Source organism: Nomascus leucogenys, chromosome 16 (assembly GCF_006542625.1).
Source record: "Nomascus leucogenys isolate Asia chromosome 16, Asia_NLE_v1, whole genome shotgun sequence".
Taxonomy (NCBI): Eukaryota; Metazoa; Chordata; class Mammalia; order Primates; family Hylobatidae; genus Nomascus; species Nomascus leucogenys.
This window is the reverse complement of record NC_044396.1, coordinates 12,118,719-13,037,027: the sequence shown is the minus strand read 5'-3', so window position 1 is coordinate 13,037,027 and position 918,309 is coordinate 12,118,719. Positions and strand designations below refer to the sequence as shown.

Below are 918,309 nucleotides of genomic sequence, written 5' to 3'. Positions count from 1 at the left end.
GACGGAGTTTCACTGTGGTCTCGATCTCCTGACCTCGTGATCCGCCCGCCTCGGCCTCCCAAAGTGCTGGGATTACAAGCGTGAGCCACCGCGCCCGGCAAAAGGGCTCAATTTTTACATGAGGTCTCAGTGGTCTTTTTACTTAATGTGACATCATTAGAAAAATCAACCTTTGACCAGAAAGAGGCAGTTCCCTCCTTCCTCACACAATTCACAATTTTCTGGAATTATTAATAAAAATTGCGTATCTCTAGGCAGAAGCTCTCCAATGCTAGATTTTTCACTAATATTCACATACAATTTACCTCAAGTTTCTCCTCTGCTCCTGACCTCTCAGGACAGCTGTGGTACTCACAGGGTAAATTCCAAACACCTCACCCAGGCACTCAGGGCTTCAAGAATTGGGCCTGACCTTAGCCATCAACATCATTTCCCACTCCAGAATGAACACTTTGCCCTGGTCATGCCAGTCTCTGTATTTCCTTTACACGAGTCCTACTCACTTCTTTTCCACACCTTGGTGTAAGCTGCCCTGAACTGTCCCTCCTGCCTGTGTTCTTTCTCTTCGTCTTTCTTTTTCTTCCTTTTAAAAAATTGAGTGCTCACTGTGTGCCAGATATGGCCCTGAGTGCTGAGTATGAAATGACTCATAGGCCGGGCGCGGTGGCTCATGCCTGTAATCCCAGCACTTTGGGAGGCTGAGGCAGGCAGATCGCCTGAGGTCAGGAGTTCGAGACCAGACTGACCAACATGGAGAAACCCCGTCTCTACTAAAAATACAAAATTAGCCATGTGTGATGGCCCATGCCTCTAATCCCAGCTACTTGGGAAGCTGAGGCAGGAGAATTACTTGAACCCGGGAGGCAGAGGTTGTGGTGAGCTGAGATTGTGCCATTGCACTCCAGCCTGGGCAACAAGAGCAAAACTCCGTCCCAAAAAAAAAAAAAAAAAATTCAAAGCACCTGGTTTTTGCCTTTGTTGAGGTCCTACCCCTCAGTACCTCACAGTGTGACCGTATTTGGAGACAGGGCCTTTAAAGAAGTGATTAAGGTGAAATCATATGAGTGGGCCCTAATCCACTATGACTGATGTCATAAGAAGAGGAGATGAAGCCACAGACGTGCACACATGTGAAGACACCCGGCGAAGATGGCCGTCTACAAGCCAAGGAGGGAGGCCTTCAAAAAAATCAACCCTGGGGACACCTTGATCTTGGACTTCTACCTTCCACAACTGTGAGGAATAAATTTCTGTTTAGACCACCCAGCCTGTGGCATTTTTTTATGGTAGCCTTAGTAAATGAATACAAGGGGCTTACAGTCTGGGGAGGGAGACAAATAAGAAAAGAAGCAAGAACAACACAGCCTTGTAAGCACAGTCATTCCCCCTTCTCCATGGGGAATATGTTCCAAGACTTCCAATGGATGCCCGAAACCTTGGATAGTTCCAAACCCTGTATATAGTATGTTTTTTCTATCCGGTAACTGAGATGACTAAGTCACTAACTAAGTGACTAAGGGATAGGAACGTCTACAACGTGGAGATGCTGGATGAAAGGATGATTCATGTCCCAGGTAGGACAGAGTGAATGGCAGGAGATTTCAGAACTCAGAACAGCATGCAATTTAAAACTTACAAAGTCTTTATGTCTGTGATTTTCCATTTAGTACTTTCAGATGCAGTTGACCATGGGTAACTGACACTGCAGAAAGCAAAACCTTGGACAAGAGGGCACTACTCTACCATGATAGGAGAAGCACAGAACTCTCAATTGTGGGAGACGAGGAGTAGTGTTAGGACATTTCCCAGGGGGATGTTATTCTGGGTTGAAAAGGTCATGAGAAGTGCCTGTCCCTCCAAGGGTGCAAGGTGATCAGAAGCAAGCTCTTAGGCATGGGTGGGCTTGCTGTGGATCTCATCATCCTGCTTCTACATGAGCCAAAGGCAAGCCAGTCTCAGGTGCATGGCTGGCCCCCCGAGATGGAGCTCATGGAGAGGGACCAGCCAAGTCAATCACATCTGCGTTGGTAGATGGAGCTAGCAGCAGGAAAAGAAGCTGAGAGCCGCGGAAGGAAGGCAGTGAGCAGCAGCCACGGGACCACAGATATGAGGCCACTCATAAAGCAGACCCAGGAGGCAGAGAAGAGGCTAAACAGTGAGCCTGGGACAAAGGAGCCCATGGAGAGAATCAAAGGTGGAGATGGAGGCCACAGGCATCATGGGGCCACTGGAGTGGAGAGAGCTTCAGAGGGTTCTGGCTGGGGTTGGTCCCCTGAGGCATGGCTCTGCAGCTAATATGCTTGCATGCATTGAGTGTGGAGAACTTGGTGTGGGTTCTTGGTGCGGAGAACTTCTATGGTTTTGGCAAATGCATAATGTCATGTACCCACCACCACAGAATCATGCAGAATAGTTTCACTGCCTTTAAAAAATCCCAGGCTGGGCGCAGTGGCTCATGCTTGTGATCCCAGCACTTTGTGAGGCCAGGGCAGGAGGATCGCTTGAGCCCAGAAGTTCAAGATCAGCCTGGGCAACACAACGAGACCCTGTCTCTATAAAAAGAAAAAGAAAATTAGCCTGGCATGATCACACACACCTGTAGTCCCAGCTACTCTGGAGGCTCAGTGGGGAGGATTGCTTGAGCCCAGGAGTTTGAGGCTGCAGGGAGCTATGATTGTGCCACTGCATTCCAGCCTGGGTGACACAGTGATACCCTGTCTCTGTTAAAAAAAAAAAAAAAAAAAAAAAATATATATATATATATATATATATATATATATATATCCCCTGTACTCCACCTATTCAAGCCTTCCCCTCTTCCCCAGAACCTCTGGCAATCACTGATCTGCTTACTGTTTCTTTAGTTTTGCATCATTTCGAATGTCATATAAATGGAATCATACAGTTTGCAGGCTTCTCAACCTGGCTTCTTTCACTTTGCAGTGTGCAGTTCAGATTTGTCCATGTTTTTATGTGGCTTGATAGCCCATTCTTTTTTACTGATGAATAATGCATGCAGGCATCCATTGTATGGATGCACCACAGTTTGTCTAGTCACCTATTGAAGGACACCTTTTTTTTTTTTTGAGAGGGAGTCTCACTGTATCCACCAGGCTGGACTGCAGTGGCGTGATCTTGGCTCACTGCAACCTCCATCTCCTCGGTTCAAGAAATTCTGTCTCAGCCTCCCAAGCATCTGGAATTACAGGCACGTGCCACCACGGCTGGCTAATTTTTGTATTTTTAGTAGAGACGGGGTTTCTCCATGTTGGTCAGGCTGGTCTCAAACTCCCAACCTCAAGTGATCCGCCCACCTCAGCCTCCCAAAGTGCTGGGAGCCACCGTGAGCCACTGTACCTGGCCCTATTGAAGGACATCTTGATTGCTTCCAGTTTGGGGCAATAAATTCTTTTTAAAATAAAATAGTTTGTAAAATTTGCAATACATAAAAAAAAATTAAGGATATCTTATTGGACTAAATCTACTTTGTAAATCCCCAAGAATAGCAGGTCTTTATTTTTAAGTAAATCACTGAGATAAGCGAGGTTGCTTTGATCAGAGAGCTCCATGATTTTGGTTTTCTTTTAGTTTCAGTACCCATGACATTCCATTCAAAGGTTTCTGGAATCACTAAGTCTCTAAAGATGAAAGTTTGAAAACCATTGAACTAAAGAAGATTCAGTGAGAAAACTGGATGAGAGAAGGAGGAAATTTACCGACAACAATTAAACTATAGGACCAAACTCTTAATAGAGGGAAATAAAAACTGATTCTTGAAGGAAGAAGAAATAACTTCATTTTAATTTTTTTAGACTTTTTTTTTTTTTTTGAGACAAGGTCTTGCTTTGTTGCCCAGGCTGGAGTACAGTGCTGCGATCTTGGCCCATTGCAACCTCCGTCTCCCAGGCTCACTTGATCCTCCCACCTCAGCTTTCTGAGTAGGTGCCCACCACCACGCCTGGCTAAATTTTGTATTTTTTTGTAGTGTATTTTTATAGTGTATTTTTTGTAGTGGTGGGGTTTCATCATGTTGCCCGCTGGTCTCAAACTCCTGGGCTCAAGCAATCCTCCCACTTTGGTCTCCCAAAGTGCTGAGATTACAGGCATGAGCCACTGTGCCTGGCCAAATGACTTATTTTCTTTTCTTGGAGCAAGCTGCTTGAGCACAGCAACCAGAGCCTTAGCTTTGGGCCAAGCTGTGCTATCCCAGGATTTGATGCTGGACCCTTGGGCCAATATGTCTCAGTTCACCCACTGTGCTCTCACCCCATGTTAGCCCACCTAGCCTCGTACTCAAGGACAGAGTGCTGATCTTCCAGCTTCTTCATGCATCCTTTCCACAAATACTGAACCTGCATGTTGATGGCTGCACTGTCTTAGGCTCTGGGAACAAAAGAGTGAACAAAGGTGGGCACAGGTTCTGTCCTTTGGGAGTTTACATGGAGTCCTGAGTCCTGCATCTTTTTTTTTTTTTTTTTTGAGGTGGAGTCTTTCTCTGTCGCCCAGGCTGGAGTGCAGTGGTGCGATCTCAGCTCACTATAACCTCTGCCTCCCAAGTTCAAGCAATTCTCCTGCCTCAGCCTCTCAGCCTCTGGAGCCGTTGGGACTACAGTGCACTACCATGCCCAGCTAATTTTTGTAGTCTTAGTAGAGATGGAGTTTCACCATGTTGGCCAGGCTGGTCCATAACTCCTGACCTCAGGTGATCTGCCCACCTCTGCCTCCCAAAGTATTGGGATTACAGGCCTGAGCCACCGCACCCAGCTAGTCTTGCATTCCTCATTCTAAAGATCTAGGTCCCAGCCCACCTTCTTTGTCAGCTTACTTGGCTATCCTCATACGCTGATTGGTGGCCTTGATGATGAAGGATGATGGTAGAGGAAAACATTTAATGACCCACGGACTCCGATAATACTCAAGAGCACAAATACAAAGAAATTAATCAAGGGAAGAGAGAAATGAAAATACTACATTTCAGTTAGAGTCTAGTAAAAAGAAAAGCATAATGTTTTCCCATCCAAGATCACAGAACCCCTGAATTTTATCCTTGCATCTTAGTTTAAGAACTCCTGTTGGGCTGGGTGTGGTGGCTCACGCTTGTAATCCCAGCACTTTGGGAGGCCGAGGCGGGTGGATCATGAGGTCAGGAGATCAAGACCATCCTGGCTAACATGGTGAAACCCCATCTCTACTAAAAAATCCAAAAATATAATTAGCCGGGCATGGTGGCAGGCACCTGTAATCCCAGCTATGGGAGGCTGAGGCGGGAGAATGGCGTGAACTCGGGAGGCGGAGCTTGCAGTGAGCCGAGATCACGCCACTGCACTCCAGCCTGGGTGACAGCGAGACTCTGCCTCAAAAAAAAAAAAAAAAAAAACAGAAAAAAAAACCCCCCAAAAAAACCTCCTGTTGTTAAAATCTGAAAAAGAGAGAAACAGAGCTGAAGCTAGTGGAAATAACTGAAGTAAGAGGAATAAGAGGTGTATGGTGGAAACCAGAAAAGAATTAGGCTGGGTGCGGTGGCTCATGCCTGTAATCCCAGCACTTTGGGAGGCCGAGGCAGAAGGATCACTTGAGCCCAGGAGTCTGAGTCCAGCCTGGGCAACATGACGAGACCCCATCTCATAAAAAAAAAAAAAAAGAAAAACTAATAGTGTAGCGGTGGTAGGAAATGGGGTGGGTGCTGTGCTGCTACTGTTGGGATGGGAGGGTATGAGGAGTAAATAGAGAGGCCCTCGTGCCCAGCTGTATTCTCATACTGTCAGAATCATTTCCTTCTGTTCAGAATCACTCGAAGGTACTTAATACACTGTATGATTTCCAAACAGATACCTAGAATTTATGAAAATAGTTTGGATTTCCTGTTTTATGAAATAATCTCTCTCCTGTGGTGGGGGTGTGGGGGGGATCTTTCATATGTTCATGTGTTCCTTAGCATTCTTTTTGTTTGTTTGTTTTTTTGTGGAGACAGAGTCTGGCTGTATTGCCCAGGCTGGTTGCAAGCTCCTGGCCTCTAGCAGTCCTCCTGTCTCGGCCTCCCAAAGTGCTGGGATTACAGGTGTGAGCCACTGCAGTTGACCCATATTCCTTAGAATTCTTTCAGGGTTTTATCTGTCTTTGTTTTTACATTTAACTTTTCAATCTAAATGGAATTAATTTTGGTAAATTGTGTAAGGTGATGCTAAAATTTTTTTGATCCCTAACAGCCAGCCTATTTTCCCAGCTTCATGTAGTAGATAATTCTTCCTTTCTCCACTATCATCCATTACATTCTTATTTGTACCTGATCAGCTATGAATGCTATTCTGTAGCATTTATCAGTCTAGCTATCATTATAAGTTATCCAGCTAGTTATTTTTGTATCAGGACCACATCTGTTTAATTCTTGAGCTCTTTAAATGTGTTTAATACTTCCTAAGACTTTTTCACATTATTCTTGAATGTTAATTTTAGCACTTTTCACATGCCTACTCATCTAGAACAGCAGTTCTTAAGCTTTACTGTGCTGTGGTTCCCTTTATTAAAACCTTTGAACCCTTTCTCAGATAATGACTTTAAATGGATAAAATAAACCGGATTAAAAAGAAAGCAAATTTAATTTAAAAATAGCCATCAAAATATTTAAAACCTTATGATGCAGTAAATATGTACTTCTTTATTAATGCATTAATTACAAGTTCTAGCAGCAGGTCTCATCCCTACTACCACAGTCTCAAAGTAGCAATGATCATAGGTGATATTTCTAAATAACTGTAACGACCATAATGTAATATGCAAATATCTGTGATTTCTAATGGGGACAAAGTCCCAGGGACTGCTAATATGACCATGTTTTTTTACTTACATTCATAAGTAAAGAAAATGCTACATTTTGGTTAGAGTCTAGTAAAAAGACAAGTATAATGTTTTCCCATCCAAGATCACAGAACCCTTGACTTTTATCCATGCATCTTAGTTTAAGAACTCCTGTTGTAGATAAAATCTGAAAAAAAAATGTGTCACATTTTAGAAAAACTCACTGGGATATTTAATGGGAATTGTGTAAGTTTGATAAATCAATCTGGTATGAAAAATTCATTCTTCCTCTATTTATTATTTCATTATTTATCTAAGAACATTAGTAAACCCAAGTTTTGTTGCTTTTCACATAGAAGTTTCTCATTTCTTTTGGTGGTATTCCTAGGATTTTTTTTCTATTGTGAATGCAAAAATTTTCCATTTAATGAATTTTTAAAGTCCCCTAGTTATTTTGAATCAAAATTTGGACACCCTATTATTTCTTTATATATATTTCAGTACATATCTCTAAAAGATAAAGACTTTAAAAAACTGCTACCACATCTTTTAAAAAATAAATAATTTTTTAATATTAGAAAACGTCATCTGTGTTTAAATCTTCCCAATTGCCTCATCATATTTTTTAAAAATTAGTGCTTTGCTTAAGTTAGGATTCAAAGAAAGTCCATACCTTACTCTTCATATTGTTTTTACATCCTTAGTCTCTCCTTGGTTTGAGTCCAACACCTGGCTAGAGTTAACTTGTGATTTGGCTAAAACACATTGGCGTCACTTTCCAATAGGTGCTATTCAGCATCCTTGGGTACCAATTCCATGGCTTGGTGTCAATTCAGTTGGCTTCCTAGGTAATTGGACTCGAACGTGGAGAGACTTCTTTAGATGGCAAATGCTAAATAAGATGGCTAGAAATCTAAAACTTCTTATGTGTCCTACCTAGACAGGGAGGTTCCTGTTTGTACAATAACAAAACTCGGGTACCTGTTGTAGGATTTAGCTTTTGTAACCAAACTTTCCCAGAAATAGAATTTGAGAAAGAACCGGGGAATGGTTAGAGGCTGCCTTACTTTTATAGCCCTTATTTTAAAAAGGCATAGCATATAGACAGAGTAAGATCCAAGTAATTTTGGTTTAGATCTACCTGATGATCTCTATACTAAAAACATCATTGGCCTGAATCACACTCAATAAAGGTATAAGACATTGTAATACCACTTGCCAACTCCTTAGTATTTTGGCCAAAGACTGATGGCCCTTATTAATGGCTATTGGCTTTGGAGCGTGAAAGCCCATTGGCTATTACCTGCATATTGGACAGGAATTTGTTATCTTGGTAATCAATGCCTGCTTCAAGGATAGGCCCTGACAGGATCCAGGGTCTGTTTGTCCCATAACGTTCCCTTCTTGGAAAAAGAAGTCTTTAGATAATGTGATTCCAGATGAGAAAGGTTAGACCTTGATCTAAGTTCAAAAACTTTAACTACTGAAGAGGAATTGTGGGCTGTCTTCTCCTCCTCCCAAGCCTCTTCATTCTACACTTTACAAAAGGCTTAAAGAATGAGAAAATCCTATGTACTATGGTTCAATAATAGCAGGAGAGCTTGTCAATGTCACCATGGTCATAGAAAACCTCAGCCAGGAGATGCATAAAATTGGACAGGCGGTGGTTAGGAACAGAACCCTTCTAGATACCTGAAAAGGCCTCTTAAGGTGAAACATATGCCACTTTGCCAGGCATGTTGGCACTTGCCTGTAGTTCTAGCTACTCGGGAGGCTTGAGACTGTAGTGTGCTGTGCGTGTGCCTGTGAATAGCCACTGCACTCCAGCCTGGGCAATATGGTGAGACCTCGTTTCTAAAAAAAAAAAAAAAAAAAAAAAAAAAAAATTAAGAGATACTTAAAAAACTATGCCACCTTAAAAGAATGCTTTGCTTGCATTTCCACAGACCTCGCTAGACTCTTCAACATTTCTAAAAAGGTTCAAGACATAAACATGAAAATCAGATGAGATAATTTACATAGTACCCACATATCAGGTTCTGCAGGTTCTGCGGGTTAGGGATGGGGCTTCATTAATTTCAGTAAACTTGAGTCTTGGTTTAGAAATGAACTACAAACTCTGATCATGATCTATTCTCCTAGTATTTGTGTTGCAGTGTTTAAATATGTGACCTCCAGAGTCCCAAACGCTAAGGCAAAGCCATTGTCCTGTCACATGATCCACAGCTTACCCAGCAACAGGAGGAGCGACAAGCTTCCTTGCATCTATAGGCTATGTTCTCATAACTGCCTCTAGACCAGCCTGGGTTATGGTGAAAATCCAGAATAACGTCCTGTCTACCCATGGCCAAAACAGGGGACTGAAAGAGAAAAACCTGACCAGGACTGAAAGAATAAAAATCAGCTCAAAACTGAGAAAGAAAAAAAGCAGCCCTACCTTTAATCGGGCTGTAAGGATAGCGACAGGTAATGCCAACTACAAAATAAACAGAAAACAGTGTTCCCCTCAACACTGTAACACGCCACAGTCCTATCTTTGAGTGATTACTGATTTGTACCAATGGCACCCCAGATGCGCTTTGCTATTTTCGTTTGTTACTGTGGATATATTGCTTAGCCCCATGGCAGCACCCAGTCCCTAGTTAATCCCTGCTTCTCCTGATCCTGTTCTCAGAAATAGCAAACTGTCCGAAATGGCCTCCTTCCCTTAAACCCTCCTCAGAATCCCTCAGTGGGAAGGCAAACCTGACAAAAGGCACTTCCCTCCTTCCTCTTGTCTTTCTCTTTTTTCTTTCTTTCTTTTTTTTTTTTGAGACGGAATCTCGCTCTGTCGCCCAGGCTGGAGTGCAGTGGCGCGATCTCGGCTCACTGCAAGCTCCGCCTCCCGGGTTCACGCCATTCTCCTGCCTCAGTCTCCTGAGTAGCTGGGACCACAGGCGCCCGCCACCACGCCCGGCTAATTTTTTGTGTATTTTTAGTAGAGACCGGGTTTCACCGTGTTAGCCAGGATGATCTCGATCTCCTGACTTCGTGATCCGCCCGCCTCCGCCCCCCAAAGTGCTGGGATTACAGGCGTGAACCACCGCGCCCGCCTCTTGTCTCTTGAGTGCCTTCTCCCTGTGTGATCAGGTCAACACATCCTAGAGTCCCTGCAGGGGTGATGGGCACTGTCATCTGAGGGAGGGGCAAGCTGTCCACTGGGTGCACCATTAGCAGTTTGTGGGAGTTACCTGGGACCAAATACAACTTTTCTTTTTCTTTTTTTTTTTTTAAATTCTGCATGGTGCATATTTATTGTAAAAATTTCAAAAATATAGAAAGCTTAAAGTGATGGATACACACACCCAGGCGCTCTTGTTCTTAAAGAGTAGCCAACATAGGAAAGGTCCAGAAAGTTCTGCAAATACAACTTTTCATACTTGCATCTTCCGTTTTGTCTTTCCTGCAATGGTTTTCCCTCCCCACCCACTGACTGCTTCTTATACATTAACAGGCATCCCCAAGGATTTTTTTTTATACCCATATCTGTGATTCTTTGTACTTTTTCCTTTCTTGGAGTAAGAGGCTCTGTTTTGCCATGACTGAAGTTCCCCCTATTATTTACCCCAAAGTTTCCTCGGACTTTTTTTCCATCTCATCATTTGGCTGCAGCAATTGTTCTTTTGCATTTTTCTGGCTGCTGGTTCATTTCTCTACCTGTTTCCTGCATCCATGCCTTTCATGCCTTTCATTTAAACTTCCATGCAGCCAACTCTATTTGCACTATAAAACCTTTCTTTGGCTTCCTCCTTTCCAAAAGCACTTTTACTTTAAAACATTTAACGATATTTCTCACCATTCGGTGCCTGCATGAAAAGAGATCCTAATTTCCTTCCCTTGTCCTTCTACTTTATTTTTCATTTCCTTCTGTTCAAACACGGGGTTGCTAACATGCTGGGTCCAGCTGAGCCATCACCCAGCTTTTGAGACCTTCATTTCCACTGTCACCACAGAACCGCAGTGTCTTCCCTGGTACATTTCACAACTTTCAGTCTTTCTTGCTCATGCCCTTCAGGGCCAGGGAGTGGCACACGTACAATTACAGCAAAATTACCACTGTTTCTCAAGATCTCCTCTTCCTCCAGCTAATTGTGGAAACTTCAGTCCCTACCCGCCCCATCAGGCTGTTTCCTGGTAGCAGAGGAGAGGCAGCTCATAAACTCTCCTTGGCAGCGCTGAAGACTAGCTGACCCTGCAGATGCCACGCTGGCCCTGGCACCTTGGGCCAGCTGCTTGCCACCCCCAGGAGGTCGTCCACAGTCAGGTGCCTGCACTGCAGCTGATGTGATGCTTGAGGCACTGCCTGCAAACCTCATGGCTATAAGGACCATAGTGTCCCAGGTGGCCACCTGGGCTCAAAGCCTCCTACAGGCTGCCTCTCACCTCTGCCACAGCTATGCCCATCCTGGGCCCCTAGAGTCCTGGTGCGCTGGAAAGTGACAGATGTGCCCACTGGATGGGGTCCTAATGTGAGGCTGCCCTTGTCCGCTCTGGATTCTTTCCATATTCCCTCTAGAAAAGGTAACTGGAAGGATCAAAGTCCTTACCTTCCCCACGTTGAGCTAGAGTTGAATATTCTTCCATTGGGGGTTGCCTGGCTGGATTCTGCTCTCTTCTACCCTGCCTTTTCTTCTCCACCCAAAACACACCTACCCCAACAGTGGTTTCCCACACTTTGTAAAACAACAGGATGGGTCTACAGGAGGGTCTCCTCTCTAGATGCTGCAGCCCATTCCCCTTTTTGACATGTACACTGGAGATTAGATCCTGTATTCTCACATAGTGATCTCAGGCTTTGGCTTCAGAAGTCAATTTTAGGTTGATTTCAGCCAACTCACTTTTTTGGGGTTTTTTTTGGGGTGTGTGTGTGTTTCTTTTTGCTTTCTTCTTTTTTATTTTATTATTTTTTTTGAGACAGCGTCTCACTTTGTCACCCAGACTGGAGTGCAGTGGCACCATCTCGGCTCACTGCAACCTCTGCCTCCCGGGCTCAAGTGATTCTCCTACCTCAGCCTCCTGAGTAGCTGGGATTACAGGTGCACCACTACTGCCTGACTAATTTTTGTATTTTTTTAGTAGAGACAGGGTTTCACCATGTTGGCCAGGCTGGTCTTGAACTCCTGACCTCAAATGATTCACCGGTCTCAGCTTCCCAAAGTGGTGGAATTACAGGCGCGAACTACCACGCCCAGCCTTGTTTTTCTTTTTTTTTTGAGACAAGGTCTGGCTCTGTCGCCCAGGCTGTAGTGCAGTGGTGTGATCTCCGCCCACTGCAACCTCTGCCTCCCAGGCTCAAGCCATCCTCCTATCTCAGCCTCTTGAGTAGCTGGGACTACAGGCACACACCACCTCGTCCAGCTAATGTTTGTACTTTTGTGGAGATGGGGTTTCGCCATGTTGCTCAGGCTCATCTTGAACTCATGAACTCATGCCTGCATGAACTCATGAACTTCTGCCTCCGCCTCCCATAGTGCTGGGATTACAGGCGTGAGCCACTGCACCCAGCCTCCAAATCACATTTCTGAAGATTTCTTTGAAATTCCCATCCAGTATCACTGTATATAGAAGAAATATATATACATAGTGTAAACTGTATATATATATTTGTATATTTATGTATATAAATATATGCATGTATATATATAAAAGGGAGAGGACAAGATTGTCAATATTCTTACTTTTCACGTGTCATAAATAGAATTTCCTTTCCACAACCTCAGAGCTTTACAGAGTGGATGGAAGCAGTAATTCTCCAGGAAGTTTCTGGCATGGTGGTATCAGCCACTCACTGCCTCAAACGCAGTGAAACCCTCTGTAACACAGACTAGGATATGCCACAATTGACAATGGGTACCCCTCTACCAAATGGACCCAAATTCCCATCTCGGGCATGAGGTGAGGTCACTAGTTCACTGCCCAGTGGTCATTTGCACTTGCTCAGTTCATTGTGGAGTCAGTGGGCACAGACTAACTTTATCTTACGTGCCTTTTGGGAAATCCCAGATAGGTTGAAAAATATTATTTTTAGTTAACGTCACAACAGTGGGGCCCATGTGTTGTGTTTTCATATTAGACTCCGCTTACCTCACTATTATGGATTTTACTGTACTTTCCTACTGTTTGGGTAAATATCTGCTGCCCTGCAGGTCCTCTACCCCAGGTCCTTCCAAGCCCCACCTCCAAATGACTTCCCACATTTCTGGCATCCCGGCAAGAGATGGGAGGGACAGTTTACAGGACCCTGCACCTCAGCAGGTGTCTTTTCTTAAAAGACACCTTAAAGTGGGTGCTCCTTATTAACTATTTCAGATTATGTCTGGTTCTATTCGGTTTGGCCCCTTTCCCAAATCACGGGTTGTGGGGAGAACCCCACAGCTGCCTCTGTGCACAGGAAGTGTGGGTTCTCTGTATCAAATCAGGGTTTTCCTCCCTCTAACTCTAGAATTTCACATTCCTAGCACGCCTGCACCTGTGACTTAAGTATGATAATGTGAGTTGTTGTATGATTGTATTTACTTCATTCTTTAGTTCATGGCCTGAGCCAAGCCACCATGCTTGACTAATTTTTGTATTTTTAGTAGAGACGGGGTTTTGCAATGTTGGCCAGGCTGGTCTCGAACTCCTGGCCTCAAGTGATCCGCCTGTCTCGGCCTCCCAAAATACTGAGATTACAGGCGTGAGCCACCGTGCCCGGCTGATTTAGCTGTTTTTGAAGTTTAAAATGAGTATTCCATTTATTATTGTAACAACTTCTAAAGCCTAGCTCCTTCAGTTTTTAAGTTTATACATCATTTGTTTTAAGTGTAGCAGGTTTTAGCAATCATTGTTAAGGGGTCTTTGATACCTGGCCCAATTTACAAATAGTTTAATTGCTGACAAGGAGTCAAATCAGGATGCAAGGGTTCCCTTTATTTAGAAGGGTGTGAAAGTTTAGGGGCAGTGGGTATGGAAAGTTGGAGTGAGAGAGCACTGGCTGAGCAGAGACTTAGCGACAGCCAGGAGGGTGGAGACTGCTGGGCAAGAGGCACTGCAGACAGGACTTCAACAAAATTATTGGCCTTTTGGGGAGGTCAGGCAGAGAAGTTCTGTTTCTCTGCCTCCCTGCAACATCACCTCAATGGCTGGGGCAAGTCACTGGCCAGAACGCCACAGGTCCAGATCTGAAAGCACCTTCGGGTTTTATAAACAATCTAAGTGACAAAAATGAATGGGGGGATGAAAAGAAGTCCTTAGTTAATACAGCAAGAAACAATAGCTGATGAAAGAGAGAATTAATATTATTGAGCACTCCCTGTGACCTCATGAGGTTAGTATCATTCTTCTCATTTTATGGATGTAAAAATTGCACCGCAAAGCTGCACAAGTAGTAAGTAGAGGAGACTGAATTCATTCTGACAATATTTGCAGTATGTATGTCTTATTAAAAACTATGAACATCTTGCCAAAAGTATTGGATCTGATTCAAAGCAGATCGTATCACCATGTTTTCACCTGTATCATATTCTCTCAGCTCTTAGTCCACACTGACTTTTTTCAAAACTGCCATACCAGGTTCATTACCTGAGTTTCTATGGGGCAAGAACATGCAAGTCTGATTTTTGCGAATTTCTCACAAGAAACACAGCAGGAAGGGGTTGGTTCTGTGTTTGCCATTTTCCTTGTAATTGCCAAAGTGGAGGCAGAGATGTTGTACAATTTCAGAGAGAGGAGACCTCCAGGGGCTAGGCAGGGACCTCTAGCAGCTCATCAGCAGCAATGCTGGTGGGATCCTACCTAATGAGGCCTAACAGGGAGTTAAGGAGAGAAGCACACTCTCTGGGCCCCTGGGCCAATGAGCAGACTCATTTGTACATTTTTATCTCTGGTTGGAAATGTACACTATGAACTTAGAGAGAACGTCCCATCTTTTCAAGTGTCCATGGGAAATTACCAAAATATATGATGCCCCTGGCCTCAAATTTCCAAATGGAGAATGGTATCGGCTTCATTCCTTGACAACAAATGAAATGAGACTAAGAATGAATAACAAAAGAATAAATTAAGACATCTCAGTTTCACGTAGCAAAAGTACATCCCTTATTGGTAACAGCCTAATTGGTAAAAGCAGATAATTGGAAACAACCTAAATGTTCGACAATAGATGTAGAATAGTATACATTAAAATACTGTTGGCCGGGCACAGTGGCTCATGCCTATAATCCCAGGACTTTGGGAGGCCGAGGCAGGTGATCATCTGAGGTCAAGAGTTCGAGACCAGCCTGGCCAGCATGGTGAAACCCTGTCTCTACTAAAAATACAGAAAATTAGTCGGGTGTGGTGGCATGTGCCTGTAATCTCAGCTACTCAGGAGGCTGAGTCAGGAGAATCGCTTGAACTGGGGAGGTGGAGGTTGCAGTGAGCTGAGATCACGCCATTGCACTCTAGCCTGGGCAACAAGAGCGAAACTCCATCTCAAAATAAATAAAATAAAATAAAATATAGTTACAGAATCCATCTTCTGCCTATATTGTTGGCTCTTCAGTTGAAAATTAAGCATTTAGAAGTTGGTATGCTCCCAAACGACCTAACTTCTAAAATGCAAAGGCACTGGCAAGCTTAGGATCTGATGACTGTCAGATACCTTGCAAATTCCTCATCTGTGGCTAGTGAGGGACCTCTAGGCCTACTGGAGCAGAAGGTATCATGCAGCAGTTTGAGGGAGATTTGTGGTTGGTTCTGGACCCCTTTGTCTGGGGTTGCTACGCAACAGTAAGAAAAGTGAGAGGAGTTTCCTTATTTTCTACAGCTCCTCATTTGTAACAGGTTTCTGTTGAGAGCAGCTCATGTCTTGGTGGTGATGTTTTCATCTGGAGTCCCTTCTGCTTTCCAAAAGTGAATTTTCTTAACAGAGTAAGCAAAATGAATCTCTACTGCTACATCTGGAGTGTTCCTAACTGGGGGAAAGATGTTTAAAGCAATGGATACCCCAATCTGGAGTGATCCATTTTCTTTAAAAACTAGCTTCTGGCCAGGCTGGTGGCTCACGCCTGTAATCCCAGCACTGTGGGAGGCCTAGGTGGGTGGATAACCTGAGGTCAGGGGTTCATGACCAGACTGGCCAACATAGTGAAACCTCGTCCCTACTAAAAATGTATGTCTTGGCCGGGCGCAGTGGCTTATGCCTCTAATCCCAGCACTTTAGGAGGCCAAGGCGGGCAGATCACAAGGTCAGGAGTTCAAGACCAGCCTGACCAACATGGTGAAATCCCGTCTCTACTAAAAATACAAAAATTAGCCAGGCGTGGTGACACACACCTGTAATCCCTCCCAGCTAGTCAGGAGGCTGAGGCAGGAGAATCGCTTTAACCTGGGAGGCGGAGGTTGCAGTGAGCTGAGATCGCACCACTGCACTCCAGCCTGGGCGACAAGAGTGAAACTTCGTCTCAAACAAAGAAACAAACAAAAAAACTAAGTCTTATTAAAAACTCTATGAACATTTTGCAAAAGTACTGGATCTAATTCAAAGTAGATCATATTGCCATGTTAAAATACAAAATTAGCTGGGCATGGTGGCACGCAACTATAATCCCAGCTACCCAGCAGGCTGAGGCAGAAGAATTGCTTGAACCCGGGAGGTGGAGATTGCTGTGCGCCAAGATCGCCCCACTGCATTCCAGCCTGGGCGACAGAGTGAGACTGTCTCAAGAAAAAATAAAAAACAAAAAACTGGCTTCTAGGCTGGGTGTGGTGGCTCACGCCTGTAATCCCAGCACTTTGGGAGGCCGAGGCAGGCAGATCACCTGAGGTCAGGAGTTTGAGACCAGACTGGCCAACATGGTGAAATCCCATCTCTACTACAAATAAAAAATTAGCTGGGCGTGGTGGCAGGTGCTTGTAGTCCCAGCTAATCTGGAGGCTAAGGTGGGAAAATTGCTTGATCCCAGGATGTTGAGGCTGCAGTGAGCTGTGATTGCCCCACTGCACTCCAGCCTGGGTGACAGAGCAAGACCCCGTCTCAAAAAACAAAACAAAACAAAAAAAAGCTGGCTTCTCTTTCAGAGTATATTCTTTCTTCTGGGCAACCACCAGAGACCACCAATTCTCTCAGGCTTCCAGCTGGAAAAGAAAAGAAAAGAAAAGAAATGGCCACTCTCATCTGTGCCTTCCTCCATATTCTCTGCCTGCACCCACTTCTGTCATGTGGCCAAAACTGCTGATAGTTCATGTAAGAGGTTGAGTGTAAAGAGTTCTTATACCAGGCATGGTATAATCCCAGCTACTAAAGAGGCTGAGGCAGGAGGGTCCTTTGAGCCCAGGAGTGTAAGATCAACCTGGGCAACACAGCAAGGGCCTATCTCAAAAATTAAAAAAAAAAAAGAAAGAAAAAGAATAAACAAAGGATTCCTAGTGTTTCCCCTGCCCCTAGCAGAGAGGAGAGCTCCCCTAGCAGTAGCTTCTGGAGACCAGATTCTTCTTGGATGTTCTACTTTTTCTTTCTCCTCACTCCCAGTTATGGAGCTTCAGCCTTCATCTTACTGGGGCTTGGTGGGGGCATGAAGCCATCTTGAAGTTCAGCTCTCCTCATTCCTAACTACCCCACTACTGTTGTCTCATCACTAAATCGTTTCCTATAATACGGCATCTGCAAGTGCCTATAAAATAATCCTTCATTAGTGGAAGTTTAGCTTCTAAATGTTTTCTCTGATGCCTTTTCATTGCCCCAGGCTTTGGGAGAACATGCGCAGATGTGTCGAGGCTCTTTAGTGTTGGTCTGGGCTACAGATAATGATGCTTAAATCATACGTGAGGCTTGGAGTGAGTTGAACATGGATTAGCCTATCTCATCTAGAAATTGATTTAAACCAAGTGGGGACTCAGTCCAGGGCTCTCCCTACCTTTCTCCCCTCTTAATCAATTCCTGCCTTAGTATATGCTGTGTAAGGAATAAATGAGCAATCACAAACGTTCCTGAAATGAGGATGCCCAGGAGAATTAGGTTTTAAAAATTATTTCCTCCTCAGGACGCGGTCTGCATGCAAAATAAATAAATAAATAAATAGAACAGCAGTACATAGAAGACAAAGTGAATAATTTAACTTGAAAGCAGGTTCTGCTCCACAAAAACTGTGGTGGAGGTATGGCTGGATTTTTTTCTTCTTAAAGAAGAGGAAAAAATTATTGATAATGAAAAGGAAATGATCTGAAGTGTTTGGTCTAGAGGGCCACTCCATGTCAGAGGCAAAGTTGCCTCTGCTTCCTGAATATATTATGCCTTTGAATATACTGCGTTACTGATTTACTGTAGGTCTTAGTTTCACTTTCTATGTTTGTTTATGTTAAACGAATTTATCCTGTATGCCAGAGCTAGCTTAGTTTTGGATTGGACATCTTTAGAAGTTATATTAGTTCAGAAGGGGTTGGGAAGTATTGGCTAAATGACGCAGCTTCCAGTATGATTTATACCCAGAAACCTTTGCATGAAGATTCTGACTCAAAATATCCATTGTGTCCATAAACTAATACATTGTTTTCTATTTTTGTAGACATTTCCTGTTTAACTTTCACATACTCTGTAAAGTAGGTGTGCCTATTACTTTGTTTGTTCTTTCAGTTGGACAAACCAAAGCTCAGCAAAACCAAGTTATTTTGCTCTCTTCCCTCCCGACCCACCTCGCCCCAAGGTCACCGTAAAAAGCGGGAATAGAATCAGTGTTGGCTGCCTCCCAGCTTAATGTTCCATTTCTTGGGTTAAGCCAATCTCAGAGCACTTTTAATTTACCTATTTGTTTAAGCAATCTGAGTTAGGTAAATATGCTTGAGTCAGATTAAAACCAAGTGTTTAATGTGCTTATTTTCAGAATGATTTTATTTATAGTAATTGCCTGCAATACATTGTGTTCTTAACAGGGTAAAGAAGGCTTTATTTAAACACCCCTATCTGGTGACTTGGTCCATTTTCTTTGCATCTGATGATAACATCTGGCAGCACCCTCAGTTCCCAAGTGAGTCACATAATGCACAATGTTGCCCTTGTCTGGTTTTCTCTTAGCTGGGACCATCTAATGGGATTTAGGCTAAGGAATTTCTGCAAGCATAATAGTAGAATCTTAGATTTGGAAGGAACTTTATCGGTTACTTGGTTGCAATTCCCACCCAATGCAATCACCTCTTCCACAACATACCTGACAGTGGCGGGCACTCCTTGTCTCCCAACTTCCAGAGACAGGGCGCTCACAGCTGGGCAGGGCAGTTCATTCCATTATTGAACACGGAATTGCTGGAAGGCTCTTCCTCATGCTGTCATGATGAACTGTCTCTGTAACTTCCACCCCTTGGCCCTAATTTGGTCATCATATGACAAATTATATTACAGTCATATAATTCAAGTGCACCCTAACATTGAAATTCTGCTTTCATGTGATGGACACATGCCTAGTTTTCATATCGTCCCCTCAGAAGATGACTCTTCCTGGGTAAACATTTCTTGTTATCTTAATTGTTCATTCCCCTTTTATGGCTTCTGTAATCAGGATTCTTCAATTTAACAGAGGCAGAAAACCTAACTCAAAATGACTCAAGTAAAGAAAAAAAAAATTGGCTTCTGTAACTGAAAAGTCCAGAGGAAGAGGCAGCTTCTGACCCAGCTGGATCTAGGCTCAGCCAGTGCCATCAGGGCCTGGTGTCACCTGCCATCTATGTCATTCACAGTTCCATCAAGAGAGAGCAGCCACGTGATCATTTGAACATTAGGAAAAGTGTAATCTAAAAAAGTATTTTACTTTTTTCTTTCTGAAATGGAGTCTCACTCTTACTGCCCAGGCTGGACTGCAATGGCACGATCTCGGCTCACTGCAACCTCCACCTCCCGGGTTCAAGTGATTCTCCTGCTTCAGCTTCCCGAGTAGTTGGGATTACAGTGCCCACCACCAAACCAGCTAATTTTGTATTTCTACTAGAGTTGGGGTTTCACCATGTTGGCCAGGCTGGTCTCGAACTCCTGACCTCAGGTGAGCCACCTGCCTTGGCCCCCCAAAGTGCTGAAATTACAGGCAGGAGCCACCACACCCAGCCAATCTAAAGGATTATTAACTATTAACAGGGGGCTGGGATAACAATGGATTGGCTAGCAAGAAATAAAGAGAATTTGAAAGAATGCAGGAATAGCAGATTTAAGGAGTACCATTCTCCTAGGGCTGAGATAGAGCACCTAAGGAAGAATCTGCTACTCCTGGCCCCCCACTCCTGACCCCCTGGGTTGAGACCCAGAACTTGTCAAAGAGCACATGGCTGTGTCTCATTGATTGACAGAGAAGTTGCTGTCATGTAGTGTCAGTGGAACTTGCTAGAAATCTATTCCCTGGAACTTGCTGGAAATTCATCTTCTAGGTTGCTCAGGAAAGCAATTCATGGGAAAGTATTTCACTGAAGGTAGCTGACGGAGGTGTCCTGGTAAGCTGCTGGTACTGAAGGAGCCAGGTGCCAGAGGAGCTGTCAGTGTTGCAAGAGCTGGACACTGGAGAAGCAGCCCATGCTCCCAGTGAACACACTGGAACCAGGGAGCAAGCCATATGTCTTCTGCAGTGTCTCTTCAGCACCCTCTACTGAATAAGTTTAATAACATGACAAATAGTAAAAGAGAAATACTTCAGGGCCCAGCTAGATTTTTGCTCAACAAACAATGGAGGGTAAATATGGAGCTGAGAGGCAATAAACTGACCGCCACACACCACATTTGCATTCCTTTTTTCCTCTACAGGTTCTACAGTCATGTACCTTATGATGACAAGATGGTGGGTGGCAACTCCAGGCTTTTAGCCCTTCATTTCGGTGACCCCAATGCAAAGAGAGCACTTTTGTCCCCCAGCATTAGGCCAGATTAAGTTTGACTCTGTTTTGCCAAGCTTGTGTCACATGTTTGTTGCTGAGCCAATCACAGTGTTCAGGTGGTTTTGTGGCTCTGATTGGTCAGCCCTTAGGTGGGAGTGAGTCAACCTTACCCCTCTCAAATGTACAGAGGAAATTCCAAGGAAAATCAAACTGTTGATACCAGAAAAGGGAGAAATGGCTGATAGGCAGGCAAAAATCTACTGTACCGGTGGTTGTTAGGAACAGAGTATGGGGCCAGATACAGCTTCATCAACCAGTGACAGTTTTCTCACCTGTAAAGTGGGAATAATAATAATGCCTGTTTGAGTTGGAATGGATAAATAAATGCCACACCTTTTTCTTAACCAAATTTAGAAACAATTGAGAAATTGACTCAAAAATCAGTAGGATGGCGAATAAAATGTCAGCTTTATTACTGAGAAAAGTTCATATTGAATAACATTCAGGGGCTGACCCTGTGTCATGGTCTCTGGTAGTGTTAAACAGCCCACAGGACCCTGTTCCCCGACCTCCTGCCCCTCTTGCCATGTAGATTGGCTGCCGTAAAACATATGGCATAGATATCCAGCGACTTTCTTTGGAGATAGGCAAATCTCAAAGAGAAGGATAGGAGTGAGCCAGTCCGGGCATGCATGGTTCTTTTGTCTGAACTCCCAATAAAATAAGCTATTCTTTCTTTCTTGGAGGAGAAGTTGGAGTAGGGCAAGAGGACAGGATTGTGATTCTAGCAGAGTTCTCTCCACAATCCCTAGCTTTTTGTTCTCTTAATTGATTGGGCTTACCATTAAGACTGTGATCAACCAGGGCTTTAACTACCCACTTGGGGGAGATCAGGTGTTTATCAGAGCCTGCTTCTTCCTTTATAAGGCTGCTCCATCAGTTCCAACCACTGCTTCTTTGGGTTTTCTCTTGGCCACTTACATTATTTTATTTTTATTTTTATTTTTATTTTTTAATGTGATAGAGACAAGGTCTCACTATGTTGCCCAGGCTGGTCTCAAACTCCTGACCTCAAGCAATCCTCCTGCCTCCTCCTCCCAAAGTACTGGGATTAAGCTGTGAGCCACTGCACCTGTATTTTAAATTCTAATTCATTACCAATATTTAAAGGGTGGGTGATATAGCACATAAAAATTCACATTTCCTAGATCTTTTGGGAAAAAAGAGGTCAAACAACTTGGGATCTTCATTCTTCCGTGGAAATAATCAGTTGGAACTGAGTATTGGCTGCCAGTTTCAAATAGAGCGTGGCCTCTCCTGTCTTCTGCAATCCCCACTACTCTCAGTTCTTATATTTAGTCACCTCGCTCATACACCTACTTGCCTGGCCCCTGTACGCATTTACATTTGTAACTCCCTATGCTAGGTCCCTATGGTTGGTGCCTTCCCTACCATTCTGGATGGCTTGGTTCAACCAGGTGGACATCCTCCCGTACTCTTTTAGGTAGGTCTGGTCGATGCTTACCAAGTAGAGCCTACAAGGGCCCAGGCAAAGGCTGGCCTATTTCTATGACTTAAAAGAAAAAAATGAAAGTAGGCATCTTACAATTGCACTTAAACACAAAGGTACTGACTTTCCTTTTGTCCTGGACTGTCTTTCTCAGCCTCATCTAAGGATATTTATGTAGTGAACAGCCTTGGAAGATATAATGTCCCCTCTGGAGCAAAGGCCATTATAACTGCCCATTCTAAAAGAGTCATGCTTCCTAATAATCTTCGGCTTCCTTATCCCATTGTAACACACTCCATTGTGTGTGCAGTTGCCATTGGGCTCTCTTCACCCTTTCCTCTGTGTTTCTTTTGTTATGTGACTGCAGCCCCCTCACAGCAAGGTAGATTGTTCCACGCTGGGCACCTGACCCTCGAGCAGCACTACATTGGCTAGTCAGCACTGATCATGTGGCCTGGCTGGGAAAGATGAGCTGCGGCAGCCAGAGCTTCTCTCTGAGAGAATAAAGTTGTTAGTGACAGGATCAGGAAACAAAAGGATGACCAGAAAGAGAGAAGATTAGAATTGGGGCCATGGAGGGTAAGAGCAAGTCAAATTTTTGAGCGTAACAGAAGCACGCAGAGAAGCAATGATGCTATGAGAAACACACACACACACACAGAGAGAGGGAGAGAGAGAGAGAGAGAGATCACGTAGCCCAAGAGAAAGGAAAAGTAGCCTCAGTTCCAGATGGCTTCCTAGCTTCTGTTCACAAAGATCTTTATCATAAATGGCCTTTTTCTAAGGAATAAATGAGTCTTTGTTTCCATCAACAAAGGGAGCCTGACCAAGACAGCTGGCCATGCCTGTAAGCAGATGTCTAGCTGAGGTATAGCACACTGTTGCTCTATCACAAAATACTCTTCTTCTAAAAAGTGACCCTGAATTTAGGGGCATTTTTTTTTTTGAGACAGGGTCTCACTCTGTTGCCCAGGCTGGAGTGCAGTGGTACAATCACGGCTCACTGCAGCCTCAACCTTCTGGACTCCAGCGATCCTCCCATCTCAGCATCCCAAGTAGCTGGGATTACAGGTGTGTGCCACCACACCCAGCTAATTTTTGTTTTGTTTTGTTTTGTTTTTGAGATGGAGTCTGGCTGTATTGCCCAGGCTGGAGTGCAGTGGCATGATCTTGGCTCACTGCAACCTCCGCCTCCTGGGTTCAAGCAATTCTCCTGCCTCGGCCTTCTGCGTACCTGGGATTACAGACATGCACCACCACGTTCAGCTAATTTTTTGTATTTTTACTAGAAATGGGGTTTCACCATGTTGGCCAGGCTGGTCTCGAACTCCTGATCGCATGATCCGCCTGCCTTGGCCCCCCAAATTGCTGGGATTACAGGCGTGAGCCACCACACCTGGCCAATTTTTGTACTTTTTTGTAGAGATGGAGTTTTGCCATGTTGCCCAGGCTGGTCTTGAACTGCTGCACTCAAGTGATCCTCCTGCCTTGATCTCCTGAAGTGCGGGGATTACAGGCATGAGCCACCTTGCCTGGCCTAGGGGCAACCATCTTAATCATAGGAACCAGAAAGTTGTCTTTAAAAATATGTGTGTGGACCGGGCGTGGTGGCTCACGCCTGTAATCCCAGCACTTTGGGAGGCCGAGGTGGGCGGATCATGAGGTCAGGAGATCAAGACCATCCTGGCTAACACAGTGAAACCCCATCTCTACTAAAAATACAAAAAATTAGCCAGGCATGGTGGCAGGCACCTGTAGTCCCAGCTACCCAGGAGGCTGAGGCAGGAGAATGGTGTGAACATGGGATGCGGAGCTTGCAGTGAGCCGAGATCATGCCACTGCACTCCAGCCTGGGTGACAGAGCGAGACTCCATCTCAAAAAAAAAAAAAAAAAAAAGCGTATGGAACAGATAGGGGCCTCAGAAATAATACCGCACATCTACAACCATCTGATCTTTGATAAACCTGACAAAAACAAGAAATGGGGAAAGGATTCCTATTTAATAAATGGTGTTGGGAAAACTGGCTAGCCATATGCAGAAAACTGAAACTGGGCCCCTTCCTTACACCTTATAGAAAAATTAACTCAAGATGGATTAAAGACTGAAACGTAAGAACTAAAACCATAAAAACCCTGGAAGAAAAACCTTGGCAATACCATTCGGGACATAGGCATGGGCAAAGACTTCATGACTAAAACACCAAAAGCAATGGCAACAAAAGCCCAAATTGACAAATGGGATCTAATTAAACTAAAGAGCTTCTGCACAGCAAAAGAAACTATCATCAGAGTGAACAGGCAACCTACAGAATGGGAGAAAATTTTTGCAATCTATCCATCTGACAAAGGGCTAATATCCAGAATCTACAAGGAGCTTAAACAAATTTACAAGAAAAAAAACAAACAACCCCATCAAAAAGTAGACAAAGGATATGAACAGACACTTCTCAAAAAAAGACATTTATGTGGCCAACAAACATATGAAAAAAAGTTCATCAACACTGGTCATTAGAGAAATGCAAATCAAAACCACAATGAGATACTATCTTACGCCAGTTAAAATGGCAATCATTAAAAAGTCAGGAAACAACAGATGCTGGAGAGGAAGTGGAGAAGTAGGAACACTTTTACACTGTTGGTGGGAGTATAAATTAGTTCAACCATTGTGGAAGACAGTGTGGTGATTCCTCAAGGATCTAGAACTAGAAATACCATTTGACCCAGCAACCCATTACTGGGTATATACCCAAAGGATAATAAATCATTCTACTATAAAGACACATGCATGCATATGTTTTTTGCAGCACCGTTCACAATAGCAAAGACTTGGAACCAACCCAAATGCCCACCAATGATAGACTGGATAAAGCAAATGTGGCTGCACCATGGAATACTATACAGCCATAAAAAGGATGAGTTGATGTCCTTTGCAGGGACATGGATGAAGCTGGAAACCATAATTCTCAGCAAACTAACACAAGAACAGAACAATGAGAACACATGGACACAGGGAGGGGAACATCACACACTGGGGCCTGTCAGGGGGTAGGAGGACAGGGAAGGGATAGCATTAGGAGAAATACCTAATGTAGATGATGGGTTGATGGGGCAGCAAACCACTATGGCATGTGTATACCTATGTAACAAACCTGCATGTTCTGCACTTGTATCCTAGAACTTAAAGTATAATAAAAAAAAGTGCTACTCTGAAAAGGTGAATTTTATCTTATGATAATTGTATCTCAATAAAGCTATTATTAAAAAGTGTTTTTTAAAAATGTTAATGTAAGTACAGATTATTGAGTTTTTAAAGGTACCAAAGAAGTCATCAAGGACATATGTAAGGCACAGAATGAGTCTGCCTATCAGGAGCTAGAAGAGCGTGGGAGGGTATAACTGAATGACCTGGAGTCATTTGGATTTGGGACCTAGGAGCTTCGATAGTACCAGAAGTAGATGGAGAAAGATGCCCTCCTAGTATTCAGCCATCTGGGCCACGTGAGTTTGGTTAGGCTGTGTTGGCAAGTCCTCTCACCCAAATGATCTTGGAAACATCGGCTGGCACTTCACACCCATTAGGATGGCTACCATAGAAAAACAACACAACAAAAAACCAGAACATAACCAGTGTTGGTGTGGATATGGGGCAGTTGGAATCCTTATACTTTGCTGGTGGGATGTAAAATGGTACAGCTGCTATGGAAAGCAGTATGGCAATTACTCAAAAAATTAAACATAGAATTACAATTTTATCTAGTAATTCCATTTCTGGGTATGTACAAAAAATAATTAAAAGCAGGGACTCAAATATTTTACACCTATATTCATAGCAGCACTATTTGGAATGTTTTGGAAACAACCCAAATATCTATTGATTAATAATTAGCTAAATAAAATGTGGTACATATGTACTATGAGATATTTCCTAGCCTTAAAAAGGAATGGAATTCTGATACATGCCATATTATGCATGAGCCTCGAAGACATTGTACTAAGTCAAATAAGCCAGATACAAAAGGACAAATATGGTATGATTCCACCTATATGAGGTATGAAGAATAGTCAAATACCTAGAGACAAAAAATAGAACAGTGCTTACTAGGGCCTGGGGGAAGGGACAAATTGGGGGTTATTGTTTAATGGGTAGAAAGTTTCTGCTTGGGATGATGAAAAAGTTCTGGAGATGAATAGTGGTGATGATTGCACACAATGTGAATGTATTTAAGACCACTGAACTGTACATTTAACAACCAGTGTTGGCATGGATATGGGGAAATTGGAACCTATGTGCTTTGCTGGTGGGATGAAAAGTGGTACAGCTGCTATGGAAAACAGTATGGCAGTTCCTCAAAAAATTAAATGTAGAATTACAATTTTATCTAGTAATTCCACTTCTGAGTATGTACACAAAAGAATTGAAAGCAGGGATTCCAATATTAATTAGTTAAATGGTTAAAATGGTAAATTTTATGTTAAGTATATTTTACCACAATAAAAATAGATAAATAGAGTGGATGTAGCAACATTTTAATCATTGAACTGAAGTGGAATACAGGTATTCATTGTACTATTCTTTTCATTTTTCTCAATATGTGAAAAATTTTGTGATGTTTGGGTGGAATTAGGTATAGAAACAATTTACAGTTTATCCCATTTGCAGGTTTTTTCCCAGCTCCAAGCTCTTTCAGGATAACAAACGCCTCAGACTAAATCCCCGCAAAGCTTCTCAGCTCACTTGTTAAAAATGTCCTTCCAAAAACTTTAATATTAATTAGTTGGGCAATAGAAATCAAAGTCTATTTGTCCAACATAATGTACAGGCATGTCCTTTTATAACCTTTTTAGAATTCACAAAGCAAAATAAACGATTAACAAATTTAAAACATTTGATGGATTTGTGCTGCCAACAGAAAAATATCCAGAGACGTCTCTAAGGTCTGTATGGTCTTCACGGCCTGAGTCAAACTTCTTTCTTAGCTTCATCTAACTTCTTCCCATGCAGGCTGTTTATCCATTGGAAGTGCATCTGGAAACCTTTGTACTCTTCAGAGAATGCCTTACAATTCCATGATAAGATGTATAAATGGTTGGATTTGCAGAAAATGTAATCATAGATAGAGATGTAGTGCTAGATAGATAGACAGATAGATAGATACCTTCATGATGAACCCATATATCTATCCATTTGTCTTCTCATGACCCCATATCACTTTGACCTCTTCTTATATCATCACATCTTCCTTCTCTGACTCTGGACTTCCTACTTCTCTCTTATAAGGATCTTTGTGATTACTTTGGGTCACCTAGACCAGCCCCTGCCCGCTTTGCTGATAAGGAAACTGAAATTCAGATTGGTAAAGTGAAAATGACTTATCCAAGATCATGCAGTTGAGTCTGTTTCTGCCTCTTTGTATGGAATACTTTGCTACACTTCCAAAAAAATTGTGAAGTTGTGTACCAGTATGTTCTTATAAGTATTCTTCTCCTCTTTATCATCTTTGAATTACCTTAATTCGATCCCCTGGATTGTGGTAAAAAGCATTCTTATTAATTTAGGAGGAATATTCTAATGACCCATTATGTGTTATCTGTGGACCTGTGGCAGTTTCTCCAATAATGGTGCTCTTAGTCCTATAATAGCCAATGATGGTGACTGGCTGTCCTTAGGAGCAGTGGCATATGCCTGAGAGATGGTTGGAGGAGCAAAAACTTTAGTTTGGAGTCATAGAACAGAATGAATGTATTTAATTCTACAGCTGTGATCTCATTAGCATCTCGCCTAACCAACAAACTGCACCAGGTAGAACATGCTTCAGCTTTTTACCCAGCAACTGTCAAGATGCCTTTGTGGAGCTCTTTTATCTACAGGCACAATTTCATTGCTCTGTAAGGTATGGTTCATGGGTGCCACTTACTTAAGAAGCCAGACGGGCTAGCAAAGCCATTTCAAATATCAGTGATGTACAGTATTGGACACATTCCAGTAAAAATAAGTTAGCTAACATACATTGAGTGCTTCTCTGTTCCAGGCACTATTCTAAGTGCTTTCTATAATCTTCAAAACAACCCAATAAGGCAGATACTATTCTTATCCTGATTGTGGAGGTGTAGCAACAAAGATAAAGAGAAGTTAAGCTACTGATTCAAAAACAACAGCCAGTAAGTAGCAAAGCTGGGATTTGAATCCAGAAAATCTGGGCCCACAGTTTGTGCTTTTAAATTTTTATGTTCTTCTGCCTCCTCTGTAACTGTTAAATTGATATAATGGATAATTCTACATTAGAACCATGTTGTTATCCAATCTCCTGAAGGAAAATTTGCCTCCCCTCTTTATTTTGCTCCATCAAGGTGTTATTGGATAATGTCCTTTCTGGATCCCACAATTCAGAGTCAGCTCTAAGACTTCTGTTGCTATGGAAAATTTCTGGCTGAATGCAGTCTTTCCTGTGCTGATTGGTAAATCACTTGTAACTTCTCCAAGCAATGCATTGCTAGAAAGGGATTATCATCCCAACTCTCTGATCCCCCTCTTTGGAGGTGAAACCTTGTGGGCTGGCCTGGCTTGATTGACCCTAAAGGCCTGGGCAGGAAGCCAGAGGTTCTTATCTACACTTATGACAGGGTAGCCGAGACACCCAGAGCAGCCAGGGGGTAGCCAGCAAACTCAAGACTTTTATTCTAACAAGTAGCATTGAGACAGGTTGGGAGAGATGAAGCAGGGAGGAATGAGATTAGAAGGCCAGTGAAGACAGGAGCAAGAAGAGGCAAGCCAAAAGGAGTCACTGGAAGACATTCCAGGCAATTCTGAGCAACTCTATGCAAGATCAGAGACAGGAAGCTGTTGCCAGACGCACAGACAGGCTGGAATACACTTCACAAACATCACAGAAAATATAAAACTCTATTCAAATCCTTACTGACATATGTATCCTTTAAATACACATGTAATCTCAGTATGATCAATTCTGTGCACTCTTTTTACTTGGTGTTTATAAAGTGGTTCCAAGAAGCCACATACTGCACATTCCTGGATTATAGTTTGATGACATTCTTTCCTCTTGCTGTTTAGCCATTTGCCTGTTCTTGAGATGGTTCCAGCATCTTGCTTGTGTAGGTAGTGCCTTGGTAAGGTGTTGTGGAAATGTGCCTGCCAAAGCAGCATTCCTCCAGGCACACGCACACCTGCCTGCTCATTGTGGGCACCAGTATCTTGACCAAAATAGTCATCTGGGATCCACCATGGCCAGCCGTCCACTCTAACAATAACCAAAGGGGTCCTGGAACTCAGGACCTTATAAAAACCTCAGAGGATTAATTGAGAAAGACCAAGCTCAGACTATAAAAGAATAAAAACATATTATTTACCATTATCCTACAAGTGCCTATATATTACGTGAGTTTTAAAATACTGTTTAGCGGGCTCCTATGTTCACTTTATATCTTCCAGCTATGGATAAGCCTTTTGTCCCTGCTTCCAGTATGATTCTTCTGCTCTTGCATCCTGATTCTGCTGGTTTCACTCCTCTGCTTAAAACCTCCCATTGATTCCTACTGCTCTTGGAAAGAAACTCATGCTTCCAACTACGGCGGACAGAGTAATGGCCCCTCAAAGATGTCCACCTCCTAATCCTTGGAACCTAATTATGCTATTTTACATGGCCAAAGGGGCTTTGCAGATGTGCTTAAGTTAAAGATTAAGTGTGCAAAGGCCTCTGCTTTTGTATATAGTTGTAATGGATTGAATAGTGGCCCCCAGAAAGATATGTTCAAGTCTGAACCCCCAGAACCTGTGGATTTGCCCTTATTTCAAAAACCATTATTTGCAGATACAATGACATGAAAGGTCTCAAGATGAGATTATCATGGGTTTAGGGTGGGCCCTAATCTCGTGACAGGTGTCCTTATAAGAGAAAGGCAGAGGAGATTTAAGACGCAGAGACACACAGGGGAGACTGGAGCTCCACTGACACAAGCCAGTGACCTCCTACAGTCACCAGAAGCTGGAAAGGCAAGGAAGGATTCTCTCCTGGAGCCTTCAGAGAGAGCTTGAACCTTCTGGCCTCTAAAACTATGACAGAGTAGATTTCTGTTGTCTTTAAGCCGTTCAGTGTGTGACAATCTGTTCTGGCAGCCACAGGAAACTAACACAACAAACTTCCCTACACTCCTCTGTTACACCATAAGCCATTAAGATCCTGTTTGCCTACCATGTTGCAGACAAAAGACACCTTGCCATCGTGCCCCCTCCTGTCCCTCCATGCTTCTGCCGATTCCTCTCTCTCCTCCCCAGTGCTTTGATGACCCATTAGTATATATTTCTCTGTGTGACTTTGCTTTTAGCACACACAGTACAAACATTAAGATTAAAAACAAACAGCACTAAGATTAAAAATGTTTAGCAACCAGGATGCCCCATGGGCTGACCAATCTGAATGGATGCCAGCTGCCACGATGGAGCAAAGTCCAGATGGCCCACTGCCAGCCCAGGCATTGCCCCCTTAGGTGCTGGATCCTGGCCAGCAGATATTGGCAAGACTCCTGGTGTTAATTCTTACTGTATACCAGGGTCTGTGCTGAGTAGACGGTCTCTCTGAGACCACCACAGTCCTACGGGTGAGGAAACTGAGACTGACTGAAGTTCAGTGATGTGCCGAAGGTCACACAGGTTGCAAGCAAGTGGCAGAGGAAGGGCTGGAAACCTGATGGCCTGACTTTAGTCTGATTTTTTGTGGGGAGTGTGAGGAAAATCCTGGAGAGAATCATTTCTCTATGGAGTAGGGAATACTTAAAAAAGATGTGTCATCCAGTATAGGGGCCTTCGGAAATTAAATTATTTACTTCAGACAAATGGTGCCAGAGGGGATAGTAGCTGACTCATCATTCAGTCCCCATTGGAGCTGCAGTTTTAAGCGCTGGGAGGGAGGCCTCATGGAGGAATGATCAACTCTGCCCCATCCCCATCCCAGGGAGAGGAGAGCTCAGAGTTTATGATACAGTGAGGTGCAGAGTACGCAGAGTCTGAGGGACATTCCAGGGGTCAGGAATTGTATCCAGGTCCCGGGAGGTGAGAACTTGGTGGGATTTCTTAAGCCCTGAGGCTTTCCTGCATTGACTCTTCTTGCCTTCAAGCCCTGCTTGCCTTCCTGAGGTCATCTGCAGTGAAGGCTTAGCCAGGAAAGGAAATAAGTGCTTTGTTCGGAAAGAGCAAAGACTGCATTGGACAAGCAATCTGCATCTCCATCCTTGGACTAGAGAAGAGAAGTCAGAGATAAAATGAGTGGCATTGGCAAGAATCACATGAACCCGGGAGGCAGAGAGGTTGCGGTGAGCTGAGGTGGCGCGACTGCACTCCGGCCTAGGGGACAGAGAGGGACTCCATCTCAAAAACAAACAAAAAATGAATGGTGTTGTCTTTAAAGGGAGAAGGGCCCTAAGTGGCCTGAGGCTTGCACAAGAGAAGAAAGGAGAAGGGTGGAGAGCGGGTACCTCACCCTTAGCCAGAGGCATGGTCCCGGAAGTTTAACCACTGAACCCCAGTGGTTCCCTGACGGGCAGGTGGAGGTGAATGTGAGGGAGGCCCACAGGACCGCAAAAGCAGCTGGTGCTGTGAGTTCACCAGTAAGTGACTTTCTTGTTTTTTCCCCGCTTATACCAAAAGCCGTGTTTGCTGAAAGTCAATGGCGTTTTCTGGAACTGCCTATGGAGGTGTACTTCACAGGAACTTTTAAATAACTTTAGTCCCAAGTGATTCATTATTCTATTACATTAGTTAGTTGTTGGCAGATCTGTCACACCGTATACAAAAGCTGAGCTATTTCAGTGACTGTACTTATGAGTCATCTTGCTGACTTTCTGTATATATTTTCTGCCACTGTTCTATAATCTCTGTCATTCACCCGGTATATACAGGTGATAATTATGTTCTTTCCTTTTCCTATATTTTTCTTTCTGTGAGATTAAAATAGCAACATTAACAAAAAAGGCAGGTATGGTTTTCTTTAACATATCGTTGAGATTTATAAAATGGACTTGATACCAGTGCTTCAAATTAGATCTGAAATGAAAAACAAGCTAATATAAATGTTCTCCTGAGATTTGCAGAAAATAATACGTGAAAGCGTCTTGAAATTTGCCAGGCGTGGTGGCAGGTGCTTGTAATCCCAGCTACTCGGGAGGCTGAGGCAGGTGAATCGCTTGAACCTGGGAGGTGGAGGTTGCAGTGAGCTGAGATCACGCCACTGCACTCCAGCCTGGGGGATAGAGCGAGACTGTTTCCAAAAAAAAAAAAAAAAAAAAAGTGTCTATTGAGATAGCCTTGCATTTGAAGGGCCAAGCAAATCATGTACTCAACTTGCCAAATTGCCGTCTCTTCAAAAATTCTTTTTATGTTTAATCAATCTAATTTATTCATCATTTCTACTGGAGTCTAAAAAGTTTGTCTTGAACACCTCAATATTTGTCAGCACCAAGAAGGCTGAAGGGTCTTATTTAGGAAGGAGAGAGGGAAAAATTATAGTGACCCAAGAAAAGATGGATCCGTATGACTGAGATGACTGCAAGCCACATGTTCCACTTACTGTGCTATTTCTGGAAGGCATCCCTTGGCAACTTTTAAATGTTATATTATCATTTCTTGGAGACTTCTCTAGCTGTTTAAATGTGGTGAGAAGATGAGAGAGTTATAACAGGAGAAGGAAGAGTCTTGCTTCTCTGATTGAAAACTGTTTCTCCATTTCCCTTCTTTTTTTTTTTTTTCAGTCCTTGAAACTTTCTCCAGTTGACTCAGCCACACTGGTTGGAGCTCTGTTGCACATACTCAGAGGAACACACACTTCTCCATTCAAGCGACCGCATCAGGAAGTTAGAAGCATAACTTTGACTCAGTCGAGGCTTTTCTAGCCACATATTTCACATACACGAGCTGTCAGACCTCGGATGAGGGTCTTTACGCAGCTTCAAGGTTTCTTTTCAGTTGCTCCAAACATGACTGCTTGGCAGATAGTTTTGAGAGAAGGTGTGACCTCAGAGCGTGAGAGCTGCCCACTTGTTCAGGCAGATGCCCTAAAATGACACATGTCCGCGGGGCATGGTGGCTCACGCCTGTAATCCCAGCACTTTGGGAGGCTGAGGCGGGCGGATCCCCTGAGGTCAGGAGTTGGAGACCAGCCTGACCAACATGGTGAAAACCGTCTCTACTAAAAACACACAAATTAGCCGGGGGTGGTGGCACGTGTCTGTAATCCCAGCTATTCGCGAGACTGAGGCAGAAGAATCGCTTGAACCAGGGAGGCGGAGGTTGCAGTGAGCCGAGATCGCACCACTGCATGCCAGCCTGGGCGAAAGAACGAAACTCTATCTCAAAAAAAAAAAAAAAAAAAAACAAAAAACAAACAAACAAAAGTGACAGATGTCTACAAGTCAACGCTTAAGGAATGCTCAACAGCTGGAATATTCTCAGTTTTTAAAGTTTTTTTTTTTTTCTAGATGCCGCAGATGGTGATTTGTTCTTCAACCATGATCATCAGGGCCTGGATCATGCTTTTTACAAGTGACTGTACTCGCTGCTTTTTTGTTTTGTTTTGTTTGAGACAGGATCTTGCTCTGTCATCCAGGCTGGAGTGCGTGGTGCGATCATGGCTCACTGCAGCCTCAACCCCCTGGGCTCAAGCGATCCTCCCACCTCAGCCCCCCAAGTAGCTGGGACTACAGGTGAATGCTAACACAACCAGCTAATTTTTTTTTTTTTAGAGACGGGGTCTTGATATGTTGCTCAGGCTAGTCTTGAATTTCTGCACTCAAGTGATCCTCCTGCCTCGGCCTTCCAAAGTGCTGGAATTACAGGTGTGAGCCACTGTGCCCAGCTTACCCACATTGAAGGCTGAGTTTAACCATATTTTGAAGTAAAAAGTACATGTATTTAAGAGAACTGAAAGTGACTCTGTGTGACTGGATTATTGTGTTGACACTATTAGTTAGAAGCCTTGATTTCAACAGAAAACCCAACTTACACTGACTTAAACAATAAAAAGAATTCATGTTCTTACCTAAAAAGTCCGGAGGTAGTTCAGGCTCTAGATAAGGCTCGATTAAGGATCTTGTTTCTTTTCCTCTCTCTGTTCTGGCTTCCACTGTATGAACTGCATCCTAGGGCAGTCTTCCTTCATAGTCCCAAAGCAGATGCCAACAGTCCTGGGATCATATGATTCCTTGTTCATATCAGCAAGAGAGAGAACCTCTCTGCCCTCAGATGTCAGATAAATTCCTGGGCTTCATACTAATGGGACTGGTGGCTGTATCCAGGAGCATGGGATACCCTGCTGAGTATAGATCAGCTCATCACTGGAGCTGCGGGGGAATTAATCCCATCCAGATTATGCTTGTCTTGCTGAGAGTGGGTTTGAATGGTTATGCAAAGGAAAAGTAGGATGTTGTTTTAGAAAGAGTAAATGGATGCAAGGAGGCAAAAAATCCCAACAGTCTCTGTTGAGTGTACTGGTAGAAAAACTGTGAGGTCCCTGGAAAGGTGGGCTGAGGAGTGAGAGTGGATTTTAAAGAGTTTGAACTTGAAATCTTTGAAAGACTTTAGTCAGCAATTATCACCCAACATCCACAGAAAGCTCTCCAGGGATATTTAATATCCAATAATCTTTTTACAAATAAAGCTTTTTGTGTATGTGGTTGTACAAGTTAGATGTCTGGATAGTGAGTAGATGAATGCCTGTTATTTTAGGCATTGCACTTTTGTTATGTTTGGAATATTTCACAATTAAAAAGTGAAAGTAATGCACAGTCTTGACAGATATTACCAGTGTTCACCAGTGTATCATTTTTTCTCCTTCCTGGGTGCAGGAAGACTGAACTTCTTAGCTTGCCTTTTAGTTAGACAGGCCGTATGACTAGGCTGTGGACAAAAATGACATATGTCTCTTCCGGGCCAAGGCAGCAAAAATTCCTATGCAAACTTTCAGTTCTCTCTTCTCCTTCAGAGTGATAGTGGAGGCCAGATATTAAGATGGTGGAGTTGTAAGAACAAAGCAGCCTGGATCACTGAGTCACTGCATGGATGTCAGCTGCTTTGGAGAGCCAGTAGATGTTCTGGTTATTGATTTCCGTGTGTTCAACCCCCCAAAAACTTAGTAGTTTCAAGCAACAATTTACTATTATCTCTTATGATTCTGTGTCGGCTGACTGGGCTAAGCTGGGCAGTTCTTGCTTGGGTCTTTCATCTGATTGCAGTCAGGTGTTGACTGGAGCTGCAGTCACTCTAACAACTCATCTGAGCTGGATCTCCAAAGTGGCTCACTCATCTGGCTGGAATTAATGCTGGCTACTGATGAGTGTAAGGAAGCTGTCAACTGGAGCACCTATGTGGCTTTAGAGTCTCACTGCATGGGTTCTGGGTTCCCAACAGATGCATCCCAAGAGTGAGTATTCCAAGAGACCAAGATGGGATTCAAAAAGCTTCTTACAAGCTACCCCTGCATGTCCTGGAACATCATTGCTGCCATATTCTGTTGGTCAAGGCAAGTCACTAAGTCCAGTTCAGGTTCAAAGGGAGGGGAATTAGACTCCTACCGTTGGTGCAATGAGTAGCATATGCCACAGAGTGGGAAAGTATTAATAATGGTTATCTTTTATTATCTACTACACCTGACTTACAGCTGACTTTGGGTGAGATATACATTTTATGTGTTAAGCCATTGAGATGTCCAGCGTTTTTTGTTGCCTCACCATCAGCCTAGCCTAAGCTGATTAATAAAATGGGAATTGTAGACAATATAGAAAAGACTTAAAAAAAAAAAAAGAGTGACTATGGTTACCCTTTTATGTAATTTCTCCTGTTCTTTTTTTTTTTTTTTTTTTTTTTTTTTTTTGAGATGGAGCCTCTCTCTGTCACCAGGCCGGAGTGCAGTGGCACAATCTTGGCTCACTGCAACCTCTGCCTCCCAGGTTAAGTGATTCTTCTGCCTCAGCCTCTCGAGTAGCTGTCCTGTTCTTTTTTAATAGATATTTTTAATATATTGTTATCATGCTATGTAGATAGGTTTGTAGTTTTTATCACTTAGTATTATAATATAAATGTATCCCTTTTCTATCAAGAAGTCTTAGTAAAGACTTCGAATTATTGAATAATATTTCATTGTGACAAAGTATTCAACTGCTCTCTAATAGATGTTTAGTGTTTCCCACTTATTAATGGTATTAGAATACTGCAGAAAACATCTTTGAGCATAAAGCATCATTTCTTTTTTCTTTTTTTTTTAAATTATACTTTAAGTTTTAGGGTACATGTGCACAATGTGCAGATTTGTTACATATGTATCCATGTGCCATGTTGGTGTGCTGCACCCATTAACTCGTCATTTAACATTAGGTATATCTCCTAATGCTCTCCCTCCCCCATCCCCCCACCCCACAACAGGCCCCAGTGTGTGATGTTCCCCTTTCTGTGTCCATGTGTTCTCATTGTTCAATTCCCACCTATGAGTGAGAACATGCGGTGTTTGGTTTTTCATCCTTGCAATAGTTTGCTGAGAATGATGGTTTCCAGCTTCATCCATGTCCCTACAAAGGACATGAACTCGTCATTTTTTATGGCTACATAGTATTCCATGGTGTGTATGTGCCACATTTTCTTAATCCAGTCTATCATTGTTGGACATTTGGGTTGTTTCCAAGTCTTTGCTATTGTGAATAGTGCTGCAATAAACATACATGTGCATGTGTCTTTATAGCAGCATGATTTATAATCCTTTGGGTATATACCCAGTAATGGGATGGCTGGGTCAAATGGTATTTCTAGTTCTAGATCCCTGAGGAATCGCCACACTGACTTCCACAATGGTTGAACTAGTTTACAGTCCCACCAACAGTGTAAAAGTGTTCCTATTTCTCCACATCCTCTCCAGCATCTGTTGTTTCCTGACTTTTTAATTATCACCATTCTAACTGCTGTGAGATGGTATCTCCATAAAGCATCATTTCTTATAATAGTTTCTTAGTTTGGGCTGCTATAACAAAATACCATAAACTGGGTGGCTTATCAACAACAGAAACATATTTTTTATACTTCTGGAAATTGGAAGTCTCAAATCAGGGTGCCAGCATAGTTGGGTTCTGGTAAGAGTTGTATACGGCCTGCTTCTTGTATCCTCCCATTATGGAAAGAGGCTGGGAGAGCTCTCTGGGGTCCTTTATATAAGGGCACTAGCCACATTTATGAGGACTCCATTCTCATGACCTCATTAACTCTCAAAGTCTCAAACTCCTAATTCTATCACATTGGGGGTTAAGATTCTAACATGAATTTGGGGGTGACACAAACATTCAGTTCATAACAGACAGATTATATTCATTCATCTTTGTATCTTTGATTTTGGAAGATTTTATTCTTAAAATTTTCTTGCAAGCACCCTTAACTCTACTCTCCTTCCCCATCTCTTTGTAGACAGTGCTCAAATTTGTATTTTCAGTCTTGATCTCTCCCCTTACTCTAGACTTGATATTGCTATGTGAGATCACTAATAGATGTTTCAAACTAAGTATGTCAAATGATTCTTGATACCTAGGTGACATCATGCTGCCTATCATCTTTATTTCTTTTATTGTACTCACCATTGTCTGTATTTTCTCTCCTTGCTAGAATGTGAGCTCCATGAGGACAGGGACTCTGTCTGTTTCTCCCACCTGCCCTACCCTAGGCCATCCCCAACTCTAGGAACAATACTTAGTTCATAACAGGCAATAGATATTAGTAAATAAATGAATGAATTGATACATAAATAAATAAGATGAATTTATATTTTCTTTCCACTCCAACCTTATCCCCAAGTGGAAGATTTCCATGATAATTTTGGTCTTAAAATTCATGATGAACATATTTTTATTTCTCTTTACAACCACAGTGCTCCATTTCTGGGAAAGTTGAATGTGTATCAGGACTCTTCTTGTAGGAAAGCAGAGACAAGGTGAAAATAAGGTGAAGATATGCTGGAGATGATATGGGAGAGAAACAACAGGAGAAAAGTTCAGTAAACGGAGAAAGTGGGAAGAAGGTGTTGCATAGTGGGAAGAGGCCATTCATAACTCTGCATCGCCATCAGAAAGCTATTTAATTTAGTGTTTTCCAGATCAAAATTTCCTTTCTAACACTTAGGAATTTTGGCCCTCGTTTTAGAAACAGACCTTTGCACCAAGTCCTGTGGTCTCTGGCTATGAGCCTTTCTGCCCCTTGCCTCTGTTCCCTGTTTCTTGGCTGCCTTGCCCTTAGTTTCATTTCCAAATTTTGGTTTCCTTTCCTAAAAGATAACTTGCCTTACGTGTGAGTCATAATGCAATGGCAATTGTATGTGCTGAGGCCCAATTGAGGTAGAACGGGGAAACTGCTCTGCAAGGAGCACAGACCCTTCTCTGAGGCACTCTTGGTCCAGCCATCTTCCCCTCCATCTAGCCATGCCTGCCTGTCCTGGTGCCCACCAGGCCTGGTGGCTGAATTTGAGCTAAGAAGTGGAGAAACATGTGGGTGAATTTGGGTAGAAGTCAGGGATGGAGATGAGTGTAGGGGATAGCTTCATACAGAGTCAAAGGAAGACCACGTGAGGAGTGGGATTGGGTGGCTACAACTGAATGATGGTGTGTTCACATGGCATTTGTCCTGTTTGTGAACAGCCCTTGTGTGTTCTCAACTTCAAGAATATAAAGTCATTGAAGAGGCACAAAGATGGTGGAAAGACCTTTGCAAGAATTGGCCAGGGAACTGTGAATCAGACACATCAAGGATTAATATACCACTTCCTACCTTTTCACATGAGTGGTAAAAGTTTATATTTTCTTAGTAATTTCAACAGCAGCAACATTTGCTACTACAACTATTGCCAACATATCCTCTGTTTATTGAGCATCTACTATTTGCTAGGTGCTGTGCTGTGTGCTTTGCTTAATATTATCACTAATCTTTATAATCCTAGGGGATAGGGATTGTTTTCCTCATTTTATAAATTTTACAAATAAAGAAATTGAGGTGCAGGCCAGGCGTGGTGGCTCACGCCTGTAATCCCAGCACTTTGGGAGGCTGAAAAAAAAAAAAAAGAAAGAAATTGAGTTGCAGAGCAATTAAGCCACTTACACAGAGTTAGCCAACTAAAAACTTATGGAATCAGATTTTGAATCTAGGTCTATCTGGCTTTAAACTATAAAAGTTTTTATTTAAAAATAAATTTTAAAAATAAAATCATGCTTAAATTTCATGTATTTGCATGGGAATATAAATGACATATTTATGCCAGTGCTCTAGAAAAATATATTGCTATTTATTTATTTATTTTGAGATAGAGTCTCGCTCTGTTGCCCAGGCAGGAGTGCACTGGTGTGATCTCAGCTCACTGCAACCTCCGCCTCCCAGGTTCAAGCAGTTCTCCTGTCTCAGCCCCCTGAGTAGCTGGGCCTACCGGCATGTGCCACCATGCCCAGCTAATTTTTGTATTTTAGTAGAGACAGAGTTTTATCTTGTTGGCCAGGCTGGTCTTTAACTCCTGACTTCAGGCAATCTGCCCTCCTTGGCCTCCCAAAGTGCTGGGATTACAGGCGTAAGCCACCACAACCAGCTTGCTTTTTATTATTTTATTTTATTATTATTATTTTTTTTGAGATGGAGTCTAGCTCTGTCACCAGGCTGGAGTGCAGTGGCGTGATCTCGGCTTACTGCAACCTCTGCCTCCTGGGTTCAAGTGATTCTCTTGCCTCAGCCTCCGGAGTAGCTGAGATGACAGGCACATGCCGCCATGCCCAGCTAATTTTTGTATTTTTAGTAGAGACGGGGTTTCACCATGTTGGCCAGGATGATCTTGATCTCCTGACCTCATGATTTGCCCACCTCGGCCTCCCAAAGTGCTGGGATTACAGGCGTGAGCCACCACGCCCAGCCCAGCTTGCTTTTTAAATACATTCACTTGGCAACGTTTGGATTTAAGGTTTCTGTTGAATTTTATTTAATCTGGCACCAATTTTTAAAAACCTAATACAGTGTTCTAACTTTGCAGATTTTATACTTATTTTGAGCTAGTTCCATAGGACATAAGCTTGTTAAATAACTGCTTGTTGAGGTTAATGTTTTGCCATTTATAGGATTTAATGTTGAGGAATACAGCATTTGCTGTGTATTTTTCCTGTAATGGCAGGGGAGGTAATGTTCCAATAATTTAGAAATTTTCTATGGAAGAAAGCAGCTGGTATGGTGTGGCTGTGTTCCCACCCAAATCTCAACTTGAATTGTATCTCCAGGATTCCCACGTGTTGTGGGAGGGACCCAGGGGGAGGTAATTGAATCACGGGGGCGGTCTTTCCCATGCTATTCTCTTGATAGTGAATAAGTCTCACAAGATCTGATGGGTTTATCAGGAGTTTTTGCTTTTGCTTCCTTCTCATTTTCTCTTGCCGCTGCCATGTAAGAAGTGCCTTTTGCCTCCCACCGTGATTCTGAGGCCTCCCCAGCCATGTGGAACTGTAAGTCCAATTAAACCTCTTTTTCTTCCCAGTCTCGGGTACGTCTTTATCAGCAGCGTGAAAACGGACTAATACACTAAATTGGTACCAGTAGAGTGGAGCACTGCTGAAAAGATACCCGAAAATGTGGAAGCGACTTTGGAAGTGGGTAACAGGCAGAGGGTTGGAACAGTTTGGAGGGCTCAGAAGAAGACAGGAAAATGTGGGAAAGTTTGGAACTTCCTAGAACCTTGTTGAATGGCTTTGCCCAAAATGCTGATAATGATATGAACAGTAAGGTCCAGGCTGAGGTGGTCTTAGATGGAGATGAGGAACTTGCTGGGAACTGGAGCAAAGGTGACTCTTGTTATGTTTTAGCAAAGAGACTGGTGACATTTTGCCCCTGCCCTAGAGATTTGTGTAACTTTGAACTTGACAGTAATGATTTAGGGTATCTGGTGGAAGAAATTTCTAAGCAGCAAAGCACACAAAAGGTGACTTGGATACTATAAAAGACATTCAGTTTTATAAGGGAAACAGCATAAAAGTTCAGAAAATTTGCAGCCTGATGATGCAGTAGAAAAGAAAAACCCATTTTTTGAGGAAAAATTCAAGCCAGCTGCAGAAGTTTGCGTCAGTAGCAAGAAGCCTAATGTTAATCCCCAAGACCATAGGGAAAATATCTGCAGGTCCTGTCAGAGACCTTCACAGCAGCCCCTCCCATCACAGGCCCTGAGGCCCAGGAGGAAAAAGTGGTTTCATGGGCCAGGCCCAGGGTCCCTATGCTGTATGCAGCCTAGAGACTTGGTGCCCTGTGTTCCAGCCACTCCAGCCATGGCTGAAAGGGGCCAATGTAGAGCTCGGGCTGTGGCTTCAGAGGGTGGAAGCCCCAAGCTTTGGCAGCTTCCATGTGGTGTTGAGCCTGTGGGTGCACAGAAGTCAAGAATTGAGGTTTGGGAACCTCCACCTAGATTTCAGAGGAGTATGGAAATGCTTGGATGCCCAGGCAGAAGTTTGCTGCAGGGCAGGGGCCCTCAAGGAGAACCTCTGCTAGGGCAGTGCAGAAGGGAAATGTGGGATTGGAGCCCTGACACAGAGCCCCCACTGGGGCACTGCCTAGTGGAGCTCTGAGAAGATGGCCACCATTCTCCAGATCCCAGGATGGTAGATCCACTGGCAGCTTGCATTATGCACCTGGAAAAGCTGCAGACACTCAATGCCAGCCCATGAAAGCAGCCAGGAGGGAGGCTTTCTCTGCAAAGCCACAGGGGTGGAGCTACCCAAGACTATGGGAACCCACCTTTTGTGTCAGCATGACTTGAATGTGAGACCTGGAGTGAAAGGAGATCATTTTGAAGCTTTAAAATTTGACTGTCCTGCTGGGTTTCAGACTTGCATGGGCCTTGTAACCCCTTTGTTTTGGTCAATTTGTCCCATTTGGAACAGATTTACCCAATACCTGTACCTCCATTGTATCTAGGAAGTAACTAGCTTGCTTTTGATTTTACAGACTCATAGGTGGAAGGGACTTGCCTTGTCTCAGATGAGACTTTGGACTGAGGACTTTTGAGTTAATGCTGAAATGAGTTAAGACTTTGAGGGACTGTTGGGAAGGCATGATTGGTTTTGAAATGTGAGGACATGAGATTTGGAGGGTCCAGGGGCAGAATGATATGGTTTGGCTTTGTCCCCACCCAAATCTCATCTTGAATCGTACTCCCAGAATTCCCATGTATTGTGGGAGAAACCCGGTGGGAGATAATTTGAATAATGGGGGCAGTTCCCCCATACTGTTTTTGTGGTAGTGAATAAGTCTCATGAGATCTGATGGTTTTATCAGGGGTTTCTGATTTGCATCTTCCTCGTTTTCTCTGCTGCCACCATGTAAGAAGTGCCTTTTGCCTCCCGCCATGATTCTGAGGCTTCCCCAGCCATGTGGAACTATAAGTTCAATTAAACATCTTTTTCTTCCCAGTCTCGGGTATGTCTTTATCAGCAACATGAGAATGGACTAATAAAGCAGCTATTGTGTATTTTTGTGTATGAGTATTTGAACTGGATCCATGATTGTGCCTTGCATTTTTCTAAAAAATAAAACAATACATATTTATTATAGAAGATTGGCTAGACACAAAGAAGAAAAAAGGAAAAGAAGCATGCTAGTCAAAGAAAAAACATTAATAGAGTGGTGTATTTATATGGATTTTTTATACTCAAGTTTACATATTTTACACATAATTTACTAATCTACTTAGAATGTATTTTATTGCAGGGTGTTAAGTCTTATGTTTCTGATAGGACAGAGGTGATTATAAATTTAGTTCCCTAGTTTCTGATATGACAAGTAAATGATGTCCCTGTTAGAAATATATAAACTTAGTTTGCAGTAAGGCAAATACTCAATTTATATTGATTGATGGGAAAATTCACAGGATGCAACGTATACTAGATTTATACGTTAAAACTCCCAAGATCAAGATCAAATTTCTGCCAAGAAAATATAATTTTTAAAAATATTGGTAAGTATCTCAGTTCAAATTTAAACATCACTTTTTGATTCTAAGGTGAAATAGCTTGACAGATGGTTAAAAGAGCAGTTGCCTAAGGAAAATGATTACAATAAATCTTTCAAGAGATGAATTTAATTGCCTGCCAGAAAATCTCTCAAATAACTCTCCAAGCTTAAATTTCAACCTCTCCAAGAGACATGTGCGTCATTTTTTTTGAATGGATTTTATTTTTGGAGCAGTTTTATGTTCACAGAAATATTGAGTAGAAAGTTCAGAGTTCCCATTATATCCCCTGACCCCCAACACACACAACTTCCTCTACTATCAACATCCTGCACCAGAGTAATACAGTTGTTATTCATACAATCTATGAATCTACACTGACAAGACAATATTACCTAAAGTCCATAGTTTATGTTAGGGTTCACTCTTAGTGGTGTACATTCTATGGGTTTGGACAAATGTCTGATGGTATGTGTTTACCATTACAGTATCATATGGAGTTGTTTTATTAAAAATCCTCTGGGCGGCTGGGCACGGTGGCTCACGCCTGTAATCCCAACACTTTGGGAGGCTGAGGTGGGCTGATCTTGTGAGATCAAGAGTTTGAGACCAGCCTGACCAACATGGAGAAACCCCATCTCTACTAAAAACACAAAATTAGCTGGGTGTGGTGGCACATGCCTGTAATCCCAGCTACCCGGGAGGCTGAGGCCGGAGAATCGCTTGAACCCGGGAGGTGGAGGTTGCAGTGAGCCAAGATCACGCCATTGCACTCCAGCCTGGGCAACAAGAGCAAAACTCCGTCTCAAAAAAAAAAAAAAATCCTCTGTGCTCTGCCTATTCACCTCTCCCTTCCCCCAACACCTGGCAACCACTGATCTTTTCACTGTCTTGCTGTATATATATCTATATATAGATATATATACACACTATATATATATGCTATATATGCTATATATATGCTATATATATATGCTATATATGCTATATATATGCTATATATGCAGGGGTATATATAGGAGTATATATATGCTATATATATAGGAGTATATATATGCTATATATATATGGGGGTATATATATGCTATATATAGGGGTATATATATGCTATATATATATAGCAGTGTATATATATATATATATGCTACATATATATATATAGAAAGACAGTGAAAAGATCAGTGGTTGCCAGGTGTTGGGGGAAGGGAGAGGTGAATAGGCAGAGCACAGAGGATTTTTTTTTGCTATTATACATATATATATTAGACATACATATATTAGAGACAGGGTCTTGCAATATGTATATATTTTAGAGACAGAGTCTCGCTATGTTGCTTAGGCTGCACTTGAACTCCTCGGCTCAAGAGATCCTTCACCCCAGCCTTCTGAGTAGCTGGGATCACAGGTACAAGCCACCATGCCTGGTTTTGCAATATATTTAAAGGAACCTTCTATGTCATTTAACTGGGAAACTTTTCTAAACGGTTTTCTAAGAGCTGACTGTAAGGGTCTTTGATAAGATGGCACAGAACTGGCCGGGCATGGTGACTTATGCCTATAATCCCAGCACTTTAGGAGGCCGAGGTGGGCAGATCACTTGAGGTCAGGAATTTGAGACCAGCCTGGCCAACATGGTGAAACCCTCTCTTTACTAAAAATACAAAAAATAAATTAGCTGGGCATTGTGGAGGGCACCTATAATCCCAGCTACTTGGGACGCTTGAACCTGGAAGGTGGAAGTTGCAGTGAGCCAATATCTGCCACTGCACTCCAGCCTAGGCAATGGAGCGAGACTCTGTCTCAGAAAAAAAAAAAAAAAAAAAAAAAAAAAGGCACAGAACTGTATTTCCATGCCCAGGGCCTTCCTGCTTCAAAGCAAAAGGTATGTGATGCTGCAATTTGGGGATGAGGTTATATGTTGGATTATTCTCTTTACATAATGAATTTTATAAGGAATATAGTATCTGATCCCACTTCATGCAGTCGAGGATTTGCAGCAAATGTGGTTGTGCCAAACTGGTTTGCAGGTCACAGTGGGCAGCAAAGCCACAAATGTCGCATATTGAAATGCTTAGAAAGGTGCCGTGTGTACGATGGGTTATTTTCCCTTAGCCAGGGAACATCTTGTCTTCGGTAAGAACAGTAAATTCACTTTCTGTTCTCTGGGGAATTAGAAAAAAATGTGTAAAATGTATTGCTGTTTAGTCATATAGCAGTCAGTTTAGGTCCATTTTGAGACTGAATATTTACAACAACTATCCTAGTTTGTCTTGCATTATTCAGAGTAGTTTATTTAGTGCTTTATATATTTTAACTGTTTTTTGGGAAATAGTTTCAAACTTACAGACAGGTTGCAAAAGTAGAAATAATATGAGGAACATTCATATACCCTTTACCCAGATTTACCCACTAACATTTTACTCCATTTGCTTTATCCTTTATGTATGTGAGTTTTCTCCTTTATATGTAATATTTAAATTATGTTATATATAACATTTATACACACATCATTTACCCCCAAATACACTAGTGCATACATCCTAAGAATAGGTACATTCTCTTATATAACCAGAACAGTAAATTTAACTTTGACATAACACTTTTATCTAATTTTCCATTCTTGTTTAATTTTGTCAGTTGACCTGATATCGTCCTTTATAGCACCCTCCCCTTATAGTACAGGGTCCAGTCTAGGGTCAGGTATTGCTTTTTTTTGTTTGTTTGTTTTTTTCCGAGAATACAGACCCCTCCCCTTGGGCCGGGCGTGGTGGCTCACGCCTGTAATCCCAGCACTTTGGGAGGCCGAGGCGGGCGGATCACGAGGTCAGGAGATCGAGACTATCCTGACTAACACGGTGAAACCCTGTCTCTACTAAAAATTCAAAAGAATTAGCTGGGCGTGGAGGTGGGCGCCTGTAGTCCCAGCTACTCGGGAGGGTGAGGCAGGAGAATGGCATAAACCCGGGAGGCCGAGCTTGCAGTGAGCCAAGATGGCGCCACTGCACTCCAGCCTGGGCATGAGAGCCAGACTCTGTCTCAAGAAAAAAAAATAATAATAATAATACATATCCCTCCTCTTTAAAAAGTAGTATATTCAGTTTTTTGCTTTTTTTTTTTTTTTTTTTTTTTGAGACAGGGTCTCACACTGTCACCCAGGCTGGAGTGCAGTGGCATGATGATGGCTCACTGCAGCCTTGACCTCTTGGGCTCAAGCAATTCTCCCACCTCAGCCTCCGGAGTAGCTGGAACCACAGGTGTGTACCACCACACCCAGCTAATTTTTGTATTTGTTGTAGACACCGGGTTTTGCCATGTTGCCTAGGCTGGTCTTGAACTCCTGAGCTCAAACAGTCTCCCTGCCTTGGCCTCCCAAAGTGGTAGGATTATAGGTGTGAGCCAGCATGCCCGCCTTTTTGTGTTTTTTGTATCTAATATTTTCCCAGAAGTTCAGGAAAATAGCCCCTTACGATTTGAGCTGCATGTTCAAATTTATACTGGTATCTTAGTCCATTTGGGCTGCTATAACAAAATGTCTTAGACTGGGTAATTTATAAACAATAGAAATGTATTGCTCACAGTTCTGGAGGCTGGGAAATCCAAGATCAATGAACCAGAGCAATTGGTGTCTGCTGAGGGCCTGTTCCTTACAGATGGCACATTTCTCATTGTGTTCTCACGTGGTGGAAGGGCACACAGGCTCTCTCAGGTCTTTAAGGGCACTAATCCCATTCACAAGAGCTCTATCTTTATGAACTAATCACATCCCAAAGGCCCACCTCTTAAAACCAACCCATTGGGGATTATATTTCAGCACATGAATTTTAGAGGGACACAAACATTCAGAACATAGCAACTGGAGAATGACGGGTTCTGCTTTTCTTTTGCCTTTCAATTCTTATATATGTGTCTCTACTGGCAGAATTTAACCTGGAAACATTTAGGGTAAGTTCTCTGGAAAATAGAGTGCTAGGCTGTCGCCCTATAGGTGCAGAGGAGAATGTAGAAGGAGGTGGCAATCATGCCGAGTTGACCACTGACAAGCTGACACATGCTCCTGTTGGGACCTATGGGTAGAAAGGAGAGGACGATGAGGTCCCTGGCCTCATGCAGGTTTCAGACTCCAGGGAGACCTGTAAGTTCTGTGAGGGAAACAAGCAAAGGGCTGTGACTGAGAGTAACCGAGGACATAGTGTCCAGGAAAGGCCTCTCAGAGGCCTGAAACATGACAAGGAGCCACAGCTATGTGAAGGGCAGAGACTGTGGTGTTGTGACTATCCAGGTAGAGAGGTGTCCTGGGCAGTGAGCCCCACAGCAGAAAAGAGCTTGATTTATTTTAGGAAATGACGGAAGTTCAATGTGAATGGCAGTTGGTGGAGTGTAGCATCATTTTAAGTTGGAGGGGATGGCAGGGGCTGGATTGTGCTCAGTCTTGAAGAACCTGGTGATGAGCTGGTATTTTGTACTAAGTGAAAGAGAAATGCTCTTATTCTATGTGGCATGTTTGGGCAAATTAGATTTCCATTTTGTTGGAAAATTGTTGTAAGATAATTTTGTTAGAATGAGTCACTTCACTAAAATCTGCCAGAAAATATTCATAATAAATATTAAATTTCCAGTGCCTCCAATGTGAACGCACTCTCCCATAGGGTTGTTCTACCACAACTGTACAATTCTATATGGCAGCCTCTGTGGGGAGCCATGGAAATGTTTCTTCAGGGAGTGACACAATCCTGTGTGGAGGGCCCAGGAGGAGAGGAGAACAGATAAGACGAAGTGTTTTGAAGGTAGATACTACAATATTTTGGAGATAAAGAGATTGGATGGAGGAGATGGGAAAAAGGATGACAGGATGATGACTCATCAGGTTTGTGGATGGCAGTGCCATTTTACTGAGATGGGCAAAACTGGGAGAAGACCAGCCTTTAAAAGTGGAGGGGACAAAGAAATCAAGGAGTAATTAAAATCCAGGTATTTGCCATCCTATCTCTTCTTGAATGTTCTGTTTTCAATTAAAACTTAACCAAACTAGGCCGGGCACGGTGGCTCATGCTTGTAATCCCAGCACTTTGGGAGGCTGAGGCGGGCGGATCACGAGGTCAGGAGATCGAGACCACAGTGAAACCCCGTCTCTACTAAAAATACAAAAAATTAGCTGGGCGTGGTGGCGGGCGCCTGTAGTCCCAGCTACTCGGAGAGGCTGAGGCAGGAGAATGGCGTGAACCCGGGAGGCGGAGCTTGCAGTGAGCCGAGATCGCGCCACTGCACTCCAGCCTGGGCGACAGAGCAAGACTCTGTCTCAAAAAAAAAAACAAACTTAACCAAACTATTCACTTTTACAAAATACACATTAGATTCAAGAACAATAACGTGATCTTTTTTGCCTTTCAGGATTAAAGAATCGGGTTAGTCAGTCTTGGTGGTGCATGCCTGTAATCCCAGCTACTGAAGAGGCTGAGAGGGAGGATCCCTTGAGCCCAGGAGTTTGAATCCAGCGTGGGTAGCAAAGCAAGACCCAATCTCTTATTTTCAAATGTAAAAAATTAAAAAAAGAAATTGGGGAAATATAAACTCAAGTTTTACTAATCTTTTCAAGTTCCTCTATGTTTTAGCAGTGTGTCATACACTTTACACATTATCTTATTTCCTCCATTCAGCAGTTTATGAGGAAGTTCTTTTCTTTTTCTTTCTTTTTTCTTTTTTTTTTTTTTTTTTTTTTTTTTTAAGAGAAAGGGTCTCCTTCCTTCCGTCATTCAGGCTGGAGTGCAGTGGCTGGATCATTGTTCACTGCACTGCACTGCAGCCTTGACCTCCTGGGCTCAAGGAATCCTTCTATGTCAGCCTCCTGAGGAGATGTGACTCCAAGTGCCCAGCTAATTTAAAAATTGTTTTGTAGAGACACAGTCTCACTATGTTGCCCAGGCTGGTCTTGAACTCCTGGCTTCAAGCAATCCTCCCGCCTCGACCTCCCAAAGTGCTGGGATTACAGGCTGGGTGTGGTGGCTCACACCTATAATCCCAACACCTTGGGAGGCCGAGGCAGGTGGATCACTTGAGGTCAGGAGTTTGAGACCAGCCTGGCCAACATGGTGAAAACTCGTCTCTACTAAAAAGAAAATACAAAACATATCCAGGCATGGTGGCACATGCCTGTAATCCCAGCTACTTGGGAGGCTGAGGCAGGAGAATCACTTGAACCTGGGAGGTGGAGGTTGCAGTGAGCCAAGATCACACCACTGTATTCCAGTCTGGGCCACAGAGTGAGACTCTGTCTCAAAAAAAAAAAAAAAAAAATGGGCAGGTGGGAGGGTGGGGCTGGGCGTGAGCCACGTGCCTGGCCAGTAATTCCTATTTTTATCTTCATTTTACGGTTGAGATGTGAGGCTCAAAGAGCTGTCTTATCACTTGACTTGAACAGGGTACTACAGTTACAGGTTCCAGTAGGAGTGAATCTTACTCCCTTCAGTGACTTTGAGTTTCCTGCTTTGTTCCAGCTTGGTCAGTGCTATCCAATAGAACTTCTGCAATGATGGAAATGTTTGATATGTGCACTGTTCAATAGTCATGTGGCTATTAAGCACTTGAAATGCGGTCAGTATGACTGAGAAACTAATTTTTTAATTTAAATAAATTTACATTTAATTAAGACATGTGGCTAGTGGCTACTGTATTTGTTAGCACAGATCTAAATCAACGGTCTCCAAATTGGGGTGCATGCAGCCCAGGGAGGGCATAGACTATGAAGAGTACAGAAAGAAAACATACATATATATACATATATATTTAAAATCATTATTTCTGATTTTTTGGGGGTGTATGTTGTTTTTTAATGTACCTAACATACTAGGTATATTATAATAGGTGTATGTGTGTATATAAATACACACTATATATATTATACATATAATTCTGTGTGTATGTGTGACTGGGTCTTGCTATGCTGCCCAGGCTGGATTCAAACTCCTGGCCTCAAGTGATCCTCCAGCCTCAGCCTCCTGAGTAGCTGGGTATATTACATATGTAACAGTTTTTATTTCACACTTATGTAGCACTATATAAGTGTGTATATTATGTATGTAATAATTTTATTTCACACTTGTAAAGCACTGTGTGCCAGGTATATGCTTTACATATATTAATTCATTTAATCTGCATAATGACTCTGTGATATACTTTTATTATCTCCATTTTACAAGTGAAAAAACCAAAGTCATCTTTGGATGTGCCAAGGTTGTTAGAGACAAAGCCAATGTTTGATTACAGTCATTCCGGCCTCTATCTGTGCACTTTACTTAAGCTAAATAAGTACATGGGAAGTGAGGAGGGCAAACATTTTTACTAATGTGAGTGACCAAAAACATTTGATAACTAATGCTCTAGGCTTGACCTTAGACAACCAGTCAGACATAGCAATTCCTACTTTCAAAATTTAAAAGGATTTTAAGCATTATTTAGTCCTGCCTTTTCCCCACTGATAGATATTGCTGTGCACGTAGAGATGAATGAGGTAGAGTGATGGTACAGACAAGTGTCCTGGTGACATCTGTACTCATCTAGAGACAAATCTAACACACGAAAGATTGTGTGTGTGTGATCATACAACTTTCCCCATTTAAAAAAAGTTCATCTTTGCCAATTTTCTTCTAATTATTAATTTTAAAAAAGACTTGTTTGTTTCGGAGACAAACTCTATTGAAATAGAGGAGGATAGGAGGCAACAAGCCTGGAGGAGGAGGATCCCAGGTGGAAGAGCAGGGCGGAACCTAAGTCTGCTCTCATCCCTAGGTGCTCATCCACGTGCAGCTTGGCTGGTAGTGACTCTAATTCAACAGCAATCAAACACAGGTTAAAACAACTTACTGAAATAATAGATGAATAAGAAATATAAAATTTACCAAAACCCAATTTCCTCCTACATACCACACACACTTTGTTTAAAATAAGTATGCTGTTCTCCCTACCTCGCCCCCATCCCTAGACTACCCTAAGCAACTTCGTTACCTCTCTACGCACCCACCAGAGCGCTTAGCTATCAGATTAATTAGGGCACATTTAACCTTATATACTATGCAGTAATTACAGTTTCTAGGTATGTGAAGTAGGCTGATGGGGTTTTGCGTCGTCAAAGTTTTGAAAAGACCAGAATTCTAAAGTATGCATTTAAAAGAAAGGGCTGGGTGGAGCACGTGGGGTATGTATGGGCAGTTCCCTTGCTTTCAAGAGGAGGGATTTTAGGTAAAGCAAAGGGAAAGTGTGACGGAAAGGACTGCTGTGCTAAATGGGAGCAGCAAATGCCAGTACCGACGCCTTTGGGCATTTAGATCCAAAGCCTGCCTTTCTCGTTCTTCAGTTCCCTGGGGAGGCCTGTTGTGGGTGGGGAGGTGTCTTCCTTCTATTATTCCAGTCTCCCTAAGAACTTCGTAGGCAGTTGAGCAATACTTTCTAAGGGCTGGTCGGAGTCAGGAAAGTCAGGTAAGGCGCCTCACGTGCACCTCAACGCGTCGCGGGAGCGCCTCCAGACCTCACACATGAACAAGCTCCGCCCGCGTCCGGCCTGGATGGGTGTGGCCTCCGCCAAAGGCCCCGCCCCTAGAGCGCGTCGCGAGGGGCGCGAGGGGCGGGGCGAGGGAACTGGCAAGAAAGGGCGGGGAGCGAGCGGTGTCGGTGTGCTCGTGCCCGCGCGCTCGCGCCCGGAGTGGGGACGGGGGCGCGCCGGTGCGCGCGCAGGGGAGAGGCCAGCCCAGGCAGCCGTTGTCGGGTTCGACTGGAGGGGCGGGGGAGTCACCTGCGAGCGGCTGCGCTGGCGGCCCGCCCGCCCACCGCGTCTGGATCGCGCCGGCTGCGCGGAGCTGCGGACCGCACACACCCTGGAAGGCCCCGGCGGCGAACGGGCAGAGTCCGCGCCCTGCGTCCGCGACCAGGAGTATCGGACCTTCGCCTTCGCTGCCGCTGCCGCTGCCGCCGCCGCCGCCCGCGGCCGTCGGGGTAGGTGAAGCCCGGGTGGGTGGTCCGCCGGCTCCTGACGGGCCGGGAGGGGAGACGCGAAACTTTCCGGGCGCTTCCTCCCGCGGTCCCGGAGCCGTCGCAGCGCCGGGAGGTGTCGTCGTCGCGGGCGGTGGCGGCCGACGCCATGTTGGGGTCTGTGAGAAACGGGGCGCTCCCGGCCGCTCCCCTCGCGCCGGGGCCGGCCCGCGGGCCAGTTGCCGCCGCCGTCCCGCCAGCCCGGGAGCGAGCCGCGCCCGCCGGTAGGACGCCGCCGCCGCCGCCGCCGCGGGGGAATGGGGGCCGCCAGGAGGGTCGGGTCCACGGGTCTGCGGGGCGGGGGCCAGCGGACGCGGGAAGGAGCTCCGAGGCCGGGCGAGAAGTTGTGGGGCCTGAGGACGGGGGTCCCGGACACGGCCGGGGGCGTCTCAGGGTCGCAACAAATTTCTGGCCGAAAAGTTTGCAGGGTCTGCGTGTCGGGGACCTTGTGACCTGAACTACATATTTGTATGTCACTTGGGAGAAAAAAATGGCCCTGCAGAACTTGCTCTGATAGAAGCGATGGTTTATTTATTTGGAGCCTTTTAAAGTTTTATGATCCTTTGCCGATTTTTCCTTTTAAAAACGTGATTGAAGGCCGAGAGCGCGCTGCCGGTGTTGCTTGAATAGCCTTGTGTGCTCTCCGTACATTCCAGCAATAGCGAGTGTGCGGTGGAAGTGGGTATGAAGGTTACGGACACCTAAGCCCTCCTCGGTAATTCATAGACTCACAAAACACGTTGTTGATAAATGCCTTCTTTGTCGTGTTGTGTAGTACGTTGCTGAAGAGACTCATTAAAGAAAGATTTAGACACAAACTTTGAGAGTCTTAAAGGCATGTGTTCTCTTAAGAAGTGATCTTGACAGTTTGAAGTTTTTTTCCCCTCCCTTTAGTTTCTTAAGGGTGAATGCCTACCGCGTTTTGAGCATTTACTTTTTTTTAATACTCTGGTAGCTCGTGGGGTCTTCACGTTAATTCAGTATTAACGAAGGCTTCATTATAATCTCTTTGGGTCCCGACCACACGGGGGATGAATGGTATTAAGCTATTTATTTGGAAAGCACACGTAATCGGCCTCTAAATAAAACTAGTGTAGTGACTAAGCATCAAAAGAAAAGATTCAGCCTCAGTAAATGAATCTAAATGATTTTTAAATAAAGACATCTTGCTTTAAAATTCTGTTAAATGAACTGAAAAGGCTCTTAAATACAGTAAGTCCTAAAACCCCAAATTCTTGGAGAATTTTACTTTTTAGATCTAAATATACAGCTTCTGCTCATATTTGGTTGTCCATTTCTTTTTCCTTTTTTCTCTTTTTCCTTTCTTCCTTTTCCTTTTCCTAGACAGAGTCTCTCTCTGTCGCCCAGGCTGGAGTGCAGTGGTGTCATCTCGGCTCACTGCAGCCTCAACCTCCCGGGGCTCAGGTGATCCACCTCGGCCTCCTGAGTAGTTAGGACTACAGGCGCGCATCACCACACCTGGATAATTTTTGTTTGAATTTTGTGGAGACAAGGTTTTGCCATGTTGCTCAGGCTCTATTGCCAATTTCTGTTGTTCTTAAAAATTCTTTTAGTTTTGCTTCATTGTCAAGTAAATGCCATTATAATATCAATTTTTTATTTAGAAATGAAATTAACTAATTTCACAAAAGTAGCAGCCAAGCTGGTATTTAACTGAGATCTTATGACTCTGAAGCCTTTTCATTTTTCCTATAGCATAACTTTATAGGATACATAACTCAGTCTTCTGGAGCAGTCTGTCCATCTCGTTTGCCCTTATCACTGCTCTGACTTGAATTTAGTTCTTCAGTATAAATACTTATTTCCCAGCGAGCTGATTTACAGGTGATCCTTGTGATGAAATTTTTTCCTTAAAAATACTTAAGCCTATACTCTTTGACGCCTTTTCTGCTCTGTTCTCTCATTCCACTCCCTTTCCCTCCCCAGAAATCAATTAATTTCTCCCATGGTATTACTGTAAATATCGCATAGATCTGTCATGACATCTCCTTGACAGCAGGCAACACATCGGGTCTGATTTGCCTCTTCATTCCCTGCATGCCAAGAACATAGCAGATGCTCAGGAAAGGTTTGAATGGATGAGTACACATATGTTTGTTCCTTGTAAATATGCTTCATGAATTTCCTATGAAGTTGTAAATTCCATGAGCATCATAGTTAAATCATCTTTGTAGTCTTTTTCCCAGTACATGCCATCAACTCCATTAAATCCACAAATTGGTTTATTTTATGTGTGTGTATACACACACACACATACACACATATATATGTTTTGTTGTTGTTTTCTTGAGAATTTAACTTAGTAACTGAGTGAATTTTCGCCTGGGGGTACAGAACTTGAATATTTATGAAATTTCTAAGTAGATAATGGATTAAAGTATAATTACTGATGTATGAGAGAGAAGCTATGGATCATCAAAAGGATTAGAATCATAATTTTAAGTGTGATTGAATGTATTTGAACTTGATGGAAATACTGTTAATGCTTGAAAAATTTAAAGGTCATATTTATACATTTAAGCTCTTGGAACAGATCTCATTATAGCTATCAATTATTGTTTTGCTGGAATTGTCTTAGAATTTTTAGAATGCCCCGCTTAATAGGAAGTATATGAAAAATTTTTTTGTTATCTTTGATGAACCAGCTTTGTACATGAGCTGCCTGCTTAATATTTAAAAGCAATGTATGTGTTGACTTAACTGAATAAAAAATACTTCACGGATACACTTTCACAGTGCTGTTTTAAGTTGGAAAACCTCTCTTGGTTAAGGTGTTTTGTAATTCTGTAATGCCTATAGAATTCAGGGTTTATTTCCTGCCCCCACCCAAGATAACTTTCTCCCCTGTCAAACTGTAAACCACAAATTAATGTGCTCAATTTAGGGAGGTCCTGGGAAGAGAATAAAAGGCATTCAGATAGTTGCTGTGAGTGCACTGGAAAGAAAGCAAGTTGCATGTAGGATGGACTGGAACAAATAAACCTTGTCCTGACTCAGCTCCTTGCTGGCTTGTGACTCTTGAACAAGCCGCTTCACTTCTGTAAGCTTCACTGGACTCATTTGTGAAATGGGCACAGAAATATTTGCCTCAATGTTAGCGTGAGGGTCACCCAAGATTCGATGTTTGTGGAAGGGCCTGGAATACGATAGTAGGTATTATTTTAACAAATGAACAGAGTGGCAGTGAATTATATAGAATCATAGAATTTAAAAATTTTTAAAGGGAAGCAGCCTGTAGGAATACCTAGTTCAGTTTTCAGCCTTGGCTGCACATTAAAATCTCCTGAGGAGCTACTTAAAAATAATATTGCCTGGATCCCACCCCAGGACAAATAAATCAGAATTACTGGGTTTGGGGACAGAACAAAGGTAATTTTGCCGCTTTTTTAAAGCATCCCCGATTTTAGTGTTCAGTCAGGTGGAGAACCTTTGATTTAACTCAATTTCCCATCTCCTTTCTTATGCTTTTCATTTTGTAGTTGAATAAAATGCAGAGGGGTTAGCTGCCAGCCAGATTCCTATCAGTCAGGCTAGAAAGGATGTATTAAATATTTGCAGCTGAGGAAAGCGAAGTGCATAGAGGTTAAGTAAGGGTTACATTCATTTCTGGCCAGAATGGCCACATTTGGAACTACACTTCACTAACTCCAGTGACCCTCACTGCTACTCTACAGCAGCAGCCTACATGTTATGACCATGTTACTTGTCATCATTCAGAACCACTCTACCTCAGGTCTTAAACTCTGTGGCCAGATGGCGATGCAAGGGTCTGTTTTCTGTTTTTCTTTTCTGTCATAACTGGTGAAACAGCTTTTTGTCCTTATTGTCACCTCTAGTCCCTCCTAGGCCATTAGTTGTCTTCCTTCTTTTCAACTTTGAACTCTGTAGTTCATGTTCTAACCATGAACTCACTAGACCACATAGTCCCTCCTCTTCTTGACCTTTGCTGGGTATAACTGGTCAGTTTTCTACTTTTGTCCCTGCCCCACACTCGCCCCCAAAGTCACGCTTTGGTGATTGTTACATACTTGTTTTCTACCTGCTTTATACTAGTCACTTTCTAATCCTTTTCTTATCCCCAAGTTGACTTATTTTCTCTGTTGGTTTTTCACTCTAGTCAGGTTGCTAACCCAAGTCTCGAAACACTTTGAGCAGATGACCTTGCTTCCTTCTAAAATGATTAACATTTTATGATGTGAATTTTCTATTTTCTTCTTTGCACCAACTTCTTCATCTCCCCCCGCCCCCCATTTTCAGAAGTGGAACTATTTTTAAGTCTTTGTACTTGTTTCATTTAAACAACAATTGGGGAAAAATAAAGATTTTTGTGTTCTTTGCTCATATTTTTATTACTTGTACATATAACTATATTTTACTTTTTATACTTATATTTTTCTACACATTCTTCTTTGTATTTTCTTCCCAAACTAAAAGGCTTTATTTGTCTATGAGAGAATGTGTTCATTATAAGATAATTAGGCATATCAAAATATTATTAGTCTAGTACTTAGAGATAACCACTACTAACTTTTTGGTGCGTATCAACCACTTTTAAATAACAAATAGGCTTATACTAGATGTGCTACTTAGCAACTTTTATTTAATAAAATGCTTTAACAATTTTTCACATTAAATATTGTTTTCTAAAAAACTGCCTAAAAATTAATGAATGTGCCGTAATTTATTTAGTCTCCTATTGTTAAATATTTAAGTTGTTTCCAGCTTTTCTATATTATAGACAAAGCTACAGTGAACTTCATGTGAACAACTTTGTACACTTTTAATTTTTGTATATATTATTGGAAATAGAATTGTTGTATAAACTTTCTAAAGCATTTATATTGCCAAAATGGCATTTAGAAAAGTTGTTCCAGTGTGTATACAGTATTGTCAAGAATATGAGGGTCCATTTTTACCACATCTTAGGTGAGTAATATATGAGTATCATTTTAATTTTTATTTCTTTGATTGGGACTGAGAGTCATTTTTTAAATTTACTGGTCATTTTCATTTTTTTATAAATTGATATTTGTTTCTTATTTTTCTGTTGGGATATTTTCCTTTTTTCTTGTGAATTTACAGGAGCCCTTTGTATATTACAAATGTTGGCCGGGTGCGGTGGCTCACACCTGTAATCCCAGCCCTTTGGGAGGCCAAGATGGGCAGATCAGATTGCTTGAGTCCAGGAGTTTGAGACCAGCCTGGGCAACATGGCAAAACCCCGTCTCTACAAAATATACAAAAATTAGTTGGGCAGGGTGGCACGCCTATAGTCCCAACTACTCAGGAGGCTGAGGTGGGAGGATCCCTTGAGACTGGGAGGTAGAGGTTCCAGTGAGTTGAGATTGTGCCACTGCACTCCAGCCTGGGTGACAAAGCAAGACCCTGTCCTGTCAATCAATCAATAAATGTTGATCCTTTGCCATATTACTTTAATATTCTTCCCCCAATTATGAAGTTTTAAAAGTTTAGGTAGTAAATTTTTTCTTTTATGATGGTTTTTTATGATATATTTAACTATTCCTCAGCTAGAAATTTAGGTTTTGTTTTTCACTATTAGAGTTAATGCCAGAGGGAAAACTTTTTATATGCCACACCCCCTCACCCCCTTTCTCCAGTTTATTTCTCCAGGATAAATGTTTGTGGGTAAAAATTTCAGATATTTTATTGTTATACATTGCCATTAGTCCTTGATTTTTGTTTTTTTTCCATGTGTCCCACTGCTGATTGTGACCTTTTGGCAGGTTATTTAGTCTCTGAGAGTTGTGAAACATATGAGAGCAGGTTGAAAAGGTGCTTTGTGCTCCTCTGTGTCCCATTCTTTTTTCTCTTAAATTTTCCTCCTGCTTTCTAAACTAGGGGTTCCCCAAAGTTTAGTCCTCTGCCCTCGTTTTTCTTCCAGCATCAGCTAGCATCTCTAGGTGGGTGACTACCAAATCTCTCTGTCCCGGAGCTCCCTCCCCATCCTGGCATCTCTGTCTCGCAGATGTGTTTGTCTTGTGGATGCCCTGGAGGACTTCAAGATAAATATGTCCCAAACTGATTTCTTCTTTCTCCTGAAACAAAGCTAGCATTTGCCCAGTGGCTTACCCTTAAGCCTTTGAAGTCATCTTACAGTCCCTTTTCATCCATGTGTTCAGTTATTTCCTAAATCCTATCTGCTATGCCTCAGTTATCTGCCAATTATTGTGGTTCAGGCTTTTCTTACCTTTCATTTAGAGATTGTTGTAATCCTCATATGACTGTTTTCTTTGTCTTCAGTCTTGCTTCTTCATATTCTCTTCAGTCCGTCCCGTGTACTGCTTCTGTGTCTGATTAATATTTTCCTATTTAAAAACCTTTGTCTTCCCATGGCCTGTGTAATAAAGTGTAAACTCTTCTATCTGATGCTTGCTTTCTTTTGCAGTTTGTCTCATCCCTATCTTACCAGACTTTTTATCACTATGCCTTTCTCCTGACCCTGCCTCCTCTGGCCTAGGCTCCATTATTTCCTCTCTGGGGGAATAGACTTGTGTACCATCATCCATCCCCAAACCCCAGATAGTTTGAGCTACTACTTTTGCTTTAAGGCCCAGCTTGAATTTCTAGTCCTTACAAGACGTGTTCCTAGATATTCTACCTGGTCAAAATTACATCCCACCTCAACTCCTTGGCACTGGGACCTTCATCACTGTTTTTTTTTTTTTTTTTTTTTTAAAGTTAAAAAGTTTTTGGCTTGTTTTTCCTCTGCTGTTTTAGACTTTGCACAGATTTAAGTTAATTGTATACCTCAGTTTGTAGCACATTATAGGGATACCAAACCCCTTCCTTGTTTCGTTTTTTTCCTTCTTTGTCGGTTACTCCCATGATAATCTTTCCTATAGAAACACAACTGAATTATATATACTTGTCTATATAAATATGAGAATATAGCTGTCTTTGTGTTCCTCAGAGGTTTTCAGTTTTGAGTATCTTCTGTCCTTTAATACTGCTTTGCACAGAGCAAGTGATAATAAATGTTTGACTACTTGGAATTCATTAAAAAATAATGGTTTTATTTGCTTTTGAATTAATCACTTAGACTAAAACCCTGGAGATTAATTTTAACTTTACTCTTCTATATCCAGTCTGCAATTCTGAATCTGACCCATCCTTTATTTTCCTATTGTAAGCTTCAGACTCTTCATCAACTTTCCCCTCTATTTTTGCAGTTACTTTTCAACTGGATCCTGTTTTCAGTCTCTTCCTTCTCAATTTATCTTTCATTGTTTCTACAGTTATCTTAGAAAAATCCAGATCAGATCAGGCCACTCCTTCCAAAAGTTTCAGAAGGAAGTCTTGGATATTAACAAGATTTTTTCTTATTTTTCCCCTCTTTTCCCACTAAATAACTCCCCTACAGCCTCTGCTGCAGCTGTACAGTGTGACTTTTTTTTTTTTTTTTTTTTTTTTTGAGAGGGAGTCCTGCTCTGTGGCTCAGGCTGTAGTGCAGTGACGTGATCTTGGCTCACTGCAACCTCTGCCTTCTGGTTTCAAGCAATTCTCTTGCCTCAGCCTCCCAAGTAGCTGGGACTACAGGTGCATGCCACCACACTTGACTAATTTTTGTATTTTTTTTTTTCTTGGTAGAGACGGGGTTTCACTGTTGGCCAGGCTGGTCTCGAACTCCTGACCTCAAGTGATCCAGTTGCCTTGGCCTCCTAAAATGTTGGGGTTACAGGTGTGAGCCACTGCACCTTGCCCAGTGTGACTTTTTATGTGCATTTTTTACTTGCAAAGCTTTGTGCCTTTATTTAGCCATTTTTTTGCCTTCTTAAATTCCGCTCATTCTTCACAACCTGTTTTCAGTGTTCAAATGCTGTATTCTCTGTGCCATGCACTCACTCTTTGCTTTTTTTGCTTCCTTACTACTTTGCTAATATTTTTATTATAGTACTTATCTACTTGTGTTCTGTATTAAACCTTGTGGCATATATCTTATTTCCTAGTGTCTGCTTTGTTTTTTTTTCCACCAAACATATAAACCTTGAATGTAGTGAGCAGGTTGTAACTGTTTTGAATGATACTAAAGAAAATTAGTCAGGGATGTGACAGGATAACTAATTCCTCAGTAGTGTTTTAGTTGAGCTTTAGCAGGTTTATTTTTCAGATATTATTTAATTAATTAATTTTTTTCTTGAGACAGGTTCTCGCTCTGTGGTCTAGGCTGCAGTGCAGTGGTGCAGTCATGATCCACTGCAGCATTGGCCCCCCAGGCTCAAGCTATCCTCCCGCCTCAGCCTCCCGAGTAGCTGGGACCACAAGTGCACTCCGCCACACCTGGCTAATTTACGTAGTTTTGGTAGAAATGGGGTTTCACCATGTTGGCCAGGCTGGTCTTGAACTCCTGGTCTCAAGGGATCTGCCTGCCACGGCCTCCCAAAGTGCTGGATTACAGGCTTGTGCCATTGTGCCCAAGCTATTTTTTAGATACTATCCAATGCTTTCTTTACAGCTGTCAGCACTGCACAGCTGCCCCTGTACAAATACTTTTATAAATGATGTGAATTTTTGAATCTGAGTTTTGTGATGATGAAAATATGCACGTAATCATCATTTTTTATTTACTAACTAAACAGCTGTGCTTTTTGGAGAAAGAAGAAATCGTTTATATATATTATCATGAGATTGAAATTTTTTAAAAAACAGTATCTGCCTTGCTCAATACTTACAATTTTTAATTACATACTGTACTTAAATGGGCCACAACATTTGCTTGTAAATTTAAAATCTGTGGGTCTAGTGAAGCAGTTGATGGGTAGGGTGTGGTTCCTGTTTTCTGTGAAAATTAATATAGATGTTAAAAATGAAGTCTTTGATTTTCGTCAAACTCAAGATTGAGAGCTGCTGCCACTGCCACTTCTAACTGCTGATCATATTCAGTTCAGTGCACATTGGCACATTGATGCCATTTATGCAAGCATTTTGTTAGGTGCTGTTGCAAATACAAAGTTGGAGGAAATAATCATTTTTTTTTTTTTTTTTTTTTTTGAGACGGAGTCTCGCTCTGTCGCCCAGGCTGGAGTGCAGTGGCACTATCTCGGCTCACTGCAATCTCCGCCTCCCTGGTTCACACCATGCTGCCTCAGCCTCCCAAGTAGCTGGGACTACAGGCGCCTGCTACTGCGCCCGGCTAATTTTTTGTATTTTTAGTAGAGACGGGCTTTCATCATGTTAGCCAGGATGGTTTCGATCTCCTGACCTCATGATCCGCCCGCCTTGGCCTCCCAAAGTGCTGGGATTACAGGCGTGAGCCACCACGCCCGACCTGGAAATAATTTTTTTAAGGAACCTCCACATATGTTGGGAATGAGCAAGTCCACACATTTTTATGAAACAAATAGACTATAAGTGCTATAAAGTGGTACAAATAAAATGGTGTGAGGATTTACCTGGCCATAGGATATACCCAGCCACAATATTTGGCTGTGAGGCTATTGAACTGAGTGTGTCTTGAAGAACTGGTGAGATTTCAGTAAATACAGAAGAACAAAGGAGGGAAGACATGTGGAGCTTAGAGGTAGGGAAGGAAGCCCAGAGCATATTCTGGCAATAGCTAGTAGTCTGGTTTGACTATAACAGAGAATGTAGAGAAAGAGGTAAAACTGGAAAGATAGATTGCAACAGGTTAGGACTTGACTGTGAAGGGCTTTGAATACCAGGTTAAGGATTTTAGATTTGATTCTGTTGGCCAAGGAATCTGGTTTCTGGATAGACTTACCGGATTATAGCTATAGTTAACGAATATTAATCTTGCCTTGTGTAGGATGATTTAAATCAAACTTGTCCAGTCTGCAGCCCACGGGGGACAGCTTGGAATGTGACCCAATACAAATTTGTTAACTTTTTAAAAAACATTATGAGATTTTTTTTGTGTGTGGTTTTTTTTTCTTTTTCTCTTTTTTTCTTTTTTTCTTTAGCTCATTAGCTATCATTAGTGTTAGTGTATTTTATGTGTGGCCTGAGACAATTCTTCCAGTGTGGCCCAGGGAAGCCAAAAGATGGGACACCCCTGATTTAAATAATAAAAATTTGGAGGGCTTGTTTAGAACTTGAAGTCTGTATTCGTTCCCTCTCTCCTACCTCTCTAAAGATGTTTTTAAACCTCCAGTGTGACTGTTCTGATTTTCCAAACTCATTTTCTAAAATATTCAACTATGACTTAGTTGTTCTTATGTACTGTTTCTCTATCAAATGTATATTTGAAACTGCCTTTACTAGTACCCTAAATTAGTCATAGCTTTGCCTTTTACTTCCTTTTAGTATTTGAAGAATCATTTTGAGTATATCTTATGGTTATTACCATAGATGTGTAATTTTTTTTCCTCTTATTTTGTCATTGGCCATTCCAAATACATAATATAGGTCCATATGCAAAAAATACTAATGTAATATTTATTTCTGAAGGTGAAGGTATAATGGAAAGAATATGCATTTAAAAAAAAAGGGGGGTGGGCACGGTGGCTCACGCCTGTAATCCCAGCACTTTGGGAAGCCGAGGCAGGTGGATCACCTGAGGTCAGGAGTTCGAGACCAGCCTGGCCAACATGGTGAAACCTTGTCTCTACTAAAAATACAAAAATTAGCAGGATATGGTGGTGGCCACCTGTAATCCCAGCTACTTGAGAGGCTGAGGCAGAATTGCTTGAGCTCGGGAGGCAGAGGTTGCAGTGAGCCGAGATTTTGCCATCGCACTCCAGCCTGGGTGACGAGAGCAAAACTCTGTCTCAAGAAAAAGAAAAAAAAAAAAAACCAACCCAGAAAAAAAACAAAACTGTGAGGCCGTTTGATAATTGCTTAGCTAGTTAGTTCATGACTCAGTTTTTTTGTAAAATTAATGATCACTTAACAAAAGATTATTAAATGAAAGAGTATAATGTGGATGTGCGGGTGCTGAGCGAATGTTACTTCCTTTTTTTCTTTCTTAGCTGAGACTGTAGAATAAGTCTACTTTTAAGTAATAGGCATATTTGGTGCCTATGAGAGATTTAAAGAAAAAAAAAAACTGACCTCTCTAAATGTGAATCAGAATTTTGAAGTTTCCATTTTTCTCAATCCAGTTTTAATACATTTAAAATTAACATATGAAAGTTTTGTCTTACCAAAGAAATGAACCTCTTCCTTTTATCACTAATAATTTCTACAACACATACTGTGTAGTCGGTTGGCCACAGTGGCAGAAATGCTGGTGGGAAGGGGCAGAAAAAATCTTGACCTCTCTTTTTGATGGAATAAGTAGAGTTTACTAAAATTCCAAATGCAATTTGCTAAATTTTCAAGTATTTCTTTCTTTTTTTTTTTTTTTTTTGAGATGGAGTCTCACTCTGTCACCCAGGCTAGAGTGCAGTGGCATGATCTCGGCTCACTGCCAGCTCCACTTCTCGGGTTCAAGCCATTCTCCTGCCTCAGCCTCCTGAGTAGCTGGGACTACAGGCACCCGCCACCACGCCCGGCTAATTTTTTGTATTTTTAGTAGAGACGGGGGTTTCACCGTGTTAGCCAGGATGGTCTCGATCTCCTGACCTTGTGATCTGCCCGCCTTGGCCTCCCAAAGTGCTGGGATTACAGGCATGAGCCACCGTGCCCGGCCAAGTATTTCTTTTTTGCTTTATCATCCTAATGATTTATTGAGACTCTTACCAAGAATTTTCTGATTATTATTCTGGTTACTAAACTGTAGAACTTTTGAAAGTAAGAACTGTCTTGTCCCTTGCAGATGGTAGGTACTCAGAATATTTGTTCATTTGACTTAGATGTGTTAAGAGAGGAATAGTTTACTTTACTATTATACATTTGCTCAGGAGGATGTACCTTTGGTAGTTTATTGCTGTTTGTTTTTACCTGCATTCTCCAGTTGCTTGTTAGTTTCTCCCTTTCCTTTTACATTTTCTGTAAAGTTTCAATCCAGCAGTAACACGGATTTTAAAATCTTGATTGAGATTAAAAGAGTCATAAATTTGATTAAAAATTAACTTGTAGACAAGTCTACAGTGAACCAGAAAATATGGCCCATTTACTGTCAAAGACTCACTATTTTAAGGACTGAAAGGGCTTTAAAAATTATTTATGTTTTCTTCTTTAAAAAAAAAAAAGGTAAAAAAAAAAAGGTAAGCAATTTGTATGAAATCACTTATTTAGTGTCTGAACCAAGATTAGAATCCAGGTCCTTTAGTTCATAGTTCATTGGTTTTCCACTGTAATGCACAGTTGAATACTGAAGCTCACTGATAACAGATCTCATGGGTATATGTAAGAAATAAAATTAGATTTGTTTTCATTTTAAACTCACCTGTAAGGATGAGATAAGAAGTATTGATTTCCAGTAGGGAGAACTAGGACATAGTAGTCTATGACATTTGGTCTCTCTTCTCAATTGTAAGTAGGATTCTGTGTCTTTTTTTTTTTTTAAAGAGTTTTTTATCTTCTAGTATTACATTTTTAACAGGTGGTAGACACCCCACTGAAGAACATGTTACTTTAAAAGCAAGATATTACCAAAAGACTAGGATGGAGCTTAGACAATGTAAATGCAGTTCTTGTCTGCAGTGTGAAGAAGATAACTTGAAACCTTTCATTATTTTTAAAAATTGTTATATAAAAGCTGGCTTTATAAAAGATATGCTTCTGCTCTAATTTTTACGTTTTAACTGTGAATTAACACTGCCAGGCACTGCTGGAAAAGAAGACAAAGAACGTAAAAAAAAAAAAAAGTCAAATGGAAAACTGTTGAAATTAATGGAATTCTATGAAATACCTGAATGTGAAAAGAAACAAGTATCAATAGTTTTCCTATTAACAGTTTTAACTAATTAGAAAAAATACTGTAAAAAAGAGCTTAGATTCAAAGTGGCAACAAAAAGTATACAAAATCTGGGAGCCTATTTAAGAAGTATAACTATCTTACGGAAGAAACATACAAAATTACTATGCCATAAAAGATTTGAAGCCTTGGGAAGAGATAACTATCACCCTTAAATGCTCAAAACTGTAAAGATGTTAATTCTAAAGTAATTTATGGATACAGTGTAAGTTTCATCAACATTTCAGTGGGATTTTATTCTTTTATTTATTTATTGTAATTAAAAAATGGTTCTAAACCTTAGCTAGATGTTACAATTATATGAGGAGCTTTAAAAATACTCTGGTGCACGGGTCTTACCCTGCATACCCCAGACCAATAAAATTAGACTATCTGGGGGAAGAATCTAGGTATTGGTGTTTCTTAACCCTTGATATTTATCAGCAGAGTTCATTGTTCTTAATTTTGGGTTTTTGGTTTCTTAGTGGTTCTAATTATTATATTGATTTCATATTTTATAACTCATTTCAGAGTCTTCCAAAGAACAAAAACAAAATTTACTTATTTTAAAAAGCAAAATAAAACTCATTTCTAGTGTGCAGTTACCATATGGTTTCATTGGGCATTTGTAAATCTAAGATATATTATGGGATCTTAGTGATTTTGCTTTTCCTATATCTTGAAGCATTTTGCTATTTCATTTTCCTGCGAATTATTTAATCATTATTCATTAATTTCCCCCAATTATGCCAAAAGGAAGAAAATGGAAGAGTGATAGAATTGCCAAGAAGGATGATGCAATGGTGAAATATAGCATCACTACTGTATCATTTCTCAAAAATATGAAAACAGTTTTGAGATCACCTTTTTTAGCGTTTTTCTTCTAAGCTTTCATCTAACGTATTTGGGACTTCATATTTTTTCATTTTTTATTTTCTGTCTTTAATAGTGAAGAAAAAAAGGCAAAGGAGACATTTCAGAACTATTAGACAAGTCAGAAGATAAATGCAAAGAAACAACACTTAATAATGATAGTGAATTTAATTGTGTAAGTGAAACCTTAGACTGTGAGTCTTCAAATGATGATTTCCTAGATGAGTTTTTTTAAACTCAAGAATTAATGAACAATATTTCTAAGTACAAAAAATGGAAATAATACACGTTATGCATTCAAAGTTTCATTCAAAGGATGTTTCCTATTTTGGATATATATACCTTTAATATCAGAGAAAGATGGAATTAAAAGATTTGTTATGTTTAAGTTTTTATAAAGCTTTCTCTTAAAGTTTTTTTAAAAACTACCCCTTTATTCTTATTTTTGTAAGTTCGTCATAAAATTACTTAAAATATTAAAAACAAAAAGTATTTTGGACCCAGATAGTCAATTGAGGGTGAACATTTTTTTCTGATATGCCAGAGATTAAATCTGCCTTGTGATTCCAATGGGAAGCTAAGGTTGAGAAGCACTGTTCTAAGTAGATTTTATCTGGACAAATAAACAAGATTAGTTAAAATGTTTTTAAGAAAGTTGAGTAATGGTCTAGAATAGAGCTACCAGATATATAGTACTGACATAAGAATTATGAAACAGATTAGTGGATTAAAGCAGATAGCCCAGAAGCAGATCTTAGAATAGGTAAAAATTTAATATGAGAGTGACATCAATCAGTAGATTAGATTACTAACAGCATTAATGCAAGCTACCACTCATTGGACTGCTTGCTGAACGTTTTATATGGGTTATCTCATTCATCTTTTCCCTGATGTATCTGCTATTATTTCCATCTACAAGTAAGGATATCTGAGGTCACACAGTTCTTGGTGTTTCTGGAACAATTAGCTCTTTTAGAATGCAAATATTTGAAAAGCAAAAAAGTGTTTTTATGTGTGCCAGAATACATTTTAGGTGGATAAAATAATTAAATGTAGAGTTTGTGTCATAAAGCATAGATAATAAATTCGTGCATCTGATATCTGGATAGGGAAGCTTAGGAGTGATGGAAGAAAAATAGCGCAAAGAAAAGATCTGTAAGTTTAACTGCTTAAGAAATACAACTGACATCATGTCAAACACCATAAAACTATAGATTAATATACTAGGAAAACAAAAAAGAGATTAATAGTCTTTATGTGCAACACATGCATAGATTAATAACTTCTAAATATATAGTCTTTAAAATGCAAGTGATTAATAAACACATTAGAAAATCATTGACCTCATTAGGTAGCTACGGAAGAAAACATTCAATTAAATTAAAAGTATTTTCCTTCCTATCTTAGGACCTTTGCTTATGGTATTTCCTTTGCATGGCTGACTCCTCATCCCTTAAGACTCAGTTTATAATACAACCTCAGTGAGGCCTTTTTGTACTACTCAATCTAAATGAGTTTTCCCCTGTATCTCGACAACCGGCTTATTTCCTTCATTGTACTTCATCTTTTGGAATTACCTATTTATTTATTTATGGGCTTTCTCTTCCACTGGCCTCTAAGCTCTGAGAAGAAAAGCGTAATACCCAGCATCTAGAGAGTGCTCAGTGAATAATTGTTGAATGAATAAACACTAAATAAAAGTGAGTAAAATGAATAAAGCAAGATGCTTTTAAAAATCTGTCATGCTTGCTGAAATTTTTAAAGAAAAATACCATATGTAGGACAAGATGGAATGGATACTGTCATTGTGCTGCTTGGTAAATTGGTGTTACTTCCAGAATGGAAATTTTGTAAAAGGTAGCAAGATTCTTTATTCATGCCTTTTGAGCCAGTAATTTTATTTACTTCTTGGAATTTGTTCTATGAAGCCACTTCTGCAAGGGGATGGGAAAGCTTTCTCTTAGTTCTTCCTATATACACTGGTATTCTTTCCCAAGAAAAGTAGACATTAATCAAATTGGGCCATGTTTATAGCTCTCTTCTGCTTCCCCCCCTCAATGAGTAGGATATGGGAAGGACTCAGTCCTTGGCTAGGCCCTGTAATCTTGTATTCTAATCCTCTCACAAAAGTGTAGCATTTTTACTGCTTGGGGCACCTCAGTGTGCTGGAGGTAAATTTAGATTTGGGCTTTAGGGGAAGGGAGAGGCCTTGCTTAGGCCCTGAACCAAATGGTAGTGCTCTAATCCAGTTTACCAAAGAACATTATTTGGGGTATCTAGCTGTAACCCAGATAAAAGTGGTACTTTGATTTCCCTTTTGATAACCTCTCCCCACTCCTTTCTTTCCTTGCAGCCTCCTATTTCGCTACCACCATTCTCTCTTTCTCTCTCTTACATGTGTTTGTGTGTGTGTGTGCAGGGCAGCATTTATGTATTCCTGGGTTTTTTTAGTTCATTGCTTACCATCTTTTTTATGTCTAACACATACAGAAAATATTCAGGACCAAAAAGGATAATGGAAGAGGCTGCTTAAGGCCAAAGGCTTTAGGTTTTGTGCATGCCCATAGTTTTTCAGATATAGGTCACAACCCACCAATCAATCAAGTGGGCTGCCAGAATCATTAAAACAAATGAAGATAAAAGAATGCATCATTCATTGTTGAAATAATTATACGAGTGTTTGTAACCTTGCAATATAAAATGTGTTTATGTTGGTCATTGTCAAACTTTGAAAGCTATTTGCTTTGCTGCAGCCAAATACTAATTATTAATGCCCCAAACCTCGCTTAAGTTGCATCATTATTAAACAGGGAGAAAGATTTATGAACAAAGATTTAGACTTAATATGTTGAAACATTTGGACAATGAAAGATTATCAAGACAACAGCTGGGTAAATCATGACATATCCATCCTTTCAGGTGATTTGTTCAAGATAGTATTCCCTTATCTTCAGTATTTTTAGGGTTTGCAGTGAAGGTCCAGAGGTTAGTTAATAGCTTCCTTAGAGTTCTTGTAGATTCAGTGGAGTTCTAAGGAACAATTAGTATACCATAACATACTGTAACATCACAGAGAAATCAGATTTGAGGCCTGTTCTGCTGTGACAGCCTTGGGCAAGTTATTTAACCCCTCTTTGGCTGTTTACTCATCCATAAAATGGAGCTAATAGTGCATGTATCATAAGGTTGCTGTGAGAAGGAAATACAGTAATAAGTGCAAAGTGCTCAGCACATTGGTTGGACTCCCTATGAGTAGAGTTCATTCCAAGTTAAGTTTTGCTTTTACATTATTAAATATCTTTGTGCCTTAATTTCTTCATCAGCTCACAGTTCAGCTAATATTATTAGATGCTTCTTTGGGGGACAATAGAAACTCCTCTAGTAACTTCATAGGCATTTCAAACAGTTCAAATCAGAAAATAATATGAAAAACACAGTACAAATTTATGATAGTATTAATTCTCATAGTAGCAATAATAGGAAATCTGTTTGTGTTGTATATGAGTTAATTAATAACTATATATTCAAATGGGTGGACTCAGTAGTTGATTCAGGTGGAGATAAATAGATCCTTTCAGTTTTTTTTTAAAGTGCCAATGTCTTTTCCTGCTTTAGGGCCTTTGCAGTTACTCCTTTTGTCTGGAATATTCTCCCCTATCCTTACCTCTTCTTATGTCTGTCCATCTACTACAGCTGAAATGACACCATTATAGAAAGGCCTTTCCTGACCATCTAGTCTGAATAGCTCTCAGTTTCTTTTAAAAATCACTTTAAAAAAAAATCATAGCATTGATTAGTACTAGATTCTCAATTTTGTTTTCTCTTTCCCCCTCCCCAGCTAGAATGTAAACCCTGAAGAGCAGGGACTTTGCCTGTATTGTTTAATTTATTATTTTTTAAAATTTTTATCTGTTGTCACATACTCAAGTATGATCGCCTATGGTGTTTATTTTTACTTTTCCTGCAGCTAGATCCTAAGTGCCTGACAAATACTTGTGGAATGTCTGAATATAATGTAAAGTATGAAAAAATGATCCATAATTATACTTTCCAGAGATAAATTACCATTGTTGATAGTGTAGTATATATTTTGTAACTTTATGTTCTGTGTGTGCTTACATATACAGATGTCTATGATTATGCTTTTGAAATATGTATTCCATTGAGTCTAAAGATGAACATTTTTTTACTGTATTTTATGTATTTGAAATTAGTCTTATAATCAACGGTATGCTGTGGTTTAATTGGCAACATTTTTCTCTTTATGAGTTGCACATAAATATGTCTTAAAATCTATAGCATCTTAGATGTGATGAAATGTGGTATTTATTTGAAATAAAAATGAGATCAGGAAGTTCATCTCTTTTCCCCACCTAAAGATCTTGAGGATTTCCCTTGTCACTGGTTTTAGATCTATCTTATTCTCAAGATATATGATTAAGGGTGTGTCATAACTTTTTCAACCAGTTCCTCTTGATGGCTATTTGGAGCTTTTCCAATTGTTTTCCTGTTATAAACAATGCTGTGCTGATTATCCTTGTACATATCTTTATGCATGTGAGTGGAATTTATTTAATTAGATTGGTGAATACACATATTCTCTGTAGTGTACGAGGGTACCTATTTCCCTATACCTTTATGAGTACTGCATCTTAGTAAATTTAAAAATTTTTATTAATCTAAGTGAAAAATATACTGTTTAATATCATTTCTTTAATTATGATAGAGATTGAGCCTCTTTTCCTGTTTATTAGCCGTTTTTATTTCCTTTTCTGTGATGTACTTGTGCATAGGATAGTAGGCTTTTAATTGGCTGGCATATTAGTCCTAATTAGAAATCTTTCCAGTTTGGAACCACGCATTATCCTTTTAATTCTTGGGAACAACTTTTAGGCCTGCTACATCCTACCTTTGTGGAGGACAAGAGAGCTTTATAAGGACCCAAGATTTGCGGGAAGACAGAATTCAGGAATAACCAGAATTCTAGTGTCCTTTATAATGAAGACCAAGAAGGGCTATAGTGTCAGTTTTTGAGCTGAATACTGGAACTTATACTATGCTGTTAGTCTTTAAACTTTAAATGTTCTTCTTCTCAAGGCTTATTGTTCTTTAGTATGACTTGGTTATAGTATAGTAGTATTAGTTTAGTAGGTTTGAAATAGGATACAACTCTGGGACTTGAGTAAAGTCAATATTGGACTTAGAGATTAAATGTTTAGATTAATAGGGTGTTTTGCACATTGTTAAAATGTTATTAACATTTTTTAGTACCTTTTCTGTGTCAGACCATATCAGTTTCAAACAAAGCTATCAGATGATCTCTGCTTTTTAGGTTCCGCGTGGTCTCTGGAGGAACAGATTTCAGTCCTTTGGTAAAAGTGAAGCTAGAATATACATGGAATATGGATAGCTCACAGGAAAGGTTTTAGTCTAGCATGGGAGTTTAAAGAAGGCTTCCTGGAGGAGACAACGATAACCTAAACTAAGTCTTGAAGGATGAATATGAGTTAGCTGCAGTAGTAAGTAGTAAAAGGAACAACAGTGAAATGGACTACAAGTAGTAGAGTGTTCTTAGAATATGACATTTGAGGTGAAGAGTGACTTAGGGTGAGGTTAGAGTGACAAGTAAGAACCAAGTAATGAAAGGCCGTGAACACCCTGTATTTAATAGGTTAAGGGATCATTTTGAGCAATGATGGGGTCAAATTAGCGTTTTAGAGATCACTGCCCAAAGATTGATTTGGGGGCAAGACTGAAGGCCAGGACACATGTTGGGAAACAGTTCTAGTAATCCAGGTGAGAGAATTAAGGCTGTAGTTCAGTGATAATAGCTTACTGTGAAAATTGTAGTCATTTTTCTTAGTTTGTGTAACATTTTGTTCTCTATTGTTCAGAATCCCATTGAGATTACATTTCATTGAATGGGGTTTATTATTTTGCAGAGATAAGTTATGTTAATTATCCAATCATCTTTCATTCAATTATGTCTGTAGGAAGTCTATACTTTTACAAATACCTGCTTAACTAGTATGGTGCTACGTGGAGATGATAAATAAGTGTTTTTGATCATTTTAAAAATTGAGAAATGTTAGCCCTTTTGGTGTGCTCAGTAATTATCTTAGAGGGAAAGAATTTTAGAACATTTTGCCTTTGTGTAAAAGCAATGATTTGTTAGCTTAATTTATATTAATTAACCTATAGGAATTTATAATTTATATGTGCTAATTTTTTTTCTCTTTTTTAAAAGGCTATTAGTGAAAGATGGTGGATCGCTTGGCAAACAGTGAAGCAAATACTAGACGTATAAGTATAGTGGAAAACTGTTTTGGAGCAGCTGGTCAACCTTTAACTATACCTGGACGAGTTCTTATTGGAGAAGGAGTATTGACTAAGTTGTGCAGAAAAAAGCCCAAAGCAAGGCAGTTTTTCTTATTTAATGATATTCTTGTATATGGCAATATTGTCATCCAGAAGAAAAAATATAACAAACAACATATTATTCCCCTGGAAAATGTCACTATTGATTCCATCAAAGATGAGGGAGACTTAAGGAATGGATGGCTAATCAAGACACCAACTAAATCTTTTGCAGTTTATGCTGCCACTGCTACGGAGAAATCAGAATGGATGAATCACATAAATAAATGTGTTACTGATTTACTCTCCAAAAGTGGGAAGACACCCAGTAATGAACATGCTGCTGTCTGGGTTCCTGACTCTGAGGCTACTGTATGTATGCGTTGTCAGAAAGCAAAATTCACACCTGTTAATCGTCGCCACCATTGCCGCAAATGTGGTTTTGTTGTCTGTGGGCCCTGCTCTGAAAAGAGATTTCTTCTTCCCAGCCAGTCCTCTAAGCCTGTGCGGATTTGTGACTTCTGCTATGACCTGCTTTCTACTGGGGACATGGCCACATGCCAGCCTGCTAGATCAGACTCTTACAGTCAGTCATTGAAGTCTCCTTTAAATGATATGTCTGATGATGATGACGATGATGATAGCAGTGACTAAGGACACATTTGGGAGTGTTTAATCAGGTGTGGCTATCTGAGAAATCAACTGTGGGGGAAGTTGATTCTGAGCTCTCTCTCTGTTTTGTTCTAGCCATGAATTTGCCTGAGAAACTTGTAACCTATGTGCCTCAATATATTCCATAGAAAGTAGGTCCCCCTGCCTTCTCCCACTCCTTGCACTCTTCTACAGGGATAGACTTTTGCAAATATATCAGATAAATTTTTTGTTTCTTATTCCTGTTTATTTTTAGGTTATTTTCTTGGAAGGTTGGGAAAAGATGTTTGTTTAACAGATCATGTACTACATTGTTGTTTTCATTTCTGTTATAAGTAAAACTAAAAGCACAGAATGGTGGGAAAGGGGCTATAATGTGGTCCATTAATAATGTTAGTAGCTTTTTTCTAACCATCCTGTCTAATGGTTAAGACACCAGTAACAAAAACACATGATTTGGAAATACTTTGTTTGGCTTTTTCATATACCTAGTGGTGCCTTATCATAATAGCACTGTTACATGAAATAAGCCCCCTACCTTCTTACTTTCTGGTTTGTTGAAAAAATACACTGGTGCTCTTTGAAGTGATAAAATGAGTGTTTATGAATGGGTGTAATTAGGAAATACTTCTCATCTGACAGCTACAAATAACTAAGTTTGGAGGTATTTTCACTCTATATGAATAAATATTTTTCCATAAAATAGTTGTGATTATATTTTTGTTTTATATAGGTCCCAAATTATAATTGTCAAATATATATTTTAAATTAATAATAGGTTGTCATTCTTAGGAATTTGGTTTGAAATTTATCAGTTATATAGAATTGTCATACTGCATTAGCTTCTACCTTTAGTAAGACATTTTTAGATATAAATTCATCTGCTTTAACATTATTTCTGGATTGAAAATCTTATAAAACCCTTTTTTCTGGATTGAAAATCTTATAAAACCCTTGAAAATAAACAGTCTCTTTTTTACAAAGCCTGTGTTAGAGCACAGATTTACCTAGGCTTGAAGATTTGGAAGAGATAATATGTAAGAATGGCCTCAAGGCAGACCACTTTAAGTTTGGCTACACTTCATATTGTGGAAGTATTGTCTATTTCAGTGTGAAACTATCTTGAATTTGCAAATATAGTGTTATATTTTATAAAGTTTTGTAAAATCCCAAACAATATTTCTATTTTTGTAAAACAATTGTATGTGTAACCTGTATCTGAAATCATTTTGCAATCTGTGGAAATAGAGTAGCAATTGCTATTTCTAAATTGTGAACTTTAAGTCAATCTAGATTTATTTTGAGAAGTAATTGTTCACTCTTTACTTTTGAGGCAGCCATTAGGTTGAAAGTATATATTTATCATATAAAACTTGATGTGTTTTGCACTACTCTCTCCATTTATATGCTGCAAACAACTACAGTCTTTGAAATATGGAAAATCAGCAGTCTAAAGTTTGTTTTAAATTCTATATTTAAAAAATCTTCAAATCTGAACATACCGCAAATGTCATGAGAAGTTTGATTCAGTAACTTGTGATGGAGGATTCTTTGGTATCTTACTGTTTGGTTAAGGCACTAATTTTACTTACCTATTAGATTTTGAAAGCATCTGAGATATACAAATCTCCCTGTAGGAAATGTGAAAGAAAAGCACAACAAAACTAGGGTTTTTTGTTTGTTTGCTTGCTTTTATGATTTTTTTTTGGTTTGTTTTAATATCAGGTGGATTTTTGTTTCTAAGCAATATATACATATAATCAACCAACATATCTGAAAAGGATCATGAAACCTGAAAAATGCTAATGGAGATTTGCTGGTACATAGGAATCTAGCAAATTCAGGAACCAAGGGGAAATGTTCTGAGATAACATTTACATTGTCAACCTTTATTGACTTTGTTTTTACAATAAAAAATATTTTACAACTTACTTTCTGTTCTCTGTATATTGTGACTTGAGGATTTACCCCCTCTGCTAAGATAATAAAGATATTATGCATGTTTTGCCTAATAATTCAACAACCGTGAGTGCCTGCTATGTGCCAGGCATTGCTCTAGGCAGTAGGTTAGAGCAGTGAACAAAACTCCCTTTTGGATTTACCGCATGAAGGCTCAGAAAACATTCTTCCAAATGCTGAAGATACGGCTTAATGTTACTGGGAAGTGCCTTAATTTAATTTGGCTTTGCTCTCCAGTTACTGTTAGAAGGAATGACTTGACCTGAATTGACATGTCTCAGAAGGAAACATACACATGGCTGACAGGTATATGAAGAAATGTCCAAGATCACTAATCATGAGGGAAATGCAAATTAAAACCACAGTGAGATAATGATAATACCTGACACCTGTTGAATGACTGTTATCAAAAAGATGAAGGAAGTGTTGGCAAGGATATGCAGAAAAGGAGACCCTTACACACTGTTGGGAATGTAAAGTGGCACAGCCATTACGGAAAACAGTAGAGGTTCCTCAAAAAGTGAAAATAGAACTACCTATAGCATCTAGCAATCCCACTACTAAGTATACATTAATATCTGAAGAAAATGAAATGAGTATGTGGAAGAGATAATCTGTACTCCCATGTTCATTGCAGCAGCATTCACAGTAGCCAAGATATGGAATCAACCTAAGTCTATCAACAAATGAATGGATAAAGAAAAGGTGGTCTGTATACACAGTGGGATATTAGCCATAAAAAATTAAATCCTGTTACTTGTGACAACATGGATGGAACTGATGGACATTATGTTAAGTGAAATATGCCAGGCACAGAAAGACAAATACTTCACGATCTTGCTTATATGTGGAATCCAAAAAAGTTGAGCTTATAGAACCAGGAGTAGAATGATGGTTACCAGGGGCTGGTTGAGGGGGTGGGGGTGGGAGATGCTGGCCAAAGGATACAAAATTTCAGGAGAAATAAATTCAACAAATCTATTATACAATATGATGACTATAGCTAATAACAATGTATCCTTGGAAATCAGCATAGATTTTGTGTTCTCACCACAGAAATAGATGAGTATGTGATGTTAATTCGCTCAATTTGGCCATTCTGCAATGTATCCATCTTTCAAAACAAATACACAGTACCATATATATATATATAATATATGTAATGATATATAATGTGTAATTATATATTACACAGTACCATATTAGATATATATAAATTTTTGTCAGTTTTTTAAAAAATAGGCCAGATGCAGTGGCCCACACCTGTAATCCCAGCACTTGGGAGGCCAAGGTGGAAGGATCACTTGAGTTCAGGAGTTCAAGACCAGCCTAACATGGCAAGACCCCCGATGCTACAAAAAATAAAAAATTAGCTGGTCATGGTGGCATGCACCTGTGGTCCCAGCTACATAGCTACATGGAGACTGAGGTGGGATGATAGCTTGAGTCCAGGAGGTTGAGGCTGCTGTGAGCTGTGTTCGTGTCACTGCACTCCAGCCTGGGCAACAGCAAGATCGTGTCTCACAAAATAAGTCATTTCAAAAGAATGACTCAAGATAAACTATTTTGACTTAAACCATTACAAAAGTAATAGGGTAAAATAATAAGTTTAGATTTTTGATCTACATCCTGCCTTCTTACAGAAATATTCTAATGACTTGAAACCAAAATTCCAGAGCTACTTAAACCATTTCACTCAATAAATATGTATTGAGTACTTTTTTTTTTTTTTTTTTTTTCTGAGATGAAGTCTTGTTCTGACACCCAGGCTGGAGTGCAATGGCTGTTCGTAGGTGTGATCATAGCATACTGCAGCTTCAAAATCCTGGCATCAAGCAATCCTCCTGCCTCAGTCTCCTGAGTAGCTTGGACTACAGGCACGAACCACACAGTACCTGACCTTACTGAACACTTCTAATATGTCTACTATCATTAGAATGAGTTAGAATAGCAATTCATTCTTTCCCTTATTGTCATGACCTTGCTATTTTTTAAAGATCATGCACCAGCGATTTTGTAGAATAACCCTTGGTTGGGGTTTGATGTCTTCTCATTATTAAATTCAGGTTATGCATCTGTGTAGCCGAAATATCACAGAAGTTGTATTATTGCATCAGATGGTGCCCAATTGCAGTTTGTTTCGTGGCTTATGTTCACTTTGATCACTTGATTAAGGTGGTGTATCCCAGAATTAATTGTAGAGTTACTCTCTTTATAGTATTTTTGAGGTGGTACTTTTGAGATTATGTAAATATTATGCTCCTCATCAAACTTTCAGTTGATTTACTTTTCAATATGAACTCATAGTTTCCTGATTCAGTGGTTCTCAAACTTGAGTGTGTGTCAGAATCTTTTGGAGGGCTTGTTAAAACAAAGACTGCCAGGTCCCATCTCTAGAGTTCCTGATTCTGTAGGTATGGAGTGAGACCTGAGAATGTGCATTTCTAACAAGTTTCCAGGTGGTACTGTTAGTGCTGCTGGCCCAGGAACCACATTTTATTGTTATTGTCATTATTTTGATGCTCATACTGTCTCTAATTTGTTCAGCGGCCAACTGGCTTCTGTGGCCTATTGACAAATCTTCATTGTTGAACCCTTCTTTACTTTTTTGCCACAGCAAGATGTTCCAGGCTCATCTTGTACTTTCCCTGCCCCAACCCTGGAATTGGCCATTTCTTCAAGGATCCCTGGTTTCTTTTAGTGCCAAGTGGTACTTAGAAGCCAAGATCTGAGCACCAGGTGTGCTCATTGCCTTGGGGAAAGTGCCACTCCTAGGCCTTTTCAGGGGACACATTTAGAGAACATTAGTATATACATACCTACATGTTCCTATTTAAACTTCTGTATCTATTGAAATCCATGACATCATACAGGTGCCTCCAATTCTAACAATACTGTAGGGCTCCATCCTTCTCTTGACATTGAGGAACTGAGTCTCACTAGCTTTAAGATATTTAAATTATTTGATCAATCTCCCTGTATGTAACCAATCTCTCATCACCACTGCTGCCCCTCTCCCACATGGACATCCTCTTTGCACTCCTAAGGCTCTGACATCTCACACCTGGCTGCTCCTATCATAGATGCCCTCTTTACCCTGTTTGAGCTCCAACACCCTCTGCTGGCTTGCCCGCACTGCCATGGACATCCTTCTCTCTAGTACTGCATTCTAGGCCGCCCTCACAGATGGATGCTCTCCACACCTCACTTGGGCTCCAGCACTCAACACTGGACCTCCTCTGTGGCGTAAGAATGCTCTCCTCACCCTACCTAGCTCTGACCCACCACTCTGGGCTACCCACATGTGAGTACATTTTACTTGCTTGATCTCTGATTCCCCTCACTGGGTCACCCGCACATCTGAGTGCCCTCCTCACCCTGCATGAGCCTTGACACCAGGCCCTGAGCCTTTCCTCTGTGTGGATGTCCTCACAGTCCTCTGTGTGGGATCCAGAACTAGGCACCAAGCTGCCCACGTAGGAGGGTGCCCTCCCCATTCCCTCTGCTGAGGCTCGAACTGGCATGTCAGGCTGCTCCCCCATGCGGACACCTGACTCTCTTTGGGCTCTGACTCTACACTGGCTGCACCATCCCAGTGCCCCCACCACCCTCTACCTGTCACCATTGCTGCTCTCCTCAGCCATCTGTGGCTCTGACCCCTCACACCAGGCTGCTTCTCCGCATAGGTGCCTGCCTTTCTCTGGCCCACCTAATGGCTTTAGGGCTGAGTTCAGAAGGAGAAGAGAAGGGTTATGGCCATATTATATACATAATAGAAGGAAAGAGAAAAAAGGAAGGAGAAAAAATGTCTTTTTAAAACAAACTCACCTGGAAGGAAGAAAGAATATATGTGCGTGTGTGTGTGTGTGTGTATTTTTTTTTGTTTTTTTTGAGACGGAGTTTCACTCTTGTTGCCCAGGCTGGAGTGCAATGGCGCAATCTCAGCTCACCACAGCCTCCACCTCCCAGGTGCAAGTGATTCTCCTGCCTCAGCCTCCGGAGTAGCTGGGATTACAGGCATGCACCACCATGCCAGGCTAATTTTGTATTTTTAGTAGAGATGGGGTTTCTCCGTGTTGGTCAGGCTGGTCTCAAACACTTGACCTCAGGTGATCCACCCACCTTGGCCTCTCAAAGTGCTAGGATTATGGGCGTGAGCCACTGCGCCCGGCCAAGAGAATATGTTTTTAAAACAAACTCACCTGGGGGTGGGGGAGGGAAAGACAATCTTTTTAAAACAAACTCACCTGGCAGCATAAACAAGACAGATAAAACCAGAGCTCTCAAGCTGTTCTGCCTGAAGACAGGATTGGAGAACCTGTATAATATATGTATAATAATTATATATACATATTTTTTTTGAGATGGAGTCTTGCTCTGTTTCCCAGGCTAGAGTGCAGTGGTGCGATCTCGGCTCACTGCAACCTCTGCCTCCTGGGTTCAAGCGATTCTCTTGCCTCAGCCTCCAAGTAGCTGGGATTACAGGTGACCACCACCCCGCCTGGCTAATTTTTGTATTTTTAGTAGAGATGGGGTTTCACTATCTTGGCCAGGCTGGTCTTGAACTCAAGTGATCTGCCCGCCTCGGCCTCCCAAAGTGCTGGGATTACAGGCGTGAGCCACCCGGCCAGGAGAATGTATTTTTAAAACAAATTCACCTGGGAGGAGGGAGGGAAGGAAGAAGGGAGGAAGGGAAGAGAAGGAAAGGAAGGGAGAGTTTTTTTTTTTTTTTTTTCGAAGACAGAGTCTCACTGTCTCCCAGGCTGGAGTGCAGTGGTGCGATCTCAGCTCACTGCAACCTCTGCCTCCCAGGTTCAAGCGATTCTCATGTCTCAGCCTCCGCCGAATAGCTGGTATGACAGGCGCCTGCCACCACACCCGGCTAATTTTTGTATTTTTTTAGACATAAAGCAGGCTGGAAGAAGGAGACTTAGGATCTCGATTTAGATGAGGAATTCATGAATGGAATTTATTGGATTTTTAAGAGAGTTTTAGTGAAATGAATGAAAAGTCAAGTACACAATTCTCCAGAAATTAATTGAAAATTAATTTTTGTGATGTGAAAAATAGCCACTATTGTATACAATTCTATATTTGTGTTTTGGGCCAGTATGGCAAATCATAGCGTATTTCAAAAAAATAAGATCTGTAAATAAAAACTTTGTTATCCACATGTTAAAGTACAAAGGGAATATTGATAATTAAAATAATTATACAGGCTGGATGTGGTGGCTCATGCCTGTAATCCTAGCACTTTGGGAGGATGAGGCAGACAGACTGCTTGAGCCCAGGAGGTTGAGACCAGCTCAGGCAACATGGCGAAACCCCGTCTCTACAAAAAATACAAAAATTAGCCAGATGTGGTGGCGTGCCTGTAGTCCCAGCTGCTTGGGAGGCTGAGGTAGGAGGATCACTTTAGCCCAGGAGGTTGAGGATGCAGTGAGCCAAGATTGTGCCACTGCATTCCAGCCTGGGCAGCAGATTGAGACCCTGTCTCAAAAACATAGCGATAATAAAATTATACGGAATACTGTGTCATTGAAGAATAGAAAAAAACAGCAAACTTAGGGAGAATTAGTTTAAAAGAGATTACATTTGAAAAATTTGTTTTTTTTGAAAACCAGTTTACTTTTAACTTGATATAATAAAGCATATAGTTGGTTTTGAGGTGTAATGACTCCCAATGTCAAAGGCTTCTATCTTTTAAAAGCATTTCTGGAGGATAACTTAAGTTTTAAAAATATTTTATTACAAGAAAACATCTGCAAGAATCTGGTGGATATCTTAACATCTAAATCTCTTGAGCACAGACGCTGAGGCCTGTGCTAATAAAGGTCAAGGTTTTTCCTGTTCTTCTGCATGAATAGAAGTGTGAAAAGCATGCCTCATGTGTGAACATAAACAAATGACTTAGAAAGTTTTACTGATTTTCTGAAATGTATATTTCATAATAGGGAAGTGTCAATGGTAACATCATAAAGTTTACAGTGATAATTTAATATTTTACATCCAGTGATTTAGAAATAGCTTCTGTGATTTGGAATATTTTAGTATTAGGTTTGTGCAAAAGTAATTTCCATTGCTTTTAATGGCAAAAATTGCATTTACTTTTGCATCAACCTAATGGTAGCTTTTAAGGTCTTCAAAGCAGAAAGAATCAATGGCAAAACATTAAAAGCAGCTTTCACTTGACTAAGATGCCAAATTATCTTAACTTTAACCAAAGCAAGTTGTAGAGTCTAGGCTAAATGGTAGATTAATATAATTCCTTATTTTCACCAGGAGCTTCCCTTCTATGTAATGTGTACAACTATTATCTATGCTCATGATATATATGTGTGTGTTATAACGGAATTAAATTCACTTCTATTTGTGAAGTTTTAATTTTGTGCACAGTAAGTGAAGTTTCATTGAGTTACCTCAGTTTAGAGAGCATGAGGTGCTAGGAATGTGATATTTGGGTTGCTTGTAAAGTAGAAAAAGGAAGTTAAAAGCATTCTTTAATGTGGATTTTTCCTATGGTGGATAAGGGAAAATTTATATTTTATCAACAAAAAGCTCCATAAAATTAGTTGTGATTATTGTCATGAATATATTGTCTTTGTTTTCTGGCTATAGACACTTATTTTGGTTATAGTAATCATTGTAAAGATGTTATTTTAAAATTTAATTAACTGTTTATACCTAAGATAGAAAACTTTCTTGAAATGTTTAGAGGTTCTTTTGGCTTAGGATTGACTTGGCGATGCGGGCTCTTTTTTGGTTCCATATGAACTTTAAAGTAGTTTTTTCCAATTCTGTGAAGAAAGTCATTGGTAGCTTGATGGGGATGGCATTGAATCTATAAATTACCTTGGGCAGTATGGCCATTTTCACGATATTGATTCTTCCAACCCATGAGCATGGAATGTTCTTCCATTTGTTTGTATCCTCTTTTATTTCATTGAGCAGTGGTTTGTAGTTCTCCTTGAACAGGTCCTTCACATCCGTTGTAAGTTGGATTCCTAGGTATTTTATTCTCTTTGAAGCAATTGTGAATGGGAGTTCATTCATGATTTGGCTCTCTGTTTGTTTGTGGATTTCGATTGATCTAACAAGATGAATGTCTTCATTTTGTATCTTTTTTTCATTGATGTTTGTATTTCTTGAGTCTTTTTTTTTTTTTTTTTTTTTTTTGATTTATTTTTCTTTTTTTTTGATTGGTGTACAAGAATGCTTCTGATTTTTGTACATTGATTTTGTATCCTGAGACTTTGCTGAAGTTGCTAATCAGCTTAAGGAGATTTTGGGCTGAGACAATGGGGTTTTCTAGATATACAATCATGTCATCTGCAAACAGGGACAATTTGACTTCCTCTTTTCCTAATTGAATACCCTTTATTTCCTTCTCCTGCCTGATTGCTCTGGCCAGAACTTCCAGCACTATGTTGAATAGGAGCGGTGAGAGAGGGCATCCCTGTCTTGTGCCAGTTTTCAGAGGGAATGCTTCCAGTTTTTGCCCATTCAGTATGATATTGGCTGTGGGTTTGTCGTAGATAGCTCTTATGATTTTGAGATACGTCCCATCAATACCTAATTTATTGAGAGTTTTTAGTATGAAGAACAAAGCTGGAGGCATCATGCTACCTGACTTCAAACTATACTACAAGGCTACAGTAACCAAAACAGCATGGTACTGGTACCACAACAGAGACATAGATCAATGGAACAGAACAGAGCCCTCAGAAATGATGCCGCATATCTACAACTATCTGATCTTTGACAAACCTGACAAAAACAAGAAATGGGGAAAGGATTCCCTATTTAATAAATGGTGCTGGGAAAACTGGCTAGCCATATGTAGAAAGCTGAAACTGGATCCCTTCCTTACACCTTATACAAAAATTAATTCAAGATGGATTAAAGACTTACATGTTAGACCTAAAACCATTAAAATCCTACAAGAAAACCTAGGCAATACCATTCAGGACATAGGCGTGGGCAAGGACTTCATGTCTAAAACACCAAAAGCAATGGCAACAAAAGCCAAAATTGACAAATGGGATCTCATTAAACTAAAGAGCTTCTGCACAGCAAAAGAAACTACCATCAGAGTGAACAGGCAACCTACAGAATGGGAGAAAATTTTTGCAACTTACTCATCTGACAAAGGGCTAATATCCAGAATCTACAATGAACTCCAACAAATTTACAAGAAAAAAACAAACAACCCCATCAAAAAGTGGGCAAAGGACATGAACAGACACTTCTCAAAAGAAGACATTTATGCAGCCAAAAAACACATGAAGAAATGCTCATCATCACTGGCCATCAGAGAAATGCAAATCAAAACCACAGTGAGATACCATCTCACACCAGTTAGAATGGCCATCATTAAAAAATCAGGAAACAACAGGTGCTGGAGAGGATGTGGAGAAATAGGAACACTTTTACACTGTTGGTGGGACTGTAAACTAATTCAACCATTGTGGAAGTCAGTGTGGCGATTCCTCAGGGATCTAGAACTAGAAATACCATTTGACCCAGCCATCCCATTACTGGGTATATACCCAAAGGACTATAAATCATGCTGCTATAAAGACACATGCACACGTATATTTATTGCGGCACTATTCACAATAGCAAAGAGTTGGAACCAACCCAAATGTCCAACAACAATAGACTGGATTAAGAAAATGTGGCACATATACACCATGGAATACTATGCAGCCATAAAAAATGATGAGTTCATGTCCTTTGTAGGGACATGGATGAAACTGGAAAACATCATTTTCAGTAAACTATCGCAAGGACAAAAAACCAAACACCGCGTGTTCTCACTCGTAGGTGGGAATTGAACAATGAGAACTCATGGACACAGGAAGGGGAACATCACACTCTGGGGACTGTTGTGGGGTGGGGGGAGGGGGGAGGGACAGCATTTGGAGATATACCTAATGCTAAATGATGAGTTAATGGGTGCAGGAAATCAACATGGCACATGGATACATATGTAACAAACCTGCACATTGTGCACATGTACCCTAAAACCTAAAGTATAATTAAAAAAAAAAAAAAACTATGAAAAAAAAGAAAAAAAAAAGAAATGTTTAGAGGTAATATGTGTTTGCAAAAGTGAATGAGGAAAAATGTCTGAAGTTGCATTTTTTTTTTTCTTTTTTGAAACAGGGTCTCACTCTGTTGCCCAGGCTGGATGCAGTGGCATGATCTTGGCTCACTGTAGCCTCTACCTCCCGGACTCAAGCAATCCTCCACCTCTGCCTCCCCAGTAGCTGGGACCACAGGCACACACCACCACACCCACTAATTTTTTATTTCGTATTTGTAGAGACAGGGTTTCGCCATGTTGCCGAGGCTAAATTGCATGTTTAAACTCATACTTTGGCTTTTGTGACGTTATACCTGAATCAGATTTTGCACAGTATTTTCCTTCACTGTACACCTAGGTTTCAGGCGAATTGGAACCATTGCTGCTCCCTGAATATGCTCTGAAGTGTTCTCACTTCTGTTTCCTGCTCACACTGTTCTTCTCATGGCAGTGCCACTGCTTATGCAACCCTTGTGTATTTACCCCATTTTCTCCTTCCTCAGGCACTACCTCCTTGAAGCTGTCCTCCCTCCTTCAGAGCTGAAATAATCCCTCTGACAATGTGTTCTGCCTTACCTTGTAATTATGCTTAGTTGTAGCTATTTCTTTTTATATTTTTATTTTTTGTATTTTTTGTAGAGACAGGGTTTCACCATGTTGGTCAGGCTGGTCTCGAACTCCGGAGCTCAGGTAATCTGCCCTCCTTGGCCTCCCAAAGTCCTGGGACTACAGGCGTGAGCCACTGCACCTGGCCAGTTGTAGCTATTTCTTCTTGCTGCCAGCCCTTTAACAAAAGTATGGTGCATTAAAATACCTTATAAGCCAGCAGCTTGCACATAAAAATGGCTGGTTAACATTTGGATAAATGAATAAACATTTGTTTTCTTAGGACCAAAAAAAATATGTATTTTTTTCTCTCTAAAGTATTCATGTGCTTTGATATATAACAAACATTTAGGGTATTCTTAATTAAATGAATATGGCAGTAAGAATCTTGAAAGAAAAACAGGAGACCATTCCAGTTTATGGGTTGGTGGTAGGCCATGTCAGATCTGCTAAAACACTTTATAAACAAATAATGGGTCAGGTGCGGTGGCTTGTACCTGTAATCCAGCACTTTGGGAGGCTGAAGCGGGCAGATCACTTGAGGTCAGGAGTTCGAGACCAGCCTGGGCTGGTGAAATGGTGAAACCCCCCCGTCCCTACTGAAAATACAAAAATTAGCCAGGTGTGGTCACACATACTTGTAATCCCAGCTACTTGGGAGGCTGAAGCAGGAGAGTTGCTTGAATCTGGGAGGCGGAGGTTGCAGTGAGCCGAGTTCATGCCACTGTGCTCCAGCCTAAATGACAGAGCAAGACTCCATCTCAAAAACAAAAACATTTATTATTGTTGTTACTTATTGAGCCTTATGGAGTTTCTTGCACAGGGCCAAGAGTCCATTCATTGCTCCTTCATTGCTTCTGTGTAGCCATGCTGTGGATTTAAGAATCATTCAATTTGATTTACCTTTACATTAAAAGCTAGTGTTTTAAGGGCAAGATTTACTTGCACTATTAGAATTGGCCTTCTCTCTGGTATAGGCCTTTATTTGGAGTCCCAGTTGCCCTCACTGCCTATGGTGGAAAGTAGAACTGCCTTTAGATCATAGTTAGTAGTTTTTTATCTTTTATTTTTTTTTGTCTTTGCTTTTTTTAAGACAGGGTCTCGCTCTGTTGCCCAGGCTGCAGTGCAGTAGCACAATCTCAGCTCACTGCAACCTCTGCCTCCTGGATTTAAGTGGTTCTCCCACCTCAGTCTCCTGAGTAGATGGGACCACAGACGTGTGCCACCATGCCTGGCAATTTTTATATTTTTTTGTAGAGATAGGGTTTCGCATTGTTGCCCAGGCTGGTCTTGATTTCCTGAGCTCAAGTGATCCACCCACCTCGGCCTCCCAAAGTACTGGGATTACAGGCATGAGCCACTGTGCCTGGGCTAACACTTAATTTCACTCTGTATGTCAGGCCCTGTTCTAAGTACATTTATTAAGTCAATTGGATTCTTATGTGAACCCTGTGTGGTAGGTATAATATTATTATCCTTCACTTACAGGCGTAGAGAGGTAGGTCTCATATTTAATAAGGGGCAGGCCCAGGATGTGAACCCAGGAAGTCCGGCTCCAGAGTTCATGCACCAGTGTCTAAGTTAAAGAGGCTATTCAAAGTCAAGAAAGTCCCTGTGTGTGTTTGAAGGAACTACCAAAGATTTTTGAGCAAATGAGTAACACTGGCAGATTCCTACATCTATGGTAAGCCCCAGCTCAAAGGGCTTCATCTGTCTTCCCCATTTGGTTGGTGATTTCCTGGGGCTTGCCTAGCACTTAATTTATGTATGTTTTGCATCTACCGTGTTGATCCTAATGTGTCCATTTACATGTCTGTCTACCCTAGTAAATGGGACTTGACTAGTAAATGTGAGACCATGGGAGGGCAGGAATTGAGAATCCATTTTTCTCAACAAATCAACCTAAATCATGATCTAATTAGAAACAATGTGCTGGCCTTGCAAACCAGCTTTTAGGCAAATGTCTTCCTTCCCATTTCTAGAATGGGACCTCTCAACTCCTTTTATATGGAATGAGTAGATGCTACTAGATTCTGCACCCTTATGTCAGCTACATCCCAGCACACTCACTCACCTGCGTGAAGGAGCAAGTGCTTTCCTCGAACAAGTACTTCCTTCCTTGACAGGCACTGTTTTAGGTGGTGGGATTATAGCAGGGATCAAAACAGTTTGAAATTTCTGCCCTCGGGAAGCTTATGTTCTAATTTATAATACAATGTCAGGTAGTCTAAGTGCTATGATAGAAAATGAAGAAGGGTGCTGGGGATTGAAAGTGGTAGAGAGAGCTCAGTTTTGACTGGCTACTGTGTACATACTGGGTGCCTCAAAAATGCTGAGCCCAGGAGTTCGAGACCAGCCTGGGCAACATGGCAAAACCCTGTCTCCACAAAAAATACAAAAATTAACTGGGCATGGTGGTGTGCGCCTATAGTCCCAGCTACTTTGGGGGCTGAGGCAGGAGGATGGCTTGAGCCAGGGAGGTGGAGGTTGCAATGAGCCAAGATCACGCCACTGTACTCCAGCCTGGGTGACTGAGTGAGACCCTGTCTCAAAAAATAAATAAATAAATAAATAAAATAAAAAATTTAAAAAAGCTGGAATGAATTAAAGTTACAGCTCAAGATAGACATCAAGTTTACTGTCCCAAACTAGAATGAACTATAATGTTATAATTCCATTCTGAAGGATGAATATTTTTTAAAGTAACCCATGCTTAAAAATAAAGTCAGGCTCCAGTCCTAGATGAAGCTCAGCCCTGCTTGGAAATATTTGACTTGAATTCAAGAACTTGCTCACTTACTGAATTAAAACAGAATGATGGTTTTCAGGGTCAAGTTTACAGGCATCTTTTAATTAATGAATTTGTTAATATTTTCTGTCGGGGACCTGAAGAAGGATTTAGCTGGCTCTAGGATGACAGAGAAAAGGAATTTTCTGAGTGAATAAATTAGACATGCCAGCAATGGTGATAATTGGGAAGCTAGCCAAAATGTAGCTCAGCCAGGGCTCATTCTCATTTAAAGTCATTCTGTGTCCTAGTCTGTCATCAGAAGAGCTGCTTTGAAGCCCGCTTCTCGGCTGCTTTGTTTGGCATTGGAGGACAACCACTAATTAGGACGTTATGTATCTAAAGATGTAGCTGTTTCCAAGCCTTTGCCAGTTCTTCTTAGAACAATGGACTTAGAAAGATTGGGGTTTGCATCCTGGCACTGGAAGTTTGGAGGACACCCAGCTCTGATGTGACCACTTCTGAGAGCCTTCCCGGGCGCTCGCCTCTTCACCCCTTGCCTCCTCCACACCCCCTGCCCGCAGAGCCGCATTCATACCCTGGGCGAGCTCTGCTCCTGTTATATTAGTGCTGCTTTATCTGTGCCCCCTCCTTAGGCTACTTTGGGACCCATTCAGGACTGGGAGCTGCCTCGTCCATCTTGTTATCCCCAGCAGCTCACGGTGCCTGACATATGGTAGGTTCTTAATAATTTCTGGTGGAATTGAGTTTGATCAAAGGGTCCCCTTGAGCATACTCTCTTAGGAGAAAGAGAAGTGCCTTCGAGTCTGTGGCCTACATTATCTTCTTAAAGCAGGCATTGGAAGCAGAAATGAAGCCCTGCTGCTTGTTGATACTCAATTCTCCGAGTGCAAGTGCCAAGGCACGCCTGGCCACCTGCTCCTGCTTAACGGGTGCACCCTGCGGGTGTGACAGGAGGGGTGGCCCGACCAGCCTCTTGCTCCAAGTGCCAGAAGGACAAGCCCACAGTGGTAGGGATTTCCCTTTGAAAAGACATCTGTGCCACTTCACTATTCTGTGCTCTGCCTTTGCTGAACTGCTCAAGCCACTCGCTTGCAAGAGCCATTTCTTGATTTTCACATATCCTCAAAAAGAAGAGCTAGCAGGTTTTTCCTTGTTAAAGTGAGCTTTGGAAGTGACAGATGGACTGTGTTAGCAAAGGTGAAGAATGTTTCTTCCACTCCTTATCACCTCTTTTCTGCTCTCTTACTTTGGTTACTCGCAATTTTTTCCTAGGCAAGTCTAAGAATACTAAACATTAGGCCAACTTCAAATTGATTTCCACTGCCTCTCAGGAGGGAAGATGTTTCTACTAACTTTTCTTTAGGAGCAATTTGAATCTGTTTACTTAGATCTACTATGTTTCCTATGAAGTGAGAAGCCAAAAGCTTATGGCTGGCTTTTGGGTCAGCGGGGGCCAAGACTATGATCAATTGGTAATTTCAAAAAATACAGCACAGAAGTGGAATAATCTCTTTAAGAAATGCCATCCTCAAAGTCAGAGGGCAAATCTCTGGAAGTGAGCGCCTCTGCCAGTGGAGAGAGAGGGGTGGAGGTGGGGGGTAACTGATGGATCTTTGAGCCCAAGGAGGCAGGAAAGGTGGGAATACTAGAGGAGAAACAGCACTTCCATTGTGCCTGGAAGGAGGAAACCCACCAGGATATAGATGTAGACAGGGACAGCTGCCTTCCCACGACTTCTCATTTCTTGTGAAGTTGGGAGTGTGATATTCTTTGGAAGGAACAGAGTATGGTTCCCTCCATACTCCGGAAAGAAGTGGTGGGACAAGAGATTTGAGGAATGGGAAGAATTTGAATTGGCTGCCGTGGAGACTGGCAGGGAGAACTGATCGGGATACCCAGAGGGATTGCTGGACTGCCCTGGGGGCCCTTGTACTGGGAGACCTTGAACTTGTAATTGCCCAACCATGAGATCGAGGGGCATTTATGCAGGTTCCCTTTGAAGCCAAAGTTTAGAAGTGGGAGTTGGGGGTGGAGGAGCTAGAGTTATCCAGGTTTGGGGTTTTGCCAGGTGAGCGCAATGTAAAGATAACATACATGGCAGGGGAGTTAAAGAGATTTATAAGACAGATGCACCGTGAAGTCTGGGTTTGATAGGGAAGGAAGTAAAAACAGGAAGGGGTTGATAGAGAAGGAGAAAGTAGAGGAGTCAAGATATTGAATCTGCTGCTGAAATAAAATACAGGTGTGGTAGCAGTCATTGGAATGAAAGGTGGTAGCTTGTGATCTGAGTAGACTGCTGAATTAAAGGCTTCAGAGATAGAGCAATTGTGGGTGGTGAAAAGGTCCAGGGAGTGGTGAAAGAAAGGGTGGTTTAGGTGTCATTGAGAGGACACTCCTTTGAGATCAAAGAACTGAAATCTTGAAGCTATAAAGGACCTGGTGTGAAAAGGAAGACTGGGCAAGGTGCCAAAGGCTTCTGGAATGAGGAGGAGGAATGACTGGAGGTTGGCATCTGACATTGGCAATGGGGACTGTAAAGGCTGGTTTAGCCTCAGCCTGAATGATTAGAGGAACTGTCACCTGGAACTGACATTGTGGTTCTCCTCTGAACTCCTAGGTACAGTCTGTGGGGTGAGGGAGAATAAGTGGCATCCCCTTGGGAGGAGAACAGGGGAGATGCAGTGTTCTTGCAAGGATGAGCAAGGTGGAGTGAAGGACCCATTGGTGACATGGCTGCAGATGAGAGATTTTTACCATGGAATGAGGTTCTAGAGGGCTCAGATAAAGGTTATGCAGAGAGGGAGCAATGAGAGGTTGGTCAATGGCAAGGAAGATCAGAGCTCTTTGGAGGTTAGAGTGTAGCCAAAGAGATGACCTGAGAAGCTCGCATTTTGGCCCTTGACTAAAGAAAATGGGAATTTGGTGTTTGGAGACACTAGCTGGCTACAAGTTTTCTAAAAGAATGAGTTCCAGAAGTCTTCTAGTGCATGGGAGGAGGTAGAGGAGGACTCCAGGCCTTCTGGAAGGAGGCAGCCTTCCTTGGACTGAGGAGGAACGATTTTCCCACAGAACAAAGAGCATGGTCAGAGGCACAGAGGGAGTTTCACGCTACCAGGGTCCAGAAACTAAGTAGGTCAGTGCCGCCGGGATGCCGTGTTTGTGGAAGAGTGTCTGCCTGTCAGGTGGGGCCAGATTATGAGAGGCCTTGCAGCACTTAAGACTTTAGACTTTATGCAGAGATGTGACACAATGAGAGTTCCCTGATGCCAGTGAGAGGGGTGGGCTGAGTGCAGACCAGGCAGGAGACCAGGAGCATGGACATTCCTGGCATGGAGGAGAACATAAAGTGATGAGAGCTACAGAGGAGTCAGAAGTGATACCCAATGAGAGAGAGAGAAAGAGAGACAAAGCGGCAGGGGAAGAGAGGAGAGATAACTAGGAGAGAGGCCAGGTGCGGAGGCTCATGCCTATAGTCCCAGCATTTTGGGAGGCCAAGGTGGGCGGATCACTTGAGGTCAGGAATTCGAGACCAGCCTGGCCAACATGATGAAACCCCGGTCTCTACTAAAAATATAAAAATTAGCCTGGTGTGGTGATGCACGCCTGTAGTCCCAGCTACTTGGGAGGCTGAGGCAGAAAATCACTTGAACCCAGGAGGTGGAGGCTGCAGTGAGCTGAGATCGCACCACAGACCTCTAGCCTGGGCAACAGAGTGAGACTCTATCTCAAAAAAAAAGAAAGAAAGAAAGATAGGAGAGAATGAGAGATAGAGACAGAGAGAGAGAAATAAGGGGATGGGAGTAGAGAGATAGGTGAGAGAGAGGAGAAAGAGAGAAGAGAGAGAGAGAGACATGAGAGAGAGAGAGAGAGAAGGTGCTGAGAAGAGGGAGAAAACTTCAGAACACAAAGGTCTGCCCAGGCTTATACCACAGGAACATCTGAACAGTAACACAGGTACTAAGGAACAGATCTTTTTGTACATTTTGCTTTTTTGCATCTGATGTGAACAGATAAGTATAGTAGCTGTTTGTTATGCTTCCTTTTAATAAACGATGATTATCAACTGTCATAAACCTCCTGCAATTTAGATTCAGATCCTGCATCACTTAGAAACCAAATATATGCGCATCATTGATGCTGCAGTGACCACATCACCTGAAAATCCTTAAATGAGACATCATTATTCTTGATTTGTAAATTTATTCATGCTATGTCTTCTTTAATTAAAGATTCCAGGGAAAAGTAATTCAGAAACAGGAGGACAGACTAGAGAAGTAAAAGGTAACTAAAATAAAAGTCTAAGTAGGGACCTAAGGTAAGATTTAGTGCTCTGAAGAGCTACGGAGATTAATGAATTCACATGGTGAATATTAGATGTGAAATTCTCAGTTGTTGACCCTGGGGTTGTTTAAACATTCTGAATTTATCTGGATTTCTCCATGATGGAAATTGACAAAACTATTTAATATTAACTCATCTCTATTTTATTCCTTTTGTTCTCCTGTGATAATAACAGGAGTCTGGCCGAACATGGTGGCTCATGCCTGTAATCCCAACACTTTGGGAGGCCGAGGCGGGTGGATCACTTGAGGTCGGGAGTTCGAGACCAGCCTGACCAACACAGAGAAACCCTGTCTCTACTAAAAATACAAAATTAGCCGGGCATGGTGGCGCATGCCTGTAATCCCAACTACTCAGGAGGCTGAGGCAGGAGAATCACTTGCACCCAGGAGATGGAGGTTGCAGTGAGCCGAGATCATGCCATTGCACTCCAGCCTGGGCAACAAGAGTGAAACTCCATCTCAAAAAAAATAAAATAAAATAAAAACAGGAGTCTATATAGACTGGGAAGTTCAGTCCCATGATAGGTAATAGGTAGATTATTTTTGCTGACCTCCTGGTCATTAGTTTGTCTTACAATGTTTTCATGACCATCGTCTCCAAGTTGGAGCCAAACGTCTTTATTTTACAAGATTTTTCACCAGTGGTCACTCTCCAGTTGAATGAACATTTGCTTGTTCATTGCTCTCATTTTAAAAGTCTTGTTATTCCATCTCACTAGAAGCCTCTTGTTTATATTATGGAGCCCAATACAGTAATAGAGACTGTTTCCCTTATTGTATATCTCTGTGGTCTGAGTTCCTTAACCTGCATGATGACAAATGGGGTACAGGCCATCTATATATGTGTGTGTCTGTGTGCTTGCATGCAAGTGTGTGTGTTCTTGTACATGAGAGTGAACTGGTCCTGGGTCGGACATTCAAAGTTAGAATTTGAAACTTAAGAGTGCTCTGTAATTCCAGCTTCCACCTGCTGTGAGGTGTTGTGCAGACATGATAATAAAGTTTGTAGCTGGAGGGGCCTTAGGTTATCTGATCCGTCCTATTCTCCTGGCCCGAAGTCATGCAGAGGCAGTGAGACAGAGCAGGACCAGAACCCGCATTTCTTGACCTCCCAGTTACTCGGTTTGCATCTGTGAATCAGGATAATAGAGACACTGTTGTAATTTTGATAGAGAATGCAGAAATGAAGATTTGTCTTTTAAAAAAATATTTTAAGGAAGAGAATAGAGAGCAGGAGAACTCGGCATTGGGTGGAGCTTCTCCCTAAGGGCTCATCTCACAGGCGTGGATGTTTCTGGTGTTTGGGTGCCGTCGGGTCTGGAGGAGAAAGGCACCCTCCCTCATCACGACATCCATACATGAGGGCTACATTCTAGAATAGCACACAGGGCAGAAATGTAGCAAAGTGAAGGCCTCCTGTTGAAAATGTTTTAGGAAGAGACTGGCATAGTGTCTCAGGAAGACAAACAACTAGCATTTCCTCCCGCATTGGACAGGTGACTGTTTCTTCATGGAAGCACTGGGGGAAGTCACTGGTTTGCATTTAGGGGCCATGGTGTGCCCCAAACACACATCTCTTTTGCCATTGAGCAATGAGACGCTCCCCTTCCAGAGGCCCATGGTCCACGGCTAACTGAGGCGACAGTAGGGTGAGTCTTCATCCCTACTTACTCCGGACTAAGCTTAGAGGGAGCAGGGCAGACAGTGGCATCTATGCTACATGAGAATGAAAAACTCTCTAGAAGTTTTAAATTGTAATCGGATAACTGTATTTAAATAATTTAAAAGCATATTTGCATGGTCAATGCCACCATAGGTTATTATTTTGTTGAAACCAATTAATTCCAATACAAAAGTCATCTAAATGAGATCGTCCCAGTCCGTCAACAGACTTCTCTCTTATGTACTTTCTTCCCACCACTTACTTACTTTTGCCAAACTTATCTTCTATTTTTTTAGTAGAATTATTTTAAACACCTGTTAACTCCTACTAATTGTATATTGTTTAGAAAATGATACTCACTTTCTACGTCCTTCTATTTACTTTTTTGTCTATTCCCTTCTCTAAGCTTGTCAGCTATAGCTTGTTTACTCTTCAGAGGTAAGGGTAAGGGCTTTTTTTTTTTTTTAATTAAAAAAATGTTTATATGTTTGTCATCTTGGATGTGTGTTTAGGTAAAATCATATTTAATGACTTCCCCCTCCTTCAATTTTTCCTCTATTCAATTATTCTAATTTCCCAGCTCAGTCATTTATTGGCAATGTGATTTGACATTTTGTTTAATTTTTTTTAATTTTTTGTTTTGACACTTTTTTTTTTTTTTTTGAGACAAGGTCTCTTTTGCCCAGGCTGGAGTGCAGTGGCACAATCATGGCTCACTGCATCCTCGACCTCCTAGGCTCAGGTGATCCTCCCACTGAAGCCTCCCAAGTAGCTGGTTGATTTTTGTATCTTTTGGAGAGATGGGGTCTCACTGTGTTGCCCAGGCTTGTCTTGAATTCCTGGGCTCAAGCTATGCCTCCTGCCTTGGCCTCCCAAAGTATTGGGATTACAGGGGTGAGCCACCACTCCTGGCTGATGCAATTTTCTTAACTTATTGAAGCCTGCTTCTCTTCTGTAAAGCAGGGGTGATAACAGCACTTTCCTCATAGTTGTTTTTATGAAAATAAAGCGATCAGAGCAGACTGATCCAGTACAGCAAATGTTTAATTAATGGGAACTACTAAGATGTTCAGTTTTTAACATAATACTTGCATTCTAAATTACATGCAAATTGCTGCTGCCTGAGGATAAAGAATATTTTTATTGTTAGTTATCATCTAATTTTATTTCATCCCCACAGAACATTTGGGGTTGGGCTATGAAACTGTTTTGAGTAGGGAGATTTCCTATATCTTTTTATTTCTTGTAGTCTTTAATGGACTTTGTTTTTTAGAGCAGTGTTAAGTTCCTAGCAAAACTGAGCAGAAAATACAAAGATTTCTTATACACTCCCTGTCCCTGCCACCCGCCATCCTTCCCCACTATCGACATCCTCCACCAGAGTAGTCCATTTTTACAATCGATGAACCTACAAATGGCTTTTTATTTTTTCAATCATAATACTCTCAAGATAAGGTAGCAGGTCAAAGGGGCACAGCTGCATCTTAACCTTTCATTATCTCTTCAAGATGCAGGAGCTCCTTGGAATTGGATGGACTGGTTAGAATAGTACAACCAGTGTGTCCTGTCTGACTGTCCCTTTTCTTGTCTCTTCTCCTTTATGAAGTTCTTTAAGGACCTCAAAATGCAGAACTGCAGCAGGAACCCAACAATGGGGTGGGAGACAAAGCCAGCTTCAGAGATGCCAGTGTTTACACTGAAGGGACGTGGGCAGAATCTGCCAACAAATAATTACACCAGAGTCCATTGAGCCCGAGCGAGGTCCCAGTGGGAGTGGTGAATGAGTAACTAGTGTCCCCAGCAGCCCTCTTCATTCTGCATGATAGCACAGAATAAACCATGCTGGAGCGGCGAGGATCCCAACCTCCAGTTATTGTTTCCTCAACCCAGCTGCCCCAGTGCCCACTCCTCTGGCCAGCATGCAGGCACAAGCTTGGAGAATCAGGCAGGAAGACACGGCTAAGCATTAACTTTCAAATTCAGCTCGGCCCAAATTAAAGAGAGGGACGGGGTATATAGAGTTCTCAGACCTGTGTCTGGATGGTCAGCATATTCCATGTTGATTTCTTTTTTGCAAGGTCACCATGGTATTAGTTACAGAAGTGATAATATTATTTCTTCTCTCCAAACAACCAGATGTTTTAAAAGTTAATAGAAGTGGAATTTGAACCTGAGATGTAAAAATGAGCCAAGAACAAGGTCTCAGAAAGCCTCCTGGTAACTTTTGTCTATTGATTTACTAAAAGAGGGAGAAAAACATCATAAAAACAAAAGATGAAGAGGAAATCTTCATTTTTTTAAGACTTTTCCATCTTCATGTCTGTTGTCAAGTATTTTGTCAAGAAATGCATTATAACCTCATTTAAAAAAATAAACAGAACTTATGAAGCAATTCTCTTGGAGAATAACTGGAATAGTTTCTAGCGATGTTTCAAAAGACAGACTCATCTGACTGGTGTTTTTGTAGGTCTGGTGATGGTCTGTGTTCAGCTGGGCAGAATAAAACAGCCCCGAGAGACAGAAGACACCTCACCCTCTGTCTTTCACTTTGGCAAAGTGGACATCTGATTTACAGGACTGGGAAATAAAACACACACACAAAACCTATACCTCTTTTGGCTTACCGTCTGTTGTTTCATCATCAACTGGCTCACTTAACCATGAATGTGAAAGGTTGAAAAGCTTATTTAAATGTGGGCTACTGAACTTTCCTGGGGCTACAAGAACTGATAATTTGTTCAGCCATTACATTTAAAGAGAGTGAAACTCTCTTTTTTAATAAACCTTGTTTCACATTATACAAACTGGACCAGACTGGCTGGAAAGGGCAGGAGGCTCCCTGTGCAGGCCCACAGTGAAAAGGGGCCAGCGTGATTGCAGACAGGGTACTCCTCTGCTGGAAAGCTTCCAATTCTCTAACTACCAGCATCTTCCATTTTCCCTATCAGCTTTCTCCTGTGATAATTTTTGTAAACCAAAAATAAGAAGCAGAGCTCGCTGACCATCTGAATGGACCCCTCCTCTTGGCAAGGGTATTCCAAAGCTAACCTGAAAAACTAGCTCAGGCCATGATGGGAAAGAGGAGCTGGACATGCCTCATTATGCCCTATTCCCTTTTCGAATTACTGATAGAACAGACTCTAAGTCTCATAAGAAACTGGGCAGGCACGGTGGCTCACGCCTGTAATCCCAGCACTTTGGGAGGCTGAGGTGGGCGGATCACCTGAGGTCAGGAGTTCAAGAGCAGCCTCGCCAACATGGTGAGAACCCATCTCTACTAAAAATACAAAAGTTAGCTAGGCATGGTGGCACACCTGTAATCCCAGCTACTCAGGAAGCTGAGACAGGAGAATCGCTTGAACCCAGGAGGCAGATATTGCAGTGAGCCGAGATCATGCCACTGCACTCCAGCCTGAGTTACAGGCTCCATTTCAAAAAAAAAAGAAAGAAAAAGAAAAGAAACATTTGCGATCTATTCTCTCTGAAGTCTGCTACCTGGAGGCTTCATCTGCATGACAAAACACTGGTCTCTGCAACCCCTTATTGTAACTCAGACTTTCCTTTCTATTCATAACTCTTTCAACCAGTTGCCAATCAGAAAATCTTTGAATTTGCCAATGACTTCGAAGCCCCCCCCTCCCCCCGCAACCCCTTCCGGTTGTCCCACCTTTCTGGACCAAACCAATGTGTATCTTACATGTATTGATGCCTATATCTTCCTAAAATGTATAAAACCAAGTTATGGCCCTACGACCTTGGGCACATGTTCTCAGGACCTCCTGAGAGTGGTGTCACAGGCCATTGGTCCCTCATATTTGCTGCAGAATAAATTTCTTAAAATATGTTACAGATTTTGACCCTTTTCATTGACCATCTGTTTTGGTAAATGGCTGTAAAAACATTAAGACATTAACATCTAAAGCTGTACCCCCAATTCAATCCTTTCTACCGCTTCTCTGGTTTATTTTTTTCTTCCTTACCACTTATCACCATCTAACATACTATTTATTTTATTTAAACATTTTCTTTATTATAGTTTCTCTCTCCTCCTAGAGAGTAAGCTTCATTAGGCTGAGGGCTTTTTGTTTGTGTTTATTATTATTTTTGAGATGGTGTTTCATTCTGTCACCCAGGCTGGAGTGCAGTGACGCAATCTTGGCTCACTGCAACCTCTGCCTCCCGGGTTCAAGCAATTCTCCTGCCTCAGCCTCCCAAGTAGCTGGGACTACAGGCGTGTGCCATCATGTCTGACTAATTTTTGTATGTTTAGTAGAGACGGGGTTTCACCATGTTGGCTAGGCTGCTCTTGAACTCCTGACCTCAAGTGATCTGCCTGCCCTGGCCTCCCAAAGTACTGGCATTACAGGTGTGAGCTACTGCACCCAGCCTGTGTTGTTTATTGTTTTATCTCAACACCTAAATCACTGCCTGGCACCTCATAGATGCTTAATAAATACTTGTGGAATGAATGAATAATGGCAGGCCCTATAGCTCAAGCCCAATTCATACGTCTTAGTCCAGTGTTACTCAGAGGTCTGGTTGCTAAATATGGGTCTAGTTGATTTTGTGGCAGGGTTAAGGGTTAGGAGATATAGTTGTCATCATGGGGGTATGCTGTGCAGTTGCAGAGGGACTCGAAAGGGTCCTGTACTTGGCTTAATGCTCTGCTGTCACTGCCAAAAATTCTTAATATTTTTTTCTTTGAACTTCTGCTTTGTAAGTGAAATCTAATGGGATAACCAAACACACAGGTGAGAGAGAGACACATGTAATGTGAGTGTCCAATTCTATTCTTTGCCACTCCTTTTGCATATAACATTCATGACACCCCAGGAACACAAAAATCTGGTGGACCCACAATCTGTGGGAGTTTAGTGAGACTCAAAGCAGGTACAAAGTGTTAAATTAAATTTGACCTAAAGCTGCATCTGTACATAGCAAACTGCAATGTAACTTAATAAGTAAACAAATTGTAACCTAACTTAAGGAGTATATTCTTACAACAAATAACTAAGTCTTAGCCAATCACAGCAGCTGAGCTTCAGCCAATCACAGGCTGCCAGCTGATCAGACCATGTCCATAAAATGCAACGCAGAGCTGTAACCAATCAATCTACTGTTTCTGTACATCACTTTCTCTGTCTGTAGATGCTGCCTGCCTGCATTGCTGGGTGGAGCTCTCTGAACCCCTCCTGGTTCAGACTGCTGCTCGATTCATGAATTGTTCTTTGCTTAAATAAACACTGCCAAATTTAATTTGTCTACTTTTTTTAACAAAAGTAAGGGTGTTATGTCTATGCCTGAGTCAGCAGGGGCTGTCACAGCCTAAGAGCCCATGCTTTTTGTCTGAATCAGAATTTGCTCTGAACATAGAAATAAAGCAAGAAACACAAATGATCAAGGAACCCTATCATCTGCTCTTACTCCTGTTCCTTTTCTGTATTAGCCAACCACTAACACTGAAAATGACATAGAAGGAGAGGGAAAGATACAGCAACCAACAGTACCTCTTCCTTTAGCCCTTCCTTACTTGTCAGTAAACTGAAAGTAGAATGTTAGTTCTCTGATTTGTATTAGGAAGTGAGCTGAAATTAATTGAGTTAGTTTGGTGCAGCATTTCCACTGTTCTACTAAGAATGAACTGGCCAGGCACAGTGGCTCACGCCTGTAATCCCAGCACTTTGGGAGGCCGAGGCGGGCGGATCACAAGGTCAGGAGATAGAGACTATCCTGGCTAACATGGTGAAACCCCGTCTCTACTAAAAATACAAAAAAACTAGCTGGGCGTGGTGGCAGGCACCTGTAGTCCCAGCTACTCAGGAGGCTGAGGCAGGAGAATGGCGTGAACCTGGGAGGCGGAGCTTGCAGTGAGCCATGATTGCGCCACTGCACTCCAGCCTAGGTGACAGAGCAAGACTTCATCTAAAAAATAAAAAAAAAAAAACTACAGGCTGGGTTCAGTGGTTCACACCTACAATCTCAACACTTTGGGAGGCTGAAGTGGGAGGATTGCTTGAAGCCAGGAGTTCGAGACCAGCCTGGGGAACAAAGTAAGACCCCGATTCTACAAAAAAAAAAAAAAAAAAAATTGGCTCAGTGCAGTGGTGGGTGCCTGTAGTTCCAGCTGCTTGGTAGGCTGAGGCAGGAGGATAATTTGAGCCCAGGAGTCTGAGACTGCAGTGAGATAAAATTGTGCCACTGCACTCCAGTCTGAGCAACAGAGTGAGACCTTGTCTCTTAAAAAAGAGAATTAACTACATATGCATGTACCAACTCTGAAATAGGAAGTGTGTAAGATGCCCTTATCTTTGCATTTAAACCTGGCATTTCACAATATAAAAATGAACAGAACAGTTCATTCTAATCATTTAAAAATTTACCTTTTCTTTACTGAGAACAACAATAAATAGCAATTTTTTTGCCATATTATTTTTTTAAAAAAATTTGAGACAGGATCCTGCTATGTTGCCCAGGCTGGTCTTGAACTCCTGGGCTGAAGCGATCCTCCTGCCTTGGCCTCCCAAAGTGTTGGGATTACAGACATTAGCCACCATGCCCAGCCTAAATAGCAGATAAAAAACACTATGATAAATCAAGAGAGAGACTGTTGGAGAAAGAAAAAAGCTTTATATTTTAGTACCTTTAACTGCATTTTTCCCCTGCTTTTTGAACAAGATGCCCCACCATTGGGCCCCACAAATTATGTAGCTGGTTCTGGATCTCATAGCTACAGCTGAATAATTCAATCCAGCCTGTCAAATTCTGGGGCCATGTTTCAAAAATAATTTCTTAAGTATAAGAAGCCTCAACTTACTAACAGATTGTGTTCCAATTTGTTTTATAAGTCAGCAGCTTGGATCTTGGCACGTGTTTTCTCATAGGAACACTGTTTTGAATAGTGGTCAGGTTTCCAAGCTAGCCCATAAAAGCCTACTGAAGCTGTAATACAGCTGATTGTCTACAGTCTATTTGCTGTTATAATAATGTAGCTGAAGACCATTTGTGTGGTTTGCCAAATACTGCAGTGTGGGGTTGCCCTTAACAGTTGGGTGGGGTCAGGGGAATTCTGGTTGGTTCTGGCCAAAGAGCTGTGAGTAGTGGCATGTGCCACTCTGGGCCAGGGCCAGAGCATTTAGTGGGTGTTGCGAGACCCTCCAGGGTGCTCTGTTCCCCCGCCACAGTCACTGGTAATCTTCTGGGGATGACAAAGAGCAGAATCCTGGTGGACTGTGATAGGCATGTTGCATGAGCAGGAAATCCGCTGTTGTGTTTTAAGCCACTGAAATTTAGAGTTGTTACCAGTGCAAAAGATACACAGTCCAATTTTAGAAATAGTCCAATGTGAAAAGCTATAATGTCTTTGGATGCAACTGATAAGGGAATGGGAAGTATCTACCCTCTCCTCAGATGTTTAGACAGAAGGGATGCAGAGAGATGGGACAGTAGCTAGAGAGGGACAAAGGTCAAAGAGGAGTTTATTTGCTGATGCCTTTCTTATATTTTTAAGATAGGAGATGTGTAAGTGTGTTTATATGAGAGTCAAGAGAGACAGAGCTAGAGAAAGAAAGGTTAGGTACAATCAGTTTACATCTGCGGGAACCGAAGACTTAAGGGGGTTAAGTAACTTGGTGCAAATTCTTATGTCCTCACTTTACAGATGAAGGAACCAAGGCCTTAACAAGGTCAAGTAACTCGCGCAAGTTTACATGGTTTATAACTGGTTGAACCATGTCTTAAACCCATATTGGTCTGACCCCGAAGCCCACATTCCTGACTGCTAGACTGCCTCACCTCCTAGTTTTCGGATGAGTTAACACAGGAGCAGACAGCCCGCGGCCCCACAGTTAGCCTGCGAGTCAGGGGCCTTGCTATTCCTGGTGAAAGCTCTGTCTACACAAGGCGCTGCTTCCTCATTAAAATTTATACTGCCAATTCTAAGAATTTTATATAGAGTTTTCAGCCTTTTTCCTGTGAAAATTTTCCCTTAGGAAATCAGATGATATCGAACATCCTTCCACCACTGAAACTGGGTGATTCTAAGGAAATGTAGAATCTCAGGAAAGATTCTAAGGAAATAGAAACTCAGAATTTTAACACTAATGATATCCCTGCCATGTAATAAAAGAAAAACAAAGACAGCGAGACTCGGTGACTTGCTTGGGGTTCAAGAGTGTATTTAAGAACATTTCCAAGAGGTCAAACAAGCAAAAGGGAAATGCCAGCGACGCTGGGAGGTACCCAAGTGTAGCCGCTGGGATAACATGGGTTATTGTTGTGGCCAGGGGGCCTCTGGAGTGTGACACCAAAATAAGGCTGCAGCCAGGAAGTCATATTCTGGTTTCTCTCCCAAAGGATGGTGGTTTACATCCCATCCCCACCAACTGGCTGATGGCAGGTGATAGCCAAGTCACATGGAGGGGGCCCTGCTGTCCGGGGGTTACCACTTCCTCCTCGCCCACAACAGAGGTCCTCTGCCAAGTGGATGTGTCTGTAAATACCTCCACCTTCAGCTTTCAGGGAACCGTGGACTATGCCTTCTGAAATGACTCTTCAAAGCTGGAGGGAGCATTTTTTCCTCAGCACTCTGGCAGACAATGGGGAGGACAGGACGGCAGCACCCACATGAAAGCACGAAGTTGGGATGAAAAAGATGAAGCAATTCAACAGTGGCAGGTCTCATGATAGTGGCAGCTTGGAAATAAAACAAACCCCCAGTCACATGGTGTCTCGCACCGCCAGCTCCATGGTGTGACTGCTTTGCAAAGGGAAGTTGGCTCAGGCCACTGACAACGAACATCTAACCCCAGCAAGGCATTGCAACTGGGAGCCAGAGATGCAGCTCGATAGCTTGTTTGTGGCTTGGGGTTCTACACTGGCAGTATTTTGATGTGTCCTTTTTTCTGTCCAGGCAGGGAACAGGGAATAAGTGTGTTTTAATAAAGCTTGGCCTCTGTACACCCGTGACCTTGGCCTGGCTCGGGTTATCTGCTTATCCCATGTGCACCTCATTGAGTTATTTGTTTAGATAGCATCTTGCATGACTGATTTTTTTTTTTTTTTTGACAGGGTCTTACTTTGTCATCCAGGCTGGAGTGCAGTGGCATGATCTCACCTCACTGCAGCCGTGACCTACCAGACTCAAGTGATCCTCCTGCCTCTGCCTCCCAAGTAGCTGGGACTAAAGGCACACACCACCATGCCTGGTGAATTTTTGTCTTTTTTTAGAGATGCGGTTTCGCCATGTTGCCCAGGCTGGTCTCAAACTCCTCAACTCAAGCAATCCACCCACCTCAGCCTCCCAAATTGCTGAGATTACAGGTGTGAGCCACCTTGCCTGGCCTGAATGACTACATTTTAACTTAAATTTAGAATCTTAATTATTACCTAATATCTTCAAAAAGGTCACACAATGACGTAGCACTGAAATTTCAGAAGATGGCTTGCACACACAAGGCAGTGGAACTGATGGCAGTAGAGATGGCCAAATCTCTCAGAATAGATCCCAGAATTTCCAAAATTCAGAAAGTTAGAGTAATGGACAGTTTGTCAAAAACTTCCAGTTGACTTTCAGGAGAAGTCATGTAATTTCCGTAATGTGAAATCCCACTAAGGAAAGAAGAAACTTCAAGGGGAACTAGAAAATGCAGGCTAACTTAGGATTCTTGAGCAAGACTTGAACTCATATTTTGGAAGTATTTTAGAGGTCAAGGGCACAAGTCCTGGTTATGGAAAGCAGTATGCCACTGAGGATGTTTTACAAAGCTACTGATGATCCAGTATTATTCCCAAGGATCTCCAGATGCAGAATACGAAGTAGGCTTAGACTTAAATGTTGATTATGATACTGAAGAACAAAGTGATGTGTTAGTGTTTTGATAAACATATGCTATTGACAGTTGAGTACAGAGGATTTTTAGAGCCATAAAACTACTCTGTATGATACAATAATGGTGGATGATACATGTTATTATAAATTTGCCCAAACCTGTAGAAGGTACACCAACAAGAGTGAACCCTAATGTAAACTAGGTAATTATGATGTGTCAATGTAGGTTCATCAATTGTAACAACTGTAACACTCTGGGGCAGGGTGGGGAGTGTTGATAATGGGAAGGCTATGTGCGTTTGGGGGCAGGGAATAGATGGGAAATCTCTGTATCTTCCTCTTAATTTTGCTGTGAACCTAAAATGCTTTAAAACATAAAGTCTTTAAAAATTAAACAAGGACAGGCCTCAGGAGAGGTGAATGAGATACCTGGGGTGCAAAAGGAAGGAGATGCTCATTCTTGGGGTTGTGCCAGTACGAGGCTAAAGGGTTGAGAAGTCCACGATATGGTTTATAATCCACAGCATCTTAGAATTGAGGAAATACAGTGGGCGCAGTTCCCCCAAGGGCTGGGGTTCAGAGCTCTGTATTGGGCCTTCCTGGCTTCACCATCTCTATGTGTTTTTTCAGCCTGAGCACCAGCTCCTCTGGGGAGGGGCTCCTGGAGAAGCTGGGTAGGGGCCCATTCTCTACGCTCTCATCATGCCCTGTACAAGTCTGTCTGTGAGTCCTTGTCTCAGTGGAATTGTTTTTAAAGATCTCTCTCTTGCCCAGACTGTGAAGTCCTTGGGAAGAAAAATTGTTGTGTTATACCTTTTGTAGCTGGCCCAACAGCAATGAATGGACAAGCTCTGATGTCCTGTAGGGATGGGAAAAAACATAGACTCCTTTGCGGACAGATTGATTAATTTTTCTCCTTTAATCATCAGTGCAGCCCTCTGGTGGGCTGATGAAATGTCTTCAGGAGCCAGAGGGCACTCCGAGTCCAAGCCTTACCCTTGTCTTTGGTTGAGGAATAACTTTGTTATTTGGTTAAAATGGAATATGCCCAAGAAAGAAAAAGTTTTGCTTTTTATGACTCATGTCAACATTTTTAAAAATATCTCAAGGCAGTTAGTCAAAGTGCTTAGGGAACTTTGGAAAAAAGATGCCAGTATCTATATACTAGTGCATTGCATGAAGTCCCAGGTGCATTGTGTAAGGTCTCAGGTGCATTGTGTGAGGACACAGCTACATCATGCGAGGCTGCAGGTGTGTGGCATGAAGCTGCAGGTGCATCAGTGTGGCTGTAGGCTGTTTAAAATCCTTCTTGTTCCACACAACCTAAAATGCTCACTTTCTATAGAAGCAATACCTCCTAGTTTTGCTTAGATCCCTAGACAAATAGTCTGCTTTCATAGGAGCAAAGCCATGGCTTATACCTGACTCCAGTTTCCAAAATGCAATGTTTAGAGCTAACAGCCTTCTCTATCTTGCTAGTACTCCGTAGCCACAGAATTTCCTGTTCATTGTATCTGGGAATCATTTGGATCTGTTTGTACTGGCTTATTATGATTTAAGAAGACTTGAGTTTGTAGCAGTTAAAAAAGGAATTGTATTTGATGTAATATATACTTTTATTTTGGGTTCCGCAGGGCGGGGAGAGGGGCAGGAAGGGGAAGTGCTGATAGCTGAAGAGATTTACGAGAGGGTGAAGAAGGTCGATATCGTGCCTCCTTTCCCCTTCTTCGTGATAACTGCTGTTATATTTCTATGGAGCCTCTTTTAATGGTATGTATTTCAAACATTTTGTCATAAACATAACACTCGGTTATTATAGAATTGAAGGAAAAACACTTTTAATGCCACCACTCAGATAACCAGTGTTGCTATTATGATGCCCCCTTTTTTTTACTATGCATATAAAGTCAAATACTAAATCTACATTACAGTGTAAGCATTTTCCTGAACAAAAAAAAAATGGCACACACTTTATTGCACAAGACAGAAACAGTAGCACACAGAGCACACACATATGTCCTATATCTCAATCTCGCTTATAGACCTTGATGAAAAATATCAAACAAAATATTGACAATAGAATCCAGCAATATGGTTTAAGAAATGTATCATGACCAGGTGAAATTCATTTCAGGAATGTAGAGGTTAGAACATGTCTAGAAATCTATTAATATAACCAACCTTACATAAAAACCCTGTATGGTCATCTTGATACTGAAAAGTCATATGAAAATTCATGTGATTTAAAAAAATCTCAAACTGATAGTCAGCATTATGTTTAATTAAACATAGTCACACTAGAGTCTAAAAAGATGAGTGTCATCATTATTTTCTTTTTCTAAAAATCCTAGTCAACACAACAAGCAAGATAATTAAACAAGATGTCTAAACACTGACAAGAAAGAGGCCAAATTATCTTCACTTGAAGATAATATGATTGCTTACAAAGGAATCCTGAAAAATTTTAGAAATAATATAGTTCAATAAATTGTACAAAATAAATATATAAAATAAGTATATGAAAATATGTAGAACAAATATTTAAAAATCATATGTTTAATATATATTTAAAAAATACATAAAAATTTGGAGTTTCTTATATATCAACAAAACCACCTAAAAGTAAAATGAAAAATATATTCCATTCACATCAGCAGCAATAAAATAAAACACCTAGGAATACATGTAACCAAAGTCAAAAGCAAAACAAAGTCAAATCAAATCTTTATGAACCTGTACTGAGAGAAATAAGACTAGAATGAACTGAGAGACAAATCTTGTTACTGGATGGGAAGACCCAGTGTCAGAAAGAGGCACATTCTCCAACAGATCTCTAAATCCTATGTAATCTTAAAAGGAATCCCTAAGGGATTCCAAGTGAATTCTAAAACTCAGCATGAGAATAGCCAGGACCATTAGGGAAAAGGCAAGTAAAATGGAGGTACTCCTCCCACTAAATATTATTATTATTATTATTATTATTATTTTTTCTTCTAAGCCTGCCATTGTAGTGAATGACTACCACATATTAAAACAAAGCTATACTAAGTGTGTATGATACTAATACAGGAAAAGACAGGTCAATGGAACAAGTTAGTTGAGAAAGATCCGAGTGAGTGAGTGTGTGAGCATGCGTGTATATGTGTGGGTACGTTTGCATATAAATATATATATCAGAATTTAGTATCTGATAGAGGGCATTTCAAATATTTGGAGTAACTGTCTTTTTTTTTGTTTGTTTTTGAAACAGGGTCTCTCTCTGTGCTGGAGTGCAGTGGTGTAAGCTTGGCTCACTGTAGCCTCGACCTCCTGGGCTCAAGTGATCCTCCCACCTCTGCCTCCCAAGTAGCTGGGACTACAGGCGCACACCACCACGCCTGGCTAATTTTTGTCTTTATTGTAGTTGCGGGGTTTTGCCATGTTGCCCAGGCTGGTCTCAAACTCCTGAGCTCAAGCCACCCGCCTGCCTCGGCCTCCCAAAGTGCTGGGATTACAGGCATGAGCCACCGCGCCCAGCCAGAGCAACTGTTTATTAATAGGAAAACCATAAAGCTGGATCCTTATCTCATATTTTATACCAAAATAAATGGAAGATAATAAAAAATCAAAGATGAAAAATGAGACTGTAAAATGCTAAAATATAGGTGGCTATTTTTAGCCTTAAAGTGCGTAAGTCATGATACCAAAGAGCCACTATAAAATAATATTTTATAGATTCACATAAGTAACATTTTCTAAAAGTCCTTTTGCATATTAAGAGTAATGAACAGGCTGGGCGCGGTGGCTCACGCCTGTAATCCCAGCACTTTGGGAGGCCAAGGCAGGTGGATCACGAGGTCAGGAGATCAAGGCCATCCTGGCTAACATGGTGAAACCCTGTCTCTACTAAAAATACAAAAAATTAACCGGGCGTGGTGGCGGGCACCTGCAGTCCCAGCTACTCAGGAGGCAGGAGAATGGCCTGAACCCGGGACGGGGAGCTTGCAGTGAGCCGAGATAGCGCTACTGCACTCCAGCCTGGGCGACAGAGCAAGACTCTGTCTCAAAAAGAAAAAAAAAAAAAAGTTAACCATACATGTGACACTGGGTTATTATCTCTATAATACAAAAGAAATTTACAAATAAATTTGACAAAGACAAGTTATTTAATTAAAAACTGATCAGAAGATATAAAGAGGCAGTTCATAAAAGAAAAAACAAATGAGAAATAAGTATATGAAAATATATTCATTCTCACTCATAATTAAAGGAATACAGATTAAAACAATGTAGTCCACGATTTGCTGCCAGGTTGGTGGTGATGGTAGATTCAGTTATCAGGTATGATCAGTGTGAGAGCAGTGGGCTCAAAGAAACTGTTGCTGGAGGTATAATTGGTTCAGACTTTCTGGAGGGCAGCTTGCCAGCGTGTGTTACCATGGAATTAGGTGTATTCATTGACCTAGAGAGTCCTGTCGTCTGACTGCATCCTAAGGAGATAATTGGCCAAGCATGAAAATTCTGAGTTACTGTTAAGATTTTGCCATATACGAATTTTAAGTTGCTGGTGGTTAAATTAATTGATCATTTTCTTTGTGGTTTCTTTTATGCTTATGTAGTTCTTCCCTTTTTTTATTTTTATTTTTTTACATTTTGACAATTACCTGGAAGGGTTTTGATTGTAAAGTGACGCGGTATTTTAAATTAGTATTTTTCCAAGTTTTCATTTTCTTGCAACCTTTTGTTAAATAATTCATCACTTCAGTGTTGATCTGAAGTGTACCCTTTATCATATGTCAAGTTCTACGTATAAGATACATTTCTAGATTCTTAATTCTGCTCTGTTAATGTGTCTGCCTATGACTTGCTTATACTTGCAGTTTTAATTTAATAAATATTAAAAGGAAGAAGCACCAGTCACTAATCAATACTATTTTCCCCCTACATTTCTTGTTTATTCTTCCAAATTTGTGAGATTTCACTAAAAATATCCCATCCGAATTTTAAATGAAATTAATGAAGCCATAAATTAATTTAGGAAGATTGACACATTGGTTTCTAATTTGCAGGAAACCTATGGCATCTTGGTCATATAATTTTGCTCATTAATCCAACCAGGCCATAGGGCATGGAGCTGGAAATCGACCTCAATGGGAAGGTGGCCACGAGACCCATGACAGGTCCTACTACATAAGCCTGGCTTATGTAAGGAAGGGGCCAGCACTCATGGGAAAGGCAGGGGCACTCCCTGTGAGAATTTACAAACTGGTGGCATTATGGGCCACAGACTTATTTTGAAGTTTTACTCCAGGATGGATTTGCCCAAGGGGAAGCGAGGTGTGTTTTGACACAGATCCCTTGGTCTGGGTGAAGGGGTATGGAAGAGCAGGCTGGAACTGTCATTGCCCTATTCCATCTCGCTGCCCTCAATGGGGACAAACTGCCTTGGTAAGAGCTGCAGGGGCCTCTTGGAGATCCCACCAGGGTTTGGTGGAGAAGCAGAAGGCGATAGGCCTCTGAATAAGGCAGACCTAGGTTTGATTTGTGATGGCTGTGTGATCTTGGGCACATTTCTTAACTTCTCTGATATTCATCTGAGACATGGATAATGGTACTTCCCTGATAAGATTGTTGTTTGTGTTAAATGAGATAATAACGCAAAATATCGGTGTAGGTCTGGCACATGGTCATACTTAACAAATGGTAGCTATTAGCAATACTAATAAGATTAATGTTTTTTGGTGGTGGGGGGGATTGAACAGGTAATGGATACAAAGAGTTATCATATGCCTGGCACATGTGACCAATTGTTATTGTTGTCACTATATTATTATTATTATTGAGGTTGTTATTATTGGTGTAGCATCCAGGCATTCCACACAGGACCCTAAACCACTTGGGTACAAAGACACTCATTGTGAACTGTGGTGGCAGGGACCTCGGGCCTGTGCCCCACCTGCTTGTGTGGTGTTGCCTGCAGGAATGCTGGCGGACTTGGCTCATGTGCCTGTGCTCCTGGCCATAATGATGTGGGATTCCCCACAGCTCAGCACCAGCCACAGCCTCTTCTTGGTTTACAAACCCCCTTCCCACCAAAAAGAAGGATTGGGGAAGCAGCCCTCCACAGGGAGATCAGAGGCTCAAGGTTCCAGTGCCCACCCAGCCTTTCTGAACTGTGGTACCTTAAGCAAATCAGGTTACCTCTCAGTGTATCCTTTTGCTCATCCATACAGTCAGGTCAACATAACTAATATTCGCTGCCTCCCAGGGCTGTATGAGGACAGAAGGAGAGATGTGCAGACAGCATCTGATGCACAGTAGACCCCCAATTGGGGTCACCAGATAAATGCAGGATGCCCAGTTACATCTGAATTTCAGATAAACAACAGGCATTTTTAGTATAAATATACCCCAAATATTCACCGAACATTCTTATACTAAAAAAATTATTTGTTTCAGTAGAAGAGCACAGTAAATCTAACATAAAAAAGACAAAAAAATTATTTGCTGTTTTTCTGAAATTCAAATTTACTGGAAATCTTGTAGTTTTCTTTGCTAAATCTGGTACTCTTGCCTCCAACAAATGTCGGTTCTTTCCCGCTTATCATGTATACGCATGAATTTGTAACCCTGACCATCTTCTGGTTCATTGTGAGGGTCTCATTAATTTCCATGAACTCATTCAACCAACACATGCTTGTTGGGCTGGTACAGAAGATGCACAAAGGCAGAGGACATAGATTCACCATGGTTTCTGGCTTGAGCTTGTGTTATGAAACACCCTGGCAAGGGTCAAGGGCTGTTCAAATTGTGAGCTGTTGGTGTTATGGTGACCATTCAGGTTCAGGGCCTCCTTTTAGCCTGGAAACTCTAGGACAGCATTTGATCTCTTTCAGGAGCTTAATATAGAGCTTAATCCGTCACCTTCCCCTGGGTCTCTGGGAGGGCCAAGTGGTGCACAGGGGATTAGCACCTCCATGCTTGCAAAGCTGCATCCCCAACCCGCACCCCTCTTGAGCTCTCCTCACACTTGACTATGAGTCAGCACTTTATTCTGGCTCCCCTGAGGGCATGAGCCCTTCCTGTCTGCCTCTTGTGGAGATGCCTTTCTGGGGCCTTCAGAACTATAAAGGGAGAGGGCAGATGGCAGCCCTGGCCCACACCTTCAGATATCCCCTGGGTGCTGTGTCTGCTGTGTCTCCTGAGCAGGGAGAGGGACTGCAGAAACCTGCACTGTCCACCCGCTACCTCCCAGATCCTGCCGGTCTCACTCTGTGGCTGTGGTCCCCGCCGGCTGGGTAAAGTGATGACCCACCTGCCCGAGTGGAGGACTGGGATGTCAGCAGATGAGTGCAAGTGAACTCTCCTTCTGCCTTTCTGAAGTGCTTGAGGTGGAGGGAAAGACACCTTACAAAGCTCTCAGTCACCTTTAGGAGGGGAGAAGTTCCCAATGTACTTCAAGCTTTTTACAAACTTGTATCAGGGTGACATGTAGGTGGATGGTTGAGTGGCTCTCCCAAGGGGAGAACAGAGGCCCTGGGGTATAGACCTGGATCCAGCTCCAGTGCAGGCACTGTGACCTCAGATTAGCACTTCTTTATGTCCCAGTTTTCTGTCTGCAAATCTGTATAATAAAATGCCAAATTCATGGGGTTGCTGGAAGATATAATGAAACAGAAGCGTCTAGAACCAAATGTTAATAAGAGAAGGCAAAGGCTGATCTGAAGTCAGGTTGAAATGGCTTCTCTTGAGTAAGCCAAAAAGATTTCCATGAAGCCATGCTTTGTGCAGATGTCCTGGGGGATGAGGGGTGGGCTCCAGTTCCTGCTCCCCTCCCCCTGGCCTCCAGGAAATGTGTATGAGTGAGTGAGTGTGTGTGTGTGTGTGTGTGTGTGTGTGTGTGTGTGTGTGTGTAGTATGGAGAGGGTGATATTATCTCACCGCAAAACCACCACCTGACTTTTAGAAGCTGAAAACCTGTCTCTGTAGAATTCCAACTAGCAGGCACACCCAAAAAACAATGCCAGAGGAATTTTGTCACACCTGGGAGGGGCTAGTGATTAATTTAATGATGCCTCTGTCCTCAGTGACAGATGGGTTTGCATCTGTGTGATGTAGAGTGTAAGTGGTAAGTACCCCTCCTTGTTTCTATGCCCACCAATATATAGCCACCAAGAAAAGGTACCCCAAAATGCTGACATGTGGGCATCTTAGATGTGGAAAGAAGGGAAATGACATTTCTTGGGTGCAACTAGGCCCCAGGTGCTCTGTAAACATCACTTTGTTCAAACTTCCTTAGAACCCTATATCATAGATAGGTTTTGTCAGTTTATAGAAATGGGTGCCCAGAGGTTAAGCAACTCCGCCAGTGTCATGCAATTGTAAGTGAGGGAGCCAGGATTCACTCCCAAGGCTGACTCTGTGGCCACAAAGGGCCTCAAGCCACTGCTGTGTCCCCCATGCCATGGCAGATGCTGTGCACTGACTGTGGCACTCTTTCTTGCTGCGTCAGGAGGCAGCCTTAGTACTCTTCCAAATACAGCCAACCACCACCGACATGCAGGGTGGGTGCTATGATCTGAACACTTGTTTCCCCCCAAAATTCATATGCTGAAATCCTAACTCCCAGGGTGATATTAGGAGGTGGGGGCTTTGGGAGGTGATTAGATCATGGGAGTGGAGCCCTCCTGAATGGGATTAGTGCCCTTATCATAGGAGCCCCAGAGAGACCCCTAGTCCCTTCTACCATGTTGGGACACAGCAAGAAGCACCATCTATGAACCAGAAAGTGGGCCCTCACCAGACACCAAATCTACCAGTGCTTTGATCTTGGATCTCCCAGCCTCCAGAACTGTGAGAAATATTTTTCTGCTGTCTTTAAGTCGCTGTGTTATGGTATTTGGTTGCAGCAGCCTGCATAGACTAAGAGTGGGCATGCAAACCAAGCCCGTGGGCCATCCCAGCACCATTTATGGTGCCTCCATCTGGCATTGTTGGGCTCTTTGTGTCAGCTCAGGTAGGTTTTAGGGGCCAGCTCCTCTGCAGAATGCTGATGCCTGGTTCAGGTAGGCAGGGCTAGGTATAGGCATGCAGGAAAGAGTCAGGGTTTCCTGTGAAGATTTATTGTTGATGTGGGAGTTTTTTCATTAGCGATCCATATATTTGAGTCAATCATTGCCCTCTCCTTTTTTAAGACATAAGTACCTCTGGGATAGGTAACACCTGTACTTTACTGAAAATTTATCTTCTGGACTCTTTTTTTTTTTTGTCCAGAAGGATACGCTAGATTTTTCCAGTTGTCTGGGGGTACTGGCTGAAATCCGAAGCTTAGAACAACAGGCAATCTCCCTTGCCATGCCCCTCTCTTCCCGCAACACACACATTTTAAAGACAGGTGCTAGACCATCCAGGCAGAACTTGCTAAGAAGTATCCCGACTGGTCCTGCAAGTCCTGGTCTTGGCACTTCATCTGCCTCCAGCCTAGATCTAATCAAAGGCTAAAGATTGCTCAAAGCGGATTTCTTTAATGAGAAAGAGTGTGCCGACTCCCCGCTGTGGCTCCCCACTGTGGCTCCCGAATCTGAGCATTAAACGCTTGGGAGTGGCATGCACTTCCACAATTTGTTGGGGCCAGGGCTGGAATGTTTCTTTGGGGTCCGACGTGACATGATCCCTTGGGTGGTATCCAGGCCCCAGGGACTTGAAAGCACTCCACTCAAGATTTCTGTCTGCCAAGGAGAGGAGACCCCTCTCCCCCCAGCAGAAAGAGCCCCGGTGGGGGTACCTACAAGCAGGAGCTGAGGAATTGTAGGAAGTCAGCTGGAGAGGGTATCGCCCATGCTGCTTAGATCAGAGAATGGGGCACGCTGGGGATCCCCAGCAAGCAGGTCTCCAAAAATCCATGAAAATCCCCTCCTTGAGGGATAGGAAAAGAGCCTGCCTGGACAGTTACTGAACAACAGCCCCCCAAAGATATTCAAATTTTAATCCCAGAACCTCCAAATATACTGTTTTACCTGGCCAGAGGGACTTTGCTGATGTGTTTAAGTTAAAGATCTGGAGGCGAGAAAATTATCCTGAATGATCTGGGTGGTCCCAGTGCAGTCACAGGGTTGCTGTAAGAAAGAAGGGTTGTGATAAGAGAGTCACAGGTTGCTATAAGATATGAGGAGAGAAGATGAGGAGATAAGAGAGGAGAGAAGATGCTAAGCTGCTGGCTTTGAAGATAGAGAAGGGATTACAAGCCAAGGATTGCAGGTGACTTCTAGAAGCTGAAAAAAGCAAGGCAAGGGATTCTCCCCTGGAGCCTGTGGAAGGAATGTAGCCCTGCTTACCTATTTCAGACTTCTGACCTCCAGAACTACAAGAAAACAAATGTGTGTTATTTTATGCATCTGAATTTGAAACAATTCATTCCAGCAGCCATGGGAAATGAATCCACCTGCCCTGCTCTGGAGGCAGCCAGCAGCCGAGGAGCGCTGCTAGAGAAAACACAGGATGCCCAAGTAGTGCATGGGACATTCTTATACTAAAAGAGTATTTGTTGTTTATCTGACATTCCAATTTAACTTGACATCCTTTAATTTTTTTTTTTTTTTGGCAAAATCTGGTAACTCGAAGCCAGAAGAGAGAAGAAAACCAGCCAACTTATTTAAAGAACACTTTTATCCTTTGTTTTCCATCTCTCCTCCCTGCCCTGAACCTGGAGAGCCTGAAGCGGGTGGTAAACATGTGAGGAGGAGTAGAAATGTGGGGAGAGACAAAGAAGAGACCGTGACTCTCCTCACAGCAGGTTTTTGCACTCTGGCTCAGGCGTGGAGATAGAAAATAGGGGAAGATGAAGGAGAGGGAATAAAACTTGCATGGGCCAAGCGATTCAAGTTTTCATTTAGATTGGCCTGGAAATTTTAATATCTAAAAATAAACATCATTGGTTGATATCTGAAAGTGACCAAAATGTTTTGGGATCTTATCAAGATATCAACCCAGCTGGGGAAGAGAAAACCGAGAGGGAAGGTCTGAAAGGCAGGGTGAGAGGAAAGGTAAAGGCAATACCCAGTTATACAACCAGGAGCCCAGAATGGTCAATAAGCTAGTTACCAGTTCTTACGCATCCCTGCTGTGTCCTCTGTTGAAGTGGATGCATCATTTCTGGGAATAGTGACACCCACATCTTACCATGTCATCATTTTACTGTATTGCTTTTTTTTCTGTGCCAGGGAGGATGGCTGGGCACCACAGTGAGGGTGGAGGGCACCTCAAGAATAAGGACCACGTATAAACTTGGTGAACTCTGGGGGCCTGGGCATCTCTTGAGACTGGACCTGAGCAGCTTGGTGAACCAATCCCAAATTCTACCATCAAAAAGAAAAATATGGGGTGCTTTCAAAGTTATGTGCCTGGAGCCCTCTGGACAGCTTCTGGGAAAACTTCCCAAAGCAAGGCTTTCACCAGAATTGCACATGACCACGATCACACTGGCCATAGGGAACTGCTGAGAATGTCTCTCCCTACCTGGTTTTCTTGATCTCAGCAGATGTGAATGGCTTTTGTCTGTCTGACTCACCCTAAGCCTGACCTATTTGTGAAATGCTTTCTCTACAAAAAAGCTGGAGATAATGCAGAGAATTATACATTTATAATCCCAGTAGGGTTAGGGTTGCCTAACCCTCTCATTTCAGCTGCTTCCTTCCTTGCCAGTGCTAGATGCAAGCTGACCAAATGTTGGTGAGTGTCTAATGGCCTAACTTATTTGCTCCAGTGGTAATTACCAGGAAGGGAGGGGATGGAGGGAGTAAGGGAAGAGGGAGGCAAAGGGCCAGGCAGCCAATTAGGGGAGGGTGAGGGGATCCCAGAGATCCATGTCTAATTCTGCGTCTGCTTCTTGGTACACCCAGGAACTTCTACAGGATGAATGAACCACCTGTGAGGTATCAGCACAGCGGGGAGTTGGCTTGGTGTAGTGGGAAGAGCCAGGCCTTCTCACTCAGTCACATCTGGGTTAGGAGTATTTTTTCTGCCATGTTTCTTGCTGTGTGCTGGTGGCTTTTCCACTCTATCTTCCTCATAGAGATCTGCCCTCATGCTCTCAGACTTCATATAAGAATAAATAAAATACTACATACAAAAGGAATAATATTATATACTGCCAAACACTACAAAATGTATTGAAAGTGCTTGGAGAGCTTTAAATAGGGTTTCTGAAAATTTGCCTTTTGCATGGGTGGTAGGAAGAGAGGAAGTCGAGTTAATTCCAAATGGTGGCTGATGCTGACTTGGTTTTGATGGACTGAGCCAGCCAGATCCTCCAACCCACCCAGACTCTGCTTCTATTTCACTCCCTGTCAGGATTTGGGTGTGGGAACCCAGTGGGCCCCATGCCAATCTGGGTCATAACTAGAACTGCCGGTACTAATCATGCAGAGCTGCTGGTCTAGTTCTTATTTTTTTTTTAGAGACGGAGTCTCGCTCTGTCACCCAGGCTGGAGTGCAGTGGCACGATCTCGGCTCACTGCAAGCTCCGCCTCCCGGGTTTGCGCCATTCTCCTGCCTCAGCCTCCCTAGTAGCTGGGACTGTAGGCGCCCGCCACCACGCCCAGCTAATTTTTGTATTTTTTTTAGTAGAGACAGGGTTTCACCGCGTTAGCCAGGATGGTCTTGATCTCCTGACCTTGTGATCCGCCCGCCTCGGCCTCCCAAAGTGCTGGGATTACAGGCGTGAGCCACCGCGCCCAGCCTCTAGTTCTTATTTCTACCCCTGCACCCATAGAAGAGGCAGTGATCTTGGTCTGGGTGGAAAAAGAGGCAAAGTGGCACCTTACCTGCTCTGCCACGGCCACCTGCTGGCTGCCTTGGCCAGCAGTCACTGAGCTTGGAGCCTTGACGGGGGATTGGAGGTGACCTTGGGGCCATCTCAAAGGACACACCTGTTTCTGCTGCAAAGAGCAGCTACCTACAAGGGCAGGTATGGGTTTTTACTGTTGCTGAGACAGGTTGTACCCCTTTCCTAAAGCTCCCCTCGATTCCGTCTATAAAAGATGTAATATGGTGGCCGAGTTAAGTGCTTGGATTCTGACACTGAACTTGTTTTCTTGGAGATTTGACTCGTTGCCATCAGCACCATGGGCAGGGGTGGAGCTGGCTTTCTCTGCATCTGTTCTCTACACCTGATGTTAAAAGAATGCCTGGATTCTGGGGACTTCCAGGTCTAGCTGGGCCAGTTTAGACTGTGCCAGGGATCTGTAATTAGGCAAGTAGTTGGGTCAGGAAAATACACAGGCACTGGAGGACCTGACAAGGTGAGGAGGGAGAGTGGGGAGGCCCTGCCTCAGCCAGGAGTCTTCAATGTAGATGCTGCGTGCTGGGCTCTGGTATGGCCAGCACTGGGCCTACAGATGAGCTGCACTGGGGAAGTACAACGTGAAGAGACTGGCCGCATTGAGAAGCAGGACCAGAGCAAAGTGCATTGACTGACAAAGGCATCTCTCTGAAAACTTTAGAGAACAGTCTTTTAGAATGTTATGTCACTTTTGCTTATATCAACACACAAAACTATAAAGCCATTTCATCTTTGTCTTTTGCTATGATCAATAGCTAAAAATACCCCCAGCACTGGACAGGATGAGTACAGCATAGTGGCTAATTAAATATGCAAGTTTTAGACTCAGACCACCTGGATTCGAAACCTAACTTTACTCCCTTCTCACTGGGTGACATGGAACAAGTCATATGGAACAACCGATTCGTGCCTCAGGTTTCTCTTGTGGAAAATGGGGGTAACTATAGTATTCACATCATAAGATTGTTGTAGTGAGAAGAAAATGTGAGTAATACATGTAAAGTGCTTATAACAGGAATTGGCATGAATAAATGCTCAATAAGTGTTAGCTACTCTTGTTTTATGTCATTGTTTCAAGAGCATAACTTTTCTCCTTTCCTTTTGGTATCATGGATCTGATGAAAAATAGGTTGCAACCTGTATGTCAAGTTCAACCAATTGGTTGTAGCTACCTGGAGAGCTGTGTTGAGAAGGATTCTGAGGCTGCATCAACCCCATTTAAGGGGAAATTATACAGTGTCCTATGAGTAGTACTATGAGTAGCATCTCTGCTACTGGATGTGGTAGTGGGGAGTGGTGGCATTGGTGCCACATCATTTCCGTTCCTGTATTATAACTTGTCTTGTTGTAAGGTTTGTTTTTCCCTGTGTCTGTCTCAGCCCTCCCATCCCCATCTGCCTTTGCCTCTGTAGGGCATCCTGGTCCTTGGATGGGCTTGGATGCCAATAGCTGCTCTGTAGAATGTGGAGTCCATTCTATGTAAGAACCTTCTGAGATGATGATGATGATGATGATGATTCTGGAGAAAGCAAAGACCACATGGCCTGATACTGAGGATGCTGCTAGGCCGTGAAGCACCCACAGGATCCTTTGTGTGCCAATCAAGGGCACCCTTAGAGAAACCAGGAAACTCTTCACTGAGCAGGTTGATCTTCGTGACCCCCATGGTTCTGGAATCAGAACACTAATGATTAGCACAGAAACTTCCCCACAGCCTCAGTAATCATTGACTTATTAATCCATGCAGTTCAGGACCTTGTGCTGAGTTATCTCTATTTCCATTCAGTGGTCAGTCTTTTCTGTCTGGACACAGGACCACTGTGGTCAGGTCATCCAGTGGCACCGCCATGGCCATCCTGGTTTGCCGAGTGCCATTCTGCTAACTTTTGTGAGCTGTGCTCTGTCTTGAGTCAGACACCTGATCTGAATTTCTTGCTCCACCAATTACTAGCCTTATCATTTGGGTAAGTTGTTTAAACTCTCAAAGCCTCACTTTCCTTGTCTATAAGATGGGAGGAATAACAGTTCCACCTTATCAGGTTGCTCTGAGGCCTAATGAAAGAATGCATTGTAATGCATTGTAATGCACCAAGGTATGTGCCTTGCCCATATTAATCATGCCAAAAGCGATAGCTCTTGTTTTCCTAACTCAATCAGAAAGCTCGTTAAGTGATATGACATAAAAATAATGGTTCATATGTGTATGGCACTTTCACATTCATTGTGCTGGGCATAGAGCAAATGCTCAATGAGAATTAGCTACGATTATTATCATTAAAAACAACATTGACAGTGACAGCTCTACTTAAGCTGCTAGGAAGGGTGAGATAATCACCCAAGTCCTGGACTAGGCTTCTTAATCTGGTGCCCATGGACCTGTTGGTAGTTTGGGGATAGAATTTATGGGGTTTGTGACCTTGGATGAGAAAAAAATTAGACCTTTATTTCCACTAACCTCTAACTGAAATTTAGAATTAATTTCGGTTATGAATGTAGGAAACAAAATACATCACCTGTGACATTGACACTAATATACATCTACATCTTTTTTTTTTTTTTTTTTGAGACAGAGTCTCACTGTCACCCAGGCTGGAGTGGTGCAGTGGCACCATCTTGGCTCACTGTAACTTCTGCCTCCTGGGTTCAAGCGATTCTCCTGCCTCAGCCTCCTGAGTAGTAGGAATTACAGGTGCCCATGACCATGCCCGACTAATTTTTGTGTTTTTAGTAGATACGGGGTTCTGCCATGTTGGCCAGGCTGGTCTCGAACTCCTGACCTCAAGTGATTTCCTTGCCTTGGCCTCCCAAAGTGCTGGTATTACAGGTGTGAGCCACCGTGCCTGGTTTAAATCTGCATCTCTTTATAGTTGTTGCAGATATCTTGAAATATTGGCTGTTTGTTGCTACTTCAAAATTATGGTAGATAGTAAATCTCTACTATAACTCGTTATTTAATATCTTAATAAAGAAGCACATATTTTGATACTTACATTTCAACATAACTGGTTTTTTTGAATACTATATATTTTATTTTGTGCATTTAATAATCATCTTCAGAAAAGTCCACAGCTTCACCAGACTGCCAAAGGCATCCGTGGCACAAAAAGAGTTAAGAAGTTACAGAGTGCAAGGCTGTCCCCAGGATCACCTCACTTCTGACGCCAATTGTCTGTTGAGGGGTGGTGGGAGTGGGAGGGGATCAGGTCTGACCACCCTCAGATCTGATAAATCAGCAGGAGGACTTACCAACTGAAAGCTGTTACACTTATAGTTTCAGTGGAAGGAATGGGCCAAAGGAAGAAGCGCATGGAGCAGAAAGTCCCGAAAGGGAAGCTGCCAGTTGTCCTCTCCCAGTAGACTCATGGGCAGCAACAACTTTTCCTGGCCAGGATATGTGACAGTACATGTGGAGTACTGCCACCCAAGGAGCCTCACCCGAGCCTCTGTGTGCAGAGTTTTTACTGGGTCTCAGACAGGTAGACATGGTGGACTACTTGTGTGACTGACCTTTAATCTCCAGCCCTTCTGGAGGTCGAGCTGATACTACGTGGCTCAAAGCCCCCAACATAAATCACGCTGTTAGGCTATTCAATGTGGTTCAAGACTCCCCAGGCAAACAAAGACACTCTTATCAGGCAGGACATCCCCAGGGCTTAGAGGTACCTCCCAGGAACCTCCACCAATGGCCAGACATCTCTGGATAAGGTCAATTCTTTACTACACAGTACCCTACTCTTGAAACTGCCATAGAGCTGCACACTTGGAGCAGCTGGAGGTAGGTGAGAGGGTGGAAGAATTAGCTAACACATAGTTTAGCCACTGAAACACAATTTAGTGGAAGATTTCTTTTTGTACCTGCAAAGACAGCATAGAGTTCATTGCTTTCAGAGGCAACTGAGTAGTTCCAGGTTAAAAATATCACTTGGCCTGGGTTTAGCACCTAACATTTTTCAGTGTATTTCCATCTGTTGTCTCATTTAATCCTCAAAAGAGGTGGAAAGAAGGGGTGTTGTTAAGCCTGGCCTGGAGGTTGGGGCTCACCAGGGTCATGGGATGCGGGAGCAGGAGCAGCATGTGGAGGATTCTGGCCACTTCCCTCACCCTGCCCCACCCTGACTCCTCCTCCCAGGTCGTTCAGACAGAGCGAGTCCTGTGGCCAAGAAGATCAGCAGATATTTTGCAGAATCAGGTATCTGGTAATGCCAGGGTTGTGCAGGGAGCTTAACCAGCTTTGGAGATGACTTGTTGTGGAGTACACCACACTGGGCGATTACATGAGGTCACTGCCCACCTGATGTGACCAACTTACTTGTGGGAAAGCAAGCTGTTTGCTGGAGTCTCTGAGGTCCCACATGTTTTGACTCATCTGAAGCAAGCCTTCACCCAGGGTCATGACCTCACCCTGAAGTTTGGTGTAAATTCCATGCAATCTCTGTGTAAACATTGGAAAGCCACTCTTTCAGGGCGCTTTCCTTTAGGGGCCTTCCCTGGGGGGTTAGGCCATTGCTGTGGGGCCGCAGCTGCAATGGCCATGGCTGTACCTGGCTCCTCTGCAGGAGGCTGAACCCCCTGAAGGGGAAGAAAGGCAGTGTGTCTGGGACTCTGCCCACTCCCTCTGACCTGTACTGTTCCCTCAGGCTTTCTGGGGTGCAGCTAGGATCTAGACAGTCTTGTGTTTTCTCTGAAGGTGACATCTGTCTTCACAAGTGCATTTGTATATAATTTGTACAGGAATTGGCACTATTTTCTGGAGGTCTGTGTGGCTTTTTTAGCTGCCATTTTTGCTTCCTGCTTCCCTGTGATGCTCGTCCGTAATTATTGGAAGCATCGCTCTTTCAGGCAATTATCTGACTGGGCTGCAGCTCCATGGGGCAGGGCCTGCCCTGTCCTGTTCACAGCTGCATCTTGCCACCTATGACAGTGCCTGGCATGTATGGCACTTGCTAAATGTTTGTCGAATGAATAAATAGAAAAGAATCCTATGAGGCCACTCACTGATTTAGTTTCCTGTGGCTCCTGTAACATATTACTGCAAACCTGGTGGCTTATAACAACAGGCATTTCTTCTCTTACAGTTCCGAAGGCTGGAAGTCCACAATCAGTGTCACTGGCTGAAATCAAGGTGCTGGCAGGCCGCGCTCCCTCTGGAGGCTCTAGGGGAGAATCTAAGTCTTCCACCCTCTGACGGCTGCAACGTTTCTTGGCTGTGGTCACCGTCTCTGCCCCCACGGTCACATCGCCTTCTCCTCTCCTGTGTGTGCCTCTGCCTTATTAGGGCCACCTGGATAATCCAGGCTCATCTCCTCATTTCAGAATCCTGGATCCAGCAGCAAAGTGCCCCTCCCTCTTTTCTGTATCGGTGGCAGCCACAGGTACTGGGGATCAGGAGGTGGCTATCTGCCACACTCACGAAGGGGATGGAAACCTGAAGGGAGCTGGTCACTCCCTCACTGAGGAGCCTGGCTGGGGAGAAGACACATGGTCCTAAACACTTCTAATTCAGGGAGAGGTGTCGACGAGGACTCCAGTTCATAGAGAAAGCTGTCATGCCCATGGGTGGGAGCCTCCATTACTATGGAAAGTCTAAGAACCACTTCGTTTTGCCCTTAGAGCCCGTTCCTCAGCAGACCTCCACTCGCATCACCAAAGCAGATCCCAGACCTCACTCTCATGTTGTAGTGGCACACGGAGGAGCAGGGAGCCCATCCTCACTAGGGCCTGGGTTCGAGGGCCCCCTGGGCATTCTGATGGGTGCCCCATCTCCTCCTGAACAGTGCTGATTAGTCACTCTCCCATGGGGAGGGGAGGGGTTAGTGGAAGAAGCAGAAAAACTTGCTGGGAGATAAGGGAAGATCATTTTAAAAGGTCAGATGCCAGATAAGGAAAGGTCAGGTAAGAAGGAGCCTCAGGCTGACAGCCTACAAAATGTGGGAATTTTTGCTTTTTAAACTCCCTGGGACCTGAAGCTGCTGCACCTGTCTTCTGTCTCCAAGCAGATCGTGAAAAAGAAAGATCAAAGAAAATGGAAAGGGGCTGGGTGTCTGCATATAGTAGGCTTATTTATACACGCCCACTCCACATAACCCTCTTAATGGAAATCCCCTGCCCTCAGTGTTTCCAAATACCTTTTTGGCTTATTGTTCTAGGGACCTGTATACTGTAGGCCCCTCTTTTCCATGCAGGATATGTTCCAAGACCCCTAGCGGATGCCTGAAACTTCCAAGAGTACTGAACCCTATATATACTGTACCACGTTTTTTCTTTTCTTTTCTTTTCTTTTTTTTTTTATAGAGATAGGGTCTCACTGTGTTGCCCAGGCTGGTCTCGAGGTCCTCCCACCTCGGCCTCCCAAAGTGCTGGGATTACGGGCATGAGCCATTGCGCCTGGCCTACTATGTTTTTTTTTGATTTGACAGTGATGCTGGCTACTAAGTGGCTACTAAGTGCCTCACAGGCAGGTAGAGTCTACAGTGTGGAGATGCTGGGCAAAGGGACCATTCACATCCTGGGCAAGACGCAGTAGGACAGCATGAGATTTCGTCACAGTACTCAGAATGGTGCAAAATTTAAAACTTGTAAGTTATTTCTTTCTGGAATATTCCATTTAGTATTTTCAAACTACAGCTGACCACAGGTAACTGGAACCTCAAAAAGTGGATAAGAGGGGATATCCTTCAGATATTCTCATAAGTTGCCCTGATGTCATCATTGCTTTGATTGGGTATCCTGGACCACCCAGGTAAAGAGTCCCCAGGTACAGGCGGGAGTACAGCAGCGTATAATTCCAGGACCTCTCGGCTCAGGTTCTGCTAATACCCAGCTGGTGTGGGGGTTGGGTAGGTACAGGGTCCACATTTTCCTTCCTGCAGGGCTTAACTGTCCCCAGCCTGGATGGGCTGCCCTCCCTGGGAGTCTCACCTAGGGGCCTCCTAGGGGCCCTGGGCAAAATCTTTGTCTATTTTGCCTCCCTTTTATCTGATTCATCACCTGTGGGCACCAAGAGCTATTGTGGGATACTGGGCAGAGTCCTGCGTGGCGATTCAGGTGGCCTTGGGTGAACTTCTGCTCTGGATCGCTGAGTTTTTACAGATCAGAAAGCATCTCTGGGCCTCCTCCGTCTGCTGGTCTGAAGTGGGGGAAAACGGGATGATCAACAAGTCTCTTTCCAGTGGTGGCACTCCGGGCCTCTGTGGTGCGGGGATTGGCTCAACCAAAAACCCAGCCTGGATCCTGAAGCCCAGGCTTTATTCTGCCTGTATCTGTGGCCCTCCTTTAAAGTGCCGGAATGAGCTGGTTTGGTGGCACATGGCTCTGTGTCAAATATGTGAAAGAGCAGCCTGGACCTGGCATTTTCAGAGAGGAGAGGACAGGCTGTCTTTGGCACACTCGAGTGGGCAGGGCCAGGTGGTGGGGCTGAGGAAGGGGTGCAGGGGTGGAGTGGGGTAGGGGGTTCCAGAAAGATCCAGCATCCTCCCATCTGCAGCTCTCTCATGGGGTGGATCTGCATGTCCTTTCGCTGGGCAGAGGAGCATGAAGGGATGTATTAGCAGGTGGCTATCTGTCTAATTCAGGCTATAACACCATACCATAGACTGGGTGGCTTAAACAATAGACATTCACTTCTCACAATTCTGGAGAATGGGATTCCAAGATCAGGGTGCCAGCAGGGTTGAGTTCTGGGGAAGGCTGTCTTCTCAGCTTGCAGACAGCCAACTGCTCACTGTCTGTTCACATGGGGACAGAGAGGTCACCTCTCTTATGTCTTTTCTTATAAGGGCACTAATCCCATTTGTGAAGGTTCCACCCTCAAGACCTAATCACCTCCCAAAGGCCACACCTCCTAATATCTTCGCATTGGGGATTAGGGTTTCAACATACGAATTTGGAGTGGTGGGGAGGGCCACCAACATAGCACTGTCCTCGAGGGGTCAGTGGTGGCAGTGTCACTCCTGCTGCCCATGAGGCCAGATGCCTTCTGGGGAGTCTGGGCATGAACATGAGGTGGGGAAAGGGAGTTCCATCCTAACCCCTTCCCTGAGGATAAGCTTGCCTGGACAGAGAGCCTCCCAGTTTACAAGTGTAAGGTATATGGATGTGCTTTGGTCAAGAACAGGCCGAGGTGGATATCCAGGCCTGCATGACTCAGTGAGTTTAGGGTGCAGGCATATAACTCCACTTGTTATCACAGCCATGTAGCCATAACATGCGAAGGCCATCCCTTGGTCTTCTGCCACTATTGTCTGTAAAAGCTATAATTGCCCTGCTGACTCTGTACAGGTGCACTTGCACCCAGAGAGAGAGAGAGCCAGAGCTGTCCGTCTTTGCAGATGGACAGGGGGAGCCAGGACACAGCTCAGCCTACTCATGCCCGAGAGAGAAAGAGTTCAGCTGCTGACCCTGAAGGCAATGGAGAGCTGGCCACGCAGGTGTGTGCGGGAGCTGGCTGCTGAGAGGAGCCGCCGAGCGCAGCAGGCAGCCAAAATAAAGGTGAACAGTGTAAAAGAGCTAGTGTAAGCTGCTGCTGAGAGAGCTGCTGAATAAAATTACATTTCACCTGCCTTCAGCCCCCCGAGTGTTCTTTCAGCTATCTGCTCATCCACCCACTCCTTTCGGACCTCAGCTGGGACTGGACCTCAACCCTGAGCATAACAACAAGTGATACTTTTGTTAGGTCCATTTTCACTTCATCAGAAATGTCCTGAGCTCTCCCTGGGCACTGTCCTGTGGCTGGAAGAGGCAGAGGTGAGTCAGATGTGAAGCCCATCCTCTAGGGGTTCCTCCTGGTAGGGCAGATGGGCAGGTGAACCTGGTACGAGGAGCCCAACAAGTTAGGTGTGTACAAGGTTCAGACTTGTCATCTTGATATTTCCCAGATGTACCATGTTCCTTCCCACTTCAAGGCCTTGCCACAAGCTGTTCCCTCTGCCTGAACCCCTTTCTCTCCTTCCTCTGATAAGCTCCTAGTTATACTTCAGGTGCCCCTGAAAGTCTTCCCCGAGGCCCTTCCCTTCATTATGCCAATTGCTCTTGTTCGACAATCTTAGAAACCTGTGTTTCCTTTTCCTCTCCCTTCTGCAGGGCAGGAACTGTGTCAGTCTTGTTCCTTGTTGTAACCCAGTGCCTGGCACATGGTAAGTACTCAGGAAATGTTTATTGAATGAATGAAGAAAACTGTTGCACAGAGGAGTCACTGGTTCACTTTAAAAGGGGGGAATCTGGGAGGGTTTTCTGGAGGCGGTGATGACTAAGCCAGGTTTTAAAGGAAGAATAGAAGTTTGCAGGGCATACCAGGCGGTGGAAACAGCATGCACAAAGGCTCAGAGAGGTGGCGTCTTATGGAAGCTCACTGTTGTTGGAATGCAGAGTGAGGGGGACAAGGGGTGAGGCGAAGGTGTGGCCAAGGCATGACCTGCTCATGGAAGGTCCAGTGGGTATCTTCAGAAGCTGGGGGATGTGGGTAAGGAGGGGCATAATGTGACCTGTGGTGTGGAAATATTGTTCGGGTGGCTGTGTAAAGTGGCTGGTGAGAGGCTGTTGTGATGCACCAGGAGAGACATGATGAGGCTCCAACCCACGCACAATATAAGGATAGGGAGGATGGATGAGTTCGAGATTTCAGGCTTGAGTCCCAGGGCTTGATGACTAATTTGATGTGGTAGAAGGAGTAGTCAAGAGTGGAAGGTGATTCCACTAACACAAATCACAGACACAAGACAGAGGAAGAACAACTTTGAGAAAGCTGGGAAGGGAAAGGCGATTCTGTTTTAGACACACTGAGTTTGAGGATCTCTTGGGGCTTCATGTCAGAAGCAGATAGTTTTATATTGGCACCAAAGCTCAAGAGAGAGGTAAGAGCAGGAGATATAGATTTGGACTTCTGGACATACAGTCATGCACCACATAACAACATTTTACTCAATGACAGACTGTATATGATCCCATAGGATGATGCTACCATATTTTTACTGTACCATTTCTATGTTTATCTCCATTTAGATACATAAAAACTTACCACTGTGTTAAAGTTGCCTACAGTATTCAGCGCAGTAACACGTTGTACAGGTTTGTAGCCTAGGAACAATAGGCTACATCACACAGCCTAGTGTGTAGTAGGCTATAACATCTAGGTCTGTGTAAATTCACTCTATGATGTTCATACAGCAATGAAATCACCTAACAACTCATCTCTCAGAATGTATCCCCATTGCTGCCATTCAGGATTATACATGGAAATTAAAGTGATAGGGGTGAATGAGACTGCCAGGGAGAGGGTATGGAGTAAGACCAGAAAAAGTCTGGGCATAAAACACTCAAGGAAATAAAAATTCAGGGTACCTTCAGAGAAAGAGGATACCAAGAAAAAATGATCAGAGTAGCAGAGGCACCAGGAAGAGAAGTTGTCACGGAGATTGCTGCAGGGTCCCTGGGTTGCCTGCCCAACACATGTCCCTCTTTCCTCCTTCCCAACAGGTATCCATTCTCCTTGACATAAGTGTATGGATGTTCCCACCCCAGAGAGCGAATCTTCATAATGGAAGCCAAAGGTGGTCATTCCATTCTTCTTGCCAGGGACTGGCTTAGGAATTGACATGTGACCCATTAGGACCAAGGAAGCACGAAAGGGGGCATTCTTCTAGAGGGCTTCTGTGAAAGGTTTCCTTATTCTTAAGGCAGAGGCAAGGATGAAATGATTCTATTTTATCTCTGGCCTTCATTGAGACTGCATGTAATGTTTGACACAGTGGCAGCTATCTTGTGGCCATAAGGAAAATTAGTTTAAGGGTCAAATCAACACACCAAAGATGGCAGAGAGGAGACAGGGGAAGAACTGGGGTCTTTTGTGACATTGCTGATCCAGGGGCCCTAAATTGCAATCACAGAGCAGAGAGAAATTTGATGCACACAGAAGAAATGAAGTCAATGTGACCACGGAGGCAGAAATTGGAGTAATGTGGCCACAAGCCAAGGTGTGCCAGCAGCCACCAGCAATTGGAAGAGGCGAGGAATAGATTCTCCCCTGCAGCCTCCAGAGGGAGGGCAGCCCACTGACACCTTGACTTCTGCCCAGCATTTTCTCTGCCTTTCTGATCCAGGAGGTCAAGCAGGGTCCTCAGTGCTCCTGTGCCTGTGGCAGAAATGGTAGGAAGAGGCTGAGCTGCACGGGAGTTGGACAAAAGAGGACTTTAAAAAATGGCCTGTAGAATTCCAGGAGTCAGAAGTTGAGTCATCCATCCAGGAATCTTTATTATGCACCTGCTGTGTGTCACACCTGCTGGGAATACGGTTATAATAAGACTCGGAATCAGCTTTGGGCCTCAAAGAACGAGTGGAAAGGGCCTTCCCCAGAGGGAGCTGGCAGCTCTGAAAGACGCTTATTGACGATGGGGGTGGATTCATGTTGTCCAGGTTCTGAGCTGGGGACGAAGCTGTTGGGGTGCAGGAATTCCCCAGCCCATCCTGCTGGCCCTGCTAAGAGACAGGCCTGGGCAGGAGGAGACTGGAATCTCCAAAGCAGATGTGAGGAGGGAGCTAGCCCAAGGTCAGCTGTTGGCTCAAGTTTCTCCTGTAGTCAACACAAGGGCAGTGGAAGAACCCGGCCTGGAGTCCAGCCTGACCCGGAAGGAAGTTCATGGGGTGAAGTGTGAAGCTGCCAGGCTTCACAGGGGCCTCAGAGACCTGCAGCTGAGGGTGTGTGTGTAGGGGTGGGGACTGGAAATAGCAGGCCAGAGAGCTGCCAGCCCTTTCCAGGGACAGCACTCTTTCACGCTAGAGAGGAGCCATGATTGCAATCACTGCTGTGTCTGCTGGGCCCTGGAAGATGGTGGAGTCCCTGAGGGACAGAGGAGCTTCCAGGCCTCTCCACCCCTGGTGGGCATGCGGTGTGGCCTGGACCTTGGACCTTGGTTTTTATGTGACTCTCACCTGGGAATGGGAATGGTATGTGACCTCTTCCCAAGGCCCTCCATGGCACACTGGAGCTGAGGACTCCTGCTTGACACACTGAGTAAGCAGGCAGGGGACCACGACGGCATTTTTCTTCAACCTCATGGAAGAAACAGAGCTCAGGGAAGAGGGAGGGGTCTTGTCAGGAAGAGAAAGGAATGGGGGGAGTGGAGTCCTTAGCCAGGACCCAAGGTTGAGGATACCAGTCAGCACCCAGCGATCAGAACATTCCAGCACATTCCTCAGGAAGAGAAGCCGCTGTGCTCTTTTTGTTTGTTGGTGGGGGCAAAGGGGTTGGCACTTTGAAAGTCAGACATGGTGAAGGCAGCCACAGCTTTGGGGGTGCTAGGTGGCTCTCTATCTCTCTTCTCTCCTCTGTTTCTTTCTTCTTGTCCCCTCTCTTCCCCTTCCCTTCTTTCTCTCTTCTCCCTCCATCCTTCCTTTTCTCACTGTATGTCTCCGTGACATCGGGTCTCTCTTTCTGTCTACCACTCACATCTATGTCTGTGCTTTTCTCTCTCTCTCTCGCTGTCTGTCACACAGAGCCTGGCTTTATTCCTATTACCTCAGCTGAAGGGCCAGGACACCTCAGGAAGCACCTGTGCTCCGGCCCTGCCCAAGCACACTTTTTCCATGTTCTCCTTTACACTTCCTCATGCATCCCTTCTTTTAACACGTGCTCACGTCATCCGTGCCTTTCAGGTCCCTTCACATATTTTCATCCGTTTTTATCAGCAAATATACAGGCATCTTCCTGGTGCCCCCTGTCCCATCCTCTTGGCCCAGACCCAGGCTGACAGAAGTTTCAGCTCCTTGGGGCCTGCTGGGGATGGGCGATATGTAGGTGGTGCCCGCAGAGATCGGGCTCCTCACCCTCGACTCCTGAGAAACCACTGAAACAGGAGGGGGGCATTACAGCACCCTCAGCTCTCAGCCTCCTGGGGCTGCTCCCTCCTGAGGCCAGGACCCAGGATGAGAGCACCCAGGTAAAGGCTGCAGAGCTCCCCAATAGCACACAGTTTAGAGGGAAAGCCTGGGGCCTGATCTCTGACCGGGACCTCTGGCGAATCATGTAATCTTTTTGAGCCTCAGGTTCTTTTCTTTAAACCTGGAAAATTGATATTTTGTTCGCTGTATTGCACAAACGGTTACCCAAAATGGGTATTTTGTACTTCCTGAGGAATGGATATTTTGTACTCAAAATACCCATTTTGGGAACAAAGAGTGCCTTAACGTATAAACTCAATCCTGCAACAACCTCACGACTAGGCAATCTTATCATCTCTGTGAGGAAATGGAGGTTTAGAGAGGTGAAGTCACTCATCCAAGGTTGCTCAGCTGATAAGCAGCAGAGCTGGGTTTCGAACTCGACAATCTGGCCCCAGGCTCTACCCCCTTATGGTTGAGTGTTTTCCTGATGGTCTGTGAAATGCTCTCTTCTTCCACTTTTCTGGGATGGCCTGGGAGAACACAGTTGGTGCCCCTCTCCGGATACTTCTGAGAAACTATTATTTCCAGGTCTGGCTCTATGGACGAATGCCCACAGTGTGGTTGTCCAGTCTGCAGAAGTGATAGTCCAGGTGCTGAGAGCACGTGGCCACCTCCACCTGGGTCTTCTGAGGGACACAGGGTCGCTGAGTGGAGGGAAGGCTGTGATCCAGGGCTGCAGTAACCATCTGTGTTTTCCCCTAAGTCTCCTCAGGCTTTGTTGCCACAATACATTTATTTTTGGAGAATTACCATCCCCAGTTCAGCACACCGGGCCTCTTATTTGCCAGATGCCTTCTCTCTGGTTTCTGTTTAACTATGGTGTGTATTGACTTTGCTGCTGCTATCTTTGTTTCACCTCTAAAAAGAGTATTTGAGTGGCAAGTACTGTTTATTCTCTCATTTCTTCAACAAATGTGACTTCCATGCACAGAACACTGTGCTAATTACTCTGGGGGATATGAAAAATGAAACTGGTGTGGCCTCTTTGCCCTCAGGAATCTTATAGTCCACTAGGGACACACTAACATGCACAGAGGTCACTGTGATGCCATGTGGAGTGTGGTGAGAGCATTAGCACCAAACACGCACATCGGGACTTCAGACAGAGCTCTTAGGGAAGCTTCCCAGAGGAAATGATGTATAAATAACTAAGTTAAAGTGCAGAGACCCCCAAAACACAGTGATTTATATAAGATCAATCTTAAAATATAATTGTATTTCTCTCTCCTGTGACGGTGCGGATATAGGTGGCAGTTGAGGCTGCTGGGATAGCTTAGCTCCACAAGGTCACTCGGGGACTCAGTTCTGCTCTACCTTGTTACTTTGCTCCAGCCTACGGCTAAAACTTGGTCATTGCCACATTAGTGTTCCAGCTTATGGGCTGGGTGGAGAGGATGGAGGAATATACAACAGGTGCTTTAGGGCCCGGACCCAGAAGTGGCTCACATATCCTGTTGGCCAGAACTTGGTCATTTAGCCACATCTAGTTACAAAGGAGATGGGGAAATGTAGTCGATAGCCAGGTGGCCAAGTGCCCAGCCAAAAATTTAATGTGGAAGAAACAGATAACAGGGATTATTATCTCCATGACTCTATCACAATGAGTTGGACCTTGGCGTATAAATAGAGCCTTGCTAAGTAAAAATTAGAATGAGAGGGCATTCAGGTGCCTTCCAGAAAATGTCAGAGGTAAGGAAAGGTGCAAGTGTATTTAGAGAAAGTGAATATCCAGCATAACTGAAGTGTAGGGTTTCTGCAAAGGAGGTTGTGACCTACCTACAGGTGGAGATAGGGCAGGCCTCATCTCTTTAACAGGCTGCTCAGCCTTCCAAATGGAATGTATCCATGCCACCTGTACACCTTCTATCCCAAACACTTGATTCTTCTCTAAAAAACCACACAGGATGTATGTTCTCTGAGCCCTACTCAGGAAATTTAACCTTGAGCTGATAGTGATCTAGATCCTATCAAAATCTTGGCTTCCTAAGGGTATGCTATTTGACTACTTTTTTTAAGCAATGATTCTTGTATGTATTGATGCTGATCCCAGAAAGTTCTATGAAGGACTACATTAGCCCAGTCTCCTAGCAGAAGCCCTTCACCATGTCGAGTTTCACGTTAAGCTCTTGGAAGAGATGGCCACGCGAAGAACACTTTGGTATGTTCCATTAAAACATTGTTGAGGATGTTGCTCACATTTTGTTCATGGTATAACATGGTATTTTTAAATAAAAATCAACCACAGCCTCTATATCTCGCAACATCCTGTTGCTCTGTCCTTGGCATTCAAGACTAAACAAACATTTATCAAGGCACTGGCTATTGACAGATACCGGGCCAGGTGCTTGGTGGGAATATAGAGAGATGAGACACAGTCCCTAACTTCCAGGAGCTCACAGTCTGGGGCAGAGGATAGGGATGTGTGGCTTGTGAGGCAGACAGATAAGTAATAGGCATTTATGACATAATTTGGTAAATGTTGTGTGAAGCACAGAAAAAGATGCTATAAGAGCCTGGAGAGAGAAGGTGAGGAAGGCCTTCTGAAGGAGCTAAGTCTTGGAGATTGAATAAGGGTCAATAACATTAATCATGAGGAATGGATAAAACAATGTTCTAGGCAAAGGCAACAGCTTAGCAAAGTCATGCAGAAATGAGAAGGGGTGGGGCTCAGTGTGGCTGTGGTTTAGGAAGAGGAGGGGGGATTCAGCTGGAGGGATAGGCTGGGCTAGTCACAGGGGCCTTGCAGCCCTGCTGAGGAATTTGGGCTTTTGCCCACAGGCTCTATACAATCCTGGCAGATGATCAGATCCATATCTTAGAAATGTCAGTCTTGTCAACATAAGTTAGGGAATAGACTAAGAGGGGAAGCTGTTGCAATATGTCAGGTGAGAAATGATGTGGCCTTAAACATGTGAAGACAAGGTGGACGTAAGGATGTGGAAAGAGGTTGGAGGAATATTAAGGAAGAAGAATCAATAGCACTTGGTGACTGATTTGGGGGTAAAGGAGAGGGAGAAGGTGATGGGACGGTGAGGTGTTTGGACTGGCAGTGTTACTCCTTTAGAACCAGCTGACAGGAAGGAGCAGGTGAGGGGTGGGGAATGGGCATTTGACTATGGAGGTGGGCCAGGCAGTCAGATATGCAGGAGGAAGGTAAAGATTTTGGAGTTTCCAGTGTGCAGGTGCAGGTTAAAGATAAGGAGTGTGTCTAAAGCCAGTGAATACCGAATGACACACCTGCGGTGTTGTCAGATGCTTTTTATTCCATATGAGAAGTTGATGCAATGCCTACTGTGGGCCTGAAGCTTTCACACTCACTCATTTAGCCGGCTCCTTAAAGCTGTGAGGAAGAATGCATTTACTTATCGACGCTTGGCTGGAGAAAGGATTTAAGCCTATAGGTATTATCACTGGGGTGATTTTACAGTGAGGTTCAGAAAAGTGAAATGAGTGGTAGCAGGCCAGATTGCACAGAAGGCGGTGGAGGGGGATTGAAGGGCAGGCCTTTGCAGCCTGGTCTATACCACAACTGCCTTTTGTGATGTGGGTGCCCTTTGAGCAGGAGAGGCGTAGCTGCTGGTAGCACATGCTGCTCACAGGGGACTACATGACTCAGTGGGGCAAGGGCACCTGACCATGGCCTTGGCTCCCGTGCACGCACTGGGTTCTGACTCTGGCACAACCCTGGGCATACTCAACACAGTGAGCTGGTTTGGTGCTCATTTTATCATCCTTTTGGAGCAGGAGGATTTCTGCCCCTCTTAGCCCTCCACATCCCCTGCTGTCCTCATGGCTGGAGAGGAGGCCTGCAATGAGGCAAAACTGACACCAAGGCAGGCCCATCCACGGTAAAAGCAGAGGTGTACTGGCATTAGGTGTTGAAAGATTTGCATGCAGAAGGGGTTGGGGGGAGGAAGTACTTAACCACTGATGTTTATTTAGTGCAAGGCTGGCACAGTGGGTTGAATTGTGTCCCCCCCCCTGCCCCCACAAAATATGTCCCAGTACCTGTGAATATGAGCTACCTCTGCAGATGTAGTTAAGAATCTCCAGATGAAATCATCTTGGATTTAGGGTGGTTCTAAATCTAGGGTCTCTCTGTTGCCCAGGCTGGAGTGCAGTGGCACCATCTCAGCTCACCAGAGCCTCCACCTCCTGAGCTCAAAAGATCCTCCCGCCTTAGCCTCCCGAGCAGCTGGGACTACAGGTGTGCACCACCAGGCCTGGCTAATTTTTGTATTTTGTGTAGAGTTGGGGTTTCACCATGTTGCCCAGGCTGGTCTCAAACTCCTGGGCCCAAGGAATCTGCCCACCTCAGCCTCCCAAAGTGCTGGGATTACAGACATGAGCCACCGCACCCAGCCTGATTCTACTGTTTTTATAAGAGAAAGAAGAGGGAACTGTGACACATGGGGAAGATGGTCATGGGAAAATGGGGACAGAGATTGGGGTGATACAGCCACGAATCCAGGAATGCCTAGGGTTCCCAGGAGCTGGAAAAGGAAAGGAAGCTTTTCCCCTAGAGGCTCTGGAGGGAGTGTGGCCCTGCTAACACCTTGATTTTGGCTCAGTGATGCTAATTTTGGACTTCTGGCTTCCAGAACCATGACAGAATAAATTTCTGTGGTTGGAAACCACCAAGTTTGTGGTAATTTGTTGCCGCAGCCCCAGGGAATGAACACAGCTGGCAAACATGTGGCAGGCAAGTGCCTCCTACACCCAAGAAGGATGCCAATAATCACCCTCAGTATCCCTTCTGGGGAACCCGGTGCCACCCTCGATCCTGCCCACAGAGCCCTCTGGCAGCTGCTGCCACATGACTGGAGCTGTCACACTCCATGCTGTGATTTAGTGCTCACCACGTCCCTAACACTGGACTAGGCTCAGGCAGTACAGAAAAGGGTCTGGCAGGGCCACTGTTCTCAAGGGGCCTGGAGCCTTGGCCTGTGTGGGTGTGGGGCGTGGGCATATCACCTCTGGAGCATGAACAGTGCCTGCCAGTCTCTGGACATCTGCTCAGGCCACCCAGCCTCAGCTCAGCAGCTGGGCTTTCTCCAGCTTTTGGGCTGTCCAGCTGCAGCTCAGCAGACAGCAGCCTAGGACCTGTAACTTATTCACCTTGGGGTGAATAAGTTACCCACAGAGATTTAGGCAGAGAAAACTACCATTTGAGCCAACAGGTTGAAGAAAACGCCTGGATTTTGCCTTTAAATCCAGGGACAGCCTGGATTTAAAGGTCTATGAAATTCCTGAGGTGAATTCTTCCTGGAGCCACGGAGAAGGATGACACAGAGCAAGTGTGACATGGGAGGTGGGTCTTAAAGGAGAAGCAAAACTAGCCGGATATGGGGAAAATGACAAAATATCCTACAGGATGCAGCCTCCCCTGCCCTCAAAGAGGGGTGCTTATTCTGATGGCGGGGGGATTTCCTTAGGGCTTTCTCTTTCTTTTCTTCGGCTCAGTCCCCTCCAATTGCTTGCCTCAGAAGGGGGAACACTGGCTATACTTATACAAAAGCGGATTCCCGAACTGCCTCCCAGACAGACTGAGTTTGAATCTCTGTGGCTAGGACCTAGATATCTGCATTTTTAATAAGATCCCAGATGATGCTGATGTATCGTCAGCTAAGAATTACTGGCCTAAAGGTACTTCCAACATGGCCCGCCATGCCAGTACAAAGCAGGTGTGCACACTTTTGGAAGGATCCCCATTTTCTCCTGGGGAACTGGCCTTGGGATATGACCAATAGCGCCCCATAGCTCTCAGAACAACCCTGTCCCCATGGGCCCTCGCGGGCAGGCTGAGCACAGCAGTGTGGCACTCAGCGGCTGGCCTGGGATTTGGTGGAAATAAGTTTGCTGGTTTTCAGCCAAGCGGCCTGAAGCAAACGATTTAACCTGTCTTGATTTCCTCATCTGGAAAATGGGGACACCAATAGAACCAACAAAAAGTGTTGAGAGGACTGAATGCCGGCATGTGCATGAAATGCCTTATCGGTGCATAGCACAGCATTTGATAACTCAGAGCTTTTTCAAAAAGGTATGATGATGAAAACCTTATTCAGAAGAAAGAAAACTTCACAGAAATCATTATTACAAAGCCCAGCTGAAGCTCTCCTGCACATCAGACCCCTCCTGGGGAGTGTTTGGAAAACATCAGTCTAGTGGCCCCTCCCCAGTCTTATGCCTTCCCCATCCTTCCCTCCCCTCTGTGAAAACAGAGGAATCTCTAGTGGGCGGTATGTGAGTTTTTTGAAAAACAGAAAGCTTTCCTATGGTAAGAAGCACCTGGGGGCACTTGAAGACATGGCCTGGCCTCTCTGGAAAATTCTGCTTTTGGTATTGGAGATGGGTTCTTGGAATTTACATTTTAATCAGGTGCTTCTTAACTTTTCAGCAGTTAAGGAAGCACTGGTTTAAAGTGGGTTTAACCTTCTGTGGTTGAGAGAGGTTTTGGCGCCACCTTGACCAGCCGAGGCTGTCTCCCCTGTTACCCACAATTCCTTGTGGCGACACCACCTCTATCTTTTTTTTTTTTATTTATTTATTATACTTTAGGGTTTTAGGGTACATGTGCACAATGTGCAGGTTTGTTACATATGTATCCATGTGCCATGTTGATTTCCTGCACCCATTAACTCGTCATTTAGCATTAGGTGTATCTCCTAATGCTGTCCCTCCCCGCTCCCCCCACCCCACAACAGTCCCCGGAGTGTGATGTTCCCCTTCCTGTGTCCATGAGTTCTCATTGTTCAATTGCCACCTATGAGAGAGAACATGCGGTGTTTGGTTTTTTGTCCTTGCGATAGTTTACTGAGAATGATGTTTTCCAGTTTCATCCATGTCCCTACAAAAGACACGAACTCATCATTTTTTATGGCTGCATAGTATTCCATGGTGTATATGTGCCACATTTTCTTAATGCAGTCTATCGTTGTTGGACATTTGGGTTGGTTCCAACTCTTTGCTATTGTGAATAGTGCCGCAATAAACATACGTGTGCATGTGTCTTTATAGCAGCATGATTTATAGTCCTTTGGGTATATACCCAGTAATGGGATGGCTGGGTCAAATGGTATTTCTAGTTCGAGATCCCTGAGGAATCGCCACACTGACTTCCACAATGGTTGAACTAGTTTACAGTCCCACCAACAGTGTAAAAGTGTTCCTATTTCTCCACATCCTCTCCAGCACCTGTTGTTTCCTGATTTTTTAATGATGGCCATTCTAACTGGTGTGAGATGGTATCTCACTGTGGTTTTGATTTGCATTTCTCTGATGGCCAGTGATGATGAGCATTTCTTCATGTGTTTTCTGGCTGCATAAATGTCTTCTTTTGAGAAGTGTCTGTTCATGTCCTCTGCCCACTTTTTGATGGGGTTGTTTGTTTTTTTCTTGTAAATTTGTTTGAGTTCATTATAGATTCTGGATATTAGCCCTTTGTCAGATGAGTAGGTTGCAAAAATTTTCTCCCATTCTGTAGGTTGCCTGTTCATTCTGATGATAGTTTCTTTTGCTGTGCAGAAGCTCTTTAGTTTAATGAGATCCCATTTGTCGATTTTGGCTTTTGTTGCCATTGCTTTTGGTGTTTTAGACATGAAGTCCTTGCCCACGCCTATGTCCTGAATGGTATTGCCTAGGTTTTCTTGTAGGATTTTAATGGTTTTAGGTCTAACATATAAGTCTTTAATCCATCTTGAATTAATTTTTGTATAAGGTGTAAGGAAGGGATCCAGTTTCAGCTTTCTACATATGGCTAGCCAGTTTTCCCAGCACCATTTATTAAATAGGGAATCCTTTCCCCATTTCTTGTTTTTGTCAGGTTTGTCAAAGATCAGATAGTTGTAGCTATGCGGCATCATTTCTGAGGGCTCTGTTCTGTTCCATTGATCTATGTCTCTGTTGTGGTACCAGTACCATGCTGTTTTGGTTACTGTAGCCTTGTAGTATAGTTTAAAGTCAGGTAGCGTGATGCCTCCAGCTTTGTTCTTTTGGCTTAGGATTGACTTGGCGATGCGGGCTCTTTTTTGGTTCCATATGAACTTTAAAGTAGTTTTTTCCAATTCTGTGAAGAAAGTCATTGGTAGCTTGATGGGGATGGCATTGAATCTATAAATTACCTTGGGCAGTATGGCCATTTTCACGATATTGATTCTTCCAACCCATGAGCATGGAATGTTCTTCCATTTGTTTGTATCCTCTTTTATTTCATGGAGCAGTGGTTTGTAGTTCTCCTTGAAGAGGTCCTTCACATCCCTTGTAAGTTGGATTCCTAGGTATTTTATTCTCTTTGAAGCAATTGTGAATGGGAGTTCACTCATGATTTGGCTCTCTGTTTGTCTGTTATTGGTGTACAAGAATGCTTGTGATTTGTGTACATTAATTTTGTATCCTGAGACTTTGCTGAAGTTGCTAATCAGCTTAAGGAGATTTTGGGCTGAGACAATGGGGTTTTCTAGATATACAATCATGTCATCTGCAAACAGGGACAATTTGACTTCCTCTTTTCCTAATTGAATACCTTTTATTTCCTTCTCCTGCCTGATTGCTCTGGCCAGAACTTCCAGCACTATGTTGAATAGGAGCGGTGAGAGAGGGCATCCCTGTCTTGTGCCAGTTTTCAGAGGGAATGCTTCCAGTTTTTGCCCATTCAGTATGATATTGGCTGTGGGTTTGTCGTAGATAGCTCTTATTATTTTGAGATACGTCCCATCAATACCTAATTTATTGAGAGTTTTTAGCATGAAGGGTTGTTGAATTTTGTCAAAGGCCTTTTCTGCATCTATTGAGATAATCATGTGGTTTTTGTCTTTGGTTCTGTTTATATGTTGGATTACATTTATTGATTTGCGTATGTTGAACCAGCCTTGCATCCCAGGGATGAAGCCCACTTGATCATGGTGGATAAGCTTTTTGATGTGCTGCTGGATTCGGTTTGCCAGTATTTTATTGAGGATTTTTGCATCAATGTTCATCAAGGATATTGGTCTGAAATTCTCTTTTTTGGTTATGTCTCTGCCAGGTTTTGGTATCAGGACGATGCTGGCTTCATAAAATGTGTTAGGGAGGATTCCCTCTTTTTCTATCGATTGGAATAGTTTCAGAAGGAATGGTACCAGTTCCTCCTTGTACCTCTGGTAGAATTCGGCTGTGAATCCATCAGGTCCTGGACTCTTTTTGGTTGGTAAGCTATTGATTATTGCCACAATTTCAGAACCTGTTATTGGTCTATTCAGAGATTCAACTTCTTCCTGGTTTAGTCTTGGGAGGGTGTATTTGTCGAGGAATTTATCCATTTCTTCTAGATTTTCTAGTTTATTTGCATAGAGGTGTTTGTAGTATTCTCTGATGGTAGATTGTATTTCTGTGGGATCGGTGGTGATATCCCCTTTTTCGTTTTTTATTGCATCTATTTGATTCTTCTCTCTTTTCTTCTTTATTAGTCTTGCTAGCGGTCCATCAATTTTGTTGATCTTTTCAAAAAAAAAACCAGCTCCTGGATTCATTAATTTTTTGAAGGGTTTTTTGTGTCTCTATTTCCTTCAGTTCTGCTCTGATTTTAGTTATTTCTAGCCTTCTGCTAGCTTTTGAATGTGTTTGCTCTTGCTTTTCTAGTTCTTTTAATTGTGATGTTAGGGAGTCAATTTTGGATCTTTCCTGCTTTCTCTTGTGGGCATTTAGTGCTATAAATTTCCCTCTACACACTGCTTTGAATGTGTCCCAGAGATTCTGGTATGTTGTGTCTTTGTTCTCGTTGGTTTCAAAGAACATCTTTATTTCTGCCTTCATTTCATTATGTACCCAATAGTCATTCAGGAGCAGGTTGTTCAGTTTCCATGTAGTAGAGCGTTTTGAGTGAATTTCTTAATCCTGAGTTCTAGTTTGATTGCACTGTGGTCTGAGAGACAGTTTGTTATAATTTCTGTTCTTTTACATTTGCTGAGGAGAGCTTTACTTCCAACTATGTGGTCAATATTGGAATAGGTGTGGTGTGGTGCTGAAAAAAATGTATATTCTGTTGACTTGGGGTGGAGAGTTCTGTAGATGTCTATTAGGTCCACTTTATGCAGAGCTGAGTTCAATTCCTGGATATCCTTGTTAACTTTCTGTCTCGTTGATCTGTCTAATGCTGACAGTGGGGTGTTAAAATCTCCCATTATTATTGTGTGGGAGTTTAAGTCCCTTAGTAGGTCACTCAGGACTTGCTTTATGAATCTGGGTGCTCCTGTGTTGGGTGCATATATATTTAGGATAGTTAGCTCTTCTTGATGAATTGATCCCTTTACCATTATGTAATGGCCTTCTTTGTCTCTTTTGATCTTTGTTGGTTTAAAGTCTATTTTATCAGAGACTAGGATTGCAACCCCTGCCTTTTTTTGTTTTCCAGTTGCTTGATAGATCTTCCTCCATCCCTTTATTTTGAGTCTATGTGTGTCTCTGCACGTGAGATGGGTTTCCTGAATACAGCACACTGATGGGTCCTGACTCCTTATCCAGTTTGCCAGTCTGTGCTTTTGATTGGAGCATTTAGCCCATTTACATTTAACGTTAATATTGTTATGTGTGAATCTGATCCTGTCATTATGATGTTAGTTGGTTATTTTGCTCGTTAGTTGCTATAGTTTCTTCCTAGCTCGATGGTCTTTACAATTTGGCATGTTTTTGCAGTGGCTGGTACCGGTTGTTCCTTTCCATGTTTAGTGCTTCCTTCAGGAGCTCTTTTAGGGCAGGCCTGGTGGTGACAAAATCACTCAGCGTTTGCTTGTCTGTAAAGTGTTTTATTTCTCCTTCACTTATGAAGCTTAGTTTGGCGGGATAGGAGATTCTGGGTTGAAAATTCTTTTCTTTAAGAATGTGAATATCGCCCCCACTCTCTTCTGGCTTGTAGAGTTTCTGCTGAGAGATCAGCTGTTAGTCTGATGGGCTTCCCTTTGTGGGTAACCCGACCTTTCTCTCTGGCTGCCCTTAACATTTTTTCTTTCATTTCAACTTTGGTGAATCTGACAATAATGTGTCTTGGAGTTGCCCTTCTCGAGGAGTATCTTTGTGGCGTTCTCTGTATTTCCTGAATCTGAATGCTGGCCTGCCTTGCTAGATTGGGGAAGTTCTCCTGGATAATATCTTGCAGAGTGTTTTCCAACTTGGTTCCATTCTCCCCATCATTTTCAGGTACACCAATCAGACGTAGGTTTGGTCTTTTCACATAGTCCCAAATTTCTTGGAGGCTTTGTTCATTTCTTTTTATCCTTTTTTCTCTAAACTTCCCTTCTCTCTTCATTTCATTCATTTCATCTTCCATCAGCGATACCCTTTCTTCCAGTTGATCGCATCTGCTACTGAGGCTTCTGCAATCTTCGCGTAGTTCTCGAAACTTGGCTTTCAGCTCCATCGGCTCCTTGAAGCCCTTCTCTCCATTGGTTATTCTAGTTATCCATTCTTCTAATTTTTTTTCAAAGTTTTTAACTTCTTTGCTGTTGTTTTGAATTTCCTCTCGTAGCTCAGAGTAGTTTGATCGTCTGAAGCCTTCTTCTCTCAACTCATCAAAGTCATCCTCCATCCAGCTTTGTTCCGTTGCTGGTGAGGAACTGCGTTCCTTTGGAGGAGGAGAGGTGCTCTGTTTTTTAGAGTTTCCAGTTTTTTTGGTCTGTTTTTTCCCCATCTTTGTGGTTTTATCTACTTTTTGTCTTTGATGATGGTGATGTACAGATGGGTTTTTGGTGTGGATGTCCTTTCTGTTTGTTAGTTTTCCTTCTACCAGACAGGACCCTCAGCTGCAGGTCTGTTGGAGTTTACTAGAGGTCCACTCCAGACCCTGTTTGGCTGGGTGTCAGCAGCGGTGGCTGCAGAACAGCGGATTTTCGTGAGACCACAAATTCAGCTGTCTGATAGTTCCTCTGAAAGTTTTGTCTCAGAGAAGTACCGGGTTGAATGAGGTGTCAGTCTGTCCCTACTGGGGGGGTGCCTCCCAGTTAGGCTGCTCAGGGGTGAGGGACCCACTTTAGGAGGCAGTCTGACCGTTCTCAGATCTCCAGCTGCGTGCTGGGAGAACCACTACTCTCTTCAAAGCTGTCAGTCAGACAGGGACATTTAAGTCTGTGGAAGTTCTTGCAGAGCTTTTGTTTGTCTGTGCCCTGCCCCCAGAGGTGGAGCCTACAGAGGCAGGCAGGCCTCCTTGAGCTGTGGTGGGCTCCACCCAGTTCGAGCTTCCTGGCTGCTTTGTTTACCTAAGCAAGCCTGGGCAATGGCGGGCGCCCCTCCCCCAGCCTTGCTGCCGCCTCGCAGCTTGATCTCAGACTGCTGTGCTAGCAATTAGCGAGACTCCGACACCACCTCTATCTAGGAGGGAAGTGTCACTTATGGTGCAGAGCCTGCTAGTTGTGTTTGGAGACTGCAAAGCACAGTCTTCGTCGGTCTGTGTATGTGTTCATGTAAGTGTGCACACACCTGCACACTTCTGAAAACTACCTCGATGATGGCAGGAAAAAAGAACTGGCTAAAATTGTAGAAGTTGAGGGCCAACACAGTGCTCAGAGGAACTTTAATGCTAAATAAAAACAAAGGATGAGGAGGGGTCCCATGGACAGACGGCGGGAACGGGAGACTCAGTTCAGAGTGGAGGCCCCTGACTGAAAGGCAGCAGTCCCCACGTGGAGCTCTCACCTTCTGGATGGCTCAGCCTGGCAGGCTGCTTCTGTTTGAGAATCCTGGGAGGCTCGCCCTTCCCCATGTACTTCAAGCCTAGAGAAGTGTTGGGAGCTGTCCTGCCACTCGTGGGGCAAGGGGAGGACTGCTTAGCCAACCCTGGTGAGACGTGAGCTAGGGAGAGGCTGCCGTTCTTGCCCCTGCCCTCCCATGTCTTTCTAAGGATGATTCTAGAACCTTCTCTCTGTCTCCTCCATGGAGCTGGCTGCCAAGGGGAAGCTTTGCTTACCCAGTCCGGTGCTGCTGGTGGTGCCTTAGTCTTCTGACATGATCTCTGTAACAGGGACTTGAAAATAACACTCAGAGCAGTGCCCTGTTCAAATGGTCACAGTTGACATCCTGAGGAACCATCTATTTTGGGCATGTTGAAGTTTGGAGCAGATCAGTGCTGGATAAACAGCATTTTTCTAGGACTAGACCAGGAACACCAAATATAGTAGAAATGTAACAAGCCCTCAGAAGATGATTTATGAAAAGAAAACAAAATGTGTAATTCTGTGAATATACTAAAAACCATTGAATTATGCTCTTTAAATGAGTGAATTGTATGGTATGTGAATTATATCTCAATAAAACTTTTACAAAAAAATAATTAAATGCTGAAAAGTAGATGATTTCCTGGAAAGGTAGTTTCTCATTTTAAGATGTAATTATCAGCCTGTGTGGGACCTACTTTTCTCTCTGACCCTGTTCTGTTTAGAAATACCAGCATGCATTTCCCATCAGCACCACAGAACCTGACTCCTCCCCACCCCACAAATCACTCAACTTCGCAAAAGGGTGAGATTTGACAAATCCCAAAAGAGCCAAACAGGTGAGCCATCACTATTCAGGTTTGCATTTGCAAACTGAATCCTTACTACCACAAATAACAGCAGCTTGCACTTGCCGAAGAGCTCTTCTGAGCCAGGGCCTGCCTAAGCACATTCAATGCTCACGTGAGCCTGTCGCCCAGGCTGGAGTGCAATGGCACGATCTCGGCTCACCGCAACCTCCGCCTCCCGGGTTCAAGTGATTCTCCTGCCTCAGGCTCCTGAGTAGCTGGGATTACAGGCGCACACCACCACACCAGGCTAATATTTGTATTTTTAGTAGAGATGGGGTGTCACAATGTTGGTCAGGCTGGTTTCGAACTCCTGACCTTGTGATCCACTCACCTGGGATTACAGACATGAGCCAAAATTAGCTCATAATAACAAAAATTAGCCTGGTGTGGTGGTGCATGCCTGTAATCCCAGCTACTCAGGAGGCTGAGGCAGGAGAATCACTTGAACCCGGGAGGCGGAGGTTGCCATGAGCCAAGATCGTGCCATTGCACTCCAGCCTGGGCGACAGGCTCATGAGCCACTGTGCCCGGCCCACCTGGAGAGCTTTAAAAGCCACTGCTGCCTTGTTCCCATCCCTGGAGAGTCTGATTTTATTGCTTTGGGGTGCAGCCAGAGCACAAGCTTTGGGTTTTGTTTTTTTTCATAGCACACCAGGGATTCTAATAAGAACCCTGGCCCTAGAGTCCATGTTTACATTAAAGAGGCTATTTACCTCTTGCCTGGTACCATGCCTGTGACTTGGGTAGCTGTCCCTGGCAGCATGGTTAAATCCCTCCATCTGGGGTTAACAGAGAGAAGGGGAATGAGTTTCAGGACAATGGCTGTGGCTGCAGGCTCCTTCACAATCTATCTGGCCCTGTCTGATCCTTGGCCTCTGCCGGCCTTTCCTTCCCCACAGCTGGAAACCTAATCTCAGCCCCAGTCCAGTTCCACCCCACCTCGCCCATTCTGCCCCAAGCCCACAGCCCAATTCTCACCCTGGGTGGGGGGAATCAAGGCAGCCGTAGCTCAAGAGTGTGTGCCAACAGCAAGAATTCCTGATTATTAATCCACCCACGCTGATACTGGGTTCCTATAAGCAGGTTGTGGTCTGCACTGTGAAGCTGGTTAACGTAACTGCAGGCCTGCCCAGCTCCTCCAGGCTTAGGACCTCTTCAGAAACCTGGCTCCCTTTTCACATGTGGCCCCTGCATTTCACTTAGTGAAAGGAAGAATCTTGTCTTCTTGTTAGCCTTTGCTCTCTGGAGCTGCCCCTTTCTATTTTAGTCTTAAATTCCTTTCCCACCACCATGCCTGAGTAGGCAGGTCTTCCTCAGACCAGTTTTGCACTGCAGTCCTCCTGGTAGGTTGCCTCCTATAAAATGTCCCTCTTTGGTGGGGTGTGGTGGTTCATGCCTGTAATCCCAGGACTTTGGGAAGCTGAGGTGGGTGGATCACCTGAGGTCAGGAGTTCGAGACCAGCCTGGCCAACATGTTGAAACCCCAACTCTACTAAAAGTACAAAATTACCTGGACATGGTGGCATGTGCCTGTAATCCCAGCTACTCTAGAGGCTGAGGTGGGAGAGTCGCTTGAACCAGGAAGGTGGAGGTTGCAGTGAGCTGAGATTGTGCCACTGCACTCCAGTCTGGGTGACAGAGCGAGACTCTGTCTCAAACAAAAACAAAAACAAAAACAAAAAAAGTGTCCCTCTTCAAGGCCCACACACTTGTCCAGAATCTACATTTCCAATGCTTAAATAGGATCTGCTCTTCAAAATAGAAACATACAGTAGGGTCCTCTGAAGTTACTATGGAAATTAGGTTAGAAAAACAAGACTAATATACTTGAGGAAAGAAAATGGGAAATCTGAGACTAAGATCATGACCCCTGGAAAGGATATGGCCGCCCCAGCCTCAAGAGCTCTCAGCTCTGGGCTGCTCCCCTGCCTGCTCCCTGGCATGCTGGCCCCCACTGCAGGAGGGGACGTCCTCTCTCCCTGCCCTTCTAGTCCTGGCCAGCTCCCCCTCCTGCCCTCAGGAGTCAGGTGCAGGAAGGAACCGGAGTCGGCTTCAGCCTGACAGTCACAGCAGGAAATGGCTAGACTCTCTTGGGAAATTTTGGGTCTGGTGAGACCCTGGGCCTCATTTTTGACCTTTGTCTCCGATATGGGCTCTTCTTATACTCAGCCACACAGTACTCTGACTCCACAGCTCCCAACTCTTCCTACTACAGCACTGCCTGGCTCTTAAGGCTTTCGGCTTTGCCTTCTAGAAAGCTTGTTCGATTGACAGGAGCTCCCCAGGGCTGGGGCCCTCTCCTCCTTCTCACTGGAGCTGAGGACACAATGGGTGACAGCCCTTGTGAGTGTAGGCTGCTCATTCTCCTGCCCCCCATTTACCTAAGGCCTGGAATCCACTGTTGGCATTCTTGAAGCTTCTTACTGCTGTTTACAGGCAAATATGTGTTCATCCTCCTCTAGAAAATGCTTCTCCACTGAGATCTGTGCCATCCTCCCCGACCATCTGTCATGTTTAGAATTAGTTCATTTGCTGACAGAAAACCCAAAATAACAGTATCTCAAACACTCGAGATTTTATTTTTTAAGTTAAAGAAGTCTCCGAGGCAGACTGTCCCAAGCAGGTAATTTAGCTTCATGAAGTCTTTGGGGACCCACGCTTCTTCCCACTCATGGTTCTCCCATTCTTAAGGTGGGAGCCTCGTCTTATGGCCCAAGATGCGGCCCACACCTCAGCCACCATGTCAGAGCTCCAGGTCGGCCACGGAGGGAAGGGAACAGGAAGGGCTTCCAGAGCACCCTAGAGCAGGGACACAGCCACTCCCAGCAACCGGCTAGGATGAGCAATGTGATCTTAAAAAGTCTGGGTGGAATGGCTCTGGCTAAAAAACCTCTTCTTGCTAAGGAAGAAGGGGCTGATGGATATGGGAGGGAGGTCTCAGTCTCTCCCACATCACCCTCATTACTGGCCTCCACACATCTTAGGTATCCCCTCACAAGCTCCGAGGACTTCACTGCTCGTTTCCCTCAAACTGTGCCATCATCTTGGAAGTCCTCAGCACTGCATCAATCATCTCTTGATGCCTCCATCCAAGCTCTCCCTCCATCCAGCCTCCATCCTCAAGGCCACAGCAGGGAGCTTGTCATCCCAACTTGGAAGTATCCAGCTCACTGAACTCTTATCCTTCCTGCTTGCCCTTCTCTCCCACGAAACCTCTTCTAGGATCTCATGGGGATCTTGACTTCCTGGCCTTCTCCGCACTTACCAAGTGAAAGAGCCCATCCTCAATGCACTTATGTTTCTGCCCCACTGCCTGCCGGCCTCGCGCCCTCATGGTCTCCCGTTCTTGTGTACATACTCCCTGCTCCTCCTGCTCCTGGCTGAGCCAGCCCTTGCCTCCACTGGCTGAGTCCCGCTCCTCTGCTGCGCAGATCACGCAGCCTCAGACAGCAGCTGCATCCCAAAGAGAAGTTACATCTTTTGTTGCAGTTACTTCATTTTGGGAGATGCTGCTCCCAAAGCCTCTCACATGGACTTTGTCAGCTCCTTCTCCCATTTCCCTTCGCAGCCCTTTCAGACCCTAGCGCTTTCCGCAAGCCTCCCTGCCTCCCAGCCACGACTGCTTCCTGTTTTTTGGAAGAGATGTCCTCAGGTGTGGCCGCTTCCACTTCCTGCCCTGTCACCAGCGAGCTTCTCTGCTTGTGTTCTCCTCTCTGCCCCCTTCTCTGAGGAAGGGTGGTCCCCTTGCTGAGCTAAGACTGAACTGACCACAGGCAGTGAGCCTCTCATCCTCCTGCCTTCTCTGGATTATTACTCCTTTGAGTATCCTTCCATTGCCTGTGCCTTCAACCTCTTCTTCATCAGCTTCTTCCTCCCTGGAAAGGAATATGAAGATCTCTTCCAAATTACAAAAGTTCTCCACGTATTGCGATCTCTTGGCCTATATAGATTGTTTTGCAGCAAAGTTTGTTGAGAAAGTTGTCTACACTCCCTTTATCCACTTCTCCACCCCATTTGGGCTCCCACCCTTTCCTCTCTGGCTTCTGCTATCACGATTTCCTGGAAACTGGGCGAAGGCTGCTACTTAGGTGGGCTTTCCGGGGCTCTACTTACAGACTCCCCTGGGGCAGGAGACACCATCAGCCACACCCCACCCCTTGGAAATCCTCTGCTCCCCCTAGTTTTCCTGGCAGGACTGTTTCTCTACTCTGCTGTCTCCCAGGCCAGCCCCTTTCATCTGGGTGTCTTGGGAATGCTGTGTTCTCCCAGCGTTCCCACAGCCTGTGGCTCTTCTCTTGGTAGGGTCCATCTTCCTCCCCACAGTGATCTTTCACACTCAGGATATCAGCTGCTGCCTACCCCCAACAGAGCTTTCTGGTTTGAGCGGAGCTGAGCTTCCAGGCCTCAGGCAGGTCTGGGCATGTCTAGGGACCTGGTGAATGGACTTGCCCAGGTCTATTTGTATGGGAACTAGCAGTGTCCTGGGAAAAAACCAGCCTGTTGTTTTGCCTCCTCAATGACAGCCAATCAACATATTTAACTCAATACACATTAATAAGCGCTCTTCTAGAAAGTGGGGGTACAGCAGGGACCAAAACAGACACAATTCTGGTCTTCATAGAGGCAGACAGACACAAGATAAGTAAGACCACATTGCAAGAAATGCCGAGGAGAAAAAGCAAGGTGAAGGGATAGGAAGAGTGTGTGTGTATGTGTGTGTGTGTGTGTGTGTGTGTGTGTTGACATTTGCAATAGGGCAGTCACTGAGATGGTGACATTTGAGCAGAGACTGAAGGGTTGGTGTGTGACCATGCTCATGGAGAGTATTCCAGGTTGAGAGACAGCAGGTTTAATGAAGCTTACGGGAGGCCATTGCTTTGGACTGAGCTCTTGCGCTAGGTCCAACAGACCAGACCAAGCCAGAATGGAGCCACTTGTGCTTGCCGTATAATTAAACTTAACTTTAAAATGGGCCCATTTTCCAAAAAGCAGGAAAATAATCAGAAGGGCACCAGCTTACCTGAGCTGGCATGATAAGGAAAACCCCTGTGTTTTAATGCTATCAGGAAAGTCACTTTGAAACGAGCATCCCGCTTTGTCCTCCATTTCTGCTTTTCAGCCCTCTTCTGCCTGTAAGCCCTGCCCCCCCACCTCAGTGCATCAGAGTACCTGTTCTAAATCTGTAGATGGGATGCTGCCCGATTCATGAATTGCTAATAAAAGCCAAGTAGATCTTTCAACTAAATTTGTTTAAAAAGAGTTTTTATAACAGTCCTGAGAGAACAGCAAAAATTCTTTGCTTGAGAACTGAAGGAAGCAGAGTGAATCAGGAGGGCCCCAAGATAAGGTCAGGCCAATAGTGGTGGAGGGGTGTGTGTGTGTGTGTGTGTGTGTGTGTGTGTGTGTGTGTGTGTGTAGGGTGGGGGTATTAGGGCTGATAAATTAGGGCTTTGTAAAAACTTGGGTTTTACTCTGAGGCAGGAAGACTAGGGAGGGTTCTGGGCAGGGAAGTGATGTGTTCTGAGTGATGTTTTAAAAGGCTCACTGTGTTAAGAATATGCCAGAGGGCAGAAACAAGACCTATGACAATAATCCAGGCAAGAGAAAATGATGGCTGGGTCTGGGCTGGGAGCAATGGAAGTAGTAAGAAGAGACTAGAATCTGCTACCTTTTCAAGAGTAGCACCAACAGAATTTGCTCATGGTGGACCCACAGATGATGCTATTTAAGACAGAGTAATCCAGGTGCTGGGTGTTATTGTCTACTTGGGCTATGCCTTCAGATTGCACAGTGTGGGATTAGGGTCTTTTTTCCTTGTAGCAAATGGATGTTCCCACTGTCAATCATTGTGGAAAGATGTTAATTCTGAGGTAGGAGGAGAGGCGTACTTGGATAGGGGCCAGGGTGTCAGTGGGGATTGGGGCAGAGATTCTGGGAATCTTCCTGGTGATGGTGGTGTTGGTGTTGTTGGTGATGGTGGGGGTGGAGGCTGAGTGAATTAGCCCTGATCTAGAGGCAGACCAGGACGTAGAAAAGGCTTGGCTGGTGAGGGACTAGGGTTGGGCTGGATCCTGTTGGTTTTCAGTGAAGCTACTTCTAATTGTGGTCATACTTCACATGCTTTTTGTGCATTTGTTCCTTTTCAATGCAGACAGCAATGCCCTTGACAGTGGGTACATTGGTCCCAGTGAGACAGGGCAATGTGGTGGCTCCTGGAATGAGTGTCAGGACCTAGGCATGCCTCTGAGTCTTGGGTGGTCCAGGACACCACCACAGTGAGCAGGAGCAGGGAAGGGGGAACCATGGATACCAGGTGGCACAGAAGTCTAGTTCAAGAAGTAAGTTTATGTAACCTCCTGTTCCCCTCCCGCCCCCACATATACCAGGGTTTGCCAGGATTCCCTGGAATATGTTGAGAGGGGCTGGAGTTCCCTAAGAGTGGGAGGAGGCAGAGGCAGAGAAAGGCTGTCCTGGGTGACTCACTGTCATGCTATTTTTGAATCCAGGCTCCTGTTGCCTGGGAAATGTGCCTTCTTATAGTCGGCTGACTCCCAATCTCTCTCTCCAGACTGGCTTTCTTTCCTGATATCCGTACCTCTTGGGCGTCTTGCCTTAGATATCCCAGAACTCAAACCCAAAGTGAGCTCCTCTCTTCTGCAAACTTCTCTCTCTCTTGTTCTCAGCCTTCAGAATGACACCACCAGCCAGCCAGCTGCCCAGGCTGGAACTCTGGGTCAAGCTTGAATCCTCCTTTCCTTTTGTCTGTCATGTGTAGTTAATCATAAGGCCCTATGTGTCACCTCCTAAACATCTTTTGAGTCCCTCTCTTTTTTTCCATCCTTGCTGCCCTGGCCAGAGTTTTGGGGTGATTCCTTACAAGGAAACTCCTTACAGGCACTTTTGCCTCATTGTGCCCTCCTCTCTGCTCCTAACCCCCCGTGGCTCAGAGTGACCTTCTCAGTGTCACCTCCTGCTCAACGTTCTTCAGTAGCTCCCATCACCTTTGGGAGATGACATACAGCAGATAAGGCCATGTTGGTATGGCCCAGGCTACCCGCCAGCCTCTGGCCACTCCGTGCAGCACTTCATGGGCAGTGATTCTGGACAGCGAATAGTTCCTGAACCCTGCTGGGGTTGGGTTGGGGTGGGGGACACTGATTCCCAGCATCTGTCTTTCTATAGACTGGAGGGAATTTCAGATTACCAGAGGGAACTGTAAAGAAGAGATAGAGCTTCTCACAGACCCCCTCTCCGTTCTCCTGGGGCTGGGGTGGGCTCTTTGTGACCTGGGAAAAGAAACAGAGCACACTCAGCTGGGCATCGACCCTTTCTTGTCTCGAAGCAAAATGCATTCAGGTCTGTTCATGGATTGGGGTGGGCTCTGCTTTGGGTAGGAATGGCCCTAGTTTTGGGTGGAAGGAGTTCAATATATGGGGCACTCATTATGAAACCCACTCCCTCCACAGTGCTATTTATTATTCCCCTAAAGTCCTAGGAAAACCAGGCTCTCTCACACCTCTGTGTTGTAGCCTCTGCTCTTCCCTGGAAATGTCCTGTCCTGCTTGCCCACATGGCAGATTTCTCTCTTGTGTTGTCTTGCTCAGGCTCTGCATCTGCTGTGGTGGCCGCTTCTGCCACCGGCCCTTTCCCGCATGCAGACTCCAGTGCTCCTTCCTGAGGCTTCCAGCACACTCTGTGCATCTTCCATTGTTAGAAGAACCTCAATAAATAACAACGTCCTTATGTCTTAATGCAGGGGTGTTTTTTGCTGGCGGGGTGGGGGGTGTGGTGGTGGGGGGTAACCTTTTCATCTTTATGGTCCTTGTGCCTTGCAAATGGTCCAGCACACACTCTTTTGGTAACTGTTTGCTGAATAATTCAGTTCAACCTAGTCTATTCAGCATAGATTCTATTGTAGGTACTGTACTTTGCATTGGGAGACACAAATGAATAAGATATGATGGGGGCCCCGGAAGGTGGTGCAGCTTAGTGGTAAAGACACACTTGCGTAATACAACTCCTATACTAAATCTATGAAAAATGTTGCAGTTGTGTGGTTAAGAAGTATTGGATTTGGAATTAGGACTCCAGGTTTAAATTCTAGCTTCAAAACCCACTAGCCTAAATTTTCATAGCTGTGAAATAGGAATAGTAGTACCTATCTCATAGCTCAAGGATCAAATGAGATAAAAGTATGTAATCACAACCTGTATGGTTACTGGGCAATAATATATGCCTAAGTAATGTGTGCAGAAATGAATGTGCCTCAGTTGATGGGAGCACAGAGCCTAGAGCCTTTGGATTTGCCTGGGGCAGTTGAGCAGACTTCACGGAGGAGACATTAGCACTGGATTCAGAGAAAGCAGCTGGAAATGGCATTTCTGGAGAGAGGTCTTGGAGATAAACTTCCTGGGGCTTGGCCTGGGGGCTGTAGCTAGGTGAAGCTGCAGGCCAGGCAGCTTCCAGAGGAGAGGCCACAGCAATGGGATCTGTGGCAAGGTCCCCTGCCCTAGAAGCCGCTGAGTCACACCGAGGCCCAGAGCACTCTGTTTTGTTCCGAGTGAGCTTTCGGCTGAAGGACAAGCCTGGACAGGGCCTCTGTTGCTGGAACTTTGTGCCCAGCTCTGTTTCATGGGAGCAGCTTGGAGCCCTGCCTGGCCCCTTCTTTCCCTCCCATCCCTGCAGGGAGGCCCCAAGGAGCCTCAGCCCAGATTCCTAAAGTGAGTTCCAGCTCTGGTTTAGAGAGGGTATGTTTTGCTTAGAGCTTTATTTTAAGCCTTGCGGCACCCAAAGCAAAAAAGTCGTAATTCTTGCATCATAGTGGTAGGTGTAGAGGTCAAGCAGCCCCCCAGGATAAAATCCCAGCTCCTTCGGTTTTTGACCTGGCGTAAGTTGTTTAACCTCTTCAAGCCTCTTTCCTTCATCTGTCAAATGGGAGTAATAAGGCCCACTTCCCAGGTGTGTTACCAGAATAAAATAAGAAAACATGCATTTTCTTACTGACACAGTGATGAGCTTTGTGCCTGGCATTTATTATTCATAGTTGCTGTGTGGGAAGGTTCAAAGAAAGGACCTAGAGACTCTCTCCCCTGATCTAATGAATCATGGAGTCCTGCAGACTCAGTGTTGCTCAAACTTTATATCCAAATCACCCAGGGATCTGGAGGATGCACAACCTCAACCAGGAGGCCTGGGTGGGACCTGAGGGTCTGCGTGATTGATGAGCTTCCAGGTGATGCCCTGGCTGCTCTGCAGGACCACACAGTGAGCACAGGGCTCCAGACACTTTCCTCCTCCAGCCCCACCCCACCCCAGGGCTCCTTTCCTCTCCATCAGGGCCTAAGTAATGCTCTTCTCATGGGTTTGGCTTTGTCCAGCCTTCCTCACCTCCATGCCTGCAGCTCACTGTTGCATCATGATTCTTCTTGAAGTGTAGGAGAAACTGCTGATACACAGTCACATATGATCGGAGGAGCTGCTGCTTCTGCTAGGGGTGAGGGCAGGGGATGACATGATTCTCTCAGGAGGAGATGGCTTTCTATCTAGCAAAACACCTCGGAGACTGCTTGGTGTGAGGGAGATGAGGCACCCAGGGCTTGCTTTTAAGGAGACCTTAAGTGGTCCAAGGCTTAGCAGGATAGCTATTTCAGACATGATCTCCATGTGTGGATGGTGGCTTTAGGCTATTTGCTGTGACTCAGTTTCTCTGTTGAAAAAGGGCTTAGCGGGGGCCAGGCCTGTTGAAATAGGGCTTAGTGGGGACCGGGCACGGTGGCTCATGCCTGTAATCCTAGCACTTTGGGAGGCCGAGGTGGGCGGATCTCTTGAAGTCAAGAGTTTGAAAAAGGGCTTAGCAGGTACCTGGGATTGTCAGTGAGGGGAACTTGCTCTGGGCTGGCGGCTGGATGCAGGGCCCAGACCCACCTTCTCCCACTGTATCACTCCATCCCTGCTTGGCTCCAGTGGAAGGTGGGAGGTGAGGAAGAAAGGGTTCAGTTCAGCCTTTAAGAAACAATGGTCACGCAGATGTTTAGACAGATTAAGTCTTGCTTTACAGAGCTTGTAACCATCTCCATTATGTGCTCAGAGATACTCTGCAGAAAAGAGGAAAACATGCAGATGGATGCTGAGGAGTAAGGCTGATGATGTCCCAGCCAAGTGGCTGCCTGCACTGCTGGGGTCTAGATCCCACACAGGCCTTGCCTTCAACTGGGATGCCTTCCCACAGTTTTCTGTTAGCCATTGGCTTTTGCAGGTAAGAAGCACTGTGCTGGCTTCACATAATTCTAATGTCAAGAAATACAAAATTGAGATTTACTGAATTGTGCAGAAACGAAGGAGGAGCTGTGTAGCAAGAAAGAGTCTTGAGCTGCAGTCAGAGATTCGGCTACCAGGGGTTGGAGTGGTTGATCTCTAAGGTCAGATTCTAAGAGAAGTTCTGGAGGAACATAATTTTCTAGCTGACGAATGAAAGAATACAGATGGTAATTACTGCACATAAACCACATTCAAGAGGACATTGGGACCCCTGTGAAGCTTTATCTACTTTTTTGGTCTTCTTGTATAAAAGAGATGATTGGCATGAGCCTGGCTGTTTTGTTAGCTAAACACAGATGTGCACTTGCAGCTGTAGTTACACTTGTTGGGCTGTCAGGAGGAAATTGTATACTGTGCATTCATGAGAAACTGATTAAACAGAGGAAGCTGAAGGTCCACTGGTGATGGTTGTGATCCCCTTTGATGGACTAGATATAAAGGAAATGCTTTAAAACATTTGAGGACCGGAACACATTATTTTACACCTGTGGTGCCTCTGTGGAATTAAAAAACACCACTTTCATCATCTTATTTATTTATTTATCTGCTTCAAGAAAGTAATGGAAGCAACTTTAATTAAAAACACATATGTAGGCCAAGTGTGCTGGCTCACACCTATAATCCCAGCACTTTGGGAGGCCGAGGCGGGAGGATCACTTGAGGTCAGGGGTTCATGACCAGCCTGGCCAACATGGTGAAATCCCATCTCTACTAAAAAAAACACAAAAACTAGCTGGGCGTGGTGGTGGGTGCCTGTAATCTCAGCTACTTGGGAGGCTGAGGCAGGAGAATTGCTTGAGCCTGGGAGGCAGAGGTTGCAGTAAGCCAAGATCGTGCCACTGCACTCCAGCCTGGGCGACAGAGCGAGACCCCATCTCAAAAAATGAAATAAGACAAAAAAACCACATATGTAAACTGGGTAGTTTAAAAATAAGTCAGAAAGAGATTAGAAACCATAGAGAGGAAGTGGGAGAAAGTTCTGCCCAGAACCTAAGGTGAGATACTAGGTAGTAAATGTAATTCTGAGCCTCTCGTCTTGCTTTTTTCACCTCCTTATATATGTGACTCTGCTGGAGTTGCATTTCTCATGGATCCTTCCAAATAAGTCAAGAAAAATTTCCTCAGGAGTCCCAAGCTTGAGTCTGGATCAGCATTTGGCAGATTTCTGAGCCTAGAGACAGAGCACAGGCTTCTCTGGCCCGTGATCTCTGCCCTGTGAAAGCCCTTGCCCTGATCTCAGCTTCCATGATGGGCATCCAGTGGCAAGGGGGCCTCTGTGAGTACATTGAGATGAGCCAGGAGGCCCGATGCTGTGCCTGAGACCGAGTCCTAAGAACAGGCCCACAGCTGGTGTCCACACCTGGCCCACGTCCCCTGGCCAGCCTTCTCTCACCTGCTCTGTTAAGAAGAAACATGCACCCTGTGGCTAGAGTCCAGCTCTCCTCAGCCCTCCTTCTTCCCCTGAGGATGTCCTTAGTAATTGTGGCTTTAGTGATGAGCAGCACTAGGAGGCCTTGGGGCGTGGGGCCTGCCGAGCAGGGAGAAGATAAGGCAGGGAGACAGGAGGCTGGAGTGTGGGCAGGGCCTTGATGGCCATGCTGAGAACCTGGAACTTCGTTCATATTTTAAGCAGAGACACGGCCTGGTCAGATTTGATCTTCACTTGGCTCCCAGCTACAGTGCCTGAAGACAGGCCTGAACACACAGCCCACCAGGGAACCTGTTATGTGTGGAGCTTGGCAATGGAACCTGGCTGGGGTTAAAGGTGGTGGGGATGAAAGGCACAGGGCATCCGGGCTTCCCACCTCACCTGCGTCACTTCCTCTGCTCTCTATTACTCCATCACTCCCCAGTCCCTGCTCTCCGAGCTCCAGTCACAGTGAAGCTCTAAGTTCCTTGGAAGGACTCTGTTTCCTCCTGCCTCTGGGCCTTCCCATGACAGCTGGAGTCACCTTGCCCAAGAATAAACCAACAACCTTCACTTGGTGATGCCCGCTCCTTCCTCAGGGAACACTCCCAATGCCTCATCCCAGGTCAGGCCTCCCAGGGCACCTTGCAGTTCCCCTTCTGAAACATTCACTTCACTTGTAATTACATGGGTGTGGGGGACAGCACCTATTTTTGTGGCCTGGCAGCCTCTCTCTTTATTTGGTGTGTGGCTATAGTACCCTGGTTTTATTTTGAGGTACCACACCTCCTCCACTGTCAACCTGTGTGCTTTGGGTAAAGTTGACCTGACTCCTAGGAGCCAAGAGTGGGCCATGTGACCAAGGCTAGACCAATCAGGACAATCCATGCCCCTTGGCTTCAGTGATTGGTTCAGAAATAGGCAGGTGATCTAAATAAGCCAATCAGGGCTAAGGACACTTAGTCCCTGAATTTCGGTTTGAATTCTTGAGATCCTGACTTACTTCCATGGTCTACTGTGGTGACCTGAGCCTGAAGCTGCCTGGGCCACCATGAGTAGCCTGAGAATTGAACCAGCCCAGAGGGTGCAGAGCCAAGAGATGGCTCCTAGGGACATCATTTAAGCTCTAAATCAAGCTGTCCCTAAAGTCAAATCTATCCTTGCACATTTCAGCTACAGAAGTCAATCAATTTTCTTTTTAAATGCAGACCTGCCTGGGTTGGGTCTGGTGAGTCACAACTGAACAGTCTCCTCGGCCTGTGTTGTCTTCCTTCTGCCATGAGCACAGGGGCTGCGTTTGTGTCTCCAGGACCTGGCTCAATGCCTGGTGCCTAGGAGTGTTCAACAAAGGAATGAATAATAAAGAGAGGGGTCTCAGGACTTCTCCAACACCACCCCTTCACCCTTTCATACCTGGAAATGAGACGCAGATTGTGGTTCTCTCTGGGTGATGATCTTGTTACAAAGTCCTGTTGGAACCAATTTTTTTCAGAGCAAGGAACTCCAACTACAAGAAAGTAGCCACTTATACGGTGTGACAAAAGGGGCCCTGGGAAAGACTTGTTGCTCAATAAAATTTACAAAGTGCCTGAAGTTCTACTGTTAGCAAGATTCCTTTGGCTTATGGTTCTGAGGACACTTAAGAATTCTCTGTAAATATGTCTGTATTTGCTTATATGAGTATAAAGAGACTGAAACGATACACAAGAAACTAATAAAAAACAGTTACTGAGAGTTGGGATGGGAACTGCCCCGATGGAATGAGGCAGGCACAGGAATGAGAATTTTTATATTGTTTGAATTTTGAGCCATATGCATGTATTGGCTTTTCAAAAATTAAATTAAAAAAAGAACATCCTTGAGAGTACAGAACCACTAGAAGCCATTAGCAGCTCTTCCCAGCTGTGGGGGAGGACATTTATTTATCGGCTTGTTTTTCAACTGGGGTACCTGGTTTCAGTGGGGAGGCCCTGACAGACTGGACAGGAGTGGTTTGTCTTGGTTGAGGAAAAAGGAGGTGAAAGAGGGATGCAGAAGCCAAGGGACCACCTGGAGAGGCCTGCACTGGGCAGGTTGCTGAGAGAGAAGAATTAGGTAGGCTAAACAGAGGGGTAGGACATCAAAGATACTGTCTCAGGGGCCTAGCAACCCCTGGCTGGACTTGATAACTTCCAAGAGTCTTTTATTCCTTTAAAAAGTTCCTTATACCAATGCTGTGTGTCTGCAGGCATGTCCATTGAGGGCTCTGAGCCTGTGGACTCATCTGCAAAATGAAGGGGCTGAATGAATTACTTAGTCTACTGTCTCTTCGACCTGTGCCGCTCTCATTAGATGTCGCTGTCTTCTCCCTGACTCTCGGTGTCCTAAAGCCCCACTCCTGTTCAGAAAATATACGAGTTATTACCAGGGAACACAACCTGCACCTTCATAACACAATAAGCTTAAACACTGAAGACAGCTTCGGTGTCAAAGCATTGACTTGGGGCATTCACAGTTCCTTCCTGTGTTTAAATATGGCTCATGGAGGTTAAGCAGAGGAGCAGGTGATGAATTAGCTGAGCATGCAGCTGCCCGATGTACTTCCTGACCTGCTCACCCGCACCCTCTGGGGCTCCCCTACAGGCCCTCTGACCCCCTTGTGACACAGCGTGCTCCCTCACTGGCCAAGGGACTTCAGCAGAGCTGGAAAATCTGTGCTGGTGGCCATGACCCTAGAAAGGCTGCTGCACTCACTCCCCTCAGATTCTCACAGGGAAGGAAGGGCCCTCCCTTACCTTAGGAACAAAGTAGTGACAGCTTCTGTGGTTGTCAGGCAGTGGTCAGCGGGCAGCAAAGGGGGCACGGCAGCATTTGAGGATGGCTGGAAGGACACAGACCTGGTGCAGGTGATGGTGGAGCAGCCCGGCTGGTCTGTGGGGCTGGAGGGTGGGCATGGGCCATAGGCACAGAGGCTGCTGAGTGGTGGAAAGGCAGGAGTTCACCAAGGCTTCAGGTTTAGATTTTTTTTTTTTTTTTTTTTTGAGATGGAGTCTCATTCTGTCACCCAGGCTGGAGTGCAGTGGCGCAATCTTGGCTCGCTGCAACCTCCACCTCCTGGGTTCAAGAGATTCTTGTGCCTCAGCCTCCCGAGTAGCTGGGATTACAGACGTGTGCCACCACGTCCAGCTAATTTTTGTATTTTTGGTAGAGATGGGGTTTCCCCACGTTGGCCAGGCTGGTCTCAAACTCCTGACCTCAAGTGATCTGCCCGCCTGGGCCCCTCAAAGTGCTGGGATTACAGGTGTGAGCCCCCGCGCCCAGCCTAGGTTGTGATATTATAGCAAATGGGACAATAAATACAGGCACAGAAATACGGTGACAGCACTGAAATATGCTCATATCACTTAAAGCTGTCAGCTCCTGGCATTCGGCCCTTATGGTAGGGCAAGAACAGCAGCAGCTGCTCACAGATGAGAGAACAGAGTGGGGAGAAAGATGCCTTTCAAGCCCTGCAGAACCCACTGCCTATAATGCCCTGTAAAAAACAAAATTAAACTCTGTACAGCTCTATATAGTTTATCTGTTATCTATTATATATATGGTATATGTAATTCTGTAGTTATTATGTCTTGTATTTTTATGTTAATATATTTACTCAATGTAGCAATTTAAACAGTATCAGAATTTTTATGGCCTTGTTTTGAGACCTTTGTAACTGACTTGGAGCCAGAATAAGTGAAGGTAACCCAGGCTTTTCTTCTTCCCTGGGAGGCTGTGTTGGGATATGGCTGGCCCCAGAGCCCTCCTTTGAGTGTGGCTCATGGCTGTCCAGGTAGCCAATGGGGAACTGGCATGGCGCTGGAGGGGACTCGGCTGTGTTTTGGAACCTTGAGCACAGGGCTTTGGCATGCATCTTTCTACCTCTACCACCTTCCCCTGCCCTTCAGCTGCCCTGGGTGAAGAAAGTGCCTTTGGCCGTCAGGTGCCTTCCCATACCAGGGGCCTGTGTGCTGGGAGCTCTGTGTACCTATCACCCGGTGGCTGGCATTAGATGGCCTGAACTCTGTTTGCCCAGAGTGTCATAATTCACACACCTATTTCTTTTAGAAATATGACCTCGATTGACTCCTCTTACTTTGTATTTCTTAAATATTTTTCATTTCCCTAATTTTCCCTGACCTTCTCCCATTCTCAATCCCTGCCAACAGGAATCTCATTGACAAATCCGCTTTCTCCCTCCCTGCCCATGTCCCGCCCCCTTCTTCCAAGAAGCCCTTGGCAGAAGGCTTCACTGATTGCAAGGTGATGGTTCACAAACTTGTCTACAGCCCTTGGGGGTGGCAAGGTAAAGGGAGTGGGCTGAGATACTTCAGCTACAGGAGGGAGAGATGAAGAGACAGCCAGAGGATAGGCCAGATGTTGTTCTTTTTCTTTTTAGTTCTGTGATCTTCAGAAGTTATTTAGGCAACATGACCCAAAGTCTTAGACATCTGCTAAATACTGTATATATATATCTACAATATGAGTCATATTATGTAAGAAGGGAAGTTGGCAAACAAAATGAGTTTGGGCTTTGCAGTCAAACACATTTTGACTGAAATCTCAGTTTAACTATTTAGCTGAAGTGTGACGTGGGCAATTCTCTGAACAAGAATACTTTGTCGTTGTTGTTGTTGAGACAGGGTCTTGCTCTGCCACCCGGGTTAGACACAGTAGCCTGATCATAGCTGACTGTAATCTTGAACTCCTGGGCTCAAGCAATCCACCTGCCTTGGCCTCCTGCATAGCTAGGACTATGCCAGACTAATTTTAAAACATTTTTTGTAGAAATGGGTCTCAGTATGTTACCTAGGGTCTTCAACTCCTGGCCTCAAGCCATCCTCCTGTCTCGGCCTCTCAAAGCGCTGGGATTATGGGCATAAGCCACTGTGTCCAGCCAGAATTACCATTAAATTTGACTCAAGAAGCAACAAAAATGTTTGAACCATTATTTTATCCTATTCCCTGTGGTTTCCCATATGTTTGAAATATTTCATGATAAAATATATTTTAAACAGTCAATAATGCTCAACAAACACAGACTCTTTCCATGCCTTTAGGAAAACTATTAGTCGCTCTTATCCATAGTTGTACCAATAGAAATCGACACAATCTTGTGAAAAGGTAATTTGGCAATATCATCTGAATTAAAAACATGCCAATTCTATGACCAAGCAATCCCTGTGTTTTTGGGGTGGGGCTTTAACAGAACTACCATTTTATTATGTATCTCACAATTCTATGAACCATGAAACCAGACAGGCCTGGCGCGGCAATGCTTCTGCTCCACATCAGCTGAAGTCACTTGCTGGTGTTTACATGGCAGACTGGCAGGTCTGGAGGGCCCAAGATGGCTTCACTGAAGTTGGCAAGAGTGGGCTCCACTGGCACTATCCAACAGAACGCCCACATGTGGCCTCTACAGCATGCTGATCTGATTAGTTGAATTTGTTACAGGGCAGACTACATCCATGGCCTTGCTGCTCAAAATATGGTCCACAGAACAGCAAACAGGCATCACCTTGAAGCTTGTTAGAAATGCATAATCTCTGCCTAGCAGTATTACTTTTAATAAGCTGTTTCTAAGGAAATACTAGCAAGCATGTGTACCAATATATGTACAAAGATATTCCCTGAAGCATTTTTTATAACAGGAGAATACTGAAACCAAGATCTCCATAAACAGAAGAATGGTTAGAGAACTCATAGAACACCCACATCATGAATACCACGAAGCCATTCTAAGAAATATGTGTATATTGGCCAGGAAAGACGGCCATGATATGCTGTTTAGTAAAACAAAAGCAAATGGCAGGATAATATACAGGACAGCACCCATTTTCATTAAGAAAAATATTTCAGTAAATATCTCTATCATCTATCCATCCATTCATCCCAAAATCTGGAAGGACAGACACTAAATGAGCAGTGTTTTTCTCTTGGGATAATGGAGGGATTTCTGCTTTTTATGTACTATATTTCAATGCACAAAAAAGTGAGAACATGAAATAATTTTTCATTTTGTTTTTCAGCCCATCAAAAAAAAGCAACAACTATTAAAACCAAATCACTGTACTCTGGAAATATTTGTGTTGAACAATCATGCTCAAAGGTCATGAAGATATGGTTTCCTGGTTTCAAAAAGCCCATCAGCATTAACCCACTTGCCCTTGCGATTGCTTCCCTCAGCTCACCAAGGTCGTTACCTCGATTTTCAACCTTTCATTGTGGGTGAGGAATCATTTCATTGTTTCTCTGTAACTTTAGATCCACTTAGATTCCTTTAAGTGCTATGGAATTGATTATTTAAGTGAATCAGTTAGAAGGTTCCAATTTTTCTTTCCCGGAAAGAAAGCTCAAGCTCACAAGCTCAAGATGACAAGTGCTTCTGTGTAGAAAGGGCTGGTAAACTTCCCTGGAAAGATCCTAATATTTGGTGCCTATCCTTTTCTCCTAAAAGCAAAGACAGGGGGTTTACGCTAGGGAGGATTTCTATTTTCAGCCAAAGAAAAACATTTACCTCCACCACTATGGGATATTGTTAACAGCAGGCAGATTTGGATGAAGTGTTCTGGGTGCTTTTCCCGAGAGACCAAAGCCCAACAAAGAAATGAGATCTGGTCCTCAGTGTAGGTCTGCCCGCTATGGGTTAGATTCTCAACTTGTTTCACTGTTTGGAGGGCTCAGGATGGTGGGTCTTTTACAACCGTGAGTCCCTGGAGACAAATTTGTCTCTATCTTCTTCGCTGTAAGTCACTAACTCTACCCCTGGAAAGGCTGCTTCAGGACCTCCCTCCTTTGCTGGGTCCCTCAGGCCTCAGAAACAGCCAGAGTTGGGTTCAGAATGTGACTTGATGACACAACAGCAGACCTGAAGTTGCAGTAAGAATTATAAACCATAAAAGGGACGTTTAACTGAATTGCTTTTTTCCCCCTGTTTGGAAGCAGTATGTTTCCAGCACAAGCACTGACACATAGGTTAGCAGTTTCCATTTTGGTCACATTATAATCAATGATGAGCAACGGGGGGATGGCCAGCGTTGAATTTCACTCAGTTGTGAAACAGCCTAAACACACGGACTGTGCCTGTAGTACTTGATGTCTGGTACTGAGCAGAGTCAAAGACACCTTCTGTAAAAGACCAATGATTACAATGCCTTAGGAAATGACCCATGTTTTGCCAACCCTCGCTCCTGTCTGTTGTCTGGCACCTCTGGGTCTACTGCCATGCCTGGCACAGTGCAGGTGGGCATTTAAGTGAAATGGTCCTCTGCTTTGAAGGCTCTCTTTAAATCTGTCACTTTGAGCCTTCTGTTGTAAGATGAAAGTTGGTGGGACTTAAACGTTTTAAGGCAAAAAAAGAGGAATGTTGAAGGAAAAAACCTATCTAGAATCATGGCAGAAAGCCGTCTTTAAGGTATGCATTTTTACATTGTACAGAGATCTCAGCAAATAATTCACACGTATTAAGTAATTACTATGTGCCAGGAGCCTCGCTAAATGCTTTACATAGATTATCCCATCCACTTCCTCCCAGCATCACTCTCTGTGAGGTGAGCATTCTTATCCCTGTTGCACAGGTTGGGGAGAAGAGGCTAGGGAGGATACGTGGCCTGTAGAACATCACATGCCCCATAAGGTATAGGGCCAGTATTCAAATCCAGGCAGTCTAACCCCAGGCCTGTGCTCATAACCTCACACAATGCAGCAGCCTGTTAATGTGAGACTCTGCTTATTAACAGGGGCAAAGGCAAGAAGCGGCCTGGAGCTCCTTTGCTGAGGACGTGGTGCTGAGCATCATGAGTACACACATTATCTGTGCCTTCAAGGTGGGGGGCGGGGTCATGGGCCATGCAAATCCTTTCCTTCTCACTCCCTTGATTTATCACTGGACCTAGGATATTTCAGAATAAATTTGTGCTAGTAACCAAATATCTAAAACTGTTCCTTAAAAGCTGAGTGGAAAGAGTAGAAAGAAGTCCTTTAGTGCATAGTCAGCTGTGGAGGAAAACCAAGGCCAGATGGAAGGGACTCGAAAAGCGTTTGTGGGGTCCTTCCACCACCAGAGGCTGAGGCTATAGCTATTTATGATAGAATATACCTTACTCCACGGGGAAAACTCTTGTCTAATCCCCCATCCCTCAAAAAATTATGTAAGGATAAAACATTATATTCTTTGAGAGATGTTTTACAATTTTTCCTACATGCCTGTGAATGACAATTTTACTTGACTCTAAGAACTTAAAATGGTTTCTGTTGTTTCTTTATTGTTTTCCATCCACTTTCTAGAGTCCTGCTTTCTACCTAACATTGCTAATAAGTGCTGCTCTTTGCAATGGAAGATGGTGCCAGTGACTCACTTTCTAGAGGGCCACACACTCTAACATACTTCTCCTAGTGGGAAGAATTGGTATTGTCAACCTTTGGAGGCTGTTACTCTTTTCTGTGTAGAGTGAATTGGTGATTAGGGAACTCAAACCTTGAAGGTGGCATTGACTGTTTCTAGGGGACTAAGAGAAACATTGATCATAATACACACTCAACTCTAAATGAAATAATCTTTTCTGAATGATTACATTATGAAAAGAGATTCATGGAACTTTTATTCTGGGAGGGACATTAAAAATCACTTAGTATAACCTCATATTTTTATACTGGCAGTAAGGACTCTTAGAGAATTCTTTTTTAATAGGTGAGCGTACTAAAGCCCAAAGAGGAAAGTGATATGTCCAAGGTCTTATTGCTGTTAGTGGATTGTAACCCTGGTTGTACTATGCTAGAATAAGTGGGAGAGTTGTTGAAAAGTACCGATGCTTGGGTCTCACTGCAGACTAATGAATCAGATTTTCTGGGCCTAAAGCCTGGGTTACCGGCACTTTTAAAGCTCTCCATCTGACTCTATCTGAGGCCAGAGTAGAGAAGCACTGAGCTAGACAAGAACCCAGCCCCCAATCCCGAGACTGCCAGTGTTAGCAAACCCATGGCAGTCTCTCATTCCGCACCCCTGAGCCCATGGCAGACTTGACTCATGGGTCACTGAACTGTTTCCTGCTGTGCCTAACCTGGCCTTCTCATACTGTTCATCTGCCGCCTGTCCATGAGCATTGGGAAGACAACCTGAGACACAGCTACAGTCAGGCACTGTATCTTGGTTCCTCTAAATAAAATCACACAAAATATCTGAAAGTATTATTCTGGTAACACTGTGATTGTATATTCTCACAGTCCAGTGTATTCATCTGTTGGTCTGTCAAGGCTCAATGGGGGAATACCAGGGTGAAAGCCCTGTGTGACTCAACTGAGCTAGGTCTGAACACTACTCTGCCATTTACAACCTGTGTGATTTTGGTCAAGTTTTTGTGCCTCAGTTTCCTCCATGTCTCTTCTCTGGTATTAATCTCCAGCAAAACTGAAGCCTGAACCCTCAGTCTTTCCTGCTTTTAAAATCTATCTGAACCACAATCCCCTTAATCCCGGATACTAACTTGTTCTTATGAACAAAGACTTGATAAGATTAGTGCTTAGGCCTCATTCCCAAATACTCAGAGCGCCTGGAAACGGCCTTCCAAAGACACAATACTTCAACACATTTTTTTCTTGGGTATTGTGTACTTCTCTAGCTAGAGATGAACTTTGCAGTCTCCTAACAAATTGGATTCTGTTTAAATTGATTCTACTCAAAAGTGAGAGCAAAGGATGTAGGCTGCTGGACTGGATGCAAACAACGTGACAATCCCTCTCCCCCACCTCCCTCCCCGCCCTGCAGCCTGGGTTACCACCCAGGGCCAGAGCCCAAGCTTACATCACACAAGGAAACCGCCTTGTTCTAGCAGAGACCAGTTGCTGTTAGATCAAGGCTGCTGAATAATCCCAGGGCTCTGATCCCTATTGTTTTTTGGTTGAAATATGAGTTCCTTCCAGGCTCTCACCCTAATACTGCTCGTACTTCCCCATCTCTTGCCATCCCCTGCCTCCCCTACCACCCCCCACTGTTGCCTCCTGGCCAACTTTATTTGCCATAAATGCCTTCTGGAATGCCCACTTCATGGTAAGTGAGCTCCTCGTGCCCTCACCCTGCCTTAACTGAACAGGCTTTCTTGGGACTGTCTTCCTGAGGTCCTTTCATTCTCAAAAAGTGGGATGTCATTCTTCTCCTCCTGAGTTCAACAGGTGAGGGTATACAATCCTTCTGGGAGAGGAGAGAGAATAACTGTGAACAACAGTACCACACTTGGAAAAAGTGCTTGTCATTCTTCTCTCTCAACTGCTTCTTACAATTAGTTCAATTTGTATCTCATGGTACTGTATGGGACAGACTGAATTCTTAACTCAATCCTACCTATGTCTCTAGTGCAGCCTCAGAGAAGACAGATGCCTTTTGGAACCCATGTCTCTCTGACCCCAGAATCTGGGATCTTCCCCAACCACACACATCACATCTCCCAATGTGTGGATAGGACAACACTAGGTGCACCAAGGTACTTTTGGAGGAACAGTACTCATACCATCTGCAAGTTAGAAGAAAACTTAATAGGCCGGGTATGGTGGCTCATGCCTGTAATCCCAGCACTTTGGGGGGCCGAGGCAGGCAGATCATCTGAGGTCAGGAGTTCAAGACCAGCCTGGCTAACATGGTGAAACCCCGTCTCTACTAAAAATACAAAAATAAGCTGGGCATGGTGGTGGACACCTGTAATCCCAGCTACTCGGGAGGCTGAGGCAGGAGAATTGCTTGAACCTGGCAGGTGGAGGTTGCAGTGAGCCAAGATCATGCGATTGCACTCCGGCTTGGGCAACAAGAGTGAAACCACGTCTCAAAACAAACAAACAAACAAACAAACAAACAAACAAACCTTAATAATCCAACCCTCATTTCACAGATGAGCCCAAAGACACTCTGGCTTACTTACAGTGATCCCAGAAAGTTAGTGACAAAACTCTCTCAGTTTCCCCCGTACCACTCAGAGACTTTAAAGAGCTTGAAATCTAATCTCCAAGATGAATACAATAAGCACACAAATAATTACAATTCAAGGTATTATATGAGAAACAAAGTCTGAAAGCAGATGGGAGAGGAGAAATTACGTTTTTAGGCTGGGGTAGGGTGGCCTAGGAAGGGTAATCAGGATTGTGTACAACGGTTCTCAACCTTTTTCATCTCATAACTTTTTTACATTTAAAATTTTTTAAAAAAATATTTGTGGGTACACAGTAGGTGTATATATTTATGGGAGTACATGAGATGTTTTGATACAGGTATGCAATGTGAAATAAGCACATCATAGAGAATGGGGTATCCATTCCCTCGAGCATTTATTCTTTGGGTTACAAACAACTCAATTATACTCTGTAAGTTATTTAAAAATGTACAATTAATTATTAATTATGTATTTACTGTAGTCACTCCGTGGTGCTATCAAATAGTAGGTCTTATTCATTCTTCCTATTTTTTTTTTTTGTACCCATTAACCATCTTACCTACCCTGCCAGGTCCCCACTACCCTTCCCACCCTCTGGTAACCATCCTTCTACTCTCTATGTCCATGAGTTCCTTGTTTTGATTTTTAGATCCTACAAATAAGTGAGAACATGTGATGTTTGTGTCTGGCTTATTTCATTTAACATAATCATCTCCAGTTTCATCCATGTTGCTGCAAATGACTGGGTCTCATTCATTTTTATGGCTGAGTAGTACTCTGGTGTGTATATGTACCAAATTTTCTTTATCCATTCATCTGTTGACAAACATTTAGGTTGCTCCTATTGTAAACAGAGCTGCAACAAACATAGGAGTGCAGATACCTCTTCAATATATTGATTTCCTTTCTTTTGTGTACATACCCAGCAGTGGGATTGCTGGATCATATGGTAGCTCAATTTTTAGTTTTTTGAGGAACTTCTAGGCTGTTCTCCATAGTGGTTGTACTAATTTACATTCCTACCAACAGTGTACAAGGGTTCCCTTTTCTCCACATCCTCACCAGCATTTGTTAATGCCCGTCTTTTGGATACAAGCTATTTTAACTGGTACGAGATGGTATTTTGCTGTAGTTTTGATTTGCATTTCTCTGACGATCAATGATGTTGAGCACTTTTTCATATGCCTACTGGTCATTTGTATGTCTTCTTTTAAGAAATGTCTATTCAAATCTTTTGCCCATTTTTGATTGGATTATTAATTTTTTCCTGTGGAACTGTTTGGGCTCCTTATATATTCTGGTTATTAATCCTTTGTAAGACAGAAAAGTTTGCAAATATTTTCTCCCATCCTGTGGGTTGTCTCTTTGCTTTGTTGGTTGTCTCCTTTGCTGTGCAGAAACTTTTTAATTTGATATGATTCCATTTGTCTATGTTTGCTTTGATTGCCTATGGTTGTGGGGTATTGCTCAAGAAATATTTGCCCAGACCAATGTCCTGGAGTGTTTCCCAATGTTTTCTTTTAGTAGTTTCATAGTTTGAGGTCTTACATTTAAATCTTTAATCCATTTTGGTTTGATTTTTATATAGGGTAAGAGATAGGGATCTAGTTTCATTCTTCTGCAGAGGGATATCCAGTTTTTCCAGCATCATTTATTGTCTTTTCCTTAGTGTATGTTTTTGGCCCTTTTACATTCTTAACCCCAAGAGCTTGGTTTGTTGTGGTTATATCTATTGATTTTTATTGTATTAGAAATTAAAACTAAGAACATTAAAAATATACATTAAGACTATATATACTTAAAAATAATAAACTCATTATATATTATCATATTTTTATGAAAATAACTACATTTTCCGAAACAAATGCAGTGACAAGTGTGATTTGTTTTCTATTTCTGCTGCTCTGTTTAATCTCTGGCTTAACAGAAGACAGCTGGATTCTCATATTTACTGCTCATTCACTCTCTTGACATAGGTTGTTTTGGCTGAGGCCTTAGAAGAAAACTCAGCCTCATGCAGACATATAGTTGGAAAAGAGGATAATATTTTAATAGTCTTTTCAGATAACTGTGCCTATTTATCAATACTACATCAAAACTTCACAAGGAGTAGTTTCTTAAAAGTTAGCTGCAATGTAGAAACTGAAATCATATCAAATGAACTTTCAGCACGCAATTATGTTAAAATCTATTGGTCTATCTTGCATTTTAAATGTATACTTTTGTTATATCATGCATTGGTTCCTTTGGCAATACTGGTTTGCTGAATTATACAGATCTTCCAAATATTGTCACATTTCATTATATAGTATAAAAAATTGCTTGTTAATATCATCACTAGTCTTATCTGGAAAGAATTTAAATAATGGGGACACGCTCACAGCGGATACAAATATTTTGAAATTCTAATTTTCACTTAACATTCTGTCAGTTATTTTCTTGAAGGAGACTCACATTATTACTTTTCTGAATACTCATAGTTTTTGTCTGTCAGCTGTTATTTTAGGCAAAAATGGGTTCAACAAAAAAAGCAGTTCATTCAGCTCACAACTCAAGACAACTGCTCAAGTGCTTTAGTTGTACTTCCCATTTAGTTACTCAGAATATTTAAAAGACAAGTTGTTGAAGGCTAAGATAATAATTTTTACTGCCTTTATCAAGGGCATTCTTAACTGAAACTGGCTTTTTTTATGGGAGGTACACAGCATCATTGCTTTGAATGGTGCTAAGTAAGGTGCCAGCAGTGCTAGCTACCATTTCCGCCATCTGCACAAACGTCAACACAGTAAAGAAGGAAACTGATATCTTCTGACTCAAAATAGATTTGATCTTGTGGACCACCTGAAAGACCCCTGAGAGTGGAACTCACTTTGCGAACTGCTGTTGTACAAGATACTGGCTTTGAAAAATGAGTTGGATTTTGAAAGGATAAGATGAGGGAGTATATCTGAGGAACAGCAGGTAGGCAGTTTGGTTGGAGGAGAAGGAAAGCAGAGGCAGATGAAACTGAAAAGATACCGTGAAAGGCCTGAATGCCTTCATGATGACCCACTTAGGTTTAAGCCACACAGAAAGAGGCCAGCTAGGGGGAGCATCTTTTTTTTTAATAGGAAAGTTGTGGCTTCAACTTATATAAAATAAAGGTCGCCATGTGTACAGTCACTAGTTATAAAAATAATGATCGCATTGCTGCTTTCCTCATAGGGAATAAATAAAACAAACATCTTTATAAATTACTTGTTGTAAGAGTCATGCTGCACTATTACTTCAATTTAGACAGTATTCATTTTAAAAGGAAAAAGAATGAGAACAAACCATTGTGGAAGACAGTGTGGCGATTCCTCAAGGATCTAGAACCAGAAATACCATTTGACCCAGCAATCCCATTACTGGGTATATACCCAAAGGATTATAAATCATTCCACTAAAAGACACATGCACATGTATGTTTACGGCAGTACTATTCACAATAGCAAAGACTTGGAACCAACCCAAATGCCCATCGATGATAGACTGGATAAAGAAACCGTGGCATATATCCACCATGGAATACTATGCAGCCATAAAAAAGGATGAGTTCATGTCCTTTGCAGGGACATGGATGAAGCTGGAAACCATCTCAGCAAATTAACACAGGAACAGAAAACCAAACACTGCATGTTCTCACTCATAAGTGGGAGTTGAACAATGAGAACACATGGACAAAGGGAGGGGAACATTACACATTAGAGGCTGGTTGGGGGCTGGGGGGCTAGGGGAGGGATAGCATTAGGAGAAATATCTAATGTAGATGACAGGTTGATGGGTGCAGCAAACTACCATGGCACGTGTATAATTATGTAACAAACCTGCACGTAACCTGCACGTTCTGCACATGTATCCCAGAACTTAAAGTATAATAATAACAAAAGAATGAGAACATTTGTTAAGCACCTATTCTGAACCAAACACTATGCTAGTCACTTTTCATGTGTTATATGATTTAATCCTTACAACGAACTTACAAAAGTGGTATTACAATTCATATAGATAAGGTGAACGAAGCCCAAAATGTCATGTAACTTTCTAAGGGACATGACTCTGAACTGATTTTGTTATACTTCATTTGGTCATCCCTTATCTCAAGGCATTTGGGGAAAGTCAAATTTAATTATCATGTATTCGTATATATACATATCTAATGCAATCTTTTTTCTTTTTTGGTTTTTCTAGTGCATTCTTAAAATAGGACACAAAATGAGTGACAAACCCAATGAAATACAATAAGATGTGAAATCTCTACAGAGATTGCGTATTTTAAATTTTTTCTTTGCTTCAGGAACCATTTTATACAAGAGATATTGCTGATTACTGGGAGCATTAGGTTGGCTGATAGAGATTTTGTTAAAACAACAGCTGAGAAATATCAGCATTTGAAATTCATAGCTAAGATTCATCGCAATGCTTTTGGATACCTTTTTCTTTCATATTCTTAAATATCAGTAAGAAAAAGAGAGAAAGCAATTCAGATTCATAGTCTGATGACATCATATTCTCTGGCCTAAGAAAAAAAGGTACTAAGTTTACTGACATCAACAAACAGGTTCTAGGTATACACCGCCAAGTCAACATGGCCTGTTCTTCCTAAACTTGGACCTGTTCCTTTGAATACCCATGGTACTTTACACATGCATGTACACACACACTCTTTTTACACATGCATGTATACACACACACACACATCAGAGTTATGGCATACTTCTCCTCCCCAGTGCAGACAAATTATCTGTTTAACTGGATGCTTGGAAACTTTTCTGTTGACATTAAAAAATTCTTTTTTTGACTGGGCATGGTGGTTCACACCTGTAATCCCAGCACTTTGGGAGGCTGAGGTGGGAGGATCGCTTTAGCTCAGGAGTTCAAGGAAGCAGTGAGCTATGATCGCACCACTGCACTCTAGTCTGGGCAACAGACAGAGACTCTGTCTCAAAAAAATAAATCATCAAAATGATTTCAAATTAATGTCCATTCAAATGAATATTTTACTATAAAATAAAAGAAGTAAATAATACAGAGTAATTATTTATTACTTATTCATTTCTAGGCAGGATGAGGGTCTGAGAGTATAATACACTTCAAATAAACAAGTTACCTGGCTTAAAAATAGCTACTTGCTAAAGATGATAGAAAATTATTATAAATATTAAAAACAAATAGGCAAAACATCTTGAAAGTTTTATAGGCTTCGCATTTTAAAATTATAGATGATTAGAAACTATACTTTTCTTCTATACTGATACTAAAATAGTTTCATTTTCAGCTTAAATTACAACAGTTAATAATTTATCTGATTGTATATAAACATAATATTCTTTCTATATTTTAGTTTAAAATAGTACAATATTAAAAAGCTTATAAATTGCCAATAAAAATGGGAACTCACACATACATTTCTGACATTGGGGGATTATTATAATTATTATGTTATGGAATGCCAAACATAGGCAATGTATGTAAGTTTTAGGAGAGTTATAATGAAATAATAAAAGGGAAAAAAGACCAGGACAACTTTGTCCCTTCAAAGTAGAGGCAATGGAGGTTACTTTGGGAGGTGGGCGGATCACGAGGTCAGGAGATCGAGACCATCCTGGCCAACATGGTGAAACCCTGTCTCCACTAAAAATACAAAAATTCGTGGTGGCGTGCGCCTGTAATCACAGCTACTGGGGAGGCTGAGGCAGGAGAATCACTTGAACCTGCGAGGTGGAGGTTGCAGTGAGTGGAGATCGTGCCACTGCACTCCAGCCTGGCAACAGAGTGACACTCCATCTCAAAAAAAAAAAATTTTTTTTTTTTTTCAAATTAGTGATTTAGTAAATTTGCTTACTGGAATAAAAAAGAATTACACCATTATGAATAATGTGCCAAATTCTATGAGGTTCTAAATGTGTGGATCTTGTTGCTCTGCTATTTTTTTCCAGCAGTCGACTTCAATCAACATCCCCCTAGGTTTCTGACTCAATTACATGTAGATATAACTTTAGGGATATAATACATTTTTATTAAAAGATAAAATCTGTCATAATGTCTTTTTTTTTTTTTTTTTTTTTTTTTTGAGACACAGTCTCACTGTGTTGTCCAGGCTAGAGCGCAGTGGCGCGACCTTGGCTCACTACAACCTCCGCCTCCCAGGTTCAATAAATTTTCCTGCCTCAGCCTCCCGAGTAGTTGGGATTACAGGCATGCACCACCACGCCCAGCTAATTTTTGTATTTTTAGTAGAGATGGTGTTTTATCATGTTGGCCAGGCTGGTCTTGAACTCCTGACCTCAGCTGATCTGCCTGCCTCAGCCTCCCAAAGTGCTGGGATTACAGGCGTGAGCCACCATGTTTAGTCTGTCATAGTATCCTTAATACCAAAGTGTGAGGATTGGAATGATCTATTCTGTTGCAATGCTAGACTTACTACAGTAAATTTTACAAGCATGTAAATGTGTCATGGCTAAGAAAAGGATTCTAATGATCAGATCTTCCTCCCTTCAGTAGGGTGGCTGGAATAAATTTAGCATAAGACTAAGAAGATTATAACTTTGTTTCAATTATTCCCTTTCAGTGTGCTCTGTATCGCACATTTGAACTATACAGTACATATGTAGCAGGGAGTTTGTGGCAGATTGGAAAGCTCCCAAAATCTCTCAATGGAGTTGGGAGCTAGAAATTTTGAGGGACCTGATTTCCTGAATGTGCTGCTATTGTAGGGCTCCTCAGATCTCAGTGATGTCAGGAAGGAGCCCAATAGGTTACCTGTTGGTTCAGTTATGCTTTACTTGTCTTTTCACTTACTCAAGTAATAAATGATATGTCAACCTGATCCTACCAGAGAAGTCCCCAGGCTGCCTGAAAAATTCTATTACTTGCTGTTTACTTCACTTGATGGAGTTTTAGGCATTAAAGGATAGAAAGTACTTGGAAAATCCAACAATAACCTGTATGCATTAGGATTTTTGTGATTTTGGGTGCATCAAACTCTTTTTATATATTATTGGGTAATCAAAATAGAAAATAACTTTTGATAGTTAAATGAACAAAAGAGGGAAAAATAAGCTAAAACTAGTAACATATATTTAAAATTGTGCATAACATTGCTTTGAGTTGATGAGGTAAGATCAGCTATGAGGCAGTGTTTTTGCAAAATACCTGTAACTACTTCTGAACACCCTTCAGTCAGCCACTGATCACCTGGTTTCTGCTATGTCTAAATTATGATCTTTGGCAACAACAGATCTGACTGGAGGAAGTGTTGTAGACACCCCTAAATGACCTCTTTGCCCTGGCCGACTTTATCCACTTTAACTGCTACAAGTTGGGGAATGTTTTGCTAAACGTATTAGCAATCAATATTGCAGCTGCTAATGAAAAACTAGATATTTGTATGGAACTCCATAATCAAACCTCTATTAAACAGAAGACAGATTAGTAAAGAATGTAGATGCCTGTTACTAAGTGAAACATCCATATATCAGGAATAATTCCAAAGTGTTATAATACATTATCTTCCTTAGTCCATTTGGTCTTCAAAAATGTATGTAGTTGTATCAGTAAAATTGTATTGCTAGGGACTATTGTCTAAACATGATGATGATTCATGGAGACCACTCTCATGGATGCATCTGTCCGAATGTGCAGTCTGCATTCTTAATGTTTACCACACACCCAGCGAAGCTGATGATCTGTCTGAAGGTCAGTCACTTCTTCAATAGTTCTCCAGCTACACTGGCAGGCATATGCCCGTGTTCCTTTCTTCTTTATCAACTTTGCTTTTAATTTGTGGAATTCTGGCATGTTGTTCCTATTAGTAAAACAGGAAAGTTTTATCACAGTGGCTTTGTTCAGTGCTTAATGATTCAAAAAAAAAAAAAAAGGTCATTGCTTTCTTTTCTTCTCTTTTTTTGTATTTAGGAGTCTCATTGTTACTCCGGCTGGAGTGCGGCAGCACAATCATGGCTCACTGCAGCCTTGACCTCCCAGGCTTCCCCTCAGCCTTCCAAGTAGCTGAGACCACAGGCATGTGCCACTATGCCCGGCTTAAAAAATTTTTTTTTGTAGAGATGAGGTCTCAGTATGTTGTCCAGGTTGATCTCAAACTCCTGGGCTCAAGTGATACACCCACCTCAGCCTCCCAAAGTGCTGAGACTGCAGGCATGAACCATGGTGCCCAGCCTATTTTCTTATCTTCCCAGTATCTGAACACTAAACAACCTAGATCCCCTCACACTAACATTAGAAGATATGCTTCAGTGTTCTCTTTCTGATGGTATTTCTTTGATAATCTGTACTTTTTATGGCAATCCTCTAGGCCAGATTATTGACTGTTGTAGAACACAATAACCTAAAGGGCTGAAGAATTACAAACGTCCTATCAGAGATGAAATAATATGAAAATAGGGTGGAAAGGATGGTGGTTCATCTCCTAACTCGGATACTCACCTATGCCGTATTTTAAAAGCCTGCAATATGGCAAGTTGAGAGAACATTAGAGGCATAAATGTCATAGGTTTCTGATGAATTAATTATAGAAAATTTTCATTAGCTTCAATGATCTGTTTACTCATACTATCAGCAACAAAAATGTCTATCCTGAAATAAATATTAATAATGTTGAAATAATTAAATCAACAAGTAGGGCCATCGTAAAAATGATAACCACTGGATTTCATACTGTTATAAAAAAGACTACAGAAGTTAAGTTTAATTAAAAAATCAATTATGATTTCATGATAATCCATGTAATGAGTTCACATAAACATTGCATGGCAAAGAAAAGTGGAAAAAATTTTTAAAAAAGATGAAAAAATACAAAGTGAAAGGACGAAATACAGTATGAATACCAGAAAAAGAGATATGGTACCTAATCATTGCTTGTGGATATCACTGCAACAGAAGGCAGGCTACAAAGTGCCCTCTGGTGGTCAATGGGCACTACATTCAGTATTAAACTATACAAAATTCAGGCACAATTTAGAAGGCTAGAACCTCACAAAACCTGAGAGATTTTCCAAGCCAACTGTCTGACTTCAGGAAACAGACTGACCAGCTTCGTTTAGCTAAACGACTTAGCTAAGGGAAGAAAAATCTAAATTTTAACAGAAAGAAAAAAAACCCACCAAAACTAAGTTGCTGAGGAAAAATGTCCTTTATTTGATCTGCAAAATATTTTGAAAACTTAACATTTGATACTTGACTGAATCCTTAGAGATTTTAGGATTAGGAATCATGAATAGACAGGGATCTAATTATGACATTTCAAATGCTTTTTAAAATGCACATATCTTAAAAGCTTAGAGAAAAATCATTCCATTCCTTAAAGAAAACACGATTTAATAGAAAAATAAAAGCATTTTCTTCAGCTATTGTGGCAAGGTGGTCAGTAAGTATAGCTGACACTTCTTTTAGAATGTTCTAAAACTTGCTTGGGTGTGGTGGGTCATGCCTGTAATCCCTGCACTTTGGGGAGCCAAGGTGGGTGGACCACTTGAGCTCAGGAGTTCGAGACCAGCATGGGCAACATGGTGAGACCCCACCTCTACAAAATTAGCTGTGTGTGGTAGTGTGCACCTGTATTCCTAGCTACTCGAGAGGCTGAGGCTGGAGGATCCTTTGAATCTGGGAAGTGGAGGTTGCAGTGAGCTGAAATTGCAGTACTATACTCTAGCCTGGGCAATAGGGATTGCAAGATTGGCTCAAAAAAAAAAAAAAGTTCTAAAACTTCTCAAAGCTAGGATACATTTACTTCTCTCATCTGTAAAATAGGACAATAAAACAACTGCGCAGCATTCCACTGTGCAACATTTAACTTGTCTTTGGTCACTGTCCACGTCTGGTTTCCTCAGGGATTATTCCACAGCCTCCTCCACTCCCTTATTTTCAGCAGATCACATCTTCATTCTCAAAACCAGGTCGCCAGGTATGAAAGCCTTCAATTTCCTGGCAAGCTCACCCTGAACACATCAGTACCTTGCTGGCTTCCTCTCAGTCATAGAGGTCTTCCTTTTCCTATCCAAGCCTCACCTCCCATCAGTGCTCTTGACCCTATTGTCTCTATGACCTTGCTGCTCACATGCTTGTCCCCACCCATGTCTCCCTTCCCCTGGGTTCCTCTCATCTTATGAGCCCAGTATCTAAGAGTGTCATAGACTAGGTGCTGAATAATGTCTACTGGTAAACACCAATATATTGTACAAAATAAATCTATCAATGATTTATATCCTGATGGTGGAGACAGCCTTATTCTTTAGCTGTTCCATTCTCTTATCTCCCAAACATATTCCTAAGTGTCTTGAGAACTGAGACAGTATTTTCTACTGATTTAAATAATGACTACTTGTTTATTTTTAATAGTATAATAAATCCTCTAGCTGTAACTGTTTTATCTAAAAGTACATATATTTTTTAAACCAACTGGTGTTCTTGATGACTCTGAGATGCTGCAAGTTCCTCAAGTACCGACTAGGTTATCCATAGTTTACTTTATGCCTGTGTTCACCACTGTCTTGATGTTACAGGCATTTTATTATCCTATGATAGTTTTATAAAAATTCATGCTTCATCTTGGTGACATATGGGGATTATTAACCACTTATTAGATTAACTAGTAGATAGTAAATAGCAGAGGGTTTAGAAAAGTCAGAAAAGGAAAAGTCAACCTGTAATTAAAAGCCAACTTTTCCACTTATGGGGTAAAAAGTGGGTTAAGCCTAAAAGTATGGGTTCCTAACCTCAGATTTTGGGAGTACATTAGGCTTTATTTGGGCTGGAAACTGTAAACTTTTTCAAGTTATAATTTTTCCATGTATTTTTATATTTGAATTGTGTGTATGTGTATGAGCGGCATTCAAAGCTTTCATAAGATTTTCAAAGTGGTTCTTGATGTGAAACAGTTTAAAAACTATTAAATTAGGGTATACTCATATATTTACCCAAGAATGGCTGCCAAAAGAGGCATAGGGGAAAGTCTCTTACCCTTTTCTTTATGCTATTGAAAAGTGCTGCAATATTACACTGTATTAATTTTTAGCTTTAAATTTTTATTTGAAAATGTCAATGTAAAGTTCAAATATATTTTTATAACTTGTAACACCTTAAAGATATTAGGTATTCTGTAAGTGTATAAGAATGTACAAATTATATAAATATGAGCAAGACATTATCTCAGCCACAAGGAGAAAGGTAGTCATACACTAACCTAAGAGCTTCAGTTTTATATTACAGTATATAATAGGTCCAAAGCGCCGTGAATACACAGGAAGGGAAGAGTTTTCTTCCAGTTGAGAGAGTGGTGAAAGAATCATGGAAGACATGTGATGAATTATACTCTGAAGGACAGGTAGGGTTTAGGTAGATAAAATGGTGGGAAGGCATCCTAGGAGGTAAAGAGGTTGTACAAAGTCAGAGGGAATGGGAGCCTTGAGTACTCTGATGTGGCTAAAATCTTGCAAAGCTGAAATATACATTGTGGGAAGACAAAGCTGGATGATAGATGGATGGGAGCTGGATTATGGAGGGTCGTGAATGCCATGCTAAGGAATTTGGACATTTTTCTGTAAGTGGAAGGGTGTTGAGCAGGAGGACCGTATACTCTGAGCTATGCTTTAATTCTGAACAAGGGAAGGATAGTCTGAAAGAAGAGACTGTAGGCAGAAAAACCAGTGAGGAGGTTACTTCTGTATTCTTGCTCAGAAGTAACATGTCCTTATCTAGGCTGACAGCAGGCAGATGGAGAGGAGGAGATGGATGACAGAAACGCAGTCATGCATTGCTTATGCTTTGTTAGGCAATTCCATCATTGCGGGAATATTACAGAGTGAATTTACACAAACCTAGATGGTATAGCCTACCACACACCTAGGCTATATGGTATAGGCTACTGTTCCAAGGCTACAAACCTCTACAGCATGTTACTGTTTATACCAGCATCACCACAAACATGTGCAATGCATTGCTGTATAATATTACAAAGGTTATGATGTCACTAGGTGATAGGAATTTTTCAACTCCATTATAATCTTATGGAACCACCATGTATACATATATGCAGTCCATTGTTGACTGAAGCATCATAATGCAGCACATGACTATATTGAAGAGGTGAAGCCCACAAGATCTGGCCGAATCCACCCAGAGAGAATATATCAAAATAAGAAATATAAAGTACTTGGTACTTTTTTCAGAGTGAAGTTCTTTAGCAACATACCTGAAAAACAGATAATCACATGATTCGTCCCACATACAGTCATCGTAGCTGACTACCAAGAAATCACAGGCTATACAACGCAGATGGTCACATGCTCTGTTCAGAGAAAAAAAATTGTATATTAAAGATTATTGGTATCTTTAAATGTGAAAACATGGTGATTTATTTATAGGATACACCACATATTACAGATTACTGAATAAACAACAGAAAAGTACAGATTAATCTGATTATCAATCTTTATAGTAAAGCATTATTTACAGTCTAAACCTTAAGGTTAAATTTTTGCACAAACCTACCTATTTTACTACGATCTTGTACACTGAACTTACACATATATTACATAGATATGAAAGAAAATAGATTTGTAGATCTTTTAATTCCATGGTTTTCAAATTACGTCTGAGGGAGATCTTCATATAAGCTAACTCCTTTAAATGCTCCCCTTCCTACTGAAATTTTCAGGAATATCTCTACCAAAGAATATGTCACATGACATTGAAATGAATCTGTTTTTCAGATAAGCTGCTTAAGCGCTGGGAAAAGACTGTATTTGTTTGCTTCCTCACAACTTGGCATAATGCATTCATTCACTCACTTAAAAATATTTATCTGTCTTCATAGAGCTTCCATTGTAGTGAGAGAAGAAATAAACAATGCTCATGATAACTAAACTATATACTAACCTGGAGGGGTATCTGAAGCAAAGTGCACACTAACATATATAGCATGATCCTATTTTTGTAAAAACGACCCCCACAAAAAATTCCTATATAGGTGGCTAGAAGTTTATAAGAACATGGAGCAAAATGGCCGGGCACGGTGGCTCATGCCTGTAATCCAGCACTTTGGGAGGCCGAGGCGGGCGGATCACGAGGTCAGGAGATCGAGACCATCCTGGCTAACACGGTGAAACCCCGTCTCTACTAAAAAAACAAAAAAATTAGCTGGGCGTGGTGGTGGGCGCCTGTAGTTCCAGCTACTCAGGAGGCTGAGGCAGGAGAATGGTGTGAACCTGGGAGGCGGTGGTTGCAGTGAGCCGAGATCGCACCACTGCACTCCAGCCTGGGCGACAGAGCGAGACTCCGTCTCAAAAAAAAAAGAACATGGAGCAAAATGTAGAAAGTTATATACTACACAGTAACCCTGGTTGCATCAGGCGTGGTTGAATAAAGGGAAGGAAGGGAGATTATTATCTTTTTCTTTATACATGTTTCAATTTTGTTTTTATTCTTTCATTAAGCACATAATACTTCTGTAATGAAAAAATAAAACAAACTCATCAGATTTTTTTTCATTTATTTCCCTTCAAAGTTCAGATACACTAATTTCAAAACTGCAAATACTTTTGGCCTGAAAGTTTCTTTGAGAATAAACGCTTTGTATTTCTAAAAATACTATTAACCATAACAATAATGAAACATTTACAACCTATACAAGTTTCATAGGCAAGTCCATATTTTCTTTCAAACTGTTAGCAATTTATGAAGTTGCATTTCTATATTTGGAAATTCAACAACTACATTTGTACACATTTGAACTCAGACTTCGAATGTACAAGTCAGGAAATGCAAAATGATGGTTCCCAAAGCTACTATGATCTGCTTTCTTATGCATATATAGTTTATTACATGATTGCACAGAGTGTTAACTTTAATGCCTTAATACATATGTGCAATTTGGCTGAATTATTGTTGTTATGGGAACTATAATTCAGAATTTCCTGACATTTTGTATGTGTAAAATCTCAACCATAATGTTAAATACAGCTTTTTAATTTAATTTACAATTTAGTAGTTTATTCAAATCTATTCACACCACCACATTTTCCTACAAACACTGTCCTTTGAGAAACATAAGACTAACTTGCAGCTAAGAAATCATTCCACTGCTACGATTTACTCTATTAGATCATAATTAGTACCAGTCTATGGAATAATCCAGTCTTGCAAGTTGTTTAAAAAATAATTGAGAGTAAAATTCGATTGGCTTGAAAATGCCTTCATTTTATCTGTAGTACTTATTACTGCCACCATGCTTCCTACTACTATTCTCTCCCCTTTTCCACCAACAAGTGAAAGACAAATCTTTTTCTAAAATCTAAAGTCATTCAGCATTACCTCAAGCCAGAGTTATATCTAGAAATCAAACAGTGCAAATAGGCAGGATAGATTCAACTTCCTTTATGCCCTGGCCATGTAAATCAGTACTCTTTTCAGGGCTGAAATATATTTCTCTTTCATAACTATGTACATAAAAGCATATCTAATATAAAGTCATGACTCCAGTGAAAGACAAACTGTCAGGTCTTTCCCTCTAAAATGTAGAGGGAATCACACATAAGATGTCACCAAGAGCTTTGTTCTTTTGCCCAGCTAAAAGTAGAATTCACTATTTTAAAGATGTTTATGACAGGAATGCCCCAAATCCAACCCAATATAATCTTCTGCCCAGACACTGTGGTTCTCTGTTAAATCCTATCAGATCTACACAATGGGACTACAGAAACTTGATGTTTGGACAGTTTGAAGATAACAGCAGTTCCAACAGGAACATCAGCTAAGATTCTTCCCATATTACATGGCTTTCTGCTAAGTGGTATAATAGAAAGCATAATGGATTAGGAATCAAGTAACCAATTTGAATCCTTGCTTCGTAATAATTGATATGACCTTGAGCAAGGCACCTTATTTGGGAGTCATTCTTAACAACTTTCTTTCTTACCTTCCTTAGTCAATCACTGAATTCTGTCAATTCTATATTCTAAATATTTCAAATTTGACCTTTTCCCTATAGCCATTGCTACCACGCAGGTCACAGCTCCCATCTTCTCTTTCCTGGACCACTCTAACTACTGCCCGTTGACTAGTCTTCCTGTGTCCTTTCCTGTCTTGCCCCTCCAACTCCCAAGCCATTTTCTGCATAGCAGCCAACATGACTTTTTTAAGAAACACAAATCTGGCCCATTGCACACAGGACATACTTTTTCCAAAATCCTCCAAAGGATTACAGGACCCTAAGCCAAATGTCCCTCCACTCTCTCTCCAGCCCAATCAGTGGCCATTCTTTCCCTACTCATGATGCTCCAGCATGGCCAGATACTCTCTGTTCCTTCCACCAGAGGAACACCCCCAGCTCCTCCCCTTCTCAGGGAGCTTCTAAACATGTGTGTGCTCTGGCTCCCATGGTCACCTCTCTTAGTCTAACTCCTACTCATTTTTCATATTGTGATTTGATTATCTGCTCAGAGAAGTATTCCCTGACCCTTCATATTAGTTAGAGTGTCTATTATCTATGCTTATAGTATCCCATACTTTCCCTTTATGTCACATATCAAGTGGAAAATAAATACTTATTTGTGGAATAATCTATTTAAAGCCTATCTCCTCATCTAGACTGAAAGCTCATTGAAGACAGGAGGTGTCCATTTATTTGTTCACCAAAATTTGTTCATTTAATCCTTAGGACTTAATATGTGTTTGATGAATTTAACACAAGTACCTCAATCTCTTCATTTATAAAATGGAGGTAAAAATTCTTGATCAGCATCTTGGGTTTTTCTCTTGTGGAGCAGGTAAGTCAATATGCATATATAAAAAGTGCTCTGGACAGTATAAAGTACTTCACACATAAAATTTGCATATGCAGATGAACACATGTGTTTATCTTTCTATGGGTACAAATTCTGTGTCATGAAAGGGGCAACTAATAAAAAATCTGTGAATACATTTACCTGCGCATATATATGCAACTGGTATCTCTTCTTACAGCTGTGCAGGAGGTAGAAATCAGGTATAATTGATTTCGGCATCCCACTTGGACTAATAGTCTGTGATAGGAGCCTCGAGCTATGAAAACAGGCTGTTCTTTGGTTTACTGAAATTCCATCTAGCATAGATTTTGTCTGTGCTAGAACTAAATCAAAGTACACACAAAGTATTTCATATATAAGAAAATCTTAATGAAATGTTTTTTAGAAGTAAACCAGAATGTCTTTTTTTAAAAGATCATTTGTAAAAACAGAAGGCACCTATAAGTATATGTATTTCCTGAGATAAAATGGAAAACTAGTAGTAGAATAAAGATTCTTATCCCTGAGATATAACATAACAAGAAAGCAGGACTAATGGATGAGAAAGACACCTTAATTAGAAGCCAGTGTGCCTGCAGTACCTAGCTGTCTTTTGCACCATAGTCATAGTTTTCATGTATTATTTCATTTAATCCTCAGAGTATCTCCATGAAATATGTTTAGTTTTTAAGAGTGAGGAAACAGGTTTTAGAAGATAACATCCCTTCTTAAGGCTTCAGAGCCTGTAAGTGGCAGAGTGAGGCTTTGAACTCAGGCATTCTGTCATCAGAGCCCTTCCATTTCATGCCACAGGAGTAATCATTTGCTTCTTTGTTCCTCCCTGGCCAGTGTTTTGCCTTTTATTGATAAGCTAGCACAGGGTTTAGGACATGAGCATTCAATGGATTTAAAAAATGGAAAAAATTCAAATAGAAAAATCAATCTGCAGTATGTGAATTAAACAGATAAGGCAGCAGGAGACATGCATTAGAAGGGAGTGTTGTTCCAGATAGGGAATAAATGTAAATATACTCAGACACAGAAAAACGTAAGTGGAAAGTACAGAATGACAAGCGTCCAAGTGGAAGTGGAATATCTGACCCAGGCTTTAATTGGAGCTGAAGGAACTAAAGGGAGAAGAGGAACAACAAGGATAACAATTTGGTAAAGCAAATAGTGAGTTTAGAGTTAATGTGAGACAAATGGCAACTCTCACTTCCCTTCTGAATAGAGGAGAGGCACTCAAAATAATATTTTAGGGATATTATCTTGAATGCTATATGTGGGTGATACTAGAAAAGATGGAAGTGGATGATAACTGGGAAACTGCTGCTGTGGTTCATGGGTGACTTGACAGATGCCTGGAATAGAGGAGGCATGGCTCTGACAATGACAGAGATGAGTCCCAACTGAGTTGAGACAGGTAATTTAGGATTGATAGCAACAACACTAAATTCACCTCTACAGGCAGTTTGTATCTCTAATTTTTTTGTACAGAGAGTCCTTGACACATAATGGTTCAATTACTATTAATTCTTCTTTATAGCTCTAACAGTAGGTAACATTCCAGTGGATTTATATTAGCCTGTTGGCTGCCTGGTGTTCCCATATAAGGCTTCTCCAGACTCCTAATTTCACTTTCGTCCTATAGCCCTACCTTCTGGGCATCGTTCTTGGATGTAGGCTGGCACCACCACAACCCTCCAACGTTTTTTTTTAACTCCCACTTCTATTATTCAATACAATTAATTTGCCACAGTGATGTTTTGGTCAATGATGGGCCACATATACAACAGTGGTCCTATAGAATTATAACGGAGCTGAAAAATTCCTACTCCTAGTTACATCATAGCTGTCCTATATAGCACAATGCTTACTCATGTGTTTGTGGTGATGCTGATGTAAACAAACCTACTGAGCTGCCAGTTGTATAAAAGTAGTGCATACAATTATGTATAGTACATAATACTTGATAATGATAATAAACTATGTTACTAGTTCATGCTTTTACTATGCTATACTTTGAATCATTATTTGAGAATGTACTCCTTCTACTTATTAAAAAAAGTTAACTGTAAAACAGCCTCAGGCAGGTCCTTCAGGAGGTATTTCAGAAGAAGGTACTGTTATTATGAGATGGCAGCCCCATGCGTGTTGTACCCCCACAACAAAGACCTTCTAGTGGGGCAAGATGTGGAGGTGCAGGACAGTGATATGGATGATCCAGACCCTGTATAGGCCCAGGCTAATGTGAGTGTTGTGTCTTCACTTCTAACAAAAAAGTTTAAAAAGTAAAAAACAGGGACAGGCGCAGTGGCTCACGCCTGTAATCCCAGCACTCTGGGAGGCCGAGGTGGACGGATCATGAGGTCAGGAGATGGAGACCATCCTGGCTAACATGGTGAAACCCCGTCTCTACTAAAAATACAAAAAATTAGCCAGGTGTGGTGGCGGGCGCCTGTAGTCCCAGCTACTCGGGAGGCTGAGGCAGGAGAATGGCGTGAATCTGGGAGGCAGAGCTTGCAGTGCGCCGAGATTGCGCCACTGCACTCCAGCCTGGGCGACAGCGAGACTCCGTCTCAAAAAAAAAAAAAAGTAAAAAACAATGAAACAATAGAAAAAAACTTATAGAATAAGGATACAAAGAAAGAAAATATTTTAATATAGCTGTACAATGTTTGTGTTTTAAATTGTTATTAAAAAAGAATCAAAAGATAAAAAAATTAAAGTTTATAAATGAAAAGTTTCAGTAAGCTAAGGTTAATATTATTAAAGACTTTTAAAAGTAAACTTAGTGTAGCCTAAGCTACAGTGTTCATAAAGTCTATACTAGTGTAATGTCCTAGGCTTTCACAGTCACTCACCACTCACTCACTCACTCACTCAGAGCAACTTCCAGTCCTGCAAGCTCCGTCCATGCTAAGTGCCCTATACAGCTGTACCATTTGAAAAATCTTTTACAAGGTATTTTTGCTGTACCTTTTTAATATTTAGATACACAAATATTTACCATTGTGTTACCACTGCCTACAGTATTCAGTGCAGTTACATGCTACACAGGTTTTGTAGCCTAGTAGTATGTAGTAGGCTAGTATACCACCTAGCCTGGGTCTGTAGTAGGCTATATCATCTAGGTTTGTGTAAGTACACTCTATGATGTTTGTACATGAGGAAGTCACCTAATGACATATTTCTCAGAATGTATTCTTGTTGGTGACATTTGACTATGTAACAGTTATCCCTCCAGAAATGTGGTCAACATGCAATCATATAACTTAGGCCATTCTTTCTTAAAAAATTAACAGAAAATAAGTGTTTTAGAAATAACTAGATAAAAGTATTTTAATAAAGTAAGCTAGGTAAGTAGGCCTCTGCCAAAAATAGAACCAAAAGCAGCAGGAGAGTAGGGTTTGTTTAAAGCCAAACTGTTTGCCCGTATTATGAAAATGCCAATGGAATGTGCTAGGACTATGGGGCTAATATGGGTTTGGGGTAGGTGGCATCATGACTATAAGACTGCCCAGAAAGAGGTACTGAGTGAGAAAGCGGAGGTAGGAAGGGCAGGGAAGAGACAAAAAACATAAAGTTTTTGTTTTTGAAATATGTGAACATGTAAAATCAAGCAACTACGCCTGAGAATGTTTTGGGTAATGCAGACCTGTAGCTTTGCATGCTAACTGGCTAAGGCAGTGTGGGTAAGGCATCACGTATCTGCATGGCCACTTTGCTTCCACTGCCTGGAAGGAAGTTCATTCTCCTGTGTCCTGTGGAAACAAAGCTGGGACTGGAGTGATCCAGGCATTTCAAGTGGGGCTTAGAAAAGGGCATAAAATGAATAATACGTACCTAACATCACAGCTTTCAATAGCTATCTCCCAAGAATAAAAAACAAAGAATTCTTAGATTAGCTAATAAAAATACCTCTCCTTATAAAACAGATTGATGCGAAGATGATAAGAACTACATTTTAACAACAGGGCAACCATTTGGAAAAAACCTAGTAAGAAAGCATAATACATTTCTGACAACCTACCTCCATGAAATATTTGTTCCAATCCCACATGGAATAGAGCTTCCACCAAGGTACACCGGACTGCAACTAGATGTGTTCAACAGATGCAAAAATATGAAGTTATAACAAAACATAGGAGAAGTTAATTTGGCCATGTTAAAAAAATTTTTGGTTTTATTGACTTTACGTTCTTGTAATCAAATTGCCTATTTTCCCTAGCAAGCCAACCATTTCAAAGAAGAGATATTTATTGTAGAATCACTGCTTTATTGGATATAACCTGTACATTCAGGAACACTCAAGGAGTTAAAACGAGTAAAAGAAAAATGTGTTTGCCAAATAATGTAAGGGACAAAGTAAATACCGAAGAATATAACAGAACATTAATTTTGAGAAACTGTTCACACTTTTTTTAAATGGCAGAAAATTATTTACAATAGCAATAGTCCCCCATTTAATTTCCTTTACACAAAGGGGGTCACAGACCATAAGAACACTGAAGATATTGCTATTGGTCTTTCTCCTGAAGGCCAACCAATGCTTTGTTGTTCAATGTCACTGCTGTTTAAATGGTAACAAAATCTCCTAGACTATGCTCATAGTGTTTGCTCAATAGTGTGTATAATTCACCAAAGCAATCTCAACTTACCTTTTACCAAGGCCTTGAATGGAAGCTCTGACAGATGTGTTACCTGAAGATTTAGATTTTAATTTCTGTTAAAAAACCAAAACAATAAAAGGCCATGAGTAACTTAGAAAACTGTAACATGAAAACTAACATTCCTCATAAGAAGAATATTTTCTAAATAACTTAAATACAAATTTTGATGGCATCATTTTTAAGTTTCTGAAATAAAAACAATGATCAAAACCTTTTAAAGGCAAAAGGGAAGTAGAATTCCCTAAGGAATGTGCAAATTACTCTACTAACTTTTAGGCTAGGAAACTGATATATTGCCATTATTAGCATGCTAAGATTTAGAGTCACTTTATAACTCTTCAGTTAATATTACAGTTCAATGATTTAATATGAAGGAACTGCTATTTAAAACTTCATTCTAGAAAAATTCAGTTGAGGAGGAAAAAAACCTCAGACTCATTTTTAAAGGCTGTGAATGTGCGTCATATGAACTAAAATTAAACTAACCAAGCTCCTGTGTAACTTCAGGAATATTAATTTTGATCAAATGGAATGGTATCAACCAATAAATGTTCAAGGAAAATGTAGAACTACCTAGTCACAACCATACAGTAGTTCCTACATGGTTACATAATATCATCATCATTAGCAAGCATTTATTAAGTGTTAACTGGTATATGGTACCAAACAACATAAACCAACCACACACTAGGACCACCGCCAAGGAGAGGAAGTGAGATGGAGAAAAGGCAATTTAAACTATGCAGAGACGTGCCTTCATTTTACATAGTGGGTGAGGAAATTTAATAGAGGCAAAATACTGTTTTACTATGTCTCTCAACTCTTATTTGATGTTAAGCAGAAATGGAAAAAAGTTTGGTACATGTCTGAAAAATAATAATATGCATGAATCTTTCTGTTTGGGGAGCATGTCTCATGTGCCATCCAGACTCATGCTTATGACTCTAAGCTGGCACACTCTGAGGTTTGTTGTTGGTTCCTGGGCTTTCTTGTGTGGGTCTGGGAACAGTTCAGAAATGCAACAGAATGGGAGAGCAGGAGGTGCGGTGAGGCAGTAGTATTTTCAGGGCATAATATAGCCTCTAATGACAACGTCGGCATAGACCATCTGTTTATCGATGTTTCTTTTGTTAATACATGTTTTATTTCCCAATAAATGTTTTACTTAGACCTGCTGTCTCCTTTGAAGGTTGGAAAACTGGACATAATACATAACTAAAAAAGGAAAAGATCATGCTTAAAAATTTATTTCTTCATAATTGTAAGAGCTACTTTTATTTCAAATTAGTGTATCTTAAAGCCAAACCAGAGAAGTACTTATCTTCTTCTGAAACACCTTAACTGAAAAGATAGCGCCTCATATACAGATATGCACCCTATTAGTACTTAATAAATAATGAATTGCTCAGATGATTAATGAAGAGCAACAAAATGATGTAATTTTTTTCTACCATTAATTAGTACTACTAATTGGCATTACTATTCAGTGCTTACGCACTTACTTGGTACTTAGGAAGTATTCTGTTTGCAGGGTACAGGTGACCCTTGAACAACATGGGTTTCAACTGCACAAGTCCACTTATATGTGGAATTTTTCCAATCAAACAAGGATCAAAAATACAGTATTTGTGGCATGTGAAACCCCACATACAGAGGGCCAACTTTTCATATAGGTGGGTTCTGTAAGGCTGACTGTGGAACTTGACTATGTATGGATTTTGGTATATGTGGGGGTCCTGGAACCAATCCCCTGAGTATACCAAGGAATGACTGTATTTAATATTGCTATTGTGTTTACATATTATTCAACTTGGCATCTGCTTATTAATTTACTTCAGGTGAATTGAAAAAGTTTAATTTTCTAAAATCTATACTAGTCATTTGATTTTTAGTCTGGGTGACAAAAATATAAGTGGTCCCTATCCATATTCTTACCACAACCATTACCTAGGTATTTTCAGTCCACTGTTTTGCTTTTATCTTCCCTATCCTTTAAAAAACAAAACTCTGGTACTATAGTTATTTCTTAAATTTTTTTGTGATCTTTGTAAATTAGACTTCTATTTTTGTACCTTTCTTTTAAATCTAACAGATAATGCTTGAAACACACCGTACTGATAAAAATTAAAATACATAAATTCTCATATACTGCCCAGTATGAAAAATGTTAAGTGGTAAAGTCACTTTGGAAAACAATTTGGCAATGGGTAGAAAAGTTGAAGATGAGCACACTTTATGACCTAGGAATTCCTCTTCTAGCTTTATACACCCTACAGAAACTTCTGTATATGGGTAAAAGAAGCCATGTAAAGATATCTAATGAAGGCGTAATCACTGGTTTTCCCTGTGTACATGTTAAAATTTGTATGCCTTTTCTCTGATTAAAAAAAAGGTATCTGATGAAGCATTATTTGTAATAGCAAACAACTGAGCACCCTCTAAATGTCCATCATCAGGGAAGTGGATAAACTGTGGCAGAGTTATACAATGGACTACTGTACACAGTTATAATTGTTTATGGTTATGTACATATGTAATAAAAGTATAAATGTATGGATGGAAAGGATAAATGGTTATCTTTGGGAAGGAAGGCAATAGAGTAGGATTTAGAGAGGTCTTAAACTATATCTTTAATTTGTACTTCTTTTTTTTTAAAAAAAGGTCCAGTAAAGCATATATGGCAAAACATTAATATATGTTTAATATGGGTGGCTGTCATGGTATGTTCAGTATATAGGTTGCTGTTATATTATTTTGTGAACTTTTTATGCAACTAAAATAGACACATAAACATTTAAAAAACTGAAATATCAACAATTTAGTCATTGCTTCATGGGATAAGAGCAACGGCATTGCATGTGAGGTGCTAAGCACGTTCGTATAATGAAAGCTGTTCGTTTTTGGCCTTTTAGAAAAGTGTCCTCGGAGACTACAAATAAATACAAGTGACCAGCTTGATGTGTGAGTTGACTTCTATGCTAATAGCTTTTCTAATTTGTTATTCTTACTGAGAAATGCACAGGGAAACACATACTGAGAGTTTCTAATATTTTACTGCCTCTACAGCTCTTTAAGTGTAATAATTTCTTGAAGTAATTGTATTTCTCAGAATTCAAAAGATAATGAGTAGCTACTTGCGTTGTCTTTAAGACTATTCTAAGCATGTCTTGAAATAATGACAGAATTACTACATATTTATAACACTTGACTTACAGAGGGTTTTTTGTCCAAGTTGGGCTCTTCAAATATTTCATTAATAAGACTGTCAAGATCATCTTCTTTTTTAAATGTTTCCATTGATCTGAAAAGAAAACATACACAAAGAAAACTTACCTGAGGTTTATGAGCAGATAAAGCTAGTATCAGAAGAGTTTTGCTTAAAGTCCATTATTAAAGCTGATAATATAAAGATAAAAGTGATTTTAATTTTTTTCACTGTGGATATAGTCTAAGTTTGTTGAGACAAAGATATACTTTATCAGGTACAAATTCACATATGTTCTCTACTATTACATACTTGATATTACATACTTCAGACATTTACAGCTATACACATTATATTCAAGAGAAAGCTGGGTATGTACTTATCTAAATTACATAAAGCATGTATTTAATACGAAATATGTACAATAAGCAGAACCTGATACTATAAACAAAGATAATTTTAACGAGTCTTCCTGACTTTTCCCCTAAAGGTTGCATTGTAAGTCAACCATATCTCTTTACTAGAGGGGCCAAAGGTCATGTAATCAAATGACCACCCCCACCCCCAAAAAAGGTGCTATTTGTTAGACAGAATATCTCAACTACTCAACTACCTCTACCTTCTGCAGGCAAAGCCATCAGTGGATTATTAATACAAACCACTACTGCACAGAACTTCTATTTAATAGCTGATGCTAAATAGCTAATAGCTAAATAGTATTTGCTGAATACTTACTATAACCCAGGCATTGTCCTTAGTCTTTACATGAGTATATCTTTATTTAACCCCAGTTTTATAGATGAAGAAAAGGCACTGAGAGATTCAAAAATCTGTTCAAGGTCATATAAATAGTGGGAGAAAAGGCTTGGAATTGAATCTAGGGCAGTCCGTGCACTTAATACTATACAAGATTAACTTTGTTTAGCGTTTATATGAAGTAGATGCTGTACATCAACTTTATAACTTCATTATTTGTTTTAGAAGACAAGTTTTTTAGTCAAACTCTCTAATTTCAGAAATGTATTTACTCTGACAATTTTTAACATAGGCCTTCTTCATTACATCTTGGAGTAAAATAATGTAACCTGATATAAGAAAAGCAAGAGACGGCTGCCTACTACCTAATGGTTGATTCTGTCTCCAGGCTTAGCCTCTTCAGTTGTACTGTAACTTTTACCCTTAATGTCTTTCACTGTATACTGGTTTCTTCCTTTGACTTAGAAGTATGCTCAAGGCTTGCTTCTTCAAAGAGACACTTCAAAAAACCCCTCTCTTGAAGCTGCCACCCTTTCTTACTCACTACTGAAGAATAGTCTATATCCACAATTTCTACTTCCTTACAAGTAGACTAGATTTAGAATCAGTTGGGTGCTAATCCTAGATGGGGGTTTCTCAGCCTTGGAATTATGGACATTTTGGGTCAGATAATTCTCTGGGGTATGTATGTGGGGGCAGGAGACTGTTGTATATTGCAGGATGTTTTACAGCATCTACCCACTAGATGCTATTAAATAATAGCACACCCTTCTCCAGGTGCGACAATAAAAAATGTCTCCAGACATTGCCAAATGCCCCTTGGGTGGCAAAATCATCACCAGTCTAGAGGTACTGACCTAATTTAAATTATTTAATCTCTCTGAAACTCAAATATTTTATCTATAAAAATGATATCTAGATGACTATTTAAAATTTCTTTCAGGTATAATATTCTACTTCTGGCTTCTAATCCCTCAAATATAGTGAAACTCTTCTCTCGAAGGTTTCCACTGCCCAAATCACTACAATATAATGGTGGTTCTCAGTTCCAATCCTCTTTAATCTTTCAGAAGCATCTGACACTGTTGGGTACCAATTCCTTATATTTCTTTTTCGATAAGAGGTTGCTAAGATATCCTCTTAAAATTCTCTCCTTTGGCTTTCAGGACATACTTTCCGGGTTCTCCTCCCTTATGCAATTTCACAATTTCAAGAATCAGATGCATCCAAACTCTACCAACCTAATCAGTATCGTTACAGATCCAAATTACCAGCTTACCTAAGATTCTGGTCTGTTCTTAGATCACACAATTTCACAATGCCTACACTTGCCTATGCTTTGCTATAGTAATAACAATAAAGTCAACATTTCATTGAGAACTCATAATTTTAAAAGACTGTATAAGACTTTTTTTGGTCTTTTGATGTGATAATAATCTCAATCAAATGTTAATAAGCTTTTACTGGTTCCCTTTCTGACTCTATTTCTGACATTCTAATCTTTTAAAGATATAGTTTCTGCTGAAAATAAAACATATATTCAAAATAAAATATAAACACTTAAACCTATAATTAAATGTGAGAGGTATTATATAGAAAGCTTAAATCTAGATCTACTATGTCCTTGGGATTTAGCAATATGACTTTAGGCAAGTAACTAAGCATTGATTTGGTCAGTGAAATGGGGATAATAGTATTCACCGCATGGGGTTGTGAAGATTAAATGAAATAACATATATAAAGCACTTAGCATACAGAAAGAGCTCAATAAATGTTGGCTGTTATTATAGCTATCATCTAGAAAGCTATATTATCTTTAAATATTCCCATCTGTATCATCCTGAACAACTTTATTCCTATTGCAGTTCTTCTCAACCCACATCTTTTTTTATTTTTTAACGAATCACATTATTTCTTTTTATCATTTTGAACACTCCAACAAATTGCATGTTTTGACCTCTTACATTAGCAGTTGTTCCTGGTATCCAGATGTAGCATGGTCATTTATAGTATTATTTGCAAAGCTATCATTTTAAGAGGTAATATCAGTATTTTAACTCTTATAAAGATACAGGTTACACTGCTATACAATTAGTAGGTAATCTCCTGTTAATAAATTCAAACATAAATTGCTTCCTAGCTTTTAAGTATCAATTTTGGCTCAAGGAAAAATTTTAATGTAACATTATAAAACAGGTTGGGACTATATTTGGTATAAGGTTTAGGCCCTTTGTTGCTGTTTTTTGTACAATTTACAACTACATTGCCAGATGAAAAGTTTTAATATAAATGACAACAGTACTGTTTCACTACGGCTTTTATGTTACTTAGTACTAAAAAAATCTAATGTATTAAGGTGAGCTGAGGTACTAGAAACATTATGGATGAATTTTAGTAGAGCAAGAACAGGCATGACACAACGCATGGTTGGAGAAGATCCACATAAATAGTCCTTTCCATTTTGAGCAGCTTGCTTCAATACATCCTGCCCCTCCGCATGCTAGTTCTCCTAAGATGAACAGCTCTGAAAAGCTCCTTGATAGACTGACTCTATCCCCTAGAAGGACAAACGAAAAGTACTAAAGAAATTGCAAAGCAACACTGTTGTGGAATAGGGATGGTCGATGTGCTAATAGATACACAAGGAATTCCAGTATACAAGATAATAAAAGTTAATGAGAGTGATATTTACAACATCCAGCCAAATGAGTGTTAGCCCATTCATAGTAATTACAGTTGTCTCTAATTTTTGTTTTAAAATGCTGCTCAGAACTCAACTGATTTTTAGAAATTTTGTTTATGTACTCCTTTAGAATTTTTTCGATGCTTTTATCTTCGCCGAGTGAATTTTTATAAATAAATGTCACTGACCGGGCACGGTGGCTCACGCCTGTAATCCCAGCACTTTGGGAGGCCGAGGCGGGTGGATCACGAGGTCAGGAGATCGAGACCATCCTGGCTAACACGGTGAAACCCCGTCTCTACCAGAAATACAAAAAATTAGCCAGGCGTGGTGGCGGGCGCTTGTAGTCTCAGCTACTCGGGAGGCTGAGGCAGGAGAACGGCGTGAACCTGGGAGGCGGAGCTTGCAGTGAGCTGAGATGGGCCACTGCACTCCAGCCTGGGCGACAGAGCGAGACTCCGTCTCAAAACAAATAAAAATAAAAATAAATAAATGTCACTGGAGGTAAGCCAGGTGAACTGGATAGTAACAGAGTTGGATAATACTTTGGGAAATCACACATACACACACCAAAAAACCAAAACCAAACCAAAGATGCAGCAAAAAAATTAACGGAGATGACGTTCTTAGACTGATCCAAAGTTGCCTCCGTGTAATTTCACAAGGGTTTCCAAAATATTCTAGGCAAGAGGCAATTTCCAAAAGATTCTAGCAAGAGTTACTGAAGGACAATATTTCTATGCAAACATTTTGTTTTGTTTTTTTTTTGAGGGGTTGTGCGGGAAATGAGGAAGTGAAGGAAATCCTATTATTTAATAATTACATGGAGGAAAAACGACTGGTAAATTTGAAAGGTAGTTTTTAGATCAAAACCCAAAATACTTAAGAAATGTCCTTAAATTTCCATATGTATGTCTGGCACCCTTAACTAGGGGGCCATGGAGAGAAGGAAGGTAGACGGTTTAATGTTCACAATAATTAACCCTTTTGTCATGAATCTAATCTCATCTTAACTCCCTGAGTTAAAAAAATAAAACAAACTGAGTCAGGTGCGATGGCTCACAACTGTAATCCTAGCACTTAGGGGAGGCAGAGGCGGGAGGACAGCTTGAACTCAGGAGGACAGCTTGAACTCAGGAGGACAGCTTGAACTCAGGAGTTCAAGACCAGCCTGGCCAACACAGAGAGACTCTGTCTCTACAGAAAATACAAATTAACCGGGCGTGGTGGCTCGTGCCTGTAATCCCAGCTAGGGTAGGCCAAGGTGGGAGGATCTTTGAACCGGGGAGTTGGAGGCTGCTGTGAGCTACGATCGCGCCACTGCACTCCAGCCTGGGCGACAGAGCGAGACTCCATCTCAAAAAATAAACAACAAAACTGAGCTAAAGACAGAAATAGGATTGGCCTGGGGAGTGGGGTCTGAGGCAATGGGATGAGGTTGTCTAACAGGACACCTCACAGGGAGATGAGAATCGCTTGGCCACACAGAGGCAAAATCTGGCCGAGGTCACCACAGCCCTCTCGGGGTTAAGAACGGGCGCCTAGAAAGAGCAAGACTCCGTCTCAAAAAAAAAAAAAAAAAAAAGAACGGGGCGCCTGAGGGGTATCCCGGTCCCCGACTAGAACCTCCTAGGCGCTGGCAGCCAGAAACAGGGTGAAGGAGATTGGCGCGGGCTGCAGGCTCTGCTGGCGGGGCGGGGCCAGCCCTGGGGCGGAGTCTGCGCTGAGTGAAGAGATGCCAGAATCCGCGTAGAGGGTCGAGCAATGCGCTGCCGTGGAGGGTAGGGCGCTGAGGGTCTGAACCCTGATGCAAGGAGGGGCTGGAGGTCGCGGGCACGTTTCTTTTGGGTTGGGCGGCGGAGGGGCAGCTCTAGGACCTGGAGCAGGGCTTTACCAGAACAGTCCACCCCTCCCGCCCCGTTAACCTGAGATTCTCTTTCGCCTCGGCTTGGTTCCGGTCGCTACTGTGGGTGCCGCCGCCGCAACCTTTGGGCTGCTCGACCATGCCCCGTCTTAGAAGGTCAGGTGTGCAAAACTTGGACTCGACTTCATCCAAGAGCGCGTCCAGCTCCTCCGCCATCTTGAATCGCCTGGCCTTTTCCCCTCCAATCGCCGAGGCTCCGGTGGTTTCCAGGGGTAACGCGGGGAGCCGGCGGGTTCCCACCCCGTTAGGCGTCCCCGCGCATGCGCACCGCTTCCCGTGGCAACCGGGCGCCCACGAGGGCTCGCGGCAGAGAACGCTGTGGGTTCGTGAGGGGTGGGCGCATGCAGGGACAGAGTTCGGAGCTGTCTCTGCCCTGTGTCTGTGTGACTTGGGATGCTTTGCATTTCTTCCTTTCGGCTTGTCTGGCGTGGTTCCTCCCGTCTCCCCCTCCCGGGCCCACGTTGTAACCACAAACACGCTTTCTCGCCCCTTCATTCTCTCCTCTCCCGTTTGGGTCCCTGTTGTGTTTCAGCCGTTTGTAAATTCCTGAAATCTGTGGAAGGTTTGAGCAGAACCCTCTAAAACACAAAAAGTAAGTGTTGACGGCAGAAAGCTGACGTTGCCGTAGTCGGCAGGATTCGAACCTGCGCGGGGAGACCCCAATGGATTTCTAGTCCATCGCCTTAACCACTCGGCCACGACTACTGGCTGTGTAAATTTTCGCGGTGAGAATGCATGTAGACTCTGCACAAGCGCCTGCTGCAGCAACAGGCACGTTTTGATCTGGAGGAAACCATTACTGAGCTGTTCTGTTAAGAGCATATTTGAATGTTACGTCGCTCATCATTTTACAGTTTGTAAAACTCTTAGAACGTATCCCGTCCAACTCTTTGTTGGAGAAAACGAAAATTCTAATTAAATCCGAGAGAGAGAGAGAGAGACAGAGAGAGAGATGCGTGCTCAAAACTATTGCATACCCACCTGCTTGCACAATGTTGGAGCCATTTCCAGGAGAGAACCAGGAACCGGGTAGGGGCCAACCAGCTTCCCGGCTTCCTTGTGGGGCTGCCAGTTCCACTCCTTCGCCTTTCTCTTTGACAAACGGCTCCCAGGACTATCTTTTCACCCATTATACATTAAAAAGCTATTACCCAGCGATTTAAATTCACTCTGCAGGGTCAGACAGTCCCACCGTGCCATAAAAGCACTACTTTGAAAAGCGTAAAGCGTGATACAAGTGTAAGGTATTGTAAATGGCATTCTTAATAAATACTGTCCACAGTTTAACCTGTGTTTTGGGTATTTCTAAAGTGGGGTAGCAAAGAGGTTGGTACCCTTGGGAACTCTGGAGATAGTTTGATCCAGATGATTTGTTTGTTCAAAGTATCTTTTAAGGTCCCTGAAGAGCAACATGTAGTGGTGTGCTGGAGCCAGTGGGACATGCTCACTCCTACCCACTGATAAATTTTCAAGGATTTTGGGAGCTAGTTGTTAAATGCAACTATTATTAAATATTAAATTATGCAAACTTGCAATTACATTATATTAAAAGCAAATATGATACTCAAAATTCACATTCTAGTGATTCCACTACCTTTTACTATTATTTATAAATATAATTGAGATTGTTTACATCTGAAAGACTTTCTCCCTTTAACTTTCCATTCAGTGATGTCACTTGGGAAGTTTGAAATGAGCCATAGTGGGTGTTATTTACATGAAGGAAATTGCAAATGTGACAAAGCAGGGCTTTTTATCCCTAGGAGATGAAAGATACTTTGAACAAACAAATCATCTAGATCAAACTGTCATTTAGTAGCACACCCCATGTTACCATCAGACCAACTGTGAATATTCCCAGCAAGGCAATACTCCCCTTCTCTGCAGGGCTGCTCTAGTTATTGTCTCTGAATCTTTGTTGTAGCTATTAGAATCCTGGCATAAACACACACACACACACACATAAATATGCATATAAACATATATATATATTTATTTACACACACAGGGGAAACTAACATTTTTATGCAAAATACTTAACATTGAGCACTGACCACTCAGATCAGACACTGTCAGGATGCTTAAGTAGTATCCTAGAGGCCCCCTGACATGTGTTACCCTTGTAGTCAGAGTAGAGAACTCTAGAGGGTGGGGAGACAATGTTGGGGCAAGGAGGGGACTCGGACACTAGTTATTTGTCTAGAATCCTGGCATATTCTATGATTTCCAACTAATTAATTTTTTAAAGTTTTTTTCCAAGTTGTCTTGCTGGGTGATTTTACCTAGCACTGGCCTCTAGCAGAAAGACAAGAAAAAGCTGCTTGAAAAAGTGGTCCTTGCAACATGGTTCCAGGGGAAGTCATAGTTAGTTGCCATCCAGTTTAACAGGCTTACATTAATGATTTGATTTTGCTCTTGAGAAGCTGAAATCTGAGGGGATCTGTACCAATGTTGAAAGTATCTATTAGCGGCCGGGCATGGTGGCTCACTCCTGTAATCCCAGCACTTTGGGAGGCCGAGGCGGGGGAATCATGAGGTCAGGAGATGGAGACCATCCTGGCTAACACGGTGAAACCCCGTCTCTACTAAAAATACAAAAAATTAGCTGGGCGTGGTGGCGGGCCCCTGTAGTCGCAGCTACTCGGGAGGCTGAGGCAGGAGAATGGCGTGAACCTGGGAGGCGGAGCTTGCAGTGAGCCGAGATCACGCCACTGCACTCCAGCCTGGGCGACAGAGCGAGACTCCGTCTCAAAAAAAAAAAAAAAAAGAAAAAACAAGAATCTATTAGCGTGTAGAAGATTTGCAATGAGAGATGGTGAAAAAAATAATAGAAGATAAAATGTTTCTGGTTTTCTGTGTTTTGTTTTTTGTGACTATTAGAAAAAAATTAGTGTGTTCCCTCCCTCCCTCACTTCTACTCCCATTTTTCTGGTCTTTTGATTGGATAATTTATTCCGTTTACATTTTAAAATTTCATTTTCTTGATTTTATTTACTTTCAGTGGCTTTTGGGGTACAAGCGGTTTTTAGTTACATGGATGAATTGTATAGTGGTGAAGTCTGAAATTTTAGTACACCTGTCACCTGAGTAGTGTACGTTATACCCAAAAGGTAGTGTTCTTTTTTTTTTTTTTTTTTTTTTCCGAAACGGAGTTTCGCTCTTGCTGCCCAGGCTGGAGTGTGCAATGGTGTGATCTCTGCTCACCACAACCTCTGCTTCCTGGGTTCAAGTGATTCTCCTGCCTCAGCCTCCCAAGTAGCTGGGATTACAGGCATGCGCCATGATGCCTGGCTAATTTTGTATTTTTAGTAGAGACGGGGTTTCTCCATGTTGTTCAGGCTGGTCTCGAACTCCTGACCTCAGGTGATCCACCCGCCTTGGCCTCCCAAAGTGCTGGGATTACAGGCATGAGCCTTCACGCCCAGCCTCCAATAGGTAGTGTTACTATCATTTACCCCCCACCCGCCCTCCTCTCTTCTGAATCTCCAGTGTCCATTATGCCACTCTATATGCCTTTGTGTACCTATAAATTAACTCCTACTTACAAGTGAGAACATATGATATTTGGTTTTCCATTCCTGCCCACTTCCATTTTAATAAAATGGATGTATGGATCATCCAGAGTTTGGTATTTTGAGAATTTCATTTATGGATCATCCAGAGTTTGGCATTTTGAGAATTTCATTTATGGCTCATTCAACTCTCCAGTGGGTCTCCTGACTTGAGTCATGTTCTCTTTCTGGTTTTCCACTGAGAGTGAAATGTTGAGTTCAGAGTCTACAAGGAGAAATGCCATATGTCACATAAGAATAACATATGTGTATGGCTGTGTGATAAACTGTAAAATTACAATGCACTATTAAAATCTCCAGATGTCAGAAAGAAAGTTATACAGTTATAAAATTCAGTGGGCTCTAAACAATGGATGTGGATGTATAAGATGAAGGTAGTGTGGCTTTAGAAGATTCTACATTCAGGCAAATCCTATTAGATCTTTTTTTTTAAAACTGGGCTATAAACTCCTTTGGTATAACTTTCTGTTTTCCTAACAATCTTATTTCTTTCTCCATAATTGTTAACGTGTGTAGACAATGTTGTGAATCCTTGTCCCCTGTCTTTCCCAGTTGTGGAAAGCATGCTGAGTGTCAGGTATTTCATAAAGAATAGGCAAGTGCCTCCAGGTGATACAATTATTAACATGGTAAGGGGGACAGGGTGCCGTGGCTCATGCCTGTAATCCCAGCACTTTGGGAGGCCAAGGCGAGCGGATCACTTGAGCCTAGGAGTTTGAGACTAGTCCAGGTGACATGGCAAAACCCTGTCTCTAACAAAAAAATTACAAAAATTAGCCAGGCGTGGCGGCGCTGCACCTGTGGTCCCAGGTACGTGGTAGACTGAGGTGGGAGGATGGCTTGAGCTCAAGAGGTGGAGGCTGCAGTGAGCCGAGATGGTGCCACTGAACTTTAGCCTGGGTAAGCAAATGCAACTGTGTCTTAAAAACAAAACAAAAAACATGATAAAGGGGCATGTCATGTATTATTACATTCACTTAGTATTCAAGGAAGTATTTTAGGTAAAAGGTGTCCAAATTAGGAAACCAAAGCACTGTTGGCTTTCCCAAGTATCTGAAGAACTCTCTGAGCCTGGTTTCTTGCTAGCACCATTGTAAATGAGTTAGAGGTGGTGAGGCAGCTGGTTCTGCTGTCCCACACAGCCCCAGGCCAACTGCTTCAGGTACAAGGTGTTCTGTAATCTCCCTGGCTACTCACATAATAAATTGCAAGGCTTCTTTGAATTCCCATGTACTTAGGTTTAATTTTCCCTTCCCCGCATCTTTCCCCTGCATACTGCAGGCCTTTTAAACAAATACCCACTGGTGGGCAGTGACATTGGCATGAGGGGAGGCATCCTCCTGGACCAGTTGTAAGCCTCCTAGCAGCTGATGCCATGGAAGAATGGAGTAGCACCGAAGCAGCTCCTTTCTTTTAAATGGTCCCTGAATTAGGCCTCGATGTCATGTAGGTAAATTCAGCCCAGAACATGCAGAATCTTTATTGGAATTTGTACATTCATCTCTCACAGCTGTGGAGAGTTTAGACTAATCACAACTCTCACTGGGATACGATTATCTTGGTAATTTGAAAAAGGATCAGGAGCCTGCAGGCTTGGAACGTCTTGAGAAAACTCTGGCTCTGAAATACATCATCACATGTGGGGGACACCACTTGCAGCATCATCGCAGAGAGCTGAAGAATGCTGAAATCAAGTATTTCTCTGGCGTGATTTCAAATGGCTTGAGAAATCTGAGAACTTTTTTTTTTTTTAACTGCAAAACAGATTCTTTCCTCTTCCATCAACCCCGTTGCTGTCAATATGTCCAGTGTTAGGTGCCAGAAATGAGCATAGCCTCTTAATGATAACAATGCCAAAGTTAACACAGCCGCCAGGGGCTCTCTCAAGAATCTGTTAGGGTGTATTTTGATCCACAGACACGTTCTGAAGGCATGCACCTCCTTAGCTTTTCTAGTCTCAGTACATTCCTCTTCAGCAGCCTGGATAAAACCTGTCACTTTTTGCCAGAACTTCTCATGCTTTGGGGCCCCTCAGACACCATTTTTCATTGACCCCATGAGTCCATATGGTAGGGCTAGGTTCAAAGTTGGTATTTGGGAAACAGCTTCTGACAGCACGGAGGCCTGGTGTACTGCGGTCATTTGTTCAAAAGGCCAGGATTTGCAGATGTGCTATAAGAGTGTAATATAATTTTTGACCCCACCCAAATGGGTATTTTATCACCATCCACATAGCAACCAACAAACAGATGAGTCTGAGGAGGCAAGTGCTAATGTATGTGGCTCAAATCAGTCAACCCTCTGAGGAGTCAGTAGTTCAGCCTCTTTTTGAGGCTTTAACATCACAACGGTCCTTTCAATTCTACAGTTACGTGAGTACAGCTCCTTCCCTCCCCCCTTTTTCATATTGTTTTTTGTTTTATAATTTTTAAGCTTTAGAAAGTTAAGCCTGATTCAAAAAAAAATTGGGGAAATAGGGGAGGGGAACAGCAATTTCAGTCAGGCATTAAAATGAAGGCAAAGTGAAACCAAATTGATGGAGGTGATGGGACATGTTCTACAGGCCTGGGCTTAGGTTTGGTGTCCATCAGTCTTCCATTTCCCTTGATTGGTCATATTGCCTCTTGGGAAGGAACCCAAGGTTTTATGCAGGCCAATTTGCTGTATTTCCTCAGTTACCGATTCACATGTCAACCAATCTTTATGGCCTTACAAAAGGTACCTGTTGGTATCGACCTTGCCATGAACTGTCTAAGGAATATTTGGGGGCTGGAAAGGACTTTAGTGATAGTGTATAAAACTCTTTCAGCTGAGGTTGCAGTGAGCTGAGATCACGCCACTGTACTCCACTCCAGCCTGGGCAACATAGTGTGTCTCAAAAAACAAAAAAAACCACCTCTTTAATTTTATAGATAAAGCAATCAAGATCAAGGCCAGAGTGGTGAAATAATTTAGAAATTCTTTGATTATTCAGAGATTTTCATTATAACCATTCATTGCATTCTTTTATTTCAACATCATGATGGTCATTCTGGATAAGACTCCTTCCTCTCTCCCTCCCTCCCTGCCTCCCTTCCTCCCTGCCTCCCTTCCTCCCTGCCTCCCTTCCTCCCTGCCTCCCTACCTCCCTCCCCGCCGCCTTCCTTTCTTCCTTCCTTCTTCCTTTTTCTTTCCTCCCTTTCTTTCTCTTTCTTTTTTTGAGACAGGGTCTCACTCTGTTGTCCAGGCTAGGGTACAGTGGCGTGATCATGGCTTACTGCAACTTCCACCTCCTGGGCTCAAGCCATCCTCCCACTTCAGCCTCCTAGTAGTGTGGACTACAGGCACACACCACCATGCTTGGCTAAGTTTTATATTTTTTGTAGAGGTGGGGTTTCACCATGTTGCCCAGGTTATGTCTAGTGGCCATAAAATTGATGCTGTGAATTTAATGTCAGATTGCCATCTATTGGAATCCTTTCATTCCTGCCATTGGCATATTAATACAAATATCTCTCATGCTCTGTTCTCAACTTCTTCAACTCTGATGGCTTGTGCCACTCTACTGTAATCACATCTCTCTAGATTAGTGACTGTGTTTAGACCTCGTATTATATATGAGGACACAAACTTCTGAAGGACAGGGACTATGACTGATGCACATTTATTTCTCCTATAGGGAGGGAGAAGTATAGCTTTTGAGAACATCTAAATTGAGAGCCCATTACGATACCATTTTTTTTTGTTGTGGGGGAGGTAAGAGATCCTTGTTGTATTCTAACAATGAGGCTGAGTCTCAGACATGAGTCTGAACCCTGTAGGGATAGTAAATTCTTCCTTTTCCCAGTTCTCCTTTCTTACTAATATGGGTGCAGAATGGTTCGTTCAAGTCACAGAAACTCTTGGCTGAAGAAGGAGCCTCCCTGAGCACACAGGGAGGTCTTAGTTCCAGAGAGGATATGGGGACTACAGAGAGGGCCAGAGCAGATGGCACGCTCCGTACCCCAGAGCTAAGGCTAGCGTGTGCCTGGTCTGTGAAGGAAAGGAACAAGTGTTTCCAGGTTCTTGGACAGATTCCTTCCGCAGCAAGAGCAGCATATTTTCTGACCCTTTGTGTTTTTTTCTTTTGAAACTGACATTATCTCTAATTACATGTGGTCAGGTTGTAGAAGACATTTATCATCTATTGCCAAAACATCACCCACTGCTTTGCCAGTTCCTGTTTGCCCAGCCTGGCTGTGGCTGCTGAAATATCCCATCTGCAAGGTGAACCCAGTTCCTAGCCAACCCAAGACTTGCTCCTCCCCATCATGGTTAGATCTGGAATTGGTCTGGATGGCCTAGGTCTGGTACACATTGAGCAAAATGCCACACTGCTGTCTTCTCCGTGAACCCTTGTGGATGGGCTTCTACTCAACTTCTAGATTGCATTCCATTTCTATTCTTGGGCTGAAATTTTGTCCAAACCGCAAAGCCTTGTCCAGGGCTGTAGCAGTCTTCTAGGGCTGCTGTAACAAATCACCACTTAAAACAGTAGAGGTTTATTCTCTGAGTTCTGGAGGCCAGAAGTCTGAGATCAAGGTATGGGCAGTACTATACTCCCTCCGAAGGCTCTAAGGGAGAATCTGCTCCATGCTGCTTCCAGCTTCTGGTGGCTATTGGGATTCCTTGGCATTCCGTGGCTTGTAGCCACATCAGTATTATCTCTGCCTTTGTCTTCACATTGCCTTCTCCTCTGTATTGATTCTAAAAGGATACAGGTGATTGCATTTAGGGCCTACCCAGATTATTCAGGATAAGCGCCTCTTTTTCAGATCCTTAACTCAATCAAATCTGCAAAGATCTTTTTCCAAATAAGGTCACATTTTTTGGTTCCAGGGATTCGATGTGATTTGATATCATTTTGGGGGCCATTTTTCAGCCTAGCACAAGGGCCCTGACAAACTCCTGGCTTGTGCTGACCCCTGTTTTGGGGGGATCAGCCCCTTATCTCTTTTGGTCCTGGCCAAGGGTATTTTTAACATGAATGAGTCTGTCTGGAATCAAATTGTTAACCACTTGACTATGACTATCTCCACAGTCACATCTTTCTAGGCCTCCATTTCTAGGCCCTTGGGTATAAGTGCCAGCCTGGATCAGATTAAGCTTGCCTTTAAATACTGTGATTTAGTCTGATGGACAAATAAGCCCAAGCTCAGGTCAGTTCTTTTAGCTTGAGCCATACTGGAATGGCTTCCATCTCCTTGTCATCCTGGTATCGAGGTCTCTGCATGCCTCTTGGCAATGATGTGTTGGCTATAGTATCATCATGTGTATAACATATTTTTTTGCATACCTATCTTATTCTGAGCTCTTTATAGAACTTATTTTACTTAATCACTGTAGATCAAGAAATAGGGACAGAGAAAGGCATAGTGGCTCATGCCTGTAATCCCAGCACTTTGGGAGGCTGAGGCTGCCAAATCACTTTAGCTCAGGAGTTGGAGACCAGTCCGAGCAACATGATGAAACTCTGTCTCTACTAAAAAAATACAAAAATTGCTGGGTGTGGTGGCGTGTACCTGTGGTCCCAGCTACTAGGAAGGCCGAGGTGGGAGGATCATTTGAATCCAGGAGGTTGAGGCTGCAGTGAGCCAAGATTGCACCATTACACTCCAGCCTGAGTGACAGAGCAAGACCCTATCTCAAAAAAAAAAAAAAAAAAAAAAAAAGGAAATAGGGACAGAGAGGTAAAGTTATTAGTCCAAGGTCATATAACCTGGGTCTAACTGTAAAATTCATGTTCCTTTTACCATGCTGTACTATATTTTACATGCTTTATTATCTATCTTCTTGTTATCTCTCCTTCTCCTCATTAAAACAAAACAAAACTGAGACTAGGATAGGAATAAGCTTTATTTGATTTTCTAATTACTTGTGAGGACTTGGCAGACAAATTTTCGCAACCGGACAACTTAATTCTTAAATTTTTGCGGGGGGCATCTTTCCAGTTCAAGGTCTGTTATTGCATATAACTTTGTAATCCTCTTGCCAGTTTCATTATTCTACATTTATTGCCATTGTTTTGTGTAACATCTGTCTGTATACTCTTAGCATTTCCCAGTAACCATCCTACATACACAGAGAAGAGACATGAGTGTAAAGGAAAAGGCCGGCAAGTTCAGTCAGCCAGGAAAAGTTTAAAAGTCTGTATTTCAAGGAAGGAGTCATGTGCTGAATTTGCACACTGGCCTGTGACTGAAATCCAGATCTATATCTATGCTTTAAGTACAGTATGACAAAACTCTTAGAACCCAAAGCTATTTAAGTCCCTTGGTCTTTCTAGCATAAGTTAGGAAATGTTTACTCCTCTTCAATATTTTGGAAAAGTTTGAGCAGAATTGGTGTTAGTTTGCCTTTAAATGTTTGGTAGAATTCACAAGTGAAGCCTTCAAGTGCAGGGCTTTTCTTTGTCAGGAGATTTTTGATTACTGATTCAATCTCCTTACTAGTTATAGGTCTATTCGAATTTTCTGTTTCTTCATGAGCTTGTCTTGGTAGGTTTTGTGTTTCTAGGAATTTTTCTATTTCATCTAGGCTATTCAATTTGTTGGCATATAATTGTTCATAGTGCTCTCTTATAATCCTTTTTATGTCTGTAGAATCAGTAGTAATGTCCCCACTTTTATTTCTGATTTTAGTAATTTGAATCTTCTGTCTTTTCTTTCTTGTTCTGTCTGGCTAAAGCTTTGTCAATTTTGTCTGTGTTTTCAAAAAGCTAACTTCACATTTTATTGATTTTCTCTTGATTTTCTATTCTCTATTTCACTTATCTTTGCTCCAACCTTTATTATTTCCTTCCTTTTGCTAGTTTTGGGTTTAGTTTTCTCTTCTTTTTCTAGTTCATTAAGTTGTAAACTTAGGTTGTAGATTTGAGATCTTTCTTGTTTTTTACTGCAGGTGTTTACAGCCACATATGTCTCCCCTAGCACTTCTTTCACTGTGTTATGTGTTTTGGTATGTTGTTTTCATTTCCATTAGTCTCTAAGTATTTTCTAATTTCCCTTGTGCTTTCTTTTTTGATCCATTGGTTGGTTGTTTAAGAGTGTGTTGTTTGATTTCCAAAAATTTGTGAAATTTTCAGTTACTTCTGTATTGATTTCTAACTTTATTCCATTATGGTTGAAGGAGATACTTTGAATAATATCTATCTTTTAAAATCTATTGAGACTTAATTTATAGCCTAACATATGGCCAATCCTAGAAAATGTCCTACATGTACTTGAGAAGAATGTGGATGCTGTCAATGGGTAGAGTGTTCTGTATCTGTCTATGAAATCTATTATTAGTTGGTTTATTGTGTTTTTTAAGTCTTATATTTCCTTACTTATATTTTGTCTAGTTGTTTGATCCATAATTGAAAGTGGGGTATTGAAGTGCCCAACTATTCTTGTAGAGCTATCTATTTCTCTCTTCAGTTCTGTTGGTTTTTGCTTCATATATTTTGATGGTCTTTTATTAGGTGTGTAAATGTTTATATTGTTATCTGTTCTTACAGTTTTTAACTTTTTGTTAACATATAATATCATTCTTTGTAAAGTTTTTTGATTTAAGGTCTGTTTCACATATTAGTATATCCATCCCTGCTCTCTTTTGGTTACTATTTGTGTAGAATATCTTTTTACATCCTTTTACTTCCAACTTATTTGTGTCCTTGGATCTAAAATGAGTTTCTGTGGACAGCATATAATGAGATCATGTGTTTTTACCTGTTTTGCTAATTTTTTCTTTCGGGTGGCTAGTTTAATTCATTTACATGTAAAGCAATTACTGATAAAGAAGGACTTACTTTTGTTACTTTATCATTTGTTTTCTATATGCTTTATTTCTTTTTTGTCCCTCATTTCCTGCATTACTGTCTTGTGTTTAGTAGATTTTTTTATAGTGAAATGTTTAAATTCCTTTCTCATTTGTGTGTGTGTGTATATTCTATAGCGATTTTCTTTGTACTTAGTGTGGGGATTACATTTGCCATCCTAAAGTTATAACACTCTAATTTGAACTTATAGGAATTTAATTTCTTTTCTTTTCTTTTTTGTTAAGACAGGGTCTGGCTTACCCAGCCTGGAGTGCCATGGCGCAATCTCGGCTCACTGCAACCTCTGCATCCTGGGCTCAAATGATCCTCCTGCCTCAGCCTTCTGAGTAGCTGGAACTACAGGCATATGCCACTGTGCCTGGCTAATTTTTGTATTTTTAGTAGAGATGGGGTTTTGCCATGTTGCCCAGGCTGGTCTCAAACTTCTGAGCTCCAGCAATCCACCTGCCTCAGCCTCCCAAAGTGGTAGGATTGCAGGTGTGAGCCACTGTGCCCAGCCAGTTTAATTTCAATAACACACAAAATCTCTGATCCTTTTCAGCTCCATGTCCATGCCTTTTGGCTGTTGATGTCACTGGATTATATCTTTATGCATTGTGTGCCCCCAAACAAACTAATAACTGTATTAAGTGCATTGGTTTCTTAAATTATGTAGAAAACAAAATATGGAGTTAAAACCAAAGTTAACAATAATCTTAACTTTTATAATTTACCATGTATTTACCTTTATTGAAATCTTTGTCAGCAGATATCTTTAAGTTATTGTCTAGTGTCCTTTTATTTACCTTGCAGGACTCCCTTGAGCATTTCACAGGACAGGTCTAGTGGTAACAAATTCTCTCAGGTTTTGTTGATCTGGGAATGTCTTAACTTTCCCCTCACCTACAAAGGACCATTTTGCTAGATAAAGGATTTTTGGCTGACAGTTTTTTCTTTTAGTACTTTGAATATATTGGCCCATGGCCTTCTGACTTCCCAGTTTTGTGATGAGAAATCTGCTGATAATATTTTTTGAGGATTTCTTGTATATGATATGTCACTTCTGTCTTGCTGCTTTCTAGATTCTTTGTCTTTTCAAAGTTTGATTATATATGTCTCAATGTGGGACTTTTTTGAGTTCATCTTACTTGGAGTTTATTGAGCTTCTTGGATGTTTCTTTCATGTCTCTTATCAAATTTGGGAAATTTTCAAACATTATCTCCAATATTCTCTCTCCCCCCACCTTCTCCTTCTGAAACATTCACAATGCATATGTTGGTACATTTGATGGTATCCCGCATGTCCCTTTGGCTCTGTTCATTTTTCTTCAATCTTTTTTCTTTCTGTCTCTCAGACTAATAATTCCCATTGTTTTATTTTCAGGTTCACTGATTCTTTCTTCTGCCTGCTCAAATCTGCCTTTGAATCCCTCTAGTGATATTTGTTATTTCAGTATTTGTACTTTTAAGCTCTAGAATTTTTTGTTTTTGTTTATTTTCAGGTTTTGTGTCTCTTTATTAATATTTCCATTTTGTTCACACATCATTTTCTTGACTTTCCCCATAGCTTCATTTAGTTCTTCAATCATCTTTAAGAGTTATTTTAAAATATTTGTTTAGTAGTTCTTCTAAAAGGTTTAGAAGGAAGAGTTTCTGTTATTGTTTTCTATTGAATGTGCCATTCTTTCCTATTTCTTTGTATGCCTTGTGATTTTTTTTTGGTTGAAAACTAGGCATTCGAATTTAATAATGTGGTAACTCTGGAACTCAGATTTTCTTCCTTCCCTAGAGTTTGCTGTTTTTTGAAAATTGTTTTTGTTTGCTATTTTTTGTTTTTGTTTTGTTGATTGTTGTAGGCTGCCTTTGTGCCAAGGTAGTCTTCTCAGGTCTTTTCAGAGCCTTCCCTTTCCCCTGTGCATGCACAGTCACTTTCTAATTTTCTCTGTATATATATATTTTTGAATGTCCTAGTCTTCAGTGCCTGGCCCCCAAAATGGGAAAAAGAAAAACGAACAGAGGAAAAACAAAGGGGGTGTCTGCTCTTTAAATCCCCTGATAATCACCTATGCCAGAGGAGATGGGGCTTGCAATAATTGTGGGGAGATGCAACAACAATGGTCACCTACCTCTTTGCACCTTTGTGACCAGAGGCAGTAATCACCATTCAGAGCACAGATCCCCAGTATTTGGTGGACAGGGTCCTTTTTGCTCATCCTGGCCTCAGCAAGCTATGTGTAGGTTGCTGCAGGAACACTTGCAGAGCTGCGTGCTGTAGAGCTAGGGGTAGAGGATGGGTAGCTGCTGCTGTGTGAAGAGGTGAAATTGACCAAAATCAACCCCACTTTACTGTTCAGGCCCTCCCCTGGAAGTTTCCAGCTTTCAACAGATGCTAGAGTTCCAAAATAGTTACATCAGACAGATTCTGCCAGGGCAATTGTTGTCTAGGTGGGGAGAAAGATTCCTGGTGCTTCTACTCTGCCATCTTCCCGGAATCCTCTTCTCATATATTTCAAATTTTACCAGAAGTAAAATAAGTAAAAATACCACTCCTCCCCGGTGGATCTAAACCTTTCACATATATGCAGACTGCTCATGTAAGTGACCAGCTTGTGGCTGGTTTTCTGTCAACGATATCAATGGTGTTAACAATTGTCATTCCTTAGAACTCTCGTTTGTGTGTGTGCATGTGTATGTGTGCATGTACTCTAACTCTTCTATGTAAATGGCAAGGGAAATGAATTAGCAAATAATAGAATGGTATAGTTATAGAGTCAATCCTGGTTTAAGAATACAGGATAGCCGGGTGCGGTGGCTCAGGCCTGTAATCCCAGCACTTTGGAAGGCCAAGGTGGGTGGATCACGAGGTCAGGAGATGGAGACCATCCTGGCTAACACGGTAAAACCCTGTCTCTATTAAAAATACAAAAAATTAGCCGGGTGTGGTGGCAGGCGCCTGTAGTCCTAGCTACTCGGGAGGCTGGGGCAGGAGAATGGCATGAACCCGGGAGGCGGGGCTTGCAGTGAGCGGAGACCGCGTGCCACTGCACTCCAGGCTGGGCGACAGAGCGATACTCCGTCTCAAAAAAAAAAAAAGAATACAGGATGGTGGTTATGGGTCAGGCTTTGGACCTAGACTTCCTGAGTTTAAAAGTCAACTTATTTACTGACTGGTTGTACTATTTAATATATTTGCTCCCTGTGTGCCTTTATTTCCTCATATGTAAAAATGAGGGCTGATAATAATACCTACATTATTAGGACTATTATGAGGATTAAATGAGTTGATACACATAAAGCACTTAAATGGTTGGTATCTACCATTGGAACACTATACATGCTATAAGACCAACTTTACCACACCTAGGTATACACCCAATAGATATGAATACATATGTTTCCCAAAAGACAAGTGTTAGAATGTTCATTGTAGCAGTATTTGTGATATCCCCAAAATGGAGGCTACCCAAATGCCCACCAACAATAGAATGGATAAATTATAGTATATTTATGTAATAGAATACTATACTGCTATGAAAGTGACCAAACTGCATGTACATGTAACAACAGGTATGAAACTCACACATATAATGTAAAATAAAAGAAGCCAGACATGAAAGAGTAAATACTGTATGATTTTATTTATCTAAAGCTTAAAACCAGGCAAAACTAGACAATAGGATAATGACTACCCTAGTTGGGAGAATGAATAGAAAATACCATAAGATGGCTTTCTAGGAGTTGTTGGAAATGTGTGTTTCTTGTTGTGTGTACTGATTACATGGACTAATTCCTTACTCAGGACTAGTTCTGTACACCAAAGGCTATGGTAATGGGTCCACCTTTGTCAGAACACAAACAAAAATCCCCTAATAACATTCCCCCAGGGGTAAGAATTATCTGCTGGCCTTACATTTTTACAACTATGGGATGCAGTCCTGTGATTTTTTTCCTATTATAATGAAAATCTACTCCAAGCCTGCTGCTCAATATTAAGGAGCTCAGTTTGTGAAAATTCAGCAAGTTGTGTACTTGGGATCTGTGTATTTTTCTGCACCTAAATGGTTTTAAAAAGTTTTAAAAAAGGAGCTGGTGAATAAAAAATGTATAATAAATGATATATATATTTAATTGTTTTTAGGGTTAGAAAGACTAGGTTTTGAATCCTGGCTTTGTGGTCATGGAGACTAGGAAGTCTCTTAAACTCTTCATTTCTATAGTGGTAAACAGAGGTAGTGATACTTGGCTTAAAGAGACCTTAGATGTTATTGAGAACTAGTGAGATGAAATGAAAAAATGGTAACTGCCTCTTCAACATTGAGCAGCAGACTTGGAGCAGATTTTCATTATAATAGGAAAAAAATCACATGAGTGCACCCCATAGTTGTAAAAATGTCAGGCCAGTAGGTACCTCTTACTCCTGGGGGAATGTTATTAGGGGATTTTTGTTTGTGGTCTGACAAAGGTGGCCCCCTTACCATAGCCCTTGGTGTATAAAACTAGTCCTGAGTAAGGAATTGGACAATTTTGCCAAGAGGGCAAGGGGTCCCTGGAAGGAGAGCGATAAAGTCCTTGGCCCTTCTCTTGTGAGGGTTAATGTCATTAGATACTGATGTATTGAGATGAACTGGACTGAAGTTTGTTGGAAAGAACAGTAAGGGGGCTAGATTGGAGTTCACCATGGGCATGTCTGGTTTGGTGATCTGGATTCAACATTGGTACTTTGTCAGCATCTCATGGGGAAGGATAGTTCCTTCTAGTAGTTGGCTGAGGGATGAACCTCCACACCAAGCCAGCTGGGCACAGTTTCACTGAGGAATGACAACTGAGCAAGTGCAGTGACCTAAAAATACAAGTGAAGGCATGACTGTGACCTGTGAGCAGCAAGGACATTTCCAAAACAAGGATAACCGGCCACTGGGCTAGCGAGACCAGTGTTTAGTATGCCTATGAGGTAACTACCAAAGCAATGGTGCTGGTGGGTTCGTAGAACTTTCTAGTTATTTCTCCCACCTGGCATTCGGAAGTGTAATTGACCCTTTAGAAGTAAGAAGGGCCCCAGAATGTTGGATCATCTGGAGATGGAGTATTGGGAAAGGCCTCAAGAAAGGAATACCAGATTTTCTGTTGGTAAGGTCCTTGGGCCTCAGCAAGTCACTAGAAAAATAAACACTATTTGTACTCTAAGCTGGGGAAGCATACATCCTGGTTAATAATAATAGCCATCATTTATTGGGCACTGTGTGTCTGGCACGGAGACTGTTCTTTGTCTACCAAAATTGTTCTCTCTTTCTTTCTAGGCCTGTAATGAGACTTCATTTCACAGCCTACTTTGCATTAGATGTGTTCCTGTGACAACATTCAGAGCAGGTATACTGTGTGGCATTTCTGGGTGTGGGCCTCAGGGCAATGAAAGGATCTCCTCCATGCTCTCCTCCACTGCTACTGGTTGGAACCCCATAGTAATCCAGCTTTGACCAGGCAGATCTGAGCAATGTCCTGGAGGATGATGAGCAGCATAAAGGAAGGAACCTTGGTCCTGGAGGATGATGGGCAGCACAAAGGAAGGAACCTCGGTACCTTAAAGACCATGTGGAGCAGGGCTTCCCTCTTACCCTGAACTGCTACCCTGGAACTGTTATGTGAGAAAAAATAAGATTCTTGCATTTCTCCAACTTTAATGGGCACAAGAATCACCTGGGGATTTGTGACAATGCAAATCCTGATTAAATAGGTCTTGAGTGGGGCTTGAGATTCTGTATTTCTTACAAGTTCCTAGGTGGTGTTCATGATGTTGGTCCAGTATCTACAGTTTAAGTTCCTCTCCAAGAAATTCTGATTTAACTGGTTGGAGTGGGGTTCAGGGACATGATGCTAAAAGAAAGCCCCAAATACCAAAAACCTTTCCAGGTGATTCCAATCTACACCAGGGTTGAGACCCCACTGGAGAAGAGAAACATTTTCTGAGGATGGAAGAATCCAGTTCCTTTCCTGGTGCCCTTTGGAGGAGGCGATTCCTTTGAGTTCTTCCAAACAGCCTTCCCATCCTACCGTCTCATTAACCACTTAAAGATAATGTTTTTGGTTGCTTGTCTGCCTCTGCTGAGAGTACTTGTCATCTTCTTGAAAATTCATTCCAGCCAGAAACTTCTTTTTTGACATATTGATTTGGAATTTTGAGCTTTGTTTTTGAGTAAAATAATTCAACATGGTGATGTATAGAGAAGCCGATTATTGGCTGTTCCCAAGATCTGCCTTTGGGGACCATATTTGAGCATTTAGTCTTAAACACTTCAGCAGCAGCCTAACTTGAGGTTTCAGCCTTAAGACAGACAGACAGACACTCATCATTACTGACAGGGATGATGTAATAATTAAACTATTATTTTGTGCAATCAGTTTCACCTGAAGGTTGCAAAGCCTTAAGAACATCTGGTGGCAATTTGTTAGTTATCACATTATTCTGCATTTATTAAGTGCGGGGTCAATTACACTTCCAAATGCCAGTGTGTAATGCACTAGGTGTTGTACAGAATGCAATCCCTGCTCAGGAGCCAAGAGAGAGGGCAAGTATATCCCAACAAAGAGAAGGTGAGGCTTACAACAGTTAAGGATTTTTCCTAAAAAATCCCTTGCACCTAGGTTAGTTGAAACGTTATGATTTTGGAAAAAAGCTCTCATTTGTATAAGTTGTCTCTAGTTTACAAAATACTTTTAGATAATCTAATTTATTTATTTATTTATTTTGAGAAAAAATAAATAAATAACTGTCTTGCCCAGGCTGGAGTTCAGTGGCACAATATAGCTCACTGTGGCCTCAATCTCCTGGGCCCAAGGGATCCTCCTACCTCAGCCTCCTGAGTAGCTGGGATTACAGGTGCACACCGCCATGTCTGGCTTATGTTTTATTTTATTTTATTTTAATTTGTTATACTTTAAGTTCTGGGATACATGTGCAGAATGTGCAGGTTTGTTACATAGGTGTACACGTGTCATGGTGGTTTGCTGCACCCATCAACCCATCATCTACATTAGATATTTCTCCTAATGCTATCCCTCCCCAGCCCCCGACCCCCAACTGGCCCCGGTGTGTGATGTTCCCCTCCCTGTGTCCATGTTTTCTCATTGTTCAACTCCCACTTATGAGTGAGAACATACGGTGTTTGGTTTTCTGTTTCTGTGTTAGTTTGCTGAGAATGATGGTTTCTGGCTTCATCCATGTCCCTACAAAGGACATGAACTCATCCTTTTTTATGGCTGCATAGTATTCCATGGTGTATATGTGCCACATTTTCTTTATCCAATCTATCATTGATGGGCATTATGGGTTGGTTCCAGTCTTTGCTATTGTGAATAGTACTGCAATAAACATACGTGTGCCTGTGTCTTTATAGTAGAATGATTTATAATCCTTTGTTATATACCAGTAATGGGATTGCTGGGTCAAATGGTATTGCTGGTTCTAGATCCTTGAGGAATTGCCACATTATCTTCCATAAATGGTTGAACTAATTTACACTCCCATCAACAGTGTAAAAGTGTTCCTATTTCTCCACATCCTCTCCAGCATCTGTTGTTTCCTAACTTTTTAATGATCACCATTCTAACTGGTGTGAGATGGTATCTCATTGTGGTTTTGATTTGCATTTCTCTAATGACCAGTGATGATGAGATTTTTTTTCATATGTTTGTTGGCCACATAAATATCTTCTTTTGAGAAGTGTCTGTTCATATCCTTTGTCCACTTTTTGATGGGGTTGTTTGTTTTTTTCTTGTAAATTTGTTTAAGTTCTTTGTAGATTCTGGATATTAGCCCTTTGTCAGATGAGTAGATTGCAGAAAGTTTCTCCCATTCTGTAGGTTGCCTGATGATATTTTCTTTTGCTGTGTGGAAGCTCTTTAGTTTAATTGGATCCCATTTGTCAATTTTGGCTTTTGTTGCCATTGCTTTTGGTGTTTTAGTCATGAAGTCTTTGCCCATGCTTCTGTCCTAAATAGTATTGCCTAGGTTTTCTTCTAGGGTTTTTATGGTTTTAGGTCTTACGTTTAAGTCTTTAATCCATCTTGAGTTAGTTTTTGTATAAGGTGTAAGGAAGGGGTACAGTTTCAGTTTTCTGCATATGGCTTGTCTGGCTAATTTTAAAATTTTTTGTGGAGACAGGATTTCACCATCTTGCCCAGTCTGGTCTCGAATTCCTGGCTTCAAGTGATCCTCCTGCCTCAGCTTCCCAAGATGCTAGGATTACAGGCGTGAGCTACCATGTCCAACTCCAGATTATCTAATTGAATCTTCACTTCAGCCTTGCTGCCTTGTGATTTAGTCAGCAGCAAGCAATAGAAAACCTGACTCAATAAGGAAAGTAATACAATAAGGAAAGTTATAGACACTTCTAAATCCATAGGTGTAGTGATCTCAGGGTTTTTCCTATTTTATAACACTTTCTTTCCTCCTCCCCTATTTTTATTTGAGCCTCTCTTATCAGTGGTTTCAAACTTTTTTGAGTCATTATATAATGACCCAGTACACACAAACACTACACACACCCACATACACCCCCTCTGAATTAAAAGTTTCACTAAACAATACTTATCCTTAGTAGAGTGTAACTCACTTTTCTAGTATAATCTATTGTATATCTTATCCTATCCTCTCCTATCTTATTCTATTTTTAAAATTCTGGAGAAATATTGGCTACCTTGATTTCATGACCCTTCCATGGATCTCAACCCTTAGCAAAGCTTCCAGGCTCAACCCTCAGCTGGCTCTTTTGGCCTTGGACTTGGCTAGTCTGCATTCCCTCAACCTCCCCATCCACTACCTGCAATGCAGTAAAATTTCCAAGTCTTACACTTCATCCCCTGGTGATTCTGGCTCCTGCTTTCCCCTGTGACAGTTAGTCAGACACGCTGACATTTAGCTCACCACTATGCTAACAATCTTTGTTCTGCCCAATCCTCTCTGGCCTAAGCCACTGTGAAATAGACTGGTTAGATCTTGTTGGATCCTTACAGGGCCCTTTGTCACATTTGAGTCTCTCTTGAGTTCTGACACCAATAAGTCATAAATGAAACAGAGAGAAACAATTATTTTCTAGAACAAAGATAAAAAACTAGAGCATTACAAAAAGTTAGCCACTTTACTTAGATTTCTGTACATTCAGATGCTCTTTCCTTTTTTATTTCCTTTTCTCTTTGTTACTCAGAATGTGGTACTCAAGTGTTTGTCTCATTTAAATAGAGAACCTCATCACCATGCATGTTCAATGTTGGCTCTGCCTGTGGAAGTGTAGATTTGTCCAGAATTGCTGCAGAAATACTGGATACATGCAGGTTCACCAGCAACCGTCACCCCCTGAAATCAAGTCCAGTCTATCTCTTCATAGGTACATAAATCATTTTAGGGAAGGTGAAAGTTCATCTGGCCCAATATTTCTCTTCTGTTTTGGTTTATCTTAATCCTGTTTTGCTATTTTTTCACCACTCCCTCAATCTTCGCTATCTCTAAAAGAAGCATAACTACCTCTTCTTAACTTTTATAAACTCTGTTAGAAGCACTTTCTTCAATAACTTGTTCCATATGTTGCATACATGAGCTCCATCAAGATCCCCCTTCCCCCCACTGCTTCCTCAATTTTGTATGGCATCCATCAGTATTTGAATCATTACAAGTAAAGGGGGAAAATACCCTCCAATCCCGTCCCAATGGGACCTTTCTCTTTGGCATGTTCAGCATGTCCCATCATTTAGAAGGCTCTGTGTGGTTTTCTGGAAGTTTTTCTAACCCAGTGAGAAACAGCTGGTCTACCTTCACTGTCCTCTCCTTCTTTCCTTTGAAAGCTCCATATGGCTTGGGTGATGCCACCTTGCCCTACTCAGGACAGCTTCCTGAGATAAAGGATAGCAAACACCTCTATCTTCCTTAGAAGGGTCCAACAAGAACTCTGAGTAGACCGAGGACACCTCTCTGGGTTTCCAGTTAATTTCCTCTGTAAACATGCTCTCAGATTTTGGCCATTCTTAACTGTAGCTGATGATTTAAATATATATATTTTCTCATTTTCTAAATAACTCCACTTATCTCCATTCTAGTTCTTTTTGTGATCTTTGCCCATATTTGACTGTTTCATGAGACACATACTTAATAGCCAAGTCTCTGCTCCCAGGCTAATTATTTCATTTCTCACTAATAATAATAATTACTTTTACTTTTCAGGTGGCTATATCTTTCCCTTGTGATGGGTTTTCCTTTCTGTGCACTAGCAGGCTTTATCATCCTTCACCTCCTTCTACATCTCTCTGAAACAGGAAAGGTAGCCATTCCCTTCTCCCCTCACTTGCTTTGGGGCCTGAGTGCCACAGGTGCTAGGAGCTCTCAGATGGTTTATAGGGCCTGGCAGGGCTGCAGTAACGGGGAATCACACTTCATTATTGCTGTTTTGTGAGTCCACCCTTTTTAAAATGGCTACCAGGACACTGTTTTAGAGTGTTTTCCATGCCTCCCAGGCACAGAACCCCTGTGGATGTGGCCAGCCTATAGAAGCTGTGCCAAGCCTCATAAGAAAAAAACTGATACCTGGTGAATATTTTGTTACAGCACTAATTTCTTCCTTTTTTCCCTCTTCCCAATCTTATAAAGATGTCACTGGAGAAATGTCTATTCAAGTTCTTAGCCAAGTTTTTAATCAGGTTACTCTAAAAAAATATATTCAGTTGTAGAGTTTTCTTATGTATTCTGGAGATTAATCCTGTATCAGATGTATGGTTTGCAAGCATTCTCTCTCACTCCATAGTTTGCCTTTTCACTCTGTTACTTGTCTCCTTTGCTGTTCAGAAGCTTTTTAGTGTGATGTAATTGATTTATTTTTGTTTTCATTGCCTGTTCTTTTGGTGCCATATTCATGAAATCATTGTCAAGACCAATGTCGTGAAACTTCTTCCCTATGTTTTCTTCTAGGAATTTTTATAATTTCAGGTCATAAATTTAAGTCTCTGATCCATTTTGAGTTGATTTTTGTGTATGATATAAGATAACGGTCTAATCTCTAAAGGAGACACACAAATGGCCAAGTATATTAAAAATGCTCAATGTCACTAATCATCAGGGAAATGCAAACCAAAAAATAATGAAATATCTCATACCGGTCAGGGTAGCTATTATCAAAAAACAAAACAAAAGACAACATCTGTTGGTGAGGATTTGGACAAATTGGAAATCTTGTACACTATAGGTGGGAATGCAAAATGGTATAGCCGCTAAGAGAAAGTGTGGAGGTTCCTCAAGAACTAAAAATTAGAACTACCATATGATCCAGCAATCCCACTTCTGGGTATTTATCCAAAATCGTTGAAATGAGAATCTTGAAGAGATAGTAGCACTCCAGTGTTTATTGCTGCAAAAAAGGTGAAAACAAACTGTCCATTGAGAGATGAATGAAGAAAATGTATATACATACAGTGGGATACTACTCAGCCTTAATAAAGAAGGAAATTCTGCACTACATGACAACATAGATGAACCTTGAGGACATAATGCTAAGTGCAATAATGAGCCAGTCACAGAAGATTCCACTTGTATGAGGTTCTAAAATAGTCAAATTCAAAGAATCAAAGAGTAGTACGGTAATTACTAGGGGCTGGGGGAAGAGGGAAATTAGGAGTTACTAATCATTGGGCATAAAAGTTTAGTTAACAAGACAAATGAGTTCTAAGATCTGCTGTACAACATTGTACCTATAGTCAACAATAATGTATTGTACACTTAATTCATTTTAAGACAATAAAATAAATTTTAAAAAGAGATGTCACTGGGTTTGCTCCACAGGTCCCAGTGCCTGCCTCTTTGCAAACACTGGCCCCATGCTCTTAGATGTACCTCCACTGTTGCTGGAGGTACATCTAAGCTGATGGGGACGCAGTGGATTCATTTGGCTCCATGGTGCATTGTTTAAGGGAGGGTCTTCTGTTTGGCCTCATAGTGTGGTATTGAACTAAATAAACCCTGATGCCATACTGCCTGGATAAAATATCCCAACTCTGCCACTTATTCACTGTGGATCTTGGGGAGGTTTCTTAATCTTTTTGCATCTCAGTTCTCCTCATCTGTGAAATGGAACTGATAACACCACTCTCCTGAGAATTAGATAAATTAATGCACAGGAGCACTTAGAAGCATGCCTGCCTCATTGTAAGCACCCAACAAATATTGGCTGTTATTTAGTACTTTCGTGTTCCAGCTCCATTCTCCAACCCCCCTCCCCACATTCTAAGAACTTTCCATGAATGGACAGTTAGGAGAATTCTATTAGGTCTTGGTCTTCTGTTAATAGTTCTATTGACTCTTGAGATTGTGTCATTTTTAAAAAAATCTCTAGTTTTATTTTGCCAACTTCTGATATCTGTGCAAAGTATGGATGTAGGATTTTTGCATTTGGAACTCCTCCAGGGGCCCAGGGACCTATGGTAGGGAAAATAAAAGAGGTCTTCAGAGATGTCTGTGTCTCTCCAGAGAAACAGCAGTATTACTTCACCAGTTGACTTAATGGAGTCAGTCGGAATCAGCCCCAAGCAGTTTTCCCTGCCTAATTACCCCATCGCATGTTCAAATACAGCCATTACTTTGGTATTTATTAATTGTGTTGTGATCAGCTTTTAAGGTATGTCTTTTTCTTTTTTTTTTCAACTTAGCCAGAATCACATTTTAGGGCAACCAGATTTTAATGATATTGACAGGTGCTATAGCTTGACTTTCTAAGCTCTTTCCATACAAACTTAATTTTTGGTTTTGGTAATTTTGTGAAATGGATAGCCAGTTTCTAACTGTTGTTTGTTTCCCTGGGTGAACTGTCATTTTTATTTTTTGTCAAGTGAGCTACAGGTAAAGCTTGTGATCATAGAAAAACATGTTTAATGCTTTTGATGGAATTGAACACAAAGTTAACTGAATCTTTCACTAAACTGGTGAGTTAATTGAATGAAATGATTGTTAGTTTCTTCGGTCAACTTTGCTTGAATAGGTGGTTGATCTGTTATCACAGAGCCTAGAACAGTTTCACTTCTCCTAGTCCCATGTGAAGTATTCATTGACTGTGGTTCTTTCCCAAGCAGTACTTGTTTCAAAACACTGCTACTTGAGATATTTTCAGAGACCTTTACATGGACTGCTTTTGTAACTCTTATTCCGTGGGTGAGTCAGTGCAGCAACAGGTTTGTATGGCCTCCCAGCAGGTTGTTTCTCTGCCTGGAATCACTTGCCAGATGATTTTAATGTTGAAGGGCAAAACTTAGCGTTGGTTTGTGGCCCTTTTTAAAAAATCACCAAGCAGAACAAATACCAATTCTATAGGGACTTGGCGCAAGAGAAGTCTCAGAAGCTGGCTTATTTCTCAGTTTGGGTCTGCTAGTGAGGCAGGGCTTAAGGTTAACTCAGTCCTTATAGGTACAGGACTGTCTCTTAGTTTTACAGTCTTCAACATTTTATTAATTTACAGGCGGTAATAATAACTACTACATAACCTTTACTGCAGGTAGGCACTACTTGAAGTACTTTAGATGTATTACTCAGTTTAATGTTCTCAACAGCCCTATGAGGTAGGCTCTGTTAATTATCCCACTTTACAGATGAGGAAACAAAGTGCCTGAGGTCCTATAGCAAGTAAGTGGCAGTATCTAAGGTTTCAGAGCAAGTGTGGACAGAGCCAGGATTTAAACCTAGGCAGCCTGGCTCTGGAGTCATAACTGCTATACTGTACTGAGGGACTGCCTTAAGTCGTGCTGAAACCAGAGTGGAAATGCATTTCTTTACAATGACAGGTATAATAACTATGATAATAAATATTGGTTATTTTCTCTGATCACTCTCTCCCAATGAATGAATCTAATGAGTCCAAATCATTGATTAATTGTTACTAGGTGAGAATACAACCTGAACAAAGACAGTAACAAGTATTCATTGGATTGGAGGGGTAAGAAAACAGGGGACATCATTACTTTTTTTGGGCTCCAGGTCACACGGCCTCAGCCTGATTTTTCAGAGGCATATCAGAACTTGGAGCTGAGGAGTGAGGACCAAGTCTTGCCCCATGAAGTCTCAGGTCAGTGCCAAGAGTCTGGGGCACCATTACCAGCCCCACCCTGGGCAACAAGCCATGAGGGAGCCAAGGCAAGAAGCCAAGAGAATCGACAAGCGTGTGTGATGAGGAGGCTTCAAGCTGGCCCTGGGGAGGCATTCTGGAGGAATTTCCTGAGCTGGAGTCCAGAATTTGCCACAGGTTTTTATGTGTGCCTCTCGTGTGGGATCCTTGGGATAATTAAAGGGGCTGCGTAGGAGGAGACTTGTTTCTAGGACACTGAGGAAGCTGGATGGATTACCCTGTCTCCTTCCAGGGCTGTGTCTAGAACTCTGACCGCGGTCCCAGAATCAGACACCTTCTGTCCTGGGTGGATCATAGTCACAATTATAACATTCCTTACTCTCAAATTCCTTAAAAAAATCTTTTTATTTTGAAATAGCCATAGATTCACAGGGGGCTGCCAGAATGGTTCAGAAAGGTGTTGTACAACCTTAATTCATTTCCCTCAGTGGTCACATCTTGCCTAACTAGAGTACAATATCAAGCCAGGAAATCGACATTGGTGCAATCCAGAGATCTTTTGCAGATTTCACCAGTTTTACATGCACTTATTTGGGTGTGCGTGAATAGTTCTATGCAATTTTATCATGTGTGGATTTGTGTATTCACCATCACAATCAGGATACAGAACTCTTCCATCATCACAAAAATCCTTGAATTCATTTTAAAAAGGAAACATCCACTTCTGAGAGCGCTATTACCTCATGCTGCTAAGATGTAATTGAGGTTACAGTCTCCTTTATATCTTTTGCATTTCATTAATATTTTTATGTGACTATATCCTGCTTATCTCACAGACATAACAACATTTGGGTCCTTTTGACTGGATTATGAGGTTATATTGCTTTCATTTTCAGCTCACCCTTAGGCAAGCCAAGTACGGAAGTGGAGGATAGGTCTCTCTTGTTTACCACTCTATACCCTGCATCTAGAACAGGGATTAGCACACAGCAGATGCCCAATAAACATTTCTGAAAGGATTTAACCCATTATATCTTGATTCTTAGTACTTAACATTCTCAGTGAGTGTGTGTCCCCCAACCCTGTACAGTTCTGTCCCAGCTACTGATCTTGATTTTGAGTCAGATTCAATCCTAGAGCTTTCACTGCATTGTCTTTTTTAAATGGATTATTGACCATAATGGACTACTTTGTGCTTTTAACAAAACTGAAGCTAAAAATTGTTTAGCCTAGAAGAAATGTCTTTGACAAATATCCATGGGTACAGCTCATGCCTGCCCCCTCCCCATCTGCCTGCTAGCCTGTTTCTTCTTACGTCTCTTCATTTTATTGGGCTAAAATATCTACCAATTCAATGACATTCAGGCACCAACCCCACTCTCCCAAAACTTAAGTTCTCATGAAAATCTCATTAGCAGGGAGAGGTGGAGCAAATTGAGCCTCATCTGTTTGAGTTTCGTTGTACCTGCTGCACATCGAGCAGCTGGCCACGTGGGTCAGAGCTTATTCTCATGACTGCACCAGGGTTACTTCGTGGTTATTGAGAGGCCCAGTGACAGTGACTGCTAGTTGCAAAGGGAAACCTGCAGGGAAAAGGTGGAAGGAGTAAGGGAGTAGTGATTTGTGTATGTGCCAACAAGGCGCAGGCATCAGATGTTCAAATGGGCACTGGTTAAACTGTCATTCAAACTAAATTTTCATTCTAGTATTTCCAGTTTGGACAGAGCCATTCCCTTTTTTTTTGTATTCTGAGGTTTGACATTGGATTTGTTACCTTGAAATTCTATAATGTGTTAATTCTCGTGGATTCTTCCTTTGACACAGCCTTAATCTAATGCCTGGATTCTTGAGACAGCCTTCTTTCAGAAACTACCCTCCCTGCCCACATCCTCATCCATACTGCATATTATTTCCAATTTAACCATTAAAATACATGGCTTTAATCAAAAGCCTAAGGCTGCCCCTTGGATCAAATCAAGTCCAAACTCCTGCCATCTCCAGCTCTCCTCTTGAAGCTGACTGCTCACCATTAGCCCAGCACTCCTTTCTTCAGGCTAGTCCAGGCTTCTTATGAAGGACCCTGAGTGTAGTCACTTATATTTCTGTCTTCATGCCTTTTAGCATGTGTCGTTGGGGCCTGTATGTGCCTTTGGCTGCCTCCTTCACACAACATCTGACTCCTACTAATATGTCCATCAAGGAGGCACACAACAGGCAGTGGTTAAACACGCAGTAGTAGCTTCCTGTGGTTTCTGTCATGAATGACCATAAACTTGGTGGCTTGTAACAACAGGAATTTATTCTCTCACAGTTCTGGAGGTCAGAAGTCTGAAATCAAGGTGTATTAGTCCGTTTTCACATTGCTGATAAAGATATCCCTGAGACTGGGTAATTTATAAAGAAAAAGGTTTAATGGACTCATAGTTCCACGTGGCCGAGGAGGCCTCACAATCATGGCAGAAGGAGGAAAGTGAAAGGCATGTCTTACGTGGTGGCAGACAAGAGGGAATGAGAGCCAAGTGAAAGGGGTTTTCCCTTATAAAACCATCAGATCTCTTGAACTTATTCACTACCATGAGAACAGTATGGGGGAAACCACCCTCATGATTCAATTATCTCCAACCGGATTCCTCCCACAACACATAGGAATTATGGGAGCTACAATTCAAGAAGAGATTTGGGTGGGGACACAGCAAAACCATATCACAAGGTGTCGGCAGGACTGAGCTCCCTTGGAAGGCTCTAGGGCAGAATCTTGCCTTGCCTCTTTCAGCTCTGGTGGCTCCAGCCATTTTTTGGCTTGTGGCTGTGTAGTTCCAATCTCTGCCTTTCTGTATTCCCTCTAGGTGTCTCTTGGGATGCTTGTCATTGGATTTAGGACCCATACAGGTAATCCAGAATGATCTTATCTTGAGATCCTTCAATTAATTATGTCTGCAAAGGCACTATTCCAAATAGGGTCACATTCACAGGTCCCAGGGGTGAGGACATGGACCTGACATTTTGGGGGCCACCATTCAAACCACTACATTAATTAAACAGTCAAACCCAAAGAGGATCAATTCTGAGGTACCAACCAATGCTATTAAAATATAAGCAGCCGAGCACAGTGGCTCACACCTGTAATCCCAGTACTTTGGGAGGCTGAGGCAGGCGGATTGCTTGAGCTCAGGAGTTTGTGACCAGCCTGGGGAACACGGTGAAACCCTGTCTCTACTAAAATACAAAAAATTAGCCGGGCATAGTGGTGTGCGCCTGTAGTCCCAGCTACTTAGGAGGCTGAGGCAGGAGAATCGCTTGAGCCCAGGAGGCGGAGGTTGCAGTGAGCCGAGATCACGCCAATGCACTCCAGCCTGGGTGACAGAGTGAGACATCATCTCAAAAAAAATATATATATGTATATGTGTATATATATATATATGTGTGTGTGTGCAACAATTTGGACAAAAAAATAAAACGTGCCTATTGAATTTGTGGTTAAGATGAAGCTGGGTTAGATAGATAATGCACTTAAAAACAGAAGGAAAAAGAATTAAAAGTTATAAGAATGATCCCAAATTAGCAAAATGGACTTTTACTTTGTGCTTATGTCTATGACATGACTTCTCACATGGTTTTGCTCTGTCACTTGACTGGGAGTTTCTTGTCTGTGTGTTGTGTGCTTAGCATATTTGTTGTGTAAATGAATAAAGGAAGAACTGTGAGGCCCCAACTTTGGTTTAAATAATAAACAGGTAACAAATAATTAACAGACTGGCAGAAATTCAGTCTTTTAGGAATTCACAGGGAGAATTATTCAGTAGCTTTCAAGCTCAAAACACCGCAAGAATGTGACATGGCTGCTAGAAAATGTCATACAATATTAGGGTGCATTATTTAGAGTCCAGCTCAAAGTGGGAATAAGCTTTTGTAATTTGCACAGGCTTGAAGACTGTATAGGCTCTATAGTCTTGTATAGTCTTCAGATCCACAAAAGATGAGGACACTCTATTGCTTATATGGCCAGTGTTTCTTATGTTTTAAATCAGCTGATGGATCTTTTAGAAAAAGAGGAGGTTCTTGTTGCTTACTTATTATGGTCATCTATGAGCACCTAGGGAAAGGGAAGTCAGTGGTGAAAGCTGAAGGAAGTGGAAGTAATCACTTGCCACTAGCTGACTCAATATATTAATCAATGCTTAGGTAAAGACATATTGATCTATTTTTTTTTTTTTTGAGACAGGGTCTCACTCTGTCACCCAGGCTGGAGTGCAGTGGCACGATCTTGACTCATTGCAGCCTCCGCCTCCTGGGTTCAAGCGATTCTCCTGACTCAGCCTCCCGAGTAGCTGGGACTACAGGCGGGCACCACCATGCCCAGCTAAGTTTTGTATTTTTAGTAGAGATGGAGTTTCACCATGTTGCCTGGAGTGGTCTCAAACTCCTGACCTCAAGTGATCCACCCACCTTGGCTTCTCAAAGTGCTGGGATTACACGCCTGAGCCACCACCCCCTGCCTGATCTATTTACTTTGGTTGTTCATAAAAGAGAAGGTACCCAACCATGGGCTCTATTACTAAATCAAGCAACCTCAGTGGTTGTGATGGTCAGTTTTGTGTGTCAGCTAGGCTAAGCTACAGTTCTGAGTTATTCATTCAAACTATGAAGGTGTTTTGTAAATGTGACTAAAGTCCATAGCAGTTGACTTTAAGTAAGGGATATTATCTTGAATAATCCGAGTTGATTCAATCAGTTGAAGGGGCTTAAAAGCAGGCTGAGGTATCCCTGAGAGTGGAAGGAATTCTGCCTGGGGACAGCACCTTCAGCCTTTGCCTGAGAGCTGCAACCTGAACTGGCTGATGGCCTGCCGTTTGGATTTAAGACTTGCTTAGCCAGTCCCACAATCTTGTAAGCTAATTCCTTGGAATACATCTCTTACTAAGGTTTCCTACTGGTTCTGTTTCTCTGGTAGAACCCCACCTGATACAGCAATTGCCTGGGATCTCTGTTAAAGGGCTGAACAGCTGGGGAGGAACTGTGAGGCAGTAGAGTGTTTATCAGTGTTCCTTAAACTTTAATGAGATATCAATCACCTGGGGGTGAGCCAGGAGAACAGGGAATTAGGGTAACTAAGGGTTAAGGTATACGGAAAGAACAGCAGGTGCAGTGAGTTCTAGGCAAGATTAGGCAGCAAACAGGCCACATCCTTGCTCCTCTGATAACAAGACAGAAGTTTCCACTTCAGCCTCTGATTGGTCACAGGCCAATCCTTCATAGGGTGTAACCAACTGGAGACCTCTAAAGTGCATCTAGGGGGAGTTACTAAACTTTTGTAACTTAATAAAAAGCCTAATTGTTGTTGGGGGGTGGATGCTTTTGTGCTGCTTCACTTGCTGGAGTCTGCTCCCACTTTGAATTGTAGCTTCACTTTAATAAATCTGTGCTTTTGTTACTTTTTGTTGTTTGTCTTTCATTGCTTCATTCTTTTGTTGCTTTGTTTGTGCATTTTATTCCGTTCTTTGTTCAACATGCTAAGAACCTGGACAACTCAGTCAAGACCTTATATCTGGTAATAGGGTCTGAGTGGACTCAGGTGATGTTGATGCTGCCCGTATGCTTTGATTGGCAAGACTATATCTAGTAGTTCTCAAATCAGGCTGCACATTTGAATTATCTGGAGAGTTTTTAAAAAACACTGGTGCCTAGGCCACACCTCTAATGATTATGACTTCATTGGCCTGCTTAAAGTGTAGTCAAAAGTACAGAAGCAAGAGCGTAGGTGAGTGGTTCTCAAAGTGTGGTCCCTAGACCAATAACATTGGCATCACCTGGGAACTTGTTAGAAATGCAAATAATCAGGTCTTATATCATGCCTACTGACTCAAACTCTGGGATTGAATCCCAGCCATCTGATTCCCTCCAGGTGATTCTGATGTCCACTGAAATTTGGGAAGCACTGGTGTAGGGAGATTTTGAGTCTGTAGTCAGACTCCTTAGTTAAGCAGCTTAAGCTCTCTTTGGCAGACTTTAGTGTCTGTAAAATGGGGATAACAATAGAAGCATGTTATGGGGTGTTTGAGCTTGATCAGGGAGTTGAAACCAACTATGGGGAAAAGCTGAGGTTCCAATGCTAGGAGAGCATGGCTAAGTCTTTAATCTGGAGGGCCTGAAGACAGAAACAGAAGCAAGATTTATAGTAAGCAAGACAAGAGTGAGAGGGAATGGTTTGGGATCAACTGGGGAGATGGGGTGCCCTGAGAACTTGCCTTAGTGGACTGTGGGGGCTTGACTCAGCACCTTTATCAGTGCAGCCTAGGTGAGGACAGGCGGGGCTACCAGGATGAAGTTCTAAAGGACCAAAGTCTGGAGGGTGATGTCTTCCTCTGAGGCAGTGGAAGAACCTGCTGATGGAGGGACCACAGGAGGATCTATGGGAGAACAACGGGAACTGCAGGAGAGGTAAGAAGACCTTCAAATATCAGTGGGCAGGAGTTGGGGCTCATAGCTAGAGGATGGGGCCAGGGTTCAGAACTCTGAGGCTGAGGGAAAGAATCAGGATCTGATGGGGGAGAAGAGGTGAGGGGTGGGATGGGGAGGTGTGCTGGAGGCCTAGGTGTTCTGCTGAACCCCTATTAACCTCAGCAGAGAAGGCACCAAGTTCAAGAGGCCAAAGAAGAGACCTAGAGCTAGCAAATGTGACTTGGGGGTTTTACTGGGACTTACTTACAGAGGAGAGAGTCCAGTGATGGTGAGCTGGATAGGAGAACCACCTTACCTATAGAAACAATCCAGTGGTGGTGGGCTGGACAATATAACCATGGTACATGTGGTCCAATGGCAGCAGGCTGGGCAGGAAAACCACAATTGCTTGCAAACAGCATGCAGTTTATACAGCATTTTCATTTAACACCCTCTCCTTAATGATCTCCACCTGGTAGCTTTCATGTACCGCACTCCCCACCCCCAAACTCAGGATGGCCTCCATCCCCCATAGGGCCAATGTTCCACGGGACGGCCTGAGGGCTCAGATGTTCCTTATAGACAAGGAATGAATCTCCGGGTTGGTGACTCACGGATTCCCTATCTCGGAACACATTCGGGTGCGTCTGCCATACGAGGTCGTTCTCAGAGTATGCTTGTGATTGCTCTCAGGTGTGCTTACCATGCACTAGGAAGTCAGCTCGTTTGGGGTTTGCTCTTGGGGGCCGACAGGAGGAAAATGCCTGGGCCCAGGTTTAAGGATTCCTATGAAGCAGACAAACACACCATTCCAAACTCTAGCCCTTCTCAGGCTTATCTCGGGCCAGAGCTATTCCAAGGTCCCAGGCAAAGCCAGGACTGGAACCCTTGTCTGCTTATCTAGGGCTAGGGGTGGGAGGGTGGGGATGGAGGCAACTGCAGTGAATCCTGCACCCCCACTTCCTAGGCCTCCCACCCTCCCCAGCATTTTTGAAGTTCCAAACATGTTTCTGGGTTCTCTATCTTGGTCCCCAAGCGACCTTGGCCTTAAACGCATTGTGAGTCTTTAGTGCTCTGCTCAGAATTCAAAAGGTTGGTGTCACTAAGATAGAAATGCTGTGTCTACAGCCATTGCCGTGAAATGGGAATGGAAAGGACTGCCAGGAAGTGAAGTCTAGTCTCTCTCAATGTGTGAGGTGCAAAGAGAAAAGCTGCTGTTCTGTCTCTGCGACCTTGGCTCTCTAGGAGGAGGGATGAGAGTTAAGCTTCCTTTACATTTTTTCACTTTTCTATATTACTGCCTTGGACTGTTTCTGCTTTTCTTCTGCTTCTATCTTCCCTTCTTTCCTTTTGATGAAGGAGAAGGGGAACTGGGCAATAATCTGATTTAATGAAAGCTGCCATGCTATTTGAGAAAAACTGAAACCTTTATTTTAGACTAAATGAAATGAAAAATTGTATATAATGTAAAATTAGTAAAACAGACATGTTAGGGGAGCACGTGCTGGGATTTGTTAGAATGGAAAGTACCCTGTCTCAGCTTTGAGGAACCACCACAGCCTACTGTGGGTTATGGGTTATGGACAAAGGCGGCACACAGGATGTCACATATGCCTGTGCAGTGAAATTATCGAGAGACTGGATGGGCAGGATTAGAGGTCAAGAGCTTGACTAGGTAAAAGGGATCTCCTAGTTCTCTTGAGATAGTTGAAGCTGACCGCTTCTCAAGGAAAAATGTGTTTTAGGGTATTCAAGAAAGTGCAAGAAAGTCAATATTTTTAGGCTAGTTTTAAGTGGGTATTTATTGGCTGGTGGGTTAGGCATCTAATAGTTAACTAGAAGGTTACATTTATGGATTAGTAGCTAGGAAATAAAACATGAGATTCTTTGTGTCTTAGTTTATTCAGGCTGCTGTAACAAACTACTATAGACTGGATGGCTTAGAAACAACAGAAATTTCTTATTTCTCAGGAAACTGAGAAGTCCAAGATCAATGCAATGGCAGATTTGGTGTCTGGTGGAGGCCCATTTCCTGGTTCATGGATGGATGGTCTTGCTGTAACTCCACATGGCAGGAGGAACAAGGGATCTCACTTGGGACTCTTTTATAAAGGCAATAATCCCATTATAAGGGACCTAATCGCCTTTCAAAGATCACATCTCCTAATACCATCACCTTGGGGTTGAGGATTTCAATACATGAATTTTGGTGGGGTGGGGGGGAGGGCGGGCATAAACACTTTCTATCCATTGAAATTTTCAGAAATTTCCCAGAAAAACTACAGACTGAGTTGTACAAATGGTTTTCAGAGTCAGTAGCCTGAAGTCAGATAGTTTAGGTTCAAATTCCCTCACTAGTGTGCTTGATCCTGGGGCAAGTTAGTTCTCCGAACCTTGATTTCTCTCATCTTTGAAATGGGGATTATTATGGGAATTAAATGTACTACTAATGTATCTGAATGTGGTTTGTAGAGTGCCATTTAAATATTAGTCGTTATGCTTCCAAAGTCCTATTTCCTAGAAGATTAAACTGGATGTCTCATGGGGTCTCAGGAGTTTGTCTTTTGTTTTTTGATCCACCTATAGGCATACACAAAATGTATTCCAGCATCATTACCAAACTGCAGTGGTATTCTGGGATCTGGGCCTAGGTTTCTCTTTCTCTTTTAATGATAAATGAATAATCACAGTGGTTGCAAAGTTCAGGTGAAGCCAAGCTTTCCGTTTTCCTCAGCGCAGGCTCTCTGGGCTGAAGCCTATGTGGAACTGGGGAAAGGCACGGCTGGGGCCTCTTTCCCTAACTTGTTCTACTTCTGCACCACTCACTCTGCTGCCCTGGATGAAGTTGGAGGTGAAAGGGAAGGTGAAGGAGCTGGGAAAGTCCTGTTTGGCAGGACAGTAGTAACCTGGCATTGAGGCGGCTTGGATGATGCGGTGTTAGTGCTTACTCTTGGTGGGCAGAGGGAGTTTGCAGTGAGTTTTCAGGGACTCTGGTCTTAGCATTTTTCTACATGCAATTCCCTTAATGTGGGCAGTTACTCTTGCAGTTGGACATCTGTGGCTCTCCCCTCAGCCCCTGGCTCCTGGCAGTCTGTCTCTCTGTTGGGGTCACCTTATCCCCCCAGGGGATCCATTTAAGATAACCAGAGTCTGGTTCTCTTCCATGGGGTTTCCAGTCGCCCAGTGAGAACTCTGGATGTCTGTTTCCCACCCAATGCTGGAAAGCCTGGCTTTGCTACCAGGTAGCCATTCCAGCCAGCTTCTCATCTTAACACTAGAGGGACGAGTCGGGTTTTAGTCCACAATCTCCAGGGAACAAACAGAAAACTCTCCAAGTTGCCCTCTTGAAGAACCCTCTTGGCATTAGGAGGGGGAAGCACCACGTTCTCCTTGTCCTTGGGGACTCTTGGACACCCATAACTCTCTTCAGAGAAAATCCCAACTACCTCCTAACTTCTGTCTTCCTGACGAATTCTAATATTTCTTTAATATTGTCAGGAGGTGCATGATGGGCCCCATTGGAAGAACAATGTTTTCTGTCACTCCCTTCCAAATCCTGAAGAGGAGGCCTTGACATCTGTTGTCTCAGCTTTGGGGCATGGCCAAAATGTTAAGATGGGAAGAGTCCCATTTGAACATCCTGCCTCACCAAGATAAGGTTAAGTGTTCTCATGGCCAGGACTGCAGGCACTTCCTTCAGGATCCTTCTGCTTCCCCTGGATACCTGGAAGCCTTTGGGCTTCCCTTGTCCATGTCCCAAACTCCTGAATAAAAGTCTTAACTCTTTTAGTCCCATCTAACTCCAAACCAAGTTGTTTTTCACTAGTTGTCACACAAAACTAATCTGCTTCAAGGAAATCTCATTAAAACAAGTGCAAAACCAAGGCAGTTAACTCTCCCAGAATTATCCGCGTGTTGAAAGAGATGGAAAATTCATAAGAGGGAAAAAAATCCAACAGAAGTTCAGCATAGTTTCTGGTAGATGAAACTCACACTATGTCCAGTTGTGGCCACCCTGTCTAGGGCCAGGAGTGAGGCAGGGCAGTGCCTGTGGAGATTCAAGGCGCTCTGCGTCCCTCCCTGGAGGGTCCTCTTCTACTTTCCCTGGAGGTGGAAGTGCCTCTCCCTTCTGTTGACACTGGGTCGTCACCAATGTGAGTCACAGACATTCTCTGTAAGCTTGTAACCAGGATGGCATGTGGACCAAAATGATACCCAATTTGAAAGGTATATGGAAATTAAACAAAACCCTCCCACGTAGATTATTCCCACAGCACCGTCTGGAAAGCCAGCGCCCTTCTCCATTCCCTTTTAGCCGCTTCTTAAAATGACCAGTAGGGGGCACTGCAGGGTGAGATTCCCAGCCCTCCTGCACCTCCCATTCATGAAAAGTTATTGGAACATGAAGTATGGAATAAATACACCTATTTTAGCTACAGTAATACTTGCTGAGAAATTGATTACTCATAAATGTAAGATCTCAATTGTTCTTGAGATGTGATTAGCTAAAGAAGGAAGTTTTAGCTTGAAGGATAGGGGATCAGTTCTAACTAGGTGTTTGTGAAGTACTGGACCCTAATGTCCCTGGAAAAATGTCTCAGACATGACCGTTGTGTGACTATGATGTATTTGGACAGGGCACCGAAAGAAGGATCTGGCAGCCTTAGATTGGGGATGCGGGGGAGCCAGAGGCATGAAAGCTGAGTGTTTTTAAATGTCAGGAAGAAGCTATCTTTTATGTTGACTTTATTGGATACTTGGATGCTTTATTGCATGTCGGGCAATTGAACTTAAAGCCAGCAGCAAGTTTATTATAAAATCAAATGAAGAAGGGACAAACAGTTCTTTTTGTCAAGGAAGGGAAATTGAGGTACCCATGGAAAATAGAAAACAAATCTTAGATTTTAAGAGTCATAGATACAGAAACAAAAACCCAAGGCAGGTTTTGAAATTGGGGCATTTTAATTTAAAACAGTTATTTTTCTGTCAGGGAATACACTCATGTGATTCAAATCAGAAGATGCAAAGAAGTTTATAAGTCTTCCACCCCTTTCTACCAGGCACCAATTTCCCCTCCCCACAGCTTTCTAGAAATATTTTATGCATTCTACAAATTACACATCATCTCAGCCTTATGGTTGTAATATGATTATATCTTGGAGATAATTCTATTTTAGTACTACAGTGTTTTCTTATTCTTTTTTATTGCTGTCAAATATTCCATTGTCCATGGATATACATCTGGGCTATTTTTAGCTGTTCCCTACTACAGAGGAGGATTTGCTGGACAACCCTATATAGGAAGCTAGAGCTCTGGGGAGTACACTAAGATTTCCCAAAGCAGTCAGCTCAGTATTAGGCTGCTTCATGGGGGCTGCCATGGAGAAGGTGTATTCAGAGGGACCCCAGAGGTCTTTATATACCCACCAACCCAAGATTGTAAACGTCTATGAATCTTTGACATCAGCTCCAATCCAAAGCCAGTTATAATCTTTATAAACATTTGTTTGTACCAAGGTATTGCTATGTAGATACTCAAGAACTTCCTGACTTTTCATGCTGTTCCTTTGTCTTCTCTGGGCCTCAGTTTCTTCATGTGTAAAATTGGAAAGCTGGAGTGTAAGTTGTTTTCAGACCTTTTCTTAAACCAATGTTGTTATTTTTTTAAACCAGATGAAATTTAGGAGGAACTCTAATAAAAGCCCAGATAAAAATGAGGTATTATATAGAATGGTGTCTTAGTTTCTTCTTTATTTCTTTGCAGATAGTATTCTGTAGAATCTCTGAATTAACTCTGAGAAGCTGTAAGGATCTGTGGAAGATTATGTGAAAAGAAACAGATACTAGCTGGAAGGTTTTCTGTTTATGTGACAAGATTATAATAATGACTGGTTACCATGATTCACAGGGATCTAGGGTTCTTTTGTGATCTACCGTCTAACAGTTTCTACATAAATTATGAAAATTAGAATGACTCTGCCAAGAAGGGAAAAGACCAGAGGATTAGAGCATGAGGGGATGGGAGGAAGGGAAGGCCCCCCTCCCCTGAAAAAATGGTAAGAACTTGGGAAATAAAGGAGGGAAGACATCACCTGACTTTCAGATTCATGGATTGATCAGCAAGTATCATTTGTGAGCGGATTCTTTTTTTTTTTTTTTTTCTGAGAGAGGAAGAAGTCCATTTTATAGAAAATACAACTTTTTCAAAAAATGTTTTTTGTAACATGTTTTCCTGTTGTATAATCTCTTTGACTTTTAAGTTCAGGGGTACAAGTGCAGAATGTGCAGGTTTGTTACATAGGTAAACATGTCATGGAGTTTGTTGTATAGATTATTTCATCACCCAGGTTTTAAGCCTAATTTTCCTGATCCTCTCCCTCCTCCCACGCTCTGCCATCCAGTAGACCCCAGTGTGTGGTGTTCCCTTCTATGCATCCATGTGTTCTCATCATTTAGCTCCCACTTATATAAGTGAGAGAATGTGGTATTTGGTTTTCTGTTGCTATGTGAGCTGATTCTTGAATGTGAAAGGGTGTCCAAGGCAGGCAGAAAGACACCATTCATAGGAAGAAGAGAGACTAAAAGGTACTTAAAATTTAGTTGATTTTAAAAATATGAAAGTATTTAGATATTGATTTTTTTCAGTAATAACTTCTCTGGACTTTAGACAGGTTGAAAAGATTCTAAACATGGTGTGGTTAAATAGCCCGCTGGAAGCATATTTCAATCTCACTCCATCTTCCAGAGGAGGAACGTGTGTGTGCGTCTTTGTTATGTTGTAGGTAGACTGAACCATCAACATTAGCCTGTGCTTTTGGTACCATTCACCTCTTAGGAATATTTTCTGTGGGTCTGCCGTGTCTGGAGGAGATTTGGCTGTGGCAAGAAGAAGAGTTCCGTAGAGATTTTGACTTACAAACTCTCCATAGTGAAGGGTGGGCATGGTGGCTCATGCCTATAATTCCAGCACTTTGGGAGGCCGAGGTGGGTGGATCACGAGGTCAAGAGATCGAGACCACCCTGGCCAACATTGTGAAACCCCATCTCTACTAAACATACAAAAATTAGCAGGGTGTAACAGCGTGTGCCTCTAGTCCCAGCTACTCGGGAGGCTGAGGCAGGAGAATTGCTTGAACTCAGGAGGTGGAGGTTGCAGTGAGCCGAGATCACGCCACTGCACTCCAGCCTAGTGGCAGAGGGTGACTCCATCTCAAAGAAAACAAAAAAGCCACAACAAAAAACTCTCCATAGTGAATGCTTGTAGCCCTGGCCCATCAAAAGATAACAGAAGAATCAGAAAAGCTATTCTGATTTATAAGTCACATCTAAAAGCCCCTGAGTGGCCTCATTTCCCACCCCACATCATAGCAAATTATTCCCTATATCAAAGTTAAGAAAGATTTCCAGCATTGATAAGCTAACCTTTTTTCAAACTTGTGAAATGTCTACAAATGTACTATATAATAATAAAATTGGTATACGGGCTCATGATTCCTAATATTATACTAGCATTACCTCCCCTTCCCCATTCTTAGGAGGTTTACTGTCTCAGAATTTCTATCTGAATTTTAATGTAAATCAGAAGAGAAAATGGGAAGTACAATGTGTATGTGTAGCAGACAAAAGGAGTTATGCCTTAAACTTCAAGGTTTCGAAGACTTTATAAAGATAGCAGTAGCAAAGCCTCATGGCCCAAATATTCTGTCTTACTCAACCTTTAATGCTGTGTGGGATTATAAGAAATGCTGAGATTCTCTTTTTTCTGCAAATACCTGGAAAGTTTTGTGTATCTTCAAAAAAGAATTCAAAGTCTGCTTTCTGTGCTGCCATCTGTTAGAAGCCATCCTGCCCAAGAAATGCTTCCCCATAGTATGGGGAATCTCTGAAGACGTGATTGAAATGAGTTTGCACAGGAAAATAACATGTAGCAGAATACAGAAGATGATCCTGCCCTAAAAGGTCCTAGATTGGCCAATCAGCCTCTGAATTGAAGAGTTGAGAACTGACAAGGTCAAGGGCAAGGGTCTGATTTCCTCAGAGGCTGTCGGCAGGCTTGCCAACCCCAGAAAGAGCTTGCTGCTGCTGATCAGAGGGGTAGGCTCCCCATGAATCTCTTCACCCCCACTGTTACCACTGTGTAGTCAATAATATCTCTGTTTGGCAAGAAGAAAATACTCTTGTTGAAGAGACATAGTCAGATGACTTATAAAATTAACTATATCTCATTTGAGAAGTTTCTTACAATCTGGACCATTTTGAATAAGTAAATCATTTTTTTTTTGACCAGATCCCTCTCTCATTAGGCATCCTGACCATTGGCAAGTGTAGGATTGGTATCCAGCAGTGGCTGATTAGGATAAAATGTGTATCCCATCAAATCCCTATGAACAGAGAGGAGAGTCACTGCCTTTTCTTAGGTAGTGAAAAATTTCAAGTTAATTTTTAAAGGTGTTCTTTGAGGAGATTTTAAACACCTTAAGGGTAGGGACCAGACCCTTTTCCTTTTATCTCGTCCTTGCCTCTCATTTTCTCGGGTGTAGTCTTTTAGGCAGAATGAACACTATTAATGTATTTGACAAAACGATGATCTTTATTTCACTATTTGAAACAAGTTCCCCTAAAGATCTGAAAGGAGCCTGTGGTGATGGAAGGCAATGTTAAGAAGGGCATGTGGACTTTGGAAGCAAATAGAGAATTTTGAGAGTGCCTGTAGGAGATGCAGAAGCATCCTGGAAATGCTAAAAAAGATCCTAGACCAATTTTTTCATCCCTCAGCTATATGATTGTAGGCAACTTGCTCAAACTCTCAGTATCTTAGTTTCCTCATCTATAAAACTAGAATAATAAATCTACAACACAGGTTGTTTCTGGGATTAAATGAGCTAACATTTAATCACGCCTGTAATCCCAGCACTTTAGGAGGCTGAGGCGGGCGGATCACGAGGTCAGGAGATGGATACCATCCTGGCTACGGTGAAACCCCGTCTCTACCAAAAACAACAACAACAAAAAAATGCAAAAAATTAGCCAGGCGTGGTGGCGGGCGCCTGTAGTCCCAGCTGCTCGGGAGACTGAGGCAGGAGAATGGCGTGAACCCAGGAGGTGGAGCTTGCAGTGAGCCGAGATCGCACCACTGCACTCCAGCCTGGGTGACAGAGCGTGACTCCATCTCAGAAAAAGAACTTGGAACAATAACTGGCAATAGTAATTGCTCAACAAATATTAACTATTCTTATCACTATTATTAAAGGTCTTGGGAGAAAGGATAGATTAGCTTCCCCCCAACCCAAAAGGTAAAATATTTAATGAATATACTTTATAATGTTAACTTGAGAGATGTTTATGAACCTTGCAGTATAGTAATTCATAAATATGGAGTCTATCATGCTTTCCCTCGACTTCAGCTTCTTTGGTCTCTCTGACTCCTTGAATTGTGGGTCTTGGGTGAACTTTAGAAGATCTGCGAGGCAGTGTAGCTCAGTGTGGAAGGAGCCCTGAAGCTGGAGCAGACACCTGCTTCCAGTTCTGTCTCTGCTGTTTATGGCCTCGTGAGCTGTGGGAGTCACTCAGATTCTTATATGTCAAAGGACATCTGGTGAAGTGGATAGTGAGAAACATTCTACAGAGGTTTAAGTATAGAATTTTAATGAAATGAGACTGGTAATGTAACAAGTGTGACATTTTATGCATGCAAAATAACGCTGTCTCATTAAAAAGTATCTTGAGAGGCAAATGCCATGCATAACACTCAATTTGGTACTGCTTTTAGAATTGTCTTCGATTCATGGATGAAATCCAGTCTCATAACTTTATGTCACACATTTTCACTTTTTAATTTTTAAAAACTTTTTTATAAGTCTAAAATTTTTCAACATGGCTGCAAAAATAGTTTGAAGTTCCACATACCCTTCATCCAAATTCCCAAAATATTAATTTATTGTATAACCACAATATAATAATAAAAAGCAGGAAATTAACATTACTATAGTACTACTTAATCTGCATACTTTATCCAGATTTCACACACTGTCTTACTAATTACCTTTCTCTGGTCAGCATCTAATTTAGGACTACACATTTGCATTTAGCTGTATTTTCTTAGTTTTCTTTAATATGGAACAGTTCCGTGGTCTCTTTTACCCTTTTTGAAATTATTTGGTAGATTTTCTCCTAATTTGGGTTTATCTGATGTTTCTTCATACTTAAAGTTGTGCATCTTTGGCAAGCAGGCCATGGACAAGATGCTATGGCTTTCTCAGCATGTTATGTCAGGAGGTGCGTAATCTCAATTTGTCTTATTACTCAAATGAAACTTTGCTCAGTCAGTTAAGGTGGGGTCTGCCAGACTTCTCCACTATAAAGTTACTACTTTCTCTTTAAATGAATATCCTGTGGTGGACACTTTGAGACTATATAAGTCTCCCTTTTCCCACTCATTCTCTCATTTTAGCATCTATAGTTCTTGCCTGGAACAATGATTACTTAGGTGTTTGCCAGATGGTAATGTTTATGTAAAAGTTCAAGCTAGTATGCTGGACTCAAGGCGACTGTGTGGTGTTGAAACTGTGGGTTGTTCCCACATTCAAATCCAGTGTCTGCAAGTGCTGTTCTTCTTTCCCTCTCTCCCTCCTCTGACACGTTTTGCACTGCCTACATGGAGGCTTATCAGGCAGAAGAAAGCACATGTTCTTTGGAAGTAGCTTTGGATTAGAATTCTAGACCCACCACATACGACTTGGGTGACCCCATTTGAGTAAATCTCTCTGTGTTTCAAGTGCCCAATAAATAGAGAATCCTGCTTCATGGGTTCTTTTAAAGAGTAAATAAGATACCGTGTATAAAATCTTCTGCATCAAGGATGATGTGAATCTCTTTAATGTTAGCTCTATTTTCTTTTTCCAATGAAATCACTCAAATGGCCACAGTAAATACAAAGGCTGAATTTTGATTCCATTGGTCTGGATGGAAGCCAGCTTAAAATCTCTGCAGCTGATTCTAATGTGCACCCAAGATTCAGAACCACTGAATTTGATGCTCACTTATTGATTTAAAACTCTAAGATAAAATAAAACTGAATATATCTTTACTGGTATCATTTTATCAAAAATAAAATATTGTATAAAGGGAGAAATTTTGTGAGGAAATTTTAGGTATTTTAGGTATTTGCTAATTCATTTATTAGTAGTTTCTTGAGCTCCTATATTCAGGCATCATGCTAAGCAGTGGGCATATGACAATGAGATAGACACAGTCAAGCAGCTACAGCACAGTTCAAGGCAATACAAACTCTGGTGGGGGCAGGTACAGAGATCTAATTTGCCATGTAAAGGAGTTTGAATTTTATCCCATCAGCATTTGACATATGAAGGATATTGAGCTGGTGGGGAGGGGGTCATGATTAAGTGCTAAAAAGACTACTCTTGTGTGTTTGGAATGGGGAGGCAGGGTGATCAGGAGAGAGGGATGCTGAGGCTTTATCCTGAGATGTTACAGTGGGGATGAAAAGGAGGGGTAGGACTTGTGAGACATGTTGAAGGCAGAATGATAGGACCTAATGACCAGTGATGTAAGGGAGGTCTGATGACTTCCAGATGCCTGGGTAGATTGCGGCATCATTCATGGAACCAAGGCAAGGGCAAGGTTGTGGATGGGGATATTCTGATTTCAGTTTTGAACCTGGGCAGTCAAGGCCTTTGAGAACATGTTATCTAGCAGGTGGTTGATAAAGGTTGATAAATGAATCCAGAATTTGGGGAAGGTATCTCCATTAAAGAGAAAGATAAGGCTCTGTGCAATTAGTATTTGAAGCTGCAGGTATGGATGAAATTGTCAGAATATGTGGAAGAATAAGAGAAAAGCCAAAGACAGACCTCAGGATCATTGGCATTAAGGGTACATTGAGGAAAAGGAGCCAGAAGAGGGGAGTCCAGGGAGCAAGAAGAGAACCAGGAGAAGAGAGCTGCAGGGACATGAAGGAGGAGGAAATGTGAAGCAAGGTAGACCAGTCAGCAGTGCAGAGGCAACAGAAGCGTCAAGTAGGGTAAGGCCTGAGCTGAACTGCAATCACTGGACTTGGCCTCTAGGCGGGCAGAGAAGAGGTTGAAAATGTCTCCCCTTTCAAGAAACCTTTCCTGACTAATTCCACACCACTCTGTTTACTCATTAGGAGGCATTGAATGACATCCTCTCTAAGCTGCAAGTCCCCATATAGGTGATTTAATACAAGCCTTACTGAACAGTTGAGGAAATTGAGTTCCAGAAAAGTCATTACTTGTCTGAGGTTAAGTGGCAGATTCAAGACCTTAAACCAGGTATTTTCCACTTTTATTGGTACTGGTACAATTAGTTTACACCAATTTCCTACTTGTTCATAGGTCGCTTATTTACCCTCTGGTTATTTTGTGTGTATGTAATTTGTAGTTTTTGCTGTTTTCCAAGGTCATAGAGGATAGGAACTAGACTACTACTATTTTGTTACCTTCTCTGTTCCTCAGTGTTGACCTTTTTGACTTCATGGGCTATTTTAAAGAATAAATAAGCTGGTATGGATAAAACTCCTTGCAAAAAGCATGATATACAACAGCTGTTCAACAAACATAATTGGACAATCAGAAGGTATTTAGATGTGATGGAACTGATGAATGAATGACAGTATAGAGTAGTCAGTGACATTTCTTTTTATCAACACTTTGATGAAGGACTGCCAAATACTATGTAGGTAGTCCTGACATCAGGAAGTTAGCTACATGGACAGATGCTGTGTAGGTCTGGATCTCAGAGGGAAAGTCCAACCCTGTCGTTCTGCCTGTGGGCAGGTGCCCCTCTGGGACTCACTGTTCCTGAATCTATAGCCACAGAAATCTACCCTAGGTACACACAGTATGCATACCAGGAGAATGATGGAATTTGTAATGATCATTAGTGTAATGGACATTTGAAATGTTTATACTACCTAGCATTCATTCGTCATTCCTAGAAACATCTTGATTTCCTTTTGAGGCAAGGCTTTGCTCACTGTGATATCTTGGGACAACCCCTATGTCAGTTAGCTGTTATGGAAGTGAAAAGGACAAGATTTTTTCTCTCCCTATCCTGGCATAGCCTGGGGTAGGGGGTGGGTGTGGCATATCACCAAAGCTTAGAAATCAGACACATCTTCCTGGGACTTTGAATTTTTAGTGAGTGACGGAGAAATGAGAGAAACAGTTGGAATTTCTGTAGTTCAGTGGTGGTGCCCTGATCAGTGCTTAGTTCTTGATTCCTGGTTCTCTGGAGTTGGCTTGGATTCTGCCTGCTTCCAGGCTGGCTCTGCAGCTTCTGGTCAGTTCCTCAAGCCCCTCATTTCACTTGGCTGGAGTTAGCCATCTGGATTAGTCTGCTCAGGCTGCCACAGACTGCAAGGCTGAAACAACAGAAATTAATTTCCCCACAGTTCTGGAGGCTGAAAGTCCAAGATCAGTGTTCCAGCAGAGGCTGTAGACTGTAAGTTTGTTATGGTTTCTTGTGAGGGCTCTCTTCCCTGCTTGCAGATGGCCACTTTGGCCTCTCATGGCCAAAAGAAACCTCTGTGCATGTATGTGGGAAGAGAGGAGAAAGGACAGAGCATGCATGAGGGAGCAAGCTCCCCGATGTCTCTTCTTACAAGGACACCAATCCTGTTGGATCAGGGTCCCACCCTTACGAACTCATTTAACCTTAATTACTTCCTTACTCAAAATACAGTCCACACTGTGGGGTTAGGGCTTCAACATATGAACTTATTCTGGGGGAGGACACAAACTTACAGTCCATAACACTAGCCAAGGTCAGTTTTCCTTGCTTGCAAATCAGGAAACTAAATCTAAATTTGCTAGTCTTATTTTTTTCTTCTGAACTCCAAAATAAAAATGCTTTGTTCTTTCATCTTGTTCTGCAAAACTACCTCTACATCGTTGGTCAAAATAGTAGTCTGTTTAACAAAAAGCAAGGGAACTTTGACCGACATCAGTCCTCCTTTCACCTCCTCTCACCTCCTCTCCTCCTTCCATCTTTGCTGGCTCTCATGGCATTTCTTGAGCAAGCCTGTCAGGCAAGCAGATGACTGGAGATTCTCTGATGTCATTCTCCACACTGATGTCAGATGCCAACCTTGGGGCTGGCTGGGTGGAAAAATGACCAGCTTGGCTCTGAGAGTTCTGGCTCCATGTTGCAAGAAGTTGGCAATTTTCTTCTTCCTTTTTTCTTTTTATTGCTTGTTCCACAGTCTGAGGTGCATACACAGCTGGTTGGCAGTTCTGCTTCTAAAGCTGTGGCACTCCCCATCTTAAAGGTTTTGAATCTGCCTGCTGTTCCAGACATGGGGACAATGACAAATTATATTAAGCCAGGCCCTTCTTCCAAGGATCCCCAGGTTAGAAGTCTGTGTGGAGCCTGGCAGAGGGAAATGTACATTAAACTCTCCCCAGGATAAGGCTGTTCTGGAACAATCCACCCCATGCCACATTTATACTTGAAGAGTCACCAACCAGGTGGGAGAAAGGTGCATATGAATGTGGCTCTGAAAAACTTTTGCTTCATGCTCATTTCGTTTTTTATTCTGCCCCAGTATTCCCCTCTGCACCTGGGAATCACTCAGTATGAAGTAAACCATAGCAGTTTCCAGAACTGTTTTTGTGTTTTTTCAACTGCAGATGTCCGGGAAACAGTAAACTCTTGTTTTGAAGCTTTTTAAAAATTGAGTTTTGATTCCAAGCAACTGAAAATGGTTCCTGTTTATGTTTCTTATTGGTGATAGTTTAACTAGCTGGATTTTGTTTTTTCTGGATTATGGGGTTTTTTTTTTTTTATGGTTTTCCTTTAGGAGTTTACCAGTCCCTGGAGCTCACTGGTAGCAGAGGAAAAAAGTGTCCGGAGAAATTGAATTTCTTTTATGTCCACAGAAAAAGTGGCCAGCTGCCATTATAGGATAAACCTAGGGCTTTCTTCCCAGGGGCTCATGGATTAGTAAAATCTGAGCAATGGTAATACTTTTTTTTTGGTAAGGCTAGAATATATACTTTGGAAAGTGTCTATAAAATTAAGTCAATATAACCACTTATTTCTGGCATTTGTTGTGGGATAATTATCCTAATAGTTCTTTAGTCTTGTAATTTAGTAAAATGGATATTTTCCTTACTCTTGAGTTGCTTGGGCAAGCATGACTAATAGTTACCAAAGTGTAGATCGTTTATTAACATGTCTAAATCCTTCTTTTTAAGTCAGCCTAACAGGTAGTTGTTACCATCATGCAGCATTTTCACCAGTTCTCCCCATACCTAACAATTAAAATTGCCCACATGTGCTTGAGAATTCATTGTGTGTACATTTCTGGGTTCCAGGATGGGGCCTGAATGAGGGATGTGATAAAGGAAGTATTTACAAATAAAGCGTGCATATTTGTAGTTAGTTTAGTCTATAGATAATGCAGATTATGTGGAAATCAAAGTGGAGACAGAGTTGGTTTTGTCAGGGCATGTTTCTTAGAGGGGAGTTTATGGAACTGTTGGTGGGAAGTGCTAATTCCAGGCTGGAAGATAGCTGAGAAGAAATGCGAATGGAAAAGCCAGGTAGGTAAGAAAACTAATTATTGTTCAGCAGTCATATGTGCCTGACACTGTGCTAGTGCTTTACCAGTATCTTCAAAAATTAAATCTTCTTTATTAATTTACAATGTGGTAGGAATTTTTTGCTTTATTTGGGAGGAGGAACCTAAGACTAGGGTTATGCAAATAATATTAGAGGTGATAGTAGAATTTAGGGTTACTTGACTCCAAATAATGAAAGTGAATAAGACTAATAGAGGAGATGGTTCCCTGGCTGCAAAGGAGGGGTCTCCATGGGGTGAAGCAAGAGAAGAATTTGATTCCTTGGGACTGGGACAGTGAAGGCACATTTATATCTCATAGGAAAGACAACCTGAGGCTCCTGTAGCTCCTTGAGCAGGCTACTGACATGATAGGGAAGCATGTTATATCTGTGATATTTATCCATGATGTTGAGGGTATCAGTAGTTTTTTCTTTATTGCCATGTCATAGTCTATGGATGATGAACATTTTGGTTGTGTCCAGTATTGGCTTTCTACAATAAAGCTGCTAGTGACAGTCCTATACAAGTCTTTTAGTGTTTGAAACCACTCATTTTTGTTTGAGATATTCCCAAGAGAAGAAAGACTGTGTCACAGGCAAACACCTGTTTGGCTTTAGTAGGCACTGCCAGGCAAACATTTTCCTAAGCTGGTTGTACCTATTTACATTCCTATCAGCAGGGTAGAAGAGTTCCAGTCTGTTTAACTTTCATATCTTGTCTTCCTGGCATGACTTTGGATAGAAATTATGCAAAAAGGGACATACCATTTCTTATCAGCCATATGGCCTACACAGAGACTGTGGGTCACAGTGGTGTAAAAAACACCAAACAACTTAATAATCAGAAACTCACCAAGAATCAGATTCTCCACACTACAAAAAGGCTAAAGGAAACTGCAGGAAAGTCAAGATCATCCAGATTCTGACAAAGGGAGCAATATGACTCAAACCTTCCATGCACTGTTTGAAAATGTTAGCCTGTTCCTTACCTTTTGACATCAGGATATTACTGAAAGGTAAACCAAATGACTGTAGACCACTGAGCCAAAAACTCTGTTTAAATGATAGTCTCGGGCAAACAGAAATCTCTTTATTTGAGAACAATAAAATGGTTTTGTCTTCTTAGATGATCTAAAAAATTTCCTAAGCAACAGCTGTAGCTCTTTTTTCTCAACTTTCTTGTAGGTTCAGGCAAAGGCCTGATAACTTTTTCTAGTTAGTTGTTGAACATGGATGTGATGGTTCTCCTTTCATGAAAGACAGCAACTGTGATGGTTAATTTAAGGTGTCAACTTGACTGGATAAAATGATGCCCAGATAGCTGATAAAACATTATTTCTGGGTATGCCTGTGAGGGTGTTTCTAGAAGAGATTAGCATTTGAATCTATGGACTGAGTAAAGAAGATCCATTCTCCCCAATGTGGTCAGGTATCATCCAATTCATTGAGTGCTTGAATAGAACAGAAAGGTGGAGAGTGGGCAAATTTACTCTTCTCTAGAGCCAGGACATCTATCGTCTCCTGCCCTCAGACATCGGAGCACCTTGTTCTCAGGCCTTTGGACTCCAGTGCTTACCCTAGTAGCCAACACCAGCTCCCCACTCCCTCTGCTGCTGGTTCTCAGGCCTTTGGACTTGACCTGTGACCTATATCATTAGCTTCTGTGGTTCTTAGGCTTTGGACTCAGGTGAATTACACCAGTGATTTCCTGGTTCTCCAGGTTGCTGATGGCGTATCATGGGACTTCTCCACCTCCATAATTGAGTGAACCAATTCCGATAATAAATCTCCACTTTTATATATCTATCTCCTATTGATTCTGTTTCTCTGGAAGAATGCTGGCTAACACAAAGATGTAGTAAAAAGCACATGAGCACTTTGGGAGGCTGAGGTGGGTGGATCATGAGGTCAGGAGTTCAAGACCAGCCTGGCAAAGATGGTGAAACCCTGTCTCTGCTAAAAATACAAAAATTAGCCAGGCGTGGTGGTGGATGCCTGTAATCCCAGCTATGGGAGGCTGAGGCAGAGAATTGCTTGAACCCGGGAGATGGAGGTTGCAGTGAGCCAAGATCATGCCACTGCACTCCAGCCTGGATGACAGAGTGAGACTCCATCTCAAAAAAAAAAAAAAAAAAAAAAAAAAGCACATGATATGCTTTTCAAATCTCATCTTGGACACATCTGTGCTATGTGATTCTAATTAAATGCCTCTCTGGGCTTGTTTGCTTATCTGTAATGTGGCAATGACAGTATCTCCCTCTCTCTGGGTTATAAGGATGATGTGTGTGAAATACAAGTCCAGAGATGACATGTGGATTGGACATAAAAAATATATCAGCCTCTCTTTGCTTTGATTTCTTGGTGGCAATGGTTGATGTTAACATTGGCTTTGGAGTCTGACCTGAGTGGGAACCTGGAACTTGGCTCTGCCATGAACTGGCTGTTTGACCAGGACAAGTTACTTAATGTTACTGAGTCTCAGGTTCTTCACGGTAAGATGTCAGTGATAATATCGCCCACATTATACAGTTATAATAAGGATTAAATGAGATAATATATGTAAAGCAAACTAGTTAGAGGCCGCTACGTAATAGTGACTCAATACATTTGTTTCCTTTTTCATTCTAAGATTTCTCCCACATGAGAATTGTGGTTCTAATATTTGGAACTTCCCAAAATCTAACATAAAGGGTTTGAATTGCAAGGTGTCTAATGATAGAGAAGACTTGCAGTTACCTAATGATTTGAAGCAGAATATGTAAACCTGAATTTTTTTGGCAAAGTTTATCTTTTATGATTTAGTAAAAGAATGGGACTATTTACCTGAGCATTTCAGCTTTATAAATGACCATTTGATAATTAATGTGTGATAACCAGCTTTTCAGTTTGTATTTGTTGTATAGACTTAGTTGTATTGGCCCCTCCGTCCATCCCCCCACCAAAAAAAAAAAAAAAAAGAATTCTAAACTCTTGCTAGTGAACCCAGTATTTATGATAATCCAAGTGGATATACACCAAAAGTCAAGAGGGTAGCTTATTTCTGGGCAAATATTTTCAGGTCAGTGGATCTCACTGGGGGCATTTTGGAAATCTGTGGGAGCATTATTATTGCAAAGCACTGCTAACATGTAGTCAGAATGCAAGGGTGCACAATATTCTCTAATGTGTAGAATTGCCCCACACTGCAATAATCACCTTGTTTCCCAGTTACTTCTCAAATGTCTTGATCTTCGAGGTAGGGCCTTCCATTTTTCTTACTATCTGCAGACTTGAAGTTGCCATAGGTTGACATATATCATAAGAAATTTTAGTATCCATCAGCACCCCACTTCTTTCATTTTTCTGTATGCACACAGAATGTCTTCTGATCTTTACTCAAATACAAGCATTAGTGTGCGTGAATACATGTGTTAGACTATTTCATTGTTTTCTACTGCAGTCCTGCATAAGCATTTACATATTAACATACAAATCATTTTATTATAAATTACTTTTATTTATGCTTTATATTATAGTTAGTAGATCAGTTTTCTGAAATTGTATATATATGTTATATAATTTATCAATTTAATTTTAGAATTGTAGAGACAGCTGTAAAAAGGGGGTGATGAGACTGATAGGAAGTCCCTTCTCCACAAGTTTTTTGGGAATATTTTTACTTAGTGAGGTTTTCAGTTCCCTTCCATCTCCACAACATTCTTACATTACAGATAAGTTATGTGACTGTTAAAAAAGACAAATGTCAGGAAGAAATAATTGAGCAGAGACTCCACACTGTACCTTGGTTTATTTTCCTGCTGTATGCTTATGATTCTTGTAGGACCAAAACATTTTTGCTTTTAAGAGGCTTTTAAGGACTGAATTGTGTCTTCATAAAATTCATATGTTGAAGCCCTAACCCCCAATATGACTATATTTGGAGATAGGGCCTTTAAGGAGGTAATTAAGGTTAAATGAGGCCATCAGGGGCGAGGTCCTAATTCAGTAGGGCTGGTGTCCTCAGAAGAAGAGGAGACACTAGGTATGCAGAGCACAGAGAAAAGGCCACGTGAGGACACAGTGAAAAGTTGACCATCTGCAAGCCAAGAGAGGCCTCAGGAGAAACCAGGAACACCTTGATGTTGGACTTCTAGCCTGCAGAATTGTGAGAAAATTAATTTCTGTTGTTTAAGCCACTGTCTGTGGTATTTTGTTACGGTAGCCCTAGAAGACAAGTACAAGGAAGGGGCACCTAATTTTCCGAGAGCCTGACCACCAGCCCCTTCTCTTCTGTCCTTCCTTCTAACACCTGCTTCCCCTGATTGCCTTAAATCACATACCTACCTCCTTGGAGATGTACCTGATTTCTTCCTAATCTTTACTCTCTTCTACCTGGGATTTTTGTTCTACTTTCTGCTGGATTTAATGCACCCCCTCCTTTTCTCCATTTCTGCTCCTTTTCCTCACTGTTCCTTCCCCTGGCCTCTACTCTTACCTACCCATCTGGTAGACACATGGAAGCATATGAGATTTATGAGTAGATACCAGCTGATAGAAGAGAGTCTCCAACTGCAGGAAGACATGTGACAGGCAATGACTTAGAGAGGCACAGCTATCATGGCAAATCCTACCAAACAGGATGCTCCTCTTTGGTACCAGTTTGCTGTGTTAGCAGAATTAAGAGATGGGTAGTAAAGATCTGGGGCATCAAAGGAAGACAAAGCTTTGGGATTCTTTCAACAGTCTGACTTATTTATTCCCTATTAAGCTGGGTAGAAACCAAAAAATTCTATCATGTTTCACATCTTCGTTAGGGGAAAGTGCAATATACGAGCTAATTATCATGTAGAGATGACAATGCAGTGGTTAAGAATGCAGGTGTTGGGTTCAAATCCTGGACTGGCTACTCCTTATCTGTGTCATCTTGGGCAAGTTACAAACCTCTGTATGCCTCAGTTTCCTCATCTATGTGATGGAAATGATAATAATGTCTACCTAGGTTGGTATGTAAAGGCTTAGACTTTTGTCTGGCACATAGTAAGAATTTTTATGTTAACTATTATAATAAATACATTATATAATCGTATTTATTTTGAGACTGAATTTCACTCTTGTTGCCCAGGCTGGAGTGTGATGGCACGATCTTGGCTCACTGCAACCTCTGCCTCTTGGGTTCAAGCGATTCTCCTGCCTCAGCCTTCCAAGTAGCTGGGATTACAGGCATGTGCCACCATGGCTAATTTTGTATTTTTAGTAGAGACGGGGTTTTTCCATGTCGTTCAGGCTGGTCTTGAACTCCCGACCTCATGTGATCTGCCCGCCTCGGCCTATCGAAGTGCTGGGATTACAGGCATGAGGCACCACGCCCAGCCATAACTGCAATTTATGAAGTGTTTTCACATCCTCTGACTCTCTAGAGAGTCCCCATTTTATATAATTGATTTTAAAACCTAGGTTCAAGAATAATGGTTTTATTTATGTATTTTATTATATTTATCAATTGTATGTTTTGGAAGACAAGGTTAAATTGGTGGAATATTTAAATTCATAATGATTTTTGTAATGGAAATCTACAACATTGGCTTTCTTTTTTTTTTTATTATTATACTTTAGGTTTTAGGGTACATGTGCACAATGTGCAGGTGTGTTACATATGTATCCATGTGCCATGTTGATTTCCTGCACCCATTAACTCATCATTTAGCATTAGGTATATCTCCTAATGCTGTCCCTCCCCCCTCCCCCCAACCCACAGCAGCCCCCGGAGTGTGATGTTCCCCTTCCTGTGTCCATGAGTTCTCATTGTTCAATTCCCACCTATGAGTGAGAACATGCAGTGTTTGGTTTTTTGTCCTTGCGATAGTTTACTGAGAATGATGTTTTCCAGTTTCATCCATGTCCCTACAAAGGACACGAACTCATCATTTTTTATGGCTGCATAGTATTCCACGGTATATATGTGCCACATTTTCTTAATCCAGTCTATCGTTGTTGGACATTTGGGTTGGTTCCAACTCTTTGCTATTGTGAATAGTGCCGCAATAAACATACGTGTGCATGTGTCTTTATAGCAGCATGATTTATAGTCCTTTGGGTATATACCCAGTAATGGGATGGCTGGGTCAAATGGTATTTCTAGCTCTAGATCCCTGAAGAATGGCCACACTGACTTCCACAATGGTTGAACTAGTTTACAGTCCCACCAACAGTGTAAAAGTGTTCCTCTTTCTCCACATCCTCTCCATCACCTGTTGTTTCCTGATTTTTTAATGATGGCCATTCTAACTGGTGTGAGATGGTATCTCACTGTGGTTTTGATTTGCATTTCTCTGATGGCCAGTGATGATGAGCATTTCTTCATGTGTTTTTTGGCTGCATAAATGTCTTCTTTTGAGAAGTGTCTGTTCATGTCCTTTGCCCACTTTTTGATGGGGTTGTTTGTTTTTTTCTTGTAAATTTGTTGGAGTTCATTGTAGATTCTGGATATTAGCCCTTTGTCAGATGAGTAGGTTGCAAAAATTTTCTCCCATTCTGTAGGTTGCCTGTTCACTCTGATGGTAGTTTCTTTTGCTGTGCAGAAGCTCTTTAGTTTAATTAGATCCCATTTGTCAATTTTGGCTTTTGTTGCCTTTGCTTTTGGTGTTTTAGACATGAGTCCTTGCCCACGCCTATGTCCTGAATGGTATTGCCTAGGTTTTCTTGTAGGATTTTAATGGTTTTAGGTCTAACATTTAAGTCTTTAATCCATCTTGAATTAATTTTTGTATAAGGTGTAAGGAAGGGATCCAGTTGCAGCTTTCTACATATGGCTAGCCAGTTTTCCCAGCACCATTTATTAAATAGGGAATCCTTTCCCCATTTCTTGTTTTTGTCAGGTTTGTCAAAGATCAGATAGTTGTAGCTATGCGGCATCATTTCTGAGGGCTCTGTTCTGTTCCATTGATCTATGTCTCTGTTGTGGTACCAGTACCATGCTGTTTTGGTTACTGTAGCCTTGTAGTATAGTTTGAAGTCAGGTAGCTGATGCCTCCAGCTTTGTTCTTTTGGCTTAGGATTGACTTGGCATGGGGCTTTTTTTGGTTCCATATGAACTTTAAAGTAGTTTTTTCCAATTCTGTGAAGAAAGTCATTGGTAGCTTGATGGGATGGCATTGAATCTATAAATTACCTTGGGCAGTATGGCCATTTTCACGATATTGATTCTTCCACCCATGAGCATGGAATGTTCTTCCATTTGTTTGTATCCTCTTTTATTTCATTGAGCAGTGGTTTGTAGTTCTCCTTGAAGAGGTCCTTCACATCCCTTGTAAGTTGGATTCCTAGGTATTTTATTCTCTTTGAAGCAATTGTGAATGGGAGTTCCCTCATGATTTGGCTCTCTGTTTGTCTGTGATTGGTGTACAAGAATGCTTGTGATTTTTGTACATTGATTTTGTATCCTGAGACTTTGCTTAAGGAGATTTTGGGCTGAGACAATGGGGTTTTCTAGATATACAATCATGTCATCTGCAAACAGGGACAATTTGGCTTCCTCTTTTCCTAATTGAATACCCTTTATTTCCTTCTCCTGCCTAATTGCCCTGGCCAGAACTTCCAACACTATGTTGAATAGGAGCGGTGAGAGAGGGCATCCCTGTCTTGTGCCAGTTTGCAGAGGGAATGCTTCCAGTTTTTGCCCATTCAGTATGATATTGGCTGTGGGTTTGTCGTAGATAGCTCTTATTTTGAGATACGTCCCATCAATACCTAATTTATTGAGAGTTTTTAGCATGAAGGTTGTTGAATTTTGTCAAAGGCCTTTTCTGCATCTATTGAGATAATCATGTGGTTTTTGTCTTTGGTTCTGTTTATATGATGGATTACATTTATTGATTTGCGTATGTTGAACCAGCCTTGCATCCCAGGGATGAAGCCCACTTGATTATGGTGGATAAGCTTTTTGATGTGCTGCTGGATTCGGTTTGCCAGTATTTTATTGAGGATTTTTGCATCAATGTTCATCAAGGGTATTGGTCTGAAATTCTCTTTTTTGGTTATGTCTCTGCCAGGCTTTGGTATCAGGACGATGCTGGCTTCATAAAATGTGTTAGGGAGGATTCCCTCTTTTTCTATTGATTGGAATAGTTTCAGAAGGAATGGTACCAGTTCCTCCTTGTACCTCTGGTAGAATTCGGCTGTGAATCCATCAGGTCCTGGACTCTTTTTGGTTGGTAAGCTATTGATTATTGAGCATTGGCTTTCTTTAAGTTTTTGTTGCATGGAGCAGTATTTCTGCAAGATGTTCTCCAGGAAAGGGTTCTATGTTAAAATATTATTGGTTGTAGCACAAAATATGCCATCTTGGAGACTCACAATGAATATCAGCATGTTAAAGGCTCATAAAAGTCTTTTAAAGAAAATGGGTTAACTTAAAAAGTGTTATCTTTACATGGTTTCCTAGAAAATGGAATCTGGACTGAAGTTACAGTCTAAAGATTTATTGGTAGGTACAATCCTAGGGCAGCAAGAGTGAGGCCAGAAGGGATGTGAAACAGAGAAAGAGGAAAAGCAAGTGCTAGAAGATGCAGTACCCATCTGGCTGCAGTTTCATAAGGAGGAGCACCTCATGACCAAGCAAGGGCTATGTCTTCTGGACAGGCTGTGTGGAACCACCATGCATTGGAATTATCTTGTTCAGAGTTTAACCATGGAGTGTTAATGTCACTGCACTTAGGGGTTGTGTTACCGGGTGTCTTTGGGCAGCTGCTGGGTTAGAGAGATTCCATGCTCTGCAACATGGCCTTGGGCTCTTGGGTTAGATCTGGACATTGAATCTTCTGTTGTGCCTCTGCAGAGGATGTGATGGTGACTTTGTTAAGGCCTTGTCCTTACTCTGGGGAAGGCTGAGACAGCCTGTGGCATTGTGGAGAGGAGGCGCTGATGGCTGATGGTATGGGAAAAGAGAGGGCCAAGCAAAGGTAGAGAGGCATGTAAACTGAGTCCTGTATCCCATCCTTCCACAAACTTTGCCTGTATAAATCTCACTTCTTTTCCCTTTGCCCCTTTAAAATTACATCCATTATTATCCTGTAAAATTAGTGCCCTGAGGTGTAAATTATGATGTGTCTCTGTTTGTAATATGATAGATAATTGATAAGACTGGTTTCCATGACTTTCAAAAGTGATTCTGAATATACTGGCATAATTTTAGGGTCCTATTGATGCAGGAGTTTTTGCTCCTTAGTTCAGCGAAATCTGGTTTCTTGTCTCATGACCAGGAAAAATTAGGCATGCAGAAACATTGAAAGGTGAGGAGGATGTAATTTATTAAGCGAAAGGAAAGCTCTCAGCAAAGAGCTGGGGTCCTGCACACAGGTTTCCACCTCACAAATTGAATACCAGGCCACCACACACGAGCTGAAGAGGCCAGTCTCCTCCCCTGCATAAGGCCCGAATTTCTGGTGGGTCCACCCCATTTTTCCAGTGTGCATGCAGGCCCTTAGTCTGAGCCACTCTACATTGACTTATTTCCCTTACTGTGCATGTGTTAAGGGATGGAATTTTTCACCATGGGCATGTTTAGGTAAACCCCCTGTGCACAATGACCTGGGTGGGCCAGAGGTTCTTTGGGGACCCTCCCTTATCTGCCTAGGCATTTGTCTGCCTCTATCTTTGTGGTTTCACTGAAGACATTCCACTTTAAGTTTGGGGCGACAGCTACAGCCATACTGAGTTGGAGTCATAGTTAATCCTATGCAGTATTCCTTTGCAAAGGGTTGATCCCAAGTAATGTCATCAGCAGCATTTGTGTTTCTTCCTAATGTCAGTCTCCCCTTGTTCGCAAACATTCAGTTTGTCATTTACCTTTTGACTTTATTTTTGATTTTTGAAAAATCTGTTGATATTTATAAAAGAACTTAAGAAGGGTTTAATGAAATATTTTATATTTTGAGACTATTTTGAACTTACAGGAAAGTCGCAAGAATGGTACAAAGAACTCCCATATATTCTTCATCCAGAGACCTCATTCAAGTTTTGCCAATGTCCCAATAATGTTCTTTATAGCAAAAGGATCCAGGTCAAAGTTATATGTTGCTTTTAGTTATCACGTCTCTGTGGTCTCCTTCAGTTTGGAACAGTTCCTCAGTCCTTCCATGGCTTTTATGATTTTGACATTTTTAAAGATTACAGGCCATTTTGTAATGTATTACTCAACTTGGCTTTGTCCAATGTATCCTTTTGACTAGGCCTCGAGTTTATTTTTGGCTGGAATATCACAGAAGTGAACGTGTTGATATCATCTTATACTGTGGCACATGGTGTTGATCTGCTCCATCACTGGTAGTGCTAGCATTGATAACTTCCTGGAGATGGTGTCTGCCAGGTTCTATCACTATGAAGTTCCTCCCTCTTTCCCCTTTACAATTCGTAAGAATTTTGTAGACAGATGCTTTGAGATTCTGTAAAACTCATTCCTCACATCACTTTTATCCACTAGTTTTCAAATACATTGATGTTTCCTGCCTCAATTAGTGACCATTATCATGTTGCCAAATGGTGATTTTGTAGTTCTGTCATTCTTTCTGTATTTGGTGGTTGGCATTCTACTGTAAGGAAGATCTTTCTTTTGTCTCTCTTTATTTTTTCATGTATATAAGCGTGGACTCCTGGATTTTACTCAATGGTTCTTAGTCCGTTACTATCATTATTTATTTTGATGCTCAAATTGTCCCAGACTTTGCCAGTAGGAAACCTTACAGGGTGGCTTCTGTGTCGTTTTTACATGTCCCTATCATTCTTTGATCACTTTCCTATTTGCTCCACAGAACAAGATGTTCAAAGCTCATCTTATGTTTTCCCTGTGTTAAGTCTTGGAATCAACCATTTCTCCAAGGAGCCTTGGTTTCTTATGGTGAAGAGTGGCATTTAGAAATGGGCCGGGCGCGGTGGCTCACGCTTGTAATCCCAGCACTTTGGGAGGCCGAGGCGGGCGGATCACGAGGTCAGGAGATCGAGACCTCGGTGAAACCCTGTCTCTACTAAAAAGACAAAATAATTAGCCGGGCGTGGTGGCGGGCACCTGTAGTCCCAGCTACTCGGAGAGGCTGAGGCAGGAGAATGGCGTGAACCCGGGAGGCGGAGCTTGCAGTGACCCGAGATTGTGCCACTGCACTCCAGCCCGGGCAACAGAGCGAGACTCTGTCTCAAAAAAAAAAAAAAAAAAAAAAGAAATCAGTATCTGAACACTAGGTGTGCTCATTACTACTGAGATGTAACTGATTCTAGGCTATCTCAGAAGGCAGCATTAGGAAATATATATGTGTATAAATATATATGCACATATTTGCATTTGTACTTATTTTTGTATCTACCTCTATATATTAAAGACAATTCATTCTGCTATCTTCAATTCCAATCACACATGACAGAGTTCATTTATCTTTCATGCTTTCCATATTTGTACCTCCTTTCTCCAATAGTGATAAATCTGATTTCCATTTTCTTTAATATGTTTATTTACTTGTTTAATCTCTCTGAATGTAGCTGATCTTCTGGCCACTGTTGGGCCATCAGCCCACTTGGACATTCCTCACTGCAGGACCCAGCCTCCACTCTCCTCACAATCCCTCCTCAACAAAGGAATGCTAGATGGAAATCTTAAAACTTAGTTGTAACTTAGATTTTCTTAGTAGCTATTTCTGGCTTGGTCATTTATAATTTTTTCCAAATCTTTTGGGGCTTAATTTACACTTCTCCTTTTTACCACTTTTTTGTAATGAGTTCCATAAATCTATACTTTGGGAACAGTACTTCCTATTTTTTCCTAAATTTAAGTTCCTTAAGTTTTAAAAGGTGGTCTTTAATTCTTACATTTCAGTACTTGGTGAACACATTTCCAGTAGTTTAATTCCAGCCCTCAACTTAACCACCATAGGACTCAGCAGGATTTGCTCACCTCTTATCCAAATTGTTCATGGTTTTATATATTTTGATCATGGCTTCTTTGAGTTTCTTGTGTTCCTTCATGAGTAGTCAAATCTGCATGTATTGTCCCTGCCTTTTACCACCTTCTCTTGCCTCTTTCCAAAAAATGTCCTCATTTCATGATACGCTTTTTAACATCTGATTATCAATTTTTATACAATGTTCCAGCAGTTTTATGTTAGGGCACAACTAATTTTTCTGTTTTGTTTGAATATTCTTGATTCTCCTTGGGCCACTGATGACTGTTTCTCTTTGAGGGAAGCCTGAAATGAAGGGAGGCTGGAATGTTCTTGATTAAGCTGGAACTCAATTAGGAAGGGCAATTTTTCAAAGTGGCTGGTATGAGGTAACCCAGAGGAAAAACAGAATTATTGTCTTAGAAACAAGAAGACTGACTGGGCGTGGTGGCTCATGCCTGTAATCCCAGCCCTTTGGGAGGCCAAGGTGGGCAGATCACCTGAGGTCAAGAGTTCGAGACCATCTTGACCAACATGGCGAAACCCCGTCTATACTAAAAATACAAAAAATTAGCTGGGTGTGGTGGCGGGCACATGTAGTCCCAGCTACTCGGGAGGTTAAGACAGGAGAGTTTCTGGAACCTGGGAGGCAGAGGTTGCAGTGAGCCAAGATCATGTCACTGTATACTCCAGCCTGGGTGACAGAGCAAGACTCTGTCTCAAAAAAAAAAAAAAAAAAAAAAGAAAAAGAAACAAGACCAATTAAGAAGCAGGGTGAGAAAAGCCTCTGTCCAATTGCCACAAATAGGGTTGGGGAAGGGGTGACATTGTTGAGGCCTCTTGGTTTAAAGACAAGGGCTAAGGCAGATGGTAGCAGAACATAGAACCTACTGGTTCTCTGAGAATAAACCTACTATTCTCTGAGAATAAACTACAGTAAATGTGAGAACCTTTTCCTGGATCAAAGTTCATTCTCTAGAACCTTTCATTCTATATGCATATTTTCCATGACTTTCCAGTTGTTTACTTAAAATAGATTTAGCATTCTTTCGGTTACATACAGAGACTTATAACACCAGCTTTTGACTTATGTTTTCTATCTCACTGGGCTGCTTCTTTACCTAAAGGCTGTGGCAATAGCAGGTCCAGAGTCAGTTCTGATCTATGAAAGGGTTTATCAGCAGCTATGATGCCAACCTTTGGTAGGGTTTAGAATTAAATTATTCTTCGGGACTTTGGAACTGGTGGCTTAGTTAACACTGTGAGACAGTGTAGTATAGTAGGAGGTACCTAGGCTTTGGATTTAGATTCAGCCTCTGGTTTCTGCTCTGTTACTTACTAGCTGTCTGTCTTTGTTAAGTTTCTTACATTAGTTAGAACTCAGTTGCTTACCTGTGAAGTGGAGATACTATCTACTTTGCAGGATTAATTTTCAGAAACTATATAAAGTGGCCCATAGATGCTCAGAAAATGGTAGCTATCTTTCTAATTATGACTACTACTGAACTCCCTTATTACTTCTTGAGTTGCTCAATTATTAAACATCCCTAGGATACTCCAAGAGTGACCACTAGGTACTTGTTAACTCTGAGAAAAGCAATTTATTTTTCCATTCCATGGGACTTGATCTTGGCTTAGAGGTTTTACACTCAGCATCTATCTTTGCTCCCACATGGCTTTCTGAACGGTGGAGGCTGGGAAGCCCACTGGGATTCTGGATGAGAATCCATTTCCACCAATCAGATACACTTGTGTGATATTTGGAACACTGGTTATTTTCTATTGCCAAGCGAGGTAGAGGAGATGTTGGCTTTTTCTGCAGCATTGCTCTGGTATCCGTGAGGGTCATGGGAAGGTTGTAGGGACAGTTGCAGTGGTTTGGTACGGATTGCCCTGACTGCAGCAGCATCCAATGCCCACTCCATAGCTTTGTGGGGTCAAGAAGTTGTGGTGATAGTGTAGTTGGTAGATGCTTCTTGATTCTACACCTCCTCCTTTATGGCAGAGGGAGCAGCTCCTTTGGTGGGCCAGTTTGGCAGTGTTCCTGGAGTTACTTTTGGATTCTCATCCTAGAGCCCAAACTTCCAGCTTTCCAACGATATTCCAGGCAGGATTTCCCTATGTTGGATTCTTTTTTATTTCCTGAAAATTGCTAGAGTGGTTTTGTTTCCTTCAGTTGAACACTGCCAGATATGATTCCTGTGCTCCAAGTTTGTCGAGGTTCTCTTGGTCATGTGGTCAGGCTGAGTGACTGCAGACCCTGGTACCTGCCTTCCTCTTTTGAGGCTCGCTTTCTGGGATGACGGTCTTGACTCAAGCCTGTCCTATGGCCATAAGTGGGTATTCTAATTAGCATTTGCTTGCCTGGCTGACCCCCAGGTTTTCTGTTTGAGTACACCTGCGGGGCTCTACCTGTCTGGATGGACTGCCCAGTGCAAGCTGTCGCTTGAGGCATCCTGAACTTGCTGTAGTCTTTGAATCCTATTCCTCTTTTTCTACTGTAAAGCTTTCCCACTCCCCCACCTGCTTTTGAGTCCTTGCAAACTGTGGGAACTGACTCTTATTAAAGCAAGCTCTAAATAAATAGCTTTCACCTATTCTCATTTGGTTGTCCTTCATTTATTTCCACTTACCTGTAATGTCTTCAGAGAATCTTTTAAAGATGTTCATATTTTTCTAGTTGCCTATAATGCACTGGTATTTTCAAAGTCCTGAGTAAGAAATTAAAAATTTCTCAATCTCTCAACTTTCCTGTTATTAAAAATCTGTGTCTTCTGATTTGAGCTATTAATTAGGGCTGAATTTGAAAATTTGGTTTATAAATTAAAATTTACCATTTTCTATCATAATAAAATAGTTTTCTCCAATTTCAAGTTGCATTATAATTAAAATTTTAACAATCTTTGACATAAAATTGATTGAACTCATTTCTTCTACTCAATTCTATCTTTATGGAAGTATTTGAAAATTTAACCTATTCACATTATAGGTTAAGTTAAAAAATTTAACATTTACATTACATTATTTACCTATTTAAATTATACATATTTAAGGTGTACAACATGATGTTTTGATATACATAAACAGTCAAACGATTACTACAGTCAAACAAATGAACATATCCATCATCTCACATGGTTATCTTATTTGTGAGTGTGTGTTTTTTTGGGGGTAAAATTACACCAAGACTCTCTCAGCAAACTTCCAGTACACAATACAATAGTATTATAGTTAGTACTCATGCTGTTCTAGACTTATTGATACTACATAACTGCAACTTTGCACCCTTTGACTTCCAGCTCTCCAACTCCCCAGCTGCCGATAACCACCGTTCTTCTTTGTTTCTATGCATTCAAGTTTCTAAAAATTCCCCATATAAGTGAGATTATGTAGTATTTTTCTTTTTCTTTCTGTGAGTGGCTTATTTCACTTAGCAAAATGTTCTTCAGGCTCATTCAAGCTGTGGCAAATGGCAGGATCTTTCTTAAGGCTGAATAATATTCCATTTGTGTGTGTGTGTGTGTGTCTGTGTGTCTGTGTGTGTCTATATCTGTGTGTCTCTATCTGTGTATATATCTATATATATCACAATTTTCTTATTTATCTGTGGACAGATACTTAGGCTGTTTCCATATCTTGGCTGTTATGAATAATGCTGCAATGAACATGGGAGTGCAGATATTTTGATGAAGTGGTGATTTTATTTCATTTGAGTATACACCAGAAGAGGGATTGCTGGGTCAGGTGGTATTTTTAGGAACCTCCATATTGTTTTTCATAATGGCTACACCAATCTACATTCCCACCAACAGTGTACAAGGGACTGAATCAATTTGAATGTTAACTAGAAACATTTATGAATTTATTTTTGTATGTGTGCTTATGTTTCCTTTTGAGAAATGCAAATAATTAAAGTGTCCAGAAACTGTAGTGCATCATTTTCCCTTAAGTATTTCATAACCTTCCTTTGATATGCCAACATGTCCTCATTATCATCATCATCTCATTATAACTTTATTATGTTTTATTCTCTTTCCTCCCACATTACCAAAGTTTCTCAAAGTACAGTCCTCAGCTAGTTTGTATTACCCAAGAAACTTTTAAAAATACAGATTCAGATTTACTGAAGTAGACTTTTGGAGTGGGGTCCAGGAATTTTCACTTACAACATGCTCCTCAGATGATTTCTAAATCAATCATCTATCTAATCCTATTCATCCTGTCTATTTTTCTGTCTATAGACTGAAATTTAGGAACCACTGGTTCCTGGAACTACTATATTCCAGGAACCTGACAGGCATTATAATTTTAATCCTCGAAATGGTCATAGCTATAACATTGAAATTATAATTTAAGGGGATGGTGGCTCAAAGACAGTAAGTGGCTTGTCCAAGGTCATACAACTAGTAAATTCTATACCCGAGAGTAGAAGCCAGATTGTCAATAGACAAATAATCTTATTTGGTAAAGAAAAAAATCTTGAGCTTTTCTATAGCGATTGATCTTAATGCTTTATGGAATCAGTTATTCAACTCAGCTGCAAGAGTCTGGTGTGGATGTAGGCTAAATTGTGAGATACGTATTTGGTAATGTAACTTAACCATCATCCCATTTATGAGATAAGCAATATCTCACTAGGAGCCTTGAGAAAAGGAATAAGGGATGAGTTAATTACACCTGGAACTGTAGATGATCAGTTTAGAGCAGCAAGAAGTATAGTTTCAGCAGAATCCCATCATTGTTGAGATTGGTACTATAACTATGGGAGAACTAAATTCATTTTCTCTTGGTAAAACATCTCTAAGTGAAAGTCTTTAAAAGGCTTATAAAAACTTAAAAGGCCCTTGGACATCAAATGACTCTTAAATTAATCAGAAACATATGGATTAAATTTCTCATAAAATAATTTTAGGTTTAAAGTTATGTGAAAAAGCTCAGGGCAAAATGTCTTTTAGGTTTGTTCAAACCAAACATTAAGTTCTTGGGGAAAGTTGGAAATACTTTAACAATATCAGGATGATACCGAACACTTATGTAGCATCTTCAGGTAACACAGAAACACTGAGTCCCATTCTCCTGCAGTGGGGTGGGGCCTGGACTCGTGGAAATGCAAAAAGCAGCTCTGACAGATTCCCATGATGTTGGGTGGTGGGATGCGGTGGCAGGAGGAGTTTGGAGGATGAGGATATGGTTTTCCACTCTTCCCAGAGATAGCTGGTTAGTGGCATTTTTTCTTCGTAGGCACTGTCCCATTCCCACCCTTAGAAAGTCTTCCAGGAGCAACCTAGATGTGACTGAGAGAGATCTGGCTGGGTGGTCAGAAGACCTGCATTTTAATCCTGCCTCTGTCACTTCCCAGCTGGCTGATGTTGGTCAAGTCACCTCTACCCCAAGACAGAGGAATTGTCTTCCATGATCCACAAAGCTTCCTAAACCTCAGTTTCCCACCCGTTAGATGAGAATGGCATAAACCTTGGAGTAGTGTTGGGAAGATTTAGGTGAGATGATGATGTAATCCACTTAGCATAGTGCCAGGTACCTTTTAAGTGCTCAGTAAGTGATTAATATTGTTATTCTTTGGCATGATCATAAGGTTCTGAGATTTCTAAGTAAAAAGGGCTAGTTGCCACCCAGAATGTGTCAGGAGGGAGGAATAGAGGAGAGGTTGGGGGAAGGAAGGGTTTTCCTTGCATCCAAATAGGAGGTAGATTTCAGAATTGAATTTGAAACTAAGGATGTCAAATTTTCTTTGGATACAAACAGCTTTTTGGTTCTTTATTTAAAAAAATAAGTACCAGCCATTGATGAATAGATGATGATTCTTCTAAATTTTCGTTTGGAAATAGTCTGGCATATATATATATGTATGTATGTATGTATATATGTATGTTATATATTTGTGCAAACTATTGTCCCAAAGAGTTTTAAAGCTACAAGCACAAAAAAAAATTTGAAATGGATAATTGAGTCTTGTGAAAAACGTCGATCTGCTTTCATCGGTTTCTTTCGTTCTTTCTGATATAGGCTTCCACACTTGCCATCTACTTGCCTAGAGAGCATGGCCATCTGTAAGGGTAACTCAAAGCTCTGTAAATCTGGCTAGATCTTCAGAAGTGGCCCACTTTCCCATTTCTCTCAACTCCTCTCTCCTCCAACCCAACCTCACAGTGTACTCACAACTTAGGGAGACTGCACACAGGACTAAATTTGTCCATTTGTGGAGGGGTCCACCCCCAAAGATGTTTTCTTGACCTAAAACTGTTCTAGTTACTGTTGTTTACATAGTGCAAAAGAAGAACTTTAAGATGTATGGATCCAACCATCGTATAGTTGAGTATATTCTTTGAGAATTCTATAAGTTGTAATTAGATATTTGAAAAATGTGTAAGCACCTAAGTATGTGTTCTGTTAATTTGTGTCCTTAGCTCCTTTAGATTCATTTTTGTGTTCAAGTTTATATGACCTTGAGCACTATGTGTCAAAACACATCTGTCATGCCTGAGAAATGAAGTGTGAATCTCTTCTGTTATTGGTTGCATAACCATTTGTTCATTTGTCTGTATACATATTTAATTATAGATTTTAAATGAAAGAGGGCTAAAATGCAATAATTTAATGTTACCATGAAAATTCAATTTATTTTTATTATTTCCAAATTTATAGTTAACTGTAGTTTTGCTTGTATTTTACAGTGTTACACATTTTGGGGGTATATCTACAATGGAAAAAGCCATCTACTGCTGAGAACTTCTTGTTAAAACTAGCTTGCATAAGCTCAGGGCAATGTATTCATAATAAGACAATTTACAGTCATCATGATAACAGAGGCTGTTTGCTGGAAAGAAAAGATAGCAATATCTGTAAAACTGCACCTGCAAGGAGGCTATAATTTCTGTGTGGTTGTCATAAACAATGTGAATCATGGATTATTACCATTTTTAAGGGCTCCATGCATTTCCCATTATTTATTATAGCTCCTATAGGACTTACCCCTGTATACTCACATGGATTGAGATATATATTCAGATACACAGATGTGTATGTAGTTATATACTTATACACATATATTATACACACACACATTATGCTTGTAATTTATGGCAAACAAAATAAATAAGCTCAATGGCTAAAACCTTGCAAAACACCCAAACTTAGACAAAAGGAGCCTTTACATCTGCCTGTTAACTCAGGACTAAATCCCTAGAAGGACTCTCAAAGCTGCTGCCCAGGTTTTCAAGAAGAAACCTCAATCTCGTCAATGAGCTGAAGCCAAAGGTCAGAGTTCCCTCCAGTGTATACGCAGTCAGTGGGCCCCATTTGTCATTTTGCTCTGGGTTCTACTGAGCTGCATGTAGTCCCAAGTACCCGTAGATGTGACTCATTCCAGCAAAACCAAGTGGGGCTCCTTCTTTGCACTCTTTGCACTCTTTCCTGTTGTCATCACAAGCTGTTTATAAGCCCCATTCTCTTGGTGCCAAATGATTCCCTGCTGCAAATGAATCACTTCTGTGAAATACCTACAGTTCACTCGATTAGATATTGTTTGATTTCTGTCTCCTATCTCTTTCTTGATAACAACCTTGACCATTCTCAGACATTCCTAGTCTCAACACTCTCTATTGGTTATCTATTGCCACAATAATGCTGCATAACAAACAACTATGCAACCTTAGTGCCATAACAAGCATTCATTGCTCATTCTCAAGTTGGCCAGGGTTTGGCTAGAGGGCTCTGCTGATTTTGACTGGGCTTTCTGACCTGTTTGGGGGCAGCTGGCTGTCCAGTGACCTAAGATGACCTTAGCTGGGGCAACTTGGCTTGTGCTAGGTGTCTTGTATCTTTGAGCAGGTGAGCCCAGACATGTTCTCATTGTGTTGTTAGAGGTGGAAGCAGGAGGGCGAGGTGCGAGCAGGAGGGCAAGCTTCATTGTGAAGCACTTTTCAAATCTTTTTGCATCACATTTGCTAACATCTCATTGGCCAAAGCAAATAATATGGATAAGCCCAGAGTGAGAGTGGAGGGCATTGCCAAATTACATGGCAAAGGGCATGGATATGGAAAGGGGTAAATAATTGGGGCCATGGTTTTGGTGTATAGGAATAGAAAGGTATAATATACTTTTCTTCCTATAGAACTGTCCTTCAGGAAAGGATCTAAGCAACATTTCCACTGAGCTGCAATGATGGTTTTGTGCAAAACCTAATGTGTTGCCACTACCATGCCCATCTACTTTTATACATATGATAATAAGAAAAGAAATGGAGCTCCATGGTGGGACTGAAGATGATCACATATTCTTTGTCATTCCCTCCACCATGAGGTGGCATCTAGTTCTCCATCCCATTGCATCTGGGTTGGGTCAGAGGCTCTTTGATCAGTGGGACACAGTGGAAATAACACTTTGCCTGCTCCAGGCTCTACCTTTCATAGAACTGGCAGCTTCTGTGTTCTCATTTTTGGAATTTGTGCTCTTGAGATGCATCCTGTCAGAACACAGTTGCCATGGAGAAGCACAAGCCATGTGGAGAGGCCACATATGGGCTCTCTGGTCGAAAGCAACCTCAACTACCAACCATGTGACATTAATGCTTCAGTTCAATTGGGCCTTCAGATGAGTGCAGCCCTAGCTAGCATCATATGGAAGAGAAGACCTGCCCAGTTCAGCCCAGAATTATAAGAGATGGTAAAATAGTTGTTGATTTAAGCCACTAATATGTAGGACAGTTTGCTGTGCAGCCATAGATAATCAAAACAAGCTCCAAGAGGAATGTTCTAGACACCAGGCCAGGGTGAAGGTGGTATTTTTGGTCTTTGGGTTTTTCTAGAGCCTTTGAAAAAGGCAGTGACCTATTTTACTCAAACTTAGGTCAAAATGCTTAAATAGTTCCCTGAAAAGGTAAATGCAATTTATAAAGGGTGCTGATGTGCAGGTAGAGAATCACAGAAACCATGTAAAGGTCTTAACTGTTGCAGGTTTTACCTCATTCAGCACCTCAGGCTTTATTCTCTATTCCTGACTCCAGACGGCACTGCAGGAAGCTTTTCAGAGAGCAGAAAGGGGGCAGCTTCCCTCATCACTTCCTAAGGCTTACATGTGCCCTTTGTGTACATGCATGCGTGTTGTTATTTTTTAAAATGTTCTTTTTCTGCTGATTTCATTCTTTGGTGACACCTAGCATGGTTCAGGGTCCTGTGTGCCACACCTCCATTGTTGAATACTAATCTCTGTCCCTAATATTAGATTTAATTTTGAAAGAGATTTGCTGTTGTGGCTGACAAATCACATTGTGTCTGGCATAGGAATTGTCAGCTACTATGAGTTCTCCAGACTTGCTCTTCTCCTTGCTTCAGAGGGTCGGCTGGTTGGATGCAGATGGTACAGCAGACTGTATCATCATTTAGCTGAGATGATTCTCCCAGCTAGCTGCAAAATTCCTACCTTGTCACTCTTAAACAGGGCCTTAAGGGCCACAGACTAAAGGCAAATAGCAAGCCTGGTGCAGTGAAGATAGTTCTGGGCCCAGGCTTAGGAGACCTGCTGCCAACTAACTGTGTGATGTCTGTGAGTCTCTTTAGCTTCTCTGAGTCTCAGTTTCCTTATCTGTAGAGCAAGGGCAGAATAGAGATGACAGTCCTATAAGGCCCCTTCCAGCTGTACAATTCTTGGGTTTTGTAGAGCACCTGGAGGCATGAACAGTGGCTTTTGGAAACTCTTTTGAGGGTTCTTTCCATGATGTAGGCAGTGTGGGTGTCATAAGGAACATGTCCCATAGGAAAATGAGCATGCTTCAGATCCTTACCTCCTGCTCTCCCTGCTTACTTTCCATGTTTAGTTTGAAAATGAGATCCATGGTCTTACAGTACTGCTTTGATTCACTGCCAATATTTGCTGAAGTGAACCAAAGGGATGGTTTAGGTTGGAGTACAGTAAAGAAGGCCAAATGACAAAAATAGTCACTTCAGCCAATGCATTGAAAATCCAGTTCTTTTCTTCATGTTGGGGAGGTGTCTTCCAAGATAGCTTCTGAGTGTGGACAGCCGAGACACCCCCTCCCCTTTTCCTACACTTCTCTGTTTTCTGAGCTGTTGGAAGCAGCCCAAACACCTAGGGTAGCTCTGGCATTGTTAGCACATCCTGGTCTGGACCCTTTCCCTCAGAAGGGGGTAGGGAGCCTAGACTCTGGGGTGCAAGCTGAGGGGAGCATACCAGATGGCCAGATGAAGGTCACATTGGCACTTGTTCCTGTGGCAGAGCTCTGCGGTGATGAATGGTGCACTCAAATGAAGAGCATTACATTAAAAATTTGGAAAGGTATATTCACATACCGATGGCAAAGCTGGTGACCGTGTGCATGTATCCAACCACTTTTTAAGTGCTATGGGGTCAGCAAAGCGTAAAACTTCTTTTGCCCAGAATTTTTTTCCTTCTAATTTTTAAACCCATGTGCATTTTAATGGAAATTTAATCGTATGTTTCAGATTTATTTACACTTAACTCATCAAAATGTTGTTTTGCAAGAGGGATTCAAGGTCCAAGAAGCCTTTTGAGTTTTTTATAAGCTTTTGAAGGACTTTCCTTTTGCTTATAAAAAGAAACCATGTATCACAGAGAGCAAACAAACTTGAACCCTAGGAGGTTCAAGTTTGATCTGAAACTCAGAAGTCATGAACACCAGGACTACTCTGTGGTGAAATGGATTTCTCCATGGTTTTTCCCTTGGAAATTTATAGGGAAACAGCTGAGGGTTTCAGCAGAATACTATCTATTTTTATAAAATTAGTGAATATCCTGAAATGACTATACAAATTAGAAATGTTACCGCTCTTTTGTTTTTTTTAAATTACTTGCTTTTGACACATTTTTTCAGTGTTTTTCCTGTGTAAAAGTTGGGTGAAGTGCAAAACCACATCAGAAGCAGAGATTTTTATTTCATGTCAAGTTTCTTAGTAATATTAAAGCTATACCAAATAAATAAATAAATAAATAAAAAAGGTTATGTGAAAAAAGGTGCTATTTACAAGAAAAACTGTCTGGTCTAACTTTTCCCAGTTATTTTGTCTGTACTAGCTGTGTCTGTAGTGTTGAAGTGGAGAGGTGATTGGTTCATTTGTAGATGCCTGTAGCGGTCCCTCCTCAACCCACAGGAATTGTGAAGCAATTCTCCCAAAACACCTAATCTAAAAGAAATCACTGTTTTTATAGTCTGAATCAGTATTTTTATACTTTATATACTTACACCTTTAGGCTTATATGCTTTACTTATATATTCTATTTACTTTATACTTACTGACTTATGTAAATACATGTACTTATATACTTTTATGCTTGAAATATTTTACTTATATATTCTTTGTTTACTTTATACTTACATACTTTATATATTCCTATAGAGTCTGGATTAGTATTTAAGTTAGAATTCATTTTTACTTTGTGTAGGCTGTGCCTGTATGTACTTTGCCACTCTGTTGACACGTATTTGAGGAGTTGAAGTAAGCAAAATGGACTGATCATTCAACTGAGAACTCATCACTCAGTGCTTGGTCTTTGCAGTGGCTGGAGAAGCAGGAATTGATTTAAAGGCAGTCAATTCATGGTTGCCAGAGAGACATCTTTACAGGTTGAGGCCCTGCCGGTAGGGCCAAATGCAGGATGAGGAGCTTCTCCATGTATAATTCACTGGAATATGTTATATCGACTGCTCTTCTGTGAGCCTGTCATTTTCCATCCTGAAGTTTTTTTTGTGTTTTGGTAGAACAATGTGCGTTCTGTTCACCATCGCCTGACTAAGCTTTATACAACTTCTATGAATCTACTATTGTAACTTTAAATATGGTTCAAGGTAAGATTGAATTTATAAAACTAGTCTTAATATGAAAGCAGTTAATCATTTGAATTTTACCAGTACTCACTACCCACATGTGAGTTAGAAGAGTCTGAAAAGTGTTTTCAACAGTATCTCACACCCTAAAGAATTCTTATTTTATCACTAATATTTAACAACAGATTAAAAATATATCCATATCTGGCAGAAATGTCTTTTGAAGAAACAAATAGATTTTTAAAACACTATAAAATTTGTCAATGCCATAATCATAGCCAATGAAATAACTGACTAGATACTTCCCCAGGTTCACATCCTTTCCGGCTGTTCAGAGGAACTCTATCACATCTGCCTGGGAGAGCAATAAAGAGACTTGATGGTAAAACACAACACAAATAATTGCTCATCCTGTGTGAAATGCCTTCCATCTGCTCTGGGAAAACCTCCTTGTGGCAGGAAGAAGCCAGGTAGCATGGAATAAAAGGGTAAGTAACTTGTGCCAAGCAGGTATCCAAGAGCCAGCTGGCTACCCGGGACTCATGGGCAGAAACCCAGATTTAAATGGCAAAAGCCAAAGGAAAAATAAGGATTGCACCAGCTTCAGAAATGAGCTCTTAATGGCCTCAAAGAGAAGGCTGTGGGGGAATTCAGCACATAAATAAAAGATAAACAAACTTAAAAACAGGCTTTATAGGCCTGGTGTAGTGTACTAGTAGTTATGGAGTCTTTGCTGTTGCCCAAGGATGCGTCATTATGGGTGGTTATGGCTTTTGGAAGAGCGCAGGGCTGAACTGGGCAGTGTAGGTAAGTTGCTGGATTTAGGTAGGAGGTTGAGATCTTTTTATGATCTGTTTGCAAACTGGGTCAGACTGTGTCCTCTGTATGCAGGTCACAGTCATCTTCATTCTGAATTTGACGGAATCAATCTGCATTGTCAATATTGCTGTTTAATAATTATTTAAGCTCTCTTACGTGGAATAAATCAAAGAACACATATCACATAATTACAAACTCTACGTTAATGCTGGCATCCTTAAAAAGGGTGAGCTATTTATCATGCATATGCATGAGGGTCACTTTTGAATGTTCATGTTATGTCATTTTTCTTTTCTTCTTTAGATTTAAAATAAAAATATTTTGATAACATGAATTTCATGTGGAAAGAGTGCTTCTAGACAGATTTGCAGGGAGTGAGAGTCTTTCTGGCAAATTGTCCCATTTGGAGTTTTGCTCAGATCATCTTTACTTAAATTTAGTTTGGGTACGATTATAGTAAAATAAAAAATCAGAATTATTTATTTTAAATCTGAGAAACAAAAATCCAACAACTTCTCCTTCCCTCTCCCCATAATCCAAACAAAATTCACATACCCATCACAATTTTATCTTTAAAGGGCTTTTACTCAAAGGAGCCAAAGAACTTGGACTTCTCTACTCCTTTCCCTGGAATACATTTGGCTTTGTTCTTTGCAGCATAGGCAATTGCTGTTAAAGAGACTTTCAGTTTAACATGTAATTAATAGTTTGGCATTTCCCCAGGGCTTTCCTTGGGACCCTTTTTCTGTATCTGTTTTGTATTACAGAGTTCGCTTGCTAAATATTTCCAGATCATATAGATTTAGATAAGACAAGTTCCAGAACTTAGAGTATTTTTTATTTTGACATTTACAGTATTTATTAGTGAAATGAAAATAATACTTTGACAAGTCCCCAAATAATAAATGGCAATATTCTCAAACTCTGAGTAGTTTAGAGTAACTTTCAGTGGCTAGTGACCACCTGATAGCCAACTGTTCTCTTTTCAGATATGTTAGCAAATTTGAAATACCTTGGGATAAGTTCTTTTAGAGTGCTTTCCCATGATGATAATTGTATTTCCCCCCAGTCCCTCTGGGTGGTCGGCGGGCCTGACATATCTTGTTCCTTTATCTGTGAGAATTAAAGAGTTAGGAGGGGATGAACTACAGCTCTGGGGCAAGTCACATTCTTTGTGACTGGGCTTAGCACAGGGCATGCTGGGAGTCATGCTGTATTCAGAGGAAGCAGCCATTGCCCACACACCATGTGTGTTAACCAGAGGGTGGTGTGGGTCACTTTGAGTACCAGGAGACATGACTTAACTGGAACAAATACTTTCAACTCAATCTGGGAACTAATTATGGTTCACTTGGATATTTTCCAGAGCGGTCTTCAGTGAGGTGAGTTGGGTAGCCTTTATTCATTCTCCCTCTCTACCTTCTCTACAGATCTTTGCTTTTCTTATGGAACTTACCTCATTTTTGCCTCATAACTTAGTAACTTGAATATATGTCTCTATGCTCTGCTGCTTTCAAGCCTGGGAGGGGACTATGTTTTTCTTGTTGTGTAGTATCCACAGCACTTATCGTACTGCTTTGCATGAATATGTTTCAAGTTGTAGTGAGACTCTAAATCTCACAGCAAATGTCAGTGGCTTCACTCAGGAAAGTTTATTTCCCATTCATGGAATTATCCAGCAAGAGTGTGTCTGGTCAGAGGTAGCTTCTTCCATGGGGTCATTCTTATTTTCAGGCTCCTTTTATTTTGTGGTTCTGCTTCCTATAGGCCCCTGGCATCCAGCCAGAGATGGGAAGAGAGCATGGAAAAGGGACGTCTGTCTTAATTGCCTTGCCTGGAAGTGATGGGCATCACTTCCACTCATATTATTATTATTATTATTATTTTTTTTTCTGAGACAGAGTCTCGCTCTGTTACCTAGGATGGAGTGCAGTGGTGTGATCTCAGCTCACTGCAACCTCCATCTCCGGGGTTGAAGCAATTCTCCTGCTTCAGCCTCCCAAGTAGCTGGGATTACAAGCACCCGTCACCATGCCTGGCTAATTTTTGTATTTTTAGTAGAGATGGGGCTTCACCATGTTGCCCAGGCTGGTCTTGAACTCCTGACCTTGCGATTTGCCTGCCTTGACCTCCCAAAGTGCTGGGATTACAGGCATGAGCCACCACACCTGGCCCACTTCCACTCGTATTCTATTGGTGAGAACTCATCACATGGCTGCACCCAGGCTCAAGGATGTTGGGAGTAGCCCCTGGCGAGGCTGCTGCTTCCCAGTGGAGGAGGGGAAGCTCCAGAAGGAACAGCCCACATGTTTGGAGGCCTGTTATCTCCACCATATTTTCCGGAAGGTAAACAACTTGAAAAATGAAAGAACCATACAACATTAGATCTGAAGGGACTTTAGAGCCATTATATTCCCATTTCCATTTTACAACTGAAGAGACCTGGGCTTAAAGGGATAATGAGAATTTCCAGCTTGTTTAGCTAGTTAATGGCAGAGTTGGGTCTAGAATCTGGGTCTGTTGACTGCCAGTTATTTCTCTGGCACTATGTCCAATCAAAGTCTTTGTGATTTTTGCACCGCTCAGGTGTAGTTACCCATCAGGTGCTTGAGAACAGTGAATGAGGAGGGTATTTGTGGAAAGTTCAGGGGAGTTGTGGAATCAGGTTTCCTTTTAGGATATTTTAGTTCATTCATGCTGCTATAGCAAAATACCGCAGACTGGATAATTTATAGATAATGGAAATTTATCTTCACATAGTTCTGGAGGCTAGGAAGTCTAAGATCAAGGTGCTGGCAGGTTTGGTGTCTGGTAAGGGCTGCTCTCTGTTTCCAAGGAAGAGCTGCTCTCTGTTTCTAAGGTGGTGCTTTATTGCTGCATCCTCTGGAGGGAACAAATGCTGAGTCTTCACATGACAGGAGAGTGGGAGAGTGAACTCACCCCCTCAGGCCCTTTCCTGAGGACCATAATCCTATTTATGAGGGCTCTGCCCTTATGACTGAATCAGCTCTTAGAGGCCCCACCTCTTAATACTATCAGATTGGCAATGAAGTTTCAACGTATGAATTTTGGGAGGCATTCAGACCATAGCAGTATGTTTAATTCAGCTCCTACTTTCCTCTGTACCTTACCAAGTTCCTCTTTCTGTGTGATAACCCACAAGAGTAGTAAGTTGGCTGGGTTTGGAGGCGAGTGAGAAGTGAGAGCATGATTGGGGTCAGAGGTGTGGCCAGAGTGACTGATGCTGCTGGTGGAGTCATCCTGGTATTTACTGTCCAGGTAAGGCATCGTGTGAGTTGAAAGAACACATGTCTAAAACTTCCTGGTGATCAGCATGAATATCCTCTTAGAGTTATTTTTTAAAAAGAGCATTTAGAAGGCTGTTGTTAAAATGTAATTATACAAATTAATTAGGTAATATATAAGCATCCAAAAATATGTTTATTGATCTATTTGCCAGCATGTTGATCAGCAAGTGGGGTCTTAAGTGAACAAGACAGTGGACAGATAAGTTTTACGAGGGAGTAAGAGACAGAAGAGGTTTGGAGGATAGGATACTTCAGGGAGGGAAGACCAGAGTGTGCTACATGAGTGGTGGAGGGAGAATATTTGTCAACAGAAGGTTAGGATGAGGGCACTGGGTAACTGAGAGACAATACTGAAAGAGGGTGCTACCTGGGAGGGTGGGGAATACCACAGAGACAAGTTTCTTCTTTCCGCTTCTTTTTGATCCCTTGGGGGGGCCGACCATCATCATCACTTGGCAAAACATCCTGGATCCCAGATCTGGCTCTGTCATTCAGCCCTTGAGTAACACTGGGGCAGTGACTTTGCTTTTCTGGGCTTCAGTTTCTCTAACTGCAAAACACAAGGGGTGTATGAGACCACTAGTTTTCTGTGTTATTTGGGTACTTGGGAGTCTTGTGGATGTAATTCAAGGGTATCACTGCAGGCATGGGAGTGAGTAGCAAGCAGGCATTTTCTGCCCTGCTCCCCGCCTCACCCCGCAAAAAACAAATTAGCTCTGTGACGTGTCTGAATTTCTACAGAAAATTATTGTTTGAAGGTCAACGTCTATGTCTAAAGAAAATTTTAAAAAGCACTCAGCCTATACCATTTCTCAGGTTTTCTCTGGTTCTGACATTTTGGGAATTTGTAGTCAGTACCCAAAGCCTTCCAACCTCTAAAGAAACAGGGCTAGGATTTAAAGTCAGCTGTGATTCTACGATTCATACTCTTCTTCGGTCTAGGTGTCTGACCTGGGAATCCCCTCATGTGGCTCTTGGTTGTTTTGCAGGTGTGCTCTGCCTTGTCAGGGTGACTTAGGTGCTCATCTGGGCTATAAAACCCTCACTAAGAGCAGTGCTTGGCACAAGGCAGTCTGATGCCTGGTGAATGATCCATCACTTACAAGTTCATCAAAGTTGCACCACTTCCAAGGGGCAGGAAGCCCCAGTAAGGTACCTGGGACAGTTCACAGAACACCACCCTGATTATTTTATGGTAAAGCGTGGTAGGATTCTGGTTTTCAGCAATGAGAAGCTACTCACACACACACACCCTTAAGTCTAAAAAAACAGCCCTATATTGAAAGGTATCTGGATTTTTTTTGAAGACTTTCAACCTCCCCCAGCTTTTTTCTTCTAGATCAATGTTTTTAATGGCTTTGGCAGCCTTAGTCCTATTAGTAAATGCCATTCAACCTGCAAATTAATTGTTCAGGAGCAAAGTCAAGTTGAAGATGGGCTTTTAATCTGCCCTGCCTCAGCCCACTTCCATGTTTGTATAAGTTTGAAAGCTTAGCCTATCTCCCTTATTCTGGCTCTTTGAATAGCATAACCTTGGTGATGAATTCCAGATGCTGCACTACAGAGTGCTTCAGGGGCTTATACATTACAGTTCTCAGCAAATAAATGTATTTTTTTCCTTGTGATTGAAAGGCTAAACAGCAGGTCATGCGTACCTATGCATGCAAAAGGGTATTTATATTTTGGATCAGGTGAAATGCACCTGGGCGCTGTAAATACCACAGGTCACTGTGATGTGATTGAATCTAAAAGTCGGCATGGCCTCTCTTCCTTTTCTTTTTTTAAATACCCTTTGAAAGCGAAAGTTCAGCAGGTCATTCTTTCCCATAATCAGTGATGAACTTAGACCATCAGGGTTGATGTGAGGTTTTCCTTTACATCTCAGAGGGGAACCTGAACTATCATTGATTATTGAGAGGTCCTGTCGAATATATTACGGTAGGGATCACAATCTCAAAATTGCTCTAAGTCTGGAACCCACACCTTGGAGGGCCTGGACTTCCCTTAATATTGCTTTTCTAATTAGTGTGTTTGGGAGGTGGTTGGGATTGGGGGACTTTTCCCAAGGCTTCACATTTCAGAGCAAAGGGAGCTCCACTGGAGAGATACTCCTGGCCTCCTTTCCTACTCCCTCAAGGTGGGAGAGCTTTGGAGAAGGAATGGGGCTGAGAGCCCAGCCAGGTCAGCCCTCTTTCTGGGAGCCCAAGGCAGTAGCATCTTTCTCTACCTTTAGACTGGCAGGAAGCCTGGCAAGGCATGAACTCTTCCCAGACTGGAGCCTGGGGTTTTGGCATAAGCTCAATCCTGTGGAAAGTTATCATGTTTCTTGGCCAGTCTTGGCCATGACATACGTACATACACATGTGCACAATGTTTTATTAATAATAAGGATGATACTGGGATCTCCATCTTGCTGAGTCCTTGACATTCTCTAATTTGGTTCAGAGCGTGGATGAAGTAGGGGATCTTCTCTGACCCTAATAGTCATTAAAGTAATCATTCTCATGAAAAATTTGAAAATAGAGAAAAAATGCAAAGAAGAGAAGTCATCCATAATTCTATTGGGATAACCCTTCTAACATTCTCTGTGTTAATCCTTTAAAACTTTCAGTCTCCTTTCTCTGTTTCCCCTTCCCTCTCTCTTCCTCTTGTACAAATATAGGCAGGAAAACATACATAACATACATATATATTATGGTGATGTGTGAGTGCAAACATATATATATGTTCATTTACCACATACATTTCTTTTATCACAAATTAAGGTCATGCAATATTAATAATTGCTATCGTTTAAATTCTTAGCATGTGCCTTATTGTATAATAACTAATATAACCTCACAATAACTCCATAAAGTGGGTACTGTTTTAATCTAATTTTATAGATGAAGAAACTGATCACAGAAAGTTTAACTCCTTGCCCAAGCTTACACGGATAGTAAGTGGCAAAGGAACCTTTAAACTCAGTTTGAGTTTTAATCATCACGTGGTGTAGCATGTATACTACACTGTATAGTATGTTTTGTTTTGGAATCTGTTCTTTTTACTCAATACTTCATGAACAGTTTGTTCGTGTCATTAAATATTCTTCTAAAATAGGATTTTAATAGTTGCACCGAATTTAAGTACGAGGATATGCATTGTATTTAATCTCTTACCTTACAGATTTGGTTTGGTGGTACATTTTCTCTACCATAAGCAACACAGCAATGAACATCCTTGAGCTGCATTTTTGCTCATAACTCTGTTTATTTCTTTAGGCTAGGTGCTTAGACATTGAACTGCTGAGGCGAACAGTGTCTGCCTATTTTTCAAGCCTTTGATGCTCCCGTCAAAGTCCTGATCACCAGCTTCCCCTTGCAGCTGCATGGATGCAGGGACAAAGAACTGGGAGACGCCCCTCAGTTCTCCGCATCTTGCCCATAGGGTGTATTGGTTGATCTGGAATGGTCTTTCTTTCTTGCTAGCTTGCTTTCTTGCCTTTTCTTTTTTTTTCTCTTCTTTTTTCTTCCTTTTTTCTTTTCTTTTTTTCTTTCCTTTCCTTTTTTTTCCTTTCCCTTCTCCTCTCTTCTCTCCCCTTCCTCCTTTCCTTTCCCCTTTCCTTGTCCCGTCCCGTCTCCTCCCCTCCCCTCCCCTCCCCTTTCCTCTCCTTTCCTCTCCTTTCTCCTTTCTTCTTTCCTTTCCTTTCTTGACGGGGTTGCACCATGTTGCTCCAGCTGGTCTCAAACTTCTGAACTCAAGCTATCCTCCTGCCTTGGTCTCCCAAAGTGCTGGGATTACAGGTGTGAGCTACCACACTGGCCTGGTTTTTCTTTTTAACTGCTATTTTAAAGCTTAGATTTACAATAATCTTCTGCCCTTGATGGAAGATCTTTGGTTAGTGTCCCTCAGAATATTTTTGGTTAGCAAGAATAAGAAGGCTCATATCCTAATTTCTTGGCTATTTAATGTGATGAATGCCCATCCTACCTCACTGTTGCAAGAGACTGAGGATCTCCTCAGTGACATGTCCCTGGTACCCTTCTCCCACCTGTGCCTCTGCTCTTCTGGTGGCCTCATGCACAAGGCCATTCACTCTCATCTTTGCAAGTTTGCATTCTATTTATTCTCAAGGACCAGCAAAATCCTACCTAATGGCACAGTCATCTTTGCCTATCTTTGTTCAGAATTATCAATCTCATTTTCCTGTTCTTCCTAGAAGCTAGATTTCCTGGAAGATAGTTTTTTTTGATAATTCCATTGCATTCATCTTTTTCAGTTCATTCATTCATTCAAAAACCAGTACTGTGCTGAATGAATACATTTGGAAACAACAAAAATAATACATGGGCAGGCTCTTTCCTCATGTCTAGTAGGGAAGAAATATTACATAAGCCAAGAATTTCTGTACAGTGTGTTAAGTATTATAATATGTAGGAGAGTGGTATGTATAATGACAGAAAAAAGGAGGAGTCACAGCATGTGAATGGGAGGATGGTGGAACATGAGCATGACTTAGCCAGATGAAGGGGGGAAGCAGGAGGAAACTCCAAGCATCTGGAACAGCATGGGAGAAGGCATTAAGGAAAGGAACAACATCCATAGTCGGCAAAGTGAGGGGAGCCACAATTAGTGACTCGTGCTGGAGTAGTGGGAGGCATTAATGGGGAACTGAGCACTTTGACATTCTATACTTAACCCCATTGTGGCTTTACCACAACTGACATGACTTATTTATTTGCCTTGCTCCCCCGCCAGACAGCAAGTCCTTTGAGGGCACTTACATCTCTTTTGGCACTGTACAAACTCTACATCCAGCACGGTGCTTGCCACATAGTGAGTAGGGAGACTCAGTAACTATTGAATGAATCAGGGGAGGTGGAGGATGAGAACAGCAGGTAGCAAAGGAAGTTACCAGTAGTTTTCACAAAATGCTAGTATCTTAGTCTGTTTTCTGCTGCTATAATAGACTACTACAGACTCGGTAATTTATAAAGGAAATAAACTTATTTAGCTCTCTGTTCTGGAAGTTGGGAAGTCATACATCGAGAGGCTACATTTGGGGTTTTCTTGCTGCATCATAACATAGCAGAATGTATCATGTGGTGAGAGAGAGGAGGGGGGAAGGCAAAGGATGGGGCTGGAACTTCATCCATTTATCAGGAACCCATTCCCATGATAAGTACATTGATCAGCTCATTAGGATGTGCCCTCATGACCTAATTGCCTCTTAAGGGCGCCACCTCTTATCACAATGGCAATTAAATTTCAATATGGGCTGGGTGCAGTGGCTCACGCCTGTAATCCCAGCACTTTGGGAGGCCGAGACGGGCGGATCACGAGGTCAGGAGATCGAGACCATCCTGACCAACATGGTGAAACCCCGTCTCTACTAAAAATACAAAAAGATTAGCCGGGCGTGGTGACGGGCGCCTGTAGTCCCAGCTACTCGGGAGGCTGAGGCAGGAGAATGGCGTGAACCCGGGAGGCGGAGCTTGCAGTGAGCCGAGATCGCGCCACTGCACTCCAGCCTGGGAGACTGAGCAACTGAGTGAGACTCCATCTCAAAAAAAAAAAAAAAAATTCAATATGAATTTTGGAGTAGACATTTAAACCATGCCAGCCAGTCATACATTCACAACTCTCATTCACCTTCTACATTGGTTTGAAAGTAAGCCACCCTTTTCCCTTCTTCAGTTGAATCAATGCCTGCCAGATTCACTCCAGCCCTCAAGAAGGGATCTTTATTTGGTCAAGACTTCCCTTTCCCTACAATTCTCCCTGTTGTGTTCACCTAAGTTATGACAATGCTGATTTTTTTTTTTTTGGCTTGAAACAATAAACATTATTGCTCACATGGTATTATTCTCATTTTCCTTCATGGTGTTTATCGAACATTTGTTCCTTATATAATTATGTCATCAGGAGTTTTGTGTCTGCTAGAATATGAGCTTCATGAGGGCAGGGATACCTGACTTTTCCCCATTATTAGTGCCTAGCACAGTGTCTGACATGCTCAGTAATAACAACACAGGACAAACGAATGTAACAAACTCCTAGAGAGCTTGCTGTCTATTGCACATATTGTGGTGGTTGCTTATACATTGCACTCTTTTTGTCATTTCTATGGACAGATTTTGAGCTTTTTGAGACTATTGCACCTGTACCAGGAATGCAGGATAATACTAGATTCTCTCAGACTCAATGTTGAGGGACAATCAGTTTTATTTTTATTGCCTGTGGGGTATCCCTGAGTCTCTCTCCAAGCAATCTTCATATTCCCCAAGAATAATATTGGAGAATCTCCTGGTTGAGTGCCCTCTAGTATATAATTAATGATGAATCTTAGCAGTTCACATTTTCAGAAGTCTTTCTAGGCATGACCTCACCACCACGCTGTGATGCCTCACTACCAAGGGACTCCACGTGGCCCTGGGTGAGGTCTCTCAGTCCAGCCAGTCTGCAGTTTTGGTGTTCATAAGATTATGAGCCTGGGGAATGTGCCCAAATCCAACCACTCATTCTTACCCTGCCCAGATATTTTGACCCATAAAATGTGTGCACTCTGATTTCAGATGGAGACCAAAGTATCCATTGGCCAATCAAGCTTCCAATAACCTAAAACCGTCTTAATGCTGAATCTTAATTCAGATGGCCCATTTGCCCAGCACTGAAAGGTTTCCTGGGAAGTGGGACCTAAACTGCTAAAACGAGGACAGTTCTGGGAAAACTGAAATGTTGGTCATCTTAATCTCATTAGAGATTCTGATTGGAGAATGCAGTGGGTGCTTCAATCAAAGAAAGCTGCACAAAGTGAGCAGATCTAGCCTGGTTTAACCTCTGGGTCGAAAATGAGGGTGGGTTTGATAGCCCCTTGAGTCTGCAATTGGTGGCAGAAGTGAGGGCAGTTTTGTATATCAGCAGCGCCCTCTCTAAAACGGTACAGTTGACTAACTTGCAGTTGTCCTGAATTTTTTGAACCTTAGGAAGCATTAGAATCAGGAACTGAAAATAGAGTCTTCATCTCTTAGTTTTTTTTCCCTCAGAAGTGGATCCTGAGTTAAGGATAGAAGGGCAAGTTGCTTATTTGAGAGAGGAAGGCAAACACTGGTAGGGGAAGAGGAGAGTGAGAGAAGAAGGAGAAGGCAGCCAGTAAAGGTTATTTTATTGAGCTGATTGCCAGCTGTGGGTGACTGGAGCTTAGTCCTTAATCTTTTCCTCTAGAGTTTATCGACCTTGGCACTCTTGCCATTTGGGGCTGAATAATTCTCTATTGTGTGTGGGCCCTCCTGAGCATTGTAGGATATTTAGCGACATCCCTGGTCTCTATCCAGAGGTGTCAGTCACATTCCTTTTCCCCAGTGTGTGACAGCCCAAAATATCTTCAGACAGTACCAAATTGCCCCTCGTTTATAACCAGTGTTCTAGAACACACAGAGTTTTCCCACCTGGGTGGTGAGGGAGCTGGGATGTTTATATGCTGATGGAGACTTCAAAGAAATCTCTTGGGCAAATGCTGGCAGCTGGAATTTGGTAAGTGTGCACTAAAGCAGAGAAGTCTAAGGTTGCTGGGTGGGGCACAGACCACACCTGCATTTCTCTATCTTCTTTAGATACTTCTTATCTCTGCAGATGGGTTTTCTCTTTCTCTCTGTCAACATGATGGAATATGACTTTCTACCACTCCCGGCCACAAATACACATCCCATCAGCTTTAAAATTCTAATTCCACGTCCCTAGGATAGACGATCTGATTGGCCTAGTTTGGGCTGGGTATTCATTTGGACCCTATCAGCTGTGACCATATAGTACAAACATGGCTTTCAAGGGGTCCACTCCTGTTTCAGTGTAGGGTACATGGGCAGCATAAGGAGATTGGCTGTCATTGCCGACAGCAGGGATGGGCAATTATTTCAGCCAACCTTCATCAGGCATCTCCCATGTGCAAGGCTATGTAAAGGGCACATGGACAAATGACTCATCAGAGTGCAGAGAGAACGTGAGGAGAATACAGAACTTAAAGACAGAACTGAGACCTTTGGGGTTGATGGTTTCGGAAACATTCCCCTCTCCCCAGTGCCTGGGTGAGTGATTGTGCCTAGAGAGTAGGAAGATAAGTTGAGATAATTGTCTTTCCGTGTGCGTACTCTTTATGGTGAAACAACAGAGTGGACATTTTGGTGGGCTGGGGCAGTTTTCTTGCCAGACTTCAAGATAAATTTAGACCTTGCCACCAAATGCTCTTGGCCTTCTCTTGTCTTAGAGGAAGGCTGTAAAATCTGGTGTTGGATTGACTGCTCTGGTAAAGGAGGGAGGTTCATGATGTGATGGGGGCCGTGGGGGGAGAAATGTTGCTGTCTGACAGCTTTCTTCTGGGAAGAAAAGGCAGGATTTTGTATTGCCAGCCTTTCCCATTGCAGTCTCATTCTTTGTTTTTTGTTTTTGTTTTTGTTTTTTTCCAAATCAATAGACACAAAACAAACAAAAATAGGGCATAGGATGACTCTGTATCAGACCTTGGCATGAGGGGCTCTTTGCTCTTGGTGAGCCTGCCTGCCTGGGAAGTGCAGAATGTGGGCTGTCATATACCTTGTGGGCTCTTAAGTTGCTTCTGCATGGAGCTAGCAGCATCCTGTTGGCAGAACAAGGACACTGCTTTTAACTTAGAATGTGTTTATTATAGGCAGCTACAGGGTCCAATAGAGGTAAAAGGGGTTTAGCCAAAGCCCCTTCAAGTGGACGTTGCCTTACACAGGTCAAGGAGGTACCAGCCATGTAGGGTACAGTGTGACTGCTGCCCCTGGAGTTGTGCAGCAGAGTCCCTGCCAAGGCACTCCTGCTAATTCCTTCTGCAAAGAGGTATCCTTTGCCAAGATGTGTAGCTCTTAGCTGCTTCTGTCACTTCCTAGGCCTGGCTGTGGCAGGGGAAGGTGAACCATAGTTGGATTTAGCCAGGATCCTTCTGACTTCCAGGAGGACAGTTGATTTGTTTGTAATGGTTGTTTTTCCAAAACTTGGGGCTTCATCAGGCTGAGAAGAGAGCAAGAAGCATGGCATAGCAACATAAAGAGATTAATAATCCCTCTCCTAAGTAGAGTGATGTGGTGGCCATGGAAATGTTCCTCTCTTGAAGACCGCCACCTACAGGGCTGGGGAATGGCAGGGGGCGGGTAGGGGAGTGGGGTAACTGACCAAAGGCCCTAGCCGCCAGGCTCTCCTGGCACATCCATTGCCACTTTCATGTTGAGGTCATGATTCTCACAGCCTGCTCCCAGCCAATGACTGAGCAGGACAGGGATCCTGAGGCAGGCCCATTCCTGGGAGTGATGTGTATCCTCTGATGGCCAAGCTTGGCTCCAGAGCTCCCTGACTGCTTTGCAGAAACTTCATCCACCCACCCTTCTCTCTCTCTTTTCTTTACTGGGAGTCAGTCTTGCCTTGTGACCTGGCAGCTCTCTCAGCTTTACCTAGCTTCCTCCCCCTTTCTTCTCGTAAAGGTTTTTCTTCTAATAAGGTCTAGCCTGTGAAATCTCATCTTGGTGACTGCTTTTCAGTGGGCCTAGATCAACACAGATGACCATATAATTTATACTTCAGGTTGAGGCACGTTTGGAATGAAATAATGAAAATGATGATAAAAATAATAGTAGTAAACCAGGGCAGGCCTACGGAAACCTAAGGAAAAATTTTTGAAGAAATTTGGCTTACTTTGAGGTTCCTAAAGACGTAAGAAAAGCTGATAACTGGGACTTTGCTTGGTGAATATAAAAAAAGAGAACTCAACCCGTTTAATTCCAGGAAATGATCAATTTGGCTTCACTGTTTGTAGAGCAACTCTTGTGTGCCAAGTAAGAGGCTGGAATAGAAAGATGAATAAGCCACAGTCTCTTCCCTCAAGTGGCTTGTTGTCTAGAGGAGGAGACTCACATAATTCGATAATTTTACCAAAATACGATTCTTGTAAGATAAAGAGCTGACAATGGGATTAATTTGGCTATATAAAGACAGGCGCCAGCTCCACCCAGTAGTTCCTAGTTCCTTCCTAGAGGGCAGTGCTGGTGCAGGGGAAGGGTCCTGGGTGGGCTTTGGAGGCCTTGTTTGTGCTAGTAGAGGAACAAGAGGGGTAGGGATACAAGCAAGGTGAGGATGGCTTCTGGTCAGGCTCTAGGATGCAGCGTAATGTGCACCTAGCACTTTTTCCCCCTTTTAATTGCAAGAAAGCAGTTCCCCTGCATTTTCCCTAACCCCCAATATGTGGCAGAAAAACAGCTCTGTGATATACACAATGATTAGACTCAAGACATGTTTTCTAACGAATCCCTGCCCTACGGACATTATACAAAATCAAATCAGCTGAGTGATTGTGCGCCCTCCAAGGCAGCTTGCATTTAGCAAATCCTGACTGAATGAAACCTCCTTAGACAAGCAAACAGGTAATTGGCCTCCAGTGGGCTCTGAGTGAATCACCTCTCTGAAGCAGCTGGTGCTACCAGGTTTTCTGGCAAAGTTGCTCTTTTTTTTTATTTTATTATACTTTAAGTTTTAGGGTACATGTACACAATGTGCAGGTTTGTTACATACGTATCCATGTGCCATGTTGGTGTGCTGCACCCATTAACTCGTCATTTAGCATTAGGTGTATCTCCTAATGCTACCCCTCCTCCCCTCCCCCCACCCCACAACAGTCCCCGGAGTGTGATGTTCCCCTTCCTGTGTCCATGTGTTCTCATTGTTCAATTCCCACCTATGAGTGAGAACATGGGGTGTTTGTTTTTTTGTCCTTGTGATAGTTTACTGAGAATGATGATTTCCAGTTTCATCCATGCCCCTACAAAGGACATGAGCTCATCACTTTTTATGGCTGCATAGTATTCCATGGTGTACATGTGCCACATTTTCTTAATCCAGTCTATCGTTGTTGGACATTTGGGTTGGTTCCAAGTCTTTGCTATTGTTTATAGTGCCGCAATAAACATACGTGTGCATGTGTCTTTATAGCAGCATGATCTATAGTCCTTTGGGTATATACCCAGTAATGGGATGGCTGGGTCAAATGGTATTTCTAGTTCTAGATCCCTGAGGAATGGCCACACTGACTTCCACAATGGTTGAACTAGTTTACAGTCCCACCAACAGTGTAAAAGTGTTCCTATTTCTCCACATCCTCTCCAGCACCTGTTGTTTCCTGACTTTTTAATGATGGCCATTCTAACTGATGTGAGATGGTATCTCATTGTGGTTTTGATTTGCATTTCTCTGATGGCCAGTGATGATGAGCATTTTTTCATGTGTTTTTTGGCTGCATAAATGTCTTCTTTTGAGAAGTGTCTGTTCATGTCCTTCGCCCACTTTTTGATGGGGTTGTTTGTTTTTTTCTTGTAAATTTGTTTGAGTTCATTGTAGATTCTGGATATTAACCCTTTGTCAGATGAGTAGGTTGCAAAAATTTTTTCCCATTCTGTAGGTTGCCTGTTCACTCTGATGGTAGTTTCTTTTGCTGTGCAGAAGCTCTTTAGTTTAATGAGATCCCATTTGTCCATTTTGGCTTTTGTTGCCATTGCTTTTGGTGTTTTAGACATGAAGTCCTTGCCCATGCCTATGTCCTGAATGGTAATGCCTAGGCTTTCTTCTAGGGTTTTTATGGTTTTAGGTCTAACATGTAAGTCTTTAATCCATCTTGAATTAATTTTTGTATAAGGTGTAAGGAAGGGATCCAGTTTCAGCTTTCTACATATGGCTAGCCAGTTTTCCCAGCACCATTTATTAAATAGGGAATCCTTTCCCCATTGCTTGTTTTTGTCAGGTTTGTCAGAGATCAGATAGTTGTAGATATGCGGCATTATTTCTGAGGGCTCTGTTCTGTTCCATTGATCTATATCTCTGTTTTGGTACTAGTACCATGCTGTTTTGGTTACTGTAGCCTTGTAGTATAGTTTGAAGTCAGGTAGCATGATGCCTCCAGCTTTGTTCTTTTGGGTTAGGATTGACTTGGCAATGCGGGCTCTTTTTTGGTTCCATATGAACTTTAAAGTAGTTTTTTCCAATTCTGTGAAGAAAGTCATTAGTAGCTTGATGGAAATGGCATTGAATCTATAAATTACCTAGGGCAGTATGACCATTTTCACGATGTTGATTCTTCCAACCCATGAGCATGGAATGTTCTTCCATTTGTTTGTATCCTCTTTTATTTCATTGAGCAGTGGTTTGTAGTTCTCCTTGAAGAGGTCCTTCACATCCCTTGTAAGTTGGATTCCTAGGTATTTTATTCTCTTTGAAGCAATTGTGAATGGGAGTTCACTCATGATTTGGCTCTCTGTTTGTCTGTGATTGGTGTACAAGAATGCTTGTGATTTTTGTACATTGATTTTGTATCCTGAGACTTTGTTGAAGTTGCTTATCAGCTTAAGGAGATTTTGGGCTGAGACAATGGGGTTTTCTAGATATACAATCATGTCATCTGCAAACAGGGACAATTTGACTTCCTCTTTTCCTAATTGAATACCCTTTATTTCTTTCTCCTGCCTAATTGCCCTGGCCAGAACTTCCAACACTATGTTGAACAGGAGTGGTGAGAGAGGGCATCCCTGTCTTGTGCCTGTTTTCAAAGGGAATGCTTCCAGTTTTTGCCCATTCAGTATGATACTGGCTGTGGGCTTGTCATAGATAGCTCTTATTATTTTGAGATACGGCCCATCAATACCTAATTTATTGAGAGTTTTTAGCATGAAGCGTTGTTGAATTTTGTCAAAGGCCTTTTCTGCATCTATTGAGATAGTCATGTGGTTTTTGTCTTTGGTTCTGTTTATACGCTGGATTACATTTATTGCAAAGTTGCTCTTTCTACAAGCAGGGCTGGGAAAGAGCAAAGTGCAATGACAAACACACACACTTGAACAAAAAAGCACTTGAATAAACAGATGCCTGGTTTACTCCTCTAGCCTTTTCCTTGGCCTCATGATGCCTGACAAAAATTGAGTTGAAAGTGATGGCTGGGCTAAGATGAGGACAGCAATATGTCACTCTATCAAGCCTAGCCCTCAGGGGATGGCAAAGGCATTTAGCTCCAAGCTCAGCCATGGTCCTGCCATAAGACAAGAGCCCCATAGCTCCAGCAGCTCCTCCCTCCTCCTTTCCACATGATTCAATTTCATGCCATTTGCAGTTGTAATACAAAAGAATGTTCCAGTTCGAAATTCCAGGCCCCCATCCTAAGCTCCCTTTGCAAGCCCAGGAAAGGAGGCCCAGGAGCCTCATGGATTCCTCTGGTTAATAGGCAGCCCATGCTGATGTTCAAGGGCTAGAACCACACTCTTGGCCTTCAACTCTTAACCCTGATGGGTAGGGATTCTTTTGAACTTGAAAAAAGTCCATGCTTTAAGAAAGAATGTTAAAAAAAACCCATGGCAAAAACTTCTTGAGGCCTGTGGTTTATTTCTCTGCACTGCAGGGGAGATCATAGCATTGGCATATGTCGTTACAGTCAGGTGAAAAGGTGCTGTAGGCCATCTCAGCGTAGAATACCTGCCTTACCTGTGGGGCAGCAAGTATCTTAGAAAACCTTGATGCCCGTGCATTCATTTGCTCAGCACAGTTGCTTGCCACCTGTTGTATCATAGATTGCGCTTTCCACTTTCTTAGGCACTGGCTTCTACCCAAGTGGGTCCTGGGTGGATGTGGCTCCCCGGTCTCTGGGGCCCAAGCCAGTATTGTCACAATTAGGTAGAGATTCTTGTCAAAAAGCAATGACTGTAGAGTGTGTGTATGTCTTGGTAGTGATAGGGGATTAAAAAGTAATTTTTTTTTTTGTCTTTTAATTTGAGCTGCAGTCCAAAGATACTTTCAGATGGGGGTCCTAGCTTGTAATAGGAAATTACATTAAAGTAAAGCGGCCCCTTACTGTCATGACAGCAATTTAAGTCCACTTGAATGGGTTGTCTTGGTACCGCGGGGATTTAGGCTCCACCTAAGCAGTTCCAGAGTGATGCTGAGAGGTCAGAGCCATAGATTGGGTGCAGATGTGAATGAGAGGCAAGAAAAGAGAAGCAGGGAGTGTCAGTTGCTCTTTCAAAATTTTTTCCAGCTAATGGAAGAAGATCTCAAAGGCAAAATATAGAGGGGAAAAATAGAAGCAAGTATTTTTTTTTGGCAGGGGGTGATGAACGGGTGATACGGTTTGGCTGTGTCTCCACCAAAATCTCATCTTGAATTGTAGCTCCCATAATTCCTATGTGTTGTGGGAGGGACCCAGTGGAAGATAATTGGATCATGGGAGTGGTTTCCCTCATACTGTTCTCCTGGTAGTGAATAAGTCTTATGAGATCTGGTGATTTTATAAGAGGTTTCCCTGTTTGCTTGCTCTCATTCTCTCTTGTCTGCTTCCATGTAGATTGTGAGGCCTCCCCAGCCACGTGGAACTGTGAGTCCATTAAACCACTTTTTCCTCTATAAATTACCCAGCCTTGAGTATATCTTTATCAGCAACATGAAGACAGACTAATACAAGGGAGTAATGAGAGTAAAGTGAGCAATGAAGAGAAGCCTTCACTTCATTTCTCTTTCCTTCCCTTCTTTTTCCTTTTTCTCTTCCCTTCCCTCTGGTCACTTCTCCCCTCTTCTCTTCCACTTCCCTCATTTTCCTTTCTCCCTCCCAGTTAGCCAATTAAACTCTGGCAGTGGAAGAAAGTATACTGTGGTAAGAAACAAATTATTTGTGAGAAGAAGGATTATTTGCTATTTACTATCCATAGACTTTGTCTTCTAAAGAGGACTGATCCTACTAAATAATGCCTTTTATTTGCCAAATAGAGTGATAAGTATAATGATTCATTATTGGAGAATCCAGGAGAGGGCTAAATTGTCAGAGATTAAAAAAATGGGGCTGGGAATTGGGAATTTCCAATTCTCCAGCAAAGACAGAATCACAAGGCTGGGAAGTCCGCATGGGAAAAAAGTCAAGAGGAAATAAGGTCACTGGGACCAAACTGGGACTTTGGAGGGAAACAAATGATTTTTTTTCTGGATTTTTGTTAAATTGTACTGGGTGTTACGTGACTTAATCATCTTCTTCATAGGCCCACAAGATTTTCAGCAAAAATTAATTGCTAATACTTGGCAGAACGGGATTTGCTTTTAGGGGAAGCAAGAACAGAGGATGCCCATTGTATTCTGTGCTGCAGGGGAGATCATAGCATTGGCGCATATAAGTACAGTTGGGTGAATAGGTACTGTAAGCCATCACATTTTTGGATGCTAGTAACAGGAAAACCAACAAATGATGACCTTAAGCAAAGACGATTTATTATTAATAAGAAGTCTGGAGTCAGGTGGTTCCAGGACTGGTTGAACACATCTAGCATGCCCTGATGCTCTGTGTCTCTGGTATTCTCTTTGTCTGCCCCTCGTGGTTGCACAATGGCTATAGTCTAGTCACCAAGCCTGAAACTTGAGGGCAAATGAGCCTCTCTCATTCCATTAGGGTGGAGAAATCCGTCCCAGATGTCCTTATGCATCTCCCTGCCCAGCAGTTGGTCTCATGATCACCTTAACTGAAAGGGAGGCTTGGAAATTGAGTATCTGGCTTTTCTCATCCTCTGTGGTGGGAATGTGCTAAAGACAAAGGTGGCTGGGAATGGCCTCCGAGGAATCACTGTTGTTTGCCATCCAGGTATTTGCAGGTATTATAAGTCCTTTGAGAAGAAGCTGACAGAAGGGCAACTATTCAAGAATATTTCCTCTGTGTTTTTCATAAGAATGGATTTTTGTTTTCTCGCTTTCCAATGTTTGCTTTCTTTTCAGGGTCACCTCTAAAGTGTTAGAAGGCTTTTATTTGTATCCTGGTTTTTGCCAAGTGATTGAACTTTAGAAAAAATCCTCAGTCTATTTCACATTCTTTTTCAGATGGAATATATGTAACAAAACTGTAAGGAGACACAGCACCCATTTCAGGGTACAGATCAGATTGGATGCTGGAGGGTACAGTGTGCAAAGGAGCCTGTGGCCAGCATGGTCCAGATGTTAGCAACTTTGTGATTGAGTGTTGTTAAAGCAGCATCCTGGTTTCTAAGTGATAATTTTCTATATGTGGCTTTGTTTTTTTTTTTTTTTTTTGTTAAAATAAACAACTTTAATATGACTTTTTTAAGTGGAAAAAATGTAGTTTCCCTGAACCTATCTTGGCAGGGAAAGCGGCAAACTACAGGGTGGCTAGCTGCATGGATCTTTTAAAGGAGAGTTGCTGATAATAAAAAGGCTTTTAGTAGGATGCTCTGAAGAATGCCAACCAGACCCAAGAAGATTGAGTGCTGTGGTTAATGGTCACCTTCAGAAACCACTGGTTTATGTTCTTAATGATATATCAGTTAACCCTGAACTTCAGTGGGCCACGTAACTCTGGCTACCTTTCTGCTCCTGCTGGGGGAGTGTAAATCTTGCTGGTAACGACCCTTCTACCCACTGGCCTGTTCCCAATGTCTGTGTGGGCCTGGTGGAAGCAAACATCCACTCTTGTCTTCTGAGTGTTTCCTTGAGCATGGGAAGTACATCTCTCCAGTACAAAGACTCAGACATTAACCTTGGATTACACCGTTCAGTATTCTTTGTAGGGCACTTCTGGTTGTTAGAAACTTTGGGCAGTATTTAGAGGGATCTGGAGGAGGGAGGTGGCAAGTGTCACCTTCTCCAGGTAGTACTCCTCCTGGCCCGGGCTCATCTTGCTCTGTGCACAATGGAGAGCAGGGAAGGCACTGCTCATGTTTTGTGTCTCCTTCGGCTCCTATCTGGTGGTACAAAGGGAGAGCAGTCTGCCTGCCTTTGAGCTAAGCACTGTTCTTCAGAGGAATCATCCAGATGCCCATAGTGGGGCCATGTTTGCTAGGGCTGGCTTCAGGAAAAGCAGTGATGTGGGCAATTCAGTGTGGGGGAAAGCGCATGGCACCAGGTGTTTAGAAGTTGGTTGTGTCCTCTGCTATCTTGGGCCTTAGCAGGTAGTGTCTTCTAATGATGGATGCTGTGCCTTGCTAATTTCCTTTGTGCCTCTTTCTAGAGCACATTAAATTTTTGTTGACTGAGTTAATCTTATGAAAGATCCTTCACCTCTGAACCAGTCAGTTTTCTCCTTTGAAAATGGAAAATGGAAAAGAGGAAAAGGACTAAATGAAATAAGTCAAATCATACCATGGTGCCTGGCATACAGCAGATGTTGAAAAGATACCATATCTTATTTCTCTTTTTCTTTGGTGCCTCCTATTCACTGCCTTTCCTCTCCTCAGTGGCCGTTGCTTCCTGGTTCTTTAAGGCACTCAGGTCCCCTCTCCTTTTCCCCTTGTTTCATTGGTCTTGCACTTGGGCAAGCATCTGAGATTCATTCACACTGAGGTGTAGGTTTCTGAAAATGATCGAACCTGCATTATGGGAAGTGTGAGGTTAGCCTAGGGTATGTGGCAGAAAGAGGGAGGGGGTAGGGATGCAGTGGGGGAAAGGAGAGAGTAAAGTCTGCTTTGCAGAGATGTTCGGGAGAAGAGAAAGGGGGTGCTGGAAATCTTTCTCAAACTCCTTATGTTAGGGCTCCAGGCAGATCCAGCAATCTCTTCTCTCATATGGAGAAGGACATTTTAAACAATCTGGGGCCACAGGGGCGTCCCTATGAAGAACAAGACTCTTTAGTCTGCAAGGGGCATATGATTAACATTTTATAAAATCCAGTAAGACTGGGGGTTTTGCTGGAAGCTCCAGCATAATACTACTGCTAGTGGACATAAGGAATGTACCATATCTACAAGGTGGTCTAGGAGCAAGTTATAAATAGGTCTGAGAGGCATACAGTTAAGTCATGGAGGGTAAATTCTTAGGGGAAACCATTAGGTACATGCTAAAGTTATGAGGTTGACATTACAGAGGAAAGTCATTTCCTCTCACCTATTAAACTTGCTGCTTTCTAAGAGACAATATGAGGATGTATGGGACGCAGGTCAGATTTGAGATGTAAAGGGAGAAGGCTCAAATTTTATCCACCGACCTTTAAATGAATTACATTTATTTACAGTCTAGAAATAAGTAAGTGCAGTTCATCTAAGTGAACTGCATTGCTCATAGAATCTTCTAAACCTGGAAAGACTTTTTGTTCTATTGAGAAAAAGCCTTTTTAAATACTTATTTTATTAATAAACACACATCGAGTACCTACCAGGGGCCAGGCTCCACGAGCAATGATTTTCCCGCTGTCAACATTGGGCACCCAACGTGCTTTCTGGTCTCCAGGCCTCTCATAGTCCCAGCTGGTGCATCCAGCCAGTATCTGCGGTGAATACGTGGTGCGCGAAAGGGCAGAGGTAGGTGACCTTCCATGTGTGTTAACTATGTCAATACTTTCCTAATTAGAAAACCAGCATTGGGGAAACTATTGCTTTATCTCATTTAATCCTGATAACAACCTTCTGAGAATACATACCTGTATTATCTCTGTTGTATAGATGGACAAAGTAAAATAAAGCTCAGGCAGGTTTTGTAACCTGCCTGAAGGGACATAGTAGTTGTGGCAGACAGAGATGCAAACTCCATCTGCATCATGTCCAGTTTTCTCTATACTTATGCCTTAGATTCTAATCCACTAAACTGTACTTTTAATATAGTGGGAGTTCAGGAATTCAGGACCTCCCTTTTGTCTGCATAAAAGGGAGATCTATTACTCATATCTGCATAACTCCCAACCCATACCCTTTTGTAGTGATACATGGATTGAAAACTGCATTTACTTTTGAGGATGCTCTGGATACCATCTCTTAAATTATTTCCCTGAAACTTTTTCATTATGCGTAAAACTTATATGTCTAGTTTTACATGAGTAGCTCAGGTAAAGGAAAATAACTCTGGCAAGACCCTGGAACCTGTCTATTCCTTCCCCATCATAACCTTGCCCTTGTCCTTGAGGGAACTGATATCTTGAGTTTATGTTATTACTTTTCTCTTTGATATAATGTATTTTTTAATTTTTTTAATGTTGAAAACGCTTTATTACTTACAAAATACTTATTTCCATTTTCTTGTACATTAAGCTTTTAGAATAATTGCTTGCTTCTGAGTTGAAATTGCCATATTTAAGTTTAAGGAAAAAATGAAGGATTTACTGAGAAAAAAATCAAGAATGTCTAATTAGAGAGAAGATAATGAACACACCCATATGTATATACATATATAAATTAGATAAATGTTGTTATGTATCAACATACATGTGCATATATTTATTTATAAAATTATATAAGTATCTATTAACATTTAATTATATTGCCCTTTCTATTAGCCTGGGAATCAAATCTGGCCAAAAGTTTAAGCTCTAAGATTGATATAATTTATTTAAAATTGTTTTATTCTCTTGATTGTAAAGTTTATTTTTGTTTAATTTTTAGATTCGTTTCTTTGTGGTGAGTGAATAAAGCCTAATTGTTGCTACCTATTGAGATTTTTTTTTGAGACTTACTACTCAGAAAAATATTCTTGATTTTTCCATAATTTTCAAACCTGAAGCCTTTAAAGTATGCCTATTTCGGCTTTACTCCCAAAGATTGAGATTTAATTGGTCTGGGGCAAGACTAGAATTTAGGTTTTCTGGATCTCAGGTGAGGGTCTCTATATTTAGGTATTTAATGATAAATGTATTTTCTCTTTGTATTATTTAGGTTATGGTCTAAGCAGCTGTAACAGAAGGAGCCTCAAAATACAGCGGCTTACATAAAGCTAAAAGTTCATTTTTCTCTTACATCAGAGTTGTGGGGAAGAGGACCAGGGTGATGGGAAGACTCTATTACCCTCAACACATTACTCTACTTCTCATCATCTCCTAGTTGCTGGCAGGAAGAGGGGAAAGGGTCAGGGATGGCCACATCTAATCTTTTTGAGGACAAGACCCAGAAGTTGCACACATCACTTTTGCTCACATTCAGTTGATCAGAACACAGTCCAATCTCCACACTGGCTTCTAGGGAGACTAAGAAGTATGTTTTCATCTAGGCATCCATGTGCCCAGGTATAATTCTACAACAATGAAGAATAGGCAAATAGTTTTTGGGGACAACTGTCAGTGGACCACAACCTGCTTTGCCGGCCTATTTCCGCATCATGGCAACGAAGCCTCCAGGCTGGGTGCCCCAGAGAAGGGAGGAGCAAGAGCGGCAGGAAGCAGCTGTGACTGTTAAGCCTTTGGGATCATAAGGAGCTAACAGCCCAGAAACCTAGGCTTTCTTGAAAGATGAAAAGGAGTCCCGATTTCCTAAATTCTCATTAAATTAAAAGTAAAGCTTAGTGATTATCAGATCTTATTTTCTATTTATGCCATATAGGATATGATGCAGAAGTTCCTCCCACCTGATAGGGGGAGGGCAGAGAATGGTGGGACAGGGAGAAAAGAAAAACACCAGATAGGTTGAAGGGGAAGCGAAAAACAGAGGTGATATTGAGTCTCCAAATTCAACCTGGAATTCCAGGGGATGCTGCCCCATGATACAGGGTGGCTAAGGTGGGAATGGTAGCCTGATGGAATACATCAGCAGGAAAAGGGCCTGGGAGACTCCCCGGGCCTCCTCCACTTCCGTCATGGATGGAAAGGATCCATAAGGGTCACTTGCTCATTGAAAAGTCATTTATTGCCAGGCATAGTGGCTCATGCCTGTAATCCCAGCACTTTGGGAGGCCGAGTAGGGCAGATCACCTGAGGCCACAAGTTTGAGACCAGCCTGGCAAGCATGGCTAAACCTCGTCTCTACTAAAAATACAAAAATTAGCCAGGTATGGTGGTGTGTGCCTGTAATCCCAGCTACTGGGCAGGCTGAGGCAGGAGAATCGCTTGAACCCGAGAGGTGGAGTTTGCAGTGAGCCGAGATCATGCCATTGCAGTCCAGCCTGGGCGACAGAGCGAGACTCTGCCTCAAAAAAATAAAAAAAAGTCATTTATTGAAATCTTACTTTGTATAAGACCTTGTTCTAGGCACTTGGGAACTTGGGATATACTAGTGAACAAAACAAAGATCCTTGCTCTGGAGGAATGAGGCAGGTGAGGGAGTGGGGAAGATAATACAGACAGATGTAATAAATACGTAGTTCACGGAGTATGTTAGGTAATATGTGCTATAGAAAGATAGAAACAGAGAATAGGATAAGGGCCCCATGAGTTTCAGGGAGCAGGCTGCAGTATTAAAAGGAAGAAGAGGCCTCATGCAGAGGGTCAGGGGTGAACAAAGGCATGAAGGAGACAGGCATTTGGCCACATGCACGTATGGGGGAAGGTGATGGGGGCTGACGTGCCAGCTTCTCGTGTCCTCTCCTTTGTCTGCTGGAGCCCACTGTGAGGCCCCATACACATATGCTTCTCTTCCCTCTGGTTTCTAACCCTTTCTTCCGTACCCTTCCCCCTTTCTGATTCTAACTTCTATTGTTTTCCTTCCTCCTTTCCCCTTCCAGCCCTAGGTGGGACACAGCAATGAGGCCTTTGTGATGAGTGGAGTAAGCAGGTGACTGGAAGGAGGGCATGAGGCTAGGGAGGATGTGGGTATCCACTCTGTGCAACCTTGTAGGCTATTTTAAGGCCTTTGGCTGTTACTCTGAGTCAAATGGTAGCGATTGAAGGGTTTTGAGTAAAACAGTGATATGACTAAGTTTTATTTTAAAAGGATCACTGCTGTGTTGAGAACAGGCTGTAGGAGATAAAGGCATGAACAAGGTAGGGGGTTGAATAGCCACTGCAAAATCAAACAATAGACCATGTGGTTTGGTCTAGTCTGAAAGTTAGGGGGTAAGGTGTTTGGGTTCTGTGCCTTTAGTGGGGACTAAGAAAACATTTGAGGGTGGAGAAAGAGTGCATCTGCCCTGTGGGGTTGCTGTGCTGAGGGGGCAAAGTGAGCATGCCCAGGAACCTTGAAGTGGACAGTCCATAGATCAGAGGAAGCATGTGGCTGACACTCCGAGGACCTATAGCACAGCAATAGCCAAAGTGTGGGGGTCCTTGGGCCCTCTTTTGGCCAAGGAAACAGACCACATGCATCACCAGCTGTGGACACTTTAGAGTTTGCAGTAGACAGAGGCCAATTCCCAGGAACTAGGAGTCATCACAGTGATCAACAGAGAAGGGTGGTATGGGACACCCCTCCTCTCAGTGCCTCAAGGATGCAAAAGTGTCACCTCATGCCCACTCTCCATGTTTTCCTTTTGGAGGAAAGAAACAATCCCAACTGAAAATGAGTTTGAACTTTGAGAGAATATTTACCCCCAAATGAAACTGCTTTAAATAGGAAGAGACCGAGTAAACCTAACTTGCAAGTTTATTATTATTTTTCTACCATGCCGGGGAATGGGCTTTTGAACAGTCTCCATTCAGATGTAGAAAAATAAAAGAAGCAACCTTTTTTTTTTTTTTTGTTGTTGTTGTTTTTGAGACGGAGTCTTGCTCTGTCACCCAGGCTAGAGTGCAGTGGCGCAATTTTGGCTCACTGCAGCCTCCGCCACAAGGGTTCAAGCGATTCTCCTGCCTCAGCCTCCTGAGTAGCTTGGATTACAGGCACGCACCACCACACCTGGCTAATTTTTGTATTTTCCATAGAGACGGGGTCTCACCATGTTGGCCAGGCTGGTCTTGAACTCCACTCCTGACCTCAGGTGATCCACCTGCCTCGACTTCCCAAAGTGCTGGAATTACAGGTGTGAGCCACTGTGCCTGGCCAAGAAGCAACTGTTTTGCACATTAGATTGGCAGTGTGTTAATTTAAGACCCTTGATACAGATATTACCAGTTAGAAAAAATAATTGCGATCCTTTTCAATAACAGTGATGAATTCTGGCTAAGTTTGTTCTGATTGGCTTTCTTGACTAAAGGACAACTTTATGGTGGGCATTCCTGCAGCAAGATCAGTAGGCCAGGCTGGTGGAGGAGAGATTTGGTGAGGTGGGCCTTTCAGGACCCCAACTGTCCAACCAAGTGAGTCCTAACTGCCCTGGGTGTGGATAGAGCTGACTTTCCCATATCAGAGGATGCTTTAGTGACTGTGGAGGAAACACACATGCCCTTAGAAATAACTAGTCAGAAGATAACAGCAATACTATTATTTTAAGAAAATAACCAGAGGGAAGGTTGATATAATAACAAGCACTGAACCACGAAGTGTCCCCTTTTCTTTTCTTTTCTTTTCTTTTCTTTTCTTTTCTTTTCTTTTCTTTTCTTTTCTTTTTTCTTTTGAGATGGAGTCTCGTACTGTCGCCTGGGCTGGAGTGCAGTGGTGTGGTCTTGGCTCACTGCAAGCTCCAACTTCCAGGTTCAAGCGATTCTCATGCTTCAGCCTCCCAAGTAGCTGGGATTACAGACACCCACCACCACGCCTGGCTATTTTTTTTGTATTTTTAGTAGAGACAGGGTTTCACTATGTTAGCCAGGCTGGTCTCGAACTCCTGACCTTGTGATCCGCCTGTCTCGGCCTCCCAAAGTGCTGGGATTATAGGTGTAAGCCACCACACCTGGCTCCCTTTTCTAAAAAAAAAAAGAATATGTCCATCCCCTGCTCCCTTTCAGGTAGCCACAGCACTTGGGATGGAGTTGATCTTCCCAGGAGGAGCCATCTTACCCCATTTGATTCCTGAATGAATCAGTGAGGTGCCTGAATATGCTGCTCTCAACTTTGCAAACCCGCTCTGAGGGTACACAGCCCTTCCTCGGGCCGCTCCGGGGGTCCAGCAAGGATAAAAGACAGTTTTCTGGCACATGGCCCACTTATTACTTCACACTCTGATCATGCTGTGATGTCAGACTTTACCCCGAAGCCTTGCAAAAGGATGAAGCCAACCCCAGGAAGCCTGGGAGTCTAGAGGAGATGTGGTCAGTTCTAGGAGCTTTGGGAGAGAGGTTGGGCTTGAAGGCAGGGGCTCCATTTCTGACTCCCAGTGGAAAAGAATCAATCTAGCACCTTCTGCTCACATCCTGGAAGAGGCAGGGAAGATGGATGGTGGTGCACTGGACAACATCTGCTGCTGCACTGGTAGCCCCTCCACCCTTCAGTGTAACCTGAGAAGTGTGGTGCTGGCGGCCTGCTCCAGCCCTGCTTGAGCAGGGAGGAGGAGGCAGGGTGGGGGCCGCAGCTCTGCCAGCGGAGTGGGGCTGGACCTGTTCCTTGGCGTGTGCCTGGATGTGATTTGCTTCCCTCAGTACCAGACCGCAGGCTTCGTGTGAATTGACAGAAAATAAGAAACCACCAGCAGAAAGCATCTTGTCTGGCTCTTTTCCAGACATCGTCCTTGCGAGCCCAGCGGGGCTCTGACATCCTGCTGTTTTGTGGATTTGAAGAAGAAAAGTCAGGGCGTACCCTGCCTTGTTCCAGAAAGAATTTAGGGGCTCTTTGGAACGATGCACACAGCCCAATGAGATGGCACATGAGTCTCCATACATATTTGGTGAAGGTGGTCACAGGGAGACACATGGGATACAGTCGAATACTGATAGGAGTCAGAGTGAAGAGAGCCATAAAGCCCTTGGCTTCTTTCATAGGTGCTATTAAAGTGGGGAGAATGGTAGCACCTACTTCGGAGGGTTGTTGTGAGGATGAAGTGAGTTTAAATGGCAAGTGCCTGGCCAGGCGCGGTGCCTGGCCAGGCGCGGTGTAATCTCAGTACTTTGGGAGGCCGAGGCAGGCAGATCACCTGAGCTCAGGAGTTTGAGACCAGCCTGGGCAACATGACAAAACCTTGTCTCTATAAAAATACAAAAATTAGCCAGGCACAGTGGTGTGTGCTTGTAATCCCACCTACTCAGGAGGCTGAGGCAGATGAATTGCTTGAACCTGGGAGGCGGAGGTTGCAGTGAGCCGATATCATGCCACTGCACTCCAGCCTGGGTGACAGAGCAAGATTTTGTCTCAAAAAAAAAAAAAAAAAAACAAAAAACAAAAAACAAACAAAAAAAAAACCAAGTGCTAAGCATGATACCTTATATGTTAGCTATAATTATTGCCTTGATGATGACGGTTATTTCTATTGTGAGGCACTTCTAGGTGGCAGTCTTTCCCAGTGGTTCTGTTGAATGAAGACTTGAACCTGACTCTGGATTTACTGTCTCTATGATGATGGACAGATTAAGTGACCTCTCTAAGCCTCAATTTTTATTTCTATTATGCAGAGATGATAGTACCTACCTCACAGCATTGTCTTGAGAGAAACAGGAATGTCATGTTGTTTTAGCTTGGGCTGCCATAACAAAATACCATGGACTGGGTGGCTTAAACAGCAGAAATTTCTCACAATTCTGAAGGCTGGGACATCCAGGATTTAGGTGCTGTCTAGGTAGGTTTTGTTCTTAGACCTCTTTTCTTGATTTGTAGGTGGCTACCATTGCTCTGTGGGCTCACATGATCTCTTTGTGTGCAGAGGAGGGAGAGAAAGAGAGAGAGGTGGGGAGAGAGATCAGGCTCTCTGGTGTCTCTTCTTAGAAGGGCACTAATTTCATCATGAGAGTCTGACCCCCACGACCTCATCTAATCCTAATTACCACCCAAAGGCCCTATCTCCAAATATGATCACACAGGGGTTAAAGCTTCAGCATATGAATGGTGTGTGGGGGAGTGGACACAAATATTCAGTCCATAACAGCACCCCAGAGGATCTATGGAGCTGTTCTCTACACCACTAGAAGAATCAGAACCCCACCTCTGTTAGTAAGATAATGGCCTTGAATCTCTACACAGCCTGCAATCTCATTGACTTCCACTTGGCTTTAGTTGACTCGAGAGAGTGGTGGGCCCTGAACATCTGCCCTCACCTTTATTCCTTCATTTATTTTATTTTACAGTCTTAGAGATTAGGAATTTATCACATATTGCACACAACATATGCATAATATCACATATAATTCTGTTTCTACATAAGCACCTAGGAACTAATTTAATAAAAGACTAAGGATGCTAAAAAGCCCAATGGTCTCTCCCATCTCCTGCTTCTGCCCAGGGGCCCCTTGGTCTGAATCTCTCTCCAGAGTGTGCTCTCACCTATGGGCATGATATTCAAAACACTTGCCATCCAACCACTCCCATAGACCTACAATGGCTGGCCTGGGTCCTGGAGGCCCCTGCTGTTCCCAGACCCTTTACTGACTGACCAGGACTGGTCTTTCCATATTTAACAGCCATTATAGTGCACAGTTGTGTACCCACTGAGGCTTGGCCTTGTTCCTGCACAACCTCGACACTGAAAAGCAGTTCTTTCTGGGACCCAGATTTAGAACCCAGAGATTCCCACTCAGCACCTAACCTTCATCTGCAGCCCACCCCATCTACTCCCTTGTCTGATTTGTATGTTGTCTGCCTATTGCACTAAACGGTAAGCTCCTTTGAGAACTCCAGCAGTGTTTCATCCACTGCCTGCAGGGCTCAATGCTGTGCTTTGCACACAGTAAATCTTTGGAACCACTCTGATGATCTGAACATCATTTTCTGACAGATGTATGTATGGACTGAAGGTTTATCTATGGTGTTTTGTTACGGCAGCCTGAGCTGGCTAAAACAGGCCTCACCAGTTTTTTTTTTTTTTTTTTTTTTATGTGTTGATAGGTCAGGGAAAGGTCTTCTTACTTTTTCCTCTACCTTCTTGTCCACTTTCCATGTGCTTTTATCATCATCTGTCTACCTATCGATATCTGCTCTCAAGAAAGGCCTGATGTAATCAGCAGCATGAATGATGGGACCTGATAAAGAAGAAACCCTTTCAAGGGGAATTGTAGTGGAGCAGGCACTAGTATTTTGGCCAAAGGATTTTCTAACTGTGGTATATCAAACGTCAAACGTCAGGTCCTTCCAGTCATATATGGGAAATCCAAAGCATACTAGCCTTATGGCCCTGCTGGGCATGCAGTAAGCACTCAGTAGATGTTTGAAAGTTAGTGAGCTGAACATGTCAGCATCTACTCATCAGTAGACACTAATTAGGGCATCCTGTAGAGGAGAAAGAATATTTCTTTGGGGACATTGTCAACTTGAAGCAGCCTCTTAGTAGAAGAAAGAACTACCAGGGATTCTAGCCTGGTGCTTTTCCCTTGACTCTTCTCAGCCAGTTGGGGGTTATTGTGGAGTCTCCACATCTAACCATGGCCTATGGAATTGGACAAATCTGGAGGGGCTGAGGTTTCCCAAGCCTGCCTGACCTTCTGTTCTCAGCTGTCTTGCATGTTTAAGCCATCTCTGCTGTTTTCTCAGGGCTATTCTCTGAAGCTTTTGAAAGAAACAAAGCAACTTTTAGTATGTCTAAATGCAGAATTTGGCCATAGAAGAAAATGAACACAACACAATGTAATTAACTCTTAAAATGCTCTCCTGCCTAAAGATTCTTCTCTGAGCCAATGTCTCTCTAATGCTCTAATCTTTTTCTGATTAAAAAAAAAACAGAGCTAGGCTCTAAGGAGGACAATGCTTTCAAGTGGCTAGGGTGCCAAGGTACCATCTAAGTGATCTCCTAGAGACCTGAAAGAGCTAAGTGGGCTTCCTAAAAATATTACTTCTCTTGGGCATAGGACTTTAAACTTCTCAGAGCAATTTCAGATCTGTTATCTCTCTTATCTTAATGACAACCTCATGTGGAAAGGCAGAGACATTTAGGGCCAGAGGTCCAGGGATGCTGAGTGCTTTTTAGAAGATCCTATAGGTGGTTGGCAACCAAAATAAGGTCTAGAGAGACACTGCAGGGAGTGTGAGGGCCTGTGAGCCTCTATTCTGGATAAAACAAATAACAAGTGTTTCCTTTTGTCCCTGGTTAGTCAGGGAGAAACTGGGGGAAATTGCTGGTGGAAGGGACAATGTTTACCTACAATGGAAGAAATGATGACATAAAGTCTGAGTGGAGTTGGGTGTGTCAGATGCCTGAGAATTACCGAAGCATAGTTTTTTGTCATTAACAGCAGCAACAAACATTTATTAAGTGCTAACTCTGCGTAAGGCCCAAGGCTGGATGTAACAATAAATAAGACATGAGGTTTGTAGTTCGTCTGGGGAGATAAGACACAATTACTTGAAAAAACACAAATGTTAAGAAAAGATGGTACTTGGTGGGTGCTGAATGAGTGGTAGGAGAACAATGGCTCAAAGAGTTTGAAAGTGGGGAAGAGAAAGTTCTCCTGAGATGGTCAGAGGGAGGGAGTTTCTAGTGATAGGATCTCAGAAGGTGCAGAAAGGTAGAGAGAGCATTTATGGTTCAAATAGTATAGCAAAATGCACAAAGGCTTCTGGGGGCGGGGGCATGAGTAGATCAGTTTGGAAGGAGTAGAGAGCTGATTTAGGAAATGGAATGGGGAACCCCAGTAGAAAGGAAAATAGAATGAGGCTAGAATGTCAGGCTAGGAATGACTTGCAACCTCACACTAGGAGCTTCCCATGGAAAACCTAGGAACCTTTTTGAATGACATGTAAAAGCAGAGCACAGGGGCCAGCCCATCCTCTGTGAAGGCTGTCATCACATTGGGGCTTTCATAAGTTGCATTGCTGGGCACTGTGCTTGTGCCTGGAGACCCCAAGGTGAATAGGAACAGTTCTTGTCTTCAAGGAGCTTTTGGCTCAATGCCAGGGACTGGACCAGAGCAAAGTCTTCTTGGTAAAGAAAAGTTACTGGCCGCTGTTGCCAACTTCCATCTTTTCTTATGTCTACTTTGTATCAACCTCTTTATGTTATTCCTTTAGTTCTTTAAATATTAGGTTCCATTAGGTTCCAGTGAAAACTGTTGGAGACTGAGCCAATGTCTCTTCAAGGTGACTCTGAATGCTTCTGGTCTAATTCCAGCACTATATGTTGATTTTATTGGATAATGCTTAGGGGGCAACTTGTTTTATCTCTAAATTATTGTTATTATTATTTTTTGGGACAGAATCTTGCTCTGTTGCCTGGGCTGGAGAGCAATGGTGGGGTCTTGGTACACTGCAATCTTCACCTCCCGGATTCAAGTGATTCTCCTGCCTCAGCTTCCCAAGTAGCTGGGATTACAGACGCCCACCACCATGCCCAGCTAATTTTTGTATTTTTAATAGAGACGGGATTTCACCATGTTGGCCAGGCTGATCTTGAACTCGTGACCTCATAATCTGCCTGCCTCAGCCTCCCAAAGTGCTGGGATTACAGGCGTGAGCTACCGTGCCCAGCCATCTCTAAATTATTAATAAATGCTCTATTGTGGTACCTGACTGCTGCATAAATACAAGTTCAACTATAAGCTTGAAAGTCTGCAATTTCTGGATTATACATGGTATTTTATTTTTGAAAATAGGATAAGAAGTTGTTCATTTCCAGTCTTCATCTCTGTCTCCATTTTTCACATTCCACATTGGGAGTTGACAGTGGCAGGTTCTCTTCGTATTGGGTATAGACTTGATCCAAACCTGGAGACTGGAAACTTATTTAAAGCTGTCAAATGTTTTCCTAGCACCTCCGCTGCTAGGATCTCGCCATCATCACCACAATGACCTTCAGTTTTGAATATCTATTTGCTAGGAAGTGTACTGAAAAAAATGTACTAGGTGTCTACAGTTCAATGTAAAAATGGCCTACACTCATTCTAGTAACATCAGAGGGTAGATATGAATATCTCCATTAGACAGATAAGGACACTGGGGTCCAATTAAGTGATTTGCCCAAGACTACATCACCCTGAAGTGGGGATTTGAATGCAGACCTATCCAGTTCCAAAGCCAAAGCTTGAGTCAGCACATGACACCCACTGTTTGCCCTACTTCTTTTTCTTTCTTTTTTTTTTAAGACATGGTCTCACTTTGTTGCCTAGGCTGGAGTGCAGTGGTGCCATCATAGCTCACTGCAGCCTTGGATTCCTGGTCTCAGGTGATCCTCTTGCCTCAGCCTCCAGAGTAGCTGGGACAATAGGCATGTGCCACCATGCCTGCTAATTTTTTTTTTTTTTTTTGGTGGAGAAGGGGGATCTCACTGTGTTGCCCAGGCTGGTCTCAAACTCCTGGGCTCAAGTGATCCTCCCGCCTCGGCCTTCCAAAATGCTGAGATTACAGATGTGAGCCACCATGCCTGGCCTGCCCTACTTCTTTATAGCCATATGTATTACTTGTGGTTCCCCCAGTACCTTCCCCTGTAGATTTCATTTTTGGAGAGGAGGGATGGGAAGGCAGACTACCTAGATGGTAAGAGTCAAGCCTGGGAATCAGACACAAGTTTGACTCCTGAATCCACCACTTACTTGCTACCTTCGTATCATTATTTCATCTCTTTGAACCTTCATTTCTTATTTTTTTTGGGGGGGGGTTTGGGGGGCAGGGTCTCACTCTGTCATCCAGGCTGGAGTACAGTGATGTGATCATAGCTCACTGCAGCCTCATCCTCCTGGGCTGAAGCGATCATCTTGGCTCAGCCATTGGAGTGGCTGGGACTACAGGTGCGTGACACCACGCCCGACTAATTCTTTTTTAATTTTTTTGTAGAGATGAGGTCTCACTATGTTTCTCAGTCTGGTCTTGAACTCCTGTCTTCAAGTGATCCTCCCACTCTGGTCTCTCAAAGCACTGGGATTACAGGCATGAGGCACTGTGCCTGGCCAGCTTTCCTTTCTGTATCTGTAAAGGAGAGATAATAACTATCTCAGAGGATGTTGCGAGGGTTGATAGAGATGTGTGGCCCCTAGGACAGGGCCTGGAATAGTAGTATGAGCTCAGTAAATGGGGCTGTTACAAGATCTGTGTTCACAGTCTGGGGAATCCCAATTCCTCGGCACACGGCTTCTGCGGTGCCGTTTCTTCTCATCCACTTTCCCCGGTCAAGTTCTTCCAACCACCCCCTTGAGTTGGTTCTGATTCTTCTCTATCACAGAAACTTTTTATTTCCTTTTTTGGCTTTCATCTCAGCCTATTTCCTACATTCTGCCCCATTTACTGAGATGGCTTCTTAATTCTTTTATGTTCTCTTTTGGCTTGAGAGTCACCAGACATAATTGGTGACTGCCACATGGAATTTTTTAAAAAAGCAAAAATAGGACACCTACTACAGGCTGTTGGCACTAGTTCCTTGCTGTCCAGACATCTTGGGGCACATGTGTACTGTGCTTTCCCTAACCAGGGGTTCCTGAACCAGCAACGTCAGCATCACCTGGCAATTTGGTACGAATACAGACTCTGTCTCTGTTTCCAAAACCCTGGGCGTGGCCAGTTACTTGTATTTTTACAAGCCCTCCAGGGGATTCTGATGCAATTTATGTTTGAGAAGCACTACTAGAACCCCCTGGAAAGTTCTATGAATTGGGACCTTGGTTGTACCTCTCTAGGCTGCCCAGCTACTCCCTTTTTGGGCTAGCCTTAGCCTGTGGCCAGGTGTTTTTGGCACTAGTTTGTATGTTCTGAATCCTATACTTGTGTTGAGTTGTTGGCTCTGCTAACTGATGGGCTAGACACCTTTTGATGTGCTAGACACCAAATAGCTTCACAGAACTTAATTATTGAGGGCAGTTCATTTTCCCTGATTGGAATTAAATTTAGGTTAAATTTCACTTCTTTGAAAAAATCATGTAGACTTATTGTTTAGCATAAGCTACACAGCTTTTTTTATTATATAGCCCAAGTGTCCATTTGTCTCTTAAGAGTCACCCTTCTTTAATATATTTGGGGTGCTGTTAGGGCTATTATCTAAGGCATATCTTGTATGAAATCTTGCTTGAAGACTATTCTTGGGTTAGTAGGAACACGGATTACATTGTGAAGAGGTAAATATAAAATATATGGGATGGCATGGACTATATTGAAATAGGTTCAAGAAGAGTTAGCATCATGAGACTGTGAAACTCTTAAGGTGAGGGGTGTGGCTTATTTGCCTTTGTGTCTCATTATCTAGCACCGCGCCTGTCAAATGTCTGTTGAGCACCTACTATGCACTAGGATCTGAGGCTTACAACGATGAGCAAAACAGATGTGGTTCTTGCCCTCATAAAGTTATCATGATTTGGCAGAACATAGTACATTCTGTATTACTAAGGGAAACTAAGAGTTTATGGGATTTGTTGGACTCAGGAGTTAATATTAGGGAGGATCACCTAATGAACTGGATGATGAAACTGGGTTAAAATGACACTTTAACATTTTCTGATAACAGGTGCGAAAGTAACCCTAGTTTGAGTTTCTTAGAGAAGTCATCACTGTTGGCAAAGAGATGAAAATAAGCTGTATTACTTGGCATCTAGGGGTAACAGAAATGATGATGATAAGAGTGGCAGTCATAGTTAGTATATGCGAAGTGCTCATGATGTGCCAGGCAGGGTGCTAAGAGCTATGCAACCCTTATTCTATTAGTCTCATGAGCAGTGGACAAAGACTCTCATGCTGTTCTCCCCGCTCTGCCACTAACCTGCAGTGTGACTCTGGTAAATCACTTCGCTTCTCTGGATCTCCGTGTTCTTGTCTATAAAGTGAGGGGTTTAGATTAAATGCTGTCTATGACCTTCACGTCTATGATACCACTCTATTTCCATGCCTTATTAACAGTCAACAGAGAAATGTTCAGTTAGGCTTAAGTTTAGACTTCATTCACTTCTCTCATGTTTAATGCTCTAACACCCTGTTTGAGGCATGGATAATGCATGGAGATGCATCAAGCTTTGCTCATATACTAGGGCACTGTATAGCATCTGCAGATGACATTTCTTAAACAGGGCCCCGAATTAGGAAGGTATATACATGACTATCTCTAGAACTATCCTGTTTTTTTTTAACTACTGAATTTACCAAATAGTTTTTCTTCTTATAAATTATTATTAGATATTACATTAAAAGAGTATGTTCATGATATCACATTATTTTGCTTATAAACAGACTATAGAACTTATGCTAAATTTATGAGACCTGCAACAGAATGTTACGGCGTTCTTGAGCCACCACTGTTTTACAAATTTGGCATCTACAGGCCTCAAAAGGCTGAAATGTTTTAAATTTATTTACACCCTGCAGTTTCCTTAGGGAACTGTTTTCCATAAGCTAATGAGGCGCTGGTGCAAGGCCTCTCTGTTATTCCTGGCAGGCACACTGAGACACATCGCCTGCTGCTCTGCTCTTTTCCTCAGTAGTCTACTGCAAATAATAAATATGGGGAAATACATCATCCCTTTGAATGTGGGAGCCAAGCTGCAGGGCTGCCAAGGTTAAAACAAAGCAATTGCAAGCTTGGAGCTCGTTCATGTCTTGTACCACATGTGCCCGTACTTTAGGGGCACCCCGAATGTGGCCTTTATCATGTCAATTTGCTTGTTCTGAGCACAAAGTTAGTCTTTTGAAATCTACTCTATGAAACAGGTCTTTCCAAAGAAGTTGCGTTTTGTGGATTAAATTCTATCCTGAGGTCAGGGAACTTGTCTTCTGGATTATCAAATAGTGAGGATTTACGAGCACCTCCAAGGTGCCTAGCCCTGTGTTGATGGGAGCCATGAAAAGAGGGAAGCAGAGTATATGTCTTGCTTTCACGTGTGGTCATGGTCAGTCTGGAGGGGGTGTTTCAGATTACAAGGGCTGCTCTGACCAGGGGTGGCAACCTCATGTGTCCACCCAACTTCCTGGCAGAGGCCTGGGTGCACCCTTGGTACACAGCAAGCTTCCAATGACGGAATGAACCAGTAGGGGTTGCTGCTTTGTTTCTGGTCTCCGCTGAGAGCAATCTAGTGATGGAAGTTACACTGATATTAACATCAGCACAGCCTGAGGACTAAACAGAAGTGGGTTAAATAGCCACAGGGTTTTCTCAGCCCCCAAACTCAGCCCCTAAAGCATGCAGATATTCTCACCTCCAGCTGTCCTTTGATATCACCCTTGTCCAGCTTAGCTCCATATGGGCAATTAAGTCTGACTGATTTAATTGGACACATTTCCCCCTTCTCTTTACTGCTTTGTTTTCTCTGCTTGCCACTCAGAACTGGTTGAGGTCAACCCCCAAGTGTTTCTTGAGTTGGGGGAGGCAGTAAAGGGATTTCAAAAAATCTATTTGGTGGCTCATGAGAAATGGTCTCTTCAATAATTAAGCAGATGTTTCTGCCTTTGCTATAGTTCTTAGGTGGTCTTAGGTCCCAGAATAGACGGTAGGCCTGATTGATTTAGAAAGTCCTTTTCCAGTTCTGGAACTTTACCAGAACCATGCTATCCTTCATGTCTAGAGGACCCTGGCATACCAGTCAGGCCTGATCCTCAACAAGGATATGAAGTGGGTGAAGCTCATCTTGTGCCTGCCCACGAAGGTACCCTCTTCTCCCACATAGCTTCCTGATTGCTGCCCGCCCCCCGATCTATCTTTAGATTTTGCCCTTAGTTGGATGTCCCTCAGGGTATTATTAGAAAACCAGATTGTTAGCTAATAAGGGCTCAAAGAATTTAGAAAAGGTAAGAACCAGCAAAAGGGTAGGGAAGGGAGTTAAGCCCAGGTTCCGTTGCAAATTAGTCAATGTGCCTGTGGCCTTTGGATCTATTTGGGGCACACAGGGGCCTATTCTAGACACAAAGTCAAATTAGACATAGCCTGGCATTCATTTCTCCCCTGCTTCTCTGAGACTGCAGACCTGAATGCTGGAAATCGCTTCATTCTGCTGCCGTTGGGAACAGTCATTTCTACTTAGGTTTTCCATATAGAGAGGTGTGACTGGAGAGAAAATCAGAAACTAGGGGGTGCTGTGAGATTGTTTCTCCCTGGCCTAGATATTTCACATATACTACCTCTATAATTATATATTTAAGACAACTTTATGAGGTGTATACCTTTTTCGCCATTTACAGATAATGAAACTGAAAATCTGAGAATATAAGTAGCTGACCCAAAGCTCACAGCTAATACTGGCAGAGCCAAGACACATACCCAGGCTGGTATTTTTGCCCCTTACTAAACTATGGTGCCTTGTTCAATCTATCAGCTCTGTGAGTTTTCTGGGCAATTGATTTAATTCTTTGCTGACCTTTGCCCGGTAGACCATCTGGTTGTGTTCCTAGGGCCCCTTTTCTGACCGAACTCCCAAAGCTCCAGGCCTCTGCAATATTCTTCCCTCTGCTTGAAATCCCTTTCCTGTCTTGGTCATGGGGAGAATGTTAGTGTTCCTCAAATCTACCCCCACAGGACCCTGTGTGTGACTCTAATAAGGCTGGCATCTGTCGTGCTGTGCTGTCCTTTTTTGTATACATGTGTGTCTCTTTAGCATATGAAGTTGCGAGTTTCATGGAGGCCTTTTTAGACCATGCCTGATGTGGCAGATGTTCAGTAATGGTTGGATAAATGAATGATGTAGAAAGACAAAATTTTCATCACTCCTCTCTGTGTTTCAGGACAACATGCAACTAATTCTTGCCTGAGGATGGGAGAAAATTGAGCCCAGTAGATGTTACTGTTTTATGGCAAAGGCCAGCAGTGGACTGGAGGCATCTGGGTAGGTTGTTGGTCAAAGTTCTTGTGCAGTTTTGGCACCAAGGAGGAGCAATGATAGACTGTCCTCTGCTCAATTAGCAGTTCCTTTAGGGTGATAAAATTGTCCTTAAAATGGAAATGCCTCCTGGAGGGGTTAAGTCTGCTGATGCTTCAGTGATATTAATTTTACTAATATTAGCTATTGTTATCTTAATAATTATTTCAATGTTCAAACTACTTTCAGAGAGTCTGAGGTGATCTCTTCGAGGGAAACAGATTGAGGAGTGGCATGGAGGATTAGTTTTTAGGACAGAGAAATCCTGTGGGGAAGACATCATTTCAGGGAGACCTCTTCTCCCCATAATGAGGTTGTGAGTAGCTAGAAGCAATATGAGGTCATGGGGGGCTGTGATGGTGTGAGAGCCCCAGAGAATAGAACAGGGAGGATGGAGAGAGAGGGAAGATCAGAGAACAGTGCTATCTTTCTGATGGTGAAGACAACTTTGCAAGGGAAGATTCCCTCCCACAGTTGATGCCTGGGTCAGAGCAAGCTTGCCAGAGAAATGACAATATTCATCTGTGATAGTGAAAAATTGCCTTTGAAGAGGAGGTCCTATGCTGGGTGTATATGGCACCTTGCACTTAGGAGGTCTTAATGAACATAAAACTAACCTGTGCCCAAAAGATGCCTCAATTAACTGAAACATAACTCAGCAGAAGCCCCAATTAACTGATATACTTGGGACACCTGCAATTAGCAGAAAGCAGCAAGAGAAAGCAAGCAGCATCTAGGATTTATAGGGGATGCTATAGGGGCCAAATTCTAGGTTTAGCAAATTGTCTACACTGCCTACAGCTTACTAACGAGAACTAATTTCCAGAATAAGTCTGGAGTCTTGCAAGATTCTCATTCATCGAAGTTAGATCTTCTGGTCAAGGTGAAGCTGGCAGGTGATGAGATTGTTCATTGAACAAATTCATCATAACTTGCACACAAACTGAGTGGTTTACCCACTCAAAGAAGCTAATGTAGAAACCTGTACTATGGTTTTATCCAGGTAATTCCTAGGGTCCTGTCATTGTCCCTCAGGGCCTGTGATACTTTCTTCTAAATACCTCCAATGGATTCAAATCCTTTTCTGTTGACAGTGGGTGGGATTTGTGAAAACATTCCACTGCCTCTGAGTTTCAAGTTTAAGGAAGAAGATAGCTGATCACGCTGTATATCACTTTTGATACAGAAGGATGCATGGCTTTGACAAGTCATGGAGATGCTCACACCTGGATTAATCACTACGCTTAACTCAGCCCACCACAGAACCCAAGGCTCCCCTGTGGTCTAGGAAGGGCATATTCTGAAAAAACCCTCCTCAAATTGTGTGTCTGCCCTGCCCCAGCAGCACTGTTGGGGTGCCTTTGATGGCAGCCCACACAGCAGCTGATATCAAGACCTTTTCTGCACATCTTTTTTCTTTCTCTTTCTTTCTTTTTTTTTTTTTTTAGATGGAGTCTTGCTCTGTTGCCCAGGCTGGAGTGCAGTAGCATGATCGCAGCTCACTGCAATCTCTGCCTCCCAGGTTCAAGTGATTCTCCTGCCTCAGCCTCCTGAGTAGCTGGGATTACAGTTGCCCGTCACCATGACCAGCTAATTTTTTGTAGAGCTGGGGTTTCACCATGTTAGCCAGGATGGTCTCGATCTCCTGACCTCATGGAAGCACAGTCCAGGGGAGATCTTGGACTGACACTAAGGAGTATTCATGGACTCCTATTGAATCAGTGGGGCGAAGGTGTTTTGCTTGCAGAGTAGTGAAAAGAGCAGTGAGACATGGGCTTTGGGTTTGCAGAGCTAGATTTGAATTCTGACACTAACTGGCCCTTGAGAATCATGAGATCCCTTGGAGTCTCAGTTTCCCCACATTAGATGGATATAACAACCATAGAGAGTGATTAAGAGACTGCAAGAGAGGCCGGGTGCCGTGGCTCACGCTTGTAATCCCAGCACTTTGGGAGGCCGAGGCGGGCGGATCACGAGGTCAGGAGATCGAGACCACGGTGAAACCCCGTCTCTACTAAAAATACAAAAAATTAGCCGGGTGTGGTGGCGGGTGCCTGTAGTCCCAGCTACTCGGAGAGGCTGAGGCAGGAGAATGGCGTGAACCTGGGAGGTGGAGCTTGCAGTGAGCCGAGATCGCGCCACTGCACTCCAGCCTGGGTGACAGAGCGAGACTCCGTCTCAAAAAAAAAAGAGACTGCAAGAGAATACATGGAAAATGCCTAGTGCATAATAGAATCTTCCTGTGACTAACTCCCACTTGCCCTTAATAGTTTTGCTTAGACATGCGTTCCTTCAGGAAATCTCCTCCTCCTGAGTCTGTTAGGCACATCTTTCATAGATACTCTCCTTTCTCACCACTGCTCTTAAGACACTTCAAAGCATGTGTTTTCTAACCTCTCCATGCTAGGTAAACTCTCTCTTGTTCCCTGATACCTAGCACAGTGCCTGACACATTGTCAGTTCTGTGTACTCATTTGTTGAATGAGTGGAGTAAATAAATAAATGGTAGATAGTATGTGTTCCAGTCATTTGAGCATTGAGAGAAGAGCCTTTCTTTTTTTAGTGGAACCAATCTGGAGCTAAGATTTTTATGGGTCTAATTCAGTGCTGCCAAACCATGGAGCTCCAGGAATGGTTACCTCGCTGAGGCAGCCTGACCCCAGACCCACTAATTCCTTTTGCCCTGGACACAGCTAGTAGTAAAGGTGGTCACCTATGACAGGTGAGTCAAGAGGGGGAAATGACACTTCTTTTGCTATTACAAGTATTAAAACACTTGGTGACTGTGGTCAGTAGTCAACAGAGTTGATTGAAGAAAACCTAAATGTTTTGAGTCTGCCTTAGAGGTTAGTGAGCAGAGCTGTTTATTTCAGGCTTGATTCTACTCATTAGGTTGAGAGAGGGGTGAGGGATACTGCTGTCAGACTCATATAGCTATGAAGGGTCTTGCTTTAGCCCTGGGCATGTGTCAGGAATGTCAGAGACGTTGATCTGTGCCTGCCACCTAGCAGTATGTGTGGGGAATGGATGTGGAGTCAGAAGACCTGAGTTTATGTGACATCTCACGCCCTGCTGGCTGATTCCCTAAACTTTCTGACCACCCAATGTTTCAGAGTCAGTTTCTTTGTCTGTAAAGTGGACACAGAGTACTGATTTCAGGCTTGTGCGGGTGAAATTAATGCTATATCAAGGTAAGAAGTCACGTATGATAATAATCTCTGGCAGTGGCACAAGTTGAACACACTGAGCATTGATGGGAGCACTTTCTATCATGGCAGGTATGGAGAAACTTAGCACTCCTCTATTGCTCTTTCCTGTGATGAAATCAGCAAGCTAGCCCCAGTTGGCATATATGTAAATAGAAAAATAATATGGCCAAAGTAAACACAAGTGGGAAATTGCATTTGTATAATTTAAAAAGTTTATTTTTAAAAAATTCAAGTCATTTGCTTTCATTCAAGACATTTCCTCTTGATTTGAGTGGATTTTTTGTTGTTGTTAATTGTACTTTGCTTTGAGCTTTTCCTATTTATTTCAAGACCAGATAACCATTCTTTTGTTGACATAACCACTGACCTTATTAAAAGTTTGTCCAGATAAATCATGATTTTTAAGATAAGAGAGATACAAACACAAACACAAACACAGAAAACTGATCACCACATGGAGGCTGGATAAATAAATGCTCTACAATCTGTTAACAAGGGCACATCTTGGCCTACAGTTTTGATTTGTCTTTTCAATCCATTTGCAGCCTCACTGGGAAATGGGGAAGGGTTGAGCGTTTACTTGAAGATTTGCACAGAGTGTTACATTTTTAAGAAATTTCCAGTGCATTTTGATTCAGACAAGCTTTTGTTGGCTGAGAAATTACATGATGCACCCAAAATGCTTTTGCAGAATGTGGTATTGAGTGCCATTTTATTCCCATGAACTAGAAGTTCAGTACAAAAGGCCAGGATTGAGAAATGCAGTCTGACATTTTATATACTTACTTATACCTCGCTTACAACTGAGCCTCTCCTGAAAGTTAAAAGTTTAAATTTTCCAAGTGTATTTGGGGAGGGGAGTGGAGAAACTCTCAAGGCCTAAGAGGTACAGAGGCATCTCATTTGTGGGGCAGTTCAGACTTTCCATTTCTTTATTACGTGTGCATGATGGAAAGCTCTCTAATGTTAGAAGTAAATAATGTCTTTTAAGCTACAGCACTCAGATTAGTTTAAATATTGTGCATTTGTAACCACAGCCAGATTATTTGATAACACCTGTCTCCGTCTATTATCAGAGAGCACTTGGAATGGATTTCTCCCATTTTATTAAGTTTTGTTTCATGAAAGGGGGTGGATGTTTTAAAATATGATAACGAGTTTATAAAACTTCAGTTTCAGATGTAAAAATTCGTTGTTTGTTGATGAGAACAGAGCATGCCCAAAGCAGAAAGGCTTTTAATACTACCATTCAGGTTTACCTGCTTTTAAGCAGCAACAGATGAGTCTTTTTGGTATAAATAGGCACGAGTGAATGTCCTGTGTTGATATAGAATTGTTTTAGTTATCTGCCCCTGTCTTAATTTGTCTGCATATTTAGTGTAATTATCTTCTTGATCTACGTTGTCTTAGGATGCAAGGGGGAATTTGAGCACCCTTCCTGCAATCTTTTCCTCCTATCAGAGTCTCAGAATCCACTCTTCTATTTCCATTTGACTAAATCATAGGCATCTAATAGGGAGCCACCTCCGCCCCCTACTAACTAGCAGAATAAGACTGACCAGTTTCCAACTAATCAATTACTTGAGTTACCATGTCCTGCAGATTTCTACTTTGCTGTATCTCTCAACTCTGTTGCCTTGTTCATTTCCAACACCACTCTGCCAGTCCAGGCTTTGATCCGCGCATAGCTGGACTAACTGCTCATCTACCTAATGTGGCTTATTCTCCATAGCACTATCAGATTAATTTTCCTAATGTGGCGCTTGACCCCTACTACTTTCTGCTTAAAGCACTGCCTTCTAAATAGCTAAGTGCCAACCTCTCCATCTAGCATTTAAGCTGCTCACATGATGGCTCCAAACTATCACACATTCATTGAAGAAAACACTTAGAGCACACTGATGGTTCTGGGGATATAGTGGCAAACAGGACAGCAAGTTGCCCCTGTCATCCATCATGGATCTTATATTCTAATGAGGGAGATAGATTTTAAATAGCTTATGATGAAATTAATTATTTGAAAATCATGTGAAGAACTGCAGAGGAGAAGCACCATGTGCTTGGAAACTGCTATGGGAACATGAAGTCAGGGAAGGCAAGCTGAACTCAAGAAGCTGTTCTGAAGTGTGAGCTGAAGCAAATTAGATGGAGTATGCCTGGGGGAGGGAGACTGGGGGAGCAAAAGGGAGGACCCAGGGAACAGCCTGTGGGAAGGAGTAAAGTACACATGTGAGGAAGTCACAGAAGCCTTAGACTAGGGAGGCAAGGGGCAGGGCCAATCCTAGAGAGGACAGTTGGCTCCATAGGCCTGGAAAAGATTTTGGACTTTCTTCTCTGGGTAGTGAGAAACTGAGTAGGATGTGACATGGCCAGATAGGAGTTTTTAAAAGTCACTCTGCAATGGGAGAAAGGTCTAGAGGCAGGCCTGGGTGCACACAGGAAGACCAGTTAGGAAGCTGTTACAGAAACCCAGACAAGAGACTACTGTTGCTTCATGAGGGTGGTAACAGTAGAGGGGTGGAGGAGAGTCAAATTTGAGAAATATTTTGGAGGATTTGGTGACTGTTTAGACATGCAAGTAAGGGAGCACCAGAATGACTGTCAGAGTGGTGGTAACATTCTCCAAACTACGGAATACTGGAGGAAGGCTGGATTTGGGGAGAAATGTCATGTTTAGTTGTTACTTTCTATAAGACATCCAAATAATGACTTGTAGTAAGCAAATAAATCAAAAGGCGGTATTGTGTATGGTTAAAAGCATGGTCTTAGCAGCCCATGTGACCAGCATCTGTGCAACCTTGGGAAAGTTACCTAACCTTTCTGTGCCTTACAGTTTCTTCATCTGTAAAATGGGGAGATCCAAATGAGTTTAGCATACATAAAAACTGAGATTGGTGTCTGGTACAGAGCAAGTACTGTTTAAATGTTAGTCATTATTACTATTTTTTATATACAAGTCCAAAGCTCAAAGAAGTCTGGGCTGCTCATATAAACTTGGGGCTTGTTCATAAATAGTAAGTGAAGACACATGTGGGGACAAAGCTGTCTTTGGAGTGTGTATAGAGTGAGGGAGGAAAAGGGTCTAGTTCAGGTCTCCAGGAATCTGGGAGTGGACTGAGGAGGGTAAGCAAGCCAAGGCGCTGGGGACTGAGTGGAACAGAGAAAGGGAGAGAGGAGAAATTCAGAAGCAGACAGAAGAGTGTGTTTTGAGGAGTAGAGAGTTATTAGCAGTGTCAAATGCTGCTAGGAGTGCCTTAATGCTAAGACTGGAAATTGTGTGATTTAGCAAGCTGTTGAAAACTTTCCTGAGTCGTAGGTGGCAAAGTAGAGGTTGAGGACAACTTGAAGAGTGAGGAAAGAGGGACACATTAAGTGAAAAATTATTTGAGAAGTTGGTTTTTCAGAGATGCAAACTTCAGCCAGGAACATAGGGCTACCTCCTGGTCAAGTGTAAGCCAATCTATAAAGGACTAGCCATGAAGAGAGTCTACATCCACTTTGACTTGTGACAAAGACAGCCATAACCTCCTCCCTCAGTCATGGCCTTCAACGGGATGGAGGAGTTGGCCTCAGAGGTCTCCTGCATTGCAGGGTTCTGGCAGTGGTGAAAGTGGCCTGTGTTAGCAAGACTGCTGTAGGCGTCAGTGGTCTTGACTTCGGCAGTGGCCAACAAAAAGGTCCCACCACATGAAGAAGTTGATGAAACATGAAGGATTGGGGAACATGCAGCCAGGCTCTTTGTGGAGAGTGTGCTGGACCTCTGACTCAGAAGGAACCTGGCCTCCAGACTATGAAGAGTAGACTTTGAGTCTGGGCTCAAATGCTTGTGTTTGGGAAGACCATTCTTCTAACGTGGGTTTAGAGGAAACTCCAGATCAAAGTAACACTTTATAAAGGTGTGTACCATCACCCTGGGAGAGGAAACCTGGGAGAGCAACGAGGTTTGGGTTGAAAATCCATGTTTTGTGGGAAAATTCTGCTTTTGGGAAAACTTCTAATGTTTTTGACTGCAAAGGGTGCAAGCTGCACATGCTGTGACTTGCTAATGATTGCTAGGATGTGGAGGTGAACCATTTTGGGTCATCTGATCATGATGCCAGGTCACTAATGGGTTCCCGGCAGGCTGGATTCATAATCGTGAGGTTGGATCTCATAAGGGAGAGAGTCACTGAGATTGATGATATTCACTTTCTATAGCTTCCTTCCTCAACCCTGCCCCAAACGTGACACCTTGTGTGAGAGAAAGAAGCAAATAATAGGAAGCAAAACATATAGTCAGTTATCATTATTCATAGTAGTTAGATAGTATAAAGTTATGTGAACACTGATTTAGTGAATACTAAACCATTGAGCCTAGGGGAAATACAGGGTTAGGTTCCTGTGAGCCTTTGATCATAACACTTTCATCAACTGATCAATGCATAGTCTTGTTTTATGTGTGTTTCTGTTTAGAGACACTTATGCAATATTAATATATATTGATTAACATTGAACCCATGGCCAGCAGCATACCACTCACGTGGAACAAAGCTTATTTAACGAGATATTTTCTCTGTAAGGCATATCAGAGTCGTTTTGTGCTTAGGAAAGTTATACAACACTACATTGGGGGGGGGGGCATTTTAAGCAACCAAGAAAAAGCACAAAAAATGCAAACCATATGGCACCAACTATGCCATGAAAGGACACTAGTTTCCAGCAGGAGAGCTGAGACAAGAAGGCAGAGCACCACCTTGTTTGACCTCAGCTGGGAACCTGCACATCAGGCCACTCAGGTTTTTCACTTGCTCTGTGCTTGCACCTGCTTGTAAATGACTGCAAAAGCGGGGCAAATCATTATTTTGGGATTACAAATAAATTTTAGTGACTATATGAATTTCAGAAATAATGAGGATCTGCTGTATATTAGCCTTTTGATGTTCATGGCTGTCTATAATTTGGCTAAAAGGTGATTATTCTAGATGCCATTTAACTCACCTTCTTACACTGAGATTCCATGATTGTCTCAAGAGTCAAAAACCAATCAGTTCAAATGTCTGTACCTTTTATACCTAAAATGCAGCACAGTGGGGAGCTGTGCAGAAAGATGATGGACATTCTCAGGTTTGCTCTTCTCATGGCTGCAGGATGTTTGTGGCAGTGCTGGACATCCCATCTGGACACAACAAAAGAGGAACTGTTTCTTCTTGTTCTGTTAGTGAAAAATCCTTCCCTAAGACATTCCAAGAGATTTTCTCCCACATCTCATTGGCTAGGAATATGTCACATGTCTATCCATTCACTGGCAAGGGTAACAAGACCCCCATCATTGGCACAAACCAATCCTATTTCACCCTCTGGGGCTAGAGCTGCACCAACTTCTGAAGCACATGGCTTTGTAGAGAAAGTGATTTTGAACAAAATTGGGGCTCTGATGAGAGGAAAAGGGAAATGGATTGGGGATAATCAGACTGTAGTGTCTACCATACTTAGTAAAGGAATTTTGCATTACTGTATGAAAAATCTTTTAATCTCAAATTGAATGTGTGCTTTATTTTTTGCTAGAGTTTCCACACCCAGCAGACTGTCAGGCCAATTTCTAGACACTTCTTTTTGGAGGGAATCTTCAGAGGGTTGTTTTTTCTTCAGACACATACGAAAGAACTTGTGATTAGAATCACAGGGGAAAAACTGTGGGTGAGAACTTAAGGGACTTAATCTTGCTATGGTGGAATAAAGTGGGGTGCTGCTTCATTGCTACTACTCCCTGTCTGATTGCCTACCTTTTGAGTTGGGCTGATCTTTGTTGATTGCCTGACCAATAGATTGTAGTGAAAGTAAAGTTCTGGGACTTCTGAGGCTAGGTCATAAGAAATGTGTCAACTTTGTTCAAGACCTCTTGGAATACTTGTTCTTGGAATCTATCCACTATGTTGTGATGAAGTCCAAGTACCCCATGGAGAAGAACCAAAGCTCCTAGATCCCAACCTGGTTAAGCTCCCAGTTAGTAGCCAGCATCAGCTTGCTAGATATGTGTGTGTGCCATCTTGGAAATATACCCTCCAGCCCCAGTGAGCCTCCCCAGCTGTTATTTCATGGAACAGAGATGATCTATCTCTGCCGAGTTCTAGCCTAAATGCAGATTCATGAACCACATAAGTGATTATTTTTGTTTTAAACCTCTACATTTTGGGGTGGCTTGTTACTCAGCCATAGATAACCAGAACACGTACTGCAAGAGAAAGCAAGACAGACTCAAAACTGCAATAATTCCAGCTAGATGCTTCAGAAACCAAGGGGCCTTTAGTTAGACTTCTATTGATCACCCTATCCCCAGTGTGGTGCTCTACAACCCTTATCAAGTGAATGAATGGCCATTTTGCCCTTTATACCTTCAGAATATGCAGGGAATAAGAAGAAACTTTCAGGCTGTTCTTTTCTAGGAATATGATTTCAAGCTGTATTATTTTTTCTGTTTTTTAGAACATTCAGAAAAATCCTAGAATCAAACAGTTAAAAGGGAGCAGGTGCAGCTTGTCACCCTGCCCTAGGGTTACTTGGCACTTCATTCATAAGCTTTCCAGCAAGGATGCTTTAAGCCTCTTCTTGTATTGCGTTTGCTAATGTCCTGTTAGCCTAAGTGAGAGATATGGCCAAGCTCAGCTTCCAGGGTAGAGAAATAGACTCCTCTTCTTGATGGGATTGATGGGAGGAACTGCAAATGATTGGGACTTGTTTTGACCAGTCTATAATACCTATATAGGAATCTATAATTCCCAAAGTGCCATGATGCTAAGTAACCTCCAAGGACGTGGAAGGAGCATTGACAGGTGTCAGAAGAGAGTCTAGTGCCTGTGCTGCCAATTTTTTTTTTTCCTGTGGAGCCTTAGAAAAGTCAACTCACCTCCTCTACCTCACCCCAGATGCAGGAACTGAAGCACATGCACACTGTTAAGCTCAGTAATCGCTAAGGTCCCTTCCAGTACTCCAATTTTATCTTTTTTACCCCAGCAGAGGAGTCAGGTTCAAAGTACACATTATGGTAACTAAAAACATACTCGAGTGTGTTGTTTTATGGCAGTGCAGGGGCACCTCCCGACCAGCCAAACCCTGAGGCAAGACTCGGAACGAACCAGGCAGTTGCCAGTGCCAAGGGCCAGCGCAGCTGCGGCCACTTCCCTCTCCTTTCAAGTTTGACTTGGGTGAGTGGGAGGTGGAAATCATTTTTATTTCTGGTCTGCTTCCTGCTGATTGTGAGTCTTCCATTCATGCCCTGTGCACACTGAGTCTCACCTCCACAGTCCTATGTAGAGCCGGTTTCTCCTTTTACAGGTGTTTTCTTTGCAGAGGTGGTGGATTGATGCGGCCACATTTTCCAAATACAAATGAGCCAGCATGGAAGGAGCCCTTGAAAGTAGAGTGCTTGGAGCCAAGCCCCTGGAACTGTGGGGTGCCCTAGCCTCTTGGGGCCACTCTCACTTTGCTTCTCCTTGCTTTGCCAGTGAGGTGGCAATGGTGATGATTGTCCACTTTAGGAAAGCAGCGGTCAAAAACTTGAGGGGAGAAGACATCAGGAATAGTGTCCTCTGGGGGTGGGGGCAGAATTGTGAATTTTGTCTTTCCCCTACAGAAACAGCTAGAATGATGAGAGGTTATGTGGCTTTTCACATCCTCACAGCTCCTATCGCACACCTCTCCTCAGAGATGCATCCCAGGAGCCTGAATACAACCCTCTTAGTGGCCTCTTTCCCTCCAGCCTCCCCATATTTCCTTACAAACAGAACCACTGGCAGAGAAAGCACTGGAAGGAAAAAGGAGCCCCAGAAGAGCAGCCTCCATGCCTAAGGTGTGGAGAGGAGCTGACAGACAGAGTGGGGTTAAGTGCCTCAAGGCTCTGTGAATCCCCCTGGCAGCAACTCCCCTGATACCCTCTCCGTTCCAATCCCAATCCCACAGACTGCCCCAGAGACCCTGCAGGGCTGGTGCCAGCAGGAGAGCTCAAAGACCCAGGGCTTACAGCTCCTGAGCTGGGCTTAATTCTCTGCATCAAAATAATAAAGACCATGGTGGTGGTAGTGGCTGTGGTGAGTGGGAGAGGAAGTGAAGGGTAGGAAAGAATCAAACGGAGCTTCCCAGCCTGTCCTACAACTGCGAGCTTTTGGGTAAGTGTGGAGACTCCTTTTATTCTAATATTGCTGCTTCCAGCAATCAAGAGAGAGAACCAGAACGAAAACACGAGCCAGTAACTGGCTGCCCTTTCTATGCTATGAGCTATTCAGCAGAAGGCCTGCCCAATATGGGTCAGTTTCTCTGGCAGTAAAAATTAAACAGGGTTAGAAGATTTCCAGGTAAACCTAGTGACTCAATATCTCACCTAGTATCTAATGACTGTTGGGACAATATAAAATAGTATTGAAAGGGAGACCATGATTGTGAGCTACAGTGACCATTTTTGATAGCAAATGGGGACAGGTGAGTGTGTGTTAAGAGCACAATCAGGAAAGGGTTTGGGATATAAGATAAGAAGAAGTTGTTGGAGAGTTGAGTAAATGTGAATTACTGAAAAAAGGTAAGGGAGATCTTAGAAGAACAACAGACAACACAAGTGAGTTGGCCAAGGATATTTGGCAAGTCCCTCAGCAGCAGAGGGATAGAGTCACAGTTGTCTGCTTTTTGGCAGACAGCTGATACCATGGAGAGGCAGGGAGAGAAGAGATGACCGAGAGGCTGACTTTGAGAAGGCCCGGAACCTTGTAGAAGAGTTTTGGATTTTGAATAAAAGGGCCATGAAATGGAAATTCTTAGAAGCATTCCATCCAACTACTGCTTAAGATGTTTCCTGATCTACTCTGTCCAGGGCTGGCCATGATGAAAGATTAGAAGTAACTTGTGTAACCAATAAATCTTCAGCCTTATTAGTCTGTGTCCCGCAAATAAGAGTGCATTTTCTTTTAATATCCCAATTAATTTGCTGGAGTACCCATTGGCCTAATTGCAGGAAATTAGTTTCTCTGAAATGTTCCCCAGCTAATTCTAAGATAACGTCCTTACTACATAATTAAAAGGGCTCAACCAAGTTACTGCTCTGAGAACAAAGGGATAGGCTGCTTCAAAGGCAAATTCTGGGTTGCATCCAGAAGGCAGTGACTTTTTGTTACTTTCAGAAGAGACATTCTTTTTCAGCTTTCAAGAAAGCTAAATTGGTCTCTGTAGATAACTTGTTTCAATGCAACCATTAAGTGCCTACTGTGTAGCCAACTTGTTGCTCTGCTATCCCTAGGGTGTTGTCCTTGCTCATGTTCCAAGGTAGCCCATCACCACATCACAGGTGAGCCAGAGCAAAGAAGAAATGGGAAAAGAGGGAAGGCCTGGAAATTGCACACACATTTTTTTTTTCATATCCCAGAACTTACGTGCATTTTCATATGTAGCTGCAAGGGAGGTTGAACACATAGCTTTTACTCTGAATGGCCATGTGTCCAGCTATAAATACTTTCAGTAGAAGAAAGAGAAATCATAAAATGAGTGAAAAGCATAGCTTTTGCTATAGGCATCTAACATATGCCTTTTTTTCATTGAATACTTATAATAACACTGCAACATTATTGTAGTGTCCCTAGGAAATGTAGGCTTAGAGAGACACCTTCCATTGGCTGAATCTACCAGGAAGCCAGAGGGCAAGGAAGCCTCATGTAGATAGCAGAAGAGGGAAAGGTTGGGAATGGATGTGAGAGCAAACGGGTCAGTGACAGGCATGCCATTTGGAAGTCACTATGGACTTGGCACGTGGGAGAATCCCTACATCCTCAATAAAATAAAAATATTTATTTGATGGATATGTGCCAGAAGAATACATGCCTAATCAAAGCACTTAGGAAAAAAGAGAATTCAGATAGCACCGAGTTTGAGATTTGTAGTACAAGGTCAAAAGGGAAATCGTTTATTAGTTGTTTTGTGAAAACCCTTGTATGTCCGGAATTGGTTCCTTCTGGTGGGTTCTTGGTCTCGCTGACTTCAAGAATGAAGCTGCGGACCTTCGCGGTGAGTGTTACAGTTCTTAAGGATGGTGTGTCCGGAGTTTGTTCCTTCTAGTGGGTTTTTGGTCTTGCTGACTTCAGGAGTGAAGCCACAGACCTTGGCAGTGAGTGTTACAGCTCTTAAAGGTGGCACATCTGGAGTTGTTTGTTCCTCCTGGTGGGTTCGTGGTCTCTCTGACTTCAGGAATGAAGCTGCAGACCCTGGTGGTGAGTGTTACAGCTCATAAAGGCAGTGTGGACCCAAAGAGTCAGCAGCAGCAAGATTTATTGTGAAGAGAAAAAGAACAAAGCTTTCACAGCACGGAAGGGGACCTAAGCGGGTTGGCGCCGCTGGCCTGCTGGCTTGAGTGGCCAGCTTTTATTCCCTTACTTGGCCCTGCCCGTGTCCTGCTGATTGGTCCATTTTACAGAGTGCTGATTGGTCCGTTTACAACCTTTTAGCTAGACACAGAGCGCTGATTGGTGCGTTTTTACAGAGTGCTGATTGGTGCATTTATAAACCTTTAGCTAGACACAGAGCACTGATGAGTGCGTTTTTTTTTTTTTTTTTTTGAGACGGAGTCTTGCCCTGTCGCCCAGGCTGGAGTGCAGTGGCGCAATGTCGGCTCACTGCAAGCTCCGCCTCCCGGGTTCACGCCATTCTCCTGCCTCAGCCTCTCCAAGTAGCTGGGACTACAGGCACGTGCCACCACGCCCGGCTAATTTTTTTTTGTATTTTTAGTAGAGACAGGGTTTCACCGTGGTCTCGATCTCCTGACCTCGTGATCCGCCCGCCTCGGCCTCCCAAAGTGCTGGGATTACAAGCGTGAGCCACTGCGCCCGGCCTGATTAGTGCGTTTTTACAGAGTGCTGGTTGATGCGTTTACAAACCTTTAGCTAGACACAGAGTGTTGATTGGTGCATTTTTACAGAGTGCTGATTGGTGCATTTACAAACCTTTAGCTAGATACAGAGCGCTGATTGGTGCGTTTACAATCCTTTAGCTAGACCGAAAAGTTCTGTAAGTCCCCACCTGACCCAGAAGCATAGCCGGCTTCACTTCTCACTTGTCCATCCCACCCAAGCTGTACATGGGGAAGATATATCTGTGAACATTTGATAGAACTTGGATGTGGAGGGTAAAATGCAAAATTAATACCAAATCAGATGTGTTCCTGTTGTCCTCACACAAACTTGAAATGATGCCAGCATCTATACAGTATGGAAATAGAGCTGTTATAAATACCATCCGATATACCCTAAAACCTTCCATTTCCCCACTGTTCCCTGGTCTGTCCTGCCTCCTGGCCTCTGTACATGCTGTTCCACTTGAAACTCCACACCCTACATCTCTCTTCCCACTCCTGCCTTCTAAACCCTTTTTCTGTTTTCCTTTGTTTGGCAAATTCGTTTTCATCATTATGCCTCAGTTGCATGCTACTTGCTCTAAAAGGCTCTTCCCAAGTCTGAATTAGACTTGTCTTCTGTGTTCCTAATACATCACTACTTCTAGTAATAATAATATTAATAGTTAGCAGTTACTGAGCACTTGCCATGTTCCAAGTGCTGTGCTAAGTGCTTTCTATGCATTATCTCATTTGAGAACTCCAGTAAGGTATGTGCCTTACTGGGTATGTATAACCATGTTTTAGAGATGAAGAAACCGAAGATCACAGAGGCTAAGTTTATTAATTTCTTGGGGCTACCATAACAAATTACCACAAACCTGGTGGCTTAAAACTTGGCTAGACTTGAAGCCCCAGGAGCCAGACTGTGTCTTGTTGATGCCTACTATTTTCACACCATAGTACCCGGTTGGTGATGCATTTTTAATAACTGTATGTTGAATGTATAAATCGGTGCCAGGTACTGTTAAGAATGCAGAACTGTTGAGGGCATATTGTTCAATTGGAGTCATTACTCTCGCTACAGAATCTGGCACTTCATTGTCTCGTGGTTCCCCACCACCCCCTTTTCTGAAGGTGCTACTCACTTCCTGGGCTGTGTGGCTGTTGCTGGCACCCTGAGTGGGCTGGAGTCTGAGCTGACAGCCCAGGTTTTCTGGTCCACCCTCATGCCTAGCATCCCAGGCCTATCTGAGTGCCTCTCCACTTCTGGAGCAGGATGAAGTACCACTCCATAGGGACGCACCCCAGTTTCCTGAGCAGTGGAAGGGGGACTAGATGATACAACTGAGAAATGTGGGGGATCAGGTCCCCATTGGGTAAGAGCTCCATCAGTAGGAAGCAGAGAAATTTACATTTACAGATCATCTCAGAAAAGACACTGTAATAATGTGTGCTTCTGTAGATGCCTTTTGACAGAATGTAAAAATTGTGTATCACTTTCAAATGTTTCTGTGACATTTTCTACTTGGTCCCCAAAATTCTTGGATTGTAATTAAAAAAACCCACACATATTTATGTAAACATAAAATACAAAATCATATTTAGGTGGCAAAAAACTGTATCTTTCCTCCTGACTTACCTGCTAAAAACCCATATAGTGATGTTAGCATTTACCTTTCTTATCCTGTATTCACTAAATGGTGCTATTCATATAGGTGCTTATATAGTTACAGAAATGAGAAATACAGATATAATGGAATGATTAAAAAGGGGCAGGGTCTGTGTGATGAGAAGCCTGGGCCCTGATTCTGAAGAGGAGGCCACGATCTCTGGCTGGTCTCAGAAGCGGCAGCCAGTGGAGTGCAGTGGGGCAGGAGGACAAGTGACTTGAGGAAGGTAGGGAGGAGGGGAGAGGGCATTTCAGAGGGAGGAGGGACTGGTATGGGCAAAGGACAGAGGCTGGGCTCCTATTTCATGACACCTCTTCTTTCAATTGTTTCTTGCTTGGACCCCACGATAGTCCTTTTTAAAAAAATTGAGATAAATTTACATAACATAAAGTGAGCCATTTTGAAGTGGACAATTCGGTGGCATATAGTATTTCTCAGTGTTGTACAACCATCACCTCTATCCCTTTCCAAAACATTTTCATCACTCCAAATGAAAGCCCTGGACCCATTAAGTAGTATTATAGACTGAATGCTTGTGTCACCCCAAAATTCGTATGTTGAAGTCCTGATCCCCAGTGTGATGATATTGGAGGTGGAACCTTTGGGAGGTGATTAGGTTTCTATGAGGTCATGAGGGTGGGGGCCCTATCATGGAATTAGTGTTCTTTTAAGTAGAGGAAGGGACGTGAGATGTCTCTCTGCATGTACGCATCAAGGAAAGACCCTGTGAGGACATAACCAGGAAAAAGGCCCTCACCAAGAGCCCCACTATGCTGGCACCCTCATCTTGGACTTGCCAGTTTCAGGAACCATTACAAACGAATATCTGTAGAACCATTACAAACCCAGTCTATGGTATTTGTTACAGCAGCCCGAGCAGACTAAGACAAGCAGTCACCACCCATTCCCACTTTCTCCCAGACTCTGGCAATCACTAATCTGCTTTCTTTCTCTATGGATTTACCTATTCCAGATATTTTATGTAAATGGAGTCATACAATATGTGGCCTTTTGCATCTGGCCTCCCATTCTGGTCTTTTTAACGTGTCTTCTATTTTTCTCATTGCCCCTTCCAATCTGTTCTCCACAAGCAGTTACACTGCTCTTTTTTCTTTTTCCTTTCCTTTCCTTGCTCTGTTGCCAGGCTGGAGGGCAGTGGCACAATCTCAGCTCACTGCAACCTTCCCTTCCCAGGTTCAAGCGATTCTCCTGCCTCAGCTTCCCAAGTAGCTGGGACTACAGGCACATGCCACCATGCCCAGCTAATTTTTGTATTTTTTAGTATAGACAGGGTTTCACCATGTTGGCCAGGATGGTCTCGATCTGACCTCATGATCCACCCACCTCGGCCTCCCAAAGTGCTGGGATTACAGGTGTGAGCCACCACACCTGGCCTGCACTGCTCTTTCTAAACCATGAAGCTAAGCACGCCACTCCTTTTCTGAAAACTGTTGTGAGGCTTCCCCTTGCCCTGGGATATATTCTGTGTGCTGTGCCTGCCTACTTCCCCAGTGTCAGCTCTTAGGCTCTGAGAGCCTCACACACCACTCCCCCTGCCCATTGTTTCCAAACCTCCTTTTTGTTTTTTGCACACAGCTAGGCCTTGCTATTAGGTTCGTGCAAAAGTAACTGTGGCTTTTGCCATTACTTATAATGGCAAAACACGTAGTTACTTTTTCACTAACCTAATGTATGCTGTGGCCCCAGCATGTAACACTCTCTTCTCACTCACCACCCTTGACCTTGTGTTAGAAAGGACTTCCTCTAGAAAACCTCTAGATGGGTTCAGTACCTTTGTGTGATCTCTTATCTCTTCTTCCAGCCTGATGGTAGTTGCCCTCTCTTTTGCACCTGCTGGTTGAATACCAGTCTTCCCACTGCTTCCTGAGGGCAGGAACCGTGTGGGTCTTGCTTACTGTTTACCTCTAGCACATGTTGAGCTGGCAGTAGTGTTTGTTTAATGCAGGAAGGTAGGAAGGGTGATATTTTCAAGGGCTATCAGGTAGAAAAGTTTTTGAAAGGAGGGCTCAGATATTCAGCAGTAGTGTTATACATAGACCGGGGAAAGCCTTGAATGCCAACAGTTCAAAATTCATTCTGTGGGTCAAGGGTTAACAAATCTAACCACTGCAGGGGGCAGGCAGGAACCATAGTGGGAAAAGGCCAAGAAAGATGTAGAAGTGGTGATGGGGTCATGGTGGGCCATGGAGAGCAGGTGCCAGGGACAGAGCAGCCACCACGCCGTGGCAGCAGATCATTGTCAAGTAGAAACATGGGCTTAGCGTTGCCAGACTTTCTAACTTTTTAAGAGAAGCCAGAAATCAATCAGTCTCAGTCTCTCTCTCTCTCTCTCTCTCTGTGTCATACAAAATCTCAATTTTAAAATGTTGTATCTAAATTATGTTTTTGAAAAACACAGTATAAGCCAAATAAAAGCCATCTGTGGGCTGCATTGAGCTCAGAGACTTCTAGTTTTCAGCCTCTGCTAGAGGCATTTAAGTTTTGCTTGAGCTGGGAAGTAACAGATTGCAAGTGGTATTGTAGGAAGATACCTGCATAGGTGATACACAGGATGTCTTGACAGAAGAATCATCTGGCTGCAAGTCCAGCTAGAAGGCTGGCACACCAATTTACTTGTTCAGCACCCACTGAGCACCAGGTCTGTGCCATACTATGGGGCTGTTCCAGAGGAGAAGACCAAGGTGGCATCTGCAGGAACAAAAGCAGCACGTCCTTCCTCTCGCTATAGCCCCACTCAGTGCAATGGAAGGGCTCCAGCTTGCGCTATGCAGATGGGTGGTCTGCTAGTCATGTGACTGTGATTTGGGGTCTGACCTCCTATGAGAGCTTGCATCCCTGGGGTCTCTGTCTTGTTTTTCAGTCTTGCTTCCCATTTCATGGCTGGTGTCTTGCTTTTCTATGACAGAGACCCTTGTCTTGATACCTGATCCAGTGTCTCAGCCCATCTGAAGCCAGTCCCATGACTTCCTGGATTTGAATGGTGATTTTTTTGCCACTTTTTGACAGACTTTGGGGTCGGCTTGCCTGTTTCACCCATTTTCACCTGTTCCTGGATTCCCAGTCTGTGTGGACACCTCTGTTGCTTTCTTTAGACCTTCCTAGTCCACGGTCTGATGGTCACTGCTGCTGGAGGTGACCCCTGCCATTCCTTTGTCCTTTGGGTGGGTGTTGTGTTCTGCCTGCAGGCCTCAACTTCCCTGAGAGCCTGCAGAAGGCTCTGTCCCTCCAGGGTCTCCCCCCTCTAGCAGGTGGTCTAGTTCTGGATCCTGACCCTTTATTGCCCCACAGCTACATGCCAGGCCCTGATAAGGAGCATCCACCCTTTCCTTAGTGACAACAGAAGTAAAAGTGTAGAACATTTACACACATTCCAGGGGTCTAGATGGGATAGGGGTCAAGTCAAGCACTGAAAAAGTTATGGTCCCCCTTCCCATCTACCTGTGTCTTAAAAACCATAAAACTCCAAACTCATCTATATGTTGGAATTAAAATAGCCTCCTTTCCAAATTTCAGCTAGCAAAATTCTGGTTGAATTGATTAAAGCTTTCTCATGTTTTTCCCCTGCTTTCCCAGTGCCTTAAACATATTGATCTATATTGGGCCTGGGGTGAGGAGGATAGAAAGGTTGTGAGGCCACCCAAGGGGGAGATCCGAGCAAAGCAACCATGAGAACAGGCTTAGGGTGGTAGTAAAGCAATGGATTTCCCAATAACTCTAGATCCTAGATGTCTCGTAGTTCTTACCTATTGAATTAATGACATTTGTTGTTTGAAATAGAGCCTAAAATTAAGTGGTCATTGTCTAGATTTGAGCTACAAATCAGACTTGTTCTGAATTCAAGCAAAGGCGAATGAAGCTTTTATTTTTTATTTTATTTTTATTTTTTTAAAGAGAAAAAGGTTTCATCAGTTTCAAAAGCTTCTCAGTTTATATCAAGATACAAGAGTGGTTAAGTTAGATGTTAAAGATATTACCAAAAGCTATGGAGCAGGAAAAGGGGCAGACAATTGGCAGGAGGGAAATTTCTGGTAGACAGAAAGGGGAAAGCCCTGCTCATGCTGCGTGAGGCATCTGGAGGGCCAGGGAAGGACCTTGTCAGCTGTCAGTCAGCAAAGTGACAGCTCAGAGCTGACAGAGGCAGGCGGACCAGCTGAGTACAGCTCTGTTGCCTCCAGCACAGGACTCCAGCGAGCAGGGCAATGAGGAACGTCTCAGCAGAGGATAGCCTGGACCTAGGTCTGCAGGGCCCCCTTCACTGCTGGGGGAAATGCTGGCACTTCATGGGAATGAGGAGAGGGAGAAAGACCTCTCAAGAGGGAAGAAGCTGTCCTCACATGGAGTTTAAACTTTGAGTGGTTTTAATTGGCTGCTTTGAATATTTTTGTTTTTCTGCCATCAACAGATGTGGGGACTCAAAAAAAGTAGAGTTGTTGTAACAAAATAAAAGATTTTTTTTTGCAATATCTGAATCACAGTGTATACTTTTCAAGTCTCCCCATGCATGCACATATGTGCATGCATTCACATACAATATAGAATCATACGTAGTACTTCTGCAGATCTAAGAGAATGCTGGCTATTAAAAGATGCAAGCATTTTGAACTGGGAGGAGATAAGAAGAGACAGGGCCAAGTGATCCAGTTCTAAGTGTCATCTTTTATTACGAAGACAATAAAATCTTGAGTTTATGTTCACTTCAAAAAAACAAAAAAAAGAATCATATGTAGTACTTTGTGTCTGGGTGTTGGAGACAAGGAAGAAGAAGGAATTCAAGATGACATTGAAGTGCCAAGTCTGAATGATTAGACCAGGGACAATGTCAAATATCTATAACATGAATAGGTAAGTAGGGTGTGGTGGATAAAGCTTGTTCGCCACAGATTGAAGGTAGCCAATTCTTCCACTCTGGAGGTAATCATTGGAGATATTCCTCTCTGACCCACCTTGCTCTGGGCTGCCTTTTCTCTGCCTAGAGTGGGTCTGTCTTCTTGTTGGCACTTATTTAGCTGGTTCGGGTCCGGACGAGAGCACAGTGTAATCAGACTGTGCCTCCGTGGCCTAACCACCTCCTTCAATGAGCAAAAGTATAGTCAAATTAGTTTTTGTTACCAGTAGCAACTACAAAATAAACTGTAAATTTTTGATGTTAGTGTTAATTTAGCCTTGAACTTCATTGTAGAATTAAATTTAAAGTTTAGCATCTCAGAATCTTAGGATTAGAAGAAACCTTAGAGGCAATTAAATCCAACTTCAGCCCTACATAAAAATTGAAAGAAACACCTTGGTGTTTTATCAATAAGACAAGCTCCTTAGGGGGAGGGACTGTGCTTTACTTATTTTTGAATTCCCCGTGCATTGTGCAATGCTTGGCACATAGTAGGTGCTCCTTAAATGTTTCAGTGCTTGTCCAATATGCTTGTTAGTTGGTAATAAGCAAACCAGCATATCTTAGAATAAGTAATCTAAGTTTCCAAATCTAGAGTTTTGTTCATTGTAGACTAGAGACAAGTTTAGCAGATGCTAAACCACAGGTTCTAGCTTACATGCTAGAAACATCTAAGTCAATGATGGTGAGGGAGATGTCAGGACTCCGCAAACATTAAACATCTGGTTTTCTATGCTGACATATCAGAATTAGGAATTAAAGCACTTAGTTTAAAAATATTTAAAAAACCCTTCAAGACTTGGAAAAGACACCCTTCTTTATAGCCAGGCAGACCAAAGACAATTGTGACGTATAAGACATGTTTTTAACATTAATACTTCTTTTTTTTTTTTTTTTTGGAGACAGAGTCTCACTCTATTGCCCAGGCTAGAGTGCAGTGGCATGATCTTGGCTCACTCCAACCTCCAGGTTCAAGCAATTCTCATGCCTCAGCTTCCCAACTAGCTGGGATTATGGGAGCCTGCCACCATGCCTGGCTAATTTTTTTTTTTTTTTTGTATTTATAGTAGAGATGGAGTTTCACCATGTTGGCCAGGCTGGTCTTGAACTCTTGGTTTCAAGTGATCCGCCTGCCTCGGCCTCCCAGAGTGCTGGCGTGGGCCACCGCACCCGGCCAATATTAATACTTTTCATGTTGAAAATATAGATTTCACATCTGGGAACGAAGAAAAAAAACAGAAGAATTTCTCCCCCAGGGATCAGCAATATCCCATGTGAAAGGACAAATCTGGTATGCTGGTTGGGTAAGCATAATTACAGTAGTGGTGGGACCTGGAGACTTTCTGATAGGAAGAGTCACAGCAGGGAATGAGGCCAAATAATAAAATAAAAAAACTTTCCAAAATGATGAGGGCCCAGGTTGTTACATCTCCATGACAACAGAAAATGCAATATTTACACCCTTATTTACCCTTCTATTCAACCAAAAAAATGCATGGCATTTGCCATGGTAACGCCTACATCATATATGCATGTATCACTTGAGATACGTGGCCTGCTGTTCTAAAAACAACAAGCACATACCAAGACATGAGCGTCATGTGAAACCTCTACTCATTTTACAATGTTTTGATGGAAAAATATGTCCTGCTGGACGTTGACATCTTTTTTTCTCAAGGACTGTGTTCCAATTTCAGTGGCAGAAAACCCAGGTGTCCCTCTGCTTCTTTCTCTGCCTCCAGAGTCACAGCTAGAGCCGTGTCGATGTGTCATTGTGAGTGGATGGGGGAGGAAGTTTGGGCTAAGAGTGTCAGCCATATGACAGGTTAGAGGGGGTTATGGTTTTGACAGGACAGGGAAGGTGGCTCTGTAATCACAATGCCTGATTCTGTGGTTCAGGGGAGCACAGGAGACAGCTGTCTGTATCCCCAGAGTGATTTGAAAAGCCTCGATGATCCTCTTTTCCCCTAAAGCTTTCTTCAGTGGATTTGCATTGAGAGATGACATTCAGACAGTCACATCTTTCAATTACAGCAACGATGCTGCCTTTTTCAATATAATTAACTAAGAGAATAATGGCTCACTCCCAAAGTAGCCAGTATCACCTTGGCTCATTAAAATTGATATATGAGCTTGTCCAGGCTCTAAGAGGATTGGGCTTGGGACTGACAAGATAGGGTAGAGGAGAAGGAAGGTGTTGAGGGTGGGGTGCTGCTGGGGTGGCTTCAGAAGTTTGGGACCTCAGAAGAACTAGACACTGGTTGGCTGAGGGATGGGGCTCAAGGTCCTGAAAGAGGCAGGGGGCAAGGAGAGTGAACAAATAATCCAAGAGATATTGATTATGTCAGCTGCAGGGCAGATATCAGGCTCTAAAAATAAACTTCACAGTTTTGTCCATGGCTGCCCAGGTTTTCAGCTTTCTAATGTACCCTGCTGTTGGCCTGACATGAAAGTTTGGGGTTTGGCTGAGAAGCAAAGGTTCCATGCCGCGCTGTACTGCCTCCATCCGTATCCTCTCCTGAGCCTGCTGCAATAACATCTTTCTCAACCACACATCCTTGGGATGACCAGGGTGGCCACAGGAGAGGGCACTGTTCCATCACTTACCAACATTTCCTGTCCCAATATTTTATTTGGCACCTCTCCTTGCTACTTTTCTCTTATTGCCAGTTATATGGCCACTATTTTTGGTAGTTTCTGACCCAGAGAGTCTTGAGGAAAGGTCAGAGTGTCCTTATCTGAGAGTGTAGGGCTATTGTGTTCCATTCCCAGTTTAGAGTCCCACTGAGCGGCAGGTGCTTCTGGAGGCCTAGTCGCATTCATCGGGTGAAGCTCTGCACAGCGATGAACACATTGCAAAGTCTCAGTGACTTAAGATAGGTTTGTTTGTTTGTTTGTTTATTTATTTATTTATTTATTTGACAGAGTCTCGCTTTGTTGCCCAGGCTGGAGTGCAGTGGCGTTCACTGCAAGCTCCGCCTCGCGGGTTCACGCCATTCTCCTGCCTCAGCCTCCCGAGTAGCTGGGACTACAGGTGCTTGCCTCCACACCTGGCTAATTTTTTGTATTTTTAGTAGAGACGGGGTTTCACCATGTTAGCCAGGATGGTCTCGATCTCCTGACCTAGTGATCCGCCCGCCTCGGCCTCCCAAAGTGCTGGGATTACAGGCGTGAGCCACTGTGCCCGGCCAACATAGGTTTATTTCTTGTTCAAGCCATGCCCAGTGCTTCCCTAGGGCATCTTCCTTCCAGGCCTTTACTCAGAAATGGAGCCTGCTCAATATTAAATAGCCATGTTTTTGAAGCAGATTACAGGGTTGGAGGGGTCATGTATTGGCACATCCAGAAGTGGCATGCGTGCCTTATTTTCACTCATGGCCCATTGGCTGAGCTCATGAATATTCAGTGATCAGTAAATGTCTCTGCTATACTTATGATGTCTGGTGGTCAACTTCAGACTTGTGATTTCAAGAATAAAATGGGAGTAGTTAGAGCACAGTTAGGGCACAGTGATCAGTTGTCAAGAGGTCAAAAAGATGAAATCTTCTGAAGACATCCACATAAAAGTTGGAAAAATATTTGTGTGCCACTTCTGCTGGGAAGGTGCTTTCTAATAAGCATCGTCCTCAGACAGATGGGACCAGCCAGAGATCAGCTGTGGGCTGCAGAGCCCCCTTCGCTGTACTGCCTGTTGCCTGTCATCCCCTCAGCATGAATAGGGCATGGCTCCTGGTGTGAAAAGACTCATGGCTGGAGCTTCTTGACTGTTCCAGGTTCTTGTCCCCCAAACACTAGATGATCTGTTGCTTTTGTATCTCAGGGGTTCCACCACAGACCCCTCTCAGTGTAAAGAGTATGTTCCTTTGCCAAAGATATGAGATGCTGTTCTACCAAAGAAATGGAGATCCAGTTGTTCTGGAAAATTCCTGAACTTGACCCAAATTATAAAAAGCGACCTCCCCAATCCCAGCAATTTCTGCTGAGGGATGTGGTGGCAGCTAATCAGAAGAGGTGTAATTATCGCCTCAGAATGGTGAGTGTATCAGCTCTGAGGTGCAGCATGAGGCATGGGCTGAGGAAGCGGGCGGGAGACATCAAACAGGATCTTGATGACTAAGCCATCCCTGTGGTGACCAGGAGGGGGCCAAGCCGGACTGGCCCTGCTGAAGGGAGAAGTGGTGTGGTTCATCAAGGCTCACTTGCTGTGGGAAGCTGCCCCTTTTTGCTGGGGTACCGGCTTCTAGTCCGAGGCTGGGTGCTGCCAGTGCCTTCAGTCTGCACTACGCAATTTAGTGCTAAAATAAATGGTCTCCTGTGCAGATCTCAATGTTTGTGTGTATGTCATCACCGCTTGCCAAATATCGTTAAGTTAAAAGAAAGTAGTTCCTGTGTCTGCCTGCCTCTCAGCTGCTGAGAGATAGAGGAAGATCTAAGTTGGATCTTATCTGAGATCTTAGAAATGGAAAGCAGAGATGACCTTACATCTAGACCAGGAGTCTTATTAAGAGAGATTTAAACCATGACCGCAGTTGGAAGTCGAAAAGAAAAACAAGAAAGATGACCATGGTTTCGTGTCTATGAAAGAAGTGCCATGTTGTAACAAGCATCTTTTCTTATGATATTCATCGTTTCAATTGATCGGTTACCCAATATTAGTAATGCCTAAAGCTGTCTGCTTTGGTTTTCTTAACAGCTCCTATGTGTAGGCAGACTGGGTAGAAATAGAACCATTTTGCAGCAGTGCAGGTTCTCTTTCCTTTTCTGCAAGATCTACAACCTTTGACTGGGGGTGACTGTGCAGCGGAGAAAGGAAATAATCACACCTTTCAGGGACTGCTGGATGCTGGCTCTGAACTGAGACGAATTCCAGGAGACCCAGAATGTTGCTCTGGTCTACCAGGCAGAGTAGGGGCTTGTGGAAGTCAGGTGATCAATGAAGTTATGTTCAGGTCCATTTCACAGTGGGCCCAGTGGGTCCCCAAACCCATTCTGTGGTTATTTCCCCAGATCTATAACGCACAATTGAAATAGACACACTTAGCAGCTGGCAGAATCTCCACACTGGGAAACCTTCCTAACTTTTTCTCCAAACCTACTTGCCTCCCTTATCTGCCCCTCCAAGCTCCTCTCCTCCTCAGCATCAGTTGCCCTTTCTTTGTGCTCTTACAGCATTGTTTATTTATCCTATCAAAATGCACATCACACTCTAGTATAATTTTTCATGCAGTTGCTTTTCCCATGTGAAGGAAGCAACCATGTGCCATTCTTGCATCTCCAGCACCTTGCTTAGGGGCTAAGTAGATAATAAATGTGTGAGGAATAACCGAATGAACCAGTGAATACGTCACTGAGCCTCAGGGACATTATGACATTTATCCAAGAAAACCCAGCTCATAGCAGAGCCAGGCCTTGAACCCAGATGTCAATTTTAAGTCCGGGCTTCCTTTTACAGCATCAGACATCCTCACCCCTTACTGTTGACCTTTCCCTGGCCTTCTTGTTCACACGTTTAATTTGGTTTCTTGGTCACTCCTTTGCTGGCAGAGTGGTAGTTATCACTAGAATTGGCTACACAACTTGAAGGACCTAGTGCAAAATGAAAAGACAGGGGTCCTTGCTCAAAAATGATGAAGAATGTCAAGACAGCAGCAGCAGAGCGTTCAAGCGATGCGGGCACATGTTGCCCGTCCATAAAGTTGGGACCTGGTTTACCACAGAGTAACTTTTTCCCTTAAGGAGGTGTACCTGGTTTCTGACTGCATGAACTGTGACCTGTGTAGTTTGATTGTGTCTATTCCTGGGGCAAGGGGCTTGATCAGTCACCTCCAGCAGGAAGGTCATGGTGACAGACCTGTTGTAGAACTGAATTCCAGAGAGGAGACCGTGCCTAGAGTGGTTGAGCCCCCATACAAGTCCTCCCCATGGGTTCCCTCTCCCCTCCTTCCCCTGCCCCAGAACAGTCCTCAGAGGGACAATAGGGTAGTGAGTGTGTGACGGGGTCATGTGAGCCATGTGGCCTTTCATCCTCCAGCTTCTGTGTCTGAATGACTCCCTCTGATTTCACTTAGAATGCCAAATAATCCACTTGCACGAAAACATCAGTGAGCTCTGTCCCCTTTATGTGACACAGAGAAAACTTGAGGACATATACATTGCACATCTTAGTACAACTTATAATCCCTCAACAGGTGTTTCTCTTCTCCTCTTGCTCTTCCATTTCTCCCCTCCCTGCTCCTTCCTTCCCTTCATGGCCCTCAGCCACCTTGGACCTACTCCGCATCCCACCTCCCCTTTACTTCGGGAACTTCAGGCTCCTGGCCTCTATGAATAGTAGTGCAGTTCAGCCCTTCCAGCATCGAACTCCAAATGGACAGACATAGGTGACCCCTCAGTTGATGGGACCTTCTCCATTTATAAGGTGATCATCTTTGCTATTCAAGTGAGCCCCTTGGGGTCTTTTTCCCTTCATCTAAAGTTATTAATACATTTTTTAATGCATCTACAGTGAAGGAGTACAATTTTCTTTATTCTTATTGCCTCTTTCATTCTGGCTTTTACATAGGACATCCCCACTCCTATCTAGCCATGGGGGTGGGAAGAGAGTGGGTGGCTGAGGCAGGGGCCGAGCCTGTTCTCTCTAAGCATGGCGAGGTCTTTTTCCCTGAGTCTCTGGCAGGAGGGGAATATCTTCCTGGCATCCTGAGTCTCAGTCCTGGATTTATGGTACTGTCTATGCAGTGACCACTTTATTCACTGCTATGAGCCTACTTTTGCTTTGTAAGCCAACAAATTTGGTCCAGGCAAGTATCACCACCAGAAAGAAAGGGTAAACATGTCTTTTTCTGTTTTTTTTTTTTTTTTTTTTGAGACGGAGTCTCGCTCTGTCACCCAGGCTGGAGTGCAGTGGCGCAATCTCGGCTCACTGCAAGCTCCACCTCCTGGGTTCACGCCATTCTCCTGCCTCAGCCTCAGCTGGGACTACAGGCGCCCGCCACTACGCCCGGCTAATTTTTTGTATTTTTTAGTAGAGACGGGGTTTCACCGTGGTCTCGATCTCCTGACCTCGTGATCCTCCCACCTCGGCCTCCCAAAGTGCTGGGATTACAAGCGTGAGCCACCGCGCCCGGCCTGTTTTTGTTTTTTGAGACAGGGTCTCCCTCTGTTGCTCAGGCCAGAGTGCAGTGGTGCAATGTCAGCTCACTGCAACCTCCGCCTCCCGTGTTCAAGCACTTCTCATACCTCAGCCTCCCAAGTAGCTGGGACTACAGGAGCCTGTCACCACGCCTGGGTAATTTTTTGTATTTTGAGTAGAGATAGGGTTTTGCCATGTTGGCCAGGCTGGTCTTGAACTCCTGGCCTCAAGAGATCCACCTGCCTCAGCCTCCCAAAGTGCCGGGATTACAGGCATGAGCCCCTACACCCAGTTCAAACATTTCTTTTAAGCATAGACTTTTATGCATTTTGGTATCGTCAGGAGAGAATGCTTTATATTTGGCAAGGTTTTGTCTTAAATAAGAGAAGTGCTTTTCCAATAAGATACAAACTTGAAAGGAAAAGAACACAGGCAAGAAATATTAGCTATTTGGGGGAAACAGACAGATACTGTCTGCTCTTTCCTCAAGAGAAACATAACACCAGGATTAGTGTTACTAGGTGTGGTCTCATGAAGTCAGCTGGCTCAACGCTGGATGGAATCCTGCTCTTTGGGAGAACAATATTCATGTGTTAATCTAGTATGGCAGTCAGTTTCTTTTTAGTGGAAGGAAAACTCAAAAACGCAAAGCCTTAGCGTCTTTTCTGACCAAGCTCAGGGGTGTGGGTTCAGGTGATTGGCTGGGTTTTCATTCTCACTCCTGGGAGGGTGCCAGCATTGTCTTTTCCTGGATAGTGGAGTGTGTGGGACTCTTGCATGCTCCCTTTCCTTCTTCTTTCAGTCCCAGCCCAACCCCTCCTCTTTCTTCTCATTTAAACCAAGCCAGTACTAACCCAGGGCGGCTCCACAGAGAGGGGCCTCTTGAGGATGGGAACCGGTTTTGTTTACAATAGTGTCCTAGGATTTCGCTTAGTGCCTGGTGTACAGTAGCTGCTCAATAAGTACTTGTGGACTACAGAAGAAAAATGGAATGAGGAATTTGCAAAGCAATCCTCGTGGAAAGCACTGTGGCCCCTATTCTGGAGCAATTTACAAACTCAAGAGCAGTAAGACTGAGTAGCGACTCAAGGGGCTCTATTCACAAGCTCGGGGTGGTGTGGTGTTGGATGTGGTCATGCATGTCTGTACTGGAGATGACTGAGACCAATGCTGTTTGCAAACAGCAACACATTGCCAGCGATCCTCAGAATCTGGAAGGCAGGCAGGAATTGGAATTGGAATTGGAATTGGAATGGATTAGTGGCTGTCTGCTTGTAGGCAAAGCTGTCTGAAATAGAGTGGAAGAATCATTGATGTCCATCATGGAACAAGATTCTATGAATTGAAAGGGACATTAGAAATCACCTAATTCAACCTCCCCTTTCTTCCTCTCTATCTTTTCCTTCCTGCTGTCCTTTGGTAGAGAGAAAAACTGAAACCTAAAGAGGTTAAAAGATGTATTCAAACCACATAGTTAGTTGGCAGGAGATTCTAGAACATATTCCTGATCTATTCCCAACTCCATTGCTCCCCGGTGATCTTACTCCTGGAAATGGTTCTTAAACATTTCAGGGTCACTCTTTGATAATCAGATGGAAGCTCTATACTTGCATCACAAAATGCATATCCTCTGAATTATACAAAATTCTGCATATTCTGGGTATTCCTGTAACTTAACTATTTATTCCCCTGACCTCTGTTTATTTACACCATTGCCATTGGACAATGTCAGAAATGCCTCTGGGGTTAAACCAAAACTTAATCTTCACTAAAGATTTTAGGTCCAGCACCTTTTAAGGGCTAGAGAGCCAAAAGGCAATTTTCCTATTCTGTTGGGGAGTGGTAAGAAAGCTGTAATTGTAAAATGAGATGAAAAAAGAAAAAAACACTACAAAAGGACTAGTGTGGTTGAATCCCAGGGGTGAAAAACTTTCTGAGTGGAAGAACTTGGAGAACGTAGAGTCATTGCCCACAGTGGGGGACTCTGGCTTCACTGTTTGAAGGATTGCAAACATGCCTAGGTACAGTCGTAGCACATATACCTTGGGGAACAATGTCTCTCTGGCAGGGGGCAAGTATAAGATGACTTAATAAATCTTTTCCATCTCTAATTTCTATGATTCTGTGAAATAAAAACATGAGTCACAGACCTTCTAAAAAGCAGGCCATTTCAGAGCTGGCTCGATCACCAAGATCAGAATTAAAGTTAATGTCCACATTTGGGAATTTAAATGTTCAGACTGTGGTGTTCACAGAGACGCAGTCTGAAGGACATTCTGGAATCAGTTGATTTTCACACTGTTGCTTTTTAGCACTGGGTACTTCAGAAGGTGTAATAAAAAAACCAAAACCAGTCAGATCAAATATGTGAGGAGGGCTGTCTGACATTCTGTTCTTGTCCCCACATGAGGCTGGGACTTTTGTGTCCAGGAGACTTGGTTGCTGGTTCTGTGTCGTTACTCTATTTAACATCACCAGGACCATGGAGAACTGCCATGGCCATAGGGATGCCCAGGTAGACAGAGATATAATAATGTGGTTTGGGTCCATTCATTCATTCATTCATTCACAAATTTAGAAGGAATCCACCTGACCATGAGTCTATTTGTCATTGCATACTGTGTCTATCACATCAAAGCACCCTTGGAACTGCCTACTGAAATCAGAATAGAACCCAAACTCCTTGAGATGGCATTCAAGGCCTGCCAGCATGATCTGGCCCCTGCCTACTCTGGCCTCATCTTCCTTTCCTTCTCCTCATTCACTGTGTTCAGCAAGACACCCTTATTTTGACCCCCTGGAATGCCAAAACGTTACTGATCTCAGGACATTTGCACTTGCTCATCCTTCTGCATGAGTGACAGATTTGATCTTTCCATGATGTCCTTATCACCCCTCAGGTCCCCAACTAAATATCCCCTCTTCACAGAGGCCTGCCCCTTGGTCACGTGAGCTAGTGCTGTGGTCTGGCTCACTCTCTAGACTTTCTCTAGAGCACTTGCCTGTACTGGGTAGCACCATGTTTGTTTCTGTGTTTATCATCTGTCAGAAAATTAGTTCTGGGGCACAAAGTCTGCCTTGTTCACCACTGTATTCTTAGTACCCAGAGCTATGCCTGGTATATAGTAAGTGCTCAGTAAGAACTTGTGGACTAACCGATTAAACTTAAATTAGACACCTACTACCTGCCAGCAACTTTCATATCTGTTGCCATGTAATGTTTACAGCCTTATAAACTATCATCCATATCTTATAGGTGAGGAAATGGATTTAGGCAGAGTGACTTGTTCAGGATCACAGAGCAAATAAGTGCCAGAGTGAGACTTAAGTCTTATAAACACACATTCCACGCTCCACCTGCTAGACCCCCTCACGCTTTACAGGAGATCGTATTACGAGAAGCTTGAACACTTCAGATGTTTGTAGGAAAAGCCTCAGCATTCTCTTCCTGATCTAGCCAGGGAGTTTAGCTTTTCCAAGATTTTCGGCTTGAGGCTTACAAACTTAGCTGTTAACTCACCTGCTTCTGGAAACAGACCCAGGGAAGGTCTCAGCATGGCACCTTGTCCCCCTTCCTCAATCCTCTCCTTGTGACTTCCACTTCTGTTCTGAGCCACTTGGGAGTTAGCATCACTGACTCCATTCACCTAGAGGGCCACTGCCCTGCCTCTTCTCCCCTTCCCCTTCACAACTCAACCCTCAGGTTATACTGAGTTCAGAGAATTCTGCCATAGGGCTGTCATAGGAAGAGGACTTGTGCCATGTCTTGGCAATTGTGTTGGCCCTCCCTTTTTCTTTCCCTACAGGTGCAGGGGCTGGTAATTAGATCCCAGCTACAAACAGTCAAGGCATGGAGGGTTCTTGGGGTCAGAAACTCCTCCCCTATCCTAATCTTCTAGATCATTCTGAGAAGCCTGAAGTAAAAACAGTAGCATAATAGGGTTAAATCAGTATGCTTTATTCTTCCCCTTCCCTTCCTTCTTCTCCCACCCCCTTCTTTCTTCTCTTTCACCAAGGAGCATTTAGTGGGCTCTGTCAGCCCTGAGTTAGCTGAGAGTGATTCAGGGGCAGATCAGACATAATCCCTGCCTTTGCCTAAGCCTGGAAGAAAGAGTTAGAAATGTAAACACATAGGTATAATTAAATTTTTATTTTTCCCTCTTTAATAAGCTGGACATACAATTCTAGGTAGACTGGGATTTTTCCTCGGAAGATACCACTTCAGTGCCTTTTGGACTTCGTTATTGCTGATGAGAAGTGTGTGAAACTGTAAGTGCCGTTCTTTGCAGATAATCTGTTATTTTACTTTTTCATGTTAAAGACTTTTAAAAAGAAATATTGATAGTATATAGTTTCGCTATGATGTACCCCGGTATGGGTTTATCTTTATTTTTGATCTCAGAATTTGAAGTACACCCTAAATATGAGGCTTTTTGTTTTCTTTAATTCTAGAAAAATCTAAGCGGCTATCTTTTCAAATATTGCTTCTCCACCATTGATATTATTATGGACCTTTTTCTTCTGTCTTCCAAATCTCTCTTAACTACGTCTATCTGAGCTGAGATTGGTCTATGCTGAATTTCCCAGGCCTGCTTTTCTTTTCTTTTTTAAAATTAAAATTAAAAAAATATAATCACAAACTTTTAAAACAGGTGGAAGTATAGTACAAGTAACTTTTTTTCTACAGACCTATTTGAAGGTGAATAGCTGACCTGATGCTACATCACCTCCAAATGTTTTGGTGTGTTTCCTATCCATAAGGACATGTTCTTACATAGCCATAAGGTAATCGTCAACATCAGAAAATTAACACTGTCACATTGCTACCAGACTCCCTTCAAAGCTCACCCTGTTCCAACTGTAGCAAAATTACTCAGGCTGGAATCACATGTTGCATTTAGTTGTCATGTCTCGTTTCCTTCTTTTGGTCTGGAATGGAGCCTCAGTATTTCCTTGATTTTCTTGAGCATGAGCTTTTGAGGAGTTACAGGCCAGTTAGTTGATGGGATGTTCATCAGTTTGGGTTTATCTAGTATTTCTTCATGATTAGGTTGATCTCACACACCTTTGGTGGGAATATCACAGAAGTGGTGGGTGTTCTCCTCACTGTATTCCATCAGGCGGCATATTATTTCACATTGTCCCATTACTGATGATTTTTCTTTGATAGCTTGACGAAGGTGGTGTCTGCCAGACTTTGGCAGGGTAAAGTTATCCTCTTCCTTTTTCTAATTAAAATGTGTTTTATGGGGAGATACTTTGAAACTGTGTAAATATACTGTTTCTTATCAAACTTTCAATTCATTCGTATCTCTGTGAACCAATGGTTTCCTGCTCTATTTAATGGACTATAATCTGGTACTCTTATTTATTTCGATACTGAAATTGTTCTTGATTTGGCCATTGGGAGTCCACCCAGGCTGCTTCTGTGTTCTTTGGATATATCTCCATCATTTTTTGAGGATCTCCTTGCTTTTTAGTATGACAAAATGTTTTAGTCTCATCTTATACTTTCCCTAACCCAATATTGGAATTTTTTAAGAAACCCTGATCTTGCAGTAGAGAATAGTACTTAGAAGCCAATATCTGGGTAGTAGGTGTGCTCATGGTTCTTGTGGTGTCTGTGCCCCAAGGCCTTCTCAGTGGACAGAGCTAGGGAATATGTCCATGTGTATTCTATACACATACATATATACATACAGTAGATAGATATATGCATGTATATAAACATATGTATGTATGTATGCATATATGTATGCAACATACAGGCTGCCCCCACATGTGAGTTCCCTCTTTACTTGGCTTGGTTTCCAGGCTGCTGCTCCTGATTGGATGGTTTTCTCATGCTGTTTGATCTACCTTCTTTTTAATTTCACTAATTATCTCTTTGCTTTTAGTCTAGAGTACATTACATCTTTGAGTCTTTAAAAATTGCAGTGACTATATTTTTCATTTCCAATATTTCAAATAAGCTTTTGAAAATCATGTGTAGCTGTCCTTTTTTTCATTTTTGTGCTTTGTTGTATAAATTTTTGGTCATGTTTAATGGTATCTTTCTTTCATTTATTTCTCTGAGTATCCTAAATGCTTACCAATATTATTTTTTGAAATTCTACCATAGAGTTTATTTCATCTGGAGTGAATTTGTGTTCAAGTTTGTTGGCTAACTTTCCCGGTATTAGGTTTCTTGTGTTTTAGAATTTTGGTTTGCGGGTTTAAGTGAGAGCTTTTGTTGTTTTGTTTTTTTCTCTCTCTTAATATTCAGTTCTTTTTTTTTTGTTGTTCCATTTTTGCTTTATCACCGAGCTGCCAGGTCTTAAAATTGAGATTTGATTGCAGACTCAGTTTCTTGTCATGAAGCTTTGTTTCTTTGTTCCCATATCCCTTGGCTCACAACTTCTTATGAAGCTACAGTTCCCTTTATGAGGTCAGTAACCTTTTGTTTTCTAGCTGTTAACATAATCAAGAAAACTCCAGCCTTATGGCTTCTTGCAGTGAACCTGGCCCAATGCCTACCCACAAGTGGGGAACCTTTAGTTCTCATTATCCTGTCTTGCTTCCAGCAGCTTCTGGCTATCACTGCTTCTGACTTCAGAACCCAGCAGGCCCACAGTGTCAGCCCTGAATTTAGATTTTTGTAGATATTTTGAGCCTAGATATGTCTTATGGTTTCATCTCTTTTTGTCTATTATTTGGAAGAAAGTTGTTAAAAGCAAAGGTTTAGGCAAATTAAATTTAGCAGAGTTTATTTGAGCAAAGAATTATTCACAAATTGGGCAGCCCTCAGAACCAGAACAGAACCTCGGAACAGGTTCAGAGAAACACCAGTTGGCTACATGATCAGGCAGCATTATATGGGCAGAAAATGGAAATGAGATACAGAAAACAGAAGTGAGGTACAGAGTCAGCTTAATTGGTTATAGCTTGGCGCTTACCTTATTTGAACATAGTTTGAACAACTGGCCACTTGTGATTGACTGATGCTCAGCTGCTGTGATTGTCTGAGACTCAGCTATTTGTTACAGAAACATCCTTTTAAGTTAGGCTTTCAGTTAGTTTATGTACTAAGTTAGGTTACAGTTTGTTATGTAAGGACCCAAGTACAAAGGCATCCTCAGGCCAAATTTAGTCTAATTTAACAGAATGGAAGGCAAAGAATGAAGCTGTGAGTCTATATTGACAGAGAACCTTATTCTTATTTTTTTAATGTATGAATCTGTGAACCCTAGACCTTCCTTAGCATCATGAGACTTCTCTACAACTTTTAACCACATACATGGAAACTCAGTCCCACCCATGACTTCCGGAAGTAAGGAATGTACAGTCCTTTACAAAAGTCTTACTACTGAAGGATCAAACACATTTGGCAATCAGTAGATAGTAAAAGTCAGTTCTTTTCCCTTCAAGGTTATCCTAGCCCATCCTGAATGTCCTCTGATGGGCCTTAGAAGCCTCTTCTCTGGCTGTCTCCTCCCTTCTTTCTCTTCCTCATGATCATCTCTACCTTTCCCAAGCTTTCCTCTTTTCTCCTCCCAGCTTCCGTTTGTTGCTCTCTGTGGAGCTAGGGTGGCTGGTGCTGGTGGACATGGTGGGGATGTGTATGTTTCAGGTACTGCAATAGAGAAGGGAGGTCATGAAGAAGAGGGGCTGTGCCTGAATATTCTGAGAGCAAAACTCTGGTGTGTTACTTAAATGTATCAGTCTCTTTTCCCTGAATTTCAAAGATCTTTTATTGTGTTTTATGGCCAGTTTCCTTGAAAGGAGACGATCTTGCTCCCAGTTCCAGAAAAGGAGAGGGAAGGGAAAGAAAACTTCATTCTGCCATATTTTCACAAAATTAATTTGATCCCCATTAAATGTCACAGAATATGTCACTTTGGAAAACTTTTTGTTCCCATTCTAAGTTCTTAGAGCCACAAAGCAAATCTAAGGTACATCTGGAAACTTCTAACTCATCCTACAAAGTAGAACAAAACCCAACAACTTCTTGAACGCTTTTGAGGAATAAACTGAGGCACATAGGCAGAATTCAATTAAAAGCACATTGAACACTTTTAAAAGTACCATGACAGCAGTAGAAGCATCTGACCATTTCAAGACAAGACTTCTAGTTGCATGGAAGCCAGTTTCATTTCTCCAGTCTTTGCAGAGCCTAATAATGTGGTAAATACATGATGTTATTTTACTTTATTTGAAAAATAATTCCTCTCATTTTTTTTCCAGTTCTCTCAAATGAAATCTGCCTTGTACCTCCAAAAGCTGGAAGCCCTTTTTTTGTGTTGTATTTTTGCACAGTTCAGATTTTCTGCTTCTTCAAAGGGTCAGTTTGTACAGTGTGTCTGGAATCAGGCAATCTTATGTCAGAATCCTCTCCAAATATTCAGATTGTAATTACTATGGTGCCAATGAGAAACAGCCTCTTCTTAGACAAAAGGACGATGATGGTAGAAGCAGAGGGCTATCTGTCTGCCCTCAGTTCCTGAGCTCCCAAGAAAAGAAGTTTTTTTGTTAGAGGAATTAGACTGTGGCTCTAAAGCATATGGAAAGCCTCTACCAGTAAGTTATATAATCAGGGATTAAGTTCTTTGGGGTATGCAGCAGATAAATGGCCTTTTTGACCCATGACACTGGTAATTGATCACCTGCTAGAATGAACCATGAAGGGAGGGTACCTGAGAACAGGAGGGACCTTTCTATAATCACGAGTTTGTAAATCCAAAGGCTGTGGTGACTGTAAGACCCCTCTCCAGTTTTGGTGGCTCCTAAAAAATAGGGCATATTATAACGACACATGGATGTTTTATAGTCCCATCTATCTAGGTATGACAGTATTAATTGAACTGTCAGATTGCTGGTGACTGAGATGCTTGGTCAAAATACTTGGAATTACAGAGAAAAAAATTCCCAGGGGGTCAAAGCAGGTGTACTCAATGTGGAATGCAAAATTCACAGAGTTAGTGTTGCCTGCCTGCTTTTATCTGGTCAGAGATCCCAGGGAGCTGTGGGGCTCATTCATGCTTGAAGGATTACATTAAGATGCCTGGATCTTGCAGAGCTGTCTCAGGCAAGCATGTTGTGTGCACAGCTGGTTCTGTTACCTTAAAACACCAGTTAGTTTTGAATTAAGGCTTTGATGAAAGATGTCAGTGTTGATCTTGGGAAACTCTCTACACATTAATTCAAGAGACGTGTTAGCCAAAGAGTTTGGGGCATAGGTTTGGAGATGTACTAAGAGGAGAAAGGGAAACAAGGTTATTATTTCTATATTACCTGATTCTATGGGGAAAAGTGTTAGACCTTGCCACTTTCTGAAATTTGGGTTGGGAATTAAAACACAGATTACCATTGATTTTAAAATGTTGGGTTCATTTAATCATGAACACAGCATTCAGCATTTTCTCAATGGATATATAGCAGTGGTAACTGTAAGAAACAAGAGGAGAATTCACTTTTCTTGTAAATAGCAACCCAGAATTCTAACTGCCCAGGATTCTGAAGAATAAATTCATTGAGGCCACCCAGTTTTTGCAACTGCCATGAAACCACTTAAAGATTTTATGTCTGAGAGCCTTGCTCAAGATTGTTATTTAAAAACGACTGTAATGTGGAATACAAGTGCCTTAAGGAAACTGTCCTAGAAACTCATAGTCCAAGGCAAGTGAGTTCTGGCCACTGCTTGGTTGGTCTAAGAGAAGTACCATTGTATGGAGATTTTGAGTAGTGTCTAGTTGGCTGCGCCCAGCCAGGAGGGTGATGGGAGGGTGAGCATATCACTTCCCTATTATCTATTCATTGCCTTTACCAATCTACCCCGAAATTGGGAGTTATCAGTCCTAGAGCACCCACTTGGACCTGCCTATTTGTCTTCTCACACTTGTCTTGCTTCTACATGAGATAAGTTATGCTTTTTCTTGCCTTCATATCTTTGTTCACTCCATTTCTTTTATTTAGATACCCTTCTGCTTCTCAGAGTTCTTCCCAAATCCCCTGTTTCTGAGGTTGGCACATAACCCCTTGGAGCTAGACGTTCAGTAAATACCTAAGACATGAAATGAAATTAAGTGAAACAAAATGAAATGAAAAAGGGTCATCACAAGATCCAGCTTTTTCATACCTTCTCCCTGTGAGGTGCCCTTTAGTGGCTTCCTGATCACTAAAGGCATTCGCCATTGGTGGGACCGCCCTTGACTGGGCGCTGCTGTTACCCCCAAGTCTCCAAGCTGCTCTGTGTTTTCAGGAGCCCTCCATGTGCCAGGGCAGGAGTGGAGAGCTGGGCATACTCTCTTCTCTGTTACTCTTTGCTTTAAGGGTACGAAAACAGTGTTGCTTTGTCTGTTTCCTACTGGGAGCTCAGAGTAAACACAGCTATACATTCTTGATTAACATCTCTCAGCCTCATTGTAATTCAGATAAATCCAAGTGAGAGGCATCCTGCTGTAGTGCATTCATCCATTTATTCATGGATGAATGAATAAATTCATGGACGAATGAATAAATGGATGAATGGAGTACAACATGATATCTCAATTCAGTGATATCCTGTGGATCTGATCCTGAACCCCTTATCGGTTCAGGGTCAGATCTATAGGATACAATGGTGATCCAGTAGATAGCATCCTTGCCCTCAAAAATTTAGGGCTATGGTACTGAGCCAACTTGGTGTGTCTACCTCCTTTGTCTTTAGGTGTTTTTCCTGTAAGCTTCCTCTGATTCTTAGCAGGTGGATTCTGGGAAGGTCTGTCCTGCTCTTCTGCCAGGTGAGGCCAGGCAGGTGTAATGGGGCTGGATTTAATCCTACCTGGAGGTGACAGTGGGCCATGCAACGGGTGGGGGGATCTCTGTGTCTTTCATTCCCTCTGTCCCAAGATCAGGTGCTTGGGGCTTACCCTTTCACACTCACCCTTGACTCGATGTCAGACTCCTACCCTCCTACCCTCGGTTTCAGAAGGTTTATAAATCTGATGAATAGAACTTGCCCATGTGGGACACTTTGGATGGCAAGGCCGATTCTTGTGTGGTATGCAGCTGATGGTGGGAACAAGGACAGCTCAGATGGCTGTTCAAGGCAGGTGGCAAAGGAGTGCACGAGAATGGTGGCTGATGGTGTGCAGATTGGGATCAGCACCTGCCTGGATCTTAGGTACTGGTTAATGACCACGTGTGTTGGGCACGGCCCTGGGCAGTCACTCAGAGCTGACCCAGCTCCTTTCGGTCCTGTCTGTCCAGTTCTGGCCTCCTCACTGTGGATTCACAGAGCTCTGCCGAGGTCAGACTCTCCACTTCCTAGCCTGGGCAGCCCTCCTCTGCTGTCTATATCACACTCTCCGGTCTTCGTCTATTTTTTTTTTCTTTTTTTGACAATCCACTCATTCGAGCAGTTTCTCAAAGAGGATGCTATTGGCATTGTGATAATTAAATAGTCATAATTAAATCCCTGCCCCCATATTTCCAGCTTAACCCTACTTCCCAACTCCATCATCCTTGAGAAAGAGGGGGAGATCTTCTCTCGCAGATCCCAATGACAGGGTCCTGGGCACAAACTCTCAGCCTTGTTTCCTTCAAAGTTCAGCTTTTGATTCTCAAAAACTTTTTTTCCCTCAAAAAGGCTGGTTTCTACAACACAAAAATGTTTGGATTTCCCCAATTATCTTGTTTCTTTTATGTATTTTTAATATCTATGTACAAGCTTAGAAACTGAATATTAAAATGGTCTTTTTGCATCCCTGCTGTTATTCTACCTGGGGCAATGAATGGGTTGGGGTGGGATAAGGCCTGGCAGTTCCAAGGAAAATCTGTGTTCAACATTTCCAAATTTCAGTGCAGTGCCCATATCTGTCTCAGCAGAAAAAATAGAGCTTAGGCTCCAGTGGGCGCCTTACTCCATCAGCTGTAGCTTTCTATGACATCATCTGGAGCATTGTCCACCCCCCACATTGGCTCCACTTTAATCAAGATAGAGAAAAACACAGCATGGCTCCTTAAGATGTCCAAAGCTAAAATAGAAGAATCATTTGCCAGGGGGTGGGGGGTACAGATTTAGGAAAGAGATGACAAGACACATTTCTAGTTTGAAGCGAATAGATGTGTAGCAGAAGGCAAGGATGACTTTGGAGAAATTGCAGAGCAGTTGGGGGTCCCAGGCCCTCAGGCGAAGGCTAAGAAAATTATTCAGAATAAAAGCAGCATCTCATTAGAAAATATATGTGAGGTAGATTGGTAAATAATGAAGAAATATAAAAGCTGAGAATGCTTATCTTGCTTTACTAAAAAGTGAACAGCAATCAGAATGGCAAAGAATAAAAGACGTAAAAAGAGTAAAATGGCAAAGAGCCTGTTAGTACTAAGTGTGGCCAAGGGGGTGGGGTGGAGAGTGAACATTTGCTTACTTAGCCATTAAGATGGTGAGCTCAGATATCCAGAACATTCTGGAGTATAGTTTGACAAAAGTATTGATATCCTTAGAAAATATATACTCTTTGATAAAGTAATTTCACTCTTGTATATACAAAGAATGTTTATCCCAGCATTATAATGGAGAAAAATTGGAAAATATCTAAATGTACATCAGCTAAGAATTAGTTAAGTAAATTTATGGCATGGCCATTCACCATGATAATGTTGATCTGTATTTATTGATCAGGAAATGTAACCATCTGTTTTTTGTTAAAATTTTTTTTGACATACAATAAAAGTACATAATTAATGTATAAAACTTGCTGAGTTTGAAGGTAAGTATATCCCCGTGAAACCATCACAATAATCTATGCCACAAACCTATCTGTATGTCACTTACAATCACCTCCAAAAGTTTCCCCCATTTCCTTTTATTATGACTTTTGTGATGAGAGCATTTAACATACGCATATTTTTAATTGTACAATACAGGATTGTTAGCTATAGGCACTATGCTATACAGTCCATCTCTAGGACTTATTTGTCTTGTATAATAGAAATTTTGTACCCTTTAACTAACTTCTCCACATTTTTCCTCCCTCACCATATGTTTTTGTTTTGTTTTGTTTTGAGACGGAGTCTCACTCTGTCACCCAGGCTGGAGTGCAATGGCGCGAGCTCGGGTCATTGCAACCTCTGCCTCCTGTGTTCAAGTGATTCTCCTGCCTCAGCCTCCCAAGTAGCTGGCATTACAGGCACTCACCACCACGCCTGGCTAAATTTTGTATTTTTAGTAGAGACGGGGCTTCGCCATGTTGGACAGGCTGGTCTCGAACTCCTGACCTCAGGTCATCTGCCTGCCTCAGCCTCCCAAAGTGCTGGGATTACAGGCGTGAGCTAGTGTGCCCGGCCATATGTTTTTTAAGTGGGAAAAAAATAAGACAGACTGTAAAGCATCTAAAGATAGTGTCAGGCCATCTTGGTAAACATTTAAAAATTTTATATATATATATAAAATTTCCAAACTCTCTCTCTATATTTATATATATATTTGGAAATGTCTAAAAGGATGTATGCTAAAATGCTATCTCTGGGCTGTAAGATTATAGGCAATTTTCATTCTTTTCCTTATAATTTGTATTTTCTGAATGCTTGGTAAAGAGAATAATCAGAATAAAAGAAAGTACTTCCCCTTAGGAATCCAGTTTAGGTTATTTGTGCTTTTCTTCTCATCAGTAGCCAGAAAATGGCTGGGAAAGATGGCACAGAGCAACTTGCAAGGGTCCTGAGACTGCCCGGGGAGCCTAAGGTGATTATAGCTTTTCTTTCTGGAATAAAGAAAAAAGAAGATTCAATAAACAGTTAAATGGAGTTTGGATTTCTTTTAACTTTTGTTCTGCCAAGTATATAGCCCATGTGTAAGAAGAAGGTATTTGTCATACCATACTAGTGTTTTATTTATTAGGAGGAAATGATGTATTTTGATGTCCTCACAGAGGTAAATGGAGCATGCTTATTTGACTCTGTAGGACTATTTGCACTTTCTATCTTTCTAACAGCATCAAAATGGAGCTGACCCCGTCAAGACTGCCTTACGCTCATTACCTTAGGGGAGGTCTGAATTGGCTGGAGGAAGCAGGCACATGGGGAAAAATGGAGACCAAGCTCCAGAATGGTTAATCAAGTGTGGTTTAGAAGCCCAGTTTTACATTATTTATTTTTCAAAGGAGTTTTGTTCTTTAAACAAAAGAAAGAAGTGCAACAAGCATGGCCATACCTTAGTGGGTCCACAGTTAGGTCTGAGCTTGGACCTGTCTCCTCTGCCTCTGCAGTGGAGCCACGCCTCACTCGACTCAGTAGCAGGTCATGTGTATGTACGAATATTAGGGATTGTAGGAGGGTTATTAGCATCATTGGAAGCCCCAAATTTGAACTCCATCTTAAAGACTGGTATTTTAGTGGGAGCTGAATGATGAGAACACATGGACATATGAGGTGCAGGGGGAACACACACACTGGGGCCTGCAGGAATGTGGGGGTGGGAGGAGAGAGCGCATCAAGAAGAATAGCTAATGGATGCTGGGCTTGATACCTGGGTGATGGGACGATCTATGCAGCAAACCACCATGGCACACGTTTACCTATGTAACAAGTCTGCACATCCTTAGTTTTATTTTTTAGACCACTTTATTGGGGCATGATTGACATGCAGAAAGCTGTAGATATTTAGGGTATACAACTCCATGAATTTGGGGAGAAGTATACACCTGTGAGACTGTCACCACTATCGTATCAAGGCCATAAAAGCATCCATCACCTTCCAAAGTTGCCTCCCACCTTCTTTATTATTGTCATTATTATTTAATTATTCATCTTGGTGGTAACAACAGCTAACATTAGGTTTACTCCCTTAGCAAATTTTAAATATACAATACAGTCTTGTTAGCTATAGGCACCATAGTAGATCTCCAGAACTTAGTTATCTTGCATAACTGAAACTTTGTACCCTTTGATCATCACCTCTCCTTTCCCCTGCACCCAGGGCCCTGGCAACCCACTGTTCTACTCCCTGCTTCTGTGGGTTAGACTATTTCAGATTCCACATATAAGTGAGATCATACAGTATTTGTCTTTTAAAGAAACCACCAGTATTTTATTACTTTTATGCCAGGAAGCCTCTTAAGTTTTGTATTGTGTACATCCTTTAGTGAATAGAAAAGTGTGCTGATAGCTTTTGTGAATGTATTTCTGAAAAGTGCAAGAAAATGCATTATTTACAAGCAGGTTAAACATTCCTCCTGCAATTTCATTTATGAGCTTAATTTTCCCAAACTCTCATGGATATCAAAAGGTAAACTCAATCTCAGCACACAATTAGTGGCTTTATATATATAATTCTTATTTGATCATTAAAACAGTTTCTGAGCTCTGCAGACCAATCTCTTCTCCCCTCTTGACGCTGCCAGCCCTTATTTTGCTCTAGCTTTATGCAATGACCTCCGCCCCTGCCAGCCTTTTTGTCTGGCTAGGCCCACATATGCGTAACTGAAATATCATGAATTCCAGATGAGTAGGATCCAAATTTGTGAGCTTATTCTATATGCTTATTAATTCCACTGCCCCACACAGGTGGAAATGTGGTTTTGAGAGATGTTGGACACTGTGAATGTTCCCCATGCACTGCAAGGATGGAAAAAACATGTGCTAAATAGCTCTGAGCTGACCGACTGTAAAAACTCATGGTGCGCAATAGCTCTTAAATTTTTATAATGGCCTGCTTACCTTTGGTGGTCTCGTTACTAGGCTTCAGTAATTGTTATGTTGGGATTCTGTCTAATGGTGGAAGCATGAGGTAACATTGCTTTAAGATTTCTTAAATGAGTTAATACCTGGGAGGTGCCCTTGCCCCTTTTCACTCATTAAACAGAATTTCTTTGTCTCTTAGCTTATATTAAATACATTTAAGAGGACAAAAGAGTTCCTAAAGGGAATAAAAAAATGTACTGGAGTGAGATGTAAGAATGCACCTAGTCAAACCCTGCATACAAGCTTATGATGGGAAGCTAGGTGGTGGTCTACTGTGTTAGGTTAGAAATGCTCTCGAAAGAACACCAGCTACCAAAGATGGGAACTGTGTGTATATATTGAAATAAAGTGGGAAAACCAGGTCAGCCTGAGGTTTAATAGGAGGCCAAAGTGGCTTTAAAAAATAGGCAATTGAAGCAAAGTGCTTTTAGAGTTTCACTTGTTTAATTTAAAGTCACAATTATTCATTTATCTGAAGCTGTGGTTTCTTTCTAGATTCATGGTTAAGAACATTGATTCTGGTGCTAGACTTTCTGTCTTCAACTGTGGGCTAGCTTTGTCATATCGAGTGAGTTGTTCACTTCTGTAAGCCCTAGTTTTATCATCTGGTAAATGGGGAAGACAATAGTAGCTTATAACATTGTTATGTGGCTTAAAGGAAATAATCCGTATAAAACATTTAAATAGCATGACTCAATAAATACTGTTAATTTATGAGTGCTTCTTGTTCCACAGATGGTGTTATTTCTGCTCTAGACTTGAAGGATGTAATATATTTTTAATATATACTTCGTGTCTTCACATGTATCTTTTTTTTTTTTTTTGAGACAGTCTCACTCTGTCGCCAGGCTGGAGTGCACTGGCGCAATCTCAGCTCACTGCAACCTCCACCTCCAGTTCAAGTGATTCTCCTGCCTCAGCCTCCTGAGTAGCTGGGACTACAGGCACCCGCCACCACGCCTGGCTAATTTTTATTTTTTATTTTTTGTATTTGTAGTAGAGACAGGGTTTCACCATGTTGGCCAGGATGGTCTCGATCTCTTCACCTCATGATCCACCCGCCTTGGCCTCCCAAAGTGCTGAGATTACAGGTGTGAACCACTGCACTCAGCCTTCACACGTATCTTATTTGATTCTTCCCACCATCTTTTGAGGTAGGCAGGGCAGGTGTTATTATCACCTTGTAACAATCAGGGTAGGGTACGTAATATAATTTGGATATTTGTCCTCTCCAAATCTCATGTTGAAATTTGATTCCCAGGGTTGGAGGTGGGGCTTGGTGGGAGGTGTTTGGGTCATGGGGGTGGATCACTCATGAATGGCTTGGTACCTTCCCCGTGGAAATGGGTGAGTTCTCTATTAGTTTATGTGACAGCTGGTTGTTGAAAATAGCCTGGCACCGCTACTCTTGTTCTCTGTCATCCTCCCTCTCTGGTCATGTGATATGCCAGCTCCCCTTCTTCTTCTGCTATGATTGGAAGCTTCCTGAGGTCCTCACCAGAAGCAGATGCTGGCACCATGCTTCTTGTACAACCTGCAGAACCGTGAGTAAAAATAAATTATCCAGCCTCAGCTATTCCTTTTTAGAAACATAAAACAGACTAAGACAGTAGGCTTCAGTAACAAATAGGCCCCCAAAACTTTGGTGGCTTAACCCAGTCAATGTTTACCCATTGCTCATGAAACAGTCCAAGGAAGGTATTTTGGGTTAGAGGGCAGCTTTCTTTCACAGGGTCATTCTGGGATATATTTTCTGGCTTTGCCATCCTTTAATATGTAGACAACTACGTCCTCACCGTTACCCATGTGCAACTGTTGGGAAAAGGTGGCACAATAAATTTTTGGCTTGAAAAATGGCTCACGTCACTTTTGTGCATATTCTGCTGGGTAGGAATGACAGTTACATGGCCATGTGTAACTAGAAGGGACACCAAAGATAGAGTCTAGCTGTGTGCCTGGGAAGAAGATGAAACATATGACAGACTTATGGTGAAGAGCTAGCTGTCTCTGCCACACATGCATTTAACAGGGTGAAACTGAGTTCCTGGGAAGCTAATGCAATTTGCCCAATGTGGCACAGATCTTTGTAGCCGTCGTCCGATATGTTGGGATATGATGTGAATCCTAGCTAGAATCGTAATTGGGGGCAGCGGGGCAGTGAAGAGGATGTAGAGGGAAAATAAGACAGAGCTGGGGTCACAGAGAGCCAGCCTGACATGTGGCGTGGGGATGCCCATCCAAGCAAATTCCCTGGAGGGTGCTCACAGCTGCTTTGTTTAGTGCTCCGTGCCACTTTGCTTGCATTTCTTGCTGTTTCTTTTTCCCATTTGTAAACGCCTGCTGGGCCACTTGCCCTGGGTAAAGAAGTTTCAAGTCTCCACTGAGATAAAACAATAGCACCTCCCCAGCTGCTATTGTTGCAGGCACCCTGGCTGCAGGCTCAAGGAGAAAACCTTGAATCAATTTGTCTCATGGAGGCCGAGGAGTTGGCTGCCTGCCCTTTACAACTTGTTAAAGTGAACACTTAGACTCTAGGGGGGCGAGAGGGTTGATTCTCGCTCCGTGATCCTCCCCACTGATTGTTTTAGGTGCTGGGATGTCAGTGTCACAGTTCTGAGGAGGGGAGGGGTTTAGTGCTGAGCCTTCCGTCTCTTTCTTGCCTGAAATGCTTTTAAAAAGTAAAACTTCAAATTTGCTGGAATTTTGCCTAGATACTTTTTCTCTCCCAGCCAGACTCAAATGCTCCCCCAAAGTTGTTCCCTTGGGACAAGAGTCTCAAAAGCCCATGGCTCCTCCCATTCTGGGAGAGGTAATTAATACTCAGGTCACATACACTTCAGACCCATGATGGAGGGGGCTCCCTCTCCATCCTGGCCGATGGCCGATTGGACCAGCCAACAAGTTTTGTTTTACTTGACATGAAAGCTGGTTGAAGTTAAGCAGGAGACATGTTTTTGTTTCTTTAATAAATAAAAGTAAGGACTCTGTACATGAATAAAAGTAAAAGTCACTCCCCTGAGGATTTTAGGCTTCCAAAAATAGTCCCAAGCTTAGCCAAGGCCAATGCAGCCAGAATTTCCATGGAAAGCTTCGCTGGTGAGGAAGACGCAGTGCCAGGGGATGTACAAACAAGCTGCCCCGTCTTCTCCCCCAAGCCCTTCCTGTCTCAGCCGCCGGGAGTTTAGAAACAGGTTTTTGAAATCGGGTTCATTTTCTGGTTTGAGATAAAGTCAATGGCAGCAGCAGCACTATTTATTTATCATGGAATCCAATTTAGGGGCTGCAAGGGCTCTGGGGAAGTGGATGGCGAGGTGGTTTACAGTGGAGGAGTTGGGGGAATTTGTCCTTGTCAGACAGGAAAGACTTACTTCTTGAATGAAAGATGCAGCAAGAAAATTATACTAAACGAACAGATGTTTTTAAAAAGTCTGTTTTAAAGTAACTTTCTCTTCCTTCAAATTATTCATGGCAAAGGCGAGCCGGTTAACAGCAAGAAAATTTTCTCCCAGTATTTGTTGTTGGAGATTCCCGCTCTTCAGGGTTTGCTGCACAGCTTAGAGGGCTGTTCATCTTGTCCATCTGCATCCACAGCCCAGTTGTCTCTCCTTGAATGAGACTGTCTGAAGTATTGGCATTTTTCTGCCCAGCACACTTTACTGAAGTTAGGGTTTTAGGGGAACTATTAGAAATATGAGAAAAAAAGAACTGTACCGGCCAGGGTGGGTCGCACCATCTCTGCTGTACAATGACCCTTAGAAGGTGCTGTGGCTCAGAGGAACAAACCTGAAGTTTCAGGAAAGCGGATTTTAAAAATAAGCACCCTTTTGTGGGAGGGAGGGTGGTGGTAACATTTTTACCTTTTAAAAATTCAGCTGCTTGGGAATGAGTGCATAGTTGCTTGAAAAGTGGTTTTTCATAAATGAATTTGTTCTTCATGAAATCAAGGAGACTTAAAAAGGGCTCAGAAGGCAAAATCAGAAAATCTTCCAAGGGTACCTCAAGCTGAACAAAAGAGGAGAATACTCTTTTCTGCCATCTCATGTTGTAACTTGGTTTTTCTCATGTGCTCTAATTTGGAGGGTGTGTGTGTGTCTGTGTGTGTGTTCAGGATGTGGAGAAGGTTTAATTACACACATTACCCATCAGAAACTTACCAAATACCAGTTTGAAAGACAGAAAATGTAAACTGGAATAAACAGTGATTATAAATTTTATTTTAATTCATAGTTTTCAGTGGGCCAAATAATCATGGCAACAGGACTTTTAGAAGCACGTCCTCTGAAAGCCATTTTCTGCCTGTGGTTGGAAAGGGTCTGTGAGTCTTTCTTCAGGAAGTCAATAGCCCTACCTGGTGAGGTGATCAAGAGTTTGCTAGCACAAGAGATGAAGGTATGTCATCTTATTTCCCTTGATTACACTGGAGGGGAAGGTAGCAAACTCATTAACTGTGAAAAATGATACAACATATATTTTTATTCTGGAGTCTTCCAAGAAATGATTTTAAGAAGGCTTCCTGGTCACTTAAAATTTTAAAACAAGGCCAGGTGCGGTGCCTCATGCCTGTAATCCCAACACTTTGGAGGCCAAGGCAGGCAGGTCATTTGAGGCCAGGAGTTCAAGACCAAACTGGACAACATGGTAAAACCCCGTCTCTACTAAAAACACACAATTAGCTGGGTGTGGTGGCGCATGCCTGTAGTTCTAGCTGCTCAGGAGGCTGAGAAGGGAGAATTGCTTGACCTCGGGAGGTGGAGGTTGCAGTAAGCCAGGATTGTGCCACTGCACTCCAGCCTGGGCGACAGAGCAAGACTCTGTGTCCAAAAAAAAAAAAAAAAAAAAGTTTCAAACAAAACTACAATCACAATAACTCAAAAACAAACACTTTTTTCTTTTTGGTTAGAAAGAACTCCCGCACTACAAAGACAAATCCCACTTGGGCCAGAAGCATGTGTTTACCACTGGTGAGCTGAGCTTCTTTGACAATGCCCATCTTTTATGCTTCTAGTCTTGGATACTCTTCTTGTCAATTTTAGCTGTAAACATACTTAAAAGGTATGATCCTATCCTGTGTGTTTTGATACCCAACCCTTAAGATATTCGGTCAGAAGAGTGTAGTGCTGCTAAGAAATTTTGTAGTCTCATTAAAGAAACATTTTAGTGAGAATGTTCAAGAAATTGTCTGCTTGTGAATTCTTGTCTCTGTGTTGGGAAAATATCTGGGTAAATAGTAAAAAACAAAAAGTCAGTTTATAAAGAAGATTGTGTTTTATAGCATATCAGATCTTCAAATGTTAGTCCAGCCTGGCAGTGCACCTGTTGTAGACAGCAATGCCTCCCTTTATAAAAGAACATCTCTTTCCAGCTTCAGTCATAGAAACATGCATTTCAGTAAACAAGTCCATCTTTACCATGTGCTGTGCCTTTCACAAGTCTGTAGCCTTCAATGTTAACCCTCCTGGGTCATCTTTCTTACTTGAAGTGGCTGGCTTACCTGTTTTGACCCTTCCCCATAATGAAGTTTCTTTCCTTTCTCAGTGACAATTTCCATTGTCTTCAGGTTGGTGTGCCTGCATCTCCCTTAACCACAATCGTGGATTGTTGCATGCCTTGTAGGACACCTAAACGTCACCCCTAATTTGAAGATGAAGAAATTGAGCCAGGAATGACAAAGCGGTTTCTCCCATCTCAATGTGAATATAAAGGTCACCTGCTTTGTTGCCTAAATATTTCTCGGAGCTGTCACCACCTCTTTCCCCCAACATCCTCGGCCCTAGGTCAGTATTCATTGCCTTTCTCTGGACCCCATCAAAATCACCTCTGGTGTAGTCTCTCTTTAGCTAGCCGCCCCCACTGGTGTTAGATCAGTCAATCTAAAATATGAATGTGGTCAATGCCACTTCTGTGCTTTATACCTTCAGTGAGTACTCATCACCTTTCAGATGAGTTTCAAGTTTTTTAGCCCAGTATGCCAGCTGTGCTGTGATGTGACCTATATCTGTCTCTCTAGCCTGATTTTAAAAAATCTTTTTCATCTCTTTTTTTTTTTTGAGATGGAGTCTTGCTGTGTTGCCCAGGCTGGAGTGCAGTGGTGCAATCTCCACTCACTGCAAGCTCTGTCTCCCGGGTTCACGCCATTCTCCTGCCTCAGCCTCCTGAGTAGCTAGGACTACAGGCACCTGCCACCATGCCCGGCTAATTGTTTTGTATTTTTAGTAGAGACGGGGTTTCACTGTGTTAGCCAGGATGATCTCCATCTCCTGACCTTGTGATCTGCCCGCCTCGGCCTCCCAAAGTGCTGGGATTACAGGCTTGAGCCACCACGCCCAGCCTTCATCTCATTCTTTATGCTCTTTTAACATTGAGCTGTATGTGGTACCCCCAACATACATCCACACCACCAAACTTCACTTACATTTGACGTTTTGCTCACATTATTCCTGTATCAGTCAGAAGTTTTGGTTGCAAGCAAATGAAATGAACCCTGGTTAACTTAGGCTGGAAAGAAATTTATTAAAGGGGCATTGGGCAGCTTACAGAAGTGCCACTAAAGCTGAAGAACTAGGTCGGAGGCTAGCCAGCTGAAATCATAGCTCAAATCATGCTCTGGAACAGATCTATTGAGTTCACACTGCTGCAGCCCCCAACGCTGTGGCCAGCACTGTCCACACCCTGACACTGGGACCTGGGGGCTGCCCCTGGCTCCATTGGCATCACAGTCTCTGGGAATGAGACCTTGGGATGACTGCTGACAGTGCCAGAAATGACTTTTTGTGGTCTGTGTTTCGTTGTACCATTGGCTCCTGATTTAATGCTTTGGGCATGTGTATCTATCTGATTGGCCAAACCTAAGTCACATGCCTACCTAACTGTATAGAAGAAAGGGAAGTCTCAGGGTTGTACACCTTCTACAGTAGGAATTCTACCAAGTTTCAAAAGGAGAAAAATTCTCTGAACAAAGGAATGAAGTTCAGACACTGAGCATCCCAAAGAAGGATAACTGGCCATTATAATTCCTTAGCCTTTGTAACAATTCTGTGAGCTGCCCAGTGTCCTTTCATGGCTAACTTGCAGTGCTTTGTCACATCTTTATTCGCCTAGTTAAATCTTGCCCATGTTCTAACATAAATACAAGTATGTTTGCTGCAAAGAAGTCTTCCTTGCACCCCAGGTTGGGATTAATCTTTTCCTTAGCCTTTGGGCATATTTATGCCTTATTGCTTATGACATTTTATTGTGTTCCTGTTTAACTATTTGTGTCTGTGTCTCATTCGTAAGCCCCCCACGGGTATGCACTTTGCCCTAGACATCTTCCAGTGCCTAGCAGACTGTTTGGCTTATATGACATGTCCAATGAATTCATTCACTCACTCACTCACTCACTCACTCACTCACTCACTCAGTGTTTGTTGAACTGAATGGAGCTGAATTGCCAAAGATTACACATGTAATCAGTGACATAGGTGGAGTGAAATTCAAGTCTCTTCACTGTGACATCCCTCCTTTCCTCTCCTTTCCCCCCCTTCCACCCTAATCATTATTTATTTCTTTTCATAGTTTAGCTTCTGCTAGTCTTCATCCTTCCCAGTAAATTTCTCTCCTAACCATTGCCTTGGCAAATGGTTCAAGGAACCCAGAGCTGTTGATTTGTAAACTGTGGCCCTGCCAGGTCAAGGGGAGGCATGAAAACCTTGGACTTGGAGTAAGCAAATGCAGAGAACTTTTGGGAAAATATGTGCAGCTACAATTTTGTCTTCAGTAATTATGCCAGGAATTGAATTAGGTTTTCTTGGAGCAGAAGGTCTAATAGATCAATGCTCTGGCCCATGAGCCCTCCGGCCAAGAAGTGCATGCGTTTTTAAGAGGAACATAAACACAGCCCACACTGGTCATACAGCAGCTTGGGTAGATGGATTTATACTTCAGCAGACAGTTGGTCCCTGGGTAGAAACATGGGCCAAGGGCCAGGAGACCCCCAGTTCAATTTCCAGTTAAGTCATCTCTGTTTATTTCTCACAAAATACATATTTTAAAAAATTTGAAATTAAAACGTCATGCTTAAAACACTCTACAGTAAACAGAGGCCTTAAAAGAAGATCTGTTGCCAGCATCACTTTTTGTTAAAGCTGTATCCAATTTAAAGTTTATTTTATACCCAGGATACAGAATGGTGCACAGAGTGCTGAGAAATCACCACACATCCGAGCAGGACCAATCAGATGTTTTGGCAGGATATCTCCCTGAATGGGACACCCCCAAGCTTGTGGTAGTGGCTTTAGGCATTGATGAACACATGTGGACAGGCACAAGGGGCATTAAAAACAAGGTGCGTGCATCTACAACCCTCTCCTTTCTGCTGCGCTCAACAAGTCCTATTGATTCTACCTCTTACATATCTCTCATATCTCTCCTTTGTCTTCATCTTCTCCCCACCCTGGTCCCATCACTATCACCTCCTAATTGGTCTCTGCATCCACTATTGCCTCTCTCCAATCAGTCCACACCGTGTCACTCACACCACCCTCATCTACTTCAAATCCATCGGTGGCTTCCTGTTGCCGTTAGAATAAAGGCAAAAAATTTTTTTCTTTTTTTTTGAGATGGAGTCTTGCTCTGTCGCCCAGGCTGGAGTGTAGTGGCGCAATCTTGGCTCACTGCAAGCTCCGCCTCCCAGGTTCATGCCATTCTGCCTCAGCCTCCTGAGTAGCTGGGACTACAGGTGCCCACCACCGCGTCCGGCTAATTTTTTGTATTTTTAGTAGAGACAGGGTTTCACCGTGGTCTCGAACTCCTGACCTCGTGATCCACCCGCCTCGGCCTCCCAAAGTGCTGGGATTACAGGCGTGAGCCACCGCGCCCAGCCGGCAAAAATTCTTAACATGGCGCAAGCCCTTATGATCTGGCCCCATCCAGCTCTCTAGCCTGATCTGCCCTCTGTAGGGCAACCATGCTGGCCTGCCAGCCATGTGACCTTGTGCCACATCGCTCCTGCCCCAAAGACACCCTCGTGCTGTTCCTTCTACCTTGGGAGCGCTCCACGATGCCCTACCCCTTGCTCTTCGCTGGCTTAATGCCCACCTATGCTTCAAATCTTGGTTTTGAGATCACTTCCTTAGAAAACTCTTCTGTACCCTCCCACCCCCATGAGATTCCCTTGTTCTCTACTCTCACAATACTGCAAGAGCATTTTTCTGCTTTTTAGCATTTATTGTCACTTGAGCCGACACATTTATTTCTGTGATTTGAAGAATCTTGTTTCCACTAACAATACTGGAAACATGTCTGGAGGACTAATTGCAAACCTGGAAGTTTCTAAGTGTGTCAATATATTAACATACTTGGTTTTTACAAAAACGGAGAAAATATTTCCTATTACTACCCTCCCTGAGGGCTTAAGTAACTAGCTCACAGCCGCACAGCTAGTAATCACAGATTTGGGATTTGAGCCAGGCCGGCTGACCCCACGGTACACATATTTCATCATGATTCTGTGTTGCCTTCCTACTACATCAGTGTTTCTCAGTCTTTGCTTCACGTTTGCCCTCCCTACCACCCAGCTCTTGAGGCCAAAGAACCTTTGTCTAGATATGTTTTACTGATCCTCTCCCATGAAATTTTACTACCACTACACTGTAGTGTACAGAATAATACTCCCCTCCCCAAGATATTCACATCCTACACCCTGGAACCTGTGAATATCTTATATTACATGGCAAGGAGGGAATTGAGGCTTCAGATGGCATTCAGGTTGCTAATCAGATGACCTTGAGATGAGAGACGATGTGTCAGGCACTATGCTAGGAAAAAAAGATGGAGTAGTGATCAAAGCCAGAGACAATTCTTGTTTTGTAGTCCAGTACATGCATTCTCCATAGGGGTAATATTGTCCCTAATGGGAAAAATAAATTCTTGGGGTGGTGGAAAAAACTTTATTCTCTTCATATATAAAACACAGATATGCATAGAGCACAAACACACACACAGAGTTGTATTAGTTTTCTATTGCTGCTGTAACAAGTTACCATAAACTCAGTGGCTTAAAAAGCAGAAATAATTATCTTACAGTTTTAGGAGCTGTGTCACTGGGCTGAAATCAGGATGTTGGCAGGGCTGCATTCCTACTGCAGAACCTAGGGGAGAATCTGTTTCCACGCCTTTTCCAGCTCCTAGAGGCTGCTGGCATTCCTTGGCTGATAGTACCTTCCTTCTGTGAGAGACGATTATCTGGGTGGGCGCAATGTAACCACAAGGGCCCTTATAAGTGGAAAAAGGAGGCGAGAGAGCCAGTGTCAGAGCGATGCAGTGTTAGAAAGACTTGACTAACCATTGTTGGCATTGAGGATGAAGGAAGATACTGTCAGCCAAGGAATGCCAGCAGCCTCTAGGAGCTGGAAAAGGTGTGGAAGCAGATTCTCTCCTAGATTCTGCAGAAGGAATGCAGCCCTGCCAACATCCTGATTTCAGCCCAGTGACAAAGCTTGTAGGACTGTAAGATAATTATTTCTGTTATTTTAAGCCACTGAGTTTATGGTAACTTGTTACAGCAGCAATAGAAAACTAATACAATTCTGTGTGTGTGTGTGTGTGTGTGTGTGTGTGTATGCTCTATACATATCTGTGTTTGACATATGAATAGAATAAAGTTTTTTCCACCACCCCAAGAATTTATTTTTCCCATTGGGGCAATATTACCCCCATGGAGAATGCATGTACTGGACTACAAAACAAGAATTGTCTCTGGCTTTGATCACTAACTCCATCTCTTGTTCCTAGCATAGTGCCAGACACATAGTGGGCACCTAATAAATATTTGTTGAGTAAATGAGTGAATGAATGACTGAATGAGTATGAATTTGAATTAAGGGCCATAATCCTACTTATGAAAAATAAAAAGGGCTAAAGAACTCCATGTTAGGAACAGAGTGAATCAATGTTTTTGAATAACTATGAGACCACAGTGCTGTGAACAGCATGTTCATCATCACGGATTTATCAATTTCCAAATGCACCTGTAAAAATTGGTTAGACCAATGGAAGCACCAGCAGAAAGAGTCTTGGGAATGTCAGCTCTGGGGTGTGCCATGAGCACAGTCGCAGGCAAATAGCCTTCAGCCATTTGGGGTAATTGAATGAAAGAGCCTCGCATCTAAGGAAAAGTAATCAAGATCTACTGTGAACTGGATGAAACTACTTGGCTTATTAATAGTCAAGCTTCCTATGTACCAGCTTCCTTTTGTACATTCTCTTTACAGAACCCATGCACAATCAGTATTTTAATCCCCATTATGCAGATGACACAGCTCAGAGAGGCCAAGTCCTTGCTCAAAATCTCTTTACAAAAACTTTCTAGGCACTCCAAATCTAGAGAAGGAATGCCTTCCAATTCATTGTCATTATTTTAGCTTACCACAAATCTCTAAGATTTGAGTTTAAATGAGTCATTTTTAAGTTTTAGGTGGAGCCAGGGAACATCAGTGTCATACGCTATTTTTCTGCCAGTTCTCTTTCTTCCCTCTCATTTGCCAAGCGTCCACTCGGAAAGGGCTTTCCAGGGCTCCAGTGTTGGTGGCCCAGCTTTTTGCAGGAGAACCTACAACATCATGTGATTTTCTGGCCACCTTGGCTCTGGGGAAGGTGCAGGCTCTTCCTGGGGCCTGCTTTGTGTCTGTGTAGTGGTGATGACGGGAGTACTAAGCTCCATTGGATGACAGGACATGCTGGCTTTGGTTTTGCCCCAGCATTGGCAAGTTGAGCACATTCCTTTTTGACCCTCCTAGAGCTGCCGTGTGGGGCAGTCAGGCAGAATCACACCACTGGGGTGGATCTAGGGGGATGGAGTGTGGAATGTGCTGAGCTCTGTCTTCCTTGCCAACTAGGAATGGGAAGACTGGAGGATTGCTGGAGGGAGGGCAGGGGTTTTCCCAAGATGGGAGCCAGGGCATAGTGCAGTGCAGGAGGCCTCTGGGGGAGTCATTTCTCAGGCACATGAGAGGGATGGATGGTCTCAGAACCGCACTTGGCAGGGTCTGTCTCTTCACTTGATCTTACCACATGGCAGTCTTGGTCTCCAGGGCCATGCATAGCTAACGAGGAACACTTGTCTGGCATTCACATTTACAAATAACTTTCCTGTGCAAGGTCTGAGGATGGTGAATCTTGAGGGGATCTGATCCAATCTCTCCATGGCTATTTTGCTTCCATGTTTTAGCATTCACTGATTCCATTGCCTACTATGTGCAACGACAATGGGAAACACAAACATTTGGACTGCATTTTTCATTCTACATATTTTTGACTTCCATTGTCCAATTTTATCCTATATCCCATCCTGTGAGATTGGATCTTATGCCCTCATTTTTTTTCAGATGAGAAAATTAAAGCTTAGAGGGCAAATTAACGTGTACTAGTTTGTTAAGCTGTGGACACTAATAATATGATCTACCATAGTAGTAACACTACTGTAAGTGCTTACAGTCACTTAATTCCCAGAGCATTATTCTTCTCAGTTGGCATGTGCAAAACCTGAGGTGCAAAGTGACTAACAACTTGCCCAAGATCATATAGTCAATAAGAAGAGGGAGGATGTGAATTTAGGCAACCTGGCTCCATAGACTAGTTTCAACCACTGTGCTATCCGACAAAGTAGGGCTCAATGCCAGGGCTCAGTTCCATAGTGTTCTTTCCTCTCTACAATGCTACCTTTCTATGCCAAATGATCTGGAATATATAAAGGAAAATGACATTGTTCTTGCTTATATTCTGTTGGGGGGAAAGGTGTGCAGCAGGTGACTCTTCAGGGTGAAAACACCAAGTGCTAAGCTGAAGTCAAGGGGAACTCTAGGGAACCCTGAGGAATGGCCCAGGAGACTTAGACCTCATAGTCTCCATAGCCCCTTCCCTGCTGATCCTTTTCATACTGGCCTGGCCAGTCCTAATTTCTCCCTGAAATAGAGTAGCCTTCACAGTTGTCCTGGGTTGGTCATTTTGACCTCATATTTAGGGGTTTGGGGTAATTTCTCTAGGAAGTTTCTCCCTATATGCAGCATGACCAATAAGTGTAGAGGTCACCAGCAATCAAATCGCTCAAAAGAAGTATCACAAACTGTCCTGTACCAAATGCTCTACTTCCTGAAAATGGAGACCCTTTGGGCTCCTGGCTGGTTCTCACCAACTTGGAAGGATCATGTGTTGCTGCCTCTGTTGGGTGCTGCCATTTCTAATCTTGAACTGAACCCAGCACATCATGGCTACTTTCTCCCAGCTATGAGCCCAGTTCAGTCTTGCTATACTTCTGGGGTTGATGGTGCAATTAGAGATGTCATTTAGTTACCATCACCACCATAATTTTGCCAGAATACCTACAGTTTGGTTGCTTTGATCATCATTTCCTGCTAGCTCTGAAAGTATATCTAGGCCCCCCTGTTGGGGTTCTTGCCTGCTCTTTCCTTGCCCACCCCAAGTATACGTCTTTGTCATCACAGCTTGAAACTTCTGGAACTCTGGCCGATTCATGCCTGGTGTGGGTATTTAGGAGACATGCATTTGTTTAGTTCAGGCTTTAAATTAGCCAGGAATCACCCCCTCAAATTGACTTGGAATTTGTTTGACTATTTGATGTTTGGGGAACAAGTTATACGGAAGTTGATGTCTCACTCACCAATAAGGATCTCAAATAATCTTGCTTTGTAAGTTTATAGTGAGAAGGTGATAATCTGTGTTCAAGGTTATATCACCAAGTAATATAAAACCATCTGATGTCATGTTTCCTTAGCACTTTACTCTTAACCTCGATGTGGCGTTTGGTACCTATATTAGGGTGATTTGTTTCCATGCTTGTTTCTCCCATAGACAATATGCTTCTCAAGGTCAGGAATATGCCTCATTCATTTTTGCATTTTCAGTCCAAGCATAGTACCTGGAACACAATATGTGTAGAAAAATCAAATCAGTGTCTTTGATCTGTTTCATAAATAATTTATTATTGACAACCACTGAATCATAACTGTATAGTTATATCTCCAAGTATTAAGTTTTTAGCTTGAGCTATTTAGTAAAAACTATAGACTAAACTTCTTTTTTATTTCTGCAGCAATCCTGTGTTCTTCCACTTCTCCAAGCATGTGATGGTACAACTGCTTAGCATGCTGAAGGAATCTATTACTTTCACTCATATTGACCATAATTATAGTAACAAACATTCATATTATACTTACTATATGTCAGGTACTGTTTTAAGACCTTCCATGGGTTTTCACAACAATCCTGTTATTGCTTTCATTTTACCAAGAGCCAAAGAGACCAGCTGAAGGTGATGCTATCTGGGAAAGCTGGGATTTGGACCTGGTAGAATGAGTCAGAGGGCATGCACTTAGATGCTATGTTATACTTCCTTTTGAGTAACTTCCTTAACCAAGCAACATTTACTGAGATTCTGTGGAATAGATTTTCTCGGATAATCTTGACAATAAGACTAAGAGCTGTAATTTTTATTAGTTTCATTTTTCAATTGAGGAAACTGAAGCACAGGTTAAATAGCTCATCCAAGGTCATATCACTAGTAAGGGGAGAAAACTGAATTTAGAAACAGATGCCCTACTCCTTCTCTCCTATCACTGCTGGCTACAAATCAATTAACTCCAACCATTTCTTTAATTCTGGGGCCTAGTTTGTCAGAATTTTCACTTTGCCAGTTTGAGTCTTAAGAGGGTTTGGAGTCTAACAGACCTGGTTTGAGTCCCTATTCTTCCACTTTCTAGTTCTGAGACATTGGTCAAGTCAAATTAACTTCTTGGTGTCTCAATTTCCTTGTCATGAAAATGGGTTTTCAAACACTGCATGTTCTCACTTATAAGTTGGAGCTGAACAATGAGAACACATGGACACATTGGGGGGAACATCACACACTGGGGCCTGTGGGGGGAGGAGGGAGAGCATCAGGAAGAATAGCTAATGCATGCTGGGCTTAATACCTAGGTGATGGGATGATCTATGCAGCAAAGCACCATGGCACACGTTTACCTAGGTAACAAACCTGCACATCCTGCACATGTACCCCTGAACTTTTAAAAGTTGAAGAAAAAAAAAAGAAAATGGGTTTTATGTGTGAAAATTAGATGAGAAGATGCCTGAGGGGAGGGCCTGGTGCACGGTCAAGCTCCGTACATATAAACTTCTATTCACAGGGTTGGCAAATGGCCACATTGTCCAGTGGCAGAAGGAGGATTTGAACTCACAACTCCCTGCTTGACCTTGTTAAACCTCTCTACTTCTCATCGGTTTCCTTGTGTTCTTTCTCTGTATCCTCCCATCTTCACCTTATTTAATAGTTTAATTGGGTAAGGGGGTATGTAAATGCCCTTTTCAGAATAGACAAGTTTTATTAAAGGCTCCTTAATTGATTTAAAGACAAGAAAGTATTGATTATAGAACTAAATAGTTCTGGGAACAATGTCACCGAGTTAAAGAAGGAGGAGCAATAGCATTAGGTCTGTGAAAATCTGTGGGCCTATTTTTAGTTAAACCTGAGATAGGTTTTCTGGAAATAGCTGTGTAGAGCAATATATGAATCTTGGAAATAAAAATCAGAAAGATTAGATAACCCCCAGGACAAAACAAAACAAACAAACACAAATGAAGGAAAAATAGAGAAAAATAACAAATACCTTCTTACTCCGATAAAACAGATCTGTCCAATTTAGGAGCTATCAAACAATGTCTGCACTTGAACACCATTCTTTTCACTCCATGAATTTCAGATGCCTTAAATACACTAAGACAAGTTCTCACCTTCTACAGAAGCAAGGTGGAGGTAGGTCAGCCTGCAAGGTGAACTTGGCTTTCTGGGGGAGGGATAAGTAGCAGTCTGGCAACTTCACAAGAACCTTTGCCTCTCTGTGTGGCCACGGTCACCTGGCAGCTGCTGTAGCTTGGGTTTGGGCAGCCCCAGGCTCTAACCCCTTCTCAATAACTGCTTTCCTTTTGCAAAATCATGATGTTCTTTCCCAAGTTAGGGGACAAGAATTTTCTTTTCCAGAATGTACTCTGAAGCTAGGATACAATTACTCATCTGGTTTAATTTAAGATGCAAAATCTTTGGAAAATAGGTATTTTCAAAATAAGCATTTTGGTTTGGAGCTCTGGTTCTCATTAACTTGGCTGAAGCTTTTGATATGTTGGAACTGCTTAAACACCAGCTCACATGCCTGCTCTCAGGTGTTGCTAAACCCGCTGCTTTCCCTGGGGACAGCAGGCCTGCGGCGTCCTGACAGCTCCACACTGCAGCCTGGTGTTCCCCTCGCTCCATCCGTGACTTTTTTGAAAGGGAGCTGAATGGTTTAATGTGATGTTTTGGTAATCTCTGCCACTCTACTGAAGTGCACGGGGCAGGAATGACAGTACTTGGGGGTCTGGTTCTGCCTTCAAACACTTGCAAAAATCCTCTGGTATCCATGATCTCTCACCTCCCCTCCTATCATGCTTCTGTGGCCAGGAACTTACTGTCACTGGAGTTCATTGAAGAAGAAACTTTGGCTGAGGCTGAAGAGTCTTTCAAGCCTGAAAGGGGTGTATTCAGTATTATTAGACCAAGCCAAATGTAATCTCTATAACTACTGTTAAACCTAGGATGTGTGGAACAAAAAAGACATTCCAGAGGCCTGTCAAATTACATGTCTACTTTAAGGCATTCCTTTTGTCTGTGATGTTCCAAGTACATTAAGAGCATTACCAGCCAGGCACGGTGGCTCACACCTGTAATCCCAGCACTTTGGGAAGCCGAGGCAAGAGGATCACAAGGTCAAGAGATCGAGACCATCCTGGCCAACATGGTGAAACCCCATCTCTACTAAAAATAAAAAAATTAGGTGGGTGTGGTGGTGCATGCCTGTAGTCCCATCTACTTGGGAGGCTGAGGCAGAAGAATCACTTGAACCTAGGAGGCGGAGGTTGCAGTGAGCCGAGATTGTGCCACTGCACTCCAGCCTGGGCGACAGAGCGAGACTCTGTCTCAAAAACAAACAAACAAACAAAAAACATTACCTTCTGCTTCTTAGGAATAACCTTCTTTAGGGAGGAAGGCAGGAGACTTAGGAATCCTTTTTCTACGTACAGGTTCCCCGGGAAAGGGATAGCAGGGCTCTGAGACTGCAGTCACCTAAATTTCAGGGTTCCAAGCCTCGGGCGTTATGTGTGTGAGAAAAGATTTTTCTGTCAGCATGGTGGTAGGGGTTCTGTACTGTACACATGAAGCCTCATGCCCCCTGACCATCTCCAGAAGCTGTGATTCCACAGAGAGGGTGCATTTGGAAAGCCTTCCTCAACCCTTCACTGCTTTGGTAGGTCTTCTCTTCAGAAGACTCCAGAAGAGCTTCCCATTTAGAAAGTAAGAAAGGATGCTGTTTTTTTTTTTTTTTTTTTTTTGTTTTTTTTTTTTTTTTTTTTGGAGATGGAGTTTTGCTCTGTTGCCCAGGCTGGAATGCAGTGGCGGGATCTTGGCTCACTCAATTTCTGCCTCCTGGGTTCAAGCAGTTCCCTCTGTCAGCCTCTCGAGTAGCTGGGATTATAGACACCTGCCACCATGCCTGGCTAATTTTTTTGTATTTTTAGTAGAGACGGGGTTTACCATCTTGGCCAGGCTGGTCTTGAACTCCTAACCTCATGATCCACCCGCCTTGGCCTCCCAAAGTGCTGGGATTACAAGCATGAGCCACCGGTCCCGGCCAGGATACAGTCTTAATCTCATTATCTTTCTGATACTTCTGGGGACTCAATCTGCTCAAGCCATAGTCGATTCAACTGTGACCCCGCATCCTTGGAATCTCGGCCCTTGCCCCAGAAGCAAAGCCTCTACTCAGAGTCCTTTTCTCCTCGTACTGTCCAGGGCTTCTTCTCCCATCCTCCTTTACTCTGCTGTTCCTTCTAAAAGTTCTGTTCTGTCCTGAAAGAGGACAAGGATGCTTGGTCCTTGATCTTAATCTTCTCTGTGAATGTTCTTTTCACCATCTGCTCAGTAGAAACCTGTTAGAGATCTGTGCTTAGTGTTTTGCTGCTACAAACCCACAGTTTCTTACCTGCAATTTTGAAATAAAGAAATGCATTAAGAGCTGAAAGTTTTTCCTGTCCCATTTAGTAACAAAAACTTAAGTTGATGTGCAGCTATTTTTTATACTTGCTGTTAATATCCATACATTTCTTTGTAGAAATAAGTGTGTTTCATTACGGAGTGCTTTCCAGGTGTTATGTATTGACTGTATGTGTTCCATTATTAACTTTTCTAAAATCTGAAAAATTCTGAATCCAGAAGCATATCTGGCTCCAAGGTTTTGGATAAGGGACTGCAGGCCTGTTTTTCTAAAGCTCTGCTTTCAGGTAAAGTCCTTTTCTCCATTCAGGATATGCTTTCTGCCTATTCCCCACGCCATGTTGATATCATCTGCTCTTCTAGCCATTTCCCTCCACAATAGAGGGTGCTCCTCTCCATCTTTTCCTTCTGCCCTCATCTGTGCACCAAATCCACCCTGACTACATTCACTATTTGCCAACTCTGAAGACCCTTTTCGGTCTTAATCTTACTTGCTCTCTGTCACTAGAAACTGTTCACCTCTCTTTTTGTGATACCGTCTTTTCCTTTACTTTCTTTGGCACCATTCTTCTCTGGTTCTCCTCTCCGTCTCTGACCATGTAATCTGCTAGTGAACTTTCCCAGCCCCTCACCCTCTGCCCTCTTCTGCTCTCAGAAGTCAGGAGGCAGGAGGGTTGGCTTAGCCCAGGGTATTTCAATAGGTCCTTCCTTCCCGTGAGCCCTGCCTTTATCAAGAAAAGGAATTACTGAGTGGATAAATGATTTCTCCAGGTTTTGTCCTTGGTCATTGATATAGTTTGGATATTGTCCCCTCTAAATTGCATGTTGAATTATAACCTTCAGTGTTGGAGGTGGGGCCTGGTGGGAGGTGATTGGATCATGGAGGTGGGTTTCTCATGAATGATTTAGCACCATCCCTTTGGTGATAAGTGAATTCTTGCATTTATTTATTTATTTATTTATTTATTTATTTTTGAGATGGAATCTTGCTCTTGTCACCCAGGCTGGAGTGCAATGGCGTGATCTTGGCTCACCATCACCTCCATCTCCCGGGGTTCAAGTGATTCTCTTGCCTCAGCCTCCTGAGTAGCTGGGATTACAGGCGCCCACCACCATGCCTCAATAATTTTTGTGTTTTTAGTAGAGACGGGGTTTCACCATGTTGGCCAGGCTGGTCTTGAACTCCTGACCTCAGGTGATCCGCCTGCCTTGGCTTCCCAAAGTGCCACAATTACAGGCGTGAGCCACCGTGCCTGGCCAGGTTCTTGCACAGTTATTTTATGCGAGATCTGGTTGTTTAAAAGTCTGGGATGTCCCCCTTCTCTCTTGCTCTGCCTCTTGCCATGTGATATGTTGGCCCCCACTTTACCTTTTGCCGTGATTGTAAGCTTTCTGAGGCCTCACTAGAAGCTGGGCAGCTACCTGGTGCCATGCTTCCTGTACGGCCTGCAGAACTGTGAGCCAATCAAACCTCTTTTGTTTATAAATTACCCAATCTCAGGTATTTCTGTATAGCAATGCAAGACCGCCTAATACAGTCATCCTTCTTTCTCACTTTGTAGTCCTCCAGGAGCAATCTCACACACCTATAGCTTCACCTTCAGACCAAGTCTCCCCCTGAACTTTAGAGAGGGACATACAACTTTCTACAGGATACTGTCAACTCCACTGGATCCTCAGAATCAACATGTCCCAACATCTCCTTCTTGTCTTGATGACCTCCCTGTCTTTTTTGTACCCATTAACCATCCCCACCTCTGCTCCAAGAATTTTAACTTCTATCCTGTCTCCTCCAGCCTACTCCAGGACCAAACAAATTCAAACATTAGTACATGGAATTGTTTAATTCCATTAATAAGTAAAACCGTTAGGCATTTCCTTCAGCCTAGGGAACCATGAAAAAGTTACTGAGACACTAAGGGCATTATGAAGTGAGGAAGTTTGGGAATCTGTGTAGTATATAGAAAGAGTCCTCATTTTATTTTGAAGACTAGCTACATAGTACCCCTTTGGGTGGATATATGTACTGTGGTTAATTCTGCTGGCTCTCTGTTGATGAACCTTTGGGTTGCTTCCAGCTTTTAACTATTTCAAATAGTGCTGAAATAAATAGCCTACGCGTGTGCCTTTTTGTATCTTTGCCAGTATTTCCGTGGGAGAGATTCCTAGAAGCGGGATGGCTGGGTCAAAGGGTAAATACATATGACATTTTGCTAGAAACTGCCAAATTCCCCTTCATGGGAGTTGTACCATTTTGCATCACATCATCAAATTATGAGGGTGTCTTTTCTCCAAAATCTTGCCAACAGAGTATGATGTCAAAGTTTTGAATTTTTGCCATTATGATAGGTGAGAAATTATATCTCATTGTAGTTTTAATTTGCATTTCTCTTATTATAAAAGAAGTTGGGTGTTTTTTAAAAAATATGGTTGAGTCATTTGTATTTCCTTTCCTGTGAATTGTCCATTTATATTGCTAGTAAAATTTTTATGAGGTGTTTAATCTTTTTCTTCTCCATTTTTAAAAGTTCTCTCTACATAAATTGCAATTTTTTTGTCCTTTGTGTTTTTAGTTACATATTATGGTGGTGTGTCTTTTTTTCTTTACTGTGCAAATTCTTTTATGTATCATATATATATGTATTTTTTTTGGTGAACCTTCTGAATTTTTTTTATACTTTAAGTTCTGGGATACATGTGCAGAATGTGCAGGTTTATTACCTAGGTATACACATGCCATGGTGGTTTTCTGAATGCATCAACCCGTCATCTACATTAGGTATTTCTCCTAATGCTACCCCTCCCCTAGCCCACCCACCCCCTGACAGGCCCCAGTGTGTGATGTTCCCCTCCCTGTGTCCATGTGTTCTCATTGTTCAACTCCCACTGATGATTGAGAACATGCAGTGTTTGGTTTTCTGTTCCTGTGTTAGTTTGCTGAGAATGATGGTTTCCAGCTTCGTCCATGTTCCTGCAAAGGACATGAACTCATCCTTTTTTATGGCTGTGTAGTATTCCATGGTATATATGTGGCACATTTTCTTTATCCAGTCTATCACTGATGGGCATTTGGGTTGGTTCCAAGTCTTTTCTATTGTGAATATTCCTGCAATAAACCTATGTGGGCATGTGTCTTAATAGTAGAATGATTTATAATCATTTGGGTATATACCCAGAAACGGGATTGCTGGGTCAAATGGTATTTCTAGTTCTAGATCCTTGAGGAATCGCCACACTGTCTTCCACAATGGTTGAACTAATTTACACTCCCACCAAAAGTGCAAAAGCATTCTAGTTTCTCCACATCCTCTCCAGCATCTGTTGTTTCCTGACTTTTTAATGATCTCCATTCTACTGGCATGAGATGGTATCTCGTTGTGGTTTTTATTTGCATTTCTCTAATGGCCATTGGTGATGAGCTTTTTTCATATGTTTGTTGGCCACATAAAAATCTTCTTTTGAGAAGTGTCTGTTCATATTCTTTGCCCACTTTTTGATGGGGTTGTTTGTTTTTTCCTTGTAAATTTATTTAAGTTCCTTGTAGATCCTGGATATTAGCCCTTTGTTAGATGAATAGATTGCAAAAATTTTCTCCCATTCTGTAGGTTGCCTTTCACTCTGATGATAGTTTCTCTTCCTATGCAGCAAGCTTCTGAATGTTGAATCACAGTTAGGACAGTTCTTTCTATTCTATGAACTCATGTTTTCTTTTAATGCACCTTTGACTTTGCCATGCCTCTCTTTGTCTAGAAAATGGGAAAGACAATCAAAGAAAAATCATGTAAAATTTGGGAGTGCTAAGACACCTTTCCTTACCTCAAAGTGTCAGGACCTAAAATAACTTTGTGCATTTTCCTTTTGACATGTAGTCAGTCATCATTTGTATTTGGCTTCAAGTTCCAACTCTTAAAAGGTGGCTATTCCATCTGGCAAGCTGGCTTTAAAATGTATCAGCTATAACTGGCAGTTTCCTTTGTTTTACCCCATAAGAGATAGACAAGTTAATTGACTGCCAGAGTAGAGACTGCGTAACAAGTAAAGTAGCAATGGAATTCTAGAGGCTGGTTTGAGTGGCTCATTGGAGTTTGTGTTCATCATTGGCAGAGTTTGTGTGTATGTGCATGTATATGGCAATCTACAAAGGTGCTCTGTATCACATTTTTTTCAAAGTGATGTTGACTTATGACCATTCAAATAATGCAATGCACCATGTTGCAGGGAAGCAAGGGAAAGCTTTGTAGAAGGATGAGGTCATGTTTCTACTATAATGTTAGGAAACACTAACTTTGACCCCAATGAAGGCAAATGTTGTCCTTCCCCCCAAATTCCATTCTTCTCCTTAGTAGACTTGAATTACAAAATACTGTATTTCATTGCATTTTGAATTTTGTTAATAAAAAGTTTGTAGAAATTTGTTTTCGATCTTGTTATATGAGTATCTACATAATATTCTTGATTTTGCCTTTGGGCTTGCAAAGAGTGAAACGTTTTCTATTTGGCTCTATATAGAGAATGTCTGCCAATCTTTGCATTAAATAAACGATAACACTTCCGATGGAACTTAAAAGAGAAATTTCAAAGTGATGTGGGAGAGTATAACTAGGGGAATTAACTAGTCCATGGCATGGATTCACACACTTTAGGGTGCAGAAGAATTCTCACTTTCTCTCTTCCCTCCTCTCCTTCCATCAATAGTAGTCAGATTCAATAGCTTTAAAGTGAAAACAAGGTGTCTGCATTTTAAATGAGAGAATCCAGGTAATTCTGTTGAAGTTTGGACCACTCCGAAAAACCTGGTCTGGGGTAGGGAAGACCTCTTTGAGGAAATAAAATCTAAGCTGAGACTTGAAAACTAAATGAAGCCTACGTGGGCAGTTTGGAGAGAAGTATTCAGGGGAGAATGGACAATGAATGAAGGTAGGAGTTTCTGAAAAAGTGAAAGAAATCTGGGGTTTCTAGTACAGAGAGAGTGAGGTAAGGAATGCAAGAGACAGAGGAGACTGGGGAGAGAGACAGAGACTCGCTCCTAGAAGGACGTAAACCATGTTATAGTTTGGACTTGATCCTAAAGACAATGAGAAACCATTAAATATATGTTTTTAAAATAATTATTTTATATTTGCATCCTTATATATTTACCTACATATATACATAATTTTATGTAAGCGCCCATATATGCATGCCTTTGATGTGTGTGTTGTCCTTTTCTGTTGTCTTATTGCTTGGTTTCTCTTCTTCTCTTTCCCCAAACTCTCCCCAAGGAATCCATTGTTAAGGACTGAATCATACCCTCACCCACAACCAAACTTACATGTTGAAACTCCAACCCCCAGTGCCTTAGAATGTGACTGTATTTGGACCTAGGGCCTTTAAAGAGGCAATTAAGATTAAATTACATCCTAAGGGAGAGGCCCTAATCCAGTATGACTGATATCCTTGTAAGAAGGGGGAGAGGCACCAGGGATGATGGGAAAGAGTAAAGACGGTGTGAGCGCTCAACGAGAAGGCAGCTATCTGCAAACCAAACAAGGAAAGAGCCTCAGGAGAAACCAAATCTGCTCACACCTTGATCTTAGACTTCCATCCTCCAGAATTGTGAAAAAATAAGTTCCTGCTGTGTAAGCCACCCAGCCTGTGTCATTTTGTTATGGCAGCCTGAGCAAACTAACACACCCATATTAGTATCCTAGATCTTGTGCATCCATAATTTTCTTCTTGATCGTATAATCCTATACAAATATTAATATATATATACCTATACTTCATATTTCACTTAACCTAAGATGCCATTAGTGAAAGACAGTGATTTTATATTCTATGTGGAAAGAAAAAATGCTGTCATTCACACTATGACCCAACGCATGTCTAGAAAATGGGAAAGACGATCAACGAAAAATCATGTAAAATTTGGGAGTGCTAAGACACCATTCCTTACCTCGAAGTGTCAGGACCTACAATAACTTTGCGCATTTTCCTTTTGACATGTAGTCAGTCATCTTTGGTATTTGGCTTCAAGTTCTGACTTGTCATTTTTATTTTAAACTTATTAAGCTAGTCCTTTTAGATGTATTTAGAGATCATTCCTTTGCACACATGAGAAGAAAACTATTAGTGACATTATTTGGGTAAGATATTTTAAAAACGTTGCCTTTGGAGTCTGACTCTTCTGAATCCCTTTTCAATTCCTAGGCTTTGGGGTTTGTGCTTTTCCACACCCCATCGTCCTCTGTGCATTCAGAGCTCCCGTGATGCATTACTGCCTGTGACAGTGCCTAACTGTTACCTCTGTGGTATTCCTGCAAGCCTCCAATCCCCCTGCAGGTGGGTGCACATGCTTTGATGTGCATGTGCAGGCAAGGAGGGTGCCACAATGACTGACACATGGCAGATGGTGACAAAGAGGCATCTTGATATCAGAAAAATTACAATGTGATAACAATAAGCATGTCAGAGTCAAGGAAATACAAATAGTTTATATATACTCACAGAGACATTTTTGAATGGGTAGGTAGTGATTTTTTCTTTTCTCTCTCTCTCTTTCTTTTTCTTTTTTTTTTTTACCAAGATGGAATCATATTGTACACATTTTCCTGCATTTTGCTTTTCTGACTCAACAATACTGTGTAGAACCCTCTCCAAGTCACTTGACATAGCTCTTTTTCATTCTCTTAAGTAGCCTTATACTATTTTATGGTGCAGATATATCTCAGTGTATTTAGCCTGTTTCCCTTTTATGAATATTTATTTTGCATATGAAGCTTTTTGTGACTCCTAACAATGCTATGATAAGTATTCTTGTATATATGTTCATAAGTGTTAGTGCTTTTATTTCCAGGACTGAAATTACTCAGTTGAAGGATACTATTACTTTTAATGTATGCTCTAAGGTTTCTCTCCACCAATGCTAGGAAACCTTGTCCTTCCACCAGCAGTGTATAAGAGTACTCTGTCCCCATAGCCTTCATATTTATTTTGGGAGAATTAACATAGTCTTCTCAACAGGAGAGTGGCTCTCTTGTTTGTTTTTAATAATATTTTTAGTTTTCTTTATATAGTTCTTGTGCACTTCTTGCCAAATTTATTCCTAAGTATTTCATTGTTATTTTTCCTCTTAAAATGTTTCCTTCATTTTATTTCTAGGGGATTGTTCTAGGATAAAGTAGGGCTATAATTTTAAAAATATTCAGCTTGTATTCATTCATTTCCTTTCCATATTGTCTTATTTCTGTTTTAAATATTTAGTCATATCATTAGCATTAAGATAAATCACTTTTTTCCCAGCTCTGGAGGCTGGTAGCATTGCTTTCTTCATGGCTGTTTTCTCTTGAAGGAAGATGTGGCACCTCCATGGCTACCAGAGGTACTGTTCATTCCATTTTCCTCCTTGTACAATAGCTTTAATTTCCCCTTACCATTCCTCTTTTCTCTACACTCTTGAGAGCATGTTTGACTTCCTCCTCTCTCTACCTTCCACCCCCAACTCCTACATTTTTGTTGAGATAGTTAGTGTTTTTTCTTACAATATTTCCCTCTTATTTCAACAGTTCTTATATAAAATAAATTATCCACTATTGCCTCAGTGTGTTTTGTGTTGCTATAACTAAATACCATAAAAGAATAGAGGTTTATTTAGCTCATAGTTCTGAAGGCTGGGAAGTCCAAGAGCATGGCGCCAGCATCTCGTGAGAGACTTCCTGTTGCATCATGACACACCAGGGAGATCACCTGGCAAAATGGAGCAAGCATGCTAGCTCAGGTCTCCCACCAAGGGGGCCCCACCCTGATGAACTTATCTAATCCTAATTACCTTTCAAAGTCCCTACCCTCAATCAACATATGAATTTGGGAATGTTTCATATGTTTCCAACACATGAAATTTGGGGAACACATTTAAACCATATCACCTATATACTACAGAAATAGACTATGTATTTTCATTAAGATTTAAGGGTACACGCATATTAAGGATCACTGCTCAGTAATTTATTTCTTTTTATGTTCTTCCATCTTGAAGTCTCCGTTCTGGTTAATTTAGTGGTTTTTTTTTTTTTAATTTTTTTTCCTCAGATATTTTCCTCAGATGGAACATGAGTAACATAATTTTTTGTTCTTGCCTGTGTTGTAGTATTTTTTCATTCATCTGACAAGGGAATAGCATCTTGGCTGAGTATCTTAGTTCATAGTCCTTCCATTTAATTATCTGTAGATACTTTCCCCTGACTCCTAGCTTTCTGAGTTGTGGGTGAGAAGTCAGATTTTTTTCCCCCTTAATCTCTGATGGGTTGGTTTTTACTGTGTGTATGCTTGTGAAATTTTCTATTTCTCTTTAAAGTTCAAGAATTTCAACTTGCCTATATGTGGTTATTCTTGTCAATCCAGCTGAAACTCTATACAAACCCTTCCTATCTGAGAACTCAGATCCTTCTTCAGTTCAGGGAACTTTTCTTTATTCTTTATTGAATTATTACCTTTCCTTCACCTGTTCTGTTTTCTCTTTTAGCAATGCCTATTATTTTTATATTAACTCTTACTGATCCCTCTAGTTCTTCTTTTTTTCTGGATCCTTTAAATTTCTTTTTTTTTCTGCTAAGTACTTTGAAGTATTTCTTGCATTTGCTCTTCCAGAGCACTAATTAGAGCCTTAATAATAATCATCTTTAATTTACTGAATTTTCAAAGAAAAATTATATTTTCATGCAAGTAAAGTATTTTAAAACTGCTTTTAGAACACCTTAGCAACCTTATTTTCTATTCAGGCTTCTGCCTATTTCCTCTGGCAGTTCTGTTTCATGAGAACTCATTTTGAGTGTTCTACCTGATCTTCCTTTCTCTGGTTTGCTGGGACCTCTTAGATGGACTGTTAGTTCTCCCTGTCCACTCTTTAAGACTCACGTCTGGTTGTTGAAGTGTCCTTAATGATGGGAATCCTACAGGAGGTAAGAAGCAAAATGGGTTTATGATCTGTGGGCCTTTAGTGTAAAGGCAGGATGTTAGCATTCTCCTGAGATCCCTGAAGAAACTGCTATGATCTCCCTTTAATCACTCAGCTTAGGAGACGGGGAAGTTTATTCACCTGTTCTACCTCTCTTGGCTTTGGAAGGGTCTGCAAGATCCGACATACTTATATAAGGTTGATGTTAACTTTGAGGAAATGGAGGCAAAGTTGGGATCCACAAACTCCTGATTGACAAATCCTTCCACCTGCATATCTACATCTACAGGTCTTGGCTATCACCTCTTGTCTGCTGCTGACTGTCTAGCCCAAAAGGGAGGGAATTCCACACCAGCTCTGTGTGAAGAACTTTATAGAGTCCGAGGTCTTACTCACAGGTCTCAGAACCTGCCACATGCTGGAGAAGCAAGTAGATCATTCTGGGAGTGCTGAGAAGGGCACTTTGCTCAGATCCCCATATTCCAGAACCCCAGTATGTGTCTGTTATTGAAGGATTTTAAGCATAGGTGTGACATGGCTGGTTATGCATTTGAGTAAGATTGTAATGCTGAAGTCAGAGAGACTAGTTAGGAGATTGCTGCAGAGTCTGGAAAAGAAATGAAGAGGTTTAGGCTATAGTGGTCACACAGCAGAAGGAAAGGAGTGAATGGATTTGAGACTTATTGAGGAGGTCAGTTCTATAGAGCAGATTGATTAATTGGAGGTGAAGGCTATGGAAAAGGCAGGCATCAGCAATTAATATGCCATATTAATAGAATTCAGAAGACCATCAATCCAAAATCAGATATTCAGAGGATCTGCATGAACCTTGGCAAAAGAAATATAAAAGTTTAGGCAAAGCAGTTTGTGCTCAATCCTAAAGAGAGTCTGAATTTAAAAAATGTAAAATTAAAAGAAATAGCATCTAATTCATTCATTTGCAGAATATTACATAGCTCCTAATCTGTGCTAGTCATGATGCTAGGGTTTTCAGATATATCTATGAGTATGAAACTATACTAGTCATTAAGAAGGCAATTGTGTCTGTCAGAAAGTTGGACAGAAATGCACGTGGCTGGTCTACTCTGTCAAAATTATTTGAACATGTAATTAGAAGAAGCACACAAACCTTTTTATAATGAGATAGTTTATTAGAATGGGGAGGGAAAGCCTTTCAGATATTAATTTTGTGTTTGTTCCTTTTTTTAGTGAGAGCAGTTCCAGCTACTTTATAGTAGGCGAGGGGGTATCACAGGAGAATCTCTAAGTGTATGTTGTAAAAGAAAGACAAAGGACCTTGAAATTATTTAGAAGGGTCAGGGTAAACCACTTCAGCATCACTTGAGGGGAGGTGACTGGGTCTGGTCTAGTAGATGGTGCATGCCAGCACTCGTCCTGTGTAGCACTCCTGGGGCCTGCTTAGACCTGCCTTTGTGAGCTGAGAGCTGGAGAATGTAGCCCAGACCTGGCAAGGTGTGAGAAGATGGTAGCTGAGTGTGACATGGCAATTGTCTCTCCTCAGGGTCCCAGTGGGGAAGGGCTTTGCTCCAGCACCCATCATGGCTGCAGTAGAGGTCTAGCCTTCTCACTGCCCTCATGTCTGGCCTTCAGGAAAAGTGTCATAAGTTTGGGTCAGGGCTCCTCCCAGCCCTGGGTAGACCCATCTCCTGCCCCCAGAGTCAGTTGCCCTGGAAGTCCTGAGCTTCATCTTACCTGTGAGGGGTGCACAACACAGCACAATTCCTATGAGTTATACTGAAAGAATCAAATGGCCTTTCCTGAGACGTGCAGGCCTATTTGAACAAAAATCCCTTTCACAGAGGATGTGAGAAATGAAAGGGCTTCAACTCAACAAGGGGCAAGAGCCAGCCTGGCTGAGACTTACCCTAAATATCCATGGACAACCTAGTGAAAGCCATTTCCATTTCTTGACTTGACAGTTGTATCCAGTTTCTCACATTCAGATGCAGTCTGCCAAACCAACTTTACATAGTCACAAGCAACCCAAAGCCCCGGTCAGTGCCTCAAGGCAGGACTGAGCTACCTTGGATCCTGGCTGGCAGACCCCTTGTATGTGGTAGGGGTCTGATGGCCATGGATTTGATTCTGGACCATTGGCTGCTCTTATTGACACATCAGGTATTTAAGCACTTATACTCTGGGGACAGAAAATGTGTAGAGGGACCGCATGGTAACTCTTGGAAATGAAGGCACAAATTTTCTGTATTCTGGGATTCTTTCAGGCATCTGTTGGCATGAAAAAGAAAAGAATGATCAAGGTCCTCATATGGAGAACCCCACCCTGTCACATTATTGAAGAGGAGTCTTAGTCATTTTGGGGAATATTCCTGAGAATCCACCCACTGGTTCTGGGAAGATGGAGCAATTTTCCATTTATGAGTTGGGATTTTTAGTGAACAGATAAGTGAGCATGAAAGAATTTGAAAACCAGCTGTGGATGTGAAGAAGAGGAATGGTGGTGATTTCACCAGTGATATGGGCAATTATTCTTCGGCCAACATGCCATAGATATTTATGCTTCTGCTCCTTGATCTGTTCTTCCTGCACCACGTTCTTTCTGTAAACTCTAGGGATTAAAGCTGAAGGCAGTGCCTCAAAGGATGTAAGAAGGCAGCAACCAGGACAGTAGGAAAGATGGGTCCAGGGAGGAATGGAGAGGGGTGAGGGATGGCGCTGGCTGCCTACCTGGTGGAAGCACAGCTGGAAACCAGGAGCAGCATTAGCAGGAGACCCAGAGACACTCACCATCTGGGAATTCCTCACCTTCCCTTCCTCCTCCCTGACCTGGGATTTCTGTACACTGCCAGGACAGTGATGAATATGGGCATAGCTGTGTTTTTAATGTGGACTTGGGGACTCTGATGGTTTTATAAAGGCCTTCCACCTTCACTTGGCTCTCATTCTTCTCTCTCTTGCCACCATGTGAAGAAGGATGTGTTTGCTTCCCCTTCAGCCATGATTGTAAGTTTCCTGAGGCCTCCGCAGCCATGCTGAACTGTGAGTCAATTAAACTTCTGTCCTTTATAAATTACCTAGTCTCAGTCCTTATAGCAGTGTGAGAATGGACTAATACAGGGACATTTCCAATTTTCAAAAGTACTCTATGGAATTACTTTTATTCTATATTTTTACTAGATAAATTATTTTATAGATTATTTAGATAGGTTGTAAGTTAAATGTTCCCAAATTTAGTGTGCAAGACAGCACTGTTTTTTTATAGTTAATATTCCACAGTATGAGTCCTAGGCTAGACCCCTGGGGACCCTGGGGACAGAGCATACGCTTGGTCTACCTTGTTTTGGATCCATATGGTATCTTTTTAATACTTATGAGGTAGTTTTCTTGCCTTGTCTCCGCCATACATAGGCCTGATAGGATTTGGCCCCCTACATAGGTCTAGCTAAGTCTCTCTCTCTCTCTCTCTCTCTCTCTCTCTCTGTGTCTGTGCCTCAATAGTTAAGACAGACCAATCTGCTCTATAGATTAAGTTATTTTAGATCTGTGAGAAAAGGAAGAGGGGGCTCTTCAGTGGTTTTCAAGCTTAGGCTTATTCTCCAGCCTCTTATTCTTCCCAGAGAACCTGGCACTGTGGGTATCTTATGCTTTCTCAGCCATTACTAAAGCACTGCTCCATTTCTTGCTGTGACATTGGTCCTTATGTGTATACTCAGAACTCCAAACATATGGATCTGTGATTTATTCTTATTATTTTTACTTATTAAAAAATGATGTGCCACTAACTTTATAATTATTCTACCTTAATTAGATGTGTTCTGCTGCACATCATCTGTGTGCCTCAGTTTCCTCATCTGTAATATGGAGGTAATGACAAAAGTGTCTGCCTAATAAATACAGAACCTAATAAGGCAGACACTTTTGCTGTTACCTCCATATTACAGATGAGGAAACTGAGGCACACAGATGATGTGCAGTGGAGCAGTTTTGAAGTCAGGCAGTTTAGCACCAGAGCCCAAATATATAACCCCTATCCTATATTCTTGCAACTGCAGGCATGGTGAGCTCAGTGTAGCAAGAGACTCATCATAGACCAGTACTGATGCTTGTGCTCAGACACAGCCAAGATCAGTCACCACCAAGCATGCTTCAAGAGTTCTGCCACTTTCTGTTGTGTAGACTGTGGACTCATTACTCAACCTCTCTGTGTCTCAGTTTCCTTACCTGTGAAACGAGGATAATAATAATGGCACCTAACTAATAAGGTTACTCTGAGTGTTGACACATGCAAAGTGATTAAGAAAGTGCCTGGCACACTATAAACCCTCAATAAATGTTAACTATCGTTACTATTAAAAAAGAAAAAAACAGTGCTGGGGGAATAAATGGCCTACTTTTTAGGAAGCAGCTTCCTCCCAAAAACCCACAGGGATTAGAAGAGCAAAATCTTGCACCTTCTCCATGTGGACCTTGTGGACCAAACCTGGAAAATTTGTTTTCATCTGTTGAATAGTAATACCACAACATGGGAAAATGATAACTCTAGAACGATGTTTCCCAAATATTGTTCCAAGGAACCCTAGTTCTGTAAGCTATTAGTAGATGTACAAAGAGTTTCATGGTCAAGTAAATTTGGGAAATTATACTTTAAATAGATGTAAACAGGTTTCTTTGTTGCAGGACTTTTCAGAGCCTTTGACACACTAACAGTGACAGTAAATCTCCAAGAAGGAGATAGAGCATGTATTTTTTCCCCCAAACAGATTTGACCACAAAATCCATCCCCTCCTGCCCCCAACATACAACTCTTTTACTTGTTTGGGGCATCACATAGGAAGAAAGGCCACTCTGGACTTACAGCAGAATGCTAGAGGATGGCAAATTCCTCAGGAGCAGGAACTTTTCTGTTGTATCAGTCTGCCTCCCTAATACTATAAGCACGAAGGGCCAATAATATTGTTGCCCTTAATCACTTTCTTAGGGATAACACGTCCAGCATCCTGAAGGGTTCTCATCAAGTTAAGAAACATACCTGTGGCCGGGTGCAGTGGCTTACACCTGTAATCCCAGCACTTTGGGAGGCCAAGGCGGGCACATCATCTGAGGTCAGGAGTTTGAGACCAGCCTGGCCAACATGGTGAAACCCCGTCTCTACTCAAAATGCAAAAATTAGCTGGGCGTGGTGGGGGTCGCCTGTAATCCCAGCTACTCGGGAGGCTGAGGTAGGAGAATTGCTTGAACCCAGGAGATGGAGGTTGCAGTGAGCTGAGATCGTGCCACTGCACTCCACCCTGGGTGACAGAGCGAGACTCTGTCTCAAAAAAAAAAAAAAAAAAAAGAACCATACCTGTTTTCTTCTCCCTTTGCAAGGTGTTCTTAGCTATTCAAGGTGAAACTCTTGCATTTTTTGTAGTTCCTTTTCAAAGGATTCTTTCAATATTACCTCATTTTACCCTACTGGGTAATTTAGTTTTAGCTTCAAATCCAATTAATCCAAAGGTGTTAGGGGAATCTGATCTGATATTTGTCTATTTAACCCTTTCCTCAGGAAAGTACTGAGTTTTCTCTATTCTGCATAGAATTGCTGCTCTATAACCATAGTTGATTAAGAAAGAAGGAACATAAAATTCATGTGACACGGTTGTGGTCCTACAGAGGTCACAAGGTATTTTAGGGAAGACTAAAAGTTAAAGAGGTAAAGATAACAATAAAAAATGTGTTTCTAATTTAATATGTTCACAATAGTTTACACATGGGGCTGCAACTAGACCATGTTGGAAAGAGAATAAGTAAAATAAAAGCTTGAAAAACAATCTCATTTTGTGGATTGAAACATTTTGGGGGAACTATTTGCTTTAAATTAATTCCAAGGCCCTGCAATGAAATTTGGATCTTTTCTCCATCGCTCTGTGGTAAGGGGTGTAGAAATGAATACAGAAATGAATAGATACAGAAAGAGCTTTGAAGTGTTTAGATTCAAATGAACCCTCTGTAGAAAGGCTGGAAGAGAGGGGTGCGAAAAAACTCATCAGTTGGCAAATTCTCAAAATAGTTTTTCTTTCATCAGGTTTCCCCCTCTTTTCCCTCAGGTTCTTAATTCTGAGATAGGCGTGATAAAGGGGCCCAGTCTGCCTGCTCTTGGAACCCAATTCTAAAAAGGGAATGCTCAGAATCTTCTAAAGAAACCTGATCAGTTAGAGAAAGTTTTCCTGGTTCGAGCATTGAGAGGAGGGCTGGGGCAACCCATCTGATGGCTCTCACCAGGGACCAAAGCAGGTGCCACTCCCTCCTGGCATAGGGCCAGGATGGAGACACTCAGGAGAGCAGATTGGTTGTGTAGGGTTTGTACTGGCACCAGGAGAACTCAGAAAACACCTTTTTCTCCCCCTCTCTCCTCCTCTTCTCTCCTCTCCCCACCTCTCTCCTCCCCTCCCTTCCTCTCTTCCTTTTTTCTTTATCCTCTTCTTCCTTTCTTTTTTATATGATAAGAAAAGCAATCCACAACTCTTTATCCAAAACCCCCATGTGAGGTATGTTTTGGAATTCAGAATATTCCAAGCTTTAGAAAGGTAATTGAGTGATAGATATAGTCATACATCTATTATGGCGTAATATATATACCCCAAACATGGTCTGAGGAACCACTTTTTTATTATTTGCAGTTTAATTCGTGGTTATTATCATTCAATAGCAAACAGATTAACTATGAATAACTTCACATTAGGCTAGTTCAGGTTTTGCACTTACAAAAAACTTTCGATTTTCAGAGCTTTTGGATTTTGGCATCTTGGAGAAGGGCATGTGGACTTTAAAAAATCCCCCTTGGTTACATATAATTAGAATACCTTGATTTTACACGCACAGTTTGATGAGTTTTAACAAATGTGTTCACTTACAATCAAGACACAGAATGCTTCTACCATCCCAAGATTTCCCTCGTGTCCCCTCAGTGTAGGCCCAGGCCACTGACCTACTTTCTATCACCATAAGCTAAATTTGTTTTTTTCCTAGAATTTTCTGTAAAAGAAATCACACAGTTTTTACTCTTTTTATGTCTGGCTTCCTTTGGTCAGCTTACTGTTCCAAAGACTCATCCATTTTGGTGCATGTATCAGTAGTTTGTTCCTTTTCATTGCTGAATAGTATTCCATCATTGATGTACCACAATTTGTTTATCCACTTACCTGTTGATGGACATTTGCATTTGTCTTCATTTTGGCTGTTAGGAATAAAGATTATAAACAATTGTTTACAAATTAAAAAAAATTATTTGGCTAAATAACTAAAAGTAGAATTACTTGATCAGAGCATAAGTATATGCTTTACTTTAGAAGAAACTCTAAAGCTGTCTTTTAGTGGCTTTACCATATTGCCTTCCCAGCAGCAGTGTATGAGAGTTTTGGTGGTTCCACATCCTTGATAACATTTGGTATTGTCAGTCTTTTAAAATTGTAGTTGTTCTGGTGGCTTAATGGCACCTCTAATGAGGTTTTAGTTTGCATTTCCCTAATGACTTAAGAGAAAGTCCTTAGCCAAATTAAACTTAACAGAGTTTAATTGAACAAAGAATGATTCTCAAATGAGAGTAGGCTCAGAAAGACTCCAGTGCAGCTACATGGTGGAAGATTTATGGACAGAAAAAGAAAAGTGGCATACGGGAAAGTGGAGGTGAGGTATAGAAACAGGCAGATTGGTTATAGCTTGGTGTTTGCCTTATGTGACCATAGTTTGAACAGTTGGCCCCCTTTGATTGGCCAAAACTCATGGATTGGCACAAGAGTAGGTTACAGTCTGTTTATACCTCCATTTAGGTAATAGTTCACTATGTACAGAGAAACCTTTAGGCTGAACATAATATATGTAAGGAAGCAGCTTTAGGTTAAACTTGATTTAACTTGATTAATGATACTAAACATTTTTTCATGTGCTTATTTACCATTGCTATAGTTTATTTTGTATAGTGTCTATTCCATCTATTAAAAAAATTTAAAAATTGTTTTTATTATTGAGTTGGAAGAGTTTTATTTTTTAAAATGTATTCTGGATACAAGTCTTTTGTCAAGTATATGTAGTGCAAATATTTTCTTTCAGTCTGTAGCTTGCTTTTTTATTTTCTTAATGGGTATCTTTCAAAAAATGAAAGTTTTAAATTTGAATGGAATTCTGTTTGTCTTTTAAATTTGAATAGAATTCAGTTTGTCTTTTAAAGTTTGTTTGTGTTCAACTAAGGGATATTAGCTTACCATTTTTTTTTGGTTGAATATTATGTGTTCATAGACCAGAGATGGTCACTAAAGCAAAATAACTGAAAATTATCTTAGAATATGAAGGCACCTGATGTTTTCGAGCATCTGCTATATGCCTGGCTCTATGTTAATGACTTTCTTATGTCATTAATCTTCATAGCAAACCTCTGGAGTTTTTAAAGGGTATGTAATAGAAGTTCAGGGGATGTTATATAACTTGGTCAAAGTTATACATCTGCTCAGCAGAGAAGACAGAATTTGAAATTAGGTCTTTTGAATAATGATAATAATAATGATAGCTTCCATTACTGAATACGTAACTCATGCCATTCGTACTGTACTAAGTGCTTCATGTGGAGTAATTTAAACTAGTCATCACAACCATCCTATGAAATGAATAATATTATTTTACAGATGAGGAAGCTGAGGCCCAGAGATGGTAAGTATTCTGACCAATGCCATATAGCTCTTAGCCTCGACTTTCCCTGCTTTGTTCCAGTCTCTTTTAGGATTCATGTTTAAGAGGGTATGTGTTGGGTTGCACATCTTTGGTATGTAAGTCACGACACTTCTAGGAAGCTTGGTTCTTCACTGGCCTGGCTACACAACAGTAGTTTCTGTAGGTGAAGATTTAAGAAAGGATTGCAATCATTTTTCTTTGTTTCAGTCCTCCAGTTCTGTAATTATTTCCCAGGAAGTTGGTTTAGAACCCCATTCCAGAGAAGCCCTGGGTATTTGAAATGTGTTTGCACCCATTTAATCAAGTTTTCCTGAAAATGCGGCATCTTGGTTTTGACTCTTTGTGCTCTGATTTTATAGGCTTAATCTAATGGTTTGATTCCAGATTCCCAAAGCACCACTTTTGGTTTGAAAGGATAATTTTTGCATTGCCTATAGCAGTTTGCATTTTACAATAATTTTAAAAGAAGGCACCTCAAGTTGCAAATACGGCCTAATGTAAACCTTGCTTCACTACTTCCATCAGTATCATTTCTCTTTAGAGCTGCGTCTCATCATTTTTTCTTCTCTTCCAACATGTTTTATTATAAAATCAGACACATTAACTATTTCTCAGTACACTGTCACCTCCAACTTCACCACAGAAGTCTCTGTGAGTCTTATTCATTCTCATTCTGTCTCTCTTTCTCACTCCGACATAACACACAGCAACACATGTACACACATGCACCCACATTTAGGGTTAAAAAACTTCTATGAAGAGGTTTGGTGTGCCATGATACTAGACCTCAAAAAAAAAAAATTCTAGAAGTCACTCTTTTTCCTCGTCTTAAAGTGAAAAAGCTCTAGATTATCCTCTATGAAACATCTATGAGAGCAGGTGATGACTCATTCAAAAGATGAGTTCCCTTTATGAAAAGTGTAGAATTTCTCATGAGGACAATGGGCCAGAGTATTTGAAATCTGAACTGCTCAGGTCACGAGGTCACCAGATGTCTCTCTCACATAAATGGTTTGGGACAGCCCACCTCTTTTGGCTGTAGCCATTAAAATTGGTCTTCTTTCTCTCTTTTTTCTTACAATATGTATAATCTTTTTTTTTTTTTAATTTTACTTTAAGTTCTGGGCTCTTCACTGGCTTCCTTTTAAAGGGGAACTTGTTGTACATAGGCCTGAACTCTCGTCATCTTTTAGACTGGAAACGTCAGCTCTCAGCTACCAGGAATGGGGTGGGATGACAAAGGGCATTGGGCCCTGGACACTCCTCAGTTTGAGAACTAGCTCAGAACACCAGCCTTTCAACTGCATGCACCCCTAAAGTGGTACGTGTGTGCAGGTGATTTTAATCAATTTCTGATCTTTAATTGTCTTCCATTTGTATTTTTGTAATGCTCCCTGAGAACTCACCTGTATTCGTATTTACCCCTAAGTAGAATCTTATTCTGGTGGATTGTCCCAGAGTGTAAACACCTCTGTGACCAAACAAAGTCATAAATAGAAATATTGTTTTAGAGAAGCTTAAAGTATCTCAAATTGGTGAGGATTTTCTATCTTGCCCTGTTTTGTACATATTTCCATTTAGGGTGGAGCTGAATCTGTATTGAGATGCTCTGAATTCAGAACCTCCAAAATGGTGTAGATTAATAATTATGACTCTTTAAAATGTATATTTAATTTTTAATATGGAGTGTTTTCTCAGACTACAACATTTTTCAAGATACATTTGCCAACACCCTTGGATAAAAGTTATACATGATTTCTTTTGGATTTGGTATATTATTGCCTAAGGTAGCAAAAGCCTATTTTATCACATTGTGCAATGAACTATTTACTGTGAATTTTAAAGATTTTCTACCTACTATTAAAAATATGTTTTCAAATGTATGATGAAAATTTCAGGTTACTACTTAAAATGTGTGAAGAGGTTCATAATTTTTCTAAGTTATTTTAGGGATATATGAGCAGGAGAGCTGGCAGACTGCTGATGTGAGACTGTGCTAGAATGTCCAGCGCTCTCTGACCTCTAGGAAGATGGTTGAAGCCTTGATGGAAGTGATTCATTGAAGAACTGCCATGCACTTGTATGTGGACAGGTGACTCACTGATGATGTGCCATGCGCTTATACACGAACAGGTGACTCACTGATGGTCTTCTATCCTTGTACGTGGAGAGGTGGCTCACCGACCACCTGCCACGCACATGTATGTGGACAGGTCCAAATCCAAAAACAAATCATGTGTAAGTTTTATCTCTGGGTGTTAGCAAATGTATCTTGAATAATTTGGTAGTCATGGAGAACATCCTATTTAAAAGATTAAACATACATTTGAAAGAGTCAGTATGCTGGGTGCGGGGGCTCACGCCTGTAATCGCAGCACTATGGGAGGCGGAGGTGGGTGGATCATGAGGTCAGGAGATCGAGACCATCCTGGCTAACACAGTGAAACCCTGTCTCTACTAAAAATACAAAAAATTAGCTGTGCATGGTGGCACGCACCTGTAATCCCAGCTACTCGGGAGGCTGAGGCAGGAGAATCGCTTGAACCTGGGAGGCAAAGGTTGTAGTGAGCCGAGATCGTGCCACTGCACACCAGCCTAGGTGACAGAGGAGATTCTGTCTCCAAAAAAAAAAAAAAAAAAAAAAAAAAGAATCAGTATCACTACTCTGCACCATTTTGGATGTCCTGAATTTGGAACATCACAATACAGATCTAGCTCCGCCCTAAAAAGAAATACATACAGAGATGGTAATTGGTTATTATCAGTGACTTTAAAACATTTTCATGAATAACTCTTTTTATATATCCACTTGTTAATAAACTTCATTTGCTTTCTATGTTAATATGGCAAAAAAGCCAAACAAACCAATTTTGACTGACATCCTTTTCAAACTTCTTGAAAGTTTTTGTTTATGACATGTCTTGTTTTATTTGTTTCTATTGAGAATATTGGTTCTGATGTAAAATATTTCAATTACCTGCCACATTTGAGGAGCCTAAGCACTGTGTAAATTGAAGAAGTGTAGAACATGGCTTAAAGCCAGGTAGCTCTCATAAATGTAATTTTTACTGTGCAGCTGCATTTATCCTCAGAGGAAGAACAGTACTCGAAATACAGCAGTTTAGTGACCTGGTTTTTTAAAAAAGCCAAAACAAACAAACATAACACAACACAAAAACTATGCCTAAACAAGGAAAAGTGGAGGATATAATAAAAGGAACATGAAAGTAGCTTGCGCTTGTAATAGATTTAGAAAGACTAACACCTAAATAAGCTGGGGCTTTCAGAACATTCTAGCAATCATGAAAAAGAAGTTAAAAAAAGTGTTGGCAGAAACAGAAGAATCAGGCAGGCCAAACTTGCTGCTTGTAGTGAGGGATGTACTGTAGACAGGTGAGGGAGAAATAAAGGACAGCTTACCTGTTATTTTCCTTTTGTCTTTCCTGTTTGGGTAGAAAAAATACTAAGAGGAAACTGAAGCCCAAGTAAAAGCAGCAGGACCTATGTGTTCTCAATTAGCTCAGCAATTCTGGCCAATATCTCTTAGAATCCTATAAAAACTAGAAAATGAAATTGATGAACAACTGTTAGGGCTATTTGAGGACTGGAAATGAGCAAGTAGCATTCTAATTTAAAAAACTAGAACATGAAAGTGGTTTCATGAATGCTATAATATGCAAATATTTGTTAAGCATTTACTGGGTCCCAGGCACCATGCTGGGGCTGTACCAGGGAACTGAGGGACACTGCCCTCACCTTCTTGGAGCGTGTAGTCAGTGGGAGGCACAATGCCGAGTGGTTTGGGAAGGGAAATATAGGGTGCGTGAGATACTGGTCGAGTGCCCTTTCCAGATGTGAGAACCACAGTTTGAATTTCTGGTCAGCAGTGTAGAATAGATCATCAAAGCCCTGCTTTGGGAAGTAATGAAGCAGTGGTCACAGGGACTTCCCATGACTTCATCAAGTCACCACCACCAACCCTACTTCTTTCCTTGACAGGGGATAATTTGAAAATCTTTCTTTCTTTGATTTGTTCATTCATTCAACAACACCAAATGAAGAAAGTGTTTTTTAAGCATCTATTATGTTTCAGGAGCTGTTATAGGCACTAGGGATATGGTAGTGAACAAAAGGGTTAAAATCCCCGCCCTGTTGGAACAGACATTTCCAGTGGTAGATTCAGAAAACAGAGAAGATAAATAGGTAAAATACGTATATATGAGATGTAGGTAAGTTCTAAAATGTCAGCAGGATAGAGGGGTTTGAGTTGTTTGTGCAAGAGGTTGCAATTTTATATAGTGTGGCCAAGCAAAGTCTCACCGAGCAGGTGACTGTGAAGTAAAAAGTGAAAAGAAATCAAGATATTCACTATATAGTTATCTGGCAGAAGGGTGTTTAGGTTGAGGAAATAGCAAGTGCAAAGGCCCTGAGGCAGGGATACCTGAGACACAGCAGGCTACTGGAGTGGCTGGAGCAGAGTGAGGAAAGTTAAAAATAGTAGACAGTGCAGTCAAAGATTTACCCAAGGGTCAGATCACGTTGGGTCTTGTAGATCACTGTGGAACTTTGGTTTTGACTGAGTGAGGTTGCTTTTGAGTAACGAGGAAAGAATGAGGATCAACGAGATTCGACTTATGTTTTCAGGGTCACTGGCTGAGGATCGGTTGTAGACTAAAGGGCCAAACGTGGGAGTAGGTGACAGATGCTATTGCCTGATACCTGGATTGTGGGGGCAGAGATGCTGAAACGTAATCAGATTCTGAGTATATTTTGACATTAGAGCTGCAGTATTTGTGGACAGATTGGGTGTAGAATGTGAGATAAACAGAGGAATCAACTATAACACCAAGGTTTTTAGCCTGAGGGAGTGGAAGAATGGATTTTCACTTCTTGAGATGAGAAGGCTGTAGGAAGAGCTAGTTTGTGGTTATGGCAAGCCAGTTATCAGAAGCTCAGTGTTCAACATGGTTAAGTTTGGGAAACTTAGACATTCAAATGGAGATGCCACATAGACAGGCTGATATTCAGGCCTGGTGTTCAGAGGCAAGCCGGGCTGCAGGCATCAGCACACAGATGTGGCAGAAGCTGTGAGTCTGGATGTAACCAGGAGGAGTGAGTGTGGTTAGGACAGAGAAGAGGTCCGAGGAGTGAGTGTGGTTAGGACAGAGAAGAGGTCCAAGGACTGAGTTCTGGAATGCTTCAAAATTCAGGCGTCAAGGAAATGAAGAGGAGCTGGAGAAGCAGTAGCCAGAAATTTGAAATGGAAAACCAAAGTGGGTATGTTCTCCTGGAAACCAAATGAAGAAAGTGATTCAAGGAAGAGTGGGAGATCAGAGAAAGGTAATAGACAGGGAATACCTGGACTTTGGCAAAGGATGCGGCCAAGTCCAATCAACAAGGAAAGAAAAAACTGTACACTGAGTGGAAAAAGTAAGCCAGGTTTATAGATAACGTCCAAGTTCTATTAAAGGATACTGATTTGTGGAATATTACTAATTCAGGTAGTATGTCTTAAACATTCAAAATCCTTGACCATAATTAGTAAACTTGAAAACAGTTTTTGCAGCTTGTAGTGGGAGGCCAATAATTTTTTTCAATATAAAATTATGATATTAAATATGCATTTTCAAATCTACACATTCTCTAGCTTCTCACTAGGGTGTTGTGTCATGCTCTTGAGTTGAAGGGAAGTCACAGAGGTCTCTAAGTTTCCCAGGTCACTGGCCTCAGCCCAGTCTTCTCAGTTTTTTAAAAAATCCATGTCTTGGATGGAAGCATATAGCAAATCATTACATTTGTGGAGGTCTTAAGCAATAGCAAATACATCACGTGATGAGCTCTGAACTTAATAGGAACTTGAGTAAGAGTTGGTGATCTCTTTGATTTTTTAGTACAGGGAAAGTGTCAGAAGGCTGGAATATTGAAAATGTAGTTTTAAATTCAAAATTAAACAATTAGACCATAACCAGCTGACCACTGAGTCAAATATGGCCAAGAATCTGGAGTGTATAACTAAAAGGATGGTTTGTGACTACTCTGAAAAGGAAGCAACATGATGTGGGCTCCCATGCTGCTCTTGTTCTGTCACAAGACGTGGTTCCCACACTGGCAGAACAAAATCAAAGAGTCTAAAGCAGAGTAATATAGTCACAAAGGCACGTGATTTACTGTCAGGGGACCTTGGCTTGGGTCTTAGCTTCACATCTTATTTATGTGATTAGAAAAAATTGCCTAACCTCTGAAAATCTTAGTTTCATCATATGAAAATGATGAAAATAATACCTTTATTATAAGTTGCTATCAGAGTCAAGTGAGAGAGAGAGATAAAAGCAATTTGTAAAGCATAAAGTACGAAATAAACATCAGTTATTCTAGGTTGGAGAAATGTTGCTCAAATGATAGTAGCTACCTAAAGTGCCTATGAGAACTTAGCTAACTTAAGGAAGGAGTAGCACCTAGAGCAAGAGCAGTGATAATTGACATTGTCTTTGACCTGGGAAGAGTCTACCTGAAGGTCTATAGTTAGGTCTATATTTTTAGAGGTACATAGGCAAATTGGATTGTGACTACAAAGCCTCATGAGAATAGTGAGAAGATTGGATGCCATCCCCATGGGGAATATTTGAAGGGATTAAGAAGTCTTGAAAGTGGTGATAGTGGTGATGGTAGGAGTGAGGTAACCATCTTCAATAGTTGAGGATTGCTAGGTGGTGAAAGGATTTAGTTTGTTCTGTTTGGTCTTGAGGGGTAGCAATCGAGCACAATGGATGAATCTAGACTTCTGGTCACAGAAAGACAGGGCTTTTTGATAAAGGTATGGCATGGTTACAGCAGGACCAGAGAAGTCCCCACCAGTGGAGGCTTCCAACACGGACTAGATGTCCACCTGGCAGGGAAGAGAATTCATGGACCAGATGGATGGTTAGGCATGATGACCCCTTACAATACCTTAAAAGCTATTGCAATAAATATTTTAAAAAGCCGTAAGAAGAAATAAAGAGCAATAATAAACCCACAAAAGTGGTACAAATGATAAACTAATACAGTATAACAAGTATTTTCATAATATTTACTATGTATCATAGTAATCTAAAGTGACTTCCAACCTCACAAGTCCATCATTTCATGACCTCGTCTATCTATTTATTTATCTTTCTATATATCCATGTAATATTCATGAGCATACTGTACTGTCATCTTCTGGAAGCTTTGTTATGACTGCGATTTCCCTATTATTTAATCCCGTGTTTAGAAAGGTCATTTAAACTGAGATGTAATCTTCAATTTTTTTCCCTCTCTGCTTTGGCTGCCTGACTCTTGTCTTAACCATTCATGTGCCTTAGAAACTGCAGACTCCAGAGAGCCTTCATATTATGTGAAAGGACTTTCCAAGGCCAAGCTAACTGCCTTCAGTCTTTATCTCAAATGAAAGAACAACTTTGATCTGTCAACTGTGAAAAGTAAACTGGGCATGACCTTCACTCATCACCAATCATCTCACTTAATGACGTTTGTTAACTTTATTCTGATATTAGATCATGGTCTTTCTTTGTTCTGTCAGAGTTTTTTCATCCAAAGTCTAACTATTTCCATTTATACGTATAAGGAGAGTTTAGAAGCCCAGTGTGTTGGATATGAAGTTTATTGAAATACATCTCAAATTTTAAAGACAGTTTGTTGTATTTGCTATTTGCCTAAGAAAGTGGAGAAAATGAAGAGATTGACTTTAAAGTCAAATACAATTTAAAGTACTCACTTCATTGCCCTTGACACCTTGAGCATTTCTTTTGCTGTGTGATTGTATGTTCTAGCTCAGTTGCTTGTTTTACCTTTTCACCCGGAAGGCCCCCAAATGACAATTATTGCTTCTTAAAGGATACAACTTCAGAGAAGCTGTCACTGTGAATCAGGCTAGACCCAACTTGAAGAAACCACCTGGGATCTGAAATGCTTCAAGTGTTTTATGTGATTGAACCTTTTGTTTGCTGAAAAGATATCAGAGCACCCAAAGCAGGTTATCTTTTCACAGCATGGCAGAGGATAGGCTAATCCGTTTTCTCATGAACAGTCTGAAATAAGCTAAATATAATTAGCTGTATAACACTTTACAGTAATTCTCAAGTATTTTAGTACCTCTTAAAACACTTTCCTTTAAATTCACATTTAAAATTCGTAATCCAAACTGATGGTTTAAATATTCAAACCTGTTTATGACATACACAGATAAGAATTAAAATAACCTGGAAACTATTTGGTTAAAATTATTGGTCTAGGTAAGAAAATTGTGTCTACCATTAAACTGGAATTGACTCAATCCATACTCATTTACTACCTGATGCCCTTGAACTGTGAGCCGTGTCACTCTCTCCCTGTCCCATGTCATATCAGAAGGCTAAAATAACTTGGACACAGAGTACAGTCAGTGTTTGCAGCTTCCCCATCCATGGGTTCAACCAACAGCCAATCAAAAATATTCCAGGAAAGAAACAATGCCCTAAAAACTATTGATACAAAAAATTTTAGAAAGCCATAAGAAGAAATAAAGAGCAATAATAAAAAATCAATCCCACAAAAAATGATGCAAATAAAAAACTAATACAGTGTAACAAGTATTTACATAGTATTTACTATGTATCATAAGTAATCTAGGGATGATTTAAAAGTATACATGAGAATATACACAGGTTATATGCAATTACCATGCCATTTCATACAAAGACTTTGAGCATCCTTGGAATTTGGTATCCAAGGGAGGTCCTGGAACTAATCCTCTGCAGATACGCAGGGATGATTATACATGTAAAATTCCTCATCCTCATCTTCCCAAAACAGGCTTCTATGAAGGGATAACAAAAATAGAAGGGAAAAAGAAACAACATGTGTTAAATTTATTTTAAAAATTTATTACACACACACACACACACACACACACACTTGCCTCAAGTAAGTATGTAGGCAGGTAATTATTTTCATAGCTACATTCCTATATATTGAATTAATTGAAATATTAAAGAATGATATAAATCAAATAAAGTTCCTAATCAATTTTATTTCAATATAGCATAAAATTATAAAAAAGCAATAAAGCAATGTCTATCAAATTACTTTTGTTAGAATGTCCAGTGCTTTTTCATTGAATAAACATGAACAAATATAAACTGTCAGAATTATTATCAGTAATATGCTGGAAATAATAATCTGTAGTATTGGGGTTAATAACCTGTGGAAGTGACTGGATTTGGTACCTGAGTTCTTGAATCTTCCCAGCACGTCACCAAGAATGACAACCATTTTAGACATTTCGACTTGAAATTAGGCTTGAAAATAGCTACTCTCTTGGGGTGAGTTAACATTTAATGTTGGGCAAGTAGAAATGACTGCTGATTTTCATTCTTTATATTAATTCCATGGGGAGGGTGAGCTAGTAAAACATTTGTGTGAGCTGGTCATTATTTGAAATTTATTTACCAAAGTGGCTTACGTAATAATCATCCCCGTGCTAAATCAATCAGTCAACAAGTTTTTATTGAGTCCCCGTTGGATTAGAGTAATGTATAGTAATGATGTATTCAGTAGTGTACAGATGTATGCAGCAAAGATTAGACATGAGCTCGACCCCCAAGGCCTTACAAGCCATTAGAGGAGACAAACAGACACATATCATCAACTGAAATGTAACCAGATGACTTAACTCCCAGGGCATGGAAGAGTAATGGCTGGGCTGGGATTGTTCTGGAGGGTGATGGGATGGGTTAAATGTGGGAAACTTCCGTGATGTAGGTGCCTTGGTCTGGGTTGGGTTGAAGAAAGGTAGTGGCTTGGTAGAGGAGAAAAGCAATTTTGCTTAGTGAATACAGTGTAACTTGGACAAAGACTGAAGTAGAGGATGGGAATCTGTTTATTTTATCTGGAGGTATAGCAAGATGGAGAAACATATAGGTAAGACAGATAATTGATAGAATTATTTGAAACCAAGATTAGCAGGGTTGACACTGGAGGGGTATAAGTCACATACCCAATAAAGCTCCGTTTTAGCTTTGTTGGAGTCTGATAGACAAAAAATTGCACGCTTTTAATATATATGTCTTGATGAGTTGGGATATATGCATACCAAACTGTGATACCATTACCTTAACTAAAGCCCTAAACATATTCATCATCTCCAAAAATGTCCTTGTGTTTGTTTGTGTTTCTCTTCTTCCTTTTCTTTGGTAGGAGCACTTAACGTGAGATCTATCCTCTTAACATTTTAAAGTTCACAATACCATAGCGTCAACTATAGGTACTTGTTGTACAGCTGAACTCTAGGACGTATTCATCTTGCATAACAGAAACTTTATATTCATTGAAAAATTCCCCATTTCTCCTTTCCCCTAGTCTTTGGCAAACACCATTCTATTCTCAGCTTCTGTGGTATTCACAGAAGCTATGTGGATATACCCAGTCTGTGGTATTCTGTTATGGCAGCAGAAAATGGACTTAGACAGATGTCTATCTTTTGTAAACCAGCAACACTCACTGCATAATTCTGTTGCAATAAGTATGTTGTCATCTTTGTTTTACTTCTCTGTCTTTCCCTAAAGACTGTAAGTACCCTGGGGATGATAACCTAGTCTTATTCATCTTTGCATTCCTATCATTTAACAGAACACTGAGCGAACGAGGGAAGAAGCCCAGACCGTACTGTCATTTGGGGGAGACTGAAATAGGGTGGATGTTTTTAGAAAGGAGAAGCCACTGAAGGTCAGTCTTGCTGGGGAAGGTGGCTTCACAGAGGAGTTGGAACTGTTTTTGATCTTGAAAGATGTACTGTGCATTGGAAGTTGGTGAGGAAGGAGGGCACAGTCACGGGGAGAGAGGCAGAATACCTGTCCTTCCTTACTTTGAAGTTAAATATGCCTCTCTGTGGCTTCTACTGGTTGTTCCTAGTTCATTATCTTCAGATTACACAAAACAGGCCTAATCCCTTTCTCTAGACAGCCCCGTAATGTTTGAAAAGTGTAGGTTTCCCTGAGCCTTCTTCTCTCATGGTGAGCCTTCCTGACACCCTGTCACCCATATCCTCTTCTTAGCTGCTCCCCATCCAGGTTCCCTTAGTGTTGGGCAGCAAAGGAGGTCAGGACTAACACCACCATGCCTCAGGTAGAGGCTTCTGTAAACAGACTGTACTGCACCACCACTCTTGGTGGCCACATCTAGTTATTTACTCGTGTTGACCTTAGTGCCACTGAGGACCATTGAGGATTACTGCACACATAAAATTATGTCTCCCCTATTTATAATTACCTATTAGTGTCACTTATCATTCACTTACTCTCTCCCTCAGTCATTCTACAAACATTTGTTAAGCATTTACTATGTATGAGGCACTGTCTTAGGTGATGGGGACATCAGATCTAGCAGAGTGCCTGACATAAATGTGGGAACTTGTGTTTATCTCTGTTTAGTATCATCTTGTCGGATTGGGTTGGGATCACCAATCTTTCTCTGTCTCTATCTCTTTCTTGCCCTCCCTTCTTCTCTCTCTCTCTCTCTCTTTTTCTCTTGGGTGTGTGCATGTATGTGATATAGACCTAAAGGTATAGAGTATGCATAGTGTATATATGTATATGTATGTGTGTTTATGCATATATATATATATTCTAGTGTTTGTGAAGTTTCCCACTTATGTATTGATGAGTCTGATTAGGTAGAGGGAAGAAAGTTTATCATGGAGGTAAATTATGAGTTATAATCTTAGACAACATTAAAATCATAACTGTTCCAAGATTCTGGGATAGAGAAAAATAGTGTGTGTGTGGGAGATGAGGCTGGGTAGCGTATTTGTGATAAGCATGGGTTTGGGAGTCAGACCTCCTGAGATAGAATGTGGGTTCCATCACTTACCTGCTGTGTGACTGAGGGCAAAATGCTTAGATTCCCCAAGTTTCAGTGCCATTTGTATATATCCCTGTATACTCAGGAATAATAATAGTTTCTGTTCAAAGGGTTATTGTGGTAATTAAATGAGATTATGTGTATAAAGTGGTTAGTATAGTGTCTGAGACATATTAAAGATCAATAGATGGTAGATAAAGTGTATATTTATGTGTATAAAGTGGTTAGTATAGTGTCTGAGACATATTAAAGATTAATAGATGGTAGATAAAATTATGTAAGACAAATAATTGACTTTCAAGGAAGGAAAATGGGACTCAATGATGTCAAAGTCCATTGGAACCAACTTTAGAGGCTATTTGAACTAAAGTTGTACTGGGATTTGACATTGAATTTTGCTGGGTTTCAGACAGTTCTGAAAAATATTTTTACTGGAGCAAAATGTTGGTTGTGAAAAAACTTAACTGCCATAGGAGTTGACTTGGATTAGTAAGTAATTAAATTAATTGTAAAAAAAAATCTCTGAATCTCAATGTGGCTTCTTTACTTACTTTTTACACATTTCACTTTCAACAATAACTCAAAATAGGTGGTATAATTTTTCTGTAACATCTGAATGAATTATACTTCTACCATATTAGTTAGTAGCTTTGCACAGCTTGTAGATTATATTTTATTAATTAAAATGGTTTGGTTTGTTCTTATGTGCCCATGTGAAGGACTGTTAAATAAGTCGTAGGAAAAATAATTACTGGAAAATAACCAGCTGTCTCGTCTTTGACTAAGATGTTTCCAGCGTTGTCAATTTTAGTCTGTTTCAGAGCAAACCAAGAGAGTCTACATTGATGAGTTAAGGATATTGCCAAACTTGGTTTTTAAGGTACTTGAGATATTACTTATAATTTCTTAATAAATTCCAGCAGCCCTTTTTGATAATTAGGGAATAAGAAAAGCCCTCAGCAGCGTGCCAGTACAGTGGAGTAATGGCCGTTAAAGACATGAGCTTTGGGACTATTTGGAAACAAATGGTCATTTCACCAGAAAAGTAAAACAAACTGAGCAGTTGTACTCAGCTTTCCTTCTTCGGCTCTGTGCCATATTTATAGGTCAACTCCAACTAGTCAGTCCTGGTGAGTTTTTTCTTTGTCAGCTATACGAAGTTTCACCAAGGCAGTGCTTAGCTCTGTTCTCACTCCATGCTCTGATAGCAGGTACATGTTTATTTTCTTTATTTGAAGAAAGTGCTCCAATAAAATAAAATTATAAAACAATTAAATAGAATTGAAGCCAGTCGGCTCCAGTTTATCCTGGATGAAGACTGCAAATAAATGCATGTATAATAGATTTTGCCTTTCTGTTTCGTCTTTTACATTTTAGTAGCATTTTGATTTAACACACTTATTTTACATTGATGGTAGCATTGTAGGGAATTTTAAGTTATATATTAGTTCTTCTACCTCATTCAGGTTATAGCTTTCTGACTATTGTGTAAAATGAACTGTATGATAATTCCTTAAGAAAAAAGGGCTCATTTTCTACCCCTTAGATAATCTACAAGGTGTTAAAATGTGATGAAAATGAAAGAAGAAGGAAAATACATTCAATAAAAATGCCCACTTTTCAGTTGGACAATTGGAGTGGATCGGTTTGTTTTTGTTGAAAATACGCTAAGTAATGAAATAATAAAGCTTTAAAGAATTGTTGGTGGGCAAAAAGGCAGGCGAAATAGGAAGCAGGTGGGACTTACTGTTAGGTTTATGCACCATGCTTGGTGACTTTAGTTTTCTTTTTTTGTGGGCTGCATTAAATTGCTGTTACAATTTTTGGTTAAGTCTAGCTGGTATCAGTTATTTAATTGTTCCCTTTGGCCTCTGAAGAAAAAAGAATGGTAGAAAGAATGGAACATGAATGTCATTTGGTCAAAAGATTCGGGTTCCCCTAATGGCAGGACTCCAGACGCTGATACTCATCTTTGGGCAGAAGTCTGGAAAAGGTGGCTATGAAGAAGCTGAGAACTTAAACTAGGCATGGTCCCTTCACAAATTCTCACAGAGGCTTGGGCTCATGAAACAACCAAGAGTAAGAACCTTGAGATTGCTACCTCTTCATCTTAGAGATGAAGAAACTGAGGCTGCATATGGAAAGGCTGGAGGCTAGAGAGGTGACATGAAGTCACTTATCAAGTCAGGGCAAAGCCAGGGTTATGATGCATGGCTCTCTTACCATGATGACATTATAGCTGGCATTATAACTGCCATCACAGTAGGGAGCAGGATACCTGCAGAGTTGTAGAGGCTGATGGTAAAGTAGACAAGAGCACAGATCACTGGGCTGGGCAACAGAAAATCTAGGTCAAACTTGTTTCCCTAAGTCTTTGGACAAGTCACAAATGCTCTAGATATCAGTTTTCTGATTGACAGATGACTACATAACTGCTCCATTGACCTCAATGGATCAAATGAAATGTGGGTTGTGAAGATGCTATGACAACCAAAGGCAATACATGTGTAGGGCAATACAGAATACCATTGGACATTCTTTCCCTAAGGAATTCTCAACAATTATTCCCAGCTGCCAGAGCATCTTAATTCACTACTACCCAAAAGAAGACAACAAAATTATTTGGCAACTCAGATGAACCTGCATCCCACCCACAGTCTTAGTTATGAAATCCTTGAGAAGCTTGCTTTTAACTCAGCAAGTTGTAAACATTTATATCATTTATTTATTCATGAACTCATTTATTGAATACATGAAGCACAAAAAATAGTAGAAATAGTGCCTGCCTTTCCCTCAAGGGAAAAACAAAGAAATAAATGTGATTTATCTGGCAAGTGTTGTATATTAAGAACTTGGAAAGACTAAGAGAGGAAGTAAAGGGTTATGAGGAGGTTTTAAGAAAGAAGTGGTCTTGAAGGTTGAGTAATATAGGGACCTGCTAAGAAGATAAAGACATGCTGAGATTTTGACCAAGAGAGGAACCTTAATAAAGTAATGAGAATGTGACAGTAAGAGGCATGTATGGGAAATGTTGTGCTGTCCAGTGAGAAAGAGGGTAGGGAATATGGGGAGACTGTTGAGAAATGGTTCTACACAGGCAAGGTGAGGTCAATCACAAAAGTCCTTGGTTAGTAGCTAGGGAGATTAGTGTTTTTCCAACAGACTTGGGAGGACACTAATATTTATTCTATAACAACATTTTTTTCAGCTAAAAATGAGACAAGCTGATTAAATTTATAAATAATTTGCACAAGTACAAGGAAATGTAAGAAAACTACTAATTCAATGATCTGGAACTACAGTTATAACCATTGAGTGAACATTGTTGTAGACTTTTCTCTATGCACACATACAAATAGATTAAAAGAGAAAGATACTTTTTATAAAAACAGGATTGTTTTCTGGTTCTGGCAACAATTATACAAATAAAAATAAAATATATAAATTAATCTGGAAAAAAGATCATTTCTGGTATGATGGCATGCCAGAAATAGGTTTAAGCAGTAAACTTATGAATGGATGCTGTGATGATTTTGAAAGATACTAGGCTGGATAAAGGCATTAGAGTCTGAGGTTTTAATGCCCATGAAGACATGGGAAATATAGCATTGGGCCTGACTGAGGCAGGGAGCTGGAACACAGATCCCTACTTAAACTGGTACCCTGGAAATGAAAAGTTACTCCCTTGGTAAAAGGAGACTAGCAAAAAAAAAAAAAAATACTCACTGGCTCAGGTAGTGTGACTAGAAAATTTGTTACTTTTTGGAACTCTGGATGGCAAAATATGAGAGAAATGAAAACTCCTGGTCACCAAAAATAGACGTAAAGTTGACATTTACATTCTCAATTTAATGCTGGAATATCTAAGCTGAGAAACTAACATCAAAACTGTTCCAGACAAAAGCAAAAGTTAAATAATTATAAGCAAGACTTTTACACTCCAGGATGTGCAGGTATTCTGGGGGAAAATGGAGGGAAACAAGTAAAACCTGTAAATTCCATGGAGAAATAATCTATAATGAGAGTCAGCAGGCTGTATGAATAGGAAGGCTAGTATTCCCACAAACTTGAAATAATAGCACAATCTGAGAAAGACTATACAATAACCATGCATCAAATGGTTAAAATGATAAAAGAAGAAATGAAAATCACAAGGAGAGAAGAATACACTGTGAAGAGATAAATTTGAAGGAAAAAATAGAGCTTCTAGAAATACAGGCATATCATTGATATCTCCATGAATGAGTTATGTGTTAGATTATAAGCAGCTGAAGAAAGAATTAGTGAATTGGAAGACAACTAAGAAAATTATGTAGAATGTAGCCCAGAGAGATAAAAAGATGGAAAAAACTGAAAAAATATTTACGAGACATGAGAGATAGATTGGGAAGAGATATTGGAGAAGGGGCAATTCTTGAGATAATGGCTTACAATTTTCCAAAACTGATGAAAAATACCAGCTTTTAAAGAACTATGTACTCAGTGGCATGCGGGTAAATGTTAACAACCAGTTCTTCACGATTGAAAAAAGCCCTGATTTATAGTGTTTGTTAACTGCTGTGGTGTAAATATTGTCATCATGGCTGATTTCAGGTTACCAGTATGACTTCACTGAAATGGGGATTGGGAAGAGATGTGCATAACTGGCTCTCATGAGCCAGTATGAGCTGACTTCAGAACACAACTGCATATGCTAAATGCAGTAATTACTCCTCAGAAAAGAATCTGTCTTTTGTGTCTATAACTAAGAGATTATCATTGTCATGGATGTTCTGCAGTTTCACTAGACTTCTCATTGGTTTAAACCAGTCAGAGCCAATCCTTGATACTGAGCATGGGATCAGGGAGCCCAAGCATAGAAGTCATGTAGAGGAGGGGTGGACATCTAAATGAAAACCTGTTGCTGTTAGGAAGGGGGAAGGGAAATGAATATGAGGTGAAAAACCTAGTTGTATCTATAATATGGTATATATTTTTCAATCAGAAGATTCAGGCTTTTCTTCGTTTCGAAGAATTTTTTTTCTTCTCGTCATCTTTGAATGACTTTTATATTCCATGTATTTGATTCTATACCTAAAGGAGACCAAAAACTTGTCCTTATTCTAGGCTGTCCATGTCATTCTTCTATATTTTCCTTTTATTTTAATCTCTGCCTTTTTTTGTATGCATTTGCTAAGATTGTTCAAGCCTTTTTGTGTGTGTGTGTGTGTTGGGGGGCAGGGGAGAGGATAATCATTTACTTTTCAGCTGAGTTAGTCTTCAATTTGTTTTCTTAGTTTTTTAGTTTCCCTTTTCATCTCATTTACCTTGTTTTTTGAATTAACATCCCTATGAAATTATTATGTATATTGAAGTGCTCATGGGGAACACTCTTCTATTCCACGGTATGTAGAATGACATTTGTTTAATCTGGTCTCTACCTCTGGGTAGATGTTACTGATTTACAGAAGTTACTGATATGGAGAAGGAAGGCAACTAGTGATATAAATGAAAGTTCCTGGATGGAGGTGCACTTTCATTTTGTTAGTTGTGTGATAAGGAGAGTTCCAGCCTTGAGTAGTCCCCTTAGGTGTGTATTGCCTTCTCTTTCCCCAACCCTCATCCTCTCTTGCCTAACTCCTATAGACGGTGACTGACATCTCCACTCTGCACAGAAAAGAGTATTAGGTTCTAATAAATTGCTTCCATAAATTTGGTAGCATAAATTTGGCAGGACTTTGGGAAGTTAATTGACTGGAAGTGGGTAGGTCTCCTTGAGCCTGAGAATATGGTTTCCTCTCATCCTCCTGGATATGACCTGAATTTACTTGATGTCCAGCAGGTTCTAGACATGCAGCCTTTGCAGCAGGGGGTGAATTGGTCAGGACTCTTTTTTAAAAGTAGCAGAAATCCAATCTGAGTTGGTATAAACAAAGCAAAATATAAAAGAGAGATGCTCTAGCTTATGTGCTGAAACGATGGGGTGAGCACAGGAACTGGTCTCTTGAATGATGAGGTCCAGGAAATGGCACCTCAGGGCTTCCTTGTCACCTCTCATTTCTACTTCTCTCTACCTTCTAGCTGTCTTCTCTCCAGCTGACTGGTTCCATGACACTCCAGGAGCCCAGGATGTTATGTTCTTATAGTCTACTAACCAGAGAGGAAAGAAAGCTCTTTCCGTCCAGACCTCGTGAGAAAACCCAGAGGAAGATTCTGATTGGCTCCTACTGATGATGTGTCCAGCTGTGGATAGGATTCTGGGATAGTAAATTGGCAGCTTTCATCAGAAATAGGTGTTCTCTAAAAAAGCAAGGGAGGAGGTGATAGTCTGAGCACATAAAATAACACATTTTCACTGAGGGGAGGAATAAAAGCCTCCATATGCTTTGCAGGAACTAAATTCACCCCTGCTGAGCTGTCAGGGGATCATTCACATCCAAGTATATGAGTGCCATTTGATACCTTTACCATGCTCCTCTTTACCAAGCCCAGAAAAATGGCACTTGTTGATTTTCTAACTTCAAATAAAAATGAACCCCAGGATGTTTCCAGGTTCAGCTTAATTCTGACCAGTTGTCACTTCCTCAGCCAAGGAACTGGTATGGAAATAGGTATTTGGCATCTTCTGCTTTGTGTTATGGCTGATGCATGAGAGAGACACTTTTCAAGAACCAAAGAACCCCAGTTACACTGCTGAGGATGAAGAAAGACTGCAGGGGACCAACTGGTTTTTGTTTGGACCACGATTAAGAGAAGGTTCAGTTGTTCTAATGCTTTTAAAATCAGCTTCGCTCCAAAGCACTTGGGTTATGTATTTGCCATCTTGCAGAAAGACTCGGCATTTGAGATGTAAGCCAAATGCTTTTAGCCCGCTTATAAAAGACACTGCTGCCCTGGGCCCTGCTGGATGCAGGAGCTGACTGGGCTGGAAGCCAGCTCTGAGACTGACTATGATAGTGCATGCCATTTAATACGAACGGGAGAATGGTGACGTGGTTTAGCTTAGGAGCAATGCTAATTGTTTACTGGATACATTTTACACAGCCCAGGCCATTTATTTTAGCCAAATTTCTCTCATTGTTACATAATAAAACCTGACATTTAAAAAAGCACATTTACTTATTTATTGAAAAAGCTAGTATGCAGCATATCCTTCTTCTAGGTTCATATCCTAAAAATCAATGTCCTGGGGAAAGAAAGTAACAAAATTATAAAGTCTATAGATGGGACGATTAGAAGTGACCTGATTTCAGTGACTTTAAGTTTTATGAGGGAAGAAACTGCTGTCTTGTGCGTTTAATTATTGTTTTTTAATTTTATATCTAGTGTTAAGCACAATGCCTGGCATGTTGTAGGGAGTCATTAAATCTTCATTTAATTAATGAATAAGTAAATGAAAACATAAAACATTTAGGAGCAAGAACTGATGAAGATGCAGATAAAAACAAGTCTAAATACGTGCTTGCATACAATGATGGTCACATGAGAACAAAATCTATCTAGTTTTCTGTCTACCCTATTTTATCTGGAATAGGAAGTAGAAACTCCAAACCCTCATACAAGTGGATTGTCCTTACAAGATGTCTGTCTTACCAGAAGTTTCCAGAAATTGCATAAGCCCAGCTTGCCAACTTTCTATCTATAGTTTCTTAACCAAAGTGTTTCAAGATAAATTTAGTTAGATTTTTAGTCAAACACATGACCTAAGTGGCTATATGTAAAGAGTAACTGAGAATCCTCACCTTAGCTTTGGTATTTATGGGGTTAGGACCAGGTACGTACTTTGTGGGGCCTAGTGTAAAATGAAAATGTGGAGCCCTTTTAAAAAAATATTAAGAATTTCAAGACAGCGAGAGTAGAACAGTAAACCAAGTGCAGGCCCTTCTAAGCATGGGACCAGCGGGACTGTATAGGAGGCATGCCCACAGGATCAACCCTTTATAGATGGCTCATCTTCTGGGAACTCTGAAAACACTCGTGAGTTCATATTCACAGCAAGATCTTATTGAAATTGGTGGGTTGTTTAATTATTTCAAAGATAGAGGTGAGATGTAGAGAAAATGTAAAGTGTTGGCATAGATGAGAGTAGAACCTAGAGCCCCATCTGAGGTGTCTTCTAGCAGGGACAGTATGACTAAAATTTCATGTATGACATACTTCCATTCACTATTAAAATAAGTAGTGTTCCTACAGCTTACATTACCTTTTTAGCAGTTTGCTTTTGAGTACCCTGAGAGTTATAATATGTGGACCACTTAAAATGTCTTCCATAAGTTTCACTCATTCTAAGTGTAGTAATTACGGTGTTGGTAATGTTGCCATGCCGTGTGATAGTATTTTCTAATATTAAACAACTCTATCATTATATAGCAGCTGAAACTAAGCTTGAAGTTAGTTTTCTAATATTTAGTCCCATCTGATCTTACCTTATGAAAGTTTATTGGAGAGAACTGAAGCATATCCTGTTGGTCCAGAACTGGGGAGAACTGAGTCCTAGTCCTTTGTAGGCCTCTGGTCTAGTAATATTCAAGAAATGGTTCTTGAATGTTTCAATAAGTGGATGTTAAATCATCACAGCAATTAACTATAGCTACCGATCAATACTAAATGATTCCTTACCTTTGAACAATGTGGTGAACACTTTAGGAAAATGTGTTTTATTCATCTGAAAATCGATCACAAGAAGACGTTTTAATGATTCAAATAATATACTGAATTCTGTCCTGATTGAATTTGAGTACATGTCAAAAAATTATATTTCATAAGATAATTTATATGCAATTAATTTTGAATTTATTGTAATGATTTTTTTTTTAGTTTTGTGAGAGATAATTTACATGTAAAGTTCTTCCTTTTTAGGTATACAGTTCGATAAACTTTGACAAATTTAAGTGATGCAGTTGCCATCACAATCAAGATACCTACATACAGAAAATTTCCATAATCTCGAAAGTTTCCTTTAAGTTCCTTTGTAGATAATGCCGTCTCCCTTCCCTAGAAACCATTGGTATGATTTATTTTCATCTAGTTTTGCTTTTTCTAGAATGTCATATAAATAAAGCCATCTATATGACAGCCTTTTGAGTCTGGCTTCTTTTAGTTATCATAACATTTTATTTGCTCCATCAGCAGTATTTGGTAATTGTCTTTTTAAAAAAGTCATTCTATGGCATGAACCTGGAAGGTGGAGCTTGCAGTGAACTGAGATCATGCCACTGCACTCCAGTCTGGGCGACAGAGTGAGACTCTGTCCCCAAAAAAAAAAAAAAAAAAAAAAGTCATTCTAATAGGTATATAGTGGTATCTCATTAAATATGCATTTCTCCATTGATAATGATATTGAGCAATTTTTTCATGCACCTATTTATTCCAAGGAGCTTCTTTGATAGAGTGTCTTGTTAAAATGTTTTTTTTCAACTTAGGTTGGTTGTTTTCTTATTATTGAGTTTTGAAAAGCCTTATATATTCTTATCAGTTCTTTATTAGATGTATGTTTTGCAAATATTTTCTCCCAGTTTGTGTCTTGCTTTTTCATTTTTTAACTTTGTCTTCCAAAGAGAAGATATTTTTAATTTTGATGAAAGCCAATTTATCAGTTTTTTCTTTTATGGTTTATGTTTTTTTATGTTACATGTAAGAAATTTTTGCCAAAGCCAAGGTCATAAATATTTTTCTATGTTATCTCCTAGAAGTTTTATAGTTTTACATTTCACACGTGGGTCTATGATTCTTTTTGAGTTAATTTTTATATATTGAGCAAGGTATGGGTTGAAGTTTATATTTTTGCATATGTATATTCAATTGTTCTGGCACTGTTTGTTGAAGAGACTGGTTTATCCACCGAAATGGTTTGACACTTAGTGAAAAACAGCTTGGCCATATATATGTGGTTTATGTCTGGACTCTATTTTGTTCCACTGATCTATGTGTTTATTTTTTCACCAATAACAGAATGTCTTGGTTTTATGGTAAGTCTTGAAGTTAGGTTCTATGAGTCTTTCAACCTTGTTCTTTTTCAAAATTATTTTGGTTGTACTAGGTTCTCTGCTTTTTTATATAATTTTTAAAAAATGTATTTTAGCCAGCTTGTTGGTTTCTAAAGCATTCTGCTGGGATTTTTATTAGGATAAATTTTATCAGTGAGAGAAGTTTCCTCAGTCCTCTTAAGAAACGTTCCTTCAATTATTCTCTTGCGTCTGCCTTTATCCATTTCTTGTTTCCATCATCCCCTATATGCTGAGGCTAACGTGCAGTTGATCCAGAATGACATTAAGGCTATGAAAGTAGCATGAAGGTGGTCCTGTGATTGGGACTGCGGTCTCAGGACTCAGGCTGCCTTTAAACATGGGAGAATTAGTGCTGGATAGTAACTGGAGGTAGCCAGAGGTGAGAGCAGGCAGTGGGGAGACCAACTTTGTGCCATTCCTCTTAGTCTCGAGGAGACCGGAGCTAACTTCCTTAGCTTGTTCTACACTCCTCAGAGGAAAGGCATGCCTGCAATGTGAGGAACGGTACTAGGGTTCTTTGACTATTTTAAAGTCTTCTCCTCCCCTTTCTTGCTGCTATTTTGGAAATCTCACTCATCCATCATTTACTCTACTTGTCTCTCCTTCTATCCCTTTTATCTTTTTCTTTCATTGCTTCTCCAATTCTTCCTCAAATTTCTAAAGCCCATTAAAAAACAATGCTTTCTAAAGATTAGAAATGTAAAGGAAATGTATTTTGGTAGAAGTTTTGAGATAAAAAAATTAGGCATTAAATTAATCAAAGTTACTGGAATGTGCTGATTGTGATGAATTGTTGGATAAAATGTTCTGACAACCTAGGAATGTTTTCCCTGGTTTGACTCCACTGTTAATCCACAACTTCATCTTCAAATAGCAGTGTCTCTGTAGTGCATCTTTTACAACTTAGTGGAATCACTGAGTTTCAGATTTTCTTTCTTCTTCGTGCCTGGCAGCCATGGACCAATTAGTCTGAAAATATGAACATTTGGGGAGGATATTCTTCAGTGACTCAGCAGGGCAACAGATGGCAAAATGTTTAATATTTCAAATCCATTTCCATATTGGATTCACATCCAGGAGTGTTTAAAAACATTTTTATTTGGAAAGAGACTGTTGTTCGCTGTCAGACAACAATCTCTGTTTAAAAACATCATCATTTGAATTACAACTTCTTTGACAGGTGTGGGGCAGATATTGCAATTTCAGGGATCATGAATATGGCTTTCTATCTTCCCCACCTCACACTCTATTTTACTTATCATGGCTACAGTTACAAATGCTGGTTGTTGTGTTTTTATTTTTTTCTTCTTTTCAGGGGAGGCTTAAGGTCAAAGCTTTATTCCCAATATTAGAAAAGGAATAATGTATTTAATTTGATAAGATTTGAAAGGTTGTTCTTACTGTAAATGCTCACAGGTTATTGTGATATATTTATATTTCTTCCTTTCAGGGCACATGATCATTATCTCAGTCCTTGGGAGTCAGTTTATGAAATCTTGAATCACACTTGGACCATTATAAAAGCACAGAGACAGGTAGGACTCTCTGCTGACCCACAATCAATACACACTGACTGTTCACTCGGCTAATAAATGGGCTTTCTATTTAGATCTCTTCAGGAAATGGCAATAAACACTGGGTTTTAATGGCATTCATTCATTCACGTGTTCATTCATTAATTCATTTATAAAACTCACACTGAGCAATTACTACAAGCAGGTGTTTATCTGTGCGTGAAAACCAAAAACAACAACAACGACAAAAAACAAACAAAAAATACAGTCAAAGACTCTGGAGACCACTGGATTTGGTGACTTTGTCTACAAGATTTATTCCTATTAAAACATTTATTTTGTTAGATAACCATCCTTTTGTTTTTGTTTGATGTAACTTTCATTCTACTGTGCCTTGAAAAGTATTCAGGAAAGCTGGTTTCGTGGCTAACTACCAGAGGCAGATTTACCCTGAAGGATATGAAACTTGTATTTCAGAGCCTCTCTTGCTTGCACAGATCCCTTCTAAGGCTCATGCAGGGATTCTATAAATGGATTTATATGATCATAGTCTTTGTAAAATTTGCAAGGATATTGCATTTGATCAAGACTGTCTCCACTTTGAACTTTCCTCTGTTATTCTGCTCCTCATGTCAGATGACAATGAAGTGCTGTGGATATTTTGGGGATACAGCTAAGTAAGAGTTCAGTTGGGGTTCACTTGGCTTGGTTTTTGCAAGATATATTTACAGTTTGTAGTCTCATGAACAGTTTTCTAGCTGTTTCATGTAGGAATAACATAGGAATATACCTGCTGATCACTGAAATGACTCCCTGAGTGTTTGAACATGAAGTTGCAGGATGGGAAGTCATGGTACAGAGCAGTGCTTGGCATGAAAAGCAAGTGATATGGAGGCGAAACAAAGATTGAAGTGTAGGCAGCCAGAAGCAATCTGTGGAAAATTCTTAAAAATGCTAAGTATGCAAAATTGTAACAAATAGATTTAATTATCATCAATGCATAAGCAAAATGTTTCTCTCCCCTGATGAAATTATCTTCTCTAATGCAGCACATGCATTTGTAAATGCATCATATGGTCTTTTATTTCTATTTATAGGAACTGCATAAAACAGAATTTAGCAGAATTTTAGTATTTGTGGGGCAGAAACTATAGTTTTACTGTAAATAGATAATATATTCATGTGACATTGTATGTTTTATGCATCCTAATGTATTGAATAGCATCTTAGCATGACATTACCATTAGTAGTAATGAACCTGAAATAAACTTTTCTAAGATATCAAGTATATCAAACAAATTTTGAGCAGTTATGCTAGAGGAAAACTAATTTTTTTAAAGAAAGTTTCTCCATAGAGAATATTACAATATTTTGTGATGTGAAGAGGCAATCAGAAACAATAGCAAAAAAGTAATATAGAAGGCATTATACAGATATGTCAGCTATTTAATTAATAAAAATATTATTTTGACTTTCTGGATTTTGTGATTATGGCTTTGTTAGCTTTTTAAGTTTGTAATTTGTTATAATCTGTTTTCTCATTCTAAGTTAATACTTACGTTTCTGCCTAAAATTATAGTAGCAATTTTGCATTATTTCTCTTAATGATACCTGATATGGTTTGGCTGTTTCCCTACCCAAATCTCATCTTGATTGTGACTCCCACAATTCCCACATGTCATGGGAGGAACCTGGTGGGAAGTAATTCAATCATGTGGGCAGGTCTTTCCTGTGCTGTTCTCATGATAGTTAATACATCTCCCAAGATCTGATGGTTTTAAAAATGGGAGTTTCCCTGCACAAGCTCTCTCTTTGCCTGCTGCCATCCATATAAGATGTGACTTGCTCCTCCTTGTCTTCTGCCATTCTTGTGAGGCATCCCAACCCATGTAGAACTATAAGTCCATTGAACCGTTTTTCCTGTATAAATTACCCAGTCTCAGGTACGTCTTAATACACAGTATGAAAATGGACTAATGCAGTATCTTTCAAAACTTTTAAGCTTCAGGACTCCCAGAAGCTGGATCTGTTCTCTGTTTGCCCCAGATTTTATTTTCTTTGTCCAGTTATTTCTCAAGGAAGAGTAAATCTTTGGGACCACATCAATTCTATGGAAGGAAAAAAGAAAAGGGATTGGGGAGGGGTGCAGTAAAGGGTAAAGGTAGGACAAAAACAAGTTCATGGATTGAACAGTTGAATGGTTGATGTAAAGGTGATGAAGAATTGAGAGAAAAGGAACATGGTAAGAAGAATGGCAATGGGGACATAGAAGAGTGAGACAGCAAATCTCACTAGCTTAGCAAAAAGAGTGCAGAAGTTGGAATCAGGAAGTAAGTTCCCTAATCTGTCCAGCTGTGTGGCCTTGATCAATTAACTTACAGACTCTTGGCTTCCAGTTTCTTCCTTTGTAAAATGAAGATGATAGTAATTACCCTGCCCAATAGAATTGTTGTCAAGATTAAAGACCAAATACATCACACCTACAGCCCATAGCAGGGCCTCATTGCTGTTCCCACTGTGGTTGATCCAGTCGAACTCCGTGGGGGAGGGGAGGAAGGTACAGCAAAATGCAGAACTTCAGATCTCACGAAAAACATGACAGGCAAACGTGAAGTGAAAATGAAGCCAGGAATTGTCCACTAATGAAGGGAAATGAGAGGAAGGCTAAAGCACGAAGGAGGCTGATTAGAAAAGGTGCAAGATGATTTGGGATATGTAAGGTAAAAGAGGAGGACGGAGAAAACGGATTTTTCATAATCTAACTTCCATTCAATGGAACGAGAAGAAAAATGATGCCTCTTTGATGGAAGTGGCAGAGTGGTGGCTGGAGAAGCTTCACAGGGCTCTCAGGTCAAAACATTTGAAAGTGGTAGTGTTAACAGGTGTGCTTGTTTGGCCAGAAGGGTGATTGCCAATGTGTCTGCTTCTATCAGGCTGATGAATGGCTGGCTCCAGGGCTCTTGGACAACAGGCTGGAGAATATATAGAAAACCCAGAGGCTACCGTCCGATAATGAAGACTCTAGGTTAACATGGGATTTTGCCATTAAATATTGGGGTGAGCCAAAAAAAATTTCATTTGTATCTGGTCAATTGTTATTCTTACTGAAGTTGGTGTTGTTGGAGGAAGTAATAAGACTGTAAAATAAGGAAAAAAATTAATCACAGGAAAATAGCATGTTACTTTTAGGGATTAAAAATGTACTCCAGGTAGCTTTTGCTTTAAGAATAGTTAATTTTGAAAGGACAATTTTTCAGTCCATGAATTAGAACCTACATATTTACATGTTCCATTTACAAAGAGATGGAAAGTGGAATTCCTTTAAAATTCATCTTGCTTACAATGCTCAAAATGTCCTCTCAACCCTCTTTGACTAGGCCTTGGCATTGGCTATCATTCTTGGTGGGCCTCCATGGGTCAGTATTAGCAAGAATCCTGTGAAGTCAGTTTAGTGAGAATCTCCCCAACCTTGATATCTGATCATCCTTGATACCTGGGTCAAATTCTCCATTACCCTACTTTCCGTATCTGATTACCTAGGCCTGCCTTCAGCAAGAATCCTAGGTCAGTGTAGCAAGAACTCCTAGTACCCGTGATATCTTCTTTTAGTAATTTTCTATACACCGTGTCCCCCACACCTCTCCCCACTCCACACCCCCAACGTGCTCCCCAGCTATAAATTTGTGCTTGTTCAGCTCTGATTTTCACGGACAAATGTAAAGTTGTGAAAGGAAATTGTCATGACCACCTCTGTCTGGGTTAGTAAGCAATCCGCTGTGTTCAGCACTGGATACATCCTTACCTGAATAATTTTAATAACACTCATACTTGCCTCTTGTATACAATTAAGAATTTCAGAAGCTTTCACATATATTACTTTCTCCCCACAATGAACCTTGTGACATAGGCAGGGATCTTACAGATGAAGGGACTGAGAGAGTAGAGTGTTCCTCATCTTGGCAAGGGTCCTTCAGCTAGTGATAGCAGGGCTAGATAGAGGTTTCCAGAATCCTCATTGAGTGCTTCAAGTTACAATTGAAGTGTAAAATATAAAAGAGAAATAGAGTATGTGAGAGACCAGAATATGCTGCCCCAAAATATGAAGGATTGTCGAGCTGAAGACAATTTAGAAGAAGCAGACACAGAACAGCTCTCTACTCTCCCTCTGTTTGCCTAAACGCAGGGCATAGATTTACAAAAAAGAATGGTATCTCATACCATTATTAGTTGTCAATTTTAAAAATAAAATAAAACTTATATAAATAGCAAAAAAGGGGTATCCTGCCTCTCTCTCTGCCAGAGAGAACAAAGGTTAACCACTGAAATCAGCTTTGGACCCCTATTAGCCTTGCGATGGCATCAGAAGAAACTACATTAACAAGTTTACTAACTAACCTTATCTGCCAGTTACTTGCCTTTTCCCAAGCTGCCACCTGTAGAGACTCAAAGTCCTTTTCCTTTGTCTTGCCACCTCTCTAAAAATGTACTGTTCTGTGTTGAAGATGCTATATAAGCTGGAATTCAAAGCCACCTCTTTAAGAACTACCAATTCTCTGGGTGTCTCCCATGTATGTATTAAATACACAGCAAACTACCATGGCACATGTAACAAACCTGCAAGTTCTACACGTGTATCCTAGAACTTAAGGTAAAAGAAAAAATATATATATGTATACACATTAAGAAACTTCTGTTTGCTTTTCACTTGTTAATCTGTCTTTTGTATCAAGAGTGGATTCCGACTAAGAACCTCTGGGGATTATTCTTCCCCTACCACTCATCAGGGATGTTGTAGAAAAAAGAGCATTGTGATAAAGATGAGTTTGTCTACTTTTACGCAGGGCAATAAAAGTGTTAGGTAGTGAATCGGTATGAACTTAGGCATTAGAATGAATAATTATTTTATGGATATCCTTGATCAATCTACATCTTTCTTTTTTTTTTTTCAAGATGGAGTCTTGCTCTGTCGCCCAGGCTGGAGTGCAGTGGCGCGATCTCCGCTCACTGCAAGCTCCACCTCCCGGGTTCTCCCCATTCTCCTGCCTCAGCCTCCCGAGTAGCTGGGACTGCAGGTGCCTGCCACTGCGCCTGGCTAATTTTTTGTATTTTTAGTAGAGACAGGGTTTCACCGTGGTCTGGATCTGACCTCGTGATCCGCCTGCCTCAGCCTCCCAAAGTGCTGGGATTACAGGCCTGAGCCACTGTGCCTGGCCCAATCTACATCTTTCACCTAGAGAAAGAAGTTTCAATAGATTTAACTTATAACAGAAGATACTTTACTTACACATATCAAGATGAAATCTTGGCTGTAAAGGTGATTATAGGCTCAATGTATGACATCTTCATCACTCTACCAACTAATGTTAAGTATCCACTATTCTCAAACATTGGGTAAAATGCTAGATGGAAAATGATGGAAAAGATGCAGTGCCTGCCATCTGAAGCTCTTGGCTAGTTTGTCCAGGAGTGAGACAGTCACCTATTTAGTTACAAAACAGCAAGGAGAGGCGTGTTATTCATGTGAGTGGAGTGTGCTGATTGAAAAGTCCTTGGTCTACTTAGCTGTGTACCTGTCTATGGCAGGAAGCAGAACCAGCTGTTCTCTTTCTCCCAATTCTTTTCTTTCATTGAATCGCAAATACTGTTTTCACAATGGCTGCTGTTTCTATTGCTATGGAAATGATGACGATGTATATCACAAATTCAAATATTATGACATGACTATAGGACTCAAGAGGAGGAAAAGATGAGCTGTCAAGGGCACAGTTTTCCTCCAAGCCAAATGCCATTGTTAATGAGCAAGTATGTTAATAAAAAACTATGAAAAGCATAGGAAAAGGCAATTGACTGGGAGAATGGGATGTGTAAATGCGGTTCTTCAACAGATTTGCCTGTGGTAAGCTCAGCAGGCAAATTATAGCACCTTCCATTAGAGTATTTCTTAAGCCAAAATGCCATTCCCCAAAGAACCCAAGAGCTGCAGTCTCCGTTTTGATGCAGGAGGAGGCTGATAGGTCTTTCCGTGAGTAAAGTGGGGGATTAGTTACCCTTTGTCCCTGGGACATCTCCCTTTCCAGGTGGGGGGTGATGCCTAACATTAGGACCTGCTGAGTTGGCATCAAAATAAACGCTGATAGATATATCATGAAAAAGACCACCATCTCTCTGAGCATTTTCAGATTCCTTCTTCTTGGCTTGGGTCTTGGGAAAATTGTCCAAGTACCACTGTGGTCTGCTCTGTTTTTACTTGCCCGCTGTGAGAGAGTGTTTCAACCCCATTCCTGGAACTTTCTTTCCCCTGCATTAGCAGAGAAATTGCCCATGTGGCTTAACTTTCTGTCTGAGATAGGGTTTTGGAGGGGCCCTGGAGGTTAGGCTCCAAGGTGGGCAGCAGAGTTTTCATGCAAAGCAACAGTCTCTGGTTTAAGCAGAGTTGGCTGTGTGTGTCAGTCTTCCCCGCCCTCTGGCCTGGTCTTCGAGGATGTCATGGTGAAAGTAAAGGAAACCTTGTTTAGTCTGCGCCACAGCCTTGAATAGGCCATAAAAACTCCCCAGGCTGTGACCAGCCAAACTTGGAACGGCAGATCTCTGCTCATCACTTGTGCACCTTCCTTGTCACTTTATATTTTGTTTGTTTCTCTCTCCACCTTGGTGGCCTGTAAACACACACACACACACACACACACACACACACACACACCCATCTGGAAGTTACTGTGCTGATGCTATGTTCTGCAAGGACCCATGCGCACATTGATAAAATAGTGGGATATATGCATTGCTTTTACCTTTAGGGAACCAAGGTGAAATATTTCTCTGATAAAATCCCCTCTTCTGAAACCTCCCACCCCCACTATCAAATACTAGTGGCTTATACATCTTCATTATGATTTGAAGGACTATAATGCAGGCCTTATTAGAAACATCTTGATTCCTAATAGTTCCTGAAAAAAATCTCAATACCTGAGCATTGAAAAAAATGTGCTTGAATATAAAGTGGCTGAAAGATTTCTCTGCATGGAAGTCCTTGTGTAACTTAGGCAAACTAGAGCAATTCAAATTTTTTTTTTTAATCGAGAAGAAAAAGGAGAAAGGCAAAGGGGAGGAAAAGGAGGAGGAAGAGGAGAAGGAGAAGGAATTAAAAAAAAAAAAAGGTTTGTTGCTGAGTTGAGAATTTGACTAGAAAGCCAAGGCCCAGCTTGGAGCAGAGTTTTACGGCTGAGTTATAAACTCTGAAAATAGGGCTTCATAATGGAAATGTTGACAGACTCTCTACTATAACTGGGCTAGCGGATGCCTGCTGTAATGTACTGTGTAATTTATAGGAGTCACCTGTTAAGCCATCTGGGAAAGAAAATTTCCCTTCTTTTAAAATGTTAATAACTTGATTAACCTTTTGAACTTCATCTTTATTGCAAATGGAGCCCATGCAAGCCAGTTGCTGCTAGATAGACAATTTGTATTTGCAGATAAAATTTAGGATTAAAACAAAATCCATACTCTGTGGTTTTCTTAGTCTCACCCTGTGAGAAAATGAGTTGCTACGGGAGAAGCTGCACCCTGATGGCTTAGAGGAAGTGCTTGCTTTCTCACACCAAAGCTGCCTGTGAGTTAGAGAAGGCATTAGGGCATCTTTGTGTATGAATCCGTGCACACTTTTATCTTCTCTCCTCCATTAGTTTTTTAGGTGAGAAACCAGGAGCTGAGATTCCTCCTACCCTTAGGGAAAAAAAATGATATTGTTCGCTCTGGAACCTTGACTCTGCAACTATTTAATGAATTGCTAAATGGCTCATATATATGGTTTTATGACTTCTCCACTTGTAGAGCACAAGGTCCCCAAACATGAAGTCCCCTGTTTTCTTACATTCCTTCTTTCATTTTTAGTATTGCTCTCATTCTGTATCTTATGGAATAAGAATTCTTACAGAATCTCTCTGTTCTCAACATCCACTCCCAAAGAGACCAGCTCCCTAGGCTGAGCTCCACCAGCTTGCCTGTCTAATTCTCAGGACCCAGCCATGGGAGTCCTGGACTCTGAAGGAACAAATCTCCCTGAACAATGTAATTTGCAATGACATGGATGAACTTGGAGGACATTATTTTAGGTAAAATTCGCCAGGCACGGAAAGACACGTACCACATGATCTCACTCATGTGGAATCTGTAAAAGTTGATCTCGTGGAAGTGGGAGGAGAATGGTGTTCACCAAGGCCTGGGATGGCTGCGGGAGGGGAAGATGTTGGTCAAAGGATAAAAAATTTCAGTTAGAGGGCAGGAATAAGTTTAAGAGATCTGCTGTACAACGTGATGACTATAATTAATAACTATTATACTATTAATAGCAAGAATATATTGTATCCTTGAAAAAGGCTAAGAGAGTAGATGTAAAGTGTTCTCATCTCTCTCTCTATATATATATCTATATATATACACACACACACATATATAATTTAAAATGTCATGTTGTACATGATAAATGTATACAAAAAGTCACACTGAACAAATGTAATGGGGTTAGAATTCCCTCAGACAGCATATGTCCATTCCTTGTAGGAAGATGTAATACTTTTTGAAGATTAAATTGCTCACCTGGAATTTTCTGATTTGAGAATGCAATTTCAAAGACAGACCAAGGCCTTCTTATCTATTTCTCTAGACTGACTGTTTTACTGCTAATCTGTGTTACAAGTGTTTTGTGTGAGGGACACATCATTGTCTATAGGACATGGTATTCCCATGTGATCGTCATTGGTTAACACAGGAAATCCTTTATGCTTTTCCCCAAGAACACTAAAGCAGTTATACTCCCAAGTAGGTCAAATAAAATAATTATCTTAAGAAATGTAATCAGGGAAGAGCCCATCATGTTAAGAGACAGCCCCACAGTTTCCTCCAATGCTTCGATATGAGAGCCAATGCTTCCCAAAAGGACATATTGCCAGGAAGATACTTGTCTGATGGGAGTAAGTATCCTTTTGTACCTTCTGGGAGGTGCATTTCTAATATTTCTTAATTAAGGCAATCAACCTTCCTGGTTTGCTGGCAACTCTGTTTTAGTAATGAAAAGTCCTGCATCCGCAAAAAACCCGTAAGTCCCAGGCAAACTGGGACAGTTGGCCCTCCAATGATGGGGCTTCCTTGAGAGATGGTGAGCTCTCTGACACTGGGAACGTCTGCACAAAAGTGGAATGGCTCCCTGCATGGAGGTTGTGGAGGAAGATTGCTATTTTGACAAAAAGGCTGGATTTTGCGATCTCTAAGGGTCTTTCTAACTTTAAGATTTAAAATTCTAGATGGCTCCAAAAGACAGAAACATGACAATTAGAGGTGGCCATCCAGGAATCTTTTTTTTGCTTTTTTTTATTATTATACTTTAAGTTTTAGGGTACATGTGCACAATGTGCAGGTTTGTTACATATGTATACATGTGCCATGTTGGTGACCTGCACCCATTAACTCGTCATTTAGCATTAGGTATATCTCCTAATGCTGTTCCTCCCCCCTCCCCCCACCCCACAACAGTCCCCGGAGTGTGATGTTCCCCTTCCTGTGTCCATGTGTTCTCATTGTTCAATTCCCACCTATGAGTGAGAACATGTGGTGTTTGGTTTTTTGTCCTTGTGATAGTTTACTGAGAATGATGATTTCCAGTTTCATCTATGTCCCTACAAAGGACATGAACTCATCATTTTTTATGGCTGCATAGTATTCCATGGTGTATATGTGACACGTTTTCTTAATCCAGTCTATCGTTGTTGGACATTTGGGTTGGTTCCAAGTCTTTGCTATTGTGAATAGTGTCGCAATAAACATACGTGCGCATGTGTCTTTATAGCAGCATGATTTACAGTCCTTTGGGTATACCCAGTAATGGGATGGCTGGGTCAAATGGTATTTCTAGTTCTAGATCCCTGAGGAATCGCCACACTGACTTCCACAATGGTTGAACTAGTTTACAGTCCCACCAACAGTGTAAAAGTGTTCCTCTTTCTCCACATCCTCTCCAGCACCTGTTGTTTCCTGACTTTTTAATGATGGCCATTCTAACTGGTGTGAGATGGTATCTCATTGTGGTTTTGATTTGCATTTCTCTGATGGCCAGTGATGATGAGCATTTTTTCATGTGTTTTTTGGCTGCATAAATGTCTTCTTTTGAGAAGTGTCTGTTCATGTCCTTTGCCCACTTTTTGATGGGGTTGTTTGTTTTTTTCTTGTAAATTTGTTTGAGTTCATTGTAGATTCTGGATAGTAGCCCTTTGTCAGATGAGTAGGTTGCGAAAATGTTCTCCCATTCTGTAGGTTGCCTGTTCACTCTGATGGTAGTTTCTTTTGCTGTGCAGAAGCTCTTTAGTTTAATTAGATCCCATTTGTCCATTTTGGCTTTTGTTGCCATTGCTTTTGGTGTTTTAGACATGAGGTCCTTGCCCATGCCTATGTCCTGAATGGTATTGCCTAGGTTTTCTTGTAGGGTTTTTATGGTTTTAGGTCTAACATTTAAGTCTTTAATCCATCTTGAATTAATTTTTGTATAAGGTGTAAGGAAGGGATCCAGTTTCAGCTTTCTACATATGGCTAGCCAGTTTTCCCAGCACCATTTATTAAATAGGGAATCCTTTCCCCATTGCTTGTTTTTGTCAGGTTTGTCAAAGATCAGATGGTTGTAGATATGTGGCATTATTTCTGAGGGCTCTGTTCTGTTCCATTGATCTATATCTCTGTTTTGGTACCAGTACCATGCTGTTTTGGTTACTGTAGCCTTGTAGTATAGTTTGAAGTCAGGTAGAGTGATGCTTCCAGCTTTGTTCTTTTGGCTTAGGATTGACTTGGCGATGTGGGCTCTTTTTTGGTTCCATATGAACTTTAAAGTAGTTTTTTCCAATTCTGTGAAGAAAGTCATTGGTAGCTTGATGGGGATGGCATTGAATCTATAAATTACCTTGGGCAGTATGGCCATTTTCACGATATTGATTCTTCCAACCCATGAGCATGGAATGTTCTTCCATTTGTTTGTATCCTCTTTTATTTCATTGAGCAGTGGTTTGTAGTTCTCCTTGAAGAGGTCCTTCACTTCCCTGGCAAGTTGGATTCCTAGGTATTTTATTCTCTTTGAAGCAATTGTGAATGGGAGTTCACTCATGATTTTGCTCTCTGTTTGTCTGTTATTGATGTACAAGAATGCTTGTGATTTTTGTACATTGATTTTGTGTCCTGAGACTTTGCTGAAGTTGCTAATCAGCTTAAGGAGATTTTGGGCTGAGACAATGGGGTTTTCTAGATATACAATCATGTCATCTGTAAACAGGGACAATTTGACTTCCTCTTTTCCTAATTGAGTACCCTTTATTTCCTTCTCTTGACTAATTGCCCTGGCCAGAACTTCCAGCACTATGTTGAATAGGAGTGGTGAGAGAAGGCATCCCTGTCTTGTGCCAGTTTTCAAAGGGAATGCTTCCAGTTTTTGCCCATTCAGTATGATATTGGCTGTGGGTTTGTCATAGATAGCTCTTATTATTTTGAGATACATCCCATCAATACCTAATTTATTGAGAGTTTTTAGCATGAAGCATTGTTGAATTTTGTCAAAGGCCTTTTCTGCATCTATTGAGATAATCATGTGGTTTTTGTCTTTGGTTCTGTTTATATGCTGGATTACATTTATTGATTTGTGTATGTTGAACCAGCCTTGCATCCCAGGGATGAAGTCCACTTGATCATGGTGGATAAGCCTTCTGATGTGCTGCTGGATTTGGTTTGCCAGTATTTTATTGAGGATTTTTGCATCAGTGTTCATCAGGGATATTGGTGTAAAATACTCTTTTTTGGTTGTGTGTGTCTCTGCCTGGCTTTGGTATCAGGATGATGCTTGCCTCATAAAGTGAGTTAGGGAGGATTCCCGCTTTTTCTGTTGATTGGAATAGTTTCAGAAGGAATGGTACCAGTTCCTCCTTGTACTTCTGGTAGAATTCGGCTGTGAATCCATCTGGTTCCGGACTCTTTTTGGTTGGTAAACTATTGATTATTGCCACAATTTCAGAGCCTGTTATTGGTCTATTCAGAGATTCAACTTCTTCCTGGTTTAGTCTTGGGAGGGTGTATGTGTCGAGGAATTTATCCATTTCTTCTAGATTTTCTAGTTTATTTGCATAGAGGTGTTTGTAGTATTCTCTGATGGTAGTTTGTATTTCTGTGGGATCAGTGGTGATATCCCCTTTTTCATTTTTTATTGCATCTATTTGATTCTTCTCTCTTTTCTTCTTTATTAGTCTTGATAGTGGTCTATCAATGTCGTTGGTTTTTTCAAAAAACCAGCTCCTGGATTCATTAATTTTTTGAAGGGTTTTTTGTGTTTCTATTTCCTTCGGTTCTGCTCTGATTTTAGTTATTCCTTGCCTTCTGCTAGCTTTTGAATGTGGTTGCTCTTGCTTTTCTAGGTCTTTTAATTGTGATGTTAGGGTGTCAATTTTGGATCTTTCCTGCTTTCTCTTGTGGGCATTTAGTGCTATAAATTTCCCTCTACACACTGCTTTGAATGTGTCCCAGAGATTCTGGTATGTTGTGTCTTTGTTCTCGTTGGTTTCAAAGAACATCTTTATTTTTGCCTTCATTTCGTTATGTACCCAGTCATCATTCAGGAGCAGGTTGTTCAGTTTCCATGTAGTTGAGCGGTTTTGAGTGAGTTTCTTAATCCTGAGTTCTAGTTTGATTGCACTGTGGTCTGAGAGACAGTTTGTTATACTTTCTGTTCTTTTACGTTTGCTGAGGAGTGCTTTACCTCCAACTATGTGGTCAATTTTGGAATAGGTGTTGTGTGGTGCTGAAAAAAATGTATATTCTGTTGATTTGGGGTGGAGAGTTCTGTAGATGTCTATTAGGTCTGCTTGGTGCAGAGCTGAGTTCAATTCCTGGGTATCCTTGTTAACTTTCTGTCTCGTTGATCTGTCTAATGTTGACAGTGGGGTGTTAAAATCTCCCATTATTATTGTGTGGGAGTCTAAGTCTCTTTGTAGGTCATTAAGGACTTGCTTTATGAATCTGGGTGCTCCTGTATTGAGTGCATATATATTTAGGATAGTTAGCTCTTCTTGTTGAATTGATCCCTTTACCATTATGTAATGGCCTTCTTTGTCTCTTTTGATCTTTGTTGGTTTAAAGTCTGTTTTATCAGAGACTAGGATTGCAACCCCTGCTTTTTTTGTTTTCCATTTGCTTGGTAGATCTTCCTCCATCCCTTTATTTTGAGCCTATGTGTGTCTCTGCATGTGAGATGGATTTCCTGAATACAGCACACTGATGGGTCTTGACTCCTTATCCAATTTGCCAGTCTGTGTCTTTTAATTGGAGCATTTAGTCCATTTACATTTAAAGTTAATATTGTTATGTGTGAATTTGATCTGTCATTATGATGTTAGCTGGTTATTTTGCTGGTTAGTTGATGCAGTTTCTTCCTAGCCTCGATGGTCTTTACAATTTAGCATGTTTTTGCAGTGGCTGGTACCAGTTTTTCCTTTCCATGTTTAGTGCTTCCTTCAGGAGCTCTTTTAGGGCAGGCCTGGTGGTGACAAAATCTCTCAGCATTTGCTTGTCTGTAAAGTATTTTATTTCTCCTTCACTTATGAAGCTTAGTTTGGCTGGATATGAAATTCTGGGTTGAAAATTCTTTTCTTTAAGAATGTTGAATATGGGCCCCCACTCTCTTCTGGCTTGTAGAGTTTCTGCCGAGAGATCAGCTGTTAGTCTGATGGGCTTCCCTTTGTGGGTAACCTGATCTTTCTCTCTGGCCACTCTTAACATTTTTTCCTTCATTTCAACTTTGGTGAATCTGACAATTATGTGTCTTGGAGTTGCTCTTCTCGAGGAGTATCTTTGTGGCATTTTCTGTATTTCCTGAATCTGAATGTTGGCCTGCCTTGCTAGATTGGGGAGGTTCTCCTGGATAATATCTTGCAGAGTGTTTTCCAACTTGGTTCCATTCTCCCCGTCACTTTCAGGTACACCAATCAGATGTAGATTTGGTCTTTTCACATAGTCCCATATTTCTTGGAGGCTTTGTTCATTTCTTTTTATTCTTTTTTTCTCTAAACTTCCCTTCTCACTTCATTTCATTCATTTCATCTTCCGTCACTGATACCCTTTCCTCCAGTTGATCACATCGGCTCCTGAGGCTTCTGCATTCTTCACGTAGTTCTTGAGCCTTGGCTTTCAGCTCCATCAGCTCCTTTAACCACATCTCTCTATTGGTTATTCTAGTTATACATCGCTCTAAATTTTTTTCAAAGTTTTTATCTTCTTTGCCTTTGGTTTGAATTTCCTCCGGTAGCTCGTAGTAGTTTGATCGTCTGAAGCCTTCTTCTCTGAACTCATCAAAGTCATTCTCCGTCCAGCTTTGTTCCGTTGCTGGTGAGGAACTGCGTTCCTTTGGAGGAGGAGAGGCACTCTGCTTTTTAGAATTTCCAGTTTTTCTGCTCTGTTTTTTCTCCATCTTTGTGTTTTTATCTACTTTTGGTCTTTGATGATGGTGATGTACAGATGGGTTTTTGGTGTGGATGTCCTTTCTGTTTGTTAGTTTTCCTTCTACCAGACAGGACCCTCAGCTGCAGGTCTGTTGGAGTTTGCTAGAGGTCCACTCCAGACCCTGTTTGCCTGGGTCTCAGCAGTGGACGCTGCAGAACAGTGGATTTTCGTGAACCGAAAATGCTGCTGCCTGATTGTTCTCCTGGAAGTTTTGTCTCAGAGGAGTACCTGGCCGTATGAGGTGTCAGTCTGCCCCTACTTGGGGGTGCCTCCCAGTTAGGCTGCTTGGGGGTCAGGGGTCAGGGACCCACTTTAGGAGGCAGTCTGCCCGTTCTCAGATCTACAGCTGCGGGCTGGGAGAACCACTACTCTCTTCAAAGCTGTCAGACAGGGACATTTAAGTCTGCAGAGGTTCCTGCACTTTTTGTTTGTCTGTGCCCTGTCCCCAGAGGTGGAGCCTACAGAGGCAGGCAGGCCTCTTTGAGCTGTGGTGGGCTCCACCCAGTCCGAGCTTCCCAGCTGCTTTGTTTACCTAAGCAAGCCTGGGCGGTGGCGGGCGCCCCTCCCCCAGCCTCGCTGCCGCCTTGCAGTTTGATCTCAGACTGCCCTGCTAGCAATCAGCGAGACTCCGTGGGCGTAGGACCCTCCGAGCCAGGTGCAGGATATAATCTCCTGGTGTGCCATTTTTTAAGCCCCTGGGAAAAGCACAGTATTAGGGTGGGAGTGACCTGATCTTCCAGGTGCCGTCTGTCACCCCTTTCTTTGACTAGGAAAGGGAACTCCCTGACCCCTTGCGCTTCCCAAGTGAGGCAATGCCTCGCCCTGCTTCAGCTTGTGCACGGTGTGCTGCACCCACTGTCCTGCGCCCACTGTCTGGCACCCTCTAGTGAGATGAACCCGGTACCTCAGATGAAAATGCAGAAATCACCTGTCTTCTGCATCGCTCATGATGGGAGCTATAGACCGGAGCTGTTCCTGTTCGCCCATCTTGGCTTCCTCCCCACCATCCAGGAATCTTAAACACTGGTGTCTTTATCTGTCCTGTGTAGGTTTTGCATTTTTATGTTAATCTGGTTTTGTATCTTGTCTAGAGCCCTACTATACAGGTTTGTATAGTGCTGTTTTGTTTTGCAACACAGTATATACTACTTGGCTCCTAACTGCCTCTTCTGTGGTTTTCAAACACTCACCCCTTGATAGGATGGAGCCTGGGCTCTTCAATGGAATATGCTCATTGATGCCTTGACCATTTCTCCACTGGAACTGCAGCTCCTGACTACAGTTGATGTCATCCACCCATCACATGCCCCAGCACTTATAGACATTTCACAGATGTGTCAAGAGAGGCCTCAAGATATTGAGAGAAAAAATTTGCCGATGCGACAGTGAGGTTGTGAGGCACAGCCAAGAATGAAAAAGTCAAAAATCTGGCTCTGAGTCCTTTTTTCTAATGACTAGACACCACTCCCTCATTGGAACATACTTGGTTTTAATGTCTGAAAAGGACAAAGAGAGCTGGCTGGCTTACTGGACTGAGAAATACTCTTCCTCCTGCTGGAGTGGTACAGCCTTTCCTGCCACCATCTTGAGGCCGGGGCTTTCTGCCTTCCTCAATATACCAAGTTCCTCTCTACTCTGTCCTTTATCTCCATGTCTCTTCCTCCCTAAATTTCTCCTGGATTATCTGTATGTAAGTTTATTCTGATATTAGTTTCAGAGCAACAGAAATTTCTACAGTATGTAAACATGTTTACAAGTACATAGAATAATACAAAATCTAGATGAGGTAGGAGGTTCTTGGGCTTTCATGTCTCCTTAATGTTTCTATTAAAATCTCAGGGAAGAAGATGTAGAAACAAAATGATTTTATTCTTTATCTAAGTTGAGCTTTCCCTTCTTGAATTGCCAGAGAAATCTCTTGCCTTGGCTGAACCGAGACCTTCCTAACGTCAATCCTATGCTCTTTTCCTCTTTGTTACCCTTTTTCTTCCCACCCCAGATGATTGGACTCTCTTTGATGTCATTATAAGCACTTTAACTTATTCACTAAGCATTTTCTGAACACCTACTACATTCTATGTATCCTGCTGTCTTGAGAGGGTAAAATAAGTCGTGTCTCTATTGTATCCTTGAAGAACTCACTTTGTATCTGGTGGTAGTCAGAGAGGGAGATAGAAAAGTCTCTCCAAAGAACTGATAATAATATAATTGGATAAATGCTCAAAGCTCTAAACGGGAAGGCGTTTAGAATTTTCTATGATAGATAGAAAGATGGCCATTGTTTGTTCCTTAACATGATCTGCTGGTTACTTAGCCTGTTTTCTGTGGATGATATGGCCTTAACTATGAAGGAGATGAGCACCTTCAAGCTTGTATCTGCCTGTTGATAGACCAGATCAGTTGAAAGACATGCCCTGGACTGCATCAATCTTGGCTTTCCATAGACTTGATTTCTGACCTTTGCTTTGGTGCGATGCCATGAGCTTATATATTGGGATATCATTAAAACATCCCTATGAAACTTGTCATTGTGTGCATTGTAAGAAGGTATTTAAAAGTTACTTTATACAGTGTTTTCTCTCTAGGGAGCCTAGGGAAAAATTTTTTCCAGGCTCAGGATTGGGAATAGTTCCATATTTTGGCAAACTGATTTCATTTTAGCTTATGGAGATTGTGATCCTTTTAACATTATGATTGTTTACCTTTTTGAGCTGGGTCTTAATAGTCATTTAGTTCAATCAGTGCCACTCAGTACTTGTGTTTCCCCTCAACTAGATGTATAATCTAGTTAGAAAAGCTTTTTAGACTGTAGCCCATACTAAAAATGCATTTTGCATTGTAACCTAGTAAACACACACACGCACACAAATTAAAAAGAAATTTCACAAAACAATATTGATATCTATTGTAATGCTCTCTGGTACCTTTTATTCTTTTCTATTTAATTTCATTCCATTTTCATTTCAAAAAATACTGGTTACAACGCTCTAAATTCACTTGATAACCCTTTAGTGAGTTGTGAGCGATAGTTTGAGAAACACTGATGGAATCCTTCTCTTGAATGCTTCCAGCTACAGACACTTCAGTACTTCCCAGGGAAGCCCATCTTATCATCAGAAAATTGGAGCTTCTCTTTCAACTGAGCTTAAACTTGACTCAATAGATCCTACGCAGTGTCCTCCTAGTTCTTTCAGTTTCATGCAGAAAAGTCCAGTCCTTATTCCTGACTACCCTTCCAATATTTGAAGAGAATGTATCTCCCTAAAAATTTCTCACCCACTTGCATGTGCTTGTGGCCAGACATCAATAGCTGAAACAAAGTGTGAAGCCAGAACAATTAGAAATGTTCCCTGAAGCATTTGAGTTATTCGAAGGCAAGTGTTGCTTTTTAAAATGTGCTCATTTTAACTGAACAATTGCCCCAATTCCCTACTTTATTTCAACTGTAGGAAACCTGGCTGAACTCCTGCTACATATTGATTTTGCTCAAAGGTGGCAAGTGACAACACAGCCATTACATAAATGACATGAGAAAACAGCCTCCTTCCCCTATGGTATTTAGCACAGTCCACAGATGGCAACGACCTAATTCAGCCCAAAGAAGAAACAAGTGAAATCATTCACTCAATTACTTTCATTGGGTAGAGGCAGTGTGGGGCTCTCCTGACGCTCCTAGAAGAAAAATAAAACAAAACAAAAAAAACCCTTCATGAAACTGCCATGCATGGGTAATTTCATTACGACAGAGTTCCAGTCACCTCTTGTTTTCTTAAACTTGTATTATTGAAAGATTAGTCTTCTGTTTATGGTTACATTGCCAAGTATCCAAAGCAGAACTCTCCTTCATTCAGAGTTAATCAAACTGAAATGGACATGGCATTAAGAAGGCCCATGGCCCTGTGAGATCAGAAAAATTACTCAATCTGCACCACTTAGGACAGAACTTTTTTTTTTTTTTTTTTTGAGACGGAGTCTCACTCTGTCGCCCAGGCTGGAGTACAGTGGCGCAATCTCAGCTCACTACAAGCTCCGCCTCCCAGGTTCACGCCATTCTCCTACCTCAGCCTCTCCGAGTAGCTGGGACTACAGGCGCCCGCCACCACGTCCAGCTAATTTTTTTGTATTTTTAGTAGAGATGGAGTTTCACCGTTGTCTCGACCTCCTGACCTCGTGATCCACCCGCCTCGGCCTCCCAAAGTGCTGGGATTACAAGTGTGAGCCACCGTGCCCGGCCAGGACAGAACGTTTTTTGAAAGCGGTTAGGATAAATTGACAAAGATTGCTTACTTCAGAATACAGAGGTCAAAGTGTAGTTCAGAAAGACTTTATTATAATTACATGCTGTAATGGGAAAGATTGAATTTTGTATGACTGGGTAGCAGGGCTCACTTAAGTGATGAGTAAACCCAATGTTGAGAGGTGATCAAGGATATTTACTTTCTCCTTGATCCCTTATACAAAACTGAACTAACGAGTAAGTCTGTGTCTTTGAAGGGAAGTCATGAAGAGAATGACTTTCTTAGAAGAGGAGATGCTGCTATTTGAATATAAAAGGTACTTTGAACTGGGTGAAACTCTCAAACATGGAGGACAAAACCACATGGTGATTTAGGAAGGATAAATAACCTTGGCCTCTTCTGCAGTCAATAGCTTTTTCACTTCATCTTTTCCTCTTGCTTTTGAATGGTTGGGAACAATCAAGATGTGGACAAACTGATTGCAAGGTTGTAAGCTACTAGTCTAGAGACTGAAAATAATACACAGATAGATTTGGTTTGGCATGCACAATGTACAAATATCAAAAGATCTATTCATGATAAGAACATTCAGAAAAATAGGAAGCAAGGGAAAGTTTCTTTACTTGATAAACGCATCTATAAAAATCTGCAGCTGACATACTTAGTGGTAGAAGATTGAATACTTTTCCCCTCACATCAGGAATGAGGCAAGGATTCCCTGTCACTGTTACTTGACAGAGTGCCGCAAGTTCTGGCTGGTACAATAAAGTGAGAAAAAGAAAAGGCACACAGATTGGAAAAGAAGAAATAATGCTGTACCTACTTGCAGATGTGATTGTGAAGAATCCGAAGGAAGGTCTACCAAAAAACTAGAACTAAGCTTAGCAAGGTTATAGAATACAGAAGACATTTATGTGTACAACAAACATATGAAAAAAAGCTCATTATCACTGGTCATTAGAGAAATGCAAATCAAAATCACAGTGAGATACCATCTCATGCCAGTTAGCATGGCGATCACTAAAAAGTCAGAAACAACGGATGCTGGAGAGAATGTGGAGAAACAGGAACACTTTCATACTGTTGGGAGTGTAAATTAGTTCAACCATTATGGAAGACTGTGGTGATTCCTCAAGGATCTAGAACCAGAAATACCATTTGACACAGCAATCCCATTGCTGGGTATATACCTAAAGGATTATAAATCATTCTTCTTTAAAGATACATGCATACATATGTTTATTGCAGCATTGTTCATAATAGCAAAGACTTGGAACCAACTCAAGTGCCCATCAATGGTAGACTGGATAAAGAAAATGTGGCACATATACACCATGGAGTACTCTGCAGCCATAAAAATGGATGAGTTCATGTCCTTTGAAGGGACATGGATGAAGCTGGAAACCATCATTCTCAGCAAACTAACACAGGAGCAGAAAACTAAACACCTCATGTTCTCACTCATAAGTGGGAGTTGAACAATGAGAACATATGGGCACAGGGAGGGGAACACCACACACTGGGGCCTGTCGGGGGGTAGCATTAGGAGAAATGTTGGGGAGGGATAGCATTAGGAGAAATACCTAATGTAGATGATGGGTTGATGAGTGAAACAAACCACCACGGCACGTGTATACCTATGTAACAAGCCTGCACGTTCTGCACATGTATCCCAGAACTTAAAGTATAATAAAAAATCAATTATATTTTGATATAGTACCAATTAACATGTGGATACTAAAATTGAAAGTATAATACCTTTTACAATTGCTAAAAAATTCTTACGTGTATATCTAGCAAAACATGAATAGGACTTACAGGCTGCAAAGTATAAAACTCTGATGAAAGCAATTGAAGAATGTCTAAATAAGTGGAGAGATAGTCCTTGTTCATGGACTGGGATACCTTCCATAGTAAAGATGCCAATTTTCCCCAAATTGACATGCAGTTTTAATGCATTTCAAAATCCCAGCAAGATTTTTTTTGTAGATGTAGAAAAAATTGTTCTTGAATTTATATGGAAAGGCAAAGGGACTAGAATAGTTAAAACAATTTTGAAAAGACAAACATAGTGGGAGGAGTCAGTCTACCCAATTTCAAGGTTTATTGTAAAGTTACAGCAATCAAGACAGTGTGGTATTAGCAGAGGCTAGGTCATAGGTCACTGGAATAGAATAGAAAACCCAGAAATAGACCCACATAAATATTCCCAACTAACTATTGACAAAGGTGCAAAAACAATTCAATGAAGAAAAGACAGCCTTGTCAACAAATGGTGCTGGAGCAAGTAGACATCCACAGGCAAAAAACAAAGTGAAACAAAACAACGACAAAAAACCCAGAATCTCAACCTGTCTCATACCTTATACAGAAATTAACTCAAATGGATTTCAATGTAACATATAAACCTTTAAAACTTTTAGAAAAAATAAAGGAGAAAATCTCTGAGAACTAGAGGTAGTTGAAAGGTTCTTGGACTTGACACCAAAAGCACAATTCATGAAAGATAAAATGGATAAATGGCACTTCATCAGAATTAAAAATTTATGCTCTGTGGAAAACTCTGATAAAAAGACAAGCTAAAATTGGCTGAAAATATTTGCAAACTACCTTTCTGACAAATAGCTAGTATCTAGAATATATTTAAAAAATCTAAAAAATCAATGGTAAAGACAAAACAAAACCCCAAACAACCCAGTGAGAAAATGAGCAAAAGACATAAAGAGACATTTCTCCAAAGAGGGTATAGAGATGATAAAGAAGCACATGGAAAGATGCTTAACATCATCAGCCATTATGGAAATGCAAATTCAAATGACAATGAGATCTTACTACATACCTATTAGAATAGCTAAAATAAAAATGGTGAGAACATCAAATGCTGGAAAGAATACAGAGAAACTGAATCACTCATACATTGCTTGTGGGAATGTAAAATGGTAGAGCCACTCCAGAAAATGGGATTGAAAGTTTCTTAAAAATCTTACCGTGTACCTATATTATTATCAGTTCTTTGGAGAGATTTTTCTATCTGCCTCTCTGACTACCACCAGATACAAAGGGAGTTCTTCAAAGATACAATAGAGACATGACTTATTTTACTCTCTCAAGCCAGCCAGGATACATACAATGTCGTAGGTGTTCAGGAAATGCTTAGTGAATAAACTAAAGTGCTTACGATAACATCAAAGAGAGTCCAATCATCTAGGGTGGAAGAAAAAGGGTAACAGAGGAAAAGAGCATGGGATTGATGCTAGGAAGGTCTGGGTTTTCTTTCCTATATGACACAGCAATTGCATTCCAGAAAAATACATGGGCATTTATTCCAGAGAAATGAAAACTTATGTTTGTACAAAACCTGTATACAAATGTTCACAGCAGCTTTATTCATAATAGCCAGAATTTTGAAAAAATCCAGATGTCTTTAAATGAGTGAATGATTAAACAAATTGTGGTTCATCCATACCATGGACTACTACTCAGCAATAAAAAGAAACAAAATATCAGTAGATGCAACAACCTGGCTGAACCTCCAGGGAATAACGTCCAGTGAAAAAGAACCAGTCCTAAAAGTTTACATACTGTGATTCTATAACATTTGTGACATTACAAAATTATAGAAATGAACAATTTAGGGATTGCCATAAATTAAGGAGGGATTGGAAGCAGGGAAGTGGGTGTGACTATAATATGGCAACACCAGGGATCCTTGTAGCAATGAAAGTGTTCTGTATCCTGACTTTATCCAAGTCAACGTTCTGGGTGTGATATTGTACTATAGTTTTGCATGATGCCACCTTCGTGGGAAAGTGGGTAAAGGATGCACAGGATCCTGGTATTCTTTCTCATAAGTGCATCTGAATCAACACTTATCTCAAAAAGAGAAGTTTAAAAATGAGTCTTAAAATAGGGTCTTTAGTTCACCAAAGCCCCTGGTATTTTTATTGTTTTATACTTACTAATTTGCTTTTCACAGTGTGTTATATGTCTGGCACCCAAAGGCATGAGAAAGAGAAAGAAAGGAGAAAGAAAAGAAGGAAGGAAGGAGAGAGAGAAAATGGGATTTTGCTAACAAAATACACAGAAGAAATGTCATATGGTGTTCGTCTATTGGAGACAGATGAATTCATTTTAGAAAATTGAGTGGGTTTTAGTATTTGGAGGCATTGTATTCTCATAATTGTTCAGAGACCCATATTGGAGAATGGGACCATATTTTTGGTAACGCTATAAGGATAGCCGTGTATCTCTCTCTTCCATTAAATTTCTTGAGGGTGGGGACCATGATGTTTACTCTTTATACTCCCCTCCATCCTCCTTTCTTCCCTCCCCCAGCATAGAGGCTTAATCCAGCATTTAATAGGGGAGAGAACAGAGTTCTATGTTGATTAATAACACAGTTGTTAACTACCTTTCCAACCTTTTTCTGTACGACTTCCCTCCAGGTGCCTAGTGATCTAGCCAACCTGAACTGCTTCAGGCTGTGCACACGTTGGGGAGTTTTCTCACCTCACTGCCTTTTTTCCACACCATTTCCTTTGTTTAGTATTCCCTCCTCCACCCCTATAAGTCCAGTTCCTACTGATCCTTTCACTGTTCAGTCCAAAGACTACCTCTTTGAAGAAGTCTTCCATGCTGCAAATACTATTCACAGTTGATATCTTCGTTACTTTCAGCTTTATAGGAAAGATTTCTGTGGGCTCTGCCCTGTGCTACTGTAAGCCACTTGGGGGCAGATCTGTCCTGATCCTTCTAGATCTTCCCCCAGAAACTGGTACAGAGCACTGCCCATAGCGGATATTCATGCATGTGCATTGAAAGAGGAAAAAATAAAATAAAATCAGAATGACCAGGGTAGTGTAATGGATGCTCTAAAGGTAGCCAAATAAAAATGATAGGAAGCTAGAAAGGAAACCCAAGAGTGGGTCAGAAGGAATAGCAGACAATGTTAAAATGTTTTAAGGCTGATTTTATGTGGCATTGGTAGAGATTAGGCTGCTCACCACAGCCAGTTTCACTGTAAATCATGTAACAGACCTTGTAGAAATGCCAAGATAGTAGATGTCTGCTTAAAATGCAGAGCACCGAGAAACGCTCGACTTCAAACATTGTTTACTTTCTTCATTAGGAACTAAAGAGAAGCAAGTACAAGGCAGCGGGTAGCAATTACCTAATATCTTTGCTGAAAGAGAGATTTTTCAAAATGTACTTTTCTCACTAATCCTTGAGGGGAAATGAGGTTTATTTATGGTGTCAGAAGAGAACAAGGCATTAATAGTAAAAGATTTTATATGACTTCATGTTTTTAGGAAAGTCATTTGTTTACAAATCCGACTCAATCAAACCCAAAGGTATTTAATATATTCCAGATTTGAATGCCACCTGATTTCTTTACCCAAATTTCAGACTAGAGGAAGTAATTCTGATAGAGTGTATACACTGATGTAAGAAGATATAGATTATGAGGATTTCCTAGCCACGATGAAAATCTGAGACCATCCGATAGTCCAGGGAAATGATGGAATAATTAAATGCATTTCTTCCATCTCCAGCTTTAACTAAGATTGTGTGGTAATGGGGCTGTCTAAAGTTACTTAACTGTCTTGTTTGATAATTCAGGATAACAATCATTTGACCAAGAAATAATTACGTAAATAAGACACAAACAGACTGCAGTACAGCTATATGAAAATAATTATGGTTAATTTTATTCTCTTTCATTTGCTTACAATTCTTTTTTGAGATGGAGTCTTGCTCCGTCACCCAGGCTGGAGTGCAGTGGCGCGATGTCGGCTCACTGCAACCTCCGCCTGCCAGGTTCGAGCAATTCTGCTGCCTCAGCCTCCTGAATAGCTAGGACCACAGGTGCGCACCACCATGTCCGGCTAATTTTTTGTATTTTTTAGTAGAGACGGAGTTTCACCATGCTGGCCGGGCTGGTCTTGAGCTCCTGACCTTGTGATCTGCCCACTTTGGCCTCCCAAAGTGCTGGGATTACAGGCATGAGCCACTGCGCCTGGACTGCTTACCAATTCTTAAGATCTCTAGTCACTAAAAATGGTATCTTACATTTGGCCAAATCTTTATTCTTCCTAAAATATGTTTGCATAGTTTGTTTGATCTTCTTACCATAATCTTACGATTCAAGCAAGGATTATTATTTGTGTTTTACTCAAGAACAAACTAAGACCCAAAACATTCAAACAAATCCTTAAGTCCCTCAAATCTGCCAAAGAAATAATATATGAGATTTTAGAGCTGGAAGGAATCCCATGAGATGATATCTGTTTTCGTAAGCCTCATTAGATGTGCTTAATAATGTAGTTGATTGAGCAGTCTTTTGATCCAGCTGCCACTTTAAGGTGTGTGGCGTTACTCTCTTGTTTTGCAGATTAGGTATCTGGCAGGTTTGCAACTTGGCCAAGGTCAAATGCCTGGGATGCTTTGGTGGCAGCATACACACTTCACAGTGGGGCAGAGGAGCTGCTCCGAGGTTTTACTGTGCATCAGTTAAGGTCTGGTTCTAGAACATCCAGACTCACTTGTGTACCCCAACTTCCACCCTGAATCTGCAGGGGAGATGTGACATGAAATGAAATGATTTGTATTTACAGGCAAACAGCAGTCTCCTCAGTTATCAGAAAAGCAGTGAAGTCCCACACTGAGGGGATCCCTGTACACAAAAGCAGATAGTAAATCTCTGCAGGAGACCCCATGGCAGGTGAGCTGCTGGATAACTGACTCATTAAATAGTGGGCCCCACCACTGATGATACCAGCATCTTGCCTGAGGAGTCTTAGAGTGCTAATGAAGCTACTACAGCTCGCAGACAGCAGAGACCTAGCACAGAGTCTCCTAGAGAATATCTGGCACAACAAGCTGAGGTGTAATATATATGGGAGGGGTAAAGAGTTTTCCCCTCTGAAAAATGGAACACTGATGACAACAGATTTCTTCAGTGGATTTAAATCCTATTTAAGAACAGAATTATCTAGTCAGATTGCATGCGGCGTTTTCTTCCCTTCATAATAATGGTAGCAAGAAAGTTGGAAGGCAGTACAAGCTGAGTATCCCTTTTCTGAAATGCTTGGGATGACAAGTGTTTCAGATTTTGGATTTTTTTCAAATTTTGAATATTTGCATTATACTTACAAAATCCAGAAATCCAAAATCCAAAATGTTCCAAAGAGCATTTCCTTTTAGCATGACCTTTGAGTGTCTTGCCAGCACTCAAAAAGTTCTGGATTTTAGAGCATTTCAGATTTTGAACTTTTGGATTATGGATGCTCAACCTCAACTTTGTGCTTTGAACTAGGTAAGCCCTTTTGAGGGTCCCTTTCAAATTCCTAAACTATAGCTTTGGGAGTCATTAAACTGAAAGCTTTCCCAGGAATTGTTATTAACTGCATTGTATTAAGTTTCCTATTATTCCTCTAGTCTAGTTATTGTTTTAAAAACAATAAAGTGTCTGACTAACTTATAGGGTCGTTAATTTGTGCTTTATTTGTATCTTGGCCTTAAGAAGATAACTAGGCCTTTGTGTTCTCTTGCTTCAGGTACCTCAGAAGTTGCTGGAAGACCCCTCTGTGAAGGAATTATGCCAGGTTTGTTCCAAGAGGAAAGAAATGGCTTGGAGGGTGGAGTTGCACGTGGACAACTTGGCAAAGTAGGAAGTATTTCCAGAGCTGGGAATGGGTGTGAGACTCTAGGTTCTTGAGCAATAAACAGCATTGGGGTTCCTCACAGTTGTTACCGGGAACCCCAGAAGGGAAGGTCCAGCTGGGCCACTTGACCTCCAGATGCCAGAGCACCCCACCAAGGCAAAAGCATGTGTCCCAGCATGACACGTAAGCACAGCGCCTCCTGTCTTCATGAAGCCACCTGGCTTTGAACCCTAAGCTTGTTTGCAGTAGAGCAGTATGGACCAAAGATGAGAGGGCCCTCTTTACATGTTAGGACCAGGGAAAGTCCCACAGCACCTTTGAACGATGTCCCCTAGCGGAAGAGGACATCGATAATAACTAAAATGAAATTTCTTGCCAATTCATTGGCATCTGGAACAGGTTAAATTTGATTTAGAGAAATATTAAGAAATGCGACATTAAGTCTATCATTATAAAAAGATAGTAGACTAACAGTACATGTGTAGATCTTAAAGTGTACACTATACAGTCACACCTGCTATCTCCTTTTGCCTTTATAATAACCCTGTAAAGGGGTTAATGTTGAGGTTATATCCACTTTATAAGTGATTTTCCCAAGGTCGCAGAGCTTATAATGGGCAAGGCAGCTCTAGCTGTTGCCACTTGCAAAAGGGGATCCCATACTTCAGGTCTGGGTGATCACATTCATTTTTTTCCTCCATCTGCAATGGAGGCAACCATTTAGTAAACATTCCCCAAGGAACTACAACACACTGGGCCCTGGACAAGGCATGGGGATCCAACACCCAATAAGACACGGTCCCTGCCCTCAAGGAATCTCAGCCCTGAAGAGAAGAGCTCCTGGGGAAGGATGGGAACCCTGGTGTCGGGAGCTGCGAGACAAGGTTCAGGGGAAGGCAGGAACCAGATGGTGAATAAATGTGCTTTGAATTTTGATTTCAGCAACTGTGCAGACCATTATAGGAGTTTCACTTTTTTTTTTTTTTACTTTAAGTTCTGGGGTACCTGTGCAGAACATGCAGGTTTGTTACATAGGTATACACGTGCCATGTTGGTTTACTGCACCCATCAACCCATCATCTACATTAGATATTTCTCCTAATGCTATCCCTCCCCGGACCCCCACCCCCAACAGGCCCCAGTGTGTGATGTTCCCCTCCTTGTGTGCATGTGTTCTCATTGTTGAACTCCCACTTATGATTGAGAACATGCAATGTTTGGTTTTCCGTTCTTGTGTTAGTTTGCTGAGAATGATGGTTTCCAGCTTCATCCATGTCCCTGCAAAGGACATGAACTCACCCTTTTCATGGCTGCATAGCATTCCATGGTGTATATGTGCCACATTTTCTTTATCCAGTCTATCATTGATGGGCATTTGGGTTGGTTCTAAGTCTTTGCTATTGTGAAGGAGTTTCACTTTTTATTTTCTTTGAAAATTACCGAAGTATTGAATTATTAATGAATAATTCAGTTGAAGCCAATTCAAGCCAATAATGAAGTCAACGCTTATGGAAGAACAACACATGCTGTGTAAAACATTCGGTGCCTTAATTCAACAAATATTTTAAAGTGCTAAACCCTGTATGATGCTGGCGACACAGTGGTAAACAAGATGGGTATGGTCTCTGGCCTCATGGAGTTTGTATTCTGGTTGGAAAGAGAAAGAAAATACACACCTTAGAAAGTGACCTGTTTTTAATATTGTTAAGTTTTAACAATATTATTAGTCATATTAATATTATCTTTAATGATATTCATATTAATATTATTGTTAAGCTTTTTTTTAAAGCACGTAACTTAAAAAAGTTTAAGTTCCAGGATACTTGTGCAGGACGTGCATGTTTGTTACATAGGTGAACGTGTGCCATGGTGGTTTGCTGCACCTATCAACCCATCAGCTAGGTATTAAGCCCTGCATGCATTAGCCATTTGTCCTGATGCCCTCCCTGCCTCCTCCCCACCACAGGCCCCAGTGTGTGCTGTTCCCCTCCCTGTGTCCATGTGGTCTCATTGTTCAGTTCCCGCTTATGAGTGAGAACATGCAGTGTTTGGTTTTCTGTTACTGTGTTAGTTTGCTGAGGATGATGGCTTCCAGCTTCATCCATGTCCCCGCAAAGGACATGATCTTATTCCTTTTTATGGCTGCGTAGTATTCCATGGTGTATATGTACTGCATTTTCTTTATCCATTCTATCGATGGGCATTTGAGTTGATTCCATGTCTAAAAGCAGGTCTCTTTCTAGGGTGTGTATTATCTATCTCTTGGATTCTTTCCATGATAATACATTTAGAACTAGTTCATTCTTTCAAATTGCTGCATAATATTATTCCATAATAAAGATATACTATATTTAACTCTTCCTCTATTGATGATTACTCCGGCTGTTCTAGCTCTTCTGCTGTGACAAACAGTGCTGCAGTGAGCATCCTTAGACTGATATTGATGCTGTTTTTTCGTTGGATGGGGTTCTAGGTGGGACAGCTGGCCCTAAAGGTTCATTCTTTTTAACATTTTAGTATATACTGGCAGACAACTTTTCAAACAGATTGTGGCAATAGATGAGCATGCAAAAGTCTGCACACTTTTTCAGTCCTTGATGTTCACAATCTCTTTACTTTTTGCCAATCTTATCGGTGAAAAAATATAACTATTGTTCTTTAAAATTTGTGATTACCAGAGAACTAGACCTCAAGAATATTTCTATATGTTTATTGAGTATTTCATTTCCTCATAAATGAATCACCTTTGACCATTTTTCTGTCGTATCATTAATCTTCTCTCTAGTGTATGGGCACTCTGTATACATTAGGCATATGAACTCTTTATATAGGTACTGCATCTTTTTCCTCCCATTTTATCATTTGCCTTTTGACTTTGTTTTTGGAGTCACCAAAGTGTTTTCAGCAAGGGAGTAACAGACTTTATTTCCATTTCTGAAAGTCCATTCTGCAAGCACATGGAGGACTGATGGAAAGGAACACAATTAGCAGGGCAACTATTAGGAGTTTGCAGGAGGGCACTATTCCAGGAAGTGAATGGCGAGGGACTGAATTAAGTCAGTGGCAGTGGGAAATGCGAGGGAAAATTGATTTGTAAGTGTAAAGAAAATGTATATGACTTTGTGACTGATTCAATGGAGGTTTCAAGGGAAATCGAGGTTGACTTTCAGGTTACTGACCCAGGTGAGTAGGGGGCTGTTGGTGGCACTTACTGAGAAGGCATGTGAGAATGGAGGTAGGAAGTTTGGATTTGAATAGGAGTTTGGGGTGTTTAAGGGATGTCTAAGTAAAGAGGCTCAATAAGCTGTTGGGTCTTGGGGTGTGGCACACAGGAGAATGGGCTGGGCTGAGGAGCAGGTGCGAGGACTTGGCAGTTCACAGATGGTGACTGCAGATATGGAGTGAGTGAAGCTGCTGTGAAGGAATGCGGTTTCTTAGGGGTGCAGGGGTCTGAAGAGGAAGCCTGTGAGCATCCACTTTGTAGAGTTCACTAAGAAAATGAGCTGGTAATGAAGGCTCTTTCTTGGCTTGAGGCCGCAGACGGCAGCCCACATTCACCAGCAACAGAGGGGCCCTCAGTGGGCAGCTGTTTGCCCTGCTGTGGGGCATTCAGTCTGAGAAGAGGTCTGTGATGGGAGTCCCACCCCATCTCCTGCAGACAATTCTCTCCGTCCCCCTCTTCCCCGCCTGCAGCCTCGGCAGGATCCAGGGATTCTCCCAGTTTTTCTCTTACTGAAGGCTGCAGTCCTGAAGTCTCACTGCCGCCATTTCTTTGCTTCCCCCTGCTTTAGGCTGAGGCCAATGCACCCCACCATCTGTGTTTCTCTCTCTTCACATTCTCCAGGGGTCCTTGGTCTCTCTTTGACCCCCACTGCCGAGCTCAATTTACCATTTCAGTCAGAGGTGGTGGAATCTTTCACTAGCTCACTACAGCTTAATTTATGCCAAGGAAGTGAAATGAATTCTTCTTAATGAAGTTCCAGTGAATGAGCTCACCCCACATTTGGTTTTTGATTTAAAAGACCACTCCAAGATCTTGTCTGTCCTCCAAATACCAGAACACTGGCTCTTGTCCATATGGGAATATTTGTTGTGTAAACTAGATTGATATGCAATAATTTCAAAAAATTATTTATACCTAATTTTTGTCCAATGGAATGAAAGGAGTTCTAGGCTGCACAGAAAGATAAGACATAAGTATTTGTCTCTATTGATAGTGACACAGGTTTACAGAAGGACTTATGAACATAGACATGATCTAAGAAGCCAGCGTTTATGGAAGAACAACACACGCTATGTAAAACACCTGGTGCCTTAAACAGGAATCTGATACTTTCTCATTTATCCAAATGTGACTTGGCAATTAACTCATAGTCTCTGGCTCAGTGGCTGTTTGTCTCTTCACTTTGATGCAATGTAAATTTGGCACAAATCTAGGGCCATCCATAGTTGAAACTGCCATTGCCAGTGAGTCATAACCATTGAATGTTATGGTTGGAAGGGGCTTTAGAGATCATCTGCGCCAACTCCCTCATTTTTCAGATGAGGAAACCAAGAGTAGAAACTTGCCTAGGATCATATGACCAGCTGACATCACTGGATGTAGCCTGGGTTTCCCTGATCTCAAGTCCTGTGGAGCTAGTACACCACCACACTGTTGTTACTTAGTGGTAGTCAAGAATGGGTGGCTTGTGTGTTTGGGTGGCTGTTGACCCTTCCTGTCCTTGATTTACCTCTCCCCATCCCCAGTGTCTCCAAATTAACATATAAGTTGCTGTGGTTTGAATGTCCCCTCTAAAACTCATGTTGAAATTTAATTGCCATTGTGATGATATTAAGGAGTAGGACCATTAAGAGGTGAACAGGCCACGAGGCCTCTGCCCTCATGTATGAATTAATGTTATTATTGTGGGAGAGGTTTGTCATCCAGACAGTAGGTTGTTAAGAAAAGCGAGTTTGGTCCTCTCTTGCTTTTGTGCATACCGTTTTGGCCTTCTGCCCTCTGCCATGAGACGACACAGGAAAAAGGCCCTTGCCAGATGCAGAGCCCTTGACTTTGGACTTCACAGCCTCTATAACTGTAAGAAATAAATTTTTGTTTTTTAAATAAATTACCCAGTCTCAGGTATTCTGTTAGAGCAGCACAAAATGGATGAAGATGCAAGTACAACTCTGCCTTTGCTAAGCAAACTCAGCCTTAGACAAGGCCTCTGACTTCCCCTTCAAGAAGATGGGTACTTGTAAGCTCCTCCATATAGAAATTATGTAGCTATCACTGACTTGGGCTATGAGGATTTGAATGATGAATCTGGCAGCAATGCGAAGGATACATTAGGAGTGAAGAGAAATGTATAATATACCAGACATTAAATAATAAAGAAGGACAATGAGATAACGGGCTACCCATAGTTAACCTCCATTTTTCTCAACTTCTTTTTATACTTGGCTCCAGTGATGTATGTAGTATCTTAAGCACCAATAGGGGTTTTTTTGGTTTGTTTATTTATTTTTATTTTTATTTTTATTTATTTTTTTTGAGACGGAGTCTTGCTCTTTCACCGAGGCTGGAGTGCAGTGGCGCAATCTCGGCTCACTGCAGGCTCTGCCTCCCGGGTTCATGCCATTCTCCTGCCTCAGCTGCCAGAGTAGCTGGGACTACAGGCGCCCACCACCGTGCCCGGCTAATTTTTTGTATTTTTAGCAGAGACGGGGTTTCACCGTGTTAGCCAGGATAGTCTCGATCTCCAGACCTCGTGATCTGCCCACTTCAGCCTCCCAAAGTGCTGGGATTACAGGCGTGAGCCACTGCGCCCGGCCTAGGGGGGTTGTTTTTTAAAAACATTTTCCCCGTTTATACTGAACTGATTAATGAACTGAGTAATAATAATGGCTAGGAAAAAAAAATGAAATTTTATTTTGTTGATGTTTGTGTATATAATCATGCCAATGAAAATATAAAATAAATATTATAGTACAAAAAGGAAAAAGTAATAAATTAATACTTTTAACATGTTAATGTGTTTTTTTGAGAAAAGGGAGAAATCCTTCTATCAGTCAGAAACAGTAATGATAATAACATTACAGTTTGTTATTGAACCTTAACTTCTGCAAATTTGTCAATGACAAATTTATCTTCTTTGCATATCATGTTCAATAGGCAGTATAGCCAGATTCATCAACTTATCTTCACTCATACCTGATGGAAAGAAAACTTTCTATTAATTTCAATTAATAGAAATTATGTAATCAATTATGTAAGGCAACAAATATATAAATAGGAAAAGTCTCATACATAACCAAGTTTGATAGTCACATAGATCCTAATCATAATATTCCAGAAATTGCAATACTGATCATGTCTTTTTTAAAGGCATATTTCTAGTGTCTTTCAGATATCTCTCAGAAGAAACATTTCCATTAAATTACTTTCACTAGAAAATTCATTCGAAATCTGTATTATTTCTGGTAAGAATTTCCAAAGTTTTAATTCTTAAGCAAAATATCATTAAAAAAATGGCTGAATGACAGAGAATATTGACATTTTTTGATTCATGATTTTAGAACTAGTGCCCAGGTCTTGGAGAAAACATTTAAGGGATTCACATATCGCCTTTTAATTGCTTTTGGCAATGTAAGACCAGCATCTTTTGTGGTTTCTTCTGGCATCCTTCAAAGTTTGATTCTTTTTTCTAGGAAATGTAAGGACATTCATTTCCTTACATTTTAATGTTGCATAGTAAATGGCCTTCTCTACTATCTCTGTGAGTTGATCTAAAGGATCAGTTTCAAAACTTGCTGTCTTGCTATACATTGTTCAAGGTGGATTCTGGTTGTTTGGAAATGTTTTTGTGTCGGATTAATCTCATTGTATTAGCCCACTTTCATGCTACTGATAAAGGCATACCTGAAACTGGGCAATTTACAGAAGAAAGAGGTTTAATTGGACTCACAGTTCTATGTGGCTGGGGAGCCTCATAATCATGGCAGAAGGCAAGGAGGAACAAGTCACATCTTATATGATAACAGCAGGCAAAAAGAGAGCTTGTGCAGGGAAACTCTCATTTTTAAAATCATCAGATCTTGTGAGACTTACTATCACGAGAACAGTGCAGGAAAGACCCAACCTCATAATTCAATCACCTCCCACCAGGTTCCTCCCATGACATGTGAGAATTGTGGGAGTTACAAGTCAAAATGAGATTTGGGTAGGGATACAGCCAAACCATATCATTCCACCCCGGCCCCTCCCAAATCTCATGACCTCACATTTCAAAACCAATCATGCCTTCCCAACAGTCCCCCAAAGTCTTAACTCATTTCAGCATTAACTCAGAAGTCCACAATCCAAAGTCTCATTTGAGACAAGGAAAGTCCCTTCTGCCTATGAACCTGTAAAAGCAAAAGCAAGCTAGTTACTTTCTAGATACAATGGGGTACAGGTATTGGGTAAATACAACTGTTCCAAATGGGAGAAACTGGCAAAAGCAAAGGGGCTGCAGGCCCCATGCAAGTCCAAAATCCCCTGGGGCAGTCAAATCTTAAAGCTCCAAAATGATCTCCTTTGACCCCATGTGTCACATCCAGGTCATGGTGATTCCACCAAGAGGTGGATTCCCATGGTCTTGGGCAGCTCCACCCCTGTGGCTTTGCAGGGTACAGCCTCCCTCCTGGATGCTCTCATGGGCTGGTGTTGAGTGTTTGCAGCTTTTCCAGTTGCATGGTACAAGCTGTCAGTGGATCTACCATTCTGGAGTCTGATGGTCCTCTTCTCATAGCTCCACTAGGTGGTGCCCCAGTAGGGACTCTGTGTGGGGGCTCCAACCCCACATTTCCCTTCTGCACTGCCCTAGCAGAGGTTCTCCATGAGAGTCTTACCCCTGCAGCAAACTTCTACCTGGACATCCAGGCATTTCCATACATCCTCTGAAATCTAGGCGGAGGTTCCAAAAACCTCAATTCTTGACTTCTGTGCACTTGCAGGATCAACACCACGTGGAAGCTGCCAAGGTTTGGGACTTGCACCCTCTGAAGCCATGGCCTGTGCTCTATGTTAGCCCCTTTTAGCCACAGCTGGAGTAGCTGGGACACAGGGCACCAAGTCCCTAGGCTGCACACAGATAAGGACCCTGGGCCTGGCCCATGAAACCATTCTTTTACTCCTAGGCTTCCGGCCTGTGATGGGAGGGTCTGCCGTTGCCTCTGACATACACTGGAGACATTTTCCCCTTTGTCTTGGGGATTCACATTTGGCTCCTTGTTACTTATGCAAATTTCTGCAGCCAGAAATTTGAATTTCTCCTCAGAAAATGGGATTTTCTTTTCTATCACATTGTCAGGCTGCAAATTTTCCAAACTTTTATGCTCAGCTTCCCTTCTAAAGCTGAATGCCTTTAACAGCCCCCAAGTCACCTCTTGAATGCTTTGCTGCTTAGAAATTTCTTCTGCCAAATACCCTACATCATCTCTCTCAAGTTCAAAGTTCTACAAATCTCTAGGGCAGGGGTAAAATGCCACCAGTCTTTTTGCTAAAACATAACAAAAGTCACCTTTGCTTCAGTTCCCAACAAGTTCCTCATCTCCATCTGAGAATTACCTCAGCCTGGACCTTATTGTCCATATTGCTATCAGCATTTTGGACAAAGCCATTCAACAAGTCTCTAGGAAGTTTCAAACTTTCCCACATTTTCCTGTCTTTTTCTGAGCTCTCCAAACTGTTCCAACCTCTGCCTGTAACCCAGTTCCGAAGTCGCTTCCACATTTTCGGGTATCTTTTAAGCAGCATCCCACTCTACTGGTACCAATTTACTGTACTAGTCCATTTTCACACTGCTGATAAAGACATACCTGAGACTGGGAAGAAAAAGAGGTTTAATGAACTTACAGTTCCATGTGGCTGGGGAGGCCTCACAATCATGACAGAAGGCAAGGAGGAGCAAGTCATGTCTTACATGGATGGCAACAGGCAAAAAGAGAGCTTGTGCAGGGAAATTTCCATTTTCAAAACCATCAGATCTTGTGAGACTTATTCACTATCACGAGAACAGTGCAGGAAAGACCAACCCCCATAATTCAATCACCACCCACCAGGTTCCTCCCATGATATGTGGAAATTGTAGGAGTTACAATTCAAGATGAGATTTGCGTGGGGACACAGCCAAACCACATCACTCATTCAAAGCTTCACAACAGAAATAAAAAAAGATTACTTGGAAAAGAAAAATAATTATATAAAGGAAAGAATAAAACTTGAGCTGATCTTTTTGTGCCACATTTTCTTTTAGATTGCATAGTACTTCAAAGGTTGACATTAACTTCCCAAAATTTGTCATTCCTGTGGGCACAGCTTCATCTTGCCTGGAAAAGCTTTCTCATAGTTATACCTACATTACACAGAATTTTCCAACAAGGAGGTGATACTGAAGTGAATGAATTACTTTTGCCTGAAGTTCCAAAACAGTAAGAACTTTACATAGTCACACAGAATGTCAAATTGAAGTATTTCAAGCTCTATTTCTGTGCCTTCAAAATCACTGTGCTATTATTGTTTGTTTTGAATCTGCTGAATAAATTCAGGAATATGTAGAACTACAGGGCTGGAGAGATGAATTGTACCCAAAATGAGCTTGAAAGATTCTGAACTATGACCAACCTACTCTCCAAACAAATGTGTGTCACTGAGTCTGCATGTGTTGAGGTTTGGCTGTATAACTAGGAGTTTTCTGAATTAACCTTCATGCATAAGATAATATTAAATAACAAATGAAAATGTGCTAATTTGAGGCTTGCATATTAGTGTTAAAATTAAATGGAAATTGTAATAATTGTTTAGAACTTAGACCAACTAAGGATTTTTTTTAGGAAACAGTAGCTTCTCATTGACATTGTTTAGAATTGCCAGCATATGGTGATAATAAAAAGCAGATCGACTTTTTAGTCAGTTTTATTACTGTTTTTACATCCTCTACAGAAAATATTCCAGTGCACCAGTTAGATACACTTGCTTTTTGCATGCCACTGCCAGTGTTCATTCTGATTCTAATTTTTGGAAGGTGCCTATGTACCTGGATGTCTTTGTCCTCCCATTTCTGTTCCTATCTTGCCCTTTAGAGATCATGCCTATTCCCAACCCTTTCTTTTACTTCCATGAAGACATGGCAGGAAAGGAGAAAAGAAGATCAGGGTGTCATGGCAGATAAAGCAGTTACTCCATACCACCTTCCTCCTTGTCCATTGCTCTTCTCTGTAACAACTAAAAGTGTGAAAATGAAGTGGGTTAATGCAAGTTTCATATTTAGAACTACATTTAGCACATAGTAAGTACTTAACCAATGCTGGCAATTACTTGCAGATAATCAGAATGAGAGTTAGGCCATCTGGTTATAGCAGGTCCTTGAAATGGGGGCATCATTAGACTTAGATTCTTCCTTATGCCCTCTCTTCACATGACTCTTTCGAGTGTTAGGAGACTGAGTCTTCTGCAGAAGTTACTTTCTCCATCGTGTTGAAGGAATCATGCTTCTGTATGTGACTGTCAGGCATTTTGGAGAGGAGACATTGCAATCATGCACACTGGACATTGTTATCGTGGTGTGGCACCGGCTCTGGAATTGAGTCCTGGGTCATTAAGGTTTCTCATCAGATACCTTCATCACCAACACATATTCAGAGAGCCCAGTGTGAAAATGGGGACTTGTGCTTCCCTCAGATTTGCCCTGGTAGATGAGTATTACATTGAGGGAAATAAAATCATGCCTGCCAATGAGAATTGCCTAATAAGGGTAGGGGCTCTTCACTCATTTTAAAAAATAAAACATAATTTACATTACAAAGGGAATACAGATATTAGTGTTTTCTATGTGTTTTGAAAGTTCTATACACTAATTTCCCACTTAAGGCAAGATAGCTAATATTTCTATCACAGCTGAAAGTTCCTTCCTTATTTGTTCATTTTAAAACTGGATCCATGTCTTCAGACCTTGGCTACTGTAAGGAGGTCTAGGGCAAAAAGAGATAGTGGAACTGGGTTGGGCAGGAGCAGGTAGTGGTGTGATGTGTGGTATCCTGGCCCACAGAAGAATGAGTTCATGAATGGCCCTTATAATTAAGGAGAAGAATTTACTCCAAAAAGCAAAACAAAACCCCACCACCACCACCAACAAAAACTCAGCTAAACTAGGAAGAGGAAGAAATAAGGAATCTTAATTAGATGTAGCATTTCCATTGGTGTCAAAGAAATATCTTCATGATCTCTTGCCAGAATGGGTAGTTTGAGCTCTCAGTCTTCCAGATTATATAAAGAAGCAGTACGTAAATATCACTCCATCTCTGTCCCTGGCTTGTTTATTCAACTCTTGACCTGAGCTTTAGGAGGCAAATGTTTGGTGGCTACTAATGGACCAGTAGAGCAGAGGCAGCATTTGAGAAGAGCTCGGGCTCCTTCCATGACACTTGTTACCCACCAAAAAGCTAATGATCTCAGAATGTTTCTAATCCATGCTGATTATGATAAATCCCTATTGCCAAACAAAGTCATGAAACACTGATTCAAAGGAAAACCAGCCCCATGCTGCTTGCTATGTATCAGTGAACTGCTTAGCACCTTCTCTTTCCATGTCTTATTTTTTATATGTTTGACTATGTTGATGTTATACAGCTGTGAAATTGTGTAATCTGCATTTATGTAACCCTTGTTACTTGAATCTGAACTAAGAGGATGTTCTATTTTGCCAAAAACTCTCGGCTAGCTTAAATGCAATGAAATAACACTACACTATTAACACCTTACGTGCTATGAGAAACTTCACATTTAGCAGCCCAAAGGTTAAGGTTTGGACTTCCAAACCTTACGGTGTTGGAGTTGTGTGTGTGTGTCTCTGTGTATAGCAACTCATCTTTTATTTTTAAGGGAGTGCTCACTTGAGAGTGCAGCAATCACTTAGATTTATACAGAGCTATTTGGGAGAAAAGTCAGTGTGAGCAAGTTAAGCTGTTCCTCCAGTTCACCAGCAGGTTCATCAAAGCATTAACTGGAGGAAATTCTGACTGGGTAAGCAACAGAGGATTAAAAGGGCTGGTAAAAAGATCTAGACTGGAGGATATTTCTCTGGGTGGTGATCTTGCTTCAGTTCAAGGTTAATTATGAAAGTAGTTTTAAAAATCTAGAATTATTTTGAAAGGGAAGAGCAAACTCAGAGTTGGGTGTCTATACAAGGTATCATCCCTGGAGAGTTCCCTGTAGAGGCAGAGGAGCCTCAGATCCACAATTGAACAGGAAGCCTGACACAATGTACTCCCATGTCTTGGGCAAGATTTGCAACCATCACGTTTTACCCCCTGATTAGAATGGGAAGAAAAATATCATGTTGCTTCCAAGGTTAGCCACTTGGGACAGGCAGATGTGACCGCAGGGCAAGGTTAGGTGCTAAACGTGGCGGGGAGTGGGGCGGGGGGGTACTTGGTGTGTCATGATTGTAGGACAACTCATTTTTCCACAAATGAAAAAAAGTCCATGTTATCTTCTCTCCCTTAACATGAGAATGAAGTGCTTCCCACTCAGGAGTGATTGTTTGCAGGACAGATAGAGAATAAGTGTGCAAGGCCAGCTGGAAGCAGCACTGTGAGATTACTTAGATGTGCTTTCAGGCGTGTGAAGGATACCTCCAAGACCCCAGGCAGGACAGTTACTGCCTGAGGTTAATGTTTTTAGGATTTCAGACTACTTTACAAGTTGAGTTTGTATTGTTTGTGAATCTTCATTTCAGTGTGGGTGCTTTTTCTGCAATTAGAGGGTTCTAGCGCCAGAAGCCACCTTTGTTATAATCATAAGGTCTGAAGAATTGGAATTCTCACCTAATATATGAGTATGTGTGTATAAATGTATAAATGTGTTTATGCACCCTTAGTGTATGTATATTTACATATGTATATGCACATATGTGTGTGCATATACTTTATGTAATGCATGATAGCTTTACAAAAATTTAACATGATGGCAAAAGAGGATAGACTCTGGACCTTTACTGTGTGGAATCAAATCCCAGCTCTGTTATCTATTAGCCTTGATGATTTTGGAAAGTTATGTAATCTACCTGCAAAGCAGTCTCCTCATTTGTAAAATGTGGTTAATAATAGAGCCTATTTCATAGGGTTGTGAGAGTTAAATGAGTTAATATATTTAAACGCTTTGCATAGTGCCTGGTATATGATAACTACATAAACGTTCACTCTTATTTACATAATTTATTCAAAAGTTGATCTCTGGCCAGGTGCGGTGGCTCACACCTGTAATCTCAGCACTTTGGGAGGCTGAGGTGAGCGGATCACTTGAGGTCAGAAGTTTAAGACCAGCCCAGCCAACGTGGTGAAACCTGTCTCTACTAAAAATATGAAAAAATTAGCCAGGCATGGTGGCGGGCACCTATAATCCCAACTACTCAGGAGGCTGAGGCAGGAGAATCGCTTGAACCTGGGAAGTGGAGGTTGCAGTGAGCTGAGATCATGCTATTGCACTCCAGCTTGGGCAACAAGAGTGAAACTCTGTCTCAATAAATAAATAAATAAATAAATAAATAAATAAATAAATAAGTAAGTAAGTTGATCTGTGATTATCCTCCCAAAAGCAATTCCTCCCTGGTGTGTGGCAGCCATAAGATGTGGGGGAGGCGTCTGTCCCCTTACCCACAAATACAAGTAAGAGCCCTGATTTATACAGTCTAATTAGGAGAATCCCTCCCTAGTGACTGGTCCAGGTAATCCAGATATAAGTCAATCAGTAGATAGCATTTTCCTGAACAATGGAACTTATGCAGGTGTAAGAAGGGGTGTTGACCTAGGTAATCCCAACAAAATGTGAGTGGAGGTTTTCTGGATCTTTGGGGAAATAAGGTGTCTTGTGATATATTGATGCAAACCCTGAGCTGCTGAAGTTCTTGCTACTACATGGGAGGCAAACTGAAGATGTTGCTGATTTCATACAGGAAGAATAGAGAGACCAAAGAAAGCCAACCCTTGAAGATATTATGAAACTGTTGGCAGGGCAGGTCCTGAGACCCATACAGTCCTTCTCGATATAAGATCAAAATACGTATCTATATTAGCCTGTTCTTGCACTGCTATAAATAAATATCTGAGACTGGGTAATTTATAAAGAAAACAGGTTTAATTGACTCACAGTTCTGCAGGTTGTACAGGAAGGATGGCAGCATCTGCTTCTGGTGAGGACTCAGGGAGCTTTTACTCATGGCAAAGGCAAAGTGGAAGCAGGTGTCTTACATGGTAGAAGCAGGACCAAGAGGGTCGAGGGAGGTGATACAGACTTTTAAACAACCAGATCTCCTGAGAACTCTATCACTATACAGTACCAAGGGGGGATGGTGCTAAACCATTCGTGAGAACTCTGCCTCCATGATCCAATCACCTCCCACCAGGCCCTACCTCCAGCATTGGGGATTACATTTCAGCATGAGATTTGGGTGGGGACACAGATCCAAACCATATCAATATCTTTATTAAAATAGCTGAATCAGGCCATTACTAGTAATTACTAATCCTGTAAGATGATATAATATGAAAGTAGAAAAAAATGCAAAATCCTGGGCCCTTCTTTTTTTTTTTTTTCAGACAGGGTCTTGCTCTGTCACCCAGGCTGGAGTGCAGTGGTGTGATCACAGCTCACTGCAGGCTTGAACTCCTGGGCTCATGTAATCCTCCTGCCTCGGCCTCCTAAATAGCTGGGGGACCTACAGGCACATGCCACCATGCTCAGCTAATTTTTTAAAGTAATTTTTTGTAGAGATAGGGTCTCAATGTAGCCCAGACTGGTCTTGAAGTCCTGGACTCAAGCGACCCTCCTGCCATCGACTCCCAAACTGCTGGAATTACAGGTGTGAGCCACCATACTCAGCCAGCACACTGTGCCCTTCTTGCTAATCCTCAGCTACAGTGCAAAATTCTTGGTTCTTCTCTCCTTTCACTTTAGAGCTTCAGAGAACATGCTTCGGTTCTTTGAGCTTACCGATTTAATTCCGCGTTGAAATAATGATGTTTATCTGCAACATATCTCTGAATTTATAATTGAAATCTCTGGTGCTGTAGCCTCCTTATAGCCCTGTCCCTAGCTTGATTTTTAGACCTTCTGTCTCAGATAGAATAAACATCTGGAAAGGAGGGGAAGTTATGAACAACATAGTGCAGTTTTCCCCAAACAAGGAAACAACTTCTACTAGCTAATTGTTGTTAGGTTAGAAACAAAACTAAGCCGTAAAGTTTTTGTGGTCAAAGCAGTTTAGAAAAAGTTGGGTTTAATAAATGTAATTATGATTTTTAATTGCAATATCTTTCAGACATCTGAAAAGTAAAACATTTGCTATAATAAATATTGTAAAATTAAACAACATGAAATCTTGGTGGCTTAACATAGTAAGATCTATTTCTAGTTCATGACATGATCCAATGCTAGGGTTCTTGCTTAGGAGGCTGCCTGTAAGAGGTCATCTATAAAGCCAAACTCCATTCATTAGAATTTCATCATCCTCAACAGTATCTTCCAAAGTCACCCTAGGTTTATATCCATTCTAGGCAGCTGGAAGAAACAAAGAGCAGGGAAGATGGTACACGGAAGGTTTTTAATAGACCAGGCCAGAAAGTGGTGCACATGATTTCTATGGAGAAGTCACATCTCCTCGGCCAGATTCAGTCATATGGCCATACCTAACTGCAGTGAATACTGGGAAACGTGATCTGGCTAGATGCCTAGGAGGACAAGGAAATAGATTGTAGTGAACACATAGTCTCTGCCACACACACTTTAACTCTCTAAAAGAGAGGCTGCTAGTATAAGGCTTTCTCAAACTCACTTATCCACAGATCTTCTCCCACCATCATTCTAACTTCTGTCCACTCAATTATTCCATGGGATGCCCTGTGACAAATGCTTATGTTGGGTTTCTTCCCTTGCACCCACCTCTTAAATGGTTGCTTTTGGGTTTCCTGCCTTCCAACCATGCTGGAGAAACAGAAAAAGAAATGCTGCAGAGAATGATTTTTGGGGATCATATTTTCAAATCCAGAGATGGTGTATTTTCTTAGCCAGTTTTAGTTAATTTTCTGTTTGAGGAGACCTTATTCATGCTTTTTGCATGTATGTTTCTAGCTATTGGAAGTAGAGTTTGGACCCAGCCATCAACATTTTCCTCCATACAGCTATTGCTCCAGGACCATTAAAATTCCGTTTAAATAGAAACTGTCGGGCTTTCCAACAGCCTCCTAAGCAAGACAGTTGCCTTCCTTGTTCCCCAGTGCCTTTCCACATCTCCTAGTGCCTTTTTGAGTCCCCTAGTATCTTCCCATGTCTTCCAGGACCTTACTCTTCCACTGGCATTCCCCCTCCTGTTTTCAAGATGACTATTTCCAGCTTTATTCACCTTCTCTTCTATTAAAAACTCTTTACCATGAAGGCAGAAATGACGGAAAAGCTTTGTGCATTATTCCTGTCTTTAGTATTTACATTTTATCATGGGAAAAACATGAAAGGAGGGGAATACACTTCTAATGGTGGAATTTCAGGTATCAGTAGTAGACCTTGAAAAGGTGTTTTGGGAGGGACAGTATTACCAGCATATTCAGAACATGCAGCTTGGGTATCTTTCTCTGAGGCCCATGTATGCAGTTAGTCCTGACCAAAGGTGCCCTGGTATTTCTTCAAGGGAAGGCCCAGCAACCCTCAGTTTGGCCCTCATGCCATTTCTCTGCACATAGTTATTTTATTACAGGAGAGTAGGATTTTCTTCCTTGCCTAGGAAACTTGCCTAGTTTATGAGATGTCACTTCCCATTACAACGATTACAAGAAATTTAACAAGTTTAATTTCCTTACCTGTTTTATTCCACTTTGGCCTCAAACCTAATTTGTCAAAATATAGGAGGACTCTTAGATTATTACCTTGAGTGAAAATATGACCACAAATTTGCTCTTCTCTTTCCAACCCATCAATTCTAGATATTTAGCTCTATTTGTACCTGAGCATTTGGGGGCATAACAGGAAATGGATTATTTCACACCTAATAAATCTCTGATCAAAGCTTCCTCTTATCATTAAAAATAAATATTTTGGCAAATAAAGCATTAAATTTTACATTGTAAAGTGAAGAGCTTGCTTGTCATTCTACAGACCCCATTTCAGTGAAGGAAGCTGTTTCTCAGAAGTGCGTTTCCTACGGAAGGTTGCATTTTATTAATTTGCTCCAGAAACTTTGCCAAGACAAATTACAAAAGTGAGGTCAAAATTTGTACATGAATTTTGGGAAACCGACATTTTATACTAAATGTTTGCTTTATAAAAATACTAAAAAAGAGTTTTAATTTATAATTGGCATGAATATATTCTCTGGTGAAGTATTTGAGGAATTTTTCATATATCTATACTACTTGGTACTATATATGTTTATTTGAAAGAATTTTAACTTGAAGTCAAATCCAAAATGATTGAGTTATAATAAACATGTAATTTTTTGAAAGACAAATTCATATCGTATTTAACATATTGTTTGATCTTATGGAAATCAATGGCAGTTGCAAAAAGATCAATAGTAGGTACAGATTCAAAGTAGGTACTTTTCTCCTTCTTGTCATTGTAAAAGCTATTTACTTTTAAACACAAAATTATATATTTGGTCAAGATTACAAGTCCTAGATATTGTATGAGGACCTGGCTATATCTTATATATTGTAAGGTGAAAAAGGAACAAACTTCTAAAATTTATCTCATGAACAATGAAAGCTTCAAACCCAGCGGTGAACATCACCATATTGTACTGTGGTTTCAACAGGAAAAGATCCAGAAGCCTGCAATCCTTATGTTTTTGGTAAAAGCAGCAAATGTCTATACGTTATTGTTGAATCTCCCTGCTCTTTATCAAGTCCTCCAGCTACAAATTTTCAGTGAGTACGCAGTTCCCTCCAGAAACCAGGGGTGATAATCATAGAAGACTCAATATATTTTTCAAAACAATGCAGGTGTGAAGCTTTTGGTAAACAATATAACTTGTGATGAAATAATGAAACCAGCTAATTAAATTAGGCTCCCAATTTCCTGCCTGAATAACAGTTTGCTGTGCAGATATATACAAATATAGTAACCTTGAATGTTGAATTTAGATCTACTTTTCCATGTTTCACAGAACTTGTGTCCAGTATATGGACTACCTATAACTCTTACGTTGATGAGAGTTAGATTTTCCTACAATAATTTATTCCTTTTTAAAAGGCAATAGCATCAAAAATTAAAAGCTTACTGTGAAACCTATGAAAACACATTTGTTCAGCTGGAACCACAATGAACCTTTTCTGCTTCCCTTGGATTCATCTGAATTTGGTGAGCTTAAGGTGAGAGTGAGACATATCAATTCAACATAGAGTAGGGGTATGTTGAAGGTTGCACAGCTCTAATTTAAAAAGCCACTGTATTTTTATGGCAGGATTTTGGAGGGTTGCACTGATTTCCTGATGAACACTGACAAGACTATCAAAGTTGTGAAACAACATCACTTGAATATGGCACTAAATGAAAGAACTAGCTTAGCTATGCTGCTCTTGGGTGTTAGTAACTGATTAAACTAGAGCCACAGGGAAAATTATCTTTGGGGCCATCCATTCATTTTCTCAGCTTTGTTTGTTTCTCTGCAAAAATTTCACCAAGTAGGTAGCTGGGTTTCCCTACTGCAGTCTTTAAACTCCATGCATGGCACAAAAGAGAAGCCAGTGTGCCCCTCGGTCTTTTATTTGCCCCAAGACACCCGGTATGCTATGCAAAAGAGACTCTTATTTTTATATATTTATTTGTTTGAGCCATATTTTGACTGGTTGTGTCTGTATATGTTTCTATAAAGGCAGACTAAAGTCAAATCCATTTCAGCTTTGATCACATCATTTATTTTTTGTGAATCTTTAACCTCTCTGAGCCTCAATTTTTCCTCAGCTATAAAATTGTCATGTTGATACCTTGCAAGTTTACTGTGTGAGTTAGAGATATACAAATTGCCTAACATAGGTTCTGGCATAAAGTAGACAGTCAATAAAGGGTAGCTTTTATTATTATTATTCAAATAGTCTAGTGAGAGAAAAATGTAGAAGTTATTTGCTATTTTTATCAGACAGGCACTTGGGAGAGAGGAACAAATGGGTTTTTCCATTAAAGGAAATAAAATGGAATCTGAACACTTCCTTGAAACTAAATTTTAGATATTCGGTAAGAATTGGCATAACTCTTTGAATAATTAATTTTCACAAAATTATGCAATTTCACTTTTATAGCACTTTTGAACAATTTTCCAAGGGAAGTTGAACAAGATTCTTCCAGTCATTGCACAAAATGTGGTAAGAATCTGAGAGTTACTTAAACTAAGAATAGATAATAGGAAAATAATATATCACAATAGATGAGATGCAGGTTAGAGCAAAGGTATCACATGTATTTTCTATGAAGTTACTGAAATACCAAATTATAAAATTAAAAGAGGCCCCGAATGCTTCTCTTCTGACATGTTAAACCTGCAAGTTAGAGTGTAATTTGCTGATAGGTAACGAGATTCTTAAAAACCTCAATATTCTCAATCAGTAATTTCATTGCTATTTATTCATTCTGAAGAAAAATATAAAATTCAGAAAATGGTCTTTGCACAGAGATGCTTACCATAGTGTTAGTTGTAACAGAAAGAAAAACAATTTGAATTTTCCCAAATAGGAGACAATTGAGATGATGCTAAATCTCACATAAATATTGTATAAACATATTATGAAAAGTTAAATGAGAAAATATTTCCAGATAGAGAAAAAATACAAAATTACATGCAAAATTTATGTATATTAAGTATATACACAAAATCATATATAAATTGTCATTTCAACTATGTAAAATAATCATTGAAAAAAGCCTAAGAGGAAATATATACTTGTACCATATAGAGTTGCCGATTTTTACCTATAGAAGAACTATTTCACGTGGTTCAATCTGATACTAACACATGAATATCTTTGGAAAGTGATAAAATTTCCAGTAATATTCTGTGAATTTTTGTAATTTCTCACTTTTGCAGAAACATATTCAATTTGTATAATTACAAAAAGAATTTTTAATAAATAGTCTAAAGAAACATTTATAATTTAGGCAAATGTTTTAAAATTAGATTTTCATTTTTGGCAATATTATAAATTTGATACCTCAAAAAGCTTTGCATTAAAATACAATCCAAGATACTTTATAAAGTGTTTGGAAGAACTTTTTAATGCATGGCTGAGCTGGCAACAGAGTAAGGAAGTCTCCAGCAGCCAAACATGAAGCAAAAGCATAAATCCTGTGAAAGAAGTCTATGACTGCTCTCAGGGCATCTACGGATTTCTGGAGATCCAGACATTAGGTTTTAATGGCCTCATAGCAGGCACAGAACAAATTTTAGTGTCCATATAGTGAAGGAGTCAGATTAAAGACCTCCATGGGAAGCCAAGACCCTACCTACCCAAAAGAGCCACAACTTCAGTGAACAGCAAACTAGAGGGAAATCTTACTTTACAAGGGCAACTTAACTATTTTAACTTCAGCTCCAGGTGGAGAGAAAAACAAAGTTGTAGAAACAAAATAGTTTTAGGCTGGGCATGGTGGCTCACACTTGTAATCCCAGCACTTTGGGAGGCTGAGGTGGGTAGATACCTGAGGTCAGGAGTTCAAGACCAGCCTGGCCAACATGGTGAAACCCCGTCTCTACTAAAAATACAAAAATTAGCCAGGCATGGCAGGCACCTGTAATCCCAGCTACTTGGGAGGCTGAGGCAGGAGAATTTCTTGAATCGGGGTGGCGGAGGTTGCAGTGAGCTGAGATCGCACCACTGCACTTAAGCCTGGGCAACAGAGTAAGACTCTGTCTGAATAAATTAAAAAAAAATAGTTTTAATGTGGCTGGCAAAAGGAAGTAAGAATTTTCACTGGCTGAAAAAAATGTCAACGTTAGGCCTCTGAGAGTACTGTCAGATAAAATTGCATCAGTTAATGTACACAACAGTCAAAAATCACAAAACGAGTGTGAGAACAAGAAACATAGCCAGGAGTCAGCAGAAATATCCAGTAGTTGACTTAAACACACAAAGACATATGCAAATTATGGCATTTGAAAAAATGAACAATTTTTTAAGTTTAAGGAAAAATAAAGGCTATAGAAAGTATGAGTAAGGTTCAGAGGCTCTCAATAATGCACATATGAAAAATAAAATTATCGACTTGAAAAACATAAGTAAAGAAAAACTAAGCTTTAAAATCAGACTAGAAATAGCTCAAGAGAAGAACTAACTGGAAGGTGAAGTTAAATAGCCAGAATGCGCAGGTGTCAAAGAAATGTAACTATGAAAGTGACATCACAAATCAAAGATCATAAAATGAGAAGGCCCAACATACATGTAATCAGATGTCCAGAAGGAGAGACTGGAAAGAATAAAAAATAGGTAACATTCTAAAGGATGATAGTAAAAATGTTCCCGAACTAATGAAAGACACAAATCTTAAGATTTAGGAATCACACTAAATTTCCAGGAAAATAAATGCAAAGACGTGTGCACCTAGTTACAGTGTAGTGAAGCTGCAGAATAACAAAGATTAAAAAAAAATCTAAAGAGTAATCAGACAAAACAGATTAGCAACAAACAAGTAACAATTAGGTAGAAGATTAAACATGAAAAATGGATAGTCTGAGAGAAAATACAGGTAAACCTGGAGCCAGCAAAACAATGTTTTAAGAATCAGAGTAGAATAAGGACATTTTCAGACAAACAAAAAGCTGTTTATCACCAAGCAGGGTATTTACCACCAACAGTAGAGAAACTTCGGAAGAATATACTTCAAGGAGTTCAAAAGTGATCCCAGAAGGAAGATCTGGGAAGCAAGAAAGAAGAGTGAATACATATGTGAGTAATTGACATAAATACTGTATCCAACAATACTTAACAATAACAATGGTAATGTTTAATGTGTGGGATTTCAAAAAACATGTATACAAGTAAAATATGATAAGAACATATCTGTTGGAGTGATTAATATATGAGCATTTTAGACTTTAATACATTTTCATGTTAAAATTTCTAAACAGCTCCTAAAATAACAGAAATAGAATATAAAACTTGTAGCAAAGGTAAGCAATGGAAAGATTATGAAAACCTCAGGCAATCCAAAAAAAGACAATGAAAAAATAAGCAGAAACTGCAATGTAAATAAAAGGCAAAAATAAGATGATAAAAATTCAAATGTAGCAATAAACTCAATTGATCTCAATGAACTAAACTTTTTTGTTAGAAGATTAAGTTTGTCAGTCTGTACTTAGAAAGATCTAGCTCTATGTTGTTTATGAGGGGACTGCCTAAATTATAAAAATTGAAAATAAAAGGCTAAATGAGGATATATTAGGAAAACATTTATGTAAAGTAAATTAATGTGGTAATATCAGACAAAACAAAGCTTTAAGGCAAGAATTACTATTAAAAGAAATCACTGCATACTAATAAAAGGTTGAATTCCTTTGGAATAACAGTTTAAAACATGCATGTACATAAAAGCGTAACTTTAAATCATATAAAAAATGCTAAACCATGGGATACATATTCTTAAAACCACCATCAGTATAAGCAATATTAAAATAATGCTCACCAACTGATAAACAGAAAAATTAATTAGGATAAAGAACATTTACCCAACACAATCATCAAACTTGATACTTTGATTCCAATACCAAGCCATTAGAAAAAAATTATCCTTTTCAAGCATCCACAGAACATTTATGAAAACTGACTAGTTACTGCAATATGTCTGATTAAATTTTATAGAACTGTTATGCAGACTGTATTCTCTGATCACAATGCAACTAAGTTAGAAATATACTACAAAAAGATTAATGAAGTACAATCACACATTTTAATATTTAAAGACAAAATAGCTCATGGGTCAAAGAAAAATAAAAATGAAATGTGGAAAATAAAATGGAATAAAGATGAAAATATTACATATCAGATTTATTCAATGCAGATAAAGCAGTACTTATATATTATACAGTTGAACCTTGAACAACATGGGGGTTATGGGTGTCAACTCCCTGCACAGTAGAAAATCAATGTATAACTTTTGACTCTTCCAAAACTCAATTACTAATAGCTTATGTTGTCTGGAAGCCTTAATAACATAGTCTATAAACACATATTCTGCATGTCATATGTGTTATATACTGTATTCTTACAATAAGCTAGAGAAAAGAAAACGTTATTAAGAAAATCATAAGGAAGACAAAATATAGTTACTCCTCATTAAGTGGAAGTGGATTATCATAAATGTCTTCATTCTTGTCATCTTCAGGTTGAGTAGGCTGAGGAGGAAGAGACGGAAAAGATGAGGGGTTAGTCTTACTATCTCAGGAGTGGCATAGGCAGAAGAGGTGGAGAAGGTGGAAGGGGAGGCAGGAGAGACAGGCATGCTTGGTGTAACTTTATGGAAATACATCATGATTTCTATCTGACTTTTTTTTTCATTTCTCTAAAAATGTTCCTATGTAGTACCAATCCTTCTTCCACTGTTTGCTTTAGCTTCAGTGCCCATATCATAGAAGGGTCAATGTTGTAACGGACGTCAGAAACATCCTTGAATCATTGAAACCCTTCTGCCAGTTTGTTTAATGTCAATTTGTTTTCTGGCACTCCTTCTTCTATGTCTTCTTCCTGATCTTCTGGCACTGGTTTTGAAACACTCGTCTCCATTAAGTCATCTTCTGTTAATTCCTCTGGTGTGGTATCTATTAGCTCTTGTATTTCTCTAAGACCCCTATCTTGAAACCCTTCAGGCCCTACCTTCCTTGCCCTATGCACAATCTTTTTCGTTGTTTCCTTGACTGGCTCCATCATAAGTTCTGTGAAGTCATGCACAAGATCTGGACACGGTCTTCTCCAGCAGGAATTTATCGTTTCAGGCTTGATGACTTTCACAGCTTTTCCCATTATATAAGAACAATGACATTTTCATCGTCATTGGTGTAATCTTTTTAGACTTCATGATGTTCTCTCTACTGGGTTTTTCCATAGCATTGACAATTCTTTTTTTTTTCTTTATTATACTTTAAGTTTTAGGGTACATGTATTCTTTTCATAGAGTACTGCGTGTGATGAGCCTTAAAGGTCCATATGACACCTGATCTAGAGGCCGAATTAGGGACCTTATGTTTGGGAGCAAGTAGACCACTTCAGTGCCTTCAGTGTTGAACTCATGGGGTTCTGGGTGGCCAAGGACATTGTCTCATAGGAAAAGAATTTTAAAAGTCAGTCCCTTTCTGGCAAGTTACTTCCTGACTTCAGGGACAAAATATCAGTGGAACCAATCCAGAAAAAGGGTTCTTGTTGTTCAGACCTTCTTGTACAACGAAAAGACTGGCAGGTGGTGTTTATCTTTCCCATTCAAAGCCCAGAGATTAGCAGATTTAGAGATAAGGGCAGTCCTGATTATAAACCTCCTGCATTTGCACAAAACGGCAGTTATCCTATCTCTTCCTGCCTTAAATTCTGGTGCTTGCTTCTCTTCCTTAGTAATAAATATCTTTGGTTCCTTTTTTTTTTTTTTTTTTTTCCAGAATAAGCTGCTTTTACCTGTGTTAGAAACCTGTTTAGGTAGATGTCCTTTCTCCTCAATGATTGACAATTCTTTTCATAGAGTACTGGGTGTGATGTCCTTTCTCCTCAATGATTTCCTTAATGGTGCCTGGGAGCTCACGTCTGCCATTGCACCCAGCCTCTCCTGTTATCTAGTTTTTAAGTCAAACCTCTTCCTAAAATTATCAAACCATCCTTTGCTGGCATTAAATTCTCTAGGTTTAGATCCTTCACCTTCCTTTTGCTTTCAGTTGTCACATAATGACTTTGTTTTTCTAGAATCATATTAGAATCTATAGGTATGCCTTTCTTATAGCAATCCTGTACCCATATAAAAGCTACGTTTTCAATATGAGATAAAAGGTATTTTGCAAAAAGTACAAGGTTTTTGTGCTGGCTGGTGTAGCTGCAGTGATAGATTAGTGAATTTCCTTTTCTTTGTTTTATGGTGGTTCTTACGCTGGATTCATTTATCTTGAAATGGTGGGCAACAGCAGCTGTAGCCCTTAATCTACAGTACATATGAAGCAATTCAACTTTTTCTTCTAACATCATGACTTTTCTCTGCTTTTTGGGAGGACTTTTCAGCATTGCTAGTGGCACTTTGTATGGGTCTGATGGAGTTATTAAAAGTTTACAGTATTGCCCCAAGCACTATGAAAGCATAAGTGACAACCATGAGATATCACTCTTTACTGTGATATACAATTTACTAGAGGCAAAATACTCACATGGAGTTGATTAGTGTCATACAGCATTTTAAGCAGATACTCGCAACACTGGAGCTCACCACAATTCAACCGGAGGTGGCTATGAAATTATTAGTATGTACTACAGTTAATTGTATGCAGTTATGATTTAATACTGAATCTTTACATTTGTTTACATTTCCCTTGACTTCAAATGGCACCATGTATGGTCTGTAAGTGTTTGTGTATACACTTACTTTTTATTCTAACTTTTAATCATGGATTTGTGTATATTTTATGGTGGCGAATGATAGAATAGTGTCTACAAATATTTTACGTATTCATGAAATACCTAACTTTTTCCTATTTTTTTCAGTATATCTAGGCTATGTGCTTTGTCTGCAAGTGGTTTCAAATTGTTGTAAATCTCCAAAAACATTTCCAATGTATTTATTGAAAAATATCTATGTATAAGTGGACCCATGCAGTTCAATCCTATGTTATTTAAGTGTCTACTGTATCAGAAAACAGTGACTGAAGGTTAATAAGCTAACCCTACAACTTAAAATAGCAATATCATAAACCCAAAGAAATTAGAAAGAATAAAAATAAAAGCAGAAATTAATGAAATAGAAAACAGAGAATCAGCAAAACAACATTGGTTTTTAAATGAAATGATAAATAAAATTACTCAATATTGGCTTAGAATTAATTTTTAAGAAATGAGATAAAAGTCCAAAAATACTAGGAATAAAAAAGAGACAGATTTTTTTATTCCTAATAAAGATGCAGGATAAATTAAAAAGATAATATTATATATAACATGTCAATAAATTAAAAGCCTGAATGGAATGTTAACAGTCTTGAAAAAAATATAACATCTTTTCTCAAGAGGAAAGAGAAAACTTGCATAGTCTTATTATCATAAAATAAATCAGTTGTTTAAAATCTTTTCACAAAAGGATGCCAGGGTCAGATGATTTTATAAGTAAATTCATGTAAATACTTTCAAATATTTAAATAACAGGCAATTCCACAATTTTTTTCAGCACATGGGAAAAGAGAGAAAAATCTCCAATTTATTTTATGAGGCTATTAAACTTTATTATCAAAACCAGACAATGGTAGTATGAAAAAGGACAAATTACAGGACAATCTCCCTTACTAATATAGATGCAAAAATTCTATGGAAAATAATTGGCAAATTAAACCCAATGAAATATATATAATTACTAAGCTGAGTTTCATAGTTAGGATGTTTGTTCAGTATTAGAAAATCACCACATTAATAGATTAAAGAGGTGGGGCACGGTGGCTCATGCCTGTAATCCCAGCACTTTGGGAGGCTGAGGCCGGTGGATCACCTGAGGTCAGGAGTTTGAGACCAGCCTGGCCAACATGGTAAAACCCCATCTCTACTGAAAATACAAAATTAGCTGGGCATGGTGGCACATGCCTGTAATTCTAGCTACTCAGGAGGCTGAGGCAGGAGAATTGCTTGAGCCTGGGAGGCGGAGGTTGCAGTGAGCCGAGACCACGCCATTGCACTCCGGCTTGGGTGACAAAAGTGAACTCCATCTCAAAAAACAAAAAACAAAACAAAGAAACAGATTAAAGAGAAAAAGTATATATAATCATCTTAATAGATGCAAAGTAAGAACAATAATTAAGACCTCAAATCCATTCATATTCAAAATAAACTTAGTAAATTAGGAATAAAAATGAACATCTTTGATAACTATCTACCACAGAACTGCAGAAAATATTATTTAAATTATGAAATGTCAAAACATTCCCTTTAAAATCAGAAACAAACCAATAATGCTATTACCATTTCTATCATACAGTTTACTGCTATCTTAACACAGTAAAAGAAGAAAAATAAACAAAAGGTATACAATTTGGAAAGGAAGAACCAAGACTGCCATTATTGCAGATGATAGAATTATCCACGTAGAAAACAGACCAATTATTTGTTTTGAACTAGTAAGAGAGTTTAGCAAGGGTGCTAGATATAGGTCAATATTTATGAGCTAGCATCTTTATAATCAGCAACAAGCAGTTAGAAAACATGTATATTTAAGAGATCCTAATTACACCGGCAAAAAAAAATAACGTTTTGGAAATAAACATAATGAAAGATGTGCAGAACCTTTAGAGAGAAAATTATGACAATCTATTGAAATATATTGGTAAGACCTAGATAAAAAAGACTTCATCTTTTCACAGAGAGAAAACCTCAATATGATAAGGATATCAACTCAAATTCATATCCAAATTCAATCTCATTCCAATCAAAATCTCAGTAGGGATTTTGTTAGAATTTGATGGATTCTAGAAATAGAAACAGAAGAGCAAAGAACTCTGAATAGTTGAGATAGTCCTGAGGAAGAATGAAGTAGAAGGAATTAGCGTAAGTGATATAAAAAATTATTCCAAGCTCACAATTAATTACAACAGCGTATTTTTGGAAAAGGTGTAGAAAATTAGATCTGTGAATCAGAATAGAGACAATAGAAGCAAACTCACACTTGTTTGGAACCTTAAATCTTACAGAGCTGGCATGGTAGATTAACAGTGCTAGGACGACTGGCTGTCTATAGGAGAAATATTGTCAGATGCCTACCTCACGTTATATTCAAAATTTAATTCCAGATAGATTAAGATGAAATTAATAAGCCTTCAGGAGAAAGTATAACCTAATATCATCTTTATAACTTCTGAAGAGGGAAGGATTTTACTCCTCAAAAATATGTTATAAAAGAATTGCTAAATTTAACCACATTAAGATAAAAAACTTCTGTTCCTTAAAGTAAATCATCAATAGATAGAGAAGTCACATTTTGGGGGGAAATATTTGCAAGAAAACTGCAAAGATTTAATATCTACCATATGTAAAGAACTCCTAGGAATTCATGAGAAAATGGGCAAAAGTCATGAATAGGCATTTCATAGAAAAGGAAATATGAATGGCCAATAAACAAATGAAAAGATATTCAACCTCATTAGTGATTAGGAAGGAAATGTCAATGAAAACTGGCATGACATACTATTTCACACTACTAGACTGGGAAATATTAAATGGCTAGTTTGTCAGCAACTGACATCTGGTCACAGTGGAGGCCAAGGGCCAATGCTGGGAGCTTGGAGACCAGAAAGGACACTGCTCAGTCATCTCACTGCACCCCTTTGGCTTTCAGTTACTCAGCTATTGCTTTAGTATCCTTTAACTGTATTCTATAGAGAAACATCATATTGCTTTAAAAATGTTTTCGCTTCTTTTCTTTTCCTTCTCCATTTGGTGACTCTGTGTGCTTTATGTAGGCATTCCATTACTTACTTTCAATTTCAGAGAACCTAGTAACTAAATTTACTCTAAGGCACTTTCCATTTATCTCCAAAGCAGTGTCTTTTGTTCAGTGGATGACACACATTTTTCCAAATTTTGCTTCACTGAAGCTTAATGCCTTATTTTTTCCATTTCTGGGACTCTTCTTGGTCTTAATGGGAAAAATGAAGCAGCACATTCAAAGACCCATTTGGCTGCTGTGCAACCCTGTTGATTTATCATCAGTAAGTAAACAAACTCCTTATATTTTTTTAAAAGTCATGCTTGAGATCTTTCTTTTTTAAACAACTCTCAGACAAAAATTGCTTCGTATGCTTTTGCAGATTTTATTTGGAGTTCTTTACTTCCATTTTGTCTAATCAGGGTATCTCTAATCCCAGCAATGCAAATGAGAGGGCCTCCGGAGGACCACAGCATTCCCTCCTCCCATGGGGTATGGCCGGCACCCCTCTCCACTCCACACACCTGCTGTGCCCTAAGCTAACATCCTCTACCCTGCAACCTTATTTGAGAAACTCTCTGTGTGAAACCAGTGGGTGTAGAAATAGCAGGTGACTCCCTTTCAGCAGTTTTGGTGGCCAGAGAAGAATTATTGCTTCCTTCACTTTGTGGCTCTGGTAAGTGCCCAAGAGGTGTAGTCAAAAAATCAACACATTAGTAATCCAGCAGGACTGACTCCAACTGTTTAACATGGCCCAGCTCAAATGTCACATCCTCGGTGATGCCTTCTCTGACCCCTTTCCTCTCCTAGTCACAGTTTAACTGTACCCTTTGTGCTCCCACAGCCCTTTGTTCAAGTTACTAGTATAGCGTTTGCCACCTATTGTCATTTTAACATTTTAGAAATTGCATTTGAGTATGGTAGAAGGGCAAGAGGGTGGATTTTCAAGAAGGTCAAATTTGGGTATCCAGCCTACTCTTCTGTGTTCAGGTTTGAGACTCTGAGTGAGTAAATACCCTCGCTGAACCTCAGTTTTCTTATCTGTATGAGAGATTATAAGATTACATAGAGGAGAGCAGATCATACATAAAGCACAGGCCTTGCCTTTAGCAGATATTTAACAAATGTCAGTTTCATTTCTTTTCTTTTCCTGCTTAGATGTAAACCTGTTTGTCTCTTTCCACTAGATCATGAAACTCTCCAGGGAGATGCCTTGACACGAATCTTTCTAGCTCCCAGCTCTAGCACAGTGCGCAATACAGATGTTCCATATAAGAGTGTTGGATGCCAGATCAAAGGAATGCCATGTCAGGCCCTGGAAAACTTGACACAACTTACTGATCGGGCTCCTATGACAATGCATATGGACCTCTGTTTGGTTTGCTCCATTCTTTCATCCAAGCCTTTGGCTTGAGGGTGATGAAGGGAGACAGGGCAACTTAATTTTAAATCCACATAGTCTTCAAACTCGAAGTAGGTCAATGCAGACTCCTTGTTAGAATTACTACTCTTTGGAAAGTTCTGAGTTATAAATTAGAGGGCCAGATTTGCTTGTTGAAAAAATACTGAGCTAGAACTTGGAGGCATGGTAGCTGTGGGCAAGGTTTTGCCTACAACTGAGGTGCTTCCTAGGGCATGTTCCCACAATACCAATATGGATTCAGATCAAGGCTTGTTGGCCTTCTTCCATGGAAAAGCACACGCGTTTGGCTGAAGAAAAAAAAAGTAACTTGGCAGGAATTGTACTGCTTTAAAGTCTTCTCAATATCTGAATTAATTCTCTGTCATCACACATAGCTTCAAGCTACTATTTCATATGAAAAATCCTCTGCTGTAATTATTACAGATGGTGTGACAATGACAGAAGTTGATGGAAATCTCCTAGTAAGAGGTAAATTATATAGATACATGATGGTGATGGCTTGTGAGTAGTGTGCACGTTTTGGAGATCTTTTTCTCTTGGCTGTCTCCCCTACAATGCTTTCCAGACCAATTCCTGGTTTGAGCCTTTGTAAAAATCTGGCATTTCATATCTTTTCAGTTAAGTCAGCACCCACCATGAGTCAGGCACCATTTCTCCAGTCTGAGTTCTGGGATACAGTAGGAAGCAAGACAGACCAAGTCTCTGCCCTCAGGGAGCTTCCATTTTAATATGCCAATAAATTCCTGTTATTTATTTCCATTTTTGGTGTTTTGGCTTTCATTTCCCTATATTCAATTTGTCTATCCGTGAATTCCTTTAAGGCCATTGGGAGCACTCCATTTTGCTATTTAAGGCTTTTGACTTCTCCTTTCCAGTTGAAAGTTTATTTATTTTTAAGGCTATGATATGGTCATAAGCTTTTAGAGCTAGATGATATTTGAGTTCGTGTAACCCAACAATGAGCTTTGGAGATGTATGGGTTTGTCCAGTCACATGGCGCCACTCCGGTGGGTGGGGCCCAGCTGACTCCCAGTTTGTTGCTCTCACGTTTCCATTACACTGCCTCCCTGATTTCCTATCTCACGCTTATTCTGGTGCATATTTCCTTTATTCCGCAAACATTTATGGATTCCAACTTCATGCCAAGCCCTGCACTAGACCGGAGACACAGACATAGATCCTTTCCTTAAAGAGAGAATGGGCTTCCTTCTCATTGTGTATGTATCTCACTTTATTTTAAATTTCCTCATATTCTGACAAAATTTGCTGACTCTTCATATACCCCTCCCAAATCTCTCAATTTTTTACAGGTATTTTTATTTTATTTTATTTTTTAAAATTATACTTTTGTTCTTATTGATACATAAATATACTCTCTATTCACTTCTCTGTTTGATATGGCATTTTACATGGTAAACAGGTTTATATAAATAAGCACTTTTTGATTAGATTTTCTTACAGAATGATCTTAAATTTTAAATTTCAGACAGTTACTTCTCATGTTTCCCAGCTAATACAGATGAAATTCCTTCTTACACCACTAAGTGACCTGTGGGAGTGTAGCAGTGGTTTGAGACCTAGGTACATGTTGGATTTGCCTGGAGGGAGGAGCTTTTAGAAAATACTGGTGCTGGGACCTCACCCTAAACAACTTCATTCAGAATATCTGAAGCGGGGAACTGGGCATTGGTATGGTTGAAGACGCTCCCATGGGAGTCTCACCTTCAGCCAAGATGAAAAGTGTTCTATAGGACAAATACCGTTTCTTTCCATAATTTTTCTCTCATGTATCTTTTAGGATACTTTTATTTATACTAGCTCTTTTTGCACAATTCAAAGTTATGTATCGGTTACCAGAGGTGACATAATTTTCAAACTTTCATCAAACATCTTAAACCCCATATATCTGTATTACTACATTGATTTGTATAAAGAGCTCCCAAATCAGTATTAATTTTTGATATTTTTTTCTCACTCTAAAATAGGAGCTTTTCTTTTCGCTCAGTGCTCATTTTAGGGTTCCATGTGCTTCTATTTAAACCCCGTGTTCCAGCTTGAAGGTGCATTTTCTCCGTACTTGTGGTATTCATGCTTTATTTCATCTCCCTGCCCCCCACTCTGTGGGGGCCCCCTTCTTTTTTGTCTTTTGCTGTCTCAGGCTGTGTTACTGCATCTTTCTGTAGACATGGAGTCTGAGTTTCCTACAGAGAGTTATTGTTTTTATTATTTTCATTTTTTTCTTTTATTGATTTTCCTGAATCTTTTCTGCTGCCTTAACCTCTTGTCCTAAAATTGATTCTTTGGAAGCCAAAATTTTGATCTCCAGGGTTTTGATATTGAAGTAGCTTTCTAATTTTCTCCACCGTTTTCTTGATGCATTTCATGTTTACTCCTAACAATTTTATATTTTCTTCTCCGTATAAAAACCTGAAATACGTATTTGTCTGTTCTTACCCTTTGTCCCACTTGCAACACTTTGTGGTGCCATTTTTTTTTGTCTGACTTACTATGTAACCCCGCTTTTCTGTGTTAACATTTGTATGACTTCTCCAGCTATGCATATAATACACGACCCCGTTTATGCTCACAGTCAAAATTCCTGGCAAATATTTAACCCTCCCTTTTTGTCATCATAGATCTCACGCACAATCATATTTTCCTCATACAAATCTCCAGCTTGTTACTTCCAGTGGGACTGTTAATACAAAATCCTATCTTTTTAATTATGTCATATAATTGCTTTTATTCACTGCTTCATTTATTCTTTAAGTAAGTGATCTGGGGGGTCCAAAACCACTCAGGTGCATCTCTGCATAGTTCTTTTCTGAGTGCAGCTCCTTTCTTTCCTCAGTACAATTTTTCTGAACAAATCCTATTTCTTGTTGCTCTGGGAATCACTGTCAAGTCCTAACTGTAGGTAATTTGGATTTTTGCAAATAGATGCTTGGACACATCCTGTAGTCACGGAACACCAGTACTGAGGTAGGTGCTACCTTTCCTCTGGTCTATGCCATTTTGTCCTTTATTTTGGCTTTCTTGGATTTTCCTCCATGAGCTTTTGGTCTCACAGGGTATCTTTCTCCTGCTCATAGTGTATGTTGCTCTATCGATGATTGCTTCTTATGTGAAATTGGTAGGCTGGCTGCCAGTGACTCCCAGCTGCACAAACTAATTCATCCCTGGAGCTTGGCTTCCCTGTGCACTTACACATTGTTTTTCCTGCTCACCCCACTCAGAGCTGCCAATATACCAGTTGCCTTGGATTCCTTCTGCTTTTCCTCACTAGCATATGGTATGGTCTGACCTAGTGAAGCTGAGTTTCAATTTCACTGAGAAAAGAGGCATTCTGATGTAAGCTGAACATGAAAGTAAGAATAGAGACCCCGCTCTCTCATATGTGCAACAGCTTTTTCTTGAGAATTTGATCTATGCCAGGGACTTGGCTAGTATGCATGAAGTTACCAATATGAGTAAGATTTTAGTTCTGACCTTAAAGAACTTTCTAACTAATGGGAGAAACAGCAAAGTTTATCCATAATTAACGTATATCAGCAAATATACTTTTGTTATTAGAAAAGGTAGAATAAGCTAGTGCTGAAGAGAACAGGCTTTGAAGCCAGATAGACCTGGACTTGAATTTGGACTTCGCCACCCATAAGCAAGTTGGCCTGGGGCAAGTTCCTTAATATTTCTACATTTCCCTCTCCTGTCTGTAAAATGATTCTAAGTGATAGTTCTTAAAACATAAGATGGTGATTAAGATTAAGTGAATGAATAGAGGTTACATGCTTACTCAGTAAATGCTCAGCAAATACTGGTTTTAAAAATAAAAGTGCTATGTACAAGCTACAATGAGAATACAATGGAAGAGTCAAGGAAGATTTCTGGGAAGAGGTGACACGTAAGTTGAGTTTTGAAGGACAGGCAGGGAATAGATAAATGAAGAAAATGAATTTTAAGCAGAGGGAACAGCACATGCAAAGATATGAAGGTGTGAAATAATAAAATAAGTGCATTAACTCCAAAAAATGTATTCTATATGGGCATACCAGAAAAATTCGTAACAGGAAGAATGGTGTCTGAGGGAGAGACAAGATCAGAACTCATTTAAACAGAAGGAATTCTGTAACAAGAAACATGTCACTCATCTACAGAGTGCCAAGATGAGAGAGATGCAACCTCAAACTTTCAAAGATGTCTAAGAAGATCTCCCCTTGAAATATCAAGCAGAAATAACTGCAGAACGAAAAAAAAAGATGTGGCAGACTTTAATGTTTTTTTTCTCATAAATTCGTTTAAGTGCCTTATAGATGCTAGATATGAGATCTTCATCAGATGAATAGTTTGCAAAAATTTTCCCATTGTATAGGTTGTCTGTTTACTCTGTTGATAATTTCTCTTGCTGTGCAGAGATCTTTAGCTTAATTAGATCCCATTTGTCAATTTTTGCTTTCGCTGCAAATGCTTTTGGCATCTTCATCATGAAATCTTTGCCTGTGCCTAGTCCTGAATGGCATTGCCTAGGCTGTCTTCCAGGGTTTTTTATAGTTTTGGGTATTTTAAGTCTTTAATCCATCTTGAGTTAATTTTTGTATACGGTGTAAGACAGTGGTCCAGTTTCCATCTTCTGCATACGGTTAGAGAATCCTTTCCTTATTGCTTGTTTTTGTCAGGTTTGTCGAAGGTCAGATAGCTGTGGGTGTGCTGTCTTATTTCTGGGTTCTTTGTCATTTCATTGGTCTGTGCCTATTCTTGTACCAGTATCAAGCTGTTTTGGTCACCACAGCCCTGTAGTCTAGTTTGAAGTCCAGTAGTGTGGTGCCTACAGTTTTGTTCATTTTGCTTAGGATTTCCTTGTCTATTTGGGCTCTTTTTTGGTCCCATGTGAATTTTCAAATGGTTTTCTCTAGTTCTGTAAAGAATGTCAATGGCAGTTTAACAGGAATAGCATTGAATTTATAAATTGCTTTGGGCAGTATGGCCACTTCAACAATATTGATTCTTCCTATCCATGAGCATGGAATGTTTTTCCATTTGTTTGTATCACCTCTGATTTCTTTGAGCAGTGGTTTGTAGTTCTCCCTGTAGAGATCCTTCACTTCCTCTTTTAGTTGTATTCCTAGGTATTTTATTCTTTTTGTGGCAATTGTGAATGAGAGTTTGTTCATGATTTGGCTCTTGGCTTGACTGTTGGTGGTGTATAGGAATGCTAGCGATTTTTGCACATTGATTTTGTATCCTGACACTTTGCTGAAGTTGCTTATCAGTTTATGAAGCTTTTGGGCTGAGATGATGGGGTTTTCTAGATATAGGATCATGTCATCTGCAAACAGGAATAGTTTGACTTCCTCTCTTCCTATACTGTGCAGCAAATAATAAAAAAAATGAGATCATGTCCTTTGCAGGGACGTGGATGGAGCTAGAGGCCCTCATCCTTAGCAAACTAACACAGGAACAGAAAGCCAGATACTGGATGTTCTCACTTATAAGTGAGAGCTAAATGGTGAGAACACATGGACACATAGAGGGGAACAACACACAGTGGGGCCTGTCACAGGGTGGAGGGTGGGGAGGAGGGAAAGGATCAGGAAAAATAACAAATGGATAGTAGGCTTAATACCTGGGTGATGAAATAATTGGTACAACAAACCCCTATGACTCACGTTTGCTTAGGTAACAAAGCTGCACGTACTTCACATGTACCCTTGAACTTAAAAGTAAAAAAGAAAAGAGGTGGCAGAAATGATGGCATCCTGACACTCAATTAGAAACATATCCAAAAGCCCCCAAACTTGTGACCTGTACCCTCCTACAGACCCACGACAGCTCAGATCCATATCCACCACATTAAACTTTTAACTAGTCTCTCTCCCTGCTTTTTGTTATCAGACACATAAGCGTGTAGCCTAAGATCTTAATGAAAGAGCAAAGCAACTTGGTGCTATGACACCTGAGTCTAACAGCTGTGTGTGAATGACCTGAAAAAAGAAAAGCAATACTCCTTGTCTGAGCAACGCAGACATGGCTGTGCTGTGTCCTGTAGACACCCAGGGTTGAATTTGTGCAGTCATTGCCAGAAAAGCACACCACACCCACATGTCAAAACAAACATGATATCCAGGGGAGGAAAATCAAGGTTTCAGTTTGTTTCTTTTCTTCCCTCTCCAAATCCCAAGAATCCAGTGAGTTTTAATAACACTTCTAAAATGTCAGGAGAAAGAAATCATACTTTTAGAAAGGTTGAAACAACCAAGGGGGTCTTTTGTGGGATCTAGTTTCACTCTGAACCCCCTGGGGATGGTAGGGGTACAGGTGTGCCTTGCTTTAAGAAAATGCTGTGAAAAAAATCAGGCACAGAATAGAGACTTTAGGAGGTGATTATTCATATTATAATATGCATTTTAAATGTATCTGAATCACAATCACAGATTTGCTTTAAAAAAGCAGTTTCTTTCCTGTGAATCGGTGCCTATTTTCAGATTGTTAATTTGGTAGAGTTGCGAAGAGAGTGTCGAGAAATTTAGTGTTCAAGGATTAAGTATTTTTATTTATGTAAGATATGTCAAAAACAAAGACTGAGCATTTGTGAAACATTTGTGAAACACTGAGAAAGGAAATGGTATTGATTAAGTATTTATTATGTGTAAGGCATTTTATATAAACTGTGGAGATAAAATTTATTAAAGCATAATTCCAACTTTCCTTCCTTCCTTCTTGTTCTCTGCCTCTTAGTCAATGCAACTTCTTTCTTCATCTCCCTTGTATAGAAGAGACCTGAATTTGTGGCCAGGTTCTTATAATTTATAAATCCAGAATGAGGAAAGAAGGTAGAGAGAGTGGATACTGGACAATTCAGGAAGAAAGTGGGGCGGAAACAAGAAAACAAAAGCTAGTACAGACAATGTTGAGGAGAGCTTGGCAAAAGTGTCACCTAGTGAGGGACTTGGAAGGGGACTGTAGAGAAGCTATGGATTATGAAAAGCAGAAATTTTAAAAGTCATGTTTTTAAGTTATAAATGAAGTTTCCTTTATGTTTTCCGAAAGGTACAAAGAAAGATTAAATTGCTTTGAATCTTGGACTGTGCTACTTTGAATGTGAAAATACATTGACACTTGCGCAGGAGGAGTTTCTGAGATTTATGTCATCTCATTTAATCCTTCAATAACCACCTGAAGTAGGCATTTTATTTTTATATACAGATGAAAAGACTGAGTTACAAAGATGTTCAGAGACATGCCTAAATCACACAGCTACAATATGGCACAGCCTGAATTTTAAAATAGGCCTGTTGACTTTAAATAAACTTATAAATAGCATAGGATTGAATTGTGTTTTCTTAACCAAATCTGAGTCTTTGAATTTCAATAAGAAATTTTAAACCAGTTATACTTATTGTTAAAAATGTTGTGTTTCTTTTTCTACAATCTTTTGATATTATCTTTCTGTATTCATGTCAACTACCCTTTCTTATTTTCTGCAATTTCTTCTTTTGCATACGGAATAGAGCTTTAAAAATGTTTTTCTCTTCTCCAATCATTTAGAAAATTTTAATCTTATTTCATTTCAGCTGATGGTTAGCCTTAAGATATTCAAAAGTATTTCTTCTGAGTGTTATTTTTTCTGTTAAACAAAGTCAATAACGCATGTGTTTTGATTCTTTTCTATGTAAAATGTTGTGACATGTTTTCTCTCCTATCCTTGTCCCACATATTCCCTTCCTCCCTCTTAAATTTGTATGATTTTATAAATACAGTACATGTGTTTTATTTATATTCTCTTTTAATAATTATTTTGATATTTGCATTCAGTTTTTATCAACTATAATTCTCATTTCAGCTACATAAATATAGAACAGTTTCTTCCATGTTCTGGCAATGGCTTACTTGACAACCAAATAATTGTCCTATCCTTCAGTGCTATACCTTTAGGTATTTAATGTTGGTTTAATGAGGATTTTAGTGGAAGGGCAAGTAGGAGAGGAGGGAAATGTTAAGAGCTCTAAATACACATCTTTAATGAGGGCAAGCTAACAGAAAAAGTAATAAATAGAAATATAACCTTATTGGCCAGGCAAGGTGGCTCATGTCTGTAATCCCAGCACTTTGGGAGGCTGAGGCAGACGGATCACCTGAGGTCAGGAGTTCGAGACTAGCCTGTCTAACATGGTGAAACCCCATTTCTATTAAAAATACAAAAAATTAGCTGGGCATGATGGTGCGTGCCTGTAATCCCAGCTACTTGGGAGGCTGAGGCAGAAGAATCGCTTGAACCCAGGAGGTGGAGGTTGCAGTGAGCTGAGATCGCACCATTTCACTCCAGCTTGGGCAACAAGAGTGAAACTCCATAATCTTATTATAGAATAAATAGCTAAAATATTTAAAATTAGTTGCTTGGAGAATGGTGAAAGTAAGGCAAAACTACTGTTTTTTATTACATGCCTTTTAATATAATTAGATGTTTTAAATGATGACTTAATTTTGGAAGTAGTTCTGTGCATATATATATACATATGCATATATACATATGTATAATATGCACAGAACTACTTCCAAAATTATATATATACAAATTATATATAATACATATATATACAAATATAAAATTGTATATATATTATATATACAAATATAAAATTATATATATATACATATGTATAATATGCACAGAACTACTTCAAAATTATGTATACATTTATAAATTTAAAAGTCCTGGTTTAAAAAATAAGTGTGGATTCTGGATATTAGCCCTTTGTCAGATGGATAGATTGTGAAAATTTTCTCCCATTCTGTAGGTTGCCTGTTCACTCTAATGATAGTTTCTTTTGCTGTGCAGAAACTCTTTAGTTTAATTAGATCCCATTTGTCTATTTTGGCTTTTGTTGCCATTGCTTTTGGTGTTTTAGTCATGAAGTCTTTGCCTATGCCTATGTCCTGAATGGCACTGCCTAGGTTTTCTTCTGGGGTTTTTATGGTTTTAGGTCTTACATTTAAGTCTTTAATCCATCTTGAGTTAATTTTTGTGTAAGGTGTAAGGAAGGGATCAAGTTTCAGCTTTCTACATATGGCTAGCCAGTTTTCCCAGCACCATTTATTAAATAGGGAATCCTTTCCCCATTGCTTGTTTTTGTCAGGTTTGTCAAAGATCAGATGGTTGTAGATGTGTGGTATTATTTCTGAGGCCTCTGTTCTGTTCCATTGGTCTATATCTCTGTTTTGGTACCAGTACCATGCTGTTTTGGTTGCTGTCACCTTGTAGTATAGTTTGAAGTCAGGTAGTGTGATGCCTCCAGCTTTGTTCTTTCTGCTTAGGATTGTCTTTGCTATGCTTGCTCTTTTTTGGTTCCATATGAAGTTTAAAGTAATTTTTTCCAATTACGTGAAGAAAGTCAATGGTACTTTGATGGGGATAGCATTGAATCTATAAATTACTTTAGGCAGTATGGCCATTTTCACGATATTGATTCTTCCTATCCATGAGCATGGAATGTTTTTCCATTTGTTTATGTCCTGTCTTATTTCCTTGAGCAGTCGTTCGTAGTTCTCCTTGAAGAGGTCCTTCACATCCCTTGTAAGTTGTATTCCTAGGTATTTTATTCTCTTCGTAGCAATTGTGAATGGGAGTTCACTCATGATTTGGCTGTTTGTCTGTTATTAGTGTATAGGAATGCTTGTGATTTTTGCACATTGATTTTGTACATTTATCCTGAGACATTGCTGAAGTTACTTATCAGCTTACAGAGATTTTGGGCTGAGATGATGGGGTTTTCTAAATATACAATCATGTCATCTGCAAATAGAGACAATTTGACTTCCTCTCTTCCTATTTGAATACAAATTTACAAGAAAAAAACAACCCCATCAAAAAGTGGGCAAAGGATATGAACAGACACTTCTCAAAAGAAGACATTTATGCAGCCAACAAACATATGAAAAAATGCTCATCATCATTCGTCATTAGAGAAATGTAAATCAAAACCACAATGAGATACCATCTCATGCCAGTTAGAATGGCGATCATTAAAAAGTCAAGAAACAGCAGATACTGGAGAGAATGTGGAGAAGTAAGAACACTTTTATACTGTTGGTGGGAGTGTAAATTAGTTCAACCATTGTGGAAGACAGTGTGGCAATTCCTCAAGGATCTAGAGCTAGGAATATCATTTGACCCAGCAATCCCATTTCTGGATATATACCCAAATGATTATAAATCATTCTATAAAGACACATGCACACGTATGTTTATTGCAGCACTGTTCGCAATAGCAAAGACTTGGAACCAACCCAAATGCCCATGAATGATAGACTGGATAAAGAAAATGAGGCACATATACACCATGGAATACTATGCAGCCATAAAAAAGGATGAGTTCGTATCCTTTGTAGGGACATGGATGAAGCTGGAAACCATCATTCTCAGCAAACTAAAACAGGAACAGAAAACCAAACACCACATGTTCTCACTCGTAAGTGGGAGTTGAACAATGAGAACACATGGACCAGGAAGGGGAGCATCACACTCTGGGGCCTGTCAGGGGGGTGAGGGGCTGGGGGAGGGATAGCATTAGGAGAAATACCTAATGTAGATGATGGGTTGATGGGTGCAGCAAACCACCGTGGCACATGTATACCTATGTAACAAACCTGCATGTTTTGCACATGTACCCCATTACTTAAAGTATAATTTTAAAAAAAGCATGGAATAAATGTGGAAGAATGCATGACATGTCTAGACCACTTCCCCCCCTTCTCTCAAAGAAGTATAAGACCCTACAAACTGGGGTTGGGGAGAGTTAGAGAACACCAGGATAGTTAGATTCTGGTGAAAGTCCTCAAGAATATGCCCTGCAGCCTGCCCTATCCTGGACAGAATCCCTGGAAATTGCCATAGAAAGTCCCGGATATATTTGAGAATCCAAATTTGGAGAAGTCCTATGTTTCACTTCTTGTTGGGGGCCTTGGGAGGCAGTAAGCCCCAGAGTTTCTTGAGCCACTGTGAGTTAGGCAAATAGAAGCACCTATATAGGTGCCAAGGCAGACAGACCTGAGGCAAAGCCATCAATCCTCCACGTGCCTTAGTTGGTGCAAGGGACGAAAACTCCTTACATGTGATTGACATTGTCCAGCACCTGAGACTGGAAGACTTGGAGGATGAAAATGCCATTGTAGATGTGGTGTGATCCACAGGTCCATGGACTCATAAGTCCAAATGGGAAGAACAATATCTCAGGTGTGGCCAGCCTGGAGATGGGATGATCACTAAGGATTGAATAGAACAATGTACAGCTCAGCAGATACCTGTGTGGAACAAATCACGACCCAGGGAGAAGATGCCTCTGGGTGAGACCCTGCTATGTGAAGCTCCGTGGATCTTGAATGCCTCTCCCCACCACCCTTTTAGGGAGATTTAGGGAGAAATACTTGCTTAACTTGTCAGGACTTTTGGTTCCAAGCAAAGAAACCAACTCTAGTTAACATGAACAGAAAAGGAATTTATGGGAAGGACACCAGAGAGTCCTCAGAATCAATGGGCTCAGGAAAAGGGCAGAACTGCCTTCAGCCAAAACCACAGCACAGGAAGCTTCTGGTTAGATGCTGATGACACCACTACTGGCATGACCACTTCAGAAATGGACACAGGGCATCACTGCAGTGAACCTCTGCCACTCCTAGAATAGTGTTACGGAGCCACTGATGCAGCTGCCAGAATAAATCCTCCAGGGTCTCTCATTTCCTATGCACTGCAGGCTTCATGTCCTGGGTAGGACAATCCTGTTGGCCAACATTAGTCATGTGCCCACTCTCCAGTTATTTTTGGCTTTGATTCTGATGGGGTGGGTTTTGCTCTTTATTGTGGCATCCCGTACCCTCTGCCTCACCCAAAGGAAGAAGGCTCATGCTCATACAACCAAAATGAGTGTTCATCACTCTTGAATTGAATATTTCGAAGCAACCTGATTGTCTGGAATTAACTAATTTCTGCTACTGGAAGCTTAAGATATAATCTAAATTCAACCACAGAAAAATAGAAGCTTATGTTTTCATACACTTGTGCTTTGGTTTGAGAAATTTGTATCTGGGTCATTCAGTGGAATGGAGAACACCTTACCCATGCCCCTTTTCAAGCCAGGAATCTCAAGGCCAAGGAAGTTAAGTGACTCTTTCACACCAGTAATTAGCAGAGTGAAGATTTGATCTTGGGGACTTGTTCTCAAACTTTGAGCCCTATCAACTATATTGTGATTTATTTTCAAGATGTTAGGGCCAGATTATAACTAAATTAGACTATTCTAGATCATTTGTTCTGAAACCTTGTCCTTGACATGGTCCCATTTCCTCCTATTATGACAAAAAAGAATAAATCACAATGTAGTGGATAGGGTTCCAGGTTTGGGGAGTCTGTGCACGTCAGAAAAGCCGCATGGCTCCTCCAAACACAATCCTGACATTTAATAAACCCAGCAGAATTCATCTTTCTTAGCTCACAGTCCTGTGCCACCAGAGAAAGAGAATTACCCAGAAACAAAGAGCAAAGTGCTTGTTGCCTACACACCACATTTTATTCAATTACCTGCCAAGCTGCTTTCTTCCTTTTCCACTCCCTGGGTATCCATGGGAAGAGGTGAGAAGAGAAGAGAAGAAAGGCATTTTACAGGTAATCTTGTCTGCTGTGCTTCACCTTGACTGTACTTGGAGATATCATGGATGTCCATTTCTTTATCTCCACTTAGCTGAGCAGAGTAGAGACAGGAAATGCTTAAGACCAGAACAGTAATAGGTGTAAGTAAAAAAAAGTATCTGTTTTCCATTAAGGATATTAGCTTCTCTGTTGGGGTTGTTATTATAGCACTAGGTCAGGGGCCGCTTGTGGCTGACTGGTGCCTCTTCTGACTGGGTGGTCATTGCCCCCCCCCTAGTTCCTCTCTGGAGCAGGGGTCACTCTTTCTAAATCTGGCTTCCCCTGATGGAGTCAGAATGATCAGATTCCCTACTTCAAGTATTGACACAATAGGGTAATAATGGTGAGTCCTTGTTTTCAGGACGTTAGAACAAAAGAAGGAAGTATTTTGCCCGTGTACTTTACAGCCATTCATTGAGGATGATTTCATGTTGAATTGCAAAATAATTACATTTTATGGTAAAAATTACACCTTATATTGGTTTCCCACATAACATGTTCACCTCTTATGTCAACCCAATTCTAGTATGGTGCACTATAGTGTCACTATGTAGTAAACATTTGATGAATAGAAGAATGAAAACTCTCTAAAGACAGAAATAGATGCAAATGCCCACAACCCAACAAAGTGGATGCTGGTAAAAAATAATTGACAACTAGGTGCTGCTATTGTTTTCAGGGCCTTCCTTCTTTCCTTCTGTATTGCAAACTTTCATTATGATAATTTTCAAAGGAACACAAACATAGAATTTTCCAATGAATCGCCATGCATCTATCAACCATCTTTCATAACTGTATATTTTTCCACCGTTATTGTCAACCCCCATTGCCTCACACTTTTTTGGAGGGGATATTTTAAATAAAAACCCAGACATTGTTTGTTTCCACTCACAGTCATTTTAGTGTATACTGCAAACAGAAGAGGACTTTTAAGAAATCTACAACCACAATCCCATTATCACTTCCTCCCAAATTAACAGTCAGTCTGTAATACCATCTAATACTCAATGTGTGTTTGGTTTTCATCTTTTCTGAGCTTCCTGTGAAGTTTCTTCTTAAATTAACATTAATTTGCGGCTTAACACTAGTACTTTTACTACTCTGTTAGAGATATAACCTCCAACACCCTTCCCTCCAAACCCTAATTGAATACTTAAAATTGCTAGATGAATAACTTATATCTCCACTAATTCAATGAAGTCTATTTAATGAGGACTTAAAATGCTGCTGACATTATAGAAGGTGGATAAAATGGATAGCACCCCTGGCCTCAACAAGCTTATGGTTTTAAGGAGGATATGCTAGGCTTGGAGACCCCTCTAACACCTTATACTCAGTATGATAAAACTGATCTCATCTTCTTACCTTTGACAGCCAGCTCCCCAGGGGTCCTGCCGTGTCTGACAGTGGCCTCATCATTCTTCATGCCCCCCAGTCTCGGCACTTGGCTGTTTTTCTTTAGCCTCCATATGTAGTCAGTTTCAAATTGGACTAATTTTCTTCTGAAATGTTTTCCATACTTAACGTTTTTTTCTCTAGGGGGTCAGCCCTCTGTGACAAAACAAGCCAAATAAATTGTTGGAATTTACATGAGTCCTGCCTTCTGTAATGGGGCAAATCGAGAGGGAGGTGTTAGCAGCTCTGAGGGTATGGAGTCCAGCATTGTGCCGTAAAATGCTTCTTATGAGGCAGGTCCAAGGATGCAGCGTCAGGGCAGATATACAACAATATGGTATTTGGTATACAAGTCATAATCAGAAAAAGCATCCCACAGCATGCACGTGGCAAGTAGGGAATGGGCCAAAGGAAGTAAAGTTGGGACTAGGATTGTTGAGAATTAGATGGGGCAGATATGAGTGATGACTCCGGCTGATCCTTTGGAATTTCATTTAGAAGCAGAGAATCAGTGTTTAATCACTTTCTTTAATTTCATATGCAGCAACAGAAAACTATCAAATTACTACTAACTTATCAGTTTCCGACAAGACTGATTTATTCTCTCACATTTCTGCAGGTCAGAAATCCAGGCAGCTTGACTGGGTTCTCTGCTCAGGGTCTTTCACAGGGCTGTCAAGGTGTTGGCCAGCCTGGGATCTTATTTAGAGGCTGGGGAAATCAACTACCAGTTTTATTACCATTTTAAGGTATAAAATAGAGGAAATGACGGTCTTTAAATGATGGGGATGATTTCTACTTTATCTGCAGTTTTTTTCCACTGTGGCTCTGATACCAAGAATGAACACAGTCTCTCTACTAGTTTTCTCAGATTGAACAATTGTTTAGGCTTATACTTCACATAGTAGCCCATTCTCTCTGTTTATTAAAAACACACACACACATAGAATCTTATAGGTTTGTGTATTTTATATTTAAATTAAATTCTTATAACTTCATGACCTCACCTCACTGCAAATTGAGATGGTAAGACCCATTGCCTTTTCTCATTGATCTCAAGGCCAGAGCCATCTGGAATATTTAGTGTATTTCCCATGTGAACACATCAACAATAAACTTTCTGGTTGTTGTTTTTTTCAAGAAGGCTTTTCTTATTCGGTTTACAAAAATTATTGAAAATAAGTCTCACTTTTTCAACTTATTACATATACTCCAGGTTTTCTTACTCTCCACTTTTTTTCTTAGTGGATTCAGGAGTTCGCTAATTTTAATTTTTATTTCTGAGGTTAACATTTGAAAATGATGGAGAATTTTCACTATTACCTGATCAAAATGATTATACCAAATATGTGATTAAACATTTGTGAACATACCACTCAGAAGAAAATAACCTTTAATTTTCTTTCAAACTAATGAGGACACACTTTTTTTTCTTAATATGGGATTGCAATTAGGACTTATTTATTTCTTAGCATTTTAGAAAAAATACCTCTCAGCCTCATTGGGGATCTAATAGTTTTCCTATATAAATGGAATTTTAAAAAATACATTTACTAGAAACTAAAATTTGATCCATGTACTTTGAGAACAACGCCAATCTTAGATAAATAGAGTTCTTAGAAAACCAAAGCAATATTTATGCGTGTTTAAAAATAATATTCACAGGGTTAGGTACGTTAAAAGACAAAATTATGACAAACTTAGTTTACAGATCTTAATTGGCTCTTATAGATGATCCTAGAATCAGGTGACTCCTCATTCTGTAAAGTAGAATGAGTGTTCCATTTTGCTGAGCAGAGGAGGTTGGCTTTATAGATAGAACAGGGCTAAAGAAAGCTGAAACGGAGAACAAAAAGCAGATTGGTCATTTCAAAATTACTTTCCTTGTAAAGGGGTAGTGGACTTCCTTATCACGATAGCTAAAACCTACCCATTTGGGGATTTGGCTTCTCTCTCCTGATTTCTTGGAAGTTAAGATAAACAACTCAGTTTTGATTTAGTGGTGTGGAACCTTAGCACAAGTGACTCCATTTTGGTTTAGTCTGTTGAGCCCTGGTGTAGGAGTTTAGTCCAAACCAATGGCGTTCTACAGATTTTATTAATAGGTACTATTACCCGATCAAAATGAGATGACAAGATTTATTTCTCTATTTTCAGGTTAATTTCTCAACTCCAGACCAATTTGATATAGTGTTGACTTAAATAGCACCCTATAGAAAACCATCCAATTCAAAAATTATTTCTATTTAACGCCTTCAGCTAGTTTGAAATTTATGTTCCATTTTATCCAGAATGAACTGCCTGAGAAGAAGTTGTTAGGGATGGGTTTTATGCACCTGTGTTTCCATCATTCCTTTCTTCCTCTTTCTCTGAGCAGATCCTACCGGACCAAAGCAGTGGTGGTGGGAATGCCTGGCCCCATAGTTGATGCTCTGTGAATCGTTTTTGAATAGATGAATGAATGAATGAATGAATGAGGATGGCATAAAAGCAGGAAGGGGGAATTACTCTGGAGTGGTTGGTTTTTAGCCTGTCCAAGGCAGCAGGTGATTTTCAGTAACCGAGCACAGAACAGCTGCTTCCCATCACCTTCCTCAAAACTCCAGCAGTGAGTGTTGCTGTGACCTCAGTCTTGCTGGCACTTACTGCACAGGGAGGACGTGCAGATTCAGAAATCTTGTGAAATAGAGTCAAGAAAATTTACAGGATGCCTGCTGGGCAGAGGGTACCAAAAAGACCAAATGGGAGTTTATGTAGTGACTGTACCAGCAAAAACTTCCCCTGGTGGCTGGCCGTGAAGTCCAGAATTTGGCTCCTAATGTCATCAAGAGTGACACATGTTATTGATGGCACTGATTCCTGGAATCTACTTGAATCTTGCAATTTTTTTTCTTGCTATCTTTATTTGTCTCTGTCACTTTCTCTCTCTTTCCCTTCCTCTCTTTCACACACACTCTTTGTATTTCCATGGTGGTGCTGAGCTGGTGTATAGAAGGTGACTTGACTTGGTGTCTGCTGAGGCCAAGGGGCAGCTTCTCCTGTGATAGGCACATTTGTGAACTCAGGGTCATACTCCAAGAACATCTAAAGATGATTCAGCATCAGCATGAGGTACTTTGAGTTTTTTGGCATTTTCTAAGCTACCGGGGAGGGGGACAAAAAGGTGGAAATGATTCACTTCATGTAAATAAAACTTCAATAGTACTTTTCTGGAAAAAAACAGAAACAGCCCATCATAGAAACGACAGTCTCCAGGCCAAGAGGGAAGTGAGCAGGGAGCAGTTTGAACATGCACCAGGTCACCTCCTGGAGTAGTCTGGTCTTACCCCTGGGTAAAAGAAAAATGAGATTATTCAGGCAAGAAAAGTAAGGAAGGCAAATGTGTGAATAAATATTATGATGAGAATCATGGTCAATAGTTGTCAGAAGACAGAATAAAGCAGCCAGGCAGAAACGTGTTAAGGAATTTCCTTCCTCCCACAACTTTAAGATAAGATTCTGGAATTATTGTTGTTGTAATTATTATTATTAGTTACAGAGAAAATTCATAGTGGCTAGTGGTTAGGGTTTGTTTTCTGTCCTGATAGGGCTGGTGTGGGGTCTTGGTTTGTTAAATTGGTTTCTCATGCAAGCTGTATTGTAAGACCTAACATTTCAAGTGCTGCCTTGACATCTTGGAACCTCACAAGTCCCCCAAAGCCTAACCATGAATTCCTCTGCACTTCCTAGATATGTCTTCTGCTAAGTGGAAAAGGCTGTCCCTCTCACCTACCTGTGATTATTTCCATTAGCCAGACCAGCTTCACCCAACCCAGTCGTCAAACTAACAGGTTTCATTTCCCTGCTGGACTGTAAAATTACTCCAACAATCCATGGGAACCAGGGGACACCTCCAAGTCTTGATATTATAAAGGCTGCCTCTCAGAGCCCCTGGTTGCTTAGTTTATTCCCATGTGCCACCCCTGTGTGGCCCTGCCTGCATGGCATACAGCGTCTTCCTCCCTCAGGCTATGGTATGTGTGACTAATAAACTGCTATCAATCTCATCTGTTTAATGTCAAGTGTTGTGTGTTCAGCCATCTCATACTATTTAGTGTGGGAGATCCCTTCCTACCAATAGGGTGAATAGGAGTTTATCAGAATATGAGCACACTCATGACTTCAGGATATTGACCAGTGCTTGGCTCATCCAGCGGTCAAAGGCCTATTCAAATTTCTGGGGATACTCACCTACAGATGCATGAAGAGCCAATACATAGCCAGAATAAGGAATCAGTAGGCATAGAATTGACCTTCCAATCCTCAGATTTTTGAAGAACACCTCATGACCCAGACACAAAGCAAGGATCAGGAGTCTAAGCTTATCCTATGAAAAAACTGACCACATCCTGCTCTTTCTCCACACACCTGTCTTTCCCCTAAGTAAAGCACATTCTTTAAGACTCACAATATTCTTCATCAGCCATTTATTCTTATATCTGGGAACTGTAGTTCTTGAAGTCTTTTAATTGCATTGCTTTAAGATGGATTCCATATAGAAACATCGACATGGAAAAACAATGTAAATATTGCTTAAACTAGAATTCAGAAACAAGGTACTACCTTAGGTATTTTCAGCTTAATTAAAACAGCCATGATACTAAACAGTTAAGTTGCATTGACTTGCAGTTATTACTTTATATTTGGCTTTGTTATTCTGTGTCAAAAAAAGTTTAGTTCTCTTTTTCCCATAAATGCCATCAGTCCATGGGATATTTTCTTTAAACTGGTCAATTTGGTGGAGTAATTTATTTAAAATAAGTTTTTTAAAATATAGTTTTCTCTTGATTTTACAAAATGAGTAATGCAAGCTGGGATGTGGAGCTATAAAGTCATTGCAAAAAAAAATTACACAGCAAAACTGCTATTTTTGGCTTCTAATTCTAACCCGTTTGCCAACTTGTTGCAAGTTATACTTATCAAGGGATCATACACTTTTTCCATCTTGTTTCATCTTGACCTAAAATGCTAACAGAGACCATGAATGGTATTTGATTTAATTAGCTAGCGTTGCTATTGCTTGCTATATCTCCCAACTCTAAATATCTCTAAACATAAACTTCTTTTGAATCCAGCTTTTAAGTGACATAAACTGTATTCACAGGAGTAAAAATCATTACTTATCTATGATATATCTGTTTATATTTCAACTGGAATGCTTTATCACACAGTCCTTAGTTTATGTTATAAAAGGATGGATCTATAATAAGTCAGCAGAAACCACAGGCATTCCTTTGGAATAACTCAATGAGAAACAACAAAAAACAATGTTTAAAATTAAATGTTTTTTTTTTTGCTGGTTTGTATCTTTTTTTTTTATTTTTTTTATTATACTTTAGGTTTTAGGGTACATGTGCACAATGTGCAGGTTTGTTACATATGTATCCATGTGCCATGTTGATTTCCTGCACCCACTAACTCGTCATTTAGCATTAGGTATATCTCCTAATGCTGTCCCTCCCCCCTCCCCCCACCCCACAACAGTCCCTGGAATGTGATGTTCCCCTTCCTGTGTCCATGTGTTCTCATTGTTCAATTCCCACCTATGAGTGAGAACATGCGGTGTTTGGTTTTTTGTCCTTGCAATAGTTTACTGAGAATGATGTTTTCCAGTTTCGTCCATGTCCCTACAAAGGACACGAACTCATCATTTTTATGGCTGCATAGTATTCCATGGTGTATATGTGCCACATTTTCTTAATGCAGTCTATCGTTGTTGGACATTTGGGTTGGTTCCAACTCTTTGCTATTGTGAATAGTGCCGCAATAAACATACGTGTGCATGTGTCTTTATAGCAGCATGATTTATAGTCCTTTGGGTATATACCCAGTAATGGGATGGCTGGGTCAAATGGTATTTCTAGTTCTAGATCCCTGAGGAATGGCCACACTGACTTCCACAATGGGTGAGCTAGTTTACAGTCCCACCAACAGTGTAAAAGTGTTCCTATTTCTCCACATCCTCTCCATCACCTGTTGTTCCCTGTTTTTTTAATGATGGCCATTCTAACTGGTGTGAGATGGTATCTCACTGTGGTTTTGATTTGCATTTCTCTGATGGCCAGTGATGATGAGCATTTCTTCATGTGTTTTTTGGCTGCATAAATGTCTTCTTTTGAGAAGTGTCTGTTCATGTCCTTTGCCCACCTTTTGATGGGGTTGTTTGTTTTTTTCTTGTAAATTTGTTTGAGTTCATTGTAGATTCTGGATATTAGCCCTTTGTCAGATGAGTAGGTTGCAAAAATTTTCTCCCATTCTGTAGGTTGCCTGTTCACTCTGATGGTAGTTTCTTTTGCTGTGCAGAAGCTCTTTAGTTTAATTAGATCCCATTTGTCCATTTTGGCTTTTGTTGCCATTGCTTTTGGTGTTTTAGACATGAAGTCCTTGCCCATGCCTATGTCCTGAATGGTATTGCCTAGGTTTTCTTGTAGGATTTTAATGGTTTTAGGTCTAACATGTAAGTCTTTAATCCATCTTGAATTAATTTTTGTATAAGGTGTAAGGAAGGGATCCAGTTTCAGCTTTCTACATATGGCTAGCCAGTTTTCCCAGCACCATTTATTAAATAGGGAATCCTTTCCCCATTTCTTGTTTTTGTCAGGTTTGTCAGAGATCAGATAGTTGTAGATATGCGGCATCATTTCTGAGGGCTCTGTTCTGTTCCATTGATCTATATCTCTGTTTTGGTACCAGTACCATGCTGTTTTGGTTACTGTAGCCTTGTAGTATAGTTTGAAGTCAGGTAGCATGATGCCTCCAGCTTTGTTCTTTTGGCTTAGGATTGACTTGGCGATGCGGGCTCTTTTTTGGTTCCATATGAACTTTAAAGTAGTTTTTTCCAATTCTGTGAAGAAAGTCATTGGTAGCTTGATAGGGATGGCATTGAATCTATAAATTACTTTGGGCAGTATGGCCATTTTCATGATATTGATTCTTCCAACCCATGAGCATGGAATGTTCTTCCATTTGTTTGTATCCTCTTTTATTTCATTGAGCAGTGGTTTGTAGTTCTCCTTGAAGAGGTCCTTCACATCCCTTGTAAGTTGGATTCCTAGGTATTTTATTCTCTTTGAAGCAATTGTGAATGGGAGTTCCCTCATGATTTGGCTCTCTGTTTGCCTGTGATTGGTGTACAAGAATGCTTGTGATTTTTGTACATTGATTTTGTATCCTGAGACTTTGCTGAAGTTGCTAATCAGCTTAAGGAGATTTTGGGCTGAGACAATGGGATTTTCTAGATATACAATCATGTCATCTGCAAACAGGGACAGTTTGACTTCCTCTTTTCCTAATTGAATACCCTTTATTTCCTTCTCCTGCCTGATTGCTCTGGCCAGAACTTCCAGCACTATGTTGAATAGGAGTGGTGAGAGAGGGCATCCCTGTCTTGTGCCAGTTTTCAGAGGGAATGCTTCCAGTTTTTGCCCATTCAGTATGATATTGGCTGTGGGTTTGTCGTAGATAGCTCTTATTATTTTGAGATACGTCCCATCAATACCTAATTTATTGAGAGTTTTAGCATGAAGGGTTGTTGAATTTTATCAAAGGCCTTTTCTGCATCTATTGAGATAATCATGTGGTTTTTGTCTTTGGTTCTGTTTATATGCTGGATTACATTTATTGATTTGCGTATGTTGAACCAGCCTTGCATCCCGGGGATGAAGCCCACTTGATCATGGTGTATAAGCTTTTTGATGTCCTGCTGGATTCGGTTTGCCAGTATTTTATTGAGGATTTTTGCATCAAGGTTCATCAAGGATATTGGTATAAAATTCTCTTTTTTGGTTGTGTCTCTGCCTGGCTTTGGTATCAGGACGATGCTGGCCTCATAAAATGTGTTAGGGAGGATTCCCTCTTTTTCTATCGATTGGAATAATTTCAGAAGGAATGGTACCAGTTCCTCCTTGTACCTCTGGTAGAATTCAGCTGTGAATCCATCAGGTCCTGGACTCTTTTTGGTTGGTAAGCTATTGATTATTGCCACAATTTCAGAACCTGTTAATGGTCTATTCAGAGATTCGACTTCTTCCTGATTTAGTCTCGGGAGGGTGTATTTGTTGAGGAATTTATCCATCTCTTCTAGATTTTCTAGTTTATTTGCATAGAGGTGTTTGTAGTATTCTCTGATGGTAGATTGTATTTCTGTGGGATCGGTGGTGATATCCCCTTTTTCATTTTTTATTGCATCTATTTGGTTCTTCTCTCTTTTCTTCTTTATTAGTCTTGCTAGTGGTCTATCAATTTTGTTGATCTTCTCAAAAAACCAGCTCCTGGATTCATTAATTTTTTGAAGGGTTTTTTGTGTCTCTATTTCCTTCAGTTCTGCTCTGATTTTAGTTATTTCTAGCCTTCTGCTAGCTTTTGAATGTGTTTGCTCTTGCTTTTCTAGTTCTTTTAATTGTGATGTTAGGGTGTCAATTTTGGATCTTTCCTGCTTTCTCTTGTGGGCATTTAGTGCTATAAATTTCCCTCTACACACTGCTTTGAATGTGTCCCAGAGATTCTGGTATGTTGTGTCTTTGTTCTCGCTGGTTTCAAAGAACATCTTTATTTCTGCCTTCATTTCATTATGTACCCAATAGTCATTCAGGAGCAGGTTGTTCAGTTTCCATGTAGTTGAGCAGTTTTGAGTGAGTGTTTTAATCCTGTGGTCTGAGAGACAGTTTGTTATAATTTCTGTTCTTTTACATTTGCTGAGGAGAGCTTTACTTCCAACTATGTGGTCAATTTTGGAATAGGTGTGGTGTGGTGCTGAAAAAAATGTATATTCTGTTGATTTGGGGTGGAGAGTTCTGTAGATGTCTATTAGGTCCACTTTGTGTAGAGCTGAGTTCAGTTCCTGGATATCCTTGTTAACTTTCTGTCTCGTTGATCTGTCTAACGTTGACAGTGGGGTGTTAAAATCTCCCATTGTTATTGTGTGGGAGTTTAAGTCCCTTTGTAGGTCACTCAGGACTTGCTTTATGAATCTGGGTGCTCCTGTGTTGGGTGCATATATATTTAGGATAGTTAGCTCTTCTTGTTGAATTGATCCCTTTACCATTATGTAATGGCCTTCTTTGTCTCTTTTGATCTTTGTTGGTTTAAAGTCTATTTTATCAGAGACTAGGATTGCAACCCCTGCCTTTTTTTGTTTTCCATTTGCTTGATAGATCTTCCTCCATCCCTTTATTTTGAGTCTATGTGTGTCTCTGCACGTGAGATGGGTTTCCTGAATACAGCACACTGATGGGTCCTGACTCCTTATCCAGTTTGCCAGTCTGTGTCTTTTAATTGGAGCATTTAGCCCATTTACATTTAACGTTAATATTGTTATGTGTGAATCTGATCCTGTCATTATGATGTTAGTTGGTTATTTTGCTCATTAGTTGATGCAGTTTCCTCCTAGCCTCGATGGTCTTTACAATTTGGCATGTTTTTGCAGTGGCTGGTACCAGTTGTTCCTTTCCATGTTTAGTGCTTCCTTCAGGAGCTCTTTTAGGGCAGGCCTGGTGGTGACAAAATCACTCAGCGTTTGCTTGTCTGTAAGGTATTTTATTTCTCCTTCACTTATGAAGCTTAGTTTGGCTGGATATGAAATTCTGGGTTGAAAATTCTTTTCTTTAAGAATGTTGAATATGGGCCCCCACTCTCTTCTGGCTTGTAGAGTTTCTGCCGAGAGATCAGCTGTTAGTCTGATGGGCTTCCCTTTGTGGGTAACCTGATCTTTCTCTCTGGCTGCCCTTAACATTTTTTCCTTCATTTCAACTTTGGTGAATCTGAAAATTATGTGTCTTGGAGTTGCTCTTCTCGAGGAGTATCTTTGTGGCATTCTCTGTATTTCCTGAATCTGAATGTTGGCCTGCCTTGCTAGATTGGGGAAGTTCTCCTGGATAATATCTTGCAGAGTGTTTTCCAACTTGGTTCCATTCTCTCCGTCATTTTCAGGTACACCAATCAGACATAGGTTTGGTCGTTTCACGTAGTCCCAAATTTCTTGGAGGCTTTGTTCATTTCTTTTTATTCTTCTTTCTCTAAACTTCCCTTCTCGCTTCATTTCATTCATTTCATCTTCCATCAGCGATACCCTTTCTTCCAGTTGATCGCATCTGCTACTGAGGCTTCTGCAGTCTTCACGTAGTTCTCGAAACTTGGCTTTCAGCTCCATCATCTCCTTTAAGCCCTTCTCTCCATTGGTTTTTCTAGTTATCCATTCTTCTAATTTTTTTTCAAAGTTTTTAACTTCTTTGCTATTGTTTTGAATTTCCTCCCGTAGCTCAGAGTAGTTTGATCGTCTGATGCCTTCTTCTCTCAACTCGTCAAAGTCATCCTCCATCCAGCTTTGTTCCATTGCTGGTGAGGAACTGCGTTCCTTTGGAGGAGGAGAGGTGCTCTGCTTTTTAGAGTTTCCAGTTTTTCTGCTCTGTTTTTTCCCCATCTTTGTGGTTTTATCTACTTTTGGTCTTTGATGATGGTGATGTACAGATGGGTTTTTGGTGTGGATGTCCTTTCTGTTTGTTAGTTTTCCTTCTACCAGACAGGACCCTCAGCTGCAGGTCTGTTGGAGTTTACTAGAGGTCCACTCCAGACCCTGTTTGGCTGGGTGTCAGCAGCGGTGGCTGCAGAACAGTGGATTTTCGTGAGACCACAAATTCAGCTGCCTGATAGTTCCTCTGGAAGTTTTGTCTCAGAGGAGTACCCGGCCGAGTGAGGTGTCAGTCTGTCCCTACTGGGGGGGTGCCTCCCAGTTAGGCTGCTCAGGGGTGAGGGACCCACTTTAGGAGGCAGTCTGTCGGTTCTCAGTTCTCCAGCTGCGTGCTGGGAGAACCACTACTCTCTTCAATCTTTTAATTGTGCCCTATCAGTCCGACAGGAACATTTAGTCTCCGGAATTTCCTGCTGACTTTTTGTTTGTCTGTGCCCTGCCCCCAGAGGTGGAGCCTACAGGGGCAGACAGGCCTCCTTGAGCTGTGGTGGGCTCCACCCAGTTCGAGCTTCCTGGCTGCTTTGTTTACCTAAGCAAGCCTGGGCAATGGCGGGCGCCCCTCCCCCAGCCTCACTGCTGCCTTGCAGCTTGATCTCAGACTGCTGTGCAAGCAATCAGCGAGACTCTGTGGGCATAGGACCCTCCGAGCCAGATGCGGGACACAATCTCCTAGTGTGCCGTTTTCCAGGCCCGTTGGGAAAGCGCAGTATGAGGGTGGGACTGACCCGATTATCCAGGTGCCATCTGTTACCCCTTCCTTTGACTAGGAAAGGGAACTCCCTGACCCCTTGCGCTTCCCGAGTGAGGCAATGCCTCGCCCTGCTTCGGCTCGTGCAGGGTGCGCTTCACCAACTGTCCTGCACCCACTGTTTGGCACTCCCTAGTGAGATGAAACTGGTACCTCAAGCAGAAATGCAGAAATCACCAGTCTTCTGTGTCGCTCGGGCTAGGAGCTGGAGACCGGAGCTGTTCCTATTCGGCCATCTTGGCTCCACCCCCTAAAATTAAATTTTTAAAGAAAGTAATTTTATTTTACTCCCTGTGAAATTTGAGATGTTGAAATTAAACATCATTATATATAGTACACAGGTGCAGTTGCTACTTTTTTTAAAAAAACAGGAGGTATTTAGTGAATATTATTTTGGCCATTGAAATTAAATAATTTTTACCTATTTTATACAAAGACAGACTCCCTCCAAACAAAGGATAAAAAAATGTTCTGGAATTCAAGGAAAACAATTGCCAAATTCAGATATGAAGCTCAGTAGAGCATGTGGTAGGCAGAATGCTAGGATGGCCTCAGAGATTTCCTCTGCCTCAACTCCCCATGGCTGTGCAATCCCTGGGACTGTGAATATGATGGATTCTATTCTGTGATTAGGTATGTCATATGGCACTGTTGACTTTAAGGTAGAGAGATTATCTATATAGGCCTGACCTGACCATAAAGGCTCTTTCTTTGGCTGGTCATAGAAGAGGAAGTCAGAGACTTGAAGCATTTGGTGCACTGTCACTAGCTTAAAGACGGAGGAAGCCAAGTGGCAAAAAAAAATGTGGACAGTGTCTAGAGGCTGAAAGCAGACTCTGCCTGTCAGCCAGAAAGGAAATGGGGAGCTCACATCACTGCAAAAACACCAAAATTCTGCTAATTACAAGAATGAACATGGGAGTGAACTTTTCTTTAGAGCCTCCAGACAAGAAGTTCAGGAGGTTTGTATCAGCCAACATCTTGATTTTGGCCATATGATACCCTGATCAGAGAACCCATCTGTGTCATGCCAGACCTCTGATCTGAAGATGAATGCTCTAATAAGAGGGTACTGTTTTAATATGCTAAGTTTGTGATACTTTGTTACATAGGAATATAAAGCTAACACAGAGCATAAAATCATATTTTATGAAACATGTAAGTAGGAAATTTTAGGGGTTAATTCAGCAAGTGTATACAACAATTATAAATAGATATTCACCCAACACTGGAGCACCCAGATATATAAAGCAAATATTATTAGAGCTGAAGAGAGAGATTGATCCCAACACAATAATAGCTGCAGGCTTCAACACCCCACTTTCAGCATTGGACAGATCTTCCAGACAGAAAATCAACAAAGAAACATTGGACTTAATCTGTGCTGTAGACCAAATGGACCTAATAGATATTTACAAATAATTTCATCCAACAGCTGCAGAATACACATTCTTTTCCTCAGCACATGGTCTGTTCTCAAGAATAGGCCATATGTTGGGTCACAAAACACGTCTTAGCACATTCAAAAAAACTGAAATAATGTCAAGCATCTTCTCTGACCACAATGAAATAAATCTGAATATCAATAAGAAGAATTTTGGAAACTATACAAACACATGGAAATTAAACAATATGCTTCTGCATGACCAGTGGGTCAATGAAGACATTAAGAGGGAAATTTAAAAATTTTTTGAAACAAATGATAAAGGAAACACAACATACCAAAATCTATGGAATACAGGGAAAGCAGTACTAACAGGGAAGCTTATACCTAAAAGTGCCTACGTCACAAAAGAAGAAAAACTTCAAATAAACAACCTTACAATGCATCTTAAAGAACTAGGAAAGCCAGGAGCAAACCAAACCCAAAATAAGTAGAAGAAATAATAAAGATTGAGCAGAAATAAATGAATTTGAAATGAAAATGATAGGATCAACAAAACAAAAATTTAGTTTTTAAAAGATAAAAAAATAGACAAACCTTTAGCCAGACTAAGAAAAAAAGAGAGAAGACCCAAGTAAACAAAATTAGAGATGAAAAAGGAGACATTATAACTGATACCATAGAAATTCAAAGGATTATTAGTGGCTACTATGAGCAACTATATGCCAATACATTAGAAATTCTAGAAGAAGTGGATAAATTCCTAGACACATGCAACCTACCAAGATTAAACCAGGAAGAAATCCAAAACCTGAATTGACTAATAACAAGTAACAAAATTGAAGCTGTAATAAAGTCTCCCAGCAAAGAAAAGCCTGTCACCCAATGGCGTCGTTGCTAAATTCTACCAAACATTTAAAGAATAACTAATACCAATTTTACTCAAACCATTCTGAAAAATAGAGGAGAAGGGAACACATTCAGTCTCATTCTATGAGGCCAGTATTACCCTGATACCAAAACCAGACAAAGACACATCAAAAAAAGAAAACTACAGGCCAGTGTCACTGATAAATATTGGTGCAAAAATCCTCAACAAAATACTAGAAAACTGTCAACAACACAAATAAAAAGATCATTCATCATGACCAAGTGGGGTTTATGTCAGGTATGCAAGGATGGTTCAACATATGAAAATCAATTCATACAATACATTATATCAACAGAATGCTGGACAAAAACCATATGATTATTTCAACTGATGCTGAAAAAATACTTGATAAAATTCTACATCCTTCATGATAAAAACCTAAGTGTCCATCAACAGATGATCAGATGAAGAAAATGTGGTACATATACACAATAGAGGTCATTATGTTAAGTGAAATAAGTCAGGCACAGAAAGACAAACTTCACATGTTCTCACTTATTTGTGGGAGCTAAAAATTAAAATAATTGAACTGATGGAGATATTGCATGGAAGTTTTGTTACCAGAGGCTGGGAAGCATAGTGGGAGGTTGGCGGGGGGTAGTGGGGATGGTTAATGGGTACAAAAAATAGTTAGAAATAATGAATAAGACCTAGTATTTGTTAGCACATCAGGGTGACTATAGTAAAAAATAATTTAATTTTACATTTTAAAATAAAGATTATAATTGGATTGTTTGTAACACAAAGGATAAAAGCTTGAGGTGACGGGTACCCTATTTACCCTGATGTGATTATTATGCATTGCATGTCTGTATCAAAATATCTCATATAACCCATAAATATATACATGTATTATGTACCCACAAAAATCAAAACAAATAAAATTTATAAAAAAGGAAAGTGAGAATGTGGCTTTATATGAGCTTAACAGAAGTAGACTAAAATATTATCATGACACTTGAGTGTTCATGTCTTGAGAGTGTAGAGAATATTACTAATTCATAGATCCTCTCAAACAAGTGAAAATTTTGCCCTAAATTGACCACCTGATGCTAACATGGAGTGGGTCACCATGCTTGCCCCCAGCTATTAATCAGTTTACTTAAAGATTATATATATTTAAGATGTACAATTTGATGTTTTGTTATATGTATACCCTGTGAAATAATCACCACAATGAAGCTAATTAACATACTATCACTTCACATATTTACCTTATTTGTTTTTTGAGGGATGAGAATACTTAGGATCTGTCTACCCTATTAGCATATTACAAGTATACAGTACAGTATACTTATTCATCAATAGACCTTTACATTGTTTCCATATCTTGGCTATTGTGAATAATGCTGCAATGAACATGGGAATGCAGGTATTTCTTTGAGATCCTGATTTCAATTCCTTTGGATATATACCCAGAAGTAAGATATATGGGTCACATGATAGTTCTATTTTTAATTTTTTGAGGAACTTCCATACTGTTTTTCATAATGGCTGTACCAATTTACATTTCCACCAACAGTGTACCAGGGTTCCCTTTTAACCACATACTTGCCAACACTTGCCACCTTTTTTTTTTTTTGGCGGGGAAGAGGGGAGACAGAGTCTCGCTCTGTGGCCCAGGCTGGAGTGCTGTGGCACAATCTCGGCTCACTGCAACCTACGACTCCCTGGTTCAAGTGATTCTCCTGCCTCAGCCTCCCGAGTAGCGGGATTACAGGCATCTGCCACCACGCCCAGCTAATTTTTGTATTTTTAGTAAAGACGGGGTTTCACCATGCTGGTCAGGATGGTCTTGATCTCCTGACCTCGTGATCTTCCCACCTTGGCCTCCCAAAGTGCTGGGATTACAGGCGTGAGCCACCACACCCGGCCCCTTTTGTATTTTTTAATAATAGCCATCCTAACAGGTGTGAAATAGTATCTCTTTGTGATTTTGATTTGCATTTCCCTGATGATTAGTGACGTTGAGTGCTTCTTCATGAAACTATTGGCCATTTGTAAGTCGCCTTTGGAAAAATGTCTAGGATCTATCTACCCTCTTAGCATATTTCAAGTATACAGTGCAGTATTGTTACCTATAGTCACCATACCATACATGAACGCTCCATAACTTATTTATCTTCCATAATTGAAACTGTATCCTTGACCAACGTCTCCTCATTGCCCCCTCCTCCAGCCCCTAGTGACCACCATTCTCTTCTCTGTCTCTTTAAATTTGACAAGTTTAGATTCCACATATAAGTGAGATAATACATTATTTGTCTTTCTGTCCAAAAATGTCCAAAGATATTTTACCTGTTTTTACATCAGGTATTCTTCTGTTTGTTGCTATTGAGTTGTATGAGTTCCTTATTATGTTTGGTATATTAACCCCTTATCATACCTATGGCTTTCAAATATTTGCTCTCCTTCCATAGGTTGTTTTTTCATTTTGTTTGATGTTTCCTTTGCTGTGAAGAAGCTTTTTAGTTTGATGCAGTTCCATTCATTTAATTTTGCTTTTATTGCTTCTGCTTTTAATGTCATATCCAAAAATCTTGCTAAGACCAAAGTCAAGGAACGTTTCCCTGTGTTTTCTTCTATGAGTTTTACAGTTTTCTGTCTGGGATTTAAGTCTTTTCATCCATTTTGTTTGCTTATTTATTTGAGAAAAATTGTATATACTTATGGTATATAAATGCTTTGATATATGTATATATTTTGGAATAGCTATGTTAAGCTAATTGACGTATGAATTACTTCATATACTTACTTTTTGTGATGAGAGCACTTAAAACTACTCTTTTAGGAATTTCCAATCATACAATATATGGTTATAAACTATAGTCACCATGATGTACCATAGATCTCTTGAACTTATTCTTCCTGTCTAACTGAAATTTTGTATCCATTGACCGACATCTCCCCAATCTCTTCACTCCCCAGCGTCTGGTAACCGTAATTCTACTCTCTGCTTCTGTGAGTTCCAATTATTAAAATTTCTTATATAAGTGAAATCATACAGTATTTGTCTTTCTGTGCCTGACTTATTTCACTTAACAGAATGTCCTCCAGATTCATCCATGTTTTAGCAATTGACAGCATTTTCTTCTTTTTAAATGCTGAATAGTATTTCATTGTGTATATGTACCACTCTTTTTTATCCATTCACAAATCGATGAGCACTTAGGTTAATTTAATCTCTTAGCTTTTGTGAGTAATGCTATAATGAACTCAGGAGTGCAGTTATCTGTTCAACACACTGATTTTATATCCTTCGGTTGTACACCCAGAAATGGGACTGGTGTATCATATGATAGTCCTATTTTCAATTTTTTGAGGAACCACAGTACAGTTTCCAATCTTAGCAAATTTACATTCTTACTAGCCACGTATGAGGGTCCCTTTTTCTTCCCACATCCTTGCCAATACTTGTTATGATTCATATTTTTGATAATAGCCATTCTAACAAGTGTGAGGTAATATCTCTTCATGGTTTTAATTGGGTCTCCCTGATAATTAGTGACATTGAGCCTGTAATTACATTAAACTAAAACGTTTCTGCATAGCAAAGGAAACAATCAATACGGTAAAGAGAAAACTGATGGAATGGGAGAAAATATTTGCAAACTATACATCCGATAAAGAGTTAATATTCAAAATATATAAAGAACTCAACAGCAGGGAAACAATCTGATTTTTCAAAAGGAAAAAGACATTTTTCAAAAGAAGACAAATAAATAGCCAACAGGTATATGAAAAAAATGTGTGAATCTATTTCGAATTTATTTTTGTATATGGTGGAAGCCAAGGGTCCAATTTCATTATTTTGCATGAGGATATTCAGTTTTCTCAATAACGTTTATTGAAGAGACTCATGTTACTCCGTTGTGTATTCTTATAGCCCTTGTTGAAGATTAGTTGACTGTTTATGCCTGGATTTATTTCTGGTCTCTCTATTTTGTTCCATTGGTCTATGTGTCTGTCTGTATGCCCAGACGATATTGCATTGATTAGTACAGCTTTGTAATATAAATTGAAATCACATAATGTGATGCTTCCACCTTTGTTCTTCTTGCTTAAGATTGTTTTAGCTATTTGGGGTCTTCTGTAGTTCCATAAGAATTTTAGAATTTTTTTTCCATTTCTGTAGAAAATGCCATTGGAATTTTGATAGAGATTGCATTGAATCTGAAGATAGCTTTGAGGAGTATGGACATTTTAAAAATATTAATTCTTTGCATTCATGAACATATCTTTCCATTTATTTGTGTCTTCTTCAATTACTTTTATCAATGTCTTACAGCTTGTGTTTAGATTCTTCATCTTGGTTAAATTTATTCTTAAGAATTCTTTTTGATACTGTTATAAATGGGATAGCGTTCTTAATTTCTTTTTGGATAGTTCATTTTTAGTATAGAAACACTACCGATTTTTGTGTGCTGATTTTGTAAACTGCAACTTTACTGAATTTATTAGTTCTAACAATTTTTGGTGGAGTCTTTAGGATTTTCTAAGTATGTAATGATGTCATCTTCAAATGGACAATTTTACTTACTTCTTTTCAACTTGGATGCTTTTAATTTCCTTGCTGCTTAATTACTCTGCTAGGACTTCTAGTAGTGTGTTAATAGAAGTGAAAAAGGGGCATCTTTGTATTCCTGAGCTTCAAGGAAAGGATTTCAGCTTTTCTCTCCAAAATTTGTTGAGAGTATTTTTTTAAATCATAAAATAATTTCAAATTTTGTCAAATGCTTTTTCTGCATTCATTAAGATGATTGTAAGATTTTTGTCTTTCCTTCTGTTAATGTGGCATATCACATTTATTGATTGTTGAACCATTCTTGCATCCCAGGGATGAATCCCAGTTGATCGTGTGTATGATCCTTTTTATGTGCTATTAAATTCAATTTGCTCGTATTTTGTCAAGAATTTTTGCATCTGTGTTAATTGGGAAGACTAATTTATGATTTTGTTTTCTTGGAGAGTCCTTGCCTGGCTTTGGTATCAGGGTAATGCTGGCCCCATAAAGTGAGTTTGGAGGTTTTCCCTCCTCTTCAGTTTTACGGAAGAGTTTAATAAGGATGAGTGTTAATTCTTTAAATGTTTGGTAGAATTCACCAGTGAGATCATATGATCCTAGGCTTTTCTTTTTTGGGAGATTTTTGATTACCGATTCAACCTATTTTCTATTTCTTGATTTAATCTTGGTTGCTTATGTTTTTCTGGGTATTTATTTGTTTATTTCTAGGTTATCCAATTTGTTGTCCCGTAATAGTTCTTATAGGACAATACATTGTCTTAGACACTTATAATTCTTTGTATTATTATAATTATTATTTTAATTATTTGTATTATAGACACATTTCTGTGGTATTGTTTGTAATGTCTCCTCTTTCATTCATAATTTTATTTATTTGAGTTCTCTCCTTTTTTTCTTAAGCTAGCTGAAGTTTGTCAATTTTTATTTTTTTCAAAAAAACCAACTGTTACTTTTCTTGATCTATTGCTTTTCTAGGTTTCATTTTATTTATTTCCGCTTTGATCTTTGTTATTTCCTTCCTCTTGCTCGCTTTGGGCTTAGTTTGTTCTTTTTAAACTCCCTTGAGGTATAAAATTATGTTGTTTGAGATCTTTCTATTTTCTTCATGTAAGCATTTAGTCTTATAAATTTTCGTTTAGAACTGCTTTTGCTGCATCTCATATGTTTTAGTATGTTCTGTGTCCATTTTTGTTTGTCTCGAGATATTACCTGGTTTTCCATTTTGATTTCTTCCTTGACCCATTAGTTGTTTAGGAGTATGTTAATTTCAATGTATTTGGAATTTTTCAATTTTCTTTGCTACTGATTTCTAGTTTCATACTACTGGGGAAGGAACATTTGTTTCATACCATTGTTAGAAAATCTTAGTCTTACAATTTTAGTCTTCTTAAGGTTGTTAATTTTTTTTGTTTCCTAACATATGATATATCCTGGAGAATGTTCTATTTGTGGTTGAGAAAATGTGTATTTTGTTGCTGTTGGATAGAATGTTTTGTCTATGACTGCCAGGTCTATTGGGTGTTGTTCAAGTCTGCTGTTTTATTATTGATTTTCTGTCTGGATGATCTATCCATTACTGAAAGGAGGATATTGAAGTCCCCAAACATTATTATCTTTCATTTGGTCTCTCTTTTCGGATCTATTAATATTTGGTTTATATATTTTGGTGCAACAATGTTAGGTGCATATATACTTATAATTTTTATATTCTCTTGATTAATTGACTTGTTACCATTATATAATGACCTTCTTTGTCTCTTTTTACAAGAAGTCTATTTTGTCTTATATAAGAATAGCTCCCCTCCTGTACTTTGGTTACTATTTGTTTGAAATATATATGCTTTTGCATCCGTTCACTTTCAGCCAGTGTGCGTCCCTAAAGGTAAAGTGAGTTTCTAGTGTACAATATATTGTTGAGTCTTGTTTTTTATCCATTTATCTACTTTGTGTCTTTTGATTGGAAAATTTAATCCATTGACATTTAAAGTGTTGATAGCTAAATACTTATTATTGCTATTTTGTTAGTTGTTTTCCAAATGTTTTATTGTTTGTTCCTTTCTCTCTAGCTGTCTTCCTTTTTGAGTTCATGATTTTTTTTTGTAGTGTTCTGCTTTGATTCCTTTCTTATTTTTTGTGTATCTATGAAAAGGTTTCTCTTTGTGATTACCATTTATAATTCTTTGTGATTGCCATTTTATAATTACAAAATGTTTATATGATATTTATAATGTTATAAAATGTTTGTTTAAACCTTTTATAATTAGACTGATATGGTCTGGATTTATGTCCTTGCCCAAATCTCATGTTGAATTGGAAGAGGGGCCTGGTGGGAGGTGATTAGATCATGGGGGTGGATTTCTCCTTTGCTGTTCTCATGATAGTAAGTGAGTCCTCATAAGAGATGATGGTTTAAAATTGTGCGGCAGTTCCCCGTTTGCTCTCTTTCTCTTCTGCTCCACCATGGTAAGGCATGTTTGCTTCCTCTTCGCCTTCCACCATGATTATAAGTTTCCTGAGGCCTGATAGTCATGCTTCCAGATGAGTCTGTTAGTCAATTAGACCTCTTTTCTTTATAAATTACCCAGTCTCAGGTAGTTTTTTATAGCAGTGTGAAAATGGACTAATACACAGACTGTTTTAAACTGGCAAAAACTGTGATTTCACACAAAACTCTGTTTTTACTACCCCCACCCCAACACACACATTTGAAATTGTCAATGTCACTATTTAAAATAATATATATTCATTAACACATTATTGTGACTACAGTTATTTTTAGATATTTCTATCTTTAAACTTTTATGCTATCATTAAAAGTGATTTATGCACCACCATTACAGTATTAAGTATTCTGAATTTGACTATATACTTACCTTTACTAGTCAGTTTTATACTTTTATATCTTTTCATATTGCTATTTAGTTTCCTTTATTGGAACATGAAGAAATCTCTTCAGCATTTCTTGTAAGGTAGATCTAGTGGTGATGAATTCCCTCAGCTTTCATTATCTGGAAAAGTCTTTATCTTCCTTCATTTCTGAAGGACAACTTTGCCAGGTAAAGCATGCTGGGTTAGCAGGGTTTCTTTTTCCTTCATCACTTTGAATATATCATCCCACTCCTAGCCTGGAAGGTTTATTCTGAGAAATCTGCTGACAGTGATACACGAGTGGGGCAGGGAAGTACCGGGTAGAGAAAGACAGGGTTCCTGGTGAGGGCTCCACCCTCGGGCCTGTGCCCATGGACCTAAATGAGGACAGGCACTACTGTTTTTGTGCCCAAATGTTGCATTTTCCAAGACCGCTCTGGCCCACCGTGCCCCCCATCCTGTGCCTATAAAAACCCGGAGACCCTAGCAGGCACAGACACAAGTGGCTGGATGTTGAAAGGAACACACCAGCAGAAGAACACACCAACAGACACCGGCAGGCCATCAATGTGGAACGATGCAGATGCCGAGGGAAATTTGGCTGAGGGCAGTTGGAGGAGTGGCTGCTGAGTGGCCTGACTCCAGGGGAGGATCACCTTCCCACTCCATCCCCCTTCCGGCTCCCCATCCATCTGCTGAGAGCTACTTCCACCACTAAATAAAACCTTACACTCATTCTCCAAGCCCACATGTGATCCGATTTTTCGGGTACACTAGGGCAAGAACCCCAGGATGCAGAAAACCCTGTGTCCTTGCAATAAGGCAGAGGGTCTACTTGAGCTGATTAACATAAGCTCAATGGCTTGTTGGATGTCTAAGCTGAAAGAGCACACTGTAACACACACCCTCTGGGGCTTCAGGAGCTATAAACACTCAACCCTAGACGCTGCTGTGGGGTCAGAGCCCACGCTCCCCATGACTTGCCCATAGGGGTTTGAGCTGCGGGGCACTGAAGAAGTGAGCCACACCCCCATCACATGCCCCGTGAGATGGGTAAGAGAAAACTCCTCCCATTTCAATAGTCTTATGAGTTTCTCTGTTGGCTGCAATGTGTCTTGGCGAATATCTCTTGTTCAGTCTATTTTTGGTTCTATGGATATCAAAGTTATGAATGTTAATTTGCCTCCCAGACTTGAGAAGTTTTCTGTCACTATTTTTTAAAGTAAGTCTTCCTCCCCTTTCTCTTTCCCTGTCCTTTCTGGCATGGTTATATTGCTCATGTTGTCTTGTTTGATGTTATCTCATAAGTCATGTAGGCACAGAGTTATTTACATCCATGGATGATTGTCAAAATTGATGTTTCTATGAAGGTATAAGGACTAGAATCTCCCAATGTACCACCTTGCAGATACATTGGTATCTCTATTCCTGAATTTAGATAAATGAATGGAAAGTCACAAAGGAATTCATATGTACAGATATACCATGTTCCTGGAAGCACTTATTCTGTTCATAGTCATCACTCATTGATTTTGTTTTGCTTTTTTCTTAAAATAGTCATATTGCATAGACAACCAGGACCTACTCATTATCTTTAGCACCTTACTTTGGCATGTCCCTCAGTTTGTTCATCAGTTGAGTTGAAAGTTCTCCTTACTTTTTTTCCTGATAGGCTTTCTTAATATTCAAAACATTTGTTATAGAACTTAAAAGGATTTTTCTGATATGTTGTTATTCATAGGCACACAGTGTAAAGCTTAACCATGATTCCAGTAAGAGAAACTAAGAGCAGCAGGATGGTTTGTAGCATATTCATATGAAATATTTTATAATTTTTAAGAAATTCAGCCTCAGGAGGACTGTCACCCCATGGAGAAATATGGCATGAATAATGGCAATGTTACTAAGTATAGCACCTTGTGCCTGAAAGCAACATCAGTATCATTTAATCTAGACTTTGTTGACAACACGTAGACAGCATGAGTACTACTTATCTCTCCACCTAAATTCCTTATGGATCCTTCTAATCATGCAACACTGTTTCCCACTAACTCTAGACATAGACTCAGACTATTTCTCAACATAGTGTTCTAGAAAGTTAATAATAATATTTTGAGATTGCCTCAAAATTAAATTAGTATGTCATCCATAGTCTACCTGAATCACCCAAGATAGATTCTATCTCTTCTTCTGTAGAGTACATTGATTATCATCTCATTCTCATCTAGGCCTGAGGATGGGAGTGGAGCTCCACAAAGAGACACCAATGTTATTATTATAATTTTAAAACACAAAGCCATATATATATGTATATATACACATATATATGTATATATATATATATACATATATATACATATATATATGTGTGTATATATACATATATATATATATATATATATATGTGTATATAAATTCTTAAAAGACATTTCCTTGGACCAGCTATATATTAGAATCCCCAAATTTTGGGTAAGGCTGAGAATTCCTGGATAGATTCACTCAGAATCCCCGAAAATTAAGTTTAGATCAAACAACTGCCAAGAGAGTGCAAAACTGATTAAAGTGTTATTCACAGTGATTTATCAATGGTTTTTCTATCAACTAAAAGGCACAGCTGATTACAGTGTTATTCATAGTGATTTATCAGTGGTTTTCCATCAACTAAAAGGCAGAGGAGATCAAGTGTAATTCTACTGGGGCCAGTCCTTTGCTGGCACTAGTTTGAGTCATGACTAATGAGATAGGATGGAATATACTCATTAAATTTACAGATTGGTAAGTTGTCTAGGACCTTATATAACTGCATTAATAATCAGAAAGACTGTATTGTTATAAGCATGCTTGCTATTCCATTTCTAATACAAGCAAAATGTCGGAAACAATAAGAACCTTGCGATGAATGTGTTTAAACTGTTGACAAAACTGGATTTTGCCAACTATTCAGTAAGCACATGGTGATATCAAGTAATTGGCCAAGATTTGATGGCTGCATTACAGTGGATGTGTCTCACTGTGTTAGAGTTGATGTCACACTACTAGACCATTACAGTATCACATTTCTGGTCATATGTGTGGAGAATATGTTGTACACCCAATGCTTGTAAGGGAGGAGAAGCTTAGAGTAAAGCATGTCATTGCAAGCATGCTTAAAACTAAAGACAAAAAATTTGGAAGAAAATTGAAGCTGAATTTTTGATCTTATATGAAACAAGATAGCCTGTGTACATCCTAAAAATTATTCAAAAACTGCTGTAGGTCAGTGACTCAGTGGCTCCTAGGGTATTATATAAAAATCAACATTACTGATTTTTCTGATTCTTTCAATTTGGTTATTTGATAGAGTGAACAATATGAGAGTGAAGAAGAAATCAAGAAAAACAGCATTTTTTTTAACTTTAGGAAGGTTTTATAATACAAATTGTAGGACATAGCAATCAAAACTTTTTGAAGTTCAAATAATTATTTAGGATGTTTGAGAGATGACTGCTGAAATGGTGACGTGATGATCTTTGTAGACCTTCTGTCCAATGAAGTAACCGTAACTCATGAAAATTACTAAAAAAGAAAAAGCAAAGTCTTTGGAAATTGTTCTAAGATCTTATAATTATAAATGTGTTTGGATAAAGTACATTTATAATTAAAGAATAAATGAAGAAAAATGTATTCAATAACATCTACTCTGTTTCAGTAAGCATTGCAGAAATCTGTGCTATTTGAGTCACAACCTGCTAACTTTCTTACTACTCCCAGTCCAGCATGAGGGAATCTCTACTCCAAGTGCTTGTAGCCAATAACACGGGGATCTCTCTCCCTCTCCCTAGCTCCTGATTGAGGGCTATGTTATCTTCCTGGGAGATGCAGGTCACCAGAATTTCTCATTCCCCGTCCCAGGTCAATGTTGCAGAGGCTCTATTCCCAGAAAGAGTGGCTGAGGGACCTGGAGTTTACTTTGTCTAGTCATCCCTCATAGGGTAAAATCTCTACCCCAGGCATGGCAGCCCAAGAATACTGCAGTCCTTATTTTCCTTATCCAGTCTTGCTTGTAGGGTGGAGGCTACACATTGGGAGAGGAGAGGAAGCTGAGAAACCCAGAGGCTGCTGCCCTAGCCTAGTGCCCTGTTCATAAGGCAGAGGTGTCATTTGAAAGAAGTAGGTTGTTTTCCCTGCCCCCAGTTTTGGAGCAGTGGTGCAGAGGTATTGCCCAGGGACAGAGAAGATCATATGAACAGAGTGTTCCAAGCTCTCTCCAGAGGAACTGACTTTATTTGAAACAGAGTATAGGAAAGTTCATGCCTAGATTTAAAATGTATAATAGTAATAGTACAATAGAGGTATATAGAAAAACTATTATATTTTACTGGAATTAAGTTAGTATAATCTGAAGTACATTCTTATAAATTAAAGTGTGTGTAATAATCCCTACAGCAACCACTAAGAAAATAGGAAAATGTAGTGAAGAAATTATTAGAGGAATTAAAAAGTTAATTCAGTTAAGCAATGCAAAAGAAAGCAATAAAAGTGGAAGAGAAGATCAAAAAAGACATGCAATATACAGAGAAAAAATTATAAAATGACATGTAAACCCAACTAATATCAATAATAACATTAAATGTGAATGGAATAAGGAATCTAAATGTGAGTTGACTAAAAAGAGTCAGAGATTGTCATATTGCATAAATAAACAGGATCTAGCAATAAGCTGTCTATAGGAGACATAGTATAAATTCAAAGATAAAAATAGTTTTAATATAAAAGAATATAGAAAGATACATCATTCAAACAACAACCAAAAGAAAGCCAGAATGGCTACATTAAGTAGACAAAATAGACTTAGGACAAAAAAAGTTACTAGAGATGAAGAGGGATATTTCATAATGATCAAAAAGTCAATCCATCAGAACAATATAATAATTGTAAGCATATATATGCCCTACAGCATAACCCCAAAATACATAAAGCAAAATCTGATAGAATTGAAGAAAGAGAATTTGATAATATTTGGATACTTCAGTATCCAACTTTCAATAATGAATAGAACAGAAGATAAAAACTATTAAGCACATATAACTAACAGACATGTATGGAACATCTCCAACAACAGAATATGTATTCTGTGCAGGTGCACATGAAGCATTCTCCACAATAGACCGTATACTAAGATATAAAACAAGTCTCAATAAATTTAAAAATATTGAAATCATATAAGTGTGCTCTCTCACCGCAGTGGAATGAACTTAGAAATCAATCATAGAAAGAAGTTTGGGAAATCCAAAAATTTGTAGAAATTAGGGGACACACTCTTAAGTAACTGATGAGTCAACATGAAATCACAAGGGAAGTTAGAAAATACTTTTAGATAAATGGAAATGAAGAAAAACATACCAAATCTTATAGGATGCAGCTTAAGTAATGTCTATGAGAAAATTTACAGCTGTAAATGCCTATATTTAAAAAGAAGAGGCCGGGCACCGTGGCTCATGCCTATAATCCCAGCACTTTGGGAGGCTGTGACAGGCGGATCACCTAAGGTCGGGAGTTCAAGACCAGCCTGGCCAACATGGTGAAACCCTGTCTGTACTAAAAATACAAACATAGCCAGACGTGGTGGCACGTGCCTGTAATCCCGGCTACTCAGGAAGCTGAGGCAGGAGAATCACTTAAACCTGGGAGGCGGAGGTTGCAGTAAACTGAGATTGTGCCACTGCACTCAAGCCTGGGTGACAGAGTGAGACTCAAAAAAAAATAATAAATAAAATCAATTACCTAACTTTCCACTTAAAAACACTGGAAAAAGGAGAGAAAGCTAAGTCTAAAGTATAAGGAAGGAAATAGTAAAGATTAGGGTGGAGATTAATGAAACAGAGATTAGAAAACAATAAAGAAAATCGACAAAACTTAAGATAGAAGAAAAATCAAATTATTAAGAATGGAAGAGGGGATATCACTACTGACTTTAAAGAAATAAAAAGCATTATAAAGGATGTTATGAGAAACTATATGCCCCCAAAATTAAATTCCTAGAATATTAGAAACTTCCAGAAACTGAACTTCACCAAAATAAAAAACTTTTGTGCTTCAAAGGACACCATGAAGAATGTGAAAACACAATCCATAGAATGAGTGAAAAAATATATATTTTTTGTTTCTTTTGAGATGAAGTCTTGCTCTGTCACCCAGGCTGGAGTGCAGTGGTACAATCTTGCACCTCTGCCTCCCAGGTTCAAGTGATTCTCCTGCCTCAGCCTGTCTAGTGAAAATATTTTCAAATCATGAATCTAATAAGGGATCTATACATAGAATATATAAAGAGCTTTTATAACTCTAATAAAAAGACAAATTACCCAATTAAAAATGATCAAAGGACCTTAATAGACATTTGTCCAGGGAAGCCATACGAATGGTCAATAAGCACATGAAAAGATGCTCAACATCATTAATCATCAGAGAAATGTAAATCAAAACCACAGTGGGATACCACTTCACACCCGTCAGGATGGCTATGATAAAAAAGACAGATAATAACAAGTGCTGGTGAGGACATGAAGAAGTTGGAATTCTCATATTTTGCTGATGGGTATGTAAAATAGTGCAGCCACTTTGGAAAAACAGTCTGGCAGTATCACAAAAGGTTAAATTTAGAGTTACCATAATACCCAGCAATTCCATTCCTAAGCATTTGCCTAAGATAAATGAAAACATGCATTCACACAAAAACTGGTGTGATAATGTTCATAGCACCATTATATATTTTAGGATAGCTATATTTCATATTAGTAAAAAAGGTGGAAACAACTAAAATGCTCAACTGATGAATAAAGAAATAAAAATGGTGTACTTATACAATGAAATGTTATTTGGTTATAAAAAGGAATGACACATTGGTAAGTGTTACAACATGAACAACCCATAAAAAACTATGCTAACTGAAAGAAGCCAGTTAGAAAGAGTACATATTTTCTGATTCCATTGATATGAAATGTACAGAATAGGCAAATTTATTGCAACTGAAGTAGATTTGTGGTTGCTTAGGGCTGGGGGTTGGGATGGAGGGTGATTGCTGATGTACATGAAGTTTTTTTCAGGAGGAATAATGAAAATGTCCTAAACTTAGGTTGTGGTAATACTTTCACAACTGTGTGATTATACTAAAAATCATTTAATTGTATGCTTTAAATGGGTGAATGGTATGATGTGTGAAATGTATCTTAATAGGCTTTATTAAAAGTAAGGGAAAAGAAGGTATGGTTAGAACATCTCAGCTAAGCAGTTCTTAGCGATAACGTTAGTTTGGAAAAAGGGAAAGGCCCATGGATAATTGGAAAGGTAAAAGATAATCATAGGGAGTTCAATGGAGGGCTGTTTCCCGGCTTTGTTATACTTCATTCAACAAAGAATCAAAGAAACATTCATTCATTCATCATTCATTCATTTATTCATCTATTCACTATTCATTAATTCAGCCAACATTTGTTTAGTGTCTGCCATGTACTAATACCATGCTTAGGTCAAGAGGTTTTACCTGGGCACAATCTTGCCTAATTATCTAAGAATGGGATTTGCTGTATCATAGGATTTGAGATCTGGAAGGCTTTGAGGATCTTATTGCTGTCAAATGCCTTATTTTATAGTTGGTAAAAACGTCACCAGCGGATATCTAAAGGCACGTTGTGACTGACTAGAAAAGCTGGTTTCTGGCTGGGCACGGTGGCTCATGCCTGTAATCCCAGCACTTTGAGTGGCCGAGGCAGGTGGAATATGAAGTCAGGAGTTTGAGACCAGCTTGGCCAACATGGTAAAACCCCATCTCTACTAAAAATACAAAAATTAGCCAGGCGCATGGTGGTGCACGCCTGTAATCCCAGCTACTGGGGAGCCTGAGGCAGGAGAATCGTTGGAACCCAGGAGGTGGAGGTTGCAGTGAGCTGAGATCGCCCCACTACACTCAAGCCTGGGTGACAGAGCAAGACTCTGTCTCAAAAAAATAATAATAAATAATAAATAAAAAAGAATAAAAGGTGGTTTCTAACTGCAGCTTGAGGAGTAACGAGTAACAATTTTTATTTAACGTATTCGTGTTTAGCTAGCTAGTACTTTGGGTAAATAGATTCACAGTGGAAATGACCCAGGCAAGTAGGCAAGTGGGCTTGTTACTAACTCTGGGGCTAGCTTTGCCCATGAGATTTGCTGTTTCTTCTCCTAAATATATGGATGGTGATGTTACTGCAGAGTGTTTTTTTTTTTTTTTTTTTTTTTGTGAAAAGAGAGAAAGATATTTGCCTTGCTTTCAGTCATTTTCTACACAGTCATTAGTGGAGGCAGAATTTGCAAATTGGTGTAAGGCAAATGAATACATCTGGCTCTTCATCTAGTAGCTGTGGTCTAGGTGCATAGCTCTGTAGATATTTGACCACAAAGTAGATCAACGTCACATGTGTACACAACATAATGATCACTTGCGTTTTTGTATTGAATTTCATTGCCTAAAATAGACACTTTCCATTAATTTTGGCTCTTCACTCATCCTGGTTTAGCATATAAACTCTTAGTAGAAGGTCAAGGGAATACTTGTTTAATTCCCCATCCTATGTGACTTGGTGTGGGTTAAAGACTGTCTGACTGTCTTATACTACTGAAGCTGAAAATGCTAGATTTTTGCTTTTCCAATCTGTTTGCAGTAGAACACAGTCATTTAACAAATCAGTCAATAATACCTATGTCAGAATTTAATTCAGGATCTGGTAACTGAAAAAATAAAAAGAACCCTCTCTTTATGGCTATAGGGCCAATCAGTAGAATCTGTTTCCTCATTGGGCTCTAGATTGAGGAATTTTACATAGCTGCTGAACTTCAGGCTCTTCTATTAATACTGTAAATTATCTGTTATCTTCTTAATTAATTCAATTTCCTTCTTAACTCAGCCAGAATTTGTCCTCTGTTGCTCATGACTAAAAGCTCTAATACAACACTCATAGCACACTATCTAGATAATCTAGTCACCAGAGTGAGCTGCTTTTCTGGAATGTGAAGGGTAATGATATGAAATGGAGGAGGGCACATAATAAGAGTAAAAGAGAGAAATCTACTTAGAAGTCTTCAAACATATTTGTAAAAATAAAAATTTATTTTTAATAAATTAAACTTAGTTTGGAATGAAATAATTAAAATGAATTGTATATATACATTTGTTTCTTAATGGAAAATTAAAAGGTAATACAACAAAATGGAGAAATTTCTAAATAAGAAAGATAAGGTAAAAAATTAAGTTATGAAAATAAGATGGAGGTTTATTTTGAGATTTTTGCAGAAAATGTATACTATGACATCTAACACATTTGTTAGAGATGACTAGTCCTAGTGTGATTGCATAATTTGTTGCATAAATGGGGGCACTTAACGAAAGGCAACTTTCTGGTTAATTACTCTAGGACAATGGATGTTAACCTGAAGTTTTTTGAACAGGAACATACAGTTATACTAAATAGTGTGGGCTGGGCACGGTGGCTCACGCCTGTAATCCCAGCACTTTGGGAGGCTGAGGTGGGCGATCACAAGGTCAGGAGTTCAAGACCAGCCTCATCTCTACTAAAAATACAAAATTAGCCAGGCGTGGTGGTGAGCATCTGTAATCTCAGCTACTCAGTAGGCTGAGGCATCATGAACAGCTAGCACACAGAACTTTTTTTTTTAAAGACACTATCCACTATCCTTTTTTAGAAATAAACTTATTTTGGAATAGTTTTGGATTTACAGAAAAGTTATAAAGAATGTATGACAATTTTTTAAAAATTAAAATGTGTCTTTATAATTGAGAAAATAGTAATGCTCAGTTTAAAAAGATACCTGGAAGGAAAATAAAACCAGAATATATTGTTGCCTAAACTCTCTATTTTCTGACTATTTTAAGTCCCTACCTTCTGCCAACCAATGTTGCAAATGCAGCAATCAATTCTAGGCTTGCCCTCTACTTGAGGGTCTACCAATAGCTGCCTCTGCCACCTGCTAGCAGTCAAAGGAAGAATTATGTCATATTCTTAGAATGATCAGAGACTAAAGTCACCAGGTACCATTTGGAGTGACAGCTTTCTGTAGAACCCATAAAACTGACCCGAACACAAAAACAGGTGGGAGGTGCCAGTTACAGGAATAAACTGTCAATCATCATCAGAATATAAGCCTTGCAGTGAACGAGACTGCACCTTTGCACTCCAGCCTGGGCAACAAGAGCGAAACTCCATCTCAAAAAAAAAAAAAAAAGGAAAAAGAAAAAGAAATAGGCTTTCTCATTTGATACTAGTAAGAATTTAAACTGGTAATTTCTGAAGAGCAATTTCAAAAATAGGTATCAAGAGCCTTACAACTGTCATACCTACCAAGATATTCAAATGCTAGACATCAGACCTAAGACAATAATCAAAAATTATGTAAAGGTGTGGGTACAAGGATGTTCATCATAACAGCATAATTTATAATAGAGGTTGTTTTGTTTTTTAATGGAAATACATGGCCAAATCAATGTATAAGTGAAGTATCATACAGTTCCATAGGAATGAAGGGGACTTCATGAATATAAGCCTTCCTGTTTTGTCTGAACTCTGAGGGTGTATTACTGATGCAGCAAAGGAAAGACATGGGCTATGTTTAAAGGCATGACATGACACATGTGATCTATGCTTGTGGTACCTATCACATTTTTATCGTACATATATCTTTTGGAGTACAGAAATCTGCTATTATTATGTAACGTGGGTGATTGGAATGATACTTTCGTTATTTTTTAACCCATGTGATGAAAGCAAGTATTTGAACTCTGACCAAGAGGTCAAATGGAAATTAGGGAACTAACTGTTTATCTCCCAGAATGTGAGGGCCATGATTGCACTGAAGGTGAATCACACATTTGATTCCATGAATCTAGCAATGGAACTGAAAACGAAGTGGGAAACACGACCAATTCTGTGATTTACAGTCCAGGAGACAAAAATATACCAGATACTCAAGAGAAACAGTGACATTGCAGCTGAGATGAGAGAAATGCCTCTCAGGAGTTCATAAACAGAACAACAACATAATATAATGGACAGTACCCTTAGCAAATACTGTAATGAATTACATTGAGCTATTTCACATAATGCTGTTCAGTATATTCCACTGTGTCAAAACACCATTTCATTAAAATAAATGGAATATATTTAATTAAAATAAATGGGTCATTAAGGTTACCATGTAATTTATCATCTAAATACTTAGGCACTTGGGAGGGTAAAAGGAGATGCCTATTAACCATTTACACCCAGCCCATGGGTGTAAACCAGGTCTGTGTAAAGCAGAATGGAACTAAGTGTCACCTGTTTATAATAGACTCTGTGTCTATTATAGAAGGTGTGAATGCCTCCTTGTTTGTGAATGTCTACCAATCTTTCCAGGCAGTCAACATTTCTGTGGAGCCAATCAGGCATATTGAAATTTCAGAGATCTGGAATCAACATGATCTTAATATAGAGTTTTTTCTCATGTGTCTCAAACCTTCATCTTTTATTGTCTTTCATATGATCTAGCTTAATCAGGGCCACATTTAACTTTAAATGTTCAGCCCCTTTATTCCTATGGAACTGTATGATACTTCACTTATACATTGATTTGGCCATGTATTTCCATTAAAAAACAAAACAACCTCTATTATAAATTATGCTGTTATGATGAACATCCTTGTACCCATACCTTTACATAATTTTTGACTATTGTCTTAGGTCTGATGTCTAGCATTTGCATATCTAGGTAGGTATGACAGTTGTAAGGCTCTTGATACCTATTTTTGAAATTGCTCTTCAGAAATTACCAGTTTAAATTCTTACTAGTATCAAATGAGAAAGCCTATTTCTTTTTCTTTTTCCTTTTTTTTTTTTTTTTTTTTTGAGATGGAGTTTCGCTCTTGTTGCCCAGGCTGGAGTGCAATGGTGCAGTCTTGTTCACTGCAACCTCTGTCTCCCGGGTTCAGGCAATTCTCCTGCCTCAGCCTCCCGAGTAGCTGGGATTACAGGCATGCACCACAATGCTGGGCTAATTTTTGTATTTTTAGTTGAGACAGGGTTTCACCATGTTGGTCAGGCTGGTCTCGAACTCCTGACCTCAGGTAATCCACCCATCTTGGCCTCCCAAAGTGCTGGGATTAAAGGTGTGAACCACTGCGCCCAGCCGAGAAAGCCTATTTCTATATAATCATCAACATTCAATCTTTCTTTCATTTTGTAAAGCTAGTAGGTAAAACATTGAATCTTATTTTAATTTTTATTTCTCTAAATACTGGATTTTAGACCAATAAAACCTGAGTTTTAAAAATTTCCTCTTTTTCTGTTTTTGTTTAACTTTATAATCCATGTAGCATATTAGTACATGCTGTGAGATAGAAAACTATTTTTCTCTGAATGAACAAATGATCCAGTTTGAATTTTCACCCTTGACGTTTATTAAATTAATACGTATTTTTGGATTATTAAAAATGTATAGTCTGTCTATTGAGTACCATGTTGGCACAAAAATGTTTTACTTATTATCACTTTTTGATGCCTTTAAGTTATGGCAGTCTTGTCCCCAACCCCAATTTTATGGCGTGTTTTCACTTGCTTAATTTTCCATGGATTTTATAAATTTTAGAGTCATTACATTAGGAAAGTCACTCTGGGATTTAATGCAATCACAAAATTACAATTGCAATTGCTCTAAATATAACTGTTAATTTGTGGAGATGGCAGATAATATTTTGAAAAAAGAATTAGGTTTAATTTTGCAAATTTGTTGATAGGAATTCTTCATGTGTAGAGAGATACTATATAGAAAACCATTTTAACTTAATTGCAGGAATAACCAAATGATAAAATGGAGTGATATACACGTTATAGACTTTCTCATAGTCTTTATGCACTTGGTAGCTTTTCACATAGTGTTGTTGGTAGATTTTCACATAGTGTTGTGAAAATCTGTGGTAAAGGGCAGAGTGGCTAGAGGGTGTTTCAGAATAAAATAATTTCAAGGGATAGTGAAACTGTGTGTAAGAATATTGTTAAGGGTGGGGAAGAGACAGGTGGAGAATGGGGAAGGCACTTAAGGGAGGGAGTGCAAGACTAAACTGGGCCGGGTGCGGTGGCTCACGCTTGTAATCCCAGCACTTTGGGAGGCCGAGGCGGGCGGGTCACGAGGTCAGGAGATCGAGACCACGGTGAAACCCCGTCTCTACTAAAAACACAAAAAATTAGCCGGGCGTGGTGGCGGGCGCCTGTAGTCCCAGCTACTCGGAGAGGCTGAGGCAGGAGAATGGCGTGAACCCGGAAAGCGGAGCTTGCAGTGAGCCGAGATTGCGCCACTGCACTCCAGCCTGGGTGACAGAGCGAGACTCCGTCTCAAAAAAAAAAAGAGACTAAACTGGACACTTTGAAGGATGCTATAAAATGTTTCACTTTTAGTATGGGCCCACGATTTTTATTTTCACTCTGGAGTGTGGTGATCAACATCAGGGAATGGTAGACGTGGAGTTTTGGGAAGGGAGACGTCACCCTGGACTTGGGGAGGCCAACCAACACAAACACACAGTAAAGCTGGCCCCTGGGTCCTCCTGACAGGGAAGAGAGTGCATGCTGCCGGCCGGGGGGATCTTGGAGCAGGCCAGCAGAATGCTTTGCCAAGGTTCACAAACTGAGATTGAATTTCGGCTGAATTTCCAGGAAATTCGAGCCAAATTGTGAAGGGACCTGGGCTGTGTGGAATGTCAGGTAGGAGGCATGAGGAGATCATTTACTTTAGGATTAGTTATTTGATCCAAAACTGTACAATGGGGGGAGTCTAGGAAATATAAATTCATGGGGAGCCCTCCCTAGTACAATTCTTCTATCTGCTTTGTCGATCTCAGCTTTGTGGATCTAGGGTTTTGCAGGACATCAGCCCGTCTGTTCCCCCATATAGTCTTGAATGTAGAAAAAGCCAAGGCCCATGAGTTCACCTGGAATGAAAAGAACACCACCACTCTTTCTTTGCAATATTCAATTGCAAAAAAAATTAGTGTTCTTACTGAAGTAACTGTTAGAAAGTTGGAGATGATATACAACCCTGACTTCCTTAGTTTTCTATCATGGAGACTGAGAGAGGAATACACTGATGCCATCTGGAAGTAACTTTAATTTTTTTCGTTTTAGAATTTTTTGCTTACATTTTGCTGAGGCATTAGGAAATTGCATTTATTTTAAGGTTTTACAAATATGGTATGCTTAAAAAAATCTTCATGCTTCAACTCTATCTTTTAGCTATCCATGGGACATAGGATGGTATACCAGATTGAGCAACAAACATCTTGGCTCTAGATTCAAATTTTCCTCTAACTACAGGAGGGACTTGGGGACAAATCACTAAACTGCTATGGGCCCCAATTTCTTTTTTTTAAAATTATTATTATACTTTAAGTTCTAGGGTACACGTGTACAACATGCAGGTTTGTTACATAGGTATACATGTGCCATGTTGGCTTGCTGCACCTATCAACCCGTCATCTACATTAGGTATTTCTCCTAATGCTATCCCTCCTCCAGCCCCACACCCCCCCAACAGGCCCCAGTGTGTGATGTTCCCCTCCCTGTGTCCATGTGTTCTCACTGTTCAGTTCCCACCTATGAATGAGAACATGTGGTGTTTGGTTTTCTGTTCTTGTGATAGTTTGCTGAGAATGATGGTTTCCAGCTTCATCCATGTCCCTGCAAAGGACATGAACTCATCCTTTTTTATGACTGCATAGTTTTCCATGGTGTATATGTGCCACATTTTCTTAATCCAGTCTATCATTGATGGACATTTAGGTTGGTTCCAAGTCTTTGCTATTGTGAATAGTGCCACAATAAACATACGTGTGCATGTATCTTTATAGTAGAATGATTTATAATCCTTTGGGTATATACCCGGTAATGGGATTGCTGGGTCAAATGGTATTTCTGATTCTAGATCCTTGAGGAATCGCCACACTGACTTCCACAATGGTTGAATTAATTTACAGTCCCACCAACAGTGTAAAAAGTGTTCCTATTTCTCCACATCCTCTCCAGCAACTGTTGTTTCTTGACTTTTTAATGATCACCATTCTAACTGGCATGAGACGGTATTTCATTGTAGTTTTGATTTGCATTTCTCTGATGGCCAGTGATGATGAGCATTTTTTCATGTGTCTGTTGGCTGCATAAATGTCTTCTTTTGAGAAGTGTATGTTCATATCCTTTGTCCACTTTTTGATGGGGTTGTTTTTTTCTTGAAAACTTGTTTAATTTCTTTGTAGATTCTGGATATTAGCCCTTTGTCACATGAGTAGATTGCAAAAATTTTCTCCCATTCTGTAGGTTGCCTGTTCACTCTGATGGTAGCTTCTTTTGCTGTGCAGAAGCTCTTTAGTTTAATTAGATCCCATTTGTTAACTTTGGCTTTTGTTGCCATTGCTTTTGGTGTTTTAGACATGAAGTCCTTGCCCATGCCTATGTCTTGAATGGTATTGCCTAGGTTTTCTTCTAGGGTTTTTATCATTTTAGATCTAACATTTAAGTCTTTAATCCATCTTGAATTAATTTTTGTATAAGGTGTAAGGAAGGGATCCAATTTCAGCTTTCTACATATGGCTAGCCAGTTTTCCCAGCATCATTTATTAAATAGAGAATCGTTTCCCCATTTCTTGTTTTTGTCAGGTTTGTCAAAGATCAGATAGTTGTACATGTGTGGTGTTATTTCTGAGGGCTCTGTTCTGTTGCATTGGTCTATATCTCTGTTTTGGTACCAGTACCATGATGTTTTGGTTATTGTATACTTGTAGTATAGTTTGAAGTCAGGTAGCATGATGCCTCCAGCTTTGTTCTTTTGGCTTAGGATTGTCTTGGCAATGCAGGCTCTTTTTTCATTCCATATGAGCTTTAAAGCAGTTTTTTCCAATTCTGTGAAGAAAGTCATTGGTAGCTTGATGGGGATGGCATTGAATCTATAAATTACCTTGGGCAGTATGATCATTTTCACAATATTGATTCTTCCTATCCATGAGCATGGAATGTTCTTCCATTTGTTTGTGTCCTCTTTTATTTCATTGAGCAGTGGTTTGTAGTTTTCCTTGAAGAGGTCCTTCACATCTCTTGTAAGTTGTATTCTTAGGTATTTTTTTTCTCTTTGTAGCAATTGCGAATGGGAGTTCACTCATGATTTGGCTCTCTGTTTGTCTGTTATTGGTGTATAGGAATGCTTGTGATTTTTGCACATTGATTTTGTTTCCTGAGACTTTGCTGGAGGTGCTTATCAGCTTAAGGAGATTTTGGGCTGAGACAGTGGGGTTTTCTAAATATACAATCATGTCATCTGCAAACAGGGACAATTTGACTTCCTCTTTTCCTAATTGAATACCCTTTCTTTCTTTCTCTTGCTTGATTGCCCTGGCCAGAACTTCCAACACTATGTTGAATAGGAGTGGTGAGAGAGGGCATCCTTGTCTTGTGCCAGTTTTCAAAGGGAATGCCCATTCAGTACGATATTGGCTGTGGGTCTGTCATAAATAGCTCTTATTATTTTGAGATATATTCCATCAGTACCTAGTTTATTGAGAGTTTTTAGCATGAAGGGCTGTTGAATTTTATCAAAGGCCTTTTCTGCATCTATTGAGATAATCATGTGGTTTTTGTCATTGGTTCTGTTTAGGTGATGGATTACATTTATTGATTTGCGTACATTGAAAGAGCCTTGCATCCCAGGGATGAAGCTGACTTGATCATGATAGATAAGCTTTTTGATGTACTGCTGGATTTGGTTTGCAAGTATTTTTTTGAGGATTTTTGCATTGATGTTCATCAGGGATATTGGTCTAAAATTCTCTTTTTTTGTTGTGTTTCTGCCAGGCTTTGATATCAGGATGATGCTGGCCTCATAAAATGAATTAGGGAGGATTCCCTCTTTTTCTATTGACTGGAATAGTTTCAGAAGGAATGGTACCAGCTCCTCTTTGTACCTCTGGTAGAATTCAGCTGTGAACCCATCTGGTCCTGGACTTTTTTTGGTTGATAAGCTATTAATTATTGCCTCAATTTCAGAGTCTGTTATTGTTCTATTCAGAGATTCCACTTCTTCCTGGTTTAGTCTTGGGAGGGTGTATGTGTCCAGGAATATATCCATTTCTTCTAGATTTTCTAGTTTATTTGTGTAGAGGAGTTTATAGTATCCTCTGATGGTAGTTTGTATTTCTGTGGGATTGGTGGTGATATCCCCTTTATCATTTTTTATTGCATCTATTTGATTCTTCTCTCTTTCCTTCTTTATTAGTCTTGATAGCGGTCTATCAATTTTATTGATCTTTTCAAAAAACCAGCTCCTGGATTCATTGATTTTTTGAAGGGTTTTTTGTGTCTCTATTTCCTTCAGTTCTGCTCTGATCTTAGTTATTTCTTGTCTTCTGCTAGCTTTTGAATGTGTTTGCTCTTGCTTCTCTAGTTCTTTTAATTGTGATGTCAGGGTGTCAGTTTTAGATCTTTTCTGCTTTCTCTTGTGGGCATTTAGTGCTACAAATTTCCCTCTACACACTGCTTTGAATGTGTCCCAGAGATTCCGGTATTTTGTGTCTTTGTTCTCTGTGGTTTCAAAGAACATCTTTATTTCTGCCTTCATTTTGTTATTTATCTAGTAGTCATTCAGGAGCAGGTTGTTCAGTTTCCATATTTGTGTGGTTTTGAGTGAGTTTCTTAATCCTGAGTTCTAATTTTATTAGAACTGTGGTCTAAGAGACAGTTTGTTGTGATTTCTGTTCTTTTACATTTGTTGAGCAGTGCTTTGCTTCCAATTATGTGGTCAATCTTAAAATAAGTGTGATGTGGTGCTGAGAAGCATATGTATTCTGTTGATTTGGGGTGCAGAGTTCTGTAGATGTCTATTAGGTCCACTTGGTGCAGAGCTGAGTTCAAGTCCTGGATATTCTTGTTAACCTTCTGTCTCATTGATATGTGTAACATTGACGGTGAGGTGTTAAAGTCTCCCATTATTATTGGGTGGGAGTCTAAATCTCTTCGTAAGTGTCTAAGAACTTGCTTTATGAATCTGGCTGCTCCTGTATTGGGTGCAAATATATTTAGGATAGTTAGCTCTTCTTGTTGAATTGATCCTTTTACCATTATGTAATGACCTTCTTTGCCTCTTTTGATTTTTGTTGGCTTAAAGTCTGTTTTATCAGAGACTAGGATTTCAACCTCTGCTTTTTTATGCTTTCCATTTGCTTGGTAGATCTTCCTCCATCCCTTTATTTTGAGCCTATGTGTGTCTCTGCACATGAGATAGGTCTCCTGAATACAGCACACTGATGGGTCTTGACTCTATCCAATTTGCCAGTATGTGTCTTTTAATTGGAGCATTTAGCTCATTTACATTTAAGGTTAATATTGTTATATGTGAATTTGATCCTATCATTATGATGTTAGCTGGTTATTTTGCCCATTAATCGATGCAGTTTCTTCCTAGCCTCGATGGTCTTTACAATTTGGCATGTTTTTGCAGTGGCTGGTACTGGTTGTTCCTTTCCATGTTTAGTGCTTCCTTCAGGACCTCTTGTAAGGCAGGCCTGGTAGTGACAAAAGCTCTCAGCATTTGCTTGTCTGTAAAGGATTTTATTTCTCCTTCACTTATGAAGCTTAGTTTGGCTGGATATGAAATTCTGGGTTGAAAATTCTTTTCTTTAAGAATGTTGAATATGGACCCCCATTCTCTTCTGGCTTGTAGGGTTTCTGCCCAGAGATCTACTGTTGGTCTGATGGGCTTCCCTTTGTGGGTAACCCGACCTTTCTCTCTGGCTGCGCTTAACATTTTTTCCTTCATTTCAACCTTGGTGAATCTGACAATTATGTGTCTTGGGGTTGCTTTTCTTGAGGAGTGTCTTTGTGTTGTTCTCTGTATTTCCTGAATTTGAATGTTTGCCTGCCTTGCTAGGTTGGGGAAGTTCTCCTGCATAATATACTGAAGAGTGTTTTCCAACTTTTTTCCATTCTCCCCATCACTTTGAGGTACACCAATCAAACATAGATTTGGCCTTTTCATATATTCCCATATTTCTTGGAGGATTTGTTTGTTTCTTTTTACTCTTTTTTCTCTAAACTGCTTCTCTTGCTTTATTTCATTAATTTGCTCTTCAGTTGTCTTGCTTTATCTTATTAATTTGATCTTCAGTCACTGATACCCTTTCTTCTACTTGATTGAACTGGCTATTGAAGCTTGTGCTTGTGTCACGAAGTTCTCATGCCATGGTTTTACGCTCCATCAGGTCATTTAAGGACTTCTCCATGCTGTTTATTCTAGTTAGCCATTTGTCTAAGCTTTTATCAAGGTTTTTAGCTTCCTTGCGCTGGGTTAGAACATGCTCCTTTAGCTTGGAGAAGTTTATTACCGATCTTCCGAAGCCTACTTCTGTCAACTCGTCAAAGTCATTCTCCATTCAGGTTTGTTCTGTTGCTGGTGAAGAGCTGCGATCCTTTGGAGGAGAATAGGCACTCTGGTTTTTAGAATTTTCAGCTTTTCTGCTCTGGTTTCTTGCTATCTTTGTGGTTTTATCTACCTTTGGTCTTTGATGTTGGTGATCTAGAGATGGGGTTTTGTTTTAGATCTCCTTTTTGTTGATGTTGATGCAATTCCTTTCAGTTTGTTAGTTTTCCTTCTAACAGTCAGGTTCCTCAGTTGCAGGTCTGTTGGAGTTCGCTGGAGGTCCACTCCAGACCCTGTTTGCCTGGATATCACCAGCAGAGGCTGCAGAACAGCAAATATTGCTGCCTGATCCTTCCTCTGGAAGCTTTGTCCCAGAGGGGCGCCTGCCTAGATGAGGTGTCTGTTGGTGCCTACTGGGAGGTATCTCCCAGTTAGGCTACATGGGGGTCAGGGACCCACTTGAGGAGGCAGTCTATCCGTTCTCAGAGCTCAAACACCATGTTGGGAGAGCCACTGCTCTCTTCAGAGCTGTCAGACAGGGATGTTTAAGTCTGCAGAAGTTGTCTGCTGCTTTGTGTTCAGCTATGCCTTGCCCACAGAGATGGAGTCTATGGAGGCAGCAGGCCTTGCTGAGCTGCATTGGGCTCCACCTAGTTTAAGCTTTCAGGCTGCTTTGTTTACCTACTCAAGCCTCAGCTATGGCGGACCCCCCTTCCCCAGCCAGGCTGCTGCCTTGCAGTTTGATCTCAGACTGCTGTGCTAGTAGCGAGCAAGGCTCTGTGGGCATACGGGCCCCAATTTCTTCGATTTGGAAAATGAGGTTATTGGACTAGATAATCTTTTAGAAATTATACTTTAAGTTCTGGGATACATTTGCATAACGTGCAGGTTTGTTACATAGGTATACACGTGCCATGGTGGTTTGCTTCACTCATCAACCCGTCATCTACATTAGGTATTTCTCCTAATGCTCTCCCTCCTGTAGTCCCCAACTCCTGACAGGTCCCGGTGTGTGATGTTCCCCTCCGTGTGTCCATGTGTTCTCATTGTTCAACTCCCACTCATGCGTGAGAACATGCAGTGTTTGGTTTTCTGTTCCTGTGTTAGTTTGCTGAGAATGATGGTTTCCAGCTTCATCCATGTCCCTTCAAGGGACATGAACTCATCCTTTTTTATGGCTTCATGGCATTACATGGTGTATATGTGCCACATTTTATTTATCCAGTCTATCATTGATGGGCATTTGGTTTGGTTCCAAGTCTTTGCTATTGTGAATAATGTTGCAAGAAACATATGCGTGCATGTGTCTTTATAGTAGAATGATTTATAATCCTTTAGGTATATACCCAGTAATGGGATTGCTGGGTCAAATGGTATTTCTGATTCTAGATCCTAGAGGAATTGCCACACTGTCTCCCATAATGTTTGAACTAATTTACCCTCCCACCAACAGTGTAAAAGTGTTCCTATTTCTCCACATCCTCTCCAGCATTTGTTGTTTCCTGACTTTTTAATGATGACCATTCTAACTGGTGTGAGATAGCATCTTACCTCCACTCCATTAGCTTTAAATTTCTAAGTTTATGTATAGCCACTTATAGGTATGACAAAGGGTGTATATTCAGATAGAATCACTAGAATTATAAGAATTACCAGAATTTCTGCTGTAAAATAAAATGAATAGTTTTATTGCTTATGGATACTACTTACTATTAAATAATATCACAGTTAGCTTATGCTTATGATCAATAACTTTTTACCCCCCAACCAGCTGTTTAAATACAGGATTGTGTGAATTCATACTTAAACCTTAGCGACAATAGCTGAGTGTGTATTGGAGCATTGTTTGTGTGTACATGTGCGTTTTCCCTTCGGAACAAAATCATCTTCAGCTGAGGAAGTGATCCTTCAAAAAAAAATAGCTTCGTTACATGAACAATCATGACCATTCAGAAGTGTTAAGTTAGTTACAAGTAAAAGTAAATGTCCTTAGCTGGTCTGCAGCTGTATAACTGTAGCTCTGTTTTCTTTCTCACCCTGGAGCAGTTTGGTCCTGATCTTCCATAGGAAACCTCTTCCTAACCTAAAAAAATTATGTGATGTGTCACTTGATTTTTCTCTGCAGTGTCTTTTGTTTGTTACGTAATCTTAGTTCAAAAGAAAAAAATAATACTTAACCTGGAATATATGGAAACAAAACAAGCCTTATAAAGAAAAGCCAGTGCTTTGTATGGGTATTTCTATATGAGGTAGGAAAAGGAAGTATTGCAGGACTCCAGGAATAGCCATTTTTCTTTGAATGAGTACTAGGTAAAATGTAGAACTCACCAAAAAGTGATATATAGAACTTTGTTTTTCCATCATCATTAAAACTCTGAGTCTACCTACTATTATTGAAGAGTAATCCTTATAATATAATATAATCCTTATATTTATCCTTATAAATAATCATGGCTTGAATTCTTCCTTTAGCTACCTTTGGGGCCTGAGAGTGTTAAGAAAATAATTGGGACTATCTAGTACAAATCACTAACATTACAAAAAATTTACAGCCAAATGGAAGGGTCAGTAATGATATATCATTACATCCACTGGAATGGCTACAGTTAAAAGGTGTAATAACACCAGGTCTGAAGTGACTGGAACTTTCTCATACAGTGCTGGTGGGAATATAGGATGATATCACTTTGGAAACAGTTTGAAAGTTTTTTATAAAATTTAGCACACACTTGCCATATGACATAGAAATTTTAGCAGCCCTAAGTATTTGCCCAGAAAAAGTAAAAAAAAAATGTCTGCACAAAGATTTGTTTGAATTAGCTTTGTTCAAAATAGCCCCAAATGTAAAACAACTCAAGTGTTTGTTAACAGGTTAACAGATAAATAATTCTAGTATGTCTAAACAATGGAATATTACTCAGCAATAAAACAGATGAACTGTTGATTTATGCAACAACCTGGATGAATCTCAAGAACAGTCTTCCGAGAAAAAGAAGCCAGACATGAAAAATACATATTGAATGATTCAATTTATATAAAACTCTAGACAAGACAAATCAAATTTATAGTGATAGAAAGTAGATCAATGGTTACTAAGACGAAGGGTGGAGGTTGGGAACTGGCTGGGAAGGGTTACTGAGCACCATTGGAAATGATAGAAATTTTCATATATTGATTGTAATGGTGGTTTCATAGATGTATGCATTTGTCAAAACTCCTTGAACTGCAAACTGATTCCCCACCAGAGGCACAGCAAAGGTAGGGTGGTGGGAGCAGGGCACTCCAAGCTACACAGAGAAGGGGCATGCAGTGTCTGCAGAGATTTTAAAATAATAATGAAACTGACTAAAAGTCAATCTGATTTTTATTATCCCCATGTATTAGCAATTCTAAACAATGTCAGTGAGAAAATCACTTCTCTCAAAAAATTTTCATTAGTCTAAATTCAAAACAATTGTTGCCATTATTTATTTTTTGATAATACACATGCAAGCCTCAAAGTAACACTTGTAGGTCAGGTTTTCACCAGCTATACCTTATATCAATGTAGCAGTAGCTTCCTAGGCCACTTGTTCTCATTGTAGTCTCTTTTTATTCCAATCTATCCTTCATACTGCCACCAACCACCTCCTCAGATTAAAGGTACCCACTATTTGCCTTCCCTAAAGATTAAGGACAATTGTCTAGCTAGAAAAACTAACACTTTCAGGTTCTGGATCCAATTCTTCCTTTCTAGACCGTCATAGGCCACTTCTCATCATATTTCCTATTTTAATATATCTTACAGTGTAGTCCATGGACCTCTGCATTGGAACCACAGCATGAGAGGGAGGGTGGAGATGGACATACCTATGACCCGCCCCAAATCTGCAGCATCAGAATATCTATGGGGGCAGGTGAGATCTGGATCTCCTCAGATAATTCTTAAGCTAAGCCTAATAAAATTTAAGCATTTCTGCCATATCTTCACCAGCTATTTCATTGTTTTCCTGAATATGCAATTACCGTCACATAGAAGCCTTTGTTTGGTAGTTCTTTTTCCTCTCCTGGAATACCCCTTCCCTCCCCTCCCCTCTCCTCCCCTCCCCTCCCTCCCTCCCCTCCCCTTCCCTTCTTTTTCTCTCATCCTCTCCTCTCCTCTCTCCTCTCTTCTCCTCTCCTCTCCTCTCTTCTCCTCCTCTCCTCTCTTCTCCTCTCCTCCTCTCCTCTCCTCTCCTCTCCTCTCCTCTCCTCTCCTGTCTTTCCTTCCTTCTCTTTCCTTTCCTGTCTTTCCTTTCCTTTTCTTTCTTTTTTCTTTCTTTTTTGACAGAGTCTTGCTCTGTTGCCCAGGCTGGAGTGCAATGGTGCAATCTCGGCTCACTGCAACCTCCACCTCCCAGGTTCAAGTGATTCTCCTGCCTCAGCCTCCTGAGTAGCTGGGGTTACAGGTGCTCACCACCTGTAATTTTTGTATTTTTAGTAGACACGGGGTTTCCTCATGTTGGCCATGGTTGGCCAAGCTGGTCTTGAACTCCTGACCTCAGGTGATCCACCTGCCTCAGCCTCCCAAAGTGCTGGGATTACACGCATGAGCCACTGTGCCTGGCCCTTACTTTTCTTTACAAAGTGAATATTTACAGCATATTTTAAAGGACTATGTAAATGTTACTTCTTTATGGAACCTTCTCTGCTCCTCCAATATCCTTCTTTAACACTTCCTACACACATACAGCTCACATCACTTGGTGCTATAGTTATTGTGGTAGCCATTTGTGTTATTTCCAAAATAGTTCTGGTTTCCCTTATTCTTGATAGGATTGACTTCTTGGCCCTTGGTCATTAGGCGTCATGTTACCAGTTCTGACCAATGAGTTGTGAGTGAAAGTCTATGTGCCACTTCCATAAAAGAGAGAACATTTATTAGAGCCCTATTTTCCTTTGCTGTGGCAACTTGGTAATTTTCCAGCAGTGGTTATGGACATTCTTCTGAAGGGACAATTGACCAGGATTGCTCTGTGAGCTTTGATGTCTACCACCCACACATATATTACTTAGCACTATTGGTAGCAATATCCATCAGTGATTCAAGGACTTTCTGTAACAATTTGGATCCCATTTTTTGTTTTTGGCTCCTTGCTCTTAGTAAGCTGAAGCATGTGAGAGAACATGGAGGCAGCACGGAGCACAGATTGAAAAGCCATTTGGACCTGGGTTCAAAGCCCAGTTCTACCATTTATTACCTGTGTAACCATGATCAAGTTACTGAAGCTCTTTAAATTTCTGTTTTTAAATGTTTTAAATGAGAACAAAAAATTCTATTCTTAAGGATTGTGGAGATAAACAGATAAGATAAGGTGTAACCATGTTAGCACATTGCCAAGCATCTAATATTACAATGGTGACTATAAAAGACCACCTGCATTCAAGGGGACACCTTGCCTGAGGCTTTTGCTTTCTTAAGTCACACATCAAATATCTAATTCTATTGTCTAAGCCTTCTGGCTCAGTTGGGTAGTTTTTTCAAGCAGAAAAATGTGATTACTTATATTGAGAAAATAATCAGGTGAGAACATTTACATAAAACTGAGAGCTAAAAACATGCTTAAACCTTTGTTTAACAACTTTGTTTTTTAAATCCTGAACTTTACAGTTTTGCCTAGCAGCCACAAAGAATTAGTACCATAAAAATATCTGGGTATTCAGAGGACATACTATTTATTGTTGTTGCTTTTCTGGCACTCTCACTAAAGTATGAAACTTAGGTATAAAGACAAAGATATTTATAATTCAAAACGTCTTCAGAAATAATTTGATTTACTACTTTCATTTAACAGTTGGAAAAACTGTAACCTAGTAAGATTATGGGATTTATTAGGGTTAAATCCCCACGTCTCTTGAATCAGTGATTTTACCCTAACACCATACTTCCCTAGATTTGATGCTTTAGTTATTGTTTACCAACGGCTGCTGTATTATTAATATCAATTTACTCTTTTACAAGAACTCTCCAGAAGCATAAAAACGTACAAGAAGAGAATGAATACCCAAATAGTCCTTATCCTTATTGAATCTCACATCATTTAAGTTATTCTGTTAATTCATTCACCCTAGTATACTCAGAATTTAAATCTTATTCATGTGCCTGCTTTGCAGCACGCATGCTAAAATTGAAATGATACAAAGAAGATAGCATGGCTCCTGCACAAGGATAACACAGAAATTCATCAAGCATTCCTTATTTTTACAAAGGGAAGCCTGTCAGGTGAATAGTGGACCCTTCGACAGAAACCTTACAAGCCAGAAGAGATTGAAGGCCTATTTTCAGCATCCTTAAAGAAAAGAAATTCCAACCAAGAATTTCATATCCCACCAAATTAAGCTTCATAAGAGAAGGATAAATAAAATTATTTTCAGAGAAGACAATGCTAAATGAGTTAGTTACCATTAGTCCTGCCTTACAGAATGTCTTTAAGTGAGTGCTGAACATGGAACCAAGAGATCAATACCTGCTACCAGTGGCAAGTTGGATAAAGAAGCAAGACCAAACTGTCTGCTGTCTTCAAGAGATCTACCTCACATGCAATGACACACACAAGATCAAAGTAAATGGATGGAGAAAGATCTATAGGCAAACAGGAAATAAAAAAAAAAGCAGAGGTTGCTATTCTTATATCAGACAAAACAGACAATGATCAAAAAAGACAAAGAAGGACATTGCAAAGTGATAAAGGATACAATTCAATAAGAAGACATAACTATCCTAAATATACATATGCATCTAACATTGGAGCACCCAGATTCATAAAATAAATTCTAGAGATCTATGAAGAGACTTAGATAAACACACAATAATAGTGGGAGATTTCAACACCACACTGATAGCATTAGACAGATCATTGAGGCAGAAAACTAACAGAGATATTCTGAACCTAAAACCCACAGTTGTCCAAATAGACCTAATAGCCATTTAGAAGACACTCCAGCCAACAACAGAATATACATTCTTCTCATCTGCATACAGCACATACTGTAAGATCGACCACATGCTAAGCCATAAAGTACCAACAAATTCAAAAAGACCAAAGCTGTACCAACCACACTCTCAGGCCACAGCTCAATAAAGATAGAATTCAATACCAAGAAGATATCTCAAAACCATACAATTACATGGAAATTAAACAACCTACTTCTAAATGTCTTTTGGGTAAAGAATAAAATTAAGGCAGATATAAAAAAAAAAAACTCTTTGAAACTGATGAAACAATGTGGTTGGTATGATTTTGATTTTTTTTAATTCATTGAAAGTTGCTTTATGGCAGAGCATGTGGTCAATCTTACAGTATATGTTGTGTGCAGATGAGAAGAATGTATATTCTGCTACTGGGTAGAACATACCAGAATTTCTGGGACACAGGTAAAGCAGTATTAAGAGGAAAATCTATAGTGCTAAATGCTTACATCAAGAAATTAGAGCTCAAATTAGCAACCTAACATTGCACCTAGAGAAACTAGAAAAACAAGAGCAAACCGACCTCAAAGCCAGGAGAAAAAAAGAAATAATTGAAATCCGAGCTGAACTGAACAAAATTCAGATGTAAAAATCCACACAAAAGATCAACAAAACCAAAATTGTTTTTTGAAAGAATAAACAAGATTTATAGACCAATAGGTAGGTTACTAAAAAGAGAAGATCCAACTAAGCACAATCAGAAATGACAAAGGTGACATTACCACCTGACCCCACAGAAATCTAAAAACCTTCAGGGACTATTGTGAACATCTATATGCCTGCAGACTAGAAAACAAAGCAGAAGTGGATAAATTCCTGGAACCATAGAGCCTCCCAGTATTGAACCAGGAAAAAATTGAAATCCTGAACAGACCAATAATGTGTTCTGACATTGAATTAGTAATAAAAAAACTCTACCAATGAAAAAATAAAAAAAACCTCGAGATGACACAGATTCACAGCTAAATTATACCAGACATACAAAGATCTAGTACCAATTCTATGGGAATTATTCCAAAAAAAAAGAGGAGAGGGGTCTCCCCCTAACTCATTCTATGAAGCCAACATCATTCTCATACCATAGCCTTGCAGAAACACAACAAAAAGAAAGCTTCAATATCTGTGATGAACATGAATGCAAAAATCCTCAATGAAATACTAACTAACCATGTCCAGTAGCACATCAAAAAGTTACCATGATGATCAAGTAGGCTTTATTTCTGGGATGCAAGTTGGGTTCAACATACACAAATCAATAAATGTGATTCACCACAAAAACAGAATTAAAAACAAAAACCACATGATCATCTCAATAGATGCAGAAAAGCCTTTTGATAAAACTCAATGTCCCTTCATGTTAAAAACCCTCAACAAACTAGGAATCAAAGAAACATACCTCCAAATAATAAGAACCATCTATGAGAAACCCACAGCCAACATCTTACTGAATAGGCAAAAGCTGGAAGTATTCTCTTTGAGAATGGAAACAAGATAAGGATGCCCACTTTTACCACTGCTATTCAACATAGTACTGGAAGTCCTAGCTACAGCAAGTGGGCAAGAAAAAGAAATAAAAGGCATCTAGATAGGAAGAGAGTAAGTCATACTATCTTCACAGACAATATGATTCTATACCTGGAAAACCCCATAGACTCTGCCAAAAAAAGCTTCTAGAACTGATAAACAACTTTAGAAAAGTTTCAGGATACAAAATCAGTGTACAAAAATCAGTCGCATTTGTATACACCAATAAAGTACAAGCTGATAGCCAAATCAAGAACACAGTCCCATTTACAATAGCTGCAAAAAGAATAAAATACCTGGCAATACAGCTAACCAAGGAAGTGAAAGATATCTACAACAATTTATAAACCACAGCTGAAAGAAATCAGAAATTACACAAACAAATGGAAAAACATTCCATGCTCATGGATAGGAAGAGTCAATATTATTAAAATGGCTACACTTCCCAAAGCAATTCACAGATTCAATGCTATTTCTATCAAACTGCCAAGGACATTTTTCACAGAATTAGAAAAAACTATTCTAAAATTCATATGGAATCAAAAAAGAGCCCAAATAGCCAAAGCAATCCTAAGCAAAAAACAAAAACAAAGCAGGTGGTATCACATTACCTGATTTCAAACTATACTACAAGGCTATGGTAACCAAAACAGCATGGCACTGGTACAGAAACAGGCACATAGACCAATGGAACATAACAGAGAACACAGAAATAAAGCTGCACACCTACAGCCATTTAATCTTTGACAAAGTTGACAAAAATCAGTAATGGGAAAGGGGACTCTCTATTCAATAAGTGGTGCTGGGATAACTGGCTAGCCATATGTAGAAGATTGAAACTGGACCCATTTCTTTCACCATATACAAAAATCAACTTAAGATAGATTAAAGACTGCAACGTAAAACCTAAAACTATAAAAACCCTAGAAGAAAACCTAGGAAATACTATTCTGGACATTGGCTTTGGCATAGAATTTATGGTTAAGTCCCCAAAAACAATTGCAACAAAACCAAAAATTGACAAATAGGACGTAAACTAAAGAGCTTCTGCACAGCAAAAGAAACTATCAACCCAGTAAACAGACAACCTGCAGAATGAGAGAAAATATTCACAAACTGCGCATCCAACAAACATCTAATATACCGAATCTATAAGGAACTTAAATGATTCGAGAAGCAAAAAACAACCCACCACATTTAAAAAAGGGCAAAGGACGTGAATAGGCACTTCTCAAAAGAAGACATACACACAACGAACAAGCATGCGAAAAAATCCCCCACATCACTAATCACTAAAGAAATGCAAATCAAAACCACAATGAGAGATCATCTTACACCAGTCAGAATGGCTATTTTTACAAAGTCAAAAAATAACAGATACTAGTGAGGCTGTGGAGAAAAGGGAACACTTATACACTGCTGGTAGGAATGGAATGTAAATTAGTTCAGCCACTGTTGAAGGCAGTTTGGAGATTTTTCAAAGAACTGGAAACAGAACTACCATTAGACCCAGCAATCCCATTACTGGGTGTATACCAGAAAGAATATAAATCATTCTACCATGAAGATACACGCATGCATATGTTCATCATAGCACAGTGAATACATAGCACATATTCACAATAGCAAAGACATGGAATTAACCTAGATGCCTATCAACAGTGGACTGGATGAAGAACATGTCGTACATATACAACATGGAATACTACACAGCTGTTAAAAAGAATGAGATCATGTCCTCTGCAGCAACATGGATGCAGGTGGAAGGCATTTTCCTAAGCAAATTAATGCAGGAACAGAAAACCAAATACTGAATATTTTCACTTGTTAGTGGGAGCTAAATTTAATACCCATGGACACAAAGATGGAAACAATAGGCACTTGAGGTGGGAGGGTGAGAAGAAGTTATGGGTTTAAAAACTATCAGGTACTATGCTCACCACCTGTGTGACAGGATTATTTGTACACCAAACCTTAGTGACATGCAGTTCACCCATGTAACAAACAAACCTGTACATGTACCCTCTGGACCTAAAAGTCAAAAATCAATCAATCAATCAATCTTACTTATGGGAAGTTGGCATCCCCTATGAATTCTTATTTTTTGAAAGTTTTACAATGTATTTTACATCCTACTATCTAAATTCTTATGTATGTGTCCATAACCCTGGGGATACAAATTGTTGAAGCTCGCTCAAATCATTTACAAATAACTCTATTCACATCAAGTTACACTATTTAGACATTAAGTACCTTGATTATTACTTAAAATTACATGTAATTTCTTCATCTCCTCCTTCTTTCTTTCCTTTCCTCTCACTTTTTTCCTTCCCCTACCTTCCTCCCTCCCTCCCCATCCCTAAAATATTTATTTAGCACTTCCAGTGTCAAAGTGCCAGACTTCAGAAATATAATTGTGAGCAAAGTCAACGAGGAACCTGACCTCAGAGAGCACAGCACCTACCTATAAAGAGAGGCATTAAGCATGCAAATATAATAAAGGGTGATCAATGTTACAAGAAGGAAATACTAAAATGGGTAAACTTTTCAGTGGGGATATTACAGTTTGTGATTTTTAAAATATAATAGTTCCAAAGTGATTTTAGCAGAATGCCTAAAGTAGCAGTGACTAATAATATGTTTACATTTTGTCTTTCTTCTTTGGACCTCTGACACCATTATCATGTTCTGTCTGCTTTTTGTTCTCCCCTCCTTTCCCTCTCTAGCAACACAATTCTGTTATTGTTCACCTGCATAAAACCTGCAGTTGCTTCTTTTCAACATTTCAGAATCACCACTTACATTTTGTCACATAGAGTCCTTTTTGTAAAAAGCAGTTATAAATTATAGTGAAGGGCAAATATTCATATCTTGAAAAATTCCAAAACTCCATATCCTAATACCCTTAACCTTTTCTTTCTCCATCATGATTTTTATGTAAAATGTGAGGATGTGGTTATTAATTTATGTGAGCTGATATATATCTATGTTGCTCCTGGGGGAAGAAAGGTGTTATGTATATTAACAGTGTATAGTAGCACATGAAATTTTTACTTGACCTCAGAAGTCACTATTTTGATTCTACCTCTTTTCTGTCTCCCACTTGGTAGTGGACAACATCGTTTCTACAGGTAAACTGATAATCGGTTATTAGTTTGTTTCTCTTAAAAAGAGCTATGGGTTCTAAATTGGGTTCACAGACGCTCATGGACACAGCAGCAAATCATTCAGGGAAAATTGGTGCCTGACCCCTTCATGTTGTACAAGATCAGATCGCCATTGGCTTCAAACTTAACCTTATGTTTGCACTTGGGATTCCTGCCTTCCTCTGAATATTCTCAAGGCCTTCTCATTGGCAGGTCTATTAAGGGCTCAGTGGCCTGCCCACCATGCCTCAACTCATCTGCATTCTGATTCCTCCTTGCATTCGCCAACTTGGTTTGTCCGTGGTCTCTGACACCGAGCATATGCCACTGTCACTGAAAAGAGGCTGCCTTCCTCCCCTTGCTGCACACAGATTTAGCACATGGGACCTTCTCTCTCGTTTAATTACTCATTTAATTAAGTAAGTAACTCTTCACCTGCTTCAGATCTGCAGAAAAGAACATCTGAGAGTGAAACTTACAGTCCAAACTGCACTTCCATCGGGAAGAAGAGTTTGATGTTGGAAAGCAAACTTTATTTTGGCAATTATTTAATCAGCCACGTGATTCTAAATTATTTCATCTTCCTTTCCCTTTGCTTGTTGGTTAGTTCAAGGCTCTGCACAACAATTTTACACATGGTTATCTCTTTACATCTTGGCAATGTGTATAGGTTGGAATAACATGTGGTTCAGGTGGGATTTCCTGTTTTCTTATATATTTAGCTAGGCAAGGCCTCAAGTAAGAAATCAGTGCCACTATTCTGCATGAGAATGTTTACATAAATAATGGTTCATATTCTCATATGCAGCAGGCTAGTTTGTTCTTGATGCTCCTTGAAAGTCCTTTTTTCTTTTTAACCTGGTCACAGTCAACTTAAGCTGACCTGGCAAGTGCTCAGATTGCTTGTACAAGAATTACAAATTATTAGTGTCATTGATTCTTCCACTGTACAAATGGCTGCTGTGTTTGAGAAGCAAGCAGGCAGCACTTAGATGCAGCCAGCCTTTCTAAATGTCCTTTAATGAAGAGACCATGTTCATTTGCTTTCAAGATCAGAATGTTCTTTCTGGGTTTTCTTAACTCATTTTACCTTTGCCCTTAAATTTCCTACTCAGTGGATAAGTAATTGCCAAAGAAGAGCTGTCTCAGAAAAGGCTTTGTGTGCTGATCCCAGCCACTGGTCCCCAGGAGCTTTACTAAGACAGGCATTTCTTTTATTATTATTATTATTATACTTTAAGTTTTAGGGTACATGTGCACAATGTGCAGGTTTGTTACGTATGTATACATGTGCCATGTTGGTGTGCTGCACCCATTAACTCGTCATTTAGCATTAGGTATATCTCCTAATGCTATCCCTCCCCCCTCCCCCCACCCCACAACAGTCCCCAGAGTATGATGTTCCCCTTCCTGTGTCCATGTGTTCTCATTGTTCAATTCCCACCTATGAGTGAGAACATGTGGTGTTTGGTTTTTTGTCCTTGTGATAGTTTACTGAGAATGATGATTTCCAGTTTCATCCATATCCCCACAAAGGACATGAACTCATCATTTTTTATGGCTGCATAGTATTCCATGGTGTATATGTGCCACATTTTCTTAATCCAGTCTATTGTTGTTGGACATTTGGGTTGGTTCCAAGTCTTTGCTATTGTGAATAGTGCTGCAATAAACATACATATGCATGTGTCTTTATAGCAGCATGATTTATAGTCCTTTGGGTATATACCCAGTAATGGGATGACTGGGTCAAATGGTATTTCTAGTTCTAGATGGCCACACTGACTTCCACAATGGTTGAGTCATAGGAGGGAGATTAGCTCTTCTGGACTTCAGCTGGGGTTTTCCTTATGACCACGTGGCAATAAGACCCAGTGACAATCACTCCCTACTGGAATTTGTATGCATTGCCTTCAGTTCTTCCAGCTGCTTTCATCTACCAAACTCAGGATCCCCTCACCACTTTTCTCTTTGGTAGATATAAGAGATTATTTGGAAGAACTAGTGAAGTTACCTGAATTTTTTACCTTCTATGCAAAATGAATTTTAGGAGTGGAAACCAGATGTTTATGTAATCAATGGTGGTTTATGTAGCCAGCCCAGTTGAGTCGGGGATATCATGGCTTTGGAAATGTATCCTGAGATACATTATCTGCTTAATAATTTTGACTGAGTATGGTCTAGAGAAAAGGCAGAGTTGTAAAAATGAGTGGTCTTTCAAGAAAGAAGTCAGAATCATGCATTAAGAAATGCCAGATATATCATGGTTACTCTTCTCTCACTATTTCTAGTTGCTATAAAAGTATTGCCAAGATTGGCCGGGCGTGGTGGCTCACACCTGTAATCCCAGCACTTTGGGAGGTCAAGGTTGGTGGATCATTTGGGGTCAGGAGTTCGAGACCAGCTTGACCTACGTAGTGAAACCCCGTCTCTACTAAAATACAAAAATTAGCTGGGTATGGTGGCAGGCGCCTGTAATCCCAGGTACTTGGGAGGCTGAGGCAGGAGAATCTCTTGAACCCAGGAGGCGGAGTTGCAGTGAGCCTAGATGGCGCCACTACACTCCAGCCTGGGCGATAAGGCAAGACTCCCTCTCAAAAAAAAAAAAAAAAAAAAAAAAAAGTATGGCAAAGATTTAGGAATATTCTGAGGTGAATAACAACTTGCTGCTTAGGAAACTGTCTGAGTTTCTTCTCTAAGATGGGTAGAGTATGCTGACACGGTGAGGATAAGAGATTTCCTTTAAAACACAAGTCCCTTATTTCGAGTCAGTGTGCTCTTGATTTCCTTGCTGGCAGATTGTGCAATGTGAGGTTTGTGACTTTACTTTTCTGTTCCTTATTTCCTTTTTGTATAAAATGGGCAAAACAATCCCTGCATCTGTGACAAAGTAAAATGATTGCAGTATTACATTTTTTAAAAACGTAACCCCAAAATTTTGCCAAAATAATTTTCTTCAATTAAAATGAACGGTAGCACAATAATTGTAGGATACTCAAGTAGTTATTTAATTCTCTAGTGGAGTGCATTTTATTACAAATGCCTAATCAAACAAGGATTTAAAATAAAATTCCACTTATTTTAATAATGACTGTATTTAAAGTTCCCCATCACTAATACATTGGGATTTTGTGTGCATGTGTGATCTGGAATCTCTCAGCTAAGGGCTGGGAAATGTTGTTAGTGATTAAGTGAAAATGAATCTCATTTTGGGAATGAAGGAAATAAATATGTTTGAGAATAACTTTAACATTCATGCATGGGTTTGGGGCAGGACTGTCTTAATGTCGTAATCCTTTAAAAAGGTTCTAACTGAAGTAGATAACTAATTTGTTCGCAGAAAGCTTTCTCAGATTACTCTCTTTGCATGTAGGATGGTTCCTACCCCACTGGAGGACTTCATTGTTCAACACACTCATCATCCATCCAGGACTGAGTGGAGTGGAATGAAGGAAGGTTAATGGGAGAGCTTTGTGTTTTCAGACAGTTCCTATGCTTCTAGGAAAGTTAATTAGGAAGTGAAACCTTAAGCAGTTGACAATGTGCATTGTTGGCTACTAGGGCATGGTGACAAATAGCCCTGAAAGGTCTTCACTTTCTTTTGTAAACAGAAAGGTAAGGAATTTGCACAAAAATGCACTGGTGAAGATCTGCTTTTCATCAAGGTCAAACCACGCAGTAAACAACAGAAATAACTTGTTGTAATAAAGTGTGGTGTTGAAACGTTTATCAGCAAGTCCTTTCGACTGGCTTCAAAAGGTATATTTGAATAAGAGAAACCTTTGCCCAGAAGAACACAATCTGAAATTTAGTTCTAACATTTTCTTTATGTCAAGGTCAAGAAACTTAACGGAAAAGTTTGACTTTCATGTAATCATGAATTTATCTCTCATTAGGTTGAGATATTATGACTAACTATTCATTTGATATTTGGGGTAGATACAGTTGATGAAGATGAGAGAACTCTGAAAAACACTTGATCTGAAATGGCCTAATTAATTCTATTTTTCTAAAGAAAGGTCTGCTTTCTACCTTTTTCTCTGGATGGGTGTGTACTGAGTTCCATAGGAAGAACCTTTCAAAATGTAAAAATGTATTGTTGTGATGAGAAAATATAACAAGAACCAGGCTGATCTGATAGAAAGTGTAGGTAAATCTGGGAGGCAGGTCTGAGCCTGGCCTAAGGATAGTGGTAAAGTGTTTGAGATGTAAAACTCAAAGAAGTGGGACTGGGCAGTCCAAGCAGATAAATTTGAAATGAAAGACAAAGAGAAGGGAATAACTGACATTAACACAGTAGTTTCCAGGGTGGGGATGTATCCTGAGGGCTGGCGACAATTACAGAGAAGCAAATATAATATTTTTTACATCCAACAGGATTTGTTCAAGACTCAATTCCACTTTTCCAAGTAAAGAGAAGAACTTTCTAGGAAGGCTCTGCAATTCTGTCTGTAGAATGTTCTGAGATGTTGGAAATGAACTTCTGTGCTGCCTGAAGACTGTGGTCATTAATGACATGTGGCTACTGAATACTTGAAATGTGGATAGTGTGTTTGGATAACAATTCTAAATTTTATTTAATTTTAATTAATTTTAACTTTAATAGCCATATGTGGTTAGTGGCAGTTATTTTAGATAGCATAGCTAGGCTTTACCTCTTCAGATACGTCATGATTAAGTGATGGGCTTTGTCCGAGGTAAGAAAGAATAGTTTTGAGAAAATTTGAGGATTCTTTTAAGAGAGGACTTCTCATCCTAAGTCTATGACTGTACTAAGCCCCTCAGTTTGCACTAATGCAAATATTTCCCAGTTGTAAATATTTCATGCTTTGTCTCCCCCTTGTGTACTCAGGACTGATGGGTAGATCAAACCCACCCTTGCCTAATCTGGCTATATTGGCCGAAGGAAGAGAAAGGGGGAAGTTCTAGCAGAGAATTAAAGAACATGCTTTTTAAACTTAATTAGATGAACTATCTGAGTTTTCTCCTACTTTGGCCTTTGAATGACTACTGAATTGCCCAGATTTCACAAAGAGTAGAATTTGTTGAATATAATAAATACATTTTTTTTGCTATCAGTTTGTGAGGAATTTGTTACAATATGTTATAATGGTTGATGTTAATCATGAATTAATTTTTGTTGTTGACAGAATGTTCTTTAGTCACCGGACAATCCAAGTAACAGTGTTTCTGTCCAAAAATATTGCCATAAAAAAGGAATCAAATAATGGCATTTGCAGCAACTTGGATGGAGTTGGAGATCATCCTTTCTTTCCTTTCTTTTCCTTCCTTTCTTTCTCTATCTCTCTCTCTCTCTCCCCTTCCTTCCCTCCCTTCCTCCCTTCCTCCCTTCTTTCTTCCCTTTTCTTCCCTTTTTTCTTCCCTTTTCTTTTCTTTTCTTCTCTTTTTTTGATGGAGTCTTGCTCTGTTGCCTAGGCTGGAGCACAATGGCACGATCTTGTCTCACTGCAACCTCAGCCTCCCAGGTTCAAGTGATTCTCCTGCCTCAGCCTCCTGAGTAGCTGGGATTACAGGTGCATGCCACCACGCCTGGCTAATTTTTGTATTTTTAGTAGACGCAGGGTTTCACCATGTTGGCCAGGCTGGTCTCGAACTCCTGACCTCAGGTGATCCGCCCACCTCGGCCTCCCAAAGTGCTGGGATTATAGGTGTGAGCCACCGCGACTGGCCCAGGAGAACATTTTTCGAAGTGAAGTAACCCAGGAATGGAAAACCAAATATTGTATTTTTTTATTATACTTTTAAGTTTTAGGGTACATGTGCACAACGTGCTGGTTTGTTACATATGTATACATGTGCCATGTTGGTGGTATTTCTTACTTATAAGTGGGAGCTAAGCTATGAGGATGCAAAGGCATAAGAATGAGATAATGGACTCTGGGGATTCAGGGGGAAGGATGGGAGTGGGGTGAGGGATAAAATACTAGACATTGGGTATAGCGTACACTGCTTGAGTGATGGGTGCACCAAAATCTTAGAAATCAACACTAAATAACTTATCAATGTAACAAAAATCCACCTGTTTCCTAAAAATATGGAGACAAAATATATACATATATTTATTCTCAAGTTGATATCCCTAGATAAAGCAAAATGTTAGTAAAGAAGCAACACATGTAAAAGGACCACAGAGGAACAAAAGGGAAATATGTTTGGACTAAAGCCTTGGTATAAGTATGAATAGCATCTAGAGATGATCTCTAAGTATTTGTTGGCAGGATGTTGTATGATGAGACTTAGAATAATTAAATTGCCATCCATTTGGAACCCAATCAAATGCTGACCTAGGATGAGGTAATTATTTTTAGTTGGTAACTAGATACTCAAAAGGTTTTTCATATCATCTGTGTAGTTCAGTCCACCTTGACAAGATCAACCAATCAATCAATTCAAGCAATTAGCCATCCATTCCTTCATCTCATTACTGGTCTTTTCTTGTTTTCCTTTTCAGCAACAATGACCATGAGGGATTCAAGGATTATGCAGTAAGGTAAATCTTAGTTTCCATTTTACCACTTTTTAAAGCACCAACCACTTATGAGAGCTCAACTATTTTTATAATGAATTTCTAATTTATGATTATAATCCTTGCTGTCATTTTATGAAACACAATGTTATTGAAAACAAGAAGAGTTGTTCTGCCCTTACTATCTTGTCCCTGGTGCATTTTTAGCCCTTCTCATCCTTGTTACTCTCTTCATACTTTTTATTATCTGCTTCTTGCTCTATGAAGGCAGGTATTATGTCTGACTTATTCAGTGTAGTGTCCTCACTAGCCAGACCATGACTGAAAAACAATAGTTGCCAAATAGATGTTTATTAAATCTTGTTTCTGAAGCATAAATATCTTCCTGTTTTCCTGTAATCTTTTGGAACTGTTGTGTTGTGTATGTATTTCTAGAAATCTGGGTGTAGATACATTCATAAGTAGACATGGATCAATCACACATGTATATTTTATTTTTATTCTTTCTAACTTTTATTTTGGGTTGGGGGTGCATGTGCAGATTTGTTACATGGGTAGATTGTGTGTTTTGGGGATTTGATGTACAGATTATTTCATCACCCAGGTAATAAGCATAGTACCCAATAGGTAGTTTTTCAATTCTCATCCTCCTCCCATCTTCCTCTCTCAAGTAGGCCCTGGTGTCTATTGTTCTCTTCGTATCCATGTGTATTCAATGTTTAACTCCATAAGTGAGAACATGCAGTATTTGGTTTTCTGTTCATGTGTCAATTCACTTAGGATAATGGCCTTCAGTTCCATCCATGGTATTCCAAAGAACATGATCTCATTCTTTGTAATGGCTGTGTGGTATTCCATGGTGTATATATGCCACATTTTCTTTATCAGTCCACCATTGATGGACATTTAGGTTGATTCCATGTCTTTGCTATTGTGAATAGTGCCGCAGTGAACATATGCATGCACATATCTTTATGTTGGAATGATTTCTATTTCTTTAGATATATATGCAGTAATGGGATTGTTGGGTTGAATGGTAGTTCTGTTTTCAGTTGTTTGAAAAATCTCCAAACTCCCTTCAACAATGATTGAATGAATTTACATTCCCACCAGCAGTGAATACATGTTCCCTTTTCTCCTCAACCTTGCCAGCACTTGTTGCTTTTTGACTTTTTAACAACAGCCATTCTGATTGGTGTGAGACAATATCTCATTGTGGTCTTGATTTGCATTTCTTTCGTGATTAGTAATGTGGAGCATTTTTCCACATGCTCATTGGCTATGTGTATGCCTTCTTTTGAGAAGTGTCTGTTCATGATCTTTGACCATTTTTTTTAACGGGGTTGCTTGTTTTCTGTTTGTTGGTTTGTTGAAATTCTTTATAGATTCTGGATATTATACCTCTTGATACATAGTTTGCAAATATTTTCTCCCGTTCTGGAGGTTGTCTGTTTACTGTGTTGATAATTTCTTTTACTGTGCAGAAGTGCTTTAGCTTGATTAGGTCCCATTTGTCAATTTTTTGTTGTTGTTGTTGCAATTGCTTCGTCATGAAATCTTTGCCAGGGCCTATGACCAGAATGGTATTTCCCCAGATTTTATATTTTATATAAGTTCTTGATGAAGCATTGTTAAGCATTTTATACAATGAACTTGAGAGAGTGTCTGGGGTTCTGAAAAAGCATCTTCGACTACTTCACACAGAATTTTTACAAAATATGACATTCTATATTTTTTATGGGATAATTGTGTCCCTGCTATCTAAGAGTCTCTGGATTATTTATATTTTTCTAATTTCCATTGAAATTTTGGGGCTCAAAGAAAGGAGGCAAGCTGAACTTGTTACATTAACTAACTAATGAATCAGTTAACCAACAGGCCTTGACTTCCTCCTATGTGAAAGTGATTTGTTGAAGTGATTAGACATTGGTGTGCCTGCCTTTGAACTGAAGGCCGTGTTACTGTAGAAGTGTAAATCCCTGTGCCTCCTTTTTCAACACACCTGTTTGGTTTAAAAACAAATATAAGATCTACATTCTATAGAGAACAGAAATTTTCTATACTTTTAATGGCTTCCAAAATGTCTGGATAATTTCAAAGTATTAGTGAATATCATGAAAGAGAATAGGAAGTGGAAAAAAAAAAGTGAGAAAATGAAACTTTTACTGCTTAAAAAATAGTGGCAAGTTCCCTGAAGTGGTAAATGGACCATCTGTGTGCTCTGGCACCAGAAAATATATAATTTCTTTAAAAGTACCAGTACATAGCTGTCCTTTTGAATGTATATCTGAAATAATATATGTATTGTATATGAAAATAAAGCAGGGAGACAGAGTATACTTTTAAAGCACAGGGTGCATATTTACTTCAAAGCTATTGTCAACAAGAATACAATTTATTAATTTAGGTAAATATAAAGAGTCAGGCTTTTTTGTTTTTGTTTTTTGGGTTTTTTTTTTTTTTTTCTTCTTCTTCAATAAGGAGGGTAAGTAGATCACACCTCGAAAATCTGTCTGCTCCCGTTTGGAAAAGGATTGCCTTGAATCCTGAACACCTTATTGGAAATACTACAGACATTGCAGTTGGAAAAGGGTAACTTCAGTTCTGACGGAACCCGCCAACTCTCCCAGTAGTCATAGGACTTGCAGGTTTGGGAACACCCAAATCCTACCAATAGCTTTTATAGTTGTTCAGCATTAAACTCAGAGTCAAGGGAAAGAATTTATTATGTCCTTTGTCTCGTTTCAATTTCTTCCTTCTTTTCAGTGCTACTTGACTATGTATGAAGTTTACAGCAACACAGAAATCAGAGATTAAACATCTTGGTAGAATAAATTTAGTGTCCAGCATTGTACTTTTTTCTCTATGAATGCAAATTTCTTGTTCACCTTAAAACTCTCTGTGGGGAGGAAGTGGCAGTTATCAGAGGCGATAACATGGAGACCCAACCAGTAACCTTTTTTTTAAATTTTATTATTATTATACTTTAAGTTTTAGGGTACGTGTGCACAATGTGCAGGTTTGTTACATATGTATCCATGTGCCATATTGGTGTGCTGCACCCATTAACTCGTCATTTAGCATTAGGTATATCTCCTAATGCTATCCCTCACCCCTCCCCCCACCCCACAACATTCCCCGGAGTGTGATGTTCCCCTTCCTGTGTCCATGAGTTCTCATTGTTCAATTCCCACCTATGAGTGAGAACATGCGGTGTTTGGTTTTGTGTCCTTGCGAGAGTTTGCTGAGAATGATGGTTTCCAGCTTCATCCATGTCCCTACAAAGGACATGAACTCATCATTTTTTTTTATTTTAATTTTAATTTAATTTAATTTTATTTTTTTATTATTATTATACTTTAAGTTTTAGGGTACATGTGCACAATGTGCAGGTTTGTTATATATGTATCCATGTGCCATGTTGATTTCCTGCACCCATTAACTCGTCATTGAGCATTAGGTATATCTCCTAATGCTGTCCCTACCCCCTCCCCCAACCCCACAACAGTCCCCAGAGTGTGATGTTCCCCTTCTTGTGTCCATGAGTTCTCATTGTTCAATTCCCACCTATGAGTGAGAACATGCGGTGTTTGGTTTTTTGTCCTTGCGATAGTTTACTGAGAATGATGTTTTCCAGTTTCATCCATGTCCCTACAAAGGACATGAACTCATCATTTTTTATGGCTGCATAGTATTCCATGGTGTATATGTGCCACATTTTCTTAATCCAGTCTATCGTTGTTGGACATCTGGGTCGGTTCCAAGTCTTTGCTATTGTGAATAGTGCCGCAATAAACATACGTGTGCATGTGTCTTTATAGCAGCATGATTTATAGTCCTTTGGGTATATACCCAGTAATGGGATGACTGGGTCAAATGGTATTTCTAGTTCTAGATCCCTGAGGAATCGCCACACTGACTTCCACAATGGTTGAACTAGTTTACAGTCCCACCAACAGTGTAAAAGTGTTCCTATTTCTCCACATCCTCTCCAGCACCTGTTGTTTCCTGATTTTTTAATAATGGCCATTCTAACTGGTGTGAGATGGTATCTCACTGTGGTTTTGATTTGCATTTCTCTGATGGCCAGTGATGATGAGCATTTTTTCATGTGTTTTTTGGCTGCATAAATGTCTTCTTTTGAGAAGTGTCTGTTCATGTCCTTCGCCCACTTTTTGATGGGGTTGTTTGTTGCACAAGTTTCTAGAATTTCTTTTTTTTTAAATCTTTAATAATAATCTTTTATGTATTTATTTATTTTTATTAAAAAATTTTTACATTTTTTATTTCGATAGGTTTTTGGGGAGCAGGTGGTGTTTGGTTACATGAGTCAGTTCTTTAGTGGGGATTTATGAGATTTTGGTGCACCCATCACCCAAGCAGTATACAATGAACCCAATTTGTAGCTTTTTATCCCTCACCCCCTTCCTGCCCTTTTCCCCTCCAGTGCCCAAAGTCCATTGTATCATTCTTATGCCTTTACATTCTCATAGCTTAGCTCCCACTTATGAGTGAGAACATATGAAGTTTGGTTGTCCATTCCTGAGTTACCGCAGTTAGGATAATAGTCTCTAATCCCATCCGCATTGCTGTGAATGCCATTAATTCATTCCTATTTATGGCGGAGAAGTATTCCATCATATATATGTGTGTATATGTATTATACACATATATATCATATATATACATGTATATATATACACATATATGTATATATGGATAATATGTATATCCATATATGTGTATATATGGATACAGAAACTGTGATATATATGTATGTTTGATATATATGTGTATTATATATGTATATTATATGTATATTATATATGTATATATAAGACATATATATATCTCATATATACATATATACATATATACGTGTGTGTGTGTGTGTGTGTATATATATCTCACAGTTTATCCACTTGTTGATTGATGGGCATTTGGGCTGGTTCCATATTTTTGCAATTGTGAATTATGCTGCTATAAACACGCGTGTGCAAGTATCTTTTTCATATAATGACTTCTTTTCCTCTGGGTAGATACCCAGTACTAGGATCGCTGGATCAAATGGTAGCTCTACTTTTAGTTCTTTAAGGAATCTTTACACTGTTTTCCATAGTGATTGTACTAGTTTACATTCCCACCAACAGTGTGGAAGTGTTCCCTTTTCACCACATCCACGTCAACATTTATTATTTTTGAGTTTTCAATTACGGCCTTTCTTGAGGGAGTAAGGTGGTATGGCATTGTGGTTTCGATTTGCATTTCCCTGATCATTAGTGATGTTAAGCATTTTTTCATATGTTTTTTGTCCATTTGTATATCTTCTTTTGAAAATCATCAAAAACAAAGGTAAATACGTAGGACTTAATTAAACTAAAGAGCTTCTGTACAGCAAAAGGAACAGTCAGCAGAGTAAACAGACAACCCACAGAATGGGAGAAAATCTTCACAATCAACAGAATTGGTTTTTTTCCACCGTTCCTCTTCAGGAAGCCCTCTCCAGATGAAGGTCGGCATTGCATTTCTGCCAAGCTGGTCTCCTTTCAGTTTTTGGCAAGGGTCAGGGTCTTTTGCACCTCTGCACCTTCTCATTTGCTGTTCCCTGAGCCTGGAACACTCTCCGCTGGGTAAATTTCTACGTATCCCTCAGATCTCAGCTTAAATATTTCCCCTTCACAGGAGTTGTTTGTCCTTTGACTTAATTTACGTTGTGTGTATTTTGCCTCTAAAAGAGATTTGTAAAAGTTAGAATTTTGAAGTTGAACCAAAGAGAAATTGTTGTCATTTGTGACCAACCCAAAATTTATTTATTGTTGATTTTTTTAAAAAATCATCTCTGTTTCTGAATGGCATTAACGACACTATAATTTTTTTCTCTTTTTCCATAATGATTCTTCTTTTTCTCTGGTATTGAGTTTCTTCTCTTTACATTGTGGTGATTTCTTTTTCACTTTTCCTTCCCCTAAGTTTTCATAATTTTAGCTTGATTGCCTTACAGATTATCACTTAACTCTATTTTTTTCTCCCCTCATCTTTATTGCAAATATCACATATACTAAAAAGTGCATGAAATTTACAGATACCATTTAAAAACTCATTATAGAACAAACATCTGTGTAACTGCTAGTCACTTCTTGAAGTAACCATTATCCTGACTTAAAGATTTCTTTGCTTTCTTTACTATTTATTTGTGTATACTTAAATGATATAGTTTAGTTTTACCTATTCTTGAAATTTACATGCACAGAAAAATGCTGTATATATTTTTTGTGGCTTGTTTTTATTCAATATTAAAGACCAGTTATCGAATGCATTTGCAGATTATTTCTAAAATTTGTTTATCCGTTTACTATTAATGGAATACAATTTGGGTTGCTTCTAGATGTATATTTTCAGGTATGTATCCTGGTGTACATGTGCATGAGTCCCTCTTGGATATATAGGCTTAATTTTGTTGGATCATTGGGCATTTATGCCTTTATTTTTACTAGATAATGGCAAACTCTTTTACAAAGTCGTTGTATCAATGAACACTTCTACCAGCGGTGAGTTCCCATTGCTCAGCATTTTTGCCAATGTTTGATATTATTCGACTTTTATATATTTTTATCCTTTTAATGTGTGTGTTACTGATAACTAAGTAGGTTTCATGTCTTTCTATATGTTTATGTGCCATTTAGATGCCTTCTTTTGGTTAGCTGTTTGTCCATTTTCCCTTGGGTACCTGCTTTTTTTCTATTGATTTGTGTGAGATTTGTATATTATAGAGCTTTGGGAGTGAGGAGGGCTCTGCTCCATGCAGTCATTCAGAAACCCAGGCTCTTCCAGTCAGTAGTTCTATTACCTCCTGGAACCTTGGAATCCTTCACCAGATCCTCCACATTGGGCCAGCATCTGAGGAGAGACATAACATAAGATGAGGAGGATCATGTGGAAAGTTTTACAGGAGTCAGGCCTGTGTATCAGTGCTGTGTATCGGTCACTTCCGCCTAAATTCCAATGGCCGAATGCCAATTATATGGTCCCGGGGAAATACAAGTGAGGTTCAGAAATATGCTCAGAGTGCTCATGATAAAAAGGATATTGGTTTGGTGAACCCAAAGCACTGTCTCTGCCATATATCCCATGATCATGATGATAGATTATATTCTCATTTATCATTTTCTAAAAGCTTTATAGTTTTTCAGTTTACATTCGAACGTTTAATTTGTAGTTATTTTTGGTGTGAAGTATGCAGCTGATTTCACATGTTAATTAATTTAGATGTCCAATTTTTCTACCATCATCTTTAAAAATCTGTCCTTTCTTGATCCATAATGTGGCATTTATCATTGATCAACAGTCAATATTTGGGTGAGTGTATTTTAAAGTTCTCTATTCTGTTTTGTTACTCTGTGGATCTTCACTGTGTCAATATCACATACATCACATTATATACATATACAATGCCTTTTTAAAAATGAGAAACCAAGGGAAAAGTGTCTGTCTGTAACTGCCTCACTCAGGCCTTAAAGAAGGTATTTAACTGTTGTAGGTCGAATGTCTCTACAATGGAGAGCATAATAGACTACTAAGACCGTTGATGGGTTAGGTTTAATTTATGAAAGGTACTATTTAATATTAAATAAAATTCATACTATTTGGGCCTATAGAGTATTTATATTTAAGTTGATTATATATTTCTTTAAAATGGTAAAGCAATTTAAATGACAGTTTAGTACATTTGACTTATGTCACTTCTTAGTCTCTTTCTGCTGCATTAATGATTGTGTTCTCTTGGGAAAATTAGCAACATGAAGCACTTTCTCTTACAAGAACTTTTGTTTTGTTTATTTTCCTACCCATTTTGTGTCTTTCTCCTTTTTATCCTTGTTTGTTTTCTGGAGGTTTTAATTTCTCTTAATCTGAATAGCATTCATTTATATAGAATGATCTTCAGCCATTTGCTAAAAGCCCCATTCCATTATTTTCTCAGTTGGTTTCCCTTCCTTTTTTTATTTAATGCAAAAGAATGAGTTCTTTTTGCTTTTATATCTTTGAAGAGCCCCTTATGAATCCACAGAATCTATTTCTTGATGCTTGCATTTTTTTCTAGGAAACTATAGCTGATTTCTTCTTTTTGCAGTTCCAACTCTCTTCATAGTCATGCATTTTTATAGCTTCCTCCCCCACTCCAGTGGTTCCCCACCTGTTCACTCATGAGCCATGAGTGGCTCACAAAGCTGTTTCAGGTGGCCCATAAGCCTCCTGTCAGCTCACCGCCCGGCCTTCACAAGCAAAGTGGGTCACCAACGAGGCCTTCTCATGCTTCCTAGCAACTGGTAAGGCCCAAACCCACCTGCTCTGCAGTTTCTCTCCCCACCTGGAAAAAAAAAAAAAACCTTTCATTCAAGTTTATGACTCATAACGTTATAAATGAAGCATATCAGAGTAATTTGAATAATAAAAAATGCCCTACCAACTCGCACCATACCAATAGGAAGTCCACATTTCCTTAAGACTTGCAAACCAAGTATGAACTCAGTCACAAACTCAAAATCTCCTTGCAAAATGTCATGGTTTTATTTATCAAGTAAACTCAGCCTAGATTTAAAAACCTGCCTTGGATCGGTAGTAGAAAACTTGCCAGCTCCAGAAAATTCTCTAACTTCTAGTCTAGCACTTGGTTCCTTAGTAGGGAAAGAGTGGTAATTAGTCAAATGAGTATTCTCCACTCTGTCTGGATTTTTCTCTTTCTCCTGGGTTGGATTGGGGTCCATATCACATATGTCACAGGGTGTTGTGTGGGGAGGTTGGCATGTGTTTCTGATTACCTTCTGTGCTGGTTTGCCTCTTCTGAGATGGAATTCGTCCCTTCAAGCCTTGGGCTGTGCTACCTAAGTCTGCATCACCTAGTGCTGATGTCAGCCATTTCTCCATGGCTCCTAGGGGTTGGCTTCTCTTATTCTGTTCTCTCCTGACTCTGTGCTGCCCTCATACCAGCCATGAGGCCTCTTCTGGACTATCAGTCCCTCAGCCACTTGTGTGCATACTTAGTGGCAGGGTGGAGGGGGAAAGAGTGTAGAGGATGGAGGCCGAAGGCTTTCCGTACAGCACTTTGGTATGCTCAGGATTCTAGGAGTTTTCTTTGAGCTCTGTCTTCTTAGAAATATTCTTCAGTCATTGCTTCTTTACTGTTTTAGGTACCATGTTGGCTTGGTAGTAGAACACTTAATCTTGTCAGTTCCAGAAAATTTACTGACTTTTAGTCTAACATTTTGTTCCTTAGTAGGGAGGGGGTGGTAATTAATTAGCCAAATTAGGATTCTAGAAGAATTCTATGTGGCTTGTAGCCTTTCAGTTTATGCCCCAGCCTTTCAAGGGGCTGCTTGGGAATCTTCTGTTCTGCTTGGGGATCTTCCCTGAGCTTTCTGTTATCGTGCTGCTCCTGAGGGCTGGCTTGGGATCCTGGTGCTGCTGCTCTCTTTCCTCTCTTTGACAGGGGATGGAGCCCTCTTCTTCCTCTGGGTGGGTGATGGTATTACATTACCTTACATTCATCCACTCCATGGTTTAAATCATGTGGGTCCTCCAGAATTTGGTGCTTTATACTGAATCCAACCTCTTGAATTAAAAAAAGAAAACCTTTCTCCTTTAAGTGTCTGACTCTTGCAACTGAAAAGATGTGGCTTTTAAGATTGTTGTCTCTGCTCTAGATTTATACAAAATTGATTTCAGAACTAAACAGCCAAAATGTAATGTTTTATTCTCTTCCCCGAGTCTCTTCCCTAAGGTAAGTGCATGTTTAAAGACCTTACTGCTGCTTCAATTGGGGGTTGGGGATGGAAAGTGAGGAATGGAGCCACTCACATAGGGATTTGACTAAAATATTACTTTTTTGCATCTGTCTTTCTTTATGGAAAGTGTGTGATAATCACAAAATGGTCTATCTCTCTTTCATTTATCATTCTCTCGATAGTGCTACCATATTAGAAAATCCAGTGACTTGTAAGTACATTAAAAGACTAAATAATTGTAATAAGCTATTGCCTATGACAAAGTCAGTTGCCAAGTCCTGTGAATTCTTCCTTCACAAAATCTCAGAGGACTAGACACTTAAAATATAGTCATGACATTCTAAAATATTTAGAAATATATTACTTCATTTGTAATTTTAATTATAATGATACAGGTATTTTAATGGAGGAGATGTGAGAGTATCTTAGACCCATTTTGCACTTCTGACCTATACAGTGGTAAGAAAATAAACTGGAATTGTTTTAAGACACTGTGTTTGTGGTAATTTGTTATAGCAGCCAGGGAAGATGAATACAGGATTCTTAAATCTGATTGGCACAGTCTAGGCTATGTGTCTAAGCTCCAAATAGGAAGACTGGAAAAATGAGTGTGTGTTTTCAGTTTCTCTACTGGGGAAATGGCCTCTGCTGTCACTAAGACTCATGAGAACACAAGAAGTTTGTTCTAATGCTGGTAGCTTACCCCAACCACGCAGACAAATACTATTGACTACAAGAGTTTTTTATACAGTGGTTTCCAAATGTGTTAGATAGCAGGGCCTCTATTTTCTATGTTTTATTGGTGTATCTCCAGAACCTCATCTGGAAAGGCTGCATTAGAAATAATGAGGATAAAGAGGATAGCACAGTGCCCAGTACATAGCACACACTCAAAAAATGGTGGTCTCTTTGTGGTTGCTATTGCTAAGCTACACTAAGCCCTCAACCAACAAGTTTGATTATTGCAGAAAATTACTGTCCTATTAGACTTCTTGTGAAAGGGAAAAAATACTCTGGTGCAAACTTAGGAAGATTGAGGCAGTGGAACCTCAGTAGATGATCAGGAAGTAGATGAGGAGCTAGGCATGAGGAGAGAGAAAGAGTAGCCTGGCAGTGAAGTCCAGTCCTCTGAGATTCTGTGAAGGAAGGATTCACAGGGCTTGGTAACTGAGTTTTTAATAGGGAATGGATTTAAAAAGAGTCAAGGCAGCTGCAAGGTTTGAATCCTAGAGACTATTCAAAAAATAGTGGCACCAAATGGAGACTTAGGAAAAGGAGCTGTTTGGGGCAACTTTTTGGTTTATTTTTAGATTTCCTTTAGGCAATTTGAAATTGGGGCTAGAATCAGTTGAAGTGTTGGGCTTGACCAGGTGCAGTGGCTCGCTTACCTGTAATCCCAATATTTTGGGAGGCCAAGGGAAGAGGATCATTTGAGGTCAGGAGTTCAAGACCAGCCTGGGAAACATAGCAAAGCCCCATCTCTAAAAAGTATTTTTTAAAAAATTAACCAGGTATGGTGGCACATCCTGATGTCTTAGCTACTTGGGGGGCTAAGACAGGAGGATTGCTTGAAGCAGGAATTTGAGGTTGCAGTGAGCTATGATCGTACTGCTGTACTCCCTATCTCAAAAAGAAAGAAGTGTTGAGTTTGCACATATGGCTTCAGGTGTCACTAGCATATTGGCTTGCTTACATTTTAAGAGTGTGTGAATTGGGCGCTGTCACAGTGGCTCATGCCTGTAATCCCAGCACTTTGGGAGGCTGAGGCGGGTGATCACCAGGAGTTCAAGATCAGCCTGGCCAACATGGTGAAACCCCGTCTCTACTAAAAATACAAAAAATTAGCTGGGCGTGGTGGTGGGCACCTGTAATCCCAGCTAATTGGGAGCCTGAGGCAGGAGAATTGCGTGAACCTGGGAGGCAGAGGTTGTAGTGAGCTGAGATTGTACCATTGCACTCCAGCCTGGGCAACAAGAGTGAAAGTGTGTCTCAAAAAAAAAAAAAAAAAAGTGTGTGAATTGGGTGAGGCCCAAAGGAGGAAGAGTACTTACACATGAATTTTAGCACGAAAATCAGAATTTTGAGATCATTTGATTCAATTCACTCTATCTATAGATAAGGAAATGAGATCAAGAAGTTTTAAGTGGAAAGGAAAAACAATCAGTGAAAGAGACTGAAAACAAACATATTGGGTTGTTCTTGCTTTGCTATAAATAAATATCCAAGACTGGGTAATTTATAAGAAAAGAGGTTTAATTGGCTCATGGTTCTGCAGGCTGTACAGGAAGCACAGTGCCAACATCTGGTTGGCTTCTGGGGAGGCCTCAGGGAGATTTTACTCAAGGGGGAAAGGAAAGGGAGAGAAGGCACATCACATGGCAAAAGCAGGAGCAAGATAGAGAGTGGAGGAGGCGGTGCCACACACTTTTAAATGACCACATCTCACAAGAACTCACTATCATGAGGACACCATCAAGAGGATGGTGCTAAACCATTCATGAGAAATCCCCCATGATCCAATTACCTCCTACCGGCCCTGCCTCCAACACTGGGGATTACAATTTGAGACATGAGATTTGCTGGGGACACAGATCCAAATTCGATCAACAAGCAATCAGAGGTGTACCAAAACAGTCACAGAGGTCCAATATTACAGAAGCAAGGGATAAAAGATGCAGGTGCATCAAAGAAGAAATTGAGAAAACTAGAAGTCTGAGTCTACTCCCAGAGGTTCTAGGTGGTACTAGGCATGTTTTATATGTTAGCCTATTTAATTCTCACAGCATCCCTGCAATGTAAAATGTTACTGACATCTTATGGTTGGTGAAACTGAGGCTAGGAGAGATTAAGTTCCCTGCCAACGATCACACAGCTTTTGAGTGGTAGAGCTGGGATTTGACCTCATTTACCTGACTCCCAAGCCCTCTTCGACTATGGGAAATTTTTAGAATGGGAGAGACATCTGGAGGGATAAGAATCACTTTAAGAGACAATTCTTGAACTCCTTAAAATTAACCCCATAGGAAGATCCTTTTGTGGTTTGTATGCCCAACTCAGCCCAGAACATTTTATCACTGACTGAAAATTCTGAAGGTGCAAACTCTAAATACAGGTGAGCAAATTCCAGGTACATAGTGGAGTCACAGAGGCCTGCTTAGTCCAGTTTGAGAGAAAGGTTGTATTGCTACTGTATCCTCTTGGTCTAATTCCCTGAAAACTTCGTTTTCTAGCTCAGGCCTTTTCTGATTAGTCTAGTTTCTCTTTTTAGACCTTCAGTCATACCTGGAGCATTCCATCTTCTACCCCCTAAATGCTGAGGGTCACATCTCATCTCAGGTCCCTTTAATTATAAAGTCCTTTTGAGCTAACTTTTCTCTTGATTCTTATTTTCTATTTTCCAAACTACTTTTTGGTTCATTTCCCTGCTTAGAGCTATTCCTAATAGTAGCTTGTCTGAGTTACCTATTTGACATTTACATGTGTAAGAATGCAATTCACATCTCAACATACACAGCACTATAAAAAAGCATGTATGCAATTTGGGCATAAATAAGGCCATGGTTATTTTTCAAGAGCAATTCATGGTAGAAAGAGATGGCACATTTGGGGAAGTCATAGGTTTAGAAGTGAGATTTCAGAGCGGTAGTGAAGTAGATTAGCATAGGAACACCAGAACCAGGTACAAACTCTTGGTTTGAAAATCTTGGCTGAGGAGAAAGATTGGGTTAGTAGTTGTCAGGGTTTTTAAGAACTTTTAGTTATTGCAGTTGTTTACTTTTAAGTAGAGGCTGCTATGAATAATGGAATTGGGAGACAAGAGAGCATGGTGATTAAGAGCTGGACCTCAATATACAGAGGTGGGTGTTTGGGGCATGCTTCTTTTTTTCTTTTTTTACTTTAAGTTCTGGGATACATGTACAGATGGGGAATGATTCTTAACCAACCAAGTCCTTGCTACTCAAAGTGTGGTCTATGGACTAACATTCATCTGTGGCACCTAGAGCCTGTTAGGAATGCAGAATCCTGGTCTTTGCCTCAGGTCTGTGTATTTTGAAAAGATGCCTGGATGATTCATATGTGTATTATCATTCGAGTTCCCTCATCTTTAAAACAGGGACAATAGGCCAGGTGCGGTGGCTCACGCCTGTAATCCCAGCACTTTGGGAGGCCAAGGCGGGCAGATCACAAGGTCAGGAGATCGAGACCATCCTGGCTAACACGGTGAAACCCCGTCTCTACCAAAAATGCAACAAATTAGCCCGGTGTGGTGGCAGGCACCTGTAGTCCCAGCTACTCGGGAGGCTGAGGCAGGAGAATGGTGTGAACTGGGGAGGCGGAGCTTGTAGTGAGCTGACATCACGCCACTACACTCCAGCCTGGGCGGCAGAGCGAGACTCTGTCTCAAACAAAACAAAACAAAATAAAAACAAACAAACCAAAGACAGGGACAATGATGATACCTATGTTGTAGAGCAGTTGTGAGAATGAAATGGCATGATGCATGTCAGGCACATACTAGGTGCTCAATACATATTTGATTGTTGTTATTGCTATGATTGAAGATGCTGCAGAAGGAAAGCATAAGTTTGATAAAATAATTCCTTAGCAGGAAAGTAGGGAAAAGTTTTGGACGTAGCCGGAAGAGCTAGCTTTAGGGAGAAGCAGAGCTGCTTTGCCACAGGGCCATCAGGGGCAGATGATCTCTAACAATTCTCCTGTCTTGGAGAGGGATAATCTCTGAGCCCCAGCTCCCATCCCTCAGAATCTTTAGTTTTTCCAATTCTCTTCAAAAAGTATTAAAATTCTGAAAATTGGCCGGGCGCGGTGGCTCACGCTTGTAATCCCAGCACTTTGGGAGGCCGAGGCGGGCGGATCACGAGGTCAGGAGATCGAGACCACGGTGAAACCCCGTCTCTACTAAAAATACAAAAAAATTAGCCGGGCGTGGTGGCGGGCGCCTGTAGTCCCAGCTACTCGGAGAGGCTGAGGCAGGAGAATGGCGTGAACCCGGGAGGCGGAGCTTGCAGTGAGCCGAGATTGCGCCACTGCACTCCAGCCTGGGCAACAGAGCGAGACTCCGTCTCAAAAAAAAAAAAAAAAAAAAAAAAAATTCTGAAAATTATGAAGACTATCTTTGAACACTCCTGTAGAAAGTAGTTGTATTCACTAAAGACATTTAAGTGAATCCAGCAGTCGGACCTTAGGATTAAATGTGGGTAGAGGTGCTGGTTTTTGACCTGGTACCTGATATTTGTTTGAATTTTACTTAAATTGGCGGCAACTTTTGAATGCATGGTTTTGCGAAGGAATAGACAGTAAAGATAATGTTATTTCTGTTGTTTCCATGACAACGTACATGCTTCATGGAATATATCCATCATACATAGTCTTGAACCATCTGGTTTCTAAGTCCTTGGTGAAAACCCTCTAGGAATGAAGTGTAGGTAAACTTTAATCAGTTTTATAATTACTGTAGTCTTTGCAAAAATTATTTAACTTGATTTTGCAGCTGCTTCAACATAAGGCCCAGAGGTCTTATTAGGGTTTTTATTGCCACTTTTAAGGAGCAGTTTAAGAGTCATGATTGTGCTGTAGCTGCAGATGCCACTGTTTCTGTCTTTGGTTCTGAGACTAGGTTGTAGTGACATCACACAAAGATGGAGAAAGGGCAAAGTTATTTTTTCCAACTGGCTCTGTCAAATATAAAAATTAACCATACTTTGAGCTGGGTTTTATGTATTGGTAATGTATGTTTATGTTAGAGTTTCTGTCAAAACAGGGATTAAAGATAAATGTAGCTAATTAAAAGAACATTTGCTTAGAGCTCCTGGTAATAGATACCTCTTTGTGAGGTCCTGAGGTATGGCTTTCTTTAAGAACTGATGCAATTTGTGTGACTGAAGAAGAGAGGAGACTCGATTTTCTGAAAATAAAACATGAGTCTGAGAATTATCCAGAGTGAGCTCTAAGGAAATAAATGAAGTAATGGCTAGGTAAAGTTTGCTTATGTGGTGAGTTATATAAAACGCACGTCTACCCCACTTCTGACCTTTCACACCACTAAATGATATTTCCCAACAAAGTCTTTGAAGCAAAGCAGTACCTTTTAGCTGGTACTAGATGAATCAACTTATTTCAAACTGAACTCTAGATGCTTAAAAATAAAACAAAAACTTTCAGAATCAAATTAGACAATTGTCTTTTTTTCCTTAATTCTACCAGACAGTTGAACTTTTTCTGCTAATGACTACATTCCTGGCATCTGTGTTTTCTTGTTTCCCTGCAGTGAGGGGGAAAAATGTGGGGACCAAAGAATAGTTTTTCTTGCCTCCCATTGACCACCACAGCCAACAGGATTAAGTTCCAAAAGATAATTCCTATGAACTAGAAGGCATCTTATAAAAGTGATAGCCTCATTTACCTCTCATAAACTCATTGGTCTTATAAGCTACATGTTTACATGGTGCTTTGCAAAAGAACAATTGTACGTACCAATGAAGAAGTTTAAATGTTAGATATAGGATATGGTAAAACTTCCAAATAAACCACAATGGTTACCAAATATTTTGATATTTGAAACTATTTTATATTTGAGAGGGTGAGGGACTATCAAAATGATCTAATTGTTGGAGTGATGCTGGAACTCATTTCTAACCTCTAATTTACATAACTTAAGAAGTGCCATTTCTAGAATTTAAATATTTATTAGCTTTAAACCCGTTGCCAGGGACCACCCCTGCTCCCCCAAACGTACATATGCCACAAAGAGCTATATAAAATAAAGAGCTATATAAAACTAGTGACTATATAAAGAGCTACACTCATTTTAATAAAATGTTCTTTGAAGATTAAAAGTTGCCAAGTTTCTGGATATAAAATTTAAGTTTTTGCCACTAGATTACTGAAAAGGGTTTATGTTAGAAACTTAATTGTGAATATAGTAATTCTACCACCAGAGGGCTCCAATTTTTTCTTGAATGTAGCCAGAGAGAAAGAAGAGATGAGTCTTGCTACTACATTTTTTTTCTCATTCCACCTGTCCAAACCATAGACCATAGCTTAAAGGCAAAAACGTAGGTTTCCATTTTTCTAGCCCGTTTTTCTAGTTTTAAAAATATATAGAAAAATATTTGCTTTTCGGTCTCTAGGGCAGTTTTATTTCCTTTATGGAGGTAAAGGGAAAAAAAAAGCATCTTACAAGCTCCTATCATTGTGTGTGTGTGTGTGATGTTGAGATTCTTATTTCCTTGACAAATCTTGAGATCTCCTAGAATCAGGAAAAGTGAAGAGGTTGAAGATAGTGCTTTTGGGTAATTTCTAATTTGCTATTAGTAATTTCAGTAAACTGTAAAGATTGGCAGCTGACTTCAAGGAAAGCTGTGGAAGACTCCAGTTCTTACCAGGAGTACTCTGTGCTGAGTGACAGGCTGAAGAAGACATACCATGCAGGAAAACCATGATCTACAATTTATACAATTATATGGAGCTTACAGTGGGAGTTGGAAAATTGGATTCCTATGCATACAACAAGAGCGAACAACACTAGTAAGAGAGTAGATATTGCAGAGCATAAAAGTACTGCAGTAAAATTTGTGTGAATATTAAGGGACTAGAATTTGTTGATGTGAAGGTCTAAAATATCTATTTATCTCATGTTTCTATTCATTCATCATCAATTTATGCTCACATTTTTGGAAAAAATGATTTCAAGCAATTACTCCATTGAATTTTTTTTTCCAGTTAACCTATGTAATCCCCTATAACCTTCACAGTGAAAAGTCCATTGATTAGGAATTCTTATTTCTGATTCTGGCACTCACTTAACTAGCTCTGTGATCTTGGGCAAATATCTCCTGGTCTTCAGCTTCTTGTGTATATATGAAAAGGAAAATATAAGTGTAAAACTTCCAAAACCTTTTTATATTTAGAATTCAATTTTTCTGAATCACTTTTAAAAGAAGCTTTATTGAAGCAAAATGCATGTAACATAAACTTACCTCGTACAGATATACAATTTAAGAATCTTCAGAAAAGACATAGAGTCCTATGATGATTACCATAATCTAGTTTTAGAACATTTTTATCAACCCAAAAGTTGCCTCATGCCTGTTTGTATTCAATCTCTTCCATACTGATCCTGAGGCAAACAGTAATCTAATTTCTGTTTCTTTTTGTTTTTTTTCAGGAAATTACATATTAATAGAATCATGCAATGTGTAGTTGTGTTGTGCTTGATTCTTTCACTTAGCATAATTTTTTGAGAATCATCTATAAGTGGCATGTATCAGTTGTTTGTTTCTTTTTTGCTGAGTAGTATTCCATTATATGGCTATGTTACATTGTGTTTTAAAAGATTTGTTTCCAGTTTGGAGCTATTATGAATAATGCTGCTATGAACATTCATGTATAAGGCTTGGTGTGAACACATTTTTATTTTGGGAGGTAGATACCTAAAAATGGAATTGCTTGGCCATGTGGGAATTACATATATGATATTAAAGAAACTGTTAACATTTTCCAGTGTGGATGTATACTTTTACTTTTTCATCATCAATGTATGAAGATTGTAGTTTCTCCACATCCTCACCTATTCATGGTATTGTTAGTCTTTTTTTTTATTATAGCCATCCTGGTGATTATGTAATGGTATCTCATTGTGGTTTTAATTTGCATTTCTCTAATGACTAATGATGCTGAGCATTTTTTTTTTTGCATATAATGGCTACTTATATATTGTCTTTGGTAAAATATCTATCAAACATTTTGTCCATTGTGTTATCTGTTTTCTTATCATTAAGTTGTAAGAATTATTTATATATTCTGTATACAAGTCTTTTTCAGATGTATGCTTTGTAAATATTTTCTCCTAGTGTGTGGCTTTTCTTTCCATTTTCTTAATGGTTTGAAGAGCAAATGTTTTCAGTTTTGATGAAATCTACAGAATCAACCTTTTCTTTTAAGAATCATACTTTTGTTGTTTTACTTTTCAACAGTAGGAAGGATAAAACTAATGATACTTGCTACAAAGAGAGCTTTGGCTAATTCATTTTGAATTAGTGTTTTATGTATGATGTGAAGTACCGGTCTAATTTTATTTTTTCTGTGTTTGTATATCTCATTGTCTCTGCACAATTTATTGAAAATACTATACTTTCTCTCTTGAATTTTCTTGGAAAATTTGTCAATAAATCAATGGAACAAAAATGTAAGAGTATATCTGCTGACTTTCTTTTTTGTTCCATTGATCTATATGTCTTGTACTCACACCAGTACCATATTGTCTTAATTATTATTGTAGCTTTCTAGTTAGTTTTGAAATAAGGTAGTATTGTTTTTACTTTTATTCAGTTTCAAAATATTTTCTAAGTATCCTTGTGATTTCTTCTTTAATCTATGGGTTATTAAGAAAAATATTATTTAATATCCAAGATTTGGGGGATTTTCAAATTGCTTTTTGTAGATTATTTATAAATTAGTTCAATTGTGGTAGGAAAACATATTTTGAATGATTTCAACCATTTTAAATTCATTGAGGCATGTCTTATGTCCTAGCATATGTTCTATACTGAAAAGAACATATATACATATATGCTCCTGCTACTGGATGGAGTGTTCTGTAAATGTTAGATTAAGTTGATTGGTAGTATTCTTGAAGTCCTCTGTGCCCTTAATAATTTTCTTTCTAGTTATTTATTTTAGTTATTCAGAATGCAATATTGAAATCTCCAACTACAATTTTGAATTGCTTATTTCTACTTTCAATTATCAATTATTACTTCATGTATTATACATGAGTATATATTTATATTCCATCATGACATATAGACTATTTGATCATTTTGAAATGTCTTTCGTTGTCTTTAGCAATATTTTTTGTACTAGGGCATATTTTGACTAATATTGATATCATCCCTCCAGCTTTCTTGTAGTTATTTTTTTCATGTTATATCTTTTATATCCTTTTATTAACAATCTATTTGACAGTTTCTTTAAAGTCATATAAGTGTGTTTTTTTTGGGTAACTTATAGTTACTCTTGTATTTTCATCCAGCCTGATGATTTGTGCCTTTTGATTAGAATATTTAGTCCTTTCATATTAAATGTAATTATTGATATGGTGAGATTTATATCTGCCACTTTGTTGTCTATATGTCTCATTCAATTTTTCCCTCTCTTCCTCCTTTACTTCCTCTTTTGTATTAAACAAGTATCTTTAGTATATTATTTTAATTTTTCTATTGGTTTTTAATTTTTTTGAGTTATTTTCTTAGTGGTTGCTCCAGGGATTGCAGTACTCAACTTATCACAATCTATTTCAGGTTAATACTGGATTACTTTGGTAAAAGACAGCAATTTTGCTCTAATATTGCTCTCCATCATCACCCACCTTTGTGCTACTATTGTATATAATTATTAATGTTATAAATCTAACAATATTGTGATATAGTTATTGCTTTACACAATCTCATGTTTCTAAAAAAATTAAGAGAAGAAAATTAAAATATTTAGACAGACTTTTATACTTACCACATTTATCATTTTTGGTGCTTTTCATTTTTTTCCTGTGCTTTAGCATTACCTAGCATCATTTCCCATTTCCTTTCAGTTAGAAAGACTTTAATTAGTATTCCTTAGCATGAGCCTCTTAAAACAGTCTCTCAGTTTGTTTATATCAGAATGTCTTTATTCCATCTTCATTTTAGAAGAATAGTTTTAGTGTATACAGCATTTTAGCTTGAAATTTCTTTTTATTTCTTTGGATATGTCATTCTACTATTTTCTGACCTCCATGATTTTTTATTAAAAGTCATCTACTAGTCATATTCTTTCCCTGCAGGATATGAATCATTTTTCTCTTGATGCTTTCAAGGCTTTCTTCCTTTTTTAGTGGTTTGACTATGATAAGTCTGAAAGTGGATCTCTTTGAGTCTACCTATGTTATGTTCATTGAGCTTGTTTTTCATCAAGTTTGAGAGTGTTTTGCTCTTATTTCTTCAAATACTTTTTCTGTCTCTTTCTCTCTGTATTGCAGAACTGCCTTTACACATATATTGATATGTTTGATGCTGTCCCACAGGTCTCTGAGGCTCTTTTCATTTTTCTTCTCTTTCCTCTCTGGTCTTCAGATTGGATCAGTAGAAATTCTTTCTTCTGTTAACTCATATCTGCTGTTGAGCCCATCCAGTGATTTTTAATTGGTTATTGTACTTTTTAATCACAGACTTTCCATTTGGTTCTTTTTATAGTTTCTATTTCTCTACTGTACTTGCCTATTAATGGAGTCATTGTCATCATATTTTCCTTTCATTCTTTGAAGACGTTTTTCCTTTAATTCTTTGAACATATTTTTATAGGTGCTTTGAAGTCTTTGTCTGTTACATGCAACATCTAAGTCTGTGTTAGTTTGTTGTACATTGCCGTAAAGAAGTATCTGAGACTGGGTAATTTCTAAAGAAAAGAAGTTTTATTTTGTCTCACATTTCTACAGGCTATACATGAAGCGTAGTATCGGCATTTGCTTCTGGTGAGGACTTCAGGAAGATTACAATCATGGTGGAAGGTGAAGGTAGAGGCATCACATGCCAGAGAGAGAGGGGGGGAGGTCCCAGGCTCTTCTAAGCAACCAGATTTCACATGAACTAACTGAATGAGAACTCACTCATCACTAATGGCTTGGTACTGAGCCATTCGTGAGGAATCAGTCACCATGCTCTAATACTTCCCACTAGGCCCCATCTCCAACATTAGAGGCAACATTTCAATGTGAGATTTGCAGGGGACAAACATCCAAACAATATCAGGATCCCATCAGAGTCGGTTTCTATTGACTGTCATTTTTTTCTTCCCTTGCATGGTCATGTTTTCTTGGTTCTTTGCAATCTCATGTTTTTTTTTTTTTTTTTTTGAGATGGAGTCTCGCTCTGTCGCCCAGGTTGGAGTTCAGTGGCGCAATCTCGGCTCATTGCAAGCTCCGCCTCCCGGGTTCACGCCATTCTCCTGCCTCAGCCTCTCCAAGTAGCTGGGACTACAGGCACCCGCCACCACACCCGGCTAATTTTTTGTATTTTTGGTAGAGACGGGGTTTCACCGTGGTCTCGATCTCCTGACCTCGTGATCCGCCCGCCTCGGCCTCCCAAAGTGCTGGGATTACAAGCGTGAGCCACCACGCCTGGCCCGCAATCTCATGATTTTTTGTTGAAAATTGAGCATTTTATATAATGTATTATAGTAACTCTGGATGCTGAGTTTCTTTTTCTAAGATTTGTTGTTACAATTTTTAGTAACATGCCTGGGCTTAATCTGTAGGACCTGTGTCCTTCACAATGTACAGCCACAGATATTTTTGTTAATTTTTTTTTAGAAAATCATATTTATATTTTTTGTCCTGGATTTCAAGAAGTTGCCCCTGTGTCTGTGTAGCTTCTTGGTCAGCCAGTCATCAGGCAGAGGCTATGCTTCAACCCCTCAGCTCTTAAGACTTTCAGTCTCTGCCACGTAATTTGTATTTGTGTTAAGGTGCACATTTAAAGTTCTGACAATTTTCAATCCTACCTGTTTTTACTTTCTGCTGACTCCCCTTGGATCTTCCCGATGCCTGCCTATAGTTTCCCAATCAACCAGAGATAAGTGTGAACTTGTTTAGCCATTCTATAGCTCTCTCATATCCATGTTCTTCTATTAAGTTCCTGGCTGAAGTCACACTCTCAGGCTGGTAGAGCTGCCTACAACTCTTACTTTTACTGACAATACACTGCTGGGCATTACTTTCTGCTCTCCACTCTAAAATAGCCTCTGCTGGCAGGAAGCTGGTGGTTTCCTCAGACTCTCCCTGGTAAGAGAAAGCAGCCACACTCAAGCAATCTGCAGCCTCCCAATATTATTATTCAAAATTATAGTAGTTTGTCATGAATTAATGCTTCTTAAGATAATGTTTATTTTTGGTCAATATCCAAAGCACTGAAATGCATATTTTTGACAATTTTGTCACTTTAAACTTATTTTTTGGGGGCAGAGGATTTCCCAGCCTCTTCACATTGCTGTAACTGGAAGTCCCATCCTGAATAATTTTTAAATTCAAAGTTGTTGATATTTATATTTTTCTACACAATATGATTCTCTGTACCATTGGGAGTATTAATAACATGTTATTTATTAAAAGAATGCTCTAGTATGATCTCTAGTGTTTTCTTTTGCTGTGCAAGTTTTGATTATGAAAATGTTTTGATCTGCTCATAGGGTATTGACAAAAGGTGATAAACCATGCTCATGTTCCTCAAATAGTTCCTTTTTAAAAAACTTTTATTTTAGGTTCAGGGGTACACATGCAGGTTTGTTTTATAGGTAAACCACATGTCACAGGGGTTTGGTGTACACATTATTTCATCATGAAGGTAATAAGAATAGTACCTGATAGGTAGTTTTTCAATCCTCAGCCTCTTCTTCCTTCACTGTCAAGTAGGCCCTGGTGTCTGTTGTTCTCTTCTTTGTGTCCATATGTTCTCAATGTTTAGCTCCCACTTACAAATGAGAACATACATTATTTGGTTTTCTGTTATTGCATTAGTCCACTTACGATAATGGCCTCCAGTTCCATCAACGTTGCTGCGAAGAACGTGATCTCATTCATTTTTATGTCTGTGTAGTAGTCCATGTTGTGTATGTACCACATTTTCTTTATCCAGTCTACTGTTAATGGACATTTAGGTTGATTCCATGTTTTTGCTATTGTGAATAGTGTTGCAATGAACATACGTGTTCATTTTCTCAATGGTAGAATGATTTATATTTTTTTGGCTGGGCATGGTGTCTCATGCCTGTAATCTCAGCACCTTGGGAGGCCAAGGAAGGTGGATTGCCTGAGCTCAGGAGTTTGAGACCAGCCTGGGCAACATGGTGAAACCCTGTCTCTACCCAAAATACAAAAAATTAGCTGGGTGTGGTGGTGCATGCCTGTGGTCCCAGCTACTCAGGAGGCTGAGGTGGGAGGATTGCTTGAGCCTGAGAGGTCGAGGCTGCAGTGAGCCATGATCACACCACTGCACTCCAGCATGGGTGACAGACTGAGACCCAATCTCAAAAAACAAAAGAATGATTTGTATACTTTGGGGGTGTATACCCAATAATGGGATTGCTGGACCAAATATGAAAAGACTTAGATAACCAAACAGTAATAATGGGAGACTTCAACACTCCACTGACAGTATTAGACAAATCATTGAGACAGAAAAGTAACAAAGATATTCAGGACCTAAACTTGACACTTGACTAAACAGACCCAATAGACATCTACAGAACTCTCCACCCCAAAACAACAGAATATACATTCTTCTCATCTCTACATGCCACATACTCTAAATCACAATCAAACATAAAACAATCCTCAGCAAATTAAATAAAACCTGAAATTATACCAACCACACTCTTAGACCACAAAACAAAAATAGAAAATCAACACCAAGAAAATCTTTCAAAACCATAAAATTACATGGCAATTAAGCAACCTGCTCCTGAATGACTTGTAGGTAAAGAATGAAATTAAGGCAGAAATAAAAAAATTCTTTGAAACTAATGAGAACAAAGATACAACATACCAGAACTCCAGGACGCAGCTAAAGCAGTGTTAAGAGAGAAGTTTATAGCACTAAATGCCCGCATTAAAAAGTTAGAAAGATCTCGAATTAACAACCTAACATGACAATTAGAGGAACTAGAGAACCAAGAGCAAACCAACCCTAAAGATAGCAGAAGATAAGAAATAACCAAGATCAGAGCTGAATTGAAGGAAATTGAGATGCAAAAAAGCATAAAAAGATAAATAAATCCAAGAGATTATTTAAAAGAAAAATAAGATTGATAGACTGCTAGCTAGACTAACAAAAATGCAAATAAACACAATCAAATGACAAAGGGGACATTACCACGGACCCCAAAATACAAAAAACCCTTGGAGACTACTGCAAACCACCTCTATGCACACAAACTAGAAAAACTCGAAGAAATGAATAAATTCCTGAAAATATACAACCTCCCAAGATTGAGTCAGGAAGAAATTGAATGCCTGAGTAGACCAATAATGAGTTCTGAAATCGAATCAGTAATAAAAAGCCTACCAACCAGAAAAAGCCCAGGAGCATACAAATTCACAGCCAAATTCTACCAGAAATATAAAGAAGAGCTATTCCAAAAAAATTGAGGAGAAAGGACTCCTTCCTAACTCATTCTATGAGGCCAGCATCATCCGGATATGAAAACCTGGCAGAGACACAATAAAAAAACAAAACTTCAGGTCGGTATCCTTGATGTACATGGATGGAAAAATCCTCAATGAAATATTAGCAAATTGAATCCAACTGCACATGAAAAAGCTAATCCACCATGATCAAGTAGGCTTTATTCCTGGGATGCAAGGTTGGTTCAACATACGCAAATCAATAAATGTGAATCGTCACATAAACAGAACTAAAAACAAAAAACCATATGATTATCTCAATAGATGCAGAAAAGCCTTTTGATAAAATTCAATATCCCTTCATGTTAAAAAATCATCAAGAAATTAGGCATTGAAGAAACATACTTCAAAATAATAAGACCCATCTATGATAAACCCATAGCCAACATCATACTGAATTGGCAAAAGCTGGAAGCATTTCTCTTAAAACTGGAATAAGACAAGGATGCCCTCTCTCACCACTCCTATTCAACATAGTATTGGAAGACCTGGCCAGACCAGTCAGGCAAGAGAAAGAAATAAAAGGCATCAAAATAGGAAGAGAAGAAGTCAAATTACCCCTGTTTATAGATGACAGGATTCTATACATAAAAAACCCCATAGTCTCTGCTCAAAAGCTCTTTGATCTGATAAACAACTTCAGCAAAGTTTCAGGATACAAAATCAACGTACAAAAGTCAGCAGCATTCAAATAGTTCCTAAACGGTTAGCTAAACTGCTGAGGAGTTGTCATTGTTACAATAAATTCCATCAGGATTAACAGCTAAAGTTGTTCATGTACCTACATGGCTGATTTCATTACAACCATCAACTAGGTAACAGTAATTGTGACAGTAATCCCAAATATGAAGATATTAAAATGTGAAGAAATTAACCTCTTAGAATTGATAAAATATGTAAATATCATAATCCAGTATACTTTAGAGAAGAATCTGGTATTAGATCATTTTTACTGTAGTTTATACAAGAAGCTCAGAGCCTGAAGTAAACAAAAGGTCTCCATCTATAAAGGGGTAATAGACATGGCATTATCTTTGAGAATGAATTCAGGAAATAAAGTCATAGAGAAAATCTGGTTTACTTCTGTGTTCGTTTTTATTGAGATTATGATTTTGTTAAAAAGAAAAAATATTTTATTAGAATTTGAGTGGAGAAAAAGGCAAAGACATTCTATCATTAACTGCCTCAAAATCTTGCTTTCAGATTGGAAGTTGACTTTAAACTGGAATGAATCTACTTTTGCCTTTGACTATTAATACTTTAAAAAATTACCTGACTTTCAGCCGGGTACAGTGGCTCACACCTGTAATCCCAGCACTTTGGGAGGCCGAAGTGGGTGGATTACCTGAGGTCAGGAGTTCGAGACCAGCCTAACCAACATGGAGAAACCCTGTCTCTACTAAAAATATAAAACATTAGTCGGGCGTGGTGGCACATGCCTGTAATCCTACCTACTCGGGAGGCTGAAGCAGGAGAATCTCTTGAACCCAGAGGCGGAGGTTGCGGTGAGCCAAGATTGTGCCATTGCACTCCAGCCTGGGCAACAAGAGCAAAACTCTGTCTCAAAAAAAAAAAAAAATCACTTGACATTCAGAGAACTTGAGTAGGGTTTATCTTTATATTTCTCTCTGTTTTGTACTTTGTAAGCAAAAACCTATAAAAACTAGATGATAATAGAGGAAACACCAGGAGATATGAGCATATTTATCCTTTTGCTTCTGCACTGACAGGCCTTTGTGCCTTTTGTGAATGCCTGTCTTACATATCTGTTATAATGTGGATAAGATAAGTGACGAAGACACTGTGCCCAGGAGTTCTGACTTTTGGCTACACTGATAACCACCATCAAACCCTAAATGTATAGGGTTGGAAGGAATTATAGAGATTATTTAGACTTGTTGACACAAACAAAGGCCTACAGAGACCCGAGAGGTAATGCAAATGAGTGATGTGGGCCAATTTTATGATGTCACTCATTTTTCTTGAAATACAAGGTCCTCTTAGTGTGTGTGTGTGTGTGTGTGTGTGTGTGTATGTAGATATATGTGTGTATATATATGTGTGTATATATATATTTTTCTCCATTGTTGACAATGACATAAGTAGTGAGAAATATTTCTCTGAGTAAAACAGTAGTGCAAGTGAAAAGGTCTATGGCAGAGGTCAGCAAACTATAGCCCAGTGTCAAATTTAGTCCATTGCCTGTTTTTGTAAATAAAGTTTTATTAGAACACAACACATTTACTTATATATTATCTATGGCTGCTTTCATGCTGCAATGATGGGGTTGAGTACTTGCAACAGAGACAGGATGGCTCACAAAGCCTAAAATATACGTGGTCTTTTACAGAAACAGTTTGCCAGTTCCCTGAAAATGGTAACTCACCCAGCCTCAGTGATGAGGAGATAGAAAGTAGTGGTACTGTAGCAAATGGGAGAGCGTCAGCTCCATCTTATAAGTGTTGCCAGATCTCCATTTGTAAGGGAAACTCAAATATTAAATTTTATGTGAGATCTTCCTATTTTAAAAGATTGGTTCAAATCTTACTTAAACATTGTAGTCCAAACCTCAGTATCTCTCATGTGTTCAGGTTAGATTTGGCCCTCAGACTCCCATTTTATGACTTAAGTTCCTTTACTTAATTTTAGTTATTCCATTTTTTACTTTTAGGTGTTCTATTTAGTTTTCTTTTGTAAATCTACTATGTTACTTTTTATAGTTACTTTATTCCCTGTATATATTTTCAAACTTATTTTTTAGGTGTGATTGTTTTATAATGTGATATTTTGTCGAATTTTATTATCTAAGTTTTTGTGAATCTGTTTTCTGTTGCTTGTTATTTCTGCTTCATATTACTTATGGTGCCTTCTTTTCTTAAAGTTCTGGTTATCTTTGACTATAATATGTTCATTATACTTGAAAAATTTATTTGTAGGAATAACTTGAGGCCAAAGATTAAGGGATTCTATTCGCTTCTCTCAGGTACATGAGGGAATAAAGTCTGGGGTCCCTCTATCCAAGATGAAGTTTTCAGATTTCTTGAGCCATAGAAAGTGAATTTGAAAGAACATGAGAGAGTAGGCTTATTTTAAAGTTCTAGTTTACTGTGAAGTGATTACCCTATTATATACTTCAATTATGTGGGTTTAGGCTTTTAAATTTCTATGTCCCATGCTAAGCGAGGCCAGCAAAATAAAAATTCACATTTGTTTTCCCAGCACCATTTATTAAATAGGGAATCCTTTCCCCATTTCTTGTTTTTGTCAGGTTTGTCAAAGATCAGATAGTTGTACATATGTGGCATCATTTCTGAGGGCTCTGTTCTGTTCCATTGATCTATGTCTCTGTTGTGGTACCAGTACCATGCTGTTTTGGTTACTGTAGCCTTGTAGTATAGTTTGAAGTCAGGTAGCGTGATGCCTCCAGCTTTGTTCTTTTGGCTTAGGATTGACTTGGCGATGCGGGCTCTTTTTTGGTTCCATATGAACTTTAAAGTAGTTTTTTCCAATTCTGTGAAGAAAGTCATTGGTAGCTGGACGGGGATGGCATTGAATCTATAAATTACCTTGGGCAGTATGGCCATTTCCACGATATTGATTCTTCCAACCCATGAGCATGGAATGTTCTTCCATTTGTTTGTATCCTCTTTTATTTCATTGAGCAGTGGTTTGTAGTTCTCCTTGAAGAGGTCCTTCACATCCCTGTTAAGTTGGATTCCTAGGTATTTTATTCTATTTGAAGCAATTGTGAATGGGAATTCACTCATGATTTGGCTCTCTGTTTGTCTGTTATTGGTGTATAAGAATGCTTGTGATTTTTGTACGTTGATTTTGTATCCTGAGACTTTGCTGAAGTTGCTAATCAGCTGAAGGAGATTTTGGGCTGAGACAATGGGGTTTTCTAGATATACAATCATGTCATCTGCAAACAGGGACAATTTGCCATATGTAGAAAGCTGAAACTGGATCCCTTCCTTACACCTTATACAAAAATTGATTCAAGATGGATTAAAGACTTAAATGTTAGACCTAAAACCATTAAAATCCTACAAGAAAACCTAGGCAATACCATTCAGGACATAGGCGTGGGCAAGGACTTCATGTCTAAAACACCAAAAGCAATGGCAACAAAAGCCAAAATTGACAAATGGGATCTAATTAAACTAAAGAGTTTCTGCACAGCAAAAGAAACTACCATCAGAGTGAACAGGCAACCTACAGAATGGGAGAAAATTTTTGCAACCTACTCATCTGACAAAGGGCTAATATCCAGAATCTACAATGAACTCAAACAAATTTACAAGAAAAAAACAAACAACCCTATCAAAAAGTGGGCAAAGGACATGAACAGACACTTCTTAAAAGAAGACATTTATGCAGCCAAAAAACACATGAAGAAATGCTCATCATCACTGGCCATCAGAGAAATGCAAATCAAAACCACAATGAGATACCATCTCACACCAGTTAGAATGGCCATCATTAAAAAAGCAGGAAGCAACAGGTGCTGGAGAGGATGTGGAGAAATAGGAACACTTTTACACTGTTGGTGGGACTGTAAACTAATTCAACCATTGTGGAAGTCAGTGTGGCGATTCCTCAGGGATCTAGAACTAGAAATACCATTTGACCCAGCCATCCCATTACTGGGTATATACCCAAAGGACTATAAATCATGCTGCTATAAAGACACATGCACACGTATGTTTATTGGGGCACTATTCACAGTAGCAAAGACTTGGAACCAACCCAAATGTCCAACAACGATAGACTGGATTAAGAAAATGTGGCACATATACACCATGGAATACTATGCAGCCATAAAAAATGATGAGTTCATGTCCTTTGTAGGGACATGGATGAAACTGGAAAACATCATTCTCAGTAAACTATCGCAAGGACAAAAAACCAAACACTGCATGTTCTCACTCATAGGTGGGAATTGAGCAATGAGAACTCATGGACACAGGAAGGGGAACATCACACTCTGGGGACTGTTGTGGGGTTGGGGGAGGGGGGAGGGACAGCATTAGGAGATATACCTAATGCTAAATGACGAGTTAATGGGTGCAGGAAATCAACATGGCACATGGATACATATGTAACAAACCTGCACATTGTGCACATGTACCCTAAAACCTAAAGTATAATAAAAAAATAAATAAAATAAAAAAAATAAATAAAAATTCACATTTGTTGAAATAGGCAAATGCTCTCAAGGCAAAAACATTTTCTTTCCTACTTACTGCATTCATTCCATCTTTCCCTTCAGTTCTGTCCTAGTAATTCCTTACTTTCTTCTTAGATCTTTGATCTTTAAAAAATATTTTTCCATATAGTTTATACTTATATATTTATTTGCACATAGTTTTGTATATATAAATACAAATATTATTTGTATTTATTTAGCATTTCTAGTTTATAGTGGGAGCATTATCCAAATAGCAATACTTTATTATAAAAAACTCAAACTTAATCTATTTCAACAGCTCTCACTTTTTATTAATAGATGAAGAAGGTAAAGTAAATGATTGAAAGCCATGCAAATTGCACTTTGCAAAACTTGGATTAGCATTTAATTCTCCTGATTTCCAAACCAGAATTCTTTCCATCATCCACACTTTCGTTTGGAATGTTAGTCAGTGGTATGCTGTCAAATGTGTAACAATTATATTTCTGAAAAAAAGGTTCTGATCATTTTGTTTGCCAATTTCTGTGATATAGACACTTCCACTATGGCCAAATTTGAGTTCCCAACTTGATGAAACTGAACTCAAGAATTAAGAAGAGATGTGTATAATTGACTCTCGTGAGCTGGTACAACCTGGATTTAGCATACCACTATATCCAGTTGAGAGAATTAACATTTTTTGACTATCTGTACATGCTAGGCACTTTATTTATACCATTTCGTTTAATTTTCACAACAATATTGCCTGGATGTTATTACCAGGATTACAATTTTATAGATAAGAAACTTGAGATTCAGAAAGATACAGCTACTCAGTCAAAGTCACATAGTCAGCAAGTGGCAGAACCAGTATTTGAAATCAGGTTTGTGAGATTACCAAAGCCAGTGATTTTCCAGATCAGCCTGTACTATTTCCTGAGTGGTATGATGGACCCAATTTCCCTAGAGAGGGTGGAATAATTGTGGACATAGTGGAGATTTTCTTTCCAAGTGATTCCATAAGCTTTTTCACTTATTATCTTCTTCTGGTTTGTTTTCCTTTGGCTCTACTATGCCTTTCCAAGAAGGGTCATCCGAGTTCATGCAGATATTTTCTCATGCTTATTCTGTCTATGAAGTTTCCTAAGCTTACTCCAGAGTTCTAAACCCAAATCTACTTTCTTCCTAGGTGTTGCCCATGTCCCTTTTTTCATGCATATTTAACCCTGGTTTCTTGAGAGCATTTGTCCATCCATCCATCCATCCATTCATCCATAATAGTGCCAGACATTGTGCAAGGTTCTGAGATACATAAATTAATGTGGGAGGTTAATAGCCTCTGCCCTAAAGAAATTTTCTAACATTGAAAGAATGTCAAGAATGGATCTCGGGATGAAAACATAGTATAAAGACATTGGTACTTCCTCCCCCAGGGAAATAAAAAAATAAGTGTCTTACAAAATCCATGGAGTTTTTAAACCTGAGAAATCAAAGTAGCCTAGTTAGGAAGCTGGTTTTCTCCCACTTTCCTGTGTTCTTTATTTTGTAAGCAGCTCCTACACTGAGAGGGAAGGAACATATTTTAAAGTGACAGGGAGACAAACTAGCATTCTCCAGTGGTCCTCCCACTTCCAGCTGCAGAGGGTGCCCCCTTTGACCTAGTTGAGACCCATTTAACTCATCCATTTCGAAGGATGGGGACTAAGTTCCCCATACACTACTCCCAGCTGCAAATTCCTAGTCTTATTCCCCATTTTCAGTAATGATTTAATGTAAATGTATTTAAAATAATAATCATGTGCTCCCTCTGCCCTCCACAGCTGTGGCTTCCTACCTTGAATTGCATTTGAACTGTGATTAATACATGTGTTTAAAGAAACAGTCATTTCTCCCTTTTTTTTCCTTCCTCACAGCTGTATTTTTCCCACCCTAGCAATTCCTCTTCTATCCCTATTACCTATACATATTTTAGTTCCAGACCTCAAAGAAAAATTTTAAGAATACTAGATCTTGTAACTAAGCTTTCTTTATGTTTCACAAGTGTCTTGACACTGTGATTTCATACCAAAATCCAGAAACTTACTTGAACAGATATATTCACATGTATCAAAGTCATGTGAATATCAAAGTCCTGCTGACAAATGCCTGGTGGCCACAGCTCTTCCTTGCATTAACAAAGACAATTTCCCATCTTCCTTCTTGACACTGAAGTGGAGCAGAGTGAGTGCCATAGTTCAGAGCATTCCCAGAATCTTAGGTGCAGAAGCTTGTATCCTCTGTTAATGGAGCATTCTCCTCTTCACATCATGTTAAGGACTGAAATTTCAGAAGATCTCCCAGGACCATGTTTTTTTTTTTTAATTGAAGTGTAATTTACATAACATAAAATTAACCATTTTAAAATGTACAATTCAGTGGTATTTAGTACATTCATAGTGCTGTGTAACCATCACCTCCATTTACTTCCAAAATATTTTCATCACTCTTTAAAGGAGACTCCATGCCCATTAAGCAGATATTGCTCATTTCCCTCTCTCCTTATCTGCTGGTTTCTCCTGGAAACCACTTATCTGTTTTCTGTCTCTAAAGAAGGGCCTATTTCTCGGAGGGAAGTGTCAGCCATGCTACTCATTCAAACAGCTTCTGAATGTGGTTTGTTCCACAGTTGAGTGATGAAGGTCTCAAAGCCACAACTGTCTGGCAACAAGATGGCACTAACACATTGTGCTCTGCAGTGGATGATGGATTGGACCTGGATCTGACATGGCCCAAACTTCTTGAACCAGATTTAACATGTGACAATTTGAACATTGTGAGAAAAAAAAAATTCAACTCCTCCCAGCCCTGACTGAAGACCTAGCAATAAGCTGTCAAGGACCAACTGAAGTTAGTCATCAGCATGGAAAAAGATGCCAAAATAACACAGGGAAAACATAAAAACTGGGTGGTGACTGAGGAGAGGAACCTACAGAAAATTTCTAAATACCAAGCCCAGAGATTTTGTAATGTCTCTCTACAAAATAAAAACAGAAGAAGTCTTTAGCAATCCTAGACTTAGTCCTGATCCTGTGTCCTCTCTTCTACTGGACTAATTGTGAAAGTGCAGAAACTGGGGAGGGTCGAGCCTTTGTTTCTCTCCTCATTACAGTGTTTCCTTGGTGACTCCCCCACCACTCCATGTGGTCTCCAGGTCATTAGTTCTGAAGAGTTTTAACAGATGTTATGTAAAAATGGTTTCATGATTTGTTTGTTCATGTATTCATTTTCTCATTCATTTATTTACCAAGTGTTAACTAAATTCTTCTAGTATACTTAGCACTATCCTAGGTGCTGAAGATGAAAGGGTAAACACATCAGAAAAACCAAGTTTGTAAATTACAACAGTTATCTTTACTACTGATTCTTCCAGGACCTTTTTTTTTTTTTAGACAGTGTCTCACTCTTGTCACTTAGGCTGAAGTTCTATGGTGCCATTACAGCTCACTGCAGGCTCAATCTCCTAGGCTCAAGCGATCCTTCTGCCTCAGCCTCCCTCCCAAGCAGCTAGGAGTACAGGAGTGCACCGCTGTGCCCAGCTAATTTTTTTTTTCTTTTCTTTTTTTTCGGTAAAGATCTCAAAAATTTTGTAGGGGTCTCACTATGTTATCCAGGCTGATCTTGAGCTCCTAGGCTTATGTGATCCTCTCACCTCAGCCGCTCAAAATGCTGGGATTTCAGGCATGAGCCGCTGTACCTGGCCTCTAAATTTACTAAGACCACATGAATTGTGAAGCTTCAAGAGGAATTTAAAAGAATTTCTCTGAGAAGGATTTGACCACATGGAGCTCGTATTCTTTTGAAACACATTGGGAAATGCATTAAGTACAAAAAGTTTCTTTTTCTAGAATTTTCTATTGCCACTATGATCTAATTCCCCAAGTAGGTCCCCTTATGATTCTCTGTAATGGAGAGATTTTTTTTTCTTCAGAGCACTTACCAAAGTCTGAACTTATATGTTTATTTTTGGATCGACTTGTTTATGCTTATCTCTGCTCCTGTACTGCTAGCTCCAAGAAGACATCATACATGACACCTAGCAGGCACTCAGGAAAAAATATGCATTCATTGAATGAATAAATGAATTTACCTATTTATTACCTTCATCAATTTTACCCAGTATTTTTATTTCTCTAAGATACAGGGACACCATAGAAGAATACTGGGCAGATTGACTGCCAGATAAGGGCTGCATATAAGGTCACATTTTTTTTTAATTGGGTTTAGTGATTGCTGTAGGAAATGAAAGACTTTATTTTTAAAAAGCATCTGTACTCAACAGATGATAATATTAAAATAATAACTAACATTTTGGGTATTATTATTTGGCTCTATTGTAAGTACTTTTATGTGGAATAACTCAATCATTATAACAACCCTATACTGTAGACACTATTATTATCTCTTCTTTGGCAGTGAGAAAACTTAATGGTGAGTTTAAGTACCTTGTTTAAAGCTACGTGGCTGGTAAATGGCAGCACCAGGATTCAAACTCTGGTAGTCAGGGTCCATACCCTATGCTACAATGCTTTAACATTTGTACTGTAACACTATCATACTCTTGGAGTGGTAATAGTCCCCTATCCTTGGGGCAAAACCAACTTTCACAGCACTTCAATATTAGCTAGGAAAAACAATTGCATCTGTGAGAGTTTCAATAGCTAGATGTTGCAGAAGATACTGCCAATCTTATAACATGTTTAAGAGTTCATTATATTTCCCTGATTATTCTGTGGTGTATCTGGGATTGAACTCAAGTAGTCTTACTCCAGTATCCCGCAATAATTAACCATTAAGTCATACTGACTCAGGATATTTGCAGCCAATGCTCTGTTGAATACATATTATTCCCTTGAGAAAGTTTTTCTATTTTCTTTATTTCTCTTTGTGACTTCGGTATCTGGTTTTTTGTTTAATTGGTTGTGTGTATGCACACATGAATATGTTTACATTTTAGCTCTAGTTGAGAAAAGTTTCAAAGGATTGAAAGGCTTAGGTCTTCTTGCCTTGGAAACAGTTTCTGCTGGTGTTAATTTGCTGAGTAAAGTGGAAGGGGAGAAATTGGTGACCAGTAGGCTTGGGATCTAAGGGACAGCATAGCAACAGGCCTGGATCTCCAGTGAGGAAGGAATTTCCTCATCCTTTAAATAGAATGAGGAGACCAGGTCACAGAATAGAAGGAGAGAGCCCCAGGCAGATGGGTTAGGAGATTGCATGTGTGCTGCTATGTTCCTGAAAGGAGGCAGAGGATGGCAACATTTAGCAAGGAGGTGAACTTCACAGGAGCATATCAAGATGACTAGAAAGGGAAGAGTGGAGTGGAAGATCATTTGAATGGTTGTTTCCATTTTAAGAAATTCAGTCTCGTCAGTTGCTGCCTGGCTCATAGACACACGCCTAACTAATTATTTTAGCTATTGGTAAAGCAGAGCTCCTCAAACTCTGCTGCACATGCAAATCGGTCTGGAGAAGGGCCCAAGATTCTGCAGTTCTAACAAGCTCCAAAGTGAGGCCAATGCTGCTGGTTTGCAGACCACACCTTGAATAGCAAGATAGCCTTGTACTCAATCTTCAGATGACACTTTTGTATAATTGGGTGTATCTGTTTACACTATCCTCTGAATGGAGGTCTTGATGGAAATAAGGGAGAGAGAATAAAAAGAGAATCATCTGGTCTCAGAAGAGGGATCTCAGGAAAAGCTTCAGTGCAGCTTGACAGCAGCTTGAGAGAACTGAATTCTCTGTGAATAGGTTTATAGAGGGATGCCAGGCACCAGAAGAGATACACAAAAGGGCCCTGTAAATAAAATAAAACCAAAAAACCCCAAACTAGAACCAGTGTGGGTTAAAACTGAGGAAAGACATTAAAGCACAGTTCTAAACAAGATAAGCAACAGCACCTTGGGGCATACTATGGAAATGTTTTTAAAAAAATGCCTATTACATTGCCTAGTTGTCTTAGTCTGCTGCAGCTGCTATAAAATATTCCACAGACTAGAGAGCTTAAGCAACAGAATTTTTTTCTGACAGTTCTGGAGGCTGAGAAGTCCAAGAGCAAGGTGTCAGCAAGGTAGGTTTCAGGTTGATGCCTCTTCACTCAGCTTGGGGGTGGCTGCCCTCAAGCTGTGTGCTCACGTGACCTCTTTGTGTGTATATGGAGAAACAGAGAGCTCTGATGTTTGACCCTCTTCTTATAAGGATACCAATTCTACCAGAATAGGGACCCACCCTGATGACCTCATTTAACCCTAATTACCCCTTTAAAGACTCTCTTTCCAAATACAGTCACATTGAGGATTAAAGCTTCAACATATAAATTTGGGGGAGGACAAAATTTAGTCCATAACAACTAATATACAGTAGATATTCAATAAGTTTCAAGTAGATTAGTATCCTTAGGGGAAGGACTGTGTCTTACGAATTGTTGTGTGACCATATAGTGGCATATAATAGTTATTTAATAAATAATTGCTAAATAACTAAATGAGACATTGAAAAGTCTGGTGTCCCAAAACCAGAGATAACACATTGTGTAGTTTGGGTGCTGAGTGCTAACAGCTACAAAACTACAAATTGCCTTTCTGGAGCACCATGCGGAGGAACTTCTGATTGGTCACACTTGCACCTTGTGGTAAACACCACAAGGTCAGGTCATCTTTGAATAGGAAGGACAACAATTAATAATCTACTCTCAGAGAGTGGATCACCTCCCATTTACTTTTACTAGTTTATCCATAATGTGTTCTTTTGGGTGCTTAGCAATCTGTCATCTTTGAACATGTTTTCAACAAGTGAAAATTAAAATATACATATTGGTCCACTGGTACTTGGCAAATATTGAACCAAGGTAAAGACATCTTCTAATTTTCTTTCCTTGCCCTCTGCCCCCGTATCATTCAGGATGCAATGACGGCATTTCATTAGCACTGAGAAAGTGCTCTTGAATGCTATCTTCTTGTAAACATGCTCAATGTAGGTAAAGAAAGCGACAGAAAAGATGGCCTGGTCTCCAACATCAATGTCCTGCTGCACTGCAGAAGCAGTTAGGGTTGAAATTTTTTTTTTTTTTTTTTTTTTTTTTTTTTTTTTGAGATGGAGTTTCACTCTTGTTACCCAGGCTGGAGTGCAATGGCACAATCTTGGCTTACTGCAACCTCCACCTCCCAAGTTCAAGCAATTCTGCCTCAGCCTCCCGAGTAGCTAGGTTTAAAGGCATGTGCCACCACGTCTGACTAATTTTGTATTTTTAGTAGAGATGGGGTTTCTCCATGTTGGTCAGGCTGGTCTCGAACTCTCAACCTCAGGTGATCTGCCCACCTTGGCCTCCCAAAGTGCTGGGATTACAGGCATGAGCCACTGCGCCCGGCCCACCAGGGTTGAATTTTTGATACCAGCTGAGCCTGATCCCTGGAATAGCTCTGGGTATGTCATGCTTTTCTTCCTCCCAGGAGCCTGGGTGCCATTTAACAATTGCCTCTTCGCTGATTCAACAGGAAGGCCATAGTCTCCTACCCACACACAAAAAACTGCAGCTGATTCCAGGAATGTGAAGGAGGGGCGGTCATGCCCAGAGTTTCTCCAAAGGAAAAAATTCAAGATTTAGGAAAGGATTCTGAGTCTTTGTGGGAGAAGAGAATAGGAATGGGGAGGGGAGACATTTTACATATTTTTGTCCTGCTAACTTTTAAAGGAGGCTCTTTCCCAAATTGTCTCTCCAGATTTATTAGCACAACAGGCTTTTAGTTAGACAGAATAATATGGGAAGGAAGGAAAGTAGGATTTTCTGATTACATGTACTTTACTAGTAACATTTCAAAAACTTGGTGGGGGTTGGGTAGGGCAAACAGAGTATTGCTATCATTTTAGTTTGCCAAATGAAGATGTTACAAACACACACACACAACTAACATCTGCTACAATGACCACTTCACAAGAGAAAGGGCATTTTGATATAATAGATAGTCTTTTACAAGAGACAAGAATTGGCAAACATGCCACACACACACAAACACACACAAATGAATGTTCACACACACATATCCTCCACATTTTTCTTATTTTGCTGTGGGCTTGTTAGGATTTAATCTTGAACAGCACTGGTAAGTTTATGACTGTTCTGAAACCATGGAGCTAGGTAATTTCTAGGGCTGCCTGAGGTCTAAGATTCTGTAATTTAATAAATCTGACATCATATCTTTCTCTTTCTTGCATACTCCATGAATATCTGAAGCAACAGAGTCATGACTCACAGAACTAAAACACACAGACATTACTAAACATAACACACAAAAGTGAAAAATAGAAAACATATAAAGATATTGCAATGCTCCATGAGTGTTTCTCCTTCTTGGCCTAGGTTTGTTTTTTTATGTTTTTATTTTATTTTATTTTTTGCCAGGACACAAATTAATTCATTCAACAAAGCGTGTAATTGGCCATTTTCAAGGTCCAATAAATGTCCAATTTCATAAAAGTTGCTTCAAGTTAAAAGTGTTGCTCAATCTTGTAATGTGGCCAGAACCAAAAAGAGTTTCTTCTAAAGAAATTTCATGAGGAATTTGCAACACAGTGTGTTTATTACATAAGTTAAGCTTTTTCCTGCTTAAGGCATTTAAAAACACACTACATCTGATCTAGCTCCCCTTTAAACTCTTCCTACATCATTTTTCTTTACCCTGTTCACACAAATACATTGCTACCCATTTCCCAACGGCCCTGATCAGATATTACATTCTGTCCACAAGAGTCTTATTATTTATGATTCACTTAACTAGGTAGTAGTGCTGTCTAAATTTTGGTATTCTCCTGTTGTACTATCCTCCAGTTACTTTTCCAGTTATTCTGCACCATGAAATACCAGGGATCGTATTGTGGTTCTCCCTGGAAGAACTCCTGAAATCCTCCTGCTCCGTTTGTGCCTTGGCCATAACATTCTTGAGCTTATTGTCATAGTTATTTAGTGAGGTTTCTGGTACGGGAACATTGTCTGTGCGTGGAATGTGTGTTAAATGACCAGCTGGCTCAGAAGTGCAAGAGCTAAACGTTTCAACTGAACCGAGGGGTGAAATTATTACCCCTTTGAATGAGAAATTTCAGTATGATTGTTTTATAACTACTCACATTCCATGTGGTCAGATTTCCCCGACTAGTCCAATCCTTTGGAGATTATAAATTGCATAGAAGATGCTCAGCGAGAGGGAGATGAAGGAGGAGATTACTGGTGCCAATGTTCCCTAGATGAAGGCGGATTGGCAGCTAATATGGTGACATGAAAGAATGTAGCAAAGGAAGGTATAATTAATGATAGTGTGCTTTAGACTCATTGGAATGTGATGAGTTTAGTTGAATTGTCCTGATCAACGTATCATGGGTTCATAGACTTGGAAGAGATTCCCAAGGATATCTGCGGGAGGATCTTCTCAGGACTTCTTAAAACGAATATCAAAAAGAATAAGAGCATTTAGGGGCCTTTTTCCACCAGTATCCACCTCTATCTCCAGTATATAAGCAGAGCGAAATGTAGAAAAGTGGGAATAAATGTTGAAATGGGGCAAGGGAAATCATTTCAGGCTGAAAGAGGGAAGAGTGAGGTCTCTGTTAGAGAAGGATTTAGAGAAATGAGAGTAGTTGTAGAAGTTGAGATTTGTAAAGAATCGTTTCTAGTGTCTTGAAGCAAGAAAGTACCAAAGATCAGAGAATGCGAATTTTGGTTATCAAAGACAGAAAAAAAAATGTGCTCATTGAAAGTTATAAAAGAAGAAAATTAAGTCTTGACTGTAAAAAATACAGATGAAATGAAAGGCCATCAACGAAGCTTTATTGAGAAAAAAAAAGAGTGGAAAATGTGATAGAATATGTGCTTAGCATTTCCGAGTGTACGAAGTATTGTTTACACATCATCTTACTTGATTCACAACATAATCCCAGGCACTAAAAGGACAACTAAGATTTTTCCTCAGGAAAGGAAACTAAGACTTGGAAAGAGGGAGACACTTCCTCAAAGTCATGGAGCGACCCAATGGTTGGCCAATAATATCATTATCCTTAATCAGGGACCCGTGTGCATTCCTCTGTACTATGCAGCAAATTTGGGACTTTCCCTTTTGGCTTCAGTTCCATTCTGAACATTTGTCCACTTCTGGAGTAAAACATTGTGTATCCACTCAGAAGAGTGGATTTTAATCCACTCTTTTACAGATAAAGAAAGGAATTATTACTTTATCCACCCTTTGGAGTGGATGCACAATATTTTACTTGAGAAGTGGAGAAATTTTTTTTGTAAAGAGCCAAATAGTAAATATTTTAGGCTTTGAGGGCCATAAGGTCTCTGTCCCAATTACTCAACACTGCCTTTGTAGCATACAGCAGCTGGAGGAAATATGTAAATGAGGGGATGTGGTTGTGTTCCAATAAGACTGTATTTGCAAAAATAAGTGATAAGACTAGATATGATTTGCAGACTGTAGTATGCCAGCTTTTATTCTACACCGTCAGATGCCATGAATCTTGTTGTCCTTGTATAAGAGCGCCTAAATGCTTCCTCTCTGTTTTATACATAAACTTTTCATCTAGAAAATTCTGGCTTTTTTAGGGCTAGGACCACTTTGGGCTTACCAATGTACTCCTACTTCTTCGTAGTGTTCAATTCAAGCAGTGTTTCACAATTATTTGTTGAATGACTTTTATATTAGTTGCATGCAATTTGCACTCCCCTTTTGTATCTCTTCCTTTTTCTTCACTGTTTCATATCTTCTTGTTTAGCACATTTTCTTTTTCAAAGATGGCTGCAACAATATCTCCTGTCCCACGTGCTCTTATGATGTTATGGTGACACTCCTCCCATTAAGAGTTGGGAGACTATTTTCCCTCCCCTTGAATACAGTTAGGCTTGTGATGACAGCTAAAGTGATGTTATGTGACTTCTGAGGCTAGGTCACAGAAAGTGACATTGCTTTCACCTGGTTCTCTTGGAACTTTCAGTTACCATGTAAACAGTCTATCCCAAAACTTTCATTCTGTAAGGGAGACCAACATAGTTCACGTGGTGTGATCCCACAAAGAGGCCCTGAGACAACCTAGAGAGACAGAAGTGCTTGCCCAACCTCCAACTACTTATGTTTCCCCAACTCCACCTCAGCTGTCCCAGTTCCAGGCACTATTCAACCACAGTGGCATGAAAGATCCTGAGCCAAAAGCCTTTCTGTACTTCTGACCCCTAAAACCTGTGCATAATAAAATGATTGCTGTCTTAATCCACTAAGTTTTTATGCAGCAATACATAACTGGAACGCCTCTCTCCCCTCTTCTTGGGGAGGTGGTGTCACGTAGTAGTTAAAGGTGATGACTTCAGATTTAGTCTTTGTTTCAGTCTCAGCTTTCATGTTTTCTAACTATGGGTCATTGTGAGATGGTTAGAGCTTTTTTCTTAAATGCCTATTTAAGAAATGTTTTCCTATTTCAAATTTATAGAGATATCCTATTTATTTCCAAATTCTTAATTTTAATTTTCAAAACTGGATTAACAGTCCACATGGGAATTCATTTTCGTGTATGGTGTGAAATAAGAGGTCATTTCAATTTTTTTCCCTGTAGATATCGATGGAACCATCATTCTTACCAAGGAGATCATTCTTTCCCCACTACCCTGCAGCATGACTTTCATCATAAATCAAGTGCTTTATATCCATCAGTCTGTTTCTGGACACCCTATTCTGCTCTGCTGTCTGTCTATATTTGAACTTATGCCACACTATATCAGTTACTATACCTGTAGAGTAAGTCTTGATTCAATAAATTAAGTTCTCCTCCTCTGTTTTTTTCTTCTCTCTCTCCATTCCTCCTTTTTCTTCTCATTTTCCCCCTTCTGTTTCCTGTTCTTCAAGAATATCTTGTCTATTTTTGGCCATGAACAATGTGAGATCCTGAGAACATCTTATCTCTATCCCCTTCAGACTTTTGTACTCTAAGTGTTACTCATTTTAATTATATATATGTGAACATTAGGAGACATTTCTATTACTGTTTTACACTATAAATGTTCATTGAATTTATTAACATATTTACCATTTCCATTGCTCTATGTGGCTTCTTGCATCTCTGAGCTTCCTTCTGCAACTATTTTGTTGTTGCCTGAAGAATACCTTCTAGTATTTCTTTTAACATTGTTTGGTTGGTGACAAATTATTTCTGTATTGCTTGCTCAAAATGTCTTTATTTTTCCTTCATTTTTGATGAATTTTATGTGTATGAAATTCAACCATGTTGTGTATAGCAGTTTATTTAGTTCCATCATTAAATAATGTTCTAATATATGCATATACCTTGATTTATTTATCTAATCCACTAATAATGGACCTTTTCGTTTGTCTCCAGTTTGGGATATTATGAAGAATGTGCTATGAATGTGTGTGTGTGTGCACACATATGTGAGTGTGTACACATGTGTACAGCTGTATGCATTTCTTTTGAGTATATATCTACAGGTGGAATAAAAGTGGGTATAGAATTCAAAGATGACAATTATTGTGTATTGGCATTTTAAAGGTACCGTTCCATTTTCTTCTGGCTTTCGTGTATTTGTTGTTGAGAAGTCAGGGGTTAGTCTTATTGCTCCTTTTCTAGTCCTTCTCAGTAGGAGGACTGATCCTAAACAACCTAATCAACCATGCCAAAATACTTCCAAACTGATCTTTAAAGAACATAAATCAAATTGTATTATCCTACACTTAAAATGCTCAGTGGCTTTGCCATTGTTCTTAGTAACCCAAATCCCTTATTCTACTTTACCAGATCTTATCCCATCTGGCTACTGCATAACTCTGAATTCTTCTCATGCCACTCTTCCTCTTGTTTACTAGAATCTAGTTACACTAGACTTGATACCTTTCAAAACAGTAATTTCATTGTCACCACCGATGACTCCTTTTAACATTAAAATCTCAGCTCAAATGATATCTTATAATGGAGGCCTTCCCTGACTACCTAAGTAAAGTAGTCCGTCCCACTCCTTTCTCACATCGCCTTGTTTGATGTTCCTATTGCACTTAACACTCTTCTAATTCATCTTATTCATGTTGGTTTTCTTGTGTATTTCTCCCCACGCTTCCACACATTAAATGCAAACAACACAGGAGCAGAAGACCTGTTTTATTTATTCCCAGGACTAAGAGCAATAGCTGGCATGTGGTCACTGCTTAGTAAATATCACAGAATCATAGAAAGCTGGAACAACCTCTTCCAGAAATGTTTTATAAGGCTGATAACAAGAAACTAAATTTAGAGTGGTCAGCCTGACCAAAACTTATTTTAAAAACCTATTTGGTCAGGCGCGGTCGCTCACGCCTGTAATCCCAGCACTTTGGGAGGCCGAGGCAGGCAGATCACGAGGTCAGGAGATCAAGACCATCCTGGCTAACATGGTGAAACCCCGTCTCTACTAAAAAATATAAAAAATTAGCCGGGTGTGGTGGCGGGCACCTGTAGTCACAGCTACTCAGGAGGCTGAGGTAGGAGAATGGCATGAACCCAGGAGGCGGAGCTTGCAGTGAGCCAAGATCAAGCCACTGCACTCCAGCCTGGGTGACAGAGCGAGACTCTGTCTCAAAAAAAGTAAATTAATAGTAATAATAAACCTATTTTATATCCATATCATTTCAGAGTTTACAAAGCACTTTTCAAATATATCATTAATTCTCATTTTTTTTCCAGACAAAAAAAAAAATGGGCTGGAGCCAGAATACAGCAATATTGATTAAAAAGATGGAACTCTCTTTCTATCCTAAAATTTGGATAAGTTTTTAATAATGAATTTCATGCCTAGTGAACTATCCGTATGTTTGGTTAGGTAAAGACTTTTGAAATTGTACTCCAATGTAAACTTTTTCAAATGACAATATTGCCTTTGACAATTACATAACTCTAATTTGTAACAGTACTGTTTTCTCTTCGTATTTTTTCACAGGGTCTTATGAAACACTTAAGAGCTACACAAGAACCTAGACTTTAGGTTTGCTCCACAGGACCACTCTTCCAGTTCTGTTTCACTTCCAGATTTTCCCAGTTTTTCATGCCTTTTCTCTGGTGATGGCAGAAGAAGCAATGATCTGATTCAAGGGCAGGCAGGAGAGGAGAAAGCCAAATCAAGAGCCTGAATAAGCAATACCCAGCATAATTTCATTGACCACATTCAGTCTATCAGTCTTTTGGGAAATATTTATATTTTTCCTTCTCCCTGCCTTTGTCACCAAAAATTTCATTTCCCTCTTAAGTGGCTTAGCTCAGAAAATAAGTGGGAGAGTGGGAATAATCTCTTAGGAAAGGCAGCCAAACCACAGCACACCTTGTTCTTTTGGAGTTTTGCTTATCCTCCCATTTGAAGTTATGTGAGTTGTTCTATTTGTGTCTGTTCCACTTGTACCTGCCACCTTTAGCGCTATGCCTTGTAAAGTGGCAGAAGTTGGAAACTTTAGTAAACATTTTCTTTTTAAAATAAATATATTGCTTGTGAGATCAATCCGTTCCTAAGGGACTCTACCACCAGTCAGTCTTCTAAACCAATTTGTATAAGCCACAGATGTTTCCTCAGTAGTATAATAGAGTACTTCCCCCTCCCCTACCAGCACCACAAATTAATTTCCCTGGATTTGGGACGGTTTTCTTTACAGTCCAGTGTGGTCTTTATTTGCAGACGGCTTGATCATAACACATATATGACAATAAGTTGCCTTCCCTTGTCCGTAGAAATCAGACTCTAGCCCTCAGACACCAGAGCTCTAACTTTGGGGAATCTTTTTGTCTTCCTCAGTTTTCTAAAAACAGACCACACAATTGTAGTGGGTGAATAGAAGCCAAAAAATTAAACAACCAGATGCAGGCAAATTTCTCCTCTCATGGAATGTCTTTTCACAAGCTTCCCACTTCTTACTGCACAGGACTCTGTCATGAAAACATGGGGGCTGAGAGTTGGGGATCACTCAGGGAAAAAAGAACAGTTTATTTTATTATTACTCCATTTGTGACCCAGTACTCTCTTTAAAAGACAGAAAATGTTAACTTTACAGAAGGGAACTGTGGATTTGAGCCCTTTAACATGCAAATGTTCATCCTGATTAGATTCTAACAGTTTCACTGGATCATTCTTTCTGGCACAAAATGACTTCGGTTATCACTAGAGAATTCTGATTCCTCTCTTGCTTTTCTTTCTCAAGGTGGTTTTATCAGGTTGCTTCATTGTGGAGTTCATTTAAACCCTTGAAATCCAATCGCAGTTTATTTTAGATTTTTTTTAAATCTATAAACTTGGACTCTTTCAGTAGCCTCATAGCTGAGCCAGGTTTGCTGACCCTTGTACCTGGTTTCTGTTAAACAATTGACTGAATTGTACAGTGCACATTTGAGAAAAATGTTAGATTTCAAATGCCATCAAGAAGCTTCTGTTTCCCAAACGCCTTGGTGTAGTGAAACAGTCAGATGTGAAGCTTAGGGGAGTGAAGTTCAGAAGAAACTGGAGACCAAGGTTTGCTGCTAATTTGATATTTAGAAGCAACATTTCAGGCCCCGACCAGGCTGCCAAAATGGAATTTACTGCCCATATCCCAAATGTTGCTTCAGTTTATCCCAGAGTATTGTTGCAAGCCAACAATATCCTTTTGGGGGCTCCCGCTGCTTTTCTTACTTTCTTTGCTCTCCTGTCTATTTTTGGACGCTATTTTATTAGAAATTGCCTGATGATGACTTGATACATTTCTGACTCGCCACCATAGCAATCTTGGTTAAAACCTGAAGCCCTCCTATAGTCATCTGCTAATGGCAGATGGCATTCATATGGGACCTATGGTGTTTTTCTGCGGGAGATGCTCTACCTCAGTTGTAGTTTGGTGATGGAATATACAAAAGAATAGCATAAAATGCACTTTAACTCACAGGGATCCAATCTCCTTGGTTCTCAAGAATAATGACTATGAAATCATTTTTTTGAATTTCCCAGCTCCACCAACTAGCACAAAACTGGGAAAAGGATATGACATAAAGTAGTGAAAACCAAACTTGATGTCACAGCACCTGTGCTTACATATGCATTATTCTTTTGGGATCCAAGCACTGGTTCTGAAATTTTTAAGTGATTTAATGCATTTTCAAGCATAATTTGATCTATGGGCAATTTGTGCCTTAAAAGCTGGAGCTGCAGAGTGACCACGATCTTTAGAGCATTTATGAACCCTACCATTCACCCCCGTCTCTTCCATGCCTAATTATTTTATTGACATTGCTTGCCAGTTCCCTCTAGGTATCTGAGTTTGCAACCTCTATTCTAAATGTCATATCCTCTATAGGACGTCCCTGGTTCTATCCTGATTAACACGGTACTTTTCTCGTCTAAGCCCTTCCCCTTCCCTGATGTGAACCTCTATTGTGGCACTTACACCTTTCTATAAGAACGTGTCTCAGCCTTCTGTGTGCAGTTCTATTCTTAGACTGCAGATGAACAATTAATTGCAGAAAATCACGGATAAAATAGGGATCAAGATCTGGGAGTTGGCCACTTATATATATCTTCTTTTGAGAAGTATCTGTTCATGTCCCATTTTTAAATGGGGTTATTTGTTTTTTGCTTGTTAATTTGTTTAAGTTCCCTACAGATTCTGGATATTAAGACTTTAACAGATGCACAGTTTGCAAATATATTTTTCCCATTCTGTAGGTTGTCTGTTTGCTCTGGTGATAGTTTCTTTTGCTATCAGCATGAAGCTCTTCAGTTTAATTAGGTCCCACTTGTCTATTTTTGTTTTTGTTGCAATTGCTTTTGGGGATTTAGCCAAAAATTCTTTGCCAAAACCGATGCTGAACGGAGTGTTTCCTAAGTTGTTTTCCAGGATTTTTATGGTTTGAGGTCTTACATTTAAGTCTTTAATCCATTTTGAGTTGATTTTTTTTTAATATGGTGAAAGGCAGGGGTCCAGCTTCAATCTTCTGCATATGGCTAGCCAGTTATCCTAGCACCATTTATTAAATAGTGAGTCCTTTCTCCATTGCTTGTTTTTGTTGGCTTTGTCAAAGATTAGATGGTTGTAGGTGTGAGTTTTCTATTTTGTTCCATTGGTCTATGTGTCTGTTTTTGTACCAGTGCCAAGCTGTTCTGATTACTGTGGCTTTATACTATAGCTTAAAGTCAGGTAGTGTGATGCCTTTTGCTTTGTTCTTTTGCTTAGGATTGCTTTGGCTATTTGGGCTCTTTTTTGGTTTCACGTGAATTTTAGAATAGTTTTTTTTTTTTTTTTCCCAATTCTGTGAGAAATGATGTTGGTAGTTTGATAGGAATAGCATTGAATCTGTAAGTTGCTTTGGGCAGCATGGCAATTTTTATAATATTGATTCTTCCTATCAGTGGGCATGGAATATTTTTTCCATTTATTTGTATCATCTTTGATTTCTTTCAGCAGTGTTTTGTAGTTCTCCTTGTAGAGATTTTTCACCTATATTCCTAGGTATTTCACCCATATTCCTAGGTATTTCATTTTCTTTGTGGCTACTGTAAGTGGTATTATGTTCTTGATTTCACACTCAGCCTGGATGTTGTTGATGTATAGAAATGCTACTGATTTTTGTACATTGACTTTGTATCCTGAAACTTTACTAAAGTCATTTATCAATTCTAGGAGCCTTTGACATGTGACAAAATGCTCAGTGTCACTAATGGTTAGAGAAATGCAAATCAAACCACATTGAGATACCATCTCACACCAGTTAGGACAGCTATTTTTAAAAAGTCAAAAAACAACAAATGCTGGTGAGGCTGCAGAGAAAAAGGAATGCTTATACATTGTTGGTCGGAATGTAAATGAGTCCAGCCACTGTGAAAAGCAGTCTGGAAATTTCTCAAAGAACTTAAAACAGAGCTACTGTTAGACCCAGCAATCTCATTACTAGGTATATACCCAAAAGAAAACAAATCATTCTACCAAAAAGACACCTGAAGTTGTATGTTCATTCCTAGGCTATTCACAATAGCAAAGACATGGAATCAACCCAAGTGCCCATCAGTGGTAGACGGGATAAAGAAAATATGGGATATTTATACCATAAAACAATACACAACCATAAAAAATAATGGAATCATGTCCTTTGCAGTAACATGGATTGGGCTGGAGGCTATAATCTTAAGCAAATGAATGCAGGAACAGAAAACTAAAAATTGCATGCTCTCATTGATAAGAGGGAGCTGAACAGTGAGCACATATAGACAAAAATATAGGAACACTAGAAACTGTGACCTACTAGAGGGTGGAGGGAAACAGGTGGGTATAGTACCCAAAACTACCTGTTGGGTACTATGCTCACTAACTGGGTAATGGGGTCCATACTCCAAACCCCAGCATCACTCACTGTTCTCATGTAACCAATCTGCACATGTTCCTCCTATATCTAAAATAAAAGTTGAAATTAAAAAAAATCTGCAAGAGAGGTGGGGAAATTAAAATAGATTTGTAGGCAAGAAGATCTGACATTTATCAAAGGTGAACTGAAATGTTTCTAGTGGTCAGAGCAAAACAGATAATAATTACCTGTTTCCTATATATGCCCATAAAGAAAATACATGTGAATTCCTTAGGGAAAGCAAAGATCATCTCCAACAGTTGTAAATCCCTTGAGTTCTAGGAACAAGTTTTGTTTTTTTTTTTTTTAATCTTTGCATTGCCCCACAGCTCCCGTGACAGTGCCATGCACTGTGCAAGGACTCAATAAATATTTATTAGATATTTTTGGCAGGGATTTCGTTGACCCAGGGAATGGCCAATTTGAGAATACCTCAACTCTGTAGACTTACAATGTCATCTCATGCAGCATATAATCACTTGGAGGTTCTTGACTGACAATAGCTGATAGCTGATCCATTGCGACCCAAATACCCACTGCTTCCCCTACCTATTTAATGGTTAACTTATTTTTTTCATCTCATCGTACTTAGTGACTTCAACATAAACTCAAAATTCCCTCCCTTTTTTTTTTACTGTTTATTTTTCCCAATCATAACTTTTACAAACGTTTCAAATAATTTCTTCAAAGATTTGCACATTAATTAACAGAAGGTAGTTGTGGTGAGGTACCAAGAAGCCCCTCAAATTTCTGGACTAGATTCTTGGTTTTTTATGTCCACAAGTAAGTCTGTTAATTAGAGGCATGAAGAAGCCATGAAGAACTGATTATCATGAAGACAATGGCAGAGTAATAAGGACAGCAGCAAACCATCCTATTTGTCCAGGCTTTTTATTTTCCTGGACTGTTTTCAACGTTGTCTTTATTCTCATCTGTGAAACAGAAGAAGGGTTTGGCTCAGAAGCAGCAGCTGAGAGAATGCCTGCCATGCTGTGTCCCTGTCTCCCTGCCATGTCCTTACAGGTGGGAGTGATATACCTGGCTCCCTGCCTTGGGGCCTTTGTTCATAGCTCCCAGGAATCTACCTTTGCACCCTCCACTTTCCCTTCCTTCTCCACCCTGCCTGTGGCCCACTCTTTCAACCTGAGAACTTATCCTGGCTGCCAATAGGCAGTGCTAATGCCAGCTTCGTCTTTCTCACCCAGGTGGCTAGAGGCCAGCGTTTCAACATGAAACCTTTCCCAGATACTCATAGCACCTCACCTCATGAAAACGTTTGTACTCTGAGTTGCTGGAATGAGAGAGCTGTCAGGTATACAGAGGTGCTACAGTGGAAAGCTTTCTTTGTTCCATGTGATTATCTCAATGAAGAAAATATGAGTGGAATCCAATGACTTCCTCTGTCATCTCCCTGCCTCTGGCGTCTACCTGTTCATGTTCATGCTCAACTGCTGAGTAATCTTTTCAGATGGTTTATCGTATGCCTGTTCAGGAGCTACTCTCTACTCTGGGAAATGTAAACACTTCATCCAGGTGTTCAAATTCCTCAGCTTTGCTAGATGAAAAACACAAAGGATACGACAACTTGAAAGAGTTTTACAATCCCCAAGTTCATTCTCCTGAGAGAACAACAGGTAGAAATCCAGACAGGTGGAGTGACCTGTTCAAGGCCACACAGCCATACATAGCAAATCTGGGAATGGAGGCAAGAAAGAGGTCAAACCATTGGCCAAAGTTTATCTTCCCTAAAGCACATGCGCTTCCTTAATCGCAACTCAGTGAACAGAACATGGAAAGATACACCATTATCATTGAACCCTGTGTGCTCACGTGAGGATCTAATGGTTGGAGGTTAGAAAGCTTGGGAACATGTGTTTATGTTGACAGCATAACAAGTTGTTAAGTCTACAGACTTTAGGGTTAGGCTGTGATTGAATCTAAGCTGTCCCTTGTTAGCTATCTATATACTTAAGCAAGTTTCTTAACCTCTTTGATACTGAAAATGCTCATTGATGAGATGGAGTTATGACTTTTTTGCCAAAATGTTGTGATGATATCACTAAGGGAAATGATTATTATTAAAACTATTCTACAATGCTGACATAACATTCATGTCATTCAAAGTAATGTATTATCACCCCTCACATACCCTTTCTTTCCCAGCTTCTTGTTCTTTTCTCCTCTCTGCCTTTGGATGAACTACTCTTTTTTCTACACAGTAAATCCCTTACCTTCTCAATATCTCTGCTTCACCACCAAGGTAGCTCTATCATCTTTCTCACTTCCTCCATGATTCTGTAGAGCTTTTGTTAGCCAAAATCTTCGAAAGAGCATCATGGGAGGGAAGTGGAGAAGATACCAATCAGTAGGTGGTTTACTTGTTACCTGTAAATTATGTGATTTCAGAAGTATATTAGTTAAGATTGTTTTAGTTTAGTGACAGCAAAATGGACCTCAACTGGCATAAGTTTTTTTTATTGTGTTAGTTTACTATTTCTGCTGTAACAATTTATCACAAATTTTAGTGGCTTAAAATAATCCAGGTTTATTCTTATGACTCTGGAGCTCAGAAGTCTGAGATGGGTCTCATGGGGCTAAAATCAAGATGTCAGCAGGACTGCGTTCCTTCCAAGGGCTCTAGGAGAGAATTTGTCCTTCTTGCCTTTTCCAGCTTCTACATGCTTCCTGCACGCCTGGCTCATGGGCCCACAATACAATGACTAAAGTGTAAAATGGGCACATCAGAGGGCCCCTAAGGATCTATTCCAGTGCTGTTGCTGTTATCTACTTATAGTGTGTTGAATGGTGTACCCCCAAAATTCGTGTCTACATGTAACCTCAGAACAAGATCTTATTAGTAAATAGGATCTTAACAGATGCAATTAGTTAAGATGAGGTCATACTGGACTAGGGTGGGCCCTAAATCCAATGACAGGTGTTCTTATAAGAACAGATTTACATGGCCTGGGAGGGGAGTTCACAGACAGAGCCATACAGGGAAGAAGGCCATGTGAAAATGAAAGCAGAGAATGGAATGATGCAGCTACAAGGCAAGTAATGACAAGGTTGCTGGGAGCCACCAGAAGCTAGGAAGAGGCAAGAAATGAGTCTTCCTTAGGGCCTTCAAAGAGAGCACAGCCCTGCAGCCACCTTGATTTTGGGCTTCTACTCTTCAGAACTCTGAGAGAATAAATCTCCATTGTTTTAGGCTAACCAGTTTGTGGTAATTTGTTTTGGCAGTCTTGGGAAACTAACACACATCTCTGTCTATGCCATACCAGCTATAAAATATTATGAATTCAATCCAGGTTGTGTGCCCTAGTCCGCATTTCAAGATGGCTATATTTTCTCTCTTAGACCAGTTTATTTTAGGGTCAGTAGATGAGCAGACTTCACAGCAGATTTTATTTGATTCGCTGTTTTGCTGGTACATCTAGCCCAGAACTGCACATTCTAATTTGTTTTAATAAAGTCTCTGACCTTCTTCTAGCCTCATCAAACCCAATAGGAATCCTTACCATTAGAATGTGTTGATTTCTATCCTGTTGTATTAATCTTCTAGCAATGTAAGGCCCGTCCCAAATAATGCTAAGAGAATGAGAGACAAATGCTTGCCTCTGGGCTATGGGAGCTACCAGCTCATGATCTAATTTACATCACACCAGATTCACAAGTTCCTAATCTGATGAGCTCCAACTGTAGTGAGGCTGTGTTCTTCACCATCATGGCTTAGAAAAGATCTTGAGCTGGCTCTGCTCAGCTCCTGATTGGGTCATGGGACAATTTTTCCCCAACACTATTACTACTACTTCGGTAATTCTTCAAAATTTATAGATGTCCTAGGAAATTAGAAAGGAGTAGTTTCTTCAGGCATGGATTGGCATCACTTCTCTTTGATGATTGCCAGACAGGTGTTAGATATGGATAAAGTGCAGTCCTCTGCAGATACCTGTGCATGGGTCACCTATGCAATGCTCATTGCAGTGAAGGGTAGGCTAACCTGGATGCTGATTCAGTTCCCATATGGCTCCTGGGTGCTCAGACAACCTCCCCAAAACAGCTTTTTGCTAAAACACTCTTGTTTCTGTCAAATGACTCCCTCACCTCTCTATTCTCCTTAATTCCTTATCTATTTCATTCTCTACCTTTATTTCATTTGGGGCACCTTTGTCTGATAGGCAGAAAATGTCCTACTCTCTCTCCTCTTATATTTATCTCAAGCATTTTATCTATCCCTAGAAATGCTTTTATTCTTCCAAGGGATGAGGCTTTTGCAAACAGAGCCAGGAAGAATTCTTTGGCTTCCTTCCTTGTTGCCTCTTTCCCTGATTCTATGAGCCGGGAATGGCTTAGCTGCTTGTGAAGTTAAAGAAGATAAAGTAGAAAATTTCTGAATAAAGATATCCATGAAATCTTCAAAGATATCATTCCAATGCATTAAAAAATATTTTCAAAACTCTTTTACTATTAACTCACAATTTTCAAATGTTGTTTCCCAGACTCATGAAATAACTTCAGATAGATGTATGAGGGACCTATAGACTACACAAAGACCTATAGACTGTCATGAGATTCTAGATGTAACCTTCTCAGGGGCAGGAAGAGCATCTATTTCATTAACTTGGGACAACCCTCAGCATATGTGGGTTCTTAAAAATGTTTCCTGGTGTCTCTGATGTCCCTAGGCCTGTGTCCACAGACCTATCAGCCTGGTCAGGACAAAGATCTGTTTCCTCTTTTCATGAATGATAAATAATGTTTTTGGGCCAGGCACAGCATTCCAAACAAACTGAGAAAGTCAGCAGGAAATAAAGATGAGTGATAACTCAGCTCCCAACTTTAAGAAGGGAAAATCTTCTTTGTTGTTGCATTCATCCATTTATCCCAACCTAATGTACAATCAACTTCTTATTCCTTAATTCTGAAGTGAGACATGTATCTCTGAGCCTCCAAGGGCATTACTCTCCTCTTCTCCTTGGTGGGAGGCGTGTGTCTCTGGCACGTGTATTATGGAGTTATTACAAATGGCTGCTTGGCTGTGCAGCTATGTAAGTCTTGCCTTGCTCTTCCAAACACAGCTGCCTTATCTTTTCTTGCCTCCTCCTCCCTGAAGCTATTACCTTATTTTATTTTATTCTTTCAGGTTAAACAGCAGCCTCCTTCTTGGTTTCCCGGATCCATTCCTATTAATCCGGCACCTGAAGTCCTCGCAGGCAAAAAGCCTAACCGAGCAGAGACAATAGTCTCAGTTCAGCTCAGGCCATGTGGGGCCCATTTTCCTACACACATTAAGTCCTGACCTAGACCACTGGGGAACTGCTGAAACTCTGTAGCTTACTGAAGCTCACAGGTTGGAGAAAGGATTATGGAATCATCTTTTATAACATCCCCTGAACTTATCTGGTATTTCAGAGAACATAATTTCTGCCTGACAACAAATGCATGAATGTAAAAGAGAAAACCTCACTTTGGGTTCTCTGTTACTGAGGTCACTCTGTCCCAGGTTTACATGGCAAGCATTTTACATTCTAACCAGATCCTTAACTCTCACTATCAAAGAAAATTTATTTTTAAAAATTAATGATCCTTCTTTATAAATTATGTAGACAGGCTTGGACAGCCGTTGTCTTCCTAATCCTTCGTAGACTTATTTCGTCTTCAGGAAGAAACACTGCTTCCAGTGATAAATCTGAGAAACTTCTTCTGTTTGATGTCTGATACATTGCTGTGAACACAGACATAGGAAAAATGTAAGAGCTATTTTTATATCCCCACTTTTGAGTTGTTAATCCTCCAGTCACTCTCTTTTCTGTCTTCATCACTAAATTTTGTTTCCAAATCTTTCAATGATTTCTTTTGTTATATTTTTTCTCAGTGTAAACCATTTTATTATCCATCAACCCCCTCTACTTAAAAAATTTGATATTTTTATTAGGCAACCAGATAGTATATGTCTATGTTGTGATGCAATATATCACCTATGATGTGTTCAAGCCAAAAATGTTTAACTTTAATCCTTTAAGCCTTTAGCTGCAGGAAATCAGTCCTATGAGTCAATGTCATAAAACCCAGTTGGAGTGGGGGATGTGCTAGATTAGAAGAGGGGTAATGGACAGAACAAGTAGATGTCACATGTGATCCTGGATTGGACCCAGTCCGAACTGCTTATCTCCAAAGGATGTTTTGACACAATTGGGCAAACTCAAAACTAGATTAGGAATTAGGGAAAGTACACATTTTGGTGTATGGAAAGGTAGAGATTAGCAACGGAAACATGTAGATTACAAAAAGGCATGTGTGATATGATTTAAGTTTGGATTAAAAATAACACATGTATTTTAACACACATACATGTATGCATATATATTAAATGCAAGAAAAATCTGGGCACATACATAATACTTAGTGTTATTGTAAAAGTCTCATGTTTTTATTTTCTTACTCTTATTGATCGGTATTTTCTAACTTTCTACAAGACACATACTGCTTGTAACAATTTAATGGATTAATTAAGAAAGGAAGGGATCTCATTAGTAATGATGTAATGATTCTCACTGATATTGGTGGGGCATCAAATAGAGTTGTGAGAATTTTAGTAAAATCCAATTGTCTTAATGTATTAGATACTGCTTAGTGTATTAGTTAAGGATTTTCATACTGCTATGAAGAACTGCCCAACACTGCCTACTTTATAAAGAAAAGAGGTTTAAATGACACAGTTCGGCATGGCTGGGGAGGCGTCAGGAAACTTACAATCATGGTGGAAGGCAAAGGGGAAGCAAGGCACTTTCTTCACAAGGTGGCAGGAAGGAAAAGTGCTGAGTGAAGGGGGAAGAGCCCTTTATAAAACTATCAGTTCTCATGAGAACTCACTCACTATCATGAGAACAGCATAGGGGAAACTGCCCTCATGATCCAATTACTTCCACCTGGTCTCTCCCTTGACATGTGAGGATTATGGGGAGCATAATTCAAAATGAGATTTGGATGGGGACACAAGGCCTAACCATATCACTTAATTATTGTGATTCTTAAGTATCAAGGGAATATAATTATTCTGAAATCGGGGTCTTTGTTTACTGCTGCCCTTGGTCTCCTTAGTTAATTTTTGAAGCTTCACTCAATGTATTAAAGAAGAGTAAAAAAATAGTCACTGGTAAAAATCAATCCAAATCTCGATTAACCAGGACCAATCTGAAGCTTTATTTTCATCCACACATCTCTCCTTTTGTCATAAGGAACTATTTAGTGAAAAAGCCTGAAAGGAGGCTGTCTTCCTACTTGAGAAAAGGGGCATAAAGTAAATGATTTATAAATGACAGAAGGCTCAACTTTTGATTTTCAAATCTGGAATGTATATTTACTTTAGACCTCAAAGGACATAGAATTAGGTAGATACTGTAGTTTCAACCTTCATCACTGAGTTTACAACCAAAAATGATATCATTTCTCTCATTCAGTGGACATTTTCAGAACACAGAACCATACACATGTGCCTATTAAATTATGCCACATTTATCTCATCATGTTAGTTTTTTATGATACTTACAAAATTTATGCAAAGTTAAGATGTTTTCTTGGCTTCTAATCATTATGCTTGTGATCAGCGTGCCATTAATTTAGTGGGATATAGTTGAGGAAAAGACCCTACTGCATGCCATGAGAAGCATCCCTGAAGGGGAATAGCAAAAGCAGTCATTAAACAAGTTAATAAATCCATCTAACCATTCGCATTTCTTGTTTTGTCTCAAAGGATGCCTTGAGACACTGTTGAGAAGCTCACTAAAATCCAGAGGCACTATGCTGTTTGTTTCCTTGATCTGTTGCTCTAGAAACCCTATGACGAAGTGAGGCTTTTCCATAAAGGCTTGCCCTGACAAAACTCATACTAGCTTCTTTTAATTATGTCTTATAAAATCTTGCCTCATACTGACATGAAACTCACCGATGTATGCTTTGTACAGTCAATACTTTTTATCACTTTGAAATATTTGAATTCTCCCACTGTTAGTGATGCCACAGAGATAACTGATAGAAGTTAGCTGATTGCCTTGTAGTCTCCAGGATGCAATTCTCATTAGGGTCCCTGAACTCAATTAAAACACTTCGTTTTGTTCTTGTAAGCTCCAGGCTTGCACTGAGCTTCAATTTCACTGTCTTTATCCAATACCTGTCTCATCCTTTCCAGTTGAAAGACGAATTGTTTTGGTAGAGAAGATGGATACCTCCTAATTTTTACTACCTTTCTGTCATCTATACAATTACAGTTCTATCCTTTCTTTATTATTCTTGTCCTCAACAAGGACAATAATATTTCAGTGTTCTTTTTACATTTGCAAGTTTCAGCTTATTCCCAGCATGAACCTTCTGGACACCATTCTTGCTGCATTCTTTTGTTGATCCTTGGTTATGTGCCTTTATTTCTATCTTTTGTACATTCCTTTTCGACTTTAAGCTACTTGGAAAGTTCTCTGTGTAGCTATTAAATTTTAGGCTACTTCTCCCATTTCTTCCTCATTGGAATCACTTGCAATTGCCTAGTCAGAATTATGGTTTGGAGAACAGCCTGACCCCCTGGAACTACTTTTATATCATTTCACAGAGCTGAGTTATCTTTTCTCTGGTACTCTTGAAGTCTGCTGGCCCCAAGGTCTATGATTGTGATAGCAGACATCTGATTGTGGCAGCTCCATGTCTCAGTTTTGTGCCTATGGCTGGCATCACTAATCAGTCGAGGTACTCTTTCCATGGTTTGCATTCTTCCTCAATACTTGGGGGTCTACATCTACCACCAGGCAATCAGAGTTGACCCTTGATCTGTATCCCTGCTCTAAGGCACCTGATTCTTACAACATTCTTACATTGTTATTATTTCTATTTCAACAATAAATTGCTCAAAATTAATCCGATTTAGCACTTTTAAGATATATGAAGGTATTATAAGTGAAGAAAATAATTAGGTATAGTATAAACAGTGCAGATTGGGCTGATGATCTAGGTAGATGGACTCCTTTAAATATCTACCTGGCCTGTTAATCAACTTATAAGACACTTCAAATGCTTTCTTACTCCTTGTTAGGTTCTCTCTGGACTGGTTCCATTAAGGAAGGAATTCTCTATCATCACGTTAATCTAGTAATATTCATAACAACTCCCTAGTACATCCTTTGGTCTGGTCCACTAATATGAGTTTCTAATTTAAATTTATTAAAAGTGGTTCATAATGGCCATCTGTTTCCAGTAGTTCTGGTTATCTATTGAGGTGTAGCAAACCATCCCAAACCTTATGTCCCCAGACCATAGTATTCATTTATTTTTCTCATACTTCTGTAATTTGGGTAGGACTTGCAGGTATGGTCCATCTCTACTCCATGCAGCATTAGCTGGGGCAGTGCTACTTGGGGCTAGAAGATCCATTTCAAGCTAGTTCACTCATGGCTGGCAAATTGATGCTGGATCTCTGCTGGGAGCTGAACCAGGACTTGAGCCAAGGGTTCTCGGTTCCTCTGGGCCTTCTTGCAATTTTCCTGGATTTCCTTACAGCATGTTATCTTGGTTTTGAACATGACCCAAGCAGAAAGCAGAAGTGCATGGCATTTTTATGACCTAGCTTTGGAAGTCACATGGCACCTCTTCTGCCATAACTGTATTGGTCAGGGAAGTAAGAAAAACTCACCTAAGTTCAAGAAGTGAAGACATGGACTCCTCCTTTTGATGGAGACAGCAAGGGTCTTAAAGAACATGTGGCTTAGGATATATGGTTGTGGCCATCTTTGGAAAATACTATCTGCCACAATATCAAACTAAGTTTGTTCAGTGGTCACTATCTTTTAGCAAATCAAAGGATATCAAGTGAGCATGGTTGCCTTATATAGCATCACCATTATGGTTTGAAGAATATCGCCTTAGTTTCTCTTATTCAAGCAACAGATACTGACAGCCAAAACTATGTGTCAGGCACTGTGTTAGATGCTCTAGTGACTCTTCAATTCATAACTGAATTTTGACAAGTTCATTTCCATCATATTCTTACCTTGAAGTACTTCATAGAAATTTGGTCCTTTCCTTTATTCTCATATAACAAGTATTTTTAAATATCTACAGCCTTTGTCCTCGATCCAAGAGGATATTTGCTGCAGGTATAGTGTGACAGCTGCTCACTTATTAATAGATTGATATTCAAGATGCTTGACAATTGCTTTGGCTTGCACACTGGCCAATCAGATCATAAGCTGACCTTAACTGATACAGTCATATTGCTAAGAGTGTATATAGTAGGTGAATACTTACTTACCTTTTAAGGAGTCTTATTTTTCATTGTTTTTCCTCCACTTAAATAAATGAATACATGTTGAGCATTTATTATGTTCAAGAACCTGGCTTTGGCACTGAGGAAACTGTGTGTCTGTTCTCAGTAGGATTTAAAAGGCGTTTTGCAATTACTATGTTCTCTGCCCAGAAGGCTCTTTCCCTAAATATTCACGTGGCTCACTCCACCACTTCCTTCACTTCTCTGTTCATGCATTACCACATCAGAGAGTCCTTCCCTGTTTACTGTAAAGAAAGTAGCACCCACCCATTATTTCCTATCCTTAATGTATTTTTTCATAGCAGATACAACCACCAAGCATATTGTAAATTTATTTATTATTTACTTCCTTAGCAAGAATTAAAGTATATGAAATTACATCCCTAGCACTAGAAACTATGAACACACGGTAGGTACTCAGCTAATACATGTTGGATTGAACTGAATACTTGTTGAGATGTGGAAATGAAGAGAGATGGCAGAGAAAAAGATAACTGAAGTTCAAGCCAGGCTGTCAGGAGGAGTAGTGATGTCATGAAGTGAAGAAGGGAGGAATTGAGGGGGAAGCATTTTCATTGAGGTTAACTGTTTTTGTGCCATATCTGAAGATTTGTCCCTTTGGAGGTACACATTTGGTTGCATTGTGTATATAAAATTTAAAAACAAGCAGCTAAATATTGCAAAATGTTTCTAGACAAGCACAACACTTCGTTAGCTATCTGGCCTTCTGTCCCTTACCTTCCAATATCTCCTGGGACATCTTTATTACAGGAAATGCCACTCCTAGTGTCTTAGGATGATCTGTCTCCATAGTTAGTTATTAATAAAAAAAATGATAATAAATCATGTTATCCTTTTATCCTTGGCAAAGCTGTTTCCTAGAAGTAATATCCAAACATGATGAGGTGTGGAATCTCAGTTGCCTAAACTTAGAAGGTTAATGTTGGTCTCAGTTCCCACACAGGTGCATGAGGTCGGGGGACATAATGGAAAAGGGCTGGAAATCCCAGACACAAACAGGACCTCAGGGTCAAGGAGGGCTTCCCAAAAATAACAACTCTTGAAGAGCCAAGGGCTTTCTGGGTGTGAGCCAGTGGACATCAATAGTACGCACAGCACTCAAGTGGAAACAGAGGCGAATGATTTGGCAGTGGTTTCCTGGCCATATAAAACAAAGTTCTATTAACATAAAGCTAGTAGAGGGATTGCTGCAGCTGTAATGTGACTACATTTCATGTATTAATTCATGGGGCCTCACAATAGTGGATTCTTGCTGGCTTTATCATGTAAGAGACCCCAGAAATCATCCCAGAAACCCCAGAAATAATCAGATATTTCATGATTTTCAACTTTGGTGATACTGAAGAAATAGAAAGTATTGAGTGTCTGCTGGGGAAGGATGAAGTAGGAAGCCAATAAACTGCAATGAGTTTTCTCTACCAACACCAACCTATATCCCCTGAACAGTGGTTTTCAAACCTTGCTGCCCATTACCTTAGGCTGCTCTGGAGATCAACTAAATCAGGATCTCTGGGGCTGGGTCCTGATATATGTATTTTTAAAGCTCGCTAGGTGTATTGGTTTTGTAGGGCTGCCATAACAAAGTACCACTGACTGGGTGGCTTAAACAACAGAAATTTATTGCTTTACAGTTCCAGAGGCTAGAAGTCCAAGATCAAGGTGTTGGCAGGATTGGTACCCTCTGAAAGCTGTGAGAGAGAATGTATTCCATGCCTCTCTCCTAGCTTCTGGTAGCCTCAGGCATTGGCCTGGATACAGATGATATTCTCCCCATGTCTTCCCATGGTCTTCCCTCTATGCATGTTTCTGTGTCCAAATTTCTCCTTTTTATAAGGATACCAGTCATGTTGGATTGACCATCCTAATGACGTTGTCTTGACTTGATCATCTACAAAGACCCTATTTTCAAAGAAGATCAAAGTCACAGGTGCTGAAAATAAGGACTTCAATGTCTTTGGTGGGGGCAAAATACAAGTTAATCCTTACCAGGTGATTCTACTGTGCAGCTAATGAGAATACCTGATCTACATCTGACTTGGGACTCCCTCGACCCAGCCACTCTTGGAAGAAGAGAGAAGGAGAAGAGAAAATTAGAGGAGCGAAGGAAAACATAAAAAGAATATCTAGAACAGCTCATACTAAATTATAATTGAGAAGGTCGAAGGACTGCTCTTCCTTATGCCTCTTACAACTTCTTGTCCTCAAGGCATGACTACCTCCTGAAGATAACCTCTCTCTGACTTCAGCCTCTTCTTACTCTGACCATATGAACCTCTACAAGATCGATTTGGGAACTTTCTATGTTCAGTGACTCTCTGTACAGAGTAAACATTAGGACAAATTAGAGAGCTTTTCAATAAAACACCAAAACCAGGCCCCATCTCTACCAGGAAAGTCAGATTCTCTGTGGAAGAGCCTGGCCATAGCAGTATTTAAAAAGTACCACAAGTTTTTATCTGTGATGTGTAGTAACTGGAACTGGATCTTCCCTTTTGATGTAAACAAGTAGAAATCTTGACAAAATATAGGACAGTTTTCAGATATTGAACAATAGGAAGCACAAAGCTGTGATCCCTGAGAGAAGGGAAATGAAAGAGATGAGTGCTATAATCTCCCAGCTTTCTGCCTGAAGACACCTTCTGACTACACGGAGAAAGGGGGATCTGAAGCCGAGTTCATCTGGGAAAGGAGATAAAAATAAGAGTCCGGGAAAGCTGAAGCAGACGGAATTTTTAGGACAGAGTAGCAGAGAGGAGGGAAACTACATAGAGACATCTGTATAAGATTTCTTTTGAATTCAGTCTGTTGCTGAATATTAAGCCATGTATGTATAAGGAGAAACAATACAAGCCTAAGCAAAACTGCCAGGTAGCAGTAAACTGAACAATTCTTAGAGCTAACAGAGGGTTTGGAGACATCCAGGTGTGGCATGCCGTAATGGAGAGTTGTTAGTGAATACTCAGAGAAATCAACAGAGACTCCAGATGGGCCAGGCTTTAGCAATGCTAGTTTAGTACCAGCCCCTAGCATAAGAGATAGTCTGCACCTTCCTTAAGAAAACCTAAAAACAAGCCTCAAAATACCAAGCTGATCCACAAGTAACTTAACTGTCTTCCAGAACAAAGCCCAACATTTAAAGAAAGGCTACTGCATCCATTACTCAAGCATGTAAAATATACAGTGTCTGCATCTTATCAAAAATTACTAGACATCAGCTGGGTGTGGTGGCTCATGTCTATAAACCCAGCACCTTGGGAGGCTTAGGTGGGTGGATTGCTTGAGCTCAGGAGTTCAAGACCAGCCTGGACAACATGGCAAAACCCCCTCTCTACAATGGATACAAAAATTAGCCAGTATGGTGGCACACGCCTGTGGTCCCAGCTACTTGAGAAGCTAAGGTGGGAGGATTGCTTGAGCCCAAGAGATTGAGGCTGCAGTGAGCTGTGATTGCACCACACACCTTTGCATGGGCGACAGAGTGAAAGGTCGTCTCCAAAAAAAAAAAAATAAATTATTACTAGACATATGAAGAAGCATGAAAATGTGACATGTAACAAGGAAGAAAAAAATCCTCAGAAATGACAGAGATGATTATATTAACAGATAAGAACTTAAAACAAGTATTATGAATCTACTAAAGGAATATATATATATATATATATATATATGAAGAACTAAAAGTAAAAAGTTTCCTTAGATGATTACAATATGCAGCTGAAATTGAGGAGCTGATAGATGTTCTATCCTATGTCAAAGTAGGTGGAAATTATTTTTATTTTTGGAAAAGCTTGGGGCAAGACATTCAATGGCAAAGATAATAGCAACTGCTGTGGTTCATGTTATAAGTCCACTTTCTGGAAAACATTTTATATCTTTCTATATCTGTATCTCCCAACTAAAATATAGTGTGCTTTTTTCATTGAGGCACTTGATAAAGAGATGTTGACCCTTTTAGTTGATAACTATCATGCACAAATGCTCTCAGATTTGTGTATTCTCGAGTAACAATATGTTTTGTCTAGCATTAAAGAATTAATGGATTTCAATTCTTTAAAAAAATTATACATTTTTACATTTTGGAATAATATTATAACCATGTTTTAAATCTAGTTATATAAAATAAAATATGAGCATCTGAAGACCCTGTTGCATTTTTACAGACATTTAATTCTTGGGTCTCTGACAAGAACATTACAGTACATGTCATATTCTCTCAATAGAAAAATTGTTAATACCCTAAAGAAATCATTGTAGAGAGGAGGATTCACCATGTTGTCATATTCTCTCAACAGAAAAATTGTTAATACCCTAAGGAGATCATCTAGGAAAGGAGATGTTTTAAAGAGCTGCTTGAGTTGTTATCTGTGTAAAGAGGTGGAAAAGTTGGCTGTTTGAGAATATATTTCCCACAGAATATGGGGGTCAAGTTACTAGCTTTAGAAATGAGAACACTATTTGATTGCTTTTTAAGATGTAATGTCTTTGCAGACAAGTGGCTAGAAGTATTATTTCAGAATCAATTGAATCATTACATGTGACTAAGGTACTTCAGATTTGTTTTTGAGATCCCCAAACTTAACACTGAAGCAGTGTGTGGTAAAGAACTTATATTTAATCCCCAAATTGCCCAAACATACGAGTAGCTTGTTCTTCTGAAGGCTGTGGCTTTTATCTGGATCAAGAATTTTGCCTGCACAGTTGGTGACAATTACAATCTTATATCACTAGATAAGTAATATGGTTGAGAATATTTTTAATTTGAGGAAAACCAACACTAGCTATATTGACAACCTGAAGCTAAAGGCTCAGCAACTTGTGTAAAGAAGTGATTATCACAACAGAGTGACTTTTGTGTTTTTAAATGGTTACATACAACAAAAGAAGAGCTCATGCAGCTCCATGACTGGGACATTGTGAAAGATCTCGTGATATTTCAGACTCTAAGAGAAAAATGCTGGATTGGAAGATATTCAGTGACTGACACTGAGGTTAATCCCCAAAGGAAAAATCATTCTGTAGGGAATATTTATATCTGAACAATGAGAAGCCAGCATCTGCCTTAAAATAATATCATGCAAGGCACTGAATTCCACTGCAGTCCAAACTCAATCTGGGTGACTATCGGCCTATCTTAATTTTGGTGAATAGCAGATTATTTTGAATTGGGAAATGGTGATAGAAAATAATGAGAAAACTTAACTTCAGATCATGAATTCTTTTCATGGGAAAAATGTGAACCCCAGTAATATTTTCATCTGATATTGATAGTAAGATTAATAGGCATTCAGAAACAGACTTCAAAATTCAAAGCAGATAGGAAATGGTATTAAACTGAGAAACCATGTGAGAAAGATTATTGTGAAAGAGGACTAAATGGTGGAATGAGAAGAAAGAGAGACAGAGAGAGACAGAGACAGAGAGAGATGGAGAGGGATCATGGAAACAGTCCAAAGATGTCACAGGGAAAATATATAGAATAGGTAAGCCCTGCACAGCATTTTGGAGTGTCAGTTTTGATTGCCAAATCTTTTGTGTCTCTAGCTCTTACCTTCAACAGTCTTCTGATGGCTATAGTTATGTCCCACTCTGTTTACCTCTTTCCTCATCACTGTGTTAAAGGGTGACTTCTTCCATGCCATGGCTAGACTTACCAAAATTAACACACATTTTGCTGGTAGAGAAGTTATCTGTGAATGGGAAAAGACTATATGCATCTCCTAATTACAAAGGCCCAAAAGAAGGGTTGTTGTTGTTTTTTTTTTTTTTGAGATGGAATCTTGCTCTGTTGCCCAGGCTGGAGTGCAGCGGTGCCATCTCAGCTCACTGCAAGCTCCGCCTCCAAGGTTCATGCCATTCTCCTGCCTCAGCCTCCCAAGTAGCTGGGGACTACAGGTGCCCGCACCACACCCAGCTAATTTTTTGTATTTTTAGTAGAGACAGGGTTTCACTGTGTTAGCCAGGATGGTCTTGATCTCCTGACCTTGTGATCCGCACCCCTCGGCCTCCCAAAGTGCTGGGATTACAGGCGTGAGCACCCAGCCAGAAGGGTTTTACAAAAACTTTATTACCAGGTAGATACTGTGTTTTCTCCCTTTAGCCTGATATCTGGTGGACTGAAATCAATTATTGAACACAGTAGAGATACTTCAGTACCCCAGGTCTGATTTTTATTAGGTTTGCCTATTAATAAAATCTCCTGGGAGTGTTTACCTTACCCTGATAATGTAGAAAAATTCTGTCTCCAGACACATAACAGGAAGGCTGTGTGAGAATGTTCACATCTCTGGCTCTTGACTATTTCCCAGCTTTGCTCTCTGGCTCTGTATCTTTGTGAACTAGCTGAGTTCATAGCTTTTCATGTGATTTAATAGCCATAGCATACGTACTAGCTGCTCCACTCTGGGCCTTGATTCAGACCTTGGTAAAGGAAGCATCCTCTGAACTCTCCCAAAGATACAGTGAGGGTGCATGAGCAAATCTTACATGAAAAATCCATGGTGAGATTCCAATTTCTCAAAGCCTTTGCATATTTCCTCTACAGCATATCAAGGAAGTTCATTTTCACTAAACAACCCCACAATTTGTTCTTGTATTTCAGCCACTTTGTAGACCCAGAAGCCCCTGAATAAAGAGGAAACTGGGTCTCCTTGAGGAAGAAGCCTGCTCCACAGCCAAAAATGAATGTGGTCCACCAATCAGAATAGAGATTTATTTATTTTTGCCTTTTTTCTTTTTTTTATTTTTTTTTTATTATTATACTTTAGGTTTTAGGGTACATGTGCACAATGTGCAGGTTTGTTACGTATGTATCCATGTGTCATGTTGGTTTGCTACACCCATTAACTCGTCATTTAGCATTAGGTATATGTCCTAATGCTGTCCCTCCCCACTCCCCGCAACCCACAACAGTCCCCAGAGTGTGATGTTCCCCTTCCTGTGTCCATGAGTTCTCATTGTTCAATTCCCACCTATGAGTGAGAACATGCGGTGTTTGGTTTTTGTCCTTGCGATAGCTTACTGAGAATGATGGTTTCCAGTTTCATCCATGTCCCTACAAAAGACATGAACTCATTATTTTTTATGGCTGCATAGTATTCCATGGTGTATATGTGCCACATTTTCTTAATCCAGTCTATCATTGTTGGACATTTGGGTTGGTTCCAAGTCTTTGCTATTGTGAATAGTGCCGCAATAAACATACGTGTGCATGTGTCTTTATAGCAGCATGATTTATAGTCCTTTGGGTATATACCCAGTAATGGGATGGCTGGGTCAAATGGTATTTCTAGTTCTAGATCCCTGAGGAATCGCCACACTGACTTCCACAATGGTTGAACCAGTTTACAGTCCCACCAACAGTGTAAAAGTGTTCCTATTTCTCCACATCCTCTCCAGCACCTGTTGTTTCCTGACTTTTTAATGATGGCCATTCTAACTGGTGTGAGATGGTATCTCATTGTGGTTTTGATGCAGTTGATCGCATCTGCTACCGAGGCTTCTGCAATCTTCGCGTAGTTCTCGATACTTGGCTTTCAGCTCCATCAGCTCCTTTAAGGCCTTCTCTGCATTGGTTATTCTAGTTATCCATTCGTCTATTTTTTTTCAAAGTTTTTAACTTCTTTGCTATTGTTTTGAATTTCCTCCCGTAGCTCAGAGTGTTTGATCATCTGAAGCCTTCTTCTCTCAACTCGTCAAAGTCATTCTCCATCCAGCTTTGTTCCGTTGCTGGTGAGGAACTGTGTTCCTTTGGAGGAGGAGAAGTGCTCTGCTTTTTAGAGTTTCCAGTTTTTCTGCTCTGTTTTTTCCCCATCTTTGTGGTTTTATCTACTTTTGGTCTTTGATGATGGTGATGTACAGATGGGTTTTTGGTGTGGATGTCCTTTCTGTTTGTTAGTTTTCCTTCTACCAGACAGGACCCTCAGCTGCATGTCTGTTGGGGTTTGCTAGAGGTCCACTCCAGACGCTGTTTGGCTGGGTGTCAGCATCGGTGGCTGCAGAACAGCGGATTTTCGTGAGACCACAAATTCAGCTGTCTGATAGTTCCTCTGGAAGTTTTGTCTCAGAGGAGTACCCGGCCGAGTGAGGTGTCAGTCTGTCCCTACTCGGGGGGTGCCTCCCAGTTAGGCTGCTCAGGGGTCAGGGACTCACTTGAGGAGGCAGTCTGCCCGTTCTCAGATCTCCAGCTGCGTGCTGGGAGAACTGCTACTCTCTTCAAAGCTGTCAGACAGGGACATTTAAGTCTGCAGAGGTTCCTGCTGACTTTTTGTTTGTCTGTGCCCTGCCCCCAGAGGTGGAGCCTACAGAGGCAGGCAGCCCTCCTTGAGCTGTGGTGGGCTCCACCCAGTTCGAGCTTCCTGGCTGCTTTGTTTACCTAAGCAAGCGTGGGCAATGGTGGGCACCCCTCCCCCAGCCTCACTGCCACCTTGCAGTTTGATCTCAGACTGCTGTGCTGGCAATCAGCGAGACTCCATGGGCATAGGACCATCCGAGCCAGGTGCGGGACACAATCTCCTGGTGTGCCGTTTTCCGAGCCTGTTGGAAAAGCCCAGTATTAGGGTGGGACTGACACGATTTTCCGGATGCCGTCTGTCACCCCTTTCTTTGACTAGGAAAGGGAACTCCCTGACCCCTTGCGCTTCCCGAGTGAGGCAATGCCTCGCTGTGCTTCAGCTGGTGCACAGTGCGCTAAACCGACTGTCCTGCAACCACTGTTTGGCACTCCCTAGTGAGATGAACCCGATACCTCAAATGGAAATGCAGAAATCACTCGTCTTCTGTGTCACTCACGCTGGGAGCTGTAGACCGGAGCTGTTCCTATTCAGCCATCTTGGCTCCACCCAGAGTAGAGATTTATGGAGATCAGGTGATCAATGAAATTTTGGTTAGGTATATCTCACTGTGGGACCATTGGGTCCTGAATCCACTCTGTGATTATTTTCTTGGTTCTTGAATAATTGGAATAGACACAGTCAGCAATTGGTAGATACCTACAACTGACCTGTGGCGTGGGGACTATCATGGTGGGAAAGGCCAAGTGGAAGCCATTAGAACTGCTTCTACCTATCAAAATAGTAAATCAAAGTCAGTACTGAATTCTTTGAATAATTTCAGAAATTAGTGATTCCCACTTTATCTTTGTGAATTTCATATAATTGACCTGTGTAGAAGACAGATAGATCTTAGAGAATGATAGTGGCTGTTACAGACTGAAAGTTGTTAGGATTTCATATGTTGAAATTCTAACTGCCAAGTTGATGGTATTAGAGGTGCAGCCTTTGGGAGATAATTATGTCATGAGAATGGAGCCCTCATGAATGGGATTTGTGTCCTTATAAAAGGGACCCCAGAGAGTGCTCTAGCTTTCTTTCTACCCTGAGAGGGTACAGCCATCTGCCACCCAGAAGAGGACACCCACCAGAACCTGACCATGTTGGCACCCTGATGTCAGACACCCAACTTCTAGAACTATAACAAATAAATTTCTGTTGTTGATAAGCCACTTAGTCTGTAGTACTTTGCTAGAGCAGCCCAACTAAGACAAGTGAACTGCTGTAAACATAATCAGGTAGTGACTGCAACTGCAGCTGGTGTTCCAATGTGGTTTTATTTCTTGGGCAAATCAACACATCCCCTGGCAATTCATATGCAGCTATTAATATGCAAATGTTTTTTTCTCTATGCCTCTTAGTAAACACCCTTGGAAGAAGGTTTTTTTTTGTTTGTTTTGTTTTTTTTTAAGTTAGCAACGCCAGCTGAAAAGCCTTTACTGTCCTACCTCAGGGCAATATGAACTCTCCAGCCCTATAGCATCATACCATCTGTAGGGACCTTGATTGCCTTCCTTTCTACAGGACATAATACTGGCCTATTATATTGATAGTATCATGCTGCTTGGATCTGGTGAGAAGGAAGTAAAAACTACTCTAGACACATTGTTAAGGTACTGTATGCTTCAGAATGAGAAATACCTCAAAAATTTAAGGATCTGCCATATTGCTGAGATTTCTAGGATTTCAGTAGGCTGGAGCACTTTGAGTTATTCCTTCAATGGTGAAAGAAAAGTCACTGCATCTCCTACCTACCTTTCCTACCACTAACAAAGAGGCACAATGCCTAGTGGATACTTTCGGATTTCAGAGACAGCATATAATCCATTCAGGCATGCTACTTTAAGCCACTTACCTCATTACCCAAAAAGAAGCCTGTTTTGAGTAGGGATAAGAATAGAAAAGGCATTGGAATTGGTCCAGGCTGTATGCAAGCTGCTCTACTACCTGGACTGTGTGACCCAACAAATCTGATGGTACTTAAAATGTCAGTGTCAGGGAGGGATGCTGTAAGAGCCTCTTGTGGTTCTCTATGGTTGAATCATAGTTCATACTCTTTGGATTTTGTAGCAAAGCCATGCCATTCTCTGCAGATAACTACTCTTCTTTTGAGAAAAGCTTTTGGATTATTACTGGGTTTTAGCAAAAATGGAAACTGACCTTGGGTCACCCTATTACCGTGAGACCTGAGGAGCCCATCAATGCTCCAGTATTAGATGTGGGGAAAATTGTTCCCACAATTTTGTTAGGTCAAATTCTTGTAAAAATGCATATATAATGGCTCTGATCTTTTTAATTGAACTCTGATATATAACTATACCCATATGCATAAGCCACATGAACTTGGGGACTGAGTGGCTCAGCTGGATCAAAGGTAGTGTGCTTTTGTTCAGATTCCACCATAAACTGACAAGGAAATCACTCATGTGGTATAGTTTTTGGATACCTGAAAGTTATACTTATTTTCTAAATCCTTCCCCATTGGGCTTGTAAGGATTTTCCTGAAGAACTGCATGATCCTCACTGACTTAAATACTTATGTACCTGGAAGGGGTAATTCAGCTTGTAAGCTAATTATAAGTGCAGATTAGTTTTCTGTGTTACTTAGGATGACAGTTGCTGTTCTAATATATCTCAAAATGCTAACTGGCTCAAATTCACATCCTCTGGTGGTTCAAGTGTAGCTATTAAAATGGGTAATGTTTTTAACCATTGTTGTGTGTAAACTAAAAATGTACAAATGTGTGTGTGTGCGTGTATATATACATACATATATATATATGAATAATATCTAGGTTATGAAACTGTCATGGGATCCTTGGGGTGTTGCTTTGTCAGCCAGAATCCTCTGTGGCTAGTGGTGCCTTTGCCCAAGTTTTGCTTGGGCCCACTGGGTCTACTCGACCTGGCTGGCTACACTTGGCTTGCACTGCCAGCCCGGATCCCATGCCTGCCCAGGGTGAGTGCAGCAGCAAGGGGTGTGTGAGTGAGCAAGCATGGGGTCTGGCCACTGCACACAGCCAAGCACGCCAGCTGTGGTGGGGTGGGTACCTCCAGGTGCTAGCTCCCTGCAAGGCTGCAGGTGGACCAGGCGTACTGCAAGTAGTTTCCATGGCTGGCACTAGGGAATGTGGTTGCACCTGGAAGCTTGGAGATGCCAGGAACTGCAGAGCCCCAAAGAGGGTATGATAGCCCTGGCTCAGGTCTGGGCTTCCAGAAGGGCCATAGCTCTTCTCTCCTTCTTGTCTCCTGTAACATGATGAGCAGGGGGCATATTTCAGCCTGTTTGTATTACAGCTCTTTCAGCCCTGCCATTCAGCGGATCTGAAGTTCTTGTCCTGCACCCAGGAATAAGAAGATATGTGGACAAGTGGAGAGGGAGCAAGGTGAAGAAGTGCTTTACTGAGTGGCAGAACAGCTCAGAGGAGACTCACAGTGGGTAGCTCCTCTCCACTGCCAGGGTGTCCCAGTGAGTGTTCAGCTTTCAGCAGAGAGGAGACCCTAGAATGTGTAGCTCCTCTCCACAGGCAGGTCATCCTGTCATCGGCAGAGAGGAGACCATGGAGTGGGTAGCTCCTCTCCACAGCTGGTTGCCCCGTTGTCTCTTTTTTGGGTCTGGCTGAGTCCAAGGCTTTTATGGGCTTCTGAGGAGAGGAAGCGTGCACTGATTGGTCTATGGGTGGCCATGGGCTGGCCTGGGAAAAGCACCATAAGTTCCCTCTCTGGTTCACGGGACTGGCAGCCTGGCCTCCAGGCTTCAGGCCTTCCCTGGCTTGAAGGTAGGGATTCACAGAAAGGGATTCACCTTTCTGCCCAGGGGCCTGTCTGCCTCCTGCTGCTATTCATGGCACCCAGGCTACTCCTGCTGAGGGGAATCTGCAGACCCACACCAAGTTGCCCTCACCACCACCCCCCTCGGCCTCGCTCCCATGCTCATTGGCATCAGAAGTCCAGAGCCGGCTGAGGTGGCATGGGGCTGGCATATCAGCACTGCCCCAAGCATGTGCACAGCCAACCAGGTTGTGACAGCACCCAGGCTTGGCCTCAACTCTGTTCCAAGATTGGAACAGGTGCCAGGAGCAGGGAGAGGCCAGGCAGTGGGAGCAGGTACCTTCGAGCCAGTGGGGGAAGGGGGACTTCCTGGGCTCCTGAGAGTGCAGAGATGCCCAGGCCCGCAGCTGTGGCTTGAGTGGTTGCAGCTGCACCTGAGACGGTGGGGCTCCTGCCTGCTCCCAGCCCCCAAGAGCACAGGGATGCCCAGGTCCACAGCCATGGGTGGGCAGCCACAGCTGTGCCCAGGGAATGTGAGGCTCTTGCCCTGTCAACTTAGAAGTGGGGCAGAGCTTCTGCCTGTTCCTGGTTCCCGCTGGCTCCGTGAAGCACACAGCCTGGCCGTGCCTCCCCCACTGCAACTGGCATTATGGCAGTGGCTGCTCCAGACAGGTCACCACTGCCATCAAAACCATAAAACCTCTTTTGACTTTTTCATGAAGAAATATTATTTTACAATTAGAGAAGTCTTATATTAAAAAAAAATGTTACAACTTAAATAGAAAGTGGGTCCCTAGGTCATGGCCACTGCAGACCATTTGGACTAGGAGTGGGGACAGGGATATTAGAATATGGAGACTTTTCTGTACTGGGTCAGGATACCATTGGTAGGGTTCTGAGAGAAGTTACTTCACTGGGAGGGTAACAGTTGGTAGGGAGGGAGTGAGGAAAGAGAGGCAGTGCCTCTAGTGAAGGGGTATCCAATCTTTTGGCTTTCCTGGGCTGCATTGGAAGAATAAGAATTGTCCTGGGCCACACATAAAATACACTAACACTAACAATAGCTGATGAGCTAAAAAAAAAATTGCAAAAAAGTCTAATAGTGTTTTAAGAAAGTTTACAAATTTGTGTTGGGCCAAATTCAAAGCTGTCCTGGACCACAAGTTGGACAAGCTTGCTCTAGTGGTTAATCACACACATTCTTGCACCAGCCTATTTTTTTTTTTATCTTTGACACAGTCTCACTCTGCCACTCAGGCTGGAGTGCAGTGGTGTGATCTTGGCTCACTGCGACCTCCGCCTCCTGGTTCAAGCGATTCTCCTGCCTCAGCCTCCTGAGTAACTGGGATTACAGGCATGCGCCACCATGCCCAGCTAATTTTTGTATTTTTAGTAGAGATGGGGTTTCACCATGTTGGCCAGGCTGGTCTTGAACTCCCAACCTCAGGTGATCCACCCACCTCAGCCTCCCAAAGTTCTGGGATTATAGGCATGAGCCGCTGCACCTGGCTGTGCCAGCCTATTTCTTATCCCTATTCCATCCCTTCTTGCTGTGCAACCTTGGCAAGTTATTAATTTTTTTTTCTGCCTCAGTTTTCTTATCTGTGAAATGGATACAATAAGAGTAGCTACCAACCTAGGGTTTTTATAAGAATTAATTGAGTTAATATATGTATAATATTTGCTCCATAATGAGAGCTGTTATTGCTATTGCTCCCAAGTTTGGCTTTGAGCTTGTTCTCAGCTAACAGTGGCAGTTCTGTGCCATAAAAGAAGGTGCCCAGGAACATCTATCTCCTCCTCAGCCCTCTTTAAACCCTGTCCTGGCTGCTGTATGTGGGACCATCCAGGTTCTCGGAGCTTGAACTATGTGGGTAATTTATATTTGTTTCCTCTACAAGTCAGCATCAACCTTTCCACATCTCTCGTGGAATAAAATACTCTGTCCATTGCTGATTTTTATCACTGTTGTTAATGTTAATAGCTTTTATTAAGCACAGAGTTATAGGTGGTATAAAAAGCAAAGGAATCACCAAACAAGGGACCTAACCTCTCTACCTCCAAAACAAAACAACAAAAAAAAGATCACAATGTACTTTTTCCTTTTGCCCTTTCATTTCCCATGTTTTAAAATGTTAATTCAAAATGTCATTTTTAATTAAATTTTTATTTGAGGGAAATGTGAAGTAAGACCAGTCTGTGCTATTTTTAGCAGTGGCTGTTCCTCTGGTTCAATGTGAGAATGAAAATGCTGTGTGTAAGCTATAAATTCCGTGAGGGCAGTGACCTTATCTCCCTTCTATGTTGTTGTGTCCCTAGTTCTTCCAGTGTGGTACATGCTCCATAGGTGACTCGTTAATAAATTTTAAAGTGAAAAGTATAGCAAGTTCTACTTTTTATCTTTGCAATTCTAAAAAAAATTACAAATGGAATGGTTATGTTGATTATGGTTATGATTATGGATGGTAAAAACTTGTAGGAATTTTTTTATTAGGAGAACTCAAGTTTATATATATATACACACACACAGAAACACACATGTATGTTTATCTCTCCACACACACAATTACATATGTATACATATGTATGTATATCTATCATATTTACTACAATCATACATGTGTGATCATAGTTAATATTTATTGAACATTTACTAATTTCCAGAAATTAGGCTATGCACCATACATCGGGACTTTTTTTGGAAGCTCATGAAACACTTTGAAGGTAGATGCTAGGATTGTCCTCATTGAACAGTCTAGGAAATGGGATGGCGAGATGAGGAACTGTGTCTGACATCACAGGGTGAAAAATTATACAGGTGGGGTTTGAACCCAGATAGGTTCATTCCAGGTAATGCTGTGCCTCCTATTTATCAGTATTTCTGCTTGCCTATGTGACAACAGGGAGTGGTATAAATATGAAGAAAGAAAGTTGTGGAGGTTTTGCATTTATAAGATTGGCAAGAGCTGGGGACAGCCTTTCAGCTCTTGAAAAGGTAGACTGAGAATCAAGCTTCTTCTTCCTTTGAAATATCAGTGAGCAGAAATAAGAATTGGGAGCTGGAGTACATTCCTTGAGACAATTTTCTCAGAAAGTGAGTAAGAAGAAGATAGGAATATTGCTATTGATTAACAATCCTATTAGAAGACAGTAGCAGAGTAGCTTTCCTTTCTTCCCTTCTTCCTTACTTTGAAATTTATTGAGCAACTACTTTGCACTAGGCCCTGAAAATGCACAGATGGAAAGTGTACAGAAACTAACCTGGGGAAGCTCACAGTCTAGGGAATAAACAGACACATAAACATGACCACGATATCACGTAATCAAATGGAGGCATATGCAACCTCTTGCGGACCACAGGGGAGGATGTGACTCATTCAGTCTGGGGATGTCAGGAAGTGCTTGGAATCAAGGACGTGTCGTTTGAACCAAGTTTTGAAGAATGAGCAGGAGTTAGGGGGAGAAACAAAAGAGTGGAGTTAACAGCATTCACTTCTGTGTTCACTCAATCATTCTCATACTTTCATTCAATGTCTACTATATTCCAGTCCTTGTGCACAGAATATTCTGAGGATATTAATGAATACCTTCTTTAGCATTTCTAGTCTTAGGGAATCACACTATCCTTTAATAGAAAATTGACAGTGTAATTTCCCATTGATTTTATGATAAGCAGCCCAGTTTTTTCCAGTTCCCTAAGTTTCAAAGTCCATCTTGGTTGTCTGATCCCCTCAGCCTTGCTCCTGACCACAACTTCACTTCTCTGGATGTCATCTTTGTTATGCGGAAACCAGCTTTCCTCATGCTGCTGCTGTTCCCTTCCCTTTATGTTTGCCCAAAGTATGCATGCAAACCAGACCCTTAATTTCCCAGAGGAAAACAGCTATAAGCAAACTATTAGGAGAAGGTTATTGAAAACTTGCAGATAACAAATGGAGTTACAATGCAGGAAACAACATAAATGACAACAATGTAATGTAACATGGACACCAAAACCAGACACTATGCTCCCCTAACACACAGGCCACTTCCCTAGAAGTTTCCCTTTTCATTCATTAGCTTTAGCCAGTTGCCATGCTCCAGGGGTCAGCCTAACTTCCTTTTCTCTGAAATTACCCTGTAGCACGTGTCCTCTGTTTGGAAGCTAAATGATCACAGCTCTGAGATTCCTGGAGAAACTGAAACTCCAACTTTTTTATAAAAAGACTATAAGCTTCAGAGATGCAATTCTGTCCATAATGATGAAAATATTTAACCCTATAACACAGATACTGTAGCCATATAATCCCTGCAGTCTTTCCATCTCAGCATAAAATCCTTGCTTTATCTTTGCATAGAGATAACAACTTCAACCAGGGGGCCACTACCAGGCCTCAGAGACAAATTCCAGTCTCCTATTTAGAAAGAATGTAACCTACTCATAATTTTAGAAATTGCAACCTCTTACAAATGGATTTTGACCATCCCAACTATCCTTCTTAAACATTTTAATAAGCCACTGAGAATTAATATAACTGTAGAATGTTGCTGTTGAATATTAGTGTAGAGTCAGGTTTTATCTCACCTTGTATGCACCAATACAGCCACATTATTTATGGTCATGCCAGTTTTTAAAGTGGTGTCTATCTGATTGGTCAATTGTTTGTTCTGATTAGCCAGTCCTATGTTGTACCAGTTGTTACAAACTTTGAATAACACCTGGCCTTAGAGATCATATAATTTGGGGTCTGGAAATATATGTTATGTTTGCTGTTATTCTGGGGCCTTGAACGACATTACTTATCTACTTATTTGTCTTCTATGGGTCTGGACATGGCTTTATGATCCTTTTCATTGCAGCTTTCCAGGCAGCTCCTATGAATTGATCAGCCTTGGAATGCAGGAGAATATCTATTTGTCCTTCTAGATCTAGTCGAAACCCATTATCTTTCAGATGAGGCTTTGTCCACCAGACAAAAAAACTCATGTTGTAGTACAGAGTTATTTGTATGCCTATTACATGACATAGTCGGTAACAAAGTTGGGAGAGTCAGCAAATGTAAACAACACGTTTGCAACACAGTAGGCACATTAAATGTTGGCTTTAAGGTCTTTTGGTTGTGTAAACCTAAATTTTGTGGAATCAAGTTTATTAACTCCTTAATCCTCTGATTTCTTTGGAAAAGAAGTGTGCCTACTTATGTAAAGGTAAATGTCCATGTTACATATTGAAACATTTCTTGCTTTCTGTGCTGTTCCACTGAGATTTCTCTATTTGTCCCAAGTCTCTCTGGAGCCTGTCAAGTGAGCTAACTTGTATAAACTGGAGCAGAGAACGTTCCCTGTGAATAAATCCAATCTGGGACAAAGCACAGCATTCACTTCTCAGATGAAAATTAATCTGTCAGAAGAATTTATTTACAGCTTAATTTGTCTTATGTGTCCAATTATGTGAACACTGATGCATAAATTGTTCAGAAATTGCTTTTTCCATTATCTATTCCAAGACTTTCTTTTTCATTTCTTGAAATTAATGAGAGACTTTTCAAGTATAACACCTGAAGATTTAACTTTCACTTTGCTCATTGCCATCTTAAATGGCTGATGATGAGTTCATGGATGGCACCTTTTTCATGGGACAGATATTGCTTAGGTACAAGCTCATTGCTCTCATTCATTCTGTAGATAACATACAAAACTCTCAAAGAGGGAAGCTGTTCCAGTCACAAAGTAGAGATGCAATAGCTGTGTGCAAGGTCTGAGCTCAAGAAAACCCACAAATATACTTCTATAAACTGGTCCTAAGCTCCTGCCACACTGAGCTAACTGGTTTATCTGGGGGTGGGGTAGATAAGCAATCAGAACTGAGTTCTATCCAGCTTGCTGATAAACATATTCTATTAAACAATTCTATTTAATTTCAGAGGGGAGGGTATATTCTATGATTAGAATATATTTCTGAAGACCTCCTCAAGTCATGTAACAGGCATACAAATAGATCTGTACTGCAATGTAAGTTCCCTTTAGACCTTTACTTAGAAACTATGTGACAACTCCCACGATTCAGGAACAGTACTGCAGTTGAAAAATAACACGCCTGTAATCCCAGCACTTTGGGAGGCTGAGGCAGGTGGATCACCTGAGTTCAGGAGTTTGAGACCAGCCTGGCTAACATGGTGAAACCCCGTCTCTACTAAGAATACAAAAATTAGCTAGATGTGGTGGCAGATGCCTGTATTCCCAGTTACTCGGGAGGCTGAGGCAGGAGAATCACTTGAAACTGGGAGGCGGAGGTTGCAGTGAGCCAAGATCATGCCACTGCACTCCAGCCTGGTACAGAGTGAGACTCCATCTCAAAAAAGGAAAAAAATAAACAGATAGATAATTCTATAACAGATGAGGATCGACTGAATCACTAAAAATAAATGAACAATTTGACCTCGCAGAGTGATGTATCTTTACCCTACCCTTGTAATTCAGTGTCTAAGTCCTGCTGCTCAATTAAATATATCAACCATGTAATACGGTGTTTCCTGCTCTTGCTTTACAAGTGTGACAGAGTTATTATTTGGCACTTCAAATATTTAGGGACAAACCAACCACCTGCTTTTACCTTAGATCACATTTTTATTTTTATAATTCTTAACCTCAGTCCTCTGTAAATAAGAAGTTTTCTATACCCCTCAGGTTGCCCTCAAGATTTTCTCTTTGTCTTTGATTTTCTGCAGCTGGAATATTATATGACTGTGTGTGTGTGTGTGTGTGTGTGTGTGTGTGTGTGTGTGTGTGGTATTTATCCTGCTTGGTGTTCTCTAAGTTTTTTTATCCATTGTTTGTTATTTCTCAGTAATTTTGGAAAATTTTCTGCTGTTATTAGTTTCTGTTCCTCCTTAATCTTCTGTTACCTCAATCATACGTATGCTATACGATTTCATATTGGCCCATAGCCTTGGATATTCTGTTCTGTGTTTGTTTATTTGTTTTCTCTTCATATTTCACTTTGGGTGATTTCTATTGATTTATCTTCAGGTTCACTGATTCTTCTAACATCTGTATTGAGTGTACTGATGAGCCTGTCAAAGGCATTCTTTATTTGTCTCTCACCTTTGGATTGCTAGCATGTCCTTTGATTCTTATAGTTTCCCTACTTCTGCTGACATTACCCATGTGGTCTTGCATGTTGTCAGATTCTAGTCCAAAGTGAGGTCTGAGGGGAGCTGGTGGGCAGGTGGGGGGTAGCTGGAAAAACACTTGTGGAATCACAGGCAGTCTTGACATGGCTTTATTCTCTCTCCGGTTGTGAGCCAAACTGCCTGTACAGCATCAGCAGGGTAGTTATACCTTTTACAGACTATAGTGGCTCCGAGTCAAGCATGAGCTCACGTGAGTGGTCATCTAATGTGCCTCGCATGGCATGGTTACATACTGTGCAGGATTGTGTGCCTGCGCTCCAAACCCGCTGAGTCACGCTGCCTTGGAAGGCTGCTTTGGCCTACTCCTGACTGAGGTGCAGCCATTTCCCTTACACATGTTGTCCACCTTTTCTATTAGAGCCTTTAACTTTTTAATTCATAGTTATTTTTAAATTCTATCTGATAATTCCAACATCTGTGTCATATCTGAGTTTGGTTTTGATGATTGCTTTGTCTCTTCAGGCTATATTTTTGGAATGTCTTCTAAATTCTTGGTGGCAGTTGGACATATTGTATAAGGAAATAGATAATAAGGTAAAGAGATTTTTAATATGAGGATTTATATCAATCTGACCTGGATTTGGGCTAAGTTTGTTTGTTTTAGCTATGGATACCAGAGTGTTCAAATTCTTCTAGTAACTTTATTTTGTCTTGACTCTTAGCTTTGGGGCTTCCCTTTCTTGCTGTTCCTGAGAGATAATATTTCTCTTGTAGCTCTTTTAGCTGTAAACTAATGCTATTGTCACTGGAGGATTATTAGCATAATGGTAGCATGTGTGTATTGGGGGCCACACACTCTCTAATCTTTTGATTAAGCCTCAGTCTTTGGATTGCACATTGGGCCTGTGTTTTAAGGTTGTGGCCTTTACAGGTGTTTCTGTCCCTTCTGTAGGAATAGAGCTTTCTTCTTTCTGCTGTTTATCCCTTTCCAGCCTTCAGCAGGTGTTCTCCAGTCTTCCCAGTCTTCATTTGTGAGAACTTCTCCCCTGTAGATTGTTCCTTTGCTTTCTTAGGTAAAATAGGATAGAGTAGAACAGAGCCCCCTAAGCCTAGCTGGAATGGAATTTTACTGTTGCTGTCTGACATGTCCTCCATGGAGATTAAGCCTGAGAGTGAAACAATTTAGTGGATTTCACCATGGCTACTCTCCCCTCCTCCTGTCAGAGCCCCAAGGGAAACTTTTTGGACTGTCTCCTTGACCTGCCCTAACAGCCTGATGAGATTCTGAAAGAAAAGTTTAGTTATATATGGAGGCCCCCAGAAACTTCTCACTTTGATGCTGTCTCACAGTTGGCTTCCAGAATTAATCAAAAGTTCTAGTTTAATATTTTAGAGGCATCTGCTTCAGGTAAGCAAATACTAAGGTCCTTTGTCTCCCTAGAGGTACTTCTCTGTCTAGATAATGGGAGGTAATTTTCTCTGTGACCTTAGCTCTTTGATGAGTCTAAGAAAAGTCTTTTTATCCCCCAACATTTTGTTATTGTAAGAATGGGAATGACAATGTCCATGCTCTTTTTATGTCTAAACTGAAACTGAAAGTTCACACATACTTTTATTTGTAAAGCTCTTTCTAATCTAATTTTAGTGATTCCATTAGGTTTAGGTATAGCTGCAGGTGACACAAAACCCAAAATAATAGCAGCTTGGACAAGATATGTTTATTTTTGTCTTAGTAAAACATTGTCCATGGAAGGTCTGGTGTTTGTGGTATGAGGGACTCAGAATCTAACCTTAGCAAGAAGAACCAACATAATGGTTCCAAACAGTACTAACCTTCAATCATTACACCTGCATTCAAACCAGCAGAAAGCAAGAAGAGGTTAAAGAAGGTGCTCCTTTTAAGAACACTGTCTGGGCAGTATGGCCATTTTCACGATATTGATTCTTCCAACCCATGAGCATGGAATGTTCTTCCATTTGTTTGTATCCTCTTTTATTTCATTGAGCAGTGGTTTGTGGTTCTCCTTGAAGAGGTCCTTCACATCCCTTGTAAGTTGGATTCCTAAGTATTTTATTCTCTTTGAAGCAATAGATTCAATGCCATCCCCATCAAGCTACCAATGACTTTCTTCACAGAATTGGAAAAAACTACTTTAAAGTTCATATGGAACCAAAAAATAGCCCGCATTGCCAAGTCAATCCTAAGCCAAAAGAACAAAGCTGGAGGCATCACGCTACCTGACTTCAAACTATGCTACAAGGCTACAGTAACCAAAACAGCATGGTACTGGTACCACAACAGAGACATAGATCAATGGAACAGAACAGAGCCCTCAGAAATGATGCTGCATATCTACAACTATCTGATCTTTGACAAACCTGACAAAAACAAGAAATGGGGAAAGGATTCCCTATTTAATAAATGGTGCTGGGAAAACTGGCTAGCCATATGTAGAAAGCTGAAACTGGATCACTTCCTTACACCTTATACAAAAATTAATTCAAGATGGATTAAAGACTTAAATGTTAGACCTAAAACCATTAAAATCCTACAAGAAAACCTAGGCAATACCATTCAGGACATAGGCATGGGCAAGGACTTCATGTCTAAAACACCAAAAGCAATGGCAACAAAAGCCAAAATTGACAAATGGGGTCTAATTAAACTAAAGAGCTTCTGCACAGCAAAAGAAACTACCATCAGAGTGAACAGGCAACCTACAGAATGGGAGAAAATTTTTGCAACCTACTCATCTGACAAAGGGCTAATATCCAGAATCTACAATGAACTCCAACAAATTTACAAGAAAGAAACAAACAACCCCATCAAAAAGTGGGCAAAGGACATGAATAGACACTTCTCAAAAGAAGACATTTATGCAGCCAAAAAACACATGCAAAAATGCTCAGCATCACTGGCCATCAGAGAAATGCAAATCAAAACCACAGTGAGATACCATCTCACACCAGTTAGAATGGCCATCATTAAAAAGTCAGGCAACAACAGGTGCTGGAGAGGATGTGGAGAAATAGGAACACTTTTACACTGTTGGTGGGACTGTAAACTAGTTCAACCACTGTGGAAGTCAGTGTGGCCATTCCTCAGGGATCTAGAACTAGAAATACCATTTGACCCAGCCATCCCATTACTGGGTATATACCCAAAGGACTGTAAATCGTGCTGCTATAAAGACACATGCACACATATGTTTATTGCGGCACTATTCACAATAGCAAAGAGTTGGAACCAACCCAAATGTCCAACAACAATAGACTGGATTAAGAAAATGTGGCACATATACACCATGGAATACTATGCAGCCATAAAAAATGATGAGTTCATGTCCTTTGTAGGGACATGGATGAAACTGGAAACCATCATTCTCAGTAAACTATCGCAAGGACAAAAAACCAAACACCGCATGTTCTCACTCATAGGTGGGAATTGAAAAATGAGAACTCATGGACACAGGAAGGGGAACATCACACTCTGGGGACTGTTGTGGGGTTGGGGGAGGGGGGAGGGACAGCATTAGGAGATACACCTAATGCTAAATGACGAGTTAATGGGTGCAGCAAAACAACATGGCACATGGATACATATGTAACAAACCTGCACATTGTGCACATGTACCCTAAAATCTAAAGTATAATAATAATAAAAAAAAGAACACTGTCTGGAAGCATGTGGCATAACTGTTTACATCCTGTGGGTTAGAACTTAATCACATGGACATACCTAGCTGCAAAGAAACCTTGGAAATGTTGTCTTTATTCTCCATGGCTTCTATGTCCAGCTAAAACCTAAGAGTGAAGGAGAAAATTGATATTAAAAGACAATTGGCAGTCAGAGTTGATGCTTTCTCTCTCTCTCTCTCTGTGTGTGTGTGTGTACTATATGTTAACATCAGAACAAACTTTGATCTTGGGCATATTTCCCATTTGCCCTGTAAAAATTTGCTTTGTTACCCTCACCATTTGATGAAGTCTGCATATGCATTTCTGCTCTTTTGGAATGTAGAGGCTGTGTCTTCATATCTGAGATACAGTGTTTCTGATAAATATTGGGCAAGAGTTAATTAAACCTAAAAAAAAGAGCTCTGGTAATAAATGCAGGTAAACAATGGAACTACTTTGGTCCATTTATGCTGCTCTAACAAAATATCTTTGAGTAACTTATGAAGAATAGAAGTGTATTTTTTTACATTTCTGGAGGCTGGGCAGTCCAAGATCAAGGCTCCAGCAGACTGCATGTTTGGTCAAGGCCTGTTCCTCCTGGATGGTGCCATGTGAGTATCATCACATGGTGGGAGAGATGAAAAGAGCAAAAGGATATGAACACTGTGTTCTCACATGCAGAAGAATGGAAGAGCAAAAAGGTTCTAAGCTAGTTCCTGGTAGCCCTTTCATAAAGCACTAATCCATGAGGCGCCACCCACAGGACTTAATCCCTTCCCAAAAGGCCCCATCTCTTAATATCAGCACAATGGGGTTAAGTTTCAACACATGAGTTTTGGGAAATATTCAAACCATAGCAGGGGCAAAGCAAGTGGTTTGTAGATAAGGAAGTGACAGCTATAGGCTAGGCTATAACTTCCTGGGAAACTCAGCCGCTGTTGACTGCTTCTACATCAACCTTAGACTCAGTTGAATCAAATGATCAAGGAGAAGTTATTGAGGATTTACAGTGTTCTCAGTTAACAGCTGATATAAAGAAATAAAAGACTGATTCCCGTTCCTCAAAGAACAAAGGCTAACAGATGAAACAATTTGATGGAGTAAATAGTATTTTTTTTTTGTATGTACAGATGCTAACTGTCATCGAAGCTGTGGAAACAAGACCCTTAGTGCAGGCAGGATAGTTGGGTAGTTGAGGATGTGGGACTTTCCCCACTCCTGGGCTACCAATAATCTGTGAAGTTAGAATAAAGATACTCTCATTATCTACCAGTAGGATAAAAATTATACAAGGCATAGAATGATTTCATAAAATGCAAAGTAAAACAAATATGAAGGAATTATCGCTATTATCTATAAGCCATAAAGGCCATTGCTTGTTTCACATTTGTTCTGAATTTCTGAACCAACAAGGAGTTAACAAAATGCTCCCCCACCCCTTATATGACAATTAATGATATGTCAAGAAATAGTTACTAATCGTAATAGGCTTTTATTCTGAAAAGGAAAATATCAAGACAATCCCCCACAGAATGAAAATTATTATCTTAGTTTCCATTAAGTAATTTCCCCCTCCCACCCCAAATACTTACAGTTGGGTATGGAATCACTGCCTTGGTAGGCTCCTTGATTGAGTCACTTCTTTGAGTCACTTTGCTGTTTCTAACATCTCTAACTAATCATAGTCACAGAACTGACAAGTCCAAACTGGACAGCTGTTTCTTGAAAATAAAATGTCTAATGGCAAAAACTATTGCCTTTGCCAATGAAAAAGCAAAGGCATCTGTACTTCGCAACTGAAAGGGGCTGTTTCTTGGTTTTTCGGTTCCTTTGTAGTTTCAGGCCACATTTAGATGAATCTGTTTTGCTAAAATACTGAATTTTCCAGTGAAATGAGTCAGGTATTAGCCTTTTGTCAGGCATTACAGAATCACGACATGCTTAAAGCTGCAGCATGCTTAGTGTAACACTAATGCTGTTTTATTCATTTTCCTTAAATTCTGAGGAAAACAAGGTGCCATGGCCTGGTTGTTTGGAGCAATTATGGGGCTGAAACATAACCATCATTACTACTCATTTGTTTCCATGGTGAATTGTGATGTGTTTCAGGAGATGTAGCCATGCAAAGAAGCTCAATCAGAACAGCCAAATGCCGGCGTGGACAACATACCCACAGGCAATCAAGGACCGTACATGTAAAGAGTGATGTGATTTCAGGGGCTTTTAAAAGAGAAAATTTGGGCTAGTCTACTTTTAAAAGTAAGATTAGAAAACATATGCCTATCAAAAGTACTATAAATATTAGGTTGGTGCAAAAGTTATTGCGGTTTTTGCAGTTGAAAATAACAGCAAAAACCACAATTACTTTTGCACCAACCTAATAAGAACAATAGTAATTTGCTGGTTTCCATTTGAGGGGGAAAAAAAGGTTATAGGAGAAGAGAGATAAAGAGAAGGCAAGAAAGAATGAAAAAAAATTTTTTTTTTTTTTTGAGACAGAGTCTTGCTCTGTCGCCCAGGCTGGAGTGCAGTGGTGTGATCTCGGCTCACTGCAAGCTCCGCCTCCCGGGTTCACGCCATTCTCCTGTCTCAGCCTCTCTGAGTAGCTGGGACTACAGGCGCCCGCCACCACGCCCGGCTAATTTTTTGGATTTTTAGTAGAGACGGGGTTTCACCGTGGTCTCGATCTCCTGACCTCGTGATCCGCCCGCCTCGGCCTCCCAAAGTGCTGGGATTACAAGCGTGAGCCACCGCGCCCGGCCGAAAAAATTTTTAAAAATCACCAAAAAGAGCCATTCATGCAGGTTCAAAGAGACATTTTCATGGAGTAATTGCCCAAAGTGTGGCTTTTTAAAATATTTGGTGATAAAGACTTTTATAACTCCATGGAGGTTTTGTTACTAGTGTTCTAATAATAGAAATATTATTATATTTTTACATTTTCCTCTTCTCAAATAAGTATGGTGAAGGCCTGATTTGAGCTTTCAGAAAGTTCTCATTTTGACCTGAAGTTTGTAATTCATCCCATCTTACAGAGTGCTTCAAACTGTGGAAATAAAACATCAGAGTTACTGTAAAGATGTCCCCACTATTACAGAAATGTCTTTTTGTCATTAAACCCTACCGAACACATCAAGGACACAAACAAAAAAACAGAACTAGATTAACAATAATAGTGTTTTAGAGATGGTGATACTTAAAGTTATTTTCACATAATGCCTTCATTTTACAAATGAAAATATCAACTCCCTCAAAACTGAAATAACGTATTCAAGGATCATAAAGGTAAGGGTATTATGGAATCCAAGTTGTGGCTTCTATTTCTGTTCTCCTGCCTCTGCATATAGTGAAGCTATGACATGTTTGTAACCCTGTAGAATTTTCCACAACATTTCACATATACTCAAAAAGCCGCCTTGAATAACTGAGCCAGATGCCTAGTTGATGAAAAAATTACATTTGTTTTTCCTAAAATTTCTGGATTAAAAATACCAATGATATTTGCAAGCAGATTTTCTTTAAGTTGCTAGTAATAATTGGAATTTCTCTTGATTCTCCCCATGCCAAAATAAAAGAGTAGAATTTTTATTTTTGCTAGGACTATACAAATCCTAAAGAATTGAATGAGGAAAATAGATGTATCCCTGGAATGAAGCTAGTAATTTATTCTTTCCCTCTTCTCTGGAACCTGTAACAACAACTTACATCTGAGCCATCCCCAAAAGAGATGAGGAGCAACCATCAAATAGCTGAGATTCAAGGGGAAACGCTGATCTTGTGCACATACTGTAGCCAAATACTTTTAGATTAAATTGCAAGCATTTTCTCATTGGAACACACAGAACACATAATCAAAAATGTCATTTTTCAATGAGTTCGCTTCCAGTTAGTGGAGAAATCTATTCCTAAATTTGATACTTAACAGTTGTAGGACACGTAACAAAACATTTTAGCATTATGTGACCCAATTTCCCCATCAGTAAGATGGATATGATCTGACTTTAGCTCACTGGGATGTTGGGGAAATTAATGACAAATTCACAGCTCCGAACATCTTAGTCCATATTAAAGTAACAAGCTAAATATTGTAACAAATTGAGATGTAAGCCACTTTTTAATTCATTAAATCTAATTTTATTTAGGCTATATAAATTGAAGCTACCCCTCAATTGAATCACATATTTTTACATTTGCACGATAGATAAAATACTAGAAGCTAAATTAGAAAATTTCCCCACATAGAATCTCATGTTCCCAAAGTCTCAAATAGTTTGGGGATGAAATGTTGTGAATGGTATTAATGGTCTACACCAATTTACAATATCAGTTCCCCCTTTAAATTTGTTAAGTTAAATTGTCTAATAAGAATACATTAGATTATCTGTAAATCTTTGAAAATCATAGGAGCAAGTAACACCATATGAAGTCACTTTAAGTTAGCATTAAACACCGTGAACTGCATTTTGAAGAACGATGTGCAATACAATTGGCAGGACATTGAGCACCACAGTCAGAAAGCCCTTGTTCTCTACTTTTATTGCTTTTTTTTTCTTTTCAAAAACAGCAGTTAGAATTTACCCATGGAAAGAGAAATTATATTTTCAATTTGTGGAACTATCAGGGCATGGAAAATGAAAACTGTAATTCCTAATTGTTAGCAACCCAAAAATTTGACAGGGACTATTTCTGCCTAGCTCTCAACTAAAAGTATCCAAGAATTGCTAAAGAAGTGATATTTCTACTGCATGTTTTAGACTTTTGGACTTTTCCATTGTTTATTCTAATCTGCATTAGCAATTATTCTAACGGGCAGAAAGAAATTTAGATTTAGCAATGATCAGGTTAATTCAATCAGTTTAGGCCAACTGGATAATTCATTCATTTCCCAAGTGACTGTATGGTTTGAGTATCTAGATTTATTAATACATATTAGCTAAAACTATCCTTCTTTTTTAAAATTTGAGGACATCATGCTGATCAACCCATTTAGGTGAGAATGTGGGACTCATTAAAATGTGATAAGTTAGGTCAAAATATTTTTGGCATTCTTTATGGGATTAAACACAGACACTCTGTTAAAAAATTGTTTTTATTTGTTTACATTATGAGGATTTAAAGATTTGGTACGCAGATCTAAAATATAAAGTCAGGTTTGTTTGAATCCACTTGAGACTGTATTAAGTCGTATCTTCCACCATAACACATTGGTACAGTAAAAGCCAAAGATAAGATTAGTCTAGAAAGCAAGAGCTGAAACTTTGTTTTTTTCTCCTAATACTAAAATACAAATGTAATTCCTCATAATTATATACTGCATTTAATCTGTGTGAATAAAATCTCATCAATACTAATACAGTGTTCTTGGTAGACATTCAATTAACTTATGCTCTCCTTCATATTTTCCTCCATTCATCCATCTAGCCCTCTCTATTCATCTAGCTATCCAACATAATTGGAAAGATCTTCACTTGCCATGTTGAAACGCTGTACAAGTACAACTCTGATGGACAGATTTTAATTCTTAGAGGCAATGATAGACTATAAACAAATAGAAAGATTTCCAACTGCCTTATAATTTACAACTCTATTTGCAATGCAAATATAGCTTTTAATGGCAAAACCTGCAATTACTTTTGCACCAACCGACCTAATAATACTTCATGTTATGAAAAGCAATGTGATTTCATTTTCTTCATTCTCTCCTTTTCCTAGTTTTAAATTTAATTCTTACCCCCTTTTACTTTTAAAGTGTACTCCTTTGGGCCTGGAAGTTATTAAAGTAGACCCCTTGCTGAGTCAGTTACCTGTTAATGGATATTCCCTTAGTCACCCAAAGATTGGAAAAGCTTTGAAACAATCAATTCTAGAGATTCTATTAAATTTTAGCCAAGACCTGGCTCCTCCTCAGATGGAGCTTGGAGGGAGTTATTGACATAAGAATGATAAGATGGAGCAATGGTTTTATTCTTCCATTTTTTATTGGTTCAGTTAATAAATATTTATTGACTGCTTACTAGATGCCAGAACCTGGATGGCTCTCTTTCATCTCTATGGACTCCTGCTTGATCCACCCCTTTAAAAATGGCTGATTTCTTCCAGGAGTCTGCTTTGGTCTCTCTTCTTCTCATTGGATGTAGACTCTGTAAGACTTCGTAATGGATCTAATGAAATTGTCCTTCTCTCTCGCTATCAGTCAGTTTGTTCTTAACTGAAAAGGATCAGATAAATAGTATAAAGGGAACACAAATCGAACAATTTAATGTATTCCTGTCTTGGAAACATGAGAACTTTTAATAATAGGTAAATATATGTCATGATAGTATATCTATAAAATTTCAGGTCCTAGTTGCAAGGCTGAGGGAAGGGAATGGGAGGCAGGGGGCTTTTTCCTCACTTGTGCAACACAAACTTCTTATGTCATTATCTCTAGAAGGTTGGCCTACTTCCCTCATCTAGTCAGGTGAAGTGGGACCATTTCCTAGAACCAAGCTTGTAATGGGGTTCACTTTACTTTTGGAGAAGCAGTAGTCTGGAAGGAGGGTGATTCTGTTTTACACGGAGAACATTCTCACCAGTCTCTGAACAGTAGCTCTGCCACTGCCTGAAAACATTAGCAACCTGTTTATTTAAGAAAGTCACAGCAAGGACTCCTATTTATAACAATATCCTCCCATTGCGTAAGACTTTCTCCCTACCGTTTCCTGTGGTAAATTTGTTGTTGGATTCCAGAAAAAAGAATAACTTGGTAGAAACTAAGATTTCTAGATAAGATTAAAACAACTTAGACACGCTCTCTGAGAAGAAAATGCCTCTTTGGAGCAGAGAGGAGGAAATTGGCCCAATTTGTGAAGTCTCCTGACCCATCAGGGAAGGACATGCTGCCCTGACTGGGGCCGGGTCAGCGCCAGTTGTATCCGCAGGCACCTTGCAGTCCAGGCCTCCAGGGGCCGCAGGTGGAATCCTGTGGCTGAGGACGTGACTCAGAAGTGGCGGCCAAAATTCCATGAATCTGTTCTCTCTGGCAGGTGGTCGAGGTATTGAAAGGGTTGGGCTTTGACAGCGGGAGGACCTGGGCCAAAACCTGAGGGAGTCTCAGCATGGAAAAGCTGACACTTGGCCTGGAAATCAAATTCCAGGCACATGTGGCAATGTGGTTGCTGTTTTACAAGAATGCTCAGGAAAAAGTCTCAGAAGCTGCCAGGGCCGGGTCATCTGCATCCTGCCCTAGCTCTACCAAGGGTCACAGGCAGGATAGTGTTGGGCATTTCCCCCGCCCCGCAAACTCCTGGTGCACGCGACCGATAGGATTCATGCTGCCCTCCTCCCTCTGCAGTCCGCCTGCACCACTGGCTGAGGTCCTCATGTGCAGAAGTTCATTTTGTGCCATGGACTCCATTTTGCCTTTGGTGAAGCCCATGGACTTCTCAAAATAATGTTTTTAGATACATAAAATAAAAAACACAGAATTACAATGGAAACCCATTTCACTGAAAATGAATTATCAAAATACTTCTTTCATTTATGAGCAATAGAAACGTGTGTGTATACCTTATCAATTTGTTAAATTACAAGATTTAATGGCAGAGCTAATAACTGATGTAATTTCAAAGTAGTGATGAGTGTCAAAAATGTTTTGACATCTGTAATAACTGAAATGTGATTTGAAGGCGCTTTATTTGATTTCTGTTGGCCTGAGGCACAGGTATTCCTAGTGCCACTCAGATTTGTTGCCTATAGTTAAGAATGAAGGAAGGGGTAAATTTCAGTTAGACATTGATAAAAAACAGTATGTGATTTTTTTTTTTTCCTCAAGCCCATGGATGCCCAGGTTTAAACTCCTGCTCTAGTGCTGGTCTTCTGTGTTCCTCATTAGCAATCACACATCACTTCTTGCCTTCTAGAATATCAAATAATCTGGAATGTCTCCTTCACCATGGTATTATTATTTGAAAAAGACAAGAAAGGGTTGAACAATTTTGAGAGTCTTCCATGTGCTGAAAGCTTTCAAACATTTTCTCATTTAATTCAATCTGGACAAATATTCAAAGTGAAATGGCCTCCTTTACTATATAGGTGAGGAAGCTGAGCCTCAGAAGACTCAGGGAGCTCATTCAAGGCTGCAGCTGATGAGCATCAGAACCAAAGTTTGAACCCCGAGTCCTATGCGGCCATACTTCCTCCTTAAGTTTATCTCATTTTCTTAGGAGTATTAGTCAGTGGCCTAAAATCAGGGACTATGCAAGAGTTCTGGCCGGGCGCAGTGGCTCACGCTTGTAATCCCAGCACTTTGGGAGGCCGAGGCGGGCGGATCACGAGGTCAGGAGATCGAGACCACGGTGAAACCCTGTCTCTACTAAAAAATCCAAAAAATTAGCCGGGCGTGGTGGCGGGCGCCTGTAGTCCCAGCTACTCAGAGAGGCTGAGGCAGGAGAATGGTGTGAACCCGGGAGGCGGAGGTTGCAGTGAGCTGAGATTGCGCCACTGCACTCCAGCCTGGGCGACAGAGCGAGACTCTGTCTCAAAAAAAAGAAAAAAAAAAAAAAAGAGTTCTTAGATACTTACTTCCAAGCTAACACGGTAAGGCTTACAGCATGGCGGTTAAGCTTATAGGCTCTGGAGACAGACTTCCTGAGTTTCAGCCCCAACTCTGCCATAACTTTTAAACTTTGGGCAGGTTACTTAACCTCTGTGTCTCAGTTTCCTCACCAGGTTATCGTGAAGGTTGCATGAGCTAATTCGAGTAAATGTTACCTAGTATAATATTATTTGCAAGTCATGTGGAAACCATCTCATTACTTGACAGCGATGCGTTATGTTTTCTTATGCCCTCTTGTCTTTAATCTTGTCCCATCCATTCATTCTTCATAATAAATCCATACTCTTATTTCCAGTCTAATTGTGTCATTTCTCTGCTTACAATGGTACAATAGCTCCCCATTGCCTTCAAGAGAAAGTCTAAACTCAGGCTGGTGACTTTAAAGGCCCATCATGATCTGGCTTGACCTTGATTTTCCATTCACTTCATTTCCAATCTTCTTCTTTATATTTCAAACATACTGAATTATTTGAATTTCCTGAGTGTCTCATGCCCTCTGTAGCAAACACTGCAGAATGTAATAGTAATTTTCCCGTTCTTCCTTGTTAAAGAATCCTAAATGTATTTACTGGTTCTATGGCAGATATATCTTCAGAGAAGGCTGGGCCTCTTCCTAGTTAGTGGGGATAAACCTTAATTATAGTCAACTCATTACCTTTTCAAAATAGCTGATTTAAGCACATCAGTGATATTAATTATGTGACACTAATTTGACAAATTTTTACTCTGACAATTAGTGTCACCACTGACTGAGAGGAAGTTTGTTGAAGGTTTTTGGGATCAAAGACAGGAAGGATTCCTATCATTACCTCTGGAATTTGATGAGTAAATATATGACGTCTAGAGCTGTTCGGGCCAACTTATGATCATGAGTGGAACTGATCACTGTTGAGAGTGGCAGAATGGAAAGATAAAATAATATCTTGTGGAACTATTAAATTACTCTACCTTTCCTCCAGGTGTGTTGTAATGTGAGATAATTAACGACCTTATTGTTTGAAGCATACTAATTTGGTTTTCTGTTTCTTGCTTCTGAAAGCCTGATATGTTTCCTCACCTATTGTCCTTTACACTTATTTTTTCTTTGCTTACCCTCTTACTCTTTACCCAGTCAACTTCTACCTAGGTGGGTACCAAATTTTTCACCCTCCATTACTACTGGTGGTGGCTATATGATACAGACTGATCAGTCAAATAAAATCCAAATTTAGCTCAGAGGTTTTGGATAGCTGTTGTGTTCCTGAAAAACAAAAAACCCAAACACAGCTGACTGTCATGTTCCTTCCTTCTACCTATTTATTGACTAGAATGTGGAAATATTATTTAGAGCTGCAGCTATCTGGTGACCTTGAGATGAGATGCACTAAGAAAAGGCCAGGATGACTTAAAAGACATCAACACTGACATCACTGAGCTGCTGAAACAATATCAGTAACTACCTAACTCCAGCGTTCTTATTAGGTGAGGAGGAGAAACCCTTATTTCTTTAAGCCTCTATAGTCAGGTTTTCTATTACCCACAGCCAAATGGATTCCTTACAGATACAAAGATACTCAGTCAATATTTATTGAGTACTGGATTAAACATATTGCAACAGTTTGCTCACTAATAAAGAATAGTCTTTCAAGAAATTTCCAACTTCAAGTATCATAAAATAGGTTGCGGCAGGTCAATTTTTCTATTGTAACAATGGAAAAAGGTAACTTACAAGAATTATGTTTTAAAGACATTGCAGAGCTGTGAAAACTGTGAAGAACAGATGAACTAAAATTCTAGAGAGTGGAGAACTACTCAGTTGAGATGACCATCACAAGCCATTTTATTATTTAAAAACTTGTTGGATGTTTAGCAACAGATTGGTCACAACAGATGAAAGGAATTAGTGGCCTAGAAGTTATGTCGATAAAAATACACTCAAACCTAAGCACAGGGAGAAAAAAAGAATTAAAAAAAATGCGTAAGAGAGAAGTGAGAACTACTTAAATATATGTATAAATGGTTTCTAGAATAAGGGGAGAGGGAATGTCAGAGATAATAACTAAGCATTTTCCAAAATTGAAGAAAGACATTAATCCACAGATTCAAGAAGCTTAGCATGCCCCAAGCCGTATAAACACATAGATAACCACATGTAGGCACATAGTTATCAAACTTTTAAATTAAATGTATAATCAAGATTTTAGAGGCATTGGGATAAAAGAAAAGAAAAACAAATTCAAAGAAACAGAAATGACTTACATCTGATTTGTCAAAGGAAATTATAGAAGCCAGAAGAAAATGGAGTATTGTCTCTGAAGGCCCAAATGGTGGAGGGGGAAGGGAAGTGAAAATATTCTTCAAAGATGAAGGCAAAATAAAAATATTTTCAGAAAAGCAGCAACCTAAAATATTAATTGCCAGTAAGTCTTTACTGTAGGAAATACTCAAGGGACTTCTTCATGCAAAAGAAAATGACCCCAGAAGGATAACTCAAAAGGCAAGAGTGAAAAAAAAAAAAAGAATACCAGGAAAGATATATATGTGGGTAAATAAGCAAATATTATATATAAATATATATGTGAGTATGCAAGTATATATTGGCTGTAGAAAATAGTTATAATGATGTCTTTGAAGTTTCAAATATGTTTACAACTAAGATATATATATATAAAATAACAAATAAAAGAGAAATGCATAAACTGAGTTTAAAAGATCTAAAAGTATTTGGGAAGTGGGAAAGTTAGAAATCTGTATTAGATTCTAATAAGTCACATAATAAATTCTAGGGTAACTATTAAAAGAAAACAAAAGAGTGTGTACAACTAACAAATTAGAGAAGGGGAAATAGAATATAGAATAATAAATGTTTAATTAACCTATAAGGAGACAAAAAACCAAAAACTAAAGTAATATAAAACAGATGACCAAAAAAGGAGGAAAAAAGCTAGCAAGATGGTACATACAAGCCCTACAATATTTGTGATTACATTAAATATAAGTGGACTAAATAAGCAAAAGAATAAGATCGTCAAACTGGATAAAAGTAGAACTTCACAATATGCTGTTAATAAGAGGTGTACTTTAAATACAAAGATCAGAAAATTTAAGAGTAAAAGGATGAAAACACATAATGTAATAACTAACTGAATAAAATTTTGGGTAGCTATACTTATATCGGAATATTTAGACTTTAAAGGGACAAACTTCATTGGGGATAATAAGGGACATTTCATAATGATAAGGAAATCATTATAAAATGAGGTAATCACACTTTTAAATCTGTGTGTACCCCATTGCATAATTTCAACACACAAAACAAAAAAATGACAGAAATGAAAGGATCCATGGAAAAATCCATAGTCATAGGAAGACTGTGATGAATTAAGGTATATATTGTAAACCTTATAGTAAGGATTAGCAAATTTTTCTATCAAGAGCCAGATAGCAAATATTTTTGTTTTTGCAGGCAATATGGTCACTGTCACACCACTCAAGTCTACTGTTGTGGTACAAAAGCATCTATTGACGATAAATAAATGGGTGTAGTGGTATTCCAATAAAAGTTTACTTATAAAAACAGCACACACATACACAACACACGCACACAGTTAATAAACAAACAACAGAGATCATAAAGTAGTAGGAATCAGAAAGAACACTCAATTCATCCAAAAGAAGGCACAAAAAAACACGTGACCAAACAACAACAACAACAAAAAACCAAAAAACCTTGTACAACTAGCTTATCCCTAATGAAAGTGATATTTTGAGCTCCATTTTCATGTTTCCTGTGTTTACCTCACAATTGTTTTAGACACCAGGTGGAGAAAAATGAAGTATTATTTATTGACTTCCTAAAGCAACAAAATTTATGAATCTCAGATTGAATTCAGCCCCTTTACTTTCATATGCCCATCCTCCCCCAGACACACACACAAGCACACACACAAATCCTACTCACAGAAGTATTTTCATGTGCAGAAAAGTTTGCTGAAAGTTTACGGAAATAAAGAGAAGGTTTTACATTATAGCCACATGTGAACTTCAGATTACATGTTAGACATGCTTCTTCTTAAACATCCTTTGGCAGTGTTCTGCTCCTAGCTAGGGTAGAATAGATCATGGGGGACAGTAATCTCATTAAGAAGAACTAGAACTAGTAAGTAAAATAATTTTATATGTGAAGGGTTAGCAAACTATGGCCCACAGGCCCATTCCAGCCATGCCTATTTTTTGTGTGTCTGATGGCTGTTTTGTGTTTTGTGCGCAGTTGAGCCATTGTGACAGAGGCTGTTATGGCCTTCAAAGCCAAAAAACAATTTACTATCTGGCCTTGACAGGAAAGTTTGCTGATTCCAGATATTTAAGGGCACCAGAGAAGATCAGAAGTGTTGAAGACTAAAAGGTATATACTTTCAGAGAGAGAAGAAATATTCAGAGAAAAGTTGAGGAAATACAGCTGGTCCTGGGGGCATTTGTTGATTCTTGGTGAAGGTGAGTATGGGGATCTAGGTTTGGGTTGGGTAGAGAATCCCGGATGGAGGACAAATAAATCAGCAGAGATTTTGGTGGTCACATGGGACAGAAGCAACAATATTGGCAAGCTGAAGAGCATTTCTCCCTGGATTCCAAAGGTGGGTGCAGCATAAGGCTAAAGACTAAATAAACTAAAGCCTTGCAAAGCAAAGCTTCCCATTACATAGGAGACAAAGCCCCAAGGAGGGAGGAAACCTGCTAACATCTGGTGAGAATCTGAAGCCCCAGATTAATGATCAGTTAGCATTGGTGAGCCACAACTCTTTTACCCTAAGACAACTTGCTTATCAGAGACATCATGAACGGAGAATCCATGCTAGGACCTTAGTGAAGCCTTATTGTTAGAGGACAGAGAAAAAAGTCTTCTAACAGTACATCCCTTGATGGGGGTAAATGACTAGAAGGGGACAAAATAGGTTATGTGTTGATAATGTTTCTATTTCATAGTCTGGGTGTGTTCATTGTGTAAAAATTCATTGACTGTACAATTTGGATTTGTATACTTTAGGGTATGTTATATTTCAATTAAATTTTCCCAAAAAATAATTCCTTAGACTAACAATCTTTACTTTTCCTCTATCCACAATTTCTATGAGTTTCCAAGATAAAACAGTTTAGTTACATCTTTTGGCTACTTGACTCCCACTAACCCACACCTTCAAAATCTTACCTTATACCACAAGACACTTACTGATTTAATTTCCTAAATGCAGTTTCTTTTTAAAAAATAATTCTGGATTGTGATTAAAATAATTTATTTTCACCCCTCTTTAGAAGTAATGGCCATATTGTATTATGTGTGGGTCAGATTAGCAGAATATCACAATTTAAGAAGAACACAGAGAAATTGGAACACGCCCAGAGGGCAAATAGCAAGATAAAAGTATATGGGAATTATGTTGCATGTGAAACATTTTTAGCTAATGGGGATTTTCTTTTTTTTATTATTATACTTTAGGTTTTAGGGTACATGTGCACAATGTGCAGGTTTGTTACATATGTATCCATGTGCCGTGTTGGTTTGCCACACCCATTAACTCGTCATTTAGCATTAGGTATATCTCCTAATGCTGTCCCTCCCTGCTCCCCCCAACCCACAACAGTCCCTGGAGTGTGATGTTCCCCTTCCTGTGTCCATGAGTTCTCATTGTTCAATTCCCACCTATGAGTGAGAACATGCGGTGTTTGGTTTTTTGTCCTTGTGATAGTTTACTGAGAATGATGTTTGCCAGTTTCATCCATGTCCCTACAAAAGACATGAACTCATCATTTTTTATGGCTGCATAGTATTCCATGGTGTATATGTGCCACATTTTCTTAATCCAGTCTATCGTTGTTGGACATTTGGGTTGGTTCCAAGTCTTTGGCTATTGTGAATAGTGCCGCGATAAACATACGTGTGCATGTGTCTTTATAGCAGCATGATTTATAGTCCTTTGGGTATATACCCAGTAATGGGATGGCTGGGTCAAATGGTATTTCTAGTTCTAGATCCCTGAGGAATGGCCACACTGACTTCCACAATGGTTGAACTAGTTTACAGTCCCACCAACAGTGTAAAAGTGTTCCTATTTCTCCACATCCTCTCCAGCACCTGTTGTTTCCTGACTTTTTAATGATGGCCGTTCTAACTGGTGTGAGATGGTATCTCATTGTGGTTTTGATTTGCATTTCTCTGATGGCCAGTGATGATGAGCATTTTTTCATGTGTTTTTTGGCTGCATAAATGTCTTCTTTTGAGAAGTGTCTGTTCATGTCCTTCGCCCACTTTTTGATGGGGTTGTTTGTTTTTTTCTTGTAAATTTGTTGGAGTTCATTGTAGATTCTGGATATTAGCCCTTTGTCAGATGAGTAGGTTGCAAAAATTTTCTCCCATTCTGTAGGTTGCCTGTTCACTCTGATGGTAGTTTCTTTTGCTGTGCAGAAGCTCTTTAGTTTAATTAGATCCCATTTGTCAATTTTGGCTTTTGTTGCCATTGCTTTTGGTGTTTTAGACATGAAGTCCTTGCCCATGCCTATGTCCTGAATGGTATTGCCTGGGCTTTCTTCTAGGGCTTTTATGGTTTTAGGTCTAACATGTAAGTCTTTAATCCATCTCGAATTAATTTTTGTATAAGGTGTAAGGAAGGGATCAGCTTTCTACATATGGCTAGCCAGTTTTCCCAGCACCATTTATGAAATAGAGAATCCTTTCCCCATTTCTTGTTTTTGTCAGGTTTGTCAAAGGTCAGATAGTTGTAGATATGCGGCATTATTTCTGAGGGCTCTGTTCTGTTCCATTGATCTATGTCTCTGTTGTGGTACCAGTACCATGCTGTTTTGGTTACTGTAGCCTTGTAGTATAGTTTGAAGTCAGGTAGCGTGATGCCTCCAGCTTTGTTCTTTTGGCTTAGGATTGACTTGGCGATGCGGGCTCATTTTTGGTTCCATATGAACTTTAAAGTAGTTTTTTTCCAATTCTGTGAAGAAAGTCATTGGTAGCTTGATAGGGATGGCATTGAATCTATAAATTACCTTGGGCAGTATGGCCATTTTCATGATATTGATTCTTCCAACCCATGAGCATGGAATGTTCTTCCATTTGTTTGTATCCTCTTTTATTTCATTGAGCAGTGGTTTGTAGTTCTCCTTGAAGAGGTCCTTCACATCCCTTGTAAGTTGGATTCCTAGGTATTTTATTCTCTTTGAAGCAATTGTGAATGGGAGTTCACTCATGATTTGGCTCTCTGTTTGTCTGTGATTGGTGTACAAGAATGCTTGTGATTTTTGTACATTGATTTTGTATCCTGAGACTTTGCTGAAGTTGCTAATCAGCTTAAGGAGATTTGGGGCTGAGACAATGGGGTTTTCTAGATATACAATCATGTCATCTGCAGACAGGGACAGTTTGACTTCCTCTTTTCCTAATTGAATACCCTTTATTTCCTTCTCCTGCCTGATTGCCCTGGCCAGAACTTCCAGCACTATGTTGAATAGGAGTGGTGAGAGAGGGCATCCCTGTCTTGTGCCAGTTTTCAAAGGGAATGCTTCCAGTTTTTGCCCATTCAGTATGATATTGGCTGTGGGTTTGTCATAGATAGCTCTTATTATTTCGAGATACATCCCATCAATACCTAATTTATTGAGAGTTTTTAGCATGAAGCATTGTTGAATTTTGTCAAAGGCCTTTTCTGCATCTATTGAGATAATCATGTGGTTTTTGTCTTTGGTTCTGTTTATATGCTGGATTACATTTATTGATTTGCGTATGTTGAACCAGCCTTGCATCCCAGGGATGAAGCCCACTTGATCATGGTGGATAAGCTTTTTGACGTGCTGCTGGATTCGGTTTGCCAGTATTTTATTGAGGCTTTTTCCATCAGTGTTCATCAGGGATATCGGTCTGAAATTCTCTTTTTTGGTTATGTCTCTGCCAGGCTTTGGTATCAGGACGATGCTGGCCTCATAAAAATGTGTTAGGGAGGATTCTCTCTTTTTCTATCGATTGGAATAGTTTCAGAAGGAGTGGTACCAGTTCCTCCTTATACCTCTGGTAGAATTCGGCTGCGAATCCATAGGTCCTGAAACATAACAGATTAGATTCAGAGGGGTAGTGCAATCAATGCTTTCAAACCCATAATATTTTTGTAAAAGAATAGTCCATTTTATTCTAAGTATTTTGATGTCAGAGTAGGGATAAATGGTTGGCCATTACATGGTAGTTTCCCTTGAATGTTCCATTATCATTTATTAAAAAAGGTTATGTTATTCATTCACTAATTGAACAGAAATTTACTGCATGATGAATACATGATAATTTCTGCTGCCAAGGAGGTCATAGTCGCGTATAGAAGACAGGCCTAAATGATTATATAAGAAGGTAAAGATTCACATAATCACATCAAGAGGTGACGTTGGAGCTCAGAAGGGAGTGAGATGTGTGAAGAGAAGGAAGTGCTGAGTTCAAAAGCAGAACTCAAGGGTCTTCTCACCCCCAGACCTGCTCTCCATTCTATATACTGTATAGTAAGGAATAACCTCGCCATCCACTCAGTTACTCAAGCTGGTAGCCTGAGAGCCTACCATGATCTCACCCTCTCCTGCACCCTCACATCAAAACCCAGCAGCCTCTCATTTCTATGGATCCTAGCACAAAACATTTGTAAAAGATATGTTTTCATTCCTGTTACCACAGCTGTGTAGAACCCTGTATCCCGTACCTGAATAGTTCTGTGACGTCCTAACTGTTCTCCTGCCTTCAGCCTTGGCCCCCTCAAATCTGAGCTCACACAGACCATAGGGTTACTTTTCTTTTTTTTTTTTTTTTTGAGACGGAGTCTCGCTGTCGCCCAGGCTGGAGTGCAGGGGCGCGATCTCGGCTCACTGCAGGCTCCGCCCCCCAGGGTTCACACCATTCTCCTGCCTCAGCCTCCCGAGTAGTTGGGATTACAGGCACCCGCCACCTCGCCCAGCTAATTTTTTGTATTTTTAGTAGAGACGGGGTTTCACCGTGTTAACCAGGATGGTCTCGATCTCCTGACCTCGTGATCCACCCGCCTCAGCCTCCCAAAGTGCTGGGATTACAGGCGTGAGCCACCGCGCCTGGCCACCATAGGGTTACTTTTCTAAAATAAAAATCAGGTCATATAAATGTCCCGCTTCAAGTCCTTCATAGACTCTTAGAGGTTAGAAAACCCCTCACTCTGTGGCATAGGATGTGAGGCCCTTCCCTCTTTGACTCTTGCCCATCCATTCAGCTCATCTCAGACCAGCTACACATTTTTACATGCCCCACATTCTAATAACACTGACCCATTGTAGTGACTCTGCACTCAGTCTCACACATCCACATCTGTATTCTCTATTTCCCTTTATCCGAAAGCCCCTTCCTCAGCTTGCCCACCTGAGAAGGCTTCTCCCCTCCATGCCTTAGCTTTAACCTCAATCCTGTAAGTCCTTCAGGGCCCCTGCACTTGGAAGAGAGACAACATCCTTATTTGTGCATTCACTTTTTTTCTGCAGATCTCTAAAATAATTTCTGGCTTCACCTCTCTTCTCACCAGGCTTTGAGCTCCTGAGAAACAATGAACAAGGATGTGTAACATCGTGGTTAAGAATGTAACTTCTAGTCAGGTGGCCTGGATTTGAATTCTGGCTCTATTTTCTATTAGCTGTGTATCTTTGGTTTGTTTATGGCTTTGAGCCTCAGTTTCTTTGTCTGCACAACAACCAAATGAGGAATGACCTGTAAAGTGCTTAGAGCAGAGCCTGACACATAGTAATTCCATAGTAAAAGTGATCTATTATTACTATTGTAACTACTATTATCTCTGCATGGGGAGTGTGTTACCAAGAAGGTAGTACGTAGGAGGTCCTTAATAAATATTTAATGCATGTTTTCCAACTTTACACTTTGCAAGAAAACTGTTAGAACACACGCATGCATGCACACACATACAGCCCTGGGGACTAGAAGATGAGAAATTTACCTGTCATATATATTTCTTCTATCATAGCAATCTGTTTCTAGTTCTCAAAGGGGAAGGTTGTCCTCATAGCCCAGTCTCTCAGTCCTATAATCTTCCTGCTGCAGCATTTTAGGAGGAATTCAGTACTTTAAATCAAAGAGGTAGCTATAGAGCTACCTCGGTGACATTTATCCATAAAGCAATAACAGGTGGGAAGAAACTTGGAGATGAAAATCTGAACCCACAGCAGCCATTTGACTGCTCTGTTTAGGAGCAAGTTTTCACATAACTCTAATCAATGCTATGCTCCAACCCAGAAGTATTAAAAACTATCTTCTAAGCAAAAACTATTTACTGTCAGCTTTTATAACATTAGAATTTGATACACAAAGTTATATAATGCAGTCTTTGTAATGACCTATTTTGGGCCTGTCCTTGTCACTTCACACCAAAACCATCTAAGCCTAATTATATGCTAAGATTTTTTTTTTTATTCCTGGATTCTGAAAAAATTGGTTTGAGCTGCAGATTACTTCTTTCTTTATATTTCTAAGGAAGCTTTCATAACATGGTAGCCAAATTATGTGAAAAATGTATCCCTGTGGTGATGTCATTTTCAAGGGAAAACATACTTGGGATATGAAGTATTCCCATTAGGAATCTCCGAGATCTCACATCTGTACTCTTAACCCCAAGAGGTTATCAAATGATAGTAGTTGATTGTAAAAGGGATGACTTCTAATGGGGTGTTGGCAGGCAGGCTGGCCAACAGTCAGAGGTCACTGCACAAATATTTATAAAGGAAGTGAAGGCTTCATTTTTGCTTTCACTATCAGACAGCTCTCACAAATGTGCAAAGAAAGACTAATGCTTGGGATTAAGATACGCTTGTACATGGGAAAACCCAGAAATTGATAGCTTGTTGGTAGAGTCTTACATGGTGTCAAATGCCAGCCTCTAATTATTCAGTGTAGGCCACCTAAAGGATTTTCATAATAAAGAGAAAATGTCCCTAAATAAATAAACAAAGCCAAATGAAAAAGTTTGAAGAAAAATGCATCACCTGCCCAAATAGAACATGAAGAATCCTTTAAGAATATGTAGACAGTAATTACAAAGCTGCATGGAAACATTTATTTCTTGATGACTTTAAGATGGTTGCCAATATCTAAAAGTAGAGACACTTTTTAATTCCTTTCAGACCAAAGATGTCTTATGGCAAGTCCTCTGATCTCCTATTCATTCCCAGAGAAAGATATGAATGATCATTAGTACAATTAGATGACGAAATTGGAAAAGTACAAGTGGATACTCAGGTGGTCTTTTAGTTGGTTCATTGGGGAAGCAGCATGGGGTGGTGGCTAGGACACAGGCTTTGCCACAAAAATGATTCAAGTCAGAAGCCTGTCTCCACTTCTTGTTAAGTCTGCAAATTTCTTAACTTCTCTAAACTCTGTTTTCATCTTCTGTAAAATGGAGACAATCCTTAGGGTCATTGTGAGGATTAAATGAGATCATGACCATGAAATCTTTAGCACGTTTCCTAGCATTCAAACATTATTCCAAAATATTAGTTAGTGTACTATGGAATGAGTGACGAGAGGAAGAGGTCACCTTTTGTTTCATTCATTTCACAGAGTGCAACCTGATTTTTCAGAGAGTGTTGACAAGTCTTCTCAGGGATCAGTGTCAATATTTTCAAGCCTCATAGGAGAGCCAGAAGAACCCAGACACAGATTTCCCAGCTATAAAGTAGGAGAAAGGCCTATTAAAGCCAAGAACTGCCTAACACCAAATGCTGTGAGTCTGGCTTACAAAGTAGTTTATGTTGATCCTTTGATTCATTGCTATGGGTAATGACTACTGCAGGAAGGACGGGACCATACTGATGGCAGCAGAAGTGAGAGTTCTAGGATGAGTCACAGAATAATCACATTAGACCACATGGCTTGTGCATGCCGGCCAGGCAGCTGACTTCTTTCAGTGTGCCGATTGAAAGGCATATATGAGGATTTATTAATCTACTTCCAGGTATCAAAGAAGTAAACATAGTCAACAGATAGCAAGGCTTGCAGCTGATTGGCAGCTCATGAATCTCTGGTTCTGGTATTGTTAGAGGAACCATAAAATATAATTTCACGTATGATGTCTTTCACAGTTACCCAATGGGAAAATTTATGACATTCTTTACATACATCACAATTAGCTGATGACAGCAAAAATAAAATGTTGACTATTTCCTCAGTTGAGAAAAACTCACATTTTTCTACAATCATGCCCTAGTTATCAACTCTTCCTGCTAATTTTGTTTCGAATTGGGTCTTTTTACAAAAGGGCCTGACAACTTAGACATGTGCTATTTATTAATAACTGTTTTATAAGGTCCAACCATCCCATAAATACATACTGTACTCAAGTAACCAACATCTAATGTTCTCAGAGGACTAGACCAAGCTCTGTTTTTTATATTAAATGTGTAAAATTAGTTATCTTCACTAGTTATGATACAAAAGATGCAACAAACTCAGTTAAGCCTTTACCTTGGAGTACTCTTTTATGTTCAGTATTTAAAAATTTATTTTTAATTGACAAATAATCATTGTATATATTCATGTGGAACAATGCGATGTTTTGATACATGTATATATTGTAGAGTAATTAAATCAAGCTAATTAAGTTATCACCTACTTATTTTTGTGGTAAGAACACTATCTTGGAGTACTCTTTAAGCGTAATCTATGATGACATGATTGCAGCTGTGAGTGCATGTTTTCAGTATATCTGCATCTGTATGTTTATGACTAGAAGGGAATATGCAAGTAACCTACTGTGATAAGTAGTGACATTAAAACAGATTCAATTTTCATCCTCCAGATCCCTACCTTACTACATTGCTAATGGGTTTCTTTTACAATTAAAATAACATAAGATGAAATGAATTGGCCCAATTTTTTGCTTCAGTAGACAGAATTTAGTGGCATCTCTTTGGGATGATTTAGGACCATATGGGGAATTGAAGTGAACATTGTGAGCATCCACATTTTTATGGAAAGTAAGAGAAAGGGAATCAAGTGTGGTGACTCCAGAATATGATGTGCAGGTATATTAGTTTCCTGTGGCAACTGCAACAAATTACCACAAACGGGGAGGCTTAAAACAACAGAATTGCATTCTCTCGCAGTTCTGGAGTCCAGAAGTTCAAAGTCTAGGTGTTGGCAGGGCCGGCTCTTTCTGGAGGTCTTGGGAGAGAATTGTTCCATGCCTCTGACCCAGCTTTGATGGCTGCTGGCAATTCTTGGTGCTCCTTGTCTGGTAGGTGCATTGCTCCAATCTCTGCCTCTGTCCTCACATAACGATCTTGTGTGTCTTCTTCCATTCTTTTCCTTTTTATGAACACTTGTCATTAGATTTATGGTCCATCCTAATCCAGGATGATCTCATTTCAAAATTCTTATCTTGATCACATTTACAAAGATCTTTTCTTCCCAAATATGGTCACATTCTGAGATTCCAGGCCATCTGCAAGCCAAGGAGAAAGGCCTCAGAAGAATACCAAACCTGCCAACACTTTGACCTTGGACTTCCATCCTCCAGGAGTGTGAGAAAATAAGTTTCTGTTGCTTAAGCAACCCAGTCTGTGGTATTTGTTATGGCAATTCTAGCAAACTAATACAGTGTCTTAATATAAAGCAAGTTGTTTTCTTCAAGATTAGTAATCAGAAAGGAAGAACATGCCTTATAGTCAAATCCTTCGAATGTTACAAAACATTCAAACAAGCATTTTATATTACACAATGTGATATAGTTTGGAGGAAAAAACACTAGCTCGAAATGACTATAATCAGTGCTAGTTTGGGATGTTGTATGGAGGTCACCTAACAAAACTGGTTAAAAAAGTCTTAATAACAAAAGGAAACAAATTATTTCATAATTATTTCTTAGTGTATAATCTCACGATGTATATATTGAATTTTACTTTTTTAAATTTGATTTTAAAGTGTGCTTTAAAAATCAATACCTTAAGTGGTTATGTTGTAGAGATAAAGCATGCACTTGCAGAATAAATAGAATGGATATCTATTATATGAATGGGTTGGAAGAATATGGCTCAGGATAAAATTTCCAATGACAATATTATATATAAATCCAAAAAAGTGCTAGTCCTCTATCTCAAACAACTTAGGTGAAAGTGAGAATGACAATTCCATTGTAGAAAACTGTTAATGCTACTTCTAAGATGACTGTGTTAATTATTGTATTGGTACCATTTTTTGTCTGGTGGGTAGGGATGGGAAAACTCTTTAGTTCACAAATAGTCAGACTGAGAGGAACTGTACCTGAGGAAGTAGACCCAAGGAGACTCCACTGCATACAGACCTGACTTAGGTTATGGAATCTAGGATGAGACTTGCTTTCATAAGAGCCCTGAGGGGTATTTGTGTGTTGATGATTCTTCTGCAAGCATCATTCAGAGGCTGAGATTGAGGGAAGTTCTACCATCTTTAACACGTTACATCTAGGGTCACCTTGCCTCTTGATACCCGCTGTCAGAGAGGTGAATGTTGAAGATGCATGTGAAAAATTTGAATAAAGTTGTTTTATTAAATATGAGTGAAATAAGGTAATATATTTATCAATTTTCACATGTAAATACTTATAAGTAAATTAAGAAATTAAATAGAATAAATCGAGAGTTGATTATTTCAATTATATTCTCTAAAACTTGATGTTTTAAAGTTGGTCAAAATAATTTCTTTAGACTTTTATTATTGGAAAAATAAGAGATTGCCTTATATGTGGCAACATTTTCTATTCAGGCATACATAGAAAATGTATTTAAAAATTATTAATTCATTGTTACATTACATTACTCCCCAAAATGTGTTCTGGAGAATAGAAGTTCCTTAACTACTTTCAAAAGACAAGTTTTTCAGTCAAGCAACTATGGGAAAAGCTGCACTCACAATTTCCCTCATAGAGAATCCAGTACAGATCAGCATAGTAAAAGGCTCTGGAAAGCTCTTCAGTAACAAAACTGGTTTAATTTTGTTTAACCTAGCACCTCCCAAACATGATTTATTCAAAAGACAGATCTCTCTATTGTTAACAAATAGACTGTTCTTTTGTAGCAGTTTTAGGTTTACAGAAGTATTGCATTGAAAGTACAAAGAGCTTCCATCTACCCTGTTTTCCGCAGTACACAGTTTCTTTTAATATTAACATCTTGCATTATTGTGGTACATCTGTTATAATTCATGAACCAATATTGATACATTATTATTCATTAAGGTGCATAGTTTACATTAGGGTTCACTCTCTGTGTTGTACAGTTCTATGGATTTTAACAAATGTACCATGTCATGTAGCCACCATTCCAGTGTTAGGAAGAGTAATTTCACACCCTTAAAATGCCTTGTGCCCTACCAGTCCATCCCTTTCCCCTTCCCCCTAAATGCCTGGCGACCATTGACCTTTTCACTGTCTCTCTAGTTTTGCCTTTGCCAGGATGTCAGACAGTTGAAATCATAGAGTTTGTAGTCATTTCAGACTGGATTCTTTCACTTGGTAATATGCACTCAAAATTCCTTCATGTTTTTTAGAAGTTGTAAACATTCTTTACATTTTCTGGATTCACATACATTGTCAGTTACATGCATTACAAATACTTTCTCCCAGTTTATGTACCTGCCTTTTCATTTTATTAACAAGTCTCCTGTAAATAGGAGTTTTTAATTTTAAGTAAGTCCAATCTATCAGTTTTTCTTTTATTGTTATTATGTTTTGTCCTGTCTAAGAAACAGTTGCCTAGCCTAAAGTCACAAAGGAACTCTCCTATATTTTCATATAGAAATGTTATCATTTTAACTATTATGTTTAGATCCATCCTCCAACTCAAATTAATTTTTGTGTATGTTGTGAAGAAAAGATTGAGATTCATTATTTCCCATACAGATATCCAGTTTTTTTCACCATCATTTGTTAAAAATACATCTCTATTTAATTATCTTAGTGCCTTTGTTAAAAACCAATAGAGGGAGTCTATTTCTGGATAATCTATTCTGTTCCATCTATGGACATGTCTATTCATATTGTTTACATTACTGAAGATTCATAGTGTTTCTTGAAATCGGTAGTCTTCCAACTTTGTTCTTTTTCAAGATTGTTTTGGTTATCCTAAGCCCTCAACGTTTCTATATAAGTTTTAAAACCAGCTTGTAAATGTCTACCAAATGCCTGCTTGGATGATGATTACGATTGGGTTGAATCTATAGATTAACTTGGAGAAAATTAACATTTTACTAATATTGTTTCTTTTTATCAATACACTTTGTTTCTCTCAAAGTATTTAGTGTTTTTTTTAAAAAAACTCTCAGTTGTGTCTTATAATTTTCCATGTAGAAATTTTGAAAAACTTTCCTTAAATTTATTTCTAATTATTTTTTATTTTCATTATGGTTGTCAATGGTGGGTTTTTTTTTTTTGTTTGTTTGTTTCTTTTTTTGGTAGTTTCACTCTTGTCATCCAGGCTGGAGTACAATGACGTGATCTCAGCTCACTGCAACCTTCACCTCCCAGGTTCAGGTGATTCTCCTGCCTCAGCCTCCCGAATAGCTGGGATTACAGGCACATGCCACCACGCCTGGCTAATTTTTGTATTTTTAGTAGAGATTGGGTTTCACCGTGTTGGCCAGGCTGGTCTCGAACTCCTCACCTCAGGTGATCTGCCCGCCTCGGCCCCCCAAAGTGCTGAGATTACAGGCATGAGCCACTGCACTCAGCCGTCAATAGTATTTTTAAAAGTTTACTTTCTACCTGTTTGTTTCTATCACAGATAAATTTTGTGTGAATCCAGAATCCTATAATTTTGCTATATTATTAGTTCTAGTTACATTTTTGTAGATTATTTGGGACATGTTATCTGTGAATAACAACAGTGTTCTTTCTTCCTTTTCTTTTTTTCCTCTTTTATTCTTTATTGTCAGGCCAGGGTTTTCAGGACAATGGAGAGTAGAAGTAGTAAAGATGGATATTCTTATCCTTCTCCTAGTTTAAAGGTGACAGTTAATATTTCACCGTTAAATATGTTATTTATAGATTTTTAATAGATGTTCTTTATGAGATTGAGAAAGTTTCCTTCTATTCCATGAATGTGTGTTGATTTTTTTCAAATGCATTTTCTGCCTCAAACAAGTTGATTTTATACTTTTCTACTTTATTATGTTAATATGGCAAGTTGTCTGATTTCACGCATTAAGCCAACTTGCATTCTAAGGTCAATGTATTGTTATTCTTTTGATATGTTGCTGGATTTGATATTACTAATATTATGTTGTGTGTGTATGTGTGTGTGTGTGTGTGTATATTTATATATTGCAGTGTATGATTTACTAATGTTTTATTAAGGATTTTTGCTTGTATGCTCATGAGAAATAATGGTTTGTAGTTTTGTTCCCTGTATTGGGATTTTTGGTTTTTTGTATCAGAGTCATGCTGGACTCATAGATAAGTTAGATAGTATTCTCTCCTCTTCTACTTTCGATGCCAAATTGCTATTATTTCCTCTTTTTTTTTTTTTTTTAGTATAATTCCCCAGTGAAGCCATCTGGATCTGGAGTTATCTTTTGTGGGAATTTTTAAATTATAAAACGTATTTTTTAGTAGAACAGGGGTATTTAGATTTTCTATATCTTGTGTTTTTCTAGGAATTTGTTCATTTCATATTATTGTCAAATTTATTGAAAAGTTGTTACAATATCCCTCTATTACTTTATTATAATTTATATAGTTATCAATAGTATCAATAGTGATGAGCCCTACTTTCATTCTTCATATTGCTAGTTTGTGTTTTATCTCACTCTGTATCTAGATTATTCTTGGTAGATTTTATCAAGTTTATTAATCTTATCTTTGAAGTAACTTTAGCTTCTATACTTTCTCAGTTTGGGGGATAAGCTATTTTCTAATTCGTTGATTGTCAACCCTGTTTTATATTGAGTCTGAGTTTAATTTGCTCTCCTCTGCCCCAGCTTAATAAATTGTCGGTTTTTATTATTTTTCTAATATATGCTTTTAAAGTTACACATTTTCTCCAAGCATTGTTTTAACTTTATGTCACAAATTGTGATTTGTGTTTTCATTATCTTTCAGTTTAAAACATTTTCAAATTTATTTTGTGATTTCTTCTTTACAAAGGGATAATTTACCTGTGTTCCTTATTTCCCAAATAGTTGGGCAGTTCCTGAATATCTTATTCTTATCGATTTCTAATTAACTTCCATTATGGTGAGAGAAAATACTCTTATGGCCCAATATACAATATTTTTAACAAACATTTCAGGTTTACTTGAGAAATATATGTATTATATTATTATTGGATGAAATAGTCTATAAACATAAGATAAAGTTGCTTGATAGTGTAATGCAAATCTTGTATATCATCACTGAATTTTTTCTACTTGTTTTATCAATTATTGAGAAAGAAGTGTAAAAACTTCCAATGATAATCATGGATTTATCTATTTAGTTCTGTTTTGGCTTAGTATATATCAAAGCTTTGCTTTAGGCATTACATACTTAGGATTATTATGTCCGTTTGTTGAATATACCCTTTTATCATTATTGTATGTTTTTTTAATTAATTATTAATATGATTGGGTTTAATTCCATGATCTTGTTACTTGCATTTTATTTGACTCTCCTGTTATTTCTTGGTTCTTTCTTTCTTGTCTTCTTTTCAATTAATCAAATATATTTTAGTATCATTTAACTTCCTTTACTTTCTTTTTAAGGATAACTCTGAATATTTGTGTGTGTGTGTATGTGTGTGATTGCTGTAGATAGAGATTAAAACATGAATCCTTAATATGAAGTCTACATTAAATTAATATTAAGTCACTGTATTTATAATGTAAGACCCTTAGAACAATATAATTTAATTTAACACCCTTCCATCCTTTGTGCTATTACTGTTCTATAACCTCAACAGTACACTGTCATTATTTTTGCCTTAACCAATCATCTTTCTAAAAATACCACATGAGAAATAATAGTTCTTTTATATTTGCATATATGCTATTTTTAGTGCTTTTTATTTCCTCCCGTAGATCCAAAATTTCCACCAGGTATTATTCCCTTCTATCTACAGAACTGGAAATGAATTTTCTCAGCTTCCTTTAATCTAAAACTGTCATTAATTTATTTTGATTTCTGAAAGATATTTTTACTGGCTATAAATTTTTAAGGTGACAGTTTCTTTTTGCTTTCAGTATTTTAAAGATATTGTACCATTGCTTCTGGCCTCTATGATTTTCAGTGAGAAATCAGGCATTGTTCTTATCATTGTTCCTTCATAATTTGTCTTTTTTCTTTGGCTGCTTTTAAGATTTTTTTTCTATATCTTAGATTTCCAACCATTTTATCATGATATGCCTAATTGTGGCTTCCTGTGTATTTATCCTGCATGGAGTTCCCTTAACTTCCTGGATCGGTGGATTTTGGCTTTTATCAAATTTGAAGAATTTTCAAATACATTTCTGCTCGATTTTCTCTCTGCCCTCCATTTGAGATCCCAGTTATACAAGTTTGTTTGATTGTCTTACAAGTCACTGAAGCTTTCTTCCTTAATTTTTCAATCTTTTTCCTCTTTCTGTGCTTTGATTTTAATAGTATCTATTTACATGACTTCAAATTTACTGCTCCTTTCTGATACAGTTTCTGATCTGCTTCTAATCTTATTAACAACATTTTGTTTTCTAGTATTTTATCTTTCAGTGCTAAGATTTCCACTTGGTTCTTTTCAGAGTTTCCATGTCTCTCTTGAAATTGCCCATCTCTTAAGTCATTGGCAGTCCATCTTTTTGTTTAAATTCCTTAACATATTAATCAGAATTATTTTAAAGTTCTTATCTGTTAATTCCAACATCTGTGGGTCTCCTCCTGTAGACTATATTTTCTCTTGAAATATAGGTCATTTTTTTTCTGTTTGTCTAATAACTTTTTGTTTTAAATTGAACAGTATGTTTTCTTGTAGAAGACATATTGTAGAGATTCTGGCTTTTATTATTTTCCTCTAGAGTGTTGATTTTTGTTTCAGTAAATGCTAAATTACTGACACTATCTCATTTCTGAAAAGATTTAGTTTTAGGGCTTCATTAGGGAAGGTTTATTTTGGTTCTGTAAAGACACAGCTCTTAATTCTGGGATATGGTCCTTACTTCTAAGGCACGACCCTTCAGAGGTTTTACTGGGAAGCCTTAGCTGTTTACTAATTCACTGTAACCTGGTAGGACTTGAACTCCAAGCTCTGTCTCCCCAGCACTTAGCCTACTGACATCTCTGCTCAATTCTTTGCTTCCAGCTGTGCATTTGATTGACTTCTCCTTGGAGGCTTACCCTGGCATTCATAGGTTTAGAGTCAGCCAAATATTTAAGAGGAATTTTTATGTAGATATGTGCTCCTTCATACATGACTAACTCCTTTCTGGAATACCTCCCCCAACCATCATTTAATTCCTAGCTGTGCTGGCAGCTCAAGATCCAGTCTCTGACTCCCCAGTGCAGTGAGACTGATGCTTTTGGTCTGAGCCCTATCCCTTACTTCCATGCAACTTACAGCATGCCCTTAGGGGAAAAGTTGGATAAATGTGAACCTCAGCTAATTTGTATATTGTCTTTCACAGATCAGGTCTTCTCCAGTGTACTCCTGATTTTACGTTCTCTCCAGTGCCTTCCAAGGCTTCAAGTTCAGAATTTATAGTTGTTATTGGCAAGAGGGCTAGTCCAATACAAGCTACTCTGCCATGAACAGAACTAGAACTCTTCTAATTACCTGCTTGTTATTTAAAACATGCTTTGTAAATAAATGAGAATGGTTACTCAGGAGCTACCTCTAACACTACCGTTGTGGCTCCTGGTTTATTTTCCAGCACGTGACTCCGTAAACATTATGTAACTTCCCCTGCATCATTTCAAACCATTAAAAATCACACAATGAAGTGTAAACGCAATTTTCCTATTGACTGGGAAGTATACACCCCCATTTTCCTCAGCAATATCATCTGGAGCATGGAAGCCTCTTAGGCACGTAACACACGCCCATGGTGTATTCTATACTTACAACACTCAGTAAGTTCCACAAAGCACTGGCAGGTCATGTTAGTTGTTTCATTTCCTACATAGCTTTTTTATTCTTTAGGCCCCAAACATAGATTCACCTTTAAAAGTTGAATTTTCACACAGCTTAGGTCCATATCATCCCAAAGAAAATAAGCAGAGGGGATCTGGGTTGGGAGTGAGTTGTTGAACGTTGTGCCTTAGCTGGATTCTGCTTCCTACCTTGGCCACTTGGATTTTAGAATTTCACTGGTGCAGTGAGTTATGAAATTGTCTATTTCCATGCCAGGAACTATCATTAAGTATTTACACCTATGAATGTATTTCTCATCACAATAGACACATTTTATAGTTGAGAAAGTGGGCACAAAGATTTCAGTTATTTCCCCAAGATCACAATCAAATGTGATTCTGCCCAAGCATGTTACTTCACATGAGATCAAGAGGCCAGGCTGAACCCATCCATGGTCTGTGCTCTCTCTCATTTATTGGACTCTGCTGCCCATCAAGTCCTATTAATGCTCTGCCCCCAGTTGTAATCTGTAGAGAGTGCAAATAGTCCATGCCAAGGCCTGACGTCTCTTTGATTTTTTATGCTTTGTTCCTCAGTGTTTATGTGGTCATTCTGCCAGATGTCGGACATGCCAGGGCGTTTCTCCCAGGCTCACTCCTTCATCTCAGGAGCTAAGGTTGCATGGAGCCATCTTCCTTGGAATGGTCAGAATCTGAATGCTCCTCAATGTGGTTTATGTAACATATCTCTAGTAAGTGTGTCCGTTATGCCAGACATTACCTAGATACTGGGGATTAAATAAGATCATCACTGCTGGCCTTGAGAATTTCAAGGTCTGCTGGTAAAGAAATCTACATATATAGGCCGGGTGCGGTGGCTCACGCCTGTAATCCCAACATTTTGGGAGGCCGAGGCAGGTGGATCATGATGTCAAGAGATCAAGACCATCCTGGCCAACATGGTGAAACCCCGTCTCCATTAAAAATATAAAAATTAGCCAAGCGTGGTGGCAGGTGCCTGTAGTCCCAGCTACTCAGGAGGCTGAGGCAGGAGAATCGCTGAACCTGGGAGGCGGAGGTTGCAGTGAGCCGAGATCATGCCAGCCTGGGCAACAGAGTGAGACATCATCTCAAAAAAAAAAAAAAAAAAAAGAAGTCTACATATATAGAGAGGGACAGAGGATGAAACTCTGTGGTAGACACCTGAACAAAGATCTGTAAAATCACAGAGGAGGAAGCAACCAAGTTGGCAATTGACCCTGCTTGAAGGTTTTGGGGAAGGTGACAATAACAAAAGTGTTTTATAAATGGAGCTTAGAGAGATACACAGAAATTGGAAGAACATGTCACACCAAAGGAGCAGCATGTTTAAAAATATAAAGCAGGAATGAACACAGTTTCTTAGGAGGGAAGTGAGAAGGTCAGTATAAATGCATAGAGATGGCAAATAGAGGATGAGCCTGTATAAGCAAGCAAGAGACAGACTGTGAAGGAATTTGAATTTATCCTGACGAATTATCATGATAATCTCTAATCTACACCCTGATTTTCTTCCAATCCTTTGAGCAACCTCACCTACTCTTCGTGTTTCAGATATACATATAGATACACACACACACACACACACACACCCCTAGTGTTCTTTCAGGCCTTTCCTCTCAAGAGTGAGTGTATAGCTTGACAAGAAAGTATGTATTCTTTTATCCCTGCTGGATTTAAGAAGCAATCTTCCTTTAAAAATTCTTCATAATTTTGCTGTTGCCTTTCCAAAATGTATTTGACAAGCATCTTCAAGAGAGATCAAAATGGACAAAGAACTAAAAGCCCCAAAGAAGTATAGCTCGCTATTTTCCTCTTCTCCTTCACCTCCTGCTCCCATCTTCCAAACAGAATACAAAGTAAGACTCTTTTTAGAATGCATAATTAGATTTATGCCAAGTAACCTGCTGCTTATTCTTCTTCACCCTGGACATGATTTATCTCTGTGTTTTACTTAACTGCTAACAAATAGGGTGTCAAGTTGAACTAGCTATTGTCTTTTTTGCTCATATTATTTGCAAAGAAGCATCTGCCCTTTGCCACAACTGAAAGGCTGAATTGGGCCTTTTGACTTCCTATCTTCCCAGATGTGCAGCTTCAGATTAGACTGAGGTCCAGAATAAATGTTGTTATAGGCTCTCTCAAGTCTCATCCTTTTTTTCCAGAAGCTAATAAATTCTGAAAGTGTTGCCATAGCTGCTACCGAAGTCAGCCTCTGAAAAAAGACCCAGTGTGCATGACTTGTGTAACTGCTGTAAGCACAGAAGAGAGAAATAGAAAGATAGAAAGGGCAACTTCTGACTCCTCCCATCTCTCCATTTTCTTTCAGACTCCCTAATATTTCCTTTCTTCCTTTTATTCTTCTTTTCTCCATTCTCTCCCCTCCCTCCTTCCCTTCCCTCCTTCCCTACCTCCCTCCTTCCCTCTCTCCCTCCTTCCTTCTTCCCTTCCCTCCCCTCCCCTCTCTTCCCCTTCCTTCTTTTTTGCTCCAATCTCTTTCTGTTCCTCCTTTTAAATTTATTTCTTGCATTTCAAAAGATGATTCATTTATTTAAAAATAAGTCGACAGTTATTATTGACTGACACAATATGCCAGTCTCTGTAATTAGCACTGGAGTTTAAAAAAAAAAAAGGAGCAAAAGGATACACAGAGTTCCTGTATTCAGGAATCTTCTAATTTAGCCCTCTTGTAGCAACAAGCCAATTAATATCAGTTTGAAAAGAGATCAGTGCACTATATTTCTCTGTGGTAGATCTGACATGATTTTAGTTAACTTTATAAGATTTCTCCAGTCTTTGAACTAAATTCTGTGATTACATGCTCTCTGCATTTCAATTTTGACTTTGTCTAGATAACATTATATTAGCATTTTCTTTGGGAGATTATCTTTAAGTGGTAAGATATTTTCTTTTTTATTATTATTATTTACTTTAAGTTTTAGGGTACATGTGCACAATGTGCAGGTTTGTTACATATGTATCCATGTGCCATGTTGGTGTGCTGCACCCATTAACTCGTCATTCAGCGTTAGGTATATCTCTTAATGCTGTCCCTCCCCGCTCCCCCAACCCCACAATAGTCCCTGGAGTGTGATGTTCCCCTTCCTGTGTCCATGTGTTCTCATTGTTCAATTCCCACCTATGAGTGAGAACATGCGGTGTTTGGTTTTTTGTCCTTGCGATAGTTTACTGAGAATGATGGTTTCCAGTTTCATCCATGTCCCTACAAAGGACGTGAACTCATCATTTTTTATGGCTGCATAGTTATTCCATGGTGTATATGTGCCACATTTTCTTAATCCAGTCTATCATTGTTGGACATTTGGGTTGGTTCCAAGTCTTTGCTATTGTGAATAGTGCCACAATAAACATACATGTGCATGTGTCTTTATAGCAGCATGATTGATAGTCCTTTGGGTATATACCCAGTAATGGGATGGCTGGGTCAAATGGTGTTTCTAGTTCTAGATCCCTGAGGAATCACCACACTGACTTCCACAATGGTTGAACTAGTTTACAGTCCCACCAACAGTGTAAAAGTGTTCCTATTTCTCTACATCCTCTCCAGCACCTGTTGTTTCCTGACTTTTTAATGATGGCCATTCTAACTGGTGTGAGATGGTATCTCATTGTGGTTTTGATTTGCATTTCTCTGATGGCCTGTGATGATGAGCATTTTTGCATGTGTTTTTTGGCTGCATAAATGTCTTCTTTTGAGAAGTGTCTGTTAATGTCCTTTGCCCACTTTTTGATGGGGTTGCTTTTTTCTTGTAAATTTGTTTGAGTTCATTGTAGATTCTGGATATTAGCCCTTTGTCAGATGAGTAGGTTGCAAAAATTTTCTCCCATTCTGTAGGTTGCCTGTTCACTCTGATGGTAGTTTCTTTTGCTGTGCAGAAGCTCTTTAGTTTAATTAGATCCCATTTGTCAATTTTGGCTTTTGTTGCCATTGCTTTTGGTGTTTTAGACATGAAGTCCTTGCCCATGCCTATGTCCTGAATGGTATTGCCTAGGCTTTCTTCTAGGGTTTTTATATGTTTAATGTATTTTCTACGTTTTTAAAAATTAATTTTCTATATTTTCCAAAATTTATATAAGAAACTTCTATAACTTTTATAATAAAGTTATTTCTGATTTTAAACCCAATAGTGAATTTTCTTACCATAAAATAATAGAAAATTAATTCATCTCTCTTTGAGTGTTTATTTCTTACAATATTTGAATATAATCTACTTAAAATATTTTAAAACTACATCATTAGGGTAAAAACAAAGGCATTGAAGAAAGAAAATACAATAATGCTAGCAGAAAACATCATTCATTTTTACATCTCCCATTTCTTCCTAGTTCCTGTTTGTAGGCATACACTTTTGCACGTGGTTGTGCTTATAGCTTCAGTTACGTTCTCATCATCTGGACATGAGAATATCTTTTGTCGTTACTTAATGTAAGAATTCTAAACAATAGAGAAAGATAAAAGTGGATGAAAATCTACTTTCCTAATTTTACTCCTCAGAGGAAAGCACTGTCAGTAGTTGTAATTGCTTCTGACTTTTTAATATATAGATAAACAATTAATCCTCTCAGGTATACATCTTTTCATTCAATAAAATATTATGGAATGACTTGGTATTTTTCTAGGTGCCGGCGATACCATGGAGAATAAGATAGGATTGGTGCATACACCCTCAGAGAATTTGCAGTCAAGCAGAGTTGGGCATGAGAATGAGCATTCATAAGAAAGAGAACATTCACTGGTGATATGTTGTATGGTTATGGGCATCTCTCTATGCCAGCACAAGTTAAGCTATTTTATCATTTTTAATACCTGCATAGTAGTCCATAGTGTGGTTATAATAATCATAATAAAAAGAATAGTAATGCTTATTGAGTGCTCACTGCATTGCTAGATCCCATGCTAAACGATTATGTACTTTACACTAACTAAAGTGTCACTCACAGCCACCAATAAATAGGTTATATTATTTTCTCTATTTTACAAGTGAAAAAAAAATGGGTTTATGCAAGTGAGGGATCTTAATCAAGTTCCCACAGCGAGGGAGAGCTAAAATCCAAACTGAGTCTCTGACTCCAAAGCCTGTAGTTTTTACTTCTCCACTATAAATATTCCATAAGTCACTTATAAAGAAGCTTATTGATAAACATGATACTTCTAGTTTTCGCATTTGAAAATAATGCAGTAATTTACATTATGCTTGTATGAATATTTATACCCTAAAATAGCCAAACTAGGAATTTTTGATTCAAGGAAATACATGTAATTTTTATAGATATTATCAAATCATCCGTCTCAAAACAACAATCCACGAGAGCTCATATTGTCAACAACTTTCTCAAAGCAACAATTCTCAAAAATTTCTAAATGCGTTTTAAGCAACAAATGTTTATTTGGAATGTAGCAATTAGTATGAATTGGACATGTAAAATACACAAACCCACTTAACAAATATCATTTTATTATCATCATCATTATTACAGCAAATCAAAAGTTGTTGTTCTCATTATACCCCTTATATTTCAAGGGCTGAACACTTTGCAGACAAAACTGAGTAAGTTTGGATCATTACTGTTTGGTTTCGTCGTATTGTCCATTGTCAATCTTCCCATCTGAATTATTTCAGAAACTCAGGTTTTAGACCAGTGCTCATTAACCATACTCCTGAAGGAGGTTGCTTGCCCCAGTACATTCAGCAAAATGATTGGTCCAAGTACAGATTAGCTGGAAATTACTTACCTTGCCTTTTTCAAAGCTGTGAGGCTTTCTGTCTGATTACTGCCACTGAGGTTTGTCTCTTTCCTATTGCAACCTAAAGAAAATTTTGCAATTCCAACTTGCGATGAGTAACTGGATAGCGATAATGGAGGCAGTGAACATTCCCATGTAAAGCTATTAGGCTGGTGCAAAAGTAATTGCAATTTTTGCCATTAAAGGCAAAAACCATTGCCTTTTATGAGTAAAATGAGTAAAAACCAAATGCCATTGCCTTTAATGGCAAAAACCGCAATTACTTTTGATGGCAAAAACCGCAATTACTTTTGCACTTGTTTATTTAAAAATAAGTTGAGTGCTCACAATGTGTCATTCTCTGTAATTAGCACTGGGGTAAAAAGAGCAAAAGGATACACAGAATTCCTGTCTTCAGGAAGCTTCTAATTTAGCCTCCTGTAGCAACAAGCCAAGTAATATCAATTTGAAAAGAGACCAATGCACTATATTTCTCTGTGGTATGACTTCAGTTAACTTTATAAGATTTCCCCCATCTTCAAACTAAATTCGGTTTTAGTTCGGTTTTATTTGCCATTATTTTTAATGGCCAAAATTATAATTACTTTTGCACCAACTTGTAATAAACATCCCTTAAGTCTGCAAAGCTAAGGAATCACCACCTGTTTACCCATTGCAGGATCCCTATTTTATAAGCTACATAAACGATTAGAAGAAAAATTGGAGTCTTGGGGTTCTTTTATAACATGTACACAACCTAGTTTGTTACTAGCACCTCAGTGGCATATCCAGCAGTATCCTCATTCCTTTGAAAAGTTTCAGTTGGCCAGGCGCGGTGGCTCACACCTATAATCCCAGCACTTTGAGAGGCTGAGGCAGGTGGATCACAAGGTCAGGAGATCGAGACCATCCTGGCCAACCTGGTGAAACCCTGTCTCTACTAAAAATACAAAAATTAGCTGGGTGTGGTGGTGTGCACCTATAGTCCCAGCTACTTGGGAGGCTGAGGCGGGAGAATCGCTTCAACCCGGGAGGCAGAGGTTGCAGTGAGCCGAGATCGCTCCATTGCACTCCAGCCTGGTGACAGGGTGAGACTCCGTGTCAAAAAAAAAAAAAAGAAAAAAGAAAAAAAAAAGGACTGTAAATTGAGGTCCCTGTTTAGTCTTTTATTTCTTTAATCTTTACATTTTTTTAAATTAATTTTTTTTTTTTTTTTTTGGCAGAGTCTCACTCTGTTGCCCAGGCTGGAGTACAGTGGCATGATCTCCACTCATGGCAACTTCTGCCTCCCAGGTTAAAGCAATTCCCTTGCTTCAGCCTCCCGAGTAGCTGGGACTACAGGCGTGTGCCACCACACCTGGCTAATTTTTTGTATTTTTAGTGGAGATGGGGTTTTACCATGTTAGCCAGGATGGTCTCGATCTCCTGACTTCCTGATCTGCCCTCCTCGGCCTCCCAAAGTGCTGGGATTACGCCACCGCACCCAGCCCAAATTAATCTTTTATTGAGACTGTGGGCTTGCTGTTAACCTTCTGAACTTCAGATTTCTCTTTTATGAAAGAGGGTAAGACCAACCATTTCCCTGCTAAAGTGGATAGGCAAGAGAGTAAAGTATAGGAAGTTTATGTGCGACCAAGGGAAGAGGCTGGCTCTGATGACATGTAGATCTACTTTAGTGAAGAAATATCTGTTCTCTAGAATGAAAACAACAGTGCTCTTTTTTTAACCTAACTCTTAAGAGTTAGGTTCTGGCAAATAGAGTCACTTCAGAACAGAGGTCCTCAAACATGCCACTGCAAGCTTATAAAAAGTTTTGTATCATACATTTTGGTACCGTTGAACAAGCAGCTTGGTGCTTACAGTCCAGAGAAGAAGGGCATGTGGAGAAAAGGAACCTGTCTAAATACTTGAGGTATTTTTTTTGCTGTTCTGTGTGACCCTCTGTGACCTTCCCTTCTCCCTCCTCTTATGGCCCCATACTCAGCTATTTGACTAAATGTTTCACTTCTCAACAAGTTATGTTGGTGTTACGTAGAGACAGACTTAATTAAAGTTTGCATGTGGTGAGTGAGAAAGAGAAGGGCATTTAAACTCACTGAGTCAGGACCTGTTAGAAAAAAAAAAAAAAAAAACAGCTGTGACAGAATGACACAAGGAAAAGAAGGAGGTGCAGAAAGCCATTTGGTTCGAGCTCTGTTAATTCAGGCCAGGGAAGAGGTAATGCAGAGGCCCGAGGGGGTGAGTTAAGGACAGGGTTTCTGCCTTAACTCTCAACATGCTTGGTTTTATTAGTTTAGGCCAGGCGGCTGCTAACATTATTTTAGTATCTATTTTGTGAGTGATTATGTTGTATGCATGGGCAGGAGGTCAGGCGGGTCGGGCCTTTCTGCTCCAGACCATCTCTGCATGAGCCTTTCGCCTTTAGATCTTGCTGAAACTTGCCACCTGTAAAAGCAGACAACCTAATGGGAAAAAGAGCAGCACTTAAAATGCTGTTTTTTCTCCACTGCTCTCTAGTGTAAAGAATGTTGTAAAAATATTTCAAACTGGATTTTTTGTTTTGGTTGCGTTAACTCTTTGTTTGCCCATCGTCACACTTTTCCCACAAAATTTACTTTCGGTAACCAGAGATGTTTTGGAGAAACTGAATATTATGTCTGCAAACAGAGGGAAGCAGTCAGAGAAACCCAAAGGGAGGCTTGCTAATGTTCTGATCACTTAAACTCGTCTGTCCTATCACACACAATGACCACAGCTTTGGAAAGCTAACAAAGCAGTTTCTTTTTTAGGGACTCTCTTTCATTTGTGTTTGAACGAAACGTCCATGAAACATGGACCAGCTCCAACCACAATGTTTTTGAGAGCCAACACCCAAAAGAAGAAGGGATGCAGTCTAGATCTTAATCCTAATTTCTTACCCAACTGCCCGTGTGACCTTGTCTCATCATTATGCCTCAATGCCTCAGTTTAACTTTACAAGGATCTACTGGCCTCATTGTTTGGGGGATTGGACTCATTTATTCGCTGTTACTCAGAGCTGTTAGGTAATCAGGCAGGAATCATGGGTCCAAAAATGGGGTGAGGGGGCAGTGGTATAGATGGGGCCAGATCTTTCCACTCTCCAAACTTTAGTTTTGCCCAGCAGCAAAAACTTCATTGTAACTAGCAGGTGCTGAGGTCTGGTGCAGAACAGCAAATGTGGAGATGCATATTTGGTATAAAAAAAAAAAAGTGACTGGGTGCAGTGGTTCATGCCTATTATCCCAGCACTTTGTGAGGTTGAGGTGGGTGGATCACCTGAGATTAGGAGTTTGAGACCAGCCTGGCCAACATGGTGAAACCCTGTCTCTGCTAAAAATACCAAAATTAGCCAGGCATGGTGGCAGATGCCTGTAATCCCACCTACTTGGTAGGCTGAGGCAGGGGAATTGCTTGAACCCAGGTGGCGGAGGCCACAGTGAGCCGAGATCGCACCACTACACTCGAGCCTGGGTGACAGAATGACTCCATCTCAAAAAAAAAAGGGCTACTGGCCTCACTCCCTTCTGGGCCCTGATGCTCTGAAACCCCTCCTGCTTTCTGTCTAAGCCATCTGGAAAGCTTTCAGTTATTCCTTCACTCACTCAACAAATATTTGTCAAACATCTCCCCTGCTGAAGGCACTGTGCAAAGATGCTCTAGGACTAACTCTCCACTCTTGCGAATCTTCTACTCAATGAAAAGATAATGCATGTTCAATAAACGAATAAATAAATATGCAACACATCAGACTGTAAGTGCTGTGAAGGAAAGTTTAGCAGGATAAGGGAAGGAGAAAGTCTGTCAACTCTAAGGAGGTGACAATGAGTAGAAACGTGGATGAAGTGGAAGACTGAACCATGCAGATATCTGGGGAAGAGCAGTCCAGGCAGAGGAAAGAACATGCACCAAGGCCCTGAGGTGGAGGCGTCTGGAATGTTCACAGACAGCACGCAGTCTCATGGGGTAGCAGAGAGTGAGTGAGGAGGCCAGTGGTAGGGGCTGAGGTTGGGAAAATAACCGGGGTCCTCTGTGAGCAGGGCCTACAGGACAAGTTAAACATTTTGGATTTCATTTTGAGCGTGATGGGAAAAACCAATGGACTGTTTTGATCAGAGAAATGTTATGGTTTGACCTTTTCTGAATAAAGGACCAGCTGGTTCCCTGTAGAGAGTGGATTAAAGAGGGTCAAGAGGGGAAGCTATGGGACTAGTTAGGAGTCTGTTTCAGTGGAACAGGTGAGGGGTAATAGTGATGTGACCTAGGGTAGTGATACCATGAGTAGAAAAAGGTGGTCTGATTTGGAATGCATTTCAAATACAGAGGTGAAAGGACTGAGGATGGTTCGAATATGGGATATGAGAAAGAGTGATAGTGAAGAATGATACTTAAGCAAGTAGATGCCATTACACAGAGAGAACATTCTGGAAGAAAAACCATGGAGGAGCAGCTAGCTTGGGGGCTTCAGAGGCTGATGGAAAATGCAAAACTGTGTTTCAAGCATAAATTACAGGGTCCATCTGAAGAAGAGAATGCCTGCTTTCAAGGCAGAGCTATTTCATAGAGAATAGAGGATCAAGGATGTCTCATGTGGGCCAGAGGTGAAATGGTGGAGAAAGCCACATTCAGGCTAGGAATGTTGGGTAGATTAGTGTCACTATGAAGCAGATACCTTTCTTTGACCAAGGTAGCCAATATTGACCACTAGACCCTAATGGCTATTGGGTCTGGATAGAGAGAGTCCCCTGGTTAGGGTCCTTAGTATCCAGGCTTCTAGACACTGTTCTAGCAACAGCTTGATCAAGGGTGACAGAGGCCAATCTAGTAAAGACCAGAACCTGGATTCCCTTCTTCTTACCATCTTCCCCACTGCCCTGCATCCAACATTGCTCCCTCCCCAAAAAAGTGGCAATGAATACTGAAAGGTCTTAGCTGCAAACAAGATGGTAAGAAAGAAGCTGAAAAGCCCAGAGTAGTCAGCGCAGAGGAGTGTGGCAGTCCATAATTGATGGAGGTCCAAGCAGGTAAATCTGCAGCAGCAGAGACATAGTACAACAGGGAGAAAGGGTCCATTATGGAACAGGACTAGGGTAGGATGTTAAGGGATATCTATTTATTTATTCCTTCTCCCTTCTCTTCCTTCCCTTTCTCCATCCTTCTCTTCCTTCTCTCCCTGTTTCCCTTACCCCTTTCATCCTTTGCATCTAAGCATTCGTGCCTTCAGCAAACATTTATTTAATGCCTGTTGTGTACCAGCCATTGTGCTAGGTCTTGAGAACACCTAGAAGAAGCATAGACTTGACCTTCCTGAGGCTGAGAATTTAGTGGAGGTGGGGGGGAATTCCCCAAATTCCCTCTTGGTTCAGTGGAAAAAGCAAAAGAGTCAAGGGTAGGAGCCACACAGGTCACCTGACCACACACATGTTCGTAGTCTGTTTTCAATGTAAAATATGAAACCACCCTGCTCTAGGCTTTCTTTGTTATCTTTTATGTTTCTGTTCTGTGAGTAGCAGGGCCTCCTTTCCTGTGGGTGTTTTTCAAAGTTCTATCATATACACCATTGTGCTTCTTCGTTTTCACGCAGAAGTTGACCTTTTATATAAAAGGTTATTATTGTTTGCTTGATGCCTTCCAAGAACATCTTCAGAGATTTTTTTAAAGAATTTTTATTAATATGCTAGGCAGGAAACACAATGGTTAATAAAATGGATTCTGAAGTCTGACAGATCTAAGTTGAATGTAGGCTCATATATCTAACAGCTGTGTGACCTTGGAAAATTTACTTTGCTGTTCTGAGCCTCAATATCCTCATATGTAAAAAATTATATCTAACTCATAAGGTTGTCATATATATTAAATAAAATGGGGTAGGTAAAGCATTTGATGCATAATTAACAAACAATAAATAGCTCTTGTGAGTTGTCAAGTGTCAAATTCACACGTCCAATGTTTTCTTCTAGTGTTTATAACACTGTGTCTTTTACCTTTCCACATATTAATATTGGTTGCTCAATAAACTATGTGTGTCCCAATTCTCTTGTATGTTGCTTCACAGAATAATCATTTAGGGGAAAGAGACCCAAGATGAAACTAGAAAACCTCTATAGGCATAGAATTAGCAGCCACATATAAATTGATCCCAACTGCAGGGACACGATCGGGAATAGTAATTTGGGAGAACCCTGTGTTATTGCCTACTCTCAGAAATAAAACCCAGGAAAACTGCCCAACAGATGTTAAAAGTAAGAGTTAGGTTCTGGCAAATAGAGTCACTTCAGAACAGAGGTCCTCAAACATTCCACTGCAAGTTTAAAAAAAGTTTTGTATTATACATTTTGGTACCGTTGAACAAAAAATGCATTAACAGGTTTGCAATGGAAAATAGATTCCTCGACATATGCTAATTACAATTGGTTGATAGTAGCTGCTGGAAGAGCTATGATAAAGGGCTATGAGGTCTGATACTGTATCCATGATAAAGAATGCTGTGAACCATTAAAAATATCTTGCATGGATGGGCATAGGCATGGGGAATATTGGTATGAGTGTTCTGTACTTGCCATTCCTCGTGAACACTGCTAACCTGGGTATGTTTCCACTTTTAGTAATGCTTAAGATAAAACAAAAGTATCTACTTATCCTAAACTCTTATTAGGCTTTATTATTTACTCATTTATTCATTCTTTTTTTTTTTGCACAGACTTATCCCTTTAACAAAAAATACTTCTGAATCTGTGTTCTGTTCCAATTTAGAATTAATTCAATTCAGGAAAACATATATTGATAAGTAGATTTGCAATATGGATAAATGGAGAAAAACAGGAATAAAAGATGGTTATTCCAAAGGAAAATGTGAACTGGTGATTCTGTGGAGAGAAACCTGGAGTAGAAAAGAATAAAGATTGAAATTATTCAAAAGAACATGCTATATATGGAGGGCAGAAAATAGAGAGGTGCGCTCAGATTTACAGTTGTTCTTAGAGAAGGAACTGGAATAATTACAGAGAGTCATGCTAAACAAAATTTCACAACTGGGAAGCTTCTTTTTTTGTTTGTTTTTTTGAGTTGGCAACTTAATTTTCCTTTTTTTATGATTATTATACTTTAGGTTTTAGGGTACATGTGCACAATGTGCAGGTTTGTTACATATGTATCCATGTGCCGTGTTGGTTTGCCGCACCCATTAACTCGTCATTTAGCATTAGGTATATCTCCTAATGCTGTCCCTCCCCCCTCCCCCAACCCCACAACAGTCCCCGGAGTGTGATGTTCCCCTTCCTGTGTCCATGAGTTCTCATTGTTCAATTCCCACCTATGAGTGAGAACATGTGGTGTTTGGTTTTTCATCCTTGCAATAGTTTACTGAGAATGATGGTTTCCAGTATTCATCCATGTCCCTACAAAGGACATGAACTCATCATTTTTTATGGCTGCATAGTATTCCACGGTGTATATGTGCCACATTTTCTTAATCCAGTCTATCGTTGTTGGATATCTGGGTTGGTTCCAAGTCTTTGCTATTGTGAATAGTGTCACAATAAACATACGTGTGCATGTGTCTTTTTTTTTTTTTTTTTTTTTTTTTTTTGAGACGGAGTCCCGCTCTGTCGCCCAGGCTGGAGTGCAGTGGCGCAATCTCGGCTCACTGCAAGCTCCGCCTCCCGGGTTCACACCATTCTCCTGCCTCAGCCTCTCCGAGTAGCTGGGACTACAGGCGCCCACCACCACGCCCGGCTAATTTTTTGTATTTTTAGTAGAGACGGGGTTTCACCGTGGTCTCGATCTCCTGACCTCGTGATCTGCCCGCCTTGGCCTCCCAAAGTGCTGGGATTACAAGCGTGAGCCACCGCGCCCGGCCTGCATGTGTCTTTATAGCAGCATGATTTATAGTCCTTTGGGTATATACCCAGTAATGGGATGGCTGGGTCAAATGGTATTTCTAGTTCTAGATCCCTGAGGAATGGCCACACTGACTTCCACAATGGTTGAACTAGTTTACAGTCCCACCAACAGTGTAAAAGTGTTCCTATTTCTCCACATCCTCTCCAGAACCTGTTGTTTCCTGTCTTTTTAATGATGGCCATTCTAACTGGTGTGAGATGGTATCTCATTGTGGTTTTGATTTGCATTTCTCTGATGGCCAGTGATGCTGAGCATTTTTGCATGTGTTTTTTGGCTGCATAAATGTCTTCTTTTGAGAAGTGTCTGTTCATATCCTTCGCCCACTTTTTGATGGGGTTGTTTGTTTCTTTCTTGCAAATTTGTTTGAGTTCATTGTAGATTCTGGATATTAGCCCTTTGTCAGATGAGTAGGTTGAAAAAATTTTCTCCCATTCTGTAGGTTGCCTGTTCACTCTGATGGTAGGTTCTTTTGCTGTGCAGAAGCTCTTTAGTTTAATTAGATCCCATTTGTCAATTTTGGCTTTTGTTGCCATTGCTTTTGGTGTTTTAGACATGAAGTCCTTGCCCATGCCTATGTCCTGAATGGTATTGCCTAGGCTTTCTTCTAGGGTTTTTATGGTTTTAGGTCTAACATGTAAGTCTTTAATCCATCTTGAATTAATTTTTGTATAAGGTGTAAGGAAGGGATCCAGTTTCAGCTTTCTACATATGGCTAGCCAGTTTTCCCAGCACCATTTATTAAATAGGGAATCCTTTCCCCGTTGCTTGTTTTTGTCAGGTTTGTCAACGATCACATAGTTGTAGATATGCGGCATCATTTCTGAGGGCTCTGTTCTGTTCCATTGATCTATGTCTCTGTTGTGGTACCAGTACCATGCTGTTTTGGTTACTGTAGCCTTGTAGTATAGTTTGAAGTCAGGTAGCGTGATGCCTCCAGCTTTGTTCTTTTGGCTTAGGATTGACTTGGTGATGCGGGCTCTTTTTTGGTTCCATATGAACTTTAAAGTAGTTTTTTCCAATTCTGTGAAGAAAGTCATTGGTAGCTTGATGAGGATGGCATTGAATCTATAAATTACCTTGGGCAACTGAATCCAGCAGCACATCAAAAAGCTTGTACACCATGATCAAGTGGGCTTCATCCCTGGGATGCAAGGCTGGTTCAACATACGCAAATCAATAAATGTAATCCAGCATATAAACAGAACCAAAGACAAAAACCACATGATTATCTCAATAGATGCAGAAAAGGCCTTTGACAAAATTCAACAACCCTTCATGCTAAAAACTCTCAGTAAATTAGGTATTGATGGGACGTATCTCGAAATAATAAGAGCTATCTATGACAAACCCACAGCCAATATCATACTGAATGGGCAAAAACTGGAAGCATTCCCTTTGAAAACTGGCACGAGACAGGGATGCCCTCTCTCACCACTCCTATTCAACATAGTGCTGGAAGTTCTGGCCAGGGCAATCAGGCAGGAGAAGGAAATAAAGGGTATTCAATTAGGAAAAGAGGAAGTCAAATTGTCCCTGTTTGCAGATGACATGATTGTATATCTAGAAAACCCCATTGTCTCAGCCCAAAATCTCCTTAAGCTGATTAGCAACTTCAGCAAAGTCTCGGGATACAAAATCAATGTACAAAAATCACAAGCATTCTTGTACACCAATCACAGACAAACAGAGAGCCAAATCATGAGTGAACTCCCATTCACAATTGCTTCAAAGAGAATAAAATACCTAGGAATCCAACTTACAAGGGATGTGAAGGACCTCTTCAGGGAGAACTACAAACCACTGCTCCATGAAATAAAAGAGGATACAAACAAATGGAAGGACATTCCATGCTCATGGGTTGGAAGAATCAATATCGTGAAAATGGCCATACTGCCCAAGGGAAGCTTCTTAGGTTGAAAAAGAAAGAAAATAATTTGAAGCTCCTGGTCAAAGTATATTCCTTTGAAAAAAAATTACTAATTTTACTGTTGATTAATGTAAAATTATGATCCTCTTTATATTTTTAAAGGGTTCAGTTAATACACAAATATCCTATGAAATGAATCAGTCAAGGTGGAATTATTAAAGCATTTGAGCAACTTTGTGAATCTCAATCAATCAATCACCCAATCAATCCTTACAAAAAGGACTCGCAGCAAATGTCAAATACAACTTTTTAAAGATAGAAAACGTAAGCATTTGTTGTTTGCTTGTTTTATTTTTGACTTTCCCATCCACAATTTATCATAAACTGGATACCCATTTGATTGGGAAATTATGAAATGCACTATTAAGGTCAAATTTTTATCATTCCTTATAATTTAAAATGATGATACTGGGCTGGTTTAAGTGCTTACTTAAACCAACTTCTATACTAACAGCTCTCCACACTTCTTTCTTTTGTCCCTTGCAGTAAGCAGGTCAATTTAGTGTTATAATCTTTATTTTAAGATAAAGGTATGAAGGCTTTGAGAAAGTGTGAGCCAGGATTCAAATCTCAATTTGACTCTGAAGTCTATGCGATTTTAACCACAGTAACTATTAGTAGATTAATAGCTATAATTATATAAGAATTAATATATTAATAGGTAATTAATGTATTAGCTCTCCAACTGGAGTTGCTACAGCTAAGAAAGATGACTCCAGGAGGTAGAAGCTATAGGAAAACCAGAGTGATTGTTATTTAGGGCCATATTTCATCCTGAGGGGTCTCTTCATGGAAACCAACCACTCTTCCAGCACTGAACAAATTACCATTGCCAATTGGACATGCTGGGGAAAAAACATATTACCATATTGTTTAGCTCTTGGAAAATGAAGCACTCTTCATCTATAACTTTGTGCAGCCATATTCCTTTATTTTCTCTGGCTCTGGGTTCTCCCATTGGGAGTGCAAAAGAATGTCTTCAAAACTCCCCCAAGCACAGAACTTTCCAGGCCATGGAAGAACATGCATGTTGAAGCCATCTATTCAGCTGTGCTCATTTAGGAATTTATTTCCTGGTACATCTATCTGGCTTTTCTTTGCCATGAAAGAACTGGCTCAATTCTCGGTTTTATTGGTATTTTAGCTTCTCAAATTGTGCAAGATCTGTAGATTTACAAAATTGTAGTACATCTCTCTTTAACCTTGCAATTTACACACTTATCTATACTTTTATCTTTGGTACCAGACACAACTGTTTTTTAATTTGTTAGAATGTGTAGCTCAATAAAATACAATAGCAATATGTGTTTTGGAGAATTTATGTATGTAATATGAATATGGAGAATTTAAAAAATTATATTGATTAAGAGAACAAAAGGGACTGGTGAATACTTTTATATATAGTTTTAATAACATTCAACTTTCTGTAAGCAGCCCCTCCCCCACCTTGATTTCACAGTGGCTTTGGAAAGAATTTAAATCTGATACAAAATCACTGTATTAAATTTCCAAAGTCCCCAAATTCACCTTTAAATTCCTTTCATCCTTATCCGCTGGATTATGACTTTCATCCAAGAGTTCCCCCACATCTTTGTGGTCCCAGAATCAAGAAAATTCCTCTTTACATTGGACTGATCTTTTGGCAAGTAAAATAAAATTTGCCTGGATATTCTTCTCCAATCATAATGTTATGATCAGTTTGAAATGGAAATGACCAGACTTCATTTGGACTACAAGAGAAACATTCTCCTTTAAAAAAAAAAATTAAAACAAACAAAATGTAAGTGAATAATGGGAAATGCTGCCCCAGGCCTATGTTTATAGACACAAAGACAAACCCTGAAAATTGGGGCGGAGGGCTGGATGAAGAACAAACAAACAGTCCATCAGTTTTGCTTAAAAATTGCCTAAGAAGGCTGGGTCCTGTGGCTCACACCTGTAATCCCAGAACTTTGGGAGGCCGAGGCGGGCAGATCATGAGGTCAGGAGTTCGAGACCAGCCTGGCCAACATGGTGAAACCCCGTCTCTACTAAAAATACAAAAACTAGCCAGGTGTGGTGGCGAGCGCCTGTAATCCCAGCTACTCTGGAGGCTGAGACAGGAGAATTGCTTGAATCTGGGAGGTGGAGGTTGCAGTGCTCTGAGATCACGCCATTGCACTCCAGCCTGGACGACAGAGCAAGACTCTGTCTCAGAAAACAACAACAACAACAAAAAATGTGTAAGAATTGGTGTGAATAACTTTTAAATGCAGTTTTGGCTCTATATAGACACAGCTATAGGGGTTAGATATTTTGTGAGTACATGAAGTATTAGAGCCAATTCAACGTTGTGGCAGCAGTCTACACAAATAATTTTTTTGTCAAACATTTATTGAATTCCTATATGCATCAAATGGATATTATGGTATGCCTTGAAGAATTATCTTGATGAAGTCAGACCTCTTCTATATTTTGGTGGGCAATGACATTGTGGTTTTCTTTTCTCTTTTCTGTTTTTTTTGAGACGAGTCTCGCTCTGTTGCGAGGCTGGAGTGCAGTCACATGATCTCGGCTCACTGCAAGCTCCGCCTCACCATTCTCCTGCCTCAGCCTCCCGAGTAGCTGGGACTACAGGCGCCCGCCACCATGCCCAGCTAATTTTTTGTATTTTTAGTAGAGATGGGGTTTCACCACGTTAGCCAGGATGCTATCGATCTCCTGATCCACCCGTATCTGTCTCGTGATCCACCCGTCTCGGCCTCCCAAAGGACATTGTGTTTTTAAATAAGTGACTGTGTTATGTTTTTTAGAGGAAAGAAGCTAGGTCTTTTTTATAAATGCCATAGCTTAATGAATAGTAATACAGTTTCAAATACACTTGATTTATAGCAACGGGGTGGCTTAGTGTCTTTGTGGCTCTAATGCTAAAATATCAAACTGCTCAACAAAGATGAGGTTTCAAGATACAACTCATCTCCAACATGCTCCTTAAAATACAGGCAATTTCCATTGATTTGCATGAGAGGAGAGAAACTGAGATGTGTCTAAACAAAATGGTAAATAACAAGAAGTAATACGTCTTCTGCTTTAGTGCTTGCATTTATATATGAGTGTTTTTGGTGGGGGATACCAGTGAAACTCATTTCCAATGGAATCCTGTTGCCATGCTTGAGGATGTGACTCGGGAGGAAGTTGGCAGTTTTCTAGTTTTCTACTTCTGATCCTATTCAGCAATGCCTCTAACCACATCCACCCTGGGACAAATCTATCTTCTCTGATTCAGACAAAATGCCCACATACAAATCTTTCCTGGAGTAGGAAGTGGCTTAACCGTCTGGTTTTCAAAGACATATTGTGCAAGCAAAGTAAACAGGGAAGCTTATTGAATTAGCAAATTGAAATTAAGCAAATTATTTCCTACCCCTTAATAGTAGCTACCCAAGATGTCAACAAAGCAAGGATCAGTGTCAATAATATTAGAAGCAAGGCTAGCAGCGCTTATTACAAGACAAACAATCCAGTGGCAGAGAGTAAATTGCTTCTAAGTTCCTGGATTCTAAACATCTCCATGAGATGCTTTTGTATCTTTTTCCATGAGATGTTTTGTATCCAGAGAAAGATTTTGTATCTTTCTCTGGGTCTTCCAAATTGGCAATTGGAAAAAAAATTGCTATTAAATAATATTAATAAGAATGATGATGATGATGATAATGATTTCTCTGCTGGGGCCAATGCCAAATTTATCAGTCCCATTTGTTTCCCTCCACCCACATTTTTGCTGTAAGCTAATAGGCATTCTATACAAGAAATAATTCTCACTCACAAAGTGTGTAATTCCATCCATAAAGAATCCCAGCTCCCTGCAGAAGCCTGGGTTTACCGATGGTTGAGATGCACTGATGACGCCTCAGATTGTGCCCTCTCTCTTGATTGAAAGCAGAAGGACCCCCACTCCTGCTCGGCCTCCTTACTTATGAACAGTGTCGATCCACTTCCTGTTCCCCTCTGTTAATTCATACCAGGACAGACACAAGATCAGAATGAGGCACCCAGCATTTCGGCACCTCCTTGGAGCAGTGTTGATGGGAATAAGTGTTTGCAGACTGCAGGTTCCTGTTCAGGCTACCAGAGGGTGACTTTTCAATTCTTAGTTAACCAGTTCCAGCCCAGAAAAATAGCCACTGTACACCAGCACTACTCAATATCATTGGGCTTTTTTCCCCGCTTCTCTTGAAGTATTGGCCACCCAACCATTATCACTCCCAATTTGAAATGAAATATGGAGCTCCTCATCTGGGTTTCAAATGAGATGCAACTCTCTCTTTGTTCTGCTGAAATCAATCAGGATCTTGCCCAAATGGGAGGTTTCAGGTTACCACAAGGAATGTGTTTCCAGGGCTGTTTGTGCTGAAATAAAAAAATGTGATAATCATTACATGGATAGTCAACAATTATAAGCATTTCCTCTTGGAATCACAGAGAAAAAAATACAGGGACCATATCAAACTCAAGAAAAAAAATCATTGAATTTCTATCTGGTATATTAAGGCACCTGGTTGGGGCCTATGGCCACACTTCCTTTCAACGCTGCTGCATTTTGACATCATTTGTAACCCTGATTGAAGCTGCCACACTATTTTGCTAAAAGTAGTGCTGAATTTGTCCAAATGGTTTTTTCTGAAAGTGAAACACTCTAGTAGAACCAAAGCTGCAATTGTCAAAAAATGCAACATTATATTTTATATGTCAGGTACATTCTAACCTGTAAGTGGCAGCTGATTCTAGTTCTAGGGAAAGGTCAAGATACGTTAGAAAATGAGATCTTTGCCGGCAATTACAGGCACCCTCGAATGTCATATGGTATGTATATTAGGTCGTATGATCTGTACTTAAAAGGGGCATGGTTGCTGCTTCAGAGACTAATATTTCAAAATGTAGTAGGTTATTTTCCACCACACGTTCTTGTCTTTTTCACTAGTTCAAAGCAAATGGCCTAGGAGGTTGGGCAGATTCCACTTGCTCAACTCAAAAAAGACTTACCTTCTTAGTTTTTTTCTTCTGCTGTTTAATGCCCACAATTTAAATACATTATTTTAAAGACCAAGTGAAATGTCCTAAATAAAGGCTATTTGCACATCAAGTTGGGATGCTCTCAGCTGTGCTAGAATCCAACTTGAGGTTTCACTTCCCAAATCTGTGTCCCCCTTTAAGTCCAAAGGGATTCATAAAGCAAAGTAACCCCAAGCAGGGACTAAATAGCAACAGGTTGATAGTCCTTAGTTGCTCTTGCTGAAAGGCAAGCGGAACAGTGAAGGCTGCTTGTAGAATGATTACTTCCACTGCTGTCTCATGGCTGTTTCACCAGAGGCACAAACTTCTGAATTAAATTGCCAAAACCCCACGTGATTCTGCTCTAGAAAAACCCAGGACATTGTTTTGCACCCTCGGACTAAAAGTCTCACCTACTTTACTTATACACTCACCCTTGACTACACACAGATGAATCCAATATAGGATAACTGGTAAGCTCTGCTAGAACATCTAGATGGGTGCAAACCAAGGTTAGATATGCTTTGTAACAGATGAGCAAGAGAAGAGAACTAACATCTACTGGACATTTTCTATGTATGCTTGGCCCTGCATGCCCTATCTCATTATATCCTCAGAAAACACTCAAAAGGCAGGTGTGCCTATCCCAATGCTGACGATGTGAAAACTGAGATTAGCCAAAGGAAGGCAAGATTTCCCAGGCCTGCTGTTAGTGGCAAAGCAGGGATTTGCATTGAGCTCTGCCCCACTTCAAAGACAGACCCTTTCCTTAAACCAAGCAGCCACTCAATTCTTAGCATCCATAGACACCCACAAATAGGAGGGCCTAGATAGCACCCAGCTGGGCCCATCATTTTAGACCTGAGAATCTGAGGTTAAGTGACTTACCTGAGGAAAGCCAAGTTAAGACCAGATGCAGCTGGCCTTGCTGGGCACTAAGCAGATAGTGCCACTTAAGGACAAACACAGCTTTAAGAATTGTGCCTGCTAACCCCAAATGTGCTCACTTACCACCCTTTCCTGAATCTTGTCACTGCTGAAATTTCCCAACTGCCTTATATACCTATGGATTGATATTTCCTTTCTGAATGCATTTGATAACTTATAGTCAACAAGAATCTCCATAAGGCTTCATAGTTAAGAAATCAGGCTTTTGAGAGGAAAGAAAGTGTCTGTCGTAAAGTTCTCCTTTAAAATATGGCCATGGTCATGATGATTTATGTGATATTCATGTAGTAATTGGCTTGACTTTAGTCTATAAAGCTTCTTTACTTGTCTCTCCTAAAAACTCTTTCACGCACATTATCACATTTTATTCTTTAAAGAAACACATGAGGAAGAAAATCTGCAACAGAACAAACCTTGGGATTTTCTACTGTGTTTGTGGATTTTAATTTTCTCTTTTAATTTGTAAAACAGTGCCGAATTTAGCAAAATTTCTCTTTTAATTTGTAAAACAGTGCTGAATCTGGTAAAAAAATCTGGTAAAAGTAAGAGAGGGAGTAAGAATATGCTTAGGGCAGAGGGAGAAGAAGATAGATGGACATCAGCCCTGTGTAGATATTTGCATGAGAATTTGAATATAGGGGAATTGGACCCCAGATTAACTCCTGATAATTATCAGTTTAGTAAATGAATGAATGAGAACCCAGGGACAAATGGAGATTAAATATGGCTCAGTAAGCAAGAGGCAGGCTGATGGAACATATGGAACATATACCATAAAAACTGTGGCTCCAAAAAAAGTCTATCTGCAGTGGCAGCTTACACCAAGGGTCTCTGGGGACCCTTTAGGTGCACACATGCCAAGAGTGCCCTCTGTTGTCTACCAGCAATACTAAGAAGCTTCAGGAAACTCATCCCTGCTAGAATGTACACTTCTTTGCCCACAAAAGTTTTTCCACCCGGCAAAGGGTCTGATAGGGGTTACACCCTAGAACGGGAGCTTATTGAATTGACTGCAGAATATTAGAGTTGGGAGAGTCTTCAATAGTCACCTGATAACAGTCCTCCCATTATAGGTGGGGAGAGGGGGACTCACCAAAGAGGAAGTGTCTCACTTAAGAACATATTGAGTTAGAGGCAGACCCTTGTCTTGAACCAAGGACTCCAAGTCTGGTGCCACGTCTTATGCAGGCTCCTAACCCTATTTTTGCCTCCGTCATTCTCTTTAAGAATGGATGGATGAAACAGAATAACAGACTCATGGAATGCGTGAATAGAAGAAACTCCATATTTTCCTAATAGAAAATTGAAGTCTCTGACTTACCAGAAGTCCTTACCTTGAGTCACTTAAAAAAGGTAGATCCGGCCAGGCGTGGTGGCTCACACCTTTAATCCCAGCACTTTGGGAGGCCAAGGTGGGCAGATCACGAAGTCGGGAGTTCGAGACCAGCCTGGCCAGCTTGGTAAAACCCCATCTCTACTAAAAATCCAAAAAAAAAAAAAAAATTAGTCAGGCATGGTGGCATGTGCCTGTAGTCCCAGCTACTCGGGAGGCTGAGGCAAGAGAATTGCTTGAACCTGGCAGGTGGAGGTTGCAGTGAGCCGAGATCACACCACTGCACTCCAACTTTGGTGACAGAGTGAGACTCCATCTCAAAAAAAAAAAAAAAAAAGGTAAATCCCAGACTCCAAGTTTAATTACTCTTCTACAAAATTATTAAGGTAAGGTGAGGAGAAAGGAGTAAAATGATCTCATTTTTCCTTTATAAGATGAGGTTCTCTCTTCCACTTCCATGTGTACATACCCTACCCTCTCCTTCACTCTTTATGCTTAGCCTCATAGACTCAAGCCAGGCACTTAAACATGACACGTCATTGAACAGCCAGATGGGAATACAGGCTGAAACCAACAGGAGATGCCCTAGAGCATGGGGATGAGGGACTGGTGGGTGAGGAGCAGGGATGGTGGCTGTCTTTCAGGGCGAGATGGCTGCAGGTGACTGGGTACCACTGGTGGGTTCAAGGTTGGGCCCAGGGAGATGCCATGTGGGACTCTTGCCCAAGATGAATATCAGAGCACTTCTCTGTGTTACTGTACAAAGTGGTGGTAGGGAAGCAAAATCCCAATTATATTTCCAAGCAATAATGTCCCATGCTTTGCAGGGACTGGGGGAGGTGGGTATTTCCTCAAGTGGCTGCTGCTCAGAACTGCCTCCACTGTGGGCTGCATCACACCTCGTGTCTGAATTCCTCAGCCCAGCTGACTGACACTTATTTCCTTATACTAAGCCTTAGGGCCAATGTCACTGTAGAATTGATTCTTTCTCAAGAGGATGGAAAGCGAAACGGGGAAGCCTAAGATCTCTGAGGGCTTATTGTTAAAGGCGCTTGGCTAGGTGTTTTCCTATGTGTTACTCCTTTTCATCTTCACCTTTTTTCCCCATTAGGTAGTGCTATGATCCTGCATACTCAAATAACGAAACTGGCACTCAGTGGGGTAAATTCCTTTGCCCCAAGTCCCACAGTTGCATTTGAAGGCAGAGAGCTCTTATTTGAAACCAGTCCTTCCAAAATGGAAGTCATCTCTTTTCCTTCAAGTTAAGACAGGTGGAAGCTGGATAGCGAGCTGGCGTGGTTAGTCTCCCTGACCCCATCACAGAGTTCCTGCCTCCTACCCCTCTCCTCATCCCTGACTTTGGATCACCCATCCAGTCTGTGGACTGCTCTGGCTAACTTGATGGAGAATATTATGCTCCTCTGCTTCTAAACAGTATATATGGGTTTTGATCTATGGTTTTGTAAGTGTGCAGCTTCTTCCTCCAGTTCTTCTTTACCTGGCTGACATCTTGAGCCAGGCTCTTTTACCGTGTGGCAACTCCCCGCTGACCCCACCGCAGAGATTAGCTCAACCCCTGAGAATGAGGTCAGTTGGAATGCCGAGTGTGTGGCCCTGGACCATGAAGTTTAAAGGAAAGACAGTCACTCTGTTGGACGGGCCTGATACACAGGACACATGGGTCCAAATGCCACTGTTGATGCTAGCTCAATGTCTTGAGTAAGAGACACTAATTCCCTATGCCTCCTACACCACCTATAGCATGGGCTTCATACTGCCTTTCAGACTTGTCCCAGGGCTAAGTAATATAATGGTTGCAAACTGCAAAGCACACACAGTAGGAGTTCAATAAGTAGGAGCACCCCCTTGGTGCTCCCTGGCAGACAGAGACAGTGCCTCAACTAATTGACAGAAACAACTATTTTCCCTAGGTCACAAAAATGATCCATATCTATTTTCTCCATGTTTTATTTTCCTCCTGGATCTCTCTTGAGACATCTGTAACCAACAGAAATTAGATGCACAAATCCTTTTTGTTCCAGGGGGGCTTTGCAAACAGTTTACTCTCAAGCCGATCCCAGACCGTGGGTTTCTCATGTGGTCTTCAGACTACCCATATTACAACAGAAAACCCACTTGGGAAATTGGAGCTGACAAGTCTTGAGCTGGTTCCCCCACTAATTTCCATCCCTGCACCACTTACTAAAAGTGATACAGGTGGGTGGAAATCAGGTGAGGCCTGCTTCTCAGAAGTAACCAGAGATGCCTGCACACCTCTGTGTGTCACTCGGCCTATTCTTCCCGGGATGGCGAATGCAGTCAGGTGTGGGGCCTGGGCTTGTAGGGATACCCAAATATTTTCTTGGGAAGTAATCTCAGTTTATTAGAGTTTCTTGTCTCAATTCAGAGTATAGATTTTTGAATGCGTTTGCTGACAGATTGACCTGGACTGTGTTTTCCCCTTATTCAGGGAGCGATCGATCTTTATCAAAAGGATTTGTTGACTGACGGGCTTTCACGGTTCTAATGTGCTGTTTGATACTTTTAAAAGACATATGCCCCTTTGTATAATGAAATTATCTGATAAAACAGGGAATGAAGCTCAGGTTTTCTGAAGCATCTTAGCTCTTGACTGCTTTGGTGACTGCCAGGGAATTTTGTTTGTATTTGCCTGTGATGGAAACCTTACAACCTTAGTGAAATTGTTTTCGAATATTCAAGTTTCTAGACCATATACTGTGCTTCTAGGCCTAAGGGCCTGAACTAAACCAAGATTGTGTTTCCCTCAGGTAAGTACTTCCAGACACTCTATCCTCTCTGTCTTTACAACCCTCTTCTCCTCATTACTGTACTATGTAACACTAGATGCGCATTATAGTCCACATAAAAAGCCATTTCTGTAGCATCTTGTCATCGGTTCATGGACGCTGCTTTGAAGCCGTGTTGAGTTCTGAACTCAGAGCCTAACAGCAATGGCTCAAGTGCACCACACCGTATTATTTACCCAGATGGGGTTAATTGTTAAATAAAAGAATGGGCCCTTTCAGTTTACTTTTTTGCAATCTCTCTCACACTGATTATGGAAGACAGGGAAGTCTATGATAAATATCAAACTTTCTAATCAGAAACGAGTCCAGTTGTATTTGAAATCTTGAACTTAATCCAGAATCAGGAAATGTAGCCACTTGTGTTACTGTTGCTGAAAGAAGAAAATGACCTTTTTATTGTAGCTTACATTCACTATTGTACTTGAGAGCTACAGGGAATGGAGCAAGTAAATGTAAAGGCTTAAGTAGAGTTTTCCTTTTAACAGGAAGGGTACAGCTTGGTGTGCTGAAACCATCATCTTATATTTTCAAGGGATTTTTGCCTAGAGTGAAGCCTGCACTGAAACCTGAAAGTTGTATTTTGTCTAAAACATTTATAACAAAAACCTTTAAGGTTCTAATGTCAGTGTGGCTAAATGGCTGCTACTATTAGCTTTATTCATTGACTGAGACATAATTTGCAAAGAGTAAATTTCACAGATCTTAAGTGTAGGGGTTTACAAATGTTTGTGTATGTATATACATACGTGATACTCATGTACATAACTATACAGTTACACACAGTTACAGTGGTAACTGCCTAGAACAAGAACAGTTTAGTGCTCAGAAGTTTCTCTTAGGCGTCTCTCAGTCAGAGCCCTCAAAGGTAACCACTCTTCTAATTTCTGTCACCATAGGTCAGTTTTGTCGGTTTTTGAATTTTATGACAATGGAATCATATTCTACATACTCTTTCCTGACTGGCTTCTTTTATTCAGAATGATGTTTTTGAGTTTTATTCCTGTTGTTGCGTGTATCATACCACCATCTTTTCAGATATCACACTATTTTGGAGAATCATTGTTAAGTGCAGTAGATTTCCTGAAGAGAGGTGTTCAAGGCAACAGCAAAGTAAGGAGCAAAAGAGATTTTACTTCTTATACTCCAGTATTTCTTGTTGACCTTACTGTGGTAATATCATAAAGAGGTTCAGGGGATTTACATATCTAATGCATAAAATATAAAAATAGATTTATTTACATGTACACATACATGTACATATGCATATACAAAAATATATTCACATTTTCATGAAATATCATCCACAGACAAGTAATTTGCCACTAAAGTCAAATTCAGGACAACTCAGCAGATTTTATAGGACTACATGTGGAAAAAATCTTTCTCAGACCGAATCAAGATGAAAGGATCAAACATTAGGACTTGAGCTGCCCAGCCTTCTAAGAAGCATATACTGAATGAAATTTTGAAGTTATTCTGGGTAGATTTATTGTGAGCTAGGCTGTTGCAAACTTTTAACCACTGTCTTATTACCCTGAGTTTCACAGGAATTGAAAAATTTGGCCGGGCGTAGTGACTCACACGTGTAATCCCAGCACTTTGGGAGGCTAAGACAGGTGGATCACCTGAGGCCAGGAGTTCGAGACCAGCCTGGCCAACGTGGTAAGACGTGATCTCCTTTAAAAATACAAAAAAATAGCCAGGCATGGTGGTGTACGTCTGTAATCCGAGCTACTTGGGAGGCTAAGGCAGGAGAATTGCTTGAACTCGGGAGGTGGAGGTTGCCACAAGCCAAGATTGCGCCGCTGCACTCCAGCCTAGGCAACAGTGAGACTCTGTCTAAAAAAAAAAAAAAAGAAAGAAAAGAAAAGAATAAAAAAAGGAAAACTAGCATAGGCTAGAGTTCCCATGAATTATTTCAATCATTAACTCCTCAGACATTTATTGATCCACTGGATAATTGTTCTAGTTACTGTGGATTTACCAGTAAACAAGGCAGATTAAGGTCCCTATTCTCGTGGAGTTTATATTCTAATTGGAAATACACAATAAAAAGTGAATGACTACATACATAAATTAGCAAATAACAATCACTTCAGGTGGTGATTATTGCTAAGAAGCCAATAAAAAAGGTTACGGGTAAAAAAGCAATGGTGGGATTGGGTCTATTTTGGGTGGAGTGCACAGGGGAGGCCGCTCTGAAGAGATGAGATCTGAGCAGAGAATAGGGAGAAGGAGCTGATCATGCAATGATCTAGGGGCAAGAGCATTCTGGACAATAAATAACAAGTGCTCAGGCCCAAGGCAGGAACTGGCTGATCTGGCTCAAGGGAGAGACAGTATGTCAGTGTAGTCAGAGCTTGGTGGAAGGAGGCAGTGGTCAAGATTAGGTCAGGGAAGTAGGCAGCAATGTCCTGTTGATTCTGGTAAGGACACAGTAACTTTTAGTTTCAAATGCAGTGGGAGATCATGGGGGGATTTGAAGCAAGGGTGATGACATGACCCAATTGATTCTGTTATTGAAAGTTGATTCTGGCTGCTCTGTGGAGAATGGATGGTAGAGTGGGGGAAAAAAATGGAAATAGGAAGACCAGATTATCGAAAGATGACTTCAGCTTAGACTTGGATAGCAGCAGTGATTGATAAGGGAAGAAATGAGGATGTAGGGTTCATTATTACTTTGGCAGGCAGTAAAGCCAACAGACTAACTAATAAATTGGACGTAGGGTATGAGAGACAGAATGGTTACCTTTTTGGTTGTTGGCCAAAGCAAGTGAGTGAAAGATGGGACCATCAAATGCCATGGAGAAGACTGGAAGAGTAACAGCTTGGGAAGGAGATACCCCTAAGTTCCATTATGGCTATGTTAAGGTTCAGATGCAGATCAGATTAACAAATGAAGGCGTTAAGGAAGCAGTGGCTATAGTCATCTGGCAGTCAAGGGAGAAGTCAGACCTGGAGACAAAGATTTTGGAGCTATCAATATAAAGTCAGTATGAAAAGCCATAGGATTGGATAGGTTGACTTAGGAAAAGCTTATGAAGGACAAGACAGAGTCACAGATATACTGGCTATATTGCCATCAATTTTGTCTTCATCATAATGAAAATCATCATTATCACTACTATTTTTTATTGAGCACAAAATGTTCTAGGCAACATTGTTCTAGGCTCAAGAGAAATATTAATAAAAAAGAGGATTTCTTGCTATAAGGAGGAGAGGGGGAGGCAATAAAAACTTGGAATAATAAATGCTATGATCATGGTTAACTCAAGGGGCAGTGGAAGCAACAGACTCTGCAGGCCAGCCAGGCTTTGATGAGGAGGTGACATTTGGACATTTGAATTGGACGTGTGGATCTAGAGCAGTGTGATCCATGGAGAAAGCCTTCCCAGGCAAAGGGGGGCATTTATTAAAGTGGTAGACACACAAGGGGCAGGAGAAATCTGGAAGCTGAAAGTGGTTCTGAATGAATGTGGTGCAGGGAGTGGACATGGCAGGAGTGGAAGTTGAGAAGCATCTGGATCATCAAGACCTGTGAACATCATGCCGGGAAGATTGAAACTCTATCCTGAAAGGCAATGGGAGAGGGATACATGGTAGACCAAGAAGTCCTTCAGAACATGACTTGAAGCTAGAGAGGACAGTGTGATGACATTGGTGACTATTGTTTAGCTTCTCTAGACCTTAGTTTCCACAACTGTTTAATGGGTAAAATAATAAATACATGGCAAAGTTGTTGTGAGTATTGAAGATAGTAAGTGTAAAACTTTGTACCCAATGCAGAAAAAGTGACAGTGATTATTTCTGTTACTATTATTAATGGACATTTATAAAAGTTTCTTTTATAGGGGAAGGATAATAAATCATTATATTAATGTGGATAAAAATGATGAGGCCTTGGTGGTGGGGAGGAGAGGACAGAAGTGAGACAGCTTGCTAACCGACAGGCCAAGGGAGGAGTGGGGGTGGGAGGGAAGGAAAGGGAGGAATCTTAGATGACTCTCAGGTTTCAGAACTTGGCAGCCGGGTAGGGTGGTAAAGTACTTTTCCGAAATTGGGAATATTGGGAAATAAGCATGTTTTGTGGAGAAGGGGATGAGTCCATTGTCAATGTATTATTTTGTAAGATCTGTGAAGCTTACTTTATGAGTCTGGAGCTCAACAGAAAAAAATGGGCTGGAGATACAGATGTGTACAGCTCACATAGACAAGGGAGAGTGTATTGAGTAAGAAGACCAAAAAGAGGATTATAGACCCCTGGGGAACATTGAGATGTAGAGATGGAGCTAGAAGTGTTAGGGATGTAGATTAAGAAGAAGCGAGGCAGAGCCATAGAGGGAGGTCCAGAAGGGCAGCTCTGAGGCGTGTTCCTCATCCCACTCACCCAAAGGGATGCTCACACACACTGGCCCTCCAAGCCCTTGCCTTTTCTTAGAGGAAGGAAGAGATATCTGCACCTTTGTGCTACATTCAAATATGATTGATTAAAGTTCATAGTAGGAAATGTTCCATCAGATTGGCAGAAATCATAAAGAGGTTTGGCCTCTTCCAACCTCCCTTTTAGTGCCAGGCCCTTTACTTCTGGACCCTACACCAGAAGGGTGTTGGCTGTTGAAAGCTGTTGGCTCTCCTGGGTCCCATTCATACAGGGCCAAGGGAACTGTAGTACTCAGAGCTGAAATGAATGCCCCACTCCCTTATATGAAAGGTCAGGACACCGAGCCTTAGAGAGGGCAAGATGTTCAAACAATTGATATTTTAACTGTAATTAAAATGCTTTCCCAAGATCTCTACTCAGCAATACTGCTGCTCTACCTTATTAGGTGGTAATGGCCTAAGGTGAAGGCCTGCGCTGGAGTTGGAGTTGACATCTCACTAGTACTCAAATCCTGCCAAACCCAAATCTAATGGTGGTAATCCAGACTTCAGAATCAAAGAGTAGGAGAGAGACGAGGTCTGCCTCCAAACAAACACACCGTTCAAGCCAAAATTGGGAAACGCCTCACAGAACAGGAAATACAAAGAGGATAATATGATTTTCCAAGATCATTTTTAGAGGAAAATCGCCCTGCAAAGGCTCTGGATGGGATGTTGAATAAGGAAAAGGAAAAACAACATGTGATTTTTGTTGCTTCTGAGATCCAAATAATCAGAGATTGTTCCATGAAGCATTGAAGACCTTTATATTGAATTATTGAGAAAAGCCAGACTGGGAGGTGATCCAAAAAGAGGTGATAGCCTAAATTAACTAATAGATTAGCATAATTATTTTTACTCTAGTCTAGAAATTAGTTCTTATGGCAGAGAGGGTAGTTTTTTACCCCACTCCTATTTTTGCTTTTCTCCTTAGAAGCAGAACCCTGGTTTTTAGCAGGATATATTCCCACATGGCCAAAAGAATCCATTTCCCAGGCTCCCAATGGTATAATGGGTATAGAAATGTAGTACTATTAACAGGAAATACAGTGTTATTAACAGGAAAAGTATCCATTCTTTTCTTTTTTTTTTTTTTTTTTGAGATGGAGTCTCATTCTGTCACCCAGACTGGTGTGCAGTGGCGTGACTTGGCTCACTGCAACCTCTGCCTCCCGGGTTCAAGCTTTTTTTTTCCTTTTTTCATCCAACTGCATTTAACATGGACATGGTGGCCCTAATTCTAGTAGCCATCTTGGTCCATGAAAATGAGGGCCAAAAAGGAAATGCCCATATCAGCCCTGGACTTCTCCCTTCTGAACTTCTGTTACACAAGAGAGAGAAGTAAACTTCTATTAAGTTTCAGCCACATTGTTCTATTAGTGCATCTCAACTTAATCTTTACTGATGAACTTGTTTTCTTTTATTGGGTTTTCAACATGTATTACAGCAAAAGCCATTGATAATAGTAACTTAAAGAATATGATCAAGAAGTTGATTATGAGTTTGTTACATAGAAAGGAGTACCTTGTATTTGCAGAGTGATTTAAATTTCACAAAGCACTTCTTACCTAATTCCTAAAATACATCTTTACTTCCAAGCTGAATTATTTAAAATAGGACTTTTAAACATTGCTAAAATAGGCTGGGTGCCATGGCTCACACCTGTAATCCCAGCACTTTGAGGCTGAGGCAGGTGGATCATGAGGTCATGAGTTCGAGACCAGGGCGGGTGGATCATGAGGTCATGAGTTCGAGACCAGCCTGGCCAACATGGTGAGACCCTGCCTCTACTAAAAATACAAAAATTAGCCAGGTGTGGTGGCACACTCCTGTAATCCCAGCTTCTCAGGAGTCTGAGGCAGGAGAATTACTTGAACCCGGGAGGCAGAGGTTGCAGTGGGCCGAGGTCGCACCACTGTACTCCAGCCTCCAGCCTGGGTAACAGAATAAGACTCTGTCTCAAAAAAAAAAAAAAAAAAAAAAAGCTAAAATATAGGCCAAGTGCAGTGGCTCATGCTTGTAATCCCAGCACTTTGGGAAACCAACGTGAAGATCACTTGAAGCCAGGAGTTTGAGAACAGTCTGGGCAACATAACGAGACTCCATCTCTCCAAAAAAAAAAAAAAAAAAAAATCAGTTTAGTTTGGTGGCACACACCTGTAGTCCCAGATACTTGAAAGGCTGATACAGGAGGGTCACTTAAGCCCAGGAGTTTGAACTGCAGTGAGCTATGATTGTGCCACTGCACTTCAGACTGGATGACAGAGGGGAGACCCAAACTCTTAAAAAAAATAGCTAAAATATATATTCATGTTACCATGGTGATTTCTAGCTTAGCTATTTATTGTTTATGTCCTAGACAACAATTCTTAATTTCTAATAGACTGGTTTTTTTCATAAGTCAATCATGGCTAATGATTTCTTATGTATATAGAATTACAGCAAATGACAGAATGCAATACAACACACTGATTATAAATATGAATCTCGGCTGGGCACAGTGGCTCATGCCTGTAATCCCAGCACTTTGGGAAGCTGAGGTAGGTGGATCACTTGAGCCCAGGAATTCAAGACCAGCCTGGGCAACATGGTGAAACTCCAACCCTACAAAATATAAAAAAGTTAGCTGGGTGTGGTGGCATGCACCTGTAATTCCCAGCTACTTGGGAGGCTAAAGTGGGAGGATGGCTTGAGCCTGGGAGGTGGAGGTTGCAGTGAGCTGAGATTGTGCCATCCCACTCCAGCCTGGGCAACAGAGTGAGACCTTGTCTCAAAGAAAAAAAAAGTATGAATCCCCATTAACTCCCAAATTGCTGTGTGACCTCAAGCAAATTACGTTTCTGCACCTTGATTTTCTAGTTGTACAGTGGAAATCATAATGCATATGCCACTTGAGGATTTTGTGAAGTCACTGAAAAAATGCACACGAAGTATTTATCAGAGTCCCTGACACACTGTAAGGGCTGAAGAAGCATTATTGTTTTACCCAAACTGTCTAGTAAAGAACCTTGATATGTCAGGGTCACTCAACAGACTGCATTGCTCCTGCTGTACATCCTTTGCAACTTTTAGAAATCTCAGAAAAATTCGGAGATTGGAGTAAGTTCAATGGTCCTGAGAAAGAAAGAGAGGCCCAAGGCCAGAATTAGAGGAGGAAACCTGGCTACCTGCCACAGCTGTCTTCTGGGGCATGGAGGAGGTCCTGGGTCCTGAGCCAGAAAAAGAACTGCACACTAGCTGATGAAAGACCATTTTGCTCTGTACCGTTCGTGCTCCCCAGAGCATGCCAGAGTCACAGACTCAGACTATTTGGGATTGAGTCAGCCTCTAAGATCATTCAGAGAATAATAAAGACCCTGTGGGAGTCTCCAGGGTAAGTAAGTGCACCAGCCCTGACAGGTGAACAGGGCAGATGGGGAAGGAAAGCACAGCCCCACGTGGACAGAAATGACACCATGAGAGTGAATGCAAGATGGGCTCCTGCAGAGGCAAGAGACCCTCAGAGAAGCTCATGCACATAACCATGGAGGCAAGGAGCCTGGGGCGTCTGCTGACTCCAGTAGTGAAACCAGATCAAGGAAATGCCAGGAATGTAGACTGCATGCCTAGCACTAGAAAGAAGCTTGTGGGAAAGGGTCTACAGTGAGGCTACAACAGCTATCCTGAATTCTCAGGGAGGATACTGCCTAGAAGCTCCACACCATCGCTTACCAGTGGGGTGACCTTAAGTAAGTCACTGAGTGTATAAAATAGGCTTGTGCTCAACAGCAAGGCTTCTGGAACTGGGTTCAGGCCTGGATCCAATTCACTAGCTCTGTTTACATAACCAGCCAAAGCCTCCATCAGAATTCTCATCCTTAATGTGGATATTGTAAGGCCTGTACCTATCTTATAGTATTGCTCTGGTGCAGCACTGATTGATAGAACTTTTGGAGATGACAGTAATGTCCTACACCTGCATAGTCCAACACAGTAGCTACTAGACACATGTAGCTATTGAGTACTTGCAACATGATTAATGTGATTCACAAACTGAATTTTCAAATTTTATTTCATTTGAATCTAATCCATTTAAACTTAGCCACATGTGATTAGTGGCTATCTTATTGGACAGCTGTAGAAACTAAACGAGGCCGGGTGTGGTGGCTCACGCCTGTAATCCCAGCACTTTGGGAGGCCGAGATGGGTGGATCACTTGAGGTCAGGAGTTCGAGACCAGCCTGGCCAACATGGTGAAACCCCACCTCTACTAAAAATACAAAAATTAGCCGGGTCTGGTGGCAGGTGCCTGTAATCCCAGCTACTCAGGCGGCTGAGGCAGGAGAATCGCTTGAACCCAGGAGGCAGAGGTTGCAGTGAGCTGAGATCGCGCCACTGCATTCCAGCTTGGGTGACAAGAGCAAAACTCTGTCTCAAAAAAAAAGAAAAAGAAAAAAATAAACTAAATGAGATAATGTCCTTTATCACTGTGCCTGGCATCAGGGCTCAAAAACTACTAGTTAGTGTTTCCATTAAACTTTAGTCTCAGTTTCCTCATCTGTGAAATGATCTCAAAGATATAATAGTACCTAAAGTGAGGCCTGGCTATTCACACATGTAATCCCAGCACTTCAGGAGGCTAAGGAGGGAAGACTGCTTGAGCCCACGCCAACACTCTTATAGCAAACCTATTGTCTTATTGTTCGAGACCAGTCAGGGCAACATAGTGAGACCCTATGACTATAAAAAATAAAAAATTACCTGGGTGTGGTAGTGCATGCCTGTAGTCCCAGCTACTCGGGAGGCTGAGGTGGGAGATTGCTTGAACCTGGAAGGTTGAGGCTGCAGTGAGCCATGTTAGCACCACGGTACTCCAGCCTGGACAACAGAGCAAGACATTGTCTAAAAAAAAAAAAAAAGATAATATCTAACTCATGAGGTTGTTGGGAAGATTAAATAAAATATCATGGGTGAGACAACTAGCACAGTGGTTGGCACATTATAGGTGCTTAGTGAATGTGAGTTTCTTTTCTCCTCTATTTAAAGTACTTTTTGGCACGAATGAAATCACTGTCTAATAATGCACAAGGCCATTGAGAACCTATAGTGAGATTCTTGGCAAGCAATTGGATTGTTCAGTAGTCACGTGCACATCTCTAATGCTGGCTTTGGCTGGAGAAAAAAAAAGTCTGCTTGAGCAAGCAAGAAAAAAAAATATTGGCAGGATATGTGCACTACGAGAGTTCCACAAATATGCATTTGGCAGAAGCCTGATTGTCCAGACAGATCACAAACCACCAGGCAACACACCTGCTAGACGACAGGGAATGTTATTACTGTTATAAAGATATGATTTATGAGTAATCTATACCCCAGGCAAAGACTCTCTTATAGCAGACCTATTGTCCAGACTAGTCATCGTCTCTCCAACTGGGGAAATGACAGCACTGATGGAAGAGACAGCAGAGGAGGCCATGGAATTAAGCAAAACACTTGACCCTTTGGTCCACGGGAGGCTGAGCCCCAAGACAGGAAAAGACGCTGTGTTGTAGCTACTTATCCAGATGTTGCACAATGGCTGGTGTGGCAGAAGAAAACAGAACAACTGCAGGTGCGTTGGTCTCCAAAGCAGTGACTGTTTTAGCCTTCTAACAGATAGGGGAATTTTAAGCAATGTCTTGTCTGAAAGTCAGAAAAAGAGAAAAGACATTATCAGAGATTGTCTCAGGAGGAGCAGCTTTGCTCATGTCCCACAAATCATTCCCAATATCTACTCACTGCTTCTTGAAGTTCCAGCTAGAGACTGGATTCTTTCATTTAAGGATGCCCTCTCATGGGTAAACTGATACAAGATTTGATTCCAAGTACAGGTTTTAACTCTTGGGTTGTGGTGCTTTCAAACCTTATAAGTTATTTATTATGTTTTCAGATTCTTCCTAAAAAATAAGGAGAGGAGGGGCAATAACCTAAGTATATGGAGTCACTGAAGTGATTTGAGTCACGGAGGGATGACATTTGCCATGGAGATGGTAGAAAGATATTAAAAAGGGGACATTTCCAACCAGGGTTGTACTAAAGAAAACGCATTTATTTCACGGGAGATTATCAAAATGCTGTAATAGTAATACAAAAAGCATTCTGAGGACAGAATTTGAATTCTCTTCTCCTTCTCTATCACCACCATCACTATCACCATCATCATCATTTACCTTGCACCAGTCTGCTAGGTAACTACAGGTATGGAATTTATAATTATCATAGCAAATTCTCATTAACAATGTAGGTATTGTTAGTCCCATTTTACAGATGAAGAAACTGAGGCTCAGAGGGTATAACTCAAATAAGTCAGGGTCATATAGCTAGTAAGTCACAGAGTCAGGATTCAAATCCAGATTATCTCCCACATATGCCCATGAATTTTTCATTACCAAACTGCCTCTCATAGTTAAAAACCAAAAACTAAAACTCTTTCTGTCTCTAGCACCCAGCTCTCTGTTTACAGTGGATGCCGAATTCAGCTAATGTGAAGAACTACATTTTTAGTGTAATTTAATGTTAATTAATTTAAATGGTCACATGTGAACAGTGGCTACCTTGTCCAGTGCAGCTCTGGGGGCCAATCAAGAGAATGTCCTTTGTCACTGTGCCTGGCATCCAGACTGAAACTGGTAGACCTTCATTCTGATGTCTAGAATTTGTTGAATACAACGTATGGACCATTTCTTCCCAACCAACATGTTATTTCAATAACTTAATTGAGACCAGACAGTAATAAGTAATGTTATTCTTGTTTTATGGTTTTTCATTCTCTCATACTGTTTTACCTCTCCTTTCCATGTGTTGATCTTCCTTGTTTCTTTGTTTACAGCTACTGTAGTAGCTGTAAACCCTGTGGTGTTAAAGCAAAAAATATATTCTCTAAAATAAAAAAAATCTGGTGTTAGGAAACGTATGAAAAATTATGTGATGGTGCACTAACCAAAAGCCAAAATTGCAGATATTGATACACAGCAGTATTTGCCTAGTGACTGACAATTTGATACTTTTACATACTTTATTTAGTACTATTCATTAAATTCTCTACATTCTCTACCTATCCCTAAATTCATCAACTTTTTTTAAATGTTTATTTCAATGGTCTCTTCCTATATGTGTCTTTTATTATAGACTACTTCAAATACTTAAAGTCAAATTCTAATTATACCACACTAATCAAAATAAGTTAACCTACAAACAAATGATTAAGAGCCTCATTAAAGGAAAGGAGAAACATGATGATCAGATATTGGAAGGAATTCTCTTGAACTGGCTTTGGTAGGCAGCACTAAAATAATATTTACTGTGGAGAACAAATTATACAGATCAAGTCTGTGTTGTCCCAATAGACGAACCAACACAGACAGAGAGAATTCAGAATCCGCTTCACGCGGGAGGGATGGCTCCTACTGTTGTAGCTGCCCAAGCATCTGGATGGATTGGGGCCAGGGCTCTGGTGTCCCTGGAAGCTTGTCTGCCAGGAGGACAAAGCTGTGGCCCCAAATCTGAAAAAAAAGGATCACCCACAGTTTCGTTGTTAACTACCCAAGTTCCCCTACAAATTGACTGTTCCATAAAATGGTTTTATGGTTTTGTTTTTGTTTTTAAGATTTACAAAGAGGAAGAAAATGTTTCTTTTAACAACTTCTCAGATTTCAGTTTTGTCCCTTTTGTTAAATTTTGGGTTATCTGTTCCAAAACATTGATTCTATTTCATGTCAGTATCATGAGGGCTAAGAGTTCCTATGTGCATTATTTCATTTGGTCCCTCAAAAACCTGTCAAAGCTGTATAATCGTTATACATTATTCAAATGAGAAAACTGAGATAAGAAGTGAACTAACTTGCATTTAGGTATTTAATTGAACATGTATCTGTGCTCATTGTATGCCAGGCAATGAACATACCGCTTGCCCATGTTACCTCCTTGGATCTACATAACCATCCTAGGGAGTGGGTTTTATTCTCTTTATTTTAGAAACTGACACCGAGAGGATTTAAATAGCATGCCTGCAGTTATCAATCATAGTAAGCTACAATTCCAGAATTCATGGAACTTATGTCTGTCTAACTCCAAAAACCTTGGTGTATTTATGTTGACAGATATGAGGTGGAAGAAATGTATAATGTTTTACTCATTCCATCACTTAAATAAATATCATGCCTAAAATTTCCTGTAGTAGAGGAATGGAGCTTCTCTCCCACTAGCTAGCAACATTTTGATCTTAATTCAATTCTATGATGATACTGATATAATCAATTACTTCATTATAATTACTTCAAATTAGTTCAATATTTAAATAAACACTGGACATCTCTTTCCAGTGTAGAAACTCAGAATTAAACGGAGGCTAGGAACTGCCTTAGAGGTCATTATTTGACATTGCATAGCTCAAATCATGCTAAATCAAGACTAGAACGAACTAACTGTCCCATCTAGTGTGCTAAGAAGACCATCTAACTGGGTGATAAAGACTGGAAGATCACACGAACCTCCGAGAGTAACTGAATGCAGATAAAAAACTTGGACGTCAGCCTGTTCTTCAAAGTAACAGGCACCTTTGCCCTTTCCATGCCCTTCGCTCTGCCCTCAGCCCCTCACCTCGGGGCCACTGCAGGAGTCCTGGAGGTTGCGCTGCCCCCAGTTTGGGCCCCCAGGAGCTCTGGCCCTGCCAGTCTATGGTGAAAACCTTCCTCTTAACTTATGCTCTTCTGATCAAGAACTCCCAGCAAATCCTTCGAGTAACACATCTCCAGCGGACACCATCCGCCTTGTATGGAAAGGAAAAGGTGTCCCATGGCCTTGGCCCTTGCTTGTAACAGAATATCCATTATTTTGTCTGCCTTATAGTGGGGGTACTCTGTGAGATTTAGTTTGAAAAAAACTGTCTGAAGGCCACCAGCCTCCTGCATTATGTGCAGGCACCTTCATGTGTCCCCAAGGCCATTTCTCAGGAACTTTTTCCACAGTCATTAGTTATGGCACACAATAATAAGATTGATATTCTTTTGTGGCTCATGGGGATTATTTCTAGAATTCTGAGCTACATCTAACCATCTCATATCTTATCACCCTCAGCCCAGAGGCTGTCTCCCTGGCAGCAAGACAGGTCCTTAATTGTCCACAGGCTACACCATGGTTTGCCCCATGTCAGAGCCTTTGCTACATCAGAGCTGCCTCAACTTGTGAGTCTGCTGCCAAAATGCCAACTCCATCCTTCCTGTTAATGTTCAAGGACCTACTTCCACTGTGTCTCTTAGTTCAAATTCCCTAAAATGGTAAATTTGTGGTTTTATGTTCATTGCATTGGTAGGTCATAGGTCATGTGTCCACTCTGTTCCAATCATCTGTGGCCAGTGGACAGCAATGTGCTATGTTATGGCGTTCAGGATTGTCCCTTTAACAGGAGCAATGGGAAAAGAATGTTCCCAGAGTAGAATGCCATTGGCAAGGTAGACATTCAAGACAGACTACTATGAAACTGTGTACAATCAAATTACCTGAATACTTGTCAACCTCTCTATTCCAAAAATGTCATTATTTTAGAGTTTGTATTTTGCTTGTGGTCTCGGTCTTAGTACTGAGCACGAGCTTGGGGTATGGCTATTTAATACATGTTTGTAGGACAAATGAATAGATGAAGCAATAGCGATGAGGATGAGTAGAGAGATGGACATAGCACTCACAAATGAACAGACAGAGTCTCCCTAGCACAGTGGTGGAGCACATGAGCTCTAGAGCCCCACTGCTTGGGCTCAAATCCTGGCTCCACTGCTCCCTTGGCAAATTAGTTAACTTTTTTATTTTTTGGCTCAGTTACCACATCTTAAAGCAGGAATAATACTACTACTATCCTCACAAGGCTTCTGTGACAAGTTAAATGAGTTAATCCATAGAAAGCACATAGAATAGCACATGGCATATGGGGACTTCTCAACCAATTCTTGCTATTACTGTTATTGTAACTATTATCATTGATGGGTGAAGTCATAGGGCAGGATGCATAGGTAAAGGACAGACAAAATGGCTTACGAAAATCAGAAACAACCTTGAACTAATGACAAAGAGAAACAAGACAGAAAATTGTTCCCAGTATCAGATGAAACATAAGACTAAACCTGCAGCCTACTCATCAGAGGGAAAGAAAATGTGGGAGAAAAAGTCATGGAGGAAAGAGTACCTAGGCTGGCCAAGTATGGTGGCTCATGTAATCCCAGCACTTTGGGAGGCCAAAGTAGAAGGATCACTTGAGTCCAGGAGTTCAAGACCAGCCCGGGCAATATAGTAAGACATCATCTCCACACAAAATTAAAAACTATCTGGGTGTGGTGGTGCATGCCTGTAGTCCCAAGCTACTCAGGAGGCTGAGGCAGGAGAATTGCTTAAGCAGGGGAGGTTGAGACTGCAGTGAGCAGTGATTATGCCACTCCACTGAGCTTGGACAACAGAGTGAGACCTTATCTCTAAGAAAGACAGAAAGAAAAGAAAAGAGTACCTAGGCAGTATTTGTGTCCAAGATTTGTGTCCAAAGAGCCGGTAATTACTTCCTTGAACAGGACAGTGCAATGAAACCAATGTTGTTGCCTGTTTCCATCAGTTCATCTGTCCCATGGTGATGTTCGTCAGTATCTCTGAGGGGACTCTGCCTGCACAGTGTTTGTTAAATGCAGAGGATTAAGAATACAGGCATAAGCAAGAGGACTTGGTTAAGATTCCAAGTGCATTCCAACTATGGAGACTAGTCAGTGTCGATTTTGTGAGCCACAAAGGATGCTTTGTTGCCACGGCCACTGGACACAGTGGGGCCCAGCTGAGGGAAATCTTTGGGGGCCTGAAATCCAGAATGTACTCTGATTGCTGAGCCATGAGCCCCAGCACAGGCCTGAGTTCGACTGAAAGAAGGCACCTCTTCACTAATTGGCCTGCCCAGAGGGGACGTCTTTCTGCAAGGGTCCCTCCCAGAGGGACCGTCTTTTTCTAATTAGCACAGAGGCCCATCAGCGCTTGCAGCAGCCCCTATATGCAGCCCTGGGAGGTTTTTAAACCAACTGCAAGATAAGTTGGTTTTCAGGAAGAGAAGAGATTAATGGGGCCACAGAAAGATGGATGGGAGCTTGGCGCTGCCTCTGCCGCTCCTCACACACGCTGTGGCTAGCAGTGAGGCCAAGGGGAATGACCCTGAGTAGAGTTACATATTTTTCACACCTCCTACTAAAACTCAGCAAATGCTTGACTTGCTGTTCCCAGCACAATTTTTCTTCCTGCAAAACGTGTTGGGATTATCGCTTTTAGCCGCATGTGTGCTGGAAGTATTTTGTAGGGGCCCCAGGGGCTGCAACTGTTCAAATCCCTATCCTTGAGAGGGAGCTTGGGGAGGCAGGGACCCAGAGTGCCTGTCCGAGAGCTCCCCCATAGAGGGCTGGCTCCCACTAATTAAGTCCAGTTTCCAAGACTGAATCAAAGCTGCCATCCCAATGAATTTAAGAGTCAGGAGGTAAAATACAAGTTTCAACCCCAACACCTTCCCCTTATCCATCTTCTTGAGCCATTTCAGGACATTGGGTAACATATGACTTTTCTTTAGTCAATTCGAGATATTATCTGCTGAAATAGCTCTACTGGTATGAGAGGGAGGTTTCAAAATATGTAACAGATGCACAGCTGCCACCTGAGATGATGCATTATGAAGTCGAAACTGTCATCACCTCCCCCACCACCCCTACCCTCACCCCAAGCACATATTTGTTCATGTGGTTTACACCTGCGAGATTGTGGGATGCAAGAGAGGAATCTGATTACTGTTTGTTTGGGAGACAACCCCATCTCTAAAACCGATCCATGTATCTTTGTTTCCCTGGAGAAGCTTGAAATCTCTTGCCAACTCTTCTTGTGGCCTAGCTGAGTTAAAGCTCCAGTCCAAGTTTTCTGGAATTTGGTACCAATAACTAACTCTTGAGGCCATCATACAATAAGCCGTCTGATGTCTCTCCATCTCAGTCTCTCCATTTGTATCCTGCCAGGAGGGCAGAGCAATTTTTCAGTGGCTTCATAAGTAGGTGCTCTTGTGTACTCTGGCTAAAAGGGAAATGGAGAACTCCTGGCCCATGCTCATCTGAGGCAAATGATGATTTTGTTTCACTGTATTTAGGGGGAGGGTCCCTGCCACTGTCTGATAAAAAACACCATCTAAGTAAGTAAGTACCAGCAATAAAAAACTCCTGAGAAGACAAAGACAAGCAGAAGGCTCTTCCAAGAAGTTGCCATGGGCAGGCAAGAGAGACATAATGAATGTCTGATTAGAGAGGGCCCTTCTGCAAGAATACGAATTGAAAGAATTTCTGCTCACCAAGACCCTTGCACAGTTTTTAATCATATGTTGATATATTAATATTGATTTACTCCACTAGATTTTAAACTTCATGAAAGCAGAGAATCTGTTTTGCTCCTCATTGTATTGCTTATGTCCAGAATAGTACCTAGCACATAGTAGGTGCTCAACAAATATTTTTCAAATGACAGAATACCCCCGGAATACAAGCTATACATCTGAATAATTGATCTCTAGGATAAACTTCCCATTCTCTACAGAAGGAACTCTGCCTGCAGATGTGAATGTGAGGCAAACTTAGTCATATTAATTCAAGCCTTTTTTTTTTTTTTTTGAGTCAGTGTCTCTCTCAGTCACCCAGGCTGGAGTACAGTGGCACAAGCTTGGCTTACTGCAACCTTTGCCTCCTGAGTTCAAGTGATTCTCCTGCCTCAGCCTCCCGATTAGGTGGGATTACAGGCGCATGTCACCATGACCGGGTAATTTTTGTATATTTAGTAGAGATGGGGTTTCACCATGTTGGCCAGGCTGGTCTCGAACTCCTGACCTCAAATGATCCGCCTGCCTCAGCCTCCCAAAGTGCTGGGATTACAAGTGTGAGCTACTGAGCCCGGCCAAGCCTTTGTCATTTTATACACAGGTTGGCAAGTGCTACTGATCACCACGGAGTCTGCTCTCCCAGTTTGGGCTCTGCAGCGGCACCCACACTGGAGCTGAAGCACTTCTTAAATTGTTCTTATTCTTCACTCCTGGAGGAGAGGCAGGAATTCTTGTCCTTGTAGAAGTAAGTTGCTACTTCTCATTAATGCATAGGTTTTGTGTGCTATCCTAGATGGGTCAGCTGAGGATCGAAGTTTGTGTTCACTGACAGTCCCAAGGCATAAAGTCATATCCTAGGCCTCCCTAAAGCATCTTAATTATGCATGTAGTCCCAGCCTTTCTCACACCTTTATTAGTCTATGAACCTAGAATTTGGTTCATGTCTGTTCAATCCTGGTTCCAGTCCCATATACCCGTTTCTGTTTATCTAAGTCAGGAGAAGGGAAGTTAGTGGCAGGACCATCTCTGAAGAACTCACGAGACATTCACAACAGCATTGCAGGTTGGACTTTCCTTTTTCCCTAATCAGGAGCTCAGACTAAATGTTTGAATGGGAATGTCAATAAACACAGGGGTCAGAAGTCAAACCAGAAGTTTGACTTAGATGCTCAATTATTAAGGCAATGAAGATAAATGTCTCAGCATCACAAATGTATTGAACACTCATCCACCTACCAGAGGGAGTTCCACCCAGCCATAAGCTATTTCAAAGACTTGGATCCCAAAGGAGAGAGCAAGAGATTGATGTATTTATCACAAACCCTGGACAGAGGGATGAGATTTTAATTGATGCTTTGCGTTGTCCTTTTGGTTCTCTATTCTGACTGCCTAGTGATGAAGGATCCTTAGTTTTGGTCTGTTGAGGAAAGCCTCTCACTCTAATAGTAATAATGGTCAGAGCACCAGAAATGTGGACTGCTCGAAGCAGCACTTTGGACCACATTCCTCAGTTTTGGGGGCTTTTAGTTGACTAGCCCTCTTCTTGCTTCCAAGTTTGCAAAACTGCTGGTAGCCAAAGTGAAAAAGCGGAACCTCACATTATTTGCTTAGTGAGCACACTGGGTGGTGTGTCTTCACTCAGACTATTTCTGCCTTCCACCCCCAACAAAACATTGGAAGGTACAACACGTTGCTAATACCTCCATTGCATAGCAAACATCTCCATCCCTCATCTCGTGCACACATATCAACACACCCCACCGCAAATAACTAAATAACTCTAAACCCACACTTATGCAAGTAACACATTACCTTAAGGAGGATCCAAACTCTGAAGTCTTCTCCCAGTTCTACTCTTACAGAATGGAGGGGATATGATGTTTGGTGCAAATGGAAAAACTAAACCTGGCTCACTGTTTAGGTTTGCAAGAATATATTTATTCCTTTCCTGGCCCAAAAGCCACAGAGTGCTCTGTTGTTGCCTACATACTCTGAAGAAGTAGATGCTCATCAGATTTAATAAAATAAGACGAAAATGATAGGAAATTGTTTCTGATTTGAGTATCACAGGACTCCAAGAATTTTTTAAGATTCAAAACACAACTATTTATTAAAAGAATGGGAGAAAATTTTTGCAACCTACTCATCTGACAAAGGGCTAATATCCAGAATCTACAATGAACTCAAACAAATTTACAAGAAAAAAACAACCCCATCAAAAAGTGGGTGAAGGATACGAACAGACACTTCTCAAGACATTTATGCAGCCAAAAAACACATGAAAAAATGCTCATCATCACTGGCCATCAGAGAAATGCAAATCAAAACCACAATGAGATACCATCTCACACCAGTTAGAATGGCCATCATTAAAAAGACAGGAAACAACAGGTGCTGGAGAGGATGTGGAGAAATAGGAACACTTTTACACTGTTGGTGGGACTGTAAACTAGTTCAACCATTGTGGAAGTCAGTGTGGCCATTCCTCAGGGATCTAGAACTAGAAATACCATTTGACCCAGCCATCCTGTTACTGGGTATATACCCAAAGGACTATAAATCATGCTGCTATAAAGACACATGCACAGGTATGTTTATTGCGGCACTATGCACAATAGCAAAGAGTTGGAACCAACCCAAATGTCCAACAACGATAGACTGGATTAAGAAAATGTGGCACATATACACCATGGAATACTATGCAGCCATAAAAAATGATGAGTTCATGTCCTTTGTAGGGACATGGATGAAACTGGAAACCATTATTCTCAGTAAACTATCGCAAGGACAAAAAACCAAACACCGCAAGTTCTCACTCATAGGTGCGAATTGAAAAATGAGAACTCATGGACACAGGAAGGGGAACATCACACTCCGGGGACTGCTGTGGGGTGGGGGGAGGGGGGAGGGACAGCATTAGGGGATATACCTAATGCTAAATGACGAGTTAATGGGTGCAGCAAACCAACACAGCACATGGATACATATGTAACAAACCTGCACATTGTGCACATGTACCCTAAAACCTAAAGCATAATAATTAAAAAAAAAAGCTACTAACAACAAAAAATAATAAAAAAAAATAAAAGAACAAAACATGATTACTAATGATTTTTAAGTTAAAGGTGAGGTACAGTTTAGAACAATACCTAAAGAAATTCCTGGAAGCAACCTAAATGCCCATCAATGACACTGTGGTACATATATACCATGAAATACTATGCAGCCATAAAAAAGAAAGAGATCATGTTTTTTGCAGGAACATAGATGGAGCTGAAGGTCATTATTCTTAGCACACTAACACAAGGACAGAAAACCAAATACCACATCTTCTCACTTATAAATGGGAGCTAAATGATGCGAACACATGGACATATAGAGGGGAACAACAGACACTGGGGCCCATCAGAGGGTGAAGGGTGAAAGGAGGGAGAGGATCATGAAAAATAACTAATGGGTACTAGGCTTAATAGCTAGGTGATGAAATAATCTATACAGTAAATCCCCATGATACAACTTTATCTATATAACAAATCTACACATGTGCTCCAGAACTTAAAACAAAAGTTAAATCAAGAAAAAAGAAATTCCAACACAGGGATAAGCAAGTTCATTACTCATTAGTCCTTGTCTGGTACTAATCATCCTTGTTTCTCCTAAACTGGACTATGACATTGCTCATCTCGGACCCTCTAACGTTAGAGTAAATGATTACTGGGCCATATAGATAGATCCAGAAGAGTAGAGAGCAATTTGCTATTAAAAGCCTTTGCTGGAAGTTGCTTTCAAATTTTCGTTACTTTCTTTCCCTAACTAGCATATGAATAAGTTCCTTACATGACTGAAAAAGGCAACCGAAGACCTTACTATTCTCCCTGAATCCTCTAAAGTTAGCTCTTTCCTACTTTCTCTTTTATACCAGTTGCACAACACTTCTCCCATAAACAGCATGAATGGCCTGGTTACCTTCATTCCACGCAGAAGTGACTCCTCCTTATGTGTTGTGGAAACTCCCCCCTTGCTCTCCAGCGTTCTGTATTAGCAAGCGGTCTCCATAACAACAACTTCTACTTCACAACCAAGATATAAGACTGTTTTCTTCTTCAAAGGGATCAAATCCCCTTTCTTAGTGCAATTTCAAATTTATCGGGACATGATTTTAACCTACAGGGTTGCTGTTTCACCAATCCAAATGTCTGGCAAAACTGAGCAAACTTATGTTGTTTAGTTTTTATTTTATTTTATTTTTTATTTTTTTTATGTTGTTTAGTTTTATATGTACATTATATACCATATGTATTTGTAGGCTAGGATAAGAAGTGAAGAGTATGTTTTCAAAAACACCCTAAAATTTTAATAAAAATAGTCTCCATCCATATTTCTTGCCAGTTATCTTTGTTAATGTATGATTCTAACTGGGCAAGTCTGGATCTTAGTTTCCTCATTCAAACAATGAGGGGCTTGGACTAGATGGGTGGTTTTTGTCTCTAGAGTTACAGGATTTCACAAGCATATCCTCAGTGGCTACAGAGTGTGGGGTAGAGGGATCTGGGGAGCTGAGTGAGCAGAAGTCATAGCTTCACATCCCTACTTCACAGAGGAAATCTACTTTTTATGTGTTTTATATATGAAGTTTCTAAGTAAGATTTAATAAAATTAAATGCTTGTAGCTTAACCATTTCTTTGGAAACCACTGGCCTACGTCAGCTCCAAATTTTGTCATTCTTGCTCTCAGCTTTCAAGAGACTGATTAAAATTATAGTCCTCATTATACCTCATTGGTATAGACCCTGTTAAGGTCAGAGTGAATTAGGGTGATGGAGCAGAGAATCAGGAAGCACTGGAGACCTGGACTTTAAGCAGCAAGGCTTTAGAATCCTCAAAGAAATTCGGACCATAACATGGTGATGCTTTACCTACTAAATATTTTTAGTTGTTGGGAAAAAAATAATCTTGTGCTGCTCAAGAAATCCCCCGCAAACCTATTTAGTGAACATTTTTACAGTTGTCAAATCTGAACACCAAGGATTTAAGGTGCTTCCAAGTGAGAATGCTTAAATTTGTCTGAAGCTTGAAGCATTCTTCTACCTAAAGGAAATAAAGTGAATTGTCAATTATGTATTAGACAAAATTCCCCTGCCAATTAAAAATAAATAAATAGATTGCAAAAATTTTCTCCCATTCTGTAGGTTGCCTATTCACCCTGATGGTAGTTTCTTTTGCTGTGCAGAAGCTCTTTAGTTTAATTAGATCCCATTTGTCAATTTTGGCTTTTGTTGCCATTGCTTTTGGTGTTTTAGACATGAAGTCCTTGCCCATGCCTATGTCCTGAATGGTATTGCCTAGGTTTTCTTCTAGGGTTTTTATGGTTTTAGGTCTAACATTTAAGTCTTTAATCCGTCTTGAATTAATTTTTGTCTAAGGTATAAGGAAGGGATCCACTTTCAGCTTTCTACATATGGCTAGCCAGTTTTCCCAGCACCGTTTATTAAATAGGGAATCGTTTCTCCATTTCTTGTTTTTGTCAAGTTTGTCAAAGATCAGATGGGAGAAAATTTTTGCAATCTACTCATCTGACAAAGGGCTAATATCCAGAATCTACAATGAACTCAAACAAATTTACAAGAAAAAAACAAACAGCCCCATCAAAAAGTGGGCGAAGGACATGAACAGACACTTCTCAAAAGAAGACATTTATGCAGCCAACAGACACATGAAAAAATGCTCATCATCACTGGCCATCAGAGAAATGCAAATCAAAACCACAATGAGATACCATCTCACACCAGTTAGAATGGTGATCATTAAAAAGTCAGGAAACAACACGTGCTGGAGAGGATGTGAAGAAGTAGGAACACTTTTACACTGTTGGTGGGACTGTAAACTAGTTCAACCATTGTGGAAGTCAGTGTGGCAATTCCTCAGGGATCTTGAACTAGAAATACCATTTGACCCAGCAATCCCATTACTGGGTATATACCCAAAGGATTATAAATCATGCTGCTATAAAGTCACATGCACACGTATGTTTATTGCGGCACTATTCACAATAGCAAAGACTTGGAACCAACCCAAATGTCCAACAATGATAGACTGGATTAAGAAAATGTGGCACATCTACACCATGGAATACTATGCAGCCATAAAAAATGATGAGTTCATGTCCTTCGTAGGGACATGGATGAAGCCGGACACCATCATTCTCAGCAAACTATCGCAAGGACAAAAAACCAAACACCACATGTTCTCACTCATAGGTGGGAATTGAACAATGAGAACACATGGACACAGGAAGGGGAACATCACACACCGGGGCCTGTTGTGGGGTAGGGGGAGGGGGGAGGGATGGCATTCGGAGATATACCTAATATTAAACGACAAGTTAATGGGTGCAGCACACCAACATGGCACATGTATACATATGTAACTAACCTGCATGTTGTGCACATGTACCCTAAAACTTAAAGTATAATAAAAATAAAAAATAAGATAAATAAGTAAATAAATAAAAATAGAATTTTGGATGTTTGAGGTCAATTTTCTATGTGATGATACAACAATCTGTTTGCTCAGCTACCTCAGCCTTTGCATTCCTGGTCTCAACCTGAACACACAAGGCACTACATCCTCCAGGCAGCCCACCTGGGGTCCTTTTGATTGCCAATTGGCCTTTCACACGTGTTCGGCCCTCTGTAGTAATAACTGAACCCTGACCTCTAGTGGCGGGAAAGAATTAGCAAGAAGAACAATGAGATAGTATCTGAATTCCTAACTAAGGGAGGTTTCCTGTGGTCCATGGGTCCTATGTGGCCCAGTCGCAGAGGCAGCTAATCTGGGAAATTAGTGACACACAACAATGAGTAACCTGTAAAAATCCCAGTCTCAGGGACCTCAGATGTTACCATCCTGACTCTACTGAGAAGGTGGAGATATAATCCTAGCATGAGAAATTTTTTTTTTTTAATCTAATAGGACTGACCCACATGGGACTAAAGGATAGGAGTTGGGGATGGATGGCAAGGAAAACATATTAATCATAAACCAACCTTATATACAAGGCAACGAAATTTGGTTGATAATTTTAGAAATAAAAAAATTTCCTTCTTAGGGGGACATAAAACTTCATTGGAAAAAATAGGACCTGTTTCAGGTAACAGCATAAATAATTCCCACAAAGATAATGTTGAACAGAAAGGGATACAAATAATATATGCAAAATTCTAATCATATCAGGTTCAAATCTAGTATCTGGTGTTAGAGGTCAGGATAGTGATGAAAGGGTGTATTGACTGCAAGAGGACATGAGAGAGCCTGCAGCGAGAATGGAAATGTCTTTTGTCTTGACCTGGTGTTAATTCCACAGGTATGTGCATATGTGAAAATTCCTCAAGCTGTACATGTAAGATTTGTGCACTTCAATGTATGTAAATTATGCTTTAACAAAAAAATCAAATTAATACAGTAGTTCCTGCTTATCTACAGTTTTGCTTTCTATAGTTTCAGTTACCCGAGGTCAACTCTGGTCTGGAAACATTAAATGGAAAATTCCAGAAATAATTCATAAATTTTAAATTGTACAGTACACCTTTCTTAGTATTGTGATGAAAGTGGCATCCTGCTCTGTACTGCGTGGGATGTGAATCATCCCTTTGTCCAGTGTATCCATGCTGTGGACACTAGCCATCCTTACACTTGGTAGCCATCTCGGTTATCAGATAGGCAGATCACAAGAAGAAGAAGAAAGGTGAGTACAGTACAATAAGATATTTTGAGAGAAAGAGGAAGAGAGAGAAACAGAGCGGGAGGCAGTGAGAGACATCACATTATAACTTTTATTACAGTATGTTTTTATCGTTCTATTTTATTATTAGTTGTTGTTAATCTCTTACTGTGCCTAATTTATAAATTAAACTTTACCATAGGTACGTATGTATAGGAAAAAACATATAGGGTTTGGTACCATCCAAGGTTTCAGGCATCCACTGGGTATCTTGAAATGTATTCTCTGCAGATAAGAGGGGTAAAAACGTACCTGGCACATAGTTTGAACTTCCTAAATATTAATGAAAGGAATGAATTAACTAATATTTCAGCCCCATATTATCACCAAAAGAAAAGTGACAATGCCTGGTGCAGTGGCTCACACCTGTAATACCAGCACTTTGGGAGGCCAAAGTGGTGGATCGTGAGGTCAGGAGTTCGAGACCAGCCTGACCAACATGGTGATACCCCATCTCTACTAAAAATACAAAAATTAGCCAAGTGTGGTGGCAGGTGCCTGTAATCCCAGCTACCCAGGAAGCTGAGGCAGGCGAATTGCTTGAACCTGAGAGGCGGAGGTTGCAGTGAGCTGAGATCATGCCACTGCACTCCAGCCTGGGTGATAGAGCGAGGTTCAGTTTAAAAAAAAAAGCGACTGGTTTAGAGAAGAAATAGGACAAAGAGAAAGAAGAAAAAGAAAGACAACAGTCTTTTAAAAACAAGGTATGGAAGGAGGTCAGTAGAAGAGAATAAATAAAGAGGACAAAACGTGAAAAGAGAAGGGAGGAGGGAGCCAAGATGGCCAAATAGGAACAGCTCCCGTCTACAGCTCCCAGCATGAGCGACACAGAAGACGGGTGATTTCTGCATTTCCGTTTGAGGTACCAGGTACATCTCACTAGGGAGTACCAAACAGTGGGTGCAGGACAGTCGGTGCAGTGCACTGTGCACGAGCCGAAGCAGGGCAAGGCATTGCCTCACTAAGGAAGCGCAAGGGGTCAGGGAGTTCCCTTTCCTAGTCAAAGAAAGGGGTAACAGATGGCACCTGGAAAATCGGGTCAGTCCCACCCTGATACTGCGCTTTTCCAACGGGCTTGGAAAACGGCATAGGAGATTGTGTCCCGCACCAGACTCGGAGGGTCCCATGTCCACGGAGTCTCGCTGATTGCTAGCACAGCAGTCTGAGATCAAGCTGCAAGGCGGCAGCGAGGCTGGGGGAGGGGCGCCCGCCATTGCCCAGGCTTGCTTAGGTAAACAAAGCAGCCAGGAAGCTCGAACTGGGTGGAGCCCACCACAGCTCAAGGAGGCCTGCCTGCCTCTGTAGGCTCCACCTCTGGGGGCAGGGCACAGACAAACAAAAAGTCAGCAGGAACCTCTGCAGACTTAAATGTCCCTGTCTATCAGCTTTGCAGACAGTAGTGGTTCTCCCAGCATGTAGCTGGAGATCCGAGAATGGACAGACTGCCTCCTAAAGTGGGTCCCTGACCCACGAGCAGCCTAACTGGGAAGCACCCCCCAGTAGGGACAGACTGACACCTCACTCGGCCAGGTACTCCTCTGAGACAAAACTTACAAAGCAACTATCAGACAGCTGAATTTGTGATCTCACGAAAATCCGCTGTTCTGCAGCCACCACTGCTGACACCCAGCCAAACAGGGTCTAGAGTGGACCTCTAGCAAACTCCAACAGATGTGCAGCTGAGGGTCCTGTCTGGTAGAAGGAAAACTAACAAACAGAAAGGACATCCACACCAAAAACCCATCTGTACATCAGCATCATCAAAGACCAAAAGTAGATAAAACCACAAAGATGGGGAAAAAACAGAGCAGAAAAACTGGAAACTCTAAAAAGCAGAGCACCTCTCCTCCTCCAAAGGAACGCAGTTCCTCACCAGCAATGGAACAAAGCTGGACGGAGAATGACTTTGATGAGTTGAGAGAAGAAGGCTTCAGACAATCAAACTACTCCGAGCTATGGGAGGAAATTCAAAACAATAGCAAAGAAGTTAAAAACTTTGAAAAAAATTAGAAGAATGGATAACTAGAATAACCAATGCAGAGAAGGGCTTAAAGGAGCTGATGGAGCTGAAAGCCAAGTTTCGAGAACTACGTGAAGATTGCAGAAGCCTCGGTAGCTGATGCGATCAACTGGAAGAAAGGGTATCAGTGATGGAAGATGAAATGAATGAAATGAAGCGAGAAGGGAAGTTTAGAGAAAAAAGAATAAAAAGAAACGAACAAAGCCTCCAAGAAATTTGGGACTATGTGAAAAGACCAAACCCACGTCTGATTGGTGTACCTGAAAATGACGGGGAGAATGGAACCAAGTTGGAAAACACTCTGCAAGATATTATCCAGGAGAACTTCCCCAATCTAGCAAGGCAGGCCAACATTCAGATTCAGGAAATACAGAGAACGCCACAAAGATACTCCTCGAGAAGAGCAACTCCAAGACACATAATTGTCAGATTCACCAAAGTAGAAATGAAGGAAAAAATGTTAAGGGCAGCCAGAGAGAAAGGTCGGGTTACCCACAAAGGGAAGCCCATCAGACTAACAGCTGATCTCTTAGCAGAAACTCTACAAGCCAGAAGAGAGTGGGGGCCGATATTCAACATTCTTAAAGAAAAGAATTTTCAATCTAGAATTTCATATCCAGCCAAACTAAGCTTCATAAGTGAAGGAGAAATAAAATACTTTACAGACAAGCAAATGCTGAGTGATTTTGTCACCACCAGGCCTGCCCTAAAAGAGCTCCTGAAGGAAGCACTAAACATGGAAAGGAACAACTGGTACCAGCCACTGCAAAAACATGCCAAATTGTAAAGATCATCAAGGCTAGGAAGAAACTGCATCAACTAACGAACAAAATAACCAACTAACATCATAATGACAGGATCAAATTCACACATAACAATATTAACTTTAAATGTAAATGGGCTAAGTGCTCCAATTAAAAGACACAGACTGGCAAACTGGATAAGGAGTCAGGACCCATCAGTGTGCTGTATTCAGGAAACCCATCTCATGTGCAGAGACACACATAGACTCAAAATAAAGGGATGGAGGAAGATCTATCAAGCAAATGGAAAACAAAAAAAGGCAGGGGTTGCACTCCTAGTCTCTGATAAAATAGACTTTAAACCAACAAAGATCAAAAGAGACAAAGAAGGCCATTACATAATGGTAAAGGGATCAATTCAACAAGAAGAGCTAACTATCCTAAATATGTATGCACCCAACACAGGAGCACCCAGATTCATAAAGCAAGTCCTGAGTGACCTACAAAGGGACTTAAACTCCCACACAACAATAATGGGAGATTTTAACACCCCACTGTCAACATTAGACAGATCAATGAGACAGAAAGTTAACAAGGATATCCAGGAATTGAACTCAGCTCTGCACAAAGTGGACCTAATAGAAATGTACAGAACTCTCCACCCCAAATCAACAGAATATACATTTTTTTCAGCACCACACCACACCTATTCCAAAATTGACCACATAGTTGGAAGTAAAGCTCTCCTCAGCAAATGTAAAAGAATAGAAATTATAACAAACTGTCTCTCAGAACATGGTGCAATCAAACTAGAACTGAGGATTAAGAAACTCACTCAAAACCGCTCAACTACATGGAAACTGAACAACCTGCTCCTGAATGACTACTGGGTACATAATGAAATGAAGGCAGAAATAAAGATGTTCTTTGAAACCAGCGAGAACAACGACATAACATACCAGAATCTCTGGGACACATTCAAAGCAGTGTGTAGAGGGAAATTTATAGCACTAAATGCCCACAAGAGAAAGCAGGAAAGATCCAAAATTGACTCCCTAACATCACAATTAAAAGAACTAGAAAAGCAAGAGCAAACACATTCAAAAGCTAGCAGAAGGCTAGAAATAACTAAAATCAGAGCAGAACTGAAGGAAATAGAGACACAAAAAACCCTTCAAAAAATTAATGAATCCAGGAGCTGGTTTTTTGAAAAGATCAACAAAATTGATAGACCGCTAGCAAGACTAATAAAGAAGAAAAGAGAGAAGAATCAAACAGACGCAATAAAAAATGAAAAAGGGGATATCATCACCGATCCCACAGAAATACAATCTACCATCAGAGAATACTACAAACACCTCTATGCAAATAAACTAGAAAATCTAGAAGAAATGGATAAATTCCTCGACAAATACACCCTCCCAAGACTAAACCAGGAAGAAGTTAAATCTCTGAATAGACTAATAACAGGCTCTGAAATTGTGGCAATAATCAATAGCTTACCAACAAAAAAGAGTCCAGGACCTGATGGATTCACAGCCGAATTCTACCAGAGGTACAAGGAGGAACTGGCACCATTCCTTCTGAAACTATTCCAATCAATAGAAAAAGAGGGAATCCTCCCTAACACATTTTATGAGGCCAGCATCGTCCTGATATGAAAGCCTGGCAGAGACATAACCAAAAGAGAGAATTTCAGACCAATATCCTTGATGAACATTGATGCAAAAATCCTCAATAAAATACTGGCAAACCGAATCCAGCAGCACATCAAAAAGCTTATACACCATGGTCAAGTGGGCTTCATCCCTGGGATGCAAGGCTGGTTCAACATACGCAAATCAATAAATGTAATCCAGCATATAAACAGAACCAAAGACAAAAACCACATGATTATCTCAATAGATGCAGAAAAGGCCTTTGACAAAATTCAACAACACTTCATGCTAAAAACTCTCAATAAATTAGGTATTGATGGGATGTATCTCAAAATAATAAGAGCTATCTATGACAAACCCACAGCCAATATCATATTGAATGGGCAAAAACTGGAAGCATTCCCTTTGAAAACTGGCACAAGACAGGGATGCCCTCTCTCACCACTCCTATTCAACATAGTGCTGGAAGTTCTGGCCAGGGCAATCAGGCAGGAGAAGGAAATAAAGGGTATTCAATTAGGAAAAGAGGAAGTCAAATTGTCCCTGTTTGCAGATGACATGATTGTATATCTAGAAAACCCCACTGTCTCAGCCTAAAATCTCCTTAAGCTGATTAGCAACTTCAGCAAAGTCTCAGGATACAAAATCAATGTACAAAAATCACAAGCATTCTTGTACACCAATCACAGGCAAACAGAGAGCCAAATCATGAGTGAACTCCCATTCACAATTGCTTCAAAGAGAATAAAATACCTAGGAATCCAACTTACAAGGGATGTGAAGGACCTCTTCAAGGAGAACTACAAACCACTGTTCAACGAAATAAAAGAAGATACAAACAAATGGAAGAACATTCCATGCTCATGGGTTGGAAGAATCAATATCGTGAAAATGGCCATACTGCCCAAGGTAATTTATAGATTCAATGCCATCCCTATCAAGCTACCAATGACTTTCTTCACAGAATTGGAAAAGACTACTTTAAAGTTCATGTGGAACCAAAAAAGAGCCCGCATCACCAAGTCAATCCTAAGCCAAAAGAACAAAGCTGGAGGCATCACGCTACCTGACTTCAAACTATACTACAAGGCTACAGTAACCAAAACAGCATGGTACTGGTACCACAACAGAGACATAGATCAATGGAACAGAACAGAGCCCTCAGAAATAATGCCGCATATCTACGACTATCTGATCTTTGACAAACCTGACAAAAACAAGCAATGGGGAGAGGATTCCCTATTTAATAAATGGTGCTGGGAAAGCTGGCTAGCCATAGGTAGAAAGCTGAAACTGGATCCCTTCCTTACACCTTATACAAAAATTAATTCAAGATGGATTAAAGACTTACATGTTAGACCTAAAACCATAAAAACCCTAGAAGAAAACCTAGGCAATACCATTCAGGACATAGGCGTGGGCAAGGACTTCATATGTAAAACACCAAAAGCAATGGCAACAAAAACCAAAATTGACAAATGGGATCTAATTAAACTAAAGAGCTTCTGCACAGCAAAAGAAACTACCATCAGAGTGAACAGGCAACCTACAGAATGGGAGAAAATTTTTGCAACCTACTCATCTGACAAAGGGCTAATATCCAGAATCTACAATGAACTCAAACAAATTTACAAGAAAAAAACAAACAACCCCATCAAAAAGTGGGCAAAGGACATGAACAGACACTTCTCAAAAGAAGACATTTATGCAGCCAAAAAACACATGAAAAAATGCTCATCATCACTGGCCATCAGAGAAATGCAAATCAAAACCACAATGAGATACCATCTCACACCAGTTAGAATGGCCATCATTAAAGTCAGGAAACAACAGGTGCTGGAGAGGATGTGGAGAAATAGGAACACTTTTACACTGTTGGTGGGACTGTAAACTAGTTCAACCCTTGTGGAAGTCAGTGTGGCCATTCCTCAGGGATCTAGAACTAGAAATACCATTAGACCCAGCCATCCTATTACTGGGTATATACCCAAAGGACTATAAATCATGCTGCTATAAAGACACATGCACAGGTATGTTTATTGCGGCACTATGCACAATAGCAAAGAGTTGGAACCAACCCAAATGTCCAACAACGATAGACTGGATTAAGAAAATGTGGCACATATACACCATGGAATACTATGCAGCCATAAAAATGATGAGTTCATGTCCTTTGTAGGGACATGGATGAAACTGGAAAACATCATTCTCAGTAAACCATCGCAGGGACAAAAAACCAAACACCGCATGTTCTCACTCACAGGTGGGAATTGAACAATGAGAACTCATGGACACCAGAAGGGGAACATCACACTCCGGGGACTGTTGTGGGGTGGGGGAGGGGGGAGGGACAGCATTAGGAGATATACCTAATGCTAAGTGACGAGTTAATGGGTGTAGCAAACCAACACAGCACATGGATACATATGTAACAAACCTGCACATTGTGCACATGTACCCTAAAACCTAAAGTATAATAATAAAATAAAAGAAAAGAAAGAAAAAGAAAAAGAAATGGGTAAGACAAAACCAAAAAAAAAAAGAAAAGAGAAGGGAGAAAGCTGGATCCATGTGAGGATAGAAATGCTTTTCTCACGCTGTTGCTTTTCCCTATGACTGCCCCTGAAAATGATTCTCTATTTAGAAATAGCCTTTCAGATCCTAGGAAAGATCTAGTCTTTTTTCAATGTTTAATTTCAAATTTTTTTTAAATATTTCTTCATAAAATTTTCATTTTATATTTTTAAAGGAATGACTAAAGTTGTAGCTTTACACTTTGAACCATAAGTTATCTCAATTATCTGTGAAATTTATGAGCCATTCCATGGAAGATCATCTATTGAACACATATTTATTGAATACCCAACATTTGCCAGACCCCATACTGGCTGCCAGGAACACAACAGGGAACAAAGCAGACAGAAACCCTGCCTGCCTGATACTGCCACTCTTAGTTTCCTGTATTTATTCTTTAAAAACACTGGCTTATCTAATTCACAATATCTAACAGCTGTCTTAGAAGCCATCATATCCCTCTTAGCTGTTTTGTTTTTGTTGGTGTTAGTTTTAATTAAAATTAGGTGTTATTTTGTTTGTTTGGTGATTGGGTATAGAGGTAATAATAATAATAAAGCAAGAACACTTCTGGAATATATAGGTTAACTATTTTTTTTTTCTAGTTGTCAAGCTGCCCTTAGTATTCTGGCTATTGCTTTTCTCACACTATAGCCAGAATGGCCCACCAGGAGTGAAGTTACGACTCAGGCTCTGCAACCTGAGCAATAGCTTCTTATACTGAACAGGACGACATGAAGCAATAAGCCGAACACTGGATGTGGGCTGCAATGCTCACCCCTGCCTCCAACTGTCAATAATTAATAGCCATACAAAGTCTTGAAGGCCTTCAGTGACAGTCTCCTTTCTAGTACGATGCAAGTAATAAATATAACAATAGCAAACCCTTGTTTATCATATGCTCATTATTGTTTATATATATATTTAATTTACAACAATGCCATATAAAGTGGGTACAGATGGGGAAACTGAGACACAGAGAGTAAGTGGAAAAACAAAGATTTGACCAAGCAGTCTGGATCCAAAGTCAGCTCTCTTCGTATAACCTTATCAATCAAGAAGATTTTCATAATTTTATAAAATCAGTGTGTACAGGACAGAGAACAGGGGATTGCTTGGGTTTTAGACTTCTCCACTATCACTTATTAACTCTGTTAACCTTAATCACTTGACCTCTTTGTATCTCAGTTTCCACATTTTACTTTATTTTGTATTTTATTTTTTGAGACAGAGTCTTGCTCTTGTTGCCCAGGCTGGAGTGCAATGGCGCCATCTCGGCTCACTGCAACGTCCGCCTCCCAGGTTCAAGCAATTCTCCTGCCTCAGCCTCCCCAGTAGCTGGGATTACAGGCGCATGCCACCATGCCCGGCTAATTTTTTTGTATTTTTAGTAGAGACATGGTTTCATCATGTTGGCCAGGCTAGTCTTGAACTCCTGACCTCAAGTGATCCACCCACCTCGGCCTCCCACAGTGCTAGAATTATAGGTGTGAGCCACCACACCTGGCCTAGTTTCCACATTTTAAAATTGAAGGTGTTAGTCACTTCCAGCCTTTAATACCCTTGAGCTTGTGGATCTTACATTTCAAGATGCCCTTAAATATCGTTTAATCCGGCAGTGATTTTACCTAGATGATGGAATAATCTGGAGAGCTTTGAAAAGATACAGAATCCAGAGCCTCATCCCAGATCAATTGAAACCAAATTTCCAGGGGTAAGGCCACAGATTATTGTTGTTTAAGTCTACCCAAAGGATTCTGATATGTTTTAGAAGCATTGAATTTGTTCACCTTCTCGCAGTGCTTGTGTCCTCTCCATATCATTTTTTTTCTTAGAAAAAAGTTAAAGATACAAAAAAGCAGAGAGAATATGACAATAAACCCATCACCTAGCTTCAACAATTATTGACTCATGACCAATCCTATTTCATTTTTATTCCCACCCACGTCATAGAATTCTTGGCAGGTGATGGTAAACCTGTTTTCCTTAAATACCTCCAAAGTTGGAGGCCTCACTACCTCCTGAGACAGCTGGTATTAGTTAGAGTCCTTTGAACTGAAAATGACAAAAAAATAAGCCAATCCAACTCTAGTTTAATTAAGGGAGACCACCCTTTGGAATGATACTAGGGTATTTCATACTCTTCAAGAAAGAGCTGAGTGACAGGCTTGTGGGAGAATAAGAGGATTGTGAGATTCAGGAATATCTGGAATTCAGAACTCAATGCTTTTCTCTCTGTTTTCCATCTCTCTCGCTTCTCCTCTTCTCTCCTCCTCTTCTCCCCTCCCTTTCTCTCCCCTCCCCTCCACTCTCCTCACTTTCTCCTTTTGATGAGAAACTCTTCTCTAGTTTTGCCTCTTAGAGCTTCAGCCACAGGCAGCCCAACTGTTCTTCACTCCCAAATCCCAAAATCACAGGGACAGGGCTCTTTGGCCTGACTTGGGTCAGGTGCAATCTACAGTGTATTCCTATAATAGCCATGAGGATGTGGAAAGCTATTCCCCAGAAGCTGGGGTGGAGGAGATACATGTTCTGGCACCCATCATGTGTCCAATCCATCGTATTTTCAGATCTCACTATTGAAAATGTTTTTCTTGTAGAAGACCAATCCCTCCCTCTGTCAACCTCCACCTCTAGGTTTCTACTCCACTCTGGAAACACACAGACCCTGTCTGTTTCTCTTTTCATGTGATTTGAAAACAACTATGAAATCCCCACTTAATCTTCTCTCCCCTAGGCTAAACAGCCCTGGTTCCTTCAACACTTCCCGGCCTAATATGATTTTGAGCCCCTTCTTTGTCCTGGTCATTCTTGTCTGGATGTGCTCCAGTTTGTCACTTAAAAATTGGCACCCAGACTGAAGGCAATAAATATTCCAGATGTGGATGGGCCTGCAGAGCCAAGAGCAGGACTAAGCAAGCCCCATACACCACACACGTGCACATATACATTGTGGATACAACATTGTGTCAGCAGCACTCCAGCCTGCACTCCTCCTCTGGAGCCTTGAAATTCTCAGCTCAGGCTGGGTTTGCAGTCAGCTAAATCCCAGCTGTCTTCATGGGAATGGCTGTTTATCCAGCGACCCCTCCTTTTCTTCAATCTTTTCCTTGAACTCAAAATATTGATTCCAGGTTTTAAATCTATCTTGTTAATTTGGCCTGATTATTGAAGGCCATCAGAACCTTTTGGAATCTTTATTTTGCTCCCTCAAATATTAGTTGTCTTTCTCAGTTCTGTCAGCTGCAAGTGTGAGCAGCAGGTCTTCTTTGTCTTCAAGTCATTGGTAAATGGTTAAAGAGAAGCAGTCAGAACCCCAGGACACAGGAACATACTGTTAAAGACTTCCTTCTTATTAACGTGACTCCATTAGTCAGCTTCTTTGCTATGATGATTAGTCACTGTACGGAACTACAAGTCCACAATTCCTTATTTACAGTTCTTAAATTTTAAAATAAAAAAATAAAATTTTAAAATAAAGAAATTAAATTTAAAAACCCTCTCTTCAACAAAATACTAGGAAATCAAGCCCACAGCACATTTAAAGGGTTATATGTGAAGACCAAGTGGGACTTATCCCAGGAATCCAAGAGTGGTTCAACATATGAAAAATAATGTAACACATTACAAAAAAAGAGAAGAACATCTCAATTTTTGCAGAAAAATATTCAACAAAATCCAACACCTTTCCATGATTAAAATCTCTCAGAAAACTAGGAATAGAAGATAACTTTTGAAACATAATAAAGAGTGTTTGTTTTTTAAAACCCACAGCTAATATCATATTCAATGGTGACAGACTGAAAAACCTCCCTTCTAAGATCAGGATACCTGTTTTAACCAGCATTATTCAGTATGGTACTGAAAGTTCTAGTCAGACCAACTAGACAAAAAAAGAAATAAAAGATATCCAAACTGGAAAGAAAGAAGTTAAATTATCTTTATTTGCAGATGAGACAATCCTATATATAGAAAAGTCCAAAGGATCTATAAAATAGCTGCTGAAGCTAATAAATTCAACAAAGCTGCAGAATATAATACTAACACATATAAAAAAAGTTGTTTCTGTATACCAACAATGAACAATCTAAAAAGAACATTAAGAAAAAAATTCCATTTATAATAGTGTCAAGAATAAAATATCTAGTATAATTTAACCAAGGAGGAGAAGGGCTTGTGTGCTGAAAATGATGAAACATTGATGAAAGAAAGTAAAGACTTAAATACATGTGAATACATCTACGTTCATGGATTAGAAGATTTAATATCATTAAGATGGCAACACTACCAAGTGTTCTACAGATTTAGTACAATCCCTATCAAAATTCCAGGAATTTTTGTTTGTTTGTTTCATTGGTTGTTTTTGTTTTTGTTTGCAGCAATGGGAAAGCTGGTCCTCAAATTCATGTAAAATTCCAGGGAGCCCTGAATAGCCAAAACAATCTTTTAAAATGAAGAACAAAGTTGGAAGACTCGCACTTCCCAATTTCAAAATTTATTACAAAGCTATAGTAATCAAAACAGTGTGGTGCTGGCATAAATATAGGCATATAGACAAATGAAATAGAATTAAGAGTCTAGAAATAAACCCATACATCTATGCCAATTAATTTTTGATGATTGCCAATTACAGTCAATGGGGAAGGAATAGTCTTTTCAACAGATGGTACTGGCACCACTGTGATTTCCATGTGCAAAAGAATGAAATTGGACCCCTGTCTCATGCCATATATATAAGTTTATTCAAATGGGATCAACAACATAAATATAAGTACTAAACCCATAAACCTTTCAGAATAAAACCTAAGAGTTAATCTTCATGATTTTGGACTTGACAAAGAATTTGTAGATATGACAGCAAAAGTCAAAATGACAAAGAAAAAATAGATAAATTGGCCTTTATCAAAATTAAAACATTTGTGCATCAAAGGATATTATCAAGAAAGTGAAATGATAAACTACAGAATGGGAGAAAATATTTGCAAGTCATACATATGATAAGGGTCTAGTCTCTAGAATATACAAAAACTCTTACAACTCAACAAAAACAAAAACCCAATTAAAAAATGGGCAAAGGATTTGAATAAACATTTTTGAAAGAAGATATACAAATGGCCAAGGAGCATTAGTCATTAGAGAAATGCAAAGGAAAACCACAATGAGATACCACTTCACACCCACTAGGATGGCAATAATAAATTTTAAAAAAAACCACATAAATAACAGGTGTTGGTGAGGATACATATCTTTTGCCCCCACACATGCATAAGACCCCCCCATTATCAACATTCCCTCCAGAGTGGTACATTTGTTATGATTGATTGTTATGATTGAACACATGACACAACATAATCAACCAAAATCCTTAGCTTACATAGGGTTCATTCTTGGTGTTATGCATTCTTTGGGTTTGGGCAAATGTATGGTAACATGTATCTGCCATTATAATATCATCCAGAGCATTTTCACTACCCTAAAATCCTCTGTGCTCTGCTTATTCATGGCTTCTCTCCCTCGCATCCTAACCCCTGACCACTACTAATCTTTTTACTGTCTCCATCGTTTTGTTGTTTCCAGAATGGCACATAGTTGGAATGTCATACAGTATGTAACTTTTTCAGGCTGGCTTCTTTCACTTAGTAATATGCATTTGAGGTTCTGCCATATCTTTTTCTGGCTTAAAAACATATAGCTCATTTCTTTTTATCACTAAATAACATTCAATTTTTCTGGATGTACCACACTTTATTTATTCATTCACCTACTGAAGGACATCTTGGTTATTTCTAAGTTTTGACAAATAAAGCTACTATAAACACCTGTGTGAAGGTTTTTGTGTGGACATATATGTTCACCTCCTTTGAGTAAATAGCAAGGAGTACAATTGCTAAATCATATGATAAGAGTATGTTAATTTTGTAATAAACTGCCAATCTTACAAAAATACAAAGGATCATAAGAGACCACTATGAACAATTATACACCAACAATTTGGATAACTTTGAAGAAATAGATAAATTCCTAGGAGTGCACCACCTGGCAAGACCTAATCATAAAGAAATAAGAACATCTAATATCTAAGCAGACAAATAACATGTAAGGAGAATCAGTGATCAAAAACCTGCCAGCAAAGAAAATCCCCAAATTAATGGTTTCACAGGTGAGGTCTATCAAGAATTTAATGAAGAATTAATGCTAATCTTTCTCAAACTCTTCCAAAAAACTGAAGAGGTGGGAACACTTTCAAGCTAATTTTACAAGGCCAGCATTAAACTTACGTCAAAGACAGACTAGGACACTATAAGAAAAGAAAATTTTAGGCTGATATCCTTGATGAACATAGATGCAAAAATCCTCAACAAAGTACTAGCAAACCGAATTCAATAGCACATCAGAAAGATTATACACCATGATCAAGTGTGATTTATCCCTGGGATGCGAGTCTGGTTCAACAGATGCAAATCAATATATCTGACATACCACATTAACAGAATGAAGGATAAAAACTGTATGATCATCTCAACATACACAGAAAAAACATTTGACACATTTTGGTATCGTTTTATGAAAAAAATTTCAACAAATTAGGTATAGAAGAAATGTACCTCAACATAATGAAGGTAATATATGATATGGCCATAGCTAACATCATACTCAACAGTGAGAAGCTAAAAGGACTTCTGCTAAGATCAGGAATAAGACAAGTATGCCCACTCTTGCTACTACTATTCAATATAGTACTGGATGTCCTACCTAGGTCAATCAGTCAAGAAAAAGAAATAAAAGGCATCTAAACTGAAAAGGAAGAAGTTAAATTGTTTCTGTTTGTAGATGACATGATCCTGCATATAGAAAACCCTAAAGATTCCACCAAAAATTGTTAGAAGTAATAAGCAAATTCAGTAAAATTGTATGATACAAAATTAAGACACAAAAATCAGCTGCATTTCCATACAGTAACAATAAACTACCTTCAAAATAAATTAAGAAAACAATCTCACTTACAATAGTATGGAAAAAATAAAATACTTAGAAATAAATTTAACCAAGTAGGTGAAAGATTTATATACTAAAACCTATAAGACATTGATTAAAGAAATTGAAGAAATACAAAATAAATGGAAATATATTCTGTGTTCAGGGATTGGAAGAATTAATATTAAAATGTTCACACTACCCAAAGCAATCTACAGATTTATTGAATCCCTATCAAAATTTTGATGACATTTTTCACAGGAATAGATAAAACAATCCTAAAATGCGTATGCAACCACACACACACACACACACACACCCTGATGAGAAAGAAAAAACTGGAGGCCTCACACTTCCTGATTTTATACTACATTACAAAATTATAGTAATCAAAACTGTATGGTACTGACATTAAAACAGACACATAAACCAATAGAACAGAATAAAGAGCTCAGAAATAAGTCCAGACATATATGGTCAACTAATCTTTACAAGTGCACCAAGCATACACTATGGAGAAAGGACAGTTTCTTCAATAAATAGCACTGGGAAAATTGGATATCCATATCCATAGGTGCAAGAATAAAATTGGATCCTTGTCTTACACCATACAAAAATTAATGCAAAATGGATTAGAGACTTAAATGTAAGATCTGAACCTATCAAATTTCCAGAAGAAAACAAAGGGGAAAATCTTCTTGACATTGGTCTCAGCAGTAAATTTTGGATATGACACCAAAAGCACAGGCAAAAAAAAAAAAAAAAAAAAAAAAAAAGCAAACATAAACAAGGGGGACTACATCAAACTAAAAAGCTTCTGCACACCAAAGGAAACAAAAAGCAACGTGCAATTGGAATAAAATATTTGCAAACCATAAAACTGATAAGGGGTTATGTCCAAGTAGATAAGGAACTCACACAACTCAATAGAAAACAAAAACAAAACAAATAGCCCAATGCGAAAAATGGGCAAAGGATCTGAATAGATATTTTTCTGAAGACATACATCTAGCCAAAAGGAATATGAAAAGATGCTCAACATCACTAATCAATCAGGAAATCAAAATCAAAATCATAACGAGGCATCACCTCATATGTATTAGGATAGCTATTATGAAAAAGGCTGTAGATAAGTATTAGCAAAAGAATGGAGAAAAGAGAGCAGAGAGCCCTTATACACTGTTAGTGGGAATGTAAATTGGTACTATGGAAAACATTATGGAGATTCCAAGCACTCCCGTATTAATTGCAGTGTTACTCACAATACTCAAGATATGGAAACAACCTAAGTGCTCATCAATGGGTGAATGGATAAAGAAAGTGTGGTATGTATACACAATAGGATACCAGTCAGTCTTTAAAAAGAAGGAAATTCTGCTATTTGCAACAACGTGGATGAACCTGGAGGACATTATGCTAAGTGAAATAGGTCAGACACAGAAAGACAAATACTGTATGATCTCATGTATCTATGAAATCTAAAAAAGTTGAACTTATAGAAGCAGAGAGTGGGCTGGTGGTTGCCAGAAGTTGGAGGTGGGAAAAATGGGGAGATATTGGTCAAAGATTACAAACTTTTGGTTATAAGAGGAATAAGTTCTGAGGATGGAATGTACAGCATTGTGGCTATGGTTAGTAACTATACTATTTACTTGAAATTTGATAAGAGAGCAGATTTTAAGTGTCTTCACCACGCACACACACACAGTAACTGTGGGTGGTGATGGATGCAGTAATTGATTGTGGTAATCATACACGATGTATGTGGATATCAAATCACCATATTATATAACTTGAATATATATATAATTTTGTATGTCAATTAAATATTTTAAAATTAAAAAAATAGAAACTGTTAAACTGCCTTCCAAAGTGGCTGTATTATGTTGCATTCCCACCAGCAATGAATGAGGGTTTCTGCTCTTCCACATCCTCATCAGCATTTGGTGTCATTGTTCCAGATTTTTGCCATTCTAATAGGTGTGTAATGATATCTTGTTTTAATTTGTATTTCTCTGATGACAAATAATGTGTAGCATCTTTTCATAGGCTTATGTGCTATGTGTATATCTGTGGTTTGTCTTCTCTTTCTCTTGACGTTGTCTTTTGGAGAGAAGTTTTAAGTTATTCAATTCTTTCATAGATTGTGCCTTTGGTTTTGTATCTAGAAATCCATCACCATATCCAAGGTCATATAGGTTTTCTCTTATGTTAACTTCTAGTTTTATAGGTTTGCATTTTACATATAGGGCTATGATCCAAGAGTTACATTATGTGAAAGGTGTAAGATCTGTTTCTAGATTCATTGTTTTGCATGTGGATGTCCAGTTGTTCCAACATCATTTGTGAAAAGACTCTTTGCTTCATTGTATTGCTTTTGCTCTTTTGTCAAAGACCAGTTGGCTAATTATGTGAGTCTATTTTTGGGATCTCTATTCTATTCCATTGATTTATTTGTCTATTCTTTTGCCAATACCATGCTGCCTTGATTAGTGTAGCTTTATGGTAAGTCTTGATTAGTGTAACTTTATGGTAAGTCTTACTATCAGCTAGTGTTGGTCCTCTAAATTTTGTTCTTCCCTTTCAATATTGTGTTGTTTATTCTAGGTCTTTTACCTCTTCATATAAACTTTAGAATCAGTTTGTAAATATTCACAAAATAACTTGCTTGGATTTTGATTGGGATTGCATTGGATCTGCAGATCAAATTGGTAAGGCCTCAGATCTTGACAATATTGAGTCTTCCTGTCCATGAACATGGAATAACTTTTCATTTGCTTAGTTCTTTAATTTTGTTCATTGGAGTTATGTAGGTTTTTTCATATATATCTTAATATATTTTGTTATATTTATACCTAAGTATTTCATTTTTTAGGGTGCTAATGTAAATGGTATTGTGTTTTTCATTTCAAATTCCACTTGTTTCTTGCTGGCATATAAGAAAGGAATTGACTTTTGTATGTATGTTAACCTTGTATTCTGCAGCTCTACAATAATTGCTTATTAGTTTCAGGATTTTTTTTTTTTTTCATTTTTAAGATATGGGATTTCACAATGCTGCCCAGGCTGATGTGCAGTGGCTTTTTCCAGATGCAATCATACTGCACTACAGCCGTCAACTCCTGGCCTCAAGTGATCTTTCCACCGCACCCTCTTGAGTAGCTGGGACTACAGACACACACCACCATATTTGACTTTAGTTCTAAGAGTTTTTTGTCAGTCCTTTTGGGTTTTTACATAGACAATCATGCCATCTGTGAATAAAGACAGTTTTATTTTTCCTTCCCTATCTGTATACCTTTCATTTCCTTTTCTTATATCATTGCATTAGCTAGAAATTCCAGTACAATGTTGAAAAGGAATGGTGAGGGAAAAATCCATGCCTTGTTACTGATTTTAGTGAGAAAACTTCAAATTTCTTGCCATTCAGTATGATGTTAGCTGTAGGTTTTTGTACCATGCTGTTTTCCTTATCTTGTGAGCTCTTAACCAGGGCTCCATAACCCCAGTGAATCCCCTGAAACTTAGATTTCTGGGGAGGATAGTTCTATTGCTTGCAATAGATTTTCAAATGCCATGTTACTCAAAAAAAAAAAAAAAAAGAAGAATCACATACATTGTAAAATAGAATAACAGAATCTAAATATGCAGCACACCCGACTCTGCTTTTTCACCTTGTGTGCCAGCATCACAGCAGGGAGCATTAGTAAGCACACGTGATTATCAGCTGGAGCATCCTGGAACCCCTGGTTCCAGGTGTTTCAGGCTGAGATTTTGTCATCCAAATAATACTTAAAATAGTCACATTTTTTAAAAAAAGAATAAGTGAGGCCAGTATGAACGCTGGTTGCTAAGTCTCCTCTACAAGGTGTAATTAGATATTTATCAATTTCATACTTCTGAGAATCATGGGGAATAGGAGCTGAGGAAAGCTACATTCATAGGAATGTAGACATCCATTTTCAAGGGGTAATGGGATTTACATAGCTTTTGGCTCTAAATATCCCCATTTCAATGTATTTGAATATAGATATTCCCAAGTTTCTTGTGCTGATGAAATGAATGTTCTAGAAGCCTGTTGTATATTCATTGCTTGTCATGAGTGATTGTACCCTCTGGATCTACTAAGATACCTGTGTAGTGAAAGAAAAGCTCAGGGGATTCCAGTAGATTAGCCCCAAGCTCTGTAATAATACTCTTTTCAAAAAGTCTTTTTGGCCATAGTTAAGTACATAAAATAGCTTTTTCTATCCTATTGACTATAATCCCAAGGCTTTGGGAATTTTACTTTTACAACATGAAGAGAACAGTTAGTTACAACTTATACAAGCAATCCAGCAAGCCAAAATACGAACAAAAACTCAGGCTCCATTTTTGTTTCATTAAAGTTAATAAAAACATTTCTTTATCTCTTTGTTCCCCCTTCAAATAACAACAACAATTAAACCAGGTAACCTCCTTACTGGAGTGTCACTGACATTGAAAGAAGTAGGATTATTTGTTGCTGATCTGATCCTCCAGGGAGTCTTGTCTAAACCTTATTAAGAGAAAACCATGATTATGAAGGATTATCCAACAAATTTGAAGGAGGGTTTTTTACTCATGTAAAATAAGGTTATTTTATCCTTGTCCATGACCTTTCATATGGCCTAAATACAAGAGGCCAGTGAACAAAAAGTCATTATTCTTCAGAATCCAAACATGCAGGTTCTGGTTTTATAGCTGAGATGCTAGTAAGTAAAACGAAAAGTCTTCCTTAGAACCACAGCTTGATCTCCACCAGTGACCGTTGACAGTGTTCTCTTGCCCCTTGTGGGTGCCTCAAGACCTTGTCAACAGGCAGAGCTGCTGGGCATCGATTCACCAATAATAATTTAGTAGCTAACATAGGCAGACTTATTAGGGATTGTCAGAAACTAGAATAATTACCACACGCAAATCTAAACCATCTGGCCTATAACAAAGTATGTTCTTCCATAGGTTTTATCTTGCTTTTTCAGTAATAAATTATTCTATCACATTCCCAATAAAGTGCTGGAGAGAAAAGGTCAGGTGACCCTAAAGTCTCTGATTTAATTCAGTCTCCGCAGCTCCACATTTTATCACCATCTCAAAAGCAGAGGAGCAGTTCTTTCTTTTCCTACTGGCCTGACAATCAGGAATGCTACTAGCTGAGTTATAGGAACCGTGGAAGCATTAGTCAAGCCCTGTTCACGTGGGCAGGTGGCAGGAAGGAGAATAGGGGGTGTAGGTAGTCCAGGAGAGTGGTTCCTAAACTTGACTTATTACCAGAATCACATAAAGAACTTCTTAAAACACAGATTCCTGAGCCTGAGAGCATGTACTTCAGTGAGTGTGGAGATTAGCTTTTGCTAAGGTAACACATAACCTGAACATCTCAGTGACTCACACAAACATGTGTGCTCATGTTTCATGAGAGTTGTGAGTCTGCTGCAGCTCTGTTGGGCTTGTCTGGGCTTGACCTAGAAGCATGTGTATTCTCACTCCAGAAGCCAGGCTAAAGGAATATCCAGTAACTAGGGCATGCCGTTCTCATAACTGAGGGAAGAAGCTCAAAGGGATGCCAAGACAAACCATGCCAACACATCTAGGGTTTCTACATTTGTGTGGCATGCATCATGTCCACTTATATAATTCATTGACTAAGGCAAACCTGTGGCCATGCCAATGTTTATGAGGTGAGGACTAAACTATCTAAAGGAAAGCATGGCACATATGGCAACTCCTCGTGTAGCCAGGGAGACAAATGATTGTGAACAAGTAATACAGCAATTACACTTAAGAGTATATCATTTTAAGAGCTTCCTGGAAGATTCTCATGAGTCCTCCATCCCTGCTATTTCCTGGAAAAGCCATCTTCCTTTATGCACCTGCTGTGACAACCGAGCATCCATTAGTATAGACTCTTCAGCAGACAGATTGAACTAAGTAATTGGTTAGTGCAGCCCAAACTCTCATTCTATCAACAGACATGTCTATCCAATGCATGATGAAGTCTGATGCTTCTGTAAGTCTTAGCAGTTTGTGCAAAGTACATTTATATCCTTAATCTCATGTCATCTTCATAGCTATCTTATTCAATAGCTATTGTTATTCCGATTTTGAAAATGTCAAAATTGAGCCTTGGGGAGATTAAATGCTTTGATGGCAACACATATAGAAAAGAGTGGAGCTGGCTTGATCACTTACTTGTCCAAGTCCAGACCTCCTTTTTCTACAGTGAATGTCCTGAAAGCCAATCCTTGGTATTGCCATCACTTCTTCTCTGAGGTACATTTACACAGATATGGGGATCTGTAACATAAATTTTAACTAACTTACTTATTTGGCAAATGTTTTTTAAGCACTTACCACATTCCAGGCACTATTGTAGGCACCAGGGAAGTAACACAAACAAAACTGATAAAAGATTATAAGCAGGGGCTTATAATCTAGCCAAGAGAGACGAATGTTAAACAAGTAAACAAGTAAACTCATGTTAAATGGCCACAGTTGAAACAAGCCAGGTGAGGACAGTGCAATAAAGGAAAATGACAGATTTTTGGCATGGTCAGAGTCAGCCATAGCTAGATATTACAAGAAGCAAATCCTTTTAAATAAATGAAGAAAGAATTATTAAACTGTTTTGGTTCTCAGACTTCATCAGAGGATGAAATATTTCTAGAACATCCTTCAAATTACTCCCATGCTGCAAATATAAACAATAAACTCACACTGAATTTGATGGGATAAATCATGTTTTTTTTGACGGGTCAATTACTAAAATCCAATCTTATTAAAATGATACATGTGGCCATTTCAGATTCTTTAGTTATTAGTAATAGTAAAAGTAAATTAAAACGAGCACATTTTTCTTCATCTGTATTATTAGCTGATAATCTGGAAGGAACATCATTGGCTGCATTGCAACTGAACCTCGGAATTAAGAGCACCTATTACAATGATGAACAGGTATCCTGAAGTATCTCAGTTTTAATGAAGAAAATTCCCATAATCAGTATATCCCCTACCTGTGTATTTCTGTTGAAATTTCTCTTCCCTTGAGGAAAACTGAGGAAAGACCTTACTGTTGGAATCTCCTCTTATTCACTCATATAACAAATACAATTTGAGCAGCTATTATATGCCAGGCACCTATCTAGGAACAAGGCATACAACAATAAACAAAACAGACAAAAATTTCTTGCTCTTACGGAGCTAATCATCCAGCTGGATGAAGACAGATTATTAACAAAATTATTTGCTTGTTTGATGGAGGTTCGTGGGATCTTAGGATGAAAAGTCCAGATGGGCCCTTGCCCTCAATCCCTGAGGCCATGCAGACAGGAAGCAGCTCAGTGTTTCAGCACAGTTGTTACCACCTTGTTACCACCGACACAGTTGTTAGGTGTGGGCCCTGGGCACGTCCCTCACTGGCAAGTTGGTTGAGAGATGTACTTTAAGCTTTCTGGCTCCAACTTGGATCATCTGTCAGGCAGTATTTCTGTCTAAACTCTCAAGTGTGGTTATGGGCCATCTAAAGGGAGTGCGACACGATCAATCGTTGCAGAATAATTTGTTTGAAGAGGCATCATGGGCCACAGCTGGAAAGGAGCACATTAGGAGTGACAGGATCTTGGCAGTGACAGAATCTGAGACTTTGCGTCTTGGTTTTCAACCAAACCAAGTGGGATGGCTGGGCATTCATTAGGAAGAAACAGCCTTCCCCATTTCAAGACTCTCTCATGACATCAACACCACCAGCCCCCATCCAAAGACTGAAGAGGGCAGCCCCAAGGTTTCAGTTGATCAAAAGTAGGCTTGATCGACTTTCATTACAGTAGTAAAATTTATTTGGAGAGTCCAAAAATGATATAATAAAATCATTACTAATCTGGGTGTTTACTTTATGAGTAGCTTCAAGCATTCAATAAAGGAAACACAAACGGAAGAAAATTCCTATAGGCACCTTTTGATAAAAGTCAACAAACTTTAACCAAGAGCTTGTTCTGTATATTATGTGCCTGAAGTCCAGCCATTAACTCGGCGAAAAAATAATAATGAGGAGGTTGGGGAATTGTCTTAGCAGCTGGTAATTTTACACTGCAGGCAAAAGGATCTTAATATCTGGAACATCTGTGATATTCAATTGGACACAATTATCAAATGCCTACTTTGTGCCATGCACCATGCCAAGACCTTTGCATGCCTAACCTTTCTGCCTCTCTGTAACCTTATGAATTAGTGCTGTCATGACATTTGACATCTAAGAAACTGAGATTCAGAGAATGTAAGTAACTTGCCCAAGGTCAGAGCTGAGATTCAAGTCTGGGTCTGTCTGGCTCCAAAACCAATGTGCTCTTTTCACTGTTTCTAACTGATGAAAGTCCTGTTTTTGACTTGCAGCAGCAAAGACCAAGAACCTAGCCACACTCCCTCCTGAGACAGTTCTTTATTAAAAACCAACAGCTAATGGTAACATGCTGAGGGTGGGATTTCAGAGGAATTTCACTCTCTTTATCAAATATGACACAATATTTTACTTTTAAAAATAAAGGGTGTATAGTGCTTTTGTAATATAAGAGCATAACTTGTATTTCATAGTTATAGAGCAAAGTTCAGTGCCCTGAAATCTACTCATTGTCTTTCCTGTCCTTTGACCTTCCTCTTTCTGATGCTATCTTATCTAGGTTCAAGGAAACCCATGCATTGTTGTGAAGTGGTCTAATCTCTAAGGAATCAGTAGCTAAGGAAGACTTGGATTGCAAATGACAATTTATGTTCAAAATCTTCAGAAAGGGGCCACATTGAGAGGTTGGGAGGCTTCTCTTCCTGGAGGCCTTGGGAGAAGAAAGGACAAACATATATCCTGGTAATTCAGGAATTCCCCCAAGGGGCTGGATCAAATGATCCCTTATCTGCAAAGTGGAGATAACATTTCAAGTCCTAGGCACGGTGTGAGGATTAAACAAAATAAACCATATAGAATAACCAGTGTTATGCCGGACAATAGTTGGAGCTCAACTGATGCTACTTCCTGGTCATCAACCAATGGAGACCAAATGATATCCAAGAAGCCATTTCTAATGGAAAAGATCATTTTAATATAGAGCCCTTTATCCTCACCCAGTTGTGTGGCTCAAAATTGCTTCAAATTGAATTTGATTTTAAACTTAATGTTCTTGGGTTAAAAGTTCACACAAACTAAAAGAGGCCAAAGAGGAAACAGAGCAGGGCGTTTTATTACCTGCTTGTCTTTGTCTTGCAGATGGGCCTTGAAATTGCTTAGTTCTAATCCCAATTTCCAAGACTTTGTCATTTACTAAACACTCGGAAATTTCACTGGAGTAGGATTATTTTTTGTGTGAAAAACCTCAAAGCAAAAACAGTTCATATTTCCAAATAGAGACCCCACTAGTAGTCAAAACAACACTTTGGATCATACCAATTAGTTATTTATTTAAAGTTCCACATCTTCTTTCTATGACTATAGATGGTCTCTGGGGAGCATGACTTGTTTTTTCCTTATGGTTATTCTATTAGGTTACTCCAGTTAACGCACTACATCAGGAATGTTCCACTTGCTAAAGTTTTTGAGGATTTCTTCAATTCACTAACATATTCATCAGCTAAATGTGAAATCCTCTAGAGAGCTTTTGTCTTTCCCTTTCGTATTCCTCCCTCAGCTCTGAAGTGAAAATATAGGCTCGATTAATAATAGCACTGTCACGTTCTTTGGGGATACCTGTAACTTTGCCAGAGAGGGGCTATCTGAGGGCTTATGTAGTTCAGCTTGACTTCTGAATATCTGTACGGCTCACAAAGGAACCATTCTGAGACAGCTTGCCCATCTGTGTACATTTTCTCTGAAAAGAAAAGGATCAAGAGATGAAAGAGGAGGGGATGGAGGAAAAGAGAAGGCTCAGAGGTGAGAAAGAAAGACATGGAGACAGGACAGACAATCAGGACAGACAATCCCACACTCTGGAACTCCTCCTGGTATGATATTGAATGGAATTGCTCCTGGCTTTACCTTGCGAACCATATCCTTCCCGAGCCCATGAATAATCTGACAGGGATCAAAATTGCCTCTGAGTAGCAGAGGCCCCAGATTACTCACACAACATTCAGGTATGCAAAGGAAATTAGCTACTTTATTTCTTTATACTTGATCTAATTTTTTAATGAGCCTTCCACCTGTTTGGGTAGCAAGAAAAAAAATCAACTATATTTAGTCCAATTTAGTTTAAAGTTAGTTTGGCCCAATTATTTATGCAGAAACTCTGTATTAACTAGTTTTCCTGCTCAGTTCTTCACAGCTATCTTCTTCCTTTCTTGCTTCTCTCTGGGTCCCATAGGCCATAGCTCTGGGGGAAGGGAGGCTGTGGATTTGCACTTGTGTTTGGGTGTGAGGTGCCTTGTGTATGCTGAGGAATGACTGGCACCACCCTATGGCTGGCGTCCCCAGCTGGTGCCCACAGCTGACATCTGTGGCTGATGGACTTGTGGTCTATTTCTGCTTTGCTTGCTCAGAGTATGGGGGCCCCTCCATGAAGCCCTGCCTCATTCCACACCCCACTTTTGCTGGTGAAGACCCTTTTGAGTCTCTGCCATATCTGCAAACTTTTGGACCCAGCTGACAACCCTGGAACTGAGGCTGCAGGTCACCTCAGCCTCCATCCCAGCAGTCTGTGGCAGGTCTGTGGCTTCTCAGATTGGCATCCATACTGTGGGAGGATGGGGAAACTCAGGTGCACATCTTTGTCCCTTTCTCAATCTGCATGTCTCACTCCACACTCTGAATTACAGGAGGCTCCTGTAATAGTTGTCTCCATCCAAACAAGGGGTGGGTCAAGAATCCCTGTGTTCTTACTCTGGTCCTAACATATCCACTGCCGTCATCACGCCATGGGGTTTGAAGACCCAGAGAGGAGATATTCAGCTGGCCGCGTTCTTTCCCACTTCCCACTTCTCTGGGCTCTTCACTCCATCATTCCCTCTCCACAATCCCTTAGGTCTAGAAGAGGCAAACTTTTCTTTTATGTTCCCTTCTTTTCTCCCTTACATAAAACCATATAATGTATTCCAGTAGGACTAGTATTGATACATCAAAGGGCACCAGAGTAATTTAGAATATTATCACTCTATAATATTTGCCTTCTAGACCACTGTCTTACTGTAAGTTCCTATTTTGAATGTCAAAACTCCAATAATAACTTTTCTTTATTTTTTCATTACTTTGCAACAACATTATTTTGTATTGATTAGGAAGCTGATCATGGGAGAAGAAAAGAAAAATAACATTAAAATGAAAAGATAAATAATATTAACATCATTCAGAAATATTCAGAATATTATGTTATCATATGTGTTCTGAGAAAGAAATTGGACCACCAGTAGGGGGATAGTGGAAGGGAGAGATGTCCTCCCTGGGCTCTGCCCTCAGTGGGTTGTGCCTCAGGATGGCTAATGCATCTGACTGGTGCTGGGGCTTTCAAGGTAGCAGCTCCTACTCCATCTCCTAGAAAGTGTCTGTCACTGTTTCTTCAGGCTCTAGGCTATGGGGGCCACCTTCTCATGGGATGCTGCCAAGATCCTGTGACTAAAAATGCAATCATTTTGATATCCTATCCATTCATCAAACATTTCTTGAGCACCTACTAGGTGATATACACTGATCCAAATGCTATATGGCACTGAAATGAAGAAGATGAGATAAAATAAATCTTCCAGAAAATATTTTAGCTAAGAATTTGAGCAGCTTGAAGTAGTGAAAGTAGTTGATTTCAGTTGCCTCTCCGTGGCTTTCTGAATACCAAGAGTTATTTAAACCTCTTCATTTATTCGTTCATTCCTCTTTCCTTTCAAGATATGGTTATTGATTATCCATTACATGTCATGTGCTTTGCTAGGTTCTGGGGAAGCTGAGATGATTAAGATATATCTTCTTACTCAAAAAGTTCTAGTTCATAAGGAATATGGGCATTTTACTGGCAAGAGTAATGCAGTGTTACAGCTGTTCCCTTTACCCTTTGTTGGTGGACTGTGCACAGGTTCATTAAACTACCTGCAGTGAGCACTAGGAAAGGCATGGTCAATCGATTTTTGGTTGAAGGGGAAGGTGCTCAGGAAGGGTAAATGAAGAAGATGATGATTTAATTGAGACTTCCAACATTCACAGTGTATTCTTTTTCTGTTTGTTGTTCTCATATAAGCAAGGAAAGATTTCTAGGCAGAGTGAAGAGCAAGAGCAAAGGCCTGAAGGTGATCATTGCATAAAGTGTCCAGGAAGCTACAAGCAGATGGAATGAGTATAGAAGGAGTCAGGGGACAGAAAGAGGTGGAGACCAGCTCCTTTTGCACATGCCAGACAGTGGGGACAGGGGCCATTTCTGGGTGGAAACTTTCCTGGTTCTTTTCACATCATACCCCTGATATGGTTTGGCTGTGTCCCCACCCAACTCTCAACTTGACTTGTAGCTCCCAGAATTCCCATGTGTTGTGGGAGGTAATTGAATCATGGGGGCTGGTCTTTCCTGTGCTATTCTCATGATAGTGAATAAGTCTCACAAGATCTGATGGGTTTATCGGGTGTTTCCGTTTTTGCTTCTGCCTCATTTTTCTCTTGCCTTTCGCCTTCTGCCATGATTCTGAGGCCTCCCCAGCCATGTGGAACTGTAGGTCCAGTTAAACCCCTTTTCGTTCCCAGTCTCGGGTGTGTCTTTGTCAGCAGCATAAAAATGAACTAATACAGTAAATTGGTATCAGTAGAGTGGGTCATTGCTGAAAAGATGCCCGAAAATGTGGAAGCAACTTTGGAAGTGGGTAACAGGGAGAGGCTGAAACGTTTGTAGGGCTCAGAGAAAGAGAAAAATGTGGGAAAGTTTTTTTTTTTTTTTTTTTTTTTTTTTTTAATGGAGTCTCGCTCTGTCGCCCAGGCTGGAGTGCAGTGGCACCATCTCAGCTCACTGCAACCTCCACCTCCCGGGTTCAAGCAGTTCTCCTGCCTCAGCCTCCCTAGTAGCTGGGATTACAGGCATGTGCCACCACGCCCAGCTAATTTTTTTGTATTTTTAGTAGAGACGGGGTTTCACCATATTGGCCAGGCTGGTCTCGAACTCCTGACCTTGTGATCCACCTGTCTCAGCCTCCCAAAGTGCTGGGATTACAGGCATGAGCCACTGCGCCCAGCCCAAATGTGGGAAAGTTTTGAACCTCCTAGAGACTTGTTGAATGGCTTTGGCCAAAATGCTGATAATGATATGGACTATGAAATCCAGGATGAGGAGGTCTCAGAGGGAGATGAAGAACTTGCTGGGAATTGGAGCAAAGGTGACTCTTGTTACGTTTTAGCAAAAAGACTTGTGGCATTTTGCCCCTGCCCTAGAGATTTGTGGAACTTTGAACTTGAGAGAGATGACTTAGGGTATCTGGTGGAAGAAATTTCTAAGCAGCAAAGCATTCAAAAGGTGACTTGGGTGCTGTTAAAAGCATTCCATTTTAAAAGGGAAACAGAGCATAAAAGTTCAGAAACTTTGCAGCCTGATGATACAGTAGAAAAGAAAAGCCCATTTTTTGAGGAGAAATTCAAGCCAGCTGCAGAAATTTGCATAAGTAACAAGGAGCCTAATGTTAATCCCAAGACCATGGGGAAATGTCTCCAGACCATGTCAGAGACCTTCATGGCAGCCCCTCTCATCACAGGTCCAGAGGCCCAGGAGGAAAAAGCGTTTTTTGGGGCCAGGTCCAGTGTCCCTGTGCTGTGTGCAACCTAGGGACTTGGTGCCCTGTGTCCCAGATGCTCCAGCCATGGCTGAAAGGGGCCAATGTACAGCTCAGGCTGTGGCTTCAGAGGATAGAAGCCCCAAGCCTTGGCAGCTTCCGCATGGTATTGAGCCTGCAGATGCACAGAAGTCAAGAATTGAGGTTTGGGACCCTCCGCCTAGATTTCAGAAGATGTATAGAAACACCTGGATGCCCAGGCAGAAGTTTGCTTCAGGGGTGGGGAGTTCATGAAGAACCTCTGCTAGCACAGTACAGAAAGGAAATGTGGGGTTGGAGCCAGTCTTTCCCATGCTAGCCTCCTGATAGTGAGTAAGTCTCATGAGATCTGATGGGTTTATCAGGGGTTTCTGCTTTTGCTTCTTCCTCATTTTGCTCTTGTTGCCACCATGTAAGAAGTGCCTTTCACCTCCCGCCATGATTCTGAGGCCTCCCCAGCCATGTGGAACTGAAGTCCAATTAAACCTCTTTTTGTTCCCAGTTTCAGGTATGTCTTTGTCAGAAATGTAAAAATGAACTAATACAACCCTAGAGAAAACCATCAGCTTATAAAGTCAATCACTAACCAGAACTTCAAAGGAAGGCCACATGCAAAGGGCTGGAGAGAAGGGAGAACTGATACTCTTGTTGTGGACAATCTGGTCTCATAATTTGGAAAAATCTGCCAGTGGCACCTGCTCCTTTTGTTACATCACTAATTCCATATCCCCAGTACCCAGAAATTTCAACACAACCATCTCCCTGGAGTGACAGGCAATGGTTTCCAGTACTATGGAAATTTCCCCAATCATTTAAAATGTTAACTTGAATCATATGACTTTTTAAAAATTCACCCAATTTTGCTCCTTATTTTAAATTTCTTTCATTTTTATCCTCATAAGCTGCTCGGGCCTGCACATAGTAGGTCCTCTGCACTGCGTATTTCACAACCACTAAATGAGATAAATGCAGCAACTATCAATTTTCCTGTTTTTACAGATATAACATGCAAAAGCAGAGGGCAAGGAAGGACTAGTTACAGAAGAGAAATAGCTAATGATTATTAAGCACTTGTGTGTGCCAGGCAATATTCTTAGTAGTTATGTGGATTAACTCTTCAAATCCTCAAGATAATTTTGTGAGATGGGTACTATTGTTATTATACCTATTTTACAGATGAGGAAACTGAGTCACAGAAAGTTTAAGTGACTCTTGCAAGGTCACACAGCTAGGTAGTGACAAGGTAGGCATTCAAATGTAGGCAGCCTGCTTGAGTCCACACTCATTTATTTATTTATTTATTTATTTGAGACGGAGTCTTGCTCTGTCACCCAGGCTAGAGTGCAGTGGCAGGATCTCAGCTCACTGCAACCTCCGCCTCCCAGGTTCAAGCCATTCTCCTGCCTCAGCCTCCCAAGTAGTTGGGATTACAGGTGCCCGCCACTGCGCCCAGCTAATTTTTGTATTTTTTAGTAGAGACGGGGTTTCACCATCTTGGCCAGGCTGGTCTTGAACTCCTGACCTCATGATCCACCTGCCTCGGCCTCCCAAAGTGCTGGGATTACAGGCATGAGCCACCGCACCTGGCCTGGAGTCCACACTCTGGTGGGCCACTTAGGCCAGGGATATGCCCATGAGCAGAGAGCTGGGTAGTCACAGGGAAGAAAAACTGTTTATCTATCTATCTATCTGTCTGTCTGTCTGTCTGTCTGTCTGTCTATCTATCTATCTATCTATCTCAAATCTGGAACAAAATAATTTATCCAAGTCATCAAAAATATTATGAACAAAGAGGGAATTAAAGTTAACATTTGTTAAGTGACTTCCATGAACTGAAGCCTATGCTAGATGCTTTAAAGCAGGGGTCCCCGACCCCCAGGGCATGGACTGGTACTGGTCGGTGGCCTGTTAGGAACCGAGCCACAGAGCAGGAGGTGAGGTGTCAGTGAGCAAGCATTACAGCCTGAGCTCCACCTCCAGTCAGATCAGTGGGGGCATTAGATTCTCATAGGAGTGGGAACCCTACTCTGAACTGTGCATGTGAGGGATCTAGGTTGCAAGCTCCTTTTAAGAATCTACCTAATGCCTGATGATCTGAAGTGGAAGAGTTTCATCCCGAAACCATCCTCCTGCCCCCCGCCACACCCCATCCATGGAAAAATTGTCTTCCATGAAACCGGTCCCTGGTGCAAAAAGGTTGGGGGCCACTGCTTTAGAGTGGTTGCCACACTGAATGCTCACAACAGCCTGGGTCTGCATGAAATGGTGAGGTCGCTGCCAAGAGGGTGCCTGGGGGTGGCGGCTTGGATGTCTTCCTCAAGTGTCACTCTACAGCGTGCCCACTGCATGCTACCTGCACACAGTGTGGAGTGCAGAGAGATGCCAAATATCCCACACAGCCCCTGTCAGATTTTAGGTAAACAATGGGGAGAACGAATGAAAAAGGAAGATTCCTTCTGCAATAATTTTAGTTTATGATGGATGGGATCCAACCAGATGCCAAGTCCTGGCTCCATATTTCTTTATTTTTGTGGGGTTGATTAGCCCACAGGCAGCCTGCCAGGTCCCTGTCCTCTTCCAGCTCAACTTGCTTCAGAGGAAATGCCACACATGGAAGAAACGTTCAGGAACTGACAATTTGGTTACATATGCCTGGGGGACAATATAAAGTAACCACAGAACGATGTGGAGCTCTGTGGCTCCCGTCCTGCCTCACTCTCACTATGGCTGTCCTGGTGAGCCGAGAAAGGCAGAAGTGGTTTTTGCAGCTAATTTTTACAGAGCCCAGACACACTTAAATATCTGTTTCCATCTGTCACTCAAATGTAACCTGTGTCTGCACAAAGCAAGCAGGAATAATTTGATACCTACTCTCTTAGGTCTCATTATTCAAAACAGACAGAAATAGTGGAGTGTCACCCACAAACCAGAATCAATGGGTAGCAGTCTCTGGGCTCTCAGGCATATCACCTAATGTGCCCCTCAGTTTCCCTCTTTTTGTGGGAGGCAAACGAGATCAACCCTGCGGTGCTTGGAGAAATTCTTGATTCTAGGTAAATAAGAGGAGGCATGAGAGTTGAGTCTTTAGGAACACCAGGGAATCAGATCTATTTGAATTCCAGTGTTTCATTTGCAAATCACTTATAACCCCCAAGCCACTGATTCCTCATCTATAGTATGGACATGATAATAATGTTCACCTGTGAGGGGCAATATCAAGTTCAAATGAGATAATGCATTAAAAATGCTAAGCCCATTGCCATTCTAGAAATAAGGAATCAGTAATCATTTACTTTTTTGATTAAATAAGTCATCTTTATTCTCTATATCAGCAAAGAACTCTTGTTTAAGTAGGAAGCACCGCAGAAGAGAAGCAAGCCAGATTATTAGAATGCATTAAACAGATCACTTGGCATTAATAAACACACACACACAAATCTAAAAACAAAACAAAACATTTTCATTGGTATTTGAAATGGTCAGCATATTAAGAAAAAGTCTTAAAACTAGGTGATTTCCCAGACAAAATATATAACTGAGCGTGATAATCAAGAAAATAAAAACATGGTTTTGATGTATAGCTGAGGAATGCTGCACAGAGACGGGGAGTGAAGAAAGGGATATTGAGGGCTGAAGGGATTGAAAAGCACAGAATGTTGAAGAAAGTCCACAAGTTGGTTGAAGGTTTTTGGCTTGGGTTTGGTTTATCTATCAGCCCTGAAAACAGCCTTCTGTTTTCAGATCAAAAGCACTTACTGGAAATGTATCATGTGCCCCAATAAATGCCTTCAAGAATTAATTAAATTTGCACACAACTAACTCAACTATGAGGAATGCTGTGGTAAATTCTTTAATGAAGACCCAGCAAGATCACCGTTGGAGCATAATGGAGGGGGTGGAATTGGGTACTGGCAAGGATGGAAAAAGATGACAGACAAATCTCTGACCTCCAGGCATTTATGGTCTGGCTATAGAGACAAGACAAAAGGGTTAGGAAAGGACTAACAACTTAAAGACAAGTTGTGACTAAAAGGGGCCAAGTTGTCCCGGAGAACATATTTTTGCATACAATTTTGTGTTGATTAAAAATGCTATTTCATTCACCAAATGCGCAATGGTAACTATGTGATGTGATGGATATGTTAATTAACTTGATCGTAGTAATCATTTCATAATGTCTATGTATATCAAAACATCACATTGAACACTGTAAATATATACAATTTTATTTGTCAATTATACCTCAATAAAGCTGGGAAAAACTAGATACAGGAAGATTTTATTCTTTAAAAAAATTAAAAAGCTATTTCATGCATGAGTCACTGGATCAGAAGAAAATATCATTTTGCATACCCATTCTTCCCAAAACACCAGAAAACCTATGTCCTCTACTTGAGGAAATATTTTATTTAGCAAATAGGTATTGAGAACCCACTATGTGTATTGCACCTTAATATTACAGACCTGCTTTTTTTTTTTTTTTCTGAAGTCTAATCAGAGCAGAACTAACCTACATGTGGAAGTGGTAGGTTTCTGTATGAAAGGGCTGTTTTGTCTGGTTCCAGACATGGTCTCTGCAGTGACGCTGTGTGAGAGCGAGTGTGTGCTTCTACTCACTTATTTTGTGACTGAGCAAAGTAAGCATAGTAATGGAACCTGCTTTGTAAAATTGCCATGAGGATTAAATAAGGCATTGTATGTAAAGTTTTTAATAGTGCTTGGCACATAGAAAATATTCAATTAATGAAGGAATAATATTATGATTACAGCCTAAGTAATACTATTATAATGTTCACAATCTGTTTTCTGCATACACAAAACATTGATAAATTTTATACTATCTCAGAACCAGTGGAACTGAGGCTGCTTGGAATATCCCTTCTCTTTGCCGTCCCCTTGACCTGACTAGTCTCGATTGGTTCTTTAGGAGCCTTTCAAGACCCCCTTCAAAACCAGGGTGAGCGGCTCTTCTGTGTGTCCCTGGGGTACCATATACGTAGTCTTGCCGTAGCAATGTGGCGTTATAGATGTGATTTTCTATGCATTTGTATGTTTGTGCCTCACTCACTACCACCATTACTGCCCACAAAGGCCAAGGGCTGCATCTTGTTTTTTGTTATTTTTCCAGGACTTAATGTGATGCCCGACATAATATTAAATACATATATGTTTCAAGGAAGGGAGGGAGGGAAGGAGGAAGGAAGGAAGGAAAGGAAGGAAAGGAAGGAAGGAAGGAAGGAAGGAAGGGAGTGAGGAAGAAGAGAGAAAGGGAGGAAGAGAGGAAAAGAGAAAGACGGCAGGAAGCGTGGGTAGAGGTGCTCTGGTCCTGGCAATGTGACATTTGTCTGAGTCTGCACAGCCTCTTCTCTCCCTGCTCTGTCCCTTCTGCCCTATAAAGTGGAGGGAAGTTTGAGCAATGAGAATGTTTTACTTACCCCGAATCGCCACTGGAGAAATCCATTGCATTACTGAGCACTGGTAATGGGTTGGCCCTGGTTCAGAATATGGGGTTTTGCTGCCCCTGCCAAGCAGGCTTATGCACGTGGGGCTTAGATGGTGCCTTTGCCCACACCTGTCTGGCTCAGAGACCCTGCTGGGCTGTCAAGGGGAGAGCTGGGCATTGAGAGAGGCTGATGGACTTTGACGAAAAAGAGAACCGGGCACACAGGTCTCATTTATAATCCATTCCAGCTGCTCCTCTGCTGGGGGAAACTGGCATTCTGTTTTGTTGGCCCCTTTTCCATCAGGACAGCTGTGAAACCCTACTCAGTGAAGTAATCGCAATAACAACCGCCACTTTGCATGTTGATGCCTTTCTTCCAAGGAACTCAAAGTTCTTTGGAGACATAACCTCATTAATCCATCCTGCATGAAGTGGTGGCTGATGGGGAGGGGTAGGAATTCTTACTCATATTTCCAGGGCTGGGGGATTTAGGAAGGGAGAGTAAAAAAGGAAGAGAAAGAGGTTTCAGAGGTAGGAAAGGTAAGCAATGGTATCCCTTTCCCCTTGAACCCCACCCTGGGACAAAGATAACACTTTGCAGGACAATACTCAGCTAAATGTGTGAGTAAAAGACACACACCATATACTCCTCACTCTCCCCAAAAAGGAAGAGAATTCTAGATGAGGAGTTAGAAAATCTGATTTCTAGAACTGATATTGACACTGAATAGCTGTGTGACCATGAGCCAGCCCCACCCTTAGAGTAGTAGTTTCATATTAGAGCGTGTGACCTCTAGGAAATGTCAAAGAAGCACAGAACCAAAAGTCAGTAGACTGATGCCTGCCTCGAGAGGGGCATGGTTTAAGCTCCTGAGTCTCAATTTTCTTATCTGTGAGATGAGGAAGTCAGACTGGATTATCTCTAAAGTTCTTTTCAATTCCAATAAAACCAATGGTTTTAGAATTGGTGGGCTGGGGAATATCAAATCTGCTTGGGGCTTAGATTTTAGGAAAACCAACAACTATTTGTTTCAGTTTTCTATTACTGCCACTCCAAAACTCAGTGACTTCTATGAGATGGTAATTTATGATTTCTTACAATTTTGCGACTTGCTTGGGCAGTTCTATGTCTTCACCTCAGTGCCCAGCCCACCCTCAAGCTGAGGTTTGGCTGGGCAATGAGCTTAGCCAGGACATGTGAGATAGCTGGGCCTTGCTGGCCTGCAGTCCTTTCATCCTCAAAAAGGCTACACCAGGCTTCCTCATATAGTGGGGGCAGCACTCCAAGAGGGCAAGCCTCAGTGCTCGAGTGCTCATCAATCCTTCCTTCCTTCCTTCTTTCCTTCCTTCCTTCCTTCCTTCATTCCTTCCTTCCTCCCTTCCTTTCTTCCTTCCTTCCTCTTTGCTTTCTTTCCTTTCCTTCCTTCTCTCTTTCTTTCTTTCTTTCTTTCTTTCTTTCTTTCTTTCTTTCTTTCTTTCTTTCTTTCTTTCTTTCTTCTTTCTTTCTTTCTTTCATGGGATCCCACTCTGTTACCCAGGCTGGAGTGCAGTGGCACGATTTTGGCTCATTGTAACCTCCGCCTCCCAGGCTCAAGCGATCTTCCACCTTAGCCTCCTGAGTAGCTGGGACCACAGGTGAAGCCACCATGCCCAGCTTATTTTTTTGTATTTTTGGTAGAGACAGAGTTTCGCTATGTTGCCTGGGCTGGTCTCGAACACCTGAACTCAAGCTATCCACCCATCTTGGCCTCCCAAAGTGCTGGGATTACAGGCATAAGCTACCATGCCCAGCCCAGCCTTTTCTATGTCAAATTTATTGCTGTCTTGTTGGCAAAAGCAAGTCATATGACCCAGAATCAGTGAAGGAGGGAACAACACAAGGCCATTGTAATGAGCTAAATCATGTCCTTCAAAAACAGTAGTTGAAGTCCTGACCCCCAATACCTCAGAATGTGACCCTATAGGGTAGAAATGGGGTATTTGCAGATATAATAAAGTTAAGATGACACTGTACTGGGGTAAAATGGGTCCTGAAATCAAAATGACATGTGTCTTTATAAGAACAGGGAAAGACTCACAGACACAGAAGGAAGACAGCCAAGTGAAGGCGGCAGAGATAGCAGTTATACTGCCACAAGCCAAGAAACACGTAGAACTACCAGAAGCTGGAAGAGGCAAGGAAGGATCCTCCCCCTAGAGGCTTTAAAGGGAGCATGGCCCTACCAATACCTTGATTTCAGACTTCTGAGCTCCAGAACTAAGAGAGAATAAATTTTTGTTTGAAGCTACCTAGTTTGTGGTACTTAGTTACAACAGCCTTAGGAAACCAATACAGGCCCAAACACTGGGCAACATGGTTCTTTGGGAAGCATTAGTGTAACAGTCTAACATATCACCTATTTTAATGGGCATAAATACATAAGTGTTATGGGATTATTGTCCAAAATATGAGAAAACGCAGGTGTGATAGATTGCAATAATGATCTCAATTCTTTACCCTTTCCTAAATCCATGCCTTTTGCCATATGACTACATGTCCCAGTGCTGCTAAAGAGGCAGAGTGTATTTCCTCTCCTCCTGACGTTGCTATGGCCATGTGATTTGCTTTAGGGAGGAATGCCTGTATGCCAGTTTCTTAAGAGGGTTTTTATGTTTCTGCAACACACTGCCTGCTGCCACTGCTCTTGGAAGCCAGTCTCCTGTCAGAGATATTCTCTCTTGGTGCTCCCAGAGCAGTCTCTCCTAGGTTGAACACAGCACCTCCACTCTGAGCATGCTCAGGGTTCCAGAGCCATGTGCTACTTTCGGTTGAAACTGGAGAGAATGCTCCCATCTCTATAGGGATCAAGCCTTTACCCAGGCCAGCCGTGGTCTTCCCTCCTGCTTTCTCCTTTTCCTCCCCTGGGCACAAGTGTCCCTAACACTTCTCTCTGTGTCCTTTTCTCCTGTGCTTAGCACGCATGCCAATAGAAATGAGATCCAGCTTTTCTACTCTGGTTAGAGACATGCAAATGCCTTTATTACTGAGATGGGATCGTACTATACCAATTACTCTGTACCCTGCTGTTTTTATTTAACATTATATCAAGGTTCTTCCATTACTGTAAACACAAACTCATGTCATCATTTTAATAGCTGCATATATTTCCATATGCACATAGAACCCTATTTTACTTCTCTATTATGTAACTTTCTGTTTGTTTCCATTTCTACTTACAAATAATGCTGCAATAAACACACTTTTAAATTAACCTTTGCGTACTTGTTCAGTTATTTTCTCCATATAAATTCATAGAGCTACAATTATATGCATAAAATGCTTTTTAAGGCTTTTGATATTTGTTTCCCGATTACCTTCTAGAAACACTATCTCAATTTACACTCACCAGTGTATGAGTGCTAATTTTTTTATTTTCATATAACCACCATTTCTTACAACCTTTGCCAAGTAATAAAAAGTTTGCATTTATAGTGTATTCTTCAGCCCATTTTATGTCTCTTTAGTTCCCTTTTAAACAACTGGGTAGCTTAAAAATGCATATCTAATGTTGAATAGAACAGGGATCACAAGAATAGAGAATATTGATGAAACTAGAAATGAGCTCACAAAAAGAAACAGAGAGCAAGGAAGGAACAGATGCAGTATATTGAGGCACAGTTGATAATAGTAGTGCCTCATGGGTTTTTATCTGGCTCATTAATTTAAAGTGGCTAAGATGTGAGTGAATTCACACTGCAAGTCAGCCTGCTCAGGGAGGTCGGTAAAGCAGTATAGAAATACCAAGGAAGAGAAGATCTGGAAAAATGTAAAATAATACATCAGGGAAGAAAATTATTCCAACAACATGATACTAAGTAGGAGAAAAATGCAGTACTCAACAAAATATACTGGGGAGTAGCCAGATTAGATATGTGCTTGCAGAGTGAGAGGACTGAGATCAGCCAAGATGAATGATTTGAGCATGGGGCTGTGCCTGCCATATTGCTCTAAGATGGGACTGGGTTCTGCAAACTGTGGACAAATCCTTGGTTTAATATCTCTATATTATCTGCAGTGGGCGGTGGTTTTAGAAAGGGAAGGCCTGTTCTATCTGTTAGCTAGAGGTCAAAGGAATTAAAAGGATAACATTATATCTGCCACTTTCATTCAGTGCTGATAGGAGGAAGTTGGTTCAGCCTCCCTAAAGGGTATATAACATATGTGTGTTTGGTACATGTCAGAGGTCTTAAACATATGCATACCATGTGACCCAAAATCCTACTTCTAATAATTCATCCCAATTAAATGATTTAGCATTTACCCAAAGATTTAGCTATAAGGATGTTCACTGACTCACTGTTTATAAATAAATTGTGAGAAAACGTATATGCTGAAACCACTTTAAATGCTATTACAGAAATATATTTACTGGTGTCAACAGAAAATCATAATATACTCAATTCTTAAAAGCAGGTTATAGAGTATGACACAGCATTTGTATGTGTATGTTAGGGAGGACATGACAACAGTCTGTGAAGTTCCCATTACGGACAACTATCATTGATGCCTGAGTTTTACCAGCTTCTTAATTCTCTTTCTATGCTGAGGTAAGGAAGAACTACTGCAAGGTTGTTTGGAATCCTAGATTTTAAGCTCTCACTTTTGCCCACTGTGTCTTCATCTGCAGAGTGTACTAACCTAGGAGGCTGGGGCACTGGGAGTCGGATGGACAGGGGTTGACATTATAACTACACCCTGAATCCAGAATCATGACTTTCTCCTTCAGTCCCTGTTTCTGAGTTTGCCCCAATTAGCTTGACTTTTAGGATGGATTCTTTCTCAGGGACTTCATAGCTCCTCTTTGATACTGGCTTCTATGGAGTGAACATCACTCCAAACATATACAAACTAAGTTTTCCAGACAGAACTATATATGTCAGAACCTCAAATTTGGACATGTTTTGAATTCCTTTCCCATAAGACTCCTCAGGCTTCATGTAGATCATGTGGAACAAACAGGTATTTGAGAAGAGCAGGAAATAGGTAGAAGGTACACCAAATAACATATACCAAATGTATCTGAATCTTAGCTCTGCCCTACTCAGAATATCTTGTCACGTGTGTTTATGTGTATATTATATGCATATACATAAATATATTAAATATTACTATTAAGTCTTGAAGGATATACATCAGAAACATCAATAGTCTCATGATGGAGTCATAGATAATTTTTTGTCAATGTCTTCTAATTTTCTACAATGATCATGTATTTCTTATGAACCATTAAACATGAAAAGTAAATTTTTAAAGGTACTCTTAAAAGCACCATTTTGAACAGCCACTGAGAGGAATCTATTAGTTCATCTTCAATCATTCTATAGTGACAGCTATTACATTGGTTTTTGATCCCAGTGCTATCAACTCTATTGCTTTTGCATCTTATAGTAATTTTTAGTCTTTCTTAAAGGATCCAATCCATTATTTCACAGCAAACCTACAGATGGCCTATTTATTTGGGACTGATAATTTTGATGAGTATTGTGGAAAGAATAGGCAAGGTATCCAGGTTTGAAAATACAAGAGAAAGCCTTACAGAGAAGCTTCATGAAACACTTGGGAAAGCAATTGGAAATTATTGTAGGATTACAAGGGATACTGTACAAGCTGGAAGGTTTGTAGTATAATGGAAGTGGCCAAATTTATGATAAAGACACTGGCTTAAAGTGCGGGAGATGGAATGAAATGTGACTGCAAACAGAGAACAAATAGAGACTCCGGTAAAGATTGGAGTGGGGGGTGAAAGAGATAAACGCAGATTCCAAATTTATGGTAGAAGAGGAGGAGACACTTGGCAGCAACCACAGATTGACTCCTTCAGTGTCTATTCAATTTTTCCCCAACATTCCAGCCCCTCTGACTTTACGTGGTACCCAGTGGGCTGCCCCACCCTTCAGATCCACCCAGCCCTGATCTCAGGAGTGACCTCCATGTTCATGAAGGCATTCGGCCACTATTTGGTCCGGCCTCAACCCCACCAGCCTTCTCAGAGATGGGGCATGCCAAAGTTCTTTTGCAAGTATGTAGTGAGAGTTTGAGTCACACTCTTAAGAGGATACTCTATGCATTTTCAGACGTATGACTAACTGGGCAAAAAGTTTAAAGAATAAAATTCAGAATAACAGTGTTCAGCAGGACAGTTGTTCTTTGCTTTCCATGTTATTTGGGGAGCTTAGGAAAAGGACAGAATAGGATTGGCCTGAAATATGGAACACCATAAAGAGACAGATAGAGAATCAAAGTCCCTGAATGGCATTTAATTTCCATGTTGCTGTTTTTCCTGGTGTGGTTTCAGAAATCCTCTGACAGTTGGACTATTTGCTATTTAGTCATTCTACTGTACTCATTTTACTGACAATCAACAGGCATTGCCTAATTTGACACTCAAATGAAAAAAAAAAAGACCAAAGTAGATTACAACGTAAAATATACATTTAATTTGATGGTACTTTTTGAATATTTTCAAATAACATATCAATCATAACAGCAGCAAATATCCACCGTTGGAAGACATTTAAGTACATTCGGGTTTTAGCCAAAACAGCTTGCAATAACTAGATTTAAAAAAAAAAAAGCCTAATTGGAGGCTTTCACATTAGGTTCTGACACACATTTTTTGGTCCCCTTGTGTCTTATTTCCAAGATGGTAGCACCTGGAAAAACATGCAGCTTGATTTTCGTAATAGATATGAGCTCAGATAGTAAGGACCGCATTACAGCAGTTCCTTTGAAACGGGTGGCAGTTATTGCTGGAGTCCAAGTGGCTGAATCGCATGCTTGGAAATAGGAGTATATTCATCTGTTTGTGAAAATCACCAGGCATAGACTGTTTCCACCCAACACACCGTAGAAACTCGCAAGCCTCCTGTTACCAGAAAGAATTGAAGCCAAAACTCAGCAAGAGCAATGCCAGATAATTGCTGCTGTTTTCCTTAAGACTTTATTTTGAATGCTGGACCTTGCATTACTATACATTCTTTCCTAAGTGAGAACCTTCTGCCAGACTAATGACAGTGTCCTTCATGAGGCAGTGGCAATTTCCAGCAAATCCCTGACCCAAAGAAAGTGTCCAGTGTGTGTTCGCTTTTCATCACGACTTGATTAATTACCCCAGGAAACTTCATTTCATTCTGCTTGCTAAAATGAGAGTAATTAGAGCAGCCTTTGACCCTTTCTTCCCTACCCCTCTTAGTTTACAGTGAGCTGTGAAATGTGATAAGTTAATTCTTAAATGTAGACTTTTATGCCAAAAACAAGTATCTCCTATTTGACTTGCTCTTCCCCCACAGGAAGTTGGTATTGTTTGTTTAAGAATTTGACATCCAGCCTTTTTGTCAGATGAAATTGAGAAGAAATGTCCTCCAGATGACACAACTCCCCTATCAATACAGGGTTCATGAACTTGCCCCTTATCTTAATATCTGTAGTAATAACTGGACTCCTGCTCCATGTGGAAGGTACCGTTTTCATTACCAGTTTGAACTAAATGTGCAACAGGGCTAGATCCAGTAGGTAAGGATCCACTGTAATGAGATATACAAACACCAAAGGGATTGCATTTGGAAGTTAACTACTCAATTGTTCAGGTGTTTTGAAACACAACCTTTGATATGTTTGGAGGTACACTGTGGGCTAAAGGAAGCTATCTTGAATTAACTCATAAGTATGAATTTTCAGACTTTAATAATATACTGTTTATTCAAGATTATAAACACAGTTTATGTGTAGTATGGAAAATCTGGGAAACAAAGAAAACTATAAAGAAGAAAATTAAAAGAAAAATTTTAATTCTTCCTACATAGATATTTGCTGCTGTTATGATTGATATGTTATTTGAAAATATTCAAAAAGTACCAACAAATTAAATGTATATTTTACATTGTAATCTACTTTGGTCTTTTTTTTTCATTTGAGTGTCAAATTAGGCAATGCCTGTTGATTGTCAGTAAAATGAGTACAGTAGAATGACTAAATAGCAAATATCCACCTTTGGAAGACATTTAAGTACATTCGGGTTTCAGCCCAAACAGCTTGCAATAACTAGATTAAAAAAAAAAAAAAAGCCTAATTGGAGGCTTTCACATTAGGTTCTGACACACATGGGAACCATGTGTATTAAACCTTGTACATAATACACATCAGTTATTTTTAATGATCTTCTTCCTCCTCTCACCCTTCACCCTCCAAAAGAACCCAGTGTGTGTTGTTTCCCTCTATTTGTCCATGTGTTCTCATCATTTAGCTTGCACTTATAAGTGTGAGCATGCAGTTCCTCAAAGACTTGAAGACAGAAGTACCATTCAGCCCAGCAATCCCATTACTTGGTATATACCCAAAGGAATATAAGTCATTTTACTGTAAAGACAGACACATGCATATGTATGTTCACTGCAGCACTATTCACAACAGTAAAGACATGGAATCAACCTAAATGCCCATCAAGGATAGAATGGATAAAGAAAATGTGGTAATATACACCATGGAATACTATGCAGTCATAAAAAAGAATGAGATCATGTCCTTTGAAGGAACATGGATGGAGCTGAAGGCCATTACCCTTAGCAAACTAACACAGGAACAACATACTTTTCTTAAAGGTCCCAGCAAGACCCATGGAGATAGTATCTGATTAGCCTCATAAGGGTCACACTCTTCTGTGTAGCTGACTGTCCTCCTCATGATAAACACTTCATACATATTTATTGAGGGGGTGAGTAAATACTTAAGACGTAATTCCCCCATCATTCTTGTCCACATATCTGATCTGCCACCACATTTTCTTGAGGGAAAAATAGCTCTTTAGTCTGCCCAGTGTCTTATTTCTCAACCAAATTCTGCCCTTGGATGATGGAGTGCTCTGATTGAATACGTCTAGACCACATCAGCATTATATATAGGAGTCAATTGCACAGCATGGGGCTCCAGGCAAGGTCAATGGGAAGAAAGCCTACATCCTCATCCTCTCTCTACTGCTTTTCTTTATTTTTCTTAAAATTTGTCCTTACTAAGCATCAGCACCAGTTGAACAGTGTGAGTCAAGCCTTGCCTCTCGTTTGATAACTTTAGATAAATATGCTAAATACATTTATGAACAGTGGACTAAAAACCAACAAAATTGTTTTGTCAGAACACAGAAGAAAAATTAATTCCAGAAATCATGAGAAAACCATTTATCTTTGCAACTTCAAACCTTGGGACTGTCATTAAGATTATCATTCAATCTGATAGATATCAAGTGAATATAGCTTAATTTTAGGATACTGAATGGACGTTAATAACATAATAACTTAGAAGGAGAGTCAACACTTAGAAATACAGGCACAGTTTACTTAGTGTTGCTACCATCACCCCTGATTCACTAAAATGCTATTTGTCTCAGAAAGAGAAGAATACAGTTTTCCCCTGGCTTACCAGCCAGAATGAGAGACAGTGCAAAATCTTAGGTTCTCAGCTATTGGAACACTATGCAGTGCCCATTCTTTTTTTATTTATTTATTTTTATTTTTTTATTATTTATTTATTTATTTTTTGAGGGTGTAGTGCAGTGGCATGATCTTGCCTCATTGCAACATCCACCTCCTGGGTTCAAGCGATTCTTCTACCTCAGCCTCCCGAGTAGCTGGGATTACAGGCACGCATCACTACACCCAGCTAATTTTTGTATTTTTAGTAGACATGGGGTTTCGCCATGTTGGCCAGGCTGGTCTCGAATTCCTGACCTCAGGTGATCCATCTGCCTCAGCCTCCCATAGTGCTGGGATTACAGGTGTGAGCCACCATGCCCAGCCTTTCCCCATTCTTAATGGTGGTGAACAATCTGGTCCTTATTCCTCTGGGGAAAACTATTTCTGCATTTTAGCCCATAGTGGCTGAAAAAAAGGCATGCATCTAATGGTTTTGGAGGTGCTAGATGATATCCTATCAAGTTAAAATGCAAATTCTGCAACAGGTTGAGGTATCTTCAAGGAAATAGTTATGACTTAGGGACTCAAACCCAGTAGAGTTTGAGGGAAGTCCTTTGACCTTGTAAAGATCATCTTCATAATGCAACCTGGAAAGACTGGCTAATAACTCTAAGAATAGGGGGGTGGAGCCAAGACGGCTGAATAGGAGCAGCTCCGCTCTACAGCTCCCAGCCTGAGCGACATAGAAAACGGGTGATTTCTGCATTTCCGTTTGAGGTACCGGGTTCATCTCACTAGGGAGTGCCAAGCAGTGGGTGCAGGACAGTCGGTGCAGCGCACTGTGTGCAAGCCGAAGCAGGGCGAGGCACTGCCTCACTCGGGAAGCACAAGGGGTCGGGGAGTTCCCTTTCCTAGTCAAAGAAAGGGGTAACAGACAGCACCTGGAAAATCGGGTCAGTCCCACCCTAATACTGTGCTTTTCCAAGGGGCCTGGAAAATGGCACACCAGGAGATTGTGTCCTGCACCTGGCTCGGAGGGTCCTATGCCCACGGAGTCTCGCTGATTGCTAGCACAGCAGTCTGAGATCAAACTGCAAGGCAGCAGCGAGGCTGGGGGAGGGGCGCCCGCCATTGCCCAGGTTTGCTTAGGTAAACAAAGCAGCCAGGAAGCTCGAACTGGGTGGAGCCCACCATAGCTCAAGGAGGCCTGCCTGCCTCTGCAGGCTCCACCTCTGGGGACAGGGCACAGACAAACAAAAATTCAACAGGAAACTCTGCAGACTTAAATGTCCCTGTCTGACTGACAGCTTTGAAGAGAGTAGTGGTTCTCCCAGGACGAAGCTGGAGATCTGAGAACGGACAGACTGCCTCCTAAAGTGGGTCCCTCACCCCCGAGCAGCCTAACTGGGAGGCACCCCCCAGTAGGGACAGACTGACACCTCACTTGGCCAGGTACTCCTCTGAGACAAAACTTCCAGAGGAACTATCAGACAGCTGAATTTGTGGTCTCACGAAAATCCACTGTTCTGCAGCCACCGATGCTGACACCCAGCCAAACAGGGTCTGGAGTGGACCTCTAGCAAACCCCAATAGACATGCAGCTGAGGGTCCTGTCTGGTAGAAGGAAAATTAACAAACAGAAAGGACATCCACACTAAAAACCCATCTGTACATGACCATCATCAAAGACCAAAAGTAGATAAAACCACAAAGATGGGGAAAAAACAGAGCAGAAAAACTGGAAACTCTAAAAAGCAGAGCACCTCTCCTCCTCCAAAGGAACGCAGTTCCTCACCAGCAACGGAACAAAGCTGGATGGAGAATGACTTTGACGAGTTGAGAGAAGAAGGCTTCAGATGATCAGACTACTCTGAGCTACAATAGCAAAGAAGTTAAAAACTTTGAAAAAAAATTAGATGAATGGATAACTAAAATAACCAATGGAGAGAAGGGCTTAAAGGAGCTGATGGAGCTGAAAGCCAAGTTTCGAGAACTACGTGAAGACTGCAGAAGCCTCGGCAGCCGATGCGATAAACTGGAAGAAAGGGTATCAGTGATGGAAGATAAAATGAATGAAATGAAGCAGAAGGGAAGTTTAGAGAAAAAAGAATAAAAAGAAACGAACGAAGCCTCCAAGAAATTTGGGACTATGTGAAAAGACCAAACCTACATCTGATTGGTGTACCTGAAAATGATGGGGAGAATGGAACCAAGTTGGAAAACACTCTGCAAGATATTATCCAGGAGAACTTCCCCAATCTAGCAAGGCAGGCCAACATTCAGATTCAGGAAATACAGAGAACGCCACAAAGATACTCCTCGAGAAGAGCAACTCCAAGACACATAATTCTCAGATTCACCAAAGTTGAAATGAAGGAAAAAATGTTAAGGGCAGCCAGAGAAAGATCGGGTTACCCACAAAGGGAAGCCCATCAGACTAACAGCTGATCTCTCGGCAGAAACTCTACAAACCAGAAGAGAGTGGGGGCCGATATTCAACATTCTTAAAGAAAAGAATTTTCAATCCAGAATTTCATATCCAGCCAAACTAAGCTTCATAAGTGAAGGAGAAATAAAATACTTTACAGACAAGCAAATGCTGAGAGATTTTGTCACCACCAGGCCTGCCCTAAAAGAGCTCCTGAAGGAAGCACTAAACATGGAAAGGAACAACCGGTACCAGCCACTGCAAAAACATGCCAAATTGTAAAGACCATCAAGGCTAGGAAGAAACTGCATCAATTAACGAGCAAAATAACCAACTAACATCATAATGACAGGATCAAATTCACACATAACAATATTAACTTTAAATGTAAATGGGCTAAATGCTCCAATTAAAAGACACAGACTGGCAAACTGGATAAGGATTCAAGACCCATCAGTGTGCTGTATTCAGGAAACCCATCTCACGTGCAGAGACACACATAGACTCAAAATAAAAGGATGGAGAAAGATCTATCAAGCAAATGGAAAACAAAAAAAAAGCAGGGGTTACAATCCTAGTCTCTAATAAAATGGACTTTAAACCAACAAAGATCAAAAGAGACAAAGAATGCCATTATATACTGGTAAAGGGATCAATTCAACAAGAAGAGCTAACTATCCTAAATATATATGGACCCAACACAGGAGCACCCAGATTCATAAAGCAAGTCCTGAGTGACCTACAAAGGGACTTAAACTCCCACACAATAACAATGGGAGATTTTAACACCCCACTGTCAACATTAGACAGATTAACGAGACAGAAAGTTAACAAGGATATCCAGGAATTGAACTCAGCTCTGCACAAAGTGGACCTAATAGACATCTACAGAACTCTCCACCCCAAATCAACAGAATATACATTTTTTTTCAGCACCACACCACACCTATTCCAAAATTGACCACATAGTTGGAAGTAAAGCTCTCCTCAGCAAATGTAAAAGAACAGAAAGTATAACAAACTGTCTCTCAGACCACAGTGCAATCAAACTAGAACTCAGGATTAAGAAACTCACTCAAAACTGCTCAACTGCATGGAAACTGAACAACCTGCTCATGAATGACTACTGGGTACATAATGAAATGCAGGCAGAAATAAAGATGTTCTTTGAAACCAATGAGAACAAAGACACAACATACTAGAATCTCTGGGACACACTCAAAGCAGTGTGTAGAGGGAAATTTATAGCACTAAATGCCCACAAGAGAAAGCAGGAAAGATCCAAAATTGACACCCTAACATCACAATTAAAAGAACTAGAAAAGCAAGAGCAAACACATTCAAAAGCTAGCAGAAGGCTAGAAATAACTAAAATCAGAGCAGAACTGAAGGAAATAGAGACACAAAAAACTCTTCAAAAAATTAATGAATCCAGGAGCTGGTTTTTTGAAAAGATCAACAAAATTGATAGACCACTAGCAAGACAAATAAAGAAGAAAAGAGAGGAGAATCAAATAGATACAATAAAAAATGAAAAAGGGGATATCACCACCGAAGCCACAGAAATACAATCTACCATCAGAGAATACTACAAACACCTCTATGCAAATAAACTAGAAAATCTAGAAGAAATGGATAAATTCCTCAACAAATACACCCTCCCAAGACTAAACCAGGAAGAAGTTGAATCTCTGAATAGACCAATAATAGGCTCTGAAATTGTGGCAATAATCAATAGCCTACCAACAAAAAGAGTGCAGGACCTGATGGATTCACAGCCGAATTCTACCAGAGGTACAAGGAGGAACTGGTACCATTCCTTCTGAAATTATTCCAATCGATAGAAAAAGAGGGAATCCTCCCTAACTCATTTTATGAAGCCAGCATCATCCTGATACCAAAGCCTGGCACAGACATAACCAAAAAAGAGAATTTCAGACCAATATCCTTGATGAACATTGATGCAAAAATCCTCAATAAAATACTGGCAAACCGAATCCAGCAGCACATCAAAAAGCTTATACACCATGATCAAGTGGGCTTCATCCCTGGGATGCAAGGCTGTTTCAACATACGCAAATCAATAAATGTAATCCAGCATATAAATAGAACCAAAGACAAAAACCACATGATTATCTCAATAGATGCAGAAAAGGCCTTTGACAAAATTCAACAACCCTTCATGCTAAAAACTCTCAATAAATTAGGTATTGATGGGACGTATCTCAAAATAATAAGAGCTATCTACGACAAACCCACAGCCAATATCATACTGAATGGGCAAAAACTGGAAGCATTCCCTTTGAAAACTGGCACAAGACAGGGATGCCCTCTCTCACCACTCCTATTCAACATAGTGCTGGAAGTTCTGGCCAGGGCAATCAGGCAGGAGAAGGAAATAAAGGGTATTCGATTAGGAAAAGAGGAAGTCAAATTGTCCCTGTTTGCAGATGACATGATTGTATATCTAGAAAACCCCATTGTCTCAGCCCAAAATCTCCTTAAGCTGATTAGCAACTTCAGCAAAGTCTCAGGATACAAAATCGATGTACAAAAATCACAAGCATTCTTGTACACCAATAACAGACAAACAGAGAGCCAAATCATGAGTGAACTCCCATTCACAATTGCTTCAAAGAGAATAAAATACCTAGGAATCCAACTTACAAGGGATGTGAAGGACCTCTTCAAGGAGAACTACAAACCACTGCTCAATGAAATAAAAGAGGATACAAACAAATGGAAGAACATTCCATGCTCATGGGTTGGAAGAATCAATATCGTGAAAATGGCCATACTGCCCAAGGTAATTTATAGATTCAATGCCATCCCCATCCAGCTACCAATGACTTTCTTCACAGAATTGGAAAAAACTACTTTAAAGTTCATATGGAACCAAAAAAGAGCCCGCATCACCAAGTCAATCCTAAGCCAAAAGAACAAAGCTGGAGGCATCACGCTACCTGACTTCAAACTATACTACAAGGCCACAGTAACCAAAACAGCATGGTACTGGTACCACAACAGAGACATAGATCAATGGAACTGAACAGAGCCCTCAGAAGTAATGCCACATATCTACAACTATCTGATCTTTGAGAAACCTGACAAAAACAAGCAGTGGGAAAAGGATTCCCTATTTAATAAATGGTGCTGGGAAAACTGGCTAGCCATATGTAGAAAGCTGCAACTGGATCCCTTCCTTACACCTTATACAAAAATTAATTCAAGATGGATTGAAGACTTACATGTTAGACCTAAAACCATTAAAACCCTACAAGAAAACCTAGGCAATACCGTTCAGGACATAGGCATGGACAAGGACTTCATGTCTAAAACACCAAAAGCAATGGCAACAAAAGCCAAAATTGACAAATGGGATCCATTTAATTTAAAGAGCTTCTGCACAGCAAAAGAAACTACCATCAGAGTGAAGAGGCAACCTACAGAATGGGAGAAAATTTTTGCAACCTACTCATCTGACAAAGGGCTAATATCCAGAATCTACAATGAACTCAAACAAATTTACAAGAAAAAAACAAGCAACCCCATCAAAAAGTGGGCAAAGGACATTAACAGACACTTCTCAAAAGAAGACATTTATGCAGCCAAAAAACACATGAAAAAATGCTCATCATCACTGGCCATCAGAGAAATGCAAATCAAAACCACAATGAGATACCATCTCACATCAGTTAGAATGGCCATCATTAAAAAGTCAGGAAACAACAGGTGCTGGAGAGGATGTGGAGAAATAGGAACACTTTTACACTGTTGGTGGGACTGTAAACTAGTTCGACCATTGTGGAAGTCAGTGTGGTGATTCCTCAGGGATCCAGAACTAGAAATACCATTTGACCCAGCCATCCCATTACTGGGTATATACCCAAAGGACTATAAATCATGCTGCTATAAAGACACATGCACACGTATGTTTATTGCGGCACTATTCACAATAGCAAAGAGTTGGAACCAACCCAAATGTCCAACAACGATAGACTGGATTAAGAAAATGTGGCACATATACACCATGGAATACTATGCAGCCATAAAAAATGATGAGTTCATGTTATTTGTAGGGACATGGATGAAACTGGAAAACATCATTCTCAGTAAACTATCGCAAGGACAGAAAACCAAACACCGTATGTTCTCACTCATAGGTGGGAATTGAACAATGAGAACTCATGGACACAGGAAGGGGAACATCACACTCCGGGGACTGTTGTGGGGTGGGGGGAGTGGGGAGGGACAGCATTAGGAGATATACCTAATGCTAAATGACGAGTTAATGGGTGCAGCAAAACAACATGGCACATGGATACATATGTAACAAACCTGCACATTGTGCACATGTACCCTAAAACCTAAAGTATAATAATAAAAATAAAATAAAATAACTCTAAGAATACCAGCTGGGAGGATGGCACTGTTAGTGGCATATCATGGCTTCAGGGGCTTTAAAGAAGACAGAAGAGAAATTACAAAGATACTATGCCAGGGGCACTTCCTCATGGGGACTAACTCTGCTTTATTATTCCTGGATAAGTATGATCCATTTAGCACTCCCATTCGCAGGAGTGAATGCTCTGGACTAAACTTCATAATTTGGATGGTCGAGGCTAATTATTAACGAGTGAAGATAAAATTAACCCACGGAAAATGGATTCCATTCTGAATTAATTTCCTGAACTATTCTGGGCAACTGGTAAGTGGTCTTCTAGGGCCACCCAAGTAGAATCCATTTATGATCATCTGCGTTGGTGGAAGTAACCTTGATTGTGCTAGTTTTTGATGAGATCTGGAATGTGACGCCATCACAGCAACCCTACTGGAATTGTCTGTCTACATCTCCATCTTCCTTACTGAACTGTCACTCAAAGGCCAAGCTGTAGTCTTATCAATCTTGGGATTCCTCTGTGTAGCAGACTGTCCTCCTCATAGTAAGCACTTCATACATATTTGTTGAGTGGGTGAGTAAATACTTAACACATAATTCCTCCATCATCCTTGTCCTCATATCTGATCTGCCACCACATTTTCTTGAGGGAAAAATAGCCTTTAATCTGCCCAGTTTTTGTCATCTCCACTGTCACAAGTGTCACCAGTCACTAATCCAAGCCACCAAGCTTCCTTCCCTAGACTACTGCAACTATTTTGGAAAAGCTTCTCTGCTTTCCCTACTGCAGAACACAATTTTTTTTTTTTTGTAAAAACCATAGAGGGTTTTCAAATATTTTAAAATACCTCTACTGGCTTTAAAATCCAGAACTCAACCACCTACGTCTCTAGGCATGTCTCACTCCTCTCTTCCCAACTTCCTCTCTCTGCTGAGTCATGTTGGGGTCTTTCTGTTGCTATAGCTCACCAAGACCTACTCTGCCTCTAATTTTTGCACAGGCTGTTCTCTCTGTGATGTCCTTCCCCACCTTCTCCTGACCATCTCTTGCTCATTCTGCAGGTGTCAGCCTAAATGTCAGTCCCACAGAGAAGGCACCCTCATCATCCCAATTTAGGGTAGGCTTGCCTGTTATTCTCTCTCCTGGCACCTGCCATTTTCCTTCATGATGCCTCTTAAAATTTGTAATTATGTAGTTGGTTAATGTATTTAATAAGCATCTCTCTTACTAAGCTGTAGGCTTTTCCTTGAGAATAAGGACTGTATCCATTTAGCTCACTACATCGGACATCTTGTGCACTACCTCATATCCTCTCAGCCTCAGCTTGTGGCCCTGGCAAGGACTTCCAGGAAGTTTCATACTTCTCTGCACTGAAAGAGAACACCTGAAACTTGCAGCACATACCTCTGCTGCCTGCCCAGAGGCTTCCCTGACTTCCCTGGGTGAGGCAACTGCAGGTGCCTGCTTGACATTCATACATGTGCAACCCAGAATTGTGCAAATGTTAATGCTGTGTGGGGCAACTTCCAATAAAAGCAGGCCAGGAGCCAATGAATAATAAATGCTTCTTCCTCCAATCCCTTTTATGCACCTTTTGAAAGATACCAACAGGACTGAGCACCAGCCACGCAGACTGGTGGCCACCTCTATAATGTATCCTTGTATTGACTTCTCCCTTCCTGTTTCACTCTCCCTGACCCCTCACTTCTTCCCTCCAAGTTTACTTCCCAAATAAACCATCTATCTGCATGCAAGCCTTAGCCTCAGGCTCAGTTTTAGGGGAAACTCAGGCTAAGATGACCACTGCACACCAATTGCCTACCACAGTACCTGGCATACAGTAGTGATTGAATAACATTTTTAAGTCAATGAGTCAGTCAAATATAAATGAATGAAAATTACTGCAAAACCAAGGGATAAGAACAGAAATAGGATATTTAAAAAGCATTTCCCCATTTGGTACAATAAAATTCATCATTGCTTAAACTTACCAACTCAGCAAGGACCCTCAGCATGCCATGTCGGAGAACTCAGAAATGTGCTTTATTTTTAGGCAGATGACTTTTTGCAAAGACCTGTCCACTTAACCCTCCCCCCATAAGCTTTAGATAACTTGGGATAGTGAAACAAGAATGAAGTTTAGAATTAGGCCTAAATGGAGCTGAATCCCCACATTGCCACCACTTTCAACCTATGACCTTACCAGGTTCTTTAAGTTCTAGTTCATCTGTCTGTCAGATGGGAACATAAACATTTGTTTTATAGAGTTGCTATAAAAATTTAACATTAGGTCCTTAAAAATATTGGTTTTCTTTTCCCAAAATATCTACCTTCCTTTCCTCCCCTCTTCAGTGAAACACACACATTGCATTTAAGAATTTGTTTCTACAATGAGACCACATGGGCACAGGGAGGGGAACAATACACACAGGCCTGTGAATGGAGGGTGGCTGTGGGGAGAGAGAGCATCAGGAAAAATAACTAATTCATGCCTGACTTAATACCTAGCTGATGGGTTGATAGGTGCAGGAAACCACTATGGCACACATTCACCTATGTAACAAGGCTGCACGTCCTGCACATGTACCCTGGAACTTAAAATAAAAAAAAAAATAAAGAATTCGTGTCTAAATGTGTGGCCCATGGCTCTGAGCTGAACACTTTGTGCAGGAAATCATCAGACTAATTTTTTTTGTCTTTGCAGTCTCTGCACCTACAATACACCAACTGGCAGTTCCATCATTTCAAAGAAAATCTTCAAGGTAAAGACATTTACAATGACGCAAAAACCTTTCAAAGGCATCATGGTCCTAAAGGGCTTTCCCCAAGGGACAGCACAGTGTGTTCCAGGCCCTGACGAGAGGTGAGTGTGTGGGCACGGGTGTCTTGTGAGCCTGACGCTCTCCATCCCTCTCTGACCATTTACGCCTTTTGTCTGTCTGTGCTTTCAAAGGTCAGACCCTTGTGAGAAATACTTGCTCTATTAATCATCTTGGAAGACTGCTCCAGACACATTTTCAGAAGGGATGCAGTAAGTTTTGTCTGCACAGTGCACCCTGGGAAAAGAGTTTCCCTTCCGAAAAGCAACCTTGCTTTCAGCTAAGTCTTGTCTTTTCCTTTTTTTTTTTTTTTTTGTAAAGCAATGAAGTTATTGCATGTTCCAAAGGCATCGTGAGGTACGGCCACCCCTTTGGCATGGCATGTCTGTATGCCCAGGATGCATATACCCAATTAGTGAGTTCCACATGACTGCTGGTGTTGGCAAACATCTACATCCAGCTGGTACTCAGACTTTTGGGGATCAGTGGAAATTTTAACAATTATTTGACACAGACTTATTTGGTCAGAGAAACACGGTTGTATCACAGAGAGCTAAATGTCCAGAGCTAATGAAAGATGATCCAGTGATTAGATTGACTCGCAATCTGGGTAATAAATTTTATACTTACATTTTGACCACATAAATAAAAGAGTGGGACTGATTTTCCCACTGCATTGCATATGAGGGGAGGAGAATGTTATTCTCTCTTCCCTCTTCATCTGAACATTAGAACTTTTTAAACCTTCAAACATGGCAGGGGCACTTCCACCCATCATTTGAATGAAAGCCAGTCTCACCTGTCTGTCTTTCCATTCAGCAGGGAATCACTTCATGTGTGAAGCAAGCAAAAAAGACAGACATGTCAGGGCTTTCTCTGTCTCCTGTAGAATTTTTATCTTTTGGCCTTTTCCACTTCCTAGTCTGCATATGACCTAATATCCTATTCCTCATGGCCAACTCTTGATAACAACGAGAAAACAAGTCCTGATAAATGTGTTATGTATTCATTAAGCATTTCTATCTTGTAAGACGTTTTCGTTTTTGTTTTTGTTTTGTTTTGGCAAAATCATGACAATATCTGCTGTATTTCAGATATTGTTTTAACCAATCTGTAATCTGAATGAAAGCAGGATTTGTTCTATAATTCTCAGTTTGGATGAGAAATAAATGATAAACAATGCCCCACCGGAAGAGACCCCTCCAAAATATCATGCCAAAGGAGGTAGACCTTTTCTTTCTTTCCTTGTCAAGGAAAGAAAAGGTCTTTTTATCATGCCAAAGGAGGTAGACCACCATATTCAGTGAAAATATTTGACACCTTGGACTGTTTCCCAGTGGGATGCAGACCAGACAAGAAGAACAATTCAGGCTGCTTAGGAGACTGTCTGGGGATCTCTGTGAATGGCATCTGCACTGGATAGATATTTCTTCCCCTCAGATTCCTGCTCCTGTGTATGTGCGCGACTTACAGCTGAGTCATACTTTTCAAGAATGAATGTGGGTGTCACAGTCAGTGATCTGTGATCTATTCCTGCTCCTGTGTATGTGCACGACGTACAACTGAGTCATATTTTTCAAGAATGAATGTGGGTGTCATCGTCAGTGATCTGTGGTCTATCATTTCATAAATAGATTGTTCCAAAAGTACTCTAGGCACAGCTGAGCACAGATAGTCTTTGGATGGCTTTAATCCAAGCCCATTTCAATATGCCTCTTTTTATTGTCCACACTTCTTTCTACTACCACTAGCTTAAATAATTCCTATAATCAGCTAGAAGAGTTTTCAATGAAAAATCATCTTTGAACACAAGAAATAAGGACTGGGAAGTGGTAAACAACTTGCAACTGAGGTATTCTGAAAATAGTCCTAACATAATGTCCCCCAGGTGTAGCCATATGTGGTAATTTGGTAAATCAACAATCAAGTCTTATGCAACAGTGAGAATCTAAGTATCAAGCACTAGATGAGGTACTGGGCAAGAGAAATACAAAAGAGAACACTGCTTTACCCCACCCCCAAGGAGATTTCAGGGACAGAAATGTCAGCATCTACCTCAATACAATGACAGCTGAGTGACTATCTCAAGTGAGAACTGAAGAACGTATCACAGGAGAGCTGATCTTGGAGAAAGAAGAGGAGTTGGCTTATTAGAAAAGAGAGCCTGGTCGCGGGTGCCTGTAATCCCAGCTACTCGGGAGGCTGAGACAGGAGAACTGATTGAACTCAAGAGGCTGAGGTTGCAGTGAGCCAAGATCACGCCATTTCACTCCCAGCCTGGGTTACAAGAGCAAAACTCCATCTCAAAAAAAAGAAAAGAAAGAAAGAGAGAAACAAAAAGAAAAAAGAAAAAAGGAAAGAAAAGAGGGCATAGTTATTGAGAGAACAATGGCTCTGTGGTCAAAGGCATGCCATTGTGAAAATCATGACACATTCAGAAGATCGTATAGCTGGGTATGTCTGGAGAAGGTCATGGGCAGGCCACGGCACAAAATGAATTTCTTTGTCAAGACACTGTGAAAACCTACACAGATAAATCAGGGGAGATTTGTTATAGGGAATAATAATATTTCATTGAACTCAAGGCTAGGAGATACAAGTAGGCTGAGGAACAGGAACAGTATTGGAAACTGAAGCTCTCTACCTTTGTCTTTGTCTTCCTCTTTCTGGGCCATGAGGTCACTTATGGCTGCAGCTCAGTTCATTGGTCGACAGTTCTGAATTGTTCAGTCATTCATCACTCAGCAAGAATGCAAGTGCCCATCCTCTGTGCTCGGTGTGCTCTTTATTAACTACATTGTGGTGGAAAATGGATCAGGGCTGGCTTCATGGGCAGTGACTTGCACAGTCAAATGGTCCCACATTTGGTTTAATGCACCGCTACTACTATCTTGCAATTCTGAATAATTTCAAGGAACTTGTGTTTTGTAAGAAAGTCTAATGGGATGAGGGAGCATGCACATGAGCAGAAGAAATGTCCACAGTGCCTTCCCATTCACATATAGCATTTGTGATGACACCCCGTGAGCACAGAAGTTGGTGGCCCACAATATTCAAGCATTCAGTGAGACTAAAAGCAAGTACAAGGCAATTGTGTTAGGGCTACTACTGAGAAAGGTGGGGAGGAGGCAGGTGCTGACATCCTAGAGGCCAAGCTTTTTTGTTTGAAAGAGAACAAGAACCAAGGGACCCTACTGCATTCTTTCTTATTCATGTTGTTTCCCTGTATTAGCCAACTACTTTAATGCTGAAATGCTAGAAGGAGAGAAAATGTTAAGACAATAGTTTCTTTTCCTTTCAATTTTTCCGTACCCATCAGTAAGCTGAAGGTAAAGAGTGTTGGTAGAATGTATCAAGATGTGAATTAAAAACTGTTGAGTTTCGTGTAGCATTTCCACTGTTCTGGTAAGAGTGAAATAGATATGCATTTTTGAGCTACAAATATTAATTCTGTAATTTTGGTAATTGTTTTATTTTATTTTGTTTTTTCTCTCAACTTTTTTTAGATTCAGGGAGTACATCTGCAGGTTTGTTACATGGATAAATTGAATGTCACTGAGGTTTGGTGTACGAATGATCCCATCACCCAGGCAGATAGCATAGCACCTGATAGATATGTTTAGCTCCCACTTTTAAGAGAGAGCATGCAGTATTTGGTTTTATGTTTCTGCATTAGTTCGGTTAGAATAATGGCCTCCAGATGCATCCATGTTGCTGCAAAGGACATAAATTCATGCCTTTTTATGGCTGTGTAGCATTCCATGGTGTACATGAACCATATTTTCTTTATCCAGTCCACCACTGATAGGCATCTAGGTTGACTTCATGTCTTTGCTATTGTGAATATTGTTGCAATGAACCTATGAGTGTATGCATCATTTTGGTAGAACAATCTATTTTCCTTTGGGTATATACCCAGTAGTTGGATTGCTGGGTCAAATGTTAGTTTTTAAGTTATCTGAGGAATCTCCACACTGCTTTCCACAGTGGCTGAAGTAATTTAGATTGCCACCAGCAGTGTGTGTTTCCTCTTCTCCAGGACTCAATTTTAAAAATGGGCAAAGGGCATAAACAGAAACTTCTCAAAAGAAGAAATACATGTGGCCAACAAATATATGAAAAAATACTAATAATCACTAATCATTAGAGAAATGCAAATCAAAACCACAATGAGATACCTTCTCACACCAGTCAGAATGGCTATTATTAAAAAGTCAAAAAGCAACTGATGTTGGTGAGGTTGCAGAGAAATTTTCATGATTTCTGTGTAAGAGTTAAATGCTGTTATATTTGCATTTAAAACTGACATTACACATTGTAAAGATAAACAGTAAGCCATGCTAATAATTTTAAATTTCCATTTTTTTAACTTAGAATGTCATTAAATAGCAAATAAAGAAACAGAATGGCAAGTTGAGAGAGAGACCATTCAAGAAAGGAAAATATCACACTTTAGTGCCTTTAGCAGCACTTTTTCCCCTTCTTTTTTTGAACAAGGCACCCTACATTTTTATTTTGCATTGGGCCCCACAAATTGTTTAGCCAGCTCTGACCTGGAGAGGAGTGGGTGAACACTCCCTGTCACCATGGAGCTTACTTTCCATTGGGGAGAACAATAAAAATAAATAAACAAGAAACCTCATTGTCTCAGAACTGTTTTGAGGAAATAAGCAGAGTAACATGATTAGACAAATCAAGGGAGGGAGATCTACTTTAGTTTGGGTGGCAGAGAAAGTCTCTCCAAGGAAGTGATCTTTGAGCTGAGACCTGAAGTAGGGACTGTCCGTCAACTTTGCTGAAGTGAATTCTCCCCCTCCATTCTGATACCCTCTATTCCACACTCTGCAGCCAGTCAGACTGAGCCTGTTTCCCTTGCACAGTTTCAAAGATCCAACCAGGTCTTCCTCAGGCTTCCACATTTCTATCCACTCCACTTCGGTCCCTGGGTGACCATCCTCTGGGCTCCCATGTCAAAAGAAGTTCCAGAGACTTTTCTTGTCAAAGCTATCAGTAGCCCAGAACAGGTTGAAGAGAACAACATGAAGTGCCCTGTTTCTTCCTGAAAGCTCTGAAGAGCCAAGAAACATAGTCTCTGGAGTAAGAATTCCCTTTTTTCCCAGTAACTCCTAGAAAAAGCCACCTGACCAAACCTCCTGCCTTTGTGAGTCATGGCAAAGAAAGTCACATCAGAAGGAAGGGTGATTTGAATGAGCCCAGATGTTCCACTTAAAACCACAACCAGGCATAGCATTTGAGCAATTTTTATTTGCAGTCATTTCTTTTCATGTCATGCAAATGATCAAAAGTGGTCTAGGGAGACAGCATGTCTTAAAAGATGACAATTGCAAATGGCAGCAAATAGCAAATGCAATAATAACTTGTCATGTTTTACACAAAGTTACAGCAAAGGCAAGCTGTTTAGCAGTAAGCAGATGTGGACTAAGTAAAAGATAGTTTGCAGATAGCTAAATGCAGGCAGGTCACAAAGCACTTTGATAAAGGATTATAAAAATACTACCCATGGTAGAACATATATAGTAAATATAATATTTCAAGAAGGATTTAGAAATATACAAGATTTACTACTGGAGAGTTAAAAAAAGCACAGTGGATGTCTCAATCATAGGAGTTAAGAGTTTTGCCAAGTGAAGCAGAATATGATTATGTAGAGGATTTTAAACTAGGATTTACTTTTTTTTTTTTTCCAAAAAGAATGCTGCACTTGGCAGCTCTCTCAATTCCAGTGAACAGAAGTTAGCAAATTGATGAAATAGCAGGGGATTCTTCTAGAGAAGCTAATTGCTACATCAATTTCTGCCAACACCATTTGAAAATAAACCCCTCTGTCCTTTTTGTGCTGTTTCTGGAAAAAAAGACTGGAGTTGACAATTAAAAGCTCAACAAGTAAGATGTAAATTTAGGCATCTGGGCATAGTATGTTTTCACCAAATATTTGTTGAATTAATGAAAAGATAGAACCTAGAAGTTTAGGCTGTAGGACAGTCTTCTGGACTGTGCCATATACAGGGAGCTATAAATGCTTTTCAAGAGCATAAGCGTAGATTCTTACACAATCCTGTACATACACATGTGAAATTACCTGGCATACCTGAGCTGGGAAGTCCTAACTCATGCCAGTAAGGAATTTGAGAAGTTTGGTCAAAACATGGAAAAGATGAGTTCACTTGCCAATGGGACACCTTTGGTATGAAAGAGGACAAGGTGGCTTTGACAGGTGACTGCAGTCGGTAGCATAGGTTGCATGGAGGATGCTATTGCCCCTTCCTGCAAAAGTTGGGACTGTGACCTCTGTGGGGAGGTCCATGTGTCATGCAATGCAGCAAATGATTCCAACTGTGACTGTGCTTCAAGCCAGTCCCCACAGCCATCATCAGTTTATTAGATATTTTGAAGCACATAAATCAGTGTAGGCAGAGGCTGTTTATTTTTAAGCCCTCAGATGGGGAAACCTCATGAGATTCACTGAGCTGCCTCCTCAGATCAAGAACTTTGGGGATGAAGGACTGAGAAACCCACATTGTTGGAGTGATTTTTGTTCACATGACGATGCTTTCTTATGGTTGTGACAAAACATGGATGTACACTGAACTCAAAATTTCAAGAGAAAAGCAAAGTGCGGAGCATCACCAATAATTTCAGAGGTGCAGCTGTCTGTGTTCAAACTGGATAGATACCTTTTGAAGAAGGCAACCATCATGCAATAAAAATTTTGAAGGATTATAGAAGTATTGATGAAAACAGAATTTCCATCAATTCCAGAAGCAAATTATAGTCTTTGTTAGATTGGAATCACAAGTTCAAAGAATGAACAAGGATTTACTTTGAAAAAGTAGCACTATTTAAGAGCCTCCTGTAGACCTAAAAGCAATGCAACTTCCACCAACAGCTTTGTTGATAAGTACATGAATCCAGTAACTGATATTCCTACTATATGTCAAATTCTGGAAAATGTTTAGATTCCCCTGGGTCTGTTAAAATGGATTGTGATTTTTATGCTCCTGAAAATCCAAGCAGTGAGTCACCATTGGTGCTACAAACCTGGAGTCTGAATCAGGATGTGGGTCCTAATTAAATATTAGAAATTATTCATTATGTGAAACATCGACATTCTCATCAATGTGCTCAAAATGAATAAAATATATAATTCGGCACATACGCTGTATGCATGCTGTAATAAAATTTATTAAAACTTGTTATTTGAGGGCTGGGTGCAGTTGCTCACTCCTGTAATCCCAGCACTTTGGGAGGCCGAGGAGGGCATATTGCTTGAGCTCAGGAGTTCAGGACCAGCCTAGGTAACACTGTGAAACTCCTGGCTACTTGGAAGGCTGAGGTGGGAGGATTCCTTGAGCCCAGGAGGTCGAGGCTGCAGTGAGCCATGATGGTGCCACTGCACTCCGGCCTGGGACACAGAACAAGACCCTATCTCAAAAACAAAACAAAACAAGTTTGTTATTGGGAGGGACTTCTAAAAATTATTATTGTTGTTAACTGTTTTAAGTCTTTCATAATTTTGAATCACTGGTGAGTTTTTCCATTTTTCTTACCTTCACCTCTTAGGATTTCTAATTATGTGGCTTACTACCCAAAGTAAGTAAATAAACAAACAATGCATCTAGGTTTTCCAGCTGTAGGGCATAATATTTGCTGAAAGTGAACTCTGCCTTGGAATTTAGTCCTCACTCCCTGAAGCCACTTTGTACTCCCTCTGGGCAGGCAGTAAGATCCATCTGTTTATCTTCAGCCTTGTCCTCACTGGCAGACCCACTCACACACTGGTAAAGAAATGCCTGTCACCTTGCATTTCATGAAGTCCCATGGGCTTTGTGACTCAGACATTTATGGTCTATTCCCTTCCATGTTCTCTGGGTCCAGGATACTGGGGAGTGACATAAATGGTTAGTCATCAGCTGTTCTGAGAAGACTTCCAAGAAAAACTGCTACAAAACTTTTAGCAAAACTGAGTTTTAAAGATCTAGAATGTTGTCCATCAACTGGTCTAGAATGGAGACCATAAACTGATGGCCAAATCATCCCACAGGCATGTTTTGTTTGGCCACACTAGGGTTGGCTTGCGGAGTGCTTAAAACACACTTAATTAGTTCTCAACATTGAAAAATTGGGAGATTTCACGTAAAAAATCCGGATTTCTGGCATTACTTGACCTAGTCACATGGAGTCTGCATTCCCACCTGGCAATCATCTGCTTGCAGCTAGAGAGCAGTTGCCCCATCTAGATGGGGCAAGCCAACTCCAGTTCTCATCCCTACCATTCTCCACCAGGCCTGCTTCACTTGTCTCCATAAAATGCCTGGCTTTGGTAGGCCTTTGAAGTTGAGATCTTTACTTTAGAACTACACTGTGCTAAGAAGTGTAGGGAAAAACAGGGAAAGGATAAAGCATTTGTGAATCTTCCTGGGTTATCCTCTGGTTAGAGAAAACAATGATATAATAATAAACAATAATAGTAATAAAGCTAATTTATGGGTCAATTAAGGTCTTCATTGTGAGGTATCAAGCACAGAAGTGGTCCTGACCTAGTGTGTTAGTCTGTTTGTGTGGCTATAAAGGAATACCTGAAGCTGAGTAATTTATAAATAAAAGAGGTTTAATTGGCTCATGGTTCTTCAGACTGTACTGGAAGCATACTGCCAGCATCTGCTTCTGGTGAGGACCTCAGGAAACTTACAATTACAGTGGAAAATAAAGGGGTAGCCAATGCATCACACGGCAAGAGCAGGAGCAAGAGAGAGTGGGGGAGGTGCCACATACTTTTAAACAAACACATCTTGCATGACCTCAGAATAAGAACTCACTCATCACCAAGGGCATTAGCACTAAGACACACATGTGTGATCTGCCTCCGTGATACAAAATACCTACCAAATCTCACCTCAAACACTGGGGATTATGTTTCAACATGAGATTCAGAGAGAACAAATATCCAAATGGTATCACTTACAATACCACTAGTACCTGGCTCATCCATAGAAGTGATGACCAGGAACAGCCAGTTTGCAGGTCCATTCATGAGAACAGTTGAAGAGTTCAGTAAAGAATTTGTCTAGTTAGGCCATGTGGGTTCCTCTACCATGGAGTTCAGAGATTTATCATGCATTTATCCACTCATTTTTTCTTTTAACAAATGTCTAGGAACTGCTGCGGAGACCTTGGATTCACCATTCAGGTACCTCTTCAAGTTAATCTACATGGGGAGCCTCGTGATTACAGCCCCAGAAGCTGCCCCTTTGGGTCCACTGTGCACCCAGCTTTCTCAGGCTCACTCTCAGCCACTATCTGAGCATGGTGGGGGGCCTGGAACCAGGCCATTCCTGTCCAACATGGGGCTTTTTTAATGGACAATCTTTGAATGGGCTCTCCTTTTCAGCCTGACCAAGACTTTCTCAGAACTACACTGTAGTCTGAGGTTCTTCTTAATTAAACCTCCTTCCTTTTCTCTCTTCTTTCACAGGTTTAAGACCTGTGACACAGTCTGAAGCTCTCCTGGCACCCTCCCCTTTATCCTTCACAGGTGTTTCTCCTAATAAGTTTCTTGTATGTCTCATCCCATCTGGGAATCTGCTTCTCAGAAGACTCAAACTGACACATCTACCCACTATGTATCAGGCACTGTGCTAGGTGCTGGAGACCTAAAAATGGATAAAACAGACAAGAGCCCTTCATTCATGGTGCTTGCATTATAGTGGGGGTAGATATTCTATAAGCAAGAGAGTAAATAGATAAGATAAATTTAAAAACTAGAGAATGACTTGTTATAAATTGATTGGTAATCAGGGAAGGTCTTCTGAGGAGATGACACTTAAGCTGACACCTGAATGAGAAGAAGGAGCTGGTCAACTGAAGACCTAGATGAGCATATTGTAGGCAGAGGGAAGAGCAAGGACCAAGGGTTGAGAAAGAAACTAGTTTGACATATTTGACAGGGGAAAAGCCAGTTTGACTGAAGAATAATAAAAAGGAGAATGAATGGAATAAGCAAGGACATTAAGGAAGTAGAGAGGAGCCTGATCATCACAGTAAGGCATTTAGAGTAGGTTAGGGAGAAGACCATTCTCTATCAGGGTAGAACTGAAAAGGCTATGTCTGCTGCTAAATGCTGCTATAAAAAGACAAGGGCTTTCAGCACACTACAGATGCAATCTTTTGGATCCACTTATATTGAGCAGACTTCATGGACCCTCCTAAGAAAGTAGGCACCACAAAAATATTACATCTATACAAAATGCAGGGCTCCAAGCCATAGATGTATATATCACATTGTGTGTGTGTGTGTGTGTGTGTGTTTGTCTGTGTGTGTGTCTGTAAAGCCAGCCAGTTTGTGAGCTGAACATCACTCCTACATGCTTTCAGAGAGAAGAGAAAAGAGAGAGGACTGCGTACTGGAATAAGCCCTAGAGAACTTCTTGGAAGAATGGGAAGTTAACTGATCAAAATTATGTTGTTTCTAGAAAATAAGTAAAAAGCCAGGCAGTTTCTTTTGCTAAAACTGTCTAGGTAGATTTCCATTCTAAGAAAATTACAACAATGTATAGTTTTAAATAGCTAGAAGGAGAATATTGAATGTTCCCAACACAAAGTGATAAATGTTTGAAATGACGGATATAGTCATAGTCCTTATCTGATCGCTATACATAGTATGTATTGAAACATCATTATGTACCCCATGAATATGTGCAATTATAATTCAATTTAAAAAATAAAATTAAACAAAGAAAGCAAGGGGTCAACAGCATCCATTGTAAATGTGCTACTTCTCTACCTATCTCATTTATGGAGTTGGGGGAGCTCCTGAACAGATAATGAAGTGCAATGAAATTTGGAGAAGAACTCTGGTACCTAGGTCTAGAGAGCAGATGTGCAACTTTTTTGGAGAATGTGTTTCGGATAAAGCTTCAAGAGCTGTTCCTGGTAGCATATGGCTGTTGCTCTTGGTGTGGAGGTTCATGGAGTAATGTTTCTTGATCAGAGGACCTTGAAGGTTATTGCTCACTTCTACTCCTGCCTCTACCCAATGTATAGTTTGAGTCCTAAGAGGCTTGGCCTTTTTACCTTGCCTTCTACCCCAACAGGGACAGCACAGTGAGAAACAGATCTACAATGGTTCCGCAGACCTTTCCTTTGGAGAGTTGCTGGGCAGCTGCACACACTAAGAAAGTTTCCTGAAATAGAATTGCATTATCTGAGGCCTGGAAAATGTGTTGGAAAAGCTCACTTAGCTATGGGGAAGCTGATGAAAGACTTGTCTGGTTTCTGAGCATTGTCTGGGGAGCTCAGATTCTCTAAATGGGCCCCCAAGATGTCCATCATTTAGTCCTTGCCAAGGCTGGGTCAACATGCTGGCAAAGAACTGTCTGAACATTGAAAAAGCCTCCAACCTATTATCTCATGAGAGAAAGCTAGTTATTTGAAATACAAGTTGGATTTTAAAATTTCTATCAGCATGTTTTTAAATTAATCTTTTGTTAATATAAACATACAGAAAACTACATGCATTATAAGTGAACAGATCAATGAATTTTCAAAAAGTGAATATAACCTTATAGCCACATCAGATCAAGAAACAGACATCACCAGCACCCCAGGAGTCTTTCTACTATTTCCTTCTTGCAGAGAGTAACTACTATTCTGGATTGTAATACAGGTAAGTTAACTTTGCCTGTTTTGTATTTTATGCAAATAAAGTCATACCATATACAGTACTGATCTCAAGGAAGAAGTTTTTAGCATTTTAATATTAAATACAATAACGTAATTTTTGGTAGATTTTTTTAATCGAATTTAGAAAGTTCCCTTCTATTTCTAGTTTGTTATAAATTTTCATCATGAATATATGTTGAATTTTGTCAAATGCTTTAGTTTATTGAGATAATCTGCTGTTTTCTTCTGTTAATACAGTGAATCACATTGATTCATTTTTCTAATGTTGAATCAACCTTTCATACCTGGAATAAAATATATTGGTCATATTGTATTTTCCTTTTTATATAACACTTGTTTCCGCTTTCCAAAATTTTGTTTGAAAATTTGCATTTATGTTTATAAGAGAGTTGATCTGTCATTTTAATAGTAAATTTTATTATTTAAATAGATCTTGTACCAATCAACGTTTCTTTTGTCATAAAGTTTCTTTTAGGATAAGTAATTTTTTATCTAAATTACCAAGTATGTTCATGATGTGAAGTTTTTAATAATACCTTCTTATTATAATTTGATCTATAGGATCTGTAGTAATGTTCTCCTTTTCAATCCTGATATTGATAATTTACATTTAGTTCCCAATCAATTTCACTAGCGATTTATCAATTTTGTAAATTTTCTTAAGGACCTAACTTTTTGGTTTTAATGATTTTTTCTATTGTATGCTTGTGAGTTTTCTTAATCTTATTGATATGTGCTCTTACCTTTATTGTTTATTTCACTTAATCTCCTTAAGTTTGATTTGATGGGCTTTTTACTCATTTCTTGAGATGGAAGTTTTAATCATTGATTTCCTGAATTTGCTCATTTATCTTCATTTAGAGTTATAAATTACACATTAAGTAGTATATTAGCTGCATGCTACAAGGTTTAATACGTCATATCTATCACAATGTAGTTAAAAATATTTAATTTCAATTTGATTTATTCTACAATACCTGAATTATTTATAAATCTATAATTTCCAGGTAGTTAACATTTTTCTAATCATCTTTTTATTTGATTTTATGTTTTTTATTTCTATAGGTTTTTGGGGAACAGGTGGTGTTTGATTACATTAGCAGGTTCTTTAGAGATGATTTGTGAGATTTTGGTGCACCCATCACCGGAGCTGTATACACTGTGCCCAATTTGTAGTCTTTTGTCCCTCACTCCTGCCCACCCCTTCCCCCAAGTCCCCAAAGTCCACTGTATCATTCTTAGGCCTTTGCATCATCATAGCTTAGCTTTCAATTATGAATAAGAATATGTGATATTTGGTTTTCCATTCCTGAGTTACTTCATTTTAGAATAATGGTCTCCAATTCCATCCAGGTTGCTGCAAATGCCATTATTTCATTCCTTCTTATGGCTGAATAGTATTCCACAATTTCTTTATCCACTCATTGATTGATGGGCATTTGGGCTGGTTCCATATTTTTGCAGTTGTGATTGTGATGCTATAAATATGCATGTGCAAGTATATTTTTCATATAATGACTTATTTTCCTCTGGGTAGATAGCCAGTAGTGAGACTGCTGGATCAAACGGTAGTTCTATTTTTAGTTCTTTAAGGAATCTCTGCACTGATTTCCACAGGGTTTTTACTAGTCTACATTCCCAGCAACAGTGTAATGCTCACCACGTCCCCACCAACATCTACTATTTTTTTATTTTTTGATTATGGCCACCATTCTTGCAGGAGTAAGGTGGTATAGCATTGTGGTTTTGATTTGCATTTCCCTGATAATTAGTGATGCTGAGCATTTTTTTATATGTTTGTTGGCCATTTGTATATCTTCCTTTGAGAATTGTCTCTTCATGTCCTTAGCCCATTTTTTTGGTGGGATTGTTTGTTTTCTTTCTTGCTAATTTGTTTGAGTTCCTGTAGATTCTGGATATTAGTCCTTTGTCAGATATACAGATTGTGAAGATTTTCTCTCACTCTGTGAGTTGTCTGTTTACTTTGCTGATTGTTTCTTTTGCTGTGCAGAAACTTTTTAGTTTAATTAAGTCCCACCTATTTATTATTGTTTTTGTTGCATTTGCTTTTGGGTTCTCAGTCATGAAATCTTTGCCTAAACCAATGTCTAGAGGGTTTTTCCAATGTTATCTTCTAGAATTTTTACGGTTTTGGGTCTTAGATTTAAGTTCTTGATCGATCTTGAGTTGATTTTTGTATAAGGTGAGAGATGAGGATCCGGTTTTATTCTTCTACATGTGGCTTGCCAATTATCCCAGCACCATTTGTTGACTAGGGTGTCCTTTCCCTACTTTATGTTTTTGTTTGCTTTGTCAAAGAACAGTTGGCTGTAAGTATTTGTCTTTATTTCTGGGTTCTTAATTCTGTTCCATTGATGTATATGCCTATTTTTATACCAGTACATGCTGTTTTGGTGACCATGGCCTTATAGTCTAGTTTATAAAGTCAGATAATGTGATGCCTCCATATTTATTCTTTTTGCTTAGTCTTGCTTTAGCTATGCGGGCTCTTTTGTGGTTCCAGATGAATTTTGGGATTGTCTTTTCTAGTTCTGTGAAGAATGATGGTGGTATTTTGATGAGAATTGCATTGAATTTGTAGATTGCTTTTGGCAGTATAGTCATTTTCACAATATTGATTCTACCCATCCATGAGCATGGGATGTATTTCCATTTGTTTATGTTGTTTATGATTTCTTTCAGCAGTGTTTTGTAGTTTTCCTTGTAGAGGTCTTTCACTTCCTTGGGCAGGTATATTCCTAAGGGTTTTTTTGTGTGGTTTTTTTTTTTTTTTTTTTTTTTTTTTTTTTTGCAGCTACTGTAAAAGGGATTGAGTTTTTTATCTGATTCTGAAAGCAAAGAACTGCTTGGTGTTGGTGTATAACAGAACTGCTAATTTGTGTACATTAATTTTCTGTCCTGAAACTTTGCTGAATTCATTTATCAGTTCTAGGAGCTTTTTGGAGGAGTCTTTATGGTTTTCTAGGTATACAATCATATCATCAGCAAAGAGTGACAGTTAGACTTCCTCTTTACTGATTTGGATGCCCTTTATTTCTTTCTCTTGTCCGATTGCTGTGGCTAGGACTTCCAATACTACATTGAAAAGAAGGGGTGAGAGTGGGCATCCTTGTCTTATTCCAGTTCTCAGAGGGAATGCTTTCAACTTTTCCCCCATTCAGTATTATGTTGGCTGTGGTTTTTTCATAGATGGCTTTTATTACATTAAGGTATGTCCTGTATGCTGATTTTGCTGAGGATTTTAATCATACAGGGATGCTGAATTTTGTCAAATGCTTCTTCTGCATCTATTGGGATGATCATGTGATTTCTGTTTTTAATTCTGTTTATGTGGTGTATCACCTTTACTGACTTGCATATGTTAAACCACCCCTATATCCCTAATATGAAACCCACTTGATCATAGTGAATTATCTTTTTGATATGCTGTTGGATTTGGTTAGCTAGTATTTTGCTAAAGATTTTTGCATCTATATTCATCAGGGATATTGGTCTGTAGTTTTCTTTTTCTGTTATGTCCTTTCCTGGTTTGGGTATTAGGGTGATGCTGGCTTCATAGAATGATTTAGGGAGGATTCCTTCTTTCTCTATATTGTGGAATAGTGTCAATAGAATTTGTACCAATTTTTCTTTGAATATCTGATAGAATTCAGCTGTGAATCTGGCTGCTCCTGGACTTTTGTTTGTTGGCAATTTTTTTTAATTACCATTTCGATCTCACTACTTGTTCTTGGTCTGTTCAGGGTTTCTGATTCTTCCTGTCTTAAGCTACGAGGGTTGTATATTTCCAGGAATTTATCCATCTCTTCTAGGTTTTCTAGTTTATGTGCATAAAGGTGCTCATACTAGCCTTGAGTGATCTTTTGTGTTTCTGTGGTGTCAGTTGTAATATATCCTGTTTTGTTTCTAATTGAGCTTATTTGGATCTTCTCTCTTCTTTTCTTGGTTAATCTTGCTAATGGTCTATCAATTTTATTTATCTTTTCAAAGAGCCGGCTTTCTGTTTTATTTATCTTTTGTTGGTTTTTGTTGCTGTTGTTGTTGTTTCAATTTCATTTAGTTCTGGTCTGATGTTGGTTATCTCTTTTCTTCTGCTAGGTTTGGGTTTGGTTTGTTCTTGTTTCTCTAGTTCCTTGAGGTGTGACCTTAGATTGTCTATTTGTGCTCTTTCAGACTTGGGGATGTGGTCATTTAACGCTATGAACTTTCCTTTTAGCACCATCGTTGCGGTATCCCAGAGGTTTTGATATGTTGTGTCACTATTATCATGCAGTTCGAAGAATTTTTTAATTTCCATCTTGATTTCATTGTTGACCCAATGATCATTCAGGAGCATATTATTTAATTTCCATGTATTTGCATGGTTTTGAAGGTTATTTTTGGAGTTGATTTCCAATTTTATTCCACTGTGGTCAGAGTACTTGATATGATTTCAATTTTCTTAAATTTATTGAGACTTGTTTAGTGGCCTATCATATGGATCGATCTTACAGAATGTTACACATGCTGATGAAGAGAATGTGTATTCTGCATTTGTTGGGTGGAATGTTCTGTAAACACCTGTTAAGTCTATTTGCTCTAGGGTATAGTTTAAATCAGTTTAAATCCATTGTTTCTTTGTTGACTTTCTGTCTTGATGACCTGTCTAGTGCCATCAGTGGAGTACTGAAGTCCCCACTATTATCGTGTTGCTGTCTATCTCATTTCTTAGGTTTAGTAGTAATTGTTTTATAAATTTGGGAGCTCCAGTGTTAGGTGCACATATACTTAGGATTGTCATACTTTTCCTGTTGGACAAGGCCTTTTATCATTATATAATGTCCCTCTTTATCTTTTTTAACTGCTGTTGCTTTAAAGTTTGTTTGGTCTGATATAAGAATAGCTACTCCTGCTTACTTTTGGTGTCTATTTGCACGGAGTGTCTTTTTCCACCCCTTTACCTTAAGTTTATGTAGTCATTATGTAGGTAAATCTCTTGAAGGCAGCAGATACTTTTAAGTGGATCATTTAGGCCATTTACACTCAAGGTTAGTATTGAGATGTGAGGTACTATTCTATTCATCATGCCATTTGTTGCCTGAATACCTTGTTTTTAATTTTAATATTTATTTATTGTGTTGTTGTTTTACAGGTAATTTAGATATATGCTTTAAGGAGGTTCTGTTTTGATGTATTTTGAGGAGTTGTTTCCAGATTTAGAGCCACTTTTAGCAGTTCTTGTAGTGCTGGCTTGGTAGTGACATATTCCCTCAGCATTTGTTTTGTCTGAAAAACACTATCTTTCCTTCATTTATGAAGCTTAGTTTCGCTGGATACAAAATTCTTGGCTCATAATTGTTTTGTTTAAGGAGGCTGAAGATAGGGCCCCAATCCCTTCTAGCTTGTGAGGCTGCTGCTGAGAAATCTCCTGTTAATCTGATAGGTTTTTTTAATAGATTACCTCATGCTTTTGCCTCATAGCTCTTAATATTTTTTTTCTTTGTCTTGACTTTAGATACCCTAATGACTATGTGCCTAGGTGATTATTGTGATGAATTTCCCAGGTGTTCTTTGAACTTCTTGTATTTGGATGTCTAGATCTCTAGCAAGACCAGGGAAGTTTTACTTGATTATTCCCCCAAATATGTTTTCCAAACTTTTCTCTTCTTCCTCAAGAATGCCAATTATTTTTAGGTTTGGTCATTTAACACAATCCCAAACTTCTTGGAGGCTTTGTTCATTTTCTAAAATTCTTTTTTTCTTTGTCTTTGTTGGATGGATTATTTCAAAAACCTTGTCTTCGAGCTCTGAAGTTCTTTCTTCTACTTGTTCGATTCTATTGCTGAGATTTTCCAGTGCATTTTGCATTTCTGTGTGCCCTTGATTTCCTGAAGTTGTGATTGTTTTTATGATAACTATTTCACTGAAGATTTCTCCACTAATTCCTTTATCTTTTTTTTTAAAATTTCATTAAATTGGACTTCACATTTCTCTGGTGCCTCCTTGATTAGCGTAATTATCAAACTTCTGAATTCTCTTTCTGGAAAATCAAGGATTTTTTCTTGGTTTGGATCCATTGCTGGTGAGCTAGTGTAATTTTTTTCAGGCTATTAAAGAACCTTGTTTTGTTATATTACCAGAATTGGTTTTCTGGTTCTTTCTCATTTGGGTAGGCTATGTCATAGGGAAGATCTGGGGCTCAAAGACTGCCGCTCAGATTCTTTTGTCCCTTGGGGTGCTCCCTTGATGTAGTACTCTCCATTGTTTCCTAGGGATGTGGCTTCCTGAGAGCCAAACTGTAGTGATTGTTATTTCTCTTCTGGACTAGCCACCCAGTGGGGCTACTGGGTTCTGGGCTGGTACTGGGGAGTGTCTTCTGGTATCTAAGCCATAGATAGCAACACCTGCTCTAGTGGAGGTGGCAGGGGAGTGAAATGGACTCTGTGACGGTCATTAGTTGTATTATTGTTGTTTATTGCACTAATTTTATGCTGGTTGGCCTCCTGCCAAGAGGTGGCACTTTCCCTGTGAGACGAAGTCAGAAATGGCTTCCCTGGGGACTGAAAGAACTGACAGGGCTCTTCCCGCTGCTTCCTCTACTCCTGTATTTCTCCCGGCTCTCTAAATTATCTTAGGTCCAGGTAAGGTCAAGTGCTTTTCCCATGATCTGGACCTTCACGTTCCCCCATGAGGATGTGTGTTGAGGGTGAATGATCCCCTTTCCCACTTTTATGCTTTGGGCAGTCACGGTATTTGGGCTGTCTCCTGGGTCCTGCAGGAGCAATCCACTTTCTTCAGAGGGTCTGTGGGTTCTCTCAGCTTTCCTGGTATGTTCCTGCAGTAGTTCTTGGAGCAAAAATTCATGAGGTGAGTCTCCACACACTGCTCTGTCTGTCCAAGTGGGAACTACAATTTAGTCCTGTCTCCTGTCCACCATTTTCCCCTAAAATGTCTGATCATCTTTTTGTTACTGATTTTCTTTTTCTTGATTCCACTGTAGTCAAAGAGCATATTCTATATATCAATCTTTTAAACTGTGTTTAGACTTGCTTAATGGCCTAGCAGCTGGTCAATTTTAGTAAATATTTTATGTGCATGAATAGAATGACATTTTTGGTGCAATGTTCCGTATTTATCAAGTAAGCCAAGTTTGTTAATTGTGTTATTCAGATTTTATATTTTGTTCTGAATTTTTTGACTGGTTGTTGTATCAGCTATTGACTATGTTAAAATCTACCATGATTAGGTACGTATCTATTTTTTATATCTTGCCAAATTTTTCTTGAAATATTTTGAAGATTTATGGGTGCAATCAGATTTAGGGATATACCTTTGAGAAGGATTGAACCATTTATTTTCAGGAATTATTAGAAACTATCTAAAAGCATTATTTTATAAATTCAAATTTTCTGTTAAATTCTGTCTTTTCATTTAATTTGTCCATCTTCTGTTTTCTTTAATGTATTAATCTTTAGTCTTCATCTGCTCATTCCAATAGCTAGAATATCTGTGGACTTGTTTCTATTATTTGTCTTTTCTCCTGATTATCATCCATGTTTTCTTATTTGTTCACAATGTATTTTAAAGTATGCCAGACTTTGTGTAAAAAAAACAAACAAACAAACAAAAAAAAACTATAGAGACTCCACATAATACTATCTTCTACCAAAGATGGCTCTTTCTTTCCTTTGTTAGATAAGAAGGATGAGGGGTGGATTACTTCCATCTCATTGAGAATTGAGCTGGGATGGTGCTGGTTGCAGTTGTAGATTCAGTAGACTTCTGATTCCTTGTATGGCCCTGCAGGCTCTTGATTAAAGGCCTGCAGGTATAAACTGTCTCATTCTTGGGATACCATGGAGTACAGAGCTTTATGTTTCAGAGGTTCCCAGACCAACTCTCCAGCCTCCTGCCTCAGGACTTCAAAACATAGCAGATGTATTGAGGGGGAGACTGGACATGTGCTTTAGACTGGTCAATTTCCTCAGAAACTCTTTTTTTTTTTTTTTTTCTAAGCACCGAGCAATGGAGAGGGATTGCACTCTGCCTTTTTGAAGCTCTTGACCTCAGTCCCCACATATGATGGTTATTTTTATGTGAAAACTTCACTAGTCTATAGCACCCAGTTATTTAATCAAACACTAATCTAGGTGTTGTTATGAGGGTATTTTGTAGCTGTGATTGACATCTATAATCAGATGACTTTAAATAAAGGAGAATGCTCTCAGTAATGTGGGTAGGCCTCATTCAATCAGTTGAAAAGCCATAAAAGCAAAAACAGGTTTTCCAAAGGAAAAAAATCTGCCTCAAGACTGCAACACTGACCCTTGCCTGAGTTTCCAGCCTACTGGCTTACCTTTAAAATGTCAGACTTTCTAGTCCCCAGAGTCACATGAGCCAATCCCTTGATATTGTTCCCTCTCTATCTCTCTCTGTAAGAGTATGGATGAATAGTTATGAACAAGGTATCATTTTATACACACACACACACACACACACACACATACACACACACAGACTTGTTCTTCATTATCCATGAGGAATTGGCTCCAGGACACCTTGCCTTACCTCCCGAGACACCAAAATCCACAGATGCTCGCTCAAGTCCCTTATGTAAAATGGTATAGTATTTGCATATAACCAATATGTATCCTCCTGTATTATTTAAATTATCTCTAGATTACTTATAATACCTCATGCAATGTAAATGCTATGTAAATTGTTATTATACTCTATTGTTTGGGCACTAATGACAAGAAAAAAGTCTGTACACATTCACTACAGAAACAAACGTCTATTTTTTACAAATATTTGAAAGAGAATGATTTTCAATTTTTTATTCCAGTCTTGTAAGAGCACTAAAATCGTTGCTAGTTTCTTTCCCCCCAGCAGAGGTTTGCTCCCTTGGCAAAGATCAATCATGCACTCATTCCACAATTCCCAGACTATCTAGGAAATGTCTTCTATTCTTGCATTTCAGTTCTTCTAGTTCTTACTTCCCCAGCTCTCAGAGGCTGTTAAAGTTATGATTTTTAGAATGTATCTGTAATTTTCTGATTGTTGAACTGCCATAATCTACATGCTTTCTGGAATTAGCAGCAAGAAAATACCTTTAGCAATGAAAATATTAAAGGCATGATCTCAGAATAGAGAAAAATATTTCCAAAGAAAAGAAAAATCAGTTATTTTATACCAACATGTACATTATGTTATCTTTATCTCATCTCAGTGTGTACCAGTAAAAGCTGGGGCTTTGTATTTATTTTGGGCTTAATTGTTCTGCTAGAAACAAAAACTCCTTGGCAGTTTTTGTTGTGGAAAGTCAGTTTTTAATGTGACAGAAGCTCAAAAATTAGTGAAGTGGGATATATGGGTGAGTAGTTATGAATAAGATATTGCAACAAAATCTAAAGTCTTAGTTCGGAAGTTCAGTCATTCACCAGTCAAAGAAGGCATTACAAACACTGGGAGGTGCCAGTGAAAGACCAGGGAGTCATGAAAATATATGGAGCATTTAGGATATTGTGAATGTATCAGTACAGTTTTACCAGAGGCTGAGGGTGGAAGAGCAATGGAAGAGGCTGGAAAGGGTGTAGAGATGATGGAAGAAGTTTAGATCCCAAAATCACTCATCTGCTATGAAATTTTTTATGGCAAAGAAGGGGAGCCATCTGAGAAATTTTCAACAGCTAAGTGACACAATCTCATCTATATCTTTTGTGTTGTATACACGACTTACAATCTTTCCAAATGAGAACTGCACTTAAGTACAAGGGTTTATTGTAAAATTACTAACGCATTATTTTTTCCCCAGCCTTACTAAGGTGTGTGTCTCTTTCCAACTCCACCTTCAATTACTTCTGGTGGATAGCAGGAGTATTTACACCACAGAAATTGACATTCGCTACAAATTGTGGTTCTTTTTTTCTTCTGGAGAGCAAGCTGTTAAATACTTTTCATCACATTACTGCCTGCAGGCAACAGAGTTGAGACCGCAGGGGATGTGGGGCTGCTGTTCTGTTATGGAGCCCTGTGCACTTGGCAATGTCAGGGAGCCTCCAAATAGGGTCAGTGAATCACCTAAATGACCACCAATGCCTGGGCATTGCTTGGGGCTAGCCTGGTCCAGCATCTCACCCAATGAGGAATGCAAGGAGTTGACTTTTTTCCTTCTCACTACTTCCCAACCTACCATCAGGATAATCACCCTAAAGAAGTAGGGTAAGCATAAGAAAATAGCCACTCCTCTGTTTCACCACCTCCAAACTGCTGGAGCCAAATGTCTGAACTGCCCTCAGGCCAGGAGGAGTGCTATAATATTTACAATGGATGGAACCAAGCCTTTAATGCCAGAATGAAGCTGCTTTATCAGCTGAAATTATAGAAAAGTTAATATGACTAATATTAACTTTTGATTTGTGGCCATTTTTGGGGAAAAATAAATCTCATTTTTATGCCAAAGTAGTTGAGATGTCTTATATTATTGAAGAGGAATAAACCTAGCGATTCAGAGCCCTCACCATCTATAATTCAGGGTGATCCAAGTTAACTAGAATCTTAAAATATTTCATCAATAATCTGAAAGGGGTTTTGAGAGATGAGTATTTACTGAGAGGAGGTTTGATGGATGACACAGTGAGCTGAACTGCTTTCCCCAGAGGGTGTACCCTCTGATTCCTGGACAGATCTGTGCTATAATTATCCCACAATAGATTGCTGCAAATGCTCATTTGATTTTTCTGGATTTGTAGTGAATAAATGAAAATAGGAAAGTCAAATCCACTCAATTTGTAAATATCTGGGACTGAGAATCCAGTTTGTGAATTCTCTCTACATCCTTTGTCTCTGTCTGTACATACCCGCCGTCAATCAGTTCCAAAAAGGAAACTTGTTCCGAAAGAAGAAAGGCAAATTCAAATTTACCTTTGTATTGTAGCAATTTATCAGCTCTGATAAATGTTTGGTGGGAGGAAGAGTTTAAAAGTGACAGTTAAATTGAGTTTTAGTAAGTTATCTGTTGATTTTCTTTACCTAACTATATTCTACCTCAATATGAATCACTAATAACAGCAGAAAATTGGTAGAAGACATAATTACAATAAAGAATATGTGTTTTGTAGCTTCCTTGGGCTGATTATTTTTAATTTCATCAAATCTTAACAAGGGCCTTGTTGAGGTAGGTGCTATTACCCCATGTTATAGTAAATTTGAAGAAAATGAGGCTCGGAAAGGCAACGTGACTTGAACAAAGACTGCGAGTAAATGATAGAGTCTATTTTACATCCTGGTTTCAAATCCAATGGTTTTCCCACTATACCAAAGCCATCTTGAAATTCTGACTTGGTTTCATATTGTATTATTGGTCATGGTAGGAATATTTATGAATACAATTACCAACTATTTAGTAAGGGAACAATTTTAAAAGCTTAAGTTTATTAGAAATGGCCAATTTAGTTTTATAAGGAATAGGTCATCCTGAAATAAGTCACTGGATTTTTCTAGGATATAGTTTCCATAGTGACCCTGGAAAGACTGGCATTATATACTTGGAATTCTAAAAAGGTTTTGGTAACATCGCAGAGATTATTAGCTCAGATCTTGGACTGTGGCTAAAGTACCTTATTAGAAATCAGGCTCAAAACAGCAAGTGGAAGGACAGAGTTTTGTGGCTGGAAAGTAGGCAGAAGTAGAACGCTCAAGCGTCAGATTAGGTATTTTTATATTTGTGACTCATAGTAATGTTTATAATTATAAATTTAATGTTCCTGATTGGTTAACAACATATAAATTACAAAAAAGTATCTAGTCAAATTCAAAAGTATGTGTTCACTTTAACACACTCTAAGTAATTATTATAATTAATCTAGTTCCTTCTGCAAAAGATAATGGGCCAACTGGCTAGACAAATGTCTGGATGTACAGACCAGTTCAGAGTAATCCCCATAGGAAGGAAACACTGAGTCCTTTTTTTTTTTTTTTTAAGTAGGAGAGGTATAAATAATAAACATGTAAGAAAGGAAAATAAGATAGAATTAAATAGGAATATATGCAACTCAATGTCAAAAGAAACACCTAAATTGCCTTCTAATTTTTAATCTCTGTTAGCCATTCTGCATTGAACAAAATGTGACACAGAGACACAAAGTGAGTACATACTGTTAGAAATATGGCACCAATAGACTTGACTCAGGGTTGCCACGAACCTTCAACTTGTAAAAAATGCAGTGTCTGAGAAGCACAATAAAAAGAAGTGTAGTAAAGCAAGGTGTGCCTGTAAATGGAACCATACAATATTTGACTCTTTGTGTCTGGCTTCTTCCACAGCATAATGCTTTTGAGGTTCATCCATATTTTAACATCTATCAGTACTTAATTTTTTATAGATGAATAATATTCCAGTGTGCGTATATACCTCATTTCATTTCTGACTTCATCCCTTGATGGATATTTGGGTTGTTTCTACCTGTTGTCTCTTGTGAATAGTGCTGTTATAAACATTTATGTACAACAATTTGTTTGAATACCTGTTTTCAATTATTTGTAGATATATATCTAGGTGTGAAATTGTGGAACTATATGGTAATTCTATGTTTAACTTTTGGAGGAACCACCAGAATGTTTTTCAGAGTGGCTGAACCATTTAACATTTTCCAGCAGCAATGTATGATGGGTTTAATTTCTCAACGTCCTCACCCCCACTAGTTATTTTCTGTTTTAGTATTATTATTACTATTATTGGTATCTTACCAATGAAGTGGTATCCCATTGTGGTTTTGAATAGCATTTTCCTAATGACTAATTCTTGTTGGCCATTTGTATATTTTATTTCAAGAAATGTCTATTTAACTCCTTCACCCATTTTTAAAAATTGGGTTATCTTGTTGTTTTTGAGTTGTAAGAGTTCTTCATATATTCTGAATACTAGAACCTTATGGCATATATGATATGAAAATATTTTCTCCCATTCTGTAGGTTGTCTTTTCACTTTCTTGATAATATTCCTTTGAGGCACAAAGGTTTTTAATTTTGATGAAGTTCAATTTCCCTATTTTTTCTTTTGTTGCTCATGCTTTTGGTGTCATATATAAGAATCTATTGCCAAATCTATGTCATAAAGGTTTACCTCTATGTTTTCTTCTAAGAGGTTTATAGGTTTAGTCCTTATATTTATGCTGTTGATCCATTTTGAGTAAAAATGTTGTATATGATGTGGGGTAGGGGTTCAAGTTCATTCTTTTGCATGTGGAAATCCAGTTGCCCAGAACCATCTTTTCAACAGACTATTAGCTCCTCTTTTATTGAACTTGCTACCCTCATAAAAAAATCAATTGATAACAGATGATGTATGAGATTTTTTTCTGGACACTTAATTTTATTACATTGGTCTATATGTCTATTATTATGCCAGTACTATACTCCCTTGATTAATATAGCTTTTTGGTAAGTTTTGAAATCAAGAATGTGAGTCCTCCAAATTTCTCCTTCTTTTTCAATATTGTTTTGTCTGGCCTACATTGAAAAGAATTAATAAACTGGAGTTTAAGACTAAGATATAGTTCTAGATATTGATACCAATATCATGTTTGGCTAATAAACAACATTATAGTAGAAGTAGTCAAGATAATGCATTACCAACAAACTTGTAGTAGAGATCAGATCTTCCACTGGTGGAAATATACCTCTAGGAGTTCATCTTGCCGTTAGCAGAAGATGACTGTGGTCCATTTTTCACCTTGATCCACAGTCATAGAAAATCTTCCTTCATCTCACTTCTCAGTCCACTACTTCAGTTGGGCCATCATGAACACTTGAGAGATTCACTCCCAAATGACTAACAATGCAACCCAGAAAGAGTCAACAACTATAATATGTTTCAGTTTGAATATACACTTGTAGTATGGAATTGTTAGAGAGAAAACCATCACAATATTGGAAAGAATCTATTTTAATATCTAGGAAAAATTGGCATATTCTGCTAACACTATATTTTTTTTAGTGGCTGATGTTGCTCAAGTACCTCTGGTTTTTCATATGAATAGTTTATCTTCTGTTAATATATCTTCTAAATAAACCCACTGTGTTTTACTTGCTGACAATTTATTCCAGTTGTTCACTCTGTCATATCTGTTATATTAAATGAAAATATTGTTAATTTAGGTCTACTTGATCTCACTCCTAAGATACAAGTACAACAAAATGGATGTTGTGTTCATAAGCAGACCATCCTATCCCCTTTGTGTTATTCACCCAGACTTTGACAAAGTTATTCCGGTAGAAATCTATCTAGAGCTTCCTCACAAAACATGCTTTTTTAACAGCAGAAAAATTAAGAAATAAAGGATTTATTTCTGAGTTCTTAAATTCATCTACTTATAAGTTTTGATCTGCTTTTCTTTAAAGTTAAAACAATAGATCCCAAAATCTTACTTAATATTCTCTCCTTGGAACAACTTTTCTCTTAAATTAAAAGGCCAAAAATTCACTCAACTTCCCATTTATATTTCTAGGTTTTATTTATCTTCCTATGCTATTTCTTAAGCTAACAGATAGTTTCATTCTTTATGAAGGCACATATTTCAGCTAGTTCACATTGATGGCTTTCAAGAACCATTGTTGCCAATGGAAAGAGGGAAGAGCTATGGTCTGTATCTCAAAACACCCTAAATTCCCATATAATTTCCAACTCACCCACCAGCCTTCTGAAACTGCCTGTTCAAAGACATCCCAGGAAAATGTACACCAAATGGGAGCTTCATTCCCAAGCTCTCTCTGGTTTCTCACGAAGTAGAATTCTCAAGAACCTCTCTTGTTTCTTTAGCACTTGCCCTAGGTCAGAGGCAGAACAAAGAGGTTTGCTCCAGATATCCTATTCTTGGGTTCTTCACTGGCTTTGCCTGGACTTCTAAGCTGAGAGCATCTCCCTGTTACAGCATCATCACAACATTTTAAAATGAAAGAGAGAAGAGAGCACTGAGAGAAGAAAGACAAAAGGGAGAAAATGCTTGCATTCATTTCCACTTATAGTCCTTTAAATTCCTTCTCCTAAAATTCCACTCCTGGCTGAAATTTGGGTCCCCTAAGAACTCTGCAGTCTTTGAATGTCTTCCTCATTCTCTTACCATGTATGTGCCAGGCACTATGGTGGGCATAGGGATACAATGATGGACATGGCGGCAGAGGTCAAGCCTGCACAAAACTACAAGCTACTCCATGGTGAGGGATGAGAAAAGCTTAGAGGTCACAGAGTTGTTCTACATTTATCTATATTCTCCTTAATAGCCTAAAAAATATGATTATCATGTACCTAACTCAGAAAGTAGTAGAATAAGCTTTTAAAATCTAAAATAAACAGCAACAGAATAAGCTAGGTACAAAGCACAAACATTTCTTTCCACTCAATACATTTTTATGAATACCTTTCATTGCTCCAAGAACTGTCATATGCACTGAGGATATAGCAATGAATAAGTTTGACAAAGGTCCAGCCATCAATAGCCTACACTTTGGTGTAAAGAGATAGATAATATAAAAGTACACAAGTAAATGAATAAATATAATAAATTCAGAGAGTTATACGGGCTATGAAAGAGATAAAATTGTACTGTGAGACTGAGAATGACTAAGATGGAGCAAGCAGGAAGGTCTACTTTGGCCAGGATGGTTGAGGAAGTTCTCTCCGAGGAGAAGGTGAAAAAGCCCTCCCATACATAGATCTGGGGTAAGAACGTATTGGACATAGGAAAAAACAATGGTAAAGGCCTTGAGTCAGAGATGAGCTTGGCATATTGTAGGAACAGATGGTGCCTAGATAGTGACCAACGTTTAATGAATGATGGGTGAGCAGTGAAAGATGAATTTAGGGGACGATGGGAGCTGGACCATGTACGATCTGGTGAACCAAGGTCTGGACTTCAGATTTCACCCTAAGTGAGATGGAAAAAATTTGGAAAGGTGATCTTATATACAAATCAAAAACATCTTGCGAATAGAAAACTAAATAAGCCTATATCCAGTTAAAAAATCAAATCAATAATTAATAACCATCCAAAATAGAAAGTACCAGGCCCAGATGGGTTCACTGGAGAATTCTACCAAACATTTAAGAAAGTAACTATATAAATTCTCTACAATCTCTTTCAGGAGACAGAAGCAGAGGGAATACTTCCTAATTCATTGTATGAGACCAACATTACCCTAATGGCAAAACCAGACAAAAGCATTATAAGAAAACTACAGACCAATGCCTCTCAGGAATATAGCTGCAAAAATCCTCAACAAAATATTAACAAATGAAACTCAACGATGTATAAAAAGAATAAAACACCATGACCAAGTATGGTCTATTTCAGATATGCAAGACTGGTTCAACATTTAAAACTCAATTAAGGTAATCCATCAAATCAACAGGCTAAAACAGAAAAAATACATGATTACATCAATAGATGCAGAAAAAACATTTGACAAAACCCAACACTCATTCATGACAAAAATGTTCAGAAAACTAAGAATAGAGGGGAACTTTTTCAACTTGATAAAGAATATCTACAAAAAACACTACAGCTAATATCATGTACTTAATAGTGAGAAATTCAAAGCTTTTATAGAAAGATCAGGAACAAGGCTAGGATGTTCCCTCCCACCATTGCTTTTCAACAGCATACTGGAAATCCTAGCAATGCAATAAGACAAGAAGGTGAAATAAAAAGTACACAAATTTGGAAGGAAGAAATAAAACTGTCTTTGCTCCAAGATGATATAATTATCTATTCAAAAAATATAATTGTCTATATAGAAAATCTGAAAGAATTAAAACAAAAAACCTCCTGGAACTAATAAGCAAGTATAGTAAGATTGCATGATAAAAGGTTAAAATATAAAAGTTAAAAACTTTCCTTTATACCAGCAATAAACAAGTATAATTTGAAGTTAAAAACACAATATTATTTACTATAACATCCCCAGAAATGAAATACTTAGATGACAAAATATATACAGGATTTATATAAGGAAAATTACAAAATTCTGATGAATAAAATTAAAGAAGAATTAAACAAATAAAAAGATAGCCCATGTTCATAGACAGGAAAACTCAATATTATCAAAATGTCAGTTCTTTCAGACATGATATAGACATTAAATGAATTCTTAATCAAAATCCTAGCAAGTTACTTTGTGGATATCAACAAACTGATTCTAAAATTTACATGGGAAGGTAAAGGACCCGGAACAGCCAAAACAATATTGAAGGAGAAGAACAAAGTTGGAGAAATGACACAACCTGACATCAAGACTTACCTTTGAAGCTACACTAATCAAGACAGCATGGTATTGGCAAGAGAATAGACAAATAAGTCAATGGAACAAAATAGAGAGCCTAGAAATAGACTCGCTTAATACAGTCAACTGGTCTTTGACAAATGAGCAAAGGCAATATAATGAAATAAAGATAGCCTTTTCATAAATAATATTGAAACAACTGGGCATCCACTTACAAAACAATAAATCTAGACATAGATTATATACTTTTCACAAAAAGTAACTCATGAGTCTTTGCCCTATATGTAAAATGCAAACCTGTAAAGCTTCTAGAAGATAACATAGAAGAAAACCTAGATAACCTTGGGTATGGTGATGGCTTTTTATATACAAAACCAAAGGCACAATCCATGAAATAAAGAATTGATACACTTAAAAACTTCTGAGAAAGGAAATGTCAAGAGAGTGAGAAGACAAGCCATAGACTGGGATAAAATATTTGCAAAAGACACATCTGATAATAGACTGTTATTTACAATGTACAAAGAACTCTTAAAACTTGACAATGAGATAGCTAACAACCTGATTAAAAATACATCAGTATCTTAACAAACATCTCACTAAAGGAGATATACAGATGGCACATAAACATGAAAAGATGTTCCGCATCAGATATCATCAGAAAAATGCAAATTTAAAAGAATGCGATACCACTTCATACCTATTAGAATGGACAGAATCCAGAACACTGAAAACACCAAATCCTGGTGAAAATATGGAATAACAGGAACTCTCATTCAATGCTGGTAGAAATATAAAATGGTACAGCCACTTTGGAAAACAGTTTGGCCATTTCTTACAATAAACATTATCTTATCTTGTGATTCAGTTATCATATTTCTTGATATTGACCCAAAGGAGTTGAAATTTGTGGCCACACAAAAACTTGCACATAAATGTTTATAACATCTTTATAATTGCCAAAACTTGGAATCAACCAAGGTGTTCTTCAGTAGATGAATGGATAAATAAACTGTAGTACGTCCAGAAAACAAAATATTATTCCATGATAAAAAGAATTGAGCTATAAAGACATAAAAATGAATGGAGAAAACTTATTATGAAGCATATCACTAGGTGAAAGAAGCCAATATTACAGGGATACATACTATATGATTCCAAGTATATGTCATTCTGAAAAGTCAAAACCATGGAGATAGTAAAAAGATCGGTGGTTGCCAGGGTGAGGGAGGAGGGAGAAATAAATAGGCAGAGCAAAGAGGATTTTTAGGGCAGTGAAACTGTTTTGTATGATACTATAATGGTAGATACATGTTATTATACATTTGTTCAAACCCATGGAATGTGCAACACCAAGCGTACACCCTAATGTAAACTATGGAGTTTGGGTGATTATGATGTGCCAATGTAGGCTCATCAGTTGTAACAAATGCACCACTTTGATGGAGAATGTTGATAACAGGGAATAATACTATGCATGTGTGGGAGAAGGGGGCAGATGGGAAATCTCTGTACCTTCCTCTCAATTTTGCTGTGAATCTAGAACATCTCTAAAAAATAGTCTTTAATAGAAATAAACAGACACACAAAAAGCGCCCTGCTGGTTGCTGCGCTACTTTATGGAGAATGAACATTAGGGAAGAAAGAGTAGAGGTAAGGAGACCAGCAGCTATTAGACAACACATGGCATCTCTGAAGCTCAATATCTTGACTGTTTTCAGATGAGGAAAAATATGCAGGGTTTCCCGTACCCAAACACAGGTCTACACAGCAGGAGACTTAGCCTACCTCAGGATGCCTGGGAAGAGAACTCAGAGTCTTTTCCTTAAAATTTCTCTCTCCAAACAGCTCTGTATAAACAGAAGGGAAACTGGCTTTTAAATAAGAGACTTGTGCCGGAATCCCAGCTCTATCATGTCCCCTCTCTAGTCTTCGTTTTTTTTCTTTGTAAAGTGGGACTACTGGGCCCTCCTCTCAGGTGGGGTCAGGGATTAAATGAGACAATATAAGCAGAGGCACTCCGGAAATGTTAACTTCCCTTCCCTCTGGGTGTGGTAGCTTTCAGAAATGTGGGTGCAAGAAACTACTCCTGTCCTATGCATCTCAGACCAGAATAGATGTTTAGAAACAACTCTTGTTTTTATTACTCTTCCATAAGAAGCGTGAAGGTAATGGGACCAGGGGACAAGGCAGTTCATTTCAATCTACCTTATTCAATCAACAATAAGCTAGAACTGAGAGTGACCCAAAAAATTAAGAAAAGCCGTCATGGAAAAGGTTATTCTATGCCTCAGCTCATTCTATGCCAAATCAAACCACAGCATCACACCTACTCTGAGACAAAGCCGTGAGGACTAACTTTTGCATAGTTGCAAACTGTTTCAAAGTGCATTCCTTTCTGTAACACTCTCTGGGAATGTGATTTGGACAGGGAAGCAGTTTTGAAGAGTTTGGATCTGCATGTAAAGAAAGGGCCAAAATGAAGGTTGGAGTAATAGTTTTCACCTGACAGCCAGTGGAGGGGTTTACTTGGGTAAATGGTTTTCTAATTGACAGTTTTAGACCCTGGCAACTGCAATTGAAGTGGAGCCCAAATCCTTTGGAGGGACTGTAACTCTAAAAGCTGTGTTAATGCGATAGATTAAATGTACCAAAGCTGCGGCAGGCCAGCAGCAGACCCCGGTGCTGGGGATTGCCTTTTCCTGGTTTCACAACTGTTTATTTTGATTGCTTTAAGTGTTGCAAAGCTCCATCGCCTTTCTTTCACATTTCTGGCCCACCTCTACGCATATTGCTGGTTCATTGAAGCTTCTATCCAAGTTTTGATTCCTCACAAAGCCTCTGTTAATCATGTGGTCAAAGATATTGGTGGTAAAGTTTGGTCACCCTGAAAATCCATATGGTCTAGAATTCTCCCTTTTCTATGCATTTGCAGGACTTTTTCCGCACACGTTTCCACTACAGTAGCCAGCTTACGGTGTATCTAAAACAACCTCAAAAATCTCAGGGCCTAGTGGGTTACAGGTCAGCTATGGTTTGGCTTATTTATTCTGGGCTCAGCTGAGAGGCTGTGCTTTAGGGTGTAGGTTTATTAGGTTGGCTCCAGGCTTTAGATTATATTCAGATGCGCCCCATATGGCCTCCATCCTACTGGGACCAGCAGCTACCTGGTGCCTGTCCTCATGGAAAATGGAAGAAGCTCAAGAGGGAAAACCAACCACATTTCAGGCCCCTACCTATGTCACTTCCTCTAACATCCCATTGGCCACAGCAAGTCACATGGCCAAACCAAAAGTAAAGGGCAGGGAAACACACTTCTTCCCTAGTGGGAATAAGGAAAGTCACATGGCCAAGGGTACAGATGTACAATTCTAACATAGGGATGTGTGAAGAGTTGGGAACCAATGAGCCAATCTATTACGGCCCTCTTCTCCAAGTCCTGGTCCCAGTGTTAGTCCTCGATAACAGTGGAAAGAGAAGACAGAGAGAATATGGAGCCCCATAGGGGATTATGTTCATTTCCCCACTTTCTACTCCATCTGCTCTTAAATTGGGAGTTTTCCTGGGTCTTACTAGCCCTTATGTACTGATGAAGTTACAAAAATTATGACAACTCCAACTTCACTGGTTGTGTTCCTATTGGTGTAATGTAAGACCCACTTCAAAAACTTCCCCAGTTAAATCTGGGACTCCCTAGGAGTATCTGACAAGATCTCACAAAGACTGCCTTCATGTCCTTCTGCCCTGGCACCCCCTTGATGATACTGACGTCAATGTCTGTGAATCGCCCAAGAGAGGGAGCCTCATCAGCACCAGTATTACCAGGGCCCCTGTGACAGCTTCCCAGTGCTCTCAAACCCTAAACCTCAGCATTTCAAAAAGGCAATGCATTCCCTGTAAGTTCCACTATGAGTCAAAGAAACAGAGCTACATGTTCCCCTCCAATACCCTGTCATCTTCCTTGTCATGTTCTGAAGAAGGCTTGCTTATTGTCCCCACACCAAACTAAGTGTAGCAGATGCTGTCAGCCCCCACCCCTCATGTTTCGTACATATTTCACTCTCCTCCAGATAACTTCCACTACCAATATCTGTATCTCTGTGGTTGGAAGATTTTTTTTTTCCCCAGAACTGGGAAAGGTGACTCTTCCTGCATGTGCAGTAGGCCAGAGGTGCCAGGGAATTCACAAAAAATTCTCAGCAAATGCTTCTTCCATGAATAAAGTGCCCACCGAGCACTCCAGACAGACCAGGACTCCCTTGAGGAAATCATTTCACCTCCAAGGGCTTCAATGTGGCGCTGCAAAATTAAAGTGTAGAACCAGAGCGACCCTAAGGTTCTTTGCATTCTCAAACATTCTATGGATCTATATATTCAGCCTATGCTTTCCAGGGAGGTACTGTGAGTCCATTTCTAGAATATATTCTTGAGCCAAACTCCTAAATGATGTTAAGAGTGGAAAAGTTGTTCAGCAGAAACAAGAAAGTTTCCTGTTAGATCTTAACAGGAAGGAATCAATATAAGAAAGATGTAATTTTTAATAACTCAGAAGTAAAGTGTGCTTTTAGCATGCTAAGAATTGAAGGAGGGAGTGAAAAGCAGAGGAAAAAAATGTGGTCTGGTAGCAAGTATTGCGAATGCCAATTATGAATTTGTCCCAAACTCTAATAATTGGGTAGAACCATGAAGAGGGAGAAGAAAACTCATACTTAACTTGCCAAATGGCCAGCGCGGTGGCTTACGCCTGTAATCCCAGCACTTTGGGAGGCCAAGGTGGGTGGATCACCTGAGATCAGGAGTTTGAGACCAGTCTGACCAACACGGTGAAACCCCATCTCTACTAAAAATACAAAATTAGCTGGGTGTGGTGGCGCATGCCTGTAATCCCAGCTACTTGGGAGGCTGAGGCAAGAGACTCACTTGAACCTGGGAAGTGGAGGTTGTAGTGAGCCGAGATCGCGCCATTGCACTCCAGCCTGGGTGACAAGAGCGAAACTCCGTCTCAAACAAAACAAAACAAAACAACAACAACAAACTTGCCAAATAATCGTTCAGTGCCTAGTATTAGCCCTATGCTGTGCCAGGCACAGGGGACACAGTACTAAGCAAACAGACATTCTCTGATCTCTTAAAGCTTGCTGTCATCTCAAATCTCACCATTTTACTGAGTCGGGTTCATTTAGCTCACGTCAGTCCCAGTTCCATCCTTCCCAAGTCATTGCAGTCTCCATTTCCATAACTTAGCATTTTAGCTTATGACCTGTTTGGGGTTCAATGCCAAGTTCTTAGTATTGCCCAAACATCACCTAAGAATGAGAGGAGAGGCCAGGCTCACAAACATTCTGGGGAGGGTGGCAGAGTCATGTTCAGAGGAGGAGGCTGAGCACAGTTGTGTCCTAGAGGGAGTTCCTGGGCCTGTTGCTCTGCTGTAAACAGCAGTTGTTCAAAGCAAGTCAGAGAAATGTAGGAAGAGCAATGCCCATCTACATGGTTGGCCATTTTCCTTTGCTATGTAAAGAAATAATGAACAAGAAATTGAGCTAGGGTCCTCACAGCTGCTTTGAGAAATTCTGAAGACAGGCAAACCAGCAGGGGAGGCGAGGGAATGAGCAGGGTACAGGAGAAAGATTAAAATATCAAAAAGGAAATCAGTAAATTTGAAACCTCAGACCTGGAAACAATTAGAGGTCAGCTGGCAACTGTCAAGAATCAATATAAGAAAGATGTAATTTTTAATAACTCAGAAATAAAGTGTGCTGTTAGCACGCTAGGAATTGAAGGAGGGAGTGAAAAGCAGAGAAAAAAAATGTGGTCTGGTAGCAATTATTGCGAATGCCAGGGGCAGCTTTAAGGAGTCACTCTCACCTTCTCAATGCACCAGCCTGAGTTGCGTTTCTGCCTCGATGCAGCGCCCACAAGTGTGGCATCCCCAGGGCACAGTTGGTGTTTCTGCAACTCAGCTAGTTCAAAACACAGTGTGTCCAGGGTTCCTCTACATGCCATCAGTCCAAACATGGATGTATCTACCACTGTCTTGTTCTCCAAAAACCTAGTGTAATGGAAAACTTTTTTAATTAAAGAGCCCTTGATTCACCTATTCATTCATTTTTGTGCTAAATTGATACTTTTAAATATTGAAGCTTCCAGGAGCAGCTCAAAAGTAGCTTAAGTAAAGACTTTCACATTTGGCAAGTTTTTTTGGTTTTTTTTTTCTGAGACGGGGTCTCACTTTGTCGCCCAGGCTGGAGTACATTGGCGCTATCTTGGCTCACTGCAAGCTCCGCCCCCGCGGGTTCACGCCATTTTCCTGCCTCAGCCTCCCGAGTAGCTGGGACTACAAGCGCCCGCCACCACGCCTGGCTAATTTTTTTGTATTTTTAGTAGAGACGGGGTTTCACCGTGTTAGCCAGGATGGTCTTGATCTCCTGACCTCGTGATCCGCCCGCCTCGGCCTCCTAAAGTGCTGGGATTACAGGCGTGAGCCACCGCGCCCGGCCCCACATTTGGCAAGTTTTTGTAGATCTAACTAAGATAGGAATGTGCAGCCAAATGGAAAAACATATTTTCAAAAGACTTGGGGATGAGCGCAACCTGAAGATAACTGGAAATGAACACTTCTCCAAAGAAAGAATGAAAACTATCTTAAAGACCATGACATGCAAACAGACAGGAGGATCCCTGAAAAGATGAGACTGGCATTTTCCAAAGTATGTTCTGTGGAATCTTAATTCTGAATTCTTTTAATAGCCATTGCAGAAAACAAATCAAACAAAATGGGTCCCAATATCAAGTAAGTTCACAAAATGCCGGGTTACCCAAAGTTAAACAGATTCCTTTATTGTAGCACTTTTCAGATCCTTTCTCGGATCTGAATGGGAATTTAAATGGGATTGTGAAACGCAGAGTTTGTACGTGGAGTGGAATTTACTATTGTACCATTTTAGAGTTAAATCACCCATAAGACCGTTTTCCTGTTGACGATTTCACCAAATTCAGGTACTGGTTGGCCTAGGATTTTCCCTTTAAATCGGCAGATATCCGTATCTTAAGTACATTGAAATTCAATGGATTATTACAAGAATAATAATCACAGAAAACACCTCTGGCACCTTTTTCAAATATTATTTCTTCTAATAAGATCTCTGGGATAAAAGAAAACTCTAATGTTCCCTGTTTCTGAATGCCTCTGATCAGTGAGTTTGACCCAATTCACGCTCGTCAGAATCCCAGACGAGCATCAGGCAAGCCTTCATGCCAGTCTCATTTGACCTTGGAGTACAAGTAATTGTTCCCTGCTTTGTTTCCCTGGAGCTGAAAGTTATTAGACCTGAAAGGAGCCTGAGAGGTCGCCTGTCCCAGCAACAGCCAAGGAAACTGAGGCCGCGTGATGGGAAGCAACTGGCCTAAAAGCCACACACCAGCTTTTCCTGGAAGCCAAGCTTTGCAAAGCCCACCCAGATGACTACACTATGCTCCCCCTCCCTGCACTTCTGAGGCATAAAGAACCTCACATTTCCTTCAACCTCATATCCCATTTGGCTCTTCAAGAGTCTAAAGTAATTCCAGTGAGCCTCCCTATGCCCTGTCACAGACTGGAGCACATTAAGGGCAGGAAATTAGGGCAGGAGTGTGTTTGTAGATCCGGTGCTGATTACTCTTCCACTCAGATTGTGCATCTACCAATACGGAATGGATTTATCTCTAATTTATTAAAGGTCGGTCAGCATGGATTGATAAAAGAAAGGCCAAGTCTGATACATTCAACTAAATTGAATTCTTGGGCCACATTACCAAATCAGCAGACATAATTTATCTGGATTTCAGAAAAGCGTTTAGTGCTGTACCTTATAACAGATGCATTTGCTAAGGCAAGGCATTGTGTCACGGTTAAGTGTCAGGTGGCAATTCTGGAAACAGGTTTAAAATGGCCCAGAACCCAACACTGGGTGCACTGACAGGAGACGCTTAAGAGTACAGACAGAGAGGTCAGTCTGGGGGTCATTATTTCAAAGTCCTTGACCCTAATTATAATTTAATTTCCACAATGGTCATATCTCTTGAGAGCAAAATTGGGATGAAGGGGACAGTTTTAAAAGGAACAGACTGAAAAACAAGTTCTGAATTTCTTTTTTTCCATCAAACCGGCTCAGGGATGAATGAGTTATTCTTCCACCAAATGAACACAAATAAACAAAAGAGAAAAGAAGCCAAAGACTTCTGTCCAACAAAGAAATGCAGTGAACTCTGAACAGGACGGCCATGGCAGGCGGTGGGTTTCACTAATACTCCAAACTCGCCGAGTCTGAATGGATACCTCGAGAAGAAGAGAAATAGCATTTGGTGTTCCTGAGATATAAATAGGCTCAAATAATTACATAACTGTGAGTCATTAATATTCCTGCTATGGCCTCAAAAGGCACGAGCTCCTAACTCTGGTTTGAATTTACTTCTTCTTAAAGTCAAGATTTATGCATCAGCTTTACATCTTTATGCAGGCAATGTGGAATGGATTTCTCTCTAATTCATTAAAGATCAGTCAGCATGGATTGATAAAGGAAAACCCATGTCTGATATATTTGCTCAAATTGAATATTTCCTCTGGGCTACTGCAAAGGTGACCTGAGGTGACTGAAATCAAGAATTCGGCCAGGCAGTGTTAAACTGAGATCTATGTCTAATATCTTCACAGGCTCCTCAGGAACCCAAAACAAAGCAGTAGCCAAATGCAGCCTCATTTTCTTAATCGGGAAGAAGCTGTGGTGTTTGGGCTACTCAACGACTAGTCTCCAGGTCTGCCTGCAAGGTTGAAGCTAAGGATGTCCACAATACTACAATGGCCTTGAGCATGTGTGTACTTGCACACATTGTTCTGTCTCCATGCCTCACTCTCCCACTCCACCCTGGATACCTGTCAAAGCCAGCTAGACACCACAGCCATCTCTGGCTGACACTTACTTCCCTCTGGGATGCTCTTCTTGTCTGGAACTACGGAAGGTATGATGGCCAGTTTTATCTGTCAACTGGAAGGGTGTTTTCGGATGAGATTAACGTTTAAAGTAGTGAACTTTGAGCCAGCAGGTTGCCTTCCATAATTTGGGTGGGCTCCATCCAATCCATTGGAGGCTTAAAAAGAACAAAAAGAGAAGCCTCTCTGAAGCAAGAGAGAATTCTCTAGTAGACTGCCTTCAGACTCCATCTACACCATGAGTTCTCCTAGGTCTCCAGGTTGCCTGTCCACGCTAAAGATTTGGATGTGCAAGTCTCCATAATTGTATGTACCAATTGCTTATAACACATTTGTTTTCATATATATAGTGTATATATGTGTGTGTATACATATATATACACACAATATGTGTACACACACATATATATATACACAATATGTGTGTGTGTATACACACAAATACACATCATGTTGGTCGTGTTTCTCTGGAGAACCCTGACTAATATGCACAGATATTAATAATTACACTTCTATTCAGATTTGGGTAGCCTCCAACTTCAGGTAAGCTCTCAGTTTCCACTTCACTTCTCTGTCTCTAGGAAACTCTTGGGATCTGCAGTTTTAAAAAAAGAAGTCACGGAACAGTAATGTTACAGGATTGTAGTAGCGGGAATTAGATTGTATGTCTACTCTAAGAATCCAGAATTCCAAAGATGTTATGCTGACTCCTACAGTCGGAAGCTGCTAGTCTTTTAGCATTTAAGACATAAACTCTTTGCATCCTCTTTCCAGCTTTTTTTTTTTTTTTAATCAGCTTACTGGGAAACTGTGGCATTTCCCAGACAGTGGCCTGGAAGGCTTTGAGTGCCAGTACCCTGAATCTCCTTCCTAACAATCTCCTTGAACCATCACCGTACTCTCCTTGGGCCACCATCCCTTCATCCTTAAGAGCCACAGGCAGTTCATGTCTCCTTGTTTTGGCCAAAAGCCTTAATTCCAGTGTCCCAAAGCCTTTCTCATTTCTCCCATGGTATCTAGCATCAAGAACGTCCTCAGGGAGAGAGTCCTAAACCCAAGATGAAGAGTGGGACTACATCAATCCAATTCCAGGGTGGTCATTGAGAACTAAGGGGGAAGCTGGCCCAGAGAAAAGGGAGAGAATACAATTTTTGAATGAATATATTGGAATTATTATTGGTGTCAATTACACTGTCAGTTCATTTCTGAAACAAGGCAAGGAAGAGCAGAACAAGTTCAGCTGGAATGAAGACAAGAATGTCTTCCCACACCTGCCTGGTGACATAGAAACCCCTGGTACCCCAAGAGACCCAGGCAGAAGCAGAGCAGGCAGAACCTCATGCTCCCCTCAAGGAAGAGTGGGGAATGGATGCATCCTGATGACATTGAGGGAGGTCATGGCACGTCCATCCTTAGCTTAATTTTAAGCTCCTAAAGTTGTGGATTGAGGATTCTTACAGCATCTAAGCCTTTCATTGGTTGAAAAAATAAAATGGATCACCTTACAAAAAATGGATCCTCCTTCTTCAAAGACAAATGGGGCTAGAAAATGACTAACATATATACTTTGTAAAAGTGGGGTTTCCAGACATCTGCACTGACAATCAAAAAGTGGTTTCAGAGTATGTGTGGGGAAAATAATTAGTAAAGACTTTTTCTTTCCTACCAGGTCTTCTGAGTTATAGGTAGATTTTTTAAAGTAATTTTGTTGTTTATAAATCTGTAAGTAAAAGATACAAGGCTCTAAGAACATATGTAAGTCTAAAGGATTTTTCAACCAAATAACTCTTTCATGTCTTCCTTTTTTTCAAACTTAGAGTAATGTTGAGTAATAACAGTATTTGACCATATTGGGTTCTCGGGCCTCCAGTGGTGCTCTGAAGTGTTTCCAAGCTGTGGGCAAAGACTTGAGAAATGCTGTCTTGGTTCTACCATGCATGTCATCAAGACTTAGATTGGGCATACCAAAAGAACTTTGTTCACAAACATGATCTGGTCATTCCTTTCCCCGTTCTAACGGTCCACCTCCCACCTTTACATCCAAGATGATTTACAGCAATAACATCCAATCACAGCATTCCCTTTCAAATGCATTTGAAGCACAGAGACATAGATTTCTTCAATTCTTTAGTAGAGATGATACAGAAAAGCAAGCTTGCCAGAATATCTCATGAAAAAATATAGGACATAAAGACTGGAAACCATCCTGTGCTCTGTTCACTTCCTGTATCGTAATTACATAAATTATCTTTGGGGGCGGAAAAACAAATTCTTATTTCTCCAGGACAGTTTTCCAAATCCATATGTGGATACATGGGACAGTTTTCCATGTGAATGAGAAACTGGCCAGGAGAGTAATCAATGCATGTCTGCAGGACTGTCCAGGGCTCCTGGCCCATGTACACATGCACAGCCAACCTCAGTGGGACCCGGCCTACACACCTATTAAATGGGCCATCAGGTGCCACTGTGCCCACTGCACTGACCAGAAGACATAAGGCCAAGAAGGTGAGGTCATGTATCCAAGTTCATACGAGCCATTTAGAAATGGAGCTGAGGAGACTCAGTGCTGGGCTGTGTCCTCATCAGCCAAATGGATCTTTGGATAAGATCACTACCTGGCTTTCCTCCAGAGGACTGCCGTGTTGAGAATCTTGAACTCAATTTAGAATAGAGCCTTCTGAGCCTTGCCTACCACCCCGTACCTCACACAGCTATTCAACTGCAGAAAAAGAACAAATATAGAGAAAGAGAAGGAAGAATTTTGTGGCTTCTTCTAGTCCTTGATGCAATCACTACTTTCAAGCTTTACATATGATGCTGGTTTTGACATGATAAATTCATGTTTTCTTGAGCTGCTAATATAATATCTTTTTTTAATTTAACATGGGAGGCAAGGAAGAGAAGGCATTTACTACAGTGATTCTGTGGAAGTGTTTGGTTAAGGCCACCATTGTAGGGCCATCAACTAGCTACCCAGTACCATTTGAAACACCGCCAATTCACTTATCACTAACATGTTTCTTAAGAACAGAGCCTCTCCTCTCCTTCCCTTGTCAGCTTGCCAAAAGCTTTATATTGCCACAGCCAGTGACAAAATGGGATGGGATAGAAGTGTGCATTAATTGTATTCTGAAGCCTGCCATAAATTCGCTGCAGTGAATCGGGATGGGAAGATTAAACAGCATTTAAGGACATGTTCCAAAGAATTACTTGAAGATAAAATAATGGTTTGTGTAGGACAGAAATAAGATGACACAAGATGACTGATTTATGTGTGTTACTTGCCAGGTCACTGCTCTTTAGAGGAAGGAGTGAAGTCTTTATTCCATACAATTCTCCATGAAAACATATTCAATATCCCGCCCATAGTGTCCATTCACTGAATAATGACATTGCCTTGTGGGCCGAATCATGAATGAGGCTACTTTATGGGCACCCTGGGGACATAGCAAATATTAGGCTTTGAAGAAAGAAGTGACAAGTACACAACGAGGAAGAGATTGAGAATATGTGAGAAAATTACAAATAAGGGAACCAAGGGTTAAACAAACTTAGGATAGCCATGCAATTTATTGTCCAGGCTGAGATATCTTTGAAAGATAAAGGAAGCACTATAAACATTATACCAGGACAGCAGGCATAAACTGGAACTATCCTGTCCAACGAGGTATAGGCATCCTAAGCATAATGTTCTCTAGCAAAGGAACTTAAATACTACAAAGAAAGTGTATCTATGAATCGCATGAATTAATGACAAGGTCAGGAAGAGGTATTGTGTTAGAATTTTAGAGCTGCCATAACAAAACGCCACAGACTTGGTGGTTTAAACAACAAAAATTTATGTTCTCACAGTTCTGCAGGACAGAGGTCCAAGATCAAGATGTGGGTAAGGCTGGTGTCTTCTGAGGCCTCTCTCCTTGGATTGCAGGTGACCATCTTCAGCATTTGTCTTCACATGGTTTTCCCTCTGGATATGCCTGTGGCTTGATCTCCTCTTTTTATAAGGACACTAGTCATATTGGATTAGGGCCCGCCCTAATCCACCCTCCATTTAGCTTAATTACCTCTTTACACTTCGTCTTAGCCAAAAGTCTGAGAAGCAATTAATTGCCTCTTTAAAGACCCTATCTCCAAATACAGTCACATTCTGGGGTACTGGGGGTTGGGATATCAAAATATGGATTTGGAAGGGACACAACTCAGCCCGTAACAGGTACTGATTCCAACAAAGACCAGAGTTTTGTAATAGCAGTTTGTGTATCCAAAAATGGCTGGGCCCTTAAAAACAAACAAACAAAAACAAACACAATACAAAGATCAAGGATTCCCAGATTCTGAGATTCTCAGACTCCCCAGGAAGAGGTCACTGGAGGCTGTGGTCACCTGCCAGCACAGCAGATGGAGCCAAGTTTCACAATTAAGAATGGGAACCACGTTTCAATATTTAACTGAGATGTTACAGGTCCTGACAAATTGGTAGGAATATCAGTCATTGAGCTACAGCAGGGTGCGGGAGGCTTCCTGCTGTGTCTAGGGCTGACCTTCAGTTGCAGGATAATGAATAAGGCCTGCTTGGTGAATGCTGGAAGAATTAGGGCAGCAGGGGTTACTTGGGGATCAAGGAAATAGCTATTTACTAACCATACAGAAATATGTCAATATTTTAGCAAATAGTGCAAGAAAGTTGAGTCTTACCAGTTCCTAGGTATACAGTTTTGTCTAATAACACCACCTCTTCGGGCTTTAGTTTTCTAGTTTGTGTGAAAGCTACATGTTTACTAGGCTCAGGTCCTTGAAGTTCAAGGTGTGGTCATTGCCATGTTAACAGTTTTTCCTTAAGTTTATTGACTGGCACAAAAGCCCCACCTTCCAAGGGTACCCATTTCCTTCACTTTCTTTCCTTTTCCATTCTCCTTTCTGTCACTCAGGAATTATCTAGAAGGGTAACAGAGGTCTCTCTCACATAATCTGTCAATACTTTTAGCTTGACATGATGAAGTTAGCTTTTGAAAGTAACCAGTTGACACTTTGAGAATAAAAATCCAGAAAGCTTTCCATGGGCAGGGAGGATTTTCAACCTCATCCAAGAGACCAGATCTACTTATATAGAACAATTAAAATATTTTAGTAAGCAACAAATTGTAAATTAATACTTTTGTATGTACTTGAACTGTGCTCAATTCCCTGGATTTTTTCATCTTGTGATCTGGGCACTGGATTTTCCAAATTCAGAAAGACGAAGCAAGTGACAGACAATACATGGAGCACGGTATTAAAGGCTAGCTGAATCGATTGAGCAATGGTGAAAGTTCAGCAACCCCCAGCTTGGAAGCAGCTCACCTAGAAAATATTTTCATCATTTCAAGTTTTCTCACCCAGAAAATAATGATAGACTGTTCACCATTTCTGCCATAATCTAAAATAGTAAGAAATGGGCATAAGAAACAATTATAAGGAAGTATTCCTGAGGTACCAGAATTCCTGGGTGAAATAGCAGAATGTTGTGCTTTTACAATGTTTAAAATCAAAGCAGAGATTCTTCTCTGGAGACAGCAGGATAAAAAGATGACTTTCAAATGTTCGATCCAGTTTTGTATGATGAGAATTAAAGTACTGAAGACAGTAAAAGCCAAAAATCATGTGTGAGGCTTTGTAGGCAAGGAATAGGTGTCAGTTCTTTAAAACACAAACAAAAAAAAAGGTCTGATTTTCTTTCGCGGATTTATTGTAAAACCATTTGCAGAGGAGTTCGGGGGAAACCCTGGAAGAAGAGATCATTTTATGTAGTAAATAACTCCAGCCAAAGACCAGACATGTAGCTCACCCCTGCCTGACAGAGGAATTGGGAAACCCACCAAGCAAAGAGAGGATTATGTTGTATTGGAGCTAAATCTCAGAAGAAAATATTGCTGGGAGGATCTTCATACTTTTGTTTCTAATACGGAGGATGGAAAAAGGAGGGAGATAATGACCACCAACAGTGAACAGGAAAATGTAACTAAGTATGGCAGCTCCAAGAAGATAGATGGGAGGGGGAATCCCAAAGCGCTCAGACTCACTTTAGAGTTTACAGGTGATGATTCCCTTTGATTCATGGTTGCCGTTCTTAAGGGCAAAAGAACTTAGTTGGCTAAAGATGGGATACAAACAGAAAGAAAGGCTACTCCAGCTGGGAAAACAAAAGATGTTTGGGATGATGTTGATGAAAGCTTTTTTAAAGTGAGAGGTACAGAGAGAGTGTAAGAGGAAAGCAGCTGGAGTTTTTCCAGGTCGGCTAATGATGCATGGAGCTGCTGACACAGCGGTTCATCCAGCCAGTGCAAGAGAGAGCTGCCTTGGGGACCTGCCCTTTCTCTTAGGGCTGGACCCTAAGAGTCCAGGGTGGGGAGGCTTCACCACTTGGTTTATAAGACTTTTTTTTTTTTTTTTTCTCGAGCTCTAATTTAAATGCTCACCACTGGGACACACTTAACTAAAACTCAGCTTAATTTTCCCCTTTTCAGAATTTGTCCCCCTTAGCAGGTATTTAGTTTCTAAGATCAGAAATCAGCAGGGGAGAGGACATTCATCTGGGTTATAAAATAAAATGAAACGCCTCCACTTTTTCATCCTCGGTTACTCAAATGCCTGGTGCTTTGCTCATGAGGCTGAGAAAAATCCAAACTGGATGTAAAATGCTCACCTAGTTGGTGATCATTTACTCATCCCAGGGACTAAGGGAACTGTGGGTCTTGATAATTATGTCTGCTGAGTTGTGAGGCTGTGCCTATGTGATTGGAAATGTAAAATATGGTGCATGATGAAATGTTGCATTTTAATCTCTCTTTTTTTCATGCTGTTTCTCCAGTTGAGACAAGATGACATCCAACACAAAGCCAACATATTTGATGTTCTTCAAATTTATAACTTCAAATTGCAGATCCCATTTCGCTGTCTCCCCATTATCAGTAAGTGATCTCTAACCCCTCCTTACATAATTTCAGTAGGGGGAATTTACTGCCTCTGAAAGTCACTCATTCCGGCTTCACAATTTAGTATAGGATAGACTCTAAATGTGACAAAGGTTCTTTCCAGGTGACAGCAATAAGGTTGTTGTGTTGATGTCTGAAGCCTGTGCTCACCTGAACCCACAATGCAGAAACTGCCTTCCTATTTATAATTCACATCTACAGCCAAGCTCTTCCCATGCTATCAGGTTTTATGGAGGAACAATTCAGATGCATTAGTGTTTGGCCTCATTTTGGTGATAATGCTTTACCTCTAGCACAATGGATTCAGTTTAGACCTTGGGAAGAATTTTCCTCATATGAAGGTTTCTACACATTGGAACAGTTACTCTGGGGAGGAGTGGAGTGTGAAGAATGTCCTCCAAATACCTTTCAACATTTTACCAATTCTAATGCCTCTGTGACAGTGCTGCACATGGCCATGCCTGAAACAAAGGAATGTACTAGCTGTCCTTTCCCTCATTACATCAGATCCCTCTCAAATAACAACAGGATGGTCACAGAGATCAGTCCATCTCAGGGGTCAGCAAACTATGGCCTATGGGCCAAATATATTGTATTGCCTGTTTTTGTAAAGCCTTGTGAGCTAAGAATGGTTCTTAGACATTTGTTAATGGTTGAAAAACGATCAAAGTAAGACTTTTTTTGTGACATGTGAAAATTACATGAAATTCAAATTTTAATACCCATAAATAAAACATAGTTTTCTTGGACAACATCCATTTATATGTTGTCTGTGGCTGATTTCACATTACAAGAACAGAGTCAAGCAATGGTAACAGAGACTGTATTGGCCAATGAAGCCTAAAATATTTTGTCTCACCCTTAACAGAAAAATTTGCTAACTTCTGATGTATGTCCTCCCCAAATCTTCCTGATCATATTGCCTTAAATTCAAATATAGTCTTTTTGTAGTTCATTGTTTATAAACCTTTCTGTATAATGCCTGGCACATACCCTTCACAATGCTTAATGAATAAATGTAACCAATAATTTTATTATAAGACAAACGGAATAAGATAAGACACTCTGAAGATGAAAAAACGGTGGTACTTCTTGTTAGAAACATCACAGCACTATGCCTATTGATCAAACTGTGCCTATTGATCAAAAGTTTTTCTTGATCAATAGGCAGAGTTTGCACTAAAATGCCTCCCATTTTCTCTGTATGAGATCTGAAACTCAACAGCCTGTGCACTGGTTCTAGACCCTGGCTTGTAATTACAAAGCAAAATCCTCTAATGCCAATAACAAGACCAGCCTCTATACCTTTTAAGTGCAATCTTCTTGATTATAAGCAGCCACTGACCAAAGACATCAATTAGAGAGGGAGATTTCTAAACCCTGGGGCAAGAGTTTAGTTAAAAACAACTTGGGAAGTGGTTTAACTCCTTGGCTATCACCCACCCTCAGCACACGGCATTCAAAGCAGATCATTATTTCCTACAGCAGGGCAGAAAATAACCACTCTGTGTTTCGAGTTGGGTGGCTCCTCTCTTCTAAACACCATCACCCCATTTAAAGCCAATGTAGAGGAAGTGCAGGCGGGGGATAGATCTGTTTGTTTGTCCCTGTCTCGTTATTCTGTTTCAAAATATCTGGCCCTGGTTTTAGAGCATTTGGGGGCTTCAAACCCTTTGGAAGATCACAGACATAAATCAAAGCTATACTTAACCCCAAGGGACTGCCATCATCCACCATATCTCAGAAAGAGCCAAGAATTCCTGTCCTGAAGCCAGCCAGCTGGGAAGTAGAATGGCAAGGAGAAACCTAGAGAAATTCCAGAAAGAGAACCAAGAAATGCCTCACCTCCACCCACCCCAAATAGAATGCAGCCTGTAATTTACATGCATTTTTCAAGGATGTAGAATGAAAAATTTGAGCAATCAAGTATAAACTAGAGCAAGGTGACACTCCTATGTACATTCATACACTCACTCATTCTTTCTGTTGCCTTTTCTGTGAAGCCTTTTTTGAGTTTTTTTGAGTTGGACCAAGTCACTGTCTCTCATTAGTCTCAAAGTTCCTCAAACTTGGCTACTTTTCAACGTGTTTGAAGTGCAATAAATATGTATGTATATGGTAATGATTTGTTCTTACTGGCACACTTCAGCCTCTAGAGGGAGTTCAAACCCCCAAGCCCTGAAGAGGAAGAGTTCTGTTGTGTTGTATGGGTTAACAAATCGGACTAAGGTGTCAGCGGTGGGGCATTTGGTAGGAGGAGCAACAAGGTTCAGAGCTCTTGCTCTTCCTGGAGAACCCATCAGAGGCTCCTCTTTTCAAGATCCCCCTTGTCCTCTTGGCTTTCTTAGAGAAACCCTTTTGAAAAATTGCTTCACTTTTTTCTTTTTCTTTCTGCCCATGTAGCTGCTATGGTCACCTAAGCAAAATAAATCCTCCCAGCTCAAATAACTAGGTAATGAAGAAAGGGGATCAGATAGGTATTTCACAAAAAATTCCAATTAGTAATATGTGATAACTATTGAGATAGCAGAGTTCTGAGACTCAACCCCCAATCGTAAAAAGGTTGAGAAAATTTTTTACTTGTCAGTTGAATGTCCAAAGCCTCCTATCTACTCTTAAAGAGGGAGGCTTCTTTCTCTTTGGGAGCAAGGCTAAGTTGACCTACTTAACGAGGTACACTCCAGGGGAGAAGCAGGAATGAAGGCAAGGAGAAGAGTGGCTGGAGGGAAGGCCCTGTAGCAGCTGTAGGTATAAGAAAAATGGATGGGAGAGGAAAGGGGCTCCAGCAAGTGTTCCTGTGGATCCCCTTTAATGTTCATTGCAGCACAAAGACCAGAATCCCTTTTTCATTTACTCTTGGCTTTAAATTTATTTCTGGACACAATGTTTTGAGACTGAACTACATGAGTCACCAGGTTAATATGAGCTACCATAGAAAATGTTCATTTGTCTGTCCAGTATTCTTTGTACATTTCCTTTGAAACCCATAGAATGTGGTTGGCTGAAAATTTCCAGATATGTAGGTAACAAAATATCATTCTGTATTCCATAAATGTGTATGATTATTACATGTCAACTAAAAATAAAAGAGAAAAAAATGGAGTCTACTATTAACAGGATCCTCAGAATTCTCTAGGTATAAGTACAACTGCTTGGACTATTGCATGACAAATCACAAAAATCATCAGGCATCTCGTCTTGGCATTAATAAGAGCTCAGTTCTAGAGTCAGGGCAGGGTTGCCCACATGCTCTTGGTTTGGTAGATGGCATGATATTTGCTTTCTCAATTATCTTTTTCCTATTTAAGTTGCCAAGGGTCTCTAGGGCTACCAGATGAACATATTACTCCAGAAGGAACAGATGTATCTGCTTTCACAGGTAAAGAGGTATCCCAGATAAGTCTTTCCATCTGAGCCACTTTTCCCCAGTGATCCACCCCACACACTGCCACACGCCAGGCTCATTTTTCTGTCCTCTCATTGGTCTGTATTAATCAAATATGTACCATATGCTCAATACTATTGGGCTGAAAAGTAGCTTATAGGATCCTTCCTGTTGGACTTACAATACAGCAGGAAAGCGTAACATGTTAAACATTAGGAAAATCATTGCTGCACTAAAAAGCACTTGGAGCTAATCATCTAATGGCAGTACCCAAAAGACACAGTATGTAAATTCATATTGCTGAAATCCAGCGACTAGCCCAGTTTCTGAGCTTTCTGATACTTGATTGATCAGCTCTTCCTCCCATTCTCTGAGCTCCCCAGAAATCTAATAAATCTCTTTGTATTGTTTAAGCTGGCCAGAATTGCTTTCTGTTGCTTGCACCACTGATATCTAATTGATACTGATAAACTGGAGGTTACGCTCCCATGGGATGATTTTGGAAAGAGAGAAATGTGAAAAGCAAAAGATGAACCAGGAGGCTACTCCAGTTAACAAAGTACAAAGCCATAGGGACCTGGACAGAAGAAGACTATGAGAAGAAAAGAGAGACCAAAAGGAGACATTTTGAAATAACAAAATTTTGTGACAGGTTTTATATCAAGATGAAGGAAAGGGACAGTCAAGTATAACTCCAAGTTTCCTAGTTTAGTTTGCAAGATAAAAACATGGGAGTAGTTCATTCGTTCAACAAACGTTATGATAAGCCTACTATGTGCCCAACCCTGGGCTAGTTGCCAGTGATGCAGAGATTAAAAGTGACATGCTGCACAGTTTAGAGGAAAGGCGATGAGCTTCACTTTGGATAGGAAGAGTTTAAGGTACCAGGAAGAGTTGGAGAATAGAAATAGGAAACTAGAATGCTTCTGAAGGATCAGAAATTGAGCATTAGATTTGGGTGTCATTGATTAGTTAAGATATTACTTTAGATACAGTCTCAAATGGGATCACCAAGCCAAACTTATAAAAATATTACACAGTTCTTAGTAAATATTGACATATCATTTCCCAAAACAACTATATCAATATATGAGTGCCACCAGAAAACTATGTCACAACAATTGTTAGCATGGTTGCTATCATCCAAAAAATTAAGCTTTTGCTTATTTAATAGGTGTATATAATTGTACCTTGTTTTAATTGTTATATCTTTGATTGTCAGTGAGGTTTAACATGTCACCATGTGTTTAATAATTATATCGCATTTGGCCAATTCATCTATTTACGTTTCTTTCCAGTTATATTTCCAGTTATCTATTAAATCTCATTATGTCATTAAAGGGCTTTCAAATTTATGATATTTCTTTTGATTGTATGTTTGTTATTTTACTGAACAGTTTGACCTTTTCTGTGTGTTCAAATATTTTAAATTATCTTATTGCTTTAATCTGACATAATTATATTATGCCTGTATTAACAAAATAAATGTATTTTCTACTATTTAGGGGGCATGACATTTTTTGTAATTAGGAGTTTGTTTTGTGTGGCTATATAGATGATTTATCTCAACTTGATATCGTTATGCAAAGGCATTTATTAAGTAATCTTGGGTCTCCGCATATTCTAAGGGAAAACTAGTAAAAGAGAAAATGTAGTAGTTCTACTACCTAGCCTCTGACAATAAAGGGCTGTGTGACCTTGGACAAGTCCCTTTGGTTCGATAGACATCAGTTTACGCATCTCTAAAACAAGTGAATTAGACTAAGGTCTTTTCCAGAATTAATGTTTGATGATTCTGTGAAAAACAATGACCCTTATGTGAGGATAAGATAGGTGCCTCCTGAGCACCCATCTGCAGCATGGTCATCCAACCCTTCGGCTCTTGCTTTTTGCACTTCACAGCTACCTTACAAATGTCCATGGCCATGCAGCCCTGCTGAAAGCCAAGGATCCTGCATATTTACTTCATTTAAGAAGGCTGCACAGGATATGCCTGGCTGACATAAATGGTGCCTAATGGGCTGTAAATGACTTTTGACCACTTGACCTTGGTCATGTTGATATGACCCCCATCAGGTCTCCTCCACTGTGGGACCACGCGGATGCCCACGCACCACTTCATAAATGGAAAGGTATTTCCCTTAATTGGGGAGAGGAAACAGGGTAATGCAGAGCAGCAGCAAGTCATGCATTTCATGAATGTGCAGCCTGATTGGATGCCACAGTAAATCACCCACAGCCTGGCCCTGTCAATTTCTCTGAGCCACGGCTTTGAATTACTTGCCTCAGCTTCCATTTAGCTCCACTCTGATCGCCACCCTCACCCTCACCCAGCAGCATCTCCCGCCATGCTTGCATGCTCTTCTACTACATTTTGCTTCCACTTTCTAGTCAAAGATATTTTTCCTATCATCCCAAACATAACATTTTCTTTCATCAAGATCTTTGTTCAGTACTCAGATTCCCTGAAAAGGTTTTCCTGTGTGATGATAATGGTAACAATAGTTACAACTACTCTACTACTGCCCCCACCATCACCACCACCACCGCGAACTGAGCCCCTGCTATGTGGCTAGCACTATATTACATGTTTTATAAACCTGTTATCTCACAGCCAGCCTGCCTGAGTCTGAATCTTAGCTCTGTCACTTTCTAGCCTATGTGACCTTGTTTAAGTCATTCAGATTCTCAATGACTCAGTTACCTTATCTGGAAATTGGGAATATCCATAGTACTTATTTCATAGGAATTATATGAGGATTAAATGTCTTAATCCATTTGGCTGCTATAACAAATATAACTGGGTGGCTTATAAACAACAGAAATTTATTTCTTACAGTTTGAGACCATTAGAAATCCACTGTCAAGGTGCCAGCAGACTCAGCATCTAATGAAGGATTGTTTCTCATAGACGGTGCCTTCTCTGGCTGCATGATCACATGTTGGAAAAGGCTGACAGGCTCCCTCAGATCTCTTTTCTAAGGGCACTAATTCCATTCATGAGGGCTCTACCTCATGTCTAACCACTTCCCAAAGGCCCCACCTCCTAACACTATTACTTTGGGGGTTAGCATTTTAACATATGAATTTGAGGAGAACACAAGCATTCAGACTACAGCAAATGGGAAGTATTTAGAAGAGTGCCTGGCACATAGTAAATTTCCAATAAATTTTAAGTAAAAATGATGTTGATGGTATCTTCATCACACAGATGAGGAAACTGAGCTTCAGAGAGATTATTTACCCTAGTGTTCAGGTTACCTGCTGCTGCATAATTAACTACTCAAAATTTTAGTTGCTTTAAATAACAATGATTTTATTCTAGTTCATGGTTTTCTGTGTCAGGAGTTTGGGCTGGACTCAGCTACTAAGTTCTTCTGCTCCACCTGGCATTGACTAGGGTCACAGCTTGTGGCTGGGCTGGAGGGTCCAATGTGACTGTATTTACATACCTGGCACCTTTGTAGAGATGTCTGCAGGCTGCAATCAGCTGGGCCCCTATCCATCTCCATGGAACCACAGGCCCCTCCTATGTGATCTCCCAATAGAATCACTTCTGTTGGTCAAAGCAGTCAATGTCCAGCCCATATTCAAGAGGATGGATGTAGACATTACCTCTTGTTGGGAGGAGCATCGAACAACTTGTAGCCACCTCTAATCTAGTACACTGAAATCTCATACTAGCAAATGAAATTAAATCAGATATTACTTTACAAGTATTAAGCATAATATGTAGCACCTATTGAGCATCCCAAAACTAATAGCTATTAAAAATTGGAAACCTTTTTCTCTCTGACTGCCAATTCTGTGTGCTCAGCCTATGCTCATCTCACATCATGGAGATAACATCACCGATTAATGCACAGCCTGGGTTCAGCAGCCTTTTATGAAGGACTGCCCATGGACATGTCTTATTTCCTAACATAGGCCCAAATTTTCATGAGACAGGGATTTAACTTTATTTTTGTTTGAATCACTCAGAGTACCTAAAATAATGCAGTGCATTCAATAATAATTCAATGAAATCATTTAACAAATGTTTATTAGTCACAAAACACCAAAAATAAATATTTAGTAAGAGTGTTGTTTCTAAGCATTTTGTCCATTCATTCACTCCTTCAACAAATGCTTGTTAAGCAGATAAAAATGCATATTCTATTTATGGAGTTTGTGTTCATAGATACAGAAAATGTTAGAGCTGAGAGGGAATATAAGGATCATCATGTTCGACACTCTTATTTCGCATAGGGAGAAATCCAGGTCCACAGAGCATAACTGACTATCTTAGCTGGAAGTTTGCTATATCAGAGCAGAAAGTCGGGTTTTATGACAGGTCACTATTTTTTCCAGTAGGTCATCTGACTCTTCCCAATACATAGTAGGTGTTCCAATCCTGTTCTAAAGATATGCTGTATGTTTAAGAGTATAGGAGTTATTAAATTTGAGTTGGAAATATTAAAATGACTGCACAATTTTGTATCTTTTTAAAAATGCGTATTTTTAGTGCTGTCCCCTGAAAAGACTCTAAAGCAATGATGACCCAGTAGCAATGAGCATCCTTAGCAGCCAATTAAATGGCCTGTCATAGCATTTCCAACAAAGAGGAACAAGAGATCTTTAAAGAAATAAATAACTCCTAGTTTGTGGCATTGTTTTGTGCCAGAAAGCAAGAAAGCTATCAAAGACTAGCTGGGTCCTGTCAAAAGGACAACGTGAAGGGATTTTCACTAACAAAAGAATTAGCAAAGAATGATGACTGCAATGAATTTTACATTACAAGCTCATGGAATATAAAATTTATTAAATAAATGAAAACCTTTTTCTCTCTGACTGCAAGTCCTGTGTACTCAGCCTATGCTCATTTCATGTCATGGAGATAACATTCCTGATTAGTGCACAGTCTGGGTTAATATAAAATTCCATGAGCTTGCAATGCTACTTTTACACAAAGAACAAAAAATACCTAATTGGTCATTATTCCAATTGCTAGAGTATCAACTATTTGCTCTGAAACCTTTAAAGGAAAAGAATTAAACATTTATTTTGCCTTTCCTGTACAAGCTGTATCTTAGAATTGCCAAATAGAATGCCAAGGTAATGTTCTTTAAAGAGGAATTCCAGCCAACAAAGAATAATGGAATTAGAGAACTGCACTTGTACCACTACTAATGAAATAATGGCTCTAGGCAGATTCCCATTGGATGTTAAAACCATTAGGTGGAACTTGATAATGGAAGGATCAGGCTGAGTCAGCATTACCAAAAATAATGTACATCATAATGGGCTGCAGTAAGAAATATGCAGCACTACCTGTGCAATATTATTGCCTAAAAAGTTAAAACTGAATCCAATAAGGCCTTTACATCTAACTATTGATTTAGAGGAAAAACAGGAGATAGAGGAATCAAATTAAACAACCAGGAAGTAATGAGCCAATCCCAGGATATAGGAGCGTCAACACAAGTAGCCTGGTTTCTCCAACAAATCAACTAGAAAAAAAGGTGAGAAAGAAATTGTTCTAGAATAAGAATTGTATATTATGTGTGGACTTTGAATCCTGATTCAAACAAACTAGTTAGAGAAAAAAAAAACCTTTAAACGATTGTAGAAATTTGAATATGGGAAAACTATTATGTGATATTGAAGAATTACTGTCAGTTTTATTATGGCATAGTGGTGATAAAAAGTAAGTTCATTATCAGTTATAACTGTACATCAACATGAACCAATTCTATGAATATTTCCTTTGAATTTTCTCTTGCATCCATCAATAGCTTTCTAGCACCATAATTTTGACCCCAATAGCCCTTTAAATAGTGCCTTTATTGACCTCATTTAACTTCTCCTTTAAACCAAACATATTTAAGAATAAATTTGGCTTCAAATTGATCATAGTGACTTGAATGGATACAGGTTTACTTTTCTTATAGAAGAAGTTTGGAGTCAGGCAATTGCCAGCTTTGATTTAACAGACAATGAATGATAGAACTGACATCTACATTTTGATTTCTTGCGTTTTCCTATGTAATAGCAAAGCAGCTACAACCCTTAGAGCCATCACATCCATGCTCAGGTTGGGAGTATGAATAGGGGTGTGACCAGCTGCATCTGTAAACCACTATCAAAACAATAACATTTCCAGGAACTTCCCCACTAGATTTCTTGTTATTTCTCTTTGGCCAGATCTGAGGGGAGGCTAGGAATGTAAGTCAGGATTGTCATGGCTGGGTTGCACTGTCATAATCCAAGCCCTGGAAAAAGGTAACAGGTTGGCTCTGAACAAAACTGGAATTTGCTTAGTAATAAAGAAAGGAAACTGGCTATTTGGGTAAGTAACTAACACATATATAATAATTATTCAGATAAGTCTTTCTAAAATATCAATTTCATCAGTTCCTCTTTTTCACTGCTGTTCAAAAGTTTTCAGTGGTCCTTGCCTGAAGCAATCTTCCCAAGATGGCTCTCTGGCATGCTGGTCTTGGAAGATATTCCTCTCACCAAGGCTGGATTATCTAATTACTGCCACAGCTGAATGTCCAACATGCCAAGAACAGAAACTAATGTTGCCCCTCGATATGGTAACATCACCTGAGGAGATTCAACAGTCAGTTGGTGACAAGTTGATTATATCAGAATCCTTGCATCTTCAAAGGGGAACAAATGTTTTATCTCAACAGAGAAGGACATGTGTTCTAGATGTGGGTTTGTCTTTCCTGCCACACTGCCTTAGCCAGCACCATTCCTTGGGGGCTTGGATCTATTGGCATGAGATCCCTCATAATACTGCCTCAGAGTAAGCCACCTACTTAAAACAAAGGAGGGATGACAGTGGGTATATGACAGTGGCTCCTACTGACCCCACCACATATGGCACCCTCTAGAAGCTATCAGCACTGGAATGGCCTCTTGAAGGGGAAGCTAAGGCTTCTGCTTAGAGATGACCGTGCAGTGATGGGGTGCTATTCTTTAGGATGTGCTATATATTTTAAACCAATTACCATCATATGTTGCCCTGCCCCCAGAAGGAAGAATACATAGGTCTGAGGATCAAGACATGGAAGTAGGGGTGGCCCCACTGACCATCACTCCCAGGGACCTACTTGAGGAATTTGTGCTTCCCATAACCACAGCTTTAGGTTGTGTGGGTCTAGAAGTCCCAAGTCCTGGAGAGAAAGATTCAATTGGGTGATACAGTAAGAGTTCCACTGAACTTAGAGCCAAGGCTGCTGCCTGAGCCCTTTGGGCTACTTTTGCCAGTAGACCAGCAGGAGCAGAAAGAATGATGATGCCAGCTAGAATAATTAAACCTACTCATCATGAGGTAGGACTGCAGTGACCTAATGGAGGTGGGAAGAAATATGTTGGGCACTCATGGTCAACTGGGTCACTCAGGCTTTCACTAGAAATTGTCAAGTAGAGCAAATGAGGCCTAATAAGGGAATGATAGAAACTCACACCTACCCCACCCCATGCAAACCACTTAGACTAGCAGAAGTTTGGCCAAGAGATAAGGAAAATGTAGAAGGAAAGGGACTCCTGAGAGTCAGCTACAGCCTCAGGACCAACTGTAGCAGCCACTAGCCATCACTCCTAAGCTTTTCTGTAAAATGTGACAGCCAAACGCTGAAAGGAATTGTGCCAGAATGAAGGGAACTTAGTGTGAAAGGCAAGCAGATCTGAACAGGACCGGGGTAAAATGCGGTAAATGCGGTGAATGCAGTCAGAGTCCCACCAGATCCTATTCACCAAGCTGATGTCCCCATCCCCAGCTGCTGTGTGTGTTGGCTGCTACCTACTCATAGCACCTCTTTCTCCAGAAAGCTGCCTTACCATGAAGTAATGCATCCCCCTTCCTCAGGGGCTGGGGAACCACAGCCAGTGACAGGGAGCGAACGGACATAGGGATATAGCCTGGCCCCTTGTCCTCAAGGTGGGGTGACTCTGTGGTGCTGTTTGTGATCCAGAGCCCCTCATGAGACCAGGCTGAAGCTGGACTCCAGTTGAACTCACTTCCTTGGCTGGCTTCTTGACCCTCTCTTAGCCTGCTCACCTCACTCTCTGTCTCCTGAGAACATCTTGTCCAACATTTATCTTCTCAAGATTCCCCATTTTGGGGCTCTGTTTCTAGCAAACCTGATCTAAGATGCTGTCTGTTTGGGGTTAAAGTGTGTCCCCCACAAAGATATGTTCAAGTGCCAACCCTTGGTAGTCATGCACGTGAACTTATTTGGAAATAGGGTCTTTTAAAATGTAATCAAGTTAAAATGCGGCCATATTGGCTTGGGATAGTTCCTAATCCAACAACTTGTGTCCTTGTAGGAGGACAGACACAGATAGACACACATAGAGGGAAGACTATATCGTGTTACAATGGGAGCTGAGATTAGATTTGTGTTGCCATAAATGGGACCATCAGGGATTGCCAGCAACCACGAGAAGCTAGGGAGAAGCAAGGATGGATTCTTCCCTAGAACCTTCAGAGAGAGCACAGCCCTACCAACATGTGGATATTGGATTTCTAGCTTCCTAGTTTTAAGCCACTCGGTTTAAGATACTTTTGTTGCGGCAGCAACGGGAGCCACATACACTGTCACTGGAGGTCCAACTTAGATTTCATTTTCTCTGTGGACCTCTCTGCCTATTGAATCCTGCCCCACTGACACCAGGATCTCCACAATAGCACCAGTAGCTCACATTTTCCCCTCCATTCACTGCCTCTTACCACATGCAGCCTGGTAGTGCATCTTCACTGTTTGTAGGTGCTAGACTATAAGTTCTTGGAGAGCAAAGACCAGAGATGATACTTATGCCACTTTCCCAGTTTAAAGAGTCTCTTTAGTTAGTATTATCTGTGTGATAGAAAAACTGAAAGATGTTTTATTATGCATTCCTATTTTAGCAAATGCTCCTTATGAATAAGAGATAGAAAAAAAAGCTGAGAATCATTCAAAATAAACAGTTTTTCTGTCTATGAAAGGTTTCATTTCATTTATGTGTTGGACCACTTTGGCTGGTGGGGAGGAGGGTATGCTAGAGCACTGACATAGCTAGGGAGATAAGACTTTTTAAAAATGTGGACTGGTAAAAGTATTGGCAGATGCATAAAAGTTGGCATTTGTTAGCCTGCTTGCTTAAAAGGGTGCTAAGACTTGGTATTCTGAAGTCATCTCATTTTCAAGGCTCATGTCCTTAAATTCCTCTGGAAGCCGAAGCACATCTAAAACAAATTCAGGTGAGTGGGAAAAGGTTATTTATAGATTCAACTGGAAAACAGAAACATGCTGGCCTCAATTTCAAACTCTTTGATTTTAGCATCCAACAACATTTATTAATTAAGGAGACATTGACATTCTTTTTAGTGTTCTCAATTCACATCTGGAATGTTTCCTTTGAGAACAAGTGTCCTACAGAATGCCAGTGATCTATTAGGACCACATTTCTGGGACTATTCTCTTCTATTTAAACTGTTCTGGGAGGTTAGTGGAAGGGAGGCAACAAGGAGAGTATTGCTAGCCCCATAGAGCAAGAGATTAATAATATCAATAAAACAATCTAATTCTTGGGAGCTGTAAGCCTTAGTATACATTCTTCATAAACAATTTGTGAGACTGAACTTCAGGGAAGGAATTCACTGGTCAATGTGAATAACCACAAATGCTTTAAATTTAACATTTTTGCCTAGTCATCTTAAAAATAAGTCCTAAGAAAATTAAGCCTAATGTTAGTTTTCTTCTAAGTTCCCAAAGGACAGGTGGAGATGATTCAACTGTAAATTACTTGGATAACTTTAAATACAGTAAGATGGGCCATCGTCAGAGTTTTGATCTGGAATACTGCAGATGATGAGCAGAATAAAGGCAGGATCACTTACTGACATATCCAATTTTATATTTGTAATAGAATTAAAAATAAGAAACCCATTACTGATTTTCCTGGAAGATTTAATTTTGTCCCTTAAGGCTATCTCGTTTTCCTTCTTCTTCTTCTTAAAATATGTCAAAATGTTAGCAGAATGAGGACACTGTTCTTCTGTCCTAGATGTCTTATATTCAAAATATTCAAATGTAAAATCAGATCAAAAAAGAGGTCCAGTTTAAGAAGGCAAAGAACATGAGAACATTTAGAGTATCTAGTGTCATTCTACAAAAACCTTTTCTTTCCTCATGAGGGCCTTTGATACCCTGCCCTGGAAAACCAATACACATTATTGTACAACTTGATAATGTGTGCATACTGCTCGGTGAGAAATTGGCAGAAAAAGTAAAGTGAAGAAATAATACTCGTAGTTATAAAGGAAAATAATAAGGTCACTGCAAGCACAATTTTTCTTTTTTCCAAGGCTCAGTGCTCATCATCTTTCTAAGATTGGATTTCATTTGCACTTTAATACTGGATGGGAAAACTTCACGTTAGTTCTATCAGCTCACCTGCCTGTGACAATCTCAAGATCTTAATAGCTAGACCACCAAACAGGAAATAGTCTCACAGATCAAGTTTTTGAAGCTATCAGTCCACAAACCTTGCTTGCCAAGAATATTTTCCAAATATTTCCAATATTTTCCAAATATTTGCCTGTACAAATTTACCACTATTTTACATAAATTTAAGACAAATATTTTATGTCTTTTTATATGAAACAGAAAATAAGATATATCTCAGGGTAAATTAATTCATTTGCATGTATCTATTTGTTTATTTGCCCTTTTTTTTTATCATTTATTCCTTCAACTAACCCAAGTCAGGAACTGTGCTAAGTGGTGAAAATGTAAAGATGAATAATCCATTTTCCTTCAAAGGGTTCTTAGGCAAGTAGGTGGGCAACCACTTGTATCCAGTTCTAAATAGGCCAAAACAGCTCCACCCAAGTGGAAAGAAATATTTAGAGCCCTTCAGAACCACTAGGACAGTTGGCTCTGATCTCAGATAAGTGGAGAAAACAGATCCCCACTCAACTGGGAATTTGTTCCTCTGTGCAACTTTCTAAATCTTCTTGGCTAAATCTTTGAAAGCCAAGTTCTTCATTTTCTTTTTTGTTCTCATTCCAAGAGCAGTTAACGTTGAGTTTGCTCTGCCCCAAACCCCTCTTCAAAATGCTGGTATTTCAACTGGTTTTAAGTAAACCTCAGTGTTTTGTTTTGTTTCTTTAATGCTGAGAGGAGGTGGGGGGAGGACAGGACTGCATCTCTTTCAGGAATGTTACCTGCCTGTGAGCAGAACCACTCACTGCCTACACTCTGCTTACCCGGCCTTCAATACCCATGCAGCTCCGCGATCACTTATCGGGTAAGAGATAAAAAAGGCAATCAGAGCTGTAGCAGCAAACTGTTTCAGCAATCAAGTCTTGCTCTAGCTAGTCTGATTCCTCTCAATTGTTTCTTCTCTATCCTTCCCGCACTCACTAACCCCTCAGCTCCTGGTCTCCAAGTTTGTTTCCTCATACAGCAGGTCAGTGGCTCTGCTAGTCTCTACTCCCTCATTCTGCTTACAGATGAATACGTATTACAGACTTTCAGCCTCATCCTGGCATTCAAATTTCTCTGACCGTTATATTTTACTGCCTCTTTCCTAGAACTAGGTACCTTCCTTGTTCTCGGCGAGAGCTAACAGCATAGTGGATAGAATGAGGCTTTGCAGATAGAACTGGGTTTACTTCTTGGCTATAGCATTTCTTAGCTGCAGGACTTTAAGCAAGACCAAACCTCTCTAAGCCTCAATTTCAAATACTATTACCTTACAAGGTTTCTATGCGGATGAAATGGGATAACAACTAAAAAGCACCTAGCATATAGTACAACCAATAAACATTTTATGATTATTTTTGTACACACCTTGCTTATAGCCAAGGCTGGGCTTGCCCACTTTCTGGGAGGTATATATCCATTTATTTGCCATATGCCAAGAACTGTGCAAAATCCTGACACTATAACAGTGATATATACAAGGTCCCTATCTTAAAGGAACTCTTGGATCTTTCAGAAGAGACAAGCCTGTGTACAAATTATTATGACACTAAGTTATCATACAATGGCAGGAAGATACAGTGCTTTGGGAATAGAAGAGATAAGACTGTAGCATGCAGCTCACAAGAGCTGTTAAGTTAGAATTCAAAAAAAAAAAAACAGTTGTACAAAAATTTTGCCCTGGGAGAAGCCAAATTAGCACAAGCATACTTACCAACAATGAACTATAAAAGGTACATGGTAATCCCCACAATTTCCTGAGTGTATCAGTAAGGGTTTGGTCAGAAAATCAGAAATCTAGATATTTCAAGCAAGAACATTTTAATACAGGGAACTGGGTACTTACAAAACTATGCATAGAACTGGCACAAGGGAGATCAGAGAAGACCACTGCTAGCTTTAAGGAAGTCAAGAAATTACAGGAACAACAAGAAACTGCTGGCAGTACTCACAGGTCTGAGCTGGGTGTTTAGCAGGAAATGTCTCTGGGGTTGACGCAAAATCTCATGCCTGCCTACTGGTGCTGGAAAAACAATACAACTTCTGCTTCTGCTCAGCCTTCCAAATCTCATGTGCGTGCCTACATTACCCATATCTTTATTTTCTGATGCTTTGACATCTTGGGACCTTGTTTACCCAAGAGGCACTGCCCCTCCCAGGGTTAGCTAATTCCTAGAGATAGCAAATAAATATCCTCTGAGCATACCTTTTAGAAACAAGCTAGCCCATCCGGACTCCATACCCCAACCACCTCCTTTATGGGAGTCTACTACTCTGGGTCACTATCCATCTGCCCTAATCACTCCAGGCCCAGATACCAGACAACTAAGGACAGCCCCTACATCCCAGAGCCCACTGAAATTATTCAAACTAGCCAATCCTAAACCTGTATACCCTACCCCACCTGTTCTTTCCAGTGGAAACCACAATAAAGGTTCTTGTTCACATTTCACCCTCACCACCCACCCCACCTCCTGAGCAACTCTGGAGCTTCTCCCATGTGCTGTCCCCCAGCAGTACGACATATCCCTCTCGGGATCTGTAAACAGAACTAGCTTTTCAATGGCAATTGTATCCGTGTCTGCTGGCCTCACAATACTTGAATAACTTTAAAAACCTACATTTTAATAAAGTGCTTCCCATTGAAGAAATCTAATCTAGAATTTGCTGGCAGAAATTTTGAAAACATAGTTCCCAGGCTTCAGACTACTGGGAGAGAGAGCATGCAAAGAAAAAAAATAGTGCTGAGTTCCCAAGACACAGTCCAGCACACTGAGCCACAAATGGGTGGTAGCCATCATTTAGTGTGGCTAAAGAAATAGCTCTAGTGTGGTCTGGATTATTCCATCTGAGCAGGGTTGGCTACATTTTACTAAATTTTTGATTACTTAATAAAGTTACTAATTTTTGTTTCTAATTTTGAATTTTTTTTTTTTTTTGAGACAGAGTCTCGCTCTGTCACCCAGGCTAGAGTGCAATGGCACTATCTCGGCTCACTCCAACCTCCACCTCCCGGGTTCAAGCGATTCTCCTCTCTCAGCCTCCCGAGTAGCTGGGATTACAGGTGCCCATCACCACGCCTGGCTGATTTTTATTTATTTTTTTAGTAGAGATGGGGTTTCACCATGTTGGCTAGGCTAGTGTTAAACTCCTGACCTCAGGTGATACACCCACCTTGGCCTCCCAAAGTGCTGGGATGACTGGCATGAGCCACCGTGCCCAGATAAATCTTGATTATTCATTGCTCAGATGAGCCTCTCCACACTCACTGGTGATCTCCATAGAAGTTTTTGTGGCCTTCTTTGAGTCCTGCACACTGCTTGCCACACACTTTACTTACTAACCAGAAAAGCTGTGCAGTGACCCAGCCCCTTAATGACCATGAATGACCCTGTTTTCTCTCTCTTCTCATTGGTGCCACATATGCTATAGCAACAGAAGAGAAATTTAGAAATTCTTTTGGCAGGAAAAGGCACTTCCTGCTTAAAATATGAGCTCAAAATGGATCCCTCCCGAGTACCCCAACAAATGATACTTCCTGTACAGTATCTTTAAACTTTCCCCATCCCAATAGTGGGGTCTTGGTAGTTTTCGTGTTTAATCTCCTCCTATTGCCCTGCCACTGGCATGGAGAGAAAGTTCAGAAGCTGGAGAGATTTAGGCTCAAACATGTGCGTTAGCCACCAATCTATGGAGAACTGTGACTATAGAAGTGTATGCTAAAACCTCTTTGAAGATGGGTATGATTCCAGCTTTGGTTTCAGTTGGAAATTGATCCCTCCTGTCATGAACAATGTAACACACTCCCTGTACAATATGGTTAGGCATCCTGTAGGGAGCAATAGTTCAGCAGCATGGGATTTTTTGGCATTTATTTATTCAAGAAATACTTATTGCTTCATTTTCTCCTTCTTCTTTCTCTTCTCTTCCTTTTCGGAACAATTCAGCCCTAAATCCACTTTGAGGGCATCTTCACCAGGGTGGAGGAAGTACCAAGGCCCACAGCAGGTGTCAGAGTCTGACCAGGGAGGAGGTGACCACACAGAGGGTGGGGTGGGAAGCACCTCCAGTGGGGTATGTTAGAGCTCATATGGGGTGAGGAAAACATCAACAAAGGAGGACATACTGCACAGGTGCCAGCTACAGCAGTGAGGAAGGCATCTCTACCTTCCACAGTGGCCTGGCGCACTGTGTGGGAGCCCACAGGGGTGAAAGGAGCATCAGTGCAGGGAGACACAACCTGGAGTGGGGTGTCAGAGTCTGAGAGGGGAAGGCAGGCATCATGCTGGGCAGGCAGTGGGATGAGAGATTGGTTACATGAGAAGGAGGATTGATCAGCAAATATATTAAGGATAATAGATGCTGGTGTTGTCACTGTGAATGGAGAAGTTACAAACATGGAGAAGTAGAAAACTAGACTGAATCTTGTGCAGTTTGGATTAGAATGATATGTCTCAGTGAGAATTTATGATCTTTGGGGTGTGTGTGTATGTGTGTGTGTGCGTGCATGCATGTGTGCATTCTCAATGAAAGCAAGGACAATGAGCACATCCTGACATCAAACCTGTTTCTGGACACCATTCTCCACTGAAAAGAATCCCTCTCTGGAGCAACTGCTGGTTCCAGGGCTGGGATAAGGAAAAGCTAGAGGAGTCTCAAACATTTTCTTGTGTCTGAAAAGTAAGGATGATGAGACACCAAAAGTCCACAGAACAGCTTAACTCTAAACCAATGCAAACATCAAAATAAAAAATGATAGCCACAGATCATATAACCTGTTGAATACAACAGGAAACCAAGAGTCAAAACTGACATAAAAAAAAGTAAATGAAGAAATTGAAAAACGGATGAGAAAGAGGATGTATACATTGTTTCAAAGTATATCCCCCCAAATAATTTTTAGCTACAAAAGGACCAAGAGTAACTTTACTGTGGAGGAAACTGGTAGACACTATCTAAACTGAGTGATTAAAGTTAACTTCATCATTAATGGGACACATCCCCACCTGATATCATGCAGTAAGAATAAGACCATCACTTCTGTGATATTCCTGCCAAAGATGCACAACTTAAATTCAACCTCAAGAAAACATTATATAGGCCGGTGCAGTGGCACACTCTTGTAATCCCAGCACTTTGGGAGGCTGAGGAGGGAGGATCACTTGAGGCCAAGAGTCTGTGACTAGCCTGGACCACATGGCAAGACCCCATCTCCACAAAAAATGAAAACAAATAGGCCGGCGTGGTGGCTCATGCCTGTAATCCCAGCACTCTGGGAGGCCAAGGTGGGCAGATCACCCAAGATCAGGAGCTCAACACTAGCCTGGCCATCATGGTGAACCCCGTCTCTACTAAAAGTACAAAAATTAGCTGGACGTGGTAGCAGGTGCCTGTAATCTCAGCTACTTGGGAGGCTGAGGCAGGAGAATCACTTGACCCTGGGAGGCGGAGGTTGCAGTGAGCCAAGATCGCACCATTGCACTCCAGCCTGGGCAACAAGAGTGAAACTCCATCTCAAAATAAATAAATAAACAAATAATATTAAAAATATTATACAAACTCAAGGTGAGGGGCATTCTACATGATAACAGGTTTGTAATTTTCAAAAAAAAATCAAGAATATTGAGAAAATATTCCAAAGTGAGTGAGATTTTTTTAAACTTGACAATTAAATGCAATGTGTGATGGACTGGTTCCTATGTGATAAAAGGACATTATTGAGATAATTGGAGTCTGTGGATTAGATGGTAGTGATACACCAATGTTAATTTCCTGATACTGATGGTTGTATTGTGAGGATGTAGGAGAATGTTCTTGTTTGTAGAAAGCACACACTTGAGTTTCTGAGGGTGTTGGGGTATCTGGGGTCATCATTTCAAATGGTGTGGGAAATAAAGAGTTCTTTGTACTAGCAAGGTTTCTGTAAATTTGAGATTCTTTAAGAGCTTTTTAAAAAAATACACTTGTAAATTTAAAATAGTTTTAAATCTACAGGAAAACTGGGAAGATAATGCAGAGAGTTCCATACACCCCACACCTACTTCCCCTATTAGTAACATCTTACATTACAGGTATTAGTATTGTGCACTTCTTACAATTAATGAAACAATATCAATCGATTATTATTAACTAAAGCCCGTAGTTCATTCATGTTTTCTGAATTTTAGTTTTCTTTCTGTTCCAGGATAGCATGCAGGATACTCCATTACATTAGCCATCACGTGTCTTAGGCTCCTGATAGTTTCTGAGACTTTCCTTGTTTTTCATGACCTTGACAGTTTTTTTTTTTTTTTTTGAGACGGAGTCTCGCTCTGTCACCCAGGCTGGAGTGCAGTGGCACAATCTCGGCTCACTGCTAGCTCCGCCTCCCGGGTTCACGCCGTTCTCCTGCCTCAGCCTTTCTGAGTAGCTGGAACTACAGGCGCCCGCCACCACGCCCGGCTAATTTTTTGTATTTTTAGTAGGGACAGGGTTTCACCGTGGTCTCGATCTCCTGACCTCGTGATCCGCCCGCCTCGGCCTCCCAAAGTGCTGGCATTACAAGCGTGAGCCACTGCACCCGGCCCGACCTTCACAGTTTTTAGGAATACTGGTCAGGTATTTTGTAGAATGTCCCTCATTTGTTATTTTTCTGATGTCTCTTCTCATAAGTAGACAGGCATTATGAGTTTTTAATAGAACTACCACAAAGGTAAAGTGTTATTGTCACCATATCACATCAAGAGTACATAATATCAGTCTGGGTGCAGTGGCTCATACCTGTAATCCCAGCAATTTGGGAGATTGAAGAGGGAGGATCGCTTGAGCCCAGGAGACTAGCCTAGGCAACATAGCAAGACCTCGTCTTTGAAAAAAGTAATAATTATACATTATATATATTATATCATACAGCCAGGCATGGTGGTGGATGCCTGTAGTCTCAGCTATTCAGGAGGCTGAGATGGGAGGATTACTTGAGCCTGGGAGGTTAAGGTTGCAGTGAACCATGATTACGCAGCTACACTCCAGCCTGGGTGACACAGTGAGACCTCATCTCAAAGTTGTTTTTTTTTTTTTAAACAGTACATACTATCAACAGAACTTATTGCTGCTAATGTTAAACTTGACCACCTGGCTGAGGGACTGTTTGTCAGGTTTCTCCAGTGTAAAGTCTCTTTTCCCTGGTTTCCACACGGTGGGGAGTTGTGCTCCACCTCTTTGAGGACAGAATATCTACATAAATTATTTGAAATTCTTCTGCATAGGAGATTTATCTATTCTCCCCCATTTATTTATTTACTTTACTTATTTATATCAGTATGGACTCATGGATATATATTTTATGCTTTCCAATACTACTTTATTTTTTGCTCAAATCTTTTCAGTTGGGTCATTTGGGAGGTCTTTCAGTCAGCTCCAGTGTCCCTTTGACCCTTCAATATATTGTCATTATTGGTGTGTGTGTGTGTGTGTGTGTGTGCGTGTGGGTACATGTTTGAACACTTTCTTTCTGGCACGATAAGATGCTCCAGGCTCATCTATATTTCATCTTTATTTCTTTTCCCAATATTAGGACCCATTATTTCTCTAAGGAGCTCTGGATCCTTTTATTGGAGAATAGCACTAGAAATCAAGACCTGGGTGCTAAGTATGCTCCTCGTTGCTGTGGTGTTGTTGCTTCTAGTACCTCCCAGCTGATAGAGCAAGAAAACCTGTATCTAAACTAAACTTTTTATATATACATCTCTATAAATATTTCTATATGCAATTTTCTATATCTATACTAAACTAACTGCGAGTTTACACAAATGCCTCCAACTCTAATTCATTACTGCATGAGCCATCATAGCCTCTTCCCCCTTGCTGATCTGTAACTTCCTACTTCAACAGTGAGAAATTAGGTTCCCACCATCTACCATCCATTTACTTAACTGTATAGTTACATGCATATTGGAATCAAACAATTAGGTAATGGGTGCCTGATGCTGGAAACCAGGTACAGAATTATTAAACTTTACTCCCCTGTGAAACAACTTCATCAACTAGACTTCAGCGCTTATATATAGTTCCTTCCGCCTTAGTCTTACAGGCTACACTCATCTCCAAAGTTACTTAGGCCATTCCTTCTTCTGCCTTCTCCTGCAGTGAGATTGTTTCATACACTGAAATACAGTTAGATTATTTTGTTACATTGTGAGTTCCATCCTGAGATTCCCTGACCTCTTAATTTTTTTTATTTGCATACATTAAGGTTCACTCTTTGTGCTAAAGTTTTATGGGTTTTGACAAACAGATATTGTCAAGTATCCATTATTGCAGTATCACACAAAAGAGTTCTACCATCCTAAAAAATCCCATGCTTCATCCACTCAATCGTCTCTATTACCCCTGAACTTCTGGCAAACACCGATCTCTTTACCATGTCTTTTATTTTGCCCTTTCCCGAATCCCATATAATTGGAACTATACAGTATGTATGTACTCTTTTCAGACTGGCTTCTTTTATTTAGCAATATGCACTTAAAATTCATCCATGGCTTTGCATGGTTCATTAGCCCATTCCTTTTTATCACTTTTTGTTGGACTAAACTTCCTTTATATGTATGTACCATAATTTGTTTATCCAGTCACTTATTGAAGAATTATCTTTTCTCCCAGTTTTTAATAATTATAAATAAAGCTGCTATAAACATTTTATTCTTGTTTTTAGGTAAAGATAAGTTTTTTAATCCATTGAGTAAATACCGAGGGACACAATTGCTGGTTCATATCATGTTTAGCTTTGTAAGAAACCGCAAAAGTTGCTGTACCATTTTGTATCCCCATAGGCAATAAAGGAATATTTCCATTGCTTCACATTTTGCCAGAAATCAATATTGACAGTTTTGGGATTTTTGCCACTCTAACAGGTATGTAATACTTTCTAATTGTTCTTTTAGTTTGCATTTTCCTGATGATAAATGATTTTGAGTATCTTTTGTATGCTTATTTTCCATCTATGTATCTTCTTTGGTGAGGTGTCTATTCATTGCCCACTTTTAACTGAGATGTTTGTTTTAAAGTTGTTAAAGTGTTTGTATACTTAGAAAGAGAAAGAAAAAAAGAGAAAGAGAAAACAAGGAAGGAAAATTTATTAAGCATATACTCTATGCCAGCACTATTCTGGACACTGGAGATATATTAGAGAACAAAATAAACAACACCCTGCCTGTATAATGATTTTATTCTACTGGGGAGAGTAGAAAAAAGCAATGAATAATATAAATGAATGAATCAAAAGGAAATATAAAAAAAAGAAAATAGTAAAAGAGATGTGGAGGGTGGGTACAGGTAGCAGTATAAACATTTGTTGTCAGAGAAGGCCTTATGGAACAGGTGATATTTAAACAAAGACTTAAAGGAGATAAGCAAGCCAAGGAATACCTGGAGAAGAGTTCCTGAGCTACAGAATACTTGAACAAAGGACCTAAGGCAGGAATACGCCTAGAGCATTTGAGGAAAGGGGAAAGGCCAGAGTGCCTGGAGGGCAGTGAGTGAAGAGAAAGGAGGAAGAAGAGGAAGTCATATAGGTCCAGAGTCAGCAGATCAGGATGAGCATTTTGATCATTGAAAGAACTTTGCCTTTTATCTGAGTAAAACGATGTTTTGAGTAGAGGAGCGGCATTACCCAACTTACATTTTAAAAGGATTGTTCTAGCTGATGTGTTGGAGAAAGACTATAGTGGGGAAAGGTTAGAGCCAGAAAGACTTGTTAGAAGACTACTGCAATAGTCTAGGTAGGAAAGGAGGGTTGCTCTAGACCAGAGTGGTAGCAGTGGAGGTGGTGAGAAACAGTTGGATTATGGGTATACTTTGAAGTACCCACAGCATGATTTCCAAATGGGTTGGATATGAAACAAGAGAAGAATAGAAGAGTTAAGGTTTCAAGATTTTTAGGCCCAAGCAAGTGGCAAGATGGATTTGCCATCACCTGAGATGGAGACAGCTGCGTGGGGAACACTCAACAAATGGGCTGGAGTAACACACCCAAATGAGGAATATGTTGCCCCCAAAATCCAAATAAGCCCACTAGGCATTGTGCCTCTTTCTTGCTTATAGGAGGGGCCAAATGCAGTAACTTATCCTTCACCTTAGAATGAGTATCTTGACAGGCCCCACACCACTGTACCCTAGAAATTTTACTGAGGCAGAAGGTCCCTGAATTTTAGGCAGATTTATTTCCCATCCTCTGGCATGCAAATATCTCACAAATTAAGTCCAGTGTGTTTGCTACTTTTTGCTCACTGGATTCAATCAGCATAATGTCATCAATGTAAATGACCAGTGTGATAACTTGTGGAAGCAAAAAGTTATCAAGGTCTCTCCGAATAAGATTACGACACAAAGCTGGAGAGTTGATACACCCCTGAGGTAGGACAGTAAAGGTATATTGCTGGCCTTACCAGCTGAAGGCAAATTGCTTCTGGTGGGCCTTATGGACAGGAATGAAGAAAAAGGCATTTGCCAAGTCAATGGGTGCATACCGGGTACCAGGAGATGTGTTAATTTGCTCAAGCAATGAAACCACATCTGGTATAGCAGCTGCAATTGGAGTCACCACTTGGTTAAGCTTATGACAATCCACTGTCATTCTCCATGATCCATCTGTCTTTTGCACAGGCCAAATGGGAGAGTTGAATGGGGACGTGGTGGGAATTACCACCCCTGCATCTTTCAAGTCCTTGATGGTGGCATTAATCTCCAAATCCTTCCAGGAATGCCATATTGTTTTTGATTTACTATTTTTCTAGGTAGAAGCAGCTTTAATGGCTTCCATTTGGTCTTCTTCACCCTAATAGCCCTCACCCTACCAGTCAGGGATCCAATGTGGGGTTTCTGCCAGCTGCTAAGTATGTCTATGCCAATTCTGCACTAGGGAAATGGCCACAGGGTGAGTCTGGGGACCCACTGGATCCACTTTAAGTCAGACCTGAGCTAAAACTCCATTAATTACCTGACCTCCATAAGCCCCTACTTTAACTGGAGAACCACAGTGAGGTTTTGGGTCCCCTGGAATCAATATTAGCTCAGAGCCAGTGTCCAGTACTCCCCAAAATGTTTGATCATTTCCCTTTCCCCAGTGCACTGTTACCCTGGTAAAAGGCCAGAGATCTCCTTGGAGAAGGATGGGAGAATGATTAACTGCGTAAATTGTCGGTAGTGTAGTGGGGTCCTTCCTCAAGGGGACCCAGTCTCCCCTTCATTGAAAGGGTTTTGGGTCTCTAAACTGGCTCAATTCTGGAAATTCATTGCAGGGCTGTGTTCTCTGTTTTTATAATTCAAATTAGTCTTTTGTCCATTCGACCTAGAAGTTTTCTGCTTATATAAATTAAGTAGGAATATAGTAAGCTTCCTATCAGTTTCACTTCTAGGAACACCACGATTAATTAGCCAATGCCAGAGCTCTACACAAGTCAGACTATTCTGATTGTATCTTTGCCTCTGCTGTCCATTGCAGTAGCTATGCCCACCTTGCCTTTGACTGTTGAGTGCCACCACTTGGCCCCTGTCAACTTGGGATCTCATTATTCCCATTGTATTTGAATTTTGTAGTTGAGTGACTGTGGTTCCCACTGTTAAATCTGACATTCAAAGAAGAGCAATTATAGGACTCTTCAAAAATGCAGGTGCTGCCCTTGCAAATTTATTTCACAAAGCATTGGTCAAGGGGATATCTTCTGGACCTTCCCAGATGGGATGAGTAGGTCTAAAGTGACTAACCCACTCCAACATCCCAATCTCCCTAAGTCTTAGGGTCTCTCCCTCCCTTCCCAAGGGAGATCAGGAATTTCCAGCTCACTCACAGTCAGCCATCTTTTAATCCATATATAAGCTAACCAGGAAAATAAACTATTAGAACCTTTTTTTAACTCTGCAATATTAAATGCAGAATCCCTACTTAGTGGGCCCAAAACAATAAATTCAGCCTGATTCAACTCCATGTTCCTTCCACCATTATCCCACACCTTTAATACCCATTCCCATGCCTGTTCTCCAGATTTCAGTTTACATAAATTAGAAAACTCAAGCAGTTCTTTTTAAGTATAGTACACCTCCTCATGGGTCACACTCTGAACCTCACCTCTAGGGGCCTGCCAGGACTTTAGTTATAGGTCTAGAAGCAAACAGGGGTGTTGGGGGTGGCTCCGGAGGAGAATCAACATTATCTTGCCTGGAAGCTGCCTCAGGGGAGGCCATCACTGTTGCCTCAGGCAGCACAGTGTTTATCTCCTCAGACAAAGGTGGAAAGGCTGATGGCAGCACGGGTCGGGAGGGGATGTTGCCACTACTGGGGATGGGGAAGCTGTTTCTTCTGGCAAGAAAGTTTCATCAGAGTTTACAACTCAGTGACTCCAGCTTCATCAGGGTCCTCCCACACATCCCCATTCCAAGTTGCAGGGTCCCATTCTTTTCCAATCAATTCCTTCACTTTAACAGTGCCTACTGGCGAGGCTGTGCATGTACCTTTTGTTACATGTCAGCCACTTGCATGATAAGAGTTTCTGTCTGTTTTTCCAAAATTTCAGCTCATTTTCTACAAGAGATAAGACGCTGATCCAGGACAATCTTAGAAGATATGAGGGTCAGTATCTGCTTCTGAAGTCAGAAGTTAGAATCCCTGAGTTCATCATTTTCTTTCATCACTTTGTCCACTAAACTTAGGAGCAACCAACCAGCTTCATTCATGTTCTTTGGTTCTCCACATAGGTTTCAAAGGTATTACGTACAGAGTCACTAAACTCCTTGCCTCTCATGAGTGATGAATCAGGAGTGTCAAATGCATTTATTTTGCATAACTCTCTAAACATTTCATGCCAAGGACTATCAGTATTCTTCATACTATTAGAAGTAGAGTCCTTAGCATTTTTGTGTCTAATCTTATTAAGCAGCCAACTCCAGCATCCCAAAAACCAACTAAAGAACCCTATCCTTAATTTTCTGTTTCTCTAGAACCACCACTCCTTATACCAAAATCTGTATCAGTCAGCATTCTCTAGAGGGAAAGAACTAATAGGATATATCTATTTATCTATATATAGTTATATATATATAATTATACATATAGTTATATATATAATTATATATATAATTATATATAGTTATATATAATTATATATATAATTATATACAGTTATATATATAATTATATATAATTATATATATAGTTATATATAGATTAGTTATATATATAATTACATATAGATTATATAGTTATATATAGTTTTATATATATATATATATGAGTTTATTAAATGTTAACTCACATGATCAAAAAGTCCCACAATAGGTCATCAGCAAGCTGAGGAGCAAGGAGAGCCAGTCTGAGTCCCCAAACTGAAGAACTTGGAGTCTGATGTTCAAGGGCAGGAAGAATCTGGCACAGGAGAAAGACGTAGGCTGGGAGGCTAGGCCAGTCTAGCCTTGTCACGTTTTTCTGCCTGCTTTATATTCTAGCCATGCTGGCAGCTGATTAGATGGTGCCCACCCAAATTAAGGGTGGGTCTGCCTTTCCTAGCCCACTGACTCAAATGTTAATCTCCTTTGGCAACACTCTCACAGATACACTCAAGATCAATACTTTGCATCCTTCAATCCAATCAAGTTGACACTCAGTATTAACCCATCATGTACGAGAGCAGGTTTTGCTTTCCCTGCCCCACCGGCGTATGTGTGTGCATCCTGCGCTGCCACCGCTGAGGCAGGAGTACAGTTCATCCCTTCTCACCACTGCCAACTGCCATTGCAGTTAGAGCCTTGGCAGGCACAGAGCATGCCAGCCCCACCCCTGCCAGCCCCCTGCCCTTGTGACAATACTGCCACAGGAGTCAACCTAGGCACAGAGAACAGTAGACCCTCCCCTGCCCTGAGTGACTACCCCTGACTGTGGTGCACAGATGACACATACAGACCTGTACCTGTGAGTTTCCTGCCCCCATGCCAACACCATCACCAGTGTGACCACACAGTTGCCAGCAGGGGCCCCCTGCTTCCCTGAGCCATGCTGCTTCCACCACTGTGGTGAACACCTGCACAGAGGCAGGCATCCCAGTACCTGCTAGCACCCTGTTGCAACCAATAAGTGTGCACCCTGCTGCACTGCCACTGCCACCGATGCTGCCATGTGCAAAGAAGGATGGATCCCATTGTCACCATACTATGAAACATTGTAGCTGACACCACCCATTGGAGTGTAGTGACCAGTGGTCCAGGGGCACTTCAGCACCCCGGCACAATGGATTCCAAATCTTCAGGAGCCAGAGAAAAAAGTTGCGGCCCAAGACAAGTTCCCCAGAGTTACAGTACACAGTCCAGGAGTTGGAAGCTGAGTGTCAGTCCCCCAAAATAGTCCAGAAATGAAGCCAGTTGGCCAAATGCACCTTATACAATAATTGAACCCCCAAGGTTATCAAGTAGGATAAAAGAAAAAAATCCAAAGGTGAGCAACTTCAAAATTGAAGGAACATAAGCCCATAAGATGAGAAACAACCAGCACAAGAATTCTGACAACTCAAACATCCAGACTGCCTTCTTTCCTGCAAATGGCCATACCACCTCTCCAGGAAGGGTTCTGAACCAGGCTGAGAGGGCTGAAATGACAGAAATAGAATTCAGAATGTGGACAGGAATAAATATAATTGAGATGCAGGGTACATTGAAACCCATTCCAAGGAAGCTAAGAATCACAATAAAATGAGATAGGAGCTGATAGACAAAATAACCAGCATAGAAAAGAACATAACCAACTTGGTAGAGGTGAAAAGCATGCTACAAGAATTTTATAATGTAAGCACAAGTATTAATAGCAGAACAGACCAAGCAGAAGAAAGAATATCCACAGCTTGAGGACTGAAATTAGGCTTTCTGAAATAAGACAGTCAGACAAGACTAGAGAAAAAAGAATGAAAAGGAATGAATGAAACCTCTGAGAAATATGGGATAATGTAAAGATACCAAATCTACTACTCATTGGTGTCCCTTAAAGAGATGGGGATAATGTAAACAACTTGGAAAACATATCAGGATAACATCCATGAGAACTTACCCAACCTAGCTAGAAAGGCAAACATTCAAATTCAGGAAATGCAGATAACCCCAGTAAGGTATTTCACAAGGAGATCATTCCTAAGACACATAATCATCAGATTCTTCAAGTTTGAAATGAAAGAAAAAAAATGTTAAAGGCAGCTAGAGAGAAAGGTTAGGTCACCTACAAATGCAAGCCCATCAGACTAACAGTGGACCTCTCAGCAGAAATCCTACAAGCCAGAAGAGATTGGGGGCCAATATTCAACACAATTGAAGAAAAGAAAAGTTTAAACTAGAATTTCATATCCAGTCAAACAAAGCTTCATAAGTGAAGGGGAAATAAGATCCTTTTCAGACAAGCAAATACTGAGGGAATTTGTTACCACCAGACCTGCCTTATGAGAGCTCCCAAAGAAAGCATTAAATTTAGAAAGGAAAGACCATTACTGGCCACTAACAAAACACACTTAAGTACACAGACCAGCGTCACTACAAAGCAACCACATAAACAAGTCTGTATAATAATCAGCTAACATCATGATGACAGGATCAGATCCACAAATGTCAATAGTAACCTTGAATGTAAATAGGCTAAATGTCACCAGTTAAAATGTACAGAGTGGAAAGCTGAATAAAGAACCAAGACCCATTGGTATGTCATCTTCAAGAGACCCATCTCACATCCAATGACACACATGGGTTCAAAATACAAAAGGATGGAGAAAAATCTACCAAGCAAATGGAAAACAGAAAAAAGCAGGGGTTACAATCCTAATTTCAGACAAAACAGATTTTAAAACAACAAAGATTAAAAAAAAAAAAGACAGGGGGGTGGAGCCAAGATGGCCGAATAGGAACAGCTCCCATCTACAGCTCCCAGCGTGAGCGACACAGAAGACGGGTGATTTCTGCATTTCCGTTTGAGGTACCAGGTTCATCTCACTAGGGAGTGACAAACAGTGGGTGCAGGACAGTTGGTGCAGTGCACTGTGCGCGAGCCAAAGCAGGGTGAGGCATCGCCTCACTCGGGAAGCGCAAGGGGTCAGGGAGTTCCCTTTCCTAGTCAAAGAAAGGGGTAACAGACTGCACCTGCAAAATTGGGTCACTCCAACCCTAATACTGTGCTTTTCCAACAGGCTTGGAAAACGGCAGAACAGGAGATTGTGTCCCGCACCTGGCTCGGAGGGTCCTATGTCCACGGAGTTTCACTGATTGCTAGCACAGCAGTCTGAGATCAAACTGCAAGGCAGCACCGAGGCTGGGGGAGGGGCGCCTGCCATTGCCCAGGCTTGCTTAGGTAAACAAAGCAGCCAGGAAGCTCGAACTGGGTGGAGCCCACCACAGCTCAAGGAGGCCTGCCTGCCTCTGTAGGCTCCACCTCTGGGGGCAGGGAACAGACAAACAAAAATTCAGCAGGAACCTCTGCAGACTTAAATGTCCCTGTCTGACAGCTTTGAAGAGAGTAGTGGTTCTCCCAGCACGCAGCTGGAGATCTGAGAACGGACAGACTGCCTCCTAAAGTGGGTCCCTCACCCCCGAGCAGCCTAACTGGGAGGCACCCCCCAGTAGGGACAGACTGACACCTCACTCGGCCAGGTACTCCTCTGAGACAAAACTTCCAGAGGAACTATCAGTCAGCTGAATTTGTGGTCTCACGAAAATCCGCTGTTCTGCAGCCACCGATGCTGACACCCAGCCAAACAGGGTCTGGAGTGGACCTCTGGCAAACTCCAACAGATCTGCAGCTGAGGGTCCTCTCTGCTAGAAGGAAAACTAACAAACAGAAAGGACATCCACACCAAAAACCCATCTGTACATCAGCATCATCAAAGACCAAAAGTAGATAAAACCACAAAGATGGGGAAAAAACAGAGCAGAAAAACTGGAAACTCTAAAAACCAGAGCACCTCTCCTCCTCCAAAGGAACACAGTTCCTCACCAGCAATGGAACAAAGCTGGATGGAGAATGACTTTGACGAGTTGAGAGAAGAAGCCTTCAGACGATCAAACTACTCCAAGCTATGGGAGAAAATTCAAAACAATAGCAAAGAAGTTAAAAACTTTGAAAAAAAATTAGATGAATGGATAACTAGAATAACCAATGAAGAGAAGGGCTTAAAGGAGCTGATGGAGCTGAAAGCCAAGTTTTGAGAACTACACGAAGATTGCAGAAGCCTCGGTACCAGATGCGATCAACTGGAAGAAAGGGTATCAGTGATGGAAGATGAAATGAATGAAATGAAGCGAGAAGGGAAGTTTAGATAAAAAAGAATAAAAAGAAACGAACAAAGCCTCCAAGAAATCTGGGACTATGTGAAAAGACCAAACCTACGTCTGATGGGCGTACCTGAAAATGATGAGGAGAATGGAACCAAGTTGGAACACACTCTGCAAGATATTATCCAGGAGAACTTCCCCAATCTAGCAAGGCAGGCCAACATTCAGATTCAGGAAATACAGAAAACGCCAAAAAGATACTCCTCGAGAAGAGCAACTCCAAGACACATAATTGTCAGATTCACCAAAGTTGAAATGAAGGAACAAATGTTAAGGGCGGCCAGAGAGAAAGGTCAGGTTACCCACAAACGGAAGCCCATCAGACTAACAGCTGATCTCAAGGCAGAAACTCTACAAGCCAGAAGAGATTGGGGGCCCATATTCAACATTCTTAAAGAAAAGAATTTTCAACCCAGAATTTCATATCCAGCCAAACTAAGCTTCATAAGTGAAGGAGAAATAAAATACTTTACAGATAAGCAAATGCTGAGTGATTTTGTCACCACCAGGCCTGCCCTAAAAGAGCTCCTGAAGGAAGCACTAAACATGGAAAGGAACAACCGGTACCAGCCACTGCAAAAACATGCCAAATTGTAAAGACCATCGAGGCTAGGAAGAAACTGCATCAACTAATGAGCCAAATAACCAACTAACATCATAATGACAGGATCAAATTCACACATAACAATATTAACTTTAAATGTAAATGGGCTAAATGCTCCAATTAAAAGACACAGACTGGCAAATTGGATAAGGAGTCAAGACCCATCAGTGTGCTGTATTCAGGAAACCCATCTCATGTGCAGAGACACACATGGACTCAAAATAAAGGGATGGAGGAAGATCTATCAAGCAACTGGAAAACAAAAAAAGGCAGGGGTTGCAATCCTAGTCTCTGATAAAATAGACTTTAAACCAACAAAGATCAAAAGAGACAAAGAAGGCCATTACATAATGGTGAAGGGATCAATTCAACAAGAAGAGCTAACTATCCTAAATATATATGCAGCCAACACAGGAGCACCCAGATTCATAAAGCGAGTCCTGAGTGACCTACAAAGGGACTTAAACTCCCACACAATAATAATGGGAGATTTTAACACCCCACTGTCAACATTAGACAGATCAACGAGACAGAAAGTTAACAAGGATATCCAGGAATTGAACACAGCTCTGCACGAAGTGGACCTAATAGACATCTACAGAACTCTCCACCCCAAATCAACAGAATATACATTTTTTTCAGCACCACACCACACCTATTCCAAAATTGACCACATAGTTGGAAGTAAAGCTCTCCTCAGCAAATGTAAAAGAACAGAAATTATAACAAACTGTCTCTCAGAACATGGTGCAATCAAACTAGAACTGAGGATTAAGAAAATCTCTCAAAACCGCTCAACTACATGGAAACTGAACAACCTGCTCCTGAATGATGACTGGGTACATAATGAAATGAAGGCAGAAAAAAGATGTTCTTTGAAACCAACGAGAACAAAGACACAACATACCAGAATCTCTGGGACACATTCAAAGCAGTGTGTAGAGGGAAATTTATAGCACTAAATGCCCACAAGAGAAAGCAGGAAAGATCCAAAATTGACACCCTAACATCACAATTAAAAGAACCAGAAAAGCAAGAGCAAACACATTCAAAAGCTAGCAGAAGGCTAGAAATAACTAAAATCAGAGCAGAACTGAAGGAAATAGAGACACAAAAAACCCTTCAAAAAATTAATGAATCCAGGAGCTGGTTTTTTGAAAAGATCAACAAAATTGATGGACCGCTAGCAAGACTAATAAAGAAGAAAAGAGAGAAGAATCAAATAGATGCAATAAAAAACGAAAAAGGGGATATCACCACCGATCCCACAGAAATACAATCTACCATCAGAGAATACTACAAACACCTCTATGCAAATAAACTAGAAAATCTAGAAGAAATGGATAAATTCCTCGACAAATACACCCTCCCAAGACTAAACCAGGAAGAAGTTGAATCTCTGAATAGACCAATAACAGGTTCTGAAATTGTGGCAATAATCAATAGCTTACCAACAAAAAAGAGTCCAGGACCTGATGGACTCACAGCTAAATTCTACCAGAGGTACAAGGAGGAACTGGTACCATTCCTTCTGAAACTATTTCAATCAATAGAAAAAGAGGGAATCCTCCCTAACACATTTTATGAAGCCAGCATCGTCCTGATACCAAAGCCTGGCAGAGATATAACCAAAAAACAGAATTTCAGACCAATATCCTTGATGAACATTGATGCAAAAATCCTCAATAAAATACTGGCAAACCAAATCCAGCAGCATATCAAAAAGCTTATACACCATGATCAAGTGGGCTTCATCCCTGGGATGCAAGGCTGGTTCAACATACGAAAATAAATCAATGTAATCCGGCATATAAACAGAACCAAAGACAAAAACCACATGATTATCTCAATAGATGCAGAAAAGGCCTTTGACAAAATTCAACAACCCTTCATGCTAAAAACTCTCAATAAATTAGGTATTGATGGGACGTATCTCAAAATAATAAGAGCTATCTATGACAAACCCACAGCCAATATCATACTGAATGGGCAAAAACTGGAAGCATTCCCTTCGAAAACTGGCACAAGACAGGGATGCCCTCTCTCACCACTCCTATTCAACATAGTGCTGGAAGTTCTGGCCAGGGCAATCAGGCAGGAGAAGGAAATAAAGGGTATTCAATTAGGAAAAGAGGAAGTCAAATTGTCCCTGTTTGCAGATGACATGATTGTATATCTAGAAAACCCCATGGTCTCAGCCCAAAATCTCCTTAAGCTGATTAGCAACTTCAGCAAAGTCTCAGGATACAAAATCAATGTACAAAAATCACAAGCATTCTTGTACACCAATCACAGACAAACAGAGAGCCAAATCATGAGTGAACTCCCATTCACAATTGCTTCAAAGAGAATAAAATACCTAGGAATCCAACTTACAAGGGATGTGAAGGACCTCTTCAAGAACTACAAACCACTGCTCAATGAAATCAAAGAAGATACATACAAATGGAAGAACATTCCATGCTCATGGTTTGGAAGAATCAATATCGTGAAAATGGCCATACTGCCCAAGGTAATTTATAGATTCAATGCCATCCCCATCAAGCTACCAATGACTTTCTTCCCATAATTGGAAAAAACTACTTTAAAGTTCATATGGAACCAAAAAAGAGCCCGCATCGCCAAGTCAATCCTAAGCCAAAAGAAAAAAGCTGGAGGCATCACTCTACCTGACTTCAAACTATACTACAAGGCTACAGTAACCAAAACAGCATGGTACGGGTACCACAACAGAGACATAGATCAATGGAACAGAACAGAGTCCTCAGAAATGATGCTGCATATCTACAACTATCTGATCTTTGACAAACCTGACAAAAACAAGAAATGAGGAAAGGATTCCCTATTTAATAAATGGTGCTGGGAAAACTGGCTAGCAATTTGTAGAAAGCTGAAACTGGATCCCTTCCTTACACCTTATACAAAAATTAATTCAAGATGGATTAAAGACTTAAATGTTAGACCTAAAACCATTAAAATCCTACAAGAAAACCTAGGCAATACCATTCAGGACATAGGCATGGGCAAGGACTTCATGTCTAAAACACCAAAAGCAATGGCAACAAAAGCCAAAATTGACAAATGGGATCTAATTAAACTAAAGAGCTTCTGCACAGCAAAAGAAACTACCATCAGAGTGAACAGGCAACCTACAGAATGGGAAAAAATTTTTGCAATCTACTCATCTGACAAAGGGCTAACATCCAGAATCTACAATGAACTCAAACAAATTTACAAGAAAAAAACAAACAACCCCATCAAAAAGTGGGCAAAGGACATGAAGAGACATTTCTCAAAAGAAGATATTTATGCAGCCAAAAAACACATGAAAAAATGCTCATCATCACTGGCCATCAGAGAAATGCCAATCAAAACCACAATGAGATACCATCACACACCAGTTAGAATGGCCATCATTAAAAAGTTAGGAAACAACAGGTGCTGGAGAGGATGTGGAGAAATAGGAACACTTTTACACTGTTGGTGGGACTGTAAACTAGTTCAACCATTGTGGAAGTCAGTGTGGCAATTCCTCAGGGATCCAGAACTAGAAATACCATTTGACCCAGCCATCCCATTGCTGGGTATATACCCAAAGGACTATAAATCATGCTGCTATAAAGACACATGCACATGTATGTTCATTGCGGCACTATTCACAATAGCAAAGACTTGGAACCAACCCAAATGTCCAACAACGATAGATTGGATTAAGAAAATGTAGCACATATACACCATGGAATACTATGCAGCCATAAAAAATGATGAGTTCATGTCCTTTGTAGGGACACGGATGAAACTGGAAAACATCATTCTTGGTAAACTATCGCAAGGACAGAAAACCAAACACCGCATGTTCTCACTCATAGGTGGGAATTGAACAATGAGAACTCATGGACACAGGAAGGGGAACATCACACTCCGGGGACTGTTGTGGGGTGGGGGGAGGGGGGAGGGACAGCATTAGGAGATATACCTAATGCTAAATGAGGAGTTATTGGGTGCAGCAAAATAACATGGCACATGGATACATATGTAACAAACCTGCACATTGTGCACATGTACCCTAAATCCTAAATAATAATAATAAAAAAAAGGAAATTGTGGTACATATACACCATGGAATACTATGCAGCCATAAAAAAAGAACAAGATCACGTCCTTTGCAGGAACATGGATGGAGCTGGAGGCCATTATCCCTAGTAAAGTAACACAGGAACAGAAAACTAAATACAACCTGTTCTAACATATAAGTGGGATCTAAATAAAGAGAACACATGGACACTGAGGGGAACAACAGACACTGGGGCCTATTGGTAGATGAAGAGGCCCCCTAGGAGGGAGAGGATCATGAAAAATAACTAATGGGTACGAGGCTTAATACCCAGGTAATGAAATAATCTGTACAACAAACCCCCATGATACAAGTTTACCTAGAAAGCAAACTTGCACATGTACGCCTGAACTTAAAAGTCAAAAAATTAAATTCAATTAAATTGTGAAATGTTATCTTTTTTTAAGATAGGAGAAATAATTGTAAGCAGTCAGGTGCAGTGGCTCACACCTGTAATCCTAGCACTTTGAGAGGCCGAGGGGGGCAGATCATGAGGTCAGGAGTTCAAGACCAGCCTGGGCAACATGGTGAAACCCTGTCTCTACTAAAAACACAAAAATTAGCCAGGCATGGTGGCGGGTGCCTATAGATCCCAGCTACTTGGGAGGCTGAGGCAGGAGAATTGCTTGAACCTGAGAGGTGGAGGTTGCAGTGAGTCCGAGATTGTGCCATTGCACTCCAACCTGGGCAACAAGAGCTAAACTCTGTCAAAAAGAAAAAGAGAGAAAGGAGAGAAAGGAGAGAAAGAAAGGAGAGACAGGAGAGAAAGGAAAGAAAGGGGAGAAAGAAAGGAGAGAAAGGAGAGAAGAGAAAGAAAGAAAGAAAAGGAAAGAAAAAAGAAAAAAAGAGAAAGAAAGAAAAAGAGAGAAAGAAAGAAAAAGAGAGAAACAAAGAAAAAGAAAGAAAGAAAGAAAGGAAAGAAAGGAAGGAAGGAAGAAAGAAAAAGAAAGAAGGAAAGAAAGAAAGAAAGGTAGACTTGAGTGCTGATGGGAGTGATTCAGTAAAGAGTGCCAAAAACATTGATGGGTCTAGAGAGAGGTGAAGAATTGCTGGAGTGCCACCCTTCAGTAGGTGACTCAGGGTGGGATCAAGTGTGTAGACAGAGGATCTTGCTTTATATGGGGACATAGAATGCAAATCTTACAGTAGTAGGCAGGAAGGTAAAATGTGTAAACTACATGTGCAGATACTGATGGGTAGAAGGATGTGGTGGGATTCTGGTGAAGTTCTCCCATGACTGCTTCAATTTTGTGTGTGAAACTGGAGGCCAGGTCTTCATTGGCAGATATTTACTTTTAATCATGTCATACCGACTTTCATGTTGACTACAACTTTGAGGCTAGAGAAGGAGGAATGCCTTCCCACAAGAGATTATACTTAGCTGAACTGTGGGGATGGGAGTAGGGGTGCAGGGCTCCCATGCATAAAAGCAGGCAAGCCTAATGGAACATTGGTCAATTTTTTCTGCCACTAAAGCACAGAGTGCATGTCTGGACAGAGATGGGAGAGGAGGCTGGAATGGTATTTAGGGCCAGATCACGTGATAACTTCAACACAATTCAATATCTAACAGATAGTGATAATAAGGGGAGTAAAATAATACAATTTTCACTTTACAAATATAATTTGTTGGCCTCATGGTAAATGAATACCAGTAGAAAGAGAGATGCAAGTCAGGAAAATGGGTTAAGAAAATACTGCATTTGTGCAAATGGAATGTGTTGAGGACATAAATGAAGGCAGCAAGAGAGAGAGGAACAGCACAAAAGGAAGAGAATTCATTGAGATATACGCATTAGAAAAGATGCAAACTGGTGGCTATTTGAATGTGGAGGTGAGAGAAAAGAAGTCATCCAGGATGAGAAGCCCTAAATTAGGTTACTAAGTGGATGATGGAGACATTGACTATGGTTAAGGTTGAAAATACAATTCGAAGAGAAAGTTGGAGATAGGGAAGAAAAAATGAGTTTGGTTTTAGACATTTGACCCCAAAGTACTTTGAAGTCATCCACAACAATAGCAGATTTCACGGAAGAGAGTTGGGCTAAAGACTTAAGTGTTGGAAACATCAATGTACAGTTGAGAGCACCCAGAAGAAATTACAGAATGAACCAAGAAATACAAGAGGCATATCAACAGTTAAAAGGGAGAAGTATCAATAAAGGGAACAGGAAGAAATGGCCAGGGAGGAAGAGAAGAACCAAATAAGGTGATGTCACGGAACTCAAGGGAAAGAGTTTTAGAAGGTGGGTGTGGGGTCAGGGGCAGTGGCTCGTGCCTGTAATCCCAGCACTTTGGGAGGCTGAGGTGGGCAGATCACTTGAGGTCAGGAGTTCAAGACAAGCCTTGCCAACATGGCAAAACCTCGTCTCTACTCAAAATACAAAAATTAGCTGGGCATGGTGGTGCATGCCTGTAATTCCAGCTACCCAGGAGGCTGAGGCACGAGAATTGCTTGAAACCAGGAGACAGAGGTTGCAACCACTGCACTTCAGCCTGGGTGACGGAGTGACTCTGTCTTAAAATAAATAAATAAATAATAAAATAATGAAATAAAAGAAGGTAGGTGTGGTGGGGATAAGGGAGTTTAATACTATCAATCACAAAGTCAGGTTTGTCCATCAGAAAACACAGTGATCACACCTGCAGAAGCAATCCAAGCAGAGTTGTGGAGAGTATTCATTTATAGCATTCCCAGATCTGAACAGGCTTTTCTCTAATTCTTCATTCACCCTGAGGTTTAAATAGCTGAAAATGGCTTAAAGCTTCCCTTGGAATGAAGGAAGAAATGCACTGAGGTCAGACATTATTCAGCCAATGTAGGTGGGCTTGGTGCAAGGGGATGAGACTAGAGGCTTTCCTGGAGCTCATAACATGACACCATTGCTCACTATGTAGTGGCTCTTCCATTGTCAGATGTAGCCAGGCAGGGGGAGTGTTTCAGTGTGTTGGTGCTGCTTACAATGATTGCTATCTGTTTATGGGTTTGTGGCCAAAAAGACTAATGTGTGGCCAGCCTCCTTCCCATGCTGGGCACATGTGCATATTGATGTGTGCTTGGCAGATGTATTCATGATTTGCACAGCCTGTTGTAATTTTCCTCTTATGTTCACAATCACTCTGTGGGTTTTACTCAAAAATAGCTATATCATTCCTTGGAGTTGTGTTCCAAGACTGCCTCTCTGCGCTATATTTTTTCTCATAATCACTAAAGGTGATTATTTCATGCTTTATGGTTTCCAAAGCAAGTTCACATTCAATATATTTTATTCCAACCTCACAACAACTTTGTGAGATAGATGAGTAGTTGTTAATATTATTTCTCTTTTATGTATGAGAAATCCAGCCTCAAGGAAATAAAATAATTTAATGAAATTCAAACAGTTAATATTTGGAAACAATAATAGTAGCTAATTCTGCTATTGCATTTACCCTGTGCCAGCACTGTTCTATATGGTCTACATATTAATTTATATTGTAACTTATATAATCCTTTCAATAACCCTGCAACAGAAATGTCATTATTACCATATTTTACAGATGCAAAAACTCTGGCACAAACAAGATATATTCAGTAGAATAGAAGCAAACTCTTAGTTATTTGAATTTGGAGGATAAAAGGAAAGAAGTCCTCCAGGATATGAAGATCCCTAACTTATATTACTAACTGGATGGTGGAAGAGATCTTGACTATTGTCGATAAGGTTGGAGATACAGTTATAATAGAAAGTTGGGGGTAGGGAGGAAAAAGGGAGTTTGGTGTTACTTGTCCAAACTAATGAGTAATATAAGATGGATTCAAATTCAAGTAGTTTTATTTTCAAACCAGCTATACTGTCCTTGATCCTTACTTCCAACTAAACCGTAGTATTTTCCATATAGTATGGTCTTGGGCTTAACATAGCAATAAAGTGTTTCATATAGCACTTGCTGCTTGAGGTAATCTACTTTATCTAATTCCTCGAAAGTCACCTCAAATCCTACTTTTTCATTTTCCATATATATCAAGTCCATCAGAAGTGTAATAAGATAAGCAATATCATATATATATATATATATATATAATTATACTTTAAGTTCTAGGGTACATGTGCACAACCTGCATGTTTGTTACATATGTACACATGTGCCATGTTGGTGTGCTGCACCCATTAACTCGTCATTTACATTAGGTATATCTCCTAACGCTATCTCTCCCCCCTCCCCCCACCCCACAACAGGCCCCAGTGTGTGATGTTCCCCTTCCTGTGTCCAAGTGTTCTCATTGTTCAATTCCCACCTACGAGTGAGAACGTGCGGTGTTTGCTTTTTTCTCCTTGCGATAGTTTGCTGAGAATGATGGTTTCCAGCTTCATCCATGTCCCTACAAAGGACATGAACTCATCCTTTTTTATGGCTGCATAGTATTCCATGGTGTATATGTGCCACATTTTCTTAATCCAGTCTATCATTGTTGGACATTTGGGTTGGTTCCAAGTCTTTGCTATTGTGAGTAGTGCGGCAATAAACATATGTGTGCATGTGTCTTTATAGCAGCATGATTTATATTCCTTTGGGTATATACCCAGAAATGGAATGGCTGGGTCAAATGGTATTTCTAGTTCTAGATCCCTGAGGAATTGCCACACTGACTTCCACAATGGTTGAACTAGTTTACAGTCCCACCAACAGTGTAAAATTTCTCCATATCCTCTCCAGCACCTGTTGTTTCCTGACTTTTTAATGATGGCCATTGTAACTGGTGTGAGATGGTATCTCATCATGGTTTTGATTTGTATTTCTCTGATGGCCAGTGATGATGAGCATTTTTTCATGTGTCTGTTGGCTGCATAAATGTCTTCTTTTGAGAAGTGTCTGTTCATATCCTTCGCCCACTTTTTGATGGGGTTGTTTGTTTTTTTCTTGTAAAATTGAGTTCTTTGTAGATTCTGGATATTAGCCCTTTGTCAGATGGATAGATTGCAAAAATTTTCTCCCATTCGTAGGTTGCCTGTTCACTCTGATGGTAGTTTCTTTTGCTGTGCAGAGGCTCTTTAGTTTGATTAGATCCCATTTGTCAATTTTGGCTTTTGTTGCCATTGCTTTTGGTGTTTTAGACATGAAGTCTTTGCCCATGCCTAAGTCCTGAATGGTATTGCCTAGGTTTTCTTCTAGGGTTTTTATGGCTTTAGGTCTAACATTTAAGTCTTAATCCATCTTGAATTAATTTTTGTATAAGGTGTAAGAAAGGGATCCAGTTTCAGCTTTCTACATATAGCTAGCCAGTTTTCCCAGCACCGCTTGTTAAATAGGGAATCCTTTCCCCATTTCTTGTTTTTGTCAGGTTTCATATGGAACCAAAAAAGAGACCGCATTGCCAAGTCAATCCTAAGCAAAAAGAACAAAGCTGGAGGTATCATGCTGCCTGACTTCAAACTATACTCCAAGGCTACAGTAACTAAAACAGCATGGTACTGGTACTGAAACAGAGATATAGACCAATGGAACAGAACAGAGCCCTCAGAAATAATACCACATATCTACAACTATCTGATCTTTGAGCAATATCTAATTTTTAAGACCTTGTTCTTTCCATCAAATGTTCAGTACCACTCAAAGAACTCAAAGTTGCTTGAGATGCTGGTTTTGAAATTTGAAGTAGTCTCAGAGCTCAGTCCTATGTGGGTTTTCTGTCTCTCACTTTCTTTCCTTCTCTTTTCTCTTTGATTTGTAGAATTTTCCAGCTTCCATGGTGTAAATACTTACATTATTGCTTATTTCCATCTACCAACATGATGTCTGCCACCTTGTGAAATTCCTGAAAGTTTAATTATCAGCTTTAATGCTATCTTAAGTGCTTTTTAGATAACACACTTAAAACTCCTATCAACATCCTTGTAAGGAATATTCTATTTATTAGCAATGTTTTACAGATGAGGAAACTGAGGTGCAAAAAGTAACTTGCTCAAAATCAAATAGGTATCTAGAGGCAGATAAGGACTTGGGCATGGGTGTAGCTTTCCCCTGCTCTTTTCTGCTATGCTATACTACCAGCCTCAAACATTGTGTTGACCTTTCAGCTTCATTCTGACTGTCTCTAAAAAAGAAGACAAAACTTCAGCCATTGATTCCAAAGTTCCCTACCTGGTTTTCTAGCCTCCCATCTCTCCATTCCATCTTAAAGGCTACTGACAAAACTCTTTCTAAAGAAAAGATCTGAACATATAAATCCCCTGCTCAAATATCTTCAGTTTGCTACTATATATAATATAAAGTTTTGCTACTACATATAAGATATGTTTTATCTGTGCAACTATACAGATAAAACACAGATTCCTCATCTGTGTACTCATGTTCTCTGTGATCAACTCTAAATGCCCTTTTTTTAAGTCTTTGTTACAGCTTCCCTGAAAGTTTCATCTGTTTCAAATATACCAAATTAATTGTGATTTCTAACAAGCCATGTGCTCTGTTGCGTTCACTGAATGCTAATCTCTCCATTAAATTCCTACTATCGTTGAAGGTCCTGTGCAAATGCCACTTTCTCTCTTACAGAGAGAAAGATGGTAGATCTTTGTAAGTTCCTCCCACATGCCCCCAGTGGGAATAATTTTTTTCTGCTTCCCAATTGTCCCACTATTATAGCACTTACAACAATATGTTTTTATTATAGTTATATTCTATAGAGTGGGAAATATGTCTGTCTCTCCTACGATAGAATGAATCTTTGAGAGCAGGGGGTATGATCCATTCCTCTTTATATCTTTCCTACAGATCCTAGGAGAGCGTCTTGCTAATAGCAAGAGCTGAATAAATATGTGAATTTCATTGCTATATGGGATCAATGAAAATCTAAGTTTGGTGTAAACTGAGTATCCATTCTCATCTTTTCCAGATCATGGTGCACTATCCACCCTAGGTCATTCCCTGAGGACAGTAGTGTCGGCTTCCTCAGTCAACTAGGGAAGCAGCTTGGGGAAGCAACTAAGACAGTCAACTAAGGAAGCAACAAAACACCTGTACTGTTGCCAAAATGGGGCACATTTGTAGGAGATCAGCAGCTGGCCAGGGGAAGTCCCATTTTAGTTCTGAGTCTTGGTCCTCTCCTCTTCCACTGACCTGAGGTGGTAATGATGCCTTCCACTGCTATCCTCTTCTTGGTCACAGACACAGCCACCTCCAGGACTGCAATTCCATTCTATAAGGTGGAATTCCACCTCATGAACTCAAAGCCTAAAACATCTTTGTCCACCCCACCCCTCCTTTGTGTCTCTGCTATCTCATTTTAAAGCCTACAAAAGGAAAACAGACCCATGTGTCCACCCTTCTAAGGTGCACAGTCACCTGAAAAGTCAATACTCCCTACCTACATGGCAAGATACGTAGAGTCGATATAGTGCCTCAGAGGACTCTCAGGCATGATCAAGGTGAGTTTCTGGGACTATTCTGGATAGACCGTGAAAAAGAAAAGAATAGCTCCGCTTCGATTGTGCACTCACCAATCCAATCCCCAGCAGGCATCTCCCTGTATTAATATCTCAACAGCAAGACTATTGGTATTTGGGGCTGGGTAATTCTTTGTTATAGGGTCAATTCCATGTATTATATTAGGTTGGTGCAAAAGTAATACGATATTTAGCAGCATTCTCAACCTCTACCCACCAGATGCCAGTAGCACTCCCTCCCTCAGTTGTTACAACTGAAAATGTCTCCACATCTTGTCAAATATCCCTTGGGTGACAAAATCTCCCCCAGTTGAGAACCATCAATGTAAGGCTTTCCTGGCACAAATTGCCACGTATGTGACCCCTGTAAGGCTGAGATTCCACTGGTCTCAGCTCCAGCCCTCCAACTGGCAGCCCAAAATCAGCTATACATCATCTTTGGGATTAGTGTCCATAGTTCAGCCCTTGCATGTGGATGTTCCTGGATGGCCGCCTCCACCGTGGGTGGCAAGGCTGTCAACTGCAATGCTGGAAGTAATTCCCAACAGAACAGAAGGTGAGAGGGGTGTGTCTCCAGTAGATGTTTTGTCCAGGTTGGGTACTATTCCTTTGAGAAGAATCTGTCTCTGCGGCTGGAACTCTGAACCAGACCCCAGCAATGGGCTCAATGAAGTGGGGCAAATGAGGTCAACCCCGAGGCTCTTTTTCTAACTGGACTGCATTGCTTTGTAGAGAATAGTTTTGAAAGGATTTCATTTTATGGAATCTTAGCCTAATTTCAAGCAACACAAGACATCCTCCTCAGCTGCTTTAAGAAAACTCCTCAACAGGCCAATGAGGCATTTGGGTTATGTATATAGCATATATTATTTTATTATGAAATTCCCATCCTCCTTAAACTACTCACACACACATACATTTTTTTAACCCAAGTTCTTCTTTTTCTTTTTGAAAGGCTTAATACATGTTTGTAAATGAAAATATCTCATCATTAAATATAAGAAAGTACAGAAATCGTTCACAAATCTCTCAATAACTTGTTTTTCTGTAAAAGGTAACAGGACAAGTTTACATTATATTGGTGTTCAGAACATTTCTTTATGAAGCTTTTCCTTGGTGTTAAATGGCCTAAAGTACCATATGTTTCTTAATAAAGAGCCATGTAAAAACCTAAACTAATAAACTGAACTCAAAGAAAAGTTGCCCCAAGACGGCTCTAACTAAGCCTTTTTATGGGCTTGCCAACAATTTCAAGATTGTTTTAATGAAAAAAATTTATGTTCCTGTCTTTGTGGACCACAGCACACCAATTCCCTCCAACCCCCACCTCATTTACCCCCACCCCACTCCCCAGGCCCAGCCAATACTCCAGTGCCCTACAGAAGAGGTCACTCATACCTTGGCAAGCAGTTCACTAGAAGGGCTGAGCCATCTGGAAGCCCCTTAGTGTGTGCACATGCACATACACACACACACACACGCAAACCTCTTGAACGTGCACACACACACACACGCACGCACACGTGGCCAAGCAGCCACTTCCAAGTCCTCTCCTGCTGACATTTCCAGGTACCACACTGCCAACTCCATGCCCACTCCTTCCTCTTCTGGGGCTATATCATGCAGAGTAAGCAGAGCTGGCTCTATGGCCCAGAGACTTTTACAGGGAGAATTCCTTGGAGCCCAGTCTAAGGAACCATCAGCATGTTTCCAGATTTAATGTTTCTCAATGTGTTGGAGGGAAGAGAGCATAGCCTTCAGACCAATATTCTTCATTCTAGATTGTGATTGCTCATTTGTTTGCTAGTCTGTTACTGAAGGGTAAATTCCTTGAAAGTGGGATTGTAATTTGTTGATCAAATGTAGTGCATAGCATAATGCCTGGCTTGTCAACAGGCCTTCAATCTATATACATTAGTTTGATTATTTTCAAACTACAGTTTAGCCATGTACTGGTTATAAGTTAATAATATTTAAATGAATGAATGGAAAAGAATATGTCAAGTAACTGCTACATGTAACTACTATGTGATAGAAGTTAATAAAGGATGGTTACTGTCTTAGTCCATTTTTGCTGCTATAACAAAATACCTGAGACTGAGTAATTTATAGGGAACAGAAATTTATTTCTCACAGTTCTGGAAGCTGGGAAGCACAAGATCAAGGCACCAGCAGGCTTGGTATCTGGTGAGAGCCCAGTCTGTGCTTCCGAGATGGTGCCTTGAATGTGGCATCTTCTAGGAGGGTAACAAATGCTGTCTCTGCACATTGTGGAAGGAGCAGAAAGGGCAAAAGTTCCTGGCTATTTCCCTCTAGGTCTTTAATAAGGCACTAATCCCATCTATGAGGGTGGAACCCTCATGACCTAATCACCCCCAAAAGGCCCCACCTCTTGATACTATTGCATTGGGAGTTAAATTTCAGCATGAATTTTGTGGGGGACACAAACATCCAAACTTAGCAGTCACCTGTATTTTTATTACTATTATTAATGCTACTGTGTGCACTTGAGGCAATTTACCCTCTCTAAACTTCCGCTCTTTCATCCATAAAATGTTTTATAATTCGTGCGTCCTTACTAGGTTACCATGAGGAGGATTAAGAGGCCCCTAGTAAGTGCTCAACAAAAGGTTGATTCTTCTAGTTCTCTTTTCACAGTAGAAGTAACGACCACTGTGCTCTCTGCCAACCATCTGAGTAGATCACCACAGCTCCCTTGTTCAACATTTGACATAACACTGCTATAACTCTTCAAAAGGAAGATGAAATTCCACAGCGGTCTCCTTCCCCTGTCTTATAGAGAGCAGATAGAAGGAATCACCCTGGCTTAGGAGAAATATAGGGCAAATTTATGAAAATGTCTATTGATCATACAGTCACTCTTTTCATTTTTTCTTCTGCTGTTTTTTTTTATCCTTCTGACTCTTAATACATTTCTTTTTGTAAAATGCTAGCTTGTTTCTACACAGTTAATGAGGAAAAGAAAGCACTATTAACTCTAGTTTTGCAAAGATAGCAGGATATTGTTTAAGACCTGGTATCTGAGGGTGAACTTTCCTTGGAGTGGGAGTGAAAATGTAAATATTGGACTACTGTTGGGTGTGGCATCTCTTCCCACCTGTAACTATAACCCTAATAAAACAAGCAAAGACACCTGGGGCTTTTTTTTTAATCTGTGGGAAGACTTTTGTATCTTGGATTTTTTAAAACATTTTCATCTCTTACATGTTTGTCATATAGAAAAAAAAAATGCATGTATGTGCTCTTGGCTGGTCACAGACAGACAAGCAAGATAATGGACAGCAGTCATAAGGATGAAATTCTGGGGCTTTATAGAAAGAACATGCCAGCAATTCGAATGTTGTAATAAAAGAAAGGAGCTGGCTAGAAGGCAGTGAGCTCATCACCCCTGGAAACGTGAAAGCAAAGATTGCATGACCTGATCAGGGATGCCACCGAAGAAAGTCTCCCTTTGAGTGGGGACTTGAACTAGATGACGGGTAACAAAATTGTAGATTTTTTGCCCCTGTGCTTAATATTATATAAAGTTGTTCTTATTTCTGACTTTCCATATCTACCCAAACTGAGTGAATGTATATACATTTTGCTATAATCACACCTAAGGAGCTCAATATCAAGTTGGTTTCTATCTCAACAAATGCCACCTGGCCAGGATGGAAAATGCCTTTCAGACAAGGGACTTTTACAGCTAAGGCCTTATTCTCCTAGCCCCCTTGTCTTGCCTGGCCAAATTTACCTTTTTTCCTTCTCCTTTTATCATCAGACTAGTTTTCTCCCCTCTCTGGTTTTCATCTACGTGAAAAGGTTCTGACCCTTGACTTCTCTTGACTCCTCTTGACTCCAGGTCCCTGCACATGCCCTGATTTTTGTTTGTCTGCTTGGTGTCTGAATTTCTGCTTTTCCTTGATCTTAATTTATATTTGTGCCCAATTCCTAACTACCTGAAAACTTGCTATGATGGTTAAGTGACTGAACTCTGCATTAGGCTGCGTTCAAATTCTGTTTCTTGCTAACTGGCACACTCTGAGCAAGTTGCTTTATTCTGGACAAGTTACTTTATTCTTCTTTATGCTTTGTTTTTCTTATTAAAAAAATAATTATAGTACCTATGTAACGGAGGATTGGCACACAGTCTATGACCAATAAATGTTACCACAATTATGATTTGATGAAGACTCTAATTCAGCCTATATTCTCTGGTCCCAGCTTCCTAATTCTCTCAGTTCTGACACATTAACCACTATCCCAATACAGACAAAATCTTAATTTAGGCTTCCCCTTGCTCAACAGAAGGAATACGTTCCAGCTAAGTTGGTTATAAACACCTTTTCCATAAACTCAGTCCTATTTTGTCATTAAATTGCATCCTAAAATTGAAAACACAATTTTCTTAAAAATATTTTGGACTCTGTATATAGTGAAGTTGGACCTCAGCGTTCATAACATCTTTTAAAATGAAAAATGATAACTTACCAGCGAGATCTTGTCTATATTTGAAACAGTTGTCACAATCACACACTGTTTGCATAGTTACAATGGGGACAAGAGAGCAAGCACAAGACACATGTAGCCCCCAGATTCCATCCATCTATGAGGTACAATCTTTTAGAATGAATGTGTGACTAAATTCATGAATTTGTGAGTTTAGAAGTCTATCCAGCAAAGTGAGATCATTTGTCAGTGTTGCAAAATCACCACTCACTACTATGTTTAGCATTATTATTCTGTCTCAGGACAGCCAAGTTAAAGAGAACCAGATATCATATGGGTCCAGACAAGAGAGCCGTGGAAACGTTTTTGATGAAACAGGCGCAGTGCATTCTTGTTAGCCATTGGCCGTTTCCTGAATATGTCCATCAATCTAAAATTCACCAGACTCCTGGAAACAGGACTTGAACCAAACCTAACTCCAAACCAATCTTCAAATAGAACTGAACCCAAATGTTAATGTTTCACTAAACCATGAACTGAAGCAACTTTCCCTGGGGAAGAAAAAAAATACCTACTAAAGCAGTTTGATTTGAAGCCAAAACTATATGTTTTATGAAACTATTGAACTGGGACAAAATCAGATCAAAATATTCCCTGAACTGAATTTAAACTAAACTAAATTTTTATTTCTTTCAAACTGAATCCCTGGCTACAAATAAGGATTACTTTAGTGCATATGATATTTCACATATAATCCACATATAGCTTACATATAGCATTTCTTAGGTAAATTCTCTTCTCAGCGTCAACGTTCTTCTTTATACAAAGGTGACAATGATTACTACCTATTTCAGTAGAATTATTCAGGGTATTACATAAAATTAGCAAGTATTTCAGCGGTCATCATCATTACAGTCTGATCTACATTGTTTTCAGTACACATGGGGTCAACTTTGGGTTTTTAAGTCCGATATGTTCACTGGCCACCAGAGGGCAGCAAAAAGGTAAAAACCCTTGCTAGAACTTAACTGTGGAACTTGTCCTATTTATAAGGACAAGCACTGAGGACTTACTATGTGCCAAACAGTGTTCTAAGCACCTTACATATATTAACACATTTAATCCTTAAAGCAATGCATTGAGGTGACTTCTGTTATTTGCACAGAGCAGATGAGAAAAGGGAGGCAGAGAGGTGAAGAAATTTGTCCAAGATCGCACAACTAGCAGGTAGCTGAGCCAAGATTTGAACCCAGGCAATCTGGCTACAGAGCCCCCACTCTAAATCTCCAACTGCTATCTGATATTCTGTTTAGAGGGTGCTAACCCGGAAGAGGTTCAGATCCTGGCCTTGTGTGGTTCAGATCCTGCCATGGGTGGAACTGCAACCCAGGATGACCTTATAAAGTCTGTCCACAGTCTAGGACCTGGAGTAAAAAGAGTCAAAACTTGAGCCAGAGGACTGTAATGTTGTCAACAGTACTGTTAGGGGATTAGTAAAGGCACAAGCATTAACCAAGCCAATGGGAGAAGGTTCAGCGAGGGGGCAGGAGATGGGATTCAGGTATAAATGTAGGAAAATGATCAGGATAGTTGCCCTTGACCAAGAAAAAAAAAATTATTCTCGTGGTGGCTTAGTCCAACTGGCTCATCCTTCTGAAGCTGCAGTATGTCCTGGGACTTAAAGAGCCAATACTAGCAAGACCACAGGGAGCTGACTCAGTTCCATTTTCACAGCCATTTCCATCTCCTATTTTTTGTTTATTTTCTTAAATGAAAAAAACAAAAAAAACCCCTGTCATTCTGGTCATTGACACAGCTAAGCACCTTTCAGAATAACAGGCCATACTAACCTCCCAACATCTTCATTTCCCAAGCCCTCCTCAACACACTCACACTCTTTCCTCGCCACCTCTTTGAAACTAACCTTACCAAGGTTACCAGTCATCTGAAAAATGCCAAATCCAGCAGCTACTTGTACATCTTTTCAGATATGCCTGCAGCATTTGATATTGTCAGCCACTCTGTATTCATGAAATCCTCCTGCCTTGGTTTGACACTCCTTGACTGGCTATCCTCAATCCTGGATCTACCCCTGCTGCTTGGAAGACCATTTTTTAAAGTCTGTTTAATGACTCCTTTTTTCCACACCTCTTGGCAAAAATAATGCAAAGGCTTCTAACTGGTCTCCCTACTGCCAATCTGGACTCTCGAATCCATCTTCAACATTGCTGCAGAGAGGACTTCTAAAATACTAACCTGATTGTGTTTCTCCTTTGCTTCAAATCATTCGATGGTTGCTGTTTCCCATTTCATGGAAGTTATTTACCATGATATTCAAGATTCCTTTTGGCTTCTTGCCTACTCTTCCATGTGGTTCTAGCAATGCACCTACATGTGCCCTTTTTCTACTCATGCTACTCAGTCATTCAAATTCTCATAGCTTCTCAAGGCTCTTTTCCTTTGCATCTTTCAAATTTTGGCTCAATCATCTCTTCTGCCTTCTATGAAGACTTCCCCAAAATCTTATCCATAGACAGAGGTGCTCCAACACCCAGGAGGCACTGGATGGCTGTGGCTCATTCACACCATAAGCTCCTGTGCCAGTCCCTGACCTCCTTGAGTAAGGTACCATGTGGGATTTGATATCTGCAGCACCTAACACAGACAGACACTTAATATGTGTCCTAAGGAGTGAATACATTTTCTTAAGAGAAAACAGCGGAATGATGAAACTGAGATATAAGGACAGATACATTTGTGCTTACAAAATGTGAGATGACTTGAATCAGAATTCTGACTTTGAATATATCTCATTAGTTCTTACAGATTGGAGGGACAGAGGCAATGGTGCAAGCTATGTATCATAAGTCAAGTACTAGTCATCATAATGATTTTACTTCATCAATGGGAAGGCAATGAGAATATTAATTAAAACTAAAAGGGGCAGGTCGAACAGTGGGCCCAGCTCAAGTACCACCAGTCCAGGCGCAGAGAGCAGCCTGCAGGACTGGCTTTTCTCTCCACACCACTCGGCAGAGCAATCCCTGACAGTTCACCAAGGGGCATAAAATGTACTTTCTGGGTAACAGGGCATTTAGCATATTTGACTAGAATCATGTGGACCAGATTTTTTTGTTTGTCTGTTTGCTTTGCTTGCCAAAGGGAGTAGAATCTGCTCATTCTGCCTCACTCCTATCTCCTAACTTAGTAGTAATTTAATAGTCTGAGAAAATGTGTATGTGTAGCTTCCCCAGTTATTTAGTAAAAGTTCAGAGAAACACCACCATTGTTCTAATCTGTTGTCCTAGCAGAGAAATGGGCTACAGCCAGAAAAGGCAGAGATACCTCAGGCAGTGCCCTTGAGGCACCTGCTCACCTGCTGAGTCAATTTTTATTTTTTGCTTTGACTCCAAGGGCTATGAGAGGGAGATAAATGTACACTTCCAGCTCTTCCCCAGTCTATTCTCTGACCATAAGATAGGCTTCTCTGATTTGGGGTGAGATAGGAAAGGGAGCAAGACAATCTTCTATTCTATTATTGTAAGTCACCAATGCAGAGTATTTCATTCCTTCCCATGGGACTTACCCCCAGTTTCCTGTGCTGCATGGTGATTGTGCACATGGACTTGGGGTTCAACTTTTTGGTTTCAAATCCTAGCTCTTCAACTTATTAGTCATGTGACTTTCAGACAAGTTATTTAACCCCTTGGGTCCTCAGAGCTCTCAATTCTAACACAGGGATAATAACACCTTCCTCAGAGAGTTGCTCTAATGAGAAAACGCCTGTAAAATGCTTGGCACTAAGCCTGAATCAGCACTTTGTAAATGTGAGCTGTTATTATTTAAATTCTTGGTCTAAATTCTTAGAAACTGAATTGGCTTTCAAGAAGCTCCAAAATCAGTCCAAGCTCAGTGTGCCTTCACATCTGGCCTAAAAGCATTTGGAGACCTCAGGATGGCAGCCATGACAGTAATGGCAGAGGACCATGTCAGTTGAGGAGAAAGAGCAGATCTGCTCCCTGTGGCGGAAGGTAATCGCTCTCGCAATCACAAGCAATTTTTGCTACTGTCAGCATTACTGAGCCAATGTTGATCTGGACGGGAAAGCTGGATCACTCTTAGTTTGTTCATATATAAGCCAATCTATCAACAAAGTTCCAAATGCCCCCTCTTCTGAGTGATGAGGTAACGAAGGAGTTGACAGGCCAGGTCATCAGGTCTGAAATCCTGCATCCCACTGCATACTGCATGCCCAACATCAGATCAAAGTGAAAAATAAATCATGAGAGAATTGAGCCAACTTTCCATGTGCAAGACTAAACATAATTTGATTTTTAAATTTCAGACCAAGTTCTCAGGCTTGACCACTGGAAAAATTCTTTCTGGATTTTCTTCTTTAAAGTCAGAACTAAAGATCATAGAAGAAATAAAGATGTTGTTTTCATAGCCACTCTCTTAAGTGTGATCTCCTTCCTGTAGATGTAAAGTAGACTAGTCAACAGAGGGACACCAGTAGAGAAGTAAGGAGAGGTTAATAAAAGCACTTTGGAAATCCTCCCAGATTTTACAACTTCAGCTCGTTTAAAGTAATCTCTTAGGGGAGGTGCTGGAAAACCACTACAAGGGCATTTTCACTAACACAGATCACCCAAAATGAAATGAAGAATGCATTTCAGCAACAAGAACAATAACAAATCTAGGCCTTCAACCCAAGCCTCAACATCAGTGTGACTGATAGAGACAGTATATCAGTCAAGATTCTCTCAGAAGCAGAGGGAAAGGATATATATACATACACACATGTGCAAACACAAGTGTCTCTACATGTATCCTGTGGTTCTGCTTCTCTGAGTCCTGATCCATATATAAACTGATACATACCATTACAGGGATTTGACCTGGAACTTGAAGTCCACAGGGCAGGCAGTTAGGAAGGGAAGATGAATGTAAAGTAGGGGAGAATCCACAAGCATGAGCTAGACCTCTGCAAGGACAGACTGAACCCATGCCAGTCTTGTCACCTCTGACTCTAGTGGTATGGATGGCTGGGATCCTTCATTATGGAGCTAAACATGTCTACTCTCCCAGGAGTTGAAGAAGCTGAAGGAGGACTGAGGGGACTGTTAAGTAGTTGCAAGCCTAGCTACTACCTCACACCATTAAAGGGAGTCAGCCGATTAGTGACAACATGCTGAGCTAAAAAATGGCGGCTGCTTCACTTCCCTCCTCCAAATCTCCCACTTCCTCTTGTGGCCCACCCTTTCTGGAAACAGAAAGGGGAATTCTGGGAAGTGTAGTTCAGCTTTGCCACAATGACACTTTATGAAACAACCACAGGTAAATATTAGACCTCTTTGCCCCTTTCTGTGTAACTCCTCTTTGGGGAATGGCTTCGAGTCTAGAATGGTTTCAAAGTCCATAGAATAAAGATTAAAGATTATATTCTTAATTCATCACATCAGTCACAAACTAAAAAATAATTGTTTTAATTTCAAAAGTAATTTGAATATTCAGAACTTTTAGTTGAATTCTCGAGGCCAAGACCATTATAAAGTCTATAGGAAAAGTTAATCTATTATGTCAAGACCCCCTTAGTCCTATACATGTGCATGCACATAAACACTAATCTGTAGTCCATAAACATCATTCCACAAGTTCTAGTTTCATGTATTTTCAATATTTGGTAAATGTTAGATCTTGGCCAGAATGTTCAGTGTGAAGTGAATGTGCCTGTCCTTGCTGTCCACCTGAGCACCTGTGCCCTTCAGATTGAGAGATCACTTTGCCTGACCACGTCATCTGGAAAGCATCAAACCTCGGCTGCTCGGCTGCTCTTTAAAGTTATGTGTCTCTTAGTTTTATTATAACCACAGAGTATTGGGATCTTAGAGGTGAACAATACCATTTTAACTAACTCTTTAAAATAGAAACAAAAATGTAGGAAGCAATTACATGGCAATATTAAATATTTCTTTCATTATATTTTATAATAATTCTCAAGCACTGGTAATCATAAAAGTCTTCATAATGTGTTTGTTGAGACCAGTAATCAATGCAGGATGGAATTTTCAATATAATGCAGGCAGCCCAGGTTTGATGGAACACTGCCCTTTTGCCGGAATATAAACTTGACTCTTTCTTTAAGGCATTGAGGTAGTAAAACACAAGAGAACTTCCTAATGGAAATGAGACCATTCTCATTAAATTAAATGAGAACATTTAATGTGGGTGAAAGTGATTTAAAATTCACACACCTCCTGCAAATATGTTCTTGATTTACTTTTTAAAGAGTAAAATGGGTTTAGTAAATATTGCTAGTTATAATAAATCATAAAACATTTAAACACCGATTTGTCAAATGTAGTTTACATGAACTAGCACTTAGCATTATTTATGCCAGACTGAATGAAATGGCTGATATGTTAGCAGGGTTTTCAGCCAGTTAGGAAACATGCAGTGAGAAAAACATTGTTCTGGGTGGTATGTTGGCTATAGAAAATTACACGACACCACATTATCCCCAAAGTGCTTACCATCTGGATAGGGTACTCAATCTTCAATACATGGCAGAATATGAGACGAGCCTGTATACACCAGCTCCGTTTCAGTTAAACCAACCAATCAAAATTACCCATTCTTATCTAATTCCACCCATCACCCATAGCTGGACACCATCCATTAAGAAAGCTCCAGCCCTCTAAAACTGTTGACCTGAACCTATCTCATTCCATCTTGTGCTCTGCTTCTAACACTTAAGTTTTCAGCAGCAGATGTCTTGGATGGCTTTACGATCTCTTCTGGGACCAGCCCTGTGTTCCACTCTTTAAATATGACTGTTTCTTATAACTTAGATACATAGAACTTGAGTCATTCTGTAATGTCCCGATGCAATTCAATTCACACTCTGGGACTGTACCATAATGCAGGCTGATTTGACTAATGCATTGCCTAATCTGCCCCTGTTCTAACAATTGCACAGATTCATAAAGGTGCCATGGGGATTTTCATCTTTCTTCAGAAATTAAGGTAGGTCACAAAGGAAAGGAGAACAGTATGATCAGTGGAAATTTATTCCCCTTGCATGATGATACACTAAAGTTCTCAGATGAGAGGACTTCACCAGGAGAACAGACCAGTTGCAATGTTCAAGTGCTTCCTAAAATTATAAATAATGTCTTCCTCCTTAGCATGGGCACAAATTTGTCATCGTGGGCAGAGCATGATTTCAACTATCAGTGGCAAATGCCCTGGTATAGTCCCTCACCTCCCAGTTATTTCATACTGTGCAGCATATATACTTTGTTTTATCTGTTACTCTTTCATCTGTTAGTTAGCTCTATTGTCAAGAACTCAAGATTGGTGATTTTCATCCAGAGACTTTATGATAAGGGCTTGAATTCTAGGAGAGAGGAGTTATGTTGTAAGGAGAAGAGGTCAGATATGGTTGTAAAGTTTGAGTTGGTATGCTTAGAGTCAGGAGATATAAGAGGAAATGTATCCTCTTACATGGAGATTTAGAATTGGGGCAATATCACGTTGTTAAATCATTTTTTTCTGTTAGTGTCCTATGACTTTTTAATAGACATCAAGTCTTTTTAAAAGTATTATTCAATGATAACAGCAGGTCAGCATCTGGTTGGCCAGGATTTGCTAAATCTGAGGGTTTAAGGTTATTTTCCACTGCAGCCTTACTCAACAGGGCGTTTTGTGGGGTAGAAAGACCCTGGAACTCTAGGAGTAGGGGAAGAGGTGCAGAACATTACATCATTGGAAAAAGAGGACTGAGAATCCAAGCAGGGGAAGTCTGTTAACCAAAGGAACTCAGCCTCTGTATAAAATGTGTGCTCCACCCATCCCCAGACCTTTGCTCTGCTATATTTTTTCATTTCTTTCTCTCTGGTGGCAAATATATAAATGATTTAACTTATAGGCTGGCCATAGGATCCCTTTTATCCAAGGCTACAAATTTCAATAGGAAACTACGTTAAGACCTAGGCTTGGTTATAGCCCAGTCAGACTTTCTTTCATGGTCTAGTCTTGAGGATGTATTGTGTTCTCATCCCAAAAATTACACTGTAGCCAACATCTCTGGTGCCTGTTTCACTGCTCCTTGACTCACCTTTGACTTCAGCTGTAGCTCTGGTGAATATCTCCAACTCCCTTTGCACTGCCAGCACCCATCTCAACAATGTGCCTGGTTTCTTTACACATTCTAACCCCAGGGCCTTCCCCATTGCCAAGGGGGTTTGAGTGGTATAGGAGCAAAGGCAGCCTGGGAGTACAGAGGAGTTGATGCTCCCCAAGAAAACTCAGCTTCCAATACTTTTGATTTATAATTCTATATACTTTTTAGAGATCACAGAAGAATCAAATTCCATTTTTTTCTTTCTTCTACCCTGTTCTTCCTCCTGATGTGTCTCACTCCCCACAACTACCTCATATTGTTTTATCTAATTACTTTCTAAATAAACTACCTGCATACAAGTACTAGTCTCATGTTCTGATTTAGGAGAAGCCAAATTGGTGCCCATACTAAGCCAGAAATCCTCCCTTTTTCTTTCCCAAAGTGTGTGTGTGTGTGTGTGTGTGTGTGTGTGTGTGTGTGTGTGTGTGTGCGCGCACAAAAGAAGCATACACTTCTCAAAAGCTATCACAATATTTTGAAGCAGGACTTCTCTCAAGTTTTAGGGTATGATAATTTGTCTTTAAAGGAATAGGGAACATTTGTTTCTTCCCTTGAAGGATTAATTGCTATGGGAATTGCCCTTCTAATCGAAATCTGGAATATATATATATATATCTTATCAGACATTGGCCAACAAGCAGCATGGCACTGATTCCTGACAAAAGGGAAGAAGATCAGGTGGGCCTTGCAATGCAAAAGCTTACTGCCTGGAGGCAGTTTCTGGAATGCAGCTCAGAGAGTGTTAACTGCACAGCCTACAAATCTTGCTTAAACGAGGAAATGGTGTATCTCAGGAGGCTGTAATGTCTTGGATTTGTAAGGGCAAATACTAGCGAAGACGAAGATGCACAGAGTGAGAGCTCTGAAAATATTCAGAGGGTCCCCTTGAGTCTTGGTTGAGTAGTCAGTGTACATACAAGTAGAAATTCCCTGAGGCCGGGAAAAGAAATACTGGAACAAAGTAGACCAAACAATCTCTAGGGCTCAGAAAGGAAAGCCATCGTGAAGAAATGTTGTAGTCCACAGAGAATTTGATACAGCCCTCAGAAGTCTTTCACCTTTGTAGGAGAACTGAATTATCCCTAGAAAAAAGGATACTCTAGACCTGACTTAATAGAAATTAAAAGCATGCCAGAAGTGGATCAAACTGACCCAAAATAACTGTATATCAGAACAAAACCCAACTCTCCAAAAGAATACAACAAAACACATCACTCAAAGTGTAAAACTCACAATGTTAGTATCCAATCAAAAATTAACAGACATGCAAAGAAGAAAAGGGAAACCACAATTCAGGGACAATCCAATCATTATAAACAGGCCTAGACATGACAGAGGATAGATTAGCACACAGGATCTTTAAAAACTATTATAAATATTAAAAACATTCTTGCAGGGCGTGGATTACAATCCCAGCACTTTGGGAGGCCAAGGTGGGAAGATCTTGAGGTCAGGAGTTCGAGACCAGCCTGGCCAACATGGTGAAACCCTGTCTCTACTAAAAATACAAACATTAGCAGGGTGTGGTGGTGGGCGCCCGTAATCCCAGCTACTTGGGAGGCTGAGGCAGGAGAATTGTTTGAACCCAGGAGGTTGAGGTTGCAGTGAGGTGAGATCGCGCCACTGCACTCCAGCCTGGGCAACAGAGCAAGATTCCATCTAAAAAAAAAAAAAAATTCAAGAATGTGAATGGAAGTATTAACATTATTGGGAGAGACATAGGAGACATTTACAAATAACAAAATGGAACATGTAGAAATTAAAAGTGACTGAATGAAAATACACTGGATGAGATTAATATCTGTCTAATATCTTAGACACTGAAGAAAAGATCAATAAACTTGAACAAATAGCAATAGAACCTATACAAATGACACACAGAAAGAAAGAAAAAAAATTGTAGGAGTCTCCATGATACCTATTACAATAGCAAGTGGTCTCATATAGGTATAATGGGATTCTTCAAAGAGGATGAAGAGATTTTGAAAATTTGAAAAAATCTGAAAAAAACAGTTAAAACTGTTCTAAATTTTATAAAAACTATAAACCTATAGGATCAAAAAGATTAATAAATATCACATAAACATAACAGAAATGAAACTAAGGGACATAGTAATGTGTCCGGAATTGGTGGGTTCTTGGTCTCACTGACTTCAAGAATGAAGCCGAGGACCCTCGCAGTGAGTGTTACAGCTCTTCAGGCAGCGCGTCTGGAGTCATTCGTTCCTCCTGGTGGGCTCGTGGTCTTGCTGGCTTCAGGAGTGAAGCTGCAGACCTTCGCGGTGAGTGTCACAGCTCATGAAAGCAGTGTGGACCCGAAGAGTGAGCAGTAGCAAGATTTATTGCAAAGAGCGAAAGAACAAACCTTCCACAGTGTGGAAGGGGACCCGACCAGGTTGCCGCTGCTGGCTCGGGCAGCCTGCTTTTATTCTTTTATCTGGCCCCACCCACGTCCTGCTGATTGGTAGAGCCAAGTGGTCTGTTTTGACAGGGCACTGACTGGTGCGTTTACCATCCCTGAACTAGACATAAAAGTTCTCCAGGTCCCCATCAGGTCAGTTAGATACAGAGTATGGACACAAAGGTTCTCCAAGGCCCCACCAGAGCAGCCAGACACAGAGTGTCGATTGGTGCATCCACAAACCTCGAGCTAGACACAGGGTGCTGATTGGTGTGTTTACAATCCCTGAGCTAGACATAAAGGCTCTCCACATCCCCACCAGACTCAGGAGCCCAGCTGGTTTCACCCAGTGGATCCTGCACCGGGGCTGCAGGTGGAGCTGCCTGCCAGTCCCACGCCGTGCGCTCGCACTCCTCAGCCCTTGGGTGGTCGATGGGACTGGGTGCTGTGGAGCAGGGGGTGGCGCTCGTCGGGGAGGCTCAGGCCGCACAGGAGCCCATGGAGGGGGTGGGAGGCTCAGGCATGGCGGGCTGCAGGTCCCCAGCCCTGCCCCGCAGGAAAGTAGCTAAGGTCCGGTGAGAAATCGAGCGCAGTGCCGGTGGGTCGGCACTGCTGGAGGACCCAGTACACCCTCCGCAGCCTCTGGCCTGGGTGCTAAGCCCCTCATTGCCCGGGGCCGGCAGGGCCGGCCTGCTGCTCTGAGTGAGGGGCCCGCCAAGCCCACGCCCACCCGAAACTCCAGCCGGCCCGCAAGCACCGCGCGCAGCCCCGGTTCCCGCTCGCGCCTCTCCCTCCACACCTCCCTGCAAGCTGAGGGAGCCGGCTCCCGCCTTGGCCAGCCGAGAAAGGGGCTCCCACAGTGCAGCGGTGGGCTGAAGGGCTCTTCAAGTGCCACCAAAGTGGGAGCCCAGGCAGAGGGGACACCGAGAGCAAGCAAGGGCTGTGAGGACTGCCAGCACGACTCAGTAAGATTGCTCAAAATCAATGATAAAGAGAAATTTTAAAGACAGCCAGAGGGGGAAAGAGACACATTAGGTACACGAAACAAAAACATGAATGACATGGTACTTCTCATTAGAACTGTGCACACCAAAGGAGCAGGAAGTGACGTCTAGAAGGCATTAAAAAAACAACAAAAAACACTCACTAGAATTCTATACCAAATGAAAACATCTTTCAAAATTGAGGGTGACACAAAGATTTTGTTTGTTTGTTTTTTTGAGACGGAGTCTCGCTCTGTCACCCAGGCTGGAATGCAGTGGCGCCATCTCGGCTCACTGCAAGCTCCGCCTCCCGGGTTCACGCCATTCTCCTGCCTCAGCCTCCCAAGTAGCTGGGACTACAGGCGCCCGTTACCATGCCCGGCTAATTTTTCGTATTTTTGGTAGAGACGGGGTTTCACCATGTTCGCCAGGATGGTCTCAGTCTCCTGATCTAGTGATCCGCCTGCCTCGGCCTCCCAAAGTGCTGGGATTGCAGGCGTGAGCCACAGCGCCCAGCCGACACAAAGATTTTTTTCAGGTATCAGACCCTCAGTGTAAGAGATGTTAAAGGAAGCTCTTCAGGCAGAAGGACAAGGAAACCAGATGGAAATTTGTATCTACACAAAGGAATGAAGAAGCCCATGAATGGTAAATATAGAAATAATATTGCGCTTATTTCCTATTGCTGCTATAACAAATTGCCATAAATTTGACTTACAACAACATAAACTTATTATCTTACAGTTCTGGAGGTCAGAAGTCTGAAATGAGTCTCAGCTGAAATTAAGGTGTTGACAGAGCTGCATTCTTTTCTGGAGGTCCTAGAAAAGAAATGGTTTTCTTGCATCTTCCAGCTTCCTTGTTCACGTCTTTTTCCATCTTCAATGGCTGATCAAGTCCTTCTCGTGACGTCTTCTCTCTGGTTCTGACATTGCTGCCCCTCATCATCCCCATTTAAAGGTCTTGTGATTTATATTGGGCTCACCTGAGTTATCTAGGCTACTCTCCCTATTTTGAGGTTAGCTGGTTACCAACCTTAATTCAGTCTTCAAACTTAATTGATTCTTGCCTTGTAATAAATACAACAATCACAGGTTCTGGGGATTAGGATTTGGAACGTTTTGGGGGTCACTATTCTGCTTTCCATAAATATAAATTTAAAACTTCCCAGTTTTAATCCTTTTAAAAGACAATTCACTGCTTAAATAAAAAATATTAACAAAATATTGCAGGAAATGCAAACAAAAAGTAACTTCATCTAGTTGCAGAATTATTTAAATAAAACAAAAAAGGGAACTTATAATGGTAAGGAGTATATTTCACAATGAAGATAACACAGATATGAATATCTTTGCGCCCAAAGCCATTCCTGAATACAAAAACAAGACTAGAAATCTTATAACGAATCTAGAAATTTAATAATAAAACAAGAAGGTAAAAGGCAATTCTTCTAAAAGTTAAAAACAAAAAGTTTTAAAACAAAACAATATCATCACTAACAAAAAACTTCTCTTAAATCTTGTGTCAAAAAAAGAAAAAAAAAAAAAGAAATCCGAAGGAGATTCTTGGAAGATGACAACAATGTCATCACAGATTTTTGAAAAATCTTTCCAAACCCCCACGTTTAAAACAGAGCAACTAGATAGAAAAATCAAATTCCACAGACATTATTTATATTAAAAACTGAATGATGAGATGGTCTGTGAACTCCCAAATGCAATCAGGTGAGAGCAAAGCTCCAGGAGGCCCACCTGAGAACACCAGCTGAAATGGAGAGTGTTTTTCCTAGTTCAATTGTAGACCAATGCAAGGGGCTCACAGGGAGATCTGAAGAAGTTGGATCAGTCTAAACTCCATACGCTCTCAAAACTGATTTTCCAGGGCTCTCTTCCAGGACAGAATTTTACACTGAGGAAAACCTGTTGGAAGGACAATCAAAATTGAGCGGAAAAGGGTCACTAGAGATGAAGGCAAGAGAAGATTCAGATAAAAATGGGAAAGAAGAATAGTGCCAGGAAATCTCAGAAAGTGAGCCATCATATTTTTTAACACAACACCCACCCCCCTAAAATGAATGAATGAATTAATTAATTAATGACAAATAAAGAAAAGAGAAGAAAAAAGACAAAAAAAAAGCAAAAAACAGAAGGAGCTCTGTGAAATTTAAAAAGCTAGCCCGAATCATGCCTCCTTCTAGAAAACTAATTTTACATAAAAATGAATGATATAAATATCTCAAAACCAAATTCCATACGAAGTTATTAGGGAGAGAATGGGAAGGGAAGAGAGAGTGAAAAAAAGAGAGAAACAAAATGCTGTCTGTATACCAGAAGGACATGCTCAAACCTGGGTTAAAATTGTAATGTGCTATATCAAAACAGGCTGAGAAACGCCAAGAAAATTATACAAGATATAACACCATATAAATTGTCTTAAATGACATATAACATTTAATGTATAATATAAATAACATGGTAACATATAATAATAATTACACAAGATCAACGTTAGAATTGAATTATAAAATAAAATATCAGACATCAGAAAAAAATGTAAAAATAAAACCTCATTGCATAAATAAAGACAAACCTAAAAGGAAGACAAGAATAAATGAATACAACAGATAATGCCTTAAGAACAGAAGGTTACAAAAAAGGAGGAAATTTTTAAAATAGAAAAGAAATGAGGTAAAAAGTATTTTAGAAAAAATAAATATGTTGAGGAGAGGCAACACATATTCTGTAATTCAAAACACTTTGCTGAATTTTTTTTTTTTAGATGAAGTCTTGCTCTGTTGCCCAGGCTAGAGTGCAGTGGTGCGATCCCAGCTCACTGCAACCTCCACCTCCCGGGTTCAAGTGATTCTCCTGCCTCAGCCACCCAAGTAGCTGGGATTACTGGCACACGCCACCATGCCCAGCTAATTTTTGTATTTTTAGTAGAGACGGGGTTTTGCCATGTTGGCCAGGCTGGTCTTGAACTCCTGACCTCAAGTGATCTGCCCGCCTCAGCCTCCCAAAGTGCTGGGATGACAGGTGTGATTAATTTTTTTTTAAATTAATGAAAGAACGCATCATGTACCTGAGAATGTGATGACCAACACAAAAATATATTCTAGTCAAATTATTGGACTTTAAATAAAAATAAAAACGCTTCATATTTTTAGGCAAAAACAGCAAGTGACTTATCAAGGCAAAACTGTTATATTATCAACAGATTTTTTTGACAGCAACACTTCATGCCAGAGGAAAATGGAGTGACATATTTTGGATGTTCAAGTAAAGAAAATGTAAGTCAAAGATTTCACATCCAGAAAAATGGACTTTTGTGTATAAAATTTATCACTAGCTATTAACGGTACACAAGAACTCAGAAGAGATTGTCCCATGTCCCCTTCTTTATAAATTTAACAGAAAAAATAGCTTCAGACAATCAAAACGAATGGGGAGACATTGCAAAGACTGATGGTGAGCATTAAGCCTCTAGTTGATTATAGCACTGATGAATAAGGGTTTGAAGGGGGAAAGCATCCAATCTAATGGCTATCTTCTCAGATAATGCATGTACTGCAACTGTTATAATTTCAGTAATTATATTGCTGTGATATAATAGTTCTTCTGAAACTTTTATGAGTGTAATGTTAGACAAAATAAATGAGTGATTATGGAATATTCTAATTCTATTATCTTCTATGTCCTTGAAAATTAGCGTTTTCAGGTTGGGAGAACAGAGATGAATAGATGTAATACTGAAAAGTTTTAGAGAAAAAAAAGGAACACTGAATTGGAATTGTCCTATAAATTCATGAGGTGTTGATGGGTTCTGTTTACTGGAAAGATGCCCTTATTAGTAGTGAGCACTCCCAGCACCTACATGATGATTTTGAAATACAATTTGTCATTGAAAGAAACCAGAGATACTTCTAGGAGTGGTTGGTTGCAGTTCTGGGGCAGGAAATTCACAAGATGAGCCTAGAACATTTCATTATTCTGGAAAGCAAGGAAGCTATCAAAGACTTCAGGATTGTGTCAAAAGGACCCAGGAGCCAACATGAAGAGACTCTCATTGGCCAAAAATAGAACAACTTCAGCTTTACAGAAGATAATAATTGCAGTAGATTGAAACCCATCAATCAACTATGTTTAAGTCCATGAATTATGATGATTTAAACAGGCTAATTGGTCACTCTCAGAGGAAGGCAGCAAACCAAGTAAAGTTGGTGAATAAAGGGAAAGATCTGAGGACTTAACCTGTCTTTCCTATATGACTGGCAGGTAGGAAAATAAAAACCTCTTTGTACAAGTAATAAATGATAAAGAAATGATGAAATTAGATGATCACCATTTGAAGCCCCCAATGAATTAATGGATCTAGGCAAGGAGCATCAATGGCCGCCAGCACCAACAAAAGGAGAGAGAGACAACCGGATGGAAGAACCCACCCTCACTTACACTTCCTGCCAAAGGGACAGAGCACAAGTCTGATCTGGCTGCCAATCTGGAGAAAACGCAAGGGTCAGAGAGGCAATCCTGTGGATTAAAGAGTGTGAAAAACACGAAGTTTTTTTAAATGAGAGACACTAGACTGCATATGGGTGATAAAGACTAGGGTGATAAACTGCGAAGATATTCTAGACTGCATATGGGTGATAAACTGTGAAGATATTCAAGGAGATGAAAAACTCCAAATAAATTCTGAACACTATCTAAAAAAATAATAATAATAAATAATAATAATAAAAATATGCATCAAACCAGCTAAAAGTGTTCACAGGAAAATGCATAGTCCACAGTACTTATACTAGCAAGAAAGAATTTTTTTAATGGATTAAGAATCCAAACCAAATTATTTAATGAAAGTAAGAAAATTATTAAAGTTAAAATAATGTGTTTTATAAAAACACATACATTTTAAAATTAATATACAAATCCAAAGGCTGAATGAGAAAACCAGTAAGCTCAATTAACTGTTTAATAACCTGATCCAAAAAAGTGAAAGGAGAAATCATAAATATGTAAACAAAATATGATAAAGGAAAATAACTACAAATATAGAAGAAACCAAAAAGTACCATATGCAATGACTCTCTCAACTTTATGTATATGTTAGGAAACCTTAATGAAATGAATAAATTTTCTAGCAGAATAAAATTTACTAAGCTAACTGTCTATAAAAGGAAAAAACAATCTAAATAAATCAATTACTATAAAAAAATGGAGGAAGCTAATAAAGAGCTATTTTCCTTCAAAATCACCAGCCCTAGATAGTTGTATGAGGAGCTTCCATCTGTTCCTAAAAAATAGTAATAATGATCCTTCAGCTGAACTGTTCCAAACAGAGAAAAGAAAGCTCCCACTTTTTTATGCATCAAACGTAACATTGGTAAAATCCAACAGATTGTACAACAAATCTATAAACCAATCTTACTTATGATTATTGATGCAAATATCAAATAAACATTAGTAAACAGACCCCAGTAGCTCATTAAAAAATATGCTACATCTAGTAATGTATTCCAGCAATGTGAAGGTGGTTTAATAATGAGAAAAAAAATTGTGATCCAATATATTAATAGCTCTAAAGAAAACAATCTTGTGATTTTCTTCATAGATTTTGAAAAGGCATTTGGTAAAATTCAAAACCCATTCTTCACCTTAAAAAATAATTGAAGAAAATTGTTAATTAAATAGAAGATATAAGAATGTTCTTAACATAATAAAAATCTCTCAACACATGAGCCAGAATAATGACTAATGGTAAAGCACTAGAAATATTGCCATTAAAATCTGAAAAAAGACCATGATTTCCACTGACCACTAATTTTAACTTAATATTGTTTATTGGCATTAGTCAAAGCAATTTTGCCAAATAAAGAAATTAAAGGTATAAAAACTGGAAAAAAAGAAGTAAAATTCTCACATTTTGCTGGTGACTGAGTGAAAATTAATATCTAACCAATAGATGTAATATAGACAGAAATAAGGAAGATAAATTTACATTTACAGTAACAGCAAAAAGGAAAAGTACTAGAAAAAACAGCATGAAATGTGAAAGTTTTCTCTTTGAATAAATAGTTTAAATATTCCCGAGGGACATAAAGAAGACTTGAACAAATGACAAGTAATACCATGTTCTTGGAGGGGAAGACTCAACATCATAAAAATGCCAGTTTCTGCTAGATTAATTTATAAATACAACATAATCCCAATAAAACTATCGACACATTTTTTTTTCTGGAGCTAGACAAGCTGACTCCAAAGTTTATGCAGTGAAATAAACAAGCAAGAATAGACAGAAAAACTCTGAAAAAGAAAAGTAATAAGGATGTATTACAGAGGAAAAAAACATTATTGTAATAAAGTTTAATTTATTATTATAGGATCAAGAATTAAAACAGTGTGATACTGGCACTTGAATAGATTACTGCACCACAATAGAAAGCAAAGAAATAAATACAAATCTATAGAGGAATTTAGTTTTTGCTAAAGAGGATATCTCAGTTTTGTAGGGAAAAATTAAGTAAATGGCCAGGGAAGTCAGAGGTACCCATCTCTAAAAACAAACAAAAAACAGTGGATTCACATCACATACATTACTCAAAATAGATTACACAAAGATAAAATAATAAGTGTTTTAAATATAAACATTGCAACCATAAAAGTTCTATAAGAGGGAACATTTTCTTATAACCTTTGAGCAGGAAAGGCTTTTCTAGCTATGACATAAAACCCAGAAGCTATAAAAAAATTCATAAGCTTGGCTACCTAGTTTTTTTAACTGCAAAGCAAAAACTATCATATGCAAAGTTCTTTTTTTAAAAAAAAGACAAATTAGAAAAAAGTACTATCGATTTATGTTACAAATTAAGATTAATTTCTCTAAGATACAAATAACTCATAATTTAATTTAATTAATTTAAATTAATTAAAAATACAATATGCCAATAGAAAAATGGGCAAAGAAGCAATTCACAAAAGATACAATTAACTAGTTCTCAAAAAACATAAGACATTTAATCCACTCACAATAAGAGACTTGCATATTAAAAATACGCCAAGAAATCATGTTTTATGTATCAGATTATCAAATATCAAAAAGTTTGATAACACACTCTATTGATACACATGTGGAGAAATAGGCACACCCATGTATAGCTGATGAATACAAACTGGTTCAACCTCTGTGGATGCCAGTTTGTCAATATTTTACAGTTAGACATCTATACACCCTTTAACCCTGTAATATCACTTCTCAGAATTGGTTCTAAAACACAGACTCACACACTTAAAATGGCTTTATACAGTTTTACACAGCATAAGTAACCATAAAATTTGAAAACAACCTAAATGTCACCAATAGGGGACAGGTTAATGCATAACCATGCAGCCATTTCAAAAAGACTTAGGAAACTACATATTTATATAAAAATTTTTCCAAGATAAATTGTTAAGTGAAAAAGAAACAAAGATATTTGATCTTTCTGGAAAATGACAAGGTGTACATAGCATTTTACCATTCATGAATGAAGGGGTATGGAGGTGAGGAGAATGTGTGTGTGTGTGTCTCTGTGTGTGTGTGTGTGTGTATACACATGAATGTGCATACACACATATACATACATATAAAACATATTACACATGTGCATATGTATATATGAATATATGTATATTCTTTTTTTCTTGTATGGATAAAATAGTTCTGGATAAGATATCTCCAGAGAGTCATTCAAGAAACTATTAAATTGGTGCAAATGTAATTGCAGTTTTTGCCATTGAAAGTAATGGCACCAACCTAATGTGTTTGCAGCAACCTAATAACCTAACACAAATCATTTTGATATGTGGAGAGGGAGATTGCAAGCCTAGAGAATAATGGCAGGTAAAAGACCTGTAGTCTATATACTTGTTGAAATTTAAACTGTGTAAATGCACTAACCTACATATATGTGTGTCTGTGTATATAACTATATATATTAAATATATAAATATAAATTATATATGTATATGCCTGCATATACATATATATATATATATGAAACATACAGAATATGAATAGCAAGTGCTTCTGTTTGGTGTGACTGTTGGTAATTTTACTCTTCTATATTTTCTGGGTTTTCTACAATAATGTTACATTATAATTACATGACTATAAATGCCATATTTAAAAGACTACAGGGATCCTGGTATACTAAAATAAAGCTCAATATAACAATTAGACAACCTGGGTCTCATCCCAGATCCAAAAGTTACCAGCTGGGTGCTATTTATCATGTCTTTTAACTTTGCTACCATATATGACAAAATGGGGATAATGCTGGTTTTCCTATATTCATGGGAAAAATCAAGTGAGAAAATTATTTGAAAGTGTTTATTAATTATAGTACTAAAGAATTGTGCAGTAATACTATAGTTAATGATGTAAGAAGCACTGCTGAAGTATTTGATTTCTCTATTTCCTGCTTAAGATTCAAATTGGCCAGTGAGTTGAGCAAAACTAATTAGGGTCTCAAACCACCACAAGGCAATTGAGTCCTGTCCTCCACTGTGACTTCCATTTGGAAAATAGCAGAAAGAACAAGTTAGGAAGGTTCTACAGGATTACTCTCAGGGAAAAAAATTCTCACCCAAGGAGATAGCATTGCCTCTTGTTCTCCTAAAGCCAATAAGCCACATCCAATTCTACCCACTCCATTTTACCAGGACCAATTTGTTTCTGCTGCACAAACAGGTTGCACTATAAATACTGGTGCTTTGGATACATCTGCTTTGTTGTCCATACTCAGAAAAATCTGAATGGACCCAAAGCCAGATCTGGCACTCCCCCGAGAGATTTTCCTCCCCACCCTACACCTAGCACACACACATGTGCATACACACGTACACACATTTATCTCACTATTTAAAAAATATTATGCATAGGGTTACCAGAGAAGATACTGAAACCACGAAATAATTACAGTTGTATCAGTAGGAATGGGGGATTGGAGCTCAGCACTGCTTGTAAAACAGTATATTGTTTCAACAAAAACAAGGCCAAAAGATCAAAAACAGTTCTGAATCAGTGTCCAAAAAGCTCTATTTTTAAGTAATGGTTTCAAAAGACTTTTTCCTTTAACATCTGAGGCAACAAACCAGACATGGGTAAGCGCAGCTGGATTCCCCTCACGCTGGCCAACTTGCTGGCTCTCTTACTCTTCCTTTTTTTAAGGCATCGGGATCTTTCAAAATGTGTAAAGTGAGAACCCTAGCCTTCGTGAGTGCTAGGAAATTCATTCATCAAAGGTCAGGGGCTCACGCACTCCTATCTGCGGCACGGCTCAGCAGAGTGCTGCTCAAGGGGAGTTGCAAAAGGCTAGAAATAAACGAAAAAAAAACCCCACACATTTAATTGTTTCAAGTTTTTTTTTTCTTTTAGTTTTTCAATACTATACACAGCCCTTTAGGATAAATCAAGAAGGGGTAAAAAAAAATTAGCCCCTCTGAAAAAAATTACTGTGCCTCTTTTTTTCTACCACATAGAGTTACTGAAAGAATTTAATGTAATTATCCCTGGAAAGTATTAAGCACAATGCCTAGGACATAATAAGCATTCAATGAATGGTAGTTGTTATTTTACTTATTATTAGTGGTGCCACAACAAAAATTACTAACTGGCGCTTGAACACCTTGAAAGAGTTAATGTTCTTCCTTAAGCACCTACCCTCAGCATCTTAATACCATAGAGACTTGGGTACTATGGAGAATTGAACTCTCCAGATAGTAAGCACTGTGTAGCTTCTTGTCTCAAGTTCAGAAACTCTGCCTCTGAGTATGGACTGTCAATGTGTGCTTCAAAAAAACATATGCAAGCAGGCCAAAATTATGTCTTCTGTCTTGCAGTGAAGGATTCTGACGGGTTGGTATGTTGCGTTCGATTTGTATTAGACCGGCTCTTCTCTTCCTGCATTCCAGCTCATCCCTGAGCATCAACAGACGGGTGGACAATGCAGAAGTAGCATGGAACACACTGCTTTCTTTCGGCATCTTAACACTTCTGACAGATGAAAAGAATAAGCCTGAAACTGGCCCATCATTGTAGACTGTGTCTTCAACAGGACATACTTCATTTTTTCCACAAGTACGACCAAATGACCTATTGGTGAATGTTTTAGGGAACAGCTCATAGCAAGAAGAAAACTAAAGGCATATTTGGGTTTATAGAGATACCTAATTTTCCATCCCTGAGAGATGTTCTTCTTTATCTCCATGTATGTTATTCATCAAGGCATCCTGACATTATTTACTGGAAAGTAATGGCACTGTTTACCAGAAAACTAGCTTAATCTGCTACTCATTGTTTTCATCAGTTAAATAAAACTGACCTTTCATCTTTAGCATTGTGCTTCCAACAAAATCTTGCCAAAATCACTAATGATCTGTATTCTTCAGACAGCTGCAAGACATTCTCCATGAGCTAAGGAATGGTGGGATCGTCACCCCATTCAGAGATAGGAGGGACCAGCCTTGCAGGCCATGTTAACAGGCTGTCATTCAAACCAAGCCATTAGGATCCAGAGGAAAGAATAAGTGAAGGTAAAATGCTTGGAAAATAAAATACCCAAACCTGGTATAGAAATCATAAATTAAAATCCCCTAAATCAAGAGCATCAAATCATTAAGACTGAACTGACAAAGCTGAGGATCAAGGGTAGATTAACAATCAGTTGATAAAATCAAGTTTTATAGTTTCACACCACGAAATTAGTATAGATATTACACAGTGGAACATGATTTACCCTAATCAGTGTTCGTTAGTCATCAAGACTGGGCGAAGACCTGCCAGCTGTCCTCTTGTCCATCATGTAGAATGATATCAATACAATACGTAGTTTTATTTTACTGCTCACATTGATAAAGGTGCTTATGTGAACTTAAGTTCAGTCTCAGTTTATCTCTAAACGACAAAACTTTACCCATTCACAGGTTATAGGGTGGTTATTCTCAACTTAGATCTAACACCCCAAAGCATGCTATCAGCATTCTCACATAGTTCAACCAAATTCCAAAAGTAAACATATTTAATTTAAACAGGTAAATTCTCCAATCTTGGGTTTTTGCCTGACACTTTTGCTCACCCACCATCCATCAATCCAACCTTCCTGAAGTAACAGTACCTTGATTCTCCTTTGAGAAATCATCTCATCCCACACCTATTCATGTATTTTAATTTGTACTTCAAGTTATATATACAAAAATTTTCAATGCAGTTAAAATTTAGAAAAAATAAAACTAAATTTGGGCTGTTTAATAGGAGGATAGTTAAAGAAACTATAGGTCAGCCACTTAGTATAGTTTCCTCCTGTTTCATCCATGTTGTCACACTTGGTAGTATCTCCTTTTTTTGTATGTTTTTTTTTTGTTTTGTTTTGTTTTTTTGAGACAGAGTCTTGCTCTCTTACCCAGACTGGAGTGCGGTGGGGTGATCTCAGCTCACTGCAACCTCCGTCTCTCAGGTTCAAGTGATTCTCCTGTCTCAGCCTCCTGAGTTGCTGGGATTACAGGTGCTCACCACCACGCCTGGCTAATTTTTGTATTTTTAGTAGAGACAGGGTTTTGCTATGTTGACCAGGCTAATTTCAAACTCCTGACCTCTAGTGATGTACCCGCCTCGGCCTCCCAAAGTGCTGGGATTACAGGCGTGAGCCACTGTGGTAGTCTCTCCTTTTTAAAAGCTGAATGGTATCCCATTATATGAGTACACACACACACACACACACACACACACACAATTTCTATATCCACTCATTAGAATATAGAATTGTGGACACTTAGGTTGGATTCATATCTTGGCTGTTGTGAATATTGCTGCCAGGAACATGGGGGTGCGGATAAATCTATGAGGTGCTGATTTCATTTCCTTTTATTATACACCCAGTAGAGGGATATGCATGTGGTCATATAGTAATTCCATTTTTAAATTTTCGTGAAGCCTCCATATTGTTTTCCACATGGCTGTACCAATTTACATTCACAACAGCAGCGCACAAGAATTTCCTTTTCTCCGTGCTCTCACTTATCTCACTTATCTCTTGTCTTTTTTGTAATAGCCATCTTAACAGGTGTGAGATATTTTATTATGGGTTTTATTTGCATTTCCCTGATGATAGTTATGTTGGGCACATTTTCATATACCTGTTGGTCATTTTTATGTCTTCTTTACAAAAATGTCTGTTCAGATTATTTGTTCACTTTTAATCTAGTTTTTTGTGTGCATGTTTGGGTTGGGGGCAGTTGCTATTGAATTGAGTTCTTCATATCTTTTTGATATTAACCACTTATCAGTATGTGGTTTGAAAATATTTTCTTCCAGTCTATAGGCCACCTTTTCATTTTATTGATTGTTTTCTTTGCTGTGCAGAAGTTTTAGTTTGATCTCCCACTTGATTATCTTTGCCTTTGTTGCCTAAGCTCTGGCACTATGTACAAAAAATCATTGCCAAGATCAATATCAAGGAGATTTCCCACTACGTTTTCTTCTAGAAGTTTTATGGTTTCAAGTCTTATGTTTAGGTCTTTAGTCCATTTTGAGTTTATTTTTGTGTGTAGTGTAAGACAAGGGTTCAATTTCATTATTTTGCATATAGATACCAGTTTCACAACACCATTTATTGAAGAGACTCACCTTTTCCCTTTGTGTCTTTTTCATGGTGGGCTTGCTAAAAAATTAATTAACTATAGATGCTTGAGTTTATTTGGGAGCTTTCTATTTTTTTCCATTTGTCTATATGTCTCTTTTTATGCCAGTACATTGCTGTTTTAATTTCTATAGCTTTGTAGTATAATTCAAAATCAGAAAGTGTGATGTCTCCAACTTTGTTTTTCTCAAGACTGCTTCAGCTATTTGATGTCTTCTGTGGTTCAACACAAATTTTAGAATTGATTTTCTTTTTCTATTTCTGTGAAAAATGCCATTGGAATTTTAATAGGGATTGCATTGAATCTGTGTATCTGCTTTGGGTAGTATAGACATTTTCACAATATTAATTGTTCTAGTTCACAAATATGGGATATCTTTCCATTTATTTGTGTTTTCAATTTCCTTCATCAATGCTTTAGAGTTTTCAGTATACAGGTCTTTCACCTCCTTGATTAAATTTATTCATAAATATTTTATTCTTTTTAATAGAATTGTTTTCTTGATTTCTTTTTCAGATAGGTCATTATTGATGTAAAGAAATGCAATTGATTTTTGGATGTTGATTTTATTTCCTGCTACTTTAAAATATTGCATGATCTCGTCTATATGTAGAATCTTTTAAAAAGCTGAATACATAGAAACAGAGAGTAGAATGGTGATTACCAGAGGTGGGAAGTGTCAGGAAAGGGAAAGCTGTAGGTCATAGGGTACAAACATGTAGTTATGTAGGATCAATGAGTCTAGAGAACTAATGTACAGCAGGAGGACTAGAGTTAATAATATTGTACTTTATATTAAGAATTTGCAAAGAGAGTAGATTTTATGTTCTCTTACCACACACAGAAATGAGGTAACTATGGAAGATTATGGATATGTTCATTTGTTCACTTTTAGTAATCATTTCACTCTCTCTACATATATCAAAACATGTTGTACACCTTAAATATAGACATAAAATATAAAGAAAAAAATTGAGTAACAGAATTTCTTACTTTTTTCAAAATGGTTTGTTACTACATGCACTATAATTTTAGTGCTTTCTAAAAACTTTAACACCATAAACAGTGTGTGATATTATTTGGTGTCAATGTTTAATTTCTACAGAAAATCAACAAAATATTAGCAATTTTCTGCTACAATTTCTGCCAAATGAAGACAATTCTCATTACTGTATTCATATTCATGAATAATCATCAGAATGCTAGACATCACCATGCCAAAACTGAATTACATACATTCAATAATGTTATGCCAATATTTTTTCTTAACATTTGTATAGTCTATTCTTCAGCATTTATATGTATATATGACTTCCAAATTAAATTTCAGTGTGGATATTTAGTATTATTGTTTATGTGTATTACAGTTTCTTTGCATTTACTAAGCCTATCTGATAAATGTTGCCAAAGTTTTATACTAATTCTCGTTCTTCAGTGGGTTTGTCTTATTCCCACTGCAACATTGACAAAATACAGAATCATAAGTAGTAGAATAAATAACTTGAATCTAGTGATTAATTTCACTATTTGGAATAATTAATACAGAAAAAGTTTTACAATATATCTGTAATATCTTTCAGAAGCTTAAATTTTGTACTGAGGTGGTTAAATTTCTGATAGGACAATAACATTACATAATATTCAAATCACACAACTACATACTTGGAGCCACAGAGAGTATGTTCAGTTTAATGAATTCTTCTATTTTGTCTTACAATAAAAGAAATTATAGAGCATCCAAAAATATTATGCAGAATTGAAAAGAATGGGAGAAATCTATATGTACTAACATAGAACAACCTCCACAATTATCATTAAGGGTAAGAGTAAGCATAGAATAATACGTGTGGCTTAATCTAATTTATGAAAATGTGTTATAAATACAAATGTAAATGCACAAAAATTATCTCAATAGATATTTGCTGAATTAATAATGATGATTACCCCTGGCTAGAGGAAGGAGAGGTGAAGGGGAACATTAGCTTAAATTACATTATTCTATATTAATTCTTAAAACTAATAAGATACTATATTATTTGAATTCTATATTATTTAATTTTTATAATGAGCATGATATAAACATGTGAGAGTTTAAAAAATTTCATTAAAATGGTATGAGATCAAAAATAAAGCCTTTTTATAAAAGTGAATTATGTCCTAAAACTTTTGGGAAACATTTTGTTAACAAAAGTAGTGTCTGTTAATGAATTTGTGGGCCTAGCTGTTATATTCTCTTCAGACATAGATAAATGAAAAAAGTGAGTTTTCAGTATGTGACTCACTCATTTATGAAGCAATATAGTATGTCTTTAAACTGCTCAAATAAAGCTGACACCCTCCTTGTTCCAATAACAAGCCCATGACAAAGTAACTATTGTTTGTTAGTGTAAGATATTTCCTTGCAGATTTACAAGTAAGTATATGAATATGGAAATACGTGTGGTTTAGCTGTATGTTTTGATTCCTCAGGCGAGTTTTCAAGACCTGCTTTCTGGGACCTCAAACTCCAGGAAACACATATCGGCCTTTCCAAGTGGTCCTCACATAGCCTCTCTCACATCAAAGAAATAATGTCCTTAATTTTCAACTGTAAACTTTTAATTCTTTTACACTGTGAGTTACATCAAAAACTCAAGGGTCACAAAACTGGTTAGTCCTTTATGGATGGCCCAGGCCCTAACTTTGGAATGTGGAAAGCATCGCCACCTATTCTTGGGACCTCATCCAGAACGAAGAATGTATTACATTGTTTTAATTACAGATCGTCAAAATTTTAAAAGTAATGGATTTTAATATGTTTTTCCCATATCTAGCCACTTTGCTTAACTATCTTATTGGTTTTAAGAGTTTTCAGTTACTTTTCTTGGATTTTTAATATAAAAAAGTCATTTTGGACGTACATGGTAATTCTTCCATTCTTACGTGTTTTATTTTTTCTTCTTGTTTTAGTGCATTGGTTAAAATCTCCAGTACAAAGTTTAGAGTCTCAGTAATAATAGACATCCTTGTCTTTTTGCTAACTTAGTTAGAAATGCTTCTAATGTTTGCCCATTAAGTATGATGTTTGCTCTAGATTTATGTTAGATGCTCATCAAAAATTTTTAAAAATCTATCTTGTTTTTAGATGACTAGAAGTGTTTATGATTTACTGGTGAATAGATCGTATCAAATGCCTTTTCAGTATCCCTTGGAGATAATTGAAAGGGTCTTGTTTAACTAGTCTATTTTTTATTATTTGCATAAATTTAATCAGCCTATTAATGTACTAAATTATATGGGCAAAATTTTCTTGCATGGAGTCATCTTTGCAGTCCTTGTATAACTTTACTGAGTCATGTGCTTTATCTTTTTAATAGAGTTGTGTTCTATTTACTGACATGTCCATTTAAAATTTTTGCTCTGTATTTTTAAGTAAGAACAACCTATACTTCCCTTATCTATTGTTTCCCTTTCTAAGTTTTTGAAGTCTGGTAAATGAGTTATATAGGTTTCTAATTTTTTATGTACTGGAATAGCTTGTGAATTAGGAACCATTTTCAAATTAAGGTTCAGACACAATTTTAAAGGGTACAAGCCATTGGGCAGCATGGATTTTTATACTTTGTCTATGCAAGGCCAGGGGTACCTTTATAATATTTCTAGTTTACCCACATGTCTTGAGCTTTCTACTTTCACCAAAAAAAAAAAGCCATTGCTTTTATCTATTATATTAACATGGATGTCTGGGCTTCTGATTAGAAGTTTTAACATCCTAAACTAAATACTCTTAAATAGTATATGCCTGATTAGAATACTAATCACGCCTTAACTATAGATTAAAATCAACTCATAATTATCACAGTGCTTAGGCAGTAAAAGTAAGTTATAGATAACAAGAAAGTATAAGAAAATAGCAATTTCTTAATTTCTTATTAAGTTCCATTCTTACAGAAAGAAAGGTCTTCACCTTGCCTCACCTTCCAACCACTACCACATTGCCCTACTTCCCTTTATAGAGAAACTTCTCAAGAGCAGACTTCTCTTGTGGCCTTTGATTCCTCACCTCTCCCTCATTCTTTATTTCACCTGGTCTAGCCTCTGCCTCTACCGAGCCTCTGGGATAGCTCTTATTAAAATCACAGTGCAAATATTTGATCTTCCTCCTCCCTCCTTTATATATGTCATTTTACTTTTCAAGTTTTCCACCTAACTTTCTAAGCATTTCTTTTTAGTCTCCTTTGCTGACTCAATCCATTCTTCATAATTTTAAAATCTGCTCACTTTATTAGCCCATCTTAAATTATTTCATCCACAACTATGTCTTCAATCACCATTTATATACCAATATCCAAATACACATGTCCAATTCTAACTTCTCCAGGCTTCAGACCCTAGTACCCAACTGCCTACTTCACATTTCTCTTCAATGTCTCAAAATCAAACTTCAGCATCAGGAAATATACCCGTGTAACAAACCTGCACGTGCTCCCCTTGAATCTAAAACAAAAGTTGAAATTATAAAAAAAAAAGCACTTCAAACTTAACATACTTCAATTGGAATTTAGTATTTTATTCAAAACAAGGTCTTCTCCTAGTGATTTTTATTTTAGTAAATGGTTCTACTATCTGCTCCCAGCCATTCTAGCCTGAATTCTGGAAGTCATCTTTAACCCATTCCCTCCCCCAGGCCATTGTTGACTCTAGTTCCTTGATGTCACTTGACTCTGTCCATTTCCTTACATCTGCATTGCTGCTATTCTAGTCCAAGTCATCATGACCTCTAACCTGAATTCTAGCATTCTATCAGTTCACTACCAGTCTTGCCACGTAACTCAGTCTCTTATGCTTTAAAACTCAGTCTGCTTTATGTGATGCACCACAAACTGCTGACTGTATTCACAATTTATTTTGCCCTTCAAGAAAAGGCTGATTTTATTTGTGATGCTATAAAAATATCACATTTCTCAGCCTCTTGGAGCTAAGTATGGCTTATATGGATAAATTCTGGTCAGTAAGATGCAAGCCAAATAATGTATGAGACTTCCAGAAAGACCTTTTAAAGAGAAGTGTTCAATTGAAGATGGCACCTCCTTTATCTCTGTCCACTTTGCCCTTCTTGGTGTCTGGAACATAGGTATGTGGTCAATGTCCCAAAAGCATTGCTGAGATCCCATACCAGAATTGTCCAGCGGAGCCCATCCTGAATTCCTGACCCACAGAAGCCATGATTGATAATAAAAAAGGATTGCTCTTGTTTTAAGCCATTGTGTTTGGGAGTGATTTTTATACAACGAGAGGACTGGAACATTATTTACTAATTAGGTGGAGGGCTTTTTGAACAGGTGTATGATATTCTATGCTCCCCTTGAGAAGACAGCAATGATGCCATCTGCTCTGGGATTCTCCCAAAAACTTACATGGGGCATTCATTGCCCTCCTTTTTTTCAGGAATCCTCTGTGGAGGAGCAGCCGAGGTGCTGAGCCTTTTCCAGAGACCCACGATGTTTAAGTTCTAGCTGCTTCCTTTCTCATCTCCTCCTTGTTCTCTCTAGTGAAACACTATGCTACTCCCTTTTCATTGAAACCAGTTCTGGGCAGATTCTTTCCAATCTACCGTTAATGAATGAAGTTTGTGCTCTCTTCCTTCGGGTTTGGACTTGATATTTCCAGTCAAAGGACTTTTATCCTCTAGCATTTTGAGTTGAAAGCCATGGCTTTTACAACTCTTGTCTCTGCTATATGTTTGCAAAAGTCAATGTAGTAAAAATGATTAAGATGCTAAATTTTATGGTATGTGTTTTTAACCATAACAACAATAATAATAATAATAACAATAAAAAAGTCAACATAGGGACTCAAAAGCCAGGATCTGAAGTGTTTATTCTCTATATATCAAACTTTCCTGAGAACAGTGCATATGGAAAAATAGAGAAGAAAAAATAACTGAAAAATGAAATATGCAATTTACCTGTTATACTCTTTAAGTAAATTAGCATTGAAATTAGAATAAAATTCAAAACATTGAACCTGACCTATAAGAGCCTGCATAACAGGGCCCTGGCTTACCCTAACTTCATCCTGAATCATTCCCCTTCATTCAGAATACTCTAGCCACCTTGGATTCCTTTCAGATTTTTTGATATGGCATGCTTCTTCTAGCCTTGGAACAGTTTCCTCTGCCTATTTCACTCTTCCCCTATATCTCACTTCCTCAGAGATGCCTCCATGACTCTACTGGACAAGGGAAATGTTGTCCCTGTTAGATGCTGCTTTAGCAATCTTTATTTCTGTGCAAGTAAATAATTGACCATGTAAATAGTGGCTTAATCTTTACTTCCCTTTCTAATCTATGAGCTTTGTGAGGATAGGGCACTAAGTCTATCCTATTTACCACTGTATCACCAGTGTCTATCACAATACTTTATGCACAATAGCAAATAACCAGTTATTGAATAAATGAGCACATCTGTGAATGAATTAGTAGGTCACTTTGTAGTTCTTGGATCATACCAGGGGTTGGATTTCAGGATGTCCAAGTTCATTCTAACTTTAAAATTACATGTTTTTATGATTGTATTTCCACTTCAGTAAGGATCATTTATCATAAACTTAGCCCATACATATAACAGTGCAAATTCTGACCCATGTAAAGTTTATGTTGTGGTATTTGCCTTTCCAGATGCTTAGTTGATGCTATGACTGCAAATATAGTAGGAGATTGAATGCACAATTGAGAGGCTCAGACAAGGCAATGTGGTAATGAAGATCCAAAGGAGAGGGTGACCTCAATCATGGTCCTCTTGCTATTGGGAAGCATTGATTGTTTGATTGTCCAAGGTATAAAATATTTTAGGTTCTTGTTCATCACAATAAACTGAACATATAAAATAGTGCCTGAAATAGAGTAGTTGTTCAAAAAATATTTGATGAATGAATGAATTATTGAGTGATCTCTTGCTAATAAGCATGCACATGCAGCCCATTCAAATATGTTTGTAACCAAGCAGGGCATGGTGGTGCATGCCTGTAGTCTCAGCTACTCAGGAAGCCAAGGTGGGAGGATTGCTTGAGCACAGGAGTTTGAGTCCAGCCTGGGGCAACATAACAAGAACTGTCTAAAAAAAAAAAAAAAGTTTGTAACCAATCAACCTCATCCTACCTACCACTAAGAGGGTGTGATCCATGGGTCTCTAAAAACTAATTTTAGATGCCCGCTTCAGGTGAAACTGCTTTAAGGAAAATGTACTGACCCAACTGAAAAAGGATTCAATTGAAATTTCAGTAAAGGACTTTGGCAGAATTGCCAGCCATCAAGCTGAAAGGGACCCAAGGTGTTTAGGTGTAACATTTGTACCTGGTAAACTTCAGAAGCAGGATCTCTAATGCTGGGCTTTTCAAAATGGGTCACTAACTGCTACAAGAGAATCAACGTGGAGCAGCACAAATAGGGAAGACGCTGGGAGATTAAATACCCTAGCACGTCCTCAAATTCTATCATTTGAAAATGGCCTTAATTGGAATCTCTTTTTAAAGTGTAATTCCTAAGTGGAGTAATAATACTCTCTGAGTAGCCAGTAGGGAGTGAGCTGGCAACAGGCATTTTTTTCACACAGCTCAAGTAACTAGAGGGACCAAGTGCAAATTCTAACACTCACAATATTACATGGACCATAGCCAATTTTTCATGGATTTGATTCCATAAAAATGAGTTTTGGCAGTTCAGGACAGTAAAATATTGTTTCCTTGTTCTTAAAGGAGATTAATTCTGGGGAAAACTTCTTTTCTTCTCCCACCAGCCTCCTTAAATTTCAACCTCTCACATGCCCAATGAAGAAATGCTTATATAGATTTGTGCTGAACCTCAGGGGTCACAGTTCCCTTAATTTCATTATTCTAATGGGGTGACAATGAGCAACCTTGTTCTTGAGTGAAAAGTTCAGGTTTTCTGAGATTTGCTGATCCATGATAATAGTTACCTAGCATCCCAGAGCTGGTGCCAGAAATTGGATAAATTCCAGAAGGCTGCTTGGAGGCTTTCTAATCCTAGTCCTAGCTTCAGTGGGCACCTCTGGGCTCTAAGAATGAAAGCAAGCAAAGGAAGTCCAACTGCTCTTCCTGGAGAAAAGAGAAGTGTTTCCATAGGAGAGAAGCTGAGGTCCTAGGACACAGACTACATGGGTATGAAACAAAACAAAGAGATCCCAAATACTAAAAAGGAAGCAAAAAGGGAAAGGATAAGTAATACTCAAGTCAAATTTCTCTGAAATAGAGCACTAGAAAAAAAAGAGTGTGGTGATTCCCCAAGGATCTAGAACCAGCAATACCATCTGACCCAGCAATCCCATTACTGGGCATATACCCAAAGGATTATAAATCATTCTACTATAAAGGCACATCCACACATATGTTTACTGCAGCACTATTTACAATAGCAAAGACTTGGAACCAACCCAAATGCCCATCAATGATAGACTGGATAAAGAAAATGTGGCACAGATACACCATGGAATACTATGCAGCCATAAAAAAGAATAAGTTCATGTCTTTTGCAGGGACATGGATGAAGCTGGAAGCCATCATTCTCAGCAAAATAACACAAAAACAGAAAACCAAACACTGCATGTGGGAGTCGAACAATGAGAATACATGGACACAGGGAGGGGTACATCACACACTGGGGCCTGTTGAGGGGGTGGGGGACTAGGCGAGGGACAGCATTAGGACAAATACCTAATGCATGTAGGACTTAAAACCTAGATGATGGGTTAAGTGCAGCAAACCACCATGGCACATGTATATCTTTGTAACAAACCTGCACGTTCTGCACATGTATCCCAAAACTTAAAAGTAAAATTTAAAAAAAAGAGAAAAAAAAGAAAAGAAAAGAAAAAGAAGAGATGACCCAAGTGTAACTGGATGAAAAAAAAGTTACTGGGACCCAGAAAAGTCTATCAGAGACAGAGGCATTTTCTCACAGGCAGTAAAATGATTCCTCCAGGGAGGGACAGAATCCAGGAAAGATTGTAATTCCAAGCCACAAGTAGCAAGCTCATAGTAAAAACAAGCAGAAAATTGCCCTATGAATGCTAGGAGAGCTGTATTAAGTATACAAAAAAAAAAAAAAAAAAAATCAGGCCGCAGTGGTTCACGCCTGTAATCCCAACACTTTGAGAGGCTGAGGTGGGCGGAGCACCTGAGGTTGGGAGTTGAAGACCAGCCTGACCAACATGGAGAAACCCTGTCTCTACTAAAAATACAAAATTACCCAGGCGTGGTGGTGCATGCCTGTAATCCCAGCTACCTGGGAGGCTGAGGCAGGAGAATCACTTGAACCTGGGAGGCGGAGGTTGTGGTGAGCCGAGATTGCACCATTGCACTACACCAGCCTAGGCAGCAAGAGTGAAACTCATCTCAAAAAAAAAAAAAAAATCTGGACAGATTTGAGAAGGGAAGGCTCAGAAAACCAGTGGAGAATACTTAAAGTATGATTTGTGAGTTTCAAGGCATACAATCCTTGTAAGAAGAGCTAAAAGTATTGCCTAGACTCTAAGGAGACCTGCCCTAGAAAGTCATGGAATTGGGCTCCAAGGAACGCATATTGGAGATGAGCCACAGTGAAGGGGTACCAGGAAGAATAATAATAAGTCAACCTAGACCTGGGTTCAATGCCTGTCTCATGGTCAGAAGAGTATCTCTTGTCACTCCTGTACTCAGAGGCCTCCTAAAGCTCTCATTTCACTTAGAGTAGAAGCCAACTCCTCAGATCAGACCACACCCTCTTAGACCTGTCCCACCCCTTTGCTCTCTGCTTTATTTCCTACCACTCCCTTCCCTTGCACACTCCACTCCTACCATACCAGCCTCCTTGTGCTCTGGCACACTGTCCTTGCAGGGTTTGGCTCTTTTTGTGCCCCTCTTCCTGGAATACTCTTCCCTAGATGTGTGCAAAGCTCTTCCTTATTTCCTGGAGACTTCTCGTATGTTTCCTTTTCAGCCAGGCCTTCCCCGACCACCCTATTTTGAAGTGTGACAGGCCCACCCATCCCCCAGGCACTTCCTCCATACCTGTCTGCTTTTACTTTTCTTCCTGGCACTTTTCATGATCTGATAGACATATGCTTTAGCAATGTGTGTTTCCTGTCCATCTCCCTCCAGTGGAATGGATGCTCTCTGAGGGCGGGGTTATTTGCCTCTTTGCTCTGTGAATTATCCAGGGCAAAAAAAATGCTGGCACTTAGTAGATGCTCAAATTATGCTTGTCAAATATATTGAAAGATTTCTTTAATAATGAAAGCTTTTAGCAAGCCTGGGATTGATTTATGCCATAGCTTTCTCTATGGGAGACACCATCTCACAAAATCTAAAGAATTTTACTAGAAAAACAAACAAATGTGTGAGACTAAACGCAAAGCACAAGTAAAAGCAAGAAAACTGTTCTCTCCCAGCCCATAGCTCTAGGCCTGTATGTATTGGAGAAGAAAAAGGATTAGCTGTTAGAACCTCAACTAAGCTTCGCCAGTGGAAGAGGGAAAGAGCAGATAGGAAGAAAACATTGGAGGCATACTCCAGTGTTGCAGAGAAAGACGCAACAGAAAGAAAGCCTCCTCAAGATCTGAAATATTCAAACCTTGAGGAAAACAAAAGGATGCACGAGTTACTAATCATTGAAACCATGTTATGGTATTATATTAATCTGCCTACTTTTGTATATATTTGAAATTTTCCATTAAAAATGAGTTTTTAAAAAAAGTAGAGGAAGGGTAGTGCCCTGAGAAGCACCTGGCAGAGAGGTACTGGGAGTCACCAACCTCCCAGGGACATAATCTCCAGGAGCAAGGACAACAGCTCCAATTCATGAATCCACTGAGGATGATTCTCCAGCTGAACAAATGTGGGCACAGAGACACCTTTCATCTAAAAAGTCCCCACGAAGCAGCCAGCGTGGCTCAAAGGAGAGAATGGATGCAGTGTTACCACTCATGGACCTCAGTAGTTAGTGCTGATCTAGGGTGCCAGAAACTGGATCTCAAAGGAAGCTGATAGAGAAAAAGATTGGAACATTGCTTAAGACAACAACAAAAGCAAAAACAAAGCACACCTCACATAAGGTATGCTGACTGGGGCTAGTTTCTAAACTTTGTAAAGAGTCATTATGTCTCAAAGGCTATTCTCTGAGAGAAGAGACAATGCTCATTGGTAAAAGACCCTTTGCTCCATATAGTCCTTGCTCTCTTAGGAGAGAGTCCTGTATATGAAATGGATCATGGATTCTGGACAACTGACAGAGGCTAACTGCCTCTGAAGCAACTGAAACCATGTTTTTTTGTTTGTTTGTTTGTTTTCGTTTCTCCAGCAACATTCCTTCCCTTAGATGGCCATTGATACTTGGCTCTAGCAACATAATTCTGCCTAGAATAACTCATAAGGGCTAGGAATTACTTTGTTTCCTGAATATGGTGGGTATGAGGCCCCTACTGTGATAAACTTGCCTGTCTTTGAATTCTTTTCATAGGAGAGCAATTTACAGAACTGGCATTGAACTGGGTCAGCTTCATAGGTCCTAAAGGAACTCTGCCCACTGCAGGGAGAGATACTCAGTCCAGGCAGCATCTGCTGAAAGAATTCCAGCTGCCCCTGTCCACTCTGCAAAGAAGAGCCCCTTGACAGCAGAATAAAAAATCAGACAAAGGTGAGTTTTAGATTTAAATTGCTTTTAACTAATCAGGGCAAGATAATTTGATGTTGCTCTTAATTCCATTAGACTTGAAAGTTTGGGATCTTTACCTTGCAAAAAGAATTAATTTGAGGGCCTTCATTATTTCCAGGCCAACTGATACTAAGAGCTTTTAAAATTCAAGCTTAGAATGCTTCTATTTTATTGGCATTTTATTATTAACGTGTATTTATGCATTTTAATATTGGAGTGTCTTAATGTTTCATTTATCCTGTGGCAGAATCTCTAATTGTCTATATTTTACACATGGCTGGATATAAGTTGGGATTGGAATTGGAATAGGTAATATGTTTTTGGCCTTAAGGACAATGTGGCATCAAAGTGTATTTTCGTAATGCTCTGTTCTGACTCATATCAGAGCTTTCTGAGGTAAAAATCCTCACTGCTTTCTAGATGTCCCTCAAAGGAAGGGTGTGGCCTTTCATGGGTAAGAAGGAATAACTTGATCAACTACCTGTCTCCTCTCTCAAAGGGAAAGCCACACTCCTATCTTAATCATACACTCAATAGGCAAACTCAATGGATAAAGGGAATTAAAACCTGGGGAACCACGGAGGGAAAAGCCCATTTCCCCCTTTTTATTTCAATGAAAAGGGATTTCTCTAGTCATTCCTGGCCTCCCTTCTCCTCCTCCCCATGGAGATAGTGTGAGATACCTGGCCAGTGACACCCAGTCAGTAGCCACAGCTATCATTCCACAATTCTTCACCAGTGGAGCTCATCTCCCAAAGATCTAAACACAGGAAATTTGCTCTCTTTCTCCTTCTCTCCACTTGTTCCAGGGGAGGCAATAACCTGGCTAAGAGTGTTTGCTCTGCAGATTCAAACTTTCCTTCCGATAGGTTTTTCCAAGGTCTAGATAGTAAATTAGAAAGACTGTTTATGATCCTAAGCTGCATCCACTAACATAGCCTTTATCAGTAATAAGGGTCCTTGTTTATTACTCTTTCTTTTTATTTCCCTAGTGGTTAAAATCTCAGGCAGAGAAGGGTGTGTTACATCAGCACTCAGAGTTCCTTGAGAATTTGCTTGAAATAATTCATATAAAGCTCTTATATTGGTGTCTGGGTACAATATGAGTGCTCAAACACTCTGGCAATGCCGCCAATGACCTCCCATGTAGTAGGTTTCCATGTGGCATGGTCCCTCAGCCTTCATGTGTTACTTTACTACTTCTTGCTTTGTTTTCCAGTTATCTGTATTTGTGTCATTAGGGGTTATAACTGTCCAGGTCAGAGATCACATCTTCATCATCTTTGCATTATCTGAAGCACCAACTATAATGCCTTGTATGAAGAGCATGCTCAATAAATAATTACTTTAAAACTAGATGATCAGAGGGCAGTCCAATGTTTACTATTCACCCTAGAATTCCATATTTAAATAACCTCACAAAGTAGGTCAGCCATTCTTTTGAATCCAACTGGAGTTTGTTCTTAGACAAATTCTCAACAAGAGAAAAATATGCAGCTTATCACATGGGTCACCTAATCACAGAAAATAAAATCAAGACTCAGTGGAACTGACATAGTTGTTTTCTCCAGGGAAGCTTAAAGCACTTTACAGTCTGCACAACATCTAGGCTCAGAGCAGTCCCGGGAGTAGCTGGATGATCCCTCACAGCTACCTAAACACTGTGTATACAATGAATTTCCCCCTTTGAAATCCTTTTTTTTGGTGCTAGAAACTATGTAGATGCTTAATAAATATTATTATGAAAAACAATAATATTTATTTGAGGTCCCATGGTGAAGCTAAGAAACTGAGCCCAGCTAAGGGTCATATCAGAATCCACAGTCTCCTTCAGCAAAGCAGGAGAACTTTGTGACTACACACCTACTATGCCAGGCAGTCAACAAGATTTTTTAAGTGTTACTCAGATAGGTAAGCCTCTACCACAAACCAAAGAAGAAATAAATAAATAAAATACTGAGGTAGATATGATTCTTGGCCTTAAGTTGCTCTCTATCAAAAGGAAACAGAAACTCTTCCAAAAATAACACCATATACCACCAAACATGTACAGGTGTATAAAGCCACTTGGTTGTATATAGCTACAAGATTACATAATGAAAAGAGTTCCCAGGGTCAAAACAGATGTGTTTAATCTTCACTTTGCTTTTATTTGTCTGATTAGTATAGTTGTTTCCATTATAGTTGTTCCATTTACAGCTATGTAGTCTGGGGTTTACTCTCTTTTGGCCTTGGTGTTACTATCTGGAAAATGAGATTTTAAAAAGTACTAATTTAATAACATTATGAGAATTAAATAATCATATATATATATAATGCTCAGCACAGTATTTGTTATATAGGAAGCTCTCAAAATTACTATTACTATTGTCTATCTTCTTCTTGCATGTGTCATAAAACTAAATTTGTGTATCCTAGTTTATTTTAGTTTTTGCATTCTGATTATAAAAGTCTTACATAGTCACTGCAGAAATCTTAATAAATGCAGAAAAATATAGTTGGGAAAATAAATCTCATCCATAATTCTATCACCCACAGGTAAAAACTATTAGCATCGCAATAAATTTCTATTTTCTAAAGGCAGGGAGCATATTGGTTTCATCTGTATAAAGTACCCGGCACGTAGTAGGTACTCACTGAGTGGATGTTGAAAGATCTCATAGTCAGGAACAAGTGTATGACAATAAAGCTATATTTATATACTGTATAAGTAAAAGGGAAACATTCTAAAGGATAATCTCTGGGCTCCTTTCAAAGTAAAAAATCAGAATTAATGGAAAATAAAAAGACAGATTCCCTAGGTTATACATAGGTTACTCACTAAGCCCCACAACCCAAATGTTGGTAAGCATAATGCAATGCTTGCTTGCTCTGCATAAACTGCACTAGTTTGCTGTCCTCTGTGTGATGATTCTTATTATGTTCCTATTTTTTCCTTTTAGTCCTAAATTCTATTACACTGATAGATTGAAAACTACATAAGAGCAGGCATTTGTGGCCTTCTCATCCTCTTGGATTCCCCATTATCTCCTAGTCCCAGACTTTGCACTCAGTGGTCACACCCTACATTTTATGGACTGATAAGCTGAGTTAGCATCTATTCCAGATCACTGACTTATCCCGACCAGGTAGGGACAATTTTATCTAAATCTTTCAGACTGTAGGGACAGCCCAGTTGGTCATTTGTTGTTCCTACTTAGTCTCTTGCATCATATAAAACGCATTTATTGAGAAACCGTGCCACTAACCACCTCAGGTTGAGTTCCCAAAACTCTTCTTTGCTGGTCCCAAGTGATTCTTCTATAGCAACCTCCTTCATGATCAAGGTAGCGTAGAAAGAATGTGGCTTGCAGAGTCCCACTGCCTCGGTTCAAGTCCAGGATCCACTGCCTACTACCCAATGTTGAGCAAAATACTTCACCCTCTAAGCCTGTTTTCTCATACGTCTGGCACATGGCAAGCATTAAATAAATATAAATTACCAATATTAGCAATAGTAGAAGTAGTAATCAAATGAAACCTACTGGCTAGTAACCTAGCAATATCCCAGTCTAGTATGAGTACTGCCATGAATCAAAGGTTGCATGCATACAATCCAAACCTCCACAGGTCACATTTCTTTCTTTTTTTAAAGAATTTCTCCAGGATATTTATTTTTATCTGTAGATTTTATAACTTCTTGACAGCCCTGATTTTCTTTAAGAATCATCTTCTTGTCTCTGAAAAACTCTTAAATCCTTTTTTTAGTTATTATTATTATTATTATTATTATACTTTAAGTTCTAGGGTACATGTGCACAACATGCAGTTTTGTTACATAGGTATACATGTGCCATGTTGGTTTGCTGCACCCATTAACTCGTCATTTACATTAGGTATTTCTCCTAATGCTATCCCTCCACCAGCCCCCTACCACATGACAGGCCCTGGTGTATGATGCTCCCCTCCCTGTGCCCAAGTGTTCTCATTGTTCAATTCCCACCTATGAGTTATAACAAGCAGTGTTTGGTTTTCTGTCCTTGTGATAGTTTGCTGAGAATGATGATTTCCAGCTTCATCCATGTACCTGCAAAGGATGTGAACTCATCCTTTTTATGGCTGCATAGTATTCCATGGTGTATATATGCCACATTTTCTTAATTCAGTCTGTCATTGATGGACATTTGGGTTGGTTCCAAGTCTTTGCTATTGTGAATAGTGCCACAATAAACATAAATGTGCATGTATCTTTATAGTAGCATGATTTATAATCCTTTGGGTATATACCCAGTAATGGGATCGATGGGTCAAATGGTATTTCTAGTTCTAGATCCTTGAGGAATCATCACTCTGACTTCCACAATAGGTGAACTAATTTATACTCCCACCAACAGTGTAAAAGTGTTCCTATTTCTCCATGTCCTCTCCAGCATCTGTTGTTTCCTGACTTTTTAATGATTGCCATTCTAACTGGTGTGAGATGGTATCTCATTGTGCTTTTGATTTGCATTTCTCTGATGACCAGTGATGATGAGCATTTTTTCATGTGTCTGTTGGCTGCATAAATGTCTTCTTTTGAGAAGTGTCTGTTCATATCCATTGTCCACTTTTTGATGGGGTTGTTTTTTTTTTCTTGAAAATTTGTTTAAGTTCTTTATAGATTCTGGATATTAGCCCTTTGTTAGATGGGTAGATTGCAGAAATTTTCTCCCGTTCTGTAGGTTGCCTGTTCACTCTGATGGTAGTTTCTTTTGCAATGCAGAAGCCCTTTAGTTTAATTAGATCCCATTTGTCTATTTTGGCTTTTGTTGCCATTGTTTTTGGTGTTTTAGTCATGAAGTCCTTGCCCATGCCTATGTCCTGAATGGTATTGCCTAGGTTTTCTTCTAGAGTTCTTATGGTTTCAGGTCTAACATTTAAGTCTTTAATCCATCTTGAATTAATTTTTGTATAAGGTGTAAGGAAAGGATCCAGTTTCAGCTTTCCACATATGGCTAGCCAGTTTTCCAAGCACCATTTATTAAATAGGGAATCCTTTCCCTATTTCTTGTTTTTGTCAGGTTTATCAAAGATCAGATTGTTTTAGATGTGTGGTGTTATTTCTGAGGCCTCTGTTTTGTTCCATTGGTCTATCTCTCTGTTTTGGTACCAGTACCATGCTGTTTTGGTTACTGTAGCCTTGTAGTATGGTTTGAAGTCAGGTAGCATGATGCCTCCACCTTTGTTCTTTTTACTTAGGATTATCTTGGCAATGTGGGCTCTTTTTTGGGTCCATATGAACTTTAAAGTAGTTTTTTCCAATTCTGTGAAGAAAGTCAGTGGTAGCTTGACAGGGATGGCATTGAATCTATAAATTACCTTGGGCAATATGGCCATTTTCATGATATTGATTCTTCCTATCCATGAGCATGGAATGTTCTTCCATTTGTTTGTGTCCTCTTTTATTTCGTTGCGCAGTAGTTTGTAGTTCTCCTTGAAGAGGTCTTTCACATCCCTTGTAAGTTGGATTCCTAGGTATTTTATTCTCTTTGCAGCAATTGTGAATGGGAGTTTATTCATGATTTGGCTGTCTGTCTGTTATTGGTATAAAGGAATGCTTGTGGTTTTTCCACATTGATTTTGTATCCTGAGACTTTGCTGAAGTTGCTTATGAGCTTAAGGAGATTTTGGGTGAGACAATGGGGTTTTCTAGATAGACAATCATGTCATATACAAACAGGGACAATTTGACTTCCTCTTTTCCTAATTGAATACCCTTATTTCTTTCTCTTGCCTGATTGCCCTGGCCAGAACTTCTAACACTATGTTGAATAGGAGTGGTGAGAGAGGGCATCCCTGTCTTGTGCCAGTTTTCAAAGGGAATGCTTCCAGTTTTTGTCCATTCAGTATGATATTGGCTGTGGGTTTGTCATAAAAAGCTCTTATTATTTTGAGATACATTCCATCAATACCTAGTTTATTGAGAGTTTTTAGCACAAAGGGCTGTTGAATTTTGACAAAGGCCTTTTCTGCATCTATTGAGATAATCATGTGGTTTTTGTCATTGGTTGTGTTTATGTGATGGATTACGTTTGTTGATTTGCGTATGTTGAACCAGCCTTGCATCCCAGGGATGAAGCTGACTTGATCGTGGTGGATAAGCTTTTTGATGTGCTGCTGGATTTGGCTTGCCAGTATTTTATTGAGGATTTTCGCGTCGATGTTCATCAGGGATATTGGCCTAAAATTCTCTTTTTTTTTCTGTTGTGTCTCTGCCAGGTTTTGGTATCAGATGATTCTGACTTCATAAAATGAGTTAGGGAGGATTCCCTCTTTTTCTATTGATTGGAATAGTTTCAGAAGGAATGGTACCAGCTCCTCTTTGTACCTCTGGTAGAAGTCGGCTGTGAATCCATCTGGTCCTGGACTTCTTTTGGTTGGTATGCTATTAATTATTGCCTCAATTTCAGAGCCTGTTATCGGTCTATTCAGAGACTCAACTTCTTCCTGGTTTAGTCTTGGGAAGGTGTATGTGTCCAGGAATTCATCCATTTCTTCTAGATTTTCTAGTTTATTTGCATAGAGGTGTTTATAATATTCCCTGATGGTAGTCTGTATTTCTGTGGGATCAGTGGTGATATCCCCTTTATCATTTTTTATTGCATCTATTTGATTCTTCTCTCTTTTCTTAGTCTTGATAGCAGTCTATCAATTTTGTTGGTCTTTTTAAAAAACCATCTCCTGGATTCATTGATTTTTTGAAGGGTTTTTTGTGTCTCTATCTCCTTCAGTTCTGCTCTGATCTTAGTTATTTCTTGCTTTCTGCTAGCTTTTGAATGTGTTTGCTCTTGCTTCTCTAGTTCTTTTAATTGTGATGCTAGGGTGTCGATTTTAGATCTTTCCTGCTTTCTCTTGTGGGCATTTGTGCTATAAATTTTTCTCTACACACTGCTTTAAATGTGTCCCAGAGATTCTGGTACATTGTGTCTTTGTGCAGGAGTGTCCCGTTTTTCTAGGTACAGTCTGTCACGGCTTCCCTTGTCTAGGAAAGGGAAATCCCCTGACCCCTTGCTCTTCCGCCTCACCCTGCTTCAGCTTGCCCTTTGTGGGCTGCATGCACTGTCCAACCAGTCCCAATGAGATGAACCAGGTACTTCAGTTGGAAATGCAACAATCACCCATCTTCTGCATCAATCATGCTGGGAGCTGCAGACCGGAGCTATTCCTATTCCGCCATCTTGGAACAGATCCCTACAGGTCACATGTCTAATTGTTCATTCATTTAGTCATTGACAAATATTTTAAAAAGCAGTTATGTTCAGATCACCATGTTAAGAACTACAGGGAACAAAGAAGAGTAAAACATACATCTTGCTTTAATAGTTTCATAACGCAGCAATAGAAGGCTCAAAGACTCAAAGTCTCAGATTGCATTCGATGTCTTTGTGAACAGTATGTAGCACTATTACTTCCATATGACAAGATGCATAAAACACAATCTAAAGACTAAAGTAATCAGGAAAATGGGCTCCCTTTCATCCCTGCAGATAGTGGTCAATTTCGAAATTATTCCTGTCATAAAGTTGTTCCTCACAAAACTGAATACCCAAAGTGTTAAAAGCATACGTGTGCTATAAAGTGATATTATTAACATTGTTATTAGTGCCTTAAGAACAGACAGAGCTCAGCACTGCCACATCAAAGAGGAGTTTTCAGGGTTTTTTTTCTTTTTCTCTCTCTCAGTGGGAAGGAAAGATAAACTAGGAACATATAGCCAGGCAAAAATACATACTTAGATATAAAATGCAGAAACATAGACTCAATGCCATACAACCACATGCTGAGGGCCTTATAAAAACATTAGGCTCTGATCTCTCCATGGCTTAGGGCTTGACGAGGAATATCGAAAGAGAGTCTCCGGGTCATCCCAACCCAGCTTACAGCAGGATAGGCTACTAGAGTTCGATTATACATGGGATAATACTTAGGGAAATGTAATTTATCCAAAAACCAGTCAGATAAGGTGCCCACTGTGCCCACTGCCCATTATGATTCTCCGTGCATAGGTCACCATGTAGAAGTTCACAGCTGGCTAGGCCAAGAATGATTACCTCACCCAAAGGCTGCTCTGTAGGCTGACTATAGCCTATGAAGTGGTCTAACACTGTCCAGTGTGAGTATCTTCCCCTGGCTGGTGATTAGTTCCTGCCTCTCAGGGAGCATGAGTGCCTGACAGAGAGAAACACAGACATTAGGGAGGAAAAGATGATAGAGACAAGTCAGTAAACAAAATGCATTCGACAGCAATCATCATGGGACTGTAGAAGCTAGGAGTAAGCAAACATCATACCATAGAAAGGAAAGTGAATAAAATGTACATAGCAGGCTCCAGGAAAGTTGAAGAGGTGATGTGGAGTAACTGAGCCCCAATAATGGTAGACTACTGAATAAGGTAGTGTAACTGCCTTCTGTGGGGACCATTGGTGAAGCTGTTGTAAGGCCACTTGAGTTACGGTTGCATATGGCTAACATTTTGGTTCTCTGAGGGCCTGGCTACAATTTTTTTTTCTACTCTGACTTCCTTATGTATTCTTATTGCACTAACTCTTCATTAACTAAGATAACTAGGGAGTCTGCTCCCTGCAATATGAAAGACCTTAGCTAATTAGAATTACAGGTGGTAATTCTAGTTATTTAAATTACATGCCACTTGATGGCATACTGAGATCCTGTGTAGCTTAGTGGTTATGAACATAGGCTTTGAAGTTAGATTGACATGCTTTCAAATTCTAATCCTATCACTCAGAAACTGCTTGAACTAATATAAATTCCTAAAATTCTCTGAGCTTCAGTTTCTTCCACTAGAAAACAGAAACAAGCCCACTCTAAAGTGAAGTTGTGGAGATTGCATAAGACCAGGTGTATGTATGTAAAGTGCCTAAAGTTAGTACATAGCACACAGTAAGCACTCAATAAGAGGTAGCTATTATAATGACTACTTTATCATTAATGGTCATTTTCAAGCATTGACTGCAGGATTACCACATACTGTATGTATGGCATCCTTGGGTCAAAGCAGACATGCTTGAGGGCTTCCTTTTGGGCAAACGAGCAGCAATTTCACCAAAGTGCTATGTGGTTGAGTCTCTATTGCTGTCTCTAATGATCACCTAGTCTCTTCAGATTTTGATTTGGTTTCATTTCTAGACTTCACAGTGTGTCATCTTTCCTTGCTATGAATACTCCTCTTCTACCTGCTTGCAAATCAGCTTCCTAGACTCCTAATTAACCCTGAGGTTAACGCTAACTCTTTATGCCTGTAATGACTCAGTTCCTGCATGGATTCTCTCTCTGTCCCATACTCTCTGCCCTGTGTCTTAGGAGACATGGAAGGTTCTGGTGGGATCCATGTTCCTTTCGGGCTGTAAATCCCTACACCTTGAGGACCAGTGTTTCTGTATTCTTGAATACATCTTTACCACAAGTTTACATCTGCATCTAGACCTGCTAAAGCAGTTGTATGCCCTTTTTCAAGTCCTCTTCCTTCATCTCTCTGCACTCAGGGCCCCACAGCACAAAGCGGAAGGAAGTGGTGAAGGGAGAAACAAAGGCTAATTGGCAACTGCTGCTTAGACCAATATACTCACACTGTTTGCTTTGGAAGGGAAATGGCCTAAATGCTTTCCCCTCCGTTGGCATGAACCTACAAAGCATCTGATCCATCCAATTACATCCATAGTAGGGGCTGATGGGTATTTAAAATTACATGGGTCAGGGCTCAAATGCAAGTGTAGTTCTCTCGGCTTGAGTTAAATCAGGTATTTACCTTGAGACCAAAAGTACAAATTGTGGGCTGTTGAATCAGCTGGAGTTCTCAAAATAGAATTTGACCTGAATAGAGATAATTCCATGAAAACACTACTGGAAACCAAAATGCTTATCTAATCTGTAAGTCTGGCAACATGTACAACATTACTGATCGCTGGTACTGGCGAGTCTTAATTTTTATGTCTAGAAGAAATTAAGCCAAGAAAAAGCGTACCATTTCATTCAGAGGAAAGATGTTCATACATTTTACATTTTAAATGATTCCATTTGAGCACTTGGAAAATTAACGGGCTTTCAGCCAAAAACAGTTCTATGTCACTCGGCTATGTGGAGCTTAACTAAAGCTTGGCCTTATCTAACTTCTCAGAAATACACTAACCAGAGACTCTTTAAGAGTTCCAGAACTAGCATATGCCTACAAGGGATTAGAGAGAAGCCAAAGTCGAAGAAAGCAATTTACTCATAATGGAGAGTATAATGGTTATAGATACCAAGTATGAGAAGGGTCATTCCAGACTGTCAAAATGAGCTTCTCACTCACCATCACTAAAAGACCATTCCCAGTATGGGCAGGAAAGAGCTCTGGTAATTCCTAATAATAGCGAGAAATAGGATTCCTCTCGGGATCTTTAAAACCCCACCTTTTCTAACAGTTAAAGGCACACAGTTCCAATGAGGAGGAGAAACAGCTGTTACTTTTCACAGAACTATGTATATTCTTAGCCTTTATTAACAGAGTACTCAAATATAATGTTATCAGGGAGGGCTTTGGAAACAGTCAACAAGCTGGGAAGTATGACTTCAAGAATACCTAGAATGCCTTCCCACTCTGCTCATCCCATGGTCTTAGCCCATTTGGGCTGCTGTAAGAAATAGCATAAACTGGGTAGCTTACAAACAAGAGAAATTTATTTCTTGAAATTCTGGAGGCTGAAAGTCCAAGATCAAGGTGCTGGCAAACGCAGTGTCTGGTGAGGACCCGCTTCTTAGTTCATAGGCAATGCCTTCTCCCCGTATGCTCACATGGTGGAAAGGATGAATGGGTTCTCTTGATCCTATTTCACAAGAGCATTAATCCCAGACATGAGGACTCCGCCATCATAGTCTAATCACCTCCCCAAAGGCCCCACTTCCTAACCTTAGCGGTTGGGATTTCAACATACAAACTTTGGAAGGACACAGACATTCAGGCCATAGCATACTATCTATATATATACACTTATACTAGGTGAAGAGTACACACACACATATGCACACCACACGTGTGTGTCATTGGAAGGAAAAGCTGGAGTAAGGGTAATTGTGCACTTAAGCTCAGACATTTAACTATGAGTTCGAAACAGAAAGGGGCATAAAAAGCAGTGACTGATAGCTGAAAAACCAGCATGGCAGCCAGGCGCGGTGGCTCACTCCTGCAATCCTGGCACTTTCGAGGCCAAGGTGGGTGGATCACGAGGTCAAGAGATGGAGACCATCATGCCCAACATGGTGAAACCCTGTCTCTACTAAAAATATAAAAATTAGCCGGGCGTGGTGGTGGGCGCCTGTAGTCCCAGCTACTCGGGAGGCTGAGGCAGGAGAATTGCTTGAACCCGGGAGGCAGAGGTTGCAGTGAGCCAAGACTGTGCCACTGCACTCCAGCCTGGGTGACAGAGAGAGACTCTGTCTCAGGAAAAAAAAAAAAAAAAAAAAAAAAAAAAAAAAAAAAATGGCCTTCTGAATAATGCTGACAAAAGCTACCCCTTTGCATAGCAGTTAAAATTTAGACAAAAAAAATCCCATAATTCAGAAAAAGCTGCAAATATCCAAACTACAAAGAAAATGTGAGCGATTCTTATGTCAATTTGTCAGACATTGGTTTTCCCATTGAGATGACATTTACAGTTTTATTATACAATATGTATATCATTACATAAACTTGAGCTCCAGCTTCTTCTGCAGTCACCATGACATATAAAAAGATATATGTATATACATCATATATACACACATATATAATATATGAACTATATACATAATTCTTTTCACAGAACTATGTATATTCTTAGCCTTTATTAACAGAGCACTCAAATAAAATGTTTTCAGGGAGGGCTTTTTAGACAGTCAGCAAGCTGGGAAGTATGACTTCAAGAATACCTAGAATGCCTTCCCACTATCCTCATCCTGTCATCTTAGTCCATTCTTGCTACTATAAGAAATAGCATAAACTGGGTAGCTTAAAGTTGCAAAAATAATACAGTACACATATGTGCACATATGCATATATGGACATATATAGACATGTACAGACAATCCTCATTATTTGTAGAATCTGTATTTGTGAATTTACCTACTCACTAAAATTTATTTGTAATCTTAAAATCAATACTTACAGTTCTTTCATGGTCATTCGTGGACATGTGCAGAGCAGCAGATGCCTGATGAATACAGGCAATTTGAGTTGCTTGATGAATAGAGTCTCAACTGAGTTAAAACAAGGCAACAGTCTGCCTTATTGTAGAATATCAGCTCCCATACTGTCATACTGTAAACATGTCCTTTTGGTGGTTCATTTAGTGCCATATTGTTCACATTTTCGTGCTTTTGTTTGTGGTTTCATTGTTTAAAATGGGCCCATGCGTAGTGTTGAAGAGCTGTCCAGTGTTCCTAAATTTTAGAAGGCTGTGATGTGCCTTACAGAGAAAATAACATGTGTTAGATAAGCTTCATTGAGGCAAGAGTTATAGTACTGCTGCCTGTGAGTTCAGTGTTAATAAATCAATAACAGATATTAAATAGATGTTAAATATTTAAACAGAAACACGCACAAAACAAGGTTATATATTGATCAGTTGATAAAAATGTTGTGGCCAAAGGCTTGCTGCAGGAATCTAGCCCTGTACATCTCCTAGGAGCAATGGTTCCGTATTCATTAATTCAATGTTCATAGAGACTTCAGAGATCATAGCTAACACAAATAATGAGAGTTGGCTATCTATACCTTTTTATTTGGAAATAATTTAAGACTCACACTCACAAGAAGTTGCAAAAATAGTATGATGTCTGTATATATTTGACTCAGCTACCTCCAATGAAAAAATCTTATTTTCAAAACTCAGAAATTGATGTTGGTACAGTATTATTAACTTAAGTACAGACCTTAATTAGATTTCACCAGTTTTTAATGTATATACAGTTCTATAAATTGTATCACGTGTACAGATTCACGTAAAGATCACCACAGTTGGCATACAGAACTATTCCATCACCACAAGAAAAATTCCGCATTACCACTTAATAGTCATACCCTCCCACAACCCTATCCCTAAACAATCCTGCCAACCACTGATCGATTCTCTATCACTATAATTTTGTGCCTTTGAAAAGTTCTATAAGTGGAATTATACACTTCAGCATACTTATCAGTTTATCAGGAAGACTTACTGCATGGTGGGGTCAAGTTCCTTTGCCACTCCCGACAGAATAAGGAGAAGAGTGGAATAACTTGGGGGAAAAGATTCATGAAGAGCTTTGCCAACCCCTGGGAAGAGAAGTGGCTCCCTCTATTCTGCTCCTACGTCTATCCTCTTCCCTTGTGCCCATTCCTAAGTCGGTCCTATTCAGCAAATAGCTGCTGAGCACTTACTTGCTGCTGGGCTGCGGGTGAAGGATACAAATATGAAAGCACATGGCCCTGTCCTCAAAATGCTCCAGTGGAGTGTCAGGGAAAGATAGGAAAAAAGACAAATCATTTTAAAATGGTGCTTTTCCAGAGACAGAGACAGCTGAAAGTTAGACTGCAGGTATTTAAGCCTACAGAAACGTAAGCAGGAAGATAATGTGATCTACTTTGTGGGAGGCAAACTCCTTGGCTGTAACGTTGAAGGGAATGAACTCAGATGAGGCTAGAAAGCAAATGCAATAATTCAGATTAGAGATGGTAACAGTCTTTTTCAACGCAGAGTTCAAGAAGATGGAGATGAGAGGCAAAACACAGATGAGAGCAGTCTCAACAGGGTTTGGTGACTGACTACAATGTGGTAAGTAAAAGAGGAAATGAAACAGAGAGCAAGGTTCCTAGCCTGGGAGGCAGGGTGCACGTGTTCTGTTAGCTAGATGGCCAAACAGGAGAAAGAACAGATTTAGAGGTGCATCTAACAGGGATGGGCAGGAAAATAATACATATTTATCGTTTTCCCCCTCTGATGTAAAATATGTCTTTGGATACACAGGTAGGGGATTCAGAATGCAGCCTTAAATCTGATGGACACATATTAGGCACTCAATAAATGTTATCTGAATGAAATACATTTTGGAACTCAGAAGAGGGTTGAACATGTAATAGGAAATCAGGGTTGGAAATGTGACCTATTGTCACCTAAGAAGCATTCTGTTCCAAAATGACATCTCAGTCCTTCCCTTCTTCCTCTCCATGCCCCCATAAAAAAATTTCTCTTCCCTTTGTCTTATTAGGAAAATATTTGATAATGCTAACTAAAATGCTTAGAAATCACCCAAGCATCTGCAACTTAACTGCATGTATTATTTTTATATAACTGTACATCTGCTTTTTACTATATTTTTAAATATTATATTAAAAAGAAAGCAGGTTTTAAACTTTTATTCTAATCATATTCTCTCTTGATAGAGTCATTTTTTGTATTAAAAATTCTCTAACACACAACAGCAGGATTTTCTCCAGCTATGGGGGAAAAACCTTTAATTCTATGTGTCCTGTCAGGAGACCTAGTCTTTTGTCACCTTTGTTTTAATGAGTCTTGGAATTAGCAATTTATAATTCTTCTTTCACCTCACTCTTTTTTAGATAAATCAGATATACCTAAATAGGGATATGGGATAAAGTTTACAGTTCCGAAACAAAGTAAAAACAAGAAAAACTATTCACAGCTCTGTTACTCAATAACGGAGTCAACAATAAGAGGCTTTTCACATGGTTATATATTAACCAGACGTTTCCAGTTTCTTCCAAATCATATTTTGGAAGTATTTGGAAGACTTTGCCTATAGTTTAACCAAATCCTCTTTTATTACTAGTCTTAATTTTGTTTTTTGTTTTTTTTTTTTGAGACAGTCTTGCTCTGTCACCCAGGCTGGAGTGCAGTGGTGTGATCTCAGCTCACTGCAACCTCCACCTCCCGGGTTCAAGCAATTCTCCTGCCTCAGCCTCCCAAGTAGCTGGTACTACAGACATGAGCCACCACACTAGGCTAATTTTTGTGTTTTTCAGTAGAAACGGGGTTTTATCATGTTGGTCAGGCTGGTGGTCTTGAACTCCTGACTTCAAGTGATCCACCTGCCTCGTCCTCTCAAAATGCTAGAATTACAGGAGTGAGCCACCGCGCCCAGCCTCCATTCTTGCATTTTCTATGCATGTCTAGAATGGCTTCTGTGTTAATGAATAACTCACATGCACCGGTTAATCCTTGCCAAGGGGTCTACCTGAATGGAACTTTCTTTCACAGCATTTCTGGCAGCTGTGAAGGAATCACTCTGAGCAAGCAGAAGTCCCCTCACTCTTACCTTCTGCCTCTTCTGTGGAGAGAAGCGCTGTGGGACCACCTCCATCCCAGCTGAAGAAGTGGACTGGCTCCTGGTGGAAGAAGAAAAGGGCCATGTCTACTTCAGAAGGTCTGAGGTGACTCTGCCTCCAGGTGTCCCCAGCAGGAGAGATGTGCTGTCCATGGGCCCAGGGCCTCTATGCCTGTCTCTCACCCTCAGACTGGAAATCAACCAACAGTAATTTGGAATGTTGGTGGCTACGTGGCCTGATCTAATAGAGGGAGAAGAACGGTGGCTGACTCCTGCCTTCTCTTGGGGAAAGACAAGCCAGGAACTACAAACTTTTTTTCTTCCCTTTTTATAAGCTCACTGTTTACCCAAGTTAGCTCTAGAAATGCTTACTTTCACTCTAGAAAAGGAGCACCGTATTTTTCCACAGATCATTCACTGAGCCACTCGCCTATGCCTCTTTCTTGCAAAACAACAATGGTGACACACTCCTTATTAAACTTATTGTAAGTTTTATTTGATTACAACTCAAATTTTTTTCACTTCTGTGTAGTCTCCACTGTTTGCTATTTGTATAAGAAATATGTGGCCAGGTACAGTGGCTCACACCTGTAATCCTCGCACTTTAGGAGGCCGAGGCAGGCAGATCCCTTGAGGTCAGGAGTTCGAGACCAGCCTGGTGAACATGGTGAAACTCTTTCTCTAGTAAGAATACAAAAATTAGCCAGACGTGGTGGTGGGCACCTGTAATCCTAAGTACTCAGGAGGCTGAGGCAGGAGAGTCACTTGAACCAGGGAGGTGGAGGTTACAGTGAGCCAAGATTGCACCATTGCACTCCAGCCTAGATGACAGAGTGAGACTCCGTCTCAAAAAAGAAAAAAAAATCAAAATTGAAAGTTATATGCATACTAGGGAAACAATTAATTTTAAAGTAAAGCAGAGGTGGGGGAAAGTGCATAAAAAATGTTAATAAAACCTGCTGAACTCCAAGTGGTAGCTGTCTTTGGGGAGGGGCGGGTAGACTTCAAGTCATTTTTCCCCCTTCTTGCTGTGTTTCTCCATTTTTCACCTTTTCTTTAATAAGCATGTGTTTCCAAAGTTCTACCTCCCATTTGCTCAGTAAATAATGACATGCATGTGCCCTTTTGACTCTCTTGCAATTTTTTGGAATCACCCCAGGTTCTTCCAAAGTCTTGTTGTTCATTGTTCTTGGATCATGTGGGAAGGCTGTGATTTGGATAAGCGTCTGACTATATGTTTTGGATGCTTCTGTAGTTAAGAACTAAGATGGGTGGGAGAATGAGTAACACGGTGACTGGAAAATTAGAAAAGTGATTCATAAAATGTACCCAGATATCTTGTCTTGCTCAGTTCTGTAAATGTCTTTCTACATTTTAGCCTCAGTTAACATCATTGTGCTTTTCCCTGAAGGGATGGGACTGCTGAGGTCAATGCTGTGCATTCCAAATCCTCGAAACAAGCTGCCTTATGTCTTTAGTCCAAGAGTGTATACAGTTCCTTAACAGAATCCAGAAGCCTTTGGGGTCCAAATACATTTGCTTTATTGCCCATTTTCTGCCACTCCCATTGCCTTGGTTCTCTCACTAAAGAAAACATTTCTACCACGTTTCCAAGAAAAGAAAAACTCAAAAAGATATGGACAAGGGCTCTAAGGTCAGCTTTAATAATTAATTGGTGCATGCATTGTGTTACTGCACAGAACTAGGCATAAGAATCCAAGAGACAGCTCATGTCTTCAATGAGATCAAGATCTAATGAGGCAGAATGACAGAAAAGCAATTATAATATTCTCTGCAAAGTGAAATAGGGGTCAACATAGAGGCTTTAAGAATACACAGGAGACTTCACTCAGCTGAAGTTAAGGATATGGCCAGAGAAGGCTTCCCAAAAAAGGCAGAGCCCTGAAGGAAAAATAGGAGATAAGGGTGGGGAGAGAAGGGTGGGCATTGCAAGCAGAGGGAATGTTGTGTTCAAAGACTGGACCAAGAGAGACTCACTGTGAGTACTTCACAATGGGTTGGCCACAGAATACAAGGAAAAGAGAAAGAGAAGATACAGCTGGACAGGACAGTGGGGACCTAGCATGCTATGCTAGGTGAAGTTAGTAGGCAAAGTATTTTATTGCTTTTAAACAAATGAAAGATATGATCAGATATTATACAGTTTTAGAGCTAGAAAGGATCTTAGAAATAATTTAGTGTGTCATCTGGCAATTGAGAACACCGAGACTCAGAGAAGCGAAGTGACTTGTACAATGTCACGCAGCCTGCTAAGGGTAGTGTTGAATCAAGAACTATTTGGGACACTTTCCAATCCACCACATTGTTTCCCAGTAGGGCTGATTGCAATCCTATGAGTGGAGCCACATCCTCCAGAATTTTGCATGAGACTTTACATTCAGGAATACAGGCTTATGTCCTCGTGAGGCAGTTGCAAGTTTGGCCTCCTTCAATGTGAAAAGAGGCTTCACCACCAACAAGGATTTTCCAAGCATTTCTGAAACCAGGGCAATGTTCAAGATGGAAAGAAACAGAAGAACTTAAAAGAAAAAAATGAAAAAGTGGGTTCAGCAGAGCAGAAGCCGTGTTCTTTCAGCATCTTCTGTTCCACTGCTTTTCATTCAAATAACCTCAACCTCCTTCCCCTCACTTTTCTCATGTCCCTTGTTTTATTCTGGCCTCTGTTTTTATCCTTTCCTTCCCATTACTCTCAATTCCTCCTTTCCTATGCCCTATATGGCAGGCAGACATGGTCAGAATAAGGACTGAGTGAGAAGGAGGTTAGCATCATGAGGAGTGAGCTCAAAATGACCTAAGTTTCTTTCTTTTCCCAATTCCAGCTTCCAGCCCAATATAATCTTCTTCTCCTAACTTATTGGCAGGCTGCTGTCACACAGTGGGAACCCCAGCCATGCCAGTAAAACCCATGATCGGTGCCGCTGCATCCTCAAGGCTGAGCCGTTGAGCCATTGACTCCCCTGATCCTCCCACCAGAGATGAAAAGTGACCCAAACACTAAGCCAACCAGCATTCCAGCTTCTTCTGCGCCGCCTAGGTGGAGCAACTGGAGGGAAGCGAGGCACTTGGAGGTCAGCCATTCCTAGCTGGCCAGGCCTGGCTGCTGGGCCCTGGCAAGCACACTAGAGAGGCTGGAGCCGCTGCCCCCACCTGAAGCCAGGCTGGGCTCTGGGGCCTGGACCTAGCTGGATGAGTGGGAGAAGAGAGGAACATCTCCTTATCCTCTGCTCTTTTGAACTTTTTTGGCTGCCAGCGGGAAGACCTTCAGGGACTGGGGCACTGCGAGAAGGGAGAAAATGACGCTCCTCGGGAGGGAGTCTCCAGGCCTCTGCATGATGTATCGGCCCTCGGAAGCCAATCTTACTTGCAGATAAAGCGCATTTGTTTTGTCCGGCTTGGAGCTGACAGGAGGAGGTTTGCTGGCGGGATGGCTTCCGGCCTGTTCATCCCTCTTCTGGTAAAACCACCTCTTAGGGGAAGGCGTCTAAGTTGTTTCCTCTCCTCCGTGGCTCCTAAGCACCTGCTGGGTGTGGAGGCTTCTGCTGGCTCCAAACAGCCTCCACCCCACAGGGACTTCTTGCCGCAGCCACCTGAGCCACGCAGGCTTCTAGCAGCAGGCTTGTTGACAGGGAGCAAATGACTGATGAGACTAGAGGATCTCACCCCCTTCCCAGGAAGAAGATGAAAGCAGCAATGGGCTCAAATCCAGCAGAGGCGATTCCTGCTCTGCCTGGCAGCACTGGCTGGGCCTGATGGAGCATTGGAAAGGAATGTCCCCATGAGAGGAGTGCGGGCAGAGACTCTGCTCTTGTCCTTGTCATCAGTCTGGCAACCTAGAAAGTCCTGGAGTCTATGGGAAAATCAGCTGTAGCCTTTTTATGTTCTGATTTAAGTTTAACACATTACATATTAGGTGCTTCCTGCATTTGCATTTAACAAAATAGCCCGATTGTAAACACATCGTTCTTTTCTATACCATGTGGTTCTGCTTCTCTTTTGTAAGTTCACATTGGAAGATCATTTATCGAGTCATTCAGTGATTCTATAAATATCATTGAGTGCCTACACTATCTTGCAGTGATAATGCAGAAACCTCACAACTTTTCTCCCTGTCTTCACTTTTACTCACTTCCAATCCTTGCCCAATGACAATACCACAGACACCTTTCTAAAGTGCAACTCTGACCACACTAAAAACTATTCAACAGAAGACATTCTCAAATCAGTCTGGTAGACACAATCTACCCTCAAAATCTCACCACTAGGCACACCGATGCAGGTCATGCTGAGCTACTAATTTTTCCCTGAATATGACAATAATAGCTGTGATGCTTAATACTGAGTGTCAACTTGATTGGATCGAGGATGCAAAGTATTGTTCCTGGGTAACTCTGTGAGGGTGTTGCCAAAGGAGGTTAACATTTGAGCCAATGGACTGGGAAAGGCAGACCCACCCTTAATCTGGGCACCATCTAATCAGCTGCCAGAGCGGCCAGAATAAAAGCAGGCAGAAGAACGTGAAAAGGCTAGACTGGCTTAACGTCCCAGCCTACATCTTTCTCCCATGCTGGATGCTTCCTGCTCTCAAACATCGGACTCTAGTTTCTTCAGCTTTGAAACTTGGACTGGCTTCCTTGCTCCTGAGCCTATTGTGGGAGCTTGTGATTGTGTGAGTTACTACTTCTTAATAAATTCCCCTTTATATAGACATCTATCCTATTAGTTCTGTCCCTCTAGAGAACCCTGAAATACAATGGCTAATGCAGGGAGAGTTTACTGTGTACTGTTGACTCATTCAATTGTCATGAACAGCTTTTTTTTGGTAACCAAAATTTAATCCCAAGGATTCTCACAAAACATATTACAAATGACAGTATGAAAACAAATTTTTGCATAGTAACTCAAAGTTCACTTCTACAAAATACCCTTAAACTGGCAGGACATTGGTATTTTGCAATCTCGAATTTCCTAGTGAAGAATGTTACAAACAGCCATGTCTTCATATATAGCAATTATGTATGGAACTTATGACCTAAAGTAAAGGTAAACTTACTTGAAATTTAACAGGTTCTATACCAACTTGGCAACCTCTCTCAGGGTGAAAACTAGTTGGATTTCTCAAAAACCTCTAATTTAGTTTGATGCTGCAGCTTTTCTTTTTATCCATTGGCTTGTGTTCCACAGCAACTTTTACCACTTGCTTAACTATAGCTGCATACTATATCACAGCTATGGAAAAAAAGTAAATCTTAGTTCCATTTTTGCCAGTTTTGTTTCTGTATTTTTTAAAAAATTACATTTCTACTGGGCAGGATTTAGAGGTTTATTATCAGTCTATGCATAACTAAAGTTCAAAGCAAATTCGATTTTGCTTAAGGGAACATCATAAAAAAGTAACAATTCTTGGTGTTGCATGCTTCACAGAATCCATTTCAAACCACAGAGAATTGCACCTTTGTGTGTCACTGTTCCCAAAGGCAAACAAATTTGAAAAGTTAAAACATCTTTAAAATGTACCATGCTTATGAAGTCTCAAACAAAACTTGAGTTTTCTGTGCATACTCTTGTCAAATGATGTTATTTCCTGTACACAACTTCTCTTGCAAACTGGTCTTCTATTTCCTTTCATTCAACTTAAACTGGCTGAGACCTAGAGAAGTATCAGGACAGCTTGTGATTTCTCTCCCAAGACAGTGATCTCTGTATTTTCTCCTATCTCTAGAAAAGAAAATGCCCCCGCCGTGAGAGAAGCTTTTCCTTCTTGGACATCTGTGGAGAGGTGGAGGACTCCTATGATGATCATCTGGAGAGTGACAGTCCCAAGAGATAGGTGGGCCATCATTTCTACTTCTTTTTTTCACCATTTGACAGTTCTACTCTCACAGGGCAGCCACACAGCGATCTTCCATCTAGCTATCATACAGCTTCAGCTGCATCTTGGGTTGAAATTCAACAAAAGCTAAGTCAGGAGGATTTCTAGCAACCTACACACTTCAGAGTGGTTTTTAGTAGTGAAAGCCCATTCCAATTAAGTTTTGTTGCCATTTTTCCAAGATAACCTAGATAAACTTTACCATCCACTGAACAGATATCATGATGCATTTCAAGAGCTAAGGTAAAAAGTGCTGAGGCTCAAATCCTCATGCTCCATTGGACCTTCCTGCTTCCCTCCTGCCCAACTCCCACTGATGCTCTTGCTTACCAGGCATCCAGGAAATGGCAGATAAACAGCTCTTTGAGGGTAGATGCTATTATGATCCTTATTTGGGAAAAAAAAAAAAAAGCAATGAAGGTACTGAAAGAGTAAGTAACTTACCTTTGGTGCTATAACTAGTAAGTGGCTGAGCTGGCATTTCAACCAAGCAATCTGTCACAGGGTCTGTGTTCTTAAGCACTACACTATTGTCTTGTGACTTTGCACATCCTGTTCCCCCCTGCTCTTCCTCACCTTGTCAGTCCAGCACACACATATGCATGCTTCAATACCCAGATCAACTACCACATCCCCTATAAAGCCTTTGTCCCTCCCACAGAGAGATACTTCGATGTCACATACCTTTATTCTTTCATTCAAGTTCAATTCTACTGCCCTATTAAGAAGTAGATTACACTGGCTCAGATCCCCAGTTTTTCAGACATTGGGAATCCAAAACCCTTCCCCAGTATTTATATGCATTCCTGGGAAGACTTTGACGGTGATGGGTGATTTTAAGTGTCAACTTGACTGGTCCACAAAATGCCCAGACATTTGGCCAGAGGGTGTTCTGGGTGTGTCAGTGAGGATGTTCCTGAGTGAGATTTACATTTGAATCAGCCAGGAGGGTGGCTCATGCCTGTAATCCTATCACTTTGGGAGGCTAAGGTGGGAGGATTGCTTGAGCCCAGGGATCTGAGACCAGCCTGGGCAACATAGCGAGAACTTGACTCTACAAAAAATAAAATTAACTGGGCATAGTGGTACATGCTTGTAGTCCCAGCTACTTGGGAAGTTACAGTGGGACGATCACTTGAGTCCAGGAGGTTGAGGCTGCAAAGAGCCGAGGTTGTGCCACTGCATTCCAGCCTTGGCAGCAGAGCAAGACTCTGTCTCAAAAAAAAAAAAAATTGAATTAGTAGACTGGGTAAAGCAGATTGTGGCCCCTAAAATGCGTGGGCCTCACCTAGTTGATTGAAGTCCTGAACAGAACAAAAAGGCTGAGCAAGAGGAAACCCCTTCTATTTGACTGCTTGAACTAAGACATTGGTTTTTTTCTTGCCTTCAGACTCAGACAGAAAGCATTGGCAGGCTTCAGCTTTCAGACTAGAACTTATGCCATTGGCTCCCTCGGGTCTGCAGCTTGCTGACTGCAGATCTGGGGACTTCTCAGCTTCATAATACATCTTTGTATACATACACACATGCACGCACGCACACATACACACATCCTATTTGTTTTGTTCCTCTGAAAACTCTAATACAACAATAAATATTTATCGTATAGTAAATAACAAATAAATAATACTATGGGTGAATTTTTATATTGATTTAAATTGCTTAATGATTATAAGTGTATTTAGGTTGTTTAATCTATCTTGATTGAGTTTTGGTCATTCATGTTCTAGAAAAAATTGTCCTTAAAATTATCAAATTTATTGGCATAGACATCCCTTATGGCTTTTAAAATCTCTGGTCTTCTATAATTTTAGTGCTTATTTATTCCTAATATTGTTTATTTGTATATTTCCTTTCTTCTTGATTAATTTTGTCAATAGTTTGTCGTTGTATTAAGATTTTCAAACTGTTGTTGGTTTTCTATTTAATGACTTTTTACCCTTTTCAAAAATTATTTTCTTAATTTACTTTCTTCGGATTTTTTTCTATTGTTCTTTTTCTAAATTTTGAGTTGAATGTTTAGCTCATTGTTTCAGTCTTTTTTTGTTTTGTTTTTTTAGATGGAGTTTCACTCTTACCACCCAGGCTGGAGTGCAGTGGCGCAATCTCGGCTCACTGAAACCTCCGCCTCCTGGATTCCAGTGATTTTCCTGCCTTAGCCTCCTGAGCAGCTGGGATTACAGGCATGACCCACCGCGCCCAGCCTGTCTTTTTTGTTTTTTTTTTTTGTTTTTTAAAAAAACTTGATACTTTATAGTATCAATTTTCCTCTAAGCACAAGTTTTTATTTGTAGAATTTTCTTGTTACATGTTCAGTTCTAAATAATGGACGTTTTTCTTTAAGATTTCTTATTTGACCAATGAATTATTCTGAAGTGTAATTTTTCATTTCTATTTCTATGGGCTTTTCTTCACTTTTTTTTTTTTGAGATGGAGTTTCCCTCTTGTTGCCCAAGCTGGAGTGCAATGGCATGATCTCAGCTCACCGCAACCTCTGCCTCCCAGGTTCAAGTGATTCTCCTGCCTCAGCCTCCCGAGTAGCTGGGATTACAGGCACAGGCCACCACACCCAGCTAATTTTTTATAATTTTTTTTTTTTTTTAGTAGAAACAGGATTTCACCATGTTAGCCAGGTTGGTCTCGAACTCCTGATCTCAGGTGATCCACCCACCTCAGCCTCCCAAAGTGCTGGGATTACAAGCATGAGCCACCGCACCTGGCCTCTTCACTATTTTTATATTGATTTCTAATTTTATTACATCATAGTCAAAAATATTGTTTTTACTAAATTATTTAATAGTTGATGAGATTAACTTTGTGGCCTAGTACGAAGAACAATTTTTAAAAATTTTTTACGTGTGTTTTAAGATATGTGTCCAGTTTTCTGTATGTGTCCATTGGAACTGACAATGTAATTATATTTTTTGAATCTTCTATATTCCTACTAAATTTTTATATGTTTAATTTATTACTTTTTGAGAGAACTATAGTAATCTTCCTTTATGATTGTGGAGTAGTCAATTTCTCCTTATAATTTTTTTTCCACATTGAAGCTAAATGTTTAGATATATACAGATTCAGAATTTAACATATTATTAGTAAACTGTTCCTTTTATTATTAAATAATAACTTCATTTCATATTTTTTGCCTTAAATTTCATTTTAAGTAATATTAATACTAGCAATATTAAAGATATTAATATTGCAATATTAATATCTTTTGAGGCATCATTAATTGCCTGACATACACATTTTGCATCCCTTTATTTTCTTATGTTTTGCCCCATACTTTCTTTATATCTCTTTTTCTTTCTTCTCTTTTTCTTTCTTCAGCTTTTAAATTTGTTTTTATTTTACTAGATTCTTTAGTTGAATACACATTCACTCTTCTTCTTCTTCATAGTGGGCCTTTTACTTCTGTTGGTCAAGCTACTCTCCCTTCTCACATAAAGAATACCCACTTTCTTAGGTGCTCCACCCCCTCTCTAACACATGTTCTGAATAGGAGGTAGATTACACCTGCCTCTCTGGCCCAGTGATTGGTATTGGTCAAGAGGTAGGAATCTGATTATGTTAGGCCAATCAGAGTTCTGCTCCAGGATTATTCAAACTGGAGCTGAAAGAAATGGGGAGGGGGAGTGGGGGGACCTTTTCCTCTGTGATGGTATAAATAAGAACCTTGATGCCACTCCATGGAGAAATTCAGTCTGCAGTAGGACAGAGTGCACCTGACACATAGATGGAAGCAGGAACAGGAGGAGAGAGAAAGAATCCTGGGACAACTGAGCAGCAGCAACGTCCATCCATACTTCCCATTGGTGAACCAATAGGCGTTCCTTTCTGTTCCAACCAGTTAAGGTTGGATTTGCTCCCATCCATAAGATTCCTGAATAATATTTGTTTTAATGATGAAAAATAGGAGGGAATGACAGGAGGTATGAATGCAGCTTTCACTGCATCCTTTAAATTTTGCTATAAACTGTTCACATTACTGTTAATTTGTAAATTGACCAAGAGTATTTAGGAGAGTATTTTTTCTCAAATGTGTAGGATTTCCTCTGTTTGTGTTGTTTAAATTTATTCTGTTGGTTTCTAGTTTGGCTGCCTTGTAGACAATGAATATAACTCAACCCCAAGCTGTTTTTATTTTTGGTATGTATTGGGATTTTCATTATGGCCTGTTTTGAGCTCAGTTATGAGATCCGCTTTTGTAAATGATCCATAGATGTCAAAAAGAAAGGTATGTTTTCGACGCGTGTTATCAATGAACAACTCTTAATATTATTAGTAATAAAAACATTAATGTTTTATTAAAAAGGTAACCTTAGTAACATTTAATGTCCCTTATTTTTAGTTTACTTAAACCATCAAATGCTAAAAGTGGCATATTAAATTCATCCACTATTATTGTCTTTCTGGTGATTTCTACTAGCCTATATAAGCTTATCGTTATTTGATTTACTTTTATGTATTATTTTTGTTATATTTCAATATTGTTATTAAGTGCAAAACTTCTTCATGAGTATAACACCTGTCTTGTTTATTTTACAGCTTATCAACAACATAAAATAACTTGCATTCATTTGATGTTTTGTAGCTAATTAATATTGTCTAAAGTAGATATTGTCAAATCAGTTTTTGGTTTGATATTGCCCAATAAATATTTCCCCTTCTGTTACATTTAATTGTTCTCTGTCATTTTGCTTTTAGGTGTGTGTGATCAATTATGTGTCAACTTGGCTAGGCTATGATGCCCAGATATTTGGTCAAACATTATTCTGGATGTTTCTGTGAGGGTATTTTTTCGATGAGTTTAACATTTAAATTGGTTTACTTTGAATACAGCAGATTGCCCTCCATAAAGTGAATGGGCCTCATCCAATCAATTGAAGGCCTTAATAAAATAGGACTGAATTCCTCTGAGCAAGGCAGAACTCCACTAGCAGGCTTCAGACTTGAACTACAACATCAAGAGAGAGTGCAAGAGAGAAAAGAGATATAGATGTTGATACACACACACACAAACACACACACACATCCTGTTGGTCTTGTTTTCTTGAAGAACTCTGACTGATACAGTGTGTTTCTTGAAAATAGCATGAAATACAGTTTTGCATATTGATCTAAAATGATCATCTTTGTTTATTAACATAAATATCAGCAAATTTAAGTAAAAGCTGTTATGTTTGGTCATCTGTAATCTCATGTCATCTCTTTTTAATTATCCCTGTCCTTTCCTTTCTTTCCCATATTTTAGTGTTAAGTGCTGTGTAGTTTTATTTGTTTGGTTGGTTGGTTTTGTTTTTTTTTAATGAATTGGAAAAAAAATGCAATTTTTAATTATTCTGATGGTTACTTTTATATTTTTAAAATACATTCAGCCTATATTTTTCTAAGTATCAATAATTAATACTTATAGATTGAAATAGAAACTTGCCTTTCCCAGAAAATCCTCCATGAGTCCTATCCCAATCACAGTCCCCACCCTTACCCTAAAAGAAGAACTCTGTCCAGACTTTCCTCATAATCCCTTCCTGCATGCCTTTAGGGTTTGTTTTATCCCCGAGTGTGCATCCTTTAGTCTTGCCTATCACTTATCTTTTAAGTCTTTTTTGGCCTTTACTTTCCCTCTATTCCTTTCTTTTCCTTGTAAATCAAGCATTGAAGAACCAAAGATTTTAACCTGTAGAGTTTCCTATGGCCTGTTTTTGCCCAGCACATGCTCTTGGTGCAGTTCAACATGTTTTTGGTCCTTTGAGTTTCCTGCAAATGGACAGCTGGATCCAGAGACATTAAGTGCCTCCTATTATTTTGCCACTCTCATTACCCCATTGGCAAGATAATAGGAGGCATATTATGTATGATTTCTCTGTTTTCATAATGTTAGTAGCCATTGGTGATCAGAATTGTAGGTTGAAGCATGGTAACATTAAATTCTATCATTTTGTTTTCATTTATTAGCGAAATAATTTTATAAGATGTTTCATCTATCATTTGGTTACACCATGGTACAGATCATACACAAAAGAGCAGGATTCTTTTATTTATTCACCCAGTTTTCAATTTAACATATTAATTCCCTGTTATCCTCAGAAAATGATCAATTGGTTTGTTTTAAAATATCCCATGGATCTAAGACTATTAGATGAGTTTTGATCTATTCCAATTTTTATCTTTAATGAAACTCAAAATATTCTATCTTTGACTAGTGGGATCCTCTTCCAATTGGTTATGAGGGTTTTGTTTTTTGCTTTTGATGTCATCCTAATAATCTTTTATAGCTTGCTTTCTTTTTAAGTATATTTTATAATATATAAAATAATTTTATATTTAATGATATATATTTATCCATTTATTAAAATAAAATACTTTGTAAGTTTACACTGCTATTTACTGATATTTTCCATTCAAATTTAGAACTGCAGTGTTTTTGCTTAACCTCTTCTATATTATATCTGTATCCCTTTTATTCCACTCTGAGAATCCTGGCTCTCAAACACACAAGAGATGATAGAAATAGAATACCTCATATTTACTTGCTTGCTTTATCCACTCTTCACATACAACTGTCTTAGAATGACAACTTAATATTGCTACCACCAATTATAATTACTAGAAACAGTTCTAATTTCGATTTCCTCTTGTTCTTTTCATTCTTCCTCACAATTTTATGGTTGGGTTGTATCTATATTTTCAGATCTTTTAGCCATTACGTATTATAACCACTTCCTTTTAAACCTCATACAGTCTTATTTCTGCAAATAATTATATGTTTAATACTTATCACGTGTCTTTAGGTTGTTGTCTTACCCATCATTTTGCTCGCCTAAAGCCTGTTTCTTCAGTAGATGATTTATTAAATCTCATGGGAACGATATTTCTTGAGTTCTTAAAAGTTTTCAACAGTTTATATTTATATTTGAAAGAAAATTTTACTGGACATAAAATTCTTGGCTCATGCTTTTTTTCCTCGACTATCTTAAATATGTTACTTCACTTTCTTCTTATGCAAACATTAATGTCAAAAGTCTGAGGATAACTTATATTTTCTTGTAAGTTATTGCTTATTTTTGCCTAGACATCAAAAACATTTTTTTCTTTAATGTCCAGTAATCTTGCTAGACTATAACTTGGCATTGGTCATTCTTCTTAGATATACAATGTACTCTTTCAGTACGGTATTTCAAATATTATTTTATTTCAGTGAAGTATCCTTGAATTATAGTTCTCATTAGTCATTCTGTTCATTTGCTTCCACTATTCTGTGGTGGCTCCTATTATCAATATTTTGGATCTCCTTTTTCTGTCTTCAATATTTTTCACTTTCTGTCAATCCCTTTTTTGTCTTTTTCTTCTCTTGATTCTGATGTTTTCTCTTTTATGTGTTCTATTTCACTTCAGGTATTTGTCATGTTTATTCATTCTTGTTTTTCTTCTAGTTTAGTCATTTCTAAAATGTTTATTTCTTCCATGTTTAATTATTTATTGAGTTATGTCATCTCATTTCTTAGTTTTCTAATTCTGATTCATGTTCTTTCACCTATAGTATAATTTTCTTAATCTTTTCCGTTGGTTTTGGAATGATCTATTACAGTTTCATCTATTACAGGTTTATGAACATGTCTTTCTGGCATGATTTCATTGTCTGCAAGGATGTTATTCTACTTCTTAATTTTTCCTATAATACCTCTGCAAGAGATTTGGCCTCAGTAATTTTCTGTTGCTTATTTTTATGTGAATTTAGCTTTTCTTAACTTTTTAGAAAGAGGCTTGGCTCAGAGATCTCTTTTAACTTTACATTAGACAACCTCTTACATTATTTTTGTATAGTATTTTAAAATATAGTGGTTTATTTTCAAAAATTCTTGGCTCTGCTGCCTCTATACTTCTCCCAGAAGTTTCTTTGGTATGACGCCCTGGTGGGTCAGTTGTGAGATTTCATGGAGGTGTACTGTTTCAGCCACTTTAGGCCTTATAGGGAGTCCCATGCACTCATAAACTACTATAAAGTCAAAAGTTTGCTCAGATCTATCAAGTTTCTCAAATCAGCTGACTACAATCCCCAGGAAATAACTTGGGCTATGCATTCCCTCACTCATAGGTCCTTCTGCTTTCTCCAGCACTGATGGAACACACAAACTTGTGGCTATGGTGATTTGTCACTTTTCATTTACATCTGGTTTGTAGAGATATCTTACCACCTAGTTTTTAGAATGATATCCATGAATTTTGTTTTGCTATCTACATGCTCTGTTTTTTTTTAATATGGGGATTCAGGAATGTCCCAGAGCTATGCCGTCACCACCAAAGCCGTCTTTCCTAATTCTTAAGATGTTATTAACTTATAGTCTCCGGACTAGCTGAAGTGCAGCTAATTAGTGTTTTCAGCTGTTTGTTTATTCCAGGAACATACATAAATGATCTATTTCCTGAGCTCTTTCTTATCCTGAAATTTCTTTCATTTGAAAATTTAGTGAGTATAGAACTCTTGAATCTCAACCATTTCCTTTAAAGTTCTGTACAGAGTATTCCTTGGTTCCCTAGTTCTCAGTATTGCAAAAAAGAAATTCTGTATCAGGTTTCTTCATTTATTTATTTAAGGTATTTTTGCGTTCTTATTGTTTATAAGTCTTGTTCATTTGATGATCTTTGTATAATTTTTTATTTGTATAATTTTAAAGTTTCATCAGAATATATCTAAATCAGCTTTGCCAAAATTGAATCCTGCAACAGTGATCTTCAAACTGACATACACATAGTCCTGGTGGTATAGAAAGATTTTCAAATTGGATGTGGGCATAGATATAAAGGAATTAATTTCCAGATTCTCAGCTTCTATACATAAGTTTTCATAAAATTGATCTGCCTAGCAAAAGACATGCTATCGAGACATCAAAAGTCTCTTCTTTTGTACTTCCCCTTTCACAAGTACCCTTCTGCTACTGCTATAGTTTAGAAATCTGGCCTTCCAAACATCATGTTGAAATTCTATCTCCAATGTTGGAGATGGGGCCTGGTGGGAGGTGTTTGGATTGTGGGGACAGAACCTTCATGAATGGCTTAGTGCCATTGTCACAGGAGTGAGTGAGTGCTCAGTCTTAGTTCTTACGAAAATTGGTTGTTGAAAACAGCATGGCTCCTCTTCCTCCTCCTCCTCCTCCTTTTCCTCCTCCTCCTCTTCCTCCTTCTCCCTCTCTCTCTCTCTCTCTGTCTCCTTCTCCCTGCTTTCACCATGGGGTGGGCTTCCCTTTGCCTCCCACCATGAGTGGAAGCAGCTTAAGGCCCTCACCAGATGCAGATGTCAGCACCATGTTCCTAGTACAGTCTGCAGAACCGTGAGCCAAATAAACTTCTTTTCTGTATAAATTACTCAGCCTCAAGTATTCCTTTATACCAACACAAATGAACTAAGACAGCCACTTTAGAAAAGAACCCTCTCACTCTACCTAAATCTTAATAAGGTGCTGTAGTGGTTTTTCAAAAGTGGCTGCTAGGCCTTTGACATTTCTTCCATCAAAAAGTGGAGTCCCCTTAGATTTGGGCTAGATTATAGCTGTTTTAACCAACAGAGTACAGTAGAAGGGATGCTATATGACTTCTAAGAGTAAGTCATAAAAGGCAACGCAGTTTCTGTTTTGCTTACTGAAAAACTTGTACTGGAGCTCTGAACTCCCTACGAAGTCTGACTATACCAAGGCTGCAGTGGTGTAGCTCAAGCAACATGGAAAGGCTATGTGTGGGCCTTTGGACGGACAGTTTCAGCTAAGTCCAGACTTCAAGGAATTTCAGTCCAGATACAGGGCATTTGAATGATAGTGTCCCCTCCAAAATTCATATGTTAAAATTTAATCAACAATGTAGTAGTATTAAGAGGTGAAACCTTTAAGAGGTGATTCCTTTAAGAGGTGATTAAGTCATAAGGGCTGAGCCCTCATAGATTGGATTAGGGCTCCTATAAAAGGGTGAGAGGGAGTGAGTTTGCTATCTTCTACACTTTCACCATGTGAGGACACAGGAAGAAGGCCCCCACAAGACATACAATCTGCTGGCACCTTGATCTTAGACTTTCCAGCCTCTACGACCATGAGAAATAAATTTCTGTGCTTTATACCCAGTCTGTGGTGTTTTGTTATAGCAGCACAAATAGACTAAGATAAGAAGGTTCTAGATAATTCCGGTCCCCAGCTTAGGGTCACACAAGCCTTTGATTTTTCTCAGCTGAGTCCCCATACATCAAGGAGAGGAGATAAGCATCCTCACTACGACCTGACCAATTCTTAACCATAGAATCTGTAAATAAAACAAAATGGTTGTTTGCCTCTGAGTTTGGGGATGGTTTCTTACGTAACAACAGGAACTGACCCAGGTGCATTGGCCCAGGGTTTAAAAACTTCCAGGGCACCAAACAAAGGAACCATTTGGAATATTGGAATAGATGTTGATGAAAATGAAGGACTCGAATCACTGGCTGGCACACATTGTTACATGACATGTGGTTTCTAATCCTTTCCTTTCAACAAAATTATAATAAGATTTTATAGATTTATTAGCTGTTAGATAATTAAAATAATTTTTGATGTTTGGTAGCTATGTGACTTTTGGTATATAAATGATAAACAATTCAAAGAATATATAATATTAGCTATAATACAAATCTTTCTAGTCCTATTTATGTAAACAAAATTTCATTGCATTTTCATTCATAAAAATAAAAAATAAGAATAGAGTGGATGCGAGATCATGTTTCATTCTAATAGTAATATTCACTTAGGATCCTGTGAACTGACCAAAAGATAAACAGATCTAAACATCTTATTAAGAACAGCATTTCCAATAAAAATCATACTTCTTATGGTTAACAATTATTTATCAAAATGTGTGACAGCCAGGTGCAGTGGCTCATGCCTATAATCCCAGCACTTTGGGAGGCCGAGGCGGGTAGAGCATTTGAGCTCAGGAGTTCAAGACAAGCCTGGGAAACACAGCAAAACCCCATCTCTACTAAAACCACAAAAATTAGCCAAGTGTGTACACCTGTAGTCCCAGCTACTCGGGAGGCTGAAGTGGTAGGATCACTTGAGTCCAGGTCAATGCTACAGTGAGCCTTGATTGTGCCACTTTACTCCAGCTTGGGTCAGAGCAAGACTCTGTCTCAAAAAAAAAAAAGGTGATGTAGCTACATCAGTTTAATCAGTTGATAACAATTGTAATTATATATCAAACTAGAAAAAAATTGTTTAACACTTAGAGCCTATGGTCACAGAAAAAATATTTTCTATCTTTATTGAGGTATAACTAGCAAAAATTACATATATTTAAGGTGTACAACATGTTTTTAACATATGTATGTATTGTGAAATGATTACCCCAGTAAAACTAATTAACATATTCATCACTTCACATAATTTGGGAGCTTTGGCGTGGGGAAAAGAGGAGATAATGGTCAAAGGGTACAAATCTTCAGCTCTAAGATGAATAATTACTGGAGATATAATGTATAACATGGTGACTGTAGTTAATAATAATATACTGTATACTTGAAATCTTCTAAGAGGGAAGATCTCAAGTTTTGTCACAGAAAACTTTCTCAAGTTAAAATTTTTAAATGTATCAATTTTAAATTTAAATGTATATCATATTTCTGCTGTTGAAAATATGATAATCAATATTTTAAAAATCCATGCTTAAAATATATCCTACAGGGAAAGGAAAATCAAACTGAAAATCTGAAAAACTATTTTAAATTTTCAACTGTTAAAGATGAGCTTGTTCATGTACTTTTTAAAGTAGATAATGGTCATTATAAAAATAATTAAAGTATTTAGATTACACTGGACACATTTTAAGTAGTGATCATATATTTTTGTCTTGAAATATTAATGTTCATAATACACTAGAAAGATCCTTTGCAACCATTTAAACTTATGATCTCAACTTTAAAAGGTATGAAGCAGCCAGGTGCAGTGGCTCACACCTGTAATCCTAGCACTTTGGGAGGCCAAGGTGGGAGGATCACTTGAGCCCAGGAATTCGAGTGCAGCTTGGGCAGCATAGTGATACCGTCTCTGCAAAAAATATGAAAAATTAGCCAGGTGTGGTGTCATGCACCTGTAGTCCCAGCTATTCGGCGGGTGGGAGGAGCCTGAGGTGGGAGGTTTGCCTAAGCCCAGGAGGTTGAGGCTGCTGTGAATTGTGATTACGCTACTGTACTCCAGCTTAGGTAACAGAGAGTGAGATCCTGTCTCAAAAACAAAACAAAAAAAGGTATGAAGCGTTTACATTTTTTCGTTACCTTTCTTTGCCTCATTGAGCCTTTTTAATCTCTTCCTACACCCTAAACACTTTTGATCTTAGTCTATTGTCTCATCATCTTCTCTTTCCTCTTATTTGATAAAGGACATGTTTTGAGAATTTTATCAAGAACACAAAACAGATGCTTTCAAAGATTTATTTTGTATTCTTTCAGTTAACTGGTTTTTCTAACACAAGTTTTCCTTGGTATCTTACATAAGCTCTTTGTTCTTTCTTGTATTTCCTAATATTTTCACAAGCCGTTTGATTTTTTTCCCTTGTTGGTTCATGTGCTCTGATTGTCTATCTCTTCCTCAGATGTGTGATTTTATTACTGTATGTAAACAATGGAGGTAGTTGGACATCCCCAGCTGCATTTCTTCCTAATCTTGCTATATCTTTTAGGATTCTATATGTGACTGGGTTGATGCAAATTCTCTCTACAGATTACAAAACCCTTGACTAGTACTCCTGTTGATGTTATTGAAATCTTGCATTTTTTTCAGTGATTTTCATAATAAAGCCAGTAGGGAATTATTAAACAGTCATCCTGATAATCTATAAGTTAGGGATGAGAAGCTTTCAAATGTTTATATCAATATAGCAATCTTTGTTTTTATAGAGTCATAAGGGGAATGGAGTGTGTTGAGAATGCCTCAAGTGGCAGGAAGAGGTGTGTGGCAATGAATCCCAGCTCACAGTTCACTGAAAATCAGCATGCTGTAAGATGCTGATCTTTGATTCAAGCATTTCCTTAGCCCAGCTGCTGCCTAAGAGGCTTTAATTAGAAGAAACACAATACTTTTCAAACTATAATGTTGGCTAGCATCCATTTGTATTTGGTTCTTACAAAGGCCAATATTTAATGCCATCAGAGCTCACTCTGGGGAGAGTTCGCGCCTAACCTCCCAGAGCCAAAAATATCCCCCAGACACAAACACAAACGTAGGTTCCATTCTACACTAAGTTGAAGCAACGTATTATTTTTCTATAATCAGCAAAGTTGTAAGGAAAACAAGTGTGCAAAAGGCATTTCTCTGAATAGTGCTGAACTATGCAGATGACACCTATGGCATTTTCCTCTCAGTCCCTCCTCAATCCACAATAGTTAACATGTGAAACTCCATGTGAGCATGGTATGACCCCCATCCTCCACTCAGCTGATCTACCCAGAGCCGGGCACCAGATCCAAGCTAGACCAATCCAGTGTCCCATCTCTCCAGCTACAGCTGACTGTTCCAGGGGTCAGCACCTATCCCAAGCCATGCCAGTAAGTTCCACACTGAATACTTGGACTTGGGACTGAATTAGATCAGTCTCTTCTCAGTGGTGAAGGGGGGAACTCAAGTCATATTTTCTACCATGTGTAGAAAGCCAGATGACACTAGGAGAGTGTTCCAGTTAAAATGGAGGCTCAAGGCCGGGTGCAGTGGCTCACGCCTGTAATCCCAGCACTTTGGGAGGCCGAGACGGGTGGATCATGTGGTCAGCAGATCAAGAGCATCCTAGCCAACACGGTGAAACCCTGTATCTACTAAAAATATAAAAATTAGCTGGGTGTGGTGGCACGTGCCTGTAATCCCAGCTACTTGGGAGGCTGAGGCAGGAGAATGGTTTGAACCCAGGAAACAGAGGTTGCAGCGAGCCAGATATCAAGCCACTATACTCCAGCCTGGCGACAGAGCAAGACTCCTTAAAAAAAAAAAAAAAAAAAAAGTAGGCTCATCTGCAACCCTGCTACTTCTTGTTTTTGTTGTTGTTGTTGTTGTTGTTTGTTTGAAATGGAGTCTTGCTCTGTCGCCAGGCTGGAGTGCAGTGCGTGATCTCTGCTCACTGCAACCTCTGCCTCCCGCGTTCAAGCGATTCTCCTGCCTCAGCCTCCCAAGTAGCTGGGATTACAGGCGCCTGCCATCACGCCCAGTTAACTTTCATATTTTTAGTAGAGATGGGGTTTCACTGTGTTAGCCAGGATGGTCTCGATCTCATGACCACGTGATCTGCCCTCCTCGGCTTCCCAAAGTGCTGGGATTACAGGCGTGAGCCACTGCACCCGGCCAACCCTGCTACTTCTACAGCTAACGTCTTTAACTCTTCCTTGGATTTCCCTTGAGGATCAAGAATCTTGAGAACAAATTCCCATTCTTGGTTAAAATGGTTTGAGTTTGATATCTAGATTTGCAAACAATGAATTTCTGACTTACAAAATCAGGTTTATCAGGTGTGACTACAAATGAGTTAACAGTCTTTATTTTTATGAAACAGAAAGCTATATTATTTCTCTTGGTCGTTGAATCTTTTCTTTCATCTATTTCTTATAGTTTTCTTTTGTACTCCACTTGGGGTTAAAAAAATCCTTCTTTCAAAATGGCCTCTTACAAACAGCGATTGCTCTGAGAGTTTATCTACATAGGACTGTTCCCACATGCACAATGCTTGATAACTGCAGTAAAATATCCAGCGATTGTGCCTTCCACTGCCAAAATTCTCTTAGAAATGGAAACCAGAACAGCCTTTTTTTTAGATAGGCCATATTCCAAGATTTTATTCATTTAAGAAAAAATATAGGAAGCAAAACAAATGAAAGAAAAACAAGTCATGACCCAAGAAAAATTGTGCACATCATTCCACAGCTGCTACACGCACAGTGGGCACATGGCTACCACATAGCATAAGGAGGGCTCACCAAAAAGCTGGGAAATCACTGTTCCTGCCCCAAAGGCAGAAGCCGTGAGCGTGAGTGTCCCTGTGATCAGAAAGGGAGATGGGGTGAGATGGGATGGAATGGATGTGTGCACGTGTGCACGCACGCGCATTCATGGTTTCAGTATCTTAAGCAATTAGGATTGTGAATAAAAACAAATTTTCTCAGGAGACACACCAAAAACTGGCAGAAACTCATGAAGGCAGTAGGAAGAAAGAGTGGTGGTCTCACTATATTCATGATTAGCCGCATACCAGCTTTGGCATAGCCACTCTTCACCATCCCTACCTTGTCTTTCTAGCCTCTATTCTCAATTGCATTTCAATGTCACCCTCAAGCATCCAGGCTACAGGAAAGAAGTCCTCTCCAGTGGATTCTTTCATAGTCAAGGTAACTCCTGCTGGAAATGAAATTCTCTCAGAAGGCATACACATGAACCAAATAGGGGTGGCTCTTTGTTCCCCTTCTTCTGAAACATAGCAAGTGCTAATTTCCATCTCCATCTCCCATTTAAAATAGATGTAATTAAAGTTTTCTTCCTGCTCTTCCATACACAGGCACCCCTCTTTGAGAGCTGCTTGCACAAAACCTAGAAATGAACATCAGTCCCTGTTTACATAGCAAAAAGCTTATGAACAAAGATCTCAGACCCCTTCTTCATCCTTTTCTTTTAATTTCTTCTGTTCATCCAGAAGCTGCTGCCCTTGCTGCAGATGTTGACTGCAATTTCTAGCACATGGAGTTAATTAATTGCCAATTTGGTCAAAACAATCAGTCTTGCTGTATTTGTTTTAGCGTCTTCTCCTTTCTAGTTATATACAGAAGAGGAAACCATGGAATTAGGTATTGAGGCATGGTCATTCCACAAAAATGGACAGTCACAGCAACATGTAGGACACAAACAGAAGTCCATCGCCAATTACAAAACTTGAACTCAGGAGCCAAGCCCTGTTGCCCACTATCTGTTTGAGATAAGGCAGCAGAGCACATCCAGGAATCAGGCTGGGAAGATATTCCCTGAAGTTTGTTAGTTGCTTCCTCTGTCCAGAAAGTTCTTATGTATAAGACCCAGAACAAGAAGCCACAGATGACAGACAAGGGCAATTCTTTTTTTTTTTTTGAGACGGAGTCTCACTCTGTCACCCAGGCTGGAGTGCAATGGCGTGGTCTCGGCTCACTGCAACCTCCGCCACCTCCGCCTTCCAGGTTCAAGCGATTCTCCCGCCGCAGCCTCCCAAGTAGCTGGGATTACAGGCATGTGCCACCATGCCCAGCTCATTTTTGTATTTTTAGTAGAGACGGGGTTTCACGTGTTGGCCAAGCTGGTCTCGAATTCCTGACCTCGGGTGATCCACCCACCTTGGCCTCCCAAAGTGCTGGGATTACAGGCGTGAGCCACTGCACCCGGCCACAAGGGCAATTCTTATAGGAGCTCTTCTTTTGCCAGGTTCTTCAGCTGTGGTTAAGTGAAGTAAGACAAGTAGGGCTGTGTGGGTTGTGGCCTCTAGAGTCTCCAGCAGAGCTGGAGCTGTGGTCATGTTCCTACATTAGCATTGCCACATAGTGTACAACTGAAGACAGGCAGTAAGAAACAAGCCCAGGTTAGGCTGAGGCTCAAGAAAGTGCTTGGTCCACTATTATTTAAAAATTCAGCTAATATGGAACATACTGGCTTGAATGCAGTTCATTTTGAAGAGTTAGAATCTTCTAGGAGTGAAGTCTGTTAACGCTATCAGCCAGTACTGCAAACGTGTGGGGGTCTACATTGGCACATCAAAATTCAGTTCCAAGAACTTTTGTTACAAAGGAAAAGGACAATCCATATGTGACATGTTCTCTGCAGTAGAGGCTGCCCACTGGTCCTAACTGCAGGTGTGTGAGCCAGCAGCTAACCCTGAGAAACCCACACTGCCTTCAGGAAAAACAATGTGCCTGCAGCGGGGGCGGTCAGTCACAGCACACAAGGCCTCAGCCATTCGGCCTGGAGCGCATCATTGACTCCTCCCATACTGTTTCCTCAAACATAAGAGATTGAATTAAATGATCTCTAAGGGCCATGTCTGGGAGGAAAAGCCATGATTATTCTATGATTACTTAGTAGATTTCAGGGAACTCAGTGGCATATAAGGGTTTTTTTGTTGTTGTTAATTACTGCTGTGATAAATGACATACTTGGAACATTATTAGTGCAATAATCAGGTGCTAGACAGCACACAACATACTCCTAATATTTTCTCTCGGGTCTTACAAAGTACAGACTGACATAGCAGAGATGATCAGCGTGTGAAGTAAGTCCCTTAATGAGAATTAGCTCTTTTTATGACAAGCCACATTTTGGTCACATCTCTTACATTGGCTCTCAGCCAGGGGGAAAAGTTATTTGAGCTCAAGATGGAACATTACAAAAATTAATAAAATATTATAGCAGCTTTAATGGATGTTATTACCTTAGGGGTTGGGGGATGGGTGGTTAAATACACAGCGTGACCCCTGAATCATTTGCGCATAAGAGAACTATATGACTGCATATTGCAAGCAGGTTCCCGCATGTGTTTGCCAACCAAAATACGAGTGCTAAGTTCACACAAAGCTCCGGCTTTTGAAAGAAATTCAAGACTGATGAAAGAAAGAGAGAAAGACAGACAGAGAGACGGGGGTGGGAGGGGAAGGGAGGGAGGGATGGAGGAAGGAAGGAAGGAAGGAAGGAAAGAAGGAAGGAAGGAAGGATAATGGTTATTTAATGGTTATTTAAAAGTGGACAAAATTATAGACATGACATGTATTTCAAATTAGAAGACTGTACTAATTAGGTTAAACAGCTAAAGGCAAAGTTGTGGAGACATTAGGGAGACAAAAAGAAAACTTCAATAAAAACTACTAAAAGACTTACAGAAAACAG

The 918,309-nt window shown here is 40.3% G+C and overlaps 2 protein-coding genes, 2 long non-coding RNA genes and 2 other non-coding genes across 6 annotated transcripts; 3 read left to right on the top strand and 3 right to left on the bottom strand.

The window, feature by feature from the left end:
* The first annotated feature begins 51,807 nt into the window (after positions 1–51,807).
* On the top strand, positions 51,808–73,676 carry PLEKHF2 (pleckstrin homology and FYVE domain containing 2). Its single transcript, XM_003268327.4, has 2 exons — positions 51,808–52,126; positions 72,121–73,676. Exon 2 carries the CDS (start codon positions 72,135–72,137, stop codon positions 72,882–72,884), a length of 750 nt encoding a protein of 249 aa, XP_003268375.1. The 5' UTR covers positions 51,808–52,126; positions 72,121–72,134; the 3' UTR covers positions 72,885–73,676.
* A 53,081-nt stretch (positions 73,677–126,757) lies between these two features.
* Positions 126,758–141,585, bottom strand: LOC100594127. The gene is made up of 3 exons (XR_001113340.2): positions 141,529–141,585; positions 127,858–128,016; positions 126,758–127,060 (listed from the first exon to the last, which is right to left on the bottom strand). It is a non-coding gene; the product is annotated as an uncharacterized LOC100594127 (long non-coding RNA).
* Positions 141,586–170,061: 28,476 nt separating this feature from the next.
* Positions 170,062–194,381, bottom strand: C16H8orf37 (chromosome 16 C8orf37 homolog). Its single transcript, XM_003268328.3, has 6 exons — positions 194,101–194,381; positions 188,745–188,832; positions 185,520–185,584; positions 184,892–184,957; positions 177,288–177,383; positions 170,062–172,886 (listed from the first exon to the last, which is right to left on the bottom strand). The coding sequence occupies exons 1-6, from the start codon at positions 194,253–194,255 to the stop codon at positions 172,733–172,735; spliced, it is 624 nt and encodes a 207-aa protein (XP_003268376.1). The 5' UTR covers positions 194,256–194,381; the 3' UTR covers positions 170,062–172,732.
* Positions 194,382–194,722: 341 nt separating this feature from the next.
* TRNAS-AGA lies at positions 194,723–194,804 on the bottom strand. The gene has a single exon. It is a non-coding gene; the product is annotated as a tRNA-Ser (tRNA).
* Positions 194,805–225,926: 31,122 nt separating this feature from the next.
* LOC101177150 lies at positions 225,927–760,204 on the top strand. The gene is made up of 4 exons (XR_179510.2): positions 225,927–226,012; positions 536,489–536,522; positions 750,493–750,651; positions 760,101–760,204. It is a non-coding gene; the product is annotated as an uncharacterized LOC101177150 (long non-coding RNA).
* LOC115830778 lies at positions 524,476–524,580 on the top strand. Its single transcript, XR_004026317.1, has one exon. It is a non-coding gene; the product is annotated as a U6 spliceosomal RNA (small nuclear RNA).
* Positions 760,205–918,309: the final 158,105 nt, after the last annotated feature.

Excerpts from the sequence above, each read along its gene's own strand:
- PLEKHF2 (XM_003268327.4), top strand. The coding sequence starts at position 72,135 with ATGGTGGATCGCTTGGCAAACAGTGAAGCAAATACTAGACGTATAAGT.
- C16H8orf37 (XM_003268328.3), bottom strand. The coding sequence starts at position 194,255 with ATGGCGGAGGAGCTGGACGCGCTCTTGGATGAAGTCGAGTCCAAGTTT. Across the intron at positions 188,833-194,100 it reads GAGGCGAAAGAGAATCTCAG|ATCAATGGAAACATTTAAAA; the intron begins GTTAACGGGGCG and ends TTTTCTTTTCAG. Across the intron at positions 172,887-177,287 it reads TGTGATTATCTGTTTTTCAG|GAACAACATGCCAGAATTCC; the intron begins GTATGTTGCTAA and ends TTTTACTAATAG.